Source organism: Chelonia mydas, chromosome 2 (assembly GCF_015237465.2).
Source record: "Chelonia mydas isolate rCheMyd1 chromosome 2, rCheMyd1.pri.v2, whole genome shotgun sequence".
Classification (NCBI taxonomy): Eukaryota; Metazoa; Chordata; order Testudines; family Cheloniidae; genus Chelonia; species Chelonia mydas.
In genome coordinates, this window is record NC_057850.1 from 142,312,633 (window position 1) to 143,466,065 (window position 1,153,433).

The following is a 1,153,433-nucleotide window of genomic DNA, read 5'->3' on the forward strand; positions in this document are numbered from 1 at the left end:
TACATTTGGATCAATCAGAGAGCTACCCATTGAAAAAGTACTGGAAGAAGCAAAGACGTCAGTCCGGAAGTTGAGTAATGAAGGCATTTATATTGAATTCTTAAGTGAAGAGGACAAGAAGTGTTTGTTAAGACAACTTAAGTAGTACACAGACTTGATTCTTAAAAATCTACAACAGCAACTTATAGATTCTACTCAACCTCTACATAGCTTTTACAGATCCCTGTCCTATAAAACACCAACAGTTGAGTGGAGTGAGGGACTATCAGTAATGGGGCTGCCATGTACTCAGGACAGAATAGAGAATTTGAGCATACAGTGGAATATCATATGACAAAATGAATGAAAATTTGGCTTCAACTTCTTTTTTATCATCACTAGTGGCTTGACCCAATCTTTGTGCTATGTTTCCTGGGATGAAAGAAGTAGGAATTCATCTCTTGTTACTCCCAGTCACAACAGCTACAGCTGAGCGTTCTTTTGCCTCGATTGAATAGAATTTTGTGTTCTGAAAGAAGTCGCCTTCTGCTTGATCATGTGAATGATGTAATGAGCATATCAGTTGAAGGAATGGCGGTATTGGAGACACGAGAAGCCACCAAAGATGAATGCATTGCATTCAAGAAATTCATTAACAGAGTCGTGCAAAATTTATAACAAGAAACCAAGAAGGATGAAGAGGTAGTGCTTCATAGAAGGCTTGAGTAGCCAACTTTAATTTTTGTGATGATTTTAAAACACGAGTTAAATCTAATGAAATGGTCATGAAACATTTTTTCAGTTTTTACTATGGTGCCATAGAGCCACCTTCACCCTCACGATCTCACCCCTCATCGGCCCTGACCCCTCCTGTAAATTCGACCCCCCCCAATTTCAATTCCTGGGGAAAACACCAACTCAGACTTCTAGCCCTCCCCCAAACCCGGACGTCGCCCCTGTGCAGATATAAGGGTGGCGTTCACATTTTGGGTAGTGAAAAGACAACAAAATATTGTTGAACTGCCACGTGAGTCCCTGGAAAGACGGGAGACCGCGGGCCAGGAAAGCTGGGAACGGCAACAAGTAGCTCCTGTAAAGTTTTCATGAGCACTTACTTGGTGAAATGAAGTACAAAGTCACATGACATCAGTACAAAGGAAAATAATACGGTCAATAAACCAAGATGAAACCATCAGGCGGAGGGGCTCCAGGGAGCAAGGAGTCACAGCCAGGGCGCCACCCGCTGCGGGATACTCCCCAAGTCAGCGGATCAGGCCACGGGGAGCGGTTGTTTCCGTTTGCGCTCGTGCCGGGTAGGGGCTCGCGCACACAGAGATGGCAAGGGAAGAGCTGAGGCGGGAAACTGACGTCGCGGCGCCTTCCCGCGTGCAGCGCTGAAGGACTGGGGCCGCGAGAACTTTCCTCTCAGTTTCGGCTTTGAAGCAAGGCCCGTTACATGGGCGGCAGGTATCGCAGACTGGGGGAGACTGAGACATCCCAAACAACCAGGTGTCGCCCCACCCACACTCCGCCACTAGTCCCCCTCTTGCTTCTGTGGCTCTTCCCCTGTGCTGTGGCCCTGCGCTCCTGGTTAAGGCAGGGTCAGGGGTGGTAGGTTTGTATAAATTTTGGTGGTCCCAGAACCCGCCCCCGTCGAAACTCCCCCCCCTCCCCCCCACCTGCATCTGCACTTGCCCAAGGCTCTGGGAGGGAGTTTGGGTGGGGGAGGAGGTCTGGGGTGCAGGTCCTAGGCTGGGGCAGGGGATTAGGGTGCAGGCTCTGGGAGGGAGTCTGGGGATGAGAGGGGGCTGTGGGGTGTGGCTGCAGATTAGGGGTTTGGGGTATGGGAAGGGCTCAGGGCAAGAAGGCTCTGTCAGGGGCTGGGAATGAGGGGTATGGGGTGTAGGAGGGGCTCAGGGTGAGAGTAGGAGTGTGGGGGGTGAGGGCTCTGTCTGGGTCTGGGGGGTTTGGGGGGCTAGAGAGGCTCAGGGCTAGGGCAGAGGGTTGGGGTGTGGGGGGTGAGGGCTCTGGCTGGGGGTGTGGGCTCTGGGGTGGGGCAGGGCTGGGGATGAGTTTGGGGTGCAGGCAGGCTGCTCCGGGACAGGGGCCAGAGAGGAGGACTCCCCCCAGCCCTTTCGCTGCTGGCAGCAGTGAGCTCTGGGGGAGGAGCCCCCCTTTCCCACCCCCGCAGCAGCACACTCACCCCCCCCCCCCACCACTGTCACTGCATTTGCTCCTAGGGCTGCTCTGAGGTCCAGGAATCTCCCTCGCCTCCCCCGTGGGGGGTGCTGCGTGCGCCTCCTCCCCTGCTGTTGCCCCTGACTGTAGCCTCACTGGGGGTGAGGGATGGGGCTGCCCCCTTGTCCAGCGTGGGGCAGGAGCGGTGACTGCGGGCAGGGGGGCCCCCTGTGCTGGTGGAGGGTCCTGCCGGAAAAGGGAAGGGTCTGAGGTGGAAGGTCAGGCTCAGTCAGTCTGCCCTGGCAGTGTAGATGGGGGGCACTAGGACCCTGCAGCAGCAGTTGCTGCAGGGAGGCAGCATGGAGCTGCATGGAAGAGGCAGAGACAGGGAGGCTCTGCTCCGGGGCCAGGGAGGCGCGCGGGGGGACCGGGGGCAGCAAGAGGGGGCCGGGGGACACTTGGGGGATTCGGGGAGGGGGCGGCAGGTGTGGCTGGAGGCGGGGGACACCCGGCCCCAAATATTGGTGGAGCTGGGGCCCTGGGCTCTGAATATTGCTGATGCTAAGGCATCACATGAAGATATAACTCTCCATCCCTAGGAGGGTGGTCTCTTGTCTTACTTCCGTATGCAGTTGTATAGTTTGCTCTTGTGCCATTAATAATGTCTCCTTGAAAAACTGCCAATTGTCTTCAATTACTTTTCCCCTTAGACTTGCTGACTTGTCCTAATTTGCTAAAAACTGCTATCTGATGTAGATAATTCCTACAGATAGCATTTCTTACACTCTCAGGTGTAATTAGGAATTTGCTACCTGTAGCAGGGAGAGGTAGTGAATTGTTACCATTAGCAGTTACTGTTACATATGGTTGTTCTTATGTGCTGACTTGTCCTAATTTGCTAAAACTTGACAGTGGTGTGGGATGGAAGCATAAAGTGTTCCACTTCCAAATGACCCTGCATGGATTCATCTTAGTAGGATGCAGGACATGTGGAGGATAATTTAAACTCTCAATTTCTTTACAGTTCGCCTTCAATATACTTCTATGCTGGTGCGATCTCTGACCATTACAGTTCATCAACTCTGCAGGCAGGCACAGGCAGCAATGCACTTGTCTTATTGCCTTGACTGAGAGAGGTTTCTGATCAAAGAGAGCATAAATTCCAGCAAGATCCTGGGTTAATATCTCATTGGAGAAGAAAAGACTTGTTCAGAAATAGATTTTAAAGTCTGTATGGTAAAAATGAGCCAGATGGGTTTGTCTCCATGCAGCTATATTTTATTCTCTGAGGGCTGGTTAGAAAGGAGTGAGAAGTATTTTGGATTTCCTATTTTCCTTATTGAGGACCATCTATGGGTCACCTGAAATTTTTCCTGGCAGAAACAGTTCCGACTCATATTTATTACACGGTCAAAATATGGCTGCCATCACACAGAGGCAAAGGTGAGAAGAGGGCCAAAAAGTACTTTCCTTCCCCCAAGCACTCCCATGCACGTGGAAGTTATAATGTTGCTGCTGCCTAAATATCCTGATGGCAAATGGGTAGGGGCAGAAGGCACTGGCAGTTGTACTGAGCACCCCAGAGGAGCCATGCACTGTGTGGAGTATATGCTGCTACATCTATTCTGTACTGGTGAGGGCAGCCCTCACTCCACAGTGCTCCTGGTGGCCCCAAGGCTTCCCGTCACTTCCACCAGCACAAACATCTCTCCTACCACCATTGCTTGAAGATGTACCACCTTTTCTTCCTCCCCACCATTGCTCAAGTTTTAGAGCCATAACTGAGCCTGCAGTTGGTAAAGTGCTCATGATCTCTATAAAAGATGACATAGGTTGATTGTAATTGTTGCTACTGAGGATCTCAAACTCAGACAAACCTTAGTGGGGAGGCAAAAGTTCTATTGAAAAACTGACATGATGTTTTTGGTGAGGTGATTAGCTCTTTAGAGGTTCAGGCTTCTCCAGGAACAAATGAGCCAGCGAAGCAGCGTAGCACAATAAACAAACCTACCCTGCTATTTACATTAGAAGGATAATTGATGCTGAATCCTGCAGCTGACAGAATGTGATATAAACAAGTATTGCACAGAAAAAATATTTCCCTGCCGTGTTTTCCACAGAAATTTAGATTAGGGGAGGTGTTCAAAAATACAGGGCGAAGGAGGAGGACTGATGAGGTGTGAGACTGTTACCGCAAAGATGGGCTGTATGGCACCATAGTAAAAACAGAAATGTTTCATGACCATTTTATTAGATTTAACTCATGTTTTTGAATCGTCACAGAAATTAAAGTTGGCTGTACAAGCTTACTATGAAGCACTATATCTACATCCTTCTTGGGTTAGGGTTCAGTTGACAAGCATTTAACTCTTCTAAGATGGGGTTTCAGAGATGCAGCTGATCATAGAATATCAGGGTTGGAAAGGACCTCAGGAGGTCATCTAGTCCAACCCCCGGCTCAAAGCAGGACCAGTCCACAATTTTTGCCCCAGATCCCAAATGGCCCCCCCAGGGATTGAACTCACAACCCTGTATTTAGCAGGCCAATGCTCAAACCACTGAGCTATCTCTGCCCCCTGCCTTTAATAACCTGAACATCTAGAAAGTCATCTACTGGCCAACCACTAAAATCAAGATAATACAGGCAGTGATTTACTACTTGACACCCATTTCTATCAGCCCTGTATGTACATTTTCTGACTGCAGTGAGGGAGTCCTTTACTTTTTCAACTGCTGAGTCTTTCACTGTTGCACTGCATGCTTCTAACCAGTCAGTTGAGTTTCTTGCAGAAAGATAGTGAGCATTTGCTGGTCTTGGGCAGAACCAGTGTCCAGTTTCCGGATTAACAAATGACAATGCACTTAACATTGGCCTCCAGTTTGTAGTGTGTGGTATCTCTTGCTTAAAGAGAAAGTATGATGTGACAGCCATGTTTGTTTGCATAAACTATGTTGTGGCTCCAGCATTCTTAACAGCCTTATTAAAGTACTTCTAAAATTGGCTTTGACAATGACTGGCTTATAAGGCTTTCTGCATGTTGATGCAGTCCAGAGGTTGGTGTTTCGCGGCCTTTTCACATAGTTTGTCAGCATTGTCTTTGCTGATCAGTCTGGCAAAACAAGTTCCTTCACTTTCACTATATAAATTCATGACATGCTCACATTTCAAAAAGGATTTATTGGAGTTGGAAAAGGTGCATTGAAGGGCAGCTAAAATGATTAAGAGTATGGAACAGCTTCCATAACAGGAGAGATTAAAAAGACTGGGGGACTTTCCAGCTTGGACAACAAACTACTAAGGCCGGGGGGGGGGGGGGGAGATATGATAAAGTTCTATAAAATCTTGACTGGTGTGGAGAAAGTGAAAAGCTCCCTCACATAACACAAGAACTAGGGATCACCCAATGACGTTAATAGGCAGCAGATTTAAAACAAATAAAGGAAATATTTCTTCACACAACATACAGTCAACCTGTGGAACTTTTTCCCAGGGGCTGTTGTAAAAAAAAAAAAAAAAAAAAAAAAACCTAGATAAGTTCATGGAAGATATGTCCATCAATGGCTACTAGCCAGGATGGGCAGAGATGCAACGCTATGCTCTGAGAGCCTCTGTTTGCCTGAAGCTGGGAGTGGATGACGGGGGATGGATCAGTCAATAATTGCTCTGTTCTGTTAATTCCCTTTGAAGCACCTAGCATAGGCCACTGTCGGAAGACAGAGTACTGGGCGAGATGGACCACTGGTCTGACCCAGTATGGCCATTCTTATGTTCTTATGTAAAAATTAATTATAATATAATCAAAATGTTTAGTATAGAAACTCCCAACACCAGCCAAAACTGATCACTTGGGCAACACAGCTCTGTCTGCTGGATACCTAGGCAGGGTAGGTGAGTTCATGTAAATACAATCTGGTCCTGAAGCCTTCCCCACTCCCCTGCCTCATCACTAGCTGTCAGGGGAGAGCTCATTCAGATGTTGCTTACAAATCGTAATTTTAAATTATAAGGTTGGCCAACATTGCTGAAACCAGTGCGCCAATATTGTTAGAAAAAACAACTGCTGTGTGAGGAAGCTAGTCTTTGTTCATACTTTTCAAACCTATTATATTTTTCCAGGTACAAGTATTTTATCATACATTGTCTATGCTTTTAAAGTGTGTATTAATGTTTCACTTTCAAGTCAAATTTCTAACCAATGACAAAATTGGTAACACTGTTGTAACTAGTTGACCATTAGGGGGCGTTGGGGAAATTCGGGGGTGTGTGTGTGTAGAGCCCCCTGGGGGGTGTAGGGAAGGTTCAGTTTCACTGAATTAAGTCTCCTGCTGCCACACCTCGGTCGGTTACATCAAAGAGGAGCTGCAGTGACTAGGCATTCAGAGGCCTGTGCCTTTAAGAACTCAGCCCTGGGAACCCATGCTGAGAGGTACTGTCTGTGGTGGGGGAATAAAAAAGCCCCTCTGCTCTTCCCACCCTATTTTTTTCCAAACACTGGTGTCTCATCCACCGAGGTAACTGTTACCCCCCTACCCCTGCCTGTGCCGGGATTTTGCCCTCTGGCAGTGTCTCACCCCTGGGCTTAACTCTGTCTCCTTCCCCCCTCCCATCCCTGATTTTGCCTTCAGCCGCTATCCTAACCCTGCTTCCAGCTGCGTGACCCCTCTGACCAGTCAATTTTCGTCCCCAGCTCAGACTCTGGCTACCCCCCTCCTCCGATTTGCCCCCTTTGCCCCTTTTCAACCCCTGTAAAAATCAGTCAGCAGAATCTTGCAGCTAATACGGGCAGAGTGAAGGGCAGTGGCTTCAGCAGATGTTCTGAGAACGCTCAGTTCATGTGAACATGCTCAGTACACCACAAGTAGTACATTCCTACAGGGAGCAGTTTCCTGTACTACACTGTGGTTGCCAGCTTCAGGAGACCAACTGGGTTACCTGTGAGCCATTGAGGGTACATCCACATCCTGGAATAAAAGACCTGCAGTGTGTCTGAGGCTAGGTCAGGTTGGCTGACCTGGGTTCTCAGGGCTCGGGCTGTGGGGCTGTAGAATTGCTGTGTAGATGCTTAGCCTGGGCTCTGGGACCCCACTTTGGGGGGAGGGTTCCAGAGGCCAGGCTCTACCCCAAAACTGACCAGCCACACTGAGGTTTTTATAGCTCCATGAGCCTGTGTCAGCTGACCTGGACCAGTGCTAAAAACATGAGCATAGGCAGGGCCAGCAGAAGGACTAGCAGCCTGCAGTATAGCCTGTCAGGGTATGTCTATAGTGCAAGGTAAGCTTGGTGTTAGTGGGACTGAATCAGAGGACGTGTTACAGGATCCTGGGCTTGAGCATCTACACTGATTCTTAACCCTATGTTAAGAATTTTCTAACCTGGGCTTGAGCCTGGAGTTCTGGTGTCCACACCATAGCAAGCAGACCTGAGTTGAATCAATCATATTCTAGACTCTGTAGCCCCCTTACTCCTGAGGGAATTCTATGCCAAAAAATTAAAAATTCTTCATACAATATTTTAAAATTCTGCAAATTTTATTTGTTAATAAATAAATGTGGAGGCTCTAGAATGGCAGTGGGGAGTACAGGCTACTGGCTGCATGGAGTTGGTAGATGGTGCTGCAGCTCCCCCCACCGCCCCCGGGAACATGGACTTGGCCGCAAGGCTGCACCCAACCCTGACATAGTGCAAGGGCTGGGCCAGCCCCAGAAACACCTTGGGTCTCTGCCCCTCCCTGCCAGGCGCACCAGGCATGGGCAGGCAGGCTCAGGCCAACAGGATCTTAGAGGAGAGGAGTGGAGAGGCTTAGTGTGGGGGGATCCAGGTGTGGGGCGAGAGGGTTCTGTATGGGGCAATCTGCATGCAGGCAGCTTAGTGGGGGGTCTGGGTGCAGATTGGGGGGAGATCTGGATGTACAGTGGCTCATTGTGGGGTTCTGAGAGCAGGGGCAATGGGACTTTGCAGGTAGGTCCAGGTGAAAGTGGTTGGGGCTTGATGGGGGTTTTGGGCATGGGGTCTGGCTGCTGAGGTGGAGGGGCTCAGTGGGCAGTGGTATGGGTGCAGGGGTGAGAATCTGGATGAAGGAGGGGTGCGGCCCAGCAGGAGGGGTCTGGGTGCTGGGGGGATGAGGCTTGCTGTGGGGGTCTGGGTGCAGGGTGTGTGTGAGTCTTGGCAGGGTGGGCATTCAGGTGGGGGGGAGCTTGGTGGGGGAGGGGGTTTGGCTTGGCAGGTAGGTCTGGGTCTGGGAGGGTCCAGATGCATGGGGGCTAGGCGAACAGGGGAGCAGCTCCCCGTACAGTGACCCCTCCCCTCATGGCTGATGAGCAATGGGAGCAGGTCGGTGTGCAGAGGTTCTTGCAGCTGGGGGAGGTTTCTGGGGGTGGGTCTGACCTAGACCTGGCCACTCCTTGAAGGGGAAGAAGAAGTCCCACCATCCTCCACCCTGTTGGGACAAGTAGCCGAGCCTAGTGCACGGTAGGAGCTGCTGTCCGGGACATCACCAGCTCCCCCACCTCTGCAGTGATTTACCTCTCTGCCAGCTGCTCCAGGCATCCAAAATGACATTCCCGTGCTGCATGACTGCTCTTGCGACTTCCCTTTGCTTCACCATCAGAAAGTCATTTTTCTGTGGGGAAACAAATAAATTTGCAAGGGACATGAATTCTGCATGGGCGCAGTGGTGCAGAATTCCCCCAGGTGTACTCCCTCCTGAAATGTGGCCACTCTAGTCCTTTGTCCGTGGTGCACTGTGACTAAGCTTTACTGCCCACCCTGCACGTTACTGGAAGTTTGAACAGCCTGCTGAGCAATATGGAGGAGTCCTCTTTCCAAGAAGTTCTTGCTTGCGCTTTCACTCCTGTCTCAGGAAATGGGTAGAGGTGCTGGCGGACATTTTGGCAGCATTTTCTGACCCGCAAAGGCAACTGACAGAGCTCATAATGGAGCAGAAGGAGGAGGAGGAGGCGGCAGTGGCAGACGAGGAAGAGTACCCTGGCATGGCAAACTTGCACTTGCTGATGCTGCTCAGTATACTCGGTATAGCTGCTGATGTCCCCTACCTAGACTGGTACTTCTGGCAGAGGGCCACAAGCTACTGCTCCATGTCTGTTGACAACCAGTTTGGTGTTGGAAAGTTGACTATGGGTAGAATGGGGTTTCTGAGGCAATCCAACATGTTGTTTACCCCAAGGTATAAGGCATGAAAGATACTACTGAAGTAATTGCTTGCTTTGAGAGAATGGGGTTTCCAAACTGCATTGTGGCTGTTGATGAGACCTATGTGGCCATAGTTTGCCCTCAACAAGGAGCACATGAGTACATAAATCACAACCACATTGTTATAAGGGCCCTTGTGGACCACAAAGATCAATTTGTGAATGGCAATGTGGGCTACACTGGAAAAATTTATGATGCCAGGATCTTTTGCTGATTGGGGGAGTCTACATTCATGGACAGGTTGGGATGCTATTCCCACCAAATGATGACATAAAATATGGAGTAATTGTCCTCACTGTTGTTCTGGGGGACCCCATGTACCCTCTTTTGCCTTGGTTTATGAAACTATACTCTGATTTCAGAAGCCTGGCAAAAGAAGGTTTAATTACACTCTCAGCTGGTGTAAAATCATTGTTGAATGTGCTTTTGGCAGATCGAAATCCTGTTGGAGATGTCTGCAGACCCATTTGGATAACAGTATCATTAATTCTGTTGCATCACTATGGCTTGCTGTGCTCTTCACAATCTTTGTGAAACCCTAGGTGAGCCATTTCCCCCTTGAAGGGACCTATGACAGAGAGGGGCTGCTGAATCAATACACTCAGCCAGGAAGTGTACCTACCGCAGTTGGGACTGGATGTCAGGGATGCTTTGTGTTCTCACATTATGAACTTGCATTGCCCAATGGAAGAGGAGGAATGGTACCTCTAAGAATGTGCTTGTGGAGGGGGGTGGGATCAATTAAATTGTGGGGGTTCAGTGCTTGGGAGGGGTGAGGGCTTGAGTGTCGTCCATACAAAGTACTTATGGATGACATGATTGTCATAAATATAAAGGGAAGGATAAACACTTTTAAATCCCTCCTGGCCAGAGGAAAAACCCTTTCACCTGGAAAAGGTTAAGAAGCTAAGACAACCTCGCTGGCACCTGACCAAAATGACCAATGAGGAGACAAGATACTTTAAAAGCTGGAGGGGGTGGAAAAACAAAGGCTCTTTCAGTCTGTGTGTTGCTTTTGCCAGGACCAGAGCAGGAATGCAGCTCAGAACTCCTGTAAAGGGCTAATGAGCAATCTAGTTAGATATGCATTAGATTCTGTTTTGTTTAAATGGGAGAGAAAATGAGTTTTGCTGAATGGAATGTATATTCCTGTTTTTGTGTCTTTTTGTAACTTAAGGTTTTGCCTAGAGGGATTCTCTATGTTTTGAATCGGATTACCCTGTAAGGTATTTACCATCCTGATTTTACAGAGGTGATTCTTTTACTTTTTTTTTAATTAAAATTCTTCTTTTAAAGAACCTGATTGTTTTTTCCTTATTCTTAAGATCCAAGGGTTGGGGTCTGTGTTCACCTATGCAAATTGGTGAGGATTTTTGTCAAGCTTTCCCCAGGAAAGGGGGTGTAGGGTTTGGGAGGCTTTGGGGCGGGGGGGAAAGATGTTTGCAAGTAGGCTCTTTCCCTGTTATATATTTGTTAGACGCTTGGTGGTGGCAGCAATGAAGTCTAGGGGCAAAAGGTAAAATAGTTTGTACCTTGCGGAAGTTTTAACCTAAGCTGGTAAAAATAAGTTTAGGGGGTTTTTCATGCAGGTCCCCACATCTGTAGCCTAGAGTTCAGAGTGGGGAAGGAACCTTGACAATGATGAATTATGAAATGGCAGGGAGAGGAGTCAAAGTATAGGTTCATAAAAGGAAGTGATTGAAGTGTGATTTGCTATACATAACTTTGTAGTGCAATAGTGTTTGCTTAGTAACGTCTAATTGCTCCTGATCATGTGTTTAACTTTATTATTTCAAATCAAGATTGTATGATTGTTACGCTGTCTGGAGTGACTCACAACCGTCAGTGCCTACCTCAGGGCAGACTGTCAGAAAACAGGGCAGATACCTCAAACTGGTGGTATGTTCTATAATTAGATTTCACCAAGCTAGTGACAAATGTGAATTCCTGGATCACTGTACCAGTCTTACCATAGTCACAGATGGTCCCCTTAGACTCTCCAGTCTACCTTATCACCCAGACAAACTGGACTTTGTGATAATAAGTCACTTAAACCAAAAATCACACCACTTCAGGTTGTGCCCTGTCCCAAGAGACTAGTCACTTACCCCAGATGAAATTGGTACTCTAGATCAGTGGTTCTCAAACTGTGGATTGGGACCCCAAAGTGGGTTTTAATGGGGTTGCCAGGGCTGGTGTTAACTTGCTGGGGCTTGGGCTTTGAACCTGGGCGGCAGGGCTCAGGCTTTGGCTTCAGCCTTGGGTAGCGGGGCTGAAGCCCTTTGGCTTCAGCTATGGCCCCCCTGCCCAGGGTGACGGGGCTCATGCGTAGGATTTGCCCTTCCCGGAGCGGGCTCAGGCTTTGCCCCCCATCTTGGGGTCACGTAGTAATTTTTGTTGTCAGAACGGGGGTCACGATGCAATGAAGTTTGAGAACCCCTGCTCTAGATCTTACACCAAAGACAATGCTGGGAGCCAGTTCTATAGTAAACTGAAGGTTTATTAGCTAAGAAAAGGAAATGAGAGTTATTGAGAGGTTAAAGCAGGTAAAATAGATGCACAGGTGAGTCACAGTTTGTAATTCCAAATGGTGGCAGTGATGTAATAAACTGCCAGTTTCCTAAAAGTCAGGGTACCCAGATTGTCTTTGGGATCTCAGGTTTGTATCTGGTACACTTCTCTGTAGGAGTCCAAACAGTTCAGAGATGAAGGATCTTTCCCTGAATCTATACTTGTAGCTTCTTTTCACAGAAAACAAGCGGATGGTTTCACTACCCACATCGGCTTTTCCTTTGATGATGGAGAGTGAGGAATGCATTTTGAGTCTTTGGCCTCCAGTCATCATACCTGATGACCCCTTCGTTTGAAATTAGCACTTTTCTGTTAAAGTTCTTCATTTGCATTTCACAGTTCTTGCTTGATGGCTTGTTTAATGACCACGAAGCAGCTTACTTTTCAAAAGTTCTGGTTAGTCTCCATTGCAAACACAGAAGGCTTTCTCATGGAGTTCTTTGCAGCGCGGTGGTCAGAAGACAATGGAATGGTTAATGTTGATTCACTGAATTATTGCTATGCGCCAAGAGGTGGGGGTAGGTTCCATTTTCAATTGAGTCAGCTGGAAATTTTTGGGCTAGAGAGGACAAAGGAAGTTGGCTCATGGAGTTGTGGAGTATCTTGGGCAGACTCCTGGGACATGTGCCAAGTGGGGCTGTGTCTATACTTGGGAGCAGTAGGGCTTGAATCCTGGGTCATGGCTTGACATGGTTCTGAGTCTGACACATTTGTGTGTAGACAGATGGGAGGTTTGGGCTCATGCCTGAGTCTGAGCCTGGGTTTACATTGCAGTGTAGGCAAACTCAAAGGCTTGGTATACCCCCAGCTCCAAATGTGGACATAGCCTGAAGAAAATAAATTGAAGATAGTAAAATCTGAAATCAGTTTGATGTTTTCCGTGAGGTAAATGATTTTTTTTTAAAGTTGAATTTGTTGGTAGCTTAACAGAAAATGTTTAGGGGGAATTTCAGATTAGACAGTTTAAAGTAAACAACTTTAAGTAGAAAGTTCAAATTAGTTTTGGGGTAAAGGTAACTTTTTTGGAGGGGAATTTAGGTTATTTGAGTGATTTGATGTGACAAAAAGAGGTGTCAAATTCCAAAAACACCACTGAAAATAAGATGAATGTAGGCAGAAAAATGGCCAACAACTGAACTTAGTGATTTAACTGAAGTGTACAAGTTTAATCGAGAAAAATTTAAATTGACTGGCATTTTAAGGAAAACAAGCATGCAAGAAGACAAGGCTTTTGGGGAGAAGTTAAATGAATTTTTTACATCAGTCTTCACTGCAGAGGATGTGAGGGAGATTGCCACAACTGAGCCATTCTTTTTAGATGACAAATCTGAGGAACTGTCCGAGATTGAGATGTGAATAGAAGAGGTTTTGGAACAAATTGATACGTTAAACAGTACTAAATCACCGGGACCAGAATATTCACCCAAGAGTTCTGAAGGAACTCAAATATGAAATTGCAGAACTACTTACTGTGGTATGGAACATATCGCTTAAATCAGCTTCTATATCAGATGTTGAGAGGATAGTTAATATTATGCCAATTTTTAAAAAGGGTTCCAGAGGTGATCCTGGTAATTACAGGTTTGTAAGCCTAACTTCAGTACCAAGCAAACTGGTTGAAACTATAGTGAGCAACAGAATGATCAGACATGTAGCTGAACATGATTTGTTGGAGGAAGAGTCGACGTGGCTTTTGTAAAGAGAAATCATGCCTCAGCAATCTATTCAAATTCTTAGATGGGGGTCAACAAATGCGGAAAAGGGTGATCCAGTGCATATAGTGTACTTCGACTTTCAGAAAGCCTTTGACAAGATCCTACACCAAAGGCTCTTAAGCAAAGTAAACAGTCATGGGATAAGAAGGAAGGTCCTTTCATGGTTTAGTAACAGACAAGAAAAGACAAGACAAAACAAATGGTAGGAATAAATAGTCAGTTTTCAGAATGGAGAGGTAAATAGTGGTGTCCCCCAAGGATCTGTACTGGGGCCAGTTGTGTTCAACATATTCATAAATGGTCTGGAAAAAGGGGTGAGTCTGAAAATTTTGTCAACATTACTAAAGCTAGTTAAGTCCCAACCAGACTGTAAAGAGTTACAAAGGCATCTCACAAAACTGGGTGACTGGGCAACAAAATGGCAGATGAAATTCAATGTTAATAAATGCAAAGTAATGCACATTGGAAAACATAATCCCAGCCATACACACAAAATGATGGCGTCTAAATTAGCTGTTACCACTGAAGAAAAAGTTCTTGGAGTCATGGTGGATAGTTCTCTGAAAGCATCTGCTCAATGTGCAGCAGCAGTCAAAAAAGTGAACAGAATGTTAGGAACCATTAAGAAAGGGATAGATAATAAGAGAGAAAATATGCCACAATATAAATGCCAAGTTTTAAATCCATGGTGCACCCACACCTGGAATCCACATGCAGTTCTGGTCACCCCATCTCAAAAAAATAGTAATGTTACAATTGGAAAAGGTACAAAGAAGGGTAACAAAAATGATTAAGGGTATGGAACAGCTTCCATATGAGGAAAGATTAAAAAGACTGGGACATTTTAGCTTGGAAAAGGGATAACTAAGAGGGGTTTTATAGAGGTCTATAAAATTGTGACTGGTGTGGAGAAAGTGAATAGGGAAGTGTTATTTATTCCTTCCCATATTGCAAGAATCAGGGATCATCCAATTAAATTAAGAGGCAGCAGGTTTAAAATAAACAAAAGGAATTAATTCTTCACATAATGCAAGTCAGCCTGTGGAACTCATTGCCAGGGTATGTTGTGAAGGCCAAAACTATAGCGGGATTCAAAAAAGAACTAGGTAAGTTTATGGAGGTTAGGTCCATCAATGGCGATTAGCTAAGATGGTCAGGGGTGCAACTGCATGTTCTGGGTATCTCTAGCCTCTGATTGCCAGAAGCTGTGAGTGGATGACATGGGATGGATGACTCAATAATAGCCTGTTCTATTCATTCCCTCTGAAGCACCTGGCATCGGCCACTGTTGGAAGACAGAATACTGAGCTAGGTGGACCATTGGTCTGACCCAGTATGGCTGTTCTTATGTTCTTTACTCTCACCTCGTCATCTCACCTAGTCGAACTGTAGTGAACGATAGAACCCAGCAGGGCAGGTTTAAGTCCATGGCTAAGGACAAGGACTCCAAAAGGATGGATTTAATGGGCAGAAAGATTTACACTTCTTCCTCCTTGCAAATGCAGATTGCGAATCTGCAGGCATTGCTGTCCATGTATGATTTTGTAAATTGGACAGCTATCCACTATCCTCCTTGCATTGACTCAGAACAACTGGTTTCCTGCTCTGGGCTTTCAAGATGCTTCCTTCCATTTGGTGATTCTCCCAAGTCGCAGAAGATTTCTCTGGTTCATCATGGCAAACTGTCACTTTCAGTACACAGTCCTTCCCTTGACCCCTGGGTTTTTACTAAAAGTATAGTCGTGGTGACAGAGTACCTCAGGAAGAGGGGAATCCACATCTTCCCATATCTGCATGACTGGCTACTCAGGACTCTTTCCCTGGATGTGCCCCTTTCTCACATACTCATTACACTGTGTTTACTCGACTGTCTGGGTCTCATCCTAAACACCAGAAAGTCAGCGCTGGTCCCCGCACAGAAAATTGAGTTTACTGGGTTCCTAATAGACTGTATGACTTCACGAGCGTTTCTGCCAACTGAACATTTCCAGACAATTTGCTGCCTTTGTCTCAATCTGCAGTCTCAGCTTTTCATGACAGTTTGCATGTGCCTGAGGCTCTTAGGCCACATGTCCACATGCAAGCAGGTGGTTCAATGCACAAGGTTGTGCCTTCACCCTCTTCAAATGTGGCTTAGGATTGTTTACTGTCCCATCCTTCACCCCCGGGAATTTTGATCCTGGACTTCTTGTAGTGGTGGGTGGTTCAGGGAAGTGTAGGTTAGGACATTCCCTTTGCCTATTCCCTACCAACCAGGACTGTTAGGTTGGGGAGCGCATTTGGGGTCACTGAAGGTTCAGAATCTGTGGCTGGAGCAGGAAGCTTCGCTGCATATCAATGTCTTGGAGCTTTGGGCCATCTACAATGCCTGTCTCGCTTTCCTAGACTGCAGCAAGGGTTCAGTAATTCACATGCTAAATCGATAATACCACCACATTGTATTATGTGAACAGGCAAGGCTGAGCACATTCCAGGGTGCTTTGCCAAGAGGTGATCAGGTTGTGGCAGTCCAGACTCCTCTTGTGAACCATGTCAGCAGGAATTTTTCCCTGAACCACGAGTGGTCTCTGAAGTCCAATGTTTAGAGAGTCATCTTTGCATTGTGGTATGTCCCAATGGTCAACCTGTTCGCTACAAAGAACAAAAGAAAATGCCATCTGTTCTGCTCTTGAGGGCTCCTTGAATGACGCCTTCCACCTCAGCTGGCAATTGGCTCTTCTTTGTGCTTTTCCTCCGATGCTGATTGTTCCACAAATCATTCTCAAACGGAAAGCAGATTGGGCCTAGCTCACCCTCACCCCAGCATAGCTGAGGTGGTGCTGGTTTTCCAACCTTCTTGCACTGTCAGTTCAGCCTCTTATGTTCCAGCCTGACTTGCTCATGAAGAATCATGGTCACACGTTGCTTCCCACGCTCAGCTCCCTGCATCTCATGGTATGGCTGCTCCATGGTTGAATGAGGAGGATGAGCGATGTTTGGCGACTGTTTGATAGGTCCTACTCAGTAATAGAAAGCTCTCTACCAAGATGGCCTATTCAGAAAAGTGAAAGCTTTTTTTCAATGTGGTCATTTCCCTACGGAGTTCAGCTTGACACTGGCTAGTATCCAAGACATCGTAGAGTATTTGCTGCACCTTCAGCTGTCAGCCTTAAGCTTAGCTCTTTGAGGGCGCATCCAGTGAGCTCAGCCTTTCATCCACCCATTCATGGAAGATTGGTGCTTTCCAATGCCATGATGGTGAGATTCTCCATTCACCGGCATGGAAACTGGTGGGACCTTAATATGATGATAGCAGCTCTCATGGGATCTCTGAGCCTCTAGCATCCTGCCCCTTTCCTCTGTTATGTAAAAAAATCCTGCATTCCTCGTGGCAATAGTACCTACGAGGAGAGTGCATGAGTTGCAGGTTTTGATGGCAGAGACCTGTTACACACCATTCTCCAAAGACAAAGTGATAGTGCAGCTGCACCCAAAATTTGTGTCTAAAGTAGTCTCTCAATTTCGTTTAAACCAGACAGTATATTTGCCTGTGTTTTTTCCTAAGCTGCATTCATCTCCTGAAGAGCAAGTGTCTTCACCCTTTGGACATCAGATGATGTTTCGTCTTTTATCCGGACAGGACTAAATCCTTTCAGTCTTCACCTCATCTGTTTATACATATACAGACTGTATGAAGGGATAGGCAGTCTCCTCAAAGATGATCTCTAAGTGGATAACTTCCTGCATCAAGACTGCATACGAAACAGCTTTGGCTATGCCCCCTTCTATGGGCACAAGCTCGTTCTGTGAGAATGCAGGCTACGTCAATAACATTCTTAAGTGACGTCTCAGTATTGGATATTTTCAGGGCTGCCACATGGTCATTGATGCATACGTTTATGAAACATTATACCATTACTGTGGCATCAAGAGCAGATGCAAACTTTGGGAGGGCGGTCCTGCAGTCCTTGTTTAAATAGACTCCAAGCCCCACCCCCTGTGGGTACTGCTTGTGAGTCACCTAAGAGGAATAAACAGCTGCATCTACTCAGAGAAGAAACTAAGTAACTGTGTTTTTTCTAGATGTGATGCAGATGTGTATTCCATGACCACCCTCTGTTCCTGCGTTGGAGTCTAGTCTCTGAGTGTTCAGTGCGAAGGGACTGAGGGGGCACTGCCTAATATAGACAGGGGAGGGGCTATGGCCATGAGGCACAAGCCTCACCCATCTACGGGTACTGCTAGGCAAAATTGTCTGGCTCTGGTGCTCTGGGTGTGCACACACCTAAGTGGAACACACATCTGCATCACAGAATCACAGAAGGCTAGGGTTGGAAGAGACCTCAGGAGGTCAAATAGTCCAACCCCTTGCTCAAAGCAGGAGTAACCCAAACTAAATCATCCCAGCCAGGACATTTTCAAGCTTTGTCACATCTCAAAGAGCCACAGTTACAGTAAGTAACCATTTCTTTCTGACTGTATACCACCTTTATGCCTCCTGCTTCTAGGGAATGCTGGGGCAAAATTGGTCACTAGTCCTCTCTTGCACCAGAAAATAATGCCCTGTGCCTGCTCAAGATTCCGCCATTACGGAAATGCTTGTCTATTGCCTCAAAGGCATCTTTCAGTCCTCTTTGTGCGCTGACTTACCAGCGGTTAAGGATATGGTCTTATGTCTAATTAGTAGGGCAGCAGGTTTGTCACGGTGGAGAAAATGTCATGGATACCATGATATTTCTATTTGTGTGTGAAGGCTCCAGGTGGGCCACCAGCCCTGTGTGGAGGGCAGATCCCAGGGGGGCTGTTTGGAGTGTGAGCCTGCTGTGCACTCCCCCTGCAGCAGTGGCTCCTGTACCCTGCAGGACTTGGGCCTTAAAACTTGGTACATGGGGTTGCAGTGCCTCTCAGGTTTGGCCTGACAAAGGAGTAGGAGGGTGTGACACAGAAGCTCCTAGGAGAAAGGTCCCTTGTTCTTTGCAAATAACTCTTACTTAGACTTGACAAACTCACTACACCAAACATGTCTTACAGGATATTTATCCATAAAGAGTAACAAGTAAGATATCTACGAGAAAGCTTATAACTTGTCAAGATTCATAATAGTTATGAGGTGTATGTATGGGGTAATATATAAGGAATAATGTATTTATATTAAAAAAAACGCGGAGTCCGTTGGCACTTTAAAGACTAACAGATTTAAAACATAAGCTTTCGTGGGTAAAAAACCATGCATCTGAAGAAGTGGGTTTTTTACCCATGAAAGCTTATGCCCAAATAAATGTTAGTCTTTAAGGTATCACCGGACACCACCTTGTTTTTGTGGATACAGACTAACACAGCTACCCCTCTGATACTTTGTATTTATATTGAAAGTATGCTTTATGGATTTGGAATAACTCCTAGTCACTAGTGGATAATATGTCTCAGTGATGGTTCATTCAGGCAGGAAGGAATTGTCATCCTGCCCTGTTCAGCTGGTGGTGCAATGCATGGCTCAATTGTTTAGCCTTTTACCCAATCCTAAGAAGTTCATTGGAAAACCATCATAGATAATTGCAAACAATCAAAATCTCTTGAAGAAAAAAGAAAAAGAAAAAAAGGAACATTACAACAAGACAGGGGTTTGCCCTGTCTATGAACAGCAACAAAAGACTGTTTCATTAAAACATAAGCTGGGGAAAGACCCACAGCATCCTTTTTATTGAGGAGACATCCTGAGGAGCAGGGGTGTTCTAATGAAAAATTGGATCCTGATTCCTGTGAAGCCAGCCAGCTCTGCAGCATACTGAATTTTGGGGGAAAACCTATTTTAATAGGTAGGAAGGGTACTTATTAATAAGTATAGAGACAGGTTTACATTTTATCGTTTTGTTGTGTATTTTAGCCATTTGTTTCTACCACACCTTCCTGTTTTTGTAGAATCTCTGATTTTTCTTTTGTTTTATTGCAAGTGCTGTGTGTTACACAAGAGCAGGGGGTTTAAGGTAAAACTAGTAAGCTGGGGCACACTTTCCTCTGGGGACAGAGGATCTAGGATTTCTGTGAGTATCCAGTGTTAGGGGCTAGATATCCCAGAGGAATGATTCAAAGGGACTCGGTGACAGGGTTGCATCTCCTGACAGGGTTGCATCTCAAGTCAAAGACAGGGCTGGTATAACCCAGAGTAGAGTGCCTGAAAGGCTGGTGGTGTTAGGGCACAGAACCCAGTCAGGCACAGGCAAGACTTCCTCATGCTTCAAGCATGAGGAAACAAAATGACCCAAGAACCATCACAGTGGGCCAAACCTGAATGGCATTGCAACCCTGTGTGCCAGATCACAATGCCTGGGGTGAGTGTTTGTGTGAGGAGCTTGCTCTCAATCTCTGGGCCGAGCCCCGTGGGACACAGGAGCCACCACAGGGGGGTGAATGGAGGGTGGGCTCGCTTTCCAGCACTGTGGCCACATGGGGGCCTCCTCATTTCCCTGGCCAGGGATTAGGGTTGTGGTGCTGGGGCAGAGGGTGTTACTGCAGCTGGTTGCTGCCCCTTTGGCTGTGGTGAGAGGACACTGACCTATGACTTTAAGACCTATAGTTGAATTTCATGTGTCATGGCATTTTTTTTTAAAAAATTATGGAGCAGTAAACCTGTTACTTTTACTAGATTTATCGTGACTGCTTTGTGATTTGTGATTTCTTTTAAAAAAAATACTGTGACAAATTTGCAGCACTACTAATTACCCATGTATTTAACTCACTGAAGTGTGTGTGTGTTGATGGATGTTTTGAGTTGCTTCCAATTCTTATGTGATTCTGGAAAACTAGGTGCCAACTCATGCCAAGGGCCCTATGCCTTACTTGGATATTGTCAAATACATAGCTGGAATCAGTCTTGTGCACCTGTGTGTTAGTATTGTTAAAATAGATATTAGAGTTATAAAAATGTGCTGAATGTTTAGTTTATTGAATGCTTGGTAAATTGCTGCATGCATTAATCTCTTAGAACGTCTGTATCCCATATTTTAAGGTAATATTTGAGCATTTGCATTGTAAGGCTGTATAACTGTGTAAGGTCTGGTCTACACTACAGAGTTAGGTCGATGCAAGGTAGCTTACATCAACCTAATTATGGAAGTGTCTACACTTAAATTTCACTCCTGCCAATGTAACTGCCCCCCTACGCTGACTTAATAACTCCACCTCCACGGGCGGCATAGAGCCAAGGTCGATGAAGTTAGGTCAACACAGTATCAGTGTAGACACTGCATTGCTTATGTCGATTGTTACTGGCTTTCTGGAGCTGTCCCACAGTGCCCCACACTGGCAGTACAATTGATACAAGTGCTCCTGGTGAGGACACACACTACTGATACAAGGAGCAAAGCATAGGCAAGCACAAGTGATGTAATTTCTGCCGTGGCTGTAAGCCGATGTAAGTTAGGTTGACTTCATTTTATAATGTAGACATGGCTTAAATCACCAGACAGAGGAGAGACATTAATTAGTGTGAAATGTTGGCCTCCAACACAAAGTGTTATGTCTGCCTCACAAGGAAGATCCAGCAACACCAGACAAACTATTGTGGAACATCAAAATGGACTTTCGCGCCCCCTCCCGCCCTCCGCCCCATGAAGAGGAGATGTGCAAGTGAATTCTTCCCATCAGATGAATTCACAATTTGAAGCAGAAGAGGGGAAGGGATTAAAACCTCTAACAAGGAGGAACTATATCTTTATGCTGCTATGACTATGAGAGGCAAGGATTATGAAGCATAAGCAAAAGATCCCCAGTGCTTAGCCTGGGTTAGCCCTAAAGGACACGTAGAGGTTGCTTCTTTTAAAAACTTTTTTTGAAACTTCCAATTGGAACTCATTTGTGTATGTGTGTATATATATATATAATGTGTTTACTTTCTTTAATCTTGTAAATAACTTTCTTTTTTTTACACAATAAATATTTAGATAGTTTATTATAGGATTGACTACAAGTGTTGTTTTTGGTGTGAGATCTAAGGTGCACTTGACCTGGGGTAAGCGGCCCTTTGGGACTGGGACTAATCTGAATGTTGCTGTGTTCTTCGGAGTATGGGACCATCTATCACAAAGGTAAGCCTACCTGAGTGGCAAGACAGATTGGAGTATCCAAGGGGACTATCTGTGACTCCATGTTAAGGCTGTTTTAGTGCCTGAGGAGTTTACAGTTGATAATTGGTTGGTGAAATCTAAGTATAGAACTCTCAACCAATTTGGGTTTTGTGCTGTTTCCTAACAGTCTGCCCTGAGGTTGGTACCCATGCTCTTGAGCCACTGCAGGACAGCCTGACACCTTAATTTTGTGGGGAGACCTTATCTTGGTGGGGCTATGTTGCAGAGGCTGTAATATTTGTGAAGCTCATATGGAGCACAGGCCATATGGAGGCTGAGAAACTGACAGTAAGTGTTAGTGGGCAAAGCAAATGAAACTTCTTTTCATTTGTGGGAGGAGGGGAGCCCACTTCAGATACTCATAGTGGGCTGCATAGATGGATAGTAGGTGCAGTGTTGAAGAGAGGGAGTGGGTAGTCAGTGCAGAATTAGGATCCCAAAGATTAAAAATTAGGGATTTGCAGGCAGATCTTGCAAAATATCTCAGTGCAAAACCCACAGATTCCTATCTACAGGCACAGTGACTGAAGCTACCATTTGGAATAAGTATACTGAGTGAGTCACCTGTAGTTCCTTTAGAAACTTTTTATATTTTCAGAATTGTTCTTTGAAAATTGGTAGTGCTCAAGATGGCATATGAAACCTTAATGTTAAGGACAACCTTTTCAGAAATAGTCATTAGACACTCAGACATTATGTGCCTCAGTTTATGGGTTCCCAACTTGAGATGCATTGGACCTAATATTTTAGAGGTGACGAGCATCTTCAACTCCCATTGATTTCATTTGGATTTGTGGTTGCTCAGTGCCTCTGATTGTCAGATACAAGTTATCCCAGGTTTTAAAACTGCCTGAAGGGAATTAAATCCAGCATGTCAGTTCCACTTAATAATAACTAAGCAGTAGAAGTTGGCTACAGATTTATGGTGGGGAAAAAGCCTCCAAATTTTTTGAATAGCCATGAAAGTACTGTAATGTGGCTACCTAAATTTAGTATTTTTAAATACAGTAGTTCATTTTGTGTGTGCGGTCAGTAATGATAGAAAAACAAGACTAAACTCTAAGAGGAAGTTTTTTTTTTTCTTTCAACAGTCAGTTGTGGTAGCACTAAATTGTTTTCATCTTACACATACAGCAAATGTCCCCTTTACTATGACTTTTACTACTCTCAGCAATTAAATCCTCAGTTAGTAGCAAAATATGCAGAATTATCGGGTTAGGTTTAAGGGAGATCCAGGGTACAGGTCTGACACTGTAAACTTGCTCTAGAATAAAAGTTGTGTGTATTCTTCTCTTCTATTATGAAAGATACAGACATTGATTGGGATGGATTTAATCTTACCATCTGATTTCTCTTGCTTACCTAGGTTGGTATTCTGAAAAAGATGTTTTTAAAACCTTTTACATATCCAGTACCTGAAACAAGGTTTCTTCATGCAGGCCGAAGTGTATATAAACTTAAAATCAGATATGGTAACTTCCTCAGGTATGAACCAAACCCATACTTTCAGCCCACAACAGCATGAAGCTACAGTATGAATGTATTGTACTGCTATCTCAAAATGGGGATTTTGGAAGATTCTTCATTTACTAAGCACTAGCACCATTTCTGAAGGTTCCAAACTGCAACAGTTCTATTTTTGGTCATGTAGGACTGGATATTTCATCTTCAAAGTTCATTAACACCAGACTGAGCATTGGCCAGAGGGAGTCACCTGAGACTATGAAATGGTACTCCTGCTCTCTTTTCCAGAAGAGTTGAGCACACTGCCCTTTTATTATTATTGGTGGAGCTCATACCTATTCCTGTAATTAAGATTGCCTAACACTTTTCATTATAAGGCCTTGTTTTCAGTTGCTTATAACTTTGCTAAACTTTAAATGTTTAGTCTGAATTTTTCCTGTTGAGTATCTGCCTCAGACTTTTTTGAAACTTTCATCTAAAATAGTCCAATAGCAATTTACAAGAATGAAGTTAAGGAAAAATAGGTTAATTCATGTTAAAAATATTCTTACAAGTGTTTAACTGAGAAGCTCTAGTGCCTTCATAGTTTGGAGCAGGGATTTGATAGGTTGCCTGAGTGTTAAGGATGTGCTTTTTGCTGTCTCTAGATAAGTTACAAGCCTTTGAAAATCTATTGGTACATGCTTAGAGGTTTGCTTGCTATATTGACAGCCCTATTCCACAGGAGATTCCATTTGCACTACATGTGCTCCATCTCCTCATAGCACTATGTGCTGACTGAATCAGTTCAGTGCCATCCCCATAGAGCAACAGCATGCCTCATTCTGGGGCTGCAGGGGCTGAGAAAGACTCTTTCTGTAATTGCTCCTCTCAACTGACAGATGTTGTAGTGCCAGGCACTGGAACTGAGAACAATGAGACTGGCTCCTATACTCTCAGTGCTTCCACTGCTGTCACCTAAGCAGCAAGGAGGAGAAATCAGTATCTTTCCTTTTAGGGCCTGATCTAAAGTACACTCAGGTTAATATGTCTTTCCATTTCTGTCAAAGGCCTTTGGATCTGGCCCTTTCTGAATTGGGATTTTAAAAATGTATTTTATTTATAAAGTTTTTCTGTTCAAGTGATTATGCACATGGATTCCATTCTTCATGCGCATGTGCCCCATGCATGCAAAATCAGATTCTGTTGGCCAGTGTCTGTTTCAGTTGCAACTGTGCCGTGTACATCTTTTGACCCTCCCCCAAGACATAGAGGGGAGAGCAGGCCCAAGTGTTGCTCAGTTCTTCCTTACCACCCATGACCGTGAGATGCCTGCCTTTTCACTATGCTTGGTGCTGGGGTTATTTAGGATTATTGTTAATCAGTTTATTTATTTTGTTTAGCCAATTAACTATATAAATATAGAAATTTGCATTATTTACATTTCAGTAAGACTAGACCCCTATCCTCCACCATGCAATCTAGCAGCATGGTAGAAACTACATCTCCAGGATTCAAGACCAGTCCCTTGTGTGATGCTTTGATGCCTATTAACAAGTGGCACTGCCAGTGCCTACTCTACCTTGGAGAGGGACATGTCCATGAGCTATGAGCTGTTTGTTTCTGAGAGCACTGAGAGTTAAAGAAGCCCATCTGAAGGTTTTCCTCCTTGAGAGATCAATACAAGCTTGGTCAGTCTCTGTCTGTTAGTGCCTGACAAGCCAAGACCCCATCCTGAGCTCCTGGGGCACTCTAGTCAAAAGTTCATCTACCATTATTCAAGCATCTGTCTTCTGACAAGGGTAGAAAGAAGCACCATTCTAAGGATGAGTGAAGGAACAGATTATAGTCTCTGGCACCTAGAAAGCTGAGACACAAGAATGATCCGACTTCTAACTTGTCTCAGGTTCAACCTTCCAAGGGCCAGAAGACTGAAAAGGCCTCTTCTGGTGTCCTGATGCAAACCACTAAAAACACAAGTGGTGTCACTATATCTGCGGCTCATGCTTCTCTTGGTACTGACCCCTCAGCACCAGGTGCCTTAATTCTACTGGTTATATATTTGGCCTTGTGTTCCTTGGCTTCCCTTATCAGTTTTCTATAATTCCTGATTTCTGGTTTATATTCATTACTATCAACTTCCCTCTTTTTTTCCCCCACTTCCCTTCTAAATAATTTATATCTGCTTTCACTTCCATTCTAAACCAGGTTGTTCTTTTTAGCCAGCAGGGCATTCTTCCTCAGTTGTGATATGGCTTTTTGGGCATCTAGTAAGGTGTTCTTAAATGATTTGCAATTATCATTCAAATTTTTAAGATTAAATTCTTCCTCCAACCTGATATGGCTTGTAATTGTTTTCAGCTTTGTGAAATTGGTCTTATTAAAGCACCAAGTATATGTATTACTGGTTTGGACTTTATTCTGCTTGCCCATGATAAATTTGATCAAATCATGATCACTTGTACCTAAGCTACTATTAATTTTTAGTTCTCTGATTAGTTCCTCTTTGTTAGGACAAGGTCTAATAAAGAATTCACTTGTGTTGGCTGCAACATGTTTTGAGTTAGGAAATGTTACCTATAATGTTTAGAAAGTCCAAGGATGTTTTTAGTACTGGAAACACGAGACCTCCAACTGAAGTTTCCCCACTATCACACTGCTTCCCCCCCCGCTTACAAACTACATATAGGTGAATAATGAGGTAGTTAACCTATTCCCTAGTGTGATTTGGTGGTTTGTAGAAGATACCAACTAATGTCCTATCTTGTACTTTATCTGTTAAGCTATTGATCCATAAGCATTCAAGATCATTTTCATCTGAGTTATCAAACAACTTCATGATCACCCAAGAACATTAGTGAGAATATGACTCAGGCTTTTGGGACCTATAGTCTCATGCACCTAGGTGATGCTGTTTGGCTTTTTTCTCCTGTGCTCTATGGAAGGGTGGCTGAAATCAGTGTATCTACCCAGCAAGCAGCACATGGACATATTGGTCACGGTCCCACAAAAAGTTCTGTCCTCATTAAAGTGATGGAAAGACTCTCCTAAAGTACGCACCTCTTCCTACCAATGTTCTGGGAACAGATCCCCCATCCCTGACTGGAGGTCTTATCTAGATTACCTTCAAATTCAGGGCCTATGGCTCTCTGAAGAGGCTTGCAAACGTCCTAGTGTTCAGAGCCATCTGCCTGACATGCAAAGGATTCCTGCCTCTTCTCCAGCAATCCGCAACACCACAGCTAGCAAGGTCATCTCCACTCTCTCAGGAAGCCATGTGACTATTGAATTGGCACTGTCAAGGTTCCTTCCCCACTCTGAACTCTAGGCTACAGATGTGGGGACCTGCATGAAAACCCCCCTAAGCTTATTTTTACCAGCTTAGGTTAAAGCTTCCACAAGGTACAAACTATTTTACCTTTTGCCCCAGACTTTATTGCTGCCACCACCAAGCGTCTAACAAATATATAACAGGGAAAGAGCCTGCTTGCAAACGTCTTTCCCCCCTAAAATCCTCCCAAACCCTACACCCCCTTTCCTGGGGAAGGCTTGACAAAAATCCTCACCAATTTGCATAGGTGAACACAGACCCCAACCCTTGGATCCTAAGAACAAGGAAAAAGCAATCAGGTTCTTAAAAGACGAATTTTAATTAAAGTAAAAGAATCACCTCTGTAAAATCAGGATGGTAAATACCTTACAGGGTAATCCGATTCAAAACATAGAGAATCCCTCTAGGCAAAACCTTAAGTTACAAAAAGACACAAAAACAGGAATATACATTCCATTCAGCACAACATATTTTATCAGCCATTTAAACAAAACAGAATCTAACGCAGATCTAACTAGATTGCTTATTAGTCCTTTACAGGAGTTCTGAGCTGCATTCCTGCTCTGGTTCCGGCAAAAGCAACACACAGACCAAGAGAGCCTTTGTTTCGCCCTCCCCCCAGCTTTTGAAAGTATCTTGTCTCCTCATTGGTCACTTTGGTCAGGTGCCAGCGAGGTTATCCTAGCTTCTTAACCCTTTAACAGGTGAAAAGGTTTTTCCTCTGACCAGGAGGGATTTAGAGGTGTTTACCCTTCCCTTTATATTTATGACAGGCACATTCCAAAGGAAATCACATCATTGGCTCTGCATCTTCTCTGCCTTATAAATACCTAAGCTGATCAACTCACCAGGCTTAGTAAACCAGGAGTGTTCTGTCAAACAGTCAAACCTAGAGAACATCTTTTGCAAGTGAGGATGCCCAGAAATAGACTTGTGCCACAGACCAGAACAAGAAGTGTCAACATTCTGTTCTGGAGAGAGTGCAAGCCCAGGCTTCCTGATAAATGCTTTTTTCATTCCTTGGATATCAGGTTTGGTGTATGCCTTTCCACTGATCTCCATGATGCCGAAGGTTCTGACAAAATAGAGACAAGATGCAGGATAGACTATTGTGATAACCACAATATAGGCCAACCAGTTCTGGTATTGAGATCTGACAAACCTTTCAACACAGCCCTCCATCACCCTACTAGTCCTTCCTGACAGTCTCCCAGAACAACAGTTGGATCTTGCATTAGGACCCAGCTTCCTTATAATTGAAAGACTGGATACTGGCTGGATGACAAACTAAAAGAAGCTGTTCAGCTGAAGTTTGGAATATTCTGCTCCAAAACAAGAAACCCTGAACCAGATTGACTTATGAAGCTAAATTGGAAGAGGTATTCTATTTAAGCATCTCAATACTAGTAATTTCCCTTGACATCAAACAATCTCCCTTTGAGACCTTAGCAACATGTTCCCTAACCATCTTTCTACACCACCTATCAATGAATGCCTTTTTAGTAGCCACTACATCAGCTAGAATGGTAGGGCAGATGCAGGCCCTCATGGCCCTTCATACAGCGTTTTATAAAGACAGGGTTACGCTCGGGACACATCCCAAATTTTTGTCCAAAGTTGTTTTAACATTTCAAATGAACTAATCCATCAATCTCCCAGTTTTCTCCCCAAAACTCACTCAACAATAAGGGAAACTAAACTTCATACACTTGATGTAGTAAGGGCATTGTCAGACAACTTTATCAGGACAGAATCATTCAGGAACACACCTAGATCGTTCATGGCCTTTGCTGATGGAGCTAAGAGTCAAGCAGTATTATCTCAGAGGTTGTCAAAGAGGGTCTCCACCTGTATAAGAACATGCTACAAGCCAGTCAGAATAGATCTGGTTAGCTACATTAGAGCTCATTCCACTAGAGCACAAGTAGCTTCTGTTGCCAGTTTGAAAAATGCCTGTGTCTGAAATCTCCTGGGTAGCTACATGTATTTCAGTCCACACCTTTACAAGACAATATTCCTTGGTAGACGCTTCCAGATTGGGTTCCTGCTTTGATAGGGCGGTCCTGCAGGCATTGTTTAAGTAGGACTCCTAGCACCTACCTCCAAGCAAACAGATAACTGTTAGTCACCAAGAGTGGAATCCACATGGACGGACATTCACTTGAAGAACAAACAATTATTTATCCTTCAGTAACTGTGGTTCGTTGATATATGTTGAATATGTGGGTTCCACGACACCCCCCGTCCTTCTCTGCTACTTTGGAGTCCTACTCCTCTCAGATTCTGTGTTGGCACAGGAATTGAGCAATGGTTGGACCCACCCTGAATTTTATGCCCTCAGTTGGGGAGGGGTTGCTGTCCCAGTGGACATTAGTGGCCAAAAAAAAAAAAAAGCCAACCTTGTGCGCATTGGGTGCAGTCACACCAAGAGTGAAATTCTCAAGAACAACGCATCTTAAAGAACCAGAGTTACTATGAGGAAATAACTGTTCTTTCACTTTAAGAATTCATTTGTCTCTGCTTCATATTTTCCATGTGAAATCAGATTCCTCTGACATTTTATCAATATGGAAATAATTACAGTGCTTGTAGCTCCATCTAGTCTTTCATTTTGTGAGGCTAAATATATTTTTTGTTTGTTTCACAGCAGTAATGATATAAACAATAATGAAACTACTACCAAGGAACTAGAGGTAGGTTATCTAAATTTTACACTGGGTGCTCCTCATACATTTTATTCATTACAGGGTAATAGTATTCTGTCAAATGAAATATTCCCAGAGAAAAACACTTTTTTGATCTGCAGATTGAGGTTGACAATATCACCAGTTAAGAAACTTAAGATACTATAGTTTTCATCCAAACCACAAATGTGAGCCTGTAAATGCAAAATTTTAAGGTTCTACCTTAAATATAGAAATACATCTAATAAATACCAGATCTAAAAAATGGAAATTGTCATGTTCATGGAGCTAGCTGCACCTCTCTTCCCTTTCTGGTCTCTCAGTGAACCCACCTCAGATTCTGGGCCTTTTTTGGGGTGGAATCTCAGTTGTTTTACCCTTTGTTCAGGAACTGGTTGCTCTATTCTGTGTATATCAGCTGCTTATCCTGCAGGTCTGATGGGCTTTGGGGCATCTTCAAGAACCTGTGACCAGTGATATTGACCAACAGACTCTTAAAACAAAAATGTTCCCACGCTGGAAGCCCTAGTTAAAATTACTTCAACAGTAGAAATTTGCATATACTGTTAATATTTAATATTCCTCCCTAATTTTTTAATCTTTCAGGAAGCCATTCGAGTAATCATTGGAAATCTTGATAATTTACATCCATTTGCTACAGAACGCTTGACTATATTTCCGTGTATCCTTTGCTCGGTGTGAAAATAAATAAATTCAGTGAGCCAATCTGTGGGAAATTGTTTATATTATCGCTATGTGGAATTTATGGGTCAGATCCTCAGCTGGCATAAATGAATATTGAAGTCAATGGATCTATGCAGTTTACATCAGCTGAAGATCTGTCCCTATGTTTGTCTTCTGTTGCAGAATTATTTGAATGCACGCAGTGCTTTTAAATCTTTTTTAGGATGGTGGCCCCTTTTTTGAAATCAATAATTTTCATAACTCTTTACCTTTTAAAGTAAAAACATACCTTGTAACAGTAAGATCATATAATGCAACTTTTACTAATACATTTGACCTCACAAACTTAAGGTTTTGGCCACCTAAAGTTATTCTGGAAATTTTATTTTCTTGTTTTAGAATTATAATGAAAAGTTCCATTACCTTTTTGATCTCACTGGGGGGAGGGGCTGTCAGGTCACAACCCCAATGATTGAGAAACACTGGAGTGCACAAAAGTAAATATTAGCAACACCTGAAATTGCAGTGTTCAAGTATTTATCCATATAGATTCTGCTTCTGTTGTGCCTCTGCTTCATGCATGTGAGGTTGAATTTTCTTGGCCAGCAGCTTTGGTTGAGGCCTCACCCGTGCTTTGCACTACCTTGTGCCTTTCTTTGGAGGGCATAAAAAAGACAGAGCAGCCCTCAGTTTCTTCTTACCACCCATGGCAGGGAGATGGAACTTCCATAGTTACATAGCGTTTAGGGCCAGAAGGGATCATCTAATCTGACCTGCATATCATTGTGTGGAATTTAATGCCCTAACACTCTTATGCTGACCCCAATGTCTTTAGTTTAACTAAAGCATTTCGGTCCTCAGGTAGTGTCATGTGCCAGATGTTCTGCCTCTGCCTGGTTTGAAGACTCAAATCTGAGCCCCACGTACCTCCAGCTGCAAAAAAAAAAAATTCCTACACTCATAGAAATTTGCATACATTGTTAATATCCCTCCCTATTTTTTAAAATCTTTTAGAAAGCCATTTGAATAATTATTGGAAATCTTGATAAGTTACATCTGTTTGCTACAGAATACTTTTACTATATTTCCATATATCCTTTGCATGGTGTCAAAATAAATTCAGTGAGCCCATGTATGAGACCTTGTTTAATTTATATTATTGGTATGTGGAATTTATGGGCCAGATTCTCAGCTGGCATAAATCAATATTGAAGACAAGAGAGCTATGCAGCATACATCAGCTGTGGATCTGTCCCTGTGTTTGTCTTCTGTTGCAGAATTTTTATTTGAGAATTTACTCTTACAAAGAGACTTTCCTAGCCTTCTCTGAAACAAACAATCTCATGCCTTGCTTCCTAATTTTCTATAGAAACCAGTTGACAGTCTGGCCTTTCCTATCCCATGAATGTTCTTAGGTAGGTCTTGATTAATTTTAGCTTGCTGAAACTCCTTTTATTAGCAGCCATGGTTATAGGAAGATGGCAAAAAATATGCGGTGCTGTTTCCCTCTTTTGGGAAACTTTCATTTAAAAGCCTTTCATGAATGTAGCTAAGAGCTCAATCTCATGCTCTGCTTTCAGAATTTAAATCCTTAGGGCAGCTGCTTGCTGTGTTTTAAGCATGCCTCTTTAGATCTTTGCTGCTTGTCCATTAAAAAAGAAAATCTTTCACTCTTACACATCCTCTTGTCCAGTTGTGATAATATTGTGTTTGAGATGGGGTTGAAAACCTTGTGTTCAGAAACTTTCAGGATTGGGTGACCTTTTGTCTTTTGCAAGTTTGCTTTGCATTACTTCCCTTGTCTGAGGTGGTTTTTCTTTGGACTGTGTGGATATTCTTAATGTTTCAGCCTGTGAAGCAGTAGCTTCCTTACTTGCAATGAACCCAGAAGACTAATTCTGATAAAGCATCTCAAAGGCGACCAAGTAAACTGCAAGCTGTTTGATTGTCAAGAACTGGACTCTGCAATTTTTTGCTCACAACATTAATTTTTTTTTTTATGAGATAGCTACCATATCTCATCCAAAACAACAAATTCAAACTCTGAAATGTTCATTTGCAAGCTGCTTTCAGCATAAAATCTGGCATATGATCGTATGAAGCCTTTATCTTGTCTAGAGTGTTAAAAACCTTCAATCTGATTTCTATCCTTGCAGACCATCTTATTGTGCCTAGGCATTTTAATGTGAATGCAAATTTGCTTTTTCAACACACCCTAATGATTAGTAGAAGTGGAAAACAGGGTATACAATCTTTGAACAATTCCAAAAAGTAGAACAATTTGGAACAACCATTGCAGCAGCTTCTCCAACAAGATTCAGTGTGTGGGCAGCACATGGGACAAAAGATGTGTGCTGATTTACCTGTTCAATTTGATTTTGAACACCTTTTGTATCATGCAGACATGTTATCCCAGTTGTCATAGCTTTGTCCCCTGCAGTGAGCCATGTCCAAACCATCTTTTCTCATCTTCTCTAAAATAACCTCCATAATATCCTCCCTGGTTTTGGTGTGGATATCACAGGAGTTGACTTTATTTTTCCCAGCGGGTGCTCCACCTGCTTCTCCGAACCCCACCCTTGCTTTGCCTCTTCCTGCTTTCCTCTGCCCCCTCCCCAAAGGCCCCTCCCCTAAAACCTCCCTCCTGCCCGCCTGGCACTTGCTGCTCTCCTCCATCCCCTGAGCACCTCCTGCCAGCTGCCAAATAGCTGAACAGCTGTGGCTGGTGGGTGCTGAGCACCACCTTTTTTTTCCCATGGGTGCTTGAGCTCCAGAGCACCCATGGAATCAGCCCCTATGGATATCAGTGAAATCTATAAAGCTCTCAACAACCTTCTCTCTGCTTTTCAAGACCTCAGCATACCTTAACACTGAGACATTTGTTCCATTTGGGAGATGTCTGGATGTAATCAGACAGAAGTACGTAGCTTTTGTAATCTTGTCAAAAATAGTCTGCCATACTTTTCTTGTGATCTTACCAATAAATTCATTTTGAATTTGATTTGATAAATATGTCACCTTTACAGTACCAGCTTAATATCTTCCACATGATCTTGCAACATGCGGTCATCCTTTGCAAGCCTTTCAGGTAAATACAAAAAGTTACAGTTACAAGGACTGTTTACTTTCTCACCTGCATCTTTCAAAACTAAACATCTCTCACCTAAATACAACAGAATAGCCAAGAAACAATGCAAAATATTGTGCCACACATACTTCTGCATCTGGTAGCAGGGTTGAATATCTTTGTCAATTATGCTACCCATCCAATTTTAGGCTGTTGGAAAAAATAAAATACATTTGTTGAACCAAGAGCCTTCTTAGTATCAAGGCGCCTCTGCCTCATGGATCAGCTATAGTCCCCAGGGTTCGAATGAGGAGCACCAAATGCCTATTTTGTCTTGGTAATAGTTACATTTTATATCGCTGCTTCATTTGCAGATACTTTTCCAAACAAACACAGAAATAGAGGGACACCAATCACAGGTTGTTCCTCTTTGAATATTTGATCAAGGGTGCCATGGATTTGGAGAGCAGTGAGTCATACAAGGGACACTCTTTTCATAAGTCCTGTTCTGCCAGTGGTCTGGTGAGCTGGGACTCTGCTCTCAGTACCTGGCAATGGGCCTCCGATCTCTTCATTTTAGGGTCATTACTCTGTTCAGGCCTCCAGGGATCAGTCTGTAATCTGAGGTGGTGTCTCAGTGCCATCCTTCATATCAACAGAAATGAGATAGAATAGTCACCCTATGAGAAACTGTTAGGACTCTGTCCTTTGAAATCTGACTGACTGAGGTTGGGTTCCTCTGGCACTGGTAAATCTTTGACATAGACTGTGCACCAAGCATCTCCAGCACCAGTTTTGGTCACCAACCATTCTTCAGCACTAGAACCTTCCTCGGCACTGGTACCTTTCATGTTAGTACCTGTGGCACTGATACATTCAGTAATGTCCTGCTCAATGCCGTCTGTCTTTACAGCATCCTGGGACCTTACCATTACACCAGAGCCAGAGTTTCCTTTACTTAACCTGGCACTAGCAGTATTTCTCAATTGAGCGCTACAGTAGACGCTTGTTTGCAGCAATACCTTGTAAGAGCAACTGCCCCTTATGAGCAACATTTCCGCTGGGAACACTTTCCCTACTGTGAATTAACAACGATCCCCATGTGGCTTAGGAACCACATAGCAAAAGGCCCCCCAATATGTTGCTCCCAATGAGCATCTACTGTACTAGTACCAGAACCCAAGCTACCTAAATTAAAAGTCTCCATCCACCAAGCTCCACTAGAGTCCCCAGCCCCTCTTTGACATTTAGAAGGGCACTCTAGTTTTCTCAGAATCTGTTAATACCTGATAAGATGGCTTCACTGTTTTGAAGATTATTCCTATTTTTCCTTTCCATCTATTCCTTGAAGGGAGCCATTTCCCAAGTACAGCTCCATGTCACCTATATCCATATCAGAATGGGAATCTGAAAGGAAGGCTAAGAGACACTTACCTAGCCTGCATAAAAGACAGACATACAACTAATATAGGTCATACTCTTCTCATATGCCTTATCCACACAGTTTGCAAGCCTACGCTTATTCACCACCTTGAAATCCTCTGACTCAATTGTCTAGACTTCAGTTATCCAGAGACCATCACATCACAGATATCCTTCCCCTTTTAGGTCTCCTAGGGCATTATTAGTGCCTTAACCTGCAGAGTGAAGAGATCTATATGTGAAGAGGGTCAAAGTGAGGAAGACCAGGAAAGAGAAGAAGCAGACCTTAAGGTTCCTGTGGTGATTTCATCCTCTTCCCCATATAAGGCTTTTAACTCCACTGTACCTTCTACTACAGATGACTTTAAGGCTTTCCGGCATTCTTTTGGAAGTTGTTAGAGAAAAATCACATTTTATATCTTACATACAACATTGAGTAGATTGGCTATGCTCATTTAATAATGGAGTCCTAGAACCAGCAGATTTACTTCAAACTGCAGCCTCTATTTCTGCCACTTCTAAAAGAGCTGACCAACAAGGTTCCCCCTAAGGGTTTTGAATACTTTAAAACTTTTCCCTGCTCCTGATTCACTAGTAGTTGCTAATATTCATGATAAATCAAAACAGCAAAGAAGTCTGCACAATGAATTATCAAGCATTGCTCGTGAAATGTGACTAACTACAATGCAATAAGATTTGTGAAAGCAATTGAGGTCCATTCTATCTGAAGGTCAGTTAATCACTAAGACGTCATTTCAAGCTGTTTTTGTTGCAGTAGTCAGATATACCAAAATACGTGCAAGCCATTACTGAGGATCTGCTGTTTGAGGGTCCCAGTTTATTTAATTTCAAGACGGTCTGAGCTCTTCACTCCCCTAGTGATTCTAGAATAATTCGTTTAACCTTGGACTTTTATATTCTGGCTCAAAGGAGGAGGTGAAGTAAACAGCTCTCATCATTTTACTATCAGCAGAAACGGTCTGTGCCTCCCCGAAAAAGACCTTCTTTTCAATGGAGAAATTCAGTCTCTTGCTTGGTTACCTTCATGCAGGCAGCAAGTTTGACATAAGAGTTAAGAGCCTTGACAGATCTCTATGGTTCTGTAGAAGTTTCCTTCCTCCTGCCCCTTCACCACCACACACACAGACCATTTGGCAACTATCACTTTTTTCCCCCAGGGGCCTGAAATGGAATTACTTTGGATTGTTGGGTACTGAAATTAAAAAAGGGCTATTTGTTCCAGCTTCAGTCCTTGCCTACCATCCTTTACTGTTGCTCCTCCTCCTCACAAGATGCTGAGATGAGGTTTTTTGCATCTTGAGGAGGTGCCCTCAAGTTCAGTACTCGTATTACTACTTTATTCTAAAAAAGAAGAGGAAGGTGTCCCATTCTAGATTTCAGGTAACTCAACAAATTCATCTATTGCTTCAAGTCTAAGATAGTCATGCTGGATTCCTCCATAATTCTTTCCCCAGATCCTCCAAATTGATTCATGGCTCTCAACTTTCAAGATGCATTCTGGAAGTTCCTCCATTTCATAGTAGGAAATACACATTACTAATAAACGCTGTACAATAGTCCACTGTTTGGACTTTCCATGGACCAAGAATGTTTACCAAATATCTAGCATAGTATGGCAGCTCATCTAAGAAGACAAGGACAGTACATTTACTTATATCACAATGATTGGCTGACCCCAGGCAAATCTCGTCGACAAGTAACCAATTGAATAAACAAAATTCTTGACCTACTTACCACCCTGGGATGCAAAGTAAACTCTGAAAAATCCTGTTTTACTCCTGCTCATACAATGGAGTTCCTAGGGGATTTAATAGGTCATGATGTCAAACAACTAACTCAGTTAAAGTTTTGTTGAAGTAATACAGCTAAGCAAAACTCAATAGAGAAAACAAACATACATACCAACTCTGTAACTGGAGAAATAATGGAAGTTTTACTTTAGTTCACTTCTGACTAACTTCAGTGATCTCACCTCTTATATACTAGTTTAGAAAAAAAAATCCTTTGATATGCTTGATCTTATTTTGAATCAATAAACCAGTGATATTTATAACTAACTTACCCCTACTGGGACAATGCATGACCACAATTAGATCTTAATGCTTAAACTTTAATCTATATATATTAATGTTTTGCTGTTATATTGATTACATAACACCTCCTAAACCACATGTTCCTTGTCCATAAATATCTGTAATTGGTAAAATTAATAAAGGATGTTCATTTTGTCAATTACTAATTCTATCTATGACAACATGCATCCCTTTATATGCTATACGTTTTTACAGAAAAGAGTTAAAAATGATCCATTGACCATGAAACTCTTTTCATGATATCTAGTTTACATAATAAGCTAAAGCATCTTTTGATAATTATCTTATCACAGAAAAAACCTGCCCTATATCAGTTACAAGTGATCCCTATTTGGTCTAGGTTAGCTAAGACAGAGTAAAGGCAAAGTGGTTAATTAAGTACAGTCTTACTGGTTGATTACAGGCGTTATTTTCCTGATCATTTCTTTAACACAAAACACTATGATCAGCTAACTTTCATCTTATATACAAAGAATTATAAACACTCCTGGACACTTGGGACTTTGGCTTACCTACAAAGAATCAAAGGATTATGATAGTTTGGTTCATTTACTAACAGGGCATTCTTTAACTGAAAAATCAGTGAAAGCATAACATCCATAGGATTGATTCTGAAATATGGTGGACCTCATCATAAAGTTAGTCACCTGAGGACTTCAGCAAGAGAGTGTCTCAGATTTCTAGAGCATGTTACCTCCGATATTTCTGTGACTATACATCCCAGACTTTACATTCACCCTTGTCAGGGATGATTGAAGTCAGTTTATGAACCCAGCAAGCACGATCTGGACTTGTAGGTGTCAGTTCCTCAGGAAATTCTATCCTTGCTACACTGGTGGATGGACCCAGAGCAAGTTTACAAAGGGATAGCTTCCTTCACCCTTTCCTGCCAAAATCTTGGTGATGGCTGTGTCCAAGTGTGACAGGGTTGGGACTCACCACCGCGGCACCTCCTGTTGGTCACTCTGGGAATTAGCTCAGTCCAAGTGGAGCACCCTCCACTGGTGGTGTCCCATCCATCTCTCGCCCTCTGTTGGCATCTGGATCTGCATTCCTCCCTTCTTGCAGGGTCCTCTTTAGGACACTACCTCTGGCAGTGCCCCCTAGTCCACACTCACCCCCTTCCAGGGGGTGTGTGTTATCAGCAGTTCTTCTCTTCGCCCCAGCCACAATGGCCAACCACACCCCAAAGTCTAACCCCTTTGGGCAGGGGTCTGGTGCAGTCCATGATGGCCACTCCTAATGGCCAGGTGTAAGTGCAAGGGGGAAGTGGGGGACCCCAGCCCACCCTCTACTCTGGGTCCCAACCCAGGGACCCTTTGGCGGCAGGCTTCCTGCCTGCTCTCCTTCTCTCCCCTTGTCTTTCTCTCTCCCTGGGCCGTTTCTCCTTTGGCCCCTTTGCACCAGCTAGGCCCTTTTCTCAGGGCCCGCAGCCTGCCAGGTACAAGGCGGGAGTTCCCTTCTGCTCCCTCCCGCCTGCGCAGCGCTGCGCAGCGCTGCGCTGCGCTGTCCCTGGTGCTAGTCTCTTAGCACAGGAGACAGACCTTCACCCTCTGAAGGCCTGGGAGAGACTGCCTACCTGCCTCTTGCCTGGGCAGCCTTTATATAAGGCCTAGCCTGGCCCTGATTGGCTGCCTCTTGCTCAGCCCTAATTGGCTCCCCACAGGCCCTCTCTGGCTGCCTGTCTGCACAGCTGCTCTGGCCTGCTGTAGCCCAATCTGGCTTGGGGGTGGGGCACCGCCCCACCACACCAAGCAATGTTGTGGGGGTCACTTAGAGCATGTTCAGACACAAGGCATTTGGTGCTCAAGAGACTATTCCCTAAAAGTAAATGTTCTGGAGCTCAAAGGCCATCTGCTGAGCATGCAAAATATTCCAGTCTTTTCAAGGATCAACAGTTCAAAACATGACAAACAATACTACTGCCATGTGTTATATTAATAGGCAAGGAGGAGTAAGATCATCCCCTCTCTGTCAGGAGGGGATTAATCTGTAGAATTGGTGTGTAAGGCTTTCACTTACTCCCATAGCCCTACATCTGCCAGGAACTCAGAATTGCTTAGTAGACCATCTCAGCAGGAAGTACTTGAACAATCATGAATAGTCTCTCAAAGATTCAGTCTTCTAAAGAATTTTCCTCAAGTATGGTATCCCTGACATAGGCTTCTTTGTCACCAACTTGAATTAAAAGTAGCAATTGTTTTGTTCAGAGGATGTGTGACCAGGGTTCTCTACTGGATACATTTCTGATGTGAGGGCTGGTGCAAGCATTTCCACCAGTTCCATTAATTCCCAAAGTTCTCAGGAAACTAAAGTAGGATAAGGCCTCATTAATAATATAGCACTACCATGGGCCAGGCAGTTTTGGTATTCAGACATATCTCCAATTGCCCTACCAAATCTGATGGACATCATCTCTCAGAATTGAGGCTAGATCCTGCACCCTGAATCTCCATTTCTGTATCTGACACCCAGAATGTTGGCTGGTTGAATGTTACTGACAGAAGCTGCTCATCTGAAGTGCAGGACACTTTGATACAAAGCAGAAAAGTGTCTATGAGTCAATTTATTAATCTAAGAGGCAAAGGTCCTCTATTTGGGCCATTCAGCATCACCTGTGTGTTTTAGTGGCTACTATCTCATATTTTAGATTACTTATTCTCCTGGAAGCAATCTATTCTCTCCATTAGCTCGATTAGAGTCCACTTGGCTATAATATCAGCCTGCCACCTTTCCTTTCAGGGTTACATTATATTTTCACACCCCCTAGTCACTAAGTTTTTGGAGGTCTAATTCACATTTTTCATCTAGCTCAAGAACCACCTTTTCCTCCTCCTTAGGATCTTAATGGAGCGTCCTTCTGAATCTGCTCTTTGAATCACTACTCCATTCAGATGGCATTCCTGATGGCCATTACCTTTGCTTGGAGGGTGGGGGGTGAAATTCAAGCCACTTACTCTGTATTCTGTAACAATGAACTGCCCATCAGGACCATCCTACATTTCTATCTAAGGTCACATTTTCACCTGAACCTGTCCATTCACCTGACTGTATGTTTCCCTAAATCTCACTGAACTCCAGGGGAAGTTAACAGATTTTGGATGTTTTTGAGAGCCTTATCATATTACCTTAGTAGAATAAAATGCTTTTGCAATTTACTGAGACTCTTTTCTCCCCCAGCCTTTGGTCAAGGGGGGCAGGCCAGCTCTACACAGAGACTATCTAAGAGAGTACCTATTGCATAAGGACTTGCTACTAGTTGGCTAAGCAGTTTCACCCCCTGTATTAAAGCCCACTCACCTGGAGCCCAAGCAGCAACATTTGCATGCTTGAAGAATGTTCGAATCTCAGAGATTTGTAGCGGGAGCAATGTGGAATTCAGTACATGTGTTTATCCAACACTGCTCCATGGTTGCGATTGCTAGATCTGACTTCTAGCTAATCACCAGGTGTGTGATCCACATGAACAAATACTTGAAGACCAGTTCCTCACCTTACAGTAAGGTGGTTCTTTTAGATGTTTTGTCCATGTGGATCCCATCACCCTATCTCCTTCCTCACTACTATAGAGTCCTATATAGCATGGAAGGTCTGTGCTGGTGAAGTAACTGAGTGATGTTTAGGTCCAGTGCCTTTTTTGCCCTGGGATGGGGAAGTACGAGGACACTTCTGGCTAATATTCCATTTCGCATGACTGTGGCACATGCACAACCATAACAGGATCCACATGGACAAACATCTTGAAGAACCAGTTGTTATAAGGTAAATAACTGTTTTTAGTCACATTTTGAACAAGTCAATTCTGTACATTTGATAGTGTACTTATGAAAGGTACTTTAATTAAAAATTTAAATTTTACTTTCAATGAACATTCAAGGGTTTATTTTGATAGTCTTCATGGAGGTGCCGAGTATATTACTTTGAGTGAGGATTTCAGGACTAGGGTCTAGTAAAGAAACTGCTTGAATCTGGGGTGAAAACACAAACCACTGATAAAAGAAAAAAATGCTGATCATATAGAATTTTTCTTATAACTACACAGATAAGTTAATGTACAAGAGTATGGTACATATGTTTATAAAGGTACACTTTTGAAGCAGTGAATGGAGATTTAGCCACATTATTTTTATTCACCTTATATAATTTTAATGTTACATTTTAAAGCCTTGACTCCACTATCCAGATTTAAGTAAATGGGAGAGAGTATCAAAACTGAGATTCAAACATGGGGATACATTTCTTGCTCCGTATCCTCATGTTTGCACTATGTATGTTGAACTCAATTCATTTCAGCAAAATATATTTGTTGGTAAGTTTGTAAGGTTAAGGTTAAAGAAATACTGGCAACAAATGTATACTATTATAGCGTGACATAATTGTCACGTGAAAACAACTGATTTTTCCTATTCTAAGGTGGCTTTCCCATGAAATACTAATTGAGACATTTGCTGCTTTTTCTTGACCTTGTTTTCCACATAGGCACTATGTAGGAGTTGGGTGTCTAGGTCTACAACAGTTTAGTCCTGAGGGCGTTCTGTGCCAAAAAATTAAAATTCTGCTCACAATATTTTAAAATTCTGCAAATTTATTTGTCAAAGAAATGTGGAGGCTCCAGCATGGCATTGGGGAGCACAAGCCACTGGCTGCATAGAGGTGGGAAATCACTGTGCAACTACCGCCCACCCCGCCCGGCATGGACTCAGTGGTGAGGCTGCACCCAACCCTGACACAGTGCAAGGACAGGGCCTGCCCCAGAAACACTCCAGGGCCCTGCCCCTCCATGCCAGGTGCACCAGGTAGGCTGAGCAAGGCAGGATCCAAATGTGGAGGGGCTTAGCATGGGGGGATCCAGGTGTGGGTTGAGAGGGTTCTATGTGGGGCAATCTGGGTGGAGACGTCTCAGTGGGGGATCTGGATGCACAGGGGGGTTAGGGGGTTCTGGGTGCAATGGTAATGGGACTCTGCAAAGGGGTCCAGGTGAAGGTGGTTGGGCTCAGCAGGGGGTCGGTGTGTGGGATATAGAGCTCAGCAGGGGTGTGTGGGTGTAGGGGGGCTCAATGGGGGGGGGTCCAGATGCTGGGGGAATAGGGCTTAGTGGGGTGGGGATCCAGGTGCAACTGGTTGGGGCTTGGTGGCGTGGGGATCTGGGTGCAGGTGGCTTGTCCAGGGGGAGTGTGGGGGGATGAGGCTCAGCAGGAGGGTCTGGGTATGAATGGGGCACATGGATGTTGGAGCAGCTCCCTGTAGAGGGATCCTTCCCACTGCAGCTGAGGAGTGATGGGTGCAGGAAGCAGGGGGGCATTGCAGAGCTTCCTGAAGCCAGGGGAGAAGTCTGGTGGTGGGTCTGACCTGATCCTGGATGCCATGCATGGGAAAAGGAAGTCCCGTCCTCCCCAGCCCAGACTAGCAGCTGAGCTGAGCTGGCACAGGGTAGGAGTCATAAGCCGGGTCTTCCCCCGTTCTGCCTCCTGCCCCACAATGTTTTACCTCTTTGCCAGCTGCCCTGGGCGCCTGAAACATACTGCTGGGGAGGATCGAATGACTGCTCTTGTGGCTTCCCTTTGCATCAGAAAGTCGTTTTTCTGTGGGGAAGCAAAGAAATCTGCGGGGGACATAAATTCTGTGCATGTGCAGTTGCGCAGAATTCCTCCAGGAGTAACAACAATGGAATCTTTAAATGCAGTGAAAGGGGAAGGTGACTATCCTTTAAGCTGCTGCCCATATTTGGCTGAGGGTATGAATTATCACATCCTTGTGTGCTTGGGGCACATGTGCACCAAGTTACATCTGTACTTGGAGTTAGGGGTGTGATTCCCAGCTTGTGTGGACATACTTGCGATAGTTTGATAGTAGTGAAGGTCACAGTAGCATGTGCTGCAATAGTGGCATCATGGGCTAGGTGCCCTGAATATGTATCCACAGCGTCCAGGCTAGCCCATTCTGCTACTGCCTATGCTGCAGCTACACTACTATTTTTAGTGTGCCAACTCAGTGAGTGCTAGCATGAGTATCTTTATGTGATCTGTGAATCACAGCCTTATCTCCATGTGTTAACATACCTCAAAAGTGGAATCCATATGAACAATGTAACTTGAAGATCCACAGTTATTGTGAGATAAGTAAGCATTCTATCTTGTTATGACTTTTTCTGCTAGATTAAAGAGCCATGTACTATGAGAAATTTCTTTTCTACCTAGGTATTTGTAGATTCTGATTATATCACCTCATAAACTTCTCTGGCATTACTTAAATAAATGAAGCTTCTTTGTCTCTCACTGTAAGGCAAATTTTCGAGACCTTAAATCATTCTTGTTAAAAATGTGTACTTTATTTCTGATGTGATTTTTTTCAGGCTTTATCTTCCAGCTATTGGTTCTTATGCATTTCTCTACTAGAATAAAGAACCTAAGATCAATGAGTCATTAGTATGATAAATATTTCTCAAAATATTTAGAAGGGGAGATTCTTTCTTCAACCATCCGCTCAAACTATTATAGGGAGGGGGAGTTCATGTAAGAGCTTTGACTTTCAGGAATTGAAGCTCCACATAAACACTTCGGAACAAGGACCCATCAGATCATCTCTTGGATTTTTATTCCTCAGATCAGAGGCAACCCTATGCAGATTTTCCTACAAAACATGGTTGCTGTGTACTGTATGCATAGGCAGGGAGAAGCTAGGTCTCCCCTACAGTCTTTGGAGGCATCGCATCTGTGAGATTGATGTATTTAGACTCATGGGACAATGTAGTATCCTCATTCTTTGCTCTAGTGAGAAACTAGTTTAGCTTTCTGAAGTTTAAAGTTTTGTAGTTAGCATATTGTTAGGTTTTCTTTGCCATTTGACACTTTCTTTTTCTAGTTTAGTATAGTGATAGGGTTTCTTTTGTTTAGGAATTCCTCTCCTGGTACAGACCCTCCCTCTATATATCCTACTGTACAAGGACATACTCCCTTGTACATGATCCAAGATTATGGAACCCAAATTGCCAGGCTTCAGAATTTACCCATCATGAGGCTCAGCCATGGGAGTCAGCAACAGACATGCCACAGAGCCTATTTCTGGGAAAGGGCTATGTACCAGCATGCTGCTCTATATGCAGATCATTCTTAAGGAGGACCCAGAAGAGCAGGGAGGTGAAACTGAAGCTCCTTCTCCTAGGGAGATCGATGCAGGTAGACTGTAACACGGGCAGAGTCAGATCCTCCAAAAAGCTCTCGTTATTGGGCCCTTCCAGTTACTTCAGTGCTCCAACCAGCCTTGACACCACACCAAACTCCTGTGGTACCCAATTAAATCTCATATCAGCTGCACTACAGGTGACACCCAAGAGAGGTTGTAAAGAGCACCCCTCCAGAGACTCCAACCAGCACTGATTCCCCTGCATGGAACAGGGCTGCAGAGCCTTTCCTAAGATTTTGCCATGAGCAAGTCTTAAAATGAAGTCCATATGCTTTGGTACCAAAGTCTAGGTTGGTACCAATGGTCACTTTTAAACCAAGGACCAAATTACTTCTGATGGCAAGTTGGTCACCAACACTTTGGCATCAACTATGCTGGTACCAAGGTCATTGACCTCAGCCAGGATGGTACTGTGTAATACCATTCTGCAACTCTGTGTATCCTTGACATTGGTGCCTGCGATGCTTTCTTGACACCCAGAACAGTAAGCCACTGTGTTACCCCTTTGCCTCAGCAAGAGAGAGTTTTGCTGGAGCTTAAACTGTGTGTATCAGCTCCTTGCCACACCAGTCTGTCTGCCTCACCAGGAAACTCTTCAAGACACTGCAGTCTTAATCTTGCCTTGCAGGTAACATTCAGTGAACTCCAGTTCCTGAACGCCTGAAAAAGTGTTCCTCTGCAGTATCCAGTGCCTATCAGTGTACACTTGCAGAAACTACCAAGTCCGCTGTCTCCAAAAGAACAGAAGATACACCGGCCTGCTGGCTCAACTGAGAATGCACACCTCACTTTAGTAGAACAGCACAATAATAAGTTCATTAGTAAAGACTGGAGATCTAAAGTGACACTAAGCAGAGACAACAGAAACAGAAAATGGTTTCTTTCTAGTGTCTAAAACTTAACAGACTACAATTCTGATCTCAGGCAATTTCTCACCTCCACTCAGTTCTCAGCATCCTCAACCCACATGGTTGGGGGAGCCACCTTTCACAGAAGAGCCCTGGCCCCGTTGGCCCTAAAGTGATGAATAACACCACATTTCTTCCCTTTTGTAGTCCATAAATCTTTGAAGTGTATGCCTTGAAAAGTAAGACCAGACAAAGTTCCTCTCCCCTGATCCTTGTTCTTTGGAGTGTAGTTGCCAAGCTCCTTCTTCAATTTCTGGTTAGTTTGCTTTTTTGATTGGCTTGATCACTTTGTTTCCCTGAGATGCAAATGTACTTTTATTTTCCCATGCTTGTAATCAAGCCAGGCTGTTTTGTCATCTGTCTGTTAGCTTGATCCATGTAGACAGATAAATCCACATTCCTTTGTCTAGGGCAGGCTTGTTTATAAGCTGCCTCCAAAACATTTTTAAGAACATATTTCCAGCACACGTATGTAACTTTTTATACACAACCTATACATACACCACACAATGATGATCAGTTTTCAAGACACAGGCTAAATATTCTGATAACAATATTTTCGGTGTGCTCTTTGCCAGTTGGCATAAAGGGACTCTTAGGATCATAGTGCCCCGTATAACACTGAAGGACTGTACCAATGGTTCTAGGATCACCCCTATTTGATCAGCTCTGGGAAATTGTCATAAGGCTGCCTTGGTAATGACTTAAAGGCAGAGTGCAGCAGAAAGATCATTTCTGCCATTGGAGGAGGACTACCCCTTTTCTCCTTCAGAGGCCTGCAGCAGAGCCTCTGCTCCTGGGAACCTCCCTCATTTCTGTCGATGGCCCAATGGGAGTATGACATGGACCATGAACTTGAAACTCTTAAGGGAAGTGGAAGAACAACAAGGTTGCACAGAAAACCCCCATCTTGATACTTACTGATGTGCTGACTACACTATCTGTACTGGCCCAGGCCGTATTGATCCCTCTGAAGGATAGATCCATATACAAAGCAATCATCATTGTTCATGGTATCCGGAGCCAGGTCTCTCCCACTGATAATGTAAGTCCCGTTGGCCCCAGGCCAGCCCTGGCTAGTGCAGGGAGAGGAGAAGTTTAGCAGAGAAGACCACTTCAGAGCAGGACCTCAACTACAAGCCATGCAAGTTGATGGCTGTGCTGGAGGAAAACATTCTTGGTTTAGAGGAGCAAGATGAGATGCTACTAAGAATCGGAGAAGCTGGTAAGTTCCTAGACACCCAGCTTTGGGAAACACCTGTACCCCATGTTGAAGAAAGAATGGAACTGGCCACAAAGGAATAATTGAGAGAGGAAGCCTTAGAGGAGGCCTGACAGTTCGTAAGTACCAGAGGCAAGAATTCACGGCAGCCTTCTACACAGTTGGAGACGTGAGGATAGGCAGACTATGACCACCGAAGAGAAGAGAAGCAGGAGGAATTCCGCACAGCTAGAAGCCCTAAGGTGGAAACCAGACGTGTCATTTACCCGATATGCCTACCACATTGTGAAAAATTGGGATGCCTGGATATCAGGAGCAAGTGTTAAATCTCCAGAAGATTTGCCCTTCCTAATGCAAATGGAGCAGTTCTCAGAGGGTGTTCCTGAACTAGAAAGATACATCCTAGATGGGAAGCCCAAAACTGTAATCGAGGCGGGGGGAGATTGGAGCCAAATGGGTGGAGGTGGCAGAAAAGAAAATAACTGGTCGCAGTTGGAGCGGATACCAGAAGCGGATACCAGAACACACCCTACTACCAGGGGCAGCCCAAGGCACCAGCTACCCCCGAAGGAACCCTCCAGCCGCCTTATCATCCCGCCACACTGTTCTCCAGCAACCCAGCTCGCCCCAGTGACCCGTCAGCTGGACAATGTTTTAAATGTAATGAGCAGGGGAATGTAAAGGCCAATTGCCCCAAGAACCCCAACAGATAACAGTTCATTGCACCGGAATCACACCAGAGGTCCTCAGGCCCAGATACCTCCCAGATACCCTTGGAGCGGAGGGAAACTGTGAGTGTCGGCGGGAAGAAGTTTACTGCGTGGAGGGACACCGGAGCACAAGTGTTGGCTATCCATGCTTCCTTAGTAAACCCCAATTTAATCAACCCAGAGATCCAAGTGATGATTCAACCTTTCAAGTCCAACTCTTTCAATTTGCCTACAACCAAGTTGCCTGTCCAGTACAAGGGCTGGTCAGGAACGTGGACTTTTGCAGTCTAAGATGATTATCCCATCCCCATGCTGTTGGGGGAAGACTTGGCCAATCATGTGAAGCGAGCCAAGAGGGTGGGAATGGTCACCCACAGCCAGGCTAAGCAAGCTGTCATGCCTAGCTCTGTTCCGGAAACTTCTACCAGGACCCGGTCAGAGATAATGGAACTGGACCCCATGCCATCGTCTGCAACAGCAGTAGTGGATCCAGTCACAGAGACCCAGACAGAGCCAGTCTCAGAACCAGAACCAGCGGAAAAACCAGCACCAGAACCATTGCAAGCACTGAACCCACTACTTGCAACCCCACCACCAGAGGGCCCCACCGAACCTGAACCAGCAGCAGCCAATAAACCTACACAAGAAGCTCAGCCGGAGCCTGAACCCCAACATAGTGCACCAGTGGAGAGCAGTTCACAGTCAACAGAAGCAGCCCTATCCCCTACATCGCTTCCAAAGGGACCAAGCATAGCTCCACTATCTAATGAGGAACTGATGTCTCCAGCATCAAGGGAACAGTTCCAGACCAAACAGGAAGCAGATGAAAGCCTCCAGAGAGCTTGGGCGGTGGCACGGAGCAACCCACCGCCTCTCAGCTCTTCTAATCGATCCAGGTTTGTTATAGAAAGAGGACTTTTATACAAGGAAACTCTTTCTGGTGGACACCAGGAAGACTGGCATTCTCAGAGACAGTTGGTAGTTCCAACTAAGTACCGGGTCAAGCTCTTGAGCTTAGCTCATGATCATCCTAGTGGCCATGCTGGGGTGAACAGGACCAAAGACCGTTTGGGGAAGTCATTCCACTGGGAGGGAATGGGCAAGGATGTTTCTACCTATGTCCGGTCTTGTGAAGTATGCCTGTCATAATATAAAGGGAAGGGTAAACCCCTTTAAAATCCCTCCTGGCCAGAGGAAAAATCCTCTCACCTGTAAAGGGTTAAGAAGTTAAAGGTAACCTCGCTGGCACCTGACCAAAATGACCAATGAGGAGACAAGATACTTTCAAAAGCTGGGAGGAGGGAGAGAAACAAAGGGTCTGTGTGTCTTTTGGTATGTTGCTTTTTTTGCAGGGGATAGAACAGGAAGGGAGTCTTAGAACTTCAGTAAGTAATCTAGCTAGGTATGTGTTAGATTATGATTTCTTTAAATGGCTGAGAAAAGAATTGTGCTGAATAGAATGACTATTTCTGTCTGTGTGTCTTTTTTGTAACTTAAGGTTTTGCCTAGAGGGATTCTCTATGTTTTGAATCTAATTACCCTGTAAGGTATTTACCATCCTGATTTTACAGAGGTGATTTTTTTTACTTTTTCTTCTATTAAAATTCTTCTTTTAAGAAACTGAATGGTTTTTCATTGTTCTTAAGATCCAAGGGTTTGGGTCTGTGGTCACCTATGCAAATTGGTGAGGATTTTTATCAAGCCTTCCGCAGTAAAGGGGGGTGTAACGTTTGGGAGGATTTTGGGGGGAAAGACGTTTCCAAACGGAGTCTTTCCTAATAATACTGGTTAAACGTTAGGTGATGGCAGCGAAAGTCCAAGGACAAAAGGTAAAATAGTTTATACCTTGGGGAAGTTTTAACCTAAGCTGGTAAAAGTAAGCTTAGGGAGTTTTCATGCAGGTCCCCACATCTGTACCCTAGAGTTCAGAGTGGGGAAGGAACCTTGACAACTACCGTTGCATGAGATCTACTCATCAGGCGAAGAGAAGAGATCTACTTGTATGGGGTTGGTGGTGCAGAGGAATGGGGGGCAGAAGGAAGGGGAACTTGGGTGTACACTCGTCCTGCTCGATGCTTCTCTAGAATGCAAAGCAGCTGCAAACCCAATTTAACTGGCCAATATGATCTAGCTGCTTTGTCCTAGTCCAGAGCAGTGTAAAGAAGCTAGACTGGTGAATTTGATTTGAAAAGTTAAATTAAAAAAAATATATATTTAAGGCACCTAAACAGATTTAATTTTGCTTTATAGTGATATCATGTAATAACCATACAACTATAATTAACACATAATTTGTGATCACAAATTAGATGAGTTAAGGTTGAGTATATTTAAAGGCACATTACATCCTTCCCATCCCGTACCCCCCATTATTGCTAGAGGACAGCTTTAAGGTTGTTTTGATGCCCTGACTGTTCATTTCCATACCTTAAAATATCTAGGTTTCTTTTAAGTTTAATTTTCAACTCTGAATTCCCTGGATATATTGTGTATTTGGTGGATAGTTATAACAGCCATTTAATGTATGTTATTCAGATTGTTTCCCCTTCTTCTCACATCAGTGCCCTGGTCTGACACCAGTGTCATCTCTTTGCCAAGTGGTGGTAGGTAGGGCTTTCCAGTTGGTTGCCCAGTGGAGGAGAAATCAGCGATACAGAATCTAGATATATTTGAAGCATAACTTGTTTTATTTACATAGATACCAGTTCTGGAACAGAGGTATTCATGCACAGCATGAAGGGCAATTCTTTCCTTCAGCAATCCTAGCCAAATGCAAATGCCTGTTCCCAGAGAGCAGTTCTGCCTCAAGAATTGACTCTAATCCAAGAACAAGACAGAGAGCCAACTCTCCTACTGCTCACACAGCTCCCTCTCCAAGGACCACTGCCTCTACGTAGACCCTTGCATAATCTAAAACTAACAACACTATAGCATGTCTTCCCAAGACTGAATATTTACTCTCATGCTAAGAAAAGAAAACCATAGACGACTGTGCAACAGCTCCATGTGAAAAACAACTGCTGTAATATATAGTCTTCACCTTAACTCCATTTTAATGTAGTTTGTCTGAAAATAGAATATTATAATCTATGCTAAACAATATAAACTAAATAATTACCCTTATTTTTCACTTACCAATGTTTAGCTAGTTCCTAAAGATCAACTGACTCTCCTCCTCCAGTATGTAGTCTTTATAGCAGGGGCAGGCAAACTATGGCCTGCGAGCCACATCTGGCCCATCAGACCATTTAATCCTGTCTTCAGCTCCCGCCGGGGAGCAGAATTGGGGTTTGCCCTGCTCAAGCTGGGGAGTGGGTTCGGGGGCTTGCCCTGCTCCATGCAGCTTCTAGGAAGCAGCTGGCACGACTGCCCCTCTGGCTCGACCCCCACCTCCCTGGCTCCTACGTAGTATGAGGAGGCATGGCCAGGCAGCTCTGCGCACCGCCCTATCCACAGGCGCTGTCCCCACAGTTCTCATTGGTCACGGTTCCTGGCCAATGGGACCTGCAGGGGTGGCGCCTGCGGATGGGGCAGCATGCAGAGCTGCCTGGCTGCGCTTCAGAGCCGGAAGGGCACATGCTTCCGGGAGCTGTCTGCACCCTTGAGTCCCCCCCCAGCACGACCCAATCCCCTGCCAGAGCCCTGATCTCCCTCCTGCCCTCCGAACCCCTTGATCCCAGCCCAGAGCCCCCTCTTGTACCCCAAGCTCCTCATCCCCGGCCCCACCCCAGAGCCCTCACACCCCTCTCCTGTACTCTATCCTCCTGCCCCAGCCCTGATCTCTCTCCTGCCCTCCAAACCCCTCAGTCCCAGCCTGGTGCCCCCTCCTGAACCCTAAACCCTTCATCCCCAGCCCCACTCCAGAGCCTCCCCCCCCCCCGGTATCCCAACCCGGAGCTCCCTCCTGCAGCCTGAACTCCTCATTTCTAGCCCCATCCCAGAGCCCTCACTCCCTCCCACGCTTCTACCCCCAATTTCGTGAACATTCATGGCCCACCATACAATTTCCATACCCCGACGTGGGCCTTAGGCCAAAAAGTTTGTCCACCCCTGCTTTATAGGCTAGACTTCTAATTCCAAAAGACTGCTTTCACCCAAGCAGACTATATGCCAATTTCTCAGTTTCAGCATGTAGTATGTAAATCCCACATCGACTCTAAATTGCTTGTTTAATTCCATGAAATTAAGCTGTGCTGCAGTAAATATATTTTAAAATTAAGTAATGGAGTTCTTTCCTAAATATTTACTGTATTATATATTACAGGAAAAGAAGTAAATATGGATGCTTGTTACTTTGTAAGTAATGCTTTCTTTGAGTTTTATGGTACATGGGCCAGAGAAGGGAATGTAGAAAAACATACTGCTTGGAATTATTACTTTGCAACCCCGCCACCCTAACAACTCCATATCTCTCCCCTTTTAGGTCCCAGTCCAACAAGACATTTCAGCATGTGTTTACCTTTAAGCAAAGGAGGCCTGATCCAAAACCCATTGTCTTCAATGGTCAGATATTCCGGGTTGTAATCCAGACCAGTGAAGGGCTGTGTTGCCCCTGCTCTGCAACCTCGGGTTCCTCACAATGCTTTGCTCTGGTAGCTTCCAGCTTGGGTTGCTCACAATCAGCCTGCCAGCAAGTCACACCCTGAGTGTCTGTGTATAGCCACAGCCCTGGTCCAAAAAGAAAAGGAGTACTTGTGGCACCTTAGAGACTAACCAATTTATTTGAGCATGAGCTTTCGTGAGATGAAGTGAGCTGTAGCTCACGAAAGCCCATGCTCAAATAAATTGGTTAGTCTCTAAGGTGCCACAAGTACTCCTTTTCTTTTTGCGAATACAGACTAACACGGCTGTTACTCTGAGCCCTGGTCCAGCAACTCTGACTTCAGCAGCTTGTCAGCAGCACACCATCCACACTCTGGCTTCCAGCAGCTTTGGTTACTACTTGCAGGTTGACAGCAACATACTCCTGGAACCAAATTTCCCCTCCCCCCCTACAAATATATGTTCTGCACTGTCCAGCCCTCTCTTGGACAGTTCAGGTATTTTCAGTCTGTTGCCCGTCAGTATCTAACAGTTTGCTACTTTAAATGTAGTTACCCATGCATTTCAGTGTAGACACACCATTGGATTAAAGGATAAAACAAGTTTATTTAACTACAAAGATATGGGTTTTAAATGAGTACAAGTATAAGGCACTAAAGCCAGAAATGTTTGCAAGAGAAATAAAGATAAAATGCTTTTTAGTACTAAAACTTAACAAACTAGACTTGATTCAAGGTGCAGTCCCTTACCATATGCTCCCAGTAACTTTGCTGACCAAATTCTCAGGCCAGGATCTTCTCCCAAAGTCCAAGGGCTGTTTCTTTTGTTGTCTTAGGTGAAAGAGAGAGAGGTGGATAGGGAGAGTTACATTGGGGTATTTTTGCAGTTCCCTGTTCTAGTCCAGTCCCCTTTTGAAATGCATTTTCCTGAGGGTTACCACTAGATAAACTTAATTCCTGCTGTGAGGACAGAGACAAGGAGTTTAGTGGTGAAAAAGGTTCAATGCCGCTGTTTGCTAAAATGCAGATCCATTTGTTCCTGCTCCCCCTTTTTTGCCAAAGAATAGCCTCTTGACAAGTGATTGCCCATCAACTTTGATACCTGGCAAGAGGTGTCTTTTGTGTTTGAGAAACTAGTTTACTCAGACTTGCCTGGTAAACACATCAGATCTAATTTCAATTTGTTTATAACTTTACATATAATGTTGCCACATACATTTCACGATGACATTATTGACCAGTGAGTTATTAATTTTAAATGATATCTTACAAGGCATATTTTGTACTAAGATTAATACACAAGTCCAACATTGACTCTAAATTGGTCTGTTAAATGGTTTTCCTCCATAAGTTAAATCTGCCTTTCAGTAAATATTTTTAAAATAATGAAGTTCTTTCCTAAATACTAAGTATGTTGTACATTGGAGGAAAACATTAAGCTAATTCTGAAGTGCTTTGTAGGAGTGGGGCCTTAGGGCCAGATTTTTAAAGGTACTTAGGTGCCTAAAGATGCAGAAACATGCCTAGTGGGATTTTCAGAAGTATTTAGGCACCTAACTCATGTTGAAATCAATGCACATGTGCTTTTGAAAATCCCATTAGGTGCCTATCTGCATCTTTAGGCAACTGAAAGACTTCAAAAATCAGGCCCTTACTCTCTGTTCCCACCACCTCTAAAATCCCATATCACAGCAACTCTCTGTGTTAAGCAGTTCTGAACATGGTTGTCTGGAGTGTCATGTCTTTTTTGTTTGGCTAGAGAGCTTAATATTTTGACCATTAATGGTTACTGGGTTTCCATCATGTGTTATATTTTGAAAGTTCTGTGAAATAATATAAGTATACAATCACTCAGTTGATGTTTAAATTTAAATTAATATTTCTATTTAAAAATAAAGAGCCAGGCATTTATAAAAAATAAATACAAAGCTGAATCAGTAAAAGTAAAATGATTAGCTTATATTTATATTTTTCTTGGAAAATGAGTTTTTATATTAAAAATAAAAAGAACAGAAACATTTAAAGTTTGATATATTTTAAAGGTCAAGGATAGAATTGAAATGATAGAAAATGTTGAAACAGAAGCAACAGTGAAGTGGAGAAGAGTGGAAGACCCAACAGAAATTTCATATGCAAAGCCATGTATGGATAGGTTAGTTGACTAAAAAAGCTTGTTAGTATTCCTCAAGTGTTAACATTTTACAGTTTTAATATATCATTAGACTTCCCATGATTCCATTGTTGTGCAGTCTGTTGTTCCAGTTGGTTTTTAACCTTCCACCTGCATTTCATTGGATGTGTCTGTATTTAGAGCAAGATTGTTACTTTGTTTCCTTGCAGGAGAGTAAGGGGGACATAAGGCTCCTCTTTTATTCCTCTGCACTAGCTACCCATATTATAAGTAACACTCCAGAGGGGAGAAGGAGCCACTACTGCCCCTTCTATGCAGATGGTACGTGGAGCTAACCAGCCAGCACAGCTGAGTTGGTGCAGAAGGACAAGCATTCTTCACTATGTAAAGGACCGGTAAAGATTACTTCTTCGAGAGCTGTCCCTGTGGGTGCTCCACGCTAGGTGTTGGTGCGTCCCTTCGCCTTCCCTCGGAGATTTTTACAGCAGTACTTGTACCAGTCGCGCACGCGCAGAACTTGCCCCCCTCCGCCCTCCGAGTGTACCTTTATAGTACACGTGCATGACCAGTCTCCTCAATTCCTTCTCTACCATCCCCGGCCTGAGATGGAGCTCAGCAGACTTGTTAGAAAACTTTTTCTCCCTTGTTACTCTTACCCTTTTAGATAGTTAATTTGTTACCAATAGTGTTAGTTATTAATGTTACCAGTAGTGTGTGTTAGTTTCTCTCTTAAAAAAAAGAAAAGAAAAAAAAGTCTCTTAGTTCCTGTCAGCGCAGCCGCTTCTGACGTGCCTGGCTCCCCAGGCTTTAAGCGCTGCTCTAATTGTAAGGATGCCATCCCTCTGTCAGATGGCCATTCAAAATGCATAAAATGTTTGGGGGAGTCCCACATCCCCCCAAAATGTCCCCACTGCAGCAAACTTAAGTCTAGGGCACGAAAGGACAGGGAGTTGAGGCTAAAGCTGCTCCTGCTGCAAAAATCCTTAGGGTCAGCTTCAGACCCAGGTCCTGATTCCGGCTCTGCTCCACACCACAGCCCCCGCGCCTCTAAGAAGATGAAGAAAACTTCAAAAAAAAATCACCTTCTGTCACCCGCAAAGCGAACTTCACGGGACAAGGCTTCTCCCGGCAGGTCTACCGCCTCCCTCCCAGCACTTCCCCGGCTGAGCAATTTTGATCCGCCGGGCTCCTCCAGTACCACACAAAACCCGCCTGTGGCTGCGGCGATAGCACAAAGCTCCAGTGCCGAGGCTTCAGGCTTCCAGTTGTCTGCCTCTCAGATGACACCTTTCGGCACCGCGGTGAAAGCAGTGCCAACACATGCGGATGTGCATGACCCCCCACAGGCTATCACTGCTCTACCAGCACCAACACCTGCTGAGCAGGCCTGCAGCCAAACAACTTTAAAGACATAGGTGCAGAGGAACTTTTCATCGCAGCAAATTCCTCTCGCACAGCCCTCACCACACAGGCGCTTCAGCACTCCAATTTATGCAGTCAAGTGACCTGCTTGTGTCACCCATTCTGCAGTCACCCTTACTGAATGCCTACTTCTCGCCAAATGCTCAGCCAGGGTCCGAAAAGCCTTCCTCCAGTGAGGAGGAAGCTGGTTTCTAGGAGGATTATTCACCATATGAAGTCTCTCATCCTCAGACCCCAATTAATAGAAGTCATAGAAACATCACCTCGTCCTGCTCTCAGGATCCTGCCCCATGGTGTGTAAACCCATGGATGGCACCACCTATGCCCTTCCTATCACAGTGGCAATATTGGGCCTCGTGGCATCCTATCCTTGAGACCACACTCGCTATGGCACCTCAACCAGGCCCGACACTGGCCTGGCACCACAAGCTCATGAACCTGCCACTGATGCCGGTCACCAGACAGCACCATCACAAGTGCAGAATCAGGTATGACCTGTCTCTAACCCAGTAGACCCAGTTTTATGCCTGACGAAGCCCTGCTTCCTCCTCCCCCGTCATCTTCAGATGACTTTTCAAAATTTCAAGACCTTTTCAAAAGAGTGGCCAGTGAATTAAGAATTAATCTGGAGGAGGTTCCTGAACAGCAGCATGAGTTAACGGACATCCTGCAGCCTTCTTCTTCTTCCAGGATTGCATTGCTGATCAACCCAGCCCTTCTGGAACCCGCCAAAGCCATCTGGCAGATTCCTGCTGCAAACTTACCTACCTGCAAATGAACGGACCGCAAGTACTTCATCCCTTCCAAAGGCTCTGAATTTCTTTTCACTCATCCAGTGCCTAATTCGCCAGTAGTTGACGCAGTCAACCAAAAGAATAAGCACCAGTATCCCCGCTCCACCCCAGCCGATAAAGACAGTAAGCGTTTAGATCTGCTTGGATGTAAAGTATACTCATCTTCCATCCTACAATTTCAAATTGCTAATTATATGGCCGTTATGGCAAAGTATGATCACAAAAATTACAACAAATTCATGGACTTTATTGAGGACATTTCAGAAGCAAAGAAACCACAATTCACTGCTTTAGTCTCTGAGGAACAAATCATATCACGTACTGCTTTTCAAGCGGCCCTCGATGTGGCCAATACGCAGCAAGATCCACCACTACAGCAGTAGTCATGCGCCGACATTCGTGGCTCTCTTCCTCTTCATTTCCTCGAGAGGTCCAGACTACTATTGAAGATCTTCCATTCGATGGCGACAAACTCTTTGCCTCCACAACGAACGACATCCTTCACTCAATGAAGGATTCAAGAGCAACTCTCTGGTCCTTAGGAATACAAACCTCTATGACCAGAAAGCGACAATATAGATACCAATCTTACCAATGTCCACGCTACCCAACATATACCCAGCACTTCCAGAGATCACACGACCAACAACAGCAACAATGCCAGAGACCCAGATACTAGCATCACCGCCCCAATTCCGTGGCAGTGTCTCAACCCCCTCTGACTAACAAGCAGATTTGAAGCCTTGGTTGAGGGTTTCAAAAACAATGTTCCCACTTCAGCGCTTACACCGCCTGTCCCTACTTTTGGACACTGCCTACAACCATTCTTCCATCAATGGCACAACATTATCACCGACAAGTGGGTTTTAGAGGTCATCACACTTAGCTATTCCATCCCCTTCCTATCCATGCCTCCTACCCATCCATCCTCCCCGTCCCTCTTCAGGGACCCCTCTCACGAGCAACTGCTCCTGCAAGAAGTACAACATCTCCTTCTATTGGGAGCAGTGGAGCTTGTGCCCGAAAGACACCAAGGGAAGGGGTTTTACTCCCATTATTTCTTAACAGAAAAGAAAACCGGGGGATGGCGGCCGATCCTCAACCTCAGGCGGCTCAACAATTTTATCAAGAAGCAAAAGTTCCAAATGGTTACCCTCGCCACCATAATCCCAGCACTGGAGCAGGGCTATTGGTTTTCAGCCATCTACCTACAGGACGCCTATTTTCATGTGACAATACAGCCAGCCCACAGACGCTTCCTTCATTTCACCCTCGGCTCGACACATTTTCTATACAGGGTACTACCCTTTGGCCTATCCACTGCCCCCATGTTTTTTCCAAGCTCCTGGCCGTAGTTACTGCCCACCTCAGGAAGCAAGGAGTCATAATATTTCCTTACCTAGACGACTGCCTCTTCAAAGCCTCAATGCTCGACGAAGCGCTTCGATTCATTCAACTCACCGTCGATTGTTTCCTATCCCTCAGCTTACAAATAAACAACGACAAATCCACATTAATGCCTACCCAGCACCTGGAGTTCATTGGAGCACACCTCGATTCCCAGACGGGAATAGCATCTCTCCCGTCCGATCACTTTAACACCATAAAGCAGCTGGCAACAAAACTTCGCAACAGTCCTCAAGTCACCACTTGAGACTGTTTACAACTACTAGGTCACATGGCCTTGTGCACTTTCGTGGTCCAAAATGCACGACTCTACATGAGGTGCTTCCAAGCTTGGTTGGCCACGGTTTACAGACCCAATGTGCATGCCCTAAACAAACCCCTATCCATACCTTTCTGAGTCAAAGACTGTCTCCTATGGTCGACAGTTCCCTCCAACCTCTGCTCTGGAGTCCCCTTTCTCCAGGAGGTTCCAACCATAATAATGACTACCGACACATTCCTCACAGGGTGGGGTGCTCACATGTTACATCACACAACCCCGGGGGCTATGGTCTCCAACAAAAACCTCCCTGCACATAAACATCCTGGAACTTCGAGCTATAAGCAATGCCTGCCATCACTTCCTCCCGTTAATCCAGAATCAACATGTACGGATAATGACAGACAACATTGCCTGTATGTTCTATGTAAACAGGCAGGGAGGAGCTTGCTCTCATTTGCTTTGCACAGAAGCTATGAAACTCTGGAACTGGTGCCTTGTGAACAATATCCGGATATCAGCCGCCTACCTTCCCAGGGCTATGAATACCACAGCGGACGAATTAAGCAGACGCTTTCCCTGGGACCACAAATGGGAGATAAACGAAATGATCATCACCAATGTATTCCGCACTTGGGGCTACCCAACCATAGACCTCTTTGCAACTGTGCAAAACACAAAATGCCCCAAATTTTGCTCCAGAGCAGGACTGCGCAAACACTCTCTGGGAGATGCATTTATGATTCCATGGCACCGGAACTTACTCTATGCTTTTCCCCGATCCCGATTCTCCACAGGGTTCTGACAAAAATATGAACAGATCGTGCCAAGGTGATCCTGATTGCCCCGGCATGGCCTAGATAACTGTGGTTCCCATTCCTCACCAGGATGTCAACTCGACCACCAATCTCGTTGCCTCTCATTCCGAACCTCCTATTGCAGCAACACAGCCGATTTCTCCACCCCAACCTGTCCATGCTTCACCTCAAAGCTTGGTTCCTACATGGTTCTCCCAAAATGAATTAGCATGCTCTGATAAAGTTCAAAGAGTGCTCTTACATAGCCGAAACCAATCTACTCGCACCACCTATCTCCGAAAGTGGAAGCGATTTACACAATGGTGCTTAACTAAATAACTGCCTCCTATGTATGCACCTCTTCCTCTTATACTTGACTACCCGTTGGACCTCAAACAATCTGGCCTTTCTTTTAGCTCCATCAAAGTCCACCTAGCTGCTATTACAACTTTCCACGATAAAATTGACAGTACCTCTGTGTCTGCTCATCCGATCACTAAACGTTTTCTCAAAGGACTTCAATCCCTATACCCAGATGTTAGACCTCCTACCCCTCCTACCCCTTCACTTAGTATTATCTTGCTTAACTCAACAACCATTCAAACCCCTAGCCACTTGCTCCTTCTTACACCTTTCTATGGCAATCACTTCTGCCAGACGGGCAGGAGAAATAGCAGCTCTTGTGGCAGACCCACTGTATACCATATTTTTAAGGACAAAGTTACCGTTCGATTACACCCCAAATTTCTTCCAAAGGTCCATTCGTCATTCCACATGAATGAACTGATCCACCTGCCGACCTTCTTTCCCAAACCACATGTGAACTCTTTTGAATCCACAATGCACACCCTAGATGTACGCAGGGCTTTGTCCTTCTATTTGGATAGAACAAAGCTGTCAAGGTTCCTCCCCCACTCTGAACTCTAGGGTACAGATGTGGGGACCTACATGAAAACCTCCTAAGCTTACTTTCACCAGCTTAGGTTAAAACTTCCCCAAGGTACAAATTAATTTTATCCTTTGTCCCTGGATCTCCACTGCCACCACCAAACTCTAACTGGGTTTACTGGGAAACGTAGTTTGGACACGTCTTTCCCCCCAAAATCCTCCCAACCCTTGCACCCCACTTCCTGGGAAAGGTTTGGTAAAAATCCTCACCAATTTGCATAGGTGACCACAGACCCAAACCCTTGGATCTGAGAACAATGAAAAAGCATTCAGTTTTCCTACAAGAAGACTTTTAATAGAAGTAAAGATAGATACCTTACAGGGTAATTAGATTCAAAACATAGAGAATCCCTCTAGGCAAAACCTTAAGTTACAAAAAAGACACACAGACAGGAATAGTCATTCTATTCAGCACATTTCCTTTCTCAGCCATTTAAAGAAATCATAATCTAACACACACAACACATACAAAGCAGCATACAGACAGACCCAGACCCTTTGTTTTTTCCCCCTCCTCCCAGCTTTTGAAAGTATCTTGTCTCCTCATTGGTCATTTTGGTCAGGTGCCAGCGAGGTTACCTTTAGCTTCTTAACCCTTTACAGGTGAGAGGATTTTTCCTCTGGCCAGGAGGGATTTTAAAGGGGTTTACCCTTCCCTTTATATTTATGACAAAAGCCCTTTCGGAATTCTTCTAGACTCTTTGTCTCCGTCGCGGAGCAATCCAGAGGGACACCTATTTCAACCCAGAGACTTTCAAAATGGATTTCTGACTGTATCCAACTCTGTTATCAGATACGAAAAGTTATGCCTCCAGCAGACATTAGAACTCACTCCACTAGATCGATGGCTACCTCCGTGGCTTTTCTAGGTAAATTTCCCCTGACTGACATCTGTAAAGCAGCCACTTGGTCTTCTGAACACACTTTTGTTAAGCACTATGCCTTTACTCAGAGTCCCCTCTCGGATACGCAATTAGGCAGAGCTGTTTTATCTACTGCATTTCTACCCAGTCCAAAGTTCCTACCTCCTTGAGATACACCGCTTTTAAGTCACCTAGAGTGGAGCACCCACAGGGACTTGAGGAAGAAGAGGAGGTTACTCACCCTGTGCAGTAACTGACGTTCTTTGAGATGAGTGTCCCTGTGGGTGCGCCACTACCCACCCTCCTCCCCTCTACTTTGGAGTTGGGGTAGCCTCCATTGGAGAGAAGGAACTGAAGAGACCAGTTACGCACTCGTACTATAAAGGTACACTCAGAGCGGCGGGGCAAGCTCTGCACATTTGTGACCGGTATGAGTACTGCTGTAAAATTCTCAGGGCGAATGCTCAGGGACGCACCAACACCTAGAATGGAGCACCCACAGGGACACTCATCTCGAAGAACGTCACTTACTGCACAGGGTAAGTAACCTCCTCTTCTCTGCCAGAGCAAGGGAGAAATTAGGGACATATTGTGGCTCTGAGTTCTAGTCTGCTTCACGGTCTGCTTCTGGGGCAGCACAACTAAACGCTGCCACTTACTGAAGGATTATGGCAAATCTCCAATTTGAATTTATAGTTTTCAAAGTACTTTGGGATCTTTCAAGGTGTGTGTGTGTGTGTGTGTGTATGTAGGTAAAATATTACCACAGCTCCACATTTCTAAGTCAGGAAAATTCACACTCTATTTGGGATGAAAAAAATAACCTGTAACCTTTGTTCTTCGTCAAGTGATTACATGAGTCCATTCCACTTCAGGGGTGTGTGCAACCAGTGCAATGAAGCTGGAGAGATTTTTCTGATAGTACCTGTAGGGTGGCATACATGCCGTCTGCGCACACATGCTGCCAGCTCATGATATAAAGGGGCAGAAAACCAATTATCAGAGATTGTGCAAAGAGTATAAAGCCCAGACCAGTGAAATATATGTGGTGCTTTAAAAGGGCCAGTTTCACAAAGTTGAAGACAGTTATGAGCCAAATGAGCTAGGAAGAAGAATTAGAAAAATGTGAATGATGATTGTGAATTGTTTAAGAACACTTTAGTAGATCCCCAAAAGGCCACAATCGAGCAAGAAGGCAGTATTGATTTTTTAATAAAAAGTCTGGTTTCAAGGGGAAGCAAAAACAGCAATACAAATAAAATATTACAAATCAAAGAAAAGGAGTACTTGTGGCACCTTAGAGACTAACCAATTTATTTGAGCATGAGCTTTCGTGAGCTACAGCTCACTTCATCGGATGCATACTGTGGAAATTGCAGAATATCATTATTATATACACAGACACCATGAAACAATACCTCCTCCCACCCCACTCTCCTGCTGGTAATAGCTTATCTAAAGTGATCATCAGGATGGGCCATTTCCAGCACAAATCCAGGTTTTCTCACCCTCCACCCCCCCACAGACAAACTCACTCTCTTGCTGGTAATAGCCCATCCAAAGTGACCACTCTCTTCACAATGTGTATGATAATCAAGGTGGGCCATTTCCTGCAGAAATCCAGGTTCTCTCACCCCCTCACCCCCCTCCAAAAACCACACACACAAACTCACTCTCCTGCTGGTAATAGCCTATCCAAAGTGACCATTGCTATTACCAGCAAGAGAGTGAGTTTGTCTGTGGGGGGGCGGAGGGTGAGAAAACCTGGATTTGTGCTGGAAATGGCCCATCTTGATGATCACTTTAGATAAGCTATTACCAGCAGGAGAGTGGGGTGGGAGGAGGTATTGTTTCATGGTGTCTGTGTATATAATAATGATATTCTGCAATTTCTACAGTATGCATCCGATGAAGTGAGCTGTAGCTCACGAAAGCTCATGCTCAAATAAATTGGTTAGTCTCTAAGGTGCCACAAGTACTCCTTTTCTTTTTGCGAATACAGACTAACACGGCTGTTACTCTGAAACAAATCAAAGAAAGGGAAAGTTGATAGTCATAAATATAAATCTGAAGTTAAGAATCGTAAAAAATTGATAATGGAAGTGAAGGCCCACAAGGAGAAATCTATGGCTAGTCAAGTTAAGGACAATTAGAAGGAATTTTAAAGTACATTAGGAACAAAAAGAATCCTGAAAATGGTATTGGTCCATTACTAGATGGTAGAATTATCAATAATAATGCAGAAAAGGCAGATGTGTTCTGGTTTTGGGGAAAAAAACAGATGATATAGTCAGATCATATAACACTCTTTCCATTTCCCTAGTATCCTTGGAGAATGTTAAACAGCAGCTACTGAAGTTAGACATCTTTAAAATTACAGGTCTACATAACATGCATACAAGAGTTTTAAAAGAGCTGGCTGACCAGCTTGCTGGACCCTTAACGATGATTTTCAATAAATCTTGGAACACTGAGAAAGTTCCAGAACACTGGAAGAAAGCTAATGTTATGTTAATATTTAAAAAGGGTAAACAGAATGACCTGGATAATTATAGGCCTGCCAATCTGACATTGACCCCGGCCAAATAATGGAATGTCTGATATGGGACTCGATTAATAAAGAATTAAAGAGGGTAATATAATTAATGCCAGTCAACATGGGTTTATGGAAAATAGATCATGTCAAACTTATTTGATATCTTTTTTTGATGAGATTGCAAGTGTGGTTGATAAAGGTAATAGTGTTGATATAACCTACTTAGACGACATTTGACTTGGTACCACATGAAATTTTGATTAAAAAACTAGAAAGATATAAAATTAACATGGCACACATTAAATGGATTAAGAGATGGCTAACTGATAGCTCTCAAAATGTAACTAAACAGAGAATCACCAAGTGTTGTGTTTCCACTGGGTTCCCAGAGGGATTGGGTTTTGGCCCTATGCTGTTCAGAATTTTTATCAATGACCTGGCAGAAAACATAAAATCATAATTAATATGATTTATAGATTACCCAAAAATTGGGAGAATGATAAACAAATAAGAGGGCAGGATCATTGGTTCAGAGTGATCTGAATTTCTTAGTGTGCAAGCAAACAATATATGGCTAAATATAAATGTATATGTCTTGGAACTAAGAACATTGGCCATACTTACAGGATGGGGACTCTATCCTGGGAAGCAGAGATTCTGAAACAGATTTGAGGGTCATGTTGTATAATCAGCAAAACATGAGTTCCCCATGCAACGCTGTAGCCAAACGAGCTAAAATGCAGTCTTTGGATGCATAAACTGGGGAATCTCAAGTAGAAGCAGAGAGGTTATATTACCTCTGTATTTGGCACTGGTACAACTGTTGCTGGAATACTGTGTCCAGTTCTGGTACTCGCAGTTCAAGAAGGATGTTAATTAATAGGAAGCAGTCCAGAGAAGAGCCACAAGAATAACTGAAGGATTAGAAAACATGCCTTATTGTAATAGATTGAGCTCTTTGAATCTATTTTACTTAAAAAAGAGAAGGATAAAGGGTGAATTGATTACAATATATAAAGTATCAGCTTTGGACGTTTTTCTAAAAGATATGCTCTAAGAATTAGTTTGAGGAAGTTCTGTGCCCATGATATACAGGAGGTGAGACTAGATGATCATAATGGTCCCTTGTGGCCTTGGAATCTGTGAATTTATATCAGACAATTTATTGCTGTCATGGAAAGACAAACTACTATATACTTTTGTCCTCCCATTCCTCTGAGTAATATGTAAATTCAGGCACAATCATGACATTATAATCCCGATAGCATCAGCCTGGCCTCATCAGCATTGGGTCTTAGATCTCATGAGTCTCTCTATCTGGGATCCCATAACTCAACCTCAGACCTCAAACATAATTTCACAAAACCACAATCAGTAGTCCAGAGAATCAGTGGTCACATCCCAAACCATCCAGCATGCACCTGATAGCATTGAATGCTCAGTGGTTATAGTCCCAGGAAACCTCAGAGGTTCACAAAAACAACAAGGAGTCCAGTGGCACCTTAAAGACTAACAGATTTATTTGGGCATAAGCTTCCGTGGGTAAAAAACCTCACTTCAGAATGTTCTCTTAAACAGGAGAAAACCGTCCACTAGATACACTTACCTGATGGAATGGAGGAGTTTCTCTATGTGGTGTCAGAAGTGGGGCATTCCTCCCTCACAGTTTTCACTTCACCTTATTTTCTATTATTTACTCTACCTACAAGAAAAAGGTCTCTACCAGTTCCCTAAGAGTTCACTTGGTTGCTATTTCTGCTTTCCATCCTCTTATAGAAGGGAAGTCTGTTTTTCTAATCCCTTGACTGTGCGATTTTTTTGAAGGGTTTGGAGAGACTTTTTCCACCTGTGAGGGAGCCTATGTCTCCATGGCATTTAAATCTAGTTTTGTTGGCTCTAATGGGTCCATTTATTGAGCCTATGGCTTTGTGTTCCTTTTTATGTCTCTCCATGAAAGTGGCATTCCTGGTGGCAAGTACTTTGGCCAGGAGAATAGCAGAACTACTTGCATTAATTGCTGACCCTTTAAACTGACAATTTTAAAATCAAAATAAGATGTTTTTCTTAAAGCTAAACTTCAGGTATTATTTTTGGGAAGTTCCATGGCCTGTGATAGATAGGAGGGCAGACTAGATGATCACAGTGGTCCTTTCTGGCCTTAGAATCTATGAATATGATTTTGTATAATCCTTTCTTTGGCATCCTTATCCTGCATTTCTGACTGAAGTAGTGTCACACTTCCATCTTAATCAGGCTATCATCTTGGGCATTGGCTCTCACTGAAGGACTATCCAGATACGTGGACTCTCTACTCAGACCCTACGCCACCAGCACTCCCAGCTATCTCCGTGACATCACTGATTTCCTGAGAAAACTACAATGCATTGGTGATCTTCCAGAAAACACCATCCTAGCCACCATCTCTACACAAACATCGCCCACATAGATTGAATACAAGCTGTCAGGAACAGTATCCCTGATGATACCACAGCACAACTGGTTGCTGAGCTCTGTGACTTTATCCTCATGCATAATTATTTCAAATTTGGTGACCATATATACCTCCAGACCAGGTATGGCACCGCTATGGGCACCTGCATGGCCCCACAATATGCAACATTTTTATGGCTGACCTGGAACAGTGCTTCCTCAGCTCTCGTCCACTCACGCCCCTTCTCTACCTAGACTACATTGATGACATCTTCATCATCTGGACCCATGGGAAGGAAACCCTGGAAGAATTCCACCATGATTTCAACAGCTTCCACCCCACCATTAACCTCAGCTTGGACCAATCCACACGGGCGGTCCACTTCCTAGACACCATGGTGCAAATAAGTGATGGTCACGTTAACACCACCCTATACCGAAAGCCCACTGTGCCTACCTTCATGCCTCCAGCTTGCATCCCGGACACACCACACGATCCATTGTCTACAGCAAGCGCTGAGGTACAACCACATTTGCTCCAACCCCTCAGACAGAGACCAACACTACAAGATCTTCACCAAGCATTCTCAAAACTACGATACCCACACAAGGAAAAAAGGAAACAGATCAACAGAGCCAGACGTGTACCCAGAAGCCTCCTGCTGCAAGACAAGCCCAAGAAGGAAACCAACAGAACTCCACTGGCCATCACATACAGTCCTCAGCTAAAGCCTCTCCAACGCATCATCAGTGATCTACAACCCATCCTGGACAATGATCCCTCACTTTCACAGGCCTTGGGAGGCAGGCCAGTCCTCGCCCACAGCCAACCCGCCAACCTGAAGCATATTCTCACCAGCAACTACACACCGCACCATAATAACTCCAACTCAGCAACCAATCCATGCAACAAACCTCGATGCCAACTCTGCCCACATATCTACATCAGCAACACCATCACAGGACCTAACCAGATCAGCCACACCATCACTGGTTCATTCACCTGCACGTCCACCAATGTAATGTACACCATCATGTGCCAGCAATGACCCTCTGCTATGTATATCGGCCAAACTGGACAGTCCCTGTGTAAAAGGATAAATGGACACAAATCAGATATTAGGAATGGCAATATACAAAAACCTGTAGGAGAACACTTCAATATCCCTGGACACACAATAGCAGATTTAAAGGTAGCCTTCCTGCAGCAAAAAAACTTCAGGACCAGACTTCAAAGAGAAACTGCTGAGCTTCAGTTCATTTGCAAATTTGACACCATCAGCTCAGGATTAAACAAAGACTATGAATGGCTAGCCAACTACAAAAGCAGTTTATCCTCCCATGGTGTTCACACCTCAACTGCTAGAAGAGGGCCTCATCCTCCCTGATTGAGCTAACCTCATTATTCCTAGCCTGATTCTTGCTTGCATATTTATACCTGCCTCTGGAAATTTCCACTACATGCATCCGACGAAGTGGGTATTCACCCACGAAAGCTTATGCTCCAACATGTCTGTTAGTCTATAAGGTTCCACAGGACTCTTTGCCGCTTTTACAGATCCAGACTAACCTGCTACCCCTCTGATACTTGCTTTCATACGGCCATTCACCTGGATCATAGATTTCTAAAGTTTGTTGAAGCAAATGTTCATTATCAATTTATAATCCTCCCCTTCAGCTCCCTGAGTCTTCACCAAGTTCATGACAGTGGTTGCAGCACATTATCAGGAAGGTGGGCATCAAGTTTTATCCACATCTGGATGATTGGTTGGTTTGGAGCTGATCCAGCTGTCAAATGGAAATAGCTATCAAGAAGATCCAGTCTCTTTTCAGTTCATTGGGCCAGTTGATCAACAAGTACAAGTCAGTTTTTCTCCCTGTGCAGAGAATCAAATTCATAGGATTGGTTCTCAACTCCATCACAGCAAGAGCGTATTTACCTCAAGCCAGGGTTCAGACAATTTGAGGTTTGTGCAAAGGTTTCATGGTGCATCCTCATACAACAGTAAGGAATTGCCTGATACTTCTGGGACACATGGTAGCTTGCATGTATGTAACTCAGCATGCCAGACTTCATTTTAGAGTCATGCAGAGATGGTTGAAGTCTGTCTACCATCCTTCATGTCACTGCTGGATATGCTGACTCATGTGCTTGCAAGTGCCTTGTCCTCCCTGGATTGGTGGATATGCAATGTGTGCAAAGAGATTTCTTTTTCCCGCAAACTTACCCTTCCTGGCTTTGGTCACAGGTGCCTCCTGTCTCAGATGGGGAGCTTCCCTAGGAGACTCCCAGATTCAGGGGCTGTGGTCAGCAGTTTGGTGCTTTGAGCAATCCATCTACCATGCAGAGTGTTCCTTTTGCACATTAAAGGATGTGCCATGCAGGTACTCACTGATGGCACTGCTGCTATATTATAGTATATTGAACAGGAAGGAAGGTACCAGATCAGACCCTGTCATATTAATTTAGATGGAATATATGGGCCCGGAGGGTCAAAGGTATTAATATGAACCTGAAACTGTCCAACATTAAACAGTTTTAAACAAGGTTCAAGTTTTGGTAAACAGAGACCTCAACCTGCTTAGTATTGTGGCAAACACACTATTGAAATCTTTTCAATCTTTTATTAAAGTCACAGAAAAGAAAGAAAAACAATTAAAGCATTTGAAATGTAAAGCATTAAATAAGATTTTTATTTTATCTGCATCACTTGTTCCCTTTCCCTGTAGCTGTAGAGAGTCTTTAGAAGGAACTTATTTGACAATCACTCAGGGCTTGGCTACACTTGTGAGTTAGAGCACATTAAAGGAGTCCCGGGTGCACTAGCTCACTACCCGTCCATACTGACAAGGCATGTAGAATGCTCTGACTCCGCGGCTGCAGCGCTCCTGGCAAGTGGAATAACGTTTGGTGCACCCCTGCTGGAGCGCCGCAGCACCAGTGTGGACGCCCTCGTCTGTTAGTGCTCTCTGATTGGCCTCCAGAAGTGTCCCACAATGCCTGTTCTAGCCACTCTGGTCATCACTTTGAACTCTACTGCCCTGCCCTCAGGTGACCAACCGTCAGACCCGCCCTTTAAATTCTCTGGGAATTTTGAAAATCCCCTTCCTGTTTGCTTAGCCAAGCATGGAGTGCTCTCAGTGAATCTTTCCAGGTGACCATGCCTCCACACACCAGGAGATCCCCAGTATGGAGCAATGGTGAGGTGCTGGACCTCATCAGCGTTTGGGGGAGGAAGCTGTCCAGTCCCAGCTGCGCTGCAGCCACAGGAATTATGATACCTTTGGGCAGCTATCAAGGGACATGATAGAAAGGGGCCATGACTGGGATGCATTGCAGTGCAGGATTAAAATGAAGGAGCTGTGGAATGCCTACTGCAAAGCCCACAAGGCAAAAAGGTGCTGACCCTGCAATCTGCCATTCTCCAAAGAGCTGGACGCGATACTTGGGGGCAACCCCACCTCCATTCTGAGGACCACCATAGACACTTCAGAGCCCAGTGCAACAAGGCAGGAGGAGGAGGAGGAGTAAAGCAGGAGTGAGGGTGCTGAGGTAGAGGAAGACAACCCGGAATCCCTAGAAGCCTGGAGCCAGGAGCTGTTCTCAAGCCAGGAGGAAGTAGCTAGTTGCGGTGGCTGGTGCCTGGGGAAGGACAAACACCAGAGGAGGTTCCCGGTAAGCAGCTTTTATTTTGGGAAGGAAGTTATTTGGTGCAGGCTCTTGGGCGAGGAGGGTTAGGGCTGCATGCATGCCTAGATGCGGAATAGGGCATTGATGTGCTCTCTCACATTGCGGTAATCGGCATCAATGATCTCTTCAAAGGTCTCATCCAGAACTTGGGCAATGCGCTTGCGCAGGTTTCTTGGGAGAGCCACTGTGGTAATTGTCCCAGTAAGTCTAACGTGTCCGCGCCACTGTGCCATGAGGGGTGCGGGGGGGACCATTGCTGCAGAAAGGCAAGTTGCGTATGGGCCAGGGTGGAAGCTGCATAGCAGAAGAATACCCTTCCTTGCTTCCCAGGTCACCCACAGCAGCAAGATACCTTCCAGGACGATAGAAAATGTGGGGACAGTGTTCAGTATAATGGCCCGCTGCCGCTGTTGGCTCTCCCCAAGGTGCAGAAACCCAGAGGACAGTACAGCCGTGAAACAATCAGTCACGCTTGACCCTGTGCTTACTCACCATTTTGGGGCTCTTGTGGGTTATATGCGCTCACTTTGGGATGGGCAAATGATGCTATTGTGAATACTGTGCTTGCCCTTAAGTATGGGGGAATCATTGCTCTGTCTGGTGTGAACAATGCTGCTTCTGTTAAGTGTTTCATTTTGCCTTTACAGATGCAACCTTGAGATCTCAGCTGTCCATGTTATCACTGGCCGAAAGACTCCAAAGAATCAGACAGAGGCCACACAGAAGCAAGGAAGGCATGTTGCATGAAGTAATGCAGCATTCAAGTAATGAAAATCAAAAAGTGCAGGAGTGGTGGGACAGTGAAAGGAGGATCCGCCAGCAGAATGAGAAGTGCCGGCACAAAAGCGTGGTGCTCCAGCAGCAAAGCACGGATTGCCTGGTGAGCATAATGGAGTGCCAAGCGGACTCTACGCAGGTGCTCGTAGCCATGTAGGTGGAGCACTACCGTGCCCACCCCCCTCTGCAGCCCTTGTCCCAAAACTCTTTCCTTTGTGCCCCCATGTCACCTCCAAACCACTTTCCCCAACATCTGGGTTCTTACCGCCATCAGCTACCTCCAACACCTGTAGCTTCACCACCTAGGCCTGAAAACTACGACCCTTACCCACTGCACTCAACCCCCATCACCAGGCAGTATAGACATCCTGAAGCATAGCACTTATTGCACAGCACTCCAGACAGGAAGGCTGAATATGATAACACGACATACACAAATCTGTGATTGTACCGTTCCCCACCGCACCCCATCCCCTTTTCCTTTCTGTTTCCCAAGCAGTTGTGTTTCTTTTCAATAAATGGATTTTTTAGCTTTGAAAACATTCTTTATTATTGCATAAAGTAAAAGATACCTTAACGCAGGAAAGAAACAGGCACTGCAAGTCAGTGTAGCAAACACAGATTCCTACTAACATTGGAAACACTGCACTTCACTCCCGTTCAGGGCACCAGACATTACTGGTGGCTTTCAGCCTCAAATTGCTCCCTCAAGCCATCCCTAATCCTTGCAGCCTCTTGCTGGGCCCCTCTTCTAGCCCTGCTCTCTGGCTGTTCAAATTCAGCCTCCAGGTATTGAACCTCCGAGTTCCATGCCTGAGTGAATCGTTCACCCTTCCCTTCACAAACGTTATGGAGGGTACAGCACACGGGTATAACCGCGGGGATGCTGTCATCGGCCAGGTCCAGCTTCCCATACAGAGAGTGCCATCGGCCCTTTAAACAGCTAAAAGCACACTCCACAGTCATTCTGCACCGGCTCAGCCTGTTGTTGAACCGCTCCTTGCTGCTGTCAAGGCTCCCTGTGTAGGGTTTCATGAGCCACGGCATTAAAGAGTAAGTGGTTTCTCCAAGGATCACAGTGGGCATTTCGACTTCCCCTATGGTGATCTTCTGGTCTGGGAAAAAAGTCCCAGCTTGCAGCTTCCTGAACAGGCCAGTGTTTCAAAAGATGTGTGCCTCATGCAACTTTCCAGGCCAGCCTGCGTTAACGTCAATGAAATGCCCACGGTGATCCACAAGCGCCTGGAGAACTATAGAGAAATACCCCTTCCGATTAACTTACTCAGAGGCTAGGTGGGCTAGTGCCAGAATTGGAATATGCATGCCATCTATTGCCATGCCATAGTTAGGGAAACCCATTTGTGCAAAGCCCTCCACAATGTCATGCACGTTACCCAGAGTCATGGTTCTTCTGAGCAGGATGCAATTAATGGCCCTACAAACTTGCATCAACACGATTCCAACTGTCGACTTCCCCACTCCAAACTGGTTAGCGACTGATTGGTAACTGTCTGGAGTTGTCAGCTGTCAAGGTTCCTTCCCCACTCTGAACTCTAGGGTACAGATGTGGGGACCTGCATGAAAGACCCCCTAAGCTTATTCTTTACCAGTTTAGGTTAAATGCTGCCACCACCAAAGTGTTACACAAAGAACAGGGGAAGTGCCCACTTGGAAACGTCTCCCCCACAAAATGTCCCCCCAAGCACTGCACCCCCTTTCGTGGGGAAGGCTTGATAAAAATCCTCACCGATTTGCATAGGTGAACACAGACCCAAACCCTTGGATCTTAAGAACAATGAAAAAGCAATCAGGATCTTAAAAGAAGAATTTTATTTAAAGAAAAAGTAAAAGAATCACCTCTGTAAAATCAGGATGGTAAATGCCTTACAGGGTAATCAGATTGAAAACATAGAGAATCCCTCTAGGCAAAACCTTAAGTTACAAAAAGACACAAAAACAGGAATATGCATCCCATTCAGCACCACTTATTTTATCAGCCATTTAAACAAAACAGAATCTAACGCATATCTAACTAGATTGCTTACTGACTTTTTACAGGAGTTCTGACCTGCATTCCTGCTCTGGTCCCGGCAAAAGCATCACGCACACAGAGAGAGAACCCTTTGTGTCCCCCCCCCCTCCAGCTTTGAAAGTATCTTGTCTCCCCATTGGTCATTTTGGTCAGGTGCCAGCGAGGTTATCTTAGCTTCTTAACCCTTTCCAAGTGAAAGGGTTTTTCCTCCGGGCAGGAGGGATTTAAAGGTGTTTACCTTTCCCTTTATATTTATGACACCAGCTTCCAGATTGCAATATCCACCTGCTTCTCCACCATCAGGGCAGCTCTCAATCTCATGTCCTTGTGCCACAGGGTGGGGGCAAGCTCATCACACAGTCCCATGGAAGTGGCTTTTCTCATCTGAAAGTTCTGCAGCCACTGCTCATCATCCCAGACTTTCATGACTATGTGATCCCACCACTCAGTGCTTGTTTCCCGAGCCCAAAAGCAGCATTCCATGGTGGTGAGCATGTCCGTGAATGCCACAAGCAAACTTGTGTCATATGCGTTACTCGAGTCGATATCATCAGAGCCCTTACTGTCACTTTGGATTGTAAGGAATAAGTCGACTGCCAAATGTGCCGTGCTGGCGAGACTCTTCAGCATACTCCTCAGCAGTTTGGGCTCCATTCCCACAGACTGAAAGGGAAGACAGAGTGTGCAGTACAAAAAACATTGAAAGATGGCACCAAATGTGTACAGAAGCACAGGGATTGCTGGGATGCTAACTGATGCACCATGGGGCATTGGGACAGGACCCAGAATGCCCTGCACCCCCTGCCCACAAGCCACAGCACCAGAATGGGAAGAGGTGCTCTGTGGGATAGCTGCCCATAATGCATTGCTCCCAATGCCGCTGCAAGTGCCGCAAATGCCAGTGCGCTTGCAGCTGTCTGTGTGGACAGACTGCAGCGCTTTCCCTACTGCACTCTCCGAAGGTGAGTTTAACTCAAAGTGCATCTACATGGCAAGTGTAGCCATGCCCTTAGATGGTAATTAATTGTCCTTTTTGAGAAAAAGTGAGTTGATATGGGCAGGAGCTGCTGTTGCTGTTGTTAAAGTCTGATTCCATTTCCTAGAAGACACACACACACACACACACACACACACACACACACACACACACACACACACACACACACACGGAGAGAGAGAAGAAGAGTAAAGACAAAAGCAGCTTCTGTATCTGGTGTTGACTTTCACTTGCAACCTCACTGCTGGAGAAATACAGGCATGGCACATGGTTTTATTAGCCACTTTGAGACCTGGAAAACTTGTACCAGCATCAGTCTGTTTAGGGCATTGCTTTTAGTTGCCTTTCTGGTCACAGGATTACAACAGTGTTGCAAGAAAATACGCAATGTAGCTGGCTAAGCCACGGGAAAAAAGAAAGGGATAGGAAAGAGAAGAAATTAGTTGAGGAAGGGAAAACACACACCTGGGAGGAGGGTGACAAAGTTGCATCCCAGGTGGTATTCACGATTTAGCCTTAGCCAATGGAGGTGGCAGTGTCATATGTATCTCTCCCTCTGGTCCTTTCTGGGCAGGACATTTCTCAGGATTAGGATGAAGATGGTCCAGGGTCCCAGAAAATGCTGGGAGTGGCAGCCATGATGGTGAAGCTCTCTCCTTCCCCTTCTTTCAGTCAGCCAGTGTTGTAGCCATTGTGACAGAGCTCCTTCTCTGCCTCAGTGAGTTCCATGCTTCCACTTCCTCTCTACCTCCAAATTTCCCCACGCCCCTGGGCTTGCTGTCCATATCTTGCCTTCTGGCATCCCTGATGGGGGGAGCAGGAGGGGAGCCTCTTAGTCTCTGGTAGCCCCTCCGGGTGTGGTGGCAACAAACCAGGCACTCATTTCAGTCTTTCTGCTCCGGCTGTTCACCCTGTTGGGTAGGGTTTCCCCTGCCCTTCGCCTCTGTACCTGTGGGGTTTTCCTTCTGGTGCTTGTCAGTGTCTTCACTGCTCAGCTTTCCAGTTGCGTGCTTTCCTCCCAGAATGTTGATCACATGCTCCTATCTGGCTGGAGAGGAGGCTTTTAACAGGTTCTGGCAAGCCCCAGGTGTCCTAATTAACCTAGAGTAACCTCTGATCAGTTACCAAGGAAAAAGGGACCTGCTTATCCTGGGGCTAATATACCTGCCTTCCATCACAAATCATATAAATCTTTCATCTTTTACTAAAGATTTCCATAGAGAGGAACATTTATGAGTTTCTACCCAATTTTTTGAGGCTTCACCACTCTCCTCTAGCCATGTGGCCTGACCCTGTCACACCAGCTTTGCCTCCCACAATCTCTTTATGAGGGCCTTAAAGTGCAGCAGCTGTCAAAAAAGCAAACAGAATGTTAGGAACCATTAGAAAAGGGATAGATAATAGGACAGAAAATATCACAATGCCACTATATAAATCCATGGTATGCCCACACCTTGGATACTGTGTGCAGTTCTGGTCACTCCATCTCAAAAAAGATCTATTAGAATTGGAAAAGGTACAGAGAAGGGCAACAAAAATGATTACAGGTATTGAATAGCTTCGAAGTGAGGAGAGGTTAAAAAGACTGGGAATTTTCAATTTGGAAAAAAGATGACTGGGGGGGGATATGATAGAGGTCTACAAAATCATGAATGGTGTGAAAGAAGTGTTATTTACTCCTTCACATAACAAAAGAACGGGGGTCACCCAAGGAAATTAATAGGCGGCAGGAGGTTTAAAACAAATAAAAGGAAGTACTTCTTTACCCAACGCACAGTCAACTTGTGGAACTCATTGCCAGGGGATGTTGTGAAGGCCAAAAGAATTAGATAAGTTGATGGAGGATAGGTCCATCAATGACTATTAGCCAAGATGGTCAGGGATTCAAGCCCACGCTCTGGGTGTCCCTAGCCTCTGACTTCCAGAAGCTGTGAGTGGATGAGAGGGGATGGATGACTTGATAATTGCCTGTTCTGTTCATTCCCTCTGAAGCACCTGGCATTGGCCACTGTTGGAAGACAGGATACTGGGCTAGATGGACCATTCATCTCACCCAGTATGGCCGTGCTTATGAGTTATGGGCAGAATAGCACAGCCTCTTATTATTTTGCCTGTCAGTTGAGCCTAATTTCCGACACACTAATTTTGGTTAATTGATTTCTGGTCCCACATTTCTCCTGTTTATTGTGTATAATCTTAGTACAGTCCTTGAATGATAGCAGTAGCCCTGCCCATTGGCACTCGGGGCATAACACACAGAAGTCTCACACCTCTGAATGGACACCAGCCAGTAGAACTGCGTAGCTATTCTGTCAAGTGTCATCTCTCTCCCCAGGTGTCCCCCATGTGATATTACCTGGGCGACCTGGAGCACTGGCTTTTGGAACTTTCTTGGCTCTTAGCAGCAGCATTCTATCCTCCCCAATCTTGGAATCCCTCATGGCCTGATATGCCTTTTCTCAACCAGCTCAAAATGGGACCACTGTTTCAATAACTGAGGGTCTAGTACTGTGTTCATAGAATATCAGGGTTGGAAGGGACCTCAGGAGGTCATCTCAGTCTAATCACCTGCTCAAAGCAAGACCAATGCCCAATTTTTGCCCTAGATCCCTAAATGGCCCCCTCAAGGATTGAACTCACAACCCTGGGCTTAGCAGGACAATGCTCAAATCACTGAGCTATCCCTCCCCCCAGGCGAGCTGTTCAAAAACCTGACCCCCAGTTTGGTTACTGAGGGGTGGAGTCAGACCCTTACTGTTCTGATTAGGTCCTGGTGTATGGTCATTCATTTGTAAGGAGGTCCTTCACCCAGGACTTCATCCTCCTCTCAAGCACTATCCTCATGGTGTCCTTTCCTAGCCACCACAACTATCTCCTGCCTTCCAGGGTATTTTGGCCTTTGCCTCCATTAAGGATATGCCACCCTGTCTTGGAACAACTTCCAGTTTCTCCCCAGGATGACCGGATAGGCCAAATCTTTGGCCACTCTGGCCTGCACCATCTTGGTGTGGTTTTGCACAGTCAACCTCACCTCTCTCATTGAGTAGGGTCATATGTCTCTGTGGATACACTGGAGGTATATTGTACCTCTGTGCTTTCCTGCCCACCCCACCAGTTGTTCCCTGACCAGGATCTGGTTTCAGCCAGAGTCTATCAGACTTTGTACAGTTACTCCATCCACCTGTATGGGAATGAACATTTTCCCTGGGCCTCTCTTCTGAGCCTGACTGTCTGCTGTCGATGCTTGCTTGTAATTACAGTCCATGAACTGGTAGTCCTGCTGGAAATGGCCATGTTGCCCACAGCTGAAGCAAGCCCTTGTAGTTGAATGTTAATTCATTAATTCTCCTGAGGGGATAACATTGCCCCACTAGGCTTGGATCTCTCTTATCAGGCTGAGGGTAGGCTTCTGGACCAGTCTCAGTGTGAATGTACTCCCCTTACTGGGGTTTGATGCCCCAGTTCTGCAGGATCCCTCCAGGTGGATTCAGAGATTGGTAGTGCATGGGCCCCAGGGGTACACTGGACCAACCTGTGGTGTTTTTGCTTCAGGCTTGAGGGACATCAGATAGTTCTCCTTCAGGGCAACAGCGTCTGCAAGAGTTTTGGGTTGGTGCCTCATCACTTATTCATGCCCCCCCCCCATGGGGAGAATCTGCATCAAGTTCTCCCATGATGACCTTCTCTGGCACCTGAACACCTGTGCAGCTCTCTGGCTGGAGCCACCTCCAGCAATGTTCTTTCATACTCGAAGGTGATGGCCCAGGGCCAAGCACCAAGCAAGAATTTCTTATGGCAGGACCATTGCTGGTAGGTTTCAGGAGAGATGTTCTAGGCATCTAGGATGGCTGTCTTGACTTGGATGTAGTCCTGGCTAGCCATCCTGTCAAGGTCTCAATACGTGACCTGGGCCAGACCTATCAATTAGGGGGCCAATAGGCCCCAGCTTTCCATGACCATTGAACTTCCGTACTGACCCTCTTGAATGTGATGAGGGTCATCTGTGGACCCCTTCTTAGATTCACCAGGATGGATGGCTTTAGGATGGAACCTCCCACTCATGTGGTGAGACTTGCTGCTACAGGTGGTTGTAGGAGCATTATCATCTGCTGGATGAGCCGCGACTGCTGCTTCTGCTGCTGCAGTACTTTTTCTTTAATCAGCTACTGTTGTTGCTGCTGTTGATGCTCTGCCTGCCATTGATGCTGGGAAGCAACCTGCTGCAGGGGTTGGTTCTGGAGCTGCTGTTGCTGGTTTTCCAGGACTCACATCAGCAACTTTTCAAAATCTTTTTTCCCCTTCTCTCTCTCTTTGTTCTCTGGCTTACTTTCATACCTGGGATTCTAAGATGCCCGCATTCTTTACCACTTTTGATTAGGGGGTTGGAGGGCTGGGTAGCCTAGTGATTAGCACACCTGACCTCTGGTCCCTTGGCTGTCTGTCAGGGTAGTAGAGATGCCTGAATCATGACCATAAATTGGGAATCTTTTGGCCTTCACCAGCATCTGGGAAACAACCCTTAAGGGGAAGTGGTAGGGGGACCCAGGCCCTCCCTCTCCCAGCCCATGGTCCTGTGGGGAGCAACACTGGCAGGGTCCTCTGTGCTGACAGTCTAAGTCCGCTGCCCTGGGATACTTCCTACCTATGTGCTCCTTCAGTGTGGGGCATAGCCTCTATAGTCCAAACACTCAATCATTTAAAAAAGAATGCAAATGAACAGAGCCCTACAGGATCTACTGGTTCTCAAAGTGAATGGGGGTTGGAGAAAGCACTGCCTACGAGCCTTACCTGCTCTGTGGTCTCATCTTCTGTCTGTAGAAGGATTAATCTCTCCTGCAGCCTGACCACTATCCTTTGCCTTTCCCTTTAACCTATTCCTCCAGTTGGACTATGCTCTGCACGCCAGAGGGGCCCAGGTAGCCCTGCCCAGTATTGACTTTTAACCCCTTCAAGTTCAGTATGGGGTTTATATATCCCACCATAGAAGGTATGGACAAATGATCAAGTTGCAACCCTACAAATGTCATTGATGGGCACCAGACCCAAGAAACAGCTTAGAATGTGTAGAATGTGCTGAAACTCTTCCTGGTGGAGGAACTTTAGTGATATCATAGCACAGTAGAATACAGGAAGAGATCTAGGGGGATATCCTCTGTGAGGAGGCAGCCTGCCTTTTAATTCTGTCAGTGAAGGAGATGAACAATTGATGGGATGTTATCAAGTGGTTAGTCCTGTCCAGGTAAAAACCTAATGCCCTGTGGATGTCACACATATAAAATCTGTCCTCATCTTTGTCAGAGTGAGGCTTCAGAAAAAGGTTGGTAAGCATATAGACTGATTTAGGTGAAAATCTGTCAACACTGTAGTGAGAAACGTAGTATGTGAATGTAGTAGACTGTTCTTATAAAACACCATATATGAGAGGTTAGAACTAAAGCCTGCAATTCTGCCACTTTTTTGGCAGAAGTAATCGCCACCAGAAAAGCTACTTTTATCAAGAGATGAGAAAGTGAGCACATAGCTGCAGATTCAAGAGTGGGGCCCACCAGAGCCAGCAGAACCAAATTTATATCCCATGAAGTTGTGGGATCTCTTAAAGCTGGGAAGAGTCTGCCTAACCCTTTAAAAATCTAATCATGATAGGTTGGAAAAAAAACCAAGGACATGAACAAGGGTAGTACAACTATAGTGAGAAGCTGCATTCACTGTGAAGGTAGGCCTATATCAAGGATCAGTAGGGGAGAGGCTTTATGGAACATGCTTTTCACCAATGACATTATGGTGTGCCATGAAGATAAATACATACTTGAAAATGACCTAAAACTATGGAGGACTGCGTTAGAGAAAAATGGTTTACTAATCAGCCAACAAGAGACACACAACACATGTGATACTTCATTGAGAGAAATATCAAGAAGCGACTAAAACTAGATCAAGTAGAGTTAATGTCTCTGCAACAATTTAAATATCTCAGTTCAATACTGAGTCATGATGTGGATGGTAGAATCTGCAGAAAGAGTGCTTGGATAAATGGAGGAGGTTGACAGGAATTCTTTATGGTAAGAAAATGTCAAGTAAACTGAAGAGCAAAGTGTATAAGACCATAATTAAGCCAGCCATGATGTGTGGGTCAGAATGATGGCCAACGAAGAAAAAGAAGTACTTCATACTGGTAAAATGAAAATGCTCAGGTGGACCGTGGGTAAGGCAAGAGCTGATAGGCTATGCAATGAAATGGTATGAGCCATTATGTAGGTAGCCCTCATCTGGGAAAAGCTGAGGGAGTATTGACTGAGATGACTGTATCACGTGAGATGACAAGATATGGGATACATTGGCCAGAGAGTAAAATAGCTAATAGTCATGGGGAAAAGACCATGAGGAAGACCTAGAAAGAGGTGGTTTGAGACACTGAAGGAGAACATGAAGAATGTAGGTGTCAGCTTGCAAGATGCACTTGCCAAAAATGCTTGGAGATTAACAACAAGAGCTGTTCACACACTTGATATGACAAGTCAAAAGCAAAGAAGAAGAGGTAATCCAGAATAAACTGTGTGGAAATCTGTGAAGGAGGTGTCCTTTTCTTCTAGAACCATGCAGAATAATCTTCTCCATTTCATTAAAGTAAATATTTCTGGTGGATGGCTTTCTGCTATTTAAAAGAATGCTTTGAACCATTAGGGAACACTTCATTTCCTGAGAAGATAGCCGCTGAGCATCCATAACAGATGTAGGATGAGGGTCAGGATGTGTCATCTTGTCATAGGTCTGTGATGCTATGTTCAAAACCTGAAGCAGAGATATGGGATCCCAAATGAAATGATTTAAAAGGTCCAAGAACCAACACTGATGATGAGGCCAGGCTGGTGTTATCAGAATTAGCATGGTGTGAGCCTGTCTGAGTTTGCATGAACTTCTTCAAACTAGAGGAATGGTGGGGAAAGCATATAGAAGTTTGGTCTTCCAGTGCAGTAGAAAGGTCTCTGATATGCATCCTGGGCTGTGATCTTCTTTGGAACATGCTTCCTTTTGTCAAGTAGCCAAGAGGTCTATTTCTTCCATTCCCTGGGTCTGAAAAATATACCTTAATATGTACATTCTGAGAGACCATTCATGATCTCTGCTGAATGTTGAGATGGTCTGACACAGTTCTGAACCCCTGGGAAGTGAGAGGCATTGAGTATGATCAAATTCTTTGCGAAGAAACTACGGTGGTCCTTTGCCTGTTGACAGAGCGTTGTTGTGATAATAGAACCTACAAATTCTGGACCTTCTCCCTCAGATGAGAGAAGAACAGGATTCCAGGACAACTAGCATGGTGTGATGCATTATCCAGCTCAGAAAGAAGTTGAAGATCCTGGGGAGATTTGCATGGGAAAAACCTGCATAACCAAGAGCAGGCTTATTGTAAGGAGGCCCATCTACATGAGTTCCAGCAAGGAGACTGAGCATTGCTTCTGCTGCCAGTGTCGGAATCCAAGCTATTCGCCTGATGACAGTGTCATTTTGAGGTATTGAGACATGTTGGGGAGGATGATTATAAGATCTGGCAACCTGCAAAGGAGAAGCAGACTATTGGACTATGGGTCTCAAACCCAGGACCACAAGTTGTCTCATAAGAGCCGGTAAGCTCCAACCTGCTACCCACTAACAGTTGCTAAGGCAGAAGTGGAACCCCTAGAGAGGACTCCAGTCCTGGAACCTGATTGACAGAAGGCTGGGGCAGTCCTGATTGGTCCACAGCTTCTATATAAACCTAATACAGGAATAGGAATTTGTCCATGCAACTGGGATCCACCTTGCTCTGGCCTGTGTGCCCTAGGGCTCTGTTCCTACTCCCCTGGCTTGACTTTCTGGTAGCCTGACTCTGCTCTCAAGGTTGTCTCCTGCTTCTGGTTTCCTGGTAACCTGACCCTGCCTGCCTTCCAACACTCGAGTCTCAGTTTGCCCTCTGACCCGTCTCAGACTCCGACCTCCTGGTATCAGACTTGGCTTGACTCCTCGTTTGACCACTAGGTCAGACCGCCCACATCCTGATCCTGATACAGACCAAAGTATATCACATCAACTTACTGAATGCATGGAAGGGCCAGGAAGGTCTCCTTATCACTCCACTACCCCCCCCAGCCCCAAACTCAGCCCTCAGACTTCTGTGCTGCAAAATCATAACCTTGCACTTGTAGGGAAACATCTGTGGCCTGAGTGAGATCAGAAAATTTGTTAGCTGGTTGCCTCATTCCCAGAGGTATTCTTGGCAATGCCTGGGCAAATACATCTGGTGTTCCAGCATATTGACACTGCACCCGGATGGAGGTGTGCAAGAGCCCGCATCCTCTTCCAAATAAGATGTGGGAGACAGTGAACCACGTGCTCTAGTCCATGTTAGATGTAGGGGAGGTGGAAGAGTTGCATGGCAAGTGGAGAAGCCCAATTATGCTCATGTTCAAACAGGATGGATCAAGCTGGTTCTGCATCAGTTTCGACAAGGTGAATGCAGTTTTGTAATTTAATGCATGCCAAGGCCAACGAACTACTAGAAAGACTGGGGGTGGCCACTCTCAACAAAGGAGTGTCCTTGATGCCTAAATCTAAACAGAAGACTGTCTTCTCCACTCCATTCAGGTTATACCAGTTTGAAAACCAGGGCTCCATGGAGCTTCTGCCAACTGTCAGCAGTCGATTAATAGAGTGTTGTAGCTCTATGGATCATACACAACTGTCTACATTGATATCATCATATATAACAATGAGTGGGCTGGCCATATAAGGCACATTACTGCAATCCTACAGGCTCCTACGGAGGCAGGGTTGATGGCCAGACCAACCAAGTGCTGCCTGGCCACCCAGGAAGTCACCTACCTAAAGTTACAATGGGAGAGGGACAGTCACAACCCCTGGTGGACAAAGTCCAAACTTTAGTGGACTGCCCTGTCCCTTCCATCAAACAACAAGTTTGCCATTTCTTGGGATTAGGGGGGTACTATGATTCATTCCAAACGTCACTACCATTGGTGCCCCTTTAAAGGATTCTACAACCCAAAAATCCATTGGATTAAAAACTGCAACAAGCCATTCAGAACACTGAAAGACCAGTTGAGCGAGGAACTGGTGCTGTTCCACCCAGAATTCACAAAGCCATTTATTGTACAAACCAGTGTATCCAACACTGCGCTTGGAGCAGTGTTGTCTCAAGAATTTGGAAGAAGAGAACATCCCATCTTCTTTCTCAATAAAAAGTTTTTTTCCCATGGGAGGTGCCATACAAGTCATTGAGAAGGAGGCCCTGCAGTGAAATGGGCTGTTGATGCACTGCAATATTATTTATGGGGATAGTCCTTCCACCTAGTTACCGACCATGTGCCACTCTAGTGGCTGAACTCCATGAAAGATCACAACCTGTGCCTGGAATAATGGGGCAGAGCTACCCTAACTCTCCCTCAGTTCCTTCTCACCAGAATCCAGTAAATTAGACTCCTATGTAGAGGGGAAGGAGGGTGAGTTGTGGAATGGACATGAGCAACGCATCTCAAAGAACAATAGTTACAGAACAGGTGACTAGGTTCCTTCCCCACTCTGAACTCTAGGGTACAGATGTGAAGACCTACATGAAAGACCCCCTAAACTTATTCTTACCAGCTTAGGTTAAAAACTTCCTCAAGGTACAAACTTTGCCTTATCCTTGAACCCTATGCTGCCACCACCAAGCGTGTTAAACAAAGAACAGGGAAAGAGCCCACTTGGAGACGTCTTCCCCCCCCCCCAAATATCCCCCCACGCCCTACACCCCCTTTCCTGGGGAAGGCTTGATAAAAATCCTTACCAATTTGCATAGGTGAACACAGACCCAAACCCTTGGATCTTAAGAACAATGAAAAAGCGATCAGGATCTTCAAAGAAGAATTTTATTTAAAGAAAAAGTAAAAGAATCACCTGTGTAAAATCAGGATGGTAAATGCCTTACAGGGTAATCAGATTGAAAACCTAGAGAATCCCTCTAGGCAAAACCTTAAGTTACAAAAAACACAAAAACAGGAATATACATTCCATTCAGCACAGCTTATTTACCAGCCATTTAACAAAAGAAAATCTAACGCATTTCTAGCTAGATTATTTACTAACTTTTTACAGGAGTTCTGAAGAGCCTTCCTGATCTGTTCCCGGCAAAAGCATCACACAGACAGATGGACACTTTGTCCCCTCCCCTCCTGTCATAAATATAAAGGAAAGGGTAACCACCTTTCTGTATACAGAACTATAAAATCCCTCCTGGCCAGAGGCAAAACCCTTTCACCTGTAAAGGGTTAAGAAGCTAAGATAACCTCGCTGGCACCTGACCAAAATGGCCAATAAGGAGACAAGATACTTTCAAAGCTGGAGGGGGGGGGGGACAATGGGTCTGTTTGTCTGTGTGTTGCTTTTGCCGGGAACAGATCAGGAATGCTCTTCAGAACTCCTGTAAAAAGTTAGTAAATAATCTAGCTAGAAATGCGTTAGGTTTTCTTTTGTTAAATGGCTGGTAAATAAGTTGTGCTGAACGGAATGTATATTCCTGTTTTTGTGTCTTTTTGTAAATTAAGGTTTTGCCTAGAGGGATTCTCTATGTTTTGAATCTGATTACCCTGTAAGGCATTTACTATCCTGATTTTACAGAGGTGATTCTTTTACTTTTTCTTTAATTAAAATTCTTCTTTTAAGATCCTGATTGCTTTTTCATTGTTCTTAAGATTCAAGGGTTTGGGTCTGTGTTCATCTGTACCAACTGGTGAGGATAATTATCAAGCCTTCCTCAGGAAAGGGGGTGTAGGGTTTGGGGGGATAACATCTCCAAGTGGGCTCTTTCCCTGTTCTTTGTTTAACATGCTTGGTGGTGGCAGCATAGGGTTCAAGGACAAGGCAAAGTTTGTACCTTGAGGAATTTTTTAACCTAAGCTGGTAAGAATAAGCTTAGGGGGTCTTTCATGCAGGTCCCCACATCTGTACGCTAGAGTTCAGAGTGGGGAAGGAACCTTGACAACAGGTAAGTAACAGTTTTTCCTTCTTTGAGTGATTGCACATGTCCATTCTTCTTCGGATGACTGACAAAGCAATTCAAGATGGATGAGGGTTTCACACCCTATCTGTACAGAGCTTCTGTAATGGGGTGGCACCCACCTCTCATGAGCGCCCCCTGGTCAAGTGTGTGCATGCTTGCAGTTTTCTCAGTTTATCGGCTCATGGTACCTCCTCTCAGCTGCTGCCCTTGTCAGGTGGGTCTTCGTTGACTCAGCCCTCTGGCCAAGTCACACTCTGTCCATGTGCGAAAAATAAACAACCCCCTTCCAAGGTATACAATTCAACTGGGCCTAGCTGAATGCCCTTGCTAATGTCCTTTAACAAGACAACAAGGCCAACTGTAGTACCCCTCTGTTGGCAATGTCTCTGTAGCCCTCCCCAGTCTCAGTCTGACCAACAGGGCCTGAGGATTATCTCAGTACCCTAATTGGCCAGTTTACGTGTGAAGTTTCCAGCTTTGGGGTGGAATAGCACCCCTCAGGGCTTCCTCCCTGGAAGGTCTTTGCCTGCCTTTTAGTCTTCTGACCCCAGCTCTTCAGCTGCATCAGTCTCAATTCAGTCCCCTTCCAGGGATAACAGTTCCATGTACAGTGCCTTCCCTGGGCCTGTCTAAATTCTCTTCTCTCAGGGCACAGCACCTTCCCCCATGGCTTGAGGGGGACCCAGGCACACCCACTATTCTGGGTCCAAACCCAGGGACCCTCTAAGTAGCAGCCATGTGCCATATCCCTTTAACTAACTGTTTTTCCGTGGGCCACTTCCCCATAGCCCATCTTAATTGTTTCCTGGCAGCCAGCCAGAAGCTATTCCCTCTCTTCCTCAGTCCCTGCCAGCAAATACCTGCCTTAGCCTTGCAGCCAGCAGGATAACCTCTTGCTCCCCCAGTCCCTACTAGCAGACTGATTTATCCAGGTCTTTCAGTCAGCCAGGAGCACCTCTTGCTCCCAGGGTCCCTACAAGCAGACTGAACTCACTCCGGTCCTGCAGCTCCTTTTATATGAACCTGCTGGGCCCTCATTGGCTACTCCCTGTAGCCTCTCTGATTGTCTGCTTCCCCTGCAGCCACTCTAGCCAGCTTGGAGGACCTCTCCACTGCTCCTTTTCTAGGATGGGTGTGGGAGGGCCCTGAGGCCTCCAGCAGGGGGCCTTTGGGCCTAGTCCACCCCATCAGACTGCAACACAACTCGTCCAAATCGAGCATCATCTCTTGACACTTGAGAAACAGCATAATGAGCAGAGAACTTGTGATAAGGTGCTCACAGGGCTGGTCACCCTAGCAGTTGGCGCTCCAGACCTCTGGCCCCTTCCCTGTCTGTCAGGGTGGGAGAGGTGCCTGTTTCCTGACCCCAAGCCAGCAATCTTCAGGCTTCCACTTGCATCTGGGCAACAGCCCTTAAGGGAATGTGGTGGGGGACCTAGGACTTTCCTTTCCTCCAGAACCCAAACCAGGGTTATATGGGAAGCAACCCTGTCAGGGTGCTCCCTGCAGAGTCTAAGGCCTTGTCTACACTACAGGGGAAATTTGATCTAAGCTATGCAATTTGAGTTTGTGAATAGTGTAACTCAAATCGATGTAGCTTAGATCTACTTACCGCGGGATCCACACTATGTGATGTTGATGGGAGATGCTCTCCTGTCGACTCTCCCTTCTCTTCTTGACTCCCCCTACAGGAATTGATGGGAGAATGATCTGCGGTTGAAGCCCTAAGTTAAGGAGTATCTGGGCTTTATAAAAGGTTAAGAAGGCTCAGGCTGGAGCGTAGAACACAGAGAGAAAGCTCCTGGGGAAAGAGTCTACAAAGCTCTCTAGGCAGGGTGTTCCTGAGAGTTACCCTGAGTCAGCAGGGAAGAGACTGCAGAGCTCTAAGCCAGTGGTTCTCAACCAAGGGTAAGTGTACAACTGGGAGGTCTTCCAGGGGGTACATCAACTCATCTAGATACTTGCCTAGTTTTACAACAGGCTACATAAAAAGCACTAGCAAAGTCAGTACAAACTAAAGTTTCATTCAGACTATGACTTTTTTATGCTGCTCAATATACTATACGCTGAAATGTAAGTACAATATTTATATTCCAATTGACTTATTTTATAATTATGTGGTAAAATGAGAAAGTAATACATTTTTCAGTAATAGTGTGCTGTGACACTTTTGTATTTTTATGTCTGATTTTGTAAGCAAATAGTTTTTAAGTTAGGTGAAACTTGGGAGTACACAAGACAAATCAGACTTCTTAAAGGGGTGCAGTAGTCTGGAAAGGTTGAGGGCCACTGCTCTAAGCAAAGAAGAATCCTTGTTTTGTAGTTGATTAAATAAATTAGACACCTGAGGGCAATGTTCCCTATATACAAGTTTTACTGAACTTATTAAAAATTGACTAAGGGAAACTGAGGCACAGATGTAACTGTGATTCCGCATCAGGGTTGCTCAAAAGGGGCGTTCCCACCATTATACTATGATATACAGGAGGACCAACTAAATGCTCTATAATGGTTCCTTCTGGCCTTCGACTGTAGAGCTTGTTGGTAAATGTTTTTTGTTCCCATGAACAATTTCAGTAAAAGCACAAATTTTTGTTTTCCTTAACATTTTTCTTTAAAAGAATGTAAGGTTTTCATCAAAAACTGGTTTTCAAGCTTTCACTTTTTGATGAAAACGTGTAAGTTTAAATCAAAATCAGACCCAAGGGTTAAACCCTAAGCTATGGTATATATTTTTCAAGTCACAAGTAATATAAAAATTGAATGAAACATTTAAGGTAGTTGCTGGTTATAGAATCATAGAATATCAGGGTTGGAAGGGACCTCAGGAGGTCATCTATTCCAACCCCCTGCTCAAAGCAGGACCAATCCCCAACTAAATCATCCCAGCCAGGGCTTTCTCAAGCCTGACCTTGGAAACTTCTAAGGAAGGAGATTCCAGCACCTCCCTAGGTAACTCATTCCAGTGCTTCACCACCCTCCTAATGAAAAAGTTTTTCCTAACATCCAACCTAAACCTACCCCACTGCAACTTGAGATCATTACTCCTTGTTCTGTCATCTGGTACCACTGAGAACAGTCTAGATCCATCCTCTTTGGAACCCCCTTTCAGATAGTTGAAAGCAGCTATCAAATCCCCTTCTAGTGATTTCTGATAGACTTCATTCCCTATATATTTGCTTTGTTTTTAGAACTAAACCTGAAAATATTCACACTGGAAGCAAGTCAAAAGGTGACTTCAGAATGGTAAGCCACAGAAAATACATAATGCATAAATACCTTCTTTTACAGCCAGATTTTCAGAATTGCTAGTGTAAAAGCACATATTAGGACTGTCAAAGAGTTAAAAATTGTGATTAATCATGAGATAAAAAAATTAATGGTAGTTTTAATTACACTGTTAAACAAGAATAGAATACAATTTATTTAAATATTTTTGGATGTTTACTACATTTTCAAATATATTGATTTCAATTACAACACAGAATACAAAGTGTACAGTGCTCCCATTATATTATTATTTTTTATTACAAATATTTGCTATGTAAAAAAAGATAAAAGAAGTAGTATTTAAGTTCACCTTATATTGAAGTATTGTAGTACAATCTATTATGAAAGTTGAACTTACAAATGTAGAATTATTATTGTTATTTTTATACATAACCACTCAAAATAAAATAAAACAATGTTAAATTTTAGAACCTACAAGTCAACTGAAAAAGTCAGTATTCTGCAGATGGGAGGGCTGTGAGTTGTGCAGGAGAAGAGTCAGCTGTGCAGGAGAAAGGTGAATTCTCGATGCTGCTCCTGTTGGGCTGGGTTTCTGAGCTCACCAGGCTTGCCTCCTGTCCAGAAAGGAAGAGTTTCATCATAGAAATCTACATTCAGTGTTCAGGGAGGATGTGTGGGGAGGCAGGGGTGAACCAGCAATGACTTGTGAAGGAAGAGGGTGAAGGAGGTGTCTTGCTGCTGCTTTTGGAAGCGTGGTTTCTGGTACTGGGTTTGCCAGGCTCTCCTTCTTTTACTGAGTTAGGTGGGCTCCCTTCAGCTTAGTGAGCTCTTGTTTGCAATGGAGGTTGGGAAGCACAGGTGCCAACTTTTGTTGGCACCGGTGGGTGCTTGCACCCTCCTGCCCCTGGCCCCGCCCCGACTCCACCCCCTCCCTGCCCTTATTAGACCCCTCCCCAAATCCGCACCCCGGCCCCGCCTCTTCCCCCAGCACGCCGTGTTCCTCCTCCTCCCCCTCCCTCCCAGCGCTTGCCGCATGAAACAGCTGTTTTGCGGTGCAAGTGCTGGGGGGGAGGGGGAGAAGCAGGATGCGGCAGCCTGCTCAGGGGAGGAGGCGGCGGTGAGCTGGGGCAGGGGGGTGGGTCAGGGAGTTGCTGGTGCGTGCAGGGCACTCACCAATTTTTCCCCATGGGTGCTCCAGCCCCAGAGCACTCACGGAGTCAGCACCTATGGTGGGGAGGAAGGGTTGGTGCAGGGAGGCTGAGCTCACCAGGCCCCAGTTCTCTCTGGGGTATCGCCCACAGCAAGGAGCCAGCCAGGGACAATGAGGCAATGGGGCGTGGTGTGGGGGAGGAAGGTTGGTCACCAGGGTGAGGTGCTGGCCGGAGGAAATAGGGCACGGCAGGGTCAGGATCGCTTCCTCTCTGCCGGAGCTGGGATGGGAGCCACTTCCTCTTCTCTTCCTGTCCTCCAGGGGTGTATTGGGTTACTGTGCCTCACTGGACACTGTCGAGTCCTTTCGCAACTGATGCTTCCCTCCCCACTCAATGTTTTCAATTAATCACAGGCATTAACTGTGATTAATTGACAGCCCTAGTACATATACATAATTTTGATATTCCTTTCCACCAGAAACTCTAACAGCAAAGGAGCTAAGTATGTCTGGTCAGAATTTTTCAAATCAAAATATTTAATTGAAAAGTGCTGTTTTTATTGAAATGTGTAATGAAAGTATTTGACATTTTCAAATTTTCTGTGCACACACAGACTTCTCTAGCTTAGTCACTCTGAAAGGCACAGTATATAGTGAATCTAACTGAAGTTTAGGTTTGTCATGTTGGAGAGCTGGATTCTGTGCCTGTTAATGTCTTTTTAAAAAATGGGAGGAATTGTTCAGTGGTTGTTCCCAAACTGTCTTCTAGGTTGGGGATCATGCCTGTCCTATAGTGAATTTGAATTCCTGGTCTCCTCTTTTCCAACTCAGGAAACTCTTTCCTAGGCTACAGAGTGTTTGATAAATCGGTCTTTCTCTCTCTTATGTTAAGACTCTCTAGAAGTGAGTGATTGTGATCTCACAGCAATTTTGTTATCAAAATGTATTTTGTTATCAAATTATAATTTGGCACTTCCAGGTGGACACAAAAACTTCCTTTTAACACCTTAAAATACTTTTAAAAATGTGCCACACATGTATCTAAAAATAGTATTTTAGGAATCCTTGTCTCAGAAATTATATCTATGGAAACTTGAACCATAATCATGCCATTATGTTAGAGGAGTACAAAAAAAAGTGAGACTCTCCTCTGAACAAAATAAAATGGAAGTTCTTAAAGGAAGCTTAATTATGATGCAGTTGCCACAGCACCATAACACATAAATAGTTAATAATTAAGGTGCCAGTATATATAGCTCATGGATATGTAGCATAGATCTTGGGTTTTGTCAGAGCAATAAAACTAGTTCACTATAAATGGGTTTCTCGGTGTAACCCTCTGCATCAGCTCCTAACATGGTGTCAGAAGTAAAGGAGTTTTACTCCTTTCTTTGTTATGGCTGACCAGCACTGAATCATTTTGGGCAATAGCTGTGAACAACTTTCCTCTCAATGCTATATTGCAAATGTATGGAGTTTATTCTGGGGCTCATAGATAAAATGCAAAGTGGCTGCAAAACTGGATTATGAAACTATAGAAATCTGAGTGGCTACACTGAATACAGCAGTGGGTAAGGACTGCTTCCTAATCAGCACAGATAGCCAGCAGATGCAAAACAAAAACAAAAAACCCCCAAAACCCCAACCTCCCCAACTTTGTGCTTAAAAGAAATGTAATATTGGAGATATATTTTCAGTACATCTGATCAAACAACCTGAAATCAATCTGCAGCCAGGCTGTGCCAGTTAGCCTCATCATGCAAATTTGTCATACATTTGCAGAAGAACTTCCAGATCATATAGTTTTAGGCTCCACAGATACTGATGCCAGAGTATACATGTTGCAGCTAAACTGGAATTAAATCAGACTCGAGATATATACCACAATAGCAAACAAGGAAAGAAACAGCTACAAAGATTGAAAACATTAGAACTAATGCCAGATATACATTACATGCAATAGAAAATAAAGGGCAACACAAGTGAAAACAGCTGTGGTCTGCAAAGAAGGGCGAACAAAAGCACTTATTGTAGGACAAGACATTGGAAAAGGCAAATGCCCAGCTTTTGGTGTGCTTATTGCAAAATAAAAAAATTGTGTTGCAAAAGTATGAAATAGTTTTATAATACACTCCAGGTAGGGAATGACAGTGACAGTTCCTCAGATGAGTTTGTCTTAGGACTACTCACAGTGTGGGGGCCGTGAGGAGTACAGGTTAAAAGGAGGTTGTACAACTAAAAATTCCAAGGATCATGAAGAGACCCAACTCAGTCATTTACATTTCAAACAGACAGTGGGGCTACCGGCAAGGTCATGAGTTTTAAAGGTTACTGCAAAATTGTACACAATAAATCCCAATGTAAGTAAATAAATAAAACTACTGGAAAACAACTCTGTGCTAAAGTTCTACAATGGCATATGAATATGTCCTATAGATGAGGAAAAAGAGATTACTTACATTTGGTGAGTGCATGTCCAGTGCATACACAGAGAATTTTCTAGTCAACAATATTCACTGGGGCAGCACATGACTCTTTCTCTCCTTATGTGCCCCCCCCACCACTCTTCAGTTTCTTCTCCACTGTGAGAGCCTGTGACATCAGGACTCTGAGGTAGCAGAGTTGTCTGGTGGGTTGTGGAATATGTATACAGACTACATATCTCAAAGATCATCAGTTACTGTACAAGTGACAAAGAGTCCTGTGGCACCTTATAGACTAACAGACGTATTGGAGCATAAGCTTTCGTGGGTGAATACAAGTGAGTAATCCTTTACTTCATCAGGTGCTAGTCCATATCCAAGTCCACTGTTGGTGACTTCCAAGCAGTAGTCATCACTTGGCATGGATACAAGTAATCTCTGTGAATGTGGACTGCAACATGGATATTCCAAATATTGCATCAGCTCTTGCCACTTGCACCTACATGTAATGCTCAGCAACATGTGTACGGATTACTAAATCACTGCTTTGCAAATATCCTGAACAGGCAGGTTTGCTAAGGAAGCTACTGAGATAGACTGTGCCTTAGTACCTGACCACTAGCTGGTAACATATCTTGATGCACTGGAGAGTTTGATGTTCTCTCTGTAGACATGGCCTGTCCCTTGATTCTTTTTGTATATGTCAGAAACAGCCAGGGAGGCTGCCGGAATTATTTTCTTGTGTCCAGGTAGAAAAATATGGCAGTGTACACTTCCTCCGTGTGCAATCTCTGCTCCCTTCTCCCAGCATGAAGCTTTGGGAAGAACACAGGCAGGTGGGAGAGCTCATTGCCATAGAATTCTGACACTACTTAAGAAAGAAATATAGGATGTGTCCTCATGGATACTTTGTCCTTGTAGATAACCGTAGCTCCCTGATTCTCCTGGCAGGTGTGTTTTTATGGAGAGATAGGATAGCAAGCATTTAGCCATGGGTTCAAAGAGAGCATTCATCAGTTTCACAAGGACCAGGTTAAGGTTTCATGTTAGGACTGATTCCCTGACTGGTGGATAAAGATGCTCTTCAGGAATCTTTTTACTATACAGTGGGAGAAGACTGAGGATTGGTCAGTTAGTGAGGCAATAGCTGAAATGGCCAGATGAACCCACAGCAATCTCAGTGACAGCTCAGAGTCCTTCAGGTGCAACCAGGTACTCTGAGATCTCCTGGATTTCCAAATGCATGGGGGACAGCTGGTGCTGCAATCCCCAGTTCACAAACCTCGTCCACTTAGAGAGAGAGATGGACCTAGTGGAATCTTTCCTGCTACTAAGACACTTCAGGGCATCTTGCAGGCAGGTCCTCTATGCTGGTATCAGAGAGCATGCATGCTGTCAGGTGGATTGGACCATAGCACCATTCTCCCAAATTGGGCATCAGCATGCAATGCTATGGCCAAAGAATTGTGGAGGGTGAAGGTGTGCACTGAATTCAGAATTTCTTCTTTGCAAATTTGCAACACGAGAACCTGTCTGTAACATGCCATTGAAGCTGCAGTGGTTTTTGTGAAGTAGGTCTTTAAGCCAGAAGGCATCAATTTCTCATCTTAAGTGTAACAATATTCTAGAATCTCTTTTACCAGTAGCAGGTTTAGGAGGCATTTGATAACGCCTCCAAGACTGCATCTCTTGTGTTATGAAGCAGCCTGTTTTTTGAAGCAAAATGCTGGATAGGGAGTTTTCCAGGTAGAGGAGGGCTATGATAATCCCAGGAAGCAGGCAGTGGCCTTAGTGGCTTTCATGTTTGCTAGTGCTTCATTAGCTCTATTACTAAAGAGGCCCATGCCCTCAAAAAGGAGGTCTTCAGTTTTTCCTTGGGATTCCAATGTGAGACCAGAGGATCTTGGCCAGAAGTATCTCCAAATAGCTACTCTTCTGGCCATTGTTCTTGCACTGTTTTCTGAGGCCATCATATTTTACTCTGAGAGAGTACCCAGTGACTGAATTACCCTTGATGAGTAGGGTCATGGATGGGTATGTAATCGGGGCAGCTAGCCCCTCCTGCTGCCATGGCTACACTCTTATTTTTAGCATACTAGCTTGATCAGAGCTAGGATGGGTATGTTTCCGCAAGCTGGAATTTACAACTCCAGTTCAAGTATTCAAAATGAAGAGGCAGAGTGAGATGCTTTATTGCCTCTAGCTCTTTACACCATGGAGTTTGTCAAAAAGGGCTGTAATAGAAGGGCTGATCTTTCAACTGGTACAGGATACACCCTGCTCACTCTATTGGATACTTGTGGAAAAGAGAACAGAGAAAGCCAGATAAAGACAGAGCAGATGGATAGAGCCAGCTTCTTTTTGGTCTGTGGTTGGTCTGTGGTTGTCTCCAGTGCCCTGAGTCTTGTCTGCAGCTTAAATTCTTTGCCATTCTCCCCAATACTTCCTAAAGCTGTTTCTGTTCATCGGAAGGAGAACCAAATAAGGCACCAATCTGATTCTTTAGTGAAGTGCCATCTGTATGTTCCTCTAAAGAGGTCTTGTATAGTTCCTCTGAAGGAGTCTTATTTCATTCCTCAGATAAAGGTAGATTCTCTTGCAGGTTTGAGGGGTCCAGTGCCAATACAGTGCTGGGAAGGAAGGCTGCAGCAGTGCGTAAGTTATGCATCCTGCTCTACTCCCTATCCACAGAGGATGTGAGCCTGTGACCACCCTGAACTTCAGATTCTGGTTCTTTAGCACAAGTGGATAGTCACATACTGTTCTTTCCACAGGATCATATACTTAATCACTGCACAGAATAGATGGTGTTCACTGAATGAACAGCTATTCAGTGTTTTGTTTTATCTTCAGTATGTTCAATGTGTGGCCCCTTTCCTTTTTTACTGCACACTATTTAAAGCCAGCTCTGAAGACAGAATTATTAATTCTTCTTCAAGAGGCCTCTGCATATTTCCACTCATTGGATGCACCAGTGAAATGCAGTTCAGACAGTGGAACTTTAGTTATCAGTGCTTGCTGGAGTGCTCAGGCACCCCTCCACGTGTCTCCTCAGCATTTGTGAAGGTTCTGAGGTGAGGCTACTGTCAAGGTTCCTTCCCCACTCTGAACGCTAGGGTACAGATGTGGGGACCTGCATGAAAGACCCCCTAAGCTTATTCTTACCAGCTTAGGTTAAAAACTTCCCCAAGGTACAAACTTTGCCTTGTCCTTGAACAGTATGCTGCCACCACCAAGCGTTTTAAACAAAGAACAGGGAAAGAGCCCACTTGGAGACGTCTTCCCCCCAAATTTCCCCCCAAAGCCCTACACCTCCTTTCCTGGGGAAGGCTTGATAATAATCCTCACCAATTGGTACAGATGAACACAGACCCAAACCCTTGGATCTTAAGAACAATGAAAAATCAATCAGGTTCTTAAAAGAAGAATTTTAATTAAAGAAAAGGTAAAAGAATCACCTCTGTAAAATCAGGATGGTAAATACCAGATTCCAAACATAGAGAATCCCTCTAGGCAAAACCTTAATTTACAAAAAGACACAAAAACAGGAATATACATTCTCTCCAGCACAGCTTATTTTATAAGCCATTAAACAAAAGAAAATCTAACGCATTTTCTAGCTAGATTACTTACCAACTTTACAGGAGTTGTAAGGCTGCATTCCTGATCTGTTCCCGGCAAAAGCAACACACAGACAGACAGACCCATTGTCCCCCCCCCTCCAGCTTTGAAAGTATCTTGTCTCCTTATTGGCCATTTTGGGTCAGGTGCCAGCGGAAGTTACTTTAGCTTCTTAACGCTTTACAGGTGAAAGGATTTTGCCTCTGGCCAGAAGGGATTTTATAGCACTGTATACAGAAAGGTGGTTACCCTTCCCTTTATATTTATGACCGCTACAAAAGGGGGAGTGGCCCTCAAGATGCCTCAGTTCCTTCCAACCACATCCAGCCAATGGAACAAGTCAGGAAGATTGTTTTCTTCAGTGCCTTAGATAGTTAAATCGAATGGTAGTGCCTGAGTAATCTTTTCTATAGTTTTAATAATTGGTTTTGTGAAATTTTAGAATAGTACAGTTAGTTAGTGAGTCTTATTGTCTTTTGATTCCATTATGGCTGTTCCAAAGTGAAAAGTCCAGGCTTCAAGAGATATGCTTCTTGTTCCTCTGTTTTTCCAACTTTGGATGTGCACAATATACTTGGCTTCCCTTGGAAAGGAACTTGGCTTGCCTTGGAGATGGACATTAACCTTCAAGATGCTCTGTTTGCTTGACACTCATGCCAAGGAGAGGCAGAACAGACTGCAAGTTCTATTACTGCAGCAAAGGTTGGCAGTCAAGTCATCCAGATCCAGAATTGTAAAGGATCACTGCCCCTAGGGATAAGAGACTATAAAAGCCAGTACAGGCTGTGGCAGCTGGGGAATTGGGATCTAAAAAGGTACCCAGCCAGAGGAAGGATCCAAAACCGGTGGATCCAAAGCCTGCTATGGATCCATAGCCTAAACACTAGGAATCATCAGTGGTATTGGCCTCCATATCTACAGCCAAACCACAAGATAGAGGTTCTTCAGTTCTGGGCGCATCTACTCCCAAGGACTGATCAGAGAGAAGAGAGTTGGTGCCAAGAGCCTTGAATCCAATGGATGTTATTTCCTATGGATCCAAAGGTTTGATTCCAGATGGAAGTACAATGGGGAAGAAGGCTCCTCAACCATAGGGACTGTGTGTTAGTTCTGACCCATCCAACAATATTATTACAGCCATGGCCGAAATTCATTACAGAAAGATGGTGACTTTTCGGTACCACCAGTTTGGAGTCAGTGCAGAGACATCTCTCCATCTGGCATAAAAAAATGTGTCTGACCTTAGGATCTCAACTGTCACCCACAGAATTTAGGCTTCTACCCCCTACCCTCCCTGGGCCCAGGGTCCACTGGCCCTCTATGGGTTTGTGGGGCCTTTTCCCAATGACAGAGCTTCACACAATGTTACCTAAGCTACTATTTATTAACTATACACAACAGAATATACACACCAACCTTGCAATGCTCACCACTCCCAATATACAGATGAATTTCATCCATTGGCCAGTCAGGGTCTGCTCGTCCGGGGCTCTGGTGCCTCTGCACGTCACTGTTGTGTGAGGGGTAAGAGTTCTGGCAGCTCAAACTTAAAGTGAAGTCCAGAGTTGGTTCCAAAGAGCTTTACATTTCACACACATTATATAGCTAAAACCACTACTACTTTGTCTATACCTCAATTTATCACCTTTCTAAAAACCTTTAAAATAACATATTTTAACCAATCATACAAATTCCCCTATGTCCTATGTTTATTTATTTCTTTACGCATTACAGCTTAACTTTACGACTTTGTTTTGCCAGATGGTCAGCACAAGAGATTTTCTTTCAAGGTTTATCTAATCTATGACCAGTGGTTCTTGGGTTTCTCTGGTCCCTCCCAAAATTCCTCAGCATCAATTTATCTTTTGGTATGACTGTTGGTGAGTGCATTCCTGAGGTGGGAGTGCTTTATCAGCAGTGGAACATTCTGTTTTAGTGATTTAGTGCGCTACCATCCAGTTTTACTTGTCACAGATGGCCTGAGGGGTGGGTAAGTTGTCATCATGGCAACACAATGATCCTTCCTCCACTGAAGACTCCATTGAGCTCCCTTAGTAAGGCTCTATTCACATTTTTGATTATATCTCTGTAACCTGGGATTCTTTCAACCCAAAGCTCTTGGTAACTTTTACTCTGTGCAATGTGGTGTCAGGAAATAAATCAATGGAGACATGGACGTCCGACTCATAGATGGCTGGCACAAACAGTACAATACAAGAGTGCTGTCACTTAAAGCTATACTTTATTTAGTCTCAAGCACTTATATACATCTGCCACAGATCAGTAAAACGCCCCAAATATCCAAAATTCAGATTTACCCAGGGTCTTGAGGAGGTCTCAAGTGGATAACTACGAAAGTTCAGTGGCTGGCCTTCTGTCTGCAGGGGAACTTGAGAGGTGTGCAGTGTTCAAGTGTCCATCGAGCTCATATTTCTTCCTCTTTTTATAGTTAGTATTACATAGTGTTAGTATTACATAGCTTGTTCATCAAAAAAACTGAGCAGAAGCTAAGTTAAGTGTGGAGATTTCCAGCCTGTCAGGTAGGGAATTTTCCACCAGTTAACCAGCTATATAGCAATAGTTAACCATTGCCAGACTTTCCATCTTGCAAAAACTGCCTGCTTCAGAAAAAACAACTCAAGTCAGGAGGGCAGAAGGTCATGTTTACTCCTCGAGGTCACTCACTTCATCCTCTCCTCCTGGTCTGTTGTTTGTGCTAAGGTTTCAGAAAGGCCTCCTTTTAGCTGCTTTCAGAAATAAGCATAACAGTTGGTCTTACAGCTGCTGTCAGTGTTTTAAACATGTTATTGGGCTCTGGGCTATCAAAAATCACATCTCCTGGAACACTCTTATTGCCAGCACCATCAATTGCAGATCCAAGATCAATCTGCAGTCCAACTCCTATAAGGAACTGCATTGCATAGTAAGACCTTCTTTTAGAGGATGGTATGAAGATGTTTCATATCACTAAAGGTCATATTATCTGGATCTGGGTATAGATTGCTGGCAAGACTGGAAATCCTACTGTGGACCAGGTGAATCTCCAAACCCTCAGGGTATCAGAGAAGAATTTCTTTATGGAGGACTTTAGGACTTCAGATCTGAGGAGTTCGGGCTGGATAACGGATCATACAATAAAAGATAAATTGCTTTCTGTCATCTGTGATACATTGTCAGAGGAGAAGAAACCTATGCTAATAGAAACAGTTCCTGAGATGGATCCAGACTCAAAAGGAAAAACCACCCTAATTCTATTTCCTTCAGGGGATACGATTGTTTTACATGATCTTGTGGAATGAATGGCAAAGACTTTAGGGATACCATCAATCCTGGGTGAAGAAATTTCACACCAAGTCTTTGACACACTGGGTTCTTCTTCAAGCAGTAGTGTTATCTTGCCTTTACTAGAAGGGTTGTTACAGCCTGCCAGGCCTACCTCGGCTACACCTTCATCAGCCCAGCTTCATCCCCAGCTGGGCTGCAGCTTCATCACCTACATCTAGAAAAGATAACAAATATCCAAGAGGGTGTTAGAGGGCTTACTCTTTACCCTCTCCCCTGGTTCTTGTCACGCAGACAGAAAGCAGAAGACCAGAAGTCTGAAGTGCAGGCAATGCAATGTTTATTGGAGTTAGTTCCAAGCAAGCATATCCATAGCTCTACATGCCAGCAGAGTCTGTTTCCCAGTATTCCTTTACCAACTCTGATGCTGCAGAGCGTTTACCCTATGTCCCCCTTCGCAGCTCTGATGCCGCAGAGCCTTGCCTGTGTCCCCATTCCTCCTTCCCTCCTTCCCTATTCCCACCTCCTCCTTCTTAGCAGGCCCAAATATGCCTGATATGCACACCCACAGTCCCACCACTTACAATTTATGGTCATGTTCTGTTTTGGAGGGTCATGAATCTAGGGTCTTCATCCCACCTCTTTTGTATCCCATGGGAGGGGTGAGGAGTGAGGTTGTGCTATGGTCAGGGACAGACATTTCTTTGGCCTTTTAATGTTTTATACCTTCCCCTCAATACCCCCTTGCCCCTCCCGACTGGTTGCTTGACCTTGCCTTGAGATAGGGGTTGAAGCAATCTTAAAGTGTGCTCATATACTAAACTCCCACCATGCCCTGTAACACTTTAGCTCTATCCCTTATATTTTGTCATTGTATTAAAAGCCCCATCTGCTTGTGGGAAATGCAACACACAGTGTCTTTGTTCATTGTTCTTCACACATATTAGTATAAGATTTAAGAGTATCAAAAGGTCAAACCCAAAATTCTATCTCAGGCTGACAAACAGGCTTATATGCTAACAGAGGGGTATTCCATGTTCCCTTCTCACACAACTCTTAATTCTTTGTTAGGTGAAGACACCACAGACACTGACTTTTCAAAGTGCTGGGGGGTGCTCAATCCCCGGCTCTGCCTAGGCCCTGCCCCCACTCTACCCCTTCCCCCAAGGCCCTGCCTCTTCCCACCCAGTTCCATCCTTGCTCTTCTCCCTCCCCCCCAGCCTCCTGAATGGTGTGAAACAGCTGTTTGCAGTGGGTGGGAGGTGCTGGGGGAGAGAGAGGTGCTGATCCATGCGGTCCATTGGTCGGCAGGAGGCACTGGGGGGAGAGGGAAGTTCCAGAACACCCATGGAGTTGGCACCTATGCAAGTCACTATCCACTATTTTAAGGTGGGGTAGTTCACTCGATCCCTTCTGATAAAGAAACTAAAAGGTTGGGCATGTTGGATAGAAGATCTTCTCAGCTACACTGGGTATCACTAACTGTCAGGCAGTTTTGATGTGCTACCATTATCACATTTGGCCCAGATGCCTGCTTAAGATCATCTGGACTGCCTCCTGTATCAGGTCAAAATTAGAGGACTCTCCCTTTGAAGATGAAGTTTTATTTAGCTCCAAAACTGATGAAATCCTGGAGAGGATGATGGGGTGTTCAGATCTTCTTAACGAGTGAATGTACTGAACTCTGGGAATGGAAATGGGCTGTTAGTTGTGGGTATAGGCAAAGTGGATCCATGCTGTTTGAGAAGGCTTTAATGAATGTGCATGATCTTTTCAGAGAAGTAGGATACTGAGCACTTGGTGCTCAGCTCTGATGCAGGTTATAGGCATTCAGGATTGATGAAACAGTTTACCACTGAGATAGCTTCTTGGGGCACAATTTGGCACCCTTAATGGAAGGTCATAGGAAGGTCCTCTTGGCCTACAATATAGCTTCAGCATAGGCTTTTAGAAATTTATTTTTTATCATCCAGTCTGAATCAGCCTTTGTTGCCTGCCATTCGTGCTCTAGTTTCCATCCCTCTCTCTCCATCTGTTGCAGGGTGTCAGAAAATGAAGATCTGTGTGGACAATGGGGAAGAAGAGTCCGTTTGGAGCCTAACATGCTAGTTTATAATGGCAATGATTCACCAGGTCCTTGACTCTTCATCTTTTGGATGGGGTGCTGTTGTCCTGCAGCAGGCTTTGGAATTTGTTGAAGTCCAAGAGTCTTCCTGGTGAATCAAGATCATTGGTTTTTCTTGTTGCCTGGACACTGAAAGTCTGTCCAAGACAGTGTCTGGGTTAGGATGTCCTCTTTTGATATCTAGGCTGTAGATCAGGGCCAGCCTGTGACCAGCTGTGTGGTTTGGACCAGAGATGATCTGTGAAAATGCTAAGGAGGCAAGTGACGAGATGAGTTTTGGGGCTTGTGCATCTGCAGCCTTGTCAATATGCTTTTTAAAATCTCCAGGATGATAAGACTGGGGCATTTCACCACTATCGTTGACAAGGTATTAACAAGCTCCTGTATGAATTCTTTTATCTGTATTGGTCTGTAAATAAGCATAAAGTCTGTTAGCTTTGGCTGTGGTTTCCGCTGTCAGATGAATGAATTTGAATGAAATTACCTTACCTGCATTTGATGCCGGAAGAAAGTTTGAACGCTGTGCTGCCTGTTTTCTTGTCTTATATGTCTGTGATGTTCTGTGTATCTTGGAGGGGTGAGGTGGGCTAGCATGGGACCTGCAGTGTCATCTAGGCAGGTCTCAGTGTACAGACTATATTGGATGCTTCATCACTGATAAACTCATATGTTGTTGTCTGTTAGCAGCAGATCTTGCATTGATAAGCATCAATTTTAGTTTAGGATGCTTTGTACTGTCTACTTCCAGCCCCTTTGTAGGTAGTGGTCTTTCGCAGTTGTCCTTTGCAGGTGTTAGATGTCTGGAACCTGGCTTCTTATTTCTGCTCTTCTGTTTCCTGGGACAGTTCCTCCCAATTTGAACTTTGATAGGGGATGAAATGGTACAGGGCTCCGTACTTGTAAAGAGAGTTGAATCCTTTTGGCAGCCTTCTGCCTGGTGATGATTCCTATTCTGAAGGAGGAGCTAGAGAGGAGTCACAGCCTCATTTTCACCTTTTAGAAAATATCTTTCAATTGTCAAAAAGTTAAGATTGAATGACCAAAGGTACTCCCCTGCTATTTCCACTGGTGCTGGCCACCTGCAGAGCCAGCTGGAGCTGGAGCCCACGGCTGCTGTGTTCCTGTTGGAGTGAGGAAGGAGAAAGTGGTCTGAGGAAAGAGATTTGACCTTTTAAGGGCTCTCAGCCTTCTCAAGAGGCAAGTAGCTGGTCCCAGTTATGAGGGTGCAGACATATAGAGAAGCAAATAAAGCAGAAGCCTTAGGTATAGACATCACTCTCTCCAGTTTGGGAGGATTTCAGACTTTGTTTTAATTTTGTTTATGATTTGTTTTCTGTAACATCAGCTATGTCTTTTTTTTAAAGTAAGCATAGATTCGTATATTTTAAGGCCGGAAGTCACAATTGTGATCACGTGGTCTGACCTCCTGTATAACAAAGACCATAGAACTTCCCAAAAAACAATTCCTAGAGTGTATCCTGATTTAAAAATTGTCAGTGAAGGAGAATGCACCACGCCACTGGATAAATTGTTCCATGAGTTAATTACTTTCACTGTTAAAATATATGCCTTATTTCTAGCAACCTCTGGAACTCCTTGCCAGAGGGTGTTGTGAAGGCCAATACTATAACGGGGTTCAAAAGGGAGCTAGATAGATTCATGGAAGATAGCTATTAGCCAGAATGGGCAGGAATGATGTCCCTAGCCTCTGTTTATCAGAAGCTGGAATTGGGAGACAGGGCATGAATCACTTGATGATAACCTGTCTGTTCATTCCCTTTGGGGCACCTGCCATTGGCCACTGTCAGAGGACAGCATACTGGACTTGATGGACCTTTGGTCTGACCTAGTATGGCCGTTCTTATTGCAGCCCAAAGAGCTGAGGCCCTTTGCATGAAGAGAGCTTTTACTGGGTATTGGCTCAGCAGAGAAGAGACCCCTTTTCCCCGGAAGAGGGTTTATTTCCCTCCTCCAGACTGACTCCTAGTATTTGTGTTAGGAATATTGGAATTGGGATCACTGTAGAGCTCCCAGAGTGATATTGTAGCTAAAGGGGCTAATGTGATCCTTGGATGTATAAATAGGGTAATATTCAGAGACAGAGTGATATAAAATTATCTCTGAATGTGGCATTACTGAGACCATTACTAAAATACTAGTTATGCTTTGGGTTCAACTCAGATGAATAAGAGGTTATATCACCACCTGCCCTGCAATTCTGGGTGCCTTAAACATTATGCTTCTGTGGCTCACAGCTCTGACACCAGCAGCCAGCCTACAAGCTTGCAGCCTACAAGCATGCACTCTGGCTTCCACTGACAAGTTACTTTTAGAAGAGTGACCCTAACACCTTCCCTTTATCAAATTTCCCCCAAACCATCTGCCAATGTGACAATCTGCTGTGGTTCCCAGAATTGTGAGTTACTGTGGTACCCCACTCAGCCTCAGCAAGTGATCATTTTGCTATTGCTAAGTTGCATGACAAATCACTGACACACCAGCTTGTTTGCCTTAGGACAAAAACTTTTGTCCTATGACTTTCAATTCTGTGACAACAGGGATGTTAACGGGCTACTTCATCTTGAATAGTTCCTTAAAATATGTGCTAACTGCCTATGCTAAACTATCTGTTCAACCTTGTATTTAGCTGTGACACTCGGAGTATTTTCCCCAGACCTGAGGAAGAGTCAATGGAAGTCGGTCCATTAAAAGATACTACCTCACCCACCTTTGTGTCTCTTGCATCAGAGACATGTTCAAGCAGGTGGAACCACATTCCTTTTTCTCAGGTGGGGTATTATGTCCTGCCTGGCACACATTTTAAGAACATAATTTCAGCATATGTTTGGAATTTTGCATATGTTACCCCTACGTACACCACACAATAATATTAATTATCAATGAGTTATGAGTTTTCCAAATATATATTACATAGCACTTTTGGGATCTATAACATGAAAACAGTGTGTTAAGTGTAGTGAAGATGTCTGGCCTGATAAGACTTGCTGATTTACAGAGTAGTGAACCACCTATGGGCCACTGTCTCGCAATACTTTGCCCCGTTCTGGTGTCTACACTTCTAAAAGGAAGAAGTTGAAAAAATTGGAGAGGATTCAGAGAAGAGTTACAAGAATGATTCAAGGTGTGGAAACTTGCCTTATGGTGAGAGAGACTTAAGGAGTTCAATCTATGTAGTTTATCAAAGAGAAGATTAAGATGTGACTTAACCATGGTCTAGAAGTCTCTGCATGAGAAGATGATGTTTGATTCTAGAGATGTCTTTTATCTACCAGACAAAGGCATAATAAGATCCAGTGGAAAGAACCATCAAATTTTTTAATAGTGAAGGTAATTAACCATTGGAACATCTTACCAAGGGATGTAGTGGATTCTTCATCACATTAATTCTTTAAATCAAGATTGGATGTATTTCTAAAATATATACTCTAGCTCAACCAGGAGTTATGGGCTGGATGCAAGAATCCGGAGGTCAGACTAGATGATAGTAATGGCTGTTTCTGGACTTAAAATCTTTGATTTTGTATTTTATAACTCTGATTATAATTGACTGTCTCATCTCCCACCCCCTTTTTCACATTTGTGGTTATGCTGAGGGTATGTCTACATTGCAGTCAGAGGCTGAGATTAATGTAGCTATCTGAGGTACCAGTAGCAATGAAGCTGCAGCAGGTAATTACCATGGTTCCAGGTGATCTTGTACCACCTTCACTGAAGGCCATGCTACTGTGGTTTCACTCCTATTAGTGCCCAAACTAGCTAGATTAAAGCTATCTTGGGTATGTTTACACAAGATACCTTCACACCTTGTGATTGCAGGTAGACATGCCAATATTGGTACTGGAGCAAAGTCCCAGCGGAGGTGTGCTGTCATGGTGGAAGCAGCGACTGCACTGGTATAGCATACTCTAATTTGAAATTGGCGTAAAGGGGATTAGCGTTAGTCACATTTTACATTGGTATTGCACATCTAGTTTAAGAGTGTGAACAAAGTCTTCCATGATTTCTTGCTTCCCATTCATTCAGGAACTGACTGGAAGTCTCTAGTGGGGGATTGAAGCACTAATGGATAGAGTGGGTGGGGGTTTGTGTTCAGTTATCAGCTTCAGAGGACCACAACTTAAAAAGCCAGGATGAGTTCTCAACCTGTTTTATGCTGGAAGCTCAAGAACTAGGGCTGGGAATCTCCTGTGAAGATCAATCCTGCCTATGTTGGTGCAGTGAAAAACCTGAGGGAAAAAATGCATATAATTTATATTTGCATAATATCTTTCCTCTCAACTCTCTCAATTACCCTACCACACAAATACCTCCATTCCTCCCTGCACATGCTGTTCACCAGTGTTCCCTTTTTGCTCTTCCACACTGCACCAGTATTCTTTCTGTCTCCCCTAATCCACCAATACATCAACATACTATGCAATGAAAATTTAGCTTATATGAGCATTTTAATCATTCAAATTTATGTGTTTTAAGGATTGAAATGACAGATTCTGTAAAATGATAGATACAACCACAGTGCACAACAGAAATTCCAAAAACATCTATTGTAAAAATGCAGGCTGGTAGCAATAATAAAAAAATCATAAAAGAGAATAGATTTTTTCACTTTCTTTTTTTTAAGTGTAAAATACAATTTAGCAAATTTAACAATGTTGATTTCTCCCCTTACTACCTCCCCCACCCCCCCAATCAGTCAGAAGATATTCAGCAGAAATATCAGGATCCTGCAGCCCTTAGGAAGGACTATGGCCATATGAGTGTATGTAAGTATGAAATTATCAGCATGTTTGCAGTGTTTGAACTGGTCACATTGATTATTTGAAGGCGGCAGTGATTAAATTGGTTCAGCTTTTCTTTTAAAAACAATTTTGGTATGACCATAGCATGAAAGGTCTAGAATCTCAGCTGGTGTAAATCAGCGTGCACTGATTTACACTAGCTAAGTATCTGGGCCAAAGTAACTTCTCTGCTCCTCTAATCAAACTGTCTCTTCTTGCTCTTATTTGTTGAAGGGGAACCTGTGGAATACAACATCGAACAAAGTACAGAAACCACCCAGAAAGAAGATAAAATGCAACTGCAACAGCAAATCAGCCCCATTAGAAATGAAGGAAATGTGGAGTCAAAAGGAAGAGGTTTCCTAGAGTTAGTGAAAAGGTACTATAGTAGCTTTAAACCATCTAGAGATATATTTATCCACGGCAGGGAACAGGGGCAATGCCCATTCATGAATTCATTATAGCTGAATGGTAGTTAAGGTTGGGACTTGCTTACTGTTTAACAGCTGTTTTTTTCCAATGCTCTACAATCCACATGCTTAATGGATGGTCTTGAAAATCGCTGTTTGCCGAGGGGGTTTTGGGGCAGGGCTACTGGTTCAAATTTGGGTTCAGTTGGGTTCCCAAGCTACAGCTCCCACTAAAAGTCCAATGATATGAAAATGTTACATTTATTTTTAAGTTTTTGTGCGCAATGGGGATTAAACTATATAACTCTAATACTTCCAAAACTAATATCGTCCACTTGTACTTAACCTCAGCTAGTGGTGGGCAACCACAGGCTCTTTGGAGACACAATATTTCAAAAGTTCTTCAGGATAAAGTTTGAAACTATAGTATAGGTCAAATGAAAGTGATATGCCAAAGAGAGTGAAGTGTGCATGGGCAACAGAACTAGGGTTCTGCTGTAAGCCAGAACCCAAGAACAACCCCTGTATTTTGAGGTTTAATCCTGCCCTTGGCAGCTTTCTGATAATAGGTGTTATGCATATCAGTTGCATTCTTCATGTGCTCTTTCTAGAATTTTTGCCCTGACAGCAAAGCTTCTTGTTCAAGAGCTGAGATTTCAAAGTGCTCTACAATGCATATGCTTACTCAAAGTTTACCTTAGAAGTATTGTCATAGAAAATAGTATTAACTAAATAAAGGGAAGATGAAAGATTCTAGTAAGAAGCTGCATTACAATAATGTAATCATAAGTCATGCTGTTCCATAGTTTTCAGAAGTATTCAGTGTGAGTGTGATCAAAGAAAAGCAAATAGCTATGACTCATCAATGTCAACATGATCAAAGTTGCTGTTCTGCATTAGGAAACACATCCATAATAGAGAGTTTTTTTCTAAGGACTGATGTAAAGTCCACAGTGATTAATGTTGTACCAAAATACTGTCCTCAGTCAAAGCAGTAACTTATGTTTATCATGAAAAATAAACATATAAAACAAACTTCAACTTTCTACAGTAATTCACCCAATCTACACAAAGCAAGAATCACACCCATCAATTTCACCCCTCAACGTGCTGGAGTTCCTTGGAAAAGGGGCTCTGAAGGAAATGTCAGACACTAGAAAAATCTTAGTTATGTAGGGCTAGATCCACAGAGGGATTTAGGCATGGCAGGGCTGAGTATTATAGTGCCTGCCCTTTAGGCATCCTGTCACCTAGTAGAATTCACAGCCCCAGGTTAGGCACCCAGGCTCCCTATACAATGTCTGGGGAAAGTTAGGTGCCTAAGAATGGGATCCTTTAGCTGTGTCTACACTACAGCTATTTGTCGACAACCAAAAAACGCTATAGTAACATTGCTATTGCATATTCACACTAAGGTCCCTCTGTTGGCAGAGGGCATCCACACCTGGTGCTCTAGCATCGACAGTGAGAGTGGTGCACTGTGGGTACTTATCTCACAGTCCCACTCACCACCTTATGCTGCTATGACTTGTGGGTTGGCGGAATGGATTGCAGCGCATCATGGGTGTGGGCTCAACGTCCCATGATGCATTGTTTTCTGTCCCAACATTCCATGGTCTTCCAGCCATCTGTGTGTGAAAGGATGGATCCCATACTGCTTTCCAGTGCTCTGCTAGCTGTCATTAACACATCACGGATGGCAGTGCAGTTAATTATAGAGTTTCTAACTGAACAGTATTCAGAGTTGCCTGACCTGCTGGGTGACATGGATAGGAGTGACATATGATTACTTTTGGCATTCATGGAGCAGCTGCACACAGTGGACCACCACTTTTGGGCTCGGGAAACAAGTACTGAGTGGTGAGATCGCATCATTATGCAGATCTGGGATGACGAGCAGAGGCTGCAGAACTTTCAAATGCAGAAAGCCACCTTCCTGGAACTGTGTGCGGACAAGGACACCAAAACAAGAGCTGCCCTCTCAGTGGAGAAGCATGTAACGATTGCAGCATGGAAGCTGGTGACTCCAGACTGCTACCGTTTGGTCGCTAATCAATTTGGAGTGGGGAAGTTGACTGTTGGGACCACTTTAAGGCAAGTGTGCAAGGCCATGAGAGCAGCCAGCCAGGAATTCCTCTAGTTCAGTAGTTCTCAAACTTACTTGATTGTGCCCTCCTTCTTTGTGTCTGTAATCATTTATGCGTGTCCTCCCACCCCCAAGTACATATACTGCCACCCAGCTCTGAAGGCAGCACCGTGTCAGCATTAGCAAAGAAGTAAGAGTGGCAATGTGAAAAGTGATATTCTTCAATTCACTTTTCACGGCAGACTTAGAGCTGCATTGCCACCCTTACTTTTGTGCAGCTGCTGCCACCCCAAGGCTGACAGCTGAGCCCCACTGCCTCCAGGTGAGGGATCAGGGGTGCTGGGAGAAGCAGAGCCTGAGTTCAGGCTGCCGCCTGGTGAGGGAATGGGAGGGAAGGAGAGCCTGAGCCTGGGTGGTGGCCTGTCTCCTTTTATCCCCGCGTCCTGGCTGTGCATGGCCCTTCTGCATGTGCCCCAGCCACCCGGGGCTGAGAGCGTCTTTTAAAAAAAAAAAGTACACAGCTCATGCCTCCCTTGACACATTCCCATGCCTCCCTTGAGAGGCTCACCCCATAGTTTGAGAACCAATTCTCTAGTTGCTCAGACAACTTCATGATGTTACTTCCTCGTTTATATAGAATCTCTCAGCCAATCAGGGGGCTGAATGTTTCTCCCAATCATGAGCTTTAGGGGCAGGGTCTTCTGCAAACTAACCTTTCACTGGACCCTTCCCTGGTTTCTCAGAGGAGCTGCTGCGAGGCAGTCATGGCCTGAGCACTTCCCGGGGACCCATGGGTCTGGGTTCAAGGTCTATAATCCCTCACATTATTCAGCTGCAAAAGAGCCTCGTGGTACTGTCCTCACCAGTCATCCAGACTAACAGTACCCTGCTGGCTCCATCACATGTGGTGCACACATTGGCACCCGTGTTGTGGTGCTGGTGACCTCATGTCCGGTACTTCTTTTCTCGATCTCCTCAATGTTGTTCCAGGGCCACTGGTAACTGCTCCACCTCAGTGTACAGTACCAGTAGCTGGGAAGCCCCGATGTTGTTACTGGAGTCACAGTCATCATCACAGTCCTGATCTCCAGTGACACCACCTGGTACCACACCACCAAGACTTTCTTAATACTCCAACTCCTCAGAGTGCAAAGTAAGTTCTTGTGTACTCCCATTTCAGGGAATCTAGGGTGTCTTCCAGAAATTATTCCCCATCCTGTAGACTTCATGCTGACAAGAGCAGGTTGAAGGACTGGAGTGCCTGATCTAGGCACAACTGGCCTCTGGTTCGGTATCAGCCCCATCATTGGCCTTACTGGGTACCTTAGGAGATGCTGCCAACATTCAGGTCCTCATTTCCTCTGTGATACAGAAATATATCCCCGACAGGCAGATTGAGGTCAGGGTCAGTACTGAGCTCTTGATGAGCAGGGAAGACCAGGACTGCTTGTTACTTGCATTAGACAGCTGCTGTCTGCATCTGCGGTTCAAGGCCAGCCTCAGGTTCAACAAGGACAAGTGCAGAGTCCTGCACTTAGGAAGGAAGAATCCCATGCACCACTACAGGCTGGGGACTGACTGGCTAAGCAGCAGTTCTGCAGAAAAGGACCTGGGGATTACAGTGGATGAGAAGCTGGATATGAGTCAGCAGTGTGCCCTCATTGCCAAGAAGGCACTGGTGAGGCCACTCCTGGAGTACTGCCTCTAGTTTTGGTCCCCCCACTAGAGAAGGGATGTGGACAAATTGGAGAGAGTCCAGTGGAGGGCAACAAAACTGATTAGAGGGCGGGGGCACATGACTTACAAGAAGAGGCTGAGGGAACTGGGCTTCTTTAGTCTGCAGAACAGAAGAGTGAGGGGGGATTTGATAGCATCCTTCAATTACCTGAAGGGGGGGTTCCAAAGAGGATGGAGCTTGGATGTTCTCACTGGTGGCAGATGACAGAACAAGGAGCAATGGTCTCAAGTTACAGTGGGGGAGGTCTAGGTTGGATATTAGGCAACACTATTTCAGTAGGAGGGTGGTGAAGCACTGGAATGGGTTACCTTGGGGAGTGGTGGAATCTCCATCCTTAGAGGTTTTTAAGGCCTGGCTTGACAAAGCCTTGGCTGGGATGATTTAGTTTGTGTTGGTTCTGCTTTGAGCAGGGGATTGGACTAGATGACCTCCTGAGGTCTCTTCCAACCCTGATAGTCTATGATTCTATGAAACAAAAGTGTGCAAAGAAATTAGAACTTTTCAGTGGAAAGGTTTATTTTTCTGCAGATTTACAGCTCCTTGTTGGCTGTTATAATTATACAAACTAGAAGGCTATGTCCAAGTTCCTCAGTAAGCTGCCTGAAGATTCTAGAGGCAAGTTCTCATCACTTCTGGTGGAATGTTGGCAGGTCTTCTGGTCGACTTCGCAGATTTCAGACTCTGCTTTCAGCGTTGCAGTGACAACAGTAACCACGCACTTCTCATTCTGGCTCAAGTTGGGGATCCCTTCTGAAGTACAGCAGACTATTGAAGACCTCCCCTTTGAGGTCCATGCTTTGTTCTCCTCTAGATTGAAGAAGCACTGCATATGTTAAAAGATTCCAGGGCAGTGTTAAAATTTCCTTCCCCAAAGAGAACAAAGTTTTGGCCTCAATTTCAGTATTATATGCCTAGACCAGTGGTTCCCAAACTTTAACAACCCGCAAACCCCTTTCACTAAAATGTCAAGTCTCATGAACCCCCTCCTAAAAATGAATATTTCCAAGGATTTTCTCCCTTACCTCAACATAAATTATAAAAGCAGTGATCTTGGAAATATAACATGCTTATTACACACTATTTATTAATTATTATTTATCATTACAGTATTGTTATTCCATTATGAAAACGGCAGCACTCTTCCAAGATCTCACTTTTGTAGCTTGTATCGCTTTTGATTAAGTTTGTTATAAGACAAGGCTCCTATCAGAGGCTCCAGTAGAAAAAAGGGGTGTGGGATCTGGGGGGGGGGGCACCACCGGAAAAGTGGGGTGGGGTCCACGGGGGCTGCTGGAAAAAAAGGGGAAGGACCCACGCTGGGGGGCGCCGACATGGGGGTGACACGTGACCCTCGTCGCCCCCCTGTACCGGAGCCTCTGATTCCTATGTTTCATCAAGGAGTATCAGATGTGAAACAGCATGAAGGTATTTAAGAAGCCAACTCAAAGAGTTCCTCCTACATAAGCATTCAGGTCTTGAGTAGTCCAGGCAAACAATGCACATTACAACAAAGCTTAAACTTGTTCTTCATAATAATTTAAAAACAACACTAGCAGCCTATTTAATTTTAAAACAGCAAAAAATATCCACCTCCCTTTCTATTTTGTATAAGGAGTCTTGAAGTTTAAATCTCCTCAGTGTGACAGATATGCTTGCTTTGATCTGCTTAGCTCTTGGAAGTCCCCAAATCTCCAGGCTGCTGGCCCCATGCTGCCCGGGGTCCTTATGGACACCTCTGTCTGCCATTAGGGAATTTTTTTCCCGAGAACCCCCGTACTGTTTGGTGAACCCCCTGTAACATTTGGTGAACCCCCAGGGGTTCACGAACCCCAATTTGGGAACTACTAGCCTAGACAGATTCATAGATTCCATGGCCACAGGGGCCATTGCGATCATCTAGTCTGAGCTGCTCTATAACAGGCCATAGAACTTTCCCAAAATAATTCCAAGATCATATCTTTTGGAAAAGCATCCAAACTTGATCTAAAAATTGTCAGTGTTGGAGAATCCACCACAATCATTGGTAAATTGTTCCAATGGTTAATTACTCTCATAATTAAGAATTGACACCTTATTTCCAGTCTGAATTTGTCTAGCTTCAATTTCCAGCCATTGGATCAAGTTATACCTTTCTCTGCTAGATTAAGCAGCCCTTTATTAAATATTTGTTCTCCATGTCGATACTTACAGAATGTAATCAAGTCACCCTTTAACCTTCTCTTTGTTAAGCTAACTAGATAGACTTAAAGAGCACTATCACTATAAGGCATGTTTTCAAATCCTTTAATCATTCTCATGGGACTTCTCTGAACCCTCTCTGATTTATCAACAACCTTCTTGAACTGTTGACACCAGAACTGGACATAGTATTCCAGCAGAGGTTGCACCATTGCCAAATATAGAAGTATTCCTTTCTATTCCTCCTCGAGATTCTTCTGTTTATGCATTCCTGGATCACATTATCGCCTTTGGCCACAGCGTCATACTGGGCGCTCGTGTTCAGCTGATTATCCACCACGACCCCCACATTTTTTTTCAGAGTCACTGCTTCCCAAGATAGAGTACCCAATCCTGTTAGTAAGGCATATATTCTTTCTTTCTAGTTGTATACATTTACATTTAGCCATATTGAAACGCATATTGTTTGCTTGCACCCAGTAGAAGAAAAAGAAAGAAAAGGAGTACTTGTGGCACCTTAGAGACTAACAAATTTATTTGAGCATAAGCTTTCGTGAGCTACAGCTCACTTCATCGGATGCATTCAGTGGAAAATACAGTGGGGAGATTTATATACATAGAGAACATGAAACAATGGGTGTTACCATACACACTGTAACGAGAGTGATCACTTAAGGTGAGCTACTACCAGCAGGAGAACGGGGGTGGGGGGGAACCTTTTGTAGGGATAATCAGGGTGGGCCATTTCCAGCAGTTGACAAGAACGTCTGAGGAACAGTGGGGGGTGGAGGGGGGGAATAAACATGGGGAAGTAGTTTTACTTTGTATAATGACCCATCCACTCCCAGTCTCTATTCAAGCCTAAGTTAATTGTATCCAGTTTGCAAATTAATTCCAATTCAGCAGTCTCTCATTGGAGTCTGTTTCTGAAGTTTTTTTGTTGAAGAATTGCCATGTTTAGGTCTGTAATTGAGTGACCAAAGAGAATGAAGTGTACTCCAACTGGTTTTTGAATGTTTACCAAGTGATCCAGATTGCTTTGAATCAGTGACCTGTCCTCTTCTTTATTTGTCACTGCCCCAGTTTTTGTGTCGTCTCTAAACTTTATCAGTGGTGATTTTATGTTTTCTTCTAGGTTATTGATAAAGATGTTAAATAGAATAGGGTCAAGAATCGATCCCCATGGGATCCCACCGGAAATACACCCAGTTGATAATTCTCATTTACAACTACATTTTGAGACCTACCAGACAGACAGATTTTAATTAATTTTATGTGTACCATGTTAATTTTATATCATTCTAGTTTTTTAATCAAAATATTGTGTGGTACCGTGTCAAATGCCTTACAGAAGTTGAAATATACTATGTCAATGCTATTACCTTTATCAACCAAACTTGTAATCTCATTTAAAAAAAAGATATTGGGCTAATTTGACAAGATCTATTTTCCCATGTTGATTGACATTAATTACATTACCCTCCTTTAATTCTGTATTAATCATGTCCCGTGTCAGCTGCTGTCATCTTGCCCAGGATCGATATCAGGCTGACAAGCCTATAATTACCTAGGTTTATCCCATTTTCCCTATTTAAATATTGGCACAACATTAGCTTTCTTCAAGTCTTCTGTCATTTCTCCACTGTTCCAAGATGTATTTAAAATCAACATTAACAGTCCAGCAAGCAGTGTAGCCCACTCTTTTAAAACTCTTGGATGCAAGTTATGTGGACCTGCTGATTTAAAAAATGCCTGACTTTAGTAGCTTCTGTTTGATATCTTCCTGAGTGGAATGGAAAGAGTGTTATCACCAAATAACGAGACTATATTATCTGTTTTTTGCCTAAATACAGAACAGAAATATTTATTGAACACTTCTGTCTTTTCTGCATTATTATTGAGAATTCTACCTATTTTTATCTAATAATGGACCAATACTATTGTCAGGATTATTTTTGTTCCTTATATATTTAAAAAACTCCTTCTTATTGTCTTTAACAGTGCCGCCATAGATTTCTCCTTGTGTCCCTTTGTTTCCCTTTTCAGTAATTCCTAACTTCTGATTTATATTCATTACTATCAATTGCCCTTTTCTTCTATTTTATTTATTTATTTTTTATAGCTTGCTTCCTTCACTTCCGCTCTAAACCCTGGCAAGTTTTTAGCCAATATGGCCATCTTCCTCATTTTTGATATGGCTTTTTATGGCTTTTTGGGCATCTAGTAAGGTGTTCTTAAATGATTGCCAATCATCATTCACATTTTCTGATTAAATACTTCCTCACAGCTGATTTGTCTCATAATTGTTTTCAGCTTCCTGAACCAAGGCAAAAACACAAGTAGTAAAGGAGAGCCCCATCATCTGCCTCAGTTGTTGCTTCATACAAACAGCCCTAGGCCTCAAAGCATCCTGTTTGACTCCTGAATCAAGGATAGCATACCAACCATACTGGATCTCACCAAAAATTTCCTCCCTCCCCCCACAGGAGCAAGTTGTCACAGTTCCTGAGCATGTCCATCACCTCAAACAAGTGTGTTATGAGCATGGTGGAATTGGAATACACCCTGCAGTTCCTGGCTATGTCTACATGGCAGCTGGGAGTGTGATTCCCAGCACAGGTCAACAGGTACATGCTAGTTGTGTTCAACCCAGCACGCTAAGTATAGCAGGGTAGCTGTGGTTATACAGACCGTAGCTCAGTCTAGCTGCCTGAGTACGTACCCACCCAGACCCTCTCGATACGTATTCAGGTGGCTAATATGCCTGTGCTACCCTGGCTACACTACTATTTTTAGCGCACTAGCATGAGAGGTGCTGCCAGCTGCAGTGTAGATGTGGCACCTGACTTCCCCATTCCTAACTTCCCTCCTTATTCCTTTTCAGAGACCCATCTTATGAATCTGCACTAAGACAATAAATGCAGTCTCTTCATTTTTGGGGAGCTACAGAAGAAGTGCCACCTCAGTATCAAAGCAGGGTGTTCTATTCCCACTACTTCCTAAAACCCAAAGCAAAAGAAGGTCTGAGGACCATTCTAGACCAGAACTTGAACAAATTCTTGAAGAAGCTATGGTTCTGTATGGATTCCCTTGCAACTATTGTCCCTTCATTAGATCTGGAAGATTGGTTTGCGGCCTTTGAGTGACGGATGCTTGTATCCACATGGTGATCCACCCTAGCCACAGAAGTGTTGTAATTTTTAAGGGTTGTAATAGGAGGAGACCACTTCCAGTTCACAGTCCTGCCCTTCAGCCTATCATCTGTTGCAAGGGTTTTCAGCAAGTGTGTGGTTATGGTAGAAGCCTACCTCCACCATTAGGATGTTCAGATGTACTCTTACTTGGATGATTGGTTGGTGCAGGATAACTCCTGTAAGCAACAGGAAAGAAGTATCCATGGGATGCTCCATCTGCTTTGTTGAGGTTAGGCCTGGAAGTGAGCAAAGACAAATTGATCTTCACACCCCTACAGGGAATAGAATTAATTGGGACAGTCCTGGTCGCAATCCTAGTCACAGGATTTCTAGGTATATGAGACCTCTGTATGTCTTTTAAAGGTCAATCCCAAACTGCAGTGAGAAACTGCCTCAGGCTCCTGGGGCATATGGCTGCACACACTTATGTGATTTCCCCCATACGAGACTGTATTGTTGAGTTTTACAGGCATGGCTTAGGTCAATGTACCATCCTAAGGACAGATGTGTGTATATTTCAGACAAGATCCTATTGTTGCAGGGTTGGTGGATGAATCAAGACAACATTGGCAAGACAGTCCCCTTCTCCCTGACTGTCCCCTCTTTGACTTTGGTAATGGATGCTTGAGATATAGGGCAGGGAGCTTATCTAGGAGGCTGAAAGCTCAGGGCTTGTGGTCCATTCACAAGGTTGGGATGCACAGCAACATTGTAGAGTTGCAGGCACATGTCCTGCCACACATACATATAGGGGCAGGACAATCCAAATATTTACTGACAACACCACAGCACTGTTCTATGTCAACAAGCAGGGATGTTCCACATCAGACAGTCTGAGCCAGGAGGTGGCCAGGCTTTGGAACATCTGCATATGAAATGCTCTGACTCATAGCATCCCCTACTGGGGGTGCAGATTGGCTTAGTAGACTGCTTGACCAGGTCATTGCAGCTTGGATCACGTCTCTCAAAATGTTCTCAAATCAGTGTTTCAAATAGGGCAAGTCCCAAGAGTGTACTTATTTGCAATCCACCAGAACAGGAAATGTTTCCAGTTCTGTTTAAGAGTGGACTACACAGCCCGGTCCATTTTGGACTCATTCCTCCTCCCTGTGCAAACTCTCCAGTGCCACTGATCCACAAGGTCATTTTCAAGCCAGCCTGGTACTCAGACCAACACAAGTTATCCATTTGGGAACTTTTACCCCTATCTTTACTCAAGGACTTCCTATCAGATACTCATTAGTGGGTGTTGCACCCCAACCCTCAGTCACTGCATCTCCTGACCTGGTTCCTCAGTGGCTAAGCCCAGAGGAGGCATACTGTTCGGCAGCAGTCCAGAATGTCCTTCATAATGGTAGGAAACGATCCTCAAAAGCTGCTTATCTTAGTAAGTGGAAGTGTTTCTTGATCTGGGCAGCTAGCCACAGTGTATCTTCTACTCCACAAAGAGAGCTGGGGGAGCTCCATACTCTGGTACACAGTGTTTTACAAGGACAAGGTGAAGCTTAGGCCAGACCCTAGGTTACTCTCCAAAATGGTATCTGATTTCCACCTCAATCAGTCAATATATTTACTGGTCCTCTTTCCAAAGTCACATGCTCACAAAGGTGAACAAAAGCTCCGTATTTTGGATGTTCATTGAGCCTGGGCCTTTTACCTAGATAGAACAAAGTCCTTTTAGGGCTCTTCCTAACTGTTTATCTCCTATGCAGAACAAATAAGCGGGCTTCCTGTAACAGTGCAACAGCTTTCCAAATGGATCACCAGCTGCATTGCCATATGCTACAGGGTCAAAAGTCATCACGCCTCCAGAGAAATTGTCTGTGCATTCAACCAGAGCACACTCAGCCTCCACAGCATTTATGAGAAACATCCCTATTGTGTACAGCTGTAGAGTGGCATTATGGTCTTCAGTCTGCATATTTGCTAGGTATCATGCAATTACTACTCCATCAGGGAAAGACATGAATATGGGGAAAGTGGTCCTGAAGTTCCTCTTCCAATGAGACTCCTAACCCCACTGCCATCAATAACACCTTGGGAGTCACCTAGTGTAGTGGATTTATGCAATCACTTGACGAAGAAATAGTTACCTTCCAATAACTATTGTTTTTTTGAGAGATGGTGCATATGTCCGTAACATGACTGCAGTGGCCCCTCACTTTCATAGAATCATAGAATATCAGGGTTGGAAGGGACCTCAGGAGGTCATCTAGTCCAACCCCCTGCTCGAAGCAGGACCGATCCCCGACTAAATCATCCCAGCCAGGGCTTTGTCAAGCCTGACCTTAAAAACTTCTAGGGAAGGAGATTCCACCACCTCCCTAGGTAATGCATTCCAGTGTTTCACCACCCTCATAGTGAAAAACTTTTTCCTAATATCCAACCTAAATCTCCCCCACTGCAACTTGAGACCATTACTCCTTGTTCTGTCATCTGCTACCACTGAGAACAGTCTAGAGCCATCTCTTTGGAACCCCTTTTCAGGTAGTTGAAAGCAGCTATCAAATCCCCCTCATTCTTCTCTTCTGAAGACTAAACATCCCCAGTTCCCTCAGCCTCTCCTCATAAGTCATGTGTTCCAGTCCCCTAATCACTTTTGTTGTCCTCTGCTGGACTCTTTCCAATTTTTCCATGTCCTTCTTGTAGTGTGGGGCCCAAAACTGGACACAGTACTCCAGATGAGGCCTCACCAATGTCGAATAGAGGGGAACGATCACGTCCTTCGATCTTCTGGCAATGCCCCTACTTATACATCCCAAAATGCCATTGGCCTTCTTGGCAACAAGGGCACACTGTTGACTCATATCCAACTTCTCGTCCACTGTAACCCCTAGGTCTTTTTCTGCAGAACTGCTGCCAAGCCATTCAGTCCCTAGTCTGTAGCGGTGCATTGGTACTCTGCACTAGTCCTTGTTGAACCTCATCAGATTTCTTTTGGCCCAATCCTCCAATTTGTCTAGGTCCCTCTGTATCCTATCCCTACCCTCCAGCATATCTACCACTCCTCCAGTTTAGTGTCATCTGCAAACTTGCTGAGGGTGCAATCCACACCATCCTCCAGATCATTTATAAAGATATTGAACAAAACCGGCCCCAGGACCGACCCCTGGGGCACTCCACTTGATACCGGCTGCCAACTAGACATGGAGCCATTGATCACTACCCGTTGAGCCCGATAATCTAGCCAGCTTTCTATCCACCTTATAGTGCATTCATCCAGCCCATACTTCTTTAACTTGCTGGCAAGAATACTGTGGGAGACCATGTCAAAAGCTTTGCTAAAGTCAAGGAACACCACGTCCACTGCTTTCCCTTCATCCACAGAGCCAGTTATCTCATCATAGAAGGCAATTAGATTAGTCAGGCATGACTTGCCCTTGGTGAATCCATGCTGACTGTTCCTGATCACTTTCCTCTCCTCTAAGTGCTTCAGAATTGATTCCTTGAGGATCTGCTCCATGATTTTTCCAGGGACTGAGGTGAGGCTGACTGGCCTGTAGTTCCCAGGATACTCCTTCTTCCCTTTTTTAAAGATGGGCACTACATTAGCCTTTTTCCAGTCATCTGGGACCTCCCCCGATCGCCATGAGTTTTCAAAGATAATGGCCATGGCGCTGCAATCACATCTGCCAACTCCTTTAGTACTCTTGGATGCAACGCATCTGGCCCCATGGACTTGTGCTCTTGCAGCTTTTCTAAATAGTCCCGAACCACTTCTTTCTCCACAGAGGGCTGGTCACCTTCTCCCCATGCTGTGCTGCCCAGTGCAGTAGTCTGGGAGCTGACCTTGTTCGTGAAGACAGAGGCAAAAAAAGCATTGAGTACATTAGCTTTTTCCACATCCTCTGTCACTAGGTTGCCTCCCTCATTCAGTAAGGGGCCCACACTTTCCTTGACTTTCTTCTTGTTGCTAACATACCTGAAGAAACCCTTCTTGTTACTCTTAACATCTCTTGCTAGCTGCAACTCCAGGTGTGATTTGGCCTTCCTGATTTCACTCCTGCAAGCCCGAGCAATATTTTTATACTCATCGCTGGTCATTTGTCCAATCTTCCACTTCTTGTAAGCTTCTTTTTTGTATTTAAGAGCAGCAAGGATTTCACTGTTAAGCCAAGCTGGTCGCCTGCCATATTTGCTATTCTTTCTATACATCGGGATGGTTTGTCCCTGTCACCTCAATAAGGATTCTTTAAAATACAGCCAGCTCTCCTGGACTCCTTTCCGCCTCATGTTATTCTTCCAGGGGATCTTGCCCATCAGTTCCCTGAGGGAGTCAAGGTCTGCTTTTCTGAAGTCCAGGGTCCGTATCCTGCTGCTTACCTTTCTTCCCTGCGTCAGGATCCTGAACTCAACCAACTCATGGTCACTGCCTCCCAGATTCCCATCCACTTTTGCTTCCCCCACTAATTTTCTACCCGGTTTGTGAGCAGCAGGTCAAGAAAAGCGCCCCCCCAGTTGGCTCCTCTAGCACTTGCGCCAGGAAATTGTCCCCTACGCTTTCCAAAAACTTGGTACAAAAAATGTACCAAGCACACACACTTGAGATGAGGTTGAGGTTGAGAAGCAGAGAGGTTTACAAGCACTTAGACTAGGGAGCGGCTTGAGAACATCCACTGAGATAAATGGAGTAGTTCACACTTCTCAGAGCTATTGTTTTAGGCAGCATTTGTCTCCATGGGGCCGCTGCCTTCAGAGCTGGCTAAGAACCATCTATATACTGCGCAAACACAGCCTTAATAGCAGCCTCATAATGCTGCTCAGAGTCAAAGACTCGCTACTCTGGTGGATGCAACCCAACAATGTGTGCATGCCTTTCACATCTGCAATGATTCTCACAACCAATGTCTCCTTGATAGGCAGGGGAGCCCATGTACAGCACCACGCAATTCAGGGCAGATGATCTCCCACCAAGACACTGCTACACATAAATCATAGAAGATTAGGGTTGGAAGAGACCTCAGAAGGTCATCTAGTCCAGTCCCCTGCTCAAAGCAGGACCAACCCCAACTAAATCATCCCAGAAATGACTCTCTCCACTCTGGCTCACTTCTTGGCACCAGGTGATCTTATGTGCTTCTGGACCCACATTCCTAGCGACTCTTTGGATTCCCACACCTGGTACCAGGACATCAGCCAGCACTGATCTTTTGGGGGCACCCCTAACCATTCCCATCTTTGAGATTGAGTCATTGACAGTACCATTGATGAGTATAGCTGGGTCATCGCCACCTCTGGTACTGAGAGTTCCTCTGTTGGATTCAGGTTCAGAATCCTTGGAGTGGGAAGAGATCTGTGGGGAACAACCATTCTCAGTCTGTGCCCCTACGGGCTCTTTGCAGGGGTTAAGCCTAGACAAGAGCATCGGGAGTCTCCAGGGGATCTCAGTACTCCCACATGAGAGAATACCCTCCCTATACCTATTGGACAGCAGCCTGGGACCCTGTATTGAGGGGATATGAGGTCTCAGAATTGCCTAATGTACCCACCCCATGGGATTGGGGATTCACAAAGACCTAGGAAGAGCATGTTCAGCTTCCTTAGGAGTCACAGCAGCAGCATCACAGGAGACAGGAGCAACAGGAACTAGAGGTCATCACACCAGGTGACCTTGTCCTGTTCTCCAGAGGAGGTGGTGTTTCCAATTTCCCCACCTCATCCTCACAAACCTAAGGGCTTTCAGGACTTGCTTAAAAGGGTGGGATAGGTATTACAAATCCCCCTAGAAAAGTCCAGGAAGCCCCACACAAGCCCACATGCAGGAACAGGTTTTACAAAGGACACGGTCCCCTCAAAAGTCTATACTCCACATCATCGTGTTGTAACCAAGAGTGGTCAGGCTGGTGTTCAAGCAGTTTCCCCCCTACATCCATGACTAGTCAGTTTACGTATTATTGGACAACATGATGGTGGTCTATTACATCAACAAGTAGGGAGGAGATAGACTCTGCACAAAATTGTAAGGAGCAGTCGTCTTCACCAGTTGCAGCTGGTACATACCTATGCAGGTTACCCTGACTACTGCCAGTTTACCAGGAATCCAGAACACCCTGGTAGACTCTTGATCAGACACTTTTCATGCTCTATGGAGTGGGAGTTACATGTCCTGATTCTAATGGAGATGTTTAAGGTGTGGGGTCTTCCAGCTGTGGATATTGTCGCATAACATTTGAACCAAAAATGCAAAGAATTCTGCTGCAGAAGGAGTTGTAGCCCAAGCTCCATGGGCAATGCTTTCCTCATACAATGGTAAGGGGACCTTGAGATATGTGTTTCCCCCCTCCCCACTGATTCCCTTGTTACTGAAGGTATTGAGGAAAATCAGACAGGACAAGGCACAGGTCAGTTTCATAGCACTGGGTTGGGGACCCCATGTTACTGCAACTATCATCCCAGCCTCTTATCTGCCTCCCCCTGATATGATATCTCTTAACTCAGGCCAAGGGGAGCACTTGCCACCCCGACCCAGCCACATGATATTTGGGTGGATGTCAGACCTACAAAAGGCATGTTTGGCTGATGTCCATATCATAATAAATGGTAGTATAAAAGTGCCAGGAAATGTTACATGGCATAGTGGAAAAGGTTTATATTTTGGCATGACCAATGAGGAACTTCCTCATTACAGGCAAAGATTCTGAATATTCTGGACTACCTTAAAGTTCATAGTAGTGTCTCTTGGCTGCCCGGTGTATCCTGAGGGAACTATCAGCATGTTTCATCTACTGGTAGATACCTACTCTTTATTTTCTTACTCAGTCACATCCCATTTCTTGAAGGGTATGATTAGTCATCCTTCCAGTGTCAAAACCTGTATCAGCCTGGGACTTGAAACTAGGTTTTACCAATCTTGACAAGGTCACCGTTTGAGCCTCTGGCATCCTGATCTCTCCTACATCTTGCAGTGAAGTTAGCATTCTTGGTTGCTATCTTGTCAGGGTTGGGGAATTAATTAGATGCTCATGGCTCACCTCTCCCCCACCCCGACAGTTTTCGACAAAGAAGTATCCATGAGACAGAGGTGGCAAAAGTGGTGACAGACTTTCATATCAGTTAAAGTATTCACTTACCTGTGTTCTACCCTAAACCTCATTCTAGTAGGGAAGAGGTAGTAGGGCACTTCTTGGATGTGTGTCAGGCTCTTGCCTTTTACCGGTAGAGGTCAAAGTCATTTTTGTAAATTTCCTAGACTGTTTGTATAATTTGCTAAATGAATGAAAGGACAGGCTATATCCTCCCACAGACTGTCAAAGTGGATCTCAAGATGCATCATAGTACGCTATGAGATGAACAATATCCCCCTTGAAGTGAGAGAGCACACTCCATGAGAATTCAAGCAGCATCCTTCAGTGACATCCCTATTATTGACAGCTGCAGAGCAGCAACTTAGAGCTCTGTACACACCTTCATGAGACACTAAGCTCTGATGCAAGCAGCTGCCTCAGATGATTCTCTAGCTAGTGCAGTGTTACATTCTGTTGTGGCATAGGATTCCAGGGCCCATTTCCTTAAAAGAGTCACTGCTTGTAAATCACCTGAAGTGACAAATAGGGCCAAGCACTCAAAGGAGTGTTCACTCATCTTGTAGTAATTTGAGTTCTTTGAGATGTATTGTACCTATGTGTAGTGCACTACCCATATGCCTTCCCTGTTGCATAGGTTCCACTAGTGTGGCCAGATAGTAAAGCAGGAACCAAAATGGCAGTGGTTTGGCAGTCCCTTTGGTGCAAAGCAAGTGGAAAGCAGGGGTGCATATGGGGAAAAATCTCTGGTCCTGGGACTATGGAGTGGGCACCACCTGAAGTGTACTAGACATAGGGACAACACATCTCAAATAACAAGTTAGTACAAGGTGAGTAACCCCTCCTTTTTCTACAATCCCTTGATGATTGTTGTCAAAGAGACTTGGACAGAGCAGAACCAGAAGGGGGAAAGTTGGGAACCTTCCCCTTCAGTGGCATGCTGGGGGTGTGGGAAGTGGAGCCATCTGAACCTTCCCTACAAACACCCCACCATCCCCTAAAAATTCCTCCCCATGGCTGCTCTGCAGGCTGATGGAGGTGGCACCATGTCTTCCTTTCCTTCTTCTGCTCCCCAGTCAGGGGAAGGATACCAGAAATCCCCTCTTTCTTCTTCCAGTAGTGACCCTGTGAGTGCTCCACTTTAGGTATGCATGTGCTCCTGTGCCTTTGATCAGAGATTTTTAGTAGCACTTCATGTTACCTACACATCCTCATGCCCCATTCTGAAGTTAGATAGGGCCGGATGGGTGAGCTGCCCTCAGTTCTTTCTCTACTGCCATTGGCCTGAAACAGAGTCTAGCATGTGCCTGTTTGCTGTGTGCCTGTTTGCCTCTTTTATTAGGGTTAGCTGAATAGTTAATTAGAACAGATTTTGTACCTTATATTTGGAATGTTTGTTCCCTTTTTTCTTTCCTTAAAAATGTTTTTTCTTTTCCCCTATTGAGGGGTTTGAGTAGCTTTTTTCTTTTATCAGGGATGCTGGCTCCCTGGGCTTTACAGGTGCCTCTCGTGCCAAGAAACAATACTGTTAGTGATGGGCACCCCCACTGTATTCAGTGTTTGGGAGACTCTCCTAAGCAAGTGTAAAACCTGCTTGTCCTTTAAGAAAGATCCTGTAAAAACAGGGAAATTAAGTAGAGACTTTTAATGATGAGTAAGCCTTAAGACTGACTTTGGACCTGGGTTCAGAGAACCTCCCTGTATAGGGACCTTCCACACCAGTCAATGCACCATTGTCATCAAGACCACAGTCACCTAGAGCTTCCAATGGAACAACAATGCTGAAACCTGAGTCTCCAACACTCTCCTTGATTGAGGTACCAATACTCATGCCACTGGTACCAAGAGCTTTCCATTATAAATACAAGGAAGGGGATAAGAGGAGCAAAATGTCAGGGAGTTCCTCTTCAAAAAAGATCTGGTCAACGGAGACCTCAGGCCCTGAGAGGAGTGCTAGTCATGCTCTGGGTACTTTGGGTACCGTGAAGCATGTTAAGACTTATCTAAGTCCCATACATCAGTGGTAAAGGGCTCAGTACTGAAGACAATTACTACCAGAAGATTGGTTTTAGTCAACTCCTTGGCACTCTCGGTATGACATCAGAGCCTCACATGGCATCTGCAACATCAAGTTTGGTTGTTGTTAGAATTGTTATTATTTATGCAGGGTATTACGACAACATTAATTTAACCAAAAATTCCTTTATTAAATCCAAAGGGCCGAATGGTATTTTTCCATTGCTCTAAACATGCCTAAAAAGCCAAAATAATAAGCAATTTACTACATCCAAACAGTAACAAAACACTTATAAGTATTTGTCAAGATGCTTATAAACAGGCTAAACTCAGAGGTGCTTAGATCCGTATTGGTCGGCTCCAACTTGGTCAGGCAGGTATTAACAATGAACCCTGTTCATGATGTCATTATAAGTTATGTCATTACCAGTTATTGGAACTTAGCCAAGGCCAGATGAAGGAGTTTCTTATATAGCCAATTATTTATTGCACCTAGTAACCAATTAACCATGTTTTATTTCTATTACTTTAGCCCAAACCTCAGATAAGATAATACTGGTATTTCAAAGGGTTACTACAAATTTAACACAGCTCTCTTTTTTTCTCATTTCATTCTTTGTGATTCCATGCTTTGGGCCTGATCATGCTAATAACCCAACTGAATTTAAAACCATAGTTCAGCTACATCTAATGTAGGCCTGTATTCCTACAGTAGTGTTTCTAGTACTGCAGCAATTCTGATACCTGAAAGACCTTATGGTACGGAATCAGTACCTCACAAAGCCTCTGCAACATTATCAGCACCAGTATGAAGTTCTGTTGTGCTTCCAGTACCACAGGAATTCCAGTACCCAAGAGACCTTGCAATACCGGTCTTTAGTCTCCACTCCTTGCAACTTCCAGACATCTCTTGTACCGATGATGTGTCTGATGGGTCACTGACTGGTCATGTTTCTGGGAGACCTACCTTTCCAACTATCCATGAGGAGGGGCTGTCACCTTGTATACAATATGTGGACGAGCATTCCAGTTCAGACTCTGAACTTTTGGTTCAAGGATCTCCAGTTTATTTTTGGAGACCTTATTCTCTGTTGCAGATGCAGCAAAGGGAGGACACCAGATCCCTGCCTTCCAACACTTTGAAGGACCAATGTTGGATTTCTCCTCCTCCCACCCATGCTTTATGGTTTCCCCCATTGTCCTTTCTGGGATCCCTGGGCAATATCTGCCAACAGTTTTGAGGGACCTCAACTCAGCCCCACATGGAACACAGAAGACCTTGTTCCCAGTACCATCCATCCCTCCTCCCCTCTCTGAGCCCAAGGAGACCTTTGAAGAGCAAGAGGTGAGAGCAGACAAGGAGGTTACCTCCCTTACAAACATCTCATCACCACCACTGCCATCACTAGCTGATGACTTTAGACAATTCCAGGAGTTGCTGAAGTGGGTCACTGACAGCCTGGAAATTCCCTTGGAAGAAATCCAGGATTCCCATGTTCCTGGACATATTGCACATATCTACCTCAGCATAGGTGGCACTGCCAATTAATGAAATGCTCCTTGAATCAGCCAAGTCCATCTGGAAAACTCCAGAAATGGCCCCCACTACATGCAAGAGGGCTGATAAAAATCCTACATCCTGGCCAGGTATTCTCAGCCAGCACCAAACTCTCTGGTCATGGATGTAGTTAATGAAATGGGTAGGCAGCATACCTAAAAGGCAAGCCCTTATAATAAAGATCAGACATGTCTGGACCTGTTCGGTCATAAGATCTATTCATCAGCAATACTTCAGTTCAGGATAGCTAATCACCAGATGCTGATGTCAGAATATGATTATCTTAACGGAGAGACATTTAATGCTTTTTTTGACCATTTGTCAGAGGAACACTGAGTACAATTCAGCATGGGCCGAATGGGCACTGCTACCAAAAATCTCCAATCAAAGGTTCAGAGCCACATGCTCACCTGAAGTGGAGCACCCACAGGGACACAGAACTCAAAGAGCTCCAGTTACTGCACAAGGTGAGTAACCTCTGCTTCTCCATGTCATCTCCAGCAGTAAGGAAGGGACACCATGCTCATGCTTCCCCCTTCAGTGTTGCAGCACCTAACACAGCGAGTTCAGCTGGAGAGTTTGCAAATGAATACTGGAATTCAAATTTGTGCAACATAATGGCACATTCTTTTACTTGTTCTTCATGTCTACTTGTTATTGCATCAGCATTAATGAACCATTCCCGCTGGCTCTTGCCAGCTTCAGAGGTGCAGAGTTAAGATAGCAATCTGAGGAGGGTGTTTAACTTTGTGTTTTCTGGTTTTTAGATGTTTAAGTTTAGCCACTCTCCACATTCTGGAAGGGCACAAGGCAGCATCAGGCAATTTTTATTCTGTGTTTATTAGGTTTTTGGACAGTTAATAATGTGTAAAGCCAAAAGGGACTATTATTTTCCTCTAGTTCGATGTCCTGCATGACAGGTTTTAGAAGATAGAATCAACCAGTAAGTTTTGCCTCAAGCCACAACTTGCTTGTCTAAGGGTATGTCTACACTGGAGCTGGAGGTGTAATTTCCACCTCAGGTATATATATGCACACTAGCTTTGAGCTAGCACATTAAAATAGAAGTATAGTTGTGGTGGCACTGGTAGTGGGATGGGCTAGCTGCCTAAGTACCTACCTGGGTGGAACTGTACTTGCGGCAGGTAGCCTGTCCCACTACCCCCACCCCTTGGGCTACAGTGCTATTTTTAGCATGCTAGCTTGATCATAGTTAGAATGCATGTCTACCCACATTGCAAATTATATCTCCAGATTCAGTGTAACTGTACCTTTATACAACCAAGTTTAAAAAGAAAGAAAAGTGTAGAAGCATGTACAAGAAATACTGATTTGCATTGTACATTCTAATTATGTTAATTGCATTATGCAAATATAATGAGGAAAATGCAAATAGTAACCTTGCTTTCCAACAGCACTAAAAACTCTTAACAGGAATCAGCCTCTAATTTCAGAGGACTGATTTCCAGGAATGGGAGGACCTGTTGGATGTTGCTATTTCCTGTAGTAATTTTGAGTTTTGTGTAACATTTTCCAATTTAATATAAAGGGACACTGTCAGGTTGCTCTCAGACTAAATTTTAGGTTTTGAGTAAACAGGGTTTTCCCAAATTTGAGGTGCACTTGCTTGTATCAGGGATGAATATTTTTCCTTGAACTCCATTGAAGCCATCCATTCAGGCTGTGTCTACACTGCAGAATTTTGTCACCAAAAGTTATGTCATTTTAATTAAAGCACTTTAATTAAACAAATGTTGCATGTCCACACGATGCTTCTTGTGTTGGCAGAGTGCATCCACACTAGCAGCTCTTTTATTGACATAGAGAACACTGTACTGTGGGTAGCTATCCCTTTGTGCAACTGGCCACAGGGTGTTTTGGGAAGGGTTTGCAATGCCTCATGGGGCAGGTACAGCATTACATGATGCAGGTTTCTCAATCCCATTGTTCCATGGGTATCCTACTTGATTGCCAGCCACTTTTCAACTGGGGCCGGGGGGTTAGAAGGATGAAAGTGTATGAAAGGGAGTGTGTGTGTGGGGGGGGGGGCGGGGACGGACGGACGGAGTATGTGTTGGGAGAGAGTGAGTCTGTTGGCATGCTGTCTCTTAAGTTCAGACAGCTGCCAGAAGCAACCAGTCCTGAGGCAGGGGGAGGACGAAACCCCTGACATCAACCCACACATCTCTCTCTCTCTCTCTCTCTCTCTCTCTCTCTCTCTCTCACACCCCCGTCCCTGCCTCTGTGTTCGTAGCCTGGAGCAAAGCAGCATGCTCAGCTGTCAGAATGGAGCTTTTAAAGGGATGGGGCGCATGCCAGCAGGGCTGTTGAGTTCAAAACAGTGAGCAGAACAGTCACACCGGTGATATAACTCTACACTGACACTTTGTCATGTTAACTTTATCGCAAAAAGCTTTATGCCTCTTGTCAAGGTGGTTTTATTTTGTTGTTGAAACTGAAGAGTTTTGTTGCCAAAAGTGGCTTTGCAGTGTGTACACCTCCACTGTTTTGCAGCTAAAAAAGCTGCCTTTTGGCGAGAAGACTTGGCAGTGTAGACAAGTCCTTAGTTACAAGCATTTTGAAGCCTTGATATTATTGACCAGACAAAAGGTTTCATTTCTTTCCTGTACATTCATATCAGTTATAAAAACAAAACTCTTTACGGTCAATGTCAAATTTCGTCAACAGCAAAAAAGGACCTTTTTAAAAAGCAGTGGTTTCTGAATTAAATACTATTATTTGGTTAGGTACTGTATAATTAAACTAAAGCACAATTACATTAGCCAGTCAGCTACAGTTATGCTCTGCCACTTTTGTGAAAAACAGGACATTCTCTGTTTCATTTCTTCTTACCACTGCTCTCTTTTCTCTCTAGCCTAATTTTTGAGTGGCCCTTTTATATCCTTTATACCCTCACTCAGTGCCTAAGACACCCCTCATTATCCTATAGTGTCATAAATATAAAGGGAAGGGTAAACCCCTTTAAAATCCCTCCTAGCCAAAGGAAAAATCCTCTCACCTGTAAAGGGTTAAGAAGCTAAAGGTAACCTCGCTGGCACCTGACCAAAATGACCAATGAGGGGACAAGATACTTTCAAAAGCTGGGAGGAGGGAGAAAAACAAAGGGTCTGTGTCTGTCTGTATGCTGCTTTTGCCGGGAACAGAACAGGAATGGAGTCTTAGAACTTTTAGTAAGTAATCTAGCTAGGTATGTGTTAGATTATAATTTCTTTAAATGGCTGAGAAAAGAACTGTGCTGAATAGAATGACTATTCCTGTCTGTGTGTCTTTTTTGTAACTTAAGGTTTTGCCTAGAGGGATTCTCTATGTTTTGAATCTAAATTACCCTGTAAGGTATTCACCATCCTGATTTTACAGAGGTGATTCTTTTCTTTTTACTTCTATTAAAAGTCTTCTTGTAAGGAAACTGAATGCTTTTTCATTGTTCTAAGATCCAAGGGTTTGGGTCTGTGGTCACCTATGCAAATTGGTGAGGATTTTTACCAAACCTTCCCCAGGAAGTGGGGTTCAAGGGTTGGGAGAATTTTGGGGGGAAAGACGTGTCCAAACTACGTTTCCCAGTAAACCCAGATAAAGTTTGGTGGTGGCAGTGGAAATCCAAGGGCAAAGAGTAAAATTAATTTGTACCTTGGGGAAGTTTTAACCTAAGCTGGTAAAAGTAAGCTTAGGAGGTTTTCATGCAGGTCCCCACATCTGTACCCTAGAGTTCAGAGTGGGGAAGGAACCTTGACATATAGTCAGTTCCTTTTTGTTCTTGGTTCATGAAGGAGTTTCCTCCTAGACTTGTCAGCTCCTTTGGGGTATTTATCCCAATTCTTTTTGATCTTCTGGTGGTTTTGTGCTACTTTAGCTTGCCTTCAAACATATATCAATTACTAGCATCTTATGTTTCAGAGTAGCAGCCGTGTTAGTCTGTATTCGCGAAAAGGAGTACTTGTGGCACCTTAGAGACGAACAAATTTATTTGAGCATAAGCTTTCGTGAGCTACAGCTCACTTCATCGGATACATACAGTGGCTGAATGCACTGAATGCGTCCGATGAAGTGAGCTGTAGCTCACGAAAGCTTATGCTCAGATAAATTTGTTAGTCTCTAAGATGCCACTAGCATCTTATGTGAATCTCATTTTCTCTAGTTAAAAAAAAAAGTTTTATCAAGACACTAATTCTAGGTAAATCCGAGTGCTCTTTGATGTCTGTACTACTATTTTTCCAGAATTGGCAGAGGTTAACTGTGTCACTAGCACACAACCTACTTTGTTATTCCTGTCTCTGCTCCTCTATGGAGTTATGAGGATTCTATTTAAATTATTGATAAGATATTATAACTCAGGCTGAATCCAGTTTTATTAATTTATTATTATTAATCAGCATAATACAGAAAGGGAAAAGTTAATATTTCAACTAATTTCAATTTGGAGAAGAGACCCTACAGCTCAATCAATTCTAACATTCAGAAACCACTTGCCTATATGGTGAGTAGTAGTGAAGAGGTGGTAATGTGGGGTGTGAAATGAATTAAAACGGTGAGTGTGTCCGTGGAGAGGGAGAAAGAAGGAATGAGTGGGAGGGGATATGGCAATAGGAGAAGGAGGAAATGGGAGTGGGAAAAACTGAGCTCATGGGTTTTGAACTTGAGCTCTGGCAGTCATTTGTTCTGCATCTCCTAGCACACACATTTACAGGGAACATAGATCACTTAAATTTAAACAGATTACCAAGTCTCCATCAGTTGCAGCCTTTAAATCAAGAATTGCATGTCTTTCTAAAATATATGCTTTAGTTCAACCAGAAGTTATTGAGCTTGATGAAATTCCAAAGTCAGCATTATGCAGGAGGTCAGACTAGATTATCATCATGGCCCCTTTTGGCCTTAAATCTATGATATTTAATCCACTTTCCACCCATCTCCCTGTGACCAACTTGAACACCCTCCTTATCAAACCCAGTAATCAATATGATTTGAAATATGGCCCTAAATGTATTAAATAAACAGCATCACCTAAAGAAATAAGGAACTATATTGAAAATGAGGACAAAGGATAACATGAAAAAGAGAAAGCAATATGATTGTTTTAAAATACTTGCAATGGGCCTGTTAAGGAAAAATAATAGAATTCAAGCTATAAATTACCTCTTACAAGTTTTCTCTGTAATGGATAATGGGAAAGCAAACTGTAAACAACAACAACAAAAATACTCCTTCCATATTCATCAGAATCTCTATACCAAGGTGGAGTGTGAAATTAAAAAAGTTACATTTTTTCTAGAAACCAAATGTAATTCATAATTAATATTTTTATTTTTCATTCCAAAAAGGTGCTAAGATACTTTGTTAGCAGAAGCATCCATAGTTAAACTGTTTGTGCTGATTTTAAAGCCACAACTGTGATGGTACAATGATGTATGTTTGTTTTTAAACTGCTCTACGTCCTGGCTTCCCCTAGCGACATGTAAATATAATATAAAGCAAATATCATTCATAATATTATTTCCCCTTATTGGAATGGGGTGATAGTAATGTTAGAAGGCCAAACATAGATTAAAGCAAATAATTGGTAAATTATGGCATTTATCTGTTTCCCTCTGTTGGAGGTAATATAGAACTACACCACTCGAGAGGTAATACCATAAGCCATTCTGTTTCACAGAAGCACATTGTCTCCTGGAACTTCTCCATTGAAAGATGGAGAGAATAATTTGTTACTGTACTCAATATAGTGAAACTTCTTTAAGGTATACAATATAGTGAAACTTGTTAAAATTCACCTCTGTTGTGATGCCTGACTCATATGCAATCCCACACCCAGAATAGCTTGCACATGTCTAGGACCATCTTGGCATGTACACCTAACCCAGACCAGCACAATATTTTTGAGAGGGTAAGCTTAGAATCATAGAAGATTAGGGTTGGAAGAGACCTCAGGAGGTCATCTAGTCCAATTCCCTGCTCAAAGCAGGACCAACACCACCTAAATCATCCCATCCAGGGATTTGTCAAGCCAGGTCTTAAAAATCTCGAAGGATGGAGATTCCACCACCTCCCTAGGTAACCCATTCCAGTGCTTCACCACCCTCCTAGTGAACTAGTGTTTCCTAATATCCAATCTAGATCTCCCCCACTGCAACTTGAGACCATTGCTCCTTGTTCTGTCATCTGCCACCAATGAGAACATCCAAGCTCCATCCTCTTTGGAACTACCCCTTCAGGTAGCTAAAGGCTGCTATCAAATCCCTCCTCACTCTTCTCTTCTGCAGACTAAATAACCCCAGTTCCCTCAGCCTCTCCTCATAAATCATGTGCTCCGGCCCCCTAATCATTTTCTTTACCCTCCGCTGGACTCTCTCCAATTTGTCCACATCCCTTCTGTAGTGGGGAGACCAAAACTGGACACAGTACTCCAGGTGTGGCCTCACCAGTGCTGAATAGAAATGGAATAATCACTTCCCTTGATCTGCTGGCAATGCTTCTACTAATACAGCCCAATATGCTGTTGGCCTTCTTGGCAATGAGGGCACACTGCTGACTCATATGCAACTTCTCATCCACTGTAATCCCCAGGTCCTTTTCTGCAGAACTGCCGCTTAGCCAGTCATTCCCCAGCCTGTAGTGGTGCATGGGATTCATCCTTCCTAAGTGCAGTACTCTGCACTTGTCCTTGTTGAACCTCATCAGATTTCTTTTGGCTCAATCCTCCAATTTATCTAGGTCACTCTGGACCCTATCCCTACCCTCCAGCAAATCTACCTATCCCCCCAGTTTAGTGTCATCTGCGAACATGCTGAGGGTGCAATTCATCCCATCATCCAGATTAATAAAGATGTTGAACAAAACCAACCCCAGGTCTGACCCCTGGGGCACTCTGCTTGAAACCGGCTGCCAACTAGACATCGAGCCATTGATCACTACCCGTTGAGCCCGACAATCTAGAAAGCTTTCTATCCACTTTATATTGGATTAATCCAATCCATACTACTTTAACTTGCTGCCAAGACTGCTGTGGGAGAATGCATCAAAAGCTTTGCTAAAGTCAAGATATATCACATCCACCGCTTTCCCCGTATCCACCGAGCCAGTCATCTCATCATAGAAGGCAATCAGGTTGGTCAGGCATGACTTGCCCTTGGTGAATCCATGTTGACTGTTCCTGATTACCTTCCTCTCCTCCAAATGCTTCAAAATGGATTCCTTGAGGACCTGCTCCATGATTTTGCCGGGGAATGAAATGAGGCTGACTAGTCTGTAGCTCCCTGGGTTCTCTTTCTTCCCTTTTTAAAATATGGGCACTATATTTGCCTTTTTCCAATCATCTGGGACCTCCCCTGATCGCCAAGAATTTTCAAAGATAATGGCCAATAGCTCTATAATCACATCAGTCAACTCCCTCAACACTGTTGGATTCATTAAATCTGGACCCATGGACTTGTGCATGTCTAGCTCTTCTAAATAGTCCTTAACCTGTTCTTTCACCACTGAGGGCTGCTCACCTCCTCCCCATACTGTGTTGCCCAGTGCAGCAGTGTGGGAGCTGACCTTGTCTGTGAAGACCGAGGCAAAAAAAGCATTGAGTACTTCAGCTTTTTCCACATCTGTCACTAGGTTGCCTCCCCCATTCAGTAAGGGTCCCACACTTTCCCTGACCTCCTCCTTGTTGCTAACATAGCTGTAGAAACCCTTCTTGTTACCCTTCAAATCCCTTGCTAGCTGCAACTCCACTTGTGCCTTGGACTTCCTCATTACACGCCTGCATGCTCTAGCAATATTTTTATACTCCTCCCTAGTCATCTATGCCAATTTCCACTTCTTGTAAGCTTCCTTTTTTATTTTAAGCTCACTGAAGATTTCACTGTTAAGCCAAGCTGGTCGCCGGCCATATTTGCTATTCTTTCTGCACATTGAGATGGTTTGTTCCTGCGCCCTCAAGAAGGCTTCTTTAAAATACAGCCAGCTCTCCTGGACTCCTTTCGCCCCCATATTAACCTCCTGGGGGATCCTGCCCATCAGTTCCCTAAGGGAGTCTAAGTCTGCTTTTCTGAAGTCCAGGGTCCATATTTTGCTACTCTCCTTTCTTCCTTTTTTCACACTCCAACTCAACCATCTCATGGTCACTGCTGCCTAGGTTGCCACCCACTTCTACTTCCCCTACCAATTCGTCCCTGTTTGTAAGCAGCAGGTCAAGAGGAGCATGGCCCCTACTTGGTTCTTCCAGCAATTGTACCAGGAAGCTGTCCCCAACACTCTCCAAAAAATTCCTGGATTGTCTGTGCATTGCTGTATTGCTCTCCCAGCAGATGTCAGGGTGATTGAAGTCCCCCATTAGAACCAGGAAACTTCAGTTAGTTGTCCAAAGAAAGCCTTGTCTACCTCATCCTTCTGATTCGGTGGTCTATAGCACATGCCCACCACGACATCACCCTTTGTGCTCTCTCCTCTAAACTTAACTCAAAGACTCTCAACAGGCTTTTCTCCAGTTTCATACTGGAGCTCTGAGCAATCATACCACTCTCTTACATACAATGCAACTCCTCCAGCTTTCCTTCTGTACCTATCCTTTCTGAACAGTTTATACCCATCCATGACAGTGCTCCATTCATGTGAACTGCCCCACCAAGTTTCTATTATTCCAATCACATCATAGTTCCTTGATTGTGCCAGGACTTCCAATTCTTCCTGCTTGTTTCCCAGTCTTCTTGCATTCATGCACATGCAGCTAAGATAACTAGCCAATTGCCCTACTTTTTCAGTATGAATCAGGAGGCTTCCCGTCTTGTACCCTCCTCCTCTTGTTTCCTCCTGGTATCCCACTTCCCCACTTACCTCTGTGATTAGGTCACCATCCCCCAGCAAACCTAGTTTAAAGCTCTCCTCACTAGGTTTGCAAGCCTGCCTGCAAAGATGCTCTTCCCTCTCTTCATTAGGTGGATCCCATCTCTTCCTAGCAATCCTTCTTCCTGGAATAACATCCTCCTGTTGAAGAATGCAAAGCCCTCTCTCTGACACCACCTGCGTAACCACACATTCACCTCCACAATTCGGCAGTCCCTACCTGGGCCTTTTCCTTCAACAGGGAGGATGGACGAGAACATAACTTTCACCTCAAACTCCTTTATCCTTCTTCCCAGAGCCACATAGTGTACAATGATCCACTCAAGGTCATTCTTGGCAGTATCATTGGTGCCCATGTGGAGAAGTAGGAAGGAGTAGGTCTTGATCAGTCTTGGCAGACACTCCATCACATCCTGGATTTTAGCTCCAGGCAAGCAGGACATTTCTCGAGTCTCCTGGTCTGGTTGGCAGATGGATGACTCTGTCCCCTTTAGGAGGGTGTCCCCGACCACCATCACCCATCTCCTCCTTTTGGGAGTGGTGGTCATGGAACCCCCATACCTAGGACAGTGCATCCCATGCCTTCCAGCCAATGGGGTCTCCTGATCCCTTTCCTCAGAGGGCTCTTCCAAATCCTTCTCCGCAGTAGTACCTGAGCGGAGAGCCGGAAAGTGTTTTGCACCTCTATCTGCATTAGGGGTATATAGGTTCTCTTCTTTCTTCTTCTAGAGGCCACATGCTGCCAATATTCTTCCCCGTACTGCACTGCACTCTGATTCTTCAGCAAGTTGTGCTTCCAGCACCAAACACTGACTTCTATCCAGAAAATCATCATGTTCTCTGATGCAACACAGGGTTGATACTGGATTCTCTGGTCCTTTAACCTTCTCTTCCAATATGCAGACCAGTTGCATTTTGTACAGACGAAGTCGCTTCTGTCCTCTGGGAGAAAGACAAACATGGCACATTCTGAGAAGGTCACAACAGCTGATTGCTCACTATGCATGTCTTCCTTCTAAGAGGCTCCTCAGATATTGTATGTACTGCTCACAGGAGCTTGAAAGGCAAAAACACTCCATGCGAGCTCCCAACAGGTGAACTCCCAGGCAAGCTCCCTCTGTTTGCTTGTCCTCTGTTCGCTTCCAGCATCAGAAGGTGCATAGATCCTCAGTTGCTCTGCAGTGTACTATAGGGAAAAAACGCCCTCAATTTTGCTTCTTACCAAGAGGAGTGCAGCTGACCTGAAAGCATCCAACTTCATAAAATCTCAGCCACCATAGGCATTGGGCAGAAAGAAAAGCTAGTCCCAGGCCCAAAGAATCCCCAGCTACAAACTGTAACCACCAGATAGGCAGAAGAACCAGCCTGTCCAAGTCTGAACAAAAGAGGGGAGAGAGAGAAACTCTATAGTTCACTATCCAGGGGGAGAGACCTGACTGCCAGTCTCATACTCCTGGAATGTTAAAATCAATGGTTATAACCTATTTAGAAAGGATCAAATTGGCAAAATGGGAGGGGGAAATGGCACTCTGTCAAAAAAGGCATTACTTGAGTCACTGATAATTTTCTTCCCAGTTATCTTGAATAATTATGGATCAATGTTCTAACCAATAAAGCACAAGATGAGGCATTAGTTGGTATCTGCTACAGACCACCAAATTGCCTGAGGGAACAGGGTGACTGCCTCCTTATGCATCTAGCTATAATGTGTAGGGGGAAAAAGTTAGTGATCATGGGGCTCTTCAGTTTGAGTGACATATGCTGGAGGTCTCAAGCTACCAATATTAAAACATCGATAGAATATCTAAACATTATAGATAACAATTTCCTAACTCAAACTGTTGCAGCCAACATGGGGCACTTCTTTATTAGACCTTGTCCTGACAGAAAAAGAGGACAGAACAAAAAGTAGTTTAGGTACAAGTGATCATGATTTAAATTAAAGTCCAGACCTCTGTGTGTGTATGTGTGTATATATATATATATTTATATATAGGGCCAGTTTCACAGACCTGAAAACAATTATGAGCCAAATCAGCTGGGAGGAAGAATTTAAATCAGAAAAATGTGAATAATTGGGAAATGCCCAAAAAGCCACAACCCCACAATTGAGGAAAAAGGCCATGCTAGTTAAAAAACTAACCTTGTGTAGAGGAAAAGTGAGGGCAGCTTTGAAAAATAAAAAATAATACATAACAAATAGAAGAAAGGGGAAGCTGATAATAATCTAAATAGAAGTTAGGAATTGTAGAAAATTGTTAAGGGAAGCAAAGGGACACAGAAATCTATAGCCAGTAATGCTGCCACCACCAAGTGATTTAACAAAGAACCAGGGAAAAGGACCACTTGGAGTTCCTCTTCACCCAGCAATCCTCCCAAGCCCTTATACCCCCTTTCCTGGGGAGGCTTGAGAATAATATCCTAACCAATTGGTTACAAAATGATCAAAGACCCAACCCCCTTGGGTCTTGGAACAATGGAAAAATCAGTCAGGTTCTTAAAAGAAGGATTTTATTTAAAGGAAAGGTAAAAGAATCACCTCTGTAAAATCAGGATGGTAAATACTTTACAGGGTATTCAGATTCAAAACACAGAGGATTCCCCTCTGGGCAAAACCTTAAAGTTACAGAAAACAGGAATAAACCTCCCTCTTAGCACAGGGAAAATTCACAAGCAAAACAAAAGATAAACTAATCCGCCTTGCCTGGCTTACCTATACTGGTTGCAATATTGGAGACTTGGATTAGGATGGGTTGGAGAAAATGGATTTCTGTTTGGCCCCTCTCAGTCCAAAGAGAGAACGCACACACAAACAAAGAGCACAACCCACCCCTCTCCCCCAATATCTGAAAGTATCTTCTTTCCCCATTAGTCTTGTTGGTCAGATGCTAACCCAGTTATCTGAGCTTCTTAACCACTTACAGGTAAGGAAAAATTCTAGGCTACCCTTAGCTGTATGTTTATGACAGTTCCCTCAGCCTCTCCTCATAAGTCATGTGCTCCAGCCCCCTAATCATTTTTGTTGCCATCCGCTGGACTCTGTGGTTGACTTAATATACATTGACTTCTGTAAGGCATTTGACTTAGTATCACACATTTTGATTAAGAAACTAGAGTGATATAAAATTAACATGGCACACATTAAATGGATTAAAAACTGAGTGTCAGGGCATTCCTCCACCCTGGCAGGCTCATTGCCTCCCCTTCTGGTGGGGGCCTGGAGTAAGTCAGCCCCATTCTGCACAGTATTTACTATTGCTCTAGCAGGGGCAGGAGGATATTTCACAATACTTTCCAGGCAGGCCTCAGGGCTGGCCCAAAGGAGTGCCCTTCAGCCAAACAAACAAACAAGAAATCACCTCGAACACAAAACAAAGGGGAATACCTTTCCCTCCCTCATTGGGCGGGTGGCCTTGTTATTGGCCTTGGGGTGCCAGTCCTTCCCCTAAACATGCAGTCTGCTATGTAGCTTCCCCTGTAGGGAGGAGAGCAGCCCTCCACCCTGGAGAAGCCTTTCTCCCTGCTGCCACTAGCCCTGCTGCAGCTTATCTCTCCTCCCCACTCTCACCAGAGGAGGAGTTTTTAAACTTTTAAAGGTTTTGGGCAGCCCTTAACTGGACTCAGGTGTCTCTAATTGACCTGAGGTAACCCCTTTTCAGCTTATAGGGAAAAGGGGCCTTTATAATTCTAGGGCTAATATATCTGCCTTCCACAAGCCTCTTACAATTGTCCAGCCCGATTTTGTCACAAATTGTAAATGGGGAATTATCAACAAGTGGGTTTGTTTCTAGTGAGGTCCCACAGGGATCGATTCTACACTATTTAAAATTTTTATCAATGAGCTGTAAAAAACCGAAATCGCTGATAAAGTTTACAGATGCACAAAAATTGGGAGAATGGTAAAGAAGGAAGAGGACAGGTCACTGATTCAGAGTGATATGGATCACTTGGTAAACTGGGCACAAGATAAAATGTGTTTTAATATGGCCTCTAGGAAGAAAGAATCTAGGTCATACTTATGGGATGGGGGACTTTATCTTGGGAAGCAGTGACCCTGTGGTGAATAATCAGCTGAACATGAGCTCTCAGTGTGACACTGTGGCTAAAAGAGATAATGTGATCCTGGGATGCAATAAACAGGGTAATCTTGAGTAAGAGCAGAGAAGTTATTTTACCTCTATACTTGGCCTTTGTTCGACTTTTGTTGGAATACTGTGTCCAGTTCCAGTGCCCACAATTCAAGAAGGATGTTGAGAAATTGAAGAGGGTTGAGAGAAAAGCCATGAGGATGATTAAAGGATTAGAAAACATGCTGTATAGTGAGAGATTCAAAGAGCTCAATCTTTTCAACTTAACAAAGAGAAGGTTAAGGAATGACTTGATTTCAATCTGTAAGTATCTACACAGGGAACAAATATTTAATAATGGGCTGTTCAATCTAGTAGAGAACCAATGGCTAGAAGTTGAAGCTAGACACATTCAGATTGGAAATATGGCATAAATTTTAACAGTGGGGGTAATTATCCATTGGAACAATTTACCAAGGGGTAAACAGTCACTGATGACTTAAATTAAGATTGGATTTTTTCTAAAAGAGATGCTCTTGGAATTATTTTGGGGACATTCTATGGCCTGTGTTTCACAGGAGATCAGTCTAGATGATCACAGTAGTTCCTTCTGGCCTTGGAATCTATGTGTCTATGAAATCTGTCAGGCCTCCCTTGCACTGGAAATCAAGGAACAGCCAGAGTCTGAGCAACTCAGGGACCTGCTCCACTTCAGAGTGATCTGACTGTCTTGCAGTGGGACATCACAACTGAGTACTATCTATATTATGCTTCGGTATCTGAGAAAGGGTTCCAGAGTTAATATTGGTTTGTGAATGCACACACTGGTGAAAAGTCATACTGAGTAGAAGAGGGTGCGTCATCACTACTGCTCACTAAAGTTAAGATCACGCCTGCATCTTTTGTTCACTGTTAACTTACCTCTTTTCAGTCAGCACTAGTCTGACCTTCCCAAGAATCATGAAAAAATTGTTTGCTCTGTCAAGTTATAAATCAATATTTAGATTCACTTTTTGTGTGAAAGGTGGGGGGGGGGAGCTCAAGAGCTTTTTCTGTTTAGAGATTTTTGTTAAGGGGTTCTGTTTCCTGATGAGGAACCTGCTCTACCAGTACGGGGTGTTCCCCTTCGACCTATCCACAGCCCCAAGGGTATTTTCCAAAGTTCTCACTGTTGCAGCAGCACATCTTTGCAGGCAGGATATGATAACCTTTCCCTACCTAGACGACTGCCTGTTAAAAGCACCAGCATACCAGGAGGCAGTCGACACCACTCATACCACTATAACCCTGTTTACAAACCTAGGGTTACAAATCAACCTTCAGAAATCCACCTTAACGCCAGCCCAACAACTGGACTTTATAGGGGCACACCTTGAATGTATCACAGCTACCAATGGTTTCTTACCTTAGCAAACCTAATTAAAACAGTAAGACACAGCCCACAAACATCCACCAGAACGTGCCTACAACTTCTAGGGCATATGTCCGCTACGACGTTTGTCGTGAAACATGCCAGGCTTCATATGAGATGTCTACAAAGCTGGCTATGCACTGTCTATATTCCTCACAGACACTCGATCAACAGACATCTTACAATGCCCAACACAGTGAAATACTCGCTCACATGGTGGACGAAAAAAGTACGTTTGCTCTGGTGTCCCCTTCCAATGGGAACCCCCATCAGTAACTATCACTATGGATGCCTTTATAGTGGGATGGAGTGTACACTTGCCAGAAAACACCATCCAGGGCCGCTGGTCCCTAGCAGAGTCCGATCTCCACATAAATCTACTGGAGCTATGAGCAGTCCAAAATGTCTGCCACCACTTTCTCCCTCTTATCCGCAACAAAACTGTCCAGATTCCATGGACAAGTTGGCAACTATGTTTTATATAAATTGCCAAGGAGGGGCCCAACCTTACCTGCTCTGCACAGAAGCAGTTCACCTGTGGCAGTGATGCATCTCCAACAACATAGACATGACGGCGTCCTACCTACCTAGAAGCCAGAATACCACAGCAGATGACCTAAGCAGGAACTTCTCACAAATTCATGAGTGGGAGCTGGACCCAGGAATACTTCAAACTATATTCAAACAATGGGGATTTCCCTCAATAGACTTTTTCACAATGATCCACAATGCCAAATGCCCGCAATACTGCTCCCGAGCTGGACTGAGGCCTGGTCTACACTGGGTGAGTGGGGAGGGTCGACCTAAGATACATAGCTATTCTTGCAGCTGAAGTTGCATATCTTAGGTTGACTTAGCTCACGGTGCAGGGTCAACTGCAGCTGCTCCCCCGTCGACTCCACTTCTGCTTCTCGCCAGGCTGGAGTACAGGAGTCGACGGTGATAATTGATCCCCGATCTGGCAGGTAGTGTAGACGTACCCTAAGGCACAACTCTCTGGGAGATGCCTTCCTTTTCAAGTGAGAAGCCCCACTCCTGTATGCCTTCCTCCCAATCCCGCTATTGAGCTGTGTCCTTCACAAGATCAGGAAAGACAAATCCAGAGTCAACCTAATTGCACCAACATGGCCCAGACAAACATGGTTCCCATACCTGGACTAGATGGCTGTGAGACCACCATAAACCCTTCTCCCCATCCACTGACGCAGGACTCCTCCATCATCCCAACATTCCAACACTCCATCTCAAGGCTTGGCTAATCCATGGATGACAGAACTTTAAACATGCTGTTCCAAGGAAGTACAGGACATTCTACTGAACCACCGCCGACTGTCCACATGAAAAACATACGCACACAAGTGGAAACAATTCTCCATCTGGTGCTGGGACAAGCAAATTACTCCACAATTAGTCCCACTAACCACTATCCTCAATTATATATTGACACTCAAAAAATCGGGCCTTTCCACTAGCTCACTCAGAGTGCACTTGTCAACCATCACCACCTTTCATGCTAAGGTGGATGGACTCACTATCTTCACCCGCCCACTGACTAAGTGCTTTCTCAAGGGTATAGAGCAGTGGTTCTCAAAGCTAGTCCGCTGCTTGTTCAGGGAAAGCCCTTGGCTGGCCGGACTGGTTTGTTTACCTGCCGCGTCCGCAGGTTCAGCCGATTGCGGCTCCCACTGGCTGTGGTTCGCCGCTCCAGGCCAATGGGGGCTGTAGGAAGGGCAGCCAGCACATCCCTTGGCCCGCGCTGCTTCCCGCAGCTCCCATTGGCCTGGAGCGGCAAACCGCGGCCAGTGGGAGCTGCGATCGGCTGAACCTGTGGACTCGGCAGGTAAACAAACCGGTCCGGCCCGCCAGGGACTTTCCCTGAACAAGCAGCGGACTGGCTTTGAGAACCACTAGTACAGAAAACACTTATCCACACTAAGGGACTGAACCTCATGTGGAACCTCAGCCTTGTTCTTCGTACCCTCCTGGGCAAACCCTTTGAACCACTAGCAACCTGCTCGCTCTTGCACTTATCCATGAAAGTCGCCTTTCTTGTAGTGATCATGTTAGCAAGAAAGTGGGAGAGTTGGATGCTCTAATGGCACACCCACCTTATATCACATTCCTCATGGACAAACCACATCCTAAATTCATACCCAAGGTCGCCTCCCCCTTCTATCTCAACCAGCCCATTTACTTACCTGTATTCTTCCCCAAGCCACACACTGACAACAAGGAGGCATCCCTTCACATGCTGGACGTCCACAGAGTGCTTGCATTCTATGTAGAGAGAACAAAAACATTCAGAAAATCATCCAGACTATTCGTATCCATAACAGAACGGTCACAAGGTCACACCATTTCCAAACAGAGACTTTCTAAATGGATCTCTAACTGTATCCAAGTATGTTACCAAAAATACAATCTGCAAGCTCCTTCTGGACTTTGCACACACACTCCACTAGAGCTATGTCCACATCGATAGACTTTCTCAAAGATGTACCCATTACTGATCTTTGTGAAGCAGCTACCTGGGCATCATCCCATACTTTCACCAAACACTATGCCCTAGAAGAGCAGTGAGCTGCAGATGCTCACTTTGGACTTGGTGCTCTCCACTGTATATAAATCAACTCCGAAGTCTGTCCCGTCCACTGAGGGGCACTGCTCTACAGTCACCTAAAGTGGAGCACCCACAGGGACACTTCAAGAAAAAGATGAGAAGGTTACTCACCTTGTGCAGTAACTGAGGTTCTTCGAGATGGTTGTCCCAGTGAGTGCTCCATTACCCCCTCTCCTCCCCTGTACTTTGGAGTTTCACGTCAATCCTCTGGGGTAGAGAAGGAACTGCGGGATGGTTGGCTGCGCGCACAGGGTAACAACTCGGAGTGGTGCGAGATGGCTGCCGCGTGTGTGCGGCCAACTGGGGCACTGCTACTACAAATCTCCAATTAGAAGCGCAGGGCGCCAAGACACCTAAAGTGAAGCACCCACAGGGACAACCATCTCAAAGAACCTCAGTTACTGCACAAGGTGAATGACCTTCTCATCAGCACTGTCCAAGTCCAGAAGTGCCCTGGTGAGCTCTGGATTAACAACCAGCTCATGAGCCCCATTTTCTAAAATGGCCCTGACTATGAACTCTGGTAGGGCTTTGAAATCAACCGCTAAGCCTTTGGACAGGGAGATAAAGGATCACTGCTCTGCTGGCAAGTGTAATGACAGATCCTTTCAGCTGACCTGAGTAAAAAGAGGTTGAGAATCACCTCGGCTCTTGCACTCTCAGGAGACTTCACAGCTTGACCCCAGATACTACTGGAGCTCTGAGGGAGCACAGTACCAGAATTTCTCAGGGCCTGTGACTAACTGCCCTTGGTACCTAGTCTGCAGTACCAATGACTCATTTGACACCAATGACCTTGGCTTTGGCTGACCTGGCACATCAACCCCTGCTCCAGTTTTCACAGCACTGTAGAAAACTCCGTAGAAAAGTCATATGCGATGCCAAGAGACCTCCAGATTACGGTCGAGTCAGAGTCTCCATTACTCTCTGTGGTGCTGAATATCTTGAAAATGGCACCAACTACCATTACTACAACAGTACCTGGCCCATATTCTGTAACAGATAAGACTCTTCCTGTGTACTTCTGGGACGCAAATTAGAGTAGCTACTCCTTTGGATGAAGAGTGCTCTTTCTCTTAATCGGATTCTGAAAATACAAGGGATGGATCCTCTGTTTACTCCCTGAGGTCCCATTCATGTGTGTCTTAGGAGTCGGATGGGGGTCAACGGCCTCCTTTATACCTCATACTTCTAAGGCCTACTTGGCCTTAGAAGACATGCTTTACCTTGGCTCCCAGCTCCTTTCCTTATAATGAGCGTTCATGGCCTTATAGTTTATAGAATAAGGCCAGAAGAGACCATTAGATCATCTAGTCTGACTTGTATATCACAGGTAATAAAATTTCACACAGATACCCTTTTATTAAGCCCAAAGATTTTAGTTAGTGTTTTAGTCCTCAGGAGACCAAACTGTGTGCCACAGGCAGAGAACAGGTGAAACCAACTTGCCACTAATGCCCAAGTTCCCTGAAGTAGCAGGGAATTGATTAGGTGAGATATGCTCAGATGATCTCAGCTGGCAATTCATGCTGCAGAGGAGGGAGAAAATCCCCCAAAGTCTCTGCCAGTCTAACATGGGAGAAAATTACTTCCTGACCTCAAATCTAGTCATCAGTTTGACTCTGAAGGTGGGAGCAAGACATACCTGCCAGTCATATAGAAAGAAGATTCTCTGTACCACCTCTACATCATCTGCCTCTCATGCTGTGACAATTTTGAAACAATTGTTTTGACATGGTGGTCAAGAATCATTCTTCAATCAGTCCACAGGATCTTTCCTCCCTCATCCCCACCGTGTTTGAAGACTGCTTTTATTTCTTTTGGGAACTATAGAACCTCATAACACCAGATCACTGGATTCTGGACACTCTCTGCAGCTCAGTACCATTCCTACCCTCCACCCCCTTCCCCAACTCTATTTAGGGACCCTTCTCACAAGAGACTATTACTTCATGAAGAGGAATCACTTCTCACTCTTGGGGCAACAGAGTAAGATCCACTACAGTACAGATAAGAGTTTTTATTTAAATTATTTTCTAATCCCAAAGAAAAGAGAGGGATGACAACCTATTCTGGCTTTGAGGGGACTCAATGCCTTCATTTGCTACTTCAGGTTCTGAATAATAGCTGTCACCTCCATAATTCATCACAAGATCCACAGGATCAGTTTGTGGCTCTCAGTCTGCTTACTTCCATATCTCCATTCATGCCACTCATAGATTCATAGGCTTTAAGGTCAGAAGGGACCAGCATAATAATCTAGCTTGATGTCCATCACATTGCAGGCTACAGAACCTTACCCACCCACGCACAGGAAGAATCTGTGGTTTGGGGTAGAAGAGAGCCACTATATTGGTACAGGGTCCTGCCCTTTGGGCTGTTGAGGGTACTAAGTTTTCACCAAATGCTTAAGAGTGGTGGCAGCTTGTATCAAAAAGTAAGGAATAATAGTGTACTCTTACCGTAATAACTGGCTGGTCTGAGAGAAGTTGCCTTAGCAAGTGAAGAGTCCACTGATGAAATTCTCCAGCTCTTCATTGGACTATGCCCAAATATCAACAGAAAAAAATCCTCCTAACACCTACAGAAAGAATAGAATCCATTTGGGCAATGTTAGGTTTACAAGCAGGGCTTATCTGTCTGCAGACAGATTTGGTGCCACGACTACCCTTATGTACCTGCTGCAGAATCCACCATGCACCTTGGTGAGAATTTACCTGAGTCTGCTTGGTCACATGGCTTCCCAAACATTTGTCATGCAGCACTGTGTGCAGGGCTGGCTGAAATTGGTGTACCTACCAAACAGATACCACTGAAATATGTCATTGCAATTCTCCTTGAAGTCTTTTACTTGCTGAATTGGTAAAAGTGTGCAAGAGGGTATCATTCTCCCCACCTCTCCCAAATAAGACCCTAATGACAGATGCTTCCCACTTAGGATGGGGAGCACATCTGGATTAACATCAGGTACAAGGGATAGGATCCCAAGCATAGACTCTTGTCCTAAATATAAAGGGAAGGGTAACCACTTTTCTGTATACAGTACTATAAAATCCCTCCTGGCCAGAGGCAAAGTCCTTTTACCTGTAAAGGGTTAAGAACCTCAGGTAACCTGGCTGGCACATGACCAAAAATGACCAATGAGGGGACAAGATACTTTCAAATCTGGAGGGTGGGGGCGGGGAAAAGGCTTTTGTCTGTCTGTGTGATACCTTTGCCGGGAACAGATCAAAGATGCAAGCCCTCCAACTCCTGTAAAGTTAGTAAGTAATCTAGCTAGAAAATGCGTTAGGTTTTCTTTGTTTTGGCTTGTGAGATTCGCTGTGCTGGAGGAAATGTGTATTCCTGTTTTTGTGTCTTTTTGTAACTTAAGGTTTTGCCTAGAGGGATTCTCTATGTTTTGAATCTGACTGCATGTAAGATTATCTTCCATTCTGATCTTACAGAGTTGTTCTCTTATCTTTTTTTGTTCTTCTAATAGAGTTCTGTTTTTTAAGAATCTGATTGGGTTTTTTGGGTCTTAAAAATCCAAGGCTGGTTTGTGCTCATCTTGTTTATTCTCAAGCCTCCCCAGGAAAGGGGGTGAAAGGGCTTGGGGGGATATTTTGGGGAAATAGGAACTCGAAGTGGTCCTTTCCCTGTTCTTTGTCTAAATCACTTGGTGGTGGCAGCATACTGTTCAAGGACAAGGCAAAATTTGTGCCTTGGGAAAGTTTTTAACCTAAGCTGGTAAAAATAAGCGTAGGGGGTTTTTCACGTGGGTCCCCACATCTGTACCCTAGAATTCAGAGTTGGGAGGGAACCCTGACAACTCTATTGCATGTAAACTTATTAGAAATCAGGATGTGTGTTTCTATCCATGTTTCAGGAACTGACAGTACAAATCATGAAAGACAACATGACTGCCAGTTATAAATGGACAGGGAGGAGTTCTATCATTCCTCCTGTACCAGGAGGCAGTTAGGTTCTGGAACTTGTGTTTCCACCAATGAGTTTCTCCCATAACACTACAACTCCTATGACTACACAATGCCCTGGCGGATTGTCTAAACAGACAATTCTTCATGTATCATGAGAGGACCATCAAGGAGTCTTTTATCCGAAACTTATTTCAAGAATGGGGTTGACCATTAATAATTTTTTTGGCAGCAGACATCAACAAGAAGTGTCCCAAGTTCTGTTCAAGAGGAGGCCTGATCCCAGGATCACTGTCAGACACATTCCTCACAGCATGATCATCAGTAGGGCCTGTGACAAAGTTCCTCCTCTACCTTGGTGGGTCCTGTGCTTATTGGTGGATTTTGCTCACCTCAGAGATTCACAGTAGCCCTCTGTTTGGTGACTTTTGTGGCTCAAATCTGCCGTTCACTCAGATTACCTCATCACTGGCCAGCATGGGGAAAAAAGAGTAAGAACAATCCCTGCAGTTTCTGCTGATACACCATGTGGGTCAGGGACCAGCTCAGAGATCTTCCCCTCTGGTGGAACCTCCTGTGTTGGGTCAGGAGTTGGGAGGTTTGGGGAGAACCCGGGCTCGCTCTCTACCCCGGGTTCCAGCCCAGGGCCCTGTGGACTGCAGCTGTCTAGAGTGCCTCCTGGAAAAGCTGAGCAACAGCTACAATTCCCTGGGCTACTTCCCCTTGGCCTCCTCCCAACACCTTCTTTGTCCTCCCCACGGGGCCTTCCTCCTGATGTCTGTTAATGCTTGTACTTCTCAGTCCTCCAGCAGCATGTCCTCTCACTCACTGCTTCTTACACGCACACCTCACTTACTGGAGTGACAGTCTTTTTAAACCAGGTGTCCTGATTAGCCTTAATTAAATCTAGCAGCTTCCCAATTGGCTACAGGTGTCCTAATTCGCCTGCCTGCCTTAATTAGTTCTAGAAAGTTCCTGAGTGTTCTGTAATAGTCCCTGTTATCTTACCCAGGGAAAAGGGACCTGCTTAACCTGGAACTAATGTATCTACCTTTGACCACTCTCCTATAGCCATCTGGCCTGACCCTGTCACAGGCCCTGTCAAATTCACAGTAGATTTTTGTCAATTTCAGGGTCATAGGGTTTTTAAAATAGTTAATTTCATGTTTTCAGCTACTTAAATCTGAAATTTCAAAGTGTTGTAACCACGGGGGTCCCAACCACTGTTCCCTCTAAGCTGTGCGCTTCTGCGTGCACACACAGATCCTAAACCCCATGCACATGGCGAAACACCGCGTGCACAAAAATTTGCTCAGAAGCACAACAATTTGCACAGAAGAAATGTTTTGCGCACACGGCCTGTCAAAAATTAGAGGAAACATTGGTCCCAACCAGGGTTGAAAGTAAGGTGGTACAGGCCAGTACGGCATACTGGTAAAAAGTGGTTGCCGGTACTGGCCCCTACCGCCTTACTTTAACGTTGCTGCCGCTTTTGCACCCTCCAGGCTGCCAATGGGGGGCAAAAGGAGCAGCTGCCCCGCGGCCAGCAATTTAAAAGGGCCTGGGGCTCCGGCTGCAGCAGCAGTGGCCGGAGCCCCAGGCCCTTTAAATCGCTGCTGGAGCCCTGGGTGACATGGGCCAGGCAGCGTGGAAGGGCTGGCTAGGGGACGCTGACTCCCCCGAGCCCCACCCCTTCTGCATGAAGTCCTACCCCTTCCAGGGGAGCCAGAGCTGGCTCCCATACCAGTAAGTTTTCAATTTTACTTTCACCCCTGGTCCCAACCCAAAAGGGGATCATGGAGGTCACAAAGCTATTGTAGGGGGTCGCAGTATTGCCACTCTTACTTCTGTTCTGTTGCTGGCAGTAGCTCTGCTTTCAGAGTTGGGCAGCCAGAGAGCAGTGGCTACTGCCTGAGCGCCCAGCTCTGAAGGCAGCACCACTGCTATCTGCAGCGCAGAAGTGAGGGTGGTATGGTATGGGGAGGTCCTCACTTTTGGGTGGGGCAGGGCCAGCTTCATGGGTGGATGACTGCGCCCAGCACCATGGTTAAGGGGGAAGGGTTCCCATGGTCACCTCCCCCACCCCGCACAGCCAGCCTAAGGCCCCTTTAATCTCTGAGCGCTGGGACACTGGGCCAAGAGCTTGGGAGGGGCAGGGCTGGAAGTATCCTGGCCAAGGTGCTCCTACCATACGCCGGGCTCCAGCTGCTGGTCCTGGCTGGACTGGTGAGGGATGGGACTTTTTTTTTCCCTGCAGAGGCCGTTCCCAGTCCAGGTCTGATCAACCTCCAGGAACCTCCCCCAGTTGCAGGTGGCTCTGTGGCTCCTGACTGGGAGGCCAGCTCTGAAAGCAGTGCCACTGCTAGCGGCAGTGCAGAAATAAAGGTGTTATAGTATGGTATTGCCACCTTTACTTCTGCACTGCTGCTGGCTGTGGTGCTCCCTTCAAAGCTGGGCAGCCAGCCAGCATCTGCCATGCTCCAGCTCTGAAGGTAGTGCAGAAGTAAAGGTGGCAATATCATGACCCCCCCTCCAATAACCTTGCAACCCCCTCCACAACTCCCCAGTTTGAGAAATGCTGGCCTTCCCCGTGAAATCTGTATAATATAGGGTAAAAATACACAAAAGACCAGATTTCACAGAGGAGACCGGATTTCATGGTCCGTGACGTGTTCTTCATAGCCATGGATTTGGTAGGGCCCTAATTATCAGGTATGATGTATGCATACCCTCCCATCCTTCTGCTTCTGGGGATCCTGAAGATCAGGAATGACTCATCCAAAGTCATCATAATAGTGCCTGCTTGGCCAAGATAGTTTTGGTACTCAGATCAGATGGTCTTGGCAACTTGCCCTGCAAAACCTTTACTTCTCTTGTTGGACTTAATCTCTTAGGTCAATGGAAACATACTGCATCTGAATCCAACCTCTCTCCACCTGTGAGATTGGATGCTGGCTGGATGACAGACAAGGAGAGACCCTCCTTTTTGGACATCCATAACATTTTAAGTCAAAGTAGAAAGGATTCCACCAGACTCGCATTTACTGCTAAGTGGAACTGGTTCACAATATGGAGTATAATGTCATTTGTCTCCTATGGGCACCTAAATTTCAGCTGGATTACTTGCTCATCTTAAAGAACTCAGGACTGTTTATTAGCTCTATTCAAGTACATTTAAAATCCATATTAGCATAATTTTCCCATCCAGGACTACCGAATTTTCTCCCACCAGACTATGGCTAGATTCCTGAAGGGCTTTTCACAGGGTTTACCCCCAGTTAGGGAGCCTCCTCTTCCCCAGGACTGCAATGTGAGCCATTTGAGTCCTTGGTAACTTGCTCTTTCTTACAATTTATCCATAAAGATGGCATTTTTAGTAAAAGTTATACCTGTACTGAGGCAGAGTGGCCTCCCTCCAGTACAGAGGGGGTTAATGCCCTCTGGTGGGCACTGCCAACCCCACCCCATGCCCCCATAGGAATTGTGGGGGCGAGACAGAAAGTAGTAGAATAGGGTCCTGCAGCTCACATGTGGCTGGACCAGGGAAGGAGGCCGACATCCCTCCCATGGAGCTGACACCTCAGTGGAGCCCACGACTGGCAGTGGAGAGAAAAGGCAACCCACTGCCTCAGGAGACAGAAGACCCCAGGGAGAGATGGGAGGAAGGGCCGCCTCACCATGAGACTGAGAGCCAGGTCCCAGTGATGATGGAGCAGCAACCGACAGGAAGTAGCCCAGGGAAACAAGATTTGGTCTAGCTGTGTTGCTGGGACGTGAGGCAGTGACCACATGTTTCCCTGCCAACCCAATGGTGAGATTGCCTGGGTCTGATAGGGCCTGGCAATGCATTAATCTTTAGGCCACAAGGTTGGCGACATAGACTGTTTAAATGTTGCCATTTGCCTCAGCCAGCAGACTGAGTGAGGGCCATAGACTGTTTAAGTATTCCTATTTGCTCCAGCCAGGCAGTGGAAGGCTATAGACGGTTTAGTCATTGTTATTTGCCCCAGCCAGGAGGCTGAGGGCTATAGACTGTTTAATTGCTCCGCTCAGGTCAAGCAGGCCAGAGTCCTAGCCTATTGCTACATGCCCCAGCCAGACTTCGCCCATGTCCAGTGGGCCAGAGACCTGGACTTGGCAGTACACCCCAGACAGGAGGCTGGGGTTACCCACTGACTGGTGGTATGTGGAGACCTGAACTGATATCTGGGCAATTGTGCGGTCACAAGGTAGAATGGCCAATGGACATACTGACTCCCTGATGCTGCCAAGGGGAGGTGACCTCACCCCAAGAGGGAGGATGGGTACACACCAGACAGAAAAATTGCAGAGATACAGGCACTTATGGTAGGCCCTCTTTATAGGATATCCCATAAGAATACCCTTAGGCTTTATCCCAAATTATTTCCTAGGGTAGTCACCAATTTTCATTTGAATCAAATAATCCATTTCCAAGTATTCTTTCCTAAATGGCATTCTAATCAGTGTTACATTCTTTAGATGTCCTTAGAGCACTATTGTTCTATTACATAGGACTAGACCATTTAGGGTCTCTCAGAGACTGTTTATAGCATTTGTAGACACTTTAAAAGGCCAAGCTAATTCATCTCAGACTATTGAAATGAAATGTCTAGTTGCATTAGAGTCCGTTATGAGCTAGCCAACTTAGATCCCACAATCCATATTAGGACTTGCTCCACTAATACTCAGACAGCTTCCACTGTACCCATCTCAGAATGCACCCATCTCAGATATATGCAGAGCACTACTTGGGATTCAGTCAATAACTACAAAATATGACTGATTGGAGCACAGAGATCTGGTGCTTCTTTTGGCAGAGCTGTTGTGCAGTCTTTGTTAAAGTAAACTCATCAGGCTGCTGCTTGTGAATCACCAAGAATGGAATGTATGTGGACAATACATCTAGAAGAATCAGTTACGGTAAAATAAGTAATCATTTCTTTTGGAAGGGATAAAAAATCCTCATACATCAGAGATTAAGTCAATCTCTAATTCTTAGGAATTAGAATGAGACTTTGATGGGACTAATTATGCCCCATCAGCCTACTGTGGGTTCCTTGCACCTTTCTCTGAAACATCTGGTAGTGGCCATTGTTAGAAAGAGGTTAGTTGACTAGCTGGACCATGAGTGATCCAGTCTGGTAATTCCCATGTTCATAACACAAAGCATAATGAGATTTGTCTCCTGAGAAAGATCTTGTTGGTGGTTTTACACTGCAGATAAGTATTTAAAGTACAATGTCTCTTTTTTCCCTCTCCAGCACACTCTTTTCTCCCCTACAGCGTATTTTTGGTGGAAGCAGCTGACTTCTTGAGCTTGTGGAAAGGTGGACTTGTAGCTTAAACTTCAGAAGGTTTCACCACTATCCCAGAGTTCAGCTTTTAAAATGGTTTGTGTCCCAGGTAGTAAATGCAATTACTTAAGCTGTTTATAACTTTTAAAAATATGCTATATGTACAATGTTAGTTATTTTTTGCTTTAAAAATAAATATATGAATAAATGACTAGTATTTTTTAAATTGGGACAAACATGAAACTTGAATTTTAAAAAACCCTTTAAATTATGTGGTCCTAATAAAAACATCTTATTAATGAGGTAGTATCAATTGCTTTTACTGGGATAAAGTAAACATTTGTAATAAATTTCTATTCCTTGGTACATAGAATCATAGAGAATAGAGATGAATAAAACATTTTAGATATGATTTTTTCCCCACTGCATTGCATCTTGCATAATTATTTAAATCTCTGAATGGCAGGTATAAAACACTACTATTCTGATTTCTAGCATTTATGTGGCAGTGGAGAATTGGGCACATTTATGCATCCTCCTTCAGAAGTTATCAGGCTTGAAGCAGGAATTATTAAGTGAACTTATATGGGGCCTGAGCTATGCAAGAGGGTCAGAGTAAGAGCACAAATTTCAAAAGTGCCCATGTTACTTTGGTTCCTAAAAGCCAGATTTTAAAAGCTACATGATTCTACAGATGCTTACTAGGAATTTCAAGGGCATGAACAGGTGAGGCATCTTTGTAAATCTGGTCCCATGGGATGTCCTACCTCTCAGGCAAGTGCTCTCACCATTGAGCTATGGGATATTCTCATAGATTTTAAGGCCAGAAGGGGCCATCATGATCATCTAGTCTGACCTTCTGCTTATTGCAAGTCATAGAACCTTGCCCATCCACTCCGGTAATAGAGCCCTAACCTCTGGCTGAGTTACTGAAGTCCTCAAGTAATGGTTTAAAGACTTCAGGTTACAGAGACTCTAGCAATTATACAAATTTAAACCTGCAAGTCGTCTGTGCTCCATGCTGCAGAGGAAGGTGAAACCCCCACAGGATCTCTACCAATCTGACCCAGGGAAAAATTCCTTCCTGACCCCAAATATGGCCATCAGTTAGACTCTGAGCATGTGGCAAGACCCACCAGCCAGACACCTGGGAAAGAATTCTCTGTAGTAATTCAGAGCTCTTCCCATCCAGTGTCATATCACTGGCCGTTGGAGATATTTGCTATTAGTAGTTGTGCATCAGCTACATGCCATTGCAGGCAATCTCACCATACCATAACATATCATACCATACCCTCCATAAACTTATCAAGCTCAGTCTTGAAGCCAGTTAGGTTTTTTACCCTCCACTGCTCCCCTTGGAAGCCTGTTGCAGAACTTTATTCCTCTGATGGTTAGAAACCTTTGTCTAATTTCAAGCCTAAATGTATTGATGGCCAGCTTATAGCCATTTGTTTTTGTGTCAACATTGGTGCTTAACTTAAATAACTCTTCTCCCTCCGTAGTATTTATCCCTCTGATATATTTATATCATATCACCCCTCAGCCTTCTTTTCGTTAGGTTAAATAAGTCAAATTCTTTGAGTCTCCTCTCATAAGGTAGGTTTTCCACTCCTCCGACCGTCCTAGTAGCCCTTCTCTGCACCTGTTCCAGTGTGAATTCATCTTTCTTAAACATGGTAGACAAGAATTGCTCACAGTATTCCAGATGAGGTTTCACCAGTGCCTTGTATAATGGTATTAACACTTCCCTGTTTTACTGGAAATACCTCGCATGAAGCATCCTAGGACTGCATTAGCCTTTTTCACAGCCATATCACATTGGCTGCTCATAGTCATCCTGTGGTCAATCAATACACCCAGGTCTTTCTCCTCCTCTGTTGCTTCCACCTGATGAGTCCCCAATTTATAGCAAAAATTCTTGTTTGTCTGTAAATGCAAGACCTTGCACTTTGCCCTATTAAATTTCATCCCCCTTCTATTACTCCAGTTTTCAAGGTCATCCAGATCTTCCTGTATGATATTCTGGCCCTCCTTTCAAGGGAGCAGTGATTGAGGCAAAATCAAGTATGTAATCTCTGTGGTAGCCAATAAGACCTAGAAGAGATCTTAAGGCAGATACACTAGTAGGTAGAGGCAAGCACAAAATTAGGTCCACCTTTTGTTGAGATGGTGTCTATCCTTCCTTAGAGTGATTCCTAAAAGGGAAACTGAGTTAACAGGTGAGCCTTGGGTGTTACAGGGGCAAACCATCCCGATGTGTAGAAAGAATAGTAAATATGGCAGGCGGCCAGCTTGGCTTAACAGTGAAATCCTTGCTGATCTTAAACACAAAAAAGAAGCTTACAAGAAGTGGAAGATTGGACAAATGACCAGGGATGAGTATAAAAATATTGCTTGGGCATGCAGGAGTGAAATCAGGAAGGCCAAATCACACCTGGAGTTGCAGCTAGCAAGAGATGTTAAGAGTAACAAGAAGGGTTTCTTCCGGTATGTTGGGAATAAGAAGAAAGTGTGGGCCCCTTACTAAATGAGGGAGGCAACCTAGTGACAGAGGATGTGGAAAAAGCTAATGTACTCAATGCTTTTTTTGCCTCTGTCTTCACGAACAAGGTCAGCTCCCAGACTACTGCACTGGGCAGCACAGCATGGGGAGGAGGTAACCAGCCCTCTGTGAAGAAAGAAGTGGTTCGGGACTATTTAGAAAAGCTGGACGTGCACAAGTCCATTGGGCCGGATGCATTGCATCGGAGAGTGCTAAAGGAGTTGGCGGATGTGATTGCAGAGCCATTGGCCATTATCTTTGAAAACTCATGGCGATCCGGGGAAGTCCTGGATGACTGGAAAAAGGCTAATGTAGTGCCCATCTTTAAAAAAGGGAAGAAGGAGTGTCATAAATATAAAGGGAAGGGTAAACCCCTTTAAAATCCCTTCTGGCCAGAGGAAAAATCCTCTCACCTGTAAAGGGTTAAGAAGCTAAAGGAAACCTCGCTGGCACCTGACCAAAATGACCTATGAGGAGACAAGATACTTTCAAAAGCTGGGAGGAGGGAGAGAAACAAGGGGTCTGTGTCTGTCTGTATGCTGCTTTTGCCGGGGATAGACCCGGAATGGAGTCTTAGAACTTTAGTAAGTAATCTAGCTAGGTATGTGTTAGATTATGATTTCTTTAAATGGCTGAGAAAAGAACTGTGCTGAATAGAATGACTATTCCTGTCTGTGTGTCTTTTTTGTAACTTAAGGTTTTGCCTAGAGGGATTCTCTATGTTTTGAATCTAATTACCCTGTAAGATATCTACCATCCTGATTTTACAGAGGTGATTTCTTTACTTCTATTAAAAGTCTTCTTGTAAGAAAACTGAATGCTTTTTCATTGTTCTCAGATCCAAGGGTTGGGTCTGTGGTCACCTATGCAAATTGGTGAGGATTTTTACCAAACCTTCCCCAGGAAGTGGGGTGCAGGGTTGGGAGGATTTTGGGGGGAAAGGCGTGTCGAAACTACGTTTCCCAGTAACCCCAGTTAGAGTTTGGTGGTGGCAGTGGAGATCCAGGGACAAAGGATAAAATTAATTTGTACCTTGGGGAAGTTTTAACCTAAGCTGGTGAAAGTAAGCTTAGGAGGTTTTCATGCAGGTCCCCACATCTGTACCCTAGAGTTCAGAGTTGGGGAGGAACCTTGACATGGTGGCAGAGTGGTGGAATTAACCTGAAATCATTTTGAGATCAATTTGAGATTTTTTGAACTAGAAATACAGATTTTAAAAAGGAAATTTTTTTTTCCTTTGGGGCTGCTGGAAAGGAGGTTCAACTGAAAGCAGCTAGTTTTTTCTCTGCTTTGGGGCCAGAGCAGAGACAAAAGGGGATTATCTTTGTGAATTGCAGGTTTTCTTTGCCTGGAGGCAGGGTACTTAACTCCTGCAGGGAAATTCACAGTCTTCCAAACCAGAGCTTTTTTTTCCCCTAAAAGTAAACGGGGTGGGGGGGTGTTCTACCCATTTGCCTGGAGACAAAAGTGGCAAGAGTTTTTTTTTAGGATTTTGAATGTTTTTGTTGTTTTACAAGGAGCATAGGTTTGAAAAGGAATTTTTTTCCTTTGGGCTGCTGGTAAGCAGGTTTCCAAGTAGTTGGAGGTTTTTTGCTTTGATTTGGGGCCAGAGCAGAGACAAAGGGAATTGTCTTTTTCTGTAGGCTGACAATCACTATCAGAGAATAGGTATCCTATTCCAGCATAGCAAAATTTTACAGCCAAGTTTTGTTTATTTCTAAACCTCGGGTGTAAAGTTAGTTAAAAACAGAGAGGTTAGGATGACAAAATCCACGGCTCAACAAAAGCTGGAATTAGCCAGATTTCAGGCTGAGGAAAAACAAAAGGAACATGAAAGACAGATAGAACTCCTGCGGCTGGAGAAGGAGGTATAGGAGGCTGCCCATAAGAGGGAAATGGAGGCAAGGAAGTATGTGGAGGAGGAGAAGGAAAAAGAGAGGAAGCATGTGGAGGAGCAGAAGGAAAAAGAGAGGGAGCATGAACTGGAGATGGAGAAGGTAAAGGCTCAGCAGAATATACCAACAAACCCTAGCAATCCTTCTCCAGATACCACTTCCCATCCCATCACAAGGCAGGTGATGATAGGGAGGCCTTTTTAGAAAACTTCGAAAGGGCCTGCCTTGGGTACAGCATCTCTACCGACCAATACACGGTAGAGCTGAGGCCGCAGCTCAGTGGACCCTTAGCTGAGGTGGCAGCTGAAATGCCTGAAGAACACATGAAGAAGTATGAACTGTTTAAATCCAAGGCGAGAGTCAGAATGGGGATAACACCCGAGCAGTCTCGTCGGAGGTTCAGAGACCTAAGGTGGAAACCAGACGTGTCATTTACCCGACATGCCTACCACATTGTGAAACATTGGGATGCCTGGATATCAGGAGCAAGTGTTGAATCTCCAGTAAATTTGCCCTTCCTAATGCAAATGGAACAATTCTTAGAGGGTGTTCCTGAGGAAATAGAAAGATATTAGAAATAGAAAGATGGGAAGCCCAAAACTGTAATCGAGGCAGGAGATATTGGAGCCAGATGGGTAGAGGTGGCAGAGAAGAATAAAACTGGTCGCAGTTGGAGCGGAGACCAGAAGGGACAACCCCAGACCACACCCTATTACTGGGGGCTGCCCAAAGCCCCACCTACCTCCCAAAGAACCCTCTAGACCCCTTATCGTTCCACCACCCCGTTCTCCAGCAACCCACCTCGCCCCAGTGACCCGTCAGCTGGATGATGTTTTAAATGTAACGAGCTGGGGCATGTAAAGGCCAACTGTCCCAAGAACCCCAACAGATGACAGTTCATTGCACCGGAATCACACCAGAGGTCCGCAGGCCCAGATACCTCCCAGATACTCTTGGAGCGGAGGGAAACTGTGAGTGTGGGTGGGAAGAAGGTCACCACGTGGAGGGACACCGGAGCACAAGTGTCAGCTATCCATGCTTCCTTAGTGGACCCCAATTTAATCAACCCAGAGATCCAAGTGACGATTCAACCGTTCAAGTCCAACTCTTTCAATTTGCCTACAGCCAAGTTGCCTGTCCAGTACCAGGGCTGGTCAGGAATGTGGACTTTTGCAGTCTATGATGATTATCCCATCCCCATGCTGTTGGGGGAAGACTTGGCCAATCATGTGAAGCGGGCCAAGAGGGTGGGAATGGTCACCCGCAGCCAGGCTAAACAAGCTGTGAGGCCTAGCTCTGTTCCGGAAACTTCTATCAGGACCCGGTCAGAGGTGATGGACCCGGACCCCAGGCCAATGTCTGCAACAGCAGTAGTGGATCCAGTCCCAGAGACCCAGACGGAACCAGTCCCAGAACCGGAACCAGCGGAACAACCAGCACCAGACCCATTGCCAGCACTGAATCCAGTACTTGCAACCTCAACACCAGAGGGCCCCACCGAACCTGAACCGGCAGCAGCCCATAACCCTACACAAGAGGCTCAGCCAGAGCCTGAACCCCAACATAGTGTCCCAGCGGACAGCGGTTCATAGTCAACGGAAACAGCCCCATCCCCTACAACGCTTCCAGAGGACCAAGCATAGGTCCACAATCCAATGAGGAACTGATGTCTCCAGTATCAAGGGAACAGTTCCAGACTGAACAGGAAGCAGATGAAAGCCTCCAGAGAGCTTGGACGGCGGCACGGAGCAACCCACCGCCTCTCAGCTCTTCTAATCGATCCAGGTTTGTTGTAGAAAGAGGACTTTTATACAAGGAAACTCTTTCTGGTGGACACCAGGAAGACTGGCATCCTCAGAGACAGTTGGTAGTTCCAACTAAATACCGGGCCAAGCTCTTGAGCTTAGCCCACGATCACCCTAGTGGCCATGCTGGGGTGAACAGGACCAAAGACTGTTTGGGGGGGTCATTCCACTGGGAGGGAATGGGCAAGGATGTTTCTACCTATGTCCGGTCTTGTGAAGTATGCCAAAGAGTGGGAAAACCCCAAGACCAGGTCAAAGCCCCTCTCCAGCCACTCCCCATCATTGAAGTTCCATTTCAGCGTGTAGCTGTGGATATTCTGGGTCCCTTTCCGAAAAAGACACCCAGAGGAAAGCAGTACATACTGACTTTCATGGATTTTTCCACCCGATGGCTGGAAGCAGTAGCTCTAAGCAACCCCAGGGCTAAAAGTGTGTGCCAGGCACTAACAGACATTTTTGCCAGGGTAGGTTGGCCCTCCGACATCCTCACAGATGCAGGGACTAATTTCCTGGCAGGAACTATGGAAAACCTCTGGGAAGCTCATGGGGTAAATCACTTGGTTGCCACTCCTTACCACCATCAAACAAATGGCATGGTGGAGAAGTTTAATGGAACTTTGGGGGCCATGATACGTAAATTCGTAAATGAGCACTCCAATGATTGGGATCTAGTGTTGCTCTTTGCCTATAGAGCTGTACCACATCCCAGTTTAGGGTTTTCCCCATTTGAACTTGTATATGGCCGTGAGGTTAAGGGGCCATTACAGTTGGTGAAGCAGCAATGGGAGGGATTTAAACCTTCTCCAGGAACTAACATTCTGGACTTTGTAACCAACCTGCAAAACACCCTCCGAACCTCTGTAGCCCTTGCTAAAGAAAACTTACAGGATGCTCAAAAAGAGCAAAAAGCCTGGTATGATAAACATGCCAGAGAGTGTTCCTTCAAAGTAGGGGACCAGGTCATGGTCTTAAAGGCGCTCCAGGCCCATAAAATGGAAGCATCATGGGAAGGGCCATTCACGGTCCAGGAGCGCCTGGGAGCTGTTAATTATCTCATAGCATTCCCCACCTCCAACTGAAAGCCTAAGGTGTACCATATTAATTCTCTAAAGCCCTTTTATTCCAGAGAATTAAAGGTTTGTCAGTTTACAGCCCAGGAAGGAGAGGACGCTGAGTGGCCTGAAGGTGTCTACTATGAAGGGAAAAGTGCTAGTGGTGTGGAAGAGGTGAACCTCTCCATGACCCTTGGGCGTATGCAGCGACAGCAGATCAAGGAGCTGTGCACTACACGCCAATGTACAGTACAGTGTACAGCTACACGCCAATGTTCTCAGCCACCCCAGGACTGACTGAACGGGCATACCACTCCATTGACACAGGTAATGCTCACCCAATTAAAGTCCAACCTTACCAGGTGTCTCCTCAAGCTAAAACTGCTATAGAACGGGAGATCCTGGATATGTTACAGATGGGTGTAATCCGCCCCTCTGGAAGTGCATGGGCATCTCCAGTGGTTCTAGTTCCCAAACCAGATGGGGAAATACATTTTTGCATGGACTACTGTAAGCTAAATGCTGTAACTCGCCCAGACAACTATCCAGTGCCATGCACAGATGAACTATGAGAGAAACTGGGATGGGCCCAGTTCATCTCTACCTTGGACTTAACCAAGGAGTACTGGCAGGTACCGCTAGATGAATCTGCCAAGGAAAGGTCAGCCTTCACCACACATCTCGGGCTGTATAAATTTAATGTACTCCCTTTCGGGCTGCGAAATGCACCCGCCACCTTCCAAAGACTTGTAGATGGTCTCCTAGCGGGATTAGGAGAATATGCAGTCGCCTACCTTGATGATGTGGCCATATTTTCGGATTCCTGGGCAGAACACCTGGAACATCTACAAAAAGTCCTTGAGCGCATAAGGGAGGCAGGACTTACTGTTAAGGCTAAGAAGTGTCAAATAGGCCTAAACAGAGTGACTTACCTTGGACCCCAGGTGGGTCAAGGAACTATCAGCCCTCTACAGGCCAAAGTGGATGTTATCCAAAAGTGGCCTGTCCCAAAGTCAAAGAAACAGGTTCAATCCTTCTTAGGCTTGGCCGGTTATTACAGACGATTTGTACCACAATACAGCCAAATCGCCGCCCCACTGACAGACCTAACCAAAAAGAAACAGCCAAATGCCGTTCAGTGGACCGAAAAGTGTCAGAAGGCCTTTAACAAGCTTAAAGCGACACTCATGTCTGACCCTGTACTAAGGGTCCCAGACTTTGACAAACCGTTCCTAGTAACCACAGATGCGTCCGAGCATGGTGTGGGAGCAGTTTTAATGCAGAAAGGACCTGATCAAGAATTCCACCCTGTAGTGTTTCTCAGCAAAAAACTGAGAGGGAAAGCAACTGGTCAGTCAGTGAAAAAGAATGTTATGCCATTGTCTATGCCTTGGAAAAGCTACGCCCATATGTTTGGGGACGGCATTTCCACCTGCAAACCGACCATGCTGCACTACAGTGGCTTCATACCACCATGGGAAATAACAAAAAACTTATTCGGTGGAGTTTAGCTCTCCAAGATATTGATTTCGACATCCAACACATCTCAGGAGCTTCTAACAAAGTGGCTGATGCACTCTCCCGTGACAGTTTCCCAGAATCAACTGGTTAAAATCGTCCTTGAGATGTGTAAAATATTGTTAGTCTTCATGTACTTGGTAGTATATTTAGAGGTGCATGTGTCTTATTAACTCTGTTTTTCCTGGAGCTCCAGGAAGAAATCCCAGCCAGCGTTTCACCCTAGCTGAGATTTGGGGGGCGTGTCATAAATATAAAGGGAAGGATAAACCCCTTTAAAATCCCTCCTGGCCAGAGGAAAAATCCTCTCACCTGTAAAGGGTTAAGAAGCTAAAGGTAACCTCGCTGGCACCTGACCAAAATGACCAATGAGGAGACAAGATACTTTCAAAAGCTGGGAGGAGGGAGAGAAACAAGGGGTCTGTGTCTAACCCCAGTTAGAGTCTGGTGGTGGCAGTGGAGATCCAGGGACAAAGGATAAAATTAATTTGTACCTTGGGGAAGTTTTAACCTAAGCTGGTGAAAGTAAGCTTAGGAGGTTTTCATGCAGGTCCCCACATCTGTACCCTAGAGTTCAGAGTGGGGGAGGAACCTTGACAAGCAGGATCCAGGGAACTACAGGCCAGTCAGCCTCACCTCAGTCCCTGGAAAAATCATGGAGCAGATCCTCAAGGAATCAATTCTGAAGCACTTAGAGGAGAGGAAAGTGATCAGGAACAGTCAGCATGGATTCACCAAGGGCAAGTCATGCCTGACTAATTTAATTGATTTTATGATGAGATAACTGGTTCTGTGGATGAAGGGAAAGCAGTGGACGTGGTGTTCCTTGACTTTAGCAAAGCTTTTGACACTGTCTCCTACAGTATTCTTGCCAGCAAGTTAAAGAAGTATGGGCTGGATGAATGCACTATAAGGTGGGTAGAAAATTGGCTAGATTGTCTGGCTCAACGGGTAGTGATCAATGGCTCCATGTCTAGTTGGCAGCCAGTATCAAGCGGAGCGCCCCAAGGGTCGGTCCTGGGGCCGGTTTTGTTCAATATCTTCATAAATGATCTGGAGGATGGTGTGGATTGCACCCTCAGCAAGTTTGCAGACGACACTAAACTGGGAGGAGTGGTAGATACGCTGGAGGGTAGAGATAGGATACAGAGGGACCTAGACAAATTGGAGGATTGGGCCAAAAGAAATCTGATGCGGTTCAACAAGGGCAAGTGCAGAGTCCTGCACTTAGGATGGAAGAATCCAATGCACTGCTACAGACTAGGGACCGAATGGCTCGTCAGCAGTTCTGCAGAAAAGGACCTAGGGGTTACAGTGGATGAGAAGCTGGATATGAGTCAACAGTGTGCCCTTTTTGCCAAGAAGGCCAATGGCATTTTGGGATGTATAAGTAGGGCCATTGCCAGCAGATCGAGGGACGTGATCGTTCCCCTCTATTCGACATTGGTGAGGTCTCATCTGGAGTACTGTGTCCAGTTTTGGGCCCCAAACTACAAGAAGGATGTGGAAAAATTGGAGAGAGTCCAGCGGAGGGCAACAAAAATGATTAGGGGACTGGAACACATGATTTACGAGGAGAGGCTGAGGGAACTGGGATTATTTAGTCTACAGAAGAGAAGAATGAGGGGAGATTTGATAGCTGCTTTCAACTACCTGAAAGGGGGTTCCAGAGAGGATGGATCTAGACTATTCTCAGTGGTAGCGGACGACAGGATAAGGAGTAATGGTCTCAAGTTGCAGTGGGGGAGATTTAGGTTAGATATTAGGAAAAACTTTTTCACTAGGAGGTTGGTGAAACGCTGGAATGCGTTACCTAGGGAGGTGGTGGAATCTCCTTCCTTTGAGGTTTTTAAGGTCAGGCTTGACAAAGCCCTGGCTGGGATGATTTAATTGGGGATCAGTACTGCTTTGAGCAGGGGGTTGGACTAGATGACCTCCTGAGGTCCCTTCCAACCTGATATTCTATGGTTCAATAACATAGTTTATTATAAAATTCTTGAGGGTTTTCCCCTTGTTGAGGGACCCTTTTTTTATTTAGCCTATTTCAAGGTTTTTGTGTTATTATCTTAATCTTCCTTTATTCCTTCCCACCAAGATATCCTACTGCCAAAATGCTGGAATGTGCTATGCATTCAGGCTTTAAAACAGTAGAGAAAAACTCTGTAAGCTCTTCTTAACCTTTACCCGCAAACAGACCACATCACACAATCCATTGTCTACAGCCAAGCTCTAAGATACAACCGTATTTGCTCCGATCTCTCAGACAGAGACAAACACCAACAGGATCTCTATCAAGCATTCTTAAAACAACAATGCCCACCTGGTGAAGTGAAGAAACAGATTGACAGAGCCAGAAGGGTACCCAGAAGTCACCTACTACAAGACAGGCCCAACAAAGAAAGTAACAGACCATCACCAGCTGTCACCTACAGCCCCCAACTAAAACCTCTCCAGTGCATCATTAAGGATCTACAACGTATCCTGAAGGACGGCCCATCACTCTCACAGATCTTGGGAGACAGGCCAGTCCTCGCTTACAGATAGTCCCCCAACCTAAAGCAAATACTCACCAGCAACTTCACACCACACGACAAAAACACCAACCCAAGAACCAAACCCTGCAACAAACCCTGGTGCCAACTCTGTCCACATATCTATTCAGGGGACACCATCATAGGACCTAACCACATCAGCCACACCATCAGGGGCTTGTTCACCTGCACATCTACCAATGTGATATATGCCATCATGTGCCAGCAATGCTCCTCTGCCAGGTACATTGGCCAAACCGGACAGTCTCTATGCAAAAGAATAAATGGATACAAATCTGACATCAGGAATTATAAGATTCAAAAACCAGTAGGAGAACACTTCAGTCTCCCTCGTCACTCCATAACAAACCTAAAAGTGGCAATTCTTCAACAAAAAAACCTTCAAAAACAGACTCCAACGTGAAACTGCAGAACTGGAATTAATTTGCAAACTGGACACCATCACATTAGGCCTGAGTAAAGACTGGGAGTGGTTGGGTCATTACAAAACCTAAACCTAATTTCCCCCACACTAATTTCCCCCTACTGTTACTCACACCTTCTTGTCAACTGTTTGAAATGGGCCACTCTCATTACCAGTGTAAAAGTTATTTTTCTTCCCTTGGTATCCTACTGTTAATTGAATTGTCTCATTAGACTGACCTCACACTTGGTAAGGCAACTCTCATCTTTTCATGTATTTATACCTGCTCCTGTATTTTCCACTCCATGCATCTGATGAAGTGGGTTCTAGTCCATGAAAGCTTATGCCCAAATAAATTTGCCACAAGGACTCCTCGTTGATTTTGCTGATACGGACTAACACGGCTACCACTCTGAAATATGTTCTGATGTCATTTCTATAGATTCTCAGTTTCCCTGATTTATATGTGAAAGCATAATTATTTACAGCTGAGAGTACTAACAATTCTTCAAGATTATATCTTTTAGCGGGTCTTTCTTCCCCCATACTTAGGGCCCTACCAAATTCACGGCCATGAAAAATGCGTCGCAGATGGTGAAATCTGATCTCCCACCATGAAATCTGCTGTTTTGTGTGCATTTGCCCTCTACTATACAGATTTCATGGGCGAGACGAGCATTTCTCAAATTGGGGGTTGTTTTAGGGGGCTGCAGTATTGCCACCCTTACTTCTGCGCTGCCTTCAGAGCTGGGAGGCCCGACAGCAGCAGCTGGTGGCTGGGTGCCCAGCTTTGAAGGCAACACCTGCCAGCAGCAGCGCAGAAGGAGGGGTGCCAATATTATGCCACTCTTACTTCTGCGCTGCCGCCTTCAGAGCAGGGCAGCTGGAGAGTGGCGGCTGCTAACTGAGGGATCAGCTCTGCAGACAAGTAAGGGTGGCAATACCATACTATGCCATCCTTACTTCTGGACTGCTGCTGGCGACAACTCTGCCTTCAGAGCTAGGCTCCCGGCCAGCACCTGCTGTTCTAAGGCCACCCAGCTCTGAAGGTGGCACCACTGCCAGCAGCTGTGCAGAAGTAAAGATAGCAGTATTGCAACCCCCCCTACAATAACCTTGCTACCCCTGCCCCACAAGTCCTTTTTGGGTCAGGACTCCTACACTTACAACACCATGAAATTTCAGATTTAAGTTGCTTAAATCATGAAATTTACATTTTAAAAAATTCAATCACTCTGAAATTAACCAAAATGTATCATGAATTTGGTAGGGCCCTATCCATAATCATTCTTCCCTATTGATTCCCTAATAGGAAACATCTGCTGTAACAATCATTCCTTATCAGTTTCCCAGATTTGTATATGCATATGCATATATATATATATATATGTTAAGGGGATGGTTTCTCAGACTATCTGGAGTTTATAGAGAGAGACATCGTGGATTATTAGATACAGTATAACACAGAATACCTGAATAGGGTTACTTATCAGTCAAGTACCTATGTTCTGGGCCTTAGAATTTAACATACTCTTTGTTAACATCATAAAAAATTCTAAAGAATATTTGATATAGAAATTAATCAAATATACAGAAAGAAGAGGACTAAAAGGCTAATGTTTACTAACAGATAGTAGCAACTTTATTCAGTCATTTAGTCTGGTATATAAAGAACAGTTACTCTAGGAGGGTGGAAAGCCCTAGTATAAAAAAAAATCTATTTAAATACCTATCAATCCCTTTTAAATAATAGGAGGAGAACACAGTAATGCCTAAACTGCATGCATCTGGCTTATATATTTGACTTTACCACCCTGACAAGGGCATTCATAACCTTGTAAAAGAGGTGGAAAAGGTACAGACTGCCATCAAGCCTAGCAGTCTCAGAAAAAACATGGCAGAGCCTGGTTAAGACTACTTTTTGGATGAGATCTCTGAACCGGTCCTGAAGCAGACAAGCTGGAATCTGTTGGGCTACTCCATGTTCTACTACATAAAAATCATGGTTGATTCCTCACAGGAGCCAATTGTCTAGGCACAGGTAAACCTGCAGACCCTGACAATACAGGCAACCTTCGATAACAACTAAATATTTGGTGAACACCTTGAGAGCTGCTACTAAACAAAAGATCATTACCTGGTAGTGATGAGCCTGAGGTGCTTCCTGTGCTTTTTCTTTTATCGAGAGGTTTTATCCTGACCCAGACATTAAAATTGAATGAAGGGATTATGTTAGGTAGAGAAACTGTGGAAACTGATTTCATTTGCAGAGGTCCAGAACAGGGCAGAGAGCACCATTTCTTCAGGCAATACAAACATACTGAAAAAAAATCCTGTTCCCCGGTAAGGCTTTGGCACCCCTTCTGTGGCTCCTAGTTATAAAAGAGCCAAGACCTCCTTCTGTAACAGTTCTTCACGAAAAGGATCCCTTTAAAGGGACAGGAGTAGCATGGACTCAAGCAACCACTCAATAATTTCCATAGCCCAACAGTGTGAGAATATGGCTTCCAACAAAAATGGGAACAAAGGGTAGATAGAGGGAACCACTTTTATCAGCTCTGCTACAGGGTGTGACATACTGCAATACTATGCAATATTTAGGGGGACCATTGCATTATATTTATGAATGTTTTCTGTGTGATTGTGTTCTATGTCATGGGGGACAATTTCCACAGCTCATCCAAGAACTAAAAACATTGGGGAGTGGTGACCCCTGGGACTGTAAACAAGTCCATAGAAGCACCGCCCCAAGTTTATGGTTTGTATATACTATTTCAGACTGGGTTTTCCAGAGAGTAGGAATCAAGGAAAGGGCTTTTGGTTTTGGGATGGAGTTTACAGACTCAACACTAAACCAGAGCAAGGTACCTGTACTGAGCCAAGGAGCCCCTTCCCTTCAGCAGCTGCAGGGCATGCTCCAGGTAGAGGACCAGTTTAAAAGGGCATTGGTAGCCCAGTGAAAGAGGAGAAGGAGTTACAGGCTGCACCAGGAAGTGAGGACAATACCTAGAGCTGTGGCCAGAGTGATTCCAGCATTAGTAAGGCCACTTTTGGAGCTATGATCGATATCCTTGTGCCCCTAAGAGCCCCTCAATGCCCTCCAGCAAACAATTCACTGTCACGTAACAGCAAGTCCTATATTATGCCTGACAAACTCGCTACACCTAACACATTGGTGCCATGAAATCTGTCTATAAAGAATGTTGTGTGAGATATCAAATGAAACCTAGTGTCACACTGGTCATTAATATTATTGTGAAATCTATGTTATGACAAAGTTCCTCCTCTGCCCTGGTGGGTCCTGTGCTTATTGGCGGATTTGCTCACCTCAGAGGTTCACGGCAGCCCTCAGTTTGGCCGCTGTTAGGATATAGCTATTCAGGCCTGCCTGTAAAGGCCTATACTTTAAGAATTTAGGTATATGTTTATCATTTAGCTAGTAATAGAGGTATACAAGAAAGAATCTGTGTAAGGGCCTTCTCTCACTGTGACAGTCTGAGGCCCTGTTCTTAGGCCAATGCCTTTGGCTAAGCAGCAGAGGCAGCCATAAGCTGGGAAGCAAACGGTCACAACCTCACATTCCAAACTAGTCAATATGGGGCTGTTAGGAAGGTGATCCGATCTATCACCTCCAGAGAAAGGGAGGAGCCTAGAAGATGTAAAAGGAAATTTAGTTTGGTATTTTTCTGTCTGGTAAGAACTCACTTATCAATAGACACAGCTGGGAAACCCTTATGTCTTTATAGATGTAGTTGTAAAATCCTCACTTCTGTTTTGTTTTGTCATTATAGTTCCCACTTTGCTATTGTTTATTTGCATGGTCTGTCTGGTTCTGTGATTGTTTCTGTCTGCTGTATAATTAATTTTGCTGGGTGTAAACTAATTAAGGTGGTGGGATATAACTGGTTAGCGAATCATGTTACAATATGTTAGGATTGGTTAGGTAAATTTCAGTAGAATGATTGGTTAAGGTATAGCTAAGAATATTACTATATAAATTAGGGGAAAACAGGAAGTAAGTTGGGATTTGAAAATAAGGAAAAAGAAACTTGGATTTAAGCTTGCTAGAAGTTCACCCCAGTAAACATCAAATTCTTTGCACCTTTGGACTTCGGGTACTGTTGCTCTCTGTTCATGCGAGAAGGACCAGGGAAGTGGGAGAGTGAAGGAATAAGCTCTCTAACAGCCACTTTCGTAGCTCAAATCTGCCATTCACTCAGTTAGCCCTGGCTTATCAGGAGGATGAGGAAACAACATAGCATGATTACAACCGAGGACACACCAGAGTCTGAACGTCAGAGTTGTACTGACTCTTGAGATAAAGACAGTGAATTTGGGGGAATTTAAGGAGAAGAATAACAGGTCAGACTCCCTCTTGCCTACTTTCTAGCCCACAAATAGCTCACCATCTTGTGCAGTTTATTTATAGCATTCTTTCCTACGAACTTTACAGTTTACACAGCATCGTATCAAAAGTATCATGCAGCTCTCAGTTCCTGAGCTAAGGAAGGGTGAGATTTCTCATGGCTCTACATCTACAAACCTACTGCTATCCTAACCTTCTTCCACACTTTCTTCCTGTGCTTTTTGTAATTAATTAGCCTTTTAACTCTCTCCAGCCAACCCCAATCTATCAACTGGGTGCAATTTCCGTAGTCAGGTGTGCTCCAGGATAACTAACTGGAGTAGCAGTCATCAACGTGCTGTCTCAGAGATTGTTTCCTAGCAGCCCCTTTGGTCAGATGCCTCCTGCTGGCCTTCCTCACAGTGGGGGGGTGAGTGGCCCCACCACCATCACAAGGGTCTCCATTGGCTGACTGCTGCTGTCCTCGAGGAAGAGCTACTGCTGGATGACTTGTGGAGAGGGTACTGTTGTTGCTGGACTGAGTAACTGTATCATCTGATGGCAAACCTGGTGGCTGAACTTTGTGACTTTGTCCTCACCCATAACTATTTCACATTTGGGGACAATGTATACCTTCAAATCAGTGGCACTGCTAAGGGTACCCGCATGGCCCCACAGTATGCCAACATTTTTATGGCTGATTTAGAACAACGCTTCCTCAGCTCTCGTCCCCTAATGCCCCTACTCTCCTTGCGCTACATTGATGACGTCTTCATCATCTGAACCCACAGAAAAGAAGCCCTTGAGGAATTCCACCATGATTTCAACAATTTCCATCCCACCATCAACCTCAGCCTGGACCAGTCCACACAAGAGATCCACTTCCTGGACGCTACGGTGCTAACAAGTGATGGTCACATAAACACCACCCTATACCGGAAACCTACTGACCGCTATACTTACCTACATGCGTCCAGCTTTCATCCAGGCCACACCACACAATCCATTGTCTGCAGCCCAGCTCTACGATACAACCGCATTTGCTCCAACCCCTCACACAGAGACAAACACTTACAAGATCTCTATCAAACGTTCTTACAACTACAATATCCACCTGCTGAAGTGAAGAAACAGATTGACAGAGCCAGAAGAGTACACAGAAGTTACCTACTACAGGACAGGCCCAACAAAGAAAATAACAGAACGCCACTAGCAATCATGTTCAGCCCCCAACTAAAACCTCTCCAACCCATCATCAAGGATCTACAATGTATCTTGAAGGATGACCCATCACTCTCACAGATCTTGGGAGACAGGCCAATCCTTGCTTACAGACAGCCCCCGGCCTGAAGCAAATACTCACCAGCAACCACACACCACACAACAAAAACACTAACCCAGGAACCTATCCTTGCAACAAAGCCCGTTGCCAACTGTGTCCACATATCTATTCAGGGGACACCATCATAGGGCCTAATCAGATCAGCCACACTATCAGAGGCTCATTCACTTGCGCATCTACCAATGTGATATATGCCATCATGTGCCAGCAATGCCCCTCTGCCATGTACATTGGCCAAACTGGACAGTCTTTATGTAAAAGAATAAATGGACACAAATCAGACGTCAAGGATTGTAACATTCAAAAACCAGTCGGAGAACACTTCAATCTCTTTGGTCAGTTACAGACCTAAAAGTGGCAATTCTTCAACAAAAAAACTTCAAAAACAGACTCCAACGAGAGACTGCTGAATTGGAATTAATTTGCAAACTGGATACAATTAACTTAGGCTTGAATAGAGACTGGGAGTGGATGGGTCATTACACAAAGTAAAACTATTTCTCCTTGTTTATTTCCTCTCCTACTGTTCTTCTAAAGTGCTGGAAATGGCCCACCTTGATTATCACTACAAAAGGTTCCCCCCCCAACCCCCGATCTCCTGCTGGTCACTCTTTCCTGGTCACTCTTGTTACAGTCTGTATGGTAACACCCATTGTTTCATGTTCTCTGTGTATATAAAATCTCCCCACTATATTTTCCACTGTATGTATCCGATGAAGTGAGCTGTAGCTCACGAAAGCTTATGCTCTAGTAAATTTGTTAGTCTCTAAGGTGCCACAAGTACTCCTTTTCTTTTTGCGGATACAGACTAACACGGCTGCTACTCTGAAACCTGTATCACCTCTGCTCAAGTGATATTGGTTGTTTTTGCTGCAGGGGGAGGGGGTGCAGTGTGGAGCCCTCACCATAGTCCATCCATTCCCCGCACTACCACCCCCTCCATTATGCACCACTGCGTTCTGGGACTGCTTCCAGTCCTTGGCCCAGCTGCTTGTTTTCCATCTTTCCACCATCTGGGACTCTGTTTGCAGCAGCAGGCCAGGACTTTGCTTGTGAGTGCATATGCCCTACCCTTTCCCCTTGGACTTGCCTTTCTTCCAGCTGTGTTAGGCTGGTGGGGTCCTCCTACCTTCTGTTTTCCCGTCAGCCCTCCCACAGTAGTTTACCTCCTTCCCCTTTGCTGTCTGCTTTGCCTACCTGCCTGCCTGCCACTGACCACTTTGTCTATTTCCCTCGCTGCCCTGCCCTGCCTAGTCCCCTTGCAAGTTCTGTTAGTTTGCCTGCCCTGTGCTGGCCCTTGGAAGTTTGCTTAGTTGCCTGCGCTGCCCTAGTTCCTGGGTATGTATGTATGTATTAATACTCTATGCCCCAAGTCTGTCCTTACTTAGCCTGCTCCTTCCCCCGCATCCATTGTTGCTTAACCCCTGCCCTGCCCCATCTTGCTCACCTTGTGCACTCGTGACCCCCCCCCCTTTTTTGTTGATCCCACATTCACTACCCCCCCCCATGTTGATGTAATCCCTTTCCAACGTAGTGCAGCCAGAGGAGCTGGCATACCTACCCCATGCTTCTGATTGTGCCCTTCTCCCCTTGCCTTGTTGGCATCCTGATGGCTCCTCCCTGTTGGCACCCTCCTCCCCTGCCTGCAGCAAAGCAGGAAGGAATGATTAGCCATGCTCCCTTCCCCTCCCCCCCTCCAGTGTTCACTCCTGCTCCCATTCCTTTTTCCTGGATGGTAGGGGAGACCTCTGGAGGGGCTCCCAATTGATACTGTTGCCTCCCAGCTTGCTCCCCCACGCACCCCCACAACTACCACTGCCAGATCCATTGCTACCGCCTCCACTGGGGCACTGGTCATGGTGGGCACAGGTAGGGACTCCTCTACAGCCATGAATTCTGCCCCCACCACCCTTGGGTGTGCTCCCTCAGCTGGCAAGAAGGCCAGGGGAAGAAGAAGGGCAAGAGCCCCACCTGGAATGCAAAACCTCCCCTGGCGGGGACTGCTCCTCCCGCAATGGTCCTGCCATCAGCCATGGTACCTCCTCTCCCTGCCATTCCTTCCATCAGCTCTGGGGGTGCCCATCTCTTGGCCCCCAGAGGGTACACCCAGGTGGCTGCAGCTCCACTGCCTTATCATCTTCCCCCACCACCTCCTCTTGTTCCATCTCTGGTGTCCGGGGCCCATTTTCCACCCTGACCAGGAAGCACGGTGTCCGTTGCCTCCTGGTACCCACCTAGCCCCATGTAGAGACCTACGTGTGAGCATTGGTGAGGGTGGTAGGTCCCACGGGCATTGTAGTGGCCTCCAAGATGCACAGAACCAGAGGCTGTTAAACTTCTGTTAGTAAATTTTGAGACTGGGAACTGTGTGAGGGAGTACATGAAGCTCATACAGGCAACTGGGAAATATATAAAAGACAGAGCGCTCTTAATTGATTGTGGTGAAGCTGCCCAGGCTTATATGCTGTATGCCTTCAACCTAACCCTGGACCAAGAATGTGCCAATCATTGTTGTCTGATTAAAATTGGAAATCTGAGAAGAGAGATTTGTTTGCCATGGCACTGCCCTCTACAGTCAAAATGATAGTGTATGGGATTGTAGATAATGTACTCAAGGTTAAGCACTGAAGTTTTGACTATATGGGATTCTGAACACTGTACAGTTAACACATTTTATCAAAGGATGCTTCATTTTTAGATGTTTTTCCTACCTCACAAAGGGGTTCTGTGTTCAGAAGACCCCTGGGGCTTATTGTTAACAGCCCCCCACACAACTTAGCTGGGGAACACTGGCTGCCCGCTACCTACCAAAACATGGGCCAGAAGAGTTTTTTGACTCCTATGAATTTCCCCCAGAGAGTAACTCTGTTTCACCAGAGACAGCTACAAGACCTCCTTGTGGTAACCTATGGATATCGTTGTATAATACTGTTTTAAAGAAACATAGTAAGGGGTTTATTAGATTTTAAAATTGTATACAGATGATTTACCAGAAAATGACCACATGGTGGTGCTGCAGTGGTTCGCTGGAACTGGTTGTTAAATTTAGAAGCCCTTTAGACAGTTCTAAAAGGGCTTCTAAATTTAACAACTGGCCAAAAGTGGCACCTTAGGCGCCACCTCCGTGGGTGCTCTGGGGCTGGAGCACCCACGGGGAAAATTTGGTGGGTGCAGAGCACCCACCAGCAGCTCCTTGCCGGGCCCCAGCTCACCTCCGCTCCACCTCCTCCCCTGAATGCGCCGCCCTGCTCTGCTTCTCCGCCCCCCCCCCACGGCTTCCCACGAATCAGCTGTTCGCGTGGGAAGCCGGGGAGGGCTGAGAAGGAGGTGGTGGCTTCGCGCTGAGGCCCAGGGAGGCGGAGCGGAGGTGAGCTGCTGTGGGGGGCGCGCAGGGGAACCGCTCCCTGCCCCAGCTCACCTCCTCCTCCCTGGGCCTGAGCGCGAAGCCGCCGCTTGCTTCTCAGCCCTCCCAGGCTTCCCGCATGCACAGCTGATTCGCAGGAAGCCGGGGGAAGGGGCGGGGGCGGAGAAACAGAGCAAGGCGTCACATTCAGGGGAGGAGGTGAAGCCAGAGCAGAGGTGAGCTGGGGCAGGGTGTGGGGCGGGGAGCTGCCGGTGGGTGCTCTGCACCCACCAAATTTTCCCCGTGGGTGCTCCAGCCCCAGAGCACCCAGAAAGTCGGGACCTAAGGCACCACTTTTGATATGATCAGTGGGGGGAGTGGCCGCTCCCCCTACTCCCCCCCAGCTACGCTCTCCCACCCCTAGGAGCCAGAGGGACCTGCCGGATGCTTCCTGGGAGCCGCCCCAGGTAAGCACCGCCGGGACTCCCCACCTCGCCCCCTGGCAGGTCCCTCTGGCTCTTAGGGGCGGGGCGTGGTGGGCATCCACTACGGTGGCCCACAAGACCCTCCTGCCTGGTTCTGGGGCAGTCAGGGGAGGCGGGTGGATGGAGCAGGGGTCTGGGGGAGGCGTCAAGGAACACGGGGGGTTGGATGGGGCAGGAGTCCCGGGGGGCAGGGGCGGGCCACGACCCCCTCATGGGGTGAGGAGGGAACTGGTTGTTAAGATTTTGGCAGCTCATCACTGTGGTGCTGCTTATAAAAGAAAAAAGTCAGGCATGTCCGGACATGCCCCAAACACATTTCAACATGTCCAGACCTGTCTTTCTTGTTTTGAGTTTAAAGATGTATTGTAAACCCCCTTAAAAACAAATAAAACACACATGGGTTTCTCTTCAAGCAGTCAGTTGGGCCTTTTAAATGTTTCTGAAAGGAGTGATCTGTGTTTATCTCCCCTTGGTAGGTTCTACACTTCTGTTTAGCCATTCTATATTCTCTCTGTTGCTGCCAGAACCCACAAGGGAAGTATGCACATTCAGATTTGCCCTGGCTTTCATAAAAACAGCCCTCCCTTTAAGCTGCCTCTTGTTAGCGAGAGAATGAGTGCTGGTAAACCCCCTAACTAAATCAAGCATGTTAAATTCCACAATCTTCACACCCTGGTATGTAAAGGGCTGTTTATTTAACAGCATTTCAGTGTTTTCCCCCTTCCAAAGTCTGATTGAAACCCCCCCCCCACACCTGCTCAACATCAGGAGGCTGATTTTTGCCTTTACTTGAGGAGGAAGAAACTTATTTCAATCTTTTCTGCTTAACCTTGCTTGGTAAATACCAGGTATCTTTGCAGGACCCTGTAGTAAAGCTCAATCTTTTAATAAATAAGATCTTAGTGGAATGTCTCTCATCTCAGAATCCAGTTGGTGAGGTGTTGTGGTTTGGATACTGTCTTTGCCACTAGCGGCCCCTCCCATTTGTTCTAGTTGATGACTTGGAACCAGATACATTTTTTTCCCTCAACATATTCCACTATCAATTATTTAAAAGTCCTGACAGTAGGGGGCAGCCCAAGATAAACAAAGGGCCAATAAAGCCCCTAGACTGTTTTATAAGCAACCTTTTAAAAAAATTGCTTAGTTTTTTTAATAAACCTTTGCTTTCTTTTTAGTACTTGTTGGAGTGTCATTTCCTTTTGAAGTGTTGAGCATTATTTCTGAGATGGCCACTGATATGGTCATTAGAGGTAGCGCACAAAATAGCCTTTCTCTGATGTGGTGTGGCTTTAATAAGCAGTTTTAAAAGAGCCAGGTTTCTCTGCACATGACTAGAAATACTTGTCTGGGGGACAACATTTCTTAAAATGGTGGGGCTTCGTAAAAATTACGACTTTTATGGGATTTAAAAAAAAATTATACACAGCTACACTTGGGGCGGGGGGGGGGGGGGGGCGGCGGTGGAAGCCCTGTTATCAGCCAGTAGGATTTGGATGTTGATGCGTTTGAATCCATCAACTGGTAACAATAGGGTTTTTTGCGGTGTTTTTTTTGGTAGCATCCACAAAAACCTCCAAAAAGAATTGTCTTATTAGGGTGCAAACTGCAAGGGTAGCAGTTTGCTGTTTATCACACAGGTTTTTAAAGAAAACTCTATTTAAATTTTATTTAAATTAATTGTACAGCTCTTTTTCCCTTGGCAAAACACATTTTGCACAATGTACTTAGGTTCCTGTGGTATACATATTTTGTAAAGGCTTTCTCAATTTCACCACTTTTGGAAGCAGACTCTATCAAGTCATCTATAATCACCACAGTCATTTTATGATTAGGCAGTAAGCTTCATAATCAAAAATATCTGATAAACCTTCCAAAAATGTGATACATGGAAATTTATGTAACAACTCTTTATACAATAGTTGCCAACAAATAAAACATCACACAACATTTTCTGTCATGCACAATAAGTCTATTACTATTTTCTAACAATTGTTTTATAAAAAATAGATTTTTCTGAATTTAAAAGGACACAAAGCAAACCGGAAAAGGGATGAACAAGCTGGATATGGTTCTGCATAATAATCAATACCTGTATGGCAAGGTTTTAAAAGCTTCTTTTTTGGTAAATCTCTTTATATAAAAAAAAAAAGAGTCAGAGTTCTTGTCTCCATCAGCCAATACTTCTTCACCCTCATGACCCTAGGCTGCTGTACCACAAATGCTTTTGGGTTGTCACCTTTTGGGTTCAAACACTAGTTGTGGATGAGAGCTTTTAAAATCTCAAAATTAAAAATTTCTCACTCTTCCATGAGTTGAATCATAGAATATCAGGGTTGGAAGGGACCTCAGGAGGTCATCTAGTCCAACCCCCTGCTCAAAGCAGGACCTAATACCGCAACTAAATTATCCCAACCAGGGCTTTGTCAAGCCTGACTTTAAAAACCTCTAAGAAAGGAGATTCCACCACCTTCCTAGGTAACCCATTCCAGTGCTTCACCACCCTCCTAGTGATATAGTGTGTCCTAATATCCAACCTAGACCTCTCCTACTGCAACTTCAGACCATTACTCCTTGTTCTATCATCTGGTACCACTGAGAACAGTTTAGATCCATCCTCTTTGGAACCCCCTTTCAGGTAGTTGAAAGCAGCTATCAAATCCCCGTCATTCTTCTCTTCTGCAGACTAAATAATCCAAGTTTCCTCAACTTCTCCTCATAAGTCATGTGCTCCAGTCCCCTAATGATTTTTGGTACCCTCCACTGGGCTCTTTCCAATTTTTCCACATCCTTCTTGTAGTGTGAGGCCCAAAACTGGACATAGTACTCCAGATGAGGCCTCACCACAGCCGAATAGAGGGGAACAATCACGTCCCTCGGTCTGCTGGCAATGCTCCTACAGATACAGCCCAAAATGCTGTTAGCCTTCTTGGCAACAAGGGCACACTGTTGACTCATATTCAGCTTAATCATAGAATCATAGAATATCAGGGTTGGAAGGGACCTCAGGAGTTCATCTAGTCCAACCCCCTGCTCAAAGCAGGACCAATCCCCAATTTTTGCCCCATCCCTAAATAGCCCCCTCAAGGATTGAACTCACAACCCTGGGTTTAGCAGGCCAATGCTCAAACCACTGAGCTATCCCTCTCCCCCGAAACACCTTCTCGTCCACTGTATCCCCTAGGTCCTTTTCTGCAGAACTGCTGCCTAGCCACTCGGTCCCTAGTCTGTAGCAGTGCATGACACTGTTCCCTCTAAGCTGTGCGCATGTGCATGCGCACACAGATCCTAAACCCCACGCACACGGTGAAACACTGCGTGCACAAAAATTTGCACAGCAGAACAACAATTTGCACAGAAGAAATTTTTTGCACACAGAGGCATGTCAAAAATTAGAGGGAACATTGGTTCAAGGGATTCTTCCTGCCTAAATTCAGGACTCTACACTTGTCCTGGTTGAACCTCATCAGATTTCTTTTGGCCCAATCCTCTAATTTGTCTAATTTGAGCATGACTCCTTTTACTTTCATACAGGTAGTTTCATAGAATCATAGAAGATTAGGGTTGGAAGACATCTCAGGAGGTCATCTAGTCCAACCCCCTGCTCAAAGCAGGACCTACCCCAATTAAATCATCCCAGGCAGGGCTTTGTCAAGCCAGGCCTTAAAAACCTCTAAGGATGGAGATTCCAGGACTGGGATCTCTCCCGATCGCCATGGGTTTTCAAAGATAATGGCCACTGGCTCTGCAATCACACCAGCCAACTTCCTCAGCACCCTCAGATGCATTGCATACAGCCTCATGGACTTGTGTATGTCCAGCTTTTCTAAATAGTCTTTAACCTGTTCTTTCACCACTGAGGGCTATTCACTTCCTCCCCAAACTGTGCTGCCCAGTGCAGCAGTTTGAGAGCTGAACTTGTCTGTGAAGACTGAGGCAAAACAAGCTTTGGGTTCTTCAGCTTTTTCCACATCATCTGTCACTAGGTTGCCTCCCCCATTCAGTAAGGGTCCCACACTTTCCCTGACCTTCTTCTTGTTGCTAACGTAGATGTAGAAACCCTTCTTGTTACCCTTCACATCCCTTGCTAACTACAACTCCAGTTGTTGTTTTGGCCTTCCTGATTAACACCCCTGCATGCTCGAGCAATATTTTTATACTCCTCCCTAATCATCTGTCCAAGTTTTTACTTCTTGTATGCTTCCTTGTTGTGTTTAAGCTCACCAAAGATTTATCTGTTAAGCCAAGCTGGTCACCTGCCATATTTGCTGTTCTTTCTGCACATGAGGATGATTTGTTCCTGTGCCCTCAATAAGGCTTCTTTAAAATAGAGCCAGTTCTCCTGAACTCCTTTAGCCTCCCCCCATATTAGCCTGCCAGGGGATGCTGCCTATCAGTTCCCTGAGGGGGTCTAAGTCTGCTTTTCTGAAGTCGAGAGTCCATATTCTGCTGCTCTTCTTTCTTTCTTTTGTTAGGATCCTGAACTCGACCATCTCATGATCACTGCTGCCCAGCTTGCCACCCACTTCTACTTTCCCTACCTATTCTTCCCTTTTTGTGAGCAGTAGGTCAAGAGGAGCACGGCCCCAAGTTGGTTCCTTCAGCACTTGCATGAGGAAGTTGTCCCCAACACTCTCCAAAAACTTCCTTGATTGTCTGTGCACTGCTGTATTGCTCTTATGGTAATTGTCTTATGGCAAAAGTGCTTTGGTTCGTGGTTTTAAAAAATTAAACTGGTACATGGCCATGTATATTGACGTTAATGTAGTATATTGAAAGGAAAGGAGTCCATATACTTAGTCACCACCTCCTCCCTATCCTGCCCTGGATTTTTAACAACCTGCTTCTTGATCATTTTCATGACTTCTTTTCTGAACCAGTCACAAGGCTCTCACAAAATTTCAACATGTTTCTGGTGGTAATAGTGCAGTTTTTTTCTGAAGATCAAATTCATTCTTGTGATTATATTGGTACCAGTTCAGAAATTCCTTTTTTCCCCAGCGTCATGTGTTCTGTTCAGGCATAGGGTCCACATATTTATGGTTTTCAATGATGTGGGTTTTTTTATTTATTATTATTTATTATTTTATTTCTTTCTTTTTAAAAAGGGGGGTCGGAAAATACCCCTTGACATCTTCAAAACCCAGTGCCTTTGGTAACTTGCTGAGTTTCATGGGCAGAAAATTTAAAGAATCTGTAAATCTGATTTCTAAGTCCCTCACTGTCATGAGCATTAGTTTTCCATCCTGCGTCACAGTACTGATGACAATTTTTAAAATCAATTGCCTAAGGATGAAATAACTGTCGTAACCTTTAGCATTATGAGCAATAAAAGTGAATCACTTGTTTACAAAGTTCGAACAAACTTGCTGACATGTTCTTTCCTATTAAATTCCCAGCTGGTTTCTTTATCTCAATGCATGGCATATATATAATTTAGCACATGTACTCTCTTTCTTGCATGCATTCAAAGTCATAAAAAACATAATCCTCCTCTTCTAGAGAGTAAATATTACACATATATACTGGTGAAAATCTGGGATGCCTGTCTTCTGATAACACTTGGGGCACTTCTTGCTTTTACGCCGATGATGATTGTAGAAACCACACTTATTGCAAAGACTTCTGGTTTTACAGTGAACTCTACTGTCTGCTGCCTGAGTTCTATGTCCTTCTAAACAGCCTTGGATCTGCAAAATAGTTTACAGCTAGGACATTTCATATTTTCCCATACACTCAAGGCATTCTGTGCTAATACATGTATAGCAGTGGTCTTTACAGGCATGCTGGTGTTTGTAGCTGTACATGTCATGGCAGGACAAATATTGTGCTCCGATGAAGGCTTTGATATTTAGGATACTGTAATAATGTTTGTCATGTAGAAAAACACACATGATTTTGGTGCCCTGTCCACTGTTGTAAAAAAAGTGCCAATCCCCTCTTTCATGATACATTACTTTAATAGTCGTGCCTAAATGCTCTCCAGAAGAGCTGATACTGGTGAAGCAGACTGTCTTTTGTTCTGAAAATCACAACTCCTAGTGGAGATGCTTGGCTCCCTTTAATAGTTTGGCATGTGTGGGTTTTTCACTTTAAGAGGTTCAGGATGCTACCAGCAAAACACAGGTTGTTACCCTGGTCATTTAAATAGATTTAATTGCTTCCTTTTTAAAAAAAAAAAATTTTACAGTACGTAATAGTCTTTAAGGGAGTATCAGAGGGGTAGCTGTGTTAGTTTGGATCTGTAAAAGCAGCAAAGAGTCCTGTGGCACCTTATAGACTAACAGACGTCTGTTAGTCTATAGGGTGCCACAGGACTCTTTGCCACTTTTAAGAGAGTAGCAACTCCTCCTCCTCCCTTCCCTGTGTCTAATAATTGTGACAACCTGCCTTGACGTCCCAGAGCCCACAATCTCTGAACTATAATGCAAAATTCTGGCAGCATTATTTAAATAATCTGCAGCGTTTAACTCTTCCCAATGTCTCCTTTGAGTAAGGAGCATGGGTGGTGGATATAAGAGGCTTGGGGAAGCTAAGCCTTCCCAAATGGGGCAAGAAACGCCGGATGTGGAGGCATACCAGCTCACCACTTTTGGAGCACTGCCGCTGGAAGCTCCCTAGAAGTGGGGGGACCACTGGTGCCTGGACCATGGCCAATCCATGCTCCACCCCAAGGCCTCGCTCCTGCTCTACCTCTTTCTGCCCCTGCTCCACTTTTTCCCCTGAGGGCACCACCGCCTGCTGCTCATACCTCTGTCCCTCTTCCCCCAGAGAGGCGTGAGTGGCGGGCTGGTGGGCCTTGGGGAGGGGGTGGAGTGGGGGCAGGAAGAGTTGAGCAGGGGCAGAGTTTTGGGGGAAGAGATCAAGCGTGGGTGGGGCCTCCAAGTGAAGCGGGTGTGGACTGCAGGCGGGGTCTTGGGACGAGGAGGGTGAGTGGGGGTAGGGCCTCAGGGCAGAGCAGGGGCGCCCCACCACCAAATGCAAGAGTCATGCACCACCTATCGTAAAGAGAGGGTGGTTTAGCCCCAGAGCATCTACGCGAAGCTGTACAAAAACTTCAGGCCCATTTGGGGATTAAAATCATTTAACAAATTTTGAATAGTGTTGTGAATGATTGCCTGAGTGAAGTCTGTCGTTCTGTCCAAATTAGCAAAATGTAATTCTTGAAAATACTGATAAGTGTTAAGTACTCTTTGGGGTCTTATCCAATGTCTCCTGCATTTCAAATACACCTGAGGAAATGCCTCAGGTGCACGAGGAATGGAATATTCTGCTTCTTCAGAAGTGGGTGTCTATGGCCATTTCTTGAAGTTCTGTATTAAATGGGTCTATTTCCCTTTCTTGACTGGGCAAATTTTGTGAGTATCTCCTTTTTCTCAAAAGTATTCTGGCTTTTTAAAGTTTCTTTGCTAATCTCCTCCTCAGTCTTAATACATGCAAAGTTCTGGTTAGTTTTTATTTGTGCAATAGCATAATATTAAACAATAGCAATAACACTTACAGCTTTGAGTATTACAGGAAATACATCAGTTTTGAATTTGCATATCATCTTGCTCTAACTCCATTAAAAAAGAAAAGCATTAATTTTAAAATAGTTATTTCAAAGTTGCAAACTCATCAAAACAAAATGAAACAGCCAATACTATCAACTATCTGTTGCATTTGACTGCTATCTTGATCTAAATTACCAAAAAAAATCTTTAAAAACATTTATTTTAAAAATAAATCATAATTCTGTATAAGATTAAGCACCTTACCAAAATTTGTGAATCCTTCTAGTAAGTCTTGTGAAAATTCAAAATTCGTCCTATTTAGAAATTGATTTTTTTAAATTTTAAACACTCCACTTGTATAAAACACATGTCATACACACAATAGTACTTCGTCTTACAATTTCATTGTCCCATACAGAGTCAGACATTTTACATAGGGGTACATCAACAACGTTTTTTCAACTCTGCATTCAGTTTTCTCTCTCTCATAACTTATAGTGCTAAAAGGGGAACTAAACCTCTCAAAAATGTTAAAAATTAATCTATATGAGGGTCCCAGAAAACTTGTGTGTATGTTTTTTTTCTTTTAGTTTAAAATAGCCTGTTATTGCAATGTCTTTAATAACCCCATAATTAACATATCTATGTGTACTGTTACTGGGATTTTATGGGCAACTCCATTGCCATGGCTACCAATACTTAGTAACATAGCATCAAGCCATGTTCATCATGGAAGGCCTCTGTCATGCTGCTGGCCAAGATCTGTAAGAACAGCAACCTGCCTTTATACACAGACCTCTTCTTTTAGACACCCTTTAAGGTAATTTATTGTACCACAGGACATGATGGAAACCACTTTCTCGTCATTGACCCAACAATCTGTCCACCATGTTTTGACCTGCCAAGTCATCTGTGGTCATCTCTGAACCAGTTTTAAACAGGACAGGGTAACTGTGCAGCCAATCTCTTTAAATGGGGTTTTTCTAATGACCCATGATGCAGCTGTGGTCAACTTCAGACTATGTTACATATCCTCGACGAGTGCCCACTTACTTGTTTCTATGACGGGCTAACAGCTCTCCACCTGGCTAATGATGATGCCCTCAAATGGCAGGGCACATTGGGCATATGCTGATGATAACCCCATTTTAAAACATGTTAACACATATTTGATTTAAAAAAGCGGTGCATAATTCATTTTCTAACTTTATTTTAATTCTCATTTTATTTAATTAGTCCTTTGCTAAAAACAATTTCTTGAGCAAAAGCATATCACAGCATAAAAATCTTTCCATTTTTCTCAGAAAAAGCACGTGTGTAAATGAAAAAAATTACTAGAAGTCCCTAATTGATTTGAAACAAAAGAGACCCTCTTCATTACAAAATGCTGCCTTCTAAGTGTGATGTTTAAAACCACAGTTTTATTTCTAATAAATTCTTTTCTTGAAAAACTTAACAATTTTTTGAAAAAAAGCAGAAGAGGATTTGTTTCTTCAGATAGGAACAGTCCTTCATGCAATTACAAAAGAGTAGAGTTTCCTTTTAAACTTTTATTTTTTATTGTAAAACTGCCTGTAAATGAGTATTTAATATATTAAGCCCTTATTTGTATCTTTGTCTTTTAAGCAATTAAAAATCCAAAATTGGATACATTTTATTTTTATTATGAATGTGTTTTGTATATTGACATATACTTATTTTTCTCTCTTTATCCTTTAGAAAGCTATGACTTGTAACTTTTAAAATTATAACATACATTGGAGATGTTATATTCCCCAGGAACTTATTTCTTCACAAATTACAAAATATTTTACAGGGTTTTTCTTAATATGCAAGACATTTAGCCAATTTTTAAAAAAACCCGTTATTTAAATAGTATCACAGGACTGATAATTTTTAAAGCAAATTTACCAAGTTCCTGCTCTTGGCATTTCTTTAAGCTGTAAAAACAAGCTTAAATTATTTTACAAATGTATAATAGTATATCTTTTAATCACTTTATTTCAATTGTCATTTTATTTAATTTTGATTCAAAAATATTTTCTTGTAAATAGTGTGTGGGATAAGTTTCTTCAGATAACAAAGGTGAAAGGGTCCAATTTTTATCTCCCTTCTTCATGCAGTTACAAAAGTATAGTTACATGATAAAGGGGTGCCTCGTTATTGCAAAATACTGATTTCTTAGTGTCGTGTTTAAAACCATAGCTTTATTTCTAATAAAAAATATGCAATATGCTCATCTTTCTCCTTACAACAGTTACTTAATCCTTCATGCTGACACACAACTTTGGTCTTTTTAAATTCTAATTTGTTAATGAAACACATCTGTAAATGTGTGTTATTTATAATAGAGAATTCTATCTTAAATGAAAATGTTTAATTGAATCTCTTCAAAACATCCCTTAGATTGTAAAGACAGGTCTTTTTGTTATGTTACTGGGTTTTTCATCTCAGTCAAAAGTGACCAATTCTGTTTTCTCATGTTAAAATGTTACAATCAGGGCTGGCCTTACAGCTGGGCAACGTAAGCTGCAGAAGGGCTGAGCCCACCTGGGAGGAGGGGATAAAGGGGGCTGTGAGGCAAGTTTATTTGCTAAAACTTTATTTCATGTACCAGAATTTAGATTAAAAACAAAAGTTAGGAAAGAGGAGGGAGAAATGGCTGCCTTATGTCTGGTGAAAAAATGTTAATTGTTTTATGTAATCTAGTTTTTCTTTTAAGTTTTGTATAAAGTGTATAAATCTAAAGCTTTCTTCACAGTTTATACATAAGAACTTTTCAGAGCAGTTTTCCTTTAGGCAAAACTTGAAAAAGAAAGCTAACACTATTTTTAATAGGCTAGTGTATTTATTAAAACTTTATTTGATTTAGTAGCATTAGTTTTTTTAAAAGTTAGGAAAGAAAAAGAGGTGTAGGGGAGAAATAACATGATAGGTTTCTTATCTCTGGTAAAACAACTTTTCTTACAAGAGCTAGCTTTTAATTTAAGTTAGCCAGTGTGTATATTTTGTATAAAGTGTGTTTTAAAAAAATAAAAATAAAAAATAAATCTTAAGCTTTTTTTAAAGAGTTTATAAGCAATATGTTTGTAGAGCAGTTTTCCTTTAGGCCATGGGTTGTCAAACTGGGGGTCAGGACTCCTCAGGGGGTCATGAGGTTATTACGGGGGGGGGGTCGCGAGCTGTCAACCTCCACCCCAACCCCGCTTTGCCTCCAGTGTTTATAATGGTGTTAAAGACATTAAAAATGTTTTTAATTTAAAAGGAGGTTCGCACTCAAAGGCTTGCTATGTGAAAGAGGTCACCAGTAAAAAAGTTTGAGAACCACTGCTTTAGGCAATACTTTAAAAAGCAAGATAACACTATTTTTAAAAGGCTGGTGTATTTCTCCAAATACTTGTGTTTATGTGCAGTGCTTGTCTTTCCATGTATTTGTTTAAAGAGATGTTTTTAAACAATCCAGTGGCCATACCCCTTGGCATATTATGATTGGTTCAGGAAAATGCAGTTTTGTGACATGTCCAATCAGAAGTGCTTCTTGGCTGAGCCAAACTTGACTTTCCTGGAATCAGGGCCGGCCTTACAGGTACTAAACTAAACTGCAGGTTCAAATCAAGTCTCTGGAGTGCATCCACAGCTGAGATGGGTCATTCAGTCCTTTGTTCAGAGCTTCAGTTTGTAGCAAGTTTCCTCCAGAAGTAAGAAGCAGGATTGAAGACAAAATGGAGGGGTTTCCAGGGCCTTTTATAACCTCTGCCATGTGGCTTGTGCTTCCTTTGTCTCAGATACAAACTGCCCAGCCATGACTTGAAAGCCTTAGGGTTCTGTCCATACGCATGTCCCTGCATGCTTTGCTGAATCACAAGGTGTATCTGCCTTTTCTCAATGGGTCAGCTGTATCACTGATGGGCCTTAGTGGGCCATCAAGCAGGCTAGGCAGTGCTGATGCCAAATTGTCTGGGGGTGTCACCCAGAACACAAATTTGAACTACAGACAGTACAGAGCCAATATTTGTAACTTTAAATACAAAAATGATACATGCATACAGATAGCATAATCATAACCAGCAAATCATAACCTTGTCATAGACATCTCACTTGACAACCCTTGTACAATATTTGCTGCAAATATATAACAGTGGTTGCAACAATTATCTATACGGTCACAGTTTGTGTCACAAGGTCACAGGAGGGGGAGCAGGTCTTTGTGGTGAAGGGAGGGAGAGGCGCCGGGGAGCCCTTGGGAACCAGGAGCAATGGGAGGACACCATACCCACGGGGGCCAGGAGCACTAAAATGCAAGTTCACCCAGGGTGCCGTTTTCCCTAAGGCTGGCCCTGGTGGTAGTCAGGGGAAGGGTCTTTGTATCCACCCTTTGCACATGCTAGGCCCAAGAAAAATCAGACCCATGTCAGTGGTAGACTGATGAGACAAAAAAGACCTGGTTCTTGAGATTAAAGAGGAGAATTGTGAACAAGAGGGAGAATGAGATCATTGTCTGGGACAGATGGAGAGGAGGATGAGAAATGACTGGACTTGCAGACAGAGGAGGAAAAGAACAAAATAGGGATATAGTTGGGATGAATGATCAAGAATGCAGGCAGAGGAATCAGTATTTTAGGACCAGCTTATTCTTGTCTTCCTAATGGTTCTCCTTCTCAGAGGAGAAGGATGGGACTACCACTGGCCATTACTCCCTTGGTGCTTTGCTGCAAAGGAAACCCAAGAAAGGAGGACCATGAGGAGCCTAAGGGCTAAAGCACACTAAAGAAGTGGAATCTAAGTCACAGAGACCATCTGAGTTGGAGGCTGAGCTGTCTGATTGCATTGTCCTGACTATCCATATGACTCCGCAGGACCACTGTTCCTCTACAACCATTTGTTAGGAGACACGAAACTGCCTAGTGTCGGGGGCTGGAGCCATGTGCACAGGTTCAGACAGCCTGGAGCTGGACTTGTTCTGACTTTTCTCAGATCATCTAGGCACTCTCACACCTTAAAAGATTGCAGGGGGCAGTCTCTGTGTCTGAGGCTGTCTGTGCTGCAGTCTGAGACAGGGCAGAGGGCAAGACAAACCTATTTTTGGGGGGGTGGCTCCAGTCAAGCCAATGGGGCTGCCGCATGGGGGGGGCGCAAATTCTGTGCCTGCCCACAGGGGTGCCATTTCAGATTTTTCAGCGGGGTGGGGGAAAGACTTTAACTGTGATTTCAGGGGCTGATTAGGCAACTGAAAACTAGATTTTTTTTCAAATAATAACTTAAAAGTATCTGACAGAAGCACTGTATCTAATCCCTATATCAAGAAAGAAAATTAAAAAAATATCAGACCCACTCAGCTCCAACACTAACATACTGACATCATGTGGCAAGTCATTTAATGGACACTGGTTAGGTTTAAAATTGTATATTCTTAGTCAGATGCACTTACTGAAGTCAGAAGGGACCATCGTGATCATCTAGTCTGACTTCCTGTACATTCCAGGCCACAGAACCTCATCCACTCACTCCTGTAATAGACTCCTAATCTCTGGCTGGGTTACAGAAGTCCTCAAATCATGGTTTAAAGATTTCAAGTTACAGAGAATTTGCTATTTACACTAGTTTAAACCTGCAAGTGACCCATGTTGCAGAGGAAGGTGAAAAACCCCAGGGTCTCTGCCAATCTGACACAGGGGGAAATTCCTTCCAGGCCCCAAATATGGTGATCAGTTAGACCCTGAGCATGTGGGTAAGACCCACCAGGAAGATACCTGGGAAAGAATTCTCTGTAGTAACTCAGAGCCCTCTCTATCTAGTGTCCCATCTCCAGCCGTTGGGGATTTTTGCTACAGACAGTCGCCAATGGGCCACATGCCATTGTAGGTAGTTCCATCATACCATCTCCTCCATAAACTTATCAAGTTCAGTCCTGAAGTTAGTTAGTTTTTTTGCCCCCACTGCTCACCGTGGGATGCTGCTCCAGACCTTCACTCCTCTGATGGTTAGAAATCTCCGCCTAATATCAAGCCTAAACTTGTTGATGGCCAGTTGAAATCCATTTTTCTTGGAGTCCAAATTGGTGCTTTACTTAAATAATTCCTCTTCCTCCCAGGTATTTATCCTTCTGATGTATTTATAGACAGCAGTTGTATCTCCCTTAACCTGTTCTTTCACCACTGAGGGCTGCTCACCTCCTCCCCATACTGTGCTGCCCAGTGTAGCAGTCTGGTAGCTGACCTTGTCTGTGAAGAACTGACCTTGTCTGTGAAAACTCGTGGCAACTGGGGGAGGTCCTGGATGATTGGAAAAAGGCAAATATAGTGCCCATCTTTTAGAAAGGGAGATGGAGAATCCGGGGAACTATGGACCAGTCAGCCTCACCTCAGTCCCTGGAAAAATCATGGAGCGGGTCCTCAAAGAATCCACTTTGAAGCACTTGTAGGAGAGGAAGGTGATCAGGATTCACCAAGGACAAGTCATACCTGACCAACCTGAGTGCCTTCTATGATGAGATAACTGGCTCTGTGGATATGGGGAAAGCAATGGACGTGATGTATCTTAACTTTAGCAAAGCTTTTGAAACAGTCTCCCACAGTATTCTTGCAAGCATGTTAAAGATGTATGGATTGGATGAATGGACTATAAGGTGGATAGAAAGCTGGCTAGATCATCGAGCTCAATGGGTAGTGATCAACGGCTTGATGTCTAGTTGGCAGCCAGGATGTACTGGAGTGCCCCAGGGGTCGGTCCTGGGGCCAGTTTTGTTCAACATCTTCATTAATTATCTGGATGATGGGATGAATTGCACCCTCAGGCCCGGTCTACACTACAGCGTTAGGTTGAATTTAGGGTTAGGCTGATTTAAAAATGAACGTGTCCACACAACCAACCCCATTCCGTCGAGCTAAAGGGCTCTTAAAATCAACTTCTGTAGTCCTCCCTGGTGAGGGGAGTAGTGCTAAAATCGACCTTGCTGAGTTGAATTTGGGGTAGTGTAGACAGAAATCGACGGTATTGGCCTCCGGGAGCTATCCCAGAGTGCTCCATTGTGACAACTCTGGACAGCACTTTCAACTCTGATGCACTAGCTAGGTACACAGGAAAAGCCCTGGGAACTTTTGAATTTCATTTCCTGTTTGGTCAGCGTAGTGAGCTCAGCAGCACTCAGCAGCACAGATGACCATGCAGTCCCAGAATTGCAAATGAGCTCCAGCATGGACCAAAAGGGAGATACTGGATCTGATTGATTGATGGGGAGAAGAATCTGTGCAGGCAGAACTCCGATCCAAAAGAAGAAATGCAAATATGTTTGCCAAAATCTCACAGGGCGTGTTGGACAGAGGCTACCCCAGAGACACACAGCAGTGCCATGTGGCGTGAAAGTTAAGGAGCTCAGGCAAACCTAAAGGACAAAGGAGGCAAATGGTTGCTCCGGCTCAGAGCCCCATACATGCCGCTTCTATGAACCTGCATGCCATTCTAGGGGGGGACCCTACCACTATCCCACCACTGTCTGTGGACACCTGCAAGGGGGGAGTCTCACTCCACATGGAGGATGATTTTGTGGATGAGGAAGAGGAGGAGGATGAAGAGGAGAAGAATGCATGGCAGGCAAGTGGTGAATCCGTTCTCCCCAGCATCCAGGACCTTTTCATCACCCTGGAGCCAATACCCTCCCAAGGCAGGATCCCTGACCCTGAAGCTGGAGAAGGCACCTCTGGTGAGTGCACATTTGTAATTACAATACAGGGTTTAAAATCAATAGTGTTCATGGTCACGTGGTTGAAATAGGGGAATTTTTGTAAGGGAACAGTAAAAGGACCCCGTTCACGCTGGGCTGTTTACGCTTGGCTAAAAGGGATCATCCCACAGAATAGCCACTTGGTGGGGTGGGGGTAGGTGTGTGCTGCACATCTACCCAAATACTGCAGCCTCTCCTTTTAAATGTGAAACCCAACCCATTGCTTGCTCTGGGAAAGGGGGATGCTGCAGTTTGAAAACATTCCCACATGTTATGAAGGCGTAAGAAGCCAACTCAATTTTACTCTCCCTTTTTATCTTCCCCCAGGTGCAAATGTTTCTACACTCCCCCTATCATCTCCGTCCCTGAAGTTATCGCAGATTAGAAGGCGAAAAAAAATGCACTCGCAATGACATGTTTTCCGAGCTCATGCAGTCCTCCCTCACTGATAGGGCACAGCTTAATGCGTGGAGGCATTCAGTGGCAGAGGCCAAGAAAAAAATTAAGTGAGTGCAAAGATCGGAGGCAGGACATGATGCTGAGTCTAAGGGGGAGCAAACGGACATGATGAAGCATCTGTTGGCGCTGCAGGAAAGCCAACAAGAGCACAGACCTCCGCTGCCTCCACTGTATAACCGCCTACCCTCCTCCCCATGTTCCATAGCCTCCTCACCCAGATGCCCAAGAACGCGGGTGGAGAGGCTCCAGGCTCCCAGCCATTCCACTCCAGAGGCTGGCCCAAGCAACTGAAGGCTGTCATTCAAACAGTTTGATTTTTAGGGTGGCTACAATAAATAATGTGGCCTTGTCCTCCCCTCCTCCCCCACCCACCCCGGCTACCTTGTCCGCTATCTCTCTCTCTCTTTTTTTAATTAATAAAGAAAGAAGGCATGGTTTCAAAACAATAGTTACTTTATTTTGAAGGGGGGAGGGTGGTTGACTTACAGGGAATTAAAATCAACAAAGGGAGTCAGGTCTGCATCAAGAAGAAACACACACAACTGTCACACCGAAGCCTGGCCAGTCATGAAACTGGTTTTCAAAGCCTCCCTGATGTACAGAGCACCTTGCTGTGCTCTTCTAATCACCCTGGTGTCGGGCTGCTCAAAATTGGACACCAGGCGATTTGCCTTAACCTCCCACCCCACCGTAAATGTCTCCCCCTTACTCTCACAGATATTATGGAGCACACAGCAAGCAGCAATAACAATGGGAATGTTGGTTGCGCTGAGGTCTGACCTAGTCAGCAAACAGCGGCAGTGAGCTTTTAAACGTCCAAAGGCACATTCTACCACCATTCTGCACTTGCTAAGCCTATAGTTGAACTGCTCTTTACTACTGTCCAGGGTGCCTGTGTAAGGCTTCATGAGCCATGGGAGCAAGGGGTAGGCTGGGTCCCCAAGGATAACTATTGGCATTTCAACATCCCCAGTGGTAATTTTCTGGTCTGGGAAGTAAGTCCCTTCTTGCAGCAGCTTGAACAGCGTGGAGTTCCTAAATATGCGAGCGTCATTCACCTTTCCAGGCCATCCCACATTGATGTTGGTGAAATGTCCCTTGTGATCCACCAGTGTTTGCAGCACCATTGAGAAGTACCCCTTACGGTTTATGTACTCGTTGGCAAGCTGGTCTGGTGCCAAGATGGGGATATGCATTTCGTATATCTCCCCACCACAGTTAGGGAACCCCATTGCAGCAAAGCCATCCAGTATCACCTGCACATTTCCCAGAGTCACTACCTTTGCTAACAGAATGTCAATGATTGCATTGACTACTTGGATCACAGCAGCCCGCATAGTAGACTTGCCCACTCCAAATTGATTCCTGACTGACCTGTAGCAGTCAGGCATTTCAAGCTTCCACAGGGCTGTTGCCACTCGCTTCTCAACTGTCAGGGCAGCTCTCATCTTGGTATTCCTGTGCTTCGGGGGCGGGAGAAAACAACTCACAGAGTTCCAGGAAAGTGGCCTTATGCATGCAAAAGTTTCACAGCCACTGGGAATCGTCCCATACCTGCAACACTATGCGGTCCCACCAGTCTGTGCTTGTTTGCCGGGCCCAGAATCGGCGTTCCACTGTCTCAACCAGCCCCACTGTTGCCATGATGTCCCAATTGCCACAGCCCGTGCTTTCAGGAATGTCTGTGTCCATGTCCTCATCAAAATCCTCCTCTTAGCCCAGTTCTGCATACACTCCAGGATAATGCATGAGCTGTTTACAATGCTCACAACAGCAGCAGTGATGGTGAGCTGAGCAGGCTCCATGCTTGCCGTGGTATGGCATCTGCAGGAGAGCAGAGTTGCAGCGGAAGCAGTGGATGATGACAGTTAGCAGCCCTACTGCACCGTCTGCTGACAGTAGCACCTAGGACACAACTGCAGCAGTGACGGTGAGCTGAGCTGAGTAGGCTCCATGCTTGCTGTGGTATGGCGTTTGCATGGAAAAAAGGCATGAAACTATTTTCTGACATTACTTTCACTGAGGGAAGGGCGATTAACGACGTGTACCCAAAACCACCCGCGACAATGTTTTTGCCCCATCAGGCATTGGGAGCTTAACCCAGAATTCCAATGAGCGATGGAGATTGTGGGACCTGTGGGATAGCTACCCACTGTGTATCACTCCATAAGTCGATGCTAGCCATGGTAGTGAGGACACACTCTGCCGACTTAATGCACTTAGTGTGGACATAGGCAATCGACTGTATAAAATCGATTTCTAAAAATCGACTTCTATAAGATCAACCTAATTTTGTAGTGTAGACATATCCTCAGTAAATTTGCGGATGACACTAAGCTGTGGGGAGAGGTAGAAATGCTGGAGAGTAGGGATAGGGTCCAGAGTGACCTAGATAAACTGGAGGATTGGGCCAAAAGAAATCTGATGAGGTTCAGCAAGGACAAATGCACTTAGGACAGAAGAATCCAATGCACTGCTACAGGCTGGGGACTGACTAGCTCAGTGGCAGTTCTGTATAAAAGGACCTGGGGATTACAGTGTATGAGAAGCTGGATATGAATCAACAGTGTGCCCTTGTTGCCAAGAAGGCTAATGGCATATTGGGCTGCATTAGTAGGACTATTGCCAGCAGATTGAGGGAAGTATTATTCCACTCTATTCATCACTGGTGAGGCCACGTCTTGAGTACTGCGTCCAGTTTTGGGCCCCCTGCTACAGAAAGGATGTGGACAAATTGGAGAGAGTCCAGCGGAGGGCAACGAAAATTATTAGGGGGCTGGACACATGACTTATGAAGAGAGGCCGAGGGAACTGGGCTTATTTAGTCTGCAAAAGAAAGAGTGACGGGGGATGTCATAAATATAAAGGGAAGAGTAACCACCTTTCTGCATACAGTGCTATAAAATCCCTCCTGGCCAGAGGCAAAATCCTTTCACCTGTAAAGGGTTAAGAAGCTAAGGTAACTTCGCTGGCACCTGACCTAAAATAACCAATGAGGGGGGAGAAAAAGGCTTTTGTCTGTCTGTCTGTATGATACCTTTGCTGGGAACAGATCAAGGATGCAAGCCTTCCAACTCCTGTAAAGTTACTAAGTAATCTAGCTGGAAAATGCGTTAGATTTCCTTTTGTTTTTTGGCTTGTAAAATTCACTGTGCTGGAGAAAATGTGTATTCCTGTTTTTCTGTCTTTTTGTAACTTAATGTTTTGCCTAGAGGGATTCTCTATGTTTTGAATCTGATTACCTGTAAAGTATTTACCATCCTGATTTTACAGAGGTGATTCTTTTACCTTTTCTTTAAATAAAATTCTTCTTCTAAGAACCTGATCGATTTTTCATTACCCTTAAGATCCAAGGGTTTTGGTCTGTGTTCACCTGTACCAATTGGTGAGGATATTATCAAGCCTTCTCCAGGAAAGGGGGTGTAGGGCTTGGGGAGATTTTGCGGGAAGACATCTCCAAGTGGCCTCTTTCCCTGTTCTTTGTTTAAATCGCTTGGTGGTAGCAGCATACAGTTCAAGGACAAGACAAAGTTTGTACCTTGGGGAAGTTTTTAACTTAAGCTGGTAAGAATAAGCAGATAAGAATAAGGGGGTCTTTCATGCAGGTCCCCACATCTGTACCCTAGAGTTTAGAGTGGGGAAGGAACCTTGACATGGTGATAGAGCAGTGGGATCATTTTGAACCAGAAGCACAGCAGGATTTTAAAAGGTTTTGTAAAAGATGATTAAGATGTTAATGGTTCCAAAGAGGATGGAGCTAGGCTGTTCTCGGTGGTAGCAGATGACAGAACAAGGAGTAATGGTCTCAAGTTGCAGTGGGGGAGGTCTAGGTTGGATATTAAGAAAAATGATTTCACTAGGAGGGTTGTGAAGCCCTGGAATGGGTTACTTAGAGAGGTAGTGGAATCTCCATGCTTAGAGTTTTTTAATGCCCCGCTTGACAAAGCCCTGGCTGGGATAATTTAATTGGGGTTGGTCCTGCTTTGGGCATGGGGCAGGGGTGAAAGGAAGGCGGTATGGGCCGGTACGGCATACCAGTAAAAAAGTGGCCGCCTGTAGTGGCCCGTACAGCTGACTTTAAAGCGCTGCTGTGGCAGCGCTTTAAATGACCCTGCTTTAACATCGCTGCTTTTTTTGCGCCTCTCTGTTGGCGGCCTTGCCGGGTCCCTACTGGCAGGGCCGCCGCCGAGGGGGGTTGCAAAAAGGGCAGCGACCTTAAAGCGCTGCCACGGCAGCACTTTAAGCAGGGTCCTTTAAAGCGCTGTTGCGGCAAAAGAACCCTGCTTAAAGTGCTGCTGCAGCAGCGCTTTAACATCCCTGCTCCTTTTGCCCCCTCGGGCCACCGATGGGGTGGGCAAAAGGAGCAGCTACCCTGGGGTCTGCTATTTTACAGGGCCAGGGCTGGAGCCCCGGGTGGCACGAGCGGGCTGTCTGGAGGACGCTGACCCCCCCCCCCCCAGCCCCACTCTTCCGCCAGAGGCCCCACCCCTTCCAGGGGGGAGCCCCTCCTTCCAGTAAGAGACACATTTTACTTTCATCCCAGCAGGGGGTTAACTAGATGACCACCTGAGGTCTCTTCCAACCCTAATCTTCTATGGTTCTCCCCTCACCCTTCTTTTGGTTAGGCTAAACAAGCCAAGCTCTTTGAGTCTCCTCTCATAAGGTAGGTTTTCCATGCCTCAGATCATCCTAGTAGCCTTTCTGTGCATCTGTTCCAGTTTGAATTCATCTTTCTAAAACATGGGACAACAGAATTGCACACAGGACTCCAAATGAGGTCTCACTAGTGCCTTGTATAATGGTACTAACACTTACCTGTCTTTACTGGAAATACCTCGCCTGATGCACCCCAGGACTGTGTTAGCCTTTTACACAGCCGCATCATAGTCATCCTGTGATCAACCAATACACCCATGTCTTTCTCGTCCTCTGTCATTTCCAACTGATAAATCCTCAATTTATAGCAAAAATTCTTGTTGTTAATCCCTAAGTGCATGACCTTGCACTTTGCCCTATTAAATTTCATCCCATTTCTATTACTCCAGTTTACAAGGTCATCCAGACAATCTTGTATGATATTCTGGTCCTCCGCCATATTGGCAATATCTCCCAACTTTGTGTCATCTGCAAATTTTATTAGCACACTCCCACTTTTTATGCCAAGCTCAGTAATAAAAATGTCAAATAAAAATCTACAATTACTTTCTATCATTTAGGCTACTTACTTTTTTCAGTTCACCAAGCTTGGAACAGATCATTTAACTTTAGGAAACATCCTAACAGCCCTTTCTTATCTTAATCACCTGCTAATCACTCTGTTTATAAATAAAATTCTGACTCCCTGCTTCAGGGGTGCAAGCTGTGAGCAGCAGTCTCCTGTCTCCTCTGCAGAACTCATTACCTTGCACACTCGGGCTGCCTGCCTGATGCTTGCAGTTTGGGGGGCAATGCCCTCCGATGCCCCCCACCCCCTGCATCCACCCATGGACAAACCTTGTCTTAAAAGAGCCACAGGCACAAAAATCTTTGTCCAGATACTTTGAGGAATGGAGAGGAGTTGGGGTAAACCTCTCTCCAGAGGCAGATTAAGATTTATTGGGAACCTGGACACTAAGAACATTTGGGCCCCCCACACCTCATTAAAACACAAATGTATCAAAATGCATTAATACAAAGACTCCATGCATGCCCTTAAAGTTTCACATTCCTTCTAAAGAGATTACATGTTGTTATTATTTTGATTCTGTGACATGTATCCCATCAAAAGTCCTTTTCACCACCATCTATTGAACTGAGTAGCAGCTTAGGAAACTAATTAAGCCAGACTTTGCTTATCATTCCCAGTAATATCTGTATGCAGCAATGGAAAAAATGTGCTACACTTAATATACTGCAAATGTCTCTCTTTACACTTACATTTTAGTAATATTATCACCTTATGTAACCAAAAATAGAGACATATAAAACATGACATCATATGAGGGTTCCGAAGGGAGCAAGGAGGATGTGCAGTGGATGGAGGGGCCAGGCAGGAGGAGGTTATCAAAGAGAGAGTTGGAGAATATGAAGAAGTAGCAGGGTCAGAGGTGTTCTGCAGGGCCCGTGGAAGACTGAGGGGTGTGTTGAGGAATGTAGAGGAAAGCTGATAAATAAAGGGGGGATTGGGGAACTTGGGTGTGGGATGAGAGACAGAGGAGAATGAAAAAGAATGTGGGTGCAGAAGGGGAGCTGAGAGAGGCAAGGGAGAAGAAGTGAGAATGTCCAGGGGAATGGAGCAGAGGTGAATGCAGAGGGTAGGTAGGAAACAGGAACCACTGGGGGAGTAAAGAGGCAGAATGTGAGAGGCTGGCACTGAGAGGTGAGCCAAGGCAGTGAAAAGAGTAGGGCTAGATTGGCAGCTCCCGAAGCCCAGGGGTTAGGGGAGAACAAGTAACATTGCCCCTCCAAGGACCAGCAGGAAGTGGGAAGCTGAATGAGAACAAGCTGGGTTCTTAGGGGCTGGGCCATATCACTTCCTTCTCACAATTGACTGATAGCCTGAAAAGCTATCATAATGAATCTGTGGACCTTAGTACAAAATAAAATGCAAATTTTACTTAACATATATGTACAGTGTGTTAACTTTATATTAGTATACAATAGTGTTTGTCGTTAGAAACATAGCATTTGAAAACAGTTACCCACAATAGTAACTGGGATACCACAGTTTCACTCATAAAGAGAATAAGAAAAAACGGTGGCAACTGTCATACTTGTTGACAAGTGTTTCTTTTTTAACATTGAACAATCTACTATAGAATCATAAATAAGGCTAAGGAATCATTATGACTTTAAGCCTATTAATAAAAAGGTATCTCCTTTCTTGAGACTTTATCTTGTAATGATTAGATGTAAACACTTATGAAACTGAAGGCTATAGGTTTTAAAATCACTGTGCCTCTCCTTCCTTTCTGGTCATATTGTTCAGTGATATTATCCAGCCAAATAAGAGCTAAATGTATCAGTAAAAATCCACCTTACTGGGATTTAGAGGTAAAACTAAGGTTTTATAAGTGTTCTATGGGAACTTATGCATGACACAGACTTTCATAAAATTTATTTTTCTGGAAGAAGTCTGGAACTCACTTATTAGTTCTGAATCTACTGGAATAGTTTTACTCTATAGCTGATAGTGCTAAATGTGTATTACAACTGAGTTTGCATAGGAGGAGTGGCAAGGAATATTTCACAATCTGTTAGGTGATTAGAATTTTTAGGGCAGATTACCCCTTGAATGGCAGTAACTGGTAATGATGTTTTGTACTAACAGAACAAAGTGTTCAATGGAGCCTTGGCAGATAAGGCATTAATAAGTATCAGAGCTGACTTGGTTAATGAAATGATTTGCTGACGCTTCTTTTTGTCACTCGTCTGCACTTTCAAGTTTAGTGCCAAAGGTTCACTATATATAGCTGAAGCCAGCATTAAATGCTCCCATTTTATTCAGACCTATAACCAGCTACTTGTTCCCTTAAATCTTTTCTAGGGCAGTAATTTCAGCCAGAATGGTGAAGCTTCAGCTGCCCAACCCAGGCCTGGACAATAGGATACCTTCCCATGCAGAACTTGAAACCACTGAGAAAGAAGAGGCTGATACGAGACCAAAATGGGATAACAAGGCTCAGTACATGCTAACCTGTATAGGGTTTTGTGTGGGATTAGGAAATGTATGGCGATTTCCTTATCTCTGCCAGAGCCATGGAGGAGGTAAGTTTTTAATTAGCTTTTTAAGTATATCTATTTTGGTATATTGGTAATATCAAGGAAAATATTTTGTCTTTTGGAACCCATGCTTGATCAGATATATTGCTTATAGGTAACAGTACAAAAATGTTCTGTTTTTCATATTAAAATGCATGGTATATTAGAAATAATATAAATGCAATTTCTTACTTAACACATATATTGCAGTAACATATACACAGTAACCTGTATTAAGCAAACACTCAAGAGTCTGATAAAAATCACTTGCTTGATGGAGGTGGTTTTCAAATAAAAGCGATGCCATTATGTACTCAGATATTTTGAGGCAGTGTCTTAAGATAATAAGTTATCTAGTAAGGGGACAGACAGATTTCATTGTTACTAAATACTATAAATATAGTTTAATTTCACATTAACTTTTAAATATATTAAATATATTTTCATATGTAGTATGTATTTCTGAACATAGAAAGTGATCTAACAAACTGCACTTCAAGGGCATGATTCTGAGAGTGGCTGAGGGAAAACTACTGTTGACAGTATATAACACATCTCCAGGGGTTTACAGCTTAGAGGTTTTGATTAGCTTTGGACTGATACATGGTATATCTATGATGTCAGAATAAATACAAATTATGATAGTGGGGTGTAGCAACTCTAGAGTTAAAGTTGAGAATAGTTTACTGTTTAACAGCCAGTTTTTCTAAGTGCTCCAAAATCCACATGCATACTCAGATTGCCTTGTAATTTACTATATCTCCTTGGTTTCAGGATAGCAGTCCAAATGTGACGTCATTTGAACAAGAGATTCCTGAGATACAGCCCCCAGAAAATATTATTTCAATTGTTAGGGCTCCCACTTGCCCTCCTTTGGTTCTTGTTACGCAGACAGAAAGCAGAAGACCAGAGTCCGAAGTGCAGGCAATGTGATGTTTATTGGGGTTACCAAGCAAGCATAATCCACAGCTCTGTACACCAGCAGAGCTTTCTCCCGTTTCCCCTCCTCTTTCTTAGCAGGCTCAATTATACCTGCAGTGCACGTCCTTGGCACCACCCCTTAAAATTTGTAATCATATTCTGTTTTGGGTGGTCGTGAGTCTGGGAGCTTTGGTACCACCTCTTTTGAACCCCATTGGAGGAGTAGGGAGTGAGTTTGTGTCCTGGCCAAGGCCACCTTTTTCTTGTTTTTTAATGTTTTTCCCTCCCATCCCCCTTGCCCCTCCCAACTGGTTGCTTGACCTTATCTCGGAAAAGGAGTTGTACATTCATATATCAAACTCTCACCATATCCAGCAACACTTTGACTCTAATCCTCATTTTTTCTCATTATACTAAAAACTGCATTTGGCTAGGCAGAAGCAACACACCCTGTCTTTATTCTTTGTTCACACGTCAGAAAGGATATAAGAATATCAAAAGTAAAATGGGTTAACAAAACCCCAAATTCCATCTCAGACAAATATACAGGCCTGAATATCACTATCACTAACATCGATTTTTTACAATCATCAATTTTTTGCACAAATCTGGGGCTCAGACTATGACTCTGATTTTCCCCACACCAATAATACCTAGCTGGATTTGATTTCAGTTAGTAGCTAGCACCCAGAGTCCTTTTAAGGAAAAAAATATTTTAAAAGTTTTTCAGGGAAAGATTGGATCTACAGTGTATATCACGCTTTGGCACTATGCCAGAGCATCTGGACTGAGATCCTGTAGCAAACCAGAGTGTTTGCAGACAGCATGCTATCAGAGTTACTGGTTGGTTCAAGGTGACCTACTGTGGCCATTGAACTTGAGCCACACCCGTGTACTGGAAGATTAAGTCCTGCCCTCAGTAGCTTTCTGAAAATGTATGTTAACACTCTTCTTGTGTTCTGCTCCAGAGAGGCAGGGACTGTGTAAATGGGCTTCCTTTAAAAATTTTGCTGTAAAAACAAAATTTCTGGATCAAAGTGTTAATATTTCAAAGTGGTCTAATATTATTATGCATACTGATACGTTCTGAAAATTGTTATGCCTCATAAGGGCCAGGTCACAGTATGGTTCAAGTTTGTAGTCCTTTGATCCAGGAATTCTTCAGATAATGCCTTCCCCACCCCCCCACGCCTCCATCAGAAGCTGCTTTTAATATTCAAATAATTCTAAAATGCATGTGCATATGGAGGTTGTCTTGCAATTTGGTGTGCCGCAACAGGGACTGGAATAGAGTTTGTGGTGCAAATGTGGGATCGTTTGGTTAAGGGATTCCTGAGACACAGCCCTCCCTAAAATGAGATGGTTATAACATTTTAGAGGCAAAGCTATAGAAAATCTAAGGGTCTGACCCATTTATAGCATGGACTACCCCTGACATTAGCTATTGAATGTTACCAAGAACCAGTCTAGAGCTATTTCAAAAATTATTGCATGCTAATAGCTTTAGCACCTTTGCTTACATACAGTTTACATCTGTGAGAGTTATTGCTTCCTCAGAAACTCCTTGGTGAGCACTACTCTCTGAACAATACAGTGGATTAGAGGCGTTAATACTGCTTGTTGCATGCTAAGACTATGAGTTCAAATCCTTTTCTCTGGAGTTTTCCATCCTATGTACACTAGTACTTTCAACCCATCTTTTGTTTGGCATCTGGGGCCACAGTGTGGTAGTATGAGTAGTGTGTGCAATTTTTAGGAAGTTCAGCAACCCATGGATGTATCTCCAATGCCATCTACATATCTATCCAAGTCCCACCCTATGACAATTTGGATATCCCATGTCTGGGATATGAAGCCACATATGACTGTGTTAGACTGGAATGACATGGGAGGGACTATTTGCCACATTGACAATGGCACCAGAGAGGCCAGCTCAAGAGTCCCAGTCAGGCCAAATTAGTTATTTGCTGGGATAGACAATAGGCCTCACAGAGTGGGTCTGGATCAGGCCTGAGAAGGGCTTGGCACAGGCACACAGTGCCAAGACCAGGGTGGAGAGCCCAGAATAGACATGTTTAGTCTATGTACCAAGCACCCAGGGATGATACAAGGATTAGAACAGGCACACTTGATGTATGTGTAAAGCACTCCGTGCTCAGATTGGAGTGTATTCAGAACTGGATCCAATTCAAGGTCCGGGCCCTGTTCTTTAAGGCCTGTAGCAGCCTGTAAACAGGCTACCTGCAAGACTACCTCTTCCTTCATGAACCTCACAGAAACTCAGAGTGTTCAATCCTTGATTTAACCAAGTGTATGTTCAGTATTGCTGAGAGGAGTGGAGAGGGAAGCATGATCCCAGCATAATTTAGGCCAGCCTAACAGCTGCTCTAGGACTCCTGTGCTGCTGAGGATCGGGAGGAGAATTATGTGCTCTGCCTCACCCTCTGTTTGGATCTGACCCTCCTTACTTGCTATGGGTGGGGAGAGTGCGTGGCATAGAACAATTGGTGCTAGTTTTATGCCAGCTGAGTATTCTGCTCTGTCAAGGGAATTCCTGCGCTGCCCCTGAAGAAGAGCTGTGTGTCGCTTGAAAGCTTGTCTCTCTCACCAACAGTAATTGGTTCAGTAAAAGATATTACCTCATCCAGTTTGTCTCTCTGTCCCTTTAAAACAGATTTCTGGTTGCTCTGTGGTGTCTAAACAGCACAAAGCAGCTGGATTAGAGGCCAAGAACTGAGCACAGAAACTATCTGTGCCAATGGTGGAAAGTTCAGGATCCAGCTGCAAAGCATGTTACATGCAGAATCTTGGGCGGTGGAACAACAGACCAGAGGAGAGCAGAATGAGTTCTGATTTTTTTTGTTTTCAGATTCTTGCACAAAATCTAATGTTTTATAGAAGCCTATCATGGGGATAGCAGAAGTTGAAGAGTAGGTAAAAAGAAGATTAGAAAAAAATCTAAATATAATCAGCCAAATAGTTGGATAGTAAGAGCAGACCCTATTTTTAATTATATTTTATGCTAGTTTTAAGACATGTATTTGGTTACTAGAAACTATGATGATCACTCTATAATTAAGAAATGGAAAAAGCAGCCATAGGAAAAACTAGGCCATAAAATTTTACCCAGTAATTCATGCAATGAGTCCATGCAATAATTTCTGATTGAGCTAGAGCTTATATCTTGTAGAAAAACATAGACTCTTGATTTAAAGAGTCCACATGATTGAGAATCCAGCACATACCTTGGTAAACAAATTACCCTTTCTGTTAAAATTTGCACCCCATATTCAACTAGAATTTGTCAGCCTTCAATTTTCAACTATTAGATCCTTTATGCTTTTGTCTGAGAAAGAGATTTTTTTTCTACTAAGCAGTTTCATACTTACAATGCTCTTCTATACAGAAAGAGACATGTCTGGGGTTTATTACAACATCTGCAGGTAACCTGTTCTGGAGCTTAACTGTCCTTACAGATGGAAGATTTTCCTGATATAATGTAAATAATCTTTGCTGCAAACTAAGCAAATTACCGCTATTCTATACATTTGGTGAACAACTGATGACCAGCCTCTTTATAACAACTTTGTACGTATTTGAAGATTTATCATGGCTCCCCTCAGCCTTCTCTTCTCTAAACCAGAGATGCTGAAACTTTTTTTGCTGTGTGCCTCCCCACCCCTGGCAGAGATTTGTATTCCATGTGCACCCCTCCTGCCCCACCAATATGGGAAACCGAAGAGACATAGCCCAGCCAGCTAAAGTGGCAATACCTGGGAGAGCAGGAGGCAGGGGATAGTGGTTTGTGGGTGTCTGGGAGGATGCAGGGAGTAGAGGGTGCCTGAGGAAGGTATGGGGTTGGTGCTGGGTGCCTGTGAGAGGTGGGAGACAGGGGCATCTCTTATTCACTTACTTCCTCCCTGTGCACACCTGTCAGGAGTAGGTTCCAGCTGCTGAGCTGCCTCCACCTGTTGCTAAGTGGAGTAAAAGCACTTGCAGCTGGATGGGACGCTCCACCTCCTCTGCACTGCTGCTTTCTGACAACCTGAGGCTACAGCTACAGAGACCCCTATCCCTCCCACCAAATGTGATGCCTGTGCAGTGTGCATGCTGCCTGCCTAATCTGAATTTAAGCGCCCCCCCCCCGCCCCCCGACACACAAACCAGCGTAAAATTTCCAGTAAGGCAATAGCAGCAGCTTCCTAACATCATCACCAGGCAGGGCCCACAGGATGCAGCTGACTCCTTGCTGCTCACTAATCCTCTGATGTCATTGCACTCCCTTCCCCGGGGGGCCTGCCCACAGTTTGAAAACCAATGCCCTAGACCAGGGGTTCTCAACCTTTTTCTTTCCGAGGCCCCCCTAATGTGCTATAAAAACTCCATGGCCCAACTGTGCCGCCACAACTGATTTTCTGCATATAAAAGTCAGGTCTGACATTAGAGGGTAGCAAGCAGGGCAGTTGCCTGGAGCCCCATTCCACAGTGGGTCCTGCAAAGCTAAGTTGCTCAGGCGTCAACTTCAGCCCCAAGTGGCAGGGCTCAGGGTTCCGGGCTTCAGCTTTGCACAGCGGGGCTTTGACTTTCTGCCTTGTGCTCCAGTGAGTTTAATGCTGGTCCTGCTTGGAGGACTCCCTGAAACCTGTTCATGACCCCCAGGGGGCCCTGGACCTCTGGTTGAGAACTACTGCCCTAGACTAAAACTGCCCAATTTTTTCAACTTCTCTTCACAGGGAGGTTTTCTAAATCTTTTATAATTTTTGTTGCTCTCCTCTGGATTCTCTCCAATTTGTCCACATCTTTCTTAGTACTCCAGTTTAGGCTTCACCAGTGCTGAGTAGAGGGGGGCAGTTACCTCCTTTGTCTTACCTATTAAGTTACTATTAATACAACCCTGAATGCCATTTGTATGTGTGTGTATGTTTAAAATCAGGAATTCAGGAATGCTGTCCCTGGGAAAATCCACATAAATTTGACTGCGTTCTGAGTTTTTAAAAAAAAATCTCACGCTGACAGGCTCAAAAGAAGTTTTTTAGAGCCTGGAAACATTATTCTCCAAAGATTCCAGCCCCCTGAGCATTCTCCATCCCCACATAGCTCCTAGCTGTCATCAGATTAAGCATAATCCATTCCCACAGAGCAACGCATGTTACAGCCCATGACTGCAGAGGCTGTGCAGGAATTTGCCTGCAATTGCTCCTCCTGGCACCAGAACTGAGAGAATAGAAACTGTCTCTCCTAGGGTCTCAATGCTTCCTCCACTGGTGTCCAGACAAGAAAGAGAAGAGGGAAGCACCTGATTCAAGAGGGGAAGAGAGAAGCAGAAACAGGCTTCAAGGGAGAAATTGGGCAGATGAGCTTGAGGGTGTAGAGGTAGGGACACAGATACACAGTGTCAAGTACATGCTAGGAGATAGGGACAAAAGGGGACTGAGGAACAGGGAAAAAAGGATCTGTGTCCATTGGAGCAGACTCCTCTCCATAACCTAGAATCAAACCTAGAATTCCCAAGCTTCAATATTTCTCTGCTGTCAGCAAAAAACTGTGACACACACTGGTCAAATGGGTCTTTCATCTCCCTCTAGTGGCTGATCCACATAAAGGATAACAGCTTATTATTGATTTCAGAGTAGCAGTCCTGTTAGTCTGTATTCGCAAAAAGAAAAGGAGAACTTGTGGCACCTTAGAGACTAACCAATTTACTTGAGCATAAGCTTTTGTGAGCTACAGCTCACTGCAGCTCACAAAAGCTTATGCTCAAATAAATTGGTTAGTCTCTAAGGTGCCACAAGTACTCCTTTAGCTTATTATTGCAATCAATTGCTCCATTAGCTCAAGTAATAGAAATCTGTAGCTCTAAAGGTGCCAAACCTCTTTATAACCTATGGGGACAATATGGTTCAGTGTGATGGAATATATTTTTTCATTAGGCTTTTCAAAAATCATAGGAAATTAAATTAAAAAGAAAACAATGCATTAAAAGAAGTTAAGGTTACAAGGTCAAGAGTTAGGAAATACTGTGCTGCTTTAATTCAGCAGAGGGGTGCATATCGTCTTCAGTTACATGATCACATATTTTTTCCCACAGGACTGCTAACTCATTTAGTGCAGATTTTTTAAAGGTATTTAGGCATCTGAAGATAAAGATAGTCACTTTTGAAAATCCCAATGTGCCTAACTCTCATTGAAATCAAGCTACATAAATGCTGTTAAAAATCTGCTCAAGGTGTCTCAATAGGGTCATCCAAAATTAGTGGGCACATGGCAATTTTGATCTTAATCTCTGTGCCTCTTTTTCTTATCTGTAAAATGGAGATAATATCAACATTCTGCCCCAGTGGGGTGTTGTGAAGATAAATTCATTAACAGGACCAGCAAACAGAGTAGTTTTGTGAGGGAGTTCTCCAGGTGGGGGAGGAGAGACGATGTGATCCTTATCTGAGTTTGTCTGTTTGTTAGTTTGCTTAACATGTGCTTGTTTGATTGAAGATTATAGTGTGGTAGGTTTTGGGGGCTGTGTGCTGAGCCAAGCAGCCTGCTAGGCAAGGCTGAGAGCTTACTAACAAGGCTCTAGTCTGCTATCCCTTGATCCTTAACCACTTTAGGATCCGTTGACAAGGAAGAGAGGCTAACTCAGGGAAAACAGGGATTTAGAAAGCCAGTTCCTAAGTGACCAGAGGAGCTAGCAAACAGGAGTGGCAAACAAGGGAGTTATGCAAAGCAATTCTCAAGGTGAAGGAGGAGAGAGTATGTGATCCTGGGGGTGAGTTTATCTGTTAGCTAGCTATTACCACTCAAGAAAGGAAGTCAACGTGCAGAGTTCTCTGAAAACATCCACTCAATGTGCAGCATGTTGTAGCAACCAGGCAAGGTACTAACAAACTTCAACAGGACTTTATTTTTCAAGTGGAAACCTCTTTACCAAGCTGCTGCTACACCCTCGGTAGCTCTCACTCAGCCTCCTCAACTTCTCCCCCCTCCTTCCTGTTTCCTGTCCTTTCAGACTTCCAAGAGACAGTGCTCCCAGTTCTAATAATTACAAGCAGCATCTAAACACCACATTCCCTCCTCTCTTAAGAAACTCTCCCAATTAAAACAAACATTGTTGTTCTAACCACAGGAACAAATATGAAATAAAGATACTATACTGTTGGCAGAAATATTATACTGAAAACACTGTAGATACTACATAACATAGTCTCTAGCCCAGACAGGTGGTCATTTGGGTCTGACAGGCCGTCTCTCAAGCCCCGGTTCCAGTGCAATGTCTTGTTGTGTTGATACTACAGTGAAGTCATCCAATGAAGACTGGGTGTTGGCATAATCTCCTCTTGGTGCATAGGCAGGTGCAAGATAAGAAGCATTCCATACCCGCCGATCAGAAGGTCTATAGGTGTAAGGTCCCTTCTTCTCTATGATTTTAAGAGGAGCTGTGAATTTATGGTCCCCTTTGCGTAAAATTCCAGGTTTTCATATTCTAATGAAGGAACTATACTCAAACTTTGGTTCCTTAGCACTCAGCCACTTGTCTGTGAAAGCCTTATACTTTGCTTGGTTCTGTTCAACAGTTTTTCTCACATCATCCTCGGTTGGGACATTAGGTCATGCCTTTAACAATCCAGCAATGTTCAGTATAGTATTCATCTGTTTCCCTGCAGTAACTCTGCTGGTGATATTTGTATTGTGGCATGTTGTGTAGCCCGGTATGCTTTCAAGAAGTGAGTAGTGAAGATTATCCACAATCGCCCTTCCAGTTTAGCCGTTTGCAAACTCTCTTTCAAACTTATCTTAAACTGTTCAATTTCCCCATTGGCTTGAGGGTAATATAGGGATGACCTTCTGTGTAAAATTTTCCTCTCTGCTAGAAAAGTTTCAAACTCTAGGGAAGTAAATTGACTACCATTATCTGAAACTAGTTCTTTGGGGTTACCTTCCCTGCTAAAAAGTGAAGAGAGGAACTTAATTACTGTAGCAGAAGAGATTTGCAAAGTAAACGCTACCTCAGGCCATTTACTGAAATAGTCTATTAAAGTGATGGCATAACGACAGTCACTTGGAACAGTATCAAAGGGTCCTACAATGTCAATTGACACTTTTTCCCATGCAGATTCAGGAAGAGGAGCAGACTGTAATGGAGGGGTACACGTCACTGCTGTCTTATCATGCATTTGGCAAGTGACACAGGATTTTATGAAAAAAGAAAAGGAGTACTTGTGGCACCTTAGAGACTAACCAGTTTATTTGAGCATGAGCTTTCGTGAGCTACAGCTCACTTCATCGGATGATTCATTTTGAGAGTCCATCCCTGGCCACCAATACAGATCCCATAGTTGTTTGGTTCTGACAATTCCTTGATGAGTATCGTGTGCCAGGTGTATGAGTTTTGACTGTAATTATTCTGGCACAAGTAGCTGGTGTGTACCTAGTAGCACACAGCCATCAAGCAAAGAAAGTTCATCCCAAACTCTAAAATAAGGCAGCAAAACTGGGTCAAGGTTTTTAAGGTTACTGGGCCATCTCTTTGTCAGAAATTCCTGTAGTTTTTGTTGAATTGGACATGCTGAACAAGCAGCTTGAAATTGTTCTTTTGTAACTGCAGTAAGAGTGCTTGTAATAAGCGCAACTACTACATCTTCATCCTCCGGTGGACCATCTGGTGAAGGCAAAGGCAGGTGAGAAAGGCAATCAGCTACCACATTTTGGTTTCCAGGCTTATATTCCAGTCCATAATTGAAAAAGAAAAGTCTTGCAGACCATCTAGCAATACAATATCCTACTCTTCCCAGTCCTTTCGTGGTGAGCAATGTCATCAAAGGGCTGTGGTCTGCGCAACTTGAACGTGAGGCCCCACAGGTAAGTTTTCCATTTTTCAGTAGCCCAGACACAAGCAAGTGCTTCTTTTTTGACTGTAGAATATTTTTTCTCAGCATTACTTAGTATCCTTGAAGCAAATGCAACAGTCCTCTCTGTGGTGTCCTCATGAAGTTGTGTGAGGACAGCCCCAAGTCCATAATCAGAAGCATCAGTAGTTACAATTGTGGGAAGCATGACTGAATAGTGCAAGTACTGGACTATGTACAATCAAGTCTTTCACCGTTTTGAAACTAGCTTGTGCATCCATTGTCCACTCTAAGGTTGAACTTCTCTGTAGTAATTCTCGTAACGGTTCAATGACAGAAGCATAATTGGGAATGAATTTTGCATACCAGGAGGTAAGACCCAAGAAGGAATGTAAGGCTTGCAAATCTGTTGGAGGAGGAGCATTTGAAATTGCCAGGATATGATCTGGATCAGGTTTTAGTCCAGCCTGTGAAATTGTAAGCCCCAGAAAGGAGAGTTCAGTTTGTCTAAATTTGCATTTGGACCTATTGAGCTTGAGGCCTGCTTTGATGATGCAGTTTAGTACAGACTGCAGGTTATTGTCATGCTCCTCAGAAGTATTTCCAAACACGATAATATCATCCAGATAGCATGGAATTCCATGTTGATTCTTCAGAATCAATTACATCATTTTTTGGAAGGCACTTGGGGCAGATGCGAGACTGTATGGACCACGTTTAAAACAAAATAGTCCCTCATGTGTAATAAATGCTGTGAGGTCTCTGCTATCTTCATGCAACATAACCTGGTAGTATGCGCTCTGCAAATCAATAGTAGAATACATCTTTGCTCCATGGAGTTCTGCAAGTACTTCTTCTATGTGAGGAAGAGGATGGCTGTCAATCACAATAGCTTTATTTGGCTCCCTTAAGTCCACACAAAGGCGAATGCCTTCACCCTTCGTCTGCGTCACTACTATAGGTGAAACCCATTCTGAGGAGTCGATCTCTTCAATAATGTCCTTTTGAACAAGTTTTCTACGTTCCTTTGAAACAGCTTCCCTGACTGAAAATGGTAAGCGCTGTAACTTCTGTCAAACAGGCATCACATTATTCCACATTTTAACTTTATGCAGAAACCCATAAGCACAGCTGAGTTTCTCCTCAACCTGGTGTTGGGTACCAGCTGAAACTGGTGTGTGTACCGCAAGAGTGCTTTGCTGAGGAAGATCAATTCATTCATGAACTACCCTGAAATTTAAAGCAGCCAATAAATCTCTGCCAAGGACAGGAGTGCCTTTGTGGACAATGTAGAACTCTTTAGTTACACAGCAATCACCAAAAGTAACTATTGCTGGCAGGCAGCCATGTACTGGAATATGGTTTTTCAAATAGCACACCAAGTGAAGTTTGGGTTCAGTAAGAGGCACGTCTTTAAAGTAATTAAAATAGATGGAATCAGGTAGTGTAGGTACTGCTGAGCCAGTGTCCAACATTAGCTGAATAGAGTGTGATTTGCCTGAGGGTATGGTGGAAACATTTACAGAGCACTTTCTTTGTTCTGGAATATGTGCAGTAGTGCAGTGGTCCCCAACCTTTCTGTTGCAATAGCATATTCATGTTCCCAGAAGAATGTGGTGGGTGCCGGACGACCAGCCACCAAAATGCCGCTGAGAAGTGGAGTCATCGAGAAGGGTCGCCGCCGAAATGCCGCTGAGAAGCAACGGCATTTTGGCGGCAATGCTTCTTGGCATTGCCGCTTCTGGGCAGCATTTCAGCAGCTGGTTGTCCAGCGGCCGTGCTCCTCAGCAGCGGTTTGTCCAGTGGAAGCGCTCCCTTGTCAATAGGCAGGCCCACATAAATGCCCCGGTGGGCACCATAGCACCCGCGGGCACCGCGTTGGGGACAACTGCAGTAGTGATTTTGTCCACGGTCAGCACAGTAGCATCTGGTATTGTAACTGCATGCACCTGTTGATTAACTGGCTGCTGCAACATACTTTAGCAAAATGACCAATCTTCTTGCAATGATTGCACTGAGTTACTTTTGCCGGACATCCTGTGTAGCTTGCAAGGTGTTGTGGGGATCCACAGTGAAAGCATGCTTTTACTGTATTTTGAATTTGCTGATTTGGTGGTTTTCCATTAGTTTCCCTCTTGTAATCGTTTGTCTGCAGCAATAGTGAACTTTTCTGCAAAGGAGTCACAGCCTGGACTCTGCTGCTTGTATCCATGCTCATTATTTTGGCTTCAGCTGTAGCTGACTCAAACTGAGTAACAATGGTTATTGCTTTTTCTAGTGTAAGCTGTGGTCCTAGAAGTAAGCATTCTCTTACATGAAGCATGGTTGTTTTCTCGATGAGCTGGTCTCTAATCATCTTATCTGCCATATTCCCAAAGTCACAAGTTACAATCAGACTCCTCAGGGAAGCAATATACTGCATTTTAGTCTCTCCTGTTTTCTGCTCATGCTGGCAAAATCTGTAGCGATTAGCTACTAATTCACTTTTGGCACAAAAAAGTTCTTTAATGCAGTGAGTGCAGTCTCATATTTATCATCTGCAAGGGGAAAAGTGTAAATTATACACTGCCCTTCTGCTCCAAGGCAGTGGATTAGCAGAGTATGCTTTCTTACTTCAGAAATCTCTGTAGCACTGATTGCAAGCAGATAAGTCTCAAACATATGGATCCAGGTAGTAAAAGCAATTGGAGGCTCACCTGGGCTTTGCAGAAAGGGTGCAGGTAGGTTCAGAGGCAGAAGATCCATCCTTGTCACCAAAATGTTGTAGCAACCAGGCAAGGTACTAACAAACTTCAACAGGACTTTATTTTTCAAGTGGAAACCTCTTTACCAAGCTGCTGCTGCACCCTTGGTAGCTCTCACTCAGCCTCCTCAACATCCTCCCCTTTCCTGTTTCCTGTCCTTTCAGCCTCCCAACAGCCACTACTCCCAGTTCTAATAATTACAAGCAGCATCTAAACACCACACAGCAGCAGTCAAAAAAGCTAACAGAATGTTAGATAATAGATAATAAGATAGAAAATATCATAATGCCACTGTATAAATCCGTGGCACACCCTTGTGCAGTCCTGGTCACCTCATCTCAAAAAAGATACTTTAGAATCTGAAAAAGTACAAATGATTAGGGGTATGGAACAGCTTCCATATGAGGCAAGATTAAGAAAACTGGGACTGTGAATCAGAAAAGATAAAACTAAGGGGTGATAGATAGAGGTCTATAAATGATGAATGGTGTGGAGAAAGTGAATAAGGAAGTGTTATTTACCCCTTCACCTAACACTAGGGGTCACCTGATAAAAGGCAGCAGGTTTAAAACAAAAGAAAGTACTACTTCACCCAACACACAATCAATCTGTGGAACTCATTGCCAGGCCAAAAGTACAACTCGGTTCAAAAAAGAATTAGATAAGTTGATGGAGGATAGGTCCATCAATGGCTCTTAGCTAAGAGGGTCAGGAACACAAACCCATGCTCTGAATGTTCCTAAATCTGCAACTGACAGAAGCTGGGACTGGATGATTGCCCCATTCTGTTTATTCTCTCTGATGTATCTGACATTAGCCAAAGTCAGAAGACAGGATACAGGGCTAGATGGAATATTAGTCTGTCCCAGTATAGCAATTCTTTCGTTCTTATAGTGTTTGTGAAGCAGTAAAGTACCAAAAAAACATGAGAAAAATGAATAATTCTGTATTCAGTGCAGGGTTTGGTTGGGGTGTGATAAATAGGGGTTACACATTGAACAATGAGGTTAAAAAAATTGTATAGCTAACCATGCAATCCACTCAATGCACTGAATGAGACAGGAATCCCATGAAAAATATCACATTATTTAAAATGGTATCATAATTCATACACACAAAGAGGCAGAATCAAGGTTGCACGGGTAATCTTAATTATTTGTTTAACATTTCCTAATGTTTGAGTGCTTAACTTTGCATCTTTAACAGCTTAACTTTTTTTTTGTTTATATAATTATACATATAAAGTGGGATTTTCATAAGTCAAGATTTACCTTTGAGTTAATGTTGAGCACTTTTAAAAATCCTATCAATAAATTATATTTATTCTCCACTCTGAGTTATACATGGTTCAAAAAATGTGGGATTACGTTTTTGCGACATTCAGCTCTGCTAGAACCAGTTATGGTTCTCTGATTCGCTGTCCTAAACAGAGCAGAACATAGGCTGTTCTAATATGCACCTGTTATCTGTGGTTCCTATGGGACCATATAGCAGCTGGGTATTGCCAGAACATATTGCTCTCTGGATGCTGCTTCTGCTCACCCCTCTTCACCCTCAGCATGTCTCAACATGTCATTAGAGGATATGGGGATGGAAGCGTAGATGGCAACTGTACCTGCTTTATTCTGGCAAGGGATTCTCTCAAACTAGGGCTATGCCTAGCTAGGAGTTTTGACAGACTCTGTTTGTTTTGTGCTACCTGAGCAATATAAAGGGACTGGAATGATCTAGAGTGTGATTTTTGGACTGTGATGAAACAGGGACTCTTAAAACCTAAACTCATTATATTAACTTGAAATAATAATCAATATTTGAAGCTGACGGAGAACTTTTATCTTCCAGATATTTGACTAGGATAAAACTTAAATTTAGACTTGTTTGAGGGTTTCTCTCTCCTACACACAATGCTATATCTGAGCCTTTTTAAGGGCCAAACACTAAAACAGAAATTAGTGGTAACTGTTTTTCTTTTTCATTGGCCTTGTTTGTAGTTTCTTTTTTGAAAGTGGAATATTTACTGTGTACATTTGAATGATATTGTTTAACATGTTGTATCCTTTTTAAAAACTATTAAAAATTCTAACATATGTGACTACCAAATATACACAACGTCAATATGAGCACAGTGTAATGGTCAGGAAATTTACACTGGCAGTTCAGCTAGCATAATTAGAATGATATTTCCTTTCATTTGGTAGATATTTCTCACATTAGACCTTGTTTATGGTTAATCTTTATTGGGAAATATGCCATTTAATTGACTGTGTTAAACATTTGTGTTTCATCCATGACAGAGCACTGTGAAAAACAGGATGTAATGTTTAAGCTGACAACCCTAGTAAAATATCCTAAGTATGCAATTACCATAAATCTACAGCAAACCTTGCTACTCTGTGGTACAGAATTTGTTGATTGTTGTGCCACCGTTATCAGACTGAATGTGATTTTGGAACCATTGGAGCTCAACCACAGTTCAAGCAAACACCCCAAGAAGATACTGTGTATAAAAACATTTTAGACTACATTTTGCATATGATGTTTATTGGAAATTAAGTGAAGGCAATACAATGCTTTCTATTTTACATTAAAAATCAAATTATTCAATTAAATTAGATTTCTAAATCTACTTAATGAAAAGGAATAATAATCAAGATGTCATCAAAACCAAATGTTACAGTGTTGAATTATAATACTAAAACAGGGATTAAAGTCCAGTTCCTCATTAAGGATTTATGCAAAGTGCAAATCCAATCTACTTATCATGGATCTATCTATCTATCTATCTATCTATCTATCTATCTATCTATCTATCTATACGCACACACATATAAATAAATAAATAACCAGGTTATTTGGCTGCTGTGCACATCTATAAAAGGGTGAGGGTTTAAATTATTTCCTTTTTACCTCCCACACAGAAGCTATGCGCAGCATAGTCCCCATACTCCCAACTACAAAATTCCCCAGAACAGTTGCAGAGAGAGGGAAGGAGAGAAACAGGAACAGGGTTTTGCCTGAATTAGGACTTCAAGACTGAATCCCAGTTCAACAAAGAAAAGCCATTATCACCAGAACTGGAAATGGCCAATTACTATGTTGCTTTTAAAATATAGTTACATTAATATTCATGTAGCTAAATATATTTAGAGTTATTTATTCTCAAACACTGATACAGAAAACTTTATATTCCATATTTTTAAACCAGTGTCTATACATTTAGTTTAGAAGATTTACAACTTTGCATTTAAGAACTATTACACAAAAGAATTCCATTTGTAATCCTATTATCTTTCTAAATAATGCAATATCTATACAATTGGGATACAGTATGTGGGTTTCTTCTTAGAGTGTTGGTCCCTGTGTGCATCCTAAGAGCTGAAATCCATTTCACTATACCCACACCCAATGTGACCATAATCACAGATGTATCTCTCATAGGCTGGGGAGCCCACAGGGCAGTCACATGGAACAAGGTGTGTAGTCTCCTTGGGAGGCCAGGATACACATCAATTTCCTAGAATTAAGGGCAGTTCGACTGGCCTGCAAGGCATTCCTCCCACTCATACAATCCCAACATGTCCAGATAACACTCGAGAACATGACCACCATGTTCTATATAAACAAACAAGAAGGAGCAATTCTCTGAATAGAAGTGGTCAATTTATGGAACTGGTAAACCCAGAACTACATCACACTCCCAGCAATGTACTTCCCAAGTGTGCAAAACTCTCTGCAGACAATCTCAGCAGGCATTTCTCCACATACCACAAGTGGCAGATACACTGAAGCAAAATCTTTATTCAGTGGGGAATGCCTTCCTGGGCCTTGCTCTCCAGCCAGACGAACAAGAAGTTTGATCTATACTGCTACAGAGCAGCCCTAGGTTGGGACTCCTTCTGCTATTCTGGACAGACCACCTGAGGAACACCTTTACTCTCATCCCACTGCTACCAGAGATTCTACAAAAGATTTGTCATGACAAAACACAAGTTATTCTCATTGCACCCAATTAGCTCACATAATTCTTGTTCTTCTTCTAGAGATTGCTCATATCGATTCCAATTAGGTGTGTGCGCACCATGTACATAGTCATCGGAAAGTTTTTCCCCTAGCAGCACCCGTCAAGTTGGCTGTGGAGGCCTCTGAAGTGGCGCCTTCATGGAGCTCAATATATGACCCTGCCGACGTGGTGCCCCAGCAGTTCCTTCCTACCACCAGTGATGGTTGTTGGAACTGTGGTGTCTTGCTCAGCAAGTTCTACCATGTTTCCCTAACTTCATTTGTTTGTTGTTCTCTATACGTATTAGTTAGTTTAATTGTTAGTTAGTATTAGTAGTTAGCAGTTGGGCTGGGGGGGTCTACCCTCTGTTGTGACTGCTTTTTCTTGGGAGGACTTACATGCCCAAGTCGCAGGGGTTCAAGCCCAGCAAGTCTTGCAGCAAGCCTATGTCAATGGGTGACCCCCCCACAATGCCTGTCTAAAGTGTCTGTGGGAGGCTCACCAAGCTGATCGGTGCAGGATTTGTAAGGGGTTTTGCCCCAGAACCAAAAAGGAGCTAGACTTTTGCCTCAAGCAGCTCCTTACGGAGGCGGCACTGTTACCAGATTTGCCCATTACTTTGGGGTATGCTCATTTACTGGGGTTACTCTTCTCGGGGGCGGGGGGGATGACTGTAATTCTATCAATGTACTGCTTGTGTCACTTATGTTTTCATATGGAGCTCTACTCCTCCCTTTTGTAAGTCCCCTCCCAATGGAGCTATTCTGTAGGACCTAGGTTCCCCAGGGCTGGGTTCCTCCAGCCCCAGAAAGGATGAACACACAAACACACACATTATAACAGAGCAAGTCTGAGTGGACTGGGTCAAGCAGCACTTTCAAGCTGTCACCATTATATGCCTCTGGACTCAGTAGTCTGGGTTGAGGAGCACTTTCAAGCTGCCACCCTCGTATGTCACAGGTTCCGCAGGTCCCCATCCCCCCTTTCATGTCACAATTGTACTGGTAGTAACCCACTTGATGAGCAAACCCCACTGTATTTTTGGGCGCTACAGAGATCTTCAACTTAAATAAGAGAAGCGTTGCTGCAGAGTAAATGGGGAAGCTAAAAACACAAAAGAGTAAAGTTCAGAGAGAGAGAGAGAGAGAAAGAGAGGGAAGCAACCAGCTTAACCATAAAAGTTATTTATTATAATCACACAAGGAGAGCCTAAACAAACATAACAGTTACATTATTAAAGGTTACAAAAGTCATATACAGAAAACTATATTTGATCAAACAAGTCAGGGTTAGAAAGCTATACCTAAGGTGGAAAAGAAAAGAGGGAGAGAGAGGGATCTCATTACTTCCATGAAGCTTGAACTGGTCGGGGTTCCCAGGTGAAGGTGGTAGCTTAGTGTCCTGTGTGCTGGAGACAGGCAGAGCCCCCAGCATGATCAGTCAGGAGAAGATGAAATCCTAGTGGAACTGATGTAGAGTTTGGATCTATGCATCAGAACACTTACTGGAGTGTGGGTAGGGTTTTTTGTAGGGAAACAACAATGGTTCAAGGGAGAACACTAGATTTGTTTATGGGTAAACTGATGACTCAAGGGTTTTCTTAAGGCTAGACAATAGGAGCTGATCACTCTTGGTTATGGGTCATGTTTTTTTCCAGGAAGCTCACAATGCAATTAGGCTGCTTCAGTATTTTGGATATCAATCAAGGATTTATTACTAGCATTGGTCTGATAACTGCTGACCTGGGTGTGTGCAGGTGTAGGTTCATTAACATTTGGAGCAGAGATCCCTCAGGATGCAGTGCTTCCCTGCTTTTCTTGTCCCAGAGTTCAGTGCAGTTCTTGCCTTGGAATCTCTGTTCTCCATTCTGTATGCTAATGGAGATGCCTCCCTGTTCCATCTTTGATGCAGATGAAGCTAGGGGAGTTGCCTCTGTTCTTCATTCTGTATGCTAATGGAGATGCCTTAGTCTTGTCACCCTTGTCAGGAGGGATCTAGGTGTGTCTCCCACCACCCTTCACTGCTCTCTGCAAGTCTTTTCTCTGATTGGTTTTGGTTCTAGCAGAGGCTTGGTGGGGGGTGTTCTTTCATGAGTCAGACAGTCTAGATACTGCACCCTAGTTCCCCAAGAACACAGAACTGACTGGTATCAGCACTTAGACCTCAGCCTCTGCTGGCACGGCAAGACCCGGCACCAAGTTCATTGGGGTATAGTGCCCCAGCAACAGTGGTGGAAGCAGCACCGTGGATGGACTTTGGCGGAGACCCGTGGCACCAAGTCTCCCCAGTGCTGAAACTGGTGGAATCAACCCAGCACTGCTCCCACCCCCAGGTGCAAAAATGGCACCAGAAGCAAGGGAGGAGCAGCTCTCCATCCCAGAGGTCCACCCCTCTGGAGCTGGCCAATGGGGCACGTCCTCATGAGGAGCACCCAGCACAGAAGTCTGAGGAGACGGTACTGTCAACTTCGGCCCTGCAAGAGGGATCGTCAAGTCTGGTGCCATTGGACTCCCCAGCCCATGTAATCAAGGAGGTGGAGCTGCCATCCATCCCAGACACCTTTGAGGCTGTGAGGGACCTCATCACCATGACAGTGCCGAGGTCACCCACTCTTTGCGCCAAGCCTCCAGTACCACATTGTATGTCACCGTCTCAAGGCAAACCAATGATGCTCTATCCCTCGGCACGGCTGATAGAATCATGGTACTGCTGATAGAATCTTGGCACCACTCAGACTTGCGCACCGCGGTGCCACTCCAAGTCATTCCAGTGCTCCTGCTTGTGACACTGATCCACTCGTCGATCTCCATCGCACAGCAGGTCCCGGTTCCAGCACTGGTCCCGACGCTGCTCAGCAACCCTGTGCAGCTCCAGATCATAGGTACTGCTCCAGCCTCATGGCACCGCTCTCCAGCCTCGCAGCACTGTTCTCCGGCGTCAAGACACCACTCCCTAGTGCAGCACCGCTCGGCGGGTCAGCTCCACTTGGCACCATCCTGGCCTTTGCAGTCCCAATCCCAGTCTTCGGACTTGGAGAAGGGATCTAGATACTCAGAGCGGGGCTGACACTGGTCAGGCCATGGATGCTGTGAGGTAGGGGCAGGGCCATGGCCCGCTCAGTGGCAGGGACCAGCACAGTGGCCATTTTGGACCCTGTGTGCATACCACCAGGCGTGGGGTGCCCAGTCTAAAGGTTCCCGATTGGCCGCCTCTGAACTGTGGGTGCCAGAGGTCCGCCAGTTGCCCCACCCCTAGAGGTGCCGAGGAGGCACTGTGCCCCTGCCCCTGCATGGAACCAACTCCAACTCCGGTTCCTGAGCAGGACCCTGGTCTACCTGGTCCAGCCAGCAAGACAGGATGAGAGGTTCCTGATGAGCAGGAGGGACAGGAGGACTTTGTTCCCCCTTTAGCCTCCTCGTCCTCCTCCCCACATGAGGCTGTTGTGGGCACTTCTGTCTCTGGACCTCCCCCCATAGACAGCCGTGCCCACCTTTGCAAGGTGGCGTGCAACATGAGTCTGCAGGCCAAGGAGGTGGTGGAGTCAGAGGACCCGGTGGTTGACACCTAATTGGAATGGATATGAGCAACACACCTCAAAGAACAACAGTTACTAGAGGCGAGTAACCTTTTTTTTCTGGATCTCCTATGAATGTCAACCCATCCTCCCATCAGCATCTAACCATTCCTGGATTTTGTAACTCAGGAGAATGGCAAGATTGGATATTTCAACCTGTGGCCTTTTCATCTCATGGTCTGGTTTTTGGATGGGCATCAGATCTGTAATATTCATGTTCAGAGGCCATTTAAGCTATCCTCAGTCACAGCAGAAAAGACTCCATGACAGCACTATTCAGACATTTATACTGCCTGCAACTTCACACTCCACTCCTGTTTGAATACTGCTTACCAGTCACCCACATGTGGAATACATGTAGGGGCCAGCACTTGAAGAAACAATCAAGGTTATTTACCTGTAGTTGGAGGCTCTTTGAGATATGTGGCACCTATCTCTATCCCACTACCAACCGTCCTTCCTCTCTCCTTCAGCTCATGTCGGGATTCATGATAGAGAAGAAAGTGGAGAGGTAGTTAATCCGCACCTCCCCTTACACCCTTGGTACTGAGCATGAGGAGTGCCAGATGCAGGTGTGGACCAATGGACATTACTTGCAAATTCTTCAGTCTCAGGCGCATGAAGCACATGTGTATCCATGTGTGAACTATAGATAGGTTACCACACAGCTCAAAGAACCTCCAGTTACAGAAAACCTCCATTTTTTGAAACCCTTTTTCCTTCCAATATTTGACTGAACTGTATTGTGTATTATATACATAACTACTTCTTATCATTCTGTTTAAAACCACATATTTAACACCTTTATCTCAGGTTGCTTTGCTGACTAACAAACCATAGGCATAAAACATAGATTAATATATTTTTAAGGTCAGAAGGAACCATTGTATTCTAGTCTGACTGCTAACACATGACACAGGTCATAGAATTTTACCCAGTAATTCCTGCATAACCCAATAACTTCTGGTTGAGCTATGGCATATGTTTTAGAAAGATATCAAATCTTGATTTAAAGAATCCACATGATTGAGAATCCATCACATACTTTGGTAAATTAATTAGTCTTCTTGTTAAAATGTGTACCTTATTTCCTGTTAGAATTAATCAGCCTTCAACTTCCAGCCATTGGATCTTCTTATGCTTTTTAACTGCTAGATAAAGCACCCTCTACTATCAGAAATCTCTACCCCAAGTAGATACTGTGATCAAATCACCTGTTAATCTTCTCTTGGATAAAATGAGTAGATTGAACTCTAAGTGTCTCATTATAAAACTGGTTTTCCAGACCTTGAATCATTCTTGCACTTTTTTTCTGAACTATTTCCAATTTGTCAATACCTATTATCAGTTGGTAGAAGAAGCAAGATTTAAACCAATACTGGCCTAGTTTCCACTCTAGAGCAATTTCTCTTAGGCCAAAGAGACATTTTTGCTTGTGTTCTTTCTGGAGATTTAGTTGTGTGGCATGTTGAAGTAAGAAGCTGAGAGCCATATGGAATAGCTAGGCTGTTAAAAGATTTAGCAGCAAACCTCTAGCAAAACACGGACAGCATATAGTGATTCTTGATACGTTATAACTTGGCCAAATATGAATGAATTTTCATGGGAAGACCGAAAGGCACCCCTCTAGCCACAGGACTTTCTCCATGCCAAATTTCAAGTTCCTTCTGTAAACCATGGAGGGATTAAAGTTCTTCCAACAGAAAAAAATATAATGGAAAGCATCAGGAAACCTTATTAGAGGGATTGGTATAGTTTTCCTTTACACAGAAACTTGAAGGAGCTCTTTATTAATAATCTGACAGCGGGAATTAACTTCAAAAGATCTCTTGGAGCATAGTTTTATATATGAGCCAGGTATTATGTATGTGCAAAGTATAATGGTTTAGCTCATTTTCTGAGTGCTCTGGTTGGGACATACAATTCTAGTTATATAACAAAATATTTGGACCAACAAAACTTAGAATCATCAAATCATCGGGTTAGAAGGGACCACACGGGTCACCTACTCTAACCCCCTGACAAGATGTAGGATTTGTTGTGTCTAAACTGTCCAAGTCTGTTCCATTGTCCTACTGTTCTTACAGTTAAGAAGTTTATCCTGAGATTTAATCTAAATCTGCTATGCTGTAGTTTGAACGCATTGCCTCTTGTCCTACCCTCTGTGTCAAGAAAGAACAATTTTTCTCCATTTTTATGGCAGCTGTTCAAATATTTGAAGGCTGCTATCATGTCCCCCCTCAATCTCCTCTTTTCCAAATTAAACGACTCAGTTCCTTCAGCCTTTGCTCATATGACCTGCATTCCATTCTTTGATCATCTTTGTCACTTGCCTCTGGATTCTTTCCAGTTTCTCTTCATCCTTTCTATACTTTCGTGACCAAAATTGGATGCAGTACTCCAGCTGAGGCCTAACCAGGGCTGAGAAGAGCAGTACTATCATCTCCTGTGACTTGATGCTTTATCTCTGTTAATGCAACCCAAAATTGCATTTGCTTTTTTTTGCAACAGCATTGCATTGTCTCCTGTTGAGCTTGTGAGCCACCACAACCCCCAGATCCTTCTCAGTGCTGCTGCCAAGCCAGTTATCCCCCATTCTGTATTTGTGCATTTGGTTTTTCTTCCCTCAATTGTCTTTGTTGAACTTCATTTTGTTGTCTATACCCTTTTTTTCCAATTTATCAAGATCCCTTTGAATTTTAGATCTATCCTCCACAGTGTTTGCAACCCCTCCCTAGCTTTGTGTCTATTCCTACACTCAGATTATTACTAAAGATATTAAATAACACCAGACCCAGAACAGATTCCTGTGGAACTCTATCTGAGACCTCCATCCAATCTGACATAATTCCATTAATAATTACTCTTTGTTTGAAGTTGTTTAACCAATTATGTATCCACTTAATGGTAGTTCTATTGAGACCACATTTCTCCACCTTACTTATGAGAATTTCATGTGGAGACTATGTCAAAAGTCTTGCTAACATTCAGGTATATTATGTCCACATTCCCCCTATCCACCAAATGAGTTACCTTCTCAAAGAAGGAAATCAAGCTGGTTTGTCATGATTTGTTCTTGGTAAATCCATGCTCGCTGCTAGTGATCACCCCTTCATCTTCCAGGTATTTGCAAACTGAATGGTTCATACATTGCTCTAGTAGTTTTCCAGGTATCAAGCTGATTGTTCTATAATTCCCTGACTCCTCCTTTTTCCCCTTTTTAAGATGGGCACTACATTAGCCCTTTCCCAGTCTTCCAGAACCTTGCCTGTCCTCCATGAGTATATAAATATTATTGTTAATGGCTCAGAGATTTCTTCAGCTAATTCCTTCAGCACCTTGGGGGTGAATAGCCTCAGGCCCAGCTGACTTTAATTCATTCTGATTAGCCAGAAGATCTCTGACATGTTCTTTATTTATCCTGATATGCATCCCTTCCCCTTTATTGTCTATGATGACTTCGCTTGTCATCCAGTCACATGTTATTTTCTGTATGAAGATTGAAGCAAAGTAGGCCTTGAGCAACACCGCCTTCTTATCATCTTCTATTACCAGCTCACCTTCCTCATAGAATCATAGAATATCAGGGTTGGAAGGGACCTCAGGAGGTCATCTAGTCCAACCCCCTGCTCAAAGCAGGACCAATCCACAGTCAAATCATCCCAGCCAAGGCTTTGTCAAGCCTGACCTTAAAAACTTCCAAGGAAGGAGATTCTACCACCTCCCTAGGTAACGCATTCCAGTGTTTCACCACCCTCCTAGTGAAAAAGTTTTTCCTAATATCCAACCTAAACCTCCCCCACTGCAACTTGAGACCATTACTCCTTGTCCTGTCCTCTTCTACCACTGAGAATAGTCTAGAACCATCCTCTCTGGAACCACCTCTCAGGTAGTTGAAAGCAGCTATCAAATCCCCCCTCATTCTTCTCTTCCGCAGACTAAACAATCCCAGTTCCCTCAGCCTCTCCTCATAAGTCATGTGTTCCAGACCCCTAATCATTTTTGTTGCCCTTCGCTGGACTCTCTCCAATTTATCCACATCCTTCTTGTAGTGTAGGGCCCAAAACTGGACACAGTACTCCAGATGAGGCCTCACCAATGTCGAATGGAGGGGAACGATCACGTCCCTCGATCTGCTCGCTATGCCCCTACTTATATATCCCAAAATGCCATTCGCCTTCTTGGCAACAAGGGCACACTGCTGACTCATATCCAGCTTCTCGTCCACTGTCACCCCTAGGTCCTTTTCCGCAGAACTGCTGCCTAGCCATTCGGTCCCTAGTCTGTAGCTGTGCATTGGGTTCTTCCGTCCTAAGTGCAGGACCCTGCACTTATCCTTATTGAACCTCATCAGGTTTCTTTTGGCCCAATCCTCCAATTTGTCTAGGTCCCTCTGTATCCTATCCCTGCCCTCCAGCGTATCTACCACTCCTCCCAGTTTAGTATCATCCGCAAATTTGCTGAGAGTGCAATCCACACCATCCTCCAGATCATTTATGAAGATATTGAACAAAACCGGCCCCAGGACCGACCCCTGGGGCACTCCACTTGACACCGGCTGCCAACTAGACATGGAGCCATTGATCACTACCCGTTGAGCCCGACAATCTAGCCAACTTTCTACCCACCTTATAGTGCATTCATCCAGCCCATACTTCTTTAACTTGCTGACAAGAATACCGTGGGAGACCGTGTCAAAAGCTTTGCTAAAGTCAAGAAACAATACACCCACTGCTTTCCCTTCATCCACAGAATCAGTAATCTCATCATAGAAGGCGATTAGATTAGTCAGGCATGACCTTCCCTTGGTGAATCCATGCTGACTGTTCCTGATCACTTTCCTCTCGTGTAAGTGCTTCAGGATTGATTCCTTGAGGACCTGCTCCATGATTTTTCCGGGGACTGAGGTGAAGCTGACTGGCCTGTAGTTCCCAGGATCCTCCTTCTTCCCTTTTTTAAAGATGGGCACTACATTAGCCTTTTTCCAGTCATCCGGGACTTCCCCGGTTCGCCACGAGTTTTCAAAGATAATGGCCAATGGCTCTGCAATCACATCCGCCAATTCCTTTAGCACTCTCGGATGCAACTCGTCCGGCCCCATGGACTTGTGCACGTCCAGCTTTTCTAAATAGTCCCTAACCACCTCTTTCTCCACAGAGGGCTGGCCATCTACTCCCCATGTTGCGATGCCCAGCGCAGCAGTCTGGGAGCTGTCCTTGTTAGTGAAGGCAGAGGCAAAAAAAGCATTGAGCACATTAGCTTTTTCCACATCCTCTGTCACTAGGTTGCCTCCCTCATTCAGTAAGGGGCCCACACTTTCCTTGGCTTTCTTCTTGTTGCCAACATACCTGAAGAAACCCTTCTTGTTACTCTTGACATTTCTTGCTAGCTGCAGCTCCAGGTGCGATTTGGCCCTCCTGATTTCATTCCTACATGCCCGAGCAATATTTTTATACTCTTCCCTGGTCATATGTCCAACCTTCCACTTCTTGTAAGCTTCTTTTTTATGTTTAAGATCCGCTAGGATTTCACCATTAAGCCAAGCTGGTCGCCTGCCATATTTACTATTCTTTCGACTCATTGGGATGGTTTGTCCCTGTAACCTCAACAGGGATTCCTTGAAATACAGCCAGCTCTCCTGGACTCCTTTCCCCTTCATGTTAGTCCCCCAGGGGATCCTACCCATCCGCTCCCTGAGGGAGTCGAAGTCTGCTTTCCTGAAGTCCAGGGTCCGTATCCTGCTGCTTACCTTTCTTCCCTGTGTCAGGATCCTGAACTCAACCAACTCATGGTCACTGCCTCCCAGATTCCCATCCACTTTTGCTTCCCCCACTAATTCTTCCCTGTTTGTGAGCAGCAGGTCAATAAAAGCTCTCCCCCTAGTTGGCTCGTCTAGCACTTGCACCAGGAAATTGTCCCCTACGCTTTCCAAAAACTTCCAGGATTGTCTATGCACCGCTGTATTGCTCTCCGAGCAAATATCAGGAAAATTAAAGTCACCCATGAGAACCAGGGCGTGCGATCTAGTAGCTTCCGCGAATTGCCGGAAGAAAGCCTCATCCACCTCATCCCCCTGGTCCGGTGGTCTATAGCAGACTCCCACCACTACATCACTCTTGTTACTCACACTTCTAAACTTAATCCAGAGACACTCAGGTTTTTCTGCAGTTTCGTACCGGAGCTCTGAGCAGTCATACTGCTCCCTTACATACAGTGCTACTCCCCCACCTTTTCTGCCCTGCCTGTCCTTCCTGAAGAGTTTATAACCATCCATGACAGTACTCCAGTCATGTGAGTTATCCCACCAAGTCTCTGTTATTCCAATCACGTCATAATTCCCTGACATCACCAGGACCTTCAGTTCTCCCTGCTTGTTTCCAAGGCTTTGTGCATTCGTATATAAGCACTTGAGATAACCTGCTGATCGCCCCTCATTCTTAGTATGAGGCAGGAGCCCTCCCCTCACAGACGTTCCTGCCTGTGCTTCCTCCCGGTATCCCGTTTTCCACTTACCTCAGGGCTTTGGTCTCCTTCCCCCGGTGAACCTAGTTTAAAGCCCTCCTCACTAGGTTAGCCAGCCTGCTCGCAAAGATGCTCTTCCCTCTCTTCGTAAGATGGAGCCCGTCTCTGCCCAGCACTCCTCCTTCATGGAACACCATCCCATGGTCAAAGAATCCAAAGCCTTCTCTCCGACACCACCTGCGTAGCCATTCGTTGACTTCCATGATTCGACGGTCCCTGCCCTGGCCTTTTCCTTCCATGGGGAGGATGGACGAGAACAACACTTGCGCCTCACACCATCCCTGATCATTCTTTTTTTGTCTGACATATTTGTAGAACCCCTTCTTGTTGTTTCTAACATTTCTTGCCATAAAGTGAAGGTGCTACAGTGAAAGTCTTCACTTCTGAAGAAAAAACTGTCTAAAATGAAAGAATGTAGGTGATACGTGGGCACAAGAATTTATACTATAGTCCGACCTTTGATATAATGTAGTCCCCATATCAGTGTTTTTTGAGTAATATGGTCAGAGTTTCACCCATAGCTCTGAGCACATATCGGTTTGTATTTACACATTTTTATCTACCATTCGTCTTTTTTATTTCCAATCTAGAATCTATATTATAAATATCGGGATAGTGATTATGCTTAAATCATGCAGTGTAGTTGTACCTGTTTCGGTCCCAGGAAAGACAAGTTGGGTGAGGTAATATATTTGATTGGACCAACTTCTTTTGATGAGAGAGACAAGCTTCCAAGCCACAGAGTGCTCTACTTTAGTGCATTTTGCTGTGATGCTGGGAGTATCTTTCCCAGACCTGAAGAAGAGCTCTGTGTGGCTTGAAAGCTTGTCTCTCTCACCAACAGAATTTGGTCCAATAAAAGATATTGCCTCTCTTGCCTATGTTTAAATCATGTTATCCTGTGGTAAAACCTGTAAAGGGGCTAATCTTCCTCATAGTGTCCCCCAGGAATTGGGTCCATTTGGCAGATGGAATTAACTTCCTCCAGAAAGAACTGTAGGGTCTTGAGACCTTGAAACTCTGTAGATTCACTGGTTTCTGCAGGAGCCAAAGCCATCTACACTGAGGCCATAAGCCTCAGTGCTGGACCTGAGGAATGGCATTCACTGAGATTGTTCCCCCCTTCTCCCCACCTTAAAAAAGTTGTGTTACCTTTCACATTTAGGCATTTAGGAGGAAGATATATCCCTTGCCACTGCCCCAAACTGCCTGCACGCAATACAGGATTGCCCAGTCCTGCCAATATCCACCTGCATCCCAACCAGTCCCTACCACTCATGCCCATGCATTAATCCCAACCCCAAAGAGAATCTTCTACACGGTGCCAGAAAGAGGGTGACAGTTCCACAGAAGCAGTTAACCACAATTCCCATACAATGCAAGGGAGTGCCCCTTCTGAGTTTTGTTATTGGGTGCACAGTTTTGGCCTGTTTGTTACGGTAGGAAGAAATAAGTCTCACTTGGTTGAAGTCATAGATTCAATAAAGTTCTTCCTTTGAACAATCTGGATATCAAATTGTTATGCACATGGATATTTAAGTCAAGTGTGTTAGTCTAAATGTCTTAACCATTCAATAGCTGAGGAAAGGGCACTCTGCAAGTCCTTGAGGGAACCAGGCAGCGCTTGCCAATAGGTGGAGCCTGCAAGTATATGGCCTACATCTTCTAACTGACCACAGTGGCAAAGGGGAGAGTCTTAAAGACTCCAGTTACCATCATTTGCAGCACATCTGATTGTACAGTACATTGAAGTGATTGAGTTTTACACACAGGGAGATGGACTGTTGGACCTGTCACAAGACAGGCATTAGCTATTTTTGATGCTTCTTCTTTGTCACTTAGTATGCCTTCTGGAGGTGACATCAAATTTCTTTAGAAGAAATGTCTTACAGGCATTCCTGGAGCTAAAACAGAGGATGAGTCAATTAAGCACATCTTTAAATAGGGGTAGATATGGCATGTTTTGCACATTAAGGAGCAGATTCCACAAGGTGACTTGTTGCCTGATGTCAAAAGGGGTGATGTTGGACAGGACTGGCAGCCAGACCAGATTGGTTGGTCTCATGGTACCAGTTATTATCAAAAATAAGATTAGTCAAAAACACTGTTCAGAGAAAAGTGTTCTCTACAAAGATTTTTACATCTTGTTTTCCTTCTGCTATAATTTCCATATTGCTTCATCATTCCTGTGTAAAACTGAAATTCCTGCTTCAGTATCATTTTCACATGTATGAAATATTTTTATTTTTATTTCAGGAGCCTTTATGATCCCTTTTCTCATTTTGCTTGTCCTGGAAGGTATCCCACTGCTTTATCTTGAGTTTGCCATTGGTCAAAGACTGAGAAAAGGCAGTGTGGGAGTCTGGAGTTCTATCCATCCTACCCTGAAGGGAGTAGGTAAGTCTCAGGAAGCTTACAACTAAACCAAACAGAATGCACAAAAGCCCACATTATTAATTTTGCCATTGAGGCTTTATTGTTTTACTTTGGAGCAGAATGAATGTCTCAGGGGATGAATTATGAGTTCAGAGACTAACTTCTACATTGTCCACCTGAATGCAGCCCAGGTCAGTAGTGATCAAAAGCTGTTACCATCTGATAACTATTTGATGTCCCATTCCCAGTGCACAGGAACAGTGGGCACACTTAAAAACTGCACCCTGGTTTTAGAGAGATTACAGGTGACAGGGAATATCTCTGAAAATGGGGAATATGGCTAGAACAATTTCTCTCTAGAATTGGAATTAACTTTTTTAAGTGTGCCAACAATTTGTGCTGTAGTTATTTTGAGTTATTTGGAGGAGTTCAGTCTCCATGTCTGTCAGTCATAAGTAGTAATTGGTATACAACATTGTATACATTAATAATAGGGCTGTCAGTTAATCACAGCTAACTCACATAATTAACTCAAAAAATTAATCACGATTAATCGCACTGTTAAACAATAGAACACGAATTGAAATTTATTAAATATTTGTGGATATTTTCTACATTTTCAAATATATCGATTTCAATTACAACACAGAATACAAAGTATACAGTGTTCACTTTATATTTATTTTTATTACAAATATTTGCATTGTAAAAAACAAAAGAAATAGTATTTTTCAATTCACCTAATACAAATACTGTAGTGCAATCTCTTTATTATGAAAGTTGAACTTACAGATGTAGAATTATGTACAAAAAAACTGCATTCAAAAATAAAACAATGTAAATCTTCAGAGTCTACAAGTCCACTCAACCCTACTTCAGCCAATCACTCAGACAAACAAGTTTGGTTAAAATTTGCAGGAGATCATGCTGCCCGCTTCTTATTTGCAATGTCACCTGAAAGTGAGAACAAGCATTCACATGGCACTTTTGTAGCTGGCGTTGCAAGGTATTTACATGTCAGATATGCTAAACATTCGAATGCCCCTTCATTCTTCGGCCACCATTCCAGAGGACATGCTTCTATGCTGATGATGCTCGATAAAAAAAAATAATGAGTTAATTACATTTGAGACTGAACTCCTTGTGTGAGAATTGTTTGTCTCTTGTTCTGTTTTACCTGCATTCTGCCTTTATTTCATGTCATAGCAGTCTTGGATGATGACCCACCACATGTTGTTATTTTAAGAACACTTTCACTGCAGATTTGACAAAACACAAAGAAGGTACTGTGACAAAGTTCCTCGTCTGCCTTGGTGGGTCCTGCACTTATTGGTGGATTTGCTTCACTCAGAGATTCACGGCAGCCCTCAGTTTGGCCACTTTTGCTAGTGGCTCAAACTTGCCATTCACTCAGCTAACCTCATCATTAGCCAGCATGGGAAAAAGGAAGGAGAACAGTTCCTGCAGTCTCTAATGGTCCACCTAGGGACCATTCCCCTCTGGTGGGACCCACAGTCCAGATCAACTCCTCCTGTATCCAATAGGGAGTTGAGGGGATGGGGGGAACCTGGGCCTGCCCTCTACTCTGGGTTCCAGCCCAGGGCCCTGCGGATCACAGCTGTCTACAGTGTTTCTTGTAACACCTTTGTGACAGCTACAACTCCATGGGCTACTTCCCCATGGCCTCCTCCCAACACCTTCTTTATCCTCACCAGAGGACCCTCCGCCTGGTGTCTGATAATGCTTGTACTCCTCAGTCCTCCAGCAGTATGCCTTCTCACTCTCAGCTCCTTGTGCCCTCTTGCTCCCAGCTCCTCGTATGCACCTTACTAACTGAAGTGAGGTCCTTTTTAAAACCAGGTGCCCTGATTAGCCTGCCTGTCCTAATTGATTCTGGTAGCTTCTTAATTGGCTCCAGGTGTCCTAATTAGCCTGCCTTAATTGGTTCCAGCAACTTCCTGATTGTTCTGGAACAGCCCATTATCTTACTTAGGGAAAAGGGACCTGCTTAATCTGGGGCTAATATATCTACCTTCTATCACTGTCCTGTAGCTATCTGGCCTGACCCTGTCACAGTACTAATGTCAGATTTCTAAATATAGCTATAGCACTTGACCCAAGGTTTAAGAATCTGAAGTGCCTTCCAAAATCTGAAAGGGACAAGGTGTGGAGCATGCTTTCAGAAACATTAGAAAAGCAACATTCAGATGTGGAAACTACAGAACCCGAACCACCAAGAAAGAAAATTGACCTTTCTGCTGGTGGCATCTGACTCAGATGTTGAAAATGAGCATGCATCGGTCTACTGTGCTCTGGATCATTATTGAGCAGAACCTATCATCAACATAGACGTGTGTCCTCTGGAATGATGGTTGAAGCATGAAGAGGCATATGAATGTTTAGCATAGCACATGTAAATACTTTGCAATGCCGGCTACAATAGTGCTGTGTGAATGCCTGTTCTCACTTTCAGGTGACATTGTTGGGGAGGGGTAAATTCTAGTGTCCCAGAGCCACTCATAAACAGTGTCCTGCTGGCAGCCTCCTCTCTTTAATCACAATGGGGGGAAAAACACTATTGACCTCAGCTGTGGCAGTATGGCATGGTGAGGCAGGCGGTCTCAGCTAGGCATGTCTCAACCCATTTAGGGCTCTATAGGTCATGGCCAACAACTTAGACTCCATCAGAAACCAATAGGTAGCCAGTGCAGATCCTGAGCACTGTGGTGGTGTGTTCCCAATGAGATGCCCTACTTAGTGAACTGCAGCATTCTGCACTAGCTTCAATCTCCAAACAGTTGTAAGGTTTAGCCCCATGTGGAGCTCATTGCAATGGTATAATCTTGAGGTGACCAACGAACAGATAGAGGCACAGTCTGCATCTAAAAGGAAAGGTGGCAACTTTTTGGCCAGGTGTCAATGGTAAAAAGCTCTGACTTGGTTATTCCTGTAATATAATCCCCTAACAGCAGCTGCGGGGGTCCAAAATTACCTTTCAGTTGTGACCCATGATAACTAAAGGTGGACACACTCTCTCTCTGTCAGAGGGTCTGATATTACCTCTCCCATCTCTTCTAGCTGCTTCTCCCAAACCCCCGCCTCACCACAGTCTTATCTGTGTTCAGTTTCAGACAGCTCAATCTCATCCATACTCCAATCTCAGATAAATGCTGTCTGAGGCACTGAATGGCTTCTTGTGTGTTAGATGAGATAGAGACACAGTTGGATGTGGTCAGCATAATGAAAACACTGAACCTTATGCTTCCTTATTACTGCTCCACACAGCCTTGTATACACATTGAACAGGAGGGGTGACAGGGGGGCTTCCTGTGGCACCCCACATTTGAGAGCTCTTCAGGAAGAGGAGCAGTTGTCCACAATTACCCAGTGAGATCTCTGAGAAAATAATGAACCCACTGAAGAGCAGCCTCGTTCACTTCTGAAAAGTCCTGCAGACAAGTGAACAATGCCTTGTGATCAATGGTATTGAAGGCAGTGGAGAGATCTAACAATACCAGCATGGTTATCTGATCTTCATCCATCACCAGGAGAAGATCACTGACCAGCATGACCTATATAGTTTCTGTGTCAAAACCTGGTCTCTACCCTGATTGACAAGGAGTAAGGAGATCCAGTACACCCAGATACTGTGAGGAGTGATCTCACTATAGCCTTATGCATAACCTTACTGAAAAATGGAAGAAGTGGACTGATTGTCATGAACAAGTGCTGACCTCTTGAAGAGAGGCTGCACTAATGCTCCTTCAAAGCAATAGGCAGGCTACTGTCTTTAGTCTCCACCAAAAAATGACCCAGTACTTCCCCCTGACCTTCAACATCTCAGATGGGCACAAGTCCAAAGCATAGGTGGTGGCACAAAGTTCTCTCATTGCCTCTAGTATCTCAATAAATACTAGTGGCTAAAACTCTAGTAAAGGTGATGAGGCTCTTGTTCCCTCAAGTCTCTGTGTTAATCATTATGATCCTTGTCTCATGAAAACTCAACAGCCTGATAAATAGTTCTGTTGGTTTCACCCACTGCTAAGACTAAACATCTCATTCCTGGTTTACACCTTCTTCTTTCAAATGTCTTATTTCTGTAGCCTGGTCAGTCATCTCAGGGATCAAACAGCCCAAGACCTCACAGCCATACCACCTTCTCCTCTTTTCCCCACCTCCTTGGGACTCCATATTCCCTGCATATGGCAACACTATCACCCTCTTGGCAACTTAATAGTGACCACTGAAAGGATGCAGCTGAGTTCCCAAAAAGTGATCCTTGAGGCTGGCTGCAAAGCCATAATCAAACTCCTTTCTAAACCACTCACCCACTGATTCACACCAACTAGCTGCCTCACACCTCAGGGCCTCCCACACCCTAGTGTTCTGTTCCTCTCAAAACAAGATTCCCCTCTTTTCTGTACCAATTATGTCTTTCTTCTCTCATTAGCCACCCTTCTACTGTGGCTAGATGAAGAAGGAAATCAAAATTCCACCAGCTCCAATGGTCTCTGTTGTGGAAGTGACAGAGAGAAGAATTCAAGACTGTCCTCTAACCCCAAAGGGTGGTCACGCAACAGTACAAATCCTTTCAATCCGCCACTTATCAACAGTCAAACTCTCACACTCAAAAAGAGTGGCTACATTCAGTGTTACACTCCAAGCCTCTCACACCACAAACTGCTCACATTTCTAATCCTACTGTTACCTATAATCAGTCTGCCACAGAGACTAGCCCACAGGCACACTCTCACCACGGGATTCTTTAAATGATTTTTCCTTTGCTGGCCTCTCACCACAAAAAAGAGAAACCACTTTAACCATAACTCACTCCTTCTCCCTGTCTAAATCTCTCAACACCATTAATCCACTATCAGCACCACTTTACACTCATCCCCTTAAAACACAAACATGACAATATTGAGCAAATGAACTCAGAAGTGTGAAGGTATGATCTCAGCCCAGGTGCTGAGGCCCAGCTGGCCCTGGTTAAAGATAGAGTTTCCATGAGTGTGATTGTAAGTTGTGGTGCCAGCTTCAGGTCCAGTTGCAGGGGCAAAGTGGCTGAGGAGACTCCCTGTTTAAAGTCATAGCCCCCCAATAGCAGTCCCTATTGGTGGTAAAGAGCTGCAATGAATATTTTCCAAATCCTCCTAGAAGTGCATATTTTTTATTCTTCTGTACATTTCCCATTTCATAATCAGTGAGAATGTCAACATCCTCCAGCAGTCACATCAACACAAATGTCAGTCCCAGTCATCTGAATCCTACAGCCATCCCACACTTGCCCTAATGACCCAGAAAAAAACTTTTATTAAAAGCCAAGCTAACACCATAGCAGGACAAACTCCCTAGCTGGTCACAAATTTAAAACAAAAAGTCATTTAAGTGCTGGGCCTACGATGTCAACATTTTCTTGTTTGTTTGAAATAATGAATCATAGAATATCAGGGTTAGAAGGGACCTCAGGAGGACATCTAGTCCAACCCCCTGCTCAAAGCAGGACCAATCCCCAATTTTTGCCCCAGATCCCTAAATGGCCCCCTCAAGGTTTGAATTTACAACCCTGAATTTAGCAGGCCACTGCTCAAACCACTGAGCATCCCTCCCCCCCGAAAAGGAAAGCAATCTGCTTTCAACAGATATATCTTGGTAAACTTCCTGCAAGAGACATCCTCTAAATAGTGCAGTCAAAAAGCATTAAAATATAGGGCCTAATTCTCATTGAGAAATATTCTGGATGTCTTCAGAGAGTTCCCCACTTTTTTAAATCAAAAGGCTACATTGTGACTTGGACCATGCACAGTTTAAGGGATGGTAAGATCTCTGTGCATGCTACTGGGCACTTCGGTCTGGGTGTACAAGAGTACTGCACTCCTGCTTCTCAGATAAGCCAGTGCAGGACTATCATAATTTGCTGTTAGCTTATACTGGCAGCAAATTTCTTCATCCCAGAAAGGTATCTGTTATGCACAGTGACTCCTTGGCTTGTGTAGCTTATGCACCACCCATTGCTAAGGACTGTGGCTAAATAGTCTAGCTCAAAACCTGCCATGAACAAAATGATTGCAAATAAATGCAAACCTTCTACAACAATCTGAAGATTTAGGGACATATGTTACTTTTTATGAGTGCATTAGTATGCTCATTTCTCACTAGTAGTGCGTGTTTACAGTGAGATACAATCCACCAATAGATGGTGACTTTTTACATAATGAATAACTTTGTAATGATATTCCCAGCTTCAAGGCTGGGTAATAAATACAGAGAAGCTTTTTATCTGTAGGTAACTGGTTTGAATCTAGCCCAGGTCAGTAGTGATCTCTAATCACTAGTCACTAATTACTATCTGGCAGCTATCTGATGACCTAGTAATTCTGTGGAGTCAACGTGGATACTAGTGGACCCACAAAAAACACTCTTATAGTTGGACTGTTCTGCACCCATGCTGGTAGTCTCACCAGAAGCCAAAGATTGAATTCGTGGAGTTAGAATTATTCATTCAGTCCAGAAACTGTAAAAAATGTTGATAACGCACATTGGTGAGGAAGCTTGTACTACTGCTGTTATCCATGCTGTACCTGTTCTCCAGGAAGAGGCTTCTAGTTCTCAGGGCTGTCAGTATGGGACACATCACAGTCACTAAAGTCACTTCAATATCGTATCTTTAATTTTTGTAAAAACTCATTTCTTCCTGCTGTCAGTACAGCTAAGTGGAGTACAAAATTTTCCTTCTAAACTATTGCAGAGATACATCTCTGCTAATGGGAGTTGCATGCTCACCAAGGGAAGAATGTATTCTAAAGCAGCATATGCCCAGCATGCGTTACACACTGGATCTTGACATTCCAATGGATAGTAACAAAAATCAGTTTAGTTTAGTTACTTAAAATATTTGTTTTATATAAAAAGTAATGAGTTCAGATCCTGTTAAAAGTTATGATTTTATTTTAAAAATTTGTATAATTTCCTTAATGCCAAATGATTCTCTTACTTTAGTTTGAAGTCAGGGAGCCCACTTGTGGAGTAAGGTATTAGTCAAAGTGAGTAAGATTATCTGAATCTGGCCCTATGTTTTCAATGTGTAGGGCTAGATTTTTGTCTTCAGGCAAAATCTTTAGGCCTGAGCCAGTGGTGGTGCATAAACTGCCTTACTCTGGGAGTAGCTTCAGGAAGTATTGTGACTCAGAGACATACCTGGGATTTTTTCTCTCCTGTTTCCTCCTTGCTCCTGCGGGGGAGGGAGGTGTGTAGAAAAATTAATGCTATCCTGCGTACCATCATTAAATTTCTACCCCATTCTGCTGTAGTAAGAAGAGAGCCTGAGACATAAACCCTTGTATTAGAGGCCTGGTATGAGGCAGGACCTGCTCACAGAATCTGGCAAGAACAGGGCGAATATTGCAGAAATGCACATTCTTAAGAAGTACTAAGCACAGAGTATTTACGCAAACACATCCCGATATCAAGGATGATACAAAAACATTCCCCAAGGATAACAGGGACACACTGACCCCTCCTAAAAGATAAGGTCAGGATGACAATACATAATAGAGATATTTTGATCGAACCAACATGTGCAGGGTGGTTACTAGGAAGATCGGGGCACTAACTAACTATGTCAAAGGGAGAGTACTAACTTGTTTGTATCAGGGTATAAAGATGTATCTCAGAGGGACTATCTTTGTCTGGCCTAGGGACGAATGGAAAGTCCCGCCATTCACTGAGCTGGTCCATTGTTAAGGGCTTACATTTATTAGTGGTTCAGTAGAGTCTGCAGGATACTAGTACCATGCTTCTTTGACAATAAACCTGGCTGGCTGCTTTTGTCTCTTACCATATCTTGTGGTCATTGGGCGGTTTGCTTGAGGTCTGCCATGCCAGCTGTCTGCGCAGGGCTGGGGCAGCACACAGAGGGAACACATACACGCAGCCAAACATCTATCAACATCTAACCACATCAGCATTGGCTCAGCTACTCTTACCAGCAAGGTGGGGGTCAGAACCCAGGCTCCAACCACTCTGTCCATTTCCCACCCAGTCACTGCCCACCTACTCTAGAGCAGAAATAACTTTGCTTACTACTACTCGCCTATACCCAAGGTCCAGATGGCTCAAGTGGGAATGTGAGCTGGGGGTTACTCCCCTGAATGGGTATATAGTCTGAATCACAATCTACTCCTTAATTATCTTTGGGCATAAAGAGGGTTAAACAAGTGTTTGGTGAAAATGCAACATACGTTGCTGTCATTTTTTAGTGTTTGTTGTTACATGCAGAGTTGGTAGCTTTCATGCCAGGTGTCTGCACCAGACTGAATTTTTTTTTGGAAAGTTTCAGCTATAATGGTCAGCTCTCTCACAGAATGAGTGTTGGGAAAAAGATATAATTTTGATCTCAGAAATCATAATGAAATGATTTTAAGAAGTCCCACTGTCCCCGTGATTTTCCCTGGAAATGCTCCTCTCAGCTGGCATCAATCACCAGAACTGAGATCAGGGAGACTCACTCTTTCCTGTGATCTCAGTGCTCTCCCTGCTGATGCCAGCAGCGTGAAGGAGGAGAAGTATGTTCTTGAACTCAAATGCAGAGGGGGTGAGGAGCAGAAGGGAAGACAGGGACATAAACAAATAGACTAGGTTGGGAATGGTATTACAGCAGAGGGAGGTAGGAAGGAACTTGGACACAGGAACAGAAGTTTTATAACCATTAGAGCACATGATCCTCCAGAACATGTAATTAAACCCAGGATACCCAAGTCTCAACATTCTTCTGCTGTCTAGCAAATACCTGTAAACCTAAATGAGTATCTCACCTCTCCCCTACTAGCTAGACCGCATAGAGGATAACAGCCTACTTCTGCTAAAAGTTCTCCATTAGGTTGAGTGACAGAAGACTGTGCTGTCTAGCTAAATATCTCAAGCCTGCTGATTACCCATGTGGGATCAAGATGATTAAAAAATAATGGAATTTGTTTTTTGTTTGCTTGCTAGAAAATTACATTTATAAAACCCTAAGTTTATGTTAAAAGAATGTTAAGATTACAAAGTCAAGCATTCAAAAGTTAGGGAATGCCAAATGTACAGTTGCCTTTGTAACCCTAATGTTGTTTATATGGAGAGGTTGTATGTATAATATGTGTTACTTTGTGTCTCGAATACAAGAATTGTGCTCATCTATATCCATTAAAAAAAAACTATTAATTTACATTGTCAAGATACAAATTTTCACCATTCATATAATTGACTGAGATCAGTCTGGTGGCTTAGTTTTATAATGTCTTATATTTTTGTTGATATATTTTAACATTCCTTTAAAAACAACTAAAAGCTGCATATTATAATCTTTTCCTTTTTTTTTTTTTTTTTTTTTTAGGTATAGCAGCAATGCTTGTATCCTTCCTGGTGGGTTTATACTATAACACTATCATTGCCTGGGTGATGTGGTATTTCTTCAACTCTTTCCAGGAGCCATTGCCTTGGAGTGACTGCCCACTCAATGCCAACAGAACTGGTACAGATTATGAAATAGGATTTTCATTTGTAAAGCACTTTTTGTCATTAGCAATTAATTCAATAAGAACTTTTTTGTATAAAAATAACATAGCATACCAATTTTATCAGGATTGTATGCAGTGTAGTTGCAGCCATGTCGGTCCCAGGATATTAGAGAGACAAGGTAGATATGAGGTAATATCTTTTATTGGACCAACTTCTGTTGGTGAGAGGGACAAGCTCTGTGTGGCTCGAAAGCTTGTCTCTCTTACCAACAGAAGTTGCTCCAATAAAAGATATTAACTCACTCACCTTGTCTCTCTAACTTTATCAGGGAGCATTTTGATATTTTAATATTTCAGTTTTGCAGAAAAGTATTCACTATACATTTTGACATTTTAAGTGAAATCTGTGTTCTGGAGTTATTATTCCAGCCTTTAGATGAAATAACTGACACATTGTAACCTCTTTAGAACCCGAGCCACTAGGAGAGGGTTGATACATGTATTTTCCCATATATACGGTATTTGCAAATATACAAGATCCAGTGCAAACACTAGTATTCAGGAGCACTTTGGAGATTAGGAAAATGGAGGATTATTAGTACCATAAAAAAAAATCTTGGTAGGTTAAAAAGGATAGAGTTCAATAATGCTTTTGTATGCTTCATGGTATGTAAAGATAGAATGTACCCATTTTCCTCACACTAGCACAATCAAATTTTAAAGTTATAAAGAGCCCCACTCTGTATAAACAAACTCAGAAACACATGAAAATTAATTAAGCATCATCTTTGAAACTTCAGATTTCTGTCACAAGTGAAATTGATAGTTTTCTTTTAACAACTTTTAACACTGTGTCTGAGATTTTCAAAGATGCCTAGGAGCTTTCAAATGGGAAATGACCATCTAAAACCTTTAGGCAGCTTTGAACATTCCAGTCTGTGGCAGAGAAGAGAACAGATTGGAAATTATTTATCTAAAATATGAGAGGAGGCTGCAACATTTTGTGACATATGAATACGTCTCAGTGAGGTGAGACATGTTAGATACAACTTTTCAACTGCACTATTTCAGAAAATAGTAATCACTAATGACAAAATGTATGTGGCACAAGAGCTGCATATTCTGGTAGTCCAGACCAGAATGATATTTAGGTTAGACAGTTATAAAAGATCCAATTCTGGGTGTTGATCTCAGAACAGATTGCCTTGAACCAACAAGAAATGCTTAAATATTGCCCCACTACATGGAAAGACTAATGGTTGATGAACACTGACCGTGTGTGTATGAAGTAGTACAGAGATGGAAGTGCTCCCCACCCCCTTGCAGTCAGGCATGGTGTCTCAGGTGAGCCCCTGTCTCAATTTCTTCCCATCTGGGTATAAGACCAAGCAGGCCTTTCTAGTATGAATGATCAACCTCTTCTGATGGTCTCATTTATTGTAACAGAAAAAGGAAAACATAAATGAAAACTTCAGTCAGCTGCTCCACTGGGAACTCTCCACCTCTGGTTTAATCAATCTTATATCTTGCCTTTCTAGCCATGGAGTACTCTCAGACTGAATTTCCTGCTGGAAGCTTGGGCCTTTCCTGGGTTTTTCGCTGGCTGCCACTCTTTCCCCTTTGTTGAGCAAATCACTGGTAGCTTCCAAGGAGGTTCCACACTCAGTTTGTTCTCCAGGGCTGTTCCTGTCCCTTGCCTATTCCATGGGCCTCTGCTTTCCAGGTAGACATCACTTGGAATAGCTTCCTAACCAGCTCCCTTGAGAAGTCTCTTACCTCAGGAGCTTCCTCTGTCCTGGCTTCTTGACTAAGCCCCCATGAGCTTTTATTAGGCCCAGGTATTTCTTACCTAATTAACTGCTTCCCAGCTACTTGGGCAATTAACTATCTGCAGGTACATCTGGGGTGGGTCACTCTCCTTAGCAGATCCTGTCACAGGTGAAGCTGGGTGCCTTACCCCCACCCCCATAGGGGCCAGCTACCCTGTGATGTATTCCCCCCCCCCTTTTAAAAAATGAACATTGCCCTTCCCAAGGCAAGATTCGGTATTTGCCTATGTCTAAATGGGCTCAACTAGGGTGACCTTATTAAACACATTCTCCAGGACTGAGACATAGGTCACCTAGCAATAATTTCTTCCAGCCAGGGAAGTCCTTCTCGTTGACAAGGAAGTCTGCAAATCCTTTAACCATTCTTCTATTCTCATCACCGAAGTACGACAATATTGCAAGTCATGTTCGCCAAAGTCCTACATTGGTTGTGTGGCAAACAAACTCCTCTATCGTTTTTGGTACATCATAATTCAAAACCAGTTGTACATTTCGTATGGCCAGTCCTCTGATTGCATCAGAGATAATTAACAGCATTAGTCTCTCACCATTGGCAAACCTGAGTCAGGCTGCTTCTTGATCTCCTCAGACACAGCCTTCCAGGATAGATTTTCAGGTACATCCTTTGGCGTTAATGTTATCTTACATCTAGCCTAATTCTCCCTTGTAGTTTCTGATTATTACCAATCTAATCTTTTTTCCTACAGCCTTCAGTAAACAGCTTATGAGAGCCCATTTCTGAGCCTCTTGGATCCACATCACTTCATGTGTGGTGTTATCCACTGGAGAATCACCTTTACTCTCCTCCCTTGAAGGGTCCCAGTTTACCTTTAAGCTAGGCTTCTTTTTAGCTCCACTTTGATTAGGGTTTTGTACTCCTGTTTCCAAAATCTCTGTCTCAGTCCTTCCTCTTATACTTCAGCTCCTTTTTGGGGATGACTTTCTTCCTCACCAGCCTAGCAGCTTTCCCTTTCAGGGGTTTGAGGCACTGCCTCACCCCATCTGTCCTGTGTTGTCTGACATTTCCTGGGACTCAATCCCCTCTTGAGGGCTGCCTTGTCACCCTCTAGGAGTTCAATTCTCTTACCTTGATACCATGGGACTGTTGAAGGATTTTTCATGGAGCTCCCTCAGATCCTTCAATAAGAACAAGTACCGTCATTCTCTGTCATTTGCTTTTATCATCAGATAGGCTAACTCTTGCTTTCGTTTCATGGCTTGAGACAGGGTACAGTCTCTTGAGGAGTGTATTTCCTCTATTTCCTTCAGCGCTACCCACATTTTGGTCCTGTAGTGCCCTGAATTGTGCTGTGATCAGAAGGAGACCCCATTGACCTGAAGGCATGGGATGCATTGTCCTAGGGATGGGGGGTTCCACGACCACCACTCCCAAGAGGAGGAGATGGATGGTAGTGGTCAGGGACTCCCTCCTAATGGGGATGGAGTAATCCATCTGCCAACCAGACTCGAGAAGTGTGCTGCTTGCCTGGAGCTAGAATTCAGAATGTGATGGAGTGGCTGCCAAGACTGATCAAGCCCTTGGATCGCTACCCCTTCCTACTTCTTCACGTGGGCACCAATGACATTGCCAAGAATTACCTTGAGTGTGTCATGCAGACTATGTGGCTCTAGGAAGAAGGGTAAAGGAGTTTGAGGCACAAGTCATGTTTTCATCCATCCTCCCTGTTGAAGAAAAAGGCCCAGGTAGGGAAGTAAATTGTGGAAGTAAATATGTGGTTATGCAGGTGGTGTCAGAGAGAGGGCTTTGGATTCTTCGACCATGGGATGTTGTTCCAGGAAGAAGGATTGCTAGGAAGAGATGTGATCCACCTAATGAAGAGAGGGAAGAGCATCTTTGCAAGCAGGCTTGCTAACCTAGTGAGCAGGGCTTTAAATTAGGTTCGCCAGGGGATGGAGACCTAAGCCCTAAGGTAAGTGAGGAAGTAGCATACCAGGAGGAAACACAAAGAGGAGGGTGCAACAGGGGAGGCCTCCTGATTCATACTGAGAAATCAGGGCAATCGGGTAGTTATCTTAGGTGCCTGTACACAAGTGCAAGAAGCCTGGGAAACAAGCAGGGAGAACTGGAAGTCCTGGCACAGTCAAGGAACTATGATGTGATTGGAATAACAGAGACTTGGTTGGGCAACTCACATGACTGGAGCACTGTTATGGATGGGTATAAATTATTCAGGGACAGGCAGGGGAGGAAAGGTGGAGGAGTTGCACTGTATGTAAGAGAGCAGTATGATTAATCAGAGCTCCAGTATAAAACTGGAGAAAAGCCTGTTGAGAGTCTTTGGGGTAAGTTTAGGGACAAAAGCAACAAGGGTGATGTCGTGGTAGGTGTCAGACCAGGAGGATGAGGTAGATGAGGGTTTCTTCGGATAATTCACAGCAGTTTCTGGATCACAGGCCCTTATTTTCATGGGGGACTTCAATCACCCTGACATCTGCTGAAAGAGCAATACAGCAGTGCACAGACAATGCAGGACATTTTTGGAGAGTGTTGGGGAAAACTTCCTGGTGCGAGTGCTGGAGGAACCAACTAGGGGCCATGCTCCTCTTGACCTGCTTCTCACAAACACGGAAGAATTGATAGAGGAAGTAGAAGTGGGTGGCAACCTGGGAAGCAGTGACCATGAGATGGTCGAGTTCAGGATCCTGACAAAAGGAAGAAAGAAGAACAGCAGAATATGGACCCTGGACTTCAGAAAAGCAGACTTTGATTCCCTCAAGGAACTGATGGGCAGGATCCCCTGGGAGGCTAATATGAGACAGGAAAGGAGTCCATGGCTGTATTTTAAAGAAGCCTTATTGAGGGTGCAGGAACAAACCATCCTGATGTGCAGAAAGAACAGCAAATATGGCGGGTGACCAGCTTGGCTTAACAGCGAAATCTTTGGTGAGCTTAAACACAACAAGGAAGCTTACAAGAAGTAGAAACTTGGACAGATGACTAGGGAGGCATATAAAAATATTGCTCCAGCATGCACGGGTGTAATCAGAGAAGCCAAAGCACAATTGGAGTTGCAGCTAGCAAGGGATGTGAAGGGTAACAAGAAGGGTTTCTGTAGGTATGGTAGCAACAAGAAGGTCACGGAAAATGTGGGACCTTTACTGAATGGGGGAGGCAACCTAGTGACAGATGATGTGGAAAAAGCTGAAATACTCAATGCTTTTTTTGCCTCGGTCTTCACAGACAAGATCAGCTCTCAAACTGCTGCACTGGGCAGCACAGTATGGGGAGGAAGTGAGTAGCCCTCAGTGGTGAAAGAACAGGTTAAGGACTATTTAGAAAAGCTGCACATGCCCATGTCTGTGGGGCCGTATGCAATGCATCCAAGGGTGCTGAGGGAGTTGGCGGATGTGATTGCAGAGCCATTGGCCATTATCTTTGAAAACTCGTGGAGATTGGGGGAGGTCCCGGACGACTGGAAAAAGGCAAATATAGTGCCCATCTTTAAGAAAGGGAAGAAGGAGAATCCGGTCAGCCTCATCTCAGTCCCCGGAAAAATCATGCAGCAGGTCCTCAAGGATTCCATTTTGAAGCACTTGGAGGAGAGGAAAGTGATCAGGAACAGTCAACATGGATTCACCAAGGGCAAGTCATGCCTGACCATCCTGATTGCCTTCTATGATGAGATAACTGGGTCTGTGGATATGGGAAAAGTGGTGGATGTGATATACCTTGACTTTAGCAAAGCTTTTGATAATGGTCTCCCATAGTATTCTTGCCAGCAAGTTAAAGAAGTATGGATTGGCTGAATGGACTATAAGGTGGATAGAAAGCTGGCTAGATCATTGGGCTCAACGGGTAGTGATCAACCCGTCTTGATGTCTAGTTGGCAGCCGGGATCAAGCAGAGAACCCCAGGGGTCGGTTCTGGGGACAGTTTTGTTCAACATCTTCTTTAATGATCTGGATGACAGGACAGATTGCACCCTCAGTAAGTTTGCGAATGACACTAAGATGGGGGAGAGGAAGATATGCCGGAGTGTAGGGATAGGGTCCAGAGTCACCTAAACAAATTGGAGGATTGGGTCAAAATAAATCTGATGAGGTTCAACAAGTACAAGTGCAGAGTTCTGCACTTAGGACGGAAGAATCCCATGCACTGCTACAGGCTGGGGACCGACTGGCCAAGTGGTAGTTCTACAGAAAAGGACATGGGGATTACAGTGGGTGAGAAACTGGATATGAGCCAAGAGTGTACCCCTGTTGCCAAGAATGCTAACGGCATATTGGGCTGCATTAGTAGGAGCATTGCCAGCAGATCGAGTGGGAAGTGATTATTCCCCCCTATTCGGCACTGGTGAGGGCACATCTTTAGTATTGTGTCCAGTTTTGGGCCCCCAATACAGAAAGTATGTGGACATATTGGAGAGAGTCCAGCGGAGGGCAACAAAAATGATTACGGGGCTGGGGAACATGACTTATGAAGAGAGGCTGAGGGAACTGGGCTTATTTAGTCTGCAGAAGAGAAGAGTGAGGGAGGACTTGATAGCAGCCTTCAACTATCTGAAGGGGGGTTCCAAAGAGGGTGGAACTAGGCTGTTCTCAGTGGTGGCAGATGGCAGAACAAGAAGCAATGGTCTCAAGTTGCAGTGGGGGAGGTCTAGATTGGATATTAGGAAAAACTATTTCACTAGTGAGGCACTGGAATGGGTTACCTAGGAGGTGGTGGAATCTCCACTGTCAAGGTTCCTCCCCCACTCTGAACTCTAGGGTACAGATGTGGGGACCTGCACGAAAACCTCCTAAGCTTACTTTCACCAGCTTAGGTTAAAACTTCCCCAAGGTACAAATTAATTTTATCCTTTGACCCTGGATTTCCACTGCCACCACCAAACTTTAACTGGGTTTACTGGGAAACGTAGTTTGGACACGTCTTTCCCCCCAAAATCCTCCCAACCCTTGCACCCCACTTCCTGGGGAAGGTTTGGTAAAAATCCTCACAAATTTGCATAGGTGACCACAGACCCAAAACCTTGGATCTGAGAACAATGAAAAAGCATTCAGTTTTCTTACAAGAAGACTTTTAATAGAAGTAACGGAATCACCTCTGTAAAATCAGGATGGTAGATACCTTACAGGGTAATTAGATTCAAAACATAGAGAATCCCTCTAGGCAAAACCTTAAGTTACAAAAAGGTACGCAGACAGGAATAGTCATTCTATTCAGCACAGTTCTTTTCTCAGCCATTTAAAGAAATCATAATCTAACACATACCTAGCTAGATTACTTACTAAAAGTTCTAAGACTCCATTCCTGTTCTATCCCCGGCAAAAGCAGCATACAGACAGACACAGACCCTTTGTTTCTCTCCCTCCTCCCAGCTTTTGAAAGTATCTTGTCTCCTCATTGGTCATTTTGGTCAGGTGCCAGCGAGGTTACCTTTAGCTTCGTAACCCTTTACAGGTGAGAGGATTTTTCCTCTGGCCAGGAGGGATTTTAAAGGGGTTTACCCTTCCCTTTATATTTATGACATCCACTCTTAGATGTTTTTATGGCCCGACTTGACAAAGCCCTGGGTGGGATGGTTTAGTTGGTGTTGGTCCTGCTTTGAGCAGGGGATTGGAATAGATCACCTCCTGAGGTATCTTCCAACCCTACTCTTCTATGATTCTGTGATTCTTCTATGATTTCTACTTTGCCCTGTGGGCTCTAGCAACCATGTTTTCTAAGGTTGTCTTCTAACCTTGTCCATGAGGAGTTGGGTTTGCTTGGGTAGTTGTAGAGGTTACCACCAATACTGCAGCTTCTATAGTCAATTCTGTATTGGCAGGCGCTGATTATAAGTCCTTCGCTGAGTTGTGAATCCATCTCCCTGCACCATCTTCCAGAATGCTTGGACTGTTGTCCACTCCCCTGTGGGGACGTAAGCCCCTTAGTAAACAGTTACCATGTTTTCCATCTCAATGTCCATATTCATGCCCCCTTCACACAGCTCTTCTCTCTCCTGGACTATTTTTGTCCTTTCAGTTCCTTAACTTGCTTACAGGAGGGGGCCCTGGACTTAGGAGGATTCCTGTAGTTAGGTGTTGATGTCATCCTGTTGCCTCACAATTGCCTCCTCATTCTGCCGCTGTTGCAGTTCTAGGCTTTGCACTGTGTTCTGGTCCCTTAGCAGCTTCATCTCCTGGGTCTTCAATGTCCAGATCTGGTCCTGGAGGGCTTGCAGAGCCACTTCATGCTGCTTCTGCTGGCTTTGCAGCTGGTCCCACACACCAGAGAGAGATGGTTTCACTGTTGCAGTTTCATAGAATCATAGACTATCAGGGTTGGAAGGGACCTCAGGAGATCATCTAGTCCAACCCCCTGCTCAAAGCAGGACCAATCCCCAATTTTTTCCCCAGATTATTCCTAAATGGCCCTCTCAAGGATTGAACTCACAACCCTGGGTTTAGCAGGCCAATGCTCAAACCACTGAGCTATCCCTCCCCCACCCAAGTTTCTGATTGTGGTTGCAGCTTGTCATTTGTCCTTTGTTGAAGCTCATTGATTTTGGTTCTGCTATCATTGTAAAGAGCTTCCTTCTCCAACTGTAGCTGTTGATGCTTATGCTTCAGTTTATTGGTGAGCTTATTCAGCTCTGAAGCTGGGAGGTCTTGAGTTGCTTCGCCATCTCCAGACTCCCAAGTTGCTTCTTTAGCAGCCTCTTTCTCTTCTTTCTTCATCTCCCATTTTAGCTCAACCTCCAACAGCAGTTGCTGGACCTGGTGGGGATGTTGCTGTTTGCTTCCACTTCAGGTTCAGCTGCTACTTCAAATCCTTCAGTGAAGCGCTGCCTTTCTGCTCCAGTATGTGTTGTCCATCCACAGTGACTTTCACCTCCTGTAACTTTCTGATGTCTATTAAATTAATCATGTCTGGCTGTGCTTTCTAGAGTGCTCTGTCAGGAACCGCAGGGCTCTGTTTCAGCTCCTGGGAACTTGTCCTGTAGCCTAGTTCATTTTCCACCATTGCAGCTTGGTGGCTATCAGCCTGGCATATCTTGGACTGTGAGTCCAATGCATTGCTTCTTCTCTAGAGTCAGGTCTCCCTGACATTGAGTACTGGTGCTGGCTGCCCTGTGACAGGAAGCACTCTGTATAACACAGGCCACAGAACTTCCCCAAAATAATTCCCAGAGTGTCTGTTTTAGAAAAACACCTAATCTTGATTTTAAAATGTTCAGTGTGAGAGAATCCACCACAACCATTGCTAAATTGTTCCAATGATTAATTATTCTCACCATTAAAAATGTATGCCTTATTGTCTAGCTTCAATTTCCAGCCATTGGATCGTATTATACCTTTATTTGCTAGACAGAAGAACCCATTATTAATATTTTTCCCCAAGTAGATACTTATAGACTGCAATCATGTCACCCTTTATTCTCTTTATTAAGCTAAATATTGAGCTCCTTCAGTCTGTCACTATAAAGCATGGTTTCTAATCCTTTAATCATTCTCGTGGCTCTTCCCTGAACCTTTCTCAACATCCTTCTTGAACTGTGGACACCAAAACTGGACACAATATTCCAGCAGCTGATGTACCAGTGCCAAATACAAACCTCCCTACTGCTCCTCAAGATTCCCCTCTGTATGAATCCAAGGATTGCATTCATCTTTCTGGCCACGGTGTTGCACTGGGAGCTCACGTTCAGCTGCTTATCCACCATGACCCTCAAATGTTTATCAGAGTCACTACTTCCCAGGATAGACTCCTTTATCATATCACTATTTTCTTTGTTTCTAGATGTATACATTTACATTTAGCCAAACTTACCTGTTCATGCAGAGAGATCAACAATCAGTAGATCCACCTGTACATTGTTCCAACTCTAGAATTGTGCCCTTTATATTGAGAAGAAAGAGGGCAATTAATGGCAATAGGGACTCTTGCTTCAAGGACATTCCAGAAGGGAATTCTCAGAAAAGATCTCTTGCAAGATAAAAACAATGGAAGGCTCAAAGATTTTTTTTAAAATTGAATTTGGAGAAGGAGGTTCTCCCTGAAGAACACCCATGCATACATCTCTTTTATTTGAAAAAAAAATCCAAAATATATACTGTAGAAACGGTACCTGTTTTCATAACTTCCCTCCCCTTTTCTTCTCCCCAAGCCACCATAACCGCCTCATAGCCAGTCAATAAAAGGCGGGAAAGGAAACTCATATACAAGAGTCTTTCTCCTATTCAGCTTCACAGACTTAATAAAACAACAGGTTTAATAAAACAACAAAGTCTCTGTGAGAATTGCCATTAGGCTGGCCTTCTGTAAGAATCTATTAGTTTCCCATGGAACCAGGTTTAAGAGGTTCTGAGACTTACCAACCAAATTTCAGTGGGATTACAGTTGTGTAATTTAGGATAGAATTAGACCATCAGTGTATAATTATTTTACATATCTATAATAAATTTACTGAATGACCATTTGTTTTATGGTTACAGGTTATGTAGAAGAGTGTGCCAAGAGTTCTCCTGTAGATTATTTCTGGTATAGAGAAACTTTAAATATTTCCACTTCCATTGATGATTCAGGCACCATACAGTGGTGGCTTTTACTGTGTTTAACATGTGCCTGGGGAGTACTGTATGTGTGCACAATCAGAGGCATTGAAACAACAGGAAAGGTACATTTTGTTTTATATGAGAGTGAGATATACAAATTCTGTTGTGATTCCCTATTTAACAGGAGGACATGTGAAACTAGTCACATTATAAAAGCTACATATTTCATAAGCAAAAGTAATACTATTGCCAATGTCAATTAAAAAAATATTATATCTCAGCAATCCTTTTGCACAGGGAAGTAGGATGGATGGGGATTCAATTTATGTGTGGATTCAGTAGGATCCAGCTCCCTGATCTCAACAAGCTTTTCTCTCATTCTGTACTTATTTACCTTTAAGATGTCTTTAATGAAGGATCCAAGATCCAATGTTCTTTTTGCTATGACCATTTTCAAATCATATGTGTATGTCCTTATTTGGGTTTGTGCTCATCCCTCAATACTTACTATCTAAATACCAAATCCAAGATTTTAAAAAATGAGTACCTAAAGTTAGGCTCCTAAGTGCACAGTTAAGCACTTAAATAAGTATCCTGATTTTTAAAAATGTTGCGCATTCAGCAGCTCCCAAATTTTTGTAATAGCCCCTAATTATCAACAGTAATAATCAGACATCAGGTTGTAGATTTTTCCCCCCATAGTTAGTGGTCATGACAGAATGACCTGATTTCAATGCTGAAGAGTTACAACCTGTCTTAAATTGAGCACTGACTCAAAATATATATATTAATAATTCAAAATATACGTGTACTGCATTTCTCAAACATAAGAGTTCCAACAGTATGTTACTCATGACCAATTTGACACTTTTTTTCTGTTGTTTATCTGTTGTTTCACATTTCATTGTTTTCTCCTCTCATTTCCTTCTTTCTATGCTATTTTTCACGAAACAGTATTTATCTCATATTTTATAATATTTACATGTTCCTCCTCCAGGCAGTGTATGTAACATCAACTCTTCCTTATGTTGTGCTTACCATTTTCCTGATCCGTGGCTTGACATTGAAAGGGTCAGTCAGTGGAATTGTATATCTCTTCACTCCCAATGTAAGTGATTGGATTCTTTTGTCTGTGAATGAGGCCATTAAGTAGATATCTGTATCATTAATGACAAGTAGAAAATAAACCCCTTCCATCAATATGTATTCTGACTATCCTTCAGGCATCCTAAAAGCCATTTCCTTAAGGCTTGAGTTGGATGGTAGAGCCCTTCTTTGCATTAGACGCAGTGGTTCCCAAACTTGGTTCGCGGCTTGTTCATGGTAAGCTGCTGGCGGGCTGTGAGAAGCTGGGGGGAGGGATAGCTCAGTGGGTTGAGCTTTGGTCTGTTAAACCCAGGGTTGTGAATTCAATCCTTGAGAGGGCCATTTGGGATCTGGGGCAAGAATTGGGGATTGATCCTGCTTTGAGCAGGGGGTTGGACTAGATGACCTCCTGAGGTTCCTTCCAACCCTGGTAGTCTATGAGTTTACCTGAGTGTCTACAGGTACGGCTGCTGGCAACTCCCACTGGCAGCTCCCTTTCCCGGCCAAACAAAGCATCTTGCGGCCCACCACGGGCTTACCCTGAACAAGCCATGAACCAAGTTTTGGAACGACTTCATTAGAGGAACACATTAGGAAATTGTTAATAATTGCATGCTAGCCATTTGGGTCTTCTGTTGTAGTGGTGATTACGGTCTCAAACCTATCACCATATCATGCTGATTATTCTTTCAGACATGAAAGAATATATGCTACCCTCAAATTATGTTGCTGAACTCCTGAATGGGCCAGAGGGATCATTCCAGAACAATGTTAACTATTTTCTCACCTCCTACTACATTCTGCTTCTAGAATGCTTCCATACTCTACCAGTAGAAAGCACTTGACCTGAGTTTCAAACATAAATGGTGGAATTAGGATGGGATTATAGTCCTATCTTGGAATTTTCTGTCCAGATATCTGTATTAAAATGGTTTATTTTCAGAGCAGTTTCTCACTAAAATAAGTGTTCAGCTGCCATGGGAAGCCCAGATATCAGGGTTTATCTACTGATCAATCAGTATTAAGTGGTACAACTTAAACACTTTTTGGAGGAAAGAGATAAGAAATCTACTGTCACCTACAGGGAGACAATTATTTGCATAATCTTGTCTTTGTATACATTTGTTTATTTAATTTTACTTATATTTAATTTTAACACACAGGAAACACAAAGAAAAGTAGTTTATAAAAGCACTCATTTTGTTTGCAGTCTATGTTTTAAGAGTGAGAATTAACTATGTACCATCTCTCCAATGATCTTGTTCCAGTCACTATTATGACGTTCTGATATTCAGCATAAGCTGTAATATTTATACATCATAAGATGTCATATTATACATTCATGAAGCCTTTTGTCTGATACCTCAGGTTACTGAATTGGCTAACCCAGTCACATGGCTGGATGCTGGAGCCCAGGTATTCTACTCTTTCTCCCTTGCCTTCGGAGGCCTCATCTCCTTCTCTAGTTACAATTCCATTCAGTAAGTAGCAAGCACAAAAAGTACAATTTGATATCAGTATTTCATTATTTGAGATAAAGTGTTGCAGTTAGATTCTGCCCTTTAATTGCATAATTATTTAGGGCTGTATGGTTCTCAGCTCCAACAGTTGAGAAGACTCAGACCCAGCACATCTTCTTTGGAGGGATAAAAGAGTACAACTTCAATCCTCTTTTCTCTTCATCCTTTGGAAGCCCTTGTTCTTTTCTCATATCCTAGCAGAGCGCACCAATGCACTATAATACTAATGAATTCAGCATAAACCTGTATGATGTGAGTCACTACATACTGAATGTTTCCTCCCCCTTTCCCACCCTCACCCTTCAGAGCAAAGCTGTAAAGCAGGGGAGGAAATGGCAAAATAGGCCAGTCGGTGGAAACTTGGTTTGTTCAGAACGCATCATGCCATGGGGTCCAGAAGCAGTGCACAGTCACAAGGCTCTTGCATAGATAGCCAGAGCCTCTGTTGGGCTCAACAACTCTGTAAATGTAAGGAGAAGAATCCAAGTCAAGTCTGCAGCTGGGTAATCCCTGCTCCCTAAATAGGACAGTTCTAAAGAAATTCCATCTTTGGGCAGTTCATGGCAATTCATATACTATACCCGAGTTTTCTCCACACATAGCGGACAATAACAATGAGGAGTGCGGTGGCACCTTAAAGACTAACAGATTTCTGTGGGCACAAGCTATCGTGGGTAAAAAACCCACTTCCTCAGATGCATGGAGTGAAAATTGCAGATACAGGCAAAAATATATTTTGGCACATGAAGAGAAGGGAATTACCTTACAAGTGGAGAACCAGTGCTGAAGGCCATTCAGTCAGGGTGGATGTGGTTCACTCCCAATAATTGATGAGGAGGAGTCAATACCAAGAGAAGGAAAAATGCTTTTGTAGTGAGCCAGCCACTCCCAGTCCCTATTCAAGCCCAAATTAATGGCAAATGAATTGTAGCTCTGCAGTTTCTCTTTGAAGTCTGTTTTTGAAGTTTTGTGGCTGAAAAATGGCTACTTTTAAACCTGTTATTGAATGTCCAGGGAGATTGAAGTGTTCTCCTACTGGCTTTTGTATGTTATCATTCCTGATGTCTGATTTGTGTCCATTTATCCTTTTAAGCAGAGACTGTCCGGGTTGGCCAAATGTACATGGCAGAGGGGCATTGCTGGCACATGAAGGCATATATCACACTAGTAGCTGTGCAGGTGAATGAGCCCCTGATGGTGTGTCTGGGCCCTATGATGGTGTCGCTAGAGTAGATATGGGGACAGAGAAGGCAATGGGGTTTGTTACAGGGATTGGTTCCTGGGTTAGTGTTTCTGTGGTGTGGTGTGTAGTTGCTGGTGAGTTTTTGCTTCAGGTTGGGGGGCTGTCTGTAAGTGAGGATTGGCCTGCCTCCCAAGGCCTGTGAGAGTGGGGGATCGTTTTCCACAATAGGCTGTAGATCATTGATGATGCATTGGAGAGGTTTTAGCCGGGGGCTGTACGTGATGGCCAGTGGTGTATTTTCCTTGTTGGGCCTGTCCTGTAGTAACTAATTACAATATCCACCTGGGGAAGTGAGGAAACAGATCGACAGAGGGAGATGGGTACCCAGAAGTCACCTACTACAGGACAGGCCCAACAAGGAAAATAACAGAACCCCACTGGCCATCACGTACAGCCTTCCGCTAAAACCTCTCCAGCACATCATCAACGATCTACACCTCCTCATCAATTATTGGGAGTGGACCACATCCATGTTGACTGAATTGGCCTTCAGCACTGGTTCTCCACTTGTAAGGTAACTTCCTTCTCTTCATGTGCCTATATATATTTATGCCTGTATCTTCAATTTTCACTCCACGCAACTGAAGAAGTGGGTTTTCTACCCACAAAAGCTTATGCCCAAATAAATCTGTTAGTCTTTAAGGTGCCGCTGGACTCCCTGTTGTTTTTGTGGATAAAGACTAACACGGCTACCCCTCTGATACATAGTGGACAATGTAGTCCTTTGATTTTTCAGTGTCCAGATAATGCATTTCTTCCTTCACTTTATTGAAGCAAAACTCCCTTTAACTTCTTTAATGAGTTTTTTGTCTGAATCGACAAACTAAAGATTGCAGGATTTGGTCTCAAGAAATACATTACATACACTGAGAGATAAAATATATTATCAAGTCAATAGAAATTATGACAAATGGATGGAGTTGGGGGTTGAGTTATACTAACCAGAAAGTTACAGGCACTCTGTAATCAAATATCAGTTGTGCCCATTTGCTATTGGATTCTCATTATACAAAATGTTATGGGTTTAATACAGGGGTAACTGATGAAATTTACAAAAAAGAAAAGGAGTACTAATGGCACCTTAGAGACTAACCAATTTATTTGAGCATAAGCTTTCGTGAGCTATAGCTCTGAAACCTGATGAAATTTAGTGGCAGGTGAGACATAGAAGTTTACACTAGATAACTTAATAGTCCTTTCTGGCCTTAAACTCTATGAATGTATGTAATGTGTGTCACAGTTTCAGGGTACTGCATCTGTATCCACTCCTCTCCATGGTCCACACCAGGAGTGCCTAGTCAGGTTCTCAGGTCTCTAGCAGTCACCTGTCTCTAGGCAGGGATCCTCGTCCCACTCTATTCTGATCAGAAAGTTTTAAGGTGGCTCAGCTCCCTGTGATATCCCCAGTAAGCCAGCCTTCCTAACAACCAGTGCCTGTATGTTGCTTTCTCTCCAAGGGCTATGAACTGTGTACTGCCAGCAGTTACAGGTTACTTCACAGCTTTTTCTCAGCAAGAACATTTAGTCTTAAAGTAAAATCATACAGAGAAAACATAACAACAATAAACAGATTTAAGCACACTAAATTTATCAGGTGTTTGTTTGCTGGATGAGAAAGAAGTCCCTGAGTCAGTTTAAACCCAGCCTTTTTATATAAAAAATCCCTTTCTTTGTCTCTTGGTCTCTGGGAAACCCAGTATGAACGAGAATATGCAAACCTCCCAGGGAGTGATACCTCTCTGGAAGTGTTTACAAAGTGATTCACTTTAATCACTCCCCACTGCTTTGGTTTATGGAGTAGCTGTGATAACCCTCTTCCCTGGAGTTTCATATAATCTATGGCCCACGGTGATATATAAACTTAATACAATATGGTCCCCAAAGATATTGCATGAGGTTGCAATATCTGTCACAGTGTATATGATGCATCGTGCCTTATTTGAGCACACTATTCCGGATGTGAATGCACAGAATTTCTCATTGTTTCATGATCGTTGTGAGTATCTCTTATCCGAGGTGAAGTTTTCAAATACAGGTGAAATACGCCTCAAAAATGTAGGTGTGCTCTTTGTGCCAGAGATAGCTTTCATTTACACACACAGATAATTGGCATTTGGGGCCCTCAGGGCCTCTAGCTGCTGAGTCCCCATGATTTTGGGGGATAGATACAAGTCAATGATAATTTTTTAAAAAAAAGTTTCTAGCCTTTTTTTATTGTATAGATAACCTTAAAACAAATATAAGCTATGCAAGAGTTCATGATTTGTAAGGGGTAAAATATAAACTGGTCACTAGGGCTGACACTCTGTCACAGTGATTAGGAAAAGTCACATTATTCATATCCTTTCCCCTTCCCCCAACAAAACCATCTTGCAAGCATGCGAATGAGAGCAATACTCTTACATTCTATATTCTTACATTCACATAACACAAGAACTAGGAGTCACTAAATTAAATTAATGGGCAACAGGTTTAAAACAAACAAAAGGAAGTATTTCTTCACATAATGCACAGAAAACCTGTGGAACTCTTTGCCAGAGGATGTTATGAAGGCCAAGACTACAACAGGGTTCAAAAAAGAACTAGATAAGTTCATGGAGGATAGGTCCATTGATGGCTATTAGCCAGGATAGTGTCCCTAACCTCTGTTTGTCAGAAGCTGGGAACAGGTGACAAGATGGATCACTTGATGATTATCTGTTCTGTTCTTTCCCTCTGGGGCAACTGGCATTGGCCGCCATCAGAAGACAGGATACTGGTCTAGGTCGACTTTTGGTCTGACCCAATATGGCCGTTCTTATGTTCTTATTCTAATTTATCCTCTGACATATCGATAATTTAGCTTAATTACAACTTTATTTCTTCAAGTATAACCTTTGCAAATGATTGATTAATTTTAACTGTATTGAAAGTTTGATGTAGCTGTGTTATTCCTTCAATCTAATTAAAGACAAAAATGACTGAGCAATGTTAAAGTTCTTGAGGATACAGTTTTTAATTAAGTTTATCTCAACCTAGTTAACAGATTTGTTTCTAAACTCTCAGAGAACTTTTTATATACATATAAATTAGTGTCCTGATCCTGTGATAATCCCAATAATCAATTTTTAATATTATATATATATATTGGGGAAAATTCACTGATGTTTCTGTCTTTTGATTTACAGCAACAACTGTGAGAAAGATGCTGTGATTATCTCTATAATCAATGGTTTCACATCCATTTATGCAGCAACTGTCATATACTCCATCATTGGGTTCAGGGCAACAGAGAGATATGATGACTGTTTCAACAGGTAAATTGTAATAAAACCTAATTACACAGACTTTTGTTTAGCATGAGTGGAAGCAGCCTGCCTTTCCACACCATTAGTTTAGTTAGAATTATTCTGTTATTCATGTGAATAGCACTTGCTTGCACAAGGAGCCCTATGGACCAGTTACAGGATCTGGTCCCATATTGTTGACTGTAACTTAAACAAAAATCATGATCATGTCCAAGATCAATAACTTTTGATCATCTGATTTTCTAAGATGTGTTTATTTCATTGTAAATGAAAAGTAAATAAACCAAAATGATGGTACCATAATGAGTGGCAGTTGTTTGACCAGTCCTCCTTTTCCACCTATAGCCACCTTAACCTTTGAAAGTTCTGAACAGTGATGTTTTAGAGAGTTAAAACCATCCAGTCATTGATATTCCATTTTGTGAGATAATTTTGTCAATATAGTTCTTTCAGAAATAGCTATTAAGGAGGCAATTTCCATTGGCACAGAGGTAGATCAAATTGGCAAAATACCCACCATGAATACTGAAATAACTATAGTTTTACATGTAATGAGACAATTTACCATTAGCATAATCAGGCATAAACCACTGAATTCAGGACTGGTCAAATATTTCAGTGAAAATATTTTTGCAGAAAATTGGGTTATCCACCAAACCATTTTTTTTATGTGTGTATGTGAAAAGGAATTGTTTTCCACTGAATTTTCATTCCTGAAAACAAAAAATAAGTTAGCCAGAACCCAAACTATTTCATAGAATATCAGGGTTTCCCCAGGTCCTTAAGTGGCTCCCTCAAAGATTGAACTCACAACCCTAGGTTTAGCAGGCCAATGCTCAAACCACTGAGCTCTCTCTACCCCCTACTGATTCAGTTATCCTGCTATGGTTTGTCATGAGAGTTATAGTTTGGTTTCCTCAGGTCCCCATTCTCCTGTATAAACTAGGCTCCTCAGCTGGACTATATCTCCCATGATGCACCAAAACTGGGGACTCCCATGATGCAGCCATTTCCCCTCACTGTGAGGTGAGACCATGCTGCATCACAGGAGATATAATCCATCCATAGAACCCAGGCTATAAAGGTGAATGGTAGCATGAGAAACCATAACTACAACTCTCACGAGGCCCTGGCATAATTTCTGAATTGTAGAATTTCAGTTTTTGATTTTTTGAAAGAAAATTTGAACTTTTCCATGGAAGATTTAGACAAAAATTAATTAAAGCTCACACCAGCAATGAATATGTCCCAACTATTTTGCAGAACCAGTTCTGCTGATATCTATTTATGAATGTAATTTCTTTAATTGTAAAAGTTAACATAATTTTGAATATATTTGTATTCACTATTACCAATAAATATTGTAAAAAGAGTAATTAAAATCCTTATTTGACCCAAAATGTCTGCATAATAAATGCAAGAATGGCTGGTATACCCTATTATACACTTATACATGACCCAAGTGGGAACAGGTGAGTAATTTTACTTTGGTTTATTTGAACAGGATTTAGATAATTTTTCTTTATCATAATTTAGGGGCAGATTTTCAGTCCCAGGTCTCCAGATGTCTGTGTGCAGATTTGAATATGCACATACCTATATGAGTACTTTGTGGGAGCAAACAATTGTGTGTGCACTTTGGGGCACAACCTCAAAAATAAACAGCTCAAAGTGCAGAGCTATGCATCTACCCTCCTCAGGTATGTGGATTGGATCTGTAGAATGAGAAACGTATACAATCCATATGGGCTGGATTTACCACTTTTTGTGGAATTGTTAATGTGGTGGGGCCATCCCAGTTTGCTAAGCAATCCTCAAATTCAAATTTAGTACATGGCTTGTGATGGGAGAATCTATTTGATTCTCACTAGGCCCAAAACTCTTGGTTCACTTGCATAACCTTTGGGAAGCTGAGAATCAACTAAGAAATAAATACCATTATCAGATACGTACCAGATTTTATCAATTAGTAAAAAAAGGACTATTAATGTACTCCTATGAGAAGTCACACATATGAAAAGGATCTGGGGGTTATAGTGGATCACAGATTGAATGAAAATCAATAGTGTGATGCAATTGTGAAGTATCATTTTGAAGTATATTAACAGGAATGTTGTGTGTAAAAAATTGGAGGTAACTGTCTCACTCTACTTAATACTGGTGAGGCTTCAGCTGGAGCACTGTATACAGTTCTGGGCACCACAGTTTAGGAAAGATGTGGACAAATTGGAGGAGAGCAACAAAAATGATAAAGGTTTAGAAAACCTGACCTATGAGGAAAGGTCAAAAAAACTGAGCATGTTTAGGCTTGAGAAAAGAAGACTGAGAGGATACCTGAAAACAGTTTTCAACACATTAAGGGACCTTACAAAGAGGATGGTGATCAATATGTCTGTTCACATGATCATCGTGCTGGTCAGGGCTTCTTCACTGAATCTGGGTTGCGTCTTCCAGCCTGACTGCAGCTGTGCACCTGACAGCTTCCTAGGTTGGTTTCCTACCCCTGGTTTCAGGCTGATCTGACAATGATGTCCTTGAAGCACTGTCAGCTGGAAATTTTATTTAGTTATTTACAATGATCAGGATGTAGGATGACTCACTTTGGCTTGATTCCACCTTCAAGTGGTTTTAATGCTAACAACTGTAAACATGAGTTGATCTCTGTTGGGTTAAAGAAGGTCCTTTTCCCTGGTATTGGTTTCCTCTTATAGGTACAGATCTTACAGTCCTCACACCACTCCTGCACGTTCTTGGGTCAGGTCCACACAGCAAAACCAACTGCAGACAGCCATCACAGTCTTTTTAGCTTTCAAGTGGCTGGAAACATTGTAGCAGGCTTGGAGAACCACCTCAGCCCCTGGTGGACGCAGTACAGTCTGGGCAATTTCTTCTTTTGTCCTGGGATCCCAAGTGCTGTATACCAGTCTTCCCCTCAGCTCCTATAAATGGATCCACTGCCTCAGCTTCCAGCTGTTGGGTGGCTTCCAGGATAGCTTTTTGCACTCAGTGCTAGAGAGCACTGTTATGCTGAAAGATTTCTAGCACTTTCATCATCTCTAAATCATGGAGTTGGAAGGGACCTCAGGAGGTCATCTAATCCAACCCCCTGCTCAAAGCAAGACCAATCCCCATTTTTGCCCCAGATCCCTAAATGGCCCCCTCAGGAACTGAACTCACAACCCTGGGTTTAGCAGGCCAATGCTCAAACCACTGAACTATCCCTCCCCAAATCTTTATACTTTGCAGCATTTCTGACTCAAATATTATTTGAAGCCTAGATAGAGCAGCTGTATTTGCATGAAGGTATAGATAGGCAGCCTTGTGGTCCAGCATTCCTCCAGTGTTCTCAGTTTGGCAGAGTTGATGTATGCCATAAGGTTATCTGTATATGAAGTGATGGGAACAGCTGCCTAGTAGCCCTTCTTAGTTATGGCTTTGTCCAGGGGCAGGAATTCTAGCTTGGAAGAGCTGTACCATTTGTCATTCTGCTCTGATACATTCATTCCTCAGCTGGCATATGCAATTGCCATCTCCTGTACATCCTGGTCCTGGGAGAGGCCAGTGCCCAATCCTTTGTTACTGGTATCTGTATAAAGTTTGAAAATATGGATGTGTTCCAGGTAGACTAGTACTGGTGTTCCTACCAGGGCAAACTTCAAGCACTCAAAGGCCTCCTTACATTCCTCAGTCCAATCCATGGGACTCCTATTGGCAACCCTGCCCTTTAATCCTCATAATGGGGCATGAAGGGATGCACCCAGCTTTGGCAAAGTCCTTTATGAAAGTCTTTTGTAGTATCTAACAAACTCTAGGCATGTATAAAAAATGGTTGTCCACACCATTAATAACTCGGATCTTTTCTGAATCAGAGAAGATCCTATCTGCTGTCTCACTATGGTTGAGGTATGCCACTTTCTCAACAGTGGTACTTCGAAGATATAATCTTCAACCCATATTGAGTTAATTTAGTAAATGCAACATCTAGATATTTCATGTAACTTTCATAAACCTTTGACTACACAATGATGTCATCCAGGTACAAAAGGACAATCTGGAAATACTTGTTTCCTAGGCAATGCTCTACCAGTCACTGGAACATTTCCATCTCATTGCAAAGCCTGAATGGCATGTATGAAAATTCACAAAATGTAATGGGTGTGATAAATGCTATCTTCTGCTGGTCCTCTAGGGCCATCTGTTCTGCCAACATCTGCTAGCTATATCATTAGGGAGGCAGAATGAAGAGCAGCTTCGCTGAGGAAGGGGATATGCATCTTTATATGTAAATTGGTTGAGTTTCCAATAGTGCACACACAATTGGATTTTCCCATGCTTTCTCATGACCAGGATGATGGGGGTTGCCCAAGTGCTGTAACTTTCTCTGATGATGTCTGTGTCCTTCATTTCATTAAAAATCTCATTCACTGGTTCGTACAAAGCCAGCAGAATTTTTTCCATAATGTCTCCTGAACTGAGGCATGGAATACAATGGATGATTCAGTGCTGGATGTGGGTTGCATACACCCTGTTTCCTGGATGAGTTTCCTAGCCCTGGGTTCAGGGTGCATTTAGTTAGGCCCGCCCCTCCCAGTAGCAGCACGTGCTCTCTTTTTGACCTATGAGGGCTTTTCTTTGCACTCTGTCAGCCAGTTCACCCCAGAGCCAGTCAGGTGGCCTGTGGCCAATCCCCTGTACCCAGATGGGCAGAGCTGCTCTTGAACAGCATTCCCCTTCTTCAGTGAAAGAAGAGCTGGTAGCAGGAGGCCAGGAGTGGGATTTCTTCCCTGCCCTCTAGCCAGCTAGGTCTCTGAGAGCAGAGGGGCCAGCTGTCCTCTCTGCCATCCCCCCCTACTCAGTCACTGGGGGTTAGGCTGGCCCTGTCATAGTGACACATAGTAGGGGCCCCCACATTAGAATTTGTACCTGCAAAACTCAGTGGACTTCCTGGCACTCAGTCCTGTACACAGACAACTAGACAAATACAACACCTTTCTTTATTGTGTCTTCTTTATTACTATGAGACATGGAATTAATGATAACGTATTTGATGATGAAGATGAAATCTTAGTTTGCTTATATACAAACATTAATTTCCAATTATTTATATTTTACTTTCACAGAAATATTCTTACCCTGACAAATGCTTTCGATTTGCCAGAAGGTAATGTAACCCAGGAAAACTTTGAACAGATGCAGAAGTGGTGTAACATGACTGATACAATGACTTTTGTAGGCCTTAAGTTTGAGACCTGTAACCTCGAAAGTTTCTTAACTGATGTAAGTTGACACTACTACAGAGTGAGCTGGTAACAGCCCTTATATTTAAGTTTCTTAACGCTTTCCATTATAAAGGAAATACAATGGATGAACCATTATAAAGGAACCTGTTGCAACCTTTTCTATGAGATGATTTCACATCTACTCCATTTACAGCATGCTTTTGATATTTGGTAGAAGGAATGCCTCTGGACTAGGGAAGTGCTTTTTCTTTGACCCATGAAAATCCATTCAGCTTTTGCTGAGCTATAAACTGTTAAACATTGACATTTCCCTCCTCTCACTTTCATTCCTCAAGAAATTTTTGGCAGCCACCCAGAATAATAACAAAACCCACAAATATTCTAAGCCCAGGCTCAGTGTACTGTTAAAGTGGTGTCAGACAACACTACTCTGGAAAAGCCTAGGAGCTGCCAGAGCAGCTATAGTGGGAGAAAAGAAAGAAAGGCTGGATTCGCAGCCTGGACCCAAAACATGGCCCATGTCTCCCTCTGGGGCACAATGTGGGGCAGGATTTCCCTCAGCTCCCAAGGTGAGGAGAAAGAACTGGGCCAAGTTCCCCACTCCAGCCAATCCCAGCCAACCCTGGACCCATCCAGCCCCACTCTGGGACAGCAACCATACCTGCTGCCAGCTAACCCTGAAGTTCAGTTACCTGCAGCTAGTGCTGCCATGCTAAAGGGTTAGGTTTCAAACCCTGCTGATGATTGGTTGGTGGGAAGGGTTTGTTACAGTTGTATATAACAGAATTTTATTTTTACCTTTATCTTTTAGAAAAGTTAGGAAAATACATATGAAAAAACCCTACATTGAGGTAACTATTTAGGTTGTGAAGACAAGCAATCAAAAGTTAGGGAATGTCAGATTTACAGTTTCCTGGACATCTTAATGTAGACCCTTTGTTTATATGCATTAGGATACTGTCTTTAATTACATGATCACATACTATATTTTCCACAGGATTTTCAAATACTATATTTTCCTTATTCAGTGCACAGGATGAATGCACAAATTGGGGGAATAAAGATTGCTCTGGCATTTGTAAATCTGGTATTTTCAAGCTTTTGAATGCTTGACTTTGCAAACTAAATAGCACTTAACATATATTAAAAAACTGTGGATATTTTTAAAAGTTTGTATTTGGGTTTATTGCCCATGAAATAGGAGTGGTTTCAGAGCATAACTCAAACTGTCTTACTGAATTGCAATGTGTAAACTGTACTTCTAGTTATAGTGATGCTCTGTTTAGGATTGATGTTATTCTGTGAAAAACTGACTCCATCTAAATTGGCACATTGGGCTTCTTATAATCTGATATAATGCCTCCATCTGCACAGTCCTTTTTGACCAGAACTCCCAGTGGTTTCAGTGAGCATTCTATTCATGGCACAATTGTGGGAGATAAGGAGAAAACTATAGGGAAAAATTGGTTACGTGGTTTGATTTTATTTTGTTATTGTCCATTCCAGAAAAGTTATCTCAGTAATATACTTTATACATGTAACAGTAAACATAATGCAGAATTAGGGTTGATTTATGAAAATAAATAGAAAAGTATAACTATAGTACAGTATAATGCATTACCATCTATGATATACATGGAAGTATTTTTAAATGCTAAATAGTGTCAGTGCTCCTACGTTTTGAGTCTGCTGTTATTTCTCTACAGGGAGTTGAAGGAACTGGCTTGGCTTTTATAGTCTTCACTGAAGCTATCACCAGAATGCCTGTCTCACCTTTGTGGTCCATTCTCTTCTTTATCATGCTGTTCTGCTTAGGCTTGTCATCTATGTTTGGAAACATGGAAGGTGTTCTTGTACCTTTGCAAGATCTTCATATCGTACCCAAAAAATGGCCTAAGGAACTTGTTACAGGTAGGTATTGTATAGTTCTTCAGTATCTCTCATCTTTAAAGAAATTTGGAATTGTCTTGTCTTAAAATTAGTTAGAAGTGAACAGTCTCACATTTCTTATTAGTTTTTATGCTTTAAAGCATAAAATATGCCTAAAATATTTGACTTTGTTCTTTATTTACAGGTTTGATTTGTGCTGGGTCTTATTTGCTTGCTTTTATTTTTGTGCTGAATTCTGGTAACTACTGGCTGGCACTATTTGACAGTTTTGCTGGATCCATTCCCTTGCTGATAATTGCTTTTTGTGAGATGTTTTCAGTCGTCTACATTTATGGGATAGACAGGTATGAAATAAACATAGACTTAAGTGTTGTAGAAACTATGCAGGACTGAATGAAGACCATAGCTGCCATCTTACTATACCCCAGTGCATGTCTGCTCTCTAATGGAATTCACAGAAATGACACAAACATAATTTAGCCTTTGTCTTACAATTTAAAAAAAAAACCTCTCTCAATGAACAGAGAAAAATATCTGTTAAGATTTAGTGTTCTTGATTTGTACTGTAGATTAAAGCTATGCAGCTTTTCTGCCAACAGGTAATAGTAAATCATAAATGATACCTGACTACACACCTAAAACAAAAACTAAATTATTTTCAGAAGGGTTGCAAGAGAATAATATACTTAGCAAGTGTTCAAGAGTAGAGTATTCTGCATATGAATTCCTAGTTTTTTTAAATGAGTATTAGTGTAATGCAAATATGCAATAATTAGTTCATATGAATCTTAAGTGTGGTGCCTACGGCTATGCTAAACTGTCAGTGGAAATATACCTGTATTTTAAAGTATTGATTCATTGTAAATACACTTAGACTTCTTTACTTCTTAACTTTCTGATTTAGTTAATTGTTTCTGGTAATAACGATGAGATGATAGCAGCGATTGAGGTGTCAGAAGATGATGGTCCTGGAGCAAACTGATAATTTATAAAGCAGTAAGTCACCAGGCCTAGCTACATATTCAAGACTTCTTCTTTAAGTAGTGTCCCTATGGGTGCCTCACTGTGGGTGTATCTATGCCCCGAGCCTCTAATCAGAGATTTTGTAGCTGTATCTGTTCGGCCCGCACATGCGCTCTCATTGTTTGCCTTGAGGCTATCGAGCGCTGTGCATGTGAATCGCCCCCAGTTCCTTCTCAACTACCTTTGGCCTCAAATGGAGCGAGAAGTTATCTCTTCTTTCTCTGCATCATTAGTTTAAGCAGTAGTTATTTTTAGTCTTTTTGTTGTCTTTAATAGTTAGAGTTTCTGTTTACCCTATTGGGATTTTTAAAAAAAGAACTTTTTTTAAGGTCGTTCTCCCCCCCCTCCCCATTGCTGGAGGGATCACCCTTATAGTGGCATATAGTAGTCTAGACTTTCTGTTTTTCTCAGTTAGAAAAAAAAACAAAAAAGAAAAAAATATGAATTTATTAATTATGGAAAACTCCATGCGTTTATTGAACATCTACCAGAGATGCAAAAAGAAGAGTTTCAGGGCATTTCCAAAGAGGTCCAGTTAGTAGCCAGAACTGCACTACAGATGGCATTGGACGCAGCAGATACAACAGCCCACTCAGTCTCCACAGCAGGGGTAATGAGATGGGCATCTTGATTACAGCTTTCCAGGTTGCCCCAAAAAGTACAGCCAATGGTTGAGGATCTCCCGTTCAAAGGCCCCAAGCTCTTCGCTTATAAGACTGACACCTCTCTTCATACTCTGAAGGATTCCCAGGCCACGTTATGATCCCTGGGAATCTATACTGCTGGACAAAAGAGAAAATATGGCTCTCAACCACAGCACAGTTCATGACCACCTCAGTACCTATCATCACAGCGCTCTTAAGAGCCACAATGTAAAAGATCCAGGGTACAAAAAGGGAAGCAATTAGCCCCCCAGTCTGTGATCTCACAACCCTCCTTCCCTAAGCACCTTTGACAGGTTTGTCACGGTCTCTAACAGCTGTTCCTTGCAAAATCAACTGCCATCTATGCACTTGTCATGGCCCTTCGGAAGTCACCTGACCATCTTTCTCAAAGGTTGGCAAAATATCACCTCTGACAGATGGGTCTTGAAAATTATTTTGAAGACTTATGCCATTCAATTCACACCCCTCCCCCATAGCCACCCTCCTTCCCTGTCCCTTTTTAGGGACTCTTCTCATGAGAACTTACTTTGCCAGAAAAGAGATAATCTGTTATGCTTAGGGGCCAGAGAATCAGTTCTGATGCAACTCAGAGGCAAGGGGTTTTACTCCTGTTATTTCCTGATCCCCAAGACGAAGTGAGGTTGGAGGCCCATTCTAGATCTAAGGGCATTAAACAGATATGTGAAGGTGCAGAAGTTCAAGATGGTCATGCTAGCAGCAATTATTTCAGCTCTAGAGCAAGGAGATTGGTTTTTTAGCCTTGGACCTATAAGATGCCTACTTCCACACCTCAATACAAACTGTCACACAGGAAGTTCCTACAGTTCACCTTTGGCCAGAACCATTATTAATACAGGGTGCTCCCATTCGGCTTCTCATCTGCACCCAGGGTATTCTCCAAGGTTCTGTCCATCATAGCAGCACACCTGTGAACATACCTTGATGACTGCCTCCTCAGGGCTCCCTCATTTAAGGAGGCCACACAAGCCACTCAGATGACCATGTGCACATTTTTGCAACTGGGCCCACAGCTCAACACCCAGAAATCAGCACTCACCCAAGTACAGCAACTGGAGTTTATTGGTGCTGAATTTGACACAGTATAAGTGAGGGCATTCCTCCTGCTATACAGGTTCACCACTCTCACAAGTCTCACTGAGATAGTCCAGGCCAGTCCACAAACATCAGCCAGGAATTGTCTACAGATGCTTGGTCATATGGCAGCATGTACTTTTGTCACGCCACACGCTAGGTTGTTCATGAGGTATCTACAGATGTGGCTCAGATCCGTCTATTCTCCAAACAAGGACAAACTAAGCAAACCACTATAATTGCCCTACACTGTAAAGCTCTCCCTGGACTAGTAGAAAGACCCATCCAATGTCCGAACAGGTGTCCCGTTCGTACAACCATCACCAACTCTGAAGAAGGATGCCTCCCTAATAGGCTGGGAGCATTAAGAGCTACCAGGAACGCCTGTGCACACTTTCTCTCACAAAGATCATGATGGACAATATGTTTTACATAAATCGCCAGGGAGGCTTCAGATCTCACTCCCTCTGTACAGAAGGACTCAAACTTTGGAATTGGTGCAACCATCACAACATGCTCATCTAAGCCATCTACCTACCAGGGATACAGAACATGACAGTCTCAGTCAGAACTTTTCACAAAACCAGGAATGGGAACTGAACTCAGAGGTGTTTCACGACATATTTGCCTTTTGGGAACCCTGACTATAGAGCTCTTCACTACTTACTGGAACAAGAAATGTCCTCACTATTGCTCCAAGAGAGACCTGTGGAAACAGTCTCTGGGAGATGCTCTCATTCTCTCATGGGTCAGGGACCTTTTATACTCCTTTCCCCCATTTCCTTTACTATCCAAGATCCTGTTGACAATACAATGAGACAAAGCAAGGGTTATTTTGATTGCCCCCTCCTGGCCAAGGTAAGGTTGGTTCCCTTACCTGGCACAGATGGCAGTATGTCCTCTGGTCTGTCTTCGGCCCATTCTCAAAATGACTTTCTTAAAACTACAGACTCATCCTTTACCCCAACTTGTGGATCTTTCATCTCTAGGCTTGACTCCTTCTTGGTTCCAATACTTAGTGGTAGAATGGTCTGACAAGGTGTTTCTACATAGCCAAAGTCGACCACTCGGCATACTTACCTGCAAAAATGGAAACAATTCCAAATTTGGTGTCATTCTCCCTCTCTCTGATTTTAGACTATGTTTTAGACCTCAAAAAATCAGAACTCTCTCTCAGCTCCCTTAAAGTACATCTAGCACTCATAATGGCCTCCCACTGTCAAGTAGATGGATACTCAGTGTTCGCTCACCCACTGACACATAGATTCCTATAAGAGCATTGGAAACCTGTTCCTGCATGTGAGACCACCCACTCAAGCCGAATGCATCTGATGAAGTGAGCTGTAGCTCACGAAAGCTTATGCGCAAATAAATTTGTTAGTCTCTAAGGTACCACAAGTCCTCTTTTTCTTTTCACTCAAACCTTGAATCTTAATCTAGTTCTCAGAGCCTTAACTAGCCTCCCTTTGAGCCCATGATGACTTACTCTCTTTCGTACCTGTCAATGGGGGGGAGGGATAGTTCAGTTGTTTGAGCATTGGCCTGCTAAACCCAGGGTTGTGAGTTCAATCCTTGAGAGGGCCATTTGGGATCTGGGGCAAAAATTGGGGATTGGTCCTGCTTTGAGCAGGGGGTTGGACTAGATGACCTCCTGAGGTCTCTTCGAACCCTGATATTCTATGATTCTATGAAGACAGCATTTCTGGTTGCCATCACCTCAGCTAGGCACATAGGAGAAATAGCAGCCCTGATGGCACACCTGCCATTCACACTCTTTTTTAAAGACAAAGTAACATTGAGGCTGCATCACAAGTTTCTCCCTAAAAAGTAGCTTCTGCTTTTCATATGAATCAACAAATCCATCTTCCTGTTTTTTCCCAAAACCACATCATGATAACAGGGAAGCGATTCTGCCTATGCTAGATGTTAGAAAACCGCTAGCATTCTACTTGGACAAGACTAAGGACTATAGGAAGTCTCCTAAACTCTTTCGTTCGTGGAAATGTAGCCTTTTATTTTATTCAAAGTGCATTTTGTAATGTGGTATTACACCACCGTAGGTTCAGCTCTGGAGGATACAGTTTCAAGCTTAACAGAGTGTGGGGAGAGATAGCTCAGTGGTTTGAGCATTGGCCTGCTAAACCCAGGGTTGTGAGTTCAATCCTTGAGGGGGCCATTTAGGAATCTGGGGCAAAAATTGAGGATTGGTCCTGCTTTGAGCAGGGGGTTGGACTAGATGACCTCCTGAGGTCCCTTCCAAACCTGACATTCTATGATTTGATTCTATGAAAGTCACCTCTGCTCCTTGCTTCAGAGTTAGGGTCTCTAGGAACACATAAAGACTAAGGGTAGTGTGACCACACATACATTCACCAGTACAAAGTCTAGTCTATTTTACAAGTTTTATTAAAGTTACAATTAATGTTATGATTACCAAGCATATAGAAATTTTATACAGACCTATGCAAAAATTACAAATATAATTATACTCACATCCTTAACAATAGTGTTAGGGTCTGATGGGTCTCTCAAGGCTTGATCATCAGTACAGGAATGATTCCTGCTGGAATCTCCCATAGGGAGCTCAATTTTCCCATTCTGGGCATCCCCTTTTTATAATGTGATTCTGTCTATACCTGCATTCTGTGCATGTCCATAAAAGTGTCAACCTTCTTTTCTCTTATTGGTCTGTGTCCCCTGGAAACTTAAGGAACCCCACTTTTCTATAGGCTGTGTAATTTTCCTTTATTCTCGCTAGCATTGATGCACAACCTGTATCCTGTGATTAAGACACACATCTGAGACAGATGGGCCTTTACAGTATTTTTATGATCTAATATTAATCTTCTGGATAATTTTGTGCAATATTACCACTTAGTTCCTCTTTTCCCATAATCTTAGGGTTATTTCTCGGTCACTGGCTTAAGTCATGGTTTCTTGTCTCCAAGGCCTAAAATAGCTAAGCTAAAGTCTTGCAGGCCTCAGCCTACAGGTTGTTTCAGCTTGTCTTACTCACATCTAATACTTGGTTCCAGTGTTCCTCTAATTTTTCCCATACATGTGCTGAAAGAATTTTGTTATGTGCACAAATATGGAGGTGACACATCACCTCCATACTGGTGCACATAACAAAATTCATGTGGTGGAGTGGGGCCGAGGGGTTCGGAGTGTGGGAGGGGGCTCAGGGCTGGGGCAGAGGGTTGGGGTGCCGGGGGCTGATGACTCTGGCTGGGGGTGTGGGGTGGGCCAAGGATGAGGGGCTCAGGACTGAGGCAGAGGGTTGAGGTGCAGAAGGGGGTGAGAGCCTCCTCCTGGGGGGTGCAAGCTGGAGTGAGGGGGTGGGGTGCAGGCTTCCCCGGCAGCTCCTGGGCTAGGCTTGGTTTTGGAACCTCTTCTCCGTCCTCAGCAGCTCCAGGGACCAGGGGGCTGGGCTGGAGGGCCTCTCCCCCCATCTGTGGCAGGTCCAAGAGGAGCGCTGGGTTGGGGCCGGGGTTGGGGAGCCTCTCGCCCTTGGCCGCAGCAGGTCCATCCGCAGTCCGGGCCGCCAGTGATGGTCCACCGCAGACTATCCCACACCAGTGGCCCAGAGGAATGATGGGCTCCTTTCCACCCTCCCATCCCATGACGGAGGGCGGGGTCAGACAGAGGAGCCCTGGGCCGGCGGGCCCATAGGAGCGTGGGGAAGCGTCCAGAGAGGAGCCAAGTGAAGTGGATTGTGAAGGGCCCCTGCTGAGTGTGAGCCTGGTGCCATTATATAGCTGGTACTCTCGAGGCTTGGGAAGGGGCACTGCAGTGAGTATGGTGCTATGGGGGGGCATCTCTCCCCAGCGCAGCCCTGAGTGCCTGCGTGGCACTTAATAGGCTGCTGTGCGGTCACACAGCTTAGAGGGAACTTAGCTTGGTTCTGATAAATACTGATCAATCATATACTTTTATAATCCTACAAATTAACTCTAATTAACATACAATGAATTTATGTAATAAAACATATTGATTAATCTTAACATCACACAATAAATGGATAATAAACTAAAATCACTGGCTACAGAAAGATCCAAAGGTTCTGCAATATCAGCTCAAAGATTATCCAAATGGGTCTCTGGTTGCATTACTCACTGTACCATGGGCTCAACCTCTTGCCTTCATCCGGACTCTGCACGCACTCCACGAGGTCAGTTTCTATCTCCCCATGACGGAAACTTGCAGAGCTGCAACTTGGGCCTCAACCCATACTTTTGCAGAGCACTATGTGATCACTGGAGACTCAGCCTCTGATGCCATCTTTGGCTCTGCACTACTCTCTTTAATAACAGACTCTACTCGAAGTCTCAGCCCTTCATTGGGGATACTGCTGCAAAGTCGCCTATAGTGGAGCACCCAGAGGGACACTACTCGAAGAAGAAGTGGATGTTACTCATCCTGTGCAGAAACGATGGTTCTTCGAGATGTGTGTCCCTATGGGTGCTCCACAACCTACCCTCCTCCCCTCTACTTCAGAGTTCCCAATATGGGGCTTTGCGGTAGAGAAGAAACGGGGGGCAGTTTGCCCGCACAGCATTAGATAGTCTTCAGGCAAACCACGAGGGAGGGAGAGCACCTGTGCAGGCTGAATGGATACTGCTACCTAAAATCTCTGATTAGCAGTACAGAGGCGCAGATACATCTACAGTGGAGCACTCATAGGGACACACATCTTCTTCTGAAGAAGCTTAAATATGAAGTGGCTGAGCCTCTAACAGAAATATGCACTCTCATTAAAAACATAGAATATTTGAGGGTAGTAAATGCTGTAATTATGTTTTAAAGAGGCTCTGGGGATGATCTGAGGAAATATAGCCAGGTACATATGTAAGGCTTATTAGTCAAATTGGTTGAAACAGAACAACAACAATTTTTGGAAGATTGTGATATAAACACATCTAACCAGCACAGTTTCTGCAAAGGTAAATTGTGTCTTGCTATTCTCTTAGAAATATTTGAATGTGCCAGTAAAGTAGTAGTAAAGAAGTCTTGATCACTGTCTAAAAATACTTACATGGGGAATAGAAATCTGATAATAGATAATGACTGATAGTTGAAGTTAGGCATATTTAGACTGAAAATAAGCATAGATTGTTAGAGTAACTGACCACTGGAAGAATTTACCCAGAATTGTTGTATTGTATGTGCAACAAGCAGCATGATTGGTCAGAGCTCCAGTATGAAACTGGAGAAAAGCCTGTTGAGTGTCTTTGAGTTAAGTTTAGAGTTTGTTGAGAGCAACAAAGGTGATGTTGTGGTGGGTGTCTGCTTTTGACCACCAGACCAGGAGGATGAGGTAGACAAGGCTTTCTTCAGACAACTAACAGAAGTTTCCAGATCACAGGCCCTGGTTCTCATGGAGGACTTCAATCATCCTGACATCTGCTGGGAGAGCAATACAGCAGTGTACAGACAATCCAGGAAGTTTTTGGAGAGTGTTGGGGACAACTTCCTGGTGCAAGTGCTGGAGGAACCAAATAGGGGCCGTGCTCTTCTTGACCTCTGATCACAAATAGGGAAGAATTGGTAGGGGAAGTAAAAGTGGGTGGCAGCCTGGGCAGCGGTGACCATGAGATGGTCAAGTTCAGGATCCTGACAAAAGGAAGAAAGGAGAGTAGCAGAATATGGACCCTGGACTTTAGAAAAGCAGACTTTGACTCCCTCAGGGAACTGATGGGCAGGATCCCCTGCGAGGCTAATGTGAGGGGGAAAGGAGTCCAGGAGAGCTGGCTGTATATTAAAGAAGCCTTATTGAGGGCACAGGAACAAACCATCTCAATGTCCAGAAAGAATAGCAAATATGGCAGGCGACCAGTTTGGCTTAACAGAGAAATCTTCGGTGAGCTTAAACACAACAAGAAAGTTTCCAAGAAGTGGAAACTTGGACAGATGACTAGAGAGGAGTATAAAAATATTGCTCCAGCATGCAGGGGTGTAATCAGAAAGGCCAAAACACAACTGGAATTGCAGCTAGCAAGAGTCAAGAGTGTGCCCTTGTTGCCAAGAAGGCTAACAACATATTGGCCTGCATTAGTAGGAGCATTGCCAGCAGATCGAGGGAAGTGATTATTCCCCTCTATTCGGCACTGGTGAGGCCACATCTAGAGTATTGTGTCCAGTTTTGGGCCCCCCGCTACAGAAAGAATGTGGACAAATTGGAGAGAGTCCAGTGGAGGGCAATGAAAATTATTAGAGGGCTGGGGAACATGACTTATGAGGAGAGGCTGAGGGAATTGGGCTTATTTAGTCTGCAGAAGAGAAGAGTGAGGGGGGACTTGATAGCAGCCTTCAACTATCTGAAAGGGGGTTCCAAAGAGGATGGAGCTAGGCTGTTCTCAGTGGTGGCAGATGGCAGAACAAGAAGCAGTGGTCTCAAGTTGCAGTGGGGGAGGTCTAGGTTGGATATTAGGAAAACTTATTTCACTAGGAGGGTGGTGAAGCACTGGAATGGGTTACCTAGGAGGTGACGGAATCTCCATCCTTAGAGGTTTTTAAGGCCTGACTTGACAAAGCCCTGGTTGGGATGATTTAGTTGCGGTTAGTCCTGCTTTGAGCAGGGGGTTGGACTGGATGACCTCCGGAGGTCTCTTCCAACCCTAGTCTTTTACAATTCTATGATTGTAGTGGATTCTCTACCACTGGCAGTTTTTAAAATCAAGATTGGAAATTTTTCTAAAAGATATACTCTAGTTCAAACAGGAATGAATTCAGGGAAGTTCTATGGTCTGCATTATGCAGGAGGTCAGACTAGATGACCACAACGGTCCATTTCTGGGTTTGGAATCTATGAATCTATGAGAACTGGTTGACATAATTTTAGACTTACAAAAAGGCCTTCGACAAGGTCTAGCACAAAAGCCACTAAGAAGCAAAAGAGTCATGGCGTCTGAAGCAAAGTATTTTCATGGATCAAGAACTGACTAGGAGAGAAAACGAAGAGAAGGATTAAATGGTCAATTTTCTTCACAGCAAAGGTGCCTAGAGGTTTAGTACTAGGTCCAGTGTTGTTTAATATATGTATTAATTATCTGAAAAGGGAATGAATAATGAAGTAGCAACATTTGCACATGATACAAAGTTATTTAGGTGAGTGATGCCCAGAGGGGACTTGTGAGGAACGAGAGAGAGTGAACAGGAGTCGCTAACAGGGGAATTTTGCAAGGGAGTTGTGAGAGGGAGCGTGTGAGGGGGGCTAGATTCATTCTTTAAACTTAAAGCCAAAAAAAACCCCTGATAAAAACAAAACCTCAACAAAGGATTTAACTTCAGGAGTAACTTCAGGATTTAACTTCAGGAGTAAAAAGATAATGCAGGCAGAAGTCCAGCAACATAGTGGGGCTATCCAGTTTATTGCACCCAATGCAGCATGTATGCTATGGGCAGGTGGTGTATATGTGCATTCAGTGCAAGGAGCTTCTGGCCTTCAGAGACCATGTACGGGCTTTGGAGACCAGAGTGGCTGAACTGGAGTAGCTAAAGGAGACAGAGAGGTACATAGTTGAGACTTTCTGGGACACAGTAGAATGGTCCCACCCCCAGTCTGACAGCCACTGTGCTGTTGAAGAGGATGAAAGTCTCAGGGAAGGAGAACATCCAACTGGAGCAGAGGGAAACAATCCCATAGTTTCCCATAGCAAGGGAACTCCAGTTATTAGGAAGAGACAGGTATTAGCAATGGGCGATTCAATCATTAGAAACATAGATAGGTGGGTTGGCAATGACCGGGAGAACCACATGGTATCATGCCTGCCTGGTGCAAAGTTTGCGGCTCTCTTGAGACATCTAGATAGACTTATGTGTAGTGCTGGGGAGGAGCTAGTGGCCGTGGTACATGTAGGTACCAGTGATATAGGGAAGGATATGAGAGAGGTCCTAGAGGCCAAATTTAGGCTGCTAGGTAAGAGACTGAAGTCCAAAACTCCATGGTAGCATTCTCTGAAATGCTTCCAGTTCCATGCGCAGGGCCAGGTAGGCAGGCAGAACTGCAGAGTCTCAATGCGTGGATGAGAGGATGGTGTAGGGAGGAGGAGTTTAGATTTATTAGGAACTGGGGAAAATTTTGAGAAAGGGGAGCCTATACAGGAAGGAGGGGCTCCACCTAAACCAAAATGGAACCAGATTGCTGGTACTTAAAATTAAAAAGGTTATAGAGCAGTTTTTAAACTATGGGCTGGGGAAAAACCGACAGGTGCGGAGGAGCACGTAGTTTGAGGGGAGAATCTATTCATGGAGATTCTCTATGTCCTAATAAGGAGGAGAGGCTGGAAGATGATAAAATACAGGTAGGATCTGATGAGGAAGAGTCAAATGAAAAAAAATAGTCCCATTCAATTACATCATGTAATTTCAGACAGCTAAAAAGTGACAAGTTTTTAAAGTGCTTATATACCAGTGGTAGAAGTCTAAATAATAAGATGGGTGAACTACAGTGTCTCATATTAAATGAGGATATTGATATAATAGGCATCACAGAAACTTGGTGGAATGACGATAATCAATGGGACACAGTAATACCAGGGTACAAAATACTGTGCTGGAGGGGCAGTGGCACTATATGTGAAAGAAAGCGTAAAATTAAATGAAGTAAAAATCTTAAATGAACCAAACTGTACCAGAGAATCTCTATGGATAGTAATTCCATGCTCTAATAATAAGAATATAACAGTAGGGATATATTACTGACCACCAGAACTGGATGGTGATAGTGACTGTGAAATGCTCAGGGAGATTAGAGAGGCTATTAAAATAAAAAAACACCACAACAGCCCAGCACTGTAGCATTTAATTTCAGAAAGGGGAACTGAACAAAAATGAGTAGGTTAGTGAAACATTAATCAAAAGGTACAGTGCCAAAACTGAAATCCCTGCAAGCGGCATGGAAACTTTTTAAAGACACCATAATAGAGGCTTAACTTAAATGTATACCCAAATTTAAAAACATAATAAGAGAACCAAAAAAGTGCCACTGTGGCTAAACAACAAAGTAAAAGAAGCAGCGTGAGGCAAAAAGGCATCCTTTAAAAAGTGGAAGTTAACTCCTAGTAAGGAAAGTAGAAAGGTGATAAGGATTTAGGAGTAGGATGTGGGGACATGATAAAGTATATGAAATAATGAATGTTATAGAGAAGTGAAATCAAGAGCTTCTATTCTCCCTTTCTCACAACACATGAACAAAGGAACATTTGGTGCAGTTAAAGGTGACAAATTCAAAACTGATTAAAGGAAATACTTTTCAAATGATGTGTAATTAGACTGTGGAATTCATTTCCACAGGAAGTTATTCAGGCTAAGAATTTAGCAATATTCAAAAAGGGATTGGACATTTACATGAGTAACAAGAATAAGCAAAATTATAGTTAACGATAAAATTTTTGGAAAGGACATAAAATGTCATGCTTTAGGGCATAAGCCAATCTCTAACTACTAAAGATCAGGATGGGACCTAATGTTGGGGCAGTTTATCCCACATCCACCTCCTATAGGGTTCTTACACCATCCTCTGAGGCATAAAGTGCTGGCTACAGCTGGAGACATGATACTGGACTAGATGGACCTCAGGTTTGACCCAGTGTGGCAATTCCTATGTTCCTAACTGGGAAAGACAGTAGTAGAATCTTTAGGTTTTTAAAAAAGATTTCTACACAGTAGCCATTCCTGAACAGTGTACGGTTTATTCCTGCATGTTTTTCAGAATCTGCCAGTGCCTGCTGTGCAGTGCTTAAGTGACATTGTACTGATCTGGGCAGTTCTAAATATTAAAAACAAACTGCACAAGCTTAATGTGATATGGAAGCTTCTACTCTTGTGGGTAACAGACTGTGCAATCCTTCCAGCAACTTTGTGTCAGGGTCCTTTCATCCCTTATTCCCTGTTTTTCAGATTTGGAAACTGGGTCATAGAGAGGTAAAGGCCAAAATTTTCAAAAGTGGCTTCTGATTTTGACTGCTAAACTGAGACCCACTGGGCTGGATTTTCAGAAGTGCTAATCACCCACACAAATCCAATTGAGCTCAATGTGTGCTGTAAGTATTCAGCACAGAGGCTTAAGGAGTCCCAGAATGCCTCAAATATTATTATGGATTTTAAGAGAAAAAATAATATATCTCGTCAAAACGGAAAGTGTCTGCAAATAAAAAACTTTACAGATGCTCCCCGACTTATGCAATCATTCCATTCTGGAACGCCTTGAGTAAGTTGAATTTTGCATGAGTCGAAATGTATTCCCGACTGTCACGCAAAAAAACCCAAAACAACCCACTTCCTATTTCTAGCTTATGGAACTTTTTCTGTAAGTGCAGATTTGCGTAAGTTGGGTTTTGCATAACCCAGGAAGCGTCTGTACTCCCATTTAGGCATGCCCCCAGCCTTGGTACCACATGTTTTTAGCAGCTTTACAATGGCAGCTGGGGCTCTGTCCCACTCACATAAAAGGAGAAAATAAAATATATGTGATAGTTTATCTTCAGCCTGATCATAGGCACCGACTCTGAGGCTGGAGCATCCACAGAAAAAATAGTGGGTGCTCAGCACCCACCAGCCTCCCCGCCGATCATCTGTTCCATGGGCCTTGATGATCAGCTCCTCCCCTTCCCCTAGTGCCTCCCGCCTGCTGCTGATCAGGAAGAAGAAGAATGAGGGCAGGGTGTGTTTGGGGAGGGGGTGGAATGGGGGCAGGAAGAGGCGGGACAGGGGCAGAACTTTGAGGAGGGGGCAGAGTGGGGGCAGGAAGAGGCAGAGCAAGGGTGGGGCCTTGGGGGAAGGGGTGGAGTGGAGGTGGAGCATCTCTGGGGAAAGCTGAAAGTGGGCATCTGTGATCCTGATTCTGTGCACCATTCACAGCTGTTAAGGCAACTCAATCAGATACACGCCCAAGCGATCTACTGGACAGTCACAAAAGAGGACTGAAGGACAGTTTCAAAAATGGCTATAATTAAGTAGCATGTGTGTGGTTAAGAAAAGTCACAGTCCTCTACTTAACACTCTGAAATACAGTTGCTATGACTATCTAAGTGAACCTTATACATAAAAGCCACATTTAAAAATGCCTTCAATTTGCCTTCTCTCCTTTCAGTAATAAATGATGTTACACTTTTTAAAAGAAACAGTTCTGAGGTGCAAACAGAAAAACCTTGAGAAGTTTTACTTTACATCAGAGGGAAACTCAACTTACACTCAGTCATCCAATTCACACCTGTTCTTACTTTTTGAAGATACCATGCCATAAGTTGATAGCTTTGATCTTTTTGCTTTTCTTGATAATTACAAGCAGTGTGAAATCAGAAGCAGTCACACAATTATTGAAATAATGCATGTTTTTAAGAGTATTTTTCCTGGCTTGCTTTTGGGAAATTTGATTCAAACTTATAGGATAATTATATTGATATTTGCCTGAATTAGAAAAATATTTCTAAATCTTGTTTTTACCCATTTATATTTTACTGTGGCATTGGAAAGTTCTGAAAAGTACAATTAGGGCATTTTACTTTGTCATTTGTGCATGTGATTGGACAGTCTCTGAATGTGCTTTGTAAACCACTACAGTGGAGTGAATTTCCTGAACTTGCTACCTTTGCTTTTAGGTTTAACAAGGATATAGAGTTCATGATTGGACACAAACCCAACATTTTCTGGCAGGTCACATGGAGAGTTGTCAGTCCTCTCATTATGATAGTTATCTTCTTCTTTTATTTTGTGGTGAAGGTCAACCAAGAACTGCTCTATATCATTTGGGATCCTAATTATGTAAGTACATAAGGTCAAAACACATATCTTCAATTTTTTTATGTATTCCTCCTTCTTTCTGTGTGTGTACTAATTACATCCATCTTCCCCATGTTGCCCATTCAACAGTGTTCTCATGAATACTCTGCTACAGTGCATAAAATGGAATATAAAAAATTAAATGTTAGACCTTAGATAAATGAACTTGCTATTCTAAATTCAGCCACAAATGAATGGGAATTGCTAGATGATGATGTCTTAGTAATTTTACTCAAGAGAAAGAAACGAGAGTCCTACTGTGAGACAGGATCAAGGCAGGACCCTGTGAACTTAATCATTTATAAAGTAGGGATTGCATAACAGTTTGAAATGTAGAGAGCTGTCACTGTTAACAAAAGACAAGTGGGTCAGATTCTGAACCCATTTATATTCATGAAAATCCATAAGAGCTGCAGTGAGGTTGTGATCGGTTTTCCCAGGGTGCAACCTGGAATTGGGGTACCGCTGAGCTTTCTAACTGGCTTACTAACCTGGGCTCCCTCTCCCACTGTGATATTATGACAAGCTGCAAACCTCTCCAGGTACTGCACTTACACAGACAGCCACAGGCAAGGACACACCCAGCTGAGTTCCATGAATGCTTTTTCCAGCCACTCATGAACTAACAATAGAGAGGCCTCAGCCAGTTCCTCACAGCTCCCCAGCCTTGCACCGCTGAGCTGTACCATCTGGCCCTGGTCAGAAGCCTCACCACCCTCAGGCCAAGAAGAGGATAAAGATACTGATCCAACTCCCCACTTAAGAGTCTTGCACAACTTGATAATGCCCTGAAACTCTACCCTCCCCCACCCTAAGTGAATCATGCCCAGGGTCTTTCCATCTCTTTTACCCTCTTTCACAGTGTATGCCAGCTCCCCAAACCCCTACAGTTAGCCCCTGGGACACAGGTCTCACCTCTTACCTCAGCAGACTTCTGGGGGAGCTCCATCACCTCTTTTCCTGCTTTCCTCAGGGGCACCAAATGCTACCCTCCATCTTGTTTTCAAGGGGTCTGCCAAGAGGGGCCACAGCCTCCTCTTCCTTCCATCTGCAAAGAGCACCAAAATATTCAGGGACAGGACACAGCCTCCTGGCCCTATAGGAAGACTGAATGACATTGCAGCCAGTGGTTCTGCTGCCACAGGTGGGGTTTGTCTACCTTGAGCCCTATCCAAAGAGTCTCTTATTTGTGATCTCCTAAGGGAGAAGCCACTTTGGGAGGGGATGTCAGAGGAAAGTCTGGGCAAAAGCTTTATTGCAAACTCCCCATCATTCAAAATTCATGAGTTAGTCCCAAAAACTTTTGATTTTTTAAAAATGAGAAGTTTGGGGTTCTTTTTATTTATCTTTTGATTTTTAAGCCTTCAGTGTGGATTTGGTACAAATTTTCAAGCTTTTCTATGGCTAGAAATTTACTTTTAAAAAAGAAAAGAAGAAAATAGAAATTCTCACTTAATCACATGAATCCAGGAATTGAGGCTTTAAGACAAATACTTAGTATCATGGGACTCATGAGCTTGCAGTGCTACAGAAGACATTTGGGGGTGTCAGGGAGCTGAAAGAGGGAAGGCTTGCACAAAAGCCACTTTTTGGGGAGATACTTTGGCAGGTCTTCAACTCCATCCCTGAGCTCCTTGTTTCTTCCTAACCAACTGAGCCACCTCTCAGAGCTGCCACCCTCAGGTATGAAACTTCTGAAACCTGACAAACTAGACTCAGAACATACACAAAACCCTCTAGTCTCAGAAAATCTAGCCCCATCTACTGCAGAAAAAAATACGTTGATAGAATTTGCAGTAACAAAGAAGTCACTGTAGTCTAGTGCATAGACCAGGTGACACCACCAGTGAACTCCTATGGTCTAGCCCCAGCTATGCCACAATGACTTAATCTGTGAATTTGGACAAATCACTCAACCTCTCCTTTTTCTCATTTTAATTATCTGAAACACTTACTGTACCTATCTTACAGTGATGTTGTGAGGACTACTTAGTCAATGTGTGTACCATAGAATCATAGAATATCAAGGTTGGAAGGGACCTCAGGAGGTCATCTAGTCCAACCCCCTGCTCAAAGCAGGACCAATCGCCAACTAAATCATCCCAGCCAGGGCTTTGTCAAGCCTGACCTTAAAAACCTCTAAGGAAGAAGATTCCACCACCTCCCTAGGTAACCCATTCCAGTGCTTCACCACCCTCCTACTGAAAAAGGTTTGCCTAATATCCAACCTAAACCTCCCCCACTGCCACCTGAGACCATTATGCCTTGTTCTGTCATCTGGTACCACTGAGAACAGTCTAGATCCTTCCTTTTTGGAATGCCCTTTCGGGTAGTTGAAAGCAGCTATCAAATCCCCCCTCATTCTTCTCTTCCGCAGACTAAACAATCCCAGTTCCCTCAGCCTCTCCTCATAAGTCATGTGCTCCAGCCCCCTAATAATTTTTGTTGCCCTCTGCTGGACTCTATCCAATTTTTCCACATCCTTCTTGTAGTGTAGTGCCGAAAACTGGACACAGTACTCCAGATGAGGCCTCACCAATGCCAAATAGAGGGGAACGATCACGGCCCTCCATCTGCTGGCAATGCCTCTACTTATACAGCCCAAAATGCCGTTAGCCTTCTTGGCAACAAAGGCACACTGTCAACTCATATCCAGCTTCTTGTCCACTGTAACCCCTAGGTCCTTTTCTGCAGAACTGCTGCCTAGCCGCTCGGTCCCTAGTCTGTAGCAGTGCATGGGATTCTTCCTTCCTAAGTGCAGGACTCTGCACTTGTCCTTGTTGAAACTCATCAGCGCTTTTAAGATGTTAAATGCTAAATAGTATTATTGTGGAACTCAAATTATAAAAGCTATTTTTAAAAAATCTTGTTTTATATCTTTTAATGCATAAACTACAAATACTCCCTTATCCTTTCAGAGTTAAAATACTGTTATGGAGGAATTAATGTTATGGTTCTGGATTTTCTCTGTATTACTGTTTAATATATCTATTAATGGGGTTAGCGGGGCAAACAATCTAACTAGTTTTAGGATGAATCTTGATACATTTATGAACGGGATTATATAACAGGGTTGCTTGTATTATCAGGGGACTGGACTCAGTAACCAAAGAGAGTCCCTTCCAGGACTATATTCCTGAGTTGAATGTTCTTATATATTTTGCCCACCACAAGTTCTTGAAAGTTGATTGTTTATTCTCACAGGATCAGTTCCCCAAATCAGAGAGAGTTGGATATCCTGACTGGGTGTATGCCATCATTGTAATCTTGGCTGGAGTGCCTTGTTTGGTCATCCCTGTCTTCGCCATCTACAAAGGCATCAGAAATTGCTGTCAAGAACAAGATGGACATCAGGGCCTTGTCATCTCAGTTTCTGAGCCCTCTGTGAATGGAGACCTGAAGAATCGTGCATGAAAACATATTTCAAAGAGATGGAAAAAAGACCTAGTTAGTGAGGGAAGGAAAAACAAACCAAAAAATGTAAATGAAATCCATAGTTAGTTCCATTGTCATAAAGGGGCAATGATGTGAGGTTCCTAGGGGAACAATGAAACTAAGTGAATCCTACAGTAACTGATTTCAGTGTCTGACTGTTCAGGCAGGAGAACTAATGTGAACACTAATTTTATGCTGACCTCTGCCTTGCACACTCAATTGTTTTTAACCACACATATCATTGTGTTGCACAGAGTCACAAATACTTTCCTCAAGCGAAAGTTTTAAATATTTAAATATTAAAACATTTCTAAGTATGAAAATGATATCTTGATTTATTTATACCCTCTGGATAGTTCACTAACTTCCCCTTTACTTTCTAATTGCCAGCAGATAGTTCTTCCCCCTGCTGACAACATAGGAGAGTAGCAGCAGCAGCTTAGGGAATGGCACAATCTACCTTCTTTAGCTCCTATTTAACAAACAGTGGAAGGAGAAGTGGTCTCAGACACACCTCTTGTCCACGACTTCCTTGATGGCAGGGGGAGCTGACAGGGGACAAGTTAGGGTTGCCAACCCTCCTGGTTTTGCCGGGAGTCTCCTGGAATCTCCGGGAGGCTACTGAAGCCAAACTGGGAGATTACAGGCACTGAAAGTCCGGCGGTGCAGTGGGGCTAAGGCATGCTCCCTCCTTGGGGGAGAGCAAGCGATGTAGGGAGGAGGGATTGAGTGGGCATGGCCTCAGGGAAGGGGCAGGGCAAGGGTGTTTGGGTTTGTGTGATTAGACAGTTGGCAACCCTAGGGCAAGCTGGGATAAGATCTTCACCCCTTCACCTCACTTTAATACAGTATTGTAATACTTGCTTATAGAATCATAGGAATGTATTGGACCACACAAGTACTAACTTCAGCACACACAAGCAGCACTAAACTTCCTATTAGCTCTCTACCAGGCCAGCTACAACAAACAAACAGACCACAACTTAATACTAAGATAAAGTTATAGCACCATCTATTGGTGGAGGTGCTGTCTACACTAATCATTACAACTTATCCCCTCCAGTAAAATAAGGATTTAAAACAGTAACTCCTAGGAATCCTGGTAGTCTGCCATCCACACAAGCTTCGGTGTAAGTCTGCCTGCTCAAGTCTCATATTTAACAATGGAGCTATTGCTCATAGTTCGATCTAGATTATTAGCTAGTTGGAGGGTTTATATCCTCCAGGTTAGGCATAGCTGTTGTGGACAGACTGTGCATTGAAGACTGCGGTGTGCTGAGGTCCCGAAAACACTCTGGCAATTCTGCCTGCAAACTTGTCTCCCACTCTAAGGAACAGAAATCTGCTAGGGTACCTTCAAATCCTGTTCTGCATCCCTCTGGGACAGTTGAGGAGCATCCTCAGTGTTTACTCTCCCTTTTCTTTCAATAAATCTGTTCATCAGGTTTCAGTGGACTACAGAAAGGCAGTGGCAAATCTGCCAATGGGCCCATGGGGCCCATGCCCAGAAGTACCAGTCAATTGGGGGCCCCAGAAAAATGGGCTCCCCAGAAGAAATCTGCCATGGGGCAGTGGAAGCCTGGAGCCCTGGCTGAAGCCATGGGTGGGGCAGGGCAGGGGAAACCCCAGAGCCCCAACCCTGGTCCCTGGCAGAAGTGCCAGGTGGGGTGGGAGAAGCCCCAGTGTCCCAACCCCAGTCTCTGGCAGAAGTGCTGGGCAGGCAGGTGGGGCTGGAGAAGCTCCAGTGCCCCGATCCTGGTCCCCGGCACAAGTGCTGGACTGGTGGGTGGAGCAAGAGAACCGCCAGCGCCCCAACCCTGGTCCCCTTCAGAAGTTCCAGGTGGCAGGGGAAGCCACAGCGCCCTGACCCCGGCTGTGGCCCCAGGATTGCAGGAGCTCTCACTCCCTGCTATGGCCCAGGGGTCATGGCAGAAGGACAGAGCTTCTCCAGTCTTGGGGCTGCAGTGCGGGATGGCAGAAAGGAGCGAACGGGTTGCAGGGCCACAGTGGGCGGCGGGGGGAGGAATGGTGCTGGACTGTGGGTGGAACAGGATGGGGCCATGGGAGAAGGGCCAGAAAGGGGTGGTGTTGTGGGCGAGGCCACAGGTGGAAGGGGTGGAATGGGGGTGGGACCACAGTCAGAAGGGGTGGGGAGGGTCTCCCCACTTGCTCTGGCCCAGGGCAGGAAACCTTAATCAGCCTCTGCAGCAAGGCTACCTCTTCCTTTTTCTATCAGCAAGAATAAGTTGTTTAGTTTCTTAACTACTGTATATGAGCCCCTCTAAAAAAGAGTAAGTCTGGGATTTTTTCCAGACTGCCTTTTCCAGTTGCGTAACCACATCTTCTCGCCTTCCGGGATGGGAATTTAATGTTCCTCTTTCCTGACATCTTTTGTGGGCATGCTAACCTCTGGCTCATCTGTTCCACTGCTACCTTCTGGAATGCTGTTCTTAGATCACTGATATAACAATCTGCCGCGTCACACACATGTGTAGGTGCAGGAACAAGCAAGGCCCTGTAGCCTGAACATTGTTACAGGGAAGCATGGTTTGCAGAGTCCAAGAATAATCTCATAGGGAGAGTAATAGCTAGCTGAGTGCTATCTAGTTTTATAGACAAAGACGACAAAACAAGTTTGTGGGGGAGGAATAGCTCAGTGGTTTGAGCATTGGCCTGCTAAACCCAGAGTTGTGAGCTCAATCTTTGAGGGGGCCATTTAGGGATCTGGGGCAAAAATTGGGTATTGGTCCTGCTTTGAGCAGGGGGTTGGACTAGATGACCTCCTGAGGTCCCTTCCAACCCTGAGATTCTATGAAAACATGTCTTTGTATCCCAGTTTTGTTGGACTCAATGGAACCAATGGTGCAGTTTACCCTCTCCACTTCCCCATTACTTGCAGGTGGGCAATGCTGGTCCTCACATAGTTACCTGGCATTGTTGGAAAACCTCCTGTAGTAATTGTGATTCAAATGCCTTCCCCTGATCACTATAGATAAAAGTTGGAGGGCCAAAGTGCTATGCTACATGTTTCATTAATGTATTTGTAACTGTATCATTCCTGCTATCTTTCAGTGACTGTGCCATCACATACATTACCAGCAGCTATCGATTGCCACCTGGTGTTTCTGGTAGTGGTCAGTGTGTGTGAACTCCCTGTGCTTAGTAGGTTGGGGCATTTCCCCTAAGGGAGTCCTGCCTCTCCTTGCTGCAGCTTTCCTTTCTGGACAGGCAAGACAGGAAAGTACCAAGTCTTTAACATCTGCAGCCATGCCCAGTCAAAAAAGATCTGCCAAAAATACACTGCTCAGTTATACCCCAGATGGCCTGACATTTCATGATCATGAAGGCACTCTAGTACTGTTTTCTGTAAACTGGCTGGAAGAGACAATCCTTTTACCTTCATGCACCAGCAATTTGGTAGCCAGATCAAAGGATAATCATTCCTGGTACTGTGGTGGACCTGCCCAGCCTGGGTCTCCTTTGATAGATCTGTTGGTGCACTGAACATAACTTAGGGTCCTTAGACTGTTCTTGCCAGATGAAGACCAGGGTGAATTTAGTCTCACTGCTCCTCACCTAGCTGAGAGCATCCACAACCACATTTTGCTTTCTAGGTTTATGGTGAATTGTGAATGTATATTCAGAAAGTTTGCGAATCCTTTTCCACAGGTGTCCTTCTGGGAATGGGCAACAAGGGATGGATCTCTTGATTATTACCTGTTCTGTTCATTCCCTCTGAAGCACCTAGCATTGGCCACTCTCAGAAGACAGTCTACTTGCCATTCTTTCTCCTATTTCAAAAAGGCCAATTCCCCCTCATAGCAGTTGTGTAAATGTTTGCATAACTGTCTATAGGAACCACAATCCGCACAGGCAAGCTGCTAGTAAAAGGCTTTGGAATCACTATCCAAAACCACTACTAGGTATTGTACTGCTTTCTCATTTACCAACTCATTCACAGAGAGCAACAGCTCAGTCTGTCAGCTACTCACAGATTCCAATCTCCATCTGCGTGACCATAAACTACTTCTCAGGCAAAAGTCCTTTTGCCATTTTGAAATTGCTGCTACTAGTTGTAATACTCACTGATAGACTCACAGGGACGTATTGGGACACAGCAAGCATTAACTCCAGCACACAGAGTCAGGACGCAGCTTCCTGCTAACCTCTACCTACCCTACCACCCCAGGTCAAATACAACAACATAACTATACAAGACTTAACACTAAGATATTGATCATAGAATCATAGACTATCAGGGTTGAAAGGGGCCTCAGGAGGTCATCTAGTCCAACCCCCTGCTCAAAGCAGGACCAATCGCCAACTAAATCATCCCAATCAGGGCTTTGTCAAGGATGACCTTAAAAACCTCTAAGGAAGAAGATTCCACCACCTCCCTAGGTAACCCATTCCAGTGCTTCACCACCCTCCTACTGAAAAAGGTTTGCCTAATATCCAACCTAAACCTCCCACACTGCAACTTGAGACCATTACTCCTCGTTCTGTCATCTGCTACCACTGAGAACAGTCTAGAGCCATCTTTTTTGGAAAGCCCTTTCGAGTAGTTGAAAGCAGCTATCAAATCCCCCCTCATTCTTCTCTTCCGCAGACTAAACAATCCCAGTTCCCTCAGCCTCTCTTCATAAGTCATGTGCTCCAGACCCCTAATCATTTTTATTGCCCTCTGCTGGACTCTTTCCAATTTTTCCACATCCTTCTTGTAGTGTGGTGCCCAAAAAAGTACTGTGGTGGACACAGTACTCCAGATGAGGCCTCACCAATGCCAAATAGAGGGGAACGATCACGGCCCTCCATCTGCTGGCAATGCTTCTACTTTTACAGCCCAAAATCATAGAATCATAGAATCATAGAATATCAGGGTTGGAAGGGACCTCAGGAGGTCATCTATTCCAACCCCCTGCTCAAAGCAGGACCAATCCCCAATCAAATCATCCCAGCCAGGGCTTTGTCAAGCCTGACCTTAAAAACTTCCAAGGAAGGAGATTCTACCACCTCCCTAGGTAATACATTCCAGTGTTTCACCACCCTCCTAGTGAAAAAGTTTTTCCTAATATCCAACCTAAACCTCCCCCACTGCAACTTGAGACCATTACTCCTTGTCCTGTCCTCTTCTACCACTGAGAATAGTCTAGAACCATCCTCTCTGGAACCACCTCTCAGGTAGTTGAAAGCAGCTATCAAATCCCCCCTCATTCTTCTCTTCTGCAGACTAAACAATCCCAGTTCCCTCAGCCTCTCCTCATAAGTCATGTGTTCCAGACCCCTAATCATTTTTGTTGCCCTTCGCTGGACTCTCTCCAATTTATCCACGTCCTTCTTGTAGTGTGGGGCCCAAAACTGGACACAGTACTCCAGATGAGGCCTCACCAATGTCGAATAGAGGGGAACAATCACGTCCCTCGATCTGCTCGCTATGCCCCTACTTATACATCCCAAAATGCCAAGGGCTCACTGCTGACTCATATCCAGCTTCTCGTCCACTGTAACCCCTAAGTCCTTTTCCGCAGAACTGCTGCCTAGCCATTCGGTCCCTAGTCTGTAGCTGTGCATTGGGTTTTTCCGTCCTAAGTGCAGGACCCTGCACTTATCCTTATTGAACCTCATCAGGTTCTTTTGGCCCAATCCTCCATTTGTCTAGGTCCCTCTGTATCCTATCCCTGCCCTCCAGCATATCTACCACTCCTCCCAGTTTAGTATCACCCGCAAATTTGCTGAGAGTGCAATCCACACCATCCTCCAGATCATTTATGAAGATATTGAACAAAACCGGCCCCAGGACCGACCCCTGGGGCACACTACTTGACACCGGCTGCCAACTAGACATGGAGCCATTGATCACTACCCGTTGAGCCCGACAATCTAGCCAACTTTCTACCCACCTTATAGTGCATTCATCCAGCCCATACTTCTTTAACTTGCTGACGAGAATACTGTGGGAGACCGTGTCAAAAGCTTTGCTAAAGTCAAGAAACAAAACATCCACTGCTTTCCCTTCATCCACAGAATCAGTAATCTCATCATAGAAGGCTATTAGATTAGTCAGGCATGACCTACCCTTGGTGAATCCATGCTGACTGTTCCTGATCACTTTTCTCTCGTGTAAGTGCTTCAGGATTGATTCCTTGAGGACCTGCTCCATGATTTTTCCGGGGACTGAGGTGAGGCTGACTGGCCTGTAGTTCCCAGGATCCTCCTTCTTCCCTTTTTTAAAGATTGGCACTACATTAGCCTTTTTCCAGTCATCCGGGACTTCCCCGGTTCGCCACGAATTTTCAAAGATAATGGCCAATGGCTCTGCAATCACATTCGCCAATTCCTTTAGCACTCTCGGATGCAACTCGTCCGGCCCCATGGACTTGTGCACGTCCAGCTTTTCTAAATAGTCCCTAACCACCTCTTTCTCCACAGAGGGCTGGCCATCTACTCCCCATGTTGGAATGCCCAGCGCAGCAGTCTGGGAGCTGTCCTTGTTAGTGAAGACAGAGGCAAAAAAAAGCATTGAGCACATTAGCTTTTTCCACATCCTCTGTCACTAGGTTGCCTCCCTCATTCAGTAAGGGGCCCACACTTTCCTTGGCTTTCTTCTTGTTGCCAACATACCTGAAGAAACCCTTCTTGTTACTCTTGACATCTCTTGCTAGCTGCAGCTCCAGGTGTGATTTGGCCCTCCTGATTTCATGCCTACATGCCCGAGCAATATTTTTATACTCTTCCCTGGTCATATGTCCAACCTTCCACTTCTTGTAAGCTTCTTTTTTATGTTTAAGATCCGCTAGGATTTCACCGTTAAGCCAAGCTGGTCGCCTGCCATATTTACTATTCTTTCGACTCATCGGGATGGTTTGTCCCTGTAACCTCAACAGGGATTCCTTGAAATACAGCCAGCTCTCCTGGACTCCTTTCCCCTTCATGTTAGTCCCCCAGGGGATCCTACCCATCCGCTCCCTGAGGGAGTCGAAGTCTGCTTTCCTGAAGTCCAGGGTCCGTATCCTGCTGCTTACCTTTCTTCCCTGCGTCAGGATCCTGAACTCAACGAAGTCATGGTCACTGCCTCCCAGATTCCCGTCCACTTTTGCTTCCCCCACTAATTCTTCCCTGTTTGTGAGCAGCAGGTCAAGAAAAGCTCCCCCCTACTTGGCTCGTCTAGCACTTGCACCAGGAAATTGTCCCCTACGCTTTCCAAAAACTTCCGGGATTGTCTATGCACTGCTGTATTGCTCTCCCAGCAAATATCAGGAAAATTAAAGTCACCCATGAGAATCAGGGCGTGCGATCTAGTAGCTTCTGCGAGTTGCCGGAAGAAAGCCTCATCCACCTCATCCCCCTGCTCCGGTGGTCTATAGCAGACTCCCACCACTACATCACTCTTGTTGCTCACACTTCTAAACTTAATCCATAGACACTCAGGTTTTTCTGCAGAATGCCGTTAGCCTTCTTGGCAACAAGGGCACACTGTCGACTCATATCCAGCTTCTTGTCCACTGTAACCCCTAGGTCCTTTTCTGCAGAACTGCTGCCTAGCTGCTCGGTCCCTAGTCTGTCAGAGTGCATGGGATTCTTCCTTCCTAAGTGCAGGACTCTGCACTTGTCCTTGTTGAATGTCATCAGATTTCTTTTGCCTCAATCCTGTCTTTTGTCTAGGTCCCTCTGTATCCTATCCCTACCTTCCAGCATATCTATCACTCCTCCCAGTTTAGTGTCATCTGCAAACTTTCCGAGGGTGCAATCCATGCCATCCTCCAGATAGTTAATGAAGATATTGAACAAAACCAGCCCCAGGACTGACCCAGTTGATACTGGCTGCCAACTAGACATCGAGCTGTTGATCACTACCCATTGAGCCCAATGATCTAGCCAGCTTTCTATCCACCTTATAGATACTGCACCATTTATTGATGGAGGTGCCATCTACAGTAATCATTAAAGTATTAAGCATCAGAGCATTTAAGGCCCTCACTGTAAGCCTCTTTTATCCAGCTATCCCCTTTGTCCACATGTATCACTTTGCACATTTTTTTAAAGAAAAGATCAAGTCTTAGCCAATCCATCCTGACTTTCCAATATAACAAAGATAGCCCGTTGCAAAAAAGTATAGCTATGCTTTAAGGCAGTGAGTTAGTGTATGGAGAAATGTAGGTACTTGAATTACTAAATCCTCACAAGTCCTCATTTGTAAGATAGACAGTAAAGGGACTTGTAAGATAGACATTAAAATGTGGGGGTTAATTTTCTTATTAAAGGAAAACAGATTTTTTTTCAGTTGGCATTCCTGAATAGAGAGGACCCCCTCTGTTGTTTCATATATTCCACAGCCAGAAGAGACCATTGTGAACATAGATTCATAGATTCATAGATATTTAGGTCAGAAGGGACCATTATGATCATCTAGTCTGACCTCCTGCACAACACAGGCCACCGAATTTCACCCACCACTCCTACAAAAAAAACCTCACACCTGTGCTATTGAAGTCCTCAAATCGTAGTTTAAAGACTTCAAGGAGCAGAAAATCCTCCAGCAAGTGACCCGTGCCCCATGCTACAGAGGAAGGTGAAAAACCTCCAGGGCCTCTTCCAATCTGCCCTGGAGGAAAATTCCTTCCTGACCCCAAATATGGCGATCAGCTAAACCCCGAGCATATGGGCAAGATTCATCAGCAAGATACTACAGAAAATTCTTTCCTGGGTAACTCGGATCTCACCCCATCTAATAGCCCATCACAGGCCATTGGGCCTATTTATGAATATTTGATTACCAAAACCATGTTATCCCATCATACTATCTCCTCCATAAACTATCGAGTTTAATCTTAAAGCCAGATAGATCTTTTGCCCCCACTGCTTCCCATGGAAGGCTATTCCAAAACTTCACTCCTCTGATGGTTAAAAACCTTTGTCTAATTTCTAGTCTAAATTTCCTAGTGGCTAGTTTATATCCATTTGTTCTTGTGTCCACATTGGTACTGAGCTTAAATAATTCCTCTCCCTCTCTGGTATTTATCCCTCTGATATATTTATAGACAGCAATCATATCTCCCCTCAACCTTCTTTTAGTTAGGCTAAACAAGCCAAGCTCCCTGAGTCTCCTTTCATAAGACAAGTTTTCCATTCCTCGGATCATCCTAGTAGCCCTTCTCTGTACCTGTTCCAGTTTGAATTGATCCTTCTTAAACATGGGAGACCAGAACTGCACACAGTATTCCAGGTGAGGTCTCACCAGTGCCTTGTATAACGGTACTAAAACCTCCTTATCCCTACTGGAAATACCTCTCCTGATGCATCCCAAGACCTCATTAGCTTTTTTCACAGCCATATCACATTGGCGGCTCATAGTCATCCTATGATCAACCAATACTCCAAGGTCCTTTTCCTCCTCCGTTACTTCTAATTGATGCGTCCCTAGCTTATAACTAAAATTCTTGCTATTAATCCCTAAATGCATGACCTTACTTCTCACTATTAAATTTCATCCTATTACTATTACACCAGTTTACAAGGTCATCCAGATCCTCCTGTAGGGTATCCCTGTCCTTCTCTAAATTGGCAATACCTCCCAGCTTTGTATCATCCGCAAACTTTATTAGCACACTCCCACTTTTTGTGCCAAGGTCAGTAATAAAAAGATTAAATAAGATTGGTCCCAAAACCAATCCTTGAGGAACTCCACTGGTAACCTCCCTCCAGCCTGACAGTTTACCTTTCAGTAGGACCCGCTGTAGTCTCCACTTTAACCAATTCCTTATCCACCTTTCAATTTTCCTATTGATCCCCATCTTATCCAATTTAACTAATAATTCCCCATCTGGCACGGTATCAAATGCCTTACTAAAATCCAGGTAAATTAGATCCACTGCGTTTCCTTTGTCTAAAAAATCTGTTACTTTCTCAAAGAAGGCGATCAGGTTGGTTTGGCACGATCTACCTTTTGTAAAACCATGTTGTATTTTGTCCCATTTACCATTGACTTCAATGTCCTTAACTACCTTCTCCTTCAAAATTTTTTCCAAGACCTTGCATACTACAGATGTCAAACTAACAGGCCTATAATTACCCGGATCACTTTTTTTCCCTTTCTTAAAAATAGGAACTATGTTAGCAATTCTCCAATCATACGGTACAACCCATGAGTTTACAGATTCATTAAAAATTCTTGCTAATGCGCTTGCAATTTCTTGTGCCAATTCCTTTAATATTCTTGGATGAAGATTATCTGGGCCCCCCTGATTTAGTCCCATTAAGCTGTTTGAGTTTCGCTTCTACCTCAAATATGGTGATGTCTACCTCCATATCCTCATTCCCATTTGTCATGCTACCATTATCCCTAAGATCCTCTTTAGTCTTATTAAAGACTGAGGCAAAGTATTTGTTTAGATATTGGGCCATGCCTAGATTATCCTTGACCTCCACTCTATCCTCAGTGTTTAGCGGTCCCACTTCTTCTTTCTTTGTTTTCTTCTTATTTATATGACTATAGAACCTTTTACTATTGGTTTTAATTCCCTTTGCAAGGTCCAACTCTACTTGACTTTTAGCCTGTCTCACTTTATCCCTACATGTTCTGACCTCAATAAGGTAGCTCTCCTTGCTGATCCCTCCCTTCTTCCACTCCCTATATGCTTTCTGCTTTTTCTTAATCACCTCTCTGAGATGCTTGCTCATCCAGCTTGGTCTACAACTCCTGCCTATGATTTTTCCCCCTTACTTGGGATGCAGGCTTCCGATAGCTTCTGCAGCTTTGATTTAAAATAATCCCAGGCCTCCTCTACCTTTAGATACATAAATTCTTCAGTCCAATCCACTTCCCTAACTAATTTCCTTAATTTTTGAAAGTCAGCCCTTTTGAAATCAAAAACCCTAGCTGCAGATTTATTTTTATTAATCCTTCCGTTCAGTTTGAACTGAATTAGCTCATGATCACTTGAGCCAAGATTATCCCCTACAACCATTTCTTCTATGAGGTCCTCACTACTCACCAAAACCAAATATAAAATGTCATCCCCTCTAGTCGGTTCAGCAACTACTCGCTTAAGGAATCCATCAGCTATCACATCTAGGAAAATCTGAGCCCTATTATTATTACTAGCACTCGTCCTCCAGTCTTTCTGGGAAGTTAAAGTCTCCCATGATCACACAGTTTCCATTAGTATTTACTTTATTAAAAACATTAAAAAGGGCTCTATCCATATCCAAATTAGATCCCGGCGGTCTATAGCACACCCCAAGCACTATCCCAGGGGAGGCTCTAATAGTTTTCTTCCCCAATTTAATTTTTGCCCAGACGGACTCAGTCATATCCATTTCATCGCTTCTTATTTCTTTACATTCTATCTCATCATTGATATACAGTGCTACTCCACCACCTTTACCTTTATTTCGGTCTTTCCTAAACAGCACATACCCTTCAACACCTGTAGCCCAGTCATGACTACTATTCCACCCTGTTTCTGTTATCCTTATAATATCTGGTTTCACTTCCTGTTGGGTAAGAGAAGCTTAACCAATTAACCTGATAGAGCTGGCCCACTCTAAACTGGAAGAAATTAGGATATGACATAGAAGATGCCAAAAAAAGTGACAAAGTTCCTGACCCAGAAGTTGTAATGTGGTTGTCTGTGAATGCAGCTACTCTTTGGCTCAGTCAGAGGGTGAAGTGACTGTATCCTACATAGTCAGCAGAGGAATAAAAGAGTTGTTGTAGTTTAATTAACACTACACTATTCTACAGTATTCAGAGTAGCAGCCGTGTTTGTCTGTATTCGCAAAAAGAAAAGGAGTACTTGTGGCACCTTAGAGACTAACCAATTTATTTGAGCATAAGCTTTCGTGAGCTACAGTTCACTTCATCAGATGCATACTGTGGAAAGTATATGATAGTGTGGCAGATGTTATTAGGCCCTGTGATGGTGTCCCCTGAATAGATATGTGGGCACCCTGTCAGGGGACACCATCACAGGGCCTAATAACATCAGCCACACTATCAGAGGCTCATTCACCTGCACATCCACCAATGTGATATATGCCATCATGTGCCAGCAATGCCCCTCTGCCATGTACATTGGTCAAACTGGACAGTCTCTACGTAAAAGAATAAATGGACACAAATCAGACGTCAAGAATTATAACATTCATAAACCAGTCGGAGAACACTTCAATCTCTCTGGTCACGCGATTGCAGACATGAAAGTTGCGATATTACAACAAAAAAACTTCAAAACCAGACTCCAGCGAGAGACTGTTGAATTGGAATTCATTTGCAAATTGGATACAATTAACTTAGGCTTGAATAGAGACTGGGAGTGGCTAAGTCATTATGCAAGGTAACCTATTTCCCCTTGTTTTTTCCTACCCTCCCTCCTCAGACGTTCTTGTTAAACCCTGGATTTGTGCTGGAAATGGCCCACCTTGATTATCATACACCTTGTAAGGAGAGTGATCACTTTAGATAAGCTATTACCAGTAGGAGAGTGGGGTGGGGGAGAGAAAACCTTTTGTAGCGGTAAACACCCATTTTTTCATGCTTTATGTGTATAAAAAGATCTTCTATACTTTCCACAGTATGCATCCGATGAAGTGAGCTGTAGCTCACGAAAGCTTATGCTCAAATAAATTGGTTAGTCTCTAAGGTGCCACAAGTACTCCTTTTCATTCTACAGTAGTAGACCAGGACTCTTCATCTTAAGCTACTGCTGCTGCAATTTTTGACTAAAGCTTTTTAAACAAAATGTGAGCAGGGAGAATTAATTCTGGAGCCTGTAAAACCTGATGAGTTCTTGCACCATGGCCCAGAGTTTTAAAGGATTTAAGTGTTGCTTAGTGCAGCATTGCAAGGCATAAGTGACTTAGGAACCTAACTCTCCGTGAAAATGAATTGGACTTAGGCTCCACTTTTCTTTTGAAAATGTGATTTAAGCTCCTAGACAAATTGAGACTGGAAATAAGGTGTAATTTTTTAAGAGTGCAGGTAATTTAAATCAAGAATGGATGTTTTTTCTAAAAGATATGCTTTTAGTTCAAACAGAAATTATTTGAAGGAAGTATATGTTATACAGGAGATCAGATGAGAAGATCACAGTAATCCCTTCTGTCTTTATAATCTGTAAACATGGAGAATATCAGGTGACTCGATCACAGACTACAATATTTGTACATGAGGAAGAGATTTCTGATAGTACACAGCTCTTTAATATAGCGGGGAAGGGCATAAATGAGATCCAGAGCATGGACACTGAAGCTAGACAGTCAGACTCGAAATAAAGTGCAAAGTTTTGACAGCGATGTGACACCTTCTCAGGTTTCCTGGACTGTGGGTCACCAGGCTACCCTCCTGCCTCCAGTGAGAGGGAGTCTTTCTTGTGGTGGCTGGATGTCAGCCCTTCAGCCATTAAAGCACTCTCCTCTCGCTCTGCCAGTTTCTACTTTGTTTTACATTTAAACACTTAATGCACCCCAGTCCCAAACGTCTCAGAAGTGTTTCCCTCCCGCTGTCCCCAAGTGTCCAGCCCTCTTGCTGGACACGAACAATAGTTACCAGGTTTGCTACTCCCACAGGCATAGTAACATAGCAACTTGCGTGATTCAACTGAGTATCAATTCCAATAAGAACACAGCACTGTAATCTATTTATGGTGAAAACCAATGTAAGTTTGTTAACAAAGGTAAAGATTTTAAGGGAAAGCGAGCAAGGGTAATAAGAACAACAGGTTACAAATAAAGCAAGAGTATAACATGGTTTAACTAAACTAAAACTTAACGTTAGCAGGCTACAATTCTTTGTCTAAAAAATCTCTCACCTAAATTTTTCTGCAGAGCTTGCTGGTTTTCAGTCAAACCAGGTTCATGAATCACTCCCCTTTGCCAAGGATGTTCCTCAGTGAAATGGATACGAAAATGTCCTTTTGCTTCTCCTTATATTTCCTAGAGGTCATTGTCTTTGTTTCCAGAGTCAGCATGACCTGCTCCCATGGGGTTCAGACTCTAGTGTGCTTTCCTCTGTTGAATTCACATCCCCCTGTTGATTTCCTCTGCAAATGTTGATTTCCTCCATTGTATCGACTTATAATGCTTAATTTACACATGAATCTAAGAAGACAGGTAAATCAACATTCCTTTGTCTAGGAACAATTTGTTTGTCAACTCTGGCTGGGACACAGATCCTAAAATGTATTTTCAATACATATATACAATTTTTAAAATATCAACTGTACATAAATCACATAACAATTATGAATCAATATGACATAAGCTTCCATTAGACATCTACTCCTGGGGAATTTATGTCCCCCACAGATTTCTTTGCTTCCCTGCAGAAAAATGACTTTCTGATGGAGAAGCAAAGGGAAACCACAAGAGCATTCATATGACCCTTCCCAGTAGTATGTTTTGGATGCCCAGGGCAGCCAGTAGAGTGGTAAATCACTGTGGGGCAGGAGGGTGGGACTGGGAAAGACCTGGCTGGTGCCTCCTATCCTGCGCTGGGCTCAACTTCTAGTTCCAGCTGGGCTGGGGAGGACAGGACTTCCTCTTCCCCTGCACAGCATCTGGGGCTGTGTCAGACCCACCCCCAGATTTCTCCCCTGGCTGTAGGAAGCTCTGAAAACTGCCCCCTCCTCCATGCTTCCTGCACCAATCACTCCTCAGCTGCAGGAGGAGGGATCACTGTACAGAGAGCTGCTCCCCCATCTGCCCAACACCTGTGCATCCAGACCTTCTCATACCCAGAACCTCCTGCCGAGTCTCATCCCCCCCACACACCCAGAACCTGCCCCCCCAACAAACCCCATTCCCCCTGCACCTGGACCACCCCAATGAGCCACCTGCACCCAGATCCCCACCCTACTGAGCCCCAACCAGCTGCACCTAGATCCCCACCCCACTGAGCCACACTCCCCAGTATCTGGACACCCCCACCTTCACTGAGCTCACCAGAATCTGGACCCCACACTGAGCTCACCAGCATCTGAACCCCCCACTGCTGAATTCTATCCCCCACACACCCAGATACCACCGCTGAGCCCCAACCACCTTCACCTAGACCCCCCCCCCCCGCAGATTCCCATTACCATTGCACCCAGAACCCCACAACAAACCCCTGTGCATCCAGATCCCCACCACACCCAGATGGCCCCACACAGAACCCTCTCAATCCACACCTGGATCCCCCCATACTAAACCCCTCCAAGCTTGGATCCTGCCTTGCTGAGCCTGCCTGCTCACACCTGGTGCACCTGGTAGGGAGGGGCAGGGCCCTGGGGTGTTTCTGGGGGAGGCCCGGTCCTTGCGCCGCATCAGGATTGGGTGCAGCCTCACCACTGAGTCCGGGTCCCAGTGGGGAGCTACACAGTGATCTCCCATCTCTGTGCAGCCAGTGGCCTGTGCTCCCCAATATCATTCTAAAGTCTCCACATTTACTTGACAAATAAAATTTGCAGAATTTTGCAAAATGTTAAAATACTGTGTGCAGAATTTTTAATTTTTTTGCGCAGAATGCCCTCATGAGTATTCTCACAGGACCCTTTACGAAAACAGTGTGTTAAGTGTAGTGTGCTTGTCAGGCCAGATAGGTGTTGCTGTTACAGAACAGTGAACCCTTAACCAATTGGCACTGAGGGGTTTTCAGATCACAAGTGAATTGCCCATTGAAACAACTTACCTATGGATGTGGTGGAGTCTCATCACTTAATGGCTTTAAATCAAGACAAGATAGCTTTTAAAAAAAATGTGCAAAACTCAAAGAGAAGTATGTGCTTGATTGCAGAAAATACTGAATGTTTTGGACCTGTATTATGCATTATAAGATGAGATGGTTATAACAATAACCCTTTCTGGCCTTAAAAATATATTAGTTTACTGCACATTGCTACTAATATGTAAATCATGAAAGAAACTGTATTTACACATGCAAAGAAACTAGTGTCAGGAGAGTTTGCAAAAAAGAAAAATAGCAGTTAGAAAATAATTAACTTCATATTAGTTTGCTTAATTAAGGTATTCTAATTTGTTTACATCTTGTTCTTATGAACCTAAGGCAATTTTGTTAGAGTAAGAGCTCATGAGAAAAGGTGTTGTACCAACAGGCATTATATATATATACACACACCTGTATATGCAACTTTGTCCTGAGAGCTTCTTAATGAGGTTTTGATCCCTAAACCCTTCAGCCATTAACCAGGAGGCGGGGCTACTCAGGAAGACCAGGGCTTTAAAAAGCCCACTCCTAAGCGACCAGAGGAGCTAACGAACAGGAGCGGCTAACAGGGGAGTTCTGCAAGACAGTTGTTAGAGTGGGAGTGGGAGAGTGGGGGGCTAGATACACATGATATTCCTTAAACTTCTTTAAACTTAAGACACAAAAAAGACCCTGATAAAAACAACAGCTCAACAAAAGAACTAACTTCAGGAGTAAAAAGACAATGCAGGCAGAAGTCCAGCAACATAGTGGGGGCTATCCAGTTTATTGCACCCAATGCAGCATGTATGATTAGTTGCCCTATGGGCAGGTGACGTTTGTGTGCATTCGGTGCAAGGAGCTCCTGGCCCTCAGAGGCCGTGTACAGGCTTTGGAGACCAGAGTGGCTGAGCTGGAGGAGCTAAGGGAGACAGAGAGGTACATAGATGGGACACAGTAGTATGGTTCCACCCTCTGTCTGACAGCCTCTGTGCTGTTGAGGAGGATGAAAGTCTCAGGGAAGGAGAACATCCAACTGGAGCAGAGGGAAACAATCCCATAGTTGGGACCCTCCTTCCAGATGATGGTGTGGTATTAGGAAGAGACAGGTATTAGCAATGGGCGATTTGATCATTAGAAACATAGCTGGATTTGCGATGACCAGGAGAATCGCATGGTGACTTGCCTGCCTGGTGCAAAGTTTGCAGCTCTCTCGAGACATCTAGATGTCTCTGCTTATGTGCAGTGCTGGAGAGGAGCCAGTGGTTGTGGTACATGTAGGTACCAATGACATAGGGACAGATAGGAGAGAGATTCTGGAGGCAAAATTTAGGCTGCTAGGCACGAGATTGAAGTCCAGGACCTCCATGGAAGCATTTTCTGAAATACTTCCAGTTTCACGTGCAGGGCCAGGTAGGCAGGCAGAACTGCAGGGTCTCAATGCATGGATGAGAGGATGGTGTAGGGATGAGGGGTTTAGAATTATTAGGAACTGGGGAAACTTTGGGGAAAGGGCAAGCCTATACAGGAGGAATGGACTCCATCTAAACCAAAATGGAACCAGATTGCTGGCACTTAAAATTAAAAAGGTTGTAGAACAGTTTTTAAGCTAAGGGCTGTGGGAACGCTGACATGTGCGGAGAAGCACATAGTTCAGACAGAGACATACCTTAGGGGAGGCTCTACTAATAGAGATTGTCTATGTCCTAGTAAGGAGGAGATATTAAATAAGGAAATTGATATAAAAGGTGTCACTGAACTCTAGGGTGCAGATGTGGGACCTGCATGAAAGACCCCCTAAGCTTATTCTTACCAGCTTAGGTTAAAAACTTCCCCAAAGTACAAACTTTGCCTTGTCCTTGAACAGTATGCTGCCATCACTAAGTGTTTTAAACAAAGAACAGGGAAAGAGCCCACTTGGAGACATCTTCCCCCAAAATATCCCCCTCAAGCCCTACATCCCCTTTCCTGGGGAAGTCTTGATAAGAATCCTCACCAATTGGTACAGGTGAACACAGACCCAAACTCTTGGATCTTAAGAACAATGAAAAATCAATCACGTTCTTAAAAGAAGAATTTTAATTAAAGAAAAAGTAAAAGAATCACCTCTGTAAAATCAGGATAGTAAACACCTTACAGGTTAATCAGATTCAAAACATAGAGAATCCCTCTAGGCAAAACCTTAAGTTACAAAAAGACACAAAAACAGGAACATACATTCCCTCCAGCACAGCTTATTTTACCAGCCATTAAACAAAACGAAATCTAACACATTTTCTAGCTAGATTACTTACTTAACAGGAGTTGGAACGCTTACATTTCTGATCTATTCCCGGCAAAAGCATCACACAGACAGACAGAACCCTTTGTCCCACCCGCCCGCCTCCAGTTTTGAAAGTATCCTGTCCCCTCATTGGTCATTTTGGGTCAGATGCCACCGAAGTTATCTTAGCTTCTTAACCCTTTTACAGGTGAAAGGGTTTTGCCTCTGACCAGGAGGGATTTTATAGCACTGTATACAGAAAGGTGGTTACCCTTTCCTTTATATTTATGACAATAGGCATCACAGAAACTTGGTGGAATGACGATAATCAATGTGACACAGTAATACCAGTGTACAAAATATATTGGCTGGACAGAACAGGTAGTGCTGGTGGGTGAGTGGCACTATATGTGAAAGAAAGTGTAGAATCAAATCTTAAATGAAAATAGTCTTAAATGAACCAAACTGTACCATAGAATCTGTATGGATAGTAATTACATGTTCTAATAATAAGAATATAGCAGTAGGGATATATTACTGACCACCTGACCAGGATGGGGATAGTGACTGTGAAATGCTCAGGGAGATTAGAGAGACTATTACAATAAAACTCAATAATAGTGCGGACTTCAACTTAGTGACTGGGTACGTATCATCTCAGGATGGGATGCAGAGATACAGCTTCGTGACACCTTAAATGACTGCTTCTTGGAGCAGTTAGTCCTGGAACCCACAAGAGGAGAAGCAATTCTTGATTTAGTGCTAAGTGGAGCACAGGATCAGGTCCATGAGGTGAATATAGCCAGACCGCTTGGTAATAATGATCATAATATAATTAAATTTAACATCCCTGTGGCAGCAAAAACACCACAGCAGCCCAACACTGTAACATTTAATTTCAGAAAGGGGAACTATAGAAAAATTAGGAGGTTAGTGAAACAGAAATTAAAAGGTACAGCACCAAAAGTAAAATCCCTGAAAGCTGCATTGAAACTTTTTAAAGACACCATAACAGAGGCTCAATTTAAATGTATACCCCAAGTTAAAAAACATAGTAAGAGAACCAAAAAAGAGCCACTGTGACTAAACAATAAAGTAAAAGAAGCAGCAAGAGGCAAAAAGGCATTCTATAAAAATTGGAAGTTAAATCCTAGTGAGAAAAATAGAAAGAAGCATAAACTCTGGCAAATGAAGTGTAAAAATGTAATTAGGAAGGCCAAAAAAGAATTTGAAGAACAGCTTGCCAAAGACACAAAAAGTAATAGCAATTTTTTTTAAAAGTACATCAGAAGCAGTGGGGCCATTGGATGATCAAGATGCTAAAGGAGCACTCATGGATGATAAGGCCGTTGTGGAGAAACTAAATGAATTCTTCATGGTTGAGGATGTGAGGGAGATTCACAAACCTGAGCCATTCTTTCTAGGTGACAAATCTGAGAAACTGTCCCAGATTGAGGTGTCATTAGAGGAGGTTTTGGAACAAACTGATACACTAAACAGTAATAAGTCACCAGGACCAGATGGTATTCACCCAAGAATTCTGAAGGAACTCAAATGTGAAATTGCAGGACTACTAACTGTAGTCTGTAACCTACCATTTAAATCAGCTTCTGTACCAAATGACTGGAAGATAGCTAATGTGATGCCAATTTTTAAAAAGGGCTCCAGAGGTGACCCCAGCAATTACAAGCTGATAAGCCTAACTTCAGTGCCAAGCAAACTGGTTGAAACTATAATAAAGACCAAAATTGTCAGACACATAGATGAACACAATTTGTTGGGGAAGAGTCAACATGTTTTTTGTAAAGGGAAATTATGCCTCACCAATCGCCTAGAATTCTTTGAGCTGGTCAACAAGAATTTGGACAAGGGGGATCCAGTGTATTTAGATTTTCAGAAAGCCTTTCAGAAGGTTCCTCACCAAAGGCTATTAAGCAAAGTAAGCAGTCATGGGATAAGCGGGAAGGTCCTCCCATGGATTGGTAACTGGTTAAAAGATAGGAAACGAAGGGTAGTAATAAACGGTCAGTTTTCAGAATAGAGAGAGTGGTGTCCCCCAGGGGTCTGTTCTGGGACCAGTCCTATTCAACATATTCATAAATGATCTGGAAAAAGGGGTAAACAGTGAGGTGGCAAAATTGGCAGATGATATGAAACTACTCATGATAGTTAAGTCCCAGGCAGACTGCAAAGAGCTACAAAAGGATCTCTCAAACCTGGGTGACTGGGCAACAAATGGCAGATGAAATTCAAAGTAAATGGTAATAAATGCAAAGTAATGCACATTGGAAAACTTAATCCCGAATATACGTATAAAATTATGGGGTCTAAATTAGCTCTTACCACTCAAGGAAGAGATCTTGGACTCGTGGATAGTTCTCTGAAAAATCCTCTCAATGTGCAGTGGCAGTCAAAAAAGTGAACAGAATGTTGGGAATCATTAAGAAAATGATAGATAATAAGAGAGAACATATCATATTGCCTCTATATAAATTCATGGTACACCCACATCTTGAATACTTGGTGCAGATGTGGTCGCCCTATCTCAAAAAAGATATATTGGAATTGGAAAAGGTTCAGAAAAGGACAACAAAAATGATTAGGGGTATGGAGTGTCTGCCATATGAGGAGAGATTAAGACTGGGACTTTTCAGCTTGGAAAAAAGACGACTAAGGAGGGATATGATGGAGGTCTATAAAATCATGATTGGTGTGGAGAAAGTACATAAGGACGTGTTATTTACTCCTTCTCATAACACAAGAGCAAAGGGTCACCAAATGAAATTAATAGGCAGCAGGTTTTAAGCAAACAAAGGGAAGTATTTTTTCACACAATACACAGTCAACCTGTGGAACTCCTTGCCAGAGGATGTTGTGAAGGCCAAGACTCTAACAGGGATCAAAAAAGAACTAGATTAATTCATGGAGGACAGGTCCATCAATGGCTGCTAGCTAGGATGGGCAGGAATGGTGTCCCTAACCTCTGTTTTCCAGAAGCTGGGAATGGGCCACAGGGGATGGATCACTTGATGATTATCTGTTCTGTTCATTCCCTCAGGGGCACCTGGCATTGGCCACTGTTCGAAGACAGGATACTGGGCTAGATGGACCTTTCGTCTGACCCAGTATGGCCATTCTTATGTTTTTACGTCCTCTTCTTGATTCACTTTGTTGAAATTTCACTTTCCGTATTTCTTCCACAGGTTTCGGTTTCAAAGAACAGCATTATATAGCTAAGCACATATTCCTTTTGCTGGTCCAGAAGTGCAGCTTTAGCACTGTATTGAGTAACAACAACAAAATCGCACCAATAATACTATGGATAGTACAATGCCCATATTACACACAGATCACTAAGGGCTACATCCACTTCTCAGAATTGCAGCACCTAGCTTTTAGGCACCCTACCACCCCATGGAACCCTCAGCCCCAAGTTAGGCACCCAGTGTCCCTAGCCAATGTATGAGGAGAGTTAGGCATCTAAGAAGGGAATTCACACTCCAGCAAGCTGATCTATGAATCATCTAAGCTAGCCAGTAGAAAATGCCAGGGATGGGGGTGTGGCTTAAGCCTCCCTTGTCAAAGGTAGTTAGGCATCTCCTTCCTCTCAGGAGTCACAGCCACAAACTCTCTCCTGGAATACCGTTCCTAGCTCAGGTCGGCCTTTTAGCATGAAAAATCACAAAGAGAGACTCATCCCATAATCCAGTGGTTAGGGTACACATCACAGATAGGGGAGACCAGTCTGCTCTGTCCAATTTGGAACACGGAGTTGAATTTGGATCTTTTCTATCCCAGTTCAGTGCCCTAACCAGACTACAAGTGATTCTCTTCTCTTGGAGCTATTCCATTTTATATAAATAGATTTTCACTGGTGCAGGAACTAAGAACTTGGGGCTAGATTCACAAAGGGTTGTGATGCTGATCATCACAATGCCTAACTTCTAGGTGTCTAGAAAATCACAGTAACACTGATTCACAGAGCCTGTTCATCACCTAGGACTCCCTACAACATGAATGATTTTCCACTGAATGCATCCGATGAAGTGAGCTGTAGCTCACGAAAGCTTATGCTCAAATAAATTTGTTAGTTTTCCACTGAATGCATCTGATGAAGTGAGCTGTAGCTCACGAAAGCTTATGCTCAAATAAATTTGTTAGTCTTTAAGGTGCCACAAGTACTCCTTTTCTTTTTGCGAATACAGACTAACACGGCTGCTACTCTAAGTACGTTTGTGAATCCCATGGTTGGTCTCCCACTTCCCAGGGAATTCCCTAATAACTGGGATATGAAGTTAGTTGCTCCCTCTCTGGCCCTATGAATGTTTGTTCATTTATACAGTGGAACAGCTTCAGCAGGAGAGCTTTTCCCCTTCTATCATATAGAATACCCAATAGCTCAGTGGTTAGGGTACTCCCTGGAGATGTCAGAGGCTTGGGGCTGTCACTTAAGCCCAGATCTCACACGTCCCACTTGAGTATTGGGTATTCTAGGGGATAGCCCTGCCCCAGTAATTTTTTGGAGAGGCTTAGTTTGGTAATGTTACTCCTGTTTATTATTCATCTATACAAATAGTGTATAGGGGCAGAAACAAACAAAATAGCCTACCTCAGTACAGCGCATTAACTGATAAAAGTGCTTAATTTCATTTTTCCTTACATTTATTTTACTTTCCTTTTCTTCCAAAAGAAGTCATCAGTCAACCCTTTTAACTGAGTGATGGAAACTAAGTAAGCTTCCTACCAAGGCTGGGGGATGGCTTTTTCTGATCAAAGCTGTTTAGGATTATTTTTAAGAAACACTTTTTAAAATATTTTATTATATTAATGTGATCTGAATGTTGCAAGATATTTTTTGTTTTCAGATGACAAAACTTTTGTAAAGTATCTGAGAACCCGGAGGTTTAATAGGAATCTACAAAGAAAACAAACTATTTGACCCCGAGTTACCAATTAACAGTATCTCTCTGTGTTCTAGAAATAAAGAAAGAAATTACAAAAAAAGGGCAAGAGAGATAGCTCCCTCTACATATCAATCATTCCCAGTTTTGGTTTTAAATTGCAAATCCTTACACTCATAAATTTTGGGTGATGTAAAGTGATGAAAGCTCCACCTCTTTTTCAGAAATCTTCAGACTCTCCTCATATAAAACTTGTAGAAGAGCCAGGCTCTGAAGTATATAAAGTTTTTTCCCCCTATTCGTTAAACAGGAGGATAAAAGAATACCACACTTTGTAAGGATGTCAAATGCTCCGTCATTGGATATCCCTGAAGTTCTTAAAGAAGATGACAGACCGAAGTGGGATAATAAATTGCAGTATATTTTAAGCTGTGTTGGATTTGCAGTAGGCTTGGGAAATGTGTGGAGATTTCCATACTTGTGTCAAATATATGGAGGAGGTAAGAGCAAGTTGGGATCTTTGTCAGAAATTAAACATAGAATACTAATTTAATAGTATATAAAAAGCATGAATGGGCAGGGAAAATATGTTAATATCTAATATTCTATTTTTGCTTTTTTAATGTAACCTTTTCCACAAAGTAGAATAGCTTTCTCACTGTGTGAAAATTATATTTTAAAAAGATATATTGATTTAGGAAATGTCCACAAACTAGGAATACTTTACAGTAATCATGAATTAGGAAAAATAAATGTTAAAACTTTTTATAGACAATTTCTCATTATTACAGCTGTGCCATCAGAGCAGATTTAAACTTAGTACTATGAGCTTAATTAAAAAGTGACACTTTGGAAAAGTGTCTGGAAGGCCTTTTGAAATCTTCCTTTCTTTAGGAAAATTAAACCAATTGCTTCCTAATGCCATGCCTCATCAAAAGACAACTCAATTAAAATTCTAAATTATAAGTAAAATAAAATTGTATTTTAAATATATATCTTTAAATTATTTTAAGAAATGTTTGTTCACTATTGGATATTAAATGTCTTAATACAAGTTGAAAAGGGCAACTGTATTGACATAATGTACTCATACTTCTGTGAGGCATTTGATTTTAGTATTGCACAATTAATACTACACAAAAATAAATGTAGCCCATATTAAGTGGATTCACAACTGTTCAAAAGTAACTGCACCTGGAGAATCATCATAAAATGAGGTGTTTTTAGTGGGGTCACACAGGGATTTAGTTTTGGGCCAATGTTATTCAATATCTTTCTCAATAACCTGTGTAATGCTGATGCCTTTGGGTTGATCATCATCCTCATCAGCGAATCAAACCTGGCACTTCTGGATCTTAATATAGAGCCACTACTACTTCAGCTGAAAGATTCAGCTATCCTATGCTAAGGCTGTAGAAGGCTCACCAATGTCTGTGTGATTTAGTCCCCACCAGAAGGGAATACAGTGCCACGGTGAGTGGACATGGCTTACATCTGGTAAATGTATAAAATCCATGCCAGTACAGTTTGCAGATGACACAAAACACGGAGTGTTAAATGAGCAATCAGGATTGTTTGGTAAACTAACTTTAGTTGAATAATATGCCTTTTGGTAGAGCTAAATACAAGATCAGACATCTGAGAACCAAGAATGTAGGTCACACTTATAGGATGGGGGTACTCTGGAAACAAGTGGCTCAGAAAGCTATTTAGGTGGCATGGTGGATAACTAAGTGAACGTAAGCTTCCAATGCAATGTAGTGTTTAAGAGTATAAACACTTGGAAGTATAAGCAGAGAACTATCAAGTAAATGTAGGGAGGTGTTATTACAACTAAATCGAGCATTAGTGAGACCATTTTTGAAATGGTATGCGTGATGGGTTGGATCACAGAAACCCCCTTGGGGCTGCCAACTGATGTGCCAAGACTACTTCTTCCCCTGCTTTCCCGCCCTGGCAGCTTGGGACTTGAGTGCCCTGCATGGTTTGAGCCAGACCCGCTAGGCTGCTTCAACCCAGGCCCAGGTCTGAACCATGTCCCCTAACAACTGTAGGCTTAATTGAAAGCAGTTTAAGAAATGTTCCTGTCTTTAACACTCAGATGCCCAATTCCCAATGGGGTCCAAACCCCAAATAAATCCGTTTTACCCTGTATAAAGCTTATACAGGGTAAACTCATAAATTGTTCCCCCTCTATAACACTGATAGAGAGGTATGCACAACTGTTTGCCCCCCCCCCGCCGCCCCAGGTATTAATACATACTTTGATTAATTAATAAGTTAAAAGTGATTTTATTGAATACAGAAAGTAGGATTTAAGTGGTTCCAAGTAGTAACAGACAGAACAAAGTGAATTACCAAGCAAAATAAAATAAAACATGCAAGTCTAAACCCAATACAGTAATAAAACTGAATACAGATAAAATCTCACCCTCAGAGATGTTTCAATAAGTTTCTTTCACAGACTGGATGCCTTCCTAGTCTGGGCACAATCCTTTCCATCTCTCTGGGTCCCGTCCCCCCCAATGGAAAAGCACCAGGTTCAAGATGGACCCCAGCACCAGGTGACATGGCCACATCTCCTGTGAGACTCCAAGGCTTCATTCCTCCCAGCCTGACTCACAATTGTCCTGGCTGATGGGAGCCATCAAGATTCCAAACCACCACCAATGGCCCACACCCTGCATAATCACAATAGGATCTCAGAGCCACACTTCACACTTCCAGCTTCAGACACAAGAGTGATACATTTACACAAACAGGATGACCACACTCAGCAGATCACAAGCTCTGCAATGATACTCCACAAGAGATCCTCCACACGAAGCACATTCCAGCCACACCACATCCACACTCACCAGCACACCTTCACAGAATCATATCGAGTGCAACATCACAGTACACACACCTTTTAAAAAGTAAGCCGAAAAATTTGAAAGGGTGCAAAAATGAGCTACAAGAATGCTTCAAGGTCTGGAAAACCTGCCTTACAGTGAGAGACTTAAAAAGGTCAATACAGTAGCTCACAGAGAAGGTTAAGAGGTGACTTACTGATGATTTATATGAAAGCAGTAGGTGTGATGGCTAGAAGCAGAAACTAGACAAATTTAGATTAAAACATTGTTTTTTACAGTAAGGATTGTTAGCCATTAGAACAACACCCCAGAGATATGGTGGATTCTCTGTGATTTGAAGTCTTTAAATCAAGTCTAGATATCTTTCTAAAAAGATATGCTCTGGCTCAACCAAAAGTTATGGGCTTGATTCAAGAATCACATTGAAATTCTATGGCCTGTGTCATGCAGGAGGCCAACCTATGTAACCTATCAATTTAATCAGCCTCTGACCCAGATGACTGGAGGATAGCTAATGCAACATTGATTTCTAAAAAAAGGCTCAAGAGGCAACTCTGGCAATTACAGACTGGTATGTCTAACTTCAGTACCAGAGAAAGTATTGAAACTATAGTAAAGAACAGAAATATCAGACACATCGATGAATACAATATGTTGAGGAAGAGTCAACACGCCTTTTGTAAGGGGAATTTTGCCTCACCTATCTATTAGAATTCTTTGAGGATATAAACAAGCATGTGGGCAAGGGTGATCCAGTGGATACAGTGTACTTGGGCTTTCAGAAAGCCTTTGACAAAGCCCCACACCAAAGGCTTGTAAGCAAAGTAAGCTGTCATGGGTCAGTTTTCACAATGGAGCAAGGTAAAACTGGGTTACTGGACCACAAAATGGCATATGAAATTCAATATTGATGAGTGCAAAATATGGTATATTGGAAAACATAATGCCAACTATACATATAAAATATTGGGGTCTAAATTAGCTCTTACCACTCAAGAAAGAGCTCTTGGGTCATTGTGGATAGTTCTCTGAAAACGTCTGCTCAATGTACAGCAGCAGTCAAAAAAGCTAACAGAATGTTAAGAAACATTAGGAAAGGGACAGATAATGAAACAGAAAATATCATAATGCCACTATATAAATCCATGGTATGCCCACACCTTAAATACTGTGTGCAGTTCTGGTTGCCCCATCTCAAAAAAGATATTTTAGAATTGGAGAAGGTATAGAGAAGGTCAACTACAGTGATTAGGAGTATGGAACAGTTTCTATACAAGGAGAGATTAAAAAGAGTGGGATTGTTCTGCTTAGAAAAGAGATAACTAAGGGAGGATATGACAGAGGTCTATAAAATTATGAATGGTGACAAGAAAGTGAATAGGAAAATGTTATTTTGCCCTGCACATAACACAAGAACCAGGGGACATCCAATGAAATTAATAGGCAGCAGATTTAAAACTAACATAAGAAATTATTTCTTCACACAACACACAGTCAACCTGTGGAACTTGTTGCTAGGGGGTGTTGTGAAGGCCAAATGTATAACTGGTTTCCAAAAAGAATTAGATAAGTTCATGGAGGATAGGTGCATCAGTGGCTATGAGCCAAGTTGGTCAAGGACACAGCCCCATGCTTGGGTATCTCTAAACCTCTGATTGCCAGAAGCTGGGACTGGACAACAAGGGATGGATCACTCAGTAATTGCCCTGACTTGTTCATTTCCTCTGAAGCATCTGGCAAGGGCCACTATTGGAAGACAGGATACTGTGCTAGATAGACCATTGTTCTGGCACAGTATGGCTGTTCTTATGTCCTTAAAAATCTATGAATCTTAGTTATTTTATTATTTAAAAATGAACCAGAATATTATTTTCCCAAGTTTACAATAGCAGAACTTAGCAATAACATTTAAAAATCACTGGTGTGGCAATGATTGAATACTTTTTTCTCTAATGAATCATATCCTGCCATGGACTCTTATTGGCCTCCAGCTTGGGTTTTTCCCTAAATGGGACTCAGACACCTGGCTAACCCTTTGGGCTTGGTTCCATCTCAATTATGGGGAGAAAAAAAAAAGATTCAATACTCATCCACTTGTACACCAAAATGTATGATCTGTCAGCGTACACTCTGTTACCCTGCATAACTTCCTTTCCTTTCTTACATGCTTTGATAAACTGTGAAAAAGTATCATTCACACCTGCATTAACACTCAAATGAATGGATCCATTCACACCTCAGAGGTTTTGTTTCAGGCTCACTGCAAACATCACTGTATTGGTTACACAGGTCACATTTAAAAATTTATATTTCTTTCTTTCTTTCTTTCTTTCTTTCTTTCTTTCTTTCTTTCTTTCTTTCTTTTTTTTTTTTTTTGAAGAGAGACTGTTCACAATCTGCTGCAAGGAAAAAAAATAACATCTTTGTCCTGAATTGAACTAAATCCAAAGAAAATCTTTCAGCTGAAATACATTTTCATATGCCTCTGCATTTCATGGTTCCATTTTGGACTAGAAGCAGAAGTGTCAAAATGTTATAAGCAAGTCCGTTATTCTGAGATTTATAAACCAATTTTTCAGATTCCAAATTGAACTTCTAAACCTTTTGTATTTTGCTCTTCACTAATTTAAACATAATTAGGACAACTATGAAAAATGGCAGAATTATAAACTTGCATAAATGTCAAACAATGCACATTGACAAAAATAATTGAACTCATACAACAAAAGGCCCTGAACTTGCAGGATCCTCTGAGGAAAACACATTAAGAGCCATTGTGGATACCTCAGTTGAGATGATGTCTTTTTTAATAAGGCCTTTGGGTGCTCTGGGGCGTTACAAGCCAGTAAACCTTATAGCTGTACCTGGCAAATTGGTCGAAACATTTAAAAATAGAAAACAAAACAAATGGAAGATTATGATATTGTGGCCTCTAACCAACACTGTTTCTGCAAAGGGACATTGCATTTAACTACTGTTAGAATTCTCTGAATATATCAAACAGTAGAAGATAAAGGAGAATCAGTTAACATTATTTATTTAGCCTTTACAAGGCATTTGACAAGGTCCCTCAAAATAGGCTACCAACGAAACTAAGTAATCATGGGATGAGAGATAAAGTACTGTCATGTATCTGGCTAAGACAGGAAGCAAAGGGCTTGTGTACACGGTGTGACAGTGTGTACTAGAGGTGTGTGAATTCTAAAGCCCAGCAATGTGTTGCACACTAATTGATCCATGTAGACCCTGCTGGTGCTCACTATCATTAACATTGAAACTGTACTACATTAACTTATAACAGGAAACTTTTCGTTTATGCCAGCTGGATCTATACAGGCCCGTTACTGTGCAACACGTTGGGTGTGCATTAGAATTCACACCTCTGTAGTGAGCATTGAAAAGATTAACAGCGGGGTGCCTTAAGTTTCCATACTATGTCTAGTGCTGTTTAGTGTGTTTATTTATGATCTAGAAAGGGGGTTGAGCAGTAAAATAGCAAAATTTGCAGATTACATAAAGTTATTTAGGTTAAACAATATCCAAAGGGCCTATGAGTAACTTCAGAGAGACCTAAACAAGCTAGGTAGATGGGCAGCACAACAGCAAATGAAATTCAATGATGAAAAATGCATAGTAATGCACACTGAAGGGAAAAAATATACACCTTACAGGATTCTAAGTTAATAGTATCAACTTTGGAAAGGGACCAGGGCATCATTATACACAGCTTAATGTGCAGCTGTGGTCAAAAAAACAAATAAGATATTAGGATTCATAAGGATGGAGAATACTACAGAAAATACTATAATGCCATTACATAAATCAGTGGTACAAACTCATTTTGAGTACTATGTACAGAACTGGTTACCCCCTTGCAAAAAAGATACTGCCACACTGGAGAGGGTCCAGAAAAGGGTGAGAAAAATTATTAGGGACGTGGCCAAACTTTCATTTGAAGAGTGACTGAAAAGAGTGGATAAGAGGGGCATAAAAAGGATATAAAATAGTGAATGGTACAGAAGATAATAGGTTGGGAGATTCTGTTCTCTGTCTCATAACACAAGAACAAAAAGACATTGAATGAAATTAAAAGGTAGCAAATCCAAAATTGACAAAAGGAAATACTTTTTCACACAATGTGCAATTAGACTGTGGAACTAATTGCCATATATAATTAAGGGCAAGAACTGAGCAAGATTCAAAAAGGAATTAGACATTTTATGAGGTTAACAAGAATATCCTGAGTTCGTAGTTAATACTAACAAAATTTTGGAAGGAATATAAAACCTCATATTTCAGGGTTTACACCAATCTCTAACTATTAGGGATTAGAATTAGGGTTCTTCGGGGGTGCAGTTATACCACATCTGCCTACTTAGGGGTTTCTTTCACTTTCCTGTGAAGCATCTGGTACTGGTCGCTGTTGGAGGCAGGCTATTGAACTAGCTGGAACATTATTCTGATCAAGTCTGACAATTCCCAAGTGCTTATGACAGGTTTCAGAGTAACAGCCGTGTTAGTCTGTATTCGCAAAAAGAAAAGGAGTACTTGTGGCACTTTAGAGACTAACCAATTTATTTGAGCATGAGCTTTCGTGAGCTACAGCTCACTTAAGTGCTTATGTTGTCTACCCAGCACACAGCAGCAGTCAGAAAAAAAAAAGTAGAGTGAGCTAGATATTTTTAAAAGGGATTGAAAAATATTGAGGTGTGATGCTTTGCAATTCCATAGTTACACCAGTGCAAAGTTGGTATAAAATGATATAATGATGTAGTAATTTATATCCACTTTGCATTGTTGTAAGCAATGACACAAAGTTACAGTGGTGAATAAGCTCTACTATATTGAACTGTAATCAGTGCTCCACACTTGAAGTTCCAGTTTGGTTACTTTACCTTAAGAAAAATAAAGTCATGAGACTAAAAAAGGTGTGGTGACATGGTGCGGCCTTGCACAGCACCTGACCTACCATTTGCTGCTCCATCCGAGGCATGGCTGGGTGCCCCTCTTCCTGTTGTCTATTACCTTCATTCTCTTTAGGTTATGAGCCCTCCATACCTCTGACTATCTATAATAAAGAATTATACAAACTAGGTGTTTCTTGTGCATTCAGAAACTCCCAAGATTATTTATTCTGAAAAGTAGAAATTAGAAGATGTTTTGCAGATTATAGTGAAAAAAAATGATGGCCACAAGATTTATCAAGATAAATAAATAACATGGCTAGATTGATTTATTTAAGTCTTGTTAATTTCAGACTAAAATGTGACTTTGGGTGGGATTTTCAAAAGCACTCACTCAAACAACTTAGAAGCACAAGTCCCATTGACTTTCAATGATTTAGGAACATAAATCCCATTTATGTACTTTTGAAAAAAATCTCATCTTTCAAACCCAGCCCTGAGCAAGGAATGCACTTGGCCATATGAAATCCTATAAAGCATTGTACCTCAGAGCCAGCCTATCCTGGGGATATCTGTGCCAATGTAGGTACAACACTGTAAACCCTTAGTGTAGCTGCAATGTACCCGTGCAGTGTAGCCTAATTTGAACCTGGCATAGACAGGCCCTGAGGCACAGTGCCTTCCAAGGCATAAACTGCAATTCCCACAAGTGGTTCAGGTTTGAGTTTTATTCAAGTGTTTGGAAATCAGAGGCTATATTTTTCCTCATCTTTAAGTGCTCTACCAAACAAGAGATAAAAAGCAGGAACATATTTTCGATTAATGTCAATTGCTTCTCATCAGACCTCTGAACCTTATTCACGGCAATTTGTGTTACTAGGTAACTTGGGTCTAACATGCTCAGCTCAGTACATTTGCAATAACAGAGAAAAACACATTATCGGTGCTGAAACTTTTATCACTCTCTGTCGTTAGTGATTATTTGGGTTTATTGCCTGAGTTAAGTAAATTATTTACTTGCTATGACTAATAGATATGGATGCTGTTTGCCAGAGTAATAGGAGGTAAACAGACAGGATCCCAGGCAACTGGGATTGTAAAAGATGATTTTTAAAGACCCTGTTATGTACTTTGGAACTTAAAATTGACACATGAAAAAAGGTTTTTTAAATAACAAATATGTATTGTGATTTGGAAAATATGTAGGACTTGAAAAGAAGTAGCTAGTCTAACAGCAACTTGGTGCAGTGTTTTATTTCTGATTATAGCCTACCATAGGTATGCCTGCCTCAAGCAAAAGTCCTCAGTAAGAGAGCTTATGGGTCATATCAACTATTACTACTGCACCTAAGCCCAGGCATGTGCCCTTACAGGATGAATTAAAAAAAATTACCATTCATGCAAACAGCAAGTTTTATTCTGGGGAAATAAAGTCACATTTTTCACCTTGGCATTCAAATCCCATTAGGGATGCAGTGCTACATTGCACCCAAACAACTGCTTTAGAAATCCCTATGGCCTACCTTATCCTCTGGCCTGATTTTGAACTAGCTGTCACAAAATACAAGAGTGTCTGAAATAAAACAGATTCCTTATATTCTCAGCAGTGAAATATGACCTATACATATGAAGTTCATTAGTTGTTTCAGTAAATGGATTAGATCTTGAAAGTGAAAATTATGAAGTTATTGGAGGTAGAATAGATGTCTAACTTGCTCCTGCTTCTGGCCAAGTTTGAGACTCAGGAGGCCTCCATTTTACTGTAGGGGAAGAGAGAGGTTAAAATTCAAGTGTACCTTTTTCAGAGGTGAAAGTAAGCTGGTCCGGTCCGGTCCGGAGTACCGGTAAAAAAAGATGCAGTAGTGTACTGGCAAATAAGTGGAGCATTCAGTACTGGCTTACTTTCACCTCTTTTGGCTGCAGAACAAAAAGTTCAAACTAAAAGCTAATAAAAGCTTGGAAAGGGAAAACTCACTGTCAAATTTGTTTGTTGTTTCTCTCCCTCTCCTCCTCCAGCCAGGCTGCCGAGGTGGCTAGGCTCCCTGTTCCCCTGACCCCCGCACTCAGCAGGGGCTGCGGGGGCTCCCCTCTAACTTGTAGCAGGGAGCAGGAGGGAGAAGCCTCCCCAGGTAGCCTGCTGCCTGCATAAGAACAGTTTAAATTGAGCTGTTCACTCCCCACAGTCTGAACCAGGGAATGAGGGGCTATTTCTGGCTTCCTTGTTAATTTCACTCAGGGTTGTTGCTGGCAGTGGGGGAGGGGGCGTTGTGTGAGACCAAGGCAGGGGCAGAATACAATAGCCATTTGGCCGCACAGCTTAAAGCCAGAGGTAATAAAAGCCAGTGGAAGGGGAAAACTCACTGTCACATTGGTTTCTCTCTCCCTCCTCCTCCAGCCCCGCTGCGGACAGGGCTAGGCTCAGTGCTTCCCGGAACCCCGCACTCAGCAGGGGCTGCAGCAGCTCCCCTCTAGCTTGTAGCAGGGAGCAGGGGGACTGGCTGAGGGAGAAGCATCCCCAGGATGCCTGCTGTCTGCATAGGAACAGTTTAAACTTGCTGCTCCCTCCCTGGTTCAGACTGGGATTCGGGGCTATTTCTGGCATCCTTGTTAATTTCATTCACAGTTGTTGGGGGGGAGGAAGGTGAGACCAAGGCAGGGGCAGAATACAATAGGCATTTTACTGCACAGCTTAAATCCAGAGCTAATAAAAGCCAGTGGAAGGGGAAAACTCACTGTCACATTGGTTTCTCTCTTCCCTCTTCCTCCAGCCAGGCTGCCCCACGCTGCTAGGCTCCCCGTTCCCCTCCCCCACAGCAGGGGCTGCAGCGGCTCCCCTCCAGCTTGTAGCAGGGAGCAGGGGGACTGGCTGAGGGAAAAGCCTCCCCAGGATGCCTGCTGTCTGCATAAGAACAGTTTAAATTTAGCTGTTCACTCTGTGGTCTAAACAGGGAATTAGGGGCTATTTCTGGCTTTCTTGTTAATTTCACTCAAGGTTGTTGGGGCGGGGGGTACCAAAGCCTGGGCAGTTCTTTTCTGCCCCCTGAATGAGGCGATCTTCAATAATATAATACACAAAAAATACAATCAAAATCAGGAACCATTTCCAAGTTCAACTCTATCCCATTCCCTCCCCAGCAGGGGTTCATGATTGTGATGTCTAAACTGCTTGCAGATCCTCTTTGAAATGTTACTGTTTAAAAAAAAAACATGGAGAACATGATGGGAAGATGTGTTCTGATGATCGGGGTTTATTTTGGGCAAAACAATTTTGGAAAACAACTAAAGATTCAAGGGGAAAGCAAATAGCCCTGTTGCTGGCACAGAGTGCCCGAGGCAAGCAACAGGTGGGTTTGTTGCCCCCTGTGCGCTGCACCAATGACCACAATGGGGTGGAGAAGCAGAGAGTTTTATTTGAAGCTTTAGATATGGCGCAGGGAGACTGAGCTGTTTTAAATCCTGCAGCCCCAAATGCAGATTACATTATACAATTTATACCTTTTTTTTATTTAATTACACAAGCATATACAACCAATTACCTGTTGCCCCGTACAATACCGTAGCCAATTAGCTAAAGCAGCTAGTTATGTTTTTTTTTTATTAGCATTGCTTGAGACTTGCCTTATTTGGTTATATTTATTACTAGTTTTTGCTAAACATTTTTTTTATTTATATGTTTTTTTGGCCGAAGCTGGTTTTGGCTAGCGAGCCGTGTGCAAACCTGTCTGTTTGTGTGCTAGCTTTTTCATAGTTTTGCAGGGTTACAGAAAGTTCAAGGAACGGAGGGGCTTCAGTTTGCCTGAGCCTAGAGCAAGAGGGCTTCATCGACACTCATGGTCTTCTACCCTCCCGAGTTACCTAGAGCAGTGCCCAGTGTTACCAACAACTTCCTTCTTTGAGAACACTTAATAAGCTTGTGACTGAGTTTTTTTATATTTTAAGGACAACAAGTGATTAAGCGCTGAGGAGTTAGAAATCTTAACAAGAGGATATAATGGGGTTTCTGTGGAGCGGGAGGCACAAAGTTTATATATGAGTGCCTTACAACAGGCAAGCAAGAGGAGAGTGATAATACACAACACGGCACTTGTGAACAGGAGACGAACAATGCCTCCCCCCAGGTCAGGCAGCCATCCCCAGAGTGAGTCAAAAATAGTGAGCTTTTTTTTCTGGGCTTTTTACTAGTTAAGAGCCTGTTTGGCTGACAGGATGTGCTTGTTAATATTCTGTGAATTTTTTGGGACATACGTACAGCATTTATTTTTAATAATGGCACACACCCCGCCCTGTGCATCTAAAAGGTGATCTAGGGCCTGGCGGTTTTGCAGGGACAACAATTGGAGTTGATAAAGTTCCGTGTTGAGGCTCCTTTTTATGGCTAAGGTATTATTGGTGAACTTGGTGAGGAATACAGAGAGCTGGCGATAGAGCTTGGCCAATTTACCCACCTTATATGCTGGGATAAGGATTATACTGAATTTATTTTTTTTTACTAATGGGTATGGGGGTGGCATACAGGGACCGCTGATGCCGGGGACGGCTCGACGGGAGTTGGGCCATGACCTGAAGGGGAGGGGTAAGGTATTCCAAATAACAGCTTTTGTGCCAGTGGTGGGGTAGCCATTTATAGGCTGAGTTACTACAGACATAAAAGGACTGTTTATTAGCTACCATGCCATTGTAGCTTAATTTGTTGACTGCGGCTTTTAAGGGGGTATAATATTGAAGCCCTTTGCCTGTGTTTTGGCTAGCACTATTAAATAGAGGGATAGTGGTATTTGCGGAAGGGGACAAATAAAACTGACAGGTACTATTACCAGCGAACTAGGTATGGTTAGCAGTGGCTTTTTGGCGATAACAAAGGAGGCCCAAGGGGACGGAGCGTAGCTGGATGGATTTGGGGGCATGGGTCGCATTCCAGTAGGGTTTCCAGGGATTAGTGTTGCTGCTAAACTTGGCCTTTTTAGTACAGTTTTTTGTTAATGTGGGCTGTGTTTGCAACTGAGTGGTGTTTGCTTTTAACTATTTGTTACAGAGGTCTGACCAGTTGTGGGGGGTCGCCCTTCAAGGGAAGCCGGCCGCATGGTAGGGAATCTGGGAACATATTTAGCAGTTGGAAAGATTAAATTTACGGTCAAAGGCTATTTTGAGGGCCTTATAGGTATTTACATTTAGGTTAACGGTTTTTATTTATTTTTTAGAGAGAGAGATATGGGGAATACTAGGCAAATGACACTTACTATGAGGGACCTTATGGTGTATATGCCCCTTTAGGCCCCCCTCCCGTGCTTATGTTTTTTTAAACAATAATTTGAGTTTAAGATTATTGGAGGGTGAAATGGTGATGAGCTGGACGGTCCACCGTTCTGCTGGTGGAGGAGTAGGCACCGCCTTCAGGCAAGAGTGATGGATTTAGTTTTTGTGTTTTTTGACCTTTGCTGCCGTGTGGGAAACCAGCAGGACGGTGTGGGGTCCCTATTACTTTTTTGGAGAGGCTTGTTTTTTTAGGTACGAACAAGCATGGAGTCACCTGACTGCAAGGAGTGGACAGGGGCATTCAGTGGAAGAGACTGGAAGTCTTTGGTATACTTGTGGAGAGAAGAGAGAACAGCAGACAGAGAGCACATATACTGAGACAAAAAACTACACTTTATTTCTTATTTTTTTGCTAGAACCGGTGTCTCATTTATAGGCTATGCCCTTTTAAACATAATTTTAAAGGGACTAAGCCCTAATTTACCCTTTGGGAGAGCGCGGACGCAGAGCAGGACAAAGGGCAGAGCATCAGGCCATTGCAGGGAGGCTTCTTGGCACACTTTTGAGAGGTGTCGCTTAAGGGTTTGATTGGAACCCTTTATTACGCCACTGGCCTGCGGTCTTTATGGCGTATGGAGTTTTCAGGGGATCTGTAAGGCATCTGAGATGTTTTGAATGATCTGTGATGTGAAGTGCGTTTCATTGTTAGATTCCATTCATTGGGGCAGTCCGAAGCGGGGAATAATTTTTTTAACGAATTTGAGGGCCACTGTTTTGGCAGTGCAATTACGGCATGGGAAGGCTTTAGGCCATCCGCTGAATCGATTCACCAAGAAGAGGAGATATCTGAACCCTTGGGTCTGGGGAAATTTAGTAAAATTTATTTGCCATACTAGTCCAGGGCCTGGAGTGGGTTTCAGGTTAGCTGGTGTTACTGGATGTCCCGGCCGAGGGTTATTTTTTTGACAGACTAAACAGTCAGCTTGTATCTGGGTAGCCAGGGGTCGGAGTCCAGAAGCCAATAAGTATTTTTTTATTAGCTGGATAAGGGCTTCTTTGCCGGCGTGAGTGGTTTGGTGTAGCTGCTGCAGTAGTGGCCGGATCAAGCTCTTTGGTAGGAGGATATTTTGCGGGGGCGGAATGAAGCCATTTTTTTTTTGAAGACCGAGTTTGTTAGCTAGTTTTTTTTTCCAGAGTACTGAGGGGTCGGAAGCTCCCCCACTGATGGGATAAGGGCATGCATGTGGGCATCCTTAGTTTCTGGTGGAGTCAGGGTGGCGGCATGCTTGGCTTTTTTGTTTGTCTGGGCGTTGCCCCTGGCCATGTCTTGATTTTTTTGATGGGCTTTGCAGTGCACCACCGCTTCTTTTGAGGGGAGTTGTACGGCTTCTAGGAGCTGGAGAATTTGGGGCCCATACTTGACTGGGGAGCCTTGGGCCGTTAGCATTCCCCTTTGCTTCCACAGGCCAGAATGAGCATGTAGCACTTCAAAAGCATATTTTGAATCGGTAAAAATGTTGACCCGCTTTCCCTTTGACAGTTTGAGCGCACGGGTCAGGGCTACTAGCTCAGCAAGCTGGGCAGAGGTCCCGGTGGGCAACCCTTCGGCCTTTATGGTATCATGGAGGGTCACGACAGCATAACCCGCCCTCCTTTGCTTATTTATGATAATGCTGCTACTATTAGTGTACCACTTATAATTTGCATTTGGGAGGGGTTGATCCTTTAAGTCCTGGCGGCTGGAGTATTGGGCATTTATAATTTTTAAACAGTTGTGTTTTTGTTTTTTTGTTTTTGGCAAAAAGGTGGCTGGGTTAAGGGAGGGGCAAGGCTGCAGGGTGACCTCGGGGTTTTTTAACAGCTTAGCCTGATATTGAGCTATCCGAGCCTTGGTGAGCCAGACCCCACTCTCAGTGTTTAGCAGGGCTTGGACCACATGGGGAGTATACACTTGCATGACCCCCCCCCCCCAATGTTAGCTTCTTGGTTTCCTTAAGTACTAGGGCAGTGGCTGCGACTGCCCGTAAACATGCTGGCCAGCCCTTGGCAACTTGATTAAGTTGTTTGGAAAAATAGGCCACGGGACGTTTCAAGGTCCCCGACAACTGGGTTAGCACTCCCAGGGCTACCCCTTTTTGTTCATGTATATGCAACTGAAATGGCTTAGAGAGATTCAGCAGACCCAGGGCTGGAGCTTTTATTAGCTTTTTTTTAAAGATTTTAAATGCCTTGTTGGCTTTTGGGGACCAGTGAAAGGGGTCGTGATTTGTTCCCTTGATACAGTCATATAACGGTTTAGTTTATAGTCCAAACTTTGGGATCTATATCCTGCAAAAACCCGCCATACCCAGAAAGGCCATGAGCCGTTTACGAGTACTTGGGGTAGCGTCTTGACATATAGTTTTTTTTTGTTTGAAAGCTGGCGCTCCCCTTGCCGTATGTGAAACCCTAGGTACAGTATTTTTGGGAGGGCGATTTGAGCCTTACTTTGTGCAACCCGATATTTTTGGAGCCCAATATGGTTTAGGAGGCTCACGGTGGCTTCAAGGCAGGGGGATAGGCCCACAGTGGCAATTAACAAATTGTCTATATATTGCAGAAGGAGGACCTCCTTCTTATTGTTCCACATTTTTAGGTTCCTGGCTAAAGCCTGGCCGAAGAGGGTGAGGGAATTCTTAAATCCCTGGGCTAACACTGTTCAGCAAAGTTGCTTTTTAACATTTTTTTTGGTTTTTTTACTTGAAGGAGAAGATCTCCTGAGATGGGGTGTCAACTGGAATGGTAAAGAAAGCGTCTTTCAGATCGAGCACCGAAAAATGGGTATACTGTCCCCCTATAGAAGCCAGTAATGTATATGGGTTCGGGACAAGGGGGTGCAGAGTCTTAACCCGTTTATTTACCGCCCTTAGGTCTTGTACCAGTTGATACGTGCCATCAGGCTTTTGTACGGGCAGAATGGGAGTGTTCCAGGCTGACTGGCATTCTTGCAGGATGCCGTATGCTTGGAACTGGTCTATAGTCTCCTGCAGACCTTTTTTGGCTTTTTTTTTATTGGATACTGTTTGATTTGCACTGGGCTTTTCCCTGGCATGAGCTGAACATTGACGGAGGTTTGGTGGGTGGCCTTTCCTGGGACCCCTGCTGCCCACACTAGGGGGTACACCTGGTCTTTCCACTGGCTTCATTCTGTGGCTTGCATAGCTGAGGGTTTAACTGCAAGGGACATGATCCATGCATTCTTGGGGGGTAAGGTAAGGGTTATTTTATTTTTAGTAAAATGCAGGGTGGCGCCTAGGAGACAAAGCAGATCCCGTCCCAGCAGAGGCGTTGGGCAGTCGGGGAGGTATACCAGCTTATGGGATATAGTTCTGTTTCTTAAAGCGCATTTCGCTGGGACATACACTGGGCACTTGGTGCCTCTGCCTGTGGTGCCCATCATGGTAAGGGAATCTGCTACCGGCAACCAAAGGGGTCGGTTTACGGCAGTTTGTGCCGCTTTAGAGTTTACTAAAAAATTTATATCCGAGCTTTCCACCCCCATTTTTACTCGGGGTTCCAGGGACAGGGCGATCTGTCTCCCCTGACACCTCAATTCCTGCTCCACCACTGCCATTATGGGGACATGCTTCCTTTTTGGGCATTTATTTTTTTAGTGGTTTTTTTTTGGCATAAGGCACACTGGTTGTGACTTAGCCGTCTCTCCTGTGGGCCTGGACGTCCTCGTCCTTGGTTTTTTCTTTCCCGTCCACTGCTACCATTCCAGGGGGGTTTTTTTGTGCCAGCCTGCACTGCTGCTACCAGTATTTTACATTGCCTTTTTTTTTTAGACTATAAGCTCGGTTTGCAGTTTCTAAAATTTGTGCCATAGTCATACCCATTAAGTTTTTTTTTTTTTGCAACTTTTTTTTAATGTTGGGGGCTGCTCGGCTGGTAAAAATGCCTTTTATAATTGCCTCGGTTGCCTGGTCATTGGGGTTTGCGTTAGTATTCTGCTGAATGGCATTCTGAATGCGCTGTAAAAAGGCAACCTGGCTTTTCTTTGGTTTTTGTATTATTTTATATGGTTTGGCCCAATTGTTGTGTCTGACAGCTGAGTGTCAGAGTCCATGCAAAAGTAACTCCTTGTAGGAGGTGAGACGGGTCATGTGTAAGGGGTCATTCGGGTTCCACCTGGGATCTGCTAGGGGGACCACGTCTGCGGCAGCGGGGACATTATTTGGATTCTTTTGTGTCTCTGCCGTGCCTCCTTCCTTGCCTTAGCTTATAACCTGATTTTGCTCCACCTCAGACAACAAGGTTCTTAGGAGGATATTACAGTCGTCCCAGTCTGGCTTGTGACTACTGAGGCACCCCTCGAAGACTGAAATAAACCGGCTTGGGTTTGTTCAGAATTCCCCAGCCTGTGTTTTAAAAGCTGCTAAGTTTACTGGATTGAATGGCACATGGGTGTAAACTTGCATAGTGGTGGCCTGGCACCCGTCTGCCCCTGGGGCGAGCCACAACAGTCCTCGGTAATCAAACGATAGAGTCCCACCAAGGGGGCAATCTCTTAACCCGAGGTGTCCTACCTTATAAGGTGGGGGTGTTTGGGGCCGAAGGGGACACCGAATCTGCCATTACAACATTAGGGAAGTTCTGGGGGCTAACATTAGTTACTACCGGTCTTGTTGGAGTCAAATTACATCTCTGTAGAACATCTGTTTTATTTCTTAAAGTCATAAATGCTTGCGCATACAGATGTTTATTTCATTTACCCATTTGCTGACAAAACAGGACTAATTGGAGGGATCATATTATAATTAATTGACCCTCCTGGTGGGCCACCGTTTCTGGTCCTCTAGCCGATATTGAGGCCAGTCTACTGTACAGAACCTTTTTAATTTGTTTTTTGTTATTGGATCCAATTCAAACACTTTCCAGTTTGCTAGAATGCATTCTAGGGGGCGTGCACCGTGCCCTGCCTGTGGTACTCTGTCCCTGTCCCATATTCCCGGACGACACTTGGGCGTCCCCAGGTTTTAACAGAGAAAGTCCAGATCACTGGACTGTTCCTACCTTTTCCAGGGGACCGGTTCCTCACCATCGCCCGCAGTCACTTCTCCACTATAGGGGCGCGTTGCACCATTGTGCCCTCCGGGGTTGAGCAAATCGCTTCTCCTCTGACGCCTCCCGATGACTCACCGGTGCGCACTGGGCGTCGGGTTGTTGCCACAATCCGTCGACCGCCAGGAGGGGTCCAGGCAAGGCTAAATAGCGAGCCTCGAGCCCCACGTTGGGCGCCAAAACCTGTTGCCGGCACAGAGTGCCCGAGGCAAGCAACAGCTGGGTTCGTTGCCCGGTATGTGTTGCGCCAATGACCACAATGGGGTGGAGAAGAAGAAAGTTTTATTTGAAGCTTTAGATATGGTGCAAGGAGACTGAGCTGTTTTAAATCCTGCAGCCCCGAATGCAGATTACATTGTACAATTTATACTTTTTTAAATTTAATTACACAAGCATATACAACCAATTACCTGTTGCCCCGTACAATACCGTAGCCAATTAGCTAAAGCAGCCATGTTATGTTTTTCCTTATTAGCATTGCTTGAGCCTTGCCTTATTTGGTTATATTTGTTACTAGTTTTTGCTAAACATTTTTTTTTTATTTACATGTTTTTTTGCCGAAGCTGGTTTTGGCTAGCGAGCCGTGTGCAAACCTGTCTGTTTGTGTGCTAGCTTTTCATAGTTTTGCAGGGTTACAGAAAGTTCAAGGAACGGAGGGGCTTCAGTTTGCCTGGGCCTTAGAGCAAGAGGGCTTCATCGACACTCGTGGTCTTCCATCCTCCTGAGTTACCTAGAGTAGTTGCCCAGTGTTACCAATAGCCCCATAGACAAAACCACAAAGGAGGGGAAAACTGGATATTCAGAGAAATTATTGTGCTTCCTTTGAAAGAAATAGTAGTTTTCATTCCACGCTCTTTATATGTTGAATTAAACACCTGAAATGTGCTTAGGACATAGGGGCTCAGATCTCTTTTTGTTTTGTGGGTGTCCCTGTCCTGCAGAGTGCGGAGACTGAAATTGACAAAACTTTCTCTAAGTATCTTGTATATTTCATGGCAGCTATTCTAGTTGCCCTTCATTCACCCCAGTCTTCCCCTACTAATAGCCACCCATTGGTGTACCCCCTGCCCACTTTTATGTGCTTGGGTGGGAGATTAAACAATCCTTGATATCTGACTTGCTAGGAAATAGGGAGCATCTAGGGAAAGTGGAGCACTGGTGGGCATGGCGCAGTGGCTGGCTGGCTGTGGTTTTTGCCTTGGTTACTTACTCCTTGGCAGACCCAGCCCAGTGCCACCTGCTGGCTCTCTGCAGGTAGCAGTCCACAGGGGTTGGTTGCTGGGGTCGCTGCTGGTCAGCGGCAGGCTGCAGCTGCATCGTTTGTGACACATTCGTACACATACATACTGTATGTATTGCTGTCCTTGTGCAAGCAAGTGACCACCGATTGCAGTGGCCAGGCACATTCTCCAGGAGTGCAGCCCATGGGGAGGCGCCAGTGCCCTTTTGAGGGGTGGGGGGACAGGGGAGACAGTGTTTCTGCAGCTAACACCTCAGGACTTCAAGGACAGTGTTTCTGCAGCTAACACCTCAGGAACTTCTGCAAGAGGCAAGGTCTGGCTGGGTACTGTCAGCGCACCTGTGGACACCCACTTTTGGGTCTGCTTAATGGTGTCCACAGGAAAACTTCCAGCCTCAGCAACTGCTACTCTGTCAGGTTGCAGGAGGAGACCCTAGGAGGCAGGGGAGGAGACAGAGGTCTGGGGGGCATGCAGCAGCAACAACACAAGCGATAGGGGGTGGCAGGGGGGCTGCAGCTCCAAGGGGAACCACTACCCACAGCAAAGCCGCCCCAGTCCCTGGCTCAGTCCTGGCATGTGGAAGGTGTGAGTTGGCTAGCCAATGGGGGCAAGAAAGGGGCATCCCTGGGAAGGACTAGATGGAGCAAAGCATCCTTAGAAACTCCCCATTGGGCCATACAGCTGATCTCGCTGCTCTCCCTGTTGTTGCCATGCCTCGAGATGAATGTGCTGCACGTCTGCCCTTTCCAAGCCACAATTTCACATATGGCATTCCACTGAGTATAAGGAGGTCCCACACATGAAATGAATAGCAAGTCGCCACATGACGAGTGGTAAGTACAGTCCGTTTCACTGTAATGATGTTGTTCATCGCACTGAATCCTCTTTCGCAGTCAGTTGCTTGCAGCAAGGGTGTCCACTGCAAGGATGAGTTTTTTAAGTTTACCAGGAATGTTTTTTCCTCCAGAAGCCTTGAATTCAACAAATCCCAAGTGTGTTTCTTGTTGATTGATTCTCAGTTGATCAGCCAATGCTCTTATTTCCTTTTCTCCAAAGTGGGGATTCTCTGGATTCTCTTGCCATTTTTCAGGATTCAAAACTGACAAATTGTTAATTAAGTCCTTATAATTGGAAGCCCTTTCTTCACGTGTGCTTTGATCGGCTTTGTTTGAGGCAGTTGTGAAGAGTTTTGTCCTCATGTTGTCAATGACTGCTTGAATGAATTGAGACGAGTTGATTCTGGGGCTTTTTCCAGCGCCGTTTAATTTGCTGTTTTTGAACATCATGGATTGTTCAGCCTTCTGAGCTTCTTCAGAGTGAATTCCTGGGTCTGTTTTTAGGCTTTCGATTCTCTTGATGTATATTTGCATTAGGTTGTCTGCTTTTGGAATGGTCATGTCTCGTTCTTGTAACATCTCGGACAAGTTCTTCAGTTCTGTCAGCACATCCAGCATTAACGAAAGGTTTCTGATGAAATTTACAGAACACAGCTTTGAGTGTAGTCCTTGAAATTTAATACTTCGCTTCCGATCTTGACAGGTCTTGTGAGGCCATCTCAAAGTGTTTTGCCAAAGCAGGGTATGTTTGCCACACTGCATTGACTGCTCTCCATGTTGACACCACCCACCTTAAATTGAATATTTTGCCGATTTTTTTAAGTACAATGGGTAATTCATTGGCATGAGCACTCAGTTCATGAGAGCTTTCTGGTGATTGACTGTACAAGGAATATAATGCATCCCAAAAGGCCTTACAGTCATTTGTACCTCCGGTGACTTCTTAAGCTTCATCAACAGCAAGTTCCAGTCTATGGTTGAGACAATGCCATAATAGCACATTAGGAAAGTCCATTTGTAGTAGTTTTCCAACACCAGCTTTGACTCCTACATCCACATTTGCGCCGTCACTACAGAAGCTGATCATCACTTCCAATAACAGTTCTTTAGTGAACCCACAACGCAGCAAGCATTTCAAAATTTCCCCTTTAATGGCTGCTGCTGTTGTGCTTTGCTGCTCTATCAAGTCCAGAGGAAATGTAAGAGGCCTCATAATTCCATCTATACTGGCTTTGAAAAAAATGATGAGAGTCGAGTTTCCAGCGAGAGTAGTTGATTCATCGACAAATACTGTAATTTTTGCCTTATTGTTGATGATTTTGTTGACAATTCTCTTTTTCATTTCAGTGGCTATATGATTGATTATGTCTACACAAACTGTTCTACTATGCAACAAATGCCTCATTTCAATTCCGTTGATTTGCTGTAGGTCAATAAGGATCTCGTGGTCACTGAGGGGTTGATTTGTTTTGGCAATGTAGTAGGCTCTTCGGAATACACGAACAGTAGTTTCCAATGCTGCTTCTTCACTTTTAGTGTTCAGATTAAGAAGAGTTTCTTTTTTAGCCATGGCTTGAATTTTTTCAGCCTCCATGTGAGCTGCAGATTTCTTATGTTCATTTATTTTTTGTGAAGAGAAGACAGCTCTGTCTCTTTATTCTTTCCATATGAGGATATTTCACAAGAGGCCCACTTTGGAGAGATGCTAACCCCTCTTGCAGAATGGAGCTTCAAATCTGAAATGTCATGACATACTGTGCACCCAATTTACCGCCTGAAGCAAAAAGCCAGTAGTTTTTCTTTTTGAACTCCTCGAATTGCATTTTTGACCACACAGCAGGGTATGGTGGTGGAGTATCAGCTTTTTTACAGGGCAATTCAGCAGTTTCATTTGTCTCCTTCTTTGTGGTGGCTGCAGCTCACCACATGACATGTAAAAGTGTCAGCATTTTTCTCTGTGGATGACTAGTTACAGCTTCTTCATTTGTTGCTGTTCTTTTTGACTGACAATCCCCCATTTCCTCACTTTTACTTTTAAACATACCTGTTAGGGTCTGTTGAATGTATCTTCTTAGGCGGCATTTTTCCCCCACTTACTGTCCTCCAGCTGTTAATAGACTTGACCAATAAGAAGCAAGCCCGCGCAATTACCATGTGGCGGTATGGCACTCAAAAGCTAACTTTGGAACAGCCACATGAATGTCTTCTTGTGAAAACAAAATCTTCTTGTCTTCCTTGACAGATCTAAATCTACTCTTATTCCAGGTATGTTCTAAATATATATGTCCAGTATGGATGGATCTCACGGAAAAGATAGCTCTTCAGTGTAGGAATCGGACCAACAGCCCCCCAGGGGCAAGATACCATTAAGCAGCACACATTAAGGAGAAGTTCCTGAGCGGCAAGGGTGCAGGGGGCACACCAATATGTGGTTATTAGTAGGAGGAGACTGGGGTGAATGAAGGTCAACTAGAAGAGCTGCCATGAAATATACAAGATACTTAGAGAAAGTTTTGTCAATTTCAGTCTCCGCACTCTGCAGGACACAGACACCCACAAAACAAAAAGAGATCTGAGCCCCTATGTCCTAAGCACATTTCAGGTGTTTAATTCAATATATAGAGAGGGTGGAATGAAAACTATTATTTCTTTCAAAGGAGGCACAATAATTTCCCTGAATATCCAGTTTTCCCCTCCAGTCCCTTTGTGGTTTTGTCTATGGGGCTATTTGCTTTCCCCGTGAATCTTTAGTTGTTTTTTTTTTTATCAAAATTGCTTTACTCAAAATAAACCCCGATCATCAGAACACATCTTCCCACCATGTTCTCCATGTTTTTTTTTTTTAACAGTAATATTTCAAAGAGGATCTGCAAGCAGTTTGGACATCACAACCATGATCCTCTGCTGGGGAGGGAATGGGATAGAGATGAACTTGGAAATGGTTCCTGATTTTGATTGTATTTTTGTGTATTATATTATTGAAGATTGCCTCATCCAGGGGGCAGAAAAGAACTGCCCAGGCTTTGGTACCCCCCGCCCCAACAACCTTGAGTGAAATTAACAAGAAAGCCAGAAATAGCCCCTAATTCCCCAGTTCAGACCACAGAGTGAACAGCTAAATTTAAACTGTTCTTATGCAGACAGCAGGCATCCTGGGGAGGCTTTTCCCTCAGCCAGTCCCCCTGCTCCCTGCTACAAGATAGAGGGGAGCCGCTGCAGCCCCTGCTGAGGGGGCGGGGGAGGTCGGGGAAACAGGGAGCCTAGCCAAGTCAGGCAGCCTGGCTGGAGGAGGAGGGAGAGAGAAACCAATGTGACAGTGAGTTTTCCCCTTCCACTGGCTTTTATTAGCTCTGGATTTAAGCTGTGCAGTAAAATGCCTATTGTATTCTGCCCCTGCCTTGGTCTCACACAACGCCCCTTCCCCTGCTGCCAGCAACAACCCTGAGTGAAATTAACAAGGAAGCCAGAAATAGCCCCGAATCCGCAGAGTGAACAGCTAAATTTAAACTATTCTTATGCAGACAGCAGGCTACCTGGGGAGGCTTCTCCCTCAGCCAGTCCCACTGCTCCCTGCTCCAAGCTAGAGGGGAGCCCCTGCAGCCCCTGCTTAGCGTGAGGGTCCGGGGAACGGGGAGCATAGCCCCGTCAGCAGCCTGGCTGGAGGAGGAGGAGGGAGGACAAGGAGAAATATGTGACTGTGAGTTTTCTGGCTTATTCCAATAGTAAAGTTTTATTACAGACTGTACTGGTAGTAGTAATAGTAGCTTTATTTTCTATAGCTAAGTCACGCAATGGGAGGGATCCATGAAGTATATAGGAGAGGTGGGTTGCTTGTGTTTGGACTGTACGGGTAAGAAATGTAACTTACTTCCACCCCTGGCCTCACCCCTTCTGCCTGAGGCCCCTCCCCTTCCGGGGGGGAAAGAGTGGGACCCGTACTGGTAAGAGCTGTATTTACTTTCACACCCCTGACCTTTTTCCTAAGGAAGCAACAGGTTAGGTATGTGTGCATAAAATTGGAAGAAATTAAATCCCACTGTACACATATCTGGCTATAGTGCATGTAAGGGTATATTCATAGAAAATTTAAGGCCAGCAGGAACAATTAGATAACCAAGTCTGTTTATCACAGGCCATTACATTTCACCATTACCCCTGTATTGAGCCCAGTAACTTGAATTTGATTAAAGGTACCAGTCTGAATCTGAAGACTCCAAGAGATGGAGAATCTACCACTTCGTTGGTAGTTGTTCCAATCTTCACTCTCACTGTTAAAAAATTGGCCTTGATTTCTAATTTGAATTGTCTGTATTAGTTTCCATCACTGTTTTGCCTTCTCCACTAGATTAAAGACCACTTTCATAGTTGTTATTTTCTCCCTGTGAATGTACATATACACAATCAAGTCTCCTTTCAGTCTTAGTTTTGATAAATTAAACAGATTATGTTCTTTAAGTGCAGTCCTAGCCAGAAAAGCTCCAGGATCTTCTGGAGACTAGCCAGAGTTCCTGAGGGCAGGCTTAGGGTGTTGAACCAGTGCGAGAGCATGGACAGGACCAGCTGGTTGAGCACCAGTGCCCTTTCCAAAGGGAAAAGCAACGGAACAGTCCTGTCCACCTCCACAACCAGTCAGATCCCGGAAAGTGAGTAATGAATGAGACAGGGGATTGCAGGAAAATAAAGAATGTCTTATAATGAAGGTAGTAGAATGCTGCCCTGGAGAGGTGGGGTGTCACCAGATTTGCCCATTACTTTGGGTATGCTCATTTATTAGGGTTACTCTTCGAGGGGGGGGGGTGTTTCTGTAATTTTATCAATGTTGTCGGGGATTTTTTAATCAGTTGTCCGAGATAAATCATATCCCCTGATCACCATGAGTTTTCAAAGATAATAGCCAATGGCCCTGCAATCACATCCACCAACTGCTTGTGTCATGTGTGTTTTCAGATGGAGCTCTACTTCTCCCTTCTGCAAGTCCCCTCCCAATCACAGAATCATAGACTATCAAGATTGGAAGGGACCTCAGGAGGTCATCTAGTCCAACCCCCTGCTCAAAGCAGGACCAATCCCCAACTAAATCAGCCCAGCCAGGGCTTTGCCAAGCCTGACCTTAAAAACCTTTAAGGAAGGAGATTCCACCACCTCCCTAGGTAATGCATTCCAGTGCTTCACCACCCTCCTTGTGAAAAAGGTTTTCCTAATATCCAACCCAAATCTCCCCCACTGCAACTTGAGACCATTACTCCTTGTTCTGTCATCTGCTACCACTGAGAACAGTCTAGATCCATCCTCTTTGGATCCACCTTTCAGGTAGTTGAAAGCAGCTATCAAATCCCCCCTCATTCTTCTCTTCTGCAGACTAAACAATCCCAGTTCCCTCAGCCTCTCCTCATAAATCATATGTTCCAGCCCCCTAATAATTTTTGTTGCCCTCTGCTGGACTCTTTCCAATTTTTCCACATCCTTCTTGTAGTGTGAGGCCCAAAACTGGACACAGTACTCCAGATGAGGCCTCACCAATGTCGAATAGAGGGGAACGATCACATCCCTCGATCTGCTGGCAATGCCCCTAATTATACATCCCAAAATGCCATTGGCCTTCTTGGCAACAAGGGCACACTGTTGACTCATATCCAGCTTCTGGTCCACTGTATCCCCTAGGTCCTTTTCTGCAGAACTGCTGCCGAGCCTGTAGCGGTGCATGGGATTTTTCCATCCTAAGTGCAGGACTCTGCACTTGTCCTTGCTGAACCTCATCAGATTTCTTTTGCCCCAATCCTCTCATTTCTCTAGGTCCCTCTGTGTCCTACCCCTACCCTCCAGTGTATCTACCTCTCCTCCCAGTTTAGTGTCATCCGCAAACTTGCTGAGGGTGCAATCCACACCATCCACCAGATCATTAATGAAGATATTGAACAAAACCAACCCTTGGGGCACTCCGCTTGATACCAGCTGCCAACTAGACATGGAGCCATTCATCACTATCCATTGAGCCTGACGATATAGCCAGCCTTCTATCCACTTTATAGTCCATTCATCCAGTCCATACTTCTTTAACTTGCTGGCAAGAATACTGTGGGAGACCATATCAAAAGCTTTGCTAAAGTCAAGGAATAACACATCCACTGCTTTCCCCTCATCCACAAAGCCAGTTATCTCATCATAGAAGGCAATTAGATTAGTCAGGCATGACCTGCCCTTGGTGAATCCATGCTGACTGTTCCTGATCACTTTCCTCTCCTCTAAGTGCTTCAGAATTGATTCCTTTAGGACCTGCTCCATGATTTTTCCAGGGACTGAGATGAGGCTGACCGGCCTGTATTTCCCCAGATCCTCTTCCTTCCCTATTTTAAAGATGGGCACTACATTAGCCTTTTTCCAGTTCTCCGGGACCTCCCCCGATCGCCATGAGTTTTCAAAGATAATGGCCAATGGCTCTGCAATCACATCCACCAACTCCTTTAGCACTCTCGGATGCAGCGCATCCGGCCCCAGGGACTTGTGCTCGTCCAGCTTTTCTAAATAGTCCTAAACCACTTCTTTCTCCACAGAGAGCTGGTCACCTCCTCCCCATGCTGTGCTGCCCAGTGCAGTAGTCTGGGAGCTGACCTTGTTCGTGAAGACAGAGGCAAAAAAAGCATTGAGTACATTAGCTTTTGCCACATCCTCTGTCACTAGGTTGCCTCCCTCATTCAGTAAAGGGCCCACATTTTCCTTGACTTCTTGGTCCTAACATACCTGAAGAAATCCTTCTTGTTACTCTTAACGTCTCTTGCTAGCTGCAACTCCAAGTGTGATTTGGCCTCCCTGATTTCACTCCTGTATGCCTGAGCAACATTTTTATACTCCCCCTGGTCATTTGTCCAATCTTCCACTTCTTGGAAGCTTCTTTTTGTGTTTAAGATCAGCAAGGATTTCACTGTTATGCCAAGCTGGTTGCCTGCCATATTTTCTATTCTTTCTACACATCGGGATGGTTTGTCCAGTAACCTCAATGAGGATTCTTTAAAATACAGCCAGCTCTCCTGGACTCCTTTCCCCCTCATGTTATTCTCCCAGGGGATCCTGCCCATCAGTTCCCTGAGGGAGTCAAAGTCTGCTTTTCTGAAGTCCAGGGTCTGTATTCTGCTGCTCTCTTTTCTTCCTTGTGTCAGGATCCTGAACTCAACCATTTCATGGTCACTGCCTCCCAGGTTCCCATCCACTTTTGCTTCCCCTACAAATTCTTCCTGGTTTGTGAGCAGCAGGTAAAGAAGAGCTCTGCCCCTAGTTGGTTCCTTCAGCACTTGCACCAGAAAATTTGTCTCCTGCACTTTCCAAAAACTTCCTGGATTGTCTCTGCACTGCTGTATTGCTCTCCCAGCAGATATCAGGGTGATTGAAGTCTCCCATGAGAACCAGGGCCTGCGATCTAGTAACTTCTGTTAGTTGCTGGAAGAAAGCCTCGTCCACCTCATCCCCCTGGTCTGGTGGTCTATAGCAGACTCCCGCCATGACATCACCCTTGTTGCTCACACGTCTAAACTTAATCCAGAGACTCTCAGGTTTTCTGAAGTTTCATACCAGGGCTTTGAGCAGTCATACTGCTCTCTTACATACAATGCACTCCCGCACCTTTTCTGCCCTGCCTGTCCTTCCTGAACAGTTTATATCCATCCATGACAGGACTCCAGTCATGTGAGTTATCCCACCAAGTCTCTGTTATTCCAATCACATCATAATTCCTTGACTGTGCCAGGATTTCCAGTTCTCCCTGCTTGTTTCCCATTTGCTTCTTGCATTTGTGCATAGGCACTTAAGAAAACTCGCTGATTGTCCCGCTTTCTCAGTATGAGGCAGGAGCCCTCCCTTCTCATGCTTCCTCCCAGTATCCCACTTCCCCCAAGGCTTTGGTGTCCTTCCCCCAGTGAACCTAGTTTAAAGCCCTCCTCACTAGATTAGCCAGCCTGCTTGCGAAGATGCTCTTCCCTCTCTTTGTTAGGTGGAGCCCGTCTCTGCCTAGCACTTCGCCTTCTTGGAACACCATCCCATGGTCAAAGAATCCAAAGCCTTCTGTCCGACACCACCTGCGTAGCCATTCGTTGACTTCCACGATTCGACGGTCTCTACCCAGGCCTTCTCCTTCCACAGGGAGGATGGACAAGACCACCACTTGCACCTCAAACTCCTGTATCCTTCTTCCCAGAGTCACGTAGTCTGCAGTGATCCACTCAAGGTCATTCTTGGCAGTATCATTGGTGCCCACGTGGAGAAGCAGGAAGGGGTAGCGATCCGAGGGCTTGATGAGTCTCAGCAGTCTCTCCGTCACATCGTGAATCCTAGCTCTTAGCAAGAAGCAGACTTCTCAGTTTTCCAGGTTGGGGTGGCAGATAGAGCAACTCAGTCCCCCTGAGGAGGGAGTCCTGACCCCCACACCCGCCTCCTTCTCTTGGGATCAATGGTTGTGGAACCCCCATCCCTGGGACAGTGCATCTCATGCCTTCCAATCGGCGGAGACTCCTTGTGTTCCCTTCTCTCAGATGTATCATCTAGTCCACTCTCCGCATTAGTACCTGTGGAGAGAACATGAAAATGGTTGCTTACCTGTATCTGCATTGCTGGTACATGGATGCTCCCCTTTCTTCTTCTGGAGGTCACATGCTGCCAAATTTCTGCACCGTCCTTCTATCCCCGCTGAGCAGCCTGCTCTGAATCTTCAGAATGTTGTGTCCGTAGAAGCATATCCTGACGTCTGTCCAGGAAATCTTCAGTTTCTCGTATGCAACACAGGGTTGATACTTGTTTTTCCAGACCTTGAACCTTCTCTTCAATATGGAGACCAGCTTGCACTTTGTACAGACAAAGTCGCTTCTGTCCTGTGAAAGAAAGACAAACATAGCACATCCTGTGCAGGTAACAACAGCTGAACGCTCACCATCCTTTCTTCTACAAGCTTCCTCAGGTGTTGTAGTAACTACTCAGAGAAGTCTGCAAGATGAAAGCCTCAGTGGGCTCTCCCTAGGCAAACTCCCTCTGTTAGCCTCTCCGCTGTTCACCGCTCAGCTGGTTCACAGCTGACTGGCTTTTTAATAACAGTCAGGCCCACTCAAGGCTCACCTGGAACAAAGCCATCCTGCATGACCTGTGTTCCCTAAGGCTGGGTTCCCTCCCTGCCCCCCAACACACACACAGAGCAAGTCTGAGCAGATTGGGTCAATCAGCACTTTCAAGCTGCCCCCCTTTTTGCCCCTGGGCTCAATAGGCTGGGCCAAGCAGCACTTTCAAGCTGTCACCCTTATATGCCACAGGTTCAGCACATCCCTATCCCCCACAGTATTTTTGGGCACTACAGGGATCTTTAGCTTAGGTAAAAGAAGTGTTGCTGCAGAGTGAATGGGGAAGCTAAAAACACAAAAGAGTAAAGTTCAGAGAGAGAAGCAACCAGCTTAACTGTAAAAGTTATTTATTGGATAATAGTGATAACTACAGAAGGAGAGCCTAAACCAACATAACATACATTATTAAAGGTTAATACCTGAAGTAGAAAGGAAAACAGAGACAGAAAGAAAGGATCTCACTGCTCCCTGAAGCTTGAAATGGTCGGGGTTCCCAGGTGATGGTGGTAGCTCAGGGTTCTGAGTGCGGGAGACAGGCAGAGCCCCCAGCATGATCAGTCAGGAGATGGAGTCTCAGTGGCATACAGAGTTTAGGTCTCAGAGTAGCAGCCCTGTTAGTCTGTATCCGCAAAAAGAAAAAGGAGTACTTGTGGCACCCTAGAGATGAACAAATTTATTTGAGCATAAGCTTTCATGAGCTACAGCTCACTTCATCGGATGCATGCAGTTGAAAATACAGTGGGGAGATTTATATACACAGAGAACATGAAACAATGGGTGTTATCATACACATTGTAACGAGAGTGATCAGGTAAGGTGAGCTATTACCAGCAGGAGAGCGGAGGGGAAAAACCTTTTGTAGTGATAATCAAGGTGGGCCATTTCCAGCAGTTGACAAGAACTTGTGAGGAACAGTGGGGTGGAGGGGAAACAAACATTGGGAAATAGTTTTACTTTGTGTAATGACCCATCCACTCCCAGTCGCTATTCAAGCCTAAGTTAACTGTATCTAGTTTGCAAATTAATTCCAATTCAGCAGTCTCTTGTTGGAGTCCATTTCTGAAGTATTTTTGTTGAAGAATTGCCACTTTTAGGTCTGTAATCGAGTGACTAAAGAGATTGAAGTGTTCTCTGACTGTTTTTTGAATGTATAATTCTTGATGTCTAATTTGTATCCATTTGTTCTTTTATGTAGAGACTGTCCAGTTTTGACCAATGTACATGCAGAGAGGCATTGTTGGCACATATCACATTGGTAGATGTGCAGGTGAATGAGCCTCTGATAGTGTGGCTGATGTGATTAGGCCCTATGATGGTGTCCCCTGAATAGATATGTGGCCACAGTTGGCAACGGACTTTGTTGCAAGGATAGGTTCCTGGGTTAATGGTTTTGTTGTGTGGTTGCTGGTGAGTATTGGCTTCAGGTTGGGGGGGCTGTCTGTAAGCAAGGACTGGCCTATCTCCCAAGATCTGTGAGCATGATGGGTCATCCTTCAGGATAGGTTATAGATCCTTGATGATGCGTTGGAGAGGTTTTAATTGGGGGCTTAAGGTGATGGCTAGTGGCGTTCTGTTATTTTCTTTGTTGGGCCTGTCCTGTAGTAGGTAACTTCTGGGTACTCTTCTGGCTCTGTCAATCTCTTTCTTCATTTCAGCAGGTGGGTATTGTAGTTGTAAGAATGCTTGATAGAGATCTTGTAGGTTTTTGTCTCTGTCTGAGGGGTTGGAGCAAATGCAGTTGTATCATAGAGCTTGGCTGTAGACAATGGATCATGTGGTGTGGTGTGGATGAAAGCTGGAGGCGTGTAGGTAGGCATAGTGGTCAGATGGTTTCCGGTAAAGGGTGGTGTTTATGTGACCATCGCTTATTAGCACCGTAGTGTCCAGGAAGTGGATCTCTTGTGTGGACTGGTCCAAGCTGAGGTTGATGGTGGGATGGCTGACTTAGAACAACGCTTCCTCAGCTCTCGTCCCCTAATGCCCCTATTCTACTTGTGCTACATTGATGACATCTTCATCATCTGGACCCATGGAAAAGAAGCCCTTGAGGAATTCCACCATGATTTCAACAATTTCCATCCCACCATCAACCTCAGCCTGGATCAGTCCACACAAGAGATCCACTTCCTGGACACAACGGTGCTAATAAGCGATGGTCACATAAACACCACCCTATACCAGAAACCTTCTGACTGCTATGCCTACCTACATGTTCTTGTCAACTGCTGGAAATGGCCCACCTTGATTATCACTACAAAAGGTTTCCCCCCTGCTCCTGCTGATAATAGCTCACCTTACCTGATCACTCGTTACAGTGTGTATGGTAACACCCGCTGTTTCATGTTCTCTGTGTATATAAATCTCCCCACTGTATTTTGGGGAACCAGGGCGCAGTATCTAGGGGAGTGGTCTCTGTTCTCCATTCTGCATGCTAATGGAGAGGTCTTAATCTTGTCACCCTTGTCAGGAGGGGTCTGGGTGTGTCTCCCAGTGCCCTTCACTGCTCTCTGCAAGCCTTTTCTCTGATCGGTTTTGGTTCAAGCAGAGACGGGGGTGGGGGTGTCTTTCATGAGTCAGACAGGCTAGATACTGCGCCCTCATTCCCCAAGAACACAGAACTGACTAGTATCAAGTCCCCCTATTGATGGGGTGCTTGCGCTGAGCGAGTATCCCCATCACATCCTTACTCTGTGGTACCGGATCTGATCTTCCATCCATTGCAGCCACCGCATCAGTTGTTGTATCCAACAAACCAGTAGAACCAGACCAATTGCTAGTATAATTTGGAAACCAATGATCACCACAATGGGGTGAAGCATGATATTCAAAAGACCTGTTGCACTGGGGCTCCACCCAGGCAAAGACTCCCACCAGGAGTGATGGCCTGTGTTTTTAACTGTGGCTGAAATAGGGGAAACCTCCTTGTAAAGCTCAGGATAGGCATTTAAATGTTGTACAGTCCATATAGGCACAGTAAACTTAATATCACAACTAACAATGGTTGTTACATTACAGAAACAGTGATTAGCATAAGGCACCATGTGTTGGGTCCAATGTCCATTAATTAATATTACATTTTGTTCTTATACACACACATGCGCTTTACCAAGATAGAAAACAACAGACCCCTCTTCCTGGATAACATCAAAGGAATAGTGAGACTTATTCCCAGGTTACCCATTCATCCCAACCCTTATGGCTAGTTCCAATCAAGGGAGCACATGCAGGTGCTGTGTGAGAGATATTCATGCCCTCTAAGTGGATTTGAACCTCCTTCAGAGAAGTCTGAGGTTGCAGCTAGCGAGGGATGTTAAGAGTAACAAGAAGGGTTTCTTCAGGTATGTTGGCAACAAGAAGAAAGTCAAGGAAAGTGTGGGCCCCTTACTGAATGAGGGAGGCAACCTAGTGACAGAGGATGTGAAAAAAGCTAAGGTACTCAATGCTTTTTTTGCCTCTGTCTTCACGAACAAGGTCAGGTCCCAGACTACTGCACTGGGCAGCAAAGCATGGGGAGGAGGTGGCCAGCCCCCTGTGAAGGAAGAAGTGGTTCGGGACTATTTAGAAAAACTGGACATGCACAAGTCCATGGGGCCAGATGCGTTGCATCCGAGAGTGCTAAAGAAATTGGCGGATGTGATTGCAGAGCCATTGGCCATTATCTTTGAAAACCCATGGCGATCCGGGGAAGTCCCGGAAGACTGGAAAAAGGCTAATATAGTGCCAATCTTTAAAAAAGGGAAGAAGGAGGATCCTGGGAACTACAGGCCGGTCAGCCTCACCTCAGTCCCCGGAAAAATCATGGAGCTTGTCCTCAAGGAATCAATTCTGAAGCACTTAGACGAGAGGAAAGTGATCAGGAACAGTCAGCATGGATTCACCAAGGGAAAGTCATGTCTGACTAACCTAATTGCGTTCTATGATGAGATAACTAGTTCCATGGATGAAGGGAAAGCAGTGGACATGTTATTCCTCGACTTTAGCAAAGCTTTTGACACCGTCTCCCACAGTATCTTGTCAGCAAGGTTAAAGAAGTATGGGCTGGATGGATGCACTACAAGGTGGGTAGAAGAAAGTTGGCTAGATTGTCGGGCTCAAAGGGTAGTGATCAATGGATCCGTGTCTAGTTGGCAGCCGGTATCTAGCGGAGTGCCCCAAGGGTCGGTCCTGGGGCCGGTTTTGTTCAATATCTTCATTAATGATATGGAGGATGGTGTGGATTGCACCCTCAGCAAGTTTGCGGATGACACTAAACTGGGAGGAGCGGTAGATACGCTGGAGGGTAGGGATAGGATACAGAGGGACCTAGACAAATTGGAGGATTGGGGCAAAAGAAATCTGATGAGGTTCAACAAGGACAAATGCAGAGTCCTGCACTTAGGACGGAAGAATCCAATGCACCGCTACAGACTAGAGACCGAATGGCTAGACAGCAGTTCTGCAGAGAAGGACCTAGGGGTGACAGTGGACAAAAAGCTGGATATGAGTCAACAGTGTGCCCTTGTTGCCAAGAAGGCCAATGGCATTTTGGGGTGTATAATTAGGGGCATTGCCAGCAGATCGAGGGATGTGATCGTTCCCCTCTATTCGACATTGGTGAGGCCTCATCTGGAGTACTGTGTCCAGTTTTGGGCTCCACACTACAAAAAGGATGTGGAGATATTGGAGAGAGTCCAGCGAAGGGCAACAAAAATTATTAGGGGTCTGGAACACATGACTTATGAGGAGAGGCTGAGGGAACTGGGATTGTTTAGTCTGCGGAAGAGAAGAATGAGGGGGATTTGATAGCTGCTTTTAACTACCTGAAAGGTGGATCCAAAGAGGATGGATCTAGACTATTCTCAGTGATAGCAGATGACAGGACAAGGAGTAATGGTCTCAAGTTGCAGTGGGGGAGATTTAGGTTGGCTATTAGGAAAAGAGTTTTCACTCGGAGGGTGGTGAAACACTGGAATGCGTTACCTAGGGAGGTGGTGGAATCCCCTTCCTTAGAAGTTTTTAAGGTCAGGCTTGACAAAGCCCAGGCTGGGATGATTTAGTTGGGATTGGTCCTGCTCTGGGCAGGGGGTTGGACTAGATGACCTCCAGAAGTCCCTTCCAACTCTGATATTCTATGATTCTATGAAGAACCAAATGTTTTTGTTGATCCAATTTCAACACATGGGGTCCTGAAATTGGGGCTCTTAAACGTTGGAGGAGAGCAAGGTTTGTGATCAGAGGGTTGAAATTTAAAGTTTTCTTTTGTTGTTGGCCCAATTCCACTCTGTACAAATTGGGCTCATGAAATCCCTCCGAAATGGCAATATGCCCATAGAATTTAAACCAAATTGCTGGCATGAGCTTGTTATAATGTGTGCCTTTTAATGGAACTACCCAGTCTGGGGGACTTTGCTGAATCAAGTCATGTCCAGCTAAAGTCCAGTTCAGCGTTTGGCACAGCAATTTTGCTTTCTGGGCTCCACTGGAAAGCACCTCCAGAGGCTCCGAGGGATCACAAGGACAGCATAGAGCCTGGACCGCATCAGACTCCAGACACTTATGACCAAGGGTGTTGGTGCACCAGTGGGATGCCATGGGTTGTGTTCGGGACCTGTGAGGGGCCAGACAAGAGAGAACAAATTCCCACACTCCCCCTGTATATATTGGGAGAATCTGGGACCAATATTACATGATAAACATGAAGTAGTGACCTACGTGAGGGTGGCCATAAGAAGTCAAGGACTTTTCTGGACTTTTCCTGTCTTAACATCAGGGTAGGCACTGACTAGCCCACTTGATGCATATTTTCCAATGGCTCAAAGCTGTTCCTTCTTGCTGGCCAAGAAGGGAGGCTGACAGGATGGAGAAGACAATCTTGAGGGTCAGGTGGTTTATCCTTCCATTCTTTGAGCTGTGAGGAATGAAACTATTTCTGCCAGGGTTTCCCATTTTTCCTATTCAGGATTTCTACCTGACAAACATTAGGGCTAGCCCCATTCACAATAGAGTAGTGGCCATCCCAGGTGTGTGTAAAGAGCTGCTTAGCAGTGACAGAGGCAGTGTTGGTTTTAGTAGGGATGGCTTCCACCCTAGATCTTTTTAAAACAAAGTCAGTGGATTTATACACAGTTGAAAAACTTTGGCAGCTAGAAACTGAACCACATTTCTCAGCACCTATACTGTTGCTTGCTACAGGCAATGATTCATTATGAGCTAACTCAATCAACTCACTTCCATACCCTTCAGTTGCAGCAAATTGCTTGCAAAAGCTAGCATGAGGTTCTATTCCTTCAGGAGCACTTTTAGGCAACAATTCATTTTCCCCAGAAATTTTGTCCTTTCCCTTTTTAGCTAGGGGTTGCTCTACAGAAACATCTTCATGAGCATCTTTCTGGGGTTCATTTGAGTCCAGAAGGACTCCTGAGACAACTGACATATCCTCAATCATTATAAGCTGAGGGGCACATTCTGTCTGCTCCTCAGACAGAAGATTGGTGACAAACTCTCCCCCGGCAGATAGATAGAGGTGTGTGTGTGGGGGTGTCTTTCATGAGTCAGACAGACTCGATACTGCACCCTGGTTCCCCAAGAACACAGAGCTGACTGGTATCAGGGGTCTATCCCTGCCTCTCACGCAGAGTTCCGGTATGATACTGGGCAGGTCACTGAAACTAAACTTTTCACAGGTGTGCTCCTCATTTTTTAGGTGCCTGACTTGAGACCCTGCAGTCTGATTTGCAGAAGAGTTGAGCATTCACAGCAGCAACTGAAATCAATGTCAAGTTAATTTTGCATTTGGAGCAGGGTTTGAATAGTGTCCAGTAAACGATGCTTTGGAACCATCCATTGAACAATGAAAATAAAACACTGGATATGTGACAGGTTTCAGAGTAACAGCCGTGTTAGTCTGTATTCGCAAAAAGAAAGGAATACTTGTGGCACCTTAGAGACTAACCAATTTATTTGAGCATGAGCTTTCGTGAGCATCCGATGAAGTGAGCTGTAGCTCACGAAAGCTCATGCTCAAATAAATTGGTTAGTCTCTAAGGTGCCACAAGTACTCCTTTTCTTTTTACTGGATATGTGCTAATTCAGTGGCCCTCAAGCAGGGGTCTGGGGATCCTTGGGGGGCTGCGAGCAGGTTTCAGGGGGTCCACCAAGCATAGCTGCCATTAGACTCATAGCCCCGGGCTGAAGCCAAAGCCTGAGCAACTTAGCTTTGCAGTTTGCAGTTCCCCCTGTGGTGTGGGGCCCCAGGCAATTGCCCTGCTTCCTACCCCTTAATGTTGGCCCTGGCTTTTATATGGAAGAAAACAGTTGTTATGGCACAGGTGAGCTGTGAAGTTTTTATAGCATGATGGGGGTGGGGGGACGGGCTCAAAGAAAAAGGGTTGAGAACCCTGGTGCTAATTCAATGAGCAAGCACCATCCATTCTGTGCACTGAATGTGACAGGAATCCAGTGGGGAAAAATAGTATTATCATGTAATTAATGACTGAATTATAATGAATATGCATAAATGAACCAATTTAAAGTTGCACAGGCAGGCTTAATTCTGGCATTTCCTAGCTTCTGAGTACTTGTTTTAGTAACCCTTCTGATAGGTGGTGCTGGCAGTAACAAGGGCCAGGTTTAATATCTAGAGGTTGCTCTTAACATTACAAAACAGAATGAGAACATTACAAAACAGAGGGCTCCAGCCCTCACACAGAAAAACTGGAAAATGAACCACTATCCCTGGGCTGCCTCTAAGAGTCAATACGTCCCCACCTGCAAGCATTAAGTCTGTGTATAACAAAAGAAAACTTTTATTAAGAGGAGAGGGAACATAGGATTAATTTGGGAAAACACTGCAATAGAGATTCTGAAGTAAACAAACAATAAGTAAACCCACCATACAGTATCTTGAGCAGTAGTCCTTTGCCTCAGTTTCCCCCCTTGTGGTGTGACTGTCCTTAAACACACCACTCCCCTTTTCCCTCTGTTGCACCCCACTCTGGTTTGATGTCCCAGGTCAGTGAAGTTCCAGAGTCCAGGGGGTGTTGAGGTGGTGCCTAAGCAACGCCAACTTCTGCTCATCTGCTCACCACTGCTACTGCTGGTAAACGTCACTGCCGCCACCTGCAGTAGTCTAAGGTTCCTCCATCTAGCCCAGTGCTTGTGATTTCACTGGGTAACATGGAACCTCACTGTGTTAGACCCATAATAGAGGTCTCCCTACGGGATGGGGAGCAAGCAGATATCAGACACAGTATTGGTATATAATACTCTAAATGCTCTTTATTGATTACAAAACAAACCTTACTCACTCCACATTCACACCCTAAACATACTATACCAGAGTCCAAAGGTCAGAATGATCCTGATGGCCAGTCAAAGTACCTTCCATCAGGATAAAATCATGAGATGCGGGGAGCTGGCAAAACCACATCTATATCCACACGGGACTCTGGATCAATAAACGACTCCAATTTGCAGAAATCATAGGCATCCATTTCTAGTTCATTCCGTTGGGTCATCGGTTTTTTGCCTTTGTTTACTAGGCCTTCTATCCGCACAATTCCAAAGAGACACTCTTGGGCGGGCCACCATGATCCAAGGCGTGCCATTTCCTCCAATTCTTATACAATTTTATATCAGTCTAGCTGGTGTTATTTCCTTTTCTGATGATTTTCCGCATTTGTCTCGAAACATAAGATTGCTTTTGCACAAAGAGTTCTAACAGTCCCTGACCTTAAGTCCTTGCTTCAGTTTCTAACTTGCAATGCATGCATTCATGTCAAGCACGCATAATTCATACCAGGCCTCAATGACATCTTACATGGATATATGAATCACAATGTATATTGATATATCTTTCCCAACAACTGTTGCTGCCATTACCTCCCCTGCATTGTTTTCACCACTGTTTTCAGCACTGTCCCCACACCAGGACTATGGCTCAGCCTCAAGACCAGCTTATCAGAGATTTCAGCTCTAGCGATCACTGAGAAGAAACAAGAACTCCCAATTGAATTCTAGCACCTCTCTCTTTAAAGACAGAGTGGGGGGAGATCACATGGCATCTAGTACCATTTAAATGAGCCAATAGCACCAATAGCAGGAACACCTGTTGCCCCCCCCAACCCTGTCTTTCACATGGGTTTGGCATCAATACCCCACACCTAGCAAACAAGGCTAGATTTCAGGTGACTCCCCTCCATTAGGGCATATTAAGTATAGTTTGTTGCCTTTTAGTCAGCCAATAATAACAACATTTTATTACCCTTGAATCCAAAACTTATAATTTTTGATCAACATTGAAAATTGATCACTTTGGCAAAGCAGGCCTCTTTGCTGATCAGAGGCAAGTATGTGTGTCTATGCAAACACAGTCTTCTTCAGAGGGCTTTCCCCCAGTTCGTCAACAGATGGCAGAGTAGAACACATTCAGTCCACTGGCTTACATCTTTGCAAGCTTAATAATGTTCTTTTTACAGTTTTTTTGTAATTTAACAGTTTAAAAAAAAAGAAAATTCCATCATATGGAATCATACTGATGCAAACCTTGGTCACAAGCAGGACTGGAACTTTTAGACCCACTGCCATCTTCTGTCAATTATTCCATTTGTTCAAATGGCAACCTACTACTGCTAGCTGGGGCTTCTCTGACATTTTCTGGCAGTAGGGGAATGTTGAGACCCATGAATCTTGGTTTCCATTCCAGTCTCTGGAGGGGAGCATATCTGAGTGGACACAGACGCTTTTCTCTGGGTCTCCTACAGCCTGTACCCATTCTGTTTCTTACACACATCCCACACTAGCTCATCATCCAAGTCTCCCCAGCTTCCTCCTTGCATCCTCATACCAGTCCCGGTTCCCACATCTAGTGAGTCCCAGCCTCCACTGCTGGTCTACCTGTCTGAGTCCCAGTCTCCCTATCCCAGTCTCTTCAACCAATCTTCTCCCTGGCTCCTTCTCAGATCTTATGCTTCCCTCCCCCTACTTGCTCCAAATCCCATTGCACAGCCAAACTATTAACTCCACCACTCTTCCCCTCTTTCCCTCCCCTCTGCCAATTCAGGCATCCTCTGCATTAGAGTCAGGTCGCTTCCACTTTCTTGATGTTGCCTGGGTTCCAGAAGATTGTATCCCTGCTCTTGGTTGCTGTGCCCACAATCCCACATCAGCAATTGTAAGGTCTTCTAATCCTTTAATTATTATCATAGCTCTTCTCTGAACTGGAGCTCCTCTCCATTTTATCAACATCCTTCCTGAGGCAGACACCTGGCATGGGAAATTTTCAGTCAAGTGGTTGAAGTTTGGCCGAATTATAAAATTGTTTCTCCCTGTCTAGTCTCAGCTGCCATGCAGCCTTCCCCTCCCCTCACTGTCCAGCCTCATGAAGTAGTGGTAGTAGTGCAGAGGGGCAGCCATGTTACACATCAGAGATAGGTAGTGAAGGATGGGAAGGTAGGAGAAGGACCTGAGTCTTAATCTGGCCCTGTTTTCCATTGTGGAAATTTCTTCCTTCTCCCTAATATAATGCTGCTGCTGCTTTTCCTCCAGCTAAATTTTGAATGGGCCTGATTCAGGTAGGCATGCTCTGAGCATGCCTACCTAATCAAGTCCTAGCGGTGAAATAGACCATTTGTGGGTTGCTCTGGCATTTAGACATCCAGGTGCCTAGAGCGAGACAGTAATGCACATAGCCAGAGGCAAAAAATTTAGGCATGTAGGGAACTTTAACAGCAGAAATGTAGACACCAGGTGAGTTAGGCACTACAGCATTCAGCAGCAGCTGAATAGGGTATTGTAAATGTAAGGAGCATGTAAATGCTGGACTTAGGTGTCTAGGTCCTATCTCTTACTTTTTTCTGATCCTCCCCTTACTGTGAAGAAGGTTCAAGTATGTGCAATATCAGGTGATCAGAGGAGAAGGACAGGTGAGGATCCTGGGGTGGAAAACTGAGTGAGGGTCAGGTTTGTGGGAACCTTAGGGAGGGAAACTGAAGGGGGAGAAAAGGCACTGGCTAGGATGTGAGATGAGGGAGAAAAAAGTAGAATAAGTAGTGCTTGCTGGAGAAGGAGGGGAGATTAAACATTTGAAAGGAGGAGAAATGGAGGGAATGTTGGAGGATATTTGTAGCCTTATGATTACTGAAGAGAATCTGCATTGCTTAAGGTTAGGGGGTTTGTAACATGAAGAATCTGAGTCATGCCTCCCACAACTAAATTGCTGACTGAGTAATCTGACCCTGTGCTTGTACAAGACCTATAGCAGTTGGGCCACTATCTGATTGTTATATTTTATTACTGTAATACTCAAGGCCCACAAGCAGCAATAAAGCAAAAAAATCTGTGTGAGATGCAGAGCTTCTATGGCTTAACTATTTTTAATTATGTTCCCAGGGGCATTCTTGATCCCATATGTCATAGCACTTGTCTTTGAAGGAATCCCATTGTTTCATCTTGAACTAGCCATGGGACAACGCTTGAGAAAAGGCAGCATTGGTGTCTGGAATACCATCTCACCTTACTTTGGAGGAGTTGGTAGGTTTCTCCATGTTCTCTGAAAACTAGTTAGCCCATTGTCAAGAGCCATATTAAATACTGTCTAGGGAACTGGTTAAATAACTGAAACAAGTGCCTCAAGCTCCAACCCAGAGCAATACTGGCTCTAGGAAACTAAAGTTTGATCTCCCTGGTCACACTGTCCAGCAGTTCTTACCCATTCACAGGCATACAGGACTGCTCTCTGATATGAAACCTCAAAACACTTTTATTTAGGAAACACAAGACAGTAACATAAAATAAGATCAGTCTAGTGGGGACACAGTGAGTTTGTTAAAAATATCTCAAGACCAAGCGATGTGCCCAAGAGAACTCTGCTTGCCTCCCACTAGACCCAACCCCCTTTGGGTCCCTTCCACTCTGTTTGAGGAAAAATAAATGAATTAGGAATTAACCCTGGACAGAGACAAACCATTAATTAAAACAGGGGACCATTTGGGGTCCTTATCAGGAGTCACACAAACCTTCCTCCCTCCCTCCATCAAAAAATAATAATAGGACAATGTACAAGTCCCCAGCAGTTAAGCATGTAGAGGAATACTCTAACACTATTATGGGTCTGAACAGCCTAGCCCCATCCTGGGTACCTTCTGCAGGCCATTGACACTTGGGTGCAATACTCACAAACAGCCTCCAACATGTAAGTCACTCCCAGCTATGTCTGTGTGTGTGCTGCAGCCAGCTAGCCACACTTTGGCTCTCACCAGTCTTGGTTATGCTGCAGGATGACTCCAACACACATCCCGTCCCAGATCTTCCCCAAAAAAATGTATGTTCTGTACCGCCCAGCCCTCTCCTGAACAGTACAAATATGTTAAGTGCATTATTCCTTTAAAGGAATAATATGCACACAACCTGTTACCCAAACACTTAAACTTGAACACACTGGATTAGATAAAACAGTAAAACAAGTTTATTAATTACAAAGACAGATTTTAAGTGAAAACACGTAATGAGGCATAAAAGCCAGAAATGGGTACAAGAAAAATAAAGATAAAATCCTAAACTGGTGCTGAACTTAAATATTAATTTCAAAGTTCTCACCACATGGTTTCACTGACCAAACTGTCAGGTCAGGACTCCTCCCCCAGAGTCCAACAGCTGTTTCCTTTGTCTCTTCAGGCTTAGTGAATGCAATGGGCGGAGGGAAGGGGGGTACTTTGGGTGTTTGTCCTTCCTTTTTATAGTTTCAGTCCCTTTCTTGAAAAACATTTCCAGCTGAGAACCAGGAGCCAAAGAGTCTATGTGGAAGGATATTCCTTACTGTTTTTTTCACCTGTTTGAACTTTGTCTTCCCTTCCTTCTTGATGAATCTGTTCACTGCTTAAATCAAATTAAAGAAAGCATGCATTCCTTTGTTTAGGACAGACCTGTTTGCAACTTGTGTAGGCAAAGCTATGGGGTTTGGAACATGTGTTAATAAACACCATACAGGGGAATATTATAACTTCATATACAATGTTGCCACACAGATGATACCTCACAATACATGTTTTGTACAAAATTATTATAGTAACGTGTAGGGTATAAACACATGGGCCTATTCGGTCACATACACACAGTGAAAGACAGCACCATATTAAGCTACTACCTGTAACGTGAAAAGGAGTACTTGTGGCACCTTAGAGACTAACCAATTTATTTGAGCATAAGCTTTCGTGAGCTACAGCTCACTTCATCGGATGCATACCTGTAATGTGTAGACAGCAGCAGAGTGTACCAGAGACATTCCTCTGCATGCAGCACTAAATGGGCACTTTGTGGCATGAATTTCCTCTAACTTACACCAATGGAAATCAGGCTTTTCTGGCTTCCACCAAAATAAGTATGGTTCTGCCCACTGATTCCTAGAACATTCCCTCAAGTATTGGAAGAGATTGGATGGGAAACACCACAATCCTTCAGGCCAAAGATTGTCTATTTGTAGCAGGATGGTGAGGAGTGGAATGAAAATGTTTAATTCCATTTGAAGCAAGGAACCTCTGAAATTCTTCAGAACAGAATTTAGGCCCATTGTCACTCATCAACTGTAACAGTAAACCAACCTGGCTGAAACAAGTTACCAAGACCACTGGACATCCTTGTAACTATAGCACAAGTAATTCTGGAAACTTCTGGTTATTCTGAATGGGCGCTGATTACAACCAAAAACATATCACCTTCTAAAGGTCCAGCAAAGTCCACATGAACATGTGTCCAAGGAGTCCGAGGCCACAACCAAGGATGTAGATAAACTGGGCTAGAATCATGCTGAATTTTCTGACACTTAGTAGAGCACTTCGCCTTGCTCGCAATATCTTTGTTGATCCTCAGCTACCAGATGTGATTCTGGGTTATGGTCTTCATCCATACAATGGCAAAATGACCTTCCTGAAGAGCTACCAAAACCTAAGACTGAAGTGATTTCAGAATGATCCCTTGCATTCCGCATGTGATGCAACCGTGATTCACAGATAATTCACATGAGACAAATTGTGTAAACTGGGGATTCTTTTGATCTTGAACAGTGTACATTGCAGTATGAATCCTTTCAGAACAAAAAGCACATCATCCTTAGTGGTTACTTTGTTGACGTCTACGCTAGTGATACGTAATTGTAACAGGGTCAGCACCTGCCTCTCATGAGCGTCCCCTTTCTCTGGCTTACAGTGCCTACAGTCTCTCAATTCTTTTCAGCAGGGCGGTACCCACCTCTCGTGAGTGCCCCTTTCTGGCCTATCTCAAAGCCCTCAGTAATGTCCTGTAGCCCTCCCCAGGCTCTGGTCCTCAGTTCTGACCAACAGGGCCTCTCTCAGTACCCTAGTTGTCCAGCTTACATGTGAAGGTTCCTGCTCGGGGGCTCATCGCCTGCCCTTTAGTCCTCTGACCCCAGCTCTCCAGCTGGGTCAGTCTAGATCAGTCCCCTTCCAGGGGTAAAAAGTTCCATGGACAGCCCTTTCCCTGGGCCGGTCTTCAGTGAGTCCTGGCAGCCAGCCAGAAGCTATTCCCTTGCTTCCCTGGTCCCTGCCATCAACTACCTGCCCTAGCCCTTGCAGCCAGCCAGGAGCACCTCTTGCTCCCCCAGTCTCTGCAAGCAGACTGCCCTCACTCTGGCCCTGCAGCTCCTTTTATATGAGCCTGCTGCGTCCTCACTGGCTGCTCTCTGCAGCCTCTCTGGTTGGCTGCTTCCCCTTCAGCCACTTTAGCCCACTTGGAGGGCCTCTCCACTGCTCCTTTCCTGGGATGGGTGAGGCAGGACCCCATGGCCTCCAGTAGGAGGCCTTTGGGCCTAGTCCACCCCATCACAGTAATCTATTCATCAAATTGAGATAGATTACTTTGTCTGAAGTTTCTTTGGGTTGACAGGAGTTTGAGCGTAGTAGTCGCAACAGCCCATCAGCTTTGCCATGCTGAGTCCCATATAGTATAGGATAGAAATGAGTTGAAAGTAGCAATTCTCATCATTGCATATGAGCAGAAGCTAATGACGGAAAGCCAGGTTTTGGTCCAAAAAAATAGAAAGCAACAGGCAACGATCCATCAGAAGGTAAAATGTCTACCATACAGATTGGTATGGAACTTTCCGAATTCCTAAGATAATGCTGAGAGCTTCTTGCTTTATCTGTGCATAGTTCTTTACAGGAGTAGTGAATGTTCATTATGCAAAAGCAATTGCTTTCTCCATGCCATTAGGAAAAATGTGGGAAAGAATTGCAGCCACTCCGTGTGGTAAAGCATTACAAGCCAATTTCAATGGTAGTGAAGCATCAAAATGTGTAAGAACTTCAGCTGATGTCAACAGTTTATTTGCTTCCTTAAATGCACACTCGCACTCTTTAGTCCATTTCCATTTTTTCTTTGCTTGTAACAGTTCATGTAAAGGTGCCATTATCATCAGAATAGGCAAAAATGTACCATAGTAGTTAAGCAGTCCTAAGAATGAATGTAACACTGAAATGTTCTCTGGTGGTGGCGGCACTTCAGGAACTACCTTTTCTTTCTTTCTCTGGTGATTTCCTTAAGCAACTGGCATCAATTACAGGTCCAAGATATTCAACTGAAGATTTGAAAAACTCACATTTGTTTTGGTATACTCTCAATCCATGGTATTGCAGTGTTTGAAAGACAGCACCCAAATTTTGAAGATGATCCTTTCCTATAACAAGAATGTCATCCAAACAGCATTGAACTTCATTCAGCCCTTCAAAATCTCATCTATGGCTTTCTGAAACAGGGCAGGTGCCAATGTGATACTGAAAGGCAACCTGTTGTAAGAAAATAAGCTTTTTTGCGTGTGATAGTGAGATATTTGCAAGATGCCAGCTCAGCCTACATTTGTAGGTATGCATTGAGCAAATCCAATATACTGAAATACTGTCCACCACTAACAAACAAACAAATCTTCAGTAGGAGGCAGTGGACACTGGTCTGCACATAAAGCCGGATTCCGTGTCACTTCAAAGTCTCCACAAATTCAGACCGAGCCATCCTCCTTGATTACTGGTACAATGGATGTAGCCCACTCACTGTGAAACCAGTGACAGTGATCAATCAAACAGTCCAAATCTGCTTCTACCAGAGGCTTCAGAGCATAAGGCACAACTCTGGGCTCTCAATACCTTGGTTGGCTTTCAGAGTTAACAGTAAGCTTCACTGACATGTTGTTCATCTTTCCAAGCTCTTTTTCAAAAACTTCGAAGTATCTGTCCACTATGTGATCATCATCAAGAATGGGGTGTAGCTGTTTGATGATATGGGTCCCAGTGTGGGGTGACAGGTGACAACTAGGAGTGTGGAACTGTAGAACTACTGACTGACTGTGATATGTAACCTATCATTTAAATCAACTTCTATATCAGATGACTGGAGGATAGCTAATGTGACACCAATTTTAAAAAAGGCTCCAAAGGCAATCCCAGCCATTACAGGCAGGTAATCCTAACTTCAGATTGGTTGAAACTATAGTAAGGAAGAGAATTACCAGCAACACACAGATGAACATGATTTATTGGGGAAGATTCAACATGGTTTTTGTAAAGGGACATCATGCCTCACCAATCTACTAGAATTCTTTGAGGGGGGTCAACAAACAAGGGTGATCCAGTAGATATAGTGTACTTAGACTGTTAGAAAGCCTTCAACAGGGTCCCTCACCAAAGGCTCTCAAGCAAAGTAAGCAGTCATGGTCCCCTCATGGATCAGTAACTGGTTAAAAGATAGTAAACAAAGGGTAGGAATAAATGGTCAGTTTTCAGAAAGGAAAGAAGTAAATAGTGGTATTCCCCAGACGTCTGAACAGGGATCAGTTGTGTTCAACATATTCATAAATGATCTTGAAAAGAGGTAAACAGTGAGGTGGCAAAATTTGCACAAGCTACTCACGATAGTTAAGTCCAAAGCAGACTGCGAAGAGTTACAAAGGGACCTCCCAAAATTGAGTGACTGGGCAACAAAATGGCAGATGAAATTCAGTGCTGATAAATGCAAAATAATGCACATTGGAAAATGTAATCCCAACTATATATACACATACACAGAAAGGTGGAATCTAAATTAACTGTTACCACTCAAGAAAGAGCTCTTGAAGTCATTGTGGATAGTTTTTTGAAAATATCCATTCAATATGCAGCAGTAGTCAAAAAAAGCTAAACAGAATGTTGGGAATCATTAGGAAAGGGATAGATAATAAGACAGAAAATATCATATTGCCTCTATATAAATACATGGTATGGCCACATGGCGTGCAGATGTGACTGTCCCATCTCAAAAATGATATATTGGAATTGGAAAAGGTACATGGAGAAGAGCAACAAAAATGATTAGGGGTATGGAACAACTTCCATATGAGGAGAGATTAATAAGAGTGGGACTTTTCAGCTTGGAAAAAAGAAGACTAAGGGGGATATGATAGAGGTCTATAAAATCATGACTGGTGTGGAGAAAGTAAATAAGGTTTAAAACAAACAAAAGGATGTATTGCTTCACACAATGCAGTCAACCTGTGGAACTCTTTGCCAGAGGATGCTGTGAAGGCCAAGACTATAAGAGGGTTCAAAAAAGAACTAGATAAATTCATGGAGGATAGGTCCATCAATGGCCATTAGCCAGGATGGACAGGGATGGTGTCCCTAGCCTCTGTTTGCCAGAAGCTGGGAATGGGTGAAAGGGGTTGGCTCACTTGATGATCACCTGGTCTGTTCTTTCCCTCTGAAGCACCTGGCATTGGCCACTGTCAGAAGACAGGATACTGAGCTAGACGGACTCTTAGTCTGACACAGTATGGCCATTCTTATGTTCTCCCAGGCTGCAAAAGCCAGCTGACACTCCTGTAGAGCCCTACATTACTGCTTCAGCTTCCTTCTGAGTCCACTCACCCTCCTCCCCACTTCTTTTCTATGGCCCTCCTCCTGTTCCATAGCTGTAAGATGAAGCTAGGTGTTCCTGCACTAGAAAACACTCTTGGTCCCACTCATCACTGAGGGAACCTTGAGATGATGGGGGCTGTTCTTGCACCTGTATAAGAAAAGTTAAACTATCTGCTGTTCCATCAAGTGTTGTGGGTAGCTGTGGTAGTAGGGCCAGGGACCTGAGGTTTGTGCTCTTCCTCTCCCTCAAGCATTTGGAGTACCTCTATCTCCTCAGGACTCCTGTACAAAAGTTGATTCCATAGAATTGCTGCACTGTCACCACCACCCACTCATATGTAAACACCTCATAGTCCTCTGCACAGGGGCAGCTGCAAACCATACCTGGTTTCCCCACTGCTATTGTGAAATGCTATCATGCATGAGAGTTCAGTGTTCTGGCCTTCACCCTGCCCCTTCTTCTGGTCACCTGAATCTACATTTCCCCCATACCCTTAAACTCTTCCACCCCCTTTTCCACCACTTTTCTCCTCCACCCTTTTCATTTTAGATTTTAAGATATTTGTTATAATCCCATCTCCTTCCATAATCCTTTCTTTCCTTCACTATCACAGAATGGTAAGGACAAAGTGGCCACTCTTGTACTGCTCCCCGAATTTGAAATGTTATCCTAGCACTTTCACTCCCAGGGGAGGTTTCCTGTCTGTGCTGTTGAGTAATTGTCATCTTGGTTCTATTCAGGGGAAGAGACCAACACAGCTGACCTAGACTGTTTTTAAAACCACCAAAGGGGAAAAAACAAACAAAAACACTCACACAAAAACAAGAGATTAGGGCAAATGCAGTAGCAGGAGTGGCATAAATTTGTTGGGTAAAGTAAATAAGTGTTCTGACAGCTTATTTAAGCAATTTGTTTAAACTGAGATTTTTTTGTATTCAATAGGTATTGGTTCATTGATGGTGTCATTCATTGTGAGCTTATATTATAACACCATTTTAACCTGGGTGATGTGGTATTTCATTAACTCCTTCCAAGAGCCCCTTCCTTGGAGTGCTTGCCCACTAAATGGGAACAGAACAGGTAATTAATATTTCAAGTCTCTTGTTGGTGTTAAGGTTGCAAAGTGTTACCAACTCTTTTTTATTCCTATAATATGGCATTAAGTCCTACTGTACAGATTTTTTAAATGGCTCATTTTAAAATCTTCTCTTTGAACTAGGGCTGTCAAGCGATTAAAAAAATTGTGATTAATCGCACGGTTAAAGAATAATAGAATACCATTTATTTAAATAGTTTTTGATGTTTTCTACATTTTCAAATATATTGATTTCAACTATCACACAGAATATGAAGTGAACAGTGCTCACCTTTATATTATTTTTAATTACAAATATTTGCACAGTAAAAAACCAAATAGTATTTTTCAATTCACCTAATACAAATGATGAAGTGCAATCTCTTTATCATAAAAAGTTGATCTGACAAATACAGAAATATGTACAAAAAATAACTGCACTCAAAAATAAAACAATGCAAAACTTTATAGCCCACAAGTCCACTCAATCCTACTTCTTGTTCAGCCAATCGCTCAGACAAACAAGTTTGTTTACATTTGAAGGAGATAATGCTGCCCGCTTCTTGTTTACAATGTCACCTGAAAGTGACAACAGGTGTTTGCATGGCACTGTTGTAGCTGATTGTCAAGGTTCCTTCCCCACTCTGAACTCTAGGGTACAGATGTGGGGACCTGCATTAAAGACCCCCTGTCATAAATATAAAGGGAAGGGTAAACCCCTTTAAAATCCCTCCTGGCCAGAGGAAAAATCCTCTCACCTGTAAAGGGTTAAGAAGCTAAAGGTAACCTCACTGGCACCTGACCAAAATGACCAATGAGAAGACAAGATACTTTCAAAAGCTGGGAGGAGGGAGAGAAACAAAGGGTCTGTGTCTGTCTGTATGCTGCTTTTGCCGGGGATAGACCAGGAATGGAGTCTTAGAACTTTTAGTAAGTAATCTAGCTAGGTATGTGTTAGATTATGATTTCTTTAAATGGCTGAGAAAAGAACTGTGCTGAATAGAATGACTATTCCTGTCTGTGTGTCTTTTTTGTAACTTAAGGTTTTGCCTAGAGGGATTCTCTATGTTTTGAATCTAATTACCCTGTAAGGTATCTACCATCCTGATTTTACAGAGGTGATTCCGTTACTTCTATTAAAAGTCTTCTTGTAAGAAAACTGAATGCTTTTTCATTGTTCTCAGATCCAAGGGTTTGGGTCTGTGGTCACCTATGCAAATTGGTGAGGATTTTTACCAAACCTTCCCCAGGAAGTGGGGTGCAAGGGTTGGGAGGATTTTGGGGGGAAAGACGTGTCCAAACTATGTTTCCCAGTAAACCCAGTTAAAGTTTGGTGGTGGCAGTGGAAATCCAGGGTCAAAGGATAAAATTAAATTTGTACCTTGGGGAAGTTTTAACCTAGGTTGGTGAAAGTAAGCTTAGGAGGTTTTCATGCAGGTCCCCACATCTGTACCCTAGAGTTCAGAGTGGGGGAGGAACCTTGATACCCCCTAAGCTTATTCTTACCAGCTTAGGTTTAAAAACTTCCCCAAGGTACAAACTTTGCCTTGTCCTTGAACAGTATGCTGCCACCACCAAGCATTTTAAACAAAGAACAGGGAAAGAGCCCACTTGGAGATGTCTTCCCCCAAAATATCCCCCCAAGCCCTACACCCCCTTTCCTGGGGAAGGCTTGATAAGAATCCTCACCAATTTGTACAGGTGAACACAGACCCAAACCCTTGGATCCTAAGAACAATAAAAAAAATCAATCAGGTTCTTAAAAGTAGAATTTTAATTAAAGAAAAGATAAAAGAATCACCTCTGTAAAATCAGGATGGTAAATACCTTACAGGGTAATCAGATTCAAAACATAGAGAATCCCTCTAGGCAAAACCTTAAGTTACAAAAAGACACAACAACAGGAACATACATTCCGTCCAGCACAGCTTATTTTACCAGCCATTAAACAAAAGGAAATCTAATTCATTTCTAGCTAGCTTACTTACTAACTTAACAGGAGTTGTAAGGCTGCATTCCTGATCTGTTCCCGGCAAAAGCATCACACAGACAGACCCTTTGTTCCCCTCCTCCAGATTTGAAAGTATCTTGTCCCCTCATTGGTCATTTTGGGTCAGGTGCCAGTGAGGTTATCTTAGCTTCTTAACCCTTTATAGGTGAAAGGGTTTTGCCTCTGGCCAGGAGGGATTTTATAGCACTGTATACAGAAAGGTGGTTACCTTCCATTGATATTTATGACACTGGTGTTGCAAGATATTTGTCCCAGATGCGCTAAAGAGTCATATGTCCCTTCATGCTTCAACCATTCCAGAAGATATGCATCCATGCCGATGATGGGATCTGCATGTTCATTTTCATCATCTGACTCACATGCCACCAGCAGAAAGTTGATTTTCTTTTTTGGTGGTTCAGTTCTGTAGTTTCTGCATTGGAGTGTTGCTCTTTTAAGATTTCAGAAAGCATGCTCCACACCTCATCCCTCTCCGATTTTGGAAGGCACTTCAGATTCTTAAACCTGGGGTTGAGTGCTGTAGCTATCTTTAGAAATCTCACATTGATACTTATGTGTTTTGTCAAATCTGCAGGGAAAGTGTTCTTAAAAACGAACATGTGCTGGGTCATCATCCGAGATTGCTATAACATCAAATATATGGCAGAATGTGGTTAAAATAGAGCAGGAGACATACAATTCTCCCCCAAGGAGTTCAGTCACAAATTTAATTAATTCATTCTTTTTTAAAAAATGAGCGTCATCATCATGGAAGTATATCCTCTGGAATGTTGACCAAAGCATGAAGGGGCATACGAATGTTTAGCGTATCTGGCATATAAATACCTTGCAATGCCAGCTACAAAAGTGCCATGCAAATCATAGAATATTAGGGTTGGAGGAGACCTCAGGAGGTCATCTAGTCCAGCCCCCAGATCAAAGCAGGACCAACACCAACTAAATCATCCTAGCCAGAGCTTTGTCAAGTCAGGCCTTAAAAACCTCTAAGGATGGAGATTCCACCACCTCACTAGGTAACCCATTCCAGTGTTTCACCACCCTCCTCGTGAAATAGTGTTTCCTAATATCCAACCTAGACCTCCCCCACTGCAACTTGAGACCATTGCTTCTTGGTCTGTCATCTGCCACCACTGAGAACAGCCTAGCTCCATCCTCTTTGGAACCCCCTCTTTGGGTAATTGAAGGCTGCTATCAAATCCCCCCTCACTCTTCTCTTCTGCACACTAACTATCCTTCACATGGGGAGACAAGCTGCTAGTGGGCATTGTCTTATGACTGGAGGATCACAACCAGGCAAGCTGCTAGGCACTGGGAGAAAGACTTTGGAGTGAGCTATACTTTTAGACAAGAGTGTATCTTGTTACTTAAGTCTAGGTTTTAGAATGTATTTAATGATTTTGTTTAATATATAACCATTTGTTTCCATTATTTCAACTTACCACTTAAATCTTGTGGCGGTTCAATGACAAGACGGAACACAGCTTTTAGCAAGCAAGCGGCTGGTCTCTGCTAACAGGCTTCTGCCTGTCAGCTTTCCACCTTCCCCTTTATTCTCTCTCTCCCCCCGCGCATTACATTCTCCAACAGATAAAAGGAATACACTGGCTTTGTTTAACCTTCTTATTTACCAATTTCTATCTACCGCATTCCTTGCTCTCAGGCCTTGAGCCCAGTCCTGAGAGGCTTCCCACGGTTCATGTCATCTTGGCGAGATTCCAAGGTTGATGCCCTTGAGAGGAGCTGTGTGTGCACAGGTTCAGCACAACACTCTGGGTGTGCCCTGAATGTTGCCAAGCGCATAACCCTTGTATGAATCCTACATCCCCTCCTTTTTTGTTTATTTGTGCTCAGCGATCTCATGGTAGCCATCAATTTGCATTTGCAAGCCAATTAACTCCCGGACAGACAAGGTCATAACTCGTGGAGCCTGCCAGGGCGGGTCTCAACAAAGCCTTAACAAAAAGGAAATACATTGCACACAACAACAGCAAAAAATAAGCTTAAGAAGGTAAAGTGTGATTGGCCAGGCCCCAATTAGCCATGCTAAAGTACTGGGAAGAGAGGTTCGAGTAAGCAGCGAGCATCATCTCATTCCCCATTTCCTCAGGGTGATGACATACTGGAATAAGGCATGTACCTAACACTTCTTCAGCTGCTACAAAATCAAACAAACAAAAGTGGGTAACATTTGCTATTGAAGCCAATCTTTCCAATAGGTTATATGTCATTCGGGCCCGTAATGAAGAAGGCACTCCCGAGTCAACCCCTCCAGGAAATAGCAGGCACAAAAGGCATACAATTAATACAGAATTAGCAGTAATTTGGGTGAGAATTGCCACAAACAAACAAAGTCTCAAGAGTCTCTGGCTGTTGGTTTGCTGCCAGTCTTCGTTGAGCCGCGGCGACCAATGCTTTCACTGCTCCCCATGTCACGGGCTGGCTTGGGACGCTACGTCTCCTCTGTCTCAGTCCTGTCATTGTCGACCTGGGAGGCACCGCATTCTCCTCCAAGGTCAGCTGAAACTCCGGTATGGGGTTCAACAGCCCCTGGTGCCACGCCATGCTGTTTCAGTGCCGGTCGCACACACTGGCCTGGAACCCACAATGGTCCTGCAGGAAGAAACACAGCAGCATATCCCCGACCCCAAGTAATTAAAGGCACTGGGCCCAACCATTGCGGATCGGGCAGCTGACAGTAAATAGACACGCGGTCTTTCCAGTACCTCGGATTTGTGAAAATGCCGATCCGCGGGGGTCTGCTGATCTGCATTCAGCGTTAAATTATTTAAAGTAAACAAAAGGATATGCATTTGTTGCTGAATGTCTCCTAAGGTTCGGAGATGCAGCTCCCCTTGTTTTAACTGTTTGTCAAGCAAGGTTTTTAGCGTGCGATTTGCACGTTCAACAATAGCTTGGCCTGTGGAATTATAAGGGATCCTGTGTTTGAGACGGATGTCCCATTGGGCAGAAAAGGTGAAGAGTGCTGTGGAGCAATAGGCTGGGGCATTATCCGTTTTTATCTGGCTCGGGTGACCCATAACAGCAAACAGGCTAGCAAATGGTGAATAACTTTGGGAGTGGCTTCCCCACGCTGTGGGGTCGCCCAAAGGAATCCCGAATAGGTATCAATGGAAACATGTAAAAACGAATAGGGGCGGAATTGTGGCACATGAGTGACATCCATTTGCCATAGCTGATTCGCTGCGGTACCTCTGGGGTTAACGGCATAAGAAAAGGTAGGGGCAGCAGCGGCACAGTGGGGGCAGGAACGAACAATAGAACGTGCATGATCAGCAGGAATGTGAAACTGTCGGGCCAAAACAGAGGCAGACTGATGAAAAAAGGAATGGCTTTCAATGGGGTCAGAAAAAAGGGAATTTACCTGACCACATAACGCGCGATCGGCGCACGCATTGCCTTCAGTGAGTGTCCCAGGCAGAGGGGTATGACTGCGAATATGAGCAACAAAATAAGGGAAATTACGAGTGGCGATGAGATACTGTAAGGACAAAAACAGACGAAGGAGGTCTGCATCGACCTGAGGGGTAATGAGGGCAAGGGGTAAATGATCAATTACCTGATAAACATAATGCGTGTCCACAATCAAATTAAAGGAACAATCAGCAAAAGGTTGAAAGGCCAAAATAACAGCAGCTAGTTCCAAGGACTAGTGAAGCTCTCCAAGCGCTGTGCATGCAAATATTGTTGTACAAGTGAATGAAGCGCTTTCAGCTTTTCTAGAGGGAGGGGCCACTGGTCAATCCATATGGGCTCTAAGGATTGCCATACCAATGGTAATGCGGAGGGCAAGGTGGGCGAGGGAGGGTTTTGGGCCATTATATATTAATATCGAGGGTGGTGTCCAGCTTTGTAAGTAAGTCACGGCCCCAAATATTGAGGTGGACAGGGAGCACAAAAGGGCGGATTGTAGCAAGGGCACGGCCTCCCGGTTTAGAGACTGTGACCCAAGACAAACTTTGGCACCCGGGTTTACTACCCCCTATCCCCCACAACTCTTTAGAAAGAACTGTTGGCCAACCGACTGGCCACTCCAGATCACGAATCACCGTAACGTCAGCTCCAGTGTCCACCAACCCTGTAAAAGGAACATTATTTAAGAGAAGTGTTAACTGAGGTTTCGAGGGGCGGACCGACATTGTCAGAGCAACAAGTGGAGAGGACGTGTGGTGAGACGGCAAGTGAGACAGCGTTGATCCAAAGCCGCCTCCACCCCGGGTTCGATCCTCTGCGGCTGGCACCTGATAGGGGACTAAAATCAATTGTGCAATGGAGCATCCACGCGGGAGCGACTGTGGAAGATGGGTCCACACCTGAACCTTAATAATGCCGGTGTAATCGGCATCGATGACCCCTGGGATGACAAAAAAGCCCTGTTTCCCAGCATGTGAGCGAGGGAGAACGAGACCCACAAAGCCATCAGGGAGAGGTCCCGTCACCTGCGTAGGTATGGCGCAGACCTCCCCCGGCAACTGAAAATCAGCATCCTCCTGCATAATCAAATCAAGCCCTGCACTTCCGGCAGTCGCCATGCTCATGGAGTCTACGGATTTTCATAGAATATCAGGGTTGGAAGGGACCTCAGGAGGTCATCTAGTCCAATCCCTGCTCAAAACAGGACCAATCCCCAATCAAATCATCCCAGCCAAGGCTTTGTCAAGCCTGACCTTAAAAACTTCCAAGGAAGGAGATTCTACCACTTCCCTAGGTAACGCATTCCAGTGTTTCACCACCCTCCTAGTGAAAAAGTTTTTCCTAATATCCAACCTAAACCTCCCCCACTGCAACTTGAGACCATTACTCCTTGTCCTGTCCTCTTCTACCACTGAGAATAGTCTAGAACCATCCTCTCTGGAACCACCTCTCAGGTAGTTGAAAGCAGCTATCAAATCCCCCCTCATTCTTCTCTTCTGCAGACTAAACAATCCCAGTTCCCTCAGCCTCTCCTCATAAGTCATGTGTTCCAGACCCCTAATCATTTTTGTTGCCCTTCGCTGGACTCTCTCCAATTTATCCACGTCCTTCTTGTAGTGTGGGGCCCAAAACTGGACACAGTACTCCAGATGAGGCCTCACCAATGTCGAATAGAGGGGAACGATCACGTCCCTCGATCTGCTCGCTATGTCCCTACTTATACATCCCAAAATGCCATTGGCCTTCTTGGCAACAAGGGCACACTGCTGACTCATATCCAGCTTCTCATATTTTAAGGCAGAGGAACAGTTGTCTGAGTGGGAAACACCCCCGTTTGGCCCTGGGTTCGGGGGGGACCCGTCGTGCGGTTTCCCGACCCGCTACGACACTGATTAGCCCAGTGATAGCCCTTCCGACACTTGGGGCACTTCTTTGAGGGGTGGGTGGGCGCCGTCGATGAGTGGCACTCCCGCTGAAAGTGACCCTCCTTACCACAGCGGTAACTACGCTTCCCCTCCTTCATGCTTTTCCGCAGGGCGGCGGCCAGAACCCCAGCTTTATGTGCTTCGGTTCTGATGTTTTGGCACGCCCGCAGCATGTCCGACAGCTCTAGAATTCCAGAGGCTTGTGCAGCCTGGAGAGCACGGCGGCAATCCTCGTTCGCATTTTCAACAGCCATTTTTAACAGGATCTCCTGAGCTGCTGCAGGGCTATCCACCTGTCGGAGGATAGCCTCCTGCAATCTGTTGGTAAAATCCATAAAGGACTCTGATGCACTCTGACGGATACTGGCAAAGCTTTTAGTAGGCCTGCCCGAATCCGGGACCTTCCGAAAGGCATGCTGGGTGCAGATGGAAATAATGGGGAAGATGGCCTGAGGGAGTTGAGACTGTAGCTGCACGGTAGCAAACTGGCCCTCCCCTGCCAACTGCTCATAAATGACACCTTGCTCTCTATATACCTGGGCTTGACATTCCGCCATCTGCCGATACTCACTAAGCCAAATAACATACTGACTGGGCGTCAGCATCATGCGCAACAGCGCCTTCCAATCTTCAGGGATCAGGGAGTACCCAGAACCTAGCCCTTCAATAAGACCACACACATACGTACTAGTGAGGCCGAACTCGCAAATTGCTTTCTTTACCTCTCGGATCACTGAGTAGGGCAAACTGACCCAGTTTGCAACCTGGTTGCCCTGGCCATCATCCTGCCAGGTCACCGGGCAAACTGAGACCAGATCAGCCAGCTCCTCTGCTGTAATATCTGAGCGAGTCTTCGCTGTGTGAACCATTTGTTGCACCAGCGAAAGCCCCTGAGCAGACGCAGACGACCCCCCGGGGGGCCCCAGAGCATGGGGCCCCACGGGGGGAGGGTGATCACACAACGGCTCCGGTGGGGAAGGCCAGGGAGGCGGTGGTAATAGAGGCACTGGGGGCGAAGCAGGGGGAGGGATGGCTGCAGGAGCGGACGGGGGTGGCGAGATCGGCAGCCCCTCTGTTGGCGCGGGAGAGGGTCTTTCTGAGGAGACACACTGTGTCGCATCGGTAGGAGGGTGGGTGGCTGCAGGAGCAGACGGGAGTGGTGAGAGCACCAGCCCCGCGAGGGAGGGCCTGTCCGAGGCGACACGCTGTATCGCGTCGCGGCAGAGGTGCCAGGCATGTAAAGCCTGCATGGGCGCCCGAGGCTCTTTGTGCAATGTCTGGCCCAACCGCTCCCAGTCCGCTAGCTTAAGGGTTCCGGCTTCAGGGTACCACCGGCACTGGGCACTCACCTCCTGTAGCAGGAGAGTGAGTTCTTGAGTGGGGCAGTCATGCTGAGCCTTACGCAGCAAATACTGTAGCTCATTGCGGTGTTGCACTTGCAAAGCAGAGAGGGAGCTTCCCATACTTACCACAACGAAAAATACTCACCGGGATCCGCGAAGCAGATGAGTGATGTGTCTGAAACCCTTGCCGGGCGAGGTGAGTGCTGAGGGCCCCACGTTTGGGCGCCAGTTGTGGCGGTTCAATGACAAGACGGAACACAGCTTTTAGCAAGCAAGCGGCTGGTCTCTGCTAACAGGCTTCTGCCTGTCAGCTTTCCACCTTCCCCTTTATTCTCTCTCTCCCCCCGCGCATTACATTCTCCAACAGATAAAAGGAATACACTGGCTTTGTTTAACCTTCTTATTTACCAATTTCTATCTACCGCATTCCTTGCTCTCGGGCCTTGAGCCCAGTCCTGAGAGGCTTCCCACGGTTCATGTCATCTTGGCGAGATTCCAAGGTTGATGCCCTTGAGAGGAGCTGTGTGTGCACAGGTCCAGCACAACACTCTGGGTGTGCCCTGAATGTTGCCAAGCGCATAACCCTTGTATGAATCCTACAGAATCTTTATTCCTCATTAAACTTTTGCTTGTTTTTTCTATAAACATATCTAAGTGCTGTGTGTTAAGCAGAGCTGTGACCTAAGGTGTAACAGATAACCTGATATATACTGTTCCTTTGAGGACCTCATAGAGGAAATGGTTGTAGGGGATAATCTTGGCTCAAGTGATCATGAGCTAATTCAGTTCAAACTGAATGGAAGGATTAACAAAAATAAATCTGCGACTAGGGTTTTTGATTTCAAAAGGGCTGACTTTCAAAAATTAAGGAAATTAGTTAGGGAAGTGGATTGGACTGAAGAATTTATGGGTTTAAAGGTAGAGCAGGCCTGGGATTATTTTAAATTAAAGCTACAGAAGCTATCGGAAGCCTGCATCCCAAGAAAGGGGAAAAAATTCATAGGCAGGAGTTGTAGACCAAGCTGGATGAGCAAGCATCTTAGAGAGGTAATTAAGAAAAAGCAGAAAGCATATAGGGAGTGGAAGAAGGGAGGGATCAGTAAGGCAAGCTACCTTATTGAGGTCAGAATATGTAGGGATAAAGTGAGACAGGCTAAAAGTCAAGTAGAGTTGGACCTTGCAAAGGGAATTAAAACCAATAGTAAAAGGTTCTATAGTCATATAAATAGGAAGAAAACAAAGAAAGAGGAAGTGGGACCGCTAAAAACTGAGGATGGAGTGGAGGTCAAGGATAATCTAGGCATGGCCCAATATCTAAACAAATACTTTGCCTCAGTCTTTAATAAGACTAAAGAGGCTCTTAGGGATAATGGTAGCATGATAAATGGGAATGAGGATATGGAGGTAGACATCACCATATCTGAGGTAGAAGCGAAACTCAAACAGCTTAATGGGACTAAATCGGGGGGCCCAGATAATCTTCATCCAAGAATATTAAAGGAATTGGCACAAGAAATTGCAAGCCCATTAGCAAGAATTTTTAATGAATCTGTAAACTCAGGGGTTGTACCGTATGATTGGAGAATTGCTAACATAGTTCCTATTTTTAAGAAAGGGAAAAAAAGTGATCCAAGTAATTATAGGCCTGTTAGTTTGACATCTGTAGTATGCAAGGTCTTGGAAAAAATTTTGAAGGAGAAGGTAGTTAAGGACATTGAAGTCAATGGTAAATGGGACAAAATACAACATGGTTTTACAAAAGGTAGATCGTGCCAAACCAACCTGATCTCCTTCTTTGAGAAAGTAACAGATTTTTTAGATAAAGGAAATGCAGTGGATCTAATTTACTTAGATTTTAGTAAGGCGTTTGATACGGTGCCACATGGGGAATTATTAGTTAAATTGGATAAGATGGGCATCAATAGGAAAATTGAAAGGTGGATAGGGAATTGGTTAAAGGGGAGACTACAACGGGTCCTACTGAAAGGTGAACTGTCAAGTTGGAGGGAGGTTACCAGTGGAGTTCCTCAGGGATCGGTTTTGGGACCAATCTTATTTAATCTTTTTATTACTGACCTGGGCACAAAAAGTGGGAGTGTGCTAATAAAGTTTGCAGATGATACAAAGCTGGGAGGTATTGCTAATTTAGAGAAGGATAGGGATACCATACAGGAGGATCTGGATGACCTTGTAAACTGGAGTAATAGGAATAGGATGAAATTTAATAGTGAGAAGTGTAAGGTCATGCATTTAGGGATTAATAACAAGAATTTTAGTTATAAGCTAGGGACGCATCAACTAGAAGTAACGGAGGAGGAAAAGGACCTTGGAGTATTGGTTGATCATAGGATGACTATGAGCTGCCAATGTGATATGGCTGTGAAAAAAGCTAATGTCGTCTTGGGATGCATCAGGAGAGGTATTTCCAGTAGGGATAAGGAGGTCTTAGTACCGTTATATAAGGCACTGGTGAGACCTCACCTGGAGTACTGTGTGCAGTTCTGGTCTCCCATGTTTAAGAAGGATGAATTCAAACTGGAACAGGTACAGAGAAGGGCTACTAGGATGATCCGAGGAATGGAAAACTTGTCTTATGAAAGGAGACTCAGGGAGCTTGGCTTGTTTAGCCTAACTAAAAGAAGGTTGAGGGGAGATATGATTGCTCTCTATAAATATATCAGAGGGATAAATACCAGAGAGGGAGAGGAATTATTTAAACTCAGTACCAATGTGGACACAAGAACAAATGGATATAAACTGGCCACTAGGAAATTTAGATTAGAAATTAGACGAAGGTTTCTAACCATCAGAGGAGTGAAGTTTTGGAATAGCCTTCCGAGGGAAGTAGTGGGGGCAAAAGATCTATCTTGCTTTAAGATTAAACTCGATAAGTTTATGGAGGAGATGGTATGATGGGATAACATGGCTTTGGTAATTAAATATTCATGGTAAATAGGCCCAATGGCCTGTGATGGGTTTTAGATGGGGTAAGATCCAAGTTACCCGGGAAAGAATTTTCTGTAGTATCTGGCTGATGAATCTTGCCCATATGCTCAGGGTTTAGCTGATCGCCATATTTGGGGTCGGGAAGGAATTTTCCTCCTGGGCAGATTGGAAGGCCCTGGAGGTTTTTCGCCTTCCTCTGTAGCATGGGGCACGGATCACTTGCTGGAGGATTCTCTGCTCCTTGAGGTCTTTAAACTACAATTTGAGGACTTCAATAGCACAGATATAGGTGTGAGGTTTTTTTGTGGGAGTGGTGGGTGAAATTCTGTGGCCTGCGTTGTGCAGGAGGTCAGACTAGATGATCATAATGGTCCCTTCTGACCTAAATATCTATGAATCTATGAATCTATGAGAGCAGAATATCTGTGTCTGTGAACACTGAGTGGTTCAGGGGCTGGGCACTCCAGGGGGATGTTTGGTGGCTTTGGGGCTTGGAGTGTTCCTATCACTAACCTACAGAGGGATAGTGGAGCCTCTGTAGGTTGAGAGGACAGTGATTGTGTTGTCTGTGGCCAGTGGAGGTGAGGAGCTGACATCCAGCAGACACAGTAAAGGCTCTCTCATGCTATAGGCAGGTGATAACAAGGTGCCTCATAACCTTGGGTGCTCCCAGGAAGCATCACAGAGAGCCACCTTTTGAAAAAGAAATTTAAAAATTTTTTCACCCAAACATAATAAACAAAAAAGAGGTGATAGTTTAACAGTCTAAACTTCAGATTTCAAACACCTAGAATTCTTGGAACCACCTCAGTGGTACTGACTAAACCCATTATCCTACTGAGTTAGATCAGAGTACCATGCAGTTTGCTGTCTATGCGTCTTTAAGAGAAGATCTGGACAACTAGTATCTTATTTGGAAAAGAAAGACATTAAAAACACCTTGGCACTTTTTGTAAGAGGAAGGAATTTTCCCCAGTGTTCTTCAACAAAATGTTTCCATCCCCACTGTTGTGTAGGATGCTGTGTACTGGTTGCCTTCCACACTCCATCTCCTGGAGCTAGCTGAATTTCAGTAGTGCTATACTTTACAGTTTGTGAAGTGCTTTGGGATTTCTTGGATTATTCCAGATCCCAGGTGTATAGAAACTGAATATGTCATGAAAGGGTTGATCCAGTTTTCCAGAGTGACAAATTCCTGAGACCAGATGTTCCGACTTAAAATAAATAAATATCATAATCATAGACTTTAAGGTCAGAAGGGACCATTATGATAGTCTAGTCTGACCTCCTGCACAACGCAGGCCACAGAATCTCACCCATCCACTCCTGTAACAAACCCCTAACCTATGTCTGAGTTATTGAAGTCCTCAGATTGTGGTTTAAAGACTTCAAGGTGTAGAGAATCCTCCAGCAAGTGACCCGTGCCCCAGCAAGTGATTCCTGCCAATCTGCCCTGGAGGAAAGTTCCTTCCCAACCCCAAATATGGCGATCAGCTAAACCCTGAGCATGTGGGCAAGACTCACTAGCCAGACACCCACGAAAGAATTCTCTGTAGGAACTCAGATCCCACCCCATCTAACATCCCATCACAGGCCATTGGGCATATTTACCGCTAATAGTTGACGATCAATTAATTGCCAAAATTAGGCTATCCCATTGTATCATCCCTTCTATAAACTTATCAAGCTTAGTCTTGAAGCCAGATATGTCTTTTCCCCCACTGCTTCCCTTGGAAGGCTGTTCCAGAACCTCACTCCTCTTAGTGTTAGAAACCGTCATCTAATTTCAAGTCTAAGCTTCCAGCTGGCCAGTTTATATCTATTTGTTATTGTGTCCACATTGGTACCGAGTTTAAATAATTCTTCTCCCTCCGTGGTATTTATCCCTTGCATATATTTATAGAGAGCAATCATATCTCCTCTCAGCCTTCTTTTGGTTAGGCTAAACAAGCCACGCTCTTTGAGTCTCCTTTCATAAGACAGGTTTTCCATTCCTCGGATCATCCTAGCAGCCCTTCTCTGTACCTGTTCCAGTTTGAATTCATCTTTCTTTAACATGGGAGACAAGAACTGCACACAATATTCTAGATGAGGTCTCACCAGTGCCTTCTATAACGGTACTAACACCTCCTTATCGCTACTGGAAATACCTCGCCTGATACTTCCCAAGACTGCATTAGCTTTTTTCACAGCCATATCACATTAGTGGCTCACAGTCATCCTATGATCAACCAATACTCCAACGTCCTTCTCCTCCTCTGTTACTTCCAAGTGATGTGTCCCCAGTTTATAACAAAAATTCTTGTTATTAATCCCTAAATGCACGACCTTGCACTTTTCCACTATTAAATTTCATCCTATTACTATTACTCCAGTTTACAAGGTCATCCAGATCTTCCTGTATGATATCCCAGTCCTTCTCTGTATTGGCAATACCTCCCAGCTTTGTGTCATCTGCAAACTTTACTAGCACATTCCTGCTTTTTGTGCCAAGGTCCCTAAGCTCCTCATTAAAGACAGAGGCAAAGTATTTGTTTAGCTATTGGGCCATGCCTAGATTATCCTTAACCTCCACTCCATCCTCAGTGTTTAGTGGTCCCACTTCTTTCTTTGTTGTTTTCTTATTTATATGGCTATAGAACCTTTTACTATTGGTTTTAATTCCCTTTGCCAGGTCCAACTCTACATGCTTTTGGACTTTCTCACTTTATCCCTACATGTTCTGACCTCAAAAAAGTAGCTTTCCTTGCTAATCCCTCCCATCTTCCACTCCTTGTAGGCTTTCTGCTTTTTCTTAATCACCTCTCTGAGATGCTTGCTCATCCAGCTTGGTCTACAACTCCTGCCTATGAATTTTTCCCCTTTCTTGAGATGCAGGCTTCTGATAGTTTCTGCAGCTTTGACATGAAGTAATTCCAGGCCGCCTTCGCCTTAGATCCACAAGTTTTTCAGTCCAATCCACTTCCCTAACTAATTTCCTTAATTTTTTAAAGTTAGCCCTTTTGAAATAAAAAACCCTAGTCACAGATCTATTTTTGTTTAGCCTTCCATTTAGATTGAACTGAATTAGCTCATGATTGCTCAAACCAAGGTTGCCCCCTTCAACCATTTCTTCTAGTACTCACCAAAACCAAATCTAAAATGGCATCCCCTCTTGTTGGTTCAGCAACTACTTGGTGAAGGAACCCATCAGCTATTGCATCCAGGAAAATCTGAGCCCCTATTATTATTACTAGCACTTGTCCTCCAGTCTATATCTGGGAAGTTAAAGTCTCCCATGATCACACAATTCCCATTAGTATTTACTTAATTAAAAACATTAAAAAGAGGTCTGTATCCATATCCAGATCAGATCCTGGCAGTCTATAGCACACCCCACGCACTAAGGCTCAAGTAGCTTTCTTCCCCAATGTGATTTTTGCCCAGACAGACTGTCTTATCCATTCCATCACTTCTTATTTCTTTACAATCTACCTCATCATTGATATACAATGCTACTCCACCACCTTTGCCTTTATTTCTGTCTTTCCTAAACAGCACATACCCTTCAATACCTGTAGTCCAGCCATGACTACTATTCCACCATGTTTCTGTTATCCCTATAATATCTGGTTTCACTTCCTGCACCAGTAGCTCTAGTTCCTCCATTTTGTTACCTAGGCTCCTCACATTAAGATGTTTGTACACCAATTTTTGCTGTTTGGCCTTGCTCACATTCTTCATCCGATTAGGCACAGACATTCTACTGTCAGTATCACCTATTAGACTGGTATGTACACTACCCTTCCTCCTTATGTCCATTCTCCTACCCACGGCTGTATCTTTTCTTACTTTGTTTTCTTCTCTCTCAATGTTAAAATCTGGCATGGCGATTACCTGGACATCTCCCAACCATCTCCCCAAATTCCTAGTTTAAAGCTCTCTTGATCAGTTGTGCCATCCTCCATCCTAGACGTCTATTTCCCTCCTTACTCAGGTGAAGTCCATCCCAAGAGAACAGTCCTCTGTCCATGAATGCTTCCCAGTGGCCATAGCCACTTCCCAAAACCCTCCTTATAGCACCAATGCCTGAGCCATCTGTTGAGCATCATAATCTTGTCACACTTTTGTTGCCCTTCTCTAGGAACAGGCAGAATCCCACTGAAGATCACCTGAGCCTCGATTTCCTTAAGCGTCTTCCCCAGCCTGGCATAGTCTCCCTTGATACATTCCAGCGAGAATCTAGCCTTATCATTTGTTCCCACATGAAGGGCAATCAGTGGATTCTTTCCCGCTCCTGTTAGGATCCTCTTCAGCCTCAGGTCCACATCCTGTATCTTAGCACCTGGCAGACAGCACACCCTTCTGTTCTCTGGATCAGCTCATTGCAGGCCTGTCTATTCTTCTCAGTAGGGAGTCCCCAATCACGTAGACCTGCCTTTTCCTGGCAATGGTGTGATTCTCCAGTCTATCCCCTGTTCCCTCTGGCTGCAAGTCCTCTCAATTCCTATTGTCCCTTGCAATCCTCTGCAACCCATCCCGTATCCTCCTGGGGCTCATATTTGGTGTTGTTATCTCCATTGACTCTTGCCCTCTTCCTATACGGCTAGCTGCTCTTTTCTTCTTCCTTGCCCTCTCACCTTCAGTGACCACTTCCTGTGCCCCTTCTTAATTTTCCAATTCCGCAAACCTGTTCCTGAGCTCTGTTTCTTCTTCACTAGCCCGTCTTTTCCTCTGCCTGGTTCTCTTAGTCACATACTTCCACTGTCCATTTTTCTCACCCAGCAGTCTCCCCTCAGAGTTCTTTGGTCCTGCTTCCATCTGCAAGTCTGACCTTTTCCTTTTAGCCTCCTCATGTCTTTGCTCCTTCATCTGCTTGAACCCCCTTCTAAACTCAGAGTTTCCACCTGCATCTCCAATCCTCGGATCTTTTCTTCCACCAGCTCTATCAGGCGGCACTTCATGCAGACGAAACTCTTTTCAGGTACCCCCTCCAGGATCATGTACATGCCTCAGCTTCTACATCCAGTCATCTTCATTGTGTCTTCCACTACTTGGGTCACTACCACTGCTGCCTCTGTATTGGTCATAGCCTTCCTACCTAAGTCCTTCTCCTCCAACAGAATTCTCACTCAAACTCCCCTGTTTACAGCTCTGTTTGCTGGCTCCTGTGCCACTGCAGCTGTCCTAGCTGCTGCCTGACTGGCTGGATGCCTTTATAGGACCCCTAGTCAGAGAAGCCCCACCCCCTAATCAGGGCTCAGCTTCTCTCCCAGCACACTGCCCCTACCAGCCTCTTCTCCTCCAACAGAACTCCCACTCAAACTCATATGGACCACCTCAACCTCCCACTCTTGATAACACAATATCCTTGTTGTTATGAGGCAGGCAGCTCCTCCAGCTCTTGTGTAGAACGAGACAGAATCGCACTCATTCCCACAAAAACTATTTAGGCACCTAGACCACCTGACTCTACAGGTGGGGTTCCTATTCATGGATCACAAGTAGAGATAGTCCTAGGGCTGGTCTACACTGGGAATTTACATTGGCATAGCTATGTCTCCCAGGGGTGTGAAATATGCATAGCCACAGAAGACATAGCTATACTGATGTACCCCTAGTGTAGACAGTGCTAGGTTGACAGAAGAATCCTTCCATTGATCTAGCTACTACCTCTCGGAGTGGGAGGGTGGATTACCTACACTGGCAGGAGAACCCCTCCTGTCTGTGTAAGTAGGGTCTATGCTGAAGTGCTACAGCAGCACAGCTACAACATTTAAAATGTACACTTTTAAAATGTACACATTTGGGCACCTATCTCCATGAGAACAGTGGGGCTTAGGACACATCCTTGTCATCAGCATCTCCCATTGGCTATCTTAGGCAGCTCCCCACCTAGTGTGCTAGCTTTTGTGAACTGCAGTCTAAGGCATGTATCTCTCCCCTTTCAGTGTATAGAGAACATTAGGTGCCTAACTCAGACTTTGGGAATCAATGTTATTCCTGTCATTTTCTAGATGCTGCAACACTGAGCAGTGCAACACCTAAGTTCCTTTGTGGATCTTGTCTTGAATTATTCAGTATTACATATTTATCCTCACAGCACCCCTAGGAAAGTACTCCTCCAAGAGAAGACTCATGCTTGCTGATAGTAGGGGGCACAGTGTAAAGGGGGGCCATGTGATCACCACACATCACCTCTGGAAGGAACCTTCCAGCCCCACCTCCCTGGGCCAGGGCAGCCAATACGGATGGCTCCTGGGGGGCTGAGGCCACAGAAGCAGGGATCATATGCCTCTAGGCTGGGGTAGGGGCAGCCCTGGCCCTGAGAGACTCACACTACTAGTGTCTCTCTGGAGCTCCCATGCCTTCATGGACACCTCAGCAGTGGGAGGGGCTTCTGGCTACTTCTGGCTGCGCAGAGGGACCCTGCTCCCAACACCTTCCCCAGTGACCTCCCACCCTGCGCCCGGCCTGGGGCCACCACACTCTCCCTGCCAGAGTTACCTGTGGGGAGTGGGGGCTCTGCTTTCTCCTGCTGCACCTCCCCACATTTCTGGCTCATTTGTCCCGTCCCAGCAGCGGGCCCAAGTGGGGAGTAGAGGGGGCAGGGCAGAGCCGCTTCTCACACCAGCTGAGGCTGGCTGCTCAGTCGCTGCCTAGCAAGCTGGAGACCCCCCTTCCTCTGCACATTTCCAGGTCACTTGGCCCCTGTCCCTGTCAGCTGGGACCTGGCAGGGAGCAGAGCGGATGAGCCACCACTGCCTCCGCACCGGGCTCTCTCCCAGGCAGGGTCCCTGAGCTGAGTCAGCCGACACGAGAAGCAACTCCCTACTGCCCTTGCAGCTCCCTGCCCAGGCCCAGCTGCTGGGGTAGGGGCCGAGCAAGCTGGAAGTGCCAAGGGAGAGGCACAGCAGCAGGACAGAGCTAGCAAGGCTCTCGCAGAAATGTGGGGGGGGCACTTGACCCCACATGCATCACCTCTTTTACAGGTAGTCTTTGTCCGAGCTTTATTGCCTAAGACTAAACCCAAGGTCACCCAGGAAGTCTGTGGCACTGGAAGGAATTGAACTCTGGTCACCCAAATTCCATGCTAGTGCCCTAATCACTGGACAATCTTGAGATGGGTGTGGTTGCTTAGGAACTGTGAAGTATTAGCTTTCCTGACCTGAATAATGCTGAAGCTTTATCCCTGCTCACTTCTTGAGGTTCCTGTAGCCAAAGTCCCCTTGTAAGCTGATATGGTCTCTCACCAGCCTATCTGGATCTGGTCCTGCAGGAGAGAGAAAGGCAGGGAAATGCCTAGTTTGAGGATGCTGCTGGCTCTTAGGTGCCTGAGTGTCAGGACTAAGGAAGTTATGCACAGACCCAGCAACATATCCATACTATTGTAGGACTGGAAGGGACCTCAAAAGGTCATCTAGTCCAGGCCCTTCCATTCATGGCAGGACTCAGTATTATCTAAATCAGAGGTGGGCAAACTATGGCCCACGGGCCACATCTGGCCTGCGGGACCTTCCTGACTGGCCCCTGAGCTCAGGCTGGGGAGGCTCGCCCCCAGCCCCCTCCCCTGCAGCCTGAGCATGCCGTGCTGCCAGCGCTCTGGCCCACCGCTCTTGCTGGGCAATGCGGCGGCATGGCTGGCTCCAGCATGGTAAGGGGGCAGGGGTCCCAGTGCAGCAGTCAGGGAACGGTTGAATGGGTTGGGGGTTTGGGGAGGGCAGTCAGGAGACGGGAAACGGGGGAGGGGGTTGGATAGAGTGTGGGAATCCCAGGGGGCCTGTCAGGGGTGTGGATAGGGGTTGGGGCAGTCAGGGGACAGGGAGAAGGGGGGGGTTGGATAGGGGCTGGGGTCCCGGGAGGCAGTTAGGGGTGGGGGTCCAAGGAGCGGGCAGTCAGGGGACAAGAAGTGGGGGGGGGGGTTGGATGGGTCAGGGATTCTGAGGGGGGCAGTCAGGGGGCAGGAAGTGGAAGGGGGCAGATAAGGGGTGGGGGCCAGGCTTTTTGGGGAGGCACAGCCTTCCCTACCCGGCCCTCCATATAGTTTTCCCAACCCCGATGTAGCCCTCAGGCAAAAAAGTTTGCCCACCCCAATCTAGATCATCCCTGACAGGTGTTTCCATCATTGGAGATTTTTAAGAGCAGGTTAGACAGATTCCACAACCTCTCTAGGCAATTTATTCCAGTCCTTAACCACCCTGACAGTTAGGAGGTGTTTCCTAATGTCCAACCTTAACCACCCGTGCTGCACTTTAAGCCTATTGCTTCTTATTACAAGGAGGGAGAAAAATTGTTTTCCTTAACCACTGAGGATAGGACAATCTTTTATGTACTTGAAAATGTCTACCAGCTGCCAACTAGACACTGAGCCGTTGATCACCACCCATTGAGCCTGACAATCTAGCCAGCTTTCTATCCACCTTATAATCCATTCATCCAATCCATACTTTTTTAACTTGCTGGCAAGAATACTATGGGAGACTGTATCAAAAGCTTTGCTAAAGTCAAGATATATCATGTCCACTGCTTTCCCCATATCCACAGAGCCAGTTATCTCATCATAGACGGCAATCAGGTTGGTCAGGCATGACTTGCCCTTGGTGAATCCATGTTGACTGCTCCTGATCATCTTCCTCTCCTCCAAGTGCTTCAAAATGGATTCCTTGAGGACCTGCTCCATGATTTTTCCAGGGACTGAGGGGAGGCTGACTGGTCTGTAGTTCCCCAGGTTCTCCTTCTTCCCTTTTTTAAAGATGGGCATTATATTTGCCTTTTTCCAATTGTCCAGGACCTCCCCCAATCGCCATGAGTTTTCAAAGATAATGGCTAATGGCTCTGCAATCACATCAGATCGAGGGACGTGATTGTTCCCCTCTATTCGACATTGGTGAGGCCTCATCTGGAGTACTGTGTCCAGTTTTGGGCCCCACGCTGCAAGAAGGATGTGGAAAAATTGGAAAGAGTCCAGTGGAGGGCAACAAAAATGATTAGGGGATTGGAACACATGACTTATGAGGAGAGGCTGAGGGAACTGGGATTGTTTAGTCTGCGGAAGAGAAGAATGGGGGGGGATTTGATAGCTGCTTTCAACTACCTGAAAGGGGGTTCCAAAGAGGATGGACCTAGACTGTTCTCAGTGGTAGCAGATGACAGAACAAGGAGTAATGGTCTCAAGTTGCAGTGGGGGAGATTTAGGTTGGACATTAGGAGAAACTTTTTCACTACGAGGGTGGTGAAACACTGGAATGCGTTACCTAGGGAGGTGGTGGAATCTCCTTCCCTAGAAGTTTTTAAGGTCAGGCTTGACAAAGCCCTGGCTGGGATGATTTAGTCGGGGATCGGTCCTGCTTTGAGCAGGGGGTTGGACTAGACGACCTACTGAAGTCCCTTCCAACCCTGATATTCTATGATTCTATGATCAGCCAATTCCCTCAGCACCCTGCATTAGATCTGGACCCATGGACTTGTGCATGTCCAGCTTTTCTAAATAGTCCTTAACCTCTTCTTTCACCACTGAGGACTGCTCACCTCCTCCCCATACTTTGTTGCCCAGGACAGAAATTTGGAAGCTGACCTTGTCTGTTAAGACTGAGGCAAAAAAAGCATTGAGGACTTCAGCTTTTTCCACATCTGTCACTAGGTTGCCTCCCCCATTCATTAAGGGTCCCACACTTTCCCCGACCTTTTTCTTGTTGCTAACATACCTGTAGAAACCTGTTACCCTTCACATCCCTATCTAACACATAATCTAACACATACCTAGCTAGATTACTTACTAAAAGTTCTAAGACTCCATTCCTGTTCTGTCCCCGGCAAAAGCAGCATACAGACAGACACAGACCCTTTGTTTTTCTCCCTCCTCCCAGCTTTTGAAAGAATCTTGTCTCCTCATTGGTCATTTTGGTCAGATGCCAGCGAGGTTACCTTTAGCTTCTTAACCCTTTACAGGTGAGAGGATTTTTCCTCTGGCCAGGAGGGATTTTAAAGGGGTTTACCCTTCCCTTTATATTTATGACACACCCCAATCTCAAAGAGCATCTGAAGTGTCCCCCTGCAGTACCCAGATGCTCACAGATATTACGTAAAAACTGCTTAAGAAACAGTATGCTCATCTAGACTGGTACAAACTCAAGATCAGGTCTCTTATAACATTACAGCACTGAAATATATTTCTAGTGAAACAGTCATAAATTTATGATTAAAGTTAAAATTTAAGAGATACTGAGTAAGGCTAGTAAATGGAAACAGAAATGTTTAAACATAAAACACTGTCCTAGGTCTTCACTTATTAATGGTTTCTTTTTCTATTTAAGAAAGTAGATTTTCTCCTAAGGATTCAGTTTGACAGAGCTGCTGGTTTTCAGTCAAAGCTGGAATCCAAGTATTTGTGAACATCCTGTGGCCTTCCAGTGCACCCCCAATAAAACTCTTCTCCTCCATTGCTTGTTGTCGTTTTTTTTTTTTGTTTCACTTTACATTGTTGTTTTTATTAGCATTTACTTCAAACTGATGATGGGAGGCCCATTGGGAAACAATGCAATGCTTAATTTTCATGGCAATTAGCTAGATGGACAAACACTCCTGGCTTGAGATAACTGGTCTCCGCTGGTGACTTATATCTGGAGAGTCTGGGTATTAAAGTATATGTTCAATACTTATACACAACTCCATAAATATCTGTACATACAACATACAAGGATATGAATGACCAGCATGAACCTCAGTTTCATTTAATTTCTTACATGACACTTTTTATGGATAAATACTATGAAAGCAGTACGTTAAGTGTAGTGAGTATGTCAGACCTGATAGGAGTTGCTGACATAGTAGTGAACACTTTGCCAGCTAACACTAATAGATCCCTAGGTCACAGCTTGGTAGTAGTCACGGAGTGGAATGAGGCCACCCAGCATCATCTTTTCTCTCTCAGCCTAAACAATGATACTAAGAATGAACTGGCACTGGTGGAATCGTCATCTGGCCTGGATGCCTTAGTCAACTTAAGGATCAGGATTGAAGACCACCTGACCAAACACCACCAAGAAAAAAAGATGGCCCTCCTGGCTCTCTCCAGCCCTGCTGGCTCTGGACCAACTCCCCTCATAGAATATCAGGGTTGGAAGGGACCTCAGGTGGTCATTTAGTCCAACCCCCTGTTCAAAGCAGGACCAATCCCCAACTAAATCATCCCAGCCAGGGCTTTGTCAACCCTGACCTTAAAAATATCTAAGGAAGGAGATTCCACCACCTCCCTAGGTAACGCATTCCAGTGTTTCACCACCCTCGTAGTGAAAAAGTTTTTCCTAATATCCAACCTAAACCTCCCCCACTGCAACTTGAGACCATTACTCCTTGTTCTGTCATCTGCTACCACTGAGAACAGTCTAGATCCATCCTCTTTGGAACCCCCTTTCAGGTAGTTGAAAGCAGCTATCAAATCCCCCCTCATTCTTCTCTTCCGCAGACTAAACAATCCCAGTTCCCTCAGCCTCTCCTCATAAGTCATGTGTTCCAATCCCCTAATCATTTTGGTTGCCCTCCGCTGGATGCTTTCCAATTTTTCCACATCCTTCTTGTAGTGTGGGGCCCAAACTGGACACAGTACTCCAGATGAGGCCTCACCAGTGTTGAATAGAGGGGAACGATCACGTCCTCGATCTGCTGGCAATGCCCCTACTTATACATCCTAAAATGCCACTGGCCTTCTTGGCAACAAGGGCACACTATTGACTCCTATCCAGCTTCTCGTCCACTGTAACCCCTAGGTCCTTTTCTGCAGAACTGCTGCCAAGACATTCGGTCCCTAGTCTGTAACGGTGCATGGGATTCTTCTGTCCTAAGTGCAGGACTCTGTACTTGTCCTTGTTGAACCTCATCAGATTTCTTTTGGCCCAATCCTCTAATTTGTCTAGGGCCCTCTGTATCCTATCCCTACCCTCCAGCATATCTACCTCTCCTTCCAGTTTAGTGTCATCTGCAAACTTGCTGAGGGTGCAATCCACACCATCCTCCAAATCACCAGTCCCTTCTCTGTCATCCAAACCCATACAAGTTGATCAGGTCTAGCCTTGCCTTTCTATGTCGAGAAGATCCAATGCCGGGCATTGGGCTTCTGCCTATACTGCGGGAGACCAGAACACACTGCATCAAGCTGCTTTGCCAAGGTCCAATCTGTGCCTGAATCAGGAAATGCCAAGCCCCAACCCGATAGGGGACTCTAGGCTGGGCTGGTGCCCTTCCCCTCTTCCCAGCAGCCCATGCCAACACTCATCCACTGGTACCCTGGTGATGGCCAAACTTCCTCCCTGTCTCCAGCACCCTGAGATACCCAACACCAATTTAGAGGTGGACTTGGGTGCCTCAGCCAATTACATGAATCTGGAGTTTCCCCAAGGGACACAATATCCCCACTGAGCACAAGGACTCCCCCAAGTTAGTGGAGTCCATAGACAGGTCACTCCTTTTGTTGGAACTGGTCACCAACAGATGGCTCCTTATGTGTATGTCTACACTGCAATTAGACTCCTGTGGCTAGCCTATGCCAGCTGACTTGTGCTCATTGGGCTTGGGCTGAGGGGCTGTTTAATTGTGGTGTAAATGTTTGGGCTCAGGCTGCAGCATGAGCTCTGGGACCTTCGCACCTCACAGGGTCCAGCCAGAGCCCAAATGTCTAGATCACAATTAAACATCCCTTAGCCCATACCCCTTAGCCAGATTCCGCTGGCATAGGCCAGCCATGGGTTTTTAATTGCAGCGTAGATGTACATAGAGGTACCTATCCTTCAAGGACATTCAGAAACCATCTAGTTTGGGTTAATTCATGCACAGCATTTACTAGGTGTCCTTGGAATCCCCTGGTTAGTTGCCCACAACCTGCACATCTGCTGGTTGTTAGGCAGGATATGCTTTGACTTCCTGTCTTACCAACAATGCTATCTCCCCAAGAGCAGACCTGGGGGCCAGCAACCTTTTGTGGCTTATTCAGTCCTTGAACAAATTCTGTGATACAAAGAGAGGATCCAAAAGCGACTTTGGCAACCTGCATAATCTTCCCCAATTGCTGCAGGGATTTATGTTGGCAAACAATTGCTATTTAACATATTGAGCAAAAAGAAAGCTGACCTGCACTGCCTTAACACAGCTATGACTGCCTCAGTGACCTCCAGCCAGGAGCAAAGGTTCCATTTGGGTGCATTTACTCCCTCTGAACCCCATCTATAGGCACTCCGCAACTATCTAGAGGAAAACCTGCAGAAGGGGTTCATTGGCCTCTCCACATCCCCAGCGGGGGGGCTTAACTGTCTTTGTAAGAAGAAAGGCAGCTCCCTCCAGCCTTGTGTGGACTAGAGAGTGCTGAACAAGATTACATTCTGAAACTGGTACCCATAACCACTTATTAATGAGTTGTTCAAAAGACTCCACTCCACCAAGGTCTTCACAAAGTTGGACCTCCACGGAGCTTATAACCCAAGGAAAGCAGATTAATGGAAGACAGCCTTCCATACCAGGTTGGCCAGTTGGAGTATTTGGTCATGCTGTTTGGGTTTTGCAACACCCTGCTGACTTTCCAGCACTCCATAAAGGACACCTTTAGGGACATGCCAGACCAATTTGCCTTCATTCACCTGGATGACATCCTGATTGTCTCTGAAAGTCAGGACCTCCACAATCATCATATGCACACTGTCTTGGAGAGACTCTGCCAAAAAAAAAAAAAAAACACCTCTACACAATGCTCAAGAAATTTGAATTCAATAAGGACACCATGGAATTCTTGGGATATATCATCCCACCTGAGGGACTCACGATAGACCTGTGTAAAGTGGTGACAACATCTGACTGGGCTGCATCCAAGGGTGTATGTGGGATGCAGCAATTCCTGGGGGTTGGCAATTTCTACCAGCAATTTATTGAAGGATTCTGTAGCCTGGTTGCATCCATAATGGCAGTCCTGAAAAGGGTGATCCAGTTCACCTGGTCCATGGAGACTCAGTTGGCCTTTGATTAACTAAAGAGGGCATTCACTTTAGCACCTACCCTGAATCACCCAGATACCACTAAACAATTTGCAATCAAGGCAGACACTTAATACTGCACCTACAGCAAAGTTTGATCTCAAAACATGGGCCTCCACAACCAATTCTACCCTGTGATTATTATTTGAAAATAACCCCAGCAGAGAAAAATATGATATTTGGGACACGGAACTCGTGGCATCTTTTGATTAATGCCACCTCCTAGAAGGGGACATTCCCAGTCCAAGTTCTGACAGTCCATAAGATCCTAGAATATCTATTGACTGCTAAAAACCTTAGTCAATTCAGATCTGCTGGTCCCTCTTTTTGGCTCACTTAGATTTTGTTGTACCCTATTGCCTTGGGATGAGCAACTTGAAGGTACATGCCCTATCCCACAATGATGATTATCTTGAACCTGGCAAAAAGTCCTCTGCCAACATGTTCAACATGTCCAACTTTGTCAACAGGACACTCAGTCTGTCTTCCATCCACTGCCTGTGATCCACATCTTCCAGACACTGAATGATGCAGATACTCAACCCAGAATTCTGATGACAGAATGGCCTCCTATCATAAGGGTTGTCTTTATGGTCCAGAGGGATAACCAACGCTCAAGTATTGAAACTATGTCACAATTCACCACTTGTTGTACATTCTGGCTAATTCAAAATCTGAAATCTAGTCTGGAGAAGCTTCTGATGGCCAGCCTACGAGCTTACATGAGGTCCTGCAACTTCTGTTCCTGTACCAAGAACCCACAATCAAATCCCTTATGGTCTCCTTCAGCCTCTGTCCATTTCAAGAGACTTCCCTGTAGAACTGCCACACACCCAGGAACACTCAGTAATCCTTGTTATTGTTGAGCTCCTAACAAAGATGGTGCACTTCATCATGTGCTGTACTGTTCCTACCTCCTGGGAGACAGCTCAGTTCTTCCTAGAAAATGCCTTCTGTTATCACAGGTTAACAACAAGCATTGTATTGCCAGTTCATCTGATTCTGGCAGGAATTTCTTAGACTCCTAGGCATCAAGTCCCTCACTTTGTCTGCTTAGCACCCACAGACTAATGGGCAAATACAGAGTCAATCAAGTCTTGAAGCAGTACATTAACTGCTTTTTGAGCTACCACCCAACTGGCTTCTGCTGCTGTGCAATGCCAAATTTGCATATAACAATGCAATCCATGTCTTGACCCAACATAGCCAATTCTTTGCAAACTATGGCTTTCACCCCACCTTCCACCCAGACTTGCCCATGAGTTCCCCAGTACCAGCCACCATGGATTTTGACTACACCAGCAGAGCCAGTCTCCAGACAACCTAACAAGTGCAGCTGGCCTACAGTAAGATGCCTAATTGGCTATACAGCAACTAATCCTGTTCTCTGATTTTATTTGGTAATCTGTAACAGATCCTGTCAAAAATAAAGGGAAGGTAACCACCTCTCTGTATACAGTGGTATAAAATCCCTCCTGGCCAGAGGCAAAATCCTTCACCTGTAAAGGGTTAAGAAGCTAAGGTAACCTTGCTGGCACCTGACCCAAAATGGCCAATGAGGGGACAAGATTCTTTCAAATCTGGATGGGGGGAAAAAGGTTTTTGTCTGTGTGATACCTTTGCCGGGAACAGATCAAGGATGCAAGCCTTACAACTCCTGTAGAGTTAGTAAGTAATCTAGCTAGAAAATGCCTCAGGTTCTCTCTGTTTTTTGGTTTGTAAATTTGCTGTGCTGGAGGGAATGTGTATTCCTGTTTTTGTGTCTTTTTGTAACTTAAGGTTTTGCCTAGAGGGATTCTCTATGTTTTGAATCTGATTACACTGTAAGGTATTTACCATCCTGATTTTATAGAGGTGATTCTTTTACCTTTTCTTTAAATAAAATTATTCTTTTAAGAACCTGATTGATGGTTCATTGTTCTTAAGATCCAAGGGTTTGGGTCTGTGTTCACCTGTACCAAGTAGTGAGGATATTATTATCAAGCTTTCCTCAGCAAAGGGGGTGTAGAGCTTGGGGGGATTTTGGGGAAAAGACATCTCCAAGTGGTCTCTTTCCCTGTTCTTTGTTTAAATCGCTTGGTGGTGGCAGTGTATCAGGTTTTTAACTTAAGCTGGTAAGAATAAGCTTAGCGGGTCTTTCATGCAGGTCCCCACATCTGTACCCTAAAGTTCAGAGTGGGGAAGGAACCTTGACATATCCTAACTAGTACCCTCTCCTGGCTACTGGTAGGGAACAGTTTTTTGGTGACTGGTGTCATGATTCCCTGTTATTGCTTCTTATAGTGGCCCCTACTGGTTGCTGCTCAGCTAGCTATTCCTCTCACCTTCTACAGGCATCCACACTGATGTGGGACCCTAGTGCTTCACAGTACAGCTGGGCCAAATTTTTTGGAAGAAAAGTTTATTTGCCAAAAATGCAGTTTGCCTCAACCAAAACTATTTGTGAATTTGACACATTAGTGGAACAGTTTCAGACAAAAATAACTGCGGGAGGCTATATTCAAAAAGGGATTTAAGTTGTTCTGTGAATGGTGCCTGAGGAGAAAAATGTGGAAAAATGCCAGGTTGAATCCCTACTCACTAACAGGGACTTGAACTTGGGTCTCTCTTTCCTAGGTGAGTGCCCTAGGCCAGTGGTTTTCAAACTTTCTGGGCTGTGTATCCCTTTCCAAATAATGTAGTCTACCGCATATCCCCATCTGAGATAGATATATTATGATCCTATGATTAGATGCCAAATCTGTCTAAATAAAATGCGTTGTCTGCCATTACATGATTTTTCTCACGTACCCCCAACGAGAGCTTATGCACCCCTATAGATATATGCACTCCAGTTTGAAAACCACTGCCATAGGCTATAGTCATTATCTCTCTGGCCCAATGACTACTCAAGTATTTGATACAAAGTAGAATGGCTTCAACAGGAGAGACAGAGAGAGAGAGACCCAGCCCAGAATACCTACAAATCTGGGATTAGTGCACTCACCTGAGGGGGTGGGGGTGGGGAGACCTTCGCTCAAGTTCCTATTCCAGAGTTTCCTGTATCTCAGGTGAATGCCCTAGCCATTGGGAAGGGCAGAAAAAGGGTGAATGCACATGCCATCATGTCCTCCTCCTGTCCTGTCAATCTAGCTCTTCATTTCCTGTGCTTTCACACACACAGCCCACAATAAAATGTTTCATTCCATTTAAACAATTTTTGTCAACACTTCCGATTTGCCAAAAATTTTGAATTTCAGTTTTGCTCAAACCAATTTTTTCTTCATTTTTGGAACTGTCAGTGAACCACAAAATCAGTTACTTGCCTAGCTCTATTCCACAGGACTGACCACTGGTAAAAAACTCTGGAGAATACCAGCGGTTAGTGGACCACAGTTTGGTTACTGCTGCCCTAGCTAAGACTGCAGACTTGGAAACTGAATAAAAGATCTCCCCACTGTATTTTCCACTGAATGCATCCGATGAAGTGAGCTGTAGCTCATGAAAGCTTATGCTCAAATAAATTTGTTAGTCTCTAAGGTGCCACAAGTACTCCTTTTCTTTTTGCGAATACAGACTAACACGGCTGCTACTCTGAAACCTGCTGAGTATTGGGTCCCATGGCTCCCATTCTGGCTTTCACAAAGTGAGTTGAAAGCAGTCTTCAGCTGAGGAGTCCCTCAATACAAGGGAATTCACTAGTGGAAGGATGACCAGCATTCTGTCTCCCCTTCACAGCCCTTGCATAGGAGGATATACTGGGGCATGAGCATAGCCTCCTCTGCACTCTGTCATTCCCTAGCTGCTGAAACAGCCCATTGGGCAGGGATTGTTGCCATGTGCAATTTAGAATAGCTCCTCATGGCTGCTTATAACTGATCCCATAGGGTCGCTGTAAAATGATGTACAGCCTCCTTCTGTACACTACCCAGATGAGGATTTCAGTCCTTGATCATTTAGTCTTGACTAAATATTTTAAGTTTCCAGAATAGCTGCCTTTCTTGACTAATATAGAATGTTGCTTCATAATTATTGATCCCACAGTGCATGGGAAATGAGGTATTGTTTAAATTTCACACTTGACAGTTTAGTAATACTTGTCATACTTTTCTTTTCAGGACACATTGAAGAATGCCATGAAAGTACTGCAGTAAATTATTTCTGGTACAGGAGAACTTTAAACATAAGCTCTGATATCACTGACAGTGGCAACTTACAATGGTGGTTAGTTTTGTGCTTGGCCATTTGCTGGTCAATTGTGTACATTTGTACCATTCGAGGAATTGAATCCACAGGAAAGGTGAGGAAATAGAGAGCAGACCACTTAGAAAAGTTGACTTGCTGCTCTGTCTCTTGTCCTTAAAATACCGAATTTCAACTTCAGGGGAAATACAAAAACAATTATGTTCTTTCAAACCCTAATTCTTGGAGTAGATATCCCCAAATGTATTTTAGGGAGGGATTTTATGACAAAACAAAATGGTCATTCTGCTTCCTGAAAAAAACATGTTATATTTAGAATATGCTGCTTCAAAAAACATTGTACTAGAATGAGATGTTGTAGTAACTAAAATAACCTCTATTGATCGTGTTGTCTCTGTCTCACTTTTCTTATTTCCCTATTAGGCTATTTATGTAACAGCCATATTTCCTTATCTGGTCCTAACTATATTCCTTATTCGTGGACTCACCCTACCAGGAGCCACTGAAGGTTTAGTTTACCTCTTCACTCCTAATGTAAGTATCAGTGTTGGCAGTATAAAAAAAAAACAACACACGCTTTTCTAGTTGTACTGTCCATCTAGCTTTCAAATATCACTTTTCTAAAACTTCCTATCCAGTATGTCATCTAAGGTTTTTTTCAGTCAAAGTATTTGTAGTTGTCTGAATATATCTTAGATCTTGATAAGAGTGAAAGGAGTACTAAGTCATTTTTTTACTAAGCATTTTCCCATACTTAGTGATACAATATATGCTTAGGCGGAAGCATATTATGAAGGCATCATTAGTGACACCATAGTTTAAGTGGAATTGAGTTTTGCACTTTAAGGACTGATTCAGCTTCTTGTGTATCCTTCTGAAAATTACAGCACTTACTGAGTAAAAAAATTATTCTGAGATTTTAAAAATAATTCACTTTAGGCATTAAACACTTGATTTTTTTTAAAAAAAAGATTAATGGTAATTCTGCTCCCATCCTCCGCAATTAATTATTCTTCATAATTGAAAGCTTCTTCAGGAGAGCCTGAAAGAATCAGGATTCACTGTGAAGAACTGTCCTATTTCAAAATGACTGCCATCCCCCAGTTGTCCTCAATAGGGCTGAAGGCACAGATCCCCTCATTTGTAGCCATTTTGAGAACGCTACTTAGCTTGTAATTGCTTTTTGAGGAGGGGAGGAGGAAGGGAGAAGCAAACAGCAAATCAGCACAGGGCAGAGAAAGTCAAAATTCTCTATAGTTTTTGCCTAGAACATCCACAGGTCCCTGCTTTAGCTACTTTTGCTTCTGCTGGCTGGAGTTTCCTGCTGGCTCCTCTCTACCCTTCTTCCCAAACACCACAAGATGGGGGGAGGGGAAGAGGAGTGGCACCACCTGGACCCTAGTATCCCCAGAGTGTGTGTGGGTCTCCCCATCACTGTTCTAGGACCAGGGAAGGAATGGCCCAGCTGGGCACCATTTTACCACCATCCCTTACTGCCGCAGTTCCTGCTTTGGATGTTTCTGTTCTCACATCTCCCAGGTGAGTGCCTTATTCACATATTGGGTATTCCGAACACACACACCAACCAGGCCCTAAAATCCCCAGCTGGCTCACCCCTGGCTGTATTTTGTGGGAAGTAGACATGCTCTGAGCATGCCTACCAGATCGGGCCGCAGAGGCAAGACAGGCAGGAGAAACCCCAATGTGATTTTCAAACTAGGCTAAGGCATCTAGCAGCTCATCTAGCTGTGAGGAAGTGTTAGGATTTAGGCAACTTTGTGTGTTCCCAGTGGGGGGAAATTGGGATTAGGTGCTCATAGGGTTAGGCAGCAGCAGAATAGTGGTTTTGTGAATGTCAGGCATCGAAGGCCATTATTTAGGCACCACTAAGTCCCTTTGTGGCCCACAGTGTTTCTGGCTCCTCATAGCATAGTGGGCCACCATCTTCCCTCTGGGCAGTTATGGCTTCAATCCCCATTGAGAAAAATGGAAAGCGAGTAGCAGTTTGTGAAAGATGAACTGTCATTTATGAAAAATAAATGGCAAAAATTGACCATTAATCCTAAATATCTTTGCAAAAGCAACCCATTGCATCAGATCTACTCCACAGGTAGGCCAGGAGTGGGTATCTAAGCTGTAAGTGTGTATATGCAGGGTCACATAAGGAGGTCCAAGAAGAAGGGGGAATTTGTAGGTAGTGTGCATGGGGTAATGTAGGGCGGTGCGAGAGGGAGGGGGACTTTGGAGGACAGAAGGGAGGGTGAAACTGATATACACTTTAGCTATTTTCTTCTGCTCTAGCTAAGAAGGCAGTTGAAAAAAATCAAGTTTTAACTGATCCTATGCTTGGAGCCGCTCCATAGTAATGTAAAGCAGCTAGAGTGTATCAGTAAATCTGGCCATAAAAGTTAAAATTAAGAAAGTGATTTAAGGTTGATACATCATATCTTCAAATCATTAAGCCACCACATGGTGACATTAAGTTTCTTCAGTATACCTGTATGAAATTTTATTTTACAAAGGAGGACACTCCTAGGTAAAAACTGTTAAGATGTTAAGGTGGAGCGTACAGTTTAGCAATTTAGGATAAACTACATTACAGGGATGTTGCAACTATCCTAGAACCTAGCATTATAAACATCAATGGGCTTTGGATTAGGCCCTTAAATATTACACAAAGTATTTTAAATTCATGTCAGTGGAGGAGTATGATAACAATGGCACTTCAGTCTCTCTCTTACAGCTAAATAAGAATTCTTCTTTATAAAATTGGATAACAGAAGTCTTAAAAATCTGTTCAGATCCGTAGTTTGGTGGACAAAAACCTATTTAATTGACTTTCACTGTCTTAATAGCTAAAATAACTACTATAAAATCCTGTACTGCAAGATGGATCTAATTTTTAACATTTTCTAAAAGGCTTCAAATTCTATTTACATAAAAATATAATTAGAGTTTTGTAACAAGATGCACTCACCTCTCACAAGCACATCCTGTCTCAGTGAGTGTGCCTGCACATTCTCTCTCAGTTTGTGGTGTGTCTTTGGTGACTCAGCCCTCCAGCCAAGTCTGTCTTCCGGGGTACAAGTGCAACAGGGGTTCTCTCAGTGCCCTCTGTAACATCTCTCTCAAGTTGTCCCTGCTTCAGAATAGGGCCGTGCCCCAGGCCTCTTTCCCTGGAGGCAGTGTCTTCACCCTCTCAGGGCCTTTCTGGCTTCAGCTCTTCAGCTAGGCCACTACAGTTCAGTTCCCCTTCTGGGGTGCCTCAGAGCTCAAGCCACTTTCCCAGTGGCTGGGGTGGGGTAGGGAACCCAAGCCCACCCTCTACTCTGGGTCCAAATAAATAGCAGACATGCCATGTCCCTTTATCTAAGCTGCACTGCTGCTCTAATTCTCTGGGCCACTTCCCCAAGGCTCCAGCACATTCTTCATCCTTACCTCAGGGCCCTGTCCTGATGAAGTCCCAGCAGCAAGAGCTCCTTCTTGCTCTCTTTCAGCAGCACAGCCCTGGGTCCTGTAGTTCCCTCAGCCAGCCAGGCATACCATCTACTCTCCTCCAAGCAAGGGACTGGACTCATACTGGCCCTTCAGCTCTTCTTATATGAGCCTGCTGGGTTACGATTGGCAGCTTCCCGCACAGCCACTCTAGGCAGCTTGGAGGACCGCTCTACTGTCCTTTTCTGGGGCAGGATGTGGCAGGTGCCTCAGGATCGAGTCCACCCCCGTCACAAGCATGTTAAACCTTACATACGTACTCTTACTTTGTACATACTCCAAAAGGAAATAACATATAGCTTAGGTTATAAAGTGAAAATAATGGAAACAACTTTTGAAGTTTCACCTTGTTAGTGTTTAGGGGAACTAAATTGTATTAAATACCAGACTGCCTTCTAGATGGTTTCAAATAATATTTTTAAGATGCTATATTTTATAAATATTTAGTTTATAAATTGAACAATCAGATTTTAAAATGAATGAATTAAACATTTCAATTATGGTGTCAAAGCAAAGTTGAAAGTGATGAATACTAATTCTATAAATATATGTTCTTGATTCTTTTGAAGTATAATTCATATAAATTAAAAGTTTATTCTTGCAGCTGCTCCCTCTGTAGTACTCCCATTGACTTAATTGAGACCATTATCGCACTACATCTAGCGCTATGCTGATGGGAGAGCGCTCTCTCATCAGCATAATTACTCCACCTCCACAAAGAGGTGGAAGCTATGTCGGCAGGAGAGTGTCTCCCCACCAGCATAGCATGGTGTGGACAGTGCTTAAGTCGATGTAACTTATGTCTTTTTCACACCTGAGTGACATAAGTTATTTTGACTTAAGCAGCAGTGTAGACCAGTCCTCAGAGTTCTGCATACACCACATCTGTAGGCCTATGATGGATCCATTACCTTTTTACTGTGGGACTTGACAATGCCTTAATCATGTCTCTACTACGGTACTTCAGTTTCCCTTCGTTTGGGGTAGTTGTGTGATTTTGATGCAGTTTAGCTTTCCACCCAAACCATAAATTCTTTCCTTTCCAGGGTAACAAAAAGTACAGAAGAAACAAAATACATTCCTTTCCCTCCCTGGCCATAATCTTCTTCCAGGAACATATGTTCTCCCTCTGCCTGCTACCTTCATTCAGAGGAACGAAGGGTGCAGTATTGCTAACCCCGAAGTTCAAAAATAATGAATGTGGCTAAAAAATCATTAATCATGACGGATTTTTTAAAATTATGTTGTGTGTTTAGGTCTCTTGACTTTTCAACTCTCTCTGCTCACACACTGGATGAGTGAGACAACTAGTGTTGCCAGCACTCCCAAATGTATTAAAGTGATTTTGACCCCCGCCCCGCCACTCTCATCCACACATCTGCCCATCAATGAATTTTGCACCCCACTCAACTTCACCTCTGCTCCTTCTGCAGTTGCTGGGGCTCTTCATCCCCCTCTTCTAGGCTAGCAGGGGTTGCAGCAGGGTCCCCTTTTCCCTTCCAGACTGGAGGGGCAACTCCAAGGGCCCTTCACCCCCCTCAGCCTTTGCCAAGCCGGTATTGCAGGAAGGGAAAGGGAAGCAGAGCTACGCTGAGCTCATGGGCTCTTTCTATTCCCTCCTCCCCTCTGTGAGAGTGGTGTCTACTCCTGTGGGGAGGAGGGAGAGCCCTTCCTGCACCAGCTCTGATTGGCTGCTATGTCCCAGGGGGTGGGGAGTAGTGGGAAAAGCAGCCAGTCAAAGGGGGATTTCCCACAGTCAGAGTAGGGTGAATTGGGTGGGACAATCCCAAAATACAGAGTTCAAGTCCTGGTCCTGGACTGAGACAGCATTTGTCCTGGATTCCCTGTGGTGCTGCTCCATGCCTGCCCGAGGCTCAGGGCTGGCATCAGTCTCTTTACAGTGGTAGGGGAGGGGATGTGAGCTGAGCTTTAGCCTCCTCCCCTCACCCCAGGAAGCCCCATTCCTGCTTCTCCTCTTCACCCCAAGACCCACCCCCTGGCCAGGTCAGAAGTGAGAGCTGGGACATGGTAAGAGGGATAGCTCAGTGGTTAGAGCTTTGACCTGCTAAACCCAGGGTTGTGAGTTCAATCCTTGAGGGGGCCATTTGGGATCTGGGGCAAAAATTGGGGATTGATCCTGCTTTGAGCAGTGGTTTGGACTAGATGACCTCCTGAGGTCCCTTCCAACCCTGATATTCTATGATTCTAAGAGCTGCCCAGAGAGCCCTGGCTGCTGTGGGGTGCCCTGAACCCTCCGCCTGCCCTTGCCGGGTGGGGACACAGGCTGGTGACTGCTCTCGGGCACCCCAGCCCCTCACCCAGGGCAGGTGGCGGGTCCAGGACTCCCCACAGAGGCCCCGGCTCCTTGGATGGCTCTTATTGTGGCCTGGCTCCAGCTTGGTCAGGGGGCAGGGCCTCTGCCTGCATGTGTCCTGCTTTTGCCTTTTGAAAAGGTGGTCACCCTAAGTCAGAGCTGAAATTTGCAAGAGAGCTGGAGCTTCTCCTATCACCCAAGCCAAACTCAGATGACTCACAACAAACACAAGAGTTGTCAACACTGGAAGTAGGGCTTTGTCCCTCCCTTTCAGGAAGACCTGGTCTGGGACCCCTCAATAAAAGCAGATATACACAGCAGGCCTCTGGCTCACACCAATTCTCTCCTCCGAGGCCCTAACCTTCTACTTCCACCACAAGTTTAAATCTTTACCACTTGTGATCAGGATCACCCCTCTTGATATAGGGATAATAGTCATTTGTCCCTCCTCTTTGCATCCTTCCTTTTCAGGTCTCAAACATCTTGTCCTCCTCTTGAGTTCCTGATCCTTTAGGCCTGCTCCCTGGCCCTTCACCAGTACTCTTGAATAGAACAGTTGCTTGTCCACTATGACTCCTAAATCCTGTTCAGAATCTCTGATTTCCAGGATATAGTCCTTCATTTTGTAGGTATGGCCTGAATTCTTTGATCTTAGGCGCATGGGCTTTCCTTTGGCTGACTTAAAATGCATTTTGTTTCAATTGGCCCATCCTACCAAAAGACCCAGATCACTTTCTATACTTGCAACATCATCATTTACCACCCTGCCAATCTTTGTGTTATCTGCAAATTTTAATCAGCAGTGATGTTACATTTACTTTCAGATAACTGTTGAAAATATTGACTAGTGTCAGGCATAGATCTGAGCCCTTTTAAAATATTGACACAGCATTTGTTTTCTTGCCTTCTGGAACTTCCTTACTATTTCAAGATCTACTAAAAAATCATCAGTGAGCCAAAGAGTTCTTTGGCCAACTGTTTTAAAACTCCAGGGTGCAAGTTATGTGCCCTTTCTGATTTTAAAATGTTTAACTTCACTAGATGCTCTTTAACATCCTCCACAGTTATTGCTGAAATAGAAAAGTATATGATATAACTAGATCACTCAGCTTTTTTTCCCAAATACAGAACAAATATGTATGTACATGTTTGTACATTTATTATATTTGACAATTTTAGCATCTTCATCAGTGTTCGGATTCCTTTCCCACCATACATTTTTAAAAATTTCTTCTTGTTGTAATATGGGGACTTTGTCTGTTAGCAACCCCTTGCAGTGGGATGAGGAGCTACAACATCCCAACTCCATCCCCCTTATGCCGCCACATTTGATTCCCTGTTTGTCAAGTCCTTATTATGACCCAGTGATGTGGCCAGGTTCTTAATAGTCTCTGCCCTCCAGGATAATGGAGAGTCAGAAGCCCCATGGCTTTAGTGGGGCTAGACAGCCCTAGGTCTCCTCGGTTTAGAGACTTCTACCTTTTCCAGCCAAGGACTCTTGAGAAGAAGAACCCAGACCCACGCACTCCACTCAGTGTTCCAACTCAGGGACCTCGTTTAGGGCAGCCAGAACTAATAATTTTCTATCCCTTCCTGCTCTATAAGCTATTTATTACCTCTCCTTCTCTATAGGCTCCCCCAGCCTCTTGCCCTGGGCCCTGCTTCTCCCCCTTCAGAGCATTGGCTTCTCTGGTAGCTTCTCCCCAGTCTACTGGACGGATCATATCACTGCAATTCTTCTGCATCTCTGGCAGTTTCTCTTCTCCTCAGAAATTCCCCCTCTAACTGAGGTCCTTTTATCATGCCTGGGTGCTTCCCTGCCTAATTAACTACATCCCAGTTACTTGGTGAGTTAACTACTCTCAAGTGAACATGAGCTGCCCCATTCCCCACCGTGGAGCCTGTCGGAGGGCCACCTACCCACTAACATTGTTTTTAACCCTACCGGTCATGAATTCTTTCATTGATACCTTTAGCGTCCCTTTATGAAGTGTTTGCATTTCTTAACTTCTAATTCATTCTTCATTATTAACATCCCCTTTTTTTATTATCTTTTTACTTTTTATTGCTGCTTGCTTTTCTCTGCAATTAGTACGCCTTTTTAACTGATAAAGCCTTGTTATGTGATTGTGGCTTTTTGGTGCCGCTAGTACATTTTAATATTTTTAAACACATTGATTCAAGAGACATGGAAAAATAAACACACTTTTCTCCAAAAAACAGAAGACAGTGAAGGTTAAATACAATTTTCATACGCCACAATTGGTGGCATTAGCAAGACAATACTGAAGTAGCTTGATTTCATAGATACTCAGTTATTACTGTGGTGAGCACCATAGAAATACATATACATAAGTAGGGAGAAAAAAGTATTAATCAAAGTTTAATATGTCCATGTAAAGTGTCACTCAGAAAAACTTATATCATAAAATAGAAGATTTTTACTACAATAAAAACGAAGACATTTCAGAATCCCTACATAATGGGCCTTCAAATTATGCTGATTTATTGGAATATTTTGGCATTCACTTCAATTTTTCAGCACACTTAAGTAGGACCACAATTCATGAAATATGAGAACAAAGAAAAAGACAACTGAAAGTTTGAAAGCAAGTCTAATACTCACATTCATTGCAATTGTTTCAGCTGAACATTCTCAAAAATCCCCGTGTATGGCTTGATGCAGCCACCCAGATATTTTTCTCTCTCTCCTTGGCTTTTGGAGGACTCATAGCATTCTCAAGCTACAACTCACCAAAGTAAGTATGGCTATGACTTTCACAGATTAGATTTCAAAGTAGCAGCCATGTTAATCTGTATCCACAAAAAGAAAGCTGTAGCTCACGAAAGCTTATGCTCAAATAAATTTGTTAGTCGCTAAGGTGCCACAAGTACTCCTTTTCTTTTTGCAGATACAAACTAACCATTTGTTGCATATTATTATATTCTTCAAATTGTCAAAACCAGCATTTATTTGTGATACTTGTAAAGTATCTTATCAAACTTTGACCTTCCAATGGGTAAACTATGTTCACACTAAAATGTGTATTTTAAATAGATTAGAAGATGGTAAGAAAAGATTACTAATTTTAAACCTGAAGAGAAAAAAAGATGACAATTTCCAAAATATCACTATTTGCAAGAATATTATTTCTTATTGAAACTGAGCATAATTTTATTTCAGGACTTACATTTTGTGATTTTTCTATGGGTAAAATTTATATCTATATCTATACACACACACACGAGGGCTGTCGACTAATCGCAGTTAACTCATACGATTAACTCAAAAAAATTAATTGTGCTTAAAAAATATATGGTGATTAATCACAGTTTTAATCACATTAATAAATTTCAGTTGGTATTCTATTGTTTAATAAACATTTTTGGATGTTTTTCTACATTTTAAAATATATTGATTTCAATTACAACAGAATACAAAGTGTACACTGCTCACTTTATATTATTTTTTATTACAAATATTTGCACTGTAAAAATGATAAATAAAAGAAACAGCATTTTTCAATTCACCTCATGCACGTACTGTAGTGCAATCTCTTTACTGTGAAAGTGCAACTTACAAATGTAGATTTTTTTTGTTCCATAACTGCACTCAAACAAAACAATGCAAAACTTTAGAGCCTACAAGTCCACTCACTCCTACTTCTCGTTCAGCCAATCGCTAAGACAAACAAGTTTGTTTACATTTACAGGAGATAATGCCGCCCTCTTCTTGTTTACAGTGTCACCAGAAAGTGAGAACAGGTGTTCGCATGAGACTTTTGTAGCTGGCATTGCAAAGTATTTACGTGCCAGATATGCTAAACATTCATATGCCCCTTCATGCTTCAGCCACCATTCCAGAGGACATGCTTCCATGATGATGCTCATTAAAAGAATAATGCGTTAATTAAATTTGTGACCGAACTCCTTGGGGGAGAATTGTATGTCTCATTGACATTGTATGTCAATTTTACCTGCATTCTGCCATATATTTCATATTATAGTAATTTCAGATGATGACTCAGCAGATGTTCATTTTAAGAACACTTTTGCTGCAGATTTGACAAAACGCAAAGAAGGTACCAATGTGAGATTTGTATATAGCTACAGCACTTGACCCAAGGTTTAAGAATCTGAAGTGTCTTCCAAGAGCTGATAAGGACGAGGCATGGAGTATGCTTTCAGAAGTCTTAAAAGAGCGACACTCCAATGCGGAAACTACAGAACCTGAACCACCAAAAAAGAAAATCAACCTTCTGCCGATGGCATCTGACTCAAATGATGAAAATGAACATGCATTGGTCCGCACTGCTTTGGATTATTATTGAGCAAAACCCGTCATCAGCATGGATGCATGTCCACTGGAATGATGGTTGAAGCATGAAGGGACATATGAATCTTTAGCGCATCTGGCATGTAAATACCTTGCAATGCTGGCTACAACAATGCCATGAGAACACCTGTTCTCACTTTCAGATGACTTTGTGAACAAGAAGCAGGCAGCATTATCTCCTGCAAATGTAAACAAAGTTGTTTGCCTGAGAGATTGGCTGAACAAGAGATAGGACTGAATGGACTTGTAGGCACTAAAGTTTTACATTTTATTTTTGAATGCAGGGTTTTTTGTTTTTTTTACATAATTCTACATTTGTAAGGTCAACTTTCAGGATAAAGAGATAGCACTTTTTTTTACAGTGCAAATATTTGTAATAAAAAATATAAAGTGAGCACTGTACACTTTGTATTCTGTGTTGCAATTGAAATCAATATACTGGAAAATGTAGAAAACATCAAAAATATTTAAATAAATGGTATTTTATTATTAACAGTGTGATTAATTGAGCCATTAATTTTTTAATCGTTTGACAGCCCTTATATATATATATGTTTATCCATATTATATGGATAAACAGTCCACAGTCTAGGTCCATGAATTAAATTGTAGACTAATTACTAAAAACTAATTATTTTGCTAAAATATATATGTTGAATAAACCCTATCATGTTGTGTAAATTAATTTGTATGTGTTTTCTTTCTAGAAATGACTGTGAGAAGGATGCTGTGACAATAGCAATTGTAAATAGTATGACATCACTGTATGCCTCCATCCCAATTTTTTCTATTTTGGGATTTAAGGCAACCACTGGTTACTGGGACTGCCTGGACAGGTGGGACATCTTGGATTTTCAGATGCTATGGTGCAGCCTAAATAGATAACATGCTACTGCAGAAACATATATTCAGAGAACACATTTGTATTGAAGGGGAACAAGTTATAAATAGGAAACCTAATATAAACATTTTATGGCAATGCACATTAAAAGGTCATTATCAATAATTATCAGAGGAGGCATTAATAACACATAAAACAAATACTAAATTACTTATTCATTATTATTATTATTAACTTATTTGTATTACAATTGTGCCTGAAGGCCCCAGTCAGGGATCAGTGTTAAGTTGTGCTAGGTGCTATACAACTATATAGTAAAATGACATTTCCTACCCCAAAGAACTCTCAGTCTTACAAAACACAAGTGGCTCTGACAACAGGTGGAAGTGGGAGGGAGAGAGAACAAGATAGCAATAATATGAGCATGTTTTTACAAAGACCTGCTTTATGTACTCTGTCTGCATAGTCTGAAGGTGGAGTTTGTATTTGAAACTATAAGCCAAATTGTAATACTTAGTTTCTCCAAATATTTTCCCCATAATTTTAACAATACCCCCATTTAACATTTTTGTTTCTATTGTGAAAACTGTATAAAACTCAACGCAATTCTCTATTAATATTTTAAATGTACATTGTACCATAAATATATACAGTACTGACTATAGCTAGGTGAGTACAAAATAGATAATGGGTTCCTGCAGAAGCTTCTGTAGCTATAATCTAAAGATATCTAAACAAATTCTTATACATTAAGGAAAAATGTTGAAGCATGCTTTCTCCGGCAGGAACATTATCAGTATCCTCAATGAATTTGATCTTCCAGACCAAAGCATCACGAGAGACAACTATACAATCTGGTTTGGATTCCTGAATACAACCCATCCAAAAAAAATCACTAGTCTCAAATTGAGAAGTTGTGACCTTCAAGAATTTCTTGAGCAGGTATCACGCTTGCATGCTAAAAAATAACCCTTGCTCAAAAATGTTATGGACTGTGATACTTTTCATCTTCTTAACATATATGTTCCATTGCACTTGCAAAACATTGCTAAAAAGAACATTGGATACCTACTAAACTGACCATATTTCTTTTGTTTCTACATTTCAGGCATCAGTATTGTTATAAAAACTTTGAGATCAAAGTTCTCTGGCTTAGCATTCCAAGAATTCCTCTATCAACTTACACCATAACACAACTTTTTAAACTGCACCAAGGTTTTCCCATCTGGAAGCTACCATGGGCACATGATTCACCCTAATTTGGCTTATTTGAATAGCACAGGAAATACATTTGTACCAAGATTTTTTTTTAAATGAATCTTATGCTAGACCCCTAAATACATAGTTTTGCAGATCAATTCACTTATTTAGGTGCCTAAGTGCTTAGCACCTAGCAGCTCCCACTGACTTCAGTACGTAACACTTTGGAAAACCAGGTAATTTATTTAGGAACCTAATTTACAAACTCATTTTCTTAAAATTAATAGATTCTTAGATTTTAAGGCCATAAGGGATCATCTAAGTCTGATCTCCTTCATAACACAGGTCATAGGACTTCCCTGAATTCATTCTTGCTTCACGTCCAATAGCTTGCAATTACAGGATCTCTTTTAGAAAAACATCCAATCCAAAATCTTGACCTTGGAGTTTAGAATTTGAATGAACAAGATCTGCATGTGCATTATAATGCTATATGTTTGAAAAATAAATCTTATTCATCAAAATGTGTTATCTGTTTGTGAATTCTGCAGAGTGCATCTGGAACTGGCCTTGCCTTTATTGTTTTCACTGAAGCAATTATTCTGATGCCTGGCTCACAGGGCTGGGCTATCCTGTTTTTTGTAATGCTGTTCAGCTTGGGTCTTTCTTCTATGTTTGGAAACATTGAAGGAATTTTGACTCCTCTCTTGGAGCTTCCTGTTGTATCTAAATCTGTACCCAAGGAGGTTCTATCAGGTGAGCAGGTTATTTATAGGACTTTCTTCATTTTGTTCACAGAAGCTAGGCTCTTTACAAACTCATGAGTTCTTAATAGTTTAATAAATATTTTATGGGGAATTAGTTTGCAATATTTGCTCATTGCCACTTCAGAATGTAAATGAAGATATTACAATTGTGAGTTCAACTGCTTTATCAAGTCTCTTTATAGGAGACATAAGGTATAGATCAGACTGTGTTACGGCAGGAGTTGCCAGATGGTGATGTTACATAGTCCTTCACATTTTTTTCTTAGCTTGAGAGTACTGACCAGTCTTAGAAAAATTGCTTGTAGTATTGTTAGTTTTCATATGCAGTTTCCTTTTGTGGAAGCAAGCAGAATAAGAGTGTTCTCTACCTTAATCTCTCTAATGAGAGCCAATTAGTGAAGCAGAATTGCTCCAAGGGAACTGGGCATTGGAGCTGTAGCAGGTTCTGTTTGGCTTTCCTCTCTGGAGTTTAAAAGTGATTATTGGCGACTGGAAATGGATCCAAAGGACAGGGGAAAGACTTCTTTCACAGCAGGACAAGGCCTGTGGCAATTTAAAGTAATAGCTCTGGGTTTATGTAATGGCCTTGCCACCGCTGAAGCTTTTGGAGAGAGTATTGCATTCCATCTCTCTCTCTCAGCCTATTACACTTGGATCCTAGTTCATGATAAAACTTTTGAGCAGGAACGGATACATTTACAAAAGGTCTGCAATAAGGATAAGGGTGCTGATCTGAAAATGAACCTGAGGAAATGTGTGCTATTAAAAAATTACTCTGGGCACACAATTAGCGAAGAGGGGATTTTGCCCCAAGGTATCTTTACAGGAATCAGAGATGACCACAATGCAGGATTTTGACTGACAGAAAGAAAAACAAGGCAATAGAGAACTGGACAATTCTCCAGATACTGGTAGATTTACAGAGTTCTGTAAGAATCTGCACTGAAGTTCCATTTATGAGTTCTGCACAGGTTGGGTGAGAAGACCATTTCAGTGGTCATGGGAGTAGGATTTGATATTTGCACTACTAAAAAGAGCATTGTGACCATCCTTGTCTTAGCACACTCAAGTTTCAAAAGCTCTTTCCCCTTTCCACATAAAAATGACAATAAAATGGAACTACTTCTTTTCCTCTCTGGCCCAATACTACTCCTTGACCTCTACCTAATGCACAGTGAGGCCTTACCCTTATGAATACACTGTGCTGTAGTGGCATACAGGCGGAGAACCTCCATTCAGAGGACACAGCCCAACTTCAGGAGACTAGGGACTCAGAGTCCCCTTTAAAAAGAAAAGGAGGACTTGTGGCACCTTAGAGACTAACAAATTTATTTGAGCATAAGCTTTCGTGAGCTACAGTTCACTTCATCAGATGCATTCCCCTTTGTACTCCCACAATCCTGGGCTGTTTTTGGGCCAGTTATGCAGTATAAATTAAGGCAGCTGAAGGCCATTCTAAATTATGCTGGAAGCCATTTTCCCCAAGGGGTCTTTACAGGAGTCAGAGATTACCAGACTGCAGGAAAGCCCTAGCCACACCTCTCACATTGGCCACAGGCAGCTGGGGGCTATGACAAAAAACTGCCACGCCTGCTCTACACTCCAGAGGATCCTCCTTCACTATACTGATTTTCCTATGGCCAGTTATTCCAGCTTTATGGCCGCTTTGCACCATCGTACAGTATCTCTTGGCCAAAATGCCAGGGAGAATTTGGCCTGTGTATTAATTCCCCAAACAATGTAGCACTTTGAATTTAACTGTTGCTTACACTGAGATAGCAAGTTATAGCTCCATACAGAAGTTTGTTGGATAAAATTGTTAAAATGAGAGCAAGAATATTAGCCATATCTGAACAGAGCATCCACCATGTATTCTTTATTAACAGAAATAACTTTTTTATTTAGGTGTAATATGCCTGGTCTCCTTCGTGACAGCTCTGTGTTTTACCCTGAGGTCTGGAAGTTACTGGCTTGAAATTTTTGACAGTTATGCCGGTTCCTTGCCTTTGCTAATCATCGCTTTCTTTGAAGTGACTGGTGTTGTCTATGTTTATGGAATTAAAAGGTAAACTGGGAACAAGTTTGGATTTTTTATTTTTAGGGCTGTCAATTAATCACAGTTAACTCAAGCAATTAATACAAAACAAATTAACTAGATTTTAAAAATCAGTCATGATTAATAGCAGTTTTAATTGCACTGTTAAATAATAGATTACCCATTTAAATTTGTTTTTCAAGTATATTGATTTCAATTACAACACAGAATACAAAGTGTTCAGTGCTCACTTTATATTATTATTTTTGTTACAAATATTTGCAGTGTAAAAAAGATAAACATATTGTGGCAGAGCTCTGACCTTGTCCCCATGTGTCCTGCACTTCCAGATGGTTTATGCTAACCTCAGAGACTCACTTTGACCCTCCATGAAGCCCTTCTCTTTCTAGGGCCAGGGTTACAGTCTACTGAGCCCTTTTCATCATAAGCCAGCAAGGAGGTTGGTGAGAGAACTCCTACAGTCTCTGTTGTCCCTATGGACTTATTCCCAAACAGTTTAGCCTCCTGTCCTGACAGGGGCTGGTCTTCCCCTCCCAGGAAGTCAGTTTCTGTAGTGTCAGGTTCAGAGGAACCTGAGCCCACCCTCTACTGTGGGTTCTGGCCCAGGGACCCTAATGGCAACAGTTGTTGGCAGCCAACCTTTCACTGACAGAGTTGCTACATTTCCCTGGGTTACTTCCCCACAGCTCTCCTGCTTCTTTCTCTCTTAACGCCTTCTTCACCCTTACCTTAGGGCTCCCTTTCCAGTGGCTTGAGGGCATCTTTATTACCCAGCCCTTCAACCACACTTCTTCTCCCCTAGATCTCCTTAGCCTGGCCAGAGTGAGCCCTTTTATAGTATCAGAGGGGCCTTAATTAGAGTCAGGTGTTTGCATTAGCTTAATGGCCTCACCTGAGTCTTTGCAGGTTAATTGGAGTCAGGTGTTCTCATTAGGCTAACAGCTTCAGCTGACTCTTCGCAGGCTAATGTGTCAGCCAGGGAACAGAAACCTGTTCATTGAGGGGCCGATAGATCTGACTCCTCTGCTGAACCCGACTGGCCTGGAGGAAGGAGGGAGATTAGTACTCCTGCTGCTAGGCCTTGGGCTCCAGCTGCTTCTCTGGCTAGGCTAGACACCACCCACCCCCATTCTCTGCTACCTGGTTGCTGGCTAACTGCTGGACTCCCCCACCCTTGGGTGCTGCTACTGCTCCAACTACAGCCCCTTGGGGGGGGGGGGGTGGCGGCCTGCTGGCCTACTCCCCAGAGTGGGGGAGTGAAGGACCCCTACCCCAGCCATTGCTACTGCTGCTGTGGACACCACCACCACCACCTGTGAGGGGTCCTCTTTGCTTGCCTGGCCACTGGGCTGCTGCCTGGAGCTGCTACTGCCTGGGAGCTGCTGGACCCCAGAGGAGGAGGGGATGCAGCTATCTGCTGCTGGGGGAGTGTGCAGGGACCCTGCAGACCACTGTAGAGGGGACCTGAAGGCTGAGTAACTTTTGAACTGTGTTCTTGTGGTGGGAGTTTTGACTGTGTTTGTGGGGACACAGGGGGTGTGGCATGGAGCCTGCCCCCCAGTCCATCTGTTAGTCCCCCCCCCCCAACCCCCACCACCACTGTCGTTGCTGCCCCCTCCACCACCCCTAGTGGACACTTACCATCTGCCTCAAGCTCCTGCCTCTGGGACTCCGCTGCTTGCTTGGCTTGCCGCGCCCTTTCACCACCTTTTGGGCATGAAGCAGCAGCCAGCCCACATTGATGCTTTGCATGCGCATGTAGGCGCGTGTGCCCCCCCAGACTGACCCCCTTCAGCAAGCCCCCAGCTTTGTCCCTTGCTACCTGCCCCATTTGCCCCTTGCAGCCTTTTTGTCCTCCCTTTTACCCCAGCACCTCACTAGCTTCAGTTTGCCTGCCCCGCCCTTTTCCCTCTGCAGCTTTTGTTTGTTTGCCCCACCCCAGCCTCTGAAGCTAGCTCCTTGGTTCCCTGTCCTACCTCCAGCCTGGTTCTCCCCGCTCCCCACGTGGTACCCCGGCGCTGATTGGCCCCTTACTCAGTGCACCCATGCCCCCTCCCATGCGCTTGTGCCCTTCCCCTGTTTGAGTTTGTTTCTATCTCACTGCACCCCCCTAACGTTGTTATGACCCCCCTCCCCTAGCGCAGCTAGAGGAGCCGGATTTCTATTCTGAGTCGGTGACTGTCCCCCACGAGCCCTTGATAGCCCCCCTGCCCAGCCCACCCCTTTGGGCGCCCTCCTCCCCTGCCTGCAGCCTTGCAGGGAGGAGTGGTTGACCTGCTTCCCCTTTCCCCTCCTCTCTCTGGTGTTTTCCCCCCCCTCCCTGTTCATTATGGCAGGGGACATGGTGGGTGGGGCCCCTCCAGTAGCCCTGGCTGCCCCTCCATCCCCCCCCCACAGGCCTCTACCTCAACCGCCGCTGCCAAACCACCTGCCACCGCCCCCACTGGGGTGCCAGCAGTGGCGGGCAACGGGGTGACCTCCACTACTGCCACGTCCCTCGCCCCCTCCAATTCTGGGGGAGCCCCCCCAGCTGGCGGGAAGGAACCCGCTAAAAAGACCAGGCCCTCCATGGCAGGGACTGCCCCCACTGCTGCGGCCCCGTCACCGGCCGCGTGTCCCTACCCGCTGCTCCCTCCACCAGCTCTGCGGGTGTCCCTCCCCTGGCTCCCAGGGCGTAAGCCCAGGTGGTGGCAGCCCCCCCCCGCCTGTGACTATGTCATCTCTCCCATCCACCGCCTCCGCTACCATCTATAGCGGCCGGGGCCCCTTTCCCACTATGACCAGAAAGCATGGCGTCTGTTGCCTCCTGGTGCCTGCCTCGCCTCATATGGAGACCTACGTGTGGGCGTTGGTGAGGGTGGTGGGGCCCATGGCCATTGTGGTGGCCTCCAAAATGTATGGCAAGGTCGTCTTCTTCTTAGCATCGGAGGCCACCGCCCAGGAGGCGGTGGAGAAGGACCTGGTGGTGGGGAGTGTGTTCGTCCCCCTGGAGCCACTGGATGACCTGGGCGTCCGCCTGGTCCTGACCTCCGTCTCTCCCCAATGCCGTCCTATTACCTGCCCTCTCCACCCTGGGGAAACACATCTCTGTCGTGAGCCCTCTCTCACTGGGCTGCAAAGACCCCTCCCTCCATCATGTCCTCTTGTTCCCCCGGCAGCGGCGTGTGATGGAGAGGCGCTTGAGGGGTCATTCTTGGTCCCCTACCAGGGGGCCCATTACCGGGTGCATTATTGCACGGGGGAGGCCCCGGTGCTACTTCTGCCAGGTGATTGGGCACATCCGGAGGGACTGCCCCTTGGCCCGGCAAGGAGGGGCATCTGGGACCCCTCAGCCCTGGCGGGGCACCGACCCCATCATCACTGGCACTCCTGGCTGCCCGGCACCCAGAGCTGCCCCTCCTCCTACTCAGTCCACCAGTGCTCCCGCTCGGGCCCAAGGGGTGCTTTCCCCAGTGTGCACAGACAAGTGGGAGAGCCCTGCCTTTGCTGCCTGCAATCCAGCAGGGCCCGAAGAGGAGGGTGTGGCAGGGATACTGCCGAGCATGGGAGAGGGCCCGCCCTGGGGGAATCTTCCCTCCCTCATGCCGCCCCACCGCTGCCTCCCACAGTCCCTGAACCATCACCCCTGCCCCCCGACCTGACCCCTGTTAGCCGCCCCCCCCCCCGATGATGTCATGGAAGGCCGGGCCCTAGTCCACGGGAAGCGTGGCAAGTGGAAGGCTCGAGCTCCGCTCCTTTCCACTGATGCAGAAGCCCCCTGGAAGACCAGAAAGGGGGGCACCGATGCCGAGCCTTCTGCCTTGCCCGCAGGTGCGTTCCATCCCCCGGTACCAGCTGGGGAAGACGTGGCAGCATGGGAGGGCAGTACCGCCCTTCAATTGGAGTCATAGAATAACAGAGTTGGAAGGGACCTCTGGAGGCCATCTAGTCCAACCCCCTGCCCAGAGCAGGACCAATCTCAACTAAATCATCCCAGCCAGGGCTTTGTCAAGCCTGACCTTAAAAACTTCTAAGGAAGGGGATTCCATCACCTCCCTAGGTAACGCATTCCAGTGTTTCACCACCCTCCTAGTGAAAAAGTTTTTCCTAATATCCAACCTAAACCCCCCCCCCACTGCAACTTGAGACCATTACTCCTTGTCCTGTCATCTGCTATCACTGAGAATAGTCTAGATCCATCCTCTTTGGATCCACCTTTCAGGTAGTTAAAAGCAGCTATCAAATCCCCCCTCATTCTTCTCTTCCATAGAATAAACAATCCCAGGTCCCTCAGCCTCTCCTCATAAGTCATGTGTTCCAGTCCCCTAATAATTTTTGTTGCCCTTCGCTGGACTCTCTCCAATTTCTCCACATCCTTTTTGTAGTGTGAGGCCCAAAACTGGACACAGTACTCCTGATGAGGCCTCACCAATGTCGAATAGAGGGAAACGATCACGTCCCTCGATCTGCTGGCAATGCCCCTACTTATACACCCCAAAATGCCATTGGCCTTCTTGGCAACAAGGGCACACTGTTGACTCATATCCAGCTTCTTGTCCACTGTCACCCCTAGGTCCTTCTCTGCAGAACTGCTGCCTAGCCATTCGGTCCCTAGTCTGTAGCGGTGCATTGGATTTTTCCGTCCTAAGTGCAGGACTCTGCACTTGTCCTTGTTGAACCTCATCAGGTTTCTTTTGGCCCAATCCTCCAATTTGTCTAGGTCCATCTGTATCCTATCCCTACCCTCCAGCGTATCTACCACTTCTCCCAGTTTAGTGTCATCTGCAAACTTGCTGAGGGTGCAATCCACACCATTCTCCAGATCATTAATGAAGATATTCAACAAAACCAGCCCCAGGACTGACCCTTGGGGCACTCCACTAGATACCAGCTGCCAACTAGACATGGAGCCATTGATCACTACCTGTTGAGCCCGACAATCTAGCCAACTTTCTACCCACCTTGTAGTGCATCCATCCAGCCCATACTTCTTTAACTTGCTGACAAGAATATTGTGGGAGACCGTGTCAAAAGCTTTGCTAAAGTCAAGGAATAACACGTCCACTGCTTTCCCTTCATCCACAGAACCAGTTATCTCATCATAGAAGGCATGATTAGATTAGATTAGTCAGGCATGACTTTCCCTTGGTGAATCCATGCTGACTGTTCCTGATCACTTTAGCACTCTCGGATGCAACGCATCTGGCCCCATAGACTTGTGCACGTCCAGTTTTTCTAAATAGTACTGAACCACTTCTTCCTTCACAGAGGGCTGGCTATCTCCTCCCCATGCTGTGCTGCCCAGTGCAGTAGTCTGGGAGCTGACCTTGTTTGTGAAGACAGGCAAAAAAAGTATTGAGTACATTAGCTTTTTCCACATCCTCTGTCACTAGGTTGCCTCCCTCATTCAGTAAGGGGCCCACACTTTCCTTGGCTTTCTTCTTATTGCCAACATACCTGAAGTTACTCTTAACATCTCTTGCTAGCTGCAACTCCAGGTGTGATTTAGCCTTCCTGATTCCATTCCTACATGCCCTAGCAATATTTATATACTCATCCCTGGTCATTTGTCCAATCTTCCACTTCTTGTAAGCCTCTTTTTTTTTGTGCTTAAGATCAGCAAGGATTTCACTGTTATGCCAAGCTGGTCGCCTGCCATATTTACTATTCTTTCTACACATCGGGATGGTTTGTCCCCGTAACCTCAATAAGGATTCTTTAAAATACAGCCAGCTCTCCTGGACTCCTTTCCCCCTCATGTTATTCTCCCAGGGGATCTTGCCCATCAGTTCCCTGAGGGAGTCAAAGTCTGCTTTTCTGAACTCCAAGGTCCGTATTCTGCTGCTTTTCTTTCTTCCTTGTGTCAGGATCCTGAACTTGACCATTTCATGGTCACTGCCTCCCAGGTTCCCATCCACTTTTGCTTCCCCTACTAATTCTTCCCGGTTTGTGAGCAGCAGGTCAAGAAGAGCTCTGCCCCTAGTTGGTTCCTCCAGCACCAGGAAATTGAGTCCCTTCCCTCCAAGGCCCCCGATGGAGCCCCTCCTGCCCCGTTACCATCTGGAGCCCCTGTGAGCCCCGAGGTGAGTGTCGCTTCGGGCACTGGTGGGGAGAACTCTGGGGTGGTGGAAGGAGAGCTCCCTTCCATCTACGAGGAGATCGAGGCCCTGGGTCTGATCCCGGTCACCCAGGGGGAGGATGACCGTCTGCCAGCAGGCCTCGATCTGAGCGACCTCACCCTGGCCCCCCCTTCTCCATGCTCCCTGCCCCTAACCGCTGCTTCCGCTTCCACCTCTGAGGGTTCCCTGGGCTCCTCCATCTGCCCGGCCACGGGTGACACCCTGCTGACGGCCGCCGAGCCTACTGAGGCGATGGCCAGTGCCATGCGGCTGGGACCCGAGCCCCATGGGATGTCCCTCGTGGGCATGGGGCAACCGACCTCCTTCCCGGGTAGGGACCCCACTGACGATGCCGTTGCTACTACGCCGGCAATGGAGCCAGAGCCCGGCATCACAGAGGGCCCCCTTCCCACCCCCCAGATCCCTGAGCTTGACTGAGAGGGGCCATTTCCCAGCGGCCTGGCTACTGGGGCCCAGGATCCTGTCTTTGCCCCTCTCCCTGATTCTGCTCCCGACCCCTGCCCTGCTCTTACTCTGGATCCCTGTCCCCTCCACCTCCCATGATATCATTGCTGCCCCTGGGACCGTCATCTCCTCACTCCCAGAGGATAGCTCCCAGGGAGCGGCCTCTGTATTTCCCTGTCCCGACTCACCAGGGACTCCTATCTTCCCTCCGCTGCCCCCAATTGAGCTGGGGTTTGAGGGGGGCTGCGTGGCGCCAGCCCATCGGGTGCCACGTCGGGGGTCCGCCCCTTGCCTGCCTGTTTCAGTGGGCCACGGGGCTGTGTCAGTGGTCCCTCCTGAGGAAAGCTGGGGGCTAGTGACCCCGGGCCCCCATACGCTACGAGAGGAGCTGCAGGAGTTCCTGGAGGACGTCCATGGCTCCCGTAACAAGGTGCAACTCGCTCTCCAGTGATGGGGGGACTTCCATCAAATCCTCCAGGCTGCGAGGGCCCTCATGGGGGAGGCTAAAAGGACTGGGAAGTAGGCCGCCGCGGCTTACCAGCGGGTCCGCCTCTTCCATGACTCCTTATTCACCTATGGGGTAGGTCACGGATTGTTGTGTGGCCCGTTGGGAGCCGTGAGCATCCCTGTCGGTGAGGATCTCCCCCCCTGCCCCCAGCCCTCCTCATGGCACCTCTCACCATTGCAACGTTCAACACCCGGGGCTGTAGGATGGGTTTCCGCAGGTGCCAGGTGCTCCCCTTCCTCCGGGATGGGGGGTACTCTGTGATTTTCCTTCAGGAGACCCATACGGATCCGGCTTCCGAAGACAGCTGGCAGCTGGAATGGGGGGCACGGGATTTACTTTAGCCATCTCACAGTTCATACGGCTGGAGTGGCGACCCTGTTCTCCCCCGACCTACGGCCCGAGGTGCTGGGGGTCGCCGAGGCTGTGCCGGGCCGCCTGTTGCACCTCTGGTTCCTCATGGAGGGGCTTGTGGTCAACCTTGTTAACATCTATGCCCCGACATCGGGCCCGGATCAGCTGCATTTCTTTCAGCAGGCGTCCGCCTTCGTCAGCACCTTGGATCCTCATGAGTGCCTGATCCTGGGCGGGGACTTTAATACTACCCTCGAGGAGCGGGACCACTCTGGGACCGAGCAGTGCCCAGCTGCCTCGGACATCTTCCGGGAGATAGTCGACCATCACTCCCTGGTGGACGTCTGGCGTGACCACCACCCGGATGACGTCTCGACGTTCACCTTTGTCCAGGTGGAGGCCCATCGGTCGCGACACTCCTGGTTGGACCGCATCTACTTATCACGTTTCCACCTTTCACGGGCCCACTCCTCCAGCATCCAGCTGGCCCCTTTCTCCGATCATCATTTAGCCACTGTGATGGCCTCTCTCTGTGCAGAGAGGCCGGGGCTGGCCTATTTGGCATTTTAACTACAGCTTGTCAGAGGATGTGGGCTTCGTGGCATCCTTCTGGGAGTTCTGGCTGGCCTGGCAAGAGCAGTGGTGTGCCTCTTTCTCGGCGCGGCTGTGGTGGGACCTGGGGAAGGTGCGCGCCTGGCTCTTCTGCCGTGACTACACCCGGGGCGCCAGCTGATGGAGGGATGCAGCAATAGGGCAGCTGGAACAGGAGGTCTTAGAGCTAGAGAGGCTTCTGGTCACCAGCCCCGAGGTTCCATCCCTCTGTGGGGCATGCCAGGAGAAGCGGGAGGAGCTCTGGGCCCTCGAGGACCATCGGGCCTGAGGTGCCTTCGTCCGGTCCCGCATCCGCCTCCTTCGGGAGATGGACCGCGGCTCCCGCTTCTTCTATGCCCTGGAGAAAACGAGGGGGGCCAAGAAGCACGTCACCTGCCTTCTAGCGGAAGACGGCACCCCCCTCACGGATCCGGAGGAGATGTGTGGGAGGGCCCGCGACTTCTACACAAGCCTTTTCTCCCCAGATCCGACCGATCCTGGCGCTTGCGGGGTGCTCTGGGAGGACCTCCCCATGGTCAGCGTGGGCGACCGAGAGCGGCTAGAGCTGCCTCTCACCCTGGCCGAGTTCTCGGAAGCCCTCCGCCGCATGCCCACCAATAAATCTCCGGGCATGGACGGGCTGACCGTGGAGTTTTACCGCGCGTTCTGGGACATCCTCGGCCCAGACCTAGTCACTGTCTGGGCTGAGTCTTTGCAGGGCGGGGTCCTCCCTCTGTCGTGCAGGCGAGCGGTGCTCGCCTTGCTGCCGAAGAAGGGGGACCTCCGCGATTTACGAAACTGGCGTCCCGTCTCACTCCTCAGCATGGACTACAAGGTCATAGTGAAAGCCATCTCGCTGCGGCTGGGGTCCGTGCTGGCAGATGTGATCCACCCAGACCAGACCTACACCGTCCCAGGCTGCACCATCTTCGACAACCTGTATCTGGTCCGGGATCTCTTGGAACTCCTTGCCTCCTGGTGCCCGCCTTACCTCACGTGGAGACCTACATGTGGGCGTTGGTGAGGGTGGTGGGGCCCACAGCCATTGTAGCAGCCTCCAAGATGTATGGAAAGGTTGTGTTCTTCCTAGCATTGGAGGCTGCCGCCCAGGAGGCAGTGGAGAAGGGCCTGGCAGTGGGGGCCATGTTCATCCCCCTGGAGCCGCTGGAGGATCTGGGTGTCTGAGTAGTCCTGACCTCCGTCCCTCCCTTCCTTCCCAATGCTGCCCTGTTACCCACTCTACCCTGGGGAAACCCATATCCATGATTAGCCCTCTCCCACTGGGCTGCAAAGACTCTGGGGACCCGCTACTGGGTAGATTATTCCATGGGGGAGGCCCGGTGATACCTCTACTGAGCAATGGGACACGTCCAGAGGGACTGCCCCTTGGCCTGGCACGGAGGAGCATCCAGCAGGGCGCCGTCCCTGTCATTGCCTGGTGCCACCCCTCCTCCTTCCCAACCCACCACTGCTCCTGCTCAGGCCCAAGGGGTACCTCCCCCAGTAAGCCCAGCCGAGTAGGAGAGCCCTGCCTCCGCTGCCTGCAATCTGGCAGGGAGGAAGGTGTGATGGAGATACCACAGGACATGAGAGGGCCCACCCCAGGGGCAATCTTTCCTCCCTCATACTGCCCCACCATTACCTCCCCAAGTCCCTGATCCATTGCCTCTACCCCTAGACCCGATCCCTGTTAGCCAGTCCCCAGATGATGCCATGGAGGACTGGGCCCTAGTACCGGGGAAGCGGGGCAAGTGGAAGGCTTGAGCTCTGCTCCTTCCATCTGATTCAGAGGCCCCCTGGAAGACCAGGAAGCGGGGCACCGCTGCCGAGCCTTCCACCTTGCCCACAGGTGTGTTCCATCCACCGGTGCTGGCTGGGGAAGACATGGCAGCACCGGAGAGAAGTGCCCCCCCCTGCACTGGAGTCCCTTCCCACAGAGGCCCCCGATGGAGCCCCTTCTGCCCCCTTAACATCTGAAGCCCCTGCGAGCCCCGAGGCAACCTTCACTTCAGGTGCTGTTGGGGACAAACCCGGAGTGGTGGAAGGCGATCTCCCTTCTCTCTATGAGGAGATCAAGACCCTGGTCACCCAGGGGGAGGATGACCCTCTGCCAGCAGGCCTCGATCTGGGTGACCTCACCCCAGCCCCCCTTTCCCCATGCTCCCACCCCCTAACCGCTGCTTCTGCTCCCTCCTCTGAGGGTCCCCCAGATTGTTCCATCTGCCTGGCCACAGGCAGTACCCCGCTGCCAAGCCTACTGAGGCGACAGCCAGTGCCTCGCAGCTGGGACCCAAGTCACCGGGGCATCCCTCGTTGGTGCGGGGCAACCGACCTCCTTCTCTGGCAGGGGCCCTGTCATAAATATAAAGGGAAAGGTAAACACCTTTCTGTATACAGTGCTATAAAATCCCTCCTGGCCAGAGGCAACATCCTGTTACCTGTAAAGGGTTAAGAAGCTCAGCTAACCTGGCTGGCACCTGACCCAAAGGACCAATAAGGGGACAAGATACTTTCAAATCTTGGCGGGGGAGGGGGGGAGAGAGAGGGGCTTTTGTTTGTGCTCTTTGTTTAAGTGGTGGTTCTCTCTTGGGACTGAGAGAGGCCAGACAGAAATCCATCTTCTCCAACGCATCCTAATCCAAGTCTCCAATATTGCAACCAGTATAGGTAAGCCAGTATACCAGCAACCAGTATAGGAAGGCCAGGGGCCAGTGACGACCCCCCCCCCATATGCTGCGAGAGGAGCTGTGGGAGTTTCTGGAAGATGCCCATAGCTCCCACAACAAGGTGCAGCTTGCCCTCCAGTGATTGGGAGGGATTTTCATCAAATCCCTGAGGGCCCTCATGGGGGAGGGTAAAAGGACTGGGAAGCAGGCCACTGCAGCCTACCAGTGGGTCCACGGCTTCCGTGACTCCTTGCTCGCCTACGAGGTAGGTCATAGTTTGCTGTGTGGCCCAATGGGGGCTGTGAGCATCCCTGCTGGTGCAGATCCCCCCCCAGCCCTTCTCATGGCACCTATCATCTTTGCAACGTTGAATGCTGTAGGCTGGGTCTCCGCAGGTGCCAGGTGCTCTCCTTCCTTCGGGAGGGAAGGTACCCAGTAGTTTTCCTGCAGGAGACCCACACAGATCTGGCCGCCGAAGATAGCTACCAGCTGGAATGGGGGGCCAGGGTCTACTTTAGCCATCTCACAGTTTGTACAGCTGGAGTGGTACCCTGTTCTCCCCCAACCTTAAAAGAACCTTCATGCTGTTAGACGTGGGTTTGTTTTTAATGTATTATTGTATCTTTCCATTTATTGTAACATTTTCAGAACTTTACAGTAAGCACCAAATACTCTCCTCAGTGTAACACCCAGATGGGCTGCACATGTGGACTCTCCCAAAGTACCTGGGAGGAAAGGAATCCTTTCCCCACACTCTTCTCTTCACAACTTCCTTCAGGCAACAAGCAAACTTATCTATTATTTGTTCTCCCTGACATGCCCTTTAAAATCTCCACTCACTGTCTGTCTGTCTAAATTTCTTCATATATCAGGAAAAAAATCTTCATGTCAAGATATTTATTTTTCTTTTGGCATTTTTTTATATAAAATTTATATATTGTGAAGGGACAAAGCCAGATGGCTACGAAAAAGTAGTGGGAGATAGATACATTAGCTCCAGGCTAAACAAATCCCTGGTACCAGAATAAGTGAAATGGCAGCTGCTCCAGGTCAATTAAGACACCTGGGGCCAATTAAGAACTTTCCAGAAGGCAGGGAGAAGGCTAGGCTGCTTGGGACACCTGAAGTCAATCAGGGGCTGGCTGAAACTAGTTAAAAGCCTCCCAGTTAGTCAGGTGGATATGCATGTCAGGAGCTGTGGGAGGAAGTCGTGCTGTTGGAGAGGTTGAGTAGTACACACCATATCGGGCACAAGGAAGGAGGCCCTGAGGTAAGGGTGAAGTGGAGCTTGAGGAAGCGAGGGCTACTGTGGGGGAAGTAGCCCAGGGAATTGTACATGTCATGTTTCTAAAGGGTCAGCTACCATAGCTGATACTATTAGGGTCCCTGGGCTGGAGCCCGGAGTAGAGGGTGGGCCCAGGCTCCCCCCCACCTTTGCCCCCTGATTAATCACTGAGACTGGGAGACAACGGAGACTGTGCAAGGAAGGATAACTTCTCCTCACCTCCCTCGCTGGCTTATGATGAAAATGACTCAGTAGACTGTGACCCTTGTCTCTAGAGAGAGAGGGGTTACGTGGAGGGTCACAGTGAGCCTCTGATGCTAGCGAAATCCACCAGGAAACATGGGACCCATGGAGGCAAGGACAGAGCTTTGTCACAATATATATAAATTAAATAAATTCCCTTATGGCCTGAAATTAATCCTTTGACTAAAACTTATGTGCTTACCTCTTTCTTTATAATTGTCTATATTTATAATGGTTATACTTTCTCCTTGCCTTTTACCAAGGAATAGAATTCTGCAAAGGCTACTATGTAATTGTCAGATATCATAACCCCCAGATTTAGTCCCTGGATATCTTAGCAGCTCAGGAAATCAGAGAATCCAAGAAATGAAGCACCAAAAGCGGAGCCCAGTAACTTTACAAATTATTCTTGTTTTGTTTAAAAATTATTTAATTTGTTAATAGTCTGGTTAAAACTACTACTCTTCCTCAATCATTAAGAGAAGCATCATCACAGATGATGGTGGTTGTTCATAAGGTTGAATGGACAACCTTAATCTTGACACTTTATTTTTATTTTTGAGTATCTCACTTTACCGACTTCTTATTCTTTTATCAGTTTTTTATGGAATATCTGTAAGGCTGCGAATCTGTCAGGAAGGTCACGGAAGTCACTGATTCTGTGACTTTCTGGGACCTCCGGGACTTCTGCAGTGGCCGGTGCAGCTGGCCTGGGGTCTGCTGGGGCAGTCTCAGGCCAGAGCCCCCTCCCCTCCCCAGCAGCAGCAGGAGTTTAGATATGGGAGGGGGGTTGGGGTGCAGGAGGGGGTGAGGGTTCTGGGTGTTGCTTACCTTGGGGGGGCTCCCCAGAAGCAGCAAGATGTCTCTCCCTCAGCTCCTAACTCTGTATGCTGCCTCAACCTGCAGGCACTACCCTTGCAGCTCCCATTGGCCATGGTTCCTGGACAATGGGAGCTGCGGAGGTGGCGTTTGGGTCTGGACAGCATGCGGAGCTAGGAGCTGAGTGACAGACATATCACCGCTTCTGGGGAGCAATGTTGAGCCTGCCAACCCCATCCCCTCCGCACCCACGGCACCTCCCAGGCCGCTCCCCCTCCAAGCACCCATGGCACCTCCCTGGCTGCATCCCCCAAGCACCTGTAGCCCCCCCCCCCCCCCGAGCATCTGAGGCAGCCCCTGGGCTGCCAGCCCCTCAAGATTTAGTCAGGGGTATACAGTACAAGTCATGGACTGGTCACAGGTGGTGAATTTTTGTTTACTGCCCGTGACCTGTCCATGACTTTTACTGAAAATACCCATGAATAAAATGTGGCCTTAAATATAGGGCATATAGCATCTATATAGAACAGAGGTTTTGCAGGCATTATGGGTATCACTTCCCATTTAAATTTTAACAGAAGCTTCACTTAAAACATTTTTAAAATAGGAATTTAAATAAAAAGTTGTTTAACTACTACAGAAGCTGCTAAGTGTAATTCATGAGAAGACATACCTTTAAATATTTTGTAATCAATTTAAAAATTAAAAATTGTAAATCAAAAGGTAAAGTTTCCTAAATAATTTAACACCAACCTTAATAATCAGATCTCTCTCACCAAACACCTTCCCATCCCTCAAGCACACAATTAAAGTAGGAAGAAAAAAAAAAAGCCACTGACTGATACCCAGGCAAACTTAACTGTGCCCCCTGCATCAACACTCACAATCACTACAAAGTCTAAACAAACTTAAGCATTCAGTAGATAGATTCCGCTAAGCTATCTGTATTAAATATTTAGAGATTTTAATGTAGAGTTGGAAAAAGTCTGGCCTTACATAATACTATCCACAAAATATATTTGATTCAATAGTATTTGAATTTCATCAATCTGTCTAATCTGTCCCCCAGAACCCATAGAGTATAAAGACATCCAAACAGACTTTCTAATGAACAAAATAATTCCAACTTTCTCTAATTAGACTAATATAATTGGAGACAAAACCACTGTTTGAACATAGAATAAACATAATTCTCACTCCAGATTATAAATCTGTCCTATACATTAAAACAAACTGTTCATGTAATAAAAAACCATCAAACTTGATAATACACAATGATACATGCAGTTATATTATTCATATTTATCATGTTTAAAACGCATATTAAAGTTCAGTCCAGATCCCAGTAATATCAAAGATTAGACCCTGATTTCAGTGGAAGCTGGCTGAGACACTGCCATCGTAACACCAATTTGGGGGCACAGATAAAGGGATGGTCACTGATAATTTCTTTTTAAGATGTGTGTGCGCTGTATTAGTTGGGGGGAGAAGGGTTAATCCTCAGCTGATGTAAATACAGTTGCATCCAGCTGAGCATCTGGTTTAAGGTTTCTAAGAGCAATACATGTGCACACATACCACTGAGCAGATTTATAGAACAATTCAAACATTTAAAAAGTATGGAAATCACAAGCTGAGGATCTGGCCTCTTACTTGTAACTTAAAGGTTTTTGTTATTAATTAAAATCCAGGGTAAGGACATAAGAATATATAATATACTTCTCAATAAAAATGTAAAAAAAAATTGTATAAATCTAAAAATAATCTTAAACATTATTTGGTCATAGGTTCAGTGATGATGTGAAATGGATGACAGGACGACAACCAAACTTCTACTGGCAGGTGTCGTGGAGAATTATTAGCCCTCTGCTAATGCTTACAGTCTTTATTGCCTTTGTTACCCTTCAGACACAGAAGCAACCAAGCTATGGAGCCTGGAATCCTAAATATGTATGTTGTCCAATATTTTTAATCCATTTATTTTCAAAAAACATTGTTATACTCTTCTATCTCCTGATGCTTCCAAATTAAGGCATTCACCTGGGAGGTAGGAGATGTAATTCGAATCTTCTGTCTTCCTGGTTCAGAGGAGACACTTGAATCCATATCTCCTACCTCCCTAATCACCAGGCTAAAAAGTCAATTTGTCTTTCGTTTTGGTCCAATGAGTACTAAATATTTATATGGAACAGCTTCAACAATAGCAACTGAGAGCAATCCAACCACAAAGAGTCGATAGCCTGGTGGTTATGATGCTCACTTCAGAGGGGAGAGCAGTGAGTTAATGTTCCTTCTTCAGCAGAGGGACTCAAAAGCTGGGTCTCCCATATCCCAAGGCAAGTGCCATAACAACTGGCCTAAAGGTGATGAGGGGAACACATACACATTTCTGAAGCTGACTGGACTTTTCCAAAACAAATTCCAAACTTTTTTCAGAACCAAACTACATACTACTTCTGATTTTTCTGTTTGCTGGCTGAACTGAAAATCAATTATTTGTCCAGCTCTACTCTCAAGTCCATTTGTGCAAAAGTGGAGGTGTGCACATTTCATTCTTTTTAAATACCTTTATTTTCCCATACATTGTGCAAAATGCAGAAATTAAGGAGAAAACAAATAAGCAAAACAGTAATTGCAAGTCAAAAGTCATCTCCAGCTGGCCTACCATCCCCCCAAAACACACTCAGTTTACACCCAGCATCTGCTCAGTTGAATCTTCTTATTTGCTTTGTGCACATTTTCGGTACAAGGTCCCATAATCCAGGGTAGTAGTGGCTATGCAGGGCCCCCAATATCACAATTAGTCCCAAGATTATTACGAAGAGTTCTATTTGACTCTCTCTAAAAGAGTACTAAATCCTTAGAAATTCTCACATCATACATTTTTCCAGGCCATCTGATCTAGAGGTCCTTGGATCTACTAAGGTCCATATCATCAAATAGCTATACTCCATCTTTTAATGTAGTCTTTGGCTTGACGTGGAAGACACAGAATGGGCACCTGGATACACAGTTGTTCTGGTATGGTTTGGGAAGACCAACTGCTCTAGTCCCTCATTAAGTAATGGACCATTGGCCACCTTGATAACATGACACTGAAAAACATGATGGTTGTCTTTGCACATCTCCATGGTGGATTAAATAATACTACATATCTTGAACATAGTATTTTTCATCGGTAGGTCTCAAAGCACTTTATAAAGGATATCAGTATTGTTATCCCCATTTTAGAGCTGGGAAAACTGAGAAACACAGAAGGGCTGTGACTTGCCTATTACCCAGCAGAAGAACAAGGACTAAAACCCAGGTCTTCTAAATCCCTGTGCAGTGCTCTGTCCACTAAGCCACACTGCCTTCCTAACTTTATGATACTTCTCCACTGACCAATAGCAATCTGGTATGGCCAGCTTCCACAGAGCAACTGCCATTCACTTTTCTGTGTTCAAAAAAGGGTAGATAACACTTAACCTAGATATCTGCCTGCCACTGCAGGGTCGGGACCAGCACAGGAAAGCATTCCAGGAATGTCACTTTCCTCAAAATGAGGTGCTGCAGCCATTGCCAGTTACCCCAGGTCTTGAGAACTATGTGGTCCCACCAAACTGTAGCTGTGGTCTAGTTCCAAAAGAATTCCACAATGTACACTGCATCTCGCTGTATGGCTTGCAGCCATGAAGGCACTGCTTGCAAGAACCTTCCCCATTGAAGTGCATGCACTGTTTATATTGGTCAAAGACTTTCTACAGGAATCCCCAGAATACTCACAACATCCTCACTGAAGATGCCTCAAAAGCTCCAGCACAAATGTTTCTTCCTTGGCAAAGAAGACAACAGAACATTCCGCCTGGGCTCCATATTACAAAACAGCCTAGTAACTGTGCTGGCATCAAGCGAGTTCTGGGATACCCCCATGAGAATTATGGGAGTTTCCTAGGAGATAGTGAAAGTTTGATAACTCCTTCCACAAGGGGTCCCATATGCTTCAAGATGTATCCCACACTGCCTGCAGAAAATCCTTCCGACTGCAGAGCATCTACAGCTGTAGCAGGTATTGTGAGATAGTTACCGAGAGGACATTGCAACTGAGCGCAAGTGTGGAGAAAGAGCAAGAGTGAAGCTGTCTTTTAACAAAATTCAGCACGGGTAGTATGGACACACTGAATCATTTGTGTTACAATTGGTCCAAAATAGTTGGTTCATTTACAATCAACTTAGTTCTCCAATCCTGACAAGGCCTTAGAAAGGGGTAGTATAGACTCATATTACCTCAGCAGTACTTCCTAGAAGGACTGTGCTTCCCTGAGCTCCCTAGTCTACAGAGAGACATGGCAGATAACACTGTTCTTTAACACAGAGCATCCTGCTGCCTTCTGTTTGTCTCATCCACCCTGTAAACTGTTGTGAGAAGTGGGCAGGGCTTTGGCCCTGCTTCTTCTTTGTCCCATTTGAGAAGATATTTCTCAGTAGGGGCACACTGAAGGAACACTGCTTGGCAGGGCCAGTTCTAGGGTCCCATTATGGGGGAGTGCAGGGCAGAGAATGAGCATTTTGGGATCCCTGGATGTAGCTATTTAAAAAAAAAAAAAAAAAAAACCCCAAAACCTTCCAGGAATCCAAGGGACAGTTGTTACCCTTGGAAAATCTTGGATTCTGAGAGTTTCAAAAAGCAACATTTGGCTACTGTGTCAGTATTTTGCTGTGATTTATAATTTATATAAAGGATAAAGACTCTCCAATCTGCTGCTATTCCACTCCTTCATACTGAATAACTCTGTACATATTGTGGCCTTTCTGACAATAATTTGTAACTCTTTGAAGTTCATTTGGGGTGGGGAGGGAAATGTCCCTTTTGTCTCCCTGGTAGCATTGGACCTGCTGCTTGATTCTTGTAAGCCTCATGCAAAATTGATGGAAGGGTTCTTGAACCCACACAAGAGCCAAGGACAAATTGTGACCTAAAATTGCAACTGAAAATGCCAAAATTGAAAAAAAATCAGTTCTTCTGATTTATGAAGTTAGAAAATTATGGGATTAAGTTCAATATAAACTTAATTTTTCTGTTTTTAAAATTGGTTTTATCTGAGATTTAAAAAGTTATTCTATACTGGTTTTATTCATGTATGCCAATCTGTATGTTTAAATACTTGTTTACAGTATACAATAAAACCCCTTCATGTTTCAATTTGGAAGAAGAGGTACAGTACCAGTGTCACTGGTCCCGTTTTTATTGCTAGCATAATTTTTCTTTTTTTATTCTTATTTTTCCATGTATGTAAATTGATGCCATAAGTCATTATATATTTCAGTTATTGTTTATATTTATTTTTATCTCCATAGAAAGATTTTCCCATGAAGGAGGAGAAAGACTATCCAAATTGGATACTGGCCATCTGTGTGCTGTTGGTAGTCCTCCCTTGTATATTCATACCTATGGTAGCATTCTATCATCTGATCAAAAGAATGCTAGGAAGGAGAAAGAAGGAAGGAACCTAACCCTGTGAAAACACTACCAATGGCACCTCAGGAAACTGATAATGCTTTTTATAAAGTTCAAGAATATGTATCTATCCTAACTATACATCAGCAAAATATGTGAAAATTTTAATTGTTAGACAGTAGCACCATCAGTATTTCTCTTTAAATTACTGTCAATATCTCCTTATTCCCTAATGTTTCTCCTTTTCTCAGTATCTAATAGGCCACTTCATGCCCATACACATAGATACAGCACTGACAACTAAAGTATCTCTTATAGTGGAGAGATATTAGCACCAATATTAATCCATTTGAGTACAATATGCTACATTTTAACTCAAGAACTTGTTTTTTTCAGAGAAAAGACAGTTACCTTTTCCGTAACTGGTGTACTTCGAGATGTGTTGCTCATGTCTATTCCACAATAGGTGTGCGTGCTTGCCACGTGCACCGGTGCTGGAAGTTTTTCCCCTAGCAGTACCCATAGGGGGACATGCCCCCCAGGGGAGCCTGCCTGGCGCGGTAGAAGGGGGGCTGCGCTCCCCCTACCCTCAGTTCCTTCTTGCCAGACAACTCTGAAAGAGGGGAAGGAGGATGGGATGTGGAATAGACATGAGCAACACGTCTTGAAGAACACCAGTTACGGAAAAGGTAACTGTCTTTTCTTCTTCGAGTGTTTGCTCATGTGTATTCCACAGTAAGTGATTCCAAGTTATATCTGTTGGAGGTGGATAGGAGTTCACAAGTTCTCAGTGCGGAGTACCGCCCTGCCGAACCCAGCATCATCCCTGGCCTGGGAGATGATCGCATAGTGAGAGGTGAACGTGTGAACCGAAGACCATGTGGCGGCCCTACAAATGTCCTGGATGGGGACGTGGCCACGAAGGCAGCCGATGAGGCCTGCGACCAAGTCAAGTGTGCCCTCACAATGAGCGGCCGGGAACCCCCGCCAGCTCATAACAGGAACGGATGCACGAAGTGATCCACTTAGAAAGCCGCTGAATGGAAATTGGCTGACCCTTTGCACGCTCAGCTGGGATGACGAACAGTTGCGAAGACTTTCTGAACGGCTTGGTCCGCTTGAGGTAGAAAGCCAGAGCTCGCCTCACATCAAGCATATGGAGACGGCGTTCCTCACTAGTTGTGTGAGGCTTGGGGCAGAGGACTGGCAGAAAAATGTCCTGACCCATGTGGTAGGCGGAGACCACCTTCGGGAGGAATGCGGGGTGTAGACGAAGCTGGACCTTGTCCTTTTGAAAAACCGTATACGGCGGTTCGGAGGTTAGGGCCCTGAGCCCCGAGATCCACCTGGCCAACGTGATAGCTACCAGGAAGGCTACCTTCCATGAGAGGTGAGACCAGGAACACGTGGCCAGTGGTTCAAACGGGGCCCCCGTGAGACGAGCCAGCACCAGGTTTAGGTCCCACTGTGGAATCAGGGGCTTGGAATATGGATAGAGATGGTCCAAACCCTTAAGTAACTGGCCAGTCATAGCATGGGAAAACACCATGTGCCCTTGCACCGGGGGATGATAGGCCGATATGGCCACTAAGTGCATCCTGACTGACAAGGGCGCCAGTCCCTGTGTCCTCAGGTGGAGGAGGTAATCAAGGATAAGCTGGATCGGGGCAGCCACTGGGGAAACATCCTGGCCTGCCGCCCACCTCGAAAACCGAGACCACATCGCCACATAGGAGCGGCCAGTGGAGGGCCGTTCACTTTTGAGGAGGACGCGCTGAACCTGTTCCGAGCATGTCCTTTCCTCAACACCTAGGCACTGAGCAGCCACGCCGTGAGGTGAAGCATTGCTAGGTTTGGATGGAGGAGGCAGCCCTGGTCCTGAGAGAGCGGAGCAGCAACTGCCATGGCTATCACCAGCCCCGAGAGAGTCTCGTACCAGTGCTGCCGGGGCCACGCCTTGGCAATGAGGAGGACCCTGGCTTTGTCCGTCTTTATTTTCTCCAGGGCCCTGCTGATCAGAGGGAACAGGGGAACGGCGTAGAAGAGCTGGCCTTACCAGGACAGGGGAAAGGCATCGGAGAATGTAGGTAACTAACCGCTTTCATGTTTTCTCCACAGGTACTAATGCGGAGAGTGGACCAGATGATACGTCTGAGGGAAGGGAGCAGAAGGAGACTCCGCTGGTTGGAAGGCATGAGATGCACTGTCCTGAGATGGGGGGTTCCACGACCACCACTCCCAAGAGAAGGAGGCGGGTGGGATGGTCGGGGACTCTCTCCTCCGGGGGACTGAGTCATCTATCTGCCGCCCTGACCGGGAAAACCGAAAAGTCTGCTGCTTGCCAGGGGCTAAGATTCGTGAGGTGACGGAGAGACTGCCGAGACTCATCAAGCCCTCGGATCGCTACCCCTTCCTGCTTCTCCACGTGGGCACCAACGATACTGCCAAGAATGACCTTGAGCGGATCACTGCGGACTACGTGGCTCTGGGAAGAAGGATAAAGGAGTTTGAGGTGCAAGTGGTGTTCTCGTCCATCCTCCCCGTGGAAGGAAAAGGCCAGGGCAGGGACCGTCGAATTGTGGAAGTCAACGAATGGCTACGAAGGTGGTGTCGGAGAGAAGGCTTTGGATTCTTTGACCATGGGATGGTGTTCCATGAAGGAGGAGTGCTGGGCAGAGACGGGCTCCATCTTACGAAGAGGGGGAAGAGCATCTTTCCGAGCAGGCTGGCTAACCTAGTGAGGAGGGCTTTAAACTAGGTTCACCGGGGGAAGGAGACCAAAGCCCTGAGGTAAGTGGGAAAACGGGATACCAGGAGGAAGCAGAGGCAGGAACGTCTGTGAGGGGAGGGCTCCTGCCTCATACTGAGAATGAGGGGCAATCAGCAGGTTATCTCAAGAGCTTATATACGAATGCACAAAGCCTTGGAAACAAGCAGGGAGAACTGGCGGTCCTGGTGATGTCAAGGAATTATGATGTGATTGGAATAACAGAGACTTGGTGGGATAACTCACATGACTGGAGTACTGTCATGGATGGTTATAAACTGTTCAGGAAGGACAGGCAGGGCAGAAAAGGTGGGGGAGTAGCACTGTATGTAAGGGAGCAGTATGACTGCTCAGAGCTCCGGTACGAAACTGCAGAAAAACCTGAGTGTCTCTGGATTAAGTTTAGAAGTGTGAGCAACAAGAGTGATGTAGTGGTGGGAGTCTGCTATAGACCACTGGACCAGGGGGATGAGGTGGATGAGGCTTTCTTCCGGCAACTCGCAGAAGCTACTAGATCGCACGCCCTGGTTCTCATGCTGACTTTAATTTTCCTGATATTTGCTGGGAGAGCAATACAGCGGTGCATAGACAATCCAGGAAGTTTTTGGAAAGCGCAGGAGACAATTTCCTCGTGCAAGTGCTAGACGAGCCAACTAGGGGGGGAGCTTTTCTTGACCTGCTGCTCACAAACAGGGAAGAATTAGTGGGGGGAGCAAAAGTGGATGGGAATCTGGGAGGCAGTGACCATGAGTTGGTTGAGTTCAGGATCCTGACACAGGGAAGAAAGGTAAGCAGCAAGATACAGACCCTGGACTTCAGGAAAGCAGACTTCGACTCCCTCAGGGAGCGGATGGGTAGGATCCCCTGGGGGACTAACATGAAGGGGAAAGGAGTCCCGGAGAGCTGGCTGTATTTCAAGGAATCCCTGTTGAGGTTACAGGGACAAACCATCCCGATGAGTCGAAAGAATAGTAAATATGGCAGGCGACCAGCTTGGCTTAACGGTGAAATCCTAGCGGATCTTAAACATAAAAAAGAAGCTTACAAGAAATGGAAGGTTGGACATATGACCAGGGAAGAGTATAAAAATATTGCTTGGGCATGTAGGAATGAAATCAGGAGGGCCAAATCGCACCTGGAGCTGCAGCTAGCAAGAGATGTCAAGAGTAACAAGAAGGGTTTCTTCAGGTACGTTGGCAACAAGAAGAAAGCCAAGGAAAGTGTGGGCCCCTTACTGAATGAGGGAGGCAACCTAGTGACAGAGGATGTGGAAAAAGCTAATGTACTCAATGCTTTTTTTGCCTCTGTCTTCACTAACAAGGACAGCTCCCAGACTGCTGCGCTGGGCATCGCAACATGGGGAGTAGATGGCCAGCCCTCTGTGGAGAAAGAGGTGGTTAGGGACTATTTAGAAAAGCTGGACGTGCACAAGTCCATGGGGCCGGACGAGTTGCATCCGAGAGTGCTAAAGGAATTGGCGGATGTGATTGCAGAGCCATTGGCCATTATCTTTGAAAACTCGTGGTGAACAGGGGAAGTCCCGGATGACTGGAAAAAGGCTAATGTAGTGCCCATCTTTAAAAAAGGGAAGAAGGAGGATCCTGGGAACTACAGGCCAATCAGCCTCACCTCAGTCCCCGGAAAAATCATGGAGCAGGTCCTCAAGGAATCAATCTTGAAGCACTTACACGAGAGGAAAGTGATCAGGAACAGTCAGCATGGATTCACCAAGGGTAGGTCATGCCTGACTAATCTAATCGTCTTCTATGATGAGATTACTGGTTCTGTGGATGAAGGGAAAGCAGTGGATGTATTGTTTCTAGATTTTAGCAAAGCTTTTGACACGGTCTCCCACAGTATTCTTGTCAGCAAGTTAAAGGAGTATGGGCTGGATGAATGCACTATAAGGTGGGTAGAAAGTTGGCTAGATTGTCGGGCTCAACGGGTAGTGATCAATGGCTCCATGTCTAGTTGGCAGCCGATGTCAAGTGGAGTGCCCCAGGGGTCGGTCCTGGGGCCGGTTTTGTTCAATATCTTCATAAATGATCTGGAGGATGGTGTGGATTGCACTCTCAGCAAATTTGCGGATGATACTAAACTGGGAGGAGTGGTAGATACGCTGGAGGGCAGGGATAGGATACAGAGGGACCTAGACAAATTGGAGGATTGGGCCAAAAGAAACCTGATGAGGTTCAATAAGGATAAGTGCAGGGTCCTGCACTTAGGACGGAAGAACCCAATGCACAGCTACAGACTAGGGACCGAATGGCTAGGCAGCAGTTCTGCGGAAAAGGACCTAGGGGTTACAGTGGACGAGAAGCTGGACATGAGTCAGCAGTGTGCCCTTGTTGCCAAGAAGGCCAATGGCATTTTGTGATGTATAAGTAGGGGCATAGCGAGCAGATTAAGGGACGTGATCGTTCCCCTCTATTCGACATTGGTGAGGCCTCATCTGGAGTACTGTGTCCAGTTTTGGGCCCCACACTACAAGAAGGATGTGGATAAATTGGAGAGAGTCCAGCGAAGGGCAACAAAAATGATTAGGGGTCTGGAACACATGACTTATGAGGAGAGGCTGAGGGAACTGGGATTGTTTAGTCTGCAGAAGAGAAGAATGAGGGGGGATTTGATAGCTGCTTTCAACTACCTGAGAGGTGGTTCCAGAGAGGATGGTTCTAGACTATTCTCAGTGGTAGAAGAGGACAGGACAAGGAGTAATGGTTTCAAGTTGCAGTGGGGGAGGTTTAGGTTGGATATTAGGAAAAACTTTTTCACTAGGAGGGTGGTGAAACACTGGAATGTGTTACCTAGGGAGGTGGTAGAATCTCCTTCCTTGGAAGTTTTTAAGGTCAGGCTTGACAAAGCCCTGGCTGGGATGATTTGATTGGGGATTCGTCCTGCTTTGAGCTGGGGGTTGGACTAGATGACCTCCTGAGGTCCCTTCCAACCCTGATATTCTATGATTCTATGATAGCGCCCCTCCCTAGGCCCCCCCCCGGAGCAGGGGCATTGTTGGTTCTCCCCAGTTGCAAATAGGTCCACCTGGAGAGTACCCCACCTTTGGAAGAACTGGTGAGCCACTTCTGGGTGTAGAGACCACTTGTGCTGAGAGGAAAAATCCCTGCTCAAGCGATCCGCCCTCACATGACGGGCACCTGGAAGGTGGAAGGCTTTTAGGTAGATGTCGTGGGATATACAGAAGTTCCACAGACTAAGTGCTTCGTGGCAGAGGGCAGAGGATCAGGCCCCACCTTGCCGCTTGATATAGAACATCGCGGCTGTGTTGTCCATGACAACCCTGACTACCTTGCCCTCCGGGTGCGAGCAGAAGGCCATACACACCAGTCGCATCGCCCTGAGTTCCTGGACATTTATATGAAGGGGTAGGTCTTGTAGAGACCACAGGCCTGGGTTCTGAAAGTTCCCCACATGGGCCGCACAACCCAGGTCCGACGCATCGGACACCAGTTCCAACGACAGGGCCCTGTCCCTGAACCTGACCCCCTGGAGCATGTTGTTTGGGACTGACTACCACCACAGGGAGGTGATCACCGAGTTCGGCACAGTGAGGACTTTGTCCATTCTGTAGGTGGCCTGGGAGAACTGCGAGGCCAGCCAGAGCTGGAGGGGCCTCATTCTGAGTCTGACATGATGAATCACATATGTGCACGCAGACATGTGACCCAGCAGTTGCAGGCAAACCCTGGCTGTCGTCACTGGGAACCTTGTGACCAAGTCGATGAGCCCTTTCAGGGTCTCGAACCTGTCTGGTGGGAGAGAGGCCCTGGCCGATGTTGCATCCAGTAGCGCCCCAATAAACTCTATGCGTTGGATCTGGACTAACATGGACTTGGTATTGTTTATCAACAGGCCCAGGGCAGTACATGCGGACAGGAGGAGTGCCACATGATCCCTCACCTGCGACTGGGAGGTGCCTTTGACTAGCCAGTCGTTCAGATATGGGAATATTTGGACCCCCTGGCGTCTGCGGTAGGCCGCTACCACCGCCATACACTTTGTAAAGACCCTGGGGGCAGTGGACAGACCAAACGGTAGGACTGTGAATTGGTAGTGACTCTGTTCCACCACGAAACGGAGGAAGCATCTGTGCCCCTCGAATATGTGGATGTGGAAGTACGTGTCCTGTAGATCTAGGGCAGCGTACCAGTCCCCGGGATCTATGGAGGGGATGATGGAGGCCAGGGAAACCGTGCGGAACTTGAGTTTTACCATGTAGTGGTTCAGGCCTCACAGGTCCATGATGGGCCTGAGCCCCGCTTTGGGATAAGGAAATACCAGGAGTAATACCCCCTGCCCAGGAACTCCTTGGGCACCACCTCTATAGCTCCTAGGTACTGGAGCCGCCCCACCTCCTGCTTGAGCAGGCCCTCGTGAGAGGGGTCCCCTGGAAATGGACGGAGGCAGAGGGTGGTTGGGCGGGGAGGAGGTAAACTGAAGGGTGTAACCTCAGGAGATGGTGTTGAGGATCCATCAGTCCGAGGTGAACCACGACCATTCCAGGAGGAAAACACACAACCGATTGGAGAAAAGGAGATTTACTGGGGGTAGGTCCCTGCTGAGAATTGGCAGGGTACCCCCGAGCGTCCCGTCAAAAGCTCCTTTTGCCTGCCTGCTTTCCCTTAGAAGACCGAGGATGGGGGGCTGACCGGGATTGCCATTGCAGGCTCTTTCTATAGTCCCACTGCTTTTTGTGGGTGGCCTCATACTTCGGGAGGGTGGCCTGGGCTGGAGTCTGCTGAGGCTTGGACTTGGGTTTTGCCGGAAGAGGGACATAGAGGCCCAAGGTCTGGAGGGTCGTGCGGGAGTCTTTCATGCCATGCAGCCTTGTGTCTGTTTCCTCAGCAAACAGAGCCTTCCCATTGAAAGGGAGATCCTGCACTGAAAGCTGCGCTTTGCTGGAGAGACCAGAGAGCAGAAGCCATGACGCCTGTCTCATGGACACCACCGAGGCCATGGACCATGCAGCCATGTCTGCTGCATCCAAAGCGGCCTGCAGGGATGCCCTTGTGGCCGCCATCCCTTCCTCCACGAGCATCTCAAACTCCTTCTTACTGCGCTCCTGGAGGGAGTCCTAAAACTTGAGGAGGGATTCCCAGAGGTTAAACTCGGAGCAACCCAGGAGAGCCTGATGGTTTGCTACTAGTAGCTGGAAGCTTGACGACGAATAACTTTTCTCCCGAAAGTATCCAGCCTCCAAGAGTCTTTGTTCTTGGGGGTTGGGGCTGGTTGCCCCTGCCGCTCCCTGTGGTTGACCGACTCGACCACCAAGGAGTTGGGCGCCGGGTGGGTATACAGATACTCGTGTTCCTTCGTGGGTACCAAGTACTTGCGCTCCGCCTTTTTAGAGATGGGAGCCAATGAGGCTGGTGTTTTGCCACAGGGCATTTGAAATTCTTGCCACCCTTTCATGGAGCAGCCAGGCCACTCTGCCCGGTCCTGAAGGGGACAGCACATTGAACAGGGAGTTTGAGGGCCCTTCCATCTCCTCAGCCTGGAGGTGGAGGCTTGCTGCCACACTTTTTAGGAGATCTTGGTGATCCCGGTAGTTCTCCTGTGGTATAGAGGGGGAACATGGTTGCAATGAGCTCCTCCGGACGGGGCAAAGCCGGTGCGGTGCTTTGGGTGTTGTCCAGCACCAGAGGATCCACCACCTAGTCGGACTCCGGGTACGGTACTGAGGACACAGGTCCCACCGACCTTTATTCTGGCGGTCTAAAGATGGACGCTGATGGTGCTTCCGAGGCCCTGGCCACCGAGCGAACCCCCATCGGGGGCTGCGCTGGAGGCCACGGTGCTCACTGGTACCACTGGGCTGGCCACGATGTTTGGTGCCACTGCGCTTGCTGTGGCACCGGCGGGGCTGGCTGTTCGGGCTGGCTAGCTTGGCCTGTAGACGGGCAGCTGCGAGGGGAATCTGGGCTGGTGTATGATCCGCTGCTGCCTCTGGACCAGGAGTATTGGTGGTGCTGGGACCTATGTTGGCCACGGGATTGTGATCTTGATGCGAAGGAGCGGCACCGATGGAAGTAGCTGCTCTGAATGGCCTCGATGGGCGGACCCGCATCGGAGAGATGCTGTTAATCAATGCCCGGGGCTACGGTGCCTTGGTGGAGACTTGGAAAGGGAGTCCGAGCGGGAACGGCATCGACGATCGTGCTGTGACTGATGGCAGTATCTCTTGCGAGAGGAGGACCGTTGGTGACGTCTGCCATGGTCCTGTTGATATTCGCTTTGCGAAGATGAGCAGTGTCGGGAGTCCTGGTCGGACGCCACCCATCTGGACAGTCTGGCTGGCGTCGTGGGCGATCCACATGGACTGAGTCCTGAATGGTCACTGGGCGGTAAGTGGTGTCAGGAACGTTCTCTTGACTGAGACAAGTATCGGGCCAGTGGCGACTGCAGTGATCCCAGCGGCGGCTTGCCTCTGGAGTATGGGGCCAACATTGGCAGAGCTCCGGGCACCGGCATGGACGTGACGTCACTGGCTGCCTGGATTGCTTTGGGCGTAGGTGGCATCCCGACATCTGGAGAGGCCTGTTCTGAAGGGGCCAGGCTACTCTACTCAATGTGAGTTGGAGGCCTAGGGCCCAAAGGGGATTAAGGACTACCCGACATGGGCCTAGCCTCTGTCCCAGACTTCCCTTGGTGCCATTCATAGAATCATGGAATATCAGGTTTGGAAGGGACCTCAGGAGATCATCTACTCCAACCCCCTGCTCACAGCAGGAGCAATCCACAACTAAATCATCCCAGCCCGGGCTCTGTCAAGCGAAGAGGGAGTCTTCCCGGTCCTCTTGGCATGGCCCGTGGACAGGGAGCGGTACCGACTGCACGATGGTACTGGAGGGTCTCTGCATACCGACGCCGCAGTGCCGGGTACCGGTTCGGAGTGGCGTGCCAGGGTCAGGGCCAGCGCCGACTCCATCAGGATGGGCCGGAGCCAAATGTCCCTTTCTTTTTTAGTCCGGGGCTTGAAAGACTTGCAGATCTTGTATCTTTCACGTGCGGGTCGCTCCTTGGCATAGAGCACCTACAAGAGCCGCACGACTTAACACCTGGGGCGCGGGGCATGCCCCGGCCCAGGCTCAACAACTAAACTAACTGAATTAGCTAACTAACTACAGGTACTACTGAACAAACGAAGAGTTCTGGGGACGAGCTGTGCTCTCCCCTACGGGTACTGCTAGGGGAAAAACTTCCAGCACCGGTGCACGTGGCGAGCACGCACACCTATTGTGGAATACACATGAGCAATCACTTGAAGAAGAACTGTAACAGTATTGTGTTTTTTCTAGAGTATACACATGTCAAGTATTTCCCTTCTCATTTTCAAACAGCTTCACAATTCAGGTTTCCAACATCATCTTGTCCCTCCTACACACTCTCTCTTGCTCTTACATGCCACACAAGTTTCAGTCCTGACTGTTCCCTGGGCCCCTTTCACCCATTGCCATCTCTGAATCTTCTTCCCAGCCTGCCTTTATACTTGGTGCTACTGTATTTGCTAATTATTATATAACAAACTCCCTCCAACTCTTCCTTTACCTCTCTTATCAAAACTTATCTGTTCCTAAATGCTATCAGCAATAACAAACAGCTACCTATTTGTAGGCTTCAACTGTAAACTCTTTGGGGTAAGGATTCTTTTTGTTGAGTATATTACAGTTTTTGTAAGGCATTCTATGCAACTATCCTATAGAAAACTATATCCATAGGATTTCCAAGAAGCAGAATAAAATATTAGCAATGAAAAAAAAACAATACTTACATTAAACTTGGATACAATGATCAAAGGATTAGTCTTATACTGCCCTATAGTCTTGGTACACCATCAGGTTTTATAGATTCTAAGGAAAACTTTATTTGGTTCAGAACCATAGGCAGAGTAGTCAGAGGTTATCACATCATTAATCTCATTTCCCATGCCACAGTCATATCTTGAAATAGTGTGAACACATTGCTTAATTAATGTTGTAGAAGTATTCAGGATGTTATTTGTTTAGTGCTTTGTAGAAATAGTATTTTGTCTTAATTTCTGATCTTGTAACCTTACAGGTAATTATGTACCAATACAGCTAATAAATTTAGGCATGTGCTTAAGTACTTTTTCTTAGAAAATACTAATAAAATGGATTGCAATGAGATTGAAGTGGATTTTTACCAAGTATAAATCTATTCTGATCAAAATAGTTTTGTTAAAGAGACATTCTTAGAATCAAATCTGTCAGTTTGCAAACACTATGCACATTTGTTTACATAAGTAGCTCTCCTGGTCTTTACTCAGAAGTGTTAGTGTTTGCAGGTTCAGAGTGAAATCCCATAAAAGAAATATTAAATGGACCCTATTGACAAACTGAAAGAAAGATCAGGTAACTTTACCTATGGACACAGAAAACATATTACAGTTTCTGGAAGGAAATACCTCATGCTGCAATTAGTTTGGAGAATTATTTTTGCAACTGGGAAAAATCATTAGATACAGACAGTCATAATCAGTTTTCTCAAATGGAGTAGTGTTACAGCTTTTCCGTTCAGTAAGGTTACTCACCACATTTTTTCCTTAGTCACTATTTCTATGTGATTTAGGGCTTGTCTTCACTACAGAGCTAAATTGGTGCTGCTGCAATTGATGCAGTAGCATCGATTTAATAGGGCTAGTGAAGACACGCACTCCCATCGATTTCTGTACTCCACCTCAATGAGAGGCGGAAGCAATGTCAGCGGAAGACCGTCTCCCATTGACATAGTGCAGTGTGGATCCCAGCAGTAAGTAGATCTAAGCTATGTTGACTTGAGTTACACTACTAACGTAACTTAGATCGACCAGCAGCTGTATGAAGACAAGTCCTCAGTCACTGAAGCCCCGGCTCTCATTATAATAATAAAATCCAAGCATAAAGTTGAGATGAATCAGAATTCAATATTTTTATTATTTTTACAAACTCTGAACTGCCCCAAAGTGTTAATTTCACCAAGTGGGTTTGGGGACAAAAACAAGTTAAAATAAAAAAACCCAGAAATAATGCACATAATTGTTTGTTCTAAATTACATTTTAAAAGGTAGAGACCAAATGAGCACCCGTGAAGAGCAAATACCACCAAAAAGATTTCAAAAGACCCAATTTTGATCCAATAGTAAACAATACAAAATTGGAAACTTGTGAATCTTAACAGGGCAAAGGAATACAATTAAATACCATTCAATGTTTCTATAATCATAGATACATGGGTGTTATCTTGTAGTACTATGTATGCAGAAATAATCCATGAAAACCATTTATACAAAATCTACACACAGTATTCAAGTAAAGATAAATTGTGACACAGACTAATGAAAATGTACAATAGTAGAATTTATAAGGGTTTACAATTAAATTATAGAATGAACTGTTTTCAATGACCATCTCTATCAGCTGTGTTTCATTAATATATTAAGACATTATTATTCCATAAGTTAACTAGTTAGCATCTAAACCCCAAGCATCTTTGATTCTTTTTGGAAAACATTTTCCTTTTCCTTTAGTTGTCTATTTATAAATATATTGGGAAGCAGTGACCATCAAAAAGATTGGGGGGGAGGCGTGTCACAATAGATAATCAGCTCAACATGAGTTTCCAGTGCGACACTGTAGCCAAAAGGGCTAACACAATCCTCAAATGTATAAACAGGGAAATCTTCAATTAGAAGTAGAGGGGTTATTTTATTTCTGTACGTGGCACTGGCTCCAGTGGTATGCTGGAATACTGTGTCCAGTTCTGGTGCCCACAATTAAAAAAGGATGTTGATAAATAGAAGGGGGTTCAGAGAAGAGCCACGAGAAAGATTCCATGATTAGACAACGCCTTACAGTGATAGATTCCAGGAATTAAATCTATTTAGATTACCAAAGAGAAGGTTAAAGGGTGACTTGATCACAGTCTACATGGGGAACAAATATTTAATAATGGGCTCTACAATCTAGCAAACAAAGGTATAACACAATCCAATGGCTGAAAGTTGAAGCTAGACAAATTCAGATGGGAAATGAGGCGTAAATTTTTGACAGTGAAGGTAATTAACCATTGGAACAATTTACCAAGATGGATTCTCCACCACTGACAATTTTTAAATCAAGGCTGAATTTTATTTAAGATGTCTTCTAGTTCAAACAGGAATTATTTTGGGGAAGTTCTATGTCCTGTGTTATGCAAGAGGTAAGACACAATTATCACAATGGTCCCTTGGAATCTATGAAAATTTCTGCCAATAAAGTTGCCTAAAAGTATGCCACTGTACATGTGCATAGCCACATAAATCCAGATGCCCAGCACTTATCTCACGCCTAAGTCCCAGGAAGATTGACAAACTAGGCGTTCCCACACCATTCTTGCCTGTGGACCCTGGCCTAATAGCTATTCTCAGAGGCTAACAGATTGGGCCCCACACAAAAGCACAGTTGGAGAAGCTTTCCCCCAATAGCTTTTAGACCAGTGGTTAGAGCCAGGATGTGGGAAACCAGAGTTCAAATTGCTCCTTTGCCTGACCTGAAGCAGGACTTGGAAGCCACATCTCTAGAGAGTGCCGTAAGCACTGGGCTATGGTTCTCACAAGCACTCCTGTTGAATCTCTTTCTGCTGTATCTGTTTGTATAAATAATTAGTCATTGGAATAATGATTTGAACCTGGATTTCCCACATCCAAGATAAGTCCCCTACTGCTGGACTATAAAGCAAATGTTCGTTCTCTGGCCCAGTGGTGGTGTAAAGCTGAGTCTGAGGTTGGCTGACCAGATAGCAGGTGTCAAAAATCAGGACAGGAGGTGGTGCCTATGTGAGAAAAAGACCCCAAAATTGGGACTGTCCCTATAAAATTGGGACATCTGGTCACCCTAGTCTGAGGATCTAGCCCCAAATGTTGACTCTCATGACAAAGTCTGTTTGACAAGAACTATTTTATGTAAAACCATGTTTACTAGCATCAATCATGTTCCCGTCCTTTAATTCTTTACTGATGGTATTCCATATCAGTTTTCCAGGACTGATGTCAAGCTAACTGGCCTAGAGATGCCTCGTTTCATCCCATTTACCCTTAAGAAATATAGGCTCAATACTAGCTTTTTTGCAGTCCTCTGGAATTTCCCCAAAGTTCCAATATTTGTTAAAAATCAACTTTAATGGTTCAGAGAGCTTTTAATATTCCTGGGCACAAGTTATCGAATTTTGCCAAATGTTTAACTTTAATAGTTACTATTTACCATCCTCCCTAGTTACTGATAGACTAGAAAGTACTTCATTATCACTTGAAGATGTGAATAGTCATCCTGCTTCTTTCAAAATACAGAATAGAAGTATTTATGGAACACTGATGATTTTACTACATCATAGATAATTTTGCCATCCTTTCCTATACCACTGCTGACATTTCATTTGTTCCTGATATACAATCAGAAGGAATTCTTTGATGTATTTAGCCCCATTGAGCATAAACTGAGCATTTCATTGATAACTTTAGCTTCCCTTACCAATAGTCTGCATTTCCTTACTGTGAATCCATACTCATTGCTATTTTCTTCTTAATTTGTTAAATATTACATTTATTTTTATTGATGCTTTCACTCCCCCCCCTTTATCAGAAACCTTCCTCTGTGATTGCAGAAGGGAGGCAGGGGGTTGGAACTATATTCTTTCATTTATCTGCATGTACTCTAACTGCCCTTCATTGTGTTAAGGACAACTGTATTGCCTAGTGCATGAATTACATCCACCGAATTGCCACAGCTCTCCCTATGATATGAGGAGAGATGCATCTGGCTAGAAAGAAAAAAAGAAAAACCAATTATTTTTGTGCTCAGTTATGTGGGTTGTACAAGGATAGGAACACAATCATCTATTCTTGCTGTAGGGATTTCTAGCAGTCTGGCAGCATATATGACAATGCAGTACACAATGTAGAATCTTACTGATGAGCAAACAGATTTCAGGATAAGCCCTTCATTAAGAATATAAACTATGTACAGAAATACGATACAACTTCCTACTATTCTCTAGCTGCAGCCTGTGACTGCCCTGTCGTGGGTTCCTTTGTTTCTCTGTCCCAGCACGAAGCACCTCACAAGAACAGAGAAGTTGCATAAAGAGCATACAGGACATGTGACATCTTGACGTTTCCTGGAGAACTTACACTGAAACATACCTTCCCTTGTTTAGAGACCTTTCTAAAATTTCCTGACTGAACTAAGACACAGTTTAATTTAACTAAAAGAATAACAAATACAATAGCTAATTTAACAAGCCTCCATGTTGCTTTAACACAATATTAGTATGTCCTGATCAGTCTCTTAATGCATTTCAGCAGTCTTCCTGATCTGCTGTATTGCAACACCCCCACTTTACTCCTGGAGAAATTCTGCACCACGGTGTGATGCAGAATTTTGCAGAAATTAATGCTGTGCATGCAGAATTTCCTTTCCCACCCCACAGAAATGGGCTGCAGAGATGTTGGCAGCTACTAGGGGCCACTGAACCTGGCACAGCCCAGCTCGCAAATAGAAGAAAAAGCCAGTGGGTGAGGAGGGAACTGGAGGGTTCCCAGCAGCTGCAGTTCCCAGCACACCCTGAAGGAAGGAGGCAGCAGCACGCAGGAAACTCCGTGCAAGCCCGGCACCCAGCATCAGGCTCTTTCTCCCTCTGGATCCCTGGACTCTGGGGGGTAGAGGGTGTGACCGTCTGGGCTGGGGGGGGCCATGGCTGAGGAGGAAAGGGGTGTGACTGTCTGGGCCAGGGGGCGCCTACAGCTGGGGTCTGTGGGGGAGGGGATGTGAGTGTCTGGGCCAGGGCTCTGGGCTGTGTGTGTGTGTGTCTGGGCTGGGGAGGCCATGGCTGGGCTCTGGGAGGGAGGGATGAGCGTGTCTGGCCCCTCGGTTGGGCTCTGGGGGAAGAGGCAGCAGAGAAACAGGAACTAGTCTGTCATAGAGGTTTCTTTAACTTTCTACTCCTGGGGGAATTTGTATGTGTCTCTGTATTGTTACAAACATACTTACTGACAGGTATTTTGAAATAAATTACCAAAATAATTGAAATTGGAGTGATTATATGGTGTTATTTTGACAAATAAAATTTGCAGAATTTTAAAATGTTGTGTGGAGAATTTTTAGTTTTTTGGCACAGAATCCCCCCAGGAGTACTTTTATGCAAGTCCTTGTGTAACAGACTGTTCACTCTCAGAGTCACCAGCAGGCATTATTAGGTGAATTATTTTCAACTTGCATGCCTTCTGTCACTTCACTTGTCTCTGCCAAATTCTCAGGTATCTTAAGCAGATGCTTAAAATTTCTTCATAAGATTTTGCCTTCCTCTGTCATCACCGAATATGAAGAAGGTGACTTCTTTGACATATAGCACGTGATGTTTTTATCATATTCATAAGTATGTTCCAGATCATCAGGGAGTGTACTGGTAGATGGAGTATATGCTTTTGAGTGTGTCATTACTAAGTGGTATCCAGGCTGGAATTCTAGGGTCACATCATACTTCTGTATTTTCAAAAGTAATCACTATGTATCCTGGATGGTGCTTCTCCACATCCCTTTTTGTGTATTGCAATCAGCGATTTGTTATTAGTTTCTGCTTTGAAGCTGTGATCAAAGAGAAAGTTGTGAAATCTTGTAAATCCATATGCTAGATCTAATGTCTCTTTTTCAATTTGTGCGTACATCTTCTCTGCAGCTATCATAACCCCTGAGCATACCAAACTGGAAACCAAGCAGTTCCATAACATTGTAATAGTACTGTTCCCAGCCTTCCTTTCATGGCAACTTTGGAAAGTTTAATATCTTTCACTGGATCAAAAAATTGCAGCACTGGAGCCGATGTCAATATGCGCTTTAAATAATTTAACTCCCTTTCATACTCCGGCATCCATGCCCATTTGGTGACCTTGTGGAGGAACTGTCTTAGGTAAATTTTGTGAATTGTATTGATAGGTATGAACTTACTGACATAACTTAACATGCCTAGCAGCCTTTGAATTCTTTTTTTTAAATCTTCAGGTCTTGGCATTTTAACTAATGCCTGAGGTTATGTCTACACTTCAAGTTGGAGGTATAATTCCCAGCTCAAAGAGACATTCTTAGCCTGAGATGCTAGTCATGTACTCTTGGTCTGTCCTGCTGCTCATGCCACTATTTTTGGCATGCTAATTTGATCAGAGTTAGTACAATTTCCTCAAGTTGGAAATTACACTTCTCGGTCAAACTACAAACATACCCAAAATCTTTGATTCATCGGGCAAGATTCCCTATGGATGGGTCACTACAAAAACTAATTTTCCCCTGATGATACTCACACCTTCTTGTCAACTGTTTGAAATGGACCACCTTGTTTACACTGGCCTCATTAGCACTACAAAAGTGATTTCCACCCCTTCTTGTCATCTGTTGAGAATAGCCCACTTCCACCTTAATTGAATTGGCTCGTTAGCACTGACCCACCACTTAGTAAGGCAACTTCCATCTTTTCATATGCTGTGTATTTATACCTCCCTACTGTATGTTCCATTCCATGGATCTAATGAAGTGGGTTTTAGCGCATGAAAAGCTTATGCCCAAATAATTTGGTTAGTCTCTAAGATGCCACAAGGACTCCTTGTTGTTTTTCCTGTGAAGTCAGGCTCTCTTCCAAGTATGTTATTTCTGTTTGAAATTGACATTTGACCTTATTGAGTTTAAGGCTATTAGCTCTCACAATTTCCAATACTCTCCTCAGTTGTTCCTGATGTTCAATAGCAGTGCTGCCCAAAAGTAATGTCAGCTATGTTCACTTTTACTCTCACTAGACCCTCTAGCATCTGGCGTGTTGTATGATGAAATGCTTCTGGAGCAAAATATATCCTGAAAGCAGTTTTAAGAAGCTATATCTTCTGCTAACTGGTGTGTTGAAACGGCAGATCTTGAAGCTCTTTGTGTCCAAAGGGATCCGCCAAAATCCTGCCAATGCTAAAGAATTTGGCTCCGCCATCTTAGACAATATTTCACTTCTTGTAGGCAAGTGGAAATGTTCTCTTTTTATGTTTTTTAAACTCCTTTGGGTCCATCCACAAGCGTAATCCCTCTCTTTTTCTCTACAATTACTAAGGAGTCTTCTGACTCCTGTTAATGAGACCAAGGATCTCACACACGTGTGGCCCAAGACTGGATGCTTGCCTCTGTGCATCACCATAACCTTGTTTTATCATTTTCCCTTTGTATTTAAGTGTCAGTATGCACTTTCCCAACACTAGAATTTTTCCTCCATTATAGTCTTTCACAGACATTTTGACTTTTCCACTTTTATGTGCTCCTTACCACTATTTCAGTTTCTATTATTACATTTACAGGTACCCTAGTATCTATCTTGTATGTCACATATGTGCCATTTGTGCACACATTTTAATTAGCCAATCTTTTGAGTTTTCAGCTTCTTCCATAACTGAGCTTAGGAATATCTCTTCCTCTTCACTTGAGGAATTCCTATCATCTGCACTTACTATGTGCGCTTTTTAGCATAATGGTTGGGTTTAGTACAGTTTGTACATACTTGCCTGAATGCAGGACATTTCCTATACTCATACTAATTGTCACATTGCTGGCACTGTTTCCTGCTTTCCAAGTTTCCATCCTTGAGTGATTTAAGTTCTGTGAACTTTTCCCTTGCTGATTTAGCTATGGTAGCCAGTCATATGCTTTGTGACTTTCTCTAGACTTTTTATTTGACTACTGTCAGATCCACCTTGCTTAGTAACCATTCATGATTTTTATATTGCTACACCCTAGGAAAATCTGGTCTTTGGGTCTTTTAATATTATATATTCAGAGGATTGATGTTTTAGTTTTAAGTTTGTGATAAACTCATCTATTGTTTCCTCTTCATTCTGTGTTCTCATCCTGAACATCTCTCATAAGTAACATTTTTTTCTAGGAACATTATTTCATTATTTCTGCAAAGCTTTCCCTACCACTATCTTTACTGAATACCTTGTATACATCTAGCACCCACCTGCCTGCCACTGCTGAGAGTAGACCAATTTTTTGCTCACCCTCCAGTTTATTTGTTTCTGTGGCTTTCATATACACTTCAAATTGCTGTTTGAACCTCTTCCAGACATAGTCAGTATTTCCCCTGATTCTCAGAGCTGATGAGGGAGTTGCTTGAAGTGGCACAGGCTGTGACGGGTTGGATCACAGAAACACCCTTTGGGACTGCCATCTGATGTGCCTAGACTACCTCTGAGCCTGTTTTCCCTGGAAGCTTGGAACTTCAGTGCCTTGCCTGGTTTGAGCCAGACATGCTTGACGGCTGCAAACACAGATCCAAGTCTGAACCACATCCCCCACAAGCTGCAGGCTTAACTGAAAACAGCTTAAGAAGTACTCCTTTCTCCAGCACTCAGATACCCAACTCCCAATGGGGTCCAAACCCCAAATAAAACTGTTTTACCCTGTATAAAGGATAAACTCACAAATTGTCCACCCTCTGCAACACTGACAGAGAGATATGCACAGCTGTTTGCCCCCCTCCCGCCCCAGGTATTATTAATTAACCCAGAGTAAGTATTAAGTAAAAAGTGATTTTATTAACTACAAAAAGTAGGATTTAAGTGGTTCCAAATAATAACAGACAAAACAAAGTGAATTACCAAGCAAAATAAAATAAAACACGCAAGTCTAAGCCTAATACAGTAAGAAAACTGAATACAGACAAAAGCTCACCCTCAGAGATGTTTCAATAAGCTTCTCTCACAGATTGGATGCCTTCCTAGTCTGGGCACAATCCTTTCCCTGATACAGTCCTTGTTCCAGCTCAGGTGGTAGGTAGGGGATTTTTCATGACTGCAGCCCCCTTTGTTCTGTTCCACCCCTTATATATCTTTTACACAAGGGGGAATCCTTTGTCCCTCTCTGGGTTCCCATCGTTCCTTCTAAATTGAAAAGCACCAGGTTAAAGATGGATATCAGTTCAGGTGACATGATCACACGTCACTATAAGGCTTCATTACCCACTTGCCAGCACACACGCATACAGGAAGACTTACAAGTAAACAGAGCCATCTACAGTCAGTTGTCCTAATTGATGGGAGCCATCAAGATTCCAAACCACCATTAATGGCCCACACTTTGCAAAATTACAATAGGACCTCAGAGTTATATTTCTAGTTTCAGATACAAGAGGGATACATTTATACAAACAGGATGACCACACTCAGTAGATTATAAGCTTTGTAATGATACCTTACAAGAGACCTTTTGCATGAAGCATATTCCAGTTACATTATATTCACACTTATTAGTATATTTTCATAAAATCATATGGAGTGCAACGTCACACAGGATCTTGAGCCACCATTTCAATGTTAGGTTTCAGAGTAACAGCCGTGTTAGTCTGTATTCGCAAAAAGAAAAGGAGTACTTGTGGCACCTTAGAGACTAACCAATTTATTTGAGCATGAGCTTTCGTGAGCTACAGCTCACTTCATCGGATGCATACTGTGGAAACTGCAATGTCTTCTACAGTTTCCACAGTATGCATCCAATGAAGTGAGCTGTAGCTCACGAAAGCTCATGCTCAAATAAATTGGTTAGTCTCTAAGGTGCCACAAGTACTCCTTTTCATTTCAATGTTATGTCTCTTGCTGGATCTTCCAGCACTCCATGCCTTCCACTTCTGGTATCATGTGGTATCTTATCGACAAGAAGACTGGTTTCAAGATAACCTCTCTATTAAGAAGGTAAATTACATACAGAAATAAGATAACAAAATTTCCTTCTATTCTCTAGCTCCAGCCTGCAACTGTCCTGTCCTGGGTTCCATTGTTTCTTTCTCCCAGTATTCTTTCTCACAGGAAAACAAACAGGCTGCATAAAAGGAAGTGTGGCATTTCTGTTTCCTGGAAGACTTTTCTCTAGCACACAGGTCAGAAGTATAGCAGGTGATGTTCCAGAGGGAATCCTGAGGACAAGAGCCAAGGAGTGGTGACATTTGGCAACTCTGTTCGGTAAAGTGGTTGGGTACAGGCCAAATGTAGCCATCAAGCCTGCCGTAAATGCTACTTTGATCTTAATGAGGACACAGTTTGTTTGTTTCTCCTATATGTCTGGAGTGCTCCTTATCAGCTGGAAGGATAGAGTGCTACGTCTGTCTGGGTGGGTTGGAACATCACTCAGAGAGCAGTATGAGAAGTTACTTACTGTGTACAGTAACTGGAGTTCTTCGAGATATGTTGTCCGTATGCACATTACACTACTGGTGCACATGTGCCCACTTGTGCTTGAGTTCTGAGTTTTTAGTTTTAGCATGTATACAGCATACATGTGCCCTGCAGAGCTGTTCATGCTGTGCACTGAGAGCACATAGGGCAGAGCGTGCCAGCCACCTTCAGTATTCTATCAACTGTTGAGGCCCACCATTTTTTTTTAATGGGACTCCAAGGTAGAGAGGATTGAATGTGCATATGGACAACACATCTTGAAGAACCTCAGCGGGTTCAGATGGAATTCCATAATCACACTTGGTAAGAAATTTGGATTTGTTCTTAAACATACCTTGTCCAGGTAGAAGACTGTGTAGAATCATCCATCAGTGTCTGAATCTCTCCTAACCTCCTTGCTGAGATTATCGCCACCAAAAATGGGGTTTTCAGAGACAAGTACAAAAGAGAACACATAGCCATCAGGTCAAAGGGAGGGCCCAGGAGCATCAAAAGAACTGGCTGAGATCTCATTAAAAGATCGATTCTTTGATAGGTGGAAACACTCTTATTAAGCTCTTTAGAAATGTTATGACCATCAGGTGCAAGAAGAGGCTTGTGGCGGAATAGGCTCTCCTGCCAAATAAATCTAGCCTCTTCAGCTTCTTTTGTTTTGGTGTCACTCTGTTCTGTCTTGCCTTCTCATTGGCCTCCATTACAACCAAGGACAAAGGGCTGGGGTGGCTGTAAAAACTCTCCTCCCGACCTGTTGTGGAATACCAGTTTTTAAGACACTCTCCCTATGCATATGGTTATTGGGAGGAAGGAAAGAGATAACTGATGGGCTGTGAGCACATCTACCAGCTGGAGGTAGCAAGGGAGAGTGGAAAGGAGCCCCAGATGCTGTACTCCACTTGGAGGGCTAGCATTTAGAGAAGGGGCTTCGCAAAACCCTCTGCAACACAGGAATATACAGACTAGACTAGATATAGACTAGAATACAGCCTGACATAATAGCTCTGAAAAATGTGAACTCGCCCATCTTAATGGATGTTCTTCTCCTCCCCAACTCCCAAAGACTAGCCATCTCTGTTGTGCCAAAACAGTTTTCAATATAGTCTCACTATGCATGTGAATTTTAGAGCATTTTGAAAATTAATAGCTTATGTTGCGAGTGAGAGGCATAAACTTTACCACAAAAACTGCACCACAGTCCCTGCTGTGCTAAACCAATTTTCAAGACACTCTCCCTATACATGTAGATTTTAGAGCACTCTGATTATTAAAATTAGCTCCTTATTTTTGGGGGGAGAGAGGTGGGGACAGCTGTATTTGGGGAACTTCTTGACCAAATGACCAAAACTTGTACCACTAACTCTATTTCTGGTCCTCATGTGGCACAGCAATAGCATGGGGGATGGTATTTTAACAGAGTTAAAAAGGTCTACAAAAATTCCACCTTTTGAGTTACAGTATGAGTTTTATGTTTGTTGTAGTGTATGCGCTGCTTGATTTATCTATAACAGTTTCTGGGAAATAATAATACAGAGTTCCTATATAATACTTTTCATTACTAGATATTCAGACAACCTTATTCAAGGAATTACAGCTCTTTGAGAGGTGAAATTGATAGGCGTAATCTCTTGCTTTGTGTAGATTGTGCAAATGATTGTAGAAAGTTGAAATTTCCATTCTATATTTATTTTTATGATACACATAAGTTACAGCTTTGAGTGAGGACAGTACCCTGGCACTATATTAATCAATGCGGATTTTATACCAATCCTTAGAATAGGACTGTCCATTAAGAGTATCCTTCCTTATGCACAGCAACAGCTTCCATCATGCTGGCGTTGATGAGTCACAGCTATTTGCTTTTCTTTGATCACACTCACTCCCATTGTTCAGGAAATGAGTGAGAAGCAGGAGTCATGATTACCTCATCCTAATACTACTGCTTCCTAAAGTCTGTATCTTCTCTCTATTTAATAAATACTCTTTTTATTGATTATATTTGTACTCTAAAATCTGAGTATGCATGTGGATTTTAGAGCACTTTGAGATATCAGCTCTTAAACCAGAATCTTTGCTTTCAGGGATAGACTTCCATAAGGAGTACCTACAGAATGCAGACAAAGAACAATTAACGTGCACACCACAAATTTCTCAGACAGCTGCCAAGGGTAGGCCTTGAACTCATAGTACAAAGGTGCTGCTCAGGTACAATGGCCACAGAATGACACCTTGAGCCACCCACTTACTATGATAGTGCACTGCTTACAAAAACTTTGCCTTGCAACACAGCCCCAGTCTTGCTGCAAATGTCTCTCTCTGAACAACCTGGTTCAAGTTACATTGTAAAACTAACACTTACCCTGAATAACTTTTAAAAGAGCAGTAAGTCTTGGACACTAGCTGTAATCAACTCTGAGCAGTTGGTATCAGTTTGGGGAGAATTAGAGCCATTGTGTATACCCCAGGCGTGCATAAAAAATGTACTAAGAACCATCAAATGTTTATGTCCCAGGATTTTTTTTTAAATGGAGAAGGAGGGGGAACCCCTTACTCAAACAACTTCAAACTTGGGCTACTAATCCTACCTGGATTTCCAGGAGACACAGCATAAGTATGATGATTTTAGAGCTCTTAGAAAAAAAATCAGCTGTTAAACAGTAAACTAATCTCAACTTTACTTACTGTGGTGCCACTGGGCCACTATAATGATTACAAACTAATAGGGCATGTCTACACTGCATCTGGGAGTGAGCCTCCCATCCCAGGTACACAGACTTGTACTAGTGGGGCTTGTGCTAGAATTCTAAAAATAGCTGTGTAACTATTGTGGCTAAGACTAGAGCTCAGACTCTGAAGCCGGGGTAGGGCTTGAGAGCCCGAGCTGCACTATCAAATCAGTGTCTACACTGCTATTTTTAAAGCACTAGCACAAGTCTGTGGACCCAAGGTAGGAGGCTCGCACCCAGATGCAGTATAGAAATGTCCATAGGCAGGGTTCCTGGGACCACAAACACTAAAATGCTTTAGCCATACCATTACTATTTAATGGTGTCACTACATTGCGTACTCAGGGACAAATATAACAGGATGAGAGTGGGAAAAGTACTTATGTGCGTAATTTGCGTGTCATTTGAATGTGAGCTAAAAAACTTTTGTTTTCCCATCAGCTACAGTGCAAACAGGAACATGATTTGTACTGCATTCCCTATCACATTGCCCCCATGATAGTTACAGACACAATGCTTAGTTGTTTCCCCACACAATCCATGCACAAAGCACATTACAATTGTTTACAAAACCAGGCAGAAAACATGGCAATGAAAAAATATTTCCAAACTATGGACCACATTATGGTGTTATTGGAGGAAAAAAGCAAACTTCTGAAATCTGTAGAAGACTATAACTTTAAAAGAGGAGCAGGAAGAGCTGATATATGGCTCTATTAGGAGCATGCCACATTTGTTTTATGGTCTAAGACACTCACTGGGAATATAAAACATATGAAAACTTAATCCACATTTCTCTGGACTCCCTTAACTGCACATTGTGAGATTATAGAAGAACATGGGCCAGCCTTAGCTCTTAGGGGCTTGGATTCTGCACTGGGCCTCTGGGAGCTGTGTGGGAATATACTGGGTGACCCACATCCTCCATGACAAGCATCCTCCTGTTGTCATTCATGGTCTAAAGCTCCACAACAATGCTGCCTATATTCTGCCTCAGAACCAGCAAGATGTCTTCCATCTGCATTGTGGATGAGCCTACCAGAAGCAGTGGTCTAGGCTACAACACAGCTAACTAACACAGCTTCAGGCATGCATCTTAATGAGCATTAGAGGGCTTTTCAGTCATGATAAGCTAACTCAATTTACTTAACACACCCTCTTTGCCCATCAGAACAGAATCATTGGGTAAGATTCACTTCTGTGCAAAGAGTCAGCACAAGGCCTATGTACCACTTCAGTCCTATTTTGAGGGCTAAAGTGAGACTTCAATGGGAATCCTTGTGCTCACCATCTGCAGAAGGGTGAGTTTCACTGAGAGAGTGCAAGAAAAGGAATACTCTATTTCCCATCATATCTAACCAACAACTCCAGTTTTGGGGTGCGGGTTTAAGTATAAAACTACCTTATTTTTCAGTCTATATATCTGATTATTTCAGCAGGTGCTCAGCACCACTGAAAAAATCAGACCACTTCTTTATTATTTGTATCACCATCATGTCTAGGACCCAGTCATCAGCCAGGACCCATTGTACTAAGCAATGTACAAACACAAACAAAAAGATGGTCCCTGCCCCAAAGAGCTTAAGTACCAAAACATGGTCATGGTCTCAATTTGAAAATTTTGGCCTACATTTATAGTACTCTCCTAGGTATGAAACTGATATTTCTTTACGGGACATCATACCAATCAAATACACTTGCTCTGTGTAGCTGGACATGTAATGTTCATTTTAGGACAAGATATCATAATGTACGCGTCCATTCATAAGATCACAGCAGTAGTAACATAACGTTGCAGATTATAGTAGAATTAGATACCAGAAAAAACAAAAACATTTTGTAATTATCCAACAGTTTAATTATTACTTCTGCAATATGAAATACAAAGAGATAGAGAGAAGCTCTATAGAAAGGATGGACTAATGCAGAGGAGAAAGCTGTGGCCATATGAGTAAAGCTTATAAATAAATGTAATCTTCATCATGAAGATGGGAATCACTATGATCAGAAAGTCTGTGATTGGATACAGTCGTTAGAAGTGGGCAGGAAATATGTAACAGAGATATCAAACAAATGTAATATATTCTTCTGCCTGGCTCGTTAAATCCCTGCCAGCTGAGAAACAGCTAGAGAAAATTTCCGACATAAAAAGTTGTTGTGGGCACATCATTTGCAAAATATCAAAACAAAAACTGGTCAGTAATTCTTAAAACACAGCAATTATTATTAATTCTATAAAGGTTATAAATAACCTGATTAGGTCAATTAATCCATGATGGCTTTGAAGTCTTTACAAAGAGCTGGCTCTGTCACTGTCTTCAGCAGCTGCATAGTAGCCTTTGGGATTTTCTTGAATAGCTGCAATTCACCTACAAAGACATTGCAAAAATAAATCACTGTTCAGAGAAATTAACAATCAAAGTATTTGCTAAAATGTTGATATGGTAGAATAAAGTTAACAGTTGATTTTCAGGAAACAAATGTTTCTGTTATTACATTGAAAAGTTATCAGCAAACCTACAAGATACTGGCAAGAAATGCAGTTCTCATTCATTTTACTTTGGGAAAACATTACTGAATAAATAAATTTGAAGTTTTCCTTCCACACACTTGTGAAAACTACCTACACTGTGTCTCAGAATTTCAGCCTGTAAGGCCATGTCTTGAATAACTAGGTACACCAGGGAAAGTGAAAGAGACAATGTCAACTTGAAAAGCTTTATTTTAGAATCTTTCCCTTTAGTAATTTATTTGCTTATGCTTTTTATTTTGTCCCTAATGCTGTTGTTTGGCATGCAAATTTTCCCAGGCTGAAGTCTGAGACTCACACAAATGCCATCCTAGTAGTATGTATGAGCAGCTTGCCCCATGAAATTGTGCCTAAAGTATGCTGTGGTCTAGACAGCAGTTTCTGCTGCTGTGCTTCCTTGGAAGAAGAGATACTGCTACCTGGAAAGTCACACCTGGTGTTGAAATCCACTGGAACTAAGCTAGGTTCTTATCTCCCTTAGGAAAGGGGAAGGAAAACTATATAATGCAATAAGCAGTTTGGAAATGAAGACAATTGATAAGGGAAGGGAAAGTATCAATGAACAGTTTACTGTCAATAGGGGTAAGGACAAAATGAAGAAATGTTTAAAATATAGCAGGAACAAATTAAATCCTATGTCTATTACTAGACAGACATGGTAAAGCTGTCAATAGTGATTCAGGAAGGTAGAAGTGTTCCACAAATATTTGTTTTGTATTTGGAAAGAAGATGGATGATGAATTTATATCTTACAGAGACAAGAAGTATTTTTTCCAATGGTAAGTGTAGGTAGGATGTTAAACAGCGACTACTAAGATTAGATGTGTTTAACTCTGCAGGTTAACTGGTTAACTTGCACTGAAAAGGTGTTTTTCTGCCCTTCTTCTTTAAACTATCTGAAAATCTCTCAGAGCCATTGATATTGACATTTAACAAATTTTGGAATATTGGGAAAGTTCCAGAAGACAGGGGAAAAAAACTGGTTTTGTGCTAATACTTAAAAATAGCAAATGGGCAACTATAGGCCAGTTGTCTTGATACTGAGCCCAGGGAAAATCATGGAAAGGATGATAACATAATTAATGTCTATCAACATGACTTTATGGAAAGAAGCGTTTATCAAACTAAAGTATCTGTGTTGATATATATACTTAGACTTCTATCTGGCATTTGATGTAGTACTACACAACATTTTGATTAAAATATTAGCGCTACATAAAATCAATGCAGTAAATTTAAATGGATTAAAACTTGGTAACTGATCTCAAAAGAGTAATTGTGTATATGAAATCATCATTAAATAGGGAATTTAAAGTGGGGTCCTGCAAGGATCAGTTGTTGATCCAGTGCTACTGAAATATCTGGACAAAAAATCTTACATTACTGATGGCAAAGTTTACAGATGACACATACATTAGATTAATAAATTCCAAGGCCAGAAGGGACCACTGTGATCACCTACTCTGACCTCCTGCATAACATATGCCATAGAGCTCCCCCGCAAATAATTCCTTTTGTACTAGGCATATTTAAAAAATATCCAATCTTGATTTAAAAATTGACAGTGATGTAGAATGCACCATGACCCTTGGTAAGTTATTCTAATGGTTAATTACCCTCACTGTATTCCTTATTTTCAGTCAATGTGTCTAGACATATTCAATTTCAAGCCACTGGATCTCGTTATACCTTTGCCTGCTAGGCTGAAAGGCCCATTATAAAATATTTCTTCCCCATATAGGTACTTATCGGTTGTGATCAAATAACTCCTTGGCCTTCCTCTTCTCTTTGTTAAGCTAAATGACTGAATTCCTTGAGACTATCACTCTAAGGTGTTTTCTAATCCTTTTATTATTCTCATAGTTCTTCTCTGAAATCTCTCCAATTTATCGTCTTTCCTGAATTGTGAACACCAGAAATGGACACATTATTCCAACAGCATACTAGTGCCAGATATAGAGGTAAAATAATGTCTTTACTCGTATTCGAGACTCCCCTGTTTATGCTCCCAAGCATTTCATTAGCCCTTTCAGCCATAGCGTCACACTGGGAACTCATGTTCAGCTGATTATCCACCATGACCCCCAAATCTTTTTAAGAAGCACTGCTTCCCAGGATAGAACTCCCATCTTTTAAATATGTCCTACGTTCTTTGTTCCTAGATTTATACACTTACATTTAGCCATATTAAAGCCAATATTGCTTGCTTGTGCCCAGCTTACTAAGCGATCCAGATTGCTCTGAATCAGTGACCTATCCTCTTCATTATTTACCAATCCCGTAGTCTTTGTATAGTCTGGAAACTTTATCAGTGATGATTTTATATTCTCTTCCAGATTACTGATGAAAGTGTTAAATAGTGTAGGGCCAAGGACTGATCTCTGCAGGACCCCACTAGCCACACACACACTCAGTGAGGATTCCCTATTTATAACTACATTTTGAGACCTATCAGTTAGCCAGATTTTAATCCATTTAATATGTGCCATGTTAATTTTACACCTTTCTAGTTTTTTAATCAAAATGTCATGTATTTCAAAGTTAAATACCTTACAGAAGTCTAAGTATACTGCCTCAATGCTATTACCTTTATCAAACTTGTAATCTCATGAAAAATATATATCGAGTTAGTTTGACAGGCTGTTTCCCATAAACCCACTTGGACTGGCGTTAACTATATTACTCTCCTTTAATTCTTTACTTATAGAGCCCCTATCAGCTGCTCCACTATCTGTCTCAGGATTGATGTCAGAACGCCAGGCCCATACCCAGGTTGTCCCATTTACTATTTTTAAATTAATGGAGTAGTAAATAATGACAGGTCAGTTCTACAGCCCTATCTGAATCATGTAGCATGGTGGGGTCATTTGAAAAACATACATTTTAATAAACCCAAATGCATTAATCTTGGAACAAATAATGTAGGCCACACAAGATGAGGGACTGTATCTTGGAAAGCAGCGATTCTGAAAGACTTACTGGTAGTGAGTGATGACAAACTGAATATGAGCTCCCAGTGAGATTAAGTGCCTAAGGACTTGTGTGCATGAGAAAGTCGCACAAGTTTAACTAAGGCTGTGATTTTAACTCATTTAATTAAACTAATACAAACTCTTGTGTGGATATTCTTGTTTCAGTTTCAACCAGAATTATTTCTGTTTAGTTTAAGACTATAAGAAATCTGTTTAAACTAAGCTGAAATAAACCACACACATTGAAATAAGAGCATTCACTCAGGCGTTTGCACCAGTTTAATCAAAGTGGTTTAAAAACTCGTAAGTGAAATCAGTACACTTTTCTCATGTAGACAAGGCTTGAGATAGTAAATGCGATCCTTGGGAACAGAATCCAGAGGAATAAGTATAAGTTGGGAGGTCACATTACCATTGTACAAAGCATTAGTGAGACTATTACTAAAATACTATGTCCAGCTTGAGTGTCCAGAATGGATGTTGATCCATTGGAATAGGTTCTAGAAGAGCTACAAAAGTGATATGAAGTCTGGAAAATCTGCCTTACAGTGAGAAACTTAGGAAGTTCCATCTATCTAGTTTAACCAATAGAAGCTTTAGAAGTGACCTGATGGCAGTCTAAGATTGGGAGAAGACACAGAGCTCTCTAATCTACCAGCTAAAAGGTATATGGTAAAAAGGCTGGAAGCTGAAAATAATCATAGAATCATAGAATATCAGGGTTGGAAGGGACCTCAGGAGGTCATCTAGTCCAACCCCCTGCTCAAATCCCCAACTAAATCATCCCAGCCAGGGCTTTGTCAAGCGTGACCTTAAAAACTTCTAGGGAAGGAGATTCCACCACCTCCCTAGGTAACGCATTCCAGTGTTTCACCACCCTCCTAGTGAAAAAGCTTTTCCTAATATCCAACCTAAATCTCCCCCACTGCAACTTGAGACCGTTACTCCTTGTTCTGTCATCTGCTACCACTGAGAATAGTCTAGAGCCATCCTCTTTGGAACCCCCTTTCAGGTAGTTGAAAGCAGCTATCAAATCCCACCTCATTCTTCTCTTCTGAAGACTAAACATCCCCAGTTCCCTCAGACTCTCCTCATATGTCATGTGTTCCAGTCCCCTAATCATTTTTGTTGCCCTCCGCTGGACTCTCTCCAATTTTTCCACATCCTTCTTGTAGCGTGGGGCCCAAAACTGGACATAGTACTCCAGATGAGGCCTCACCAATGTCGAAAAGAGGGGAACGATCACGTCCCTCGATCTGCTGGCAATGCCCCTACTTATACATCCCAAAATGCCATTGGCCTTCTTGGCAACAAGGGCACACCGTTGACTCATATCCAACTTCTCATCCACTGTAACCCCTAGGTCCTTTTCTGCAGAACTGCTGCCAAGCCATTCGGTCCCTCGTCTGTAGCGGTGCATTGGTTTCTTCCGTCCTAAGTGCAGGACTCTGCTCTTGTCCTTGTTGAACCTCATCAGATTTCTTTTGGCCCAATCCTCTAATTTGTCTAGGTCCCTCTGTATCCTATTCCTACCCTCCAGCGTATCTACCACTCCTCCCAGTTTAGTGTCATCTGCAAACTTGCTGAGGGTGCAATCCACACCATCCTCCAGATCAGTTATGAAGATATGGGACAAAACCGGCCCCAGGACCGACCCCTGGGGCACTCCACTTGATATCGGCTGCCAACTAGACATGGAGCCATTGATCACTACCCGTTGAGCCCGACAATCTAGCCAGCTTTCTATCCACCTTATAGTCCATTCATCCAGCCCATACTTCCTTAACTTGCTGGCAAGAATACTGTGGGAGACCATGTCAAAAGCTTTGCTAAAGTCAAGGAACAACACGTCCACTGCTTTCCCTTCATCCACAGAGCCAGTTATCTCGTCATAGAAGGCAATTAGATTAGTCAGGCATGACTTTCCCTTGGTGAATCCATGCTGACTGTTCCTGATCACTTTCCTCTCCTCTAAGTGCTTCAGAATTGATTCCTTGAGGACCTGCTCCATGATTTTTCCAGGGACTGAGGTGACGCTGACTGGCCTGTAGTTCCCAGGATCCTCCTTCCCTTTTTTAAAGATGGGCACTACATTAGCCTTTTCCCAGTCATCTGGGACCTCCCCCGATCGCCATGAATTTTCAAAGATAATGACCAATGGCTCTGCAATCACATCCGCCAACTCCTTAAGCACTCTCGGATGCAATGCATCCAGCCCCATGGACTTGTGCTCGTCCAGCTTTTCTAAATAGTCCCGAACCACTTCTTTCTCCACAGAGGGCAGGTCACCTTCTCCCCATGCTGTGCTGCCCAGTGCAGTAGTCTGGGAGCTGACCTTGTTCGTGAAGACAGAGGCAAAAAAAGCATTGAGTACATTAGCTTTTTCCACATCCTCTGTCACTAGGTTGCTTCCCTCGTTCAGTAAGGGGCCCACACTTTCCTTGACTTTCTTCTTGTTGCTATCATACCTGAAGAAACCCTTCTTGTTACTCTTAACATCTCTTGCTAGCTGCAACTCCAGGTGTGATTTCGCCTTCCTGATTTCACTCCTGCAAGCCGGAGCAATATTTTTATACTCATCCCTGGTCATTTGTCCAATCTTCCACTTCTTGTAAGCTTCTTTTTTGTATTTAAGAGCAGCAAGGATTTCACTGTTACGCCAAGCTGGTCGCCTGCCATATTTACTATTCTTTCTACACGTCGGATGGTTTGTCCCTGTAACCTCAATAAGGATTCTTTAAAATACAGCCAGCTCTCCTGGACGCTTTTCCCCCTCATGTTATTCTCTCAGGGGATCTTGCCCATCAGTTCCCTGAGGGAGTCAAAGTCTGCTTTTCTGAAATCCAGGGTCTGTATTCTGCTGCTCTCCTTTCTTTCTTGTGTTAGGATCCTGAACTCGACCATTTCATGGTCACTGCCTCCCAGGTTCCCATCCGCTTTTGCTTCCCCTACTAATTCTTCCAGGTTTCTGAGCAGCAGGTCAAGAAGAGCTCTGCCCCTAGTTGGTTCCTCCAGCACTTGCACCAGGAAATTGTCTCCTACCCTTTCCAAAAACTTCCTGGATTGCCTGTGCACCGCTGTTTTGCTCTCCCAGCAGATATCAGGGTGATTGAAGTCTCCCATGAGAACCAGGGCCTGCGATCTTGTAACTTCTGCGAGTTGCCGGAAGAAAGCCTCATCCACCTCATCCCCCTGGTCTGGTGGTCTATAGTAGACTCCCACCACGACATCACCCTTGTTGCTCACACTTCTAAACTTAATCCAGAGACACTCAGGTTTTTCTGCAGTTTCATACTTGAGCTCTGAGCAGTCATACTGCTCTCTTACATACAGTGCAACTCCCCCACCTTTTCTGCCCTGCCTGTCCTTTCTGAACAGCTTATATCCATCCATGACAGTACTCCAGTCATGTGAGTATCCCACCAAGTCTCTGTTATTCCAATCACATCATAATTCCTTGACTGTGCCAGGACTTCCAGTTCTCCCTGCTTGTTTCCCAGGCTTCATGCATTTGTACATAGTCACTTGAGGTAACCTGCTGATCGCTCCTCTTTCTCAGTATGAGGCAGGAGCCCTCCCCTCTCGCGCTCCTGCTCGTGCCTCCTCCCGGTATCCCACTTCCCCACTTACCTCAGGGCTTTGGTCTCCTTCCCCCGGTGAACCTAGTTTAAAGCCCTCCTCACTAGGTTAGCCAGCCTGCTTGCGAAGATGCTCTTCCCTCTCTTCGTTAGGTGGAGCCTGTCTCTGCCTAGCACTCCTTCTTGGAACACCATCCCATGGTCAAAGAATCCAAAGCCTTCTCTCCGACACCACCTGCGTAGCCATTCGTTGACTTCCACGATTCGACGGTCTCTACCCAGGCCCTTTCCTTCCACGGGGAGGATGGACGAGAACACCACTTGCACCTCAAACTCCTTTATCCTTCTTCCCAGAGCCACGTAGTCCGCAGTGATCCGCTCAAGGTCATTCGTGGCAGTATCATTGGTGCCCACGTGAAGAAGCAGGAAGGGGTAGCGGTCTGAGGCCTTGATGAGTCTCAGCAGTCTCTCCGTCACATCGTGAATCTTAGCTCCTGGCAAGCAGCAGACTTCTCGGTTTTCCTGGTTGGGGCGGCAGATAGATGACTCAGTCCCCCTGAGGAGAGAGTCCCCGACCACCACCACCCGCCTCCTTCTCTTGGGAGCCTTCTTCTCTCAGAATAGACAAATTCTGACTAGAAATAAGGCACACATTTTTTATAATGATGGTAATTAACCATTGAAATAACTTACCTTCAGATCTGGTGGATTCTGTATGTCTTGAAGACTTTAAAACAAATCTGGATGTCTTTTTAAAATATACGCTCGAGTTAAATATCTGACAGGAAAACTAATCTCACTTTGAGGTTTCTAGTGTGTTAAAGAGAGAAATTATTCCTAAAATTAGATATTACTCTATCCCCCAGGTTGACAGTGTCCCTTTCAAGACAGAGTAACAAGCCTAATTTTGAATTTCTCTGCCTTTGTGGGGTATGAAATACAATAATAGTCAGATAAGTGAATATATATATATATATATATATGGCTCCTTCTTGCTGGGAGATGTACTTCCTATAGATATCCCACTTCACAGTTGCTTATTTAAAAGTAGTAACAATTTTTTTTTAATTTTAGTCCTATTATCATTGCCGAGCCCATAGCAGCAAGAGAGAGTAATATGAATTTTTTTTGTCTTGTGCATTATCCACAGAATTAGTAACTAAAGGCTTACCTACGCTGTGCTGCAGTGCAGATAACGTGATTATGATTACAGAATGCCCCAAAGTGTTGTGCTGTAACTGCCTTGTGTGGACACTTCTGGCATGAACTAAAAGGTACTTAGTTCACATTAACATAGTACTGTTTGAAAGACTACAGTAAAAGACAGTTACCTTTTCTGTAACTGGTGTTCTTCGAGATGTGTTGCTCGTCTATTCCACAATAGGTGTGCGTGCTCGCCATGTGCACCAGTGCTGGAAGTTTTTCCCCTAGCAGTATCCATAGGGGGGAGCGCCCCACCACGGTGCCTGCCTGGCACGGGAGAAGGGGAGCTGCGCTCCCCCCACCATCATTTCCTTCTTGCCAGACAACTCCGAGAGAGGGGAAGAAGGGTGGGATGTGGAATAGCCATGAGCAACACATCTCGAAGAATACCAGTTACAGAAAAGGTAACTGTCTTTTCTTCTTCGAGTGATTGCTCGTGTGTATTCCACAACAGGTGATGCCAAGCTATATCTGTTGGAGGTGGGTAGGAGTTCACAAGTTCTCAGGACAGAGTACCGCCCTGCCGAACCTGGCATCATCCCTGGCCTGGGAGACGATTGCATAGTGCGAGGTGAACGTGTGAACCGAAGACCACGTGGCGGCCGTACAAATGTCCTGGATGGGGACATGGGCCACAAAGGCAGCTGACAAGGCCTGCACCCGAGTCAAGTGTGCCCTCACAATGGGCGGCGGGGGAACCCCCACCAGCTCACAACAGGAACAGATGAGTGGAAATCGGCTCAGCCGAGGTGACAAACAATTGCAAAGACTTTCTGAATGGCTTGGTCCGCTTGAGGTAGAAAGCCAGAGCTTGCTCACATCAAGCGTGTGGAGACGGTGTTCCTCACTAGTCGTGTGAGGCTTAGGGCAGAGGACTGGCAGAAAAATGTCCTGACCCAGGTGGTAGGCGGAGACCACCTTCGGGAGGAATGTGGGGTGTAGGCGGAGCTGGACCTTGTCCTTATGAAAAACTGTATATGGCAGTTCGGAGGTTAGGGCCCTGAGCTCTGAGACCCACCCAGCCAATGTGATAGCTACCAGGAAGGCCACCTTCCACGAGAGGTGAGACCAGGAACACGTGGCCAGTGGTTCAAACGGGGCCCCTGTGAGACGAGCCAGCACCAGGTTTAGGTCCCACTGTGGAACCAGGGGCTTGGAATATGGGTAGAGATGGTCCAAACCCTTAAGGAACTAGTTGGTCACAGCATGGGAAAACACTGTGTGCCCTTGCACCAGGGGATGAAAGCCAATATAGCCGCCAAGTGCACCCTGACTGATGAGGGTGCCAGGCCCTAAACCCTCAGGTAGAGGAGGTAATCAAGGATAAGCTGGATCAGGGTGGCCGTCAGGGAAACACCCTGGCCTGCTGCCCACCTTGAAAACCGAGACCACTTCGCCACATAGGAGCGGTGAGTGGAGGGCTGTCTACTTTCGAGGAGGACGCGCTGAACCTGTTCCGAGCATGTCCTTTCCTCGCCACCTAGTCACTGAGCAGCCACGCTGTGAGGTGAAGTGTTGCTAGGTTGGGATGGAGGAGGTGACCCTGGTCCTGAGAGAGCAGGTCCGGGCGGAGTGGCTACCGCCAGCCCTGAGAGGGTCCTGTACCAGTGCTGCTGGGGCCACACCGGAGTAACTAGGAGGACCCTGGCTTTGTCTGTCTTTATTTTCTCCAGGGCCCTACTGATCAGAGGGAATGGGGGAATGGCGTAGAAGAGCTGGCTAGACCAGGACAGGGGAAAGGCATCGGAGATAGCGCCCCTCCCTACCCCCCCCCGGAGCAGAACCGGGGGCATCGTCGGTTCTGCCAGGTTGCAAATAATTCTGCCTGGGGAGTACCCCACCTTTGGAAGAGCTGGTGAGCCACTTCTGGGTGTAGAGACCACTCGTGCTGAGAAGAAAAATCCCTGCTCAAGCGATCCACCCTCACATGCCGGGCGCCTGGCAGGTGGAAGGCTTTTAGGTAGATGTTGTGGTCTATACAGAAGTCCCACAGACTGAGGGCTTCATGGCAGAGGGCAGAGGATCAGTCCCCACCTTTCCGCTTGATACAGAAGATCGCGGCTGTGTTGTCCGTGACAACCCTGACTACCTTGCCCTCCAGGTGCGAGCAGAAGGCCATACACACCAGTCGCATCGCCCTGAGTTCCTTGACATTTATATGAAGGGGTAGGTCTTGTAGAGACCACAGGCCTGGGGTCTGAAAGTTCCCACATGGGCCGCACAACCCAGGTCCGACGCGTCGGACACCAGTTCCAATGACAGGGCCCTGTCCCTGAACGGGACCCCTTGGAGCATGTTGTTTGGGACTGACCACCACCGCAGGGAGGTAATCACCGAGTTCGGCACAGTGAGGACTTTGTCCATTCTGTAGGTGGCCTGGGAGAACTGCGAGGCCAGCCAGAGCTGGAGGGGCCTCATTCTGAGTCTGACATGCTGGATCACATATGTGCATGCAGACATGTGACCCAGCAGTTGCAGGCAAATCCTGGTTGTCATCACCGGGAACCTTGTGACCACGTTGATGAGCCCTTTCAGGGTCTCGAACCTGTCCGGTGGGAGAGAGGACCTGGCCAACGTTGCGTCCAGTAGCGCCCCAATAAACTCTGTGCGTTGGACCTGGGCTAACATGGACTTGGTATTGTTTATCAACAGGTCCAGGGCAGTACATGTGGACAACAGGCGCGCCACAGGATCCCTCACCTGCAACTGGGAGGTGCCTTTGACTAGCCAGTCATCCAGATATGGGAATATTTGGACCCCCTGGCGTCTGCGGTAGGCCGCTACCACTGCCATACACTTTGTAAAGACCCTGGGGGCGGTGGACAGACCAAACGGTAGGACCGTGAATTAGTAGTGACTGTCCCACCATGAAACAGAGGAAGCGTCTGTGCCCCTCGAATACGTGGATGTGGAAGTACGCGTCCTGTAGATCAAGGGCAGCGTACCAGCCCCCGGGATCCATGGAGGGGATGATGGAGGCCAGGGAAACTATGTGGAACTTGAGTTTTACCATGTAGTGGTTCAGGCCTCGCAGGTCCATGATGGGCCTGAGCCCCGCTTTGGCCTTTGGGATAAGGAATTAACAGGAGTAATACCCCCTGCCCGGGAACTCCTTGGGAACCACCTCTATAGCTTCTAGGTACAGGAGCTGCCCCATCTCCTGCTTGAGCAGGGCCTTGTGAGAGGGGTCCCCCGGAAGGGACAGGGGCGGAGGGTGGTTGGGCGGGGAGGAGGTAAACTGAAGGGTGTAACCTCAGGAGATGGTGTTGAGGACCCATTGGTCCGAGGTGAGCCGCGACCATTCTGGGAGGAAAGCACACAACCGATTGGAGAAAAGGTGCTTTATTGGGGGTAGGTCCCTGCTGAGAAAGCGCCTTTTGCCTGCCTGCTTTCCCTTAGAAGACCGAGGATGGGGGGCTGACCGGGATTGCCATTGCAGGCTCTTTCTATAGTCCCACTGCTTTTTTTGGGTGGCCTCATACTTTGGGAGGGCGGCCTGGGCTGGAGCCTGCTGAGGCTTGAACTTGGGTTTTGCCGGAGGAGGGACATAGAGGCCCAAGGTCTGGAGGGTCGTGCGGGAGTCTTTCATGCCATGCAGCCTTGTGTCTGTTTCCTCAGCAAACAGAGCCTTCCCATTGAAAGGGAGATCCTGCACTGACAGCTGCGCTTTGCTGGAGAGCCCAGAGAGCAGAAGCCATGACGCCTGTCTCATGGACACCACCGCGGCCATGGACCATTCAGCCATGTCTGCTGCATCCAAAGCGGCCTACAGGGATGCCCTTGCGGCCACCATTCCTTCCTCCACGAGCATCTCAAACTCCTTCTTACTGCGCTCCTGGAGGGAGTCCTCAAACTTGAGGAGGGATTCCCAGAGGTTAAACTCGGAGCGACTCAGGAGAGCCTGATGGTTTGCTACTAGTAGCTGGAAGCTTGATGACGAATAAACTTTTCTCCCGAAAGTATCCAGCCTCCAAGAGTCTTTGTTCTTGGGGGTCGGGGCTGGTTGCCCCTGCCGCTCCCTTTGGTTGACCGACTCGACCACCAAGGAGTTGGACGCCGGGTGGGTATACAGATACTCGTGTTCCTTCGTGGGTACCAAGTACTTGCGCTCCGCCTTTTTAGAGATGGGAGCCAACGAGGCTGGTGTTTTGCCACAGGGCAGTTAAAATTCTTGCCACCCCTTCATGGAGCGGCAAGGCCACCCTCCCCAGTGCTGAAGAGGAGAGCACATTGAACAGGGAGTTTGAGGGCCCTTCCATCTCCTCAGCCTGGGAGTGGAAGCTCACTGCCACACTTTTTAGGAGGGCTTGGTGAATCCGGTAGTGCTCCTGCGGTATAGAGGGGGGCAGGGCCACAATCAGTTCCTCCGGACAGGGCGAAGCCGATGCGGTGCTTTGGGTGTTGTCCGGCACCGGAGGATCCACCACCTGGTCGGACTCCGGGCACGGTACTGAGGACACAGGTCCCACCGACCTTTTTTCTGGCAGTCTAAAGATGGACGCCGACGGTGCTTCCGAGGCCCCGGCCACCAAGTGAGCTGCCATGGGGGGCTGCGCTGGAGGCCACGGTGCTCACTGGTACCACTGGGCTGGCCACGATGTTTGGTGCCACTGCGCTTGCTGCGGCACTGACGGGGTCGGCTGTTCGGGCTGGCTAGCTTGGCCTGTAGACGGGCGCCTGCGAGGGGAGTCTGGGCTGGTGTATGATCAGCTGCTGCCTCTGGACTGGGAGTATTGGCGGTGCTGGGACCTATGTCAGCCACGGGACCACAATCCCGATGCGGAGGAGCGGCGCTGATGGTAGTAGCTGCTCTATGAACGGCCTCAATGGGCATACCCGTGTTGGCGAGGCGCTGGTGATCGATGCCCGGGACTACAGTGCCTTGGCGGAGACTTGGAACGGGAGTCCGAGCAGGAACGGCGTCAACGATCATGCCATGATCGAAGGCGGTATCTCCTGCGAGATGAGGACAGTTGGCGACGTCTGCCATGGTCCTGTCGATATTTGCTTCGCGAAGACGAGCGGTGCCGGAAGTCCCGGTTGGACAGCATGCATCCGGACAATCTGGCTGGCGTCGAGGGCGATCCACATGGACTGAGCCCTGAATGGTCACTGGGCTGTGAGCGCTGTTGGGAATGTTCCCTTGACCGACACCGGTACCGGGCCAGTGGCGACTGCAATGATCCCAGGGGCAGCTTGGATCACGAGTGTGTGGCCCACATAGGCAGAGCTCTGGGCACTGGCATGGACATGACGTCCCTGGCTGCCTGGAGGGCTTGGGTCATAGATGGCATCCAGACATCCGGAGAGACTGGCTCTGAAGGGGCCGGGCTACTCCACTCAACATGAGTTGGAGGCCTAGGGCCCAATGGGGATCGAGGACTACCCGACATGGGCCTAGCCTCTGCCCCAGACGTCCCTTGGTGCCGTTGTGAAGAGGGAGTCTTCCCGGTCCTCTTGGCATGCCCCAGGGATGGGGAGCAGTGCAGACTGCACGATGGTTCTGGAGGGTCTCACGTAAGAACGCTGCGGTGCCAGGTACCAGTTTGGAGTGGCGTGCCGGGTTTGGGGCCAGCGCCGACTCCATCAGGATAGGCCGGAGCCTAATGTCCCTTTCTTTTTTAGTCCAGAGCTTGAAAGACTTGCAGATCTTGCACCTTTTGCTGATATGGGCTTCTCCCAAGCAGCGCAGACAATCTGCGTGCAGGTTGCTCCTTGGCATAGAGCACCTACAATAGCCACACGACTTAAAGCATGCCCCAACCCAGGCTCAATGACTAACTAAACTAACTGAATTAGCTAACTAACTATAGGTATTACTGAACAAACGATGAGTTCTGGGGACGAGCTGCAGCAAAGCTGGAGCTGAGCAGTTCCGACACATCCTCACTGGGGGCAAGAAGGAACTGAGGGTGGGGGGAGCGCAGCCCACCTTATACTCCACCAGGCAGGCACCGCAGGGGGGTGCTCCCCCCTACGGGTATTGCTAGGGGAAAAACTTCCAGCACCGGTGCACGTGGTGAGCATGCACACCTATTGTGGCATACACATGAGCAATCACTCGAAGAAGAACGTTAACTACGTACCTTTTCATTCACACCAGCAGTGTTCATGTGGACAGTTAGAGAACAATACTTTGGTGCACTCTGCAATTCACACCTGTAGTCTGCACTGAGGCACAATGTAGACATAGCCTAAATTCTTATCACATAAAACTTACCTCAAGGCATTCAGATTTACACACCCTAATTGCAGCTTAACTACACACACAAATTCCTCTGGGAAAATAACACTTTCTGGTGATGATGCAGTAACCAGAAAACACAGCTTGACATTCAGACTCCATTTGGTACATTTGCAAGATAGACAACTCTTTAGAAAAAAACATCAAAACCAGAGAACGTACATACCTGTAAAAACAGGTTTTACTGCTCATGTTATTGTGGAATAGAATTTACTCATTCCTCAAACACATGAACTGAGCAAACTTGATATAGAATTCATTGAGGGACAATGAATGTGGAACACTTTTTTTAAAAAAAAGAGTCACATTTCAGAACAGAACTTTAATTTAATCATTAATTTGGGTTTTTTGGCAATTTACTTTTAGTTTCACTTTTAAATTATGATTAAAAACAAAAACAAAGAAGGCAATATTGCCAACCCGAGAAGTCCAAAAATCATGAGTCAGCCCTCCTCAAAGTCATAAGATTTTTTTTATAAAAAGATTTAATCATATTTTTTGTTTGTCATCTGGCTTTTGAATCCTCCTTGCTCTCTCTCTCTCTGTGTGTGATGCAATTATAATGTTGTCAGCTCTCACAAATGTTTAGTGAGTAAGATGATTTTAGCCCCTCTGCAGAAGTTCTTTCTGGAGGACCCTATCAAGATCAGCTCACCAGTCCCTACTGTGCTAGGAATTGTTCATACACATAGTTAGGCCTGGTTCACAGACACACAGATTTTGTACCAGTTTAACTGGTGTGACAAAGCTCCGAGCCTGTATTGGTGGGTCCCGCACTTTTGGGCTCTCAATGTGACCTCCCTTTCTTAAGGGTCACAGCCTACCGAGCTACTTTCATCATAGGCCAGTATGGGAGATGGGGAGGGGGAATACCCCACAGTCTCTGATGCTCCTTTGAGCTTAGTAGGCGCAGTTCGGCCTCCTGCCTGGATCAAGGCCTGCTTCCCTTCTCAAGGGAGTCTCTGTAGAGCACTGGGGGGAACCTGGGCCCACTCTCTACTCCGGGTTCCAGCCCAGGGACCCTAATGGTAGCAACTCTTGGTGGCTTCCCCTTCACCCATGGAGCTGCTTTGATTTCCTGGGCCACTTCCCCATGGTCCCCTTTTTCTAGCTTCACCCTTAGCTCAGCTCCTTTCACCTGGGGGCCTTTTTGAGGGAACTGGAAGGAGAGCTTTTAAAGCAGTTGTCAAGGTTCCTTCCCCACTCTGAACTCTAGGGTACAGATGTGGGGACCTGCATGAAAACCTCCTCAGCTTACTTTTACCATCTTAGGTGTAAACTTCCCCAAGGTACAAACTATTTTACCTTTTGCCCTTGGACTTATCACTGCCACCACCAAACGTCTAACGGGGGAGGGATAGCTCAGTGGTTTGAGCTTTGGCCTGCTAAACCCAGGGTTGTGAGTTCAATCCTTGAGGGGGCCATTTAGGGATACAGGGCAAAAATTGGGGATTGGTCCTGCTTTGAGGAGGGGATTGGACTAGATGACCTCCTGAGGTCCCTGCCAACCCTGATATTCTATGATTCTATGATATAATTTGGAAAGAGTCCGTTTGGAAACGTCTTTCCTCCCAAACGTTACCCCCCCTTTTCTGGGGAAGGTTTGATAAAAATCCTCACCAATTTGCATAGGTGAACACAGACCCAAACCCTTGGATCTTAAGAACAATGAAAAAGCATTCAGTTTCTTAAAAGAAGAATTTTAATACAAGAAAAAGTAAAAAGAATCACCTCTGTAAAATCAGGATGCTAAATACCTTACAGGGTAATTAGATTCAAAACATAGAGAATCCCTCTCGGCAAAACCTTAAGTTACAAAAAGACACAAAAACAGGAATATCCATTCCATTCAGCACAGCTTATTTTCTCTGCCATTTAAAGAAATCAGAATCTAACGCATATCTAGCTAGATTACTTACTAAGTTCTAAGACTCCATTCCTGTTCTGTCCCCAGCAAAAGCATCACACAGACAGAGAGAGAGGCTTTGTTTCTCCCTCCCCCCAGCTTTTGAAAGTATCTTGTCTCCTCATTGGTCATTTTGGTCAGGTGCCAGTGAGGTTATCCTAGCTTCTTAACCCTTTACAGGTGAAAGGGTTTTTCCTCTGGCCAGGAGGGATTTTAAAGGTGTTTACCCTTCCCTTTATATTTATGACATGCCCCACAAATCACAGATAGGGTGAAACGCTGGCTGGGATTTCTTCCTGGAGCTCTAGGAAAAAACAGAGTTAATAAGACACATGCACCTCTAAATATACTACCAAGTATATAAAGACTAACAATATTTTCCACATCTCAAGGACCATTTTAATCAGTTGATTCTGGGAAACTTTCACAGGAGAGTGCATCAGCCACTTTGTTAGACTCTCCTGAGATGTGTTGGATGTCGAAATAAAAATCTTGGAGAGCTAAACTCCACCGAAGAAGTTTTTTGTTATTTCCCGTGGTGGTATGAAGCCACCGTAGCGCAGCATGGTCAGTTTGCAGGTGGAAACGCCATCCCCAAACACATGGGTGTAGCTTTTCCAGAGCGTAGACAATGGCGTGACATTCTTTTTCACTGACTGACCAGTTGCTTTCCCTCTCAGACAGCTTCTTGCTGAGAAACACTACAGGGTGGAATTCTTGATCTGGTCCTTCCTGCATTAAAACTGCTCTCACACCACGCTCGGATGCATCTGTGGTTACTAGGAACGGGTCAAAGTCTGAGGCCCTTAGTACAGGGTGAGACATGAGTGTTGCTTTAAGCTGGTTAAAGGCCTTCTGACACTCTTCGGTCCACTGAACGGCATTTGGCTGCTTCTTTTTGGTTAGGTCTGTCAGTGGGGTGGTGATTAGGCTGTACTGTGGTACAAAACGTCTGTAATAACCGGCCAAGCCTAAGAAAGATTGAACCTGTTTCTTTGCCTTTGGGACAGGCCACTTTTGGATAGCATCCACCTCGGCCTGTAGGGGGTTGATAGTTCCTTGACCCACCTGGTGTCCAAGGTAAGTCACTCTGTTTAGGCCTATTTGACACTTCTTAGCCTTAACAGTTAGTCCTGCCTCCCTTATGCGCTCAAGGACTTTTTGTAGATGTTCCAGGTGTTCTGCCCAGGAATCCGAAAATATGGCCACATCGTCAAGGTAGGCGACTGCATATTCTCCTAATCCTGCTAGCAGACCATCTACAAGTCTTTGGAAGGTGGCGGGTGCATTCCGCAGTCCGAAAGGGAGTACATTAAATTCATACAGGCCGACATGTGTGGCGAAGGCTGACCTTTCCTTGGCGGATTCATCTAGCGGTACCTGCCAGTACCCCTTGGTTAAGTCCAAGGTAGAGATGAATTGGGCCCGCCCCAGTTTCTCTAATAGTTCATCTGTGCGTGGCATTGGATAGTTGTCTGGGCGAGTTACAGCATTTAGCTTACGGTAGTGCATGCAAAAACTTATCTCCCCATCTGGTTTGGGAACTAGAACCACTGGAGATGCCCGTGCACTGCCAGAGAAGCGGATTACACCCATCTGTAACATATCCAGGATCTCCCGTTCTACAGCAGTTTTAGCTTGAGGAGACACCCGGTAAGGTTGGACTTTAATTGGGTGAGCATTACCTTTGTCAATGGAGTGGTATGCCCATTCAGTCAGTCCTGGCGTGGTTGAGAACATCGGCGCGTAGCTAGTGCACAGCTCCTGGATCTGCTGTTGCTGCATACGCCCAAGGGTCATGGAGAGGTTCACCTCTTCCATGCCAACAGCACTTTTCCCTTCATAGTAGACACCTTCAGGCCACTCAGCACCACCTCCTCCCTGGGCTGTAAACTGACAAACCTTTAATTCTCTGGAATAAAATGGCTTTAGAGAATTAATATGGTATACCTTAGGCTTTCGGTTGGAGGTGGGGAATGCTATGAGATAATTAACAGCTCCCAGGCACTCCTGGACCATGAATGGCCCTTCCCATGACGCTTCCATTTTATGGGGCCTGGAGAGCCTTTAAGACCATGACCTGCTCCCCTACTTTGAAGGAACGCTCTCTGGCATGTTTATCATACCAGGCTTTTTGCTCTTTTTGAGCATCCTGTAGGTTTTCTTTCATAAGGGCTACAGAGGTTTGGAGGGTGTTTTGTAGGCTGGTTACAAAGTCCAGAATGTTAGTTCCTGGAGAAGGCGTAAATCCCTCCCATTGCTGCTTCACCAACTGTAATGGCCCCTTACCCTCATGGCCATATACAACTTCAAATGGTGAAAACCCTAAACTAGGATGTAGTACAGCTGTGTAGGCAAAGAGCAACTGCTGCAACAGTAGGTCCCAATCATTGGAGTGCTCATTTACGAATTTACGTACCATGGCCCCCAAAGTTCCACTAAACTTCTCCACCAGGCCATTTGTTTGATGGTGGTAAGGAGTGGCAACCAAGTGATTTACCCCATGAGCTTCCCAGAGGTTTTCCATAGTTCCTGCCAGGAAATTAGTTCCTGCATCTGTGAGGATGTCGGAGGGCCAACCTACCCTGGCAAAAATGTCTGCTAGTGCCTGGCACACACTTTTAGCCCTGGGGTTGCTTAGAGCTACTGCTTCCGGCCATTGGGTGGCAAACTCCATGAAAGTCAGTATGTACTGCTTTCTTCTGGGTGTCTTTTTCGGAAAAGGACCCAGAATATCCACAGCTACTTGCTGAAATGGAACTTCAATGATGGGGAGTGGCTGGAGAGGGGCTTTGACCTGGTCTTGGGGTTTTCCCACTCTTGGCATACCTCACAAGACCGGACATAGGTAGAAACATCGTTGCCCATTCCCTCCCAGTGGAATGACCTCCCCAAATGGTCTTTGGTCCTGTTCACCTCAGCATGGCCACTAGGATGATCGTGGGGGCTAAGCTCAAGAGCTTGGCCCGGTACTTCGTTGGAACTACCAAGTGTCTCTGAGGATGCCAGTCTTCCTGGTGTCCACCAGAAAGAGTTTCCTTGTACAAAAGTCCTCTTTCTACAACAAACCTGGATCGATTAGAAGAGCTGAGAGGCAGTGGGTTGCTCCGTGCCGCCATCCAAGCTCTCTGGAGGCTTTCATCTGTTTCCTGTTCAGTCTGGAACTGTTCTCTTGATGCTGGAGACATCAGTTCCTCATTGGATTGTGGACCTAGGCTTGGTCCCTCTGGAAGCGATGTAGGGGATGGGACTGTTTCCGTTGACTGTGAACCGCCACACTATGTTACTTAGGGATTTGAAGTTTTTGCCCATAGAGCTATACTAGTACAAAGCCCTCAGTGGACTCATTTATACCAGTAAAAAAGGTGCCTTGTACCAATATAGCTTAATCTCCTTTCACACACAGGAATAGCTATATAGAATCATAGAATATCAGGGTTAGAAGAATCATAGAATCATAGAATCATAGAATATCAGGGTTGGAAGGGACCCCAGAAGGTCATCTAGTCCAACCCCCTGCTCAAAGCAGGACCAAGTCCCAGTTAAATCATCCCAGCCAGGGCTTTGTCAAGCCTGACCTTAAAAACCTGTAAGGAAGGAGATTCTACCACCTCCCTAGGTAACGCATTCCAGTGTTTCACCACCCTCTTAGTGAAAAAGTTTTTCCTAATATCCAATCTAAACCTCCCCCATTGCAACTTGAGACCATTACTCCTCGTTCTGTCCTCTTCTACCATTGAGAACAGTCTAGAGCCATCCTCTTTGGAACCCCCTTTCAGGTAGTTGAAAGCAGCTATCAAATCCCCCCTCATTCTTCTCTTCTGCAGACTAAACAATCCCAGTTCCCTCAGCCTCTCCTCATAAGTCATGTGTTCCAGACCCCTAATCATTTTTGTTGCCCTTCGCTGGACTCTCTCCAATTTATCCACGTCCTTCTTGTAGTGTGGGGCCCAAAACTGGACACAGTACTCCAGATGAGGCCTCACCAATGTCGAATAGAGGGGAACGATCACGTCCCTCAATCTGCTCGCTATGCCCCTACTTATACATCACAAAATGCCATTGGCCTTCTTGGCAACAAGGGCACACTGCTGACTCATATCCAGCTTCTCGTCCACTGTAACCCCTAGGTCCTTTTCCGCAGAACTGCTGCCTAGCCATTCGGTCCCTAGTCTGTAGCTGTGCATTGGGTTCTTCCGTCCTAAGTGCAGGACCCTGCACTTATCCTTATTGAACCTCATCAGGTTTCTTTTGGCCCAATCCTCCAATTTGTCTAGGTCCCTCTGTATCCTATCCCTGCCCTCCAGCGTATCTACCACTCCTCCCAGTTTAGTAGCATCCGCAAATTTGCTGAGAGTGCAATCCACACCATCCTCCAGATCATTTATGAAGATATTGAACAAAACCGGCCCCAGGACCGACCCCTGGGGCACTCCACTAGACACCGGCTGCCAACTAGACATGGAGCCATTGATCACTACCCGTAGAGCCCGACAATCTAGCCAACTTTCTACCCACCTTATAGTGCATTCATCCAGCCCATACTTCTTTAACTTGCTGACAAGAATACTGTGGGAGACCGTGTCAAAAGCTTTGCTAAAGTCAAGAAACAATACATCCACTAAAAGAAAAGGAGGACTTGTGGCACCTTAGAGACTAACCAATTTATTTGAGCATGAGCTTTCGTGAGCTACAGCTCACTTCATCGGATGCATACTGTGGAAATTGCAGAAGACATTATATACACAGACTCCATGAAACAATACCTCCTCCCACCCCACTCTCCTGCTGGTAATAGCTTATCTAAAGTGATCATCAAGTTGGGCCATTTCCAGCACAAATCCAGGTTTTCTCACCCTCCGCCCCCCCCACAGACAAACTCACTCTCTTGTTGGTAATAGCCCATCCAAAGTGACCACTGTCTTCACAATGTGTATGATAATCAAGGTGGGCCATTTCCTGCAGAAATCCAGGTTCTCTCACCCCCTCACCCCCCTCCAAAAACCACACACACAAACTCACTCTCCTGCTGGTAATAGCCTATCCAAAGTGACCACTCTCCTTACAACCTGCATGAAAATCAAAGTGGGCCATTTCCAGCACAAATCCAGGTTTTCTCACTCCCCCACCCCCATACACACACAAACTCACTCTCCTGCTGGTAATAGCTCATCCGAAGTGACCACTCTCCCTACAATGAGCATGATAATCAAGGTGGGCCATTTCCAGCACAAATCCAGGTTTTCTCACCCCCCCCCCCACCACCACACACACACAAACTCACTCTCCTGCTGGCAATAGCTCATCCAAACTGACCACTCTCCCCACACTGTGCATGACAATCAAGGTGGGCCACTTCCAGCATAAATCCAAGTTTAACCAGAACGTCGGGGGGGGGGGGGGGGGAACAAGGGGAAATAGGCTACCTTGCATAATGACTTAGCCACTCCCAGTCTCTATTTAAGCCTAAATTAATAGTATCCAATTTGCAAATGAATTCCAATTCAGCAGTTTCTCGCTGGACTCTGGATTTGAAGTTTCTTTGTTGTAAGATAGCGACCTTCATGTCTCTGATTGCGTGACCAAAGAGATTGAAGTGTTCTCCGACTGGTTTATGAATGTTATAATTCTTGACATCTGATTTGTGTCCATTTATTCTTTTACGTAGAGACTGTCCAGTTTGACCAATGTACATGGCAGAGGGGCATTGCTGGCACATGATGGCATATATCACATTGGTGCATGTGCAGGTGAACGAGCCTCTGATAGTGTGGCTGATGTTATTAGGCCCTGTGATGGTGTCCCCTGAATAGATATGTGGGCACAGTTGGCAACGGGCTTTGATTATCATACACATACATATCATACAGCAGGAGAGTGGGGTGGGAGGAGGTATTGTTTCATGGTGTCTGTGTATATAATGTCTTCTGCAATTTCCACAGTATGCATCCGATGAAGTGAGCTGTAGCTCACGAAAGCTCATGCTCAAATAAATTGGTTAGTCTCTAAGGTGCCACAAGTCCTCCTTTTCTTTTTGCGAATACAGACTAACATGGCTGTTACTCTGAAATACATCCACTGCTTTCCCTTCATCCACAGAATCAGTAATCTCATTATAGAAGGCTATTAGATTAGTCAGGCATGACCTACCCTTGGTGAATCCATGCTGACTGTTCCTGATCACTTTTCTCTCGTGTAAGTGCTTCAGGATTGATTCCTTGAGGACCTGCTCCATGATTTTTCCGGGGACTGAGGTGAGGCTGACTGGCCTGTAGTTCCCAGGATCCTCCTTCTTCCCTTTTTTAAAGATTGGCACTACATTAGCCTTTTTCCAGTCATCTGGGACTTCCCCCGTTCGCCACGAGTTTTCAAAGATAATGGCCAATGGCTCTGCAATCGCATTCGCCAATTCCTTTAGCACTCTCGGATGCAACTTGTCCGGCCCCATGGACTTGTGCACGTCCAGCTTTTCTAAATAGTCCCTAACCACCTCTTTTTCCACAGAGGGCTGGCCATCTACTCCCCATGTTGCGATGCCCAGCGCAGCAGTCTGGGAGCTGTCCTTGTTAGTGAAGACAGAGGCAAAAAAAGCATTGAGCACATTAGCTTTTTCCACATCCTCTGTCACTAGGTTGCCTCCCTCATTCAGTAAGGGGCCCACACTTTCCTTGGCTTTCTTCTTGTTGCCAACATACCTGAAGAAACCCTTCTTGTTACTCTTGACATCTCTTGCTAGCTGCAGCTCCAGGTGCGATTTGGCCCTCCTGATTTCATTCCTACATGCCCGAGCAATATTTTTATACTCTTCCCTGGTCATATGTCCAACCTTCCATAGGAGTAAGCACATTTATACCAGTATAACTGCATCCACAACTAGGATGTGCTGCTTTAACTGTACCAGTATAGTCAAAATGACACTGCTTTTGTGTTTAGATAAGACCCAAGATATGGTCCCTGACCAGAAGAACTTACAACCTACTGCAAAGAATGGTAGTGAGTTTGATGTCAGACTCCCAAAACTCATCTCATATAGGAGCTGCCAAACATTCATTAGATGGGAACAACTTTTAATCCCTGCTGAGCTGAGCAGGATTCAAAACCAGTGACCTATAATTGAGAGGCCCATTGGCAATGCCCTAATATTAATGCTACACCTGTGAGAATGAGGCTTGCTTTCTGGAAAGGTATAATAAATGTATGTTTACACAAGCAAATTCTTCCACTCTCTGGAGTAACAGGCAACCCCCACACACTTTTCTCTCAGTATCAAACATACTCTGTTTGCCACATTCTGTTCTTAAAGAGAATTTTCTCATTAATCAAAATGCAACAGTTAAACAAACATTAACATTCAAATTAACTTCTATACAGACTGTTTTGCAACATTGTCAAGGTTCCTTCCCCACTCTGAACTTTAGGGTACAGACGTGGGGACCTGCATTAAAGACCCCCTAAGCTTATTCTTACCAGCTTAGGTTAAAAACTTCCTCAAGGTACTAACTTTATCTTGTCTTTGCTGCCACAACCAAGCGTTTTAAACAAAGAACAGGGAAAGAGCCCACTTGGAGACGTCTTCCCCCAAAATATCCCCCCCAAGCCTACACACTCTTTCCTGGGGAAGGCTTGATAAGAATCCTCACCAATTTGTACAGGTGAACACAGACGCAAACCCTTGGATTTTAAGAACAATGAAAAATCAATCAGGTTCTTAAAAGAAGAATTTTAATTAAAGAAAAGGTAAAAGAATCACCTCTGTAAAATCAGGATGGTAAATACCTTACAGGGTAATCAGATTCAAAACATAGAGAATTCCTCTAGGCAAAACCTTAAGTTACAAAAAGACACAAAAACAGGAATATACATTCCATCCAGCACAGCTTATTTTACCAGCCATTAAACAAAAGGAAATCTAACGCATTTCTAGCTAGATTACTTACTAACTTAACAGGAGTTGGAAGGCTTGCATTTCTGATCTGTTCCCGGCAAAAGCATCACACAGACAGACAGAACCCTTTGTTCCCCCCCGCTCCAGATTTGAAAGTATCTTATCCCCTCATTGGTCATTTTGGGTCAGGTGCCAGCGAGGTTATCTTAGCTTCTTAACCCTTTACAGGTGAAAGGATTTTGCCTCTGGCCAGGAGGGATTTTATAGCACTGTATACAGAAAGGTGGTTACCCTTCCCTTTATATTTATGACAAAGTCATTGCAAGAAATACTCTAGGGTCTTTACACTAACTTTATACAAATATCCTTTTTTCACCCTGTAACACTCTGCACTCCAAAGCAACACCCTGGCACCCCCATATTCACCATGGTGATATAAATATGATATGTTTTGTACAAAGTATGCCTTGTAAGGTATCATTTTAAAAGTCTCCATCTGTTGAATATTAATATCCTGTTGGATTGTATATGCTATTGTTTTATGGGACATTACGAAGTTTTGCTGTGTGTGTGTTACTGAATTATGTTGTGAAGTTGGAAACACCCACAACTAGCCTTTCAGGTACAACAATGGAGAAGCAAGACAACTTTTGCCCTCTATTAAGGGGAATCCATATGACAAAGGACTACCCCAGGAACTGTATACAATGGAAACCTCTCAGAGATAGCATGTAGACAATGGAGACTGTTTGACTCATGTCATAGCAAAGGATCTTTCCAGCAAGCTGGAAGAAACTATAAAAGGAGGAAGTGACATCACCACTTGGCCTCACTCCCCCCACAACTCAACACCTGGAAATATATTTGGAGGACAAAAACTTTGAATTGGGGAGATGGTCCCAGGCTGGAAAGGAGAATCTCAGCTTGTGTATTTAGGAACTCTCCCATCTATCAAGGTGAAACACTGCCTGATTTAAATCCTATCTAGTTTATATAACTTAGATTGCAATCTTACTTTCATTTCCTAGGTAACCAGCTTTGATCTGTACACTTATTACATATCATCAATTAAAATCTCTCTCTTTTTAGTTAATAAATCTGTTTTATAGTTGACCTAAAACAGTAGATTTTGCTTGAAGTACATGGGAAATCTGCTCAGGGACAAGAGCTGGTGCATGTCCTCTCCACATTGAGGGAAAGATGGACGGGGTAATAAACACACTGGTCAGGTTTCTGATCAGGGTAAGATGGTACAGCTCTGGGGTCCTAGGCTGGGGAGCTCTGGGGAATTGGCTGGAGCCTCTCCATTGTTGGTTTATGAGCGGCTAGGAGAAGCATTCATGTAACGCAGCTGGCTGCATCCCTGCCTGTGGATGTCTGTGTAAGTGCAGTACCCGGAGAGGTTTGAAGCTTGTCACAGCATCACAGTGTGAGAGGGAGCCCAGGTTGGTAAGACAGAAAGTTCAGAGGTACCCCAGTTCTAGGTTGTACCCTGGGGAACCCATCACACACACCCTCAACTAAGCGATCAGCAACTTTCAGAATCAGTGCAAACATCTTCCACTTCTGCAAAAGGAATGAGGGTGAAAGCATGATGTTATCCTCTGTGTTGACCAACCTACACAGGGAGACACAACACACACATTATGATTGAGTTGCCCAGCTGTCTCAAAAATACTTATGTATCAGGATTCTTTTTCTATTCCTAGCTCTTGGATCAGATTGCGCTTCAGTGATTACAAACAGGACACAAAAATGACTGTTGTACCGGTGGTAAATGGGGACTGAACCCAAGATCTCTGGATGTAAAAGCATGACATGCTGCCACCTGAGATAAAGAAACATCTGTCTTAGCACAGAAGCAGCAGCAGAGTCATAAACCTCTATATATGGTGCAGTAATTAAAGCCCCAAAGTTATGAGTTATTACTATTTGAGAACTGCCTGGGCATCAAGGCAGCTGAGAAAACACAGGACAGAGAGATGAGGGAAAAATACTCAAGATCTAACAGCAAGGTTTCTTCAGACTGTCTGAGGAAACAATGTTTCTGCTGCCTTTCACAAGAATGCACTGTTGGTACTGCTGAAGAAATTTCCTTTTTTCCCTGTCTGTGATTAAATGAATTTAAAAAATAGATATTATATGATGTGTCAGATACCATTCTGGATAATAGGGAACTTAATGGAACCTGATATTCTGATTAAATGAAGTTATATGTATAAAACAGAAGTCAACTATAAGTAATATAGCTTTGGGCAAAATACTGTAAACTTTATTGACAGTTTCCCTCAAGGGCAATCCTGTTAGGGGGGAAAAGGGGTTGCATTCAGACAGATTTATTTTCGTTCAGTGACCAAGTGAAGAAGTAAGGCTAATATTTGTAGTCAAGTATGTTTATGCTATCATCTGTGCTGAAAGAGATACCAAATAATAGGAACTGAAATCAAACTGTGTTTATAAGAACACTTGAGCCCAGAGTGAAATAATCAGAAATGTAATTATTTGATTAATAATGCCTGGGGTTAGGACAGGAGTATTGTAAAATGGGACCTTACCCCACTCTATGTTATTTCAGTGGGATGAGAAGCAGCTCATCTCTCACTGCCCTGAGCGTTACCCAGAGGGACAGGCTGGGTGTGATTCCCCACCTGTGGGAAGGGGTGGGATACTAGTACCTCCAGAGGACTTCTTTCCCCAATATACCTAGCGAGGCTACACCAGAAAGACCTTGCCTAATGGGTCCTAAGAACACTCTGGGATTGGGTTTAAGGCTGCAACCCATTTACTCTCCCTCTTGAGGGACAAAACAGCTGCTTGTGAGACCCCAAGACTGAACCTGAACACTTGAGGCTATGGTGAAGGAGATTCCAAATTGCCTTGCTCTCTCATCACAGTACCTCCTCTCCAATTGCTCCTCTGACCCACGTCAGATCCATCCGTGAGGGGGAGTGCTCCCACCCAGTTACTAGATAGATCCCCAATAATTAACATACCCCTACCTGGGGCAGTAGCTTTATCTTTAATTAGACTGTTAAAAAGGGCACACAGAAAAAACACCAAATCAAATCAAACAGGTTTCTCTTTCTCAGAAAAAGCCTAAAAATAGGAGAAAACTTGTTAGCAGGTTTCAAAATATACATAGCATAGTCCCATCATTGTTGTTAAAACAAGGACAAGAGAAATGATAAAATTATACAGTTATTCTGGCCTACTGGAGAACAGTCTTGAAGTAATTTTGCATTGTATAAAGGAGTGTTAAAACAAGTTTAAAGAGCATCAAAGAATATGGACAGACTTTGTATAAATTATACGAATTTATACAAATGTTGATAGAGGAACTGCCACTTGAGCAAGCCTAACTACAAAGTTGACCAAGGGATACATTGCTGAGGGGCCCACACAAAGTGACTTGTGGAGTTAAGTTGCTGACTGGAGCAAACCAGGAGGTAGTGTCCAAGGTATGTCAGAAGATGATTGTACCAACACCTATGCCTTAATTTGTCTTATACAAGCTGGTCTGACAAGATGTGTTGCATAAAAAGACTGGAAAATTCCAGCTCCAGTTGCAAGAACTTCAGAGGTGATGCCTTGTTCCCTGACTGGATGGTGAGAGAGGACATCTAATTTTGGTTGGACATTTTTGAATCTTCAGAAGAAATATGATCATCATCTGATTGGTCTATGCCAGCACCTCCTAGAAGAGGAACCAAGTTGGACCACCCAGCAGAAAGGGGATAAAACAGCCTAAGACAGCTGGAAGGGAGAAGATTGATGTCCTGGGCTACTCACTGAGGAGTCCTCCTGGTGACATCAAATACCTAGCTCTGTCTCTATTTTCTAGCAATTTGGGTTGCCTGCTAGTTCACCAGGAAGAGACAATAATTGTGTTTGTCCTTGGCTCCACTTGGGTTTGCAGTGTCAACTCCCGCTGTGAACAATAACTGAGCTGAAAGCTGAAGGCTGAGCAAAGAACTGATGATAACTGTGACCCTAAGAACCCGTTAAAGCCAACTGGCAAAGGGTTCACTGTTCTGTAACAGCAACTTCTATCAGGCCTGACAAACTCGCTACATCCAACACATTGTTTTCATAGTATTTATCTGTAAATAATGTTGTGTAGGGTATCAAATGAAAGCTGGTGACACACGGGTCATTAATATCATTGTGAAATATATGTATTAATACTATGTGATGAATTATGTATACCTATTGATATTATGCTTTAAACTCTGTAGCCAAAGGGAGAAACAGGTTTCTTCCAGACTGGATGGAAGGTCTCTCTGTCATATGTAAATTAAGCACTGTGAGTCAAAAACAACAGGAGCTACATTTGCATGTAAAGTTAATAGGCAAAACAGCTTGACAGGGATGTGAACTCAATATGGCACCAGCACCTATGTCACTCAGGAACACCCTTGGCAGTGGGGGTGATTCATGATCATTGTGCATCCTGGTTTGACTGCAAACCTGCAAGCTTTGCAGAAAATGTTTAGGTGAGAGATTGTTTTAAACAAAGGAAGGTAGCCTGTTGAGTTTTAGTCTCTAGAAAGCCTGTTATACTTTTGTTTCATTTGTAACCATTTCTGTTTCCATTATTCTTACTCAACAAACTGGAATCTATGAATCTCTGTTCTTTGTTAATAAACTTTATATTTGTTTTCACCATACAGTGCTGTGTTGTTATAAAGGACCTGATCCTAGCTGTAACCTTCCAGTGGTGTGTACGCTGCTTCTTTGAGGGCAGCTGACCTGATAATTAGTGAGTGTCCAGTGACAGGGGCTGCACACTACAAGAGGACACTTCTGGAGAGTTTGGGGACTGAGAAACATCCAGTGTTAATCTGCAAGGCAAAGTAAGGGCTGGCAAAGTTCTGGGGAGTTTGTTTGGAAGCTAACTGACTCTGGGTGTCAGAGAACCGACACACAGTTAAGCACCAGCAAGTCTCTCTCTAGCTGAGGCAGGGGGTTAAGATAATGACATATGTTTCTGCACACCCCACAAAAGTGTCACAGTAATACACAGACTCTCTCTTGTGTGACGAACCAAATCAATCAGTTGACCATTTCCTGAAACTGGGTACCCAATAAGTAAGAAAGTGTACATACTTGTGTATATACTTTAAAGATTGTCACAGAGTTGCAGTGTGTGTCCTTGTTTTGTAATAGGCTCCAATCAAGATTGTTGTAAAGTAGCTTTGAAACTGAACAAGTTACTGTTGTTGTCATAACCATACAGCTAAGGGTAGTCTAAAATTCCTCCTTACCTGTAAGGAGTTAAGAAGCTCAAATAACCTGGTTGGCACCTGACCGAAAGCAGCAATGAGGAAAGAAGATATTTTCAAATCTTGAGAGGGGGAGGCTTTGTTGTGTGTGTTCTCTTGGGAAGCAGAGAAGCATCAGGTCAGAAAACTCCTTCTCCTATAAACCATCCTAAAAGTCTTTCATATTACAAAAATTGTAAGTAAAAGCCAGGCAAGGTGCGTTAGATTATCTTTTGTTTTGCTTGTGAACTTTTCCTTTGCTGGAGGGAGGTTTATTCCTGTTTTTTGTAACTTTGAAACTAAGCCTAGAAGAAGTTCTGTTGTGTTTTTGAATCTTTTCTTACCCTGTAAAGTTATTTTCCATCCTGATTTTACAGGAGGTGATTTTTACCTTTTTTTTTTAAATAAAATCCTTCTTTTAAGAACCTGACTGATTTCTCTATTGTCATAAGACCCAGGGGTTTGGGTTTGTGATCACTTTGTAACCATTTGGTTAGGGTATTATTCTCACGCCTCCCCAGGTAAGGGGGTGTAAGGGTTTGGGGGGATATTTTTGGGGAATAGGAACTCCAAGAGGTCCTTTCCCTGATTCTTTATTAAATCACGTGGTAGCGTACTGTCCAAGGGCAAGAATTTGTGCCTTGGGGAAGTTTTAACCTAAGCTGGTAGAAATAAGCTTAGGAGATCTTTCATGCGGGTCCCCACATCTGTACCCTAGAGTTCAGAGTGGGGAGGGAACCCTGACAGTTGTTAACTAAGAAAGCATGACACTGTACTTGTATCTACCATAGTTAACGGTTTCATGCAGCCTATCAAGTTCTAGGTCCATACAGACATAAAACAGACCAAGTGTACAAACCTCTTGAACTGTACTTAGTCTATACAGTCTGTCATAAACGTAGTGGGCTTTGTTTGATAGGAGTACTAGACAGACCTTGGGGCTGCTGTAATTTGTGGGGAAGTACGTCAAAAAGGTAGACTATTATAGATCGATTAAGAAGGAGACATTGGTGAATTGGCCTGTAAGTAATTTACCATTTCTTATGCTTCAGTTTTGGATTGTTTTTCCCCCTCTGTTGTGTTAGCAACCTCATAATAGACAACCAACTGGCACAAGTGAAGATCTATTCTGAAAGACTCAATCAAAAATCTAAACAATGACACCCTCTCAAGATAGTGATTGAATATAAGTGTTATTTTCTATTCCAGTTGTGTTATTTGATTCTAAAAACCTGAATGGTTATATCAACTAATTTTCTAGTTTATATAAAATCACATTCCAATGCTATTTTTGTCTTCTTATATCTGTGGCAAATGGCCGGTGCTATTATGGTGGGTCCCCCACTATCCCTTGGAATGCTCTGACTTGCTTTTTGCGGACCAGTCGGGGCCAATCCTGTATTGCCTCTACTTTGTTCCATTGAGGTTTCACCAAGCCCCTTTCTACTACATACCCAAGATATCTGGCCTGAGCTAACCCTACCGTGCAATTGGGAGGGTTGGCACTGAGGCCAACCTAAGGGCGTCTAGCACGTCTTCAACTTTTCCTAGGTGCGTCTCCCAGTCAGGGCTACAGATGACTATGGTGTCTCAATAGGCAACGGCATGCTTGGAGTGGGGTTGTAGTAATTTGTCCATTAGTCATTGGAATGTTGTGGGCCCCCCGAAAGTGAGGACAGTATATTGGAAAAGGCTGTTGGGCGTAGAGAAGGCAGTCTTCTCCTTGGCATCCTCGGCCAGGGGGATTTGCCAATAGCCTTTGGTCAAGTCCAGTGTGGTCAGATATCAGGCCTTGCTTAACTGATCAACTAGCTCATCAATGCATGTGTCATAAATATAAAGGGAAGGGTAAACCCCTTTAAAATCCCTCCTGGCCAGAGGAAAAATCCTCTCACCTGTAAAGGGTTAAGAAGCTAAAGGTAACCTCACTGGCACCTGACCAAAATGACCAATGAGGAGACAAGATACTTTCAAAAGCTGGGAGGAGGAAGAAAAACAAAGGGTCTGTGTCTGTCTGTATGATTCATTTGCCGGGGATAGAACAGGGAATGGAGTCTTAGAACTTAGTAAGTAATCTAGCTAGGTATGTGTTAGATTATGATTTCTTTAAATGGCTGAGAAAATAGTTGTGCTGAATAGAATGAATATTCCTGTCTGTGTGTCTTTTTTGTAACTTAAGGTTTTGCCTAGAGGGATTCTCTATGTTTTGAATCTAATTACCCTGTAAGATATTCACCATCCTGATTTTACAGAGGTGATTCCTTTTTACTTCTATTAAAAGTCTTCTTGTAAGAAAAATGAATGCTTTTTCATTGATCTAAGATCCAAGGGTTTGGGTCTGTGGTCAACTATGCAAATTGGTGAGGATTTTTACCAAACCTTCCCCAGGAAGTGGGGTGCAAGGGTTGGGAAGATTTTGGGGGGAAAGACGTGTCCAAACTACGTTTTCTCAGGAAACCAGATAAAGTTTGGTGGTGGCAGTGGAAATCCAAGGGCAAAGGGTAAAATTAATTTGTACCTTGGGGAAGTTTTAACCTAAGCTGGTAAAAGTAAGCTTAGGAGGTTTTCATGCAGGTCCCCACATCTGTACCCTAGAGTTCAGAGTGGGGAAGGAACCTTGACAGCATGGTATTGGGTAGGCATCGAATTGGGATATTTTGTTCAACTTCCGGAATTCATTACAAAACCTCCTCACCTCCATCCTAATTTCTTCCCTTTTGTTCTCCGGTACTTGGTATGGCTTTATTGTTATCCTTGCTCCAGGGCAGGTGATATGGTGTTGGACTTTTGTCGTATGTCATAGCTGCACGGAAAACACGTCTTGGTTCCGCTGGATCATGTCAATGATCTCTGTCCATTGTTCCAGGATTAGTTCAGGGGATATTCTCACCTGCCCTTGTGGGCCATCTGTCTGGGCTGGAGCTCCCTGGGTGACCAGGCATGTCTCCCGGTCATGCCAGGGTTTCAGTAAGTTAACATGGTAGACTTGCTCTGGCCTTCGGTGGTCTTGGTTTCTTTACCTTATACTCCACCTCCCCAATGGCTTCCACTATCTCATATGGCCATACCAGCACCCATTCTCCTAGCTGAAATCTCCATGCTTTTGCTTGGCAGTTGTAATAGATCCACTGGGACTCTGTGCTTTCTCTAAATGTTCTCATACTATGGGGGGTCACTCGGGCTATTCGCTCTCTCATCTGTGCCACGTGCTCAATGACATTCTTCCCTGGGTTGGGCTGTTCTTCCCAGTCCTCCTTGGCAATATCTAATATGTTGCGTGAGTGGCCTCTGTATAGTAGCTTGGAAGGGCGAGAATCCAGTAGACGTCTGGGGGACCTCCCATAACGCAAACATCAAGTAAGGTAGAAGACTATCCCAGTCTTTTCAGTCCTGCGCCACCACCCTCTGGATCATGCTTTTGAGGGAACAATTAAATTGCTTGACCAGGCCATTCTGGAAAGCAGACTTCGACTCCCTCAGGGAGCGGATGGGTAGGATCCCCTGGGGGACTAACATGAAGGGGAAAGGAGTCCAGGAGAGCTGGCTGTATTTCAAGGAATCCCTGTTGAGGTTACAGGGACAAACCATCCCGATGAGTCGAAAGAATAGTAAATATGGCAGGCGACCAGCTTGGCTTAACGGTGAAATCTTAGCGGATCTTAAACATAAAAAAGAAGCTTACAAGAAGTGTAAGGTTGGACATATGACCAGGGAAGAGTATAAAAATATTGCTCGGGCATGTAGGAATGAAATCAGGAGGGCCAAATCGCACCTGGAGCTGCAGCTAGCAAGAGATGTCAAGAGTAACAAGAAGGGTTTCTTCAGGTATGTTGGCAACAAGAAGAAAGCCAAGGAAAGTATGGGCCCCTTACTGAATGAGGGAGGCAACCTAGTGACAGAGGATGTGGAAAAAACTAATGTGCTCAATGCTTTTTTTGCCTCTGTCTTCACTAACAAGGACAGCTCCCAGACTACTGCACTGGGCATCGCAACATGGGGAGTAGATGGCCAGCCCTCTGTGGAGAAAGAGGTGGTTAGGGACTATTTAGAAAAGCTGGACGTGCACAAGTCCATGGGGCCGGACGAGTTGCATCCGAGAGTGCTAAAGGAATTGGCGGATGTGATTGCAGAGCCATTGGCCATTATCTTTGAAAACTCGTGGCGAACGGGGGAAGTCCCAGATGACTGGAAAAAGGCTAACGTAGTGCCAATCTTTAAAAAAGGGAAGAAGGAGGATCCTGGGAACTACAGGCCAGTCAGCCTCACCTCAGTCCCCGGAAAAATCATGGAGCAGGTCCTCAAGGAATCAATCCTGAAGCACTTACACGAGAGGAAAGTGATCAGGAACAGTCAGCATGGATTCACCAAGGGAAGGTCATGCCTGACTAATCTAATAGCCTTCTATGATGAGATTACTGATTCTGTGGATGAAGGGAAAGCAGTGGATGTATTGTTTCTTGACTTTAGCAAAGCTTTTGACACGGTCTCCCACAGTATTCTTGTCAGCAAGTTAAAGAAGTATGGGCTGGATGAATATACTATAAGGTGGGTAGAAAGTTGGCTAGATTGTCGGGCTCAACGGGTAGTGATCAATGGCTCCATGTCTAGTTGGCAGCCGGTGTCAAGTGGAGTGCCCCAGGGGTCGGTCCTGGGGCCGGTTTTGTTCAATATCTTCATAAATGATCTGGAGGATGGTGTGGATTGCACTCTCAGCAAATTTGTGGATGATACTAAACTGGGAGGAGTGGTAGATACGCTGGAGGGCAGAGATAGGATACAGAGGGACCTAGACAAATTGGAGGATTGGGCCAAAAGAAACCTGATGAGGTTCAATAAGGATAAGTGCAGGGTCCTGCACTTAGGACGGAAGAACCCAATGCACAGCTACAGACTAGGGACCGAATGGCTAGGCAGCAGTTCTGCGGAAAAGGACCTAGGGGTTACAGTGGACGAGAAGCTGGATATGAGTCAGCAGTGTGCCCTTGTTGCCAAGAAGGCAAATGGCATTTTGGGATGTATAAGTAGGGGCATAGCGAGCAGATCGAGGGACGTGATCGTTCCCCTCTATTCGACATTGGTGAGGCCTCATCTGGAGTACTGTGTCCAGTTTTGGGCTCCACACTACAAGAAGGACGTAGATAAATTGGAGAGAGTCCAGCGAAGGGCAACAAAAATGATTAGGGGTCTGGAACACATGACTTATGAGGAGAGGCTGAGGGAACTGGGATTGTTTAGTCTGCAGAAGAGAAGAATGAGGGGGGATTTGATAGCTGCTTTCAACTACCTGAGAGGTGGTTCCAGAGAGGATGGTTCTAGACTATTCTCAGTGGTAGAAGAGGACAGGACAAGGAGTAATGGTCTCAAGTTGCAGTGGGGGAGGTTTAGGTTGGATATTAGGAAAAACTTTTTCACTAGGAGGGTGGTGAAACACTGGAATGCGTTACCTAGGGAGGTGGTGGAATCTCCTTCCTTGGAAGTTTTTAAGGTCAGGCTTGACAAAGCCTTGGCTGGGATGATTTGATTGGGGATTGGTCCTGCTTTGAGCAGGGGGTTGGACTAGATGACTTCCTGAGGTCCCTTCCAACCCTGATATTCTATGATTCTATGATTTGTTTGAGGATGACAGATTGAGGTATGCAAGGCCTGGATGCTGAGTAAGGTACATAAGTCCCTCATTAATTTTGACATGAACGGAATCCCTTTGTTGGTCAGGATCTCCTTAGGGATGCCCACTCTAGCGAAAACCTAGAGCAGTCGTTTTGCTATTGCCTTGGCCATGGAGCTTCTTAGGGGAACGGCTTCTGGGTATCATGTGGCATAGTCAAGGATGATGAGTTTGCCTCGGTGGCCCCGGGCCGATCTTTCTAGCGGGCCCACTAGGTCCATGGCTATCCTTTTGAGAGGGACTTCAATAACAAGCAAGGGCACCAAGGGGCCTGTAAATGAGGTTGGGAGCTGTGCAACTGGCATTCTGGGCAAGAGGCACAATAGCGCTGGACTTCCGCCTGTACTCCCAGACAGTAAAACTTCCTTAGGACTCTATCCTGGGTCTATCTATTCCTAGATGTCCCCAAATAAATGGCTGTGAGCTAACTCTAACATTGCCCTTGTGTGCTTCTGTGTTACTAAGAACTGCTCTATCATTTCCCCCCGTATCTGGGCTACAACAGTGCAACAGATTGCATTTGACCATGTAGTATGGCCCTGGGCCTTTGGATTTCCTCTCTGTGGGCACGCCGTTTACCTCCACTATCTCCTCCCTCACATTTGCATATAGCGGGTCATAGGCTTGGTCCTTCCCAAAATTCTTGTGTATTGGCAGTATTGATAGTCTGGTGCCTCAGGGTAGGGACTGGCTTCCTGGTCCATTGTGCCTCATCTACTGAGGTCTGGAACACTTCACGGGCTGCCAGCTGTCTCTCTATGAGGGTGACTAACTCATTATAGTTGGAAGGGTCATTCTGGCCAACCCAGGCTCAGAGGCTTGAGGGTAGCCCCCTCATATACCGGTCCAGCACCAGGAGCTCCATCATTTTCTCAGAGCTGAGGGCCTCGGGGTGCAGCTACTTCCGGGTCAGGTGGATTGGGTCAAACAGTTGCAACCATGGTGTTTTGTCCTCACTATACCACCACTCATGGAACCTCTGGGCTCGCAACACTGTCGTTAATCCAGATCTGGCCAGGATCTCCGGTTTCAGCTGTGGTAGTCTGCCACAGCCTCCCTGGCCATATAGTAGTAGGCCTCCTGGGCTTCCCCTTGCAGGAACAGGGTGAGGATGCCAGACCACTGATCTTCGGTCCAATCCTCCCACAGGGCTGCCCTCTCGAAAGCCAAGAGGTATGTCTCCACACCATCCTCCCGCATCATTTTCTGAGGGCAGTTGCTGACCTGTACAGTCCTGGCTCAGCTCCACAAGGGTCCTCACCTGGTTCACCACTTCATGCAGCACGGTGCGGTCCTGGCTCATCAGCAGGCAATTGGTCTCCTGTTCCAGCCATACCGCCTCCTGTTGGGCAGCTGCTTGGACCAGGGCAGCCTCCTGTTGGGCTACTGTGGCTTGTACTAGTGCCTTGACCACATCCTCCATTTTGGGGACAGGATGGTTTTGACTCACCCTGGATTAAGTTCACAGTATGGAATCCCACTCCTCTCACCACATGTGGCAAATGGTTGGTGTTATTACGGTGGGTCCTGTGCTTTCCCTTCATGTGATGGGTCACGGCAGCGCCTCTTGCCCCTGTTCTTGGGCATCGAGGGCTCCGCTCGTGCCCTGGTGGGAGAGAGAAGGACAGCAGGAACAGATCCGGGCCTGTCCCCTACTCAGGGTCCCAGCTCCTTCAGCTTCAAGGGCTTCCTGTCCTCTCCCCCCTAGGACAGGGTTTCCCTCAGTCCTCTGTGCCTGGGGAGTCCCTCTGCTCTGCCTTTCCTGGTACTATGATCCTCTGGTTAACAACAGTACTCCTCCAAACTACAGTCAGCTCTCCTTTCCGCCTCCTTGTCTGACTGAAGCAGGGGTTTCTATTAGGTCTCTGGCAGGGCCTTAATTGGCTCCAGGTGCTCTAATTAACTTGTAGTAACGTCTCCTCAGTCCACAGGGAATAAGGCTCTGATCATCCTGGGGCTTATGTCTCTCCCATCTATCGCTCTCTTGCTGCCCTCTGGCCCTGCTGTATCACATATCCTATACTATTAGTTGCTGTCAAAGGATATTTAATCAAATTCTACAAAGATAAATTTAACTCTGTAGTCCTTTTCTTTAGTGAAGCAATCAAAATTAAAAGAACCCTAAGGCCTAGTCTAAACAACAAGTTTAGGTCGAATTTAGCAGCGTTATCTTGATTTAACCCTGCACCCATCCACACGACTAAGCCCTTTTCCCCCCGACTTAAAGGGCTCTTAAAATCGATTTCTTTACTCCACACCCGATGAGGGGATTAGTGCTGAAATCGGCCTTGCCGGGTCGAATTTGGGGTACTGTGGATGCAATTTGACGGTATTGGCCTCCAGGAGCTATCCCAGAGTGCTCAGTTTTAACCACTCTGGACAGTGCTTTCAACTCAGATGCACTGGCCAGGTATACAGGAAAAGGCCCGCGGACTTTTGAATCTCCTTTCCTGTTTGGCCAGCGTGGCGAGCTCACCTGCACAGGTCACCAGCTCAGGAGTCCCAGAATCGCCAAAGAGCTCCAGCTTGGACCGAACGGGAGGTACAGGATCTGATCGCTGTATGGGGAGATGAATCCGTGCTGGCAGAACTCCGTTCAAAAAGACGAAACGCCAAAATATTTGAAAAAAAATCTCCAGTGGCATGAAGGACAGAGGCTATAACAGAGACCCGCAGCAGTGCTGCGTGAAAATTAAGGAGCTCAGGCAAGCCTACCAAAAAACCAGAGAGGAAAACGGCTGCTCCGGTTCAGAACCCAAGACATGCCGCTTCTATGATGAGCTGCATGCCATTGTAGGGGGGTGCAGCCACCACTACCCCAACCCTGTGCTTTGACTCCATCCAAGGAGGGGGAGGCAACATGGAAGCGGGTTTTGGGGGCAAAGAAGATGATGATTATGAGGAGATTGTAGATAGCTCAGAGCAAGGAAGCGGACAAACCGGTTTCCACAATATCCAGGATCTGTTTATCACCCTGGACGTGGACCCAGTACCCCCGAACCCACCCAAGGCAGGCTCCCGGACCCCGAAGGTGGAGAGGGGACCTCTGGTGAGTGTACCTTTGTAAATATTATACATGGTTTAAAAGCAAGTGTGTTTAATGATTAATTTGCCCTGGCATTCACGGCCAGTACAGCTACTGGAAAAGTCTGTTAACATGTCTGGGGATGGAGCAGAAATCCTCCAGGGACATCTCCATAAAGCTCTCTTTGCAAAAGGTTTCTGGGTGGGGGGAGCCTTATTCCGTCCTCCATGGTAGGATACTTTACCACGCCAGACCAGTAGCACGTAGTCGGGAATCATTGCGGAACAAAGCATTGCAGCGTATGGTCCCGGTGTTTGCTGGCATTCAAATAACATCCGTTCTTTACCTCTCTGCGTTACCCTCAGGTGAGTGATATCATTCATGGTCACCTGGTTGAAATAGGGTGGTTTAGTAAGCGGACATTCAGAGGTGCCCGTTCCTGCTGGGCTGTTTGCCTGTGGCTGAACAGAAATCTTCTCCACTGTTAGCCACGCGGTGCAGGGAGGGGTGAAGACATCATCCCAGAGAATTGGGTGTGTGTGTGTGTGTGTGTGTGTGGGGGGGGGGGGGGTAGCTGAGTTTCTGCTGCACGTGAACCCGGAAACCACAGCCCCTCCTTTTAAATTGCCAACCCATTTTTAATGGCCAGCCCAACGGCTACTTCGTATGGGAAATGAGGACGCTGCTGTTTGAAACCATTCCCACATGTTATGAAGGTTAAAGAAGCCAAAAGACTGTGGCTTACCATGGCTGCCTGCAAGCTGAAATCTGTTGCCCGGCCCTGCGTGAGTGATTTCTCACACCAAACCGGCATACCCTCAGTAAGAGGCAAAATACGACCTTGTAATGAAAGCACATGTGCTATGTAATGTTAACAGCAAGTTTTACCGTGAAAGAGTGCACCCACTGTTCTATAAAATGTGTCTTTTTAAATACCACTCTCCCTTTTTTTCCCCCTCCACCAGCTGCATATGTTTTTCCTTCCCAGAGGCTAGCAAAGATTAGAAGGCGAAAAAAACGCACTTGTGATGAAATGTTCTCTGACTTCATGCTGTCCTCCCACATTGACAGAGCACAGCAAAATACGTGGAGGCAGACAATCTCAGAGTGCAGAAAAACACAATATGACCACGAGGAGAGGTGGCAGACTGAAGATGGTAGGTGGCGTCAGCTTGCTGAAAGAAGGCAGGAGTCAATGCTCAGGCTGCTGGAGGATCAAAATCATATGCTCCAGAGTATGGTTGAGCTGCAGAAAAGGCAGCAGGAGCACAGACCGCCGCTACAGCCCCTGTGTAACCAATCGCCCTCCTCCCCAAGTTCCATAGCCTCCTCACCCTGACGCCCAAGAACGCGGTGGGGGGGCTTCTGGCCACCCAGCCACTCCACCCCAGAGGATTGCCCAAGCAACAGAAGGCTGGCATTCAATAAGTTTTAAAGTGCTGTGTGGCCTTGTCCTTCTCTCCTCCACCATCCCACCCGGTGCTTCCCTCCTCCACCACCCCTCCTGGGCTACCTTGGCAGTTATCCCCCTATTTGTGTGATGAATAAATAGAGAATGCATGAACGTGAAGCAACAATGACCTTATTGCCTCTGCAAGTGGTGATCGAAGGGGGGAGGGGAGGGTGCTTAGCCTACAGGAAATTAGAGTGAACCCGGGAGGGGGTTTCCATCAAGGAGAAACAAACAGAACTTTCACACCATAGCCTGGCCATTCCTGAAACTGGTTTTCAAAGCTTCTCTGATGCGCACCGCGCCCTCCTGTACTCTTCTAATGGCCCTGGTATCTGGCTGCGCATAATCAGCAGCCAGGCAATTTGCCTCAACTTCCCACCCTGCCACAAACGTCTCCCCCTTACTCTCACAGATATTGTGGAGTGCACAGCAAGCAGTAATAACAATGGGAATATTGGTTTAGCTGAGGTCTAACCGAGCCCGTAAACTGCGCCAGCGCGTTTTTAAACGCCCAAATGCACATTCTACCACCATTCTGCACTTGCTCAACCTATAGTTGAACAGGTCCTGACTACTGTCCAGGCTGCCTGTGTATGGCTTCATGAGCCATGGCATTAAGGGGTAGGCTGGGTCCCCAAGGATAACTATAGCATTTCAACATCCCCAATGGTTATTTTCTGGTCTGGAAAGTAAGTCCCTTGCTGCAGCTTTTGAAACAGACCAGAGTTCCTGAAGATGCGAGCTTCATGTACCTTTCCCGGCCATCCCACGCTGATGTTGGTGAAACGTCCCTTGTGATCCACCAGTGCTTGCAGCACCATTGAAAAGTACCCCTTTCGGTTTATGTACTCGCTGCCTTGGTGCTCTGGTCCCAAGATAGGGATATGGGTTCTGTCTATCGCCCCACCACAGTTAGGGAATCCCATTGCAGCAAAGCCATCCACTATGACCTGCACATTTCCCAGAGTCACTACCCTTGATATCAGAAGCTCAGTGATAGTACTGGCTACTTGCATCACAGCAGCCCCCACAGTAGATTTGCCCACTCCAAATTGATTCCCGACTGACCAGTAGCTGTCTGGCATTGCAAGCTTCCACAGGGCTATCACCACTCGCTTCTCAACTGTGAGGGCTGCTCTCATCTTGGTATTCTTGTGCTTCAGGGCAGGGGAAAGCAAGTCACAAAGTTCCATGAAAGTGCCCTTACGCATGCGAAAGTTTTGCAGCCACTGGCAATCGTCCCAGACCTGCAACATTATGCAGTCCCACCAGTCTGTGCTTGTTTCCTGGGCCCAGAATCGGCGTTCCACGCCATGAACCTGCCCAATTGACATCATGATGTGCACGCTGCAGGGGCCTGTACTTTGTGACAAGTCTCTGTCCATGTCCTCATCACTCTCGTCATCGCGCTGCAGTTGCCTCCTCCTTGCCTGGTTTCACTTTTCTTGCAGGTTATAGTCCTGCAGATCCTGCCGGATAATGGGCACGGTGTTTAGAGTGCTCATAATTGCTGCGGTGCTATAGCGTCTGCACTGAAAAAAGGTGCGAAACGATTGTCTGCCGTTGCTCTGATGGAGGGAGGGGCGACTGACAACATGGTTTACAGGGTTGGCTTACAGGGAATTAAAATCAACAAAGGGGGTGGCTTTGCATCAAGGAGAAACAGAATGGCCCCCTCAAGGATAGAACTCAAAACCCTGGGTTTAGCAGGCCGTTGATTTCACGGAGGGAGGGAGGAAGGGGGGAGAAAATGAATACAAAACAAATCTGGTCTATTTCTTGTTTTGATCCACTTCATCTATCTTTATACATCTTGCTGGCAGCAGACGGTGCAGTACGACTGCCAGCCATCGTCATCTCCTGGCTGCTCATTAGAAGACGGTGCAGGACTGCCGGCAGGACTGAATCGCCATGAGACGAAACTTAAAAGGAAAATGACCTGGCTGAGTCACTCCCATGTTTGCCCAGACGCCCCTGACCGACCTCACCGAGGTCGGCTAAAAGAGCACCCTGGAGTATGGTGACAATGGCTACCAGTCATATTGCACAGTCTGCTGCCAAAAGGCAATGACCTGCTGCTGTGTAGCAATGCAGTACCGCGTCTTCCAGCACCCAGCAGACATACGGTGATGGTAAGCTGAGTGGGATCCATGCTTGCCATGGTATGGCGCCTGCACGGGTAACCCAGGAAAAAAGGCGCGAAACGATTGTCTGCCGTTGCTTTCATGGAGGGAGGGAGGGAAGGGGGGCCTGACAATAGGTACCCAGAACCACCCGCGACAATGTTTTTGCCCCATCAGGCATTGGGATTTCTACCCAGAATTCAAATGGGCAGTGGAGACTGCGGGAACTGGGATAGCTACCCACAGTGCAATGCTCCGGAAGTCGATGGTTGCCTCGGTAGTGGGGACGCACTCCGCCGACTAAATGCACTTAGAGCATTTGTGTGGGGACACACACAATCGACTGTATAAAAATGCTTTCTACAAAACCGACTTCTATAAATTCAACCTAATTTTGTAGTGTAGACATAGCCTAAGAAAGGTGGTATGTGTAATCAGTTAAGCAGTTGTTTAAATTAAGGTTTGCTTCATATCCTGTCTTTCTTGCAGTGGACTATCTGCTACAGTGTGACAGAGCCACAATGTGTTAGTGTAGGTTACAGAAGCATCTAATTTGCCATGTTTTTTCTGAAAGATTGTGGGAAATGGATGTGCCTTGATCCTATTATATTAGGGTCCTGGGTTCTATACCTGAACAGATCTTGTGCACCTCTGAACATGCTTGTATTTAGAACATTACAAAGTTTAAAACAAAAGCAAAAAAAAAAAAGAAAATAAGTAAAATAAAACTGAATGGAAGAGCTCTAGAACCTTGACAATGGCAATCATGCTGAGTATATACAATATAAATGGCGCAATGATGATTTTCTGTTAAAACTAGTGGTTCCCAATGTCAATGCCAAGAGTTTATGTTCTTGGAGGATATTTTAAGCATCTGTTATGTATTTTTGGGGTAGTAATCAGAGCATTTAAATCTCAGCTCATTTAATAGGCAGAGAATTTCTATACCCATATTTGGCTAATATAAGTTAAAGAATTAATTTACATAAACTTTTAATAAGTATCACATAATAGAAATGACAATTCTTTAACTAGAGCAGGGCTGCAGGCAATGGTGAAAAATTATACCATTTTTGTTTACATGTGCATAAGCAGATTTGAATACGTTATCTATATTTCAAAAGTTTCACTTTCAACATTACTCTGTACTTACATATTTTTAGGGACCTAAGAAGGCACTTGTAGACAGCTTTGTGGTTTGTCAGTTTGATAATGAAAGCATGATAGCAAAGCCATTCTGCTGCTTCAGAAGGAAATAGCCCAGAAGCACCTTTGGTGCCTAAAGCAATCCCTGAAATGAAACAAACACAGTTTTACCAAAAGCTGATTAGCATTCAAGGATGTGCAGCAAATCCCTCTCCCTCCAATCACCTGAATATATAAGCACTTCAAACTTGAATGGATTTTTTCTTACAAAACCCATGAGAGCAAGGAAGTTGTGCCCTCATTTTTCAGATGAGGAACTGAGGCACAGAGACAATCAGTGATTTGTCCCAAGTCACATAGGAAGAGTACAGCAAAACTGGGAACTAGTTAACCACAAGATCATTTCCCTCTCCATAACTCATGAATAAAAGCTCTGACTGGTGGGGATGGGAGAGGTTAAAAAACAAATGAAAAATCTGCATCTTTAGTAAGTGAAAGTTTAAAAAATTAACACATTGGGTGTGATTCTCATCCCAGTCCACATCTTTTAAGCCAGGTTAAAGGACCAAAATGGAATCTTCTTCCTTCCGAACTATCTCGGAGAGAATTCCTCTGGTACAGACTCTGCAGAAGACAGCTGTAAGGCTGTCTTCCAAGGACCTTCTCACAAGTTCCGGCATGGGGGCGGGAGGGCTGTGGTAGGGGAGTATCACAGCACACACTGCTATCACAGACAGGACAGTCCAGGGAGGTTTCTATAACTTACATACACTATCTAAGCAGGCTAGCAGCCCAGAATCAAGACGGTGCAAAGATGTCTAAAAGCCGTTTTATCCCCCTTGGCCTTGGACTGCAAATTCTATGCTCCACCACTTAGAAGCACAACACGGAATCTCTCACCCATTGTGTGTGATTATGTTGTGATGTTATATGAGGACAATTAGCAGGAAATAAAACTTGGTTAAAATGAACACGTAAAGAAATAATTTATGAAAAATGAAAGTGTCAACTCTTTTACTACATAGAAAAAAGACTGTAGGTTACTATTATTGGATTGACTAGAAAAAATGTCACGCAGGTTTCAAGAATCACTCTGTCTTCTATAGGCCACAGAAACACAGTAAATTAGAGCAAAAGATATGTTGGTAAAGTGTTCATTAATGTGAAAAATTCAGATTAAGAACTACTTCAAGACAAAGGAGGAATGTATGAAAAAGTCAGTAATAGGTTATAGAATCTCTCTATAATTAGTTTCTGGATTTAATTTACTCTTGTATTTTTCTTCTTTGCACAATTTCTTGTGTATATTATTTCTACAGTACTACAGATGTGTATAGCCCTTATTTTATAGAAAGTTTAAAAAAATGTCAGACCTATACCACACACAAAATGAGGTATTGGAGGATGAGGAACAATAAAGGTCCTGATCAGGAGATATGCTGCTTGTTATATATGCAGTCTTACTTCCTATATATACACACCTTTTAAAATATGCAGATTAAATATATTTAAATTTAGGCAAAGTAGAATGATATCCAGAGTAGCAGTCAACAACAGAAAGCTAATGGGGGTGGGATCTGAAGAAAGGAACATGAGGATGTTCCAGGCATAGGGGGCTGCATAAGAAAAGGTGCACAGCTGTTTATGGAAAGGAGAAGACAAAAACAGCATTAAAGAGCACTGAATGGCAAAATATTTGTGTAAATAACGATAAGGTAACAACAAAATATAAGATTTCAGTAGGAGCAGTACCGTGTAGCCCTGAATAAGAAGTCTGAATTTAATATTAATTCTCGTGAAATAATTCTTGGGAAACCAATGAAGGGACTAAAGGAGGGAAAATAAAATAGCTGCAGAGAAGGGTAAAAAGTGCTTTCGACTGCATCCTGTCAAAAGGACTTGAGGAGACACAAGGTGAGATTTTGGGAGGCCAGGAAGGAGAAGGTACAGTAGCCAAGGCAAGAGATGATCAAAGCATGGACCAAGGTTTTGGGAATGCGAATGGAGGTGAAGGGACAGAATTTCACAATATGAGAAAAGAATTAGTAACAGCAGGATTTACAGTCTGAATGGAAAAGGAAGTGAGAAGAATATAACAAAGGTTGTGAGCCTGGATGACCAGAAAGATGGTGGGAAGGATAATAATAATAATAATACAATAATAATAATAATAAAGGAAGGGAAAGGAGAGGGTTTTTATGGTAGGAGTAGGACAAGAAATTTCATTTTTAATATGTTGGATTTGAGTTAGTGGCTGAACATACAGTAACAGAAATGGGAGGAAATGGAAACTTCTGCTTGAGGCTCCAAGAGGAGCAGCAGAGGAGGGTGTCATCAATAAGAAGTTATGAGAGTGTATGAGCTCATCCACAGAGGGGAGAGCGGTGACCAAGGAATGTGCTCGAAGGGACTTCACCAGAGAGTAAATGAGGGGAGAAGCAACCAAGTAAGAAAATGAAGGAGTGATAGAAGAGGCAGGAGAAAGACATCTCAAGGAAGAACAAATAATCAATCTTACCTGGTATCTTAATATAAACCAACCCTTCCCCTGCTGCATTCTCTCCTCAAGTCCTACTGCCTCTCAAATATCTCCTCTTTCCCATCCCATACTGCTCCAAGATGCCACTGTGTAACTCCACTTCCCACATTTGCAGTCTGCAGTTTCATCACCCTTCACTGTCTACCTCAAGCAGAAGCCACAGCAGAGACCAAAGTGAGCAGTTGATTGGGACTCTGTTACTGTGCCTGGTCTGAGAGTAGATCAGGTAGAGTAAGCTAAGTCACTCAGCCTAGAGCACAACATCAGTGTCATCTGCCCTCCCCATGGGGCAGGAAAATAATCCTCTCCCAATAGTCATTGCCTATGTGGAGAAAAGACAGAAAGATAAATGTACACACAAGGAGGAATGCCTCCAGTGAATGAGTGCTGGGGGGAGAGCATGTGCATGCTAGCAATGTGAGCATATACCCAAAATTCCTGGCATGTTTGTACAGCCCAGGCTGAAGCCTGTGCCACCTCATCTTCACTGTTATTTTTAGCCATGCTAGCTAGCTTAATGCTAGTGCAAATATGCCAAATATGCAATCACCCTTTTGACTACAGCATAGACTCAGCCCAGAACAGGTTGTTGGCAACCACAGGCATATGCTACATAATATGCTACAGGCTAAATAATATGATATCGTTTTTAAAAAGTGTATCAGAGGCAGTAACCTAGTGACTATGGAAATGGGAGTCAGGAAACCTGGATTTGTACAGAACTCTGACAATAATTTCTGTTGTGATGTTGGGCAAGTTCATTAGCATCTCTGTGTTTCAGTTTCCTTATCGTTAACTTGAGATAATACTGTGAACACACTCAAAAACTTGCATTTACTTATTGTAACCATTTAAGCAGATACCACAATATTTTTAATAATCCTTAATTCTAAGTACATGGAATATTAGAAATATAAATAAAGTTAAAGGTGGTAAACACCACACTTGAGGTCGTCCACTGTACTCACCCACCTCTGCAAAGCAATGAGATCCTCTGCAGAAATGTACTGTAAGTACCTTTAATTCATATACAGGTTGTGTATTATGGAGGAGCTCATCACGACTCCATAATGAAGGATGAGAGGACCCAACTGTGACGTTCTGTACCTTGGGGGAGTGCCCTGTAACCCCCATATTCCTCATCAATACATAATTGTGATCTTGCATATAGAGCAGTCCATGTGAGATATCTGGGGAAAGGTTATGATCTGCTGAAAGTAATTTTTCTATCGATATATGTATATCATTAATGCATATGTAGTTATGAGAATTTTGTTGTGTGGTTGTCACTAAATTATGCTGTAAATTGGGGGAATCAGCCAGATATTAGCTCCCCAGAGACAACAGCAAGGAAAGTAACCAACACCCAGGCGGAGTGTCAAACAACGCATCAACAACCATTGTCCAGCAAGGGAGCTACATACAATTCAATGACCCGCCTGCATGAGGCCACACCAGTAGAAAGTTGGCTAGATTGTCGGGCTCAACGGGTAGTGATCAATGGCTCCATGTCTAGTTGGCAGCCGGTGTCAAGTGGAGTGCCCCAGGGGTCGGTCCTGGGGCCGGTTTTGTTCAATATCTTCATAAATGATCTGGAGGATGGTGTGGATTGCACTCTCAGCAAATTTGCGGATGATACTAAACTGGGAGGAGTAGTAGATACGCTGGAGGGCAGGGATAGGATACAGAGGGACCTAGACAAATTGGAGGATTGGGCCAAAAGAAACCTGATGAGGTTCAATAAGGATAAGTGCAGGGTCCTGCACTTAGAACGGAAGAACCCAATGCACAGCTACAGACTAGGGACCAAATGGCTAGGCAGCAGTTCTGCGGAAAAGGACCTAGGGGTTACAGTGGACGAGAACCTGGATATGAGTCAGCAGTGTGCCCTTGTTGCCAAGAAGGCCAATGGCATTTTGGGATGTATAAGTAGGGGCATAGCGAGCAGATCGAGGGACGTGATCGTTCCCCTCTATTCGACATTGGTGAGGCCTCATCTGGAGTACTGTGTCCAGTTTTGGGCTCCACACTACAAGAAGGACGTAGATAAATTGGAGAGAGTCCAGCGAAGGGCAACAAAAATGATTAGGGGTCTGGAACACATGACTTATGAGGAGAGGCTGAGGGAACTGGGATTGTTTAGTCTGCAGAAGAGAAGAATGAGGGGGGATTTGATAGCTGCTTTCAACTACCTGAGAGGTGGTTCCAGAGAGGATGGTTCTAGACTATTCTCAGTGGTAGAAGAGGACAGGACAAGGAGTAATGGTCTCAAGTTGCAGTGGGGGAGGTTTAGGTTGGATATTAGGAAAAACTTTTTCACTAGGAGGGTGGTGAAACACTGGAATGCGTTACCTAGGGAGGTGGTAGAATCTCCTTCCTTGGAAGTTTTTAAGGTCAGGCTTGACAAAGCCTTGGCTGGGATGATTTGATTGGGGATTGGTCCTGCTGTGAGCAGAGGGTTGGACTAGATGACCTCCTGAGGTCCCTTCCAACCCTGATATTCTATGATTCTATGAATTGCTCAACCTTGCCTGGAGACTCAGCAATGTCCACCAGACATGCCTGGACTTGTGTTCTCCAAGCACATGGGATTGAGGGTATAAAACAGAACACAGGGGCCCCATGCTGGGCCTTTCTCCTGCCCCCACCTATGCTGCAAGCAACAAGGACACTGAGAATACTTAAGACTCCAATAGAGGAGACTGATCCAGGTTTCCAGGGTGAAATCTGTGTACTATGAACTGCAATATCCAGTGGGGTGAGAAAAATGCTTAATCTAGATGTTGTCCCATCTAATAGGGTTGAGAGTTTAGACTGCATGCTTATATTTTATTTTATTTTGGTAACTAACTGATTGTTTGCCTATCACTTATAATCACTTAAAATCTATCTTTTGTAGTCAATACATTTGTTTAACTGTTTATCTTTATCAAAGAGTTTGCCTGAAGTGTTTGGTAATCTGCTCAGGTTTGCAAAGGCTAGTGTATATTCACTTTCTATAGATGAAGTGGTGAACCAATTAATAAATCAGCACTGCTCGTCTTGAGCAATGCAAAACAGCATATTCCTGAGGTACAGTGCTGGGATCTGGGTGGATCTGGCTGGTGCCTTTCTCTGTGTGATTCATGAGTGACTCTGGGAGCATTCATGCAATCTAGCTAGGTGGGGGCCTCCACATACTGTTGTGCTGAGTGTTAACAGTGCCTGCAGGGGTTTGCTGCTTGTCACTAGCAAAGCATTGTGAGAGACAGCTGAGGCTGGAGAGAGTTAAGGGAGCACAGCGGTCTCACAGTCCCAGGCTGCACCCCAGGGATTGCATCACACAAACACTTATTGAATTTATTTTCTGAGAATTTAAAAGTAAAATCTGTTAATTAGTTCCATCCCCAGTGGTTTTATTGGCTGAAGGAAAGGGACCTCAATTGTATATCAATTGTCTCTGATCAGTCCCAAAGCTGCAGTTGTCAATGCTTTCAGGGTTTATTAAATGTGAACTGTGACATCTCCATTATTTTATCCACAACAGGAAATGTCTCCTCTCTACATATGTTATATAGGTAAACATTTTGTTTCTAATAGAACATGCTGCTTGATCATTCATACTAGTTACCCTGGTATGGGAGAATGATTCACTGCCAGTGCAACAGATGAGCATAACAGTGACTGCAGCTATTGTGCCACTGAGGTGTTGTAACATTCTGGGGTGCACTCCAGACCAGAGAAGAGTTGTGTCACCTCTTACCCCATGACCCTGAGTACCTTACAATGCCTTGCTACTGTGGCTCTCTGCCTGGGACAACCATAGTCAGCAAAAAGCATGCACTCTATTTTTGTGAAAAGAAAAGGAATACTAGTACTCCTTTTCTTTTTGCGAATACAGACTAACAAGGCTGCTACTCTGAAACCTCTATTTTTGTGGTATTGCAGGCAGGCACTACCCGAACCCTGTCGCAGTGCCACAGTTATGCAGGATTTACACACAGCTCATTAATGTAACAGGTTTACACTTTAAGCACTGGTGAAATAGTTTTAAGTGATTTTCAAGTGAAAAGGCTGGGAGCAGTCAAAGAAAGGCATAAATATGATTAAGCAGCAGAAAAGGCAGGATGTGCAAAGAAGCAGATGCTGAGCTCACCAAGAAACAGTTAAAAGAGCTGTTTGCACACTCAGGTCTTGCAGCAGCTGATCAGATTCAGAAGCAAATAGAGCGAGTAGCCATGCTACACTCATAAACCAGGAGACAGAATGGGGCACTTGCTGCAAACTGGGAGCCAGATAAGGGTCCCTTTTTCTCCTACAGGACATGCAGAAGCCTAAGCAGATGGTTCCCCAGATGACCCAACAGAAGCAGTATCAATAGCGAGAGGTACAGAGCTGTGCAGGTTAGAATGGAAAAGGCTGTTAGTGGAGGAGAGACGGACAGATCTGGATATCAGGTGTCTGAGTCAGGAAGCAGAGCTGGAGCAACAGAAGCTTGCTGACAAGGACAAACAGGCAGCTCAGACAGAAGAGGAGGGGCAAGTCATGCTCATGGAACCCAGGAGGAAGGACATAATGGTGTACCTGATAGGAGGCTAGCAGACAACCAGATGTGGGTATGATGGACCCTACCACTCTGCCTGTAGCCTTTGATATTATGGGTTCTAAAAGTTATTCCAGGATTCTGACTGTGGGAAGTGTTTTTTCTTGATGTGTTGTTTGTATGCTGTTTTGAGGTAACCAGGTTGAACCCGAGGACTCAGATACAAGCCCACGATAGCCAGACTCAGTGGTTGAAGCAGTAAACCCTCACCAGGGAAATGGAGTCAGCGCTGAATGTGTCTGTGGTATAGCTGAAAAGGTGCTGTGGCCCAAGATCTGCTCATGTGCTAAAGACTCTGACACAGCTAGGAATGCTGTGGTCCAGAACGCTACTGAAAGCAGAGAAACTGAGGCAAGGCTAGACAGTGCAGTGGCCCAGAAACTGCTGAGTGCAGAGAGATGGTGGTGGATCAGAACTCAGCTGGGCGCAGGGCAGACGTTGAGGGGGATGAGACCTGTTTTCGTGTCCTAATGGGTGACTTTTTACTGTTTTGGGTGAAGGAAACTGAGGCACAGCTAGATGATGTTGTGGCCCATGATTTGCTAGGAGCAGTGGGACTCTGGCACAGCTAGGTAAATAACTGTGGGCCAGAACTCCACTGAGAGCAGGGCAGACTTGGAGCAGTAAGAGAGCTGAGTAAACACTTTCAGGGATGACAGAACTCTGGGCTGGGTGACCCAGAGGGTGTGAAGCAACTGCTGGGGGAAGTATGGATGCTAAGGAGGGGGAAAGGTGCCCCTTAATCTATAGATTTAGGATGTTCATTTCAGATGTAATTAAACATATTGAGGGGTTGGAGAACAGTGGGTTCTAACCTGCTGCCAATGGGTCAACCAGTGGGTCAACCCTGCAGCTTTGTAAGGGGGGCGTGGTGACACTAAGCATCCTGTATTCACATTGTAAACACTACTGTAATAATCTTTGTGAAAAATATGTCTTGTGAGGTATTGCCTGAAGATCAACAACTCACTGATCATTAGTAATCTTGTGTGATGTATGTCTGTGGTGGTATTAAGAGTTATGGACATATTCTGAAAGGATAACTAAAAGGTGTTCAGGCCAGGCAAATCAGGGAGTTAATAAACATTAGACAGAGGAATGTACATTTGATTCTCTGAGCAGCCCAATCTTCAGGAAAAGACAATGGTCCATTTTTACATATTCGGTAAACAAACTACGAGTGAGTTTGGCTCATCTTGCTGGTTGCAACCAAGGCTGGTAGAAGCCAGAGTGGTGCTGTAGACAGGCTACTGAGGTCAGAACAGCTGAACAAGGACTGTCTAGCATACGGACACTCAGGGTGTGACCTATACACTGGTAGGCTGGTTATAAGCTACAACAGCAAAGCATTGCAGGCAAGTGGCAACCCCTCACTGGTCAGGATTGCACTTCTGAACCCCGTCACGTGTCTATTTTTAAAACTTTAAAATTCTTCTTTATTTTATGATATTCATAACCACTTAACATGCCGTACCTGTGTTTTTGGTTTTCAAAATAGAATAGCAGCATGATGCAGTATCAGAAATGATCCTCAGGAAGAAGCAAGGGTTTTTTCTAACTTGCTGGTTAAAGGGAAGCTGGAGAACACATGCATGGAACCTAATAATAAAAGAGTTTATTAAACTTTTAAAATCCCAAGTGATAACCTTAAAAAAATTAAAAACATTGGAAAGGGGGTGGGAAACTTGAGCCCCATTTAGTTCCTTGGGGGAAGGGGAAGAATGAACTGCTGGCACCAGATGCTGGGTCTGTGGGTCACAGTGGGGTGAAGAGAGGAGAAAACAGACATACACTTGCAGGGTGGGGGGAAAAGAGGAAGAGGTTGCCCAGTTCTTGCCCCACATGGTGCTCCTTAAAGGATGGTGGTGGGGAACTCAGGCCAAATCTCTTCTCCTCCATTCCCAGCAACAGCTGTTCTGGCAGCTTTCAGGTGGTCCCAGTGCAGCATCTGCTACAGCAGGATAGAGTCCCTCATCCTGAAAGTTTGGCCTACATTCTTTGTTCCTTTAGGTATAAGTTTATATTCAGTTGTATTAAAATGCACAATTGTTTGCTTCCACCTAGGCAATCCATGTCGCTCTGTATAAGTAACCTATCCTCTTTATTATGTAGAGCTATACAATATTCCTACTCAATATTTCCCCATTTCTATATCCAAGGAGCACATGAACCCTTTTGGCCACAGTGTTGCATTGGGACTTCATGTTCAGCTGATAATCCACCATGACCCACATGTCTTTTTCAGTTACCACTCCCCAAATGTTATTAGTGATGATTTTTTTTTCCCCAGGTCATTAGTAAAAATGTTAAAAGCATAGTTAAAAATTGATCCCTGCAAGATCACAGTAGAAATATTTCCATTTGATGATCCCCCATTTACAATTACATTTTGAGACCTGCCAGTTTGAATTCATTTAATGTGTGCCATGTTCATTTTGTATCGCTCTAGTTTTTCTTTTTTAATGAGATTACAAGTTGGGTTGATCAAGGTAATAGTGTTGATGCAATACACTTCTGGTAAGGCTTGGTACCGCTTTACACGGACAAAAAAGTTGGACAACATCTGTTTTCCATAAACCTATGGTGACTGGCATTAATTGTATTCCCCTTCTTTAATTCTTTGTTAATTGAGTCCCATTATTTTGCCTAGGATCAATGTCAGGATGAGAGACGGGCGGTGCGGGGCTTGTTACGACTATAGCCTCCCCAAATTTTCCCTTAGCACCCCCCCACCCCATAGGCAGTCCTCCCAGTGCAAAGATCAAACTTTATGCAGAAGTTAGGGTGGCATGGTATGGCATTGCCACTCTTACTTCTCCACTGCTGCTGGCAGTGGCACTGCCTTCAGAGCTGGGTGGCTGGAGAGTGGTGGCTGCTGGCTAGCAGCTCTGAAGGCAGTGCTGCCACCAGCAACAGGGCAGAGGAAGCCTGGGCAGGGGCTGGGGGGGCCCCAAAGCAGTCCCAAGCCTGTGTCCCTGCCCGCCAGGGCATGCCGCCCAGGGCAGATGGAGGGTCTGGGGTTCCCACAGTGGCTTGGACTAACCTGCTCCAGCCCAGGCTCCTGTGCCCCACTTCCCGTGGTCTCCGCTCCTCAAGGGCTCTGCTGGCCCCAGAAAAGCGCCCCCCCAGGTGGCTCTTACTGGCTGCAACTAGTCAAAGGGTGGCAGGGAGCTGAAGAGAAGCTACAGCCCCATGGCCCCAGGCACCAGCAGCAGGAGGAGCCAGGGGAGCACCTTGGCCACCTGCACCATGGCACCAGCCAGCGCAGCAGCCACCCTGCACTGCCAAGCTCTGGCTTCTGGCCTCCGACCTGGCCAGGGGACAGGGCCTCAAGGGTGGGAAGAGGAAGAGGTGCGGCCAGCACTTACCTGAGGAGCAGGGGCCAGGGCCAGGGAGAAGCAGAGCCTTCTGACAAGTGGGGGCCAGCACCTACCTGAGGAACCGGGAGAGGGCTGGGGCAATGGGAAGGAGGCAGGGCCTCTTGGCTAAGGGTGGGACCAGAATTTACCAGAGAGCGAAGGGGCAGAGCCCCCCTCCCCTGGCTAATTTTCTTAGCCCACCTCAGCCCCGCCACCGGGAAGAAGCTGGTATTGCCCCTGCTGACAGAACTATAATTACCAGGGTCATCCCATTTAGCCTTTTTAAATATTGGCATAACATTCGCTTTCTTCCACTCTTCTGAAACTTCCTCAGTGTTTCAAGAGTTATTTCAGAGTAGCAGCTGTGTTAGTCTGTATCCACAAAAAGAAAAGGAGTATTTGTGGCACCTTAGAGACTAACAAATTTATTTGAGCATAAGCTTTCGTGAGCTACAGCGAATTTATTTGAGCATAAGCTTTCACTGTAGCTGTAAGGTGCCACAAGTACTCCTTTTCTTTTTTCAAGAGTTATTGAAAATCAACATTAATGGTTCAGTGAGCTCTTCAGCCAGTTCTTTTAAAATTTTTGGATGCAAGTTATCCATCCAGACCTGCTGATTTAAAAATGTCTAATTTCTAGTAGCCACTGTTTAATATCCTCTTGAGTTACTCTTGGAATGGAAAGTGTTTCATAATCATATGATATAACTACCGAACAGAAATATTTATCGAACACTTACGATTTAGGCCATCCAAGTAGGCAGACTGGATTTTTCTCTTACCCATTCTCCCTTGTTATGAAATATAGCTTAGGGAGGGATCCCAGACCCTGTGTCACAGTAAGAGTTTCACACCTTTGACGTTAATGGATCCATTGTAAGTAATCTCCGAGATCAAACCACAGCCACAGAGATAGGCCACATAAAACATAGGAAGTTGAAATGGTGTTGGAAAGGTGGCTTACTTAAGGGAGAACCTGTGCAAGTTCTTTTGAAAGGTGGGCTATGTCCTTTGAGCTCTCCCCAAACCTGCTGCTTCCCAAAGTGAAACAACAGTTAGAATGGAATAGAATGATGTATTAGAGTGAAGTATTGAAACAGAATGGTGTCTCCCTATGGAGTTGTATGACAAATGCAGGTATGGTGATATCTGTAGACTTAAACAAGTTTAATGAGTCAATACTGGGGGGGAAAGGTATATTGCTCTTGCCATGGAAAATAAAGGGCCACATCTCTCAAGTAGCACAGAAGTAGTAGTATTCAATAGAGCTAGAAAAATTTACACCAGCAGAAGATAGTTGGTTAGTTGGTGCAGTAATGGTCTCCTCACTAGATGTAGTTAGTAAATGCTGGAAAGTTCCACCCCTCCGAGAATACCAAGCTGACAAATTTTATAATGTAACTTAGAAAAAGAAGATATTGATTTCATTTGTTCCCATTCAGCGTCAAACCCTACTAAATACTGTGAAGCTTGGAGGGAATGGAAATGTATATGGAAGACATTTTAGTTCATGGGAAGTTAGAAGAAGATTATAGCACAAAGGTTAAAAACGGTTTTTAAGGCAATAAAGGCTATTGGACTTTAACAGACAAAAGTGCATCCTACAACAAAGTCAGCTATGTTCTTAAGGACACATGAGTTATAAAGGGGAGTAAGGGCAGACCACCAAAAAAAAAAAAAAAAAAGAAAGGCTCGAATTGAAATTCTACCACCTAAAATGTATTATGAAGCACATGTGGGAGTCATTTTGAGTGGCCTTCCAGTCTCGCTACAGAGATTAGAACAATGTAAAATAGCCATTAGTGGTGATACACAACTGCAAGATGCAGTTGGCGCAGTGACTTAATGACGTTGTGCATACAGCCTGTGACTTCTATCCAGTGAAAGAAAATTTTCCAAATTTGATTATCTATGCCTATTGCATTGTACTTCCACAGGGCCAGACCCACAAAGGGACTTCGGTGTTGCAAGGCCTGATTTTTAGGCTCCTTGCCACCCAGTGGAATCCCCAGTCCCAAATTAGGTGACCAAGCTCCCTTTACAATGCATGAGGAGAGACAAATGCCGAAGAATGGGATCCACAAAAGCCAGCACTGTGAACCAGGAGCTGCCAAAGCTAGCCAACAGGACATGCTGAGGAGAGGATGGGTCCTTACTCCTGTCCCTCAAAGGGATTTAGGTGCCTACATCTAGGCCAGAGGGAGGTACCTATCTCTGCTTAGGGTTCATAGCCATGAACCCTCTCCTGGATTTAGGTGCCTAAGCTGTTTTTTGGAGGAGGTGGTGGTATCACCACTGCCCCCATATAACTTTTAGCCCAGTGGTTACAGCATTGACCTTGCATATGGGAGCCCCAGATTCAATTCCCCCTTTTGCCTGAGGTGGGGAAAGGGATTTGAATGTGGGTTTCCTACTCACCAGGGAAATGCCCTAGCTACTGCACTGTGGGTTATTAAATAATCTTTGGGCCAATAAAAGAGAGAATAACTCTACAGCCCAGCAGTTAGGGCACTCACCTGGAATATGAGACCCATGTTCTAGTCCCACTGCTCCAATGCATAGTTACTATTTATAAAAAGTGGAACAATTTCAACAGCAGACATTGAGAGAAACGTGCCCTGGAATAGCCCATAGCCCAGTGCTTAGGGCATTCTCCTGGGAGAGGGAAGACCCTAAGTTCAAATTCCTTTTCAACATTAAGGAGGGTGGGGGAAATGAACCTGGGTCTCCCATATCATGCGGGAGTTCTTGAGACACTGGACAAAAGGTTATAACAGGAGCACCTCCTGTTTTGAGTGGGGTTATGCATGCTCTGAGCATGCCCACACACAGACAAGACAAGTGGGGGGAGCACCTAGTTTGAGGATACCATTTTGGCTTAGCATGAGGTAGGCACCCAAGCACCTAGTCTGAGGTGGCTATGCACATGCTCACTGGGAGAAACGTAGGTACCTACAAAGTTGGTGACAGCTGAGTGAGGATTTTGAGGATTGCGGTGGTGCATAAAGGTAGGACTTTGACATCTAAAGTGGCAATTATCATTATTAATAATTATTTGTAGTCAAGTGGTGGAAGCAAGCATAAATGTCAGTGTAGTGGGCCAACAAACTCACCTAAAATGCAGGGCAAATCATGCAAGTCTGGTGTCAGAAAGACACAATGAAAAGAACCGTTCAGCCACAGCATTACATGATAGTTAGGGCCCTACCAAATTCAGGGTCCATTTTGGTCAATTTCACAGTCACAGGATTTTAAAAGTAGTCAGTGTAATGTTTACATCTGAAATTTCATAATATTGTAACTGTGGGGGTCCCGACCCAAAAGTGAGTCATGGGGAATAGCAAAGCTATTGTAGGGGGGTCATGGGATTGCTACCCTTGCTTCTGCGCTGCTGCTGGTAGGGGCAGTGTCTTCAGAGCTGGGTAGCACCCTGCTCTAAAGCCAGTGCCACCACCAGTAGCAGTGAGGGTCACAGGATATGAGCGGTCATCACTTCGGGGGGGGAGGAGGGGCAGGGCCAGCCTTATGGGGGAGGTTCCCGGAGGTGGCTCTGACCCAGCCCTGGGAGTGGCCTATTCAGCGGAAGAGGAAGTCTAATCCCTCCCCAGCCCAGCTGGGACTAGCCACTGGAGCCCAGCACACGGCAAGAGCCTCTGGCTGAGGTGCACCCAGCCCTGCCCCTCCCCTACAGTAGCCAGATATCATAGGGGAGATCAGGTTTCACGGTCTGCGATGCATTTTTCACAGCTGTGAATTTGGTAGGGCCCTAATGATAGCCCTTGGAAAAGAAAAGAAAAGCACTAGATCAGTGTATACAGGGGAGGCCTACCGATATGATAACACTGAATATTTTTCTAAATTTGTAGAAAATCTACTCATTAGAATTAGTCCACTGAATGCATCTGATGAAGTGAACTGTAGCTCACAAAAGCTTATGCTCAAATAAATTTGTTAGTCTCTAAGGTGCCACAAGTACTCCTCTTTTTTTTTTTTTTTTTGTGGATACAGACTAACACGGCTGCTACTCTGAAACCTGTCATTAGAATTAGACCCACAAGTCAAAACATCAAAGAAAAGTTAAGAAAAGACATCTTTTTGGCATTCAAGAAGAAATAGTCATTGACAACAAGTCACAGTTTACCAGCTCTGAATTGTAAGTTTGGGGAATACAGTACAATTGCAAGAATATTACTTCCAGCTCCCGTCACCAGCAAGGGAATGGTCCAGTGGACAGAATACAGACTGACAAGAGAATTTTGCAAAATTAGCTCATCTGAATTATAGGACAACATCATCATGCCCCATCATGCATGGTTTGCATGGAGAGGCTCCTACAATCTTATGGGTAGCAAGCTAGTTGGTTTTTACCCTGCTCCCCATTCTTATGGCTTTGGACTTTTCCATCCCTTTGTGTTCTACTTTGCTCTCCCCCATATCCAATGCAGATGAGCAGCATGTGAAGCAAAAAGATTAAAATGTCTCTTTTTTTAGCTGGTTGTCAACTTGCGATCATTTCTATTCATCCTTGACCAAAATATAAACTTTATCTGATGATCAACAAATGTTCACTGAGAACAGCTACACTTGTTCAGCTGTAAAATCATTAAAAATTATCAGCAGTTAAGAAACTGCAGTTAACTTGGGAGAATTATACTTTAACCAGGACCAGAAGAATACAGGTCAAAGTCCTGACAGTTTTGCACCAGACACGTAGTTCTCAGTACAATCTGGTTAATGAATTATGTTTTCTGGTCATCCCAATGGAGCAAAACAGTATTTCATCCCAGATTCCTTCTTCCTTATGTCACTTGTGGATGCTTTAAAATATTTTAAAAAAACCCTGCGTCCTGATCAACTTATTAAAATGCAGGTTAACCTAAACACACAATTCATATTACTGGACCCCATTCCTATGGTTTTGGGCTTTTCCATCCCTTTGTGTTCTACTTTGCTCTCCCCCACATCCAATGCAGATGAGCAGCATGTGACGCACAAAGATTAAAATGTCTCTTTTTTTAGCTGGTTGTCAACTTGTGATCATTTCTATTCATCCTTGACCAGAATATGAACTTTACCCTGATGATTAACAACTGTTCACTGAGGACAGCTACACTTGTTCAGCTGTAAAATCATTAAAAATTATCAGCAGTTAAGAAACTGCGGTTAACTTGGGAGAATTATACCTTAATTAGGACCAGCAGAATACAGGTCAAAGTCCTCACAGTTTTGCACAAGACACGTAGTTCTCAGTACAATCTGGTTAATGAATTATGTTTTCTGGTCATCCTAATGGAGCAAAACAGTATTTCATCCCAGATTCCTTCTTCCTTATGTCACTTGTGGATGCTTTAAAATATTTTAAAAAAACCCAGCTTCCTGTTCAACTTATTAAAATGCAGGTTAACCTAAACACACACTTCATATACTGGCACATCCTGAACCTTACAACATTACATGGGCTGATATATTTTAATACCTGTAGAAAGAATGCTACAACTTGATACAAAAACTATCAGGGCAAACTTTTATGGCGTTACTTTTCTCTAATCCACAGCTCCTTCACATGGCATATAACAGTACTGAAATTTTCTGAGTTATTGAAGAAGACATTGACATACCTGTAGGCCTGCAGCAAAAATATCTTATAAATGTTAATGAAAACTGTTCTAAGACTGTTGACCTAGAATAAAAGATACAAAAAAAAAATTAATCTACACAAATGTATATTAGAGTGCTCCTAAAAATGTATGTTATGTTCAAATCCAACAGCCTGGGATTGGACCACGGAGAAATAAGGTTTTATACCACCCTTGAAAAATTCCTATCATCACATATTCACACAATTCTGCAAGGGTCTGATTCTGCAAAGTGCTGAGCATCCTCAATTTTCAGTAACTTCAGCACCTCCAGGATATGCTCAGCATTTTGTACAATCAGACTAAGTGTCAGAACTAAAGACATTTATAATTACTTTGGAAACACTAAATAAAAAAAAATTGAAGTATTTCAATTTTCACCTGTAAATTGAGAAATAAACTATGACATTTCAGCTTCAAGACTGTGACAAGTTTGTATTTCATGTTTTTCCCTGCTGTGCTGCTTGAATTGAAGGAGAGACTTGACCTGATAGAAGTACAGGCATAACTACAAAGACAAGAGGAAAAACAATACAGTTTTAACATGATTATTTCTGTAAATTAACTCCATAAATGGTAGAAAAAGATTAAAATAGATGTACTATCTTCCTATTGCTACTAGTATTTTTTCCTCTGATATACTTATAACTGCCCTTCCCTTTACCTCTTTGGAGATCTATCCAGGTAGAGCTTGAGCTGCAAAGAGGATACATCCCTTTGGGATTTGCTATGACGACTCATTTTCCCTTTTTGCTCCCCATACTTTCTTCCTTAAATTATCCTGAATATTTGTGTTCACAACACTCCCCCGCCCCCATTTCCAGTATGTTTTTTTTTATCCTCAGGACTTTCAGCAGCCCCTCCTGAAGCCATTTCTTGTACTCTGACTAGCTCTTATTTACTATTATTAAAGGAGTGGTCAGAGGTGCCAAAAAGTAAATGGGAAATGATCATCCAAGGGAGATGTTTGCAATGGGTCCTGCAGGGATCTGTTTCGGGACAGTAATATTCACTATCATTATAAGCAATGAATTTACATTGTTTTCTAGTTAATTGTTTGCTGATGACACAAGAATCAGTGGTAAATAAAAAGAACAGGTCACTTATACAGACCATGCATTTTAATATGACCTAGGATGTACATCTAGGAACAAAGAATATAGGCCATACTGTAGATGTGTACTCCCATGGATGTATAAGGAAGGGAATATCACATAGAAAAAGGGAGGTTATTTTATCTTTGTATATGGCATTAGTGCAGTGAAACTATTACTGGAATTCTGTGACCAGTTCAGGTGTCCACACTTAAAAAGGTATTGAAAAACTGGAGAGGGTTTAGACAATAGCTTGAATGATCTTGAATTCAAGATCTGGAAAGTTGCCTTTCAGCGAGAGACTTTAAAAGCTCCATCTACATAGGTTTTCAAAAAGAAGGTTAAGAGGTTACTTGATCGTTGTCTACAGTACCTACATGAGGATAAGATTTCTGATAGGAGAGGGCTCTTTAATCTAGCAGACAAAGGCACAACTGGTCCAATGGTGAAAGATGAAACAAACAAATTCACGCTAGAAATAAGGTGCATTTTTTTTTAAACAGTGAGTGAGGGTAATTAACCATTGGAACGGGATAATTCTCCATTGATTGAAATATTTAAATCAAAAATGGATGTCTTTCTAAAAGATAGACTTTATCTCAACCAACTTTGAACTTGCTGCAGTAATTACTGGGTGAAATTCCATGCCTATGTTAGGTAGGAAGTCAGACTAGATGATTATAGTGGTTCCTGATGGCCCTTAAAAATAAAAGAGGATTAGCAACCTAAGTGAAGCCCATCTAAATCAAAGACGTTCTCAAGAGGCATTCCAAAGTTCTGTAAGTTCCTCCACCCCCATTCCTTCTCCCCACCACCAATACTCCCACAGCACGTGGGTCCATAGCGTCAAGAGTTTCTTTGCTTGCATTGTGTTAAGAGCACCATGTAAAGAGCTGCACAGAAGAAGCCATTTGCTGAGCCCATCAACGAGCTTTGCTGATCCTACAAAATCCAGAAATAATTTTTCATCTTCTTGAGTGCCATCTACTGGCACCGTATTTATTTACATGCAGATATAGAGCACTCTGATAACACACATGCATCAGTCCTATTTTAAAGTTCTCTTCCCAGGCCATTTAAGCAATTCTCTCTCCATCACAGATGACAATTCCACCATCCTCTAGGTAGCAACCTTGAAGTTATCTCTGATTACCCTCCATTTTCTCTCCTTGAAACTAGGCTCTCGAACCTTTCACTTTGCCATCTATAAATATTTCTCAAGTCCACCATTCCTTCTCCATCCCTACTGTTAAAACACTGGTTCACATCTTGTGAGTACCTCCTTTTTCACCAGATACAGCTTCCATGGGTGTATATTCTCTCCTTAAAGAAAAAAAAATTGAGTGCCAACCATGGACAAAAAAATATATATATACACACTGTGTGTGCACATACACCCCCACAAAAAAGGGAGAGTAGAAACAGAACCATAATCTTTTTCATATGATTTTTGGTGATGAAAAGTGCCTCACTGACAAGCTTAGAAAACAAAGTTTATCCAGAGATCAGGTACACACATGGGAGGTACCATTATAATTTTCCACAATACAGTTCAGTCAATATGACTTAGCCCCACTAAGGGAATATTACTGGAGTGCAGCATGTTTAGTCCCCAATAATCCACAGGAAATTAATCAAATTCCATAGCCCATTCAATCCTTAGTTCTTCCATTCAGAACATCAGCAAGATATCCAGTAATATCACCCGAGGTTATGAGGTTGTGGTGTTATAGACATCTGTCCACTTGAAACTGAACTACAGACCATCAGATGCACTTCTCGGAAACCACTACTGACCTGGGTTGGATTTGAAATGTTAAACTAGAGTGGAGTGATGACGAAGGCCTCTTATTTCTTCCGGCAACTCACGGAAGTTACTAGATCGCTTGCCCTGGTTCTCATGGGAGACTTCAATCACCCTGATATTTGCTGGGAGAGCAATACAGCTGTGCACAGACAATCCAGGAAGTTTTTGGAAAATGTAGGGGACAATTTCCTGGTACAAGTGCTGGAGGAACCAACAAGGGGCAGAGCTCTTCTTGACCTGCTGCTCACAAACCGGAAAGAATTAGTAGGGGAAGCAAAAGTGGATGGGAACCTGGGAGGCAGTGACCAGGAGATGGTCGAGTTCAGGATCCTGACACAAGGGAGAAAGGAAAGCAGCAGAATACGGACCCTGGAGTTCAGAAAAGCAGACTTTGACTCCCTCAGGGAACTGATGGGCAGGATCCCCTGGGAGAATAACAGGAGGGGGAAAGGAGTCCAGGAGAGCTGGCTACATTTTAAAGAATCCTTACTGAGGTTACAGGGACAAACCATCCCGATGTGTAGAAAGAATAGTAAATATGGCAGGCGACCAGCTTGGCATAACAGTGAAATCCTTGCTGATCTTAAGCACAAAAAAGAAGCTTACAAGAAGTGGACGATTGGACAAATGACCAGGGAAGATTATAAAAATATTGCTCGGGCATGTAGGAGTGAAATCAGGAAGGTGAAATCACTCCTGGAGTTGCAGCTAGCAAGAGATGTTAAGAGTAACAAGAAGGGTTTCTTCAGATATGTTAGCAACAAGAAGAAAGTCAAGGAAAGTGTGGGCCCCTTACTGAATGAGGGAGGCAACCTATTGACAGAGGATATGGAAAAGGTAACGTACTCAATGCTTTTTTTGCCTCTGTCTTCACGAACAAGGTCAGCTCCCAGACTACTGCACTGGGCAGCACAGCATGGGGAGAAGGTGACCAGCCCTCTGTGGAGAAAGAAGTGGTTCGGGACTATTTAGAAAAGCTGGACGTGCACAAGTCCATGGGGCCAGATGCGTTGCATCCGAGAGTGCTAAAGGAGTTGGCAGATGTGATTGCAGAGCCATTGGCCATTATCTTTGAAAACTCATGGCGATCGGGGGAAGTCCCTGACGACTGGAAAAAGGCTAATGTAGTGCCCATCTTTAAAAAAGGGAAGACGGAGGATCCTGGGAACTACAGGCCAGTCAGCCTCACCTCAGTCCCTGGAAAAATCATGGAGCAGGTCCTCAAGGAATCAATTCTGAAGCACTTAGAGGAGAGGAAAGTGATCAGGAACAGTCAGCATGGATTCACCAAGGGCAAGTTATTCCTGACTAATCTAATTGCCTTCTATGACAAGATAACTGGTTCTGTGGATGAAAGGAAAGCAGTGGATGTGTTGTTCCTTGACTTTAGCGAAGCTTTTGACACGGTCTCCCACAGTATTCTTGTCAGCAAGTTAAAGAAGTATGGGCTGGATGAATGGACTATAAGGTGGGTAGAAAGCTGGCTAGATTGTCTGGCTCAACAGGTAGTGATCAATGGCTCCATGTCTAGTTGGCAGCCGATGTCAAGTGGAGTGCCCCAAGGGTCAGTCCTGGGGCCGGTTTTGTTCAATATCTTCATAACTGATCTGGAGGATGGTATGGATTGCACCCTCAGCAAGTTTGCAGATGACACTAAACTTGGAGGAGAGGTAGATACACTGGAGGGCAGGGATAGGATACAGAGGGATCTAGACAAATTGGAGGATTGGGCCAAAAGAAATCTGATGAGGTTCAACAAGGACAAGTGCAGAGTCCTGCACTTAGAACGGAAGAATCCCATGCACCACTACAGACTAGGGACCGAACGGCTAGGCAGCAGTTCTGCAGAAAAGGACCTAGGGGTTACAGTGGACGAGAAGCTGGATATGAGTCAACAGTGTGCCCTTGTTGCCAAGAAGGCCGATGGCATTTTGGGATGTATAAGTAGGGGCATTGCCAGCAGATCGATGGATGTGATCGTTCCCCTCTATTCGACATTGGTGAGGCCTCATCTGGAGTACTGTGTCCAGTTTTGGGCCCCACACTACAAGAAGGATGTGAAAAAATTGGAAAGAGTCCAGCGGAGGGCAATAAAAATGATTAGGGGACTGGAACTCATGACTTATGAGGAGAGGCTGAGGGAACTGGGATTGTTTAGTCTACGGAAGACAAGAATGAGGGGGGATTTGATAGCTGCTTTCAACTACCTGAAAGGGGTTCCAAGGAGGATGGACCTAGACTGTTCTCAGTGGTAGCTGATGACAAAACAAGGAGTAATGGTCTCAAGTGCAGTAGGGGAGGTTTAGTTTGGATATTAGGAAAAACTTTTTCACTAAGGGGGTGGTGAAACACTGGAATGCGTTACCTAGGGAGGTGGTGGAATCTCCTTCCTTAGAAGTTTTTAAGGTCAGGCTTGACAAAGACCTGGCTGGGATGATTTGATTGGGGATTGGTCCTGCTTTGAGCAGGGGGTTGGACTAGATGACCTCCTGAGGTCCCTTCCAACCCTGATATTCTATGATTCTATTGCACAAGAGAATGTTCTCATTCATTGTATGGGAGTCAGAGCTGATCATACTCATTTTGTAGTGGACTCATCTATATCATTAGCAAAACCAATGTTCTTGTGCATCTCAGTACATATTAATTTATACAAGGAAGTTTAACCAGTGTCCATATTTACCTGGAGTAGTCACAGTAAACCTCAAGTGTCTGTATATCTAGTAACAACCCACACCATGGGATCACACCGCAATATGGTAACTGTTTAAATTTGGAACATCCTGGGATATCCTCATCAACAGGAAAATTCATCACGGTCTTCTTGGGGTTTATTAAAAAGCCATACTCAGGAATGCCTGTCGCCAGAGTCCTAAATTAGATATAAATGGTTAACAAAAATATAATGTGTGATGTGTAATATAAGTGACATTCAGACATTTAGTCTGACACTTATCAAAAGCAAGTCCAAAATTATTATGGCTATCTTCCAGGAAAAAGAATCCTGATTACTGTCCATTATATAAACTACTGTAAATGTTGAGAAATAATTTGAACACAAGTGAAGAAATCTCTGAGAATACAAAAGAGGTGTTACAAAAGCAAAGGGTCACCAACTCTTTAGCTGAGTGAATGCTCCCTAAGATCCAAAAATTGAAGGTACTTAAGGCAAAAGGAACCAATAAAAGGGTTAAGGAAATGATTAATGCAATGAAGAGTTTAATTCTTAGAGCAGAAAATGAGGTAAAAACATTATAAATATATTATAAAACATTATAAAAACATTATAAAAAATAATCACAAATAAGGTTACATAAATGATAAACAATCTTAACTCTGCCCCTGTTCACACCACAGATTTCATTGTAACAGAAATATCAAGCTAATATATCGAATGATAACAATTTAGAGGCAGATACTGGGTAGGGTATAGTGGGGTAAACATATACTGTCAAATTTAAATTCACTTCTGCCGTTCCCCAAAACAGAGAGATAAAGAGTAAATGCAACCCCTTGACAGTATCAACTGACATAAATGGCTCCCTACTCTCCTGCTGTCAAAATCTACAACTACTCCCCAACAGTTGCAATGCAGTTATACATGCAATACTAATATCTGAAGGACACTGCAAGATTTGAGTCAGAGTAAAAGAAATTGAATTTAATATCAAATTAAACCTCATAAAGGACATTACATTGATTGAAGTATATTAGGCTTGAAAGAGTAGGGGAATGGATACTGCCACGCAATTACAAGGTCCAGATAAATAATTTTGGACTAATGTGCCATAGGAGGCAGGCCTTGAGTGTGTTATTGGGCATGTATAGACAGAGAAGGGTTATTGAGTGGTTCTTTTCCTCTTTGGTCCTCACTGTACACTCAGCTCTCACCTGTAGCTCCAAGTAGCTGTAAGTATGCGACAGTGGCCATGCCCTGGTAAACTGCCTCAGCAGGCAGGCTAAAGCTGGTGAGGGTAACCGGAAGTATGAAAACTGATGGTGATTTAAGGATTGCCCTCCCAATCATACAAAGACATTTCTGGTAGCCAAGGAGGAAAAGAGTGATATTGGTCCAACAGCTTGAAAAGCAGTGCAGCAACGCATTGTGGAAGGCAAAAGGCACAACGGGGCACTACAGAAGTCATCGCTATCTACTGCAGCTAAAGAACCCTCCAGCTGTAGCAGCCTTTGTGCCAGTGGGCCAAGCTTCAGCAGTTGAGAGAACGGGATTGTCTTAGTGCAACGATTCCCATTTTAATCAACCTCACGCACACGTCATTCATGCACATCTCTCTTCAAAAGTCCTGTGGTGATGGAGGAGTGACAAAGCAACAGGTGGAGATGATTACTGGCAGTTGTAGCCACAAGCCTGCACACAGGCGGCCGAGGACATTGGTGGCCCATTCCTGACCAGGGGCAGTAAGGAAGTTTGGCAACACCCCAGGTGACAGGGCAGCCCTTTTTAGGATTGCACTGCTCTCCCTTTGTAAGGGAAGGGGCTAGCAAAGGTGCCTCAAACATTGCCTGTCCAAATAAAATCCAGCCAGCTTACTATGGCTGGTGGATCATCATCAACACGGTCGAAACCCAAAGATAACTAAAAAAAAGCACTAAAGATTTCTGCTTGGAACATCAGGACTATGATAGATAAAGACTATACTTCTTGATTTGCAATAAGAACAGCTCTCCTTTCAAAAGAGCTACCCCGGTATGATATTATCATTGCAGCGCTCAGTGAAACTAGATTGGCAGACAAGGGCTGTATTACAGAACCTGCTGGGGGTCATACCTTCTTTTGGAAGGGAAAAGAACCACACGGAGATCGAATTCATGGAGTCTTTAAGGTCAGGCTTGACAAAGCCCTGGCTGGGATGATTTAGTTGGGGATTGGTCCTGCTTTGAGCAGGGGGTTGGACTAGGTGACCTCCTGAGGTCCCTTCCAACCCTGATATTCTATGATTCTATGAGTGGGAATTGCAATCAAGACCAAACTCTTGAAGTGTCTTGAAGACTTCCCAAAGGCATCAACGAAAGACTCATGAAACTCGGGCTACCACTAAATAAGTTGCGATTTGCTACTCTCATCAGTGCATTTGTGCCCACCTTAACAAGCCCTGACAATGCTAAGAAACAGTTCTATTCTGATCTTGACTCTCCCATCAAGTCAACACCACAAAGTGACAAACTAAACATCCTAGGAGATTTCAATGAATGAATAGGTAAAGATAACAACAACTGATAAAGGGTCACTGGAAAATATAGCACTGAAAAATGAACAAAAACGGTCTCCTACACCTAACAAGTGTGCAGAACATAGCCTGACAATTACAAATATCATCTTCAGACAGTAGAAATATAAAATTACATGGATGCACCCCAGATCCAAACAATAGCATCTAATAGATTACATCATTGTCCGATAGTGTAACATAAGAGATGTCAGGATCACCAGAGCCATGCGTGGACCAGAGTGCTGGATGGATCATAGAATGATTAGGTCAATACTGAATGTACATATTGTACCCACATGCCTGCAACGCCCAAAAACCATCAAGATGTCCTCTGATATTGCTAAATTAAACTATGCATCCTACCAAGACAAGCTACAAAGTGCACTAGAAACCAACCTTGTTGATAAACTTGTCTCATGGGAGGAATTCAGAGACACAGGACAAAAAAACTGCAACTGACATTCTTGGATGGAAGAAAAGGGCTTCTTTTCTGACGAAGATGATAAGGAAATCATAGTACTCTTGAATGAAAAAAGTGAGGCTTTCGAAAACTGGCAAAATGATACTCAGTCCACCTGAAAGATAGATTCAAACATCTGCAAAGCAAGACACAAAGGCAACTACGCTCAACACAAAGTAAAGGATGGGAGAAGGTAGCAGAAGACATTCAAATGTATGCGGAAACAAATGAAACAAAGAAGTTATTTGATTCCTTGAAGCTAGTCTATGGACCTTCAAAAGTGGAAACAGGTTCAATCATGACGGCTGATGGCAGGACAGTCATCAAAGATGGTCAGGGTTCCCTCCCCACTCTGAACTCTAGGGTACAGATGTGGGGACCCGCATGAAAGACCCCCTAAACTTATTTTTACCAGCTTAGGTTAAAAACTCCCCAAGGCACAAATTCTCCCTTGTACTTTGGATTAGGTAAACGCTGCCAACATCAAGTGATTCAAACAAACATTTAGGGAGGGCCACTTGGAACCCTGTCTCCCCCCCAAGCCCTACACCCCCTTTCCTGGGGTGGCTTGAGAATAAACAAGATGAACACAGACCAACCTTGGGTTTTTAGGACACTAAAAACCCCAATCAGCTTCTTAAAAAACAATACTGTATTAGAAACACAAAGAAAAGATAAAAGAACAACTCTGTAACATTAGAATGGAAGATAATCTCACAGGCAGTCAGATTTAAAACATAGAAAATCCCTCTAGGCAAAACCTTAAGTTACAAAAAGACACAAAAACAGGAATACACATTCCCTCCAGCACAGTGAATTTCACAAGCCAAAACAAAAGAAAATCTAATGCATTTTCTAGCTAGATTACTTACTAACTCTGTAGGAGTTGGATTGCTTTCTTTCTTGATCTGGCCCCGGCAGAAGCATCACACAGACAGACAAAGCCTTTCCACCCCCATCCCAGATTTGAAAGTATCTTGTCCCCTGACTGGTCATTTGCGAGCCAGGTTACTTGAGCTTCTTAACCCTTTACAGGTAAGAGGATTTTATAGTACTGTATCAGAGCTTCTTAACCCCTTCCCTTTATATTTATGACAAAGACAAACATGGCATGGAACAGAGATGGGTTGAACACTTCAGCCAACTACTGAACAGGCCATCCTCAATTGAAACAAGTGTTATTACGCAGATACCTGAAGATGCCTGAACATCGACTCCCGAGAAAAATGTTCTATGGAGAATTGGCACAAGGACACCAGAATCAAGGCCGCGCCAGAAAGCGCTACAAGGACAGCATCAAGAACAGCATACACTTTGGTGCAATAAAACCGGATGATCTCAAGAAGGGTGTGTCAAATAGATCAGCATGGCGACATACAACACTCAGAGCTTTCCAAGCCTTTGAAGAGGACATACATAATCGAGGGGGGAGAGATCGCTCAGTGGTTTGAGCATTGGCCTGCTAAACCCAGGGTTGTGAGCTCAATCCTTGACGGGGCCACTTAGAGATCTGGAGCAAAAATTGGGGATTGGTCCTGCTTTGAGCAGGGGCTTGGACTAGATGGCCTCCTGAGGTCCCTTTCAACCCAGATAGTCTATGATTCTATGACTGTTAGCTGCAAGAGAATACTCTGCTTTTGTATCCATCAGGCCCGACACCTAAAGCAGGGACGGGCAAACTTTTTGGCCTGAGGGCTGCATCAGGTTTCAAAAATTGTATGGAGGGCTGGTTAGGGGAGGGGGTGTGGCCCAGCCCCCTCCCCCTATCTACCTCCCCCCCGTTACTCGCCCCCCTGACAGCCCCACCCCTGGACTCCTGCCCCATCCAATGCCCCCTGTTCCCTGACGGCCCCCCCGGGACCCCTGCCCCATCCAACCACCCCTTCTCTCTGTTCCCTGATGGCCCCCCTGGGACCCCTGCCCCTGATGGCCCTCCCGCCACCCTATCCAACCACCCCTTTCCTTCCTTACTGCTCCCCCGGGACCCCTGCCCCATCCAACCACCCCTTCTCCCTGTCCTCTGACTGCCCCCAGAACCCCTGCCCCATCCAACCCCCCCCTCATGACTGCCCCCCCGGGACCCCTGCCACCATTCAAACCCCCTGTTCCCTGCTCTCTGACCACCCTGACCCCTATCCACCCCCTGACCACCCCCCAAAACTCCCCTGCCCTCTATCCAACCTGCCCTGCTCCCTGACCGTGTGGCACAGAGCACCGGGTCATGTCGGGCTCTGCAGCTGTGCTGCCCCAGGAGCTCGCAGCCCCTGCTCGGAGCATTGCACCAGCAGCGCAGTGAGCTGAGGCTGCAGGGGAGAGGGAACAGTGGGGGAGGGACTGGGGATGAGCCTCCCGGGCCAGGGGCTCAGGGGCCAGGCAGGAGGGTTTGTCCACCTCTGACCTAAAGCATGGTCCTTGCAGAGACTTATTGTGTCTGACAAAACCTCTCTGCCAAATCCAGGAGGTCTAAGACCAGCCATTACTAGGAGAGCACCATGTATTCTAATTATCTCTGGGAAAACAAGTTAGGACTTTACTGTACGTTACCCAAACTTCAGAAACATGTTGATGACAAAAGACAGACACTGACATAAAGTGCAGCAATTTGGAAAGTATCATCACGATCATCAAACAAACTAAGAGAGACTCTGTCCCTCTTGCTCGCTATTGCAGAGCGCCCAGCATGGAGGTGCAGGGCTTTGGAGTGTTCGGAGGTAGGCATGAGGCAGGCTCTGTCTCCTCACACAGAGCATAATGTGGCAGCCTGCCTGCTTAGTTGTTCCCATTGTTGTTAGTGAATTGTTCCCATTCTTAGTGAATTCCCCCAGGAGCACAAAACAGGTGTAAAAGTTTTAAGACTCGTTTACATTGTCAGAGTGGTGTAAAGGAGCCTTACTGTAAATGACAGTATGGCTTTATAAATGCTTATGGTGCTTTAGTGATTAGAACTGGTCTGAATTTTTGGACTGAAAAATTTTCCTATCAAAATGTGCTCCATGAACTGTTTGCTACTGACCTTTCTGGAGATGGTCAGTAGCCAGGATAAATTGTGAGTTTGATTACCCAGCCCTCACTTTCTCTTCATTGCCTATGATGTAACTCTGAGCATATGGCTGCATATATTTGTTTATTAACAACTAGAAATAAAGGATCAAAGCTACATTATTAGACAAAGGGAGTTTGGGGATTTCCTCCAATGCTCCCCACTCCCATTCTCCATCCACTGTATTGTAGTTTAAATAAACAACCAAAATAATCAAAAGTGCTGTGATTCAACTGCATTATTTTGACATACTGTATAAAATATTCAGAATTTTGCAGCATTTTAAAATACTGTGTAAAATTTTTAAGTTTTTGGTGCAGAATTCCCCCCTCACCCTTCCCCCTGAGTAAAACAAGGGATGTTCACAGCACATGAGTGGTATGACTTATTTCAGTAGTGCCTCAACCTGCACTTAGAGAGTCTCAAATTAATCTCTTCTAATTGATACTAGACACCACCAGTAACTCCTCAAAATGTCTAACTGGCCACAAAGAGCAAGATACAGCTGATTGCATTAAGAACTTTAAAATACACCTTCAAGACTTTTCCCATTGGACTTGCAGAAAGGCATTTGGCATCAATGTAAGCCCTTCTCCCCCTCAGGTATTTATGCTGCTTTCATCTCCATGGTATCTGTGTCTCTCTCTTGGCACCCAACAGAAGAATATAACTCTGAAGAATTTTAAACAATTGTTCTTTGAGTCCCTTCAAGGAAGTTTCACATTGGACATCCTTGTTGCCACCAGGGGGCCAGGAATATCTTCAGATACTCACCCAAGATCATTCATATCAGAGAATGTTTAGTACTGCTAGACCATCGAAGAGCCAAAGCCTTTCCCCAAGAATTAAAGACAGCAGTCATGACTGCTTAGTATGGACTTTTTATTAATGTACCCAGAACAGCTTTTAAAGACTGAGACAAAATGGTCAAATAGACAATGGTCAGCTCCTCCGGCCCAGTTCACCTTAACAACTGCAGCATGGAGCCCCATCAACATCAGCAGGTAGAAAGGGGCTTTAAACTAGGGACAGTAGGGGTCATCAGAGATCCTAACTGGGGCAGACATATACTATTTTGATACTGGCTGATGTCCAAATACTTAACTATACGATTGTTGCCAGTCAAATGCAACAGAGCATGGACTCAGAAACAGTGATCTATCATGACACTCACCTTTCCAGAACGGGAAGTTTAAACATTTTCTTGAAAAAAACCCTCCACATTTAATTTAAATTTTATTTTATCAATACCGAAATATTAATCAATGAACAAAATATATATGCTTCTATACAGGAGGTCAATGCAAACAAAATGTACTAATGCTTATTATTTTAAACTTGGGTTTTTGAAGGCATACCTCAGAAAAGTTTTCGCTAGTGTTAAGTGAGGTGTAAGTAGCAAAAAGTCGTCAATTAACCGTATCAGCACTCTGGAATTAAAAAAAAAAAAAGTTAAACAAATTTATATTTAGTTTGAAAATATTCTTTTCTTCTATGTTGTTCCTAAAGTGGATGGCTATGGACTAGTGTACTTATTCTGTTTTTATTCACAAAATGAAAGCAAGCAAGCAATATGATCTCCAAACTGCCTACAAAATATTTCAATGAGAATTTCCCCCATTGTTACATTGTTCCCGCAAGTGTTTGTCTATTCTTCAGATGCTACAGAGGCACAGCTACAGCTCTAGTACCACAGTGTTCACACTTGCTACAGCAATGGAAGGGTTCTTCCATCACCGTAGTAAACCCACTCTCTCAAGAGGCAGTAGCCAAGTCAACGGAAGAATTTCTTTTGTCAGTCTAGTGGTGTCTACACTGGGGCTTAGGTCAGCTTAGCTATATCTCCCTGGGGTGTGAATTTTTCACTCCCCTGTGTGACGTAGCTAGGTTGACCTACATTTTAGTTGCAAGCAGGCCTAAGTGTACAAACACATATACACACACACACACACATATACACTGTGACAAAGTTCCTCCTCTGCCTTGGTGGGTCCTGCACTTATTGGCGGATTTGCTCGCCTCAGAGGTTCACGGCAGCCCTCAGTTTGGCCCCTTTTGTGGCTCAAATCTGCCGTTCACTCAGTTAGTCTCATCACTGGCCAGCATGGGGAAAAGGAAGAAGAACAATCCCCGCAGTCTCTGCTGATCCACCTAGTGGATTGGGGAACAGGCCAGAGACCTTCCCCTCTGGTGTAACCCACAGTCCAGGTCAACTCCTCCAGTATCAAGTAGGGAGTTGGGGGAATGGAGGGATGGTCCGCCCTCTACTCCGGGTCCCAGCCCAGGGCCCTGTGGATTGCAGCTGTTTACAGTGGCTCCTGTAACAGCTGTGTGACAGCTACAACTCCCTGGGCTACTTCCCCATGGTCTCCTCCCAACACCTTCTTTATTCTCACCACAGGACCTTCCTCCTGATGTCTGAAAATGCTGGTACTTCTCAGTCTTCCAGTAGAACGCCTTCTCACTCTCAGCTTCTTGTGCCTCTTGCTCTCAGCTCCTCGCACACACACCACAAACTGAAGTGACCTCCTTTTTAAACCCAGGTGCCCTGATTAGCCTGCCTTAATTGATTCTAGCAGCTTCTTGATTGGCTGCAGGTGTTCTAATCAGCATGTCTGCCTTAATTGTTTCCAGAAAGTTCCTGATTGTTCTGGAACCTTCCCTGTTACCTTACCCAGGGAAAAGGGACCTACTTAACCTGGGGCTAATATATCTGAGTTCTATCACTCTCCTGTAGCCATCTGGCCTGACCCTGTCACAATACACACACACACACACACACACACTTTTAATTAGCGAATTTTGCCTATAGTGAACTTTAATTAGTGAACCTGGGAACTAAAGCATATCTGTATTGTAGTCTGCCATAATGCAGGGTCACGTACAGATAGCTGGAACAGATTTTCATATATGACCATAGCAACTTACTTCTCATGGCCACATAAAAGCACAAATTAAGACTGACTGACCAGTTTAGGGATGTTTATCTGCTTGATGCCTGTTCTGTAATTTCCTGCAGACAGAGGATTTCAGATTTCCAAAGCTGTCAATCCAGTACTAAATTGCATCATCACTAAAGCTGAGATTTTTAAATTCAGTGGAAATCTGACACCTAACACTTTCAGATTACTTTGAAAATCTCAGCCAAAGGGCCAGATTTTTAACAGTATTTATATGCCTAGAGATGGAGATTGGTGCATAATGGGATATTGAAAAGCACCTCGGCTCTTAACTCCTAATTCTCACTCAGTCAATACATAAATCTTTGACCACTCATTGGCATTTTAATTAACCTACAGGGGGCCCTAGAAGACTTAAGGAGGCTTGTGCAATGGGGTATTGATGGGTTACTAGCATTTGTGGAGAATGGGTATGAGTAGAAGTCTACTAGCCTCTTCACTTCTATGCCATTGATGTGGGCATCCTAATATTTAACAATGGGCTGATGCAGTTACCCAGGTGGAGTGATACTCCTGCGCATCTCCTAAAGTTCACAGGAGAAAAGAATACACAGGGAGATTATAGAGGCTAGATGGCAGGGGCAAACCTTATGGAGCTGAGGTATACTCCAATAATGACCTGTGACCCTAATTTGGCTCATTAGGGATTCAATGATCCTGTTATGGGTCAACTGGGCTGAGTAGCTTATTAAGGACGGGAGTGAAGGGCCCCCAAACTCCACCGAATAGCTTCCCCTAAAGATCACAGGATAGAATCTGTATTAGGAGACCACCAAAGGGCCTCCTAAGATTCAGGAAGGGGTGGACCCTGATAAGCATTTTAAGACTAGCAGGTGTTGGTGTATGTGCATAGGTGTGGGAGGGCAGAAAATCTCTTTACATTCATGAGGACTAGGATTTCAGGAAGCCCTCAAAGAGCCTCCTAAATCTCAGAGGGCGATGGGCTGCAAGACTCCCAGGACTCATCATGCCAGGTATGCATAATACTTGTGGGAAGAGACTGCGGGACATCTTACAATCCTCCTAAACCTGTAGCATTGGTGGGTACCTGGCAAATCTCCTAAGGCTCAGAGAGTTGATATACTTACCAAGGCAGAGCCTCCTAAGATCCACAGGAGCTGGGATCCCTTCATAAGGACCATGAAGGACGTAATATTGAAGCTCCCTTCCTGCAGACCTCAAGAAGGGAATGGGGGCGTGGAACAACTTTCCCTCCAGCCCCTTTTGCTCTTCACTCCCATGTTACCAGTTAAAGACACTAAGGAAATTCCTGCACAAACCTTCATTATGGTGGAGTTAAGGCTGCAGGCACATTGCAGTGGTTTGAATGGATATCATTTTCCAAGAATGAGAACACTGATATTAAAAGCAACAGTGTTAGAAACCCAGGAAAATTCAGAATTAAGATTAAATTTAGAGAAACCCCCAAACTTTGGAAAGTATGGAAATTCAGTTGAGGCAGTCAAACTACCCCCACTCTGTCCCTACAGCGAGGCCCTCAGAAAATCAGAAACTCATATGATTTTACCTATCCACAATAAACAGTTTCATTTTACCAGTGACCACAAGAACTAAAATGCCTTAGTACTAATGGTATAGTAGTTGGGCCATTTTATGGATTTGGTTCTCCTCATAAATAGCAGACAAAGGAATTTTACAAATTCCTGATTAGACAAATAACATATTTAAGGAAATTAATTTGTATGGGCTTGGTCCTGTGAGACACTAAGAATACTTAGCATGCAGCAAGGTCAGGGCCTAAGATTCCTTGGGGAGGCCAATTGTTTAAGTGTCAGAAACAAACCTAGTATATCCCCTATATACTAGTTTCATATCCCTAGATAATGAAATTAGAGCTCTGACATGAAAACAGCAAAAATTAGCTTGCTGCCAAATCATCTTAATTAGTATCTCAACCATGCATGAAAAAATATGAAACAAAATGTATTTAAACTCTAATGTTTTTGTAAGGTAAATTCCCAACCCCTTTCTACCATATATAAAGGTGATGTGTAGTAGCTCCACACAATTGCAGTGTGATCAACCAAACTAGTGAAGAACCTGCTATAAACGGGCATGGTATTCGAGGACTCCAATAAAGATTTTAATTACTGACTTAGTGTGTCTGAATATTCCATCCTCACTGTGTTTTATTCAAATCTATAATTTTATGCAGCTTTTAGGGGAGGCAGGTTAAAATTCCTTTTGTGAAACACACAAGACATTTTGGATAGAGTAACTATATTAAAGATGTGACACACTTTGGGATCTACTGATGAAGACTACCATATAACAGCTAGGTATCTTTATTATTATTGGCCATTAGATTTCACAATTCCTTGAGAATTGATGATTTTCTCCAAAAACAATGGATCTGTGTTGCTTTGAAATGGGGCTAACACTTAAAGAAGCATTGTAGGTAAAGCACTGGGAAAAGCTCAGAAAAAAAGAAATTTTTTGTATGGTAAAAAAAAAGTTTAATTTGCATATCCTATTTTATACGTAGAGTATTTGTTATGCCACTACTGCAAAGATTTCTCAAATCTAACATCAGAGGGGTAGCCATGTTAGTCTGAATCTGTAAAAGTGGCAAAAAGTCCTGTGGCACCTTATAGACTAACAGACGTATTGGAGCATAAGCTTTCGTGGGTGAATACCCACTTTGTCCGATGCTTGTAGGTGTGCACACCTCAATTGCTAGAAGAGGGCCTCATCCTCCCTGATTGAATTAACCTCATTCTCCCTAGCCTGATTCTTGCTTGCATATTTATACCTGCCTCTGGAAATTTCCACTACATGCATCCGACAAAGTGGGTATTCATCCACGAAAGCTTATGCTCCAATACATCTGTTAGTCTATAAGATGCCACAGGACTCTTTGTCGCTTTTTCAAATCTAACAGAAAGTCTGAAAAGAACTATGCAAAGTAACAGCACCATAGAAGTAATCAACCAAAATATAAAAAAAGAAAAATTACCCTACCCATCTCGCTGTATTCCACAGAATAATTTGTTTTCCATGTCTCCATAGCATAAACTGCAAAGCAGAGTTGATAAAATAGAGCCCTGCGGAATTCCACAACACTGTAAGTAGTATCTAATAAATAAGCAGAATGTAAATTAGAACTGGCAACAGAAAACTTCAGTTAGCCATGAGAGGTTTATTTACAATTTTTATAATCATACGAAAAGGTAAGCAATATAGCCAAGAAACACATACGGTTAATATTAGACACCTGGAAGACTTATACACTTATATATTCCTTTAATGTTTAGTTTTTTCTTCTAAGAACACAGGCATGTGAAGTTCCAAAGCTGACATCAGGAATTAGTTATTCTAGAACTTTTTTCCTTTGCCTAATTGTTAATTAGTCCAGTGATTTACACATTTTAAATCACTGGAAGTTCTAAGTTTATAACTGACCAAAAAGCACAATTGTCTTCTATTTTCATATATCTTCAGATCCACACTTCACCTAACCATTTCTCTTATGTCTTCTATAGCCACAAAATTTATTTTTTCAGACAAACAAAATGTGACAATATAAATATGTAGAAGATATAGAGGATTGCAGAAACCTTTATAACAACTACTGAGTAACTTCTGAACACTATCTAGACCCCTTGGATCAACTGTTAACTAAAAAGTGAAAGGACTTGAAGTTCACACTAACAAGTTACTCGTTAAATTAGGAAATTAAGGGATGTGTACAGAAGTAATTAGTTGTTCTCTTAAAACATTTTTCATTGCTTAAAATATTTTTATAATAATTATTATCCATGCTTCTCTGAACAAATGCTGCATGTTCAATACTATATTTAAAAAAAGACAGTGATACCTTGGTTAATTAAAGCAAATTTTAAAAATGAAGAAATTTTCATTCCAGTTTAGAAAGAAAACTCAAATTGCAAACAAATGTTGTAAGTATTATAAAATTAAAATACATAAAAACTTAAGCTCTTGATAAAAAAGTCTGAAAATTGTAATAGTACCTTTGTTTAAAAAAATATAAATAACCAAACATTGCAATTTTCAATTCCCACCACTAAAATCATGATGCATGTCCGTACCAATGATAAATTAAACTCATTTAAAATTGTATAACTTCAATTATTTATTGAACAAATTCACAGCCATTCTATATGAAAACAGAAGACAACAATAATTTTCATTCACTTCAATCAACTTCTGTCTCACAGCATCACCCTGCATAGTTTCCTTAGGCCTTGTCTACACTACAGGGAAAAGTCAATCTAATTTGAGTTACATGAATAGCATAACTCAAGTTGATGTAGCTTAGATCTACTTACCGTGGGGTCCACACTATGTGATGTCGATGGGAGACACTCTCCCATTGACTCCCCTTATTCTTCTCAATCCGGTGGAGTACAGGAGTCAATGGGGGAGTGATCTGTGGTCGATTTAGCGGGTCTTCACTAGACCCCCTAAATCGACCGCCGATACATCGATTGCCACGCATTGATCCCCCGGTAATTGTAGACAAGCCCTTGGAAACTCCTTAAGACTCCACATGTGAGAGGGTCAACATTTATATTTGAGAGAAATGTGTCAAATGCTGATTTTCTAGATTCCCTCAGTGTAGCATTATCTTGCTGGGTTACATTTTCACCTTTGGACCACTGAAAGCCTTTCTATTATTTTAACCATGATTAATATCAATACCTAACCAGCCTACAGATCCCAGCATACCCCATTTGTTCTTTGTAAAAACAGTCACAACATTAGCTTCTTTCTAGTCCTCTGGATCTTCCCATGTACTCCAAAATTTGTTAAATATCAGCATCAGTGGCTTATGGCAGCTACTCTTTAATCCCAACATCAACCACCATTTTAACTCTGAACTTTAAACCAAAGACAAAGTAGTAGGTGGCTTGCAAGCACTTGCTTTGTGAACATGATACACATTTGCTACCTAGTGGCTACAAGTAAACTCTGAGAAATTTTGATAAAATAAATGCAAAATCTACAGTATTACAGCATCTTTAAAACTAGATAGAAAAGTTATATAGTTACAAGTAGTTTTAATAATTATCACATTTGCATTTACCCCCGATCTCACCCTTCTAAACAAGCCCAACTGAAAAAGGAGGAGAGTAATTTTTGCACAGTAGGGAACTAAAACAAGATTAGTAAAACTGTGTTGATGTTGCCTTCTTCCTAGTAGCCACTATGAATCTCCAAGATCTTACTAAGCATTTCTGATCTCTTTCCTTTGCAATTGATTCACTTATTTTGTAAGTGGTTCTGACTTACAGCAAACAGCAAGATGTTTTTAAAATGTGCATATTTTCATTTGAAAGAAACAGAATTTATTATGTGAATAAAAAGTTTCCATTCCAAGACCATTCATGCTTTTATAGATTCTAACCTAAATTAAATGACAACTGCATTTCAAACTAAGGTCAAGTAACATATCCCATCTAATGAAAGCTAGTTAAGAAGGTTACATCCTTAGTGCCAATTGAAAGATTTTTGGTTGACAGAGCAGAATGGCAGAGATTGATGTTTCTTTTCATAAACTCATTTACCTGCCCTCAATCTCCAGGATGTTGTTATGGATCATTTGCAGAAAAAAAGCAAACAGGCTGGAGCTTGTTTCATTTAAAGAAAGGCTCTAAAAAATTTAAAAAAGGAAAAGATGTTATCCTAATTAATAAGGAAGAACAAGTTTTTGACTTTCAGCATATTTTCAGTCTCAATTTAAAGTATCAAAAACTCAATAAAACCAAAATTTTAGACTCTGTATTTAAAAATGCACCACACACACATTTGGAAACAGATCAGAATTCACAATTTCTGCAACATTTGCATTTTTAGCAAAGATGGTAAGAGATGGTGAGAAAGGCCGGTAAAATGTCTAAGAGTGATTTTAAAATGCATACAGTGACTTATTACAATAAAATGGGATATATAACATCCTAGAAACGTCACTGTTTTACACATGATCATTTATTACATTTATAATAGTCTATAGCATACTACCAGAATCTGTCATGCTCTTCATGTTCTGCATCTGGGTCTGTCTGCACGTGGATTTTCTGGTCTTCCAGGCATGCTGCAAAGGGGTGAGCTAAGGTTTGCCTGATACTTATGGGCAGTCCTCTTCTTTTAATAATATAAACAAAGCCTTTGTATAGTGATAGCAACAAGGCACACCACACCAACCCAAAACTTCAAAATTATGTAAATTGAAAGTTAAGCGAAAAGCATCCTACGTACACTGACATTTTCACATAGTCTAGAACACACCAACACCCCATGAGGCTTTCACTTTTATCAATCAAATACAAAAAAGGAATACTGAGAGCACTCCTTAACAGGGGGACCTCAGTAGCATTAAGACAAAATAACTGCCTAAATACATAGACTGTGTAACAATCAGATGCACTGATCTTTCGATACAAAAGTATACAAGATCACAGTTAACTTTTTGCACAACAGCACAAGTCTAATGAAGTACATATGGCTTCTTGGTATGTATAAGATACTCCTTCGGGAATTCTGCGCCACTGCACAATGCAGAATTTTGCAAAATTAACATTGTTCACACAGAATTTCCTTTCCCCCACAGAAATGGGCTGCCGTGCTGCTGGCCACCACTAGGGGCCACTGGACCCAGCAGAGCCCAGCATACACACAGAAGACACTGTCGGGGGAGGGAACTAGTTGGTTCCTGACAGCTGCAGTTCCCAGCATGCCCTGCGGGAAGGAGAGGGTGGCACGCAGGAAACACCGTGCAAACCTGGGACTGAGCATTAGGCTGTTTCTCCCTCTGGATCCCTGGGCTCGGGAGGGGGCATGGCTGGGCTCTGAGGGGAAGGAGGTGCAGATATCTGGGCAAGGGGGACCCCGCAGCTGGGCTCTGGAGGGAGGAAGCGGGCAGAGAAACAGGAACTAGGTTGCCATAGGGGTTTCTTTAACACTCTACTCTTGCGGCGATTTTTTTTGTGTCAATATTTTTACAGATGTAATTGTTGACAGGTATTTAGAAATAAATTACCAAAATAATTTGAACTGGAGTGATTATGTGGTGTTATTTTGACAAATAAAATGTGCAGAATTTTAAAATATTGTGTGCAGAATGTTTTAATTTTTTGGCGCAGAATGCCCCCAGGAATAAGAAGAGATGGAAGCAAAAGTTTGATGAGGTGTGTTTTTGGCAATGTGCAAATGACAAAGAATACCAGTGACTTTTTCCTTAACTTCTGGTTTTCACGCTTTTAAGGTTTTGGGTTGGCAGGGTAGAACTTGGTGCAACCTTAACTGTCACAAAATGAAGTTTTTATTTGTATTAATTTCCTAATTCTTTTTATACAGTATTGGTGTCCCTTTGTTCATAGCTCCCCCAGGTTAGGGAGAAGAGGGGAGCGTTTGAAAGCAGAAGAGTTATCCCTGGGAGCACGGAGGGCTGGGAGCAGCAGGAGAGATGGGAGTGGAGTGTGGAGGATTAGGACTAAAAGAAAGCTGGGGAGCATAGAGGTTGGAAGAAAAGAGAAGGATGCAGGGGACTAGCTGAGAGCAGGAGAGGGAAATGATTGGGCACCTGGTACAACTGGGGATTGGGAAGCTGGGAGGAGGAAGGGAACTATGGTGTCAAGGAGTTGGGGGAAAGAGTTTATCTGTTTGTCTCTATTGTGAGTGCCACAAGTTGTAAATATTGCAGCCTCTGAATTCTACACAGACAACAGTTCATCATGTAAACCCCTACATGTAGCGCTATGTTGACGTGAGTTGCTTCCTAAGCAAAATAAAATCATCATACCTTTAATGCCACACTTTCAAAGATTATTATTCTTTAAAATTACAACAGAGAAAAACATAAAATTGGTATTTGTGTAAACTATAGATATATAGTAATCGACATCAGAGGTTTATTGTAGAAAAGACAGTTACCTTTTCCGTAACTGGTGTTCTTCGAGATGTGTTGCTCGGGTCCATTCCACAGTAGGTGTACGTGCTCGCCATGTGCACCAGTGCCAGAAGTTTTTCCCCTAGCAGTACCTGTAGGGGAGCGCCCCAGCGACCCCTGGAGTGGCGCCACCATGGCACGGTATAAGAGGCGCTGTATGCCCCCCACCCTCAGTTCCTTCTTGCCAGACAACTCCGACAGTGGGGAAGGAGGGTGGGATGTGGAATGGACATAAGCAACACATCTTGAAGAACACCAGCTACGGAAAAGGTAACTGTCTTTTCTTCTTTGAGTGATTGCTCATGTACATTCCACAGTAGGCTACTTTCCATGAAAGGTGGGACCAGGAGTATGTGGCAAGTGGCTCATATGGAGGCCCTGCCAGCCTGGCCAGAACCAAGTTCAGGTCCCACTGTGGAACCGGGGGCCTAACATAAAGAAAGAGGCGATACAGCCCTTAAGGAATCGACTGGTCATGGCATGAGAAAATACTGCGTGTCCCTGAACAGGCAGGTGGAAGGCCGATATGGCTGCCAGATATACTTTGACGGACAAGGGCACTAGGCCTTGGGCTCTGAGATGAAGGAGGTAATACAGTACAAGCTGGAATGGGGCAGCCACTGGTGAGACGCCATGATCAGCGGCCCACCAGGAACCTTGACCATTTTGCCAGGTAGGCCTCACGCGTGGAGGGCCTCCTGCATTCCAGGAGGACTTGCTGGATGCCCTCCGAGCAGATCCTTTCCCCTTGGCCTAACCATTGAGCAACCACGCCGTAAGGTGGAGGACTGCAAGGTTGGGGTGGAGGAGGCAACTTTGGTCCTGAGAGAGAAGGTCTGGGTGGGTTGGAAGCGGCCACGGGGGTGCAATGGGCAGGTTCATAAGAGTCCCGTACCAGTGGCGTCTGGGCCATGCCAGGGCAATCATGAGGATGCAAGCCTTGTCCGTCTTGATTTTTTCCAGGACCTTGCTGATCAGTGGAATTGGAGGAAAAGCATAAAGCAGCTGACTCAACCAGGTCAGAAGGAAGCATCGGAAATCACGCCCTTGCCCAGGCCCCTCCTGGAGCAGAACCAGGGACACTGGTGGTTCTGCCTGGTTGTGAAGAGATCCACTTGGGGAGTGCCCCATGTTCGGAAGATCATATGAGCCACCTCTGGGTGTAGCGACCACTCGTGTTGGGAGGAGAAGTCCCGGCTCAGGCGATCTGCTCGAGAGTTCTGGATCCCTGGTAAGTGGTGGGCTTCCACGTTGATATTGTGGGTGATGCAGAAATCCCACATTTGGAGGGCTTCCTGGCAGAGGGCTGAGGAGCGGGCCCTGCCTTGTCTGTTGATGTAGAACATCAAGGCCTTGTTGTCCGTGAGAACTCTGACTACCCTGCCCGTAAGGCATGAGCGAAAGGTCACACAGGCCAGAGTTCTTTGACATTTATGCGCAGGGCTAGTTCCTGCGCAGACCACAGGCCTTGGGGCTGGAGGTTTCCCACATGGGCTCCCCACCCCAAGTCCGACGCATTGGACACCAACTCTGCAGGCACCACCTCCACCGCTCCCAGATGAAGGAGCTGCCTCACCTCTTGCTCAAGTAGGCTCTTGTGAGAGGAGTCCCTGAAGAGGGATGGCGAGGAAGGGCAGGTAGGTGGGGTAGAGAGAAATTGGAGGGTATAGTTCCGGGAAATGGTGTTGAGGACCCATTGGTCCTAGGTCAGTAGCGACCACTCCGGGAGGAAAGTACAGAGACAGTTGGAGAAGGGTAGGTTGGGCAGATCTCTGGTACAGACTGGTAAGTCGTCCCTGGGCGTCCCATCAAAACTGGTGCTTACCGGCCTGCTTGCCATTAGAGGGGCCAGGCTGGGGGGCAGGCCAAGACTGCTGCTGTGGATGCTTCTTACAGTCTCTGGATTTTTTATAAGAAGGTTCATATCGGGAGTGGGTGGCTTGGCTGGGGGCCTGCTGAGGCTTGAACTTGGTCCTGGCTGGGGCCAGGACATAGAGACCAAGAGACTTTAAGGTCATACAAGAGTCCTTGAGACTGTGTAATTTCATAACCATTTGCTCCGCGAACAGGGGCCTTGCCTGGAAGGGGAGGTCCTGCAGGGAGCTCTGTGCCTCATTGGACAACCCGGACAAGAGGAGCCACGATGCCCTCCGCATGGAGACCGCAGAGGCCAGAGTTCTTGCTGCTGTGTCCGAGGCTGCCTGAGGGGCTGCTCTGGCAGCAGCAGTGCCCTCCTCCATCAGGGCCTTATACTCCTTCCTATCACGCTCCTGGAGGGAGTCCACAAACTTTGGCATTGAGCCCCACAAGTTAAAATCATATCTGCCCAGCAGGACTTGGTGGTTTGCCACCCTCAGCTGGAAGCTTGAAGAATAAAGCTTTCTACTAAACAAGTCCAGCCTCCTCGACTCCATATTCTTAGGGGTGGGAGCGGGCTGGCGTTGATGCTCCTTGTGATTGACCGCCTCGACCACCAGTGAGTTGGGGACGGGGTGGGTATAGAGACATTTGTGCTCCTTGGCAGGCAAGAAATACTTCCACTCTGCCCTCTTAGATACGGGGGCAAGGAAGATGGGGTCTGCCACAGGGCAGTGGAGATTTTTGCCATCCCTTCGTGGAGAGGAAGGGCTACCCTAGCCAGTGCTGTGGCTGAGAGCACATCAAAGGGGAATCCGAAGGCTCCTCCACCTCTTCAGCCTGTAAGTTGACGCTTGAAGCCACCCTTTTCAGGAGCTCTTGGTGGGCTTTTGTGTCCTCCTGGAGAACAGGAGGAGGCGGCGCCATGATGGCCTCATCAGGGGAGGATGGAGACGTGGTGCTCTGAATCCCCACCGGTGCTGCAGTTCTCAGCTCTTGGTCCCCTTCTGAGTCTGGGGCTGCGGAAGAGCGCTCCACTGACCCCTTCCTGGGAGGCTGAGAAAGGGAGGGTGACGGTCTGTCTGAGGCCCTGGCTACTGAGAGGGCCACCAACGGGTGCTGCGTCGGGGCCCATGGGGTCCATTGGTACCAGAGCACTGGCCAGGGAGCCTGGTGCCACTGCACTTGCTGTGGCACTGTCGGGGCGGGCTGCCCCACTGGACTCGTCTGGTCCACTGACTGCCAGCTCCTAGGGGAGGCTGGGCTGGTATACAAATGACCGCTATACAGGGCTGGGGATGAGTAACAGTGTCATGAGTGGTGCCGGGCTCGAGACCTTGAGTCTGGTGCAGACGAGTGGGAGTACCGTCTGTACTGGCTGCTCTGCGAACAGCTCCGTTGGGTGGATCTGCGATGGCTGGTTGTTGGCGATCTACACCTGGGGCTACAGGAGCACTGCTGTGCCGGGGACCTCAACCGGGGCAAAGAACGTGAGCAGCGTTGACATCAGTACCGTGAGGGGCTACGGTAGGTTTTTGGAGTCGGCAACGTCTGGTGCCATTGGTCCCAGTCCCGGCGGGGCATGCTCTGAAATTGAGGCCTGTGCTCCCTCGATACATAGTGGTGCCTTGATTTCCTGCTGCACAGCACCCAGCCGGGTGGGGGTCGACAGGGACCGGTGCGGGCTGTGAGCAGGGTGGTCACTCTGCAGAGAGCGGCATCAGGAACCTTCCCTCGACCGTGAGCGGTACCGCCCGGGTGGCGACTGTGGCAGTCCAAGTGCTGGCTTGCCACTGGACTGGGGAGCCGCTGGGGTCGGTGCAGCCCGTACTGGGAGAGACATTACGTCTTGAGCTGCCTGCAGGGCCTCTGGGGTGGAGGGCACCTGTATGTGGTCACTGGCATCCGGGGAGGTCAGCTTGGAGTGGACTGGGCTACTCTGCTCTACTTGAGTTGGACACCACAAGGCTGAGGGTGATCAAGAGCTGCCCAGCGAGTGTCTAGTCTCGCCCCCAGCCTTGCCTCGGTGCCTTGACAGAGAAGTTCACTTCTTCATTGTCTTAGAAGTGTCCCATGGATGGGGAGCAGTGCGGTGCTCAGTGCCAACTTGGAGTGGTATAGCAGTGCCGGTGTCAGGGCCGATTCTATCAATATGGCTTGGAGCCATATATCCCGCTCCTTCTTAGTCCGGGGCTTAAACAATCTGCAAATTTTGCAGCGGTCGCTGAAGTGGGTTTCCCCAACACAGCGTAAGCAGCTAGTGTACGGGTCACTTATGGGCATAGGCCATTTACAAGTGTCACACAACTTAAAGCTCAGGGTGTGGGGCATGCCCCAACCCAGGCGCGGTTCTTCTACTCTATCTATATAATTTTAACTTTTTTAAAAAAACTACAGGTATTAACTATCTATGAACTAAACGACAGTCCACACAGGGAAAGCTACAGCAGAGAACTGGAGCACAGTAGTTCTGAAGCACCTTCACTGGCGGCAAGAAGGAACTGAGGGTGAGCGGAGCGTGCAGCACCCCTTAAACCACACCATGGTGGTGCCACTCCAGAGGTTGGGAGTGCTCCCCTATTGGTACTGCTAGGGGAAAAACTTCCAACACCGGTGCATGTGGTGAGCATGCACACCTAATGTGGAATGCACGTGAGCAATCACTCGAAGAATTTCCATGTATATACGTGATACATTTGGGATCCAACATCAAAAACGACCCATTTTTAATTCCAAAATATTTTAAATACATCATATCCCTAAAAATTCCAATCACACTGAAAATTAAGTCCCCGAACACTCTATTTTGTATGTTTTTTTCTGGCATAAAATATTTAGCAAATTTCCAATCTTTTCCCTTTATTCTCTGGTACACAACCTGAACTATGGCTTTGCTATCACTCTACCATAATTCTGTGGTTTAATTTATGCAACAGGTAACCAGAGTAGAGGATGGCCACCTATACATACATTTATAAGTCTGAAGAGGAAAACAAAATACTTTCCTCCACCACAAAAAATTGCTTTATGTCATCCTTGTGCATGACAGCCAATTATGAGTTTCATGTTCTATTTGATAGTGATACAATTTTGATAAACAAAGATCAATGGAAGGAGTTGCACAAGAATATATAAAAGAATATGACTCTTGTGATGGGGCAAGGCCAGATGGCTATAGGAAAGTATTGGGAGGCAGACATATTAGACCCAGGCTAAACAAATCCCTGTTACCAGGGTAAGCAAATGACAGTTGCTCCAGGTCAATTAAGACACCTGGAGCCAATTAAGATCCTTCCAGAAAGCAGGGAAGACAGCTAGGTTGACTGGGACACCTGAAGCCAATCGGGGCTGGCTGAAACTAGTTAAAAGCCTCCCAGTCAGGTTGGGGCACATGTGTCAGGAACTGTAGGAGGAAGCTGTGCTGCTGCAGAAATAGCAGTACAAACCCTATCAGACACAAGGAAGGAGGCCCTAAGGTAAGGGTAAAATAGATATTGAGGAAGTGGGGCTGCTGTGGGGAAGTGGCCCAGGGAATCGTACTCGTCCTGTTTCCAAAAAGTCAGCTATCATGAGCTGCTACTATCAGGGTCCCTGGACTGGAGCCCGGAGTAGAGGGCGTGCCCGGGCTCCCCCTCCCCTCCCTGACTAATGTCTGAGACTGGGAGATAACAGAGACTGTGCGAGGGAGGGTGGCTTCTCCTCACCTCCCTTGCTGGTTTATGATGAAAATGGCTCAGTAGGCTGTGACCCTTGCCTCTAGAGGAAGAAGGGGTTCGTAGACGGTCACAGTGAACCTCTGAGGCTAGCGAAATCTGCCAGGAACTGCGGGACCCACTGAGATAAGGTTGGAGCTTTGCCACACTCTCTATTTACCTTATAATTTCAAATTATGTTGCAATAGGGACAGATTTTCAGCTAGTTTCAACCTGTCCTCTAAACTTGCAGGCATAAATCCAAATCAGGTAATTCAGTAACTGGTCTGTAATGTAAGTTTAGAGGCTGCAGCACAAAGCTTGGTTTAGAACAGTCAATTTATAGTGTAATAGGTTAAAAACAGTTTTGAATTCATTTAAGAGTAAAAAATATTTAAAAACTTAGAACAAACTAATATCATAGTTAGGAAAAAAAATGAAAAAGTAAAATTAGTTTTGTTGCTTAGCATTCTGTAATTTTTTATTTCTCATAACACACAAATCTCAAGTCTGGCCATCTAAGGATGGGCTATCACACTTGTTTCCACTGATCAAGAGGCAGCTTCTAAGAATTCCTCTTGAAGATGTTTATTCTTTGTTCTGTCAGTTCCCTTTGCTGGAACGTGGATGGTATAGGCAGAGTGAGCCCTGAAAAAGAACATCTTTCAGATATCGCATGCAAGCAGTTTTGTCCATCAGGGATCTAAACCATTTGCCCTGAGAGGGCAGAAAGTGTCATGCTGTCTGGAGTGGCTCACGACTGAGAGTGCCAACCTCAGGCAGACCATCAAAAAGCAGGGCAGAAACTCCAAATTGGCTGTATATTCTGTAATTAGATTTCACCAACCCAGTAAGATGTGTGAACTCCTAAAGCACTATAACAGTCTTACCATGGAGTCACAGAGTCCCTTTAGGTATTACAGTCTATCTTGACACCCAGGCAAGCTGGACTATGTGATAGATGGTCACTTTACACCAAAAGTCACAACAATATTCAGGTTACTCCCAGTGCCAAAGGACCAGTCACTTACCACAGGTCAATTGTACTCAGCTCTCAAACCAAAGACAACACCTGTAACCAATCCTGTAATAAACTACCTAAAGATTTATTAACTACGAAAAGAAATGAGAGTTATTTACAAGGTTAAAACATGAAACATACACATGCACAAATGAGTTACAGTCTAAGATTTAAGAAGATAATATGAAGCTGCTTATTGTAGAAGCTTGTATGTCCCTTAGGGCTGACCCATGCCAAGCAGCATGGGAATCTCTTGCTTATGTTTAGGGATCTTTGCCCTTTATTGTCCAGATAGCATAAAAATCTCAGAATCTCCTTGTCAGGGATTTTTTATTGCCTTCACCCCAAATTCCAAGCCAATGGGATAAGCTCATGTGCAGGTCTCCCCTTCCTGGAGGGAGTGAGGAATGCAAACAATGTCTCTGTCCTTTGATGGAACACAATGCCTCATTTACCTTCAGTGAGGCATCTTGTCTGCAGGCCAATTACTTTACCTTAATGCTTATTTTCCTGTTTGGTGAGTTACACAATTACAGAGGTTTACAATGCAAACAAACACTCAATATAACTTTATACCAGGGACTACATATATTATAAGTAGGATTAATAAATGCAGCATCCAACAAGTATTCCATAAAGTCTAAACATTGAACATATTCCTATAAATACTAATATCTATTTTAACTATACTAACCCATACATAAGCCAAACTGATTTCCAGCTATGCATTTATCAGTGTTCATTGAAGCCTGGGGCGTTGGCATGAGCTGACACCTTCTCTACCAGCGTCACAGGAAGGATTTGTGTTCAGTGTATGCCCCAAAGGGCCAGAATACTGTCATGTTGTCTGAGTTTTTGTGAATTCCACAGATCCTAAGATACCACACCCTGAAAGTGAGCTTTCCAGTCAAGCATGGATGAGTCTTTTGTGACCAGTGCAAATGGAGTTGGATGGCTGAATAATACTCCTGCTAATTCATTCTCTGTAGGCATCCACCAAAAGAGTTTTTGCAACACCTTTGATGGGATAGTCATATGTCTCTGCTCTGTCCTTGTCTGGGGTGTTCACTTGTGCCAGCTAGTGTTGTACGGGTCTAAGGTGAAGCCTTGCATGGAGTATCAAATATAGAGATCATGATCATGCACCTGACAAATCTGAGGATGAACCTTGTTTTTTGGCGTATCTGATGCTATAGGATCTGTATAGCTTGTAGTACCTGAAGAAATCACTCTTCTGGGAGGAAAACTCTTCCTATGGTCAATTTTTGACACAGGACCAGGTGTGATTTTTCCAGCTGCTTTCCAATCCTTGCACATGAAATCAGTGGCAAATTAGAGCTATAGAGTGAAGGAGCTCCTGACATGAACTGGCCTTGAGCAACCTGTTGTCCAAGCAGGCAAACACAGTGCACCCCTTGTCTTCTCAGATGTGTTGATGCTACTGCCAGACACTGTGAACATTCTAAGCACAGTAGACAGGTCAAAGAGGGTAAATGTGTATTGAAAGTGTTTGTTCTCAATGCAGAAACACAGGTATTTTTTGCAGGTAATGCCTATCTGGAAGTAAGAAACCTTGAGATCAAGAGCTGAATACCCATCTTCTTGGCACAGGGAGGAGATGGTTATATCTACAGACAGCATTTTGAACTTACATATCTGTTCTGTTGTCTCATGTACAGGATTGGGTAGAGGCAGTTTCCTTTCTTGTGGATCACAAAGTATTGAGTAGAAGCTCTTCCTCAGAAACTTCCGAGGAACTCGCTCGGATAGGAGGCACCTGACAACTCTTCAAGAAGGTCTCATGAGAAGGATCCTGGAAAAGGATTGGGAAAGGTGAGGTTAGGAGATGTTCTGGTGATGAATTCTGACATACCCAGTGATACAATGTGATCTCATACCTGGCTTTGCAGATGACCCCTAAACACACACACACACACACAATAAAGAGGCTGTAGAGAAAGGGTATATTGTGCAGGATGCTGATATGTTGCTCTCAATCATAATGTCAAACCTACAATTTAGAGGCAAATGCAGCAATGTGGGTGGAGCCAATACAATAGGTCTTCTGCTTCCCTTGCTATTTCAGGGAATAAACTGGGTGAGATGCTGGCTATGCTGGTTGACAAAGCTGGTCTGTAGTATCTGAAGGAAGTGTACAATCGTGAGTCCTTGAGAAGGCTGAGTTGAACCAAAAGGACCTTATGCAAGTTCCTGAGAGTCTTGTAAATTCTTTCACTGAAAATGTCTTTTCCATCAAAAGGCAAGTCCTCTATTAGGCCATGCATCTCAGGAGTAAGGCCTCATATCTCAACCAGAAGTGTCTCTTCACAAGAGATCCCAGTAGCTGAACAGGGAGAAGTGTCATAAGCTGGCTGAAGTCCATAAAGGGTCAGAGGCTGCAATCTTTCCTTCTGAGGCTAGATCTTTCACCAGCTATTTCCTTTCCCTCGGGGACCAAATCCAAGTAGCTTCCTACAGGCCATACTGGTAATGTGCTAGCATTCTTTGATAGCTGATAGTATGCAGACCCAGAGAAACATGCCTTAATGCTGACACAGTTCAGTCTACATCCTCTCTCAGTCACAGAAGAGGAGTGAGAGGTCTTTGTGCTCGGATTTCTCGACAATTGCTGCAACCACCAGGAGTGGTAAGGTAAGAAGGAAAAGTCCTGAGTAGGAACCAGATACAGCCTATTGTATCTACTGAAGACTGCTGACGATGATGAGTGGGGTGTAAAGCCAGACATTTCCAGCTGTATCAAGTAGACACTGTAAGTGGGTAGGAAATTTTAATCTTCAGTTTTTGGCAGAAAGATGTGAAATAAAGGACCAAGTTTTCAGTTGGCGCCTCAGCAGTGTACAGCTGAGTCTATTCGCCATCCTGTTCAGCCATTCTTGAAGCTAGTGGAATTCACCTGGTGGGGATGTAATGTTCTCACATCTGGTGATGTTTCACTAGTAATCTGCAGGGATATCATCATCATCATCATCCATGTAAACATCTCCCATGGTATCCAGGTTTGTAGGCCTCTGGTTATCTGGAGCTGCAAGTAGCAGTAGCAAAACTGGTGCCAGAACCAACGGGACCTAGGCAAGACCACTGGTTGCTTAGGCGGTAGCACAGGCTGAGGTGGTGCTGGCAGGGCCAGGTTTGGTGCCAGCAGGGTTGGACATTGTGACAAAGGCACTAGGAGCTAAGAGGGAAGAGTAGTGAATGTGTCCAAGCATGGTAAGCATACTGGGGCCACTGATGGTGGGCCTGATAGTTTCAACTGAGCCAGATCAAAGAGGCTTTTGCCATGTCCTATAGTGCAGGCTACAACACATTTTGCTTGGGCCAGTGTAGAAAGTCCCCTTAATCATCTGGTACTGAAGGGGTGTTTGGTGAAATGAGGTGATACAGTGTGGAGAAGGCTGGAAAGGTTTTTCCCCCTGGCTTTTCAGAGATCAAACAGCCTGCAAATTGAAAGTAAAGTCAAATGCTGATTGTGGAGTCTCAGGGGTCTGATACAAAAGATGACCCTTTGGTCTCAGCAATACCCAGTGCACATATGGAATATGCATTGGGGAACATAGGCTCTCTTGTGGTGCCACAGGTACTTGGAGGGTTGAGTTGTTTCTTTGTTCAAACTTTCCTAGGATTGGTTGGGGTTTCTTTATCCAAACTGTCTCATTCAAGTCAGATCTTGTTTCTTCTCTGGCTTCTTGAAAGGAAGAACAATGCTATGGCAGCAGAGTGCCTGGTACCAAAAAGGAGTGAGCTGCTGATGGAGCCACTTCCCCTTCAGTCCAGTGAACTCAGAGCACCTGTGCACATTTTGACATTGGTGACAACTCTCAGTACCAAGGACAACTCCCGAAGTTAAGAAGGTGCTGATCATAGCAAGGCCTTTGAAGATCCAGTGCCTTTCTGGATGTTGGTGCCAAAGACAGCAACAACTTGGAATTCAGCAGGTGAGGTTTTGCCCACTTAGTGGAGGAGGGCTTGGTGCTGACATGGGTCTGTGAGGGCCCACATTATCAGCCTGGTTGACTGTTGCAAAGACCGTAGGTATTAGCACCTCCCCAGGCAGGTGCTCTCTCAATTTAAGTTGCTGTTACCAGTGTGTTCTAGAAAGGCCTTACAGACTCAGCTCTGTAACAGGCTGCAGTCCTCACCCAAACATACTAAACAGTGCACATGAATGTCCAATTTCAGGTATGTAGAACAGCAGGTGGTCCAGAGCTTACAGCCCTTTTTAGCCTCTGTCAGTCATTATAGTTGTGCAGCCTCCAAGCCAGAAGAGAGCTGTCTTTTTTTCTCAGAGGGAAAGGGCTAACACTGACTAAACTAAACTAATCACTAGCGAGGTTCATAACACTCTTTGCTATGAGAGAGAAGAAACAAACAGGTGAAGGCCACAATCCTTTATATGACACTTAGATGTTAATCTTAAACATCATTAGGGGAGCTTACGTAATCCTAACTCACATGGCTTTGGTGGAAGCTCTGTGACTCAACACAAGGGGGCACCATATCCTACAAATGGGAATGCACAAAGGCCCTCCAAGGCCTACAGATTTTACTTTTGGACTCAATTCAGTATTTCTTAAATAAAATAGATTCACTGAGTAGAACTGAGAGCAAAATTTACTACTCCAACACCTAAATGCTGTGTTAGATGATACCAGTTTATCTTGTAAAGAAGCAAACCAAAGATCAAGTTGCAACTCAGTATATTTAATCAGAAGAAGCCCTATACTTCCCCCCAACCTCTGGATGTTGTTGTAGCCTTGGTAGAGCAGGTGACTCAGATCAGCTAAATCACAACTCCCTATCAGCCTGGAATATGGCAAGTTTTATTCATCTGAAAGTAAGTATCTTGGCTGCCTTGAAACCCTGTATGCCTCTCTCTCTCTCTCTCTCACAAACACACACACGTATATCTCATCTTCCCCACTATTTTGCTCTGTGAAAACAGAATTATAGATAGTTACTCTCATCACAGCCAACATATGCAATTTCCTTTCTAGACCATATCTGGACTTAGAACTAAATAAAAGCAATATAGTTAACTGGTTCCAGTGAAAGTCTATTCCCCTTAGGTATGAAGTGTAGAACTGGCCTGAGGACTATCTTTTCAGGAAAAAGCTGTATGAATGTTACTTTAATGAAAGAGCTTCCAACTCACTGACTCCCTCAGTAATTTAATTACCAGAAGAAAGACTGAAGGTTACAAAATAGAGATACTTCTGACAAGGATTAAAATCAAACTTTCATGAGAGCTTCCTACAGAACGTCAAAGGCACCACTGTTTCAAAGGCTGTGTGATGACAGTTGGCTGCTCCAGAACACTGACTTCAAGGAAGTCTTAACAATGGCTTTAAGGAAGTGAGAGATATGAGCATTTAATAAAATAGAATGAGGTTTGTTACAAGATCAAAAACTTGAACCTTTAAGAAACTGATTTTCTGACCTTTTTAATACCTCCTAAGATATACTCCAAAGTATCCATTAGGTGGAGAATCAACTCTATCAAAAGCATGGCATGAAATCTTTCCTAGACTTTAGCAGAAATACCACAATTTCCCAGGAATAAGGCATGCCTTAGGAGATTCAACTGTTCTGGTTCCAGCTGGACAGCTTCAACCAATATAAATCAGAGTAAGTACATGGGCCTTGAAGTTGAAGACAATCCATAGTCCATTGGCACATGCATTAGCCTGCAGAATCAGGGTCACTAATGATAGTCATGGATACATAATCCTTGCACACTTTTCTGTCTCTCAGAGGGAATGAAGGAAAAAAGCATGCAAGAGAATGAGAGTCAAACTATCTTCCATGTATGCACACATGTGGATATCATGATCGGAAGAGGAGGTTACTTACCTGTAACTGGAAGTTCTTTGAGATGTGTGGTCCCTACCTGTATTCTACTGTGGTTATGCATGCACACCATGCATCCGGATTCTGAGAATTTTAGAGTAGTGTCTGATGGTCCACGCATGCGCCCTGGCTCACCTTGTGCCTCTGTCTGAGGGGATAAATGGCAGAGCAGACCAACCACCACTCCAGTTTCTTTTCTGGCATGAATTAGATAAGATCCAAAGCAGAGGGGAAGGAGGGTGGATAGTGGAATACAGATAGGGGCCACACATCTCGAAGATTCTACAGTTACAGGTAAGTAACCTCCTCCCCTTCTTTGAGTGATGGTCCCTATTGTATTCCACTATGGGTGACTGACAAGCAGTACCTAAGTAGGAGGAGGGTGCAAGGAAGTAGACGGTAGGGCTGAGTGGAGTACCACCATCCCAAAGGAGACAATCAGCAGACGAGTCCTGCACCAGGGCATAATGTCTTGCAAATGTGTGAACAGAGCCCCAAGTGACCACTTTATGGATGTCCAATGGGGTGCCTCCTGAAGAGACGCCATAGTTGTTGCTTTTGCTCTGGTGGAATGAGCTCTTACCCCATGGGCAGAGGGGAAGATTCGATAGCGAATGGAGAACGCAGCCAGAGAGCCAATCGGAGATTCTGTGGGTGAAGATCATGTGCTCTCCGACTCTTTCTGCTACAGCAACAGTCTCAGGGATTTCTTGTTTGCTTTTGTTCTGTGCAGGTAAAAGACGAAGGCCCACCAAACACTAAGGGAGTGGAGTCTTTGTTCATCTGCAGAAGCATGCAGTTTTGGGAAGATCAGAGGTAAGTGAACTGATTGGTTACAGTGAAATTCTGAAACTACCTGGAGGTGAATTTGGGGTGCAGACACAAAGAAACCTTATCTTTACGGAATACAGTGTATGGAGAATCTGCCACCATCACTCCAAGTTTGCCAGCCCTTCTAGCTGAGGTGACTGCTACAATGAAAGTGACCTTCATTAAAAGGAGAGACATGGAGCAAGAAGCAAAAGTGGGGCGGGAGGGGGAGAGAGAGATGTGTGTGTGTGTGTAAAAAGGCTTCTGAGTACTGAGAGAACAAGGTTTACGTTCCACAGGGGAGTAGGCTTCAGAATAGATGGGAAGGTTCTTATTAGACTTTTCCAGAATCTACTGGTCAATGGATGTGTGAAGACCAAGTAGCCCTGAGGTGGATGGTATGCAGTGCTCGCTACCAAGTGGGCTCCCAAGGAGCTGATGTACAAACCTGATCTATTAGATATATAGATATAGATAGATATAGTCCAAGATGAGAGGAATATCTGTAGTTTCTGGGAGAATGCCTCTTTGATGTCCCAAAGAAGAAAAGTGCTTCCATTTAGCTAGGTAACATTTTCTAGAGTCCTTTCTACTATAAAAGAGGATGACTTGTATGGCTGTGGAGCATGAACGTTCTAAGGATGATACCCATTCAAATACCATTTGTATTTGTTATTTGTTGGGAATCATTAGGAAAGGGATCGATAAGAAGACAGAAAATATCATATTGCCTCTATATAAATCCATGGTATGCCCACATCATGAATACTGCATGCAGCTCTGGTCACTCCATCTCAAAAAAAAAATAAAAAAAGATATTGGAATTGAAAAAGGTACATAGAGAGAGACAACAAAAATGATTAGGGGTATGGAACAGCGTCCGTTTGAGGAGACATTAATAAGAGTGGGACTTTTCAGCTTAGAAAAGAGATGACTAAGGGGATATGATAAAGGTTTATAAAATCATGACTGGTGTGGAGAAAGTAAATAAGGAAGTGTTATTTACTCCTTCTCATAACACAAGAATTAGGGGTCACCAAATTAAATTAATAGGCAGGAGCTTTAAAACAAACAAAAGGAAGAATTTCTTCATACAACTCACCGTCAGCCTGTGAAACTCATTTCCAGAGGAAGTTATGAAGGCCAAGACTATAACAGGGTTCAAAAAAGAACTAGATAGGTTCATGGAGGATAGGTCCATCAATAGCTATAGCCAGGACGGGCAAGGATGGTGTCCCTAGCCTCTGTTTGCCAGAAGCTGGGAATGGGCAACAGGAGATGGATCACTTGATGATTAACTGTTCTGTTCATTCCCTCTGAAGCACCTGGCATTGGCCACTGTCTGAAGACAGGATAATGGGCTAAATGGACCTTTGGTCTGACCCAGTATGGCCGTTCTTACGTACCACGCCCTGAGGTGGAGTGGATGTGGATCCACTGGAGTGGATTTGATTCTTGCTGTTCCACTGGGTCAGGAGCTTTCCAAATGAAGAAATGTTGGTAGGATGATTGGGGGTTGGGATGCCATGTATAGGAAGTTTGGAAACCAGAACTGTCTAGGCCAGTATGGTGCGATCAGGATGACCCATGCTCTGCACTGCTGAGCATATTCTGAACAGCACTCCGACCAAATAAAAAGCAGAGTGTTGCCCTGGGAGCTGCAATTCATCAAAGAGGAGGTCATTCTGGCCCCTCCTTGGGAATCCTGACACAAGAAGCCATGACTACCTGTGCATGACAATGGCAGTAGCCATAGCTCTAGAGGAGGTATCAGCAGCATCGACTGCAGATGGGAGTGCAGTCCTGGCTTTCAGTTTGCCTACATCTATCAGAGCTCTGTCCTGCTGTGGAAAGCTGTCAGTAAACTCCACAAATTTGGTCTAATTCAGGAAATCGTATTTAGCAATTAGCGCCTGATAATTGGCTATCCTGAACTGGAGGCTGGATGATGAGACTAACTTTCTCACTAGCAGATCCAGGCATTTGCCCTCTTTGTCAGCAGGAGTAGACTGGGGATGTTGCTGTCTAGCCCTTTTAGAAGCATCATGGACTGCCTGTGAGTTGGGAGCAGGGTGAGAAAGCAAACATTCCCCTCCTTTGGTTGGCACATAATAACACTTCTCTGCCCTTTTGGGGGTAGGAGGCAGGGGGCAAGTGTGTGCCAAACTGTCCTAGCTGCCTCCAATATGGCTTCATTAATGGAGAGAGCTATTTTGTTGGGTCTGGATGAGTGGAGAATGTCTAAGATTTTGTGCTGGGAGTCCTGGATCTCCTCAAGAGGAATCTGAAGCTCTCCAGCAACTCTGGGGAGAAGGCTCTGGAACTGCCTGAAGTCTTTTTGGAGGGGGGAGGAGATGTAGGAGTCACCTCTTCATCCAGGGATGAAGATGGCAATCTTTCTGGTTCCAGCTGAACTGTCCGATCCAGAGTGCAATGTTCCTCCTCCTCCTCCACTGAATCTGGGGGCAGATCTGAGGATCCCCTTAGAGGGAAAGCAAGGGGTGACTCCCTGGCAGATTTGATCAAGACTGCAGGGGGTTACTGGTCCCAAGGCCCCCAGTACAATGAGTAGGAGGGGTCAATAAGTGGTCACAGGGACTCCCATGGCATGGGGTACCAGTGGCTGAGTTAGATGAGGCAGAGGTTGGTCACAAACCAGTGCAGGTCTTTTGGGCAGTGGAGGACACTTGGATAGGGGGAAAGGTTCATTGGGTGGTTCAGAATCTCCCAATGAAGAGAAGGCTGATTCCAGTTCCAGTAGCACTACCTTCAGTGCCATTGGAGGGGAAATGTATTCCATGAATGGGATGGGTGATAAACTCCTTCCAGTGGTTGAGTCCCTCGGAGGTGATATTATCTCCCTGGAGACTGAGGCGCCCAATGGAGGAGGGGATTCCGGATTCAGGAGAGTAAAAATGTCCTGTGACGTGCGGCGGTGAGAAGGAAGTGGAGAGGTGATCAATCTGCCCAGTCCTTTATCCCTCAGATGCAGACATGAGGTAAGCCAGGACCCATGCATGGACCAACAGACTGTGCTTTCAAATTCTCTAGCTCCAGACACATGATGCGCATGCATAACCCACGGTGAAATACAATAGGGATCATCACTCAAAGAAGAACAGAGACTAACGTCTTTTGGAATGGGATACAAATAGCCCCTCCACCCCATTCTCTGGGGCAGATACCATCTGTATTTGCTCAAATATTTTCTGATTGAATTTCCATTCTTCTTCTTCCAGTTCTCAGCAGTTAACCCAGTAAACTTGCATTGCCCTCTACATAAGCAGCCCTGACTGAACAACCCTGACTGGCATATGACCCAGAATCCAACTGGTTTTGAAACTTAAAACTGACAGGTTAGAACAAAACAAAAGAAGTCTAACTAAGCAGCCATGGCTAATATGGCGCATTAGATTTAGTGCATGTTGCAAAGACCTTGGAATTCTGTGACACTGCTTCCCATTAGTGCTATCCCCCCTCAGAGTCCCCACCAGGCCACTACAAACAGAGCAGCAACCTCCAATCTATTTAAACATGAAATTTAACTTACTCTGACCTAAAATTTTCAACTTTGGGGGTGGAAACGAAGATATTTGAAGATGAAGCAACTCTTAGAAATGTACTAGGAAGGAGCTTCTGGTTGATGTTGAAGCCTTGTTGTTCAAGAACCTGACAGACTACTGGATATGAAGCACTAAGATGTTGAATGATGAAACTTGCTAAATGGGCATCCAGGTACATTGTGTACTTGCATGCCTGCCTCAGTCTTGCTCCTAGTGCAGAAGAAAGACTTAGGGTCATTACTTGGAATAGTGCTGGATAGAAGCACAGGATGTATGGCTGTATAAGCATGTTGAAAAATGTAGCAGAGATAGGCTATATCTATAATACATCAGTCTGGACTACAGGGGTGTGAAACGCAGCATGCACAAAAGTGCTGTGCAGTAACTACCCCATGTGGACACTGCTACTGCCAACTAAAAGGTGCCTAGTTTGCATTAACATAGTTCTGAAAAGACTACATCATCATGAACTAAGCCAGGGGTGGGGAAACGTTTTGGCCCGAGGGTCACATTGAGATTCCAAAACTGTATGGAAGTCCGGGTAGGGAAGGCTGTACCTCCCCAAACAGCCTGCCCCCTCCCACTTCCCACTCCCTGACTGCCCCCCTCAGAAACCCCGACCCATCCAACCCCCCCTGCTCCTTGTCCCCTGACCGCCCCCTCCCAGGACCCCCCGCCACTAACTGCCCCTCAGGACTCCACCCCATCCAACCCCCCTGTTCCCAGTCCCCCAATCCCTATCCACGCTCCCATCCCGACAAGCCCCCCGGGACCCCACACCTATCCAAGCCCCCTTGTTCCCCATCCCCTGACCACGCACACCCACAGAACCTCCGCCCCATCCAACCGCCCTCTGCCTGCCCCCCCAGGACCCTCTGCCCCTTATCCAACCCCCAAGACCCCTTACCATGCAGCTCAGAGCGGCATGTCTGACGGCCATGCTGCCCAGCCAGAGCCAGACATGCTGTCACTCTGCTCGGCAGGAGCTCGCAGCCCTGCCACCCAGAGTGGTGCCCGTGCAGCAACGTGGCTGCGGGGGAGAGGGGACGGTGGGAGAGGGGCTGGGGGCTAGCCTGCCTGGCCGGGAGCTCAAGGAATGGGCAGGACGGTCCCGTGGGCCGCATGTGGCCCGCAGGCCGTAGTTTGCCCACCTTTGAACTAAGCACTTTTTGTTCATGCCACAGCCTCCACATGGGGCAGTTACAGCACACCACTTTGGTGTGTAGTGCAGTTCACAATCCTGAGTGTAAGAAATGCAGGATCATGCAGACAAGCCCAAAGTCAAAGTACTACACTCCTGGAGCAGGACACTTCAATCAAAACTAAAGAGTATAAAAATATTGCTCAGGCATGCAGGAGTGAAATCAGGAAGGCCAAATCACACTTGGAGTTGCTGCTAGCAAGAGATGTTAAGAGTAACAAGAAGGGTTTCTTCAGATATGTTAGCAACAAGAAGAAAGTCAAGGAAAAAGTGTGGGCCCCTGACTGAACGAGGGAGGCAACGTAGTGACAGAGGATGTGAAAAAAAATGTATATAATGCTTTTTTTGCCTCCGTCTTCACGAACAAGGTCAGCTCCCAGACTACTGCACTGGGCAGCACAGCATGGGGAGGAGGTGACCAGCCCTCTGTGGAGAAAGAAGAGGTTCAGGACTGTTTAGAAAAGCTGGACGAGCACCAGTCCATGGAGCCGGATGCGCTGCACCTGAGGGTGCTAAAGGAGTTGGCGGATGTGATTGCAGAGCCATTGGCCATTATCTTTGAAAACTCATGGTGATCGGGGGAGGTCCCGGACGACTGGAAAAGGCTAATGTAGTGCCCATCTTTAAAAAAGGAAGGAGGAGGATCCGGGGAACTAAAGGCCAGTCAGTCTCACCTCAGTCCCTGGAAAAATCATGAAGCAGGTCCTCAAGGAATCAATTTTGAAGCACTTAGAGGAGAGGAAAGTGATCAGAAACAGTCAGCATGGATTCACCAAGGGCAAGTCATGCCTCACTCATCTAATTGCCTTCTATGATGAGATAACTGGCTCTGTGGATGAGGGGAAAGCAGTGGACATGTTGTTCCTTGACTTTAGCAAAGCTTTTGACCCGGTCTCCCACGGTATTCTTGCCAGCAAATGAAAGAAGTATGGGCTGGATGAATGGACTATAAGGTGGATAGAAAACTAGCCAGATCATCGGGCTCAACGGGTAGTGATTAATGGCTCCATGTCTAGTTGGCAGCTGGTATCAAGCCTCAAGGGTCAGTCCTGGGGCCGGTTTTGTTCAATATCTTCATTAATGATCTGAAGGATAGCATGGACTGCACCCTCAGCAAGTTTGCAGATGACACTAAACCGGGAGCAGTGGTAGATACCCTGGAGAGTAGGGATAGGACACAGAGGGACCTAGACAAATTAGAGGATTGGGCCAAAAGAAATCTGATGAGGTTCAACAAGGACAAGTGCAGAGTCCTGTACTTAGGATGGAAGAATCCCATGCACCGCTCCAGACTAGGGACCGAAAGGCTAGGCAGCAGTTTTGCAGAAAAGGACCTAGGGGTTACAGTGGATGAGAAGCTGGATATGAGTCAACAGTGTGCCCTTGTTGCCAAGAAGGCTAACGGCATTTTGGGCTGTATAAGCAGGGGCATTGCCAGCAGATCGAGGGACGTGATCGTTCCCCTCTATTCGACATTGGTGAGGCCTCATCTGGAGTACTGTGTCCAGTTTTGGGCCCCACGCTACAAGAAGGATGTAGAAAAATTGGAAAGAGTCCAGCGGAGGGCAACAAAAATGATTAGGGGACTGGAACTCAGGACTTATGAGGAGAGGCTGAGGGAACTGGGATTGTTTAGTTTGCGGAAGAGAAGAACGAGGGGGGATTTGATAGCTGCTTTCAACTACCTGAAAGGGGGTTCCAAAGAGGATGGATCTAGACTGTTCTCAGTGGTAGCAGATGACAGAACAAGGAGTAATGGTCTCAAGTTACAGTGGGGGAGCTTTAGATTGGATATTAGGAAAACCTTTTTCACTAGGAGGGCGGTGAAGCACTGGAATGGGTTACCTAGGGAGGTGGTGGAATCTCCTTCCTTTGAGGTTTTTAAGCTCAGGCTGGACAAAGCCCTGGCTGGGATGATTTAGTTGGGGATTGTTCCTGCTTTGAGCAGGGGGTTGGACTAGATGACTTCCTGAGGTCCCTTCCAACCCTAATATTCTATGATTCCATAAGTGTGCCTTACTGACAAATTTAAAGTCGAGATCCAGAAATAGGAAGAAAACTCTGACTTGCTTGGCAATCACAAGGAATCTGGAAATAAAAGCCTCTGTCAGTGGTGACTATAATATATACTCTCCAAATAGAAGTTTCTGCAGGAACAGATTACAGATTTTAAAGGAGTTTATAAAAGGGGCTTTCTGAAACTCCATGAACCATCCCTCTTCTTTTTTAGAGCCCATTTCTTGGTTGGGTAACTGTCACCGAAACAGAAAAAGGGTTTAACCCTTGGTGAATGGACTCCTGGATTAGCAAGATATCATTATCTAGTGGAAAAGCCTGACTGAGGTTCTGGGTCCCCATTGGAACAAAATTAGGTAAAGACCTGAAGAGTTTACCAAGCCTGAAAATTCCAAATTGTGGTGCTGTAGCCTTAAGCTTCCCAGTAATTCCCAGGATGTGTGAGGATATTGCCTTGTTGAAAGCTGATCATTTCTTTATAACTCTTTAAAGGAATTCTATTAACTTCATCTCACTAAAAGCAGCTTCAATGAGATTTGCCTCTGGAAGTGGTATCCAGACAGACCTCCAGGATAAGATTCTACATAAAGAAGTATTGCAAAAAAGAACAGAAAATCTGGTCGTCTTATGAGGCTCCATTTTGGAAGCACTAGTTGCAACCTTGTAGCTAAAGCTGAATTCTATTTTGCATATAAGGATTAAACCTTTGCTTTGCATAAAATATAGTATCCAGTATTAAACCTGGAACAGCTGATATGAGATTTGATGAATAAAGAATTAAAGAAAGGTAACATAATGCCAATGAACATAGGTATATGGAAAACAGACATCGTGAAACTAATTTGGTATTTTTTTTTTAAATGAGATGACAAGTTTAATTGATAAAGGTAATTGTTTTGATGTAATATACTCAGTCTTCTCTAAGGTATTTGATTTGGTACTGCATGACATTTTGATTAAAAATGCTAGAATGATATAAAATTAATATCACAGTAAATAGATTAAAAGCTGGCTAAATGATAGGTCTCAAAGTGTACTGTAAATGGGGAATCATCATTGAGTGGGTGTGCTCCTAGTGGGGTCATGGAAGGATCTGTTTTTGACCCTATGCTATTTAAACATTTTTATTAATGACCTAAAAGAAAAAACAAAATCATCAATTATAAAGTTTGCAGACGACAAAAATTGGGGAAGTGGTAAATAATGAAGAGGACTAGAGCAATCTCAATTGGTTGGTAAACTGGATTCAAGCAAATATGTATTTTAATACACCTATAACTGTATACATCTAGGAATGAAGAATGTAGGCCATTACATGATGTGGGACTCTACTCTGGGAAACAGTGACTCTGAAAAAGATTGAGGGGTCATGGTGAATAATCAACTGACCATGAGTTCCCAGTGTGACTCTGTAGCCCAAAAGGGTTAATGTGTTCATTAGATGCACATAAACAGGGGAATCTCAAATAGAAATAGAGAGGTTATTTTACCTCTGTATTTGGCATTGGTGTGATTGCTGCTGGAATATTGTGTTGAGTTCTGGCATCCACAATTCAGGAAGGATGCTGAAAAATTGGAGTGAAATCAGGTAATAGTCTTTGGAATAATAAAAGGATTAGACAACATGTCTTATTGTGATATATTGAGCTCTTTGAGTCTATTTAGTTTAAAAAGGTTAAGGGATGAATTGATTGCAATCAATAAGTACCTAGATGGGGACAGGTATAACACAATCCAATGTCTAGAAGTTAACGCTAGACAAAAAATTAAACTGGAAATAAGGCATAAATGTTTAACAGTCACAGTCATTAACTATTGGAAAAACATACCAAGGGGTGTCATTTTTAAATCACGATTGGATGTTTGGTCCCTTCTGGCTTGGAATCTATGAAACTTACAGCATTTATTCTGAATTTGAACGGAATATCTGAGAATTTACAGGTAAATCCTTTAGTTTATAAATTAAAATTAATGTAAAATTTGGTCCCCTTTGACACAGATGCTAAATTTTAGTCTTTGTTCCAAATTTTCTTAACAATAGAATAAAAGACACTTCAAAATTTCCACAATGAAAGTTAATTAAAATGTTATGCATAGACTATATCTGAAACTTAATTAAGACTTGATGGCTAAGTTATTAACAGCTGTTATATCTCAATGTTATGATTATATACGATGCAGACAGATTCAGATCAACAGCTCAGATAACCCCTAAGTGAGGCCACTGTGACTAGAGCGGAGAGAAATTTTTTGGCTGAAACTTTTTTCACCAACAAAAGGCAGATTTTGTGACACAAACATTTCATGAATATTTTGCTGAATTGTTTGTGTAAAAAAAACAAATGCTGAAAAAGTCAGCGTTTTGTTTTGACATTTTCTAAATGAAACATTTTTAGTTCAAAATGACATTTGGATTGTTTTTAAAATAAATAAACTGAAGGAATTTCAAAACAAAAAATGCTCAAAATCTACATGAAACATTGCACTTGAACTGAACTTTTACATACTTTTTTAGAATTGTCAGTGAATAAAAAAAATAAAAATCTATTCTTCACGCAGGTCTAACTGTGATATCACAGCTAATTTGCATGAACAATTTTTTTCATATTGACTCAGTAATATGAGGGAGATTAGACATACGTCAAGAGTTCTCATTGGTAGATTACCTAGCTTAACTGTATTTTATATGAAGAATCCATAGCGGCAATGTAGTTTGGGTATCAGTGCTTGACAGGATCCCAGTGGCACTGCACTCTCAGTTTCACTGCATTTCACAGACATCAGGACTCAGCAATCAGGCTCCCCTGCTCCCTTCTTCAGATAGCAACAGTCTCAATAAGTCAATGCAAATTAAAGGTCAGATTCACCAATATGCTTCAGATGCTTTACCTACTCTGGTGATTCAAAGTAGCCGTAAATCTAGCATAACTGGTGCACGCTGACTACTTTGGCATACCAGTGAAGCTGCTTTTTAACAGCTATTTTTTATTAAAGAAATTGATTTAAGGCTAATATGATGTATTTTACAATAATTAGATGTGACATGGTAGAATTTTCTATTTTTTGTTTTGTGTTCATGTATAAACGTTTTCATAATAATAGTACTAATACAGGAAATTCCCAGAGAAAAGACTATGTTAAAATGGATTAAAGCTGAGAGTATGTACCAATAGTTTTAGAATAAAAGTCATTACAAGGATGATGGAATTATTGCTGAACCACGCATTATAAACCCAGGAAAGTCAGAGTTAATGTTACACTGAAAAGAAACCTAAAAATTTTTGTTAAGATAAGAAAAGCACTCAAATAACCTTGACTCTACCTTGTGTAGTAGGAAGAGAGCCTGAGACATGAGCCATTGTATCAGAGGCCTGGTATGAGGCAGGAGCTGCTCACAGAATCTGGCAAAAACAGGACTGACTGCAGAAATACACCTTCCTAAGAAGCACTAGTGACCGAATGCTCAGGCAAACACATCCTGATATCATGTGGTACCAGAACATCCTGATATCAAGGATGGTATAGAAACATTCCCCAAGGATAACAGGAACACACTGATACCTCTTAAAAGATAAGGTCAGGATGACAGTATGTAATAGAGATGTTTTGATCAAATCATAGAATCACAGAATATCAGGGTTGGAAGGGCCTCAGGAGGTCATCTGGTCCAACCCCCTGCTCAAATCAATGTGTACAATGTGATCGGTGATAACTAGCCATGCCAGAGGGCAGTAACTAACTATGTCAGAGGGGCAGCACTAATTTGTTTGTATCGGGGTATAAAGACGTACCTCAGAGGCGGTATCTTTGTCTAGCCCTTCACTGAGCTGGTCCATTGTTACGGGCATACATGTATTAGTGGTCCAGTAGAGTTTGTGGGATACTAGTACCATGCTTTGTCGACAATTAACCTGGCTGGGTGCCTTTGTCCCTTAACAGATCTTGTGGTCACTGGGTGGTTTGCTCAAGGTCTGCCGTGCCAGCTGTCTGCGCAGGGCTGGGGCAGCACACAGAGGGAATACACACACTTAGCCAAACATCTAACCACACTTTGTAGGCACAGCCATAAACGAATGACAATCAGATTATGTTTACACACTCCCCACATCAGTTCAAATCCTCACCTGGGCCCTGACTTGTCATAACTCCCCTAGTAGCTGCTTCTATGGGGACTGAACAAAGGAACACAAGATCTAAATGCATAAGTCCCTATTCCTTCAGCTAAAGAACAAGGACCATACAAAAGTTAGTGGGCTCAAGTTAATGAGTGAAATTCCATGGCCTGTATTATATAGATCAAACTAGATCAGAGGTGGGCAAACTACGGCCCGTGGGCCACATCCGGCCCACAGGATCATCCTGTCCGGCACTTGAGCTCCCAGCAGGGGAGGCTAGCCCCTGGACTCTCTCCCACTATCCTCCCTCCCCTGCAGCCACGCTGCCACGCGGGCACAACTCTGGGCGGCGGGGCTGCGAGCTCCTGGTGGCAGTGTGTCTAGCTCCAGCCGGGCGGCATGGCTGCCAGACATGCTGCTCTGAGCGGCATGGTAAAGGGGTCAGGGCCAGGGGCTTGGATAAGGTGCAAGGGATCCCTGGGAGGCAGTCAGGGGACAGAGAGCAGGGGGCGATTGGATGGGGCAGAGGTTTTGCGGGGGGAGGGCAGTCAGGGGATGGGGAACAGGAAAGGTTGGATAGGCATGGGGTCCCAGGGGGCCTGTCAGGGGGCAAGGGTGTGGATAGGGGGCAGGGGATGGGGAACAAGGGGGGTTGAATAGGCGTGGAGTCCCGGGGGGCTTGTCAGAGGGCGGGGTATGGATAGGGGTTGGGGGACTGGGAACAGGGGGATTGGATAGGGGGTGGGGTCCCAGGGGGCGGTTGGGGTGGGGGGGCCAGGGAGGGGCAGTTAGGGGATAAGGAGCAGGGGGGGCAGTCAGGGGGTTGGAGGTTCTGAGGGGGGCAGTCAGGGGGTTGGAAGTGGGAGGGGGCAGATACCAGGTGGGGGCCAGGCTGTTTGGGGAGGCACAGCCTTCCCTACCTGGCCCTCCATACAGTTTTGCAACCCCAATGTGGCCCTCAGACCAAAAAGTTTGCCCACCCCTGGACTAGATGATGTAGTAGGAGAGAGAGCCTGGAGTACTAACCCTGGTGCAAGATCTGAGGCCTGACCCAGAGGCTGTGAAACCAAAGTCAGGCCATGTATTAAAGCAGATGCTCACAAGTTCACTGTCTGGTACATGAACTTGGCAACATTATTGCTAGGTACTAGATAGTTAGATAAATATATTCCAGCTATTACAGATATATCCCAAACTAGTACAAGATCAGATGGTTTGACAAAATAATGAATAAAATGTTTTGTCCAAGATATCAGGAACAAGGAGAAGTAACAAACAGATATCATGAAACATGAAAGATAGTATGTAAATTGTTTATCCCAGTTGTTTGCACTAGGATTGTACTTTGAGGGCAATAAACCTGGCCGAGTGCCGTTGTTACCGAACTGTGCCTGTGGTCTTTCTTTATGAGTAACACTGAGGTCTGCTGAATTAGCAGGCTGCAGTATCTGCTAATACTGATAACACTGGAGCTCCAAGGACGGAAGCACTGAGCAGCCTGAACAGCATTACTGAGGCAATAGCATTTCAGCCCTCTACACTTAACAGATGACCTAATGGTCCCTTCTATCCTTAAAATATATGGAAGTACAAGGCAGCAGCAGACTCGGAAATCTCCGTGTGTTGTGTAGTCAGGCCAGCGGGACAAAGAGCCAGATAGGGTTAAAGTATATTACAGTTACATCTTCTGAAGCCCTCAATTATTCTGGTAACATGTACATCTAATACACTGTCAACTTAAGCGTCCTGCCTTTGGCTTGATGACTGCAGCAGGAAGAGATTTTATTATAACTTGTGTTATCAGAACTCTTTTGGTTGTGACATTATTAACATGTCTTATCAGTGTCCAAAATGTTAATTTTTAAAACCATTAAAGGGGATCATAAAACATGCTGCAACTTCTAACAAAGTTTTCTCTAAACTATATATACTAAAGAATTACATACATAAGTTTCATATCTCATATGGTTTTATTATAATTTACAAGGGGTCCAAAAACAATGTTGCATGTAATGTTTTTTGAAATAAAACTCTAACTAAGCTCAAACTGAATTTTCTACAATATTTTGAAGGAAAAGAAAAATCAAATAGGTTCACAAATGACAATCATTTTTCATTAATTCTCTCGTTCCAAAACACAGTTTTTAGATAACTGTATCAGCCCCACTAAAATGAAGAATCTGGCACGGCCTCTACCATGGTGTCACTGCTACTTCACCATACTGCACTGGAAATTTTACCTAAATGGCTGACCAGAAAAACCAAACCCCTAAAACAATATTATATACATAACATACAACAACAAAACTATGTTAGAAGAACATTATTTAGGCAGCAAAGTTGAAGTATTCAAAAATTAGGAAATTCCAGACTGAAGGTTACACAAGAAACCTTAAGTTGGCTCCACCACATGTCCATCCTGTGTACTGAATGAGGCAGGGGTCCTATGCAAAAGAAGAGTATATAATCACATAATTTAAAATTGTATCATAGTGCATGTGCCCTGCAGAGTGGGGTAGTGTGTCAAGACAAAGAATTAAGGTTAATTGTAGGCAACTGCAAACCTGGAATTTCCAAATTTTGGAGTGCTTCATTCTGCAATCTAAAATGTTATTTTAATTTCCTATGTTTGGTTTTGCTTTAGAGGAAAAAGCTACTAACAAATTCTACTATGTACAAGTACAAGCTGAGCCCTCCCCAACCCTCCCCCCCCCCCCCCCCAAATCATGCATCATTAGTACAGTTAATATTTTGTCACAGTTATTTTAGTAAAAGTCATGGACAGGTCATGGGCAACAAACAAAAATTCATGGAAGGCCGTGACCTGTCCAAAACTTTCACTAAAAATAACCGAGGGAAAGAGCTGACTGCAGATGGGGGAATGACAGCCTGAGCCCCACCACAGAGGGCGATTGACAGCTCCTGCCACTGCTGGGTGGGGGAGGGAAACAGCTTCAACCCCAGCTCCAGTCGCTGGGGGTAGGGGGACAGTTCCAGCCTCAGCTGCTCACAGATCTGGCCCTGGCCACAGGAGGGTGACAGCCTCAGCCACTGGTGTGGACAGCTCAGCGGTAGCCATTGGGGGAATGGGGACAGTTCCAACCCTTGGGGCTGACAGCTCCAGCTCTGGCCCCGCCCCAACTGCTGACAGCTGCGGCCCAAGCTGTGGGGTGGGGACAGCTGCAGCCACTGGAGGGAGTAGGGGGGGGAACAGCTCCAGTCTCAGCCACTGTGGGGTCAGGGACAGCTCCGGCCCTGGCTGCTGATAGATCCGGCCCCAGCCACTAGCAGCGCCTCATCCCATCAATAGGACAGTGTGCATTGCTGCTGTTGCTCTAGCAGTAGTAACAGATTAGACTTAAAATGCTTGTATATTTAGGGGTTCTTTTTACTATATTTATTTATTTATCTGCATACTGCCAAAATTATCCTGAGAAACAAAAGCAAGAGAGAAGAAATGACATTTTGTAATTGTTTATATTTTAGCAAACGTTGAACAGAAGTTCCAGGGAGAGAGAAAAGGCACTCATTTAGCCCCTTCCCAAATATCAAAGGCCTGCTGCAAGCAAAGAAAAGGTCATAAGGATCTCTTATAACGGAAAGTGTTAGGCAAACTAAATAAAGGGGACACTACCAGCTCCCGCTCTAATATATGAATTAAGAATGAACTTATTTGATTTTCTTCCTCATTTGAAGAGAAATGTCTCATAACAGTTACCTGTTCAACTACTATGGCATTTTGCAGCGATGTAGTCTCTTGCAGATGGGACACAAATAATCTCATATGGGACATAAAATCCTTGAAAGTGGAAACCTGTATACCAAGAGTAAAGAAATGATAAAATTCAGCAAAAGATGTTTTAGTTAACAACAGTAATCAATAATCCTTGCAAGGTGGGGAAAATACCAAAGAAACCCATCACAGTAGCATTTAACTTCAAGAAGGGGAAACTATAAATAAAAAAGGAAGCTAGTTAAATGGAAATTAAATGGAACAGGCATGAGAGTGAAATGCCTGCAAACTGCATGGATATGTTTTAAAAACACCATTATAGAGGCTCAAACTAAATTTATACCTCAAAATAAAAAGAAAAACAGTAAAGGACCAAAAAAAAAAAAAAAAAAAAGCCACCATGGCTAAACAACAGAGTAAAAGAGGAGGTTAGAAACAAAAAAAGGCATCCTTTTAAAATTGGAAGTCAAATCCTATTGAAGAAAACAGAAAGGTGTATAAATTCTGGCAAGTCAAGTGTAAAAGTATAATTACGCAGGCTAAAAAAAAATTTGAAGAGCAACTAGTAAAAGATAAAAAATTTTGCTGTTCATTTTTGTAAGTATAAGAGAAGCAGGAAACCTGCCAGTCAGTGGGGCCATGAGACAATTGAGGTTCTAAAGTTGGACTCAAGGAAGACAAGGCTGTTGCAGAAAAGCTAAAGAAGTTCTTCGCATTTGTCTTCACCGTGAAAGATGTGAGGCAGATTCCGAAACCTGACCCATTTTTTTCAGGTGACAAATTTGAGGAACTATCCAAGACTAAGGTGTTAATAGAGAAGATTTTGGAACAAACTGATAAATTAAACAGTGATAAGTCACCAGGACCAGATGGTGTTCATGCAAGAGTTCTGTAGGAACTCAAATGTGAAATTGCAGAACTACTAATTCTGTTATGTAACCTATCACTTGAATCAGCTTCTGTACTGGATGACTGGAGAAGAGCTAATGTGATGGCAATTTTTAAAAATGGCTCCAGAGGCAATCCTGGCAATTATAGGCCGGTAAGGTTGACGTCAGTACCAGGCAAATTGGTTGACGCTATAATAAAGAACAGAATTATCAGATACATAGATGAACATGATTTGTTGGGGAAAAGTCAACATGGTTTTTGTAAAGGGAAATGTCTCACTAATCTATTAGAATTTCTTTGAGGGGGTCAACAAACCTGTGGACAAGCGTGATCCAGTTGATATATGGAATTTCAGAAAGCCTTTGACAAGGTCCCTCACCAAAGGCTCTTAAGCAAAGTAAGCAGTCATGGGATAAGAGAGAAGGTTCTCTTGTGGATCAGTAACTGGTTAAAAGACTAGAAACAAAAGAGTAGGAATAAATGGTTAGTTTTCACAGTGGAAAGAAGTAAATAGCGAGGTCCCTAAAAGGGTCCATACTGGGACCAGTGCTGTTCACCCTATTCATAAACAATCTGGCAAAAAGTGGTAAACAGTGAGGTGGCCAAGTCTGCAGATGATACAAAATTACTCAAGATCCAAAGCTGACTGCAAAAGAATCTCACAAATCTGAGTCACTAGGCAATAAAATGGCAGATAAAATTCGATACTGATAAATGCAAAGTGATGCACATTGGAAAACATAATCCCAACTGTACATACAAAACGATGCAGTCTAAATTAGTTGTTAGCACTCAAGAAAGAGATCTTGAAGTTTTCTTCGATAGTTCTCAGAAAACATCTGCTCAATGTGCAGCAGAAGTCAAAAAAAGGTAACAATGTGAGGAACCATTAGAAAAGGGACAGAGAATATGACAGAAAATATCATAATACCACTATATAAAACCATGGTATGCTCACACCTTGAATACTGCATGTCGTTCTCCTTGCTCCATCTCAAAAAATATATATTAGAATTGGAAAAGGTATAAAGAACAGCAACAAAAATGATTAGGTGTATGGAACAGCTTCCATATGAGGAGAGATTAATAAGATTGGGACTGTTCAGCTTGGAAAAGAGATGATTTAAGATGGGGGGGGCGGGGATATGACTGAGGTCTATACAATCATGAATGGGATGGAAAAAATGAATAAGGAAGTGTTATTTACCCCTTCAAACAACACAAAAATACACAAACAACATAAAAACACAAAAAAATGGTCACCCAATTAAATTAGTAGGCATCAGGTTTAAAGCGAAGAAAAGGAAGTACTTCTTCACACAATGCATGTCAACCCATGGAACCTGTTGCCAGGGGATGTTGTGAAGGCCAAAAGTATAACTGGGTTCAAAAAAGAATTAGGTAAGTTCATTGAGAACAGGTCCATCAGTGGCTATTAGCGAAGATGATCAGGGATGCAACCCCATGTTCTGGGTGTCCCTAACACTCTCACAGCCAGAAGCTGGGACTAGATGACAAGTGATGGATCATTTGATAATTGCCCTGTTCTGTTCATTCCCTCTGCAGCATCCAGCACCGGCCACTGTTGGAAGACAGAATATTGAGCTAAATGGACCAATGGCATGACCAGCATGGCTATTCTTATGTTCAGTGGGCCTAATTCTGTTGTGCTACATTCCAACCCATTAACTTAACAGTCATTAAAACAACGGAAACTCAGAATGTCAGCCCAGATACAGTTTTCATATCACAAAGCAGAGAGTTGTTTAACACACAGCATAAGTCCTTTGTTACCACAATCTTGCATCATACTGTGACAGGCTGCAAGGGCAACAACAGCTACCTAGTAAAGAGGTAACTCAGACTTTCCTTTACTACTCACCTTGCAAAGGTGATCGGGGGAAGAAGACAGAAGAATAGCTGTTGGGAAGCTTGGAGGAACAGGCCTTGTCTCCTCCAGCAAGTTTCCCATATAAACTGTGGTTGTAGGTTTTGTTTTTTTAAGAATGTCCATGTATGTGGTAACTAGATAATTAAGCTAAGGCTTGTTAATTAAAAAAGGATTAAACAGATATGTCCCAATACAGAAAAATGTTAATAGCAAGAATAAGAAATTAACTAGTCATACGTGTCTTCTATAGTATTTTCTGATTTGTCCATTCATGGTAATCTTGATCACTGCATAACGCCGTATGCAGTAGACTGTTCTTTTCTCAGGATCTAGGATTTGTGAGACCACTTCCACAAGTTTATTATGAGGAATAGTATCATAAGCCCCAGTGACATCAGCCTGAGATAGAAAAAAAAAATAAAAAAAATCCCATATTATGCTACTGTAAGTACCAAGGCTTTGGAGCTGTGCTCTGGCTCTGCTCCAGCTCCAGGCAAAAACCTGCAGCTCCACGCTCCAGCTCCAGGCTCGTACACATAACAACAAAGCTAAGGTAAAAGGACAAAATTGCACAGAATGTATTAGGCCGGAGGAGGCCTGTTGGGCCAGTTAGTCCAATTCAGTGACAAAAATGAAAGACTACTCTGTGTTCTTTATGTTGAATAATCTATTCCCATATTCGGACAACTGGGGATATCCAAACCATCAGCTTTAACTGAATTTAAGCTGTTATTATAAGGGGAGCGATAGCGGTCCCTATATTTAGGTTGCCCAATACCTTCTGTTATTAAAAAAATAGTATCGGACCATAAAAATAGAAATTGGCATATTGTGAGTGCATAAGGAGCAGAATTAAGATTTAAAATGAAACCTTAAATCTAACATTTCTGAACTTTCCAGTGCTTGACTCTGCATTCTAAATAACTTTATTGAAATCATTTTTGTATGTGTTTTTACAAAAAGTTTCTATGCATTATGACCATGAAGATGACCTATCTAATGTCTTCCTGAATTTGCAAACAGATAGCTGCTGTGCACCTACCACTGTTCATGGATTTGTCAAATAAAGGCAAAGTAAAGTTAAGTGTCAGGTCAGTTTCACTAGCAGTGATGCTGCTTGGAAAAGCAATGAGAAGTACCGGAAGCAAACAACAGAAGCATTCACAAGAGAGGACTGCTGAAAATTGAGGTTAGGGAAGCAATAGAGGAGCCTAATCCCACTGGATCGTTCAGAAATGAACCTCACCTTGGTTATCAATGTAAGACCTTCAATGTTAAAGCATCAGCCTCTTCCACTTGAACTGAAGTAGTAACTCCCTTAATTATTTAATCTCTTAAGTGGACCACCCACTAGAAAGGAGACAACGACACACATTGGGTTACATTTGTAGCAGCCAGGAGACTATGGGGTGAGCTTGGGTGTTGCACCTCCAGCAGAAAAAGGAGGCTCGGCAGAAGAGGAAGGCTCCAAATTTATCCAGAAAGATTTACTAGTTGGAGGAAGACCAAAAAAAAAAGCAGCCTCTGAAATAGGGTCAGGTACAGAAGACGAGGTACAAATATTATAGAAAAGAAATGAAACACTCCACTCACTGGGAAAGAATCAGCATTATGGAAACAGAAAAATCCAGTGAAAGCAGCTCCCTGTGCAGCATTAAGAACATCAGCTGTTGCTGAAAAACAACTGTACACTCGGCTCATGGCTAGTAGAAAAGCTTACCTTTAAAGAGACAGCTCAAAGAAAAAAAGTGGTCCTAAATAATATTAAAAAAAATAATAATAATAAAAGCCTTCATTATTTCAGCAAGATCAGTTTGAACAATGGAGAAAAAAAATAATGGAAACATACCTTCACATAGTAGAAACGAGGTATTTTATCATTTGATTCAAGAACTTCAGAAACAAACTTCCTCCATATTTTATATATATCATCTTTCCCAAACACTGAGGAGCCTAGGAGACTGGTGTTTTCGGTTCGTTCATAATTCAGAACACTAAATAGATTTTTAAGTTGAGTGTTGAAGTAATGAACCTATGGGAAACCAAAAGCCAAACTTAAAATGTTATATTTCATGTTCAGTATGTAGATTTTGCTTACAAAAAAAATAAGCACCCAGGGCTCTAATAATTACTGAAATCACAGAGTGTTAAAAAAAGGCAAATAGACAAAGTTGACTCATATCTTTACTATATTTTCTTTAGTAAGTTGCACTACACAAAAAGCCTTCAATTAAAAAAAAAAGGTCAGTCACAGAAACCACCTCAAAGCTTCTATTCCTGTTGTAAACAATTTTACATTACATAACTATCCTGCAGACAATCTGAGCTGTACACAACTCCCTCTGAAACCAACAAACAACATCCAAGAGTTGTCAGATCTGGCTGCTCAAGATGAAGAAGACCGCAAAATTGCCCCATTGGGATTCCCATCTCTTGCTCGCCCCAGCAGAATCCTCCCAAGTTTGTACACAGACTGCAGAGTTCTCACCCTCTCAATGTTATATGTTAATCATGACAAAGGTGTACAGAAATTTGTAATTTCTGAAGTTTTCTGGTGTTTCGGAGCCTGTTTTTACACTGAAAATTCAATTATAGATTTAAATAAAAAGCTGTGAAAACTCTAGCAGATTAGATTTTATTTCTTTACTATAACAATTCTACTGTATCTGATTTTACTTTAATGGTTTACATAATAAAATTAGCAATTATTTTTAATAAAATTACTGACTAATTTATTTCTCCAACTTTTTTTTTTTTTTTTTAAGTGTCCTTGGTTAATGGTGAAAGTCACACTCTGTCACTAATCACATCCAGACAATGACCATAAAAGCCCCACATTTAAAAAAAACAGTTTGCACCTGCAAAATCTGCTACTTAAGTTGTACTGCTGGTGTAATACTAGGTATCTGAACCTCAAGTTTCCCCATTATAGGTAGAGAAAAGGTACAAATTATACACAGAAAAGGGATACTGGGTCACGTACTTCTTGTGCAGAGTAGGTTGCATGGCTGCTACTAGCAGATCAGGCATCTGTCTCAGATACAGACAGACTACAGAGATTACTTCTCAGAGACACTTACCAGATGTGTTCACTATAAGATTCTTTAATGCTCTGCCAAGTATGGCTAAGGTTAGTTTAAATAAGGCATTTTTTATGTGGTTGACCACTATAATACAGTTTAGCATTCCATTACCTCTTACTCTTTAAAGTTCTACATTCCTACCATTTACAAATATACACTATCACACTACCTTTGAACTTCAGTAAGTATCAGTCTGTTAATCATACTGGTTTTCTAATTACATGGCCGCAACGCATAATGGCTTGGTCATCTGACTGTCCATTAGTTGCAACAACTGGCTATGGTCAGTTTGGAATCCTTGAGTCTTCTTAATCTGCATATCCACCATCTACAGAGTCTTTTCTTTGATTATTCCTGAAGTTGTCAATGGTTTCTCTTGAACCTCCACTGTAAGTCTTGATCACATATGCTCTGGGCCCTGAATTATTTTCCTTTACGAAGCTGGAGTTGTCCATCCTCCTTGTCCATCCAATTTGTATGGTGCAGCATTGTCTGCTAAGCTAATTTTTACAGGATCTCCTTTCAAACATCCAATAACATCAAATCCTCTTTTGAATTCTTCCACCTTTCTTACTAGGCCCATCACGGCTGCTATGCTGTGGCCAAGAACATTGTTGGTCTTTGATCATATGTACTGCTATCAGTCATCCGGGGAGGTCCTGGATAACTTGAAAAAGGCTAATGTAGTGCCCATTTTTTAAAAAAGGGAAGGAGGAGGATTCGGAGGACTACAGGCCAGTCAGCCTCACCTCAGTCCCTGGAAAAATCATGGAGCACGTCCTCAAGGAATCAATTTTGAAGCACTTAGAGGAGAAGAAAGTGATCAGGAACAGTCAGCATAAATTTACCAATGGCAAGACATTCCTAACTAACCTAATTGCCTACTATGATGAGATAACTGGCTCTGTGGATGAGGGAAAAGCAGTGGATGTGTTATTCCTTGACTTTAGCAAAGCTTTTGATATGGTATCCCACAGTATTCTTGCCAGCAAGTTAAAGAAGTATGGGCTGGATGAATGGACTATAAGGTGGATAGAAAGCTGGCTAGGTCATCGGTCTCAACGGGTAGTGACCAATGGCTCCATGTCTAGTTGGCAGCCGGTATCAAGTGGAATGCCCCAAGGGTCAGTCCTGGGGCTGGTTTTGTTCAATATCTTCATTAATGATCTGGAGGATGGTGCGGATTGGACCCTCAGCAAGTTTGCAGATGACACTAAACTGGGAGCAGTGGTAGATACGCTGGAGGGTAGGGATAGGATACAGAGGGACCTAGACAAATGAGAGGATTGGGCCAAAAGAAATCTGATGAGGTTCAATAAGGACAAGTGCAGAGTCCTGCACTTAGAATGGAAGAATCCTATGCACTGCTACAGACTAGGGACCAAGTGGCTAGGCAGCAGATGACAGAACAAGGAGTAATGGTCTCAAGTTGCAGTGGGGGAGGTTTAGGTTGGATATTAGGAAAACCTTTTTCAGTAGGAGGGTGGTGAAGCACTGGAATGGGTTACCTAGGGAGGTGGTGAAATCTCCTTCCTTAGAGGTTTTTAAGGTCAGGCTTGACAAGGCCCTGGTTGGGATGATTTAGTTGGGGGATTGTTCCTGCTTTGAGCAGGGGGTCGGACTAGATGACCTCCTGAGGTCCCTTCCAACCCTGATATTCTATGATACTCTGAATGCAAAGCTTTTGTCTTTGTAAGTTGTTTTTGTGGTGAACTGGCCCATGCAGTTCAGAATACCTCCAGGGCTAATCAGAGCTGTTGCAGATGACTCTAGCTCTTGGAGGCATTTAAGGCAATTGTAAGCCCCTTCTGAGATGACTGCAACAAGTCAATAGTCTTGTCATAAATATTCAATTTCACTCTCCAAGCAAGTTTTGTGTAGTCACAAGTGATAGACCCCAGAGTTTTATAATGACTTGTAGCCTTCCTGCTGTTTAGAGCTTCTAAGCTAGTTTCAGGTTTTTCAAGTTGCTCCTGCCTTTTCTTCTGCTGTTTGAATAGTTCAGACTGCTTTGCTTTCTGTATAGCTGTGGATATGGTTAAGTCTGCCTGCAATAGTAGCTGCTGTGAAAATTTTTTATCTGCTAACCCAATAACCTGATATTTTCAGGTTTTCAAGTTCCAAAAATCTCAGGTTTCAGCTGTTCAACATTTTCCCCTGGTTCTTGAATTCTCTGTTGAAAACATAGTCTTTCATTAACCACATTTCTCAGAGGTATAATGTATGCATCAAACATAGCCAGAACCGTTTCACAGTCTCTTTTGTGAATGTATTCAGTAAAGTCAAATGATTTAAAGAAATGCTCTGCTTCTTGCCCACAGCACAAATTAAAGATGATACTTGTTACCTTGTTTGCAATGCGAAATCTTGCAAAATACTGCTTCCAGTCTACCTATTGCGAAGGTCTGTTACAGCTGAAGTTCTCTGGGTCACTGAAGAGTGGCATGTTGATGAGATCCTGCAACCTTTGTTCTTTCTGTATCTGTTCTCTTCTGGCACAAGTTGAGTAGGTTGCAGGACTGCTACTAGCATTTCAGGCTTCAATATCAGATATAGACTGACTACAGAGCTTCCTTCTCAGAGAGATATACACCAGATGTGTTCACTATAAGATCCTTTAATGCTCTGCTAGGTATGGCTAAGGTTAGCTTAAATAACAATTTTACACATAGCACCACCTAGTGGCTGACAAGTACAATGCAGTTTAACATTCCATTACAGGGGTTCTCAAACTGGCGGTCAGGACCCCTCAGGTCGTCACGAGGTTATTACATGGGGTGTCGCGAGTTGTCAGCCTCTACCCCAAACCAGGCTTTGCCTCCAGCATTTCTAATGGTGTTAAATATATTAAAAAATGTTTTTAATTTATAAGCGGGAGGGGGAGGGGTCACACTCAGAGGCTTGCTATGTGAAAGGGGTCACCAGTACAAAAGTTTGAGAACCACTGCGTTACATACTGGTCCTCAATCCTAGGTGGGGAAAATCCACACACACGCACATACACTTACTTCAAAGTTTTTAAATAGGTTTGTTAAAAAAATTAAGCTGGTTGAAAATTTTCAAAATATTTTTGATCAACTTAAAAGAGCCAAAGATTTTTGAAAATTCAAAATGTTCTCCTGCAATTTGGTCTGTTGCTGCACAAGCCAAGTTCTGTACTGCAGAACCATCAGAAAAGAGGGTGGATGACAGATCTAATCCAATTTGGTGAACATACCTGAAAATCTTAACGACTCAGATGGGATCTTTGAAAAGACTATCAACTTTCCCAAAAGACTCTGATCTATTAAGAGAGACCTCTACAGAAGTTTAAAAATTTGTTTCTGTTCTGACATTGTAACTGGAGTATGCAATTGGGGGAAAAGTGTCCTGATTCAAATGAAAAGATCACCTTGACCTTTTGAAAGGAGTCAGTATAGTTCCACATGATAAAATTCCTATTTCATTTGTTCCTTTTTTTTAAAAGAAATTAGGGAAAAACATAGCATGAAAAGCTACCTCAAAAGAAAGCTAAGGTTGCAAAGTTGAGCACTCAAGAGCTAGGAACTGCCTGGCCAATGTTAATTCAAACTGCTTGCACATATGTAATGAGTATTTGATTATACAATCACATACTATATTTTTCATGGGCCCCCGGACTCTTTCACTGCATAGAATGGATCTGCTGTGGGCATGAATCAGGGCTACATAGTGAATGAGGCTCGTGTCTGCAGGGCTCTGGCCTCATTTGTTTCTGAAGTTGGAAAGTGTGCAGTAAATAAGGCAGGAGATTTGCAGGAAAAGAAAGGATGATCTTGTGGTTTAGGAAGTTGAATGACACCCTGGGGAAACTATCCCTGCTTCTGCCCACAGAATTCTTGTATGTTGCTGGGCAAGTCACTTAAATCAAATTTTTCATAAATGGCCATTAATTGTATCTCTCATTTCATGGGTGCCCAATTTGAGACACAAAGTGCCAGATTTGCAGAAATGATGAGCATTCACAACAGCATCCAAAGTCAACTGGAGCTGTATTTGGAACATATAAAGTATGATACAAATGTTAAATATTCTGAAGATTAGGCCCTAGGCCCATCAATTTGGGAATCACAAATTACCTCATCAATTTTGGTCTTGATATTCTTCTGTGCCTTAATTCCACCATCTGTAAACTGGAAGTAGTACCCTCTCATTTTACCCAGGTATTGTGAATATTTGTGAAGCACTCTGATTCTATGATGAGAGCATCACAGAAAAACCCATAAGAAAATTATAAATTCAGAGTTTTCACTGCAGGATTTGGATTGTTTGCAGTAAATAGAGGATGGGACGATATACTGGACAATGAATATTAAAATAAATGTTGAATAACCATTCATTCAGTTAACACTAGTAAAACTATACACTGAATGAATCCAGGGCGGGGGCGAAGGGGAGGGTGCATGGGGGGATTTGTATGTGATCTTGTAATTAAAAAGACGGTCATAATGCATATACATAGGGGGCCCAAAATAGGGTTGCAAGGTCAACCTTAGTTTTGGTATTTCCTGGCTTTTGAGTGCCTGAGTTTGCAATCTTATTTTAAAATTTATTTTATTTATATATTATAATATAAACACCTATCGACAACCCCCTTGGATATTAGTTACAATATGACAAAAAAGAACACAGGCAAATTCATTATAGAGTGACCTTCTTGTCTCTGCTTTTCCTGTTCAATGTTTTTGCTCCAACAACAGTGTTCACTTTTACTATAGGTCGCAACCCATTTGGTTTAGGGATGAACCGAAGTTTTGATGCCATAGGAACACATTTCTTCTGCTGTACTTTTTCAATTTCCTCTGCAGATAATGCACGAAGATGCACTTTGGCAAAATGGTTTCTAAAATAAAAACGGACATTAAGTTTAAAGGGACTTAAATGCAGTAAGTTGCATATGTTTTATCTTCTGAGTGAAGTATTCAGTATTATTCAGAAATAATCACATATATTCACTTATTTTACCAAAGGATAATCCAAGAAAACAGATTATGCTAAAAGCATTATTCAGAATAGAATTAAGGTTCCTGTCCTCACAGACTTTGTCTCCTGAACATCAGCTGGAGATGATTCTTGTGCAAGAGAAAGAGCTATAAGAGGAGAGGGCAGATACCCCAAATCATCTCTCCTTTGCTCTCTACCAACAACATCAACAACACTTGAAGAAGAAAAGAAATAGCACTGGACTGGGGGGGGGTGGGATCCTGACTGAAGGATTCAACCAGTAAGGCTGTTGGAACATGTGATGAGAGAGACCTTTGCTTTGAATTCACTCAGCTTGTTAAATTGGTGTTAGTTGCATTCTATCTTTTAGTTCTTGGTAACCAGTTCTGACTTCTATGCCTCATGACTTGTAATCACTGTAGTTAATAGATTTGTTTTATTGTTTTATCTAAACCAGTGTGTTTGGATTGAAGTGTGTGGGAAACTTCATTTGGAATAATAGGATTTGTGCACATCATTTTCTATTAATAAAATGACTGACTTTATATGAGTGTATATTGTCCAGAAGGGTGCTGGGCAGTACAAGGTGCACAATTCTGGAGGGAAGACTGGGAATGGGAGTTTGCTCATGTTGGCCAGCTATAGCACACTTACAACATAGCCGGGAGTGGTTTACATGCTGGAGGCTATGTGTAATCAGACCATGAGCGGTTGTTCTCACAGCAAAGCAGTGTAAAAGGCATTCCAGCTTGGAGAATTGAGGGGGGACAGTTGTCCATGAGTCCAAATTGGGTAATGTCACACATAGGCATAAGGATCCACCTGCATGGATCAGATTTTAAGATGGGGCAACAGGGTGCAGAGTCCCATTCAAGTAAATGGGTCTGCGTGCAGGGGTCCACCTCTATGGATCACACTGCAGTGTTGCTAGTGTTTGTTTTATTTTATTTTTTGATAAATAAAACTTCCTGGTTTTAACAACTTTGGTACAGATTTTCTTTTCTAAACACAAAGTTGAAAACATTGTTAGTATTTATTAAGTTCAATATTTCATGTTATTTAGTTACTTTAGATGCTATTAATCGAATATAAAATAAATTAATATTTTATAATGTATTAAGTGTAAAAGCCTACGTGTTTGTGCACATTAAGGTTGTTAGTTTGAACCCAAGATATGATATGCCAAACAATGTTCATTATTATTATATAATATTTATAATGTGTTGTGGCCAGAAGATGCAACAATTGTGGACCTGTGTGATAATTGGGCCTATAAATTTGGCCTAATTGTGAACTCAAGTTGTGAGAAGCGAGTGAAAGTTAATGGAATGTTGCAATAATCTATAACAACAAACGTTGACAGGGAAAGGTGTAAAAAAGAAAGACTGAATTAGTCCAAATAGAAAGGCCTACTGATATATCTCAAGGACTCTCAAGATCTGGTCAACAAGGAAAGTGTTAAACTGGACCCAAATTGGTGTGTCAAAAACAAAGCCTAATTGGTGGACAAAATAATAAGCAGATGGACTATTATGTCTATCACTTCCTTTTGGGGTTGTTTAAAAAACAAGAAAAAAGACTTTGGGAGGAAAATACAGATGAATGGACAGAGGCTACTGGCGATGCTGGCTGACTGAAGAAGGGGAACGAGAGAGCTTCACCATCATGGTTGCCACCTCATCTCTTGAGAACCTGGGCCTTCATTATCCTGATCCTGAGAGATATTCTATTAGAACAAGCCAGAGAGAGGGACCCAGCATCACCATCTCTACCTGCTCTGGCTGAAGCTCAACCACCACCTGAGACTCTCTCGCCTTTTCCCTCCAACACCCCTCCTCCCCCGCTTGTCCTTTTCCTTCCCTACCTTATTTAACCACTTTCCTATCCCACTTATTTTCTTCTTCTTTCTAATAAGCATCTGGATTAGCCAGCCAAGACTGCATATTTTGCAACACTGTAATAAGCCTGTGACCAGAAACAGAACAAGTAAAACAATGTCCTAAACAGCAATGCTGGTACAAGTTTGACAGGTCTTAGGAGAGCTGATAAGCCCATGTGCTTTGCCTGTGTTTTTCTAACAGTAAGGCTGCAAGTGCAAGTCAACATCAGAGACAAAAGCTGCATTTTCTATCTTTGCTGTTCTTTTCTCTCCCCTTTTGTGTGTTTGTCTTGTTTTGTCTTCTTAGGAAACAGGATCAGACTTTAACAGACAGCTCCAGCCCATCTGAACTAACTTCTTTTTTCCCCAAAAAGGGGTTACAACCTTTGGACAGGCCATCAAACAAGGGTGTTCCCTTCTAAAAACTCTCTTCAGCTAAAGGGAAGGAGAATGGGAACAAGGGATGTTGTTAAAATGAAAGCCTTAATATTTGGATTTCAAATGCTTCATTGTTTTTTCATTTTTGTATCTTTAATAAAAGGTTAAAATGATTTTTAATTGGGTGTTTGCCCTGGTATTAAGCAGACTGAGATCTCTGTATACCAAATCCCAAACTTTCTTTAAAACTATTTAATGTTGGACAGTGACTGGATTATGTTAACATATACTCCATATACATTAATACAATATGCCTCACTGGGTCAGACCTTATCAGTGTTAACTTGGCCAAGTTGTACATACTAACTAAATAGATTAGTGTACTGTAGTCTATAAGAACTAAACTGAAAGTTTGTATAAAATACAAATGTATTTGAATGAACATTGCCATTAAATCTTAAACTTTTGCATTTTCTCACCTTAGGGTTCAAAATTGTAAATTTAAATATTGTATTATCAAAGAACTTGAATGTGTGAAACAATTTTTTAAAAGATAAAAACAATATTGAGTTCTAGAATTACATTGTTTAAAAGCAAAAGCTATAGCATTTCCTATTGTATGACATTATAAAAGGTGAAAAACCTAGCCGTGATACTATGTAATTCCACAAACCAGTACTATAGAATTATTATTTTTTTAAACATTCATTAAAGTGAATTTAGTAGCTTTTAACTTTGTCTTCCCAATCTTACTATGGGACTTTGACACTATCCATTTGTAACTTTTTAGTTTTTAGTTTTGAAGTTCATTTGTTTGAGTTACCCATGAGAAAGAGACATTTGTTTTAATTTAAACAGATTAAATACTTCTCTCATCCCCACACCCCACTTGGAGAACTCAAAAATGGTTGAAGCGATTTTAATCAGCTTCCCCACACAACAGTCGCTTTTGAGCTGACAAAGCATGAACATCTCAAAATGAGTTAAGAAATTGAGTGAATGAAAATGGGATGGAGGGGCTAAGTTGTAACCTTAACTACTGCAAAATGGAAGGTTTCCATATTTTGTAAATGGTAGACTTTTATTAGAAATACCTCATTCCAATGTTCTGTAACTTGCTCCAAATTAGTTTTCGGTAGAAGAAAAGCATGTTCTTCTGGAACATGGTCTCGGTGATGTAGAAAAATGATCTGAGCAGCTGTACAATATAGGAATCCATCAGCCAGTATAGGAACTTGGCCAAAATTTCTTCACGGTAATGGTGTTCCAAAGCAGGAACAAAATGATCACCTACAATAAGCAGAATTCAATTATATTCAGAATCTGTAATTCACGTTTCTAAAAGCCAATACACACACAAACACACACTATTTTTTAGGCTGAGTTTGGAAAAGGGAGATAGAGAAACTGCCAAACAATTTTACAGTAACTGGTCCCCCAAGCAGCCTAAACCCCCTTTTTTTTTTTATTAGGCATACTTTAAGCTTGGCACATGTTAAGTATAAAGATAAAAAGAATAGTTTGTAGTTACAAAATGCTACTCGACCAATATAAGTGTTGAAATGAACCATTCAGATCAGTGATAAATTTAGTGGTCCAGAGGAGAAATAATTATATCTAATTTACTTTCCCCACTCTCTACCCCTTGGCATGCAGACAAAACTCTTGCATGCACAGTGGCAAGATATTGTGAGGGAAAAGATTAAACTGGCCCTAAATTATTACAAAGAAGAGAGATATGAGCTATTAGCTCATGGACTGTTTTATAAGCAAATGATGAAAATTTTGAACCAGATTCTGAAATTAGTGGGGCTAACTGAGGAAAAGCACAATAGTTGTGCTTCCTAATAAACTTCTACACAGATTAATTACAGAGGTGGATTTTGTTTAAGATGGACATGATAAATAAATAAACCTTAATTGCTGCAGTCTGGATTTCAGTTGCAGTTATCTTTGTTTTATCAAACATTGTACTAAAAATATTCTGATGGCCCAACAAAGTGAGATCACTTCAGATCACTGTCATATTCAAACTGGATGGCATCTTTTTTGGTAATCATGCAATGGAAGCAACAAAAATACTGCCCTATAATGTAAGATTTATGGTGCTCTGCCAGAAATATTTTCAAATTAAATGCAAAATCACACAATCTCAGGATTGGAAGGGACCTCAGGGGGTCATCTAGTCCAACCCCTTGCTCAAAGCAGAACCAATCCCCAATTTTTGCCCCAAATCCCCAAATGGCTCCCTCAAGGATTGAACTCACAACCCTGGGTTTAGCAGGCCAATGCTCAAACCTCTGAGCTATCACTCCCAACAAAATCAACATTAAACACAACACGCTAACAGGACAACTAAAATAAGCCAAGAAGTGAAAGGGTAAGATTCCTATAGAAATGTTAACTCAGCCATAACTCACATGGGTGATAATTTTGATTCCTGTTAAACATATTTCCAAACAATATATTTCATAAGAGAGTTACAGTTGAAACTCATTTTCCCCATCTGTAAAATGGGAATACAAGCATTTCCTTGTCCCCAGCCCTTTATATATCTAGCCTGAAAGCTCTTTAGGACAGGTTTCAGAGTAACAGCCGTGTTAGTCTGTATTCGTAAAAAGAAAAGGAGTACTTGTGGCACCTTAGAGACTAACCAGTTTATTTGAGCATGAGCTTTCGTGAGCTACAGCTCACTTCATCGGATGCATAGCATATCGTGGAAACTGCAGAAGACATTATATACACACAGAGACCATGAAACAAAACTTCCTCCCACCCCACTCCCCCGCTGGCAACAGCTTATCTAAAGTGATCATCAAGTAGAGCCATTTCCAGCACAAATCCAGGTTTTCTCACCCTTCCCCCCCCCCCCCCCCACACACATACAAACTCACTCTCCTGCTGGCAACAGCCCATCCCCCTTTGAAACCCCTCTTTATAATGCGCATGATAATCAAGGTGGGTCACCTCCAGCACTAATCCAGGTTTTCTCACCCCCCCCCACACCCCCCCCTTCCAAAAACCACACACACAAACTCATTCTCCTGCTGGCAACAGCTCATCTTACAATGTGCACAGCAATAATCCAAGTTTAACCAGAACGTCTTGGGGGGGGTTTTGCAGGAAAAAAACAAGGGGAGACAGGCTACCTTGCATAATGACTTAGCCACTCCCAGTCTCTATTCAAGCCCAAATTAATAGTATCCAATTTGCAAATGAATTCCAATTCAGCAGTTTCTCGCTGGAGTCTGGATTTGAAGCTTTTTTGCTTTAAGATAGCGACCCTCATGTCTGTGATTGCGTGACCAGAGAGATTGAAGTGTTCTCCGACTGGTTTATGAATGTTATAATTCTTGACATCTGATTTGTGTCCATTTATTCTTTTACGTAGAGACTGTCCAGTTTGACCAATGTACATGGCAGAGGGGCATTGCTGACACATGATGGCATATATCACATTGGTGGATGTGCAGGTGAACGAGCCTCTGATAGTGTGGCTGATGTTGTTAGGACAGGGACTCTCTACAGCACCTAGCACAAAAGGACCTCAATCTTGGTGGAAATCTGCCATAGTTTAAATAAATAAAATAAAATGGTGTTTCAATGGATGTCAGGTAACATCACCAAAAAGCCCCACACTAAACGTTTGAAAAACTCCGAAAGTGAAGTTCTAGCATCCAGCCAATAAAATACACATACGCAAGTAACACATTTGGAAGTTATCTTTGCAACAGATAGTTCATTTTCTACATATGGGCCAACAGATATAAATCTGTTATCGTTATGGAACCAGCCTTTAGAGAAGGGATGGAAGACAGGAAAAAAAGATGCTGCTATTCATGGAGAAAAAAGGTTCTGATCTACCAAACTGCAAAGCATGCTTAAATTTTAAGCATATACCTAAGAGTTTTGCTGGATCAGGGCCAAAAACAAAGATCCTACTGGAGTTCCTAGGGAGCATATTCTCTGAAATACAAGTCAAAAAGATATTAGTTGAAATTTAAGAATTTGGGACACTAAAAATTTGTATCCAGAGATTTTGAAAATTCATTTTCTGATGCACCCAGAATTACTAACCAAAGTATTTGTGTTATGGTTGGACGCAGCATGACAAGTATCAAGATAATGAATGTCAAAAAATATTATTAAGTGTTGAAACAGCAGTGGGCTAGTTTAATCTCATATCTGTAACACTGCCTTCTTGATTTTCACTAAACTTATAAAAATATATCCAAGAATGAGATTCTATGAAATTTCAAGCAAAAAGTTAGTTTGGGGGTATTTAGAGGGGTGAGGAGGGCGAAAAAAAAGTCAAACCTATAAAGATGGGTAGCTGGAGCTCCAACCTATGAAGGAACTAGCACTCCTCCCTAATAATTTTACTATTTCCATTTTACAATATATCCATGATCGTATATTGGAGCTTCATTAACATTTCTGCAGGACCCTTAACTTTTTCATTTCCTTTCTCAAACATGTAAACTTCAGAGTGGTGTTACCATAGGTCTTCCATTTAAATATCCTCTCTTAAATAAAGAGGAAAGGGAAAGGAATTGCCCATACTTAATAATGTTAGCCTTTAGTTCCTAGTTGGGCAATATCTACACTAGCAAGCCTATGCCAGCGTTGCCCCCTAATGTAGACATATTAAGTGATTTTTCAGTTCATAATAAATTTTAGAGCAAACCAGTTCCCCCAGACTTAACAGGGGGTGATCATTAATGAGGATCTGTATTCCATCTTTGAAATGTAAAAGTTCAGTCATTTGCTAGTTATCTGACCTGAGAAAAAAAGCACGACCTGGCAGCAAGAGAGGCCTGTGCCAGTTTGGGTCACATATATATGTTTCTAAATTACGTACTGTCATACAATACTGGACTATCTAGTTTGATATCCTGTCTCTCATATTGGCTGGTACCTGATGCTTCAGGGAAAGGACAGCATCCATCCCACAAAGGAAGTTTCCTCCAAATCAACGCCCACCCCCAGAACAGCTTAGTATAAAACTTATATCCTGCAGTATAAGGGTCTCTCTGAAGTTTTTTTGATATCAATAAGCTCAGTACTTCTAAAAATATTCTGCTGAACTCTTGGGAGTCATTTATATCTTTTGCCAGCAAATTCCAGAGTTTAACTCTGCATTTTGTAGAAGGGTATTTTCTTTTGCCAGTTTTAAATTTGTTACCTTTCAGTTTAATTGGATGTCCTCTCATAATTCATGAGTTCCCAGCTGCCCTTCTCTAGATCATTTATTATTTTCTATATCTCTATCATATCCACTCTCTAAACTAAACAGCGGTTCTCTCCCCCCAGACACCTTCTACATATTTTGTTTTGAGTTAAGGTGACCACAACTGAACAAAGTATTCATTGCGAGAGTCATGCCATCCAATAAGCATTATTTCAGATCTATGGGATGGTTTAATTGGGGATCGGTCCTGCTTTGAGCAGAGGGTTGGATTAGATGACCTCCTGAGGTCCCTTCCAACCCTGATATTCTATGAAAACACAGTGAAGAAATTTAAGAAATCACCTTCAGGCAGGGACATGGAAAATGTATTTAAAGAGTGAAAGTTTCAAGCACATAGAAACAGGGAGTTATAAAGCAACCTGTCTAGCACTATCTCGGACCAGTTGGTATAATTTTTAGTCACAGGTATTTTTGGTAACAGTCATGGACAGGTCATGGGCAATAAACAAAAATTCACAGCCTGTGACCTATCCACGACTTATACTAAAAATACCTGTGATTAAATCTTGGGGGGGTGGAATTTTGCTGGAGAGGCGTGGGGAGCCGCTGCTGGAGGGGGGCGGGGAGGGTGCGCCTGGGGACAGCGGACCACAGCTGCTCCAGCCAGCCGCCCAAGGACCGCCGCCCGGGGCCAGCAGACCATGGCTGCTCTGGGACCACTGCTGGGGGCTGCCAGAGCAGCGGCTGGTGTGGCTGTCCCTGGGACTGCTCCAGCAGCACCTGGTGAGGTTGTTCCTGGGGACCACCTAAGCAGCTGACCCCAGAGCCAGCTGCTTGGGCGACCCTGGGGGAAGCCACATTGGCCCCTGCAGAAGTCATGGAAAGTCATAGAATCCATGACTTCCGCGACCTCCAGGACAGACACAGAGCCCTAATAATAAGCAACCACACTAGCCTTTCAACACTGAAATTCAGTTCAAGTCCTCACTTAGGTTAAATCTGAACATTGGTCAGCTGCCTCCACTGTATAGTGCCTTATTTTAATATTACAATTAGTACCTTTGATCACACGAAGCCATGTACAGTCATTCACTCTCATCTTCCACATCAATTCCTGCAAAGAAAACCTGGCAAATTTTCCCAAGGCGATGAATGTTTTCACATTTTTTAAAAAGCGGCATTTGTTATAGCTAGAACCCCACAGTTCTTCTGGTACCACCAGGTCTAAACATTCCCGCACAAAAACATACACCTGCCAATGGCTGCTGTGCTGTCTGAGAAGCTCCTTCAAGTCAGGGTCACAGAATTCTTTAGCATTTTGTCTTTCATTTTCTGTTTGCCCCAACACAAATTTCTCAGGGCTGCTTAAGATACCTAAATCGGTTGAAGTTCTTTTTGAAAGCAAACAAGAATCATTTGGAACATCAGTGTAACCACCTTCTCTGCTATTGCTTGTCAAACATATAGGAGGCTCTTTCCCAACTTGACCTTCTGCTTCCCTATCAATCTGTACTCTGTCACAAGAAACTGACTGACAAATTGTGTCAATTTTGCTTGAATTTGTCTCAGAAATCCACACAGGACAATTCTTTTTTAAAAGTACCAAATAGGGACACTTTGCATGATTCTTTAACAATTTTTGAAATACATCTCTCATCTGCCAATAGCGTTTGGGCAATCTCTTCTTTCTCCAGTTGTAACTTGGTATGTTTGCACTGCATTTTTGAGCCAATATTTTGCTGTTTAAGAATATCATTTCTACAAGCTGTTGTCCCCCTGCTTGGCTGCCCTTTAAGCGATTCAATAAAAATGATTTAGGAAAACATTCTCGGAAGCTCCCGGAAGAATACAAAAGACATTTCCTCCCAATGTACACTCTGGAACGTGAGATTTTATTGGATAGCTTCTTAGCTATATTAGTTGGGGAGCACTTAAGACCTCTGTATTTTAAAAATTTATCTTCTGCTTTTTTCATTTGTACAGAACCAACCTGAAATTTACAGATATCTAGCTCTACTCCCTCTCTGCTGGAATTTGTTTTAGTATCAGTGCTAGATTTATAAAGTTTATTACACTGAACACGCAGCCTTAACGAATTCTCATCATCTGTCACAGATTTTTCCTTACTATCTTGAACTTCCTGCACTAAAGATGGTGCATCAGGAGTCTCTGCTCTACTCTCATTTTCTTGAGAAATGGACTTTATTTTAATAAAGTTATTTACAGAAAATGATTCTACACATGAAAGAGACTGTGTATCATAAATGATGTCCAGAGTGAACTTGTTTTTATCTACATTAGATCCAAAGCTCCAAGCATCCTCTTCTTCCCTTAGGTTTATCTTCATCCTTTTAGCTGTAACTTCAAATTGATCCCTATCAAGCTTCCTTTTTGAAGGTGTGGCAGTAGCAACTGGATATAGGTTAGGTCCTCTGAGATTTTCCAGGTTTCCAGTGACCATTCTGACCTGTTTGTTTGTTTTAGAATTTTGCCCAACAGCTCCCTTAGCTGTGGCAGAATGCTCATAATCAGGTGCAGAGCCTTGTGTTTTATTATTCCTTTGACTATTAGTGCTCAAGATATTAATTTCTGATCTTGGTTTCCATTTCCACTTGTTTGTCTTTGATAACTGACATTTTTTTTGCATGTAGTCAAACAGAATATTATGTCTACTTTTTGAATATCTTTGTTTTACAAACACTGTGGAAGGTGCTGCATTACTTGAAGTAAGCTCATACATAGGCTGCCCACATATTTGATAAGAGCAACTAGGTGGCACTAGCATAAACATAGCACAGTGTTCCAATAAATACATCATAATATCATCCCCTATCCTGCTCAATAATGTTTCCCATAGCACACTCATCCGAAGAGTTTCTGTTGCAGTATTAGGTAGATAGCTGCATATATTTGAAGTAGACATAACCTGCGAATAGGAACTGTTTTCATCCAATAATGCATACCCAAATGCAAGGACATTTTTCTTCTTTTTTTCACAAAGTCTTTGAATGACTCTTATGACTACTTCACTCTCACTAGATAACTGAAGAGAGAGAGAGAAAAAAGTTAATTTTACATGTCAGACCCCCTTATAAACAACAGATACACCTTTTTATTAAAAGGTGTATGCCAGAGAATACAAAGCCCCACACTCTGGTTTTAGATTAAGACTTTTAAAAACAAGATTAAGGATTGTACCACATCATGTCACATTTGAAAATTCCTACTCCAGGCTTTGACATATTGAAAGCTACAACTCTGAATTTAGGCAAGTCAGTAGCCTCTCAGTTCCCCTTATGTAAAATAGGCAAAATTCTCTCTTCCCCCCACTCACTGTCTAGCCTGTCTATTTAGATTGTAAATGCCAGACCCTAGAGGCTGTCTCTTACTGCTTGTCTGCACACAGCACCTAATACAGGGGTAGCCAACCTGAGCGTGAGAAGGAGCCAGAATTTACCAATGTACGTTGCCAAAGAGCCAGAGTAATACGTCAGCAGCCCCCCATCAGCTCCCCCGCCCCTGTTCCCAGCGCCTCCCACCCACCGGCAGCCCCACCGATCAATGCCGCCCCTTCCCTCCCTGCACCTCCCGATCAGCTGTTTCAGGGCCTGCAGGAGGCTCTGGGGGGAGGGGGGAGGAGTGAGGGCTGGGCATTCTCAGGGGAGGGCACGGGAAGGGGTGGAGTAGGGGCAGAGCCTGTGGCAGAACCAGGGGTTGAGCAGTGAGCACCCCCTGGCACATTGGAAAGTTGGCACCTTTAGCTACAGCCCCGGAGTCAGTGCCTATGCAAGGAGCCGCATATTAACTTCTGAAGAGCCACACGTGGCTCCAGAGCCACAGGTTGCCCACCCCTGACCTAACACAACAGGGTCCCAGTCTTGGTTGGGGCTTTCAAGTGCTTCTGTTAAATTAACAATAACAAAATATCAGCTCATGGTTTTACAAATTGGTCAATAAGCTTATAGCTGGAGTCCCATTTCAATAATTTTATACAGTAGCTTTGAGAGAGAAATCCAGTGCATTCTTCTACAAGAGGGAAAATTTATTTTGTTGTTTACATAATAGAACAGAATTGTTTCCCTTTAGATTTTCCTAAAATGTGAAAATATTATTCAGCTCTGATTACACAAATCACTGTTTTTAATATTTAGGTGTTAATGTATAAGGAAAATACAAAAGCAGATAACCTTACATATGTAATTTTTTATTTAACCCTGATTTGACTCTGATCTAGATGCAGCCTAGGGATCAGGAAACTTGCTCTCATCCATCACCATCAAGGAAACAGGAAGAACCACCCCACTGCAGGGCTTTCTAAGAGACAGCCCCTGGCCCCAGGTCACAGAGATTACCTAGCCCCAAGAATAAAAGTAATCATCTGAGTGGCTGTTGTCTTAACGAAAAATTGCATGATATAACCCACACACAAGCCAAGAGTAGAGAAGAAAAGAACAACAGAGGAGAAAACAGGAGCAGCACCATTACATGTGGAGGGCGGCAAGGAGCAGGGTCGACAGCAGATCCACGAGCCAATTAAAAACCATAGAAAAACAACAGAGCTCTATGATTCCCCCCTCCCCTCCCGCTTTTGTGGGGGCAGCTGAGCGATCTGGGACTGGAGGGAGAAACAGAAGTCAGTATTTGCAGCAACCATTCGTTGGGTGCAAACACATTTACAGATTCCAGAAATGCCCACCGCCATGCTGACTGCCGCCCGGGCAGCACTACCACCCCCACGCTGTGCATTTCAGAAACGCGGCTTCAGTGAGAAGAGAAGAAAAGCCAGCCAAGGAAGAGGCTCTTCCTTCCAGACGGGGTTGCTCTGGTGCTTGCTAGAGTACAAGCAGCCAGAAGAACTGACTAGCCCAGGAGTACAGCCTCTGCTGTTCAAAAGAAGATTAATTCCAGTGCTTTTCAGGAGAAAAAGCAAGAAGTCAGGAACCATTAATTTCGCTCCAGCAAGAGGCTTGCGGTGCACGCGATAGCTGCCCACCACAGAGTGGGGCACGCCAGCCTCCCGAAAGCGTCCTCCCGCTGCCCAGCGAACCCCAGGTAGTACCTGTTGGAAGGAGAGGGGCTGGGGGATGGCTCGGGCTCCCCGGGGGACGCACACCACGCACTGAGACACAAACGTCTGATAGAGCTCGGAGTCTCCGCGCTGCAGCAGTTCAGCTTCGCCAGGCCTGCAGGCAGCCGCCTCCCGGAGCCTCTGCACAAACTGTTCAAGCCCCAGCACGTCGGCATAGCAGCGTTCCAGCATGGCCAGCACGGCACGAAAGGGCCCAGAGCCTGCCATGCTTCTGAAGCCGAGCAGAGCCGCCTCCCTGCTGGGACCGAGCCACCTTTCCGAGAAGCACTAATGCCTCCCTCCTGGACCCACAAATTCCGCGTGTGCTACTGCTGCACCTATTGAGTCCCCGGGGCTGGGAGCAACAGCTCTACAGCAGCGACAGCTGCCCACCCCCCAGCCCAGGGGCAACAGGAAACCCAACCCAGGCCTATTGGCTCCTGCACATGCTCACGCTCCTGCCTGCGCAGACCTAGTGAGCGAGCCTGTTCGCAGCCCGGCCGCAGCGGGAGAGCCGCCCGTCCCCTCAGCTGGCTTCACGAGCGCCGCACGCGCCCCGCAGCCCAGAGGAGCGGACGAGCCGTAAGGGGAAGGGGAGCTGAGGTTAGCAGGGAGCTGGGCCGGAGGCGTGCCATGCAGGAGTGGAGGTGGAGGCAGGCCCAGGGGCTGGGCTGGAGGAAGCATGCTGTTTCTGTGGGGAGTGGACTGCTGCCACACGACATTTGTCAGTTAGGATTGGGCAGCGACCGCTTACGTTCCCTGTGGAGGGAGAATGCGTTTAAACAAGGAGGTTCTAAAAGAGATTCGTTTAGCTCTTTTTATTTACTTATAGAGCACAGTGCTTAATTAGAGAAGGTAGGGAGGCTGGTGTGTGGGTAGGATGGAGAGACAGTCATCCAAGTTCTTTATCTGGGTTTCTCCATGCCATGTGCACACTGCAAAGTTTGGTTGACCCAAAGTTAGGTCAGTGCAGTCACCAACTTCTGTTCGATTGGGTATGTGCATATTTGGGTGCTTGTGATGGTTCGGTGTGTACTCACCATGAGTGATTGCATCAGCATAAACATGGTGTGCTACAGGTAAGTATGCCCCATGTTGCTGGCTAGCTCAGTGCCTTGTGGTGTGTTTTCACAGCGCTTTGTGATATATGGGTGGTTTGCCAAGGGATTTCTAAGAGCTGGAGATCAAGTTCCCACAATGCCACTTTCTCCATCCCATAATTTTCATGCCATTTTTTAAAACTCCCACAGTCCTGAGCACCACTTTTTAGTCCCCAACATTGCTCTGGCAGAAGCATGTATCCTGCACAGCTCAGTGCAATTCTCATGAGTGTTGCTAATACAGGATGCATGATTCTCCTGTATTTTCAGAACTTGAACAAGTACTGTTACAGCCTAGGGTTACCATATGTCCAGGTTTTCCCAGGTCCAGACATTTTCTCTTTTTTGACTCTCTGCCCTCTCCCTAGGTGCATTTTTCAATTAAAAGGCAATGTGTGGGATTTTTGCAGCTCAGAAAGCAGAGGGGTCAACTTTCTAATTTCTCTGGGGGTGTTCAATCTCTGCTCTGCCCCAGGCCCGGCCCCACCCTGCCCCTCCCCCAAGCCCACCCTGCCCTCACCCCGCCTCTTCCTGTCCCCCCTCCTCCCCCCAGTGCCTTCTGCACACTGCTGAACAGTTGATCACCAGCAGGCAAGAGGCGCTGGGGGGAGGGGAAGGAGCTGATCAGCAGGGCTGCCAGGGGGTGCTGAGCACCCACTATTTTTTTTCTGTGGTTCTTCCAGCCCCGGAGCACCCACAGAGTCAGTGCCTGTGTCAGTAGGAGTCCTCTCTATGCTCTGATTGGTCCCTTCCTGCATCCACAGCTGATTGGTCTATTCCCCTGCAGCCACAGCTTCCAGATCCCACCCACCCAGGCCCCAGCTCTCAGCCCTGTGGTGGAGGGCCTACATGGATGTGCTGACTGGCAGCTTGCGCTGGGTCCTGGCCTTGCACCAGCCATTCTGTGACACGGAGCAACCTGTCCCCACCAAGAGAGTGAGGCTGCAGGTATCTTCTCTGGCACCTCCCAGGTACTCCCTCCAGTACAGACACACCCCTCCAGTGCGTGTACACCCTCCAGCACCCACCAGCTACCCCCTCCCAGTACACACACGCCCTTCCAGCATCTCCAAATACCCACTCCCAGTACACGCAACCCCTCCAGCACCCCCTAAATACCTATCCCAGTATACACACACACCTCCAGCACCATCCAGCTGTACCCCCATCCAGCTTGCTCCCCCTGGCAGTGTCCTCTTTTTGGGAACCTGAACTATGGTAAACCTAATTACAACTGGCGGTGTGATGGGGAAAATGCGGAGATGTTCAAGCACAATTACTGCTTGCTGATTGACACAGTGAAAATAAAAATGCCAGGTTGGGGCTGACATACACACAGCAGCTCCACATGGTGAATTGCCACTTCTAGACCCAAGAAATGAGCACTGATTGGTGGGATCCTATCATAATGCAGTTTTGGGTAAATGAGCAGTGGCTGTAGAACATTCACATGCTAAAGGCCACATTACTGGATGAGTATGTGTGACATTCTATACCTTGGAGGAATGTACTGTAACCCCCATATTCCTCATTTTCATATAATCGTGATCTTACATATAAATAATTCCTTGTAAGGTATCAGGGGAAAGGTTATGATCTGCTGAAAGTCATTTCTCTATCCATATATATGTATCATTAATGCATATGGAATTGTGTTGTATGGTGGTCAGTAAAACATGCTGTAAATTGGGGAATTAGCCAGATATTAGCTCCCCAGAGGCAACAGCAAGGAAAGTAACCAACACCCAGGTGGGGTGTCAAACCACCCATCAACAGCCATTGTCCAGCAAGGGAGCTACAATGCAACGACTCACCTGCATGAGGCCACACCAGGGGAATTGCTCAACCTTGCTTGGAGAGATTCAGCAATGTCCCCCAGACATGCCTGGACTTGTGCTCCCCAAGCACATGGACTGAGGGTATAAAATAGACAGAGTGAACACATACTGAGCCCTTCTCCTGCCCCCACCTTCACTGCAAGCAACTAAGACACTGAGAAGAAGACAAGACTCCAACAGAGGAGATTTAAGGAACAGGTTTAAGGAACAAACCTGTATATTAAGGACTGCAATATCCAGTGGGGTGAGAAAAGCTGCTTAATCTAGATGTTGCCCAGTCTAATAGGGTTGAGAGTTTAGACTGCGTGCTTATATTTTATTTTGGTAGCCACTCTGACGTTTTGTCTATCACTTAATATCACTTAAAATCTATCTTTGTAGTTAATAAATCTGTTTGTTCTACCTGAAGCAGTGTGTTTGGTTTGAAGCTGTCAGGGACTCCCCTTGCGATAACAAGCCTGGTGCATGTCAATTTCTTTGTTAAATTGACGAACTCGTACAAGCTTGCAGCATCCAATCGGCATAACTGGACACTGCAAGACAGAGGTTCCTAGGGTTTTGTCTGGGCCCGGAGATATTGGTTAGTGTCATTTGGTTGCACAATCCAAGGAGCAGCTTACATGCCAGAAGCTGTGCGTGAACAGCCCAGGAGTGGGGGTTCTCACAGCAGAGCAGGGTAAGACTGGCTCCCAGAGTCAAGGACTGGAGTGACCTAGCAGATCACTGGGGAATGTCACAGTGTGCACCAGTGTCACTCCAGACCTTGAGCACAGGGATACCAGAATGAGAGCTGCATTGACAGTGGAGAATTCAGTGGTGATCATGCTCTGGAAGCTTGCAGTGCTGGAGTGCTATCAGTCAGTAGGCAATCAGTCTGGGGTTGGACAATCCACAGTGGGATTTGTTGTCATCCATCCACTTAAGCATCCATCTCCTGCTACACAGGACTCTGACTTTTGGTACTGCACAGGAAATAGTGGCAGGTTTCAGAGTGGTAGGCGTGTTAGTCTGTATCAGCAAAAACAACGAGGAGTCCTTGTGGCACCTTAGAGACTAACATATTTATTTGGGCATAAGCTTTCAGGGCTAGAACCCCCTTCATCAGATGCATGGAGTGGAAAATACAGTAGCAGGTGTATATATATACACAGTACATTAAAAGATGGGGGTTGCCTTACCAAGTGAGGGGTCAGTGCTAAGACGACAATTCAATTAAAAGTAGAATACCAAGAGAGGAAAAATCACTTTTGTAGTGGTAATGAGGGTGGCCCATTTCAAACAGTTCACAAGGAGGTGTGAGCAACAGTAGGGGGAAATTAGTTTTTGTAATGACCCATCCACTCCGTCTTTATTCAGGCCTCATTTGATGGTGTCCAGTTTACAAATTAATTTCAGTTCTGCAGTTTCTCGTTGGAGTCTGTTTTTGAAGTTTTTTTGTTGAAGAATTGCCACTTTTAAGTCTGTTATTGAGTGACCAGGGAGATTGAAGTGTTCTCCTACTGGTTTTCGAATGTTATAATTCCTGATGTCAGATTTGTGTCCATTTATTCTTTTGCGTAGAGACTGTCTGGTTTGGCCAATATACATGGCAGAGGGGCATTGCTGGTACATGATGGCATATATCACATTGGTAGATGAGCAGGTGAACAAGCCCTTAATGGTGTGGCTGATGTGGTTAGGTCCTCCGATGGTGTCCCTTTAATATTAACAAGTGTAGACTCTGGTTCGTGTTTTATATTTTCTTTTGTATTGTAACCATTTGTTTCCATCACACTCTCTTGTTTCTAGTTAACTCTCCATTCTTTCTTAAATAAGTCTGTGCACTGAACGATGCAGGGGTCCTGTGGAAAAAATTGTATGTGATCATGTAAAGACTGTCTTACTGCATACACAAGGGGCTGAATTAAGATTGCACAGGCAAAGTTCTTAACTTTTAAATACTTCAGTTTGTTACCTTAACATTCTTTTAATGTAGGAAGTTATACGTAACGCTCCCTCTTGCCCCTGCCAAAGTTTTTGAGAAAGCAAACAAATTTCATTTTGTGGCAGCATATTGACATGGATCATCAACAGAACCAGACTTTTTAGATCTCCAGCATAGACCTCTACCACTTGAGCTATCAGGGTAACTAGTAGCAGCAGTAGGTTATCACATCTATGTGAACAAGACATACTTCGCTAGTGGATTTCAGATATATTTGCCGACAGCATCAGATTCTGGAGGTATGTTCTAGTAGTTTTAGACCCTTTGTCCTTTTGTTTCCTCTGCTCACATCTGCTGCTCTCTTTTCTTTTTCTTCATGCTAGGTGAGCACCAGCAGAGAGAGCACTGAGAACACAGGAAAGAATCTCCCTGTTCTCTCTTCTAGTGACCCTCCACCACCCCTCAGGAAGAGAGAAAATGGAAAATCTTGTCAGCCTCAGTGGCCCTAGGATGGACCATGTTCAGTCAGCCTTTGGGAATTGTATTTGCACAATCAAATCGTAGGAGCTGTGTGGGGATGGAGCATGCTCAATGCATACAGGTTTTTAACTTGGCAAAATTTGCACAGATTTTGACCGATGACAAAAGGCCCATCCCTCAGACTGGGATGATCCTGTTGCCAAATTTCCTATTCCAAAATATAGACGCAGACTTTAAGTGCAGAAGGGACCTCATGATCCTTTAGTCTGACCTCCTGTACATTGCAGGCTAATCTGACCCATCCACTCCTGCAATAAACCCATAACCTCTGGCTGAGTTACTGAAGTCCTCAAAGCTTGATTTAAAGACTTCAAGTTACAGACAATTCACCATTTACACTAGTTCAAACCAGCAAGTGACCTGTGTGGCAGAAAAAGGTGAAAACCTCCCAGGTCTCTGCCAGTCTGACCTGGGGGAAAATTCCTTCCTGACCCCAAATATGGCAATCAGTTAGACCTGAGCATTTGGGCAAGACCCACCAGCCAGACACCTGGGAAGGAATTCTCCATAGTAACTCAGAGCCCTTCCCATCTAGTGTCCCATTTCTAGCCATTGGAGATATTTTCCAATAGCAGTTCTGGATGAGCCATATGCCATTGTAGGCAATTTCACGGTACCACCCCCTCCTTAAACTTATCAAGCTCGCTCTTAAAACAAGTTAGGTTCTTTGCCCCTATTAGTCCCCTTGGAAAGCTGTTCCAGAACTTCACTCCTCTGATGGTTAGAAACCTTTGTCTAAGGTAAAATATAAACTTATTGATGGCCAGTTTATATTCATTTGTTCTTCTGCCAATATTGGCCCTTAACTTAATTTTTTAACTCCTCTCCTTCCCTGGTATTTATCCCTCTGATGTATTAAGAGAGAGCAGTCATATCTCCTCCCAGCCTTCATTTTGTTAGGTTAAACAAGCTATGCTCCTTAAGTCTCCTCTCATAAGGTAGGTTTTCCGTTCCTCTGATCATCCTAGTAGCCCTTTTCTGCACCTGTTGCAGTTTGAATTCATCTATCTTAAACATGGGAGACCAGATTGGTCCTGCTTTGAACAGGGGGTTGGACTAGATGCCCTCCTGAGGTCTCTTCCAACCCTAATCTTCTAGGATTTGAACACAGTATTCCAGATGAGGACTTACTAGTGCCTTGTTTAATAGTAATAACGCTTCCCTATCTCTGCTGGATATACCTTGACTGAGGCATCCTAGGATTGCATTAGCTTTTTTCATGGCCACATCACAACTGATTGTAGCTTCCAAGTGATTTGTTCCCATCTTATAGAAAAAATTCATGACCTTGCACTTTTCACTATTAAATTTCATCCCATTCCTATTACTCCTGTTTTCAAGGTCATCCAGATCTTCGTGTGTCGTATTCCAATCCTCCTCTGTATTAGCAATACCTCCCAACTTTGTGCCAGCCACAGATTTTACTAGCACACTCCCACGTTGTGTGCCATAGCCATTCATTAAAATGTTAAATAAAACTGGTCCAATCTTTGAGGAACTCCACTAGTAGCCTCCCTCCAGCTTCATGCATGGAGTTGGAAGAGGTTTTCAATTAAATATATAAGAACACTCATACTGAGTCAGGTCTATCTAGTCCAGCATCCTGTCTTCCAACACTGGCCAATGCGAGGTGCTTCAGAGAGAATGCACAGAACAGATAGTCATCAAATGATGCCTCCCTGTCACCCATTCCCAGCTTCTGGCAAACAGAGGCTAGGGACCCTATCCCTGCCTATTCTGGCTGAATAGCCACCGATACACCTATCCTCCATAAACTTATCTAGTTTTTTTTTTTTTTTTGGAACCCTGTTATAGTCTTGGCCTTCACAACATCCTCTGGCAAAGAGTTCCACACGTTGACTGTGTGTTGTGTGAAGAAACACTTTCTTTTGTTTGTTTTAAATCTGCTGCCTATTAATTTCATTTGGTGACTCCTAATGCTTGTGTTATGAGGAGTAAATAACACTTCCTTATTTACTTTCTCCACAGCAGTCAATCATATTCCCCCCCAGTCATCTCTTTTCCAAACTGAAAAGTCCCAATTTTATTAATCTCTCCTCATATGGGGAAGCTGTTCCATACCCCTAAACGTTTTTGTTGCCCTTCTTTGTGTACCTTTTCCAATTCCAGTATATCTTTTTTGAGATGGGGTGACCACATCTGCACACAGTATTCAAGATGTGGGCACACCATGGATTTATATAGAGGCAATATATTTTCTGTCTTACCTATCCCTTTTCTGATGATTTCCAACATTGTTAGCTTTTTTGACTGTCACTGCACGTTGAGTGGGCCTTTTCAGAGAATTATCCACGACTCCAAGATCTTTTTTGAGTAATAACAGGTAATTTAGACCCCATCATTTTATATATAGAAATGGTATTGTTTGCCAATGTGCATTACTTTGCATTTATCATTGAATTTCATCTGCCATTTTATTGCCCCATCATCCTGTTTTGGGAGATCCCTTAGTAACTCTTTGCAGTCTGCTTTGGACTTACATTGAATTCTTACAACTGTTTGTATTTTCCCCCTCATCTCTTTCTAAAATAGTTTAACTGTTAACCGCCCTCCCCGAAAAAAAATCAGTTTAAGGCAGACATAGAAAATTTCAGTCAAAATGGTTACATTTTGGCCAAGTTTAAGCCAACTGAAAACAGGGTCTTATAATGGAAAGGGTCAGGCAACCTCAACTTATAGGTTTTGCTACCAGTTCCTTCTATAATACTTCTGTTCTCTCTCAGAATATAAAGCCAAAGGGGGCATTTAAAGAAATTAAAAGGTGAGAAATTCAAAACCAACGAAAATAATTTCAACAAAATGCATAGTTAAGTTTCGGAACTTATTGCAGGGGGATATTAAGACCAAATGCTAGCAAGGTTCAGGCTACTGGGCATTTATATGTATAACATATCCAGAGTTCTAATAGCTATTGCTAACAAAAAACTTTGGAAGGGATAGAAAAGGCTCCATACTTCAGGGCATCTCTAACTATTAGGCTGAGACCTTCATAGTTGAAAAATTATACCGCATCTGCTTACTGTACGATTTCTTGCACTTTCTCTAAAGCATCTGTTGCTGGGCTCTGTCACAAATACGATAGATGAAGGAAAAGGATACAACCTACAAGGCGAGTGAACAAAGTGATGATTTGGTAATATGCTAGTTCCAAGATTCAATTTTTATTACATTCTTTGGGTATGGATTTGTTATGGGCAATTAGCTAAACAAAAGACAAAAGGTGGGAGATGTGGTGAATAAGGAAAGGGAGAGGAAACAGGATAGCTTCAAGAGCAAGTAGAATGATGTGAGGTGAAGAAACTGAGGAAGGGGATGGGAGCAGATGGACCAAACAGCCAATCAGCACAAGGGAATTTCCAGAGTAAAAACTGTAGAAAGCAATTTGTCCCTGCTGAGGCTGCTTTTTAATTTGCTTCTGCAGCTTGAGTTTGTCTGGCCCCAGGACCTGGTGCATCCCTGGAATTTTCCTTTTTTGGGGGTAGGTGGGTGGGTAGAGAGTAGGTCACCCTTGCAGTTTTAGGTGTGGGAAGGTAGGATAACATCTTAATCTAACATCAGTGCAGCATAAATAAGAAATCAGGAATAACTCCTTGCAGGTCCATCTTGAACATGCTGGCTGATATTTTCAAATGCTTTAAGCAGCTTTTAAAATCCCACTGTCTATTCCTAATTCTGACAATCCTTTATTAATAGATTGTGACATATATAGTTCAATTTCTTGCCACAGTGTAAATGACAGACCATTACTAAGGGAGATTTAAGATGCGGTGAGCTTGTCTCAAATTGCACAAGATAGCCTACCTAACTCAAATGTTTTATTTGTGCATATTTTTTAAATGCTTGGGATTTAATTATGGAAGTTCTAAATGTAGCCCTTAAAATCCAACAGAGACCATAGGATTTGTCATATACGATCTTTACTAAAATGGTGGTTACTTAGCTCATCTTGTGTGTCAGTGTGACAGAAGAACACGTGTTATCATGAATACAATGTACATCTATAATCCTGCATTTTAAAAATATTTTGCATTTCAATAGTATTCTCTTCTGGAAGGAACTGAAACTGTTTCCAATTATGTTTCAAAAATTCAGGAGGAAAAGACTGACACATTTTAAATCTATTTCAAACCAAGTGAACTATAGCTCAAAACATGCAGTATTCAATGGAACAGTGCTTCATCATTTTGTAAGACTATTTTATTGTACTGAAAAAAAGCTTTTAAAAAAGAAATGTCAGTTCTTGTTTCATCCGTCATTCAGTTATGAAACACATGCTGTAACTCAGTCTTTTTAATAACAAATCAGAACTCAAACTGTTCATCCCACACATGTTTTATTTGTAAATGGAATGCAGGAAACAAATCACTGATTCAAAGCCTGAAAAAGTCTGGTTGCTTTTACAACATCAAATGTTCTAACCTTACATTCAGCATGACCATTGTTGTATGGGAAATTATTTATCTCTCATATCACCAAAAGACATGGAAAGTTATGAAGGGTAAAAAACTAACAGTACATAAAGATGTAAGAGTGATTTTCAAACAATTACCCACAAAAAAGGAATGTTGAATATAAATGTAAATTACCTGAATGCAGTAATTAGACTTTCAGAGGCCACTTCAGAAAAATTACTCAAATTCATTTAAAAATGGCACAAAAAGGACCAATGTATAAAGTTACTAAATATCAAGACAAGTTATTTTCAACATACAAAACTAGATGTTTACTACTATGAAATAGGAGTCCTAGAGCAGTTTGCATAAAAATGCAGAGCTGCAGCTGGCAACATGAGAAAAATCTTGGTTGTGTCAACTTCAATCCCAATCCTACAAGATCTTATGCACATGTGTAACTTTACATTGCTACAGCAGTGTAAAAGGATCTTAGTATAAAGGAGAATCAGGCCCTTGGAACTACTGAATTGTAAAGTGGCCTTAAAGTGGGCATTAACTTAAACTAATGTCCACTTCATGACAGCTTTACACTGCCAGAATGGTGTAAAGGGGCCTCAGTGTAAGTGAAGTTAAGATCTAATGACTTCAGTAGGACTACTCACAGTGTGTCAAATTAGGCACATGCCTTGTCTTTACAGGACGACAGCCTTTGTGCTTTCAAACCATTGCAACACTGGGATTTGAAAAAGAAAAACAAACCATTATTGTTTTCTATTTATGACAAAATTAAAGCAATCTTTCCTTCACTTGAACTATTTACATTTTGAGTTAGTGGCATACTGAAGTTAAAAAAAACAAAAAAAACAAAAAAACAAACCTGTTTTGACAGCCCAGCAAAAATATGTAGTAAATTAAAAGAAAGACATAGCTTTGGTCAGCAGTGTTGGTTTTTTCCACATAAAATCTCTAGAAGTTAATCAATTTAACTTTAAAACAAAGTATTTACTTTAACTAGGCTTAAGCTGCTAATGCTGGTTCTGGGAATCAAATGTTTTGTTTATTAATGTGAGGAAAGCAACATGTATTTTCAGTGTTACTCAATGCAGGTTATTTAACTTTAGTGCTCACTAAATGCAAGTTATTATTTCATAAAACTGCATAATAGGGGTTCTAAATGCATACTGTTCTACCATTTGAATATACTTTATTTTAGCATATTCTAACAATTTGCAAGAAGTGCTGAATTTCAGTGATATATACAATATCCAAACTGATAACATGATAGGAAGTTACAGTGACACTTCACCCTTTAAACGTTGCTACTGGAAATAAAATTAACTTACGGGCACATTTTGAAGGTTATTTTACTTATGTTTTTTCGATAGATAATATTCTGAGCATCTATTAGTTCAAGCAATCCCCTTCCAATTAGCTGAATGCTGTATGTTTTATTACCTAATTTAAAATACAAATCAAGAAGACTAGGAAACTTTTCCCTGTGAAAGCATATAAGAATTGGCACAATAGTTCACAATGGTGTCTATCATGCAAACATGTAAGGCTGCAAGACTGTTTAAGAGGTATTTTCCTAGTACATCAAAATGCTTTGTGACAATCATATAAATACCCATTTTAATGGGGAATCAAGGGATCCTAAGCTAGCAATGCAGGAAAGGTTTATGCAACTTTATATATGTAATAAAAATAGTCACTGAATACTAATTGCTGCACATGCTCACTAGCTTTTTATAATAAAAAGCCATTTAAAAATAAATTAAGATTTGAAGTCATATTATGGGCTAAAAGCTTGACAATATTTTAAGAAGTTTAACTGTTTGGGTTACTTTCCCCTTCCTTCCAGGAAGACTATTTTAAGCCAGAGGACTCTTATTTCGAAGTCCCATACAGCTTAGGTCAGCCATAAGATTTTAACCCCCCCATCAATCCGAGCCCTTCCATGTCCGGTGTCAATCTAGAATGGTGTTGTGTGATGCAGTTTAAAGTGTATGTTCCAGAAGTTATACCTTTAAATTCTAACAACCCCTGGTTCAGCAGTGATGCTCTACTCTGCTATAACAATCACAGCCTACCTGTATTCTTCATGGCCTAGTAGCCCTTTATCAATAAAGGTACCACATGACCCATTAATTAAGCTGTCTCAAAACACCTACTAAAATGTCCATCATAACAATAAAGAAAATTTAAACAAATATTAATTTGTCATGTAAGAGAAGTTTAAATATGTTTAACTATTGTTTAAGTGGTATCTGGCAGAAACATTGGCAGACTTCTTCATAAAGACACAAAAGGAATCTTGAAACATCAAAGAACCATCAAAAATAGATTTTGGCAACGCAGAAGATGTATTGTCCATGGAGTTCTGTCATAAGCTTTAAAAAATACTCTTATTAAATAATCCAATCTTTTTTCTTCATTAAGATCAAACAATACACATAGCCAGTAGCAGTCCAGAAATAGTCGTCTACTGTTATCTAAACTATTCTTTGTGGAGTTTTCTTTTCGGCTTTTCTTCATAAGATTCTCCATATTCATTCACTCTGCTCTTATCCACAGGATATAGCCTTATAGATAAAATAACACAAATTAGTGACATGAAGCAATGATTTCTGATAAAAGACAGCAAGCACCACTGTTTAATCTGCCAAAAATTGATTCCTTGTTCATCAATCAGAAGAGGCTGGGCTGTTTTAAATATAACTTTCCTTAACCTGTTTTACTACTACTAAATCAGTTTAAATAAAGCTAAAACTTTAAAAGAACCACCATATAATATTTACTTAAAACATTAAATCGGAGTTTAATTCTCTATTTGAAATTTAACTTTGTTTACATAATACAGGACTTGAAAAACATACCAGACACTTACTAGCTAGAAGACTAAACCCACTCGTTATTCAAAGCTAGATAGAAAAGACCATCATGAAGGGAGAACTTCCACCAACGAGCACTTGGAAGTGCCTTGCTGAGAAGGCCAACAACGGCCACCAGCTGCTTTGTGCGGTCTCTAGACCTGGAGACTTCATGGTCTAGATAATACTTAGTCCTCCCACGAGTGCAGGGAACTGGACTAGATGAACTTCTAGGTCCCTTCCAGTCCTATGATTCATCTTCAGTCTTCGCCTTGCAAATCTGAAGCTCTACTCACCTTTAGCTGTTGGAAGGAAGGAGCCTTGAGTCTCCTCCCCCCCTGTTGTGAGAGTACTGGAGATCCTCTTCCTCTGTCACTCTCCCTGCATACTACAAAAGGCTGTCAACAGAATGGGACATCTCTGTTGCTAGTCTAAACGTCTTTCCCTCTCTGTCTCCTTCTCAATCCTATTTCCCAGTGAATAACTCCAAAATCTGCTTCTGTTCTTAATTTTCTCATCCAACAACAAGAAACTGACATGAATTCTTGACAGCTACCCTGCTGCCACGGAGTTCTGCATAGCAGCAGCAGCGAAAATTAGGAGTCTTATTAATATCACTCTGCTGTATGGCAAAACTAAGTAGCAGAAGCGTTGGAGCTGTCTGCAGACTTAGGAAGATTATGCTATTCACTTTTGGAATGTTCGTTTTAAGTTTTAAGAAAGCAAGTTTAGATTTTGTTAGAATTGGTGGTGTAGATTCCTCCCTCACCAAGGCTAGCTTTCTCTTGGCCAAGTTGAGGAATTTTTCAAGCCCACACTAAAAGGTAAAAGAATACATTATGTAAATAAGGGTGAGTAATCAGACTCGTGAGTTACTTATGGTTTAATTCTCAAAGCATGAGTAAGTAACTTCTAAGAGGCGCTATATGATTGATAAGAGTATAGCTTGGGACTATCAGATTCCTAAGAGACATACTAAGACATTCTAAGAGAGCAAAGGCGTAAGTCAGCCCTAAACTATTTTTGTCTCTTGTACCTAATTACTGCTCACACAGCTGCATGGATCTGTAGTTGACAAACAGTGAAAATGGATAAAAAAAGGAGTAGGGATGAAGGGAAAACATACCATCTTTGGTAAAGGTAGACGAGGAATACCACATCATCCCTAAAACATGCCAGCCTATGCGATGTTGGCATAGTGATGATAAAAGCAAAGATATCATCAATGAAGGTGTTGAATGCCTATAAATATAAGAAATATTTTCAGCAAAGGTATCAGTATAGTTCAGTTGGTAGCAAATTAACTCGGGGAGGCCAACCTGCGCGTGAGAAGGACCCAGAATTTACCAATGTACATTGCCAAAGAGCTACAATAATACGTCAGCAGCCCCCCCATCAGCTCCCCCACCCTGCTCCCAGCGCCTCCCGCCCACTGGCAGCCCTGCAGATCAGCGCCTCCCCTTCCTCCCCACACCTCCTGGTTAGCTGTTTCGTGGTGTGCAGGTGGCTCTTGGAGGAGGGAGGAGGAGCAAGGGCATGGCAGGCTCAGGGGAGGGGGCAGGGCCTGTGGCAGTGCCAGGAGTGGAGCAGTGAGCACCCCCCAACACATTGGAAAGTTGGTGCCTGTTGCTACAGCCCCCGAGCCAGTGCCTATACAAGCAGTCGCACATTAACTTCTGAAGAGCCGCATGTGGTTCCAGAGCCACAGGTTGGCCACCCCTGCATTAACTCTATGGTTAGGTGGTCAGTTTCAAATATCACACCAGGACTTGGGCTACCACCCAGGTCTGAGAACACACTGCACTATTTAAGAACTAATAGGCAAACCTAAAAAAACAGCCAGAACTTTGAACAGGAGAACTTACAGTCAGGTTAAAGACAAAAAATGGATCTGCCTGCACTAGTACCGACATTTGGCAGTGATGTGCTAACTGAAGGTCTACCTGCATTGGCAATGTTACCAGTAAAACAATGGCAAGCTCAGGAATAGTTTTGATTTTTGCGTATTTTAATTAACAAGGTTCATTATTAGAATGTATGGATAGAGCTTCTTGACAGTATATTGTGATACTGGATCACAGTGGAGTGAGGAAGAGAAAAAAGGAAGCAAGATAATAAAATATTAACACAGATTGTTACGGAATGCACTCCTGTAATCACATCCTACACATTACTGCAAGGGTGCTGGAGCCCTCCCTAAAGTGGAAGGCCCCCACCCCCGCACACTGTAATAATCTTTGTAAAAAATATTCCTTGTAAGGTACCATTTGAAAACTCAACTTGCTGGTCAATAATGTCATGGTGAAACGTATGTAGCAAAGTTATATGTAAAGTTATGAACATAAGCTGAAATCATGACTGAAGTGTGTTTACCAAACACGTCTGGGAAGTGGGTAAACCTGTTTCTCAAAGACAAAGGACTTGCTGACATGCCTAGCCAGGTGTTGGCAAAGCTGATGGGTCATCACCTATCAAATGGACATTCTTTGGCATGGAAGGAGGGAAAGGCAAGAAACAAGAGTGACAAAGTTCCTCCTCTACCTTGGTGGGTCTTGCGCTTATTGGCAGATTTGCTCGCCTTGGAGCTTCACGGCAGCCCTCAGCTTGGCCGTTTTTCTGAATCCACAGTCTAGGTCAACTCCTCCTGTGTCTGACCAGGAGCTGGGAGGTTTGGGGGGAACCCGGGCCCGCCCTCTACTCCGGGTTCCAGCCCAGGGACCTGTGGAATGCAGCTGTCTACAGTGCCTCCTGGAACAGCTGTGCGACAGCTACAACTCCCTGGGTTACTTCCCCATGGCCTCCTCCCAACACCTTCTTTATCCTCACCATAGGACCTTCCTCCTGGTGTCTGATAATGCTTGTACTCCTCAGTCCTCCAACAGTATGCATTCTCACTGTCAGCTCCTAGCGCCTCTCGCTCCCACCTCCTTACACGTGCACCACAAACTGAAGTGAGCTCCTTTTTACACCCAGGTGCCCTGATTAGACTGCCTTAATTAATTCTAGCAGCTTGATTGGCTGCAGGTGTTCTAATCAGCCTGTCTGTCTTTATTATTTCCAGAAAGTTCCTGATTGTTCTGAAACCTTCCCTGTTACCTTACCCAGGGAAAAGGGACCTACTTAACCTGGGGCTAATATATCTGCCTTCTATTACTCTCCTGTAGCCATCCAGCCCGACCCTGTCACACAAGGCACATCTGCATTTCGCATACACAGGTGAAAAGAACCAGCATGGAACTTCCTCCATCAGACTCCATGTCTCCATACTCTCAGCTGGAATAAACTTTATCTAGGGGTCACTCTCAGGAAATTGCATTTCACAGGGTGAAAATGGGGCAAAAACACTTCATGTTCTCTCTCCCTTTTCTCTCTCCCTCTTTCACCTAAGAGGACCAAAACCAAAAAAACACAATGAAACAAAACAAAAAACCTCAACAGCTGTTGGACCTTGGGAGCAGATCCTGGCCTGAGAATTTGATCAACATTGTTACTGGAATATGTGGTAGGGGACTTCATCTTGAATCAAGTCTAGTTTGTTAAGTTTAGGAAGCATTTTATCTTTGTTTTTCTTGTAACCATTTCTGACTTTGATGCCTCATTACTTGTACTCACTTAAAACCTCTCTCTTTGCAATTAAATAAACGTCTTTTATTCTTTAACCAAAACTAATTCAGTGTTGTGAACTGTGTGTATAACTCCATTTGAGGTGGCAAACTGTTGTATCTTGATCGCTTTAGAGGAGCAACGGACCTAATATATCTAGACTGTCCAAGAGAGGGCTGGACAGTACAGAACACACATTTATTGGGAAAAATCCAGGACTGGGAGTGTGTTGGGGTTACTCTGCATGTAGTAATCAAAGCTGCTGGAAGCCAAAGTGTGACTGGTGTTTGCTGACAAGCTGCTGGAGTTAGAGGTGCTGGACCAGGGCTGTGGCTATCCACAGACACTCAGGATGTAACCTGCATGCTGTCTGTGAGAAGCCCAAGTTGGAAGTTACAGTAAAAAGCATTGTGAGGCACCCCAGGTTGCAGGGCAGGTGGTGACACAGCCATTCAGTGGTCTGGACTGCATACCAGAATGTCATACAGATCTAAAAGGAAACTATGTGGGGAAAGTGAAATTGGGAACACACAACATATTATACTCAGTTCACTCCGACTGCCAATATTCAAGCCTTAAGTTGCAGATCTAACTAATCTAAGATGTAACATGGCTCTTTCTTCATTCAGAAGGCACTGTCCACTCCAGAATATACAATTATATTAGTAAGTGTTTTAGCTTGAACCATACTTAGACAGGGCTTTAGATATACAAAAGACGGGGAAATAAAACACAGTACGTCAGGGAAGCAAGTGAAACGTTACCAGTAAGGGAACAGCTGCTACTTTTCTTTGACCTTCATCATCTAAATATTTTATTTTTTTATTATAACTTTAAAAAAATACAGGTTAAAATGATGCCACATTCCCGATGCGGTTGAAAATGTGAGGATTCATGAATACTCCATTGATCACTTTCACTTTGTGGAGAACCAGTTACGCATTAATCCTTAAATTGCTTAAGAACAACATGTAATTTTAAAATCTTTATAAAACTCTCAAACTAAAATGTATTTTCCTTGGTCTGCCAAAAAAAGTTTGTTCATCAAAACCATTATCTCTCTGCCAAATTTAAACTGTCTACTTCCTCCCGTTTAGGTATTAGCTGCTCAAAAAAATATATATATATATTTTTAAATGGATAATGGCAAACAAATTTCTTTGGTGATTTCTTTTTGCTGCTTTTGTTTAAGAGCCAAAATATTTTTGCTGATGCATTCCAAATAAAATTCCCTCAAGGAGAAACCAAGCCTGAAAATTTTTAAGCCCATAAGTGAATATTTGAGAGAATTGTAAGCAACTGGAAAAGACATTTACTGTGGAAGCAGGAAACCTTTGCGATAGAGAACTGACATGTATGACATCTGTAAATAGTTCTGTAGTTTTTTTATATTGGTTTTAAAAACTGTACTGTGGTCACAGACAACCTTCATAGCACATGCATATGTGCATCTTCAGAGCTCCAGTCATAAGGCTCTAATATCGATAACATGATTTGTTATGACAAGTAGCCGGAATATATAAAGTTTATTTGCAATTTTTGGAAACAAACCCCAAATTTCTCATACCATAACAGTTATAATACATAAGAACTAATCAGGCAAAAGTGTCTACTATATACCGCTCCAGTGGGTATAAGAAACTCAAAGTACACACCCTAAAGAAACCAAAGTGAGTGAAATTCTGCTGGTTTCCTTGTTTGTCTCAAAGAACTAGCAAAAATAGATCACTCCTATGCAAGACAACAAACCAACCTGTGGGTCAAAATATCCAAAGATGATCTGCATTTAAACTCTAATATCTACCTCTATGTTCTCTACATGTCACCAACCATCTCCCCCTTATGACTAAGGCTATGACCAGATGTTTGGGAAATTACTTAAGTACTAGGAAGAATTATCCGTGAGGACATAATGTGCTCACAGACAGAATGAGACTTCATCCTCACTGAGGAAACAAGCACACATTCAGACTGCACACACCTACCACAGCATCCCAAAGTACACACATTTCACCACGAATAGAAAGAAAAAATAAAGTGTGCGTTAAAGGCTTGGTCTATACCAGGGATGGGCAAACTACGGCCTGCGGATCGTGTCCAGCCTGCGGATTGTGTCTGGCCCATCAGAACTTTTAATCCGGCCCACAAGCTTCCGGTGGGGAGTGGGGTTAGGAGCTTGCCCCGCTCTGGAGCTGGTCCCATCCCAAGTGGTGCCCCCCGCAGCTCCCATTGTCCGGGAACTGCAGCCAATGGGAGCTGCAGGGGCAGCGCCTACAGATGGGACAGCACGCAGAGTGTTTGGCTGATGCCATGCCTCCGTGTAGGAGCCAGAGAGGGAACATGCCGCTGCTTCCGGGAGCTGCTTGAGGTAAGCACCGCTCAGAGCCTGCAACCCTGAGCATGTGTCTGTTAACATCATTAAGACTTGCATTTTGATGCTGCATTCTAAACTCTGTGGCAGATTTATTTAGATTAAAATGGTTGTTTTAATGAATTAAGTAGGAAAATAAATAATTAGTAAAGATGCCTCTGTCTTATTCATTTTTATATTAGGTTTCCATCTAGGTAAGTGTGGGAGGCAACCTATGATGGGATTAAACACACTTACTGGATGTTTTTGCTACCATTATCAACACTGAAAAAGCGCAAATTCTGCACCAAAAAAAAAATTCTGTGCACAAGATTTTAAAATTCTGCAAATTTTGTCAAAATAACTCTACATAATCATGCCAGTCTCAATTATTTTGGTAATTTATTCCAAAATACCTGTCAGCAAGTATATCTGTAACAATACTGACACACACAAAAGTCTGCCCAGGAGTAGAGAATTAAAGAAACCCCTATGATAACCCAGTTCCTATTTCTCTGCCTCCTCCCCACCCTACCCCAGAGCCTAGCTGGCGGGGGAGTGGGGGACGGGGAGGGAGGAGAGAAGGGAAGAAAGGGGGTCAAACACCCAAAGCCCCTCCCCCTCAGAGCCCAGCCACGGAGCCCCCCCAGAGCCCAGGGATCCAGAGGGAGAAACAAGCCTGGGACCCAGCATCAGGCTGTGTGGAGTTTAATGCGTGCCGCTGTCTGCTTCCCTCAGGGCATGCAAGGAACTCTAGCTCCCACTCCCTCCTCCTCCCCCTGGCAGTGTCTTCTATGTGTGAGCTGGGCTCTGCTGGGTCCAGCAGCCCCTAGTGGCAGCCAGCAGCTCTGCAGCCCATTTCTGTGGGGGAAGGGAAATTCTGCATGCACAACATTAATTTCTGCAAAATTCTGCATTGCGCAGTGGTGCAGAATTCCCCCAGGAGTAAGACTACCATTTCAGGCTTTCTGCTGGTTTACAAAAACAAAATAGCTTAATTTACACTGTTTAATAACGTGAACACAGGTTTTGGAACACAGTATTGCTGCAATGTGGGGAAATTCCTTGGCACTGTAGAGTACATGGGGTCTTGACTTTTTCCCATAACTGTCTTTCAGTTTGCAACATATTTAGCAATCAATGGAATATTCTATTAAAATGCATATATTCAATAAAAAAGTAAGTATTTTACCAATACGAAAGATTGCTGACAGTCAAAACCAGTCAACTCTATCAAAACAAGGAAACTAAAATAATTTACATTATAGAAAAGCCACAATGAAAAAAGTAAAGAAGGAGTCATAACTTTCTTAGCAAATAGAAAAAGTTACAGACAACAATTAAATTTGTGCTGTGTTAAACTGGTAGTTTAATTCTAAAAATTCACAGTTAAGCTACACATTATTGCCCTGCTTCTCAAGTGAAAAACAATTGCTGTCTTGGTAGCACAAGTTTTTGAAATTACAGCTTTACTTACTTTATATGTGAATGCCTTCCATGGTAAATGCGCAACTGATTTCATCTACAAGAAAAGAAATGTAAACATAATTTATAACAAAACTGAGAATAAGTTATAGATACTGAAAGCCAAAAATATCCCATTATAAACATTTAGACATACCTTATAATTCACAAACAGCTGGGGCAACATAAATAGGAATCCAAAAGCATATACCCCTGAAGAGACAATATGAACATATTTTAAGATAAATCCACAAAGAGCAAGTAAGTATTCCATGCAAATTTATACACTTTGTGTTTCAGAGACATCTGTTTTCCCTTTTCATGTACACAAGTCTCCTTAACATTAAGAGTACGTTTACACTGAAGCTGGGAGTATGCTTCCCAGTTTGGGTAGGCAGACATATTAATTCTGTTCAAGCCAACGTGCTAAAAATAGCACTAGCTCAAGCAGAGCTAGTGTGCGTCTGCCTAACCTAACTGGGAAGCACGCTGCCAGCTGCAGTGTGAACGTACCCTAAAGGGGGGTGCACAAGTGCAAGATACACATGTAATTATCCTCACTCTGTGGTTTACTCCAGTGCAGTGGTTCCCAAACTGTGGGTCGTGACCCCAAGTGAGTCGCAAGTTTTTTAATGGGGTCACCAGGGCTGGTGTTAAAACTCCCTGCTGCCAGGGGTAGAAGCTGAAGCCCAAGCCCTGCTGCCCGGGACTGAAGCCACCACATGAGCAACTTAGCTTCACTTGGCCCCCTGTGGAATGGGGCCATAGGCAATTGCCCTGCTTACTGCCCCTAAACGCTGGCCCTGATTCTAGACTCTAGAATCTAGAGTAATAAGGACACTGGTGTCATGTAGTAATTTTTGTAGTCGGAAGTGGGTCGCAGTGCAAAGAAGTTTGAGAAACCCGGCTCTCATGGACTATGTTCTATTTTAACACTATTTTAAGGTCTTTTTTCTTCCCTTTTGCTCCTCTATTTGACTGCTATCGTTTTGGGATGCACAGCCAAATCATGACAACCCCATATCACACTGTTACAAAATCTGAGATGTCTAACTTTTATTTTGAAACACCACCTGTAAAATTTAAAAAAAAAAAAAAAAGAAATCTAGGCTAACATTTAAAAAAAAAAAGGAACACACTGAGGCTACTAAATCCACACTCAGGCACCTAAATAAGTGATCTGATGTTGTTTTTTTTAAAATGTTAAGCACTCAACACCACCTACTGAAGTCAGCCCAATTTTAGGCCATTTTTGAAATTCCTGGCCTTAATATAAAGAAAAGATAAGTATATGTATATTTGAGAAGAAAATACATAGATACTCACCATTCACAAAGCTGTTAATCAACCAAGAATACCAGCTAAAAATAAGAGACAGTGTAATTATTTTTCCTTTTCTTCCCCCAAACCAAACTGCAACACTAAACTGACAATACCTGTCAGAGGTCATCATCTTCTACACAATGTTTTAACATGGAAGAGAATGAAGTTGAGCACTTCAAATTTGCCACTTTTAAAAACAAAAGCGACACTTCCTTCACATCTGATTAACCATTTTAATTTGATAAGATTTCAGAGGGGGTGTTTTGCTGTATTCTGAAGAGCTTTTAATGTGACATGCAGTGCCTCAAGTGTCCCAGCACAAGCAGGGAGCTATATCAATGAGTGAATAATTTTTCAGGATTTTGAAAAACACGTTAATTCAAATTGGCTTTGAAAGGAATGCTACTGTACAAGGAAAACTCAGTAAAGGACCACAAACAATGGGTGAAGCTGTCTCCTGGTCCTTTCCCCATGAATACACTATTGGGATTCAGAGTAGCAGCCGTGTTAGTCTGTATTCGCAAAAAGAAAAGGAGTACTTGTCGCACCTTAGAGACTAACCAATTTATTGTTATTAGTTTGCAGATTATTCAAAATTGCAATTATTAATGAAGACAGAAGAAATATAGGATCTTACAGTAGAGATACTGGAAACATGGGAAATGAATAAAATGAGATTCAACTGGGAAAAATGTAAACTAACAACAACAGATGTCCAATGGAATGAGTGCATAAAGCTAGAAAAAAGTAATGCTACAGGTGATGAAAAGCAAATCCAGACTTGAGTTTGCAGTGTAATAGAGCAGTAAAAAGGCCAATGTGAATTTTGAGCTTAATGTAAAAGAACAAAAGTTGCTCTATCACACAGTGTGATTGTACAGATAACATTATGTTCCACTATGTTAGCACGAATATATTTACAGTGAAGTTTTGGCCTTAGTGAGATTTGATCAATTATTCTGTAGCCACAAAATGATTAACAGAATTTGCAATAGCCTACAAATGAAGTTAAACCATTATTAAACTACGGTTAGTTGTGCTGTGGTACTTCCTTGCTGATGCAGTTTTGATGAGTTGTCTTTTGTAATTTATTGTTCTAGGAAACGGCAAACATTGTCATTTTTCAACATTTAATAATGATTTAAATAATCTTCCGGTAATTAAGGAAATCCAAAAATTGTTCTTAGAAGCCTGCATATTTTTTCTTTATTTTCCCAGCTGAGACAGGAGCTCCCCTGTGCTAGGTGTTGTACAAACACATATTAACAGAAAGTCCCAAACACTAAGAAGCTTACAATCTAAACAGAAGAGACAGACAAAGGACATATTATTCCCAATTTTACAGGTGGGAAATTGAGGCAGAGATTAAGTGACTTGCTCAAGGTTGACATAAGAAGATTACAACAGAAAACTAACAGAGCTCAGGTCTTCTGAGTCCCAGTCTGGTGCCTTAAAAATCACAAAACTATCTTTCCTCTTAGGCGCATTCTACATTGTAGATACATCAGTGCAGTTGTCTCTAATCTGCATAGTTACTACATGGGGTCTACACTGGTGCAACCTAATCTGATAAAATTATTCTATTGTATTAGAGTAAGACTCACTTGACGTTGGTGTAATATGTCTCTATGTTAGGGTTTGCTTCATTAAGATTACATCTATGTTGTTACTGCAGTGCAAATTTCTCATGTAGACAGGGTTTAATCTTCAGATTAGGAAATGAAGTTGCTTTTTCATAAGACTTATATTTGACTGGATGTTAAAAATAAGTGGCTAATTCACAAGTTTTTCCAGTTAACCAGTTACTAATATTTCTATAAACTGTAGTGGGTTGAGGCTGGCAGTATAGGCTGGAGCACTCAGAACAAGTTTGTGCATGAGGAAGATCATTTGAAATATTTTTAAATGGCTCCTGGATAATTTAATTGGAAAGCAATATGGGTGCACTGACTTGCATTCTCCATTTTTGCATTCTTATATACCCACCTCAATATTTTCCTTTTTAAAAACATGGATTTAATGCTTGTGAAAAATACCATAGTGAAAGCAGTAGAGATAGAAGTTCTTTATCTACAGAAAAGGAACTGCTCAGAGTGTTATGACAAGCTTCGCTAGACCACCAAGACAAAAATCTCAATCTTTAACATTTAATCCAACATAACGTAGGGAATGGCCAGCCCCTGGAGATGAAGATAGTTCAGTCTCAATGTCCATTCAATCCTTGACCTGTCCATTGAGGTGACTACGGGTGCTTGTAAGCTAGCGGGCAAATTCAGCAGAAATAAAACTGCAGTAATAAGCAGCAGGAAAAAATCAGAATGAGTTAGCAAAAGCAAACATAGCAAAAAGTTTCTCTAAACTGGGTTTCATCCAGAACTCAGCATATAAGTGTGGACCCCTGACTTCCCACTGACACGCTCTCCTTGTCTCTCCAGCAGCCCTTCTTATGGCTCTTCCTATCAGTAAGGAATGAAGTAAAAGTTAACTTCTTGTGTACTGAGAATGAGGTAGTACACTTCCACCCAATATCACAGACCCCATAACAGAGAAGATGGCTGTAATGTGAATATCCCTAAAAATAAAACCAAGACTTCAAACAGGTTGTTAGCCAGCAATTTCCAACCACTACCTACCTACCTGACTGATCAAATACCCCTTAGGGCAAAAAACTTCTGCAACCCCATTATCTCACATCAATTAACACCAAAAAAGGTCAACTGCTGGAAATGACCAACCTTGATTATTACTACAAAAGGTTTTTTCCCCCCTGCTCTCCTGCTGGTAATAGCTCACCTTACCTGATCACTCTCATTAGTGTGTATGGTAACACCCATTGTTTCATGTTCTCTGTGTATATAAATCTCCCCATTGTATTTTCCACTGAATACATCCGATGAAGTGAGCTGTAGCTCACGAAAGCTTATGCTCAAATAAATTTGTTAGTCTCCAAGGTGCCCCAAGTCCTCCTTTTCTTTTCACCAAAAAAGGGTAATTACAATTGTTAAAGGGGTGATTAACCTTTAATTAAATATTTTATAACAATTTGTAGCACCCTACCTTTTATATTTCACATTCAGAAGAGAATAAGCTGCACCTCCAATACACAGTGGATATAGTAAATAGGACAAATATTTCATAGCCTGATGATAAAAAGAAGACAGCTTTTTTCAGTTAGAGTCAGTATATCCGTTTGTTTTGAGAGAGATTTTTCATGGGAGTTAGTTGAATCCACAATATCTGCAGGTTCTTTATTTGCATGCAAAGTAAGTTACATACCTGTATTTCCTGAGTTCTAAAGATCTACATCTCAGTTGATTCCCTCGCTTGAGTGTGTTCCCAATGCAAGACAAGGTGTGAACTCCTTTAGTTCTTAGTTTCAGACCATTAGGCTCCTGGGGATGGGTGGAAGGCAGTGGGAGGAGGGAGACACAGGGTGAGGAAGACAGAGGAGCGAGTCCCAGGCCAGCCATTTACACAGTGCCTAAGGTGCCATCTCAATGTACCATGGTCAGCCCCTGTCACGCCAGCAAGTGAAAAGCCTCCAAACACATTCCAATTAACAGAATAGTTAAAAATCAGAAAATTTTACTATCCTCAAGCTCTGTGAGGATGAGAGTAAGGGGTAATCCACTGAGATGTACATCTTCAGAAAGTTACTTACTTACTTGCAAGTCTGCTTTTCAAGAAGTAATAGTTTCACCAGATTCCTACGTTTAGATTGTGCTCCTATTGCAAGACAGGTAGGAATTCTCCTAACTCTGAAGGTTTTTGACCCTTTGCTATATACCAGTGGGTGTATTTCATGTATAGATCAATTGCCAGTGCTTTAGTACTCTCTCGCACTGAAGTCCCTTAATTAGCAGGAAGCAAAGTTTCACAACAATATATTTTTTGCCATATATGAATACTTCAGTCAAGCTCTTAGTTTTAAGACTATAATTTGATTAGGCACTTATTTATTTCCCCGCTGTAAGGTTAAAATGGGTAATTACATATTTTTAACTACCAAATTTGAAGAAAAAAGTAGCTGGTGAAAAGGAATCTAACATCTTCAAAGAAGCAGAAATACAGATAAATACATTTACTTTCTGTAAAGAAATATCATTTCACTTGGATTCCTAATCTTAGACTAAAATGCTTGAATGAAGTCTCAATTTTTTCAAATTAGAAAGGAACAGAAGTTCTCTAAAACAGTTTCAGATCCAAAAGAGTTGCTGGTAACTTCACAAATCACGTCACTAAAAAAGGAGGCAAACAGCCAGCTTACATAAGAGGACAATGCAGTTTGCATGACAAGCAAGACAAATGAAAGAATATTGTCTTTTGCATTATCATTAAGTTGAGATGTCAGACCACACATGAACAAGATGCTTCAGAATACATTCATACAGTCCCAGTAATCAAATATAAAGCACCAGCTTAAGAAAGCAAAACCACCTTCCCATCTGTTTTGGGAGAAGACTACCTTCAGATTAAGGTGGTGACCTCCATCCAGAAATCAATGGTATGTCTACTCTGAATCTGGGAGTGAGTTTCTGAGCCTGGGTTAAGAGACTTGTGCTGACAACGCTTGTGCTAGTACGCTGAAAATAGCTGTATCGATCAGGGGTCTCAAACTTAATTTACCTTAGGGCCAGTGCCAGTCCTTAAATCCTCCCGGCGGGCCAATAATGTCACTGAAGATGGTGTTCAGAAAAGAAAACATGTATACTCTATTTTTTATTTCAAATTTCTTAGAAATAAAAAAAACTGTCATACAACTTTATACAATTCTTCGCCTGCCAGAGAGTTTTTAGTGTTTGCCAGACACCTGGCAACGCTTCAGTTCTGTTGATGTTTGGCCTCAGTGACTGAGCAGTTGAAACCTTCAGGATTGCAGCAAGGTGCGCATCAGATAGTTGTGTTCGGTATTTTGATTTGTTTATATTCATTGTGGAAAAAAGTGACACTGCCTCCATGGCTGACTCTGCTCAGCAACTAATGATACTGCCTCCATGGCTGACTCTGGCCGGTGACTAGTGATGGTATATCTCTGTCCCTCTCCCACAGCCAATGGGAGCTGCGGGGGCTGGCAGCTGCAGCAGTCTTTGCCGGCAGCAGGTCTACATGGGTTTCTCCTCCGCGGCCCGCAATGGGGAGGTTCTCGGGACACAGATGGCCCGGGACTTTGAGATCCCAGGTATAGATGCTGCTTTGTTCTTGGGGCTCGGTTGCAGCTCGGGATCGCAAGCCTGGGCAGTGGGGTGGGTTGAGAGACCACACTGATCTTAACACAGCAACATCTAACACAGCTATTTTTAGAGCACTAGCATGAGCCCCACCAGGATAAGTCTGTAGACATGGGCTGCATGGCTTGCTCCCAGATGCAAAGTATACACAGAGTCCCAGGCAAGGCTTGCCAAATGAACATTGGTTCCAAGGATAAAACAACCCTAGTTACATACTGGGAAAAGAGTTCAGAGGAAAAAATATAGTCTATTTCCTGTACATATTAAGAAACAAAACGTGCACAGGAGTGCAAGCATCTGTCTGTATTACTATATGAATGACTGAGCAGATTTAGCAAGTTTTCCTACATGTACTAGTGAATGTGTTTTCTTTGTAAATAAGGTGGATGATAAAAAACTTCAGAACCAATGTCTTCGCTTATCTAAAATTCTGACAGCAAGCAAGTCTCAAAGGCTTGTTCAGGACGGGTATGAGACTCAAACTGATTCACAGATTAGATTCATACACAACACCAGAAGGGACGATTGTGATCCTGTAGTCTGACCTCCAGGATAACACAAGCCATAGGACTTCCCTGAATAAATACCCGTTTGAACTAGACCATATGTTTTAGAGAACCATCCAATCTCAATTTTAAAACTGCCAGTAACGGATAATCCACTACCACCATCGGTAAATTGTTCCAGTGGTTAATTTCCCTCACTGTTAAAAATGTCTGTCTTATTTCCAGTCCGAATTAGGATTGACCAAGACTACAATGAACATCTGTTACACTCTGTAGACACTCCCTTCTACACGCAGTTGAGAAAGGTAACATACTGAATGACTGCGATTGTCTGAGCCTCTCTAGCATTACAGCAGACAAGTTGGTAAAACCGGTTCTAGAGACAGTTAATCTATCTCATGAATCCATACATCCATTATGATGATGCCCCATCTAACAAGACTATTGAAATGTAGTCTAAATGATGAGAAGGCGGACAATGTGTTGTACTCAGTAATCAGAAAAGAATCCTGGAAAGGAGCTGGTACAATATCAGAGGAACTACTGTAGGCCTTGCTGGAGACCTAGGCCTGGGTAAAAGTATGAATCAAAGGAAACTGTGAACCAAAGCAGACCTTGGTAGAATAACAGAACTAGGTATCAGCTAATCAACTAAGCACATTCCTGAGAAGATGGTACAGGAACATATAGACCCGACATAGGAAAAGGAGGGAATGACAGGATAATGGATGAGGATGCTTTGTTCGAACTATCAGGTACAAGGCATAAGGATGGTAACTAACAACATCTGGAATGCAATACATAACTTGTTTTGATCAATGTAAAAAAAAAAAAAAGAGTAATAAGAGAGGTATATTTGTATTGGCCTAGAGAAAACATTATGTTAATTGAGTTGATACCTTGTCACTGGCATATACCTGTTAATGTACCTGTAACCAGTGAGCCGGGGCTCTGTTGACAATAAGCCTGGCTGAGCCTTTGCCACTGAACTGAACCTATGGTCTTTCTTTATGATTTACATCAAGGTCTGCTGAGTCAACATCCTACCATCTACACTGATACAGAAACATGGGAGGCTCAGGAACAACGGCACTAGCAAAAACTGCACCTGTATTTTCCATTCTGTTGTCCCACTTGAGCTGAGACCTGCATCTCTCCTCCTCCTCCTGATTTGGGTTTTTAAGTCTCAGAAGCCCCATCATATATTGTGATATCCCCAGCAAGCCAGTTTACCTAATGGCCAGCTCTCTCTCCAATGGCCATGACACTGTTTTTACCAGTGATCACACAACTCTCTCTCAGCAGAGTGCATTTTAAGGACATAAAAAGTATACAGAGAACTCATTTTTAAAAGTCCTGATATGCTCACTCACTATACCAGGACTCACTCATCAATCTCTTGGGGCCTTAGTAAGACAGTCTTCCAAACTTTCAGCAAGGATTGGAGTCCCCCTACAACCTAAAATCCTGTTTACTGAATCAAAAGGAAGACAGCATCCCTGAACTCAGCCTCAATATACCAAAAAGCCCTTTTCCTAGTATTTGGAAAACCCAGTCTGAACCAATATATTTCTCCTCCGCGGCCCGCAATGGGGAGGTTCTCGGGACACAGATGGCCCGGGACTTTGAGATCCCAGGTATAGATGCTGCTTTGTTCTTGGGGCTCGGTTGCAGCTCGGGATCGCAAGCCTGGGCAGTGGGGTGGGTTGAGAGACCACACTGATCTTAACACAGCAACATCTAACACAGCTATTTTTAGAGCACTAGCATGAGCCCCACCAGGATAAGTCTGTAGACATGGGCTGCATGGCTTGCTCCCAGATGCAAAGTATACACAGAGTCCCAGGCAAGGCTTGCCAAATGAACATTGGTTCCAAGGATAAAACAACCCTAGTTACATACTGGGAAAAGAGTTCAGAGGAAAAAATATAGTCTATTTCCTGTACATATTAAGAAACAAAACGTGCACAGGAGTGCAAGCATCTGTCTGTATTACTATATGAATGACTGAGCAGATTTAGCAAGTTTTCCTACATGTACTAGTGAATGTGTTTTCTTTGTAAATAAGGTGGATGATAAAAAACTTCAGAACCAATGTCTTCGCTTATCTAAAATTCTGACAGCAAGCAAGTCTCAAAGGCTTGTTCAGGACGGGTATGAGACTCAAACTGATTCACAGATTAGATTCATACACAACACCAGAAGGGACGATTGTGATCCTGTAGTCTGACCTCCAGGATAACACAAGCCATAGGACTTCCCTGAATAAATACCCGTTTGAACTAGACCATATGTTTTAGAGAACCATCCAATCTCAATTTTAAAACTGCCAGTAACGGATAATCCACTACCACCATCGGTAAATTGTTCCAGTGGTTAATTTCCCTCACTGTTAAAAATGTCTGTCTTATTTCCAGTCCGAATTAGGATTGACCAAGACTACAATGAACATCTGTTACACTCTGTAGACACTCCCTTCTACACGCAGTTGAGAAAGGTAACATACTGAATGACTGCGATTGTCTGAGCCTCTCTAGCATTACAGCAGACAAGTTGGTAAAACCGGTTCTAGAGACAGTTAATCTATCTCATGAATCCATACATCCATTATGATGATGCCCCATCTAACAAGACTATTGAAATGTAGTCTAAATGATGAGAAGGCGGACAATGTGTTGTACTCAGTAATCAGAAAAGAATCCTGGAAAGGAGCTGGTACAATATCAGAGGAACTACTGTAGGCCTTGCTGGAGACCTAGGCCTGGGTAAAAGTATGAATCAAAGGAAACTGTGAACCAAAGCAGACCTTGGTAGAATAACAGAACTAGGTATCAGCTAATCAACTAAGCACATTCCTGAGAAGATGGTACAGGAACATATAGACCCGACATAGGAAAAGGAGGGAATGACAGGATAATGGATGAGGATGCTTTGTTCGAACTATCAGGTACAAGGCATAAGGATGGTAACTAACAACATCTGGAATGCAATACATAACTTGTTTTGATCAATGTAAAAAAAAAAAAAAGAGTAATAAGAGAGGTATATTTGTATTGGCCTAGAGAAAACATTATGTTAATTGAGTTGATACCTTGTCACTGGCATATACCTGTTAATGTACCTGTAACCAGTGAGCCGGGGCTCTGTTGACAATAAGCCTGGCTGAGCCTTTGCCACTGAACTGAACCTATGGTCTTTCTTTATGATTTACATCAAGGTCTGCTGAGTCAACATCCTACCATCTACACTGATACAGAAACATGGGAGGCTCAGGAACAACGGCACTAGCAAAAACTGCACCTGTATTTTCCATTCTGTTGTCCCACTTGAGCTGAGACCTGCATCTCTCCTCCTCCTCCTGATTTGGGTTTTTAAGTCTCAGAAGCCCCATCATATATTGTGATATCCCCAGCAAGCCAGTTTACCTAATGGCCAGCTCTCTCTCCAATGGCCATGACACTGTTTTTACCAGTGATCACACAACTCTCTCTCAGCAGAGTGCATTTTAAGGACATAAAAAGTATACAGAGAACTCATTTTTAAAAGTCCTGATATGCTCACTCACTATACCAGGACTCACTCATCAATCTCTTGGGGCCTTAGTAAGACAGTCTTCCAAACTTTCAGCAAGGATTGGAGTCCCCCTACAACCTAAAATCCTGTTTACTGAATCAAAAGGAAGACAGCATCCCTGAACTCAGCCTCAATATACCAAAAAGCCCTTTTCCTAGTATTTGGAAAACCCAGTCTGAACCAATATATGTAAATCACCCTGGATTTTCGTACTTCTCTGGAGCTGATTACAATTCTCAGGGACTGTAGTAATCAGTCCCTACTGTTTTTATTTCTTGGAGGAGCTGTGGTAACCCTCCCCACATGGGGTTGCATACAATGATTAATAAAACATTCATAAACTTAATACAATATGACAGGTTTCAGAGTAGCAGCCGTGTTAGTCTGTATTCGCAAGAAGATAGGGAGTACTAGTGGCAGCCTCTCCTCATAAGTCATGCGTTCCAGTCCCCTAACCATTTTTGTTGCCCTCTGCTGGACTCTTTCCAATTTTTCCACATCCTTCTTGTAGTGTGGGGCCCAAAACTGGACACAGTACTCCAGAGGAGGCCTCACCAGTGTCGAATAGAGGGGAACGATCATGTCCCTTGATCTGCTGGCAATGCCCCTATGTATACATCCCAAAATGCCATTGGCCTTCTTGGCAACAAGGGCACACTGTTGACTCATATCCAGCTTCTCGTCCACTGTAACTCCTAGGTCCTTTTCTGCAGAACTGCTGCCGAGCCATTCGGTCCCTAGTCAGTAGCGGTGCATGGGATTCTTCCGTCCTAAGTGCAGGACTCTGCACTTGTCCTTGTTGAACCTCATCAGATTTCTTTTGGCCCAACCCTCTAATTTGTCTAGGGCCCTCTATATCCTATCCCTACCCTCCAGCGTATCTACCTCTCCTCCCAGTTTAGTGTCATCTGCAAACTAACTGAGGGTGCAATCCACACCATCCTCCAGATCATTTATAAAGATATTGAACAAAACCAGCCCGAGGACCGACCCTTGGGGCACTCCACTTGATACCGGCTGCCAACTATATAACGAGTCATTGATTACTACCTGTTGAGCCCGACGATCTAGCCAACTTTCTATCCACCTTACAGTCCATTCATCCAGCCCATACTTCTTTAACTTGCTGGCAAGAATACTGTGGGAGACCGTGTCAAAAGCTTTGCTAAAGTCAAGGAACACCACGTCCACTGCTTTCCCCTCATCCACAGAGCCAGTTCTCTCGTCACAGAAGGCAATTAGATTAGTCAGGCATAACTTGCCCTTGGTGAATCCATGCTGACTGTTCCTGATCACTTTCCTCTCCTCTAAGTGCTTCAGAATTGATTCCCTGGGCACCTGCTCCATGATTTTTCCAGGGACTGAGGTGAGGCTGACTGGCCTGTAGTTCTCTGGATCCTCCTCCTTCCCTTTTTTAAATATGGGCACTACATTAGCCTTTTTCCAGTCGTCCGGGACCTCCCCCAATCGCCATGAGTTTTCAAAGATAATGGCCAATGGCTCTGCAATCACATCCCCCAACCCCTTTAGCACTCTTGGATGCAGCGCATCCGGCCCCATGGACTTGTGCTTGTCCAGCTTTTCTAAATAGTCCCAAAGCACTTCTTTCTGCACAGAGGGTTGGTCACCTCCTCCCCATGCTGTGCTACCCAGTGCAGCAGTCTGGGAGCTGCCCTTGTTCGTGAAGACAGAGGCAAAAAAAGCATTGAGTACATTAGCTTTTTCCACATCCTCTGTCACTAGGTTGCCTCCCTCGTTCAGTAAGGGGCCCACACTTTCCTTGACTTTCTTCTTGTTGCTAACATACCTGAAGAAACCCTTCTTGTTACTCTTAACATCTCTTGCTAGCTGCAACTCCAGGTGTGATTTCGCCTTCCTGATTTCACTCCTGCATGCCCGAGCAATATTTTTTTACTCTTCCCTGGTCATTTGTCCAATCTTCCACTTCTTGTAAGCTTCTTTTTTGTGTTTAAGATCAGCAAGGATTTCATTGTTAAGCCAAGCTAGTCGCCCAACATATTTACTATTCTTTCTACACATAGGGATGGTATGTCCCTGCAACCTCAATAAGGATTCTTTAAAATACAGCCAGCTCTCCTGGACTCCTTTCCCCCTCCTGTTATTCTCCCAGGGGATCCTGCCCATCAGTTCCCTGAGGGAGTCAAAGTCTGCTTTTCTGAAGTCCAGCGTCCGTATTCTGCTGCTCTCCTTTCTTCCCTGTGTCAGGATCCTGAACTCGACCATCTCATGGTCACCTCCTCCAAGGTTCCCATCCACTTTTGCTTCCCCTACTAATTCTTCCAGGTTTGTGAGCAGCAGGTCAAGAAGAGCTCTGCTCCTAGCTGGTTCCTCCAGCACTTGCACCAGGAAATTGTCCCCTACACTTTCCAAAAACTTCCTGGATTGTCTGTGCACAGCTGTATTGCTCTCCCAGCACTTATCAGGGTGATTGAAGTCTCCCATGAGAACCAGGTCCTGCGATCTAGTAACTTCTGTGAGTTGCCGGAAGAAAGCCTCGTCCACCTCATCCCCCTGGTCCGGTGGTCTATAGCAGTACATACCACGACATCACCCTCGTTGCTCACCCGTCTAAAACTTAATCCAGAGACTCTCAGGTATTTCTGCAGTTTCATACTTGAGCTCTGAGCAGTCATACGCTCCCTTACATACAGTGCAACTCCCCCACCTTTTCTGCTCTGCCTATCCTTACTGAACAGTTTATATCCATCCAGGACAGTACTCCAGTCATGTGAGTTATCGCACCAAGTCTCTGTTATTCCAATCACACCATAATTCCTTGACTGTGCCAGCACTTTCAGTTCTCCCTGTTTGCTTCCCAGGCATCTTGCATTTTTGTATAGGCACTTCAGATAACTCGCTGATCATCCCTCTTTCTCAGTATGAGGCAGGAGCCCTGCCCTCTCGTGTGCTCCTGCTTGTGCTTCCTCCCGGTATCCCACGTCCCCACTTACTTCAGGGCTTTGGTCTCCTTCCCCCAGTGAACCTAGTTTAAAGCCCTCCTCACTAGGTTAGCCAGCCTGCTTGCAAAGATGCTCTTTCCTCTCTTCGTTAGGTGGAGCCCGTCTCTGCCTAGCACTCCTTCTTGGAACACCGTCCCATGGTCAAAGAATCCAAAGCCTTCTCTCTGACACCACCTGCGTAGCCATTCATTGACTTCCACGATTCGACGGTCTCTACCCAGGCCTTTTCCTTCCACGGGGAGGATGGACGAGAAGACCACTTGCACCTCAAACGCCTTTATCCTTCTTCCCAGAGCCACATAGTCTGCAGTGATCCGCTCAAGTCTTGCTGACTTCAGATCTGCCACAATCTTCTGTTTGACTTTTGTTGCCAGTAATGGTATGATCTCAGTTTGAATTGTTTTTCAAAGGTAGTGGTATGTGTACATTTCTTGGGTGGCGACTCTTCTTAGATGCTCCTGGAGTACAGCGTCAAACTTAGCCATCAGCTCCACAATTTTAAAGACGTTTCCACTGTTTGGCACATACAGCTGATCTGAAGTGCCATGCAGTGCTAGGTTTTGGGCAGCAAGCACTCTCATAATGGCAATGAGCCTTTTCAGAATATTTTGCCAGTAAAGAGACTCTGATGCAATCTTCTCTTGATGCTCATCATCTATGGTGGCCTTTAACCTTAGTCTCATCTCAAGCTCTTTCCAGCTATGGAATGCTCTCTGGTGATTTGCTACCTTCTCATGGCATGCCAGATTTCTAGCCAGATTTTTCCAGTCCTTTGTTCCTGTAGAACCCAATGTGGCTGGAACATTAGACTGGAAGAGTTTGCAACAAAAACAGTATGCAGCATTCTGGGTTTTTGAGTACATAAACCATGGCCTCTCCACTTTGTCACCATTAGGGATTTCATGCCAGTAATGTGTTGGATGGAAACTTCTATTTTCATTGTCTTTGGGGAACATGAAGTTTTTCACTTGCTGTGGCCCATGCAGTACAAGGAAGTCCCTCAGGCTACTGCTCAAGTGGGTCCACAGTCCTGGATCATCTAGACTTAAGGAACTAAACTCAGCAGCAGCTGTTTCTTGTGCCTCCACCACATTCTTCTCTGATCTACACTTTTCTTCAGGAATGTGTATGGTTACATCCATTTGAGATGGAGATATGGATGGTGCAGTACCTGTACTCTGACTAACTGGATGATCAGGCATCTCCTCACCACTCACATAGTCACTGGGGCCGGAAGGCTCACCGTGAACATTTGTATCTCAGGAGAGCTCCTTCCTGCTTAGATAGAAAAGCTTCCTTTGCTTGCTTTCTTTTTCTGAATGCTGCCTCAGAGGGGCGTTTTCTTCTTGGCGGAAACTGCTGTTCTGTGCCAACTATAGTGGCTCTCAACACTCAGTTGAAGGGGACAAATAAGCAGGCTGGTAGCAGGGCCTGAGTGAGGGAAGATATCAGCTTCTTAAGGGCCTAACTGGCTCCTACTACTTCAGTTGACTGCCTGTTCTCCTCAAGTGAGTTCAGGGAAGCAGCAGGAAACAGGAAGCTCCCTGAGAGGCTGGTCTTAACCAGTCCAGGCTCCTGGGAATGATAGAGAGGTACATAAGAGGCTCCTCCTCCTCTCTCCCCCTTCAGCTCCTGCTGCTTTCTGTTATTCCCTCTAACCTTTTCTCCTGCCTGGCTGTTATGTCTCTTGTGCCCTCTTTCCTCCAGCACAGCACTCCACCCTCTCTGTGTATCTAGAGCAGAGAGAATACATATGCACCAGCAGCAGACACAATTTTCTACACTCTGGGTCCTAGAGGTGCCCCCACACAGTCTGGCACCTGAGGCAGCTGTCTCAGTTTGCCTCATGGTAAGGCCAACCCTGACTGCAGGATATCAACTAACATATGTTGAATCCTGGCATTTAAAGTGCCTCCCCTATTCTCTTTAAAAGACCTTGTAACACCTTCAAAACATCAGGCTGGGGACCCAATGAGGAGACAACTTGTTTGGGGAGGAAGATAATAGAGCCATCACCAGCTGGAACCCTATCTGTGGAGGAGCGTCTTCTCCCTGTTTATACTCTGGAAATAGGGAGGGCTGCAGTGGTAAAAGAGAAGGTGCAGCTAGGGTGGCTGTATCTGTGGATGGGATGCCCTGGGGACATAAAGGTTTGTCTGCACAGTTGCAAGCTTCTCAGGATGGCCCAGGAACACCAGTATGACCATATGTTGATCTGGTAAGTTCTACATAGCCATGGTGTCAGAAACCAGGAGGGCTGGGGTCAGTTTGAGTCCCAATGCCTGTCTCTGGAGCAGTTCCATGTCCTCCTGCAGGACACACACAACAGTGGAGTGGAGGCTGGAGGAGAGGTGGTGTGTTGCTGATCCATCTCCTCTGACTGTATAGAAGTGGATCCAGAGGTGGTGTGCAGACGTGGATAGTGCCATGGATACAATCCTGCTAATAGGAGCGAGGTGGAGACTCTGGCTCCTATAGAAGCTCTAGATCTCTCAGTGCCATGAACCCTGTCAGTGCTCGTTGCAGTTGTGAAGTGCCTGGACCACCTGCTGACAGAAACTGTCAGTCCAGAGAGTGCCAGTGTAAAAGTGATAGGTTGTGGTGCTCATGGTTTGCAGTGCTACCATTAAGTCCAAAGCAGTCAATGATGTAATTCAGGGGTGGACAAACTTTTTGGCCTGAGGGCCACATCGGGGTTCCAAAACTGTATGGAGGGCAGGTAGGGAAGGCTGTGCTTCCCCAAACAGCCTGGCCCCCGCCCCCTATCCACCCCCAATTCCTGCCCCCTGACTGTCCCCCTCAGAATCTCCAACCCATCCAACCCCCCCCCCATCCCCTGACCGCCCCCGCCCAGGACTCCCCCATCCCTAACCACCCACCGCTCCCTGACTTCCATGCCCCCTATCCACGCCCCTGCCCCCTGAGACTCTCACACCTATCCACTTGCCGCCCCAGGATCCCTACCTCTTATCCAACACCCACTGCCCCCACTCTCTGCCCCCTTACCATGCCGCTCAGAGCACCAGGACTGGCAGCCGCGCTGCCCGGCCGGAGCCAGCCACACCACCGCGCAGTCTCGAGGCACCGGGGCAGGCCGGCGGCTCTTGCAGATGCACTGCCCGGCAGGAGATCACAGCCCTGCCGCCCAGAGCACTGGTGGCACAGCAAGCTGAGGCCATGGGGGAGGGAGGACAGCAGGGGAGGGGCCGGGGGCTAGCCTCCCCAGCCAGGAGCTCAAGGGCCAGGCAGGACAGTCCCGCGCGCCAGATGTGGCCCGCAGTTTGCCCACCTCTGATATAATTGGTGCTAGATCTCTGACGGCTAGTCTCTGAGTCAGTGTCTTAAACTGAGTGACCTTCTTGGAAGCCTCATGGAGTTGAGAAGTCTTGATAGTTTGGTGCAGAGGAGGGGGATTCTTCTCAAGCAAACACTGGTGGGAGATCTGCTGTTGGAGATCCCTGACTCTGGGATTTATCAGAATGCTTCTTCTCTCCCATGGAATGCTCATGTGCATATGAAAGTGAACCAGTGTTTGTGCTCTTTGGTGCTGGATCTCACAGAGAGAGGTCTAGACAGCCTGATCCAAGGCGGGTCTCAGATTCATTCAGAAGATACCTGAAGTCTTGCCTCTCTGACCTCACATGTCCTTGAAATAAAAGATTTGCAAGTGGAACACTTCCTTGGGATGTATGACTCTCCAAGACAACACAGGCATTTCTAGTACTCCTCATTGATGGGCATGGTTCCTTCACATGAAGGGCAGTTCTTATAGCCATTGTAGGTTTTTTTGGGTCAACGGGCAGAGAATCATCTATGCTAATAAGAGGCTAACTAGGAACAACTAACAATTACATTCTGGATTGTGTGGGGCGGGGCGGGGTCTGTGTTACGGACTGCAAATGCTCTGTTTCATCAATGTCAGGAGGCGGCTGAGAGGAACTAATGGCACTTGACACACACTGCCCTTACACGACCTTGCTGGAGAACCAGAGAAGTTTCAGGGTGCAGGCATGCTGTACACATAATGCTGGCCAAAAGTCTCAAGTGCTTGCAGTGGATATCAGTGCATATCAAGTGCTTGCAGTGGATATCAGTGCATATCAGAAGTGGAATGTGCATATGGACAATCACTGGAAGGAGATGTAGGTTCTGATGCTTCCAAGGGATCTTACAGTAGGATGTCATTCAAAACAGACAGACTAGGTCTTCATAACTGATGACGGCCTAGGAATCATTTAGCATTTGCATAGAAACCAGTGTATTCTCTGTTCAAATTAATGACAACTTTGATTAGTTCAAAAAGAGTTGGCTAGCTTTAGTGTAAGAATTAAGAACAGCTAAACATTTTACATGCATATCTTAAATAAAGTTGAAGATGAGATATTCACATATTCAGACAAATTTATTTGCAATTCTATAATGACTTGGAACCCTGGTCTTCTGACTCCCAGTCCTCCTATTCAAAGAACAAGACCATGTTACCACTACAAAAACATATAATATGGCTTTGGTGAGAGATGGAATCACACTTCTAGGTAACAGAGGCGAATACGGTTTCACTGGGTTTCCTATTCTCTTTTCATTTCAGGGGAGGGAAAAGATGGAGTAGTCTGAATTGGAGACAAGTGTGGGTAACTGGAACTAGCAGGTCCAAAACTCCTGGCAGTATGGTAGGTAAAGGCAGCACTAAGGCTTTGGCACTTCAGATTTATGGACTGCCATAACAAAAAGGTCTGATGCATGAGCTACCAGCCCTGGGGAGGTAAACCATGGCAGACTTCATCTGTCCAGAGGATATGTTTCCCCAAAACAAAAAGACAACAAGTGGTGTGCATCAGACTGGAAAAATTCCTAGTCTTAGAGCATACCACTTAAATAATTTCTTCAGGTCTGCAGCAATAAAGTGCAGAAACATGCTGAAGCAACTTAAAATTCAAGATTTACCTCAAAATTATAGTGAACTCTCAAGACTACCTACACCAATGCTATTTTAAAACTGTATACCAAAAACACAGGTTTTTGTAGAACAAAGGGACCTGAAATTTTTTTTAATCACTGATAACCTTTAAATCAAGAAATACACTCTAGTTCAGCCACAAATTATTGGAATAGATGCAGGAACTACTGGGTGAACGTCTATGGTCTGCATTGCGCAAGAGGTCAGACTAGGCTGTTACGGTCCCTGCTAAACTAAAAAAATACACGAATTCCATGGACACTGAAAACAATAATTGTATTTGTTTCAGTCCGCTTTTGTAAGAAAGACTCAAGTTAATATTTGATCTAATTTTCCACACTATCTTTTTGCTGTCCAGAAGAAGACTGTAAGTGCTCCAACCAGCAGATTGCACCAAGTCCCACTACATATTTCATTAAATAACCAACATGTCAGCAATATTACAGGACCGTGTCTTACCTGGGTATCATATTCTTCAGTTCTCTTTTCAGATTCATTGTATGCACCAAACTGTATTAGATTTAATAGAGAGAAGTAACCATAATTGGTTTAGACAAATAAAACAGAAGGGGAAAAAATACAGTACTTTGTTAGTGAAAAAAAGTCAGTATTAGCAAAAAATTCAAAGGAAACATCAGTGATATTGGGTCTAATTGCAACCTAAAACAAGGAAGATGACAACTAGCAACAGGATTTTTTAAGTTGAAAAAAAAAAAAAAAAAGGTGCAATATAAAGCACTATCCCAAGGCAAGGAGTTTGCCCTGGAATTTCTTTGCTAAATACTACATGAACCATCACAAGACAACTCATTTTTCAATACCATTCTTGACAGAAGGTGGCTACAAAGGTTCAAGAGATCTGTTGAGCCCATGGGTATACTGCAGTTGGCTCAAGTTTCACTGATTAAAGCTCAGCTCGTAAAGATGAAAAACTTATTACTAACTTTCATTATACAATATAAAACTTAATGCAAATCTACAAACGCTTCAAAAGAGCACATAGCACTCAGCTACAACCCTCACTCTCTTCAACATGATGCAGACAGAAAATTGAGCCCTTCAGCCACTAACTGTACAACAACCTATACAGAAACTGATTAAATCAAAGAAAAACTACATTTAAAGACCTAAATAATAAGTAATTGTACAAAAGTAATTATTTCATATTCAGGAGGTTTGGCATAAAGGTCCTTAAAGCAGCATCCCACTCTGGTCTTATTTTAATGCCCAATAATTATTTGGGACAAAAGAATTATCAATTACAAGTTAAACATCTCTACTCCCACCTACCTTCAGTTAATGGAGATCCATGAATAATGTCCCCGAGAAATGCAAAGGAAGCCCAGACCAGAGTTAATATTCCTTATATTGTTAATGTAGAACATTAGCAAGAAAAAAAGGTTTGATAAAACACACTTTTCAAATCTTTATACTTCATAAAGAAAGAAGAGCAAGACCACATTGTAAAACATTCTCTGCTGGTCAAATTCAACACAACCAACATTGTTTGTGAAACCAAAATGTTCTTTTTTTTCTCCAGCCAATGGCATTATCTAGCAGGACATACCCACTGCTAGCTCCATAGCGAGAAAGACTGGCTTGCTAAGTGAAAGAACTGTGAAAAACTTGGGTTTTTAAAATACAATCCCACATCTGGTGAGTTTTCCAGGTTTCTTCCTTTCCCCGCATCCTTTTATTGATTTTGTCATCCTCAAATATTTATGTTAATAGAACATTTGAAAGTTTTTGGATACTAAAAATATCAGTCTCATTTTAATCTGTGAATGAAAACTAACTATTCTAAACATTTAAGTGATGAGGCAAAATGGTTACTTACCCTGTACAGTAGATGATGTTCTTTGAGATGTGGGTGCAGATGTGCATTTCACTCAGGTGTGCATGAACCCAATGCAACACAGCCAGAGAAATTCACTTAGCATTAGCTGTTGGGGCAGCTCTTGCTTCCTCTGGCCCTTATTTCCCCTCCTATGGCTATTAAGGGCAGCGCTGTCCCAACTGCCTCAGTTCTTTCACACAAGAATCTAAGACTGGAAACTCCAATGCAGAGGGAACAGAAAGTGGGGTGTGGAATATACTTCTGCACCCACATCTCGAAGCACAGTTACAGTGCAGGTAAATAACCTTTTTTCTTCTTCGAGTGGTTCCAAATGTTCCCTACAAATGGCTCACAAGCAGTAACCAATGGAGGTGGGACTCGGAGTCTACTTAAATAATGACTGAAGAACTTCCTGGACAAAGTTTCCATCTGATCTAGATGTTGTAATAGCGTAATGCTTCCGAAAAGCACGTATGGAAGACCAAGCAGCATCCCTAGAAACGTGCAATATAGAAACATCACTGAGAAACATGACAAAAGCCGTGTGAACCCTCACAGAATAAGCCACCAGTCTCTGTAGAGGTGTGGTCTGTGCTACCCCATATGATGTAGTAACGCAGAAGTAATCCACCTGGAAATTGTCTGTGTGGAAACATCCTGACCCTTCATCCGATCTGCGTAAGATAAAAAAAGTCAAAGCGATCCATGCCATATTTGATCATGGTGTTGTGTCAGCAGATCAGGAACGAGGGGAAGAAATCTGTGAGGTTGAACAGACAGACTGTGAAGGTCCGAAAAGCAACACTATTTTGGCCATGGTACAATGAGTATCAAGTTAGTACAGTGGTTCCCGAACGGGGGTTCGCAGAATGTTACAGGTGGGTTGCCAGAAAAATTTCACTAATGGCGGCCAGAGGACGCTGGGCATTGGAGGTAGCAGGTGGGATCCAGTTGCAGGGCAGACAGCCTGAGCCCCAGGAAGAGCAGGGCCCAGCAGTTGGGGATGGCAGCCCGAGCCCTGCCCCCGTCAGCGGGGGAGCTGGCAGCTCAAACCCCAGCGCTCCGCGCAGGGCTGACAACCTAAGCCCCAGGAAGAGCGGGGCCAGGCAGCTGGGGCTGGCAGCTTGAGCCCTGCCCTCATCAGCGGGGGAGCCGGCAGCCTGAACCCCAGCACTCTGCACGGGGCTAGCAGCCCGAGTCCCAGGAAGAGCAGGGCCAGCCAGTTGGGGACGGCAGCCCGAGACCCAGTGGTCAGCGGGACCTGCAGCCCGAGCTCAGTGGAGCTCAGTTGACCAAGGTGGTCAACGGGGTCCAGCAGCAGGAGCCCCACGGAGTGCGGAGCTGGCAGCCCAGACCCCAGCGCGGGGCCAGTAGCCTGAGCCCTGTGGTGGGCAGGGTGGCAGCTGAGACCCCAGCTGCGTAGGTGGCAGCTCGGACCCCTGTCCTTGTCAGAAAGGGGAAGTTGGCATCAAGGGCAGAGTGAGCAGGGGCTGCGCTGTATGTGGGGGTGATCCAAGCTACTTTGTCCCTCACAGGGCACCCTCGTAGGGACAGGCCCCATGGCAGAAGAAAAGCTGTTTGAGCCAAACCAGCCGGAAGCACGTTGTAGCCAGTGTAGCAGTGTTAAGGTGCCTCAGTAATTGTCATTCTCTCTCGAGTGCTGTTTTGCTTCAGTGAGACTTGAGTGAATCTCATTCTCTAGTTTGTTGGTTGTTAGCAGTTTCTCTGTGTTATTTTTATTAGAACTTTTCTACACAAGTTCAATGGATAAGTGGCTGAAAAAGGAACGTGTTAAGACGCAAGAATCAGCTAGCGTTTCCTCAAGTCCACACTGTGGAAAATCTAAGTCTACTGATCATGATGGTCCTGGAAAGTCACTTACAAAGAAAAGAAAATATGATGATTATATAAAATATGGCTTTACATGCATTGGTGATCAAGAACGTTGGTTTTCACTGTGTGTGATTTGTGGTGATGTTCTAGCAAACAGCAGCCTCAAACCTTCTCTACTTTGGTGCCATTTAGAAACTAGGCATCCTGCACAACTTGACAAGCCTGTTGATTTTTTTCAAGCGAAAATTAGCTGAGAGGGTGACATGACCAGTTTTATATCCAAAGCAAGTACTGACAATGAAAATGCACTTGAAGCGTCATACTGCATGAGCTACCGAGTAGCAAAAGCATCAGAAGTCCATACCATAGCAGAGAGCTTGATTGGTCCATGTATAAAAAACGTAGTTCATTGCATGCTCTGAGACAAGGCTACAAAAAGTATTGACATGGTACCTTTGTCCAATAATATGTTGTCACTAAGAATTAACATGTCAAACAACGTAGAGACCACAATTGTACATAGAGTGAAAAATAGTCCATATTATGCTATACAGTTGGAGCAGTCAATTGATGTAGCTAATCTAGCTATTTTGCTACTGTTTGTAGGTTATGTGAATGAACGTATGCTTGAAGAAGACGACTTCTTGTTTTGCCGACCACTGGAAGAACGTACAACTGGAGAAGATATCTTCAATCTGACTACTGCATATTTTCAAGAAAAGGAAACAGATTGGTCTCAGTGCTTAGATATTTGCACTCATGGGGCAGCAGCAATGACGGGGAAGTATACTGGATTTGTAGCTTGAACAAAAAAGGTTGCATCAAAAGTCTCTTGGACTCATTGCAGCATCCATAGACAAGCCCTCACAACAAAATGCATGCCTGAGGGACTGAAGGAAGTGCTGGACAGTGCAGTGAAAATGGTGAATTTCAAAAAATCATGGCGAACAAATTCCAGAATATTTCATGTACTTTGTGAAGAAATGGGTAGTATATACCATTGTCTGTTGACCCATACTGAAGTTAGATGGCTCTCACAGGGCAAAATCCTTGTGCGCTTGTTTGAGCTTAGAACGGAAATCCTAGTTTTTTTCAACAGCCACCCTTTCCACCTTGCCAGCTGTATGGAAAATAATGTCTGGCTCCAGAGCCTAGCTTATTTAGCACATATTTTGTCAAGAATTAATGACCTAAATTTATCTCTTCAAGGCCTCAATATAACAATTTTCAATGTCCAAGAGCAAGCTGAATCCATGATAAAGAAGTTGCAGTCTGGGAAAGTTGTTTGGAAAACAATCAAACTGAGTGTTTCAATAATCTTCATGACTTCCTGGCAGAACAAACTTCAGTTGGATCAGTGCACTGAAACCAATATAATTGCACACCTAAAAGGACTTTGCACAACTTTCAGGGAATATTTTCCAGCTATGTCAGGCGATAATGAAAGGATTCACAACCCTTTTGATGATACCACTTTCTCAACACAGATATTGAACACTGAGGAAAGAGAAATTGACTGAGATCTCCTGTGATTACGAACTGAAAAGGAGTTTCAGAAATCTGTCACTGATCAACTTTTGGCTGAGTTTAAGAAACGAGTACCCCCTTCTGGCAGAAAAAGCTGCTACAGTCTTGTTACCATTTTCAACAACATACTGTGACAGGGTCGGGCCACATGGCTACAGGAGAATGATAGAAGGCAGATATATTAGCCCCAGGTTGAGTAGGTCCCTTTTTCTTGGGTAAGATAACAGGGAAGGTTCCAGAACAATCAGGAACTTTCTGGAAATAATTAAGACAGGCTGATTAAAACACCTGCAGCCAATCAAGAAGCTGCTAGAATCAATTAAGGCAGGCTAATCAGGGCACCTGGGTTTAAAAAGGAGCTCACTTCAGTCTGTGGCGAGCGTGTGAGGAGCTGGGAGCAAGTGGCACTAGGCGCTGAGAGTGAGAAGGTGTACTGTTGAAGGACTGAAGAGTACAAGCATTATCTGTTTGGAAGGAAGGTCCTCTGGTGAGGATAAAGAAGGTGTTGGAAGGAGGCCATGGGGAAGTAGCCCAGGGAGTTGTAGCTGTCACACAGCTGTTCCAGGAGGCACTCTAGATAGCTGCATTCCACAGGGCCCTGGGCTGGAACCCGGAGTAGAGGGCGGGCCCAAGTTCCCCCCAAACCTCCCAACTCCTGGTCAGACACAGGAGGAGTTGACCTGGACTGTGGGTTCATGAAAACGGCCAAACTGAGGGCTGCTGTGAATCTCCGAGGCGAGCAAATCCGCCAATAAGCGCAAGACCCACCAAGGTAGAGAAGGAACTTTGTCACAATACTTATGCGAGAAAGCATTTTCCTCATATGCACATCTGAAAACCAAATACAGAAACAGACGATGCCGAACCAGACCTGAGACTTCATCTTTCTCCAGTGGTTCCGGACTTCCAAGAGCTATGCATAGCAAAGCAAGCTCATCCATCACACTGAGGAAATTTAAACTTAAATCCCTGGAAATATTCATTTTTAGGAGGCGGTTCACGAGATTTCACAATTACACAATTACTAAAGGGGTTCGCGGCTGCCAAAGTTTGGGAACCACTGAGTTAGTATGATCCAATTTCAGTCTGAGAATCACCTGAGGGATATCGGGGGGGAAGGCATACACAAGGACTGATCCCCAATTCAAATGGAAAGCATCAGTTAATAAGCCTTAGACGGAGACCCGCTTGAGAGCAAAATAGACTGCATTTCTTGTTGTCTTTCACTGAAAGTAAGTCCACTGTCAGAATGCCTCAGTCCTTGCAAATGGACCTCAGCACATCGCTCTTCAGAAATCGCTCATGATTCTGAGAGAAGTTCCTGCTGAGGTGACTGGCCAAGTGATTCTGAGCACCTGGGCAAGTAAGCAGTTGTGTAAATGAGGTTTTCCATGATGCACAATTGCCAAACCTTTATTGCTTGCAGACAAAGCTAGGGAGCAGGCTCCTCCTGGCTTGTTCACATAACACATTGAGGCTGCATTGTCAGTAGGGCTCTGCTCTTCTGCTTATGACAACAGTCCTTACTCTCATGGTAGAAGCCCAATGAAGGGTCCCTGACTTTACTGTTTCCCGCTTCTGTATCAGATCTTATGCTAGAAGGTGCACTCTTCTAGAACTCTGGCAGATGTACGGGGGCAGGGTCCAACTGGGGCCTCATTGCTTTCTTCCTGAGTTGCTTCTTAAGCCAGAGTTCTTGTGCCTGCAGGGTCCAGGTGGGACTTGGATCACCCCAACTGACAGATACTGCACCTAGTGGAAGTATCACTGACTGAGAAGGATCAGGGACAGGAGACAATTTTTGAAATCTGGTATCCTAGGCATAAGCTAAATTCTATACTGGGGAAGCTAAATGGTTCACTGAGGCAGGGATTATACCTGTTACTAAGTATACTTTAAAATTTCTAACACTAAGTACACTACAGTAAAAATAACTATAAAACTGAAATATTTACAGATTTGAAGACAAAGACGACATAAAGAAGGGCTCCAGATACTGGAAATTACAAACTAGGCCATGCAGTGGTAAAAAGGAACTGGATAGGCAGTTAGTCCATACCACCCCATCTACCCATGGTGTGTGAGGAGACCAAGGGTGCAGACATAGACCAATTGACATTGCTTGCAAGAATTCTCTGGTCTCAGGCACATGAAGTGCATGCATACCCCATAGTGTAACACACAGGGACTGGCACTTGAAGAACTCTGTTTTGCAGAAGATGTCTTAACCGTCTCAATTCAGTAGCAAATAACATTTCTATCCTCCAGCAGTAATAATGGAAGACTGATTTGTGGTTTTCTGTAGCTACTTCTGCAACTTTTTAATTGAATCATATTATACAAATGGATGAACACAGCAGCATTTGTATACTTCTATACATTTTACATACATCTATACATCTTCATATTTTGTTGATCTGAATTTTATTTTAAAGTAAGCTGTTCACTAACCTCTGAAGGAGCTGAGAGCTCAATAGCTCTAGTCATTATGAAAGAGCAAAGGTACCTACCTGGATTGTTGGCCTCATGCTTCTCCATTTAACTGTCATTTTCAGCGCTTTCTTCACTTTCCAGAGCTGTGGTTTAAGTTACAAAAATACAATGCTTATAGATCAAGAACAACTTATTAATCACAACTAAGGATATCAAAATCTAGTTCTTAGACTTGAAAAAGAGGTTACCTACCTCCTGGAGGTTCTTTGAGATGTGTGGTCCCAATCTGTACTCCACTGTGGGTGTGCATGCGCGCCATTTGTCAGAAGATTTCTGCATCAGTATTCATCGACCCACACGTATGTAGCCACGTGGTCCAGGTGAGGTTACATGAGGCTGTGTGGGGTGACACCCTCTCAGTCACCCTCTTACTGCTGAGCAGTGCGGCACGCAGCAGATGGGATGGAGGGCAGGTATTGGAATACAAATAGGGACAGCACATCTTGAATAACCTTCAGTTACAGATAAGTAACAGCCTCTTCTTCTTCAAGTGATGGTCCCTATATGTATTCCAAATGTGGGTGAGTATCAAGCAGTGATAAGCGCAGAGGCGTGTGCGAGGATGCAAGAGGCATTGCAGTCTGGAGGACAACATGGCCCACAGCTGCGTCTGCCGCCCTCTGGCTGATTGCGTAATGGGTAGTGAAGGTATGCACAGAATGCCACATTGCCACTCAGCAGATGTCATGCCAGGAGACATCTGCCAGGAAGACAGATGTTGCCACTTGTGCCCATGTTGAGTGCACTGTAACTGTGCTGGGCTGCATATACCATACGTGGATGCATGCAGGGACCCACTTGAGATGCGTTGGGAGGGCAGGACTTGGCCCATGGATCTGTCTACAGAGATGTGGGGAGGCATGAATGGTAGGGGTTCTGTCAAGATATAACGCCAGCACATGGTAGACATCTAAGAAATGCAGGGTCCTGTCTGCAGGAGTGGCGTGTGGCTTAGGACAGAAGACCGGAAGGTGAATCAACAGGTTGAGGTGAAACTCCAAGACCACCTTCAGGAGGAATCTGGGGTGGAGGCGCAAGGAAACCTTGTCTTTATGGAAAACTGTATTGGGGGTTGGGGGGAGGAGATTGCCCATCATGGCCACCAGTTTGTTGTCCTGCCGAGCAGAAGTGATAGCCACGAGGAAGATGACTTCCATGGAGAGGTGGAAGAGGGAGGATGTGGCCAGAGGCTTGAACGGGGTCTGGTGAGGGTGGAGAGGACAAGACTGAGGTCGCGGGGGGGGGGGGGTGGGAGGGGGCTTGCGCACTGGCAGGAAGCTGTTAAGCAGAAGAAGCGGGTGGTGGTGGAGTGTGTAAAGACCAAGTGGCCATCCACAGGGGTGAGGAAGGCTCAATGCTGTCAGGTGCACCCGGACAGAGTTAAAGTTAACGATTGAGGTCTTAAGTTCTAGGAGGTATTCCAGGATGCTACAGATGGAGATGATGGCCTCGAGGGGGAAGTGGTGGTGCGGAGCCCAGGAGGTGAAACATTTCCATTTTGCGATATAGCAAATTCTTGTGGGGGTCTGCCTACTGCGTGTAAAGATGTGCTGCACCAGCGGCAAACAAGCATTGTCTACACAGGAGCCCAAACCAAAAACCAGGCCATGAGGCAAAGGGAGCCAGGACTGGGATGGCAGAATCTGACTTGGTCCTGAGTGAGGTGGTCTGGGATTGTGTGGCGATGGAGAGGGGGGCAGGCACAGAGCCTGAGGAGGTCCACAAACAAAAACTGGCAAGACTAGAAGGGGATTATCAGTATGACTGTGGCCTGGTCCTGGTAGATCTTGCAGAGGATCTGGGGAAGGAGAGGAACAGGGGAAAGGTGTAACGAGGTTCTCCCTGCCAGGGCACAAGAGCATCACCTTGAGAGTCGAGCCCCTGGGCTCCCTGGGAGCAGTAAAGAGGGAACTTGTGATTGTCTCGTGTAGTGAAAAGGTCCCAGTGAGAGGTGCCTCAGGTATGGCAGATGGAACGGAGAGTGGGGTTGTGGAGCGCCCACTCATGATTGAGGTACCAGGTCCTGCTGAGCCCATCGGCCAGGGAGTTTTGTGCCCCCAGGAGGTGCGCCATGGGGAGGATAATATGGTGGCGGAGACACTGGTTCCAGAGGTGGATGGACTCCGAGCAGAACGACAGGACTTGGTGCCCATCTGTTGATGTAGGTGACCGCTGTCGTGTTGTCGGAGAGGAGCTGAACATAACGGTGACGGATGAGTGGCAGGAATGCATGGCAGGCCAAGTGCACCGCCCTCAGCTCCAGGACGTTTATGAGCATGCGGGCCTTGGACTGTGTCCGAACCCCCTGGGTGATGCGCTGGTGCAGATGAATGCCCCAACCAGAGAGGGAGGCGCCTGTCGTCAGAATGGCAGTCGGAACAGGGGGTGGAGAAGGGGATGCCAATAAGCACATCGGAAGGGTCAGTCCACTAGGTGAGGGAGGCCAGAACCAACTGTAGGACGATCATTGTGTATTGGGGTGATCCCACTGGGGTCTGAAGAACAACAGGAGCCACAGCTGTAGACAGCGCCTGTGCAAGTGGGAATGCAGTGTCACATAGGTGCAGGCCGCCATGTGCCTGAAAAGGCAGAGCCAACAACCTACTGTGGTGCATGGGTTGCGGTGTAAGTCTGCTATGACAGTGGTGACAAAAGAATGTGCCACTATGGAATCCTGATGCGTCGTGATGAAATTGATAGTCTGTCTCGGGATAAGCACCAACTTCTGGTTGATACAGACACCAAGAGTGGTAAGGAGAGAGCTGAGAGCGTGAACTGCGGACATAATCATGGCATGAAAGGGTGTGACCAGGAGCCAGTCATGCAGGTAAGGATACATGGAGTACACCAGACGTCTCATCGGGGCTGCCACGACCACAAATACCTTTGTGAAAACCTGTGGGGCCATCATGATGCCAAAGAGGAGAACTTGGAACAGGTAATGGTGGTAGCCTATGTGAAAGCGGAGAAATTTGTGATGTACTGAACAGATGTCCATGTGAAAGTATGCGCCCTTCATGTCGAGAGCTGTAAACCACGCTCCCTGGGCAAGGAAGGGGATAATCACTGTGAGTGTCACCATCTTGAACTTGGTCCTCCTGATGAAGGTGTTGAGAAGGTGGAAATTGAGTATGGGGCAGAGCTTGCCATCCTTCTTAGGGATGAGCAAGTATGGAGGAGTAGAATCCCCAGCTGATGAAGGGGATGGGCACCGGTTCTATGGTGCCTCTCGCAAGGAGGGTGTCTGCCTTGTGCTGTAGGAGGTTGCGATGGGAGAGACCCCCAGCAGGCATTCGGGGAGGTCCCTGATGCGGTGGAAAAAAGAGAGAAATTCTAGAGTAACTGTGCTGGACAATCGCTAGTACCCAACGATCTGTAACGCTCCTACCCCAGTTGTGGGTAACTAGGGCAAGACGGACCCCAAAGAAGACAAGGGGAGTCGGGCATGGTGATGGGGGGAGGGTTTGCAGCTCTCAACTTGTGCATCAAAACTGGACCTTGGGTTGGTGTCTGGGCAGGATGGAAGAGGTCACCAAGGAGAGAACCGAGGTCGCTGGTACCACTGACACTTCCTCGGGGGTTCCTGATTTCGAAGATAGGAGGACTGATAAGTCACATATGAACTGGGGCAGAAGGATTGGCGCTGCTGTTTATGACGGGGTGCCGGGGTATACATACCGAGGGACTGAAGTGTTACCCTCGAGTCCTTCAGAGAGTGAAGGGACTAGTCTGTCTTTGCCGAGAACAGCTCGTCCTCATTGAAGGGGAGGTCCTGGATGGTGTTCTGGACCTCTCAGGGGAAAAAGGAGGACTGCAGCCACGAGTCTTGACATAATGACCCCAGTTGCGAGAGAGCGAGAGTACGTACCTGCAGCATCCATGGCCACTTCAAGGCTCAACTTAGCTGTTGGCAGCCTTCTTCCAGAAGGGCATGGAAGTGTTGTTGCTTGTCCTGTGGCAGGTCGTCCAGGAACGCTGCAAGCTTGGCATAATTGTGGAAATCATACTTCGCCAGCAGAGCCTGGTAGTTGGCAATACAAAATTGCAATGCTGCCAAGTAGACCCTCCTGCCCCAAAGGTCCAGGCACTTGCCCACCCGCTCTGGAGTGTGGATTTCTGGGTGTGCTGGCAGACGCATTCTGTCACCGCATGCACCACAATAGAATTGGGAGCTGGGTGGGAAAATAGGAAATCTGCCCAGGACAAAGTACCAGTGTACTGTCCATTTCAGTGTGGGGGCACAGGAAGCCGGCGTGTGCCAGACCGCTCTCACAGGTTGCACGATAACATTGTGAACAGGCAGTGCAACCCGAATGGCCCTCGTCGTTGCAGGATGTCCACCAATTGATGGTGCTGATCCTGCAACCTCCTCCAGGGGTACATCCAGGTCCACAGCTTCTGTTTGTCAGGAGGCAAGAGCATGAGTGGTATAAGCCTTTGGGAGTGGTGGAGCAGTCATTACTGGTGGGCCGGAATGCATAGGCTTAAAGCACCCCTCCTGGAGCTGTAGCAGTGCCTCTGCTGGAGCGGGAGGTTCCTGTGCAGTGAGCAGCGGAGAATGAGGGTAGGGCAGTTAGAGATGTGCTGACTGGAGAAGGGGCTCACATTGTCCCAAGGTCTGGGAAATGTCCCTGTGAGAAGCCAAAGAGCGAGGTGGTGTGTGCAGCAGTGAACAGATTGATGGATGCTGAGATGCACAGGGGACAGGTGGTGCGCACCCTAGGGACAGTTCCAGTCAGGTAGCTGCTATGGCAGGTGGTGGGGCCATCAGGTCCTCCTTTCTTCACCTTACCCTCAGAAAAAGGAAGCTTAGCTCAACCGACCTGGGGCAGTTTAGGGAGGGAGCGCTGTGCTTGGAGCCAGCTTGCAAAGGGGACCTGCTCCGATGCCCATGCAAGTGCTTCTGGCTCTCAAGCTTGGGCTTATCCTAGACCGCTGGCACTGCCGGACCTGGGGCATGGGACGTGCTAGGAGGAGCACTCACCACCAGTGAAGGGCGCTGCACCGATGGTTCCGCCACTCTGGGGTTGGACGGAGCAGGCAGCTGGAACGCATCCTCCATAAAAAAATTTGTGGAGGCAAAGTTGGCAAGCTTTAGGAGTCTGCAGATGGAAGGAGAGACAGATCACACAGCAAGATGAGTCTCCCCAAGACAGCAGAGACAGCATTGGTGCTCGTCGCTCACTGAGAATGAGAGAGGGCATGATGCATAGTTTTTGAACCCTGGAACATGGGGCATAGTCCCTGGGGAAGGAAACAGAAATCTGACTACACTACACTCAGAACTATGCACAGAGAACTAAAGAGAAAAACAAAAGAAGACTAGCTACAAATGAAAGAAAGGGCTTTGTTACTCAAAACTACAATCGCAGAGGAAGAGGGATTCTGACTTCAACCATCCGATGGTACGAGGGAACTGAGAGGGCGTCACTCCGCACAGCCTCATATAACTTTGCCTGACTGTGGCTACGGACATTGCTCATGCAGGTGAATGGACACTGCTACAGAAATTTTCTGGCTCGACACATAGCATGCATGCACACCCACGTTTGGAATACATATAGTTTGGCGTGGCCAAACTTACTGACCATCTGAGACGCATAAGACAATCTTCATAAGTTCGAGAGTCAGGGTGCATCTGCTAGGGCTTGGGCCTTCAGCCTCACATGAGGTGCCTGCCGGGACTCAGATCTTCAGCCCCACGGTAGGCACCTGCCAGGTCTCGGGCCTTCAGCCCTGCTCCTGCTGAAGCTCCGGCAGGTGCACTCTGCAGGCCTGAAGCCCTGAGCCCAGGTAGGCATGCCCCGCAGGGCTGAAGCCCCTGGGACGGCCCTCCCCACTGGGCAGAAAGTCCGGAGGTGACACGTGGCAGGGGCACATCGGGTGGCCCCCGCCCAGATTTTTCCCAGGGTTTGTTGGCCCTGCTCAGTCACATGGTGCCACCAGGCCCCCTCCCTGCATGGCAGTTGCTGGAGCCGGCAAGCTTGGAGCTGCGGCCGTGGGGAGAGACAATGACAAAGAGCAAGGAGCTGCAAGGAGAGCTACTCCTTTTGCTGCTGCTTCTCCCCACAGAGCTAAAGCAGCAGCCCCTCCCTGAAGCTCCCAGGTCTTTGTTGTTGCCTCTCCATAAGGAGCTACCACCTGGGAGTTCAAGGGAGAGGCCGCTGAGGGTAAGGGGGGGTGGGGTGTGCCTGGAGGGGCATGATTCAAGCTGTTGGGGGAGCAAACCTGTAAATTGTGCCCCCCACTCTCAGCAGGCACCAGTCATTTCTGGCAGAAGCCCCTAGCCCCACCACAGGCTGGTAGGTGGAAAAGCCACACACTCTTCCCTCCCCCACAGGCTGGTAGGTGGAGAATGTGAGCTACTTTAACTGTGAAAGAGCCACAGTTTGGCCACCCTTGACATATAGAGAGCATCACCTGAAGAACAGTATCTTACTCCTTCAGTAGTCCCACTAAAGTCAATGAATTAACTGAATTCATTGGATCAATGAATAAAGGTTAATAAAGGTATCAGCATTTAACTGAAACGTACAAATAAACCCCCTGGCACTCATCGCCTGTTTACTATAGCTTTCAAGGTAATAAAAACCTCAGCTAAGGATTTTAAATAAGTATTGTGAAAGCCGTTCCTTAATTTGGATTGCATGGTACAACAGACTTAAAAACGGGTCATAAATTATGGTGTTTATAAGTAGTGCCCTAACATTATGAAACTTCATACAGTCTAACTTTTTATGCCTTCTGAATTTTCTTTGTAGTTTTTGTTTAGTTTTTCTTCATACATTTTTAAACAGGAAGCCTGAAAGTCAGTTCTAGCAGTCCTACTTTTCATACTGACCAATTTCTTAACATTGAATAGTTACACAAATATTAGTAGAAAATTGGTCCTGAGACATAACTAGAGCTAGCCAAGACGCAGTTTCTATCCTGTGAACATATTTGAGTTTTTACAGTTTTGTTTGTTCTGAATAGGGTAAAAAGTCAAACTCTAAATTTTTGCTGGACTGAAATTTTGAAATATAGTCCCTGGAATTCCTGGCTCCCTGTATGGCAGACTCTCTTGGACTTCATCTCTGTTTGCCAGCCAGGCAGGCTGGCACACCCACCGTATACAGTGTGCCTTGTTTGTTGAATGTTTTAACAAAATCAACACAGACAGAAAGCTGTTCAGTCAGAAAATTTTGACTAGCTCTAGTGAGAGCAAATGACAGTCAGGACCCAATGATAAATTTCTTAAAGGACCCATTTTTAAACTAATTACTAGGTTTACTTTAACATTCTCAGAAAGTTAGTTCAGAATTCCAAGAGTACTTGTGGTAATTTTGGAAAACACAGACACATCCATATAATGAAGTTAAACCTTTAACAATTAAACAGATGAACTGTGAGCTCCTCCCTAGTTAATGTTTGTTAGAATCCTAACCTGTGTGTGTGTTTTTTGCAACCTTAAGGGACTCCAAATCAAAAGTCACATTTGAAATCTTGTACTTCTAATTAGAAATAATACTCCAAGATTACAGGAACTGCAAAATTGGTAAAAAAAAATTTTTCCACTTTGTTTACTTTGTGTATTTTACAGCACTTTTTATATGTACAGTTTTACTGTTTACCCTCTATGATTAGAGTTCCTTGAAGAGAACAAGTTAAACAGAAGTTATTCAGGATAAGTTATTTAACGTGTATTCTATCTAAACTGGAATTGTTCTAAATTAGTTCACTTAAATTTAAGCTGACAGCGACTATTTTTACATATAGATAGATACACACACGTACATACACACAGTGCGCACATGTGCATGTGTGTATATCTCTATATGTAAAAATATATCATGGGAGACTTTAACTTTCCAGATATAGACTGGAGGACGAGTGCTAGTAATAATAATAGGGCTCAGATTTTCCTAGATGTGATAGCTGATGGATTCCTTCATCAAGTAGTTGCTGAACTCACTAGAGGGGATGCCATTTTAGATTTGGTTTTGGTGAGTAGTGAGGACCTCATAGAAGAAATGGTTGTAGGGGATAATCTTGGCTCAAGTGATCATGAGCTAATTCAGTTCAAACTGAACGGAAGGATTAACAAAAATAAATCTGCAGCTAGGGTTTTTGATTTCAAAAGGGCTGACTTTCAAAAATTAAGGAAATTAGTTAGGGAAGTGGATTGGACTGAAGAATTTATGGATCTAAAGGTAGAGGAGGCCTGGGATTATTTTAAATCAAAGCTGCAGAAGCTATCAGAAACCTGCATCCCAAGAAAGGGGAAAAAATTCATAGACAGGAGTTGTAGACCAAGCTGGATGAGCAAGCATCTCAGAGAAGTGATTAAGAAAAAGCAGAAAGCATACAGAGAGTGGAAGATGGGAGGGATCAGCAAGGAAAGCTACCTTATTGATGTCAGAACATATAGGGATAAAGTGAGACAGGCTAAAAGTCAAGTAGAGTTGGACCTTGCAAAGTGAATTAAAACCAATAGTAAAAGGTTCTATAGCCATATAAATAAGAAGAAAACAAAGAAAGAAGAAGTGGGACCGCTAAACACTGAGGATGGAGTGGAGGTCAAGGATAATCTAGGCATGGCCCAATATTTAAACAAATACTTTGCCTCGGTCTTTAATAAGGCTAAAGAGGCTCTTAGGGATAATGGTAGCATGACAAATGGGAATGAGGATATGGAGGTAGATATTACCATATCTGAGGTAGAAGCGAAACTCAAACAGCTTAATGGGATTAAATCGGGGGGCCCAGATAATCTTCATCCAAGAATATTAAAGGAATTGGCACATGAAATTGCAAGCCCATTAGCAAGAATTTTTAATGAATCTGTAAACTCAGGGGTTGTACCGTATTGCTAACATAGTTTCTATTTTTAAGAAAGGGAAAAAAAGTGATCCGGGTAACTATAGGCCTGTTAGTTTGACATCTGTAGTATGCAAGGTCTTGGAAAAAATTTTGAAGGAGAAGGTAGTTAAGGACTTTGAAGTCAATGGTAAATGGGACAAAATACAACATGGTTTTACAAAAGGTAGATCGTGCCAAACCAACCTGATCTCCTTCTTTGAAAAAGTAACAGATTTTTTAGACAAAGGAAACGCAGTGGATCTAATTTACCTAGATTTCAGTAAGGCGTTTGATACCTTGCCACGTGGGGAATTATTACTTAAATTGGAAAAGATGGGGATCAATATGAAAATTGAAAGGTGGATAAGGAATTGGTTAAAGGGGAGACTACAACGGGTCATACTGAAAGGTGAACTGTCAGGCTGGAGGGAGGTTACCAGTGGAGTTTCTCAAGGATCGGTTTTGGGACCAATCTTATTTAATCTTTTTATTACTGACCTCGGCACAAAAAGTGGGAGTGTGCTAATAAAGTCTGCAGATGATACAAAGCTGAGAGGTATTTCCAATTTAGAGAAGGACAGGGATATCATACAGGAGGATCTGGATGACCTTGCAAACTGGAGTAATAGTAATAGGATGAAATTTAATAGTAAGAAGTGTAAGGTCATGCATTTAGCGATTAATAACAAGAATTTTAGTTATAAGCTGGGGACGCATCAATTAGAAGTAACGGAGGACGAGAAGGACCTTGGAGTATTGGTTGATCATAGGATGACTATGAGCCGCCAATGTGATATGGCTGTGAAAAAAGCTAATGCGGTCTTGGGATGCATCAGGAGAGGTATTTCCAGTAGGGATAAGGAGGTTTTAGTACCGTTATACAAGGCACTGGTGAGACCTCACCTGGAATACTGCGTGCAGTTCTGGTCTCCCATGTTTAAGAAGGATCAATTCAAACTGGAACAGGTACAGAGAAGGGCTTCTAGGATGATCCGAGGAATGGAAAACTTGTCTTACGAAAGGGGACTCAAGGAGCTTGGCTTGTTTAGCCTAACTAAAAGAAGGTTATGGGGAGATATGATTGCTCTCTATAAATATATCAGAGGGATAAATACCGGAGAGGGAGAGGAATTATTTAAGCTCAGTACCAATGTGGACACAAGAACAAATGGATATAAACTGGCCACCAGGAAGTTTAGACTTGAAATTAGACAAGTTTTCTAACCATCAGAGCAGTGAAATTTTGGAATAGCCTTCCAAGGGAAGCAGTGGGGGCAAAAGATCTATCTGGCTTTAAGATTAAACTCGATAAATTTATGGAGGAGATGGTATGATGGGATAACATGATTTTGGTAACTGAACTTTAAATATTCATGGTAAATAGGCCCAATGGCCTGTGATGGGATATTAGATGGGGTGGGATCTGAGTTACCCAGGAAAGAATTTTTCTGTAGTATCTGGCTGGTGAATCTTGCCCATATGCTCAGGGTTTAGCTGATTGCCATATTTGGGGTCGGGAAGGAATTTTCCTCCAGGGCAGATTGGAAGAGGCCTTGGAGGTTTTTCGCCTTTCTCTGTAGCATGGGGCACGGGTCACTTGATGGAGGATTCTCTGCTCCTTGAAGTCTTTAAACCACGATTTGAGGACTTCAATAGCTCAGACCTAGGTGAGAGGTTTTTCGCAGGAGTGGGTGGGTGAAATTCTGTGGCCTGCGTTGTGCAGGAGGTCAGACTAGATGATCATAATGGTCCCTTCTGACCTTAGTATCTATGAATCTATATATAAATAAAATGAACAGTTTAACATCATCCCCATAGTACTGTAGATGTAAATAGCAGCAAGGTCAGCAATAAACCTATATTCAGACATAAGCAGACTTCAGAGCTTTATGAACTCACCTCAATCACTGCACCAACACCTGCTGGAATTAGCACCAATAAGCTTGTTTGTTCATCCAAAAGGAAAAGAAATATTACCACGGTACTGAAGCATCGCCAAAGCACTGGATAAGAAAATAGAAATGAGTGTTAGTATAATTTAGATATTAAAGGAATAAGTGATACCTGGTGAAAGAATGTTACAGTTAAACTACTGTAAGATAAAGATAGGAAGAAGAATGACAACAAGCTGCTATGAGCTGCTTCCCCAGATAAAGCTTCTTGTGAGATTACAGAAGATTATAGGAAAAGTGATGTCACAATAGAATTATGATTTTAAATAGCAAGACTTTGTTGAGAACTAACAACCTGATCAGTGGGATTCAGAGTAAGCAAAGTAAAAAAAAAGAAAAAAAAAGCATAAGGAGTGAAATATTCTTGAATCAAAAACTTGTAATAAGAAAATTATTTCTATAATGGAATACTGGTTGCAATACAACAATGTAGCAGCAGTACTTTAAGACAGTATTAAATATATGGTTGTGATTCTTGTTAAGAAGAAAACCTCAGACAATAAAACTTTCTAGCAAATGAACATTTCAAAATTTACCCTGTGAAAACTGCCATGAAATCCTTGAACAGAATGCATTTGATGGTATTTGATAAAATAAGACACTTAGCATGTTTGTAATTTCTCAAGTTCTGTTAAACTTTGCAATTACATATAGCACCATTTCCTGCCCGATGATTTTTATATTAGAGAAGAGGGGAAAGGCATAAGGAAAAGCAAGAACTGGACACTAAATAAAAATGCTAAGCAAACAGATATGAGTGTTTTTCAAGAACATTTGAGTGCCAAATAATAAGTGCAGTCCCATTTAAATGCTAAACACAGCACAGACATTCCTTCTTTCCTCCTGGGAAAAGAAATTTTTCCAAGAGGATTCTCATGTCTTCCGGTTCTAATTTCCTTCAAATAGTGTAACTGTAAGCAGTATTTAAAACGTACATCTTTAAACTCCCAACCATTCTGTCTAACTACAGAGATGCTGGAACCGAGAAGACACTTTGAAAACTGCATTACTTTAGTACCAAGAAACCAAAACTATGCAGTGTCACTCAGAATCCTTCCACTTTGGTTTTACGCACGTATACAGGTAGCAGCTAGCAAATATTCTCACGTTAACCTGCAACTCTAATCCTTGAAATTCATTAGTGTGACGTTGCACCCCATAATTCTTTATAGAAATATGCTTATAAGTGTAAATATGACATAACTGGAATATGTTTTATGCTACTGTGGTGCGGCAGTGCCCCATTCCCTGAGAAGAAGGGTTGAACCAGGCCAGAGAGGCTGCGCAGACCCGCAGCAGCCAATCAGAGAAGGCCCAGGGAGAGCCAATCAGGGCAGGGGGAGAGGTAGCCAATCAGGCCCAGCCTAAGCCCTATATAAAGGCTGCCTAGTAAAGGGCAGGGTAGTCTGGTGGTCAAGGGAGCAGGACTGGCTCCTGAGCTGAAAGGTAGCACCTTGGACAGAGCAGTGCTGGGGAAGGGCAGAAGGAGCTGGGGAGCTCTGGCCAAGGAAAACCCCAGCCTGCAGGCCTAGCTACCAAGGGCCAGGCAGGTGCATAGGGCTGAAAGGGAAGCAGCCCAGGGACAATAGCAGGGCAAGGGGAGAGAAGGAGGGCAGAGTGGCTGCCACTAGAGGGTCCCTGGGTCAGGACCCAGAATAGCGGGTGGGCCAGCGTCCTCCCCTTCCCCCTTGTACTACACCTGGCTGAAGAGGAGCATGGCCTGATCCAGGCTGCGGCTGGCCTCTGCGACAAAGGGGCTAGACTCTGAGGCTGCGGCTGGCCACTACATCAGGTGCAGATGGTGGACTGCTGATAACACCAAATCCCCAGAAGGGGGTGATACCAGAGCAGTGGGCACTGCCGGAGGGCAGTGTCCTGAAGAGGATGCCATGAGTTGGGAGCAAAGCAGGTCAAGATGCCAACCGAGGGTGAGAGACGGACGGGACACCACCGGGAGAGTGTGCTCTGCATGAACTGAGCTAATTCCTGGACTGAACAGCAGGAGGTGCTGCGGTGGTGAGATATGCCATATAATATATCTTTGCAAAGGTTATGTTCTTCTGCATTATTCATCGTAGTCGTATGCATGTATCATTTTTATATCTGAAGTTGAGGGTTGGCTCTATGCTTGTATTTAAAGCGTTTGCTATAGGAAGCACCTAAGGCAAATCTGGTCAACATAGTGTGAAGGGGTTATTCAAGTAATTGGGAGTACTTGGCTAACGATGGACTTTGACAGACACCGATCCACATCTCGGCTTTCCTGGGAACATTCAAACTAGCATGTGGACAATGGTGTCGGCCTGTAAAAAAAAAAAAAAAAAAAGAGTCATGCATGGACATGTGACTTGCCCATGTGACTCCAAAACTCCATCTTCTAGATGTAATTCTACCCAGGGAGAGAGAGGGCTTTCCACCCACGAGAGAGACTATAGAAGCCTCTTGGAAACCTCCCCATTTTGTCCTCAGCTGGCTCAAGAGAGAGCCTCTCCACCCCAAAGGATGCCTGAAAGAAACTGGAACAAAGGACAGTAACTACAGGGGTGTGGGTGATTGCTGGACCCAGACTAGAAGAAAGGTAGTCTGTCAAAGAAGCTTATTTGAACATCTGAGGGTGAGATTTACCTACATTTAGTTTCCTGCTGTATTAGGCTTAGACTTGCATGTTTTATTTTATTTGGTAATTTACTTTTTCTATCTGTTATTACTTGGAACCACTTAAATCCAGCTTTTTGTATTTAATATCACTTTTTACTTTAACCCAGAGTAAGAATTAATACCTGGCGGGAGAGGGAGTCAAACAGCTGTGCATCTCTCTCTAACGGTGTTAGAGGGAGAACAATTTATGAGTTTACCCCGCAAGTTTTATATAGAGTAAAACAGATTTATTTGGGGGTTGGACCCCACTGGGACCTGGGTACCTGAGTGCTGGAGACAGGAGTGCTTCTTAAACTGTTTTCAGTTAAGCCTGTAGCTTGTGGGGGACATGGTTGAGACTTGATCTGTGTTTGCAGCAGGCAAGCATGTCTGGCTCAAACAGGCACAGTACCGAAGTCCCAAGCTGGCAGGGAAAACGGGCTCAGAGGTAGTCTAGGTACATCAGGTGCCAGTCCCAAAGGGGTTTCTGTGATCCAACCAGTCACAACTGGATCATCATTGTGAATGTGTAGTATCACGGAAAACTCGAGCGCAGTAAACTGTGTGCACATGTCAGAGGACACTTCCAGTTCTAACAAAGAATAGAAGATGATTTTCGCACAAGAACAAAATAACAACTTGCATATCTCAAATACAACAATTTTAATTCCTTTCTCATAACAACCAACCATATTACCCATACTCTATCATTTGTAAACATTATAAAAAAATAGGGAGGTTTTCCCAATTACGCTTTTGAAATAATGTCTTAGTTTTCTTGTGGTCACACATTTTCCGCTTTAGAAGGAAGTCCTAATCAGAGATGTGGAATGATGTACCCAATAAAAATTGATCTCCGCAGCAGGGTAAGCATTATCACTGTGCCTAATGCACCAAGATTAGAACCTGCCTGTCTAAAGTTTTCTGCTAAATAACTGAATACTGATTAAATCACTGCACACTTTCCCATGATAATCATACAAAAACGGTTTTCATTTTGCCACATCTCCTAAAGCATGTCAGATATTCATGTGCTCTAATATATGAGTAAATAACAAGATCAATACACACCCTCTTTACCTCATATGTGCCATACCTGCTTTTGTAGACATTCCAGTCATGCTTTTCTTTTTCTTCCAGAAGCTGATGTCATTTTTGAATGCAAGGAAATCAAAAAGAAGCTGCAAATATGAAGATACGCACCATTAATTTGATTGAAACCTGCACTAATTCCGGCACGTCAATTGAGTAAAAACATAATGTAAGTTGATGATTTCATTAAATAAAAGTGAGCTAGTCTATATACAGAAAGGAAAAGCTAAGAGATGTGAACCCTGTTGTTAAGACCCAAGTTCCACAAAACACTGCAAGGAACAGCTAAGTAGGGAATCCATGGACTGACAAAACTACAAAGCTTCATGTTACAAGAAGACAAAGGGAGCCAGGGACCCCATGCATCTTTATTATTTATTAAGTAGACTGCATATTCACAAGACAATGATGTCAAGAAAGCTAACCCACAACAGCACTGAACCAATGAAAGGATGACAGCATCCAATTTTAAATCTAGACAAGATTGGAAGAGGTGTGTTTTCCTATTACTTCATGAAAGTAGGAAGCAAAAGAGTACAAAAACTCTGGAGTGATCCTGCAGCAGCACTCTGCTACCTTCTCAACTTCAACAGCACTCAACACAACTCATCCTGTTCACCTTTGAGCGCAAACTGCCACAGACAGCTAAAAAGGCAAAACAGCCACACAGCAGTAGCAAAAAGCAACCTTCCAGTCCAGTTGACATCAAGACTTCAATTTTCAATACAATATGAAAATAGTTAGAGAACTGCCAAGGGATTAGATTTTAAAACCTTGTGAAATGATTTTATTGGAATATTGAAATTTTATTGTAACACATTGGTAGCTTCTCCTATTAATTACCACTTTGTATTCTTGGTAAAGAAACAGGCTGAATATTGGTAAACAAAAATATAATGGGATTTAAAATTCTTAATAATCATTAGTTGGCCTGTATTAAGGTAACTCCTTAAATGGCTTTTTTAAAAATGTTTAAATACTTTGATTTCAGAGGATTTAGTTAAGACTACTTGCATTGATCATTCATAAACCGTTATCCTTAATAAACCAAACAGGACTTACCTGCCCCTAAAATTATTTTGCTAATCTATAAACAGTTTTAGTGTATCTATGATATACTAAGACTGGACTCAATTTTGGAAAATAATACTTTGTCTTAACTTACATAGAGAAAGTGTCCTGTTAAATGCAGGCCCACGCACAAAGATATAACCTCTGTTAAAAACTTTCCACAGAGGTGCACACAGAAGAGACTGTAACAGAAGTAATCATTTATATTCTGTTTTGTGTTGTCTTGTTTAACGTTTTCTTTTCCTTCAAACCTCTTGCATTATTAATGGTTGATGATTTTGCTTGGATTTAGTGATGTCTCTGAAGTATATAAAAGAGCCCTTGTGACAAGAACAGTGGGAGTCACATCCCTGAATTGGCAGAAAGAGAAAATTAGGAAGAGAGAGCCTGCCACTTCTTGTTTCTCTAGATATTTTCAGTAATTTTGGAGATAATTACTTGGCTCTCAGCAATTTGAAATACCTCTTTTCACCCCAAATACCTAGAACCTCAGAGGCAATGGCTGAAACTTCAATGAAACATTATTGATCACCTCAGCATAATGTATTTTCATCCCTCTGCTGAACAAAACGGATAGAAACATTATAGGTTGACTTCCCATGGAAGGATAAATCAATGATTAAGAGTCTAGATACATTAACACTTTTTTTTCCCCACTGTATACACCAGTCTGAACAGAGGTTGTCAGTCAAAATAAGCAGGCAATCCTCTTTCAGGAATTTCAGCCAAAATACTTAATATACCTGTAGAAGCAATTTGGCCTCAAGAATGTATTTTAGTTAAGAGATTAAGGCAGAGAGCCAACTCTCACTATTTGCCATAACTTTGGGGGGAAAAAAAACAAAAATACAAGAATCTCTTTAAAGACTGAACAGTATTCAACCACTTTGTCACACTTTAAGACAAACAATTTGAGTATAACTAACTGTGTTAGCTGGAGACTCCTGCCGTAACAATATTGTTTCCATGGATGATGAAAGTTTAGGGTGAATCTGAACAATCTTCCCTGACAAAACTGACAATTTCCTCCCAACAAATATTCTTGAAGCTAGAATTTATGAAACTGTCCACAATCCAGAATAAATATGATCAAGGCTTTGTGAATGCTATGGAAGCAAAAACCCTTTTGTTGACAGCCCCACAACTACGGAATAAGAATCTGAGAAGTTTTTATGCTGCAATCTACCAGTTTTGTGCCAATACTTCCTGCCACCAGTGTTCTAGAATCTTTCCTCTTACTTTAGTTGTCATAGGTCATCTGTTGTCACCACAATTAAGATCTGAATAGTCAAAGCCAAGGTCACTGCAATGTAGGCTCAGACTCAGGCTTGAGGACAAACGCCACTTCCATCTACACAAACTCTGACTTGTGCTCGGACCCACGATCCTAGGACGCTGCAGGGGTGGAGGGTTCAAACCCTACTGCTTTGCAGTGCAGATGCAGGCCCTCTCCCCCCCCAGGCTCAGGTCCTTGGAACCCACAATGAATATCCCAGAGTCACATGGGCCAACTTCCTTTTGTCTCCTCTATCCCATAAATCACCAACTGACTCCAGGGAAACAGAAGGAATCCTTCCCTTGTTGTAATGCAGCAGTTTTCATTGACTGATGAGCTGCAAACACACCTTTGGAGAACCTTCTGCAATTTGGAACGGAGACTGACCAGAAAAAGTCCTCCACAAACACACTGCTTCGTGGCCACCAGAGCACAGTCAGATTTCAGTTAATCTCTGGCGAAAGGCCAGCAAAACAGAGGATTTTAGTAAGAGTACCAGGGATGACCGTGCATATCAGCAAATAACAAAGAATGGTGGTGCACAGTGACCTGGTCAGCTGGGATGGCAATCTGCTGGCCCCAGAATCCAGCATGGGGACTTATGGGAGCCAGCAGCAGGTGCCAAATAAGACCAGCAAAGTGACTCTGCTGCTGACACTGGTCCCAGAAAGGCTTTACTGCAGGAGCACCTGCAGTATATCTTGGGGCCGTATTTTCTGACTCTCCGCCACCAAGAAACAGCTTGTCATGGAACCAGAAGCAGAAATGGAATGGACAGAAGCCATTCCAGAGCCTGGTAAGTTTCTGGCTCCATTTGAATGTTTATTAATATATGAACGGGAGGCATTTCTCCTCTACGAACCAATGCAAATGGTATTACAAGCCCTGACTAGCAGCATATATCCACTAATGGCAATTGTATGCCAGCACCTCAACATCCTCCATCCCTGCCTCCTCACACCATGTGGAGTTCAAAATGGTGACCAGGAAATGAAAACATTAAAAAAAAAAAAAAAGCCTTGAAAGTGAATTTCTTGCTAGGGATTCCTGTTTCATAAAAACTAACTTTATATTGCCATCCCCAGAAGTACACTGTTCTGTAACCACTCAGTGTAATGAGGCACGTGGAAACAAAACTGGGGAGAGAAGAGGTGGAAACACTTTCTAGTTACAAATCTAGTCCATTTTAATTAAATGTAGTCCATAGGTGGCAAAATAATTTGTCCCAAACATGACTGAGGTTTGAAATTTTGTCCAGAAATGTGCCAGAAGGAGGGAGAAAAGAGAATGGCAGTTGAGTGCTGGGTGTTTGCATGTAGGTATAACAGGGTAAGCCATGTGGAAGCTAACGCAGCACCCAATTGACTCCCTCATGAATTCTGAGCCAATCCTGGGTGCTAATAGCTGTAAACCTTCCGTGTAGCACGAACTCCAGCTAGGTAATCACATTTTGGGGACAGGTGTATTTTCCAGGGCCACCTCAGTATCTGATTAGCCCACTCCACTCATAGATGTGCTGTTCAGTCATAAGATGATAATGGCCATACTGGATAAGACCAAAGGTCCATCCAGCCCAGTATCCTGTCTACCAACAGAGGCCAATGCCAGGTGCCCCAGAGGGAGTGAACCTAACAGGTAATGATCTAGTGATCTCTCTCCTGCCATCCATCTCCACCCTCTGACAAACATACATTTGAATAGTTTGATTGCATACACTGTTGTTTTCCCACTGGCAGCTTAGAATAACATCTCCCTTTGGCACTTGAGCACCAAAAAGAATAATTATGGAATTCCTGAAATGATATAGAAACCTTTTGTTGGCATGGTCACCAACTGCCCCAACCCATTGTTCTGCACTTTTTAGGGGCGGGGGTGGGAAAGCAGTTGGGTTTTTTTTATCCTTACCCTTTTGTCTGCACTTGTCACTACAATTAACCCAGCTGTGTCCAGGAAGCTTCTGTGGTCTGTCACATCCCTCTCACAATATATTTAAGTTCAGTTTGGAAAAGTATAATTCTATGTCCTTGAAATTCCACAAGGACTTTTTCTGTGCTCCTGCATTTAGCTATTTGAGACAATAACTGTGTCTTGTCCTCAACCTCTACAGACTGCAGTATCTCCACAGTTTGCCTACAATGCAGCAGAAGCCTGTGTCAATGTACTTGTACAGACTGTTCCAAGATGAAGCAGTTCCGTGATGAATTTTAGTTGAAGTTGTAGAGAGGACCAACAAGCAGCTCCAGTACCAATGGCTAGAGTACTTATGGCTAGAGGAAAGGGATAGCAAGAGGAAAGGCTCAGCCTGGCTGCACAGCTTGAGCACATAGCTTCAGTGCGGGAGCCGGCACTTGCTTCGCAGTTCCTGGAACAGGAATGGTGGATGACAGAGCTCAACAGAAACAACTGTTTGAGCAGCTGCTATCACTAATACCTGCAAGAGTACTGGCTCCTGCTGCACATGCACCAGGGCCCGAGTCCCCTCCACAGTACCCTGTGAAGCCATCCTGAAATAGCTTGGACAACCCCATGGCTGGGTGGTCCATGCAATCGGGCCCTAAGAGCAGCTGGGCACAGCTGTGCCCCATGCAGTGCTCCATATTGACCCCCTCTTCCCTGATGCCAAAGTGTGCAGCAAACATGGAAGGAAGGGAAAGATGACTGGGGACATGCAACATTAGGGAGTTTGTCTTGTACATGGTTTCACGGTTTGCATTTGTTCATGCACTTTGTTTTGTCTTGCTTTTTAAGGTTTTGGTGTGGTAGTGGTAGCTGGCATGCACGGCAATGGGTTAATTTTGTACTTTTCTAAAAAAATGTTTATAAAGCAAGCTTTTTATTTTATCAAGGAAGTTTATCATACCATGTGTATTTCTGATAATAAATGGAAACACATGATCAGGGACAACTGTGAATTTATATGCAAACACTATTCCTAAATACACAGTTAGATTCATCGATCACTTTCTTACATCACACCGTATTATGAATCAACCCCCTGCTCTCTCATTTGATAAGCGGTCAGGTCATTCATAAGTATATTGCTTGTGGGGGTGGGGAAATTGATTGCCATATAATCAGCCCCTCCCTCCCAAGCACATTCATAAAGGCACTACTCCCCCTCTTCTATTGGCCCATGCAAGTCACTAATATGGGAGCACAAAGCATCCCTGACTTCTGCTGCAGTGCATCCAGCTCCAGCTGTGACGGGTGCACTTTCTGGATGACTGTACCAATTCAGCAGTCCATCACTGCCATGCTTCATTTGGGGGGAAAAAGGCTCACCTCTGGCATCAAAAAGATTGTGAAGAGCACAGTAATGCAGATAGCATTGATGATACTGGCATCTAAATGGGTCTGTAGACATCTCTAATGGGATTTCAATCTGCCAAAAGCACATTCAACAATCATTCTACACCTGCAGAGAATGTAATTATACTTTCATTTGTCAGGGCCTCTGATATCGGTGTGGTTTCATAAGCCAAAGCAAAAGGGGGTACACAGGGTCCCCAAAAATAACTGTGGAGACAGTAACTCCGTTTATGACAATGTCATTTGGTGCAAATAGTGCCCCAGCTTGTTAATGAATCTTGACTCCCAATCGGTGAAAAACCCTGGCATCATGAAAAAACTGTTACCTACCTTTCGTAACTTGTTCTTTGAGATGTGTTGCTCATGTCCATTCCAGTCTAGGTGCATGCAAGCCCATGTGCACAGTCATTGGAGATTTTTGCCTTAGCGGTATCCGTAGGGTCAGCTCTGGAGTGTCGCGCTTATGCGGCAGTATATCAGGTGCCGCCAGCCCTACACCCTCTCGGTGTAGACAACTCCAACAGAGGGGCAGGAGGGCAGGTAATGGAATGGACATAAGTAACACATCTCGAAGAACAACAGTTACGAAAGGTAGATAAGTTTTTTTCTTAGAGTGCTTGCTCATGTAAGTTACTCACAAGCAGTATCAATGGAGGTGGGTTTGGAGTTCACGGTCTTGCAGCTTACAGCCCTGCTCTGCCAAAGCCAGCATCATCCCGAGCTTGCTGGGTAAGCGCATAATGAGATGAGAACATCTGGATGGTACCTGCGCCAGGAAGGCAGCTAATGACACCTGCGCCCTAGTCCAGTGGGGGCACCTTTGCCAACTCATAACAGTAGTGGATGTAGGCTGTGATCCACAACAATATTCTCTGGGCAGACACTGGGCAACCCTTCTGTGACACCCTGACACCCCAATTGATGTAATTAGGATATGCCTTTGTGATGTTATACCCCATATTCTTCATGGAAATAGTTATATGAATATGGTATAACTAAGATTTCTTTTATGCAATATGGGTATGTGAGATATCACTGAAAAGGTTATGATCTATTGAATGTGTTTATCTAATTTGCATGCATGTATCATTTCTGTAACTTAAGTTATGTAAGTTATGAGTATATAACAATTATAACTGCGTGTACACTTGGGGGAACGCCACCAGACCGTAGGCAATCAGCCTCAATAGGCCATTAGGAAAAATAGTAAGACTTGGAAGATACTAATCTCCTGCCTTCCTGAGAAGCTCCCGGGGTTGCTGCTTTGACCCCCATCTTGGGGTTTCAATGTTTTTCCATTAAGAGGGGGTGGGAAGTCAGACTGGGAAACAAAAGATTCCTGCTTTATGTAAATTCTATTTAAGGCTGGGAAATCAATCAGGACTCTTGTCCATTGCCTCCCCATCCAAGAAGGAAACAAATGGCAGGGGCTGAGTCCAGGCCGAGACAGGAGTCCCGTCTGTAAAGAGAAATAACTAGAACTCTAAGCTACAGAAACTCTGCAACCTGCCTAAACAACATTTAGGATGAGAAATTATATTTTGTAATCTGTTTCTTGAGTGTATTAAGCTTAGTTTGTATGTTTTGTTTTATTTGCTCAGTGATCTGCTTTGTTCTGTTTGCTATCCCTTATAATCACTTAACATTTACGTTCTGTAGTTAAATGTTTTTTGTTTTTGTTTTGTTTTTCTTTACAAATTCCAGTTTGTACAATACATACGGGGGGGTACAGGGGGAGAGAGAAAGCACATCTCTCCCCACATTGAGGGAGAAGGCAAAGACAATATTATTTTGTGTTTACACTCCAAAGGTGGCGTGCACATGAGTGCTGAGTAAATCCCTGAGCTCAATCTTCCTGCACAGAGCTGACTTCAGTCTGTATCTGCTGCAGGGTGCGGCCGTGTGTGTGTGTGTGTGTGTTAGAGAAGGCTTGAGGGCCTGGTACAGCTAGGACAGGGTAAGGAAACCCAGGCTGGTGGAATGAGTGGAACCAGTGAGGCTCCAGCACGAGATGGAATCCCAGATGGGGGGGCGGGTCTAACCCAGCACATCTTTATAAGGTGTCATTCTAAAAGTCTTGATCTGCTAGATACTAATAGCTCGTTTGATTGTATGTGCTATCATTGCATGTGAAGTTATGAAGTTTGGCTATATATGTGTTACTGAAGCATGTCATGAGGTTGAAAACACCCACAAGCAGCCTTTCAGCTATGACACTAAAAAGGCCAAACAATGCTAATGGCTTATTGTGGAAATGCACACAAGCACAAGGATTACCCCAGGAACTGTGTACAATAGAAACCTCTCAGAGATAGCACTACAAAATGGGAACTGTTTGACCCAGGTCACAGCAAAAGAGTTTTCCAGCAAGTGGGGAGAAGACATAAAAGGGGGGAAATGACATCATGGGGGTAACCCACTCTCCCGACAACAACACACCTGGAAACACCTGAGGAACAAAGACTGAACTGTGGGAAGTGATGATCCCAGGCTAAAAGGATCTTTAGCCTGTGTATGAAAACCTGCGAAAGCCCAGGTAACTTGCGCCTTAAGAATCTGCCAGCCTGTTTATCACTCAGGGTAAGAATTTGTTAATTTAAATCCCACCTATCTAGTGTGTTAAACTCAGTTTGCGAATTTTGTTTATTTACTATGGTAATCTGCTTTGATCTGTTGGCTATCCCTTATAACCACTTAAATCTACCTCTTGTACTTAATAAACTTGTTTTTTGTTTTAAACCCAGTTTGTGAAATACATAATGCGGGGGGAGGGAGCTGTGCATCTCTCTCTCTCTCCACATTGAGCAAGAGGGCGAACTGCAATTAGGTTACACTGTACAGTTCTCTGTGCAGTGCAAGACAATACAATTTTGGGTTTACTCTCCCGAGGGTGAGTGCACTTGAATGCTGGGCAATTCCTTAGCTGAGCCCCCCATGCAGAGGTGATCTCAGCATGTGTGTGAATATAGCTGCAGCTGGGTGTCTCTCTACCTGTAAGAGAGCCTATCACAGCAGCACAAAGTAAGGGGCACCCAGGCTGGTGGGACAGGCAGGCTCAGTGGTATCTCAGTTCCAAGTGGCACCCCAGGGGGAACCCATCACACCTTCGCTCTGTCTGCGACAGCAATGAATAAGTGCACTGACTTAAGGATCTGTCTAGAAAGCCAGCATCCGTATGACATCTAGGATATGCAGCCTGTGTTTGTCATCCATCACATGAGGCTTGGGACAGAAGACCAGTAAGTAAATGTCTTGACCAGTATGAAACTGGGAAACAACCTTGGGCAGGAAAGCCGGGAGCAGGCATAACTGGACTTTGTCCTTCTAGAAGACAAACGGTGGCTCCGAGGTGAGCGCCCTGATCTCGGATACTCTGCAGGCTGAAGTTATAGCAACCAAGAAACAAACATTCCAGGAGAGAAGCAGGAGGAAGCAGAAAGCCAAGGGTTCGAAGTGGGGGAACCATGAGCTTTGACAGCACAAGATTCAGGTCCCACAGGGCAAACGGGTCCCAGCCATGCGAGTAGAAGCACTCCAGATCTTTCAAGAACTGCGCCATCATAGGATGGATGAAGACCATCCTGCCTTGAAATGGAGGGTGGAACGCCGAAATGGCCGCCAGTTGGACCTTGATCGAAGAGAGTGACATGCCCTGGAGCTTAAGGTGCAGCAGATAGTCTAGGACGTCCTGCAGCGGGGCCTCTTCAGCCCAAATGTGTCAAGTTGAGGCCCAACACATGAACCGCTTCTACTTCACAGCTACAGCAGCCAAAAGATTCAGTAGCATGCTGAACCAGTGTTGGTGAGGCCACACTGGGGTTATGAGGATGACGTTCGCTTTGTCTTGCTTCCAGACCTTGTGGATCAATGGTACCAGGGGAAAGGTGTACGTTAGCGTTCCCGACCACGGAATCAAGAAGGGGTCTGACAGGGAGCCCTTATCCCTGCCCTGCAGAGAACAGAACATGTGGCACTTTCTGTTCTGCCTGGACACGAACAGGTCCACCTGGGGAGTCCCCCACCTGTGGAAGACTAGTCTGATCACCTCTGGATGGAGCAACCATTTGTGGCGAGATGAGAAGGTCCTGCTGAGGTGATCTGCCAAGATGTTCTTGGTTCCAGGCAGGTGGGCGGCTACTTTACGAATGACATGGCACACACAAAAGTCCCAGAGGCTGAGAGCTTCCCAACACAGGGCCGAAAACCTGGCACTCTCCTGCCTGTTGATATACATTGTCGTGTCCATCAGGACCTGCACCACCTTGCCTCTTACGGGGGGCAAGAAAGTCTGGCAGGTCAGGTGAACCGCTCCGAGATCCCTGGTTTCAGAGTGGTAGCCGTGTTAGTCTGTATCAGCAACAACAACAAGGAATACTTGTGGCCCCTTAGAGATTAACAAATGTATCTGGGCATAAGCTTTCGTGGGCTAAAACCCATTTCATCAGATGCATGGAGTGGAAAATACAGTACATGAAAAGATGGGAGATGTCTTACCAAGTGGGGAGTCAGTGCTAATGAGACATTCAATTAAAGTGGAAGTGGGCTATTATCAACAGGAAGAAAAATCACTTTTGTAGTGGTAATGAGGCCAATTTTTTTTCTTGAAGAATTACCACTTTTAAGTCTGTTATTGAGTGTCCATGGAGATTGAAGCGTTCTCCAACTGGTTTTTGAATGTTATAATTCTTGACGTCTGATTTGTGTCCATTTACTCTTTTGCATAGAGATGGTCCAGTCTGGCCAATGTACATGGCAGAGCATTGCTGGCACACGATGGCATATATCACATGCAACCATCACCGACGGTGTGGGTTCCAGTGCCCAATCCTACTGCTGGGGCTTGGGCGTTGGACTGAACTGGCCCTCCATGCCAGAGGAATCACCTTCCGGTGACCATGAGGGGCCGTTGACACCTGGGTTTGTTTACCGGTTGTGGCTACCGGCGACCAGCGACCGACGCGGGAGACTGGTGTCAGTGCCAGGGAGACTAGTGCCGAGATGGGGAATGCTCATCAGTGCTGAGATGGGGAACACACTGCGCCACTGGTCAGGACTGATGTCAAGAGGAAGACAGACGGGAGGATGACCGGTGCTGGGAACAGCATAGGGAGTAATCAGATGAGCGATGCTGAAAGAATCTGGATGCTAGTCTGGGCAACTGATGACGAGTATCAGACCTGTCCCAGGATCCTCAGCACGGTGGAGAGGAATGTCACCTCCTCTCCAGTGACCAGTGGTTTTCCCCTGCCCCTTGAGGGGTCTTGGCAGCTGACTTGCCCTCTTGGGGAGCCTTAGCAGAGTCCTGCGGCACCAGAGTCGTCATGGGAGCATGTGGAAACGTGTGCTCTTTCTGCACCTGGGAGGACGACGGTGCCGGCAGGGGCGTGGGACCCATACCTTTCCCAGGAGTCCGTGATGGAACTTTGAGGGCACTAGAGGCTCCAAGTGGGGAGGCAGGAGGATGTGTGGCTCCGGAGTAGGCTGGCGGCCAGCCACAGGTTCCTTGGCCAATGACCCTTGGGCCTTTTTGCTCGGAGCCGGGCAGCTGGGCCTTTTTGCTTTCTTTTTCAGCACCAGCAACGGCAACTGGTGCTGGCAGTGTGCTGAGCACGGAGGCCAAGGCACTCGGTGCAGCCTGTATGGATGGCTCGGAAGCTGGGCGAAGGGCAGACTCCATCAGGAGGGCCCCGAGACAAATATCCCACTCCTTTTAGGTTCTAGGACAAAAGTTCTTACACATCCAGCACCGATCCTTAGCATGTGATTCCCCCAAGCAATTAGGACAGCTGCTATGGGGGTTGCTAACAGGCATAGGCCTGTTGCAATCTGAGCAGAGCTTTACCCCAGGAGACCGGGACATGCCCTGCCTGGAGTGAAGTCCCCACTGGGACCCAAACTACTACCAACAACTACACTACACAAAAACTATTTACAAAAGGCCCTAAGGCACAAAGCTTGTAGGAGAAAAAAATGCTAGCCCTTGCTAGACAAGAAAAAGCACTCCAACTAACCACCACGGGCAGTAAGAAGGAACTGAGAGGGCATAGGGCCGGCAGCACCTGATATAGCGCCACATGAACACGGCACTCCAGGGGGCGCCACAGCTGGCCCAATGGATACCGCTAAGGCAAAAATCTCTGACAACCACGCAAGTGGGCGTGCACACACCTAGAATGGAATCAATATGAGCAAGCCCTCAAAGAATTTACCCAGTGTAATCTACATTGACATTCATAAATCGACCTCTGTGGTCCACGAGGCATCGAATAACAATGGAATACTTCAGTTTATGTACTCATGTGCCCTTTGAGGAGCGCAAACTATAGGCACTAGTCCCATCAATGGCCCTCGTGCATTTCGGAAACTGCATTCAAACAGCCAGCAATTACTTCAGGAATATCTTTTATACTTGGCCCTCAGGGTAAAACCACACACATCTGAATGCCTCAGAAGCCTCCATCCCCACTGTACCCACAGTCTACTTTCCAACCCCAGACTGGTTGGCAATCTGGGGTAGCCAGCTTCCAGAGTGCTCTAGGAACCCGTGTCTCAACTGGCACGACCACCCTCATGCACCTGTCTTTAGGGAAGGTCAGGAGAGGCTGCTCGCAAAGTTCCAGAAATGTATCTTTCTTCAGGTGAAAGTTCTGGACCTGCTACTGGTCATCCCAGATCTGCAAAATGATTTGGTCTCACCAATCTGAGCTTGTGGCCCTGCTCTAGATGTCCCAGTAGGTGGTATCCGTGGCTATCCCGAGAGTCATGAGCGGCAGCAGCCAGTTCAAGTCTGCCATGTCTGTGTCCTGCTCCATCAGAAGTTCTCTCAGGCACCTTTGATGGGTCAGAAAATACTGCTGAAATGTCCACCATCTCACGGAATTTCTGCCCATTTCTTGAAACAGCGAGAGAAATTCTTAAAGTGGCACACCTCCTTGGTATTGCCGGCTCCGGTTGCTGAGAGCACACAGACAAAAACAATGGCTTGGCAAGATGTTTGCAGAATTGTCAAGCTTCCTGTAACATGCAGGGTGGATCCCACACTGCACCACAGTCAAAGGGCTACAGAGACCATGTTTTGGGAAAGCGCTATTAAGTCTGGGATGTGGTTGGTTGAAATCTGGTCTGTGTGATACAGTGTGGATGCCAGGGCCCTGGGTTCAAGCCCAGGTTAGAATATTATTTACTTAGGGTTGATAATCAATGTAGATCAGTGGTTCCCAAACTTGTTCCGCCGCTTGTGCAGGGAAAGCCCCTGGCGGACCGGGCCAGCTTGTTTACCTGCCGCGTCCGCAGATTCGGCCGACCACCGCTCCCAGTGGCCGCGGTTCACTGCTCCAGGCCAATAGGAGCTGCTGGAAGCAGCAGCCAGTACTTCCCTGCTTTGAGCAGCTCCCATTGGCCTGCAGCAGTGAACCGCGGCCACTGGGAGCAGCGATCGGCCGAACCTGCGGACGCAGCAGGTAAACAAACTGGCCCAGCCCGCCAGCGGCTTTCCCTGCACAAGCGGCGGAACAAGTTTGGGAACCACTGATGTAGATGCTTAAACCCTGGGTTCTCTAATCTAGGGTTCACTGACCTGAGTCCCACTAAATCTGGGCTTACATTTCAGTGCAGACAAACCCTTATGGGCCACTTTCTTCAGCAGCTGCTGAGCAGCAAAGGGGAGGAGTAGCACCAGTGTGGTAGCCTGAAGTGCCATGCAGGAAATTTGACCATCTATATACCAGGTTATATAGAGTGGACAGACTAGCCACCAAAGGCTTGGGAAGGCGAGGTGGAGATTCTTCCAGAGTGCTGCTGGAGACCTGCTTGTTGTCAGAGCCATTGCCCCAAGACTCGAAGTAGTACTGGCCTGAGTGGACTCTGGTCAGTCCCAGGAGGACAGGCAATATGAGGGGCACACTCACTGCACATTTCTGCTGCTGAAGGAATATGGGCAAATGAATAATAAGGGCATTTTCCTCAATGTTTTGTTCCATTAAGAGTTGAAGTCATCTGCTTGGAGATAAGTACCTTGCTGGAAGCAACAAGGTGCAAGTGCTTCTTGGGTGAGGTAATGATCTCAGATGACTGGTCACTACATCAAAATGGAATAGAAGAACCCCATTAGCCCATACTGTTAAATGGGTAGGTGCAGAAAGAATTTTACTATTGATGAATTGGTTCATACAGTCACATGAGAGACAGAACAGTGTTTGAGCAGAAGAAAAAGCATGACTACCTGCTGAAGGCCTGATGACAGTTTTATGAATTTGTAAGGTTTGTTGCTGAGCCACGAAACAATAAATAGACAAATAGAGAATTCTGAGTGTGCGCACACATTTCTCTAGCAAGGACATAAACCATTCTTGGAGAACACATATCTCCCACTGCTTGAAGGGCAAGACAGTATTAACACAAAATAGTCCAGATTCTCTGCTTCATTTCTCTCCCTTTTCTCTGATTAGGCAAAAAATGGCCACAACTCCCCAGCTGAGGACTCTCCTGGTGTAGAGGAACTAAGTCAGTATAACCAGCCCCTAAATGCCCTTGTAACAATGACATAAGGTGTGTCAATGGCATAAAGAATGACACCGAGAGACTGTGTGCTCTGGCAATTTCCAACTGGCAGACAGCGCCCTTGACAGTGGTACCATCTGGCAAGTTTAGAGCAGACCCATGGCTATTTAGACTCCACTAGGGACATCGTTTGTGCAGAATCAGTGAGGGAATCAGAACTGTAATCTGTTTGACAGTTACATTCCCTCCTCGCTGCTAGAAAATCTCAAAGCAGAAAATCTGAGCCAGCATTCATATGCAATGCTTTTCAGGTTTTCGTTTAACTCAGGTTAAATAAAGAAATTGACACTACATTATTTCACTTAAGAGTTAAATATTTTTACATGTCAATTAAGAAGGTTACATTTTCTATAAAAGTTGATAATTTATAAACTAATAATTCTTTCCAGAAGATAAAAATTTTATTTCTAACAATCAGACAAGTATCAGTTGTATCTTTAACCCTTCACTAATTTCTGACTACAGTCTGCATTAATTTTTAAACCAATATGTATATTCAACAGCAGATCAAGTTGCTGTTTTGTTATGAGGATGGGTGATCAATGGACAGTTGAATTCTTATTTGCCAACTGGCTGGCAGCCAGCGCTGAAAATTGAAGCCATTAACCTTTCCGTTATCCACTGGTGAAGTGTGATCAACAAACAGCTCAGGTAAGAGGACAGCCAGTCACACAAGGAAATGTAGTAATTCTCTTTCTGGGAAGGACTGGATGGGGGGCGGGGGGGTTAAACCCCTGGATTTAAATTGGATTTGGGAGTAGAAATCAGTTTTTCTGGCTTAAATTTCAGAACATATTGCATAAAATGTTCCCTTGCAGAATATAACGTTTTGCTATTGGATTTTCTATTTGTATTTATGAAGGAAAAATCGGCATAGCATAGCACATGTATTGACATTAACATTTCCAAAAACAATTACTGGTAATTTAGAGAAATGTGAGGGTCGGTGCTCAAAGTACCTTTACTTTTATTGTTTACTTATACTTAAGTGTATACCGCTTAAAAACAGCACGTGATCCACTTACATGGAATGCTGCTACAAAGAATGTCAAAGCCAAGAAGTACAGGTTAGTATCCACAAAAATTCCTTTTACTTCATCTGCATCCTTTTCTGAAAAGCCTGGAAGAAAGAGTAGGTAAAATGTGAAAAGTACCAAAAAATTAGCATTACAGCTATTAGTATAGTAGATTCAAGTATAAAGGAAGCCCTTTTTAAGTGGCACAAGTTTTAATAATAATAATAAAATAAAAATAATAAAAACTGGATGCTGGCTTTGCTTACAAAAATCAGATTTTGTATGTTTTACCTAAAAACATTCTGAGCTAGTAATTTATAAGGTATTGATCTTGACCAGTCACTAAATTTGGTTCTACAAGAGTTTGTCTAGTCTTTAAAATCAGCTCCAAAATGAATGAGGAAAGGGGAACTAAGGAGAACTAACATTTTATACACCTAAAAAAACCCAATCAATTAACAGCAGGATACAACTGTCTGTAATGGGCCACTCTCTTACCACTTCAAAAGTTATTTTTCCTCCCTTGGTATCCTGCTGTTAATTGATTCCTCTCATTAGACTGCACACTTGGTAAAGCAACCCCCATCCTTTCACGTATTTATACCTGCTTCTGTATTTTTACTTCATACATCTGATGAAGTGGGGTTTAGCCCATGGAAGCTTATGCCCAAATAAATCTGTTAGTCTCAAAGGTGCCACAAGGACTCCTCATTTTTGCTGATAAGAGACTAACACGGCTACCACTCAAACCATTTCATATACCTATATGCCACGAAGCATTTGCTGACTGTAATAAGGTGTCATTAATCGGGAAGGCAACCCTTCCCAGAATTGTTGCCTGAAGAATATTCAGAGATTCCAAGGCAGAAAGGACCGTTGTACTCATCTAGTCTGACCTCTTGTATAACACAGGCCACAGAACTTCCCCAAAATAATTCCTAGAACATAGCTTTTAGAAAAACATCCGATCTTGATTTTAAAATGGTCACTGATGGAGAATCCTAGCGTATACCTGCACAAAGTAAGTCCTTGTAAGATTTTAAATCCTCTGGGTGGGGAGACAAGGAATCTGGGATTACTGAGTTGTCCAGGAAAGGAGAGGATGGGACTGCTGGAACCCCTGGCATCACTTGGGGTAGAGGTTACTCCTTTGGCAAAGGCTGCCCCAAGAAGAGGTGTCTCAAGAGGACAGACCTCCTCTTGCATCTGTAACAGAGACCACTCTTGGGGCTGGTACATCTCAGGATCAAGGGAATTGCCCCCCGGACTGGAGCAGAAATCTAGACCTCTTCAAGCAGGGAGTACCCTACAGGTCCCACGGTGATCACTGTGAGCGAGAGTATGGCATAGGGGGTCAATACATTGAGGATGCCAAGGATCTGCCCTTCCTGTGAGAACAGCTGTGCTCTCGGTGCAGACGCTTTCCCTTTGCTGCCCATTGAAAGATCTTTGGGACTTTTTGCCAAGGCAAAGACCAACAGAAGGAATCCATACTAGAGTCAGAAGAACCCTCTCAGAAGTCCTTGGGCACTGTTGGCGGCCACTCCGGCGGGACCACAGAATAGTCCAATTTATCCACAGTCCAATGAGAGAAGGACAAAGTTGGCATCAAGGATGGGACTGTTGTCAGTACCGGAAAATCTTCAGTGACAGTACCAAAGAGCACAACAGAGTTGTTGTGGGTTTCAAAGGGCACCTGTGTTAACAGAAATTAATGGTGACTAAACAGAGGACAGATGGCACCAAGGACAAAGGGCATATCGGTGCTGCCCCACAGGCATCTACACCAAGGAAGGTGCCTGTGGTTTCACTGGTACCGAGGGCATCGACAGTAAGCGGCCTCAACCCCGAGTTTGTAGAATTTGAGGGGCCTGAAATAGCTGGCAGTGCTGATAATACACCCGCCTTCTGAGTAAGCGGGGAGGCTGGTAGACAGGCAGAATAAGTCTGTTACCACCATGTAGGCTTGTGGGATTGTTGATACCAAAAAGCAGTGTCACCACAGATACCAGACTCAATGGCTGACCACCAGGTGGGTCCCGAGTCAGTGGTACAGTACTGGGAATCTCCAGCCTTGATGCGGATTGACAGTTTGGCTGTACCTTGGATCTTGTGGATGTTGGGAAGCTATCTTTGACAAAGAGAACACCTCTCTCCTCAATTTCGAACATTCCTGATCTGTTTTGTGGGTCTCTTCTGGGGTACCTCAGGGAACACAGATCAACCCCTTCCTCCGCGTGGGGAGAGTCAGAGTCCAGGGGTCTGTCTACCAGTGTTGATGCAGAAGGTGGCTGGCTGAGGACTGCCAGTCCTGCTAGCGGAAGAGGGTCTTGGTGCTAGTGCAAGCTTCATAGCCTGTTCCAACAAAAGCTGTTTCAGGCAAAGGTCTCTTGCAATATGTGTTCTCACAACAGATTATACATTCTCCTTAATGTGACTTTCACCTACATGCAGCAAGTGTAGGAGTCTACTGTTGGGAATAGAAAGTCCACCTAATATGCAACGTTTGAAGGCCTGGTCAACGCTGCATGCCCTATAGTGCTGAGCTCCAGAAATTACTATAAAGACTAACTATATTATACTACAGATACTATTAAAAAAAACTCTTTACAGGAGAAGTCCCAGTGACACAAGTGTGGTGCAGAGAGAAAAAGCCATGAGAAGACTCGCAGGGGGGAGCTCCAACTAAGGCTACTGGCGGTATGAAGGGACTGAGGGGGATTACAGTATGTCACCCTTATATTGCTTCAGAAGGGGCTACGAGGCAACACAGGGTGGCTGCGCCGTTCCAATAGGTACCACGGTGGGGAAAAGTCTCCAACTCTGATGCCCTCAGCACAAACGCACCTGAGCGAAATACCCATCCGCAACCACTCAAAGAACGTCTTGTAGGTATAACCTACATTGCTTAGTGGACTATAACCCTCAAAAGTGACTCTGAAAAGGACTTAAGAAATGATGGTGGATAACCAACTGAACATGTACTCCCAGCTCTAGCTAGAAGGGCTAACAATCAGACAAACAAATATTGAGGAAGGACATGGTATCATCCCAGCATATGGCTCTTGTGAGACTACTGTATCTATCAGCAATTTAAATGGAATGATGAAAAACTGGAAAGAGAGTTTAGAGAAAAGCCACAAGAATGATCCAGAATCTGAGAAACAGGGCTTACAGTGAGAAATTTTAAGAAGGTCAATTGATCTAGCTTATTCAAAAGGTTAAGAGACGACAGTATATAAATACCAGCACAGGGACAAGACACTGATACTAGAAGGTTCTTTAACCAAGCAGAAAAAGTCATAAAGAGATCCAATGGAAAGAAGCTGAAGTCAGCAAAAGTTCAAACTGAAAATAAAATGCACATTTTTAACTGTGAGGATAATCAACGGATTACCGAGGTTTGTGGTAAATTCTCCATCATTCGGAGTCTTTAAATTAAGACTGGATGTATTTAGAAAGATTAAACTACAAGTTACTGAGCTAGATGCAGGAATTACTTGGTGAAATTCTATGCTCTGTGTTATACAGATTAGACTAGATCATAATGTTCCTTTCTGACCTTAATCCATGCCTTTCCTTTATCCTATATTTTCAGGAAAGGAGTTTTCTTATTAAACAGAATTTAAAGTTTCCAGTACTAGAGAGCCCTTTCTGAAAGATTTTTTTTTTTAAATAAGGGAACTTGGAATGTTGTGAGGCGATTGTACAGGGAAATTCCTGTGTCTTCCTTTCTCATTTAATAACTAACTTTAATGGGTAAGAGCCATCACATCCTCTCAAGATAGATGTGTGGGATTTTAGAACGTTTCATACATATTTGTTCTGTTTCAACAAATCTATTGGAGTTGAAATATAAGATCATAATAGTAGTACTGGGCACCAGTGAAAATAAACTCCTAAATTTTGTTATCTTGAGGTCTCTGAACTATGAAGAATGTATCAGATACTGATTCAGATTTTGTTTTTGGATACTTCAACTGTTATTTTTAAGAGATTGGAAAAAGCTTGGGAAGAATTCACTCCTTCCCTGTTGGCCCTTTTATGCTGCCGTTGTAGTGCAGAAGATTTTTTACAGCCCAGATCTGGCTTGGGAAACTCCGGCCTGCTGCAGGCTTTGCACAAGGCAATTTATGCTGCCTATTATGCCTCTGCCACATGTGCCAGGATTGGAGGCATGAAGAGACACAGAACTTCCACCCATATGCGGCTGGGGACAGGATACCTAAAATACTCTGGGGACCATAACTGCAGCCCAGAATCAGGAATGTGAGAAGGTGTCTTCAATGTACCTTAGTTCTTCCTCTCCCAGGATGTGAGTTTTGTGCAGCGCCTTTAGAAGACAAGTGTAATATCTAACTCCCTGACTCTCCCTTTCATGAAAGCATAGATTTAGCATGCCTGGAATCTTGTGACTCTGTACAAATTTGCACAGCTACTCTTCGAGAAAGCATGTAAGTTTAGATGCTTTTTTCACAAATTATTGTAATAAAAAAATTGTCTCAACTGCAATGTTCACTTAAGAGATAACTTGGAACCAGCTGAGCAGCGAACAGCAGAGAGGCTAAAAGAGGGAGTTTGCCCGGGATCTGTCTGAGAGGAGGTACACTAAGGGCTGCATTAGGGAGGCTGTGTTGGTGAGTCTCTGAGTCTCTGTTGTGGGGACAGTTTCACAGTTTGACCGTGTGCTTCATTGGTTGTTTGTTTGAAAAGTGTGAATTAGGAGTGCTTTGTTCCAGGTGAGCCTTGAGTGAGCCTGACTGTTATAAAAAGCCAGTCAGCAGCAAACCACCTGAGCAGCGAACAGCAGAGAGGCTAACAGAGGGAGTTTGCTTGGGGAGAGCCCACTGAGGCTTTCATCTTGCCTGCTTCTCTGAGTAGTTACTACAACTCCTGAGGAAGCTCGTAGAAGGAAGGTAATATGGATGGGGAGTGTTCAGCTGTTGTGACCTGCACTGGATGTGCCATGTTTGTCTTTCTTCCACAGGACAGAAGCGACTTTGTCTGTACAAAGTGCAAGCTGGTCTTTATATTGGAAGAGAAGGTTCAAGGTCTGGAGAAACAAGTATCGACCCGACGTTGCATAAGAGAAACTGAAGATTTCCTGGACAGACGTCAGGATATGCTTCTATGGACACAATGTTCTGAAGATTCAGAGCAGGCTGCACAGCGGGACAGGATGGTGAAAAAAATTTGGCAGCATGTGACCTCCAGAAGAAGAAAGGGGAGCGTCCATGTATCAGCAGTGCAGATACAGGTAAGCAACCGTTTTCATGTTCTCTCCACAGGTACTAATGCGAAGAGTGGACTAGATGATACATCTGAGGGAATGGAACAGAAGGAGATTCCGCCGATTGGAAGGCATGAGATGCACTGTCCTAGGGATGGGGGTTCCATGACCAGCGCTCCCAAGAGGAGGAAGCGGGTGGTGGTGGTCAGGGACTCTGCTGCCCCGACCGGGAAAACAGAGAAGTCTGCTGCTTGCCAGGAGCTAGGATTCATGATGTGATGGAGAGACTGCCGAGACTCATCAAGCCCTCGGATCGCTACCCCTTCCTGCTTCTCCACGTGGGCACCAATGATACTGCCAAGAATGACCTTGAGCGGATCACTGCAGACTATGTGTCTCTGGGAAGAAGGATAAAGGAGTTTGAGGTGCAAGTGGTGTTTTCATCCATCCTCCCCATAGAAGGAAAAGGCCTGGGTAGAGACCGTCGAATCGTGGAAGTCAACAAATGGCTACGCAGGTGGTGTCGGAGAGAAGGCTTTGGATTCTTTGACCATGGGATGGTGTTCCAAGAAGGAGAAGTGCTAGGCAGAGATGGGCTCCACCTAACGAAGAGAGGGAAGACCATCTTCGCAAGCAGGCTGGCTAACCTAGTGAGGAGGGCTTTAAACTAGGTTCACCGGGGGAAGGAGATGAAAGCCCTGAAGTAAGTGGGGACGTGGGATACTGGGAGGAAGCACGAGCAGGAGAACGTGAAAGGGGAGGGCTCTTGCCTCATACTAAGAAAGCAAGACAAACAGCAAGTTCTCTCAAGTGCCTATACACAAATGTAAGAAGCCTGGGAAACAAGCAGGGAGAACTGGAAGTCCTGGCACAGTCAAGGAATTGTGATGTGATTGGAATAACAGAGACTTGGTGGGATAACTCACATAACTGGAGTACTGTCATGAATCGATATAAACTATTCAGGAAGGACAGGCAGGGCAGAAAAGGTGGGGGAAGTTGCATTGTATGTAAGAGTAGTATGACTGCTCAGAGCTCCGGTATGAAACCGCAGAAAAACCTGAGTGTCTCTGGATTAAGTTTAGAAGCTTTTGACACTGTCTCCCACAGTATTCTTGCCAGCAAGTTAAAGAAGTATGGGCTGGATGAATGGACGATAAGGTGAATAGAAAGCTGGCTAGATTGTCGGGCTCAACGGTTAGTGATCAATGGTTCCATGTCTAGTTGGCAGCCGGTATCAAGTGGAGTGCCCCAAGGGTCGGTCCTGGGGCCGGTTTTGTTCAGTATCTTCATAAATGATCTGGAGGATGGTGTGGTTTGCACCCTCAGCAAGTTTGCAGATGACACTAAACTGGGAAGAGAGGTAAATACGCTGGAGGGTAGGGATAGGACAGAGAGGGACCTGGACAAATGAGAGGATTGGTCCAAGAGAAATTTGATGAGGTTCAACAAGGACAAGTGCAGAGTCCTGCACTTAGGACAGAAGAATCCCATGCACCACTACCGACTAGGGACCGAATGGCTAGGCAGCAGTTCTGCGGAAAAGGACCTAGGGGTTACAGTGGACGAGAAGCTGAATATGAGTCAACAGTGTGCCCTTGTTGCCAAGAGGGCCAATGGCATTTTGGGATGTATAAGTAGGGGCATTGCCAGCAGATCGAGGGACATGATCATTCCCCTCTATTCGACACTGGTGAGCCCTCCTCTGGAGTACTGTGTCCAGTTTTGGGCCCCACGCTACAAGAAGGATGTGGAAAAACTGGAAAGAGTCCAGCGGCGGGCAACCAAAATGATTAGGGGACTGGAACACATGACTTATGAGGAGAGGCTGAGGGAACTGGGATTGTTTAGTCTGCAGAAGAGAAGAATGAGGGGGGATTTGATAGCTGCTTTCAACTACCTGAAAGGGGGTTCCAAAGAGGATGGATCTAGACTGTTCTCCGTGGTAGCAGATGACAGAACAAGGAGTAATGGTCTCAAGGTGCAGTGGGGGAGGTTTAGGTTGGATATTAGGACAAACTTTTTCACTACGAGGGTGGTGAAATACTGGAATGCGTTACCTAGGGAGGTGGTGGAATCTCCTTCCTTAGAAGTTTTTAACGTCAGGCTTGACAAAGCCCTGGCTGGGATGATTTAGTTGGAGACTGGTCCTGCTTTGAGCAGGGGGTTGGACTAGATGACTTCCTGAGGTCTCTTCCAACCCTCTGATATTCTATGATTATTTACTCAGCCGCCCTTTACTTTCTATTTCTTTTTCCAGAATGGCTCTCCCTTTCTTTTTTACCTGCCTAAATTGTGTTACTTTAAAGAGATTTATAGTACTGACTTCTGTATCTGACCATCTGAAGATACAAAATCACAGAAAATTTCTTATCAGTGTTATTCATTAAAACAAACACCTCATGTATTAAATATTTTATTGAATCTATGTTATAACAAAGACACAATTTTGAAAACTTTACAGAAGAAATCCAGAGTAGAATGGCAGGCAGTGTACAGTTCCTGAAGCTGGTTGGCTGCACTGCTGTAGCGAGGCAGAAAAATTACTGGTGAGGAAAATACATCACAGACAGGGCAAAGTCAAGGGAATGGCGAAGACATGATTGGCCTGCCAATGACCAGCCTATCTGGAGGTTAAATGTTTGATTTCTAAAATTTTCACTCATTCTGGATATCCAACTTGACATCCCTAACAACTTAAATTCAGGTCCTAGGTACGCAACTCCAAATGAAGTCAATTGGAGAATGGAGGTATTTCTTAAGATTAGGATCTGTGTATCAAATTAAAGTACTTGAGAATTGAGGCAATCTGAATTAATGTAGGCCATAAAAGCATAAACTACCTCCCATAGTTTATCAGTCTGTTAGCAACTGGGCATTTCTCTTTTATGTATACTTTATTTTTAGCTAAGTGAATATAATGAAGTGCATTTTTTATTTAGGATTTTATTTTTCAGGAGTTGAAGATAAAACATTTTATTTTTTAAAAGTATACTCCAAACAGTGACTTTTGTTTTAAAGCAGCACTTATGGACTTTCACATGCAAAAGCCCCTAACAACTAGTGGAAGGATCATTGCTCCCTTGAAATTAGTCTCAGCTGCTGATTTTATTGCTTAATTTTAACCACAACATACTATATGTACAAACACAAGATGGTGTTTAGCAGAAACCGACAGATTTTTCTGATAATGTGTCAAACAAGATAGAAGAACTACACCATTTTATAGTACCGTAAAGGCAGTCAATATGTAGTTTATGTATTAGAAGTTAAGAACCTGACTTTCTGCTGTCAAAAAGTAAACATACCAAACTGCTGCAGGGAGAACACTGCATCTTGCATGTGGATCCAAAATCTGAGCTTTCCAAGAGATATTTTATCATATGACACTGTAAGAGGTAGCTCTGTCGTTGAACGGTTTATTATCTGCATTGGGACAGAAAATAGTCTTAACAACAAAGTTAATATACATACAAATGGGAATGCAAACAGAAACAACAGTTAACGCTTTTAGGGGTTGTTTAATTTTCATAAAAAAACAAAGCATTTAAAACACAATGTCTTTATATACTAAATGTGTAGTCTGTTCTATTCAGAGTCTTATACAACCCTCATCTCTGAAGCACCTAAGCACCTCTGATAAGTGCATTAAGCAACATAACTAACATTTCCCACATGATTCATTATCTCTTATCACCTCAGGAGGGGCAACTGGGTATGCAATGTTGTGTTTGTTTTCCAAGGGTCTCTATCTTACTTTCTTATGCATATGGGGGTCAGTCTTGTTGCCTGGGAGCTGGCAGATCTCTGATCTTAAGGGCACATCTACACTACCCACCAGATCGGCGGGCAGTGATCGATCCAGCGGGGGGTCAATTTATTGCGTCTAGTATAGACGCAATAAATCGACCACTGAGCGCTCTCCCGTCGACTCCGGTACTCTACCAGAACGAGAAATGCAATCGGAGTCGACGGGAGAGTGTCAGCTGTCGACTTACTGCAGCGAAGACACCACAGTAAGTAGATTTAAGTACATCGACTATAGCTATGCTATTCATGTACCTGAAGTTGGGTACCTTAGATCGACCCCACACGGTAGTGCAGACAAGCCCTGAGACTATTGCCTTAGTGAGGTAATAATCTAACACAGTGACTGGGTTATGGTGTCGTCTGTATTATAACTCAGCTTCAAATTCCCCATTCCTAACCCCATAGTTGACACTAACAAGGCCTCTCCCCCACATTCTCCCCTACTATTTGCTGCCCATTTCCCACTTCTCTAGTCCTGGCCAGATAGAGGGACATGACTCCCACACACAACCCCATCTCTCTAGGCTATGGTTGAGCAAGTCATGCCTGATTAATCTAATTGCCTTCTGTGACGAGATAACTGGTTCTGTGGATGAGGGGAAAGCAGTGGACGTGTTGTTCCTTGACTTTAGCAAAGCTTTTGACACGGTCTCCCACAGTATTCTTGCCAGCAAGTTAAAGTACTATGGGCTGGATGAATGGACGATAAGGTCGATAGAAAGCTGGCTAGATTGTCGGGCTCAACGGGTAGTGATCAACGGCTCCATGTCTAGTTGGCAGCCAGTATCAAGTGGAGTGCCCCAAGGGTCGGTCCTGGGGCCGGTTTTGTTCAATATCTTCATAAATGATCTGGAGGATGGTGTAGATTGCACTCTCAGCAAATTTGCAGATGACTAAACTGGGAGGAGAGGTAGATACGCTGGAGGGTAGGGATAGGATACAGAGGGACCTAGACAAATTAGAGGATTGGGCCAAAAGAAATTTGATGAGGTTCAACAAGGACAAGTGCAGAGTCCTGCACTTAGGACGGAAGAATCCCATGCACCGCTACAGACTAGGGACCGAATGGCTAGGCAGCAGTTCTGCAGAAAAGGACCTAGGTGTTACAGTGGACGAGAAGCTGGATAGGAGTCAACAGTGTGCCGTTGTTGCCAAGAAGGCCAATGGCATTTTGAGATGTATAAGTAGAGGCACTGCCAGCAGATCGAGGGACGTGATCATTCCCCTCTATTCGACACTGGTGAGCCCTCCTCTGGAGTACTGTGTCCAGTTTTGGGCCCCACACTACAAGAAGGATGTGGAAAAATTGGAAAGAGTCCAGCGGAGGGCAACCAAAATGATTAGGGGACTGGAACACATGACTTATGAGGAGAGGCTGAGGGAACTGGGGATGTTTAGTCTACGGAAGAGAAGAATGAGTGGGGATTTGATAGCTGCTTTCAACTACCTGAAAGGGGGTTCCAAAGAGGATGGCTCTAGACTTTTCTCCGTGGTAGCAGATGACAGAACAAGGAGTAATGGTCTCAAGTTGCAGTGGGGGAGATTTAGATTGGATATTAGGAAAAACTTTTTCACTAGGAGGGTGGTGAAACATTGGAATGCGTTACCTGGGGAGGTGGTGGAATCTCCTTCCTTAGAAGTTTTTAAGGTCAGGCTTGACAAAGCCCTGGCTAGGATGATTTAATTGGGGATCGGTCCTGCTTTGAGCAGGGGGTTGGACTAGATGACCTCCTGAGGTCCCTTCCAACCCTGATATTCTATGATTCTATGAATGTGTCTCACAAAGTGGGGAGAGAAGGGAATGGGGCAGCAGCAACCCTACCCCAGGAAAGACAAGGATCCCCATATGTAAGCGGAGATCTGTCCCCCCTGCCCCTGTATGGAATGAAGTCTGAGGCCTTCTCCGTGTTCATGTCCATGCTGTGATCTGGGGGCGCTGTGACCCTCTCCCTAACCCCCCATGTGAACCAACATCCTGAGGGTCCTGAGCCTCTTCCCCCACCCCATCTGCTAGTTATGATATTAAGCACCTGCGGTGGGGGAGACGAGACAACCCACTGAGATAGATGAAGCAATTCACACCTCTCAGAACTATCATTTCAGGCTGTATTCATCTCCATGGGGTGTTCTCACTCATTTAAGAGCACCTGGGCCCCTTCATACCTCTTGAGTCTGCTATACTGCAGATGGATGTATAGAGCCTCTTCCCTGTACTTTAGACACAGAGGTCCTTCCCAAATCTCTATCTCCACTCTCTTGCCCCTCCTTGTCTCCTGCTGATGAATGCATTCCTTACAGTTCCACCAGTGCCACCTTCCTACCACCTCATGGCCCCTCCAAGCTTACCAGGGGCACGGAGTGGCAAGGAAGAAGGTGAAGCCAGTGTGTGGTTGTAGTAGCTCAGAGCAGCAGGCATAATGCAGGTGGTCGGAGCCATAGACATGATAGAAAGAATGGATGAGATGTTGAAGCAGTGGTGGTAGTCTGAGCAATTGGAGGAAATATGGGGGGTTGGAGCAGAGAAGGGCTATCTGAGAGTGTATTAGAACAGTGTAGGGAATAGCAGGGTGGGAAGAAAGGGATCAGAGTTGAAAAGCTGGGTTTTTGGGGGGACAGAGGCAAAGCCTCCCCATCATCATCCACGTCCACCATGTTGGTCCCCTCTTCTAAAAACTTTCCCACTGACTCCATTTTAGTTCTTGCATTCGCTCCTCTGCTCTTCAACCTTTGGGACCCCTGCCAACATTGAGAGGAGGAAGAATCAGGTATGCAGAACAGGCACAGAAATGGGGGGAGAAAGAGATGATGTATGGGCAATGCATTCTGCGTACAAGGTAATCACTGCAAGGAGTCAGAGAAAGTGAACGGGAAGGGTTGGGCTGTAGTACATAAGAGTGCCAAAAAGTTATTAAAAAAAACAACCCTAAAGAAATTAAATGCCCAAGAATTTGTTAGTGCAGAGTTAAGCTTGTCCAGAGCTGCCTCATGCCTTTCCAGAAATCTGAACAGTGGACAAACTTACAGCGTTTGTGGAATTGCTATGTAAACTAAGAATACAGAAATGTAATAATTTTATGAATACTATACATGACCTGGTTAATGAGAGGAAGTTACTGTGTTAAGACTTTCCTGTATGAACGCACTGATGTAGCTTAATAGAGAGCTGTGGAAAGAACATGAAAATGATAAGAACACCCCTGTGGACACTTGAAAGAATGTGCAAAGACAGCAGATTTAAGGAAGATGCAAGCTTGTTTTGCCAGGCTGGGAACTTGGAGATCAAAAAGATTGAACAGCTTTTAAAAGGGGACTCTCCCTGAAGCAAAAGTAAGAAACAGTTTGGAATAGTCCATTCCCTTAACTCGCAGTCAGACCCTAGAGGTCTCTGAGGTCTACAGACCTGCCTGGATCCTCACCTGGAATATAAGAAGATACCTGGCAAAATAGACAGATGTCTAGCCTATGTTGTTTTCATATCTGTTTTTCTCTGAAATACTTTTGTTCTAAATAAATTTTCTCTAAGGAGGCTGTTTGGTCACCGATTACCACTGTCACTGCTTCCGGAGAAAACAGAATAACAGGGTCTGAGCCTGAGGCCTGGTCTACACTAGGAGTTTAGGTCGAATTTAGCAGTGTTAAATCGATGTAAACCTCCACCCGTCCACACGATGATGCCTTAAATCGGCCTTGCCGGGTCGAATTTGGGGTACTGTGAACGCAATTAGATGGTACTGGCCTCCGGGAGCTACCCAGAGTGCTCTATTGTGACCGCTCTGGACAGCACTCTCAACTCAGATGCACTGGCCAAGTAGATAGGAAAAGGCTCGCAAACTTTTGAATTTCAATTTCCTGTTTGCATGGTCACCTGCAGCTTGCCACGCTGGCCAGAGCTCATCAGCAGAGGTGACCATGATGGAGTCTCAGAATCGCAAAAGAGCTCCAGCATGGACCGAACGGGAGGTACGGGATCTGATCGCTGTATGGGAAGACGAATCCGTGCTATCAGAACTCCGTTCCAGTTTTCAAAATGCCAAAACCTTTGTCAAAATCTCCCAGGGCATGAAGGACAGAGGCCATAACAGGGACCCGAAGCAATGCCGCGTGAAACTTAAGGAGCTGAGGCAAGCCTACCAGAAAATCAGAGAGGCAAACGGCCACTCAGGGTCAGAGCCCCAAACACGCTGCTTCTATGATGAGCTGCATGCCATTTTAGGGGGTTCAGCCACCACTACCCCAGCCGTGTTGTTTGACTCCTTCAATGGAGATGGAGGCAACACAGAAGCAGGTTTTGGGGACGAGGAAGATGATGAAGTTGTAGATAGCTCACAGCAAGCAAGCAGAGAAACCGGTTTTCCCGACAGCCAGGAACTGTTTCTCACCCTGGACCTGGAGGCAGTCCCCCCCGAACCCACCCAAGACTGCCTCCCGGACCCACCAGGCAGAGAAGGGACCTCTGATGAGTGTACCTTTTAAAATACTATACATGGTTTAAAAGCAAGCATGTGAAAGGATTAATTTGCCCTGGCATTTGCGGCTCTCCTGGATGTACTCCCAAAGCCTTTGCAAAAGGTTTCTGGGGAGGGCAGCCTTATTCCGTCCACCATGGTAGGACACTTTACCACTCCAGGCCAGTAGCACATACTTGGGAATCATTGTAGAACAAAGCATTGCAGTGCATGTTTGCTGGCATTCAAACAACATCCGTTCTTTATCTCTCTGTGTTATCCTCAGGAGAGTGATATCATTCATGGTCACCTGGTTGAAATACGGTGCTTTTCTTAAGGGGACATTCAGAGGTGCCCGTTCTTGCTGGGCTGTTTGCCTGTGGCTGAACAGAAATGTTCCCCACTGTTAGCCATGGGGAGGGGTGAGGGGAGGCAAAATGCGACCTTGGAACGAAAAGCACATGTGCTGTGTACGTAATGTTAACAGTAAGGTTTACTGTGAAAGAGTGTAGCCATTGTTCTAGAAAACGTGTCTTTTTAAACACCACTGCCTCTTTTTTTTCTCCACCAGCTGTATGTGTTTCAAGGATCACAGGATCTTCTCCTTCCCAGAGGCTAGTGAAGATTAGAAGGCGAAAAAAACGCACTCGTGATGAAATGTTCTCTGAGCTCATGCTGTCCTCCCACACTGACATAGCACAGACGAACGTGTGGAGGCAGACAATCTCAGAGTGCAGGAAAGCACAATATGACCGGGAGGAGAGGTGGCGGGCTGAAGAGAGGGCTGAAGATGAAAGGTGGCGGCAGCGTGATGAGAAGAGGCAGGATTCAATGCTGAGGCTGCTGGAGGATCAAACCAATATGCTCCAGCATATGGTTGAGCTGCAGGAAAGGCAGCAGGAACACAGACCGCCGTTACAGCCCCTGTGTAACCAACCGCCCTCCTCCCCAAGTTCCATAGCCTCCTCACCCAGACGCCCAAGAACGCAGTGGGGGGGGCCTCCGGCCACTCCACCCCAGAGGATTGCCCAAGCAACAGAAGGCTGGCATTCAATAAGTTATAAAGTTTTAAACTTTTAAAGTGCTGTGTGGCCTTGTCCTTCCCTCCTCCACCACCTCTCCTGGTGCTTCTCTCCTCCACCACCCCTCCTGGGCTACCTTGGTAGTTATCCCCCTATTTGTGTGATGAATGAGTAAAGAATGCATGAATGTGAAGCAACAATGACTTTATTGCCTCTGCAAGTGGTGATCGAAGGGAGGAGGGAAGGGTGGTTAGCTTACAGGGAAGTAGAGTGAACCAAGGGGCGGGGGGTTTCATCAAGGAGAAACAAACAGAGCTTTCACACCGTAGCCTGTCCAGTCATGAAACTGGTTTTCAAAGATTCTCTGATGCGCACCACACCCTCCTGTGCTCTTCTAACCGCCCTGGTGTCTGGCTGTGCGAAACCAGCAGTCAGGCAATTTGCCTCAACCTCCCACCCCGCCATAAACATCTCCCCCTTACTCTCACAGATATTGTGGAGAGCACAACAAGCGCTAATAACAGTGGGAATATTGGTTTCGCTGAGGTCAAACCAAGTCAGTAAACTGCGCCAGCGCGCTTTTAAACATCCAAATGCACATTCTTCCACCATTCTGCACTTGCTCAGCCTATAATTGAACAGCTCCTGACTACTGTCCAGGCTGCCTATGTATGGCTTCATGAGCCATGGCATTAAGGGGTAGGCTGGGTCCCCAAGGATAACTATAGGCATTTCAACATCCCCAACGGTTATTTTCTGGTCTGGAAAGAAAGTCCCTTCTTGCAGCTTTTGAAACAGACCAGAGTTCCTGAAGATGCGAGCGTCATGTACCTTTCCCAGCCATCCCACGTTGATGTTGGTGAAACGTCCCTTGTGATCCACCAGAGCTTGCAGCACTACTGAAAAGTACCCCTTGCGGTTTATGTACTCGCCGGCTTGGGGCTCCGGTGCCAAGATAGGGATATGGGTTCTGTCTATCGCCCCACCACAGTTAGAGAATCCCATTGCAGCAAAGCCATCCACTATGACCTGCACATTTCCCAGAGTCACAACCCTTGATAGCAGCAGATCTTTGATTGCGTTGGCTACTTGCATTATAGCAGCCCCCACAGTAGATTTGCCCACTCCAAACTGATTCCCGACTGACCAGGAGCTGTCTGGCGTTGCAAGCTTCCACAGGGCTATTGCCACTAGCTTCTCAACTGTGAGGGCTGCTCTCATCTTGGTATTCTTGTGCTTCAGGGCAGGGGAAAGCAAGTCACAAAGTTCCATGAAAGTGCCCTTACGCACGTGAAAGTTTCGCAACCACTGGGAATCGTCCCAGACCTGCAACACTATGCGGTCCCACCAGTCTGTGCTTGTTTCCCGGGCCCAGAATCGGCGTTCTATGGCATGAACCTGCCCCATTAGCACCATGATGCCCACATTGACAGGGCCCATGCTTTGAGAGATGTCTGTGTCCATGTCCTCATCACTCACGTCACCGCGCTGACGTCGCCTACTCACCCGGTATCGCTTTGCCAGGTTCTGGTGCTGCATATACTGCTGGATAATGCGCGTGGTGTTTAATGTGCTCCTAATTGCCAAAGTGATCTGAGCGGGCTTCATGCTTGCCGTGGTATGGCGTCTTCACAGAAAAAAGGCACGGAACAATTGTCTGCCATTGCCCTGACGGAGGGAGGGGCGACTGACGACATGGCTTACAGGGTTGGCTTACAGGGAATTAAAAACAACAAAGGGGCTGGCTTTGCGAGAAACTGAATGGCCCCCTCAAGGATAGCATTCAAAACCCCAAGGATAGAACTCAAAACTGGGTTTAGCAGGCCGTTTATTTCACAGAGAGAAGGAGAGAGGGAGGAGAAAATGAATACAAAACAAATCTGGTCTATTTCTTGTTTTGAGCCACTTCATCTATCTTTATACATCTTGCTGGCAGCAGACTGTGCAGTACGACCGCTAGCCATCATCATCTCCTGGGTGCTCGGCAGAAGACGGTGCAGTATGACGACTAGCCATCATCTTCTGCTGGCTGGAGGTTAAAAGACAGTGCACTGCCGGTAGGACTGAATCGCCACGAGACGAAACTTAAAAGAGAAATGACCTGGCTGAGTCACTCCCATGTTTGACCAGGCGCCCGGTTAAAAGAGCACCCAGGACTACGTCGATGACGGCTACCAGTCATACTGCACTGTCTGCTGCCAAAAGGCAATTAACTGCTGCTGTGTAGCAATGCAGTACTACATCTGCCAGCACTCAGGAGACATACGGTGACGGTAAGCTGAGCGGGCTCCATGCTTGCCGTGGCATGGTGGCTGCACAGGTAACTCAAGAAAAGGGTGCAAAACGATTGCCTGCCCTTGCTTTCATGGAGGGAGGTAGGAAACGGGGGCCTGACGATATGCACCCAGAACCACCCGCGACAATGTTTTAGCCCCATCAGGCACTGGGATTTGTACCCAGAATTCAAATGTGTGGCGGAGACTGCGGGAACTGTGGGATAGCCACCCACAGTGCAACGCTCCGGAAGTCGACAGTTGCCTCAGTACCGTGGACACACTCCGCCGACTACATGCACTTAGAGCATTTGTGTGGGGACACACACAATCAACTGTATAAAAACGTTTTCTACAAAACCGAATTCTATAAATTTGACCTAATTTCGTAGTGTAGACATACCCTAAGTTAGACCCACTAAGGTAACCGTGGTTAGTACCAGGTGACTGCAACTAAGGGCCTGGTCTGAGAATGGAAGGGTCATGTAATTCCACCCTAAATCAGAGGCACCAGCTACAGCCTTGAGACCTACTGAAGGTGCTCAAAGAGACCAGGAATCATAGAAGATTAGGGTTGGAAGAGACCTCAGGAGGTCATCTAGTCCAACCCCCTGCTCAAAGCAGGAGATGCAGCCAGCCTGGTAACCAGTGTGTATCTTAACTTGGAGTTTTTCTGGTTTAGCCAATTACCACATTCTGAAAGAACACCCTTAATTCTGCATTAATGAACTTTTTGGGCATTTAATCAAAATCCAATCTGAATATTAGATTAGCAACACATTAGCTGTGTCCACTGTGAATTTCTGTGAGGTGGGCTGCTGTAATGGAAACAAGGACAAACAATTACAGCAGTACTAGAGATTTCCATAAAACTGTAGTTCAAAATTTAGTGAAAAGGCATGTTGTTACTCACCATTAAATCTTTCACTCTGTTGCTTAGCTGATCAATAAATAATATTGGAAGGTAATGCACAGTCTTCCCCAACTGAACCCTATGATGTTCAAACATGGATTTTATGATTACATTACTCCAGAAAAAAAAAATTTTCTAATCATATTAGTGCACAAAAAAGATAAATTTCTGGAATCAATTATATATAGTTTCACACATATTTAACTTTAATGTGTGTCATGAAAATTTCCATACTGGACCCCTTTGCCCTATCAGAGTAGTATATTTGGTGCAAATGAGAATTCATCCTTTTCAGTTCACTTTTTGTAGTTTCAACTTCAAGGTTAGCAATACAGAAAGACAGGATAAGTGAAGAGTTCAAGATACATATGCTATATAAAGGACAGAGAACGAAAGAAACAAAAGGTGGGTAAAACTAACATTTGAAATTGGTAGTGAGGTATCTACAGCATGCAGAAGTGATCACCAGACATTACAATGTCTGGTGAAGACAAGAAACTGCATCCCAGTAATAAGAGACTGGGGATTACCCATATTTGAAATGTACTTGATTGTAAAAAAATAAGTTAGTCTAACTGCACTGGTTTCATAAAGAGTTTTTCACAGCACTCCTCACCACAGAATATGAATACCTCAAACAGAGAGAAAAGGTGGATGAGGTAATACCTTTTACTGGACTTTCTATTGGTAAAAGAGAAAGTTTTGAGCTACACAGAGCTCTTCTTCAGGTCAAAATAAGAGCTCTGTGTAGCTCAAAATCTTGTCTTTTTCAACAACAGAAGTGGGTCCAATAAAAGCTATTGCCTACCTTGTCTCTCTAATATCCTGGGACCAACACAGCTACAACTACACTATAAATCACAAATATTGGTGAAGTCCCTATGCCTTGTAAACACTAGGAAAAACTGCATGTATAATTAGTCACTGGGGCAGCTCCACTGGCATAAGTAATGGTGGGAGACAAACCATACACAAGGCACAGGCCTATTTACTACCTGGTCATCTAAACAGAGAAGGTCTAGATGACATGGTGGTAAAAAACCCAGTACCATGTCAAGACTACAGCTTCCACCATTGCCAGTAGAATTGTAGTAGTGGACCCATGCGTGTCCAAACTTTGCCAGAGTAAATACAGCTACACTGAACACAATGGGAGTACTTGCGGAACACAGCACTATTCAAAGTATGAGTGACAGAACCAGGCCCAAGTGACGTACCCCAAGTCACACAGGAAGCCAAAGGCAGAGTTGGGAATAGAATCTAAAACTCTGGAGTCCCCATCTATTGACCTAACCCCAAGACCATCTTGACTCTCTAGTACATTGAATGGGTGCTGCTGATCCCCAATGAAGAACTATCCTGCACTTGCAATTTATGTAGATTTTAAGCATCTGTAAGATCAAGTACATAGTTGCCTTTTTCTAGAAGAGACAGTTGACTCCAGATCATTGTTTCCCTCCCACCAGATAGAAACTGAACTATCTGAGGAAACAGCCATAATAAAACATCTTCCACCTTTCACTTGGTGACACAGCCTCAATGGCACTTTTTTCAATAGGAAGCAATTTTATGCAGCACTTCAGATTATTCTCACACTGATGGTAGGGACAATTTTAAAGATATTCTGGTGCAAAACCACAGCTGAGTGCACAATGGCAGTCACAAAGACCACAGGGTATTTGTTTCTTAATACAATCTTACTAAAAATAACTGACATTATAATGCATCATTGTGACCCAAGCATCCCTGCACTCACACCAACACATTATTGCAATATTTGTACAAAATATGCTTTCTGAAATACCATATGAAGCCTGGGTACTAATATTATTGTAAAATGCATGTGTTAACATTGTATGTGAAGATAGGAATTCTCTGTACGATGTTACTAAAACTTGTTTAATGTCAGACAGCTGAGCCTAGGTAAAGGCGATAAACAGGTCTGTCTCAGACAAAGGAATGTGGGTTTACCTCAATTTAGATATTAGCAATAAATAAAGCCATCAAGCTACACCAGGAGGGTTAACCTGGCCCTTAACTAAAAAGGCAGAGAATTAGCATGGCTCCTGCACCCTAGAGAGAGACACGAAACAATTTCCAGGAAGCCTTTCTCACTTGTAAGATCAAGGCAATCCCTTTAGGGATATAAGGAACAGAAAGAACCTCCATCTTAATCTTTCACCTTAGGAGACAAAGAAACCAAGCAATTTGATCTCTGTGATGGGTCCTGGCCATGCCTACCAATAAAAAAAGCTGGAAAGGAGACTGTGGGTAAAAGAAACTACCTGGGACAAAGACTATCTTGCTAGACTAAGTTTTAGACTTTTAGATGTGCGTTTCCACTTTTATTTTCTTGTAACCATTTCTACCTTTATCTCTTTTACTTAGTAACACCCGATCTATGCCCGTGTTAATAAACTTGTTTTACTTTTAGTATAAACCAATTAGTGATCTGTTTGAAGTGAAGGGTGTATTTAACTAAAATTAATAAGCTCTGATGTACTGACCAACAGAGCAGCAAATTTTAATTATCCTCTGTGAATGCACCATGGTAGCAGCTGTGCACTACAGAGAAACATCTCTCAGGAGACTGGGGGCTGGAGCGCACAGATTGCTACCTTCTAATTTTTGAAAACCAGACCCCTCTGCCCCACCTCTTCCCCCTAAGGCCCCCCCGCCCACCCCACTTCTTCCCCCAAGGGTACCATCCCTGCCCTGCCTTTTCCCTCAAGGCCTTATCCCCCACTCGCTCCTCTCCTCCTCCCCCTTCCTTGTCACTTGACCCTCTCCACCTCCCTCTGCTGTGGGGCTGGAGCTGCAGTTTGACATGGAGCCTGCTGCCTGCCTGGTCACAAGATGCAGACAGGAGGTGGCCCCAGCTGAGCAGGGGCTGGCGCAGGTTGATGACGCACCCACCTCACCCCCACCCACGCATAGTAACCAGACTTGATGTCAGGTCAGTACATCTGACTGGACAGTCCAGTCAAAAACCAGACACCTGGCAACCCGATGGTTTGGGCTGGGAGAGCCTTGAGAAGTTTTCTGGTGAGGAAGACGGATTACTGTGGCAGGCAGCTGACCAGTCTTGTTGCTAGCAAAGCTAACTCTTGCTCAGGCAGAGAGTTTATATAGTGCTCACAGCTCTGGATATCCCCAGCAGCATGTTACAATCATAAATCAACAGCACATTTAAGGAACACTCATTTATTATCTTCCCATCTCAAAACAGATGTAGCACAAAGGTGCAGAGATAATGCCTGAGCATGCAAAAATCTACCATATGAGACATTATTTTATTTTTTAAAATTATGAATATTTTGTTTTGAGAGGAGCTGTATAAGTAAAAAATTAGATTGAGAATGTTAACCTTTCAAGGCATTAAATGCCAAATGGTTTCTGTGCAACCTTAATTCTGCCCCCTTGTAGGAATTATGATCCAATTTTAACTATACAATCACATGCTAACATTCCTGACTCATGCCCTGTGTATTGTTCTGACACAGAAACCTAGTGACAAACAACTGACCTAAAACTTGACTAACTCACTACACTAAACAGGTCTTGCAGGATATTTATCCATGAAGAACAGCATATAAGAAAGCTACAGAAAGCTCATAACTTGCAAAGATTTATAATCATTGCAATATGTACATACGGGTAACAAATAAGGAATAGTATAATTATGTTAAAATTATGCTTTATGGACTCTGAATGGAATGAGTCACCAGGGGACATTTCTTGGTGATGGCCCATTCAAACAGGAGGGAATTCACGGTGACCCTGTCCTGCTTAGCTGGTGATGAGATACAAGGATCAATGGTCTAGCCTTGCTCCATCCAAGACTTTCAATAGAAAACTATCTGAGACAAAAGCAAACGATCAGAATCACTTGGAGATAAAAAAGGAACATTACAACAGTCAGGGAATCACACTACCTATGAATAAATACAAGAGATTGCTTCAGAATAACAGAGAGTGGGGGAGGCGGGGGAAGCACTGTGTCTCCATTCACTGAGGAGACATCTTGAGAGCAGGGATGTTCTCATGAAAAATTGGACCCTGGTTCCTGTGAAGCCAGCCACCACTGCAATAGACTGAACTGTGCGGTGGGGTGGAGGGACCTACTTTATTAGACAGGAAAGGAAACTATTAATAAACATTGACCCAGGTTCTCTTTTTATGATTTTGTTTTATATTGTAACTACTAGAAATGAGAAGGTGATGGAAACAAATAGAAATTCTTTTCTTTCTTATAATCAAACAACAGAAGGTTTATTTAATTGTTCATGAGTCCTGTGTGATTTTACAGGAGCAGGGAAAATTGGGATACACTGCACCTTTGGGAGCAGAGGATTTGGGATTTCTGTGAGTAGCCAGTCTTGAGGCTGGAGCTCTTCAAAGGGACTGAGGTATTGGAGTGCATGTATTGTTAGCCTGCAAGACAGATAGAGTTTGCATAGCTCACAGGAGCGGGCTTGAGTGGCTGAAAGGCTGGTGGTGGTCCGGCAGTGACACCCCACCACCGTACGCAAGACTCTCTCTTGCTGGAGGTGAAACCCCTGAAAACCATCACAACTGTCTAATCTTTGCACTGAATGAGATATGTTTCTATGGAAATAGGATGTGATCATGCAATTAAAGAATACATCATACATAAGCACAAGGGGGCCACAATTAAGATGTGGTGCAATCTTGGGTCAAAGTGTAAGGGCTACTACTATTTAAATATTGCTCATTGTGATTGCTGAAGTTTAAGTCTGATGTTAAAATATCCATTTCCCAACAATGAGTTCTGTGATTTTAACTATACAACTTTAATGTTTCACTCAGAGGTTATTTAAAAGGACAAATTAGTCCTATAAACTGACTATCTCTAAGTCTAACAAAACAAAATCTTTGTAAACTTACATCTTCATGTATCGGTGAACATCAGCAGGGAGAGAGGATCCATCAAAAACAAAATCTTCCACCATAACATTTAGAGTCAACCTTGACCTCCAGTGTGAGACAGGTTCATCTAAGGCATTGGTCTGTTTCTTTTCTGCTTCTATTTGCTTTTAAATAAAAAGGAAACAAGCATAATGCAGTACACATTAAATGCAAATTTTAGGGGAAAAAAAAAAAAAAGTCACTTGAACCCTGGATTACAATTAGCTACACCAGAAACATGAACATGTGGAAAATTATCACTAGTTCAGCTTGGACCAGACATCATATCAATATTTTTCTAACTGTGCTGGAATGAATCCTGTGCCTACTGCTATTTGAAACTAAAACTGAAAAACATATATGCTTAGAAAAGAGGAAATACTGTACAACTCTGATTCAAGATAAACTTTTAAAAATTTGAAGCCAGTTCAGAAAAAAGTTAACTAAAAAAACTGACTTTCTGATTACTCTCCATGCCCCATTTGAAACAGCCAGAACACTGACATCTGCTTGCTCTATATAAGGATTTAGGATCGTGGCGGTAACACTACTTGCACGGAGTTTATGCTGTCTCAACACCACATTCATGTGATAATTGTAAAAAGATCTCAGCTTCCATTAGGAAAGAAAAAAATCTGATCACTTGTTAACAAGCAACTAAGACTTCAGAACTGGGTGTGTGTCGTCCCCCCCCCCCCCAAAAAAAGATAACCAATATTCCGGCTGATTTTTCATTCTCTCAAGTAAATTAAAGAGATACAGTTGCCATTCCACTCGTTTTGCTTTGGATCATTATGCAAGACTCTCAGTCTTTCCTCCATTAATGCTTTCTTTTTTTGTTGTTGAATACTTGCTACGATTTGTTTTCTTCTTGGTCCGCTTTCAAGTGCGTGAACAGCAGACTAACGGAGCTGGAAAGAGTCTACACTTTGGCTAGGTCATCTGAATCAAGTTCTGGATTTTGCTTTGCTACACGTGTGGAATTTCTTAGATGAAGTTCATTGTGCAAAATCCACATGGCTGCTATTGCAATGCTACAGGTCAAAACAAATTTCCACCAAAATCAATACATCCTTAAAAGATGTATTGCTTTCTGGCCTGACCCAGAAGTTCAAACGCACCATCGCCAAGTGTAGGGTTTTTTTGTTTTTTTTTTTTGGTTTTTTTTGGTTTTTTAACATAATGGCCAGGATTGTCTTTCATGCTGTAAGTTTCAGTACGGTATATTTTAGCTTTTGCAAAGACTCCCTGTTCAAAAAGGACTTCAATCACAAGTGCATTTTAAGTCCATCATGAAACACACTGTACCCACAAAATATGCCTGTCCTTTTTCCTTAAGAACAATAACTCAGGCAGTTGAACATGGGCAGCGGGTATAATAGGCCAGGGGAGGCTAAGCCTCCCCAAACAGGATATTGCACTCCTCCCTTTGGGGGCGTGCTGGCCTGCCACCTTTACAGCGCTGCTGCTGAAAGGGTGCTTGGGCCGTGGCCCCATCTGCACTGTTCCTCTTCCCCTGAGGCACTGCCCTCACTCTGCCTCTTCCCTGAAGTCCCTCCCCACCGGCCACTCATGCCTCTCCAGTGCGAGCAGCAGGGGGCCACCATTGGGGGACGGGGCAAAGTGGCGCTAGCGGCGGGCAGGGGAGGGGGCAAAGAGTAGATATAAACCGGTATCCGCAGAGCTGCAGTGCTCTACTGGGAATCATGGCAGCGAAAGCATCAGCATCACAGGTTGCTGCTCCCAGGAACCAGCGTCCCACACCAGCAGCTCCTTGAGCGTGGCTGTACTGCCCATAGCTCTGCCGTCTAGGGCGGGCACAAGGCTAACCAGCAGCTGTTCCCTGTTGCACTACTGTGTGCAACTGGCTTGCACGCTCTTGGACAGGAGTCCCTTCCATGCAGCGCTCTGCATCTCTTGCCCGGAGGTGTGCGAGCCGCTTGCACACATTACTCAACCAGGGACAGCTACTGGTGAGCCTGGTGCCCACCCCAGTGGCCAGGGCTGGGGATAGTACAGCCACGCCAGAGAAGCTGCCCATGCAGGAGCTGGCTAGGATTGCCAGGCATCCAGTTTTTGACTGGAATGCCTGGTCGAAAAGGGACCCTGGCAGCTCTAGTCAGCACTGCCGACCGGGCCATTATAAGTCCGGTTGGCAGTGCAGCTGGGGCCCAGGGTTAAGGCAGGCTCCCTCTCATATGGTACATATGTCCAAACAGCTTGAAGGTATCAGTAAGAACTTGTTTTGTGGATTTACCCAGTAAAATTTGAAAATATTTTTCAAAATTACAGTGACGTTCTCCTTGGTTATAGCTGGCAAGATTCACAACAACATGGGGAGTATCTTGCCTAAAATAACCTTGTACGCAATTAGAACAGCCCATATTCACTGCTAAACCATCTACAATCAGGCCAGCCAGTTCTAATTTGATGAATTCAGCCTTAATCCCCACAACTTCTGAAGGTATTTTTAGTTCCTGTGTGATGTCTCCCACTGTACCAGATTCCACATCTTCCATATTAAAGAGAATGATATTTCCAACACTTCACAAATCTCATTTACACCAACTCATTCATGGTTCTGCCAGCAAGCACAGTAATAAACCTAGCTTTCTGAGACTCTTCCTTACAGATCTTGTAAGTGCCTCTATAACATTTCAGTTCAGTTTGATTTAAGATTAAAAGGCTCTTTCCAGCCTGCAAACTATTCAAAACTTTATATGATCAGTAAACGTGATTTGAATTTTAAATCAGGATTAAGCTAAGTGTCAAACTTTTGAATCTACTACGAAGTATAATAGTAGATTAAACTCACTTGCCTATGCCAGCAAATTAAACTCACTTGCCGATGCAAATTTCGGTATCCCTCTTAAAATCAGATGTGATATACAGAAACAGCTGTTAAATTTACAGTAAGTATATACAGCTTGACTGTAGCTGAAAACACCCAGACCTAATCTCTCCCCTCCCCACACATTTCTAATCAGAGCACTGACATTCAAAAAGAGGATCAGCAAAGTTCTGCTCCTCCGTTCCAGTTCCTTCTGCTAAAGCAGTGGTTCTTAACCTCATGTTAAGACCTCATGTTACAGTAAAGAGTTTCAGGACTCCCCTGTCCCCGTTCACAGAGAAAGGAAAGGCGTTTACGATCACCACGAATCTATTTGCAACCAAGTTGAGAACTCTCATCCTATGGCAGAGTTTCTCAAACTTTTCACATTGGCGACCCTTTATTCACAATCAAATTTGCACAATCACCCCCTTACATTTACTATAAAAGTAAAAAAATCTAATTTTAAGAATAAGCCTATACAATTTGAACACTCTCAATCTTTCAAAAAATACTTGATCTTGAAAGGTAAAGGTGTGTGAGGAGCAAGGGAGCGAGATTTTCTTTGCTTTTAGACTGTAATAAAATTTTCAAAGTCTTACAATCCCTAAAGGCTTTTTGTGACACCCCATTCCCCCGGTGGTCAAGCTGATTAACAATGTCCAAAGGTGTTACCTGTATTGCTGACGTCAACTAGATCCATCCTCCGCCCTTTTGAGTCCCTTCTGCTCTGATCAGCCCTCCTTCTTCTGCCCACTCCTCTCTGACTGACCTAAATAATATTTTCTAGTTCTTACATGTTACCCCGCACCTGCCCTTACTATTTTAAAAAGTCATTTGATATTTTATTTAGTTTTTTTTCGTTTAAGAAACCTACTTTATGTCTATCCTGACATGATAAGAAAGATGTTTTCACATACTCTTTTTATGTCTTTTTATCATCAAGGAAAAAAGCCTACCTGGATGGTGGATTCTCCAGTGATAAGATTAACTTCTTCTGGTTTAGGGACCATGTATGTTGTCAGAGGACTTACTATATGCACCTGTTTGCCATCGTGCCAAGGTAAAATGCCAGCATGGTGAAGAAATATGTATGCATAGAGTGTGCCATTATTTCGAGTTTTCTTTGGTACAGACACATTGACTGTTCTAAAATACAAAATACAAATTATAAAATAGCATAGTGATGTCAATTATAAATACAGAGTTCTTGTAACTTTTAAATGGTATATTAGAACTTGCTTTAAAAAAGTATTTAGAAAGGGTGAACCAAAAAAATGAATTTCATCATCATGTAACAAACAAATCTTCAGCAAAATGTATTCAGTATAAATCACTAACTTATCTGTTGCCAAGTACTTAGTGACAATGAAATTCCTCTTCAGCCATGGTAAATTACAAACACAGAACTCTGAAAAGAGTGTAGCAAGAAAAAGCACGTTTTCATTTTGTATGAGCTGCGAATGCTTAATTTTTCTTTTCTTTGACAAGCTATAAAATTTTGCTATAAAATTACTCCCAATTACTACTGAAGTTGTATGGCTTAAAGTGCCACACAACATAATCATTACAAAAAACGACAGCGAATTACGAACTAATTTGAAGTTCTAAACAATTCAATGTATTGTCAAGCAATTCTATCTCACTTCTTCAGATTCCCCAAGAACGAATTTTAAATATTTCTGTAACTTTGTCAGTGTCAGACAATGAAACTTTCAACTCAGAGTAATAGTAATATCAGTGTGTTTAAATGCAGAAAAGCTATTCTTGCTTTATCTTGGATTACATAGCCCCAGCTGTATTTCTGTTAATTCTACCAGAGACTAGCTCTGCACTGAACACTTCCATGGACCACAGAACCAAGTTACATCACAGTAAAGGAAACATATTTACTACCCATCTGAGCTGAAGCATAATATGACCAGAGATATAGGCTTTCCAATTAGTGGAGTTACAAGAAAAAAAAATTGAAAACCTAGCAGAATCTGATATAGACAGCCTGCAAAATGGCAGGGTGTTTGCAGTTTTGTTTTTTTTTTTAATTAAAAAGTGAAATAGGTTCTTTTAAACTAATGATTTGAAGTGGAATATTAACATAGTTCTAGAAAATTTAAATATAAAAATTCATAACATTTTAAGTCATAAAAGCGTGATTCTGCTCTGGAATAAAAAGGACATCTTCCTAGTTCATTGACGTTCCCTCATAAGTATACAGAGTCTTACCTGTACTTCAGCGACAAAAAAATTGTTTATATTACTCTGTTAGAAATGTAGAGCTAACACAGACATGGAAAAGTGAGTTGGTGATGTGCAAGCTAAAAACATAGCTTGACTTTCAGATTCTAGGTAAAGTTTGAAACACCAGCTGTTGCAAAGTCACCTGACATGTAAACTGAGTAGATATGATACAGAAGTTATTGAAGGACATACCTGGATTTCCATTTCAATTTTAGTTACTATTCATAGCAGAACTATACTTTAAGGCATCTTGTAAAATATTTACTTAAGTTGCTGGAAACAGTTGTTTTAAATACTGGCAGCACAATCCAAACTATCCAAGTACCTTAAACATTTGGTACATTATAGACCACTGAATCTGCACAGTATAGTTAAAGGGACATTAAAGTTGGTAAAACCTGAGGTCCAGAGCAGGGGACTAGGCTACAAGGTTCCCAGACTGTAATAAAGGCAAAATAAATAAAACGAATACATGAAGCCCATCAGTGGGGCCAGAGTGGATTATATTTCTTCGTTTCCCTTTATTTTTAAATGAATTGGAGATGTCAAGAGATTATAAAATATTAAAGTATTATAAAAATGAAAAACTAATATACAGTCAAAAACAAGATGAGTTTCAAACTGCCATTGATACAACACTGTTTGAAGTACATGTATTTCCAGTACAGCAGCACTTCATTCTCAACTTTAGACTAAATTTGCAATAAGGCCTGACATTTTGACAGACTTAAAATTAAAACTTTTATTTACTATTATTTTCTTTTAAATAAAGCCTGAATTTCTATATGCTGTACACTGCCTTAGCTTTGATAGTGGAAAATCCAAACAGAGTGAAAACACTGTGTTGTATGGTAGATCTACCTTAATTTACTGGCACTAACATGCATCACATATCTATTAGATACAATAATTTTGTAGGAATGCTAAAGAACTTCATAATAATACTTTACCTTTCAAATCTGGACTCAATATCAAAATCCTCCACATTCAATATCAGATCTATATTATTCTCAGCACCAATGTTTGACCGTGTGGTAGTGTATACACTTAACTGAAATAAAAAGGATAAAACAATCAGTGCATGGACAAAGAACTGTTTGTTCCATGCCAGTAAGGGCATGTTCCATCTCTCTAACAAAGCTGTCCTAAGTTCGCCCATATCAGGTGGCATAATCATCATCACAGGAAAATAAAGAAGGGAAGAGACCTGATCCACTGAGAAAAATAAATTATAAAACATTTCCAAATAAAAATACATATGACTTGACCACCACTGATCATTTCAGGAATAATACAAGAATACCAGCAAAATATTTGTGGGGAAGAGAGGCTAGAAATTGAATACATACCCTACAATAAAACATTAACAACTTTTTGGAAGTTGTTTTTGTTTTTAAGGTGACAAAAACAAATACAGTCACCTCCTAAAGAGGGATCCTATTAGCAAGAAAAACCGCTAAGATGGACCGATGCATAGGGCCTAGGGCAGTTGTTTTCAAACTTTTTTTCTGGAGACCCAGTTGAAGAAACCCGCAACCCAGCGGAGCTGGGGATGAGGGGTTTCAGTGTAGGAGGGGGCTCTGGAGGAGCTCAGGGCTGGAGCAGGGGTTTGGGATGCAGGAGGGGGTCAGGGCTCTGAGCTGGGAGTGCAGGCTATGGGGTGGGGCCAGAGATGAGGGGTCTGGAGTGCAGGAAGGGGCTCTGCGTTTTGGGGGGGCTCATGGCTAGGGCAGGGGGTTGGGGTGTGAGAGACGGTCAGGGCTCTGGGCTGGGAGTGCAGGCTCTGGGGTGGGGATGAGGGGTTTGGGGTGCAGGAAGGGGCTCTAGGTTTGTGGGGGTTCAGGGCTGGGGCAGGGGATTTGGGCATGGGCTTACCTCAGGCGACTCCTGGTCAGTGGCGGTACTAAGGCAGTCTTCCTGCCTGTCCTGGCACCGCGGAAACAGCCAATGGAAACTTCCGGGGCGCAGCATGGTGTCGGAACAGATAGAGACTAGCCTGCCTTAGCCGGCCAGCACCGGCAACGGACTTTTAACGGCCCTGTTGGCGGAGGTGACCAGAGCTGCCGCGACCCAGTGCCTTACATTTCACGACCAAGTACTGGGTTGCGACCCGCAGTTTGAAAACCACAGGCTGAGGGGCAGTCCTCTGGGAGGACCAGACAGATGCCTTCTCCCCCAAATTGAAATGCATTTCACATTAAATCAGGTGAATTATCAGGCTGTGCACCACTTACTGCTGCTATAGGTGAAATATAGAGCCTACTACAGCTAACAGTTACTCCATTAGTCAAGTGTTAGAGGTCTGTGCTGTAGATCTAACGGTTCCAACCCTTCTGGGCTCCATGGTTCCATCTGATTTTTTTTTTCTAGATTGCTTTTTTAAAAAATTGGGAAACAACAAAACACATTTAAAGAAAAAGAAGGTTGCAAAATTAAACACACTAAATTTAAGAAATGCCAGAATTAATGTTGCCTGTGCATCTTTAATTCAGTCCCCCTGTGCTTGTGTATGCACTATGATACAATCTTAAATCACATGATCACATGTTACTCTTTCTATATAAGAATAAGACTAATACCCAGCTCTAATATATTACTTTTCATCAATAGCTCTCAAAGCACTTTACAAAGGATGCCAGTAACATTATCCATATTTACTGAGGGGGAAACTGAGCCACAGAGAGGTGAAGTGACTTGTCCAAGGTCACCCAACAAGCCAAGTGCAGAGAGAGGAAGAGAACATGGGTTCCCTGAATACAAGTCCACTGCTCTAAGCATAAGGCCACAGTGACTCCCCAGAACCCTTTTCTCATTCTGTACACAGGTTGGACTATGCTCAAGGAACGAATGAGGGCTTTGTAGCAAATGAAGTTACCATCTTGTGAATAAATTGAACAACGGTCTTGTCAAGCTTGAACGAAATAAAAAAATTGCAAATGTTAGGCCTCAAACTTCCATATACTTCAAAATGTAAGCCTTGCAAAAATAAAGCTTACGCTTGTGATCAGGACGCGCTGCCACCAGATAGCAATATCTGCTGACTCCTGTGTACTTATTAACCCCAAATTACCCACAATCAAGATCTAATTGGCTACTGAAAATAAATAGGCCTCAATTATACGAACAACTAACAACTGGACATAAAAATTAAATAGTAGTTCTTGCTTATTTTATATGGACACCACTTAACCTCATTACATCTGTGTTGGGTGGTGGGAAGTAGCAAACATCCCGGGGTGAATTAGGGCCCCGAAGCGTGCCTCCTTCTTCCTTCATCTCTGCATGGTGTAAGAAGTGGGACTGTAAAATCCGGGATGAGGGGACGCAGTCAGACACTTAACCCGTCTGCCCTAAGACTCTGCGACATAGTTCACCTTTTGTGCCATTGTGCCATCCCTTTGATCTACAGTGATAATGTCAGTGTCAGCATAAGTTATAAAAATTGTCTTGTGCTGGGGTTTATCTTGTCACTGTGAATTTACAATTCTCCCCAGGTATTAAGTTCTGTGGCAGGTCCACGACTGTATGGTTTTATTTCCCCCCATGGTATTTGATGATTAGCTAAATGAGTTTATGGTCCGATCCAGAATTAATTTCCACCTGGATTTTTTCTCGCCTTTGTTTTTTTGTTTGCTGTTGGAGTGATTTGTTATCTTCCTTAAAATGTAAAGTATTGCAAACTATAACCATGGCTGCTAAATGGTTAAGACAACATGCCACAAAATTGGTAGGGCAAGTAACAGTAACAAGGAAGGAGTTAAAAAAAAAAATCAAAAGAAGCTACACAGCCCTGGAATGCTCCCACCCACCTTGCAGGATGGCAAGCAGCCCAAAGACAGCCATCACAGGAACAGAATAAAACACTGAAAACAGCTGCAAGGAACCTACAAAAAAATACACGTGCCATCCCCTATTATAAATATTTTTGGTAAACAGCAGGCTTCAGGTAGCTACCCTGTGCCTGAAAAATGGGGACAGAAATGGAAAAAGGTGGCCCTAGCAAAATTAAAAGATGAAACTGGGTCCGCTGCATTGCAACCACCACCTTATAATAAAAGCCAGGTTCTCGTTAAACTTAAACCGAGACCTAGATTGGTGCCTGTCAGAATGGAACAAGTAAGTGCACAAATGGAAAAAGTAGCACACAATACTTTCACTGAATTGGTAAATCAAATGAAGGAAAAAATGGAACAGTTCACAGAGCACATTAGGAGACAGGAGCTGCGACTCAATCCCAGGGAAGTGAATAAAAAATAATTTCAAAGTAAAAAACCAAAATTAAGTGGGTTAACACCTAAAATTGATGCATTAAGATAAGGAGTTGCCCCAAAACAGTTAACTACAGCAAAAAAGAGCACTCCTGCCATCCATTTGGCCTGCACACAAAAGCAACAGACACTGGGGGAACAAATTCAGGTTTTACGACAGCATGTAACTACCTCCACTCTCCTTTCAAAGACAGGATAAAAACCAGGGGTGCAGTTCCCAACTACGCAGGTTCCCAACTATTTTGACCCACGGAACCACACTCCACACTCATATCTAAAAATATAACCTTCTTTCTAAAATATTTTTACATACTGTTTAAGTTTTGTCCTTTATATGCTTTCTCAGTTCACTAAACTCACTGCTGCTGCCTGTACTTTCATCTCGCTACCTTCCTAGGTTGCTCTTCACCCCCCCACTTGCCCCCCGCCTCTCCTCACTTTGGAGGTTTCTGTAAAAACTACAGCTTTTAACTTTTAAAACAAAAAGAGACAGCCAAAGGAAAAAGCAATTGAAAACAAAACAAAAAGAGAAAACACGGTAAAAAACTTTACTTTACATAAACCCAGTAAATCAATCATTTTAACCCTTCAGGAATGCAACAGCTGGAATTATTCCTAATTTTCTTAAAGATATGGTTGCCAAATGCAAAAATGCACACTTTTGTTATTTCCATATAGCAAAGTTTTAAAATAATGTTAAATATGAAGTAATAAAAAATGCCTTAAGTTACTAAATTAATACAGCAAAGTTTGCAAGTAATTATATGATTTTTTATAAATTTTTATTAAAAGTTTTAAACAACAAGGTAATAACTTGCTTATTTAGATGTTTAACCCTTTTGTTTATTTTGTATTTTTGTTTGCCTTATTTTGTATAGTTATAAATAGAATTCTGGCACCATTTGTTTTAATTGTAAGTTTGTCCTGTGTGTCATGTGTGTTGTATGTTGTGTATCACGTGACTATTTATTATTTTTATTTTGTTGCAACAAAAGTCAATTTTATACCCTTTTAAAAATATATGTATATGTGGTACCACACTATTTTAAGATCATGGTTGGGGTATAATCATAGCATTATTAGCACCAATTTTTTGTGCAAAGTTCAAAAAGGTTTCAGTTACAAATATATGTACATATATTTTTGTCTCAACAAATAATGCAATTGCAAACAAAAGAATTCTCTTATCAACCACAGTTTTTGTTTTGTTTTTTAATTTTTTTAAAATTTGTTATTCAAAGAAAATATTTAAGGGGAAACCTCAACATTAAGGTAAAAATAATACTAACAAAATGTCAATTTCTTGTGTGGACTTTTTATAAACTTATTTGCACTTTTGAACATAGTTATAAGAATGTGATAGCAAAAATGTTTTAAAATAACAATTTATGGATAAAGCTAACCAAATAATTTCAACAGGTTTTTTCACCTTTGACTCCCAAACATAACAAAGCATCATAAAAGTTTAATATCCTCAAAGTATTTGCATTGACCTATATTTAAAATTTATTTTGGTTTAATTTTACAGTTGGTTTAATTTTATAAGTTTTTCTTTTGTTATGTTATGTTAATGGGAAGCAATAGTTGTTAAAGTTTGTGCTTCTAAACAGTTAACAAGAGTGAAGTTGGTATCACAAGAAAATTAACTCTAAAAGGCTTGTTAAAATTATGTTACTGACTCTTTTGCTGAAACAAAATGTTCAGCAAGGGAAAGCCATACACCTTCACATGGAAGATTGTGAGCATTTATTTTAGTCGTTAAGAATTACATTTAGTATAAATATTAGTAATGCACCTCAAATGAAAATGAATGTCTATACAACAATTGCAAAAAGTATAGCTTGTGTTATAAAAGACTTGGTCCCTATTACATTGTAAACATTAAATTAATCTGTGTATTAAATTTGGGTTACTAAAAAAAATGTAAAAAACAACAAAAACAAAAAACAACCTTTATTATGTTAACTAACTAGCTATTTAAGTTGCATCCCACAGACTAAAGACACCAGAAGATATCACACCACAAAAATACCACCAGATGGTATCAGTATACAGTGAAGAAATCCCCGATCACCAAAAAAAGAAAAATGAAGTGCTTTATAAATAAAAGACTGGTCAAATACACCTCTATCTACCATATATGGACAATTAAGTTAACAGTCAGCTAAAAACCACTAGCTGAACCAGGATAAATTGTCATTTAATTTCAACTTGGTTACTCTGTAAAAACAACTGTATTATTGCTGTACTACTATATTATTGCTGTACAACATTTACAATGTGCATAACCTTGCTCAACTGTTGAATCAACAACAAATAAATGGCAGCAAACAACATAATGGCAAGGAAAAAAACAAATTAGTAAAGAAATTAAGTTACACAGCAACTACAAATTGGGTAAACAAATTCCTTGTTAGTACCGTTCATAATTTGGGTTACTAACACTGCATCCTAACTTAGGCACATGTTATTCAAAACAACATGTTCAGTGTCTGCCCTATCAATTTTGTTCAGTGTCTGGGTACCAATACTAATCCTGACACAGCAATATTTGAGAAATTGGTTACTGTCCATTCAGTAGGTTTTGTGAAAAATAACATCCATAAAAACAACTGGATCTATGGCAACTACTGGTGTATCACGGGGCAATGCAATCCATGGAACAAAGAAGCTAGCAGTTCCTATTTCCTGCACAGTGAAGCTTACCAAAGGGCGACAACCAGCAGTAAGGGTAATCAGTAACATAAATGGACAGTACTGTTCTCACTACTCCAAATTTTTGTTTTACTTCTCATATACATAGCACTGTGGAACACATTATCACAATCCCTATTTCAGTATTTCAAAACACTCAGCCTACTAATACTAATGATATAAATGGTTACTGTAATTGCCCTAATAAAAGTGGGTTGCTATCTGCAGTACCACAAGGACCAAACTACAACAACAAATTGAAAAAAAATTGTTATGCTTGAATATAAAGTGCTATTATATGTATACATACATACTATACATATATGCTTACATACACTACAAATATCTGTGCCATATCCATATATGCATATATAGTAATGATTTGGAAGTGCCTCTAAGGCTCAATCATACTATTACATTCCTCAGTCTAAGTCCCGGACCTAACATTTCCAGGCCCACATATTCTTCTGGGATTGGTAGTCTGTCTTACCATACTTATTGCTGGAGCCTTAATATTTGCTTGTATTTGCTATCTGTCCCGTTATAACGGAGTATACACAAGTGAATGTTATTGTTCCAAAGCCAGAAGTTTAGGCCTCGGGAGGATGTGAATAAATTGAACAACTGTCTTTCAAGCTTGAACAAAATAAAAAAATTGCAAATGTTAGGCCTCAAACTTCCGTATACTTCAAAATGTAAGCCTTACAAAAATAAAGCTTAAGCTTGTGGTCAGGACACACTGCTACCAGATAGCAATATCTGCTGACTCCTGTGTACTTATCAACCCCTAATTACCCACAATCAAGATCTTGATTTTTCAGTAGCCTTGATTCAAGGCTACTGAAAATAAATAGGTTTTAGAGTAAAAGCCGTGTTAGTCTGTATTCGCAAAAAGAAAAGGAGTACTTGTGGCACCTTAGAGACTAACCAATTTATTTGAGCATGAGCTTTCGTGAGCTACAGCTCACTTCTGTAGCTCACGAAAGCTCATGCTCAAATAAATTGGTTAGTCTCTAAGGTGCCACAAGTACTCCTTTTCTTTTTGAAAATAAATAGGCCTCAATTATACGAACAACTAACAATTGGACATAAAAATTACATACACATTGATTATACAATTAGGGCAACCATATAAACAAAGTGGCCCACCCTGATTGGTTGGTCTGTTCTAAAACACGACCATCAGACCAGATAAAAAGGATGAGGGCACGGGAGTGTGTATGTGTGTGTGTTTTCGGTCATACCTGACCCACACCCCCTGAACCGAAGAGACGTGCACTTCTCGACTGTCTGTACCTGGCCAGTGCGGAAAGCGGCCGACTGAAGGGTAACGTATTTTTCAGACGAATGCAGGGTAAGTCTGGTCGCTTGAGCCGAATTGATCATAGCCATATCGATACCATAGTATAAAGTCAATAGTAGGTAGCTGATGCATAATAGCTTTGCATGTATTTGTGCTTGTCTTTTAAGTAGTCCAAGCGGATGCATGTGGTGCTGTCGTTCATCAGCTTTATGTTGCCTTTGAAATAGTTTGTCACCAGGAATATAAAGCTGGTGAATAAGAGCCTTACTTATGCTTGTCTTCGGGGTTTTTATGATGACTTGCCAGGACCAGCATATGTAGAGTAATTCTTATTCAGTGCTGGTCTTTGGTTTTCCTTTTTCTGTTTTGTTTATGCTGTTCAAAAATTATTAAAAGCCTTTCTTGAGGAATAATTAGTAGTTCTTGCTTATTTTATATGGACATCACTTAACCTCATTACATCTGTGTTGGGTGGTGGGAAGTAGCCATCACCCCGGGGTGAATTAAGGCCCTGAGGCGTGCCTCCTTCTTCCTTCATCTCCGCATATCTGTACAGCCTCTGTTTCACTGAAAGCTAGACAAATTCAGACTAGAAATAAGGTGTACATTTTTAATGGTGAGAGTAACTAACCATTGGAACAATTTACCAAAGATCGTCAGAGAGTCTCTATCACTGACAATTTTAAAATCAAAATTGGATGTTTTTCTAAAAGCTATGCTCTGGGAATTATTTTAGGGAAGTTCATGGCGTGTGCTATACACGTCAGAATAGATCATCACGATAGTTCTTTCTGGCCTTGGCATCTTTGAATCTATTTGTTAAAGAACTTGAAAGAAGAACAGACAATAAAGGAGAGTCTCATGATTGAGACAGCTGGATTCTATACCTTCCTCTACTATACAACTCCTATGCAATAAAAGGCAAGTTATTTAACCAAATTTAGCTAATTAGCAACTTGAATCATACAGATTTGCAGAAGTGCTGAGCACTCACAATTGCAAAACAAGTCAACTGGAATGGTGCTTTGAACATATGAAGTACAATCAAAAATATTAGGTTTCAGAGTAACAGCCGTGTTAGTCTGTATTCACAAAAAGAAAAGGAGTACTTGTGGCACCTTAGAGACTAACCAATTTATTTGAGCATAAGCTTTCGTGAGGAACAGCTCACTTCATCGGATGCATACTGTGGAAAGTGTAGATGATCTTATTATATACACACAAAGCATGAAAAAATACCTATGCTACCAGCACTCCCAGCTACCTTCGAGACACCACTGACTTCCTGAGGAAACTACAATTCATCGGTTATCTTCCTGATAACACCATCCTGGCCACTATGGATGTAGAAGCCCTCTACACCAACATTCCACACAAAGATGGACTACAAGCCGTCAAGAACACTATCCCCAACAATGTCACGGCAAATCTGGTGGCTGAACTTTGTGACTTTGTCCTTACCCATAACTATTTTACATTTGGGGACAATGTATACCTTCAGATCAGCTGCACTGCTATGGGTACCCGCATGGCCCCACAGTATGCCAACATTTTTATGGCTGATTTAGAACAACACTTCCTCAGCTCTCGTCCTCTAATGCCCCTACTCTACTTATGCTACACTGATGACATCTTCATCATCTGGACCCATGGAAAAGAAGCCCTTGAGGAATTCCACCAGGATTTCAACAATTTCCATCCCACCATCAACCTCAGCCTGGTCCAGTCCACACAAGAGATCCACTTCCTGGACACTACAGTGCTAATAAACGATGGTCACAAACACCACCCTATACCGGAAACCTACTGACCGCTATTCCTACCTACATGCCTCAGCTTTCACCCTAACCACACCACATGATCCATCGTCTACAGCCAAGCTCTGCGATACAACCGCATTTGCTCCAACCCCTCAGACAGAGACAAACACCTACAAGATCTCTATCAAGCACTCTTACCACCTGCGGAAGTGAAGAAACAGATTGATAGAGCCAGAAGAGTTCCCAGAAGTCACCTACTACAGGACAGGCCTAACAAAGAAAATAACAGAACGCCACTAGCCATCACCTTCAGCCCCCAACTAAAACCCCTCCAACGCATTATTAAGGATCTACAACCTATCCTGAAGGATGACCCAACACTCTCACAAATCTTGAGAGACAGGCCAATCCTTGCCTACAGACAGCCCCCCAACCTGAAGCAAATACTCACCAGCAACCACATACCACACAACAGAACCACTAACCCAGGAACCTATCCTTGCAACAAAGCCCGTTGCCAACTGTGCCCACATATCTATTCAGGGGACACCATCACAGGGCCTAATAACATTAGCCACACTATCAGAGGCTTGTTCACCTGCACATCCACCAATGTGATATATGCCATCATGTGCCAGCAATGCCCCTCTGCCATGTACATTGGTCAAACTGGACAGTCTCTACGTAAAAGAGCAAATGGACACAAATCAGATGTCAAGAATTATAACATTCATAAACCAGTCGGAGAACACTTCAGTCTCTCTGGTCACGCAATTACAGACATGAAAGTCGCTATTTTACAACAAAAAAACTTCAAATCCAGACTCCAGCGAGAAATTGCTGAATTGGAATTCATTTGCAAATTGGATACAATTAACTTAGGCTTGAATAGAGACTGGGAGTCGCTTAGTCATTATGCACGGTAGCCTATTTCCTCTTGTTTTTTCCTACTCCCCCCACCCCAGACGTTCTTGTTAAACCCTGGATTTGTGTTGGAAATGGCCCACCTTGATTATCATACACAATGTAAGGAGAGTAGTCACTTTGGATAAGCTATTACCAGCAGGAGAGTGAGGGGGGGGGGGGGTGAGAAAACCTGGATTTGTGTTGGAAATGGCCCAACTTGATTATCATACACATTGTAAGGTGAGTGATCACTTTAGATAAGCTATTACCAGCAGGAGAGTGGAGTGGGAGGAGGTATTTTTTCATGCTTTGTGTGTATATAATAAGATCTTCTACACTTTCCACAGTATGCATCCGATGAAGTGAGCTGTAGCTCACGAAAGCTTATGCTCAAATAAATTGGTTAGTCTCTAAGGTGCCACAAGTACTCCTTTTCTTTTTTCAAAAATATTAATTACTCTGAAAACTCAAGACCTTGGTGTTTCAGATTAGGAACTCCAAATTAGTTGATACAGTGAAATCCCAATTATACAATCTAATTGAGCCAGATCAGATATCCAAAAATCCAGATAAACCAGAGAATGGGCAGCGGGACTCCAGCTGTCAGCCCCAGGCGATAGGGCTCTCGCTAATAGCAGGAGACCCAGCTGCTATCAGTGCCGGGTGGCTGGTGGCTCAGCTAATATAGAGAGCTGGAAATGGAGGCTTGGTTAAATGGGGTTCTACTGTACTTCTGACAATTTTGGCCCTAATGTCTCTGTGCATCAGCACAATGGAGAGAGTACATTCCGCTTAATAGCAACACAGACATTAACAACTTCCCACTGACATAAGTGTTTTCCTGGGAACCAATCCTTCCCACTGATTTTAAGGCTAATGGGATTTGGATCCTGGCACCAGGCATGCTACTTATTGAGAACGCAGTTTGGAAGAAAGACCCCAGCTGCAGGCAGGTTTGCGTGGCTGCACCTGGGAAAGGAAGCACTAAGATGTGCCACCAGGGGTCAGCACTCTGCATGTCCCAGTGCTTCCTTCTAAGGCTACAGCTCCACAAACCTGCCTACACAAGCTAAGGGGCTGAAGGCCAGGCCGGAAGGCTATGGGCAGAGCATTTGTGGGAAGGGGGGTTGCAGCCCAGATGCTGGAGCTGCACAGTACTTCCACTTGTAGAGCCCTGCGTGGATACACAAATGTGTATCGCATCCAATCCATGATCTGCAAAAATTATTGCCCGAGCAGCCCCCCACCCAGGGCACATGGAGGGACCCAGGCTCCCCACAGCTGCCAGTGTGGTTCTCCCCAACCGGGCTTCAGCCAGGGAGGAGGGTGGCTTGGAACCACAGTCTGGCCACAGTCAGAGTCAGGTGGGCAGCTGTGGGGAGCCACAATGGACCTTCCACCTGCCCTGGGCGTAGGGCCCGAGCAGCTCCCAGCCCCTGTCCCTGCCCCCCAGGCCCTCAGCCCAGGGCAGGGGGAGGATCTGCGACTGCCCGCTCTTACCATCAGAGTCCTGCACGGATACAAAATTTGTATCTGCATCCGTGCTGGTATCCGCAGAAATGGTCCACAGATATAAAGTGAAAAGGAGTACTTCTGGCACCTTAGAGACTAACCAATTTATCTGAGCGTAAGCTTTCATGAGCTACAGCTCACTTCATCGGATGTGTATATATATATAAGTGGATACCTGCGGATTTGCAGGGCTCTATCCACTTGTGTCCTGCTGCGGTACTGCAGCCAGGGAAGGAAGTGCTGGGATGTGCTCAGCCAGGACTCCTGGAGGGAGGACTCCTGTCTGTGGGCCTCAGTGCCTGCTAAAAAAGCCACATCATCCAGGTTGCAACTTCCAACCCTGCTGCTCCTCTGCTCACAGGCACGTTTGGAGGCATACAGCCAGGGATGGCACAATGCAGCGCTTTCTTTCCTGGCTGCCCAACTGCCTTCCGCTTACTGGCAAACACAAAATGGCCATTTTTTGCTGGCAATCGAAGGGATTGCTAATAAGAGGAATCTACTATGCCACCCCTCATTAGAATGTCCTGAAGCTAAACTCATTAATGTTTGTGAAGCACTCATTATGGTCAGAGCACTACAGAAAAGCCCATGAGTACATTAATAATTCTGTATTCAGTTCAAGGTTTAACCTGTGTGTAATAATGAAGGCCTAAAACCACATGAAATAGGGGAATATTGAACACTGCATATGAATAGCTAAGCCACTGAGTACCGACCCTACAATCTAGTGTGTGACACAGAGATCCTAAAGAAAACAAAGTGCATGATCATGTAATTAATGACTATCTTCTCAGTGCTTAACTTCACAACCCTATTATTATTTAAGTGTAAATGCTTTTTGGTAGATAATTCTGCATAAATACTTATGAGTATTCTCTCTCTTTTCTCCTAACCTTGGCAATACTGGAAGGATGTTGGGGAAATACAAAATATAGGAACAAAGTTCTTCTAGTTTAATGAAATTATGCCTGCCTGGGCCACCTGCTCAATTTCTTTATTCGTTCTTCTCTCCTAACTCCCACTCATTCTCTTCAACTACATATTATTTTATTCCTCAATTGCTCTTTCATAAATCTATTTTCTTTCAATACACAAGATCTCCCTTACATTCTTACATATTAGCCTCATTACTAAGCCGCTCTCGTTTCCATGGTATATTTTGTCTTCCACTTGCTGCTTATTCTCTTCTACACCACGTTGCTGTCCCCTGGTCTCATTTCTCTCCCCGCCCCCAACAATGTTGGAAGCACAGATTTTAAACTGCAAACAAAAACGGCTCTTGCCTGATGAACTTAGGGCCCGACCCCGTTAACTGCTGCAGAGCTAGTGCCCGTCAAGTACACGCCGGCAGAGACCTTAAGCTGCTCACAGCCAACGCGCTCACCCCTGCCGGAGCCCGCAGACCGGCCCACCACGGAGAAGCTAACCATCTGCGGCCAGCAAAGCAGCGACCCTAGGCCGCAGGCGAGGGGCCGGGGGGCCGCCCCTCGGACACGGGAAGGTGGGGGAGAGCCCAGCGCGCGTCTCACCTGCAGCTTGGGCCGGCGGGCCAGGTAGGGCCAGATGCAGCCCGCCGCGCCTCCCGCCTGCTCTTCCTTGGCCGGGCCCGGGGCGGGGCAGGGCCGCGTACAGACGATCCCGTACATCACCCAGCACGTGTGCGCCACGTACACCGCGAACACCCCCACCACCAGGCTGGTGAACGAGCTGCGGCTCAGCATGGCCCCGCCGCCACCGTCCGCGCAACCGCCGCGGGGGTCACCCGAGCCACCCCTGGCCACACAACGCCGCCATCCTCGGCACCCAGCGCGCCCCCCCGGCACTGCCCAGCCCCCTCGCGAGTCACGACTTCCGAGAGACACCGGAAACACGTAACCGGCCTCTCCCCGCAAGAGGCCTGCCGGGAAAGGTGACAGCTTCCTGCTGGGAGGAGAGCCTCGCCCCCACCAGCGTCAGCCCCGGCTGGGAGGACGCGCCCCGGGCCACCCGCCCCGTCACCCGGCGAGCTCGCGGAGCAGCGGCCGTGCCGGCTCCCGCTGTAGCCGCTCCGGCGACAGCGTGACCAGACCAGGGTCTGCAGGGCGGGGAGAAACTCCTGCCGGGCGCCTCCCTGCGAGCCCAGCCCAGCTCCCGCCTTGTATTTGATTGTTGGCCGCTATGTGCCGGGGCCCTGGCGCCCAGTCAGTCGCCCCCTCTGCAGCTGGGCTTGCCAGGTGCCTGGTTTTTCCCTGGAAAGTCTGGTCAAAAGGGGACTTGAACAGTGTCCAGTCAGTTATACTGACCTGACACCAAAAGTCCAGTGACCAGGCGCCAGGTCATTAACCTCTGACAGCCCCTGCTCAGCTGGGCAGCCTCCTACGCAGCTTTCTCACAATGCTCCTGTACCCACCCACCTGTAGTGGGAGGCCTCATTGCATCGCCTTCTAATTGCCCCCTTACCAAGGCTTCTGTGTATTCCACCATTTCCCCCTGCTCCTGTACTGGAGTCTCCCGTTAGCTCCCCTGTGTCAGCAATTATATGTGTCCTCCTGTCTCCACCATTCCCTCACTTCACTTGATGCCAGGAGCTCTGTCTGTCCCCATTCCCATCTCTAGCCCCTATTAGGGGCTCTGTGTGCAACCTCCCCACTATGAGGGTCTTCCAATTTCCCCTTGGCAAAGGTTCTGTATGCCCTCCATCCTCCCTTCCCCTACACCAAGATCCCCTATTCCCACCCTATGGCAGATGGTTTGCCCCCTGAGCTAGGGGCTTTGTGTGCCCCCTCTCCCATAGCAGGGTCCTCCCCTTTCCCCTATTTTCCCCTTCCCCCATGTAAAGGGGTGTGTTCACAATGTCTTCCACCCTTCCCCCTCACCATTATCATTTATCTGAGTTAAGGAAGGATAGGCAGGTGTATTGTTTTATGCTGGAAGGTATTAATGGATCCTCTCAACCAGTTTGATCTATAAACAATTGTAAAAATGCTTGTAGTTGTTGCTGTACTAAACAGATAGGAGCCTCTATGCCCCCGCATTTTCCCCAAAAATCGTTAGAATTTTGACCATTGATATCTAAAACTTTCCCTGAAATTTTGGAATTGGTTGGATGTAGCATTGAAAAGATAATATGTTACAAATTATTACAAAAATGCTATCAAGTTGAGTTGTTGGTCTCACAGTTTATGCAGATAGGTTCTTCCACTCTTTGGGCTCACAGGCAGCCTCCCACACTACAAAGTTGGAGCATCCTAAATCCACATTTTTTGACATAGTTTTGCATGTGTCCGCACCTAAATTAGTTTCCTATCAACATAAGCACCCCATTTAATCAACATAATAACACCACCTCCCCAATGATGCAGAGTGAAAGTCAACCTACTTCTGTCCACACAGTACAAGTCTAAACACTGCATTAGGTGTGTTGACCCTAACGGTCCTCCAGCAGATGGTCCTGTACCCGAACATTGTTTGCTCCAGGACCAATTTTTGAACTCCATTGCCCAAGTGCATAGACGACTTGTGCCTCCTGATACTGGGGAGGGAGGCACAATGAGACCACGAGACCACCCCACACCTGGGGCCACAGGAGCAGGGAGCATGTGTCTCTAGGCCCAGCTGCGGCCAGCCCCTGCCCACAGAGAGTCACAGTATCAGTGTCTCCCCGGAGTTCACAGATACCTCAGCAGGGGAGACATGGGGCACAGGCAATGCCCCTACCTCTGAGCCAGGGAGCCTGCTCCTGGCGCCTTCCCCAGCAACCCCACGCCCTGAACCCAACCCAGAGACCTCTGTGCTCTCCCCACCCGACCAGAATTACCAGTGGGGTGGGGGGGCTCTATCCTCCTGCTGCACCTTCCCGTTGGCACATTTCCGGGTTGTTCAACGTCCCCCCCCCAGCAGCCAGGCCCAGGCAGGGAGCAGGATGGAGCCACTTCTCACACCGGCTGAGGGTGGCTGCTCCAGGTTACTGCCTCTGTGCAGCAAAGCAGCTGCCTGAGAGTGAGTCCAGCTGGGGAGATGACGGTGGCCCAGGCTCTCTGCTCTCTGCCTGGGCCTGGCTGCCAGAGATGGGGTCTGAATGAGCCAGAAATGTGACAGGTGGGGGGAAGGGGAACTCTGATTTGCTTGGCACCCAGCATCTGGGCCCAGTGGACAGTGGAGGGGGCGGGCTGACACCACCTCCCCAACCGGCTTCTGGCAGGCAGCCTCCATGCTGCACAGAGCAGCAACCCTGAGCCAACTGCCCTCAGTCAGCATGAAAAAATGGCTCTGTCCCACCCCTTCTGCTCCTCTCCCAGGCCCAGCTGCCAGGGAGAGGGGCAAGTACAGCAGGAGGACAAACCCCCCCTCCAGCCTCCCCCTCCCAGGAGGCTGAGCAGAAATCTGGAGCAGCACTTGACCCCACATGCTGTTTGGTGGTGCTTAGGACTTTCCAGGAGGGAGGGGGAAGAGCAGGGATGTGGTGTGCTCAGGGAAGAAGGTGGAGAAGAGGGGGGGCAGGGATTTGGGGAAGGGGTTAGAATAGGGGCAGGGAAGGGAAAAGGCGGGGCAGGGGAGGGGCCTCATGGAAGGGGTGGAGTGGGGGCAGGGCTGGGGGTGGGGGGGAGCTTTAACCAAAGTAATTCTAAAAGTAAATGTGTGTTTTGTCGTTTGAGTGAGGTGCATTACTGAGTGTTTATATTTTATTAAAACCCCTCTTCGCATTACAGTTTTTAAAAAGTTAATACATTGACTTTTAATAGCATACTATATTACTCTTCATTTTTTTCATTTTTGACTATAATTTTGTATCATTGTATGAAAAGGTTTCAGTGATGCGGCCCTCAGGCCACTGTACTAGTCCTCATGTGGCCTTCATGGTGATTTGAGTTTGAGATTCCTGATCTAGTGATTGCTCCACCATAATATCTGTATACCTCAGGCCCAGATGCACGAAAGGAGTTAGACATTTTGGCACTCAGCATTGCAATGCCAAACTTTAGGCATCTAGAAAATCACAGGAACAACATTGTGATCCACAAAGCCTGAGTTAGGAGCCTAGGTTCCCTATACAAGGAATGGGGAGAGATAAGTGCCCAATAATGCAATCCACAAAAGCCAGCATACTAGATGAGGAGCGATCTAAGCTATCCAGTGGGAGATGCCAACAAGCGAAGTGTATCCTAACCTCTGTCCCTCTTTTGGAGATAGTAAGTCCAGGCTGCAGGGAGACACCTATCTCTCCTACTGATCCACAACCTGGAACCCTTCTCATGGAGTCAGGCAGCTTAGGCACTTAATTTCTTACAAACTCACGTTAGGCACCTGACTCACTCCACACAAACAGCTGAAGGAGGAGCCACTGCCTGCCTTATGACTTTCAGCCCAGAGGTTAGTGCACTCCCCTGCTCCAATGCTGGAATAATCATTGCTAGAGTGACCATCTTGAATTTTTGAGCTTTGACAAACTTGTTGAGTGCTCTGAGGTCTAATATTGGTCTCCAACTTCCCCTCCTCTTGGGTATTAGGAAATAACGAGAATAAAACCCTTTTGCCTCATAGATGTTGAGGTACTGTTTCTATGGCTTCTAACTGGAGGAGACAATTTATCTCTTGTCATAGTAAACTCTCATGAGAAGGGTCCCTGAAGAGGGACAAAGAAGGATGTTGTGGAGAGGGTAGGGAGGTAAAATGGATGGAGTACCCATTGCGAACCATCTCCAAGACCTATTGATATGATGTAATGCAGGGTTTCCCAAACTTGGGACACTGCTTGTTCAGGGAAGGCCCCTGGCGGGCCGGTTTGTTTACCTGCCGTGTCTGCAGGTTCGGCTGATCGCGGCTCCTGCTGGCCGCGGTTCACCGCTCCATGCCAATGGGGGCTGTGGGAAGCGGCGGCTGGTACATCCCTCGGCCTGCCCCACCCACCGGCAGCTCCCCGCCCCACCCCAGCTCACCCCTGCCTCTGCTCCACCTCCTCCCCTGAATGCGCCACCGCTCTGCTTCTCCTCCCTTGCCATGAAACAGCTGTTTCACATGCCAAGCCCTGGGAGGGAGTGGGGAGGAGGGGGAATGTGGCGCACTCAGGGGTGAGGCAGGGCTGGGGTAGAGATTTGGGGAGAGGTCCAATGGGGCAGGGGGGGAGGGAGTTGGGGTGGGGACTTTGGGGAAGGGGTTGGAATGGGGGCAGGGCAGGGGCAGGGAAGGGGTGGAGTCAGGGCGGGGCCAGGGGGGGCACAAGCACCCAACAGCGCTGGGGAAAGTTGGCGCCTATGGTCCCAAGTTTGGGAAACACTGATGTAATGCATTACCAGCTGCTGTAGAACATTGCCAGAGGGTGGCCAAATGGGTAGAGAGCAGTGGTCAGCTGTAGCAGTTGGGGGCAGTGGTCTATCAATGTCTCAACCAACACATCAAAATTGGTGCTTAGAAGTGGTGGCTGGGACATGGAAGACTGGGCCAGATGGTTTATGCCTAATGAACTTAGTTTTCTTCCTCTGAGATTCGTAGTATCACTGAGTTGGGTATTGGGAGGTACGTGGTTTGTGGGGCTGCAGAGTAAATTCTCTCTTCTCTCCTGGTGTGTAGATGACCAGCAAGTGGAGAGTAGCCCTAAAATCTTTTAGGGTGTGAAGAGAGATGTCTTTCTTCTCTGCAAAGAGCTTGGTGCCTTCAAAGGGAAGGTCTTCGGCAGTCTATTGGACCTCCTTAAGGAAGCCCGACAGATGTAGCCATGCCATATGCCACATAACCACCACTGTGGAGATGGACCTGGCTATTGTGTCGGCTGCATTGAAGGCAGATTGTAGCATTGTCTTGGCCACTAACTGTCCCTCCTGAATGATGGCTTTGGATTGGTCGCAGTGCGTCTCAGGTAGCTGATCAATAAAATTATTCAATTTGAAGTAGTTTACATAGTCGTATTTCGCCGTTAGGGCTTGGTAACTGGCAGTTTGAAACTGTAGCATGGCTGAAGAGTAAGCTTTCCTCCCAAAGAGGTCCAAACTCTTCCAATCTCTGTCGTAGGGACTGGACCCCATTTGGTATTGGTGGCCACAAGAATTGATAGCGTCCACCACGATGGAATTGGGTGGAGGGTGGGAGAAGAGGAATTCCATCTTGAATGGAACATAATATTTTTGTCAGCCTGTGTCATAAATATAAAGGGAAGGGTAACCACCTTTCTGTATACAGTGCTATAAAATCCCTCCTGGCCGGAGGCAACATCCTGTTACCTGTAAAGGGTTAAGCAGCTCAGCTAACCTGGCTGGCACCTGACCCAAAGGACCAATAAGGGAACAAGATACTTTCAAATCTTGGGGGGGAAGAGAGAAAGGCTTTTGTTTGTGCTCTTTGTTTACGTGTTATTCTCTCTTGGGACTGAGAGAGGCCAGACAGAAATCCCTTTTCTCCAACGCATCCTAATCCAAGTCTCCAATATTGCAACCAGTACAGGTAAGCCAGGCAAGGCGGATTAGTTTATCTTTTGTTTTATGTGAATTTTCCCTGTGTTAAGAGGGAGGTTTATTCCTGTTTTCTGTAACTTTAAGGTTTTGCCCAGAGGGGGATCCTCTGTGTTTTGAACCTGAATACGCTGTAAAGTATTTTCCATCCTGATTTTACAGAGGTGATTCTTTTACCTTTTCTTTAATTAAAATTCTTCTTTTAAGAACCTGATTGATTTTTCATTGTTCTTAAGATCCAAGGGTTTGGGTCTGTGTTCACCTGAACAAATTGGTTAGGATATTATTCTCAAGCCTCCCCAAGAAAGGGGGTGTGTAGGGCTTGGGGGGATATTTTGGGGGAAGATGTCTCCAAGTGGTCTCTTTCCCTGTTCTTTGTTTAAAATGCTTGGTAGTGGCAGCATACTGTTCAAGGATAAGGCAAAGTTTGTACCTTGGGGAAGTTTTTAACCTAAGCTGGGAAGAATAAGCTTAGGGGGTCTTTCATGCAGGTCTCCACATCTGTACCCTAGAGTTGAGAGTGGGGAAGGAACCCTGGCAGCCTGCTTGCAGGTATGCGCCACCGATGCTGGGGTCTGCCATATGGTTTTTGTGGGGTCCTGAAGAACCTCATTAATAGGCAGGGTTATTTTTGAGGACAAGGAGGAGTGGAGTATGTCAAAGAGCTCGTGATAGGTGTCCTTGATTTCTTCTAATGGTCCTGAGAGTGTCTGTGTGATGCGGTGGGACTCAACACTGCGGCGCCCCCTGCTGGATGTCCCGGGGATCAGCTCTGCTAGCCAGTGCGCCCTCTTCTGGCGGCATCTCACTGCTGAAACTTCTGCTCTAGGGACCCATGTCACTCCCAGGACTGCGGCATCCTCTTCATAACACAGCCCTCCGGCTGTGTCGCACTCTGTGCTTCCCCCTTCCAGGAGAATGTCGCAGTCCCTTAGTCCAGCCACTTCCTCGGTGGCGAGTAGGGATGGGGGGTGGATGACCCGGGCTCACCCACTACTCAGGGTCCCACCCCAGGGACCCTGTAGATGGGCGCTGCTTGCGGTGCCCCCTCCGACACCTCAGCAGATTTTCCTGGGCCACTTCCCCAAGGCACCAGTTCTCAGAGGTGGCAGATGACAGAACAAGAAGCAATGGTCTCAAGTTGCAGTGGAGGAGGTCTAAGTTGGATATTAGGAAACACTATTTTAGTAGGAAGGTAGTGAAGCACTGGAATGGGTTACCTAGGGAGGTGGTGGAATCTCCATCCTTAGAGGTTTTTAAGGGCGGGCTTGACAGAGCCTTGGCTGGGATGATTTAATTGGTGTTGGTCCTGCTTTGAGCAGGGGATTGGACTAGATGCATTGTCCTTTGGTGCCATTGATGGGGTGTCTGTGCCCACTGGGTCCTTAGGCACATCAATAGCACCTGCCACTGCAGATCTTTGTGAGCTGTGGGTACCAGGCTGAGATTGTCTCAATGCCAATGGTACTGAGGAAACCAAGCATGCCGGAGGTTGTTCATGGCTGTTTGGGGGCTCACTCTGGGGACTTCCCGCTCTCTTTTTTGATGACTTATGAGAGGGGTCAGCGGCTGATTTCTTTGGACCCACAGTCCTTGGAAGTTGAGGGCTGTGGGGAAGACTCACGTCTGCCAGGGTCTCTCAACATGGGTCTGGGGAGGCTTGGAAGGCCTCTTCAACGAAGATGATCCTCTATCTCAACTTCCTGTCCTTGGAAGACCCAGGCCTGAGTTACTGGCAGAGACCACACTTCTGTGAAATGTGGCCTTCCCTGAAACAGCATATGCACCGGGAGTGCTTTGTCAGCTACAGGGATGGCCTCTTTGCAGGAGAGGCACTTCTTGAAGCCCAGTGAACTGGGCATATACTCTTGAGGGAAGGGTCCCCAATGAAAAAAAAAGGGGAATAATAAAGTCTTATTTTGGGGGAGGGGGGAGCTTGCTTTTTTTTAAGAAGAAAATAGAAAACTACAACTAAAATTGAGGAGACTAACTAGCTATAGATATGTAAATGAAAATAATGGTCGTAAGAGACTACAGGTAGCTCTGTCTCTAGCCAAGGTTGGTTAAGAAAGAATTGTGCCTGCTGGCTAGCCTCGTGGCGAAGCACGAGGAGAGACAGCACATGTGTGGGCCTAACAGACACTGCTGCCAAAGTTCTCCGATCAGCAATGCAGGGACACAAGCATATCTATGGTAGAACACCCATAGGGACACTACTCGAAGAACCATAGTATACAAACCAGTGTTTTATGAGGGCTTCAGTCATTGTCCACACCATTTGGTTTCTAGTTGGAATAGTGACGATGAATCAGGGAAACATATCTGCGAGAGCCGATATATTCTCGTACCCCTCTGAAGATCCCACCCAAGATCTCTAGGATCTCTACTGGGAGATTCACATTGGTACAGGTCAAAGGGGCTCAAGGTGTGAGGAAACATATCCTTTGCTAGGGCACACTGTTTGTACTGACAGCTCCAAGATTGAATGCCGCTACCCATCATGGGCCAGTAATAATTTCTCCTTACCATCTCTAGAGTGATACGGTCTCCAAAATCCCCCATGATCAAGCCTGGCCTCATAAACTTGCTGGCTTAGCAACACAAGTACCACTAACTGACATACTCTTTTGCCATCTCGGGGATGGCATGGCACCAGGAACAGCATCTCATGGTATAACCTAAGTCAGTGGTTCCCAAACTTGTTCCGCCACTTGTGCAGGGAAAGCCCCTGGCGGGCCGGGCCGGTTTGTTTACCTGCCAGTATGTCCCTCGGCCTGCGCCGCTTCCAGCAGCTCCCATTGGCCTGGAGCAGCGAACCGCAGCCACTGGGAGCCGCAATTGGCTGAATGCGGCAGGTAAACAAACCGGCCCGGCCCACCAGGGGCTTTCCCTGCACAAGTGGTGGAAAAAGTTTGGGAACCACTGACCTAAGTCATTCCCGCTTTCTGATCAGCTTCATAGCCCTGGTCTACACTACGAGTTTAGGTTGAATTTAGCAGCATTCGATCGATTAAACCATGCACCCATCCACACAACAAAGGCATTTTTGGCGACTTAATGGGCTCTTAAAATCGATTTCTGTACTTCTCCCTGATGAGGGGATTAGCGCTGAAATCGACATCGCCGGGTCAAGTTTGGGTTAGTGTGGACACAATTTGATGGTATTGGCCTCCAGGAGCAATCCCACAATGCTCCATTGTGACGGCTCTGGACAGCACTCTCAACTCGGATGCACTGGCCAGGTACACAGGAAAAGCCCCGCAAACTTTTGAATTTCATTTCCTGTTTGGCCACCGTGGCGTGAACATGCAGAGCTCATCAGCAGAGATTAACATGGACTCCCAGAATCGCAAAAGAGCTCCAGCATGGGCTGAACGGGAGGTACTGGATCTGATTGCTGTAAGGGGAGATGAATCCGTGCTATCAGAACTCCGTTCCAAAAGACGAAATGCCAAAATATTTGAAAAAATCTCCAAGGGCATGAAGGACAGAGGCTATCACAGGGACCCGCAGCAGTGCTGCATGAAACTTAAGGAGCTCAGGCAAGCCTGTCAAAACACCCAAGAGGCAAACGCCCGCTCGGGGTCAGAGCCCCAGACATGCCGCTTTTATGATGAGCTGCATGTAATTCTAGGGGGTGCCCCTACAACTACCCCACACCTGTACATGAACTCCTGCAAGAGAGATGAGGATTTTGGGGATGAGGAGGGGGAGGTTGAAGATAGCACACACCAGGCAAGCGGAGAAACCGTTCTCTCCAACAGCCAGGAACTGTTTATCACCCTGGAGCCAATACCCTCTCAGCCCGGGCTCCCGAACCTTGAAGGCAGAGAAGGCACCTCTGGTGAGTGTACCTTTGTAAATATAATACACTGTTTAAAAGCAAGCGTGTTTAATAATTAATTTGCCCTGAAGACTTGGGATGCATTCGTGGCCAGTACAGCTACTGGAAAAGTCTGTTAACATGTCTGGGGATGGGGTGGAACTCCTCCAGGGACATCTCAATGAAGCTGTCCTGGAGGTACTCCCAAAGCCTTTTCAAAAGGTTCCTGAGGAGGGCAGCCTTATTGCGTCCTCCATGGTAGGACACTTTACCACGGCAGGCCAGTAGCACGTAGTCGGGAATCATTGCATAAGAAAGCGTGGCAGCGTGTGGTCCCAGTGTTTGCTGGCATTCAAGCAACATCCGTTCTTTATCTCTCTGTGTTATCCTCAGGAAAGTGATATCATTCATGGTCACCTGGTTGAAATAGGGGAATTTTATTAAGGGGACATCACAGGTAGCTGTTCCTGCTGGGCTGTTTGCCTGTGGCTGAAAAGAAATCATCCCCGCTGTTAGCCACGCGGTGCGAGGAGGGGTGAAGCGATCATCCCAGAGAGTTGGGGGGGAGGGGTTAGTTAGGTTTGTGCTGCCCGTTAACCCGAAAACATCAGCCCCTTCTTTTAAATGGCCAATGTGTCTTTTTCTATTTGAATCTCCCTTTTTTTCCTCCTGCAGCTGCAAATGTTTCAACTCTGCGAATAGCATCTCCGTCCCAGAGGCTAGTGCAGATAAGAAGGCAAAAAACCTGCACTCACAATGAAATGTTCTCTGAGCTCATGCAGTCCACCCAAACTGAAAGAGCCCAGCAGAATGCGTGGATGCAGACAATGGCAGAGTCCAGGAAAGCACAAAATGACCATGAGGACAGGAGGGATGCGTGAGAGCATAGATGGCTGGAGCAACAGGAGAGGTGGCAGGATCAAGAGGAAAGGTAGCGGCAGCATGATGAAAGGAGGTAGGTTGCAATGCTGAGGCTACTGGAGGATCAAACTGATATGTTCCAGTGTATGGTTGAGGTACAGGAAAGGCACAGACCGCCACTGCAGCCCCTGTGTAACCAATCGCCCTCCTCCCCAAGTTCCATAGCCTCCTCACCCAGATGCCCAAGAATGCTGGGAGGGGGGGAGGGGGCTCTCCGGGCACCCAAACACTTCACCCCAGAGGACTGTCCAAGCAACAGAAGGCTGGCATTCAACACGTTTTGAAGTGCAGTGTGGCCTTGTCCTTCTCTTCTCCCCGCACCACCCAGTGCTTCCCTCCTCCCACACCCCTCCCAGGCTACCTTGGCAGTTATCCCCCTATTTGTGTGATGAATTAATAAAGAATGCATGAATTTGAAACAACAATGACTTTATTGCCTCTGCAAGCAGTGATCGAAGGGGAGGGTGGTTGGCTTACAGGGAAGTAGAGTGAACCAAGGGGGCGGGTTTTCATCAAGGAGAAACAAACAGAACTGTCACACTGTAGCCTGGTCTGCCATGAAACTGCTTTTTAAAGCTTCTCTTATGTGCAGCATGCCCTGCTCTGCTCTTCTAACCACCCTGGTGTCTGGCTGCATGTAATAAGCAGCCAGGCGATTTGCCTCAACTTCCCACCCTGCCATAAACGTCTCCCCCTTACTCTCACAGATATTGTGGAGCACACAGCAAGCAGTAATAACAATGGGAATATTCATAGAATATCAGGGTTGGAAGGGACCACAGGAGATCATCTAGTCCAACCCCCTGCTCAAAGCAGGACCAATCCCCAATTTTTGCCCCAGATCCCTAAATGTCCCCGTCAAGGATTGAACTCACAACCCTGGGTTTAGCAGGCCAATGCTCAAACCACTGAGCTATCCTCCCCCCCCCCAATGATTTTGCTGAGGTCTAACCGAGTCAGTAAACTGCGCCAGTGTGCTTTTAAATGTCCAAATGCACATTCTTCCACCATTCTGCACTTGCTCAGCCTATAGTTGAACAGCTCCTGACTACTGTCCAGGCTGCCTATGTATGGCTTCATGAGCCATGGCATTAAGGGATAGGCTGAGTCCCCAAGGGTAACTATAGGCATTTCAACATCCCCAACAGTAATTTTCTGGTTTGGAAAGAAAGTCCCTTGCTGCAGCCTTTGAAACAGACCAGAGTTCCTGAAGATGCGAGCGTCATGTACCTTTCCCGGCCACCCCACGCTGATGTTGGTGAAACGTCCCTTGTGATCCACCAGTGCTTGTAGCACCATTGAAAAGTACCCCTTGCGGTTTATGTACTCACTGCCTTGGTGCTCTAGTCACAAGATAGAGATATGGGTTCTGTCTATCGCCCCACCACAGTTAGGGAATCCCATTGCAGCAAAGCCATCCACTATGACCTGCACATTTCCCAGAGTCACTACCCTTGATAGCAGCAGCTCAGTGATTGCGTTGGCTACTTGGATCACAGCAGCCCCCACAGTAGATTTGCCCACTCCAAATTGATTCCCGACTGGCCGGTAGCTGTCTGGCGTTGCAAGCTTCCAGAGGGCTATTGCCACTCGCTTGTGAACTGTGAGGGTTGCTCTCATCTTGGTATTCTTGCGCTTCAGGGCAGGGGAAAGCAAATCACAAAGTTCCATGAAAGTGCCCTTACACATGTGAAAGTTTCGCAGCCACTGGCAATCATCCCACCCATATGTGGTCCCACCAGTCTGTGCTTGTTTCCTGGGCCCAGAATTGGCGTTCCAATGCATGAGCCTGCCCCATTGCCACCAGGATGGCCAAATTGTCGGGGCCTGTGCTTTGAGAGAAGTCTGTGTCCATGTCCTCATTACTCTTGTCACTAAACTGCCATCGCCTCCTCGCCTGCTTTTGCAGGTTCTGGTTATGCATATATTGCATGATAATGCGCGAGGCGATTACAATGCTCATAACTGCCGCTGTGATCTGAGCGGGCTCCATGCTTGCTGTGGTATGGCATCTGCAGGAGAGCAGAGTTGCAGGGGAAGCGGTGGTTGGATGACCAGTTTTGCAGACCTACTGCACCGTCTGCTGCCAGGACACAACAGCTGAGTGGGCTGCACGCTTGCCTTGGTATGGCAAGACAAGAGCAGCCAAGCAGAGTTGCAGGGGAAGTGGCCCTGAGAGACCATGAGGAGAGCAGGAGAGCAGAGTGCCAGCGGAAGTGGTGGATGACGACGGTCATATAGAGGACCTGCGAGGTGGATTCATAGCATCAGGAGAGCCGGAGAGCAGAGTGGCAGCGGAAGCGGTGGATGACGACAGTTAGCAGTCCTACTGCACCATCTGCTGAAAGCAGTATGGCGCCCGCACGGAAAAAAGGCACGAAACGATTGTCTGCCATTGCTTTCATGGAGGGAGGGGCGACTTACGTCATGTACCCAAAACCACCCGCGACAATGTTTTTGCCCCATCAGGCATTGGGAGCTTAACCCAGAATTCCAATGGGCAGCGGAGACTGCGGGAACTGTGGGATAGCTACCCACAGTGAAACGTTCCAAAAGTCGATGCTAGCCTCGGTACTGTGGACGCACTCTGCGACTTAATGCGCTTAGTGCATTAGTTTGGGGACACACACAATAGACTGTATAAAATCGCTTTCTAAAAAATCGACTTCTATAAATTCAACCTAATTTCATAGTGTAGACATACCCTTAGACTAGGGGTATCTGACCCCAAATGTTCAGTCTGACCTCATTTGTTTCATGGCTGCCACTGAGACTCATCCAATGTAGCTTAGAATAAAATATCAGGGTTGGAAGGGACCTCAGGAAGTCATCTAGTACAACCCCCTGCGCAAAGCAGGACCAAACCCCAACTAAATCAGCCCAGCCAGGGCTTTGTCAAGCCTGACCTTAAAAACCTTTAAGGAAGGAGATTTCACCACCTCCCTAGGTAACCCATTCCAGTGCTTCACCACCCTTCTAGTGAAAAAGTTTTTCCTAATATCCCACCTAAACCTCCCCCACAGCAACTTGAGACCATTACTCCTTGTTCTGTCATCTGCTACCATTGAGAACAGTCTAGATCCATCTTCTTTGGAACCCCCTTTCAGGGAGTTGAAAGCAGCTATCAAATCCCCCCTCATTCTTCTCTCCTGCAGACTAAATAATCCCAATTCCCTTAGCTTCTCCTCATAAATCATGTGTTCCAGCCCCCTAATCATTTTTGTTGCCCTCCGCTGGGCTCTTTCCAATTTTTCCACATCCTTCTTGTAGTGGGGCCCAAAACTGCACACAGTACTCCAGATGAGGCCTCACCATTGCCGAATAGAAGGGAATGATCACGTCCCTCGATCTGCTGGCAATGCTACAACTTATACAGCCCAAAATGCCATTAGCCTTCTTGGCAACAAGGGCACACTGTTGACTCATATGCAGCTTCTCGTCCACTGTAACCCCTAGGTCCTTTTCTGCAGAACTGCTGCCTAGCCATTCGCTCCCTAATCTGTAGCAGTGCATGGGATTCTTCCTTCCTAAGTGCAGGACTCTGCACTTGTCCTTGTTGAACCTCATCAGATTTCTTTTGGCCCAATCCTCTAACTTGTCTAGGGCCCTCTGTATCCTATCCCTACCCTCCAGCGTATCTACCACTGCTCCCAGTTTAGTGTCATCTGCAAACTCGCTGAGGGTGCAATCCACACCATCCTCCAGATCATTAATGAAGATATTGAACAAACCCGGCCCCAGGACCGACCCTTGGGGAAACTCTGCTTGATACCGGCTGCCAACTAGACATGGAGCCATTGATTACTACCCGTTGAGCCCGATGATCTAGCCAGCTTTCTATCCACCTTATAGTCCATTCATCCAGCCCATACTTCTTTAACTTGCTGGCAAGAATAGTGTGGAAGACAGTATCAAAAGCTTTGCTAAAGTCAAGGAATAACACATCCACTGCTTTCCCCTCATCCACAGAGCCAGTTATCTCATCATAGAAGGCAATTAGGTTAGTGAGGCATAACTTGCCCTTTGTGAATCCATGCTGACTGTTCCTGATCACTTTCCTCTCCTCTAAGTGCTTCAAAATTGATTCCTTGAGGACCCGCTCCATGATTTTTCCAGGGACTGAGGTGAAGCTGACTGGCCTGTAGTTCCCCGGATCCTCCTTCTTCCCTTTTTTAAAGATGGGCACTACATTAGCATTTTTCCAATCATCCGGGAGCTCCCCCGATCGCCATGATTTTTCAAAGATAATGGCCAATGGCTCTGCAATCACATCCGCCAACGCCTTTAGCAGCCTCGGATGCAGTGCATCCGGCCCCATGGACTTGTGCTCATCCAGCTTTTCTAAATAGTCCTGAACCACTTCTTTCTCTACAGAGGGCTGGTCACCTCCTCCCCATACTGCGCTGCCAAGTGCAGTAGTCTGGGATCTGACCTTGTTTGTGAAGACAGAGGCAAAAAAAGCACTGAGTACATTAGCTTTTTCCACATTCTCTCTCACTAGATTGCCTCCCCCATTCAGTGAGGGGCCCACACTTTCTCTCACCTTCTTCTTGTTTCTAACATACCTGAAGAAACCCTTCTTGTTACTCTTAACATCCCTTGCTAGCTGCAACTCCAAGTGTGATTTGGCCTTCCTGATTGTCGTTGCAGACTTTAGATCTCCTCCCATGATTATTCCAAGATTATTGCACCTTCTCTGAGAGGGACTGGATCTCCTTTTACTGTGTTTTGTACTACACTCTTTACCACCATTTCATCCTTGGGCTTTGGATGCTTTAGCCACAAGCAGGTCCGCAAAGCAGCTGCAGGAACGACTAAGAAGTTCTTTTCCAGGTCTTCTTCACCTTCCGATTCCTCCTATGGGGCACTCTAGACACGGAGTCTGCACTGATGTTCTGCTTTACTGATTTATACTGCACTTCAAAAGTGAATTCAGTAAGTTGGGCCATCCACTGGTGTTTGACTGCGCTTAGGTTAGCCATTGCCCGGTGATGGAGAGGATTGTGGTCGGAGATCACCATGAATTTAGCGTAAACTAAATAGTCCTTAATTTTTCAGTGACAGCCTACTTCAGGTTCAGCAGCTTTAGTTTTAAAGCACTGTAGTTTTTGATATTCCTTTCCAACCTCCTTAGCCCTTGGCTCACATATGTGATCCCATGCTTGGCCCCCTCCTGCCTTTGCCCGAGCACCATGTGCAGGCTTTCACTGGTTGTCACTATGAATGGCAGGCTAAAGTTGGGTTATGCAAGGACAGATGGTATCTGATTTTTCCATATGACTCTGAAAATCTTTGGAAAACACAATAGCATTATCCAGTTATATCAGCAAGATGTCTATCAGGAAGATGACCCCCCTCCATTAGTCTCTTGAATGTAGCGGGCACATTGCACAAGCCAATTGGCACATGGATCTATTTAAATAGCCCAAAAGGAATTGTTACAGCTGTGCTTACCTGGTCTTGGTCTTCCACCACAACCTGGCAGTAACCAGATATCAGACTGAGAGTTGAAAACAATCTCACACTTCCTAACACATCCAGTGATTCTTCCACCCGGGGTAGTGAGTAGGCATCCTTAACATCATCTCAATTTCCTGTCGTCACACCAGAATTTCACTCCACCATCCTTTTTGATTATAATAACTGCAGGCGATGTCCAGGGGCTGTGGCTTTCCTCCAGGACACCTTGAGCCATTAGGTCCTTGATGTGTCTTTTTACTTCCTGTAACATTTGCAGTGAGATCCTCTGCTTTATTGGGACAGCATTTCAGGTGGGTATTCGGTGTGTCACTGTGGTGGTGTAACCAAAGTCTCGCGCAGCCCTGGAGAAGACCTCTTTATGTTTCTCTAGTGGTACCCACAAATGGCCAACCTGTGTAGGGGTTAACCCTTGGAGATCTATTTGGACTGGAACTGGTAGTGTTCTGCCCTGTGTCACTAGCAAAGGGATAAACTGCACTTCCTTTTCCACCTTTGCCACCGTTAGTTCATCCCAGTCTTCCAGTGCCACCCTCCTTCAGGTCAGTCTATCTCTGGAACTCTGGTTCAAGGGCACATCTTTATGGCCTTCACACTTGAGTTTAGCAGCCTTAGTGGCACTTTGCCTTTGGGGGCATTAGTGAGTACATTTGCAATGAAGAGCTGTCATAACCATACAGCTAAGGGTAGCCTAGAATTCCTCCTTACTTGTAAGGGGTTAAGAAGCTCAAATAATCTGGTTGGCACCTGACCAAAAGGACCAATGGGGAAAGAAGATACTTTCAAGTGGGGGTGGGGATGGGGGCTTTGTTTGTGCTCTTTGTTCGTGTATTCCCTGGGGAAGCAGAGAAGCATCACGTCAGAAAACTCCTTCTCCTAAAATCATCCTAAAATTAGTCTCAATATTGCAAGAAGAGAAAGTAGATAAGGCAAGGTGCATTAGATTATCTTTTGTTTTTAGCTTGTGAATTTTCCCTGTGCTAAGAGGGAGGTCTATCCCTTTTTTTTGTAACTTTAAAGTTTTGCCTAGAGGGGAATCCTCTGTGTTTTGAATCTGATTACCCTGTAAAGTTACCTTCCATCCTGATTTTACAGAGGTGCTTCTTTTACTTTTTTTTCTTTATAATAAAGTTCTGTTTTTTTAAGAATTGGTTTACCTGTTTGGTTGCTAGATTATTCTCAAGCCTCCCCGGTGAAGGGGCTTGGAGGGATATTTTAGGGAAACAGGAACTCCAAGAGGTTCTTTTTCTGAATCTTTGTCTAACTCACTTGGTGGTTGCAGGAGTACCCATCCAAGGACAAGGAAGGAGTTGTGCCTTGGGGAAGTTTTTAGCCTAAGCTGGTAGAAATAAATTTAGGGGGACTTTTATGCGGGCCCCACATCAGTACCCTAGAGTTCAGAGTAGGGAGGGAACCCTGACAAGAGCCCATTAGGGAGTCTGGTTCCAAGTGTCAGTTCTACAAGTAGTCGATACCCATCAGTGTTTCCTGGTACCTGGCAGCATCTGTCAATAATCTCACTCAAGGGGGTTATAACCACCTTCTGTCTTTCTGCCACCTTAACATAGCTGATTTCTCCAGTGGGACCCAGGAAATGACCCTGTTTCTCTGCTTGGGCCAGTGCCTGCTTCAGTGCGGCATCCTTAGGTTGCACATGACAGTTCATCTCCTGCATTCCTTCTCCTACCAGTAGTAATTCTTTCAGCTGTTTTATAATACTCATTCTTAGAATTCTCAGTACCCTATTTGCCATTAGAGTCTTCTCTGGAGCTTTGTCTTTTAGGATAAAGATGCATTTCCCTAGGACAGTGGTCACCAGATCCTGGAGCTTCTGACAATTGATCGCGATCTCTGGCCACTAAAAGTCTGGCACTGCAGCAGGGCTAAGGCAGGTTCCCTGCCTGCCTCAGCCCCGCACCACTCCTGGAAGCAGCCAGCATGCCCCTGCGGATGCTGGGGGTGGGGGTGAGGGGCGGGGTCTCCACGTGCTGCTCCTGCTTGCAAGCACTGCCCCTGCAGCTCCCATTGGCTGGAAACAGGGAACTGCGGCCAATGGGAGCTGCAGGGATGGTGCTTTCAGGCAGGAGCAGTGTGCAAAGCCATGTGCCCCTCTCAGAGGCATGCTGGCTGCTTCTGGGAGTGGCATGGGGCCGGGGCAGGCAAGGAGCCTGCCTTAGCCCCACTGCGCCACCTCCCAGGAGTCACCTGAGGTAAGTGGTGTCTGGAGCCCACACCCATCCTGCACCCCAACCCCCAGCCCTGAGCCCCCTCCCAGAGCCAGCACCCCAATTCTGCCCCAGCCCAGAGCCCCCTCCTGCAGCCAAACTCCCTCCCAGAGCTTGCATCCCTTACCCCCTCCTGCACAACCCCCTCCCTAACTCCAAACCCCTCGGCCCCAGCCAAACCCCGCACCCCCTCCCAAACCCCAACCTCCTGTCCCAGGCTGGTGAAAGTGAGTGAGGGTGGGGGAGAGCAAGTGACGGAGGGAGGGGGGATGGAGTGAGTGGGGTTGGGCCTCAGGGAAGGGGCAGGGTAGATCCTGGGTTGCACTTAAATTCAAAAAGTGATCTTGTGTGTAAAAAGGTTGGAGACCATTGCCCGAGGATTATTTGGCCCATGTACCCTACACCTGCTTCAAGGCATCCCACTATCCATTAACTGCCATTAGCTGTACAAATTGGGTATTGTGCATGGTCATCTTCTCCTTTAATATTGGCAGTGTGATTGAAATGATGGTGACTTCTGAGACAGTGTCTATCAAACTTTGGGTCCTTACCATCCTAGCCACTATGGATGTAGAAGCCCTCTACACCAACATTCCACACAAAGATGGACTACAAGCCGTCAAGAACACTATCCCCGATAATGTCACGGCAAACCTGGTGGCTGAACTTTGTGACTTTGTCCTTACCCATAACTATTTCACATTTGGGGACAATGTATACCTTCAAATCAGCTGCACTGCTATGGGTACCCGCATGGCCCAACAGTATGCCAACATTTTTATGGCTGACTTAGAAAAACGCTTCCTCAGCTCTCGTCCTCTAATGCCCCTATTCTACTTACGCTACACTGATGACATCTTCATCATCTAGACCCATGGAAAAGAAGCCCTTGAGGAATTCCACCATGATTTCAACAATTTCCATCCCACCATCAACCTCAGCCTGGACCAGTCACACAAGAGATCCACTTCCTGGACGCTACGGTGCTAATAAGTGATGGTCACATAAACACCACCCTATACCGGAAACCTACTGACCGCTATACCTACCTACACGCCTCCAGCTTTCATCCACACCACACCACACGATCCATTGTCTACAGCCAATCTCCACGATACAACCGCATTTGCTCCAACCCCTCAGACAGAGACAAACACCTACAAGATCTCTATCAAGCATTCTTACAATTACAATACCCACCTGCTGAAGTGAAGAAACAGACTGACAGAGCCAGAAGAGTACCCAGAAGTTACCTACTACAGGACAGGCCCAACAAAGAAAATAACAGAACGCCACTAGCCATCACCTTCAGCCCCCAATTAAAACCTCTCCAACGCATCATCATGGATCTACAACCTATCCTGAAGGACGACCCATCACTCTCACAGATCTTGGGAGACAGGCTAGTCCTTGCTTACAGACAGCCCTACAACCTGAAGCAAATACTCACCAGCAACCACACACCACACAACAGAACCACTAACCCAGGAACCTATCCTTGCAACAAAGCCCGTTGCCAACTGTGTCCACATATCTATTCAGAGAACAGCATCATAGGGCCTAATCACATCAGCCACACTATCAGAGGCTCGTTCACCTGCACATCTACCAATGTGATATATGCCATCATGTGCCAGCAATGCCCCTCTGCCATGTACATTGGTCAAACTGGACAGTCTCTACGTAAAAGAATAAATGGACACAAATCAGACGTCAAGAATTATAACATTCAAATACCAGTCAGAGAACGCTTCAATCTCTCTGGTCACTCGATTACAGACCTAAAAGTGGCAATTCTTCAACAAAAAAACTTCAAAAACGGACTCCAGTGAGAGACTGCTGAATTGGAATTAATTTGCAAACTGGATACAATTAATTTAGGCTTGAATAAAGACTGGGAGTGGATGCGTCACACCAGCATCATCAGAGTTCTGCTCATTGTTGGCACGAGCTGCTCTTTTCCTGGGGACAGCCGTAGAAACCCCTCTGTCCCTACCTGGGTCGCTTGTTCCTGGTGCCCCTTTGGTTTTGGGTGCCTGGAACTCTGGTCTGCTTCTCAGTGGACATTTTTGGCTAGTATGCCCTGGCCTTTCACAAGTGTAACAAATATACCTTCCCTTGTTCTGCAGCAGGGATCTTCACGATCCCGGTGCCCTTGGATATTTTGGTGTACTAGTGGAGATTTTTTCTTTCATCATCTTGGTCATCAATTTCAGAATCTCCCCTGTTGGACTGTCAGTTTCTGTACAGCTTCATTTAAATTTTCCAGTGTTAACTGTGTTTGTGGCAAGGGCCTTTTCCCCAGTAACTACATTCACTAGGCCCACATTTTGTGTATGGGGGTTGGGCATAGCCATCTCTTCCACAGGAACTTCCTCTCCTTCAGACCACACAATGGCAGCTTGCATGAGTTCATGGAACTTCTTACTGGGCTCTTCTTTAAACTTTGTCTTCATTTCATGGCAGAGGGCGTCATCCCAGAGCCCTAGCATTAATTACTCTTTTAGGACCATATCTGCATTTGCCACTCATAGGGGGTTTCGCTGCTCCACTTTATTTATTCTCTCCTAGGGGGCAATATATGTATGCCCGGATAGTTTCACCAGACTACTGTTTTCTTTTAAAGAACTCCTTTAGTCGTGTTCCTTGTCTCCAAACACTTCTAGGAGTTCAGATATCTTTTCCAAACGTTTCTTGTCCGCCATTGCCATAAACTTTACTGTGTCATTGGCCTGGCTGTTGAGATGCTCCTCTAAGAAGTGCATGTGATCTTCTTTAGGTACTCTTTGCATGCACATAGCTGCATTCACAGACTTGATCCTCTCCCCTACTGTAAAGTCTCCTGGCCTAGTTGGGAAATAACTGAACTCTGTGACCTTCTGCTCCTGTGGGACATTAATAGTAGGGTTTTTCTTAGTTTCCACTGTCTGTTGGTCTATTACAGCCTTAGCCAGTGATAAGGCTTCTCTCTCTGCAGTTCCAGCTTGTCATAACTCCTCAGCCTGGTCTGATAATTTGTGCTGAAGCTCAGCAAACTGGGCCTGTTGTTCTTCAATTCCAGCCATCGTAGGGTTCTCGATCAGACCTGGACAGTGCTATCAGAATGGGGTGAATGCTATGGATAGGATCCTGTTTGTGATGCCAATTATGTAAGCAGGGGAATGGTCCCACAATCGTGTGGAATTTTCCTGGCTTCTCTAACATCCTAGTGGAATCAGATGGCAAAAGTATCTGAGTCCCTGCCCCAATTCCCTTTTCCTGGATGCCTGCCTCATCTCAAGGACTCCTCTTCCACTCTCCTATGTGACAGAGTCCTCATTGTCCCAATAAGGCTAGGCCCAGGATTCCTGGGCTGCTTAACCACCAGCCTCTTTGTGGGTCACTCAAGACAGAGTCTAGGATGTCCCCATTCTGGTGCACTCTCTCCTCACTGGCTACTTCCCTGATCTAGTGATCACTACAGTGAATTTAAACCACATGCAATTAGACATCAGTAGTAAAAAATAAGGGATGGTAAAAAATAAAGGATCAAGGCATGGTGAACACCATAAACAACAGTCTCTGGAACTCAAGAAAATTCACAGCCTATTCTTTACATGTCCCAGGCCTCCTTCTCAGGACTTGCATTTGCTGCCTTGATACCATGGGTAAGACACCTGCTCTGGTGGTAGCTACATGCCCTCAGGGTCCAGATGGTGAGACCCTTCTCAGTATTGGTTCTCCTGTCAGGTTTGCACTGCTGCCCCCAGAAGTCCAGCCTTCATGACCCTCTTGTCTGGCAATATCTTCCTGTGTTGGGCCCTCTCTGCCCAGGGTCCCCACCTTGCTCTCCCCAGCTGCTCACTGTGCTCAGCTCCAATATTACTTGTGGCATGGCTAGCCTTCCGCTATCCTGGTTCTGGCCCTGCAGCTCCCCACTGTAGTTCAGTCCTGGCTCACCATCAGTGTGGCCGGTCTCTGCTGCTCTGGCTCTGGGCTGCTGCTCTGCCTTCAGCTCAGATCTGCCTCTGGGCTGCAGCATTCTCCCTGGTTCTGCCTTACTCTGTCCTGGCAACTCCAGCTCTCACAGAGAATGGGCCCTGGGCTCTCAACTCCCCCATTGGTCTGCCCACCCTGTCAATCTGGCTGAGTTGGAGGACTCTTCCCATTGGCCCTGGGGACTGTCAGTCTCAGGATCTTGACTCTTCAGCCCTTCCCCTTTCTCCGTTTTTGGTTGGAGAGGGCCAACCAAAGTTTCGGTAAGGGGCCAACAGCTTACTTACCTTCACTGTTAAATGTGTGCCTTATTACCAATTTGAATGCTTCCAGCCTTTGGATCTTTTTATGCCTTTCTCTGTTAGATTAAAGAATTCTTGACTATCTGAAATCTCTTAGTCATGCAGATACTCATAGAGTGTGAACAAATCACCTCTTAACTTTATCTTGCATAAACTAAATAGATTGGGCTTTAGTCTATCATTGTAAGGCTTATTTTCCAATCTTTGAATCATTTCCAGGCCTTGAATCACTTTTTTCTGAACGCTTTCCAATTTGGAACATCCTTTTTGAAGTGTGGACACCAGAACTGGACACAGTATTCTAGTAATGCTCACACTAATGCTCTCTATATAGATAATACCATCTTCTTACTCCTACTTGATATTCCCCCTTTTATAGAGTACTTATAAGAATCATGTAAATTTCAAGCTCCCTTCCATGCTTCCTTTGAGGGTTTATACCAGTAAAGTATTTTGGTTGCTGTATAGGGATTTAATTTTACAAATTATTTAACATTTATATCGTTTCTTATTGTTGTGACCATTGCGGTTAATATCAAAAACTTAAAGCAAAAAAGCAAAAGAAAACCAAACACTTTGTTGTGGTTTTTTTTAATTTGGCTTCACACTGAAAATTCAATTTACAGCAAGAGAGTCACAAGGAAAATGTCCCATTGAGCAAAATGAGCAGTTATTCCCTAATGCACATTAACACTCATAAGAAGCTCCTGGAATCATTCATAAATACTGACATCAATTCTCTTTTAATAAATCAGCATACCACTCAAAGCATGGTTTAAACTTACGTAATTACATTACTGCTTGGCTCAGTTCAGTTTATAGCACTTCATAATCAATATCAAAGAAGACATATTTTCAATTCACTTGACAATTAACAAGAAAAAAATATTTGCTCAAGTTGAGGTATTTCCTTTATGAAATTACTTACTGAACATCACTGGTATTAGGAGGTACTGCTAGACCCAGACTGTTTAAAAATTGAGAAAATATACAAAACACAAAACCAGTTTTTTAAATATGTTGTTTTCCATGCATTTTAATAAAAACTATAGAATCATTTTTTTAGCACTGAAACTATACCTCATTTAGAAAAGGGTTAACATCTATCAAAGTACCTCCACTATCCGAACAATACATTTGATTACTTTCCTTTCCTTTTTCAAAAAATTACGAAATATAATTCAGTTCAAAGATAATGGTCTATGTACATATATACCATAGAAACTTGCTAGTAGGGACATCTACAGTAGAAAAAACCATCAATATTATGATGCTTCTATTCATTATAACTATATATTGTTTTATGTATTATATTCAAAGGATACAAGTTAAACTTGTTGCCAGAGTGTCTTTATTTAAATAGAAGGTTTGATCCAGCAGCACTGAAGTTTATGAGAGTTTTATGCCACTGACTTCAACTAGAGGTGGAATGGGCCACTAATACCTAATAAGTGGCTTCTTACAAAACTGGCTTTCTTCAATAAGAACAGAGGAACTGCCATACTGGCACAGGTCACTGGCCCAATTAGAATTATTCTATTTATGGCAGTAGTCTATACTGGAAGCAGGAGTAGCAAAAAATTAAAAATAAAAATAAATGAAAGACTAAGTTTTCTATCCCAATTTAAATCCTCTATTTAAAAAACTAATAATGTAATATGTCACAATACATCATAACTCTATGTTGATCCTAGTTTAATGGTAATTCAAGAGATTTTAAAACATTAAATATTTTTTTCTGAAATATTTGCAACTTGCTTGACCACTCAACTTTTATTCTTCCAAAAAAAGATAAACCAGTATCAATGATCAAACTAGGAGTCTTTCTTAGACACCTGGAGGGACATTAGGAATTACAAAAAGGTCAGAAAATGGTCCCACTGAGCAGAATGTTGCAACACTGAAATTAAATATATATATAATACAAAGTTAGTAGATAGCCTTGGTCCTCAGAACATAAACTCTTCTTCTTTAAAAAGATTACCACATTGTTTAGTTGTAATTCTCTAACATTTACTGATTTACATGGGGCTCTTAATACCCCTAAAAAGTTATTACAATAAGCAGTAAAATTATAATGTAAACAAATCACTAGGCAAATTACTACGCAGACAAGCAGCTACAGTAGCTTAGCTTTTTTGTCTACTTAAATATATACGGTTGCTAATAGACTCAAGTGTAACTTCTTTAAGGAATTTTATTCTACCTCTTTTTTTTAAACAGTTTCAGTTTTTGATTATTTAAAAACTGATTTTCTGATTAGAAAACTAGTCACAACACTGACTTGCTTAAACCTTCCCTCCAAAATATAAGAAATATCTAGTTTACAATAAAAGACAATATATGACAAAAATATATACTTACAGCATACAAGATCTTTACAGTTTATTTCTTCAGTATTTGAAATACAAAATTATTTTCATGCTAGTGACAAAAAAACATGTATTTGGGATTTCCCATATAAACTCAAAGACTTAGAAATTCCTTAGAAGTCAAATGAATTCCATTTTCAGTACCATGGTAACATGAAAAATCTTACAGCTTCACCTTTCTCCAGCATCTGCGAGAACAAACTGTTCACTACATTGTCAAATGATAGCGTAATGGGCACTCACCACCTAGGGTGATAATGTAAAAAAATACCCACCAGTAACTATTACAAAACATACGCAACTCAGATTTTGTAGGTCATGTGTTTTTCTAAAAAGTCCCAACTTTTCAAAACATACAAAAGCTCTTTATATGCAAGCTGTAGACTTGGAGTCATTTCAGGTGGGTGGTAAGTGGGCATTTTCCTTCAGAAAAACCAACTTGTCTTAACTGATCCCTTTGTTATTTTGTTTGTTTCTTATGCTACATTTTTCTTTGAAAATAATGTATCAGAATAACACTTCATATGTTTCTATCTATAGCGGATAAGAGTAACCTAAAGGTCTCCAATCAAATAAACTGAAAACTTACTAGAATGGAACTAACTGTATGTCTTTGATGTGGTTTGCAAAGGAGAGCCATTCTAATATCTGATATCTTGTCCTGCATAGAAACCAGGGATTTCTTACAGACTCTTGTGACTCACTCACTCCACTGAACACATATGCAAGGCTTGAATGCGTGTTTGTGTGTGTGGGGGGTACTCTATAGACACAATTAGCCATTTGCCTAGGGCCCTGCCTCCCAAAGTCCTGTGATGGCATCAGAGCCTCAGCTTTCATTTCAAAAGTTTCTGACCCTCATGGTTGTGAAGAAAAGTTTGTAAATATGACCTGAGTATAACAGTTGCAGCGATGCCTCAGCCTAAACAGTGCCAACAAGATCCAGGGTGGAAGTAGCCTGGGCCCCACATTAACGCCCTAGCAGGCCAGGTCACCACTATTCTGGGACCAGGCCAGGCTGCTCAGTGGCGAGGCATAGATGTTGTATTGAGCTCTGTGGGACTGGTTCTGTCTTCATGTCTTCAGAAGTCCAACCAAGCCATCCTCTGGCTTTTTGGCTCTGTAGGTCAAGATTGGAGTGAAGAAAAGTGCTGGTACTCTCAAATGCCACCCATTCCTGGCATCTCAATGGAATGTCGCTCACAGTACATTGTGCAAATCTTGAATAATATGGTTGTCCCTCCCCTTTCTTATATTCTTTCACCAGCAGTAAAACAGCTCACTTCTAAATCATCATCACTGGGCATGTGACTTAACAGCTCAGAGAATTGGTGAGGTGTTTAAGATTCTCAGCAGACATCACTGCACTCAGTTTGCATTTCAGAGTTTTACATGACACCATAATAGTTTCGGATTTATTTTTCCCAAAAATTTTAATTTTAAATTGAGATTTTGGAGAGCCAGATGGTAGTCTTAAGATGACTGGGTAGCCTGGCCCAATTCCATCCCTGCATATGTGAAACCTAATCTTCAGCCTTGGAGAGAACACTGGGGACATACTAAACATATCGGTCTCCTAGTCCAACCACCACCTCACCCAGACAAAGATAATGGCCACCTCTTCAGGGTAATGAAAGCTGGCTGATATTCCAAAACTTCTGAATCCTTTCAGTTTTCATAAGTTCCTAGAAGAGCACATTATCCATCCATGAGGCCAACATACTGATGACATTGTAACCACAGATGACCACTGACATCAATGGCTTGACCACAGTTATCAATGGCTTGGCCCCAAACAACATGCCTTTGCTTGCACTGATCTCAGAGATCCTCATGGCTCATCAGTGAGGATGTCAGATGAAGCATGGAGGCAGATTCAACTCCAGGAGTGTAAAAATCTGATCTGAACCCATCTGCTGACAGCACAATGGGCTTAGTACAGGATTATGCCACTTCACTAAAGGAAATGAGAGTCCCTGTCTCCTGCCATAACAGCTTCAAAAGTCAGTCAGCAAAATTATTTTGCATAATGAACTTGCAAGTCAACCTGGCTTACATAAATCAAACCTCAGACCAAAATATTGACTACTGCAAAGAGCTCTCATGCCATTCCACAGAAAATTCAATTTAAGATGAACTTTCTGAGACAGAAAACTTAGTCAGATTAGAAAGCAACCACCACTCTGCCACCCAAGCCTGGTCCCATTGCATATGATGAAAGAAGGCCTAAAAAATGTTGAGCTCCCATCTGCAAAACAAGGAACACTCCTGTCCCCCTGACTGGTGAAAGCCAAACAGAATTCAATTCAATGCCATTGAAATTATTCACATCACCTTTCCAGAAAGCAAGCCTTCCAGCCTTCCTGAAAAATGCAATAGTCTGCTTGACCCTCACCAATACTTGATACAGGAAATTTCTCCATGGACACAAGCCTTGATAGTGCTAATGGATTATCTTCTCATGGCTATAATAGAGATCCAGTCTCAGTGCTCATACTGTTAAATCTCTGAATCTTTTGACACAATTGATCACAAGGTGCTTTTGATCTATTTGCGTGATATGGCTAGAGTACATACACCAACACTACAAGGGCTCTAGTCATTCCTCCCACTAGGTTCCAGAGGGTCATACCTCTTTAAGAACATTTCCATGTGGCATCCCAGAGAGGTCTAATCTGTCTCCTTCTTTTCAATATACACATCAGGCTACTTGAAGAAATGATTAGACATCTCAGGTTATGGTCTCAATGACCTCCAGCTGTATAGTTCCTTTTAAACAGACACAGAAAGTTGCCCTCACAAGATGTCACAATGCCTGAAAGAGACTGGCACCTGAACAAAGAGCAGCTGCCTCAACTGGACAGAGGCAAGACTGGAGTAAGTCTGCCTCGAAACAGAAAACATTTAGAAGAATTAGTTCTGTCCTCATTGTGCTGTCCCCATTGTGATGTCTACCCTTCATTTGACAGTAAACCAAACCATGGGGCCTTGCTGGACTCATCAACCAAGTGTGGTACTGGTTGGAAATGCTTACCTTCACTTTCAACTTGCTAGGAGCTTTTCCTTCTTCCTTTCAGAGGAAGGAAAAGCCACATGGAAAAACCAGATGTGGCTATAAAGATACATGATCAAGATTTTTAGAAACAGCTCAAGTTAGTTTCCTAAATTCATAGTTAGGCACCTAAAATAGGTGGTCTGAGAGATAAAAGTGCTCAGCCCAGTGGGACCTGCAATTTTGAAAATCAGACCATTTATCTGTGTCTAAATATGGATTTAGAACCACAACTTTAGACTCTAGTTTTCAAAAATCTTGGTTCATGTGTTTATCACCTCCAAGCTGAATACTAAAAGAACGAGGAGTACTTGTGGCACCTTAGAGACAAATTTATTTGAGCATAAGCTTTCGTGGGCTAAAGCCCACTTCATCAGATGCATGCACTGGAAAATACAGTAGGAAGATATATATATATCTTAGAGACTAATCGATAGAGTTGGTATGGCAATCCACATTTTTTCATGTTCTCTGTAAATATATATATCTTCCTACTGTATTTTCCACTGCGTGCACCTGATGAAGTGGGCTTTAGCCCACGAAAGCTTACGCTCAGATAAATTTGTTAATCTCTAAGGTGCCACAAGTACTCCTTGTTCTTTTTGCTGGTACAGACTAACATGGCTACCACTCTGAAAGCTGAATACTGAAACACATTATACCTGACTGTGATTCTCAAAACAGTCAAATGGGACTCAGGCACCTAAATACCTTTAAAAATCTGGGCCCTAGAGCAAATCATCCCTGAACTCTGCATCCTACATTAGCTCAACCATAATTTCTGATTAAATTAAAAGCCCGGGTCCTCATCTTCAAAGCCATGAATGGAGCAGGACCCTAGTACATCAGTAGCTGCCTTTCCATCCGCAACCTGCCAAGACAGCTGTGGTTCTCTAGGCTGATGCAACTAACAAACAACTGGCAAAGTACATGGAAGCTGGAAGTAGCATGATGTCAGCTGAAAGGGTTTTTTTTAATGGAATGAGCAACCTGAGAAGATTAAAGATAGTCAAAGTCTTGACCTATTATAGAGCATGCTGAAGACCCAACTATATGTTAAAGCTTCCACACCATAACTGAAATGTTTACAAAAAATAAGCCTTTGTTAAAGAAACCTAGCTTCACAGCACTTTAGATATTACTCTAATGTGATCTATAGAAAATGATAATACAGATAGGTAGATAAGGAGAGCTGCACAGTAATTGCTATGTTCAATATTGCTTTTGAGGTCTTAAGAGTTCTTTTCAGTACATTAGTCACATTTGAGCTGAATCTAATATGCATTGTATGTTCTTATAGTCACTACAGATTAGAAGAAAAAGAAAATCAAGTGATCAGTAAGTCTCTTGGGACAGAAAATTAAAAATTCTTTTTTATTTCCATGGCGTGGGGCAAAAATAGTGTTTTAATTATAGAAATATTTAGTATTTTGGTGTAATAAAATTACAGTACTTAACATAAACAACAAGGAGTCCTTGTGCCACCTTAGAGAGTAACAAATTTATTTGGGCATAAGCTTTCGTAGGCTGAAACCCACTTCATCAGATGCATGGAGTGAAAAATACAGTAAGCAGTATAAATATTACAGCACATGAAAAGATGGGAAATTAGTGCTGTACTTAATATATGATAGCATAATTTGTGAAAATCCTTTTAATGATAAGATTACCAAAGGTGATCCAGTACAGATTCTGCCTTAACCGAATATAGAGATCACTTGACTTTCTTGATCAAGGCAACCTCTACATTTATTGTTTGGAATATTTACTAGAACTACTTCAAGAAAACATTAAAATGCAACCATTTTTTCTTCAGAAGCATATCTACTACATGCTTCTATGAAGTGAACAATGTGAAAACTTATTTATGTGTAATTTCGACCAACTCTGGGGATGAATCAGTTTACAAATGTGATAAGCACTAAATATGAACTGAGGTCTTGCTCTACTCCTACAAGCAAAACCATTAGTTTTATTTACTTCTCTTGGTAGTTATTTTGCCTCCTGAGAGGAAGCAAATCAGTTCCCTATCACCCAGTTGTTTCCCCATAGGAATAATTTTGTGGCTCATGAATAGAGAATTTTATAATGGAATTAGTAAACATGGCAGTGACAGAAGACTGTACTCCCTTTGAGCATAGAGAAACAAAATTCTGACTAATGATTATAACATACATTGGAAATTCTATGGTATGAGACAATTTCTGATTTAGTTTACAAACTGATCTTTCAAAAAGGCATGCTCAGTAATTTCTTGCAACTTTATAAAATTTGGAAGAATAAACATTTGCTGTGGCCAATATAGTCTATTACAAGTACATAATGTAACAAGATCCACATGTGGGGTAGAACTGCTTGCAGTGAAAGATATGGTTGGTTTCCTCCATACCTTACATGGCATATCTTACATGGCATACGCGCTCTCTCTGAATGTGGTGGAAGGGACAGAAGGTGGATGCACACTGTGCCCCAACCAATGCCATGGGGAATTTACCAGAAAGTTAATGCAGCCCCTAGTTGTGGCTTCCAAAGGTATTATGTGAGAATACCACATGTAACTTTGGTTACTTTAGGTGCGTAATTATTCAGTTAGTAAAGTGATGAGCACAAAAGAGTGAGAGGAGAAAGATAAAGAGGAAGGCCAAAAAGGGGAATGATTGGGATCCATTCCTATGTAGAATGATAGGTCTGCTGAAGTCCTCGCTCCCCATAGCATTTTAACTTAAAAAAAAAAAAATCTAAGGAAATTGTCAGACAAAAACTTAACCTGAAGTTCCGATTGAACAGACCAATAAAGTTACCATTTTAAAAAATCCCTAAACTTTGGAATCCTTGGAAAGATCCCAAGTTAAGATTCCATTAAAAAAAAAAAAATCAGTGGAAGGTATAGAAATACCTCTTTAAAGTCATCCGTCCAATAACCTTAACCAAACCATCCTCATCAAAACAAAGGGAAATTTAGATACAAAATTATTTCCAGTGAGCAGATAGGTAATCAGTGACTCCAACAGTAAAGAACATTTCTTACTAGATTACTCCACTTTTAATCTTGCAGGACCACATTATATCAACCTTACAATGAGTAGTAGTTTGCTCTGTATGTAATCCCATTGATATTAGTGGGATTGCATGTGGAGTGAAGAATTAGTCAACATAATTAAGGGTGATAGAATCTGGTCCCCACTGATTACATAAAGTACTATTCAAAGATAAACGGGATCTGTTTACATCACTGACTTCAGGACGACATAAACTATAAATATAGTCCACTGTTCCCTGAAGTTAATATGTAAGCCATTATGTGTGATTAGCCACACAGCTCATTTTCCTACAGATACAAAGGATTAGATTCACAAAGGTACTTTGGTGCCTAAACCTGATTTAGGCGCCTATGCCTGGGTTTAGGCACCTAAATCCAAGTTTTAGGCTCTACTACAATTCACAAAACTCCCACTAAATCCTCTAGACACCTAAATTCACTCAGGGCCTATATTTTCAGAGTAAAAGTTTCCTAGCAGCCTAAGTTTCTGCCTCTGGCCATAAGCACTGCTGCCTCCCTCTAGGCATCTAGATGCCTATCTCCTGCCTAAGCTGCAGAGCAATTCAGAAAATGGGGAAGATAGGGGTTTATCTGCCTAAATTTGTGTGCAGGGCCTGATCCCATAGGTGTACTCAGAAGCTGCCTACTGGATCAGATCCCATTCAAAATCTGGCTAGTGGAGGTAAACTTATAACTTTTATCTCAGTAGTTAGAGCACTCATCTGGGAGGCCCAGGATTCCCTTTCTTTCTTCCCTTTGCTAGACGGGGAGAAAGGATCTGAACAGAAGAGTGATCTAACATCCGAGCTATGGGAGAGTCTGATGCAGGGATCCCTCAATCTTTACTGGTAAAGTTGTTCCACTGTATAAATAATTAGAGTCATTGGGAGCAGGCGGACTGGACCCTGGCTATCCCACCTCCTAAATGGTTACCCTAACCAGCAGACTATAGAGTCATTCTCTCACTCTCTGGCCCACTAAATATTTATCCAATATGGAATAACTTCACCAGGAGAGACTGATGGAACCCCACATAAGAATATTCTGTAACTCAGTAGTTAGAGCACTCCCTTGGGAGGTAGGCAACTTCGTTCTCCCCTTCTCCCCGCATGGCGAATGAGGGAATTGAACATGTGTCTCCCACATTCCAAGTTATAGAATGAGTGGTGGTGGCGGCAACACACATGTGGTATGTTTTGGGTGGAGTGAAGCAGGTGCTTAGCTAATTCTCACAAGCAATACCATATGTGCCTAAACTGCCTGACTCCAAGATAGGAGTTCCCAGTTGTGAATCACTAGCAGACATAGGTGCCTCCCAGTAGCCTGGGTTCAGTTGCCTATCTCCATGAGAGGAGTGGGTTTTAGGACACACCTCTGTCATTGGCATCTCCCGCTGACTAGCTTGGGTCACTCCCTAGCTAGTATGCTGGCTTTTGTAGATCTCCCTGTGCACTGTATAGAGAGCGTAACCACCTAAATCAGACTTTGCAAAGTGCAGTGATGTTCCTGTGATTTTCAAGGGGCCTAAAATTTATGCGTTCCTTTATGTATCTAGCCCTACTCCCTCGGCCTCTAACCCTTGCTTAGGGAAATAAAAGGGAAAGATCAATGACTTTAGTGGTGAAGAATCATTCTTGGCATTAGAGCTATAAAACCAAGACTATACAATCCATGTTATATTGGCATTTCCAAATGTAAGAATCACAGACACAGACTATAGACTTTTAAAAGTCTTTACAAAAATGAAAATTTTAATTAAACTTTCAGGAAAAAGCACTAATTAAGAGATCACATCTTACATGGCAGGTATGTAAGGAAAGAAGGAAGGCTGGAATATGGAAGTTGGTAACAGTAGAGGGCTAGAGTTAAGATTCTTTGGGAGATCTCCACTAAGCATTTCTATACCTTCTAATGTTTTTCAGGGGTGGAGAGGTTAGAAGTGGAATCTTTGGATGGCTTGGGTTTCTAAAGTTTTACATTTTTTTTTACAAGTGTTTTTTTTGTTTGTTTGTTTGTTTTCAGGGATTTTCCAAAAAGGTTTGTTATAGAACTTCAGATTAATGAATCTTTGGCTGAGTCTATAGCTACCTTCAGTACATAATATATGATCATTTAGTCTGCTATAAGGGCTTTATTGGTATAAGAATAGGATGGCAGTATTACTAACAGGAAAAGCAATAAGCAATTTATGTAGGTCATCACAAGTGACTCCTGATAAAAATGTTAAACCTCATTGCACCATGTATTCTGTATATCTCATATGTGTCACAGAGAAACAATTTTAGATTAAAATTATTGGAACTTTTTTATAGTCCTCCACCTGTAAATCTAGGTGCTGCAGAGAGCATGAGCCCAAATGTAAGAGTGCCAGCAGGTGCCAAAACATCTAAAATTAACCCAGAATATTTTTTCTTGTATTATACCTAAAAATGTCAAAATTTCAATATTTTCCAAGCATCTAAAAACTCCCATTTTTAGCCCTGTTTTGCTGCAAGTTGCTGGATGTTAAATCTAACAGTATTCCAGGACCGAGTACTGTTCACTGTGTTTCTCAGTCCACTGTGGTTTCAGGGTGTTGGTAAATTCCCTATTTGGGGAAAACAAGGAAAAAAATTTCTGTCAGGTTAATTTCCTTTTAAAAATGGTGACTGTTTGAAGCTGCTCAGAAATTTATAATGTTAGAGCAAGTCCTGGGGTTGCGGGTGGGAGGGGGAGGAGGAGAAGAAGTAAACAACATGTAGGTTAGGCATTAATTAATATTATGTTAATTTTACATATTATTACACAATATACCACATAGAGAGAGTATCTCCACATACAGGAGAACTTCAGAGTTACAAACACCTTGGGAATGGAGGCTGTTTGTAGCTCTGAAATGTTCGTAACTCTGAACAAAACATTATGGTTGTTCTTTCAAAAGTTTACAGCTGAACATTGACCTAATACAGCTTTGAAACTTTACTATGCAGAAGAAAAATGCTGCTTTTTACCATCTTAATTTAAGTGAAATAAGCACAGTTTCCTTACCTTGTCAAATCTTTTTTTTAAAACTTTCCCTTTCTTTTTAGTAGTTTACGTTTAACACAGTACTGTACTGTTTTGTTTTGTCTCTGTTGCTGCCTGACTGCGTACTTCTGATTCCAGATGAGGTGTGTGGTTGACGGGTCAGTTTGTAATTCTGGTGTTTAGAACTCTGAAGTTCTACTGTATGGTGTGTGTAGTATGTAGCATACTATACACAACAATGTGCTACATGTATGATAATTTGCATATATATGTGCAATAATTTATTGATTACTTACTTTTAATGAAATCATCTGCCCTCTACATGTTAATATGTCTCTCCAGGACACATTCTAAACCTTAACCAGTTTCAAGCAATTGCCATTTTTAAAAACCAACCAGCCAGAGAAAGACTTCCTCCTCCTTCTCTCTCCCCTCTCCACCTATGGCCTGAAATTAGCACTGTTTGTTGGCCAAGGATGGACAAGATTCAAATCCTAAGTCAGTGTCTGCTTTTCTAATTATAAAAATGCCTGAGTTTTGAAGTCTGATATAGTGCAGCTCTACAGGGTTAGTAATGGGGTTACTAACCATGCAGGATTAAGAATTTTTACCATTAAGAAGGAAAGAAATTCCTTTGGTCCCATTGGGAGCCAGCATTGCTTCTAGCCCTTAAAGGCACATTGTGGGCTTTCAAGTTCTGAGACTTTTATATTCAGAAAAACTACATAATTTTGGGAAGTTTTTTATATTAGTTTTGATGTCTCTCTCCTTCTGAGCCCTGCTCAGTTTTATTCCTTGTAACTAAAGTACCTAGATTTACAAAAGGAAAGAAATAAGAAATAGTGCCAATAACATTTTTTAAAACTTCTGTGAAACATTCCTAATTTTTTTGGGGTAACATCTGCATCATACAGAATATATACCATAGTAATATAAAGTTTTAAGGCATTCCTTTGGGATGTCTTATATAACTCACTTATGGCTTTGCCACTCCTAACTAATGCAATCTTTCCAGATTAATGCTGATAAAAATCTTTATTCCACATTACAATATGTATTTGACTGTATATGCACACATGTGCACGTGTATCTGTCATCAGATTTTTACCAAAGAAGCTGCACCTGTGTGATTCCTGGTTAATATCTAAATTAAATACATAAGGGATTAGTTTATAATAAATTCCTCATATAATTAATAAGTGGAAATGTTTGAATAATTTTACAGAAAAGCATGGTTTGTTTGCCACACATTTGTACACATAGACATATCATGTCTGTTTTGAAAGCATTCCATATTTCACTGTGGTCTGCAGATAAGTATATGAGAATAAATGTACGGGAGCTAACGCCCCTTCCCTTTTGATTCTACCATGTAATGGACTGAAAGATAGAGACAACTTTATGATTTAACAACAAAAATAAAAAGCAAGTAATCCTTGGTCAAAAATTTTTTTTTTTCATAATTGACTATTTACTGAAACCAACACAAGGGGCCAAAATGTGCTTGCTTTTCTCATGAGAATAATCCTACTGAAGTCAGTGACACTGCTATGTGAATAAGGACAGCAGATCTGGCCCTAAACAAACACCTTCCTAAATAGGGAAAAAACATCACCAAAGTGCACTCACCACCATATTAGCTACAATTCTTTATACATGCACACTTTGTGCAACATTCTGTACATGAAACTAACCAATCAAATATAAATAAATATGTAGCTTCCCTTTAAGTATGCACATTAATAATGAAGCACATCATATTCTTGGCTTGCAAAGACCTTTCTAAAAAAAATGAAAATAAAACCCATCTCCTGACAATTAAGCTTGAAGATATTGATAAATACAGCATGTGGGAATTAAAGAACAGTATTAAGGTAGTAAATCTTTCACACACAAAAGTTATAGTTGCTGTATAGTTGGAGTGACTATGAAGATTCCAGGAAAGGAAATATTCCTCTCACCAGGAGAGGAGTAGGATGTCTGCAGTTTTAATTCAGTTTCTTCTGCAGGGGATTCTTTTTATCATCAGCATTTTCGGGGCTGAAGTCAGTACAGAATCCATTAGGGGCTGGAAGAGAAGTCTTCAAACAATTCTCAACTTCCATCTGATCATGGTACAGATACTCTTCTGCAAAGTCTGGATACATTTCTGTATATCTGTAGAAGTCATCTAAAAAACAGACATTTGTGTTACATGGAAGCTACTACCACTAAAACAAAGACCATCTAACTTTTGCATACTTATAGCAATTCATGTTTCACTGATAATTCTCTTCTACGAGAGGAAAACTGTCACTATTGTCCTCCTCCCCTTTCAATATCCAGCCTCCCACAACTGCACCTCTAGTAAAAAGGTGTATTAAAAAATAATGTATTCATTTACTAATTCAACTAAAACATTTCACTTTGTAAGTACAGTTTTCCTCATTGTGAAAAGCCGATTTTTAATTTTGTCTCTTGATGTGATGATGGAAAGGAAACAAACAAGACCTCTTTGTGAAAAAGGATTTCCTTTTTATGCCAAAAAAGCTTCTGTTTTGTATTAATGAATCTGGCACTGGCACCTTGCCACTAAGTGTTGTGCTGATATTTACTCAGACATGACTGGAACTGTAAAATACCTTGGAGAGCTCAAGTCATAAGAAGAAATTTTCACATCATAAAGGATGCTGACTTTGGAGGCAGTAAAGTGCAAATTGTAGCAATTGCTATATTCACACTATACCTCATAGTATTTTACATACAAACATGATATATTAATAGTGCTTGAATATGTCTGATCACTGCACCATTCCAGAAAAGCTTGGGGAAGGATTGTGCTTCATTTCCCTGGAGTGCTAGGCGTGCGAGGGTTGCACTATTCTTTAGGGCAGGTCTACCCTACAGCCTAACTCGATATAATTATGTCTCTCAGGGATGTGAAAAAGCCCATCCCCTGAGCAACACAAGTTTTGTGCTGTCCACACCAGCATTATGTTGGTGGTAGATGCTCTCCTGCCGACATAGCTTCTGCTTCTTGCTGAGGTGGAGTAATTATGCTGATGGGAAAGCGCTCTCACATTGGAATAGCGCGTCTTCACTACACATGCTACAGCTGCAGAGAGGTGCAAACTGCTCCCCCATGTGCATCTGGATTGGCATGGAACCGGAAGGTGGCAATAGCCTCTTTTCCTTACCCCATTTGGGGTGATATGTGTCCTTAGTGGAGGGGGAAGTCATTTTGCTTAGGTGAGCACTGGATAGTCTTTGAATGGGTGTTTAAAAGGGTGAGTGATTTTACCAAGTCTATCCCTCCACCTTCCTTTGCAATCCAGTTACAATATGGCCAGTTATATTTTGTTCCATGTTTTATCATACATTTTACAAGCACATGTCCTCTCTCAGACCTTAATCCTGTGACTGAAATAGAAGATGTTGTTCAGCACCTCACAATCTGGCCCTATGTCATGCATTGAAAAATGTATTCTATCCTTTAAAATGTGTATTTGATTCTGAATTTTTCCCTCCTGCCTCCAAAGTCCCCACGCAATGACTATATTCAACTGAGGCCAAGAAGTGAATTTAAACATATTCTGAAGTCTCTAGTGGAAACAAAATCTCTTCACAAAAAAAATTCTGGAAAAATTATTTGGAGTAGCTGTACATTTTGGCATGACTGGGCAAAAAACAAACAAAAAATCCCAACCAAAGAGCAGTCTTTCATTGCATTGATATCATCTGGTAGCAAAGACTGGACACCCAAACTCATCCTCACAGTTTCCCTAATCAATTGAAAAACCTCATTCTGCCTAGAACATCTTCTGCAGTTTCCACGATATGCTATGCATCCGATGAAGTGAGCTGTAGCTCACGAAAGCTCATGCTCAAATAAACTGGTTAGTCTCTAAGGTGCCACAAGTACTCCTTTTCTTTTTACGAATACAGACTAACATGGCTGTTACTCTGAAACCTATTTAAAACAGAGTTTTAAAAAAATTCTTACTAAACGCAATCACATATTTAAAATATATAATTTTATTATACATTAACTAATCCTTCAGAACCAGAACCATTTACTACACTCACCAAATGTGATAGTTACAAGAATACTGGTAGCTGAAAGCTGTCACACAGGTACAATTCATATTCATGCGAGTAAAAAAATCTGAAAATGGCCGAGAACTTAAAAATTGGAAGTTAACAGACTATGAATCCCAGTGATAAACGAATTTGGTGATATTCTAAACACAAAGAGCACTCAACCATGCTTGTAGCTGTCTCTATCACTTCACAGTGATTCAGACATTCTAGGTTTCAGAGTGATGTTTGGGGTTATTGTGTGTGCTGGCTGTGTTGCTGTGTGGGTGATTGTTGATTTGTGTCTTCGGGGGTTGTGTTGGAACAGTTGTGTGGATGGTGAATGAGGAGTGTCTGCTGTGGTGAGGGGCATGCATGTTTGTGGTTATTGTGTAGGCTAGTTGTGTTGCTATGTGCGTGATTGTATTGATTTGTGTCCGGGGGCGTTATGCTGGGAGATTTGTGTTGCTTGTGCAGGTGGCAGTTGGACACATGGGTGTGGCAGCTGGGCCAAGTAATCAACCATCTGTGCAGTTTTCCTCATACAACCAATGAGACTGCTGCATGCAAATTAACTACAGAATAAGGGTGGTGCCTGGCTGAGTTACCTCTGATATCACAACAGTCTAGGACTCTTGGCATGGCCTTTCCGTACCTGTACACTGCAAGGATGTAAAGTCAAAATGTCCGAGAACTTAAAAATCGGACAGTAATAGACTATGAAACCCAGTGATGATTGAACCTGGTGATATCTGAACAAAAAGAGCTCAGCCATCCCTGTAGCTATTTCCATTGCTTCACACTAACTGACAGATAACTGGCTTCAGAGACAGAGTGACAATCCTGAAATCTTATACAGATGGCATAATATGACACATGGAAGATGGGACTTATGTAATGCAAAAGAAGGCAAGAGAACACGAGAAGAACCTAAAAGAACAGCAGTCCCATTGTTACAGTCAAAATTTGCAGGAGTCCCCTTCTTCATTCTGCAGCACAGAAGGTCATACATGCCACTTTTTCTTGAATTAGGTGAGGGGTTTCAAAGTCATCCCACCTATCTCTTCAGTCTTCTGTGTTGTCCACTCTGCTCTCCCTGTTCTTAAAAGGGAATAAAATTGACCTATACCTCAATTTATGAATCACCTACACAGAGCACTTTAGATATAGTTTCTTTAATTTTATTGCTAGCACTCATAGCAAAGTGTGGAAAAGCAAAAATAGAAAGAGAGGCTTTATGAGGCTGAATGCTTACTTATCTTGCAGTAACTTGTTCTTAGAGATATTTTGTCTATGTCCCACTTATGGAGTGCATGTGCCTCACATGTATGATTGGAATTTTTTGACCAGCCCCCTGCATGTCCACATGCCCTCTGATCCAAGGGCATATATGATAGAGTGGCCCTGACGCATGCTAATTCATAATCCCAGAAGAAATGGACTCTGATGGAGCAGGAATGAGGGCAGGTCATGGGACTCAGATGGAAAAAAACACCTCAAAGAAAAAACACCATAAGTGAGATTCACACAGACAAAGCATAGAACGATGATGAATGGTTATGAGCTAGTAGTTGCCAGATTAATAAAGGGATCTAAAGAGTAATACCTACAGATATCAAAATAAGGATTGCAGAAATGCACTCCCAACTTTGGCATCTGATCATAGAATCACAGAATATCAGAGTTGGAAGGGATCTCAGAAGGTCATCTAGTCCAACGCCCTGCTCAAAGCAGGAACAATCCCCAACTAAATCGGCCCAGCCAGGGCTTTGTCCAGCCTGACCTTAAAAATCACAAAGGAAGGAGATTCCACCACCTCCCTAGATAACACATTCCAGTGCTTCACCACCCTCCTAGTGAAAAAGTTTTTCCCAATATCCAACCTTTACCAATTTACCAACTAGCAGATACACTGCTTCTCTCGGGTATTAGGGCCCACTCAACTAGAGACCAAGCAACCTCTGCCAAATGCCTAAGAAATATTCCTACATCAGAGTCTTGGAGCTCAGCCCATATCTTTACTAAACACTGCACCCTGGATTTGGTTGCTTGATCAAGGACATGCCTCCCCCACTGCAACTTGAGACCATTACTCCTCGCTCTGTCTTCAGCTACCACTGAGAACAGTCTAGATTGATCCTCTTTAGAGCCCCCTTTCAGGTAGTTGAAAGCAGCTATCAAATCCCCCCTCATTCTTCTCTTCTGCAGACTAAATAATCCCAGTTCCCTCAGCCTGTCCTCATAAGTCATGTGTTCCAGTCCCCTAATCATTTTTGTTGCCCTCCGCTGGACGCTTTCCAATTTTTTCACATCCTTCTTGTAGCGTGGGGCCCAAAACTGGACCCAGTACTCCAGATGAGGCCTCACCAATGTCGAATAGAGGGGAACAATCACGTCCCTCGATCTGCTGGCAATGCCCCTACTTATACACCCAAAATGCCATTAGCCTTATTGGCAACAAGGACACACTGTTGACTCATAGCCAGCTTCTCATCCACTGTACCCCTAGGTCCTTTTCTGCAGAACTGCTGCCTAGCCATTCGGTCCCTAGTCTGTAGTGGTGCATGGGATTCTTCCATCCTAAGTGCAGGACTCTGCACTTGTCCTTGTTGAACCTCATCAGATTTCTTTTGGCCCAATCCTCTAATTTGTCTTGGGCCCTCTGTATCCTATCCCTACCCTCCAGCATATCTACCACTCCTCCCAGTTTAGTGTCATCTGCAAACCTGCTGAGGGTGCAGTCCACGCCATCCTCCAGGTCATTAATGAAGATATTGAACGAACCCGGCCCCAGGACCGACTCTTGGGGCACTCCGCTTGATATCGGCTGCCAATTAGACATGGAGCCATTAATCACTACCCGTTGAGCCCGACGATCTAGCCAGCTTTCTATCCACCTTATAGTCCATTCATCCAGCCCATACTACTTTAACTTGCTGGCAAGAATAGTGTGGGAGACCATATCAAAAGCTTTGCTAAAGTCAAGGAATAACACGTCCACTGCATTCCCCTCATCCACAGAGCCAGTTATCTCGTCATAGAAGGCAATTAGATTAGTCAGGCATGTCCTTGATCAAGCAACCAAATCCAGGGTGCAGTGTTCAGTAAAGATATGGGCTGAGCTCCAAGACTCTGATGTAGGAATATTTCTTAGGCATTTGGCAGAGGTTGCTTGGTCTCTAGTTGAGTGGGCCCTAATACCCGAGAGAAGCAGTGTATCTGCTAGTTGGTAAATTCTGATGCACTTGCATAATCTCTGGGAAGAGAGGGCCTGACCTTTCATGGACTGTCCCAATGCCACAAATAAATAGAATGGTTTCCTGAATACATTTTCCTAGCTGAATAATAAAGGATTCTGGAAACATCTAAAGTATGGATCTTGAGTGTGGTATGGAGTTTGGGCATGGTCTCCTGAGTTTAAGCATGGTTTGGGGAAGAAAATGGGGAGGTTGGTTTGTTTTAAATGAAAATCTGATACCACCTTGGTAAGAAATTTAGGACAGGGTATCACTACCCCCTTATCCACATGGAAGACCGTATGTCTTCCATCAGTGCTTGGAATCTCACTAACTTTCCTGGCTGAGGTGATAACCACCAGGAAGTTGGTGGAGAGAGCACTTGGATTGAGGTTCCATAAGGCCCATAAGAATTACATTTAAGTCCCAGGAAACAGGGGGCTCATAAACTATGGGATAGGCATGGAGCAGTCTTTTTAAAAATTCTGAAATAATTTAAAGGTTGAACATTATATGAATGTGTACTGGAAAATGGCATGTTGAAACTGCAACTAAGTGGACCCTGATAGAAACAATGGTTAGGCTCAATAGCTTGAGTTGAAAGCTGCAGTCCAAAATCTTGGGAATAAGGCCTTCTAATAGGTTTGCACAATGTAGTGAAGCCTAGATGGATTTCTTTTTCCACATATAATTTTCACATATTTTTCTACAATAATTTTGCAGTAGGCTTCACAGACTCACAGAGTTTAAGGCCAGAAGGGACCCATTCGATCATCAAGTCTGACCTGTGTACCACAAGCGCTTAAATTTTATCCAGTTAGCCCTATATTGATCCCAGTAACTTGTGCTTAACTAAAGCATAAGTTCCAGAAAAGTATCCAGGTATGATGGGATAACATGATTTTGGTAATTAACTGATCTTTAAATATTCATGGTAAATAGGCCTAATGGCCTGTGATGGGATATTAGATGGGGTGGGATCTGAGTTACCCAGGAAAGAATTTTCTGTAGTATCTGGCTGGTGAATCTTGCCCATACGCTCAGGGTTTAACTGATCGCCATATTTGGGGTCGGGAAGGAATTTTCCTCCAGGGCAGATTGGAAGAGGCCCTGGAGGTATTTCGCCTTCCTCTGTAGCATGGGGCACAGGTCACTTGCTGGAGGATTCTCTGCTCCTTGAAGTCTTTAAACCATGATTTGAGGACTTCAATAGCTCAGACATAGGTGAGGTTTTTCAGGAGTGGGTGGGTGAGATTCTGCAGCCTGCGTTGTGCAGGAGGTCAGACTAGATGATCATAATGGTCCCTTCTGACCTTAGTATCTATGAATCAGTCATGATCGGAAGACATGAAGAGCTGGAGAATACACCATTTCCCTTGATAGTTTTTTCCAATGGTTAGTCACCCTCACTGTTAAAAAAATTGTGCTTTATTTCCAATTTGAATTTGTCTGGCTTTGGCTTCCAGATACTGGTTTTTGTTAGGCCTTTCTTTTTCAGATTAAAGACCTCTTTGGTATATTCTAAATACCTGCTATTTTTTCCCCATGGAAGTACTTATACACTGCAATCAAGTCATCTCTCAATCTTCTTTTTGATAAACTCAGGCCTGGTCTACACTATGAGTTTGGGTCAAATTTAGCAGCGTTATCTTGATTTAACCCTGCACCTGTCCACACGACTAAGCCCTTTTTTTCGACTTAAAGAGCTCTTAAAATTGATTTCTTTACTCCACCCCCGATGAGGGGATTAGCGCTGAAATTGGCCTTGCCGGATCAAATTTGGGTACTGTGGACGCAATTTGACAGTATTGGCCTCCGGGAGCTATCCCAGAGTGCTCAGTTGTAACCGCTCTGGACAGCGCTCTCAACTCAGATGCACTGGCCAGGTATACAGGAAAAGGCCTGCGGACTTTTGAATCTCATTTCCTGTTTGGCCAGCGTGGTGAGCTCACCTGCACAGGTCACCATGCAGAGCTCATCATCACAGGAGACCATGCAGTCCCAGAATCGCCGAAGAGCTCCAGCATGGACCGAACAGGAGGTACGGGATCTGACTGCTGTACTGGGAGACGAATCCGTGCTGGCAGAACTCCGTTCGAAAAGACGAAATGCCAAAATATTTGAAAAAATCTCCAATGGCATGAAGGACGGTGGCTATAACAGGGACCCACAGCAGTGCCACATGAAAATTAAGGTGCTCAGGCAAGCCTACCAAAAAACCAGCGAGGCAAACGGCCGCTCCGGTTCACAGCCCAAGACATGCCGCTTCTATGATGAGCTGCATACCATTCTACCCCAACCCTGTGCTTTGACTCCATCCAAGGAGTGGGAGGCAACACGGAAGCAGGTTTTGGGGGCGAGGAAGATGATGACCTGCGAACCAGCTGAGTGGCGAATAGCAGAGAGGCTAACAGAGGGAGTTTGCCTGGAATCTGTCTGAGAGGAGGTATGCTAAGATCTGCATTAGGGAGGCTGTGTTGGTGAGTATCTGAGTCTCTATTGTGGGGACAGTTTGACCGTGTGCTTGACTGGTTGTTTGTTTGAAAAGTGTGAATTGGGAGTGCTTTGTTCCAGGTGAGCCTTGAGTGGGCCTGACTGTTATAAAAAGCCAGTCAGCTGCGAACCAGCTGAGTGGCGAACAGCAGCGAGGCTAACAGAGGGAGTTTGCCTGGGAGTTGGCTGGGGAGAGCCCACTGAGGCTTTCATCTTGCTGGCTTCTCTGAGTAGTTACTACAACTCCTGAGGAAGCTCGTAGAAGGAAGGTAATATGGATGGGGAGTGTTCAGCTGTTGTGACCTGCACTGGATGTGCCATGTTTGTCTTTCTTCCACAGGACAGAAGCGACTTTGTCTGTACAAAGTGCAAGATGGTCTTTATATTGGAAGAGAAGGTTCAAGGTCTGGAGAAACAAGTATCGACCCGGCGTTGCATAAGAGAAACTGAAGATTTCCTGGACAGACGTCAGGATATGCTTCTACGGGCACAATGTTCTGAAGATTCAGAGCAGGCTGTGCAGCAGGGACAGGAGGACGGTGAAGAAATTTGGCAGCATGTGACCTCCAGAAGAAGAAAGAGGAGCGTCCATGTGCCAGCAGCACAGATACAGGTATGCAACCGTTTTCATGTTCTCTCCACAGGTACTAATGTGGAGAGTGGACTAGATGATACATTTTAGGGAAGGTAACAGAAAGACTCCGTCGATTGGAAGGCATGAGATGCACTGTCCTAGGGATGGGGGTTCCACGACCACTGCTCCCAAGAGGAGGAGGTGGGTAGTGGTGATCGGGACTCTCTCCTCAGGGGGACTGAGTCATCTATCTGCCGCCCCGACTGGGAAAACCGAGATGTCTGCTGCTTGCCAGGAGCTAGGATTCATGATGTGATGGAGAGACTGCCGAGACTCATCAAGCCCTCGGATCGCTACCCTTTCCTGCTTCTCCACGTGGGCACCAATGATACTGCCAAGAATGACCTTGAGCGGATCACTACAGACTACGTGACTCTGGGAAGAAGGATAGAGGAGTTTGAGGTGCAAGTGGTGTTTTCATCCATCCTCCCCGTGGAAGGAAAAGACCTGGGTAGAGACCGTCGAATCGTAGAAGTCAACGAATGGCTACACAGGTGGTGTCGGAGAGAAGGCTTTGGATTCTTTCACCATTGGATGGTGTTCCAAGAAGGAGGAGTGCAAGGCGGAGACGGGATCCACCTAACCAAGAGAGGGAAGAACATCTTCGCAAGCAGGCTGGCTTTAAACTAGGTTCACCGGGGGAAGGAGACCAAAGCCCTGAGGTAAGTGGGATACTGGGAGGAAGCACGAGCAGGAGAACGCGAAAGGGGAGGGCTCCTGCCTCATACAAAGAAAGCAGGACAAACAGCAAGTTCTCTCAAGTGCCTATACACAAATGCAAGAAGCCTGGGAAACAAACAGGGAGAACTGGAAGTCCTGGCACAGTCAAGGAATTATGATGTGATTGGAATAACAGAGACTTGGTGGGATAACTCACATGACTGGAGTACTGTCATGGATGGATATAAACTGTTCAGGAAGGACAGGAAGGGCAGAAAAGGTGGGGGAGTTGCACTGTATGTAAGAGAGCAGTATGACTGCTCAGAGCTCCGGTATGAAACTGCAGAAAAATCTGAGTGTCTCTGGATTATGTTTAGAAGTGTGAGCAACAAGGCTGATGTCGTGGTGGGAGTCTGCTACAGACCACCAGATTAGGGGGATGAGGTGGACGAGGCTTTTTTCCAGCAACTCACGGAAGTTACTAGATCGCAGGCCCTGGTTCTCATGGGAGACTTCAATCACCCTGATATCTGCTGGGAGAGCAATACAGCGGTGCACAGACAATCCAGGAAGTTTTTGGAAAGGGTAGGAGACAATTTCCTGGTGCAAGTGCTGGAGGAACCAACTAGGGGCAGAGCTCTTCTTGACCTGCTGCTCACAAACCGGGAAGAATTAGTAGGGGAAGCAAAAGTGGATGGGAACCTTGGAGGCAGTGACCATGAGATGGTTGAGTTCAGGATCCTGACACAGGGAAGAAAGGAGAGCAGCAGAATACAGACCCTGGACTTCAGAAAAGCAGATTTTGACAACCTCAGGAAACTGATGGGCAGGATCCCCTGGGAGAATAACATGAGGGGGAAAGAAGTCCAGGAGAGCTGGCTGTATGTTAAAGAATCCTATTGAGGTTACAGGGACAAACCATCCCGATGTGTAGAAAGAATAGTAAATATGGCAGGCGACCAGCTTGGCTTAACAGTCAAATCCTTGCTGATCTTAAACACAAAAAAGAAGCTTACAAGAAGTGGAAGATTGGACAAATGACCAGGGAAGAGTATAAACATATTGCTGAGGCATGCAGGAGTGAAATCAGGAAGGCCAAATCACACCTGGAGGTGCAGCTAGCAAGAGACGTTAAGAGTAACAAGAAGGGTTTCTTCAGGTATGTTAGCAACAAGAAGAAAGTCAAGGAAAGTGTGGGCCCCTTACTGAATGAGGGAGGCAACCTAGTGACAGAGGATGTGGAAAAAGCTAATGTACTCAGTGCTTTTTTTGCCTCTGTCTTCACGAACAAGGTCAGCTCCCAGACTGCTGCACTGGGCAGCACAGCATGGGGAAGAGGTGACCAGCCCTCTGTGAAGAAAGAAGTGGTTCGGGACTGTTTAGAAAAGCTGGACGAGCACAAGTCCATGGGGCTGGATGCGCTGTATCCGACAGTGTTAAAGGAGTTGGCGGATGTGATTGCAGAGCCATTGGCCATTATCTTTGAAAACTCATGGCGATCGGGGGAGGTCCCAGACGACTGGAAAAAGGCTAATGTAGTGCCCATCTTTAAAAAAGGGAAGAAGGAGAATCCTGGGAACTACAGGCCAGTCAGCCTCACCTCAGTCCCTGGAAAAGTCATGGAGCAGGTCCTCAAGGAATCAATTCTGAAGCACTTAGAGGAGAGGAAAGTGATCAGGAACAGTCAGCATGGATTCACCAAGGGCAAGTTATGCCTGACTAATCTAATTGCCTTCTATGACGAGAAAACTGGCTCTGTGGATGAGGGGAAAGCAGTGGACGTGTTGTTCCTTGACCTTAGCAAAGCTTTTGATACTGTCTCCCACAATATTCTTGCCAGTAAATCAAAGTAGTATGGACTGGATGAATGGAGTATAAGGTGGATCGAAAGCTGGCTAGATTGTCGGGCTCAATCGGTAGTGATCAATGGCTCCGTGTCTAGTTGGCAGCCGGTATGAAGTGGAGTGCCCGAAGGGTTGGTCCTGGGGCTGGTTTTGTTCAATATCTTCATTAATGATCTGGAGGATGGTGTGGATTGCACCCTCAGCAAGTTTGCAGATGACACTAAACTGGGAGGAGAGGTAGATACGCTGAAGAGTAGAGATAGGATAAAGAGGACCCTAGACAAATTAGAGGATTGGGCCAAAAGAAATCTGATGAGGTTCAACAAGGACAAGTGCAGAGCCCTGCACTTAGGACGGAAGAATCCCATGCACTGCTACAGACTAGGGACCGAATGGCTCGGCAGCAGTTCTGCAGAAAAGGACCTAGGGGTTACAGTGGATGAGAAGCTGGATATGAGTCAACAGTGTGCCGTTGTTGGCAACAAGGCCAACGGCATTTTGGGATGTATAATTAGGGGCATTGCCAGAAGATTGAGGGACGTGATCGTTCCCCTCTATTCGACACTGGTGAGGCCTCCTCTGGAGTACTGTGTCCAGTTTTGGGCCCCACACTACAACAAGGATGTGGAAAAATTGGAAAGAGTCCAGCGGAGGGTAACAAAAATGATTAGGGGACTGGAACGGCTGAGGGAACTGGGATTATTTAGTCTGCAGAAAAGAAGAATGAGGGGGGATTTGATAGCTGCTTTCAACTACCTGAAAGGGGGTTCCAAAGATCTAGACTGTTCTCAGTGGTAGCGGATGACAGAACAAGGAGTAATGGTCTCAAGTTGCAGTGGGGGAGGTTTAGGTTGGATATTAGAAAAACTTTTTCACTAGGAGGGTGGTGAAACACTGGAATGCGTTACGTAGGGAGGTGATGGAATCTCCTTCCTTAGAAGTTTTTAAGGTCAGGCTTGACAAAGCCCTGGCTGGGATGATTTAGTTGGGGACTGTTCCTGCTTTGAGCAGGGGGTTGGACTAGATGACCTCCTGAGGTCCCTTCCAACCCTGATATTCCATGATTCTATGATGAGGAGGAGGTTGTAGATAGCTCACAGCAAGGAAGTGGACAAACCAGTGTCCCCAACCAGCAAGATCTGTTTCTCACCCTGGACCTGGACCCAAAACCCCCCGAACCCACCCAAGGCGGGCTCCCAGACCCTGAAGGTGGAGAAGGCGGAGAAGGGACCTCTGGTGAGTGTACCTTTGTAAATATTATACATCGTTTAAAAGCAAGCATGTTTAATGATTAATTTGCCCTTGCATTCGCGGCCAGTACAGCTACTGGAAAAGTCTGTTAACTTGTCTGGGGATGGAGCGGAAATCCTCCAGGGACATCTCCATAAAGCTCTCCTGGATGTACTCCCAAAGCCTCTGCAGAAGGTTTCTGGGGAGGGCAGCCTTATTCCGTCCTCCATGGTAGGACACTTTACCACGCCAGGCCAGTAGCACGTATTCGGGAATCATTGCGGAACAAAGCATTGCAGCATATGGTCCCGGTGTTTGCTGGCATTCAAACAACATCCGTCCTTTATCTCTCTGTGTCACGCTCAGGAGAGTGATATAATTCATGGTCACCTGGTTGAAATAGGGTGGCTTTAGTAAGCAGACATTCAGAGGTGCCTGTTCCTGCTGGGCTGTTTGCCTGTGGCTGCACAGAAATCTTCCCCGCTGTTAGCCACGCGGTGTGGGGAGGGGTGAAGCCATCATCCCAGAGAATTGTGTGTGTGTGTGAGTGGGGGTGGGGTGGGGGGTAGGGGCGGATTAGCTGGGTTTCTGCTGCATGTTAACCAGGAAACCGCAGCCCCTCCTTTTAAATTGCCAACCCATTTTTTTATAGGCAACCCAACGGCTACTTCGTATTGGAAATGAGGGTGCTGCTGTTTGAAACCATTCCCACATGTTATGAAAGTTAAAGAAGCCAAAAGACTGTGGCTTACCATGGCTGCCTGCAAGCCAAATTCTGCTGCCCGGCCCTGTGTGAGTGATCTCTGACACCAAACTGGCATACCCTCAACAAGAGACAAAATGGGACCTTGTAATGAAAGCACATGTGCTATGTAATGTTAACAGCAGCGTTTACCGTGAAAGAGTGTATCCATTGTTCTATAAAATGTGTCTTTTAACTACCACTCTCCCTTTTTTTTCCTCCACCAGTTGCATATGTTTCTCCTTCCAAGAGGCTAGCGAAGATTAGAAGGCGAAAAAAACGCACTCATGATGAAATGTTCTTTGACCTCATGCTGTCCTCCCACACTGACAGAGCACAGCAAAATACGTGGAGGCAGACAATCTCAGAGTGCAGGAAAACACAATATGACCGCGAGTAGAGGTGGCGGGCTGAAGATGGTAGGTGGCATCAGTTTGCTGAAAGAAGGCAGGAGTCAATGCTCAGGCTGCTGGAGGATCAAACTCATATGCTCCAGAGTATGGTTGAGCTGCAGGAAAGGCAGCAGGAGAACAGACTGCCGCTACAGCCCCTGTGTAACCAATCGCCCTCTTCTTCAAGTTCCATAGCCTCTTCACCAGACGCCCAAGAATGCGGTGTGGGGGCCTCTGGCCACTCAGCCACTCCACCCCAGAGGATTGCCCAAGCAACAGAAGGCTGGCATTCAATAAGTTTTAAAGTGCTGTGTGGCCTTGTCCACCACCCCTCCCGGGCTACCTTGGCAGTTATCCCCCTATTTGTGTGATGAATAAATAAAGAATGCATGAATGTGAAGCAACAATGACTTTTTGCTTCTGCAAGTGGTGATCGAAGGAGGGAGGGGAGGGTGGTTAGCTTACAGGAAAGCAGAGTGAACCCGGGAGGGGGTTTCCATCAAGGAGAAACAAAAAGAACTTTCACACCATAGCCTGGCCATTCCTGAACCTGGTTTTCAAAGCTTCTCTGATGCACACCGCGCCCTCCTGTACTCTTCTATCCGCCCTGGTGTCTGGCTGCGCATAATCAGCAGCCAGGCAATTTGCCTCAACCTCCCACCCCACCATAAATGTCTCCCCCTTACTCCTATAGATATTGTGGAGTGCACAGCAAGCAGTAATAACAATGGGAATATTGGTTTCGCTGAGGTCTGAGCGAGTCAGTAAACTGCGCCAGCGACCCTTTAAACGTCCAAATGCACATTCTACCACCATTCTGCACTTGCTCAGCTTATAGTTGAACAGCTCCTGACTACTGTCCAGGCTGCCTGTGTATGGCTTCATGAGTCATGGCATTAAGAGGTAGGCTGGGTCCCCAAGGATAACTATAAGCATTTCAACATCCCCAACAGTAATTTTCTGGTCTGGAAAGAAAGTCCCTTGCTGCAGCTTTTGAAACAGACCAGAGTTCCTGAAGATGCGAGCGTCATGTACCTTTCCCGGCCATCCCACGTTGATGTTGGTGAAACGTCCCTTGTGATCCACCAGTGCTTGCAGCACCATTGAAAAGTACCCCTTTCGGTTTATGTACTCGCTGCCTTGGTGCTCTGGTCCCAAGATAGGGATATGGGTTCTGTCTATCGCCCCACCACAGTTAGGGAATCCCATTGCAGCAAAGCCATCCACTATGACCTGCACATTTCCCAGAGTCACTACCCTTGATATCAGAAGCTCAGTGATAGTGTTGGCTACTTGCATCACAGCAGCCTCCACAGTAGATTTGCCCACTCCAAATTGATTCCCGACTGACTGGTAGCTGTCTGGAGTTGCAAGCTTCCACAGGGCTATCACCACTAGCTTCTCAACTGTGAAGGCTGCTCTCATCTTGGTATTCTTGCGCTTCAGGGCAGGGGAAAGCAAGTCACAACGTTCCATGAAAGTGCCCTTATGCATGTGAAAGTTTCGCAGCCACTGGGAATCGTCCCAGACCTGCAACACTATGCGGTCCCACCAGTCTGTGCTTGTTTCCTGGGCCCAGAATCGGCGTTCCACGCCATGAACCTTCCCAATTGACACCATGATGTGCACACTGCAGGGGCCCGTACTTTGTGAGAAGTCTCTGTCCAGGTCCTCACCACTCTCGTCACCACGCTGCAATCACCTCCTCCTCACCTGGTTTCGCTTTTCTTGCAGGTTATAGTCCTGCATATCCTGCTGGATAACGCGTGCGGTGTTTATAGTGCTCATAATTGCCGCGGTGATCTGAGCGGGCTCCATTTTTCCCAGTGCTATGGCTTCTGTGCTGAAAAAAGGTGCAAAACGATTGTCTGCTGTTGCTCTGATGGAGGGAGGGGCGACTGACAACATGGCTTACAGGGTTGGGTTACAGGGAATTAAAATCAACAAAGGGGGTGGCTTTGCCTCAAGGAGAAACAGAATGGCCCCCTCAAGGATAGAACTCAAAACCCTGGGTTTAGCAGGCCGTTGATTTCACGGAGGGAAGGAGGAGAAAATGAATACAAAACAAATCTGGTCTATTTCTTGTTTTGATCTACTTCATCTATCTTTATAATCTTGCTGGCAGCAGACTGTGCAGTATGACTGCTGGCCATCGTCATCTCCTGGGTGCTCGGCAGAACACGGTGCAGTATGACTGCTGGCCATTGTCATCTGCTGGCTGCTCATTAAAAGACGGTGCAGTAGGACTGCCGGCAGCACTGAATCGTCATGAGATGAAACTTAAAAGGGTAATGACCTGGCTGAGTCACTCCCATGTTTTCCCAGGCACCCCTGACCTTACCGAGGTCGGTTAGAAGAGCACCCTGGAGTACGTCGATGATGGCTACCAGTCATACTGCACTGTCTGCTGCCAAAAGGCAATGAGCGGCTGCAGTGTCGCAATGCAGTACCGCCTCTGCCAACACCCAGGAGACATACGGTGGCGGTGAGCTGAGCGGGCTCCATGCTTGCCGTGGTATGGCGGCTGCTCGGGCAACCCAGGAAAAAAGGCGCGAAACAATTGTATGCGTTGCTTTCACGGAGGGAGGGAAGGAGGGAGGGAGGGAAGGGGGGCCTGACGATATGTACCCAGAATCACCCGCGATAATGTTTTTGCCCCATCAGGCATTGGGATTTCTACCCAGAATTCAAATGGGCGGCGGAGACTGCGGGAACTGTAGGATAGCTACCCACAGTGCAACGCTCTGGAAGTCGACGGTTGCCTCTGTACTGTGGACACACTCCGCTGACTAAATGCCGGATAAATTCACTAAGACCATTTGTGTGGGGATACACACAATCGACTGTATAAAAATGCTTTCTACAAAACCAACTTCTATAAATTCGACCTAATTTCGTAGTGTAGACATAGCATGAACAATTGAATTGTTTAAGTCTTGCATCTTGCAATGCAAGGCATTTTCTCCAAGCCTTGCATAGTTTTTGTGGCTCTTTTTTGCACCCTCTCCAATTTTTCAACATACTTTTTGAAACGTGGACATCAGAACTGGACACAATATTCCAGTATCAGCCTCACAGTGCCCTGTATAGAGGTAAAATAACCTTTCTACTCACCACTCCCCTGTTTATACATTTAAGTATCACAATTTTCCAATACAGTGCTGTGGAAAAAAGTCTAATGTAAGTGCCTAAAAGCATAATAACCAAGAAAACAGCATTAATATCACAAACAGAAAAGTGGCTATAACAAAAATTCAGAAAAACCCTTAAAATCCCTGCTGAAAAGCCATGGCAAACTTAAAAAAGATTCTATTATAAATACAATTCTGCCCTTGTCATTTTCTGTTCCCTTTCTCTCAGTAATGTCTTCTTTAATTACTATGTTCCTTTGGATGGAAAGAAGAGATTTCTTTCATATGGGGTTCATCAGTAGCTTATTCTTCACTTGTCAAATTCATAAGATTTTGTAACATTAATTAGTACGGAACATAATGAGATAGTTTACCTGTAATTGTTCTCTAAAGAGATGTATCTCAGCAAATTGGAGCTTTCACCAGCTTAATAAGAACCCCATGATAGTCAAGCAGTTTATGTGATGCATGTAAAAATAATGTAACCATGTGGACCTTTTCAGATCAGACCACAAACCTTTTACACTTACAGCTGTAAGCCTTTATGCTAGATTCATCACAGGACAACCTGAAAAAAACCCCTCAATTTCTACAGGAGCATACTGACAAGAAGAGGGATCTGGGGCTGGGAGAGAAAAATGCTCTGGTTCTGCATAATCATAAGGACAGACTCTTAGCATGATGGACCTCAGCCACCACCAATCCTTAATAAGATTGAGAATCATATTTTTTCTCAACCAAGAGTTGCCTGCTGATCAAGAGTGCTGCAAACAAATTTATCTCCACTTTCCCTATCATTCAAGAAATATCTGATCCAGTGACCACTTGTAGGTCTATCAACTAATTTCCTGCCATTTAAGTGCCTAAGAGGAATGTCCTGTGGTACACTACCCGATTCCACACTTGTAACACTTTTAAAAGCAGAAGATATAAACCTGTTACTTGCTGCTTGTTCATGTAAACCTTTGTGGGCTGATCAGGTCCACTCAAGAGACTCATGCAGAGAAGTAGCATGGGAATAATAAATACAGTTGTTGTCACCAGGCTCAACATCTGTAGCCTGGCTCTGATAAATCCCCACCATTTCTGCTGTGTCCTAGATACTGTTCTGGGAAGGGAAGGCTCTCAATTGAGTCACATCTAGCAGAAGTTCGAAGTATACCAAATGTCCCCGAGGACCCAGATAGAAATGTAGGTAGTTTATTTTTAACCCCAGTAAGTATAGCACACTCAGTGTGGCACAGATTGGTCCTTCCATTCCCTTCCAAGATGGTATTCTTGTTCAGAGTTAACAGCCACCACATATTCATGAAACATTGTCAGCCTCAAAAGCAATATACAAAATTGGTAATGTTATTCCTCTATTACAAGTCTGATATAACATACTGTGTTTTGATGTATCCTGTGAACATATGCACCAGCAGGGTGTGCATGCATAGTCAGTCACTTATCTTTACAAAACGTGTAATTGTGCATTTGTTTGCTTTTTTAGATAAAAATTAAGGTCCCTGAATTTCAGGATGGGTCTGAGTTCTCCTGTCATTTTGGCTATCAAGCACTATCTGAAATAATGACAGGTTTTAGAGTAACAGCTGTGTTAGTCTGTATTCGCAAAAAGAAAAGGAGTACTTGTGGCACCTTAGAGACTAACCAATTTATTTGAGCATGAGCTTTCGTGAGCTACAGCTCACTTCATCGGATGCATACTGTGGAAACTGCAGAAGACATTATATACACAGAGACCATGAAACAATACCTCCTCCCACCCCACTCTCCTGCTGGTAATAGCTTATCTAAAGTGATCATCAAGTTGGGCCATTTCCAGCACAAATCCAGGTTTTCTCATTGCATCTCTGACATTGGCAATAGTAAGTACAATGCAGAAAAATATCATCTTTGTCTTATTTATATCCTCACTTAAATGCAACTCTCTCTCTTTGCTTTCTTCTCCTGTCTATTAATGCTCTTCCAACTGCTTTTCCAACTCATCCTACCACATCATGCACTTCACCCACAATCACTGTCTAATCTCATTCTCCGTCCTTGTCAACTGCAGCTCCTAAAACTAAAGCTGGCACAGTGAGCAACGCCCCATTCACTGCACTCTGCTTCTCATCCTAAAGACCCAACAGCTCAAAGACAGTATGCCACTAATAAGAGGAATCAGGAGCTCCTTAGGAGAATCTTTTCTTTGGGGAATAGGAAGGATTAGTTCCCTGAATCTTCTGGTGTGGAGAGAAAAAAATCCCTAGCCTCTAACAAATGTACAAGAAAAGAACAATGTTGTCATCAAACTGCTTAAAGAATGTTCTTCTACAGTGGTTTTTTTGGGGGGGTGGGGGTGGGGTGGGGGAAGGAGTTCAAAGGAGAGTGTGAATCAAGGGTCCTTGCAGCAATTATTCATTATCCTCTATTCTATCCACTATCTTGGGGAACCTCAATGTGGAGTGGATCTTCTGTAGAGTCCCAAAGCCAAAATACCTCACAAAAGGTTTTACTAACTTGAAAAGCTATTGGGACAAACTATCAAATTTTAACCCTTGATATTGCTCGAACACAGCTCTATCCAAGTGAATTCTGCAAAAGTTTATCCAAGAGGTCTGGTCTAGTCGCAGCTTCTGAACTCTACACCTAAGGTGGCAGTAAGGAAGGTTAATCTATTTTGAGGATAGTCAGGCATAAAGAGGAAGGGAAATAATGTTTCCAAACATGTCCCTGAGATTGCTAACATTTCTTTCCAAAAACTGAGATAAATGGGTGGCAAGCTGAGCCTAAATTCTGCAGAAAGGTTCCTGTCTTCTGACACAGACAAAGAAGCTGGAGCACTTTCATTTAAATTTTAAAATGCAGGTTTTTAATTTTGTATTAAAATGAATAATACAGTCTCTACAGCAGCCCTTATGTTATTTATTTTGACATTAAATTGAATGTATTCTATGCGGTCCTATTTTCCATTTAATAGAGATGAATGGGATAGTTCATATTTCTCTTTACAGGCTTTCTAGAGATTCAGGAAGACACAACTATGAGGTCTAAAACATTGAGAAAAGACATCTTGTATCTGGAGCATAGTTGTGTGGCAATGGGGTAGATTCTATGTAGTCCAAATTCCATGCCTGAAGACTATATTGGACCCTGTAAATGAGCTGCAATTGCAGCGCAAGATTCACATGTAAAATTCTACAGAATTTTACAAGCACTTTTATACAAACTGTTACCCATTGATAGCAAACAGGCTACGGGGGGATTTTACAACTGGAAACACCCCATATCTGAATTGAGGAATCATTACTCCTGGAGGAATTCTGTGCCAAAATATTAAAAATTCTGCACCAAAAAATTAAAAATTCTGTGCACAATATTTTAAAATTCTACATATTTTGTCAAAATAATATAGTATAATCATGCTGGTTTTAATTATTTTGGTAATGTATTTAAACTGCAATACAATGGATGGAGAATAGGAGTGGAGAGCATTGGAGGATATCCCCAACCTCCCCCTCTGTCTAATTACTATGCAGCTAGGTTTCAGAGTAACAGCCGTGTTAGTCTGTATTCGCAAAAAGAAAAGGAGTACTTGTGGCACCTTAGAAATAAATTGGTTAGTCTCTAAGGTGCCACAAGTACTCCTTTTCTTTATGCAGCTAGGTTAGACCTATAGTCTATAGGATTGGCTACACGCGTTGTCTTTGGTGTGACACCCAAAGCACATCGACCTGGGGTAAATGACTGGCCTGTTGGGATCAGGAGTAACCTGAATATTGTTGTGATTCTTGGTGTAAGGGGCCACCTATCAGAGAGATACACTCAAATGCGGGGGGCCAAACAGACTGGAGTACCCAAGCACACTGTCTGTGCCTCTGTGTTAAGGCTGTTCAAGTGCCTGAGGAGTTTGCACTTGGTGCAGCTGGTTGGTGAAATCTAAGCCTAGAACTCGAAACCAATTTGGGGTTTGTGACTTGGTTAATAGCCTGCCTTGAGGTTGGTACTCACCATCTTGCGTCACTGTTAGGAACATCATACTGGCATAGTTGTGGCAGGATTCACATACCACAGGTCAATTAAGTTTAGAGACCATAACCCCATGCTGTTAAAATTTAAACTTAAAACTGAGAATTTTAAAAGGCAAAAGAATAGACGTAAGAAGTGAACTGGAGTTCACAACAGGAAATATCCTTTAAAAGGAAAACTCCAGATCAGGAGCTGAGAACTTTGCTAGTAAGTTTTGATCAGGTGCAAAGGGAAGAACATGAGATGGAATCAGATCCAGAGGGTGAGAACCATCCTATCTCAGAGCCTGCAGAGGCAATCACTGCAATGAAACTGGGCCAACTGCAGAACCCAAGAGCCAAGGAAGAACATGAGTACCAGACACTGATGGCAAAATTGTGGATCAGGGAGACTGACTGCATAGAAGAGTACCCGTCCTCCTTTGAAAGATTATATGGGATGTACAATATCCCAGTGGATAAGCAGATGCCTATCCTCTTAACCAGATTAACTGGGAAAGTGAGACAAGTTTTTAAATATATGGAGAAAGGTGATGCTAAAGCGTACAAGAAATTTAAAGAAATTGTATTGAAAAGATTTAAGATTACCTCTGAAACCTATTGATTGATTGATGTATAGAAACCTCAGCCTATTAGACAATATTGCTCATGTTGAGTATGTGCATAAAATGTGTAATTTTATGAGAAAACAGATAATGGGGATGGGGGCTGAAGGTGATTATGGAAAACAGTCTGAACTGATGGCCCAGGAGCAATTGTTATGGGCAGTTACAGATGAGGTAAAAGCAGCCATCTGTGCCTAAAAACCTTCAGTTTTATAGATTGCAGAAATTGCTGACCAATATGTAGAATCAAGGACCCATAGAGGTACAAATCCCAGGGGGAGGGAAATCCCCTTGTCACCCAGGTTATGCAAGGAGAAAAGACTGAAAATAAACCTAACCCCAACTTTCAAAACTCCTCCCTTGCCAAGGGAACCCAGGGTTTAAAATCCCATATTGAAAGGCAAAACAATTTATCTGCCATCAGTATGGGACTCCCAGCTATATAAAACCTAACTGCTCAAAGTAACCCCACAATCCACAACCCCATCTGCCCCAACGAATGCCTCCACTATTGCTCCAGAGGCAGTGGTGGAGCAGGAGGAAATCCTAGTGACTTATATTAGGACTGAATCTTGGGAGGGGAATGCTAAAGTAAATGACATAGCTTGTAAGGGCTGGAGGGACACAGCATCCCAAGTCACTTTGGTTAGGGAAAGTTTGGTAAGGAAGACAGACATCCTGGTAAAAGCTTAAATATATTAGCTTTGGCCAAATTTCCTGTAACTGTAACTTTGGCCAAGTTGTACCTTGAGTGCGAGAATTTTAAAGGAGATAGTGTTGTGGCTATTAGAAATCTACTCCCTGCTGATGTTTTAATTGGTCATTATATAGTAGCCATGTCTAAGCAGATTAATATCATAACTCCCAGTCAAAAAGTGTGTGGCTTTGTCTTGCCTGCCTTGGACTGTAGGGAGAATGGTGAGGTGATGCAGCTCAGAATAATACCCTGGCTGGGGTAGATTTTTTCTAGAAGGAGGTTTGTTGCACAGGGAGGCTCCAGTAGGGAAAAAGAGACACCTTGGTGAGGTTTTCAAGCAGGTGCTTTGTGCCTGTTAAGTACAGGACAGAGTTGCTGCAGGTAGCTCATGACTGTCCCTTTGCTGGGCATTTAGAAGTGCAGAGAACTTGTGATAGGCTCAAACAGAATTTCTATTGGCCACACATGTTTAAGACAGTAAAAGATTAGAGTAAGAGTTGTTTTATGTCAAAAGCATAAGAGGTTACGGGGACCGTGCTAGGCACCTTTGCCCATAATTAAGGAGGTGTTTTCCAGAGTGTACATAGATGTTGTGGTATCCCTACCCAGACCTTCTAGAAATGAAAAGAAATATATACTGGTTGTGGTGGATTCTGCCACCAGGTACCCTGAAGCCACAACTCTATCTAACATAGAAGCTGAAACCGTGGCTACTGCCCCTAATTACCATTTTTAGCAGGGCGAATCCTAATTCCCATTTTTAGCAGGGTAGGTTTTCCCATGGAAATCTTGTCTGACAGTGGTGCAAATTTCATGTCTGTGGTTTTCAAGAAGTTATGGGAGTTGTGTGGAGTGAGGCATATAAAAGCCACCCCTGAGCATCCAGAGACCAGTGATCTGCTAGAAAGATTCAATGGAACATTGAAGTCTATGCTGGGAAGGTACGTCATTTGGTGAGAAAATGACTGGGATGTGTTACTGCCTTACTGTTATTCACATACAGCATTGTACGGCAAGAGTCCACACAGTTTGCTCCCTTTGATCTCTTTTACAGGAGACAGAAAAGGGGACCCTTAGATTTAATTCAAGGGTCATGTGAGGGTAGTACAGAAGATCCAGGACAGCCTGTAGGGGAGTATGTCACTTGTTTTGAAGGAGATTTAATGGCTATGATGGACTTAGTGCACCAGAACCTTGAAAAGAATCAGAACCCTCAGAAAAAATGGTACGACAGGCAAGCTGGAGAAAGATCTTTTGATATTGGTGACTTGGTGCTATTGTTGATCCCAGTGAGGAAAAACCAATATGCAAGACTATTGGGAGGGATCTTTTGAGGTGACAGAGTGAATGAGATCACTTATGATGTAGAAAAGCTCTATGGCAGGGGAGCTGTGCACCTGGTACATGTCAATAGGTTAAAAACTTATCATGAAAGAGAGATGGTGGTGATTATGATTTGTTGTACTGATAAGGGAACATTTACCAGCCCTTTAATTCATTTAGTCAAAAAGAGTAAGGAACAAACTCCCCTAGAGAGCATTGAGGTTTGGGAATGGTTGGACCCCACCCAAAAGCAGATGTTGGCTCTTTTGACATGCCACAGACAAGCATTTTCCAACCTGCCAGGTTTAACTAATAAAATGGTGCATTCCATAGAAACTACAGGGCTGTGCAAAGACAGTTTCAAGATGAGGTGGACAACATGCAAGTTATGAGATGATTACTAAATTGAAAAGTCCCTGGACATCTCCCATTGTAACAGTACCCAAAAGAATTAAAACCATGAGGTTTTATGTAGATTTTAGAAGGGTAAACACCATCACTCAGCCTGATCCTTACCTCAAACCTCAGCTAGAGGACCCACTGGGTGGGGTGTGTGTGCAAAATTCTTAAATACTCTAGATTTAACTTGCAGCTATTGGCAAATTCCCTCAGATGCTGATGCCAAGGAAAAGTCAGGTTTCATGTGGAATCTGACCTGAGTTTAAAGCAATGCCACTTGGATTGATTAACGCGGAGGCTACCTTTCAGAGGCTTGTCAATGAAGTGCTTGCAAGCCTTTGCCTGGGCCGACATGGATGACTTAGCTATTTTTTGCAACTCCTGGCAAGACCACCTGAACCATGTTGGAATTGTGTTGCAGAGGTTTAGAGAAGCCAACCTCACTGTCAAGAGTCCAAACGTAAGACAGGGCCCAGAGAGGTACCTTATTTAGGACGGGGGGTGGGGGTGGATTTGTTTGCCCTAATCCTTTAAAAGTAGAAGCTATTCGGAACTGTCAAACAAACCAGGAAGCAGGTCCAATACTTTATGAGCCTGGCCAGCTACTACCTAAGGTTTATAAAGGGATTTAGTGAATTGTGGTTCCTAAAACTGACCTTACAAAAAAAGGGGGAACCAGACAATGTGAGCTGGACTGAAGCCTGTAAAAAAAAGTCTTCAAGGACATAAAAGAGGCTTTGTTTAAAAAGCCAGCTTTAGTCAGCCCTGATTTCAGCAAACCTTTTGTGCTGTGTACTGATGCTTCTAATACTGGTTAGCTACAGTACTTATGTAGGCTGGGGCAGAGCACAAGAGGCACCTAATTGCCTTCTTAGGTAAAAAGCTGACTTCCATTGAACAGAACTATGCTGTCATTGAGAGGAAATGTTATGCTATGGTTTGCGTTATTAGACAACTTAAGCCATAATTATATAATAGCAAATTTAAGGCTCTAATGGACTGCTCCCCACTAACATGGTTGCACAGGACCATGGGGACCAATTCCAGACTGCTGTGTTGGAGTGTGGCTCTACAGGAGTATGACATGGAAATTATCCATATCAAGGGAAAAGAAAATGAAGTGGCTGACACCTTATCAAGAATAGGGGGACCCTGAGGTGTATTCAGGAGTACTGGTAACACCCCTTCCTACACCATTTTTGTGTTGGTGTGATGCTGGCAGGCCAGGTGCCAGCTCATGCCAAAGCCCCTCTCTCAATTGGACACTGACAGATACATAACTGGAATCTGTCTTGATCACTTGTGGGTTAATACTGACAGAACAAGTATTAGAATTATAAGAAAGAGTTTAGTGTTTAGCTTATGAGCTGCTGCATGCATTCATCTTACTCGTAATTGTATTCCATAGTGTAGTGTAATATTTGAGCGGGTGTATGAATCGCCACCACACAGAAGAGGCACATTAATTAGTGTGAAGAGCTGCTCTACTACAGAAATCGTTACCCTCCACCCTGAAAGAGGAGACCAGTTGATTACCAGACACGTTATGGGTAGATCTTACAATGGGATAACTCCACATATCTGGACTGAGGATACCAACAATCTACCAACAAAAGGATTAAATACTCTTATTGTTCTGTTCTCCTCTCTGTGACCCAATCACCGGAGTTTGCAGCTCAGAGCACTTGGCAGGAGATGGATAAAAACTAAAATGAACAAGGATCTCTATATTGCTTGGACTTGGAGAGGGGCAGGCGATGCAAGGTGTTTCTAGGTATAAGAAAGAGCTCCCCAGCTGCTTAGCCTGGGTTAGCTCTAAAGGACAAATAGGGCTTGCTGATTATAGAAGCCCCTATTACCTTCTGAAACCTAAGACTCTAACTCATTCATGTGTCGATAGTTGCTTGCTTTAACCTTGTAAATACCTCTCTAATTTCCTTTTCATGTTTAATAAACCTTCATATAGTTTACTACAGGATTGGCTACAAGTGTTATATTTGGTATAAGATTAAAGCATCATTGACCTGGGGTAAGTGACTAGTCCGTCAGGATCACGAGTAATCTGAATATTGTTGTGATTGTTGGTGCCACTGGAAGTAACAACAAATAACATTGCCTTGTCCTGCTTGATTTTCCTCAGGACTCTCGGCAGGAGGTGAATCGAGGGGAAAAATGCACATAACAGTAGTGGTGATAACTGGACAAGAAACGTATTCTCCACAGAGTGCTGGCCACGACCATCCTTGGAGCAATACTTCTGGCGCTTCTTGTTTTCGTTTGATGAGAAGTGGTCCTACGATGGATGGCCTTGCTGCTGGAATATAACCTGGTTTATGACGTAATGCAGTTCCCATTCATGGTCTTTGGAGAAACATCTGCTGTGACCGTCAGTAAGCATGTTTTGTGTTCTAGGTCAGTGAACATCAGACAGGGGGACATGATGGCAAATACACCTGTTCCCAATGTTGACACCTCTCTGCATAAGCAGGAGTATCTTGTCCCTTCTTGCCTGTTGATATAATAAACTGCTGTCCTGTTGTCTGACATGACTAATGTATACAATCCAGATCAACTGCAGGAAGGGCTTGCGCACTGCACATAGCTCAAATACATTGATATGGAGACTACACTCTTACAGGTTTCAGAGAAGCAGCCGTGTTAGTCTGTATTCGCAAAAAGAAAAGGAGTACTAGTGGCACCTTAGAGACTAACCCAAATTTATTTGAGCATAAGCTACATTCGATGCATTCGATGAAGTGAGCTGTAGCTCACGAAAGCTTATGCTCAAATAAATTTGTTAGTCTCTAAGGTGCCACAAGTACTCCTTTTCTTTTTACACTCTTACAGTGTCCAAGCAAAGTGGATAAAAGTTGATTATTTAAAAAAATCTAAAAAAAAAAAAATCAGATTTTTAAATTAAATACAGCTTTATTTTTTAGAAGTCTATTTAAAACTAAATTTGAAATTGACAACCTAGATTAAAGCCTAAACTAACTATAATCTACTCAAATCATGTAAACACAAAAAATATTAAATACATATTACATTAAGAAAGTTTGCTGCGAAGTTATAAAGGAAGTCCACTGAACTAGTAGAAGTAATTGGCTAAGCACTTAGAACCAGAGTTTGCTGAAGTGTTGAATCAACTTTTGGCAGCAGTAGCCTCCTTTGCAGAGAGAGCAGTTTCTTCATTTCAGTATATTCAACTACTTCAGTTTGATGACTAGTCCATTCAAAGTTAAGAAACCAATCGGGAGCTGAAAAAGCAGGAAAGCTTATTTTCCCCTTCCAATCCATGAATAAATAAAAATAAGAGTGAGAGGATGAGATCTACCGGTTCTAACAGCTATAGCTTAACTGACATTTATTCAGATTCTTACTTTTAGCTTTTTTATGTTTGCAAATGCTGAATGATGCATTTCTTATTTACTAGATTTTTTTTTAACTTGCAATTGGTATCAAGCTCTGTTTGAATGGAAATTCAAATTCAATTAACAGTGCTCAAAAATAGCATTTTAATTTTTTTGAAATTGAACAAAGCTACCTTAAATGTGCTGGATTATCCAAAAGTTTATCAAACATGTTTTTCATTTAAAACTAACTTTATTAAATAAAGGAAATACTAACTATAGTTAGTGAATTGAATTACATGATAAAAAGGTTTTCTGCTTGCTGATTAAAATCTGATTTAAATCTCTTATTTAAACAAATCCACACTGAATCCAAGAGATAGGGGCTTTATGCCCTTCTAGATGGGCTTCCTAAACCAGCAGTGAAGGGTCTGTAACAGTTTCTCTTCTGGTAGAGTCAGGATGAACAGGATTCCAACACAAACTGTCTTCAAATTTTTCAACCTGGTGAGGGAGTCCAGCACCCACCCAAGCACTGAGACAAAACCTACAGACAACAGAGGTGGAGTCTTGCAAACAGTGTTATGTATGTGCATGATGATGTGCCCAAGAAGAGCAATGCAAGACTTCATAGATATGGGACCCCACCTGCCTGTCCAATTTGTAGCCCTGAGACCTAATGGAGTTAAGGACAGAAGGCTGGGTGCAGGCTGGGCATAACTCTGTCTCCAAGCCTGGGAAGGCTGCCTCACATATACAGCACCACTTGGATTTAACCTGTGGCTTTCTTGGCTGCTCTGCTATGCCTGTAAGGGGCAGAAGAGCTGGCAGGAGATACTGCAGCGGAGACTCAGGGATGGTTAAAACCCTCTAGGGATTAACTGAGTCAGGGAAGAGGAGGAGGAATGCTGAGGAGAGAGAACACTGCTCCCCACTGCCCAAAAAACAGGGCAAAAAAGTTAAAATAGAAAGAGGAACCAAAAAAGACAAAAATAGAAAGAGGAACCAAAAAAGAGGATATCACTGCCTGCTGCTGCGCAGGCAGAGAATCTGGCAGCAAGCAGAAGGGAGATGGCCAGAATAGATGGTACCAAAGGCTGATCTGCCTCTGTGAATTGCTGAGAGAGGAGAGCAGCCCAGATGTCCAGAACTGAGGGAGATGCTGGAATGTGGTGGGGGCGTGGGGGGCAGAACACACAGAAGGTATGACAGGAAAATAAATTAAAGAAAATAAATAAGATATAAAGAAAGGATTAACAAGCAGACTAGCTAACGGACACCACAGAGCTCTCTCTTAGGCCACAGGCAGTTGAAAAGAAACTGGAGCTGCAGCAGATCCACCCTCCCCTATATACCTTCTAATCAGGGCATAAGGATATACAGGGCTCAGGCGTGGACCATATGGATGCTGGTATCAAAATATCTAACCAGAAAGGTTTAGGCATGCTTACACACCTGAAGTGGAGCACCCATAGGGACAACAACTTGAAGAAGAATACTGGTATGCCTCGATGACACAAGTGGGCTGCCACTACTGCCAGGACCTATGTAAACAATCTCAGCACTGTGTTCAGAAGGGTAATGTATTGGTAATGTCCAAAGCCAATGGTAAACCTTAGGAAACTCCTGTGTGCTGAGTATATGTCTATGTGAAAGTAAGCTTCTTTCTGGTCGAGACCTCTATATCAATCTCCCATCCCTGGATCAGGGATTATCAGGGAGAGGGTGATCATCCTGAACTTCCAGTGTCACATGCAGGTGTTCAATTGCCTGAGATCCAAGATAGGCGTCCAACTTCCCTTCCTTTTGGGGATCAGGAAGTACCTCAAAGTGCCTTTCCCTCTGAGCTTAGGAGGCGGTCCTATGGCTCGCAGCTGAAGAAATTATTCCACCTCTTGCATCAGTATCCTGTCATGAGAGTGGTCTCAAATGGGTCAGGGACGGCAGGTTGGAAGCAGGGATGGAGAGATGGTATGCCCTGTTGTGATAACTGGAACAGTGCTCTACTTATGGTATGGCTGGGATCTAGAGACCTTCCTCTTCAGAGCAGTGGTACAGATACTAAGGGAATGAAAGGTGGCCGTAGAGTCTTTTAAAGTGTGGTCACACATCCTTCTTTTCGCTAAATACATTGTTTCCTTCAAATGGCAAATCCTCCACTGTCATCTGCATCTCTTTTGGAAAGCCCAGCGAGTGGAGTTATGAGGAGCACCTCATCATGACTGCAGTCACCATCAGGTGAGAGGCTGTATCTGCTGCATCTAAAGCCACTTTGAGAGTGAATCTAGCCTCCAATTTCCCTTCTTCAACTATGTAGTGAACTCTTGCTTACTGTCCTGAGGCAATTTGTCCATCAATTCTGACAATTTATAATTAATAAAATCATACTTGGCCATAAGCACCTGGTAATTTGCAATGTGAGACTAGAAACTAGCAGATGTTCCCTCTTCCTAATAGGTAAGGCTAAGATTATGTCATGGAGGTTGCGGAAGTCACGGATTCCGTGACTTCGAGCGACCTCTGTGACATTGTTGGCCCTGGCAACAGCCCAGATTCCGCTGCCGGCTGGGAGCTGCAGGTGGTGAGACCCCCGCAACTGACCAGCTGCTGCCATTGGTGGCAACCCGTGAGTTGTCCAGTGGCTCCAACGCCGTGAGCAGCTGGGCCGCCCTACAGCTCTCCGATGGCAGCAGCAGCTGGACTCTGGAGCTGCTCAGGGGCTGCAGGTACCCCCCCCAAAGCTCCCCAGCTGCCGCAGCTCCCCTGCCGTTGCACATCGTGGGGAACCCCTGCAGCTCCCAGCCCCACAAGCCACTATGCAATGGGGTCCCTGCAGCTCCCAGGCACTACAGGGGCGGGGGGGGGGGGCAGGGTTCTGGACCCTCCTCCATCCCTGTTTTTCAGGGGTGTTTTTGGTAAAAAGTCACTGCTTCTATGATTTTTTGTTTGTTGCCCATGATCTGTCCATGACTTTTACTAAAAATATCCATGACAAAATCGTAACCTTACTAATAGGTCCTTGGCATCCTTGTATGCTGGTGTTGATTTTGTCTAGTGTCGTCTATTCCTCCCTTTTGTGTGGCATGTAATAGTTCCTTTTCTCTTTGGAGTTGGGGCAATCATAGCCACAGTGTACCACAGTGTCGCTGCAGGCTCCAGGATTATATTGTTAATTGTTAGGGCAACTTTGCAGAATATCCAATAATTTGTGTAGAATCTTATGCACCTCCTCTAAAGGTATCTGGGGCAACCCTGCTATCCTCCTTAACAGCATCTGGAAGGCTCTAAAGCAGTGGTGGGCAACCTGCAGCCCATCAGGGTAATCTGATTGTGGGCCACGAGACATTTTGCTGACATTGACCGTCCGCAGGCACAGTGGTCGCCATTCCCAGCCAATGGGAGCTGCGGGAAGAGGCAGCCAGCACATCCTTGCGACCTGCTGCTTCCCGCAGCTCCCATTGGCAGCAAAATGTCTTGCAGCTCGCAATCAGATTACCCTGATGGGCCGCATGTGGCCTGCTGGCCGCAGGTTGCCCACCACTGCTCTAGAGTCATTCAGGACTGAAGACAAATTTGGTGCGGCTGCCTCAACTGGCAAGGACGATAAGAGCTATAGCTTACTCAATGCTAAGTATACCTACTCCTTGAGTAGTCCTATTGAAAACAATGGGATTATTTATGGGCAGCATAAGTAAGGATGTCAGTCTGGCAATATGTTTTGGGTTGAGTTATAAATAAAAAAAATTGTAGCAAATAAAACTACCAGCAGTACCTTTCTGGTCAGGTGGTTCCTCCTCCAATTGCTGTTCAGTTTGAAAAGTATCTTCCATTCTAGGTGTGTGCGTGCCCACGTGCACCGTTGTCAAAATTTTGTGCTTTACTGGTATCTGTAGGGCCGGCTCTGGCACCCTCTGACGTCCCACACTCTTGTGCCAGAATCTGAGGCGCTGCCAGCCCTATACCCTTTCAGTTCCTTCTTCTCGGTAATTCCAGCAGAGGGGTAGGAGGGCGGGTAATGGAATGGACATGAGCAACCGATCTTGAAGAACAACAGTTACGAAAGATAGGTAACTGTTGTTTCTTCTTCGAGTGCTTGCTCACGTTGATTCCATTCTTGGTGACTCACAAGATGGGCTCGGAGTTCACAGATTCATAGGACTGGAAGAGAAACTTGAGGAGTGATGTGAATATATCACTGGCATCATTGGAAGACCCCACGGGTTCCAATAGGACCACTGAGACAGCAAGCGGCCCTGTTGCCATGTGGCCGCCGTCGGCGCCAGGCTGACCTCCGGAACCTAGGGTGACCGCTGCCTACATAGCAAATGGCTGAACTCTCAGTCTGACTCCCTTCAGGGACCATGGAGGGGCTGTGGTTGTCTGTGTCTGCCAGCTGACGCAAAGAACGGGACACCGGCACCTAACGGGTGGTGACCAATACCTCTCTGGAGAGCGGTGCCGGGTCGATGGAGACTGGTGCTGGGAACGTGGAAAGCGGTTCCGTACAGGTGGCGACTGGCGTGCCGGAGGCCATTTGGGGGCAGGGGACTTCTGCCAAGGCGTTGGTTGCCGGGAGGAGGGTTGGTACTGGGAGTGTGGTGATCGATGCCTTGAGGCAGCAGATCCACTCTGCATTGGTGGGGACCGCAAACACAGTACCAGTAACCTTGGCTGTCTGGCCAGGGACCGTGACTGCGGTGTCGGGGATTGAGGTTGTGGAGTCTGCGAATGACATCTCTGCTCTGGAGACCAGCAACACTCTACAGCCATTTGAGACCCATGTCTGGCTTGACCTTGGATTGGGGAGCCTTAATAGCGTCCACCATGGGACGCGGTGTAGGCGGTGCTGATAGGGCCACAAGGTTCCTAGCCGCCTGAAAGGCCTCGGGTGTTGAAGGCACTAACAAGTGAAGTCAGAGGTGGATCCCTGGGCAAGATAAGGGGTCCAGCTGGAGAGGTACGCCCTTGGAGCTCTGGGGTGAGCTGGCAGCCTGAACAGGGTCCTTTGCCAGATACCCCCTTCCCCTCTGTACTTGCTGCTGGGGAGTGGCTGTGCTGCTTCTTTTGGAGCTTAAGTGCCGGTGAGGGGGATTGGTGCTGGGAGGAACTCGGTGCCAATGGGACGCTCCACACCAATGCTGATGTGCTTGGCATAGAGTCGTAGTGGGACAGCTCTGATGCCCGGAGGAGCGCAGCCTCCATGAAAAGGGCTTTAAGACAAATGTCCTGCTCTTGTGGAGTGGAGTGCCCTAGGGGTTGGTCCTGGGGCCGGTTTTGTTCAATATCTTCATAAATGATCTGGAGGATGGTGTGGATTGCACTCTCAGCAAATTTGCGGATGATACTAAACTGGGAGGAGTGGTAGATACGCTGGAGGGCAGGGATAGGAAACAGAGGGACCTAGACAAATTGGAGGATTGGGCCAAAAGAAATCTGATGAGGTTCAATAAGGATAAGTGCAGGGTCCTGCACTTAGGACGGAAGAACCCAATGCACAGCTACAGACTAGGGACCAAATGGCTAGGCAGCAGTTCTGCGGAAAAGGACCTAGAGGTGACAGTGGACGAGAAGCTGGATATGAGTCAGCAGTGTGCCCTTGTTGCCAAGAAGGCCAATGGCATTTTGGGACATATAAGTAGGGGCATAGCGAGCAGATCGAGGGACGTGATCTTTCCCCTCTATTCGACATTGGTGAGGCCTCATCTGGAGTAGTGTGTCCAGTTTTGGGCCCCACACTACAAGAAGGATGTGGATAAATTGGAGAGAGTCCAGCGAAGGGCAACAAAAATGATTAGGGGTCTGGAACACATGACTTATGAGGAGAGGCTGAGGGAACTGGGATTGTTTAGTCTGCGGAAGAGAAGAATGAGGGGGGATTTGATAGCTGCTTTCAACTACTTGAGAGGTGGTTCCAGAGAGGATGGTTCTAGACTATTCTCAGTGGTAGAAGAGGACAGGCCAAGGAGTAATGGTCTCAAGTTGCAGTGGGGGAGGTTTAGGTTGGATATTAGGAAAAACTTTTTCACTAGGAGGGTGGTGAAACACTGGAATGCGTTACCTAGGGAGGTGGTAGAATCTTCTTCCTTAGAAGTTTTTAAGGTCAGGCTTGACAAAGCCCTGGCTGGGATGATTTAATTGGGGATTGGTCCTGCTTTGAGCAGGGGGTTGAACTAGATGACCTCCTGAGGTCCCTTCCAACCCTGATATTCTATGATTCTATGATTCTTTTTGAGTCCTTGGACAAAAGTTTTTGCAAATCCTACATCTCTTCTTCACATGCGACTCCCCCAAACACTTTAGGCAGCTGCTATGGGGGTCACTAACAGGCACAGGCTTGTTGCAGATCGAGCATGGCTTGAAGCCTGGGGACGGTCCAGCATGCTCCGTCCCTGGGATGAGGTCTCCAATGGGGAATCTAACTACTGAATACTATATTAAAAACTAACACTAAGTATTGAGAACTATATAAAACAAATACACAGAGAAAACACGCTATTGCTCTGACCAACCACCACGGGTGGTAAGAAGGACCTGAGAGGGTTTAGAGTCGGCGGTGCCTCATGTACTGGCGCATGAGCATGGGACTCCAGAGGGCGCCAGAGTTAGCCAACCACTAAGGCAAAAAATTCCAACAGTGGTGCACGTGGAAGCACACACACCTACAATAGAATCGATTTGAACAAGCACTTGAAGAAGATTTGACAAAGTAAGGAAACTCTATCTTTGCTTGTTTTGTTTAAATTAAGATGGTTAAAAGCAGCATTTTTCTTCTGCATAGTAAAGTTTCAAAGCTGTATTAAGTCAATGTTCAGTTGTAAACTTTTAAAAGAACAACGATAATGTTTTGTTCAGAGTTACAAACAACCTCCATTCCCAAGGTGTTCATAACTCTGAGGTTCTACTGCATTTACAATAGCTAAACATTTGTATATATTTTTATCTATGTAAGTTTTCTAAGTTAAGAAGCTGCAGACCCTGGCGCTCTGTCTCAGACTAAGGGCTGTGAGATGGAACTGGAGAGGTAATCAGTTTGATACCACCAGTTATACTCTTGGTAAACAACATGAAAATAAGCAAGGTGCATGTGTGGACCAATGCATACAGCTAGCAAATCTTCCAGTCTCAGGCACATAGAGAGCAACTTCAAGTGCAAAGCAAGGGACAAGTACTCCAAGAACAACGAATGATTATGGTTGCCAGACACATCATCATCTCTGGCTCTCTGAAATGAGGGGCACTCACTTCCTGAGCGCCTCCCGCTGCTGTGTGGTATTGCAGGCCTTTTTCTGGTCATGGCGTCCCCTGTATATTGTTCACCTTACTTGGGGGGTCTTCAATGGCTCCAGTGCCTCCTGCTGACTATCTACCTCTGGCTCCAGGCCTTCTGCAGCTCGGCTCTCTGGCTGGGTCACACAACCAAAATGAACCCCTTCCAGGATAGCAGAGTCCAACAAAACTGTCAGTCTGCCCTCATCAGTGTTTTCAGCCCTTTGGTCATGTTTCCATATGAGTCTTGTCCCCTTCTCGGGGCTTAAGTTAGGTTTGTCCCCCCCTTTCTTGGGGTTTATACCACTTCACCGGTGGCCAGTGGGGTAACCGAGGCCCTCCCACTATTCCATGTTCCCCCCCAGGGACATTATACATAGCAGTTACGTATAGCTCTGTGGATGAGGGGAAAGTGGTGGATGTGTTATTCCTTGACTTTAGCAAAGCTTTTGATACGGTCTCCCACAGTATTCTTGCCAGCAAGTTAAAGAAGTATGCGCTGGATAAATGGTGGATAGAAACCTGGCTAGATCATCGGGCTCAACGGGTAGTGATCAATGGCTCCATGTCTAGTTGGCAGCCCCAAGCAGAGTGCCCCAAGGCTGATTTAGTTGGGGATTAGGTCCTGCTTTGAGCAGGGGGTTGGACTAGATGACCTCCTGAAGTCCCTTCCAACCCTGATATTCTGTGATTCTATGAAGGGTGCGTGCTGGGGCTGGTTTTCTTCAATATCTTCATTAATGATCTGGAGCATGGCGTGGATTGCACCCTCAGCAAGGTTGCAGATGACACTAAACTGAGAGGAGTGGTAGATACACTGGAGAGTAGGGATAGGATACACTTGCACTGCTACAGACTAGGGACTGAGTGGCTAGGCAGCAGTTCTGCAGAAAAGGACCCAGGGGTTACAGTGGACAAGAAGCTGGATATGAGTCAACAGTGTGCCCTTGTTACCAAGAAGGTTAACAGCATTTTGGGCTGTATAAGTAGGAGCACTGCCAGCAGATCGAGGAACCTGATCATTCTCCTGTATTCGGCATTGGTGAGGCCTCATCTGGAGTACTGTGTCCAGTTTTGGGCCCCACACTACAAGAACAACGTGGCAAAATAGAAAGAGTCCAGCAGAGGGCAACAAAAATGATTAGGGGGCTGGAGCACAGGATTTATGAGGAGAGGCTGAGGGGACTGGGATTGTTTAGTCTGCAGAAGAGAAGAATGAGGGGGGATTTGATAGCTGCTTTCAACTACCTGAAAGGGGGTTCCAAACAGGATGGATCTAGACTGTTCTCAGTGGCACCAGATGACAGAATGAGGAGTAATGGTCTCAAGTTGCAGTGCGGGAGGTTTAGGTTGGATATTAGGAAAAACTTTTTCACTAGGAGGGTGGTGAAGCACTGGAATGCGTTATCTAGGGAGGTGGTGGAATCTCCTTCCTTTCAGGTTTTTATGATAAGGCTTGACAAAGCCCTGGCTGGGATAACTTAGTTGGGGATTGGTCGTGCTTTGAGTAGGGGTTTGAACTAGATGACATCCTTCCAATATGAGGTCCCTTCCAACCCTGATATTCTATGATTCTATGATCACTTCTGCTTCCCTGAGCCTCTTTCCCACCTGGACCCTTTATCTTCACCCATTATCTCAGGGTTGAAGTTCTCAGGTCCTCTCTCCTGCAGCTAAGCAAATGCAGCCAGAACCAAAGACTGGTTATCCCTCAAACTCCTTTGGCTACAGAGGATTATCTTTTTTTGTTCCTTGGTTCCAGCCAGGAACAGAACTTCTAAGGGCATGGCTACGCTTGCAGATGTAGAGCGCTGTGAGTTAAACCCGCCCTCGTAGAGCGCAGTAGGGAAAGCGCTGCAGTCTGTCCACACTGACGGCTGCAAGCGCACTGGCGTGGCCACATTTGCAGCGGCATTGGGAGTGGTGCATTATGGGCAGCTATCCCACAGAGCACCTCTTCCTATTCTGGTGCTGTGGCTTGTAGGAGGCGGGCAGGGACTGCAGGACATTCTGGGTCCTGTCCCAATGTCATGTGATGCATCGGTTCGCATCCCAGCATTCCCTTTGCTTCCATCCACATTTGTCGCCATCCGTCAATGTTCTTTGTACGCGCGGTCTTCCCTTTCAGTCTGCGGGAATAGAGCCAGAACTGCTGAGGAGGATGCTGATGAGTCTTGCCAGCACATCACGATTGGCTGTTGAGTTATTCCCTATGATCCCAAGTGACAGTGAGGGCTCCGACAATGATATTGAGTCGAGTAACGCATATGACAGGAGTTTGCTTGTGGCATTCACGGACATGCTCACCACTGTGGAACACCGCTTTTGGGCTCGGGAAAGAAGCACTTAGTGGTGGGATCACATCATCATGCATGTCTGGGATGATGAGCAGTGGCTGCAGAACTTTTGGATGAGAAAAGCCACTTTCATGGGACTCTGTGAGGAGCTCGCCCCCGCCCTGCCGTGCAAGGACACAAGATTGAGAGCTGCCCTGATGGTGGAGAAGCGGGTGGCTATTGCAATCCGGAAGCTGGCAACTCCAGACAGCTACTGATTGGTCGCTAACCAGTTTGGAGTGGGGAAGTAGACCATTGGAATCGTGTTGATGCAAGTTTTCAGGGCCATTAATCCCATCCTTCTCAGAAGAACCAGGACTCTGGGTAACGTGCATGACATTGTGGTTGGCTTTGCACAAATGGGTTTCCCTAACTGTGGAGGGGCGACCAGATGGCATGCATATTCCAATTCTGGCACCAGCCCACGTAGCTTCTGAGTACGTTAATTGGAAGGGGTATTTCTCGATGGTTCTCCAGGCGCTTGTGGATCACCGTGGGCGCTTCACTGACATTAACGCAGGCTGGCCCGGAAAGGTGCATGACGCAAGCATCTTTCGGAATACTGGCCTGTTCAGGAAGCTGCAAGCCTGGACCTTTTTTCCCAGACCAGAAGATCATTACAGGGGAAGTCGAAATGCCCATTGGGATCCCTGGAGACCCCGCTTACCTTTTAATGCGGTGGCTCATGAAACCCTACACAGGGAGCCTTGACAGCAGTGGAGCGGTTCAACAACAGGCTGAGCTGGTGCAGAATGACTGTGGAGTGTTCTTTTGGCCATTTAAAGGACCACTGGTGCTCTCTGTATGGGAAGCTGGACCTGGCCGATGACAGCATCCCTGCGGTTGTATCTGCGCGCTGTACCCTCCATAACATTTGTGAAGGGAAGGGTGAAAGATTCACTCAAGCATGGAATTCGGAGGTTCAACACCTGGAGGCTGAATTTGAACAGCCAGAGAGCAGGGCTATTAGAGGGGCCCAGCGCGGGGCTGCAAGGATTAGGGATGCCTTGAGGGAGCAATTTGAGGCTAAAAACCACCAGTCATGTCTGGTGCCCTGCACAGGAGTGAAGTGCAGTGGTTCCAATGTTAGTAGGAATCTGTGTTTGCTACGCTGACTTGCAGTGCCTGTTTTTTTCCTGGGCTAACGTATCTTTTACTTTATGCAATAATAAAGAATGTTTTCAAAGCCAAAAAATCCATTTATTGAAAAGAGACACAACTGCTTGGGAAACAGAAAGGGCAAGGGGGTGGGAAACGGTACTATCACAGATTTGCATATGTCCTGTCTGGAGTGCTGTGCAATGAGTGCTGCACTTCAGGATGGCTATACTGCTTGGCGATGGGGGTTAAGTGCAGTGGGTAAGGGTCGTAGTTTTCAGGGCTGGGTGGTGAAGCTACAGGTGTTGGAGGCAGCTGGTGGCGGTAAGAACCCGGATGTTGGGGAAAGTGGGTTGGCGGTGACATGGGGGCACAAGGGAAAGAGTTTTAGGACAGGGATTGCGGGGGGTCGGTAGTGCTCCATCTGCATTGCTACAAGCGCCTGTATCGAGACTGCTTGGCGCTCCATGATGCTTAGCAGCCACTCCGTGCTTTGCTGCCGGCGATCAGCATTCTGCTGGCAGACCCTCCTTGTACTCTCCCGCCACTCCTGCACTTTTTGATTTTCATTACTTGAATGTTGCATTACTTCATGCAACATGTCTTCCTTGCTTCTATGTGGCCTCTTTCTGATTCTTTGGAGTCTTTCAGCCGGTGATAACACGGATGGCTGAGATCTCAAGGTTGCATCTGTAAATGCAAAATGCAACCCTAAACAGAGGCAGCATTGTTCACACCAGACAGAGCAATGATTCCCCTGTACTTAAAGGCAAGCACAGTCTACACAATAGCGTAATTTGCCCGTCCCAAAGCGAGCATGCATAACCCACTGGAGCCCCAAAATGGTGAGTAAGCACAGGGTCAAGCATGACTGATTGTTTCACGGCTGTACTGTCCTCTGGGTTTCTGTGCCTTGGGGAGAGCCAACAGCGGCAGGGGGCCCCTATACTGAACACTGTCCCCACATTTTCCACAGGATGAGTTAGTCCTGGAAGATATCTTGCTGCTGAGGGTGACCTGGGAAGCAAGAGAGGGTCTTCTACTGCAATTCAGCTTCCACCCTGGCCCATATGCAGCTTGCCTGTGTGCAGCAATGGTCCCTCCGCCCCTCACGGCACAGTGGCGTGGACAAGTTAGCCTGACTGGGACAAGGACCACAGTGGCTCTCCCAAGAAACCTGCACAAGGGCATTGTCCAAGTTCTGGATGAGACCTTTGAAGAGATCACTGAGGCCGATTACCACGACGTGAGAGAGCACATCAATGCCCTATTCCGCATCTAGGCATGCATGCAGCTCTAACCCTCCTCGCCCCAAGAGCCCGCACTGAATAACTTCCTTCCCAAAATAAAAGCTGCTTACCGGGAACCTCCTCTGGTGTTTGTCCTTCCCTGAGCACCGGCCACTGCGACTGGCTACCTTCCTCCTGGCTTGAGAACAGCTCCTGGCTGCATGCATCTAGGGATTCTGGGGTGTCTTCCTCTGCCTCAGCATCCTCGCTCCCACTTTGCTCTTCCTCCTCCTCCTGACTTGTTGCACTGGGCTCTGAAGTGTCCATGGTGGTCCCCAGAGTGGAGGTGGGGTCGCCCCCAAGTATTGTGTCCAGCTCTTTGTAGAAACTTCTGGTTGTGGTGGCAGCACCGGAACAGCGGTTTGCCTCACGGGCTTTGTGGTAGGCATTCCGCAGCTCCTTCACTTTAATCCTGCACTGCAGTGTGTCCCGGTCATGGCCCCTTTCCATCATGTCCCTTGATATCTGCCCGAAGGTATTGTAATTCCTACAGCTGGAGCGCAGCTGGGACTGGACAGCTTCCTCCCCGCCAAACACTGATGAGGTCCAGCAACTCGCCATTGCTCCATACTGGGGCTCGCCTGGTGCATGGAGGCATGGTCACCTGGAAAGATTCGCTGACAGCACTCCACACCTTGCTGAGCAAACAGGAAGGAATTTTTCAAAATTCCCAGAGAATTTAAAGGGCGGGTCTGAGAGTTGGTCACCTGAGGGCAGGGCAGTAGAGTTCAAAGTGATGACCTGAGTGGCTAGCACAGGCATTGTGGGACACTTCTGGAGGCTGATCAGAACTCACTATAGGACCAGGGCATCCACACTGGTGTCACGGCTCTCCAGCAGGGGCGCAGCAAATGTTATTCCATTTGCCGAGGTGGAGTACCAGCAGCGCTGTAGCTGCGTAGTCAGAGCACTCTACATGCCTTGCCAGTGAGGATGGGTAGTGCGCTAGTGCGCCCAGGGCTCCTTTATTGCGCTATAACTCGCAAGTGTAGCCAAGGCCTAAGTTTCCTGTAACTGCCTCTGTCTGAGCTTGCTGGGTTCTTATTGGCTGCTTCCGTGCAGCTTCTCTAGGCAGGCCTGAAAGGCCCACCTTTGCTGTTCCTTTCCTGGATCAGGGTGTAGTAGGACCATGGGGGTTCCAGAAGGGGTCCACAATGGGTCTAGTTAGTATACCACATCACACGCTCCTTCGTAGCAATGCTGTGCCTATCAATAAAATGTATCCAACTAATTCCCCACCTTTTCAGTGCTAACTAGATGCTTTCCAGTTGAATGATGAAATATGATTTGGGAGTTTTCTTTTTCATTATTTCATGGGATATTCTTATAATTGAAATGGAGAATAAAAGAACAGGACCATTTTAGTCTGATAAATGATTTGGCATCAGTTTATTTAGTAGCAAAAGTGTTAATAAAAGCCAGTGCCTACATTATATCCCTTATTGTAACATCTGTTCTATAGATAGCTGTTGATTTTGTCCTCTTCCTACATTTTAACATTGTTATATTTCTATCCAAATGTGACAGTTTGGGGGAATCTGTACAATTTATGAATTGTTTGAGATTATGAACTCTGTATATGTCTATGTCAGACTGCAAATTCCATTTTGTGTGTGCTTCCTCTCTGCCTTGTCTATTGGCTGATTGGAATTTCAGTCCAAAACAGAGGCTCATGGCAAAAGAACAACAAATGAGGGTCAGTGACTTAAAGTGTTCTCCCTATTGAATGGAATAGCTCTAAACAGACTGGCTCCCAATCAGGAGAACTGGTTTATCAGGAGAGAAAGGTTGCCTTGGCAGCAAAGTCACCTGCTGGGACTCTGATCACCTGCTGAGGATGATCAGGAAGTCACTTGACTGAGGAACTGGAATGTTATAAAAAGAGCAGAAGCTGCTCTTTTTGGTCTCTGTTCTTCTTTTCTCCAGCTGAAGTGGAAGAAGCAGCAATAGGTGCTTGATGAGACCAGGGACCCTGCCTACCTTCCTAGTACGGATGGACTTCCAAGGGAAGTATGTGCAAAGAAGGGGCATTTCATTTAGGAAATTTGTTTTGTTCTAAGTGATTTGTACGGTCTTGTGAGTAAGTAAAAGAACAATAGCGTTAGAATCTGTGCAAAGCGTCTGTCTCTTATATGCTTTACAGCTACCATGTGGTCCCTGGAAGAGGTAACCCAGAAGGCTCACACCTTTTGGTAGAGTTCCGGGAGAGGGAGTGTTCAAGCAATAGGGGATGCCAGGAACCCAGGTAGCTGAACAATGGGTTCAGCTCTCAGGAGGAGATGCCAGATAGTGGGTATGTGCCCCCTGAGATTATGCTTGCGGATCCAAGTGAAGGGCAATGGCTGGGCTCCATTCAGGCTCTGCAGGCTTAAAAACACCCAGAGATCCAGCAGCTGGGTCACATCTTAACAGTCTAGTTGAGTGGCCATCTATCTTAGGGTTTTCTTTGATTATTCCTATTTAAAGGTTAATGACTGATGACGTGTAATGAAGTCTGCTCCAGTGTCCACATTTCTGTAGCAATGCAATACATTTTAAAATGAAACTTTCTTAAAATAAACAATTTGAAAAATTATTACAGTAAGATATTATGTTTATGCATCAGACCCGCAAAAATATGTGAAAGTCACAATCACTTCTATTTGGGGGATGCTGTTGCCCTTAGGTTTACAGGATCCAAACCTTATCTGAATCAGTCACAGGTAGGTTGGGTTGATTATTATTATTATTATTATTTATTAATTATTCTTCTTCATATAAGTAGTGCCTGAAGTTCCCAAAAAAGATTAGGGCTTTATTGTGCTGAGCAATGTACATACCCATAGCAAGAGACATTCCCTGCTCTAAAGACCTTACAGCCTAAATAGACAGGACAGACAAAAGGTGGGAGAGGAAATTTGCCCCAAGACACAAGTAGAACCTCAAATACAACTTGAGTCCCCTGACTCCCAGTGCAGTGCTCTGTCCATGGGATTACACTGCCTCTCTGCTGCACAGTTCTCTCCAGGACATCTTGGTTATAACTAGAACTGAACAAATAGTTCACGACAAATTTATTCAAAAGCTCAACCTTTTTCCCGTTCCTGAACTGTCTACAAACAGAGGGGGCAAGTTCCCCTGTCCCCAGATCTCAGATGGATGAGAATTGAAAGACAACAGGAAAGAGATACAAAACTAAAAAATAGAGGGAGCAATGTAACACATATAAAAGAGGACAAGAGGAAAATCAATCACAGAGCAGGTGTTGTCTAAGAGCTCATCCAGGATCACCTAACCTAAGATAAAGAAATTAAATATTGAAACAGAAACACCTCGTTATGGCATTTGATGTTTTAGATACATACTTTTGGCCTAAGTAACTTGGCAAAAACACTGCAAATGACACACTTTTAGTTACTATAAAACAAAAGAAAAAGAAAAAAAGTTAGCAGCTACATCTTTGATAATCCATAGTTGTGTAGAGATTTTCAAATCCATTTAATTACTTACCATATGTGATTTTCCCTTTTTCTTCTGCATCTATAGCTTTAAAAAGGTCTGTTACATTAAGCTCTGACACACCCAAGGCAGTCTTCAGAATGCAAGCTAAGTTGTTTTCTATTATGGTTCCATTTTGTGATTCATACATCTATGAAATAAGGCAGGAAGACAAATCATTGCAAAGCCAAGTACTAATTTTCAGAAGAGCAACACATTTAAAATAATTTTATATGGGTAAGATTTATTTCTGAAAAGTCAAGTTACTCTCAAATTGATAATGATCAAGCGAGCTTGTGGGTGGCCTATCTGAAATAAATAAAGGGTAGACACAGCCAAGTCATTTATGAACCACTGTGTACTTAGTGAAAAGATTGTGATTAATCTTTCCCTGCTGGATGCTGAACTGATGATCTTTCATAGATAAAGAACAGCAGCTCTACCACCTGAAATAAAGGAAAATGGCAAAGAAGAATAGCCAATAATAATAATAAAATAAATAATAGTAGTAAATCTTTGCACACATACAGTGTTTTCCATGTGAGGATCTCAGAATACTTTATAATCAGTATTGAATAAAGCATCATAAAACTTTGTAAAGTAGTTGATTATCCCCATTTTACAAGAATGGAGGCATACACTTTGGAGCCCTGCTTGAAATGCATTGGGCCTAATTTTCAGACATATGATAAAGATATTAAAAATAACAAATGGGTTAGAGAAGTAGATTGGAAACTTCTTTTCAGACTTCTATTAAAAAAACTGGAGATAATCAATTAAACTAAAAGTTGGCAAACTCTATATGGATAAAAAGAAATACCTTGGCACACAAAAATTAGCAGGTAGAACTCACTGCCGCAAGACTTCAAAGGCCAAGAGTTTAGTAGGATCAAAAAGGATCAGCCATTTTATGGATAACAAGAATATACATAGTTACAACAGCATTCTTGCACTTTCCCCCTAAGTAACTAGTACTAGCCACTGCTGGAGACAGACTACTGCAACAGAAAAACTAGTTTGATGTCATTCTTAAGTGCTCAGAGGCAAATACTGAAGGTAGGGGTCCCAAGCACAGTCAAGGGATATCATCCTGGCAGGATTTCCAGAACCCCACTCCTTCCCTAGCAACTGAAGGAGAGATGGCCTTGGATTCACACTAGCATGCTGCCCTTGGACTTCAATACTGAATCCCTTCCCATCTTTTGGGATTGCTCTGTCTAGCAGGTTTCAATCTCTGGCTGGTTGGCATCTGATAAATTTTTCCAGTCCTAAAGGAAAATATTAAAACCTTTCACTTTAAGAGATCATTCAACGAAATTATATCAGTAACACAATTGATCACACACTAATAAAAAGAAAAGGAGTACTTGTGGCACCTTAGAGACTAACCAGTTTATTTGAGCATGAGCTTTCGTGAGCTACAGCTCACTTCATCGGATGCATAGCATATCGTGGAAACTGCAGAAGACCTGCTATGCATCCGATGAAGTGAGCTGTAGCTCACGAAAGCTCATGCTCAAATAAACTGGTTAGTCTCTAAGGTGCCACAAGTACTCCTTTTCTTTTTACGAATACAGACTAACACGGCTGTTACTCTGAAACCTGACACTAATAAAAGCACATGGCTGAGGACGATTGTGCAATGACACATACTCAGGGGTTAGTTGAAACATTTTGACAATCCCAAAAAGCTGTGCAAAGATTTAAATCCTCATTTAAATTACCTGGGTTGGGAAAAATAATTACAGTGGTGGCAGGGCGGCATGAGATTGAACACAACTAGCTTTGGCAGAAATCGGAATGAAGACAGGAACAGGTGGGTGAGAGAGAAAGGATCAGAAGGAGAAAGAGGGAAAATTATTGCCTGTATTTCTGCTTCTTTGAAGATTTCATTTAGTAGGTCTCTCACTCCTACATCCAACAGAACTTCCATAGCTCAAGTCTTTTGGCCTTCTAGGGTGGCAGTAACAGGGGAGAGTGTGAGCCAGGCCCCTTACAGGCTGTTCCATGTCACCCTCTCTTAGGCTATATCATGGAATTACTGGTCGCAGTTACATAGTGAAGGCTAAGTTTGCCCTTAACACAAGGCTTCAACCACTTTGCTATTTATAAAGAACACAGTGTATCTGTTCCAAATCTTACTCTTAGAATACAGAATGAGAATAGAGAATTTTGTGAAAAGTTACAGTAAATCGGTTTATAAATTACAATTAACTTTAATATGGGTCCTTTAAGAATTTTAGCACCAGGTGTGAAAGCTTTTCTTTCTCTCAAATAATTTTGATAACAGAATAATTCAGAAACTGCAAAATTCCTAGAATCTTGTGTATCGGTTACATCTGAAGCATATTTATCTATTATCTAGGCTGAGCCAGTCCCTCAACCTGACAGTATTAGCCTTCATACTTGAAATAGGAGTTGAGAACCACATCTGCATTGCATAAGAGAAAATGAAGATTTCCTGGACAGACGTCAGGATATGCTTCTACGAGCACAACATTCTGAAGACTCAGCGCAGGCTGCACAGCTGGGACATAAGGATGGTGAAGAAAATTGGCAACATATAACCTCCAGAAGAAGAAAGAGGCGCATCCATGTACCAGCAATGCAGATACAGGTGAGCAACTGTTTTCATGTTCTCTCCACAGGTACTACTGCAGAGAGTGGACTAGGATGATACATCTGAGGGAAGGGAGCAGAAGGAGACTCCACTGATTGGAAGGCATGAGATGCACTGTCCTAGGGATGGGGGTTCCACGACTACCGCTCCCAAGAGGAGGCGGCGGGTGATGGTGGTCGGGGACTCCCTCCAAAAGGGGACTGAGTCATCTATCTGCTGTCCTGACCAGGAAAGCTGAGATGTGGGCTGCTTGCCAGGAGCTAGGATTCATGATGTGATGGAGAGACTGCCGAGACTCATCAAGCCCTCGGATCGCTACCCCTTCATGCTTCTCCATGTGGGAGCCAATGATACTTCCAAGAATGACCTTGAGCGGATCACTGCAGAATACGTGGTTCTGGGAAGAAGGATAAAGGAGTTCGAAGCGCAAGTGGTGTTCTCGTTCATCCTCCCCGTGGAAGGAAAAGGCCCGGGTAGAGACCGTCGAATCGTGGAAGTCAACAAATGGCTACGCAGGTGGTGTCAGAGAGGCGGCTTTGGATTCTTTGACCATGGGATGGTGTTTCAAGAAGAAGGATTGCTAGGTATAGACGGGCTCCACCTAACGAAGAGAGGGAAGAGCATCTTTGCAAGCAGGCTAGCTAACCTAGTGAGGAGGGCTTTAAACTAGGTTCACCGGGGGAAGGAGACCAAAGCCCTGAGGTAAGTGGGATACTGGGAGGAAGCACGAGCAGGAGAACGCGAAAGGGGAGGGCTCCTGCCTCATACTAAGAAAGCAGGACAAACAGCAAGTTCTCTCAAGTGCCTATACACAAATGCAAGAAGCCTGGGAAACAAACAGGGAGAACTGGAAGTCCTGGCACAGTCAAGGAATTATGATGTGATTGGAATAACAGAGACTTGGTGGGATAACTCACATGATTGGAGTCCTGTCATGGATGGATATAAACTGTTCAGGAAGGACACGCAGGGCAGAAAAGGTGGGGGAGTTGCACTGTATGTAAGAGAGCAGTATGACTGCTCAGAGCTCCAGTATAAAACTGCAGAAAAACCTGAGAGTCTCTGGATTAAGTTTAGAAGTGTAAGCAACAAGGCTGATGTCGTGGTGGGAGTCTGCTATAGACCACCGGATCAGGGGGATGAGGTGGACGAGGCTTTCTTCCGGCAACTAACAGAAGTTACTAGATCACAGGCCCTGGTCCTCATGGGGGACATCAATCACCCCGATATCTGCTGGGAGAGCAATACAGCAGAGCACAGACAATCCAGGAAGTTTTTGGAAAGTGTAGGGGACAATTTCCTGGTGCAAGTGCTGGAGGAACCAACTAGGGGCAGAGCTCTTCTTGACCTGTTGCTCACAAACAGGGATGAATTAGTAGGGGAAGCAAAAGTGGATGGGAACCTGGGAGGCAGTGACCATGAGATCGTCGAGTTCAGGATCCTGATGCAAGGAAGAAAGGAGAGCAGCAGAATATGGACCCTGGACTTCAGAAAAGCAGACTATGACTCCCTCAGGGAACTGATGGGCAGAATCCCCTGGGAGAATAACATGAAGGGGAAAGGAGTCCAGGAGAGCTGGCTGTATTTTAAAGAATCCTTATTGAGGTTGCAGAAACAAACCATCCCAATGTGTAGAAAGAATAGTAAACATGGCAGGTGACCACTTTGGCTTAACAGTGAAATTCTTGCTGATTTTAAAAACAAAACGGCTTACAAGAAGTGGAAGATTGGACAAATGACCAGGGAGGAGTATAAAAATATTGCTCAGGCATGCAGGAGCAAAATCAGGAAGGCCAAATCACACTTGGAGTTGCAGCTAGCAAGGGATGTTAAGCGTAACAAGAAGGGTTTCTTCAGATATGTTAGCAACAAGAAAGTGGTCAAGGAAAGTGTGGGCCCCTTACTTAATGAGGGAGGCGACTAGTGACAGAGGGTGTGGAAAAAGCTAACGTACACAATGCTTTTTTTGCCACTGTCTTCAGGAACAAGGTCAGCTCCCAGACTACTGCACTGGGCAGCACAGCATGGGGAGGAGGTGACCAGCCCTCTGTGGAGAAAGAAGTGGTTCAGGACTATTTAGAAAAGCTGGACGAGCACAAGTCCAAGGGGCCGGATGCGCTGTATCCGAGGGTGCTAAAGGAGTTGGCTGATGTGATTGTAGAGCCATTGGCCATTATCTTTGAAAACTCATGGTGATTGAGGGAGGTCCCGGATGACTGGAAAAAGGCTAATGTAGTGCCCATCTTTAAAAAAGGGAAGGAGGAGGATCCGGGGAACTACAGGCCAGTCAGTCTCACCTCAGTCCCTGGAAAAATCATGGAGCAGGTCCTCAAGGAATCAATTCTGAAGCACTTAGAGGAGAGGAAAGTGATCAGGAACAGTCAGCATGGATTCACCAAGGGCAAGTCATGCCTGACCAAGCTAATTGCCTTCTATGACGAGATAACTGGCTCTGTGGATGAGGGGAAAGCAGTGGACGTGTTATTCCTTAACTTTAGCAAAGCTTTTGATACCGTCTCCCACAGTATTTTTGCAAGCGAGTTAAAGTAGTTTGGGCTGGATGAATGGACTATAAGGTGGATAGAAAGTTGGCTCCATGTCTAGTTGGCAGCCGGTATCAAGTGGAGTCCCCAAGGGTCGGTCGTAGGGCCGGTTTTGGTCAATATCTTCATTAACAATCTGGAGGATGGCGTGGATTGCACCCTCAGCAAGTTTGCAGATGACACTAAACTGGGAGGAGTGGTCGATGCGCTGGAGTGTAGGGATAGGATACAGAGGGACCTAGACAAAAGACAGGATTGGGCCAAAGGAAATCTGATGAGGTTCAACAAGGACAAGTGCAGAGTCCTGCACTTAGGACGGAAGAATCCCATGCACCGCTACAGACTAGGGACCAAGTGGTTAGGCAACAGTTCTGCAGAAAAGGACCTAGGAGTTACAGTGGACGAGAAGCTGGATATGAGTCAACAGTATGCCCTTGTTGCCAAGAAGGCTAACGGCATTTTGGGATGTGTAAGTAGGAGCACTGCCAGCAGATCGAGGGACGTGATCATTCCCCTCTGTTCAGCATTGGTGAGGCCTCATCTGGAGTATTGTGTCAAGTTTTGGGCCTCCCACTACAAGAAAGATGTGGAAAAATTTGAAAGAGTCCAGCGAAGGGCAATAAGAATGATTAGGGGGCTGGAGCACATGACTTCTGAGGAGAGGCTGAGGGAACTGGGATTATTTAGTCTGCAGAAGAGAAGAATGAGGGGGGATTTGATAGCTGCTGTCAACTACCTGAAAGGGGGTTCCAAAAAGGATGGATCTAGACTATTCTCAGTGGTAGCAGATGACAGAACAAAGGAGTAGTGGTCTCAAGTTGCAGTGGGGGAGGTTTAGGTTGGATATTAGGAAAAACTTTTTCACTAGAAGGGTGGTGAAGCACTGGACTGTATTACCTAGGGAGGTGGTGAAATCTCCTTTCTTAGAGGTTTAAGGTCAGGCTTGAAAAAGCCCTGGCTGGGCTGATTTAGTTGGGGATTGGTCCTGCTTTGAGCAGGGGGTTGGACTAGATGACCTCCTGAGGTCCTTTCCAAACCTGATATTCTGTGATTCTATGACTCCAATTCAGAGATAGGGTGGGGCTGGGGTGGGTACGAAGGGTACAGTTTAGGTAAACGCAATGGATGGAGGAAAAGCCTGTGTGGTCTGGATGTGGGTATTGGCTATGACTGAGTTGCCAATATCCTTTGCAGGACAGGTGACTGCAGGTGACCACCCTCCTTGGTGAGTCCCAAAGAGGCTGCATTCTCCTGAGCTGGATGACCCTAACTCAAGAGATGAGGATAATGCTCCTTTGTCCTGCCCTGTGGCACTAGGGTGGGAGCGTTTTTTTTTTTATTGATTTTAGTCAAGAAATCCCAGCCTCGCTTGCAGTGGATGCCTGAGACACTGTGTCTTCTAATCCCATGACAAAATTAGTTGGCGGGGGAAGGGGGATATCGATTGGTCCCCCCTGTATGTCGAAAGTATATACTGCTCCTCCCTCTGTCTGTGTGTCTGGCCCTGAATTGAGCTCCAGCTCCGTGTCAATCTCCTGACTCCCCTCAGAACTTCCCTCTTAGTTATCAGTCTCCACCTCCAAAAGAACAATGTTGGGTTCACTTAACTCCTCCTCCACTTCTGCTGTACTCAGGCCCCCCTGTTCTGTTTGAGAGTGACCTATCACTACAAAATAATCAACTTCCTCATTTAACTTCCCCTGCTGCAGCAGTCTCTGACTGTTACACAGCACTAGGCTGTGGTCTCCTGTTTCTGCTATCTTCTTTTTCCTGGTGCTGGTAACTGGTCCTGGGGGTTAGTCTGTCCCCTGTGGTTCCACCATGCCAACAGGAACAGGAACCACTGGTTGGCTGCCTACGTCCCTGGTATCTCTCTGTGAGACATCCTGCGCTTTTCTGTATTCTCTCTCTCCTGTGGCTAAAATGCTTCCTTTAGCGCCCGGCTCCTGCAACCTCCAGCACTTGTTGGTTCACCTTGTCTTTCCATAGTATTACAGACACTCTCTAACCTCCTAATCAACTCCAGCAGCAGCTCCCCGTCTGCCTGGTAGCCTTCCAGTGACCTTGAGCACGCAGAAGCCTTAGCCTGACAACAATGTGCTGCGTCCCAAACATCCTTTGTTTGAGTCTGACTTCACTCTAATATTTTCTCCAATTCCTGTCTCTTAGTAAAGAGTCAGCTGTTCCCCTGTAGAGGAACGCAGCTGGTCTTTTGACTGCTGAGTAACTTTTCTCTCTTCCTCAAGAGCCTGCGGTGTCTGGCTAAGCTGATCCACCTTCCTTTTCAACTTAAGTGCCAACGTGTTACATGCCACAAACATACATTAAATCAGTATCCCTTTCAATTCTCTAGACTTCCTTCCCTTTCTTTTGCCTGCTTCAACCTCAGACACCTGACAACATCCCATGGGTTGGGATGCTAAAACATTGCTTGACTGTCCTTCAACTGCATCAAGTCTCCTTCATAACTCTTAACATTCCTTTTCACAAAAGTCTCTAACACCTTGTTGAGGGAGACCATGACTTGGTCTCCAGAAGACTCCCCTGCCTATTCCCTAGCTAATAAGCTTTATCTCACTTGCTGAATTCAAAGTCTGCACAATAATTAGCACATAATGTGGACACGTCCCTTCCAAAATGATAAACCTCTTATCTAGTTAACCGGTTACAACATTTACTCTACTCTGAACAGTCCCAAAGGCTAAACTGGCTCCATGCTTAGTAGAAGGTACGCAAGTCCAGAATTAACCTGTAGAAGGATGGGCGTTACTTCCCTCTCTTCCCTTGTTGGCTACTGTGCTCTAGCAGCTCCAGAGGCATTTACTCTGCTCGGGCCCACCAGGCACTGTGGCAGCTAGGGGTAAGATGGCACAGTCTTTCCATAATGTATGGCTCAGGGCTGCAGTCTGGAGGAGGTGTGGGACTTTTGTTAAACTCTGCCAGACTACTCACACATCTGGACAGGTGCCAACCTACTGTGGCCTATTGGCAGCTAAAATAAAATCAGCTCCCTTGCCACCTCAAAGTGCGGGTCACCAGGCCCTGATGCTACTGCTTATTCAACTTTAGGTACCTTTACTTAGTTTCACAACACAACGCAACTTACAAAGCCACTTTAACACATGTATAAAGCTTCAAACCGCATAAAATCTGCCCCACTCTTACTGATTATATTCATTTTAAAAATGTCCACTTAGTCACTGATTACAATTTGAGGGTTTTAAAAGGTTCTAGTCTCAGAATCAGGCACAACAGAATTAAGCTCAATATCTGATTGGGAATCCTGATGTACACAGCAGCAATACTCATACTGAGGGCAGAGCAAAATTTAAATACATTTAGTAGCATAATTAGTAAAAACACAAATGCTTCAACCCAAATGGAGGCATAGTTATAGTACAGTATGAATGGTGTCCTGTACCATCCCTTACATATAGCCACAGTCCTCTCATAGAGACCTAGTAGTGGGAGACAAGCTGCGTTCCATGATGGTCCAACCCTGCCTCTGGCATGTCAAACAAGTCTGATGGTCAAGAATTCAAATCTTACGTGGTGGTTTGGCCTGTTATAGGGCCTTGTGACTGCCATGAATATTCATATAAACACCTGGCCTCCTTTGTCCATAACTGACTGACTCACTCTAATAATGTTGGGGTGTCCTTATTCTATAGGTTAGTATATTAATGATCTCAACTCATCATATATGTCAATTTGTTGCCAAGGCAAATTTGTGGTTACACACCTGCTGATGTTCCTATCCTAAAATGTCCAAAAGCTGGTGTCAGTTCATATTCCTGCAGTTACCTGGTATCACTTTATATAAAAATACCCATACCATAATATTTCCAGTTCCCCAGTAACTCAGGGTCACTGTTGGGTAACTCACTTATGCTAAAACTCATAGACCTCAAAGCCTTATGCTAACTGCTCAGGCTACATTACAGGATATAGGCCTAGATGTTTCTTGTGTTACAGCTACATAAAACACCTTTAAGCTAGCCCTGTGGGCTACAGATCTTTTCTCAGTGCTAGAAGCAAAGCACTGGAAGTTTCTCATTCAGTCTGGTGTCAGTTTGCCCCACCAGAGGAAATTCTGATCTGCCACACTCTGATCTATGCATTACTTATGAGGAACTAGAATGGATTCACTCAGTGTCTGCCAAGTGCACGGCAACTAGGAAAGTCTTGTAGGACAGAGTCCACTCACGCAGCTGCAGGAGTTTCTCACACAGGGGTATGACTGCTACCTCCCTGCTTATAAAACATGGTGGCCTAATTGTCCTTTGACTCAGGACCTTTCAGAGACCTGGTATCTTAAAAGTCCTCAGCATGTACAGGACAGCCTCATCTCCAGAACTACTATGTGCAGCAGCTACTCCTGGAAAGACCATGTCCCCTGGATGAGAAAACTTTCTGTGTGATCTCATCAGACCAGACACATCCATAGTCACCACAATATAGACCAGAAGTTTTTTGGACATCCAGTCCTAGTGGTAGATTGTCCCTGATTGCTATCAGACCTGAGAAACCTTGAGACTTATTAGGATGCAACACAAAGAATCTCTGATACTTGATTCCATTTGAATCTCAAAAAGTCCACTGAAAGCATCCCATTTGGAAATGTATCATGGGAAGAACGAAGTCAGCCCTGTTACGGCCAGCAGTCAAAACATTCAATAGCATGGCCTAAGCCAGGGGTGGGCAAACTATGGCCCGCGGGCCAGATCCGGCCCCTCAGGGCTTTGGATCCGGCCTGCGGGACCGCCCCCTGTGGCGCCGCAGGCCCCGCGCCGCTCTCAGAAGTGGCTGGCACCACGTCCCTGGGGCCCCGGGTGGGGGGCAGGGGGCTCCGTGCATTGCCCTTGCCTCCAGCACCTTCCCCCACAGCTCCCATTGGCCGGGAACAGGGAACCGTGGCCAATGGGAGCTTCAGGGGAGGTACCTGGAGGCATGGCAAAGGCAGCGCGCAGAGCCTTGTGCCACCCCGGAGCTGCTTTAGGTAAGCGGCGCCGGGCTGGAGCCCAAACCCCTCCTGCACCCCGCCCCCCAACACTCTGCCTGCACCTCGCACTCCTCATGCACCCCAACTCCCTGCCCTGAGCCCCCTGCCTGCACCTCGCAGCCCTCCTACCCCCCAACCCCCTGCCCTGAGACCCCTGCTACACCCCGCAGCCCTCCTGCACCCCAACCCCCTGCCCTGAGCCCCCCGCTGCACCCCAACCCCCCTGCCCTGAGCTCCCTCCCGGAGTCCGCATGCCTCCTGCACCCCTGCCCTGAGCCCCCTCCTGCACCCCAACCCCCTTCCCTGAGCCCCCTCATACACCCCGCATCCCTCCTCTGCCCCAATCCCTTGCCCTGAGCCCGTTCCTGCACACTGCACCCCCTCCCACACCCCAAACCCCTGCCCCAACCCTGCATACAATTTCCCCACCCAGATGTGGCCCTCGGCCCAAAAAGTTTGCCCACCCTGGCTTAAGCTGTTACCTGCTGTCTCTTGTTTAATCTTTTTGCCAGAATGGAGATATCTTGGATTCTGTGCCAGGGCAGGAAAGATTACAGTTTTGAGTACAAAGCTCTACTAGACATACCTAATGTCTAATAGGAATAAATGAGGACTTTGGGAAGTTTATTATAAAACCTAAGGATTTCAGCACCTTGATGGTGACATAACTGACCCTTTTAATCTCTCCCAAACCCTGCCCATCAATCATCTGAGTAAGGAAATGTGGATTTACAGCTTTGACAAGTAGGATATGAGTGCTTCCTAGTACTTCATGAAAACAAAACATTAGACAAAAAGGGGAAAAAACCAAAAATTGACAATCTGAAATGCTTGCCAAGTACTGAAAGTATCTCTGTGTGTGTGTGTGTGCCTGAAAGTCCAAAGTCCACACTGACTTTCTTTAAAAAAAAAAAAAAAAAAAAAAAATTGTGCTGGCTCCCAAAATGATTGTCTTGATTTTTTAAATTTTTTCTGCATACTAGTTCAGTTCCCCAATATCTGAGATTGGCCAGTGCCCTTCTGCCTTTTTGACCATCAGGAAGTAACTAGATTAAGGCCCCTTATTTCTTTTGCACAATGTCATAGGCCTGATGGCTGTCTTTACTAGGAGGGATTTATTTCATGCAACAGCACTTCCTCATATTGAGGTATCTAAGAGAATCACAGGGCTGGGGAGAACTGGAAAGTTGTTTTCATTTTTAAAAAAGCTGAATGTATTGCCCAACTGAACAGTGCTCAGGACCCATGTTTCAGTGATGATTGGCGGGGGGTGAGGGAATCACTGGGGCTAAAAGCCTCAAAAAGTCTGATCTTGAGATAGAGTTGGCAGGCTGTCGATATGTGCCAGAACCCCTTCAAAGCATTTTGAATTTTAATGCTTGGAAAAATGGAGCTTAAGAGCTTTTGCCTTATGTTAGTGGTGATGAGGCCAAGTGTCTTGACAATGGGGGCACTGAGCTCCCTTTAAGTTAGTCATAGATATGAAGGATGGCTTTCGAAGAGAAAGCTTTTCCCCCTCTCTCCTTCAGAGGAAAGTCATGAGGGATGAGAGAGACTTGAAAGAATGTAATAAGGCTTTAGCGTATTTTGAATTTTGTTATGATGCTTCTATCTTCTCCCAGTCAAGCTCTCCTTGCTATATGGAAGCTCCTTGAGCTTCTTCTGGACCTATAATCCACATGCCTACAGCCAAGACCACCCCTGTGGAATTCCACCCCTGAAATAGCAGCCCCTGCCATGCTGACATCAAAGGCCATCCAAACTTGATACTAGGCCACGTCTATACCCTTCCTAAGATTCTTGAGTTTTCGTGTTTGTTTCTCCCTAGGGAAAGGAATTAACCCAGGGAAGACCTTCACAGTTTACATGTGTAAGCCTGGTAATCCACAGTTCTGAGGCTGCAACTGCAGACTGATAAACCGTCTTTGAAATGGATTTCAGTTTTGCAGGTCTAAAATCTGAGGTGCACAGCACTGAGCATAGCCCTATAGTTATAACCATCTCAAACCACCAGGCTCTGTCTTCTTTGCAGAGGCTACATCTCATCCAAAGTACTTGAATTCAGTACCACCAACTTTGAATAGTGGAAATAAAAAACAAGGACTTTGAGGAGCTTTGAGGATGTAACTGTGCTGGGTGCTCTGGAATTAAGGCTGCCTCACTGGACTTTGCAAGGGGAGGGTGTGACGTTATCGGGGTAAATATGACCACGTAGATCATTGCTGTTACCACTGGCATATAATTGCAACAAATCTTGTATAAATTATGTCAAGTAAGGTGTCTGTGGAAAGATTATGATTTGCTGAATATGATTATGCTATTTGTATGCATGTATCATTTTTGTATTTGAAATTATGAGCATTGGCTATATACCTGTATTTCAAATACGTTTGTTCCTGGGGTAACGCCCACAAGGTATTTAGCCTGCACATCTTGAAGGGACTATTCAAATTAAGTGGCTCATTAAGGAATACTTAACTCACAATGGACCATGGAAGATGCCTATCTACACTTAATGGACTTTCCTACTATGACTAAGCAAAATCATGCATAGACACGTGACTTGCCCATGTGACTCCAAACACAATCTTGCTACCTGTAATTTTCCACTAGCTTTGCTGAGGGCTTTGTTTGAAACAATGGCTTGCCCTCCACATGGCAGAAGCTATAAAAGGCCCAGGAAACACGTCCATTTTGCCTCTTTCCTTCTTAAGCCTCTGGACTATAAACTTATACTAATGGGAGCATTTTAACCAAAGGACTGAGGACCTTCCAGTGATTTGGAAGCAACCAGAGACTTGACTTAAGCCACCAGTTTATTCCATCACTGCTACAAGCCTGATCCAAGAACTTTGCAATTATTGTATGTATTCGATTCCTTTAGCCAATTTTAATTCTCACCTTTCTTTCTTTCTCTCCTTCTTTCTTTTTATAAACAAACCTTTAGATGTTAGATACTAAAGGATTAGCAACAGCGTGATTATTGGGTAAGATCAGAGTTGTATATTGACCTGGATGTGTGGCTGGTCCTTTGGGATCAGAAGAACCTTTTATGTGATGAAATTGGAACCACCCATCTTTAAGTCTAGTGTTTTTGGTAGTGATACAAGCACCGGAATACCTAAGGGAACTGCTTTTCTGACTTCTTGTTAGCTAGTGTGGTGAAACAGAAGTTTACTTTTGTTGCTTGTTTGGTATATCTTATGGGAGAATAACCACCAGTTTTGAGGTGTGTCTGCCCTATTTCTCAGCAGTTTGTCCTGAATTTGGTATTCTGAGTTGTGACCCATGAAGGCATGGTTACAGTGGTGTGATCAACAGGATCCACAGAACCAGGTCAGTTAAGCTTTGGATCAGAACCCCATACTTTTGAAATTTTATATTGAGAATTTTAAAGGTTAAAGATCAGCGACCATAAGCCAGATGGCATCAGCAGAAGCAATCAAACTGCAAGCCCCGAGAGCCTGTTTCCTGAACATGAACAAAGACTGACAGAACTTAGAATGCAAGAGAAGCAAGCCTTGGCCCATCTGGAAAAAGAAGCTGCAGAGAGAGCCAAGCAAGCTGGAGAGAGAGCCAAAGAAGCTTACTGGAGACAAATGCAACGGCTAGCTGCTGAGGAGAGGGCTCACCAGATGCAACAAGTAACTGCAAGACTTAAGCTCCAAATCAAAAAAGCAATGGAAGAACAGCAGAAACTGTATCTTCTTGGAAGTCCAGTTTATAACAATGCTGGTATGTTGTACGACTCTAAGCAGTTGTCTGTCATAACCAATTATGCTATGACCAGGTTGGGAAGTTGGAAAATAGATGTTTGTCTGTACAAAAAAGCAGTTTGCATGTAAATTAAGTTTCTGAATGTCTGTCTACAATCTCAGAAGTGAATCTGGAATTAGATGAAGCACAGAGAGAACTCATTGATCAGGAAAATGTTTCTCTAGAGCAGATTAAAGTTGATGGTCAGGTTAAAGCCCTAACTGAGGAAGAAAAGGGTAGATTTTTTTGTGGGTGAAGGATTGTTGGCAATTGAAGTTTGTGAATGTAAGCCTGAACAAGGTAGCAGTAATTTATTTAAAGTAGCTCAGTGTAATGAGACTATATGTGGAGAATAGCAGTTTATCTGTTGGAATTGGCAACTTGACTGTTAACGAAGCTGTTTCACTTTCCAAGTATATGTCTGCAATCAGCCATGGGTGCTGGGACAAGGGAAAGGATATCTCCAATTGCTTGTCTATTGAGAATAGCAGCACGCCTGCTGAGGAAAAGTTTTTCTCCAATTCTTTGTCTGTGAAGCAGACAGAAGTTTGTCAGCCTCTGATGGCTGAAAATTTATCAGTTGCCTCAGAGTTGGTTCTGGATTTAACGAAAGCCCAGGAAGAAAATGTTCCTAAGTTTGTGTCTGCTAGGGAGAATGACACTGTAACTAGGTCGTATCCAGTTAATGTCCTGACAAAGTCCCAGGAACCAAGTGATTCTGGTGCTTCTATTTTGATGGTTGCTAGCGTGTTGCTGAGAAAAGGTATGACAACTCTGTTTAATCAGGTTGATATCATGGCCAGGGCACAAGGAGAGCACAAAGGTAATTTGACTGTGTTACTCACTGACAGTATGGAAACTTGTGACAAGAAGGGAATGGTCCCTATGCTTCTGTGTATTGAGCCTGGTAACCTGCACGTTGTCAAGGAGGGAAGCTGTAAAGGGAAAGAGAGTGCCTCTAACTTTTTAACTATGGAGTCTTGTAGCTTGCCTGAAAGGGGGTTGTGTAAAAATCTTCCTAATGGGCCAGAGATGATTCTGGGTGTAACAAACTCAGAAGGAGTTGCTTGCGTCTCAGCACAGTAATGCTTCTGTGGAGCAAGATGAAGGTGAATTGTTGCTAAAAGAAGCTCCTAAGAAGAAGAATCCTCATGGTAGTTTTTGCAAGCAGTTTGCTGTAACTGAGGGGTGTGGAAGTGAATTGAGGTAAATCAGGATGAATTTCTGTCTGTAGAAGGCAACAATTTATTTGTTGAGAAATTTGTTTCAGTTCCTAACTGCCAGAGTCTTTCAGATGTATATGAGCTCACTGAATTTGCTTTGGAAAAATCTAGTGTGGATAGCTTAAAAGGAGGCTTAATTAACTGATATTGGAATTGAACAGTTTATGTCTCAGGTTCAAAAGAAAGGCTGGATTCCTGGCTTTACACAGCAGAGCAGCTTTGCGAATATTATTATTATTTGCATAATGAACCTTTCAAAGAAAAAGCCTGTTTTGATCAAACTATGATTTTGATAAACCATTTCTGTTATACACTGATACTTCTAATATTGGGTGAGAAGCTGTAGTAATACAGGACCAAGAATGGGAAGTTCCTTTGATGCATTCAACTGTGTCTGGGACACCCCTTCCTGCATCAATTTTGTGTTGTGATTGTGACATTATCTGATTAAATACGACCATGTAGATCATTGTTGCTAACACTGTTATATAATTGCAATAAATCTTGTACAAATTATGTCAAGTAAGGTGTCTATGGAAAGGTTATGATTTGCTGTATATGATTATGCTATTTGTATGCATGTATCATTTTTGTATTTGAAGTTATGAGCACTGCCTGTATACCTGTATTTCAAATACGTTTGCTCCTGCGGTAATGCCCACATCTTGAAGGGACTATTCAAATTAAGTGTTCATAGTGGATATAAAAACCAAAGACTTTGATGGTGACTGTGCTGGGTGGTCTGGAATTAAGGCTGCCTCATGGGACTTTACAAGGGGAGGGCCCCAAGTCTGCACATGTGCCACTAGTCTTGGCACTCAAGTCTGAGCTGACAAACATATGCCAAAAAGATCCTTCCTTCATTGCATTCTTGACCAGCCTTGTGAGGAACTTATGAGAACCTCTGTGGTGTGTTTCAATCAGGGAATGGAGATGCGTACCATGCAGGGAGGTATCTCTTGATGTATATTGCAACCATGCACACCATGAGGCTCCCAGCCAGAGAACACAATGGGTACAGCCATCCCTTCTTGGAATTGGTTCTGTCAAAGTGATAATTTTTGAAGCTGAACACCTTGTTTCTTTCCTTCTTGGAAAACATCATGTTGGAAAAGAAAAAATAGAAAACCCCTCTAATTAAATAATGCACCAAAGCAGCAACAGTGAAACCTGAAGATGCTGAGGAGGTACAGGAGTGAGGAGACACTGATGTGCCAAGCTGAAAGTACTGAAGATTCAAGATGTCAAGTATACAAGATGCAGGCAAAAAGAGATCAAAGCCACAGCATACCAAAATAGCAGTGCCAAGTGCTGAAACGGCAGTGCTAAAGTGCCACGGCAAAGGTAATGAATCAGTGTACTGCAAGCAAAGCTGCTGGAGTGCCAAACATTAAGCAAGGGGAGTGAAGTGCAGATGCACTGAAACAGGTGGCATGGAGGCATGGAAGAACCTACTTGAGCCCCGAATGAATCACCTTAGGCAAAACTAGATGCTGACTAGAAAGGTTAGACAGAAAAAGATACCACTGAGCTTATCACAAAGATGGCCATGAAGCAGGGCACTCCTCTACTGCCTGCAGCCAAGAAAGAACTGGTATAGAATGTCCAAACAATGGTGATATAGTCTAAGGCAGGGGGGTGTAATGTAGAGGCCTGGATCAAGCTCTATCCTTCTATTGTTGCCCTCCGTAAGCAAGAAATCTGACTTGTGGGAGCTGGAACTGTTTTGTACATTACCCCACCACATACAGAAGCTCTGAGATTGGTGTCTGTTGGGACACAGCATGCTAGTAAAAGGCAGCTGGACTTCATATAGGAGGAAGGAGAACTGGTCTAAAAGGGTCAAGGAACCTTAAAAAAAGAGCAAAGAAGGATTACAAAAATAAATTTAAAAACATTCAAAGTAGTAGGGAAAAGGAGTTTCTAACATTTCCCCTACTATCATCTCTTATCCTTTTGCTGGGAAATATTTTCCATTTCCCCCCTCCAAACTAAAGGCGTATTTTCTTTTTCAAATAAGGCATTTTAATGAATGAGCAAGGCTTTCGAATATATAAGCTATTTCAGGATGTGTATTAGTAGCCTACTTGTGCATTTCTCAGATGGATGAAGGCACTTGGCATTTAGCTTTGGAGCTAAGTTGGGCTTATACCTATAAGCCTACTAATGCACACTGTTGTGTATTATTGCTATGGAAGGAAATGGTGAGTACCATTTACAATATCAGGAAGGGCATCGTTCTGTATTGTACTGAACTATGTCACAATACCTCTTTCTAAAACCTGCAACGCTTTGATTGCAGCTAAAGCGGACAATGCTGCAAAGCATCAAGTTAACAAGAGAGTGGTTTAAGTTTTTAAAAAAAAAAAAAAGGACAACGAGCCCTCAGTTCACATTATTTCCCGCTGTATGCTGCATCAAGTGGCTGAATAGTAATCTTTCTTATCTTCTGAAACACTTTGCTCTTTAAGAATGTACAGTACAGCTGTAATCCTTACATAAGTCAACATATGACACTAGAAGAGCCGTTGTAATTAATCTAGACTTTAAAAGTAGATACTCAATTACACAGAGAACAGGATCAAAAAGATAGAGATGTCATGCAAAATGATATAGCAAAGTCTATAATATACTTTTACTCTGATCATCTTTTTTTATTCCTTAGCCACTCATGTTCATAATTCATATTTAGTGATGAATGCAAGACTTGCAAAATTCAACAAGAGTAACAACTCTAAGGGTTCATCTTTAATTAACTTAAGTGCTGGATAGCTACATCTCTTGCTTAACGGTGTGGGGTTTTGTTTTGTTTTTTGCAGAATTTGTATTTCACTTGAAGAACTGATATAAGCAATGCCATCAAAAGAACTCTTTTGCCAGTATTAGCTGCATCTACATTAGCAGGGATTGCTGGCACAGCTATACCAGCAAATATTTTCTAGTGTAGACCTGGCCTTTGGGTAACAGAGCACAAATATTAACCCCCACCCCCAAAAAAAGAAATTTTAAAAAAGCCTGTTGAATTTCACTACTTCTGCCCCTGAAAATGCAAAGAAATCACAAATAGTAAAATAAATACATATGGGTTATTTCTTTATCACAGTCTCCTGTGCAAAGTCAAGTATACCCCAGTGTGGACAAGCATCTCTCTTAGAAACTAAGATAGTTACAACCGGCCAACTCACACATATGGTGTAAGCTGCTAATTGCCACCCTCATAAATACGAGTGACTAGGGAGGAGGTTGTTACCTAGGGAGGTGGTGGAATCTCCTTCCTTAGATATTTTTAAGGTCAGGCTTGACAAAGCCCTGGCTGGGATGATTGGTCCTGCTTTGAGCAGGGGGTTGGACTAGATGACCTCCTGAGGTCCCTTCCAACCCTGATATTCTATGAGTCTATGACAATTCAAGAAGCTAATGTATCTTGGCTCTGGCTGATGAGATCACAATATGACAGAGCTAGCTAAAGACAATACTATATCAAATGAAGTATTAAGTTATCCTTTTTAATTAGAATGCAATGGAGAAAGTCACATAAACACTGCAAATATGTACCACATATTTGGTACACAAATAGACTAATGTGAATTTATTTTTAAACCCCTACAATATATCGTTATTAGTGGATCTGACATTAAAGATTTCCCTAATTCTAAATATATAATGCATTCTCCTAGGACCTCAGAAGGTGAGCAATGATCTCCACGCACATATGTTATTTCCCTTGAAAGACTCCCAACAGTGATCCAGACTCTGCCAGCCCCTTCTCAGCTCAAGTCTATCTCCGCCTCCCCACTCCTGTCCCCACTCTCTTCTAGATCTTGTGCTTGTGTCGTCTGTGCTGGTGGTTCCCGTGACTTACAGGAGTTGGGGGAGGGGGAGGAGAGAGACTGGCAATCAAAGGCATCTCAGGGAAGAGCATTCCTGTGAACCACAAGAAGCACAAGATCCTGGTGGTAGGGTTCGGGATGAAGGGGGCAGTAGTGATCTAAACAATGAGATGAGGGAGAAAGGTGTATTCCTGTGAATCAAACATGTAAAATTTCACCCCAAAACGTAAGTGTATCAGAAAATGTTAATCATGTGAAAAAAGAGGTTACAACAGAAACACATTTTAATAAGGCATAAGCACAATGGGTAAAGGGTAAGTTTTGAGGTTTCAACATAACAGCCCCAAGTCATCCAATGCAACTTGCTAATGCAGACCCCTGTAGAGATGCACCAAACTCAGTGGGTCTCAGCTCATGCAGAGGAAAGCATGCTACAATCATATGATGGGACTAGTGCCTAAATCTGTATTTAATTACTTCTGAGGTGCTTGATCTCTGAAACTAAGCAATGTATTAATGCTTTTTTTAAAAGTGTAAATGTGAATAAGAAGAATATATAGAATAAAATTCAGTCTAATCAAATTGATTTTTTTTAAATGGTTCTGTATTTTCTACATATTGTGAGAAGAACGTTGTAAGAAGTTGCTACTTGCCTTAAATGCCAACTGAATTGTTTCTAAAGTTTTGGATGGCCTACATACTACAGATAGAGCAGTCACATATTCCCGTAGATCAATTACACCATCTTCATTCTGTAAATAAAATAAAATAAATCAGAATTCTGTCGTCTGCCTCAGAACTCCATAAACATTTAAAAGCTATTAAAGGAATGTTAAATGTTATTAAATATAACATACACATAAACCCACATGAAGATATTCTGAAAAACGTTTGTAAAATTTAGAGGTTGAGATTTTCAAAGATGACTAAAGGAGTTAGATGCCCAATTCCCACTGAATTCCATTGAAAAAGAGGGGCTTAACGCCCTTGGTTTTTTAAAAAATACCAATCAGAGAGTGTAATTCTATGCCAAAATTTGCATTTCTAACTTGGAGTGGAGTGGACTGAAGAATGAAATGTACCATAGAAAGGAAAATATATACTGATCATATCTTTTCTAACTAACAACATGAAGTTCAAACTACTATGATCAAAATTCAGTCAAAAAAAGTTAGTTTTAACAGTGAAAAGATTTTATTTTATTTTCTACCATGGTATGGAGAATAGTCATTTTCCTAATACCTTGCTTGGAAATTGTGGATGTCAATTATACGGTTTGGTACTGTTTTGAAAAGTTACTCTACAAAAGTTCTCATTTGTATGGCCAAAGATGTCCTTATGGATCTGATGGAATACATCACTATTTCTTCCAGTGGACAAATATATCTTGTTTGGAAGGATAATTAGACAAGTTAAGATTCAATTAGCTCGAGTAGATTTTAAAACCTTGTTATCTTTGTAATGGAGATGGTACGTAATGCAGAGTCTATGTGTTGTTTTAAAACCTGGTTATAGCATCCTGGAAAAATGTGCAGGTACTCCTGGCATCCAAATGGAATGTCACTCTCAGTAGATTATGCAAAACTTCATAATATGATTGTCCCTCTCCTTTGTTACATTCTTTGACCAGCAGTGAAATAGAATAATAGAATATCAGGGTTGGAAGGGACCTCAGGAGGTCATCTAGTCCAACCCCCTGCTCAAAGCAGGACCAATCTCCAATTTTTGCCCCAGATCCCTAAATGGCCCCCTCAAGGATTGAACTCACAGCCCTGGGTTTAGCAGGCCAATGCTCAAACCACTGAGCTATCCCTCCCTCAAATAGCTGACCTTTAAATCATCATCGCTGGGCATATGACTTAACAGCTCAGAGAGATGGAGAGGTGTATACCTCAACTTTTCAGCAGTTCCAAGAAAACCAAATTATTCATCCACAAGGCCAATATACTGATGAACTAGCAGATATTATAATCACTGACATCAATGTCTTGGCCCCGAACAATCCACCTTTCCTTACACTGACCTCAAATATCTCTATGGTTCATCAGTGAATTATGGCAGATGAAACATGCAGTCAGACTCAAACCCTAGGATCGTAAAACCTGATTTGAACCCATCTGCTGATAGCACAATGGGTTTAGTACAAGATTATGCCACTCTGCTAAAGGAAGTGAAAGTCCCTGGTGGTGAAGCACTAGAATGCATTACCTAGGGAGGTGGTGGAATCTCCTTCCTTTGAGGTTTTTAAGGTCAGGCTTGACAAAGCACTGGCTGGGATGATTTAGTTGGGGACTGGTCCTGCTTTGAGCAGGGGGTTGGACTAGATGACCTCCTGAGGTCCCTTCCAACCCTGATATTCTATGATTCCCTGTCCTCCGCCATTACAGCTGCAAAAATCAGCAAAATTATTTTGCATAATGAACTTGCAAGTCACTTGGCTTACATTAACCAAACATCAGACCGAAATACTGAACACCGCAAAGAGCTCTCATCCCATTTGACAGAAAATTCAACAAATATAAGATGAAATTTTTGAAAAAGAAAACTGTCAGATTAGAAAGCAATAACCACCCTGCCACCCAAATTTGGTCCCATTGCAAAACAAAACTCCCACCCCAACTGATGAAAGCCAAACAGAACTGAGCTCAATTCTATTGAAATTATTAACACTTTCTTTAGGGAAAGCAAACCTGCCAGCCTTCCTGAAAAATGCAATAGCCTGCTTGAACCTCACCCACACTTGATGCTGGAATGTGTCTGCACCTCCCTTCAGAATCACATAATATTAGGGTTGGAAGAGACCTCAGGTGGTCATCTAGTCCAATGCCCTGCTCAAAGCAGGACCAACACCAACTAAATCATCCCAGCCAGGGCTCTGTCAAGCTGGGCCTTAAAAACCTAAGGGTGGAGATTCCACCACCTCCCTAGATAACCCATTCCAGTGCTTCACCACACTTCTAGTGAAATAGTGTTTCCTAATATTCAACCTAGACCTCCCTCACTGCAACTTGAGACAATTGCTTCTTGTTCTGTCATTTGCCACCACTGAGAACAGCCTAGCTCCATCCTCTTTGGAACCCTCCTTCAGGTAGTTGAAGATTGCTATCAAATCCCCCCTCATTCTTCTCTTCTGCAGACTAAATAACCCCAGTTCCCTCAGCCTCTCCTCGTAAGTCATGTGCCCCAGCCCCCTAATCATTTTTGTTGCCCTTTGCTGGACTCTTTCCAATTTGTCCACATCCCTTCTGTACTGGGGGGACCAAAACTGGACACAATACTCCAGGTGTGGCCTCACCAGTGCTGAATAGAAGGGAATAATCACTCCCCTTGATCTGCTGGCAATGCTCCTACTAATACAGCCCAATATGCTGTTGGCCTTCTTGGCAACAAGGGCACGCTGCTGACTCATATCCAGCTTCTCATCCGTTGTAATCCCCAGGTCCTTTTCTGCAGAACTGCTGCTTAGCCATGGGATTCTTCTTTCCTAAGTGCAGAACTCTGCACTTGTCCTAGTTGAACCTCATCAGAGTTCTTTTGGACCAATCACCCAATTTGTCTCGGTCACTCTGGATCCTATCCCTACCCTCCAGCGTATCTACCGCTCCCCCCAACTTAGTGTCATCTGCGAACTTGTTGAGGGTGCAATTAATCCCATCATCCAGATCTTTAATAAAGATGTTGAACAAAACCAGCCCCAGGACTGACCCCTGGGGCACTCTGCTTGATACCGGCTGCCAACTAGACATTGAGCTGTTGATCACTACCTGTTGAGCCCAACAATCTAGCCAGTTTTCTATCCACCTTATAGTCCATTCATCCAAAACATACTTTTTTAACTTGCTGGCAAGAGTACTGTGGGAGACAGTATTAAAAGCTTTGCTAAACTCAAGATATATCACATCTACCGCTTTCGCCATATCCATAGAGCCAGTTATCTCATCATAGAAGGCAATCAGGTTGATCAGGCATGACTTGCCCTTGCTGAATCCATGTTGACTATTCTTGATCACCTTCCTCTCCTCCAAGTGCTTCAGAATATTCCTTGAGGACCTGCTCCATGATTTTGCCAGGGACTGAGGGGAGGCTGACCAGTCTGTAGTTCCTCGGGGTCTCTTTCTTCTCTTTTTAAAATATGGGCACTATATTTGCCTTTTTCCAATCATCCGGGACCTCCCTGGATCGCCATGAATTTTCAAAGATAATGGTCAATGGCTCTGCAATCACATCAGCCAACTCCCTCAGTACCCTTGCCTGCATTAGATCATGGACTTGTGCATGTCCAGCTTTTCTAAGTAGTCTTTAACCTGTTCTTTCACCACTGAGGGCTGCTCACCTCCTCCCCATACCGTGTTGCCCAGTGCAGCAGTCTGGGAGCTGTGAAGACTGAGGCAAAAAAAGCTCTGAATACTTCAGCTTTTTCCACATCAGTAGTCACTATGTTGCCTCCCCAATTCAGTAAGGCTCCCACACTTTCCCTGACCACCTTCTTGTTGCTAACATACCTGTGGAAACTCTTCTTGTTACCCTTCACATCCCTTGCTAGCTGCAACTCCAATTGTGCCTTGGCCTTCCTGATTACATCCCTGCATGCTCTAGCAATATTTTTATACTCCTCCCTAGTCATCTGTCCAAATTTCCACTACTTGTAAGCTTCCCAAAACAAAATTATCAAGAAAGTACTAAAAACCAAGCTCCAGATAAAACACAAATTCAATGGACATCTTCAGTCCTCCTGTGATTAGACTTGGATATGGCATGGACCTCAGCCCTTGTAGGTCTAATAGATCATCTCCTCACGGCAATGAGAACCCCCCTCTCAAATCTCAGTGGCCACAGAATCATAGGACTGGAAGGGACCTCAAGAGGTCTTCTGGTCCTGTCCTCTACACTTATGTTAGGACTAATTCTTATCTAGATGATCCCTGACAGGTGTTTGTCTAACCTGCTCTTAAAAACCTCCAATACTACTACTTGATAGTACTATTATACTACTTGACCCCTGCAGCTTTTGTCAACTGATCACTTAGATATATTATATATAAGCGGATAAGTAACATTAGTGTAAAACTCATGAGAACAGGTTTATTGTCTTGCACTAGTCATGTTTCCCTCACACTGAAGAGATCACTCTGTATAACTGACCTGTCCTCTTAGTTCCAAATCCACCAATCTTAGTGTCATATGCAATGATTTTATACTTTCGTCTAGATCACTGATAAAGATAGCATTGAGTCAAGAACACGCGAGACTTCCCCGTGCCCTCTCCCCTCCCCCCCCCCCACATATACACTAGAAACACTCCCTAGATGTAATATACTTGGGCTTGTACAAGGCATTTGACTTGGTACTGCACAACATTCTGATTAAAAAAGTCAGTGCTATACAATACCAATAAAGCACATATTTAATGGAATGAGAAGTGGCTCAAAAGGGGGTATTTCTAGTGAGATTCCACCTGAGGTCTGGACCGGATTAGCCAGTCATTGCGATATGGGAATACATGAACCCTCTTTTTCCTGAGGAAAGCCGCTACTACTGCCATACATTTGTTGAAGACCTGCGCGGTGGCCAACAGGCCAAATGAGAGAGCCGCAAACTGGTAATGTGTCTGGTTCATGGCAAGTCTTAGGGACCTTCTGTGGCCTTGGAAAATTCATATGTGGAAGTATGTGTCCTTTAGATAGAGGCCGGCATACTAATCCCCTGGATCCACCAAAGTAATGATAGTGCCCAGAGAGACCATGCGGAACTTCAAGCTCTTGAGATGATGCAGGTCTAGGTTCGGTCTGAGATCCCCTTTGGCCTTTGGAATTAAGAAGTAACGGGAATAAAACCCCTTTCCTCTTAGATAGTGTGCAACCTCTTCCACGGCTCCCACCCAAAGGAGGGACTGAACTTCTTGTTCCAATGGTTGTTTGTGAGAAAGATCCCTGAAGAGGGATGGGGACGGGGTGTGGGAAGGCAGGGTGGATAAAAATTGAAGGATATAAACAAATTCTATTGCGTTTAGAACCCAACAGTCCAAGGTAATGTGGGTCCAAGCACTGAGGAAGTGGGAGAGTCGTTTGGAAAACAAACGGGTAACTGGATCCAGAACTGAGAGAATTGATATGTCATCTTCAAGAGTCTTGTCCAAACCAGTGCTTTAACTACCTGAGTGTTTAGGGGCAGAATGCGTCAACCCTGAAGAGGAAATTGCTCTTCCTCATCCGCTGGTCCTGCCCGGCAGGTTGCGCAAAATAGTGTCCTGTTTGTTGAGGCCTGTAGTGTTTTCTGGACACTACGGGTATATACAGACCCTGAGATTTTAGGGTCGCCTTGGAGTCCTTAAGTCCGTGGAGTTTAGCATCTGTTTGCTCTGAGAAGAGCAAGGGCCCTTCGAATGGGAGATACTGGAGGGTTTGCTGCACCTCTTAAGGAAACCCTGAAGACTGTAACCACAAGCTTCTGTGCCTAGTAACAGTCATGGCCATTGATCTGGCCCCAGAATCAGCGGCATTCAAGGCTGCCTGCAGGGATGCCCAGGCTACTGTCTTCCCTTCTTTGACTAGGAAGAGAACTCCTGTCTGGCCTCTTGATGGAGCATGTCCTTAAATTTCTGCATTGCTTCCCACATATTAAAATTATAGCGACCTAGCAAAGCTTGCTGGTTCACTATTCGGAGTTGTAACCCACCCATTGAATATGCTTTTTGGCCAAACAAGTCCAGCTTTTTGGTGTCCTTTGCCTTGGGCATGGGGCCTGTTTGACCTTTATGGTCCCCCTCATTGGTGGCTGCCACTATCAGAGATCCTGGTGGAGGGTGTGAAAACAAAAATTTATACCCCTTGGCTGGTATGAAATATTTGCACTCCGTCCTTTTGGCTATAGGAGGGAGGGAAGCGGGGGTCTGCTAGAGCACTCTAACTGGGTCCATGATCACCTCATTAAGGGGTAAAGCCACTCTTGAGGGACCTGCTGCTGACAAAATGTCCAGTAACCAGGTGTCGTCTCTCTGACCACCTCAGCGTGGATACCCAAATTCAAGGCCACCTGCTTTAATAAGTCTTACGGCGCGGTACTGGAAGTGTCCTACTTTCTGAGGCCACAGAATATGAATGTGTCAAAATGGTGCCCTGACACAAGAGAAACCCCCAAGGGTTCCAAAAAGACCAGTTCTGGAGACCAAGTGTTCAGGGGCACCATAGCGCCTGAGGCCCAGCAGGGGAGTAGTGCAAGAGGTCTTGATGATGAGGAGAGCAGAAACCCCACTTCAGACTCTGATGAGGAAGACGAGCTATGCTGGGGAGACCAAGGCAGTGCTGACCCTCTCGGTGCCAGCGAATGGCACTGCGGAGAGGTCTGAGCTGAGGCTACCATAGGAGGTTTTTGCCTAGAGGGTGGCTGTGGTGCCACATGAAAGTTGGAGGATGGTTCTCTGCCACTCATTGGTACCAGCAGTGCCAAGTCCTAACTCTCCAGGGACCCTGGGACTGGGAGAGCGAGTAGGTCTCTAGCAGCCGCAAACGCCTCTGGGGTTGATGGTTCTGAGAACTGACCAGTCCACTGTCTGTTGGAGGATGGCATTTCCCATGCTGGAATTAGTGGAGCTTGTGAGAAGCACCAAGGCTGGCTGAGGTCCTGGAGAAGGATAGTGGCCTGACACAAGTCTCCCTCTTTCCAGATCCCCTTGCCTGCTTCCTTTTGGCACCGGGGAATGACTCGTCTGGTGCTTACAGTGTTTCTTCTCCTGCACTGGGAGGAGGATCGGTGCAGGGCTCTCAACTAGTGGAAGGAGTGCTCCACATCGAGGCGGAGGTGCTTGGTGCCAAGTCCGAGCGTGGCTCTGATGCTGATCTTAAGGCTGCCTCCATGAGGAGGACCTTCAGCCTTGCCTCCTGGTCTTTCTTGGTGCAGGGTCTGAAGTCCCTGCAGATTTGGCAATTGTCTTTCCGATGAGCACTTGAGACAGCTAGAGTGCATGTTGTTCCAGGGCATCAAATTGCCACAGGAAGCGCAGGGCTTGAAGCTTGGTATGCCATGGGAATGGACAATCCTCTCCAACAAAGTCCAGAGGTGTCCAAAACTCACTAACAATTAAAACTCCTAATAAACTACAACAACGATATACATGAGAAAGACGAAAAATCACTAGGTGAGATTGTCTGAGCAAGAGGGAAATTTCAGCAATCATCCCGGGTGGTAAGCAGGAACTGAAAGGGCATGGGGTCGGTGTGGCCTTTTATACCAGTGCTATGTGTGCACAGAACCAGAGGGTGCTGGAGCCGACCCGACAGATACCACTGAGGGAAAAAATTCCAACAACTGTGTTCAGGGAGCACATACACCTACATTGGAATGGACATGTGCAAGCACTTGAAGAAGAAATTGAAATCTGAGGAAGCTTTGTAATTTACTCTAAGGTTGTGGTTCAGACATTAGACAATAATTTGGTTTCAGTATTAAAATATTAATACTGTATACTTATTCAGTGAACATTCTTTGGTCTTGCCAGAATAGCAACATATGAAGAACTATGACATCATCTGGTAAGAATTTGAGTTTGGTACCAAAGTGTTGCAGCTTGGGTATCTAAAGTTAGGTAATTTTCACCTGACTTACCCTGCTGATGAAGTGTGTGCTATTAGCTCCAACCCAGAAGGAGAGTTTGAGACTTTCTATGCAGAGAGAATTAGAAGAAAACACATTTGGCCAGTACAGCTATTTGCTAGACTGCGGAAGAATGCTGGGATTCAGGTATCCTGGGTTCAATTTCACATTCTGGAGACGTGCACTGTAGTGGTTATAGGCCCTTCTCTGCCCCTATCCCTGCCTGCTTCTGCTTGTCCCATTTTCCTCTCTGACTCTATTGGTCCCTGTTCCCCTAGGGTCCTATTTCCCCCCATGCACCCCACCTACTTCTATCTCTCTCCTCTACTCCTCACTCCTTGGGATCGAGTCAGGTTGCTCTCTCCTTCTCACTGTCTAGACACCAGCAGGAGATGCACTAATAGAAAAGGAGAGAGTCTTTCGGTTTTTATTTTTGTTGCCTAACACCACAGAGGCCCCCAGCAACCAGGAAGGGCAATTGCAAGTTTAGCCCCTGCAGGAAGCTCAGGTGTTCTGAAGGGATAGCACTGGCAGTCTGGTTCCTTACAGAAGCTGTATACAGATGGAAAGGGTTCAGGCAGACAGAATCTTCTGAGAATTTAGCTGTCAGCCTCAAACAAACACCTACTAAGCATGTGCGAACTATAATTTTCAGAGGCTTACAACTTGGCCAGATTTGGGTGGCATTTTACGAACGATGGCAAAAGGCACATCCCTGACACAAGGATGACCCCTTTTCCCCCACACCACATTTCAAGCCCCCTGCTTCAAAGCATTTTTAAAAAGATATATTCTAGTTCGAAAGGAATTATTTTGGGGAAGTTCTATGGCCTGTATTGTGCAGGTCAGACAAGATGATCACAATCATCCTTTATAGTCTTGGAGTCTATAAATCTAGAGTTTCACAATGAAAGTGTTATAAGAATAAAACATGCACAAAACATATTTTCCCCTAACCTCATTATCTGAAATGGCTGAAGTGTTTTTGCTGAAGCTTCCCCCAATGTTTTTAAAATTAATTAAGCCAGAGACAGACATTCAGCATAGAAAATTCTAGCCCTAGCAGATTACATTTAGTAAAATTATAAGCAACTGAAAACAGCATCTTATAGTGGAAAGCGTCTGGTAGCATAAACTGTAGGCATTGCTACCAGCACTGCCTACAATTATTTGTCTGATTTGCAAAAGATGCCGAGTACTTGCAAGTGCCATTAAGGTCAAAGAGAACTCCAGATGCTCAGGACACCTGAAAATTTAATCAATTTATCTAAGCAACTCAGTAGGAGTTTGGTGCCTTAATTTAGGCATCCATGTGTGAAAAGTCTGTTTTGAATTTCCATTTGCGTGGCATCCTATAACATAAAAACTGACTCCTCCTTCATTGCACATGCACGCACCTCCCCACCTTGTTTCTATTAAGGAAGATTTCATATGGCCAAAATATTTCTGTATGCTAATCAGCTATAGTATTAGAAATATATCTTATTGAATAATATTTTGTGCTCATTTTTTCTCTACACAAAGTTTTGTTTTTCATAATTGGTACTCCAAAACAAAACTGGTTTTGTCCGATTTCTGTACCATTAACCTTTCACTTAAGCCATGTTTTGTTTAGTTTACTGGATTAATTTAGATTTACTAGATAAGAAAAAAGCACAAGGATATCAAGAATGGGATTTTAAAAAGTGCTCAGCACAGGCTGTACTCTTCTCAGGCTGAAGTCAATGACTGCATTTTTTAAAACCCCAATAGAAAGATATAAGGATGAATTTTTAATTCTCTACAACATTCTGGTATTTCTTACCTCAACAAAAAGAGCAAACATATTTTCTAATGTGTCAGAAATTGGGACTTCCAAGTATGCAGCAAACTCTTTAAGACTGACTCTTTTCTCTTTCTTTTTCTTGGCACTTTCAGAATATCTATCAAGATCTTTTTCAAGCTTCTCTGGTTTCAGCCTACGACAAACAACAACAACAACAAAAAGGAAAACATTTGACATTTTCAGACTACTTTAAAAGGAATATTGCAGACTACTTCTAAAATCACTAAATGTTCCTTGCATTGTGTAAAACACTAAATGAGAGCACTGACTTGCTTATTCTGATTCAGAATGAACCAAAATGCCTGGGGCTCAATATTTAAGGCTCCAAAGACAAATCACCCACTTAGTTTCCAAAATAGCTCAAAAACCTAATATTCATTATTTATATTAAGTGTAGTGTCTAAGAGCACTAGTCATGGACCAGGACCCCACTCTGCTGATTCTTTACCCTTTCATGCAACTGTCAATTGCAGACTATTAGTAGAACAGTGACAAACAAATAATTATTTCCATGCTTGCTAATGTTACCGAATGGGAAAGACCTGATACATGTTGTTTAAAACCAAGATTACTAATAGTAATTACACTCTTAATCCTGTCTGTCAGAGTCCTCACTTTTCACATCCTACCCTGCGCGTGCAGTTACTGACAGCATTATGGGGCCACCTAACAACAAGCAAGGAGACCAAAAGATCCATCAGTTGAGGCTAGTTAGTATATAATCATGAGTTCACCCATTTCCTTTCCAATTACAGATTCAGACCTGGTCTACACATAAATTTTGTACTGGTATAACTTTTTTGGTTAGGGGTATGACTTTTTAATCAAAATAGTAATATAGTTAAAGTGCTAATGATGGAAGCTGAAAGCTTATAAAATGTTATGCTTTGAGTTGCATGAAGAATAAGTTCTGTGCCCTTCCACCATAGCATCCACAAAATCTCAACCAGCAGATTTGTTTTGAATGGTGGACAGCCAAGTTAACTCAGGACAATGTTGCCTTTCCAGTTAGAGGGCAAATCCTTATTTCCAAAAGGTAAATGAAATCAATAGTAAAGGGCACTGTCTATGCCCTAGTTTGTTCCCCTTTCTGCTACTGAGACAGCACATAAAGGGAGCAGGAAACACACTGGGGATTCCCCCATGTTGGGGGCAATTATGGGTAGTTTACAGCTGGCACAGTCAGGTCACACAACTCCTTTTTTCCTTGCAGGCCCTAGTGTTGTGGTCTGGCTATCCCCAGTGGCTCAAGTCAGAGCCGCCCCCATCCTGGATTGGAGGAGAAAATCAGAATAGGCTACTGATGCCCCCCTATCTCTCCCCCTTTCCTGGCTTGCCCATGATTGCTGCAAGGGGGAGAGAGGGTCATCCTTTGCACTCCTCAAGGCTCTGCCAGGGACTGTTGAGCTCCTACTCAGCTCTCTGTGAGGCCCACCACTCATTAGGGAAGCACACAAAGCAGACAGAGCTATTCTCTCCTCCCTTCCTATAATGCAGTAATCAGCCAATGGAGGATCTGCAGTAGGGAACGGAGAACAGCCACTCAGAGTGCTTTAAGCTTAGACTAGAACTGTCCTGAGGCTGCAGCTGAAATTGAAAGAAGCAGTTGGGAGACAGAGCCCCTAACCACTTCTCTACAGCTATACAGCTAATTCAAACACTTCAGTTTAAAAATCACAGGATGCAACTTAGGAAGTACATTTCAATTCATAATCTAATACAAATTTCCTTCTTAGCACCATGGTCTCAATGGCCACAATTTAGAGCATCAAGGGCCATAAGTAGACCACAAGCTGGACACCACTAATCTAGAGAGTCTGGCTGTGATGCCTAATTTGAGATTCTTCTGTTGTGAGGACTTCTTCCCCCTTGCCCCAAGAAAATTGCTCAGGTTCAGACCAAACTGTCTGCACCCAAGGAAACAGGGCAATGTCTTGACAGAGAGAATCTGATTTTTAGTTATTGCCCTGTATTTAATGTACCCTTACTATTGAAAAAGTTATGATATTATTGAAAAGGTTATGCTCTCTGGAAGTAGTAATACAACTCTCCTTTCTTTTCATTCTGGATACAGTAAAGAGACTGCACCAGTGGTCAGTTATTTCTTCCTAGTGATGAAGTATTCACATCATTATTAGATTTATCATGTGCCCGTAAACACTGACTATGGAGTGCTGATTCCTTTGCAAACCTCTAGACAGAGCTGGTCTCACATGGCTTCATTCTCTTCTTTTTAGGATATCTCAGAAGGTAATTTCATTGCTCTTCCGTCATGAGGGATCTCATGTGGAGTTTTGCATGGCTCCATTTGTATCTCTACATTGTTCAGCCTTGTGTTGGGTGGAGTTTGGAGGAAGAACAGGAAAGGCAAGGGCTTTGATGGTTTTCAGTATATTGATAACACTCAGCACTATAGCTCCATCTATTTCAATAGTCTTACTAAATATCTAGCTGAGAATCACTTACATATAGACACCTGGCTAAAGTTCAACCCAGACAAAACTATGGTGATGTTCGCAAGGCGGGGAGCACAATTAGAAGGCCTGGTGCAGATTACATGTCCCGAGTGTTTCTATCCACCATTTGTCACTTGAATTCATAACTTGTAATCTGGTTAAATTCTCAATTATTGTCTGATGATTGGGTTTCGTGAATATCCAGGATGGCTTGTTTCCAATTTACATCCATCCAGGAGATTGCAGCTATTATATTTTAAACAGGGAAGTGCTTAAAAATAAATAAAAGCAAGGTACCAAAAAACGAGGACATTGCCAAAGCAATGAAGCACTGAGGAAAAAAAGGTAAAGAAAAGGTCAAGGGGGACCCCAATGTTTCATGGAAATGCACCAAAGTACTTGAAGCAAAGGTCTCAAAAATGTAGAGAACTGACAAGACCTGACTGGAACGGAGGATCTGAAAAGGATATCTGATGAATTATTATTTGGATCTTGTAAATAGCTAGTGATTGCCAATGAGATATTCCTGCAACCAGCTCCTTTGAGGAGTGCAGTCAGTCAAGGAATTGAGGAGAGTGTTTGGAAGCCAGTGTTCATAGTTAGCGGGGTGATGTGTATTGGCCAATAGAGGGCCTGCCTTGTGCCTTACTCTGTAATCATAAGAACCAAACTTAAGAGAAAAGAGAATTGTGTCAGTTTCATGCTACACAAAGATAAGCTGGAAAACTAGGAGGATCCTATAAGTGAGACTCCTTAATAGGTGGTATCTTTAGAGAAACGCACTTTCAAGGGTGGTCTGGACACCACCATTATGAGGCCTACATTGATAGGGATAGTCTTTTCTGACTTCACTCAAGTGAGATGGAAGCACCATTGCCACATATTGTGATTTAACTAGATGCCTAAAAATCTACAATCCCACAATCACATAAGATTGGTTAAAAAAATCCTAGTTTAGAGGGGAAGCGAAAACAACCATAAAAATGTAAAAAGACACACACAAAAAAGGTGAAGCCAATAGCAATGAATATACATTAGAAGTTAAGAATGCAGAAAATTGGTAAGGGAAGCTTAACAATGAAAAAGTCATTGGCCACTGGAGTTAGGACAATTAGAAGGAATTTAAAAAAACATAATCATGCATAAAAGGAATCCTAACACTGGTATAGGTTCATTTATAAATGTAGATAGTAAAACTGTCATTGATGCAGAAGAGGCAGAAGTGTTCAATAAATATTTCGGTTCTGTATTTGGAAATTAAATAGAAAGTATTTCATCATCTAGTTTAACTATAACTAAGAAGGAATTTAAACAGCTTTACTAAAAAATTATATGCAGTGTTGTAGCTGTGTTGGGATATTTGAAAGACAATGAAAGACAAAAGCTTGTCTCAGATTGGTGCAGTCAAAGATACTACTTCATCTACCTTGTCTTACTGAAAGTTAAACATTCAGATGGAGCACATCCAAATGCCTTGCACTCAAGAGTCTGAAAGCGAGTTGGCAAAGGAGCACTAAACCATTGATGTTAATTTTTAAACAAACTTTGGAAGACTGGAAGAAAGTTAATGTTAGTCTGATATTTAATAGAGTAAATGAGATATCCCTGATCATTATAAGCCTGTTAGATATCTATACATGAAAAATCTCAGAATGATTGATGAGACTCAATTAAAGATTGTAATATAAATGCCATTCAACATGGTTTTATGGAAAATAGGTCTGACCAAACAAATTTTATACTGTTTTCTGAGTACAGATTTCATAGATAACGGTAACTATGTTGAAGTAAATATATTAAGACTTCTCTAAGGCTTGTGACTTAGTACTTTGTGACATCCTGATCAAAAATGAGCACTATACAATAGCAATATAGCACATATTACATCAGGGGTAGTCAATTTTTTTTTTTTAATCAATGTCCAGGTTTCTTAGTCAAGGTATAGTCAAGGTCCAACCTACAGAGAAAATAATAATAAAAACATTATAATAAGTAAATAAAAAGATTTCAGGGTCTGTTCAAAAGTGTGTGGCGGTCCGGATTTGGCCTGCAGTCCACCTATTGGCTATCCCTGTATTAAATGGATTAGAAACTTGCTAAATGACAAATTTCCTAATATATATATGTAAACGGAGAATCATCACTGAATGATTGTATATCCAAGGAGATCTTCACCAAATGCTGTTATGCATTTTTATCAATGGCCTGAAAGAATATATAAAATCATTGGTGACAAAGTTTGCAGATACTACTCCACCAATCTTTGTTCTAAGAAATGAAAAGGTCATGCCATTTAAACAGTTTCCTACATCACTTTGTAAGCTGGACACAGTCAGACAACATGCACTTTAACAGAGCTAAATGCAAGATCTAGGAACAAAGAACAGAGACCATACTTACAGGATGAGGATGATGTATCTTGGAAAGCAGAGATTCTGACAGTGACCTGGGGGGTTATGGTGGATAACTAACTGAATATGTGCTCTCAATTTGATGCTGTGGCCAAAGCAGACCCCGGATGTAAAAACAAGGAAATATCAAATAGGGATATGGAGGTTGAACTACTTCTGTATATGGCATTGGCAAGACTACTACCTGAATGGTTCCATATTGCAACCAAATGACACAGCATCATGGGGAATTACACAAATAACAGAAAACTTCAAGGATCTGGAAAGGAAAATGAAGAAGAGGAAAGTCCAAGTGATCACCTCACGGATACTTCTGATTCCATGAGAGAGAGAGAAGTAGAAGGCAGAAAATGTTGGAGTGGACTGTTGGCTGAACAACTGGTGTGAAGCTGAAGGTTTTAGTTTTGTGGAACATTGGAACACTTTCCAGGGGGAGGAGGGATGTATGAATGGCACAGTCAGCGTGTGTGTGTGTGTGTGGCTAGTTTTCTCACTGGAGACAAGCTGGAGCAGCCAGGAGCAATTAAAGGAGTACCTCAAAGAAAGAATGCTAAGGAGCAAAATGTAGTGCAAACTCACACTCAGCGTGTAATGAAAAATTTGAACCAAAGTGGCAAAGATTGTGAAGATAATTTTTTTTTTAAATACTTATATAACTATGCCAAACGGGACATTCTCATTGATGAGAAGAAATGTAACATTAACTGGCATTTCAGAAACCTGGTGGAATGATTAACGATTGGAATGTTAAAATCGCTGGTTATAACCTGTTTAGGAAGAATAGAATGGGTAAAAGAGGAGAGGAGGATGATACTCAATATTAAAGACACTATTGTCTGCTTTGGAGGTACTGATAACTCTTCCACAGTATCTTGAATGCATATGGCTCAACGTGCTAACTAACAGAGCCCAGGAAGGGATGACGGTCTATAGTTACCCAGGTCATTCTGCTTGAATATTGGCACAACATTAGCACTTGTCCAGTGTTCTGGAATTTTCCTGATATTCCAAGGTTTATTAAAAATGGACATCAGCAGGCCAGAGAGCTCCTCTGCCAACACTCTAAGGTCTCTTGGGTGCAAGTTTTCCAGGCCTGCCAATTTAAAATTGTATATCCCTATCTGATGCTCTTTCTAGTCCATTCGTAACTAAGAAGTATGTTAAAGTACATCATCCTCATGTGATTAGCCTGACAGTTCTTGGGAAAAATAATGGAAAAGTTGCTACGAGTTTGGAGGGAAGCAGAGGAGAGTTTGGAGATGTGCTGCAGGGGGCTAAGACGACCAAGACCCTAGATAAAGGGACACCTGGTTTGTGCAGGAGGAGGGCAGGAAGCCCCACAAGCTGAAGGGCAGGAGAGGGAAGTAGCCCAGGGGAAGAAACTGCTAGTTCAAGTGGTTTACTGCTATCCCTAGGGCCCCTGGGCTGGGACCCAGAGCAGAGGGCAGGCCCGGGTCCCTCCCTCTCCACTCCCCTCCTTTAGGACACTAGTGGGGCAGTTAATACCCCAGTTCAAGGGCAAGAAATGGTGCCCTGAACACTCCACACCCCAGAAGAGAAAGCGCGAGACCCATCATAGTAGTGCTGGCAATTTGCCACACTATAGAATGTGGGACTGTGTTTGAGAAAGCAGGGATTCTGAAAAAGGTTTAGGGGTCATAGTGAACAATCAACTCAATATGATCTTCTATTGTGATGCTGTGGCAAAAAGGACTAATACATGATCCTTTGATGTATAAACGGGGGGCCATGAGTAGAAGTAGGGAAGTGATTTTAACTCTGTTTATGGCATTGCTGAGGGTGATACTGGAATATTGTGTCCAGTTTTGGTGTTCACATTTTAAAATGGATATTCAATAACCAGAGAAGGTGCAGAAAAGAGCCACAAAAATTATTTGAGGGCTGGAGAAAATGCTTTACAGTGAGAGGCTTATGCAGATCAATCTGATTAACTTATCAAAAAGATCCGGGGGCGACTTGATTACAGTGTATAAGTACCTTTAGAGGGTGAGAATACTGGCTACGAAAGGCTCTTTAATCTGGCAGAGAAAAGCATAACATGGCTGAAAGCTGGAATCAGACAAATTTCAAATCAGAAATGAGGCACACATTTTTAACTATGAGGGTGATTTGGCATTGGAACAAGCCACCAAAAGATGTGGTGGACACTCCATCTCTTGATGTCTTCAAAGCGAGACTGCATGCCTTTCTGGAAGATATGCTTTAACCAAACAAGTTACTGGGCTTGATTTAGGGTTAACTGAGTGAAATGGTCAGAATACATAATCTAGTGGTCCCTTCTGGCCTTCAAAATCCACAAATCTATGAAAACAGGGCAATTCAATGTAGCAGACAAAGCTATAACATGATCCAGTGACTGGAATTCAAAGCTAGACAAATTCATACTGGAAATAAAGTGTAAATTTTAACTGGAACAATCTACTAAGGGATGTAGTAAATTCTACATCATTTGAAATCTTTATAATTAAGACTGGATATCTTCCTAGAAGTCATGCTCTTGTTCAACCACAAGTTTTTGGGCTTGATGTAGGAATTATTGAGTGACATTTTAGGGGCGAGTCAAACTATATAATTGCAACAGTCCTTTCTGGCCTTCAAATCAAGAATAAACTGCGTAGTGACTGCACCTCAAGCAAGCGTATGTTGAGGGTCCTACTGCAAGCCACATTCCACTGTGCAAAAAAACAGGATTGCAGTCTTCCTATTAGCGGGGAAAAGCCAACAGCAGCTGAGATTTCCTCCAGTGTACAGATGCCAGGATGAATAAAAATTCATGGATTTAAAAATAAATAGATTTTTTAAAATTTATGATCAGATTTTTTATTTTATTTAAATTATAATTTTTTAATTTATAAAAATACACGCATTTACAATTAAATCTGAATTCAATATAAAAAACATGATATGGCCTAAACTTATTATAATCTCTTAAAACATTTAAATAAAAAATAAATACGCTGAATTCATAAGCCTCTATCAAAACTATGAGTTAAAGGCTTCTTTTCTACATAAAGAAAGCATTGGGGAAAAACATCTAACTTTTGAGGCTAAGCTTTATAAATAAGGCACAACAGGTCAGCCTAAGTAAGTTAGGAGACTGTCACATTTTCAAAAAACTGAAGCGAATAGGAACTTAAACTCCAGTCCCTTTCATTTAGGCGTATTTGAAACATATTTCCCAGGCTGACCTGAAATAATCAGTTTAATTCACTGACTACAATTAATCCCTCTGTTTAATAAATAATTTAGTTATAAACTTGAAACATGTTTTGATAAGATAAATTTACTTATCCAAAACATTTAAGGTTTTGTTCAATAAAAAATGAATTTTATATGCTGTTTCTTGTTTAATTAAATTCCAGTTACCATCCTAAGGCAGCATGACACAAATCATAGGCAAAAAGTTAATTATCTAACAAACAAGCAATATTATATCATTCAACATTTTCTAACATACTAAAACTGTACAATAAATAAGAATCTGAAAATATTAAGCCACATAATTGCTTAAATAAATGTATACAGTTATAGGGTACCATCCTAGCTAGCAAAAAGATGTCCCAAATATAGTATAAAGGCTCTATTTAGTTGTAAATCAACATTTGTTAATGCTTATATCAATCACTGAGAATGCACTTTTCTTTAGAAAATAACTGGAGTAAAAATGGAAAAGTTGATTAAAATTAATTTTTTAAATCAATGCTTTCCATTTAGTGATTTAAATCAATCCACCCTGATAAACACCTAATTCAGGGACTCAATCCACCCTGACAGACACCCAAATCAAGGAGTCACAGAGCCTCTGAAAAATCAAGGAAGAATGCCCATTTTAGTAGAGTTTCATTGTTGGTTTTCGCAACAGCCACTAACATCCAGAATTCAAGAGGACATAATTTGGGTGAACAGCTTTGAGGCTGATTGGTAGCCTGCTGAGCAGGCACAGAAGCCAAGCAATGTTGCAAGGAGACTAAAATGAGCCCTAGTATTAGCACTTGCATACTAAAGGAGAGGGGCTTACATTGAGTACAGGTCAGCTCAGAGCCTTTAGAGGTAAATTTGGTGCGGAGAATAAAAAGGTCCTGCTGACTCCCTGTAGCATTCTCTATTGTACTGTTGGAGATCCTTTTAGCTTTAAGGTCTCTACAGAAAAAGCACTTATCCTTACTGTTGTTCTTCTATCTTCTATATTTCCTACACTAGAAATTATTTTCTCCTTTCCTTCCTCGTATGTATAGCTGCTGGAAAATAAAGGATTAATTAGTGAAAGGAAATAATTAGAGTTGGGAAAGGAAACATGAGGCTACACTCCATGCTTCCAGGTGAGGAGGCAAACAAGAAAACTTGAAAGAAAGTTGCCAGATTGGTTCTTACTCGGGCTGTTGATTAATAGCAGTTAACTCACATGATTAACTCAAAAAAATTAACCACTATTAAAAAAATTAATCACAAATTAATTGCAGTTTTAATTGCATTGTTAAATAGAATACCAATTGAAATTTATTAAAATATTTTGGATGTTCTTCTACATTTTAAAATATATTGATTTCAATTGCAATACAGAATACGAAGTGTACACTGCTCAGTTTATATTTATTTTTTTTTTTACAAATATTTGCATTGTGAAAATGATAAACAAAAGAAACTATTTTTCAATTCACCTCAGACAAGTACTGTAGTGCAATCCCTTTATTGTAAGAGTGCAACTTACAAATGTAGATTTTTTTTGTTACATAGCTGCACTACAAAAACAAAACAATGCAAAACTTTAGAGCCTACAAGTCCACACTCAGTCCTACTTTTTGTTCAGCCAATCGCTAAGACAAACAAGTTTGTTTACCTTTACAGGAGATAATGCTGCCCACTTCTTATTTACAATGTCACCAGAAAGTGAGAACAGGCGTTCGCATGGGACTTTTGTAGCTGGCATTGCAAGGTATTTACGTTCCAGATATGTTAAATATTCGTATGCCTCTTCGTGCTTCAGCCACCATTTGAAAAGACATGCTTCCATGCCGATGATGCTCGTTAAACAAAATAATGCGTTAATTAAATTTGTGACTGAACTCCTTGGAGGAGAATTGTATGTATGTATGAATCTATTTTACCCACATCCTGCCATATATTTCATGTTATAGTAGTCTCGGATGATGACCCAGCACATGTTGTTCATTTTAAAAACACTTTCACTGCAAATTTGACAAAATGCAAAGAAGATACCAATGTGAGATTTCTAAAGATAGCTACAGCACTTGACCCAAGGTTTAAGAATCTGAAGTGCCTTCCAAAATCTGAAAGAGATGAGGTGTGGAGCATGCTTTCAAAAGTCTTAAAAGAGCAACACTCCAATGTAGAAACTACAGAACCCGAAGCACCAAAAAAGAAAGTCAACCTTCTGCTGATGGCATCTGACTCAGATGATGAAAATAAACATGCATTGGTCCGCACTGCTTTGGATTGTTATTGAGCAGAACCTGTCATCAGCGTTGATGCATGTCCTCTGGAATGGTGGTTGAAGCATGAAGGGATATATTAATGTTTAGCATATCTGGCATGTAAATATCTTGCGACACGGGCTACAACAGTGCCATGAAAACGCCTGTTCTCACTTTCAGGTGACATTGTAAACAAGAAGCGGGCATTATCTCCTGCAATGTAAACAAACTTGAATGTCTGAGCCATTGTCTGAACAAGAAATAGGACTGAGTGAACTTGTAGGCTCTAAAGTTTTATATTGTTTTATTTTTGAATGCAATTTTTTTTTTTACATAATTCAACATTTGTAAGTTCAACTTTCATGATAAAGAGATTGCACTACAGTACTTGTATTAGGTGAATTGAAAAATACTATTTGTTTTTTACATTGCAAATATTTGTAATAAAAATAAATATAAAGTGGGAACTGTACACTTTGTATTCTGTGTTATAATTGAAATCAATATATTTGAAAATGTAGAAAAAACCCAAAAACATTTAAATAAATGTTATTCTATTATTGACAGTGCGATTAGTTGTGATTAATTTTTTTAATTGCTTGACAGCCATAGTGCTCACACATCAGCCTTAATCAACATTGGCAGAAGATAGAACCATAAGCTGTCCATAGCTGCTTTTTCTAGGCATGCTGGGAGAGGAGCAACCAGTTGAAGCACTGTGTACATTTGTTGTCTTATAAGATCATCCAAGACTTGTCTGAAGTATAACAAGTGTGGGATTTTAAAAATAAATCCAGTGAGATGATTCCAGGCACTTGAGGAAGACAGACAAAACACCAATAATATTGTTTAGCTAGGCCACACTTTAACTAAGTAACACATCTGGGAACTATCTGGCAACAAGACATCCAGTGCAGGTTATCCTTCTTTCTGTAAGTTGTGCCATCCAGGTGGCCACTACTGGCTGCCCCACATCTCTCTCTACCACCAGGGGGAGGGGTGCCCCCAGTCCACTCCCCCACACAGTGACCCCAGCACTGGGTTCTGACTGCCAACCCCTTGTATGAAAATTAAGGGAAGAGTGGGTTGACTCCTTGCCATACAAGACATTAGGAGGCCAAATTCTATTTCCCACTTTCTTTAGGAGATGCCTTCTAATCTGTGGTGGAACTGGACACTCTATCAAATGCTTATCCACATGAGGCATCCACCAAGTTGTGACAACATGAATTTCACAATATGCCCTAACCCACCAGTTCCCTGGGCTGCTCAGGAGAAGGTGAAACAACCCCACATTGCGCCCAGGCCAATCTGGCAGTGAGGGAAAAATTCCTTCCCATCCTCCCAAAAAATAACTAGGATGATGCCCAAAGCAAGGCCCCAAAACCTGGATATCCTACTCTCATCCCAAGAGGAAGAGCTTTGTTCACGGTGCAGAATGACACCTCAGGCAGGGGGAAGGGCTTACAAACCGTCAGCTGATGGCTCAGGAGCCAAAAGACTAACACGGCACCCTTCTGTCCAGCCAGCCAGTTAAGGTTCTCCCCCTCCCCGCTCAAGTCCATGAGGAAGGGAGGAAATAAGAGGGGCAATCCTTAAAGGAACCAAAGACTTTCTTTCACCTGCTGGTCCAGACAAAGGCTCTCCAACCTCGGAAGGTGCATAGGAGGGGACCTCGAGTGAGGTGGTACTTGTAATATACATTAGTGCTTTCTCTTTGTAATATAAAATTCCATTTTCTAGTCATAAAGGTAACTAAGACAGTTGTGTGTGTATAAATGTCAGTGAAACAATATTGTAATAATCATGCTTTATAAATAAAAATCATTTTATATGCTCACCCAAGGCTTCTCACAAGCTTTGCAAATTCTAAAAGGCAGGTGTTTGAAGGCAGACGAAGTTGTCCTTCAGCCAAAGCTAGCTGGCAGTCTTCAAATGTGTAGTCTGTTACTGAAACTCCCAAAGCCCTTGAGTAAAGAAACCCGATACAGTAAATATCATCTCTTGATACACAAATCTATCTTTTACACATACACACACACACACACACCCTCCCACCCCTTTATTACCTTGGCTATGTACAGCATTAAACCCTATACAAATATATCAAAGCGAAAATTTAAAAAGTGAATAGACAACGGGGAAAATGTAAGTACACCTCTACCCCGATATAACGCGGTCCTCAGGAGCCAAAAAATCTTACCGCATTATAAATGAAACCACGTTATATCGAACTTGCTTTGCCCTCGAGCATTTCCGTTATTAATAGTCACTTCCCGCCCCCTGACTGACCCCTCAGAACCCCCGACCCATCCAACCCCCCCTGCTCCTTGTCCCGACTACCCCCTCTAGAGACCCCCTGTCCCTAACCACACCTCCCAAGACCCCACCCCCTATCTAAGCCCCCCTGCTCCTGGTCCCCTGACCAACCCCTGAGACCCCCTGCCCCTTATCCAACCCTTCAGCCCCGGCCTGGCACCCTTAACACACCACTCAGAGCAGCGTGTCGGAGCCAGACACACTGATGCGCTGATCCGCCCCGCCTTGCCCCGCCCCCTGAGAGCTGCTTTACTGTGTTATATCCGAATTCGTGTTATATCAGGTCGCGTTATATCAGGGTAGAGGTGTACAAAAAACTAAAGATACATTCTAAGGAAACCTGCTGCAGAATGTTTACTTTGACTCTTCAGATACAAGTCCAAGGAGATACAAAAGAAAAGAACACTAAGGATAATATAATAGGCGAACAAAAATAAGGAAATAAAATTCACATCAAAGCTTCCTGAAGTATGACCATGGAAAAAATACCACCGACCTACAGGGTTCCAGAGCCCAAGCTCCAGCCCCAGCCCAGAACTCTACACAGCAATGAAACAGCCCCACAACCCGATCCCCTGCAAGCCCGAGTCAGCTGGCATGGGCCTGCCATGGGTTTTTCTTTGCTGTGTAGACATACCCACAAACTGAGGAGGATGGTGTCCTAAGGTGACATTGACACAGGGAGCCCAAAGACTGTGAAATTGACCAGGAAGCCCAGAGCTGAGGAAAAATTGATGAAGGCTCCTTACTCATAGGTGCAACCAACAAGAATGCTTGTGAAAGTGATGATGGCACCCTATGAGAAGGGTGCTTTGGCGTAGACACACACTCTGTTGGCATCTGCTTGAATGACTTCTTAGCTTGCCTGAGTCTTGTTTGTTTCTCCCATGAGGAGAAGGGGTCTCTGACTGCTCCAATAGGATCTCAGTCTGCTGTGGCAAATTCTTATATTTACAAGGTCTCTTAAGACCTTTGCAGCTTGGAGAGAGATTTTCCTCATCTCCGGAGTACTGGAGGCATGAATAGAGCAGGTGGAAGTCACCTGATCCCTCAAAGCCTCTTTGATTGAAGATGTTCTCAAGGAGTTTTCCATAAGAAACAGATTTAAGCCTTGATTCACTAATCTGCCATGTATGTTCTTTGAAAACCTTGAAAATCACACACACTGCTGTCAAGTGACTCTCCCCAAGGAAGACAGTTGTGTCTTTCTTTTAGAAGTATCACTCTTGAAGCCAGGAGATAGAGGACGAGACATACTGTAGGCAGTCCAGTGAAATTTACTAATTTCCTACAACTAACCTAGTACTTAAGCTTTTTTTTTTTTCATACCAATAAGCCAAAAAGAAATAGAAAGGAGTATGTGAAAATCTAAACTAGCTGCTTCATGAAAAAAAATCCTACCTACTTATCTTAGTCTAAAACTAAATAGAGTGGGAGGAGGAACACTGAGAAGTTCCAACTCTTCGACAGGGTAACCACAAATTGTTGATTGGAGGTTGGGGTCGCTCTTCCTCTTCTGCTCTTGAGGGCAGAAGCTTGAGAGTATGAGGAACACATGCACGTCCCCCCACTTCTAGATTTAAAAAAAAATCCAAACGCCTGTGCGGGGGTGACAGCACATCATGAATGGGATCCATATGCACAGGAGCTCAAAGAACCACCACCATTACTTCAAGGTTTTATTCAAACTGTAGCTCACAGAACATTTCCCAAAGGTACACAATGAAAAAGACAAGTGTGTACCTAGCATGAAATACAAGCAAGCTTAACTTTTTCCCAAATAGTTGGGACAAAAAGTGATATAAAGAAAAAAAAAATCTTGAAGTTCCCATAATCCAAAATAAATTATATTAAGAACTTTTAGTTTTGCTTCACATAGAGCTTGATACTGCGAGGTGCCAAAAAGGGGGCCTCAGCTGCCATGATACTGCAGAGTAATTTTTTTTTTGATTGAGTAGCACTCTGTTTGCTATACTGAAGGTCAGAGAAAAACATCTGAAATAAGTGTTTAATCACTTTAAATTCCATGGAGACTATTGCTACATATAGTTTTAAAACCAGCTTTTCAAAATAATAATAATTTAGAACCCTCTAAGGCAGTGGTTCTTAACCTGGGGTGCACGCACCCCCTGGGGGTGTGAGACACCCTTTCTGGGGGTGCGAGACATACCAGATATTTTTTAGAAGGTACATCATCGAAAACACAAATTAAGCACCTATGTATTTATTAACATTATACATTTTTAACAAATTACTGTAATATACAAACAAAATATATCTAGGTTTAAAGAACTGACCTACTTCAACTATTTTTGATAAGGGGCGTGAGAACATATTTTGAACACCAAAGGGATGCAGGCTGCAGTAAAGGTTAAGAACCACTGCTCTAAGGTGTACAATTAATTCAAAATGCTTCCTTCCAACATGCATTACTTTGCATTTATCAACAAAGAACTGTATCTGCAATTGTGTAGCCCATTCACCTACTTTGGCTAAATCCCTCTGAATTTCCTTACAGTCCTCTTTGACTAACCTAAATAATTTTGCATTATCTGCAAATCTTGTGATCTCATTGCTCATATTCCTTTCCAGATCATTCATAAATGTATTAAACACTGAATCTAATACAGAGCCTTGAAGCATGCCATCACTAACCTCATGCCTGATGAAAATTGACCATTTAATCCTATTCTTCATTCACTGGATATTAGCTAGTTTTTGATTCATGACAACACTTTGCCCCTAAGCCCCAAATCATTTAGTAGCTGCTTCTCAGGTAGAATGTCAAAAGCCCCAAACACTTCTCCTTTATCTACAATTTATTGAGAAGTTCAAAGAATTCTAATAGATGAGTAAGACATGATTTTCCTTTGCAGAAACTACGCTGGTTAGATGCTAACAAATCAGGATGGTAAAACAATCAATAATGATGAAAAAAAGCAGAAATATTCTATTAATATTAGCATTCTGTGTCTGAAAAGAAGCTGGATACTATTCATAATTTACAGTGATAATGAAATACTTTTTATTCTGACAGTATCGAGGCAGGATGCTAAACGACTGCTAAATCTAAACACTCAAGTCTGCAGTACCCAAGAGTTTTAAAGAAATTGGCTGATGCAATTCTGAAGCACTGATTTTGATACTTAACTAACTGTAGAATACTGAGGAAGTCCTATAGGATTAGAAAAAAGCAACAGTTATGCCAATATTTAAAAAGAATGAATGGGGTGATCCAATAAGTACAGGCTGGTTAGCATAATATCAGTCCTAGGCAAAGACACGGAGAGGCTGATATAAGGATGTAATCAGGAAGAACTCTCTAAAACAATAGCTTCTAAAGTTGAAAAACAAAACAAGTTTAAAAGGTGCTACTCAGCTCAAACCATTTGCAAGAGAACCTTGACATGAAGTTTAAAGATTTCCTGGAGGAACGCCTTCTTTCCTTTCAAAAAACTTAATAAGCACGCAATAGACAGAACTTCCCCCTGGACATAATGTAATTCTCCAAGGCAGGGTCATATTGTCCGATAGTTTCACACGTAAGAATTTTCCCTCTCTCTCCACCATATCATACAGATACTTTGGGATGCAGAAAGCATCTGAAAAGGCATTCAAGAGTTAATGGAGCTCCCTGTTTCAGAACACTCTTTTGCCTCAGCAAGAGTGAAGATGTTGACTCTATGTTGTTTGAGAAAGTGTGGATGGAAGTGCCTGTAGTAGCCTTATGAACTCCTCATAAAATATGAGCAATCTCTCCGTCCACAAAACGGCTGCTCCTTTCAGAGTGCATAGTAACGAGGCTTTGAATGTCTCTGCTATATTTGAATGTATCTGCTTTATTCCTCTGTAGGCTCTATTCACATCAACTCATACATTTCTACTTACTTACTATTACAAACTTACTATGTTTGGATTCAACACTTTCTATTATATGAGAAAGATCATGGTAATCTTGGGGATAGAAGCTGGTTAGTTCACAGACATAAAAATCTTTTAGACCAATTCTGAGATAAGGAGGCAACAGCCTCTGCTTCTGAGTGCCTTCCTTCTGCAGTACCTTTTTTTTGGTTTCCCAATTGGACTTTGATACAAACAGGTTCATCAACAAGCTTCCAACCTGGCCTGTGATGTACCAAAAGCTACCTGATCTGGACTGCAATCCCTTGCTGAGCCACCTGACCCTGATTTTTCTTCTTGGTGTACAACGTGAAGGAACAGGGAAAAGCTTCTGCCAGGATGTGAACAAAGCTACTTCTCTAAGCAGTACTGAAGGTTTTCTGTCTCTTTGGCAGTTATATACACACCATATTTCTGATCTTCAAGATTTAGATGTACCCCGGATGTGAAAACTTAGAGAAGATTACATTAGCCCTCTTAGCTATAGTATCATACTAGGAGTTCATATTTAATTATCTACCATTTATCTCCAACTCTTTTTGCATTCCAGGATACAGTCCCCCAGTAATCTGCTGGAAATGGAGGTGTGAGCTTGATGGTCCACAGCATGAGGCAGGTTTCCTCCTGTTTCCTCCTTGGGCCCACATCCCAGCCCAAGTCATATAGGAGTCCGCATATGTTCCCTCTACATGGGGTCTAGTATCTGTATTGATGATCAGCTTATCTAGCCTGGCTAACTAAATAATATTAAGAATGAATTAATCAAGAGATGCTAGTACTGGATCTGGAGTAAGAGCTATATATACTGATTTGTTGCAATTGCTGGCTGGAAGTTAAGCAACAACTGTGTCTGGCATCCACATGAGATCAACTGAGCCTATGAGCTGAGTCAGAGATTTTATCTGAGAAGAGGTAAATGATAACGTTTAGCAAATCAGACACTTATCTTGTTCTGAAATAAAAGAATGTCTTTGACAATAACAACTTAAATGATGGAGTTTTCGGAAGGCTGTAATTGGCCCTTCCACTTTTTGCTCATAGCCATGTTTCTGAAAGCTTTGAGCGATCGCTGCTGAGCCCTGCATAACACGATGAGACAGTCTTCCAGACAAGGAAAGACATGTATCCCTTTAACTTGAAGGGAGGGATGATGTGACATTTTTGAACATCTGTTTTTAAGTTACGAGTCTAAAAACTGAGTACTCTGCTTTAAAAATGCTTCCTGTTGTAGCAGAAGCTAAAGTATCTCCAGCGGCTGTTCCTGATCATATCTCCAGTAGACCTCCAATAGGTTTATTTTCATATTCTGAAGTTTGGGAAGACAATACTGTTATGATGAATTTCAGTATCTCCATCTGGAATACTGATCTCCTCATGGACTTGTTGGAGACCAGAGGTCCAACATGGGCTATGTGCCATTGTTTCTCTTTTACCATAAAGAATTTTGTGCCCTTTCCAAAATCTCTCTCTACAGAACTGCTTCTACTGTTACAATATGTAGGAGATGGTTCATACGAGGGGGAGTACACCACCAGAGAGACTGACAGGACAGTCTGCATGGCATGTATCCTGTGTATGTCTCTCTAAGGAAGAGGGGAGCCACTACATGACCTTTTGTGGAACCCCTGGAGGTGGAGAGGCGGTAGGCTCATCTCCCAGAGAAGAGGATTTAAATCTTTTCAGCCCATGCACCGCACTGTTGAGATAAACCAATGGCCAATTTGGCTCAGAATGGGGTATCTGGCAGTGGACAGTACCAGATGCTTCAGAGGAAGTTCAAAAACAGCCATTACAAAATAATCTGCTTGCAGGTGAAATTTCTTCTTAACCAGTCAGTTTACGCTCCGACCTGAGGCTTCACATCCCTAATTTATTTTAATCCTACATAATGGAACAGTGGATGTTCTCCAGACATGATGTATTTGGGATGGGAGGGATAGAGGAAATTTTAAATTCAACAGTGAATGTGGGCCAGCAAAAGAATATCTTAGCTGTTGAGCCCAGTGTTAGGATCTTGAAAGATATTTGTCAAGCGTCTATTTCAAGGTGACGGGTTGGAAAGAAGGGAGCAGGAACATTCAAGAACATCAAAAACGAAGGGGAGAATCCAGGTTGCTATTGTAAGGTCATGGCAGTGATGTGGGAGAAGTGATGGAGGGAGCAATAAAGTTCAGTGAAGAGTCAAAATAAGGAAGTTTTGTTCTTACCTGAACATTTATCTTTTCATAACAGAGAATCCACCAGTCTAGATGAAACTATTGGGTAACCACACCCACAAGCTCTCACAGAAGCAGCTCAGCGGATCCAAGTTTTGATGCCTAGCTAGTCCCCCTGTGTAAACTCAGGAACTGCATCACAAGCCCATATGTTCTGCCACTTAAAGTCCAAAAATAATTTAAAAATTAAAGAAATAAAAATCTAGACTGACTGACTCCCTATTACAAAACAAATTGATTCTTAACTGTAAAGTTGTCTTATTCTCTAAGACACAACCCAATTGTTTGGAACAGACTACTGGGAATTAGCAATCAGTCCAGAACCCAGAAAGAAAAGAGAACAAATGGAAATGGCAGCTGACTGCAAGACATGACAACAAAGGCAACATCTGCTGTTTGTGATTCACAAAACATTACAAAATGGATGCAAGAGTGGAGGACCTCCATATAGCTGCTTTGCAGATTTCCTCATGAAAGCTATACTTCTCCCTCCTTTCTCACCCCCCAAAAAGTTAAAAATAGGTCTTGTAAAGAGAGCTTTTAGACTAAGAAGAAATGTTTTCTCTCTTATAATTAATAATTGCTCCTCAGACCTAGTGGGCAATAATTGCTTTTGAAGCTTTGAGACCTCAATTCATGCCAGCATAAGTGATTAAAAAAACACCCATTTTTTGGAAATACTTTTTCTGTCTAAGTAGAATTTTATAGCTTAACAGATTTAGGTAATGCCACCTTATTTCCTTAGGAGGATAAGAGCAGAATAAAGACAGTGTACTCTCTTGCTTTAGATGACAGGGTAACACTGTTTTAGGAAGCAGTGCAGGTGTTCTCCAAAGAATCACACTGTGGGGAAAGAACTCAAGGCTTTCTTAAAGGATAAGGGACGCAATTCACTGGATCTTCCTTGCCCAAATTATGACCACAAAAAATGCAACTTTAAGTGACAAGAACAATAAAGAACCCACCACTGATTTAAAAGATTATTTCCTCAACCACCCCAGTTCCAAGTTAAGCTTCCAACTAATATATACTTTAACTGGAAGAGTAAGTTTTGCCACTGTTTTGGTTATCTGAACATGTGAGGGTGAGAAACTAAACTCTTATTTTGGATGACTGGAGGGCCTCCCACAAAGGACATCATTATAAGGACCTATAAGATGCCAAGGCTCAGATATTTAATGAAGCCATCAAATAAGAAGCAAAGTTAGGCTGGCATATGCTGATTTTGCAGTGAGGCCATATCCAGATAAATTCATCTAATTCAGACAGAGTCACATGATGAATGAGAACTCTTTCTGGAGAAGTCTCATCAGGATATACATTATGAATAGCTAGTAATGGGTCTGCTATGACTGATGGAGCTGTGTTGATTAGGGCAATGGAAATAATTTTGGCTGGTAGGAGGGGGCTTACCCCAAGTAACTCAAACATGCCTGGAGAGTATCCTTTGGCCTACTTCCGGGATGGTGTCCCTGGCTTCTGTTTGCCAGAAGCTGGGAATGAGCAACAGGGAATGGATCACTTGATTACCTGTTCTGTTCATTCCCTCTGGAGCACCTGGCATTGGCCACTATCAGAAGACAGGATACTGGGTTAGATGGACCTTCAGTCTGACCCAGTATGGCCATTCTTATGATATTTCTGTTTCCTTGACCGTTGTAAGGATGTATACTGTATACATGTACAGAGTTAATTCAATAGCAGGATCATCAGGAAATACATCAGAAAAATGGGATGGATCCTGATATACCCTTCACAGCAAACACCTGACAATGCCAGAGCTGTCTCCTTTGTAATTTCACTTCTGACACTCTGCTGACCTCAAACTGATTTTGAGTAGCCAGTCTCAGCTGGATTTCCCCTCAAGAGGGAAGACGGGTTTTGAATTAAGGTGAAATGAGACTAAAAAAATTGGACGTTTTGGGGAAGTTGGACCTACCATGGTCCTCATATGAAGAATGAGGAAACTCTAGGTACGTAAGAACATAAGAATGGCCATACTGGATCAGACCAAAGGTCCATCCAGCCCAGTATCCTGTCTACCAACAGTGGCCAAAGCCAGGTGCCCCAGAGGAAGTGAACCTAACAGGTAATGATCAAGTGATCTCTCTCCTGTCATCCATCTCCACCCTCTGAGAGACAGAGGCTAGGAATACCATTCCTTACCCATCCTGGCTAATAGCCATTAATGGACTTAACCTCCATGAATTTATCCAGTTCTCTTTTAAACCCTGTTCTAGTCCTAGCCTTCACAACCTCCTTAGGCAAGGAGATCCATAGGTTGTCTGTGTGCTGTGTGAAGAACTTCCTTTTATTTGTTTTAAACCTGCTGCCCATTAATTTCAATTTGGTGGCCCCTAGTTCTTATATTATGGGAACAAGTAAATAACTTTTCCTTATTCACTTTCTCTACACCACTCATGATCATATCCCCCCTTAGTCTCCTCTTTTCCAAGATGAAAAGTCCTAGTCTCTTTAATCTCTCCTCATATGGGACCAGTTCCAAACCCCTAATCATTTTAGTTGCCCTTCTCTGAACCTTTTCCAATGCCAGTATTTCTTTTTTGAGATAAGGAGACCACATCTGTACTCGGTATTCAAGATGTGAGCATACCACAGATTTATATAAGGGCAATAAGATATTCTCCGTCTTATTCACTATCCCTTTTTAAATGATTCCTAACATCCTGTTTGCTTTTTTGACTGCCGCTGCACACTGCGTGGACGTCTTCTAAGAACTATCCATGATGACCCCAAGATCTCTTTCCTGATTAGTTGTAGCTATATTAGCCCCCATCATATTGTATGTATAGTTGGGGTTATTTTTTCCAATGTGCATTACTTTACATTTATCCACATTCAATTTCATTTGCCATTTTGTTGACCAATTACTTAGTTTTGTGAGATCTTTTTGAAGTTCTTCACAGTCTATTTGGTCTTAACTATCTTGAGCAGTTTAGTATCATCTGGAAACTTTGCTACCTCACTGTTTACCCCTTTCTCCAGATCATTTATGAATAAGTTGAATAGGATTAGTCCTAGGACTGACTCTTGGGGAACACCACTAGTTACCCCTCTCCATTCTGAAAATTTACCATTTATTCCTACCCTTTGTTCCCTGTCTTTTAACCAATTCTCAATCCATGAAAGGATCTTCCCTCTTATCCCATGACAACTTAATTTTTTGGGCCTTTGATGAGGGACCTTGTAAAAGGCTTTCTGGGAATCTAAGTATACTATGTCCACTGGATCCTCCTTGTGCACATGTTGACCCCCTGAAAGAACTCCAATAGATTAGTAAGACATGATTTCCCTTTACAGAAACCATGTTGACTTTTGCCCAACAATTTATGTTCTTCTATGTGTCTGACAATTTTATTCTTTACTATTGTTTTGACTAATTTGCCCAGTACTGATGTTAGACTTACCAGTCCATAATTGCCGGGATCACCTCTAGAGCCCTTTTTAAATATTGGCGTTACATTAGCTATTGTGACAAAGTTCCTCCTCTGCCTTGGTGGGTCCTGCACTTATTGGTGGATTTGCTTGCCTCAGAGATTCACGGCAGCCCTCAGGTTGGTCACTTTTCCTAGTGGCTCAAACTTGCCGTTCACTCAGCTAACCTCATCACTGGCCAGTATGGGAAAAGGGAGGAGAACAAGCCCCGCAGTGTCTGCTGACCCACCTAGTGGGTCAGGGGATAGGCCAGCGGCCTTCCACAGTCCAGGTCACCTCCTCTTGTCTCAAATAGGGAGTTGAGGGGGTGGGGGGAACCCAGGCCCGCCCTTTACTCCGGGTTCCAGCCCAGGGCCCTGTGGATTGCAACTGTCTACAGTGTCTCTTGTAACAGCTGCGTGACAGCTACAACTCCCTGGGCTACTTCCCCATGGCCTCCTCCCAACACCTTCTTTACCCTCACTGCAGGATCTTCCTCCTGAAGCCTGATCTTGCTTGTACTCCTCAGTCCTGCAGCAGCACGCCTTCTCACTCCCTGCTCCTTGCACCCTCTCCCCTAACTGATGGGAGGTCCTTTTTAACCAGGTGTCCTGATTAGTCTGCCTGCCATAATTGATTCTAGTATGTTCTTAATTGGCTCCAGGTGTCTTAATTAGCTTGTCTGTCTTAATTGGTTCTAGCAGGTTCTTGATTGCCCTAGTGCAGCCCCTGCTCTGGTCACTCAGGGAACAGAAAAGTATTCATCCAGTGGCCAGTATATTTGCCTTCTACCCGTCTCCTGTACCCCACTGGTCTGGGTCTGTCACACTATCTTCCAGTCATTGGGTACAGAAGCTGGTTTAAAGGACAGGTTACAAACCATAGTTAATAGTTCCACAATTTCACATTTGAGTTCTTTCAGAACTCTTGGGTGAATGCCATCTGGTCCCAGTGATTTGTTACTGTTCAGTTTATCAATTAATTCCAAAACCTCCTCTAATGACACTTCATCTGTGACAATTCCTCAGATTTGTCACCTACAAAGACTCAGGTTTGGGAATCTCTTTAACATCCTCAGCCGTGAAGACTGAAGCAAAGAATTCGTTTAGTTTCTCCGCAATGACTTTATCGTCTTTAAGTGCTCCTTTTGTATCTCGATCGTCCAGGGGCCCCACTGGTTGTTTAGCAGGCTTCCTGCTTCTATTTAAAAAACATTTTGTTATTACCTTTTGAGTTTTTGGCTTGCTGTTCTTCAAACTCCTTTTTGGCTTTTCTTATTACATTTGTACACTTAATTTGGCAGTGTTTTTCCTCCTTTCTATTTACCTCACTAAGATTTGACTTCCACTTTTTAAAAGATGCCTTTTTACCTCTCACTGCTTCTTTTACATAGTTGTTAAGCTACAGTGGCTGTTTTTTAGTTCTTTTCCTGTGTTTTTTAATTAGAGGTATACATTTAAGTTGAGCCTCTATTATGGTGTCTTTGAAAAGCGTCCATGCAGCTTGCAGGGATTTCACTCTAGCCACTGTACCTTTTAATTGCTGTTTAACTAATCTCCTCATTTTTGCATAGTTCCCCTTTCTGAAATTAAATGCCACAGTGTTGAGGTGTTCTTCCCACCACAGGAATGTTAAATATTATATTATGGTCACTATTTCCAAGCCGTCCTGTTATAGTTACCTCTTGGACTAGATCGAGAATTGCCTCTCCCCTTGTGGGTTCCTGTACCAGCTGCTCCAAGAAGCAGTCATTTAAAGTATCGAGAAATTTTGTCTCTGCATTTCATCCTGAGGTGACATATACCCAGACAACATGGGGATAACTGAAATCCCTCACTATTATTGAGAATTATTATTAGGTAAGATTTGTGTGTAGCCCTTTCAATGTTTTACGCTTTACTCCTAGTGTTAAAATTGAACAGTGGCATAATTCAACGGCTTGTGTCATTGAAGTCAGACTAGATGATCATAATGGTTCCTTCTGGCCTTACTTTATGACATCTATGAAACATACTTCGTTATTACAATATCTCCAAAGTCCTTTTTTTCCAAAATAATAAAGAGTTTAAAAACAAGTGTTATAGACATACATACCACCTCAGCCTTTTGGTGGATACATATTGCAACTCATATGACAGATCACTGTTGAGCTATACTAATGAGGAGCACTCTAATACCGTATCTGCACCAAGGGATGAGTTATGGCATGGTTTCCAAAATCTGGGGTCCCGTCCTAATTCATGAGTGCAAAGAGGAGAAATAATGAGGACAGCTGAATGATGTAGAATCACTCCACATGGCACTGCAACTTTAGTAACAGATTTGCATGTCAAGCAGTTCCTTGAAAAATACTTGCCTACAATTGGCTGCAAAATTTGCTCATGTATAACCAAAAAAACCACTACAAAAAGTAATTTTCCCTCTGTTGATACTCACACCTTCTTATCAACTGTTGGGAATGGGCCATATACACCCTGATTGAATTGGCCTCGTTAGCACTGAGCCCCCCCAACTTGGTAAGGCAACTCCCATCTTTTTATGTGCTGTATATTTATACCTGCCTACTGTATTTTTCACTCCATGCATCTGATGAAGTGGGTTATAGCCCACCAAAGCTTTTGCCCAAATAAATTTGTTAGTCTCTAAGGTGCCACAAGGACTCCTCGTTGCTTTTACAAAAAACAAAAGGGCAACAGATTTAATAATAGAGGGGAAAAAGAATTAAAAATTCAGAAAATACAAGGAGGAAAAGAAGCCAAGCGAAAACAGGAAGCAAAATAGGAGATGCAATTGGGGACTTGCCTCAAAAAAATTAAGAGTCACTTGCTTAGGGAGAGCTTCAACAATAACTCAGTCACCTGGCTTTCACTGAAGTCAGAGACTTGCAACTTTAAATACTAAAATACTTTATTTTATTACATAAAACTAAAAGTACAAGAATTCCAAGTGTCTTTAAGTGTACATTTTTTACCATGCAAAGACGTATTGTTTCTGAAACTAAAAAAGGGGAGGTTTCAGAGTAACAGCCGTGTTAGTCTGTATTCGCAAAAAGAAAAGGAGTACTTGTGGCACCTTAGAGACTAACCAATTTATTTGAGCATGAGCTTTCGTGAGCTACAGCATCCGATGATTCAGCATCCGATGAAGTGGGCTGTAGCTCACGAAAGCTCATGCTCAAATAAATTGGTTAGTCTCTAAGGTGCCACAAGTACTCCTTTTCTTTTTTTAAGAAAGGGGAGAATTCAGTTACACTAGGAAGATTTTAAAATTAAAGTAACAGACAATGTAATAAATAACCAAATGAGTTTGAAACACAACCAATACAGGTATCTCACTCCATTTCTAATTTTAAAAAATGACTGCATCACAAGCCCTCCATTAAATCACAGTCATTTGCACTGGTTTCCATTCAGACACAGCCAGATAGAAACTATGTCCAAATATTGTCCAAAGACAATGGATTATCCTCATTGGGGACTGCTGGAAAGAGTGGAGAGAACACTCTGCAAGGCATAAAAGGACAGCAGGATGGTGTACTGTCTTCCTGGAGCAAAGACAAGACATCACCAAAAGGCTGGCGAGGAGCATAAAATCAGCAGGGAAAGCTTCCCTGTTTATGACACATGTAAGCATGAATGACACTGCTTTAGATGGCATTTAACAGAAAAATGAAGACTTCAGGGACCTTGGAAGGAAGACCAATATAGAAGATGGAGAGAAGAGATGACAAAATAATAAAGGCTAGGAAAGTGGCATACATTAGAGGGTTTTGGTTTTATGGGACCTTCAAAAGGCCACCTTCTGTGGTAAAAGGTTTAGACAATCATCATGTCAATAGAGGGGAACCAATCAATCTTCTGGGTAACAGACTAGCTAGATTAGTCAAAAGGGCATTAAACTGGAAACAAAAGGAGAGGTTAAGTGGGTAAACAGAACAAATAATCACACATAACTCAGACTCAGGGTATCATAAATGTAATGAATAAAGGTGTTAAGGGATATTAAGACAAGAAATTATTGTTTATATACCAATGCTAGCAGACCTGGATAACAAACAAGATGAATAAGAAGTACTCATTTATGTAAATTGTTATTGAACCATAGTGGGAGTATTCATGTGATTGGCACGTTAAAAATCACAAAACGTTCATAGTAATGAATATGAATCAGAAGCTAGAAATTGAAGAAAAATTAATAAGAGAAGCAAAGGGACACAAAGAGAAATCTATGGCCAGAATAGTAAGGCATTTTTAAAATATATTAAGAACAAAAAGAATCCTGAAAATGGTATTGGTCCATTCCTAAATGGAAATGGTACAATTACCATTCATAAATGCAGAAAAGGCACAAGTGTCAATAAATATTTCAGTTCTGCCTTCGGGAAAGAGCAGATCATAGTAATCTCATATGATGACACTCTTTCCATTCCACTAGCATCTCAGGAGGAAGTTAAACAGAGATTGCTAAATTTTATGCATTTTTAAATCCTCAGGTCTGGATAACTCAAATCCAAGTTTTAAAAGAAATGGATGAGGAGCTTCCTGTACTGTTGATGTTCAATAAGTTCCAGAAAACTAAACAAAAGCTAATATAATGCCAACATTTAAAAAGGATAAATGGGATATCTGGGATATTGAATTCTGCCTGTCAGTTTGACATTGACACCAGGCAAGGTAATGGAGTGGCTGATACAGGACTTGATTAATAAGGAATTAATGGAGGCCAATATAATTAATATCAATAAACATGGGCTTATGGAAATAGATCCTATCAAAAAAAACTAACTAACTAGGTATCTTTTTTGATGACATTACAAGTTTGGTTGATAAAAGCAATAGTGTTGACACAATATACTTCGACTTCTGTAAGGTGTTTGACTTGGTATTGCATACCATTTTCATTTAAAAAAATAGAATACAAAATTAACATGCCACACTTTAACAGAATTAAAACCTGACTAACTGATAGGTCTCAAAAGGTAACTGTAAACAGGGAATCCAACAGCTCTGTTTCTACTCGGGCCCTGCAAGGATTGGTTCTTGGCCCTAGACTGTAACATTTTTATTAATGGTCTGGAAAAAAACTTAAGATCACTAATAAACTTAGCAGATGAATAAAAATTGGAGGAGTGGGAAATAAAGAAGAAGATAGATGTGATCTGGATTGCTTGGTAACCTAGGCACAAGCAAATCACATGCATTTTAATGCAAATGTATAAATCTCGGAACAAAGAATGTAGGCCATACTTACACAGTGGGGGACTATATCCTGGGAAGTCATGAATCTGCAAAAGATTTAGGGATTGAGGTGGATAATAGCTGAACATAAGCTCTCAGTGCGACACTGTGGCCAAAAGGGCTAATGCAATCCTGAGATGCATAAACATGGGAATCTCGAGTATAAAGAGAGATTATTCTCTCTATTTGGCTCTGTTGCAACCACTCCTGAAATACTATGTCCAGCTCTGGTGTCAACAGTTCAAGATGGAGTTTGATAAACTGGAGAAGGCTCAAAGAGCCATGATAATGATTAAAGGATTAGAAAATATGCCTTATAGTCTGATTGTACTCTTTGAGTCGATCTATTTAGCTGAAAAAAAAAAAATGGTTATCTATCTTTCGTAACTGTTGTTTTTCAAGATGTGTTGCTCATGTAGATTCCATTCTAGGTGTGCGTGCACCCACATGTGGCCGGAGATTTCTGCCTTAGCGGTACCCATAGGGCCAGCTGTGGCGCCCTCTAGAGTGGCACTCATGTCAAGGTATATCAGGTGTTGCCAGCCCACATCCTCTCAGTTCCTTCTTGCAGACAACTCCAACAGAGGGGCAGGGCGGGTGGGTAATGGAATGGACGTAAGCAACACATCCAGAACAACAACAGTTACAAAAGGTAAGAAACTGTTTTTTCTTCTTCGAGTGCTTGCTCATGTCGATTCCATTCTAGGTGACTTGCAAGCAGTATCAATGGAGGTGGGCTCAGAGTTCACCACTGTGCAGCTTGTAGTACAGCTCTGCCAAAGCCAATGTCATCTTGAGCCTGCTGGGTCAGCGCACAGTGCGACATGAACATATGAACAGAAAACCAAGTGGCGGCCTGACAAATTTCTTGGATCAGCACCTGCGCCAGGAAGTCCACCGAAAATGCCTGCGCCCGAGTCGAGTGAGCGTCACGACTGCCGGTGGGGGCACTGTTTTGCCAGCTCGTAGCAATAGCGGATGCAGGCCACAATCTAAGACGAGATTCTCTGGGCTGACTTATGGAATGGCCGTGTTCTGTCAGTGTAGAAGGCCAGCGCCCGTCTGACGTCCAGAGTATGCAACCTGCACTCCTCATCTGATTTATAAGGCTTTAGACAGAGGACCGGTAAGTAAATGTCTTGGCCAGTATGGAACTGGGAAACGACCCTGGGCAGAAAAGCCAGGTGCAGGTGCAGCTGGACCTTGTCCTTGTAGAAGACCGTATAGGACATTTGCCAGCCAAAGTTATAGCAACCCAGAAGGACACCTTCCAGGAGAGAAGCAGAAGGCAGGAGGAAGCTAAGGGTTCAAAAGGGTGGCCCGTGAGCTTCGAAAGCACAAGATTCAGGTCCCACGGGGGGACCTGGTCCCGGACATGCAGGTACAGGTGTTCTAGACCTTTCCGGAATCGTCCCGTCATGGGATTGGCGAAGACTGACCTGCCTTTAAGCGGCGGGTGGAACGCCGAAATGGCCGCCAGGTGTACCTTGACTGAAGAGAATCATATAATCATAGAATATCAGGGTTGGAAGGGACCTCAGGAGGTCATCTAGTCCAACCCCCTGCTCAAAGCAGGAACAATCCCCAACTAAATCATCCCAGCCAGGGCTTTGTCAAGCCTGACCTTAAAAACTTCTAAGGAAGGAGATTCCACCACCTCCCTAGGTAACGCATTCCAGTGTTTCACCACCCTCCTACTGAAAAAGTGTTTCCTAATATCCAATCTAAACCTCCCCCACTGCAACTTAAGACCATTACTCCTTGTTCTGTCATCTCCTACCTCTGAGAACAGTCTAGATCCATCCTCTTTGGAACCCTCTTTTAGGTAGTTGAAAGCAGCTATCAAATCCCACCTCATTCTTCTCTTCTGCAGACTAAACAATCCCAGTTCCCTCAGACAAGCCCTGGAGCTTAAGATGCAACAAACAGTCCAGGATGTCCTGCAGTAAGGCTTCTTCTGGATGAATGTACTTGTCTGAGGCCCAACATGTGAAGCACTTTCACTTTGCAACATAGGTAGCCCTAGTGGAAGGTATCCTGCTGCCCAACAGGACCTTTTGGATTGCAGCTGAGCACTCCTGCTCATCAGTACTTACCCACACAGCAGCCACGCCATCAGGTGCAGCAGGTTGCTGTGGTTCTGGGACAGCAGATCCAGCCTGAGAGGTAACTGCAGTGGGTCGGCCACCGAAAGACTCAGCAGCATGCCAAACCAGTGCTGGCGAGGCCACACCAGGGCTATGAGGATGAGAGATACTTCGTCTTGCTTTGCCTTGAGCAGGACCCTGTGGACAAATGGCACCGGCGGAAAGGCGTATATCAGCGACCATGGAATCAGGAAGGCGTCCACTAGCAATTACTTGTCTCTGCCGTGCAAGGAACAGTATATGTGGCACTTCCTGTTCCATCTGGACGCAAATAGGTCCACCTGGGGAGTCCTCCGCCTTTGGAAGATAAGGCTGACCACCTCTGGATGGAGGGACCATTCGTGGTGAGATGAGAAGATGCTGATGAGGTGATCTGCCAGGACATTCTTGGTTTCGGGAAGGTGGGCGACCACCAGATGGATGGCATGCCGCATGGCATGCAGAAGTCCCAGAGGCTGAGTGCCTCCCGACACAGGGCTGACGACCTGGCGCCACCCTGCCTGTTGATGTAATAAATTGCCGCTGTATTGTCCATGAGGACCTGCACCACCTTGCCTTTCAGGTGGGGCAAGAACACCTGAGAGGCCCGGCACACTGCCTTGAGCTCCCTGATGTTGATCTGGAAGGCAAGATCGTGCTGCAGCCAACGGCCCTGGGTGTTGAGCTCACCCAGGTGGGGCCCCCAGCTCACGTCCGACATGTTCGAGACCAGGATGAGTGATGGTGATGGCGACAGAAAGGGAACTTCCTGCAGCACTGACTTGGGGTCTAGCCACCGATCCAAGGACAAGAGGACGTGGCTCGGTACCGTGACCACTCGGTCCAGGGGCTGCCTGTTGGGAACGTAGACCACGTTGCCAACCACGTCTGCAGGGGTCACAGATGAAGCCAGGCCTGACTGATAATGTACATGCATGTTGCCATGTGGCCCATCAGCCGCAGACTTGTGTGAGCCGAAGTGATCGTATGCCTCCTTATGTGGGCAATAAGATCCAACATGGCCTGAAAGCGGGCTTCCGGAAGGAAGGCATTGGCTCGCGTGGAGTCGAGAACCGCTCCGATAAACTCTATGAGCTGGACCGGTGTTAACGTGGACTTTTCTATGTTTATTAACAGGCCCAGGTTGCTGCAAGTGGAGTGCACTTGGTTGAGACTTCTATGCACCTACTCTGGAGACCTGTCCTTGATGAACCAATCATTGAGATACAGAAAGATCTAAATCCCTCAACGTCTGAGGTAAGCTGCTACCGGCATCATGCATTTCGTGAACACCCTGGTGGCCGAGGACAGGCCAAAGGGCAGCACCGTGAACTGGAAGTGGCGCCCAGCCACTACGAAATGCAGGAAACGTCTGTGTCCTGGGAATATGGAGACATGGAAGCAAGCACCCTTTAAGTCAAGAGTGGCGTACCAGTCCCCCAGATTCAGGGAGGCCATAATGAAGGCCAAGGAGACCACGAGGAACTTCAACTTCTTGAGAGACTTGTTGAGGCCACGCAGGTCCAGGATGGGTCTGAGGCTCCCCTTTGGCCTTTGGGATTAGGAAGTATGGGGAATAGAATCCTCCGCCTTCCATGTCCTGAGGAACTACCCCCAACTGCATGAGCTTGTTGACCTGCTGAACCAGTTGTTGTTCATGAAAGCGGTCCCTGAAGAGGGACAAGGAGCAGGGGGGCTGGAAGGAGGGGTATCCAAAAACTGCAGGGTATAGTCCCGAGCTACTATGTCCAGGACCCAGCAGTCAGAGGTAACCTGCGACCAGGCCAAGCAGGAGGGAAAAGGCGGTTGAGGAAACGATGGGCAGGATCCAGCCAGATGACTGGGGTGTCACTCTTGAGCGCACCCTCAAAATGATTGCTTTTGGCCCCCCTGGGTGCTTAGTGGGTCCAGGCTGGGCTGGTGAGCAAGAGGAGGAAGGGCAGCGATGGTTAAACCCAGATCCCTGTCGAGTTTGCCAAGGCCTCGACGGCAGCGGAGGCTGAAATGGCTTTCTGGCAGACTGTGGGGTATGCATGCCCAACGAGCAAAGGGTAGCCTTAGTGTCCTTCAACCCACATAGCCTGGCGGCCATCTCATCAGAGTTTCTAAGCTGTTACTTTAATTTGACATATGAATATGTGTAGAATTTATACTCAAACACTGATTTAAAGGTTGTATATATTTCTAACTAGACAAAAAATAAAATGAAAACTGATTTTTCCATAAAGTTGCCATAAAACTTTTAAACAAGTAAATTCTCTTACAAAGCTAAACTTCAAGTTATAGTCACTATTTCTTTTTGCCAAGTTCTCACACCATAACAAAATGTGATAAGTACCATGTTAAGATCTGAGGTATATAGAAAGCTAAAGGAATTACAATAAAGGCAGTTTAGTGTTGCTATAGTACTTGCTTTCTGCCAATCACTGCAGTTTCTTACTTTTCTCAAATAGCAAAATACATCAGAAAGAAAAGTTTAAAATATGTAAGAAGTTTTAAATATATCATTTTGAAATATAACCTACATTTATCTGCAGACAGGCAAATACTGATAACCTTCAATACTTCTTTTTGATACCAAAGTGAAATCAAGCATCTATTTCTAGTCTATAATCCAATATATTATCAGCATACTTACTCTGCCATTACACTTCTGACATTATTTGCATACAAAGATGGATTTTTCTTTTCCTCTTCTGAAGGTATATAAACAGGTAGGAACTGTACATAGAAAACTAAATTATATCAAAATATTTAACATTTAAAAACATTTGTATTATAACATTACAGTGAAAAATAAAATAGAACTGCTACTTATATTTATAGGACTACAACAATAATATCAAGTTGAAAGCAATCAAGCAATCAAAAATAAAATTTAGAAAATTAAATCTTCACACCCTGAGTTAAGAAAAGCCACACCAAATGCTACAGATGACCATACAGCTATAGCTCTGCTTATTTCTACCTTACAGACACAGATTAAGTGATGTTTGATTTCCTCTTCTGAGTTGGGAGCAGGAAGATATTAACTGTCTTCCCAAACTCAATGATTCTCCATCTTCATTCTGCACACCATTTCATAAGAGAACATTTGTTTTATGGACCCTTCCCATACCTCTAATCTTTCAATCCTCCATTATCTGGTTCCTGGTTTGTTTGTTCCTGGCTGTGTGGATAACCAGGAAGAGCAGTGACCACACCAATACTGGTAGTGATCCATACATTGTTCTGAGAACTTAGATGGTTCTAATTCATTAGGCATACTTACTGATTTCATTATCTATTTTAGGATTATAAGATGCTGCTTATCCCAACATCCAAACACCTTTCACATAAAACAGATTAGGAATAGTGAAGATTTTAGTGGACATCATGGAGTCTCTGGCTTTTCTCCCTTTTTGGGTACTGTGACCGAAAGCACCACATATTCACATTCTACTCACGACAATAATCTTTGTACAAAATATACCTTGTGAAAACTAACTCGCTGGCCAATAATATCATGGTGAAATGTATGTAGCAACATATGTAAAGTTATGAAATCTCCCCGCTTGATGTTCTTAGCACATGTTCAAACCCATGCAGCAGCCCTGCCCAGGCAGAAGGTTTCTGAACGAAGAAATGTGTGTGGACCTCCATTTATATATAAGTAGTAAAAAGGGTCTGTGAGACAGCAGGCAGAGGAAATGGCAGGAGATGAAGAAAAATTGCATTTCAACAAACACAAGTGAGAAGAAAGAGCATGGGAGCCTCCTTCACCACCAGACTCCATGTCACCTTCTTTACTGTTGAATAAACTTTGCTTTAAGGGGTAACCCTCAGAAGAATCCATTTCAAAGATTAACTGGACTATACGAGGTTTGAGAGTAGCAGCTGTGTTAGTCTGTAGTAAATGGCAGAAAACCTCAAACTCACTCTCTTTCACCAAAGACAACAAAGGAACCAGCCCTTTGATTTTGGGGGGAGATCCTGACCTGAGAATTTGATCAGCCATGTTGCTGGAAACATATGGTAAGGATTTTACCTTTAACCATATTTAGATTAAGTTTTAGCTATGAAAAAACATTTTATTTTTATTTTTCTTGTACCCCATTTCTGACTTTAATACCTGATACTTGAATTCACTTCGAATCCTATCTTCTTTTATAATAAATTAACATTTTTTAATCCAAACCAATCCAATGCTGTGTTTAAACTGAACTGTTTGGGAATTCCAGTTAAAGTGGCAAACTGTTGAATATTGATCCTTTACAAGGGCAACTGACCTTTAATATCTGAAGTATCCAGGAGTGGCCTGGATAGTGAAGAACACTCATTGTTGGACAAATTTGGCACTAGGAGTATGTTGGGGGTCAACCGGCAAGTAGTAACCAAGGCTGGTGGAAGCCAGAGTGTGACCGGTGGTGTTGCTGACAGACTGCTAGAGGTCAGAGCTGCTGGACCAGGGCTGCAGCTATATACAGTCAGTGTGTGACCTGCATGCTAATAGGCTTTCTGTGAGTGGCCCAGGTTGGGAGCTACAACATCAAAGCATTGTGAGGCACCCAAGGTTGCAGGGCAGGTGGTGACAATCCCTCACTTATCTGGATTGCGAAAGGTGTCTAATACTGAAAATTTAACAGTATGACAAAAGAATATTAAAGTGACTTATGAGAAAATTACTTGCTTGTCAGAGGAACACAATTTATGATCGAAGTACCCTTTTAATGCTTGTGCTCTGAAGGTATATCACCGGATTTCATTCTTGAGCTACCAGTGCAGTCAACCATACATTTTCCTCACACTTAAAATTTTTTTGGGATCTCTGTGGTACTGGTAGCTGTAACCTACAGTTTTCTTACTATTCATTAGTACCTCTTCTCCTGCTAAAATCTTCTAAATCAATTCCTTTAACAGTGGAAAGCAATGGATCCTAAATTTCAGTCAATTCAGACATTAAAATTATACCAAAAAATCCAGACGTATGAATAACATTTCAACTTTTAAAGAGAGTGGGAGGCCAGTGATTTGCTGGGTCAAAGTCTCAAATCCAATGAGGCTTCTGACATAATGTGTTACTAAAGCTGGTGTGAACCAGCAAAGGGACACAATGAGAAATTTATGGAAAGCAGAATTAAGGACAATAAGGAGGTTTTATTTATTTATTGTAAAGTATATCAAAACCAAAAAGGAATCTTAACAACGGTGCTGGTCCATTCCTAGACAGACGTGGTAGAATTGTCAATCATAATGCAGAAAAGTCAGAAGTGTTCAATAAATATTTCTGTTCTGTGTTTGTGACAGAAGCAACTGTATATAGCATATGAAGAAATACTTTTCATTCTAATAGTAATTAAGTCTGACATTAAACAGCAGCCACTAATAAGTTAGACAATTAAATCAGCAGATCCAGCTAACTTGCACCCAAGAGCTTTAGAAGAGCTGGCTCATGAGCACTTTGGATCATTAATGTTGATGTTCAGTAACTATTGGAACACTGGGAAAATTCCAGGGGACTGAAAGAAAGCTAATAATGTGCCAATATTTAAAATGGGTACGCAGGAAGATCTGGATAAATATAGGCCTGTCAGCCTGCTATTAATCCTAGCCAGCAGTTCTCAAACTGTGGGTTGGGACCCAAAGTGGGGACCCCCGTTATAATGGGGTCACCAGGGCTGGCATTAGACTTCCTGGGGACTGGAGCCAAAGCTCAAGCCCCACCGCCCGGGGCCAAAGCTGAAGCCCGAGGCCCACCACCTGAGGTTGAAGTTCTTGGGCTTCAGCTTTGGGCCCTCTGCTAACGGCAGTGGGACTTGAGCTTGTCTCCTCCTCCCCCTAGGGCAGCGAGGCTTGGGCAGGCTCAGGCTTCAATCCCCACCCCTAGGGTCGTGTAGCAACTTTTGTTATCAGAAGGGGGTCACGGTGCAATTAAATCTGAGAACCCATGTCCTAGGCAAAACAACAGAGCAGGTGATATGGGATTCAATTAATAAAGAATTAAAGGAGGGGAATTATAATTAAATGCTAGTCACTATGAGTTTATGGAAACTAGATCTTTTCCAACTACCTTGGTATCTTTTTACAAGACGATAGGTTTGGCTGATAAAAGGTAATAGTGTTGATGTAATATATTTAGACTTCTATAATGAATTTGACTTGGAACTATACGACATCTTGATTAAGAAACTAGAATACAAAATCAACATGGCACATATGAAATGGGTTAAAAGCCAACTAACTGACAAGTTTCTAAATGTTACTGTTAATCGGTTCTTGGCCCTATACTAACATTTTTATCAATGACCTGGAAGAAAACAAAATCATCACTGATAAAGTTTGTGGATGACACAAAGATTGGTGGACTGGCAAATAATGAAGAGGACAGGTCACTGATATAGAGTGACCTGGACCGCTTGGTAAACAGGACACAGGCAAACAAGGTGTTTCAATATGGCCAAATGCAAGGTCATACATCTAGGAACAAAGAATGTAGGCCACAGTTACAGGAGGAGAGACACTATCCTGGGAAGCAACAACTCTGAAAAGACTCGGGGGTCATAGTAGATAATCAGCTGAACATGAACTCACAGTACAATGCTTTGGCCAAAAGGGCTAATGCTACCTTTCGGTTTACAAAAGGGAATACTGAGTAATGGTCAAAGGTTATTTTATATCTAATTCTGGTGTCAACAGTTCAAGAAAGATTTTGAAAAATGGAAAGAGCTCAGAGAAGAGCTGAAGAATGATTAAAAGATTGAAAAACATGCCTTTGAGTGATAAGCTAAATAAATTGAGTCCCTTGAGTCTATCAAAGAGAAGGTTAACGGGTGAGTTGATCACAATCTATATGTTCCTTCTTGAGGAACAAATATTTGATAACAGAAGGCTCTTCAATATAGCAGACAAAGGTATAAAAAGAACCAATGGATGGAAGCTGAAGCCAGGAAAATTCAGATGATAAATAAGGCTTACTTTTGGGGGTTTTTTTGTTTTTGTTTTTGTTTTTTTTTAACAGGGAAGGCAATTAATCAGTGGAACAGCTTTGTAAGCTCCAGGTCTCCACTGCTGGCAATTTTAAAATGAAGATTAGATGGTTTTGCAAAAGAAATACTGTAGTTATACTACAGCTATTGGACTTGAAACAGAAATTAATACAACCAAGTCCTATGGCCTGAGTTATAGAAAACGGCAGACCAGACAATCACAATATGAATAAACAGGCCAATATGAGGATGATCCTTTGATAGCCCAGAGATGATCTAGGGGTTTTTAATCTACAACCCCCTTATCCCTTCTGCCAGTATAGCAAGGGAAGAGAGTGGTCAGACTGCTACCTCAGTCCTCCACTGTATTCTTCCCCACGTGGCCATTGCAGCTCAGCATGGTGAAAGTAGCCCAAGAGCACTCAAATACATTGCAAGTTGTTCAGAACACACAAAAATTAACTGAACACATCCTTTGCACTACCATCCCCCCGGCTTGTGTTCTGTGCGGTTTAGCTGTAAGAATCTGGCCTAGTATCTTTAGCTAACAAGAATTACAACATCTTTACTTCCTCTAAAAGATATAAAAAAGGCTGCAAGATAGCTTGCCCAAACTAGGCATCAGATATGGAGGCCAAGGGAAAATGCTGCATAAAAGCATATGGATCTCCTAAAAACTGAAGTGAATAGACATGAGTATCTATGGGCATCACAGCTTTCACCATTGTATTGCCTGCATCAAAGGCCATCCAACATCTTGGGCCAGGCCAGGCCCAGCTTATACCTCCTAAAGCAACTTTTTTGAACACTAAATTTTTGCTGAAGACATTCCACATGACTAAATTATTTAGTTAAATAAGTCTGGTAGTCTGCAACAGAGTACCGTGACTCTTTATGAGCAAGACCTTTCACTATGAGTGTCTCAGTAACCAATATTAGAGTTTGTGGGTGCTATGTACAGTAACTCCTCACTTAACGTTGTAGTTATGTTCTTGAAAAATGCTACTTTAAGTGAAACGATGTTAAGTGAATCCAGTTTCCCCATAAGAATTAATGTAAATGGAGGGGTTAGGTTCCAGGGAAATTTTTTTTGCCAGACTTGGTTGAGGTGGTGGAGTCAGAGGGTGGGATATTTCCCAGGGAATGCCTTGCTGCTAAATGATGAACTAGCACTTGGTTGAGCCCTCAAGGGTTAACACGTTGTTAATGTAGCCTCACACTCTACAAGGCAGCACAAATTGGGGGTGGAGACACAATAAATGCATGGCAGTGGCTGAATGTGATGATGAACCCACACTATCCCAATGGAGTGCACAACTCCCTCCACTTTCCAAAGTGCCAGGGGATGCATGTGTGAGAGACAGACACACACCATGTATGTGTGTGTGCGTGCATGCATGTGAGAGAGACGCACTTTGCCCCTTTAAGTATGCTGACCCCACTCTTAGTACACTGCCTTTTTAAGTAGATCAGCAAGTTGAGACAGCAGCTGCTGCCAGTAAGCTCCCTCCATCCTGAGCCCTGTCGGAGCTGGGGTACAGGAGCGGGGGGAGGGGGACACCCTGACATCAGCACCCCTCTTCCCCCACACTCTCTGCACAGCAAGCAGGAGGCTCCCAGGAGCAGCTCCAAGGCAGAGGGCAGGAGCAGCACATGGCAGTGGGGGGGAGGGACACCTGAACTGCCCGGCAATTAATAGCCTGCTGGGCGGCTGCCGCACAGGAAACTTAGGGAAGCTGATAGGGGGACTGCCAGTCCACCCTGGTTCCAAGCCCCCACCAGCTGGCTTCAACGGGCTGCTCTTCCTGCAAGCAGTGGACAAAGCAGGCGGCTGCCAAACAACGTTATAAGGGAGAATTGTGAAACTTTAAACAAGCATGTTCTCTAATAGATCAGCAACGTAACAGTGAAACAACATTAACCGGGACGATGTTAAGTGAGGAGTTACTTTAATAAGTTTGGCCAATTTATCATCTAGCCAAAGCTATCTGAAGCACCAAACTCTCCCATGGGCTTTGGGCAAAATCCCATGCATTTTAAAATGTACTCAGAATGGCCTACCTCTGCTTCTATTAAAGTCCATGGTAAAACTCAGATTAATTTCAATGGGAAGAGAGTTAAACCAAAGCTAAACTCTTGAAAATCCAGTCCATTTTTTAAACTGTTGAATACACTGGGAGAGTAGAGTAGTTTGAACAGATTATGTTTTCTTAAACCCCATTTAATATCGAGTTCAAGGGGACAATAATTTGTTTTGGAAGCCTATCAAGTCATTTCTACTTCCCGGATAGGTATCAAATGGAAGCTGGCAATCTTAGCCAGCCAAAGAGGAAACTGGGGCAACACTGGATATTCCAGGGGCAAGTTAAAATGTGTCTGAGCTACCAGTAATTTAGAGCACTGTTTCCCAACAATGGGTTCATGGACCAGTGCGGGTTCCTGAGATCTCCATGACACCATTTAGGAAGGCAGCAAGCCAGTCCCTAGTATCAAAAAGGTTGAGAAACACTGATTTAGAGAACCAAGATACCTTTGACAGCTAAGAGTTCTTTGCTGTCTTACACTGGAAGCCCAACATCCTTGAATAGACACCCAGTGCATAATGTCTGTAGAGAACTTTAAAATGTATTTGGAATGGATTCTATTTAAACTTGTTCAAAATGTACAAAAATGTAGATTTTACTAAAAAACCCTTTAACATAGTCTACTTGTGAAATATATTTTTTATAAAAGTTACTTTATCTCAATTAGTAGCAGAATTTTTTTTCATTTTATTTCAAATACCCAGTTGTCAAAGAGATGGTTGTTCGGGTCTCAGCTTTTCTTTTTATTTCTTTCTTTTTAATACTACCTGATTAAATATTATTATTCCATTTTGAAATCTGGAAAACTTCTCAATCTGTTAAAATTAAGTGCACCAATATAAAATGATTAATCCTTCTTTGGGACAGGGACTGTGACCTTCTCTCTGTACAGAACCCCATAAAGGCATATTTTTCTCAATTACAATTGTATAAATCTAAATGAATTCCACTGACTTAAAAGTAGTTATCCCTGGGTCACCTTATGTAACATATAAAGCTCAAGATAATAAAATGAGCAGGGGTTGAAAGAAGGTTCCTGCACACCAAGAGTCTGATTCCGCTGGCTTTAATTTCTCTGAGAATCAATTTACTGTGTAAACAGTAATATTGATTTTCCATTCAATTTACCACAAATATAAATTTGGACTAAGGGTAACATAAGATACTATGCAAGAATGACAAAGGGTAACAGAACCAGGCCCTTTATAGCCTGTAGATGTTGTAAAGTTAAAGTAACTGAGGTAGTGTTCCTATGCAGATTATGGAGGTGTACAGGAGGGAGCTCCACTCTAATGTGCCTTAAAGAATAAAATGTCATCCCCTGCCACATAACTTTTACGCTCACCTTTCTATGAGGTGCACAAGAATGGCATAGGACAAAGATTCAGTGCTTTCTAGTTAAATAGTTCCAGATTTATTTGCCAATTTTTGTAAACCAACAGAATTCTGAAGCCCTGGAAGGGAACTACTTTTTACTTTTTCACAAAAAGTCTGGGAAATTAATTTAAATTATGCTAAGAACATTAAAGAACACATGGTTAAGCACTGAAAAAAAATCAGGAAACACAAAAGTTAACTGCATGCAAATACTCCAATAAGATATTGTACAAGTGTTTCTACGACCTGAGACAAATTTGTTTAGCAACTTTACTGTGTACTACCCTATTTATGCCATATATTGTTTTTAAAAGTAACTTATACTTAACCAGTGGTACACTGTGTAACAGAGCAATAGTAAGTGTTAACTGCAAACTAACTGCCTTATCTCCTCTGCTAAATTATTAGATTAGATGATCACAATGGTGCCTTCTGGCCTTAATCTAGGAATCTACTGCACCTAAGGAAGGTTGTGTTATTCTGAGAGAAACAGCTGGTAAGTTATTAAAATATGTACCTGAGAGAAGAAAACATTAAAAAAAAAAAAACAATCAAAGATACCCTAGACAATAATAACAATCAAAATAGTATAAGCATTCAAGAATGAAATACAGTACAAAGTGCTATAAAATACATAAGGAATGCTATAGAAAAGTGTATATTAAACTATATCTTTTGAGAAAAATAGTATGTGATCATGTAATAGAAGACTATTGTAGTAAAAATAAACAAGGGAACAAAGTTAAGGTTGTATAGGAAACCTTAACTTTTTCATTTCTTGACTCTTGTGTGCTTAACTGTGCAACTTTAATATTTGTGGTATGAAGTAAGAGTTTGTTTGGATGAGAAGAAATTGTATGCAGTTACTTTTAATCCTGAAGAAAATCCTTAGTTGCACATCAATACTAACATCTAAAATAAGGTATAAATAGTTACCAGTATGTTAACAAGCCCTTTCGAAAGCATTTTTATGCATAACCGTCCCTTAGCAGACAGAACTACATGGTGATTAAGAGGTTAATCTTGTAAGTGCAGAGGAAGGCTAGTTCTGCTGAAACTTGGTGAGTCAAGCTTTCAACAGAGCTATTTATGCAAAATGTGAGTTATATTCAGTCTGCGTGCAATGCAGTGTTAACATTTTAAGTCTGATTATACATTTTAATTACACTGCTTTGCTGCAGAAATAATAGTTTATCATGTTTACACAGTCTACAAGAAATGAAGTTTGGTATTGCCTAAAATAGAAAGCAGTACTGCTTTTATACTAACCTCAATTTCCACAAAATTGTGAAACTGACACAAGGTAAGCCACAGAATTTCCAGCCTTAAAAAATAAAAAAAGACAAGTTTTGAATGTAGCAAATAAGCAATACACAGCATGCTGAACTCTTCACCTAACATTATGTTTTTCAGGTAAGATGCATCTTTAGAAAATAAAACTACTTTTGGATTGCACCTTTACGTGTCTTTACTGCTTTCCGTGACCATCTGTCTAAGAATGTTTATTCCAAAGTTGCATATTAAAAGCAAGGCAATAAAGTGGGAAATCTGAAGCTGTAGAAAAAGTGACATTCATTATGTAACAAGTCCACATTTATATACTTTTAACAAAGTAGTAAATTTGCTTTAAAAAGTGTCATGATGAACACCTATGTCGTTTAAATAAAGAAGTCAGAAGTTGCTGAGACTTTTTGTTTTGACTTGTGTAACAAACTATTACCCACCTTTATTTTGAAGTTGGGTGTAAAAGCAGAAGATGTTTTATTAGTCTAGCCTCGGAACATAACAGAACCAGTTCAGTTTCAGACGGCACAGAGAAACTACTCTCCAGGCAGTCAACTAATGGTTTAGTAGGGTTCTAAAATATTTTGTCTTCCACTATAGCTACAGAAGTCCCTAAGGCACTAATTCACCAAGGAACTGAAGCAGATGAGGAACAGCCTGGTGAATCTGAGTTACGTCCAATCAGTAGCAAAGTTGTATATGTTTTGTACTGTCAGGAGTCACAGACCGCCTGGATTCAGAATGGATTGTTTGCCTTTATGGAACAGACGCTTTTCTGGTGGGGGACAGACAAATGTAGAGTCTTCTTTGCTTGACATTTGTCAAGTACCATGTTGATTGAACAGAGCTGTCTGGAGAAAACTTTCACAAGTTCTGAGTGTGGCAGCCCACTCAGAGGTATTTTCCCAGAAAACATCTTACACCTTAGCACATACTGGTTTCTGATTCAATTTGAGGTGCTGGTTTAAACCTACAAAGCTTTAAATGATTAGAGTTCTGGCTGCCTGAAAAACCACCTCTTATCTTGATGCTATATTACAGCAGGTAAGATCAATTAAGGCACTCAGCTAATAGCTCAAATATAGGAGGAGGCTGATGGCAGGGCATTTTCCATAGAATTCACTTTTCCTCTTGGTCTACAAGATTCAAAATCTGTCAATTTTTTATACAAAACCCTCTACCTCCAGACTTTTTCTGGGTGAGAACAGAGCTAAAATATTTGAAAGCACACTTGTACCATTTCATATAACAATACCAAACTAATTCAGGAAAGCAATTGCGGCACAAAGGAATAAAATAGGATTGACTTACGCTCCTGGACCTTGCCATGTCCATGTGATAGTATCCTACAAACAAAAAAAGACACATTGCAAATTCAATTACTCTTTCACAGCACAATGCATGGCACATGCTCTAAATTTTCATGGAAACCACAATCCACTATTTTAAAAATCTATCTTACATTAAAGTAAGTCCACTAAGACAGGAACTTCAATCTGCCTTTGAAAAGCTACAAAACAAATATTGGTTAAGCCCAGCTTTTACACACAAAATAATCCAATTTATAGCCCACTTACAGACCCAGAAATCCCTCAAAAGACAAAACACTGAAAAATATATTTAGAAATAAATACGGTGCAGATTCGTTTCCCTGATTAACAGATTGTTCACATACAAAAAGTGAACACTTAGGCAGCGTCCTTGACTTTTGCTTAAGAGAACAAAACAGTAAAGGAACAGAAGTACTGTCTCGAGAGATTACACTGGCTCTCCCTCTGACTCTCTGTATTGGCTTGAACACAAAATATTTCTTTTTCTCTGAAGAAAGACAGCCATAGAAAATTGAAGATGCAGTACACAAAAAAACCCGAAAACATTACAATTACTCTATGGACTCCGCCTTGTAAATTCTTCCTTAATTAGCTTAATCTTGTTGGAGGTCTGCGCTGACTGTGTGACAAGAGAATTGCCAGTAAAGGCACACAGAAATAAAGCTATTCTCAGTTGCACCTCTACCTTGCCAATATGAGCTGGCTACCTTTTTGTTGGCATTATAGTAGAAGTGGGACTTTAAGAGGTATTTGAAACAGGAGAGGGTACTGCCTTTGTGGATTAGTTCAGAAAAGGGGAAGCCTGGAAAAAATCACAGAAATTATTGTAGAAGAAGTGGACAAGCTCGGCATCAAGGCTGGAGTAAAAGGAGTGAAACATAACATAAGAGACGGGGTAGAAAGTAGGAAGGGATAGTTATGCAGGGCCTAGAAGAGGAGATCAAGAAACAAACTTGATCCAGTGAAGAAAGGAATAATGGGGAGATGCAATATTTAGATCAAGTGAGGAAGGTTTTCTTAGTGCCCATGTTCTGAATGGACAGGAATTGGAAGAGGGTAACAACATTGGTGTCAAGGAGGCAAGAAAGGAGAAGGGGACAGCAGCCAAAAGGGAAGATTGAGGGCCTATAGAAAAATGAGTTTTAATTGTGGTGGGGGGGGGAGAAGAGGTGAGAAGCTTAGAAATGCTGGAGGAAGAAAATGCAAGATTTGGCAAAGACCTGAATTTGCGGTGTAAGGGAGGGGGAGGAGTTTACAATGACTTCCAGGTTACGGGCTTGAGCAACTAGGTAGATGGATATAAGATACCAATGGAAAATGGAGGAGTAAAGAGGTTTTGGAAGAAAGATAAGGAGTTTAGTTTTCAAGAAGGAAATATCAGATAGATAGTAGTTTAAGCACTACACCCTCTTAACTGTGTGTTTCTAAATTTGATGCTAGGTACCCAAACTCAATTTAGAATCAATAAGATTAAGAGTCCCAGGATCTAGAAAGTTATGGATAATGTCAAAATCTTGCTTTAATACCTTCATCACTGCTTAAAACAGAAACAGAATAAAAGAAAGTAGCAGGTACAAAAAACACAAAAATCAAAGTTAAATATACTTAAATGAATCTGAAAGGTCAGGAGCCAAGAAAAAGAAATAGTGAATTGACTATAATGGCTGAAGTTAAATGCTGAGTTTAAATTGTTTCTGATCTCGATAAAAACAAAAATATGTTATATTCAAAGAAAAAGGGGCACTTTCCACCACAGCCAATGCTGGAATGTGACTTAAGACTCACCCTACTTCCAGGGTGATGTGGCAACTTCCAACAGCCAATTGTGATCTTCCATTGTTAAAAGGGCTGTACTGGTGATCCTGGTGCGGCTAAAGTACCCTGGGAGTGCAGACCTATTAAGTGTGGGTTACTTTTGTAGGAGTCTTTCCTTTTCAGGCACCCTCCCTCAGGCTTCTGAGTGTTCGCCTGAATCTTTCAAATCAGAGAGTACACCTATGGCCTACAACAGCAACCACAGTCCTTTAGATACCGGAGAAATTAAGCCTCCTGCCTAGATTGCCACTATTTGACTAGCAAATAGGACAATCAGTTCTCAAAAGCGGGCAATTTCATAGAACCTCTTTTCTGGGCAGTGATATCATTAGGTAATGGATTCAACTCAGTATTCTAGCCACCACTTTAAGCAGCTGATATGACCTCTCTGACCTGGGAAATTCTAGCAGTTTGTTGCATCTGTTAACATTCCGGGGCAAAAAACTCTCAACCCAAAAGTCACCTCAAGCAGTTGTAACTTATGTAGCCATCCCGCCGCACCTGTGGATTGGCTGTCATTACTGAGTAAGGATATGGGCAGTGGCTGCAAAGACCAATGATCAGTCTCTATTTTGGAAGGTGGGGTTCCGCGCTGCATGAGACAGACTGGCTGAAGCTTGTAATAGGCTCTCACTACCCTGTTATGTAAACACAGACAACGAGTAGTGCCAGAAAAGTGATGTTATCTGTGGCTGGTATAGATGCTCTAAATATGTATTTATAATAGTTTCCAGCTCTCACTCATGGACAGCACTGATTATGATAGGGTCATAGCACAGGTTGAAGCTTGTGTACCTAGAAAGATTCCTCTTCCACACAAGAGTGCAAAAGAAACAAGAAAGTACAGTAACTCCTCACTTAACATTGTAGTTATGTTCCTGGAAAATGCGACTAAGTGAAACAATGTTAAGCAAATCCAATTTGCCCATAAGAATGAATATAAATGCGGGGGGGGGGTGGGGGGGGGGGTGTTAGGTTCCAGGGAAATTTTTTTTTGCCATACAGTACAGTACTATAGTTGGGAGGTGCCCTGGCCTTACCCCACACAGGCACAGCCCACTGGCCCTGGAGCCAATGAGGCAGGCAAAGAGGCTGAAGGTGCTGTAAGCTAGGAGAAGCATGTTGCACAGCAGCAGCAGCTTCCCCTACTCTGCAAGCACTGGGGCACGGGGCTCACCCTCAGCCCGCCCACTCCATCCCTTCCCCACCCTTAACCCGCCTCTTCTTCTCCCCCTCCTCCCCCTTTACTCCGCACACTGTGTCCTTGCTCCTCCCCCCTCCTTCCCCTGCCTCCGGCAATCAGCTGGCTTCCGGCATTCAGGAGGCAGGAGGGAGCGGGAAGAGCATGGACATGGTGCGCAGGCTCCCCCTCCCTCCCTCCTCAGTGCTGCAAGCCAGGTGATTGCTGCGGGCAGGAGTCAGGGGAGAGGCACGCCACGTCCTCGCTCTTGCCCGCGGCAATCAGCTGGCTTGTGGCGTTCAGGGGGCAGGAGGGAGGAGCGAGGACTTGGTGCGCAGCCTCGCCCCTCCCTCCCCTGACTCCTGTCCGCAGCAATCAGCTGATTTGCGGCGTTCAAGAGGCAGGGGAGGGAGGGGGAGCCTGTGTTCCGAGTCCTCACTCCTTCCTCCTCCCTCCTGAACACCGCAAGCCAGCTGATTTCTGCAGGCAGGAGGTGGTGGGAGGAGGGGGGAGGCGCTGATCCGCGGAGTCTGCTGGCGGGCAGGAGGCGCTGTGTGGGGTGGAGGGGCATAGGGGAGCTGATGGGGGGGCTGCCAGCTGTGGACAAAGCAGGCAGCCAAACGACATTATAGCGAAGCATTGCACAACTTTAAATTAATTTAATGTTCTGGTAATTGAGCAGGGACGTAAGATCGAAACAACATTAAGCGAGAGGATGTTAAGTGGGGAGTTACTGTATTGAAGAATGTGTCACAAGCTCAATGCTCAAGAGCCAGTCTTGCAATTTTAAGGCCCCTTTGAGGATTTCCTGGTAAGAGACAGGTTGGTGGTAGGCTACAGAGATGAGAAAGCACATATTTATGGAGAAATTGTTAGTTGACTGGAGAACAAGCCATGGAAATCTGCAAAGCAATGGAATAAGCAAAACTGTTGTCGTGGCTTTAAGTAAGGATGAGGGAAACAAAGGAAATTATCATGCAGCAGAATATGAAGGAGCATGAAAGGAATACATGAGAAAATCAGGTGGAATTAGTGTTGTGGAGTGTTGTTAAGGCTGCTAAGTTATTAATGCTACTAGTGCTGCTGTCCTTGGAGCTGCAGTGTTAGCTGCACTACCAGAGAGTGCAGCTTGCTGATTGAACAACCCTTGACATTCTTCATAAAGAAAGACCACAAGGTTCGGTTCGGTGGCAAAGGCGCTCAGCCAGGTTTATTGTTGACAAAGCACAGCACAAGTGCCTCACAGGAGCTACAGGTACACTAACACACGTATGCCTGCAACAATGATACCAGTTCAATCAGAATACCAGGATCCTGTCTCCTAGACTAGCACAAAGATTCCCCTCCTATCATTTCTCCTTTTATACATTGATACAAACAAGTTAGCTGCTACACTCCAGTAGGTGTTAGTTACCACCCTAATCCTCATACACCTGAGCTCGAACAAAAGATCCTTATCCATTATCCTGTCATCCCCTCCTTATCTTTACAAGGGGTCAGTGTATTCTTGTATCATCTCTTATGAATACTTTTAAATAGTTACTTGAGAGATCTGTGTCCTTTTGTACCATCCTCTCCAGTCAGGAACGTGCTTACTTGGTTAGCAGACACCAAGTGAGTTACTATTCTGCTAAGGCCAGTCCTACTCTGCTTCACAATCTTTGGTTCACACAGCTAGTTATGCCTAGGGCTCCTGCAAGGCCTACAGTCCCTTCCTTTTTGTCTTTTTATGGGCAGGATGTTTACCCATCATCCCAGAAAAGCATAATAAATTAACTGAAAATGACCCGGTGGACTAAATACTGTTTCTTGGCCATTTTGCTTTACTCATCCATACATTCATTGCCCAAGGTGTCCAATGGTCTGTACATTCCCTCGTACAATCTGTGGACAGTTTCTCTTTTCTAATTGTTCCTAGTTCCATCTAGTGGGGCTGGCAATGTTAGGTCCAAAAAAGTAACAAAAAGTAACCCTTAATCTGCAGAGCAAGCTGAACTTACCAATTTGTTCGGATAACGTAAAACTACTGGCTGGACAGGAACTCCAGGAATAAATGCTCCTGGAAAGCACACATTACACATCATTACTCTTTGGCATATTTTCTTATTGTCAAATAAATTACTCATTATCAAAAAAGATTATGTGACTACTGGTTACATGGTTAGTCTGTTGTGTATAGTAGCACAAATTCATAACATGCTAATGGAAAGAATACAAGATCTGGAAGTAGCAAAATATATACCAATATTCCACAGAAAAAGTCATTTTAAAAAAAGACAGTGTTGGTAACTGACAGTGTATATACCTATCTTACTTAGAAGAAACAAGCATTTACAAGAATGGAAATATAGACATTCAAAATCCACCAAAACCTACATAAAACAATCAATTATGAAGACACGCATATTTTATTACAGCCTTAATTTGATTCATGGTCAGGATTGTTGATTTTGTATATATATTTGTTGTTTCTGCCTTTTAACAGTTATTGTCAGATGTGAATTTGGTAAAGATCTGATAGTCAAGTATCTCGTAAAAAAGTCTCGCAAACAAATCTGATATATTTTTATGAAGTTACCAGTTTTGTTGATAAAGGTAACTGTGTGGACATAAACTTCTGTAGGGCATCTGCCTTTGTACTACAATACATTCTGATGAAAAATAGCACTCTATAATAACAAAATATTAGAAACTATTTTACAAAATGTAATTGTTAATGTGGATCCACCACCACCAACTTAAGGTGCTTTGAGGGGAGTCAAACACAATCTGTTCTTGTCTCAGCGGTATTTAATGTCTACCAGTGATCAGGAAGAAGATATACAATCTCTACCAGTAAAGTTTGCAGATAAAGATCTGTCAAGTGATCTGTTGTCATTTACCACTTACACAGAGTAATCTGGAGTGCCTGGCAAGAACAGCTCATATGAACCATTTGCCTGTATTAAAATGCATCTGGAAGGTCACCCAGCTAGGAACAAAGAATGTAGGCCATACAGAATGGGGAAATGTATTCTGCAAAGCAATAACTTTGAAAAGGACTTATGGCACCAAGAAACAAGTGGAAAAAAGTCAGAGGCAATAAGATTTCAGAGGAAGTGGGTGAAGGGAGTGGAGACTAAGACAGCTAGGGCCAGGGGAAGTAGGGAGGTTGAGTACATTTGCAGTGGGGGTGGAGAGCAGAATGGGCTGGATCAGTGGAAAACTGGAAGTGTGGGTACAATAGGAACTTGAGGCAGTAAAGGGATCTGGTAGCAGGTTTCTGGGCGGTCTAGAGTGCAATGGGGAGCAGGAGAGCCAGCAACACCTCCTAATATACTCACATTCATATTAGTATAAAAGTGCTTTTGCTGGTATAGCTTATACTGAGTTGACAAACTATGCCAAATAAGCTATACCAGCAAAAGCACTTTTGTACTACAACTGTGTTTACAGTAGGGCTTTTGGGAGTACAGAAATGTTGACCAGGGCTAAAGGGTAAGGGGGTAGGGGGGAGTCCCCTTAACTGACATTACTATACTGCCAAAAGTCTTAGCATAGGCCTGGCTAGAGGGCATCTCTGCTGAAGAACAAGTGTGGCATCCAATGGGAAGAGGAGAGTCAACTATAGACTGCCCAGAAGCAAGTATTGTAGCAGCCTCAAATAGTTACAGATGTGCATTGAACCCTTAGACTATGTTTCAGAGGGGTGCTAAGACCGCTCCAGCATCACAGGGAATGCAAAAATTCAGTCAGAGAAACACTTGTCTTTCAGATTCTTATACACATTCCAGAAAACAGTCAAAATGGTAATTTAATTAGATGTACATTTTGTGTAACGATAAAACTAGAGTCCATCTATAGGATCAAAAACTTCCACTTCAACCACACCTCATTGCCAGTTTTTTTATTCAAATTCTATAACAGCAAACCATTTACAATGGCAACCAATATATTTTAAAAATCATGCAATATGAGAACATTCTATAAAGACAGATATGCTTCATACCTACCAGGCTTGAAGGTAATTAGACAAGATCGGTTTGTGCAAGTTCCTTCTGGGAATATCATTATCTTGAAGCAAAAACAAAATTTACTGTTACAAAATATTTGTTGTATTTACATCTTTTCAAAACCAATATTAAAACTCCTCACATTTGAGTTATAGTAATTTAAGAAAAAGTAAGCAAATTAAAGAAAATGTTTAAATGATAGCATGGTCTTTTGAAGTCACGAAGACTTTCAGATGCATGGAATCTGGCACATAAACTGTGGAATAGGATATTTTATTTATTCTTTAAACCAGTGTTTTCCACGGCACAGGGCAGCATGAAGGACTAGTTGGTGGGAGAAGAGGGGGAACAGACCACCAAACTATTTTCCAGATTCTCAGTTTCATTTTAAAAAACACACTAACCAGGTGTAACTGATGGAGAGAGGCCTGCTTGAGTCTGAAGAGAGCATAGCACAACCAATGGTTCTCAGATGTAACTGTTACATTCATTTCAACAGGTGCTAACTTTGCAATAATACTTTAAATATCAACACTGATAACTACTTCAGTATTCAGAGCATGTAAGAATCTGTCCATCGATTCACTACAGGATTTTACCTGGTGTGCTTAAGAGCAGCTATAATTTGGGTTGCTTAATATTTCATTTTATAGGTCTTTCAGTAGTTCACAAATTTTCATCTTTCAGGTACTTTGTTTCTCCCAAAATAGGGTTTTGGAGTTGGGATTTTTGGTTCAAACTAAAAAAAAAAAAAAACTGGTTCAGATTTTCTGAATGTGAAGGCAATGGATGGGAAAAGAAAGGGCAAGGACCACCCACCAACACCCACCCTATTTATGTCAATTGGAATGCACTTTTTAATGCACAGGTACTTTGTAAGGCTCCAACCTCTTCTCCCTTGTTGGGGGTGCTAATGGTATAGGAAAGGGAGTACATGCCAAATCCTCTCTCACTGAGGGACCCCACAAAATCAGGAACTCCTCTAATAGAAATGTATGCCTATTTAAAATCTACTTGTTTGCCAGATTATGTTCGCAGATATGCTTATCAAATATGACTTATTAATATGTGCACTTACTGAGAAAAGGGATCACATAGGTGCACAGCTAGTGCTAATTCTAAAGCCCGAGACTGGCCATCTTCAGAAAACAGGAGAATTTTTAATATGCTTCAAATTTTAAAATAAAAATGCACATACTTCTAGAAAGTTTAGGGCTGAAATAGAGTAGTCATAACAGTCCCTCTTTTTCTATTTCCTCCCTCCCCTCAAAAGTGTACCATATCATAACAATTATAAAATTCAAGTGCAAGAACCTCAGCTGCCGATTAAATTTAAAGGCTTCAGATGATTTTTGGTATCAATGGAAATTTTCTCCAAGGACTAAAAATTGTTACAATATAACTCAAAGATCATAGAATATTAGGGTTGGAAGAGACCTCAGGAGGTCACCCAGTCCAATCCACTGCTAGAAGCAGAACCAATCATCCCAGCCACGGCTTTGTCAAGCAGGGCCTTAAAAACCTCTAAGGATGGAGATTCCACATCCACCTCCCTAGGTAACCCATTCCCAGTGCTTCACCACCCTCCTAGTGATATAATGTTTCCTAATATCCAACCTAGACCTCCCTCACTGCAACTTGAGACCACTGCTTCTTGTTCTGTCATCTGTCACCACTGAAAACAGTCTAGCTCCACCCGCTTCAGGTAGTTGAAGGTTGCTATCAAATCCCCCCTCACTCTTCATTGGAGGTCCTGGTGATGTCAAGGAATTATGATGTGATTGGAATAACAGAGACTTGGTGGGATAACTCACATGATTGGAGTACTGTCATGGATGGTTATAAACTGTTCAGGAAGGACAGGCAGGGCAGAAAAGGTGGGGGAGTAGCACTGTATGTAAGGGAGCAGTATGACTGCTCAGAGCTCCGGTACGAAACTGCAGAAAAACCTGAGTGTCTCTGGATTAAGTTTAGAAGTGTGAGCAACAAGAGTGATGTAGTGGTGGGAGTCTGCTACAGACCACCGGACCAGGGGGATGAGGTGGATGAGGCTTTCTTCCGGCAACTCGCAGAAGCTACTAGATCGCACGCCCTGGTTGTCATGGGTGACTTTAATTTTCCTGATATTTGCTGGGAGAGCAATACAGCGGTGCATAGACAATCCAGGAAGTTTTTGGAAAGCGTAGGGGACAATTTCCTGGTGCAAGTGCTAGACGAGCCAAGTGGGGGGGAGCTTTTCTTGACCTGCTGCTCACAAACAGGGAAGAATTAGTGGGGGAAGCAAAAGTGGACGGGAATCTGGGAGGCAGTGACCATGAGTTGGTTGAGTTCAGGATCCTGACACAGGGAAGAAAGGTAAGCAGCAGGATACGGACCCTGGACTTCAGGAAAGCAGACTTCAACTCCCTCAGGGAGCGGATGGGTAGGATCCCCTGGGGGACTAACATGAAGGGGAAAGGAGTCCAGGAGAGCTGGCTGTATTTCAAGGAATCCCTGTTGAGGTTACAGGGACAAACCATCCCAATGAGTCGAAAGAATAGTAAATATGGCAGGCGACCAGCTTGGCTTAACGGTGAAATCCTAGCGGATCTTAAACATAAAAAAGAAGCTTACAAGAAGTGGAAGGTTGGACATATGACCAGGGAAGAGTCATGAGTCAAAAAATATTGCTCGGGCATGTAGGAATGAAATCAGGAGGGCCAAATTGCACCTGGAGCTGCAACTAGCAAGAGATGTCAAGAGGAACAAGAAGGGTTTCTTCAGGTATGTTGGCAACAAGAAGAAAGCCAAGGAAAGTGTGGGCCCCTTACTGAATGAGGGAGGTAACCTAGTGACAGAGGATGTGGAAAAAGCTAATGTGCTCAATGCTTTTTTTGCCTCTGTCTTCACTAACAAGGACAGCTCCCAGACTGCTGCGCTGGGCATCACAACATGGGGAGTAGATGGCCAGCCCTCTGTGGAGAAAGAGGTGGTTAGGGACTATTTAGAAAAGCTGGACGTGCACAAGTCTATGGGGCCGGACGAGTTGCATCCGAGAGTGCTAAAGGAATTGGCGGATGTGATTGCAGAGCCATTGGCCATTATCTTTGAAAACTCGTGGCGAACAGGGGAAGTCCCGGATGACTGGAAAAAGGCTAATGTAGTGCCAATCTTTAAAAAAGGGAAGAAGGAGGATCCTGGGAACTACAGGCCAGTCAGCCTCACCTCAGTCCCCGGAAAAATCATGGAGCAGGTCCTCAAGGAATCAATCCTGAAGCACTTACACGAGAGGAAAGTGATCAGGAACAGTCAGCATGGATTCACCAAGGGTAGGTCATGCCTGACTAATCTAATAGCCTTCTATGATGAGATTACTGATTCTGTGGATGAAGGGAAAGCAGTGGATGTATTGTTTCTTGACTTCAGCAAAGCTTGTGACACGGTCTCCCACAGTATTCTTGTCAGCAAGTTAAAGAAGTATGGGCTGGATGAATGCACTATAAGGTGGGTAGAAAGTTGGCTAGATTGTCAGGCTCAACGGGTAGTGATCAATGGCTCCATGTCTAGTTGGCAGCCGATATCAAGTGGAGTGCCCCAGGGGTCGGTCCTGGGGCCGGTTTTGTTCAATATCTTCATAAATGATCTGGAGGATGGTGTGGATTGCACTCTCAGCAAATTTGCAGATGATACTAAACTGGGAGGAGTGGTAGATACGCTGGAGGGCAGGGATAGGATACAAAGGGACCTAGACAAATTGGAGGATTGGGCCAAAAGAAACCTGATGCGGTTCAATAAGGATAAGGATAAAGATAAGGTCCTGCACTTAGGACGGAAGAACCCAATGCACAGCTACAGACTAGGGACCGAATGGCTAGGCAGCAGTTCTGCGGAAAAGGACCTAGGGGTTACAGTGGACGAGAAGCTGGATATGAGTCAGCAGTGTACCCTTGTTGCCAAGAAGGCCAATGGTATTTTGGGATGTATAAGTAGGGGCATAGCGAGCAGATCGAGGGACGTGATCGTTCCCCTCTATTCGACATTGGTGAGGCCTCATCTGGAGTACTGTGTCCAGTTTTGGGCCCCACACTACAAGAAGGACGTGGATAAATTGGAGAGAGTCCAGCGAAGGGCAACAAAAATGATTAGGGGTCTGGAACACATGACTTATGAGGAGAGGCTGAGGGAACTGGGATTGTTTAGTCTGCGGAAGAGAAGAATGAGGGGGGATTTGATAGCTGCTTTCAACTACCTGAGAGGTGGTTCCAGAGAGGATGGTTCTAGACTATTCAGTGGTAGAAGAGGACAGGACAAGGAGTAATGGTCTCAAGTTGCAGTGGGGGAGGTTTAGGTTGGATATTAGGAAAAACTTTTTCACTAAGAGGGTGGTGAAACACTGGAATGCGTTACCTAGAGAGGTGGTAGAATCTCCTTCCTTGGAAGTTTTTAAGGTCAGGCTTGATAAAGCCTTGGCTGGGATGATTTGATTGGGGATTGGTCCTGCTTTGAGCAGGCGGTTGGACTAGATAACCTCCTGAGGTCCCTTCCAACCCTGATATTCTATGATGCTATGATTCTCTTCTGCAAACTAAAAACCCCAGTTCCCTCAGCCTCTCCTTGTAAGTCATGTGCCCCAGCCCCCTAATCATTTTCATTGCCCTCCACTGGACTCTCTCCAATTTGTCCACATCCCTTCTATTGTTGGGGGACCAAAACTGGACGAAATACTCCAGGTGTGGCCTCACCAGTGCAAAATAGAGGGGAATGATCACTCCCCTTGATCTGCTGGCAATGCTCCTACCAATGCAGCCCAATATGCCATTAGCATTCTTGGCAACAAGGGCACACTGCTGACTCATATCCAGCTTCTCATCCACTGTAATCCCCAGGTCCTTTTCCGAAGAACTGATGCGTAGCCAGTCGGTACCCAACCTGTAGCACTGCATGGGATTCTTCCTTCCTAAGTGCAGAACTCTGCACATGTCCTTGTTGAACCTCATCAGATTTCTTTTGGACCAATCCTCCAATTTGTCTAGGTCACTCTGCACCCTATCCCTACCCTCCAGGGGATCCACCTCTCCCTCCATTTTAGTATCATCTGCAAACTTGCTGAGGGTGCAATTAATTCCATCATCCAGATCACTGATAAAGATGTTGAACAAAACCGGCCCCAGGACCAACCCCTGGGGCATTCCGCTTGATACTGGCTGCCAGCTAGACTTCGAGCTATTGATCACTACCCGTTGAGCACGACAATCCAGCCAGCTTTCTATCCACCTTATAGTCCATTCATCCAATCCATACTTTTTTAACTTGCTGGCAAGAGTACTGTGGGAGATAATATCAAAAGCTTTGCTAAAGTCAAGATATATCACATCCACTGCTTTCCCCATATCCACAGAGCCAGTTATCTCATCATAGAAGGCAATCAGGTTGATCAGGCATGACTTGCCCTTGCTGAATCCATGTTGACTGTTCCTGATCACCTTCCTCTCCTCCAAGTGATTCAAAATGGATTCCTTCAGGACCTGCTTCATGATTTTGCCAGGGACTGAAGTGAGGTTGTAGTTCCCCGGGTTCTCTTTCTTCCCTTTTTTAAATATGGGCACTACATTTGTCTTTTCCTAATCGTCCGGAACCTCCCCAGATTGCCACGAATTTTCAAAGATAATGGCCAACGGCTCTGCAATCACATCAGCCAACTCCCTCAGCACCCTTGGATACATTAGATCTGGACCCATGGACTTGTGCATGTCCAGCTTTTCTAAAAGGTACTTAACCTGTTCTTTCACCACGGAGGGTTGCTCACCTCCTCCCCATACTGTGTTGCCCAGTGCAGCAGTCTGGGAGCTGACCTTGTCTGTGAAGACCGAGACAAAAAAAGCATTGAGTACTTCAGCTTTTTCCACATCATCCGTCACTCTGTTGCCTCCCCCATTCAGTAACGGTCCCACAATTTCCCTGACTTTCTTCTTGTTGCTACCAAACCTGTAGAAACCCTTCTTGTTACCCTTCACATCCCAAGCTAGCTGCAACTACAACAGTGCCTTGTCCTTCCTGATTACACCCCTGCATGCTCTAGCAATATTTTTATACTCCTCCCTAGTCATCTGTCCAGATTTCCACTTCTTGAATTTTAAGTTTAGCAACATGTTCTGCAAAGTAACATTTTAAATCTTGCATTCATGGAGAAAAAGCATCTGGGTCTAGTGCAGTGATTCTTAACCTTTACTGCAGCCTGCACCCCTTTGGTTCTCAAAATATGTTCTCGTACCCCTTATCAAAAATCAAAATATGTTCTCACACCCCTTATCAAAAATTGTTGAAGTAGGTCAGTTCTTTAAACCTAGATATATTTTTTGTTTGTATATTTCAGTAATTGTTAAAAAAAAGTATGTTAATAAATATATAGGTTTGATGAAACAAAATAGTTGTACTTATGTGCCTGTGCTTAATTTGTGTTTTCGAAGATTTACCTTCTAAAAAAAATCTGGCATGCCTCACACCCCCAGAAAGGGCATCTCACACCCCCAGAAAGGGCATCTCACACCCCCAGGGGGTGCGTGCACCCCAGGTTAAGAACTACTGGTCTAGCGTGTCCTCTATGGAGAAAAAAAGACTAAAATTTGTTTCTCAAAACCAACAAATGTCAAATATCACATAAAAGAGGTTATACCATACCTGTGGCCATTTGCCATCAGATTGAGCACGTCTCTTTATCTCTTCAACAGTTTTTCTGCGAGAATCCTGGTCTGACCGAGACACAAATACTGGTCGTATATATTTTATTAAAGCTGAAAAGAAAACACACAAATTTTGCATAGAACTGCTTTAAAAAAATCTATGAATCTATGAAATATTCAAGGACAGAAGGGACCACTGTGATCATCTAGTCTGACCTCCTGTATAACATGCCACAGAACTTCCCCAAAATAATTCCGAGAGCATAGCTTTGAGAGAAAACATCCAATCTTTGATTTAAAAATGGTCAGTGAGGGAGAATCCATCATGACCTGGGTAAATTGTTCCAATGGTTAATTAAATTTTTACGCCTCATTTCCAGTCTGAATTTGTGTTGCTTCAATTTCTAGCATTATACTTTTCACTGCTAGATTGAAAAGCCCATTATTAAATATTTGTTCCCCCTGTAGGTACTTACAGACTGTAATTAAGTCACCCTTAAATCTTTTCTTTCTTAAGCTAAATAAATTCATGTTATATCATGGCCATCCTTTGAACAGCAGTCTTTGTTACAAGCAAATAACGACTCTTTTTGATTGGCTTATATTGTTATATTTCAATGTAAAATTAAAGCAAATCCTTGATCCATTTTCATTACCTAACCTGAGAGAAATGCAAAGAGTAAAATGAATAATGAAAATTAAACTAGATTTTTTAAATGCACTTGTAATAGACCAAGACCTTATTTGTAACAGGAGACTTTATGTGAATGTGATTCTAAAATAGGACTTTGACTGTATTGTTTAATGCACACTTACTTTTTTGGGGCAGCAAAATAGTTATGTTTGATCACCCATGGGCCAGAACATTTCCTCCTGTGACTTAAGAGAGGAGAATCTCTGTAAGCATCTCCCTCATTGAGATCCCCCTCACAATCCTACTGGAAAGCAGGATTTCTTCTGTTGTGCAGTAATTCACAAGGCACACCACAAACCTGGCTTGGTAAAGGTGTTTGGAACTTCATATTGCTACTTTACAAGTCTCCATTAAGCAGTTCTCCTCATAGGCAACACATCATCTATTTGATTTTCTGGGCTAGATTAAAATCATCTTTAGTAAGCCAGTATTTTCTCCTGTGAAGGAATTTATATATCATAATTAAGTCACCCTCTAATCTTCTTGATAAGCTAAAGTGATTGAGCTCCCAAAGTCTCTTCCTGTGCCCAACCTTATTACATAGGAGGGCCACATAAACCTAAGCACAACCTTGTGTGGGCCAAACAGATTCCACATATTTTAATAAGATTTAAAGTCACCTGTATTGACTTATATTTTAAGTTCAACTTGCTTTGTATGTATTTAGGTAGGTTGTTTCTATGTACAGTATTGTCTAGTTACACACTTATGTAAATTAAAATGATGTAAACATGACGACAAATGCTAATGAAGTGGCTGTTAATATATTGTGTTGAAGCAGGCTGCAGGTCTTAGGAAAATGCTCTGGTGGACCATGTAGGCTGTAGGTTGGGCACCCCCGCTGTAAGGCATTGTTCTGCAGCCCTCAAATCACTTTGTGGTTCTTTTCTGCACCCTTTTCAAAGTTTCAACACCCTTTTAAAAGCACAGACACCAGAACTGTATGCAGTATTCCACAATTGGTCTAGCCACACCATATATAAAGGTAAAAATTCATATCCCTACTCCTACTCACTACTCCCCAGTTTATACATACATTAGCCATTTTTGCCATAGAATCACATTGGGAAAGTGTTGAGTTACATGTCCACTATGACCCCTAAATCCTTTTCATAGTCACTGCTTTCCAGGATACGGTTCCCCATACTGTAGCTCTGGCCCCAATTCCTTGTTCCTAAATATAACTTTGTAGTAAAAAAATTTCTTTTTGTGGCCTCAGGTTATTAAGCAATCCAGATTGCTCTGCATGACTGCCCCGGTCTCACCATTATTTACCATTCTGCCAATCTGTTGGTCATCTGCAAATTTTAATCAGCAGTGATTTTATTTCCAAATCAATGAAAACGTTGAAAAGCATTGGCCCTAGTATTGATTCCTGTGAAATCCCACTAGAAACATCCTCATTCAACAATGATTCCTCATTGACAGCTACTTTTTGAGATGTGAGCTACCCATTTCTTTATCCACTTAACATATGCTTTATTGATACTGTATAGTGATAATTTATTCATCACAATGCCATGTGGTATTTAGTCAAATGCCTTTCAAAAACCTAAGTCTTTTACATCAACCAAACTTGTCATCTCAAAAAATTAAATCAGGTTTGTTTGACTAGACCTATTTTCCATAAAACCATATTGAACGGTTTAACTATAGTCCTGTCCTTTAATTCTTTATTAATTGAATCCACACCAGTTTTTCCATTAATTTGCCCAGAACTGATATCAAGCTAACTGATCTAACTCGCCTTTTTGAATATTGGTACATTAACTGCTTTTCAGTCTTCTGGAATTTCCCTGGTATTACATGATTTATTAAAAATTATCAGCAGGACAAAGATCTCCTCAGCCAGCTCTTTTAGTGGGTTAAGGTGCTGTTCCAAGGCCCAGAGAACATCTTTTCCACTGGACTCGTATATTGTTCTTATGGAAGTCTGCTTTGACTTTTGAAGGGCAACTTTTGTCCATGTTGCTTAGCCAATCTATATCGGGGCAGTCAAGCATAGGTGAAAAATCCAGGTGAAAAATTTGTCCAGAACTCAGAGATAAGATGGAGCAGGTCAGCTGAGGAAATTGAGAGCCATATTGATAGACAAAACAAGTCTGAGAACAAAAACTGTCTGGCTGATTCAGGGGCTATCAGAATCACAGATGCTGCACCCTGCCTTACCCAGAGTCCTAACAAAAGTACTAAGAAAGTCAGTAGAAGCAGTCCTTCTTCTAGGGTATCAAGAAAGCATTGTGTAGGAAACTTGAACTTGTGCCTCCCCCGGACTGAAAAAGTGCAAATTTGGTGATGTGATTGGTGGAAAAGAGTTCAATCTTAGCAGTCCCTAATTGTGAAATATTGATTGTTGGACAGAGTCTTTGGAGGTTTTAAGAACAGATTAGACAAATATCTTTCAAGGATGATGTAGGTATATTTAATCCTGCCTCAACCCAGGGTGATGGACTACACTGATCTCTTCAGGTCCCTTCCAGACCTGGATTTCTAAGATTGGTCATATATTTCCTGCTCAGATAACTTGATAAATCATTATGCACACCTGGGAGATGCAGGGTGCAATTTGATATCAGATGGAGCAGTTCCAAAGATTCAGAAGCTTCTTGAATGACAAGAGATAAACTTGCTCCCTCTTCCTAGTAAGTATAATGCATGGCATAGTATTGTCTTATAGAATTTGGACTGTGGCTCCCTGTCAGCAGAGGCAGGAATGTTTTGGAGGAACATCATTCCAATGTCGTCGTTCCTTTGTAAGCTCTGAGATGAAACTTGTGGGAACCAAATGCTCAGCATCTGGAAGTAGTCTAGGTGAGCTCTTCATGTATCATTAGTGTAATGGAAAAACCCACTCCAACTCCACGAAAGAGTACCTTTTTCCTTATCTCGTCCTACCACCAATTCAGGAGACCAGGACTGAAGGCTGGCAACCTGCACCATCTACGTACATGACACCCTGTGTACATAAGTGGTGCCGGTATTACCGCTCACAATGTAATAACATTTAAAATCCTTGTAGGGGGAAGAATACCAAAGAAACCCACCATAGTAGCATTTAACTTCAAAAAGGGGGAAACTACACAAATGAGGAGACTCCTAAAAGGAAATTACAAGGAACAGTCACAAGAGTGAAATGCCTGCAAGTTGCATGGACACTTTTTAAGAACACCATAACAGAGGCTCAAAAATTAAATGTATGCCCCAAACAAAAAAATAATAAAATAATAATAAAAACAAAAAAAAGAGGACCAAAAAAATGCCACCACGGCTAAACACAGTAAAAAGGGGGTTAGAGGCAAAAATGTATCCTTCAGAAATCGGAAGTCAAAACCTACTGAAGAAAACAGAAAGGAGAATAAACTCTTGCAAGTGTAAAAGTATAATTAGGCAGGCTAAAAAAGAATTTGAAGAGCAAGTAGCAAAAGACAAACTAACAGCAAAAATTTGTTTATATACATCAGAAGCAGGAAGCTGTCAAACAGTCAGTGGGGCCACTAGACAATTTAGGTGCAAAGGAGCACTCTGGGAAGACAAGGCCATTGCAGAGAAGCTAAAGGAATTCTTTGCATTGGTCTTCACTGTGAAGGATGTGAGGGATATTTCCATACCTGAGCCACACTTTTCAGGCGAAAAATCTAAGGAACTATCCCAGATTGAAGAGTCAGTATAGAAGGTTTTGGAACAAATTGATAAATTGAACAGTCATAAGTCACCAGGACCAGATGGTATTCATCCAAGAGTTCTGAAGGAACTCATATATGAAATTGCAGAACTCCTAACTGTGGTATGTTTCAGCGTAGCAGCCGCGTTAGTCTGTATCCATAAAAAGAAAAGGAGTACTTGTGGCACCTTAGAGACTAACAAATTTATTAGAGCATAAGCTTTTGTGAGCTATAGCTCATGCATCCGATAAAGTGAGCTGTAGCTCACGAAAGCTTATGCTCTAATAAATTTGTTAGTCTCTAAGGTGCCACAAGTACTCCTTTTCTTTTAACTGTGCTATGTAACCTATCACCTACATCAGCCTGTGTACCAGATGACTGGAGAATTGCGAATGTAACTCCAATTTTTTAAAAAAAGGCTCAAGAGGCAATCCTGGCAATTACAGGCTGGTAAACCTAATGTCAGTACCAGCCAAATTGGTTAAGACTATAGTAAAAAACAGAATTATCAGACACACAGATGAACATGAGTTGTTGGGAAGAGTCAACACTGCTTTTGTAAAGGGAAATTATGCCTCACCAATTTATTGGAATTGTTTGAGGGAGTCAATAAGCATGTGGACAAGGGTGATCCAGTGTATATAGCGTACTTGCACTTCCAGAAAGCCCTTGACAAGGTCCCAGACCAAAGGCTCTTAAGCAAACAAAGCAGTCATGGGATAAAAAGGAAGGTGATTTCATGGATCTGTAACTGGTTAAAAGATGGGAAACAAAGTACAGGAATAAATGGTCAATTTTCAGAATAGAGGTAAACAGTGGGGTCCCCCAAGGATCTGTGCTGAGACTTGTGCTGTTCAACATATTCATAAGTGATCTGGAAAAGGGGATAAACAGTGAGGTGGCAAAGTTTGCAGATGATACAAAATTACTCAGGACAGTTAAGTCCAAAGCTGACTGTGACAAGTTACAAAGAGATCTCACTAAACTTGATAAGTGGGCAACAAAAGGGCAGTTGAAATTCAATGCTTATAAGTGTGAAGTAATGCACGTTGGAAAAAATAACCCCAATTACACATACAAAATGATGGGGTCTAAATTAGCTCTTACCACTCAAGAAAGATCTTGTAATTATCATAAATAGTTCTCTGAAAACATGTGCTCCATGTGCAGCTGCAGTCACAAAAGCTAACAGAATGTTAGGAACCATTAGGAAAGGGATGAATAATAAGATAGAAAATATAATGCCACTATATAAATCCAAAGTACACCCACACCTTGAATTGAGTAGAACCTCAGTTACGAACACCTTGGGAACAGAGGTTGTTCATAACTCTGAAGTGTAGTGAAAGACTTTTCCAAAGGGATGTAAACTTTCGCTTATTTTGAGTCCATGACTACCTCTGTAAACTTTATGATTCGCGTTGGAGTTAACTTTAATTTACTTGAGTCCCAGGGAGATGAGGTCAGGATTGTGCATGAAGAACTGGTCACCTCACCTCTGTGATGGGTCCCTGGGGTGCAACCTGGACTCTGGGACTACTAAGCCCTCTGTCCCACCAACCTGGGCTGCCTCTTGATGCTGATGTCAAGCTACAAGCCTAACAGACACTGCACTTACACAGACATCCACAGGAAGGGATACACCCAACTGTGTTACATGAATGATCTTGCATCCACTCATGAACCATCAAAATAGAGCCTCCAGCTAATTCCCCCACAACTCCCCAGCCTTGCACCCCCAAACTGTACTGTTGTGCACTGGTCAGAAGCCAGACCAGTGTAAGTTCATTACTTAGTTTGCCTCCTCTTCATAGGAAAGCGGACATGCACCAGCCTTTGTAATCTGAGCTGAGATTTCCCAAGCACTTCCACCAAAACACAGTTTTAGGTAAACTATAAAACAGATTTATTAACAACAAAAAAACAGATTAAGTGATTTTAACTAGCAGGCATAGAGATCAAAGTTGGTTACCTAAGAAACAAAAATAAATTCACAGTCTAATTCTTGTGTTGGTTTAAACCTTGCTTAGTGTGCTATGTGAAAAAGGAAGTGTTATTTTACCCCTGGTTCTTGTGTTGATTAAAGGGGTAAAATATCACTTCCTTTTTCACTTAGCACACTAAGCAAGATTTAAATCAAGCAATGTCTCACCCTAACAGGTGGTACACGCAGGTTATAGTTCCTCAATACACAGACTGGAGTCCCTTTCCAGGCTGGGACCATTCCTCCCCAGTTCAAAGTCTTTTTCCTCCAGGTATTGAGATAGGGGGGTGCGGGGGGAGGTAGAAAGGCCAAGTGGTGATATCACTGTTTCTCTTTTCATACCTTCTTCCAGCTGCTAGAAAGATGCTTGCTGTGACATGGGGGTCAGTGAGTCCCCATTAGTCAAGCAGTTTCCATTTTGTATGTGCCTTCATAAGGAGCCTCTGGGATAGTGGATTGTTTTCTTGATGGGCCATTAATGCTGTCTGAGTCCTCCTTTGTTGCAATTGAAAGGCATATTTCAGTAACACATATAGAAATACTTCATAATTTCACATACAATAGTGCATAAAATCCAACAGGATATTATTGTTCAACAGATCAAGACTTACAAAATGATATCTCACAAGGCAAACTTTGCACAAAACATATCATAGTCATATCACAATGGTGAATATGGGGGTTCCCGGGTGCTACTTTGAGATACAGAAAGAAAAGGAGTACTTGCGGCACCTTAGAGACTAACAAATTTATTTGAGCATAAGCTTTCGTGAGCTACAGCTCACTTCATCGGATGCATTCAGTAGAAAATACAGTGGGGAGATTTATATACATAGAGAACATGAAACAATGGGTGTTACCTTACACACTGTAACAAGAAAGTGATCACTTAAGGTGAGCTATTACCAGCAGGAGAGCGGAGGGGGGAGGGAAACTTTTGTAGTTATAATCAAGGTGGGCCATTTCCAGCAGTTGACAAGAACGTCTGAGGAACAGTGGGGGGTTTAAGGGGGGAATAAACATGGGGAAATAGTTTTACTTTGTGTAATGACCCATCCACTCCCAGTCTCTATTCAAGCCTAAGTTAATTGTATCCAGTTTGCAAATTAATTCCAATTCAGCAGTCTCTCGTTGGAGTCTGTTTTTGAAGGTTTTTTGTTGAAGAATTGCAACTTTTAGGTCTGTAATCGAGTGACCAAAGAGACTGAAGTGTTCTCCAACTGGTTTTTGAATCTTATAATTCTTGACGCCTGATTTGTGTCCATTTATTCTTTTACGTAGAGACTGTCCAGTTTGACCAATGTACATGGCAGAGGGGCATTGCTGGCACATGATGGCATATATCACATTGGTAGATGTGCAGGTGAACGAGCCTCTGATAGCGTGGCTGATGTGATTGGACCCTATGATGGTGTCCCCTGAATAGATATGTGGACACAGTTGGCAATGGGCTTTGTTGCAAGGATAGATTCCTGGATTAGTGGTTCTGTTGTGTGGTGTGTGGTTGCTGGTGAGTATTTGCTTCAGGTTGGGGGCCTGTCTGTAAGCAAGGACTGGCCTGTCTCCCAAGATTTGTGAGAGTGATGGGTCGTCCTTCAGGATAGGTTGTAGATCCTTGATGCGTTGGAGAGATTTTAGTTGGGGGCTGAAGGTGAAGGCTAGTGGCGTTCTGTTATTTTCTTTGTTGGGCCTGACCTGTAGTAGGTGACTTCTGGGTACTCTTCTGGCTCTGTCAATCTGTTTCTTCACTTCAGCAGGTAGGTACTGTAGATAGATACAGAGTGTCACAAGAGGATTTTCCTCACATTAGCTAATTGTCAGGAGAGGTATGTCAATGCCTTGAATGTCGTAAGTGAGCAACCATGAGTGTCATTCGTTTGGCAAACCCCTTTAGTGCTGTGCACAGACCAAAGGGTAGAAATGTATACAGGTAGTGGTTGTTTCTCTACTACTGAATGCAAGTATTTTCTGTGTGTTGCATGAATTGCCAGGTAAAAATAGGTGTCCTCAAGGTCAAGTGTCACAACAAATTTTGGTGGTCCTCTGAGGGAATAATTGAGACTGAGGTCACCATTCTGAACTTGAGGTGGATTAATCTGTTTTGTCTTCTCAGATTTAGAATGGAGCAGAGACCTTTTCGAGATGAGAAAATAAAAGCAATAAAACCTCCTGCGACAACTCTTCTACTGCTCATATTGCAATAGGGAGTCTGCTTTTCTTAATGATGTCTCATGAGAAGGATCCCTGAAGAGGAATGAGGAAGTGGGTGGAGGAGTAGGTAGAGATGGAATCACACAGAATAGTTTTTGTCAGTTATCTCCAGGACCCACCAGTCCATCGTGATTCTAGTCTATGCTGACAAAAGAAAGGCAAGGCTATTGCCAAAATGAGGGGATCCACAAGAATTGGTACAGTGCTCTTGTCAAAAGTCATCAAACTTGATGCCTGGTTGATGATGCCATGTGGATAGTACCAATGGAGGCTGAACTTCTTGAACAATGAGGCCTTTTCAAGAAGGCCAACTGTCTTCTGTTGTTGGTAAGAGAAGCAAGTTGTCTGAAGAGCACTTGACACCTGTATGTCTTTGGATTAGAGATAGAGGCCCAAAGACCTGAGTGGCTCTGGAGTTGGAGTATGGACAGCCGTATCTGTCTTGCTGTGGAATAGCTGCAGTCCCTTAAAGGTCAGGTCTTCTATTATCTAGACTTCTTTAGAAATGCCAGAGCATTGAAATCATGGTAACTTGTGCATGGAAACTGAGGTAGGCATAGCACAGGCAGATGTTATAGAAGCAACGCTATCCTGACAAATTGGCCTCCAGTTGAGATGGCCTTCAGCTCTTCCAGAAACTGAAGCACTTTATTCCACTGGAGGTAGTCACATTTCACTAGAACAACTTGATAATATACTATGTGCATTTGGAGACTGGTGGAAGAACAGACCTTTCAGCCAAAGAGTTCCAGCCTTTTGGGGTCATTGTCCTACAATGTTATTTTGAGACCTGCCAGCTGTTTAGATTTCTCATGTACTCCAAATACCTAACAGCACACAGCTTAGTTCATGTAGAAATATTTGAAACCTCTTGGGTAGGAGGGAAGGGGAAGGGCTAGTAATGCTGATCAGCTCTCTTAGGCCTTGTCTACATTACCACAGTAAGTCAACCTAAGTTACGCTACTTCTGTTATGTGAATAATGTAACTGAAGTCAACGTACCTTAGGTCAACTTACCAAGGTGTCTACACCGTGCTGTATCAACAGGAGATGCTTCTCGGGCAGCTTGAGTACCGGAGTCGATGGGAGAGAGCATCGACTGCAGCAGTGTAGACATGGCCTTAGTTGTGGGAGATATACAGGATGGATTTGCCTTGACAGGCTCAAACCCACCATTGATTGGCATAGTTAGTCTGTCAGCTGCAGAAGAATGAAGACGATCAAAAAATGTCATCAGTTGTCTTAAACAACTTTGAGTTGTATGTCCAGAGTGTCAGCACTATGGCTCAAGTGATCTTGGAAGAATTTCAAGTCATCTGGAGGGGAAAGGATATTTGAAGTTCCAGTATCCTCCAGAATGGGGGAGGAGATAGTGAGGGAACTGCAGGCGGATTAGAAGGACATCTTCCTCTTGGTAGTCAACACTTCCCTCTCCTTAATCCTCTAGGGGCTCTATTCCTGTCACCCATGTTGGATCAGATGGCTTAGTTGTGCTCCGGAGTCTAGCCAGAGAATGAGATCTCAGCCTTGGTTCTGTGAGGATGAACAAGGGTTGGGTTCAGATGACTGCTCCCTAATGGGCTGATGGGGAGGAAGAGGTGATGGAATAGATGTCAAAGAGGAGTCAGATTTCCCTGGTGTTACTGGTGCTCTAGGATGAGGGGGCACTATAATGCCCATAGGAGTGAGAGTACTATAGGTATTGGTACCGTGGGTCTTGGTATCATAATTGGTACTAAACTTAGGATTCTTGTTGCCTACTCAGAAGAACCCACTGATATTGAAAATCTGGTTGGTACCAGTATGATTGGTATCAATGGTTGCAACACCAAGACTGGCACAGAGGAAATCAGTACTGAAGCAGGAGAGCTTCCCTGGATATGGTTAGTGGCGGGACAGTTTCCCTTGATATGGTTAGTGGCAACATACTTATTGGCATGCTCAGTGAAGGGGTCTCAGGAGTGATTGTAGAGCCAGGCTCGTCACTGATTTAGAAGGTGTGACTTTAGAAGAGTCATGGACATAGTGACCAATTTTTTTTTCCCAATCTGTGTCAGAGAGGGAGACTGATGCCTAGAGTCAGTTTTGGAGCTGTGTTTCTTTTTGCCCTAGCTAGAAAAGCTCAAGGCAGTACCGGGGGCCAGTGCTGGGCTCAGAGGTGTCTGGAAAGGCAGCAGATGCTCGAGCCACATCCACATCACTGGTACCAGTGGCTCAAGGGATCAGAGTCCCAGCTCACAGGGCACAGTCCCACTTCTGTTTGGGTCTCACATCATAGAATCTGCTGCTCCCATCGAATGCTCGAACAGGAAAAGCTGGAGGTTAATATCCCTGGATCTCTATGTCCTTTCTGAGGAGTGGCAGATGGAGTACTGATCTGGAATATGGTTTTCATCCACAAGAAAAGCACTTGATGTGCCCATCATTCAGGGGCACAGAAGCATCACAGAAGGATAGACAGGACTCAGAGTCTAGAGAGATTTTGCCTCAACACCAAAGGCATAAATAGCCCGAGATGGTGGAGAGGAAGTATTTCGTTGCCAATGGGTGAAGTTGGGGGAGGGGGGAACTAAAGAATTTTAACTAAATAAATAACTAATCCTAAAACCAAGGGCTGAATCTGAAAATGATGTTTACCAAACTGAATTTTGAACTTTAAGTAAAAACAAAAACGAAAAATGGTTACCATTTGTAATTAAAAAAAATAAACAGAAAGTAAAAGAGAGATACTAAATATGGAATACGTTCCCAATTTGGAATACTGTACTATCAGAAAATGCAGGGAATGATATCTGCTGAAGATCATACTCTCTACTTCTTCTAGTCATGTGATGATATGCACTTAAATTTTGTTGGGTTTTGCAGTAAGAATGACATTTACGACTAAGTAAACTAACTACTTTTCCAGTTATTTTTGATACATGAAGGAGTTAAATGCACTGATAAGGATTATACAAAGAATCACACACAACACAGAATGATATAGTTATTTCCATAAGTTCTCCTCTTTCAAAAATATAAATTATTATTAGCTAATCATTAGCCAAAACACTAATCTAACCTAACCAGCTTTTGCTTACAGTGTAAATGAGTTGAGTATTGATTTGGATACCTATGGCATGGCATAAGATACATACTAGCAAATATTTATTATGTATGCAATATTCATGTGGTAGTTATTAATTATATTTATTTTCATCGTCATTATTCTAAAGACGAAACATAGATGCAATCTTATACCTGAAGTATCCCTCAATATTTATCTTGTGGACATTGCATTATTTGCCAACAATGAAAAAGGATTATTTCTGCTTCTAGGAACAGGTGTTGGTTACAATACAAGAGGCAGCCAACGCAAGATGAACTCAGGGATTTCCAAAACAGGGATGCAATTGACAGATTCCAAATAGCTCTTCCATCTGAATGCAGACATTTATCAATATAAACAAATAACGGTAAAATTAGCAGACTTCGTAAATCTGTTGAAGCTACTTCATCAACCAGTAAGGGTGAACAGCAAATCTAATCTTGTTTTACAATCACCAAAACCTCAACAGTGCTTCAGAGTAAGGTTCCCCCAATGAACTGGAGTCTCTGAATTTTCTGTCAGGATGGACGTTTCAAACAAAAAAACTTTTCTGTAACAACATTCAAAATGAAAAAAAAAAAAAAATTTGAGGTAGCAGAGTATGAAGATGAACTCAGTCTATATGCAGCTGGTGTAAGTGACCTTATAATCACAGAAGGGAAATACCACCCAATTGCTATAAGCATTTCTTGAGAAAAGTAACAAAAACTAAGCATCAAATCCCTCACAGTGGAACTGACTTGGCAATGGTCTGGCTTAGAAATGAGTTAAAGCATTGAGCAGAAAAAGGCTGTGTTTTGGAACTTTCACAGGTATGTATTCATTGTTTTCTCTCAAATGAAACTGGTGGAAAGATCCCACATTCATTTGTAAGTCATACGGCAACCTTCAAAGAAAAACTTGTTTTACATCTTGATGGTACTTATGAGTTAATTGTCTTACATGCTCAACCTGTTTCAAAGAAACATTATTAGTGCCTGTCAAATTCCATCGCATCCCTTTCTCAGGTAGATCTGGATCACTCTCAAGAGTGCCTTAATGCCACTGGTAAAAGAGAAGGAATTAAAGGTATCGGAATTATGGCCTTAGCACTCAGCAGATGGGCTCTCTCCTATAACCTATGTACCCAAATTGCAATCCAAACCAGCAAATCGTTCAGTCTTGGACCTGATCTTCAAATGACATACAATGAATCAACACCAGCACAAAAGCAAGGTGACCATGTTGATGAAAATAAAGAGCTAATGACACTTCAAGAATTCAAATTATTCACTAGTGAGCCAGCTTCCAGCACACTGCAAAACACTGCAACGAAAGATTTGGCTACAGAAGTGACTCAGGAAGCTCTGCTGAATGAGGAAATATTTGGCCAGGAGTAACTATGCTACACTACGAGGTCAGGTCGAATTTAGCAGCATTACGTCGATTTTATAATGAATGCGACTACACAACCAACCCCCTGCCGCCGACCTAAAGAGCTCTTAAAATTGACTGCTGTACTCCTCCCTGACAAGGAGAGCAGCACTAAAATCAACCTTCCTGGGTTGAATTTGGGGTAGTGTAGACACAGCACTGTGCAATTCGATGGTATTGGCCTCCAGGAGCTATCCCAGAGTGCTCCAATGTGACCATTCTGGACAGCACTTTCAACAACTGTCTGCTGTGAATTGCTTGATTTACTGTGAAAGAGTCTCCCCTTTTGTTCTCAGAAATGTATCTTCTGTAAAGCCTACTCTCCCGTTTTTTTCCCCCTGCAACTGCAAATGCTCCCCGCATCAACTCCATCCCTGAGGTTATCGCAGATTAGAAGGTGAAAAAAAAAGCACTCGCAATGACATGTTTTCAGAGCTCATGCAATCCTCCTGCACTGATAGGGAACAGCTGAATGCGTGGAGGCATTGGTGGCAGAGGCCAGGAAAGCATACAGTGAGCGTGATCGTAATATTCAGGAGGAGATACTGAGGCTAATGGGGGAGCAAACAGACATGATGAGGTGTCTGGTGGAGCTGCAGGAAAGGAAACTAGACTACAGACCCCTGCTGCAGCCACTGTGTAACCGCCTGCCCTCCTCACCAAGTTCCATATCCTCCTCATCCAGATGCCTAAAAACACAGGGGGAGGCTGGCTCCAGGCACCCTGCCACTCAACTCCAGGGGATGGCCCATGCAACAGAAGGCTGTCATTCAAACAGCTTTGATTTATAGTGTGGCTACAATAAGCAATGTGGCCTTGTCCTTCCCTCCTCCCCCACCCCACCCCATTATCAAACGCTTTGTACACCCAGGCTTCATTTTACTAGTCAGCGTTGCCAGTGATCTCAAGTTTTTTTTAATAAATAAAGAATGAATGGATTCAGAACAATAAGGACTTTATTTCCTGTGCCAGATATGGTCAAAGGGGGGAGGGGGATTTATGCTTACAGGGAAGTACATTCACCAAAGCGGGCGGCTTTGCATCAAGGACAAACACACACAACTGTCACAGCATAGCCTGGTCAGTCATGAAACTGTTTTTCAAAGCCTCTCTGATGCGCAGCGTGTCTCGGTGTGCTCTTCTAATTGCCCTGATGCCTGACTGTTCAAAATTGGCTGCCAGGCGAATCAGACTCCACCTCCCATCCCACCATAAACGTCTCCACCTTACTCTCAGAGATATTATGGAGCACACAGCAAGCAGCAATAACAATGGGAATATTGCTTTCACTGAGGTCTAACCTACTCAGTAAACTGCACCAGTACCCTTTTAAACGCCCAAAGGCACATTCTCCCACCATTCTGCACTTGCTCAGCCTATAGCTGAACTGCTCCTTACTGCTGTCCAGGCTGCCTGTGTACGGCATCATGAGCTGTGGGAGCAAGGGGTAGGCTAGGTCTGCAGAAGAGAAGAACGAGGGGGGGATTTGATAGCTGCTTTCAACTACCTGAAAGGGGGTTACAAAGAGGATGGATCTAGACTGTTCTCAGTGGTAGCAGATGACAGAACAAAGGAGTAGTGGTCTCAAGTTGCAGTGGGGGAGGTTTAGGTTGGATATTAGGTAGAACTTTTTCACTACGAGGGTGGTGAAACACTGGAATGTGTTACCTAGGGAAGTGGTGGAATCTCCTTCCTTAGAAGTTTTTAAGGTCAGGCTTGACAAAGCCCTGGCTGGGATGATTTAGTTGGGGATTGTTCCTGCTTTGAGCAGGGGGTTGGACTAGATGACCTCCTGAGGTCCCTTCCAACCCTGATATTCTATGATTTATGAACTATTGGCATTTCAACATCCCCAATGGTAATTTTCCAGTCTGGGGAGAAAGTCCCTTCTTGCAGCTTTCCAAACAGCCTGGAGTTCAGAAAGATGTGAGTGTCATGCACCTTTCCTGACCATCCCACGTTGATGTCAGTGAAATGGCCCTTGTGATCCACCGGTGCTTGCAACACCATTGAGAAGTACCCCTTGTGGTTTATGTACTCTTTGGCAAGGTGGTCCAGGGCCAAGATAGGAATGCGCATTCCGCCTATCGCCGCACCACAGTTAAGGAACCCGATTGAAGCAAAGCCATCCACTATGCACTGCACATTTCCCAGAGTCACTACCCTTCTTAGCAGAAGGGTATTGATTGCCCTGGCTACTTGGATCTCAGCAGCCCCCACGGTAGATTTGCCCTCTCCAAATTGATTCCCGACTGACCGGTAGCAGTCAGGCATTGCAAGCTTCCATATGGCTATCGCCACTCGCTTCTCAACTGTCAGGGCAGGTCTCATCTTGGTATTCCTGTGCTTCAGGGTGGGGGACAGCTACTCACAAGTTCCATGAAAGTGGCCTTACGCATGCGAAAGTTTCGCAGATACTGGGAATCATCCCATAACTGCAACACTATGCGGTCCCACCAGTCTGTACTTGTTTGCCAGGCCCAAAATCTGTGTTCCACTGTATCAACATGCCGCCATGCTATCCCAACTGCCACATCCCGTGCTTTCAGGAACGTCTGTGTCCATGTCCTCCTCTGGATCTTCCTCATGCCGGTGGCTCCTAGCTAGGTTCTGCACATACTTCAGGATAATGGGCAAGGTGTTTGCAATGCTCACAAAAGCAGTGCACAGCTGTGCTATGGCATCTGCACGGATAATCCAGGAAAAAAGGCGCAAAATGATTGTTTGCCATTGCTTTCAAGGAGAGAGGGAGGAGAGGAGACTGACCACATGTACCCAAAACCACCTGCGACAATGTTTTTGCCCCCTCAGGCATTGGGAGCTTAACCCAGAATTCCAATGGGCAGCGGGGACTGCGGGATAGCTACCCACAGTGCACCACTCCTTGAGTCGATACTAGCCACGGTAATGAGGATGCACTCCCCTGACCTGGTGAGGGGGAGGGATAGCTCAGTGGTTGGAGCATTGGCCTGCTAAACCCAGGATTGTGAGTTCATTTCTTGAGGGGGCCATTTAGGGATCTGGGGCAAAAATTGGGGCTAGGTCCTCCTTTGAGCAGGTGGTTGAACTAGATGACCTCCTGAGGTCCCTTCTAACCCTGATATTCTATGATTCTATGACCTAATGCGCTTAGTGGGGACATGCATGATCAACTGTATAAAATCAGTTGCTAAAGATCGACTTCTATAAAATCAACCTAATTTCGTAGTGCAGAAATGCCCTTAATATCTTTGTTCAGGAAAGGCTCATGACACCAAAGGAAGGAAGTGCCCAAACCAAATTCCATGACCTACTGAAAAGGACAAGGGCTCTGACATTTTCCTCCCTCTATGCAGCTGGAAAAGAAATGAAAAGCAAAGACAAGGTAGTCACAGTAAAGGCTGATCTTCTGATAATAGTTACTGCCTATAAGGACATTGTGTCCTGAGCTAATGCTAGTTCCATTTACTCTTGCTGAGGTAAACAGGTGTCTAAAGTTAGAAATAAGCCTGTTATGATAGACATTTTAACCAGAGACATCCTTCTCCTTGTGAGAACACTTGATAATACATCCTCTCTGGTGATGGATAGCCAAGCACATGTAATGGCACTAGGAAAACCTCTTCAATGTACAATCATTGGAAACCTTGCAAACGTTTCTTTGGAGTGAGTTCATCATTCTGGACAGCATTTCAGCAGGACTATATCTTTGACAAGTACACACAGGATTCTATTAACGGAATGATGCAACAGAAGTGCTCCAAAGCTTCTAGGACAATTTGGAAAATGATTGAAGACAGATCTGTTCCACTCAACATCTCACCAGACCACTTTACCCATCCCAAAAATAAAGCTGATCTGCCTTCTTTCATCTCTGAAAAACTCCTACCCAATGCTCCACATACCAAAACAATTTTCATATCCGGAGGGTTCAAAGAAGACCATACAGTTAAATCATCAAACCCACCTGTGGACACAAGTGAGTTGCAAAGCCGACCATGAAGAGGCAGACACCAGGACTGTACTGCACTGTATGCATATAGATGCTGATTGTGTCATCGTGTCAGCACAAGACACTGACGTTCTTCTGTTAGTGGCACACTGACAAAATGCCTTGCAGCAAGTTGTATTTGGGTTTTTTTTATGCACATTCTTGTGCATACTATCTGAATGAAGCTTCTGCCTGTATATCGTGAAGCAGACATAGGAACAATACTCTCCTTCCATGTCCTGACAGGCTGTGATACAGTTTCCCATATTGCTTGGCACAGCAAGAAAATGGCTTTGACAATATTCATGGAGAAACAGGGACTTTAAGGAAGTTGGTTGATTCTGTAGATCATCCCTCCCATTTCAGCAAAAGAGTTAATCTGTAACACGTACAATTTGCCTGATGATGAAGAACTGTGACAAAGCATGGGTGATATTCTTCTCCAAGTATCTATCACCAGATGCTCTGTCCCAACTAGAGATGTACCATGCTATTACATCCAAAGAGCTCACTTTCAAACCATGATCTGGAGGCAGGCAAATGCAGCTATCCCACTGGAGAATATGGGTTGGACCAAACACAATGGAGGACGGATACCCAAGCTTATGTCAATGCAGCCAATAACTGACAGCTGTACAGAAATTACCACTGTGGATACATCAAAGAGTGTATATCACAATGCTGTAGCTGCAGAAATGCCACACTGGCATAGATTGCAGCCTGTAGCTGCAAGGAACACATTGGCATATGTAGAAACTGTTAAATTATTCTTGTCTAAACAATGTGCGGAATATATAATAACTGTATGTAGTGGAATAAAAACCACAGAAATTTACTAATTTTTCAAATTGTATTTAAATTATCATCTCCAATTTAGAAAGTGAAAAGTTCAAATTTCATCCTGGTAAACATTTTTTTTTTTTCAGTTTCAGCACATTCAAATTACGAAAGATAACTTGTTTATCTACTTTTCTCCAAAAATGCCTTCTACATCCTATTTTACAGCAATGTGCCCAGCATAGAAACAGCCATAATGATAAAGGTTGAGGAGCCAGAGAGCAGAAACCTCACATACTAGTCTAAAGGTATGAGATGGAAATGGAGCTACATTTCTTTGTATCTCACACTATTCAGCTCTGTATAGAGCATACACGGCTTTCCAGAGGATTCTGGCCATCGGTGTCAGAAGTTCAAGTCCTCCTAAGAGTAGGGATCTACACTGAATACTTAAATTGAAATTCTTCACAGTTAACCACTTGCTTTTGGTGTTACCAATTATGTAAAATTCAATTACTCAGAGCCAGAGATATTTGGGGACCACCCTTCCTAAGACAGTCATATGTAACTTCTTACTGCCCTGCAGAGTTGTGATGTAACACTAGAAATTTGTTTGCAATAAAACTACTGCTAAAAATCACATACTACAAAGCCTTAAGAATCCAAAAACAAATTTCAGACTAAATTATTTCTAGGTCACAGCACTGACAAAATACAAATAATTAAACCTTTCAACGTGTTCATTAGTTTCAAAGTAATGTACTAGATTATTAAAAAAAAAATCTCTCAGAATCAACTCTGCAATCCAAAAAATATATGGGACCCAGTTTTGGTGCATCATAAACATAACTCCAATATGAAGCATATCCAAAGTAAGAATATAGATAGGAACACAGGAATTTCCATGCTGAATCAGACCAGTAGTTCCATTTACTCCAGTATCCTATGCGACAATGGGCATTACCAACTGCTTCAGAAGAAGCAGCTCTAAAGGGCAAGTTTCCTCCTAAAACCCAAAGGTTAGAAGTAGGTTTATACCCTGAAATTTGACGATTTACATCCCATTCAAGGCTCTTATTTATTTTTTAAATACTTGCTATTATAACATTGGCCATTCTTGTTATTCATATAAATGCCTAGTCCTTTTTTGAATCCTGTTAAGCTCTTGGTCCCTTTAATGATCACAGTATGTTGTATTTCTTTTTACCAGTTTTGAATTTGCTACCTTTCAATTTCACTGAACATTCCTTAATCTTTCATTACCATAAAAGGTGACTACATTACTGATCAAACTCCTTTTTTATTATGCTCCACCTGTTCATCTCCTCTCTAAAATGAACAGTTCCAATCTTTTCTCTCTTTTCCCTGTTTCTAATCAGTCTTATTGTCCATGTTCAGACACCCTCCAAATCTGTTCTTGTGAAGATGGGGGTGATAAGAACTGAATGCAGTATTCCAAATAAGAATGTATCATTGATTTACATGATGATATAATGCTTTCCATATTTTTCTATCTAATTTCTTATACATTCTAGCGTGACTGATTTTTGACGGCTGCTGGACATTGAGCACAAGTGTTCGTGGACCTGTCTATAATAACACTCACAGATTAAATCCTGGCTCTGGGAAAGTCAATGGGAATTTAGCCTTTTACTTCGAAAGGGCCAGGATTTCGCTCCAAGTCTTTTCCTTAGGTTAATACAGTTAATTTAGAACCCAGTGAAGTTTATAGAGGAAATAATTTGAATTACTCAGTGTGCATTACTTTGTACTTGTCAAATTTGAATTTTATCTTCACTCTATGTATCCCTACAGATTCAACTTCATGATCACCTCTCCTTGGAACTTCTCTCACTACGTAATCTTTTAAATAGAGGTACTCTCTTCTACACAATCTAGCCTTCCTTTGTGGAATTTAGGCAGATATAATATCCCACCGATTTTTGTCATTCCACCACATTTCAGTAATCACTCTTATAGCAAGATCCTCTTCTACTTTCAGACGAACTATTTTTTGCTTTTAGGCTTCATTCACTTATATTCAGAAATTTGTAGTTTTTGTTTTTAACCATGTGTCTACTTCTACAAAACTCTTTACTATTCTGACTTAATTTAACAGAATTTGGCTGTGACCTTGACGTTTCCGGTTCTGCTGTAGTTCTAGCCTATCCTTCACTTGATATAGAGATACATCTGTATCACTGACTTCTCTAACAGATGTCTTCATCAGACTTGATTGCTCAACATTTGTCAGTTCTGCTCCAACTTCCAGTTTAACCAAGTCCCCAAAACTTTATTATTCATATGTGTCAATAGTCTGGTTCCTCTTGATTAAGGTGGAATTCATCGCATCTATCTAGGCTCTCTCTACCTCAAAGTGTACCCCATCCAGTGTTTAATTTAAACCCATTCTCTTTTTATAGGTCTTTATATCCATACACTGAGATGCTGAGCTCTGTCTAGCTGACCCCGTGCATGAAACTAGTAGCTTTTCTCTGAAATGCTTCCAACCAGTGACCTTCCTAACAAGCTGAATTCAGCTTCCACAACCTCTCTCCTACACCTCCTTATGTCATCAATATGTACCACAACCACAGGCTTCTTCCCACACTTACTAGAAGTTTGTTTAGCAGTTTGCAAGATAGCTGAGGAAGTGGTATCTCAGAACCATCTATGTTTCTAGTGACCAAACTCCAAACTACCCCAGTCTGCCTCTCTCTCAAATCTGTAGCCCCATTGCCTAGAGCCACGTCCTTGGTGCAGGAGGGACAATCAGCCTCCTCTATCTCAGTCAGAAGAAATATGTCCCTCCATTCCACCTAGGTCTCTTCCTTTCACGAGACCGGCTTCCTCAAGTGGAAAAATCAGGAAAGAAATTCTGGGTGGACTTGTTCTACAGTGTCCCTACATACCAGAACTTTAAATAGTTGTCTCTCTCTCCCTGCTCTTACAGTCCACACTCTGCCCTCAGGATGTTGTGTTCTGAAAAACTTGAATTCATGACTTACCTCTGGATTCTGTGGAATATTTGGTTTTGCTTCCTACAGTCATTTACCTTTTGAAACAACCATGTCATATTTTTCAGTTAACTCATTTAATAATCAAAACAACCCTGTAAAATTTTACTTCCTCACTTGTTCTAACAACTTTGTTGCTTTGCTTACGGTCCATCCCCGATCTGCCAAATTTAATATGCAGTCATGACATTTCAAGGACTTTATTTTTAATCTTACTTGGAAAATAAAATTTTGACTAACTGAACTTACTTCCCCATACAGGAATATCTTTGCTTTCTGCCTTCATCACAATGGAAGCCATAGTCATGGTCACAGGAATGGCATCGAAGTATGAGGAATGTGGAGCCAGAGTTAATATTGCTGCTTCTGCTGGTAAAGCCTGTCTGCCCTTTACATTTATCCAATGGAATCCTCCAGCAAACCACATTGTTCTCATGATTGCTTTCAGCAAAAAGTCCACTACTCTGTAAACAATTTAGATAATGGTTACATTACTTCAGTAATGTAAAAGTGTTACAAAAATTGTTTTTAAATCAACGTGTTGTGTATATTCAAGAAATTAAAGCTTTAAACAGTTAAAACACAAATTTTCAATATCACATCAAGATATACAAAGCAAATATACTTAAAACAATACATTATATCTGTTTTTACTGTTCATTTGCTATTCCATTTGTATCAAGCCTTTTCTTACTTAGCTTACATGAAAATTTTGATAATCAATGGAAATGTTTTTATTGATTTGTATGTATATGGTGAAATTGATGTTTACTGACATTTATCAATAAAAATCTAATCCTGCCAAACCTAAGTATTCTGTTTTATTGAACCAGAAACATTTATTAAAGTTATTTTGTTCTCATTTTCTGAACATATGTAAGCCATTTTCAAACCAACAGCATCTAGTTCAGTTATATTTTATTTAATTCCTGAGTATTTTAGGCATCTTTCTTACACAGAAATCCCCAATTTTGAAGCAATGAACACTACCTGATTTTGATTTTGACCACTAAGAAAACCATCACTGGGTATAGACCTTTAAGATTATTAAGAATATTTTCTATAAAATGTCATCTTGACTTTAGCAGAGACCTTAATTTAAAAATTACATAACTGTTGGTGGTTTCCTAATCTTTCCAGAAAACCTTCTTTGCAGTAAGGAGAAATAGATATTTATGGAAATAATGCAAGTTAAAGAATATTAAAATGACACTGCAAAAATTGTGCTTCACAAAACCAAGTTAAATCCCCCTCTTCCTCTGCAATCTAAGGGCCAACTGATAATTCAGATATGTATTCAGTCAATTCACATATTTTTAACTTCTCATTAGGGAAAAATGTGTAACTGATAGATTTTACACTTGCTATAGATTTGCCTTTGCCATATTAAAAAGAAAACTGTCTAGTACTGTCAGGTTATTCCAGGACTTCTCTCCTTGAAGCTGCTAAGTTATATAATAGTTATCTATTTATTGTACCGCAGTGTATGCTTTACCAAATCAATGAATGCATTGACTCACTTTCGCCACCAGGAGAGGGGCCTTTCCAGTTCTCTCTCAGCAGATCCCATTGAAGCAATGAATGCAAAAGGCCAGGCCAGTAACATCATAAAAGCAGCAAAAAAGAGTCGGATGGGGAACAAAGTCAAGGTCATGAAGGCAATCTGCAAAACCCAAACAATTTTATTTTAATAATATGTAATCTAGATTGATGGGAAAAAAGTTTACTATTTTAAGAAACACTTAAAAAGAACAACCAACAAGGTGTCAGTTGTTTTTGCTGATCCAGACTAACACAGCTACCACTCTGAAACTTAAAAAGAATGTTAGTTAAAAAAAAAAATTTCCATGCGTAAGGGTGAACTCTTAACTATTTTTTTCCTTAAATAAAATTTGAGACAAAAAGGGTCAATCATTTGAAAAATAAAAAATATACTTTTGTTATTACATGAAAAATATATTATATATTACACACAAAGTTACACTAAAAGTACATTGTGATGGGATCCCCAGGGTGCAGCCTGGGACTGTGGCACAACTGTGCCACCTTAACTCTCCAGCCAGGGCTCTCTCTCACAATGCTTTGCTAGTGACAAGCAGCGAACCCCTCCAGGCACTGTTATTTCTCAGCACAACAGCATGTGGAGCCCCACACCCAGCTAGATTGCATGAACCACTCATGAAATCACACAGAGAAAGGCACCAGAGAAATCCCCCGAGCTCCCAGCCTTGTACCTCAGGTTATACCGTCTTGCGCTGTTCAAGTCCCTTTCTTGAGTAATGCAACTTTATTAATTGGTTCACCACTTCATCAATGGAAAGTAGAGATAAACAGTAAAACAAGTTTACTGATTACAAAAGACAGATTTTACGTGATTACAAGTGATACGCAAAAAGTCAGAGTGGCTACCAAAAGAAAAGAAAAGAAAATATAAGTATGCAGTCTGAACCTTAACCCTTATCACACTAGACAGTATTTAGATCAAGCAATGTTCTCACCCAACTGGATCTTACAGTCCTTAATATACAGGTTTGTCTCTTAAACGTGGACCAGTCTCCTCTGTTGGAGTCTTCAGTCTTCTGAGCGTCCTTGTTGCTTGCAGCGTAGGTAGGCAGAAGAGAAAAGGCAAAGCATGGGGCCATTGTGTTCTGTTTTATACCCTTAGTCCATGTGCTTGGAGAAGAGAAGTCCAGGGATATCTGGTGGGCATTGCAAGGTTGAGCAATTCCCCTGGTGTGACGTTGGGCAAGTGAGTCACTGCATTGTAGCTCCCTTGTTGGACAATGGCTTTTGACAGTTGTTCAACACCAGCCCGGGCATTGGTTATCCCCCTGGTTACTGTCTTTGGGAAGCTAGTATCTGGGCTCTTCCCAAACGCACAACACATTTTAGTGACCATCATACAACACAATTCTCATAACTTCATATGCATTAACGATATATATTAGATGGAACAATGGGTTTCAGCAGATCATAACCTTTCCCCTGATACCTCACATAGCATCATAGACTTTAAGGTCAGAAGAGACCATTATGATCATCTAATCTGACCTCCTGCACAACACAGGCCACAGAATCTCACCCACCCACTCCTGTAACAAACCCCTAACCTATGTCTAAGCTACTGAAGTCCTCAAGTCGTGGTTTATAGACTTCAAGATGCAGAGAATCCTCCAGCAAGCGACTCGTGCCTCATGCTGCAGAGGAAAGTGAAAAACCCCCAGGGCTTCTGACAATCTGTCCTGGAGGAAAATTCCTTCCCAACCCCAAATATGGCGATCATATGGCGAGCTGTTTTTAAGGTCAGGCTTGACAAAGCCCTGGCTGGGATGATTTAATTGGGGATTGTCCTGCTTTGAGCAGGGGGTTGGACTAGATGACCTCCTGAGGTCCCTTCCAACCCTGATATTCTATGATTCTATGATCAGCTAAACCCTGAGCATGTGGGCAAGACTCACTAGCCAGACACCCAGGAAAGAATTCTCTGTAGGAACTCAGATCCCATCCCATCTAACATCCCATCACAGGCCATTGGGCATATCTACCGCTAATAGTCAAAGATCAATTAATTGCCAAAATTAGGCTATCCCATCATATCATCCCTTCCATAAACTTATCACGCTTAGTCTTGAAGCCAGATACGTCTTTTCCCCCCACTGCTTCCCTTGGAAGGCTGTTCCAGAACTTCACTCCTCTGATGGTTATAAACCTTTGTCTAATTTCAAGTCTAAACTTCCTGATGGCCAGTTTATATCCATTTGTTCTTGTTTCCACATTGGTGCTCAGTTTAAATAATTATTTTCCTTCCTATTAAACCCTGGATTTGTGCTGGAAATGGCCCACCTTGATTATCATACACATTGTAAGGAGAGTGATCACTTTAGATAAACTATTACCAGCAGGAGAATGGGGTGGGGGGAGAGAAAACCTTTTGTAGTGGTAAACACCCATTTTTTCATGGTTTGTATGTATAAGAACATCTTCTGTATTTTCCACAGTATGTATCCAATGAAGTGAGCTGTAGCTCACGAAAGCTTATGCTCAAATAAATTGGTTACTCTCTAAGGTGCCACAAGTACTCCTTTTCTTTTTGCGAATACAGACTAACATGGCTGTTACTCTGAAACCTTTCCCTCCATGGTATTTATGCCTCTGATATATTTATAGAGAGCAATCATATCTCCTTTCAGCCTTCTTTTGGTTAGACTAAACAAGCCAAGCTCCTTGAGTCTCCTTTCACAAGACAGGTTTTCCATTCCTTGGATCATCCTAATAGCCCTTCTCTGTACCTGTTCCAGTTTGAATTCATGGGAAAACATGGGAGACCAGAACTGCACACAATATTACAGATGACGTCTCATCAGTGCCTTGTATAACGGTACTAACAGCTCCTTATGTCTACGGGAAATACCTTGCCTGATGCATCCCAAGAGCGCATTAGCTTTTTTCACGGCCATATCACATTGGTGGCTCACAGTCATCCTGTGATCAACCAGTACTCCAAGGTCTTTCTCCTCCTCTGTTACTCCCAAGTGATCTGTCCCCAGTTTATAACAAAAATTAGAACAACGCTTCCTCAGCTCCCGTCCCCTAATGCCCCTACTCTACTTGCACTACACTGATGACATCTTCATCATCTGGACCCATGGAAAAGAAGCCCATGAGGAATTCCACCATGATTTCAATTTCCATCCCACCATCAACCTCAGCCTGAAGATCCACTTCCTGGACACTACAGTGCTCATAAGCGATGGTCACATAAACACCACCCTATACCGGAAACCTACTGACCGCTATACTTACGTACATGCCTCCAGCTTTCATCCAGACCACATCACACGATCCATTGTCTACAGCCAAGCTCTATGATACAACCGCATTTGCTCCAACCCCTCAGACAGAGCAAACACCTACAAGATCTCTATCAAGCGTTCTTACAACTACAATACCCACCTGCTGAAATGAAGAAACAGATTGACAGAGTCAGAAGAGTACCCAGAAGTCACCTACTGCAGGACAGGCCCAACAAAGAAAGTAACAGAACACCACTAGCCGGCACCTACAGCCCCCAACTAAAACCTCTCCAACGTATCATCAAGGATCTACAACCTATCCTGAAGGATGACCCATCACTCTCACGGATCTTGGGAGACAGGCCAGTCCTTGCTTACAGACAGCCCTCCAACCTGAAGCAAATACTCACCAGCAACCACACATCACACAACAGAACCACTAACCCAGGAACCTATCCTTGCAACAAAGCCCGTTGCCAACTGTGTCCACATATCTATTCAGGGGACACCATCATAGGGCCTAATCACATCAGCCACACTATCAGAGGCTCGTTCACTTGCACATCTACCAATGTGATATACGCCATCATGTGCCAGCAATGCCCCTCTGCCATGTACATTGGTCAAACTGGACAGTCTCTACGTAAAAGAATAAATGGACACAAATCAGATGTCAAGAATTATAACATTCAAAAACCAGTTGGAGAACACTTCAATCTCTTTGGTCACTCGATTACAGACCTAAAAGTTGCAATTCTTCAACAAAAAAACTTCAAAAACAGACTCCAACGAGAGACTGCTGAATTGGAATTAATTTGCAAACTGGATACAACTAACTTAGGCTTGAATAGAGATTGGGAGTGGATGGGTCATTACACAAAGTAAAACTATTTCCCCATGTTTATTCCCCACCTCCATCCCCCACTGTTCCTCAGACGTTCTTGTCAACTGCTGGAAATGGCCCACCTTGATTATCATTACAAAAGGTTCCCTCCCCCCCCGGCTCTCCTGCTGGTAATAGCTCACCTTCAGTGATCACTCTCTTGTTACAGTGTGTATGATAACACCCATTTTTTCATGTTCTGTGTGTATATAAATCTCCCCACTGTATTTTCCACTGAATACATCCGATGAAGTGAGCTGTAGCTCATGAAAGCTTATGCTCAAATAAATTTGTTAGTCTCTACGGTGCCACAAGTACTCCTTTTCTTTTTGAGAATACAGACTTAACACGGCTGCTACTCTGAAACCTGGGTTTACAGAAAAACATTTAGTTAAAACTGTGTATGTCAATTTAGTTAAACTGGTATGAGCCCATTGTATGGTCACTCTTAAATGATCTTAAGAGCATCCACACAGGAGGATTATGTTAATTTAACTAAACTGACTCAGAAGAAAAAAAAAAAAAAGGTGCAATTTCTTCCATTTAATTTGGAAAAACGAAATTATCTTACTGGAAGGCATTTGAATCTACCTCCAAAGACTCTCTCCTGCTTTGAAGGTACTCAGAATGCCTGAGACAGCCACTGATGAGGTCAGAAATGCACTGCAGGCATTCATATGCCAAGTTTACTGTTTAAAGACAAACACTACACTCTCTGCAAAGCTGCTGGTGGGTGTTTTCCAAGAACACCACAAATGGAGAAAAATTGCCACAGTGAAGAAGTGCATTTATACCTGCTAACAAGAGGGTAAATTATCAAGCAGTGGAATATCATCCAAAACTACCCTTGACTATCAGGCATGGATTGGTCTTGGATCACACCAGTTATGTATGAAATACCATGTGTCCCAAATCAATCATGCAGATAATCAAATGCTCATTTGCAAGACCAGATTCTCACCGCCCTGCAAATGTTTGGCCAGCAATCTGCCTTGTACAGAGATGTACGAGTGTAGCATGGACAAAGAGCAGTGGTGTCCTAAACGGAGATGATGATGATGGCAACGACTGATGAATAAATATTTTCATGTCAAATATGTCAAAGCTACCTTCCCTAGGATTACCAAAGATTTTTTTTTTATTTAAGCAACATATTGCTTAAATAAAAATCAGTAAGTTGATTTTTAAATATTTTCTTGAATATATATCTACATAATTGTTCTAGATTTGTCAAGTTTGGCACCATTATGTTCCTAGAAGAAAGGGCTTTTAAATTATACCAAACAACCTATTTCCGATTAGAAGATTTCCGGCAACTGGAGGACCTGGAGCTCAGAGCCAGGAGTTTGGTGGCAGCAAGTACACTGCACACTGCAGAAGATAACGCCACTGAAATTATGATTCTGTAGATTTTTACTCAAATGACAAATCCCTCACCTTTCTATCACTAACTTGTCCATGGAATTACACATGCCTGTTTCCTTGGACTAGCTACTCCTCTTAGCTGCTCTACATACTGATTGACAGGTCTGTAGTCGTTATGTATTGTTCAGAAAACTGCCTTAAAAACAGCAGACAAGTAGTAAGAGAGAAATGTATTCGGACAAAATTACAAAGGTGCCTGTTTTCTCCACAAGGCACTCAAAGTCTGCAATGCTTAGAGCACTGTGGCGTGGATTTAAAAGTTCCGACACTCTTGATAACATATGAAGGAATCAGTAATAGTTTCACTTGATAGAATTTGCAGTTTTCAGTTTGCTTTTTTAAAACATCAAATTATATAAAAAATACATTAAAAGCGTTTTACAGTTGTGAAGTCAAGTACACAAAATATCCTTGTCTGTATGCCTTCTAATATGGTCTTTAAATGATTACATACTATTTTTCCTCACAGTAACCCTGCCTCATTCAGTGCACAAGATGGATGGATGGCACTCAGCAGGAGTATAGAGAAAGAAGCTATTGTCTGCCAAATGTTTGTCTCATTTGTTGTGAAAACTGGAAAGTGAAAACTAGGATGGGTGGGCCTAGGCCTGTCAAAAACTAAAGGCCACTCCCTCAATTGAGGTGGGAGAAAGAGGGAACCACAAAGCCCAGGCCACAGCTGAGTTTAAGGGACAAAAACTAAGAAACTAGGGACAGGAATCGAAGTCAAAGGGCCAAAACAAGGGATCCAGAGTGGAATTCTAAGCAGAGAACCCTGGACAGTGCCCACTGCTCCTAAAAGGCGTTCAAGGAGCCAGTGGACACTGCCAAGAGAAACTGCCCAAAACACAAAGGACAATGGATCGAAAATAGGGCCCAAAGTTGCAGAACCCTCCCAACCCCTCCATGAAGTTTCCTTCTCCTGGTCTTGTTGACGGTCATATTGGCCATTGCCAAGAAGTTGAGAACAAGGAGGTCTCACGACTTTATGGAGTCATGGATGGTGTGTACACATACAAGAAGGTGAGGGGAAGACAATTCAGCTAGAACCTCAGCAGAAGGTTCTGGAGAAGCCAGAAGAGGGGTTGCAGCTTAACGTACTCTACAGAAGTGTGTGCCAGTGTAATGTCTAATGACTGTAACTCACCCATTTTCCCCTTTCCTTGTTCTATTTCCCTTAATGCAAAATAAATAAAAGGAGCAGGTCCTCAAGGAATCCATTTTGAAGCCCTTGGAGGAGAGGAAGTTGATCAGGAACAGTCAACATGGATTCACCAAGGGAAAGTCATGCCTGATTAACCTGATTGCCTTCTATGACGAGATAACTGGCTCTGTGGATATGGGGAAAGCAGTGGATGTGATATCTTGACTTTAGCAAAGCTTTTGATACCGTCTCCCACAGTACTCTTGACAGCAAGTTAAAAAAGTATGGATTGGATGAATGAACTATAAAGTGGATAGAAAGCTGGCTAGATTGTCAGGCTCAACGGGTAGTGATCAATGGCTCGAAGTCTAGTTGCCAGCCAATATCAAGCGGAGTGCACCAGGGGTTGGTCCTGGGGCCAGTTTTGTTCAACATCTTGATCAGTGATCTGGATGATGGAGTTAGTTGCACCCTCAACAAGTTTGCAGATGACACTAAGCGGGGGGAGGTAGATATGCTGGAGCATAGGGATACGGTCCAGAGTGACCTAAAGAAATTGGAGGGTTAGGCCAAAAGGAATCTGATGAGGTTCAACTAGGACAAGTGCAGAGTCCTGCACTTAGGAAGAATCCCATGCACCACTGCAGGCTGGAGACCGAGTGGCTAAGCAGCAGTTCTGCAGAAAAGGACCTGGGGATTACAGTGGACGAGAAGCTGGATCTGAGTCAGCAGTGTGCCCCTGTTGCCAAGAAGGCCAACGGTATACTGGGTTGTATTAGTAGGCGCATTGCCAGCAGATTGAATCATAGAATATCAGGGTTGGAAGGGACCTCGGGAGGTCATCTAGTCCAACCCCCTGCTCAAAGCAGGACCGATCCCCAATTAAATCATCCCAGCCAGGGCTCTGTCAAGCCTGACCTTAAAAAACTTCTAAGGAAGGAGATTCCACCACTTCCCTAGGTAACCCATTCCAGTGTTTCACCACCCTCCTAGTGAAAAAGTTTTTCCTAATATCCAACCTAAATCTCCCCCACTGCAACTTGAGACCATTACTCCTTGTTCTGTCATCTACTACCACTGAGAACAGTCTAGATCCATCCTCTTTGGAACCCCCTTTCAGGGACTTGAAAGCAGCTATCAAATCCCCCCTCATTCTTCTCTTCCGTAGACTAAACATCCCCAGTTCCCTCAGCCTCTCCTCATAACTCATGTGTTCCAGTCCCCTAATCATTTTTGCTGAGGGAAGTGATTATTCCCCTTTATTCCACACCTGGAGTACTGCATCCAGTTTTGGTCCCCCCACTGCAGAAGGGATGTGGACAAATTAGAGAGAGTCCAGCGGAGTGCAACAAAAATTATTACAGGGCTGGGGCACACGTCTTACAAGGAGAGGCTGAGGGAACTGGGGTTATTTAGTCTGCAGAAGAGAAGAGTGAGGCGGGATTTGATAGTAACCTTCAACTACCTGAAGACGGGTTCCAAAGAGGATGGAGCTAGGTTTTTCTCAGTGGTGGCAGATGACAGAACAAGAAGCAATGGTCTCAAGTTGCAGTGGGGCAGATCTAGGTTGGATATTAGGAAACACTATTTCACTAGGAGGTTGGTGACGCACAGGAATGGGTTACTAGGTGTTGGAATCTCCATGGTGTTGATGGAGTTGGTATTGGAATCTCCATCTAGGTGTTGGAATCTCCATCCTTAGAGGTTTTTAAGGCCCAGCTTGACAAAACCTTGGCTGGGATGATTTAGTTGGTGTTGGTCCTGCTTTGAGCAGGGGATTGGACTAGATGACCTCCTGAGGTCTCTTCCAACCCTAATATTCTATGAAAAACTGTAAGCTTGTACTTTGCTTCCTTACTTTAGGATCCATTAGGGTCTGTTACTACAAGTGTTTCATGTGCAAACCTCCGTTCACTGACATTGTGGTGCAAGCCTTGTAACAACTATGCCACTATCACGTTTTGGGGATCACCCAGAACAGGGGGTTCTGTTACCACCTGCCTTCTAACATTGGACGTCTTAATGCTAAGCTGCTGTGGTTCACCATTCTGACACCAGTAGCCAGCCTACAAGCATAATGGTCCCACCCTGGCTTCCACCACCATAGTTACTTCTTTCAGGGTGACCTCAACAATCCCTTCTGGTCCCGAGTCCCCCCCAAACCTGTCTCTGCATTCTTAACTACCAGATACTCAGACTTTTTCCCTTTGGTTCATCCTCAAAGGTGTGAAACCTGCCTTCAACTATCAGTTCACTTTGGCATGCACACACACTCCACACAGTTTGCACAACAGAGACCAGCTTGAGTTAAAAATAAACAAAAAGTTTATTTAACAGAAAAATCACAGAATCAAAGATGAAATGGTACGGAAAAGCAAACACATACAAGTTATACAGAAAATAAACAAAGATGCAATCTCAGGCTTTACATATTACCTGTTTCTAATACAAGTTACCTATTGTCTCTGAACAGTTTCCCAGTGTGCCCTCTGACCTAGAGGGGATCAGTGGTGCAATCCTAATATTTGACATGCAGGTATTCCACCCCTGCAAGTGTGGCCAAGCACATACGGATCCTGCGAGGTCACATTGTGAGGAGGATGCTGTTTTTCCTCTATAAGATGGCATCCTCCATACAGCTCCATGGAGGATGCCATTCTGTTTTTGTATCAAATCATGCCACATGGAGGGCACTACCTCACTGTGCAGCAAAAGTGCCAGTAAGCCATTCCCCGACAGCACAGGAGAGGATCCAGTATTTCATGGACAGCATCTAGCTTAAATATTGGCGCTCAGTTTCTGGATAGCCTTCACATCAAGTGCCCTCTCTTTTAATAGGGTTTGCAGGGTTGTTGTTTTTTTTTTCTCCTTTTCCTCGCACACACATTCCATGGTAATTCATGGTTACACAGAGCTGGGCAGGTTTCCCAGGCTGAGGGGTTCTTTTCAGTTTCAAGTTGTTCTAGTGTTTTCCAATTAACTTTAATGGCTTAGCATTTTCTCTTTCTAGCTGCACAATGCTAGGTGCTTGGAGCCAGTTTTGTATAAACACTTAGGCAGGGAGGTGCCCTCCCTGCCTAAGGTGCCCTCCCTGCCTGACTGCCTCACTACACTGCTGTGAGGTGATACTGTAGTTTCACTATAGTTACAGTTTTCGCCACACATATACATGCATGCACGCACTCATAACTACAACGTGTCTACGTATCTCGTAATGACCATCAAGTTTATGGCATTACAAGCTTTCACAAATAAACTTAACTCAACTCAACATATTTTAATACACAATAATTTTGTCTATAACCAATTGGCTCAATTGCTTATTTTTTAGCAGCTGAGACCCCCCGTTTTCTCTCTGGGGTGTATGGACCCTGATTGTCAAAACCAGGGTCTCCTTCTCGCTGCAAAACGGGCAACTGTCAGAAGACTTCATGAACCATGTCAGCCATGCACCCGAGCTCATGACTCCATAGAGCGCTGTAGGACTACAGTGGAGTACAGACTGGCCCTCCGCAGGTGGCAGCAGGTCCCACCACTTGGTTCGGAGTACAAACGCATAGAGATGTTCCTGGGGTATGGTTCAGTGAAAGACCAGCTGGATGTCATTTCAGCTTGCTCAAGTGGTGCATCAAAGGCATTCAGCGGAGTGAAAGAGGGGCTCAGAGGGCAACACCGAATGACGAGCTCTGGAGCATCAAAAGTGAGAGATGGGTGGGGAATGCCTTCTTGCAGGACCTACTCAAGATAAGTGAAAGAGGCAGGGGACCAGGCTACTCTCACCTCCTGAAACACGACAGGGTACAGAAGGGATGGGTAACCCAATGCACTGGCCAAGTGCCACAAGGTTCACCCAGTCCCTCCGACCATAGTCCTAGTCTCCGATTCTGGTGATGCCAGCTAGAGCCATCTTTCAGTGCACCAAGGGGGACTCCACCATCTATACGCCAAAGTGTGTGTTTTGTAACAGGGGGTCTGTGAGGAGGTCTTCCCTGTCAGTGACGACTACAGACCTGTTCACTGAAAATAGTTTCCAGGTCCTGAGAAAAGACTAGCAACTCAGAGGTCTCGAGGGAGACCTCTCAGGAGGAGATTAAAGAGCTGGGAGTGACATTGGAGCCCTCAGAGGCGGTGGAGGAAGGCATTCCATGCACCATAAAAGAATCTCTGAAGGGCCTCAAAGCAGAAAGTGTGGACCTGGCTGTAGATCCAGATCATGGCCTACGCATCCTTCCCTAGAGGGAGGCTCAAGAACCTCCAATGGTTCCCCAGACAGAACTCCAGGATCATACTCTGGAGCTGGCTAGGGTCCCTGGGGGAAGGCTGTCAATTTTGAACTAGTAGCAGCGCATGGACAGGACCAGCTGGTTAATAACCAGCACCCTCCAACAAAGGGAAAGGTACTGGAGTAGCCCCGTCCATTTCCGCAGACAGTCAGACAATTTTCCACAGTGGGAAGTGATTAGTGGCAGAAAAGTGACCACCAAGAGAGTGGCAGAGTAAACGAAGGAAGGGCTTAATGGTACTGGCATACAGTTGGTCGCAGAGCAGGCAGTCTGAAAGCACTTCTTGACTGAAGATGTCAGGCTCGGTCAGGGTCCAGCTGACCTTTATCAAACACTCCTCAGAAGTACACATCACCTGGAGGAATCTGAACACCAGGAGAATGTCCATGAGATACCCTGATCCACCATGTCAAACGCCATCTTCTGATCAAAGGAGAGGTGGGCAAGTGACAGACCATCCCTACACACCACATGAAGGTGATCCTATACTAGATAGAGATTACTGAAGACGATCTGGCCCAGAAAAGCATAGGTCTGGTTGGAGTGGACCATGTCTGCCCACACGGACTTCAGCCTTAGTGACACAGCCTTCAATGTGATCTTGCAATCTGTGCTTAGTAGCAATATCAAATGCCAATTCCTCAGGTCATCAAGGTCCCCCTTCTTTGGCAGCAGGGTGAACATGACAGGTCCAAGACAACATATCCCAGTACATGTGGCAGAACTCCACCCTCAGCCTACCAACACCCATAGATTTATTGGTGGGCATCAGACAAAGGGTTTCCAAAAGTGAGAGAAAGCTCCAACCAGTCCCTGTCACCTACACTGACCATACGGATTTTACCCCACAGGACTCTGTAAGCATCAACATCGGTCAGATGTGGGGAGAGGTTAGCACAGAAAGTGCTCAACCTTTCACACATCACTACTGTGCCAACCCCTGCCATGAAATGTGATTTTTGGCACTGCTCTTACTCTCCAGGGTATAGAAAAAGTGGGAATCAGAATCCATCTCCTGAAAGAGTTGGATACAAAACTGAACAAAAGTACCTTTGGCCCGTGGTCATTTAGAGCCCAGATTCCACCCTGCTTCTCCCGACACACTCTGCCCTGGGGATCCATCCGTCTGCAAGCAGCCAGGTGCCTCTCCAGCTCCAAAACCTCCCATTCCAAATGCTCTATCACAAAACCACTCCTCCAATTGGCTCCCTGGGTGTAGTTGTGGCGGAAGAGTCAGGCACCTACCTTCCCCACATCCCACCACCTCTGTATCTAGGGAAAGATGTGCCTCTGCCCCCACAAGGCCAGCCAAAATTCCCAGAATGATGCCATGAAAGCCATGGCTTCCAGCAGGCTGTTGCTGAAATGCCAGTTGGCTGGCCCTGGCTGCTCAGGAGTCAAAGAGACTGTCACAACCACCAGGTGGTGGTCCAAGAAGAGAGCCTTGCTGATGCTGGAGAAGTGGCCCCACAAGATGTTAAAACAGGAGACGTAGATGTGGCCTTGCTGCAAATGGCATGATAGAGACTCCTCCACCCAGCCAAACTGGTAGAGTTGTCTGGACCAGGAAGTAATGGTCAATTATCTTCATGAGAATATCCACAGTGGTCTGGCACTTCTATCTCCCAACACGGTCCAGCATGTTCAGGGTGGAGTTAAATTCCCCACCTAGGACCAGAGACTTGCAAGGATCCAAGATGCTGAGGAAGGTGGACGCCTGCTAATAGAATCACACCCACTTCAGGTCCAGTACCAGAGTAAATGAGGTTGATCCCCCCCCACCCAGATCCAGAGATGCAGCAGGTGACCTAGCACATCAGCAGCCCCCAGCACCTCAGGCCATCGGTCTAGGGAGAACAAAGTTGTCCAGGACACCTGAAAATTCGATGAGTGTACAGCCTGTCCCCCCATCTCCAGCCACCATCTGGCTTCAGTAGCTGGATTGGCAACAGTCTTCTGCGGAATGATCACAGGATCACAGAGTACCCCCACACCAAAAGGTCTAGAGTAATTGGCACCTGCAAAGACTCAGGGTATGCCATCAAATGGCTCTTCTTTGGTAAGGACATGGGCAGGAACAAACAGATCTGCATTTTATCAAACAGCAGCATGGAACCTCTTTCACCATCAGACTCCTTGACTCCAACCTCACAGCAGGAATGACCTTTATCTAGGGATAACCCTCAGGAAAATACATTTCAAAGGGTGACTGAACCAAAAAAAGCAATGGGCAAAACAAAAAAGGTATCTGTCTGTCCATGTCTCTCCTTTTCACCTAGGATGACAAAATAAACAGCTGTTGGACTTTGGGAGAAGACCCTCCCCTGAGAGTGTCATCAGCAGTGTTACTGGGAAAACGTGGTAAAAGACTTGAACCAAGTCTAGTTTGTTAAGTTAGTACTAGGAAGCGTTTTATCTTTACTTCTCTTGTAGCCATTTCTAAATGTAATGCCTTATACTTGTACTAACTCAAAACTTTCTTGTAGTTAAATAAACTTGTTTTATTCTTTAATTAAAATTAATCCAGTGTTGTGAGTTGTCTGGGAACGTCATTTAAAAGTAGCAGACTGTTGTACATTGATTCCTTAGAGATGCAATGGACTAAGGTTCCAGGAGAGGGTTGGACAGTGCAGAATACATGTTTTGGGGGGAAATCTGGGAATGGGTTGGGGTCATTCCACAACTGATAACCAAGACTGGTGGAAGCCAGAGTGTGACTGATGTATGGCTGGCAGGATGCAGCTATACACAGACACTCAGGGTGTTACCTGCAAGGTTGGGAGCTACAGCAGCAAAGAATTGTGAGGTGCCCCAGTTTGCAGAGAAAGGGTGACACAGCCCCTCCTTGGTCTGGATTGCACCCTGGAGTGCCATAAAGGGGAAGGGTCAGGAATGAGCTTGGGGTCCACAGCGGCCATACTGCTGAGGGCAGCACCATCAATCACAGGAATTAGAGGGACAGAGTCAGGGGCTCTTCCACAACACCAGGCGTGGGCATCACACTGGACTCGGTGCCTGCAGCCTTGGTAGTAGGTGTTATGGTTACTGGGTTAGGACCCCTGAGCTCTGGCAGCACCCCCAGAGCTGGTGGAAAGGACAGAAGGGTGAGGGGGAGCCTCAGCTGACAGCAGAGCAGCAGCAGTAGTAACCACTGCTGCAGAAGGAGCCTTCTGGGCAGGCTCTTCCCTTTTATTCTGTCATGGTCCTTCTTGCTGACTGAGAGGGCTCCATTGGTGGTCGCAGTTTTGACAGTGGAGCCCCAGTCTGTGCTTTCCGCAGCCTTCCTGGTGGAGATGACGACACTGGAAAAGGTGTTGGTGGTAGACCTGGGGGGTAGATGGCGCAGAGAGCCAAAGTGGAGTGACGACAGCGGCCAAGGATTGCCCCGCAGCACCTCCCTTCCCTCCACAAACAAAGCTGCTGGAGCAGAAGCCTCACCCAGGGCTGTTTCCAGGTCCACCATCAAGTTCGGGTGAGGGGAAACAGCCACCAGAGGCGGGGAGGGGAAGAGGCTAACCACTCCTCCCCACTAGCCTGCATATTCGTAAGGAAGGCATAAATGCAAAGTTAATCAAACAAATGTTAGGGAATAGGGAATACAGCAAACATTATGTGGGGAAAGATGATAGACTCCGGCTGCACTCGGAGTGAGAGAGCATATATAAGCAGAAAAGCACAGTGGATGGGGAAGGGAGAAACAAGCACAGGCATGCACAAATACACAGGAAAACTGGGCTAGGAAAGGCAATGAGCAACAAACAGCAGGAGAGAGGCGATCACAAGAGACACCACACAAGATCTGCAGGAGCAGCGAACCAAAGGGTGGGGGCGGGGGGGGACCCATGCGAGATAGACAGATGGGAGCACTGAACCACAAAGAGGCAGGGGACCCATGGAAGCAGCAAACTGCAAAGGTGGGGGGGGGGACCCACATGAGACAGACAGTCAGAATCAGAGAGCTGCAAAGGGGACAGATCTCCCTGAGACAGACAGATGGGAGCAGCAAGTCACAAGGTTGGGAAGGGGGACCCATGCAAAATGGGTGAGAACAGCAAAACACAAAGTGGGGAGCGGAGGCTGGTAGTCAGGCAGAAGGAGGCCCACCAGCTCAGTGTAGGCTAACAGAAGAAAGCGGTGGAAAGTTCAAGGGGGAGCACATGTACCCACATGCATTTTGCAAGGAAGCAGGAAGTTATGCTGCTACAGCTCCAGGCAGCTGGAGGCATGCGGTCGGTCAGCAGAAACAGTTGGGGAGTGGATGGGGTGGAGAGAGAGCTCCACACTACTTCCTCTCCCTCCCAGCAACAGCTAAGCAGAAGCCATGCAACACCACCACCATCAGTCTCCTCCTCTAGCACCAGCAGGAACAGGACATCCCACCCACGAGCCATAAGAAGGTAGAGAATAAGGCCAGAGGTTTAAGAAAGAAAAAGTTGGTTAAAACATCTGCATCCACCCTAAATTGAAATCTGTCCTTGTCAGTGCCTCACAGTTCTATGTCATTCTGAGAAAGTCACTTAAGCCAAAAACTTTTCCACAGGTGGCATCATCTGATGATTGTTTAACTTGGGACATCTTGGGGCCTAATTCGCAGAAGGGCTGAGCACTCATATCTACCACTGAGGTACCTGTGAGCTGTATTTTGAACATATAAAATGCTATTAAAAACCCCCCTAAATACTATGAAAAAAATCAAGCCCAAGGCATGTCAGCTTGCGCACCCAAAAGTAAACACTTTATGATCTTGGCAAAGACTCCCATCTTTAAATTGGGAAAAACACCTAGAGCTCCTTGAAAGTTTTTTGTCAAAATGCTTTTCTGACCAAAAAATGCCCTTTTTCAAAACCAAAATTTTCTTTGAGACAAATTTCAGTTTTGCCAACCTATTTCAATTTTCCACTGGGAAAATAGAAATGATGGCTCCCTGCCTGAATTGCTGTTGTCAATTTCTCTTTCTTCCAGTGAAATGGACGCAAGATTTCCAGGAGGGCTAGCTCTGGGAGAGAGAGGGGGCAGAACACCAGGGCACTCTGCCTTGCCTTGCCTCCCCACCTCCTCTCCAGCTTTGGGAGAGGAAAAGAAACCAGGTGGCCTGCCTCTCTTTCCCCAGGCCTAAGGAGGAGGTGGGGAGTCAAAGTGCTGAAGTGCTCTGCCTCTTCAGCAGCTCAGTGGAAGGCTCTTGTCAATTTAACAAGGGAAATTGGCAACAGCCTGGGGGGAGAGGCAGCCAGAAAATTCTGGTTCCGCTCTCCCTAATCAAAATTTTGCTTTAAATCCCTTTCTGTGAAAACAGTTCACATTTTCAGCATTATTCAAATGCATTTTTTTTTTTAAAAATGCAAGATTTTTCACAGATTCCCTTTTTCAGCCCAGCTTTAAAAACAACAGCTTACCTGACAGGGGTATTGTGAAGATTAGTTAACTAATGTTTGTGAAAACTCAGATGTTAGTGACGAATGCTTTAGGAAGAAAAGGCCATAAGAAAATTAATTTAGTGTACAGTTTGAACAGCAGATCATTAATAAAGCCTGAAGCCACACACTGAATGACAAGGATAAAAGTAATATTGAATAGCTATTCATTCAGAGAGCACCATCCGTCTTATGACCTGAATGAGACAGGGGTCCAGTGGAAAAAGACAGTAAGCAGTCATGTTATTAAAAGATGTATGCTCACAAGGCCACTGAATTAAAGTTGCATAGGCTACCTTAGTTCTGGCATTTACTTACTTCTGAATTCTTGACTTTTCCATTTGAAAAAACATTATACTTGCACCCAGGAGGATAAAGGAGGGATATATAATTTCTTAGGAAATTAAGAATATCTCCTTTCAAAATTCTGCTAGGAGCAACCAAACAAATTCATTACTTCCAATGATGATATTTTGTTACCATGTAGTTACAATAACAAAACAAAATCACTATTTTCATGATCTATTCACTTTCATGTCATAATGACCCACCTGCTGCATGGATAGCTCACAGCTTTTTAGTGAATAAACACCATATCCTTAACTTAAAAAAAAAAAAAAAAAAAAGGCTTACCCAAGAAAGAACTTGCAAACATTCAAAGTGTTACCACAGTCTATAGCTTATGAAAAGGCAATTCTCCCACCTATCCTTCTCAAATCATACAATCCCTCCCAATCTAGAAAAAGGTCATTTTTAATTTGGAAACATTTGTTTCTTGTCATTGTTTTCTTGTCTCAAGATGTTTTTGCATGCAAAAGAATACATACATTATCCATGCACTCAGGGAAATTTATGAGCAATGTGGTAGGCAATAACATAGCCCCTCACGAATATGAAAACCAAACGATGATGAAACGTATTTATTTCACTGCGTTAAAACTTGCACCTCCAAGGCACGGCTGACAAACGTATAAAAAAATTCTTACTTGCACAGAACTCCTGTGAATATAAACTTGCACACACACACACAAGACTTTTTGCCTAAGAAAAGATTTGGTGAATTATGTTTGCTTTCAAATTTCCCCCTTAGTCCTTTTATCGTGCAGTTCACGTAAACGAGATGTTTCTAGCAAGTCTTTCCTCCGGGAGCTCGCACTGGGGCCAGCGCAGTGCAGAGGATTTGCCGAGCAGCAGGGGCTTTGGTGAGCCAGGCGGGGTCCCGCGGGGAAGGCGGCAACGCTTTGGGCGGGCAGCATGTCAGCGGCTCAGCCGGGCCATGCGCCCTGTGACCCGGCGGGGCCCCGCAGGGCAGCAGCGGGGATCCCCGCCCCAGCGCGGCCAGACAGGCACAGGCACGCCGGCGGGCGGGAGAAGCGGGCACCCACCTTGGCTTTCTGCAGGGCGCTGGGACGCAGCTGGTGCACGAAGGGGCTCCGCGGCGGCGGCGGGGGCGGGCCGCGCTCTCTGCCGCCCGCCGCGCAGCATCCCCGGCCGCGGCTGCTCAGCCTCATCGCAGGGTAGGGCGCGCACGACGACCGGGCTGGTCCTGGCGGGGGCGCGGCAGAGCGGGGAGCGCGGTGGACGATGCTACGCAGCCCAGAACCCGGCGGCGGCGGCGGCGGCAGCAGGAGGATGCGCGACCCGGATCGGACCAACGCCGCCGCTCGCCTGCCCCGCCCTCCAGGGGACCCGCGCATGCGCCTGGACGCCAAGGAGGCTGCGGCTGAGCTGCTCTCTATGCGTGGGGGAGGCAGCTCGGGACACCCGCCGGGAATCGAGAGGAGGGACCCCCCCCGCAACTCTCGGACCCTGCCCCACCCCCCAGCAGCCGCCCCCCGCAACACCCAGACCCAGCTCACATCATCCCCAGACCCAGCCCCCACCCCGCAGCACCCGGACTCCGCCCGCATCAGCCGCCCCCACACCCCGCAGCACCCGGACTCAGCCCGCATCAGCCCTCCCTCCCGCAACTCTCGGACCGAACACGCCCCGCCACATCACCTCCGCCCCGCAACTTCCCGACCCAGCCTGCACCAGCCTTCCCGCAACTCCTGGACCCACCCCCACATCAGCCTCCTCCCCAACTCCTCCAGAATCGCCCCCCAAATCGCTCCCAGGAAAAAACCCCACAACCCCATTGGAACCAACTCCTGGGAAACAAAACCCAAACCCACCCCTGGAACAGTCTCCATGACCCCAAAACAAAACCCTAACCCCCACTGGAAGACAGCCTCCCCCCAACAAAACTTTAGCCACACCCCTAATAGCGGCCAATGAGAAGCCCTACTTTGCCGCGGCTGACGGGGCTCTGTTCCTAATGGTACATAAGCTGCATCATGTCTTGTGCTGGCTGGCAAAGGTGGTTTTGATCGAGCTGTGCATGCATCTCAGTATCTGCTGATTTGAAAGGCCACCAGGTTGCCGCAATAAAATCATCCAAATTTCATAAAGAAATTTGTAGCCCAGAAAGTCAGCTATTGCAGATTCAAGATTTATTGTTGCTATAGCCTTTCAAAAGTGGCCCAATCTGCAAAAAATCACCAAGGTTGGTAATGCTGCCAGCTGGGGTCTATGGGATTGGCTTCCCCTTCTTAGGGGCTCAAATGCCTTCTGGGCTGTTTCTAAACTTTTGGCTGTACAGGTCAGATTGGGGGGAAAGTGGCGATCTTCTCTCAAATGTCATCAATGGTAGCACTAAAATGAGACACCATTCACAGTAGATCCGGTCACAGCTGGCCTTACCATAAGTTGAACTGAGGCGGCCGCCTCAGGTGCCAGACTGTGTGGGGGCACCTCTAGGACCCAGAGTGTAGAAAATTGTGTTTGCTGCTGGTGCATTTGTATTCTCTCTGCTCTAGATACACACAGCTGGTGGAGTGCTCTGTTGGAGGAAGGAGGGCACAAGAGACATAACAGGCAGGCAGGAGAAAAGTTAAGAGGGAATAAGAGAAAGCAGCAGGAGCTGCAGGGAGAGAGAGAGGAGGAGGAGTCTCTTATGTACCTCTCTAGCACCCCCAGGAGCCTGATTAACACCAGCTTCTCAGAGAGTAACCTACTTGAGGAGACCAGGCAGTCAACTGAAGTAGTAGGAGCCAATTAGGCCCTTAAGAAGCTGATATCTTCCCTCACTCAGGCCCTGCTACCAGCCTGCTTATTTGTTCCCTTCAATTGAGTGTTGAGAGCCACTATACCTGGCACAGAACAGCAGTCATGAGTAAAAGAAGAAAACGCCCCACTGAGGCAGCATTCCGAAAAAGAAAGCAAGCAAAGGAAGCTTTTCTATCTAAGCAGGAAGGAGCTCTCCTGAGATACAAATGTTCATGGTGAGCCTTCCTGCCCTAGTGATGATGTGAGTGGTGAGGAGATGCCTGATCATCCAGTTAGTCAGAGTGCAGGTACGGCAGCATCCATATCTCCATCTCAAATGGATGTAACCATACACATTCCTGAAGAAAAGTGTAGATCAGAGAAGAATGTGGTGGAGGCACAAGAAACAGCTGCTGCTGAGTTTAGTTCCTTAAGTCTAGATGATCCAGGACTGTGGACCCACTTGAGCAGTAGCCTGAGCGACTTCCTTGTACTGCATGGGCCACAGCAAGTGAAAAACTTCATGTTCCCCAAAGACAATGAAAATAGAAGTTTCCATCCAACACATTACTGGCATGCAATCCCTAATGGTGACAAAGTGGAGAAGCCATGGCTTATGTACTCAAAAACCCAGAATGCTGCATACTGTTTTTGTTGCAAACTCTTCCAGTCTAATGTTCCAGCCATATTGGGTTCTACAGGAATAAAGGACTGGAAAAATCTGGCTAGAAATCTGGCATGCCATAAGAAGGTAGCAAATCACCACAGAGCATTCCATAGCTGGAAAGAGCTTGAGATGAGACTAAGGTTAAAGGCCACTGTCAAGGTTCCTTCCCCACTCTGAACTCTAGGGTACAGATGTGGGGACCTGCATGAAAACCCCCTAAGCTTATTTTTACCAGCTGAGGTTAAAACTTCCCCAAGGTACAAACTATCTTCCTTTTTCCCTGGGACTTTATTGCTGCCACCACCAAGCGTCTAACATACATAACCAGGAAAGAGCCTGCTTGGAAACGTCTTTCCCCCCAAAATCCTCCCCAAACCCTACACCCCCTTTCCTTGGGAAGCCTTGATAAAAATCCTTACCAATTTGCATAGGTGAACACAGACCCAAACCCTTGGATTTTAAGAACAATGAAAAAAGCAATCAGGTTCTTAAAAAAAAGAATTTTAATTGAAGAAAAAAAGTAAAAGAATCACCTCTGTAAAATCAGGATGGTAAATACCTTACAGGGTAATTAGATTCAAAACATAGAGAATCCCTCTAGGCAAAACCTTAAGTTACAAAAAGACACAAAAACAGGAATATCCATTCCATTCAGCACAGCTTATTTTCTCAGCCATTTAAAGAACTCAGAATCTAATGCATATCTAGGTAGATTACTTACTAAGTTCTAAGACTCCATTTCTGTTCTGTTCCCGGCAAAAGCATCACACAGACAGAGAGAAACTTTATTTCTCCCCCCCGGCTCCAGCTTTGAAAGTATCTTGTCTCCTCATTGGTCATTTTGGTCAGGTGCCAGTGAGGTTATCCTAGCTTCTTAACCCTTTACAGGTGAAAGGGTTTTTCCTCTGGCCAGGAGGGATTTTAAAGGTATTTACCCTTCCCTTTATATTTATGACACGCCCCACAAATCACAGATAGGGTGAAACGCTTTCTGTGATTTCTTCCTGGAGCTCTAGGAGAAAACAGAGTTAATAAGACACATGCACCTCTAAATATACTACCAAGTACATAAAGACTAACAATATTTTCCACATCTCAAGGACGATTTTAACCAGTTGATTCTGGGAAACTTTCACGGGAGAGTGCATCAGCCACTTTGTTAGAAGCTCCTGAGATGTGTTGGATGTCGAAATCAAAATCTTGGAGAGCTAAACTCCACCGAATAAGTTTTTTGTTATTTCCCATGGCGGTATGAAGCCACCGTAGCGCAGCATGGTCGGTTTGCAGGTGGAAACGCCGTCCCCAAACACATGGGCGTAGCTTTTCCGGAGCGTAGACAATGGCATAACATTCTTTTTCACTGACTGACCAATTGCTTTCCCTCTCAGACAGTTTCTTGCTGAGAAACACTACAGGGTGGAATTCTTGATCTGGTCCTTCCTGCATTAAAACTGCTCCCACACCACGCTCGGACGCATATGTGGTTACTAGGAACGGTTTGTCAAAGTCTGGGGCCCTTAGCACAGGGTCAGACATGAGTGTCGCTTTAAGCTGGTTAAAGGCCTTCTGACACTCTTCAGTCCACTGAACGGCATTTGGCTGTTTCTTTTTGGTTAGGTCTGTCAGTGGGACGGCGATTTGGCTGTATTGCTGTGCAAATCGCCTGTAATAACCGGCCAAGCCTCAGAAGGACTGGACCTGTTTCTTTGACTTTGGGACAGGCCACTTTTGGATAGCATCCACTTCGGCTTGTAGGAGGTTGATAGTTCCTGGACCCACCTGGTGTCCAAGGTAAGTCACTCGGTTTAAGCCTATTTGACACTTCTTAGCCTTAACAGTTAGTCCTGCCTCCCTTATGCGCTCAAAGACTTTTTGTAGATGTTCCAGGTGTTCTGCCCAGGAATCCAAAATATGGCCACATCGTCAAGGTAGGCAACTTCATATTCTCCTAATCCCGCTAGGAGACCATCTACAAGACTTTGGAAGGTGGCGGGTGTATTCCGCAGCCCGAAAGGAAGTACGTTAAATTCATACAGCCCGACATGTGTGGTGAAGGCTGACCTTTCCTTGGCGGATTCATCTAGCGGTACCTGCCAGTACCGCTTGGTTAAGTCCAAGGTAGAGATGAACTGGGCCCGTCCCAATTTCTCTAATAGTTCATCTGTGCGTGGCATTGGATAGTTGTCTGGGTGAGTGACAGCATTTAGCTTATGGTAGTCCACACAAAAATGTATCTCCCCATCTAGTCTGAGAACTAGAACCACTGGAGATGCCCATGCACTGCCAGAGGGGCAGATTACACCCATCTGTAACATATCCTGGATCTCCTGTTCTATAGCAGTTTTAGCTTGAGGAGACACCCAGTAAGGTTGGACTTTAATTGGTGAGCATTATCTGTGTCAATGGAGTGGTATGCCTGTTCAGTCAGTCCTGGGCTGACTGAGAATGTTAGTGCATAGCTAGTGCTCAGCTCCTTGATCTGCTCTCGCTGCATATGCCCAAGGGTCATGGAGAGGTTCACCTCTTCCATGCCACCAGCACTTGTCCCTTCGTAATGGACACCTTCAGGCCACTCAGCATCATCTCCTCCCTGGGCTGTAAACTGACAAACCTTTAATTCTCTGGAATAAAAGAGCTTTAGAGAATTAATATGGTATATCTTAGGCTTTCGGTTGGAGGTGGAGAATGCTATGAGATAATTAACAGCTCCCAGGTGCTCCTGAACCATGAATGGCCCTTCCCACGACACTTCCATTTTATGGGCCTGGAGCGCCTTTAAAACCATGACCTCGTCCCCTACTTCGAAGGAACGCTCTCTGGCATGTTTATCATACCAGGCTTTTTGCTCTTTTTGAGCATCCTGTATGTTTTCTTTAGCAAGGGCTACAGAGGTTCGGAGGGTGTTTTGTATGTTGGTTACAAAGTCCAGAATGTTAGTTCCTGGAGAAGGTGTAAACCCCTCCCATTGCTGTTTCACCAACTGTAATGGCCCCTTAACCTCGTGGCCATATATAAGTTCAAATGGTGAAAACCCTAAACTGGGATGTGGTACAGCTCTGTAGGCAAAGAGCAACTGCTGCAACACTAGGTCCCAATCACTGGAGTGCTCATTTACGAATTTACGTATCATGGCCCCCAAAGTTCCATTAAACTTCTCCACCATGCCATTTGTTTGATGGTGGTAAGGAGTGGCGACCACGTGATTTACCCCATGAGCTTCCCAAAGGCTTTCCATAGTTCCTGCCAGGAAATTAGTTCCTGCGTCTGTGAGGATGTTGGAGGGCCAGCCTACCCTGGCAAAAATGTCTGCTAGTGCCTGCCACACACTTTTAGTCCTGATGTTGCTTAAAGCTACTGCTTCCGGCCATCGGGTGGCAAAATCCATGAAAGTCAGTATGTACTGCTTTCCTCTGGGTGTCTTTTTCGGAAAAGGACCCAGAATATCCACAGCTACTCGCTGAAATGGAACCTCAATGATGGGGAGTGGCTGGAGAGGGGCTTTGACCCGGTCTTGGGGTTTTCCCACTTTTTGGCATACCTCACAAGACTGGACATAGGTAGAAACATCCTTGTCCATTCCCTCCCAGTGGAATGACCTCCCCAAACGGTCTTTGGTCCTGTTCACCCCAGCATGGCCACTAGGGTGATCGTGGGCTAAGATCAAGAGCTTTACCCGGTACTTAGTTGAAACTACCAAGTGTCTCTGAGGATGCCAGTCTTCCTGGTGTCCACCAGAAAGAGTTTCCTTGTATAAAAGTCCTCTTTCTACAACAAACCTGGATCGATTAGAAGAGCTGGGAGGCGGTGGGTTGCTCCGTGCCACTGTCCAAGCTCTCTGGAGGCTTTTATCTGCTTCGTGTTCGGTCTGGAACTGTTCTCTTGATGCTGGAGACATCAGTTCCTCATTGGATTGTGGACCTAGGTATGGTTCCTCTGGAAGCAATGTAGGGGATGGGGCTGTTTCCGTTGACTGTGAACCGCTCTCCGCTGGTGCACTATGTTGGGGTTCAGGCTCCGGCTGAGCCTCTGGTGTAGGGTTATCGGCTGCTGCCGGTTCAGGTTTGCTGGGGCCCTCTGGTGTTGGGGTTGCAAGTACTGGATTCAGTGCTGGCAATGGGTCTGGTGCTGGTTGTTCTGCCGGTTCCGGTTCTGTGACTGGCTCTGTCTGTCTCTCTGGGACTGGATCCACTACTGCTGTTGCAGACGTTGGCCTGCGGTCCGAGTCCATCACCTCTGACCGGGTCCTGGTAGAAGTTTCCAGAACAGAGCTCGGCATGACGGCTGGTTTAGCCTGGCTGCGGGTGACCATTCCCACCCTTTTGGCTGACTTCACACGATTCGCCAAGTTTTCCCCCAACACCATGGGGATGGGATAATCATCATAGACTGCAAAAGTCCACGTTCCTGACCAGCCCTGGTACTGGATAGGCAACTTGGCTGTAGGCAAATTGAAAGAGTTGGACTTGAAGGGTTGAATCGTCACTTGGATCTCTGGGTCAATTAAATTGGGGTCCACTAAGGAAGCATGGATAGCCGACACTTGTGCTCCGGTGTCCCTCCACGCAGTGAGCTTCTTCCCGCCCACACTCACAGTTTCCTCCGCTCCAAGCTTATCTGGGAGGTATCTGGGCCTGAGGACCTCTGGTGTGATTCCGGTGCAATGAACTGTAATCTGTTGGGGTTCTTGGGGCAGCTGGCCTTTACATGCCCCGGCTCGTTACATTTAAAACATCATCCAGCTGACGGGTCACTGGGGCGAGGTGGGTTGCTGCAGAGCGGTGTGGCGGGACGATAAGGTGTCTGGAGGGTTCCTTGGGGGGTAGTTGGGGCCTTGGGCTGCCCCCGGTAGTAGGATGTGGTCTGAGGTTGTCCCTTCTGGTCTCCGCTCCAACTGCGACCAGTTTTTTTCTTTTCTGCCACCTCCACGCATTTGACTCCAATCTCCCCCACCTCGATTACAGTTTTGGGCTTCCCATCTAGGATGTATCTTTCTATTTCCTCAGGAACCCCCTCTAAGAACTGCTCCATTTCCATTAGGAAGGGCAAATCTTCTGGAGATTTAACACTTGCTCCTGATATCCAGGCATCCCAATGTTTCACAATGTGGTAGGCATGTCGGGTAAATGACACGTCTGGTTTCCACCTTACAGCTCTGAACCGCCGACGGGAATGCTCGGGTGTTAGCCCCATTCTGACTCTCGCCTTGGTTTTAAACAGTTCGTACTGGTTCACATGTTCCTTAGGCATTTCAGCCGCCACCTCAGCTAAGGGTCCACTGAGCTGCGGCCTCAGCTCTACCATGTATTGGTCTGTAGAGATGCTGTACCCAAGGCAGGCCCTTTTGAAGTTTTCTAGGAAGGCCTCGGTATCATTGCCTGCCTTGTAGGTGGGCAACTTTCTGGGATGGGAAGTGGTACCTGGAGAAGGATTGCTAGGGTTTGTTGGTATATTCTGCTGAGCCTTTGCCTTCTCCATCTCCAGTGTATGCTTCCTCTCTTTTTCCTTCTCCTCCATTTTCATCCGCTTGAGTTCTATCTGTCTTTCATGTTCCTTTTGTTTTTCCTCAGACTCAAATCTGGCTAATTCCAGCTTTTGTTGAACCGTGGAGTCTGTCATCCTAACCTCTCTGTTTTTAACTAACTTTACACCCAAGAGTTAGAAAGAAAACAAAACAAAACAAAACAAAAACTTGGCTTGTAAAATTTTGCTGTGCTGTCCGGATACCTATGTTCTCTGATAGTGATTGTCAGCCTACAGAGAAATCCTTTAAAAAAAGAACAAAAAAACTAACACCTTTGTCTCCAGGCAAATAGATAGAAAACCCCTCTAGTTCCTCTTAAGTAAAAAACAACTTCAGGTCTGTGAAGACTTGTGAATTTCCCTGCAGGAGGTTAACTACCCTGCCTTTTGGTAGAGAAAACTCCAGCTCACAAAAGACAATTCCCTTTTGTCTCTGCTCTGGCCCCAAAGCAGAGAAAATAAAACTCTAAGTGCTTTAACTTTAAAACCTGCTTTCCAGCAGCCCAAAGGAAAAAAAAACAAATATTTCCTTTTCAAATCTGTGCTTCTTGTTCAAAAAATCTCAAATTGATCTCAAAATGATTTCAAGTTAATACCACCGCTCTGCCACCCTGTCAAGGTTCCTTTCCCACTCTGAAATCTAGGGTACAGATGTGGGGACCTGCATGAAAACCTCCTAAGCTTACTTTTACCAGCTTAGGTTAAAACTTCACCAAGGTACAAACTATTTTACCTTTTGCCTTGGACTTTCGCTGCCACCACCAAACATCTAACACTGGTTACTGGGAACGAGTCCGTTTGGAAACGTCTTTCCCCCCAAAATCCTCCCCAAACCCTACACCCTCTTTCCTGGGGAAGGTTTGATAAAAATCCTCACCAATTTGCATAGGTGACCACAGATCGAAACCCTTGGATCTTAAGAACAATGAAAAAGCATTCAGTTTCTTAAAAGAAGAATTTTAATTGAAGAAAAAGTAAAAAGAATCACCTCTGTAAAATCAGGATGGTAAATACCTTACAGGGTAATTAGATTCAAAACATAGAGAATCCCTCTAGGCAAAACCTTAAGTTACAAAAAGACACAAAAACAGGAATATCCATTCCATTCAGCACAGCTTATTTTCTCAGCCATTTAAAGAAATCAGAATCTAACGCATATCTAGCTAGATTACTTACTAAGTTCTAAGACGCCATTTCTGTTCTGTTTCCGGCAAAAGCATCACACAGACAGAGAGAAACTTTGTTTCTCCCCCCCGGCTCCAGCTTTGAAAGTATCTTGTCTCCTCATTGGTCATTTTGGTCAGGTGCCAGTGAGGTTATCCTAGCTTCTTAACCCTTTACAGGTGAAAGGGTTTTTTCTCTGGCCAGGAGGGATTTTAAAGGTGTTTACCCTTCCCTTTATATTTATGACAAACTGAAAGCCCTTTCAAGATACATTTCAGCAGGATCAACTCCAAAGGCTGTTCTGGAATATATGTGCACAAATAAGATGACCACCCTCTTTTCAAAAGCTTTTGTTGCTCTGTGCATACTTCTAACACTTCCTGGAACAGTTGCCAGTGGAGAACGCAGCTTCTCCAAGCTGAAGTTAATAAAAACACATCTACGCTCCACAATGACACAGGAGAGACTGGTCGGCCTTGCAACCATCTCAATAGAGCATAAGCTGGCCCAGACTGTGGACCTTCATCAGGAAGCAGTTCAAATCTTTGCAACCAAGAAGGCCCGGAAAGCACCACTTTGATTATTCAAACAGATAAAAATGCCAGTGTTTACTATGCAGACAAGAAAAGTTACATTTGCTGTTCAGGCGTTTGAAAGTTAAGTGTTAGTTAAAATTTTTGAACAAGGCATTTAAAGTTGTTAGTTCTCCTTTATTGGGGTAGGTAGCAGAGCAGTACGATGAGAGGAGTAGAACAGGAAGAAGGCAGAATTGAGACCTTTCAAAGTTTTGGCCCAAGAGAGGGGGCATGGGGCGTCATTTGAGCTCCCTGCCTCAGATGCCAAAATGTTGTGGGCCGGCCCTGTCAGGGGTTCTCAACCTTTTTCTCTCTGAGGCCCCTTTCAACATGCTATAAAAACTCCTGGGCCTGGGTGGGGGAGGGCCTTCGGGCAGGGGCTTTGGGCTTAGACATAGTTTTACTTCTATTGCGGGGGGAGGGGAGAGCAGGGGACAGCGGTCCAGGGAGTGCCACCTCCACCCCCTGACTCACCTCAACAGCTTAGGGCACAGGGAAGGGTAACTAGGGGCTGTGTGCAGGCAGTGGGGTAGCTCAGGGTGTAGGGAAGAGTAGCTAGGGGCTGTGTGCAGACGGGGTAGCTCAAGGTGCAGAGAGAGTGTATCTGGGGCTGTGTACACACTGGGTGGCTGTGGGTGCAAGGAGTGGGGTGGCTGGGGCTGTGCAGGTAGCTCAGGGTGCAGGGAAGGGGGTAGCTGGGTTTTTGTGCAGACGGGGTAGCTCAGGGTGCAGGGAGAGGGGTACTAGGGGCTGTGTGCTGGGAGGGCTCCCCTGCGACCCCTGTTCCCGGAAGGGTCTGCCAGCCACAGAGCCGGGTCTCCCCACCCAGGCGGCTCTTACTGCTGCCTCTGCGGGAGCAAAGTGGGCTGGGACTCAGGAACTGAGCAGCAGCTTCATCCTGCGGCACCAGCAGGAGCGGAGGGAATGGTGTGGCTGCCTGCTCCATGGCACCAGTCAGAGCAGCAGCTGCCCTGCACTGCCCAGTGTAATGGCAAAAACAGCAGTTGGCACGTTTTCCCACCAATAGCAGTTACCTACTGAGCCTGTTCAGTTTGGGTGAGCATGATCAGTAAAACCTAGATAGGAAATTCTGCCAGGGAGCTGTTTGTGCTACTACATCACGAGGGCTTGGGGTTTCAGACCTGCACCTCCCAGGAGTCCCGGCTTCAGCCCCACAGGGGGTGCTGAGGATCTGGGCTTCAGCCCCGCGCCTCCCAGCTTCAGCCCCGCGAAGGGTGCCGGCGGGGATCGGGTCTTCAGCCCTGCGGGGGGTGCTAAGGCTCGGAGTCTGGGTTTCAGCCACAGGGCCCCCTGGACTCCCTGAAAGGGCTCGCAGACCCCCAGGGGGCCACGGCCGGCCGGTTGAGAACCGCTGCGGTAAATTATACAAATCTGTGATTCTTTTCACATTTCTTACATCCTTTGAAATCAGTGCAATAGTTAATATTGACATTTAAATTATAATTGGGTATCTGAGTTCGGGGGAGGGGTTGTTTCCCAGGGGAGTTGGGTGTTTGTTTTGGGGGACAGGGGAGACTGTTTTCAGGTGGAGGTTAAGGTTTTGTTCTGGGGGCATAGAGGGAGCTATTCCAGGAGTTGGGGGGCTGTTGTTGAGGTATTGGAGTTCTGAGGTAACTGGGCAGTTTACACCTCTCAGAGCTATTGTTTCAGGTGGTTTAGTTTCAGGCACACATAATTGAATTGGTTACATTTGTCTTGTGTTTTCAAAATTTTCTGTGCAATCATAAGAGCTAGAAATATTTTTAAAACTTACTTCTTTAAAATGAAAGCTGAGATTCTGGAAAAAAAGATGGCATCCTCAAAAAGAAGCGCTGGACTGCCAGCCTATTACCTGGCCCATTTTAGGGTCAAGATGGAAGATAATTTCAACCTGAATTTTGATGATGCAGATGGAAAAAGGGCTGGATCTTGTAAATGTGAAGGAAAACGCAGCAAGATTTTGACATGCCCTGTCTAGAAACAGGATAGAAGATGGTTAAATAGGATTGTGGGAATTGCCAGTGGATCACACCAATGGTCCTTTTAGTCCCGTTTCCTGTATTAGAGATGCCAGTACCAAATGTTTCAGAGGACGGTACAAAAACCCCTAAATTTGGCAGCTATGAAATAACCTGTGTGGCCATTCTTGGGACACTCAGGACTGAGAGTCACCTTGTTACCCCCTCCTGCCCCCAGCAAGACAGTGTTGTGTTTGGTGTCTGGGCATTAGCTCCCTAACACCACCAGCCTTTCAGCCACTCAAGCACTCTTCTCTGGGCAATGCCAGACCTGTTTCTTGCAGATTAACAGTAGGTGCACCCCAGTCCCAGAATCACTTTGAATCATTCCTTTGTGATATCCAGCCCCTTTCCCTGGCTATCACAGAATTCCCAGATCCTCAGCACTCCTCAAAGGGCAGCGTACTCAGTTTACCAGTTTAAATCACTGTTCCTGTATAACACACAACACTGTTCAATACTTATAATAAAACAAAAGAAATAATTGAAGAAAGAATGGGGAGTTGACTAGAAACGAGAGAGTTGTCGAAATAAATGGTTAAAATACAAAACAAAATAATACAATAACAAAATAAAAAACCACAAACCTGGGTCTACAATTATTAATTAGTCACCTTTCCTAAGGAATAAAGAAGATTTCCACCCCAAAGTTCAGTCTGTTGCAGAGCTGACAGGCTTCAAAGGAACCAGGATTTAATTTTTTGTGAGAATGTTCCCAATACCCAAGATCAAAGGATACAGTGCTTTTCCAAACCCTCTGTTATATGGAAATAGTCCTTTGTGTTTATCCCTACGCAACGTGATTGTCTGTTATAATACTACTTTTTTATCTCCAAGTGGTTTCAGTTGTTTGAAGTTGTCTCTGATGGTTTTCCATTGTTAAGTCTTGGGATGGAGCAAGGCAAGCTAGACCATTAAGTCTTGCATTACAGCATCAGCTGAACAGGACAGTGTGAAAATTCCCTCCTGCGTGAATGGGCCATCACTGAGACATTTTATCCCTGATTAACTTTTACTCTGAATCCATAAAGTATATTTTCAGTATAATTACATTATTACTTAAATGGTATCCAGGCATACAACTCAATGATTATGAATCTTAACAAGTTACAAGCTTTCTGTAGATGCCTTACATGCTATTCTTTATGGAGAAATATCCTGCAAGAAATGTCTGGTGTAGCGAGTTTGTTAGGTCTGAGGTGAGAGTTGTTTGCAAAGAAAAGGGGACCCTTTGCTGAGGTGCCTGTGTATCACATCTTGACCATAGGGAAAGCTTCTTCCTAACCAGCTCAGTTAAAGGTTGCATTATGCCTATTAGTGGTCCTCTTACTCATCTCCATTTTAAAGTAATCAATCTTCATATGGAAATTTTCCTTTACTCTAATAATTTTCATTGACCATCTCTGAATGTCAATTTTATAGGAAACACTTCAATATAAATATCTCTTAATGAGTAGTAGAAATCTGGTCCAAAACCCGTTGGATCCTGATGCCTTCTGTATTTTCAGAATTTTTATTGCATCTGCATCAATGTGTTAACTAACAATGCCCAGGACTGTGTAATTAAAGACCACTGAATCAAACCAGAGATCAGGATGAGTTACTCCTTAAGTACCTGTCTGTAAAGTGTGTGGGGGTGGATGTGGTGTTTTATTCATTTAGAATGAATACATGGTCCAAACTCAAGGGGTAAAAGGTGTTTACATAACCCAGTCACTGTCCAACATTAAACTGTGTTAAGCAGGGTTTCGTACATAGAGACCTCAGTCTGCCTAATACTATAGCAAACACACAAATTAAACATCATTTTACCTTTTATTAAAGATACAGAAAAAAAAGGTAAACAGTTAAAGCATTTGAAATGGAAAGTATTAAGTAAGGCTTTCATTTTAACAATATCCTTTGTTGCCTTTAGCTGAAGAGAGTTTTTAGAAGAAAAACACTCCTTGTTTGGCAGTCTCTTAGATGATATTAAATAGGCAATAACTGTCCTTTTGGAGAAAAAGAGAAGAAGCTAGTTGGAATGGGCTCTAGCCTGTCATTGTTGCTGTTGTTGTTAAAGATCCTGTTTCCCAAAAGACAAAACAAGACAAACACACACAAAAGGGGAGAAAGAAGAATAGCACACACAGGCCATGTATATACTACCAACTTTGATTGACGTAAGTTACATAGACATAAAGCTGTTGCAGTTAGCATATCGCTGTCATGATTTGAGGTTCAACCCAGACTAGTGAGAGTTTTGTCACCACCTGCCCTGTAACCCTGTGAGCCTTAAATGCTCTACTGCTTTTTCGCACAGCCTGGACACCAACAGCTCACAGACAAGCATGCAGTTCCCTGAATGGTTCAGCACTCTGACCCCAACAGTTTGCCTACAATGTAACAGCCCCACCCAGGTCTCCACCAGCCTTGATTACTACTTGCAGGATGACCCCATGTCATAAATATCAAGGGAAGGGTAACGACCTTTCTGTATACAGTGCTATAAAATCCCTCCTGGCCAGAGGCAATGTCCTTTTACCTGTAAAGGGTTAAGAAGCTCAGGTAACCTGGCTGGCACCTGACCCAAAAAGACCAATGAGGGCACAAGATACTTTGAAATCTGGAGTGGGGGGAAAGGCTTTTGTCTGTCTGTGTGATACCTTTGCTGGGAACAGATCAAGGATGTAAGCCCTCCAACTCCTGTAAAGTTAGTAAGTAATCTAGCTAGAAAATGCGTTAGATTTTCTTTGTTTTGGCTTGTGAGATTCGCTGTGCTGGAGGAAATGTGTATTCCTGTTTTTGTGTCTTTTTGTAACTTAAGGTTTGCCTAGAGGGATTCTCTATGTTTTGAATCTGGCCTGTAAGATTATCTTCCATTCTGATCTTACAGAGTAGTTCTCTTATCTTTTTTTCTTCTTCTAATAAAGTTCTGTTTTTTAGGAATCTGATTGGGTTTTTTGGGTCTTAAAAATCCAAGGCTGGTTTGTGCTCATCTTTTTTATTCTCAAGCTTCCCCAGGAAAGGGGTGTAAGGGCTTGGGGGGATATTTTGGGGAAATAGGAACTTGAAGTGGTCCTTTCCCTGTTCTTTGTCTAAATCTCTTGGTGGTGGCAGCATACTGTTCAAAGACAAGGTGAAGTTTGTGCCTTGGGAAAGCTTTTAACCTAAGCTGGTAAAAATAAGCTTAGGGGGTCTTTCATGCGGGTCCCCACATCTATACCCTAGAGTTCAGAGTGGAGAGGGAACCCTGACACCCCATCACACCCCCAGTCCTGAATTTCCCCAAAACCTTCTGTCCTGTAGTATCTATCCCTCTCCTGGAACACTTAGAGAATTAACTAGGTTTGTTGCTCCTTTAAAGAGACAAAAGTTCAGATTATTACTTTAACCCGAGTTAATCTGTGGAACTAGCTTCTGCAGGAAGTCCACACAGCAGGGCCTGAATAGCAGCCCCTTACAGCCTGCTGATTGGCTGATCCTAGTATTTAAACCAGGAAACCCTTATAGGGAGTTGTCTGAGCAACAATGCAGCCAGCCTGTTTGCTTCTGCTCCAGACTTGCTGGAAACCCCCAGACTCTAGCTTCTGATCCTGGTTTGTTCTCAACTTTGTTATTTTCTTGTTGTCTATAACCTGATCCTGATTTCCTGATATCCTGACCTGCCTCTACTCCAACTCTATTATTTGCCTGCAACTTGGTGCCTCACCCTGACTTCCTGGCATTCTGACTCCACTTGCTTCCAACCCCTCTACTCAGCCTGACAGCAACTTCGCAGCTGACCAGTGCACATAAGCTGCCCCTGGCCTGGCCCCAACAGTTTTCTCATACTGCTTTCCGCTCCTCCCCTCTGAAGATGATGAAAGGGGCAGGCGACCCTCCAACCAGTCGCTCTGTGATGGCACAGGACCAAGTCACTCCTCTGCAGGTGGAGAACCTTGAACTAAAGACCCAAGCTATACAGTGTGCAATTGAAGCACAGAGCCTATACGAGTAGTTATTCCTGTTGCTGGCCCAGGAAGCACAGATCATATATGAGCAACTAGCACACTCACAGGGAGAAGCAGTGACGCTACACGCCTAAACAGAGCACCCATCCCCTGAACTGGTTCCTGCTGTGGCACTCTCTGAATGGTTTGATGGGGATCGTTGGAAATTCTGGGAGTTCCTGAACCAATATAGGGTGCTTTTACTGTTCCACCCACCCACACACACACACACACCCACACACACCAGACAAATGGGCGAGGTGGGGCTAGTGGTCAGCCTGCTCTTGGGCGAAGTGCTTTGGGGTGGGGGGGGGGAATGCAGAGGGAATTGTTCAGTTGCATGAAGTAAAACTTTGCCCCATTTCCATCGGTATGAGGGCAAGGCAATGGCACTGAAGCCTTGGCACTCTTTTCTTCAGGCAGTGGTGATTTTAGCTAATATCTCACTCTTCAGGGTAACAAAGGCACAGAAAGCACAGCTGCTAATGACATCCTGAAGATGGCTGGGCCAATATGCTGCTATCATGTTTTGGGGTGAAATGCAGACCAGTGAGAGTTTGTGTCACTATCTGCCCTATAATTCTGGTTGCCTTAAAATGCTCTATTACTGTAGCTTTCTTTTCTGGCTACTCCCAGCCAGCATACAAGCATGCACTGAATGTCTGCAATATGCATCCCCAGATCAGCAACTTTGACTCCAGCAGCCTACTTGTTACACCACAGCCACACTCTGGTCTCCAGCAGCCTTGATTATTACTAGGCATCTGACCAAAACACACCCCCAGTCCTGAATTTCCCCAAGGCCATCTGCCCTGAAATATCCAGCCCCCTCCTGGACCACTCAGAGAAATAAGAAGGTTTGTTTGCATCTTTAAAGAGACAATACTCAGCAGTTTGCCACATTAGTTGGAGTTAACAATCACTTCAATTCAAATACAACAGTGAGTTGGTTTTGATTAAAATAAAACAAGTTTATTAACAGGATATAGGTTAGGTGAAGCCACAAAAAAGAAAGAGGTAGAGATGGTTATGAGCAAATAAAAGTGAAAATACTCAGTGTGATGGGGTGTACCAGCATCATCTGGTGCAGCAGGGGTTAATCCTTCTCTTTGGGCTGAGGAGGCCCTGCACCCTCGGTTCTGCTGGGCATACTTGAGCTGGAACCAAGATATAAAAGGAAGCAGCGCAGCTCTGTCTGGGCTGATCTCTAGAGAGGAGGGAGGTGCACCGCTGGCGCCTGTGGAATGACTGCCTGTATTCCAGGAAACAGAGGCAAACTAGATGGAGATGACCCATGACGCTCAGGCTTGGGATGCTGCAGAGGGAGGAGAGACTGTGGGGACCCCGAGCTGGCTAGCTGTGGAGAAATTGGTAGGAAGTGACCCAGGGAAACTTTGTGGAGACTAGCTTGGTGTGTTTTGGCAGGATCTCCGCCAAGCTGGTGGCAGGCAACCCTGCCACCAACAGGGCCCTGGGTTGGGACCTGGTGGAGAGGGAGGGCCCAGGTGCTCCTACCCTTGCGGCCGCCCACCCTGGAGTGGAGGCCCAATTCACCAACTCTATTGACCCTGACTGCTGGGCCACACAATGCTGACCAGAAGGGCAATTCTATTGGCTCTATCCTACTGACTTTTGCCATTAGGCCATCCAGTCCTGACAGAAAGGACAATTCTATTGATTCTGGCCATTAGGCCATACTGTCCCAAGGCCAGGGGCAGACATCCAAACTCAGTCATGGGGCCATGACGTGCGTCCCTCCATTCCTCTCCGAAAGGGGACATGATGTACGAGCCCCATGACACTCAGTTAAAAGTCTACAACTTAATCAAGCAAGATATCGTATTTGTTTAAGATGGTTTCTCTCACCAGTCATTCTTCATCTCTCAGTCAGGACCTTCCATAGAAGTAAAGTACAAGGGGGTGCTCATTCCCCTTGTCTTCCTAGGTGAAAGATAACCCCGGGTTCTTTGCCCCTCTCTTCTATAGTCTAGGGAACCTTTGAAATGGATTCCTCCGAAGGATTCCTCCCTCAAAGTAAAGATACATGGGGTCTGGTGGTGAAGGAAGTTTCATGCTGGTTTCTTCCCCCAATGGTGTTTGCTAAAGTGCAGATTGATCTGCCCCTGCAATAACCACTGAGCATCACAGCAGGGGAGGATATCTCCTTCCCTTGTTAGCTTGATGGTTTTGTTTACCTTTTTGGTAAATTGATTCCCATTGTCTCTTAATGTACCTTGGAAGTACCTTCAAAGTTGTGGAGTCACATTCCTTTGTCTAGGGTGGGGTAGCATCAGCTCTGCCTGGCAGCACGCTTGAAGAACAAAATTCCTAATATGTTTGTAATTTTGCATTTGTCCTCCATATATACACCATCCAATAATATTAATGATCAGTATGTTATTAGTTTTCTATTGATATCTTACGACACCTTTTAGATACAGGTCATGATATTAGTGAGTTGGTACACTGAACTGGTCAGGCCAACTGAAACTCACTACCAGTGAGCTGCTTGCCCTCTTACATTGGGATACTTTTAGGGTCACAGCTGCTAGCCTGTTTACTGCAATAGTGCTTGCTGAAGTCATTATGGACTGGTGTGGCAAAGCGCCCTACTGCAGAGGAAGCAATAAGGGTGCCTTTCGTAGAAACCTTCAGGAGAGGACTGCAGAGTACCCTCCATGAAAGTTTAATCAAGATCTCTCAGGATGATGCAAGAGACATCCAGGTGTATATAAGCAAACTGCTCTGCCTGTCCCACTCTGGCTAACTCTACAGGGGAATGAAAAGGAGAGAACTCTACCTCTGTTTGTTGTATCACTACCTCTTCTAGCATGAGTAAATTAATGAAAAGATGAAACCGGTGTCCTGGTACATTGGGGTCAGTGCCATCTGTACATTTAAACATTGGAAATGCATGAACACACTTATCTGAAGTTCCTTCCCCTACGTCAATCTTGCCTGTGCTCGGGTGCAGCTAATGACTAGACTACTGTGTTGGAGCCTCATACAGATCCTGGCTCACAACACAGCTGGACTCCCCGGTCACATGTCTGACATCTTCCTCCGCCTCGCTGTTCACAGCAGGGGTTTGTATCTCTGTCTCCTTGGAGATATCTATGGGGCTCTGTGCATTGGTGGTGGAGTCTCCACTTAATAAGGCACATAACTTGTTGTAAAAGTGGCAGATTGTTGGCCTTCTGGTATGCCTGATGTGATTCCTTCATTTTCACATGGTGTGGCTGCTGATCCCAGTCATACCTCTTCACCAGCATTCCCCATGCAATCTGCTCATAGATGTCCATAGCTCTGTGACTGCTCTGTAGCTGTGCCTGCACAGCCTCTTCTCCCCACAGGCCCATTAGAATCATAGAATATCAGGGTTGGAAGGGACCTCAGGAGGTCATCTAGTCCAACCCCCTGCTCAAAGTAGGAACAATCCCCAACTAAACCATCCCAGCCAGGGGTTTGTCAAGCCTGACCTTAAAAACTTCTAAGGAAGGAGATTCCACCACCTCCCTAGGTAACGCATTCCAGTGTTTCACCACCCTCCTAGTGAAAAAGTTTTTCCTAATATCCAACCTAAACCTCCCCCACTGCAACTTGAGACCATTACTCCTTGTTCTGTCATCAGCTACCACTGAGAACAGTCTAGATCCATCCTCTTTTGAACCCCCTTTCAGGGAGTTGAAAGCAGCTATCAAATCCCCCCTCATTCTTCTCTTCTGCAGACTAAACAATCCCAGTTCCCTCAGCCTCTCCTCATAAGTCATATGTTCCAGTCCCCTAATCATTTTTGTTGCCCTCCGCTGGACTGTTTCCAATTTTTCCACATCCTTCTTGTAGTGTGGGGCCCAAAACTGCACACAGTACTCCAGATGAGGCCTCACCAATGTCGAATAGAGGGGAACGATCACATCCCTCGATCTGCTGGCAATGCCCCTACTTATACAGCCCAAAATGCCATTGGCCTTCTTGGCAACAAGGGCACACCGTTGACTCACATCCAGCTTCTCGTCCACTGTAACCCTTAGGTCCTTTTCTGCAGAACTGCTGCCGAGCCATTCGGTCCCTAGTCTGTAGCGGTGCATTGGATTCTTCCATTCTAAGTGCAGGACTCTGCACTTGTCCTTATTGAACGTCATCAGATTTCTTTTGGCCCAATCCTCTCTTTTGTCTAGGGCCCTCTGTATCCTATCCCTACCCTCCAGCGTATCTACCTCTCCTCCCAGTTTAGTGTCTACTCCAGACAGGAGCATGTCCGGAGCTGGCACGGTTGGTTGGGCAGTTGCACAGAACAAGAGAGAGCTGATAGGTGTGCTCACCACGCTGGGCAATCAGGAAAAGGCATTTCAAAAATACATGGGGTTTTGAAGAGGTTAGGGGGCTTCTGGTCTCCATGATCCCTGGGCAGTAGCATTCACAACTGTGAGCAGAGCTGTAGGACAGCTGCTGGAGGACTGTTAGGATTGATGTAGGTCACAAACTATCTATACTCATGCTGCCTCGATGACAGCAGGTCAATCATAGCTCAACACCATTCGGGGAGGTGGTGTTACTGTGTTGCTGTAATGGGGTACCTACATCAATGGGAGACAAATGTATGTAGACACATGCACAACTAGGTTGATACAAGGCAACTTACATCAACATAACTTTTTAGTGTAGACTAGGCCATAGTGTGACGTTGCACTCCATATGAGTCTATGAAAATATGCTAATGAGTGTGGATATAATGTAACTGGAATATGCTTCATGCAAAAGGTCTCTTGTAAGGTATCATTACAAAGCTTATAATCTACTGAGTGTGATCATCCTATTTGTATAAATGTATCATTCTTGTATCAGAACTAGAAATATGAAATATAACTCTGAGGTCCTATTGTAATTATGCAAAGTGTGGGCCATTAAGGGAATCTTGATGTCTCCCATTGACTAGGACAATTGGTTGTAAATGGCTCTGTTTACTTGCAAGCCTTCCTGTGAGTCGAACAGAATCTGTGCAGGGCTGATTGCTTTGAAATGCTGGTCATGATTTTAAGTGAGTTTTAAGTGTGCTGGCTGGTGAACAAACAAAGTGGTTACTGGTTTGTTATTTTCTGTTTGCTTATTTTGGGTAAGGGAAATAGGGACAGAAAAGTAAGCAAAATAAATAAGAGTGAACATCAGAAGAAGCTAGAACTGCACAAGTTGCAAATTGCCCAGAAAGGCTGAACACTGAGTGCTGGGAAAGTCTCTGTTAACTAAGAAGCCCCTGAGCTGAGTGGATCTCAGTTTCAGTGAACTGCAGAGGGGTGTGGCCTAACCTCTGGGTCTGTGCTGAAGCTGACTGGAGTGTCTAACTCAGGAAAACAGGAGTGGAGGGGCACCTGTTCTGGCAGGAGGGGGTTCTCTGTGGTATCCCATCTCATTGAGTGACAGTCTCAAGGGAAGACAAATGGAAATTGATGTGCAATTTGCCGGGGAAAAGGCTGCCTAGGAAAAAGAAAAGGCTGCCTACCAACAAACCCCGGACTTAAAAGGCAAAGAAATTGAGGGCCAGAGACAATCACAAATTGAGACCCAGAAGCATAAACTGGCTGTAATGGAGTGGAAGAGGTGCACAGAGACATGTGTCCTGGAGGTGGAAGTTGGGGTCCCGGTGACTGCTGTGGTGGGAATAGACCACAAGTGTCGGCCATTAATGGTGGTTTGGAATCTTGATGTCTTCCATCAACTAAGACAATTGATTGTAAATGGCTCTGTTTACTTGAAAGCCTTCCTGTGAGTCAGGCCAGGAAGAATGAAGGCTTGGGGTCTCACAGGACATGTGACCATGTCACCTGGTACTGGAATCCATCTTAAACCTGGTGCTTTGCCATTTAGAAGGAAGGGTGGGGACCCAGAGAGACAAAAGATTCCCACCTTGTGCCAAAGCTATAAAAGGGGTGGAACAGAACAAAGGAGGTAGCAATCATGAGAAACCCCCTAGCTAACACCTGAGCTGGAACAAGGACTGTACCAGGGGAAAGTATTGGGCCCAGACCAGAAAGGAGTCTAGTCTATGAAAGAAGTTCATTGGAACATCTCTGATGGTGAGATTTTATCTGAAATCAGCTTCTTAATGTATTAGGCTTAGATTTGCATGTTTTGCTTTATTTTGCTTGGTAACTTTGTTCTGTCTGTTGTTACTTGGAATCACTTAAATCCTACTTAATAAAATCACTTTTGCTTATTATTGAACCCAGAGTTAGTGGCTAATACCTGGGGGCGCAAACAGTTGTGCATATCTCTCTATCAGTGTTATATAGGGTGGACAATTTATGAATTTACCCTGTGTAAGCTGTATACAGAGTAAAATGGATTTATTTGGGGTTTGGATCCCATTGGGAGTTGGGTGTTTGGGTGCTGGAGACAGGAGCACTTCTTAAGCTGTTTTCAGTTAAGTCTGCAGTTTTGGGGATGTGGTTCAGACCTGGGTCTGTGTTTGCAGCAGGCAGGCTAGTGTGCCTGGCTCAACAAGGCAAGGTTCTGAAGTCCCAAGCTGGCAGGGGAAACGGGCTCAGAGGTAGTCTCAGCACGTCAGGTGGCAGTCTCAAGGGGGTCTCTGTGACTGAACCTGTCACACATAGAAAATTCAGATTCTGTCTCTAGTGTTGACCCCCGCTTGTAGCCTTGCTGCTGGAAAAACAGGCAAAACACAGTGTCTTTCAGCCACTCCAAGACCTGGAAAACTTTTACCAGTAGTGGGCTGTTTAGGGCATTGCTTTCAATTGTCTTTTTCTGGGCACAGGCTTATAGCAGTGTTGCAAAATATGCAGTCTTGGCCAGCTAAGCTAGACTCTTATTAGACCAGGGGTTCGCAAACTGGGGGTTGGGTTATTATATGGGGGGGTCACAATCTGTCAGCTTGCACCCCAAACTCCACTTTGCCTCCAGCATTTATAATGGTGTTATAAATTAAAAACATTTTTATATATTTAAAGGGGGTTGCACTCAGAGGCTTGCTATGTGAAAGGAGTCACCACTACAAAAGTTTGAGAACTACTGTATTAGACAAAAGGAAAAAGAAGGGAGATAGGAAAGAGGATAAATAAGGTAGGGAAGGAAAACTTTGTGTGAGGGAAGAGAGACAAAGTTTCACATCCCAGGTGGTGGTTAGGATTCAGCTGGAGCTGGTGATTTCATCTCACTCCCTCTCTCTAGCCATGTCTGGTCAGGACATCTTAGGATGATGAAGGGTCCCAGGAGATGGTGGGGGTGGCAGCCATGATGGTGAAACGCATTATAGTAGCCCATTTTTCTCCACAGGGTCTCTTTTTAAGGACCCCAAAAGGGAGTGATAGGTGGAATAGCCTATCTCCTCCTTATTTTGTCCACCAATTGAGTGAAATTGACTGGTGTAAATGTTTAGATTGGGTGTTCTTTAGGAATTGTTTATTGAATGGCCAAAAAGCCATCATTCCACACCCAAGAAAGAAGACAACTTTGGCTAAAAACCCATCCTGGTTCAGTGGCAAAGTGAAAGCAGCAATTAGAAAAATATATGCGGGGGGGGGGGGGGTCAGAGAGGGGAGGTGAAGGAAATCTATAGCAATGAATGTAAATTTAGAAGTTGTGTTGCAAACCAGGATGTGGGCTGTCAGATCTACTGGTTGGGGCAGGAGCCAAGCCTCATGGTTAGAGCAGGAGCTAGAGCTGGAAGCCAGTAACCAGAGCCGAGGGGTCAGAGTCAGAAACCAAAACCTGAGGGCAGAGCTGGAGTCAGGAAGTTAGCAGGGAAGCTGGGCTGGAGTGGTCTGGGTAGGACAGGAGCAAGGTAGGATCAGGGCTGGAGCAAGGCTAGGGGCAAGCACAGGAGAGAATGAAGCTGCAGGCATGTACATTGAACAGCCAGAGAGCAGTTGTTGCTGTTGGGCTTAAGAACAAGCTTGCTGAGATCCTTGGCCAATCAGGTGAAGTGGTCAATCAGGTGGCCCTGCTGCAACTCTGCTGAGCTCATAGGCTACCCAGAGGCTGGGCAGCTGCAAGTCCTCATTCCTGACATTATGAAGTGTAGAAAATTGGTAAGAGAAGCTAAAGAAATCAGGGAAAAAATCATGGATGGCAGCACTAGAGACAATAAGCAGGAGCTTTGAAGTATATTAGGAACAAAAGAAATCATAGCAATTATATAGGCCCATAATTAGAGGGAGATGTAAAATTGTTAATGATGATGCCCAAAAGCAGAAGTGTTCCATAAATATTTCTGTTCTATATTTGGAAAGAAGCAGGATGATGTGCTTGTCACATAAGAATGATGAAGTCCCTTCCAAGCCATTAGTAACCAAGGAGGCTGTTAATAGCTACTAAGGATACCCATTTTTAAATGAGCAGTCTCTATAACTTGCATCCAAGAGTCCTAAAAGAGCTGGCAGATGTGACTTTTTAATAAATCTTGACATACCAGGGAAATTCCAGAAGACTGAAAGAGTGCTAATGTTGTTAACTATGTCTGTTAGTCTCTAAGGTGCCACAAGTTCTTTATGTAGATGTAATATATTTAAACTTTTGTAAGGCATTTGACTTGGTAACATATGACATTCTGATTTAAAAGTTAACACTATCAATATCGGTGAAGCACACATTAAAGGGATTAAGAACTGACCAACAGACCTCAAAAAGTAGTTGTCAATGGGGTATCCTCATCAAGCAGGGTTGTTTCTAGTGGGATTTCATGGGGATTGGATTAGGCTCAGTGTTCAACATTTTCATCAGTGATCTTAAACTTAAAATTAAGTTTACTTAAAATTACTGCTGATAAAATTTGTGGATGACACAAAGATTGGTGGAGTGGTAATGATGAAGACAGGGCAGTCATACAGAGTGATCTGAATCTGTTGATAAGATGGACCCATTCAAACAAAATGCACTTTAATAGAGCTAAATATAAAGTTATACATCCAGGAACAAGGAAAGCAGGCCTTACATAATGGGGAACTATGCTGGAAAGCAGTGACTGAAAATGATTTAGGAGTCACAGTGGACAAGCAACTCAACATGAGCTCCTGGTGTGATGCTGTGGCAAAAAGGGCTAATGCAATCCTTGAATGTATACATGGAAGTAGCGAATAGATGTAGGGAGGTGATTTTACTTCAGTGTATACAACATTAGTGAGACTGATATTGGAATATTGCATACAGTTCTGGTGTCATGTTTCAAAAAGGATGTTGAAAAATGGAGAGGATGCAGAAAAGAGCCACAAAAACAATGTTAAGAAAATGCCTTAACAGTTGAGACACTTGCAAAGCTTAATTTGTTTTTCTTATTTAAAAAGGAGATTCAGAGGTAACTTGATTACAGAGTGTAAGTATTTTCACAGGGAGAAAATACTGGGTCTCTTTTTGGAAAAAAGCATAACAAAAACCAATAGCTGGAAGCCAGACAAATTCAAATTGGAAATAAGGCACTGATTTTTAACAGTTAGGGTGTTTGGAACCAACTATGAAGGGATGTGGTAGATTCTTCATTTCCTGATGTCTTCAGATTGAGACTGGTTGCCTTTCTGGAAGATATGCTTCAGAGTAGCAGCTGTGTTAGTCTGTATCTGCAAAAAGAACAGGAGTACTTGTGGCACCTTAGATATGCTTTAGTCAAACACAAGTTGTTGGGCTCAAAACAGAGATAACTGGGTGTAATTTCATAGCTTTTAATAAACAAATCAGACTAGATGATGTAATGATCCCTTCTGGCTTTAGAATCTATTTCTTCTCAATTTTCCTAAGCCAACAGCTGCTTCTGAAGTGAGGTGAAATAATTTTACATTCTTCATATAAATGCTTATGACATTTGTAGTATCTTCTAGAATTGTGATGTCCAGTGAGGGAGGTATAGAAATTTACAAGAAATAATTAGAGTTCATCTACTATTTATACAAAGTTTTCTTTTTAGAATCGTTTAACTATGATACCCTCATGGCCAAGATGGAATGTGCTCTGCAGGAGACTCCAGCCAAGAAAGACACTCCCAGAAGCACAACGTGGAAACTCCCTTCCACCTCAGGGGCACCCGTTCCAACCCCCCTGAAGTAAACAAACACACACACACACACACACACTGAATAGTACAACAAATATAGCAAAGGGAAATATTTATTTACAGAGGGATGAATGGAGAAAAAACAGGAGGAGAAGAAGATTGGGGGAGTGATAAAATAGGGTCACCTACATGACATGGACTTACAGGCCTAGTGGTATCACAATACAAAAGCAAAGATGTTGAGCAATGTGTCTAGACTTAAAGCTCAGGAATCCTGAGCTAGAGTTCCAGTCCAGCAGGGAGTCTTGGGTGCTCCTGGTCATCTTCGGCACCAGTAAACTTTCCCCAACAAACCCCTCTGGTGCCCTCTTCTGCTACTCTCTGCAAAGCTACACAGAGCAACAATCTCTCCACTTAATTAGCTACAGCCTACCTCCTTATCCCAATGCAATTCACAAGCCCCAGTATTCATGGTCCCATGCAGTTCTGGGCAACAGTGATATTGAGTCTGGGTCCAGTTTGTCCCTCTCAGATGTTTCCTGCCTGGCATGGTGCTCCTCCTGGCTCCTGTCCTTGGATGTACACAGCTGGCAGCTCTGTCCCTCCTGGACTTTGGCCTAGTTCTTGGCTGCTTTGCTACATGAGGATTTGTTCACTCTTGTCTGGAGCTCCAGATACACCACGCCCCTGTCACACTTTTTCTCCACTGTCCTCCCCCGGCACAATCAGCACTTCTTCTGCCTGGAACAACCAGAACTTCCTCTCCTACAGGATGAGGTTTTCAAAGGGTCATGTTCTTTAAAACCCAAGGGAGTTACACATTAGTAAAGGCTATGTGTGTCATATTTCTTTGTATTAAATTTGCAAGCATTTTGCTGCATTTATTGCTATTTTCATAGCATGTTTGTGTATTATATATGAGATTGGTGCTGCATTGACTGTTACAAGGAAGTAAATGAGGTTTCTATAAGGTTCTGGGATTTTATATGTGATTACACAGACTCTTATGACCATTTCAAATGCTCCCTCAACTGTGCACAACCAAATTGTGTTGTAGGAGACATTAACTGTGCATTTCCTGTTTTTTCTTAAATTTGAGGGAAGGGATTCTCCCTCTTGTTATGGCCCCTTTACTTTGTGGCAGCATAGAAAGACTTTAAAAGCCCTGAAGACAATTGCCCCAGTGCAGGCATTGAGTAAGACAAGGCCTCTTCCACAAGTTCTAGCATGGGGGCATGCAAGGGGAAGGCTTGAGGAGAAGGTGAGTGCTGGTGTCCACAGGCAACTCAGCAGTAAAGCCATTTTAGCTGCCCCTTCCCTGAGACTGGACTGCAAGATTTCACCTGTTGTGATTTTTTTTTTTAAAATTCCTAAGCAGGTAGAGGAAAAATTGTGCGGGTATACTGCCATGATGTCAATATTTTAACTGTGCTGGTTTTCAGGAGTTCAGTTCTGGTGTTTTGTAATCCTATATCCCAAAAGGCTACATGATATAAATATTGCAAGTTAAATCAACCCTAGCATAATTTTTTGTAAGCAAAATTGGAGACTAAATGCAATCATTAGAGTATAAAACAGGGCGTATAGTCCTGCTTTAACTGAAAATCACAATGCAACCATGACTATGTAGTTGCTATCTAGATTGTAGCTTGCCTAAGCAATGATTTTAGCAGCGTATAAATAATTGAAGGATGTACAGTAAACAGTAAGAATAGAGAAAAAATATTTACCACACAAAAATGAAATCTAACTAGGTGCATTATGATGAAATTTAAAAATTAGACTGAATTCCTGATAAGATATTAGGCTTTGGAAATACCTCCCAGGAGAGACTATGGAACTTAGAAAGAAAAGGAGTACTTGTGGCACTTGTGCATGAAAATAGCAATAAATGCATCCAATGAAGTGAGCTGTAGCTCACGAAAACTTATGCTCAAATAAATTGGTTAGTCTCTTCGGTGCCACAAGTCCTCCTTTTCTTTTTGCGAATACAGACTAACACAGCTGTTACTCTGAAACCTATAGAACTTAGAACTTTTAAAACTAGATTGTTTTGTCCAAAGTAATACTGTGGCAGCCATCCTGCACTGGCACAAAGCTGGACTGGATGATCTAATAGGTCTTTTCCATGCTAACCTATATGATTTATATATATATAAACTGTATAAATAATATTACTATGTATAAAAAGCATACAAATATTGACTATGAAGTACATCTCATAGAGCCAAGAGGAGGGAAGAGGACACTTCAATATTTAACATCTGAACCCAAAGTGGTTGTCTTTAAAAGTAAATCAAACTAACCTTTATAAAAAGCAAATACAGTAGTCTTACCACCGTACTGCACAAAAATGAAATATCCTTCATACCAGAGAACAATGAGTCTTAGTCCTTGCTTTGATTTTTAAAATGGTAGTTCGACTTTCTTTATATGCAGTAGAACCGGTTGCTCCCTCTCGGAATGCCCTTCAAGTGAGGGTGTACTCTATAAATTGAGCTTTTCACAGTTGATATCATGGAGCTCCATATTTATCTTCTCTCAATGACTCCCATCACAAATTTGTTCAGTGTATAAATCAAAGGCTGTGTTTTCAAAAATCCTTAATGCAAACTCAGTTTGGGAACAGAAAATCAGAATGTTTTTATTCTGTGTCGGCACCAGTAATACAGATTCTGCAATGAGGATTTATTAGCAATTTTGCTGAGGCAGAATAGAAACTAGCTAATCTTAATAATTAAGATTATTTCTTAATGACAACATAGCTGAGCACAGTACTAACAGATTCTGTAGTAATAAAACTATTTTGCAGTGCTAACGGTAATAAAAAACTTTTAAAAAATCTTTCTTGCAAATGCAGTAACATAAGCAACGTTTGCTGTGCAAATTAATCATGTCGGAAACAGAGAAAAAAAGATTGAAAAAAGAAAACAAAAACTACAATTTTAAACAACCCTGTAGTTTGAATTAAACTCTGGTTATAATTTGTAATTATTAACTTTTGTTCTGTGTCTTGTGTGGTGTATTGAAGACTGTGTTGGAATTTCAAGATATTACTTTAAAAGCAAGGGGATTTCCTGATCCTGCATGCAGGCAAAGGGGCTGTATGGAAAGTGTGTGAGCAGAGTCAGTCTGAAAAGAACTAGCTTAAAGCAAAGTAGTTGAATTGTGTCTCACTGCCTTGGGGAGTAACCTGTTTTCTTTCTCTCTGTTTCTGTTCTGTTATTATTCTGAATGATAAAGTAGTGTGTAGTCTGTTGAGGGAGTGGCTCCTCCTCCTCTGGGTCTGTGGGTGGACAATCCGCTCCACAATGTCTCTGGGGGTTTCCTGACATGGGGAATCAGTGGGGCGACAGGAGACATGAGCTCGGGCCTGTGGTCAGAGCTGAACAATAAACACAGTTATGGAGCCTCAGCTCCTGGTTGGGGTGGGACAGCAAAGAGTATCACGCTCAGGCCTGCACTCAGCCTGAGCAACAAACAGTCAATCAGCCTAGGCTCTGGTTCAGAGCAGGGCAGTAAACAAAGTCTCTCAGCTCCAGCCTGTATTCAGGTGTGTCTGCAAACCAAAGTCAGTTTACTCAGGCTTTCCTGCAGCTAGCCTGAGGGAGGGTGAGACTGCCAGGCACCGCTTGGGTGGCAAGGGGGATGCAGGCCCTCCCACTCCATTGTGTTCCAGCCCAGGGCACTAAGGGTGGCGGAGGGGTCTGCCACCACGTCAACAGGGATCCAAGCCGCAACATGCTGACTCACCCTCTTCCAGCGTTGCAGCCAAACAGGGGTGTACTACCCCTGGGTCACTTCCACGCTCCCCCTCCAAGGGTACCTGCTGGTCTAGTGAGGTAAGGTGATTGGTGGGGCCTCAGTTGCCAGCAGAAGCTCTGCCAGGGTTGGACCAGCTGGCGGTCCTGGCCAGCAGTCTGTCTCCTGTGGGGCCGGGTTGTCCAGGCCAGTCATCTGCTTCCTGTGGGGCCGGGTTGTCCTGGGTCCAGGCTAGTCATCTGCACTCTGCAGGCCTGCGGCCACCTCCCAGCGTGAGTGCTCAGGGGATGCATCTGTCCCCTCCAGTGTCTGGGCCCTCACTGAGCTTCTGGGTCCCGCCTTTATACTTCCATCCCCGCCCCTTAGCTTCTGGTGGGTGGAGCTAGGGGGTAGGGCCCATGAGGGGGTGGAGCCACCCTCTTCCTCTGAGTCTGGGGAGTGCCAGTCCACCTCACTACACAGTGTTATGTTGCAACCTTCCAGGAAGAGTATTTATACTTTTATCTCATTTCTCTATGTGTATGGTGTGAACATAACACAGAAAACTGGTGATGAGGATTGTTATATTAGAGAGAGTCTAATGAAAAGGGTAAGATTTTCTGACCTATATTCAGAGACTTGAGTAGTGGTTTTTATGTAAATACTATAGAACACACTTATAAACAAAGGGCTGTTTTCCTAACACTGGTGGGCAAAACAGCACTTGGAGTGCTTAAAAATTTATATTTTTCCACAAGAACTGGGTGAAGTGGAGTATAATGACATAATAGAAATTCTAAAAAAAATTGTGCCTACCACCCATTTTTTAACAGAACGATACAAGTTTAATCTAAGAAAACAAATAGAAAGAGAAAATCTCTCTGAATTTTTTGAAAGTGTGAAAAAACTGTATGCTACTTATTGTTTTGGTAATTTTCTAAAAGAGGCAGAGAATATTGTGTGTAACAATGAACTGCCACTAAATGGGACTGAGGAGACTGATCTGCTTGAATCAACAAAGGAAAATGAGCCACAATTTGACAATAAACTAGTCTCATTGTGCCATGTCTGGGAAGAAAGGACTCAAGCAGGGGGTGAAGAAGATATTGATACAACTCGGCACCTCTGACAGGATACAGAATGGAGAGAGCCATGTTTCCACTGTTTAGGGACATCACACCATAAGGAGCACTATGTTGGTGCCCAGGCTTGCCAGAGTGCACCATGGCATAAAACCATATGCCATAGAAAGCTGTCAGTGCCTAAAGCTAAGAGCCACTGCACTAGTTATAACAAAGAGGAGTCCTTGTGACACCTTAGAGACTAACACATTTATTTGGGGATAAGTTTTCATGGGCTAAAACTCACTTCATCAGACGCAAGGAGTGAAAAATACAGTAAGCAGTATATATATGAAAATAATGGGAGTTGCCTTGCCAAGTGCGGGGTCAGTGCTAATGAGGACAATACAATTAAGGTGGAAGTGGCTTATTCTCAACAGTTGATTACTTTTGTAGTGCTAATGAGGCCAATGCAATCAAGGTGGATGTCGTCCATTTCCAACAGTTGACAAGAAGGTGTGAATATCAGCAGAGGGAAAATTACTTTTTGTAGTGACCCATCCACACCCAGTCTTTATTCAGGCCTAATTTGATGGTGTCCAGTTTGCAAAATAATTCCAGTTCTGCAGTTTCTCATTGAAGTCTGTTTTTGAAGGTTTTTGTTGTTGAAGAATTGGCACTTTTAAGTCTGTTATTGAGTGTCCAGGGAGATTGAAGTGCTCTCCTACTGGTTTTTGAATATTACAATTCTTGATGTCAGATTTGTGTCCATTTATTCTTTTATGTAGAGACTGTCCAGTTTGGCCAATGTACATGGCAGAGGGGTATTGCTGGCACATGATGGCATATATCACATTGGTAGATGTGAAGGTGAATGAGCCCCTGATGGTGTGGCTGATGTGATTAGGTCCTATGATGGTGTCCCTTGAATAGATATGCAGACAGAGTTGGCAACAGGGTTTGTTGCATGCATTGGTTCCTGTGTTAGTGTTTTTGTTGTGTGGTGTGTAGTTGCTGGTGAATATTTGCTTCAGATTCGGGGGCTGTCTGTGAGCGAGGACTGGCCTGTCTCCCAAGGTCTGTGAGAGTGAGGGATCGTCCTTCAGGATAGGTTGTAGATCCTTGATGATGCGTTGGAGAGGTTTTAGTTGGGGGCTGTAGGTGACAGCTAGTGGTGTTCTGTTACTTTCTTTGTTGGGCCTGTCTTGTAGTAGGTGACTTCTGGGTACCCTTCTGGCTCTGTCAATCTGTTTCTTCGCTTCAGCAGGTGGGTACTGTAGTTTTAAGAACTCTTGATAGAGATCTTGTAGGTGTTTCTCTCTGTCTAAGGGGTTGGAGCAAATGAGGTTGTATCTTATTGCTTGGCTGTAGACAATGGATCGTATGATGTGGTCTGGATGAAAGCTGGAGGCATGTAGGTAAGTATAGCAGTCAGTAGGTTTCCGGTATAAGGTGGTGTTTATGTGACCATCACTTATTTGAACTGTAGTGTCCAGGAAGTGGATCTCGTATTGTCTGGTCCAGGCGGAGGTTGATGGTGGGGTGGAAAGTGTTGAAATCCTGGTGGAATTCCTCAGGGGCCTCCTTCCCATGGGTCCAGATGATGAAGATGTCATCAATGTAGCGCAAGTAGAGTAGGGGGACGAGCTAGGGGGTGAGAGCTGAGGAAGCATTGTTCTAAGTCAGACATAAAAATGTTGGCATACTGTGGGGCCATGTGGGTATCTATAGTAGTGCCCCTGACTTCACACCACTGACTTCCTGAGGAAACTACAATCCATTGGTGATCTTCCACAAAACACTATCCTAGCCACTATGGATGTAGAAGTTCTCTACACCAACATTCCACACAAAGATGGACTACAAGCCATCAGGAACAGTATCCCTGATAATATCATGGTAAACCTGGTGGCTGAGCTTTTTGACTTTGTCCTCACCCACAAGTATTTCACTTTTGGGGACAATTTATACCTTCAAGTCAGCAGCATTGCTATGGGTACCCACATGGACACCATCAAATTAGGCCTGGATAAAGACTGGGAGTGGATGGGTCACTACAAAATTTTCCTTCTGTTGATACTCACACCTTCTTGTCAACTGTTGGAAATGGATGGCATCTACCTTGATTGCACTGGCCTCATTAGCACAACAAAATTAATCAACTGTTGAGAATAGGCCACTTCCACCTTATTTGCATTGTCCTCATTAGCACTGACCTCCCACTTGGTAAGAGAACTCCCATCTTTTCATACATATATATATACTGCTTACTGTATTTTTCACTCTATGCATCTGATGAAGTGGGTTTTAGCCCACGAAAGCCTATGCCCAAATAAATATGTTAGTCTCTAAGGTGCCACAAGGACTCCTCGTTGTTTTTGCTGATACAGACTAACACGGTTACCACTCTGAAACCTGCACTTGTTATGTGACTGTGGAGGAGTCAGGCTCAGAATCAGGTTGTCCCCTGGATGAAAGAATGTGTGAAATGTATCTGTCATAAATATAAAGGGAAGGGTAAACACCTTTAAAATCCCTCCTGGCCAGAGGAAAAACCCTTTCACCTGTAAAGGGTTAAGAAGCTAGGATAACCTCGGTGGCACCTGACCAAAATGACCAATGAGGAAACAAGATACTTTGAAAGCTGGACGGTGGGAGAAACAAAGGCTGTGTGTATAGGTGTCTGTGTGTGTGATGCATTTGCTGGGAACAGAAAGGAAAGGAGTCTTAGAACTTAGTAAGTAATCTAGCTAGATATGCGTTAGATTCTGTTTGTTTAAATGGCTGAGAAAATAAGCTGTGCTGAATGGAATGGATATTCCTGTTTTTGTGTCTTTTTGTAACTTAAGGTTTTGCCTAGAGGGATTCTCTATGTTTTGAATCTGATTACCCTGTAAGGTATTTAGCATCCTGATTTTACAGAATATACCAACAAACCCTAGCAATCCTTCTCCAGGTACTACTTCCCATCCCAGAAAGTTGCCCACCTACAAGGCAGGCGATGATACCGAGGCCTTCCTAGAAAACTTCAAAAGGGCCGCAGCTCAGTGGACCCTTAGCTGAGGTGGCGGCTGAAATGCCTAAGGAACACGTGAACCAGTATGAACTGTTTAAAACTGTTTAAAACCAAGGCGAGAGTCAGAATGGGGCTAACACCCGAGCATTTCCGTCGGTAGTTCAGAGCTGTAAGGTGGAAACCAGACATGTCATTTACCCGACATGCCTACCACATTGTGAAACATTGGGATGCCTGGATATCAGGAGCAAGTGTTAAATCTCCAGAAGATTTGCCCTTCCTAATGGAAATGGAGCAGTTCTTAGAGGGGGTTCCTGAGGAAATAGAAAGATATATCCTAGATGGGAAGCCCAAAACTGTAATCGAGGCAGGAGAGATTGGAGTCAAATGGGTGGAGGTGGCAGAAAAGAAAAAAACTGGTCGCAGCTGGAGCGGATACCAGAAGGGACAACCTCAGATCGCACCCTACTACCGGGGGCAGCCCAAGGCCCCAACTACCCCCCAAGGAACCCTCCAGACACCTTATCGTCCCGCCACACCATTCTCCAGCAACCCACCTCGCCCCAGTGACCCGTCAGCTGGATGATGTTTTAAATGTAACGAGCCAGGGCATGTAAAGGCCAATTGCCCCAAGAACCCCAACAGATTACAGTTCATTGCACCGGAATCACACCAGAGGTCCTCAGGCCCAGATACCTCCCAGATAAGCTTGGAGCGGAGGAAACTGTGAATGTGGGCAGGAAGAAGGTCACCACGTGGAGGGACACCGGAGCACAAGTGTCGGCTATCCATGCTTCCTTAGTGGACCCCAATTTAATTGACCCAGAGATCCAAGTGACGATTCAACCCTTCAAGTCCAACTCTTTCAGTTTGCCTACAGCCAAGTTGCCTGTCCAGTACCAGGACTGGTCAGGAACGTGGACTTTTGCAGTCTATGATGATTATCCCATCCCCATGGTGTTGGGGGAAGACTTGGCCAATCGTGTGAAGCTAGCCGAGAGGGTGGGAATGGTCACCCGCAGCCAGGCTAAACAAGTCGTCACGCCGAGTTCTGTTCCGGAAACTTCTACCAGGACCCGGTCAGAGGTGATGGACCCGGACTCCAGGCCAACGTCTGTGGATCCAGTGCCAGAAACCCAGACAGAGCCAGTCCCAGGACTGGAATCAGCGGAACAACTAGCACCAGACCTATTGCCAGCACTGAATCCAGTACTTGCAACCCCAACACCAGAGGGCCCCACTGAACCTGAACCGGCAGCAGCCAATAACCCTACACAAGAGGCTCAGCTGGAGCCTGAACCCCAACATAGTGCACCAGCAGAGAGCGGTTCACAGTCAACGGAAACACCCCCATCCCCTACATCGCTTCCAGAGGGACCAAGCATAGGTTCACAATCCAATGAGGAACTGATGTCTCCAGCATCAAGGGAACAGTTCCAGACCAAACAGGAAGCAGATGAAAGCCTCCAGAGAGCTTGGACGGTGGCCCAGAGCAAAGCACCGCCTCTCAGCTCTTCTAATCGATCCAGGTTTGTTGTAGAAAGAGGACTTTTATACAAGGAAACTCTTTCTGGTGGACACCAGGAAGACTGGCATCCTCAGAGACAATTGGTAGGTCCAACTAAGTACCGTGTCGAGCTCTTGAGTTTAGCCCACGATCATCCTAGTGGCCATGCTGGGGTGAACAGGACCAAAGACTGTTTGCGGAGGTCATTCCACTGGGAGGGAATGGGCAAGGATGTGTCTACCTATGTCCAGTCTTGTGAGGTATGCCAAAGAGTGGGAAAACCCCAGACCGGGTCAAACCCCCTCTCCAGCCACTCCCCATCATTGAGGTTCCATTTCAGCGAGTAGCTGTGGATATTCTGGGTCCTTTTCCAAAAAAGACACCCAGAGGAAAGCAATACATACTGACTTTCATGGATTTTGCCACCCGATGGCCGGAAGCAGTAGCTCTAAGCAACATCAGGGCTAAAAGTGTGTGGCAGGCACTAACAGACATTTTTGCCAGGGTAGGCTGGCCCTCCGACATCCTCACAGATGCAGGGACTAATTTCCTGGCAGGAACTATGGAAAGCCTTTGGGAAGCTCATGAGGTAAATCACTGGGTTGCCACTCCTTACCACCATCAAACAAATGGCATGGTGGAGAAGTTTAATGGAACTTTGGGGGCCATGATACGTAAATTCGTAAATGAGCACTCCAATGATTGGGATCTAGTGTTGCAGCAGTAGCTCTTTGCCTACAGAGTTCTACCACATCCCAGTTTAGGGTTTTCACCATTTGAAGTTGTATATGGCCACGAGGTTAAGGGGCCATTACAGTTGGTGAAGCAGCAATGGGAGGGATTTACACCTTCTCCAGGAACTAACATTCTGGACTTCATAACCAACCTACAAAACACCCTCCGAACCTCTGTAGCCCTTGCTAAAGAAAACATACAGGATGCTCAAAAAGAGCAAAAAGCCTGGTATGATAAATATGCCAGAGAGCGTTCCTTCGAAGTAGGGGACCAGGTCATGGTGTTAAAGGCGCTCCAGGCCCATAAAATGGAAGTGTCGTGGGAAGGGCCATTCATGGTTCAGGAGCACCTGGGAGCTGTTAATTATCTCATAGCATTCTCCACCTCCAACCGAAAGCCTAAGATATACCATATTAATTCTCTAAAGCCCTTTTATTCCAGAGAATTAAAGGTTTGTCAGTTTACAGCCCAGGGAGGAAATGATGCTGAGTGGCCTGAAGGTGTCTACTGTGAAGGGAAAAGTGCTGGTGGCGTGGAAGAGGTGAACCTCTCCATGACCCTTGGGCGTATGCAGCAACAGCAGATCCAGGAGCTGTGCACTAGCTATGCGCCGACGTTCTCAACCACCCCAGGACTGACTGAACGGGCATACCACTCCATTGACACAGGTAATGCTCACCCAATTAAAGTCCAACCTTACCAGGTGTCTCCTCAAGCTAAAACTGCTGTAGAACGGGAGATCCAGGATATGTTACAGATGGGTGTAATCGGCCCCTCTGGAAGTGCATGGGTATCTGCAGTCGTTTTAGTTCCCAAACCAGATGAGGAGATACAGTAGTCCACGCAAAAACGTAAGCTAAATGCTGTCACTCACTCAGACAACTATCCAATGCCACGCACAGATGAACTATTAGAGAAACTGGGATGGGCCCAGTTCACCTCTACCTTGGATTTAACCAAGGGGTACTGGCAGGTACCGCTAGATGAATCTGCCAAGGAAAGGTCAGCCTTCACCACACATGTCGGGCTGTATGAATTTAACGTACTCCCTTTTAGGCTGCGGAATGCACCCGCCACCTTCCAAAGACTTGTAGATGGTCTCCTAGCGGGATTAGGAGAATATGCAGTCGCCTACCTTGACGATGTGGCCATATTTTCGGATTCCTGGGCAGAACACCTGAAACATCTAAAAAAAGTCTTTGAGCGCATAAGGGAGGCAGGACTAACTGTTAAGGCTAAGAAGTGTCAAATAGGCCTAAACAGAGTGACTTACCTTGGACAGCAGATGGGTCAAGGAACAGGCCAAAGTGGATGCTATCCAAAAGTGGCCTGTCCCAAAGTCAAAGAAACAGGTTCCATCCTTCTTAGGCTTGGCTGGTTATTACAGGTGATTTGTACCACAATACAGCCAAATCGCCACCCCACTGACAGACCTAACCAAAAAGAAACGTCCAAAGGCCGTTCAGTGGACTGAAAAATGTCAGAAGGCCTGTAACCATCTTAAAGCGACACACATGTCTGAACCTGTGCTAAGGGCCCCAGACTTTGACAAACCGTTCCTAGTAACCACATATGCGTCCGAGCGTGGTGTGGGAGCAGTTTTAATGCAGGAAGGACCAGATCAAGAATTCCACCCTGTAGTGTTTCTCAGCAAGAAACTGTCTGAGGGGGAAAGCAACTGGTCAGTCAGTGAAAAAGAATGTTACGCCATTGTCTACGCTCTGGAAAAGCTACGCCCATATGTTTGGGGACGGCGTTTTCACCTGCAAACCAACCATGCTGCGCTACAGTGGCTTCATACCACCACGGGAAATAACAAAAAACTTATTCGGTGGAATTTAGCTCTCCAAGATTTTGATTTTGACATCCAACACATCTCAGGAGCTTCTAACAAAGTGGCTGATGCACTCTCCCGTGAAAATTTTCCAGAATCAACTGGTTAAAATCGTCCTTGAGATGTGGAAAATATTGTTAGTCTTTATGTACTTGGTAGTATATTTAGAGGTGCATGTGTCTTATTAACTCTGTTTTCTCCTAGAGCCCCAGGAAGAAATCACAGAAAGCATTTCACCCTATCTGTGATTTGTGGGGCGTGTCATAAATATAAAGGGAAGAGTAAAACCTTTAAAATCCCTCCTGGCCAGAGGAAAAACTCTTTCACCTGTAAAGGGTTAAGAAGCTAGGATAACCTCGCTGGCACCTGACCAAAATGACCAATGTGGAGACAAGATACTTTCAAAGCTGGAGCGGGGGAGAAACAAAGGCTCTGTGTATGTGTGTGTGTGTGTGTGTGTGTGAGGTACATTTGCCAGGAACAGAAAGGAATGGAGTCTTAGAACTTAGTAAGTAATCTAGCTAGATATGTGTTAGATTCTGTTTTGTTTAAATGGCTGAGAAAATAAGCTGTGCTGAATGGAATGGATATTCCTGTTTTTGTGTCTTTTTGTAACTTAAGGTTTTGCTGAGAGGGATTCTCTATGTTTTGAATCTAATTACCCTGTAAGGTATTTACCATCCTGATTTTACAGAGCTGATTTTTTTACTTTTTCTTCAATTAATATTCTTCTTTTAAGAACCTGATTGCTTTTTCATTGTTCTTAAGATCCAAGGGTTTGGGTCTGTGTTCACCTCTGCAGATTGGTGAGGATTTTTATCAAGCCTTCCCCAGGAAAGGTGGTGTAGAGTTTGGGGAGGATTTTGGGGGGAAAGACGTTTCTAAGCGGGCTCTTTCCCGGTTATATATCTTTTAGATGCTTGGTGCTGGCAGCAAGAAAGTCCAAGGGCAAAAGGAAAATAGTTTGTACCTTGGGGAAGTTTTAACCTAAGCTGGTAAAAATAAGCTTAGGAGGTTTTCATGCAGGTCCCCACATCTGTACCCTAGAGTTCAGAGTGGGGAAGGAACCTTGACAGTATCATTTCATGTGTGTGAACAGACATATCACTTGCCTCCCCCTTGTTATGGTAGCATAATAGTAAATGATGTGATATAGAAAATGGAAATAGATACAGCAGTGGCAACATCTGTGATTTCTGTATAAAAAAATATTTCCTGGTGGTAAGACTAAGAGAAACTAATGTGCTTTTACAAAATCACAATAAAGGGCAGATAAGAGTATAGGCAGTCTACCTGTCCCTGTAATTTATCAAGGTATGTGTCCACTATTAAAGTTACTTGGAAGTGAAGGAAGTGGCCCCCCACTAATGGGCAGAAATTGGTTATACAAGCTTAACTTGTATTGGAGTGTGGTACACCACATGAAAGATGGAATGAGGGAACTGAAAGAAAAATACAAAGCTATATTTAGTACAGTCACAGTTTCTGAGTAACTGCACCTGTGCTCCCCTCTCCCCCACCATGATCCACTCCAGGAGTGCCCAATCAGATCTCAGGTCTCCAGCCACCACCAGTCTCTGGGCAGGGACTCTTGCCCCCCTCATATCTGACCAGGGGTTTTAAGGCATCACAGCTTCCCGCCTTACACTGTGATATCCCCAGCAGGCCAGTCTGCCCAATGGCTAGCACCTCTGTTGCTTTCTCTCCAAAGGCTATGAGTAGTGCCCTATCAAATTCATGGTCCATTTTGGTCAATTTCACAGTCCTAGGATTTTAAAAATAGGAAATCTCATGATTTCAGCTATTTACACCTGAAATTTCTCAGTGTTATAATTTTAGGGATCCTGACCCAAAAAGGAGATGGGGGGGAGGGGTGTCACAAGGTTATTGTAGGGGGGATTGCGGCACTGCTACTCTTACTTCTGCACTGCTGCAGACTGCAGCACTGCCTTCAGAGCTGGGCAGCTGGAGGGCGGCAGCTGCTGGCCAGGAGCCCAGTTATGAAGGAAGAATCACTGCCAGCACCATTGCAGAAGTAAGGATGGCATGGTACGGTATTGCCACCCTTACTTCTGCACTGCTGCCTGCAGAACTGGGCCCTCAGTCAGCAGCCACCACTCTTTGGCTGCCCAGCAGTTACAAGTTATCTCATAACTATTTTTAAGTAAACACCTTTATTTTAAGGACAAAAACATCACAGAGAAAAATTATATATAACACACATACACACATTATCAAACTTATCAAATATATATACATATTCTCAAGCTTATCAACATTAATCAGTCCAATGTCTGTCCTGATACAGAAAAATATGAAGTGGGTTTGGACAGAAAACAAAAATAAGGCTTTTGAGGAAGTGAGAAAGAAACTGAGTAGTTCCAGCTTTTTGGAACATTGTAATCCAGAGCTTCCCTTAATATAGCCTGTGATGCCTCTCCTGTATGAGTTGGGGCTGTCATATATATTTGTAAAGGTGGGAGTGAAAACTCTTAACTTCCATCACATCATCAAAAGATGAGAGAAACTATTCACAGATAGAAAAAGAGGCTTTAAGCACAGTTTTGGGGTTACATTCTATGTATACCTGTTTGGGGGGGGAACCCCTTGTCACTGATCATAAACAATTGTTAAAAATACCCAAAGGTAGGTGTTCCACCAATTGCAGCAGCTAGGTTGCAGATCTCAGCTGCCTACCAGTTTGACATTTATTATAGATCATCAGAAAAACACACTCATGCAGATGCACTGTCCTGTGTGGCCCTATACACAGGGAAATATAGAGAGGAATATTCTGTATATAGAGTCTCTTTCCCTATTATACATAAGGAAATTGCTCTGGAAACAATAAAAGACCCCATTTTGGTTAAGGTGATTCATTATGCAGTTTTGGGGTAGCCCCATCACATAATACAGAGAAATTAAAATTACTCTTTCAGGAAACTGGAGTTATCCATGGAGGATGGTTGTTGGCTATAAGTAATAATAACAAAACGTTTACAGAAAAGGATGCTCTTGGAATTACATGACCAGCACCAAGGGGTAATAAAAATGGAAGGGTATAGAAATTGAAAGTAGCTATTGAGACTCCTGTAATAGCCATTGAAACATGCCAGAAAAGGCACCATGCTTCCTATGGAAATGGCTATGAAGCCCTGGCAATGGCTGCATGTTGACTTTACAGAAAAAAATAAGCATATGTATTTAATAATGGTTAATGCTTATTCTCAGTGGCCGTAGGTGGCGCACATGACAACAACCTCTTCTGTAAAAACAACTGAAATGCTTCTCAATATGATTGCCACCTATGGGTAATGTGAGGAGTTTTTTTTTCCTACAGATAATGGTCCACAACATATTTCTGAGGATTTTCAGACATTTACATGGCAAAATTATGCAAAACATACTAGGTTGGCTGTCTATCACCCAACATAAAATGTATTGACAGAGCACTTTGTGCAGATGCTGAAATGAGTATTACACAATAATGATGGGAGATGTATGTACTTCTTGGCAAGAGCCTTGGCAGCCCGAGACGGTCCCAAAGCAGGGCTTGAGGGAGGGTGGCAATGTGGTTCCCTTCTTCTCTTCTCTTTGCTCCCACAGTTGTATATCAATGTGAATAGATAAGTCTATGAATGAGGCTAAGTTGTGGGAGCCTCCATACAGGCCAACTCATCATTGATCTCCTGCTCTGAATAGCAAGGGCACAATGTTGACTCATATCCAGCTTCTTGTCCACTGTAACCCCTAGGTCCTTTTCTGCAGAACTGCTGCCGAGCCACACGGTTCCTAGTCTGTAGCGGTGCATGGGATTCTTCTGTCCTAAGTGCAGGACTCTGCACTTGTCCTTGTTGAACCTCATCAGATTTCTTTTGGCCCAATCCTCTCATTTGTCTAGGGCCCTCTGTATCCTATCCCTACCCTCCAGCGTATCTACCTCTCCTCCCAGTTTAGTGTCATCTGCAAACTTGCTGAGGGTGCAATCCACACAATCCTCCGGATCATTAATGAAGATATTGAACGAAACCAGCCCCAGGACTGACCCTTGGGGCATTCCGTTTGATACCAGCTGCAAACTCAACATGGAGCCATTGATCACTACCCGTTGAGCCTGATGATCTAGCCAGCTTTCTATAGTCCATTCATCCAGCCCATACTTCTTTCACTTAGGAGACTCCACCAACTGGAAGGCACTAGATGCACTGTCCTGGGGATGGGGGTTCCACGACCACCACTCCCAAGAGAAGGAGGCTGGTGGCGGTGGTCAGGGACTCCCTCCTAAGAGGGACTGAGTCATCCATCTGCTGTACTGACCGGAAAAGCCGAGATGTGTGCTGCTTGGCAGGAGCTAGGATTCACGATGTGACAGAGAGACTGCCTAGAGGCATCAAGCCCTTGGATCGCTACCCCTTCATGCTTCTCCATGTGGGCACCAATGATAATGCCAAGAATGATCTTGAGCAGATCACGGCAGACTAGGTGGCTCTGGGAAGAAGGATACAGGAGTTTGAGGCGCAGGTGGTGTTCTCGTCCATCCTCTCTGTGGAAGGAAAAGGCCCAGCTAAAGACTGTCAAATTGTGGAAGTCAACGAATGGCTACGCAGGTGGTGTCAGAGAGAAGGCTTTGGATCCTTTGACCATGGGATGGTGTTCCAAGAAGAAGGATTGCTAGGCAGAGATGGGCTCCACCTAAGGAAGAGAGGGAAGAGCATCTTTGGAAGCAGGCTGGCTAACCTAGTGAGGAGGGCTTTAAACTAGGATCACTGGGGGAAGGAGACCGAAGCCCTGAGGTAAGTGGGGAAGTCGGATACCAGAAGAAAGCAGGAGAGTGCAAGAGGACTCCTGCCTCATACTGAGAAAGCAGGACGATCAGTGAGTTATCTTAAGTGCCTATACACAATTGAAGAAGCCTGGGAAACAAGCAGGGAGAACTGGAAGTCCTGGCACAGTCAAGGAATTATGATGTGATTGGAATAACAGAGACTTGGTGGGATAACTCACATGACTGGAGTCCTGTCATGGACGGATATAAACTGTTCAGGAAGAACAGGCAGGGCAGAAAAGGTGGGGGAGTTGCATTGTACATAAGAGAGCAGTATGACTGATCAGAGCTCTGTTATGAAACTGTAGAAAAACCTGAGAGTCTCTGGATTAAGTTTAGAAGTATGAGCAACAAGGGTGATGTCATGGTGGGAGTCTGCTATAGACCACCAGACCCAGGGGATGAGGTGGACGAGGAGTTCTTCCGGCAACTAACTGAAGTTACTAGATCACAGGCCCTGGTTCTCATGGGGAATTTCAATCACGCTGATATCTTCTGGGAGAGCAATACAGCGATGCACAGACAATCCAGGAAGTTTTTGGAAAGTGTAGGGGACAATTTCCTGGTGCAAGTGCTGGAGGAACCAACTAGGGGCAGAGCTCTTCTTGACCTGCTGCTCACAAACCGGGAAGAATTAGTAGGGGAAGCTAAAGTGGATGGGAACCTGGGAGGCAGTGACTGTGAGATGGTCGAGTTCAGTATCCTGACAAAAGGAAGAAAGGAGAGCAGCAAAATACGGACCCTGGAGTTCAGAAAAGCGGGTTTTGAGAACCTCAGGGAACTGATGGGCAGGATCCCCTGGGAGAATAACAGGAGGGGGAAAGGAGTCCAGGAGAACTGGCTGTATTTTACAGAATCCTTATTGAGGCTGCAGGAACAAACCATCCCGATGTGTAGAAAGAATAGCAAATATGTCAGGCAACCACCTTGGCTTAACAGTGAAATCCTTGCTGATCTTAAACACAAAAAAGAAGCTTACAAGAAGTGGAAGACTGGACAAATGACCAGGAAAGAGTATAAAAATATTGCTGAGGCATAGAGGAGTGAAATCAGGAAGGCGAAATCACACTTGGAGTTGCAGCTAGCAACGGATGTTAAGAGTAACAAGAAGGGTTTCAAGAACAAGAAGGTATGTTATCAACAAGAAGAAGGTCAAGGAAAGTGTGGGCCCCTTACTGAATGGGGGAGGCAACCTAGTGACAGAGAATCTGGAAAAAGCTAATGTATACAATGCTTTTTTTTTCCTCTGCCTTCATGAACAAGGTCAGCTCCCAGATTACTGCACTGGGCAGCACAGCATGGGGCGGAGGTGACCAGCCCTTTGTGGAGGAAGAAGTGGTGCAGGACTATTTAGAAAAGCTGGATGAGCACAAGTCGATGGGGCCAGATGCGCTGCATCCAAGGGTGCTAAAGGAGTTGGCGGATGTGATTGTAGAGCCATTGGCCATTATCTTTGAAAACTTATGGTGATTGGGGGACATGCTGGATGACTGGAAAAAGGCTATTGTAGTGCCCATCTTTAAGGATCTCTACAGGATCTCTATCAAGCATTCTTAAAACTACAATACCCACCTGGTGAAGTAAAGAAACAGATTGACAGAGCCAGAAGGGTACCCAGAAGTACTACACCTACTACAGGACAGGCCCAACAAAGAAAGTAACAGCCACTAGCAGTCACCTATAGCCCCCAACTAAAACCTCTCCAGCACATCATCAAGGATGTACAACCTATCCTGAAGGACGATCCCTCACTCTCACAGACCTTGGGAGACCAGACAGCCCCCGAACCTGAAACGAATACTCACCAGCAACTACACAGCAAAAACACTAACCCAGGAACCAATCCATGCAACAAACCCTGTTGCCAACTCTGTCTGCATATCTATTCAGGGGACACCATCATAGGACCTAACCACATCAGCCACACCATCAGGGGCTTGTTCACCTGCACATCTACCAATGTGATATATGCCATCATGTGCCAGCAATGCCCCTCTGCCATGTACATTGGCCAAACTGGACGGTCTCTACATAAAAGAATAAATGGACACAAATCTGACATCAAGAATTATAACATTCAAAAACCAGTCAGAGAACACTTCAATCTCCCTGGACACTCAATAACAGACTTAAAACTGGCAATTCTTCAACAAAAAAACTTCAAAAACAGACTCTATGAGAAACTGCAGAACTGGAATTAATTTGCAAACTGGACACCATTCAATTAGGCCTGAATAAAGACTGGGAGTTCATGGGTCACTACGAAAACTAATTTCCCCCTGCTGATACTGACACCTTCTTGTCAACTGTTTGAAATGGGCCACCTTGTTTACACTGGCCTCATTAGCACTACAAAAGTGATTTCCACCCCTTCTTGTTTACTGTTGAGAATAGCCCACTTCCAACTTAATTGAACTGGCTTGTTAGCACTGACCCCCCAACTTGGAAAGGCAACTCCCATCTTTTCATATGCTGTGTATTTATACCTTCCTACTGTATGTTCCTCTCCATGCATCTGATGAAGTGGGTTTTAGCCCACAAAAGCTTATGCCCAAATAAATTTGTTAGTCTCTAAGGTGCCACAAGAACTCCTCGTTGTTTTTGCTGATACAGACTAATATGGCTACCACTCTCAAAGAAGTTGTGTTGCATCCCCCCCGTCCCCGTATCCACTACCCAGCACATGCATCTAAGATGCAGGAGACCGAAGTTCAAACCATTCCTCTGCCTGATTCAGATTGGGCATTTGAACCCAGTTGTCCCAGGTAAGTGTCCTAACTCCTGGATTACAGAAGAATCTTCTAGGGTTCATTTCTTTTCTGTTGAAATTCTACTTTGCATGAAATTCTTAAATAGTCATTGGGGTAGCAAAGAAAAAAGTGCGACTGACTGTGTAGCCTACTGGTGTGGTGGGCAGACCTGGGTGGGTTCAGGTTCCTGCTTGAATTAATATCTAATTATTTTATAATAAATGGAACAGCTTCAATAGGAGAGAGTTCCATATTTGGCACACCTCTACCAGGGAGCTCTGCTCTAGCTGTGGAGCAGTCACAAATTAACCCTCTGTGAAAGGCATGCATAAATGAATAGTCTTGAAGAACTCAGCACCATGTCCTAACTATGTCCTGCATTATAAGATAGGGGTGTGATACCACTGCTTATGCACACATAGTTGTGCTAGCTCTCATCAGGCTAGTACGAGTATAAATAAAAGTGTAGCTACAGTAGCACTAGTAGCAGCAGCAGCAGCAGAGGCACGTCTGAACCGTATTGAGTGCAAACCAACCTTAAACTGGTGGGTATGTACTTGGTTCAATGATGCCTCCACTGCCGCTACTGTGGCTACTTTGCTATTTATACTCATGCTAGCTCTGGGGAGTTACACACCTCACTCTTAGTGCAGATGTAGCCTATGAAAAGTTTGGCTTTAAGGCAAATTAATTTAGAAGTAAATTTTAAACAATAAATATTTTTCAATAAATTAATATAGGTGTAGTTGGCTTTATTTGTAGCCTTTACTTTTTTCTCTTCATAGACCTTACCTTTTCTTCATGTCTCTAGATTTCTTAGCTGTGGGCTCTGTTTACTTATTTATTTATTTTAAAAAAATGATTCTAGCCCCAAGGGAAAAGCTCAACGTAGGGAAATAAAAATGCCATAGTTTTCTCCTTTCACAGGGTGAACTGCATCTGTAAGAGGTAAAGGCCCCAGTCACTGGCCTGTAAGTCATGTGACAGCAGCCCAGAAGTGGCACCTCCTATAAGATGGGCTGCTGATTCACAGGGAGTAAGAAGTCTCCTGTGGTAGAGCGAAGCGGGTAGTAGCTGGGGAAGCTTGTCAGGACAGAGATAGAGCCCCTAGAAGGAGGGCTGTGGAGGATCCTGCAGCAGGAGTGAACACTTGGGGTATGTCTACACCACAATTAAAAACCCATGGCTGGCCTGTGCCAGCTGACTCCGACTTGCGTGGCTTGGGTTAAGGGGATGTTTAATTGCTGCGTAGATCAGTGGAACCTCTGGGGGTATGCAGAGGGGTACATCAACTCCTCTAGATATTTGCCTAATTTTACAACAGGCTACTAAAAAGTACTAGCGAAGTCAGTACAAACTAACATTATTCCAATTGATTTATTTTATAATTATATTGTAAAAATAAGAAACTAAGCAATTTTTCAGTAATAGTGTGTTGAGACACTTTTGTGTTTTTATGTCTGATTTTGTAAGCAAGTAGTTTTTAAGTGAGGCATAACTTGGGGGTACACAAGACAAATCAAACTCCTGGAAGGAATACAGTCACCTGGAAAAGTTGAGAACCACTGGTGTAGATGTTTGGGCTTGGTCTGGAGCCTGGGCTCGGGGACCCTGTGAGGTGGAAGGGCCCCAGAGCTTGGACTGCAGCCCAAGCCAAAATGTCTACACTGCAATTAAACCACCCCTTAGTCTGACCCCAGAGAGCCTGAATCAGCTGCAGGTGTCTAATTGCAGTGTAGACATACCTATGGAGTTGGAAATACTGTACCATTATACTGTTCTTAGCAACTTCTGGGAGGAAATCTGTGAACAACAATATTTGTAAATCTGCAGATCTGTTGGCTGAGGCGGAACATATATTCTCTTAAATTCTATGGATAAATTTTATATAATCAAAAGAAGCTCTCTCTCAGTGTCCTTTGAAATCCATGCACAATTACAAATTAGCTAAAATTGCACTTATGTAACATTACTGGCCTATTTATTTCTGCAGCTTGAAATAAGAAATACTATGTCAATATTTTCCATCTTAAAGAATGTTACTTTTTTCCAGAACAAATTATTTAATTTAGATAAGGACATTTTAAGGATGTCTTAAGCTTTCTGCAGACCTCATAAGTATATCTTTGTGTAAATATTACAAAATCCTTTGAATTCCAACACATTAGAGCTTTGAACTTGCATATGTTCTTTTCTAGTGTACTTGCCTGATAGGAATTCTCATCAGTAAGTTATGTTATTTGCTTACCTAGATTTTTCGTTACACTATCTTTATTTAAAAGCAGTCATTTAATTACATTTAAGTAAAGCAGTTGCTCAAAATGGCTCTTTGATTATTTAGGAGTTTTGTGTATTATTAATGTAACATAGGAACAGCCATATTTGGTCAGACCAAACGTCAATTTAGTCCAGTATCCTGTCTTCCGACAGTGGCCAATGCCAGGTGTCCTACAGGGAATGAACAGAACAGGTAATCATCTAGTGATCCATCCGCTGTTGCCCATTCCCAGCTTTTGACAAACAGAGGCTAGGGACACCATCCCTGTCCATCCTGGCTAATAGCCATTGATGAACCTGTCCTCCATGAATTTATCTAGTTTCTTTTTGAACCCTGTTATAGTCTTGGCCTTCACAACATCCTCTGGCAAAGAGTTTCACAGGTTGACTGTGCGTTGTGTGAAGAAATACTTCCTTTTGTTTGTTTTTAACCTGCTGCCTATTAATTTCATTGGGTGACCCCTAATTCTTGTGTTATAAGCAGGAGTAAATAACACTTCCTTATTTACTTTCTCCGCACCAGTCATGAATTTATAGACCTTTATCATATCCCCTCTTTGTCGTCTCTTTTCCAAGCTGAAAAGTCCCAATCTTATTAATCGCTCCTCATATGGCAGCTGTTCCATAGCCCTAATGCTTTTTGTTGCTCTTTTCTGAACCTTTTCCAATTACAATATATCTTTTTTTTTAGATGGGGTGACCACATCTGCACACAGTATTCAAGACGTGGGCATACCATGGATTTATAGAGGCAACGTGATATTTTCTCTTATTATCTATCCCTTTCTGAATGATTCCCAACATTTAAGAAGTTTCCATGCAGCTTGCAGGAATTTCACTTTTTGGCACTGGACCTCCTAATTTCTGTTTAACTTAAGGCCTGCCCTGTGAGTGGGTGTTCCGGGCAGCAGCCCAGGGCGGCCTGCCAAAGAGGGCGCCATGTGCAGGGTTTGCCTGATTCTTACCTGACCTGCCGAGAGCCAGCTGGGCTGACAGAGGCTGCAGGAAGGTGGAGCAACAGCATCTGGAGAGAGGGGAGGGACCTGAGGTGCAGCGGGCAGTTGGATGAGCAGCCGAGCCAGGTGACTTTTCTCTGGAGCAGGGGTGACCCCCGGCTCCACTGCTGTACGCAGGTGCCACTGCTCCTATTTCTCCCCCCTTCCCCGCCCCCGGTTCCTTACCTGGAGCTGCCCCTGGCCACTCTGGACTGCTCTGCGGAGTGGGAGGAAGGGAAGCTGATGTTGGTGTGTCCCCCTCCCCCAGCCTGTGTACCCGGTCTCCACTGGGGTTGGGGTGACAGGATAGGGGGACTCTGTGTGTGCTGCTGCTGCCTCTCCAGGGTCCAGGAGCTGCTGGCAGCTGCTTGTGTCTGAATAAACCTTCAGGCGCCTGACCCTGAGTGCTTTCTTAAAGAAACAGTGTGCTCATACTCTCACTCACTCACAGAGTCCCCCCAAAACACACTAGGCTGTGTGTGCTATGAGGCGAGCATCAGGAGTTGCTGCTCTCCTGCCCCCTTCTTATGCTGCCCAGGTGGGGAAAGTGATCTGGATGCAGGGAGCCCTGATGTTGCTCCTCACTCCTCCACTCACAGCCCCCTAGGGGGTGCGCAAGTCAGAGGAGCAGCAGTTCAGTGGGGGAGCGAGCAGCAATGGCAGCTGCTCCGTCTGTGCATCCAGGTCATTTTTTCCACATGGGTGCAGGAGGGGGATGCAGAAGTTAGGGGTGAAGGGGGTAGGTGTGAAAGGAGCACAGTGCAGGGGTTAGGGTACAGGAGGGGAGTGGAGGGATTAGGTGTGAAGGGTGCACAGTCAGGGCTGGCCTTACCATGAGGCGAACTGAGGCGGCCACCTCAGGTGCCAGACTGTGGTGGGGGGAGGGGGCAGGGGTGCCACTAGGACCCAGAGTGTAGAAAATTGTGTCTGCTGCTGGTGCATATGTATTCTCTCTGCTCTAGATGCACAGAGATGGTGGAGTGCTGTGCTGGAGGAAGGAGGGCACAAGAGACATAACAGGTAGGCAGGAGAAAAGGTGAGCGGGAATGACAGAAAGTAGTAGGAGCCAGTTAAAAATGAAATAAATGTTGTAAGCAAGAGACTCCAAGGTGTTGACCTTGATATATCTGGAGCAATGGAACAACTGGACAAAGCAAAGTCATACCTACAGTCTTACCAGTCAGATGAGGGATTTCAAAATGTTCTGAAGAGTGCACAGAAGTTGGCAGAGGAACTTCACACTGAAGCTATTTTCCCACCCGTTCAAGAATACAAGAGTCACTGAAGAAGACATTTTGATTACGAGGCATGGGATAATCCCATAAGAGACCCGAAACAACAATTCAAAGTTGAATTCTTTAACCAGGTGCTAGATTGTGCAATACAGTCAGTTGAAGAACGTTTCATGCAGCTCAAGGAACACAGGAGTATATTTGGGATGTTGTATGATATTCCAAATCTCCTCACTATACCTGAAGAAGACCTACACCAGCAATGCAGGGCACTAGAGACAGTGTTGACACATGATGACATGTGCGATATTGATGCAAGCGATTTAGGTGATGAACTGAAGGCCCTTTCAAGATACATTTCAGCAGGATCAACTCCAAAGGCTGTTCTGGAATATATGTGCACAAATAAGATGACCACCCTCTTTCCAAATGCTTTTGTTGCTCTGTGCATACTTCTAACACTTCCTGGAACAGTTGCCAGTGGAGAATGCAGTTTCTCCAAGCTGAAGTTAATAAAAACACATCTATGCTCCACAATGACACAGGAGGGGCTGGTCAGCCTTGCAACCATCTCAATAGAGCATAAGCTGGCCCAGACTGTGGACCTTCATCAGGAAGCAGTTCAAATCTTTGCAACCAAGAAGGCCCGGAAAGCGCCACTTTGATTATTCAAACAGATAAAAATGCCAGTGTTTACTATGCAGACAAGAAAAGTTACATTTGCTGTTCAGGAGTTTAAAATTTTTGAACAAGGCATTTAAAGTTGTTAGTTCTCCTTTATTGGGGTAGGTAGCAGAGCAGTACAATGAGAGGAGTAGAACAGGAAGAAGGCAGAATTGAGACCTTTCAAAGTTTTGGCCCAAGCGAGGGGACATAGGGGCATCATTTGAGCTCCCAGCCTCAGGTGCCAAAATGTTCTGGGCCGGCCCTGGGCACAGTGCAGGGGTTAGGGGTACAGAAGGGGAGTGCAGGGATTAGGAGTGAAGAAGGCACAGTGCAGGAGTTAGTGACACAGGAGAGGAGTGGAGGGGTTGATGCAGGAGGGGGGTGCAGGGATTAAGGGTTAAGGTGCAGGAGGGGGCAGGGGTTAGAGGTGAAGGGGGCACAGTGCAGCAGTTAGGAGTGAAGGGAGGGTGGGGAGCCCAGGGGGGCTAGGGCAGTTTGGTGCATCTGGCCCTTGTGGGCATGGCATGCCCCCCAAATGGGAAAACTGAGAAGTCTGTTGCTTGCCAGGAGCTAGGATTCACAATGTGATGGAGAGACTGCTGAGACTCATCAAGCCCTCGGATCTCTACCCCGTCCTGCTTCTCCTCGTGGGCACCAATGATACTGCCAAGAATGACCTTGAGCGGATCACTGCAGACTACATGACTCTGGGAAGAAGGATAAAAGAGTTTGAGGCGCAAGTGGTGTTTTCATCCATCCTCCCCGTAGAAGGAAAAGGCCTGGGTAGAGACCGTCGAATCGTGAAAGTCAACGAATGGGTACACAGGTGGACTCGGAGAGAAGGCTTTGGATTCTTTCACCATGGGATGGTGTCCCAAGAAGGAGGAGTGCTAGGCAGAGATGGACTCCACCTAATGAAGAGAGGGAAGAGCATCTTTGGAAGCAGGCTGGCTAACCTAGTGAGGAGGGCTTTAAACTAGGTTCACCGGGGGAAGGAGACCAAAGCCCTGAGGTAAGTGGGGACGTGGGATACCGGGAGGAAGCACGAGCAGGAGAACGCAAAAGGGAAGGGCTCCTGCCTCATACTAAGAAAGCAGGACAAACAGCAAGTTCTCTCAAGTGCCTATACACAAATGCAAGAAAACTAGCAGGGAGAACTGGAAGTCCTGGCACAGTCAAGGAATTATGATGTGATTGGAATAACAGAGATGTGGTGGGATAACTCACATGACTGGAGTACCGTCATGAATGGATATAAACTGTTCAGGAAGGACAGGCAGGGCAGAAAAGGTGGGGGAGTTGCATTGTACGTAAGAGAGCAGTATGACTGCTCAGAGCTCCGTTATGAAACTGCAGAAAAACCTGAGTGTCTCTGGATTAAGTTTAGAAGTGTGAGCAACAAGGCTGATGTCCTGGTGGGAGTCTGCTATAGACCACCGGGTCAGGGGGATGATGTGGATGAGGCTTTCTTCCGGCAACTCACGGAAGTTACTAGATCGCAAGCCCTGGTTCTCATGGGAGACTTCAATCACCCTGATATCTTCTGGGAGAGCAATACAGCGATGCACAGACAATCCAGGAAGTTTTTGGAAAGTGTAGGGGACAATTTCCTGGTGCACGTGCTGGAGGAACCAACTAGGGGCAGAGCTCTTCTTGACCTGCTGCTCACAAACCGGGAAGAATTAGTAGGGGAAGCTAAAGTGGATGGGAACCTGGGAGGCGGTGACCATGAGATGGTTGAGTTCAGGATCCTGACACAGGGAAGAAAGGAGAGCAGCAGAATACGGACCCCGGACTTTAGAAAAGCAGGTTTTGACAACCTCAGGGAACTGATGGGCAGGATCCCCTGGGAGAATAACATGAGGGGGAAAGGAGTCCAGGAGAGCTGGCTGTATTTTAAAGAATCCTTATTGAGGTTACAGGAACAAACCATCCCGATGTGTAGAAAGAATAGTAAATATGTCAGGCAACCAGCTTGGCTTAACAATGAAATCCTTGTTGATCTTAAACACAAAAAAGAAGCTTACAAGAAGTGGAAGATTGGACAAATGACCAGGGAAGAGTATAAACATATTGCTGAGGCATGCAGGAGTGAAATCTGGAAGGCCAAATCACACCTGGAGTTGCAGCTAGCAAGAGATGTTACGAGTAACAAGAAGGGTTTCTTCAGGTATGTTAGCAACAAGAAGAAAGTCAAGGAAATTGTGGTCCCCTTACTGAATGAGAGAGACAACCTAGTGACAGAGGCCGTGGAAAAAGCTAATGTACTCAATGCTTTTTTTGCCTCTGTCTTCACAAACAAGGTCAGCTCCCAGACTGCTGCACTGGGCACCACAACATGTGAAGGAGGTGACGAGCCCTCTGTGAAGAAAGAAGTGGTTTGGGACTTTTAGAAAAGCTGGAAGAGCACAAGTCCCTGAGGCCGGATGCGCTGCATCCGAGAGTGCTAAAGGAGTTGGCTGATGTGATTGCAGAGCCATTGGCCATTATCTTTCGATAAGGTGATCATCGATCAGGGGAGGTCCCGGACGACTGGAAAAAGACTAATGTAGTGCCCATCTTTAAAAAAGGGAAGAAGGAGGATACTGGGAACTACAGGCCAGTCAGCCTCACCTCAGTCCCTGGAAAAATCATGGAGCAGGTCCTCAAGGAATCAATTCTGAAGCACTTAGAGGAGAGGAAAGTGATCAGGAACAGTCAGCATGGAGTCACCAAGGGCAAGTCATGCCTGACTAATCTAATTGCCTTCTATGACGAGATAAATGGCTCTGTGGATGAGGGGAAAGCAGTGGACGTGTTGTTTCTTGACTTTAGCAAAGCTTTTGACACAGTCTCCCACAGTATTCTTGCCAGCAAGTTAAAGAAGTATGGGCTGTATGAATGGACTATAAAGTGGATATATAGAAAGCTGGCTAGATTGTCGGGCTCAACGGGTAGTGATCAATGGCTCCATGTCGAGTTGGCAGCCGGTATCAAGTGGAGTGCCCCAAGGGTCGGTCCTGGGGCTGGTTTTGTTCAATATCTTCATTAATGATCTGGAGGATTGTGTGGATCGCACCCTCAGCAAGTTTGCAGATGAGAGTAAACTGGGAGGAGAGGTAGATACGCTGGAGGGTAGGGATAGGATACAGAGGGCCCTAGACAAATGAGAGGATTGGGCCAAAAGAAATCTGATGAGATTCAACAAGGAAAAATGCAGAGTCCTGCACTTAGGAAGGAAGAATCCCATGCACTGCTACAGACTAGGGACTTAATTGCTCGGCAGCAGTTCTGCAGACAAGGACCTAGGGGTGACAGTGGACGAGAAGCTGGATATGAGTCAGCAGTGTGCCCTTGTAGCCAAGAAGGCCAATGGCATTTTGGGCTGTATAAGTAGGGGCATTGCCAGCAGATCGAGGGACGTGATTGTTCCCCTCTATTTGACATTGGTGAGGCCTCATCTGGAGTAGTGTGTGCAGTTTTGGGCCCCACACTACAAGAAGGATGTGGAAAAATAGGAAAACGTCCAGCGGAGGGCAACAAAAATGATTAGGGGACTGGAACACACGACTTATGAGGAGAGGCTGAGGGAACTGGGATTGTTTAGTCTGCGGAAGAGAAGAATGAGGGGGGATTTGATAGCTGCTTTCAACTACCTGAAAGGGGGTTACAAAGAGGATGGATCTAGACTGTTCTCAGTGGTAACAGATGACAGAACAAGGAGTAATGGTCTCAAGTTGCAGTGGGGGAGGTTTAGGTTGGATAGTAGGAAAAACTTTTTCACTAGGAGGGTGGTGAAGCACTGGAATGGGTTACCTAGGGAGGTGGTGGAATCTTCTTCCTTAGAAGTTTTTAAGGTCAGGCTTGAAGTGATGATTTAGTTGGGGATTGGTCCTGCTTTGAGCAGGGGGTTGGACTAGATGACCTCCTGAGGTCCCTTCCAGCCCTGATATTCTATGATTCTAATGCAAGTTCGCCCAGGGTGCCATTTTCCCTAAGGCCGGCCCTGACTAACTTCCTCATTTTTGTGTAGTTCCCCTTTCTGAAATTAAATGCTACTATGCTGGGCTGCTGTGGTGTTTTCCCCCTCACAGGGATGTTAAATTTAATTATATTCTGGTCACTGTTACCAAGCGGTCCAGCTATATTCACCTCTGGGATCAGATCCTGTGCTCCATTTAGGACTAAATTAAGAATTGCCTCTCCTTTTGTGTGTTCAGGACTAGCTGCTCCAGGAAGCAGTCATTTAAGGCATCAAGAAACTTTGTCTCTGCATCCTGTCCTGAGGTGACATGTACCCAGTCAATATGGGGATAGCTGAAATCCCCCATTATTATTGAATTTTATTATTTTAATATTCTCTCTAATTTCCCTGAGCATTTCACAGTCAATGTCACCATCCTGGTCAGGTGGGCAGCAATATATCGCTATTGCTATAATCTTATTATTTGAGAATTACTCAAGGGGGCATTCCACACCAAAAGATTAAATATTCTGTGCACAATATTTGCAAAATTCTGCAAATTTTAGTTGTCAAAATAACACTCTAAAATTACACGAGTTTTAATAGTTTGGTAATTTATTTCAAAGTACCTGTCAGCAAGTATGTCTGTAAAAATGCAGACAGACACACATACAAAAATTCCCGCAGGAGTAGAGAGTTAAAAAAACCCCTATGACAACCCAGTTTTCTCTGCTCCCTTCCTCCCCCACCTCCGCCCCGAGCCCAGCTGGGGGAGCCAGACACCCACAACCCGTCCCGCCACATACCCACACCCTCTCACCCCACAAGCTGAGCCGTGGATTCCCCTCCCCCCAGTTTATATAGTAATATTCTCAGCTATACCTTAACGAATCATTTTACTGAAATTTAACTAACCAATCCTAACATATTGTAACATAATTATCTAACTAATTAATTTACACCTAGTAAAATTAATTACACAGCAGACAGAAACAATTAGAGAACCAGACAGATTAACAATAGAAAAGTGGGGGCCATAAAGATAAACAATACAGAAATGAGAGTTTCACAACCACAACCATTGATAAGTGATTTCTTGCCAGACAGGATGCTATCAAACTAAGTTTTCTTTAACCATCTTAAGATTTGTTTCTTTATCTGGTGGTGATGGGCAGTATCAGGACAGGATAGTCTTCCTAACAGCCCAATACCACTTTATTTCAATGTGATTGGTTTGGGATGTGAGGATGTGACCATATGCTTCCCAGCTTATGGCTGCCCTGCTAATTAGCCAAAGGCCTTAGCCTAAGAACAAGGCTTCAGACTATCCTAGTGAGAGAAGGCCCATACACAGCCAGACTTGTGATTTTGATTCTTTGTTTTATACCTCTATAACTAGCTAAGTGATAAAAATACACCTAAGTTCTTAAAGTACAGGCCTTTACAGGCAGGCCTGAATATCTATATTCTAACACTGGCCAGTGCCCTGGGCTGGAGAGTCTTGTGCTTTCCCGGGGCATTGGCCAGCCAGACATAGTGGGGGAAGGAAGGAGTCTGCTGGCAGGACCGTCCCTAGGGGGGTGCAGAGCTGGGGTGTAAGCGATGGATTCGTCTCTTCTGGGACTGACTGCACCGGCCAATCATAGAATATCAGGGTTGGAAGGGACCTCAGGAGGTCATCCAGTCCAACCCCCTGCTCAAAGCAGGACCAATCCCCACCTAAATCATCCCAGACAGGGCTTTGTCAAGCCTGACCTTAAAAACTTCTAAGAAAGGAGATTCCACCACCTCCTTAGGTAAGACATTCCAGTGTTTCACCACCCTCCTAGTGAAGAAGTTTTTCCTAATATCCAACCTAAACCTCCCCCACTGCAACTTGAGACCATTACTCCTTGTTCTGTCATCTGCTACCACTGAGAACAGTCTAGATCCATCCTCTTTGTAACCCCCTTTCAGGTAGTTGAAAGCAGCTATCAAATCCCCCCTCATTCTTCTCTTCCGCAGACTAAACTATCCCAGTTCCCTCAGTCTCTCCTCATAAGTCGTGTGTTCCAGTCCCCTAATCATTTTTGTTGCCCTCCGCTGGACGTTTTCCAATTTTTCCACATCCTTCTTGTAGTGTGGGGCCCAAAACTGGACACAGTACTCCAGATGAGACCTCACCAATGCCAAATAGAGGGGAATAATCACGTCCTTCGACCTGCTGGTAATGCTCCTACTTATACAGCCCAAAATGCCATTAGCCTATTTGGGAACAAGGGCACACTGTTTACTCATATCCAGCTTCTTGTCCACTGTCACCCCTAGGTCCTTTTCTGCAGAACTGCTGCCGAGCCACTCGGTCCCTAGTCTGTAGCAGTGCATGGGATTCTTCCGTCCTAAGTGCAGGATTCTGCACTTGTCCTTGTTGAACTTCATCAGATTTCTTTTGGCCCAATCCTCTAATTTGTCTAAGTCCCTCTGTATCCTATCACTAGTCTCCAACGTATCTACCACTCCTTCCAGTCCCGTGTCATCTGCAAACTTGCTGAGGGTGCAATCCATGCCATTCTTCTGATCATTAATGAAGATATTGAGCAAAACCGGCCCCAGGACTGACCCTTGGGGCACTCCGCTTGATACCGGCTGCCAACTAGACATAGAGCCATTGATCACTACCTGTTGAGTCCGATGATCTAGCCAGTTTTCTATCCACCTTATAGTCCTGTCAAGGTTCCTTCCCCACTCTGAACTCTAGGGTACAGATGTGGGGACCTGCATGAAAGACCCCCTAAGCTTATTCTTACCAGCTTAGGTAAAAAGCTGCCACCACCAAAGTGTCTAATGATAATAACAGCGGAAGTGCCCACTTGGAAACGTCTCCTCCTCCCAAAATATCCCCCCAAGCCCTACACCTCCTTTCCTGGGGAAGGCCTGATAAAAATCCTCACCAATTTGCACAGGTGAACATGGACCCAAACCCTTGGATCTTAAGAACAATGAAAAAGCAGTCAGGTTCTTAAAAGAAGGATTTTAATTAAAGAAAAAGTAAAAGAATCACCTCTGTAAAATCAGGATGGTAAATACCTTACAGGGTAATCAGATTCAAAACAGAGAATCCCTCTAGGCAAAATCTTAAGTTACAAGAAGACACAAAAACAGGAATATACATCCCATTCCGCACAACTTATTTTATCAGCCATTTAACCAAAACAGAATCTAACACATATCTAACTAAATTGCTTACTAACTCTTTACAGGAGTTCTGACCTGCATTCCTGCTCTGGTCCCGGCAAAAGCATCACACAGACAGAGAGAACCTTTGTTCCCCCCAGGCAGCTTTGAAAGTATCTTGTCTCCTCATTGGTCATTTTGGTCAGGTGCCAGTGAGATTATCTTAGCTTCTTAATCCTTTACAGGTGAAAGGGTTTTTCCTCTGGCCAGGAGGGATTTATATTTATGACAAGTCCATTCATCCAGACCATACTTCTTTAACTTGCTGGCAAGAATACTGTGGGAGACCATATGAAAAGCTTTGCTAAAGTCAAAGAATAACACATCCACTGCTTCCCCGTCATCCACAGAGACTGTTATCTTGTCATAGAAGACAATTAGGTTAGTCAGGCATGACTTGCCCTTGGTGAATCCATGCTGACTGTTTCTGATCACTTTCCTCTCCTCTGAGTGCTTCAAAATTGATTCCTTGAGGTCCTGCTCCATGATTTTCCCAGGGACTGAGGTGAGGCTGACTGGCCTGTAGTTCCCAAGATCCTCCTTCTTCCCTTTTTTAAAGATGGGCACTACATTAGCCTTTTTCCAGTCATCCGGGACCTCCCCCAATCGCCATGAGTTTTCAAAGATAATGGCCAATGGCTCTGCAATCACATCCGCCAACTCCTTTAGCACTCTCGGATGCAGCGCATCCGGCCCCAGGGACTTGTGCTCATCCAGCTTTTCTAAATAGTTCCGAACCACTTCTTTCTTCACAGAGGGCTGGTCACCTCCTCCACATGCTGTGCTGCCCAGTGCAGTAGTCTGGTAGCTGACCTTGTTTGTGAAGACAGAGGCAAAAAAAGCATTGAGTAATCTATTATTGTTTAACAGTGTGATTAAAATGGTGATTAACAGTGATTCATTTTTTAAATTGCTTGACAGTCCTAGAAATAACATTGCATATCTAGAGGGTAAGGGCAACCTAACCATGAAGAATAGGTATAACCATGAACTTTATGGGGAAAAAATTGCCAGACAAACTTGATTACTTTCTTGATAGAATTACAATGTTAGTGCAACTACAGAATCCTGTAGATTTGTCTTTCAGTAAAACATTGTCTTACGCAAATTTAATAATTAATTAAGATTCGTTTTGGTAAACACATTGCCTGGTGAAGTAAAAACTGGATAAAAGACAATAAAAATTAGGTAATGATACAAGACAGTGTATCAGATTGGGGGTAAGATGTTTAGTGTTGTTAATAGGGATCAGTATCGACTCTTCATGAATGATTTGGAAGAGGGAGTAAACTGTATATGGTTGGAATTCATAGATTACACTAAATTGGAAGAAGCTGTAAACATCACCAGTCAGGGCTCAGAAATAAGTGGGAGAGGGATAGCTCAGTGGTTTGAGCATTGGCCTGCTAAACCCAGGGTTGTGAGTTCAATCCTTGAAGGGGGCCGTTTGGGATCTGGGACAAATATTGGGGATTGGTCCTGCTTTGAGCAGGGGGTTGGACTCGATGTCCTCCTGAGGACCCTTCCAACCCTGATATTCTATGATAGAGTGATTTAGAAAAGTGAAGAGAAAATAACAAAATAGGATTGAAAAACTTGAGAAAATGCAATGTGGGAGGTATGGAGAAAAAAAAATCTGCAAGACATATATAGTAAACACTGTATTTGGGGCCACAGAAAGGATTTATATAAAATGGTTTTATAAAAAGCATAGCTTATGAGGCCAAAAGAGACTACTGTAATCATTTCACCTGATTTCTTGCATAACACAGGCCATGGGATTTTCTTGAATTCCTGTTTGAACTGCAGCATATCTTTTTGAAAACTATCCAATTTAAATTAAAAAAAAATTGCCAGCTTTGGAGAATATACCACAACCCTTGGTAAGTTGTTCCCAGTGGTTAATTACCCTCATACTTAAACATGTATTATTTCTAATCTGAATTTGTCTAACTTCAACTTCCAGCCTTTGGATCTTGTTATGTCTTTGTCTGCTAGAGATTGAAGGGCCTATTAATAATATTTTTCTTCCTCACATAGATATTTATAAACTATGATCAAATTAGCCTTTAACTGTCTCTTTTTTCAGCTAAATAGATAGTCACTGTAAGGCATGTTTTCCATTCCTTTAATCATTCTGGTGACTGTTCTCTGAACCCGTCTCCAATTTACTAACATCCTTGTTGAATTATGGGCACCAGAACTGGACACAGTATCATAGAATCTACTCCTGGGAGAATTCTGCACCACTGCACATATGCAGAATATATGTCCCCCACAGATTTCTTTGGTTCCCTGCAGAAAAATGACTTTATGATGTGGAAGCAAAGGGAAGCCACAAGAACGGTTATGCGACCCTCCCCAGCAGTATGTTTCGGGTGCCCAGAGCAGCCAGAGGAGAGGTAAATCACAATGGGGCAGGCGAAGGAACTGGGGAAACCTGGCTGGTGGCTCCTACCCTGTGCCGGGATCAGCTGCTAGTCCGGGCTGGGCTGGGGAGAATGGGACTTACTCTATCCCTGCACAGCATCTGAGGCTGGGTCAGACCCACCCCAGATTTATCCCCTGGCTGCAGGAAGCTCTGAAAACTCCCCCCCTCCACTTCCTGCACCTATCGCTCCTCACCTGCAGGGGGAGGGATCCCTGTACAGGAAGCTGCTCCTCCATCTGCCCAACCCCCATGCATCCAGACCCCCTCATACTCAGACCCTTCCACCGAGCCTCATCCCCCGCATTCAGAAACCCCCCTGATGAATCCCATTTCCCCTGTACCTGGACCACCCTGAGAAGCCACATACACCCAGCTCCCCACCCCACTGAGCCCCAACCAGCTGCATCTTGATCCCCACCCCACTCCCCCAGTATCTGGAGCCCCCACTGAGCCCCCCCCCACATTCCCTGCCAAGCTCTATCCCTCCCACACCAAGACCCCCCCCCATTGCCCCAACCACCTTCACCTGGACCCCCCTGCAGAGTCACATTATCATTGCACCCACAATCCCCCCCAAACCCCTGTGCATCCAGATCCCTTCCACACCTGGATCCCGCACAGAGCCACCTGCATCCAGATTGCCCCACACAGAACCCTCTCAACCCACACCTGGATTCCCCCCCCCCCACTAAGCCCTTCCACACTTGGATCCTGCCTTTCTGAGCCTGCCTGCCCACACCTGGTGCACCTGGCTCAGAGGGGCAAGGCCCTGGGGTGTTTCTGGGGCAGGCACCATCCTTGTACTGTGTCAGGGTTGGGGGCAGCATCACCAGAGTCTGTGCCCTGGGGGAGGGGGAAAGCTGCACAGTGATCTCCCACCTCTGTGCAGCCAGTGGCCTGTGCTCCCCACTCCCATGCTGTAGCCTCCACATTTATTTGACAAATAAAATTTGCAGAATTTTTGAGAAATTTAAAATATTGTGAGCAGAATTTTAATTTTTTGGAGCAGAATGCCCTCAGGAGTAAGAATCATAGAATAGGATGGGAAGAGACCTCAGGAGGTCATCTAGTCCAACTCCCTGCTCAAAGCAGGACCAACACCAACTTAATCATCCCAAGCAGGGCTTTGTCAAGTCAGGCCTTAAAAATCTCGAAGGATGAAGATTCCACCACCTCGCTAGGTAACCCACTCCAGTGCTTCACCACCCTCCTAGTAAAAATTTTTCCTAATAGCCACCCTAGACCTTCCCACTGCAACTTGAGACCATTGCTCCTTGTTCTGTTATCTGCCACCACTGAGAACAGCCTAGCTCCATCCTCTTCGGAATTCCCCCCCCCCCCCTTTCAGGTAGTTGAAAGCAGCTATCAAATCCCCCCTCATTCTTCTCTTCTGCAGACTAAATAATCCCAGTTCCCTCAGCCTCTCCTCATAAGTCATGTGTTCCAGTCCCCTAATCATTTTTGTTGCCCTCAGCTGGACTCTCTCCAATTTGTCCACATGCTTTCCATAGTGGGGACCCCAAAACTCCAGATGTGGCCTCACCAGTGCTGAATAGGGGGTAATAATCACGTCCCTCGATCTGCTGGCAGTGCTCCTACTAATACAGCCCAATATGCCATTAGCATTCTTGGCAACAAGGGCACACTGTTGACTCAGATTCAGCTTCTTGTCCACTGTAATCCCCAGGGACTTTTCTGCAGAACTGCCGCTTAGCCAGTCAGTCCCCAGCCTGCAGCAATGTGCGGGATTCTTCTGTCATAAGAGCAGGATTCTGCACTTGTCCTTGTTGAACCTAATCAGATTTCTTTTAGCCCAATCCTCAGATTTGTCTAGGTCACTCTGGACCCGATCCCTACCTTCCTCATAGACTCATAGATACTAAGGTCAGAAGGGACCATTATGATAGTCTAATCTGACCTCCTGCACAACGCAGGCCACAGAATCTCACCCACCCACTCCTGTGAAAAAACTCTCACCTATGTCTGAGCTATTGAAGTCCTCAAATCATGGTTTAAAGACTTCAAGGAGCAGAGAATCCTCCAGCAAGTGACCCGTGCCCCATGCTACAGAGGAAGGCAAAAAAACTCCAGGGACTCTTCCAAGCTGCCCTGGAGGAAAATTCCTTCCTGACCCCAAATATGGCGATCAGCTAAACCCTGAGCATATGGGCAAGATTCACCAGCCAGATACTACAGAAAATTCTTTCCTGGGTAACTCAGATCCCACCCCATCTAACATCCCATCATAGGCCATTGGGCCTATTTACCATGAATATTTAAAGATCAATTAATTACCAAAATCATGTTATCCCATCATACCATCTCCTCCATTAAGATTAAACTCGATAAATTTAATCTTAAAGCCAGATAGGTCTCTTGCCCCCACTGCTTCCCTTGGAAGGCTATTCCAAAACTTCACTTCTCTGATGGTTAGAAACCTTAGTCTAATTTCAAGTCTAAACTTCCCAATGACCAGTTTATATCCATTTGTTCTTGTGTCCACATTGGTACTGAGCTTAAATAATTCCTCTCTCTCTCCGGCATTTATCCCTCTGATATATTTATAGAGAGCAATCATATCTCCCCTCAACCTTCTTTTCGTTAGGCTAAACAAGCCAAGCTCCTTGAGTCTCCTTTCATAAGACAGGTTTTCTATTCCTTGGATCATCCTAGTAGCCCTTCTCTGTACCTGTTCCAGTTTGAATTCATCCTTCTTAAACATAGGAGACCAGAACTGCACACAGTATTCCATCTGAGGTCTCACCAGTGCCTTGCATAACGGTACTAAAACCTCCTTATCTCTACTGGAAATATCTCGCCTGATGCATCCCAAGACCGCATTAGCTTTTTTCACAGCCATATCACATTGGCAGCTCATAGTCATCCTATGATCAACCAATACTCCAAGTTCCTTCTCCTCCTCCATAACTTCTAATTGATGCGTCCCCAGCTTATAACTAAAATTCTTGTTATTAATCCCTAAATGCATAACCTTACACTTCTCACTATTAAATTTCATCCTATTACTATTACTCCAGTTTACAAGGTCATCCAAATCTTCCTGTATGATTTCCCGGTCCTTCTTTAAATTGGCAATACCTCCCAGCTTTGTATTATCCACAAACTTTATTAGCACACTCACACTTTTTGTGCCAAGGTCAGTAATAAAAAGATTAAATAAGATTGGTCCCAAAACTGATCCCTGAGGAACTGCACTGGTAACCTCCCTCCAGCCTGACAGTTCACCTTTCAGTATGACCCTCTGTAGTCTCTCCTTTAATCAGTTCTTTATCCACCTTTCAATTTTCATATTGATCCCCATCTTTTCCAATTTAACTAATAATTCCCTATGTGGCATGATATCAAACGCCTTACTAAAATCTTGATAAATTAGATCCACTGCGTTTCCTATGTCTAAAATATCTGTTACTTTCTCAAAGAAGGCGATCAGGTTGGTTTGGCACGATCTACCTTTTGTAAAACCATGTTGTATTTTGTCCCATTTACCATTGACCTCAATGTCCTTAACTACTTTCTCCTTCAAAATTTTTTCCAAGACCTTGCATACTACAGATGTCAAACAAACAGGCCTGTAGTTACCAGGATCACTTTTTTTTCCTTTCTTAAAAATAGGAACTATGTTAGCAATTCTCCAGTCATATGGTACAACCCCTGAGTTTACAGATTTATTAAAAATTCTTGCTAATGGGCTTGCAATTTCATGTGCCAATTCCTTTAATATTCTTGGATGAAGATTATCTGGGCCCCCTGATTTAGTCCCATTAAACTGTTCGAGTTTCGCTTCTACCTCAGATATGGTAATATCTACCTCCATATCCTCATCCCCATTTGTCATGCTACCATTATCCCTAAGATCTTCTTCAGTCTTATTAAAGACTGAGGCAAAGTATTCGTTTAGATATTGGGCCATGCCTAGATTATCCTTGACCTCCACTCCATCCTCAGTGTTTAGCGGTCCCACTTCTTCTTTCTTTGTTTTCTTCTTATTTATATGGCTATAGAACCTTTTACTGTTGGCTTTAATTCACTTTGCAAGGTCCAACTCTACATGGCTTTTGGCCTGTCTCACTTTATCCCTACATGTTCTGACCTCAATAAGGTAGCTTTTTTTGCTGATCCCTCCCATCTTCCACTTCCTGTAGGCTTTCTGCTTTTCTTAATCACCTCTCTGAGATGCTTGCTTATCCAGCTTGGTCTACAACTTCTGCCTATGAATTTTTCCCCTTTCTTGGGATGCAGGCTTCCGATAGCTTCTGCAGCTTTCATTTAAAGTAATCCCAGGCCTCCTCTGCTTTTAGATCCATAAGTTCTTCAGTCCAATCCACTTCCCTAACTAATTTCCTTAATTTTTGAAAGTCAGCCCTTTTGAAATCAAAAACCCTAGTTGCAGATCTTTGTTTATCCTTCCATTCAGTTTGAACTGAATTAGCTCATGATTACTTGAACCAAGATTGTCCCCTACAACCATTTCTTCTATGAGGTCCTCACTACTCACCAAAACCAAATCTAAAATGGCATCCCCTCTTGTCGGTTCAGGAACTACTTGATGAAGGAATCTATCAGCTATCACATCTAGGAAAATCTGAGCCCTATTATTATTACTAGCACTCATCCTCCAGTCTATATCTGGGAAGTTAAAGTCTCCCATGATCACACAGTTTCCATTAGTATTTACTTCATTAAAAACATTAAAGAGGGCTCTATCAATATCCAAATTAGATCCCGGCGGTCTATAGCACACCCCAAGCACTATCCCAGGGGAGGCTCTAGTAGTTTTCTTCCTCAATGTAATTTTTACCCAGACAGACTCTGTCTTATCCATTCCATCAGTTCTTATTTCTTTACAGTCTACCTCATCATTGATATACAATGCTACTCCACCACCTTTACCTTTATTTCTGTCTTTCCTAAACAGCACATATCCTTCAATACCTGTAGTCCAGTCATGACTACTATTCCACCATGTTTCTCTTATCCTTATAATATCTGGTTTCACTTCCTAGTTTACTAGTCAGGAAACCTGGCCAGTGCTCTAGTGCACTTACAGACACTTTGGGCCAACTTCTTGGGTAGAATGTGACTTTCTGGTGCCACTGGTAGAATCTGAAGATAAAGCTAGTGCATCTGGCCTTGGGAAAATCACTCCAGGGGATCTTCTGATGACACAGACCTGGTATGATGGCTCTTAAACCTCATCCCTCTCTGCTGCTGGACAGAGCAAAGGAGTATGGCTGGGGCTTCCCTACAGTTTGCCAGATCCTTGCTGCCATTTTGGCTGCTGGAGAACTAGCACTGAACGTTGCTCTAACTTAAATCAGGGGAGCAGCCTGGCACACAGCTTTGCCAAAGACTGGGAGTGTATAAAAGTGAGCTTTATGCTATCTACTGATCTTTTTTATCTCCATCTCACCAGTTCATATTTCTACCTGCATATGACATTTATAAAGCTAATAGTACCACCTGGTGGCTAAACCAGCAAACAATGCAAGCAACAGGATGATAAGACAGAGGGCTCTACTTGGCAATTTTAAAAAAGCGAATATAGTAATTTAGTGTTAGTTCTATTGTTTCCAAAGATTAAAGGAGATTAGTTCAAGTCACAAAAGGAATACAGAATAAAGTCTATTATATAAAAAACAAAATGTGTTCTTATGCCATTACAGTGGTGTCCATTTTAGGTATAAAAAGGGATGTTGTAAAATTTACCAGTTTTTATTTAAAACAACCTAGAAACAATGGAAGAGTGATAACAGAAATTGCAAAGTAGCTATAAAAATAACTATCAATATCTCATTTTAATTCTTCTATATATTGTATCTATACTAGAGTTATTGTTAAAGCTCTAAAAGCTGTTTTTTAAGGTGCATAACATCACTAGATGACTGCAGTGTAGTTTTGCTTTGGGTTAATGAAAATGTGTCCTTTTCTATCAATTTAAGGTTAGTATACGATGCACCCAGTTGTGACCATGACCTACTAATTTTCTGTTATAAACATGCTCATAATTTACAAAAACATTTCTATTTCTGTAGGAAATTTTCCATTCTTCTTTTTTGCCCAAAGCTGTCTTGTTGTTGGAAATTTGAGTAAAAATATTTTGGCTGTGCTAAAATTTGGTGTGGGTACAAAATTATATTTTTCCCCATTAAAAATAAATTAAAAAAAACTACCCACAAGTTTTTTTAACAAGATTGCAGCAAAATATAAGAGAAGTTTGAACTTGAAATTTCACATGGAGATATTTAAAAATTAAGAAATTAGAACTAAATTTGGTTTTGTTTTATGAACATGTGCCATCTGAGGCCCTAATCCTGCAAAGGCTCATGCAAATACTTAACTTTGTGGGCTATGCGTAGGCTTATTGACTTCAACAGGACTATTCAGTGTCTAAAATTAAGCACCCATATAAATCTTATCAGGGCTGTGGCTTAAGTATGGACAGCAGTTCTGTTAAATGGATAAATAGTCACATCTCAAGACACACAATACACCGTCATGTGCATCTTCGAATGTGTATATTTTAGAATATGAGCAGGAGCAAACATTAGGGTTAGTTCTTCTGTTGCCTCTGCATTTAACTGGCAAGCGTTCTCCCAACAGAGCAATTAAGAGGCAGCAATAGCCATTTGACAGACATGTGACCATTTCACAAGATGAATGTATAGTCCATAAGACCAGGAAAGATTGACATGGACATAATTTTCAATGTATAAATGCTTTGCTAACTTTGCATATTCACAATAAAACAATTTAGTGAAACTGTTAGCTGTGCACATATGGATTGCCAACCAGCAGGCATTGCTGTCCATGTATGACTCTGTACTTTGGACTGTTATGTCCAAGTTTGTGGACCAGCTGCCTGAAACCTCCAGACAGAGGTGACATGTAGAGGGGTCATGCGGAGTCAAGTGCCCCCCAGACTTCTGATTGGCTTGCTGGGGAGGACGACAGACTTCTGTCTTTCCTTCTCCCACTGTGCCTGCCCCCCAGCATACTTGTCCCTTGTCCCTAACAGCTGGGCCCAAGCGAGGAGTGGAAGGTGCAGGATCAGTCACTTCTCATGCAGACCACTTGCTCACTGCTCTGTGCAGTGTGGCGGCTGCTGGGAGACAGCCTGGCTGGGGTGGCAGAGGGCTGCCCCCAGCCCAAGCCTGGCTGCCAGGGACAGGGGCTGAGTGAGCTGGAGTCTCCTGTCTCCCTTGGCACACTTGGCCTCAACCAGGCCTGGGCAGGGAGCAGGCCGCCACTGCTACCTCCCCAGCCAGTCCCTCTCAGGCAGCTGCTGAGCTGCACAGAACAGTGACCCAGAGCGGCCAGCTTCAGGCACGTGAGAAGCGGCTCTCTCCCATTCCCCTCCTGGGCCCAGCTGCCAGGGAGACCAGCCAAAAGTGCCAGGAGGCAGGCATGGCGGGAGAAGGACGGAGCCCCCCCCCGCCCCCCCAGGTAACTCTGATGGGGCAGGGAGAGCGAAGAAGCCCCATGCTGGGTACAGGGTTGGGGGGGGGTGTCGTTGGGCAGAGGAGACACATAGGGTAGTCACATGTCTCCCCTTTGGATTGTGCCCCCCACAGTATAGGGAGTCATGATTCGTCCATGCCTCCAGAGAGGAATTTTGGGCCTTTATCAACGAAGGTTGTTTGGTGGCCAAGACAGCATTGCAGTCTGAGCTGGACATCATAGACCAGAGTTAGGTGAGAATGGTGTCACGGCTGCAGAATTCAGGCTTTGCTCCTGACGTGCAGCAAGCCATAGAGGATTTGCTTTTTGATGGCTGGGTTGTTGTTTTAAGACAAGACGGATAAGACCCTACACTCCTTCAAGGATCCTAGGCCATCCTACATTTTGAAGTATTATGTGAACAGGCAAGGTGGTGCACACTCCAGGGCGCTCTGCCAAGAGTCGATCAGGTTGTGGCAGTTCCGCATTGATGAGCTATCACTGTGGTAGCTGGTCACTTGTCACAGTCCAGACACATCTCATGGACCATCTCATCAGGAATTTTTCCCGAAACCATGAGTGGTCTCTGAAGCCCAGTGTTCAGTGAGTCGGTTGGTCCTGGAGCCGGTTTTGTTCAACATCTTCATTAATGATCTGGATGATGGGATGGATTGCACTCTCAGCAAGTTCGTGGAGGACACTAAGCTGGGGGGAGAGGTGGATACACTGTAGGGAAGGCATACGGTTCAGAGTGTCCCAGGATTGGGCCAAAAGAAATCTGATGAGGTTCAACAAGGACAAGTGCAGAGTCCTGCACTTAGGGCGGAAGAACCCCATGCATTGCTACAGGCTGGGGACTGACTGGCTAAGGAGCTGTTCTGCAGAAAAGGACCTGGTGATTACAGTGGATGAAAAGCTGAATATGAGTCAACAGTGTGCCCTTGTTGCCAAGAAGGCTAATGGCATATTGGGCTGCATTAGTAGGAGCATTGCCAGCAGATTGAGGGAAGTGATTATTCCCCTCTATTCGACACTGGTGAAGCCACACCTGGAGTATTATATCCAGTTTTGGGCCCCCCACTACAGAAAGGATGTGGACAAATTGTAGAAAGTCCAGTGGAAGGCAATGAAAATGATTAGGGGGCTCGGGCACATGGCTTATTAGAGGCTGAGGGAACTGGGCTTGTTTAGCCTGCAGAAGAGAAGAGTACCTGGGGGGGGGGGGGGGGGGGTTTCCAAAGAGGATGGAGGTAGGCTGTTCTCAGTGGTGGCAGATAACAGAACAAGGAGCAATAGTCTCAAGTTGTAGTGGGGGAGGTCTAGGGTGGCTATTAGGAAAAACTATTTCACTAGAAGGGTGGTGAAGCACTGGAGTGGGTTACCGAGGGAGGTGGTGGTGGAATCTCCATCCTTAGAGGTTTTTAAGGCCCGACTTGACAAAGCCCTTGTTGGGGACACTGGGCATGGCCACTAGATAACTCGAGGGGATGGAAGACCATGAGTGTCGATGAAGCCCCCTCGCACTAGGCCCAAGTGTCCTTGCCCCCCCCCCCCTGCTGGGGGGCACTCGCAGCAGTTATGCTGAGGATCTGCAACAATATGTTGCAGAGTCAGACTGCCTGAAACTAAACAAGGCCAAACAAGACAGATATGGAAGAACAATGCTGAATAAAGCAGCTTTATGTATAATTTAACGGCTGGTACAGAGAACAAGGGAACTAGCTGGTAACTGGATTGGCTGGCTATATGGATACTTAGGGCAGCTTGCTATTGGATAAGTATGCTGAAGAAAGGATGTATAAAAGCCTGTGTAACTTCCTGCTCTGTGTGCAGGATTTGAGATTCTAATCTCCCTGTATCTTCTTTGAAGCTTCAAATAAACTTTTCTGCTTCTCCACCCCGTTGTGATCATTGGGTGACGCACACCGGGCAGCGAACCCCCTGCTGTTGCTCGCCTTTGGCACTGGGTGCCGGCAACACCCTGCTTGGGATGATTTAGTTGGTGATGGTCCTGCTTTGGGAGGAGCAGGGAGTTGGATTAGATGACCTCCTGAGGTCTCTTCCAACCCTAATCTTCTGTGATTCTATGAGCTTTGCAGCATGGGATGTTCCAATGATCGACCTGTTCACTACAACAGGAAATGCCATCTGTTCTGCTCTTGAGGAGGCCTCAGTGTGGGCTCCCTGTGGGACACCTTCTGCATTAGCTGGCAATTGGCTCTCCTGTATGCTTTTCCTCCAATCCCAATCACGCCACAGGTTATCCTCAAACTGAAAGCAGATTGGGCCAAGCTCATCCTCATCACTCCCGTGTGGCTGAAATAGGGCTGGTTTTCTGACCTTGTGCTGCTATTCAGCTTCCCATATCCCTTCCTCTCCATCCTGACTTGCTCATGCAGAATAATGGCCACACTTCCATACCATGCTCAGCTCCTTGCATCTCATGGCATGGAGGCTTTGTGAGTGAATGAGGAGGAAGAGGGATGTTTGGTAGCCATTTGACAGGTCTTACTCAGTGGTAGAATATCCTCTACCAGGATAGCTTATTGGTAGGGACCTTTGTTTTTCAGTTTTTATTTTATTTAATTTTTCCCAGAAATTTCAATGTTTATTAGTACAACCACAAAATCAAGTGAAAAAATCAGTGCAAAAACTATTAATTTTTCTGGGTAAGTATCAGGGTTTCTTTTGGTGAATAGAAAGACAGGCAAAAAAATCTTCAGTAGATAAATGGTTTGAATTCTGTTCATCAATATGGTTTGCTGCAGAACTAAAACAGAACTCAAAACATGACACCTCTGAGTTTAAGAAAACAATATATCTCTATTCCCTCCAAAAACTTTTTATTTGAATAAACAGTTTACTGTTGTAGACTTAGAACTATTAGCCTATAAATATTTACATTTAATAAGTGGGCAATGCCATTTGCAGTGCATGCACCCAACTTCATCCTTTTCTCCTGGTTTTGATTTTTTTAAAACTTTTGAGTAGTTCCTGGCATTCTGAAATGTATTCTGATAGATTTTCATTTTTGTCCCATTTTAGTATGTCAAACCTTTAAACCGTTATCTGCTAGCAGCTTGAAATATGTATGTGGTGTGCATGAGATTCATTAGTACATTCATATACAGATGCATGTCAGAGCTTGCGTGCATGCCTGTTTGTTTATTGTGTTTATCTTCTAGATTAACACATAGCCTTACTTCAACAGGCAGCTTTGCATATACACAAAGACAAATGTATTTATCGTAATACATATATCTCATCCAATCTATTGTATTTTCCTGATAAAACAAGTTATGTTTTACATATTTGATACAAAAATAGGGTGAAAATTGGAAAAAGCTAAATACTACTTCTTGGAAAACCCAGGAATTTTTCAGTAAAAAATCAGTTTAAACTGAAAACGAAGGGGCTTACTATTGGGCAAAGTGGAAGCTCTCACACTCTTCTGCATCCGATGAAGTGAACTGTAGCTCACGAAAGCTTATGCTCAAATAAATTTGTTAGTCTCTAAGGGGCCACAAGTATTCCTTTTCTTTTTGCGGATACAGACTAACACGGCTGTTACTCTGAAACACTATCTGGAGTGGCTCAACTGTATGTGCCTATCTCAGAGCAGACCATCAGAAAACAAGGGCAGATACCCCAAACTGGTGTATGAATTAGTTTTCATCAAGCCAGTAGCAAATGTGAACTCGTGGATCACTATATCAGTCTTACACTTGAGTCACAGTCCCCTCAAGTATCAGAAGGGTAGCCATGTTAGTGAAGGTGTGGCTGATCTGGTTAGGTCCTGTGATGGTGTCACTGGTGTAGATATGTGGGCAGAGTTGGCATCGAGGTTTGTTGCATGGATTGGTTCCTGAGTTAGAGTTACTATGGGTGGTGTTTCAGAGTAACAGCCGTGTTAGTCTGTATTCGTAAAAAGAAAAGGAGTACTTGTGGCACCTTAGAGACTAACCAGTTTATTTGAGCATGAGCTTTCGTGAGCTACAGCTCACTTCATCGGATGCATAGCATATGGGTGGTGTGTCATTGTTGGTGAGAATATGCTTCAGGTTCGTGGATTGTCTGTGGGCGAGGACTGGCCTGCCTCCCAAGGCCTGTGAAAGTGAGGGATCATTGTCCAGGATGGGTTGTAGATCACTGATGTTGCGCTGGAGAGGTTTTAGCTGAGGACTGTGTTTGATGGCCAGTGGAGTTCTGTTGGTTTTTTTCTTGGGCTTGTCTTGCAGCAGGAGGCTTCCGGGTACATGTCTGGCTCTGTTGATCTGTTTCCTTATTTCCTCGTGCGGGTATCGTAGTTTTGAGAATGCTTCGTGAAGAATTTTTGCTATAAGCTGGGAACTTATCAGTTGGAAGTGACAGAGGAGGAGAAAGCCCTGGCTGTATTGGTTGAACTCAGGATGACTATGAGCTGCCTATATGATGCGCCATGAAAAAGGCTAATGCAATCCTAGGATGCGTCAGGAGAGGTATTTCTAGTAGAGAGAGGGAAGTGTTTAGTACCATTTATACAAGGCACTGAGACTTCATCTGGAATACTGTGTGCAGTTCTGGTCTCCCATGTTTAAGAAAGATGAATTTAAATTGGAATAGGTGCAGAGAAGGGCTACTAGGATGATCCAAGGAATGGGAAGCCTACCTTATGAGAGGAGACTGAAAGAGCTTAGCTTGTTTAGCCTTACCAAAAGAAGGCTGAGAGGAGATAGAATTTGTCATAAATATAAAGGGAAGGGTAAACCCCTTTAAAATCCCTCCTGGCCAGAGGAAAAATCCTCTCACCTGTAAAGGGTTAAGAAGCTAAAGGTAACCTCGCTGGCACCTGACCAAAATGACCAATGAGGAGACAAGATACTTTCAAAAGCTGGGAGGAGGGAGAGAAACAAAGGGTGTGTGTCTTGTAGGCTGCTTTTGCCGGGGATAGACCAGGAATGGAGTCTTAGAACTTTTAGTAAGTAATCTAGCTAGGTATGTGCTGGATTATGATTTCTTTAAATGGCTGAGAAAAGAACTGTGCTGAATAGAATGACTATTTCTGTCTGTGTGTCTTTTTTGTAACTTAAGGTTTTGCCTAGAGGGATTCTCTATGTTTTGAATCTAATTACCCTGTAAGGTATCTACCATCCCGATTTTATAGAGGTGATTCCTTTACTTCTATTTCTATTAAAAGTCTTCTTGTAAGAAAACTGAATGCTTTTTCATTGTTCTCAGATCCAAGGGTTTGGGTCTGTGGTCACCTATGCAAATTGGTGAGGATTTTTACCAAACCTTCCCCAGGAAGTGGGGTGCAAGGGTTGGGAGGATTTTGGGGGGAAAGACGTGTCCAAACTACGTTTCCCAGTAAACGCAGTTAAAGTTTGGTGGTGGCAGTGGATATTCCAAGGGCAAAGGGTAAAATTAATTTGTACCTTTTGGGGAAGTTTTAACCTAAGCTGGTAAAAGTAAGCTTCGGAGGTTTTCATGCAGGTCCCCACATCTGTACCCTAGAGTTCAGAGTGGGGGAGGAATCTTGACAGGATTGCTGTCTATAAATTAATCAGAAGGATAAATACCAGACAAAGAGAGCAGTTATTTAAGTTAAGCACCAATGTGGACACAAGAACAAATGGATATAGACTGGCCATGAACAAGTTTAAGCTTCTAATTGGACAAAGAATTCTAACCGTCAGAGGAGTGAAGTTCTGGAACAGCTTTCTAAGGAGAACAGTGGAAGCAAAAAACCTAACTGGCTTCAAGATTGAGCCTGATATATTTATAGAGGGGATAATAGAAGGAGATGAGCTGCAAAGGCATGTAGCTCACCTGCAACTGCTTCCAGCAAATATCTCCAATGGCTGGTGATGGGACACTAGATGTGGAGGGCTCAGAGTTACTACAGAGAATTCTTTCCCAGGTGTCTGGCTGGTGAGCCTTGCCCACATGCTCAGGGTCTAACTGATTGCCAGATTTGGGGTCAGGAAAGAATTTTCCCCCAGGTCAGACTCTGTGTTGTTTTTTTTTTGCCTTCCTCTATGGCATGGGGCATAGGTCACAGGTCACTTGTATGTTTAAACTAGTGTAGATGGTGGCTTCTCCTTAACTTGAAGTCTTTAAATCATGATTTGAAGACTTCAGTAACAGCCAGAGGTTATGGGTCTACTACAGGAGTGGGTGGGTGAGGTTCTGTGGCCTGCAAAGTGCAGGAGGTCAGACTAGATGATTCCGATTGTCCCTTCTGACCTTAAAGTCTGAGTCCTTTGTATGAAACTGTTTCATTACAACACAAACAAGAGACACTTTTTGATCTAGAAAAGACAAGACATGTTAATCAGTATTAAGTAGCAAATGCCCTTCACAGGCACTAAATTATTTTTCCCAGTGGGTGCTCCACCCCGATTCTGCCCCAAGGTCCTGCCCCCACTCCGCTCCTTCCTGAGTCCTACCACCCGCCGCTCTCTGCCCTCCTCCGAGGGCCTCCTGCCCACCACCAAACAGCTTATTGGTGGCCCCACTGAACAGCTGTGGCAAGTGGGTGCTGACCACCATCTAGTTTTTTTTCCATAGGTGCTTGAGCCCCAGAGCACCCATGGAGTTGGCATCTATGCTGATTTCAAAAACAAACAAATAGAATATTTCAACAATTATATTGTCATTTTAAGACATCCAAAAACTAATGTAAAATAAAAATTAAAAACCCTCATATAATAACACTTGAAATACATTTTAAAGTTATGAACAAAATTCTGAAATCTGAACTGAAATTTTGAAATGGCCTGTGTTACACATGAGGTCAGACTAAATCAGTCATTTTCAAGCAGGGGTACACATACCCCTGGCAGCACAGAGAGATCTTCCAGGGGGTACTCATCTAGATATTTGCCTAGTTTTACAATAGGCTACATATAAAGCACTAGCAAAGTCAGTACAAACTAAAATTTCATACAGATGACTTGTATATACTACTTTATATACACTGAAATGAAAGTATAATATTTATATTCCAATTGATTTTATAATTGTATGGTAAAAATGAGAAAGTAAGCAATTTTTCAGTAATAGTGTGCTGTGACACTTTTGTATTTTTATGTCTGATTTTGTAAGCAAGTCATTTTTAAGTGAGGTGTAACTTGGGGAGGGGGGGCACACGAGAAATCAGACTCCTGAAAGGGGTACAGTAGTCTGGAAAGGTTGAGACACACTGGACTAGATGATCACAGTGGTCCTTTCTGGCCTTAGAATCTGTGAAATTCCAAAACCAAAAATTTTCTGAAATTGAAATGTTTCAGAAAGTCCAGTTTACTGGAAATTCAAAAATTCAAGTTGCTGTTCCAAATCGGGGACGGGAGGAGCGGGAGGGAAATTACAAAATGTCAAGATATCCTGTGAATTGGAAATTCTGTTTTGACCAGCTCTATCAGGGGTAGGTGATTGTTAACTATTTTGCAAGTGGGAAATAAAAAAGGATTACATAATAGTGAAATTAGCCATACTCTCATAGATAGGCCAAAAATCTACTCTTTAATACCATGATGATGACTATGCCCAAAGCCAAACTGTGTCCAGTTTTGGTGTCTGCACTTTAAAAAGGATGATGACAAATTAAAAAAACTACAAGAATTGTTTTAAGTCTGGAAAAACTGACAAAGTTAGAGACTAAAGAAGCTCAGTCGACTTCGTTTAACCAAGAGAAAGATAAGAAGTGTCTGTATAGGCAGAAAAGATTTCCGATAGTAGAGGGGCCCTTTAATCTAACAGATAAAGGCACAACAAGACCCAATAGTTGGAAGCTGAAGCTAGACTAAGAATAAATAAGTGAGGGTAATTAACTATTAGAGCAATTTACCTATATTGTGGATTCTCTATCACTTGAAGTTTGGGCATCTTTCTAAAAGATATACATTAATACCTTAGCTGAACCAGAAATTGTCTAAAAGCAGGAATCATTTGATGAAATTCTCTGGGCTGTGTTATGCAGAAAATCGACTAGATGATCGTAATAATGGTCTCTTTTGGTATTAAAATCTATGAATATGAAAAAAAATCTGCAATTACAATGTGCTCATGTCATAAATATAAAGGGAAGGGTAAACACCTTTAAATCCCTCCTGGCCAGAGGAAAAACCCTTTCACCTGTAAAGGGTTAAGAAGCTAGGATAACCTTGGTGGCACCTGACCAAAATGACCAATGAGGAGACAAGATACTTTCAAAAGCTGGGGGGAGGGAGAAACAAAGCCTCTCTCTCTGACTGTGTGATGCTTTTGCCAGGGACAGAACAGGAATGGAATCTTAGAATTTAGTAAGTAATCTAGCTAGATATGAGTTAGATTCTGTTTTCTTTAAATGGCTGAGAAAATAAGCTGTGCTGAATGGAATGTAGATTCCTGTTTTTGTGCCTTTTTGTAACTTAAGGTTTTGCCTAGAGGGATTCTCTATGTTTTGAATCTAATTACCCTGTAAGGTATTTACCATCCTGATTTTACAGATTCTTTTACTTTTTCTTCTGTTAAAATTCTTCTTTTAAGAATCTGATTGCTTTTTCATTGTTCTTAAGATCTAAGGGTTTGGGTCTGGGGTCACCTATGCAAATTGGTGAGGATTTTTATCAAACCTTCTCCAGGAAAGGGGGTGTAGGGTTTGGGGAGGATTTTGGGGGGAAAGACATTTCCAAGCGGGCTCTTTCCCAGTTATATATCTGTTGGTGGCAGCGATAAAGTACAAGGGCAAAAGGTAAAATAGTTTGTACCTTGGGGAAGTTTTAACCTAAGCTGGTAAAAATAAGCTTAGGGGGTTTTCATGCAGATCCCCACATCTGTACCCTAGAGTTCAGAGTGGGGAAGGAACCTTGACAGCTCATAAGGTGGAGGGGGTGGGGACTGGGATGATTGCTTCACCTGCATCCTATCATCTTTTTGTCCCTTCTTTACTGGTTGCTTTCTCAGAGGGCCACGTATGTTGGGTCCATAAGGCACAGCAGCACTAGCTTATGCTCGACAACTCTGCTCTCCCTATGCAGTAGGGAGAGAGCAACAATGTGCTGCTGAAAGGTGTCAGTGGTGGGGAATGAAACTGTAATAGAGTCGGGGTCTGTGTCAGATACTGTTGGGTCACTGATGAGGGCAAGATTAGATGTTAGTGGTTCAGAAACGTGTTCTTTTGATACTTCTGGCTTGGGGAGCATGTATGAGGACTCAGTTTGGGCCTTGCTCTCAGCGTATTATGGTGGTGGTGGTGAGGGAACAGGAAATGTTAGAGGAGAGAGCACACCTTCACCATTCCACATACCTGTGACTGCTAACACAAACTGGGGACGGAATGAAGGGGAAATTGAGTTTCCTGAAATGTCTAAATGACTAACTATTTGACAGTTACCAGAAAGGGACTCTAAATTCAGCAAGCATTTTTGGACTCTGCTATCGATAACTGTGCATTGCACATCTTTCTCAGAATTTCTCAGCCAGCAATGAACAACAATTTGCGTAGTGGAGAGAGCTAGATTACTCAGGTTATCCTTCTCCCAGACAGACGATTATGTAAATCTACAAATACAAGTGTCCTCAGACACCTACCATAATGTCTAGTCACCTCAGCATGATCACATTATTTTCTAGTTCCATAAGGACTAAAAAACTGGTGATGACATCATAGAAGAGCTTGGAACAGGTGCCTTTGATTTTTCTAACCCCTAAACATAAGTGGAAAGTAAAAGTCCAAACACATCATTTGCCTAACCATTGTCAAGTTTTTTTTGTAGTCATCGCAGCAAAAGAGTTTTAAGGGTAGATCTGAAAGAGAACAATTGAGTAGTGCTGTAGATGTTTACAGGGAGCTACTCCCATATAAAAAGGGAAGCATGAGAGAAAGCATGAAGCTTCTTGTTTAAAAATTTAACATGTGGGTGATAAAGGCTGATATTAAAACAGTAATCTATTGAAAAGGAGGAGTGTTGGGACCAGCAAGGGATAAAATATGAAATTCTTGTTTGCTGTTACTACATTTAACAGTTAAGTGTGGTCCAGGGTTTCTTGTCAAATTATTGCTGATGGCTCCCATTGTAAAACCCACAATTAATTTTTTAATCTTTGTCATAAATATAAAGGAAAGGGTAAACCCCTTTAAAATCCCTCCTGGCCAGAGGAAAAATCCTCTCACCTGTAAAGAGTTAAGAAGCTAAAGGTAACCTCGCTGGCACCTGACCAAAATGACCAATGAGGAGACAAGATACTTTCAAAAGCTGGGAGGAGGGAGAGAAACAAAGGGTGTGTGTCTTGTAGGCTGCTTTTGCCGGGGATAGACCAGGAATGGAGTCTTAGAACTTTTAGTAAGTAATCTAGCTAGGTATGTGCTGGATTATGATTTCTTTAAATGGCTGAGAAAAGAACTGTGCTGAATAGAATGACTATTTCTGTCTGTGTGTCTTTTTTGTAACTTAAGGTTTTGCCTAGAGGGATTCTCTATGTTTTGAATCTAATTACCCTGTAAGGTATCTACCATCCTGATTTTATAGAGGTGATTCCTTTACTTCTATTTCTATTAAAAGCCTTCTTGTAAGAAAACTGAATGCTTTTTCATTGTTCTCAGATCCAAGGGTTTGGGTCTGTGGTCACCTATGCAAATTGGTGAGGATTTTTACCAAACCTTCCCCAGGAAGTGGGATGCAAGGGTTGGGAGGATTTTGGGGGGAAAGACGTGTCCAAACTACGTTTCCCAGTAAACGCAGTTAAAGTTTGGTGGTGGCAGTGGAAATTCCAAGGGCAAAGGGTAAAATTAATTTGTACCTTTGTGGAAGTTTTAACCTAAGCTGGTAAAAGTAAGCTTAGGAGGTTTTCATGCAGGTCCCCACATCTGTACCCTAGAGTTCAGAGTGGGAAGGAACCTTGACAATTTTCTATTAAAGACAGAAAAAAAGGAAAAACAGTTAAAATAAATGTACATTTCAAATGTTTTAACACTCCTTATTTGGTTCTCTCTAAACAGGAATTTTCCCTATTTAAAAAAAAGCCTGTAAGATAGTATTAAAGGTGGCATTGTTTTCTCCCATAAAAGGACAATTAATGTAGATAGTCTGGAATTGTTCTTTTTGCTGTTGTGGTACTGGAATCCGATCTTGTTTTAAGACAAGACACAAATGGGAGAGAAAAGAACAGCAAAGAGAAAATGTAGCTTCTGTTTCTAATATTGACTTTCAGTTGCTGCTAGAGAAATAGAGGCCCAGAACTTGGTCTAATCATCAACTCCAAGAAATGGCAAATTTGTATCTGCATTGGGCCATTTAAGGCATTGCTTTTAGTTCCTTTTCTGTTCAAAAGCTCACAGTAGTGTTGCCATTTAAACCCAAAGACAAAAAGGAAGAATTAGAAAAGGGGAGAAATAAAGTAAGAAGGGAAACTGACAGACAAAGGAGAGGGTGAGAGCAGGATCCCAGGTCTCACATCCCAGGTATTGTTCAGGATTTAGCTGAAGCCGAAGAAGAGGTCAATGTAATGTTTCCCTCTCTCTGGCAGGTCTAGAAAATGCACCTTATAGGATCAGGAAGACAGAGGCCCAATGGTGGATTCTGTGGCTCCAGGGAATGGTGGGTGTGATAGCCATAGCGGTAAAGTCTGATCCTTCCAGTCCACATGTCCCACAGCTCCCATTTAGATAAACAGTCTTCTGGAAGAGGCAGTACCTCTATTCCATAAGAATTAACCGAACAAATTTTGGTGGTTTCATGTATAAATGTTTTCTTCCTTTTCTGGAGTCTTTTTAGCTTGTTCTTATGCTAACCCGTGACTTTACCATGATCCCCTTATCATAGTTTTAACTTAAACAATTCAGGTAATACCAGCCTATTTTCTCCCACTTTCAATTACTGTCACAATTTTATGTAACAAGCTGGGCTTTTGTTTCATTGGACATCTGACAGTACAGGCCTCTTCACAGGAAAAAAAAACTCACTTGCAATGGAGATGAGCACTTCCCTTACATCCCTTGGTGTCATGCTCTTGCATTCTTGCTCCCCCTCCCCCCCGTAGTCTTTGTCTTTTCTGCTGTAATTTTGTTTTGCTTGCAATTTTTATTCTTTTGTGGCTTCCTCTCACTTTTTTCCCCAGTCAGCAAGTGAGCAGTTGGGGAAAATCCTTTTGTGGCTCCATGGGGCCTGTAGCAGAGCATGGCAGGGCTCCCTTGGCCCTGCCTCTGCTAGGTCAACAAAGTCACTCTGAGACCCTGGTGTTAGTAACCACTGGTGCAGTTTATTCATAGGCTTGTTCCCAGCATTGCTTCACCATGTATAGTTGGCCCTTCACTGTCTGCAGGTGGGAGGGAGGGAAGAAGGGAGGGAGGGAAGAGCTACCTCCCTGCTTCCACTCCCTGCCTTTTCCCTTTCTTTCTGCTCTTCCTTTGGCTTCCTTCCCCTGCAGCTTTTATACAGCCCCAGGCTAATTAGGCGACAGCTGTCTCTGCTTCCCCAGTTAGGGCCAGGTTATCTCCAGCCAGCTCTAATTTATTTCCCTAAATGGGAGCTAGCGTGAGAGAGGGCTGAATCAGCAACCCTTTGCCCAGCACCCTGTCTCACACCTTCCTCAATTGCCAGGTTCATCCCTCTGCTCCTCTCCTCCCTCTACTGGGGGGGGGGGTCTACTGGGGAGTCTTTCCCTCTCTTTCGGGTCAGGCCCAGGGTTTGCTGTGTGGAGTTCCTCCATCCCCCACCCACAGAAACTACATTGTGTGTGGGGTGGATGGCACACCACAACCCACAGGTGAGGGGTGGAAGGCTCCACCACAACCCACAGGTCCTTGCACCATTCACAACCCCCGGGTGTTCCCCTGTTTTTCCTGCTTCTGTCATGAGCTTGGGGTTGGTCCTGGCCCTCTCCTGGACCCTCAGGGCTTCCTGTGCCCCAAGCTCATCCAGCAGGGCCTGGGTCTCTTCCTTTTGGGGTCTGCTAATAAGGACCTCTGCCGGGCCTTGCACTCCGGTCAAGGACCTGGGGTGGATGGCTTTACCATAGCTTCCCTCTTCCTTCTCAGGCTCTGTTGTCTAGGTGTTTTCTGCTCATCTTTGGGGAACCTCCCCTTTTCTTATCTTGGGTTTTCTCCCTCTGTCCAGGTTCCCTCCTGGGAAATGGTCCCAGTTTGTAGCAACTACCACTGGATAAGGCAGCCCTTTACTACCCCAACCCATTGCCACTTAAACCTGCCCCAATCTTCAAGGGGCCATAGGGCATTGCCTTTGATCCCCGTGGATGCATTCTGTGTCCATCTTTGCACCGTGAATCCACCAGTGTGGCCTCATCAGCTTCCTTTGTACCAGAGAGCAGGCCGAGTCAGAGTCCACCAAGCCTTGCTTGGATGTCCTCCCCACCATAACTGGAATGGTGGATAGCTTCCACCCCTTCCCATGCCCTCCAGCATTTGCCCAGCCAAAAAACTCTGCCCACCCACCCACAATCCATGTGCGGGCAGTCCCCCTTCTTGTGTCCTGGTTGTCCGCACTGCCAGCAGACAACCAGTCTGGACGCCATGGGAGCCCCACAGGTGTCCTCCCATTTATTCTCCAGGGCCTTTCTGGGCATGGGTTCTCTGGGCCTTCTCCTGGTATTCACTTCCTTGCTTGGCTGTCCCTGCTTCCTGGGGAAGTCCGCCTCCGCATATTCCTCTGTAAGCCTTAGGGCCACCTCAACCATATTTGGTTGGTGCCTCCTCACCCACACCTTTATGTTCTCTGGGAGGCCCTGTAAAAACTGCTCTAGGATGAGCCTGTCCATAATCTCCCTGACTGTCTGGGCATCTGGCCTCAGCCAGTGGGTGGTCCAGTCCATTAACTTTGGGGCAAATGTCTGGGGCCACAAACCCCCTGTCCACCTCACCAACTGGAATTTCTGGCGGTACTTCTCCACAGAGAGCCCCACCCTATCCAGGAGGGATGCTTTTACTGCTTCATAATTGCTGGTCTGCTCTTCACTTAGGGCCACGTAGGCTGCTTGGGCTTCACTGGCTAGATAGGGAGCCAGTCACAAGTTACCTTGTTTCATCCTGCCCCCACAACTACCCGCTCAAAGATGTGCAGGAAGGTCTTGGGGTCATCTGTTGGGCCAGTTTTACATAGTACTAAGCCCAGTGCCCAAACACTATCCCCTCTGGTGGGACTCACCACTTTGTGCAGGAGCTGCTATTGAATACTAGCCTGCTCCCGAATCATAGAATAGAATAATAGAATATCAGCGTTGGAAGGGACCACAGGAGGTCATCTAGTCCAACCTCCTGGCAGGACCAATCCCCAACTAAATCATCCCAGCCAGGGCTTTGTCAAGCCTGACCTTAAAAACTTCTAAGGAAGGAGATTCCACCACCTCCCTAGGTAACGCATTCCAGTGTTTCTCCACCCTCCTAGTGAAAAAGTTTTACCTACTATCCAACCTAAACCTTCCCCACTGCAACTTGAGACCAATAGTCCTCATTCTGTCATCTGCTACCACTGAGAACAGTCTAGATCCATTTTCTTTGTAACCCCCTTTCAGGTAGTTGAAAGCAGCTATCAAATCCCCCCTCAGTCTTCTCTTCTGCAGACTAAACAATCCCAGTTCCCTCAGCCTCTCCTTATAAGTCATGTGTTCTAGTCCCCTAATCATTTTTATTGCCCTCCGCTGGACTCTTTCCAATTTTTCCACATCCTTCTTGTAGTGTGGGGCCCAAAACTGGACACGGTACTCCAGATGAGGCCTCAACAATGTTGAATAGAGGGAAATGATCACGTCCCTCGATCTGCTGGCAATGCCCCTACTTATACATCCCAAAATGCCATTGGCCTTCTTGGCAACAAGGGCACACTGTTGACTCCTATCCAGCTTCTCGTCCACTGTAACTCCTAGGTCCTTTTCTGCAGAACTGCTGCCTAGCCACTCGGTCCCTGGTCTGTAGCGGTGCATGGGATTCTTCTGACCTAAGTGCAGGACTCTGCACTTGTCCTTGTTAACTTCAGATTTCTTTTGGCCCAATCCTCTCATTTGTCTAGGGTCCTCTGTATCCTATCCCTACCCTCCAGCGTATCTACCTCTCCTCCCAGTTTACTCTCATCTGCAAACTTGCTGAGGGTGCAATCCATGCCATCCTCCAGATCATTGAAGATATTGAACAAAACCTGCCGAGGACCGACCCTTGGGGCACTCCACTTGATACCGGCTGCCAACTAGACATGGAGCCATTGATCACTACCCATTGAGCCCGACAATTTAGCCAGTTTTCTATCCACCTTATAGTCCATTCATCCAGCCCATACTTCTTTAACTTGCTGGCAAGAATACTGTGGGAGACCGTGTCAAAAGCTTTGCTAAAGTCAAGGAACACCACGTCCACTGCTTTCCCCTCATCCACAGAGCCAGTTATCTCATCGTAGAAGGCAATTAGATTAGTCAGGTATGACTTGCCCTTGGTGAATCCATGCTGACTGTTCCTGATCGCTTTCCTCTCCTCTAAGTGCTTCAGAATTGATTCCTTGAGGACCTGCTCCATGATTTTTTCAGGAACTGAGGTGAGGCTGACTGGCCTGTAGTTCCTAGGATCCTCCTCCTTCCCTTTTTTTAAAAGATGGGCACTACATAGCCTTTTTCCAGTCATCTGGGACCTCCCGCGATTGCCATGAGTTTTCAAAGATAATGGCCAATGGCTCTGCAATCACATCCACCAACTCCTTTTAGCACTCTTGGATGCAGCGCATCCGGCCCCATGGACTTGTGCTCGTCCAGCTTTTCTAAATAGTCCTGAACAACTTCTTTCTTCACAGAAGGCGGGTCACCTCCTCCCCATGCTGTGCTGCCCAGTGCAGTAGTCTGGGAGCTGACCTTGTTCGTGAAGACAGAGGCAAAAAAAGCATTGAGTACATTAGCTTTTTCTACATCCTCTGTCACTAGGTTGCCTCCCTCGTTCAGTAAGGGGCCCACACTTTCCTTGACTTTCTTCTTGTTGCTAACATACCTGAAGAAACCCTTCTTGTTACTCTTAACATCTCTTGCTAGCTGCAACTCCAGGTGTGATTAGGCCTTCCTGATTTCACTCCTGCATGCCTCAGAAATATGTTTTTACTCTTCTCTGGTCATTTGTCCAATCTTCCACTTCTTGTAAGCTTCTTTTTTCTGTTTAAGATCAGCAAGGATTTCACTGTTAAGCCAAGCTGGTCGCCTGCCATATTTACTATTCTTTCTACACATCAGGATAGTTTGTTCCTGTAACCTCAGAAGGATTCTTTAAAATACAGCCAGCTCTCCTGGACTCCTTTCCCCCTCATGTTATTCTCCCAGGGGATCCTGCCCCTCAGTTCCCTGAGGTTGTCAAGGTCTGCTTTTCTGAAATTCAGGGTCCGTATTCTGCTGCTCTCCTTTCTTCCCTGCGTCAGGATCCTGAACTCGACCACCTCCCAGGTTCCCATCCACTTTTGCTTCCTCTACTAATTCTTCCCAGTTTGTGAGCAGCAGGTCAAGAAGAGCTCTGCCCCTAGTTGGTTCCTCCAGCACTTGCACCAGGAAATTGTCCCCTACACTTTCCAAAAACTTCTTGGTTTGTCTGTCCACCGCTGTATTGCTCTCCCAGCAGATATCAGGGTGATTGAAGTCTCCCATGAGAACCAGGGCCTGCGATCTAGTAACTTCCATTAGTTGCCAGAAGAAAGCCTCATCCCCCTGACCCGGTGGTCTATAGCAGACTCCCACCACGACATCAGCCTTGTTGCTCACACTTCTAAACTTAATCCAGAGACTCTCAGGTTTTTCTGCAGTTTTATACTGGAGCTCTGAGCAGTCATACTGCTCTCTTACGTACAGTGCAACTCCCCCACCTTTTCTGCCCTGCCTGTCCTTCCTGAACAGTTTATATCCATCCATGACAGTACTCCAGTCATGTGAGGTATCCCATCAAGTCTCTGTTATTCCAATCACATCATAATTTCTTGACTGTGCCAGCACTTCAAGCTCACCCTGCTTGTTTCCCAGACTTCTTGCATTTGTGTATAGGCACTTGAGAGAACTTGCTGTTTGTCCTGCTTTCGTAGTATGAGGCAGGAGCCCTCCCCTCTTTTGCTCTCCTGCTTGTGCTTCCTCCCGGTATCCCATGTCCCCACTTACTTCAGGGCTTTTGGTCTCCTTCCCCCGGTGAACCTAGTTTAAAGCCGTCCTCACTAAGTTAGCCAGCCTGGCTTGCAAAGATGCTCTTCCCCCTCTTCGTTAGGTGGAGTCCGTCTCTGCCTAGCACTCCTCCTTCTTGGAACACCATCCCATGGTGAAAGAATCCAAAGCCTTCTCTCCGACACCACCTGCGTAGCCATTTTTTGACTTCTACGATTCGACGGTCTCTACCCAGGCCTTTTCCTTCCATGGGGAGGATGGACAAGACCACCACTTGCACCTCAAACTCCTTTATCCTTCTTCCCAGAGCCACGTAGTCTGCAGTGATCTGCTCAAGGTCATTCTTGGCAGTATCATTGGTGCCCACGTGGAGAAGCAGGAAAGGGTAGCGATCCGAGGGCTTGATGAGTCTCGGCAGTCTCTCCGTCACATCATGAATCCTAGTTCCTGGCAAGCAACAGACTTCTCTGTTTTCCCGGTCGGGGTAGCAGATAGATGACTCAGTCCCCCGAGTAGAGAGTCCCTGACCACCACCACCCGCCTCCTTCTCTTGGGAGTGGTGGTCATGGAACCCCCATCCCTAGGACAGTGCATCTCATGCCTTCCAATCGGCGGAATCTCCTTCTGTTCCCTTGCCTCAGATGTATCATCTGTCCACTCTCCACATTAGTACCTGTGGAGAGAACATGAAAATGGTTGCTTACCTTTATCTGCATTGCTGGTACATGGATGCTCACCTTTCTTCTTCTGGAGGTCACATGCTGCCAAATTTTTTCACCATCCTTCTGTCCCTGCTGCACTCTTCTGCTAGCCAGATGAGCAAGGCCTGTCTCTCCAGCGGGTGGGCTTGCTGAAAACTCTGCATTACCTTCTATACCTCCTCCTACTGCTTGATCAGCCATTGCAGGTTCTTCTCTATCTCTAGGCTGCTAAACACTTGCTCTGTCGTGGGATCCTGGACAAGCCCTCACATGTAGCAGAGCATGGCAGGGCCCCCTTAGCTCTTTCCTCTGCTAGGTCCACAAAGTTACTCTAAGACACTGGAATTAGTAACCACTGGTGCAGTTTATTCACAGGCTTGTTCCCGCCACCATATCACTATATACAGTTGGCCCTTCACTATTTACAGACAGGGAAGAGCTACCTCCCTGCTTCTACTCCCTGCCTTTTCCCTTTTTTTCTGCCCTCCCCCGCCAGGCTTTTATACAGTCCCAGGCTAATTTGGTGACAGCTGTCTCTGCTTTCCCAATTAGGGCCAGGTTACCTCCAGACAGCTCTAATTTATTCCCTTAAATGGGAACTGGAGTAACAGAGGGATGAATCAGCAAGCCTTTACTCAGCACCCTGTCACAGGGACAGATCATGTATGCTCTTGCAGTTGAGCAGAGTATTATAGGAGCAGAGGAGATACGTCTGAAACAACTGGCTGGTGCTTGAGCCTGCAGTCCTGCAAATATGAATTGTTCCTGTGTCAACTTCATTAATGGCCAAAATAGGAGCAGGAATAGAAAGCCGGTGAGTTTCAAAGAAGCACCCACAATTTTAGCCAGAGTTGCAGGAGCATATTGGTATCTGGAGTCATGCAACTTTCTCCACCCATACTATTTTAAACTGCCCTGTGTCACCCCCCCAATCTTCAGCTTGGTCTGTAGGCCTCACATGGGTCCCACCCATAAGTTTGGAAAACTTTGCATTAAAATATAATTAACATGAACATATTATTGAACCCAATTTATACAGACTATATAATTCCATGAAGTCACACATTTATATTAATTCATTAATTAGTTAATATTTACCATTCAGATGTTTTATTGGCAGCAGGAGTCAATTCATGAATGTTCTCCACTCTCAGGAGAACGTACTGATGCACATTGCAGGGTATCCTGTAATTGAAATTTACACCATTGCTTCCTAAATGCAATGTTTAGTGTTGCTTTGTTCTTTCAACTTAAAGAGTTTCATTTAACTCAGTTAAATTCATTTTAAATGTCCTTTTAGAGATGGGCTTGAGGCCCAAAATTCAGATCTGGTTTCAGCTCCAGATTTTGAACATCTCAGAGTTTGAGAGGTTGTCCAGATCTGTAATTTTGCTTTAATAACTGTAGTACATTTTATAAACTAAGTATAGCAATAGAACAGAAGGTAAACCTTATGTTCATTTAAGGGTTATTTAAGAAAACAAATTTAGAATAGGTGACCTATATAAGGATTCTCTTGTGAGTAAAAGTTGCCAGACTGGGCCATAAATTTGGATAAGTAATTAATTCACAAATGCCTACATTGCGGGAAATATACAAGTACTACAAAATAAATTATTTGTAACATTTTGTAAGCACTAAAATTAGTGTAGTGTGAATTTGTCACCTCAACGAAAAGTTATAGATTGTTGATATTATAATTTAATTTTAATGTAAAAATAGGAATCTTGCCCTTTCTGGCCTCTTGAGAAGCAAGAACTAGTGTATCTAATTATCTGAACACTCAAGAACATAAACGAATAGCAAGTAGTGAAATTATAAATCTGTTGGAACAACTCCATGTTTTCTGATTAAACTCTGTTTCTGGTGGCGCACAGCAATCATGTTCCTCCTATGTTCATAGTAATTGCATGTGTCAAAGCAGAAGCCTTGTGTAAACTGTACCAAATGAGTTACAATTTTAATTTAGAAGGAGATAACTGTATTTGCCCCTGCAGGCAGATTGCATCAGGTCAGAAGTATACAACCAAGAAAGAGAGGGGAAAGGGCTTCCAGGTTTATAATAAGTGTGAAATCTAATAAGGCCCATAGTTGAATTTTAGAAAAAAATATAATTTTCAGATATGAAGCCAACCCCCAGATACTACGTCTATGCAATCAGTGGGTGTGTGTGCATATGTGTGTGCATGCATATGTGTGAGTTTAAAATCCTCATGCAGAATTGTGTCTAATTTTTTATAGCTCAAGGGCACAATGCATTTTAACAACTGGAACTACACTGATGAAAAAAAAATCTGACGTCTTTTGAGAAAGAACAGATTTTTTAAAAAAAACTTTGAAAACACCCAAGAAAATCTGATGTATTTGCATATTCAAATCTTTAGATTTATGTTTCTTTTCAGATTTCTCCTTCTGTAAACAACATATTAAATAATTATCTTGGGATTACACTTACTGAGTACTTGGGAAATGTTAGTGATCTTCTCCAGATAAAAAATGGAATCATTTTTCTAAATCTAATAAAAATTGCATTTTGATACTAAATAGTAAATCTAAAAAACTACAAGCAATATATAGACGCTGGGACAGGGTCGGGCCAGATGGCTACAGGAGAGTAATTTTTTTTTTTTTTGAAGCAGAAAACATTTTTTATTTGTGTAACACTTACAAAGAATCACCAAAAAGGATAAAGCAAAACTATGCAACAAAACAAAAGCAAACACAAGGTATTACAAAGCAGCCTTCAGGAGGGAGAAGTGTTCAGGCTAGCCTGGGCCCAGAGCAGGGGGGCTTCCTCGACACTCATGGTCTTCCACCCGCTCAAGTTACCTAGTGCCACGCCCAGTGTCACCGATTATTCCTCTCCTGAGAGTGCCCGGCAAGATGGGCACGGCTGCGGGGTGGGCAGTTTGGGGGTGAGGTGGGGTGGGGACGTACACCCACGTGTGATAGGACTCCTCCTAGGTGACAGTGATGAAGGTATCCACAGCGGCAATGGCTGGGGCTGGGGTCTCTGGCTCTTCCCCTCAATCAAAGGGTCAGACGGAGGGAACCGGATGGGGTAACTGAGCAGAGAACCTCGGACAGCGCCCACTGCTCCTCGAAGGCGTCAAGGGAGTCGGTGGATGCCGCCCAGAGGAACTCCGCCCGGATACGTGAATGTACTGAGTATTGGAAAACGGCCCTACAATCGCAGGACGCTTCATTAGCCAACCTCCCCTCTCTGGTTTTATAAATGGCTGTTTTAGCTAGGGCTAGGAGGAGGTTAACCAATAGATCTTGCAATTTTGTGGGGCCATGGATGGGGAGTGTGTAGATAAAAAGGTGAGGGGAAAAATGTAGCCAAAAGCGTAATAAAATATTCGTGAGGAGCCGAAAAAGGGGCTGCAGTCTGGCACACTCTAAATATACATACGGCAGGGTTTCCCTCACGTTGCAAAAAGGGTAAGTATCCGGGATGGGGGTGAACCGTGTCAAAAACAAGCCCGTGCTCACAGCTCCGTGAAGGAGCTGCCAACTGATGTCCCCGACGGGCCTCGGGCCAAGGTGGAATACAGGCTGGCCCACTGGGGTTGCTCACCCTCCAAAGGTGGCAGGAGGTCCCACCACTTTGTATCGGGGCGGGACACCAGGGTGTGGGCGCGAAGGATGTGAAGTGTGAGTGTGTATAGATATTTCCGTGGCGCGTTTTTGAAGCTGACCGGCTGCAGTTCATGCAGCCGGCTCGCAGTGAAAGGGTGAGGGGTTTGTTGGGATCTACGGCGTAGGGGCCCAATTGAAAGGTCCGGCGGGCCTGGGGTAGAGGGTGGGTGGGGTGTGCCCTCGCGCAGGGCTCGATTAAGATAAGCCCGAGCAGCGAGCATCAAGGCGGCCTTCACCTCCCGAAGTACGCACCGAAGTACGAGGTCTGGAGAGCCCCATGCGCTGAGCCAGCATCAGGGGATCCAGCCAGTCTCCCCGGTTATAGTCCAGGAGGTCTCCGACTCTCGTGACTTCTGCCAAGACCAAACTCTGGTGCACCGAGCGGGACTCCGCCGCCTGCACACGGAGCTGGGGGTTGTGTAGCAGGGGCTCCGTGAGGAGATCTGCTCCCACGGTGACGGCCACGGACCTGGTCATTGAAAACAGTTTCCAGGTCCGGAGGAGGTCCTGGTAGAAGACCGGCAGCCCGGAGAGGTCTCGCAGAAAACCTCTCGGACAAAGATAAAAGAGCTGCCGGTCGTATCGGAGCCCTTGGAAGCGGCGCAGGAAGGCATGCGCCAATATGCTCCACGTCGAACTACCTGCACTATAAAGGAGCCTCTGCAGGGCCTGGAGGCGGAAAATGCGGATCTGAGTGTACAGACACTTCAGGCCCTGCCCTCCTTCCTTCAGGGGTAAATAAAGAACTCCAACAGGGGCCCAGTGCGTTCCTGACCAAAAGAACTCTAGAATCAATCTCCGGAGGTGGGTCAGGAAACCCGGGGCCGGGGCCAGGGTGTTGAGCCGGTACCAGAGCGTGGACAGGACTAGTTGGTTAAGCACCAGTGCTCTCCCTTGGAGGGAGAGACATCGGAGTAGCCTCGTCCATTTCCGGAGCCGCCTTATCACCCCACCCTCTAAATTTTGCCAGTTTTCTGGCGGGGAAGGGTGCGTGGCGGAAAGGTAAACGCCGAGATAGAGCAGTGGACTCGCTCTCCACCGGACGGTCTGAAGCGCGGGTGGGAGGGAGCTTACCTGCTGCCAGTCCCCCACCGCCAAGCCAGAGCTCTTGACCCAGTTGACACGGGTGGAGGAGGCTGCCGAATAGATGGCCTGGCATGCCTCCACTCGCGCCAAGTCGCCCGGGTCCTGGACCACGAGGAGTATGTCATCGGCGTACGCCGACAGGACCAGCCGCAGCTCCGGCTCCCGCAGCACCAACCCTGTCAACCTCCTGCGGACGAGACAGAGGAAAGGCTCGATCGCCAGAGCGTACAGCTGGCCCGAGAGGGGGCACCCCTGCCGCTCTCCTCGCCTGAAGCTGACTGGTTCGCTCAGGGTCCAGTTGAGCCTAACCAAACACTCCGCGGAGGCATACAGCACCCGGAGAAAACTCACAAACTGAGGTCTGAATCCAAACGCCTGCAGAATGCTCAGGAGGTACCCATGGTCTACTCTATCGAACGCCTTCTCCTGATCAAGAGACAGGAGGGCGAACGACAGATCATCTCTCCGCCCGAGTTCCAAAAGGTCTCGGACTAGAAATAGGTTGTCAAAAATGCTGCGACCCGGGACAGTATAGGTCTGGTCTGGGTGGATCACGTCCGCCATCACGGACCCTAGCCGCAGCGAAATTGCTTTTTTTGTAATCCATGCTAAGGAGTGAGACGGGACGCCAGTTTCGTAAATCGCGGGGGTCCCCCTTCTTCGGCAACAAATTGAGCACCGCTCGCCTGCACGACAGAGGGAGGACCCCACTCTGCAAGGACTCAGCCCAGAAAGTGAGTAGGTCTGGGCTGAGGATGTCCCTGAACGCGCGGTAAAACTCCACGGTCAGCCCGTCCATGCCCGGAGATTTATTGGTGAGCATGCGACGGAGGGCTTCCGAGAACTCAGCCAGGGTGAGAGGCAGCTCTAGCCGGTCTCGGTCGCCCACGCTGACCGTGGGGAGTTCCTCCCAGAGCACCCCGCGAGCGCCAGGATCGGTCGGATGCGGGGAAAAAAGGCTTGTGTAGAAGTCACGGGCCCTCCCACACATCTCCTCCGGATCCGTGAGGGGGGTGCTGTCTTCCGCTAGAAGGCAGGTGACGTGTTTCTTGGCCCCCCTCGTTTTCTCCAGGGCATAGAAGAAGCGGGAGCCGCGGTCCATCTCCCGAAGGAGGCGGATGCGGGACCAGACTAAGGCACCTCGGGCCCGGTGGTCCTCGAGGGCCCGAAGCTCCTCCCGCTTCTCCCGGCATGCTCCGCAGAGGGACGGGTCCTCGGGGTTGGCGGCCAGGTGCCTCTCCATCTCTAAGACCTCCCGTTCCAACTGCTCTATCGCCGCATTTCTCCGTCGGCTGGTGCCCCGAGTGTAGTTGCGGCAGAAGAGCTTGGCGCGTACCTTCCCTAGATGCCACCATCGCCGCACCGAGGAAAAGGCATGCCACTGCTCTCGCCAGGCCAGCCAAAACTCCCGGAAGGACGTCACAAAGCTCTCGTCCTCCAACAGGCTATTGTTAAAGTGCCAATAGGCCGGCCCCGGTCTCTCTGCACGGAGGGAGACCGTTATAGTAACTAAATGATGGTCAGAAAAAGGGGCCGGCCGAATGGTGGAGGAGTGAGCCTGTGAAAGATGGAAACGGGATAAATAAATACGGTCCAACCAAGAGTGGTGTGACCGATGGGCCTCGACTCGGACAAAAGTGAACGTGGAGGTGTCATCTGGGTGATGGTCACGCCAGATGTCCACTAGGGAGTGATATTCAACTATTCCCCGGAGGATGTTCGCGGCGGTTGGGCTCGGCTCGGCCCCTGAGCGGTTCTGTTCCTCGAGGGTGGTGTTAAAGTCCCCTCCCAGGACCAGGCACTCGTGCGAATCTAGGGTGCCGAGAAAGTCAGACACCCGCTGGTAAAATTATGGCTGCTTTGGGCTCATTTGCGGGGCATAGATATTAACAAGATTGACCACGAGCCCCTCCCTACGGACTCGAAGGTGCAGCAGGTGGCCCGGCACGACCTCAGTGACCCCTAGCACCTCGGGTCGTAGGGTGGGGGAGAACAGGGTCGCCACTCCAGCTTGCCAAGTCTTGAAGTGGCTAAAGTAGACCCCGTCCCCCCACTCCAGCCGCCACCTGTCCTCGATGGTCAGGTCCGTATGGGTCTCCTGCAGGAAAACTACAGAGTACCCCCCTTCCCGAAGGTAAGAATCATAGAATATCAGGGTTGGAAGGGACCTCAGGAGGTCATCTAGTCCAACCCCCTGCTCAAAGCAGGACCAATCCCCAATCAAATCAAATCAAAGAGAGCACCTGGGACCTGCGGAGAGCCATCCTACAGCCCCTGGTATTCAAGGTTGCAATAATGAAAGGCATCATGTGGAGGGCTGGGGGGGTGGGGGCTTCTCATTGGCGGGCGTGTTCGTGGCCCCCGGCGGGTTGCGCAGCAACCCGTGACCCATCCCGTAAATGAGTAGATCGCTTCGGAAGCCGCGGGCCCGCTCGTAGGCCGCAGCGCCGCGCCTGCCTTGCCCTCTGCCCTCCTTTATAAGGGTCCTTGTGGCCTGAAAAATTTGATCAAAGTCCCCCCAGAGCTGAAGAGCTAGCTGTACCCTATTGCGGGCACCACGGGTGTGTTCTAAGAACTTCCGTAGTGCATGCCGCAGCTCATGGGGGGGTGGGGTTTCGGTTCCCGGGGTATTTCCTGGTGGGGCTCTTAATACAGCCTCGTGGTCCGCTAAGGCGGGTAGGCAGGGTGCGGACCACCGACGGGGCGTCTGACAGGCTGGGGTTATTAAATCCATTTCATGCCTTGGGGTGGAAGGGAATGGCGGGGGAAAGATTGCAACTCCTAATGGGTCGCGACTGGAAAGTGCAAAGACTGCTCCCTGGGGGGAATCTGCAAAAGGCGGAAAAAAAATGACCCCAGGGGCGGCAATAGCATTGCAGGAGGGGGTAAACTGGGCTGGGGCAGGGGAGGGGGCAGGGGCAGAGATAAGGCTCTGGGATTCAGGGGGCAAGCAGCTAAAGGAAGGTGCCTCCTGAGCAGAGTCGAGGGTTAAGGGGTAAGGGAAGGGGCTCCCAGTAATGCTAGGCGCTGGCTCCGTTGTGGTCTTGGCGGCCATGGCATCAGGTGGTGGACCACCTTCTGCAGGGTGCTCGCCCGGAAAGGCAATCAGGGGGAGGGAGCATGGGGAAAGGGGGGCTGGGGTGAGGTTGTCCAGCTCGAGGCCAGCCGGGAGTAGATCATCCTCTCCCTGGGTGACCGGGGTCAAATCTAGGGCCTCAATCTCCGCGTACACAGAGGAGAGGCCAACGCCCGCTACCCCGGGGGCCTCTCCTCTAGGGCCCGCCTCAGCGGTCGCCTCGGGGTTCGCGGGGGGTTCGGATGGTATCCGGGTAGAAGGGGCATCCTCAGGGGTCTCGGAGGGGAGGGTCTCCCGTGGAGGGGGGGGTTCTGCCCTCCAAAGCCAGTCTGTCTTCCCCTCCCAACACCAGCGGATGGATCTCACTCATGGTCGCAGCGGAGGGCTCGATGTCAGTGCCTCCCTTCCTGGTCTTCCGGGGGGCTTCCGCGTCGGATGGATGTAGCGGAGCTCGAGCCTTCCGCTTGCCTCGCTTCCCCTGGACTAGGGTCCAGCCCTCCATAGCATTGTCTGGGGGCTGGTTAGCAGAGGTCGTGTCGGGGGGCGGAGGCAATGGTTCAGGGGTTCGGGGGGGTAGCGGTGAGGCAGCATGAGGGGCGTGGGGTTCTCCTTGGGGCGGGCCCTCTCCTATGCCCGATAACATCTTTGTCACACCCTCCTCCATAGGCTCTGCCGAATTGGTAATAGCAAGGGTGGGACTCCCTTGCTCGCCCGGGCGTTGTAGGGAAGGTGTCTCTTGGGTCCGGACGGGAGCAGCGATGGGTCGAGTAGGAGGAGGGTTGGTTTCAGGTGCCGGATGGCCAGGGGCGTCGGCAACGATGGGGCCGATGTCCTGCCGGGTCTCGGGGGTCTCGGGTGCCCCTCCCCCCTGGGCCAAAGGCCAGTCTCTGCGGACAGAGACTAAGTGGCAGAGGTAGCACCGGGCCTCTCCGGTGGAGTAAAAGACCCGATAGCGGGCTCTCTGGTAGGGGACTAGGAAGGGCCCCCGCGGGCGGTAGAAGCTGCACTTGCCAGCGGAACGAAAGGACGTGACGGAGGGTGGGGTCCTTGCAGCCCAACGGGAGAGGGCTGATGACAGAGACAAGTTTCCCCAGGGTGGAGGGAGCGGGTAACAGGGCAGCATTGGGTAAAAAGGGAGGAATGGAGGTGAGGACGAGGCGAACGCCCAGGTCTTCTAGCGGCTCTAGGGGGACAAACACCCCCACCACCACCAGGCCCTTCTCCACCGCCTCCTGGGCGGCAGCCTCCGAAGCCAAGAAAAGAACGACCTTCCCATACATCTTGGAGGCCGCCACAATAGCCGTGGGTCCTACCACCTTCGCCAACGCCTGCACGTATGTCTCCACGTGGGGCGAGGCAGGCACCAGGAGGCAACGGACACCGTGCCTCCTGGTCAAGGTGGGGAAGGGGCCCCGGCCACTGGTGATGGTAGCGGAGGCGGTGGGTGGGCGAGATGACGAGGCGGCAGGCGGGGGGAGCCCGCCACCGCCCGGGCATACGTCCTGGGGGCCGGGGGAGGGACGTTCGCAGAGCTGGTAGAGGGACCAGCAGGGAGGGATGCCATGGTTGATGACGAGGCCACAGCGGTGGGGGCAGCCCCTGCTATGGAGGGCCTAGTGGTTTTAGCTGGGCCCTTTCCTTTCTTCCCGCCCTGGCCTTTCCGGCCAACTGGGAGGGGGTTCGTAGAATCTGGGGGGGCGGTGGACGTAGCAGCGGCAGCAATCGCCCCGGTGCCTCCTGCTGCCGGTGCCCCAGCGGGGGCGGTGGAAGGTGTTTTGACAGTGGCGGTGGGGGGGGCTTGAGGGTTGGGCAGGGGGGTAGGTGGGGGAGGGACAACTGATATTGTTAGAGGGGCCTCGCCCCTCTCATTCCCCGCCATTGTGAGCAGGGAGAGATGGGGAGACACCGGAGGGGGGAGGGGGAAGCAGATTAACTGCTCCTCCCTGCTGGGCTGCAGGCTGGGGGGGGGCAATGCCAAATGGGTTGGACTGGGAGGGGGGGAAAACAAAAATCGGGGTCCGGTAATAGGGCAAGCTGTGGGATAAGCAGTCCGGGGGGGGGGCAGGGGTGTAGACCCACGCACGTTTGTCCAAAGAGTCTCGTTTGGTCGGCTGTTATGTCTGGTCCGAAAGGCAAAGTTCAAAGCGAACAGCTGGATCCGAAGGCAGATGGCAGGTTGGCAGCAGGGACGGACGGTGGGGGGGCCGTAACAGTTGTAAGAATATGGGGGGGGCACCGATGGATCGGGGGGCAGCTCCGTGCCACACCCCCTGTGCCACCACAAACGCAATTAAACCACAGTCAAACTCCCTCTCAAGAGAGTATAATTCAAAAAATTACTCAGTCTTACGGCCCCCTCACGATGATTTGTATCTTTCTTGAATTATTTCTCCTGTCTTCTGAAATCTTCTTCTCCGGCCGTGTTGGCTGTGTTCCAAGGCTTCCGGCATGCTAAGAATGTTGTAAAGATAAGAAATAAAGTCCGAGCTGCCAGCAAAACGGCTGGGTCTGGGGGCTTCCACTCCCCCCTCCGGATAGCAAAATCGGCAATCTCCCCCCCCTCCCCGGGGGTTTCAGCTAAAACAAATAGCTGCGCCCGAAAGCAGGCGAGGGGGGGCGGGTGCTGGCTGCAAGCTGAAGGCCGATCAGCACTCAAAAGAAAAAGCAAAAAAGTGGCAAAAATCAAACCAAAACAACAAAGCGTCTGGCCCGTTCCGGGGGGGGAACTAACGCAAGGTCCAAAAGCAAGAAAAATCCAGGCCAGGGGGCTTTAGGAAAGAAAAGAAAGCAGATAGCTGAGGAGCAAGCGAAGGACGGTCCTGTCTCCCAACAGGGAAGGTTCTAGCACAACCCGGAACCTTCTGGAGACAATTAAGACAGGCTGATTAGAACACCTGCAGCCAATCAAGAAGCTGCTAGAATCAATTAAGGCAGGCTAATCAGGCCACCTGGGTTTAAAAAGGAGCTCACTTCAGTTTGTGGTGCGTGTATAAGGAGCTGGGAGCAAGAGGTGCTGAGAGTGAGAATGCATACTGTTGGAGGCCTGAGGAGTACAAGCATTGTCAGACACCAGGAGGAAAGTCCTATGGTGAGGATAAAGAAGGTGTTGGGAGGAGGCCATGGGGAAGTAACCCAGGGAGTTGTAGCTGTTGCACAGCTGTTCCAGGAGGCACTCTAGACAGCTGCATTCCACAGGGCCCTGGGCTGGAACCTGGAGTAGAGGGTGGGCCCAGGTTCCCCCCAAACCTCCCAACTTCTGGTCAGACACAGGAGGAGTTGACCTGGACTGTGGGTTCACGAAAACAGCCAAACTGAGGGCTGCTGTGAAGCTCCAAGGGGAGCAAGTCCGCCAATAAGCACAAGACTGATGAAGTGAGCTGTAGCTCATGAAAGCTTATGCTCAAATAAATTTGTTAGTCTCTAAGATGCAACAAGTACTCCTTTTCTTTTTGCAGACTAACATGGCTGCTACTCTGAAACTCTGTTAAGGTAGAGGAGGAACTTTGTCACAACTCATTGAAACTATTCATGATTAGCTATTCATTTTTGCTTCCACTGCACATTATGTTGTGGACTAGAGTGTAAAAAGTCTAAATGAAAAATTATGTTTCTTGATCATGGGCTTATGGAGACTAAAAAGGAATACCTAAATTTTTCATGGTGAAAAAGTCACATTATCAGTGATCAGCTCCTGATAGTAAATCAAGGGTTTGCTTATTGCTGGGGACTGTGGAGTGAGTCTTTACCAGAGCTTCTGTTCAGAGTTAAAGGAAAAACAGAAAGAGATTTGAGAAGGATGAATTAAATTAGATGCAAAGCAGGTAGTGTTGCCTATAATTAAAGCTGGCTAACAATTTTCATCATGAGACCAATTTCCTGCTTTCATTTGCTTATAACTTTGCCATTTTTAAACTTTCAAGCGGAAATTTTTCAAGCTGCCTAAGTTGTGGTGGATAATCAGCTGCACAAGCTCACAGTGTAATCCTGTGGCCAAAAAGGTAATGCAGTCCTTGGATGCATAAACAGGGGAATCTTCAGTAGGAGTAAAAAGTTTATTTTTACCTCTGGAACTGGCCCTAGTGTGACCATCGTTGGAACACTGTGTCCAATTTGTATCTGGGTGGTTACCCCGCTCCTGAAATAAGAGGAGTGATAACAGCTGGGGGAAGCAACCACAGCTTTGGCCAGCTCAATTAGGGCCCAGCTGGCCCTGATAAGAGGGCTGTGGGCCAGGAGCTGGGAGAAGTCTCTCTCTGGCTGTAGAGAGAGGAGGACCTGGCTGCCTGGGAGAAAAGGGTACCTGGAATGGAGTAGGGCTGGGGAAAGACCAGAGGAGCTGGGGAGCTCCAGCCTGGCAACTCCCCAGGCTGAGGCCTTAATAAAGGGCTATGCAGGTAATGGAGCTGGGAGGTGCAGCCCAGAGATAGGTGGAGGCTGCTGGTTCAACCTCCTTGCTAATGAGTGGCCATGACAGACTGCAGTTTGCCCCGGTGAGCAGGGGGCTAGATGATGACTGGTAGTAGCTACTGAGGCAAGGTGGGTTTAGAGGGTTAGGGGTTCCCCTGAGAGGGGAGACCCAGAGTAAGGGGGTACTACTTGGGGCAGAACACTGAGCTAAAGGGGCACTGGGGTCTGGGAGGGACCTGAGGCAGGTAAGACACCAGCCAGCAGAGCGTGCTCCAGAGCTGGAAAGAGCTAATTCCCAAAATGACCAGCAGGTGCTGGTGAGTCTCGCTTGGCTACACTGTTCTTGTGTTAACAATTCAAGGAAGATTTTGATAAATTAGAAAGGGTTCAGGGAAGAGCTATGAGAATGATTAAAGGATTAAAAACCTGCTTGATCACAGTCTATAAGTAGCTATGTGGGGAACACATATTTGAAAGCAGGCTCTTCAATCTAGTGGATAAAGTTATAACAAGATCCAATGGAAGGAAGTTGAAGCTAGACAAACTCAGATTGGAAATAAGGAATAAGTTTTTAATAGTGAGGGTAATCAACAATTTGACAAAGGTTGTGGTGGATTTTTTTTTTAAATCACTGGCAATCGTTAAATCAACAAGGAGAAATGGTCTCAAGTTGCAGTGGGGGAGGTCTAGGTTGTCTATTGGGGGAAACACTATTTCACTAGGAGGATGGTGAAGCACTAGAATAGGTTACCTAAGGAGGTAGTGGAATCTTCATCCTCAGAGATTTTTAAGGCCCAGCTTGACAAAGCCCTGTCTGGGATGATTTAGTTGCAGATGGTCCTGCTTTGAGCAGGGGGTTGGACTGGATGATCTCCTGAGGTCTCTTCCAACCCGAATCTTCTATGATATGCTGTAATTCAGACAGGAATTATCCAGTGGAAGTTCTATGGCCTGCGTTAGACAGGAGGTCAGACTAGATGATCACAGTGGTCCCTTCTGGCCTTGAAATCTATGAATCATTAACATTTTGGAAAGATTGAGAAGTATCTTTTGTGGGTTATATGAGACTTGATATAGCTCACAATTTTATCCTTTAAAAAAAAATGGCTGCAACCACTTTTTTGCAGGAGAGTTGCACAGAAATGACTGACCTTCACAATTTGAAATTGGTCCTATGCACAAACCAAAATGAGTACTAAGTTCATGCTGTTAGTGCTGTGGAGTGTTAAGGCTACTGAGTTGTTAATGCTGCTTGTGCTGCTGCTGTTGGCTTTCTGATGTCCGCTGCACTAGCAGACAGTGCAATATGTTGATTCAGCAGACCTAAATCTTCATAAGAAAGACCATAGGCTCAGTTCAGTGGTGAACATTCTTGGACAGGTTTACAGTCAACAAAACATGGTCCTAGTGCCCCATAGGAGCTACAGGTACACTAACACATGAGTGCCCATGTGATGGGGTGTATAAAACCTGCACTGGACAGGAAAGGATTGAAGAGCAGCTCTGGTCTCAGGAGGCTCTGCCTCTCCACCTGTGCCGAGTGTGCTCCATTTGGGGAAGGCTTAAAAAGGAGCCGGCTGGCTCAACTGGGGTGCGCAGGGAGAAGGACTGAATCTGAGCGCTGAGGGTGGAGGAGAAGGGTGCAGCCAGACGAGGAGAAGCATTGGAAAGTGCAGCTCTTATGGACTGGAGATGGGTAGGCAACCCATGATAGTGCTTGCTAGACAAACTGCAGGAAAGGGGGAGATAGGAAGTGATCCATGGAGGTTTATTTGAGGCATCCCAAGATGAAAAGCACTGGAGAGGCCTCACAGGGCCCTGAGTTAGAACCCAATGGAGCGGGAGAGCCCTGGTTCCCCTACCCCCGTACTGCAACCACTAGGTGGTGGATCTGTTCACAGCCTGCAACAAGATACCAGCTCAGTCAGCATAATGTGATGCTGTCCACTAGACTAGACAAAGATGCCCATCTTATGATTTCTCCTTTTGTATAGTGATACAAACAAGTTACTTATTATACTCCAGATGTTGCTACTTACCACCCTTATCCTTGTACCTGCTGGTTTGAACAAAAGATCCTTATCCATTTTCCTGTCACCCCTTCCTTATCGTTACAAGGGTCAGGGTGTTCTTGTATCATCTCTTAGGAATGCATTTACGTAGTTATTTGAGAGATCTGTGTTTGTACCATCCTCTCCAGTCAGGAAAGTGCTTACTTGGTTAGCTGACACCTAGTGTGTTACTATTCTGCCTTTGGGTCATACTGATAGTTATGCCTAAGACTCCAGTAAGGCCTGCACGTGCTTTACTAAATTTTAAAGCTGGTTATAAAATTTGAGTTCTGGATTGTTTATAATCTGTTCTGGCACATGGAAATATTTTATAGCCAACTTGAAAGAAAAAGTAACTGAGGCATAGAGAGGTTAACCAAATTCCCAAAGGACAGAGAGCAGAGCTGTGGACAGAACCCAGCTCTCTTGTTTCCCCTGTCATCTTCACAAGACTATAGTATCCCTAAATGTATTCCTTCACAGGCCTTAGCTTCATCTGTTGTATATAATAATCACCAGACTTCCACTTGAGCCTGCAGTATCCTGCAAGGAAAGAGATTTCCACAAGGGTTCAGGCAACAGTTACAGCATTTAAGAATGCTAGTATGGCTTCATCCTGCAACTGCTTTGCCCACAGTGCTAACCTAAGCTTGTGGCTACTTGCAGGCGTTAAAAGCTTATTCCTTCACTCTCCCACTTCCCTGGTCCTTCTCTCATGAAAAGAGAGCAACAATACCCAAAGTCCGAAGGTGAAAACAATTTGATGTTTATTGGGGTGAACTTCCAGCAAGCTTAAATCCAAGTTCCTTTTTCAAATCCCAACTTACTTCCTGTTTTCCCCTAATCTATATAGTAATATTCTTAGCTATACCTTAACCAATCATTCTATTGAAATTTACCTAACCAATCCTAACATATTGTAACATGATTCGCTAACCAATCATATCCCACCACCTTAATTAGTTTACACCCAGCAAAATTAATTATACAGCAGACGGAAACAATTACAGAACCAGACAGACCATGCAAATAAACAATAGCAAAGTGGGAACTATAATGACAAAACAATACAGAAGTGAGGATTTCACAACTACATCTATAAAGACATAAGGGTTTCCCAGTTATGTCTATTGATAAGTGAGTTCTTACCAGACAGAAAACTATCAAACTAAATTTCCTTTTACATGTTCTAGGCTCTTCCCTTTCTCTGGAGGTGATAGATCGGATCACCTTCCTAACAGCCCCATATTGACTAGTTTGTGTAGGACTAGTGTGAGGATGTGACCGGTCGCTTCCCAGCATATGGCTGCCTCTGCTGCTTAGCCAAAGGCATTGGCCTAAGAACAGGGCCTCAGACTGTCACAGTGAGAGAAGGCCCTTACACAGATTCTTTCTTGTATACCTCTATAACTAGCTAAATGATAAACACACAACTAAATTCTTAAAGTATAGGCCTTTACAGGCAGGCCTAAATATCTGTATCCTAACAGCAGGGTGCAGAACAATAGGAGCAAAATTAAAAAAACCTAATACTAGGGACTTCATCTATTCAACCTTTACATCAACATCACCACTTTTCTCTTTTGTTCCACCTGTGACATCACCTCATGGCCATCCTCTAGCTGGCCATTTGATTTATTCACCTCACTTTATCACCTCTAGTTCCCTTTACTTGCATCTTATGATTTCTGTACATATTGCACTGAATCAAAACCATATGCACAAGAAGGCAGAGTTAAGCTTATGCTGGCAACCTTATCTTTGGCACTCACTGATTTAAATCCTCTTCTGGCCTCATTCCATTCCCATCTGGCATCACAGAGTCCTGTACAGAGCCCCTTCCCACCCACTGCTCCTTCCCTCACTTTTCCAGGTCCTGGAATCCAGAAGTAAACAGGCCACAGGACTGTTTGGCTAGGGAGACAGACCAGTGAAGGAACTAAATCAGATACAGTCTGTCCAGCACTCTAAACTGCTGGGCTGAAGCATCAGGCTGCTCTCCTCTGTGATGAGGGAGAAGATAAAATGAACAAATGTGTATCTGTGCAAAGGGGATGAATGAGTGTGATGGAGAGGGAATGTGAGTGAGCTAGTTCTTATGCATGAGTGATGGATGGGGGGGGGGAAGGGAGAGAAACTATTGCATAGAAAATGGGGATAGAGGGAGGATGAGAGAGATGAATGAGTACTTTTTCATTTTAATACTTTTGATATCATGAGTCTGATTCTTAGCTCCCCCCACCAATCCCCCGCAGTATCTAACCCTGTTAAGGTTGTCTATTTTATACTTACCTGTGGGCTTTTGTCATCTGCCCCCTTTGAACCTTTAAAGCCCTCCTCACTGGATTGGCAAACTGCTGCATGAAGATGCTGTTCTCTTTCTAGGTCAGATGGAGCCTATCTCTTCCAACAGGCCTTCTTTCCAGAACAGCCTCTAACGGTTGAAGTCAAAGCCCTTCTGTCGACACCATCTGCACAGAAATGCGTTCATCTTCAGGATGCACCTGGCAATATCACTAGTGTATGTTTTCTCATGCTTTAAATAGGGTTGGAAAGGATTATTTAACTTGATTAAAATAACCTAAATTGGTTGTGAATTCTTTAACGAACAGTTTTGCTGTTACCATTTTACGCTCAAATGAAAAATATTTCCACAGAATTGTCTTCAGAAATAACTATTAACACAGATGTTTGTAAATATTTTAGTTTTTTTAGGGACTGCTATAGAGAACAGTGAAGTTGATTGGAGTCTTGTGTAAACTGACTTTTTGAAAGAGCAATATTTCCGTAGAAGAACTGTTTGGGAAAACATATATGGATCTACTGTAACGTCTTATCTTCACCATACCAGTTCAAACAAAAGAAAATTTGTCTTTAACAATAAAGCCAGAATTTGTCCGTAACAATCAGGTAGCCTACCCTGGAGAATCCCAAACTGACACAACATGACATCAACTTATGGTTTTGTTGATCCCCTTTGAGTCTCAAAAGGACAGAATTGAATATTAATCCTGCTCCATCTGGTCTATTATCAGATGTATTTCTGTTGCAGTCAGTCTAATTTTCTCAAGAACAAGTATTTGTCTAGAATTAGAGGAGTTTAATAACAAATTTAAATAAGTCCAAAGTCCCATATTAGAGTATATTTGGTCTCTTATATGCACAGAAGACTGGATGATATGGATGTACCATGTCCAAGAAAAATGCTTTTCAGTTTTCAAATATCACTTGCAGGCAGTGACTGCTTAGTCTTGTATTAAAAATTTTGGAAGTGAAAAATTTGATCAATGGTTTTAATGCATTAATCCTGCTAAGAGCAAAATCTGGCCCATTTTCTTTTGTCATTGTAAAAGTGGAGTGAGTCCAATGAGTCAGTGAAGTTAAAGCAGATTTATACCATGAAAGGAAGTTAGCTCAGTATTTCCCAGACAAAAGGAACTCCTTCACCCTGCTTAATCCAACTTCGTTTCAATGACATAAGACAACCTGCATTCTGAATGTTAATTACTGCTTTCTGGACTATAATAGTCCAGGGTGCTAGACATCAATTATTCCTCAGAACTGCTATCTTAACCCAAACTAATTTGGATAAGTTGCAGATCTCTTCTAATTACTAAAAAATAAAACTTAATATTGAATCCACTTTCAAAGCTGCTTTAGAGCATTCACTACTACTTGCCAATGGTGTTTGTTTTATATTTGGATTTGTTGGGTTTACTTTTTAACCTCCTGCCCGGCAAACCTATTGTAAGTCTTCAATAAAATATTGGCTTCATCCTTTAAAGAAGTGGCAGCTAACTTAAATATTTTTTCCATAATATCATATGTAATTTGTATAAAATAATTGAATATTAACTGTTGGAACAGCTTATCAAGGTTGTGGTGAAGTCTCTATCACTCACAAATTTTAAATCAAGAGTGGATCTTTTTCTAAAAGACCTTCTCTAGGAATAATTTTAGGGGTGTTCTATGATCTGCTACACAGGTGGTCAGACTAGATAATCATAATGGTCCTTTCTGGCCTTGAAATCCAAGGAATTGTAAGTGCTGGGAGTTCTATTTTACTTTTGCTTTTATTAGTTTTAATGTAAAATATAATATTTTTGATAACATTATTAAACTGTCAAAGGGCATGCCTGCTTCCTTTCTCTCTATTGCACTGGTTCTCAAACAGGGGTGCTTGGCCCCCTGGGAGCCCACGAGCAGGTTTCAGTGGGTCTGCCAGACAGGGCCAGCATTAGACTTGCTGGGGTCCAGGGTAGAAATTCGAAGCCCCACTGCGTGGGGCTGAAGCCCAGGACCCTGAGCCCTGCTACCTGGGACTGAAGTCAGTCTGAGCACTGTACCTTTGGTAGAGCCCCTGTGGCATGGGGGTCCAGGCAATTGCCCTGGTTGCTATTCCTCAATGCCCACCCTTGCTTTTATAGGCAGAAAACCAGTTATTGTGGCACAGGTGGGCCATGGAGTTTTTCTAGCATGTGGCGGGAGTGGGGGTCCTCGGAAAGAAAAAGGTTGAGAACCCCTGCTCTGTTGGATAAGCCAGGACCTGTACAAGGACTAGTGCTGGGGAAATAATGGATTTTTGTTTTTGTTTGTTTGCTGGCAGTCCGGAAAAAAATCAAACAATTTCAGGTCAACTTGAACTAAATCAGAGAATTTTGGGGAAATTGAAAAAAATCTTTTTTAGGTTGAACTAAAAGTTTTGTTCAACCCGAAATATATTTTCTGGTCACTTTTTCAAGGGTGGAGTAAAAAAACGGCAGGCGGAGGAAGAACTACTTATACAGTCATTGCGCTAGGGAGAGAGTGAGTCTGACTCTGCAGCCTGGTGGTTAGGGCGCTTATGTAGGGGACCCAGGTTCAAGTCCTTGTTCCAAAGACTATTTATTCAAAGGAAAACCGCTTCAGTAGGAGAGAGTGAGAGACCCATCCCAGAGTAGCTGTTTGTCTGGTGGTTAGGGCACTCATCTGGGGGTGAGGGGAAACCTGGGATCAAATTCTTGCTTCAAAGTGGGAATTTGAATCAAGCTCTCCCACATCCCAAATGAGTGCCCTAATCACCAGGCTAAAGGATATAAGGGGTACTCCTCGTCTCGTTGTCTTATGAGTAGTGCCAATTACTGAAACAGCATACGTACCCCGTACTCTAGGAGAGGGCTGAGCACTACCGGAGAGGAGCTCTAGGGCCGCCTAAAAAGCCCCCAACCTCTTGTCATGGCCAACAGCAGCAGCCCTTCACATTCCCAGTAATCTCCTGCCTGCGTAAGACACTTTTGACTATCTGAACTCAGGACAAAGTTCAAAGCTGTTGCACTTTCCAACTACTCTGCAATGCCTGCTGCCTCATGCTCCCTGCCTTCAATGATCATTCTCTCTCTCATCTGAACTAGGGGTGCTACTGCACCCCCTGGCTTGCAGTAGTAGTAACAACCCAAATATATGGTTTCTGTCTTCAGCACCGCCACTATAAAAACTGTCAGCACCATGGCTCTCATCCCTTTCCTTATCTTTCCTTCCCTTAATCCTTCATCTCCTCTTTTCCTTATCCCCCCTTCCTCTCCTTTTTGTTCTTCCTTCTCTCCTTCCTTTTAGCCATACCATCCCCATCTTCAATCCATAGAACCCCCCCTCCCCCTGAAGAGGTTTAATCAGAAATTACTGGCTTCATGCAGGAATTACTGTGTGAAATACTATGGTCGCAGTTATGCTGACGAGATTGTGTTGAATGGCTGGATATGACTGTTTTTGGAGACAATAGGTTGAATATTCAGCCTTGCGCTGGTCCCCTTGTGCTCCTGCTGTGTTGCAAAGGGGTCAGAAGGCAATTGAATCTCCCCAACCAGTGACTTCAGTTTGGGGAAAGTCCAGGACTGGCAAAGAGATAGTATAACTAGTGCTCATACTACTTTCCCCCTTTGGTTCCTAGAATAGGTGCTTGCTGGGGGCATTCTCTGTAACTCCTAGCTGGTAGAGGAAGAGAGATTTGCTCTAAACTCTATTTCCTCCTCCACTTCCTCTTGTGGCAGCAGCATGGCTAACCTGTCTGCTACGGAGACCTCTGGAAGGGGTTTTCCCCCATAAATATTCAGAAGCCCTGTAGCTCCAAATCACTGTCTTGCAGACCTTTGCTTAACTGGGTGTGGCCTTTTCCTTGCTGTTGTCCTGGATCAAAACCCCCAGCTCCTTGCTACTATCCATGATTATTACTGTGTGGGAGGAGGCACAAGTCTTCAATATCTGATCTGACTCCTCTTCTAAGAGGTGTGTCTTGTGTCTCTTCTTCTCCACTTTCTCCCCCACCCCCAGCACCTTAGCGTTGTAGCTTACCTTTGGGCTCTTAATGCTAGCTTGGCATTGGCTGACATTCTGTAGTGAAGGAGTTTAGCCAGCACTTCTACAAGCTGCAATACACACGTACCTTCCAGGACATGATAAACAGCCATTTCTAGATCTTTGCTTCAGAACAGATTGAGACCATGGCCCAATGTCATCCTCTGGCCAGTTGGCAGCTCAATGATACTACGGACTTCTCTGAGATACGGTATTTGAATGGGCAAAGCACCAGAAGAAGAGAGAAGTTGGTTGCCATGGAAATAATAAATGAGGTCTGCCACATGTACAGGGTGTCTGCTTCCCTCAGACAACAGACTACAGTAGCACCACTTTTCCCTCTCCCTTATGGGGCAGGGGAATGGGTCTTCCATACTAAAGGCCTGCTATTCTAGCCTCTCCATGCCTCATCCATAATATCTACTTCTCAGAACAGGTGGGAGACCATGTTTTCCAGTCCGTGGGTTAGTAGCAGGCAATATACCCTTGGGTACATATGACATGCTGTAAAAGTAAAAATGGAAAGTAGGACTCTTTGGAAAGATTAAGTGTAGAAAGTGTATGTATCTGGAAGATTTACTTTAAGCATATTTGTTAGACTGAGGTATGTTTTACTACACAATAGTTGAGATGTACAGTAGTACTTGAACATACAAGTTTCAATTTAAGGATTATATTTAATATGCTTTTTTTCTCTTGTATTCTGTTACCCTGGATATGCCTCAGGAAATGGAGCTTTATGAACAATTTTAATGAACAAACTAAAAAACAAAATCCAATCTAGGTCAAATGACATTTGTTTTAGGTCCAGTGTTTCTCAGGTTAAATTCTTTAGTCAGGTAGTGGTGTTTATTGCAATGTGGAATTGATTGGGTCATGTAGAGCACACAGTACAAATAACTGTGTCATTCACCAATAGCACCACAATTTGTTCCAACATGTACTGAACTCCTACTGGTCCTTCCAGCTCTAGTGGAAGAGAAACAGGAGAGAATGTCAGTAAAATCTCTTCGTTTTCATTTCTATATCTTAAATAAGCCCCTAGGCTAAGGCTCAACCAACTGACAGTCTGGCTTGTGTTTGAGTCTACAAAAATATTTGATCAAATCAGTACTGCTGTATGTCAGTCAAATGTGACCTCTGTGTGGAAAATGTTTACACAGTGTTATTAACTGTGTTGCTGCAGGGTTTTCTTATGAATCAGCTATATTCTTTGCATTAACAACATTAATAGCCATTATGTATCTGTAACCAACCGTGCTCTGCCCTGTTCAGCAACACAATGTAGTCAATCTTCTGGTAGCAGTTTTTTGAGAATGCTGTCCCTTATATGCTCACACTTTTACCAAATGCCTTTGGCTGACAACCTTATGGCAAAAAGTTAAATAGAATTGTCTAAATTAAGAATTTTGAACTAAGTTAGAGCAATATTGACTGTCAGTGCACTGGTCTCAATAACAGTTACCAACTTCAAATTCAGTTTGACTTGGTTAACAGCATGTATAATAGAGAACAACACCTTATTTTTATTGGATATTTTCTGTCAAGCAGTATTAGATGAGGTGTGTTTAAGTGGGACAGAAAGGGAATTTGTAGTCATGTAAATTAATATCTTTGATTTACTTGTTGAGGGAAACCCACCTCCTTGCCAATGAATCACAATATTATCTGATGTTCTCCAGTTGCAGCCAGATCCTCCTGTTAGTCCAGTCCTACCCTCCCCAGCCTCTTACATTGTAGAAATGTTCTGTTAACCCCAAAACCATCTCCCCCCCCCCTTTTTTTATAAGACCAACTTTCACAAAGCATTCACAGACATTTGTCACATCAGGCCAAACCTATTGTGGGAAGGTGTCATCGTTTGCCCTCCTCCATCCACCAGGAAGGGCTTGTGGACTGAATCTGATCTATACACAGTTAGTATTATCATAAAGTACAACATATATTAGGGGAGCTCATAGTGATTTTTATATTTAGATTGCCTAATTTTTGCAACTCTTTCTTAGAGATGCTCTCACACCTCCAGTGTTTTCAGGGGGCCTTTGATATTCAGCACTTCCTAACTTGTAAGTGCTTGACTTTACAAGAACATTTAGTTTGCAATGTAGGGTTTTTGTGTGCACTCCAAGTTTTTTTCTCTTAGAAAGGTAAAACAATCTTATGTCCAGTCCCAGCTGCACTCCAGCTGTAGGAATTACAATACCTTCGGGCAGATATCAAGGGACATGATGGAAAGGGGCCATGATCAGGATGCACTGCAGTGCAGGATTAAAGTGAAGGAGCTGCGGAATGCCTATCGCAAAGCCCATGAGGCAAACCGCCGCTCCAGTGCTGCCCCTGCGACCTGCCGTTTCTACGAAGAGCTAGATGCAATACTTGGGGGCAACCCCCCTCCATTCCGAAGACCACCATGGACACTTCAGAGCACAGTACAACAAGGCGGGAGGAGGAGGAGGAGCAAAGCAGGAGCGAGGGTGCTAAGGTGAAGGAATCCCTAGATACATGCAGCCATGAGCCGTTCTCAAGCCAGGAGGAAGGTAGACAGTCGTGGCAGTCGGTGCTTGGGGAAGGACAAACACCAGAGGAGGTTCCTGGTAAGCTGCTTTTATTTTGGGAAAGAAGTTGTTCGGTGCGGGCTCTTGGGGCGATGAGGGTTAGGGCTGCATGCATGCCTAGATGCAGAGTAGGGCATTGATGTGCTCTCACATATCACGGTAATCGGCCTCCGTGATCTCTTCAAAGGTCTCATCCAGAACTTGGGCAATGTGCTTGAGCAGGTTTCTCGGGAGAGCCACTGTGGTCCTAGTCCCACTTAGCTAACTTGTCCGTGCCACTGTGCCATGAGGAACGAGGGGACCATTGCTGCACATAGGCAAGCTGCATACGGGCCAGGGCAGAAGCTGCATTGCAGTAGAAGACCCTCCCTTGCTTCCCAGGTCACCCTCAGCAGTGAGATCTTCCAGGATGAACTCCTGTGGAAAATGTGGGAACAGTGTTCAGTATAGGGGCTCCCTGCCACTGTTGGCTCTCCCCAAGGCACAGAAACCCAGAGGACAGTACAGCCATGAAACAATCAGTCATGCTTGACCAGTTACTCACCATTCTGGGGCTCCCGTGGGTTATGTGTGCTCGCTTTGGGATGGGCAAATGATGCTATTGTGTAGACTGTGCTTGCCCTTAAGTACGGGGGAATCATTGCTCTGTCTGGTGTGAACAATGCTGCCTCTGTTAAGTGTTGCATTTTGCTTTTACAAATGCAACCTTGAGATCTCAGCCGTCTGTGTTATCACCAGCCAAAAGACTCCAAAGAATCAGAAAGAGGCCACACAGAAGCAAGGAAGACATGTTGCATGAAGCAATGCAGAATTGAGGTAATGAAAATCAAAAAGTGCAGGAGTGGCGGACAGTGAAAGGAGGATCCGCCAGCAGAATGAGGAGCATTGGCACAAAAGCGTGGTGCTCCGGCAGCAAAGCACGGATCAGCTGATAAGCATAATGGAGTGCCAAGCGGACTCAATCCAGGTGCTCGTAGCCATGCAGGTGGAGTACTACTGTGCATGTGTCCCCCCCTACAGCCCTTGTCCCAAAACTCTTTCCCTTGTGCCCCCATGTAACCTCCAACCCACTTTCCCCAACATCCGGGTTCTTACCACCACCAGCTGCCTCCAACACCTGTAGCTTCACCACCCAACCCTGAAAACTTATCAGCTGATCTGTGCTTTGCTGCCGGAGCACCGCGCTTTTGTGCCAATGCTCCTCATTCTGCTGGCGGATCCTCCTTTCACTGTCCGCCACTCCTGCACTTTTTGATTTTCATTACCTGAATTCTGCATTGCTTCATGCAACATGTCTTCCTTAACCCCCATCGCCAAGCAGTATAGCCATCCTGAAGTGCAGCACTCATTACACAGCATTCCAGACAGGACATACTCAAATCTGTGATTGTACCATTTCCCACCCCCTTGCCCTTTCTGTTTCCCAAGCAGTTGTGTTTCTTTTCAATAAATAGATTTTTTGGCTTTGAAAAAATTCTTTATTATTGCATAAAGTAAAAGATACCTTAACGCAGGAAAGAAACAGGCACTGCAAGTCAGCGTAGCAAACAGATTCCTACTAACATTGGAACCTCTGCACTGCACTTCACTCCCGTACAGGGCACCAGACATTACTGGTGGTTTTCAGCCTCAAATTGCTCCCTCAAAGCATCCATAATCCTTGCAGCCCTGTGCTGGGCCCCTTTAATAGCCCTGCTCTCTGGCTGTTCAGATTCTGCCTCCAGGTGTTGAACCTCTGAGTTCCATGCCTGAGTGGATCTTTCACCCTTCGCTTCACAAATGTAATGGAGGGTACAGCACGCGGATATAACCGCGGGGATGCTGTCATTGGCCAGGACCAGCTTTCCATACATAGAGTGCCAGCGGCCCTTTAAATGGCCAAAAGCACACTCCACAGTCATTCTGCACCAGCTCAGCCTGTTGTTGAACCTCTTCTTGCTGCTGTCAAGGCTCCTTGTGTAGGGTTTCACGAGCCACCTCATTAAAAGGTAAGCGGGGTCTCCAAGGATCACAGTGGGCATTTCAACTTCCCCTACGGTGATCTTCTGGTCTAGGGGGAAAAAAGGTCCAGGCTTGCAGCTTCCTGAACAGGTGAGTGTTCCAAAAGATGCATGTGCCATGCACCTTTCCGGGCCAGCCTGTGTTAATGTCAATGAAGCGCCCACAGTGATCCACAAGTGCCTGGAGAACCATCGAGAAATACCACTTCCGATTAACGTACTTGGCGGCTAGGTGGGCTAGTGCCAGAATTGGAATATGCATGCCATCTGTCGCCCCTCCACAGTTCGGGAAAGCCACTTGCGCAAAGCCCTCCACAATGTCATGCACATTACCCAGAGTCACGGTTCTTCCGAGCAGGATGCAATTAATGGCCCTGCAAACTTGCATCAACATGTTTCCAACGGTCGACTTCCCCGCTCCAAACTGGTTAGCAACAGATCGGTAGCTGTCTGGAGTTGCCAGCTTCCAGATTGCAATAGCCACCTGCTTCTCCACCATCAGGGCAGCTCTCACTCTCGTGTCCTTGCGCTGCAAAGTGGGGACGAGCTCATCACAGAGTCCCATGAAAGTGGCTTTTCTCATCCAAAAGTTCTGCAGCTACTGCTCGTCATCCCAGACTTGCATGACAATATGATCCCACCACTCAGTGCTTGTTTCCCGAGCCCAAAAGCGGTGTTCCATGGTGGTGAGCATGTCTGTGAATGCCACAAGCTCGTGTCATATGCGTTACTTGAGTCGATATCATCGTTGGAGCCCTCACTGTCACTTTGGATCATAAGGAATAACTCAACTGCCAAACATGACGTGCTGGCGAGACTCATCAGCATACTCCTCAGCTGTTTGGGTTCAGTTCCCGCAGACTGAAAGGGAAGACAGACCTCTCAGGAGAAAAAAAGTTGAAAGAAGGCACCAAATGTGGATGGAAGCACAGGGATTGCAGGGATGCGAACCAATGCATCACGGGGCGTTGAGACAAGATCCAGAATGCCCCCCACGCCCTTCCCACAAGCCACAGCGCCAGAATGGGAAGAGGTGCTCTGTGGGATAGCTGCCCATAATGCACCACTCCCAATGCCGCTGCAAGTGCCACAAATGTGGCCACGCCAGTGTGCTTGCAGCTGTCGGTGTGGAGACTGCAGTGTTTTCCCTACTGCACTCTCCGAAGGCAGGTTTAACTCAAAGCGGTCTACATCTGCAAGTGTAGCCATGCCCTTAGATTACTCAGTTATTAATTAATTATTATTATTATTTTTGGCAGGGGAGGCTTCTAAGCTTTTCCTGAGGAATGCCAGTGAGAGAAGGGAAATGAAAATTCTAGAAATTGTAAATTTCAGCCAAGTTTTAATAGAATTTAATGGAACTAAGAAAAAGAACTTCTGTGACCTAAGGGCTTTCCCCTGCTGAATATCAAGTCTGCTGCAAACAATGGAGATGCAAGAGCTTCTCAGACAATTCCAGAGGCCTCCTATAGTGGAAATCATTGGCAACCTAAATATGGGCATTGCTTTCCCTACAATTTGCATAACTTGCAGAAGTTAAGGAAATGCTAAATGAAGGATGGCCATAATTTGCCAATTTAAGGTTGCACCAAAATATAGATAATGTGAACACCTGCTATTTTTTTTTTTTTTTTTTTTTTGCAACAGGACCCTCACTTCATTCAGTGCAAAAGATTGATGTGCTCCATGTATGAGGTTCGGTTCTATATATATATATATATATATATATATATTTTTTGAATCACAAGGATAAAATGTATGGTGCCTAGTTTTATTTATTGTGCACCATCCAGACCCTGCACACAATAAGGTTTTTGTTTGATTAATTCGTATGGGATTTTCTATTGCATGGATCACTATATCAGAGGAGGTTAAGAGGTGATTTGATCACCATGGTCTAAATACCTGCATAGAAAATTTACCATTTTAGTCTGATTGTATGCAGATACCAAACTGAGATTACTAAAATATTTTGCTCTTGACATTTTATCCAGAGTGTTTTGCTATGTGGAGGAAGTGAGTAGCTATCTTGAACTGTGTGTGAAATAAGTCTTCTGTAGTCAGTGGATATCCTTAAATCTCTGGCATTTTCATAATTACAATTGGGAATACCCGTTGTGAGATGGCTTGCTCTGGCAGGCCACCCCCAGCATGCAATTTAGCTTCTTTCACTGCAACCTGATATACCAGGGAGGTCCAATTGTAAGGTCTGAGGCCTCTTTCTGCAGTAAGAACTGCAGACAGAGTGAGAAACAGCAGCCATGAGCTAAGGTGCTGAGAGTCACATCCTCATGTTCCATCTGTTGCACCAAAACAATGTTATTCCAGGCTGTTAAGAAGGCACCCCTGTCCTAATAGTACCCTCCATCACCACATAAAGAAACAGAGCTTAAGATGTTTAAAGAAAACTTTGATAACATTCTGTCTGGCAAGAAACCTCTTATCAATAGTTGTGATTGTGAAAGCTATACTTCTAATATTTTACCTTTATGGTCCCCACTTCTCTATACTTTAACTGTATGGCCTCTGTTTGATTCTTCAATTGTTTGTCTGTTGCATAACTAATTTTTCAAGATTTAAATCAACTAAGGTGGTGGGATCTGGGTACAGAATTGTTTCATAAGGGGCTAGGATTGGTAAACTGTTTTGTAGTACTCTAGTTTAAAATGATTGGTTAAGGTAGGACCCAAGTTTTAACTATATAAACTGGGGTCCAAAGAGAAGTTCTTTGGAACCTAACTCCAGCACACAGCCTAAGATCAGAACTGCCAGACCACAACACCTCTATTAATAAATAGAGGTTAAGGATATTACTGTGATGGCTCTTTCACTGGTAAAAAGCTTCACAGACCAATAAAGCCCAGATACCATTTAAGATGGTCCTTTCATAATGGCCACCATTTCCCAATATTCTCAATGGCTGCCCTTAGTAAAGATGGCCATTGCCTCCCATTGTCTCTAATATCAATGAAGGCAAGCTGCCCTCAGTGAAGACAGTGACTCTATATTGCCAGGATGGAGAGGAGCACTATAAGGATCAGGTGATTGGAGGTGGTGGCCATCTTTTCCATGGGCATTCTGTAGCTTCACTTCTAATAAAAACAATAACAGATGGTATTCAGTTTGAGAAGGCCATTTAACCAGACAACAGCCTCTGTTCCCAGTCCCATTGAGAACAAAAAGAGATGGCAGCCATTTTGATAGAAGGCAATTCTTGCGGAGTTTCTCTGAAGGAAAACTTTATTCTTCAGTCTCTATGGAAGGATAAATATGCATTTATAAAGAAAAATCGATCAACCAATCATTCATCCTTAATGTTTTTTTTTAAAAATCTAACTATTGCATGGGAGCAGTTCAACATTCAATTTCTGTGTAAACAGTGCATGAGATGTGATCATTCAGGACAAAGAAAAGGTCAAACAATGAGTGGTACATTTCTTAAAAGACCCATTTATAAATTATTTTTAATCTAGAAGGTAATTAGCAGATTTACTTACAAATTCTCAGAAAATGCATTCAGTGCTCAGAGTACAGGCAGCAGTGCTGGGGAGGAGACAGTGTCTTTTTCATACATAACAAGGAGAATCCCTGCTTGAAGTGCAGAACTGAACCTTAACTATGGAGCTGCAACTAGAGTCTCTAGGATTGCATAATGTTTCATCATTAACCCCCTCGCAAAAATGGACAGTACTTGGTGAATGAGGCAGCTGTTCAATCAGTGGTCCCCTGTCTCCTTGAGTGTACAGTACCTGAACGCTGCACAGAATAAGAATTATTTTCCTTATAAGCTTTTCTATAGCACTTATTATTATATGAGTGCCCCCAAATCATTAATGAATCTATTTTCACAAAACCTATTTATGCTAGATGGAGAGCTGAGATAAAGACTTTAAGTGATTTGCAGAGGCTTGCACAGGATGTCCATGTCACTGACAGAAATAAAACTCTAGTTTCAAGCCCAGAGTCTTAATCACAAGACCATCCTTCCTCTTCCTGCAGACCATGCCTCATTTATTACACATCATCCAAATTGTGCCATGAATAAAGCAGGGGTGTTACAGGCTTGCGGGGCTCAAACTAAGGGACTGTGTAACTGCAGTGTAGATGTTCAGGCTCGGGCTGCAGCCTAAGCTCTGGGACCACTACAGCTAGCAAGTCCCTAGACCCTGGGCTCCAGTCCAAGCCTGAAAGTCTACACTGCAATGAAACAATCCTTTAGCCTGAATCAGCTGGCAAGGGGCCAGCTGCAGGTTTTTAATTGCAGTGTAGACATACCCTTGCAGTACACTAAGAATGCCTTTGCATACGTGATCTTAATTCACTTTGGAAGCGTATTAAGCTCAATTGCCTAAGGTCACTCTTAATGTTCTGTAAGAGTGTCCACACAGGGAGTTTAGTGCAGAGTAGCTAGTGTGCTTTAAATTCACACCCAGCTCACTGCACACTAACTTCCCTGTGTAGACAAGCACTATAATTTATTATTAATCTTTTATCTTTGTTAGACTTTGGTCTGTTTTACTCTAGGAGCAGGGAAAGTTACTTGCAGTGACCAGTAAGGTTCAAATCTTTTGTTACTCAAGTCCGTTTCTCCCAGCAGGTGTCACTAATTCACCATGAGACAGAGCTGATTGCTTATCTGAAAATGTGGATGGGGTAACACTGGATGGAAATTAGATTTAAAATGCAGTGCAAAATGATGTGATTTACCCCATTTTCCAATCAATAGGGTGAGAATATAATTGTTTAACTGTTTTCCTAAAGTATTAGTTCTGTAACAAATTTTGATTTCTAGAAGGAGAAAGATAATTTGTAATGTCAAGCAACAGCAAATAACCTAAGAAATCATGAGCCCAATCCCTACCTCTTTGTATTTGTATAACTCCATTGACTCCAATGGTGTTACTCCTGATTTATACCAAGTGAGATCAGAATCTGGCTCCATGTATTACAAATCAAGCTTTTTCATTAGATGAAGACTAATCACCAGGAGAGAGGAGATTGTCATGCATACTTTTAAAAAATAATCTTTACATGCAACAGCTTTACAAATGGATCTGCCCAGATGTTGCTGAAGCATGGTGACAGATGGTGCTTTGCTAGGCCTAAAGTCCAGTCTGTTTCCTTTTCTTCACCTTGAACATGAGCTGCTGTAGTTGAACCTGTTTTATGCTCTGTTGTCAGCACGATCAGGTAATGTTTCAAAATAAGCCAGACTTGATAAAGCTGCATATGAATTACACAAGCCAAAAGTTCCTTAAAAGAAAATGTCTGATCATTACAGAAACTCAGTGTAAGACAAAAGAGATCTTTGTTTTAGCTACAAGTACTTTGCCTGCCTGTCTTTCAGACCCTGTCATTGAGAGACACCTGTACTGTGTAACCTTAGACTACATACACATCTGAGAGTAGTTTTGTAAAGTTTGGCAGGGAATAGAGGGACATCTATGCTGAACAGATTATTTAGGGAAGATAAGTAAAAAATGCGATAACATCCATTTTGGTTTCTATTTATTATTTATTTACTATCTCTAATGCTTGAATACATAGAATTAAACCCCAAAACAGAAGTAACAACAAATATAATTAAATTGTACATATGTTATTTTAAAAATTGAATTGTACTTTTATAAGCAGGGCTGGTACCAATACCAACTATTAAGGTTGCCTGACGCTTCCCCTTTTAAGATCCTGTTTTTGGCTGCTTGTACACTTTCAAATTTTAATAATTTGGTCTGAAATTTTCCATGTCTGTCTCAGCGTTTTTATTATTTCAGACACAATGGTTCAGCTATTTCTGAGAATGAGGCTAGGGTATGGGAAAAATACCCCTATTAAAAATGGACTTTTTCTTTGAAAGGGTCTTGTACCCCCACACTTTGGAGCAGGCAGTTGAAATTTGGCAAGGAATGGCCTTTGTGTTAGGGATGAGTCTTTTGCCATCCCCATGAAAATCCACCCAAATGTGGCGAAGTTAGAAGCCTTTGAAAAATCTCAGTTTACGCATGCTCAGTAGATGAAAGTTAAGCTACATTCCCCAAAGATGGCATCTGCACTGGGCATGTTCCAGCCTAGGGCTGAGAAGGACTTTCCCTGCAACTGAAGCTCTGGACTGTGGTAGGATAGGCCAGGAATAGGCACCTGAATTGAGAACAGGGAGCCTGTCTCTATAATCACTCCCCCTCACACTCTGCAGGGCTCACACAACAAGGAGGAAATAGCTGGCTAATTCAAATGCAGAGGGAACAAGAGCCAGACCTGTGGAAGGTGTGGGGAGTAGACTGGGAGAAGACACCTGTGTGGATGGCAGAAACTGGGACTAAATGCTGGTAGAGTAGGGAGGGAAACTGGGACTGGGTATTGGGGTGGCGGGGGGGAAGGCTGAGACTGGGAGCCAAAGGGGAGACTAGGACTGAAATGTATTGGGGTAGAGAGGGAAGGAATGTGAGGGAGATTGGGAGGCAGATCTGGCAAGGAGCTGGGGGAGAACTAGGACTGACTGGGACAAGTAGCCCAGATGAATGACACAGATTGGATGAGGAGCACAGAGAGATATTGGGGCTGGAGACTGTGTGAACAGACAGATCAAATAAGGAGACAGGAGGGGAAATTGGGATTGTCTGGGCAAAGAGACTGACACTGGGATGAAAAGTCAGAGGAGTGGAGACAGACTGGATAGGCAAAGAGAATGAGACTGGGACAAGGAGCCAGTGGTGGGCAAAGACAGGAGACAGTACTGAAGAGGTCAAACTTAAAAGAGGAGCAGGCAAACGCATGTGACCACTAGATAACACTCCCCTACAGAGGCTGGAATGGAATCCAAGATTCCCCAGTCTCACCATGACTCTGATGTCAGCAAATATCTGTGAAATCCACTTGTGAAGTGTGTCATCCCCTTTAGTGCTAATGATTACAACCTACTATCGCTATATGTTACTCCATAAGCTCAAGTTATCTGGAAGTGAATCACTGGCTAGGTAAGTGGTACAAGGTGGAGGGCTTTGGTTTTGTGGAACATTGGTCCACCTTCCATGTGGATGGTGGACCAATGTATAGTTCGGATGGCCTCCACCACAGTAGAAGGGGGACCAATCTGTTTAGGGACAGGCTGACTACAGTAGTTAGGAGGGAGTTAAACTAAAAACAAAAGGTGAGGGTAAAAAGAGGGAAGATATGAGCACTAAGCACAAAATGGAGATGTTGAGAACAGAATTGATTAAGGGAATAAAATGCCATGAAGAAAAGATTCTTGAATTGCTTAAACACCAGTGGTAGGAGCTTGGATAAGAAACAGGAGGAATTGGAATGGCTCACTTATGAGCATAAATTCAATCTAGCTGATATTACTGCAACATGGTGGGATGATTCACACAAATTGAATGTTAAAATTAATTGTTACAACCTATTTAGGAAGGATTGAGTAGCAAAAGGGGTTGTGGGGGGGCTGGCTTGGTGCCCTGTCAAAAATGGCATTTCTGTTTCAGAGTCACTGATAACTCAGAAGAAAATGAGCTTGAAAGTTTTTTGGAAAGTATAGGGGACAATTTCCTGGTGCAAGTGCTGGAGGAAACAACTAGGGCCAGAGCTCTTCTTGACCTGCTGCTCACAAACAGAGAAGAATTAGTAGGGGAAGCAAAAGTGGATGGGAACCTGGGAGGCAGTTGGTCAAGTTCAGGATCTTAACACAAGGAAGAAACGAGAGCAGCAGAACACGGAGCCTGGACTTCAGAAAAGCAGACTTTGCCTCCCTCAGGGAACTGATGGGCAGGATACCCTGGGAGAATAACATGAGGGGGAAAGGAGTCCAGGAGAGCTGGCTGTATTTTAAAGAATCTTTATTGAGGTTGCAGGAACAAACCAACACGCTCTGTAGAAAGAATAGTAAATATGGCAGGCGACCAGTTTGGTTTAACAGTGAAATCCTTGCTGATCCTAAACATAAAAAAAGAAGCTTACAAGAAGTGGAAGCCTGGACAAATTACCAGGAAGGAGTATAAAATTATTGCTCAGGCATGCAGGAATGAAATCAGGAAGGCCAAATCACATTTGGAGTTGCAACTAGCAAGGAATGTTAAGAGTAACGAGAGGTTTCTACAGGTATGTTAGCAACAAGAAGGTAACGGAAAGTGTGGGCCCCTTATTGAATGGGGGTGGCAACCTAGTGACAGAGGATATGGAAAAAGCTAATGTACTCAGTGCTTTTTTTTTTTTGTGTGCTTCTGTCTTCACAAACAAGGTCAGCTCCCAGACTACTGCACTGGGCAGCACAGCATGGGGTGGAGGTGACCTGCCCTGTGTGGAGAAAGAAGCAGTTCAGGACTATTTAGAAAAGCTGGAAAAGCACAAGTCCATGAGGCCGGATGCAATGCATCCGAGGGTGCTAAAGGAGTTGGCGGATGTGATTGCAGAGTCATTGGCCATTATCTTTGAAAACTTGTGGCAATCGGGGGAAGTCCCAGATGACTGGAAAAAGGTTAATGTAGTGCCCATCTTTAGAAAAGGGAAGGAGGAGGATCCAGAGAACTACAGGCCAGTCAGCCTCACCTCAGTCCCTGGAAAAATCATGGAGCAGGTCCTCAAGGAATCAATTTTGAAGCACTAAGCCCTGGTCTACACTAGAACTTTAGGTCGAATTTAGCAGCGTTAAATAGATGTAAACCTGCACCCGTCCACACGATGAAGCCCTTTATTTTGACTTAAAGGGCTCTTAAAATTGATTTCCTTACTCCACCCCTGACAAGTGGATTAGTGCTTAAATCGGCCTTGCCGGGTCGAATTTGGGGTACTGTGGACACAATTCGACGGTAGAGTGTGACTGCTCTGGACAGCACTCTCAACTCAGATGCACTGGCCAGGTAGACAGGAAAAGAACTGCAAACTTTTGAATCTCATTTCCTGTTTGGCCAGCGTGGCAAGCTGCAGGTGACCATGCAGAGCTCATCAGCAGAGGTGACCATGATGGAGTCCCAGAATCGCAAAAGAGCTCCAGCATGGACTGAACGGGAGGTACGGGATCTGATCGCTGTATGGGGAGAGGAATCCGTACTATCAAACTCTGTTCCAGTTTTCAAAATGCCAAAACCTTTGTCAAAATCTCCCAGGGCATGAAGGACAGAGGCCATAACAGGGACCCGAAGCAGTGCCGCGTGAAACTTAAGGAGCTGAGGCAAGCCTACCAGAAAACCAGAGAGGCGAATGGCCACTCCGGGTCAGAGCCCCAAACATGCCGCTTCTATGATGAGCTGTATGCCATTTTAGGGGGTTCAGCCACCACTACCCCAGCCGTGTTGTTTGACTCCTTCAATGGAGATGGAGGCAACACGGAAGCAGGTTTTGGGGACGATGATGATGATAGCTCACAGCAAGCAAGCGGAGAAACTGCTTTTCCCGACAGCCAGGAACTGTTTCTCACCCTGGACCTGGAGCCAGTACCTCCCGAACCCACCCAAGGCTGCCTCCTGGCCCCGGCAGGCGGAGAAGGGACCTCTGATGAGTGTACCTTTCAAAATACTATACATGGTTTAAAAGCAAGCATGTGAAAGGATTACTTTGCCCTGGCATTCGCGGCTCTCCTGGATATACTCCCAAAGCCTTTGCAAAAGGTTTCTTGGGAGAGCAGCCTTATTGCGTCCTTCACGGTAGGACACTTTACCACTCCAGGCCAGTAACACGTACTCGGGAATCATTACACTGCAATGCTTTGTTGTACATGTTTGCTGGCGTTCAAACAACATCCGTTCTTTGTCTCTCTGTGTTATCCTGAGAGTGAGATCATTCATGGTCACGTGGTTGAAATAGGGTGCTTTTCTTCAGGGGACACTCAGAGGAGCCCGTTTCTGCTGGGCTGTTTGCCTGTGGCTGAACAGAAATGTTCCCCGCTGTTAGCCACGGGGAGGGGGGAGGGTTGAGGGGGTAGCCACGCGGTGGGGGGAGGCAAAATGTGACCTTGTAACGAAAGCACATGTGCTATGTATATAATGTTAACAGCAAGGTTTACCCTGAAAGACTGAAGCTACTGTTTTATAAAATGTGTCTTTTTAAATACCGCTTTCCCTTTTTTTTTTTTTTCTCCACCAGCTGCATGTGTTTCAATGATCACAGGATCTTCTCCTTCCCAGAGGCTAGTGAAGATTAGAAAGAAAAAAAACGCACTCGTGATGAAATGTTCTCTGAGCTCATGCTGTCCTCCCACACTGACAGAGCACAGACGAATGCGTGGAGGCAAATAATGTCAGAGTGCAGGAAAGCACAAAATGACCGGGAGGAGAGGTGGCGGGCTGAAGAGAGTAAGTGGCGGGCTGAAGACAGGGCTGAAGCTCAAATGTGGCGGCAGCATGATGAGAGGAGGCAGGATTCAATGCTGAGGCTGCTGGAGGACCAAACCAGTATACTCCAGTGTATGGTTGAGCTGCAGCAAAGGCAGCTGGAGCACAGACTGCCACTACAGCCCCTGTGTAACCAACCGTCCTCCTCCCCAAGTTCCATAGCCTCCACACCCAGACGCCCAAGAATGAGGTGGGGGGGCCACCGGCCAACCAGCCACTCCGCCACAGAGGATTGCCCCCAAAAACAGAAGGCTGGCATTCAATAAATTTTAAAGTTGTAAACTTTTAAAGTGCTGTGTGGCATTTTCCTTCCCTCCTCCACCACCCCTCCTGGGCTACCTTGGTAGTCATCCCCCTATTTGTGTGATGAATGAGTAAAGAATGCATGAATGTGAAGCAACAATGACTTTATTGCCTCTGCAAGCAATGATCGAAGGGAGGAGGGGAGGGTGGTTAGCTTACAGGGAAGTAGAGTGAACCAAGGGGTGGGGGGTTTCATCAAGGAGAAACAAAGAACTTTCACACCGTAGCCTGGCCAGTCATGAAACTGGTTTTCAAAGACTCTCTGATGCGTACCACGCCCTCCTGTGCTCTTCTAACCGCCCTGGTGTCTGGCTGCATGTAACCAGCAGCCAGGCGATTTGCCTCAACCTCCCACCCCGCCATAAACGTCTCCCCCTTACTCTCACAGATATTGTGGAGCACACAGCAAGCAGTAATAACAGTGGGAATATTGGTTTCACTGAGGTCTAAGCGAGTCAGTAAACTGCGCCAGTGCACCTTTAAATGTCCAAATGCACATTCTACTACCATTCTGCACTTGCTCAGCCTGTAGTTGAACAGCTCCTAACTACTGTCCAGGCTGCCTGTGTACAGCTTCATGAGCCATGGCATTAAGGGGTAGGCTGGGTCCCCAAGGATACATATAGGCATTTCAACGTCCCCAACAGTTATTTTCTGGTCTGGGAATAAAGTCCCTTCCTGCAGCTTTTGAAACAGACCAGAGTTCCTGAAGATGCGAGCGTCATGTACCTTTCCCGGCCATCCCACTTTGATGTTGGTGAAACGTCCCTTGTGATCCACCAGTGCTTGCAGAACTATTGAAAAGTACCCCTTGCGGTTTATGTACTCGCCGGCTTGGTGCTCCGGTGCCAAGATAGGGATATGGGTTCCGTCTATGGCCCCACCACAGTTAGGGAATCCCATTGCAGCAAAGCCATCCACAATGACCTGCACATTTCCCAGGGTCACTACCCTTGATAGCTGCAGATCATAGAATATCAGGGTTGGAAGGGACCTCAGGAGGTCATCTAGTCCAACCCCCTGCTCAAAGCAGGACCAATCCCCAATCAAATCATCCCAGCCAAGGCTTTGTCAAGCCTGACCTTAAAAACTTCCAAGGAAGGAGATTCTACCACCTCCCTAGGTAACGCATTCCAGTGTTTCACCACCCTCCTAGTGAAAAAGTTTTTCCTAATATCCAACCTAAACCTCCCCCACTGCAACTTGAGACCATTACTCCTTGTCCTGTCCTCTTCTACCACTGAGAATAGTCTGGAACCACCTCTCAGGTAGTTGAAAGCAGCTATCAAATCCCCCCTCATTCTTCTCTTCTGCAGACTAAACAATCCCAGTTCCCTCAGCCTCTCCTCATAAGTCATGTGTTCCAGACCCCTAATCATTTTTGTTGCCCTTCGCTGGACTCTCTCCAATTTATCCACATCCTTCTTGTAGTGCGGGGCCCAAAACTGGACACAGTACTCCAGATGAGGCCTCACCAATGTCGAATAGAGGGGAACGATCACGTCCCTCGATCTGCTCGCTATGCCCCTACTTATACATCCCAAAATGCCATTGGCCTTCTTGGCAACAAGGGCACACTGCTGACTCATATCCAGCTTCTCGTCCACTGTAACCCCTAGGTCCTTTTCCGCAGAACTGCTGCCGAGCCATTCGGTCCCTAGTCTGTAGCTGTGCATTGGGTTCTTCCGTCCTAAGTGCAGGACCCTGCGCTTATCCTTATTGAACCGCATCAGGTTTCTTTTGGCCCAATCCTCCAATTTGTCTAGGTCCCTCTGTATCCTATTCCTGCCCTCCAGCATATCTACCACTCCTCCCAGTTTAGTATCATCTGCAAATTTGCTGAGAGTGCAATCCACACCATCCTCCAGATCATTTATGAAGATATTGAACAAAACCGGCCCCAGGACCAACCCCTGGGGCACTCCACTTGACACCGGCTGCCAACTAGACATGGAGCCATTGATCACTACCCGTTGAGCCTGACAATCTAGCCAACTTTCTACCCACCTTATAGTGCATTCATCCAGCCCATACTTCTTTAACTTGCTGACAAGAATACTGTGGGAGACCGTGTCAAAAGCTTTGCTAAAGTCAAGAAACAATACATCCACTGCTTTCCCTTCATCCACAGAATCAGTAATCTCATCATAGAAGGCTATTAGATTAGTCAGGCATGACCTACCCTTGGTGAATCCATGCTGACTGTTCCTGATCACTTTCCTCTCGTGTAAGTGCTTCAGAATTGATTCCTTGAGGACCTGCTCCATGATTTTTCTGGGGACTGAGGTGAGGCTGACGGGCCTGTAGTTCCCAGGATCCTCCTTCTTCCCTTTTTTAAAGATTGGCACTACATTAGCCTTTTTCCAGTCATCCGGGACTTCCCCTGTTCGCCACGAGTTTTCAAAGATAATGGGCAATGGCTCTGCAATCACATCCGCCAATTCCTTTAGCACTCTCGGATGCAACTTGTCCGGCCCCATGGACTTGTGCACGTCCAGCTTTTCTAAATAGTCCCTAACCACCTCTTTCTCCACAGAGGGCTGGCCATCTACTCCCCATGTGATGCCCAGCGCATTGCAGTCTGGGAGCTGTCCTTGTTAGTGAAGACAGAGGCAAAAAAAGCATTGAGCACATTAGCTTTTTCCACATCCTCTGTCACTAGGTTGCCTCCCTCATTCAGTAAGGGGCCCACACTTTCCTTGGCTTTCTTCTTGTTGCCAACATACCTGAAGAAACCCTTCTTGTTCCTCTTGACATTTCTTGCTAGCTGCAGCTCCAGGTGCGATTTGGCCCTCCTGATTTCATTCCTACATGCCCGAGCAATAATTTTATACTCTTCCCTGGTCATATGTCCAATCTTCCACTTCTTGTAAGCTTCTTTTTTATGTTTAAGATCCGCTAGGATGTCACCGTTAAGCCAAGCTGGTCGCCTGCCATATTTACTATTCTTTCGACTCATCGGGATGGTTTGTCCCTGTAACCTCAACAGGGATTCCTTGAAATACAGCCAGCTCTCCTGGACTCCTTTCCCCTTCATGTTAGTCCCCCAGGGGATCCTACCCATCCGCTCCCTGAGGGAGTCGAAGTCTGCTTTCCTGAAGTCCAGGGTCCGTATCCTGCTGCTTACCTTTCTTCCCTGCGTCAGGATCCTGAACTCAACCAACTCATGGTCACTGCCTCCCAGATTCCCGTCCACTTTTGCTTCCCCCACTAATTCTTCCCTGTTTGTGAGCAGCAGGTCAAGAAAAGCTCCCCCCCAGTTGGCTCGTCTAGCACTTGCACCAGGAAATTGTCCCCTACGCCTTCCAAAAACTTCCTGGATTGTCTATGCACCGCTGTATTGCTCTCCCAGCAAATATCAGGAAAATTAAAGTCACCCATGAGAACCAGGGCGTGCGATCTAGTAGCTTCTGCGAGTTGCTGGAAGAAAGCCTCATCCACCTCATCCCCCTGGTCCGGTGGTCTATAGCAGACTCCCACCACTACATCACCCTTGTTCCTCACACTTCTAAACTTAATCCAGAGACACTCAGGTTTTTCTGCAGTTTCGTACCGGAGCTCTGAGCAGTCATACTGCTCCCTTACATACAGTGCTACTCCCCCACCTTTTCTGCCCTGCCTGTCCTTCCTGGACAGTTTATAACCATCCATGACAGTACTCCAGTCATGTGAGTTATCCCACCAAGTCTCTGTTATTCCAATCACGTCATAATTCCTTGACATCACCAGGACCTCCAGTTCTCCCTGCTTGTTTCCAAGGCTTTGTGCATTTATATATAAGCACTTGAGATAACCTGCTGATCGCCCCTCCTTCTCAGTATGAGGCAGGAGCCCGCCCCTCACAGATGTTCCTGCCTGTGTTTCCTCCTGGTATCCCGCTTTCCCACTTACCTCAGGGCTTTGGTCTCCTTACCCCGGTGAACCTAGTTTAAAGCCCTCCTCACTAGGTTAGCCAGCCTGCTCGCAAAGATGCTCTTCCCTCTCTTCGTAAGATGGAGCCCGTCTCTGCCCAGCACTCCTCCTTCATGGAACACCATCCCATGGTCAAAGAATCCAAAGCCTTCTCTCCGACACCACCTGCGTAGCCATTCGTTGACTTCCACGATCCGACAGTCCCTGCCCCGGCCTTTTCCTTCCACTGGGAGGATGGATGAGAACACCACTTGCGCCTCCAACTCCTTTATCCTTCTTCCCAGAGCCACGTAGTCCGCAGTGATCCGCTCAAGGTCATTCTTGGCAGTATCATTGGTGCCCACGTGGAGAAGCAGGAAGGGGTAGCGATCCAAGGGCTTGATGAGTCTCGGCAGTCTCTCCGTCACATCACGAATCTTAGCCCCTGGCAAGCAGCAGACTTCTCGGTTTTCCCGGTCAGGGCGGCAGATAGATGACTCAGTCCCCCGGAGGAGAGAGTCCCCAACCACCACCACCCGCCTCCTTCTCTTGGGAGTGGTGGTCGTGGAACCCCCCATCTCAGGACAGTGCATCTCATGCCTTCCAACCAGCGGAGTCTCCTTCTGCTCCCTTCCCTCAGACGTATCATCGGGTCCACTCTCCGCATTAGTACCTGTGGAGAGAACATGAAAGCGGTTAGTTACCTGTGTCTGCGTTGCTGAAACCCGGACATCCCCCCTTCTTCTTCCGGAGGTCACATGTTGCCAAGCCTCTTCACTGGCCTCTTGGCTCCGTTGTACAACCTGCTCTAAATTTTTAGAGCTTTGTGCCCGTAGAAGCATATCCTGACTTTTGTCCAGAAAATCCTCAGTTTCTCGTATGCAACGCAGGGTCGTTATCTGTTGCTCCAGACCTTCAATCTTCTCTTCCAATATGGAGACCAGCTTGCACTTTGTACAGACAAAGTCACTTCTGTCCTGTGGAAGAAAGACAAACATGGCACATCCAGTGCAGGTCACAATAGCTGAAACCCCCCTTTCCATATCACCTTCCTACTATGAGCTTCCTCGGAGAAGTTGGCAAGATGTAACCCTCACTGGGCTCACTCCAGGTGAACTCCCAGGCAAACTCCTGCTGTGTGCTGCTCTGCTGTCCCCCGCTGCTCAGCTGGTTCGTCGCCGCTCAGCTGGTTCGAGAAGCTCTGGCTATTTTTAAACAGCCAGGCTTCCCTGAAACAAACAAGCAGACATCCCCAAGGCCCGCCCCCTGCAGGCTACCAGCCAATCAGGCACTCGCTCAGGCTCTCACACTGCCCTCCCAGCAAACACACACACGCTCGGATACTTACTCAGCAAACAAGCACTCGGATACTCACCAATCCCAGGCAAACTCCTGCTGTGTGCTGCTCTGCTGTCCCCCGCTGCTCAGCTGGTTCGCCGCCGCTCAGCTGGATCTTTGATTGCGTGGGCTACTTGCATCACAGCAGCCCCCACAGTAGATTTGCCCACTCCAAATTGATTCCCAACTGACCGGTAGCTGTCTGGCATTGCAAGCTTCCACAGGGCTATCGCCACTCGCTTCTCAATTGTGAGGGCCGCTCTCATCTTGATATTCATGCGCTTCAGGGCAGGGGAAAGCAAGTCGCAAAGTTCCATGAAAGTGCCCTTATGCATGCGAAAGTTTCGCAGCCACTGGGAATTGTCCCAGACCTGCAACACTATGCGGTCCCACCAATCTGTGCTTGTTTCCCGAGCCCAGAATCGGTGTTCCACAGCATGAACCTGCCCCATTAGCACCATGATGCATGCATTGCCAGGGCCCATGCTTTCAGAGAAATCTGTGTCCATGTCCTGATCACTCACGTGACCGCGCTGATGACGCCTCCTCGCCCGGTATCGCTCTGCCAGGTTCTGGTGCTGCATATACTGCTGGATAATGCGTGTGGTGTTTAATGTGCTCCTAATTGCCAAAGTGAGCTGAGCGGCCTCCATGATTGCCTTGGTATGGCGTCCGGTCAGAAAAAAGGCGCAGAACGATTGTCTGCCGTTGCTCTGACGGAGGGAGGGGCGACTGACGACACGGCTTACAGGGTTGGCTTCAGGGAGCTAAAATCAACAAAGGGGGTGGCTTTACATCAAGGAGTATTTCAGGCAGGACTTCACAGAGGGTTCCAATAAGAAATGGTGCACCTAAGTTATTGTTCTTATTGGAACAAGGAGGTTAGTCTGGCCTCTGATTGACACATGGCTAGATTTACCTCACTGCACCTTCTCTGTGAGTGACTGCAGTGTGACCTAGAGGAATGAGTCCCCTAGACAGGGGAGGGGGGAAGCAAATGAGTACAAAACAAATCTGGTCTATTTCTTGTTTTGATCCACTCCATCTATCTTTTACATCTTTGGCTGGCAGCAGACGGTGCAGAAGGACTGCATGCCATCCACATCTCATGGCTGCTCGGCAGAAGATGGTACAATACGACTGCTAGCCATCCTCATCTCTTGCCTGCCCAGCAGAAGATGGTACAGTACAACTGCTAGCAATCCGTATCGCCTGCCTGCTCACCATAAGATGGTTCAATAGTCCTGACTGCAGGACTAAAGAGAATGACCTGGTCAAGTCACTCCAAATTTAGTCCCTGCGCCCATGTCTGCCCAGGCGCTCCTGGCCGACGTGGCCAGGAGCACCTCGGACATGACGATGATGGCTACCAGTCATATTGCACTGTCTGCTGCCACAAGGCAATGAGTTGCTGCTACTGTGTAGCAATGCAGTACCGCGTCTGCCAGCACCCAGGAGACATACGGTGACGGTTACCTGAGCGGGCTCCATGCTTGCCGTGGTATGGCGTCTGCACAGGTAACTCAGGAAAAAAGGCACGAAATGATTGTCTGCCCTTGCTTTCACGGAGGGAGGGAGGGAACGGGGGCCTGACGATATGTACCCAGAACCACCCGCGACAATGTTTTAGCCCCATCAGGCATTGGGATCTCAACCCAGAATTCCAATGGGCAGCGGAGACTGCAGGAACTGTGGGATAGCCACCCACAGTGCAACGCTCCAGAAGTCGACTCTAGCCTTGGTACTGTGGAAGCAATCTGCCGAGTTAATGCACTTAATGCACTTAGAGCATTTTCTGTGGGGACACACACACTCAAATATATAAAACCGATTTCTAAAAAACCGACTTCTATAAATTCGACCTAATTCCGTAGTGTAGACATACCCTTAGAGGAAAGGAAAGTGATCAGGAACAGTCAGCATGGATTCACCAAGGGCAAGTCATGCCTGACTAACCTAATTGCCTTCTATGATGAGATAGCTGTCTCTGTGGATGAGGGGAGAGCAGTAGACGTGTTATTCCTTGACTTTGGCAAAGCTTTTGATACAGTCTCCCACAGTATTCTTGCCAGCAAGTTAAAGAAGTATGGGCTGGATGAACGGACTATAAGGTGGATAGAAAGCTGGCTCGATCATCAGGCTCAATGGTTAGTGATCAATGGCTCCATGTCAAGTTGGCAGCCGGTATCAAGCGGAGTGCCCCAAGGGTCAGTCCTCGGGCTGGTTTTGTTCAATATCTTCATAAATGATCTAGAGGATGGTGTGGATTGCACCCTCAGCAAGTTTATAGATGACGCTAAACTGGGAGGAGTGGTAGATATGCTGTAGGGTAGGGATAGGATACGGAGGGACCTAGACAAATGAGAAGATTGGGCCAAAAGAAATCTGATGAGGTTCAACAAGGACAAGTGCAGAGTCCTGCACTTAGAATGGAAGAATCCCATGCACTGCTACAGACTAGGAACCGAGTGGCTAGGCAGCAGTTCTGCAGAAAAGGACCTAGGGGTACAGTGGACGAGAAGCTGAATATGAGTCAACAGTGTGCCGTTGTTGCCAAGCAGGCTAACGGCATTTTGGGCTGTATAAGTAGGAGCATTGCCAGCAGATCGAGGGACGTGATCATTCCCCTCTATTCGGCATTGGTGAGGCCTCATCTGGAGTACTGTGTCCAGTTTTGGGCCCCACACTACAAGAAGGATATGGAAAAATTGGAAAGAGTCCAGCGGAGGGCAACAAAAATGATCAGGGAGCTGGGCACATGACTTATGAGGAGAGGCTGAGGGAACTGGGATTATTTAGTCTGCGGAAGAGAAGAATGAAGGGGGATTTGATAGCTGTTTTCAACTACCTGAAAGGGGGTTCCAAAGAGGATGGATCTAGACTGTTCTCAGTGGTAGCAGATGACAGAACAAGGAGTAATGGTCTCAAGTTGCAGTGGGGGAGGTTTAGGTTGGATATTAGGAAAAACATTTTCAGTAGGAGGGTGGTGAAACACTGGAATGGGTTACCTAGGGAAGTGGTGGAATCTCCTTCCTTAGAAGTTTTTAAGGTCAGGCTTGAGAAAGCCCTGGCTGGGATGATTTAGTTGGGGATTGGTCCTGCTTTGAGCAGGTGGTTGGACTAGATGACCTCCTGAGGTCCCTTCCAACCCTGATATTCTATGATTCTATGAAATACAACCAGTGACTAATCCCAGGGTGGAGGTCGCCAGACATGTCACAGCTGATTCTTTGATGGCAGTTGATTTGAATCGGAGGGAATTTTGGAATGATGTGTTTGAAGGATGGGACAGAAATTTATTAGTGATGTCTACTAATTTGGTGAACTAAGCAGCCCAGAATGAGTGGTTAACTGTTATGGATGCACTGGATAGTAGACCAACGAATGATGAAAGTGGGAAGCCAGGTAGAAGGATTGAAACCCGGAGTATCTTTTGTTGAAGCAATAACATATTAAAATGAGAGTGCTTATAGATCAGGATTCCGTGAGAGAGGAAGAGGTTGTGGTAGAGGACAAAACACCCCACCCGAAGGAGGTAGAGGGTGGAATTATCAAAATGAGCCCCAGAAGGGAGTAGATGTGATTCAGAATATTGCTTGGAGGTATTTGAAATTGAGGGGAGTAGATATGGATAAGTGGAATGGGAGATGTACTGATGAATTGATCAAAGAAATACAAAGGATGGAAGAAAAAATGTTTAAGGAACAGAAAAAGGTTGCAGCTATGCAAGCTGAGGGTTCAGAGAAACCTGCTCTATAGGGAAGCCCTGATGACAAGTTGCTTCCACTGGAAATGGGTTCTCAGGAGTGGGAGATGGTAACTAGATTAAGATGGGATTCAAATGGGAGGTCTAGGACAACTGTAATTGTGGGATATAATGGACCCAAAGATGCCCTATTGGATAATGGGGCTGGTGTAAATATTATAAATAGAAGTTGTGATTTGACTCAATATGTGTCAGAGATTATTACAGCAGCCTCCTTTATTGGGGAAGGAGTGACAGGAAAAATGTATCATTCAGTAGAAACAGCTATACCCAGGGGGAAGGGATTTTTGTTGTAAAGAACAAATGCTTCAGATAGATCAGGTGGCTGAGCCAGTAATACTGGGGACTCCTTTTTTGAAGAAGAATTGGTTAGTTTTGTATTTAACTAATGGAATTCTGTGGCATGTGCCCGGCTGGACGGAAAGCGTCCTGACAGCAGGGTACATTCCAAGAATATGTGCTGCAGAAGCAGTGGAGGAGATTATTCTGGATCAACAGGATGTGTGAGTAAAGGAGTTTCCTGATGTATGGATTAAGAATAAAGCAGAATGTGGTAAAATTGAAGCATGTGTTAAAATCGTGGGGGATGAAGTGCCACCACAGAGACAATATAAATATCCTGTGCAAGCAGAGGCAGGAATTGAGAAAATAATTGAATCATTAGAACAACAGAGAGTGATTGAAAAAGGTAATTCCGCATACAATAGCCCAATTTGGCCCATACTAAAAGCCTCAGGAGATTGAAGATTGACAGTGGATTTTAGACAAATTAATAAAGCTCCCCCCGCTCCCCCCCACCAATAGTAGCAGATCCACCTCAAGTAATGGCAAGAATACAGGGGGCCCCTAAATGGTTCTCTGTCATAGACTGGCAAATTGTTTTTTCGCCATCCCATTGCATCCTGATTCTGGGGCCCGCTTTGTGTTTACTTTTAAGGGACAACAGTACTTATTTAAAAGAATTCCCCAGGGTCTACATTGTGCTCCAGCTGTTGTACACCAGCATGTGGTGCAAATGCTGGATCAATTATCCAAAGAGGATCGGGAGAATGTCATCTCATATCTAGATGACTAAAAAAGTGTTGAGACTCATCCAGGAAACGAGTTCAAGGCTAATCAAGAGAAAGCCCAACTAGTGCAGAGGAGAGTGAATTATTTGGGGGTGACCCTAGGGGAACAAGGAATTCAGGTAGATGAACAAAAGGTGAAATCATTAATGAATTTACCAAGGCCAGAGGATTCTCATGTGTTGAGAGTGATGTTAGGATGGTTTAACTATTTAAGGAAACACATCTGGAATTTTGCCAGTATAACTGGACCTTTGTGGCATTTACTAAAAAAGAAAGTAGAATGGGAGTGGGGGCCTGAACAAGAAAAAGCTCTCTAATTTAATACAAGCCTTGATGCAAGCTCCAGCATTGAAATTCCCAGAAATAAACAAGCTGTTTGTGATTAAGTTGGCAGCAACCCAAGGAAGTCTAGCAGTGATATTGATGCAGGAAATTGACAGGAAGTTAATAGCATAGGAGTCTAGAAGATTAACCCCTATGGAGCAACAGTTTGGGATCTGTGAAAGAGAATGTTTAGCTGCTGTGTGGGTCAATTGAAGCTTTTGCTTTGACTACTGGCACAGCCCCTATTATAATACAAACACCTCACTCTCCCCTGAAGTATATTTTATCAGGGAAATAGCAGGGGAAAGGAGTATCAAATACCAGGATGGCCCAATGGACCTTGATGTTAACTAGCAGAGATGTTACTTATGAAAATAACAAACAAGAAATAATGTTACCATATGCTCTCTGGATGGAAGGAGAGGAGCATGAATGCCCACTTCCAGAAACTGAACCAAAGTTAGTTGAAGAAGCACTCCCGGTAGTTGAAGTGTTAAGCCTCGGAGAATAAAAGGTTTGGTTTACAGATGGTAGTTCATACCATGAGAACTCTACTCAATATATGGGATATGCAGCTGTACAAATTGATGAGGAAACTATTTCTGGTTCTGTGAGTATGGCTTCAACTCAGGGAGCAGAGGTCAGAGCTCTTAGTGATCTGCTTAAACAGAAAAATAATGTTGCAGACTGTCTTTATGTCTATATGATTTCAGACTTTGTGGTACAAGGACTGTTATACTTGTTTGGGATTTGGAAAAAGAATCTTTGGGAAACAGCTGAGGGGAAAAATTTGGTCCAAAAGGAGGATTGGAAACCTATATATGATTGGCTGAAGAAATACTCAGGAAAGTTAAGTGTAAGACATATTAAAGGTCATCAAAAGCAAGAAGGAAATTACAAATATTGGAATGATAAAGCAGATGCTTTAGCTAAATTAGCAGCAAAGGAACCTTTGGGAGTTATGGTAGTTACTAGAGTTCAAGCCATAAAATAGGAGGTTAAACCTGAGGAAAGATGGGGAAACTAGAATATACAAGGTGGCTACGTGGTGAATAAGAAAACAGGAGAGGTAAATTGGGTACCTGACAAACTTCAAAGAGAAGAGATTATTAACACTCTATGGCCCACCAAGGAATAGAGAATACCTCTTTAAAGTAAAACAAATTGGAATATGGCCTAAGGTGCAAAAGGATGTAGAAAACTTTGTTAAAAACTGCATAAGGTGTGCAACAGACAGAAATAGACCACCAAATTTGGGACCCTTGTTGCACCAAAGAATTGTGGGGCCATGGAGTAGAATACAGGTTGATTATATTGATAAACTGCCTAAGACCCAAAAGGGGACTCAGTATTTATTAAAAAGAAAAGGAGTACTTGTGGCACCTTAGAGACTAACCAATTTATTTGAGCATAAGCTTTTGTGAGCTACAGCTCACTTCATCGGATGCATACACTTCATGTATATGCATACACTTCACTATGCATACTATACACTTCACTTCATATGTATGCATACACTTCACTAACCAATTTATTTGAGCGTAAGCTTTCGTGAGCTACAGCTCACTTCATCGGATGCATACACTTCATGTATATGCATCCGATGAAGTGAGCTGTAGCTCACAAAAGCTTATGCTCAAATAAATTGGTTAGTCTCTAAGGTGCCACAAGTACTCCTTTTCTTTTTGCGAATACAGACTAACACGGCTGTTATTCTGAAACCTGTCAGTATTTATTAGTGATAGTAGATTCCGTTTCTGGATGGGTGGAGGCGATTCTCATCAGAAATCATAGTGCAGAGACCACTGCCAAAAAGTTGTGGAAAGTAGTGCTTAGTAGATATGGAACTCCAAAAGTAATTGATTCAGATAATGGGCCACATTTTGAAGGAGGAGTAATTAAAAGTTTATTAAAAGCTTTAGTAATAAAGCAACAACTACATATCCTCTATCATCCTCAATAGTCAGGGACAGTAGAAAGAATGAATCAAACTATTAAACAAGCTCTACATAAAGTAGTGCAAGAAGCTGGCAAAGACTGGGATGATAAATTGCCAATGGTGTTGGCGGCAATCCGAAGTAGTCATCGATTGGGTACTGGCTACCAGCCTTATCAAATTCTCTTTGGAAGGCCTATGAGATTGTGAAGCTATTTATTGTACCCAGAAGAAGAAGAAGAAGAAGAGGTATCAGTTACCCAATGGGTAAGGGAGTTACCAATGGAACATAAGAAAATAGAATTTAAACTGACCTATGCCATTGGAAAAGCAAGAGACTATGTGGATTCTCATGTGGCTCAGGACAGTAAATTATGGAAAATTGGAGAGAGAGTAATGTATTTGAAATTAATATAGAAAAATCATGTCCTGGAGTTTAAACGGTTTGGACCATTTTCCACCATGAATAAAATTTCACCGACTCTATTGCAGATTAACAAGGGGGAAAGGGAAAGTGGATCCACACATCACAATTAAAGTTATGGCCAAAAGATTAAATAATGTTCCTTTCTTTTTCTTTTAGTTTATCTTACAGAGGGAAAGGAATGCCCAATTGCATGGAGGGCAACAAAAATTATTAGGGGGCTGGAGCACATGACTTATGTGGAGAGGCTGAGGGAACTGGGATTGTTTAGTCTGCAAAAGAGAAGAATGAGCGGGGATTTGATAGCTGCTTTCAACTACCTGAAAGGGGGTTACAAAGAGGATGGAGCCTGGCTGTTCTCAGTGGTGGCAGATGACAGAACAAGGAGTAATGGTCTCAAATTGCAGTGGGGGAGGTCTAGGTTGGATATTAGGAAACACTATTTCACTTGGAGGGTGGTGAAGCACTGGAATGCGTTACCTAGGGAGGTGATGGAATCTCCTTCCTTAGAGGTTTTCAAGGTCAGGCTTGACAAATCCCTGGCTGGGATGATTTAGTTGGGGATTGGTCCTGCTTTGAGCAGGGGGTTGGACTAGATGACCTCCTGAGGTCCCTTCCTACCCTGATATTCTATGATTCTATGATTGCACCGGAGATTATCCTGTACAGACCTTGGATTTGGAGTGTGGATACGATGCTACAATTTTTGTAATTGGTTTATTGCTTATGCTTGCTTTGCTTTGCATTTTATTCTTAATAGATGAATTGTGTTGTGTGTGTTATATTTTAGGAAGAAAAAAATAATATGGGAGCTCAAGCGAAAATAGACAAGGTTTGTGTAAGTATTTAGAATAATACGGCTGGAAGCGTTGGCCATTATTTCTATGGAATAATGGCCATTGCTTCAATATTGAGGATCCTCATAATTCAAAAAGGGTGGAAATATGGTTTTTGGCTTTTATGGTTTTTGAATATTTGGGGAAATTTAGGGATACATGGATATACATATGGGAGCACCTCTCGGATGGAGGTATGGCTCAAAGGCTCAAAGTACATTCGACTATTCGTGGGACAGAATGGGAAAAACAAGATCAAACAAAATCAGATGTAAAGAAAAACCTTTTGAGGTAAAATTTGAAATATGGTGGGAAGATGGCAAAAATGTGACATGGGAATATCTAAAGCCAAGAGATTTGGAGGAGCAATGAAGATATTTGTACATACTAAGAGGGGAAGGTCACCTAAGATTTAGATTTAGTTATGATGAGAACAATCTGAATATGAGTACTGTGAACTGTACCTTCTGGAGTTTGGGATTTGATGTAGTCATCCTATATGTGAGAAATGAACAAGAACTGGCTAATACTCATGTGGAAAGGAATGAGTTAATGGCTCTTAAATTATGGGAATATGGTGTAATAGCAAATCCTTCCATAATGATAAGATTGAGTTGCTTTAGGAAAATTAATAGGGGAATATATTTTCAGGGACATGGTCTTTTTTTTTATATTTATTAATCAGATACCAGTAAACAAGATTGCACCAAGAATCATGGCAGACGAGCACCCATATAGGAGGGGGAAAGTAATCGAAGCTCCAACTACTGTGGATCAAACAATCTGGATGGAAGGAGCGCAAGTAAACATAAGTGCACAACATCCAGAGGAATGCATCCGATGAAGTGAGTTGTAGCTCACGAAAGCTTATGCTCAAATAAATTTGTTAGTCTCTAAGGTGCCACAAGTCCTCCTTTTCTTTTTGCGAATACAGACTAACACAGCTGCTTCTCTGAAACATCCAGAGTGTATGCCATATGCCTTGCCTCTATTTCAAGCATGGCAACGACAACGGGGAGACGGGACTATACGAAATAAGAGAGATATAGGAGAATATATGGTAGGTAGTATTGGAGCTGGAGTTTTAAACTCATTTGATATTGAGACGTTACAAGGGAAAATGTCAGCTTTGGATAAGATTTTGGGAGCTATACAGACACGTGACACAAAATTTTGGTGCATTATAGGAACAAGGAATAAGAAGTGTGGAACTCCAATTGAAACAAGCCCAAGCCTTGAAAATGTCTCTAAATGTAAATCTATTTGGTGTGTCTGAAATTGACAATAAAACTGTACTAGCAATACGATGTGTACAGATGCAAACTTATGGGATACAGTACATAGAGAGAAGGGTTAATCTGTTAAGTAATGGGCAATGGCCTTTTGAATGGTTCAAAGATCCTCATATATGGAATCAATGAATTACAGGATGGAAGAAATATATGGAGTTTAATTGAGAACGGCAGAATGCTGTTATATAACACAGGGAAGCAAAGAAAAGCAGCAATAGCCTGAGTGTTGCCAAAAATTATTAATAGAGAATTATGGCAAATAGAAATAGGTGGGACACACTTGCCTCAAGAAGAAGGGAATTATAAATTAGTATAATTAACAAAACATTGTGAAGAGTGGGGATGAAACAAATGGGTATGCCCACAACTAACTTGTCCCTAGAGGGATATCATTTGAACCATTCGAGCGGACAATGTACCCTGCAATATTTAGCCTTGAATGGTACAGGAGTGTTTGATTTAGGCAATGGGTGTATCTGTGTGGTAACCACTGAAAAACATGCATTTTGGAGATGTACGACAGAAAAGGCCCAATTGAGTCATGTAAATGTAATATAACAGAGGTAATTATTAATGGAATTATTTACGAGGTCATAGAATCATAGAAGATTAGGGTTGGAAGAGACCTCAGAAGGTCTAGTCCAACCCCCTGCTTAAAGCAGGACCAACACCAACTAAATCATCCCAGCCAGGGCTTTGTCAAGCCAGGCCTTGCTCCTTGTTCTGTTATCTGCCACCCCTGAGAACAGCTGAGCTCCATCCTCTTTGGAACCCCCCTTCAGGTAGTTGAAGGCTGCTATCAAATCCCACCTCACTCTTTTCTTCTGCAGACAAAACAAGCCCAGTTCCCTCAGCCTCTCCTCGTAAGTCATGTGCCCCTGCCCCCTAATCATTTTTGTAGCCCTCTGCTGGACTGTCTCCAATTTGTCCACATCCTTTCTGTAGTGGGGGGCCCAAAACTGGACGCAATACTCCAGACGTGGCCTCACCAGTGCTGAACAGAGGGGAATAATCACTTCCCTCGATCTGCTGGCAATGCATCTACTAAAGCAGCCCAATATGCCGTGAGTAAGGTTTGTTTTGTAATCAATAAAGAGCATTTAGAGTATTATATACCAACTCTGTGTCCGGTATCTGCTTGCTCCCCATCCTTGACCACAGGATGTCTTTCAGGAAGAAGAACAACTAAGCAGAAATGGGGTCCACCTATCAAGGAAGGGGAAGAGCATATTTGTATACAGACTGGCTAGCCTAGTGAGGAGGGTTTTAAACTATGTTTGATGGGGGCAGGAGACAAAAGCCCACAGGTAAGTCAAAAATATGGAAACCTGGGAGAAGGGTCTGAATCTGGGGGGAACAAGGGCCGTTACAGAAGGGATAAGGGAGAGACAAGAACATTATGGGGAAATCAAATCAGTATCTTAGATGTCTGTATACTAATGCAAGAAATATGGGGAATAAGCTGGAAGAACTAGAAATGCTAGCTAATAAACACAACTATGATATAGCTGACAGAATAATACACATGACTGGAATATTGTTATAGAAGGATATAGCTTGGTCAGGAAGGACAGGAGAAAGGGGGAGGAGGTGTTGCCTTATATATAAAAAATGTATACCCTTGGATTGAAGTTGAGATGGAAAAAGGAGACAGACTTGTTGAAAATCTCTGGGTAAGGATAAAAGGGGTAAAAAACAAGGGTGATGTCATGGTAGGGGTCTACTACAGACTACCTTTAACCAGGAAGAAGAGCTGGATGAGGATTTTTATAAACAACTAACAAAATCATCAAAAGCACAGGACTTGGTGGTGATGGGGGACTTCAACTACCCAGACATCTGTTGGGAAAATAACACAGCTGGGCACAGATTATCCAACAAGTTATTGTAATGTATCAGAGACAATTTTTGTTTTCAGAAGGTGGAGAAAGTTACTAGGGGAGAGACTGTTCTAGATTTGATTTTGACAAATAGAGAGGAACTGGTTGAGAATTTGAAAGTGGAAGGCAGCTTAGGTGAAAGTGATCATGAAATGGTAGAGTTCATGATTCTAAGGAAACAGCACAATAAAGATAAAGGCAGACTTTAGCAAACTCAGGGAGTTGGTAGGTAAGATCCCATGGGAAGCAAGTCTAAGGGGAAAAACAGTTCTAGAGAGTTGGTAGTTTTTCCAAAGAGACATTATTAAGGGCACAAGAGCAGACTATCCCACTGCATAGGAAAGATAGGAAGTATGGCAAGAGACCACTCTGGCTTAACCAGGAGATCTTCAATGATCTGAAACGCCAAAAAGAGTCCTACAAAAAGTGGAAAGTAGGACAAATTACAAAGGATAAATATAAACAAATAACACAAGTATGTAGGGACAAAATTAGAATGGCTAAGGGACAAAATGAAATTAAACTAGCTAGAGACATAAAGGATAACAAGAAAACATTTTACAAATACACATTAGAAGCAAGAGGAAGACCAAAGACAGGGTAGGCCCGTTATTCAATGAGGGGTGGAAAAACAATAACAGAAAATGTGGAAATGGCAGAAGTGTTAAATGATTTTTTGTTTCAGTTTTCACCAAAATGTTTAGCAGCAATTGGACATCTAACTTAATGAATGCCAGTGAAAATAAGGTAGGATCAGAGGCTAAAATAGGGAAAGAACAAATTAACACACAGGTTAGATGTCTTCAAGTCACCAAGGTGTGATGAAATACATCCTAGAATACTCAAGGAGCTGACTGAGGAGATATCTGAGCCATTAGTGATTATCTTTGAAAAGTCATGGAAGATGGAAGAGATTCCAGAGGACTGGAAAAGGGCAAATACAGTGCAAGTCTCTAAAAAGGCGAGTAAGGACAACCTGGGGAATTACAGACCGGTCAGGTTAACTTCAGTACCCGGAAAGATAATGGAGCAAATAATTAAGCAATCAATTTGCAAACACCTAGAAGATAATACGTTGATAAGTAACAGTGAGCATGGATTTGTCAAGAACAAATCATGTCAAATCAAACAACAGCTTTCTATGACAGGGTATAGAAAGCCTTGTGGATGGCGGGGTGGGGGAAGCAGTAGGTGTGGTATATCTTGACTTTAGTAAGGCTTTTCATACTGTCTCGCATGACCTTCTCATAAATAAACTAGGGAAATACAACCTAGATGGAGCAACTATAAAGGTGGGTGCATAACTGTTTGGAAAATCATTTTCAGAGAGTAGTTGTCAGTGGTTCCCAGTCAAGCTGGAAGGGTATATCAAGTGGGGTCCCACAGAGATCAGTTCTGGGTCTGGTTCTGTTCAATATCTTCCTCAGTGATTTAGATAATGGCATAGAGTTATACTTATACAGTTTGCGGACAATACCAAGCTGGGAGGGGTTGCGAGTGCTTCGGAGGATAGGATTAAAATTCAAAATGATCTGGACAAACTGGAGAAAAGGTCTGAAGTAAATAGGATGAAATTCAATAAGGACAAATGCAAAGTACTCCACCTTAGGAAGGAACAACCAGTTGTGCACGTACTAAATGGGGAACAGCTGCCTAGGAAGGAGTACTGAAAAAAGGGATCTGGGGTTCATAGTGGATCACAAGCTAAATATGAGTCAAGAGTGTAACACTGTTGCAAAAAAAGCAAACATTATTAGCTGATTATTATTATTAGTGTTGTAAGCAAGACATAAGAAGTAATTCTTCTGCTGTACTCCAAGCTGATTTGGCCTTAACTGGAGTATTGTGTCCAGTTCTGGGCACCACGTTTTAAGAAAGATATGGACAACTTGGAGAAAGTCCAGAGAAGAGCAACAAAAATGATTAAGATCTATCATAGGTGACCTATGAGGGAAGATTGAAAAAAATTGGGTTTGTTTAGTTTGGAGAAGAGAAGACTGAGGAGGGACATGATGACAGTTTTCAAGTACATAAAAGGTTGTTACAAGGAGGAGGGAGAAAAATTGTTCTCTTTAACCTCTGAGAATAGGACAAGAAGCAACTGGATTAAATTGCAGCAAGGACAGTGTAGTTTGGACATTAGGAAAAATTTCATAACTGTCAGGGTAGTTAGACAAATAGGTGTCCGGGATGGTCTAGATTATACTTAGTCCTGCCTTGAGTGCAGGGGACTGGACAAGAAGACCTCTCGAGGTCTCTTCCAGTCCTACAATTCTATGATTCTATGGTCATGTGTTCCCATGTGAAGGGCAATCAATGGATTTTTTCCTGCTCCCTTTAGGATACTCTTCAGCCTTACATCCACATTCTGTATCTTAGTTCCTAGCAACCAGGACAACCTTCCATTCTCAGGATCAGTTCAGGGAACAGGCTTGTCTGTTCTTAGTAGGGAGTCCCCAGTCAAGTAGATCTGCCTGTGCCTGATGTTGGTGTTATTCTTTGGCCTTCTCCCTTCTGTTATTTCTGGCTGCAAGTCTTCTTGTGTTCTGATTTCACTTGCAATCTTCTGAGAGTTATCCTCTATCCCTTTGGGGCTTTAAACTCTGGCTATCTCCATTGTCTCTTGCCCTCTTCTTGCAGGACTACCTGCTCTTATCTTGTTCCTTGCTTTCCCATCTTCTGTTACTGCTTGCCTCTCTCCTTCATTTTCCAGGTCAGTGAACCTATTCCTCTGCTCCATTTCTTCTTCGCTTGCCAGTCTTTTCCTCATCCAGCAGTTTACCCTCACAGTTGCTGGCCCAGCATGCATCTGCAAGTTTTGAGGTTTCCTGTCAGCCTCCTCTCTATTTCCCTCCATCATCCTATCCCTTTGAAACTCAACCATAATTTCTAGCTGCATCTCCAGACCTTGGACTTTCTCTTCCATCAGATCTGTCAGGTGGGACTTCATACAAACAAAGAACCTTTCAGGTACCTGCGCCAAAATAATGGGCATTGTGCAGCTTCCACATCCAGTCATCTTCATTGTATCTTCCATTCTTCAGGTCAATACCACTACTCCCTCTGTAGCTGTCATAGTCTTCCCGCCTAAGCTCATAGAATCATAGATTATCAGGGTTGGAAGGGACCTCAGGAGGTCATCTAGTCCAACCCCCTGCTCAAAGCAGGACCAATCCCCCAATTTTTGCCCCAGATCCCTAAATGGTCCCCTCAAGGATTGAACTCACAACCCTGGGTTTAGCAGGCCAATGCTCAAACCACTGAGCTATCCCTCCCCTTCCCCGGCTCCTGCCAAGAAGGAAAAAAACAAAAGCAACCCCACTCCTGACAAAACATCACACACCCTCTTCCTAACTCCTACCCAAACTCCTCTATTTTCAGCTCTGTTTGCAGATTCCTCTGTCACTGGCTGGCTCCTCCTCTGAGAGAATCTGAGGGGGTGCCCAATCATGTTTTCACTGTGAAGCCTCTGGAAGCCATGTAAACTGTTTGATTGAAGAGCTTTTTCCTTCTATAACAAGGGGTTTCTGTTCTCCTAGACCAGTGGTTCTTAACCTGGGGTGCACGCACCCCCTGGGGATGCGAGATGCCCTTTCTGGGGGTGCGAGACATGCCAGATTTTTTTAGAAGATAAATCATCGAAAACGCAAATTAAGTACAGGCACGTAAGTACAACTGCTTTGTGTCATCAAACCTATGTATTTATTAACATTACACCATTTTTAATGATTACTGTAATATACAAACAAAACATTATTTTCAAGTTTTGAAGCTAATTCTAGTGAAATTATCTCAAAATACAGTGTACCGCCATGCTACTTCAACGATTTTTGATAAGGGGTGCGAGAACATATTTTGAGAACGAAAGGGGTGCAGGCTACAGTAAAGGTTAAGAACCACTGTCCTAGACAATCAGTTAGTGAAGCCAGCTTGCAGAATATGGAAGAGCAGTTTGGTGATTGGCTGGAGGATTCACCATGCTGGTGGCAATAGCAGCAGTGCCTGGAGTCACCATGGGACAGACTCTGCAGTCCTGACAACCCATGCTCACCTCCCACTGATTGTATTGGGAGTCTGGCTTGGGGAAATAGTTAGTGGTGCCTGTGTGCATAGACAGAGGACTCAGATATTTATATAAGGCTTATCCAGAACAAATATAGCTCCATCCAAAGAAGTGAAGAATGTAAGTGAAAGAGGAAAGCTGCAATATCTGCTGAGGTGCTGCAGTCAGGTGACCACAGCTAGAAGAGAAAAGATTGGGAAACTTTCTAAGGTGGTTGGCAGTACAACTGAGAAAAAGCAGTTTGGCAACTAGAAGACTAAAATTAAATATGAAATTATTACTGAGGGTTTTGTCCGGTGACTTTAAAAAGTTTCTGCATTATCAAATCAAACTTTAAAATATCCTTGTATAATTTAATGGTGGGTCTATAAATGTAATAGGTCACAGTAGGAGCTTGAAATCTCAGATTCAATCTGCAAATATGTGCTTCTACCACCTGAGTTCAAAGAAATAAATTCCTTAGTGGTAGCGGTAGTAACCTCTTATGGTCTTTATGAACTGTCACAAGAGAGGAATACACCACATGTGGCCGAAATAACGAGGCATAAGAGTCACCTTATGGGGAGGGATAGCTCAGTGGTTTGAGCATTGCCTGCTAAACCCAGGGTTGTGAGTTCAATCCCTGAGGGGGCCATTTAGGGAACTGGGGCAAAAATTGGGGATTGGTCCTGCTTTGAGCAAGGGGGTTAGACTAGATGACCTCCTGAGGTCCCTTCCAACCCTGATATTCTATGACCTTGCAGAGTTGTATTTTGATGCTGCCCCTCAGGGGAAGAACATCAGGGTACTATAGACTGGGCAGAAGAAGAAGCCATACTGTAACTGGATTAATTCCTTTCCTTGAACAGCTGCATAGAAGACCATGATGGGGCTATGTGCCCTTTGCAAACTTGCCAAGTAACTTATCTTCTGCAACACTCACATACAGGTCACTCATGCATTCACAAAGTCCATGCTGAATGTTATGCATTCATATAGGCTCTGGGAAGCAGGATGACGAGCTGCAGTAGATCATCCTGTGCTCCTGTGATGGTAATTAACTGTTGGAACAACTTGCCTAAGGATGTGGTGGATTCTCCATCACCTGAAGTCTTTAATCAAGGTTGGGTGTCTTCCTACAAAGAGATGAACTACCTCAACCAGAAGTTGATGGTGTTTGATGCAGGAATCACTTGCTGAAATTCTGCAGCCTGTGTTATACAGGAGGTGTGACTAGATGATCATAATGGTTCCTTCTTGCCTTAAAGTCTATGCTTAGTAGACAATCTAGTTTGGTGCTTCAGTAGTCAGTGCTGACTTCTTAATGTTTGCTTTTCTGCATTGTGGTAGTTTGTAACGGGTCTATTCAGCATGTTCCCTCTTATTTTAGTTTTTACTTTTTTACTTCTGTGGATTCATACAATAATAAAAAGGACACCTATTCAAGGTTTTGGCACTCCTGTAACAAATTACACAAACGGAAATTTAAATGGCAGCTTACTCCTGAAAGCCAGCAGAACTCAACCCCCTATAAAATCCAAAGTGTAATGAACAGAGTTCTTGAAATGCAACTTGAAGAAACAATGCAGCAGCTTACAATCAATGAGAAAGTGGAAACACAAATCCATCTGGTTTGCTAATGCTCTCTGAGAGGGATGATCATATTTTCTTCTTCTGTGGACTGAGCCTTTCTTCTTCCACAACCTGGAAGAAATTCTATCTCAGATTGTACCGAATTTCTTCAGTGAATTGAGTGCTAAAGGCTCAGTCCTTAAGAGTGTTGTAGTTACTTTGGGCTAGAGTAACAAAGGGGACTAACAGCTAGGTATCCTGCTCTGGGACTGTGAATTCCACAGCAGTACATGAGTTAGGCACCCTGGCTCCCTATACAATGCATTGGGAGAGTTAGGCATCTAAGAAAGGGACTCTCAGAATCCAGCAAGCTGATCAGGAAGCCGCCTGAGCTAGACAGGAGTAAAATACAGAGGAAAGAGGCAGCATTTAAGGTCACATCTGCAAAGGAATTTAGGTGATTGACTGACAAGCCACAGGGAGGTGCCTCCCTCTGCTCAGGATTATCAGCTGTGAACCCTTTCCTGGTGTTAGGCACCTAAATTAGGTCCACTCTTTCTCACAAAAACAAACAAAACAAAAACAACAACAAAAACCAGAAGGGGGAAGAAAGAGAGCTCCACTAACATTATAGCTAACATACCTACCATTAGGGCACTCACCTGGGATGTAGGAGACCTGTTTTCACACCTAATTTGGAGCAGCAGCTTGAATGTAGGTCTCCCACACCTCTCAGGAGACTGCCCTGGTTACTGAGATATAGGATAATCTAACACAGGGAAGCCCTCAATCTCTCCTTTTGAAGCTGTTCCACTATGGATAAATGCTTAAATAGTTATTAGACCATCAAAAGAATGAGTATGATTCTGTCACTTGTTGGGTAGGATACTCCCCTAGGAGGCCAAGGGTCAAATCCCCCTGCTACAGTGATTATTCAATGACTATTTAAGGCATCTGGAGTGAAGCATCGTGTGCATGCCCAGAGGTAGAAACATAGACACTCAGGGGATTTTCACAATGAAAATTTAGGGTACTACAAGTTTAGGTGGCAATGGAGCAGGAATTTTGTGGATTGCAGTCATGCTTAAAACTGGGACTTAGACACCTAAACATCTTTGAGGATCTGGGCCTAACTGATTTACCCAAGGTCAGACAGCAAGTTAATGGCAGATCTTTGACTATAAGCCAGGATTCATGACTCTCAGTCTCTTATTCTCCCCACCAGGCAACCCTGTGTCTCCCAGAAACTCAGTGTTGTATAGCCCTCACTGTAATAGCTGTATTACAGTTTTAGGATAAACCTGTTTTCAATTAAACAATTATTAGTAAGGGCCTGATCCTGCACATGTTCAAGTCAGTGACAAAACTTTCATTATCAGTAATGCTGCAGCATCTGACCTTAAACCCCAGGATTTGGGGTTAACAAATTCCTGAAGTATGAATATTTCAATCAAATCACCTTTTTCTATTTTCACATAGAAGTTAGTAAATCAAAGATTATACTCAAAGTAAAGAGTGCCAGATTAAAAATAAGATACAGGAAGTATATATCAAAGATGTGATTTATAATTCAGAGGCACGAGCTATAAATCACTTGAACATCTTTTCAATGAATGAAATAACACACCAAGTGGCATGACTTCTAAATTAGCCTCATATTTCATAAACCCAGTAGGTGGGATATGAATCTGGTATTGGACAGGATTTGTCAACAAATCAAACTATAAATAGTATATTTTGACAAAAGAGTCTTCCTCAGTTATAACCATTGTAAAAAGAAAGTGAGCAAAGGGAAAGGATAGCAACATTTTTTGTATTTGCTCCATAACTCAGGTTGAAAGAAAATTCCTTACTGCTACACAGAGGAACTAGTACTTTCTGCCAACTAAATATCCATTAAAAATTACTGGGAATTTTCCAAGAGAACTTTACAGGTAGTGTTAATACATAATTAATTAACATAGCCACAGCTAACTGAATAATATGAACTAGTGCTAAGGTGAACTAAGCAATAAGGGTCAGATCCTGCATTCCTTGGTAGTGTAGGGTATCCAAGGAATGTAAGACTGGTGCCCAAGACATAACTGGGTGTGTTGTGCTTACATATTGTCAAGCTTGGTTTGGGTTTATTAGTAGGGCCCTACAAAATTCATGGTCGTGAAAAATGGACCATGAAATCTGGTCTTCTCCTGTGAAATCTGGTCTTTTGTGTACTTTTATCCTGTACTATATAGATTTCATGGGGGGAGATCAGCATTTCTCAAACTTGGGGTCCTGACCCAAAAAAGAGCTGAAGGGGGGTCATGTATTGTCACCTTAGTTCTGTGCTGTCTTTAGAGCTGGGTGTACAGAGAGCGGCGGCTGCTAGCCAGGTGCCCAGTTCTGAAGGCATCACCCTGCTAGCTGCAGCGCAGAAGTAAGAGTGGCAATACCATACCATGCCACCCTTACTTCTGCGCTGCTGCCTTAAGAGCTGAGCGGCCGGAGAATGGTGACTGCTGGCCAAGGGCCCAGTTCTAAAAGCACCAGCACAGAAATAAGGGTGGCAATACCATACCATGCCATCCTTCTGTGCTGCTGCTGGAAGTGGAGTTGCCTTCAAAGCTGGGCTCTCAGCCAGCAGCCACCGCTCTCCAGCTGCTCAGCTCTGAAGACACTGCCACTGTCAGCAGCAGCGCAGAAGCAAGGGTGGCAATACTGCGACCTCCCTACAATAACCTTGCAACCCCCCCCACCCCCCACAACCTAATTTTGGGCCAGGACCCCTACAGTTACCACACTGTAAAATTTCAGATTTAAATATTTGAAATCATGAAATTTACGATTTTTTAAATCTCATGACCATGAAATAGACCAAAATGGACTGTGAATTTGGTAAGGCCCATTTATTAGGCATGAGGCTGACTGAAATCACCCAAGAAATGGTGATATTTCAGCACAACGCACTCTGGAGTGTCTTACAGCAGTTATAAAATGAGCCAATAGTGTGTCACTATTAACAGGAAATCATAAAAAAAAATGTTCAATATTTTCACTTTTAGTATGATTCATGTTTTTCAAAAGATGTAGCTGAAAAATCAGGCCTCTTCCTACCAGGAACCATTTGGAGCCACCACACTGGAAAACTGAAGCTCTTTTTTTTACAAAACACCCTGTTACCTCTTAGAAGTGGTGGCTATTGGTCAGTTCTGATTTGGGATTTTATAATGCTGTATGGAACTCTACGCTTGAGTTTCAGGTCTTGGAAAGACTGGAGAATTGCTAACATAGTTCCTATTTTTAAGAAAGGAAAAGAAGAGTGATCCGGGTAACTACAGGCCTGTTAGCTTGACATCTGTAGTATGCAAGGTCTTGGAAAAATTTTTGAAGTAGAAAGTAGTTAAGGACATTGAGGTCAATGGTAATTGGGATAAATACAACATGGTTTTACAAAAGGTAGATTGTGTCAAACCAACCTGATCACCTTCTTTGAGAAGGTAACAGATTTTTTAGACAAAGGAAATGCAGTGGATTGAATTTACCTTGATTTCAGTGAGGCATTTGATACAGTTCCACATGGGGAATTATTAGCTAAATTGGAAAAGATGGGGATCAATATGAAAATTGAAAGGTGGATAAGGAACTGGTTAAAGGGGAGACTACAATGGGTCACACTGAAAGGTGAACTGTCAGGCTGGAAGGAGGTTACGAGTGGAGTTCCTCAGGGATCTGTTTTGCGACCAATCTTATTTAATCTTTTTATTACTGACCTTGGCACAAAAAGCAGGAATGTGCTAATAAAGTTTGCAGATGACACAAAGCTGGGAGGTATTGCCAATACAGAGAAGGACCGGGATATCATACAGGAAGATCTGGATGACCTTGTAAACTGGAGTAATAGTAATAGGATGAAATTTAATAGTGAAAAGTGCAAGGTCACGCATTTAGGGATTAATAACAAGAATTTTTGTTATAAACTGGGGACACATCACTTGGAAGTAACAGAGGAGGAGAAGGACCTCGGAATATTGGTTGATCAGAGGATGACTATGAGCCGCTAATGCGATATGGCCGTGAAAAAAAGCTAATGCGGTCTTGGGATGCATCAGGCAAGGTATATCCCATAGAGATAAGGAGGTGTTAGTACCGTTATACAAGGTACTGGTGAGACCTCTTTTGGAATATTTTTTGCAGTTCTGTTCTCCCATGTTTAAGAAAGATGAATTCAAACTGGAACAGGAACAGAGAAGGGCTACTAGGATGATCCGAGGAATGAAAAACCTGGAAAGGAGACTTAAAGAGCTTGGCTTGTTTAGCCTAACCAAAAGAAGGCTGAGAGGAGATATGATTGCTCTCTATAATTATATCCGAGGGATAAATACCACGGAGGGAAAATAATTATTTAAGCTCCGTACCAATGTGGACACAAGAACAAATGGATATAAACTGGCCATCAGGAAGTTTAGACTTGAAATTAGATGAAGGTTTCTAACCCTCAGAGGAGTGAAGTTCTGGAACAGCCTTCCAAGGGAAGCAGTGGGGGCAAAAGACATATCTGGCTTCAAGACTAAGCTTGATAAGTTTATGGAAGGGATGATATGATGGGATAGCCTAATTTTGGCAATTAATTGATCTTCCACTATTAGCGGTAGATATGCCCAATGGCCTGTGATGGGATGTTAGATGGGGTGGGATCTGAGTTACCACAGAGAATTCTTTCCTGGATGTCTGGCTGGTGAGTCTTGCCCACATGCTCAGGGTTTAGCTGATGGCCATATTTGGGGTCGGGAAGGAATTTTCCTCCAGGGCAGATTGGCAGAGGCCCTGGGTTTTTTTTGCCTTCCTCTGCAGCATGGGGCACGGGTCACTTGTTGGAGGATTCTCTGCACCTTGAAATTTTTAAACCACGATTTGAGGATTTCAATAACTCAGACACAGGTTAGGGGTTTGTTACAGGAGTGGATGGGTGAGATTCTGTGGCCTGCATTGTGCAGGAGGTCAGACTAGACATACCTTAAAGTTGTTTTGGCCCTTGCACAGTTGCTTAGTGGAGAGGGTGCAAGGTTCCTTCACCACCCAGAAGGGTCATGAACAATTGCATTCCCTGTTGTGCTTTGGGGGTTGCTCCTACCTAACATCTACAAAGCTGCAAGTCATCTCAAAGGAAGTAGGCTGGGATGGGGCTGTTGGCCCCTAAGGGATGGTGCAAGATGCACTTTCCTGCGCACCTGAGGCAGAGGCGTAGCTATGGGTGGGCCTGGGTGGCCCATCCACTTAGCCTCCAGGCCCACTCCCCAGCCCCAATTCTGCTCCAGCCCCAGTGCTATCCCTGCCCAGACCTGGGGGACACTGCACGCCAGGTGCACACATCCCTGGCCTGACCAGATGGGGAGGGATTGCAGCAGCAGAGCGCCCACTGAGTGTGCTGCACATGCATGCAAGCCGCAACAGGAGGAAGGCAGCCAGCCTGCCTGCCTGGCGGCGGCGGCGATCATCAAAATATGTAAGCCTGCTGTCTCAGGGAGCCAGGCCCGGCATGGGGCAGTGCGATAGGGACGAGTGCTGGGAGCCATGCGTGCTGGAGAGCAACATCTCCTCCCGGAGCTGGGTGCGCGCATGGGGCCTCCGTGGGCCCCTGGCCAGAGTGTCCATTTCCCCCTGCAAGGCCAACTGGACTGGAGGAAGTGGACGTTGGCAGGCCCCCCCAAATCACTTCTGCTGCCCCGCCCCCCATCATTGCCCTCTTGCCTGAAGTCAGGGCCCACCCAAATGTGCCATTGTAGCTATGCCACTGACCTGAAGCCTCCAGGAGCCACTTCTGCAATGATGTAGCTCCCCACCACTCACATCCCAGAACTCTGTATAAATTGCAGAATCTTTCCTTTTTTTCTATTTACTGAAAGAAAAATACCTGTAAGGATTGCATGATTTCAACAGTATATATGTAGATAGATGAGTAGAGTACAATTACACTCATAATGTGAAGATAAGAGCTGTTCTCTGGGTTATTATTCCACTTCTGTTATAAATAGTCTACATCTGTCTATTTTTATATATTCAGGACATTTCTTATGAACCTATTGACTTACATAGTGTGAATAAAGCTTGGTTACAGGTCAAAAGTTTGCTTTTCTAACATTATTGTGCCACTCCAGTGAAAGTTATTGTCTAGTATCATATAGAACCAAGGGTTCTCAAACTGGCGGTCAGGACCCTCAGGGGGTCACGAGGTTATTACATGGGGTGGGGGGGTCGCAAGCTGTCTGCCTCCTCCCCAAACACTACTTTGCATCCAGCGTTTGTAATGGTGTTAAATATATAAAAAAAGTGTGTCAAGGTTCCTTTCCCACTCTGAACTCTAGGGTACAGATGTGGGCACCTGCATGAAAACCTCCTAAGCTCACTTTTACCAGCTTAGGTTAAAACTTCCCCAAGGTACAAATTAATTTTATCCTTTGTCCCTGGATCTCCATTGCCACCACCAAACTCTAACTGGGTTTACTGGGAAACATAGTTTGGACACGTCTTTCCCCCCAAAATCCTCCCAACCCTTGCACCCCACTTCCTGGGGAAGGTTTGGTAAAAATCCTCACCAATTTGCATAGGTGACCACAGACCCAAACCCTTGGATCTTAGAACAATGAAAAAGCATTCAGTTTTCTTACAAGAAGACTTTTAATAGAAGTAAAGAAGAATCACCTCTGTAAAATCAGGGTGGTAAATACCTTACAAGGTAACTAGATTCAAAACATAGAGAATCCCTCTAGGCAAAACCTTAAGTTACAAAAAAGACACACAGACAGAAATATTCATTCTATTCAGAACAGCTATTTTCTCAGCCATTTAAAGAAATCATAATCTAACGCATATCTAGCTAGATTACTTATTAAATTCTAAGACTCCATTCCTGTTCTGTCCCTGGCAAAAGCATCACACAGACCCTTTGTTTTTCTCCCTCCTCCCAGCTTTTGAAAGTATCTTGTCTCCTCATTGGTCATTTTGGTCAGGTGCCAGCGAGGTTACCTTTAGCTTCTTACCCCATAACAGGTGAAAGGATTTTTCCTCTGGCCAGGAGGGATTTTAAAGGTGATTACCCTTCCCTTTATATTTATGACAAAGTGTTTTTAATTTATAAGGGGCGTTGCACTCAGAGGCTTGCTACCAGAAAGGGGTCACCAGTACAAAAGTTTGAGAGCTACTGATATAGCACTCTGAGTTGTCAATGTCCTGGAAGTGATAACCTGCTTCTTCTTTCTTGCAACATGTCATTCATTAGTATTCCAACCATATTACATACTCCTCTTGACTGAAAGAGAAAGTTAGGGCAGTAGTCTCCTATTACATTAAACGAGGTAATTTATTTCAAATTCAGTGATAACAGTTAACTGTGATGAAAACTCATTTGGATAAAGGACATTAAAAAACTCTTTGAGCTGATTAAATTTAGTAATAAAATCATCTCTTTAAATATATCACTTTGCAGTTAATACAAATGAAATCAACAGAATGATTAATTACTTTAGTTTCTTAGTGGAAAAATCAGTCTGTCACTGCTTATATCCAAGGATTCCTAGCAGGAGTCAGGCCAACTCCTGCTTACTTAACTCACATGAGTAATCTCACTGATTTCCAGGCAGCCACTCACATGAGTAAGGTGAGCAGGATTTATGAAGTACTGCACTGAAAATAAAATAAAAAATTCATCCAATGTGTATTTTGTTTATGACTACTGTTTTTACTTGAAAAAATATTTTCATAGAAATGATAGAAGTTAAACATGAAAAAGATCCATTAGAATAGCCAGTCTATTGACCTGCCAACACAGCATTGTTCCACAGAGCAATTTTTCTGGACCTTTTTCCAGTCTAATTTTAAAAGTCCCAAGAGTTAGTGGACAGCTAATTGGACATGAGTTTCCAATGTGATGTGGCTGGAAGAAAAGGGCAATGTGATTTTGGGCTGCATACACAAAGGCATCCTGTCATCACATAATGCAGCAGGAAGCTAATAATCTTTTTCTCTATAGCTCTGTGGTGCACACAATGCACTTGGAATATTTTGTTCCATTATGGGGCATCATATTATCACAAAGCTATTGACAGGTCATGATAGCTCAGGGCATCTTCACTTGTCACTAGAGTGCCATTCCACCCTTTCTGTCTTCCTTGGAGAAAAGAGCCAGAATTTCACCATAGGAGTATTATGGTATAATATACAATTAAATTATGGTAATAAGTGTAGTAGGAAGAGAGCTCTTATCTCAGAGGCCTGGTATGAGGCAGGACCTGCTCACAGAATCTGGCAAGAACAGGGCTGATATTGCAGAAATACACATTCCTAAGAAGTGCTAAGCTCAGAGTACTCACGCAAACACATCCCACTATCAAGTGGTACCAGAACATCTCAATATCAAGGATGATACGAAAACATTCCCCAAGAATAATAGGAACACACTGACCCATCCTAAAAGATGACAGTACATAATAGAGATCGAACCAACATGTACAAGGTGATGGGTGCTAACTAGCCACATCAGGGGCAGTAATTGACTATGTCAGAGGGACAGTACTAACTTGCTTGTATCAGAGTATAAAGCTGTATCTCAGAGGGAATATCTTTGTCTGGCCTAGGGAGGAATGGAAAGTCCTGCTGTTCACTGAGCTGGTCCAGTGTTACAGGCATACATGTATTAGTTGTCTGGTAGAGTCTGTGGGATACTAGTACCATACTTTGTCGACAATAAACCAGGCTTGGTGCCTTCGTCCCTTAATGGATCTTGTGGTCATTGGGTGGTTCGCTTGAGGTCTGCTGTGCCAGCTGTCTGCGCAGGGCTGGGGCAGCACAGAGAGGGAACACACACATGAAGCCAAACATCTATCAACATCTAACCACACTCACTACTGATGGTGTTGGTGCAAAACTAATTTTGAAGGAGAATTTTTCTGAATACACAAAACCGAGACATGTAAATGATTACCTATATAGCCGTAATTGTCCATCATTTCTGGGGAGCCTAAACCAGCTACACAAAAGTAGAGGAAAATGTCATATTTGGGCAGTCTCATGGTACTTTTACACATGCTTGCTGTTTTTACATTGTTTTCTTTAAATTAATCTCTCGGTGTGGATTCCCCTGCCATGCTCACCCCATTCATTTATTTGGTTAAGGAGAAGACAGTTATCAGAGAGCAGGGTCTCTTCCCTCAGACACCTGAATGTAACTAAAGGCATATAGTATTCTGAGGGAATTGTTTTTCATCTCCCAAAGGCTTCCGAGGAATCAGTGAGGACCTAAAATTCACACTTAAGGTGTCCTTCTAATTTTTCTATTTTCATTGTTATGGGCAATTGTTCTTCAACCTCCTCCCCCACAATTTAAATTCCATTTCCAATCCTTTAGATCCAGACATAATTATTGTATGCAGTCCTAAATTTTGGCTTTCTACCTGCTCCATCTGGAGTCAGTATCAAATATTTGTTGCATTCAATGTATAACAACTCTTACTTTACAAATTTGAAAGTTCAGCTTAATTTCTGAGAGTACTCAGATTAACATTTTTAGAGGATAATATAGAACTGAAGTCTAAACTCTCAGAGCCAAATTTTTCATTGACCTGCATCCAGGAGTGAAAGTAAATTAGAAGATTTACCGGTACGCCGGAGTCCTGAGCAGGGGGCGTGGCCTCACCTGGAAGAGGCGTGGCCTTAACTGGAAGAGGCAGGGCCATAAACCCCTGGGCCCTTTAAATCTTGATAGCCCTGTGGTAGTGGCAGCTGGGAGCCCGGGGCCCTTTAAATCACCCCCAAGCTACCAGCTGCAGAGGTGGCTGGGGTTTGGGGGTGATTTAAAGGGCCCAGGGCTCCAGCTGCTGCTACTGCAGTGGAGCCTCAGGCTCTTTAAATCATTGAGGAGCCCTGAGGGCTCCCGGCTGCCATCGCTATCCTGGGGCTCTGGCAGAGCTTTAAAGGGCCTGGGGCTCCATCGGGGATTTAAAGGGCGCCAGGGCTCCAGCCGCTGCTACCGCCCTGGCCCTTTAAATCCACTCTGGAACCCTGCTGCCCGAGCCCTGGGGTAGCGGCAGCTGGAGCTCCCGGGCCCTTTAAATCCCCACCAGAGCCCTGCCGCTGCTACCCCAGGGCTCAGGCAGCAGGGCTCCATTGGGGATTTAAAGGACCCCAGGGCTCCAGCCGCCGCTACCACCCCGACCCCTTAAATCCACTCCGGAGACCTGCCGCTGCTACCCCAGGGCTTCGGCAGCAGGGCTCAGGTGGGTATTTAAAGGGCCCTGGGGCAGTAGCAGCAGCTGGAGCTCCGGGGCCCTTTAAATCCCCGACTGAGCCCTGCTGCCCGAGCCCTGGGGTAGCGGCGGTGGGGATTTAAAAGGCTGGGGCGGTAGCGGGGGCTGGAGCTCCGGGGCCCTTTAAATCCCCACCAGAGCCCCACCACTGCTACCCCAGGGCTTTAAATTGACCTCTGGGAAAGCCGGTCCCAGTACGGTGCACCGGCTCCTACCGGTACGCCGTACTGGGGCATTCTGGCTTACTTTCACCTCTGCCTGAATCTCACGTAGTCATTTACACCAGTGCAAAGTGGGTGAAAAACTGTATCATTTTGATTTACCAAAAGAATATGACAAATGTTACAATTTCTATCTTAACAGCTAACAAAGAGTTCCATGGTAATGTTAGGAATAGTATTATATCATGTGCACATAGTGCAAGGGCCTGTGGCATACTCTTCATATCCTTTATTTTTAAGTTGTCACTAATCTTTTGAGAAAACATTTCCAGAGCAAATTACTATGGTAATAAAGGGCAACTTTGCCTTGTCCTTCTCTATAATGTAAACCTCTCCTATTTACGTCCAGTAAGACAGTGCTGCATATGAGATTTGTATACAAAGCACCAACACCTTTTTTGAAATTAGGACCAAAATCAAATTTGTTAATTATGTTTTAGGCATGTGTACATGACTTTACCAAACAATTTCTCCGCATACAGTGATAAAGATACATCTGTGGAGAGATTTTCAAAAGCATGAAAGGGATTTAAGAGTACAACTCTCATTGAATAAATGGGAATTGTGTTCCTAAATTCATTAGGCTCTTTTGAAAATCAGATCCCATTGCTCTTTATGCAACTGGGATCAAGTATTCTCCATGCTTCCACTACTTATTTGTCTTTTATTAAATCCATCTGGTCCCTCTTAATACAATCAGCAAGTATAGTGTTCAGTCTGCTGTTCAGTACTTGATAATCATAAAATCATACAAGATTAGGGTCGGAAGAGACCTCAGGAGGTCATCTAGTCCAACCCCCTGCTCAAAGAAGGACCAACCCCAACTTAATGAGTGTAGATACCTGCATTCACCAAGGAGTGTGGTTTGTATGCATTTAGATAGGTCTCTCCTGGTTTAGAGAAAACAATAATTTTCCCCCCAAGCACTGCTAGAATAATTTCCTCACTTTACAGAATAAAACTTTATACATATATTAATGGTTTTATCATGATTAGATCTGAGAGAATATTACATTTTTCAGTTTGGAGGTTGTGACGCTTTGTACCTCAGGGGAACACCCAACACCCCCATGTTCATCCTTGTAAAATGATTGTGTGGTAGCCAATGCAAAGTTTGTCACATCAGGTGTCTTCGGAAGGCTCATGATCCACTGATCATTGTTGTTATAGTGATGTTATAGTAATCATTGTTACAGTAATGTTAAAGTAATGTTATAGGTTGTAATTTCATGTATATAGTTATGAGGTTGAAAATGTGTCCTCATGGCTTTAAACAAGCCCAGGCAAAAACTCTCCAAGAGCAGAGGGGCAGTTCATACCTCATCAGGGCATGTATGGGAAAAACCCAGCCTCACAGGAACAAAGGACACTGGCCTAGGCAGCAACAAAGGATCTCTCAAGTGAGTCACCACCCTTCCTTTGGTCAATTTGGGACTACAATGAGGTAATGCTCACCTGACTCTGAAGGGTGGAGGGCAAAGCCAAGAGGGACGAAAGACCATGATAAAAGGGAGAGACATTTGCCAAGGGCAAAGAGAGTGTTAAGATCATCTTAGAATGCATTTTGCTTTTATTTCATTTGACCAAATCTGACTTGTTATGCTTTGACTTATAATCACTTAAAATCTATCTTTATAATTAATAAATTTATTTGTTTATTCTACCTGAAGCATTGCGTTTGGTTTGAAGCATGTCAGAGACTCCCCTTGGGATAACAAGCCTGGTGCATATCAATTTATTTGTTAAATTGACGAACTCATATAAGCTTGCCATGTCCAGTGGGCATAACTGGACACTGCAAGATGGAGGTTCCTAGTGTTGCGTCTGGGAGCAGAGATATTGGTTAGTGTCATTTGGTTGCACAATCCAAGGAGCAGCTTACATGTCAGAGGCTGTCCGTGAACAGCCCAGGAGTGGGGGTTCTCACAGCAGAGCAGGGTAAGGCTGGCTCCCAGAATCAAGGATTGGAGTGACCTAACAGATCACTGGTCCATATAACACCAGGGGAATGTCACAGTGGCACAGCGAGCAGGGTGTATGTGCAGCTTGTTTTACTCCAAGTGGAGTTCAAACTTTAAGCACTGATATTTATGATTTTAAGTGAGTCTTAAGTGCAGTGGCTAAGAAAAGTCAGGAGGAGGTTAGAGTTTTGTTATTTTCTGTTTGTTTATTTCGCATGAGGGAAATAAGCACAAGAAAGCAGGAAAATGACTACCAGTGAGGCAGCTACCAACTAGTGCTGGCCAGAGTGGTAGCGGCAGAGAAGGAAAAGGACCGTGAGTTTCAAATGTGGTAGGCGGAAATGAGGCTCAAAGAAGCAGCTGCAGCCAGGGAAACTATGAAGGCAGAGGGTGCCAGGGAAGCAGCACACAGAAGGGCCATGGAAGAAAAAGAGAGAGAGAGAGTGGAAGAAACAGAAAGAGAGAGAGCGAGTGAAAACACCAAATGGACCTGCTAGAGAAGCAGAACCAGAAGCCCCCAACCCCAATGACTCCCATCACTCCAAAAATCCACAAATGGGAACACTTATATCCTGCATACAGTGAGGAGGATGATATTGCTGCATATATGACTACCTTCGAAAGGCTGTGTATAATACATGAAATCCCTGATGATAAGAGAGTTCCTACCCTGATTGTGAAATTAACTGGTAAAGCTCAAAATGTATTAAATGGAATGCCTATTGAAGGTGCTCTAGACTATTGTAAATTTAAAGATACTGTTTTGAGAAGTTTTCAGATTACCCCTGAAACATATAGAGTTAAATTTAGGAATCTTAAGAGGGATATTGGTATGAGGAATGGGGAATATGTAAACAAAATGAAAGATTTGTTGGGAAAATGGGTGAGGGGTAAAGAGGTGACAAGTTTTGAAGGAATGTTGGATCTTGTTGCTGAAGAGCATTTCTTAAGCATATATAAGGCCAAAATAAAGCAGTGTCTCTGGGATAAAAATGTAAAGTCTGTGGATGGGATGGATTTTTTGGCTGATGCCTTCAAACAGAATCAGGCATCTATTGAGGGCAGGCCACAGAAAGAGGAGTTTAAAACTGGTGGGAAAGGAGGATCCCATTTGGCCCCTGGTAACAGAGAAGGAGGTTGGGAGCTGTTAAGGTTCCTCCCCCACTCTGAACTCTAGGGTACAGATGTGGGGACCTGCATGAAAACCTCCTAAGCTTACTTTCACCAGCTTAGGTTAAAACTTCCCCAAGGTACAAATTAATTTTATCCTTTGTCCCTGGATCTCCATTGCCACCACCAAACTCTAACTGGGTTTACTGGGAAACATAGTTTGGACACGTCTTTCCCCCCAAAATCCTCCCAACCCTTGCACCCCACTTCCTGGGAAAGGTTTGGTAAAAATCCTCACCAATTTGCATAGGTGACCACAGACCCAAACCCTTGGATCTTAGAACAATGAAAAAGCATTCAGTTTTCTTACAAGAAGACTTTTAATAGAAGTAAAGAAATCATCTCTGTAAAATCAGGATGGTAGATACCTTACAGGGTAATTAGATTCAAAACATAGAGAATCCCTCTACAAAAAAGACACACAGACAGGAATAGTCATTCTATTCAGCATAGTTCTTTTCTCAGCCATTTAAAGAAATCATAATCTAACACATACCTAGCTAGATTACTTACTAAAGTTCTAAGACTCCATTCCTGGTCTATCCCCAGCAAAAGCAGCATACAGACAGACACAGACCCTTTGTTTCTCTCCCTCCTCCCAGCTTTCGAAAGTATCTTGTCTTCTTATTGGTCATTTTGGTCAGGTGCCGCGAGGTTACCTTTAGCTTCTTAACCCTTTACAGGTGAGAGGACTTTTCCTCTGGCCAGGAGGGATTTTAAAGGGGTTTACCCTTCCTTTTATATTTATGACAGGAGCCTAAACATTCTCTTACCCCATAACATCCCTCTACTGCTAACCCTAATACCAAATCTCCTGTAAAAGCAGAAGAGCCCAAAGGTGCTATCAGTGTAATTCCACTGATCACCTGAGGAATAAATGTCCCGTGCTAGGAGGAAGCAGACAAACAATAGCTCATGTTAGTTCTGCTGTCCTCAACACAGAAACCCCCCAAGCAATTGAAACCTACCATATTGGTTCTGAGGTTAGCCTCTGCAGAAACAGATATGGAGCACATTAAGACTGTCCAAATTAATGGCAAGGAGTACTTGGGGCAGAGGGATACAGGAGCCCAGATCTCTCTGGTTAAGCAGAGTGTGGTCCCAAAGGCCAGTATGCTACCTGGCCAAATGGCAGAGATTGTGGGGGTGGGCGAAAGCAGTTTCCTCATACCACTAGCTAAAATCCGTGTGGTGTGGGAAGGTTTGGAAAGTGTTTTGACTGTGGGGGCAATGGAACACCTCCTAGTTGACCTGCTTCTTGGTAATGATTTTTTCCGTGTAGGTTAGGTTAAAGTATTTGCCTGCAGCAGGAGGGAGTTTTATGCTGAGACCCTTGAGGGAAAGGGTAAGGTCTCAGGAACTGCTGAGAGAATGGGAGAGAATTTCCTTGATTCTTCTGCAGCAGGAGGAAGCCACATGCTTCCAAGTGGCAGGTTGGCTGAGCCCAGCTTTTGCACTGCAGCTGGAGGCAACACCACATCAGGAAGGTATGGGGGTGTAATGCCTGCCAGGGAGAGAACTGTCTATGTTGTTAGCTGCCAGCAGGTCACAGCTGAACCAGAGATAAACCTGGCTCTAGGGAGCACAGAGAAATGTGTCCCAGAGGAGAGCCCAGAGAAGGAGCAGAGAATCTTAGAAACCACCGAGGTGGGTGAGGATTCCTGTGACTCTGTCACACAGGGAAGCAGTGTACTTCCAAGTATAGGAGGGGCTGAGACTAGCTCCTTTCCAGCAAAAGGCAACATATCCTCAGGCGCAGGGTGAAGGGCCAAAATCCATTTGCTGTGGATGTAAAATCTTAACTACAGTTTCTGCTAAGAACTTTTCATATAGGCCCGGATGAGGACTAGGTAACAAAGAACAATACATAGCTAAGAGAAAGCTGGGGTAAACAGATAACCTTGTGTGTTTCAAGTCAGTGAGCAGAGCCAGCAAAACTCTGAATATAATTGGGTGTTCTTATCATGAGTTATAGACACATAAAGCTCTGAGAAAGGCCTCACGGTTACTCACTAATGCAGGGAGGAGATAGTGGTACAATACCCCTCAGATTCCAGACAGAGGTCGGGGAGAGACCTAATATGATTGACATGAGTTATGACACCCTCCCCTCACAGAGGTATGCCAATCCTAGCCCACAGAAATGCAAGGGTAAACTTACAAACAATTGTTATTGTTAAGTACTAATTGTGATGGGTTGGATCACAGAAACCCCCTTGGGGCTGCCAACTGATGTGCCAAGACTACTTCTGCCCCTGCTTTCCCTGCCAGCTTGGGACTCCAGCACCCAGTCTTGTTGAGCCAGACACGCCAGTCTGCTCCAACACAGACCCAGGGTCTGTACCACGTGCCCCAAAGCTGCAGACTGACTGAAAGCAACTTAAGAAGTGTTCCTGTCTTTGACACTCAGATGCCCAACTCCCAATGGGGTCCAAACCCCAAATAAATCCATTTTACCCTGTATAAAGCTTACACAAGGTAAACTCATGAATTGTTCGCCCTCTATAACACTGATGAGAGATATGCACAGCTGTTTGCCCCCACTCCCCCCGGTATTAATACGTACTCTGGGTTAATTAATAAGTAAAAAGTGATTTTATTAAATACAGAAAGTAGGATTTAAGTGGTTCCAAGTAGTAACAGACAGAACAAAGTGAATTACCAAGGAAAATAAAATAGAACACGCAAGTCTATGTCTAAGAAAACTGAAAACAGATAAAAACCTCACCTTTATAGGAATTCCAATAAGCTTCCTTTTACAGACTAGTCTCCTTCTAGTCTGGGTCCAGCAATCACTCACACCCCCTGTAGTTACTGTCCTTTGTTCCAGTTTCTTTCAGGTATCCTTGGGAGTGGAGAGACTATCTCTTGAGCCAGCTGAAGACAAGATGGAGGGGCCTCCCAGGGGTTTAAATAGACTTTCTCCTGTGGGTGGACACCCTCCCTCCCCCTGTATAGAATCCAGCTACAAAATGGAGTTTTGGAGTCACATGGGCAAGTCACATGTCCATGTATGACTGAGTTTCTTACCAGCCAAGCTACATTCCTGGGAAAGCTCAGATGTGGATTGGTGTCTTCAAGATCCATTGTCCGTTAAGTGCTTCTTGATTGGGCATTTAACTTGCACATTCCTTTCTCAAGAAGCTGACCAAATGCTTACTAAGGCTACTTAGAAATCAAGCAAGTCCACAGCCAATATTCATAACTTCGAATACAAAAATGATACATGCATACAAATAGGGTGAATAGATTCAGTAGATCATAACCTTCACAGAGCTGTGTTACATGACATATTTAGCATAAAACATATTCCAGTTATGTCATATATATATATATATACACATTCATAAGCATATTTCCATAAAGCCTTATGTGGGGCACCGTCACTCCCTCCTCCTGAACTTTCTTCCAGAGACTTGGACACTGTCCATGGTGGAGGCAGTACATATAATATCCCTGTTTGTCTTTGGTAACACTCCTTTTCCGTACTTTTAAACCATATGATGTCATTCATAAGTGTTCTAGCCGGTTCTGGGGTTCTTGGTCCCCGGATGCCTGAAAACAGGTTGGGGTGTAGTATGGCTAACAGAATGCAGACAGCAATATCTGTTAAAGTGTAGGTGTCTTGGCATTTAGCCACCAATGCCATGAGGCGGTGTACCTCAGTTTCCCCTTCTACACAGACGCATGGGCCTGTTATGCTTTTGCTGCTGTGCCAAGCTTCCAGTCTGTTTACAGGTATAGTCTGAAGAGTAACATGCTTGTGGGGCTATCTTGTCACCATCCCTAGCATGTACAAAAGTTTTTAATTACTGCTTTTTTGCTTTAAATCTCTAGGAATGTACCTGTTGGTCAACCAGGAGAGCTGCTACCTCATTCCCCTGGATCCCAAAATTAGGATTTAACCTGCATACTTTAATAAACATAGTTTGGGGGTAATTACCTGTGTGTCAGCAATATGTTAATTTGGACCATGGGCGGAGACATTATGTAATCTTTTAGACCATTGGCCTATTGCGTTTATCTTGTCTTGCTGCTAGAACCTATCCAGGGGCTTGGGAAAACCCATCCCCATCGCTTCTCTCTGCCCAATGAGCACCCTATATAATCTATTGTAATTAATTGTTCTGCAGTGTCTCTGAGCCTAAAAGCAAAGTGACACTCAGCCAATGCTGTGCCTAATAAACTCCTGTGCTTGACTCTACATGGTGTGGGTTACTGTTCCTTCACAGGCCCAGGAGAGGTGTTGTCAGTGATTAAGGAAACTGTCCCAGTTGTTAGCTGACAGAGTTTTGCAGCTGAACAAGAGATAGAACCCTTCTTAGGGAGCACAGAGAAATGTGTCTTAGGAGGGGGCCCAGAGGAGGAAACTGGGGAAGGAATAGTGGGGGCACAGGAATGTCTCTTTACTGGTCATTTGGGGCAGGATGCCTGGGACACTAGGAGGATGGCTGGGTCAGCCTGTGTCCCAGGTTTTGAGAAGGAACTGTGTGACTGACCTCCTGGAGGGGAGCAGTCACACAGCTGACTTCTCAGGGACAGAGAAAGGGGTGGTGGAGAATGGGAGAGAGTTTCTTGATTCTTCTACAGCAGGGGTCCCATTTTTTCCAGATGTGATTTCTGATAAGTTTTTGAAACGTAACTGTGTCTCTTTACATCAAGATGCAGCTCCAAGACCTGGGACAGCAGAGGAGTTGAGACCAGGAAATTGGCAGGTGGTAGTTTGTGAGAACACAAATGTCCCAACTGACAGAGAAGGGGGTGTTTTCCTCCAGGCTGGTAAGAGATAGGGAGCAGTTATGGGAAAGCTGCTGGGAAAAGGTGAAGCTGATGAAAGGGTAAACACACCTAGCCCAGAGAGCACAGATCACAGCCCTCTAGGAAAAGGGGGCAAGGAAAGACTCAGTGCTGGGAGGGGGAAACAGAGGGTATCCCCAAAAGGGAAGCTGGATTTTCTGCATATGTACAGTCCTAGGGTTGGGAGACCGCTCCCCAAAGGGCTAACCAATGTGGAGGGTCCCCTGAACACCTATCTTGCCAGACCTCAAGACCCCAAAATTCCAGAAACATGATTAAATTAAGAGCCCACACAGAGGGGAACACTGGAGGGAAAGAAAAGCCAGTGACTGATTACATGGGAGAGAGTCAAAGGACACTATGGGTAATGAACAAACTAACCTCAAACTACACTATCTGAACAGAGGGCATGGTATCATAAAGATACTTGTAAACACCCATCTGTGATAAAATGTTTTGGTATTAATGTTAAATTTTGGCATAGGAATTTAGTTACTGATGTTAAACCTTAGGGTAATGCTAGTTCTCAGTTAATACCTGTAAACAGATTTAAAGCTGATCACAGCAGAGAAACCATAACAAACCTGATTTGCTGTGTGTGAATGGGGAAACTGAGGCACACTGCCTCATGACCTTGATGGCTAGGTGCCAAGAGAACTATAACACAAACTGCCTTTGAGCTAGTCAGTGACTAACCCTCTTGCAGTAAACTAAGCTGGTCTCCATATTGGAAGAGAAGATTGAAGGTCTGGAGCAACAGATAACGACCCTGCGTTGTATACGAGAAACTGAGGATTTTCTGGACAAAACTCAGGATAGGCTTCTAGGGGCACAAAGCTCTAAAGATATAGAGCAGGTTGCACAGAGGAGCCAAGAGGCCAGTGAAGAAGCTTGGCAACATGTGACCTCCAGAAGAGGTAAGCGGAATGTCCGGGTTCCAGTAACACAGACACAGGTAACTAACCGCTTTCATGTTCTCTCCACAGGTACCATTGCGGAGAGTGGACCAGATGATATGTCTGGGGGGAGAAAGCAGAAGGAGACTCCGCTGGTTGGAAGGCATGAGATGCAATGTCCTGACGTTGGGGGTTCCACGACCACCACTCCCAAGAGGAGAAGGCGGGTGGTGGTGGTCGGGGACTCTCTCCACCGGGGGACTAAGTCATCTATCTGCCGCCCTGACCGGGAAAACCGAGAAGTCTGCTGCTTGCCAGGGGCTAAGATTCGCGATGTGACGGAGAGACTGCCGAGACTCATCAAGCCCTCGGATCGCTACCCCTTCCTGCTTCTCCACGTGGGCACCAATGATACTGCCAAGAATGACCTTGAGCGGATCACTGCGGACTACGTGGCTCTGGGAAGAAGGATAAAGGAGTTGGAGGCGCAAGTGGTGTTCTCGTCCATCCTCCTCGTGGAAGGAAAAGGCCTGGGTAGGGACCGTCGAATCGTGGAAGTCAACGAATGGCTACGCAGGTGGTGTCGGAGAGAAGGCTTTGGATTCTTTGACCATGGGATGGTGTTCCATGAAGGAGGAGTGCTGGGCAGAGACGGGCTCCATCTTACGAAGAGAGGGAAGAGCATCTTTGCCAGCAGGCTGGCTAACCTAGTGAGGAGGGCTTTAAACTAGGTTCACTGGGGGAAGGAGACCAAAGCCCTGAGGTAAGTGGGAAAGCGGGATACCGGGAGGAAGCACAGGCAGGAATGTCTGTGAGGGGAGGGCTCCTGCCTCATACTGGGAATGAGGGGCGATCAACAGGTTATCTCAAGTGCTTATATACAAATGCACAAAGCCTTGGAAACAAGCAGGGAGAACTGGAGGTCCTGGTGATGTCAAGGAACTATGACGTGATTGGAATAACAGAGACTTGGTGGGATAACTCACATGACTGGAGTACAGTCATGGATGGTTATAAACTGTTCAGGAAGGACAGGCAGGGCAGAAAAGGTGGGGGAGTAGCACTGTATGTAAGGGAGCAGTATGACTGCTCAGAGCTCCGGTACGAAACTGTGGAAAAACCTGAGTGTCTCTGGATTAAGTTTAGAAGTGTGTGCAACAAGAGTGATGTAGTGGTGGGAGTCTGCTATAGACCACCGGACCAGGGGGATGAGGTGGATGAGGCTTTCTTCCGGCAACTCACGGAAGCTACTAGATCGCATGCCCTGATTCTCATGGGTGACTTTAATTTTCCTGATATTTGCTGGGAGAGCAATACAGCGGTGCATAGACAATCCAGGAAGTTTTTGGAAAGCGTAGGGGACAATTTCCTGGCGCAAGAGCTAGGGGAGCCAACTAGGGGGGGCGCTTTTCTTGACCTGCTGTTCACAAACCGGGTAGAATTAGTGGGGGAAGCAAAAGTGGATGGGAATCTGGGAGGCAGTGACCATGAGTTGGTTGAGTTCAGGATCCTGACGCAGGGAAGAAAGGTAAGCAGCAGGATACGGACCCTGGACTTCAGGAAAGCAGACTTCGACTCCCTCAGGGAACAGATGGCCAAGATCCCCTGGGGGACTAACATGAAGGGGAAGGGAGTCCAGGAGAGCTGGCTGTATTTCAAGGAATCCCTGCTGAGGTTACAGGGACAAACCATCCCGATGAGTCGAAAGAATAGTAAACATGGCAGGCGACCAGCTTGGCTTAATGGTGAAATCCTAGCGGAGCTTAAACATAAAAAAGAAGCTTACAAGAAGTGGAAGGTTGGACATATGACCAGGGAAGAGTATAAAAATATTGCTCGGGCATGTAGGAAAGATATCAGGAGGGCCAAATCGCACCTGGAGCTGCAGCTAGCAAGAGATGTCAAGAGTAACAAGAAGGGTTTCTTCAGGTATGTTGGCAACAAGAAGAAAGCCAAGGAAAGTGTGGGCCCCTTACTGAATGAGGGAGGCAACCTAGTGACAGAGGATGTGGAAAAAGCTAATGTACTCAATGCTTTTTTTGCCTCTGTTTTCACTAACAAGGTCAGCTCCCAGACTGCTGCGCTGGGCATCACAAAATGGGGAAGAGATGGCCAGCCCTCTGTGGAGATAGAGGTGGTTAGGGACTATTTAGAAAAGCTGGACGTGCACAAGTCCATGGGGCCGGACGAGTTGCATCCGAGAGTGCTGAAGGAATTGGCGGCTGTGATTGCAGAGCCCTTGGCCATTATCTTTGAAAACTCGTGGCGAACGGGGGAAGTCCCGGATGACTGGAAAAAGGCTAATGTAGTGCCAATCTTTAAAAAAGGGAAGAAGGAGGATCCTGGGAACTACAGGCCAGTCAGCCTCACCTCAGTCCCTGGAAAAATCATGGAGCAGGTCCTCAAAGAATCAGTCCTGAAGCACTTACATGAGAGGAAAGTGATCAGGAACAGTCAGCATGGATTCACCAAGGGAAGGTCATGCCTGACTAATCTAATCGCCTTTTATGATGAGATTACTGGTTCTGTGGATGAAGGGAAAGCAGTGGATGTTTTGTTTCTTGACTTTAGCAAAGCTTTTGACACGGTCTCCCACAGTATTCTTGTCAGCAAGTTAAGGAAGTATGGGCTGGATGAATGCACTATAAGGTGGGTAGAAAGCTGGCTAGATTGTCGGGCTCAATGGGTAGTGATCAATGGCTCCATGTCTAGTTGGCAGCCGGTGTCAAGTGGAGTGCCCCAGGGGTCGGTCCTGGGGCCGGTTTTGTTCAATATCTTCATAAATGATCTGGAGGATGGTGTGGATTGCACTCTCAGCAAATTTGCGGATGATACTAAACTGGGAGGAGTGGTAGATACGCTGGAGGGGAGGGATAGGATACAGAAGGACCTAGACAAATTGGAGGATTGGGCCAAAAGAAATCTGATGAGGTTCAATAAGGATAAGTGCAGGGTCCTACACTTAGGATGGAAGAATCCAATGCACCGCTACAGACTAGGGACCGAATGGCTAGGCAGCAGTTCTGCGGAAAAGGACCTAGGGGTGACAGTGGACGAGAAGCTGGATATGAGTCAGCAGTGTGCCCTTGTTGCCAAGAAGGCCAATGGCATTTTGGGATGTATAAGTAGGGGCATAGCGAGCAGATCGAGGGACGTGATCGTTCCCCTCTATTCGACACTGGTGAGGCCTCATCTGGAGTACTGTGTCCAGTTTTGGGCCCCACACTACAAGAAGGATGTGGATAAATTGGAGAGAGTCCAGCGAAGGGCAACAAAAATGATTAGGGGTCTAGAGCACATGACTTATGAGGAGAGGCTGAGGGAGCTGGGATTGTTTAGTCTGCAGGAGAGAAGAATGAGGGGGGATTTGATAGCTGCTTTCAACTACCTGAAAGGGGGTTCCAAAGAGGATGGCTCTAGACTGTTCTCAATGGTAGCAGATGACAGAACGAGGAGTAATGGTCTCAAGTTGCAATGGGGGAGGTTTAGATTGGATATTAGGAAAAACTTTTTCACTAAGAGGGTGGTGAAACACTGGAATGCGTTACCTAGGGAGGTGGTAGAATCTCCTTCCTTAGAGGTTTTTAAGGTCAGGCTTGACAAAGTCCTGGCTGGGATGATTTAACTGGGAATTGGTCCTGCTTTGAGCAGGGGGTTGGACTAGATGACCTTCTGGGGTCCCTTCCATCCCTGATATTCTATGATTCTATGATATTCTATGATTCTAAGGGGGGGAGGTGTGACATTCTGTACCTTCGGGGAACACCCAGCACCCGCATGTTCATCCTTGTAAAATGATTGTGTGGTATCCAATGCAAAGTTTGTCATGTCAGGTGTCTTTGGAAGGCTCATGATGTACTGAGCATTGTTGTTATAGTGATGTTATAGTAATCATTGTTACAGTAATGTTATAGGTTGTAATTTCATGTATATAGTTATGAGGTTGAAAATGTGTCCTCATAGCTTTTCACACCTCATCAGGGCATGTATGGGACAAACCCAGCCTCACAGGAACAAAGGACACTGGTCTAGGCAGCAACAAAGGATCTGTTGGACTCTTGAGTGAGTCACCCTGCTTCCGTTGGTCAATTTGGAACTACAGTGAGGTAATGCTCACCTGACTCTGAAGGGTGGGGGGCAAAGCCAAGAGGGATGAAAGAACACGGTAAAAGGAGAGACGTTTGCTAAGGGCAATGAGAGTGTTAAGATCATCTTAGAATGCATTTTGCTTTTATTTCATTTGACCAAATCTGACTTGTTATGCTTTGACTTATAATCACTTAATATCTATCTTTGTAATTAATAAATTTGTTTGTTTATTCTATCTGAAGCATTGCGTTTGGTTTGAAGCATGTCAGAGACTCCCCTTGGGATAACAAGCCTGGTGCATATCAGTTTCTTTGTTAAACTGAAGAACTCAAAGAAGCTTGCAGTGTCCAGTGGGCATAACTGGACACTGCATATTTTGATATTTCTAAAACCGCTTCTGTTGTGATTTCCCCTCCAATATTTCCTTATCAACTTTTCCAAAGTTCCAAATTTACAAAGGAACTTAGGTACCTAACTGTTACTTTAGGCACCTAAGTCCAAAATTTAGGCGCCACTGGTATTCACAAAACTCCTGAGCAGCTGCCACCTAATACTGTAGGTGCCTAAACTCACTCAGTGCCAATGTTTTTGTAGTAAATATTCCCTAAGTGCCTATGCTTCTGTCTTTGGGAATGCACACTACTGCCTTACTCCAGGCATCCAGATGCCTAAGCCCCAGAATGATGCACAAACTGGGGGAAGATAGGAGTTCTCTGACTAACTCCCCTGTGGGGCCTGATCCGGTAAGCATGCTCAGTGGCTCCCTATCTCCACACAAAATAAAGAAGAAGGACCTCCCTCAGAACTTTTAGCAATCAGGGTATGTACCTGGGATGTGGGAGACCACCAGTTCAACTCCCTGCTCTGCCTGCTGAGAAGAAGGGATGTGAACAGGGATCTGCCACCTCTCAGCTGAGTGCCCTAATCTCATCGTCGTCATCCATATATAGGGCCCTACCAAATTCACAGTCCATTTGGTCAATTTCATGGTCAGAGGATTTTAAAAATAGTAAATTTCATTATTTCAGCTATTTAAATCTGAAATTTCAGTGTTGTAATTGTAGGGGTCTTGACCCAAAAAGGAGGTGTGTGTGTGTGTGGGGGGGGGTTTGCAAGGTTATTATAAGGGGGTTGTGGTACTGCTACCCTTACTTCTGCACTGCTGCTGGCAGCAGTGCTGCCTTCAGAGCTGGGCAGCTGGTAAGGTATGGAATTGCCACCCTTACCTCTGTGCTGATGCCGGCAGAGCTGGGCCCTCAGTCAGCAGCCACCACTCTCCAGCCACCCAGCTCTGCAGGCAGCAGCACATGGTATGGTATTGCCACGCTTACTTCTATGCTGCTGCTGGTAGGGCATTGCCTTCAGAGCTGGGTGCCCGGCCAACAGTTGCTACTCTCTGGCTGCTCAGCTCTGAAGGCAGTGCAGAAATAAGGGTGGCAATACTGCAACCCCCCTAAAATAACCTTATGACCCCTTCTGCAACTCCCTTTTGGGCAGGACCCCCAATTTGAGAAATGCGGGTCTCCCCTGTGAAATCTGTATAGTATAGGGTAAAAGTAGACAAAAGACCAGATTTCATGGGAGGAGACCAGATTTCACAGTCCATGATGTGCTTTTCATTGCTGTGAATTTGGTAGGGCCCTATCCATATACCTCAAAGCACTTTATAAAGGTGAGTAAGCATAATTATCCCCATTTGACAGCTGAGAAAACTGAGGGACAGTAAAGCAACCTGGTCATGATAACACTGTGAGTCATTAAATGGCAGAAGTCATGTCATCTGACTCCCAGTTCAGTGCCTCATCCATGGGAACATATGTTCTCTTATGACCTAAGATGTAAAAGGCAAGAGTGACAAATCCCAATTAAAATCTTTAAGATAGAATAAGTAATATGTTAAATAAAAATGTCATTGCAATGTTATAGTTATGAAACTAAATGCATGAATGTTAGAAAATGCAGAGATAAGGTGCTACAATACCCCATTTCTCTAACTTCATATCCACATGAACCATCCACTTAATCATGGTACAAATATATATACCATTACTATTACTTTTATTAGTTTTCATTGATTGAGATTTTCAAAGCAGTCCAGAGGGATCTAGGCACATATTGCATGTAATCTACAAATTTTTAATTTATGGTTTTTTGGCTGTGAATTGCATGCTCATTTGTAGTCACTGGTTGAGATTTCTGAGAATGTAATTCATAGCCACCCTGCCCCCCCTCCCACCCGCCATAAAGTTAATGTACAGATTCATAGATTCCAAGGCCAGAAGGAAGCATTTTGATCTAGTCTGATCTCCTGTATAACACAGGTCAATGAACTTCCCCCAAATAATTTCTTTTTTATGCAGAGCATATCTTTTAGAAAGACATCCAGTCTTGTTTAAAAAGTTGCCAGTGATGGCAAATCCACCACAACCTTTGATACATTGTTCCAATGGTTAATTACCTTCACAGTATGAATTTATCTAGTTTCACCTTCCAACCGTTGGATCATGGTATACCTTTATCTGCTAGAATGAAGAGCCCATTGTCAAATATTTATTCCCCATGTAGGCACTTATAGATTGTGATCAAGTCACCCCTTAGCCTTCTCTTTGTTAAGCTAAATAGATTGAGCTCCTATAACTCTAAGGCATGTTTTCTAATCCTTTAATCATTCTTGTGGCTCTTATCTGAACCGTCTCCAATTTGTCAGTTCCTCTTCTGGAATTATTGACATAGCTTTCTAGCAGAGGTCACGGTGGTTCCATATACAGAGGAAAAATAACCTCTTTACTTCTACTCAAGATTCCCCTGTTTATGCAGCCAGTGTGAACCAAAGGCTGTGAACCAGAGTAGGCCTGGCCTTGACACAATAACAACATACTAGGTATTAGCTAACACCAAATAAGCACTTTCCAGACTGGAGAGGTTGGTACTAAAACCACACAGATCTCTTGGGTAACTACGTAAACACATTCCTAGGAGATGCTACAAAAACACCCCTTGTAAGATAAGGATGGAATGACAGGACAATGGATAAGGACAGTTTGTTTGAACTAGCAGATACAAGGATAAAGGTGTTAACTAACAACATCTGGAGTGTAATATGTAACTTGTTCGTATCCATGTATAAAAGGAGAAGTCACAGGAGGGCAACTTTGTACTTACCGAGGGGACAGCATTCTGGTGTGCTGACTGAGCAGGTATCTTGTCACAGGCGTACATGTATTAGTGAACCTGAAGTGCTTTGTTGACAATAAAGCTGGCCGAGCACCTTCACCACGGAACTGAGCCTGTGGTCTTTCTTATGAATAACATCAATGTCTGCTGAGTTAACATGCTGCACTGTCTGTTAGTGCGGCTGACATCAGAGCTCCAAGAACAGCAACACTGGCAACAGTAATAACTCTGCAGCATCAGCAACAACTTTCTACAGCACTAACAACAGGCCACAGCATTGCATTTGGAGCACATGTTCAGCTGATTATCCAACACGACCCCCAAATCTTTTTCAGAGTCACTGATTCCCAGGAGAAGGTCCCACATCCTGTAAGCAGGGCCTACATTTTTTGTTCCTAGATTTATTGACATTTAGCTGTATTTAAGCACATATTTTTTGCTTGTGTGGTCCAGTGTTACAGGCATACATGTATTAGTTGTCCAGTAGAGTCTGTGGGATACTAGTACCGTACTTCGTTGACAATTAACCTGGCAGGGTGCCTTCGTCCCTTAATGGATCTTGTGGTCATTGGGCAGTTCACTCGAGGTCTGCTGTGCCAGCTCTCTGCGCAGAGCTGGGGCGGTACACAGAGGGAACACACACATGCAGCCAAACATCTTTCAACGTCTAACCACACTGGTGACCCACGACCTCTGATTTGGTAAGTAAGCAAGCTGTCCTCAGTAGGAATCACGATCTAACATGACAGAAAACCACAAGCTAGGGAACTCCCTCCCCTCCCCACAGAAGTTCATGAAATTTGCATCCACTCGATTGTCAGCAAGGGGGCCCATATGCATTTAAAAAATATAGTGGGGAAGAAACATGGAATAAAATCTGTAAGGCTAGGGCAGAGACTGTAGCCTTGAAATATAGAATATTGCAAACTATAACCATGGCTGTTAAATGGTTAAGACAACATGCCACAAAATTGGTGGGGCAAGTAACAGAACCAAAGAAAGAGTTAAAAGAAGCAGGAGAAGCCCCAGAGCCTTGGAATGCTCCCGCTCACCTTGCAGGATGGCAAGCAGTCCAGAGACAGCAGATATGGGAACAGAATAAAACACTGGAAACAGCTGTAAAAAACCTACAAAAAAGAGATGTGCTGTCCCCTGTTATAAATATTTGTGGTCAACAGCAGCAGGCTTCAGGTAGCTACCCTGTGCCTGAAGAATGGGGATAGAAATGGAAGAAGGTGGCCCTAGCAAAATTAAAAAATGAAATTGTAACCACTGCATTGCAATCATCACCATATGATAAAAGTCAGGTTCCAGTAAAACTTAAGCCGAGACCTAGATTGGTGCCTGTCAGAATGGGAGAAATAAGTGCACAGGAGGGAGAAGTAGCAAACAATACTTTCACTAAATTGGTAAATCAGATGAAGGGAAAAATGGAACAGTTCAGAAAGCACATTAGGAGACAGGAGCTGTGACTCAATCACAGGAGAGTGTATAAAAAAGAACTTCAAAGTGAAAAACCAAAATTGAGTGGGTTAACACCTAGAATTGATGCATTAACAGATGGAGTTGCCCAAAAACAGTTATCTGAAGCATGTAAGGTCACTCCCACAATCCATTTGGCATGCAAACAAAAGCAACAGACACTGGGGGAACAAAATCAGGTTTTGCAAGAGCAGGTAATGACCCTCACTCTCCTTTCATGATAAAAACCAGGTGCGGTGCAGGTTCCCAACTGTGTAGGTTCCCAGGTGGTTTAAACCCTGGAGCCACTCTCCTTGCTCATGGCTAAAAATATAACTTTCTTTCTCAAATATTTTTTACATACCAGTTAAGTTTTCCTTTGTAACCTTTCTCAGTTTGCTAAACTTGCTGCTCTGCTGTCTGTACCTTAAGATAACTTTATAGAGTTAATCTCTCTTGGCTCAGATCTCCCTACCTTCCTAGGTTGCTCTTCACCCCTCCCCACTTTCCCCGTCTCTCTTCATTTCGTTTCTCTCTCTCTGTTTTAAAAGTTAAAAGTTACAGTATTTACAGAAACTCCCAAAAGATAAAGCAATTGAAAACAGAACAAAACAACAATCAAACAAAGAAAAAACAAGGTAAAATTTCTACTTTAAATAAATACAAGAATTTAATTATTTTAACCCTTCAGAAATGCAGCAGCTGGAATTACTCCTAATTTTCTCGAGGATATGGTTGCCAAACAACAGAAATGCAGACTCTGCTTCTAATACTAACCACTAATTAATATTTGAAATATAGGCTTTCCTTGTTACCACATAGCAGAGTTTTAAAATAAAGTTAATATGAAGTATTGGAAAATGCCTTAAGTTACTAAATTAACTTTGGCAAATAACACAAATTTTTATCAATTTTTAATAAATGTTTTCAATAATAAGGTAATCACTTGTTTATTTAAACATTTAACCCTTTATTTTTTATTTTGTTATTTGTATTTACCTTATTTTGTATAGTTATAAAAATAATTCTGGTGCCACTTGTTTGTCCTGTATATCATGTATGTTGTCCTATATTGTATGTTGTGTATGTGACGTGACTACTTTTTTATTATTTTTATTTTGTTGCAACAAAAGTCAATTTTATACCTTTTAAAAAAAAGTGGTACTACACTATTTTAATATTATGGTTGGGGTATAACCATCATAATATTTTTAATACCATATTTTTAATGTTCAAAAAGGTCTAAGTTATAAATATATGTACATATATTTCTGCCTCAACAAATAATGCAATTGAAAACAAAGACAATTCTCTTTTATTAATCACAGTTTTGTTTTTTATTTTTATTTTATTTTTTATTCAAAGAAAAAAAAGGAGGGAAAACCTCAACATTAAGATAAAGGTAATATTAAAAAAATGTCAATTTCTTGTTTGGGTTTTTATGAACTTGTTTGAACTTTTAAATATAGTTATAAAAATGTCATATAAAAATGTGTAAAAATAACAATTTATGCATAAAGGTAAACAAACAATGTCAATAGGTATCCACCTTTTCAGCAGGTTTCCACCTTTGGCTCCCAAACACAAAAAAGTATCATAAAAATTTAATACCCTCAAAGTGGTTAGATGAACTTACATTTAAAATTTATTTTGGTTTAATTCATAGAATCACAGAATCATAGAATATCAGGGTTGGAAGGGACCTCAGGAGGTCATCTAGTCCAACCCCCTGCTCAAAGTAGGACCAATTCCCAACTAAATCATCCCAGCCAGGGCTTTGTCAAGCCTGACCTTAAAAACTTCTAAGGAAGGAGATTCCACCACCTCCCAAGGTAGCGGATCCAGTGTTTCACCACCCTCCTAGTGAAAAAGTTTTTCCTAATATCCAACCTAAACCTCCCCCACTGCAATTTGAGACCATTACTCCTTGTTCTGTCATCAGCTACCACTGAGAACAGTCTAGATCCATCCTCTTTGGAACCCCCTTTCAGGTAGTTGAAAGCAGCTATCAAATCCCCCCTCATTCTTCTCTTCTGCAGACTAAACAATCCCAGTTCCCTCAGCCTCTCCTCATAAGTCATGTGTTCCAGTCCCCTAATCATTTTTGTTGCCCTCCGCTGGACTCTTTCCAATTTTTCCACATCCTTCTTGTAGTGTGGGGCCCAAAACTGGACACAGTACTTCAGATGAGGCCTCACCAATGTCGAATAGAGGGGAATGATCACGTCCCTCGATCTGCTGGCAATGCTCCTACTTATACAGCCCAAAATGCCATTGGCCTTCTTGGCAACAAGGGCACACTGTTGACTCATATCCAGCTTCTCGTCCACTGTAACCCCTAGGTCCTTTTCTGCAGAACTGCTGCCTAGCCATTTGGTCCCTAGTCTGTAGCAGTGCATTGGATTCTTCCGTCCTAAGTGCAGGACTCTGCACTTGTTCTTGTTGAACCTCAGAGTTCTTTTGGCCCAAACCTCTAATTTGTCTAGGTCCCTCTGTATCCTATCCCTACCCTCCAGCGTATCTACCTCTCCTCCCAGTTTAGTGTCATCTGCAAACTTGCTGAGGGTGCAATCCACACCACCCTCCAGATCATTAATGAAGATATTGAACAAAACCAGCCCCAGGACCCACCCTTAGGGCACTCCACTTGATACCGGCTGCCAACTAGACATGGAGCCATTGATCATTACCCGTTGAGCCCGACAATCTAGCCAACTTTCTATCCACCTTATAGTCCATTCATCCAGCCCATACTTCTTTAACTTGCTGGCAAGAATACTGTGGGAGACCGTGTCAAAAGCTTTGCTAAAGTCAAGGAACACCACGTCCACTGCTTTCCCCTCATCCACAGAGCCAGTTATCTCATCGTAGAAGGCAATTAGATTAGTCAGGTATGACTTGCCCTTGGTGAATCCATGCTGACTGTTCCTGATCGCTTTCCTCTCCTCTAAGTGCTTCAGAATTGATTCCTTGAGGACCTGCTCCATGATTTTTCCAGGGACTGAGGTGAGGCTGACTGGCCTGTAGTTCCCAGGATCCTCCTTCTTCCCTTTTTTAATTGTTATATACTTTTCTTTTATGTTATGTTAAAGGGAAGTAGTTGTTGTTAAAGTCATTGTGCTTCTAAATCTTGTCCTCCATTAGTTACTGTGACTGTCCTTTCTTTGCTCTCCTTTTGCCTCCTTAATCATGCCTTCAGTATGTCTTTTAGTGGATCCTTCATTCCTCTCCCACTCTCTGTGGCATCTTACAGGGCTCCATCCTTGGTCTTCTCTTCTGTTCTCTTTCTAGGTGATGCCTCCCTTCTCTAGTTGATGTAGAGATAAAGTTTCAGCTACCATCTTTGCTCCTATGACTCATAGGTCCACCTATCCAAAAAAGGAAAAAGTAATTATATTTGCCAAGCAAGACTGATCCTTTATAAAACCATGCTTCCTATTACTTAGGGTTCTGTCACCGTGCAGATTAATGGTTTCTTTTTTGTGGTATATATTTCTCTAGTGTGCCAGGCAGAAAAGTTTGATATATGGGACCACATTTACCAGGCTTCATTTTCTCTCTTTTTTGTAAAATTGTTATTACATTTGGCTTAACCACCTTTCCAGTGCCTCCCCAATTTTCCAGTATGTTTCAAAAACAATGGTTTTTGAAGTATGTTTGCCTAACTATAGTTAGGTAACTTTCATATTCATTTTTCATGGGAGTAACTAATTTGTATATGTTCATATTTTTAAAGCTATGTCTACGTTACAGAGATAAATTGATTTCATTTATGTCAATGGTCATAAACTGCTGTAATTACATCACTTCTGCATGTCCACACAACACTCCTTGTGATGGTGATGCACGTCCACAGTTGGTGCTCTAGCATCGACAGAGAGAACAATACACCATGAATAGCTATCCCACTATGCAATTCACCATCTTCTGCCACTAGGAGTTCTGGGAATGGATTGCAGTGCACCATGGGGACAGGCTCATCATCGCATGATGCAGTTTTCTCCATTCAATCATTCCATGGGCTTCTGACTATGTTTTACACTGTTTTTCAACTGCCCCTGTAAACTTTGCACCTGCCATCTATGCCAGAAAGCATGGATCCCGCACTGCTCTCCAGTCTTGTGATCAGTGTTATGAACACAATGCAGCTAATCCTGCAGTATTTCATGAGCTGTGAATTTGAGAATGAATCCATGGTGTCTGCCCTGCTGTGTGCCATGGAAAGAAACAATTCAAGATTGATGCTGGCATTCATGGAGCAGCTAAACATGGTGGACCATTGGTTCTGGGCTCGGGAAACAAGCACAGAGTGGTGGGATCACAGTGTGACGCAGGTCTGGGATGATGAGCAGTGGCTGCAGAACTTTTGGATGTGAAAAGCCACCTTCTTGAAACTGTGCGTGGAGCTCACCCAAGGACACAGGAGTCAGAGCTGCCCTCACTGTGAACAAGTGAGTGGCAATTGCTGTGTGGAAGCTGGCAACTCTGGACTGCTACTGGTCAGATGCAAATCAATTTGGAGTTGGGAAGTCCACCATGGGGTTGTGGTGATGCAGATGTGCAGGGCCATTAATCTCCTCCTGCTATGAATGACTGTGACTCTGGGCAATGTGCGGGAAATAGCAGGTGGCTTTGCAGCAATGTGATTCCCTAGCTGCAGTGGGAAGATAGATGGCACGCATATCCCAATTTTGGCCCCAGACCTTCTTGCTACAGAGTACATCAACAGAAAGGGAACTTCTCTATGATATTGCTGGCGCCAGTGGACCGCCAGGGTTGTTTCACTGACATCAACATAGGGTGGTCAGGGAAGGTGCATGACACATGCATCTTTAGGAACGCTGGCCTGTATAGAAAGCTGCAAGCAGGGACTTACTTTCCAGACCAGAAGATTCTAATAGAGGATGTTGCAATGCCCATAGTGATCCTGGGAGACCCAGCGTACCCCTTACTCATGTGGCCCATGGAGCCTTACACCAGAAACCTTGACAGCAGCAAGGAGCGCTTCAACAACAGGCTCAGCAGGTGCAGCATGACCATTGAATGTGCATTTGGATGATTAAAGGGTCACTGGCACTGCCTTTTTAGCAGGTTAAACATCAATGAGGGTGGAGCATTGATGGGGCTCGCCTGGCAGCTGATTTTGAGCAGCCTGATACCAGGGCTTTTAGAGGGGCTCGATGGGGGGGCTATTAGAATCAGGGAGGCTTTGAAGCAACATTTTGACAATGAGCTCCAGCAATGTGTCTCTCTGTAATTCATTCAGCCAGGCTTTGTTTACTTGGTGCCTTGAAAGATCCTTGTATTGATTGCTGCTTGAATGTTAATTGTAGTCTGCAAAAGTGCTGATTGCCACTGTGTATGAATTTCAGCAACAGCCACTGTGTGTAGGACACAAAGAAAGAATCATTATATTTGTAAGACTAAATTTTTATTAAACAGCAATACACAGATTTCCCTTTCTTACAAGGGAACTGACACTGAGGAGCTCTCTCTCAAATGAGACTCTCACAGCTGTGTGTAAGTCCAGCTGTCATTATGAAATATGTCTCTAGGTGTGGAGAGCAAGGGGTACTACGATGGGCTGGGACCAGGTGAAGAATGTGTGTGGGGAGTTTGGGGAGGGCATGGAATGCTCCTGCCCCTTTATCATCTGCTCCTGCCCATGTCTCCTCTCCTGGCTATTCATTCTCAATTTTTTGTTGATTGTTTCTCTCCAGGCTGTTTTTGCTATCTGCAGCATTGGATAATTGCAGCACTTCTCTAAACATGTCTCCTTACTCTTCCTCATTCTGATGGAGGAACTACGGCAGCGTGTAGGAGGTGGCCTCAAGGGCACATATGCAGAAGCAAAAGAAACTATACACAGAGGTAGCTTTGTGAGTGCACTCACAGCCAGGAATCATAACAGTTATATACACCTCTTTCTCACTTTCTGTTGGCAAGCACACAGCATGGTGAGAGCCCTAAACATGGTGAGTTCGGCCCCAAGGTGGGAAGAGGAGGGAAAGATGGGACAAAAGGTCTGGGTGGTTTCAGAAGGGGATCAGAATAGGGACATTCTTGTGAATACTGGCACTGTTTTCAAGAAGTGGGGGAAATCAATGTTGATAGTTCACTCCTGAGGTTAACCAAGGATGCAAGGGTGCATCTCCTGCATGTGTGTGGCTTCAGGTCTGGTCCATATGCTGCTCACCCGTGTGCTGCTTTCGTTCCTTCAGAAGTAATTACCAATTGGCACTGCAAAGTTTCCTACAGTGGAGGAAGAAACAAAGCAGCACTGCCAAGGAACCTTCGGCGGATGAATGCAGAGTATCTCTGAGAAAGTTTCCTAGAGATCTCTATGGAGGATTCTGGGGACATCCTAGTGTGTATTAAAAACTTTTCCACAGGGCCCTCACTGAGTAGCTGCACAGGGGAATGAGAAGCAGATGCAAACAAAGCAGATGCAAACAGTCCCAGGGTTGTTAATTTCTATCTCTTATCCCACTTCTACCATGTAACAAAATATGAGATGAGCTCTACCTCAAAATATGAGCTCTACTTAATCTCACCATTTAGTATCAAAGTAAAATGAGTACTTACCAGAGCTCCCCTTTCCTGCGTTAAGCACACCAGATCCAGAGTACAGGGAATGGGTAGACCCCTCCTGAGTCAAAAAGAGGTCCTGGCTCGCCATGCCACTGGACATCCTCGTTGCCTATCCCACCTCATCCTCCAACTCGACCTCCTTGTCTACCACTTCATCCTCAGCTTGACTCTGCAGGCCACTGCCTCCAGCCTTCCTCTCCCCCGTGCCCCAGGGCTCTTGGCAGTGGAAGTGGGGTCACTGCCAAGGGTGGCGTGCAGCTCCTAGTAGAAGTGTCATGCCTTCGGTGCTGCACCAGAATGACGGTTGGACAGTCTTGCCTTCTGGTACACCTGCCACAGCTCCTTGATCTTAGCACGGCACTGCTGCATGCCCCTTTGTGCCCCTTCTCTTCCCTGTCACGAGCAAACTGCTCATATGTATCAAAGTTCCTGTGACTGTAGTGAAGCTGCGACTGCACAGGCTCCTCTCCCCACAGACCCAGCAACTCTGGTGTGCTCCATGTGGGAGCATGTTTTCTGCAGGGAGCCAGCATGATCAGCTGGGAAGATGTGATGTGAGCTGAACTCCTGGGGATCATCTGCTCCATGGGAGAGAGAGCCTGGGAGCAGGTGGAAGCTTCCCCACAGGAAAATTAGAGTTTTCCTAGTGGTTAGAAGAGGGCTTATGTGGGCAGAAACTTTGACACCATGCTAGAAAATCCTCTAAGGAAGTAAGTGGGCAACTCAGGCCATCTGCAATGTTATGGCCTGGCCCATGTCAATAAAAGGAGAAGCATTTCTATCAAGGAAGCCAGTAGTAAGGCAGTTCTAGGGGACTGATTTAGGGCTGGTGTTTGTCTTGACTCCACGGACTTCCGTAATATTTTAGTCTGCACCAAGCAAAAGGCAGCCTACCAAAGATTCAATGGCTGTAAACTGATGCTAGACAATTCAATCTAGAAATAAGGTATACAATTTTAACAGTGATGGTAATTAACCATTGGAAATGACCAAGAAATGTGGTGGATTCTCCAGCACTTGAAATCTTTACCTCAAGACTGGATGTCTTTTTAAAAGATATGCCATAATTTAAACACAAAAAATTACTGAGTGAAATTCTATGTCCTGTATTATGCAGGAGGTCATAATGGTACAATATACCCTTAAATTATGTGAATTAGCCCATGTATGACTCTGCAGCTAGAAGCAGGGACAACACATCCTTTTCAGCAACTTGGGCTGAGAGGTCCAGCTCTTGGGGAGGAATTTGACTACCCTTTTGATTGGCTGTGGGGATCTATCAGTGGTGAATATGTGGGAACGAGGACCTTCTACTATGTGTGTGCACTGCATGCAACCATTTGGCACCACCTTGAAGGGAAGAGGTGCTTCTAATTTGGGACTGAAGTTGGAGGGCAGTTTAGACAGCTTTTTTTTTTACTACTGTAGGCAGAATTTCTTTCTTAAGAACATGGGATTTATTGCATTGTGGTCTATGTATAATTGTTGTGGTTAACTAATCATATATATGACTCATTGTTACTTTTAATTACCCTGTAGTTCTCGTCATGCCACTAGATGGCTGATAAAGATATTGGAATATATCATTCTGGTGTAGTTATTCCATGACACTGATTGGTTCTCATCTAGATGAGTTTAAGACTAGGTATGCTTTTCATATTATCTTGTTTTAATCAGATATTTCTCTTGTGTTAAAGAAATCTGTTTTTATTAAAACTTCATATACATCTTATTTTACTATACTTCCCTACATAGGAATTTAATGCAGACCATCACAGAGAGGTGAAAAAAATCCTCCAACCGCTAAGCAGAGGTAGGGAAGGAATTGTATTGGAAGTCTTTCCCACTTGAAATTTTTGATCAAAAAGGTATGGACTAACTGGTTGTCTTGTATAAAGTTTGTAGTGATCAGAGCTGTGGCCCATGCATGGATGCTTGGAAAATACCTAGTGAGCACTGATGAAATCTAAATTTAAAGGGGCTTCTGTTGATGATTTCTTAAGTGTTTGAAATACAACTTCTGGTGAGGAAAAAATTACAAATTACGTTGGGTGTAAAATCCCCTTTGGGATGCTGGGTGGTGTGTGATGAGTTAACCATTTTACAGAATGTAACCCTAACAGATGATATGGATTCCAAGTTGGAAGAATCCAAATTTAAAGTGGCCGCAGCCTGGAGCCGAAAATATTCCCTGACGAGCAAATGTATGGGAGCCATTGTGGGAGCAGGTGCAGCCAGCACTTTTTAACATGTCGTTTCACTCTATTACATGGGTGGTACGCCCAAAGGAATGGTGGGTGGATCATATTCATCCAAAGTATAGTATGTGCATAAAAGGATTGAAATGACAATTTAACTGGTGGGTGAGGGGACACACCTGGAATCATAGTCGGAAAAAGGGATTGGAGGCAGCGGGAAACACTATGCTGGGTACATGGAATCTGGGGGACGAGTGGGTAACCAAACACTTAGTAAGCCAAAATGTGAAATTTTCAACAACAAATTAATGAATTAATGGCACAGCAACTATCGGCAGTTGCCACAGGGTGGAGAACAGCAGTAGAGGTAGATCTGCAATTAACTTATTGGGCAGGGGACCTGGTGACATGGGTGGGAGATGGCTTCAGAAGATTAACATGGGGAGAAGCATTTGTAGGTATTCAAAATGATCAGTTAATAATCTTAATGGATATTATGAGAGATGCTTGTTCAGAACAATTGCCTTCAGTATTAAATCGGGAGGCTAGCCCATATTTATCCACAATTGCAAAAACATACCCATCTATCTGGAAAATAACATCCGTGACCTGTGGGGACAGTTCTTGTGTAATTGTTACTATGATACCATGGGAAGGAAATGCAAATAAGGTGGTTCCCTTGAACCCTATGGAAGTAAATGGGGAAGGGGGAGAGTGTTGGGAGCTACTAGGAAATAGGTGTGTGGGGGTGGAATGGGGTAAACTGAACTGTCATCACATTAAGCAGTTGTATATCCAGAGGACAAATATGGATGTGCCCCTCTCCTATGAGTAGGATCAATGGCCTATTGCAAAGGGGGGCATTTAGGGGTAATGTATATGGGGCACGGTGTATTCTGTTGGGAATGTATGCAATCCTGCAATACAACACTAGGAGGCAAAAATCCTTCCAGTATATGACCAAATTATGAACTTCTATACACTGCCATCTGAACTATGGTGCATCAATGGATCAGTGGACTTAATCGTTGTAAACAATCGAACCAGCACCCCATGCTGTACCAAGTAGTTAAATTGCTTTGGACAATACCAAATTTCACTGTGAATATTCAATGGATACACAATATGGACAAAAGTACACAAAGATTACAAGAGCAACTTGCTGCAAGCACCAACAGTTGGACACACTTACAATACACACGGCAGGATGGAGCTGACAACATTTTAACCCTATTGAAGGAGGAGAAGCAGTGTTTTTGGTGGTGGCCAGGATGTTGAACCATACTGCAGTGGTCAGGACTCTGTATGTTGCTGTGGATTATCATAGCAACTGGTGTATTGTTAACTGTATTTGTGTTATGTTGCATATAGAAACAATCAAGGGGGTCACAACACCCTAAAAACAGCCACTAATTGTAACCTATAAGTAATATAGTAAGCCCTCCCCCCCGCAGTGTACTAGACAACCCAGACCCAACCTTCTCGAGCCCACTATAATGGGAAGTCTGGAACCCTAACTGAAATATGTGTGGTATGCCCATACGAGAGAAGGTGCAGGGCACGGTACTACATAAGGGGCAGTGGGACAGATGGAATATCAACACCTTCCACCTTGATGCCTGGCCCTATCAGGAAGTGTGTCGCCATATGTCCTATACTTTTCCAGGGATACCTGGGCAGTAGGATCCCAAAAGAAAAAAAAAAGGGGGGAGGATATAGATATTCAGGCCTGTCTGTATGGTCACGTCCTCACATTTCAAACTAGTCATATTGAAATAAGGCAATCTGGGGCTGTTGGAAAGGTGATCCGATCTATCACCTCCAGATAAAGGGAAGAGCCTAGAAGATGTAAAAGGAAATTTAGTTTGATAGTTTTCTGTTTGGTAAGAACTCACTTATCAATAGTCAGAGTTCGGAAACCCTTATGTCTTCATAGATGTAGTTGTAAAATCCTCACTTGTGTATTGTTTTGTCAGTATAATTCCACTTTGCTATTGTTTATTTGCATGATCTCTGTCTAGTTCTGTGATTGTTTCTGTCTGCTGCTGTCAAGGTTCCTCCCCCACTCTGAATTCTAGGGTACAGATGTGGGGACCTGCATGAAAACCTCCTAAGCTTACTTTCACCAGCTTAGGTTAAAACTTCCCCAAGGTACAAATTAATTTTATCCTTTGTCCCTGGATCTCCACTGCCACCACCAAACTCTAACTGGGTTTACTAGGAAACGTAGTTTGGACACGTCTTTCCCCCCCAAATCCTCCCAACCCTTGCACCCCACTTCCTGGGGAAGGTTTGGTAAAAATCCTCACCAATTTGCATAGGTGACCACAGACCCAAACCCTTGGATCTGAGAACAATGAAAAAGCATTCAGTTTTCTTACAAGAAGACTTTTAATAGAAGTAAAGAAATCCCCTCTGTAAAATCAGGATGGTAGATACCTTACAGGGTAATTAGATTCAAAACATAGAGAATCCCTCTAGGCAAAACCTTAAGTTTCAGAAAAGACACACAGACAGGAATAGTCATTCTATTCAGCATAGTTCCTTTCTCAGCCATTTAAAGAAATCATAATCTAACACATACCTAGCTAGATTACTTACTAAAAGTTCTAAGACTCCATTCCTGGTCTATCCCTGGCAAAAGCAGCATACAGACAGACACAGACCCTTTGTTTCTCTCCCTCCTCCCAGCTTTTGAAAGTATCTTGTCTCCTCATTGGTCATTTTGGTCAGGTGCCAGCGAGGTTACCTTTAGCTTCTTGGGTTAAGCTTGGGTTAAGAAGCTACAGGTGAGAGGATTTTTCCTCTGGCCAGGAGGGATTTTAAAGGGGTTTACCCTTCCCTTTATATTTATGACAGCTGCATAATTAATTTTGCTGGGTGCAAACTAATTAAGGCGGTGGGATATAATCGGTTAGCAAATCATGTTACAATATGTTAGGATTGGTTAGGTAAATTTCAGTAAAATGATTGGTTAAGATACAGCTGAGTATATTACTATATAAATTAGGGGCAAACAGGAAGTAAGTTGAGATTCGAAAATAAGGAAAAAGAAACTTGGATTTAAACTTGCTGGAAGTTCACCCCAATAAACATTGAATTGTTTGGACCTTCGGACTTCGGGTAGTGTTGATCTCTGTTCACGTGAGAAGGACCAGGGAAGTGGGAGGGTGAAGGAATAAGCCCTCTAACATACCCTGTTTCCTCTATCATTCCTTCAAAATTACTTTATAGATACATACATTTTAAAAAATAAACATTAATTCTGACGTATTAATCCCATATAAAGAAAGCTGAAAATGATCAGTTGTATCTGTCTGTGTTTCAGTATTGTGGGAGAACATCAAAACCTCTGAATACAGTCATTAGATCTCAGAAACCGTGGAAGGCTCAGGTGGGAACATATAATGTTACAGTTCTGACCATGAGGGATGAAAACATCATTAATCTGCTCTCTGGTATAGTTTAGGAATATTGCAGGAGAAAGTTAGTGAATTCCTCAGCACAAATCCCCCTGCTCCATAAAAGCTCAAGAAACTGGCTCTGTAGAAAACTTTGTGTCCAAAACCATTTTCTATGCCAAATGCTAGGAACTGATTGCTAGTTCTCAGTATTTGTTCCTTCACACAATTATCACTCACTTCTGTTTTGCCCATGTTCAGCTGGAGCCATGTGAAGAGTGGTGAGCAGATAAGCCTTTTATATCAGAGGTAAAAAAAGATATAGAGCCGACATGCCAAACCCGTGAAAAAAAATGGTAGAAATTGGGCTTGTTTTTGGCTTAATTGGCTTGTGAGTTGCTTGTTGGCTAGTTTTTGGCTTGTAGCTTGTTGCTTGTTTGGCTTGTAGCTTGTTGCTTGTTTTAGCTTGTTGCTTCTTTTTTTTGATCGGCTCCCAGCTAGCAGGGGCAAGAGGTGGAGAGAGTCAGGGGTGCACAGCGGGCCCACCACAGTCCCAGACTGCACGGTGGGGGGGATCTAGTCACATAGAGTGTTGGGGTTCTTTGGGATTGGCCTTGTTTTGAAATGGGATTAGCTTGATTTTTGGCTTATTGTGAAAGTTGGGGTGCTTATTAACCATGTGAAAGTTGGCAACTGTGATATAGAGCTGCATACTGTTGATATTTGAGGAAATTATGTGTCATAACCTCCTCAGTAGTATCACATAGATATTAAAGAGGATGGCTGAAGATAAATGAGCTGTGTGGCACTCCACTGGTGAGTGGAAGAGGTAGAAGGAAGAAGAGCAGATACCCATTTCAACTCTTTGTGATGACCTTAAATAAAGCAACAGAGCTATTTTAGTGCAGTTGACAATCTATCACTAGCCACAATGGATCTGAATAACAGGTGGTGACTTGAATTTCTTTGGGTGAGTCTGGAGTGTCTAGGTCCATGAATGTGCCAAAATTGTGAGTGACAGCTGAATATTCTAGGGCTGCTATTTGGTTGTTGCTGTTCAGAGGTCATCCTGGATGCAAGTGATCTTCTCTGAGCAGCATGTTACTAGCTTCTCATATCTGCAGAGCTGGCTTCTGTTACCCGGCTGAATCGCCTAAGCTTTATACACAGACATGCCTGAACAAATTATTTGGCTCTTGAATTTTTCAAAAGGAAGGATAGAAGGGGAGTACTTTAGGAAGGGAGAGTTAATAGACCAAAGGAATTTTATGGAACTTTACACCTTGTCTCTTTTGCACAAGAAAGAGCAATATATTTAAGAACATAGTATATGTAAGCCTACAATTGATTAAGAAATCACTAATAGCCACTTCAGTTCTTAAAACAAGATGATATGATGCTAAATTTGAAAGACAAAGCAAGCTCGGCCCCAGACTAACTAATCCAAGTAGTCTGACTGAGAACAGAGGGCTTACTTGCTTGGAGTAGGGACTACTTCAGTAAAGATTCCAGGATCAGGCTCACACTTTGTGTTCACTGAAGCCATACCATGCAACTTTTTCTCTCCATCTGGTCACCCATCTTGGCTTGCCCTGACATCTCTTTGTGAATGATGGAAACTGAACTCTGTCATTTCCTTTATACAATCTCTCTGTTCCTACTTTTTTACTGTTGATGGCACCACCATTTTGCTTGTCACCCAGCCCCCAACCTGAGTGTCTCCTTTCATTCATCTCTCTCTCTTATTCCATACACTCTGGCTGTGCTCAAATCTTGCTGCTTCTTCCCTAATATCTTTAATACTTTGTCTTTCCTTCTGTTCACACAACTAGAACTCTTGGGCAGGCCCTCATCATTCCCCATCTTGACTGTTGCAACCCCTTCCTCTCTGGCCTCCCTGACTTCCCAATTGCCTCCCGGTAGCCCATGCACAACATAGCTGTTAAGACTTTCTTTTCTGGCTTTTCTTCTCATTGTCACCTGTCTCCAGGAATCCTTGGTCTGATCTTTTTTACTGCATCAGGTTCAAGATTCTGATGGCTCATCACAATTCTGCTTCTCCCTACTTATCTCCTCTTTCATCTTATCAGGTTGTCCTCCTTCCTTGTCTGTTTCATCAGTGATACCAGCCTCAGCTATCTACTTGTCCACTTCTCCCAAAAGCATGGAACCCTTTATGCATGGAATGATCTCTCTGAACTAGTCTGTAAAATCATTACCCTCTCCTCCTTCAAATTCCTCCTCAAGACCTACAGGAAATCACCAGTGACAATGACTAACTTTTATACGATTTGGAACCATTGAGTTATATATAAAGCTAGCTGAAGTGTTTTCTTATTACTGTTAACCTCTTTGTCTCTTCCATCTACCCTTTTTTATGTGTTATGCTCACTTATTGCATCAGGTCTTAGATTGTGAGCTCTCCAGGGCAAGGAATCATATCTTCCTATGTGTTTGTACAGCTCCGAGCACAATGGGGCCCTGATCCTCATTTGGATATTTTGATGGTACCACAGACCAAATAATAATTTAAGTGAAAAATTACACATAATAAACATTATTTGCAGTGTTGTTGCCATGTTACTCCAAGGGTATTAGAGCGACAAGGTGAGTGAGGTAATATCTTTAATTGGACCAACTTTTGTTGGTGAAAGAGATGAGCTTTCCCTAAGACCTGAGCAAGAGCTCTTTGTAGCTGGGTAGCTTGTGTCTTTCACCAACAGAAGTTGCTCCAATAAAAGATATTACCTCACCCACCTTGTCTCTCTATGTAATAAGCATAGCATTTAATGTGCAGTTAATGTATAGGATGGAAGACAATTTGTGAATATTCAGAAATATTCTGAAATATACTCATCTTCAGTTTTCTGCAACGTAATGCAATTTGCATATGTTTCAGTGAAAGATGAATGGATAAATGAAAAGAAATTACCGGAGAACTAGAAATATTCACTGTCTTCCTTTTTGCTCTTTTCATGTATTTCAAAATTCCACAACACCAGCAATTACCAGCTGATTCCCATCCCTCCCCCATTGCATGAATAGGGCATCACACATCTGTCCTGTGATGGAATGCTTGTGCTCATGTTGTCACTACCTAACAAAATGTAGCAGCACTCTCCCCAGAGTGAGGCTGAGTTTGAGTGTATGTGTATGTGCATTTGTGTTGTGTTTGCCTGGTGCTAGAAGATCCTATACTTGTACTTGTGATGTGCTCTTGATGTGCTACTTAACAGCAGACGAGTGTTAGTGCCATGTTCCCCTTCCTCCCCCATGACTTTAAAAATGTGGCTTCATGATACAACATTGTGGTCTGGTGTGGTGTTAAATAGTTCTATAGCAGTAATGTTAATTTTAAAACAGCCCCACAAAACATATGGATGCAACCTCCACATGCTGGTTTTCTCATATTTTTGGAAGCCATTGAAGCTGCAGGTTATCAGCCCCTTGTGCAACCAGAATGCATTGTTCTCAGTCAACAAACGGTGGAGCTGTTGCTTTGAGAAATGACCATGATACACACTGCTGAAAAACTGATGCAGAAATTGGACCATCCAAAGCACATACATGTTTTAAATTGTAGGGCTAGTGGGATGCTGCCATGGCAGTAAGCTATAGCTAGAATACACCTCTCTGTAAGAGATAAACAAAATTACTGATTCCACAGGGCAGTTATATAGAAAAACATGGGTTAAAATATATTAAAATTATGTTTTTGAAATAGAATTGTACTTAGCATTCTAAAATTGGTTGAAAATAGATTCTAACTTACATACGTATGATTATTTTTTTCTTTTAAAATATCTTGATGTATAGCAGTTAGTGGTCTTAAATTTCTGAAAACAAACATGTTCATTTCTTTTGAATATAAAGAAAAAATATGGCACAGCTCTGCTGAGATAAGGTATTTTTTAGTCTTTTGAACAGCAGCATTTGGGTTAGCTGATACATTTTTATAAAACTGTACATAAGATATAAAAAGGGATAATAAAAATAACAACCTTTATGAGAATACTCTGTGTAATTTGAATTAGAATTTCAGTCTCAATTTCCCCAAAATTGCCTTTATCTTTATCAGAAGATGTTCAAACAGCTCTTCCTAATAAATGAGTACTTTCTCACAGAAATATAAGTGATATAAAATATTTATTCCCTTGTATGGACAAGCATTCACTATGATCATCTTTTGGACAAGAAAGTATAAAAATATAGTATGGCTGATTAAGCTTTTAAAACTTCTATGAAAAATAGAATATTACATCAAAAAGCCCAAGCCCCTCATTTCCCAAGTATGCCTACATAGAATAGTAAGAAAAACAAAAATGTATGCCAAACACAACCTCCCCCACAACAACAAATAGAGAAAGTGTGGCAGTTAGCTCCACCCTTGTAATCCACAGTCAGTCTTTACACTAACTGAATTTGCAGCTGGAAAAATCTGTGCAATTTCTTAGTCCTTTCAGTGGTGCTTAGGATTTATCACCATTTAATGCTGACTACTTAAGACCCTAATCCTACAATCAGATTCAAATAGGTGGACTCCAGGGACCCCTGAACGATATAGCATCCTATTGAAGGCATGGGCACAAGGATCTATTTGCATATACCCATTTGGGGGGATCAGGGTCTAATTTTTGGCCTTTCCATGTAGCACGGTGTTGATTCAGTCTGGCTATAGATAATTCCATATTAAAAAAAACCCCAGGGTCCCCAAGCCACACTTTCTAGCTTTCAATCAAGATTATACTCAATTTAAAACAACAACAAATTAAAGTAAAATTCATCCTTGTACTCTTTAGAAGCTACCTAACCAGAAAAGCCTTTACCACCAGTTTCTGCCTTCACTCTCTTTCATTTTTTCATCTTAGGAGTGGTCACTGGTCTTGGTAAAATAAGAACAACTCCATTATCCCCCAGTTAGAGTAAGGAAAGGCTTACCTTGCTTATACTGTCTGGTGGGTGGAGTGCTTGACCATATCAAATAATTAGTCCTGTCATGAGTGCAGGGGACTGGACTAGAAGACCTCTTGAGGTCCCGTCTAGTCCTATGATTCTATGATATGACTTCTTCTAATAAGTCTCAAATGGCCTGTAAACATCATTGCAAAGTCACTTGAATTTGAAACAGCATATGACTTATTTTACTTTTTTGCGGAGAAACTAAATGAATTCTTTGCATCAGTCTTCACGGCTGAGGATGTGAGGGAGATTCCCAAACCTGAGCCATTCTTTTTAGGTAACAGATCTGAGGAACTGTCCCAGATTGAGGTATAATTAGAGGAGGTTTTGGAACAAATTGATAAATTAAACAGCAATAAGTCACCAGGACCAGATGGTATTCACCCAAGAGTTCTGAAGGAACTCAAATGTGAAATTGCAGAACTACTAACTGTAGTCTGTAACCTATCTTTTAAATCAGCTTCTGTTCCAGATGACTGGAGGATAGCTAATGTGATGCCAATTTTTTAAAAGGGCTCCAGAGGTGATCCCAGCAATTACAGGTCTGTAAGCCTGACTTCAGTACCAGGCAAACTGGCTAAAACTATAATAAAGAACAATATTGTCAGACATATAGATGAACATAATTTGTTGAGGAAGAGTCAACATAGTTTAGTAAAGGGAAATCATGCCTCACCCATGTACTAGAATTCTCTGAGGGGTCAACAAGCATGTGGACCAAGGGGATTCAGTGGACATAGTGTACTTAGATTTTCAGAAAGCCTTTGACAAGGTCCCTCGTCAAAGGCTCTTACGCAAAGTAAGCTGCCACGGGATAAGAGGGAAGGTGCTCTCAGGGATTGGTAACTGGTTAAAAGATAGGAAACAATGGGTAGATATAAATGGTCAGTTTTCAGAATGGAGAGAGGTAAATAGTGGTGTCACCCAGGGGTCTGTTCTGGGACCAGTCCTATTCAAGATACTCATCAGTGATCTGGAAAAAGGGGTAAATAGTGAGGTAGCAAAATTTGCAGATGATACAAAATTACTAAAGACCCAGGCAGATGCGAAGAGCTACAAAAGGATAGCTCAAAATTGGGTGACTGGGCAACAAAATAGCAGATGAAAATTAATGTTGATAAATTCAAAATAATGCACATTGTAAAGTATAATCCCAACTATTCATATAAAATAATGGGGTCTAAATTAACTGTTAACACTCAAGAAAGAGATCTTGGAGTCATTATGAGCTAGAAAGGGGTAAGGAAGGTAGTAGATTGGGACAAGGAACGTGTATGGAGGGGAGACAGGGATTAGCAGGGCAAGAAGTCTGGGGCAGGAGGCTGGGAAGGAAAACTGGATGCATATTGGAAACCTGTGGTGGGGTGAAGACTGGAAACCAGCGGGGCTGGGTGGCAGACAGATATAAGGATCCAGAGTTCAGGGAGAAGGGGAGAAAGGAACTTGTTGGGATAGGTGCTGGAACTAGAGGTGCAGGGGGTGCTGCCAAACACGCTGGCTTGGAGTGGTTTCCATTATGTACAGGTTTTACAGTTTGATTCAATGGCTCTCAGCACCCCTACTATAAAAAATTGTTCCAGCACCCCTGCTTGTTGGGCAGGGAGATGGGAACAAAGAGTTAGATGCATGGGAAGGAGACCCTGGAATTGGACAAGTAGTCTGTGGAGGGATACTGGGCATGTGAGCTGGTGGTGATAGGGAATATGGCCGTGCTGGTGGCAACTGGAGGCCATGGGCAGGAATTGACAGATAAGAAAAGCTGGGAGAGGGGAAGTTGGGACTAGGACCAGACTGCGACTAGGTAGGTGAGGTGAATGGGACTGAGACAAGGAGCTGGGGATGAGGAAGAGACAGGACTGGGACAGGGCAGATTAAAGGGGATAGGGCAGAATGGGTCTAGTTTGGGGGCAGTGGCGGAAGTCTACCCACTAGTGAACACTCCCCTCCAGAGCCTGGAATGGAACCCAAGGTTCCTGAGTCTCACCATTGTTCTGCTATCCTCTGGCAAAGTATGTGACTCATCCCTCCTCTAGTGCTGGTCCACACAGAAGACAACAATTGACTACATCTGTCACTTACTCTATTAGTTCAGGTGGTGCAGTAGATCTAAAGGTTCCAACACTGCTGATGACCCAGATGGATGTCAGTATGATACCAATTGATGGAATTTGTTTTTTCAGTTTGCTTTTTTAAAAATGGAGGGAAAAGTGTTATATAATGCTAGGTATTCTGAAAAATCATGTTCTTGCAATCTCAGGTTTGGTACTGAAAATTAGCTGATACTTTTTACCTTAATATCTCTGTGCCTCTGTTCCCTATTGTGAGAATGGGAATACTACCCCCTCATCTCACAGGGTTGTTGTGAAAATATAATATTTGTGAATCACTCATACTATAGTGATCAGAGCCATAGAAAAGCCCATGAATCAATTAATAATCCTTCAGAACGGAATTTTAATAATGTACAGTAAATAAGGCCTAGGGCCACAACAATAATGATCAAACAAATATTGTTCATTAAATACATACTGTCCATTCTGTGCACAGAATGAGGCAGGGGCCCTGTGGGAAAACATAGTATGAGATCATATAATTAAAGACTGTGTCATAATGATTGCACAAGGGATCCAAATTAATTCTGGATGATAGGTCCATTAATGGCTGTTAGCCAGGATGTGTAGGGATAGTGTCCCTAGCCTCTGTTTGCCAGAAACTGGGAATGAGCAACAGGGGATGGATCACTTGATGACTACCTGTTCTGTTCATTCCCTCTGCGGCACCTGGCACTGGCCACTGTCAGAAGACAGGATACTGGGCTAGGTGGACCTTTGGTCTGACCCAGTAGGGCCATTCTTATGTTCTTAATTGTAATTTTAATATTCTAAATCTGTAAGATTAGGAACTTCACGTGAAATTGGGGAAAATAGGTCACAGTTGTAGGGCCTGATTCTCCATCATCTAGTATAACATTCAAACTTGTGCCAAGTGTTCAAAATGATCTCATATAAATCTAGTAATATTTTACACAGCTGAAAATGACTACCCATGATAATTTGTCCCAAGTATTTTTATAAGTACCTATAAAATTACTTTAACTGAAAGATTAGAGAAAGTATATTTTTCTTTATTTTTGTAAGTATCAGAGGGGTAGCCGTGTTAGTCTGGATCTGTAAAAGCAGTAAAGAGTCCTGTGGCACCTTATAGACTAACAGACGTATTGGAGTATAAGCTTTGTGGGTGAATACCCACTTTGTCGGATGCATGTGCATTTTTGCAGTTTGTCTTACCTTGTGCATTTGACAACTTACTGTATTTCTCTGGTTTCTCTATTCAGTCAGTCATTTCAACTTTTTGTGTGGTCTTTCACTCACCAAAGGTGAGAGAAAACTGTTAATAAAAATAGGAGAATGACTTTTAAAATCAAAATATTGGCACAAGGCCTCAGGGGCAAGTGTAATATCTGGAAACTATGTCTGAATCAGTTTTAAAAACTGACTATATTTCAAATTGATAGTCTCCCTTTAAAACTGAAGTGATGACAAAGACTCATTATTTCACAGCCTGAAGCAATTTTAGAACTATTAAGACCCCTTTTCTGCAAATACCCACTTGTACAAACCTTAATGTTTGTTTTGAGTTCCACACATAACACCTTGACCAGTGGCTTACTCTTAGTCAGGAGTTAAGTACTTTGCTGAATTTGGGTCTTGGTCACTTATTTCAGGATACCCCAGTTTTCCTGGTTTTTGTATTTACAAGTTTCTAATTTTTCAAAATCCACTTTTCTAGCAGACTGGATTACATTTTTGCATACTCCTTTTGATAGATTTATAAGACAATCGTCTATAATGATATTTCCAATATCTATTTTATGTAAAGCCTTGAAAGTCAATCTAAATTCTAACTAGGAGATCCCTTAGATTGAAGTGGGGATGGGATTTGGGATCTTCATTAGAGTCAGTGGTTTGGAAGGAAGCATTTATCTCCTTACCATCTGTGATGCTGACAGACCAGGTGCCAGCTCAAGCCAAGGCCCCAGGCCTCACTGAACCCTGACAAATGCAAAGCTAGAAACCAGTCTGGCTAACCTGTGCTTAGACATTGTTAATATAGATGTTAAGATGATAAGAATGCATTCAGTGTTTAGACTTGATGAAATGTTTGTATGTATTGATGTATTGATGTATTGATCTCATGTATATGTATTGATCTCACTTATAACATCTGTATAAAATTATATTGAGTGTTTGCATTGTAAACCTCTGTAATTGTTTAACTCACCAAACAGGAAACAAGCATTAATTAGTGTAAAGTGCTGGTCCTGCACATAAGAAGGTCCATTGAAACCAAATGAGCCATTGTGAAATATCAAAGGACAAAAACTATGGTGATTGCTTCCCCACATGAAGTGGGCAGCTCATAGGCTTATAGACTTTAAGACATGAAGGGACCACCATGATCATCTAGTCTGACTTCCTGCACATTGCATGCAACAGAACCTCCACCAGCCACTCCTGTAAAAGACCCATAACCTCTGGCTGAATTACTGAAGTCCTCAAATCATGATTTAAAGACTTCAAGTTACAGAGAATCCACTATTTACACTAGTTTAAACCTACAAGTGATTCGTGCCCCATGCTGCAGAGGAAGGCAACCCCTTCAAGGTCTCCAGGGTCCAGGGTCTTTGCCAGTCTGACCTGGGGGGAAATTCTTTCCCAACCCCAAATATGGCAATCAGACCCTGAGCATGTGAGCAAGATCCACCAACCAGACCCCTGGGAAAGAATTCTCTGTAGTAACTCAGAGCCCTCCTCATCTAGTGTCCCATCGCTGGCTGTTGGAGATATTTGCCTGCTAGCAATCACAGATTGGCTACATGCCACTGTAGGCAGTCTCATCATAGCATTCCCTCCATAAACTTATCAAGCTCAGTCTTAACACAAGTTGGGTTTTTTGCCCCCACTGCTCCCCTTGGAAGGCTGATCCAGAACTTCACTCCTCTGATGATTAGAAACCTTCGTCTGATTTCAAGCCTAAACTTGTTGATGGCCAGTTTATATCCATTTGTTCTTGTGTCCACAGTGGTGCTTAGCTTAAATAACTCCTATCCCTCCCTCATATTTATCCCTCTGATGTATTTATAGAAAGCAATCAAATCTCCCTTAACCTTCGTTTGGTTAGGCTAAACAAGCCAAGCTCTTTGAGTCTCCTCTCATGAGGCACCTGGTCCTGTTTGAATTCATCTTTCTTAAATATGGGAGACCAGAATTATACACAGTATTCAAGATGAGGGCTCACCAATGCTTTGTATAATAGTACTAACACTTCCCTGTCTTTATTGGAAATACCTCATCTGATGCTTCTTAGGACTGCATTAGCCTTTTTCAGAGCTGCATCACACTAGCAGCTGATAGTCATCCTGTGATCAGCTAATACAACCAGTTCTTTCTCCTCCTCTGTCACTTCCAACTGTCACTGCCCAAGTTTATAGCAAAAATTCTTGTTGTTAGTCCCTAAGTGCATACCCTTGCACTTTGCACTACTAAATTTCATCCGATTCTATAACTATTTTCAAGGTTGCCACGAACGTCTTGTGTGATATTCCGGTCCTCCCCCATATTGGCAATACCTCCCAACTTTGTGTCATCTGCAAATTTTATTAGCATACTCCCAATTTTTGGGCCACAGTCATTAATAAGTTTCAGAGTAGCAGCCATGTTAGTCTGTATTCGCAAAAAGAAAAGGAGTACTTGTGGCACCTTAGAGACTAACCAATTTATTTGAGCATAAGCTTTCATAATAAGAACGTTATATAAGATAGGTTCCAAGACCGCTCCCTGAGGAACTCTTCTAGTAACCTCCCTCCAGCCTGACAGTTCACCTTTCAGTATGACCTGTTGTAGTCTCCCTTTTAACCAGTTCCTTATCCACCTTTCAATTCCCACATTAATCCCCATCATCTCCAATTTAACTAATAATGTGGAACTGTTTCAAATGTCTTATTGAAATCCAGATAGATTAGACCTACTGCATTTCCTTTGTTTAAAAATCAGGTACCTTCTCAAAGAAGGAGATCAGGTTGATCTAGCACGATATACCTTTTGTAAAACCATGTTAAATTTTATCCCAAATACCATATACCTCTATATTGCTAATGGCTCAGATACCTCCTCAGTCAGCTCCTTGAGTATTCTAGGATGTATTTAGGACCCTACATTTTCAGTTTTTATTTTATTTAAGTTTTCCCTGGAATTTATCAGTGTTTATTACTACTACAACAAAATCAGCTGAAAATTGTTGCAAAAAATATTAATAATTTTTCTGGGTAAATATCAGGGTTTATTTTGGTGGATGGAAGAACAGGTGAAAAAGTATTCAGTAGATTAATGCTTTGAAAAATGGAAATCAATGTGATATGCTGAAGAACTAAAACAGAACTCAAAACACAATGCTACCTCTGAGTTTAATAAACCAATATATCTCTAATCCCGAAATAAATTTTTTCATTTGAATAATCAATTTACTGTTGTAGATTTAGAACTATTACCCTGTAAATATTTACATTTAATAATTGGGCCCAATATTTTAAAATATTTATAAACACTGACTGTCTTATGTGAAGTCCTTCAGTGTAACTTCCAAAAGTTCTGCGTAGCATAGCAGCAATCTTTTAAAAGCATCTTTTCTAAGGCCCCTTTTCCTACAGTCTTGGATGTAGCTGAATTTCAAAAATAGTCTCAACACATCAGTTGAGCCATCTGGAACACAGAGGATGCGAGAGGCAGCAAGGCTCAAAGTTGAAAAGTTGGTGCAGTGGATTTTCCATAATTCAAGAGGTATGGTGGAGTGGTTGTCCAGGGAAGGCATTGCATTGTAGGTGTGGAATTCACTTTCCACTTTTGCCCTTTCTTCATTAGAAGCCACAACAGGGGAAATTATAGGAGCATAATCTTTAAATTTGTCAGATGAGGCCATACCTTTACAATGAGGGTCAAACAGCACAATGACTTTCCAGAATGATGATTCGCTGTGAAAAGATTCAGGGGACATATTGAAAGTGACAGTAGCTTCCCACTTCTTTAATAACTCTCCGTAAAAACTTTTGGAAGCTTCTGTAAGGTTGTCCTGCTTAGTGACTGGCAACATAGACATGAAAGGATCTGTTTTTTTTCTGGAATCTTCCCAGATTGGCTTTTGTGTGAAAGTTCTGCAGAAATATTGTTAACCAGAGTGCCATACACTTTTGTATTAGAAAATGTGCCATTTGTTAAAGAATTGGATTCCCATTTCTTCTATGCTTCATGTCATGGTTGAAGTGTTTCAGTCAGGAATTCAAGTTTTGTGTCAAGGCTTTGCCTAATTTCTTGTGTAGACACTTGAGATTTCAGCTTTTTGGCTTTTCCACTGTTGAACTCTTTGTGATCTAAAAGTCACATTAAGACGCCCCATGCCTTCTGAACACTCTGTGCAGCCAAATACAGACTAAACCATCTTGTTGGTACAACTGGAACTGGAATGCTGCATTCAAATGCGATCTCTTCGCAAACACCATAGAAGTTTTTTTTATACTTGAATGCATGAAAACTGCACCAGCATCTATTATGAATGTTTAAAAATCAGCCATTTTGGGAACACCTATTTGCATGAGAGACAGGAACATGTGCAGCAGGTGAGCTGGGCAAGACAAATGAAGCAATTCAGGTTTTTCATTCAGCTTTACATCTTGTGTGAACTTCACGCAGTAAGAAGCCGAGTCAGAATTCACTGTTGCCACATCCTTCCAGGTAAGTACATATTCATTTAAAGTTTTACTGACACAAGCTGCAACTGTTTGACTGTTTGTTGACTTTACAAACTCCAAATCTGCAAAAAGGAATGCAGGCTTCTCCACAATAAAATAAAAAAATGAAAACAAAATCACCAGAGTGGGGTAGTTGAGAACATCTGGTGATTCATCAAAAATCAAAGAACTAATTATATTTCCTGACAACCTCTCTTTAATTTTCTTGGTCAGAGCAACATCATTCTCTCCGAAATATTTCTTGGCCAGATTGATTGAATTTTGCAAGGATTTTGCAGCTGGACAGAAATGTCATACAAAGTCCCACAGAGGACCATCAGCAAGGCCTAGCAACCTGAAAAACAGAGGGCAAGTACAAATTCACTTACTACATCATGTTGATCTCACTCTTTCTGCCTTGCCTGCACACATACTGATTCCAATGTTTGCTTTCTATTTTTGCCTTTTTGGTGTCGTTTGCTCTCCAAATGTTTTTTAATCTGGTCAGCCCGAGTGTCAGCTTCGATGCCACATCATTGGCAGCGCATATACTCAACTTAATCCTTTTGTCATGTTTTTTTTTTAAATTTTCGAATACTTCCTTGCATTCTGAAATGTATTCTGATACAGCTTTTCATTTTCTTCCCATTTTAGTGTGTCAAATCTTTAAACTGTTATCTCCTAATAGCTTGAAATGTGTACATGGTGGGCATGAGATTCATCAGTATGTTCAGATGCACATGCATTTCAGAGCTTGCATGCATGCCTGTTTGTTTATTGAGTGTATCTTCTAGACCGGGGTGGCCAACCTGTAGCTACGGAGCCATATGTGGCTCTTCAGAAGTTAATAAGTGGCTTGTATAGGGGCACTGACTCCAGGGCTGGAGCTACAGGTGCCAACTTTCCAATGTGCCGGGGAGTGCTCATTGCTCAACCCCTGGCTCTGCCACAGGCCCTGCTCCCACTCCATTCCTTCCTGCCCTCTCCCCTGAGCCTGCAGTACCCTCGTTCCTCCCTGCCCACAGCATCCTGCAAGCCATGAAACAGCTGATCGGGAGGTGCAGGGAGGCCCTGATTGGCAGGGCTGCCAGTGGGTAGGAGGTGCTCGGAGCGGGAGTGGGGGAGATGACGGGGGGCTGCTGACGTATTACTGTGGCTCTTTGGCAATGTACATTGGTAAATTCTGGCTCCTTCTCAGGCTCAGGTTGGCCACCCCTGTTCTAGACTAATACATAGGCTTTCTTGAACAGGCAGTTATTTTTTATATATTTCAATAGTACAAAAGTAAAAGAATAATACTTTTTCTAAAACCTGGGATTTTTTTTGCAAAAATCAGTTTAAACTGAAAATGAAGGGGTTTAGATGTATTTCATCAGGTCCTGGTGACCTGAAGACATTTAACTTGTCTAAGTAATTCTTAACTTTGTGGTGGAAAAATCAACCACGCGTTGTGTTTGGTTCAGAACAAGCCTGACGCCATCTTTATTCAAGCATGCGCATAGAGGGAGAGCCAGTCAGAGCTGCTGTGCCGTGAACAGAAAATACAGGAGCTTATATAGCTGAAAACCACAATCTGTTAAGCACACTTCCTTCAACAGCATTTTTCCTTATTTGGCATATAGTGCAAGCTTCAATGGTAGCTTTGCCTTATTTGGAATATAGCAAAACAAGTTTTACCTGTTATTGACAGGTGCTTCCTTTGTGGTTAACGGTCTTTTCTAACTCCTAGCAGTCTGGTTACATTTTTAAGCTTAGCTGTTGCTATTTGCCTCTTAATGGAATTTTCCTCACCCTCTTCTTATGCTTTATACACACAGTTAGCTTGACCACAGTTTTAGGCCTATTAATTTAGGCCTACTAGATTTTTCTTCCACAACTTGTTCTTCTCTTGTTTTAGCCTCTGATCCTACCTCATTTTCAGTGGCATTCATTACGATAGACATTCAATTGCTGATAAACATTTTGGTGAAAACTGAAAAAAAGAATCATTTAACACTTCTGCCATTTCCACATTTTCTCTTATTGTTTTTTCACCCTTATTGAGTAACTGACCTACCCTGTCCTTGATCTTCCTCTTGCTTCTAATATATTTGTAGAATGTTTTCTTATTGCCCTTTATGTCTCTAGCTAGTTTAATCTCATTTTGTTCCTTGGCCTTTCTAATTTTGTCTCAACATACTTGTGTTATTTGTTTATATTCATCTTTTGTAATTTGTCCTAGTTTCGATTTTTTGTAGGATTCTTTTTTGAATTTCAGATTAATGAAAGTCTCCTGGTTAAGCCAGAGTAGTCTCTTACCGTACTTCCATGATCGTTCCCCTCTATTCGACACTGGTGAGGCCTCATCTGGAGTACTGTGTCCAGTTTTGGGCCCCACACTACAAGAAGGATGTGGAAAAATTGGAAAGAGTCCAGCAGAGGGCAACAAAAATGATTAGGGGACTGGAACACATGAGTTATGAGGAGAGGCTGAGGGAACTGGGGATGTTTAGTCTGCGGAAGAGAAGAATGAGGGGGGATTTGATAGCTGCTTTCAACTACCTGAAAGGGGGTTCCAAAGAGGAGGGCTCTAGACTGTTCTCAGTGGTAGCAGATGACAGGAGTAATGGTCTCAAGTTGCAGTGGGGGAGGTTTAGGTTGGATATTAGGAAAAACTTTTTCACTAGGAGGGTGGTGAAACACTGGAATGTGTTACCTAGGGAGGTGGTGGAATCTCCTTCCTTAGAAGTTTTTAAGGTCAGGCTTGACAAAGCCCTGGCTGGGCTGATTTAATTGGGGATCAGTCCTGCTTTGAGCAGGGGGTTGGACTAGATGGCCTCCAGAGTTCCCTTCCAACTCTGTTATTCTATGATTCTATGATTCATTTTAGATATATTAGGCAACACCTCCTCCCTTTTTCCCCTGCCTGTCCTTTCTGAATAAGCTGTAGCCTTCTATACCAATATTCCACCAATATGTGTATTATCCCACCAAGTCTCTATGATACCAACTATGTCATAGTTACATTTAACACAGGGGTGGCCAACCTGTGGCTCCGGAGCCACATGCGTCTCTTCAGAAGTTAATATGCAGCTCCTTGTATAGGCACTTACTCCAGGGCTGGAGCTACAGGCGCCAACTTTCCAGTGTGTTGGGGGCTGCTCACTGCTCAACCCCTGGTTCTCCCACAGGCCCTGCCCCCACTCCACTCCATTCCTTCCCACCCCCTCCCCTGAGCCTGCAGTGCCCTCGCTCCTCCCCCCACAGCCTCCTGCACGGCATGAAACAGCTGATTGGGAGGTGCAGGGAGGGAGAGGGAGACACTGATTGGCAGGGTTGCTCGTGGGTGGGAGGTGCTGGGAGCGGGGGCGGGGGAGCTGATGGGTGGCTGCTGACATACTACTGTGGCTCTTTGGCAATGTACATTGGTAAATTCTGGCTGCTTCTCAGGCTCAGGTTGGCCACCTCTGGTTTAACATGTCACGTGCCAGTTCCTTTAGTATTCTTGGATGGAGATTATCAGGGCCCCCTGATTTAGTCCCATTAAGGTGTTTGAGTTTGACTTCCAACTCAGATATGGTACTTGCTAATTCTATAATCTCATTCCCATTAGCCACCCTGCCAATATGCCTAAACTCTTCTTAAGCCTTATTAAAAACTGAGGTAAAGTATTTGTTTAGATGTTGGGCCATGCCTAGATTATCTTTAATCTTCACCCCATCCTCAGTTCTTCTTTCCTTGTTTTCTTTTTATTTATATGACTATAGAACTTTTTATCACTGGTTTCAATTTCCTTTGCAAGGCCCATCTCTGCTTGGCTTTATCCCTTTATTTCACTTTATCCCTACACTTTCTGACCTCCAAGAGGTAGTTTTCCTTGCTGATCCATCCCGTGAAAACTTTCTGCTGTCCCTTAAGGACCTGTTTGAGGTGCTTGCTCATCCAGCTTGTCTGAAACCCTTCCCTACAAATGTTTTCTCCTTGTTTTGGATGCAGGCTTCAGATAGTTTCTGCAATTTTGTCTTAAAGTAAATCAAAGCCTCCTCCACATTCAGATTCTTGAATTCGTCAGTCCAGTCCACTTCCCTAACTAATTCCCTTATTTTTTTTTTTAAAAAATTGCCCTTTTGAAACCAAGGACCCTAGTTGCAGATCTGTTTTTGTTTATCCTTCCATTTAGTTTAAACTGAACTCATCCCATCAGCTTGAACTCTGGGGGAAGGGAATAAAAATGTCTGAAAAGAAGTAACTGTCTCACTATGCTGCTTGAAATTCAGAGAGGGAAATATTTCTAAGCATAAGTAAGGGATCCCCAAACTGCCTAGTTTGGGCTGGCCCTAAAGAACATATAGAGCCTGCATATATAGCAGCTACTATAACCTTTTTGAACCTAAGACTGTAACTCATTTGTGTATGTTTACCTGCTTTCACCTTGTAAATAACACTCATTTATTTTTCTTAGTTATAAATCTTTAGTTAGTGTTATAGGATTGGCTACAAATATTATCTTTGATTTGGGATCTGAGATACAATTGACCTGGGGTAAGTGACTGGTTCTTTGGGACTCAGAGGAACCTGAATATTGTTGTAAGGGACCATCTATCACAGAGGTAAGCTTTCCTAGGTGGCAAGATAGATTGGAGTATCCGAGGGACTATCTGTGGCTCCGTGTTAAGGCTGTCGTAGTGCTTGAGGAGTAGATCACACGTGATACTTGGAAACAGGATCTAAATGAAATCTGAGTATGGAACACACAACCAGTTTGGGGTTTGTACTCTGTTTCTTCAAAATCTGCCCTGAGCTTAGCACTCATGCTTGTGAGCCACTCAAGGTGGCTTGACACCATCCATTATCTGCCATCAAAGAAACCCAGACTAAATTTTTGTCCAGAGATTTTTTTCCCTCCGGCCCTGTACTTTAAATCTGGGAATTATGCAGTATGGAATCTGATTAAAAGTAATTTATGTTAAACTGAAGTATGTTTTATCATTATTTTTGAGACTGTCTCAGGTCTGATTTCTTATCCACAGTAGCCTTGGCATATCAAATCATTTGTTTCAACCAATACAACTGCAAATTAACTCAGAGGCTGCATTAAGATTGGTTAAGTTACCCCTAATATCACTATAACACATTTTAAGAATGAGCTCAGCCTCTTATTTGGCACTGACTATAATAATTAAATGCAACAACAGTCAAAATGTTACCTAATTTCACATTTCTTCAAATGTAGCCTGTGCATGTGTTCTCAATGAGATCTAACTATATTGTTAGCTAAGGGTTAGTAAGAAGCCATTTATTAGCTAGAGGAATCCAAAGAACTGCCAGACATACTCAGAATCAAAATGTCAATTTTAACTGTTTAGAATTCCCAAACGCCTCAAAGTATGTCCTTGTAACTTTCCCAAAAATCCATTTCTATCCTAACTGTGTGTATGAGAATGTTTATTAGTCTCCCCTTTATTTCTCAGTAACAGACAGAATGGTACCACATTTTAACAGGCAGTAGTGGTGGAATCTAGGTTCTTACCACTTGTTTTGGGCACCAGCTGCCCTTGCAGGTAATTAATCCAGACTGACTTCAAGTCCCATTTGCGTATAGAAAGATTCTCTTGTAATTTTCTTTCATATTTCATCTGGGGACAAGCTTTGGGTTCTCTTCATCTACCCTTAATATTTCTCTTTATTTGCTTTTACAGACTTTAAAAAAAATAACACATAGGTGGAGAAGAGGAAAGCTTATACTAAAACTCACTCAAGGATGTTGATTTTGAAATCAACTACTTCTTGAGGGGATACCGTAGGCATGTTATAGGATGGTTATACTGTCAAACCTAATTAGTCATGCCTCTGTAACCCATGGTTTATGTTTCTTTGGTCTCTGAGGCACTTACAGAGATATTTCACATGCTAATTTTTTCCTAAATAAAACATCTAGGGCCAGATCCTCAGTGGAAGTAAAGTGGCCAATATACTTCAATTGAGGATGCAGCCCATAAATCACAAATACTGAAAAAATTCCACATGGGCAAACCTTTAAACTATTACAGTTTCTAGATTTAAAATAGTTTTACTTATACATTTAAAATTTTGTGTTGTATGCACAAAAATAGAATTAGTTATTGCATGTTTACACAGTTAAATGCTTAAAAGCCAGAAAATGCCAACACGATCACAGAATCATAGAAAATTAGAGTTGGAAGAGATCTCAGGAGGTCATCTAGTCGAAGCAGGACCAACCCCAACTAAATCATGATGTCTGAATATGCCCCAACACTACTCTCTCACGTATATATGTTATGATAGTCTCTTTTTTTCGCACGATCACATACTGTTTCTCAAATACTGCTACCCCTTTTGACCTGAGTGGGTATCCAAAAGTTTGGGATCTTGTGCATTGTTCCAGTTAGGTGGAGAAATTGATGATGGAGTCAAGTGTTTTTCTGATGCAATTATGTTCATTTACAAAATGCCCAAGGGAGAAAGTACTGCTACCTCATGATGAGTAACCCCTGGTTTGCATGTTTGTCCAGGAGGTGAGAGATCCATATTCAATTCCCTGTGCTGCCTGATGTGGAAGAAGGCATGTGAACTTTCTTTTCCTGTGTCTCAAGAACTGCCTCAACCACTAGATTACAGATTCATTTTCACTTTCTCTGTTCCAATGCATATTCAATTTTTTAATACAAATTGGAACAGTTTCAACACAAGAGAATCACAATATCCCATAAGAACCTCTTACTGCTAGAGAGGTTACTTGTTCTATTCCCAGGGTTGAAAAGTATGGTGGTTGACATCTGTGATTTAAACTGCTGTCAACTTAGATCTTTGGGATGAACTTTCTTTAGCCAAAGGACGTAACACACTTGTCAATGTTTATTCTCCTTTATTCTTATTCAATAGATGATGTGAGTCAGCTGCACAGGCTGGTTCTTTATCTCGAGCTCTGGCAAGTCATTTTTTTAAACTCAGTTCAATCCCTGGTGTTTTGACCAAAATGGTGGTTGTCATGTAGATACATGAGTAGTTGCCTTGACTTCAACATTCAGGTACTTAAAGGTAAGCATGTTCTTGAGTGCATTTCTGGATCAGGGCTACAGTGCTCAGCACTTTTCAACATCAAGCCCAATGTGAAGAAATATAAGTAAAATATAAGAAAAATAAGAAATATAATAAAGGATATGGCCAAAAGCAGGAAGTAGTAATGATTGCCCTTATTTAGGCTCTTACTTTTCCACTCTGTATTGGATTGAGCCTAGGGGCTGGTTTAGGAACTGTTGAGCAGTTCTTTTATTGTAAAATTTACTGTGTCTTTATGTCATGATACAAGGTAGGTTAGGTAATATTACCTCACCCACCTTGTCTCTCTAATATCCTGGGACTGACACAACTACAACAACAGTACATACCTTTATTTCCTGACAGTCCTAATAAAGTATAGTCTATGTTGCTTATATGACATATGTTAGTTGGGTCCCACCAAAAGCGAGTGCCTGTAAAGCTTAGTTCATGGAGCACCTATAGCACTTGCCTCCATGCTCATGGTACACAGAGCATGCTATCAATATCTAGAGTGGACTGTGCACCACAACACTCACAGAACCACTCTGCCGTGCAATTGGTAAGAAGAGGATGAATATGTTGATAAATTGAATAGTCAACTGTTTGACCACACTTTAATTGTGAAATATACAAGAGACCAAATAAGTAATGACAGTCAGGTTTATTAGTATGGTACAAGAAAAAGGTACTATACAATACCAGTCTCTGAAGAGCAGTCCCATGAAGCGGTTACATTTACCTTATGCAGAAGTTGTGCTCCCCAAGTTATAAATTTCAGCTGGTATTATTTATATGATTTTACAAATTACAGAATCACTAGAATCACTGCAGTAACACATCAGTTTGTCCTGGTTCCCTAACTTGTTGTTCTGTTCCTTCCTTATCTTTGTTTTGGATACTAGCATTCCAGGTACTGATCAGTGAAGGTCCTTCCCTGGCTTGTACTAAGACAGAACAAATATATTTTAATTTTGACAAGTTTCCTAGCTGCTTGTGCCAGATACTTACTTCAGCAAACGGAAGGTGTTATTGGATACTTAGCATACATGAAGAGAATAGTACAGTATAGGCCAATTTAGGCTATATCACTGTTACAAATATTTGTGCTTAATGTTATTGGTGCTTAATACCTACTTATATATGTATATATATGATGTGGAAAATACATATTAATATGATATCAGTATATATTAGTCAACAGGCTTATTGTCAATTGATCAATTGTCACCTTGATGATTGTTATAGTCAAGGTGACACCCTTGCCAAATTACTGTGTGAATTATATGTGATTTAAAGTATTTTAACAATCTGCGCAAGCAGCAATACATAAAACACAGCAAAAACTAATATGCCTTGTAACACAAGCAAAATCTTAAATGCAACTTTTATCCATCTGTGGGAAACTGGATAATAGATTTATTTTCAATAAGTGGGTGCTTAGCATGCAGTGGCAGCCAGAACCTCCCCACAAGTGCCCCTGCAAACTGGTGGCCTCACCCATCAACTTCTCCCCCTCCCTCCGAACACCTCCCACCCACCATGGATCAGCTGTTCTGCAGTGTGCATGAGGCGCTGGGGAGAGGGGGAGGAGTGGGGATGGGGCGCACTCGGGGAAGGGGGCGGAACAGGACAGGGAAGAGGAGAGATGGTTTGGGGGAAGGGGTGGAGTGGGGGTGAGGCTTGGGGGGTGGAGTGGCGGTTGAGCACCCCTGGGGCAAGGAGGAAGCCGGCAACTAACAGGCAACTAAAACCACTGGGATATTTTTCTCACTTGGATCCAATCTTGTAAGTAATCAACGCCAGCCTCATTTCAATCTACTAAACATTCAAACTCTCACTCTTTACCTGCTGAGCTGCTAGTTGAACCTTTCTGAGGTGGCCTATGTACAGCTTCATGAGCCAGGAGAAGGCTAGGTTCACTACTGGCATTTCAACATCAATGGAATCTTATGGTTGGGAAAGAATGTCCTCGCTTGCAGCTTTCTGAACAGTCCTGTGTTCTTAAACATGCGAGTGTCATTCACCCTCCCTGCTAAGTGAACACTGATGTCAGTGAAGTGCCCCGGGGTCCACACATGCTTGCATAACAATAGAAAAGTAGCCTTTTCTTTTGATGCACTCTGGGGCAAGGCTGGCTGGTGCCAAAATAGAGATTTGCATGCCATTTATCACACCATGCAGTTTGGGAACCTCATTGCTGCAAATCCATTCTCTATGTCCTGCACATTACCAACAGTCAGAATCCTGTAGAGCCGGAGACGATTAATGGCCCTGCATGACAATGGTCCTCACTGTGGATATTCCAACTCCAAAATGGTTTCCCACTGATCGGTAGCAATCCAGCTTTGCAAGGTTCCACAGAGTGATTGTCACTCACTCCTCAACTGTCAGTGCAGCTCTCATTCTGATGTTCTTGTGCTGGAAAGCTGGGGTGAGCTCAGCACACAGATCCAAGAATTTGTTCTTTTTCATCTGAAAGTTCTGCAGCCACTGCTTGTCATCCCAAACCTGCATCACAATGCGATCCCACCAGTCAGTTCTTATTTCTCAGGCCCAGAACCAGTGCTCCACCATCCACAGCTGTTCTATGAATGCCACCAACAACCTTGAATTGTTTTTCATTATGTCCCACAACAATCTGGCTCCAAGAAATTATCATGACCCCCATTGCTGCAGTTCTTCCTGCAGCTCTGCAAATACCAGTGGATTGTTTGTCCTTTGTTTGCAATGCTCATAAAAATAGTGCAGAGCTCTGTGGGCTCCACCCTTCTGTTAGAGATGGCAGACAACAGGAAGTGTTTGACGGGTTTGTATTATTTTTTAAAAAGGTGCAAAATTATGGGATATGATGGGGGTAGGGAGATGGGTTCAGATCCCCTTAGGGGGACAAGGCACCTCATATGCCCTCTCATAGGAAGGGGTGTAGGGAATGGGGTTTAGACTCCCCGCAGTAAGGCAAGCACCCCTCTGAACCTGGCTCACATAAAGGGGCGCATGGAGGGTGGCCACACACCATAGATGGGCAGATCCTGGCACACACACAGGGGAGCAAGGGGCAGAACTCAGAAACCCCCAAAGAGGCCAGGACCCCCATATCTCAGCTCACATGAAGGGGGGAGAGGAAAAGGGGCTCAGACTGCTCTAGAGGGGCAAAGAGACATCAGAGCCTGGTGCACAGCAGAGCAGGGAGTGAGCTCAGACATCCCGGGAGAGCAGGGATAACCTCAGATCGCAGGGCACATGGGAGGTAGCACAGGAACTCAGAACCCCCTCCCACCACAGATTCTGACACACACAAAAGGGGTTTACCAGCACCTCAACCCTTTCACTCTCCTGTACCCCTGATACTCATCCTCCTGTCCCTGTCCCAGTGTCCCTCCCCATCATCTGAGCACCCCAGCCTCTCTCGCCTCCCCATCACCCATCCCTATTTATCTACTTCCCCTTGATGCATTCCCAAATACCTCTCACCCCAATCCCCCCCGCTCTGCTCCACTCCCTAAAAGATATTTTTTTGGTTCTACAGAAGATGGAGCCTTTTCAGGCTTCTCAGGCATAGCTTCCATTTCTTTCATTCTTGAAACTGGTAAGGACTCTGAAGAATTTGCTTAGTTTTGTCCACTTTCTAATTAATTTGGATTTGAAAATTCATTGAAAAACTTTAGGAATTCAGGTTTTAATCAATTTTAATAAAATCCACTTAATCCAGACCTGAAACCGAAGAACTGCCGATATGCAATTACAAATTAATGGACAAAAGGTGTTTGATAGAATTTGTTAGCCTTATCTTTTTGAAAATTTTCATAGTTCTAGATCCCTATTTTGTTTCACAGATTCAAATTTTATATTCCTGTTCAAAAGTTTTATGATAGTTAGTGACACTCCTATACAGATTTTTAAGTTAGAGAGAAGAATCCATCTAACTAATCCATGTTACTTCCTTGACATAACCCTGTTCTTCATGACAAAGCATTAGTCTCTTTTCTCTTTCTTATAATTGGAGGAGATAATTAATTCTTCCTGAACATACAGCCCTCAGCATCAAATTACAATTAATCTAGACCAATAAGATTGAAAAGAAGATTGGAGAATATATAGGAAACAGGATGTTAAACTTAGAAGTGAAGGGAAAGAGAAGGGTCAGAAGACCCAAAATTACATAGATGGATGCCATACAAAAGGATTTGATTAGCTGAAGAGTTTTCAAGGAACTGCTTCAAGACAGACTGGAATGGAGAAGATAGACTCGAAGAGCTGACCCCCGTATAGATAGGGATTAAGTCTAGAAGGAAGAAAAAGATCAATAAGATAGAAAATATTGTGTAAAAGATAAATTTGACAGGAATATATAATGCAAAAACAAACAAAAATCATCCAAGTTCATTCTTGCATCCAACTTGCAACATGACCTTCCTGAACACGCAGGCCTCAACCTCCCAGTCAGCCCTCTGAACTAATTTTTTACCTTCTGGACTCATTCTGAGTTTCTCCCTCAACCCTCTCTGAATTCAGTAAAAATATTACCAACTAATTTTTTTCTGCAAAGCTCAAAAAGGCCTCAGTTTTATATGTATGTATATGTACTTCTGCTTCAGTAAATAATGCAATTGCAAACAAAAAGGTTTTTCTGTTATTAATCAAAGGATTTTTATTAAAAAACACTATAGGGAAAAATATCAACATTAATGCAAAGGTAATATTGACAAAAGGTCAATTTCTGTTTGGGGTTATTAAAAACTTCTTTTTGTGACTATTAAATATTAAAATACAGCTAACTATATTTTAATATGCTATGTAAAATTATAGCAAAAATGTCTAAAAATATATATTATATCTGTTTATGTTGCAAAATGTTAAGACTAATCAAACAATTTCAACAGGTTTCTACCTTTGTCTCCCAAGCACAAACAAATGTCAAAAATGTAATACCATCAAAGTGTTTGCACAGACCTGCATTTAGACTTCAGTTTGCTTTAATTTTTATATTATTTTCTTGTGTTATGTTAAAAAAGTATTGGTTATTAAAGTGTATGCTTTCAAATATTTAACAAAAAATTTATTGCTACCACCACCAAATTAACTAAAAAAACTTGGGTAAAAATTCTGTTGCCAACTGTTTTGCTAAAACAGAGTGCTGAGTGGGGAAGAACAACATACCATCTCATAGACGATTATAAGCATCTATTTTAGCAATCCGGCACCGTATTTATAATCGAAAACTAGTAATGCACAAGTTAATTTTTTTGCCACCTTGTCTATGCAAAAATTGTAAAAGCATCTAAAAAAGGTATATTTGTGCTAAAGAACTGGGAAAATCAGAACAAAAGCATAGCTTGTGTTATTAATGACTTGATCCTTATTACATTATAAATAAACTAAGGTAATTTGTGTATAATTTGGATCACTGGAAACAAGAGAAATGTAAAGCAAACAAAAATGTTATCATGTTAAGCAGTTTAACCTGTTTAAGGATGCAACGCACAGACCAAAGACGCACAAAGATATCTCTGCACAGTGAAGAAACCCCAGACATTAGAAAAAGAAAAGATAAAGTGCTTCATAAATAACATACTGATCAACAGTCAGCCATATATGGAGAAATTGAGTATGCAATCGACTATAAGGATGTTATAAAAACACTAGCTTGGCCAGGTCTAACTGTTATTTAAACTGCATATTATTGAACAAAGTGAGTTCATTCATATACCTGTAGCTTTAAGTCTTTGTCAGTGGAATATAGCTAAATTTAGTAACTGTGTAAAAACAAATGTATCATTATGGTATACTTCTTTGTTAATTAATATAATAGCATCTTATCAGGAATGTGCAAAGACTAAAGGGCTGGGGAAAAGATTATTGCACAGTGTGACAGGGTGTACCAGTTCCTGAAACACTCTGAGACCACACCTCATCACAGAAAGGAGCAGTGGAGATGAGCCCTCCAAGCGGCCTAGAGAGGCTGCGTGGGATGCAGCCAATCAGAGAGAGGCTTCTGGGCGTAGCCAATCCATGTCCGGCAGTTCCATATAAAACGAGCTACAGTGCAGCACAGAGGGAAGTTGCTGCCTGGAGCTGGAGGAGTGTGAGTGATGTTTCTGGCTGGTTTAAGAAGCTACAGGACCATAGACAGAGCAGTTGCTGACAGGGGCTGGGGGAATAGAGAAAGAACTCCTGACTGGCTGCTGGGACTTGATAGCTGGAAGCCCTCAGGTAAGGGCGAAGAGGGTGGAAGGGGCCATGGGGAAGTGGTCCAGGGAAACCCGCAACATCATGACTAGTCAAAGGAACACAGCAGGTGGCTGCCATATGTAGGGTCCCTGGGCTGGGGCCTGGAGTAGTGGGAGGGCCTGGGTCCCCTTCACCAGCCACTGGGGAGGTGGCTTAAGACCTGAAAAACAAAGTTGGACCAGGCCCAGGAGAGGGGATTGAAGACCCCTGAAGAGTGTCAGTGATATTGGACTTTTATACATGCCTCCAGAAGGGGAACCGAACTGTTTAATGCTCAGCTGGAGAGATGGGGCCAGAAAGGCGAAGAGTCTCCAGGGAGAAAGCCATGCAGGCAAGGCCCCATACCAGGGTTGGGGGACTATTGGACTGATTGTGAGCCAAGCCCGGGGAGGGCTACAGAGACATTCCAACTGAGGGGTACTGGGATAGGTCCCTGTTGCACTGTTTTCCCAGGAAGGGGTTTGTTTGTTTTTCACATTCAGGCTGTGTGTGATTCAGCCTGAGGGCTGAGTCACTGAAGACCTACCACAATATATGAGAGAGACAGAGACAGATAACATGCACTTGGCCAAAAGGGTGCTCACAAAAGGTGACTGCCACCCCATTGCACACAGTCTGGCATTTTTCAAAAAAGGAGACTCCAAAATCTAGATGAAATGATTGGTTACATTTTAAAATTATCTGAAGCTATTTGAAACAGGGGTAATATAAAATATATATCTAAAAAACTAGAGCTGTTGATAAATTGCAATTAACTCATGCAATTAATTCAAATTAATTGTAATTAAAAAAATTAATCATGATTAATCAGTTTTAATTGCACTGTTGAACAATAGAATACCAATTAAATTTATTAAATATTTTTGGCTGTTTTTCTACATTTTCAAATATATTGACTTCAATTATACAGGATACAAAGTTTACAGTGCTTTCTTTGGCATTGAGAATACCATGAGAAGAGAGGGAACCAGCTAGCCATTAGATGTTTACAAATAGGCAGGAACACCCCATGGACACAGGAATGAGAAAAATTGGTGCAAACTTCTCATAAAAATGTGTGCATTTTTTTTTGCTTATTCACGATGCAAGATTTTGCCTTCCCAAAGTATTGACTGTTTTCAACAATTTGAGAGAGTCCAAGAAATATTTTGTAGTGAGGCATTGAAAAACTTAGAATGCACTTTGTACATAAAATATTCCCAGGAGGGGAAGTGCAACATTTCAGTAAGAACAAACTCCCCATGAAAGCCATGTGGTCTAGAGCAGTGGTTCCCAAACTTGTTGTTCCACCACTTGTTCAGGGAAAGCCCCTGGCGGACCGGGCTGGTTTGTTTACTTGCTGCCTCTGCAGGTTTGGCCGATCGTGGCTCCCAGTGGCCGCGGTTCACTGCTCCAGGCCAATGGGAGCTCCTGGAAGAGGCGGCCAGTACGTCCCTCTGCCTGCGCTGCTTCCAGCAGCTCCCATTGGCCTGGAGCAGCGAACCCCGGCCACTGGGAGCCGCGATTGGCCGAACCTGCGGATGCGGCAGGTAAACAAACTGGCCCGGCCCACCACGGGCTTTCCCTGAACAAGTGGCGAAACAAGTTTGGGAACCACTGGTCTAGAGAATTAAGTATGAAACTGAAATCTAGGATTAGCTGATTTCTAGTCCCACCTTTGCCACAAACAGTATTTAGTGCTAGCAGTTTACAAACCTTGCTTAGTTGTGAAACAGATACCAATTTTTACTGAAGAGGAAATCAAGGCTCAGATTTGTCCATGTCATCCTATCACACAGCAAATCAATGTTAGAAATCAGGATTAGAAGAGATCTCTTGATTGCCTATGCCTGTGCCTAAGACATAGAATCAGAGAATATCAGGGTTGGAAGGGACCTCAGGAGGTCATCCAGTCCAACCCCCTGCTCAAAGCAGGACCAATCCCCAACTAAATCAGCCCAGCCAGGGCTATGTCAAGCCTGACCTTAAAAACCTCTAAGGAAGGAGATTCCACCACCTCCCTAGGTAACCCATTCCAGTGCTTCACCACCCTCCTAGTTAAAAAGTTTTTCCTAATATCCAACCTAAACCTCCCCTACTGCAACTCGAGACCATTACTCCTCATTCTGTCATCTGGTACCACTGAGAACAGTCTAGATCCATCCTCTTTGGAACCTCCCTTCAGGTAACTGAAGGCTGCTATCAAATCCCCCCCTCATTCTTCTCTTCTGCAGACTAAATAACCGCAGTTCCCTCAGTCTCTCCTCGTAAGTCATGTGCCCCAGCTCCCTAATAATTTTTGGTGCCCTGTGCTGGACTCTCTCCAATTTGTCCACATCCCTTCTGTAGTGGGGGGACCAAAACTGGATGCAATACTGCAGGTGTGTCTTTACCCATGCTGAATAGACGGGAATAATCACTTCCCTCGATCTGCTGGCAATGCTCCTACTAATACAGCCCAATATGCCATTGGCCTTCTTGGCAACAAGGGCACACTGCTGACTCATATCCACTGTAATCCCCAGGTCTTTTTCTGCAGAACTGCTGCTTATCCAGTTGGTCCCAGGTTGTAGGGGTGCATGGGATTCTTCCATCCTAAGTGCAGAACTCTGCACTGTCCTTGTTCAATCTCATCAGATTTCTTTTGGCCCAAACCTCTCATTTGTCTAGGTCCCTCTATATCCTATCCCTACCCTCCAGTGTAGCTACCACTCCTCCCAGGTTAGTGTCCTCTGCAAACTTGCTGAGGGTGCAATCCACACCATCCTCCAGATCATTAATGAAGGTATTGAACAAAACCGGCCCCAGGACCCACCCTTGGGGCACTACGCTTGATACCAGCTGCCTACTAGACATGGAGCCATTGATCACTACCCTTTGAGCCCGATGATCTAGGCATTTAGACATCCTTTATGTATATCTTATATTTTTTTCTATCTGTATATGCAGGCAACTGTATTTACCATAAGTGAAATCTGAAAATATATTGGACTTAAGTTGTCTGCACCCTCAGGTAGGTAGGCAGGTAAATAAGTATTATTAGAACAATTTTACAGATTCAGAATTTGAGATTCAAACAAACTAAGGGCAAGATTCTACTACCCTTACACTGAACAACACCTTATTCCATGAATAGATCTATTAATTTCAATGGAACTACTCAAGCAGTGAAACATTACTTGATGTGAGTAAAGGGTTGTACTGGAAGAATCTGTCCCTGTGTAATTTGCGGGTGTAGGAATGTGGAAAATGGGATTAGATATAAAACTGATAGTAAGGAGACTTACGTTGCAGAGGGTTTAAGGCCAGAAGGGACCATTACATCATGTAGTCTGACTCCTGTAAATCACAGGCTATTGAATTTCACTGTTACCACTGTAGTTAGCCCAATAACTTGGGTTAGACTAAAACATTTCAGTCCTCGGGTGTCTGTGTGTGTCACCTGCAGAGAACCAAGGTGCCACCAATGCCCAAGGCCCCTCCAATGGCCCCTGCACTCCTCTGGCTCAGGCCTCTGCTTCACCTCCAAAGTCTCTCCACGAGCCTCTTCCTTATCTACCCCAGAGCCTGTCTGGGTCACAAAACCTTCATTTTCCCTTCCTGAAGAGGAGTTGGCTATGTTACATGTGGGGCTGAGAACCATCTCCTCCAAAAGGGCCAGCTACTCTTTATCAACCCCTAAGTCTTTCTCTGAGTCACTAGACAAGACTTTCCCCCCCATCCTGAAGGTATAGCCTGCATTTCTTTTTGGAATCTTCACTTCACTCACTGTCTGTCCTCGAGCAGAGCAGTTCAATTCAGATGCAGTCTACTGTGGGATACTATGTGCACATAGGCTGTGTGCTCGTCTAGATTTTTATTTTTTGTTATTGTTTCTTTCAATATCAAATAAAGTGTATTCTGGATGAAAGTATGTGGCTGCTCTTTTGGTATGGAAAATATATTGAGTGTCTGCCTCTGGAAAATGGGGTCAATTTTAATAATAATAGACTATTTCTGAAAATATACAATATTTTATAAACCTGCAGATAGCTTTAAATATCTTTTGGAGGTTTCCCATCAGTATTAGCAAGTCAACTATTTTTTAACTTATGATTTTTCTTCTCAACTGCTCAGGTTCAACACACACAATAAAAATAAGCACATGCTATAACTGGAAAACAGCACCCACAATTTGTTACTGCGGGGTGGCTCAGAGGCTGCAATAATGCCCTTTTATACAGTGGACTAGATGTAAGGTAAATATGGACCTTGAATGCAAATTTAGATTTGCATCCGGAATTTGAAACTCTGAGAGAGAGGGAGTATTTGGATTCATTTTAAGAGCAGGGAGTCAGATGTGAAAATTGAGTCCTGATCCAGGTTTGAATTTTGATATCCCAAAAGTTTACAGGTGTTTGTATCATGGGTTTTGTTTGAAAACATCCATAATGTAAAGATTCTTCTAGCTGCCAGCCACCTTAAAGATAGTCCGTCCCATGTTACCAAGTGAGACACCTTCCATGCTAGTGAGTAATGTAACAGCTTACAAAATAAAGGCCTACAAAAATGAAACAGCCAATAAAAAGATAAATGTCATCTGATACTTCAGAAGATCAAAGAACTCTGAAATTCCAGCAAATTGTGGAGCACTCTGCTTCTACACTTGTTAACTGATTGTACAGGAAGAAAGACAAAGGAGAGAATCTCAGTCTAGGCATCTGCTTGCCTGTGAACTGTGACAAAGACATGAAGAGGCATTTACTTGTTATCATCAGCCCAGAGAGAACCATTCTGAGAATGGAAATGCTAATCATCAATCTCCCTGTGCATGCAACGTCTCTGTTTAATAGCTGATAGAGTGTCTCCAAAGGGGCTTTTTTTGCTCTTTGTTTAAAATGACATATAATGGACCTGGACTTATCAGTGTCTCTAAATGCATTTTCTGTGCTTTATCCTTACTAAGGGATTTAGTTCAGTCTAATGAATACGTGCAGAATTGATTTTGAGCTTGGTATAATTTAATCCATCAATTTAACATTAAATTAATATGCAAAGGGGGTCTCTTTGTGGATGAAAAACAGAAGGGGGACATTCTTATTAATTTAAAATGGACTTGAGAAATGGAAAGAGGCTGCTACTATTAGTATCTGCCACTGGGCTCAACCACTGGTTTGTGCATTACCTTGTGTGAATGCTGCAGCTGCTAAAACAAGTCTACAGCTATTCAGAGATCCCTAGAACATGACAAGCTTAGAACTTAGAAGAATGTAGTAATTTCATGAGACAGAATTAAAGTGAGGACCAGCCCTGCAATTCTGAAGGCTGGGCAGCTTGCCATCACTGTACCAGAAAAGAACATTTTGTACTGACAGTCAAATCTGTTGCTCCATATTTGCTGGACCTGAACTGAAAGACGTAGCCAGAATGGGACATTGATTGTATAATCTGAAATTACATCAAGCAACAAGGATTTAGACACCACTTCTAATGGATTTTAGATTACTTTGATCAACAATGATCTATTAGAACTCTCAGCACAGAGTGTATTTAACAAAAGCCAGTATAAAAAGAGCCTTTAAAATGTGTACAGATGTAAATGCAAGACGCATACATAGCTACAAAGAGATGTGTAAGGGGCTGAAACAAACCAGAATTTTATCACTTATTTGTTGGTTTAATAGAAAAAAATCTTAGAATAAAATGTAATGGTTTGTTTCCATGCTTTTGGAAAGATGTTGAATACTTGTGAAGAAATGTTCTTTTGTTTTGTTTTGTGTTAAATATATACTGGATTGTTCTGATATATTTTTATTAAGATAGTAATGTAAAAAGTTGTACTCCATGGACATTTCATTCTTTGTTATGGGACAACAGAAACTCTTGGAATTTTTCTTTTCTATGTCTTGCTTACCTCAACCCTGTCCACTCCTCCATTATGTTTTTGTCTTAACCAGTCTCTAAAATTTCCTCTGCTGCTTGTATCCATATTAAAACCTTTCCTTCCATTTCCTCACCTATATCTGCTTGTCTACTTGCTTACTTCTGCAAGAAAGTTTGTCTGCACTAGGATTAAAAAAAATCATTAGCGTTTTGATCAGAAAGATATTAGATTCAATTTATTTTCATAGGAACATAGGATTTGCCAAACTGTGTCAGACCAATGATACATATCTATCCAGTATCCTGTCTCTCACATTCATCAGTACCAGATGCTTCAGAGGAAGTTGTATGTCTCCATGATGAACTAATATGCAGTGTCATGCCATGGGGAAGGGTTCTCCTAATTCTAGGCAGTTAATTGTTGCCTGATGGCATTGTAAATTTATATCTGTTTAACATAACTACATTCCTTTTAATTATATGAACATTTAATTCTTTTTGAATTCTGCTAAACTCTTTCACTCAATGCTATCTTGGGCAGTGAGTTCCACATGTTACTTATGAATCATGGTAAAAGGGGCTTTTATTAGTTTAAAATTTGGTTACTTTAAAGCTAAGTAGGTACCACCCCTCTTGTATTATGAAAAAAGTTAAATAAGTGCACCCAACTGACCTTTTCAATAACCTTTATTAAATTATGTATCTAGATTATGTCACTTTTTCATTAAACTATCTAAATTAAGTATGTTTTTAATATGTTGTCGTGTGGAAGTGTTTCCATGTGTTCTAGCATTTTGCTGCTATTCTCTAAACCTTATTTCTGCTATATCTTTCTTGAGATGGAGACCAAAATTGAAAACAGTATTCCAGCTAAGGGGATACTATCGGTTTGTATGATGACTATGTAGTAAGGCAGTTACCCTGCTCTGTCTCAGAAAGGGCTAAAACCCAGCCCTTGGAAGGGGCTGAGGCTGACAGCCAATCTGAAGGAGGCAGGAGGCAGCCAGTCAGGGCTGGCCAAGCCAGTATAAAAGAGGGAAGACCAGACGGGGCAGTCAGTCTCTCTCCAGCCTGGGAGAGAGATAGACCTAGCTGCCAGATTGAGAAAAGGGTACCTTGGACAGTGCAGTGCTGGGAAAGAGCAGGAGGAGCTAGGGAAGCAGGCAGAGGCCTTGCTTTTATGGCCGGAGGAGGTACTAGGGTTGTGGGGAAGCAGCCAGGGAAGAAAGAGGCAGCAGGTTCAACCCCCCCTTGCCGATGATGAGTGGCTATTTCAGACTGTAGTTTGCCCCTGAGGGAAGGGGCTAGATGAAGACTGGCAGTGGGTCACTGAGGGGAGGTGGGCTGAGGGGATCGGGGTTCCCCAAGGTCCTGCTCCTTGTTCTGTCATCTGCCACCGCTGAGAACAGCCAAGCTCCATCATCTTTGGAATCCCCCTTCAGGTAGTTGAAGGCTGCTATCAAATCCCCCCTCACTCTTCTCCTCTGCAGACTAAACAAGCACAGTTTCCCCCAGCCTCTCCTGGTAAGTTATGTGCCCCAGCCCCCTGATCATTTTTGTTGCCCTCTGCTTGACTTTCTCCAATTTGTCCACATTTTTTCTGAACTGGGAGGCCCAACACTGGATGCAATACTCCAGATGTGGCCTCACCAGTGCTGAATAGATGGGAATAATCACTTCCCCTGATCTGCTGGCAATGCTCCTACTAGTGCAGCCCAATATGCTATTAGCTTTCTTGGCAATAAGGGCACACTGTTGACTCATATCCAGTTTCTCATCCACTGTAATCCCCAGGTCCTTTTCTGCAGAACTGACACTTAGCTAGTTGTTCCCCAGACTGCAGTGGTACATGGGATTCTTCCGTCCTAAGTGCAGGACTCTGCACTTGTCCTTGTTGAACCTAATCAGATTTCTTTTGGCTGAATCCTCCAATTTGTCTAGGTCACTCTGGACCCTGTCCCTACCCTCCAGTGTATCTACCTCTCCTGGCAGCTTAGTGTCATCTGTGAACTTGCTGAGGGTGCAATCTATCCCATCGTCCAGATCATTAATAAAGATGTTGAACAAAACCAACTCGTGGGCCACTCCACTTGATACCAGCTGCCAGCTAGACATACAGCTGTTGATCACTACCTGTTGTGCCCGACAATCTAGCCAGCTTTCTATCCACCTTACAGTCCATTCATTCAATCCATGCTTTCTTAGCTTACTGTGGGAAACTGTATCCAAAGCTTTGCTAAAGTCAAGGTACATCACATTCACTGCTTTCCCCATATCCACCAAGCCAGTTATCTCATCATAGAACGCAATCAGGTTGGTCAGGCATGAATTGCCCTTGCTGAATCCATGTTGACTGTTCCTGATCACCTTCCTCTCCTCCAAGTGCTTCAAAATGGTTTCCTTGCTCCATGATTTTTCCAGGGACTGATGTGAGGCTGACTGGTCTGTAGTTTCCCAGGTTCTCCTTCTTCCCTTTTTTAAAGACGGGCACTATATTTGCCTTTTCCCAATCGGCCGGGACCTCCCCGATCGCCACGAGTTTTCAAAGATAATGGCCAATGGCTCTGCAATCACATCAGCCAATTCCCTCAGCACCCACAGATGGATTAGATTTAGACCCATGGACTTGTGCATGTCCAGCTTTTCTAAATAGTCCTTAGCCTGTTCTTTCGCCACTAAGGGCTAGTCACCTCCTCCCCATACTGTGCTGCCCAGTGCAGTAGTCTGGGAGCTGACCTTGTCTGTGAAGACTGAGGCAAAAAAAAAAAAGCATTGAGTACTTCAGCTTTTTCCACATCATCTGTCACTAGGTTTCCTCCCCCATTCCTTAAGGGTACCACACTTTCCACCTTTTTCTTGTTTCTAACATACTTGCAGAAACCCTTCTTGTTACTCTTCACATCCCTTGCTAGCTACAACTCCAGTTGTTGTTTTGACCTTCCTGATTAACACCCCTGCATGCTCGAGCAATATTTGTATACGCCTCCCTAGTCATCTGACCAAGTTTCCACTTCTTGTAAGCTTCCTTTTTCCATTTAAGCTCACTGAAGATTTCACTGTTAAGCCAAGCTGGTAGTCTGCCATATTTACTATTCTTTTTGCACATTGGAATGCTTTGTTCCTGCGTCCTCAATAAGGTTTCTTTAAAATACAGCCAGCTTTCCTGGACTCCTTTCCTCCTCATATTAGCCTCTCCGGGGATCCTGCCCACTAGTTCCCTAAGGGAGTCTAATTCTGCTTTTCTGAAGTCCAGGGTCCGTATTTTGCTACTCTCCCTTCTTCCTTTTGTGAGGATCCTGAACTCAACCATCTCATGGTCACTGCTGCCCAGGTTGCCACCCACTTCTACTTCTCCTACCAATTCTTCCCTGTTTGTAAGCAGCAGGTCAAGAGGAGAATGGGTCCCGGTTGGTTCCTCCAGTAGCTGCACCAGGAAGTTGTCCCCAGCTCTCTCCCAAAACATCCTGGATTGTTTGTGCATTGCTGTATTGCTCTCCCAGTGGATGTCTGGGTGATTGAAGTCCCCCATTAGAACCAGGGCTTGTGTTCTGGAAACTTCAGTTAATTGTCTGAAGAAAGCCTCATCTAGCTCATCCTCCTGGTCTGGTGATCTATAGCACACGCCCACCATGACATCACCCTTGTTGCTCTTGCTTCTAAACTTAACCCAAAGACTCTCAACAGGCTATCCTGGGAAGCAGTGACTCTGAAAAAGATTTGGAAGTCATGGTGGTAATCAGCTGAACAAGAGCTCCCAGTGTGACACTGTGGCCAAAAGAGCTAATGAGGGGTCCTGCAGGGGTCTGTTCTGGATCTGGTACTATTCAATATCTTAATTAACAACTTGGATGATGGAGTAAAACTACACTTACAAAATATGTGGATGATACCAGGCTAGGAGGGGTTGCAAGCTCTTTTGGAGGACAGGATTAGAATTCAAAATGATCTAGATAAATTGGAGACAGTCTGAAAGCAGTACGATGAAATTCAATAAAGATAAGTTCAAAGTACTACTCTTAGGAAGGAAAAATCAAATGCACAAATATAAAATGCGTAATAATTGGCTAGGCAGTGGTAGTGTAGAAAAGAAGCTGGGATTATAGTGGAACACAAATTGAATATGAGTCAACAATGGGATGCAGTTGTGAAAAGGTTAATATCATTCTGGGATGTACTAACAGGAATGTGATTTGTAAGACATTGGAGGTATCTGTTCTGCTCTACTCAGAACTGGTGATGCCTCAGCTGGAGTACTGTGATCAGTTTGGGGAGCCACACTTTAAGAAAGAATGGACAAATTGGAGAGTCCAGAGCAGAGCAACAAAAATGATAAGAGGTTTAGAAAACATGAGCTAAGAGGAAAGAAGGAATTGGGCATGTTTAGTCTAGAGAAGAGAAGGCTGGGGGTGCACATAACAGTTTTCAAAGATGATCAATTGTTCTCCATGTCCAAAAATTAATTGGCCTAATTTGCACCAAGGTAGATTTATGTTAGATATTAGGAAAACTTTCTAACTTCAAGGATAATTAAGTATTGGAAGAGGTTAGTGAGAGAGTTTGTGGAATCCCTGTCACTGAAGGTTTTAAGAACAGGTTATGCAAACACCTGTCTGGAATGGTCTAGGCATATTTAATGCTGCCTCAGTGCAGGGGGATGTACTAAATGACCTCATGTAGTCCCTTCCAGTCCTATATTTCTTAGATTCTACCATTACTTCATAGAGAAAATAAATAGCAAGCATTGCAGCTGCCATGCCAAAGTAATACCCAGGGCAAGGGGACAAACACAAGGAATGATTCCTGCCCTCTTTACAGTCATTACAGAGAATAATCACAAAGTTCTACCCTTACCTAGCACCTCACACCTAAGAGAACAAAACTTCTCACACACCCACTGAGGCTTTTTTCAGTCCTGATCTACACTAGGAAATTAGATTGGTATAACTATATTGCTCAGTGGTATGAAAAATCCACATCCCAAGAGACCAAGTTAAACCAACCTAACCCATGGTGTAGACCAGTGGTCTGCAAACTTTTTGGATCGCGCACCTCCAGGGCCAGCTCTAGGAAAGCCCCCCCACCAAAAAAGAAGAGCTGCCGCTGGCGTGCCACCGAAGACGGAGCAGGGAGAGCCAAGCTGCCGCCGGTGTGCTGCCAAAGAATCAAAGGCCAGGGAGCACTGCTGCCGCCGTGACAGCAGCGCTCCTTTGGCAGCGCTCCTCCTGCTGTGCACCCCCAGGGATGGTCTTGAGCACCCCCTGGGGTGCGCGCACCCCACTTTGGAGACCACTGGGGTAGACAGCACTACTGCCTCTCAGGGAGGTGGAGTACCTATGCTGAAGGGAGAAGCCTTTCTATCAGAGTCGGTAGTGTCTTCACTGAAGTGCTACAGCAGCACAGCTGGAGCAGTGCAGCTGTGCCATTGAAGTGTTTTAAGTGTAGACAAGCCTTCAGGGACTTTTCTCTTTTCATTGCGTGAGCTTTCTATCTTCTCATCCTCATCATTCCCTGCTTATCCCACATTGTTCAGCCCTCAAGGAACCTACCTCTATTCTTGTCATTCGTCCCATGTCATCATCTCATCTCAAAACCCTCATTGCCTTATTCTCGTATCTATTATGAGTTCACTATGCTTTGTGAAATAACAACTGATAGCCACTCTTGCTTCTGCTAATGAGTTGAACAATGAAAACCTATTTATGCAAATCAAGTCAAAATTATTTTCATTTTGAAGTATTTGTAACAACCCATTAAAAAAAATTGATAGCATTAAAAAAAAGCAAAAACGTTATTCAAATCATTATTGAAACTTTTCATTTACCAACAAAAAAGTCAATGCTACAACAAAAAAATCTTTTCATGTCAAAAAATGTGACCATCTCTACTAATGTTCTGTGCTGATTCTCCATTATTGCAGAAAAACCCCTATAGCTGTGTATGGAGTATGAATAGCAGATTTTTGTGTACTGTGGGGTAGGTCTCCCAAGCACAGCAGATGTAACAGCATGTGGCCTGTGGCACCCCAAAATGCCACCCACCAGCAACAGGTGGGGAAAATTGATGAGGTCAGCAATGAAAAGGGGACAGTCCCTGTAGCAAGGGAGGGAGGGACTTGATAAGGGAAAATAGGTAGCCCCTCCCTCTGGGAGGCTCTGGCACCCTCTCAGCTGGTAAAGAGGGATGCTGATTGGCTAGCACTCACATTGTCCCAGTAGGAGGTCTTCCCCCAAATCAAAATTCGCTCATCAATAAGTGGATACCGGATTTTTCACTGAGTTTCTAGCAAACAATTTATCCAATCAACTTAACTATAACTTAAAAATATATAAAAAGTTAACACTTTAGTCAATGAATCAGCAACTCAAGTTAAAACTTGATGCAACAGAGAATTGGAGCCATAATTAAAACTTGCACAGCTGCATTCTGTTTCCCCATCATTTTCTTCTTATTTGCAAATGAAGTATGAATGTGTCATGTGATTGCAGAAGAAAGAATATAGATTACTGTGGTAGCAAATGTGGCATTCTGATGGGCAAGATTGCATTCCCTTTTACTTTTCATCTAATATTTTATAGACACAATTCTGTGTCTAGAATTGTAACGCTATATCAAGTACAAGCCACACCTCTGATTTGGGAGAATTTGAAGACAGTTACTCATTTTCTATCAGTTCAAATGCACATGTATCCAAGATTATCATTCATCTATAGGTGACATCCTAAATATAGCAGACAGTGTCACTACACTTCAAAAATGAGTATGAAAGTAAATGTCTGAAACCCAACTGAAGCAGCAGAAGTGTTACAAAACAGAGGATATTGGACAAAAGCAAAATTAACAGCAGTAGGGGTTGGCATCTTTAGTACATAGTGCCTCAACCAAAACACCAACTGCTCACAGAATAATACAAATGACCTGGGAAAAAAGGAAGGGAAGTCAAAGTTTCTCACTTGCCTACAGCTCCTAATATAGCCTTTAATATGAACACATTGGTCACAAATTTCTTACCACTATACTGATTTCTTGACAAAATGAAGCAGCACTGAAATTAAAGTTAAATATTCCTAAGTGAATGATCAGATACACTTCACTAATATTTTTTAAAAGAACAGAAAACTGACATTATTGTATTCATCAATGAATTGTAATATTTCCAATATGATTATCTTTCCAGCATCAAATGTAAAGTTGCTCAAGTCTCTTTTGTGTATCTTTTTAAATATTGTTTTCTGGGTAGTAGGGAGCCTTATTTTAATTGTTCATATTATGCCCCTGGCTGTTACAAGCAGCTGGAGAACACAGGGTGCAATCCATTTTGATTTCTCCTTCACTTGTCGTCCCTAATGTGTGTTGAAATAGTTTATTATTAATGAGTGCTACCACGTTTTTAAGTTTTGTTTTCTCCCCCATTCATATTTTCAGGTTTTCACTTTTCTATGGGCCAGATTCAGTCTCCAGCAGCGGTAAATTTGTGTCTCCTTTCCACTGCCACAAACTGCCCCTCAAACTGACTTTTCTAACTCAGGGGTTTTGGCTGAAGACTATTTAATAGTCTGAAATATTAGTAGCATGTATAAAACATACAACTTTATATTTTCTTCACAAAACATGCACAAAACACCAACTTCCAGCTATTCCATTGCCTATGAAAAATTAGCACATCAATGAAGAGCATCTGACTGAAGCTGAACCCAGGTAAGATAAAGGTGATGCTGGTGAGAAGAGGTAGGTGATTCAAAGAACAAATAAGCACACATTGCCACTTGTCACTGATGGTATCAGTTTATGGATAATCTGATGCAATATTTCTGGACTACATAAGAATGGCCATACTGGGTCAGATCAATGATCCATTTAGCCCAGTATCCTAACTTTACACAGTGGCTGGGCCAGATATTTCAAAGAGAATGAATAAAACAGGGCAATTATTGAGTGATCCATCCTTTATCGTCCAGTCCCAGCACCTGGTAACACCCAGAGCATGGGGTTGCATCCCTCATCGTCTTGACTAATCACCATTGATGGACCTATCCTCCATGAATTTCTCTAATTTTTTTTTAACCCAGTTATACTTTTGTCCTTCACAACATCCCCTGGCAACTAATTCCACAGGTTGACTGTGTGTTGTATGAAGAAATACTTCCTTTTGTTTATTTTAAACCTTCTGCCTATTCATTTCATTTGGTCATCCCTAGTTCTTCTGTTATACGAAGAGATAAATAACAGTTTTTTATTCACTTTCTCCACACCATTCTTGATTTTATAGGTCTGTTATCATATCCCACCTTAGTCCTCTCTTTTCCAATCTGAATAGTCCCAGTGTTTTTAATCTCTTGCCATTTGGAAGCTGTTCCATACCCCTAATTATTTCTGTTGCCCTTCTCTGTACCTTTTCTAATTCTAAAACAACTCTTTTGAGATGGGGTGACCAGAAATGCATGCAATATTCAAGATGTGGGCATATTGTGGATTTATATAGTGCCATTATGATATTTTCTGTCTTATTATCTACCCCTTTCCTAATGGTTCCTAACATTCTGTTAGCTTTTCTGACTGCTACTGTATATTGAGTGGATGTGTTCAGAGAACAATCCATAATGAATCCAGAATTTCTTTCTTGACTGGTAACAGCTAATTAAGACCCCATCATTTTGTATGTATAGTTGGGATTATGTTTTCCAATTACTATACTTTTGCATATCAACATTGAATTTCATGCCCAGTTACCTAGTTTAGTGAGATCCCTTTGTAACTTTTCAGTCAGCTTTGGACGTAACTATCTTGAGTAATTCTGTATCATCTGAAAACTTTGCCACCTCACTGTCTATCCCTTTTCCCAGGTCATTTATCAATATGTTGAACAGCACTGGTCCCAGTATAGATCCTTGGGGGACACCACTATTTACCTCTCTCTACTGTTAAAACTGACCATTCATTCTTACCCTTTGTTTCCTATTTTATAACCAGTTACTGATTCATGAGAGGACCTTCTCTCTTATCCCATGACTGCTTACTTTCCTTAAGAGCCTTTTGCGAGGGACCTTGTAAAAGGCTTTCTGAAAGTCAAGAATACTATATCCACTGGCTCACCCTTGTCCACATGTTTGTTGACCCCTCAAATAATTCTAATAGAGTGGTTAGGTATGATTTCCCTTTACAAAAATTATGATGACTCTTCCCCAACATATCATTGTGACACTACACCCCATATTTGTCATAGCGATATTATTATGATATGATTATGATGGCATAATTATGATGCACTTTGTACAAGATGGGTCAGGTAAGGTGTCATTGGAAAAGTTATGATTTGCTGAATATGATGATCCTATTTGTGTGCCTGTATCATTTTTGTATCTGAAGTTAAGAATGTTGACTAGGTACGTGTATTTCAAATGTACTTACTCTGGAAAACACCCACAGCTAGCCTTTCAGGTACAACAATGAAGAAGCCAGATAGTGCTAATGGCTCATCAACAGACAATGGGAAATGAAAGAGTTTAGCCTTCCTTTAATGTTTCAGCCACCCTGTAATTAATGGTTGCTATGACTCAGCAAGGGCATGTGACCAGACCACATGATACTGGACTCCATTTTGTGTACCTGTATTTTTCTACAAACGGTGTGTGTGTGTGGAAAACTGAGTTTGGAACAAAGGGTTCCTGCCATATGTTAAAGCTATATAAGGTGGGGTGTGACATCATCTAAGAGCCTCCTTCCACACATAAGAGAACTCCTGGAAACACCTGAGCAACAAAGACTGAACTGGGGGAAGTGCTGGACCCAGGCTAAAAGGATTTCTAGCCTGTGCATGAAAAACCTGGTGGACTCTTTGTATCATCAGCCAAGGTGAGATTGGATGTGAATTAGCAATTTCTATCTAGTATTTTAGACTTAGTTTGTGGTTTTGTTTATTTGCTAGATAATGCACTTTGATCTGTTTGCTATCACTTATAATCACTTAAAATCTTTTGGAGTTGTTAAACTTATTTTTTGCTTTATCTAAACCAGTGTGCCTTTGAGTGAAGTGTTTGGGGGAAAATCTCAGCTTGGTTAACACAGGCTTGTTGCATATCTTTCCTACATCGAGGGGAGAGTGAACTATTTATGAGCTTACGTTGTACAGATCCCTGTGCAGTGCAAGATAGTATAATTTTGGGTTTATACTCCAGCCGGGATTCAAGTCTGGAGAGCTGGGAAATTGACTGGTGTCTGCTGTTTGCACTCCGGTAGCTCTGTTTGGGTAAGTGGCTCCAGTTGCTGTCATGTTGGGTGATAACAGGGCCGGGTGAGGGTGGCAGTGTGAAAAAGGGCCAGCCCAGCTGAGTAGTTAGAAGAGCGTAGTGGTTCCCATGGCTCCAAGACTGCACCCCGGGGTTTGCAACCAATCACAATCATTTTCATCTATATGTCTGATAATTCTGCTCTTTACTATAGTTTCAACCAATTTGCCCGATACTGAAGTTAGGCTTACTGGCCTATAATTGCCAGGATTGCTTCTGGAGCCTTTTTAAAAATTCTGTGTTACATTAGCTATTCACCAGTCATCTGGTACAGAAGCTGATTTAAGCGATAGATTACAAAGCAGTTAGTAGTTCTGCACTTTCATATTTGCTTTCCTTCAGAACTCTTGGGTGAATATTACCTGGTCCTGGTGACTTATTGCTGTTTAATTTATCAATTTGCTCCAAAACCTCCTCTGTCAACACCTTAATCTGGGACAGTTCCTCAGATTTGTTACCTAAAAAGAATGTGGGAATCTCCCTTGTATCCTCTGCAGTGGAGACCAATGGAAAGAATTCATTTAATTTCTCTGCCTTGTCTTGCATTAGAGTTTCTTTAGTACCTCAATTATCTGGTGGTCCCACTGATTGTTTGGCAGGTTTCCTGCTTCTGACATACTTAAAATTATTTGTGGTGTTAGTTTTTGTGTCTTTTGCTAGTTGCTCTTCAAATTTTTTTTCGCCTGCCTACTTTTACACTTGACTTCCCAGAGTTTGTTCCTTTCTGTTATCCACAGTAGGATTTGACTTTCAATTTTTAAAAGATATCTTTTTGTTTCCAACCACTTCTTTTACTCGGTTTAGCCAAGGTGACTGTTTTTGGTCCTCTTACTATTTTTATTTGGGGTATACGTACAGTTTGAGCCTCAATTAATGTGTTTTTAACAAGTTTCCATTCACCTTGCAGGCATTTCACTCTTATCACTGTTCCTTTTAATTCCCATTTAGCTGGCTTCGTAATTTTTGTGTAGTTCTCCTTTTTCAAGATAAATGCTACCGTGGTTGGTTTCTTTGTATTTTCCTCCTTAAAACAATGTTAAATTTCCTTACATTATGATCACTATTACTGAGCAGTTCAGCTACATTCATCTCTTGGACCAGATCCTTTGTGCCCCCTAGGGCTAAATCAAGATTTTTTTTCTCCCCTTGTGGGTTCATGACTAGCTGTTCCAAGAAGCAGTCATTAATGTTGTCTAGAAATTTTATCTTTGAATTCTATCCTGAGGTGACATGTTCCCAATCAATATGGGGATAGTTGAAATCCTCCATTATTATTGGATTGTCTGTTTTTTGTAGCCTCTCTAATCTCCCTGAGCATTTCACAATCACCATTCCAGTGAGGTGGTCAGTAGTATATTCTTACTCCTATAGTCAAGCATAGAATTTCTATCTAGAAGAGAGTCTATGGTGCTGTTTGACTCATTTAGTATTTTTACTATATTTAACTTTATCCTGCTCTTCAATCCAGGACAGTTTACAGCAGGAAGTGGGGGCAGGGTTTTTTGACAGCTCTAGATAACCAGATATCTGGCTGGCAGGAGGGACTGGCTTCTCTTTTCTGCTCATCTTCCCTGCCAATCAAGGCTCTAGCAGCAGAGCCACCTTTCACAGCACAGTTGCTGATCTGTTGAGTTTTGTTCACCAGGAAAGTTTCATACTGTGAGTATGGACTGAGCAGACAATGAGGGAAAGAGTAATCTGATTATTAGAGTACTAGCTGGCAGTATTCCCTACTCCAAATATTGAAATATTATGAGTCAGGCAGCCCAAAATTTTTAGATTGGTTTAAAATTGTTTTTCTAAATAAAATAAAACTAGGATTCTTTATATTTGTCTTCTTTTTGAGCCATTAGCATGCACTGAGGTCACGTTGTCAAGCTTTTCTCTGCAACCCAGAGGGCTAGAAACTTGGTTTTCTATGAAAGCAGAATTTCTTTTGTAATCACAGGACTTCAGGAGCTGGGTGTTAAAACAAAGAATATCACAAGTCAAGATAAAATAGTGAGAGTTAGTAACACTGACCTTGGATCCAGGAGACCCAGGATCAGTAAAGATGGGTCCTCCAGGCTTGCCTAGAAAGGCTGCAGGGAGGTAGCCAATCAAAGCCCATCAGGTTCAATTAAAAGGAACTGCAAGAGCCTAAGCAGATCAGTTGCTGGTGGGGACCTGGAAGGATAAGACAGAGGAATTCTCCAGGCAAGGAGGCCTGGAAGAGGCTCTTTACAGGTGGGAAACAGACAGAGAACCCTGAGGTAAGAGTGAAGCAGAAGGTGCTACATGGGAAGTCACCCAGGGAATAGCAGTAGTAATTATTAAAGGAAGCAGCACATGGCTGCTATTTTTATGGTCCCTGGGTTGGGACCTGGAGTAGTGGGTGGGCCCAGGTCCACCCACCAGCCATGGAAGAAGATGCCTAAGTCCTAAGGAGGGGATTAAAAGCCCAAGAAAGGGGCTGGGAGTTTAAACAGGTCCAAGGATGGGGCTGAAGACCCGGAAGAGGGCCAACCATTCATTGAACATTGTTATCCTGGAAGGGGAATGAAGTTAGGAAGTGACCCAACTGGAGAGCTGGGACACCATAGAACTGCTAAAGGCACAGTCTCTAGGGAGAAAGCCCTGGGGACACTGTTCTTGAACAGGGCAGGGACAGACTTAAAGTAAGCCCAGAAGGGACTAAGAACTAAGCCCAGAGACAGGGCTGCAGACACCAATAAGGACACAGCAAGCAGTAGTCCTTGCTGGACCTTAGTTACCCCGGAATGGGTTTATTGGTTTTAGAGTATGTGTGACTTAACCAGAGGGCTGCGCTACTGAAGACAACACTGACATCATTAACAGCTGACAGGGCGCACCAAGAGCGGAGAGCGAGAGTGCAGGTTCACACCCAACTGACAGAGGAGCTTACAGGAGGTGAGTGTGCTCTGTCACAGAAGCCCACCCATAAAGCATGGTGCCCTGTCATGCAGTCAGCTGCCATTTGCTTGAAGATTGAGTCAGAAATATTTGTCTTGTGTAGCTTCGGAGTATCTATGAAGTGTTTCATCTGCCCTCTAGGCTTATGCTTGCCTGAGCTTAATTCAGAATATAGTATTTGTTTTGATAGATGTGTCTGAAGTGTTATTAAATATTCATCTTTTATTATTCTCTTTATATTAAACTTTAATTGTTTCTTGGCCAAACATCCCAGAATCTTTTCTGCGTTATCCAAACGTGTTGGCTAAACTCTAATGTTACGAGGGTTTTGTTTTGGATCTATGAATGTTTTTGTCCTAGTAGGCCTGGACTTTATTATGCACTGTTTTTACTCTGAACTTTAGCTGCCTCTAGTGTGTTATCAATAAGCTGAAGTTTAGCTGGACCTTTGCATATTATTAAATAATGGATTGTGTGTCCTTTTTTACTCTAAACTCTTGACCGTCCGGGAAATGTCCAGATGTCCAGGAAAGAACTATTTGTAACTGATATGAGGCAGGTGTTTTCTGTAATTAATAAGCTAAAAGCATATTTCTGTAGATTTTTGTTTTATCAGGAATTACTTTAGTTGATTATTTCTGTCATAATGACATATATATTTTGATATCTTTTGTAACTGATAAAATAGTGAATGGTTGAACCACTGTTTTTAGCTTATCAATTATGTAAACCAGATATCATGGAAAAGAATTCCACAGTCAACAGTTCAGCTTTTGTCTCTTCTGTGAATACACATAATATATAAAGAGAAGCCTGTTGTCATAGATGTAATTGATAATGGATGCTCCTAATGCTCTGTAATTGAAAAACTTAGTAATTGAGAAATGGACAAGAAACATGGTATAGCAGATGGGTCTATAATCAATCTATCAGCAAAACACTATTGTATAGATTAATGTCTCAATATTAAGAGCTGACTGTGGTCTCCGATCGTCCTATTAGTGATAAATTAGTTCAAGCATGAAAAAGGACTTTTCTTGGTTCTGAACAGTACATAAGAGGTAAGTTTTAGGGAATTAGAAGTGAACTCAAGTAGGCTGCCACACTTCTCCAGTCTGGCAATTAACAGCGCTGCAACTTTCTCGTTTGGGGTGTGAAAAAACAACCCCCTGAGTGCAGCAAGTTGCAGCACTGTAAAGCGCCAGTGTAAACGGATGGCTCCCAGTGCTGGGATCTATGCCCCTCGTGGAGGTGGGGTTTTTTAGAGCACGCTGCTGCAAAACCACACAAGGCACGTTAAAGCACTGCCACGGCAGCACTTTAGCATTGCTAGTAGAGACTAGCCCTCAGATTTGGTACGTATGTTTCCTTTGTGCTGTATTAAGTATTGCTTGATTGTTTTACTTAAATAAAACTTCAACTGCATTAGTTATTTGCCATCATTACTTATTAAATCCAAACACACAGCACAGGCATACAAATTACATAACCAGTCCATCTAAGTAGGTGTGCCAATCAGTTGTGGAGCCTCAATAGTGACTGAAACAACTTTCTCCAAAACTTCTGTGTTGGACACCCAATCCTGCCACTTGATGCCTAGCAGTCATCATAGGTAATATCAAGCTTTTTAATGTGCCATTGATAATAGGTTCATGTTTCATACCCATAGAACATTGTTGTGAGGACAACAGCATTATACACTTTGATTTTTGTCTGGAAACAGATTCTGTCTTGCTTCCAGATTCACTGATAAAGGCAAACATATGTGACACTTGCTTTCTTAATTTGCACATCTACTTCATGATCATTTGTCGTTTCATGTTTAACATGTTGCCAAAATAAGTAAACTGTTTGTATCATGCAGGGATACCCATTCAGCAGATATGTCATCACTGGTCATTGGAAGAGTTTCCAAAATGGTAGACAGCTGTATTAAAAATTGTTTGGCAATTGCCAGGTCTTTCAGCTGGGCAACATTTAGACGCTTATCTGACCAGTCTTTATGCATGTTTGGCCAAATAAAAAGGGAAAGCTTTGACTGAACAAGATGGTGGTCAGTCTAGCAATCAGCTCCATTTAATACCTGGGTTATGCACACATTTCACAAGTTCCCCTGTCAGACCAATACATAGTCAATTAGATGCCAATATCATGAACGAGGGTGCAACAGATTATTTTGTATTTGTCAGAGAGCCAGAAGACAGTGTTTGTGAAAATGAATTGGTGCTCAATACATGTCCTCAGCAAAAATAGGTCATTATTATTCATCTTGCTGATGCCATGTTTGCCAAGTATCCCATACCATGAAAACTCATCATGGCCAACATAAGCATTAAAGTCACATAGGCATTGGCTCCCCATGAAGACAAATTGATTAGCCTATCAGATCATTTAGTTTAGAGTAAAATTGCTCCATCTCTTCACTGATCAGTACCTATGCACTGAGAATGGTTAACCCTCTTGAAGCATAATGTCCACCTCTCAGGGGCAGTCAGAGCTTCATCAATCTGTCATTTATACCAATACATAAGTTCTCCAAATGAAAGACAGATTTCTTTCTAATTGCAAAACTGACTCCTGCATCACATAGCTTATTTTGCAGGCCTCCCTTCCAGAAGAAAATGTACCCAGCCCTCTCCTCAGTCAGTTGACCATCTTCAGCAAATCTGATCTTGTTCAGTGCTGCAATGTCAATGCAATATTTTTTCAAGCTCTGAAGCAACCAGAATGGTCGACCTAATAGAGTGGTTGGTTTGACTTGGATGATCAAGGAGTGTATGGACATTCCAAGTCACACACTGAGACAAAAGCAAACATTTTTTTAGGCTTATTTGAGTTTCCACCATGTGATGGGACACCCTCCAGCTGCAGTAAGTTGGTCAGGGCTGTTTGGGATGAGTAATTTTTATAGCACCTTTTCTAGCCTCCTCCTCTGAAGTCAGCTGTGCTGTCCCTGAATAGAGCAGCCATGTCAATCTGCCATGTCTATGCTGCCAAACTACGAGGTCACATCAGATCAGTGCCTGACCCACACATGTGTAGATTCATGACTATGACTCCCAGCAATGTCCATCACCTGTCACTTTTGCCGTCACCCTATTGCTGCAGGACTTATTGGATGGATGAAGTCTTAGCAGGAATTTGTTTAACTTGAACAAGCAGTTGCACACCAGCTTGCACATTCTGTCAGCCAGCAAAACCATTTCCAATGGCAGGGTAAAGCCACTGGTAAAGGGATCATATAGGTACCTGACAGATATAGACAGAGTCATTGGCAACAAGGTTCATGTAGCTTAGTCAGTACTCCCTTTCCACAATTGCTTAAGCCAGGCCTTAGGTGTCACGTGCTGTCAGAGGAATCCATTCACAGGGTACAGCAAGTTTTAATGGTACTACAGAACCCAGGAACTATGCTACATATACTTGAGTGTCATCCACTGGCACTTTATCAGTAGTGGGCTCTGATAATAGGGTTGTTTGCTGTTGCCTTTGACAGATGAAGGGCTGGAAGTGTGTGTGGAAGGGTGATTGGGTACTGCAAGCCAGGAGGTGAGGGCTCTATACTTGTTCTAGGTATTCATCACTGTTTACTTATCCTCATGCTGTAAGGGTTAATGAAGAAATTGGTTTGTTTTCTGCATGGTAGTTGCCTTCCCTCACCCTTGTGGTGTGTGTGTTTTTGTTTTTGAGAAGAGAGGAGCTCTTTTTGAGAGAGCGAGCTTTTTGTAAAGAGTGCTTCAGTCATCATCTTTCTCAGATATTGGTACAGAAATACACAAGAGTCCTCTGCCACCATGGATGAGAAAACAAAGTGAAATGTTCAATCTGTGGCTGAGCCTGAAGAACACTAGATTCTGAGGTGTAAGACCAGAAGGATAATCTGAACTGATCTCTTGTATATCCCAGGCCATAGAATTTCACCTATTTATTCTTATATTTAGCACAATCATTTGGGTTTAGCTAAAGCATATCTTGCAGAAAGGCATCCACTCTTGATTTCAAGACAAGAGCTGAAAATCCATTTTGGTAATTTGTTCAGAATCTCCACTGTCCAAAAAAAATTGCCTTATTTCTATTTTGAATTTATCTGGCTTCAATTTCCAGCCACTGGTTCTTGTTATGCCTTTTTCCACTAGATTAAAGAACCTTTTAGTACCTGGCCATTTTTCCCTGTAAAAGTACTTATACACTGTGATCAAGTCACCTCCTGATCTTTTGATATGCTAAATAGACTGAGCTCCTTAACTCTCATTAAGGCATTTTTTTCATCCTCAAATCATTGTGATTCTTCTCTGCACCCTCCTGAATTTTTCAACATCCTTTTCAAAATGTGGACACCATTTGTTGCCTTTCTCTCGCTCTCTCTCAGTTCTTTACAGCAGAAGTAAGAGTAGCTGCAGACCCTGCTTGGATCCTGCTGGTACGAGGACATGCTGTGGTGCTGAATGAGTTTGTCCCCAACAGGTGGGCTCTCTGTCCTCTTGTCAGGACCGGACTCTGTGTGTTTTGATCTTGGCATCTGTGAAGCTTATGAAGGAATGAAACAAATCACACAAGACGGACATTAAAACAAATGGCTCTGAGGGAAATGTTTAGAGCTGTGTCCTCCAAACACTGGGAAGAGTATTCAAATCTTAGGCAATGACTTAGTTGACCAGACTGTCAACATCCCTGTCACTTTATGATTGAGTGGGGGTGAACCCTGAGCACTCCGCTGGATATGTGAAGTCAAAAGTTCTGATTCTCCCTCTGCCATGATAGTCTCACTGATGGCATCTGCACTCATGTACACCCGGAGGCAATATCTGGAGGCAGATGAGTGCTGTTGTGATATTACTCTAATTATAAGCTCAGTTGTGAAAAGTATATCAAAGTTTATAAAATGATAGAATAATCTGTAATAAATGTTGATGGAAAGTAGGTCAAGTTGCTTTCAGTACTGAATGTTATAAACAGGAACAAGAGAACCACACAGAGAAACTAAATTGGTCCTAAAAGGCCATGTTGATTGGTTTAGGTTCTTAAAGAAAGTCCTAAGGAGAGAACTTCACCATCATGGCTGCCAACCTCACCATCTTCTGGGACACATCTTCTGCTTCTTAATCCTGAGGGATGTCCTGACCAGATCAGACCAGAGATAGGGACCCAGATGATATCACCACCCATATCAGGAGAGGAGAGCAGCAGAATACAGACCCTGGACTTCAGAAAAGCAGACTTTGACTCCCTCGGGGAACTGATGGGCAGGATCCCCTGGGAGAATAACATGAGGGGGAAAGGAGTCCAGGAGAGCTGGCTGTATTTTCAAGAATCCCTATTGAGGTTGCAGGAACAAACCATCTTGATATGTAGAAAGAATAGCAAATATGGCAGGCAACCAGCTTGGCTTAACAGTGAAATCCTTGCTGATCTCAAACACAAAAAAGAAGCTTACAAGAAGTGGCAGACTGGACAAATGATCAGGGAGGGAGTATAAAAAAAAATATTGCTCAGGCATGCAGGAGTGAAATCAGGAAGGCCAAATAACACTTGGAGTTACAGCAAGGGATGTTAAGAGTAACAAGAAGGGTTTCTTCAGGTATGTTAGCAACAAGAAGAAGGTCAAGGAAAGTGTGGGCCCCTTACTGAATGGGGGAGGCAACCTAGTGACAGTGAATGTGGAAAAAGCTAATGTACTCAATGCTTTTTTTTGCCTCTCTTGTCACGAACAAGGTCAGCTCTCAGACTGCTGCACTGGACAGCACAGTATGGGGAGGAGGTGACCAGCCCTCTGTGGAGAAAGAAGTGGTTCAGGACTATTTAGAAAAGCTGGACGAACACAAGTCCAAGGGGCTGGATGCGCTGCACCTGAGGGTGCTAAAGGAGTTGGCTGATGTGATTGCAGAGCCATTGGCCATTCACTTTGAAAACTCATACTGATCGGGGGAAGTCCTGGATGACTGGAAAAAGTCTAATGTAGTGCCCATCCTTAAAAAAGGGAAGGAGAATCCAGTACTACAGGCCAGTCAGCCTTACCTCAGTCCCTGGAAAAATCATGGAGCAGGTCTTTAAGGAATCAATTTTTAAGCACTTAGAGGGAACAAAAGTGATCGGAAACAGTCAGCATGGATTCACCAAGAGCAAGTCATACCTGACTAATCTAATTGCCTTCTATGACGAGAACTGGCTCTGTGGATGAGGGGAAAGCAGTGGACGTGCTATTCCTTGACTTTAGCAAAGTTTTTGATATGGTCTCCCACAGCATTCTTGCCAGCAAGTTAAAGAATTATGGGCTGGATGAGTGGACAATAAGGTGGATAGAAAACTGGCTAGATCATCAGGCTCAACGGGTAGTGATCAATGGCTCCATGTTTAGTTGGCAGCCAGTATCAAGTGGAGTCCCCAAGGGTTGGTCCTGGGGCCAGTTTTGTTCAATATCTTCATAACTGATCTGGAGGATGGCATGGATTGCACCCTCAGCAAGTTTGCAGATGACACTAAACTGGGAGGAGTGGTAGAAATGCTGGAGGGTAGGGATAGGATACAGAGGGCCCAAGACAAATTAGAGGATTGGGCCAAAAGAAATCTGAGGAAGTTCAACAAGGACAAGTGCAGAGTCCTCCACTTAGGTGAGAAGAATCCCATGCACTGCTACAGACTAGGGACCAAGTGGCTTGGCAGCAGTCCTGCAGAAAAGGACCTAGGGGTTACAGTGGACAAGAAGCTGGATATGAGTCAACAGTGTGTCCTTGTTGCCAAGAAGGCTAACGGCATTTTGGGCTGTATAAGTAGGAGCATTGCCAGCAGATTGAGGGACATGATCATTCCCCTCCATTCAGCATTGGTGAGGCCTCATCTGGAGTACTGTGTCCGGTTTTGGACCCCACACTACAAGAAGGATGTGGAAAAATTGGAAAGCATCCAGCAGAGGGCAACAAATGGTTAGGGGACTGGAGCACATGATTTATGAGGAGAGTCTGAGGGGACTGGGATTGTTTAGTCTCCAGAAGAGAAGAATGAGAGGGGATTTGATAGCTGCTTTCAACTACCTGAAAGGGGGTTCCAACGAGGATGGATCTAGACTGTTCTCAGTGGTAGCAGATGACAGAACAAGGAGTAATGGTCTCAAGTTGCAGTGGGGGGAGGTTTCAGTTGGATATTAGGAAAACCTTTTTCAGTAGGAGGGTGGTGAAGCACTGGAATGGGTTACCTAGGGAGCTGGTGGAATCTCCTTCCTCAGCGTTTTTAAGGTCAGGCTTGACAAATCCCTGGCTGGGATGAATTAGTTGGGGATTGGTCCTGCTTTGAGTAGGGGGTTGGACTAGATGAGCTCCTGAGGTCCTTTCCAACCCTGATAATCTGTGATCAGCTCCAGCTGAATCCCAAACACCACCTAAGACAAAATGGGATCAGACTTTAACAACAGGAACAATGACAACAGCTCCAACCCATCTCAACTAACTTCTTCCCTTTTTCCCCAAAAGGACAGTTTTGGACTTTAGCAGCAACAACAGCTCCAGCTTCTCTCAGCTAACTAACTTCTTCCGTTTAACCGCAAAGGACACTCATTACCATCTTTGATACCGTCTAATAGAGTGTCAAACAAAGCAGAGGGGCAATTTTATTCTAAAACTCTCTCCAGCGAAAGGGAACAAGGGATGCTGTTAGACTTTCATTTTAACTTAATACTTTACATATTTTTCCTTCTTTTCTGTATCTTTAATAAAAGGTTAAAAGGATTTTTAATGGTATGTTTGCCATAGTACTAAGGAGGCTGAGGTCCCTGTATATTAAACCTCGAACCTTGTTAAACACAGTGATGGAGTTATGTTAACACCTTGCCCATTTATTGCATATTAATAATTTAATGCTTTAGTGATGTGTGATATAGATCTGTGGCTAAAGAAGGGACAGCTTATGAATGGGGTGGGTCTTAGTTGAGGGTCTGTACAAGCCAACACAGCAGCCATTCTACACTCAGCTCCGACCCAACTTAAGATGTTAAAGCCTGTTACAAAGGGAGGGGGAAATCTGTCCCAAACACCAAAGTGAAAAAAAATCAAGGGCCAGATTGTTAAAGTATTTAGGTACTGTCTTGTGGGATTTTCAAAAGTTGCCTAGGTGTCTAACTCCCATTGGAGCAGGGACTGGAAGCTGGGTCTCCCAGGGCAGTGCATTAACCACTAGGATAAAGAGTTATCCTTTCTCTCTCTTTCTCTGGCTCTGTGCCTATTTAAATAGTCCATACGAAGTGGCATGGCTTCAACAGGAGAGACTGCAAGAAACCCACCTCAGAATATGGTTCAAGCACTCATTGGGCAGGTAGAAAAGCTGGATTCAAGTTCCTGCTCTGAGTTAGGCAGAGTGGGGATTTAAATCTGTCTCCCATGTCCTGGCTGGAGCTCTAACCATTGGGATATTGGATATAAGGACTGGGGATATCCTCTCCTCCTCACTTTTTTATGAGAAAGGGCTGACCTGGATTAGGCTCCTAATTCCAAGAGAGAGTTCATGGCTGAGAATCCCAAGCAGAGAGATGCACCTTCCTCTGGCCCAGAGTTAAACGCCTAAATCCCTTGAGGGACAGGACTTAGGCTCCAAACCTATCCTTAGTATTTCCTATGGATTAGCTTAGGTGGCTCTCCGCTCAGCTTTCTAACTTCTGTGAATCCTATTCTTAGGCCTCTTATTCTCCCCATGCATTTTATAGTGAGCCTGGGAACCTAATTTAGGGCTGAGAATTCCATTAAACAGCATGGTCCTAAAATTATGAATTGCAGCTCTGAGCTCTGTGCCCTATGTGGGTCTAGTCCTTAGATTCTAAGAGGTCTTTTTTTAAACAAACGTCATTGTCTTCTCTTAACAGATGTTTTTCCATATATTTTGAAACATAAGGATAATTTCATCACTGAATCTTGTCCTTTGTTTATTTTTATTTTTATAGAAAAGTGCAGGAATTCAAAAATGTATAGAATAATAGCACAAGGCATCATTTGAGTCAACAGTGTGCCCTTGTTGCCAAGAAGGCTAACGGCATTTTGGGCTGTATAAGAGGGGCATTGCCAGCAGATCGAGGGACGTGATCGTTCCCCTCTATTTGACCTTGGTGAGGCCTCATCTGGAGTACTGTGTCCAGTTTTGGGCCCCACACTACAAGAAGGATGTGGAAAAATTGGAGAGAGTCCACTGTAGGGCAACAAAAATGATTAGGGGTCTGGAACACATGACTTATGAGGACAGGCTGAGGGAACTGGGATTGTTTAGTCTGCAGAAGAGAAGAATGAGGGGGATTTGATAGCTGCTTTCAACTACCTGAAAGGGGGTTCCAAAGAGGATGGCTCTAGACTGTTCTCAGTGGTAGCAGATGACAGAACAAGGAGTAATGGTCTCAAGTTGCAGTGGGGGAAGCTTAGGTTGGATATTAGGAAAAAATTCTTCACTAGGAGGGTGGTGAATCACTGGAATGGGTTACCTAGTGTGGAGAAAAAATCTAGCAGGCCTAAATTTATAGGCCTAAAACTTTGGTCAAGCTAACTGTGTGTACAGAGCATAAGAAGAAGGTAAGGAAAATTCCATTGTAGGGCAGTTACAACAGCACGGCTTAAATGTAACCATAGCAGCTAGAAATTAGGAAAGACTGTTAAGCGCAAAAGAATAAAACTGTCAATAACAGGAAAAGCTTGTTTTGCTGTATTCCAAATAAGGTAGAGCAACTGTTAAAAGCTTACATTATATGCTAAATAAGGGAAAACGCAGTTGGTGCAAGTGTGCTTGACCAATTGTGGTTTGGGGACAGAACAAATTTGCAGTGGTCAAGCTTATGAAATATGTAGCCGCAACAGTTGTATGAGAAAGGTCGCTGACTGCAAAAGAACGGACAGTGAATAACAAGAGGGGCCTAGTGGGGGAGATGCTTGTTTCTGCTTTTGACCAGTGTTAACTTTGCAATGTATTCCAAATAAGGTAATTAATATGGAAGTATATGTAATTTGTCTGTGGTTTTAAGCTTTAAAAAGCTGTGTGTGCTTTGCATCGGGGGGCAGCTACTTCAAGCTATTACCCCCCCCCCCCCCCCGCGCTTGTAATCAATAAAGGGGCCTCAGGCCTGTTCTGATCCAAACACAAATGTGGTTAATTTTCCACCACACTAGCAAGTTGGTGGAATCTCCTTCCTTAGAGGTTTTTAAGGCCCAGTTTGACAAAGCCCTGTCTGGGATGATTTAGGTGGGGATTGGCCCTGCTTTGAGCAGGGGGTTCAACTAGATGACCTCCTGAAGTCCCTTCCAACCCTGATACTAAAATATGATAAAATCATAGAATAAGTCATGGACAGGTCACAGGCTTCTGTGAATTTTTCTTTATTGCCAGTGACCTAAAAATATGCATGACAGAATCTTAGCCTTAATTAGGATACCTGCAAGTTCCTTTAAATTACAAGGGACTTTTTTTACCATTAGTTAGCTGTGACTGAAGGAAATGGTCCTTTCTATATTGGCACAAAACAAACTGATTTTCTTTCCTTATAAACCTTCTGTAGTAGAAAGAGACAACACCACTGGAACTGGAGGGGGTCAGGAGCCCATGCCCTGCAACTTTTAACTTTGGAGAGGCAGTGGGTGGTGCTGTCTCCGCAGACTGCAAGCCTCGGGCAGGCGTGGAGTGGCACAAGCAGGGGCTGTGGTTCGTGGTTGGGGAGCAAAGTGGAGAGAACAAGCAACACTCCCCCATGGCCCCACACAGCCCCTGCAAGTGCCGCTCTGCACCTGCCTGAGGCTTGCAGTGTGCAGGGGCAACTCCGCAGTGAAGCACAGATCCTGTTGGCACCACTCCCACACCTGCCCAAGGCTTGCAGTGTGTGTGTGGGGAGGGGGGAGCCAAACTATGCCTATGTTAAAAAAGTGGAGTGGCAGTCTCCCTGCCCCCCCCCCCCCCCACACACAATGGTTCTGGTGTCCGTGCCTGAAGCACGGGGCCTGGTACAAGGCCTGAGACCTGAGCTAAAGTCAGACTATGAGCAGAAGAGGGCTCTGCTATAAAACATATGCCTGCCTAGAAGTTCACTGACCTGTACATGGACTTGGCAAAAACATGGCTGGTATTGCTAAAACACAGGCACTGTTAAGAAGCACAAGACACATTCCAGAAGGTTAGCACAGGCCTATCTCGACATAAAGTTATGGCATAAACACACTCCCTGAAAATGGTATAGGGACACACTGACCTCTCCTAAGATAAGGTCATCCTGACAGGATAATGAATGAAGATACTTTGTTTGAATCAACAAGTCCAAGAAGTAGAGTGGTAACTAACCATGTCAGGAGGGTAATATACAACTTGTTTGTATCAGTATATAAAAGAGAAATCATAGGAGGACCATCTCTGTCTGACCCAGGGGGCAGTGGAAAGTCCCACTGCTGACTGAGTTTGTCCATTGCAATTGGCATACGTGTGTTAGAGTACTTGTAGCATGTATAGGGCACTCAGACTGTGCTGGGACAATAAACCTGGCCCAGCACCTTTGCCACCAAACAGTCTCTGGTCTTTCTAGGAAGTGCTATCAAGATCTGCTAAGCTGGCTGGTACAGAATATGGAGCGAACACACATGCATACTAAACTGACAACACCTTGTTCGTGTCTCATCTTCCCTATCAACACCACTATTGTCTCTGTTAGGCTCACAGTCTAGGGATTATTTTGATTCCTTCGTCTCCCTTGCGCCACACATCTAGGCCATATTCAAATCCAACCCCCCAACACACACACCAGTCTATAAAAAATTCACGCTCTAAATCATCTTCTTTTCCTGTGGATTTGATCGTATCGTTCCCTTGTAATTCCCCAGGCTACCCATTCACTATTGCAGCAAATTTAAACTTCTTATCACCACCTTCAAAGCGAATTTTGCCTCTCCATGCTTATTCTCTCTTGCCAAATTTCATGTTGTTCCTACCCACCAATGATTTCTCTACAGAATTATAAACTTCTGGCACAATTACCTCTGTGTCCTTCTTGCTTATGCCCTTCTATAAATACTACAATCTTCCTTAGCACATCTTCAATGTGTCTCTTCTTTCCATATTTAAGATCCATTTCTCCTGTACTACTTACAATGAGTCAAGTTGACTTGTGTATAAACTTGTGCCTATTGTAATCTCACGGGGTTGGCCTTTCTGTGTGTTTGGAAAGTGTTTAAGCACATACAGGGTGCAACCCTAAATAAATACAAATTAGTAACAGACATACATCAGATTTGAGTACTCAGATAAAAAGGGACTAGATCTAAATAAAGCCCAATTTGGTTGTGCAGAACTAACACCATACGGAGGGTTTAGGAAAGTCACATCTACCCATATTTTTGCTTCTCTCTGCTCAACATATATTCCCAATAAGGACAAATCTCATTTTGTTCCAATGAAGTTCAGCAAGCCACATCCAAATTTAGGTTGTTTTTAGCTTCTTTTTTTATGTCTCTTATAGGTAATAAGACCGCTCCACAGAGGGATAAAAGAAAAATGTAATTCCCTACTTCCCTATACATTGTGCTGTTATTGGCATAGGTGGGTGAATGTTGCAAGAAGATGTTTGTGAACATTAATTTGAATGAAAACTGCAATGAAATCACTCAAAGATATTTGAAGTTTTCTATGTTCTCTTGTGTGTGTGTTTGTAAGAATGCACCTAGAAAAGTATCACAAATATTCATATAAACATGTACACTCTTCTTGAAAGGTAATGTGGTTTGGGGACATATTCAATCATGGACCAAAAACAATACTATGAGGGGTAGGTGATCAACCACACTGTGTGAATAGTGATTAATAAATCACTATTGTGAGAAATCCATAGGATCTTTAATTTTGGACAATGAACACATTTGTAAAAATCTAATTTTGCTTGCAGATAATTCATTACCAGGAAAAAGGATATTCATTGATTGGTTTTTTTGCTACAAACTGTTCACTGAAGGTAAGATTTTTCAAAGGTACCATCTCCCGCTGAAAATCAGTAGGTGTTGGGCTGCCTCACTCCCCTGAAAATCCCACCACTAGTTGCTAGCCTACTGCTAATCATTATCTGTGAGGTAATTGACCCCATGTGTCTCCTGCATCAATCAGTTCTATCTATGCCAGTCCATTCTATGACTCTATAGAATCATGTACAGACTAGAGTTGGAGAGGATGTGACTCATTGAAGAAACCAAAACATCCACTCCATGACAAACTCCAGTACAGTTTTTCAACAGGAGCACCTGGTTTGAACATGCCTTTTTCCAGCCTGTTTCAGTTTTTTTAAATTTTGCTTTGGCAATTACATGAAATTATATTTAATATTATAATATTTCACCCCATATTACTCTCTTGCCAATTCAATTCATTTATAATAACACAACACAATAAATTTGTATTTAGTAATTTTTAATGCTCTCTGAAGTGTGGAAATAGCTAACATTTTTCACCATTAATGAAGCCATTCCTATGAAAAGCATCACTTTATTATATAACTACCAAACCAATGTATGGAGAATGAAACAGTTATAATTGCAAGAGGAGAAAAAGATTTTGTTTTTAAATATGTAGCAAAATGAGAAAATACATAAATTTATGCCTATATACAACTAGTAAAGAATGGAACAGGAATTAGTACCTTGATATTATCATAATTTAAAAATACATTTCAGAATGATTTCTTTCAAAAACTTGGAGATATAAATGAGAAACTGTATTGCTGAGAGTACAATAAGCCTTCTCAACAAAACGGATCTATAACCCTTACTATATCAGACCATAATTTTACACCTTACATATGGTAAGGAAGGCACTCACAAATCCTGCCTGAATCATAGAATCAGAGAATATCAGGGTTGGAAGGGACCTCAGGAGGTCATCTAGTCCAATCCCCTGCTCAAAGCAGGACCAATCCCCAACTAAAGCATCCCAGCCAGGGATTTGTCAAGCCTGACCTTAAAAACGCTGAAGAAGGAGATTCCACCAGCTCCCTAGGTAACGCATTCCAGTGCTTCACCACCCTCCTAGTGACAGTTTTTCCTAATATCCAACCTAAAGCTCCCCCACTGCAACTTGAGACCATTACTCCTTGTTCTGTCATCTGCTACCACTGAGAACAGTCTAGATCCATCCTCGTTGGAACCCCCTTTCAGGTAGTTGAAAGCAGCTATCAAATCCCCTCTCATTCTTCTCTTCTGGAGACTAAACAATCCCAGTTCCCTCAGCCTCTCTTCATAAGTCATGTGTTCCAGTCCCCTAATCATTTTTGTTGCCCTCTGCTGGACTCTTTCCAATTTTTCCAAATCCTTCTTGTAGTGTGGGGTCCAAAACCAGACACAGTACTCCAGATGAGGCCTCACCAATGCTAAATAGAGGGGAACAATCACGTCCCTCGATGTGCTGGCAATGCCCCTCTTATACAGCCCAAATTGCCGTTAGCCTTCTTGGCAATAAGGGCACACTGTTAACTCATAAATGATACCTTGTGCTATTCCATACATTTTTGAATTCCGCCACTTTTCTATAAAAAATAAAGGCCTTTGGTATCAATGGAGCTACACTGATTTACACCAGCTGAGGGTTTGGCATGCATTGTTCACTATACACATGGTGGGTTGACTCCCCTTTCAGGGAAGCTAGCCCCTCGGCCCCACCCCTTCCTCCCGAGGCCTCCATCCCCTGCCCGCCCACCCTGTGGCTGGAGCCCTGAGCCGCCTCCTGTTCCCCCTCTCCCACGCAGTTGCAGGAGACCCCGGCCAGCCCCAGCCACTGAATGGGCAACACACCACACTTCTCCTCCCAAACTGCCTAGCAGGAAAAGCAAAAGCTCTTCCTGAAGAATACTGAGCTTTTTATCAAGTATCAGAGAGGTAGCCATGTTTGTTTTTGTGGATACAAACTATGAGGAGTCTGGTGGCACCTTAACAGATTTATTTGGGCATAAGCTTTTGTGGGTAAAACACGTCTGAAGAAGTGGGTTTTTTTACCCACAAAAGCTTGTCTAAATAAATCTGTTAGTCTTTAAGGTGCCACCAGACTCCTTGTTGTTTTTGAGCTTTTTATATGCGCCATGCAGGTTCCAGGCCGAGGAAGCGGATTCTGCTACTAAGCTTCCTGGGTTCATCAGTATTTTCTCTAGACTCCAGGGTGATTACTGAGGAACCCAGGGAGCTGAGTATTAGATGCCACCTCCTCAGCCACCCAGGAACTTGCATTGCACATAATAATAAGCAACTTCCTCCAACAGAAGCCCACTTCCAGCCCATGCAAATTGCAAAAACCCACAAGCCAGCATCCTCCCCTGGCCTATTATACCCATGGCTTATGACTTTACATATTATATGTGGCTGACAAGTGGCAAACACCAACTGTCATGTAGCAGTTGTTAAAGAAAATTAAATGCTTTTCCTAGTTAGGCCTCAAAGGCAAAGAGAACAATGCAGGCAGACCCCTGTGCCAAGTCTCACTGAGGTGAATGGAGCTGTATGTGAGCACAGAAGTACACCTGCAGAGTTCTCTTTGTATGATTGATCCAGGCCTGAGAAGAAAGAGAAAATCTGCACTTTTCAATCTTTACTATTGTAAATCAGGAGTTACTCTACTGAATGTAATGGCGTTAAAGTAGTGTAAAACCAGTGTAAGACAGACCAGAATCAGTAGCTTTTTGTCTCTTGCGATTTTGCAGTATATTTTAGCTAGTTACAGTAGACTTTGGCTGAACTAGGACACATGGCTGGGGTAATGACTGGAAGGACTTTCAGTCATTACGCCAGCCATGTGCCCTAATTCATTTGTTCTTGGTAACTTACTATCCATCAGAGTTTATTCATTCCGTAAGAAAAACTACAGTAATAGTATAGCTGTTCAATGTATTCAGTTACAGAAACTTTATGGAAATGAAGCAACTGAATAAGCAAGAAAATTCAGCAAAAGTAACTTCATTTCTATAAAGTTTCTATAACTGAACAAAATTAATGTAGTAAAATGTTTACAAAACTATGAAATATATTAACCAAAACAATATATTGATTTTCTGTTCTATTGCTCAACTGCTGCATAATCAAATATAGCATTAGTTAACTGTGTGCTGTGCTTTTTGCAATCCTGATATCTTTTGTGAAAAGAAAATATGTACTTTTAAAAATGTTCATTTGTATATTGCATGATGTAGGGAGTGCAGAATACATTGGATGTGGTCTGATGGGAATGTGCAGCTATAATTTTCTTACCCTCAAAAAAAAAAAAACCTATTTAAAATCTTGCACCTAGATGTTTGGGTTTACATAAAAGTAATTGTTAGATATTAATATTCCTTTAAAAGAAATATCATTATAATCCTTTCATGTTGAATTAAATAATATGTAACCAGTACTGTACTGTAAAAGGATGTAAGGGCTCAATCTTGCCCCTACTGAAGTCAATGGGAGTTTTGAAATTGACTTGACTTGGAACAGAATCAGGACTACAACCTAAAACATGCTAATTTCTTACTATTCTTTATTCAAATGAAAAGATGCTGTCTCTGGCAATTGCTCCATAAAGAAAAAAATGCTGTTCTTTTATGTTATTACTGGCTTTTCAATTCTTACATTTGTCATTGATATATGTGGTATGAAAGTAAAAAATGCATACATAGCATAAAGGCTGAGTAAATATACATTAAGGAGAACTAACCCATCAAGTGATTTTACCCTTATCTGCATTTGCAGGTTGGTTAGATCCATCAATGTATGTACAGCCAAACTCTATAATTCCATTATAGTTGTAGCATAGGAGGAAGGAGGTGGGAGGCTTTCAGGTGATGCCATGGATTGTATAGTAAAATCCAGTGAAGTTTCACTTGCAAATATCTGTGGTGGGTAGGGGCAAAGTATCTGAAGTAATTTTAAGGACATTTCCCAAATGTTTATTTAGATAAAAGATAGATAACCGTAAAACTATAAAACCTGCAGCAAGATAACTAGGTTTTATTAATGACCTGCCATATACTGTGACCGGATAATTAAAGTATTCCCCCCTCAAAGAAGAGAGTGGACAAATTTATTTGATAACTTGATAACCATGGGACACTGGTTGAAAACTATTGATATAATCAGAGCTTATTCGATTTGCTCACGACAGACACTCCTATCAGCTAATTTCACCTGTGAATAGTTAATTATTCCCTGAATGCATATGGTAGGCCCATTAATAAAATTTGACTATGTCATAGGTTTTCCTTTTTTTCGTCATCCTTATGTGCATTTTATCTAAGGGAATCTTTGAGGGTTTTTTTGTACTGCAGAAGACAGATGTTAGTGGTGTGGGTATTTCAGCAGGGCTACATTATAGATGGCATGCAGCATGGTTCAGGAGTGCTCTTTTAGCCTGAAAAAGACTGGGCCTGGGTACATAATGAAGTCCCTGAAGCATGAATGATAATGGAGTACTTAACCATTTCACATTTTCAAGCTATGCTTTGAGAATTTGCTTCCAACTAAATAAAAGCAAGGAAAACTATGTTGGATTTGGGCACGCTCATGGTGCTTTTACATGGGTTTGCTGTTATTATCTCATTTTCTTTAAGTTTCTTTCTCGGTGGGTTTTCTCCCCCCATCATTTACTTGGTTGAGGGGAAGATAGGTATCAGAAAGCAGGGTCTCTTCCCTCAGCCACCTTACTATAATCAAGCACATATTGTATGCTGAGAGAATTAGTTTTCATCTCCCAAAGGCTTCTCAGGAATCAGTGAGGACCTAAGATTCATAACTTCTAATTTGCCATTTCCTTCCGTTTGGGCAATTGTTCTTCAACTTTCCCCCACAATTGAAATCCCATCTTCAGTCCCTTTTAAGAATATATATGATTGCATTTCCCTGCTAGGACAGCTAATGGTTTTCTACAGTGCCCCACTAAGGATGGCTACGGGAAGCCTAAGAACCTTACTGAAATTCTCTGCAGTGTTTAATGCCTGAACTGTCCCAGGAGGATTTTTTTAACAAAAGGAAGAGTCTTTCCCCTACAAAACAAAATCAGTTACTTCACTTATGGCAGCATTGTGGAAAGTTCACAACACATGAACTTTGTCACATTATAGAACCTATTAACTGTATTTGAAATTAAAAATTTCCATTGAAATTGGACTTTTAAGCACCCTTCTCAGTTACAGCATTGTTATTATGAAACCAGCAAAACAGGAGATCAATTATTAGTGGCAGCCCTATGTGCATGGACTCCACAGACAATGGATTTGATATGCTTCCTGTTTCATTAGGAATAAGAGATGCAGCAGTACAGCTCTTTGGGGAAATTTATTGTATGTCATTTATTGTATGTCTGTACTGTGACTGGCAGAATGGGCCAAATCTGGTTGAGGTTTTAGGTACTGTTGCAATATAAATAATAGTGATTTGAGCTAGTTGAAATATTTGACATAATTTTTGTCAAACAGTTTCATTTAAATGTTTTGCAAAAAGTTACATTCTGACAATTTTTGATGGAAAAATGAAGAAAAAATTTCAGTAGAATGCCAGGTGAAATGTTAAATGTTTTTGGATGTTCTACATTTTCAAATATATTGGTTTCAATTACAACACAGAATACAAAATGTATAGTGCTCACTTTATATTAGTATTTTTATTACAAATATTTGTACTCTAAAAATGATAAACAAAAGAAATAGTATTTTTCAGTTCACCTCATATACATACTATAGTGCAATCTCTTTATCGTGAAAGTGCAATTTACAAATGTAAATTTTTTTTGTTACATAACTGCACTCAAAAACAAAACAATGTAAAACTTTAGAGCCTACAAGTCCACTTGGTCCTACTTCTTGTTTAGCCAATCGCTAAGAGAAACAAGTTTGTTCCCATTTATGGGAGATAATGCTGCACACTTCTTATTTATAATGTCACCAGAAACTGAGAACAGACGTTCGCATGGCACTGTTGTAGCCATCATCACAAGATATTTACGTGCCAGATGCGCTAAAGATTCATACTTCATGCCTCTTCATACTTCAGCCACCATTCCAGAGGACATGCTTCCATGCTGATGTTGCTCGTTAAAAAAATAATGTGTTAATTAAATTTCTGACTGAACTCCTTGGGGGAGAATTGTATGGCTCCTGCTCTGTGTTACCCACATTCTGCCATATATTTCATGTTATAGCAGTCTCAGATGATGACCCAGCACATGTTGGTTTCACTGCAGATTTGACAAAATGCAAAGAAGGTACTGTAGCAGGGTGGTCACCTGCTCCTGCCTTAAAAGGCTGAAAACAGCCCGGGGAGAGGGCTGTGGCAGGGAAGGAAAAGCAGGGCTGATTGGGAGAAGCAGCCTCAACTGGGAGCCACACCTCAATCAGGCCACAGCTGGTTTAATCAGGGCCCAGCTGGCCCTTATAAGAGGGCAGTGGGCCAAGAGCACACAGAGTCTCATCTAGCTGCGGAGGGAGATGGGCCTGGCTGCTGTGGAGCGTACCAGGGTACCTGAGGTGAAGCAGGGCTGGGGAAGGCCAGAGGAGCTGGGAGGCTCCAGACTGGAAAAGCCCCAGGCTGCAGGCCCGGCAGACGGCCTAAGACAGGGTACTGGGGTTGCAACAGGGCAGCCCGAGGGTAGGCGGAGGCAGCAGGTCCAAACCGCCCTTTCCTATGATGACTGGCTTATACGGACTGAAGTCGGCCCTAGTGAAAGGGGGCTAGATGGTGACTCGCAGTAGCCCATAGGTTGAGGCAAGGTGGGGATAGAGGGTGGGGGGTTCCCCGGGGAGGGGAGACCCAGATCTGTGGGGTATTGCCTGGAAGGGCAGCACCCCAGGTCAAAGGGCACCGGGGTCTGGGAGGGACATGGGGGGCCAGCAACGGAGAGACACCGGCAGAGGGCGCTCCAGACCTGGTAAAAAGAGCTAATTCCCAGACAGACAGCAGGAGGCACCGCTGAGTGAGTCTGCGCCCCACTGCAGGTACCAATGTGAAATTTCTAAAGATAGCTAAAGCACTCAACCCAAGGTTTAAAGGTCTGAAGTGCCTTCCAAAATCTAAGAGGGACAAGGTGTGGAGCATGCTTTCAGAAGTCATAAAAGAGCAATACTCTGAGAAATCTACAGGACCTGAACCACCAAAAAAGAAAATCAGCTTTCTGCTGGTGGCAAAAATAAATATGAACTCAGCACTGTACACTTTGTATTCTGTGTTGCAATTGAAATCAATATATTTGAAAATATAAAAAACATCCAAAAAGATTTAAATAAATGGTACTCTATTATTGTTTAACAGCACAATTAATCACATGATTAATTATGATTGATTAAAAAAATCGCTTGACAGCCCTAAAATTTTTTCATTTTGGTTTTCAAAAATTGATATTAAATGAAAAGTTTTTGTTTCATTTTTAATATTTTTGTAAAATAAATCTAAATTTTCTGTGTGTGTGTCTTTTATTCCAGTGTAGACATACCCTAACAGGCTCTCACCCTCAGTAGTTTCCCATTAACACACCTTTTGAATAATGAGAGTGATTTCCTAGGGCGGCCAGAAATAAAAATGGGTAATTGCACTTGGTAAAAGTTACAATAACAATGTACTCCTACTCATCCAATGATAACATAACCTCTTGGATTGTTTCCACTAGTCTTCACGACTTACATGCTATTGCAAAAGGCCCCATTTTGAGGCATCTCCTGTATTCTACCTCGTTGGACATTGTTGCCAGCTGTGACTTGGTGTCTTGTTGCATCTTCTCCAAACTTCTCTGTTAAGATTCTTTGATCCTCCACTACCTTCTCTCTGTGTGTGTGTGTGTGTGTGTGTGTGTGTGTATATATATACACATACTTTTTGTTCACTTCTATGCATCTGATGAAGTGGGCTGTAGCCCATGAAAGCTTATGCTCTAATAAATTTGTTAGTCTCTAAGATGCCACAAGTACTCCTGTTCTTTTTGCGGATACAGACTAACACGGCTGCTACTCTGAAACATGTAACTAAAGGTTTACTGACATAAATGCAGGGTGGTCTGGGCAGGTCCATGAAGCTAGGATCTTTTGAAACTCAGTACTATTAAATTAACAGAGAATGGATGTTTTGCCCCAGGAGCACTGTGGACATTAATGTGGAGGTGGGTTCAATTATTCTGGAAGACTCAACTTATTCCCTGATGCTCTGGCTAACAAAACTACACACAGACCACTTGGACAGAAGAAGGAACATTTAACAATTGCCTGAGAAGTTGCAGAAAGGTAGTTGAGTATGCTCATTTGAAATGCATATGGTGATGTTTATGGAATAGGTTGGAAGCAGCAGAAAAAAATGTTCCAATCATAAGTGCATATTGTGTTTTGCACAATATTTGTGAAAGTGAGGGGCCTTACCGAAGGGTAGGAGGCTGAGGTGCAGCGGCTTGCTCACAGGTTTGAGTATCCAGGAAGTCATCCCATAGAGAACACAAATACCCAGTAGAATGTTGTGGGGAATACCTACCAGTAGCATTTTGAGTCACATGCCTGAACATGTTAGTCCAAGAGGGGTGATGTGTTGGGATGGAGACATTATAAGCACTGGGGTATAGAAGGTGGGTGGCTGAAGTTTAGCATTCCCTATGTGCTTTTGTAAAACCCTATTAATTATTTCAGCTTTATTTAAAGGATTCTCAGTGTTAAATGCAATGATGACCCATAATGGATGTATTGTAAATGATTTTATTATAAAGCAACAATTAAAATAGAGATTTAATAAAAGCAACAGAAAAGTGTTTTAATTGGAAATACATTTAGCAAACCAATCTTCTTAAATAACCATCAATGCAATAACCTTTTTATTACTGCAACAGTGTAAACTAAACTCCAAGTCCAACAGTAACAATAGGCCAAGTACAACCAAATGGGTGTGGAGGGGAGTTAAAGGTGAGTTAAATGCCTTGCCTCTGGCTCTTCTTGACTGCTTAGGTTCTGGGGTTCAGTGCCTTGGCTCAAAATTTTCAGGGGCATTACAGGGCTCAAAAGAGCTGGACTCCTAGGGGTAAGTGTTTTGGTGCCCCTAGGAGGTTGGATCTGCAAGGTGAATGGGAGTCATAAGAAACTAAGAACATAAAAACAGCCATACTGGGTCATACTAAAGGTCCATCTCGTTCAGTATCCTGTCTTCCACCAATGGCCAATGAGTGGTGCCTCAGAGGGAATGAACAGAACAGCTAATCATCCAGTGATCCATCCCCTGTCATCCATTCCCAGCTTCTGGCAAACAGAGGCTAGGGACACCATCCCTGCCCATCCTGGCTAATAGCTAAGAACTTATCTAGTTCTTTTTTTTAATGCTGTCATAGTCTTGGCCTTCACAACATCCTCTGACTGTGTGTTGTGTAAAGAAATACTTCCTTTTGTTTGTTTTAAATCTGCTGCCTATTAATTTCATTTGGTGACCCTTAGTTCTTGTGTTATGAGAAGGAGTAAATAACACTTCCTTATTTATTTTCTCCACAAGTCATGATTTTATAGACCTCAATCATATCCCCCCTTAGTCATCTCTTTTCCAAGCTGAAAAGACCCAGTCTTATTAATCTCTACTCATACGGAAGCCATTACATAGCCCTAATCATTTTAGTTGCCCTTTTCTGAACCTTTCCCAATTCCAATATATCTTTTTTGAGATGAGGCAACCACATCTGCACACAATATTCAAGATGTGGGCATACCATGGATTTATATAGAGGCAATATGATATTTTCTGTCTTATTATCTATCCCTTTCTTAATGATTCCCAACATTCTATTACTATTGTTTCAACTAATTTGCCCGGTACTGATGTTAGACTTACCAGTCTGTAATTGCCGGGATCACCTCTAGAGCCCTTCTTAAATATTGGCATTACATTAGCGATCTTCCAGTCTTTGGTTACAGAATCTGATTTAAAGGACAGGTTACAAACCCATAGTTAATAGTTCCGCAATTTCACATTTGAGTTCTTTCAGAACTCTTGGGTGATTGCCATCTGGTCCTGCTGACTTGTTACTATTAAGTTTATCAGTAAATTCCAAAACCTCGTCTAGTGACACTTCAATCTGTGACAATTCCTCAGATTTGTCACCTACAAAAGATGGCTTGGTTTGGGAATCTCCCTAACATCCTCAGCTGTCAAGACTGAAGCAAAGAATTCATTTAGTTTCTCTGCAATGACTTGTTAGGATATAGATATTCAGGCCAGTCTGCAAAGGCCTGTACTTTAAGAATGTAGGTGTATTCTTATCACTTGGCTAGTTAAAGGTATAAAAGAAAGAATCAAAATCACTGTCTGCCAGTGTAAGGTCGTTCTCTTACTGTGACAGTCTGAGGCCCCGTTCTTAGGCTAAGGCCTTTGGCTAAGCAACAGAGGCAGCCATAAGCTGGGAAGCGACCGGTCACATCCTCACATTCCAAACTAGTCACATTGAAAGAAGGTGCTATTGGGCTGTTAGGAATACACTCCTGTCCTGATAATGCCTGTCACCTCCAGAGAAAGGGAAGTGCCTAGAAGATGTAAAAGGAAACTTAGTTTGATAGCATCCTGTCTGGCAAGAACTCACTTATCAATAGCTGGGATGTGAAATCCTCACTTCTGTATTGTTTTGTCATTATAGTTCCCACTTTGCTATTGTTTGTCTGTATACTCTGTCTGGTTCTGTGACTGTTTCTGTCTGCTGTATAATTAATTTTGCTAGGTGTAAACTAATTAAGGTGGTGGGATATAATTGGTTACATAATCATGTTACAATATGTTAGGATTGGTTAGTTACATTTCAGGAAAATGATTGGTTAAGGTATAGTTAAGCAGAACTCCAGTTTTACTATATAGTCTGCAGTAAATCAGGAAGTGGGTGGGGGGAGGGGAAATGGGAATGGGGGTAAGGAAATTGGAATCATGTTTGGCTAAGGGCAGGAATGGGAACAGGGACACAGGTGTAAGGCTCTGTGGTGTCAGAGCTGGGAAGGGGGACACTAAGGAAGGAAACTGGAATCATGCTTGCTGGAAGTTCACCCCAATTATCATCGAATTGTTTGCACCTTTGGACTTCGGGTATTGTTGCTCTCTGTTCATGCGAGAAGGACCAGGGAAGTAAGTGGGTGAAGGAATAAGCTGCCTAACATGACTTTATTGTCTTTAAGTGCTCCTTTTGTATCTCGATTGTTCAGGGGCCCCACAGGAAGGCTTCCTGCTTCTGATGTACTTAAAAAACATTTTGTTATTACCTTTTGAGTTTTTGGCTAGCTGTTCTTCAAACTCCTTTTTGGCTTTTCTTACATTTTTACACTTAATTTGGCAGTGTTTATGCTCCTTTCTATTTACCTCTCTAGGATTTGACTTCCACTTTTTAAAAGATGCCCTTTTATCTCTCACTGCTTCTTTTACATGCTTGTTAAGCCACGGTGGCTCTTTTTTAGTTCTTTTACTGTGTTTTTTAATTAGGGGTATACATTTAAGTTGAACCTCTATTATGGTGTCTTTGAAAAGTGTCCATGCAGCTTGCAGGGATTTCACTCTAGCCACTGTACCTTTTAATTTCTGTTTAACTAACCTCCTCATTTTTGCATAGTTCCCCTTTCTGAAATTAAATGCCACAGTGTTGGGCTGTTGAGGTGTTCTTCCCACCATAGGAATGTTAAATATTATTATATTGTGGTCACTATTTCCAAGCGGTCCTGTTTATAGTTACTTCTTGGACCAGATCCTGCGCTTCACTCAGGACTAGATCGAGAGTTGCCTCTCCCTTTGTGGGTTCCTGTACCAGCTGCTCCAAGAAGCAGTCATTTAAAGTATTGAGAAATTTTGTCTCTGCCTTTCGTCCTGAGGTGACACATACCAGTCAATATGGGGATAATTGAAATCCCCCACTATTATTGAGTTCTTTATTTTGATAGCCTCTTTAATCTCCTTAGCATTTCATCATCACTATCACTGTCCTGGTCAGGTGGTCGATAATAGATCCCTACTGTTATATTCTTATTAAAGCATGGAATTACTATCCATAGAGATTCTATGGAACGTGAATTTCTTTAAGATTTTTACTTCATTTGATTCTACATTTTTCTTTCACATATAGTTTCCCCTCCCAACCCCTCTGCACGAACTGTTCTATCCTTCCGATATATTTTGTACGCCAGAATGATTGTGTCTCATTGATTGTCCTCACTCCACCAGGTTTCTGTGATGCCTGTTATATCAATATCCTCCTTTAACACGAGGCATGTTTGTTCACCCATCTTTTTATTTAGACTTCTAGCATTTGTGTACAAGCACTTTAAAAACTTGTCACTGTTTATTTGTACTGAGTCCCCTCTCAGGGGGCAGTTCTGCTCCAGCATCCTCCAGCTCATCCTCCAATGGGTCTAGTTGTTCATTGTCGTGGGGGAAAGAGTGCGGGCAATAGGCTTTGAATAGTGCTGGGACAGGTTGTACTATCATTGTATGGATTCCTGTCCAGTTCATTCAAAAATGGACAGGTCACATGTCCCCTGCTGGATTCTCTTTTTATTCCTCATTTCAATGTACTTCCTCCTGAGGTGCTTGCTTTTTATCCAGCACTGGATAGCTCCCCAGTCATGACTGCTTAAGGACTTCTGCTTTGCAATGTCATAGAATCATGGAATTGTAGGGCTGGAAGGGACCTCAAGAGGTCATCTAGTCCAGTCCCCTGCACGCAAGGCAGGATTAAGTATTATCTAGACCATCCCTGACAGGTGTTTGTCCAACCTGCTCTTAAAAATCCCCAAGGTTGGAGATTCCACAACCTCCCTAGGCAATTTATTCCAGTGCTTAACCACTCTGACACTTAGGAAGTTTTTCCTAATGTCCAACCTAAACCACCCTTGCTGCAATTTAAGCCCATTGCTTCTTGTCCTATCCTCAGAGGTCCACACAAAGGTCCTTATTTCAATGGCTGGCCACAAGAAATTCCTGAACTGATGCTTCTTCCCAGATGGCAATGATCCTGGGTCTCAGAACAGATCCAAACAGCTGCATGAGGCACACTGTTGTGCTTCTGGAATGCTACTGCGCTGGTATCATTAGAATAATGATATTATATGATCATTTGCCAATGGGCAAAATCTGGCTCTGCTCCAGCTTTTAATGGAGAGAAGGATCATCCTGCAAACTTGACACTGGGCCAGCATCACATAAGTAAGCAGACAGGTCAGTAATAGTTGACCTGCAAAACACTATGGGATAGTTGTTGAAAGCATGCAGAAAGTGGTGCACAGGAATTGCATCCACATGAACAAAAGGAAGAGGAATCCAGAGTTCCCGATAAATGCAGAGTTAGTGCACCCTGATGGGCTGTGTCGTGTTTATGCAAGCATTTTCAAACTGGCTTAATTTGATTTGATGTTGTTTAAAACCCTCAGGTAGACAAGCCCAAAAAAGTATTGTCAGATCTGTAGATGATGTGGTCTTGTCTCATTCATTTGAATCTCCTTGATATTATCAAAAAGTAGCAGTAACAGGGGAAGAGTGCTGAGACAAACCCATGCAAGCAGTATACCAAGTAACTGCCACAATTATGACTAAAAAGAGCCAAGGTGGAGCAGGCTGTGTAACAAGTAGGCTGTAAACTAAGGAGAAGAGGCATAGATAGAGGACAAGCTGTAAGTAATGAGCAAAGGATTTGTGGGGCTGCAGAATCCAGGTAAGAAATAGAACAGAAATGCATCATGTTCAGGTGCCAGAGAACATTAAAGGGAATTGAACAGAGTTATCAATAACAAAAAGTTTTTGACTGATGTCACTATCCTCTTTCAGTGTCCAATCCCCATTGTCAGCTGTCCACACTCAAAGGCCACATTGTGGCATTTAGCTACTGAATCTCCCCAAGCTTTAAACCAGGCACTTGACTGGGAGGGTGGAGCCTTCTCCCTCCACCCCCAAGTGCCCAGCTAGCATCATGGATAACTGAAGGGGCAGAGCATAATACAGCTTCTCACTTTTCCTTTCTTCTCCTTTGAGGGTGGATTACATTGCACCTCTGCAGATGCAGAGGAAACTGTCTTCAAAGCACATAGATAGTTGTTGTTGTCTTTTGCCCTTGCACAGGTGGAGGTGCAGGGGGAAGGTGGTTCCCTGAGTTCTCCCCTCATGTGGAAAGGCTTGGAATGATTTAGTCTGATTCTGAGGGCTGGTCTACACTAATGAGGTAAGTCGATCTAAGTTACAAGTCAAGGTAATTTAGGTCAACATTCAGTGGTGTCCACACCATGATACGTCAATGGGTAGGGTTGCCAACTTTCTACTCGCACAAAACTGAGCACCCTTGCCCTGCCCATCCTCCGAGGCCCCACCCCTGCCCCGAGGCCCCACCCCCACTCATTCCATCTCCCCTCCCTCTGTCACTCACTCTCCCCACTATCACTCACTCGCTCATTTTCACCGGGCTCGCTCAGGAGGCAGGGGTGCGGGATGGGGGAAGAGCTCTGGCTGGGAGTGCAGGCTCTGGTGTGGGGCCAGAAATGAGGAGTTCAGGGTATGGGAGGGGGCGCTGGGCTGGGGCAGGGGGTTGGGGTATGGGGGGTGAGGGCTCTGGTTGGGGATACAGGCTCTGGTGTGGGACCGGGGATGAGGATTTAGGGTGCAGGAGAGGGCTCCAGGCTGGGGCAGTAGGTTGGAGTGCAGGGGGTTGTGAGAGCTCGGGCTGGGGTGCAGACTCTGGGGTGGAGCTGGGGCTTAGGGGGTTTGGAGTGGAGGAGGGTGCTCTGGGCTGGGACCAAGGGGTTCTGAGTGTGGGAGTGGGATCAGGGCAGGGGCATGGGACTGGGTGAGGGGTACAGGCTCCAGGCAGTGCTTACCTCAAGCTGTTCCTGGAAGCAACGGTATGTCCCTCCTCTGGCTCTTATGAGGAGGCATGGCCAGGTGGCTCTGTGCGCAGTCCCATCCGCAGGTGCCACCCCTGCAGCTCCAATTGGTCATACTTCCCGGCTAATGGGAGCTGCTGAGCTGGCACTTGGAGCAGAGCCAGCGTTCAGAGGTCCCTCGCTGCCCCTACTCATAGGAGCCAGCTTCCAGGAGCCACACGTAGCCATGGCAGGCAGGGGGCCTGCCTTAGCCCCGCTGCGCCACCAACTGGACTTTTAATGGCTGGGTCAGCAGTGCTGACCGGAGCCACCCAGGTCCCTTTTCGACTGGGCGTTCCAGTTAAAAACCAGACACCTGGCAGCCCTATCAACAGGTGATGCTCTCCCGCCAATTTACCTTCTGCCTCTGTGGGAAGTGGAGTACAAATGTCAATGGGAGAGCAGTCTCCCATTGACTTAGTATGTCTTCACCAGACCCTCTAAATTGCCACTGCTGCATCGACCACAGCAGTGCCGATTTAGCCCATAGTGTAGACATGGCCTGAGAGATGCTGAGCACCAGTAAGTCTTGTTAACATAATATTCTCCATCACAGTGAAAATACAGCTGTGCAATGGGTCAGAAGGTATTACTATGCCATCTAGTTCTTACCCTGGTGTAGAGGGTACCAGGAGCATGTAAATGGCATGCTAGGAACTGTGTAAACAAATAAAAATAAAACAAAAACCTGCAATCTCCCAAAAATTGTTTGGTGAACTGGTTATCCTCAAATTCTTTGTGAAGAAAAATGTTAAATTTTATTGGGATGGTTCATTTTAATAGAAATTAAATTAAAAACCAAAATTGAATACATACCCTTGCCTTTTTGTTTAGAGTAACCGTTTGAAGGGTCAGTCTTTTAGTAAATGTAAGAAAAATAGACTACTCACAAAGAGGCACACACAAAAAGCATTTGGAGGATGCTTATAACCCAGGTCATTATTTCTAAGGGAAAAAAAAACTTTTTATTATCTTTTATTTGCAAGAAACAGTCTAGGTTGTTTAAATATATTTAATAAAACTCAACAAGCCATAGTTCGTCTGAGCAACAAATAAACTGCCTGAATAGAACAGATGTTCCCAAACTGTTTTTTGCTGTGGCCTCCTTTGGAGATTCATATCCCATGTGTGACTCTTTCCTGCTAAGAATCAGTATTTCCGTGGATGCCTGGTGTCTGAGAGCCTGTCCTGGCTGGGGCACTCTGCTGCTCCCTGGCCCATGAGCATCCCTTGCCTGGGACACTCTCTGGGAAGGCAGCCCCAGCAGGACACAGATAGATGGTCTGCGCCCCTCTCCTTGGGCTCCCACTCCTGGATTCCCATCCAGAATCACTCACAGGCCATAGGCTCCTCTGACCTTGGCGCAATCCTCAGCACACATGCACAAGAGCCTGCACTGCTGGGAGGGACTACCTCTCAGCCTCTGGAAAGGTGAGCGAGCTGGAATGCCCACACACAACATCCCTCTTGTGTAGGGAGAGGTCATGGCCCATCCCTCTTCGTTCTTCTCTCCTCTTTCTTCTGCCAGTCTGGCAGCAGGAGACTCACCTATTGAGAGAAATTCTTAGTTTATCAACAATATTTAGAAGATGCAAAAAAAATTCTTAACCAGTCAGGTCCTTGCACCCCTCTTATAACCTTGTCTGTGGCCCTTCCCCACCACCAGCACACTGGTTGAAAACCAATGGTTTAAATTTAATCAGGTACACTTACTGTATTTTGGATAAAAACAACACCAGACAATTGGACATTATTCCTACAGCAACTACATTCAGTCTAAGAGTTTTTTCTATGGAAAAAAGATGTGTTTAAGTGAGCAGGTTGTTAAGAGATTGGAATCTTCAGTTTTCCTACAAGATATATTAACCTCTGCTGTAACTTCCTGTATTAGTACAATTCTTCTTTTGATCCATTAGCAGAATATCCATCAAGCAGATGTATCTCACTACAAAGGTTGGGGCACATTAATCCTAGTCCTTGTCATTAGGCATTTAAGTGTAATGTTATCCATCCCTTGTGTGTTTTGCTAGACAGGAGAAGGTCAGAATACACAGGTTCACTCCGGATAAGCAGATTACTCAGTTGAGAATTTCTATAGTTTAATTGAAACCCTGTCCCAAACACTTAGTTTAATCTCCACGTGTATAGACATTAGGAATGTGCTTTCACTGGAAAGCTCAAATTTTATATCTAGGGTCAAGTTACACTCCTGCAAATTCTTAAAAAGTAGAGTTTCAGAACCAGGTTTGGTGTTGAAGAAAAGTGATATTGAGACATTTGAACTACAAAGCTTAAGTTATCAGACAGGAAATGTAAGAGAGTTCCGCTAGGAGTGACATCACTATCACTAATAGTTAGGGCCCTACCAAATTCACGGTCCATTTTGGTCAATTTCACGGTCATAGGATTTTAAAAATAATAAATTTCATAATTTCAGCTATTTAAATTTGAAATTTCACAGTGTTATAATTGTTGGGGTCCTGACCCAAAAAGGAGTTGTAGGAGGTTCGCAAGGTTATTGTAGGGGGGTTGCAGTACTGCTACCCTTACTTCTGAAGGCAGTGCCGCTGCGCAGAGCTGGGCAGCTGAAAAGTGGTGGCTGCTGGCCAGGAGCCCAGCACTGAAGGCAGAGCTGCCGCCAGCAGAAGCACAGAAGAAAGGATGGCATGGCACTGCTGCCTTCAGAGCTAGGCGCCTGGCCCATGGCCACTGCTCTGCGGCTGCTCAGCTCTGAAGGCAGCGCAGAAGTAAGGGTGGCAATACCACAATCCCTCTAATATAACCTTGCTACCCCCTGCTTCAACTCTCTGTTGGGTTAGGACTCCCAGTTTGAGAAACGTTGGTCTCCCCCATGAAATCTGTATAGTATAGTGTAAAAGCACACAAAAGATTAGATTTCACAGGGGGAGACCAAATTTCATGGCCGCAAATTTGTTAGGGCCCTACTAATAGTAGTATTGAAAGTGAAAAAGCCATACACTGTGTCCTTCATTTTTGTTACTTCTATAATTATTTCACCTGAGAATCAATTTTCCTATACCATAAAAGTTAACATTTGCCCGAAAATCACATGCTTGAATTTTTTTTCAGCTTAAAATTTCTCTTTTTTTGGTGTGCATAACTGAAATAATGGAGAGAGAATACAAGATAGTGTGGTGTTGTATAAAGGTTTCATGACATTACTTTGGAAAGGATTCATTATTCATGAACATCAAAGCCACAAGTCCCAATAAAACCCTTATATAGTATCATGACACACCATTATATCTTGTCTGTTTCACATATTTTACGCACTGTCACCTTTAAAAATGTTTTAGGGAGTTTAAAATATTTTTATTGATATATGTTTTAAAATCCTTCCACTGCAAACTGGACCTATGTTTTGTGGCAAGACCCCTTGGTTCTGTGGCATTTTGGTAGCGCAGAGTAGAATTCTGCAAGTTTCGGTTAAATTAAAAATGATTATTCTTTTCCATAGAAAAATATATTTTTATTGAATTTTAATAAGAAAATAAATAATGTAGCTAGGACAGTAACCTCCATATTTATTTTGATATTAAATTCATTTTATTCTGTTCTTACGTTTACAGGGATCAATCCTCTGACCCAGTTCCTTGTCCTATTCACTACCTCAGCAGCACATAGTTTGTGGAAAGCTCCCTAAAGGAGATGACGACTTTGGGTTTCCCATAGCGAGTTCAATGCCACCTTCTCTCTTTTTCAGGTTGATTTGTTTCAGGTTACTTTTATTTTTGGTTGTGTAATCCTTCTGTCCGTCAGAGTTGGCAGCAACGAGGGCCGGGTTCAGTATCTAGGGATTCCATTCCAATATTTTCCTGCCACATCTTTATTTTCTTCCTCAGTTTCATAGACAGAAAATTGTCAGGTTTTCAAATAATGGCACTTTCTTAAACTTTTTACTATTTCTGTCTTTCAAAACTGGCTCTTGCAGTGACCGATTTTTATAATCTAGCTATGTTTTAAAATTTAGTGGTGTGAGCTTACTGGGAAGATAAAGGAGCCCCATGGTGCTCTGCAGCCAGGCCAAAGGCAAAATGAAAAAAAACCCACTCTTTGGGATTGCTGAACAACTTCCCTAGGCATCTTTAAAAAGCAATAGTTCCCCATTCACAAATTTTGAATCTGAGTCTGAAGCAAGAAAACCCTTATTAGGGAAAAGGTGTTGGGTTTCCCCTGAGACCTTTTTCTAAACAACTTAATGAGTCTCCTCTTTGGAGCCCTTGCAGGATTTTAATTAAGTAATATGTTTTGTTTAAATTTTTTTACACTTTTTACTGTTTTCACTGCATCTTTTATAGGAGTGCACACTTTGTAAATTGCAAGTTGTCAGCAGATGACATATTTAAGTTGTTTACGTTTTAAAACTGCAATTTTTATTTTTATTTTATATGTTTTACAGGCAAAATAACGTTTTTGGCCTAGGTTTTGATAATTGCTGTATTTTAGCAACATTGTGTTTTACTACTGTTTTTACTCCCCTGCTTCCCCCCACCCCTCTTTTTTTGTATTGTAACTTTTTGAAACTTTAATTTCACACTTAACTTTTTTGACAGGCAGCTTTAACTGCTGTTTCCTTTCTTTCTTTCTTTCTTTCTTTCTTTCTTTCTTTCTTTCTTTCTTTCTTTCTTTCTTTCTTTCGCACTACAATTTGTTAGTTGTTTTGTGCCGAGGTTACAATTCTACTAGTACATTTGAAAGCTGTTAAGCCATATAGACATTTCTATTTCTTTTAGTGATTTAAACTAAATTGTCTATAGTTAAACAATTTAAATCAGATTGGTTTTGTACCTGCAGCAGCCAGCACAACTGATTATTTACAGACACATTTAGTGGGAAAGGCCCATTTCCTCCAGAGTGTCTGTTAGGGCTTTTTTTGGGGGGGGGGAAAACATAGTCATGGTGCCTTTCACCACCTCACCTTCCTTTTGTATAATTTGTTCAATTACTAAGGATTTTACAAGGCATGACTGCACCTAATTATACTGGTATAACTGGATTTCATTATTAAACCAAGCATATTTTTTTCTTTTTAACACTTTAATTTCCTCTTTTTAACATTTTAACATCCTTTTAGCACTTTATTATTTTACCACCCCAGACTATTTAGTCCCCAAGATCTGCAGCGTTAATTTGTGCAAAATCATTTTAACTGCACATACCTTTCATTAAAATTACTTATTTTAGCTTTTTTACTGTTTAATAAGACACTTTGCAAGACTTTACTAGCTACTAAATTCTGGGACTATAACTCCTCTTATTTTCCAGAGTAACACATTTTTAGCCAACTTTTTCTCAGCAGCTCTAAGCCTAGCTTTTATGTTTTTGCACTATTTTTTTTTAACTTAGTACACTTTACCTGCAAAACTGTACTCACTAAAAACAGTCCTTGAAGGATGACTGCGTTTTAGTTTGGATTTATGCAAATAGGTAATAGACATTGTGTTCTCCCTGACCTTTCAGTAATATTTTCCATTTAGTCTGTTTCCTTCTCCACAACTCTGATTTGCTTTTTTATGATTTTTGCATTTATCCCTTAAAGTGGCACATCTTAAAGTTTTAGCCATCAGAAATAATCCTTGTAAAACTGCTGCTTCAATCCAATACTATTTTTTCCAGTGCTGCCAATGGGATCTATTTTTGAAAATTTTAGTGGCTTTCAACAGACCTTTGCTGTGCTCAGCTAATAGTTTATTTATTTATGGCATTCAATGTACCTCTGACACATTCTGCCAAGCATTCTTTCTTCTTCTTTTTAAAATCTCTTTGGAGTTCCTTTTTTACCTGGTCCCAGTCTTCCCCTAATACTTTTCTTTCAGTGCCATTTCCCTTCATGCTAGGTTGCGACCCTCATACTAAGGAGTGTATATGTTACCTGCTCCAGATGACTGGATCGGAGTCACAGTACCACTTTGTTGGGGGTTCCCTAAAGACCTCTTCCATTCAGTCCCCAAAAATTCAGACCAGCTCCAGTCTCATCACTCAGATTCCTTTATTTGGCATACAGCAAAGCAACACTGAGTTGATCAGACAGAAAAATAAGGGGTGGGTCTAGGGTGTACTACACATCCAAAGTTACATAGTAAACCTCTTTCTTTATGTACATTTACACATTACATCACATTTACTATACATTGCATCACACATTTTGTAGTAATGTGTACAGCATGTTGGTCCATACACGACTTACTCTTTACCTCATATTATGTAAAAGGCTATTTGTTATCCATTATTATCTTTGTTCATTGTAAATGGTTTCCTGGATGTTCCCCCTTATCTCA

At 44.0% G+C, this 1,153,433-nt stretch overlaps 6 protein-coding genes, 3 long non-coding RNA genes and 1 other non-coding gene across 31 annotated transcripts; 5 read left to right on the plus strand and 5 right to left on the minus strand.

Annotated features, from left to right (window-relative positions):
• The first annotated feature begins 1,219 nt into the window (after positions 1 to 1,219).
• On the plus strand, positions 1,220 to 104,274 carry MAJIN (membrane anchored junction protein). Its single transcript, XM_043538831.1, has 10 exons — positions 1,220 to 1,446; positions 23,122 to 23,240; positions 29,177 to 29,222; positions 29,820 to 29,895; positions 40,684 to 40,809; positions 50,787 to 50,818; positions 53,106 to 53,215; positions 86,371 to 86,425; positions 103,726 to 103,795; positions 104,045 to 104,274. The coding sequence occupies exons 2-10, from the start codon at positions 23,140 to 23,142 to the stop codon at positions 104,272 to 104,274; spliced, it is 846 nt and encodes a 281-aa protein (XP_043394766.1). The 5' UTR covers positions 1,220 to 1,446; positions 23,122 to 23,139.
• LOC114020224 lies at positions 73,308 to 73,426 on the plus strand. The gene has a single exon (XR_003565087.1). It is a non-coding gene; the product is annotated as a U5 spliceosomal RNA (small nuclear RNA).
• Positions 104,275 to 194,597: 90,323 nt separating the features above from the next.
• Positions 194,598 to 275,967, plus strand: LOC102929740 (sodium-dependent neutral amino acid transporter B(0)AT1). The gene is made up of 12 exons (XM_007052653.3): positions 194,598 to 194,892; positions 223,744 to 223,884; positions 233,237 to 233,374; positions 243,629 to 243,810; positions 244,686 to 244,796; positions 246,143 to 246,255; positions 250,705 to 250,833; positions 255,945 to 256,101; positions 257,771 to 257,975; positions 258,139 to 258,298; positions 272,335 to 272,497; positions 275,720 to 275,967. The coding sequence occupies exons 1-12, from the start codon at positions 194,691 to 194,693 to the stop codon at positions 275,927 to 275,929; spliced, it is 1,911 nt and encodes a 636-aa protein (XP_007052715.2). The 5' UTR covers positions 194,598 to 194,690; the 3' UTR covers positions 275,930 to 275,967.
• Positions 275,968 to 299,046: 23,079 nt separating this feature from the next.
• On the plus strand, positions 299,047 to 411,349 carry LOC102929953 (sodium-dependent neutral amino acid transporter B(0)AT3). Of its 4 annotated transcripts, XM_007052654.3 has the most exons (12): positions 299,048 to 299,296; positions 339,451 to 339,591; positions 346,900 to 347,037; positions 376,781 to 376,962; positions 377,289 to 377,399; positions 385,321 to 385,433; positions 387,718 to 387,846; positions 388,637 to 388,793; positions 389,603 to 389,807; positions 391,724 to 391,883; positions 406,688 to 406,850; positions 410,238 to 411,349. In XM_007052654.3, exons 1-12 carry the CDS (start codon positions 299,137 to 299,139, stop codon positions 410,391 to 410,393), a joined length of 1,815 nt encoding a protein of 604 aa, XP_007052716.1. In that variant the 5' UTR covers positions 299,048 to 299,136; the 3' UTR covers positions 410,394 to 411,349. The 4 variants fall into 4 exon arrangements, with proteins under 4 accessions (XP_043396229.1, XP_037749302.1, XP_007052716.1 ...); XM_043540294.1 differs by lacking the exon at positions 346,900 to 347,037 and having other exon boundaries at positions 299,047 to 299,296; XM_037893374.2 differs by lacking the exon at positions 339,451 to 339,591 and having other exon boundaries at positions 299,047 to 299,296.
• On the minus strand, positions 350,939 to 355,926 carry LOC122464594. Its single transcript, XR_006288783.1, has 3 exons — positions 355,889 to 355,926; positions 352,426 to 352,492; positions 350,939 to 351,653 (listed from the first exon to the last, which is right to left on the minus strand). It is a non-coding gene; the product is annotated as an uncharacterized LOC122464594 (long non-coding RNA).
• A 24,318-nt stretch (positions 411,350 to 435,667) lies between the features above and the next one.
• Positions 435,668 to 569,138, minus strand: TERT (telomerase reverse transcriptase). Of its 9 annotated transcripts, none has more exons than XM_027824049.3 (17): positions 568,902 to 569,138; positions 564,902 to 566,885; positions 562,552 to 562,617; positions 559,746 to 559,941; positions 556,104 to 556,293; positions 550,199 to 550,381; positions 548,587 to 548,748; positions 545,553 to 545,648; positions 515,314 to 515,399; positions 512,747 to 512,860; positions 508,163 to 508,234; positions 500,757 to 500,945; positions 495,554 to 495,680; positions 495,155 to 495,216; positions 487,652 to 487,776; positions 479,064 to 479,201; positions 435,677 to 436,434 (listed from the first exon to the last, which is right to left on the minus strand). In XM_027824049.3, the coding sequence occupies exons 1-17, from the start codon at positions 569,136 to 569,138 to the stop codon at positions 436,331 to 436,333; spliced, it is 4,131 nt and encodes a 1,376-aa protein (XP_027679850.2). In that variant the 3' UTR covers positions 435,677 to 436,330. The 9 variants fall into 9 exon arrangements, with proteins under 9 accessions (XP_043396234.1, XP_037749306.1, XP_027679850.2 ...); XM_037893375.2 differs by lacking the exon at positions 435,677 to 436,434 and adding an exon at positions 460,578 to 462,001; XM_037893377.2 differs by lacking the exon at positions 435,677 to 436,434 and adding an exon at positions 476,993 to 477,256.
• Positions 523,218 to 541,088, plus strand: LOC119565645. 3 transcript variants are annotated; one of them, XR_006288784.1, is made up of 5 exons: positions 523,218 to 523,395; positions 525,944 to 526,097; positions 527,980 to 528,217; positions 530,863 to 530,945; positions 537,934 to 541,088. It is a non-coding gene; the product is annotated as an uncharacterized LOC119565645 (long non-coding RNA). The 3 variants fall into 3 exon arrangements; XR_005224464.2 differs by having other exon boundaries at positions 523,219 to 523,395; positions 527,976 to 528,217; XR_005224463.1 differs by having other exon boundaries at positions 523,220 to 523,395; positions 527,976 to 528,217; positions 538,212 to 541,088.
• Positions 569,139 to 578,649: 9,511 nt separating the features above from the next.
• On the minus strand, positions 578,650 to 687,195 carry CLPTM1L (CLPTM1 like). Of its 4 annotated transcripts, XM_037893381.2 has the most exons (17): positions 686,691 to 687,195; positions 673,666 to 673,766; positions 671,437 to 671,626; positions 667,627 to 667,772; positions 662,719 to 662,797; positions 653,564 to 653,681; positions 645,035 to 645,129; positions 629,799 to 629,883; positions 626,013 to 626,116; positions 615,290 to 615,355; positions 608,042 to 608,092; positions 593,395 to 593,477; positions 590,341 to 590,375; positions 589,172 to 589,227; positions 589,028 to 589,072; positions 582,724 to 582,839; positions 578,650 to 581,309 (listed from the first exon to the last, which is right to left on the minus strand). In XM_037893381.2, the coding sequence occupies exons 1-17, from the start codon at positions 686,880 to 686,882 to the stop codon at positions 581,225 to 581,227; spliced, it is 1,647 nt and encodes a 548-aa protein (XP_037749309.1). In that variant the 5' UTR covers positions 686,883 to 687,195; the 3' UTR covers positions 578,650 to 581,224. The 4 variants fall into 4 exon arrangements, 3 of the variants coding, with proteins under 3 accessions (XP_037749309.1, XP_037749311.1, XP_037749310.1); XM_037893383.2 differs by lacking the exon at positions 615,290 to 615,355 and having other exon boundaries at positions 686,691 to 687,027; XM_037893382.2 differs by lacking the exon at positions 608,042 to 608,092 and having other exon boundaries at positions 686,691 to 687,026.
• A 22,686-nt stretch (positions 687,196 to 709,881) lies between these two features.
• LPCAT1 (lysophosphatidylcholine acyltransferase 1) lies at positions 709,882 to 893,931 on the minus strand. Of its 6 annotated transcripts, none has more exons than XM_043540303.1 (14): positions 893,903 to 893,931; positions 873,009 to 873,151; positions 871,738 to 871,952; positions 850,671 to 850,783; positions 844,014 to 844,074; positions 842,022 to 842,080; positions 837,007 to 837,041; positions 835,681 to 835,735; positions 826,624 to 826,706; positions 806,594 to 806,719; positions 794,412 to 794,565; positions 784,672 to 784,770; positions 765,057 to 765,195; positions 709,882 to 722,946 (listed from the first exon to the last, which is right to left on the minus strand). In XM_043540303.1, the coding sequence occupies exons 2-14, from the start codon at positions 873,140 to 873,142 to the stop codon at positions 722,765 to 722,767; spliced, it is 1,455 nt and encodes a 484-aa protein (XP_043396238.1). In that variant the 5' UTR covers positions 873,143 to 873,151; positions 893,903 to 893,931; the 3' UTR covers positions 709,882 to 722,764. The 6 variants fall into 6 exon arrangements, with proteins under 6 accessions (XP_043396238.1, XP_037749312.2, XP_043396237.1 ...); XM_037893384.2 differs by lacking the exon at positions 893,903 to 893,931 and adding an exon at positions 890,813 to 891,371; XM_043540302.1 differs by lacking the exon at positions 893,903 to 893,931 and adding an exon at positions 890,414 to 890,786.
• A 22,596-nt stretch (positions 893,932 to 916,527) lies between these two features.
• Positions 916,528 to 920,479, minus strand: LOC122464306. The gene is made up of 2 exons (XR_006288246.1): positions 920,177 to 920,479; positions 916,528 to 917,188 (listed from the first exon to the last, which is right to left on the minus strand). It is a non-coding gene; the product is annotated as an uncharacterized LOC122464306 (long non-coding RNA).
• Positions 920,480 to 1,153,433: the final 232,954 nt, after the last annotated feature.

Bases quoted from the DNA above. Each gene is read 5' to 3' on its own strand.
- MAJIN (XM_043538831.1), top strand. From the start codon at position 23,140: ATGTTTTTAAAACCTTTTACATATCCAGTACCTGAAACAAGGTTTCTT. The intron at 50,819-53,105 runs GTAAGTAATGCT...TATATTTTAAAG, and splicing joins ATATGGATGCTTGTTACTTT to GTCAAGGATAGAATTGAAAT. The intron at 86,426-103,725 runs GTAAGCCACAGA...CCCCCCAATCAG, and splicing joins CAAAAGGTGACTTCAGAATG to TCAGAAGATATTCAGCAGAA.
- LOC102929740 (XM_007052653.3), top strand. From the start codon at position 194,691: ATGGTGAAGCTTCAGCTGCCCAACCCAGGCCTGGACAATAGGATACCT. The intron at 246,256-250,704 runs GTAAGTAGCAAG...TTTGATTTACAG, and splicing joins TCTAGTTACAATTCCATTCA to CAACAACTGTGAGAAAGATG. The intron at 258,299-272,334 runs GTATGAAATAAA...CTTTGCTTTTAG, and splicing joins TACATTTATGGGATAGACAG to GTTTAACAAGGATATAGAGT.
- TERT (XM_027824049.3), bottom strand. From the start codon at position 569,138: ATGGCAGGCTCTGGGCCCTTTCGTGCCGTGCTGGCCATGCTGGAACGC. The intron at 550,382-556,103 runs GTCACTCTATAA...GGTTTCCCATAG, and splicing joins GGAAAAGCAGAGACAAGAAG to GTTCATTACTTCAACACTCA. The intron at 500,946-508,162 runs GTATGCCTTCAA...TATCTAATTTAG, and splicing joins CTAGCGAAAACTTTTCTGAG to GACTCTGGCGACAGGCATTC.
- LOC102929953 (XM_007052654.3), top strand. From the start codon at position 299,137: ATGTCAAATGCTCCGTCATTGGATATCCCTGAAGTTCTTAAAGAAGAT. The intron at 339,592-346,899 runs GTAGGTTTCTCC...TGTATTCAATAG, and splicing joins ACCTTACTTTGGAGGAGTTG to GTATTGGTTCATTGATGGTG. The intron at 377,400-385,320 runs GTAAGTATCAGT...CAATTGTTTCAG, and splicing joins TTTACCTCTTCACTCCTAAT to CTGAACATTCTCAAAAATCC.
- CLPTM1L (XM_037893381.2), bottom strand. From the start codon at position 686,882: ATGCTGAGCCGCAGCTCGTTCACCAGCCTGGTGGTGGGGGTGTTCGCG. The intron at 667,773-671,436 runs GTAGGCTTTTTT...TTTATTTAAAAG, and splicing joins CTGGAGAATCCACCATCCAG to CAAATAGAAGCAGAAAAGAA. The intron at 645,130-653,563 runs GTATGTTTACTT...TCTTTCTTCCAG, and splicing joins GTTCTCCCTGCAGCAGTTTG to GCTTTTCAGAAAAGGATGCA.
- LPCAT1 (XM_037893384.2), bottom strand. From the start codon at position 891,337: ATGCGGGCGGAGTCCGGGTGCTGCGGGGTGGGGGCTGGGTCTGGGGAT. The intron at 835,736-837,006 runs GTAAGTCAATCC...TTATTTTTTAAG, and splicing joins ACATGGCAAGGTCCAGGAGC to GCTGGAAATTCTGTGGCTTA. The intron at 806,720-826,623 runs GTAAGTATGCTG...TCTTTACTCAAG, and splicing joins GTCAGAAGTGTAATGGCAGA to GGCTTTGGGAGTTTCAGTAA.